Below are 1,137,747 nucleotides of genomic sequence, written 5' to 3'. Positions count from 1 at the left end.
CTTTTACTTTGGGTCTGACTTCACTTGTCAGGCATGGTAATGTCCTTCTTCCATTCAAAAATTTCTTCTTATTTGGAATATAGCTGCCTTGCACTTCCCTCATTTTTCGCAGAAACTCCAGCCATTGCTGCTCTGCTGTCCTTCCTGCTAGTGTCCCTTTCCAGTCAACCTTGGACAGTTCCCTTCTTATGCCATTGTAATTTCCTTTATTCCACCGAGATACCGACACATTGAAATTCTCAAATTTCAAAGTGAACTTGATCATATTGTGATCACTATTCCTTAAGGTTCCTTAACCTTAAACTCTCTTATCACCTCCGGATCATTGCACAACACCCAATCCAGCACAGCCGATCCCCTAGTAGGCTCAACAACAAGCTCTTCTAAAAAGCCATCCCTTAGAGGTTCTACAAATCCTCTTCCTTGAGGTCCAGTACTGGCCTGGTTTTCCCAATCCACTTTCATGTTAAAATCCCCAACAATTAGCATGACATTGCCCTTCTGACACGCCTTTTCTATCTCCAGCTGTAATTTGTAATTCACATCCCTTGGGACCTGTACACACTGCCATTAAGGTCCTTTTACCCTTGCCATTTCCTAACTCAACCCACAGAGACTCTACACCTTCTGATCCTATGTCATTCCTTTCTAATGATTTAATATTATTTCTTATATACAAAGCCACACCACCCCCTCTGCCTACTAACCTATCTTTCTGATACACCGTATATCCTTGGACATTCAGCTCCCAATGGCAGCCATCCTTTAGCCAAGTTTCAGAGATGGCCACAACGTCATACTTGCAAATTTTCACATTGTAAATCTCAAAACTCCAGAGAGCTGTGTCATTCTCATAATTATCAGATTCGTCATCAACAGCATGCAGAGAATGCTCTTTTTGATACTGCAACTTGACTTTTTATCTTTTTCTCTTCCCTGTGCAGACCATTTATTTTTGTCTGCCCAATATGCTCATTGTATGTGTTCTACTTTGTTGCATTTTCTGCAAGGTTTGTCTTTAAATCTGCATTGGTCTGGTGTATGTGAGGCCCTTCCACAACAGTGGAATAAACACAATTTATCCAGCCAGGCCAGTTCTTTTTAAATGTTCCAATTTTGTTCACGCTCACTTACAATCCTGACTGAAACTCAATTGTGTCTCTGTCTCCTGGTTCCAATGATGCAGCTATTTCAACCGCTCTTTTAAATGTAAGTTGTGCTTTAATTAGGAACCATTTTTGAATGCCTTCTCATAAAGTTCCACAAACTAAACGATCTGTCAGTGCATCACCAAGCCTGTCATTGAACTGTTAATGCTCAGACAACTTCTTCAGTTTAGGCACGTACACTGAAATGGATTCCCCTGCTCACGAGACCTAAATCCCTCTGCAATCAACAACATTTTTGGTTCTAAATGTTCCATCGTTACTTTCACGATATTAGCAAAGCTCATCTTGGCTGGTTTGGTTGTAACGTCAAACTTGTAAGCACACTATATATGGCTTTAAATCCAATCCACTCAACAAAACTGGCATTCATTTCTCATTAGCTATTTTCATTTGCTTCAAAATACAGCTCACTTTGCTCAGTGTACATATTCCAGTCATCTCTTATACAATGGAAAGGGTCTGTCTTTTATTTATCATTATTATCACCCGGTACTCACAGTTGATGAACCTGTGAATTTGTCCATTTTCTGCCTTTTTTAAAGCTCTGCCATGTCTGTTCCTTCCCAAAGAAGCATGCTGTGTTTTTTTTTACTCTTACCATTTCTCAAAACACTTGTTTTCTGAACATTCTGAACATTTTACCGCACATAAACAGGTAGGAAATCATCTTGGGTTCATTTAAAACTTGCTTATTGCCACTGTTATGTTTTGTAACTCCAAAACATAAAACAAATTGAAAGCAAAAAACATTGAGTCGGTAATGCATGTTGTAGTTTCATTTGGTAAGATGTGCATGAATATGATGTGATGTAATGTCGTATGCTATTCACGTACTTTTACATATGTAGGCATCCGTTAGTCTCATGAGACCATGAATTTGTGCCTTGGAAGGTTTCCAGGGCACAGGCCTGGGTAAGGTTGTATGGAAGACCAGCAGTTGCCCATGCTGCAAGTCTCCCCTCTCCACGCCACCGATGTTGTCCAAGGGAAGGGCATTAGGACCCATACAGCTTGGCACCGGTGTCATCGCAGAGCAATGTGTGGTTAAGTGCCTTGCTCAAGGACATACACGCTGCCCCAGCCAAGGCTCAAACTAGCGACCTTCAAATCACTAGACGAATGCCTTAACCACTTGGCCACACGCCAACACTTCTACATATAACCTGCAATCAATTATTTGCATGAACAAGAATATTAGTCAAACATTACTGAAATATTAAATACACAATAAAGCTTATTGATTAGTTTTGAGGGGATGATGGTATTGAATGCAGAGCAGTAGTCAGTGAAGGCCATCCTGATGTATGGATCTTTGCTGTCTATATTTTCCAGGATTGAATGAAGAACCAAAGAAATGTTAGTAGGTTAATTGGTCACATAGGGTGTAAATGGATGGCATAAGGTTGTTGGGCTGGAAGAGCCTGTTTCTGAACTCCAACTCTAAATAAATAATTAAAATATTGAAAAAAATTGAACTTGATTCTTTCACCTACAATAAACGGTAATTGACAGAAACCAGTTAATCTACTGCCACAAATTGTGGAATGTGGAAGGAGACGGGAGCACCACCTCTCACAGTGCAAACTCCACACCAATGGCACCCACAGCCAGATTCTGGGGCAGCAAATCACAAACATGAGATTCTGCAGATGCCAGAAATCCAGAGCAACACATACAAAATGCTGGAGGAATTCAACAGGCCAAGCAGCATCAATGGAGAGGAATAAAGAGCCGACAATTCGGGCTGAGATATTTCATCAGGATTTGAAAGGAAGGGGGAAGTAACCAGACTAAGGAAATGGGTGGGGGGGGGGGAAGAGAGGGGATGGAGTCCAAGCTAGGTGATAAGTGAAACCAGGTGAGGGAGAAGGGGCTGGTGGGTCGGGGGGTGGGGGTTGAATTGAGAAGCTGGGAGGTGGTAGGTGGAAAGGGCTGAAGAAGGGATTTGACAAGGAGAAAGGGAATGGGGGAGGGAACAAGGGGAAAGAAATGGGCAGGTGAGGAGAAGCAAAGGAGTGAGAGGGAAAATAGAAAATGAGAGGAGGCTAAGGTGGGAGAAATTACCAGAAATGAGAGAAATCGATGGAGGCTAGCCAGATGGAATATGAAGAGGAGTGTTGTTCCTCCAACCTGAAAGTAGCCGCCATGTAGAAGTAGAGGAGGCCATGGAATGGGAATAGGCAGTGGAATTAAAATGGTTGGCCATTGGGAAGTTGCTTGCTGTGGATAGAGCAAAAGCACTTGACAAAGCATTCCCCCAATCTATGTCATATCTCACCAATGTAGTGGATTCTTCACTGGATACAGTAGATGACCCCAACAGACTAGCAACTGAGGTGTCACTTCACCTGAGAGAGCTGTTTGGGGTCCTGAATGGTGGTGATGGAGGAGATGAATGGGCAGGTGTAGCACTTTTACTAGTAGGAATAAGTGCTGACAGAAGGATCAGTTTGAGGTATGAATGGACAAGGGAATCATGGAGAGAACAATCCCTGTGGGAAGCTGGAAGTTGGGGGGGGGGAGAGGTAAAGATATGAACAATATCTGAAAGATAGCTGTTGTTGTTAAATTCAGTTATTACAAAAACTTTGCTTTCAAAGTCTCTTTAATCTATGTTCTCAGTTTTTTTTATATTTGTACAGTTTGTCTTTTGCACATTGGTTGTCAGTCTTTGTTTATTCAACTGTATAAACGTACTGTATATCCCCAAATAAAACAACGTTCCTCCAGACCAAGGTGCACAACACAGTAACTTTAACTCACAACGCATAAAGTAATATTACTAGAAATAAATTAACAAATAATAAAACATTCCAGAAGATTTATATTTAGTACAAGGTGCATTTATGACACATGTTTAAAAAGTAAACAGCATAACGCTAAAAGCGCTTCGTAAGTAATGAGACCAAGGTGGTGGCAAGGAGTTCTGTAGTCTCATGGGTCATTAACAGCTCTTAATGCTACAGTAGCTCCTGCCTGATGGTGGGGGGGGGGGGGGGGAGTCAAAGAGATAGTGGGACACCTCTGACAATGCTAAGTGCCCTGCGTACCCAGCGCACCGAATAAATATCTAGTTCGAATGGAACAGACACCCCGATGATCCTCTCAACAGTCCACGCAATCCTTTATAGGGTCTTGCGGTCAGATGCCTTGCAATTCCCGTGCACAACGGTGATGCAGCTAGTCAGGGCAACACACAAAAAATGCTGGAGGAACTCAGCAGGACAGGCGGCATCCGACTGCCGAAGCGGTTCGGCCCGTAACGTCGCCTGCTTTCTTTTCCATAGTTGCTACCTGGCCTGCTGAGTTCCTCCAGCATTTTGTGTGTGCTGCTTGGGTTTCCAGCGTCCGCAGATTTTCCCCTGTTTGGATCTAGTCAAGTCTCTGTCAAAGGTTTATGTATAGGCTTTCATTAATTCTACTGTATTTCTTTATTTTCCTGTAAGTGCCTGCAAAGAAATGAACGTCAATGAACGTATAATTACATACACGTACTTTGATCATAATTTGACTTTGACTTTGAAAGTATTTCGTGTATTAAGAAACAATACCCTTCATACAAGCAAGGCAATTTCGTCTTAAATCGGCTTTGTTTACCTCATGAACAATTACCGTTTCCTATCTGTTCCTTACCGTCTCACTCTACATTTCAATGCTCATATTATCGCTCAAGGCTTTACATATGGGTATATTTACCTTCGCTAACGTTGTTGGTCTGCCAGGACATCGAGATGTCCGTAGGACTGCTGCGGACTGAAACAGAATGGGATTCCAGCAGGAAGTCCGAACGCAATCAAGTACTTCCGTGTACCACATTTGCAGTCTGGGGTATGTATTCAGGCGCGGTGTGACCTCTACAAACGGGCTTCCCGACAACGGCTATTATTGTGTGGCGCTTCTGTTATCAACACCCCTTTTCCAATTGATGTTTATGTGTCAGTTTCGGAATGCCGGAAAGCGAGGAGGAGGTCTAGCGGTTCCACGTGTGACTACCCGAGCAACACACACAAAATGCTGGAGAAACTCAGCAAAGAGTACAGTCAACGTTTGGGGTCGAACCCCATGATGTTTCGGGCATTTTGTGTGTGTGACAATCATTTCGTTTTCTTTTACACTCGTGACAATAAACAATCTTGAATTTATATGGAAAAATATTCTAAATGAGCGATAGTTGTACATGTTTTCTATAGGGAAAAAAAATAAATAAAAACTTGTAAAAGATATGCACAGTATGCGGCAATTCTGCACCATGAGCCGTGCAGAATCCTCTTGTACACCGTGAAGCGCTAGTAACGAGTATGCCAGGAGGTGTAAAAGGTTCAGCCTGCGCTGTAATGATGGTCACAAATATCACACCCTCCACCCCCGTCAGCCACTGGGCCCTAGAGCTTGTCTGCTATGACTTTACCAACTTCCTCTTCCGGCTGCTGGCCGCGACTCGGAGATAAAGAGATCTTAACTGCAGTCCAGTGCTGCGCTGGTGGAAAGTAGCCAGGAGGAGAGGAGGCGAGGAGGCTGGAACCGGAGACGATGAAGGGTGGAACAGCTCTGCTCTCCATGCTGTTCTTCGTGGGCAGGGCCGCGGGCGGCGGCGCTGGGTCCAAAGGCACGCCCGCCAGCGGGAGCTGGGCCCGAGAGCCGGAGACCGAGGACTGTTTCTGTCATGTAAGTTTCCAGCCACTCCACCGGGACTTAGCTGCTTTCCCTTTACCCTAAACCACAGCTACCTGCTGTGAAGTGTATTAGAATAGATTTTATACTGTTCTATAGAGAAAATTTGGAGATACATTCTGTATAGTAGGATCCCATGAAACAAGCAGATGACTTTTTTTCTGTGGATGTTGGCGGATTAATAAATATTGTACATGGCTATATGTACCAAATCCCTCGATCTTCCGGTAGCTCTGGTATGTTTTATACAAATCTGAAAGACTAGATTTGATTAACATCTCAGCTGAACCTGGGCACTTCCTCGGGCGAAGCACAGCATCGCAGCAAAGACAGGAAGTGCAGAGCTTCAGCGAAGATATCTTGTGGATTTTGGTTCCGCTATCTAGCATTGCATCCTTTCACATGATTCATCTGTACAGTTACACACACAAAATGCAGGACCAATGAAGGGTCTCGACCTGAAACATTGACTGTTCATTCCCCCCTCCGTAGACGCTTTACAACTCCAGGAACACAGGTTCAATTCTCCCCACTGTCAGTAAGGAGGTTATATGTATTTCCTGTGGCCGCATGGGTTTCCTCCGGATTCTCTGGTTTCCTCTCACTTTCCAAAAATGTACAGGTTAGGTTTAGTAAGTTGCGGGCATGCTGTGTTGATGGAGGAATCGTGGCGACTCCTCGGACTGTGTGGGTCATTGACGCAAATGACGCATTTCACTGTATGTTTCAATGTTCATGTGACAAATAAAGCTAATCCTTAATCATTGCTGCACACCTCCAGCATTTTGTGTTGCTCATGATTTCCAGTATGTGCAGAATCTGTACTGTTTATCATTTGTAGAGCTCACTGGCAGTGATTTTATACAATCAGCTGATCACGTGATCAGGAAACATTGCATAAAGAAAAATCGAGTCCCCCTACTTTTCATCAACATAGTAAAGGCATAACATTGAAGAATATACAGGGGAATATTATTGAAGGTAATAATAATAAAGTGCTCTACACAGATAATGTTGCTTTAAGTGCTTTACAATGAGAGTGCGAATACGAAAGTGCAATAAAAAGTGAAAATAGAAGACAGATGTTAGTTCAAGGCAAGGTTAAATAAATAGGTTTTGAGCTGGTTTTTAAAAGCGTTATCTGAGTCTCCATCCTTTGTTGTTTTAGGTATTGAATTCCACTGTTTAGGAGCATAATTCAAAAAAGCTGACCTGCCAATTATCGGTTGAGAGAGATTTTTAAAATTAAGAGACTGGCATTAGAACTTGAGCAGGATTATAAAATAGAAAAAGAAAATGATTCTGCAAATTAGTGAATCTTTAATTCCCCATATCCCAGAGAGTAGTGGGTGCCACATCATTGAATATCAAATATTTATATTTTTGGAATACATGGACCCTGAGGGTTCTTAATTCAGCAAAATTATTGCTGATCTGATGCTTTTCCTAACTGGTCATTTGAGCTAGTGAGCAGGTTCAAGGGGCTGCTTAGCCTGCTCTTGTTTATGTTTTTATATAAACTCTCATTAGTGAACATCATGTCCGGATTCAGTTTTAATTTTATTGGAACTTGGTCGGGACAACACGATGCAACTAGTAGAGTCGCAGCCTCACCCTTCCAGAGAGTTGGGCTCATTATTGATCTTAGGTGTGTGTGGAATTTAATCCAAGTCAAAATCAGACTCAGGTTTATTATCACTGACACATGTCATATAATTTGTTGTTTTGCAACAGCAGTACAGTGCAATGCATACAAAACTATAAGTTACAAAAATAAATATAAAAAAGAATAAATAAACAAGTGGTGCAAAAAGAGAGCAAGATAGTGGGTTCGTGAATCATCCAGAAATCTATTGGGAGAGGGGAAGGAGCTGTTCCTAAAACATTGGTTGTGTGTCTTGTACCTCCTGTACCTCCTTGCTGATGGGAGTAATTAGAAGAAGACCAGTCTTGTGTTGTATATATCCTTATTGATGGATGCTGCCTTTTTTGAGACATGTCCTTGACGGGGAGGCTTGTGCCTGTGATGGAGCCGGCTATGAGTGGATGCTGGAATCTAGGAAGTTTGTGAAAATGTGGGGAGAATAGGTTAACAGGGAAAATTAGTGAGAAATGGGATTGTTCTGAAAACTGGCATAGAAATGACAGGCTGAAGTTTCCTTTTGTGTCATATGGAAATAAATAGAAAATATATGCATTCTTAGGTCTTATACTGAATGGAAAAACCAACTATCTTTCTACAAGGATACAGAGATTACTGAAAAAGTTCAAAGTAAATTGATTATCAACATACATATATGCCACCATACACTAACATGAAATTCATTTTTTTGCGGTAAATACAAATGTTTGTACAAAGAAACACAAAAGAATCAAAACACAAGACGGACACACAACCAATGTGCGAAAGACAACAAACTGCTAATACAAAATGAAATAAAATAATAAGAATAATAAATAGATAAGCAGTAAACATGAAGAACATGAGATGAGTCCACGAAGGTGAGTCCATAGGTTGTGGGAACAGTTCAGTGCAGATTGTAAACAGGAAATTGAACTTGACCATTTCTATATTAACCTGTGTGTGCAGCCAGAAAGAACATTGTACTTTAAATATCTCTAACCTTCCACATGGGGGTTCACATTTGAGAGCCTTTTTGGTGCCGTGGATATTTGGTGCCTTGTCAATAATCTATTCCAGTATTCAAGCCAAACTCAAAACCTTATCATCATTACAATATGAAAACTAGACGAGCCACTCTGGTTTTCATACTTTTCAATTGGCTCCTAACATAAACTTACATTTGTATGGTCTGTTTCATAACTTCACCATGTACCAACGTATTTTCCAGCCAATTAACCATTTAAAAGTGTAGTTATTGTTGTAAAACTGGTCAGTGTTGGAATCAAAATGGAGAATTGGATATTATGGACTAACTCTCATAATTGGCAACTTAATGACTGTACAATCTAAGTGATGTTGATTGAGTGGCATACCAGAACTTCCCACTCTTCATATGTCAGTGTATCTTTTACAGAAACTAGGAGGTCAGGTTTAATGTCTCATCAGAAAGGTAGCATCTCTTTGGTACTGAACGATGGGAGGGAGAGGGGTGGGAGCAAGGGAGTGACTTGGATTATATGATATCTCTCCAGAGGAATTTGAACATTGTGGATCCAAGGTCCACTGGAGAGTATTGCCACAGGGTAACAACTGACATATGTCTGGACATGTTTTTAATGATTTTGTGGCTATGTATTACTGTATTCAAATTTTTTGTTTTTTTAAAATTGCTAGTGATCTCCCTTGGTTGATATGTTTAAGTATTATTCCCCAAGTGACAATTTATATAACCTTTTCTCTAGGGACTCGAATGCACTTTCATATTTTGCTTAAATATAGAATGATAAGTTGATATTTTGACCAGTTGTGTATACTTAATCTAACTTTTATCCAAGTATATGTTTGCAAAGGATAATATTGCCTGTTCAGTGCTGCGGGAGACCATAATCTTATTGCATGAGAATCTTTCATATTTCCTTTGTCACAAGTCTTGATGGAAGTGAACACCACACATCAGTTCTTAAATGTGGATGCCAAATGGCACAAGGTAGAGGCCAATTGTGCTGTTGGTCTGACTTGATTGTACACAATTACATGAATGCTGGCACTCAATAGTTCATAATGAGCCAACTGAACACAATAACTTTGATCAATTAAACTATTGACTGGCACTGAATTTTAGCCACAGTCATCTTTGTGGAAATAATGGCATTGAAAATTTTGGTTCATTTCTACACAATTCTAAAAGAAATATGAAAAACTTGGAGCAACACGCAAGTTGCTGGTGAACGCAGCAGGCCAGGCAGCATCTCTAGGAAGAGGTACACTCGACGTTTCAGGCCGAGACCCTTCATCAGGACTAACTGAAAGAAGAGCTAGTAAGAGATTTGAAAGTGGGAGGGGGAGGGGGAGATCTGAAATGATAGGAGAAGACAGGAGGGGGAGGGATGGAGCCAAGAGCTGGACAGGTGTTAAAACTTGAAGTTACTTAATTCTGCAGTGCTGGTACTTCAGATTCAGATTTATTTATCACATGTACATTGAAACATACAGTGAAATGTCAAACAAGAGAAAACCTGCAGATGCTGAAAATCCAAGCAACCCACACAAAACACTGGACTCAGCAGGCCAGGCAGCATCTATAGAAAACAAGTACAGTCGACATTTTGGGCCGAAAATCTTCGGCAGGACTCAATGTGAAATGTCACTTGTGTTAACAATTAACTCACACAAGGTTGTGTTGGGGCAGCCTGCAAGTGTCGCCATACATTCTGGCACCAATATAGCATGCCTACGATATTCATCAGAACAAAACAAGCAGCAACAACAGCAGAACAAAATAAGACAACAACAATGTCGTAATGCACAAAAATTCTATGTCATCTCACAGGACTGGTAGATATATGTCAAAATAAAAGTGGATCGCTAGTTAGGTTTGCCTTCAATGTCATGAAGATGCATCTTGCAAGTATATTCGTTTTTGCTAAGATACCAGGGTTGGGCTTCTCTAACATTCATAGACAGACTAAATTTTAAATTAAAACATAAAGGAGAATGTACAACTCCTTATAGACAGCGGCAGGAATTGAACCCTGACCATTATGCTATGGTATCAGTCCTTATGCTGGAAATGTGACATGCAAGTTGGAAATGGTTGATTATAATATATTGTTGAATTTGATACTGAGTTCTGAAAGCTGCCTTTTTACCAAGTCAGAGGGCCAAGTGTTATTCCTCTAGGTTAGATTGAAACCATGAGAGGCTGCTGGAGGAACTTGACAGGTCAGGGAGCATTTATAGAGGGGAATAAACAGTCAACATTTTGGGCTGAGACCTTTCATCATAGATGCTGCCTGACCTCCTGAGTTCCTCCAACATTTTCTGTTTGCTCCTTTGGAGATTGAGCTTTGTGAAATTAAAGATATTCATTGTGTTTGCTTTTTCTTTGGTTTGCCAGGTTATTTGTTCGTAACTATGAATTGCCATTTTATGATGTACACGAGCCGTGGGCACGTGGCCAAGTGGTTAAAGCATTGGACTAGCGACCTGAAGGTTGTGAGTTCGAGCCTCAGCCGAGGCAACATGTTGTGTCCTTGAGCAAGGCACTTAATCACACATTATGCTCTGCGACGACACTGGTGCCAAGCTGTATGGGTCCTAATGCCCTTCCCGTGGACAACATTAGTGTCATGGAGAGGGGAGACTTGCAGCATGGGCAACTGCTGGTCTTCCATACAACCTAGCCCAGGCCTGCGCTCTGGAGAGTGAAGACTTTCCAGGCACAGATCTCGCAAGACTAACTGATGCCTTTACTTTACTCAATAGCCATTTTATTAAGTACATCCTGTACCTAATAAAGTGGCATACATGCTTGTAACCTGCTGTCTAGCCCATCCACTTCAAGTTTTGACATGTTGTGGATTCAGAAATGCTCTTCTGCACATCAGTGTTACAACATATGGTTATTTGAATTACTATCGCCTTGAACTAGTCTAGTCATTCTTCTCTGACCTCTCTCATTAACTAGGTGTTTTTGCTCACATAACTGTCGCTCTCTGGATGTGATTTGTTTTTCGCTCCCTTCTATGTAAACTCTGGAGACTGTTGTGTGTGAAAATCCCAGAAGATCAACAGTTTCTGAGATACTCAAACCACCCCATCTGACATCATCAATCATTCCACAGTCAAAGTCACTTAGATCACATTTCTTCTCCATTCTGATGTCTGGTCTGAACAACAACTGAATCTGTTGACCTTGTATGCATGCCTTTGTGCATTGAGTTGCTGCCACTTGATTAGCCAATTTGATGTTTGTATAATTGAATTGACTTTATTTCTTACACCCTTCACATACATGGGGAGTAAAAATCTTTACGTTATGTCTCCGTCTCAAAGTACAATGTGCAATCATAGTAATTTATAATAAATATAACAGTCAATGTAACTTAGAAATAAATTTAAATCGGCATGAGTTAATCAGTCTGATGGCCTGGTGGAAGAAGCTGTCTCATAGCCTGTTGGTCCTGGCTGTTATGTTGTGGTACTGTTTCCTGGATGGTAGCAGCTAGAATAGATTGTGGTTGGGGTGACTCAGGTCCCCAATGATCTTTCAGTCCTTTTTTTCACACCTGTCTTTGTAAATGTCCTGAATCATGGGAAGTTCACAACTACAGATGTGCTGGGCTGTCCACCCCACTCTCCACAGAATCCTGCGACTAAGTGAGGTACAGTTCCCAGACTTGGCAGTGATGCAGCCAGTCAGGATGCTCTCAATTGTGCCACTGTAGAAAGTTGTTACGATTTGGGGGCCCATACCAAACTTCCTCAACTGTCTGAAGTGAAAGAGGCACTGTTGTGCCTTTTTCACCACACAGCTGGTGTGTACGGACCACATGAGATCCTCGGTGATGTGGATGCCAAGCAACTTAAAGCTGTTTAACCTCTCAACCCCAGATCCATTGATGTCAATAGGGGTTATCCCGTCTCAATTCCTCCTGTAATCCACAACCAGCTTCTTTGTTTTTGTGACATTGAGGGAGAGATTGTTTTCTTGACACCACTGTGTCAGAGAAATGACTTCTTCCCTGTAGACCACCTCATTATCGTTTGAGATTAGGCCAATCAATGTAGTGTCGTCAACAAATTTAATTAGCAGGTTAGAGCTGTGGGTGGTGACACAGTCATGGGTATACAGGGACTAAAGGAGGGGACTCAGTACACAGCCCTGAGAGGTTCCTGTATTGAGAGTCAGAGGGGTGGAGATGAGGGAGCCCACTCTTACCACCTGCTGGCAATCTGACAGGAAGTCCAGGATCTATCTGCGTAGTGTCAAGGCTGAGGTCTCTGAGCTTCCTGTAGAGCCTGGATGGAATTATGGTGTTGAATGCTGAACTGTAGTCCAAGAACAGCATTACCACATAAGCATTAATGAGTAGGTGTTCAAGTGTACCTAGTAAAGTGGTCACTGAGTGTAAATTTTATTTTCTTTAGGGCCAAGGTGACTAACATCATTTGTTTAACAAATAACAGGTTGTTTTGAGCTAAGCACAATCTTTGTGTTACTAGGTTACAGTGCAGATATTAACCCAAGACCCTTTTTTTGTGGTGAAGTTACGTTTACTTTATGAGTAACACACTTTTTGGGTTATCACAATTGGAATTGATCTCAAGAGATAAAGAGTAACTTTATTTGTCACAAGTACATTGAAACATCAATGAAATGGATCATTTGTGTTAACAACTAACACAGTCTGAGGATGTGCTGGGGGCAGCCCGCAAATTTCATCATGCTTCCGGTGCCAAAACAGTATGCCAACAACTTGTTAACCCTAACCCATACATCTTTAGAATGTGAGAGAAAACACCCAGAAGAAACACATGCAATCATGGGAAAAACTTACAGGATCCTTACAGACAGCTGTGGGAAAAGAACCCCAATCGCTGGCACTGCAAAACATTATGCTAACCTCTATGCTACCGGGCTGTCCCATGGGGTCAGTGAGGAGCATGGATGTATGCATCTTTATTATATAGCAGTCACATTTCATAAATGGTCTGCAGAAGGAATGCTGTGAAGGGTTGTGTCTTCCATGATTTTCTGTAGTCGAAACCGCTCATGGTATCATTGAAGCGACATGTGGATTGTGTACCCTGTGCAGAACAATGTCCTTACAGGCAGTTCCCAGCTTATGACAAGGTTCTGCTCCTGAGAGCGATTATAACCCGAACTGTTTGTAAGTTGGAATTGAACACAAAATGGTGCGTGGGAGAGGATCACAAAAACAGGCATGAGAAGAGAGCGAGCCAGCTCAGGAAACATGAGTCTGCTTGGCACTCCAGCTCTTCTCAGCTCAACCCATCTTGGTGAGACGGGGGCGTGGGGGGGATAGACACAGAGAAATATCCTGTTCCCACCTGTCAGTAGTCATAGTCATAGTCATACTTTATTGATCCCAGGGGGGAATTGGTTTTCGTTACAGTTGCACCATAAATAATAAATAGTAATAGAACCATAAATAGTTAAATAGTAATATGAAGACTGCAGCAGTAAGCATATCCATTCCCAGTCATCCCGCCAGTCTCCCAAATGTTGGTTTGTACGTACGGAGACCCCATAGGTTGGGCGTTTGTTACCCGTAGAGGATCTGTGGCAACATATTCTTTTTATTCTATTAAAGAGGCAGAGAAGCTGAATTAACATATAATCATTAGATATTGCACATTTTTTGTGTTAAGAAGGCATTGGATTAAAACAAAATTGGCAAATTAAGGAACTCGAAACGTTGGAGTTAAAAATATTGTGGTAATTTGGAGGCAGTAATTGGATGTGCCCCCGGAGGAAGGTGGGGTCCTTTTACTGATGGAGCAAGATGTATCAGAGACCCTGGGGTCAGTAAATGATCAGTGTTTCCTTATGTTAGGGTGATTTGGGCATAGATTACGAGATTAGGAGCACTTTTGAGAGGTTGTAGATGTCACAATGTAAATATAATCATGAACAAAAAGGATAGTAGCAGTTTTGGACCATAAGACATAGGAGCAGAATTAGACTATTCGGTCCGTCGAGTCTGTTCCACCAATTCATGGCTGATTTATCTACAAGGTACCGAGGCTTGGTAATTAACATTGTGCTTGTAAGAAAATACAACAATTCTTGATTTTGCAACCATTGGCAGCAAATAGCAAAACCAAGATATCATGCAAAATCTTTGCACATCTCTGATTAGGCCTCAGCTGGAGTTATTGTGTAATTCTCAAAATTTTTTAGTAAGGATATTAAGCATTTGGGAAAGTTGCACAAGTGGTTTACAATCAGGACAATAAACTAGCTTGTGTGAAAAGATTAAAACATTTCATTCTACTCCTTAGAGCAGTGGTTGGGTAAATTTAAAAATACTTGAGAAGTTTTGAAATAGCAAGTATCTCTGTTAATTGAGTAGGTAACAAGTGGTCAAAGATTTATTGTTTTGAAAACATAGGGTTCGGAGCACTAACCTTTCAAGGTTGAAGGTCTGGAATGAGTGGAATCTGAAGGATTGATGGAATCAAGTTCCATGGTAACTTACAAACAACAATTAAATGTGTGCTTTAAAAATGTTACTTTGCAAGGTTACAGAGAGAAAGCTGGGGTCAGATGAATTATATTGGATAGTTTTAAAAGATGCAGCTCAATGACTGAAAACTCTTGTATATGATGATCAACTCAATTGACCAACATGATAGGTATTTAATCTTAACATTCATCAAGGTATGTCTTCTTTTCTGATTCAGTTTGAAGCTGTAGTAGAACATTCAAAGACATACAGTTAAGGTAAATGACTTGAGCATAAGATATGTTGGTGCCAGAAGCATGGCAACACTTGCAGACTGCCCAGCACAATCTCCACTGTTTTGATAAGATTTGACTGAAACAATGCATTATCTTACAGTTGCTCTATAAGATTTATTACAAAATTCCACATTTAATGGCATGGAAAATGAATTTATATTCATGTCTATCATTTGAGCACTTGACCAAATTAATGGTTAGAATTGCAAAGAAAGAAATGGAGTGATACAGAACCATTTATAAATTTGGGATGTCCCAAAGCATGTTGTGGTCTTTTTGACGTTGTAACGTGAGGAAATACTTTTCACATTTTGCATAAAGTAAAGATCCATAGAGCTCTCCAATTTTAAAATAAAATTGATTATGTTTGTTGTGATATTAGCAGAGGGCAAATACTGGCCCAGACCCTTGTTATGGCGATCTGAAACAACCAACACCTATTGGTCAGCTGACAACCAATCCCAAGCTGAATTTCACTGACTGGTCATTGTTTCTGTCAATATCTTAAACATTCTTTGGATAAACCATTTAAGTAGTCGTGCTTTAGGATGTACTTTTGAGTTTTGAGTTTTTTGTAGTTGTGTGGTTTTACTGAATAAAGGTTTATTTTATGTTCTGGCTTTGTTCCATCTATTGGTTTCAGGTCTTAGCAGTAGTTATAGGCAAGCGAACACAACAAATTAGTAATAAGGTGATTATTATATTGACATGGCATTTTCGGCGGAAGACTTGCATGCAATTCTAAAACAGCAGCAAGCTTATTTGAGGCAGCCCAGTTGAAAATAATCGAAACCTTGATCAGCAAGTTATCAGTGAGTCCAAAAACTTGGTGTCAAATACTGAACAGAATTCATGTGAGTCAGTTGTTGCATCCATTGCTAACTTCCGGTTCAATGATACTTTGGAAGTTATGTTTGAATCATGGTTCAAACATTACAATGATATATTCCAAGTTGAGTTCGCAGTGAAGACAATCTGTGGAAGGTATGCACTTTGCTCCAAAAATTGGGTACTGCTGAATGTGAGCATTATTTCAACTTTACCCTGCCTAAGAACCCGTGTGACCTATCATTTGATGAAAGTATCCAGCATTTAACAAGTATTTTTGGAGAACAGTCATCCCTCGTTAGTGTTCGCTATCATTGCCTAAAACTCGTTAAGCATGATACTGCGGACTTCATCATATATGCTGGTATCGTCAATCACGAATGTAAAAAGTTCAAGCTGGGTAACGTGAGTGAATCGCTGTTCACATTGCAGACTTCAGGCACCTGATGATGTAGACATTCACAAACGGCTCATGGTCAGACTGGAGCAAGACCCTGATACGATTCTACAAGCTGTCTGTCACTTCAGAATGTCAACACTTGATCAACCTGAAACACGATTCCAACCTAGTCAAACAGAGTCATGTCAATGCAGTTTCCAATGGCCCAGACGTCATCACTCAGCAGGTCTCCAGATAGCTTATTGGAACTGTGGTGCGTGATATATGCAAAAAACTGCCAATATAAGAAGCACATTTGCAGCAAATGCCAACACTGTAGTTACAAAGGAAGCTTTTACCATCCTTCACTGCCTTCTAGGCCAATGAAACACAAGGACAAGAATTTTCAAAATCCATCTAAAGCTACAAGGAGTTTAATGGTCACGTTCAAAGTAGACTTCGGCTCCAGGAGGTGGTGCATCATCATATTTATCAACAATCAGTTGGTCAAGCTACAACAGGATACAGTATCAGACATTAACATTGTGTCCAAATGCCAATGGTGGGCACTTGGGTCGCCACCAGTCAAGTTAAATCATCACTTTGCCTGCAGTGCATCGGGAGGAACCCTCCAGCTGATTGGCAAACTGTACTGCCTGGTGAAGCCGAAGGTAACCAACTCAATGGTGTGTGATACCTAAGAGACCAACAAGATCTGACTGTCCTTGGCATTGACTGGAAGGACAAGCTTGATCTCTGTGGCATCAATCTGGATGACGTCTGTACGAAGATATTGGCCATTAAAATAGTGTCAGTCAACACCATACCAACATCAGAACATGAGACAATAGAACAACTGCAGTGGTGCTATGCAGTAGTGTTTCAAGAAGGTTCAGTTTGCTGCACCAAATTGCAAGCAGAATTTCATCTCTGTCCAGACACAAATCCAGTCTTCTGTCCCAAAAGACCATACCATACACAGCCTTACCAGTCGTGGAGAAGAGCAAGATCACCTGCAACAAACTGTTGTGATATACTGCGTCCGGTGCTCCCGATGTGGCCTTTTATATATTGGCGAGACCCGACGCAGACTGAGAGACCGCTTTGCTGAACATCTACGCTCCATCCGCCAGAGAAAGCAGGATTTCCCAGTGGCCACAGATTTTAATTCCACATCCCATTCCCATTCTGACATGTCTATCCACGGCCTCCTCTACTGTAAAGATGAAGCCACACTCAGGTTGGAGGAGCAACACCTTATATTCCGTCTGGGTAGCCTCCAACCTGATGGCATGAACATCGACTTCTCTAACTTCCGCTAGGCCCCACCTCCCCCTCATACCCCATCTGTTACTTATTTTTATGCACACATTCTTTCTCTCACTCTCCTTTTTCTCCCTCTGTCCCTCTGAATATACCTCTTGCCCATCCTCTGGGTCCCCCCCCCCTTGTCTTTCTTCCCGGACCTCCTGTCCCATGATCCTCTCGTATCCCCTTTTGCTAATCACCTGTCCAGCTCTTGTCTCCATCCCTCCCCCTCCTGTCTTCTCCTATCATTTTGGATCTCCCCCTCCCCCTCCAACTTTCAAATCCCTTACTCACTCTTCCTTCAGTTAGTCCTGATGAAGGGTCTCGGCCTGAAACGTCGACTGCACCTCTTCCTAGAGATGCTGCCTGGCCTGCTGCGTTCACCAGCAACTTTGATGTGTGTTGCTTGAATTTCCAGCATCTGCAGAATTCCTGTTGTTTGTTGTGATCAAAAGCTGTCAACTACTCATGCTGGGCAGTTCCAGTAGTTGTTGTCAAGAAAGCCAGCAGCACAGTGAGGTTTTCTGCAGATTTCTCAACTGGTCTTATTGTGGCTGTGGAGACACACAAGTACCCATTATGGGTACCTGCAGATCTCTTTACAAAATTGAATGATGGTAGCTACTTTGCAAATTGGACCAGGCTGAAGCCTACCTCCAGATGGAAGTGGTGGAAAATTCACAGGATCTCCTCTCGGGGTAAGTTTTCCATCAGTTTATGTACACCACGCTGAGTGGTATTGATGATATTGCTGCTTACCTTGACAACATCATTGTGTTGGGCACGGATCAGACAGAACTATGCCAACACCTGGACCACACTTTAAACAAACTACAATATTTTGGATTGTGACTTTGGGATAAAAATGCAGCTTCTGACATCTTCAATCAAGTACGTATGTGAGCTTCATCACAGTCATCACCCAGATCCTGAAAACATCACTGCTATCTTAAAAAGACCTCACCATCAGATATTAGCACTTTTCTATCACTTTTGAGCATGATCAGTAATTATTCAGCATTTCTTTACCGACGTCATACATCACTCTCAATTGTGGACTCCTGCTTAATGTTTGGAGACAGAATAGACCTGGATTCAAGTACATAGTGACTTTGCTGGCCTAATGAACAGGAGTACCTACCTGAAGCCCACTCCAAATGGCCATAAATATTACCTGTGAAGTCAACAACTGAGGCTACCATTTAACAGCTATTGTAGACCTTCAGCTGCTTTGGGATGCCAGAAATGCTTGTTTCTGACAATGCACTCAATTCAATTCACAGCAGTTTGCTGCATTCTGCCAAAACAGTAGAATTATCCACATCCGCTCCCTCCCCCATATCATCCACATCCAATAGCCCAGCGGAGAGGTTTGTTGATATCTTCAAATGGTCACTTCTGAAATCAAGAGAGGAAGGAGCATTGGCTGAGGCTCAACACAGTTCTGCTGAAACATCGAATTACACCCCTTCCAGGCCTTGAGGGGAAGTCTCCAGCTGAAACGCTTTTCAGAAGAAAACTGTGTGGTGTTGGTTGCAATGCTTCCACAGTGTTCAACATCCGAGACAGCAGATGGTCAGGTGCACAAAGCCAGCCACACTGACCTTGATAGATGGGTAACGTCAATCAAGCCCAGAACTGCAGTGTGGACCGTACAATACTGAAAAGTACAAGATCCCTGGCTACCAGGTCAGATTGTCAAAGAACGGGGTAAGTGCTCTACAAAGATATCATAGACTGGGATCAGTGGTGTCGCCACATCAACCATTTGCAGCCACGTGCTCCTGAAGGCACACCAGGTTTGTTGGGCAGATCATCAAACACAGAGCTGGACCACCTTCTCCTCCTGGAAGGGTTTGATCTACCCCGAATGAACCAGCCACTAGTGCCAGCTCAGCGGCAAACAACATTGTGACACTAAAGTGACTGCCTGCAACCACTAAGGAGGACAGGTTGCCAGTGTAAGCCAGTTGTTTCAATCCAAATCAATCCTTGGCTCAAATGCTAAGGTAATTATCTTCAAGAGGGAGGTGTACGGTGAGCTGAGAAAACCAACACCTATTGGTCAACTGACAACCAATCCCAAGCTGACTGTAATTGGGCGTTGTTACTATCAATGCCTCAAACGTTCTTTGGATAAACCAATTCAGTACAGTAGTTGTTGGTTTTACTGAATAAAGGTTTATTTCTTGTTCCAGCCTTGTTCTACCTCCTGGCTTCAGGTCTCATCAGTAGTTAAAGGTGAGCAAACACAACAACCCTCTTTTTAAATAAAATGTTCACAGAGACTGCAGATAAGCCCTTTGTTTAAAAGTTCACCTCTTTCAACAATGCAGCTCACTCTGCACTTTAAGGCAAGCTCAGTGACTCTGAAGTGACATTTGAACCATGGCTCTTTGGTTTCAAAACAAGTATGCTACTATTGAGCAAACTGTTAAATGCATATTAGGCTTACCTATTTTGAGTCTTGTAACATGGTTGGACTTGACCGTTCCTCTACCGCTGAAATCCTCATCACATTCATTACCGTGCAATGTATGTTGCAATAATTATGTTGTAACAATTCATCTACTGGTCTCCCATTATCTACCTCCTGATATTGAAGCAAGTGTAAGCTATACTACCCCTTGAGACTGTTCCACCGTTCAATAAAATCAAGGCTGATCCTCTGGCTTTTCCACTTCCTTTCCATCCTCTGTTAATTCCCTATCTCCACTCCCTCAGTTTTGAAAATATCCAGGAAGTGACCTTCCACACATGTTGTGGGCGAGAATTGCAAAATTTCAGTACACTTTGCATGTTATTTAATCCTCCTCTCTCTTAAACAGTTAGGCTGGGATCATAATGACAGTGTAATGACCCTATCTGGAGAAAAGAGCCTCTCAGTATCTCCCTAGTCAATCCAGCTTGATATTAAATTTCTTTTTGTTTTTAAATTACTCTGTCACTTTTGCCCATTTGCTGTAATCTTGTGGCCAAAGAATCCCTCAGTTTTTAAAATCTTATTCTTGAAACTCATCTGCATGTCAGAGGTAGGTTTGTTTTACACAGAGAGTGGTAGGTGTGTGGAATGTGCTACCAAATGTGGTGACAGAGGCAGATATACAGTACAGTGAAAAAGTCTAAGGCACCCGAGATTTTTACATAAATTTTGTTTTAGATCTTTATGTTTTGTCTTCTGCATTAGTTTGTTAGTAGAAAAGAGCAAATTTTTGATTTCCAGACATACATTTTCCAAAAACTTGTGACAGAGAAATGTTAGTACTTTGTTAAAGAAAGAAATATATTAAGTAATAGACAACTTTTGAAATAAAAACTTGATAATTTTAATTTGTTTTTTTCTTGTTTACTGCTCTTCATAGTAAATGTTTTGATATCTAGAAACTTTTATTTCATTATTTTTGAAAGCATCTTCACTTTACAGAATTTTTTTACATGTGCCTAAGACTTGCATAGTGCTCTATTAGAGATGTTCAAGAGACTCTTAAGGTAGGCACATGGATGAAAGAAAAATGGAAGGTCATGTGGGAAGGAAAAATTTGATTGATTTTATAGCAGGTTAAAAGGTCGGCACAACAACATCGGTCTTCACTGCACTGTACTGTTTATTTTCTATATTTTTATCTTTTACGATGCTGTTTAAAGCCAACTGCTTTGACTATAAACATTTTGGCATTTTTCCCGTGGCTCCTGAGAGGTGGGTCTTTTTTTTAAGCAGTCATAAAATGAAAGATGCTACAACAACACAAATTTAATTTTGTATTTATGGAGGAAGAAGAAACAAATAAAACATCTTGGAAATAGGACCTGTACCCCAAGCTCTTGAAGGAGATGGCAATGGAAATGGTGGATGCACAGGTTGTCATCCTCCTAAGTTCCATTGGTTCTGGAATGGCTCCCACAGGTTGGAAGATAACCCTTCCTTACTTCAATTCAGCCCTCTAATTTGTTCTCTTACATGCTCATCAACTTTTGTTCTTTAGTCAATTATCTGCATTACCCTTCACTTTTCTAAATTATAATCCATGCTAATATATTTCCCCCAACTCCCTAGAATGCACCAAATGCACCAGAATGATTCCAGAAATAGGTGCATTTCCTCTGAGGAAACACTTAGCAGGCATTGTCTATACTCTCAGGAGTTTAGAAGAATGAGAGGTGATCTTATTAAAACATGCAAACTTCACATGGGGCTTGACTGGGTTGGATACAGAGGACAAACACAAAAGATTCTGCAGATGCTGGAAATTTAAAGCAATACACACAAAGTTGGAGGCATTCAGCAGGTCAGGTAGCATCTATGGAGAGGAATAAACAGTTGATATTTTGTGCCAAGATCCTTCATCAGGACTGGAAAGAAAGGAGAAAGAAGGCAGAATAAGAAGTTAGGTGGTCGGGGAAGGACAATATTTCCTCCGTCTAGGACTAGGCAGTCAAAGTGGGCAGGACTGAGATGAGAAAAACTTTCTTTCACTTTGAAACTTTGGAATTCCCTATCCAATACAACTGTGGGGTCTTGGTCTGTATATGTTCTAGGTAGTAGATAGATTTTCAGATGTTAAGGGATATCAGAGAATGTGGGTTGAATACAGGAAATGGCACTGAGCAAGAATGATTTTATTGAATGGCAGAGATTGACCCATGTGGACAAATTACTTGCATTTGCTATTGTTCTTGCACATGCATTGAAGCTAATGAAAACATTTCTCACAGGAGGAAACCCAGATTTTACCTATCTTTTCTTTTTGTGCATTCGAGATGATCTGTTGGGCAACACACACAAAATGCTGGTGGAACTCATCAAGTCAGACAGTACCGATTGGGGGGGGGGGGAGGATATTTCCCTTAAGACCTGATGAAGGGTCTCAGCCCGAAACGTGGGCTATTTATTCTCCTCCTCTGATTTTGCCTGGTCTGCTGAGTTCCTCCAACATTTGCGTGCATGTTGCTCAAGATAACTAGTATCTGCAGTAGCTCGTAGTTTTTACTATTACTTGGTAAGTTTAAGATCTCTGTCGATGGCTGTACAGCCTCGGATACCTTTGGAGGTCTGTTTGAAATCCACTGTACTGATTAGAATCCACAACTTTAAGTTGCTGACGATTTCGTTGTTTGGTGCCTATTTTCATGTCATGTACCATGCATAGTGTTGAACAGAGAAGAATTTCCCATTACACCATCCAAGAGCTGTTCTAAAAAAGCCCACCTCCCCGCTGACTTGGAGGGATACTGTGGGGGTTTCTAGATGCATTGCTGCTGCATGGTAAATGTGGCTAACCTTCATTGGCTCGCTGGATAAATCATAGGCTACGGTGGGAGAGGGAAGGAGACGTAGGTCGTGTGAGTGTCGGCGTCTGCAGCGTGAGCTGGAGGGACTACATTGCCCGTCAGGCCGACTGCTGCGCGCTTGCGCATTGAAACCTCTTCAAGTGTGTTATTGACAGAGACGAGGCGCCGCCTCTTTTCCTCACCCTCTTCCCTCTCGAAGGGCGGGGAAGCAGCGGGAGAAACCATGATCATGTTGGTCGCAACGTGCGGCGGCGGCTCAACTATCAGTTACTCAGAGGTTCGATGTTAGTCCGTCCGTTCGTCGCCGGGGTAACGGCTGGTCTCCTGTCATTGACGTCAACAACAGTCGGAAAACCCTGGCGCACGACGCCGGTGAGCCACGGCTAACGGTAACGGCAACGGCAGCGATGAGCAGAGTGCGAGCTGCGCTGACCGCCGTCTGCAGCCTGTGCGCGCTCCACGCCGCCAGCAGCACCTTCACCGGCCAGGTACGGTGCCTGTCAGCGGCACGGCGCGGTGCATCCCCGGGGCTCGGTGCTGCGCGGCCAGCCATCTCGGGCACCCAGCCGCAGATTTTCCCTTTCCGTGGATGCATGTCTCTTCTTAATTTTATTTGATTTTAAAATCGGTAAATGGAACGGAGGACAATATTTCAGCCGCGTTTATCTCACCAAAATATTGCTGCTTGCTCTAAGCTTGTATGAATTTTTTCAAACGTCGCTGCGTACTGCTGCACTGATAGCCTTATCTTAGTCAAATAATTCATATTTAAGTGGTGGAGGCCGTATGCATTTTTGTTTAAACAAACTTGCAAAAATTTAAAGCGAATAAAATGCGGTGTAGGTTTATTGGTGGTTGTATTTATGTAATTTGTATTATATGGTAAGGGAAATTTGGACGATTGTATAGTGGGATGGAGAGTTAATTTAAAAATATACAATGCGTATGCATTTTATTTATGCATGTTCATAATTTATATTTTATAATACTTGACGGGAAAGCAAGACTTGCATTTTGTTTCTAAACCAGAGGATGTTCAGGGCTTCTGAAATGTGATCAAAGTTCTCCAATAGGGATAATGCAAAAAGCAATAGATGACAAGATAATCTGTGATAGTGGATCGGGGAGAACTATTGACCAAGGCATCAGATATAACCTCCTGGCTTCTCAAAATATCTTCGTGACGAAATGCCATCTTAATTTAACAAAATAGAAAATATGGAAGATGCAGCAGATATGCTTTGAATCAAAAAACGCATAAAATATATATTCCAATGTATATTTAAGGGCAAATGTTCCCTAACAAAATTGTGCTGTTTTGAACTCATGAAGGCAATGGGATTGTTTCTTTTGGTTAGGGAACTTTAGTGTTGAGCAGTGAATCTATATCTCAGTAGATATTCCAAAGAGAGCAAAAGACTAGTCTTTAATGGTTTGCAGATGTTCAAAATAATTGCATGTTTTTGTGTTTCCAACAAAGGTTGGTTGTATATTGATTATTTAGTATGCTACTATCTCCCACAGTATTGAGGATCTCTTCCACTTATGAAATAGCAGATACACGTTAAGGAGATGGTTCTAGTTTCACAGGATCTAACAACGGTTTTGCATCAGCTCACAACAAAAAAAAATTAAAATCTCACCATTGTGCTTTGTGGATGAATGTGTGCCATGCACATATTAGACCAGTTTGAATCGTATTTTAATGATTAAATGGCATGATTTTTTTTCTTTGCAGAGATGCAGTTATAAGCCACGTAGCAAAACTGATGCAATCCACTTTGCTGTTCAGTCAGCTATCAAACCTTAACACTCAATTTTAATGTGCACCTTTGTCATCACTTCTCTGCCTTTCATTTTGAGTTTATTCCTTTTAAACTGCCATGTTGTCCAAGCCTTTGGATATTGTCCTTTATGGGGGTTCAACAATGAGTATAACTCCAGTAAGGCATCTTATTCCTTAAATAGTCTTTAAGGAATAAATAGTCTTTGATTTTAAATTTGCATTCAAGAAGTATATCTTTTCTCTTTTTACCCATTTTAATTAAACCAGATGGTGCAAAATTGACAAATGTGAATTACGTGCAGAATTCTACATTCAAATGTAATGAAAGATCTTTTGCATTCAGAGAAATTTGAAATTATTTTCTGGTTTGTCACTGCCATTTGTCATGAAATTGTTGATTTGTAGTAGCTGTAGAGTGTAATACATAAAATTTTTTGACAATTTACCGTAAGGAATATAAAAAAAAATTAATGATGCAAAAGTGAAGTAATGTTCAAGGGTTTATGGACCATTCAGAAATCTAATGGCGAAGGGGGAAGAAACTGCTCCTGAAACATTGGCTGCATGTTTTCCTGCTCCTGTGTACCTTCTCTCTGATGGTGGTCATGAGAAAGACTATCACTGCAAACTTTTGCAGACTTAATCCTCTTATCTCAAAGTCTCTGACTTGCATAGGAAAGCTGTTTGGGTAGGATTTTGCAGAATTGCAGCTCTTGACTTGGCTTCAAACTTGGCTTTAATCGTGTACCAAAGTCCACACAAGTGACACGTTAACACACTGGTTAAGTGCCACTATGCAAGTATTAAGTGTGCTTTTAAAATTTTGCTTATGTGATTCACATTGTAAATACCACTTCATAATTGGGGAAAACAGATTCTTGATCACGTTAAGTATGAAAAGTTGTGGCTGACACAAGCACTCACAGTATTGAGGATATCGTCCACTCATCAAATAATAAATACAGTTTAGGCGATCTTTCTAGTTTTATGGGTTCTAACATCACTTGTGCATCAACACACTAAAAAAAATTAAATCTCACCATTGAGCTTTGTGGATGAGTGTGTGCCATGCACATATGAGACCAGCTTGAATCGTATTTTAATGAGATGTGGATAAATAGGCATGATATTTTTTCTTTGCAGAGATGCAGTTGTAAGCCACGTAGCAAAGCTGTGGAAGAACTGATGCAATCCACTTTACCGTTCAGTCAACAAACTATTCAACCTTAACACTTAACTTTAATGTGCACCTTTAGCCAGTGCTTGATCTAGCTGTACAAAAAAAATAATTTCAACATTGCCTTATTTCCACTGGTTAAGTTTGTACAAAAATTAATTTGGATACAACAATGGAATGGTTCATAACAATTCATTTGGATGATACTTTCTGGCTGTTGGAGCACACAGCATACTAGTAAACTTCAATTTGAGCACTTATTCAAATTTTTAAGTAATTTTGTACAAATTAGTGTGGGGATAATCAAGTCACATTCAGCAGTGTTGTGGCCTCAGTTATTTAATGTGTTCACAGCCCAGATAAGGAAATCAATGATAATGAATGCAAAGTTGCAGATAACCCAAAACTAGTGAGAAAGTAAATTGAATAGGAGTCATTTTTCCAGTGGATTTAATAAACAAGTTAATTGAATGGGCAGTAGCTGTCAGATGGTGGGAGTGTGGTTAATCAGTCTGGTTGATAATTAAAAATAGAATTGTTTTAAATGTTGTGAAGCTAATAAATGTAAATATTCTGAGAAACCTGGATGTTCTTGTACAAGTAGTAGGAGATCGGGGTGCAAGCATAATTTGCAACCAGGAAGGCAAATTATCTGTTGGCTTTAAATACAAGAAATTTTGCTTTTAAGGGTAAGGAAGCTTTTCTGCTATTGGAAAGAGTGTTGGGAAGATCATTCATGAAGTCTGTGCTATTTAGCTACAAACAGCAAAGAAACATGGGAAGAGTTCCTTAAAGTTGATTGAAGTGTTCTGAGTAGAGATTGATAAGAATGGGTTTTTTACTGTAGAACAAACAGTAATAATGAAAGAACGTAAGAAGATAGATACTTAGGAGGCTGTTTCACTTGAATGAGGAGTATAGTACTAAAGAGCATTGGGAATAAAAGTGGAAAGCCATTCAGGCCTGACATGAAGCTTTCCATATCCCCATGCTGACTTGGAAGCATATCCCCATGCTGACTGGTGAAGGTCTCAATCATTGACTCAGTGATGAAGACTGAGAAATATTTGAACCCTTTACAAATATGTGGGCCAAGGACTGGAAAATGTAACTAATTTGGATATCCATCAAGTGCCTATCCATTTGTCTTGAAAAACCTGATCAGCGACGTCCATCCCTCACAGTCAAAGTTCTAGACAGAATCTATCTCTACCTGTTTGTTTATATTTAAAGAAACTATTTTCATCCACCTGAGTAGCCAAATGGATTCTTAATATCTTGTTTGAAAGATGGCACCAGTAGCTACAAAGTACTTAAATTGCACTCCATTGGTCTTGGCCTAAAATGCTGGAAGTCCACTCATGCAGTGTGAACAAGAAACCATCTGATGTAAGCATGCTACCAATTGAGCAACATTCATTTGGTGAGGGGGGTGGGGGAGAATGGGGTATCCTAACTTTAGTGTCCTTTATTGTCACAGTGATTTCCACCCCCCCCCCCCCACCTTTCACCTGTATACACTGATTCCTGCTTGGAGTCTGTTGTCACTCAACATCTCCAATGTTTTGGGAAAGTGGTCTTTCTTGTGATATTATGTTGCTTGACAGTGGAATGGGGTTGGTGATCACAGTCCATATTGCTCTTGTGTCCCATGAAATACTGCATAGTCTTCTGAAGCAAGCACAAAACTAACAATTTACTTGAGAGATTTTATTCTTGCAAGTGACTTGCAAGATTAGGTAACTTGGGCCAGATGGGAAATTAAGTTTGAGACTTTTCGGGTGGTCTTCATTTAATGCTTGACTTCACTGAATCTTAGTTTGAAAGTTAATTTATTGATGATTTTGTTAAAATTTGATGTATGCTGGGATGACAATGGCACTAGTAAGCTTTTTTCATTAGGCTGGGCATGCAGAGGAGGAGGGTATGGTAGTGTTGGTATGTCCCCAGAGGAGTGGATGAGATTTTTTTCCATCACAAGTACATCGCTTCAGAGCATAGGTTGGATGCCTCACTGTATGCAAAAACAACAGAAGGAGCTGAGAACTGCACTGTGTTGGGAGGTTAGATATCTCCCAAAGCCTCATCTTGCAGTTTGTTGACAAGTTTGCAGTATGCCATGTTGTGTAATACACTGGGGCTTGGATTACATTCATCATCTGAGCATTAATGCCAACAGAAATGGGTATATTCTTACCATGCCTTTGGGGATTTTGGCCTTAAATTGTAAAGTTGTTCATTTTAAAGTTCATGCAAGGGAGATTGCTTTTGTTACGTTTTAATTACTGCTTGCTTGTAAAACTGCTGTGTCATCATCATCCATTTAACATTTAATGAAGGGTGGAAACCTCAATAGATCAATCAATCTAGGAATTTTGATAGCCAATTTACATTCAGTATTATGTTGGGAAAAGCATTTATCACAAAACTCCTTTTACTGTTTCCTTCTCCATCGATAGTTTTTCTTAATTTAGGCCATCAGAACTTATTTGTTAGTGCAACAAAATGTGAGTTTAGCATAAGAGAATAATCTATCCATGCTACTTTTATCCCAATGTGTCTGTCATTCGTGTTTTTTAAAAAAAGATATATATAATTTATGTTGTCATCTTTGAAAAGAAACCATTTTATTTGATCAAAAATTCAATAGTTCCAACAGTCAAAATTACATTTGCATTGTTTTGAGGATACGCCCCTACATTCATAGTGCTGTCTACAAACTAAAATCACTATTGTTAATCTCATTTTTCTCATTAGTTTTAATATTTGTACACATCGGTATTGCCTTATTCAAAATCTGCTCTTCACTTTATTCAGAATTTACCTCTGAATTTGCTCTTCACTACTCCATTTTCTAACCAATTCCCAAACATCTATATGGTAACATTTGATCTTACCTACAAACTTCACAATCTGTGAGGTATCTGGGACATTCCTCACTCATTTTATGACTCCTTCTTTCCATTCCCCTCATCATCTAAGAGAAGAAAGTTTTGTGGATTTTAAAATGATTACTGAAGCAACATAAGATAGAGCCTTTTCTGAATTCCGTCTTGAGATGGTGGTATCTGTATTTATTACCTATTTTTACCAAGTCAGGGAACTTGTTGGAATCTAGATATTTTGATGATTGATTGCTTTAGATGAATCCGTTTTAATACAAAGAGACTACGTGGGGTGACATGCAAAAGATGAGCAGAGATTTTGTTAAAATGCATGATAGTATCACATTTTGAAATGCATGATAACACGCTGAAGATAACAATTAAAATCCAAAAAGCACAGAGTTTTTAATGAGCTAAATTGTTAAAAGTGGATGTTTGAAAGGACAGCCTTCTTGAATAATTTTGAAGCTTTAAGAACGATTCACATAATTTCTTAATTGCTTTAGTACTTTTGGAATGAACGTGTATATGGATGTCTTCAATTTGTGTTTTGCAGAACACTCATTTAAAAGAACTGAGTCTGAGGCCTCTGTGGGTCAGAGTAGACCATAAATATTGCATGCTAGCTGTCTAGATACGCAAGCGTGGACACTGCGATATGGAGAGCCCATGCATCTGATGAACCCAAAGGAATGGCACAGACTTAATGTAAGACTGTCTTAGGGACTCCAGCTCCAGATTTTTCCCTCAGGGTTTACTCCTGAACCCTTCCCCATGAGTGGGTACAGCTGCAAGGCTGTGGAGGTTAGTAGATGAGCTGCTGTCCACAGCTGATGAGCCCCATCTGCCCGAGGCAACTGGTTTTAAGGTGCCAGTAACCTGCCTTTGCCCTTTCTCCTGTCAATAGAAACAGTTTCACCGGGCTTGATAACTAAGCCACAGGTGAAGGCCAGGAGCTGGATTTGGTTGTCAGAGGCCATTTGAGGAGCACTTAATAGGCTTTAACAATCTCATAGAGAACCAAACAAAAAATACAGCTTTCATAATTTTGACAAGTGTTTCTATTTTGATTTGGATGAATTTTTTCCCTCATTTTTGAATTAGTTTTGCCAGAATTCAAAGTAAAATATCTGGTGTTAAAGTAAGTTAAGCTGCTGCTTAACCCATTAGTTATCACTTTTTGGATTGTTGCACGATTATGAGTGTACAAATTTATATTTAATGTTGTTAAAGTGCATGTCACCTAAAAGTTTTTTGAATTTGCTTCTCTTTGTAAATATCTTTTTAAAAAGCTTTACAATAAAACTAATACTGTATCCGAAATGGACAAATAATCATTACTACAAAATATGTTGAAGTTGAGTCATAGGAAGTTATGCAAATAAACCACTGATGTGATATAAAGGACAGGAAATTTGATATGCTTTGCTTTTGTAGCTTGCTATATACTTTAGTGAATTTAAAAATGCAGTATACTGAATTATGTGTGTTAGGTAATTTCTGTTTTAAGATCCAGTAGCTATTTTACTGGTCACATTAGAATTCAAAAGGTTTATATTTGACAGAGTTTCAGTTCGGGTATTAAAATGTGCGTTCCTGTTTCTTGCTTCCCTAGTATTTCCAACCAACTTTCCATATGGCAGCTATGCAAAGTAACTCAAAATTTAATTTTCTTTACTGTATTCTTTTGTGTTTGATGCCATTTCCTTTGGATTTTTATTTGCTTTTTATATTCGTGATGACCCAGATTTTGCTGTATTAGAACTTGCTTTTTGTGGATTCCTCATATCAACTTATGGAGTGGTGGTGGGACTAATGTTCTGAGCTGTGTATGTTTCAGTGTAAGGGGTATTGTAGGAAAGGGCATGGATCAACATGTGGAATTATGATATTGCAGCCGTTAATGAAACTTGGAGGAGGGACAGGACTGGGTGCGCTGTGTTCTGGGATTCCATTGTTTAAGACATGATGGAGTGGGAGGGATTAAAGGGGGAAGGGTGGTATTACTAATCAGGGAAAATGTCACAGGAGTTCTCAGTCGTGCCAGTCTAGAGAACTCGTCTATTAAGGTTTTGTGGGTAGAACTGAGGAATAATATAGATATGACCACATGAATGGGATTGTATTTGCCTAACAGTCCACAGAATTTAGAGGAGCAAATTTATAGAGAGATCAGACTGTTGCAAGAAATAAGATTGTTATAGTAGGTGATTTTAACTTTCCACATATTAACTGGAACTCTCATACTGTTAAAAAGGGTTGGATGAGACAATTTGTCTAATGTGTACAGGAAAGTTTCCTTAATCAGTACATAGAGGTCCCAATTAGAGAGTGTAATCCTAGATTTGCTGTTAGGGAATGAAACAGGCAGGTGACAGAAGTTCACGTAGGGGAACATTTTGCCTCTAGTGATCATAATGTCATTAGTTTCAAGATACAGTGGCATGCAGAAGTTTGGGCACCCCGGTCAAAATTTCTGTTACTGTGAATAGTTAAGTGGGTAGAAGAAGAACTGATCTCCAAAAGTCATAAAGTTAAAGATGAAACATTCTTTTCAATGTTTTAAGCAAGGTTACTGTATTATTTTTGTTTCGTACAATTTTAAAGTAGGGAAAAAAGGAAAGGAGCACCATGCAAAAGTTTGGGTACCCGAAGAGACTTGAGCTCTCAGATAACTTTTACCAAGGCTGAGAGGGGATCTTATTGAAACGTATAAGATTATTAAGGGATTGGACACGCTGGAGGCAGGAAGCATGTTCCCACTGATGGGTGAGTCCAGAACCAGAGGCCATAGTTTAAGAATAAAGGGTAGGCCATTTAGAATGGAGTTGAGGAAAAACTTTTTCACCCAGAGAGTGGTGGATATATGGAATGCTCTGCCCCAGAAGGCTGTGGAGGCCAAGTCTCTGGATGCTTTCAAGAGAGAGATGGATAGAGCTCTTAAAGATAGCGGAATCAAAGGTTATGGGGATAAGGCAGGAACTGAATACTGATTGTGGATGATCAGCCATGATCACCGTGAATGGTGGTGCTGGCTCGAAGGGCCGAATGGCCTTCTCCTGCACCTATTGTCTATTGTCTCAGACCTTCATTAGCTTGTTAGGGCTATGGCTTATTCACAGTCATCATTAGGAAAGGCCAGGTGATGCAAATTTCAAAGCTTTATAAATATCCTGACTCCTCAAACCTTGTCCCAACAATCAGCAGCAATGGGCTCCTCTAAGCAGCTGCCTAGCACTCTGAAAATTAAAATAAATGATGCCCACAAAGCAAGAGAAGGCTATAAGAAGTTAGCAAAGTGTTTTCAGGTAGCCCTTCCCTGAGTTTGAAATGTAATTAAGAAATGGCAGTTAACAGGAATGGTGGAGGTCAAGTTGAGGTCTGGAAAACCAAGAAAACTTTCTGAGAAAACTGCTCGTAGGATTGCTAGAAAGGCAAATCAGAACCCCCGTTTGACTGCAAAAGACCTTCAGGAAGATTTAGCAGACTCTGGAGTGGTGGTACACTGTTCTACTGTGCAGCGACACCTGCACAAATATGACCTTCATGGAAGAGTCATCAGAAGAAAACCTTTCCTGCATCCTCACCACAAAATTTAGTGTCAGAAGTTTGCAAAGGAACACCTAAACAAGCCTGATACATTTTGGAAACAAGTCCTGTGGACTGATGAAGTTAAAGTAGAACTTTTTGGCCGCAATGAGCAAAGGTATGTTTGGAGAAAAAAAGGAGCAGAATTTCATGAAAAGAACACCTCTTCAACTGTTAAGCATGGGGGTGGATCGATCATGCTTTGGGCTTGTGTTGCAGCCAGTGGCGTGGGGAACATTTCTTTGGTAGAGGGAAGAATGAATTCAATTAAATACCAGCAAATTCTAGAAGCAAACATCACACCGTCTGTTTAAAAAAAAAACTGAAGATGAAAAGAGGATGGCTTCTACAACAGGATAATGATGCTAAACACACCTCAAAATCCACAATGGACTACCTCAGGAGGTGCAAGCTGAAGGTTTTGCTATGGCCCTCACAGTCCCCCGACCTAAACATCATCGAAAACCTGTGGATAGACCTCAAAAGAGCAGTGCATGCAAGACGGCCCAAGAATCTCACAGAACTGGAAGCCTTTTGCAAGGAAGAATGGGCTAACTTCCCCCAAACAAGAATCAAAAGACTGTTAGCTGACTACAGAAAGCGTTTACAAGCTTTGATACTTGTCAAAGGGGGTGTTACTAAGTACTGACCATGCAGAGTGACCAAACTTTTGCTTTTTTTTTTGTCATTTTGAAACTGTAAAAGATGGAAATAAAAAAAGTAATCTTGCTTAAAATATTAAAGAAATGTGTCATCATTAACTTTATGCTTTTTGGAAATCAGGTCATCTTTTACTTGCTTAGCTATTCACACTAACAGAAATTTTGACCAGGTGTGCCCATACCTTTGCATGCCACTGTAATTATGGAGGTGGATAGGTCTGATCCTTGGGTTGAGATTCTAAATTAGAGTAAGGCCAATTTTGATGGTATCAGAAAAGATCTGGCAAGTGTGGATTGAGGCAGACAGTTCTTTGCAAAGGTGTACTTGTCCATGGACTTCAAAAGTGAAATTTTGAGAGTACAGAACTTGTATGTTCCTATCTGAATAAAAGGCAAGGATAACAGGGTTAGGGAACCTTTATTTTTTGAGAGATATTGAGGCCCTGGTTAAGATAAAGGAGGGGCATGGCAGGTATAAGCAGACAGGAACAAGTTAGGGACTTGAGAAATATAAGAAATGCAAGAGAACACTTAAAGAAATCAAGCAGGCTGAAAGACGACATGAGGTTGTTCTAGCAGACGAAGTGAAGGAGAATCTTATGGGCTTTTACAGATAAATTAAGAGCAAAAGGATAGTAAGGAATAAAATGGGTCATCTGGAATACCAGATACATGAAGCCGAAAAAGATGGGGGAAATCGTAAATGGATTTTTTTGCATCTGTATTTACTTGGGAGACCGAAGCACACTCTCGCAGCAGCGAGGTTATGACCCCTATGCAGATTACAGAGGAGAAGGTGTTCGTTGTCTGGAGGCAAATTACGGTGGATAAATTCACCTTGTCAGGCCCTGGGTTCCCTCAGACCTTGTGGGAGGCTCATGCAGAAATTGCAGGGGCCCTAGCAGAGATATCTAAAACACAGATATCTTGGATGTGGATGAGGTGCCGGAGGATTGGAAGATAGCTAAGTTTCCATTGTTTAAACAAGTCCCTAAGATTAAGCCAGGAAATAATAGGCTGGTAAACCTGACATCAGTAGAGGGAAAGTTGTTGGAAGGTATTCTAAGGGACAGGTTATACAACTCTTTGGATAGGCAGGGACTGATTAGAGATAGTTAACATGGCTTTGCTCATGGCAAGTCGTGTCTAATCAATCTTAGAGTTTTTCAAGGAAGTTATCAGGAAAATTGGTGAAGACAGGGCACTAAATGTTGCTTACATGAACCTCAAGACCTTTGACACAGTCCCACATGGGAGGTTGGTCAAGAAGGTTCAGTTTGCTTGGCATTCAAGGTGAGGTAGTAAAATGGACTAAACATTGGCTTTGTGGAAGAAGCCAGATTAGTTGTATTTGGTTGCCTCTCTGACTGAAGGCCTATGACTCGTGCTGTGCCGCTGGGATCGGTGCTGGGTCCATTGTTGTTTGTCATCCATATCAGTGATCTCGATAATGTGGTAAACTGGATCAGCAAATTTGCGGATGACTCCAGGATTGGGGGTGTAGTGGACAGAAAGGAAGACTTGTCAAAGCTTGCAGCAGGATCTGGACCAACTGGGTAAATGGTCTGAAAAATGCATATAGAATTTAATGCAGACAAGTGTGGGGTGCTGCACTTTGGGAGGACTAACCAGGGTAGGTCTTACATTGTGAGTGGTAGGGCATTGACTGGTAGAACAAAGGGATCTGGGAATACAGATCCATAATTCGTTGAAAGTGGTGTCACGAGTAGATAGGGTTGTATGGAAAGTTGTTGGCAAATTGACCTTCATGAATCAATGTATTTAGCCCAGGAATTGGGATGTTAGGTTGAAATTGTATAAGATGTTGGTGAGGCCTAATTTGGAGTATTGTGTGCAATCCTGGTCGCCTACCTACAGCAAAGATGTAAATAAGATTGAAAGAGTGCAGAGAAAATTTGTGCAGCTGTTGCCAGGACTTGAGTATCTGAGTTATAAGGAAAGGTTGAATAAGTTAGGATTTAACTCCTTGGAGTGTAGAAGCTTGAGGGGAGATTCGATAGAGGTATACAAAATCATGAGTGGTGTTGATAGGAAGGAAGCAGGCTTTTTCCACTAAGGTTGGGTGAGATGAGAACTAGGGGTTATGAGTTAAGGGTGAAAGGTGAAATATTTAAGGGGAACATGAGGGGGAATGGCTTCATTCAGAGGGTAGTGAGTGCGGAACAAACTGTCAGCGCAAGTGGTGGAAGCGGGTGTGATTTCAACATGTAAGAGAAATTTGGATAGGTACATGGATGAGTTGCAATGGAGGGCTATGGTCCACGTGCAGTTCGATGGGATGAGGCAGATGAATGGTTTGGCATGGGCTAGATGGGCAGAAGGGCTTGTTTCTGTGTTGTAGTATTCTGTGATTATCAATGTCAGTCTGAGCCAGAGCCTTGATCCCATTAAAGGATCTTGAGCATGTATAGTAGCTTCCAGTTAATTGGACCATCGGTTAATTGCCACAGCTGCTTATTTGGAATCACTTAAAGAACAAAAACTCATTAACAAAATAGCTGGGATTCTGTGAGTTTATTTGGGACACTATGCTGTTTAATTGGGGCAGGAAACTGTTGCCAAATAGTTTCTAACTCTCATGTCTGTTAGACAATCCACCATACTTGCAACAAACAGTTCTTGAATAGCATCAATTGCACGTGCTTGTGTTCAAAAGGCTCTGCTTTTTATCACTGATAGTTTGTGAGAAATAAACAGTAAGACAATTCAGAACTGTTTTCCTCACTGTGCTTTCAAGATTTCAGGATTGGAGATGCCAGAAACGACTGGAAATCATAATGAAACTATTTCACTACTTCAAGTTAATGAATTGTGAACTGCAAAGATATCGACAATCACCTTGAATGTTACAATAAAAGTAGAAAATTTGGAGGATGCAATCATTGATAGCATTGTATAAAGCCAGTCCATTATCTGCACTAGGTGTCTGCACTGATTTTGTTCATTTACAATCAAAAGAACACATCAGTGTACACTGGATGAATTCCTCTATCAATAATTAAGAATTAATAGTTTTATTGTAGAGGTATTGGCAGTCTTCTAATTTCTTCTGTATTTCATTTAAATGCATAATTTGCTACTCAGTTAAACTAGTTTTTTAAATTCCTTTTTAACTATTTCTGTGTAACGTCAGCTAATTGGGATAGCTGTTTAGTTGGGCAAAACATACTGGTCCTGAAGTGTCCCAATTAACCGAAGTCCACTATTTTATTATATTCATGGGACTTGAATATCTCTTGTAATGCCAGCACCTTTGTCTATCCCCTATTGCTCCTGAACTATTGAAATAGGTGAGAGTCAACTACTTTATTTTGTCTGCAGTCACACGCGGGCCGACGAGTTAAGTAGATTTCCTTCCTTAAAGGGTATTAGTAGCACCAGTGTATTAAAATATGGGGTTTAGTGACAATTGCGGTTGACCTTTTTGAATTGTTTTAAATTCAGATTTATTTATTAACTTGAAATTAGGTTCTCCTGCAGCCATGGGTGAGATTCAAGCTTGTTTTCCTGGATTGCTGGTCCAGCAACTCAACTCAGTATGCTGTCTGTACAGTCACTGAGCAGGTGTCCTGCAGAGAAAATAACTGAAGCTGATATTAACAGCCAGATAACCCATGCTTCACCAATCAGAATCAAGTATGTTATCGTTGTCTTATATGATGTGCAATTTGTTGATTTGTGGTAGCAGTACAATGCAAAGGCATAAAATTGCTGTGAACTACATAAAATAGTGCAAAGGAAAGGAATAGTGGATTGTTCAGAAAGCTGATGGTAGAGCAAAAGAAGCTGTCTCTGTATTGTTGAATGTGGATCTTTAAGCTCAAGTATCTGCTCCCTTATGGTATTAATCAGAAGTGGGCATGTTCCAAATGGGGAGGGTCCTTAATGATGGATGCTGCCTTCTTGAAATCCTGTCTTTTGAAGATGTCTTTGATGGGGAGAGTTGTGCCTTTGATGGAGCTGGTTGAGTCTCCAGCCCTGCAGTCTCTTTTGATCCTGTCCATTAGAGTCTTTATACCAGGTGGTGATGCAACCAGTTAGAATAGTCTCCACTGTATAGCTATAAAAACGTATAAGATCACGAGAGATGGGAGCAGAAGTAGGACATTTGGCCCATCAAATCTGCTCCACCATTTCATTGTGGCTGATCCAGCAATCAACACGACTTTTGGTAATGCGCCAAATCCCTTCAAACACCTAATGAAGTAGAGCTGCTGCATGCTGTCTTCCTGATTGCATCAATGTGTTGAGCCAAGGGCAGATCCTTTGAGATACTGACACCTAGGAACTTAAAGCTACTCACCTTTTCCATCAGTGACCCTTCAATGAGGACTGTTCTTCCGTTGTCCTTTTCATGAAGTCCGCAATCAATTTCTCGATCTTGCTGATGTTGAATGCGAGTCTGTAGTTGCATATGTTTCACTACTCTGTGACTTCACACTACCATTTGAGGCTACGTCCACACTAGACCAGATAAATCCGTAACCAAAGCTTTTTCTCTTGGTTTTGACCCTCCGTCCACACTGAAATGGCATTTTCCTCCCCTGAAAACGGAGATTTTCTAAATCGCCCTCCAGAGTGTGTAAATTTGAAAACGCCGATTGTACAGAGCAGTGTAGACGGGGTAAACAGATACTTTTAAAAACGTTGTCATGACGTGCCGGAACAGATGGCGGCAGCGCAGCATTTCATTGTTTTCTTGAACACAACCCCTCACACAACCTAACAATTTCAGAACAGGTGGCAATGAGACTGAAGCCAGAAGAGTTAGAAACGTACTCACCGAATACTTTGACCCATAGCTTACTGAATAAATAAGTTTACTCACTTTGCCCTGTTTTCTATCCTTGCTTGTATGAAGGTGGTTTACCTATTTATGCAAGTTCTTCTCTGACAATAGATGTGTAACAGCCTAATGTAACATTGTATGGAAATACAGGATAACACTGATGCAGACATGTTTTATACATTTAACAAGGTGCTTTATTAATGCAACAGAGTTAGTCAGTTTTTCAATTTTCGTCGTCAGCCGGGTCATACTGTCCGTGAACTCCCCGTCGGTTGCCTCCATACGTTCCAGTATTTGTTTCTTTTTAGTTTTAAGTCCAACTACGCGAAAGCCAACAGCAATTCCTTTTAAGTTTTTTTTAGTCTGTAACTGAACAAACGCACACCAAGTAACACACATAAAAGTTGCTGGTGAACGCAGCAGGCCAGGCAGCATCTCCAGGAAGAGGTACAGTCGATGTTTCAGGCTGAAACCCTTATATCATTTCCTCTTCGCTTGTTTTCTGTGTGTCCTGCGCACGCCCAACTATCCGTTCTAATGTGGGCGGAGATATTTTTAAAAACGCCTTGTGTGGACGCCTATTGTTTTTATGCGAAACTGGCATTTTTCAAAATTATCCGGTCTAGTGTGGACATAGCCAGAGATTCTGCCAAAAAATGATGTCATCTGTAAATTTAGGGATAACATTTGAGTGGTGCTTAGCTATGCAATCATGAGTGTAGAGGGAATAGAGCAATGGGCTAAGCACAAATTCTTGAGGTGCTCTGTGTTGATTGACATTGTGAATGAGATGTTATCACCAATCTGTATTGAATTTGGCCTCCTGATGAAGAAGTTGAGGATCCATTGCAAATGGAGCTTTAGAAGCTTGGCGTGTAATACTGAAGAGATGGTATTGAACGCTGAGCTGGAATCAACAATTCAATTCCAATCAGAAGCAATGCAGGAATCGCGAACTTATTGATAACTGTTAAGAGGGATTGCTGGTCATACCTTTAGCCAGATTTATGAATGCTTGCCAGTTTTTTTAAAGAACAATTTGGAGTGTGTAAAGTGCTGGCAGACCTCCTTTATGATGTTAAGTTATGAAGTTACCCACTTATCTAATTTTACTTTCAAATTTTCTTTCACTTTGTTGCATTGTTTGCATCTGAAAATGTTTGTTTTTATTTGAATGCTATGGACTTCTGTGCTTATAATCACATTATTTAAAAGCTCAAGGTAAATGCATATTATAAGAAATTTTATTTATTATAGTTGACAGGTGTTTTGGATGATTGCTTCTGCGACATAGAAAGTATCGATGACTTCAACAGTTACAAGATTTTTCCTAAATTACAGAAATTGCAAGAAAGAGACTACTTCAGATATTACAAAGTAAGATCCTTAATATTATTGAAACATGTTTTCCGTAAGTGCGTGTAGGTTTGTATTAATTCTGTGGTTAAAGTGGAGCTTAGTTTTTGGGTAGCTGTGACAAGTATCTTGCTATTCAAGGTAAAACTAATTTGTCATGTCCAATTATGGATTAAAAAACAGATTTCTTTTGGTTGGTTTTAAGTATTCTCTGTGTAGTGTTCAATCTGTGGCTACAAAATGTGTATGTACCCTGACCAAATGATTAATTTTATGAATAACTAGTGCTGGAAATTGTTCTGGGGTGAACATGTTTTTAGATTGGGCACTGACATTGTTACTGTCTTGATTTAAATTAAGGTTGGTCTGATAAATAGGCTGGTAATTAAGAATCCAGTAACTTTTCAGGTTGTGATCAAATCTATTAAAAGTAATTATTCCATCCTCAGTGCACATTTTCATTTATTTTAGTCTCTTTTCATTCTGTCTTAAAATTAATTTGCTACTGCTCAGTTTAATGCAAATATTGTTATAGATTTCAGTAAAATATTGTGAGAGAACCTGAAATTTGCTGCCTTTACAATATACTGATTAATAGTGTCATGATGAATGTGTTTTATTTTAATCTTACAAAATCCTCTTAGGAGGTAAAGTGATGCAGCACGTAATGATGGGCACCATGGTAGTGTGACTCTATTACAGCTCAGTGCATTTCAGAGTTCAATTCTGGTGCTGTAAGAAGTCTATATGTCCTCTCTGTGGAATGTGTGGGTATTTCCTGCATGCTCTATTTTCTTCCCACAGTCCAAACGCCTACCAGGTAGGTTAATTGGACATTGTGAAAAGTGTTTTGTGATTAGGTTAGGGTTAACTGGGTTTGTTGGGTGTTGCTGGGGCAACATGGCTCCAAGGGCTTACTCTGCGCTGCATTATTAAGAAAAATAAAATACCCTTCAGATCCATCATGTCATGCCATCTCTTTGTACTGTATTATCACATTCCCCTCTTTTCTACCCTACCCCTCCCCCCCCCACCTCTGTCTGCTGTCTCTACAGTGCCTCTTATATTAATTTGAAAATTGTTTAGATGCAGCCTGGTTAGTTACCATAAGTACCTTCTCTTAACAGGTAAATTTAAAGCGACCCTGTCCTTTCTGGTTCAGTGATGGGCATTGTTCGATTAAGGACTGCCATGTAAAGCCTTGTTCTGAGGTAAAATTTATATTTGCAGATGTTATTTGTTTTTTTTTAATTCATGCTTCAGTTTGAGGGGTAGGTTGTTTGTTCCTGGTTTTAGTATTTGGCAAAATCCAGAATTCTTATTATCATAAGATTTCACGTGTGATGTATCAACTTTGTCTTTTTGAAACACAATTAAATTGAAAATCATAGGAATACATGGACATTCCATTATTATACTTATTAAAATACATGCAACTCAGAAGATGGTCATTATGCTCTTCTCACCAATATCACAAAGAAGTGGGATTGGTCAGTAATGTGTATGCTAATTTCCCACTACAAATCTTAAGTGATATGTTCTTCTATCTTAGCTTTGCTCAATACATAAAATGTTGCATGATCGTGTCTTACTCAACCCTTGGAATTCCAATTATAATCTGTTAATTGAAAGCAAAAACAAATTTAGAAAGCAGTTATGATATTGATGGATTAAAGTGCTGAAGTATAACTTGTAGCTTGACTCGAGGAACAGTAGTAGCTGAGAATGGTACAGGGGTCTGAAGAAACTCCCAGAAGCCTGTGATGAGCGGGAAACTAATAATCAAGAGTATATAAGAAATAAGTACGAATGTCATCACTTGACTGCAATCTAGAAAAAAAGTAAGGTAACATCGTGTTGAGTCCCTGAGGTGCACTGTCTGGGATGGTGGTGGAGGCAAATATGATGGAGGTGTTCAAGAGAGTCTCAAATAGCCACATAAATGATTACTTATTTCATTAGTAGTTAATAGATATTGTGCATGCAGAGGAAATTTTTTGGGCATTTGATTACTAATTTAATTAGTTTGCACAACATTGTGGGCTAAAGGGTTCATTCCTGTGCTGTACTGTTCTATGTCCTATCTTCTATCCATCAAGTTTGAAACCTTTTATAATGACCACCAAAAAGTTATATATCTTCTGTTGCCAGTTATTCTGGGTTTTTTTTAATAATGTTGGTCTACTTTGTGGTGTGATTATTTCAAAGCCCGGTTGAAATTATTTGCAATGACTAATTTGGAGGAAATTTCTGAAATATATTTGTGTAATCATTTTAACCGTTTTATTTTTAGAGTGAGATTCCAATTGGAATTAAAGCAGCTAATTACAATAAAGTAAGTTTATACTTGAATTAACTTTTGTCTGATCACTTTGGAACATTCAGTTAATGAATAAAGCATTTGAAGTAATATTGCCTGATAAGTTTCTGATGAGATTGGCGAATACCACTGAAAACCTGCATTATCTTCATCTACCAATATGAAATGTATTTCCTAATTCAGAAACTTGTATGTTCTCTGAAGCTGAAACATAATTCTGTTTATTCATATTTTACTAGTTAAAGCCAGTAAAAGTTTATCAATCCTCCTAGATGCATCATTGATTGGCTAATTTTTTGTTACTATTATAAGGAAGTGAATGCAGAAGAGTTACAAGACTGTGAAGAAGCAAATGAGCTGGGAGCTGTCAACAGCACATTAAGGTGAGTAAAGATTTGGTGATTTGGCCATTGTGGTTGTTTTAGTGAAATTAGTTGGTTGGAATTTAATATTGATTCTAATTTCAAGTTTTCAGCAACACCACTTTTTCGATCTTACCTTTCACCTGAGTAATTTCTACATGAGCTGGCAAATTCTCATTTGTAATACAGGGTTCCCTGGGATATGAATGACCTGATTTGCAAAAAATCCAACTTTATAAACATTTTTCAGAATCACAAGAGACTCTGCAAATGCTGGATATCTTGAGCAACTCACAGAAAATGCTAGAGAAATTCAGCAAGTCAGGCAGCATCTATGGAGGAGAATAAAACAGAATAAAAATTCTTGGGCTGAGACCTTTCATCAGGACTTGAAAGGAAGGTAGAAGCTAGAATAAGAAAGTGGGGGAGGGAGGTAGCCTAAGCTGGCAGATGATCCGTGAGACCAAATGAGGGACAAATTGAATAGATGAAGGACGGGGGGGGGGGGGGGCGCGTGGATTAAGTAAGAATCTGGGAGGAAGCTTGTTAGAAGAGGTTAAGGGGTGAAGAAGAAACTTAGTAGGAAAGGACAGTTGGACCATTGAAGAAAGGAAAGGACGTGGGAAACTAGACTGAGAAGATGGGCAGGTGAGAAGAGGTGAGATGAAAACCAGAATGGAAAAAGAGAAGGGAAAGAGGGAGAAATTACTTAAAGTTGAAGAAATTTATGCTTGTGCCATCAATGAGGGCTACTCAGACAAAGTAAGAAGTGTTGCTTTTCTGACCCGAAGATGGCCTCGTTCTGTCGGAACAGGAAGTCAAATTGAAATGGGTGACCACCAGAAAATCTCACCTTTTTTGGTGGCTAGAGTGAAAGTGCTCAACAAAGTGATTTCTCCTAGTCCACATCAGGTCTCACTGATGCCGAGGAGCCCGCATCGGATATAATAGGTGACCCCAGCGTATTCACAGCTGAAGTGTCGTTTCACTTGGAAGGACTTTTCACTTTGCTTGGGAATTGCTGTCTGTGACTTCCTTGTCCATTTGTTTCTTCCCACTGATCTCCCTCTTGGTACTTAACCCCGCAAGCGAGACAAATGCTAGACCTGTCTGTAAACCACCTCTCTCACCACTGTTCAGTGTTCCAAATAGTCCTTCTAATTTAAGACTGCTGGTTTGATTTCTAATTCTGTTTGTTCCTTCATTTTATGTTCCCTTTCCCTTCACATTGTAAATTATTTTTTGTGCTCTTTAAAGGTAGGACTTTATAGAGTCTGAAGCATTTTTATTTACTGTTGATGAGAAACGAGGTGCTTATTGCACAATTTGCTGATGAATAACTCCAATTTCCACTGTGATTTGGAAAAACAGTGAAGGTTTTCTGACAGTATTACAAGTTTAAAAGAAAGAATGCTCCAATTTTATCTACTTTATGGGTGACAAAGCTGGTTTTACTCTAGAACGTTATGTTACATCTAAATCACTTAAATTTGCATGGTTGTTTTAACAAACTCTTGATTTTTTAAATGTTTAGTCCTGGGTGATGAAATTAAAGGAAAGACTTTGTCAGGCAATGACAGCAGTAATTCATAAGGCAAACAGGCTGAGGGAACATAACAATGTCACTAATTTTTGATAATAGTAAACCATATTAGATCATGAGCACTGTGGAGAGTGAAATGCTTTTCAAGAAGCGCATCTGCAGAATGCACCAATACTGATTTCTCTTTTAGAAAGAGATCTGAAAACGCTATTCTTTTCTGTAACTTCTACAATGACGTCTTTACTACAGTGATTGAATTAGATTTATTAATGACTAAGTATCAGCTTTTACATTCAAGTCAAGTCAAGTTTATTGTCATTTCGACCATAAGCTGCTGGTACAGTACACAGTAAAAACGAAACAACGTTCCTCCAGGACCATGGTGCTACATGAAACAACACAAAACTACACTGGACTATGTGAGACAGCACAAGGCTACACTAGACTACAGACCTGCACAGGACTATGTAAGGTGCACAAAACAATGCAGGGCAGTACGATAATTAATAAACAAGACAATAGGCACAGTAGAGGACAAATTACAATATAATAATAAATGATGTAGATGTCATTCTAGACTCTGAGTATTGCGGGGTCTGATGGCTTGGGAGAAGAAATTGTTGCACAGTCTGGTTGTGAGAGCCCGAATGCTTCGGTTCCTTTTGCCAGATGGCAGGAGGGAGAAGAGTTTGTGTGAGGGGTGTGTGGGGTCCTTCACAATACTGTTAGCTTTGCAAGTACAGCGTGTGGTGTAAATGTCTGTAATAGCAGGAAGAGAGACCCCGATGATCATCTCAGCTGACCTCATCTCCTGCAGGGTCTTGCGATCCGAAACGGTGTTATTCCGGAACCAGGCAGTGATGCAGCTGCTCAGGATGCTCTCGATACATCCACTATAAAATGTGGTGAGGATGGGGGGTGGGAGATGGACTTTTCTCAGCTTTCGCAGAAAGAAGAGACACCGCTGGGCATTCTTGGCTATGGAGCTGATGTTGAGGGACCAGGTGAGATGCTTGGCCAGGTGAACACCAAGAAATTTGGTGCTCTTAATGATCTCTACGGAGGAGCCGTCAGTGTTCAGCGGAGAGTGGTTGCTCCATGCTCTCCTGAAGTCAACAACCATCTCTTTTGTTTTGTTCACATTCAGAGACAGGTTGTTGGCTCTGCACCAGTCTGTTAGCCGCTGCACCTCTTCCCTGTATGCTGACGTGTCATTCTTGCTGATGAGACCCACCACGGTCGTGCCACCGGCAAACTTGATGACGTGATTTGAGCTGTGTGTTGCTGCACAGTCGTGGATCAGCAGAGTGAACAGCAGTGGACTGAGCACACAGCCCTGGGGGGGGCCCCGTACTCAGTGTGATGGTTTTGGAGATGCTGCTCCTGATCCGGACTGACTGAGGTGTCCCAGTCAGGAAGTCTAGGATCCAGTTGCAGAGGGAGGTGTTCAGGCCCAGCAGTTTCAGCCTTCCAACTGGATGCTGAGGAATGATTGTGTTGAATGCTGAACTGAAGTCTTATGAACAGCATTCATCGTATGTGCTGTCTTGCATCCATGATCAATAAGATGAGCAATACCTGTCCATAAAGAGTACTTCAGCTAAGGTTTTCTTCAAGTTTGCTATTGACTTTCATGGCAGATTTGTCCCTTCTGTGGAATGAGGTTCTAAGGTTTATTTATCCATTGTTCTTTGTGTATTTCATAATGCAAATTTGTATTCATTAACTTGCAGGCCAATATAACTTGTACTTTTGTTTTACATAATGTATTTGGTTGGTGTGTTTGTAGTTCTGTCTTACATTGTTCTCTTTTTGTTTTTAGTAACCAAACAAAAGAGGCTTTTATTGATTGGGCAAGATATGATGATGCACAAGACCACTTCTGTGAGCTTGATGGTGAGGATATTTTGAACAATTGGTATCATATTCAAATGTAGATTATACATTTGCCCAGCAATTCCAGGATACTTTTTTTAAAAAAAAGTTAAGGAAGTTGGGAACCTTAAGCAAAAATATTATTTATGAGACCTCCTTTGGGGTGGCACAGTAGCATAGCGGTTAGTGTAACATTATTACAGTGCCAGTGACCCGGTTTTAATTCTGCTGTTGTTTGTACTGATTCTTTTTATGTTCTCCATGTGGGTTTCCTCTGGGTGCTCCAGTTTCCTCCCACATTCCAAAGACATATGGGTTAAGTAGGTTAATTGGTCACATGGGTGTAATTCGGCAGTGCGGGCTTATTGGGCTGGAAGGGCCTGTTACTGCACTATATCTCCAAACAAAATAAATAAAAATACTGACTGGTCAAAAAATGCATGGAAACGGCAATTGTAACTGTTGAGAATAACAGCTTTCTTTACAAATGTAAAATGCATAGTATTATGTAATTTAAGTAAACGTATGAATTTAAAATAGAGCCAACATGTTGTCAGTGAACTCTCTTACCCAAGTTCATTTTTGCTTAAAGATTTGTTTAAGGCCGAAAGTGGGGAATAAAGGAAGAGGGGAGTTGGAGGGATTTTTTTTTAACCAAGAGGAGAAATTGATATTCATGCCATCAGGTTGGTGGCTACCCAGATGGAATTTAAAGTGTTGCTCCTCCACTCTGAGGGTGGCTTCATCTTGTCACAATGGGAATTAAAATGTTTGGCCGCTGGGAATTTTCTCTTTTTAGCGGATGGAGTGGAGGTGCTCAATGAAGCGGTTTCCCAATTTACACTGGGTCTCACCAACGTAGAGGAAGCCACACTGGGGCCACCAGACACAATAAACAACCACAGCAGATTTGCTGGTGAAGTGTAAGGACTGTTTGGGGCCCTGAATGTAGCACTTAGGCTGCTTCTGGAGGTAACTGCCAAGAGATAGAGTAATGGGGAGGGATGAATGGACAAGGGAAATGCAGAGAGAATGATCCATGCGGTAAAGGGAGGGAGAAGTAAAGATATGTTTAGTTTGGAGATGGTGGAGATTGCAAAGGATAATGTGTTGAATGCGGAGTCTGATGGGGTAGTAGGTAAGGACAAAAGGAATTCTATCACTGTTACAGTGGCGGGAAGAGGGAGTGAGCACAGATGTTCAGGAAATGGAGGAGTTGGGGTGAGGGTAGATAGAATATACATATTAAGATGCCTCTCTCAACTAAATTGTATTCCTATGCATTTGAGAAGAAGCATTGCATTTCCTTTTAAAATGTTGTGATTTTGACTTCTGTTCTATTGTAAAAGAATTGGAAATGCCCACAAAAAGGTATATCTGGAGAGGGGAGAAAAAAGCAAATTAGGTTGTGGTTAATTTTGTACACAAGGGCTTATGATGTAAAAGCAAAAGAAGTGTTTTATTGCATTTATCTCATTGTACTGCCTTTGTGTGTGGAATCTGGTCACTATTATTTGACAGTGATGAAGCCTTTTAAGAATGACACCACAGTGGTTAAGTTACTGAAAAGCACTTACTAATTTAGAGATGCAAATTTAAAACACACTCTGGCGGATGGGAAATTTGCAAGTTTCACTACCAAAGTGGTTGTATTACTAATGCTTGCTATTACTAATTCATGAATATCACTTGTTTTAGCCTTGTGGCTTTGCTGAATTTTTCAGCAAAACGCCCTCTAAACTGCTGCTAACTTAAACACCATGCTTCTCCATAACACGTAGTACCCCAGGAGAGAACCAAGACCTTGCCCAAATCCATCCTGTTATCAGAAGGCCTTTTCACCTTTTTGGTTCATTAAATATAATCAACTTTGTACAATGTCGCTTGTTTCAATTTTCCTCATTCCACTCACTATGTTGTCTTTAGTTGTGATGAAGGAAAACCTCTGGTGAATCAGAGCCTGGATTTTTCAGTTGATTGTTGCTGTTTTGTGTCTTTAAAAAAGAATATTGAAACTAATCTCTCCTTCTATAGATGAGTTGTCACCTGATGCAGAATATGTGGATCTCCTCCTCAATCCTGAGCGCTACACTGGATACAGGGGTTGGTCAGCCTGGAGGGTGTGGAATAGCATCTATGAAGAGAACTGTTTCAAGTATTCCCTTTTAATTTCTGTTTCAATATACTTTTATAGTTATTTTGTTTCTTGTAAGTAAGATCATAAGAGACCAGAAGATATAGGAACAGAATTAGCCCATTTGACACATCGATTCTGCTCTGCCATTTCATCATGGCTGCTCCAGCTTTCCTCTGTCCCAATCTCCTTCCTTCTCCCCATACCCCATCATGCCCTGACCAATCAAGAATTTATCAACGTCTGTCTTAAATATACAGAAAGACTTTGGTTCCACAGCTGCCTGGGGCAAAGAATTCTACAGATCCACCACTCACTAGCTAAAGGAATTCCTCCTCACCTCTGTTCTAACAGAACGCATCCCTATTCTGAAGCTGTGTCCTCTGGTCTTGCACTGTCCCATCACTGAAAACATCCTCTCCACATCCAGTCTATCAAGGCTTTTCACCATTCGATAGGCTTCAATGAGGTCACCCCTCCTCCTCCTGAATTGGGATTTGAATGTAATTTATAATCTAAATGTTGGATTTGAATTTCAGTTGAGAAAACAAGTAATAATCTTGTGTATTTGTTGTCTTAGTTATTTTTGACCTCTTTACTATTGGTTTATTTGTCCTATTTCTTAAAGAAAAGCTATGGTCAGTGGACATGCAAGGGTCTGCACAACAGTCCAGTTTCTGTTGGTCTTGCTCAAAAATCTCAATCTTGGTATGGATCTTAATGATCCCATTTTTTGTCCTTAAGTTTAAATTCAGATTTATTCAAATTTAGATTTATTTATCACATGTACATAAAACTTAGTGAAATGCGTCATTTGTGTTAACAACCAGCACACCCATGAATGTGCTGGGGGCAGCACAGTCTGGCACCAACATGGCATGCCCACAGTGCTTGGCACAACAACACAGAACACAACGAGTGACTCAACAACATCAAAACAAGCCCCGGTGGGGAACTTCATTAAAACTAGTTTAAATGCATTTCCCCACCTCATCAAACATGAGCTCTACATGAGTATACACGCTTCTGGCAATTTTTTCACCGAGTACACATAAAATTAATATTAGGTACAATGAAAATCTTTGAACTTTCATCAACAGACATTTGATTGGATTTTTTTCCACCCAAGTGATATTTGTTCCACTGTGAGTAGTTTTCATATGCAGTTGTTTGAATCTTAATTATTTTTGGGCTTGAGTTTAAACGCTGGCTTACTGAGCATAGTTTCTGTATTAGTTCTGCTGCTTTCTACTCATTTGTATTCAGTTCCTTTTCAGAACTCATGCTTAATACAGTAGTTCTAAGTCTGTTTTGAAAGAGAATTGAATAGATTTGCAGTTAACACACACAAAATGCTGAAGGAACTCAGCAGGTCTGGCAGCATCTATGGAAATGAATAAACAGTCGACATTTCGGGCCAAGTTAAGGTTTCGTCATTGAAATGCCTTCCTAAAAGGGTCTGAATAATACTTTAGATAAATTTCTGATCATTTTCTGTTGGCCTCATGAATGACCTTCAAACTGTGATTTATTTTTCTGTTGTAGTTGACGTGTAATTAAGAAAGCTCAAAGAACCTACCAAAAATTCTGTATACAAAATATATTTTCTGTTTTCAAAAGTCTGCCTCTATTTGCCTGTTTGGCTTTTTTCCAAATTGTTTTATCCTTGCTGTGGACTTATGCAAGCGAATTATTTGTCTTCGTGCCTATCACTTGGTAGTGAAATGTTAAGTATAACCTAATGACCAAAATAGTAGTGCAGGGAAAATCTCCCCATCTCCCCCTCTACCCCCTCTACCCCATCAATCTACTGATATCTTTCATAACCCCACAATGATTCTCACAGCTACCTGGACTATACCTCTTCCCACTCTATCACTTGTATTTTAAAAAGAAATTGCCATCCCCTTCTCTCAGTTCCTCTGTTTCTGCTGCATCGGCTGTTAGGGTAAGGCTTTTCATTCCAGAACTAATAAAATGTCCTCCCCCTTCAAAGAAAGGGGCTTTGCTTCCTCCCCCATCAACACTGCCCTCACCCACATCTCTTCCATTTTGCACGTGTCTGCCCTCACCCATCCTCCGCCACTTCAGGGATAGGGTAAATTTTATCCTCACCTATCATACCACTAGCCTCTGTGTCCCGCACATAATTCATTGTAATTTCTGCCATCCCCAGTGGGATCCCACCACCAAGCACATCTTTCCCTCCCCCGCTTACTTTCTGCTTTCCGGAGGGATTGCTCCCTACATGACTCCCTTGTCCACTCATCCCATCCTACAGATCTCCCTCCTGGTACTTATCCTTGCAAGCAGAACAAGTGCTACACCTGCCCTACACCACTTCCCTCACTACCATTCAGGGCCACAAACAGTCCTCCCAGGCAAGGCGACTCTCCAGCTGTGAGTCTGTCTGTTGGGGTCATCTACTATATCCAGTGCTCCTGGTGTGGCCTCCTCTATATCGATGAGACCCGATGTAGATTGGGAGACTGCTTTACCAAGCACCTACACTCCATCTGCCAGAAAAAGCTGGATCTCCCGGTAGCCACCTATTTCAAGCAACACACATCTCAATTCTACTTCCCGTTCCCATTCTGACAAGTCAGTCCATGGCTTCCTCTACTGCCGCAGTGAGATCACACTCAGGCGGGAGGAGTAACACCTTGTATTCCACTTGGAAAGCCTCCAATCTGATAGCATGGACATTGATTTCTCAAATTTCTGATAGTTGACCCCCCCCCCACTCTTCACCATTCCCCATTCCTGTTTTCCCCCCTCACCATATCTCCTTGCCCCCCTCGCTCCCTTTTCCCTTTCTTCCATGGTTGTCTACCCTCTCCTTTCAGACTCCCCCTCCTCCAGCTCTATCTTTCACCAATTAACTTCCCAACTCTTTACTTCACCCCTCCTCCCTGACCGTTTCACCCAACACCTACCACTGTATGTCTTCCTCCCCTCTGGCCGCCTGCTTACTCTGACTTCCCATCTTTTTTTCCGGTTTTGGCCCGAACTGTCAACTGTTTACTCTTTTCTGGCCTGCTGAGTTCCTCCAGCATTTTGTGTGCATTTATTCAAAATATTAGCTTATATTGGGCATCAGTTTGGATAGTTATGGTCACTGAGATAATCAATTGAATTCCATAAAAGGTGACAGTCTCATTAAGAGGATATGCAGGTAACACATTCACACAGAGGAAAGATGTATGGTGGCAATCACATACCGGGGAGTGGGGGAGAAGGCTCAGTGTTTTCAGCTGTGAGGCTTCCGTCAGTCAGGGTGAACCATGGATGTTGTGTCCCAGCTCTCTAGATACCCAAGCTTGGGCAGTACGATATGGACAGCAAGCTGTTGTCCATGTAGTAAGCTCCCCCTCTGTATGCACCTGATGAACCCTAAGGAATGGCGAGACTGATACAGTTTGGTACCAGCAGCCTCACAGGAATTGCCAAATTAACATTGAACTTGATGTTGGACTGTCTTAGGGACTTTAGCTCTGGATTTTTCTTTCAGTTTACTCCTGAAGCCTTCTCCACGAGTGGGTATAGCTGCAAGGCAGCAGGGGTTTGAAATCAGAGTTTTCCTTCTTGAGTTAGATATGGCCCTTGTGGCTACGGGGGTCAGGGGGTATGGAGGGAAGGCTGGGGCAGGGTTCTGAGTTGGATGATCAGCCATGATCATAATAAATGGTGGTGCAGGCTCGAAGGGCCGAATGGCCTACTCCTGCACCTATTTTCTATGTTTCTATGAGTTGCCAACCACGTCTGATGAGCCCCATCAGCCCTAAGTGACTGATTTTAGGGTGCCAGTAACCCGCCTTTGCCCCTTCTCCTGTCAGTAGAAACGGTACTGCTGGACTTGGAGTCCAAGCCACAGGTGAAGGCCAGGAGCTGGACTTGGCTGTTGGAGGCTATTTGAGATGCATGCCATTGGGAGCACTTACTAGGCAGTGGGAGCTTGTCCCCATTACCACCCCCGGCTCTTACAATCTTAAGGTGTATCTGAAAGGAAAAGGGTAAATATTGCAAGTCTGAATATGCAGTAATTTTATGTCAATTAAATCTGAAGAGACTGTGTTTCTGATAGTGTAGATTAGAACAATGCTTTGTTGAACCATAGAGAGCAATTCATCAAAGAGACTCATTCCACCGAGATGACTTTAGGAAGTCATTCCTGCCTCTGGCCATCAAACTTTATAACTCCTCCCTTGGAGGGTCAGACACCCTGAGCCAATAGGCTGGTCCTGGACTTATTTCCTGGCATAATTTACATATTACTATTTAACTATTTATGGTGTTATTACTATTATTATTTATGGTGCAACTGTAACAAAAACCAATTTCCCCCGGGATCAATAAAATATGACTATGACTATGACTACGACTACAACTACAACTATGAAAACTCTTAATTTTACTGAAATTGTTGCCACAAAATCTCACTTGGTTTGAAGTGCACTGAAATACTTCAGGAACATTTACTCACAAATGAATAAACCTACACAAAGAAATTAAATTTGCCACTGACTTAATAAACAATAAGACAAGGTTTAGACAGGTGAGCTTTGGAAGGCAAGTCAGAGGGACACGGCATTTGGAGTTTGGTAAGACTGGAGGAGAGCCATGTCAAAATTTAAACATAAATGCAAGAATTTATAATTGGAGGGCTAGGATAGATCAGCATGACAATGATGAGTAAGAGTAATGTAGAATGGATGATATGAAGTTGATGAAAATTGGGAAATGGATAGAGGTAATATTTAAAGTGCAGTTGTCCATGTGCAAAATGTATTTTTGTTATAGTTAAATTTGTATGTTGCCAAATCTCAAGGCATCTAGGAGTTTCACAGAGTACTACTTTGGAATTTTACTGATACAGAGAAAAGCGATGTGACTACTTTCCTCTGTTATCAAATAGGCATCACTTGGATTATATACTGACAATGATTTGGTATTTTTAATGGAGCAGTACTGATCAACGAACTAACGTCGTTTCTTTGAATAGTGTCCAATGACTTTGACGTGCAGCTAACTCTTGAGGGATATTTACTTTGAACAGAAGTATAGCCTAACCCATAGTTAATGAAGGATGTATTGTCCCAAATGTTCCAATATACTTGAAACTTATTCCAATAAGAAAGTGAAACAAGGTTTTAAAAAAACTTTAAATATCTTTTGCAGGCCTCGCTCTGTGTATCGTCCTCTGAATCCATTAGCACCCAGCAGAGGTGAGTTTGTCACTTAAAAAATAATTATATTAATGTGTATCTTTTTTTTAAAAAGATCTTCAGGCCAAAGCAAAAGTTTATTATTTCTTGGCAAAGCTGCATTGCCCATATTACTGTATGTAGTTCTTAGCTCCCTAAGAAATTGAATACTATGTCCATGTGATAGTTTTATCTCCCATTATGAATCTCAAACCTCATGGCTTTACATTGATTTTTTTATCTTTGAAGTGCCTAGTTGAGTAGTTAAATGTGGCTGCCATTCCTGCCAACAAATGTCAATGAGATAAATGGATAGCAAATCTATTGTTAGTGATTCCCAGGTTGACCATAAAACTAGGTAAACATTGAAGGATTAGCCTTCTGATTGGAGCTGACATTTACCAGGTGAATCACAGAATACGTGTGTGTATCTATAGGTAGCTAGGGGAACAGCCATTCTTTCTTTTAAATATTGATTTAGATTTTAGTAAATAATGCAAATTGTCCTAATTTACTTGATTTTCATTCTCAACCTATTTTTCTTCTTTCAGGAGATGATGATGGTAAGAGCAGAAGAGATGACTACGTATGTGTATGAACTAAGTTACTGCTGCAACAAACTTCTGCACTTCCGTTGGTTTGCAATATAAACTATTTGCATAATTGTTCTTTAGTCTAAATGGAATTTTAATCACCAGAATGATTCAGAAATAATATTTGTATATTAATTGGAAAATAATATACTGTATGCTTCCTTTTAGGCAAGTACTTAATTTCTTTTTGGTATTGTTTATAAAAATGCAGTGTGAATTTCATCAGCAAAGTAATAGAAAAAGTTTAGTCTGAATGCAATGGGAAAAATTATTGATAGCTATTTTGCCTTTCTCTTGAAGTTTCTCTACAAAACAGGAGTCTATTAGCATTCTCCTTTATAATTTTTAAGTACTAACTCCAGTGAATAACAGTGAACCAAATATGGTTATTTTGTATCTTTAACAATTTTCAAATGAATGTTGTAAAATTCATTGAAGGACATTGAGAACTCCCATTAAAGCTGCATAAGGTGTTGGAAATACAAAAGTGGACCAGAAATCAGCCAGTTATAGAAAATTAGGGTTGTCGCATAATGGTTGTTGCTGGAAGATGCATGCATTCCTATTAAGTCAGGACTGTTTACATTTTTCTGTTAATGGCCCATAACGATGGGCCTGCTTTTCATTCAAGTTTGCGTGTGACCATGACCATAATTAATAAGATTTGAAGAGTTAAAATAGTGTGAGCAAAGTCATACTGTCAAGCATTTATTCATGTCTTTGGGAGTGAAGGAAAAATATCTGAGATATAGTGTAATGTATTGATGTAGTGCTAAGTTTAATTGTGATTTATTTGTGTTGCAGGTGAATCCTTCTACAATTGGTTGGAAGGTAATGACTTTTACAGAGTATATTATTTTTAATTTAGAGATGTAACAAGAGAACAGGCCTTTCTGGCCTGATAAACCCATGCCAGCATGTGACCAATTTCTAACCCGCAAGTCTTTGGAATTAGGGAGGAAACTGAAGCACCCAGAGAAAGCCTATGTGGTCACAGGGACACTATACTCCTCACAGACAGCAGCTTAGTTGGCGCTGTAATAGCATTATGTTCACCGCCATGCTACCCTCACACCTACAGTATATGAATTTAGAATCGTGTGAAAAATCCAACAAGTGATGGTTGTTTAGAACAGGTTAGGTCAAACTGTTTCACCATCATGATAGAAATGTAAATTAAAAGGTGGTTAACTTTTCTGATTACTAAATGTTTTGTGTAGCACTGAACCTTCATCGTTCAACTGTTGCTTGACTGTGACGACAAGCTTATCTTTTGATCATAATTTCTTCATGAAGAAATTATCAAAGGATATATTAATAATCTCTTCATATCTAAACTCATATTTGGGTGTTTTGAGGAGAAAGTAGATTGGATGATGGGCATGTCAATTGAAACTACCTTCTGTTATCCATTTATAACTTCAAAGGCTTGTTTTCTTGGTTCACAGAAATGCCTCTGGAACTTTGCAGTAAGATTAAGTTACAAATTTTCTTGTGGAAACTTTATAGATGGTTTGTAGAATTTCCTAAGTCTAATAGCTAGTGAAATTTCAAATATCAAGATGGGTCAGAGCTCTCTGGGTAAAACTTTATAATATGTCTGAAATACTCCGTATAAAACATGACATAATTTGCTTAGCAATGCACACAAAATGCTGGAGGAATTCAGCAGGCCAGGTAGCATCTATGGAAAAGAGTAAACAGCTGACGTTTTGGGCCAAGACCCATCTTCAGGACAGAATAATTTGATTAATAATCATATGATCATCAGTGTTTATCCTGCTATAAATAAAATTCAGTGTCCAGTTTTGTTTTCCAAATAATTACAATAACTCACAAACCTTCAGGTAGGTCATAGATATTAGTACTCACTTGGGTAACCTGCAATTAGTGAGATGTTATCTCCACTATGAAGGCCATTGCTTCCAGTGCAGAATGATGTCGTGGGTTTCCTTATGGGTGTTATGAGGGGGAAAAAAATAGATTGGCTGGCAGGAAATACTATTTTGGACATGAAGAAATTATTAATAAATCCTTAGGGTACATACCAGACTAGTTTTAATGACTGCTAAATAGTTTAGAGCATCAAGTATCATGTTGAAAATTATCAAAGCCATACAAGTGGCTCATCATTCTGTTTGGAGGGTCAGGTGCTTTCAGACTTCAGTATGAGTAGCACTCATCATAGTCAGAAAGACGGCTCAATAATAGCAGGCTACCAAAGTAAATGATAAAGTTTTGGATGTACTTTGATATTTATAATTTAACATTATTAATATATTACAAAAGATGTGGGTATTTTTATCTGCATTTGAAATTTCCCAATTTCCCTTTTAAGAACTCTTCGGAGTAGTTTGTGGAAGAATATCAGCTGAAGTTGTGTTATTTAATGTGATGTTCGATCGGTACATTGATAAAATACAACTTCATATTTTTCTGCATTATAAAGTCTCATATATAACTTCTCTGTTTAATTTTTTTTCTAGGTCTTTGTCTTGAAAAGAGAGTATTTTACAGGTTAATTTCTGGACTCCATGCCAGTATTAATATACACCTCTGTGCCAAGTATCTCCTGGATGGTATGTATGGATATTTTGCTTAACAAAAAGCTTTTGAAATATTACATGTTAGAGTTATTTAATTAAGGCATTGTATTATGCAACATGTTATTTTCACACTGTGCCTGTTTACCCTGGCTGGATTACGTTGCTAGATGTACTTTCATATTAATTGTAAAAATGCCTCCAATTTTCTTTCCCCATTCAGTTCATGAGCAGTGGCTTAAATTATATACATAATAAAATGACGAGCGGAAAAATCAACTTACAAAGAGTTCACATCAATATTTTTGAGCTTGCTTAATTTACATTGGCAGATCAATGGAATCATTGAAGTTCAGGTCATGTTTAATCTGACTTGGTCATAACTTGCTTTGATTGTGTGTGTTGCTTTGGATTTCCACCATCTGCAGAATTTCTCATGTTTATAAACCAAGAATGCCTTGGGTATTCAGTGTAGCACTGCTATTTGATCCTGGGTGGTAAGGTAGAGTGAGACTATTACAGTATATTCTTCTGTAATTTCTGGTGATTCTGGCTACAGACAGGTGAACGAATCACAATGGTCCATGTTGAATCTGGTGATTTTTGTGATCTAAAGTTTCTTCATTCAGAAGTCAAGAACGAGGCATAAACTTGGTGGTTATGGCTGTTTATTCAGTTTTAAAAGAACAAAAAATATAAAAGATTTATTGTCAAAATGTGTGTACAATACAACTCTATTTGTCATCATATCCTAAAAAAAAAATAGCTCAGACTAGAGAGTTAACAAGACAAATCAAGTGGTAAGAAATAACCTATAAAATAGTCGGGATCAGTGGCATGACACAGGCTATAGAGAAAAAAAATTACTAAATCAGCTGGAGATCGATACTTATTGATCACAAAGGGAATTACAATGTCACAGTAGCATTACAAGTGCACAGATGCACAAATGTTAGAAGATAAGTAAGAAAGAATAAAAAGTAAGTTACCTTAAGCAGTTTCACAGGAGGGGGGTCATCACTTCCCCAGCCTTAGGTTGTCTTATTATAGAGCCTAATAGCCGAGGGTAAGAATGACCTCATGTAGCGCTCTTTGGAGCAGTGCAGTTGTCTTAGTCTATAACTAAAAGTGCTCCTCTGTTTAGCCAAGGTGGCGTGCAGAGGGTGAGAAATATTGTCCAAAATTGCTAGAATTTTCCGTAGGGTCCTTTGTTCTACCACAGCCTCCAGTGTGTCCAGTTTGATGTCTATAACAGAGCATTCGATTCTAATCAGTTTATGAGCCTGTTAGCATCACCCATGTAGGTGCCATTGTCCCAGCACACCACCAGATAGAAGATTGTAATGGTGACAACAGACTGGTAGAACATGTGAAGGAGAGGCCTGCATACTTCTAAGGACCTCAGTCTCCTCAGGAAGTAGAGATGACTCTGGCCCTTCTTGTACACAGCCTCTGTGTTGCTGCTTCACTCAAGTCTGACATCCAGGTGCACACCCAGGTACTTGTAGGTCCTCACCACATTCATGTCCCCACCACCAATAGTAACAGGGAGCAGTACAGGCTTCATCTTCCTGAAGTCCATCACGGTCTCTTTTGTATTACTGATGTTGAGCTGCAGATGATTCAACTTGCACCATTTGACAAAGTCCTGGACCAGGGCCCTGTATTCATCCTCCCGACCTCCCTTTATACACCCAACTATTGTTGAGACATCAGAGAATTTCTGCAGATAACTGTACTCAGTCTCATAACTGAAGTTCAAGGTATAGAGGGTAAACAAGAGGGAGCCAATACAGTCGCCTGTGGGGCCCCAGTGCTGCTTATAGCCATGTCTGACATACAGGTCTGAAGCTGCACAAACAGTGGTTTACCAGTCAGGTAGTCCATTATCCAGGATTCAGTGGAAGTGCCAACCTTCATTGATTGGAGCTTCTGCCCCCCCCCCCCCCCCCCCAGCAATGAAGGCTGTATGGTATTGAAGGCACTTGAGAAATCAAAAAACATGATCCTCATAGTGCTGCTGTGCTTATCCAAATGGGAGTAGGCTCTGTTCAGCAGGTAGGTGACAGCGACGTCAACTCCAACATGCTCCTGATAGGCAAACCGCAGTGGATGGAGGGCTGATTTGACCATGGGTCGGAAGTGAGCTAGGACCAGTCTCTCTAGGGTCTTCATGATATGTGAAGTACGGGCCACTGAGTGGTTGACCTTTCTAGGCTACTGGGACCACACATGTTTTCCATACAGTCGCCAGTGACCCCTTTCCAGGCTGAGATTCCGATTGAAAATGCACTGTAGAACTTCATACAGCTACCCTGCACACTCTTTCAGGACATTGGGGTTCACGCTATTTCTGTCCCAGTGCTTTGCCGTGTCTGAGTTTCCCCAGAGCCCTTCTCGCCTGCTCAGTATTGAAAGTGAGTCTAAGATGACTAGGGAGTTTGGTGGAAGGTGAGGGCTGGGGAAGGTGAAGCTTGAGACGATAGCAGTTGGTATGTGGGAGGTAGGTGCAGAGCAAGGAGGGGATGTAGCCTGTGTTGTTCATCCACATGTTGAACTGGAGGAGGAAGGAGGGAAGGCATCGGTGCTGGGGTAGCATTGGGTGCCTTGGCACCTGGACTGGTGTGCTACAACTACTGAAAAAATTCACTGAACAATTACACACGTACAGGTGATTACATAAAATTATGTCAACATAGGAAAGTTAAACTACAGTAAAAATACATGAAAAATAAGAATTCTACATTCAAAACCAACTCAGTTCACTTACCGTACAATTGGAGGCAGTCCAAAAGACATTAACGCAGGCTAAACTGGTATGGGAGAATTATCTAATCAAGTGATGTTACACTAATTAGTAAAATATTCTTGGAGTTCCTGCTCAGAGTGTAGTGAATCTTTGGAATTCTCAATCTCAGCTACTTGTGGGTAGCTAAAAATATAACAGCTCTTGTTTTATTGTGACCTTGTTTTTGATCTATGCAAATTCAAGATACATGTGTGATTAGTAGGATTGGACTCAACAGACGAATAAACTACGAACAGCTACATCAGAATTGGGTTTAGTCTGACCACATATGTCGTGAAATTTGTTAACTTTGTGGCAGCATTACAATGAAATGCGTGGTAAATATAGGGGGAAAACTGAATTATAGTAGGTAAATATATTTATATTAAATAGTTAAATGAAATAAGTAGTCCAAAAACAGATATAACAATAGTGAAATAGTGTTCATGAGTTCAGTGTCCATTTAGAAATCGAATGGCAGAGGGGAAGAGGAGGCAAAGGTTTCTGAATCACTGAGTGTGTGCCTTCAGGCTTCTGTACCTCCTTCCTGGCAATAACAATGAGAAGGTGGAATGTCCTGGATGGTGGGGGTCCTTAATGGTGGATGCCACCTTCCTGAGGCACTGCTCCTTGATGCTTTGAATACCATGGAGGCATGTACCCATGATGCAGCTGCCTAATTTTACAACGACCTGCAACTTCGATCTTGTGCTGTTGCCCCTCCCCCCTCCCCCCAATACCAGACAGTGATGCAGCCAGTCAGAATGCCCTCCACAGTCTGGGAAACATCTGAAGATGTTTGAGTGTTTTGGGTGACAAGCCAAATCTCCTCAGACTATTAATGAAATATAGCCGCTGTCTTGTCTTGTCTTTATAGTTGAATCAATATGTTTCATTTTCATTTTTAAAATCTTTTTAATTAGGTATTATTAAAGATCAACAAAAGATACATTAATGTAATCAAGTCAATATGTACAATGAAGAAGTAAATTAGCAAATAACTGATTAACAAAGCTAAGCAATATATCAATAATAATGAGAAAAAATAAAGTGTTAAGAATTTTTTTTTGAAGGGAAAAAAAGAACCCCTACTAACTTTTAAAAAAAACCCAGGGGGAAGAAACCCCATTGGGATCACAACCCCGGAGCTCTACGTCATACAAGCTTCCATAAAAGAAAAACATCAATCCACTAACTCAAATCCATTTAAACAAAAATCGGAAGGAAACCATATTAATTAATCCAAATTAGATGGTAGTAGCGGGCAAATGAACCCCACCTTTTCTCGAAATCAAATCGAGGATCAAAAGTTTGACTTCTGATTTTCTCCAAACTAAGACAGCATCACCTGAGAGAACCGTTGTATCAAACTAGGAGCAGAAGCATCTTTCCATTTCAACAAAATAGCCCTTCTGGCCAATAATGTAACAAATGCAATTACATGTTGGTCTGATAGAGAAATACCATGAATATATTGAGGGATTATACCAAACAAAACTGTCAATTTATTAGGTTGTAAATTAATTTTTAAAACTTTAGAAATTGTAGACAAAATAAATTTCCAAAAATGTTTCAATACAGAATACGACCAAAACATGTGTGTCAATGTAGCTGTCTTGGTTTTACATCTATCACACTGACTAGCAACATTAGGAAACATTTTAGACAGTCTCTCCTTTGTCAACTAGTAACGATGTACAATTTTAAATTGAATTCAAGAGTGACTGGCACTAATCAATATGTTGCAACCAGATTAGACCCTCAGAGATATTGACATCCAGTAACTTGAAATTGCTCATTCTCTCCACTTCTGATTTCCCCTTATGAGGATTAGTTTGTGTTCCCTCATTTTGTGCTTTCTGAAGTCCACAATCAACTCTATATAGCATAGAACAGTACAGCACAGTACAGGCCCTTTGGCCCACAATGTTGTGCCGACCATTAAACCCTGACTCCCATATAACCCCCCCCAACTTAAATTCCTCCATATACCTGTCTAGTAGTCTCTTAAACTTCACTAGTGTATCAGCCTCCACCACTGGCTCAGGCAGTGCATTCTACGCACCAACCACTCTCCGAGTAAAAAAACTTTCCTCTAATATCCCCCTTGAACTTCCCACCTCTTACCTTAAAGCCATGTCCTCTTGTATTGAGCAGTGGTGCCCTGGGGAAGAGGCACTGGCTGCCCACTCTATCTATTCCTCTTAATATCTTGTATACCTCTGTCATATCTCCTCTCATCCTCCTCCTGTCCAGAGAGTAAAGCCCCAGCTCCCTTAATCTCTGATCATAATGCATACTCTTTAAACCAGGCAGCATCCTGGTAAATCTCCTCTGTATCCTTTCCAATGCTTCCACATCCTTGTGAGGCGACCAGAAATGGACACAGTACTCCAAGTGTAGCCTAACCAGAGTTTTATAGAGCTGCATCATTACCTCGCGACTCTTAAGCTCTATCCCTCAACTTATGACAGCTAACACCCCATAAGCTTTCTTAACTACCCTATCTACCTGTGAGGCAACCTTCAGGGATCTGTGGACATGTACCCCCAGATCCCTCTGCTTCTCCACACTTCCAAGTATCCTGCCACGAGGAAATCTGTAGATGCTGAAAATTCAAGCAACACACACAAAAAGTACTGGTGAACGCAGCAGGCCAGGCAGCATCTCTAGGAAGAGGTACAGTGGACGTTTCGGGCCGAGACCCTTCGTCAGGACTAACTGAAAGAAGAGATAGTAAGAGATTTGAAAGTGGGAGGGGGAGGTCCGAAATGATAGGAGAAGACAGGAGGGGGAGGGATGGAGCTAAGAGCTTGGAAAGTTGATTGTCAAAAGGGATACGAGGCTGGAGAAGGGGGAGGATCATGGGACAGGAGGCCTAGAGAGAAAGAAGGGGGGGGACCCAGAGGATGGGCAAGGAGTTATAGTGAGAGGGACAGAGGGAGAAAAAGGGGAAAGAAAAAAAATATAATAATAATAAATAAGGGATGGGGTACGAAGGGGAGGTGAGTCATTAACAGAAGTTAGAGAAGTCGATGTTCATGCTATCAGATTGGAGGCTACCCAGACGGAATATAAGGTGTTGTTCCTCCAACCTGAGTGTGGCTTCATCTTGACAGTAGAGGAGGCTGTGGATAGACATATCAGAATGGGAATGGGACGTGGAATTAAAATGTGTGGCCACTGGGAGATCCTGCTTTCTCTGGCGAAAAGAGCGTAGGTGTTCAGCGAAATGTCTCCCAGCCTGCGTCGGGTCTCAGCAATATATAGAAGGCCGCATTGGGAGCACCAGACGCAGTATATCACCCCAGCCGACTCTCAGGTGAAGTGTCGCCTTACCTGGAAGGACTGAATGGTGGTGAGGGAGGATGTGTAAGGGCATGTGTAGCACTTGTTCTGCCTACAAGGATAAGTGCCGGGAGGGAGATCGGTGGAAAGGGATGGGGGGGACGAATGGACAAGGGAGTTGCGTAGAGAGCAATCCCTGTGGAAAGCAGAAGTGGGGGGGAAGGGAAAGATGTGCTTAGTGGTGGGATCCCGTTGGAGGTGGCAGAAGTTACAGAGAATTATATGTTGGACCTGGAGGCTGGTGGGGTGGTAGGTAAGGACAAGGGGAACCCTATTCCTAGTGGGGTGGCAGGAGGATGGAGTGAGAGCAGATGTGTGTGAAATGGGAGAGATGTGTTTGAGTGTAGAGTTGATGGTGGAGGAAGGGAAGCCCGTTTCTTTAAAAAAGGAGGACATCTCCTTCATCCTGGAATGAAAAGCCTCATCCTGAAAGCAGATGTGGCGGAAACAGAGGAATTGCGAGAAGGGGATGGCATTTTTGCAAGAGACAGGGTGGGAAGAGGAATAGTCCAGGTAGCTGTGAGAGTCCATAGGCTTATAGTAGACATCAGTAGATAAGCTGTCTCCAGAGATAGAGACAGAAAGATCAAGAAAGGGGAGGGAGGTGTCAGAAATGGACCAGGTAAACTTGAGGGCAGGGTGAAAGTTGGAGGCAAAGCTAATGAAGTCAACAAGCTCAGCATGCGTGCAGGAAGCAGCACCAATGCAGTCATCAGTGTAGCAAAGGAAAAGTGGGGAACAGATACCAGTATAGGCTTGGAACATGGATTGTTCCACAAAGCCGACAAAAAGGCAGGCATAGCAGGGACCCATTCGGGTGCCCATGCTACACCTTTAGTTTGGAGGAAGTGGGAGGAGCCAAAGAAGAAATTATTAAGAGTAAGTACTAATTCCGCTAGGCGGAGGAGAGTGGTGGTAGAGGGGAACTGGTTAGGTCTGGAATCCAAAAGGAAGTGAGAGCTTTGAGACCTTCCTGGTGGGGGATGGAGGTATATAGGGACTGGACATCCCCTTCGTACCCCATCCCTTTTTTTTTTCTTTACCCCTTTTTTCCCTCTCTTTTTGTCCCTCTCACTATAACTCCTTGGCCATCCTCTGGTTTTTTTTTCCCCTCCCTCCCCCTTTCTTTCTCCCTCAGCCTCCTGTCCCATGATCCTCTCTCTTCTCCAGCCTTGTATCCCTTTTGCCAGTCAACTTTCCAGCTCTTGGCTCCATCCCTCCCACTCCTGTCCTCTCCTATCATTTTGGACCTCCCCCTCCCCCTCTCACTTTCAAATCTCTTACTATCTCTTCTTTCAGTTAGTCCTGACAAAGGGTCTCTGCCCGAAATGTCAACTGAATCTCTTCCTATAGATGCTGCCTGGCCTTCTGCGTTCACTAGCATTTTTTGTGTGTGTTGCAAGTATCCTGCCATTTACTTTGTACTCTGCTTTGGAGTTTGTCCTTCCAAAGTGTACCACCTCACACTTCTCTGAGTTGAACTCCATCTGCCACTTCTCAGCCCACTTCTGCATCCTATCAATGTCTGTCTGCAATCTTCAACAATCCTCTACACTATCCACAACACCAACCTTTGTGTCATCTGCAAACTTGCCAACCCACCCTTCTACCCCCTCATCCAGGCTGTTAATAAAAATAACAAGTAGAGGTCCCAGAATCGATCCCTGTGGGATACCACTAGTCACAACCCTCCAATCCGTAGGTACTCCCTCCACCAAGACCCTCTGCTTTTTGCAGGCAAGCCAATTCTGGATCCACCTGGTCAAACTTCCCTGGATCCCATGCCTTCTGACTTTCTGAATAAGCCTACCATGTGGAACCTTGTCAAATGCCTTACTAAAATCCATGTAGATCATTTCCACTGCACTACCCTCATCTATGTGCCTGGTCACCTCAAAGAACTCTATCAGGCTTGTTGGACACAATCTGCCCTTCACAAAGCCCTGCTGACTGTCCCTGATCAGGCCATGATTCTCTAAATGCCCATAGATCCTATCTCTAAGAATCTTTTCCAACAGCTTTCCCTCCACAGACGTAAGGCTCACTGGTTTATAATTACCTGGACTATCCCTACTACCTTTTTTGAACAAGGGGACAACATTCACCTCCCTCCAATCTTCCGGTACTACTCCCGTGGACAACGAGGACATAAAGATCCTAGCCAGAGGCTCAGCAATGTCTTCCCTCGCCTCGTGGAGCAGCCTGGGGAATATTCCGTCGGCCCTGGGGACTTCTCCGTCCTAATGTATTTTAACAACTCCAACACCTCTTCTCCCTTAATATCAACATGCTCCAGAACACCAACCTCACTCATATTGTCCTCACCATCATCAAGTTCCCTCTCATTGGTGAATACCGAAGAGAAGTATTCATTGAGGACCTCACTCACTTCCACAGCCTCCAGGCACATCTTCCCACCTTTATCTCTAATTGGTCCTATCTTCACTCCTGTCATCCTTTTGTGCTTCACATAATTGAAGAATGCCTTGAGGTTTTCCTTTACCTTACTCGCCAAGGCCTTCTCATGCCCCCTTCTTGCTGTCCTCAGCCCCTTCTTAAGCTCCTTTCTTGCTACCCTATATTCCTCAATAGACCCATCTGATCCTTGCTTCCTAAACCTCATGTATGCTGCCTTCTTCCACCTGACTAGATTCTCCACCTCACTTGTCACCCATGGTTCCTTCACCCTACCATTCTTTATCTTCCTCACCGGGACAAATTTATCCCTAACATCCTGCAAGAGATCCCTAAACATCGACCACATGTCCATAGTACATTTCCCTGCAAAAACATCTTTCCAATTCACACTTGCAAGTTCTCGTCTTACAGCCTCATAATTTGCCCTTCCCCAATTTAAAAATTTTCCAGTCCTCTCTGATTCTATCCTTTTCCATGATAATGTTAAAGGCCAGGGAGCGGTGGTCACTGTCCCCCAGATGCTCACCCACTGAAAGATCTGTGACCTGACCCGGTTCATTACCTAGTACTAGATCTAGTATGGCATTCCCCCTTGTCGGCCTGTCAACATACTGTGACAGGAATCCGTCCTGGACACACTTAAACTCTGTCCTGTCTAAACCCTTGGAACTAATCAGATGCCAATCAGTGTTAGGGAGGTTAAAGTCACCCATGATAGCAATCCTGTTATTTTTGCACCTTTCCAAAATCTGCCTCCCAATCTGCTCCTCGATATCTCTGCTGCTACCAGGGGGCCGATAGAACACTCCCAATTGAGTAATTGCTCCCTTCCTGTTCCTGACTTCTATCCATACTGACTTAAGAGTATCCTGCTACATTACACACCCTTTCTGTAGCTGCAATAGTATCCCTGACCAGTAATGCTACCCTCCTCCCCTCCCGCCCCCATCCCTTTTAAAGCACTGAAATTCAGGAATATTGAGAATCCATTCCTGCCCTGGTGCTAGCCAAGTCTCTGTAATGGCCACTACATCATAATTCCATGTATGTATCCAAGCTGTCAGTTCATCACATTTGTTCCTGATGCTTCTTGCATTGAGGTACACACATTTCAGCCCTTCTACCTTACTACCTTTACACCCTTTATTCTGTTTCTTTCCTCAAAGCCTCTTTATACGTTAGATCTGGCTTTACTTCATGCACTATACTTGCAGTTCTCGTATGATCTTTATCTTCCTCCACCTCAGTATCTGCTCTAACACTCTGGTTCCCCTCCCCAAAAAATCTAGTTTAAACCCCCAGGAGCAGCACTAGCAAATCTACCCGCAAGGATGTTAGTCCCCCTCGAGTTTAGGTGCAAACCATCCCGTTGGAACACTTTGGCCTTGCTAACGTTGAGTGCAAGGTTGTTGCTTTGACACCACTCAACTACCTGATATATTCCACTCCTTTATGCCCTCTCATCGTCACGAGATTCTGCCAACAATGGTTGTATCATCAGCAAATTTATAGGTGACATTTGAGCTATGCCTAACTCCACAGTCGTAGGTGTAAAGAGAGTAGAATAGTGGGCTAAGCACCCATACCTGTGGTGCGCCAGTATTGATTGTCAATGAGGTGGAGATGTTGTTTCCAATCCAGGCACTTTGTGGTCATGAAAATACACCCAAAAAAGGTTCTATTTAAGATGCATGGTTGGCCTTTTATCTTGGCTGTGGGTTTATGGGGCTGGGAATTTGCTAACTCTTTGGATGTTAATTTGTTCACATCAATTTCCCTTTTGTGGACTAGTTCCAAGTAATTTATAGAAGTCCAAGAAAAAAGGCAAAAGAAAAAGATAAATCTTTTGATGTTGCAAAGTGTAAGTTGAAATCATATACTGCAACAGGTTTCTGCATGAATTAGCAATACTTCATTCACTTTACAAAGCACAAAATGAAGTTTTTGTTTCTGTTATGTCACAAAATCATTAGCTTTGAGAGATCCCTTGCAGATCCAGTAGGAAGATCTGCTGGATTGTGTTTACATTGTTGTTGCAAATTGTGTTGTTGTGCTGAACATTGTTGTCATGCTGCATTGGTGCTGGAATGTGTGGCGGTACTTGTGGACTGACCCCCGGCATATTCATAGGTGTGTTGGTTGTTAACGCAAATAACACATTTCACTGTATGCTTTGATTATCGTGCGATGAATCTGAATTTGAATCATTACCCTTTACCAGATGGTTGTCCATATACAGCAAAATTGTATGTGTTTGTTAGTCCAGGGTACTACAGGTTATTTCAGTATTGCACATCACTTTTAAATATGTTACTTCAATTATAATTTGACCTGTTTTTTTTCAGATGGGTGGGGAAGAACGAGATGGGGACCAAATTTGGAAGAATTTCGATTTCGGTTTCACCCTGCTGAAACAAAAGGAGAAGGTCCAAGAAGGTTGAAAAACCTTTATTTTTTATACTTGATTCAACTGAGAGCTTTGTCGAAAGTAGCTTTGTACTTTGAGCGTTCAATTGTGGACTTGTACACTGGAAATTCAACGGAAGATGCAATTACCAAAAAGCAGCTGCTGGAGGTCCTCAATGAAACCAAGTAAGAAAAATGCTTAAACTTTGATATATTGTGCATGATTTTGCTTAAAGTTCTTGAATCTAGAACAGTCATTGATCAGTTTTCAGTAACCACTTTAATTTGGTTGAAATTTTAATGTTTGAGTCTGTGTGTATAGAAGATGGGTTATATACGATGCATACTTGGCTGTTTCCATTGGTCTTTTTTAGATTTCGTACAATCCCCCGAATGTAGACGTGCAGAAAGACCTCTGGTTTTTCTTTGGTTGTTTTTGATTTAATTAAAATTATAGAATCATAGAGCACAGAAACGGTCCCCTTTGGACCAGCTCATCCATGCCAAACATGTCAGACACTCACACACTCACTCCAGGTCTGGGAGCATCTGAAGAAAGGAACAAAGAGTCCGTTTTTTGGCCAAGACACACACAAAATGTTGGACGAACTCAGCAGGCCAGGCAGCATTTACGCAAAGGGCTGAAACCTGTCCAAATATTTTTTAAACATTGTGATTGTAAATGCCTGTACCTCCACATCAGACAACTTATTCCTAACATTTATGTTGTCCCACCATGTCATTCTTTTCTTTTTCAATCTTTTTATTAATATCAAAATATAGAAACAAAACATAGCAATAATACAAATAGTAGGAGATATATTGTTACACTTAAAAAAAGTAATTGTAAAATCAAATAGTATAAGTTAACAAAGCTCCCAATCATGTAGAACTGACAACGGATAATACAAATCAAAAAAAAAACTGAAAAAAAATCATGAAAAAGAAAAAAAAGAAAACCAAAAAAAAACCCCATTCCCAAAGAAAAACAAAATTAATCAACTAAACTAAAAGACTTGGGCAAAACTAACAGCTTAAAAATGGAAAAGAAGAAAACCTTAGTGTCGACGACTCCATTCCCCTCCAACAACAGTACAGAGAGATAAAACAAGTTTGGAAATGATCAAATTACATCAAATGAAAATGCTGAATGAATGGCCTCCAAGTTTTTTCAAACTTAATGGAAGGGTCATAAACTGCACTTCTAATTTTCTCCAAATTCAAATATGTCATTCATGTTATCCCACCATGTATGTTGAAAAATGATACCCCTGGGCTACCAATTTTTGTGTTGTCTGATGAAAACTTACAATGTTCTCATCCAAGGTATTTATATTGCAAACAACAAAGATCCCAGCATCATTCCCTGCAGTCCTCCATCTTTTTTATGGACTTCTAACCTGGACTCATCTACCACTGTCCTTTGCCTCATATCACCAAACCAATTTTGGATCCAGTTTCCCAACATACCTTTAACCTTCTGGACCAGCCTATCATTTAGAACCTTGTCAAAATCCATTCTGATCTTCAATGTAAACCACGTCCACCATGCTTTCCTCATCAATTTTCTTGCTTACCTCTGCCTGTGCTTTGTATTTCTATGAAATAACTTGTTTGATAAAATGACCGACAAGTTTTCTTCGACCTCTTTAATTTTGAATTCAATTGCTGCTTGTTTTTTAATTTATTGTGTCTTTTGATACTTGTGATGCCTTGTTGCAGTGAGTACAGTAATTTTAAAATCGTTTATATTTTGACATTTAGAAGTTTTACTTATCACTATTGCCTCTTTCTTTCAACTTAAGAAATGTAATTATTTCTTTTATTTCATTATAAAATCTGGAATCTAAGTGGTACTGTATTACATTGTGTAGGTATTTGCTGGCACAAAGCAATTTTTTTTTTTTGTTTTTTGCTCTGAATTCCTTAACTTGAGGGAGTATTTCAAATTCTTTGGTTTTGATTTTCTGTAACAACTGTAATTCCTTTTCTTATAGATCATTTCCAATGCATTTTGATGAGAAGTCAATGTTTGCAGGTGATAAGAAAGAAGCGAAGACATTAAAGGTATATGATTGGAGTATTCTTTTGTAAGAACTTCAATAAGATTCTAGAGATTTTTCATCATGATTCAAAATTTTTAAATGTATGAATCAGATTATTTAAATTGGTCAAATAATAATCCACTAAATCCATGGCACTGCATGGTGAAAACTAATGCCTAACTGTATTGTACATGACGTGATGCATAATGAAGTTTGAAGTTAAATATAGGAAGATAAGACAGGGCTCTGAAATGGTACACAACTGAAAAATGATATGGTACCCTAGAAGGTTCCTCCAATTTGTAATATCTTGAGTTTTAGATTACATGCTCATTTAGTTTAAATTTGCAAAATTAAATTCATTGGTAGATTATAATTGGTTTTTGTTTTCATTTTGTACAGGAGGAATTCAGGCTCCATTTTAAGAATATTTCACGGATAATGGACTGTGTTGGGTGTGACAAGTGCAGATTATGGGGTAAACTGCAGGTTTGTTTAACAGCACATTCCCAAATAATAGAAAAAATGCACATGCAAATTTAATTCTGTACATTGGCATAAATTGCTGAAGGCCTTGGGTCATTGAGATGGGAAATGGAGTGTATGAATGTTTTTTGCACGAGTTAGTAATGGCATTGTACATGTGAGTGCAGCCTGTACTCACAAGGGGATTGTGTTCCTAGAAAATAGTCTATATCACAATTTTAATAACAGAGCTGTGTCACTTGCGCATATGCCTTGATTGCCTACGAGCAATTTGTGATTGAGCCCTCTAGGGGATCAGCTATACTAGATTGGGGTTGTGTACTGAACCAGAATTGATTAGAGCGCTTAAGGTTTCCTGAACTCATAGGGGAAAGTGATCATAATATGATAGAATTCGCCCTACATTTGGGAAGGTGAAGCTGAGATCAGATGTATCAATATTACACTAGAGTAAAGGGAATTACAGAGGCACGAGAGAGGAACTGGCCAAAATTGATTGGAAAAGAACATTGGCAAGGATGATGGCAGAGCAGCAACGGCTGGAATTTCTGGAGGCAATTTGGATAGTGCAGGATGGAGGCAGAAGGAAGGAAATTATAGCCCGTTAGTCTGATCTCAGTGGTTGGGAAGATGCAGGAGTCGATTATTAAGGATGTGGTTTTGGGTACTTGGAGGCTCTTGGTAAAATAGGCCGTAGTCAGCATGGTTTCCTTAAGGGTAAATCTTGCCTGACAAATCTTTTGGAATTATTTGAAGAGATAACAAGCAGGATAGACAAAGGAGAACTGGTGGATTCTGTATCTCTGGACTTTCAGAAGGCCTTTGACAAGGTATCACACGTGAAGCTGCTGAACAGGTTACAAGCCCATGATAGTACAGGAAAGATACTAGCATGGATAAAACAGTGGCTGATTAGCAAGAGGCAAAGAGTTGGAATAAAGGAAGCCTTTTCTGGTTGGCTGCTGGTGAACAGTGTTCCATAGGGGTCTCTGTTCAAACTGCTTCATTTTATGTTGTATATCAATGAGTGTTTGGTCTTGCCCTTTGGTAGAAGTTAAAGGTTTTCCCCGCCATCCGAGGGTAGAGCGTTCCTATGAAACGGTTTGTAAGCCAGAATGGCGTAAAGTGAAGAAGCAAATACCATTTATTTATATGGGAAAAAATTGTGAGCGTTCGCAGACCCAAAAAATAACCTACCAAATCATGCCAAATAACATATAAAACCTAAAATAACAGTAACATATAGTAAAAGCAGGAATGATATGATAAGTACACAGCCTATATAAAGTAGACATTGCCGCACTGTCCACCGTAGCGAAAATCTCATGCAAGCGCTCTGGGCAGAAACACTCTCTCCAGTAATCTTTGAGCTATGAAGCTGCCAAATCATACCAAATAACACACAAAAATACACAGCCTGTATAAAGTAGAAATAATGTATGTACAGTGTAGTATCACTTACCGGAATCGGGAGGACAGCGCCGAGCACACTGATGATGGTGTGTTAGGCTGAGTTGTCGGAGGTTGGGGTGGTGCAGTGGTCCCCAACCTCCACGCCACGGACAGATACTGATCTGCGAAGCATGCAGTGGTGCAGCGGTAGCCAGGACGCACCCAGCATATCTTTAAGGAAAAAGCTGAAATAAACAACCTAATTAATTAGGTGCCGCCTGGCACGTAAATGTCGGCCCAGATCAGAGGCGACGCAATCGGCAATCGCCTCTGATCTGGGCTGACATTTACATGCAAGGCGGTATCTAATTAATTAGTATTGTTTATTTCGGGTTTTTTTCTTAAAGATGTGCTGGGTGCGTCCTGGCTACCGCTGCACCCCTGCATGCTTCGCGGCAATGTATCGGTCCACGGCCCGGAGGTTGGGACCACTGGGGTGGTGGGACACTGAGGTGTCATCTCATCATTGTCTGTTTCCATGTGGCAGGCAGGTCGTCATCTTCTATGTCTGCCTGCCTCGATGTCGAAGGTGGAGGTTCGATGTCTGCTGTGGAAGGCTTGAAAAACGACAGTATGCTTGACTGCTTAGCCTCATGCATTTTTCTATCATACTTTGCAGGATGGTTTGAGTGCTTACAAATATGCCCTAAACCTACATACCCTTTCAAAATTAAAGTTGTACTTTTCTGCAATCATTGCAACGAAAATCTCACACAGTTGCTTCACGTTCAGTTCCTGGACAACTTTACTTTCGGTCCGTTCACCACTGCATTTGGTTTTGATTGTTATCCTTTCCTCTTCCAGTTGCATCAGTTCTTCATCTGTCAGATCTTGGTCATGGGATGCCAAAACCTCTTCAACATCATCTTTGTCAACTTCCACAAGCCAAACTCACTTTGTCCTTACTTCGTTCACCACGATCGAAACGCTTAATTATGTCTAGTTTTACGCTAAGTGTAACACCCTTACGAGCTTTTTTAGGCTTTTCCGATACCTTAGAACTCATCTTGCTAATGGATGCTCAAAATAAATTGACATAAAGCACAGATGCTCACAGGCACATGTTTAAGCAATGCCAGCTAGAATGCAGTTCCGGGGGACGAGCTTGGCTGCTCGGGGCGCGCACTGCCTTTTTTCGTAACAGTGAAAACACCTTCTGTTAGCGAAAACAGGTAACTAATGTAGTTCTTTCGTAACAGCGAGATGTCGTAAGGTGAACATTCGAAAAGCGAGGGACACCTGTATAGGGTAGATTATTTTCAAGATGGAGAGTAAATTCAAAAACATGAGGTGCAAAAGGATGTGGGAGTCCTTGTGCAGAATTCCCAAAATGTTTACTTGCACGTTGAGTCTGTTGTGAGAAAGGCAAATGCAATGTTAGCATTCATTTCAAGACGACTCTAATATATAAGCAAGGATGTGATTTTGAGGCTTTATAAAGCACTATTGAGGCCTTGCATGGAGTATCATGAGCAGGTTTGGGCCCCTTATCTAAGAAAGGATGTGTTGACATTGGAGACCTTTAAAAAGAGGTTCATGAAAATTATTCTGGAACTGAAAGGCTTGTCATATGAAGAGTGTTTGATGGCTCTGAGCCTCTATTCACTGGAATTCAGAAGATTGAAGGGTGACCTCATTGAAATCCATTGAATTTTGAAAGGCCTTGATGGAGTGGGATGTGGAGGGAATGTTACCTATGGTGGGGAGTCTTAAGACCGGAGGACTTAGCCTCAAAATAAAGGGGCTTTTTAGATAGAGCTGACTAGGAACTTTAGCCAGAAAGTGGTGAATCTGTGGAATTCGTTGCCACAGACAGGTATGTATACGGGTGACCCCACTCTTCGAACGTTTGCTTTACGAAACCTCGCTGTTAGGAAAGACCTACATTAGTTACCCGTTTTCGCTAACAGAAGGTGTTTTCACTGTTACGAGAAAAGGCAGCACGTTCCCCGAGCAGCCAAGCTCCTCCCCCAGAACTGCATTCTAGCCGGTATTGCTTAAACACATGCCTCTGAGCATCCATTTGCAAGGTGAGTTCTAAGGTATCGGAAAAGCCTAAAAGAGCTCATAAGGGTGTTACACAGCGTAAAACTAGACATAATTAAGCATTTCAATCATGGTAAACGAAGTAAGGACACAGTGAGTTTGGCTTGTGGAAGTTGATGAAGATGATGTTGAAGAGGTTTTGGCATCCCATGACCAAGAACTGATAGATGAAGAGCTGATGCAGTTGGAAGAGGAAAGGATAACAATCGAAACAAAATGCAGTAGCGAATGGACCGAAAGTGAAGTTGTCCAGGAAATGAACATGAAGCAACTGCGTGAGATTTTTGCTGCAATGATTGCAGAAAAGTACAACTTTAATTTTGAAAGGGTACGTAGGTTTGGGGAATATTTGCAAGATGGTTTGAGTGCTTACAAAGAACTGTATGATAGAAAAACGCGCGAGGCTAAGCAGTCAAGCATACTGTCGTTTTTAAAGCCTTCCACAGCAGACGACAAATCTTGACCTTCGACATCGAAGCAGGCAGAAGATGACCTGCCTGCCCTGATGGAAACAGATGACGATGAGATGACACCCCAGTGGTCCCCAACCTCCAATACATTGCCGCGAAGAATGCAGCAGTGCAGCGGTAGCCGGGACGCACCCAGCACATCTTTAAGAAAAAAGCCGAAATAAACAAGCAAATTAATTAGGTGTCGGGCGGCACGTAAATGTCGGCCCAGATCAGAGGCGATTGCCAATTGCATCACCTCTGATCTGGGCCAATGTTTACGTGCCGAGTGGCACCTAATTAATTAGCTTGTTTATTTCAGCTTTTTTCGTAAAGATGTGCTGGGTGCGTCCTGGCCACCGCTGCACCACTGCATGCTTCGTGGATTGGTATTGGTCGGCGGCCCAGAGGTTGGGGACCACTGCACCACCCCAGCCTCCGACGACTCAGCCTAACACACCATCATCAGTGTGCTCGGTGCTGTCTTCTGGATTCCGGTAAGTGATACTACACTGTACATACATTATTTCTACTTTATACAGGCTGTGTATTTTTGTGTTATTTGGTATGATTTGGCAGCTTCATAGCTTAAAGATTACCGGAGAGTGTGTTTCTGCCCAGAGCGCTTGCGTGAGAGTTTCGCTACGGTGGACAGTGCGGCAAAGATTGTAGGAAAGTATTTCTACTTTATATCGGCTGTGTATTTATCATATCATTTCTGCTTTTACTATATGTTACTGTTATTTTAGGTTTTGTGTGTTACTTGGCATGATTTGGTAGGTTATTTTTGGGTCTGTGAACGCTCACAAGTTTTTCCCATATAAATAAATGGTAATTGCTTCTTCACTTTACGACATTCTGGCTTATGATCCGTTTCATAGGAACGCTCTACCTTCGGATGGTGGGGGAAACCTGTATGTCATTGTGCATATTTAAGGCAGAGGTTGATGGATTCTTGACTAGTCAAGACATGAAGGGATATAGGAAGAAAGCAGGAGATTGAGGTTGAGAGGGAAATGGATCGGCCATGATGAAATGGCAGAGCAGACTCAATGGGCCAAATGGCCTGATTCTTCTCCTATGTTTTATGGTATCAGAATTGTTTATTGTCATCACTGTACGAGTGTAAAGGAGAATAAAATGATAGTTACTCTGGGTGCGATAGAGCACTAAAAAACACAAGCATATAAGAAACATAAATATAATATAAAGGTAATCCTGTACAAAAGAATAACTTGTATAGAGACTGCATGTACAATACATAGTGACTCTATCAAGAAACAAAAAGTTAATTTTGATTTATTTGCATTTTATTTTCCCCACATGAATTCCATGAGAGTGAATTTTATTCTGTGTCTCAAGTTTTTGAGTAGTGATTTCTGAATGCTGTATCGGTGAATTTCCAGAACACCTGTATAGGCAAATCTAGATAGAGCACAAAGTTTGATAAATACATGGAAAATTTTGATTTGCTCCCTAATGTTGTTTGTATAACTTATCTGAGTTTGATAAACATATCACATGGTGAAAATTTCATTCAGTTTCTGTAAAATATTAACAAAGGGAACTTGATACTGCTTGCCAACTGCTTTATTTTTGCCTCAACTATGACTTCTGCCACATTCTTTAAATAAAAAGTGACTCTGAAACATAGCTGCAAATATTTTCAAATTTCTTTAGTGAAGGTTTATGGAGTCGCCATCAAAGTCACATTATGTTGTATATTATACATGGAGATTTATAGTATGTTTCTGTGATGATGTACTCAGTGGCTGTTTTATTAGTTGCAGAAATGGAATCTGGTGTGGTCTTCTGCTAAAGCCGACCCTGCGCAAGGTTCAGAGTGTTCTGAGTTAATTAACTTGAATATATTCCACACTACCCCCTCAACACCAGCACCATTCTGATACAGCCTCTTAACTTGTCCTCATTGTTACAAGCCAGTTTCTTAAACTATTCCTCGGACCTGTCCCCTGTCTCCTTAATTGGGTTCACTTTGATGTAGAACTTACTAAGATGTCTTTTGGAAATTCAAGCTAGTGGAATGTTTTTGTGTGATTGGAAGCCTGTTAAAAGTGGTGTACCACTTGCAGTTTGTTAGAAATGTTAACAACTTGATATGAATGAACCAAGTACGAGTAATTTCACAGATGACAGGATAATTGGTAGTTGAGTTAATAGTGAGAGTAAATGTAAGAGGCAATTGAATGAATTGGTGAGATGGACTGGGCAATGGCAGATGGATATTAATATTGATAAGAATGATGTGGTGCTGTTGGGAGAACTAATAATATTGGGAGTACACAATAAATGGGAAGGCCCTAGGGATTGTTGAAAAATAGGAAGACTGGCAAACAAGTCCAGAGATTCATAAAAGTGGCGGAAGTTAAATAGGTGGTTAATAGTGTCTACAGTTTGCCTTCGTCTGCCAGGCCACAGAATATAGGAACAAGCTTTTTTTATGCCAATATAAAATGTTGATTAGGCAATAGCAAGATGACTTTGTGTGGTTCTGGTGGCCACACTATAGGAAGTATGTGATTGAACAATTGAAGATGTAGAGGAAATTCACTAGAACATTGCTTGGGATGGAACATTTCCGTTATGAGAGGAGTCTTGATATCTAGGGTTGTTTCCCTTGCATCAGAGGGGTTAAGGGTAGATCTGATGTATATCAGACTGCGGGCTGGTGGTGGGTAGGAAGAAACTTTGCCACATAGTAGAGGTGGCTAAAAGTAGAGGGTGTAGGTTCAAGAAGAGCTGGGGGGTTTAGAGGAAGAAGGTGGTTGGAAATCAAAGGCACGTCTTCATGGATTTTCATAATGTAAAGTTCAAAGTAAATTATTATCAAAGTACATGTATCACAATATACAATGCTGAGATTCATTTTCCTTTGAGTATACTCAGTAATAGTAACTATAACAGGATCAATTAAAGATCAACCAGAATGCGGAAGACAACAAACTGCAAATGTAAATATAAATAAATCACAAAAAATAACGTGAACATGAGATGATAAGACAAAAGAGTCTTTATAGTGAGGCCATTGGTTGTGGGAACATCTCAGTGATGGGGCAAGTGAGTGCAGTTATCCCCTTTTATTCAAGAACCTGGTGGTGCGAATTGTAAGGCTCTTGAGCCTTCTGTTGGCAGCAGTGGGAAGAGAGAGAAGGTGATGGGCCAGGCACTGTAAACAGTATTAATGTAGATGAATGGTGACCAAGAACATGTCAGGCTGAAGGACCTGTTTCTCTGCTGCATTGACTATAAATCATCCTGCTTTTCTCTCCAGACTCAGGGCTTGGGTGCTGCACTGAAGATTTTATTTTCCGAGCGGGAAATTAAGAACCTCCCTGAGCGCAGTCCCTCAGCCGGTTTTCAGCTAACCCGACAGGAGGTTGTTGCTCTGCTGAATGCATTTAGCAGGTAAGGGCTCGTTCCAGAATGTGCTCAAATTTCGTTAACTAATTTACCAGAGGAAGAGAGGGTATACAGTTATATCAGATTCAAATGCAGTTGCTCCCTCTGCTGACCAAATGAATTATGACGGCATCTTCATGGAACCTAAGCCTCCTGTCATCTGTCATCCCTGCAGTCTGAAAGGGCCCTTGCACTGGGTGGGGGGAGTGCTGGATTTCATTGATACCCATCTATTTATTCACACGTATCAAATATCTGAATTGGTTGTGACACCTTACACTTGATTAGCCTGCTCACATTGTCAAGCACATTCATGAATAAATGCAACTTGGAAATAAGAAACTACTCCAATTTTTCAAGAGTAGAATGAGAAGAGAGAAATTGAAGTGGACAGGATTCGGAGGTATTGATTCATCCAGTCAACTCTGCTTGTTGAACTATTGAATAGCTGCTTTGTTGAGTCCTGCTGAAATCCATAGGCCTGAAATTTGTGCTGTTATTCAATTATCTCATGCATAACTTACAGGAATTATTTGTGAAACTGAAATTCCACATGAATAATATTGTTGTTCTGTTTAAGACATTTAAATCTGTTCTGCAAAACCTAATCTAATCTTCTGTCTTTAGTCTGGAGTTCAAAACTCAGTGTAGGCTGTAGACATCTACAATGAGTTCATATTGAAGGGAATCCTGAGACTGCATTTTCTCATGGATACCATTCAGTCATACTTCCTTTCCCTTAAGCACCAGCAGGAAGATGGAGTGAACGCATGTGTCTGGGAAATGGAGGAGATATGGGTAAGGGCAGCATCAATGCAGGGTGGGAAGTGGTATATTCAAAATAACCATGGGAATTGGTAGGTTTATAAAAGATATTGGTAGGCAGTTTGTCTCCAGGGATGGAGCCTCATCTGCAAGGACTGTTTGGGGCCATGAATGGAGGCGAGGGAGGAGGTAAATGGGCAGGTGTAGCATTTTGGTAGCTTGCAGGGGTATATGCCAGGAGGGAGATTAGTAGGGAACAGTGAATAGACAAGGGAATCATGGAGGAAGCAATCCTTGTGGAAAGTGGAGAGTGGGGGGGGGGGGAAGAGTAAAGAGTGTAGATGTGTTTGGTGGTAGGATCCTGTTGAAAATGGTGGAAATTGTGGAGAATGAAGTGTTAAATGCAGAGGCTCATGGGGTGATAAGGAAAAGCCAACCAGAAAAGGCCCTCTTTGCCTCCTGCCAGTCAGCTAATCTTCTATACATTCTGGTATTTTAACTGTAATACTGTGGGCTCTTGTTAAGCAGCCTTATATGCAGCATCTTGTCAAAGGCCTTCTGAAAATACAAGCGCACAACAGCCACTGACTCTCCTTTGTCTATCCTGCTAATTATTTCCTCAAAGAATTCCAATAGATTTGTCAGGCAATATTTCCCCTTAAGGAAACCCTCATGACTTTAGCATACTTTCTCATGCATCTCCAAATACCCTGAAACTTCATCCTTAATAATAGACTCAACCATCTTCCAAACCACCTGTCTAATTGGCCTACAATTTCCTTTCTTCTGACTCCCTTCCTCCTTAAAGAGTGGAGTGACATTTGCAATTTGGAAATAAGGGCTTTGATCGAAATGTAATGGACTAACTTCGGAAGACGAGCTTGATGAGGCCTTTATGCACAGCAGCTCACATCCTGTGCAATCTAGCAAAGAGTGAAGATAGCTATGAAAGGAAGGATAATGCTGGGAATGAGATGAGACAACTGAAAGTTCTTTTCGTATAAAAGGGCCAAAATATATATGAGAAATATGAGGTAGAGTAAGCGGCCTCCTGTGCCTTTTCTGCCCCCTAGTAAAATTATGACTGATCTGGTCTTGGCCTGTATTTGTATTTGTGTTGGTCTGATTTCTGTTATTCTTGATTTCTCTACAGCTCGTCTTGACCATGAATTAGTATTTGCTACATTGACCAACAGGTTGTCTTGATGCTGATCTGCATATTAGATAATTACTGAAGGTATTCTACTTAGTAGGGTCGCTGCAGGAAAACTATTGGGAAGTTATGTTGCAGCTGCATAAAACTTTGGTTAGGCTGCATTTGGAGTGTTGTGTGAAGTTCTACTCAATGCATTACAAAAAGTTGTAGAGACTTTGGAGAGTATGTTGAAGAGGCTTCCCAGAACAGAGCCTGGATTAGATGATATTAGATGTACAGAAATTAGACAAACTTGTTTCCTCTGGAACACCGAAGACTGACTGGCCCAATAGAAATAAATAAAAGAATGTGAGGCATTAAAAGGGTAAACAGAAACTTCTATCCCTGGAGTGAAAATGTCAAATACTAGAGGATAAAAGGGATAAGGTTTAAAGGAGATTTACGAAGCAAGCTTTGTATTTTTACACAGTTTGAGATGCCTGGAATGCACTGCCATTGAAGCAGGTATGACTGCAGTGTTTGAGGGGTATTCAGCCAGGCAAATGAACAGGTAGGGAATGGAAGGATTATAGGCCATGTGCAGGCAGATGGGATTGGATTGGCATCATGGTCAGCACAGGCAGTTTTGTGCTGAACTGTTCTATGTAATAATAGAACTCTAGCATGTGATTAAGGATGACAACCCAAAGTAATATCTGATAAAAATCCCGAAGAAGGGGCTCGGCCCAAAATGTTGACTGACTGTTCATTTCCAAGAATGCTGCCTAACCTGCTGAGATCCTCCAGCATTTTAAGACCATAAGATATAGGAGCAGAAGTAGGCCATTTGGGCCATCGAGTCTGCTCTGCCATTCAATCATGGGCTGATCCAATTTTTCCATTCATCCCCACTCCCCGCCTTCTCCCCATATCCTTTGATGCCCAAGCTAATCAAGAACCTATCTATCTCAGCCTTAAATGCACCCAATGACTTGGCCTCCACAGCCACTCATGGCAACAAATTTCACAGATTTACTACCCTCTGACAAATGTAATTTCTCCGCATCTCTGTTCTCAATGGACGTCCTTCAATCCTCAAGTCGTGCCCGCTTGTCCGAGAATCCCCTACCATGGGAAATAACTTTGCCATATCTAATCTGTTCAGGCCTTTTAACATCTGCAATGTTTTATGAGATTCCCCCTCATTCTCTTGAACTCCAGGGAATACAACCTAAGATCTGCCAGATGTTTCTCATATGGTAACCCTTTCATTCCTGGAATCATTCTCGTGAGTTTTCTCTGAACCCTCTCCAATGTCAGAATATCCTTTCTAGAATAAGGAGCCCAAAACTGCACACAATACTCTTAAGTGTGGTCTCATGAGTGCCTTATAGAGCCTCAACATCACATCCCTGCTCTTCTATTCCGTACCTCTAGAAATGAATGCCAACATTACATTTGCTTTCTTCACCACTGACTCAACCTGGAGGTTAACCTTTAAGGTATCCTGCACAAGGACTCCCAAGCCCCTTTGCATCTCTGCATTTTGAATTCTCTCCCCATCTAAATAATAGTCTGCCTGTTTATTTCTTCCACCAAAGTACATGACCATACACTTTCCAACATTACATTTCATTTGCCACTTGTTTGCCCATTCTTCTCAACTATCTAAGTCTCTCTGCAGGCTCTCTGTTTCCTCAACACTACCCACTCCTCCACCTATCTATGTATCATCAGCAAATTTAGCCACAAATCCATTAATCTCATCGTCCAAATCATTGACGTACATTGTAAAAAGCAGTGATCCCAACACCGACCCCTGTGGAACTCCACTGGTAACCAGCAGCCAGCCAGAATAGGATCCCTTTATTCCCACTCTCTGTTTTCTGCCGATCAGCCAATGCTCCACCCATGCTAGTAACTCCTCTGTAATTCCATGGGCTCTTATCTTGCTAAGCAGCCTCATGTGCAGCACCTTGTCAAAGGCCTTCTGAAAATCAAAGTACACCACGTTTACTGCATCTCCTTCGTCTACTCTGCTTGTAATTTCCTCAAAAAATTGCAGTAGATTACTCAGGCAGGATTTTCCTTTCAGCAAACCATGCTGGCTTTGGCCCATCTTGTCATGTGCCGCCAGGTACTCCGTAATTTCATTCTTAACAATCAATTCCAAAACTTTTCAACCACTACTGTTAGGCTAGCAAGTCTATAGTTCCCTTTCTGCTGCCTCCCACCCTTCTTAATTAGCTGAGTAACATTTGCAATTTTCCAGTCATCCGGTACAATGCCAGAATCTATCTTGAAAGATCATTGTTAATGCCTCTGCAGTCTCTCCAGCTACTTCCTTCAGAACCCAAGGGTGCATTCCATCAGGTCCAGGAGATTTATCCACCCTCAAACTTGGCCTTTTTCCTTGGAGCGACGAATGATGAGAGGTGACCTGATAGAGGTGCATAAGATGACGAGAGGCATTGATCGTGTGGATAGTCAGAGGCTTTTTCCCAGGGCTGAAATAGCTATCACGAGAGGGCACAGTTTTAAGGTGTTTGGAAGTAGGTACAGTGGATATGTCAGGGATAAGGTTTATATGCAGAGAGTGGGGAGTGTGTGGAATGGGCTGCCGGTGATGTTGTGGCAGATACGATAGGGTCTTTTAAGAGATTCCTGGATAGCTACATGGAGCTTAGAAAAATAGAGGGCTATGGGTAACCCTAGGTAATTTCTAAAGTACATGTTTGGCACAGCATTGTGAGCCACAGGGCTTGTATTGTGCTATAGTTTTTTCTAGATTCCTAGACCATTAAGCTTCCTGAGCATCTTCTCAGTCGTAATTTTCACTGCACTTACGTCACTCCCCTGACACTCTTGAATGTCCAGTCTTCTAATGTCTTCCACTGTGAAGACTGATGTAAAATATGCATTCAGTATATTTCTGCATCTCTCACTACAATATCACCAATGTCATTTTCTATTGGTCCTATATCTACCCTCAACTCTCTTTTACCCTTTATATACTTAAGAAAGCTTTCAGTATCTTCTTTGATATTAAGTCACCAGCTTCCTTTTATAATTCATCTTTTCCTTCTGAATGACCTTCTCAGTTTCGTACAGCAAATTTTTAAAAGCTTCCCATTCCTCTATCTTTCCACTAGCTTTTGCTTCCTTGTATGTGCTCTGTTTTGCTTTTACTTTGGCTCTGACTTCACTTGTCAACCACTGTCCTTCCTCCATTCAAAAATTTCTTCTTATATGGAACATATCTGTCTTGTGCTTCCCTCAAACTCCAGCCATTGTTGCTCTGCTATCCTTCCTGCAAATGTCCCTTTCCAGTCAACTTTGGCCATTTCCCCTCTCATGCCATTGTAATTTCCTTTATTCCACTGAAATACTGACACATTGGGATTTAGTTTCTTCTTCTCAAATTTCAAAGTGAACTCGATCATATTGTGATCACTGTATCCAAAGGGTTCCTTAACCTTAAGCTCTTTTATCACCTCCAGATCTTTGCACAACACCCAATCCAGATAGCTGATCCCCTAGTGGGCTCAACAACAAGCTGTTCTGAAAAGCCATCTCTTAGAGATTCTACAAATCCTCTCTCTTGAGGTCCAGTACTGGCCTGGTTTTCCCAATCCACTTTCATGTTAAAATCCCCAACTATTATGACATTGCCCTTCTGACACACCTTTTCTATCTCTTGCTGTAATTTGTAATTCATATCCCAGCTTCTGTTTAGAGGCCTGTATACAACTGCCATTAGGGTCCTTTTTCCCTTGCCATTTCTTAACTCAACCCATAGAGACTCTACACCTTCTAATCCTATGTCATTCCTTTCTAATGATTTAATATTATTTCTTATACACAGGACCACACCACCCCCTCTGTCTACTAACCTATCTTTCTGATATACCATATATTCTTGGACATTCAGCTCCCAATGGCAGCCATTCTTTAGCCATGTTTCAGAGATGGCCACAACGTCATACTTGCCAATCTGTAGCTGAATTTCAATATCGTCCATTTTATTTCTTATGCTGCGTGCATTCAAATACAACACTCTCAGTCCAGTATTTGTTGCTTTTTGTTTTAACTGCACCACACCTCTGTTGCCCTGTAACTCATCCCACTGGCTGTGATTATGCCTCAATTTCCTGCCTGTCCTTTCTATCATCTCTGTTGCATGCTATCATTGATTTATTTCTGTTTTCTCCTTCCTCAGCCCTATCACTGTGGTTCCCATCTTCCTGCCAAATTAGTTTAAACCCTTCCTGAACAGCTCTATTAAACCTGCCTGCTAGGATATTGGACCCCTTTGGGTTCGAGTGTAACCCATCCTTTTTGTACAGGTCGTACCTCCCCCAGAAGAGGCCACAATGATCCAGGAACCCGAAGTCCTGCCTCCTACACCAATCTCTCAGCCATGCTTTAATATGCCTGATTATGCTGTTCTTGTGCTGGTTAGCACGTGGCACAGGCAGCAATCCTGAGATTACTACCCTGGAGGTCCTGTTTTTCAGCTTCCTGCCCAACTCCCTGAATTCTCTCTTCAGGACCTCCTCCCTTTTTCTACCTATGTCATTGGCACCAACAAGTACCAAGACTTCTGGGTGTTCACCCTCTTCACTTCAGAATACTCTGCAACCAATCCAAGACATCCTGTAGCCTGACACCTGAGAGGCAACACACCATGCGGGTATCTCTATCACGCTGACAGAAGCTCCTATCTGTTCCCCTCACTGTGGAATCCCCTATGACTACCACATTCCTCATCTTCTCTCCCTTCTGCACCACGGAACCAGGCTCAGTGCCAGAGTCCCGATCGCCGTGGTCATCCTCTGTCAGATCACCCCTCTCAACAGCATCCAAAATGAGATAATGGTTACTGAGGGTGATGGCCACAAGGGTGCTCTCTACTGTCCTTCCAAAGGGAGCTCTTCCCTTTGCTTCCCTGACTGTCACCCATTTATCTAACTCTTGCAGCCTTGGGGTGACTAACTCCCTGTAGCTCCTATCTGTCTCCTGCTCACTTTCCCTAATAAGCTGTAGATCATCAAGCCGCAGCTCCAGATCCCAAACACAGTCTCTCAGAAGCTGCATCTCTGCACCTGGCATAGATGTGGCCAGAGCAAAGTACTAACCCTACAGGCATGCTTTCTATTCCTCCAAAAAAAAATGCAAGGGGAAAATAAAGCGAAGTCCACTTACCTTGCCAAAGCCCGACCACTGTGCCTCAGACCGCTCCTTTGATGACAGCTCCGCTAGGCAGTGTCTCCCTTTCATGCCTGAACCCTCCCTGCTCTCCAACTCACGATATATACTCCGGTTGTAGCTGAGTTCCCGCAAAGCTTTCCCCTTTTAAACTTCGCTCCCGGACCTCTGTGCCGCCTCCCCTCTCAGAATATTTTGTGTGTGTTAATCTGATAGACAAGTCAACGTTTCTTTTCCATGAAAAATGTTGCTTGTTTCTTTTTTATATCTTATCTGTGAGCTTTAATACCTGGGGCTTTAAATATATTTGCAAATATTTAAGAAAACCATGGCATTGTACTCTAATTTGTGTTTTTTTTTAAGTTTGAGGGAATGGGAAAATGTTAACCCAAAAATGGTAAAGCAACAAATTACATGTAAATATTATCAAGGTACTTGTTTCCATATTGCAGGTATTTGTATCTCCCATACAATTTGTGCAGTGCACTCAAGCCTAGCATGGAAACAGTGAGGATGTCAAGTCTTGTGAAAATTTTGCAGTTTATTTAAGTGTGTTCATTTGGACATTTCATTTTACAAATTAATTATGATACTTGTCAACTTTTAACTTTTCTCTTCCTTGCTAATAAAAAAACATAAAGCTGGAAAAATGCCTTGTATTTTTCCCATTTTTGAAAATAAAAATGACCTAATTGTTCAAACTCCTAAAGACCAGAAAGCTAGTATAACGCAAAAGCTCAAGAGGAACTAAGAAACTAGTTATCGGTTATTGTTATAGATTTCTTGCAAGAATTCTTAATGAAAGCCCTTGAAGTTAATTTTGTTGGTGACTATTTTTGCTGGCTTAGCTTTCTCATTTCATCCTTCCACAAACCCACATGTGCATGCACATGTGTCTCCATTCCTCCACCACTCACACCTTGATCGTAAGATGGTGTTCAAATGGTTACAGTAAATTGGTTAAATGTGAGGGGGTCCGATGGGTGTGGTGTATTTGGATTTTCAGAAAGCCATTAATAAGGACCCATATAACAAGTAAAAGCATGAAATTAACTCATGTGGATTTGGGAGCAGTGCTTTGCATGGACTTAAAAGTTGATTAGCAACATAAGAATAAACATTTTTTCAAAATTGACAGGTTGTGAGTGTCAGCTATTCATAACATCAGCAATTTGGATCTGGGAACAGAATGTTGTATTATGAAGATTGTTTGTACTAAACTGGGTGGTACAAAGAAACTTCAAGGCGAGATTGAGGAAGTGGGCAAAAATATGGCAGAGATATTACACAAATAATTGTGAAGTTGTACACTGGGAAAAAGTAGGCATTGTTTAGTGTTAAATGGGGAAATGTTGACATATAAAAAGATTTGGGTTACATTCTACATCAGTTATTGAAAGCAAATACTGTGTAGCACCAAGCAATTTAAAAGGCAATAACGTGTTGGCTTTCATGACAAGAGTCTTTGCATCTAGTAATGATATCTTGCTACAATTATACATGCCCTTACTGTGACTACATCTAGAATATTTTGTGCAGGTTTGATCTCCTTACTGAAGAAAAACATACAAAAGTCATAGAGAGCTACATAGGCTGGCTGATTTCTGAGATAGTGGAGCTACAACTGAGGAGAGGTTGGGTTAGTATTCACGAACATTTTAGAAGCAAGAGAGGAGATTTAGTTCAAGCTTAAAACATTCCGATAGGGCTACATCGGATACCAGAAGGATGCCTTCCCTGGCTGGGATGTCTCAAACAGCCTTGGGTTATAGGGCAACAGATTATGGACTCAGATGAGAACATTCTGAATAGTGAACCTCTGGAAGTATATTTATTATCAAAATATGTGTATGTCACCATATACTATTCTGAGATTCATATTCTTGCAGGCATTCACAGTTGAACATAGAAATACAATAGAATCAATGAAAAACTGCACAAATGTACTGACAACCAACCAGTGTGTAGAAGAAGACAATTCTGTGAAAATACAAAAAAAAAAGGAAATAATAATAATACTAAGGACATGAGTTGAAGAGTCTTTCTACTATCTTGGAGTTTGTATACTAAAAACTTTTTTTTAAAAAACCTAACTACATGGTTTTGAAGCTGGAGTGTAACTTTGGTATATTTAATTTCAGACTTTCAACAAGCATACAAGAGTTGCAGACTTTCAAAATGCTGTTAAAGGACAAAAGGTAACAAATGCTATGGAAATGACGATGATGGATGCAAAGCAGAGACTTTGTAAAGTTGCCTAATCTTTGGCACTTTACAGAACTTCAGGGATCCAGTGGCCGTTGCACAATTTACTGTATTGCATTGGCTAAAGAACTACATCCAGATAAAGGTAGAGATGAATTGGGTATGGTAATAGTGAGCAACTATTTATATTTCAATTAATAGCATTTCTTCCTTACCTAATACAATGAAGTGCTCTTAAGGTTTTAGATTATTCCCAAAACTTGCGGCATTCACCATGTGTAAGCTTTTTACTGGTTTATTAGTATAAATATTAATTTTGTTTCAAATACCACCAAAACTTACCCACTAAGGAAATTTAAAAATCCTGTTGCTATGGATTTGTCTACTATTAATGAAGTATAATTTTATTTTTGATTCCCGCTGTTTCAGAGCACCTCCCTTACCTCCAATTGTGTTGGCAATGCAAAAGGTTCTTGAGAATATTTAATTATCTTTGATCATTGATTTATTGAAGTTTTAACTGACCTTAAAGATCATCAGAGTGTGTAAAAGATAGTTTCTGAATCTGATATCTTTACTTTTCCAAAAGAAGAAAATATTTTACTTTGGAGTGGATAACTGTCATTGTGTCATTTGTATATTGTGATAAAATGTGACTTTTGTAATTTAAAAAAAATAAAAGCAACCATTGGGTGGGTTGTAACTTTAACTGCTGTGCAATGAACTATGGACTTTTAAGTAAAATTTTATCCTGTGGAGAAATCGAAGAAGTTTTAAAATGTTGGTAATGAATTCATGTGATGGATTTTAAGACCACTTCAAAAAGAATTTACTGACTGCTACGACATTTAGAGCTCCTGATATAATAAATCTAAAAATGTCTCCTTCAAACCTTGGTAATAGTCTGAAATACAAATCAAAAGCAATATGATTTAATCCACTTTCCACATAAAATAAGCTTCAATATCATGTAGTTATTTCTAATGACTTCTAATTTCACATTGTAGCATCTGTTATTCAGCATTTAATTCACTGGATTGACCAAAAATGGCTGTTTAATCTTATGTACAGGATGGGCTGCATCCTTTTGAATCTAGAAGCAAATACGTGTGACTCCTTAAATGTGGTTATAAGTTATTATTGGAACATATGCAGCAAAGCTATCTATATATTGGAGCAAGTAATAGCAAATATTTTTATGTAAACAAATCTTTCCTTTTTTTGTGCATGACTGTTGTTGAAGCCTTCCCACCATGGGGTGGGAGTTGAAGAAAATCTACGATGATCTCAGTGAATAATGAAGCAGTTTTAGAGCCCTGATAGTGTCGCGTTCATAGTCAGTTTCTTTCTCTCTTTGTTCTTGTTTACTCTTCTCTTAAACTATTCCAATTGCACAAAATGGCAGCAAGTTTTACATTCATGCCACTTGAATTCCTAGTTATATAATAGCGTAAGTTATATAATAGTACCATATAATAGTAAATTTTATGTGAACAACCCCTTTATTTTTGTGCAAGGCTATTGCTGAAATCTTTCCAACCTCATCTTGTTGGTGTTAATTTTAGCCTGGTTCATATCATTAGTTTAGAATATTGAGATCTGTAATGATCAAAGATTGTGCTGTTGGTAAAAATGTCCTGTGCACTTCATAGCTTCAGACCAACAATAGTTCCCCTGTGCAAATCTGAATTTGCAAAGCCAGGCATTCTAAATGACGGCTAGTTCTTTGCAGTTATTTAGTAGAATGTTGTTGGTATACTGTGGGGAAAATTGAAAGAATTAGTTTAAGCTCCTGTGTAACAGCTACATTGGAATGTGTAGCACAGAAGTAGTCCAATTAACCAAATGATTTGCGTCCACATTTAGCTTACACAAAAAAGCCATTCCTCTGTGCCTCTGCTCCTCTTCTAAACTTGCTATACATACAACAAGCACATCCATATACAAATCTGAATTCCAGTTTGTGCAATTTTATGGTCCTTGCTTTCTTAACCAAGTTATTTCTCCAGAGTAATAGTAAGCCGGAGAGTGGTGAAAAAAACAATGCAAGGATACTTTACAGAAAATATTAAAGAACTAAACAAAAATGCAGATACAGGAAATCTGAAATAAAAAGCATAACAGATGAAGGATTGGTGATTAAAATGCTACCCTGCTTCTCCATGTGTCACCTGCTTCGTATTTCCAGTATTTATTTTAGGAATATTCTGATACAATGAGGTAAAGTAGCTTGGAAATTATAGGTCTATAGTGGTCTCAGTGAATGACAAAACAGGTTTAGAGGGCTGTCTGCCCTGATCCTGCTGTGTTCATAACCAGCATTTTCCTCTTGGCACGTATTTATTTTTCTCTTAAACTATTCTCATTGTTCCATATGGCAACAAATTTCGTACTCTCGCCCCTCAAATTCCCTGTTGTATTATCAGTGATTGTCTTTTATTTTAGGCTAGCTTTTAGTTTCTCTTTCCAGTGAGAAGGGATCCCGTGTTAAAGAATGATGCATTAGATTGGATAGAGAGACCCATGATTTTGTTTTAAAAAAAAAAGAAATTAACACTGCAGGGTTTTTTTTGGTCTTCCCACAGTGACTTATTTAGAGGATTGCTTGCGTTATATTTATTTTAGCTATTCTGAAGCAGCTTTTTGTCACATATTAGGAGCATGGATTTTGAGAAAACACATTGAGATAATCAGTAGTTAAGTTTTCTCTACCAGCGGTCATTTTGTTTTGAAATGGCTTGCATGATATGACCAGCATTCACTGCCATCCTTAACTGCCCATAAGAAGGTGGTGCTGAACCAATTATATATAATGGTTTGCTGTTCACATACACCTACACTTTTGTCCCTCATTTTGGTAAAGTTTTACCAGATTGTCTATTACTGTCGACAGAAAAGGCTTTAAGATGCTTCAGTCTATCTTGTTTATGGTGTAACTGAGTCACAGCATGTTACTGATGGGAAGAGGTGAGTGTTAAGGTGGTGGATGGTTTGCCTGTGAGGTGTTGAGCATCTTAAGTCGGTAGAATTGTGGTCATCTTTGCAACTGCTGAATATCTATTTACCTTTGTAGCTTTTGAAGCTTTGGAAAGTTGATGCATGTGTCACATGCCACAAAATATCCACCCTCTGATCAGCATTTACAGACATTGTATTTTTATGTTTGATCCTGTGAGTTTTACCATGGAATCTTTTAATAAAGTTAGGTAGCCCATAAGTAATGATCCCCTGGTTTTTAATGTAGAAACTCTCTACCATGTTTTGAAAAATAATTTGATAAAGGCATGTGTAAACTTAATGAACAGCTAAGGAAAACAGAAGTAAACAATTCAATAGTATAATTGAATGCCAAAAGTATATTTCATCCTGGCATTTTAAATAATCTATCACCATTAAAGTTTTGTTGTCCCTAATGATGTGCAATTTCAGAATAATTACAATGTTAACCACAATTCTTTTCCTAAAGTACTTGTTGCATCACTCATTTTCAATTGAAACTGGCAATGACATTTCATTATAAGTTCTTCAGTTGTGGATAGATGGAAAAGCAAGCAGCAAAATAAAAAGCTGATTGCAATGGCAAAACTTGTTTCTAAATTGCAGTAGATATTTTTAAATTACTATTTTGAACACAACTTTGACTGGAATAACACACAAAATGCTTGAGGAACTCAGCATGTCAGGCAGCATCTATAGCAAGGAATAAAGAGTTGACGTTTTGGACTAAGACCCTTCATCAGATTTTGGTCCAAAACCAAAAGTTAATCCTGATGAAGGAGATAATGAAACAGATCCTGATGAAGGGTCTTGGCCCAAAACTCGACTCTTCATTTCTCTCCATAGATATTACCTGACCTGCTGAGTTCCTCCAGCACTTTGTGTGTGTGTGTGTGTTACTCTGGATTTCCAGCATCTGTCAAATATCTTGTATTTCTATCTGGAATAACCATACCTGTATGCAAAACATTGTTCCTTTGACTGTTTTTGTCTAACTATTGCTTTATAACTCTTAATCTAAGCAACTGTGTCCGGTTTAGCAGCAGCTTCAGCACCTGTTTGCTTTAACACTTTACTAATTTTCATCTGCATGACCAGCACTAATATTTCAATGCAACAGTGCTCTGCCTTAAGCAAAATAAGTGCTCCGTTAATGTGACAAAATTGATTGTATTTTTGTGTTATCTTTGATCACGACTCATCTAAATTCTTTGTCTTTCCTAGTTTGAAGTTTTAAAGAGTTTTAAGTTCCTCTCAATTTATGTGTACCAAGCTGGTGTTCAACTTAGAACAAAGTGTTTTGGAATGCATCCTCTGTTTACTACACTTGTCATGTATTTATTTAAAGAAAAATAAAATTTTACTGGTGATCCACTTTCAAAACCTGTTACTTTATGTAAAGATATGTTAAGTAAAGTGGGAACTAGACCAAATGGACTAATTTTCCTGTGATTTGGTTAAGTTAAAATTTCCAGACTAATAAAGCTTTTTCTAAATAATTTCCTCGTGCTTAAAAAGGAGGAAGAACTCTTAATGTTAAGCTCTCTTCAGTGTTCTCATTTGTACATTTTCATTAAATTCCATGCTCTCTGCCAAGGTTTGAACAGTTTGCAATCCATTGTACAATATCCGATGCTTTATAGCTTCTTGGAAAAGGTGTTTATACAACACAGTTGGCTTTTGGGTGTATTACCTGAAGCATCTTCAAGACTGAAGTGGTTCAATCTTGTCAGGAACAAAGCCTCTGGAATTATAAGTAACACTTGATCCATCTTCTGGTCATAAGTGGATCATCTGACAGGACCAGAGTTTGTGTTATTGGTCCTCATCTACAGTGTTTAATCATGTGGGAATAAAAGAATGGAGGTGTAGTCATTAAACCAAATGAATGATCCTGAAACCTGGAACCACAACCAAAGATGAGTTTGAATTTATAAAAGCTGTGAAATTTAAATTCACTGAAACAAAATGCTATTCTCTATAATAGCTTAATACCCATTGGTTCACTAACATTAAAATCAGATCACTGGAGAAGTCAGTGTGTCAAGCAGCACCAATAAATGCAAGAGAAGTCAATGTTTTGGGTTGAAACATGTTGACTTTACCTGAAGATCTTTATATTTTCCGTAAGTTCCCAGTGACCACAAACACAAAAAGGATAAAGCACTTGAAACCATAAAGATGTGGAAGAAATTGTCAAATTTATTCTGATTTGGTGGATTGTAGATTCTAATAGGGACTGTACAATATTCACAAATTATTCTAATTCAGAATAACTACATAATCACAGATAAATGAATCAACTAATTTTTTTTAAAAGTCACATTCACAAAAGTAATATCAGTAAAAAGAAACAGTCCTTTGTACAGATACGTCTATGGTCCAGTTCAATAGCCATTCCAGCTACACCATTTGTGGAACCTCTTCTGTACTATCTGATAACTAGAATACAGTTGATGAGTTTATTGAAAAGTGATTATTTCTTCATATCATGAGTGACGGGGTGGAGCTGTGCAGATGAACTTCCGCTACTATTGGTGCATAAGTATCTGAGACAAAGGAAGCAAATTCCTCATAACTTTGGTTCCTAGAGCCATATTGATCAGGAGTGCTATAAATAAAGAAAGATTACAATGAATGTAGAGATTTCAGCTTCATGCTGGGAAACTAGTGCAATCACTTTCCAAAACTCCGTCAGTAAAGTATCACAAAAGCAAAGGCTGCATCATATCCCAACTTGAATCCTCAGTCTGTTAGAGCAGTTGATTCAGCTGGCAATACAATCATGAGTAGAACAACCAAGATCAAATGGCAGAGTAGACAATGAGCTGAATGGCCTAATTCTGCTTCCATACCTTATGGTCTTGCTTTTATCCCAACCAGGAATTTAACCAGAACTTCCAGGATTCACATTCCAGATCCCATGGCAGGGACACTCTCCCAAACCCTTCTTTACTTTTGCATATGTTGACACTTGATGAAACCATTTTATTTTTAACTTCTCAAACATTGGTAACATTTGCTGTCTACAGTGAAGAACTGGCATCTTGATGCATGTGCAGGACTAAGAAATGGTTCTCCTCCAGAGTGTTCAAGAAAATGAAAGACTAAGGAATGGATGAGCTGGGTTCATTATTTCTTTCTCCTGGGGGAAACAGAGCATGGGACCTATAACATAACCTGGAAATTGTACACCCTTCTCCTATGCAAAAAATGCAAGTGAGGACTTGGCTGGATTGAACTTGAAAGTGAAATTGACAAGTTATTAAGATTGTTATTGTATCTGATGATTTATTAAGTGTGCCACTTTGGTGAAATGAAATACACTCCTGTTTACCAGTAAGGTTCCTGTTACTTAACCCCAATGTCATTCTTCTCGGACACTGCAATTTTAATAAATAATGGTGATCCCCATGGTACTTGTAAAATCAGTTAAACTCTTTTTGAACCTGCAACCTACTGAATGCTCAATGACTCTTCAAGTCACTAACTTGGAAAAATGAGCCTCAACAAGTTAAACCATTTCATAGGTCATCGGCGGAAACAGCAGCCACTCAAAGGAAGAAGCAGTGAGAACTTCGTATAAACTACATTGCAAGATACTGAACTAAATGATGAGCTGGGTTTGTACTCAGTGGAGTTTAGAAGAATAAGACGTGATCTTGTGAAAACCAATATTGTTAGATGGCTAGACATGCAAATGTTGGGATGATGTTTCTAATGTGGGGATCTGCAGGATATGGTCTCAGGAGGAGGAAACATTTAAAACCGAGATAAAATGCTTCTCTTAAAGGGCTGTGTTTCATGGAATTGCTTGCCCCAGAACACTCTGGGGGCTAAAATATAGCGTCATAGACCACTGCAGCACAGAAACAGGCCCTTTGGTCCCTCTAGTCCATACAGACTAGTCCCATCAACCCACACCTGGAACATAGCCCTCCATTCCCTTCCCATTTATGCACATCCAAAATTCTTTTAAAAGTAGAAATCGAAACCACATCTACCACTTCCGCTGGCAGGCCATTCCACACTTGCATCACCCTTTGAGTAAAGAAGTTCCCTCTGATGTTTGCCTGAACTATTTCATCTTTCACCCTTAAACTTATGACCTCTAGTTCTAGTCTCACTCAACCTCAGTGGAAAAAGCCTGCTTGCATTATCTATACCCCTCATAATTTTGTATACAATTATGTATATGTATTCAAGGTTGAGACAGATTCTTTAACCACTAGGAGAATGGAGGGAGAGGACATGAAAGGGAACTTGTAAGTTGTTTTGATGAGCATTATTGAATGGCAGAGCACCTCTAGGGCTCAACGACCCAGTCCTGCTCCTGTTTTTTTTATGATCTTGCTATGATTTCTATTCAACATAATAAATTCTCATGGTTAAAGTATTTATAGAGTACAAATGCAGAAGCACTTCCTGCTGGCATAAATTGGAAATTTAAAATAACCAGCAAAGGAACCAAAGGTTGTGAGATTGTTTTCTTGTTCAGAGGATTACACTGAGAGAAACAGCAGTGGAATAAAATTGAAAACAGCTTTCCACAGTAGATTTGGTAATAGGGAAAGATACACTTACAGGGCCAAAAGGAAATGGGCAGAACAGAGATACTAACTGGACACTCAAAGAACTGGTACAGCAGAATTGGCTGAGTACCCTCGTCTTTTACCAGTGGGCGTCTCAAACTGCAGACAAATCAAGAGGTCCGTTTTCAGTAATTACCTGCTGATTGCACTGTAAGATGTTGTGTTCCAGGCTAAGTCATCGTCACTGTCATAACGTCGAGGATTATCAAAGAAAAATGCTCTGGGAGTGAATCCATGGCTGTAAGGTATTCTATTCCCCATCTGCAATAGTATAGAAAAACCTGTCAATGAGTCCAGCTCAATCATAAGACCATAAAACTTAGCAGCAGAATTGGGCTATTTGGCCCATCAAGTCTGCTCTACCTTTCAATCATGGCTGATATGTTTTCCCTCAACCCCATTCTCCTGCCTTCTTCCCATAACCTTTGACACCCTTACTGATCAAAAACCAATCGACCTCTGCTTTAAATATACCCAATGACTTGGCCTGCACAGCCATCTGGGGCAATGAATTCCACAGATTCGCTACCCTCTGGCGGAAGAAATTCTTAAGCACTTTAATTCTGGATTCAGGCCAGGGCAGAAAACTAAGGGCCAAATCAAAACCCTTCCCCAGTCAGGTTTCTATAAGCAAGGCTGCAAAGCTCTTATCACTTTTATTTTTTACCCTTACATTGCATTAAAACAAAATCACTTTTCCCATTGAAGGAACTTTACCTGGAACTGTTGTTTGACTATACAGTGTTTCGTCACGTTGTCTATCCTTGCTATCTGCTCTGGTACTGCAATGGGTTTTCTTCTGAAAAGACATCATCATTTTCTCATCTGATAAAATTATTTCTGATCCTCTTTTCTTGAGTTGGATTTTATTCTGTGCCTTCTGTTTCATCTCTTTTTCCACATATGCACAGATATCACAACGACCTCTGATGTACACCACCCTTACTTCTGTCCACTTACACTTTGAAACTATTTTGACTGCATGCCAAAGGGTTGACAAAATTTAAAAAATTAAAGATTAATTTTATTTGTCACATGTACATCAAAACGTACAGGGAAATGCAATGTTTGCATCAAATTCAATCAGTGAGGATATGCTGTACAGCTTGCAAATGTTGCCATGCTTCTGTCACCATCACAGCATGTCCACAGCTCACTAACCCTAACTGGACATTTTTGGAATGTGAGAAGCAACCAGATAACTTGTTGAAAATGCACACAGTCAAGGGGGGAGCATACAAACCCCTCACAGACAGTGGCAGGAATTGAATCCTGATCTTACAGCCGGTATTATAAAGCAATGCACTAACTACTATGCTACCGTGCCACCCAATATAATTATTAATTGTTTCAAATCTAATTTTATAATTGTCCTCAAGCCAAGTGAGGATCAAACAAAGAGTTTTCTGCTGACCAAATCTGGTTAGTAGACCGTAGCATTAGGGTCCCTAGTTTAACAGAACAGCATACACAAATCTTTATGTATCAGAAAATCACCAAGCAGCTAAAACCTATACAACAACACACATCAAAGTTGCTGCCTGGCCTGCTGCGTTCACCAGCAACTTTGATGTGTGTTGCTTGAATTCCCAGCATCTGCAGATTTCCTCGTGTTTGCGAGCTAAAACCTACATGTTGGTTCCACACTTAAAATTATGTTGCAATTCTTAAAACAACACTAAATAACAAACTGCATGAAAATTAAAATTTTATTTTGAAATTAGTGGCAGGGTTATTTTTAGTCTGTTATTCTGTGATGTAGAATTCTTTTTATGACCCTCTGGTGTTAGTGTAAACATTATTTCCCTGTGTTAGAGGGAGCCAGGTTGGAGGTCCAAGTTCTGTGGGGCCTCAAGGACAAAGGCTGGTAATCTCCAAGACCAGCCAGTAGTCCTGAGGTCAGATGCCCAAGGTCAATGAGTCATGGAATTGAGTCCAGAGATCAAGTCCAGAGATCAAAGATGTCCCGTCCTGGTGTAGGAGGCCTGTCCCACTTACTGACCAGCTGTTATAACTACACCATGGATGGTCTAGTCATGTTTCTAATCAATGGTGGGTGTGGGGAAAAAAGGTTTGTTTTGCTGTTGGTGTGTGTTGGCTGCATGTTGTTCTGCTGAATATTGTTGGCATGCTATGTTGGAGCCAGAACGTGTGAGCTGCCCCCAGCACAGCCTCAGATTGTTGTTGGTTGTTGATGCGAATGATGCATTTTACTGTATGTTTCAATGTACATGTGAGTAATAAATAAATTTAAATCGCATGTATCTGCTGCCCATGTCCTTCTTGGTGGTGGCATCTCTTGGTCTGAGAAGTGCTAATACCTCGAGCATCTCATTACAGATAGCACCCCAGCCACTGGTGAAGGATTGAATGTTTTGGGTGGTGGATGGATTGCCACTCAAGTGGATAACAATGAACTGTTGAGCATTATTGGACTCGTACACACCCAGGCAAGTGGAGAATATTTTATCACACCTCTACCTCGCAAACAGTGAGTGTTAGAAGCTCATTTATTCACAAGGCAGTACCCGGTTTCTGACCCACTCTTGTAACTACAGCTTAGCTGGTGTAGTTGTGTTTCTAGTCAATGGAGACCTTTATCCACCCCGGGTATCAATGCTGGTGAGATGTGATGGTGATACCCTCTCTCATGATGTCCCTTTCCGTGACCATCTTTTGTCAGCCTAAACTGCAAGACTGAGAGCCTGACTAGAGACTGGAGTCCTGTCCCAGGGTTGGAGAACCATCTGCGTGTATGTGGGAGGGAGGAAACGGGCTTATTTTGCTGTTGTTGTTTGGTTGCTTGTTGTGTTCTTTGCTGTTGAACGTTGTGGGCATGCCATGTTGGTGCTGGAATGTGTGGCAACAATTGCAGGCTACTCCCAGCACATCCTTGGGTGTTGTGGGCTGTTAACACAAATGACACAATTCACTATATGTTTCCTTGTACATGTGATAAATAAATTAATCTGAATCTAAATACTATTATCCCTCCATGTCCCTCCTGGCAGTGTGAATATGTTATTGTCTTTCTACAAATCTGGTGATAGTGTGCCCCATCATAGTATCATGAACCACCCAAGAACATGTGATAATTATTGTACAGAAGTTCATATATCCCCACACCAGCACTTATGTTAGTGAGCTTTGCATGAGCCACACCAATACCCAGCCAGCCGGATATTCCAAAGCTCAGTGAGACAGTAGAAAGCCCAAAAGGTTGAAGACCTAAGTTAGCAAGTCTGGGGGTAGAGGGTGTCCAGGCCAGAGACTGAAGGTTGAAAGCCCAATGTCTGTGAGTCCGTGAGTTTGGGCCAGGGCCTGGAAGTTGGAAGCCCAATGTCTGTGGGTCTTGTCCAGAGCCTGAGGTTGGAGGCCCAAAGTCTGACAGTCTGGTCCAGGGCCTGGAAGTTGGAAGCCCAATGTCTGCAAGTTTAGGAGTGCAAGTCAGAACTGGAGGTTGAAAGCCCAATGTCTGTGAGCTTGTGAGTCTGGTCCAGGGCCTGGAGGCTGGACGCCCAATATCTGTATCTGTGAGTCTGGTCCAGGGCCTGGAGGTTGGATGCCCCATCTCTGCGAGTGCTTGAGTCTAGCCCAGGGACAAGAGGTTTGAGACCCAATGTCTGCAAGTCTGTGAGTCCGGTCCAGAGACTGGAGGTTGGAGACCTGATGTCTGCAAGTCTGATAGTCCGTAGCCAAGGACTAGAGGCCCAGGGATGGTCTGTCCTGGGGTTGAAGACCTATGTGTGGGTCAGAGGACAGGACAGGGGTTTCTTTCACTGTTGTCTTGTTCTGTTGTTGTGTTGAACATTGTGGACATGCTATTCCAGTGCCAGAATGTGTGGTGAATTCAAAGACTATGTTTGACCTACTTACCAGACTTTGAATGGGCCTTCTTACACGAAAGAACAGGACAACCAGAGCAGTGGGAAGCAGTTCCCAGATGAATAGGACCACACCGAACACTAAGTACTCCTTATCCCTCAGTTGAATCTGCAGATCTGCCTGTGAGAACAGCACAAAACCTCATCAACAGCCTTCATTTACATTCTGTCTTTAACATAGGTAACACACAGACATAAAGTTGATACCATACATTATGTCAGCTGATCAACCACATAGCTAAGAGACCTCCACCATCAAAGGACCCCCCGACTCTCTGGACCATGCTCGCTTTTTGCTACTACCATCAGGCAGGAGTAAGACCATAAGATTTAGGAGCAGAAGTGGGCCATTCAGCCCATCGAGTCTGCTTCGCCATTCAATCATGGGTTAATCCAGTCATCCCCACTCCCCTGCTTTTACCCCATACCCTTTGATGCCCTGGCTAATCAAGAACCTATCTATCGCTGCCTTAAGTACACCCAATGACTTGGCCTCCACAGCCACTCGTGGCAACAAATTCCACAGATTTACCACCCTCTGACTAAAGTAATTTCTCTGCATCTCAGTTCTAAAAGGACGTCCTTCAATCCTGAAGTCGTGCCCTCTTGTCCTAGAATCCCCGACCATGGGAAATAACTTTGCCATATCTAATCTGTTGAGGCCTTTTAACATTTGGAATGTTTCTATGAGATTCACCCCCCCCCCATTCTCCTGAACTCCAGGGAATACAGCCAAAGAACTGCCAAACATTCCTCATATGGTAACCCTCTCATTCCTGGAATCATTCTCGTGAATCTTCTCTGAACCTTCTCCAATGTCAGTGTATCCTTTCTAAAATAAGGAGCCCATAACTGCACACAATACTCCAAGTGTGGTCTCACGAGTGTCTTATAGAGCCTCATCTTCACATCCCGGTTTTTATATTCTATACTTCCAGAAATGAATGCCAATGTTGCATTCGCCTTCTTCACAACCGACTCAGCCTGCAGGTTAACCTTTAAGGTATCTTGCACAAGGACTCCCAAGTCTCTTTGCTCCTCTGCATTTTGAATTCCCTCCCCATCTAAATAATAGTCTGCCCGTTTATTTCTTCCACCAAAGTGCATGACGTACAATTTCCAACATTGTATTTCATTTGCCACTTCTTTGCCCATTCCTCTAAACTATCTAAGTGTCTCTGCAGGCTCTGTTTCATCAACACTACTCGCTCCTCCACCTATCTTTGTATCATTGGCAAATTTAGCCACAAATCCCTTAATACCATAGTCCAAATCATTGGCATGCATCGTAAAAAATAACAGTCCCAACACCGAACCCTGTGGAACTCCACTGGTAACTGGCAGCCAGCCAAAATAGGATCCCTTTATTCCCACTCTCTGTTTTCTGCCAACCAGCCAATGCTCCACCCATGCTAGATATTAGTTGCCAGCTTCCTCTCATAATTCATCTTTTCCTTCCGAATGACCTTCTTAGTTTCCTTCTGCAAGTTTTTAAAAGCTCCCCAATCCTCTATCTTCCCACTAGCTCTGGCTTCCTTGTATGCCCTCTCTTCTGCTTTTACTTTGGCTCTGACTTCACTTGTCAGCCACGGTAGTGTCCTTCACTTTGAAAATTTCTTCTTATTTGGAATATAGCTTTCTTGCACTTCACTCATTGTTCACCTAAAACTCCAGCCATTGCTGCTGTGCTGCCCTTCCTGCAAATGTCCCTTTCCAGTCAACTTCAGCCAGTTCCCCTCTCATGCCATTGTAATTTCCTTTATTCCACTGAAATACTGACACGTTAGATTTTATTTTTCCTCTCAAATTTCAAAGTGAACTCGATCATATTGTGATCACTGTTCCCTAAGGGTTCCTTAACCTTAAGCTCTCTTATCACCTCTGGATCATTGCACAACACCCAATCCAGCAGAGCTGCTCCCCTAGTGGGCTCAACAACAAGCTGATCTAAAAAGCCATCCCTTAGACAGTCTACAAATTCTCTCTCTTGAGGTCCAGTACTGGCCTGGTTTTCCCAATCCATTTTCATGTTAAAATCCCCAACAATTATCATGACATTGCCTTTCTGATATGCCTTTTCTGTCTCCTGCTGTAATTTGTAATCCACATCCCAGCTGCTGTTTGGAGGCCTGTATACAACTGCCATTAGGGTCCTTTTTCCCTTGCCATTTCTTAACTCAACCCATAGAGACTCTACACCTTCTGATCCTATGCCATCTCTTTCCAATGATTTAATATTATTTCTCATACACAGAGCCACACCACCCCCTCTGCCAACTAACCTATCTTCCTGATACACCATATATACTTGGACGTTCAGCTCCCAATGGCAGCCATTGTTTAGCCAAGTTTCAGAAATGGCCACAACGTCATATTTACCAATCTGTAGCTGAATTTCAAGATTGTCCATTTTATTTCTTAAGCTAAGTGCATTCAAATACAACACTCTCAGTCCAGTATTTGTTGCTTTCTGTTTTAATTGCACCATGTCTCTATTGCCCTGTAACTCATGCCACTGGCTTTGATTAAGCCTCATCTCCTGTCTGTTCTTTCTATAATCTCTGTTGCATGCTATCTTTGATTTATTTCTGTTTTACAGCTTGTTATTTCTGTACTGATGCCTTAGGTCCTGCACTACCTGGTTCAGGAACAGTTATTACCCTGCAACCATCAGACTCCTAAACTGGCATGGATAACTTCTTTTAGTACTACTCTGAACTGATTCTTTCATGGACTTTTTACAGCTCAGGTTCTCATTTATTTTTAATTTGCCCAGTTAGTCATACATAGCTGAAGGGGAAGTTATTGCAGGTCTGTGAAGAAAGAATATGGAAATGGAACTAATAGAAAGGTTTTTAACAGATCTAATTCAGGTACAATAACGTAAGGATTTCCTTCTGTGTAATTCTGGGTAAACATTTAGAAATAATGCAAGACTAACCTGCCCCGGAGGTATACTGACCTGATCAGACACACTATACCAGTCATAATCAAGCATCTTCACGTGGTTGTAGGAGGTGAGTGTAATCACGACCAGGTTGTAGCAAGCTCTTGATGTGTACAGTAATATAATTAGCAATCCCACCACTACAACCTGACACAATGATGTGCCCTGAAAGTACAAACATAAAAAGGATGTTAATTTCCAGCAGTTTTTCTTGTTCAAATATATGAAAAATTATAAAGCATTGGAGAGGGTCCAGAGGAGGTACATGAGGATGACCCCAGACATGAAAGGGTTAACATATAGAACCACAGAACATTACAGCACAGAAACAGGCCTTTTGGCCCTTCCTGGCTGTGCCGAACCATTTTTCTGCCTAGTCCCACTGACCTGCATCTGGACCATATCCTTCCATGCACCTCTCATCCATGTACCTGTCCAAGTTTTTCTTAAATGTTAAAAGTGAGCCTGAATTTACCACTTCATCTGGCAGCTCATTCCACACTCCCACCACCCTCTGTGTGAAGAAGCCCCCCCTAATGTTTCCTTTAAACTTTTCCCCCTTCGCCCTTAACCCATGTCCTTTGGTTTTTTTTTCCTCCCCTAGCCTCAGTGGAAAAAGCCTGCTTGCATTCACTCTATCTATACCCATCATAATTTTATATACCTCTATCAAATCTCCCCTCATTCTTCTACGCTCCAGGGAATAAAGTCCTAACCTATTCAACCTTTCTCTGTAACTCAGTTTCTCAAGTCCCAGCAACATCCTTATTTACATCTTCTCTGCACTCTTTCAACCTTATTAATGTCCTTCCTGTAACTTGGTGACCAAAACTGCACACAATACTCCAAATTCGGCCTCACCAATGCCTTATACAACCTCACCATAACATTCCAACTCTTATATTCAATACTTTGATTTATAAAGGCCAATGTACCAAAAGCTCTCTTTACGACCCTACCAACCTGTGACGCCACTTTTAGGGAATTTTGTATCTGTATTCCCAGATCCCTCTGTTCTACTGCACTCCTCAGTGCCCTACCATTTACCTTGTATGTTCTACCTATGTCCTTCCAAAGTCAACGAGAATTGGAAGAGCAAATCTGCAGAGAGATAGCAGGCAACTGCAGGAAACATAAAGTTGTGGTGGTAGGGGATTTTAATTTTCCATATATTGATTGGGTCTCCCATACTGTTAGGGGTCTAGATGGTTTAGAGTTTGTAAAATGTGTTCAGGAAAGTTTCCTAAATCAATATATAGAGGGACCAACTAGAGGGGATGCCATATTGGATCTCCTGTTAGGAAACGAGTTAGGACAAGTGACAGAAGTCTGTGTAGGGAAGCACTTTGGTTCCAGTGATCATAACACCATTAGTTTCAACTTGATCATGGACAAGGATAGATCTGGTCCTAGGGTTCAGGTTCTTAACTGGAAGAAGGCCAAATTTGAAGAAATAAGAAAGGATCTAAAAAGCATGGATTGGGACAGGTTGTTCTCTGGCAAGGCTGTGATCGGTAGGTGGGAAGCCTTCAAAGGAGAAATTTTGAGAGTGCAGAATTTGTATGTTCCTGTCAGGATTAAAGGCAAAGTGAATAGGAATAAGGAACCTTGGTTCTCAAGAGATATTGCAACTCTGATTAAGAAGAAGAGGGAGTTGTATGACATGTATAGGAAGCAGGGAGTAAATAAGGTGCTTGAGGAGTATAAGAAGTGCAAGAAAATACTTAAGAAAGAAATCAGGAGGGCTTAAAGAAGACATGAGGTTGCCTTGGCAGTCAAAGTGAAGGATAATCCAAAGAGCTTTTACAGGTATATTAAGAGCAAAAGGATTATAAGGGATAAAATTGGTCCTCTTGAAGATCAGAGTGGTTGGCTATGTGCGGAACCAAAGGAAATGGGGGAGATCTTAAATAGGTTTTTTGCGTCTGTATTTACTAAGGAAACTGGCATGAAGTCTATGGAATTAAGGGAAACAAGTAGTGAGATCATGGAAACTGTACAGATCGAAAAGGAGGAGGTCCTTGCTGTCTTGAGGAAAATTAAAGTGGATAAATCCCCGGGACCTGCAGAGTGTTCCCTCGGACCTTGAAGGAGACTAGTGTTGAAATTGCAGGGGCCCTGGCAGAAATATTTAAAATGTCGCTGTCTACAGGTGAGGTGCCGGAGGATTGGAGAGTGGCTCATGTTGTTCCGTTGTTCAAAAAGTAATCCAGGAAATTATAGGCCGGTGAGTTTAATGTCGGTAGTAGGTAAGTTATTGCAGGGAGTACTAAGAGACAGAATCTACAAGCATTTGGATAGACAGGGACTTATTAGGGAGAGTCAACATGGCTTTGTGCGTGGTAGGTCGTGTTTGACCAATCTATTGGAGTTTTTCGAGGAGGTTACCAGCAAAGTGGATGAAGGGAAGGCAGTGGATATTGTCTACATGGACTTCAGTAAGGCCCTTGACAAGGTCCGGCATGGGAGGTTAGTTAGGAAAATTCAGTCGCTAGGTATACATGGAGAGGTGGTAAATTGGATTAGACAGTGGCTCAATGGAAGAAGCCAAGGAGTGGTAGTAGGGAATTGCTTCTCCGAGTGGAGGCCTGTGACTAGTGGTGTGCCACAGGAATCAGTGCTGGGTCCATTGTTATTTGTCATCTATATCAATGATCTGGATGATAATGTGGTAAATTGGATCAGCTAATTTGCTGATGATACAAAGATTGGAGGTGCAGTAGACAGTGAGGAAGGTTTTCAGAGCCTGCAGAGGGACTTGGGCCAGCTGGAAAAATGGGCTGAAAAATGGCAGATGGAGTTGAATACTGACAAGTGTGAGGTATTGCACTTTGGAAGGACAAACCAAGATAGAACATAAAGGGTAAATGGTAGGGCACCGAGGAGTGCAGTGGAACAGAGGGATCTGGGAATACAGATACAAAATTCCTAAAAGTGGCGTCACAGGTAGATAGGGTCGTAAAGAGAGCTTTTGGTACATTGGCCTTTATTAATCAAAGTATTGAGTATAAGAGCTGGAATGTTATGATGAGGTTGTATAAGGCATTGGTGAAGCTGAATCTGGAGTATTGTGTTCAGTTTTGGTCAACAAATTACAGGAAGGATATAAGTAAGGTTGAAAGAGTGCAGAGAAGGTTTACAAGGATGTTGCCGGGACTTGAGAAACTCAGTTACAGAGAAAGGTTGAATAGGTTAGGACTTTATTCCCTGGAGCGCAGAAGAATGAGGGGAGATTTGATAGAGGTATATAAAATTATGATGGGTATTGATAGAGTGAATGCAAGCAGGCTTTTTCCACTGAGGCAAGGGGAGAAAAAAACCAGAGGACATGAGTTAAGGGTGAGGGGGGAAAAGTTTAAAGGGAACATTGGGGGGGGCTTCTTCACACAGAGAGTGGTGGGAGTATGGAATGAACTGCCAGATGAGGTGGTAAATGTGGGTTCTTTGTTAATATTTAAGAATAAATTGGACAGATACATGGATGGGAGGTGTATGGAGGGATATGGTCCGTGTGCAGGTCAGTGGGACTAGGCAGAAAATGGTTCGGCACAACCAAGAAGGGCCAAAAGGCCTGTTTCTGTGCTGTAGTTTCTATGGTTCTAAACTGCAATATCTCACACTTGTCTGTATTAAACTCCACTGGCCATTTTTCAGCCCATTTTTCCAGCTGGTCCAATTTCCTCTGCAAGCTTTGAAAACCTTCCTCACTGTCCACTACACCTCCAGTCTTTGTATCATCAGCAAATTTGCTGATCCAACTTACCACATTATCATCCAGATCATTGATATAGAATGATATAGAATTGATATAGAGCAGCATTTGCTGGCTCTGGTCCTGAACTTGCTGGAGTTCAGAAGAATGTGGGGGGGGTGATCTCATTGAAACCTATCAAATATGGAAAGGCCTAGATAGAGTGGATGTGGAGAGGATGTTCGTTATAGTGGGGGAGTCTAGAACCAGAGGGTCACTGCCTCAGAATACAAGGATGGAACTTTAGAGCAGAGATGAGGAGGAATTTCATTAAACAAAGCATGTTGAATCTGTGGAATTCATTGCCACAGATGCCTATGGAAGTCAAATCATTGGGTATGTTTAAAGCAGAGGTTGATAGGTTCTTGATTAGTAAGGGCATCAAAGGTTACGGAGAGAAGACAGGAGAATAGGGTTGAGAGAGATAATAAATCTGCCGTGATGGAATAGCAGAGATTAAATGGTCTGAACGGTCTAATTCTTTCTCTATGTCTTATGGTCACAGGAGAGAATTGATTGAAGTGTAATCTTATGAAATATTCTATACAAGGTAGCAAGTTTGAATAAGTCTGGGTTGTAAAGTCCAGCCTATGTTAAGAGAATGAAGGTCTTGCCCTGCTTAGATCCCTGACTGAAATGAGTTTGTTGAGTTCAGTGCAGACTGTAGGCCTCACCAGAGGGCAATGAAAGTGGTTTTGGTTGTGGGAATGGTTGAGTCAGGTAAGGGACTAAAGAACCACAGAGGTTTCACGCACAAAGGGAGAAAGGACAAGCAACTTTTCTGTCTACGTAAAGAACACCACCAACCAGGCCATGCTGTCTTCTTGCTCACGACTAGCATAGTGCAGGGGATATAGAAGCTTTAGGAATAGTCATTACCCTACAACCATCAGACTGCTGAACCAGTGTGGATAATTTCATTCACTACTACTCTGAACTGATTCTACAATCTACAGCCCCACTTTCAAAGACTCTTTACAACTCATGTTCTCAGTATTATTTTTATTTGCAGAGTTTATCTTCTTTTGCACGTTGCTCTATCATTCATTGTTTTTGTATAGTTTTTTTGTAAAATTCTACTGTATTTTTGCTCTGTAAATTTCTGCAAGAAAATGAATCTCAAGATAGTATATAGTGACATATCAGTACTTTGATAATAAATTTACTTAGAACTTTGAACCTGTAACATTAACATTGCTTCTCTCTCTATAGAAGCTGCCTGGGTCACTACTTTTTTCAGCATTTGTGTTCATATTTCAGATTTACATTATCAGAAATATAGTATTTTGCTTTTATATAGGTCAAAAAAAGCCAGTATTAAATGATAAAGTGGCCCCAATACCAACGAATGATGAAAGTCCACAAAACTAATTTAACATGACTGTATACTTGTGATCAAGTTAGCTGCTTATTTTCTTGGGGAAACGGTAGAAGTATACTCAGTTATTCTTTTAATTACATCTTAATTTATTTATTGCGATACCACACAGAATCGGGTTTTATGTCCCTTCAAGCTGCACAATCCTCTGATTTAGTCCTAGCCTAATCATGGGACGATTTACAATGACCAATTAACCTATCAGCTGGTACGTCTTTGGACTGGGAAGAAACTGGAGCATCTGGAGGAAGCCCACGTCGTCACAGGGAGAATGTACATGTTTCTTAGAGGCAGCAGCGGGAATTGAACCCTGGCTGCCCGTACTGTAAAGTGTTTTACTAACCACTACACTACCGTGCAAAGCAACAAATTTCATGATATCATCACATCAGTGATAATAAATCTGACTGATAACCACATTATTCTCCATTTGACAGATCTTCAGCTCCTTACTTAACCTGCCAAACTTTCACTCACTGACTTAAAAATGGAAGAAATTATATAGTTAACTTGGGTTTATATAAAAATGACTCTGAAGGAGGCCTTTTTAGCACCAAGCAATTACAGAGGTATTTGTAGTTAAAACTGAGCCCTCTTCAATGACTTCCTAGCTCTATCATTAATCAATATCTCTCCATAGTGACTCTAAAGTGTTATCACTATACCAGAATCACAGCCATTTCATATCTCCGATGCCTTCTTTGACCTTACCTCCCAACATATTAGCTGTTACCACCATCACCTCTCAATTACTTCTGCTAAATCACTGTCACCTGAGATAATTGTTTTCATTCATGAAGAAATCAATGTAAGAAAATTCCATGAAAACTCTAAGGGAAAGTGAGGTTACTTCTACCCTTGGGTTTATTGGGATAAACAAACCTTCGATTCTAAGTAGATGTTGGCCAGGGACATTTTAGCGATCTTGTACAGGCTCACAGAGAGGGTGATTGCACACAGCACAAAGAGGGTATCGTTGACGGCCACACGGACAAACACAATGGTCCTGGTTTCACTATGTGTGATCTTCACAAGCAGGGCACAGGTCAAATTGACCAGGAAGAACAGGAGACTAGCCAACAGGAAAGCCAGCTGAAGGGGGAGCCTGCAATGGAAAAAGAAACTAATTCAGACTTAGTCATGGAGTATTACTACAAGGAAACTGGCCCCTCAGCCCAACTCATCCATGAATAGTATCAGATCGACTGTGAAAATGGGCGAGCACGCATGCAGCCGATCGATCGCACGGTGAATCGGTTGGACCTCCTTCGCTCAGGAAGCACTCAGGGCTTTCGAGTGCGCATGTTTTTGTCTTGGCAGTGTTGGTTCGTCACTTCCACCCTGTAAGTTCCCCAGCAAGTACATTCAGTAAAAACGGTTAGACCGTTGTCTACTGTTGTTTTTGCTCAGTGCATACTGTAACAGTCATGGTGCCCACCAAACCATTTATTTATTGAGTAACAGCGCAGAATAGACCCTTCAGGCACTTCGAGCCATGCCGCTCAGCAATCCTCCAATCTAATCCTAACCTAACCGTGGGACAATTTACAATGACCAATTAACCTACCAACCAGTACATCTTTCAACTGTGGGAGGAAACTGGAGCACCCGGAGGAAACCCACGTGGTCACAGGGAGAACATACAAACTCCTTACAGACATCAGCAGAAATTGAATCTGGGGTGCCTATACTGTAAAATGTAGTGCTAACCACTACGCTATTGTGTTACTTGCATTTAGTCTCTATCCTCTAAGCCCCTTCTCTCCATCTACTTATCCAAATCGCCTTTCAATGTTGTTACCCTACTTGACTCAGCCACTGCTGGCAGCTCATTTAGCTTGAGATTTATTTATTTACCACATGTACATCAAAACACTCAGTGAAATCTGCCTTTGTGGACTGCCCCCAGCACAACCTAAGGCTGGGGCCAGCCCGGAAGTGTCGCCCACACATTCCACAGTTGACGTGCCCATAGTGTTCAGCAGAACAACATAAGCAACAACAACCAGTACACAATGTGTACCATCTACAAAATGCAGGCTGCTGCTCAGCTCTGGCAGCACAACCAGCAAGTGTGTGGCTGTACCACCACCTGCAGGCTCCCCTCTGAACTGGAAACGTATCTCTGTTACTTCATTAACACGAGAGATTCTGTAGATGTAGGAAATCCAGAGCAACAAACACACACACACAGTGCTGGAGGAACTCAGCAGGTCAGGCAGCATCTACGGAGGGAAATAAAGTGTTGTTGTTTTAGGCCGAGACCTTTCATCAGGACTGGAAAGGAAGGGTGTAGAACCCAGAATAGAAAGGTTGGCGGGGGGGGGGGGAGGAGTGCAAGCTTAAAAGGTGATAGGTGAGACCAGGTGAGGAGGAAACTGGGTGGGTGGGGGAACTGCGGATGAAGTAAGAAGCTGGGAGGGGTTGGTAAAGGGCTGAAGGAAGGAGAATCTGATAGGATAATGGACCATGGAAGAAAGGGAAGAAGGAGGGAAACACAATGCTGATTAATCTACTGGAAAATTGAATTTGCCTTGCAGTCCTGATAAAGGGTCTTGGCCTGAAATATTGATTGTTTATTCCTCTCCATAGATGCTGCCTGACCTGCTGAGTTCCTCCAGAATTGTGTGAGTGTGTATGTTGCTCTGGATTTCCAGCATCTGCAGAATCCTTTGTATTTATTATATACCTGGCAGTGGCTGTCAACTTATTGACTAATGTGAGCCAAGCTTGGTCAATACTTCACATGGAGTGCATCTCCATAGGTGACTGCCAGTGTATCCATTATAAAAACTTGTTGCATTTGTAATGAAGTGAGCTGCTGCAGGAACTGACTGGCTTGGATCCACACCTCAGCTGAGATCCACTGCTGTTCAGTGTAGATTGTGACGACAAGTCTACTATAATCCATTACAAAATGTGTCTGCCTAGAACAGCAATGCCACCTTAAGCATGATGGTAGTGTAATGTGACTGTCCACATATAAAGGCAACTCTCTCCAAGGAGTATCACCTTGTTATTGTGAAGAGGCTTGTGTGCTCATAAGATCTCAAGAGCAATGTCGCCTGGCACTTCGCTCCTGGTAGGGTCGCCCATGGCGATAAGGTCAAGGAAGAGGTTCCAGACAAAGCGGCCCAACCAAGACCTCAGTGGTGGAGCTGGCCGAAGATGTTGATTCATCACAAAGGCAGTGAAGGAGGAGGAAAGCCGCAGAAGTGAAGGATCCCCAGTCGTCTCGTATTCTGTGCCACTGCACCCTGACCCCAATCTGTCAAGGACCATGTGGTGGCTGCCCGTGCATGGGTATCACTGTGTTAAAGACATAGAAACATAGAAAATAGGTGCAGGAGTAGGCCATTCGGCCCTTCGAGCCTGCACTGCCATTCAGTATGATCATGGCTGATCATCCAACTCAGAACCAGTACCAGTCTTCCCCCCCATACCCCTGGTCCCTTTAGTCACAAGGACCATATCTAACTCCCTCTTAAATATAGCCAATGAACTGGCCTCAACTGTTTCCTGTGGCAGAGAATTCCACAGATTCACCACTCTCTGTGTGAAAGAAGTTTTTCCTAATCTCAGTCCTAAAAGGCTTCCCCTCTATCCTCAAACTATGACCCCTCGGTCTGGACTTCCCCAACATCGGGAACAATCTTCCTGCATCTAGCCTGTCCAATCCCTTTAGGATTTTATATGTTTCTATAAGATCCCCCCTCAATCTTCTAAATTCCAACGAGTATAAGCCTAGTCGATCCAGTCTTTCATCGTATGAAAGCCCTGCCATCCCAGAAATCAATCTGGTGAACCTTCTTTGTACTTCCTCTATGGCAAGGATGTCTTTCCTCAGATTAGGGGACCAAAACTGCACACAATACTCCAGGTGTGGTCACCAAGGCCTTGTACAACTGCAGTAGTACCTCTGCTCCTGTACTCGAATCCTCTTGCTATGAATGCCAGCATACCATTCACCTTTTTCACCGCCTGCTATACCTGCATGCCCACTTTCAATGACTGGTGTATAATGACACACAGGTCTCGTTGCACCTCCCCTTTTCCTAATCGGCCACCATTCAGATAATAATCTGTTTTCCTGTTTTTGCCACCAAAGTGGATAACCTCACATTGATCCACATTAAATTGCATCTGCCATGAATTTGCCCACTCACCTAACCTATCCAAGTCACCCTGCATCCTCTTAGCATCCTCCTCACAACTAACACTGCCGCCCAGCTTTGTGTCATCCGCAAACTTGGAGATGCTGCATTTAATTCCCTCATCTAAGTCATTAATATATATTGTAAACAACTGGGGTCCCAGCACTGAGCCTTGCGGTACCCCACTAGTCACTGCCTGCCATTCTGAAAAGGTCCCGTTTATTCCCACTCTTTGCTTCCTGTCTGCCAACCAATTCTCTATTCACATCAATACCTTACCCCCAATACCGTGTGCTTTAAGTTTGCACACTAATCTCCTGTGTGGGACCTTGTCAAAAGCCTTTTGAAAATCCAAATATACCACATCCACTGGTTCTCCCCTATCCACTCTACTAGTTACATCCTCAAAAAATTCTGAGATTCATCAGACATGATTTTGCTTTCACAAATCCATGCTGACTTTGTCCAATGTGCTGTTATCACATCTTTGATAACTGACTCTAGCATTTTCCCCACCACCGATGTCAGGTTAACCGGGCTATATTTCCCCGGTTTCTCTCTCCCTCCTTTTTTAAAAAGTGGGGTTACATTAGCCACCCTCCAATCCTCAGGAACTAGTCCAGAATCTAAAGGGTTTTGAAAAATTATCACTAATGCATCCACTATTTCTTGGGCTACTTCCTTAAGCACTCTGGGATGCAGACCATCTGGCCCTGGGGATTTATCTGCCTTTAATCCCTTCAATTTACCTAACACCACTTCCCTACTAACATGTATTTCCCTCAGTTCCTCCATCTCACTGGACCCTCTGTCCCCTACTATTTCCGGAAGATTATTTGTGTCCTTCTTAGTGAAGACAGAACCAAAGTAGTTATTCAGTTGGTCTGCCATGTCCTTGCTCCCCATAATCAATTCACCTGTTTCTGTCTGTAGGGGACCTACATTTGTCTTAACCAATCTTTTTCTTTCCACATATCTATGAAAGCTTTTACAGTCAGTTTTTATGTTCCCTGCCAGTTTTCTCTCATAATCTTTTTTCCCCTTCCTAATTAAGCCCTTTGTCCTCCTCTGCTGGACTCTGAATTTCTCCCAGTCCTCAGGTGAGCCACTTTCCCTGGCTAATTTGTGTGCTTCTTCTTTGGAATTGATACTATCCCTAATTTCCCTTGTCAGCCACGGGTGCACTACCTTCCTTGATTTATTCTTTTGCCAAACTGGGATGAACAATTGTTGTAGTTCATCCATGCGATCTTTAAATGCTTGCCATTGCATATCCACCGTCAACCCTTTGTGTCATTTGCCAGTCTATCTTAGCTAATTCACATCTCATACCTTCAAAGTTACCCTTCTTTAAGTTCAGAACCTTTGTTTCTGAATTAACTATGTCACTCTCCATCTCAACAAAGAATTCCACCATATTATGGTCACTCTTACCCAAGGGGCCTCTCATGACAAGATTGCTAATTAACCCTTCCTCATTGCTCAATACCAGTCTAGAATAGCCTGCTCTCTAGTTGGTTCCTCGACACGTTGGTTCAAAAAACCATCCCGCATACATTCCAAGAAATCCTCTTCCTCAGCACCCTTACCAATTTGGTTCACCCAATGTATGTGTAGATTGAAGTCACCCATTATAACTGCTGTTCCTTTATTGCACACATTTCTAACTTCCTGTTAAATACCATCCCCAACTTCACTACTACTGTTAGGTGGCCTGTACACAACTCCCACCAGCGTTTTCTGCCCCTTTGTGTTATGCAGCTCTACCCATATCGATTCCACATCCTCCCGGCTAATGTCCTTCCCTTCTAATGCGTTAATCTCCTCTTTAACCAGCAATGCTATCCCACCTCCTTTTCTTCCATGTCTATCCCTCCTGAATATTGAATACATTCACACACAGGCATTCTCCATTAGGGGAATATCCCATAGGGAGAAAATCATACTCCACTCGAGTGCTCACGCTGCTACTAATATTGGCAACTAATATTGGAAATGTATCACTGTTATTTCATTAGTAATGTTTTTTAAATGTTTTCTGCATAACTATAGTGGTTGATCATTACGCGGAAACTGAAAGCTGCTAATGAACCATCTCATGGTAATAAATTGTTGAGTCTACAATAAAATCAACAGGGACGAGAGTGGAAAATATGCAAGGGTGTTCAGTGTCACCTGTCTGCATTTGACCGATCTCCCTCTCACGGCTGCTGGTGGAAGGTGCAGATTCCTTGAGTCTCATGCTGCAAGGTTCGATTGCCTTGGCATCTCGTGGCTGTGGACTCACTTTTAGCTGCGGTTTGACATTTAGTGTTCTCAGTGCTGAAAGTGCTTTACTCTTTGCATGATTTGATTGAGGTCTGTAACCATCAACCCAGCACAGAACTGACTAACTCAATAGCCGTGGCTGTCGGCTCCCAGACAAGCTTTACGTGCCCCGGCAGCTCGTGACTGTGGACTCACTTTTGGGGACTCTACAATCTGACACTCAGTGCTTTGTGTGTTAGTCACTTTTCGCTGCCTGTGCGATTAGATTATTTTTCGCACAGTGGTCTTGTGTGGGTTTTTTTTTCATTAAACAGGTTTTATGTTGTTTCTTTGTTTTGTGGCTGCCTGCAATAAGATGAATCTCAAAGTTGTATGCAGTATATATACTTTGATAATAAATGTACTTTGAACTTTGAAAATATTAGTGTGGGCTGTAAGTTTATTGTATCTTAGCTGTTCACTGTAGACTATTAACTTCTATACAGCAGTAGAATATTGTGTTCACTTCACTGTATGAAAGCTGTACAGTGCAGAGTATTATGTTACAATGTGCTATTGTATTACAGACTGACCATCATTATACAATCCAGCAAGTGCCTCCACTATTTAATAATTCAAATTTATTGTCATCTGACTGTACATATATACAACCAAATGAAACAATGTTCCTCTGGACCACGGTGCACCCACAAAACATATATCACACACAGCACATAACACAAAATATTACCATGAACAAGTTAATAAAATATAATTCAAAATGCATGTGAAGTGCACAGCAAAGGTGAGCAGTACAGTGAACAGCTTGCTGTCCTAATGACGAGAATTCAGTGGTGGCAGAGTATTCATTAGTCTCACAGCCTGAGCAAAGAAGCTGCTACACAGTCTGGCAGTCCTAGTCTGATACTGCTGTACTTCCTTCCTGATGGTAGTGGGTCAATGGGATCGTGAAGTGGATCGTACGGATCCTCAACAATGCTTCGGGCCCTTTGTATACAACGCTCTTGTTAAGTGTCACAAATAGCAGGGAATGTCCTCTGACCACCAGATGACACAAGGGACTATAGGCTCAACAATGCCATGGAAATAGAAAATGATTAACATTGGGCCCCAGATCTAAGAAAGGATGAGCTGGCATTCAAGTAGATCCAGAGGAAGTTTACAAGAATCATCCTGGGAATTAAAGTGTTTACATATGAGGAATACCTGATGAGACTCTGAAGGAGGTATCTCTGAAACCTATCAAATATTGAAAAGCCTAGATAGAGTGGATATTGACAGCATGTTTCCAATGTTGGGAGATTCTAAGACGAGAGGGCACAGCCTCAGAATAGAAGGACATCCCATTAAAATACAGATGAAGAGGTATTTCTTAGCCAGAGAGTGGAGAATCCGTGGAATTCATTGCCAACGGAGGCTGTGGAGGCCAAGTCATTGGGTATATTTAAAGCGGAGTATGATAGTCAGGGCATCAAAAGTTATAGGCAGAAGGCAGAGGAATGGGGTTGAGAGGGAAAATAAATCAGCCAAGAGCAAATGGTGGGTCAAATGGCCCAATCCTGCTACTGTGTTTTATGGTCTTATTGTACACTGTGACTGTACTGTACAATAACCATAACAGCTTTTGTATGGCAGGAACTAGAACGGGTTTGTTATTGTCAAATGTACCAAGATACAGTCATACAGAACAGATCATTACACAGTCTATCGAGGTAGACAGAACCAGGCAAAACAACAATACAAACTAAAGTTTAGCAGCTACAGAGAAAGTGTAGTGCAGGTAAATGACAAGGCACAAAATCATAATGAGGTAGATTCTGAGGTCAAGAGTCCAACTTATCGTACTAAAGAACTATTTAATCATCTTATACAGTGGGATAGAATCTGCCATTCAGCCTGGACAGTTGGTACAGATGAGATAGATAGGAAAGTTGGCGCAGTTGAGATGGGACGGTTGGCGCAGACGAGATGGGACGGTTGGCACGGATGAGATGGGATGGTTGGTACAGTTGAGATGGGACGGTTGGTATGGATGAGATGGGACGGTTGGCGCAGACGAGATGGGACGGTTGGCACGGATGAGATGGGATGGTTGGTACGGATGAGATGGGACGGTTGGTACGGATGAGATGGGACGGTTGGTATGATTGAGATGGGACGGTTGGCACGGATGAGATGGGACGGTTGGTATGATTGAGATGGGACGGTTGGCACGGATGAGATGGGACAGTTGGTGCAGATGAGATGGGAAAGTTGGTATAGATGAGATGGTTGTGCTTTTAGGCTTTTATATTTTCTGCCTGATGGTTGGGGGCAGAAGAGAGAATGTCTGGGGTGGATGGGTTTTCTAATTTCGATGGCTGCTTTACTGGGGCAGTGAGAGATAAAGACAGAATGAAGTGTGTACTGTAAATGCTTTACCTGTATTTTTGAAGCTCTGGATGATACTTGGATTTTGCTTTAAAGATCACCTGGAATATGAAAAAAAACAAGTGATTCACTAAAGTCCACACATGACCAGGAAACACACAGAAAATGCTAGAGGAACTCAGCAGATCACGCAGCATCAGTGGAGAGGAATAAAGAGTCAACAATTCAGGCTGAGACCCTTCATCAGGACTCTTGAAGGGTCTCGGCCCTAAACATCTATTCTTTATTCCTCTCCATAAATGCTGCCTGACCTGCTGAGTTCTTCCAACATTGTGTGTGTGTTAGTCTAGATTTCCAGCATCAGCAAGATCTCCTGTGTTTATGCCCAAGAGAGTCAGTGCTGAAGTAAAGTAGTAATATATATTGTCACCTGCTTCATGGCTTCCAATAAGGATTTTTTTTTACATTAATCGGAAAACAGGTAAATTGGAAAAGATTAAGTTAATTTTGATCAACACACAAACGAAATGCTGGAGGAACTTAGCAAGTTAGATTCTATGGAGGGGAGTAAACAGCTGACTTTTCATGCCAGGACCTTTCAACAACTGTTTTCCCCCTCCACATAGAACCTGCCTGACTTGCTGAGTTCCTCCTTTGTCTCAAAGGTCTTCAACCTCTTTCACTCTTCACAGATGCTGCCTGACCTGCTGAGCATTTCCACCCTTTTCTGTTTTAATATCACATTTTCAGCATCTGCAGTTTTCTTCTGGTATTTTCAAAAATAAGTGCATCTTCAATGATACAGTAGAACAGTAGCTTAGTTATTTGACAGAATTCTGACAGCATTGATTCAGAGATGCAAGTTTGAGTCCCATCCTGGTATCTGCGAAATTTAATTCAATTAAATAAATCTGGAAGTTTACGACAGCTGTTTCCCTCACCCCCCACTATTTTCCCTTCACCTATTACCTGCCGGCTTGTACTTCCTGCCCTCCTTCCACCTTCTTATTTTGGCTTCTTCTCCTCTTCCTTTCCAGTCTCGGTCCAAAACATTGACTGTTTATTCCATAGATGCTGCCTGATTTGCTGAGTTCCTCCAGCACTTTGTGTATTGACCTCAATTAAGTTGTGCGGCTTACTTAGATGTCATTAACTAATTTGCGTGTTCTTCCCTGGTTATACCTCACGCAGGAAGTTATCAACTACTGAACACAATGGAGTACTGACTCAGAAAGTTTAAAATATTTGAAGAGAGAATTAGATTGGTATTTTGAAAGGAAGGATATAACCAGATGTGGGGAAAAAAACACAATGGGCAGTAGAAGACGACAGATGACGTAGAAACATTGATTGCAGGAACAAAGCCAATGTTCTCTGTCATTCTGTTTATATCAGCTTTTCAGATCTACACAACTTCCACTGCTTGTTTTTAGAGTGAACACCGTCCAGGTGCCAGGGTCCGCGATGTTTCCGAATGTGTCCACAATATCCTGAAAAGAGATGGTGAGCAGCCAGAAGCCGTGGTTTATATTGGTACCGATGACATAGGTATGTGATGAGAATATGCATAAATTAAGATGTTAGCTGGCCTGGGCTGCCACCAGTGGGATCAGCAGTTGGTCTGCCACCTGTCTTCAGGAGAGAGAGAGAGAAGGAAAACAATGAAGCAGCATTTGGAGATGTTAATGAAGGGACGGGAGAGAGGAACGGAAGGAGAGCTGTCAAGATCGGCTCCCCCTTTGAACCCTGAACTGTTTGAAGTGATGGACAGGCGATACCCCAGCAGGGGGATAAAAAGGGACAGGTTCGCTAAGGCAGGACACACACGACACCCCGAGGCAACGAGACCCTGGAAGCGGTGCGTCTCCCACATGTCGGTGGGAAGTTTTCGACGGCTGGTCGCGGGACAAGCCATAGACACGCGGTGGAAAGGTACGATCGGCGGGAACCTGGTGTGTGTCCACCCTTGCCTGGGTGCCAGGTTCACCGCAGAGAAACGATCGTATCTGGAAACGGAGGGGTCACGGTCGGTGACCTCAGATGACATCACAAAGGGCTCGCACGAAAGCTGACTGCGAAGGTCTGTGTGGAAGCCGTTTGAATATTCATTCGTTTTGCTCTCTCTCTCCTTCCCCCCACTGTCCATCTCCCACGGCAGCGATTACTGCGAACTGAACTGAACTAAATTGAACTGAACTTTGCGTTACTTTGAAACTGGTCATTTACCCCTGGACAACGATAGAGCTTGATTGATCCTGTTATCTTAATTCTGTGTACATGTGTGTTTATCATTGCTGAACTGTTGCATTTATTATCCTTTTCATTAGAGTACTGTGTTGCTTGTTTCTTTAATAAAACTTCCTTAGTTCTAGTAATCCAGACTCCAACTGAGTGATCCATTTCTGCTGGTTTGGCAACCCAGTTACGGGGTACGTAACATAAGTGGGGTTCTCGTCTACGATTTTGAACGCTAAATTTGGGACGGAGTAAATTGATTGGGTTAAAATTCCTGAATGAAAGAAAAGACAAACAGCAGAAATGGAGGCTGAGGAATTTATAAAGGCGCCGACCTTGGAGGCATTAGAGGATGCCAGGAAAACGGAATTGGTAGCTGTGGCCAAACGGTTGAATCTTGCTAAGGGGAAGTCGACAATGAGGAGAGAGGAGATACACAGAGCTATCGTAGAGCACTATGTATCTAAAGGTGTGTTTCCCCAAGGGGAGCTGGAGGTGGTGTCTATTGAAAAACCTGCTGGAGACGCGGTACAGGTGCAGCTTGAAAAACTGAGACTCGAGCACGAGTTCCAGGTACGGCAGTTGGACCAAGAAGAGAAAGAGAGGGACAGACAGTTGGAGCAAGAAGAGAAGGAAAGAGAGTTAGAAAGGCAAGAGAGAGAGTTAGAAAGGCGGGAGAAAGAGAAAGAGTTAGAAAGGCAGGAGAGAGAGAGAGAGAGAGAGAGAGAGAGACAGTTGGAGCGAGAGGAGAAACAGAGGGAAAGGGAATTCGAGCTGGAGAAGTTAAAGATAAGGGCAGAGCAGGGGCCCGTGCCAAACCAAGGTGGAGGGTTCCAGGTGACCCAGGAGGTTAGGCTGGTTCCCCCATTTGACGATACCGACGTGGATCGGTACTTTCTCCATTTCGAAAAAGTTGCTACAAGTCAGGACTGGCCGAGGGATAAGTGGGCTGTTTTGCTTCAGAGTGTACTGAAAGGGAAAGCCCAACAAGCTTATTCAGCTTTGTCCGCGGAAGATGCCCAGAGGTATGCGGTGGTGAAAGAGGCCATCCTCAGGATTTATGAGTTGGTCCCGGAGGCGTACTGGCAGAGGTTCCGGAATGTGAGGAAGCAGTGGGACCGCACGTATTTAGAGTTTGCCCGTGAGATGCAGACATATTGTGAGCGTTGGTGCGCCTCAAAGGGGGTAGATGGGGATTATGACAGACTGCTACAGCTGATCCTGATTGAGCAGTTTAAAGGTTGTGTCCCTGAGGGTATGAGACCCTACCTAGATGAGAAAGAGGCAGCCACGTTAGCCGCAACTGCTAAGTTAGCGGATGAGTATGCATTGACGCATAAAATGAACTTTGCCCCGAGTAAAGGCTACCAGAAGGGTAGTCAGGACGGCGAGGAGAGTCCGCCAGAAAAGTCAGAAAGTAAGCCGGGGACTAGTGAGAAGGATAAGGTAGACCGGGAGCAGTCTGGTAGGAAGTCTCCTGGGATCGTCTGCTATAATTGCGGGAAAGTCGGACACTTTGCGTCCAGGTGCTTTGCCCCAAAGAAGGAGACGGGAAAAGGGAAAACGGCGATTTTGACTGGCTGTATCAAGCTGGTAAATGAACCGCTAGGACAGGACAGGTCTGCCAAAGTTCAGGAAGGGCGTGAGAGGTTTATCTCGGCCGGATTTGTGTCGGTGAAGGAGGGGTGAAAACCAGTTCCAGTGCGGATCTGGAGAGACATGGGAGCGTGTCAATCACTGATACTGAAGAGTGTATTAGAGTTTAGCTCAGAGACCCAGACTGGGGAGGTCAAGGTCAAAGGTATTGGGGAAGGGGCACAGGCCCTTTGCACCAGATATACTTACAAAGCAACCTGGACTCTGGACTAGTCATGATCGGGGTGAGGCCTGAATTACCAATGAAAGGCGTGGAAGTCTTGCTGGATAATGACCTCGCCGGGGGAATCGTGTTCCCAGCCATGAGATTGACAGGTCAGGCTGCCAGCATTGAGGCCCCGCCCATGGACTTACAGGTTCATCACGGGACTGCGGTAGTAAATTTAGCTGAGACGTTTCTGCCAGCCTTGTACGAGAAGGGGGTAGAAAGTGAAAAGAAGGAGTGTAGTGAAACAAGAGGTGGTGAGGGAGCTGAGACAGACTCAGCATTAGCCAGGAAAGAATTTGTGCAGGCGCAGGAGTGGGACGAGGGGCTGATGGTTTTGGCGGAGGCAGCTCTCTCTGACGCAGACTTAACAAGGGAACTAGTAGGCTATTGTGTGGAGGAGGAAGTGCTAAGGAAGAAAGGGAGACCAAGTACTGTACCCGCAGATGAGGAATGGGGGGGTGGTGCAAAAGAGTCATGGGGATGAGATTTTTAACCTGGCCCACAAGGTACCCCTCGGTGGACATGTTGAGGTGCTGGAGGAAACAGTTGGTGGAATCATGAAAGAGGTTTACTGGCTGCCCAGGAGGAAGGATGTTATTGATCATGGCAGACACGAACTGAGACGGTCACAGGCTTTTGATATGCTAACAAACCTAGTCGGTGTTAGCGCGGAAATCAATGAAGCTAGGGTCTCCCTGATAAGAAAAAAAAACATTTTGAAAAGATGAGTATGGTATCGACCAGATGGGAGAAGGCTATTGTTTTGGCCAGCTCTGCTGATAAGGTCTCTCCCTTAATCCCCGAACAGAGCGACTCTTTAGGAGAAGTAATTAAACGACTCGCACACGTGTGTTTGATTGTCCCGAGGCGATGCAAAGAACTGGGACGTTGAGTGGTGTTTGTTACAGTAGGTCAGCCTAGCGAGCAACATTCCTATAGAATGAGTAATTCAGTGACGAAAGGGCTGACAAACACAGAGGTGTGTATTGGCGATGTAATACGGCTGTCTGAAGCCAGCTTGATAGTGAACCTTGAAAAAAATGAGTTCGGCCACACGAAGGTCACTTACCTGGAAATTGTGGTGACACAGGGGCAGCTGGCAGCGATGCAAGCTAAAGTGTGGGCTATCTCTGACATCCCAACCCCGACAGACAAGAGGGCCCTCAGAAGGCTCTTGGAGATGGTGGGGTACTGTAGGAAGTTTTGCAATAACTCTGCGGTTACTACCCCTCCCCCTCCTACTAAGCCCTTGCGAGAGAAAACTAAGTCGGAATGGGACGACCCTTGTTATTGTGGTCCGGGACGAAACCCAATGAGAGATTACATTGATCGCAATTCATCAGTGTTTTTGGCCACTATGAAGTTTGCTAAGTTGGAGCCTGGTCTAAGGGATTATTAATTACACATATAAAAGGAACAGAAAATGTGATGGCTGACTGTCTGTCAGGTGTTGACAACTTCAAATTCGCTGTATTAGCCAAATAGCTGATAAAGATGTATATTTGTGTGTATCAAATAATGTATTCATGTTTGTAATTTTTACCCCGGTAAAAATCCTGAAAGGTGGGAAGTGTGACGAGAATACACATAAATTAAGATGTTAGCTGGCCTGGGCTGGCACCAGTGGGATCAGCAGTTGGTCTGCCACCTGTCTTCAGGAGAGAGAGAGATAAGGAAAACAATGAAGCAGCATTTGGAGATGTTAATGAAGGGACGGGAGAGAGGAACGGAAGGAGAGCTGTCAAGATCAGCTCCCCCTTTGAATCCTGAACTGTTTGAAGTGATGGACAGGCGATACCCCAGCAGGGGGATAAAAAGGGACAGGTTCGCTAAGGCAGGACACACACGACACCCCGAGGGAACGAGACCCTGGAAGCGGTGCGTCTCCCACAAGTCGGTGGGAAGTTTTCGACGGCTGGTCACGGGACAAGCCATAGACGCACAGGGCGGAAAGGCACGATCGGCGGGAACCTGGTGTGTGTCCACCCTTGCCTGGGTGCCAGGTTCACCGCAGAGAAATGATTGTGTCTGGAAACGGAGGGGTCACGGTCGGTGACCTCAGATGACATCACAAAGGGCTCGCACGAAAGCTGACTGCGAAGGTCTGTGTGGAAGCCGTTTGAATATTCATTCGTTTTGCTCTCTCTCTCCTTCCCCCCACTGTCCATCTCCCATGGCAGCGATTACTGTGAACTGAACTGAACTAAATTGAACTGAACTTTGCGTTACTTTGGAACTGGTCATTTACCCCTAGACAACGATAGAGCTTGATTGATCCTGTTATCTTAATTCTGTGCACATGTGTGTTTATCATTGCTGAACTGTCGCATTTATTATCCTTTTGATTAGAGTGCTGTGTTGCTTGTTTCTTTAATAAAACTTTCTTAGTTCTAGTAATCCAGACTCCAACTGAGTGATCCATTTCTGCTGGTTTGGCAACCCAGTTACGGGGTACATAACAGGTAGAAAAAAGAGTAGGTCCTGAAACCAGAATACAGGGAGTAGGAAGGAAGCTGAGAAGCAGGACCTCAGGGGTAGTGTTCTCGGGCTTACTGCCTGTGCTACACAACAGTGAGGATAGGAATAGAATGAGGAGGCAGATAAATGCGTGGCTGTAGAATGGGAACGGGGGCAGGGATTCGGATTTCTAGATAATTGGGACCATCTGGGACAGGTGAGACCTGTACAAACGGGGCAGTTGCACATGTGGGCAGATTTGCCAGAACTGTTGGAAGAAGTTTAACCTAATATGGCAGGGGGATGGGAATCAGTCTGACAGTGCCGAGGATGAGCCAGCAGGTTTACAAGTAGATGATGGGTGTAACATGAATGTAAGGAAGGGCAGGCCAATGATTGGGTACAAATGCAGACAGGGCAAAGAGTTGAATTGTACCACAGAGGCAAAATTCAAAAGGTCTTGGTCCTGGAGGACTGGAAAATTGCAAATGTCACTTCACTTTTTTAGAGGGAGGAAGGCAAAAGAAAGGAAATTATAGGTCAGTTAGCCTACCTCAGTGGTTGGGAAAGTGTCGGAGTCTATTATTAAAGATAAGGTTTCAGGGTACTTGGAGATTAATTATAAAATAAGTCAAAGTCAGTATGGTTTCTGTGAAGGGAAATCTTGCCTGACAGACCTGTTTGGGCTGTTTGGGGAATTAACAAGCAGGGTGGACAAAGAAGAGACTGTGGATGTCAATTACTTGGATCTTCAGAAAGCATTTGATAAGGTGCCACATCTGCCTTCTCACCATATTCTTTGATGCCCTGACTGATCAGAAAACTATCAACTTCTGCCTTAAATTATACCCACGGACTTGGCCTCCACTGCAGTTTGTGGCAGAGCATTCCACAGATTCACTAATCTCTGGCTAAAACAAAAAATCCTCCTTACCTCTGTTCTAAAAGGTCACTCCTCAATTTAGAGACTGTGCCCTCTAGTTCTGGATACCCCCAGCACAGGAAACATCGTCTCCACATCCACCCTACCTAGTCCTTTCAATATTCGGTAGGTTTCAATAAAATACCCCCACACATTCTTCTCAATTTCAGTGAGTACCGGCCCAAAGCTGCCAAATGCTCTTCATATATTAACCCTTTCACTCCTGGAATCATCCTCATGAAACTCCTCTGGACTCTCTCCAAAACAACACATCCTTTCTGAGATATGGGGCCCAAGACTGTTGACAATACTCCCAAGTGTGGCTTGACTAGTGTCCTATGAAGCTTCAGCATCATCTCCTTGTTTTTATACTCTATCTCCTTGAAATAAATGTCAACATTGCATTTGCCTTCTTCACCACAGACTCAACCTGCAAATCAACCTTCTAGGAGTCTTGCACGAGGACTCCTAAGTCCCTCTGCACCTCTGATGTTGCAACCTTCTCCCCATTTAGATAATAGTCTGCACTATTATTCCTTTTACCAAAAAGCATTATCATACATTTCCCAACACTGCATGCTATTGCCACCTTTTTGCCCATTCTTTCAATTTGGTTCCAATTTCCTCTGCAAAGAAACAGTCAGTTTTGGTCAATCTCCCCACTGCTCCTCCCCAAGCCTCTGTGGGGAAAAATAAAGTTCCAAAGAATAACATACAAAATTCTGGAGAATCTGTTATGTTTATGAAAGTTCCAAATTTCAATGATGAGAGAATTCTCAACGTGAACCGAAATGACATGACTATAATGTTAAGTCAATGCCCTTCATTCTGGGCTTTCACACCCGACAAAGCAGTTTCTCTGTTCATCCCTAAATTTCACCCTTTCCAACACCCTCATCTCAACTCACCAACAGCACCTCTGTTGGATCTGTCCACAATTCACCCCAGGAAGAGAATACAAGCCCAGCTTGTGCCTCATTACCCACATATTTAAACAGTATTGGGAAATGTATGATAATGCTTTTTGGTAAAAGGAACCATAGTGGAGACTATTATCTAAATGGGGAGAAAATTAAAATGTACAAGGTGCAGAGGGACTTAGGAGTCCTCGTGCAAGATTCCCAGAAGGTTAATTTACAAATGCAATGTTGGCACTTATTTCAAGGGGAATATAATATAAAAGCAAGGAGATATTGCTGAGCTTTTTTAAGACTCTAGTCAGGCTGCACTTGGAGTATTGTCAACAATTTTGGGCCCCATATCTCAGAAAGGATGTGTTGTCTTTGGAGAGAGTCTAGAGGAGGTTCACAAAGATGAAGGGGTTAACATATGAGGAGCGTTTGGCAGCTTTGGGCCTGTACTCGCTGGAATTTAGAAGAATGCAGGAGATCTCATTGAAACCTACTGAATATTGAAAGGTCTAGACAAGGTAGATGTGGAGGGGATATTTCTTATGGTAGGGGTATCCAGAACTATAGGCCACAGCGTCAAAATTGAGGGGTGACCTTTTAGAACAGAGGTAAGGAGGAATTTTTTTAGCCAATGCTCTGCCACAGACTACGATGGAGGCCAAGGTATATTTAAGCCAGAAGTTTATAGTTTCCTGATTGGTCAGAGCATCAAAGGATATGGTGAGAAGGTGGGTGCATGGGGTTGACTGGATCCGGGATCAGAAATGATGGAATGGTGGAGCAGACTCGATGGGCCGAATGGCCTAATTCAGCCTCAATTTTTTTTATGGTCTTATGGAACCTAAGGCAAAAATGATTATCTGAAGGTACACTGCTGGTGATTAAATCTCACTGCAGGACTCACCCCTTGAGTGAGGGGATCCAAGTTCACTAAACCAACCTCAACATAGAATTTAGGTTGAAACTCCACCACAGGTTTGCTAAAGGCGTATGTCAATGATAATAAATCTGATGCTGATTCTAACTCCTTTACCTCTGTGTGTCCACCTGAAAGCAAGCAGGACTTTCATTACCTGAGTGGACTGTCATCGAAGAATCAGAAGCAGGTTTAATGTCACTGACACGTGTCGTAAATGTGTTGTTTTGTGGCAGCAGCACAGTGTAATGTATAAAAAAAACACTACAAGTTGTGATAGTGACCTAGAGATCGAGAGAATGATGGAGAATGCCAGAGGTAAGTTTTTACTTTACACAGAGACTGGTATATGTGTGGAAGAGTCTGCAAGGGGTGGTGGTCGAAGCAGATATAGTACCGTACAATAGTCTTTGCTTTACTATTTTGTACATTTTTATTGCACATTGGTAAATTATTGTGTTTATTATTATTCTGTACTTTATTATTAGTTAAGTCTGCACTCTGCTAAGAGTGTTTTTAAATGTTGCTGCTGTAACGAAAGAATTTCCCACTCCAGATGAATAAAGTATTATTATTATTATTATTATATCAGGAATATTTAAGAAACTCTTCGATGAAAGAAAAATGGATGGCTATGGAGGAAGAAAGGGTTAGATTGATGCTGGTAGTCTGAAAGGTCGGTACAAAGGGCCTGTACTGTGCTGTATAATTCTAGATAGATAGACAGATAGAGCAAAAGAGCAATAATGAGGTAGTGTTCATGGTCTGTTCAGAAATGTAATGGCAGAGAGGAAGAAACTGTTCCTTGAATATTGAATGTAGGGCTTTTGTCTAAAATTTATGTGATTAATATATATCCAAAGAAGAAACCCCTCATGCTGTTTTGTTTTAATATTCCTTTGATTCTTCTGTTTGGTTGCTGTTAACAGCGGTGTGGAGATTAACCTTTTCCTGTAGGAAAGAGTAAATCAGCCTTACAGAAAGTTGGCATTGTTAAGGCTGGACCTCAGTGACACAATACTGTGTGCTGTCACAGGATGTGCTGAACCATGCCATCTATGCTCTGAGAATGTTATTCAACAACATGCCGACCCTTTGCATGGCATTTAGTGCATAAAGTCAAGTGAAAGAAAACCCATAGTTAAAGCACATGATGAAATTCTCCTTTATAACTCCTAAAACACCTTTTGTTTTATAACATCCCAAAGTACCACGGACCACTTGATGGGGCAACATAGCACCCAGCCTTCGTGTGATGGCTGGCAGCTTGCTGTTGTAGACTGACGTGGGACAGCTTGTAGACTTATAAAGCAATAGGGGACAGAAAGAGTCAAAGGAATAACACTTTGTACACAGGTCTGGTTATTCCAGTTGGAAACACAAGAGATTCCACAGACACTGGAAATCCAGAATAACATACAAAAAGTACTGGAGGAACTCAGCAGGCCAGGCAGTGTCTACGGGAAAAGTACAGTCAACCTTTCAGGCCAAGACCCTTCATCAGGACTGGAGAGGAAAAGGGCAGAAGCCAGACTAAGAAGGTAGGAGAAAAAATAGAGAAATTAACTTTATTTGTCAGATGTACATTGAAACATACAGTGAAGTGTGTCGTTTGCATCAACTGTCAACACAGTCCAAGATGTGAAGCAGGCAGCCTGCAAACATTGCCATCCTTCCGGTGCCAATATGGCAAGCCCACAACTAACCCTAACTTGTACATCCTTGGGAGGAAGGAGGCCTAAGCACTTGGAAGAAACCCATGGGGATGCAGGGAGAACGTAGAAACTCCTTGTAGACAGTAGCAGAATTGAACCCAGGTCGCAGGCATTACACTAAGCACCACACTACTGTCCCACCCACACGCTACCATGCTGCTCAGGGGAAGAGTACAAGCTGGCATGTGACAGACAGGTGATACCAGAGGAGGGTAAAGGTGGGTGGGGGGGAGGAGGGGGATTGAAGTAAGAAACCAAAAAGGGATTAGATGGAAGAGATAAAGGACTGAAGAAAGAAGAATCCAATAAACTCCAAAGTAAATTAATTATTGGGGTACCTATATGTCACTATTTACTACCTTGAGGTTCATTTTCTTGCAGGCATTCACAGGAAAATAAAGAACTACAAGAGAACTAAATTGAATGGGTGTGAGTTACTGTGCCTGACATTCAGGACCAAGTACATTCCCACCCCCCCCCCCCCAAAAGACACTGATCAACCCGCTGAGTCCAAAATCAAAATCAAAATAAAATTTATTATCAAGGTACCCTGAGATACATTTTCTTGCGAGCATTTACAGGAAAACAAAGAAATACAATTATGAACAACTACACCCAAACAGAGACTAACAAACAACCACTGTGCAAAAAGAAGGCAAATTGTACAAATTTAAAAAGAATACCAAGATCATAAGTTCTAGACTTTATGAAAGTGAGTCTGCAGGTTCTGGAATCTGTTGAGAAGAGTGCAGTTATCCACACCGGTTCAGGGGCCTGATGGTTGTAGGGTAACAGCTACTTCTGAACCTGATGTTGTGGGTCTAAGGCTCCTGTACCTCCTTCTCGATGGCAGTAGCAAGAAGAGAGCAGGGGCTGGACGGTGGGGACCTCGATGAAGGATGCTGCTTTCTAGTGGCAACGCTCCTTGTAAATGTGCTCACTGGTGGTGAGTGATGGACCTTAATAGGAGAGGACAGTGGACCATAGAAAAAAGCGAAGGAGGACAGGAACCAAAGGGAGGTGATGGGCAGGTGAGGAGAAGAGAAGGGGGGTGAGATGATAACCAGAATGGGGAATAGAAAAAGGGGGAAGATGAGGGTCAGAAATTAGCAGATGTTGGAGAAATCGATGTTCATGCTGTCAGGTTGGAGGCTACCCAGACAAAATAGGAAGCGTTTACTCCTGCAGCCTGAGTGTGGCCTCATCATGGCAGTAGAGAAAGCCATAGGCAGCCATGTTAGAATGGGAATGGGAATGGGAGGTCAAATTGAAATGTTTATATGACAGAAGAGTATGTGTCCGCTAAGGCTCCTCACCCTGATGCCTGGTTGTAGGGTCCACAAAGGCACCACTGTAAAAAGGTCACACATCCAGTTTTGTCATCCCACACACACTTGGCAACATTCCCTCTTTGTTATTTAGTACTCTAAACAGACGAAAAACCATGGTGAGATCTCACTGAATGCTCTGCTGCTATTTATAGACTTCCATAATCAGCGCCCCTGCCATCTACTATCGAAACTGCAATTAGAAAGTGATACTTAGTGAAGCTGGAATTCCCCAAAAATTCTTTCACTGAAATACTTCACAGAAGGATGTTTGGCATTCTTCAAATAATCTTGTTGTGTAGGTAGCAAATAACTCGGAATTTCCTTACCTCAAAAAGGTGATGGAGGCTAGCATGTTGTAGGTATTCTGTTGTCAGGGAGAGACACAGCACAGAAACAGGACCTTTGACTCATCGTGTCCACACAAGCATCTGACACTATTTTATACACAGTCCTATACCCAAACCCATCAGAATCAGGTTTGTTATCACTGACATACGTCATGGGCAGCACAGCAACATAGCAGCTAGCGTAAAACCATCACAGCACCAGTGACCCGGGTTCAAATCGCACTGCTGTCTGTCAGGAGATTGTATTTTCTCCCCATGGCTTCATCTGGGTGCTCCGGTATGTTTCCTCCCATATTCCAAAGACGTACAGGTTAGTAGGGTAATTGGCCACATGGGTGTAGTAGGGCTACATGGGCTTGTGGACTGGCAGGGCCTGCATTGTGCTGTATCTCAAAATAAAATAAATAAAATGTGTTGTGTTGTTTTGTGGCAATGGTACAATGCAGTAAATAATAATTACTGTAAGGTACAGTAAGAAATATTTAAAACAAATAAGTAGTGCAAAAGTGACATAGTGTTCATGGTCCATTCAGAAATTCAATGGTGGAGAGGAAAAAGCTGTTCCAAAAACACTGAGTGTATGTCCCCGGGCTCCTGTACCTCCTCCTTGATGGCAGTAATGAGAAGAGGGCATGTCCTGGGTGGTGAGGTCCTTCATGATGGATGTCAACTTATTGAGGCCTCACCATTTTTACACCAATCCTATACCCAACCCATTTCTTTCTCCTCACTTTTCTGTCAACCTCCCCTAGATTCTGCCGCTAATCTACGTACCAGGGGCAATTTTCAGCGGCCAATGAACTTGCCAACCTGCCTGTTTTTGGGACATGGGAGGAAACTGGAGGACCCTGAAGCAACATGTGGACATTGGGAAAATGTCCAACCTGCATAAAGACAGCAGTCGAGGTCAGAATCAAACTCAGGTGGCTGGAGCTGTGGAGAAACTCCACCTGGCTGCGCCAATCTGCTGTTCATGAAGAAATGTAGGTAAGTTCATGAAACATTGGGGATTTAAGTGTCTGGGGACAGGCAAAGAAGAGGAGTTGAGATCTGGGGCAGATCAGTCATGAACATATAAAATGGCAGGCAGACTTGAGAGGTGGAGTAGGTGCCCCTGCTCTTATTTTCTTGAGTCCTTATACCAATATCTTTAATATTTTAGGTACTTGAAGGTAATATTGGAATGATAAAGCACTGCAGCATAGAATCAGACTCTTCAGCACATTTAGACAATGCCAGCCTGATCTTCTACCTAGTACCATTGCCCTGTACCAAACCATAGCCCTCCATACCTCTCCTATCCATGTACCTATCTAGAGTTCTCTTCAATATCATAATTGAACCCAAAATACTGCTACTACTACTACTACTACGTCGACTCAGGCCTAGGGGGCAGGTCAGGTCAGGGCCTTGCCTTGCCACCGGTACCACGTAGCCCAGTACTACCTGTCTCGGGTCGGGTTGTCAGTGACAACCAGCACGCCCCTTGGTGCACTTCGGTTAACCAGGGAGGAGGGTGTGTAGGCACCCAGCAGGACTAAAAACAAAACCTGTCAAAGGGCGGATGAACTCTTCGTGAGTCAACGGCCACCTACTGTCTGTGTGAGGAGTGGCGCGCCACACAGTCTTTCGTTTTGCGCCTTGTAAGGCAGGAACCCAAAATCCACACTATCAATTCTGTCGGCAGCCTGTTCCACACTCGCACCAAGTTTTAAGTGAAGAAGTTCCCCCTAAAATTTCCCTTAAATATCTTACCTTTCACCCTAAACGTCTGAGTTCTAGTTCTAGTCTCATTCAACTTCACTGCAGTGCGACAGACAGAAAAGCTCTACAACAGGTAGTCGAAACTATTAACGCATCATCGGCACCAGCTTACATTAAGGACATATACACAGAAAAGTGCCAGGAATATCGTGAAGGATCCCACCCACTCTGCTCATGGTCTGTTTGTTATGAGGCTGCATAGCATCCACGCTAGGACCACTGAGCTCAAAAACAGTTACTTCTCTCAAGCAGTGAGGCTGATCAACACCTCCACCCAGTAACCCACCCCTCCACAACCCCCACCACCACTACTTGATCATTTCCTGTCACAGTCATCTTACGTACAGACACTCCTGTGCCTGGTACAGGTGTCCCCCACTTTTCGAACGTTCACTTTACAAAACCTCACTGTTATGAAAGACCTACATTAATACCCTGTTTTCGCTTTCAGAGTGTTTTCACTGTTATATAAAAAAAATCAGCGCACGAAAAAATCAGCGTGCGATAAAAGGCAGCGCGCGCCCTGAGCAGCCACTCTCCCCCGGATTTTCGCCAGCATTGCTTAAACACGAGCCTGTGAGCAGCTGTTTGCAAGATGAGTTCTAAGGTATCGGAAAAGCCTGAAAGAGCTCGTAAGGGTATTATACTTAGCGTAAAACTAGACATAATTAAGAGTTTTGATCGTGGTGAATGAAGTAAGGACAAAGTGAGTTTGGCTTGTGGAAGCTGACGAACATGATATTGAAGAGGTTTTGGCATCCCATGACCAAGAACTGACAGATGAAGAGCTGATGCAATTGGAAGGAAAAAGGATAACAATCAAAACCAAATGAGTAATGATAAAGTACAACTTTAATTTTGAAAGGGTATGTTGGTTTAGGAGATATTTGCAGGATGGTTTGAGTCCTTACAAAGAACTGTGTGATAGAAAAATGCACGAGGCTCAGCAGTCAAGCAAGCCTTCCACATCAGCCACAGCAGATGACGAACCTCGACCTTCGACATCGAGGCGGGCAGAGATAGGAGAAGATGAGCTGCCTGCTCTAATGGAAACAGACGATGACGAGATGACACCCCAGTGTCCCACCACCCCAACCTCCAGGTCGCGGACAGATACCGATTCGTGGAAAATGCAGCAGTAGCCGGGGGGCACACAGCACATCTTCAAGAAAAAATCCGAAATAAACATGCTAATTAGTTAGGTGCCGCCCCACACGTAAATGTCGGCCCAGATCAGAGACGACGCAATCAGAAATCGACACTGATCTGAGCCGACAATTACGTGTCGGGCGGCACCTAATTAATTAGCTTGTTTATTTTGGCTTTTTTCTTAAAGATGTGCTGTGTGCCTCCCTGATACTGCTGCATTCCTGCATGCTTCGCGGCAATGTATCGCTCGGCAGCCCGGAGGGTGGGGGCCACTGCACCACCCCAATCTGCAACGACTCAGCCTAACACACCATCATCAGTGTGCTTGGCGCTGTCCCGATTCCCATAAGTGATACTACACTGTACATACATTATTTCTACTTTATATCAGCTGTGTATTTTTATGTGTTATTTGGTATGATTTGGCAGCTTCATAGCTTAAAGGTTACTGGAGAGAGTGTTCTTGCCAACAGCGCTTGCGTGAGATTTTCTGCCGACGGTGCTTGCATGAGATTTTCGCTACAGAGAACAGTTCAGTAATGATTGTGGAAAAGTATTTCTACTTTATATAGGCTGTGTATTTATCATATCGTTTCTGCTTTTACTATATGTTACTGTTATTTTAGGTTTGATGTGTTATTTGGCATGATTTGGTAGGTTATTTTTGGGTCTGCGAATGCTCACAAAATTTTCCCATATAAATAAATGGTAATTGCTTCTTCGCTTTACGACATTCCAGCTTACGAACCGTTTCATCGGAATGCTGTACCTTCAGATGGCGGGGGAAACCTGTATCACTTTTTGGACACAAATCAGTCGATGTACAAACTATCTTATATCATTATATATACTCTGTTCTTTATCTTATTGTGTGTGTGATTTTTGTGCTGCATCAGATCAAGAGTAACAATTATTTTGTTCTCCTTTACACTTGTGTACTGGGATGACATTAAACAATCTTGAACCTTGAAGAAAGTCTTAATGGAGGAAGTGGCCCACTGTTAGGGAGGCAAACACAGAGCTTAGAAGTGGAAGGAATAACGCCAGTAATGGGGCTCAGAAACTTGGGCATGATCAGTAGACCAGAGAGGTGGGGGAAGGTGAAGGAGTCTGCAGTGAAACTAAAATGCCTCAAGAATATCACACAGGTCTAGCAGATTGAGTCTATGTAGGGGAAGGATAGCCACAGACATTTTCAAATCTAGGAACTTAGCATATCTGCCACAGGATAATGAAAGCACAAAATACAGAACTGAAATCAGCCAAAAGTGACAGTTTTAGCTGAAGCTTCTGCTTTTCTCAACGTAGCACCCTCACTGATTTAGTTTGTCAACCTCTGCCTTGATATCTTCACTCAATTCAGGAATGTTTCCACAACCTACGGACTCACTTTCAAGGACTCTACAACTCGTTCTCAGTATTATCTATTTACTTATTTATTACCTATGTTTTGTTTTTTTGAAGTTTGTCTTTTTTTGCATATTAGTTGTCAGTTTTTGTGTGTAGTTTTTCATTGATTCTATAATTTTCCTTTGTTCTACTGTGAATGCCTACAAGAAAATGAATCTCAAGGTGGTATATGGTGGCATAAACTCAAGGTACACCTGCTCATTAATACAAATATCTAATCAGCCAATCATATGGCAGCAACTCAATGCATAAAAGCACGCAGCCATGGTCAAGAGGTTCAGATGTTCTTTACTCTTCCACCTATTGCCTCCAGCTTCTAACTTCATTCCCTCCGTCCCTCCCACCCACCTTCCCCCTCAGCTGGTCTCACCTATCACCTGCCAGCTTATACTCCTTCCCCACCTTCTTATTCTAGGTTTTACTCCCCCCTTCTTTCCAGTCCTGGTAAGGCCCTCGGCCTGAAACGTCCACAGTTTATTCCCCTCCATAGATGCTGCATGAGTTGCTGAGTTCCTCCAGCATTTTTGGAGTGTTTCTTAAGATCCCCAGCATCTGCAGAATCTCTTGTTTATGACTATTCCAAGACAACTGATGAGTCTGAGTCAGTTGTGTCTATGAACCATCAACACTTCACCCTGTTTATGTGATACTTCCTCTTCTTAAAGGTCACTTCCAGCTATTAATGACTGGTTTCAGAAACAGTTATTTAACACTGGGTCCACCAAACTTATTTTTTATTTTTCCTCATGGTCTAAAGAAATAAGAGTCTTTTTCCTTTCCTATCTCTTAATTTCACTTTTGCTAGCTCATACCACAACACACAGATTGACAACAGATTTATGGGTCTGTTACATCGAGTGGTTTTCTTGGCAAAACATTCTCGACACCAAACTTCCCTTTTAACACTCAGTCATTGGCTCAAAGGAGGCTTTGGCTCAAGAGAGGTGCTGGCTCGGGGTAAGCTTCTGTTAAGGTTCCTTTTTCTCTCTCTTACTGTACCTAGTGTAGTCAGTGGCTGTTGTGTGTTCTTCATGGGAGTCCTGGGAAACCCAGAGTCTCCCAGGGAACTACATCTGCTTCAGCTCCCTGAAGACCGTGTTAGGGACCTAGAGCAGCAGCTGGATGACCTCCAGCTTGTGCAGCAGGAGAGTGAGGAGACGATCGATCAGAGTTACGGGGAAGTAGTCACCCCAAAGTTGCAGGAGGTGGGTAGCTGGGTAACTGTCAGGAGAAATAGAAATGTGAATAGGCAGCTGGCACAGAACACTCCAGTGGCCATTCCCCTTTATAATAAGTATGCCGTTTTGGATACTGTTGTGGGGGCTGACCTCCCAGAGGAATGCCACAGAGACCGGGTTACTGGCACTGAGCATGGGTCCATGGTGCAGAAGGGAGAGAGGGAGAAGAGGGGAGCAGTAGTGACAGGGACTCAATAGCCGGGAACAGACAGGAGATTCTGTGGACATGAATGGGACGCTCTCCCAGGTGCCAGGATTATGGACATCTCAGGTATTTTGGAGGGGGAGGGAGAGCAGCCAGATGTCTTGGTATATATTGGTACCAATGGCATAGGAAGGAAAAGCAAAGAAGTCCTGAAGCGAGAATTTAGAGAGCTAGGCAGAAAACTGAGAAGCAGGACTTCCAGGGTAGTAATTTCTGGATTGCAGCCTGTGGCACGTGCCAGTGAGGTAGAAACAGGATGATTTGGCATATTAATGCATAGCTCAGAAGCTGGTGCAGAGGGCAGGGCTTTAGGTTCTTGGATAATTGGGATCTCTTTTTAGGGGAGGTATGACCTATTCCAAAGTGACAGGTTGCACCTAAGCCCAAGGGGAACCAATATTTCCGCGGGCAGGTTTGTTAGAGCTGTTGGGAAGGGTTTAAACTAATTTGGCGGGTGGTGGAAACGGGAGTGAAGGGACTCAGGATAGGATAGATGGTAAAAAAAAAAGTAAAGATAGCATGCAGTCAGACCGTCAGGAAGGGCAGGCAGATAGGACATAATTGCAGCCAGCTGCATGAGTATCAGTGTTTTAGGGATGCAGAATCAAAAAGGTTAAATCTCAATGCATGGGGTACAAGAAATAAGGTGGATGATTTTGCTGCATTATTACAGATTGTCAGGTATGATGTTGTGGCCATTACTGAATCATGGCTGAAGGATGGTTGTAGTTGGGAGCTGAACATCCAAGGTTACACATTGTACCGGAGGGATAGGAAGGTAGGCAGAGGGGGTGGCGTGACTCTGCTGGTAAAGAATTGCATCAAATCAGTAGAAAGATGTGACATAAGATCAGAAGATGTTAAATCCTTGTGAGTTGAGTTAAGAAACTGCAAGGGTAAAAGGACCCTGATGGCAGTTATATACAGGCTTCCTGGGATGTGGACCACAGATTGCAAAAGGAATGGAAAAGACAAGTTGAAAGGGCAATATTATGATAGTCATGGGAGATTTCAACATGCAGGTCAATTGGAAAAATCAGGTTGGAAATGGACCTCAAGAGAGTGAGTTTGTTGATTGCCTATGAGATAGCTTTTTAGAGCAGTTTGTCTTTGAGCCTACTAGGGGATCAGCTATACTGAATTGGGCATTATGTAATAAACAGGAGGTGATTAAGGAGCTTAAGGTAAAAGAACCCTTAAAGGCATGATCATAATATGATTGAATTCAACCTGAAATTTGATAGGGAGAAAGTAAAGTCTGATGCAGCAGCATCTCAGTGGGAAAAAGGAAATTACAGTGGCATGAGAGGAGTTGGCCAAAGTAAACTGGAAGGAGTTGCTGGCAGGGATGACATCAGAGCAGCAATGGTGCAAGTTTCCAGGAAAAATGAGGAAGGTGCAGGGTAGGTGTATTTCAAAAACAAAGAAACACTCAAATGGCAAAATAGTACAACTGTGGCTGACAAGGGAAGTCAAAGCTGATATGAAAGCAAAGAAGAAAACATACAACAAAGCAAAAATTAGTGGTAAAACAGAGGAACTTTTAAAAACCTACGGAGAGCAACTACAAGAATCATTACAAGGGGAAAAGATGAAATATGAAAGCAAGCTAACAAACAATATCAAAGTTGATAGGAAAAGCTTTTTCAAGTGTGTAAAAAATAAAAGAGAGATGAGAGTGGATATAGGACCACTAGAAAATGAGGCAAGAGAAATAATAACAGGGGACAAAGAGATGGCAGATAAACTAAATAAGTATTTTACATAAGTCTTCACTGTGGAAGATACTAGCAGTGTGCCAGGTGTTGAAGGGTGTGAAGGAAGAGAAATGAGTCCAGTTACTATTACAAGGGAGAAGGCGTTCAAAAAGCTGAAAGACCCAAGGGTACAAAGTCACCCGGACCAGATGAACTGTACCCTAGGGTTTTGAAAGGGGTAGCATTAGAGATTGGGAAGGCATTACTAATGATCTTTCAAAAATCATTGGACTCTGGCATGGTGCCAGTGGACTGAAAAATTGCAAATGTCAGTCCACTCTTTAAGAAAGGAGGAAGGCAGCAGAAAGGAAATTATAGACCAGATAGCCTGACCTCAGTGGTTGGGAAGATGTTAGAGTCACTTGTTGAGGATGAGGTGATGGAGTACTTGGTGACAGAGGACAAGATACTACAAAGTCAGCATGGTTTCCTTAAGGGAAAATCCTGCCTGATGAACCTGTTGGAATTCTTTGAGGAGATTACAAGTAGGATAGATTAAGGGGATTCAGTGGATGGTGTATATTTGGACTTTCGGAGGAGGTTCACAAGGATGATTCCAGGAATGAAAGGGTTATCATACAAGGAACGTTTGATGGTCTGGGTCTGTACTTGCTGGAATTTAGAACGATGATGGGGAACCTCACTGAAACCTTTCGAATGGTGAAAGGCCTAGACAGAGTAGATGCAGAAAGGATGTTTCCCAAGGTGGGCACTGCCTCAGGATAGAGGAGAGTCCATTTAAAACAGAAGTGTGGAGACATTTCTTTAGACAAAGGGTGGTAAATTTGTGGAATTTATTACCATGGGCAGCTGTGGAGGCCAGGTCGCTGGGTGTATTTAACGCAGAGATTGATAGGTTTTTGATTGGACACGGCATCAAAGGTTATGGGGAGAAGGCTAAGGAGTGGGGTTGAAGAGGGGAAAAAAGGATCAGCCATGATTGAATGGTGGAGTAAACTCAATGGGACAAATGGCCTAATTCTGCTCCTATGTCTTACGGTCTTATGGTCATTTTGAGAGAAAGGTCAACCATTTTTGCTCTACTGTCACGGCAGCTGCACTGTGCTGGTGTGTTTTGTGTCCATCCAGTGTATGTGCTCCAGTAAGCTCTGGAGAGGTGTTTGAACTCTCTACTCCCTGGTAGAGGGATGGGTGCAACTCATTTGAGGGAAGGGTGCAACTCATTTGAACAATCACTAACACAAGAGATTCTGCAGATGCTGGAAATCTTGACCAACACACACAAAATCCTTCTGGAACTCAGCAGGTCAGGAAGCAACAATGGAGGGGACCCTTCACCCAAAATGACAACTGTCCATTTCCCTCCACAGATGCCGCTTGATCGGATGAGTTCCTCTGGCAGCTCGTTTTGCTTTGATTCCAGCATTACAGCCTTGTATGTCCCCGGCATTGGCAGAAAATCGTCATTCAAATGAAAAGTTAGAGAGCAGCTCACCTGCCTCTCAAATAAGTGATCCCATAAACTAAATAAAGGGGTCCTGTCCCTAAGCCTCTCAACATGAATGTGTAGGTGATATCTTGGCTTCTGGGATTCCTGCTTTAATATGGCGATCACACGCCGGGAGGTGTATAGGGCTCTGGATGTCCTGGGGACATTGCCTGAACACAATCTTTCACCTTTGAAGTATGGGCTCATTTGGCTCTATGTTTGTGTGCCCCCATTTACCTCAGGTCTTACCTCTCTGTTCACCTTCACCTCTCCTATCTTAACTTTACAGTGCCTGTCAGTCAAACATATTTGCAGGGCCCAGAGAGGAGAGGCATGGGCCATACAGCATAGAAACAGCCTTCAGCCAAGCTCATCCATGCTGGCAAATCTGACCTACTCCATTTGCCCGCATTTGGCCCTCATAAGATTGTAAAACCTAGGGACAGAATTCTGTGATTTGGTCCAAGAAGCTTACTCCACCACTCAATCATGGCAGACTTATTTTCCCTCTCAACCCCATTCTGCTTCCTTCTCCCCGTAACTGACACCCTCACTAACCATGACCTCATCATCCTCTGCTTATACCCAGTGACGTGGCCCCCACAGCTGTCCACGGCAATGAATTCTACAGGCACACCACCCTTTGGCTAAAGAAATTCCTCATCAGTTCTGTTCTAAAGGAATGTCCTTGTATTCTGAGGCTGTGTCCTCTTGTCCCAGACTCTCCCACTGTTTGAAACATATCTCCTTAACCACTCTATTTAGGCCTTTCAATATTCAGTAGGTTTCAAGGAGATCCCTCTTCATTCTTCTAAACTCCAGCAAATACAGGCCCTGAGCCATCAAAGTCTTCTCATAGATTAACCCTTTCATTCCCAATATCATTCTTGTAAACCTCCGCTGGACCCTCTCCAATGCCAGCACATTCTTCTTTACATATGGGGACCAAAAGTTCTTATAATCCTCCACAGTTGTGGACTAACCAACATTTTATAAAGCCTCAGCATTACATCCTTGCCTTTATATTCTAATCCTCTTGAAATTAATGCTAATATTGCATTGCCTTCCTCACCACCGACTCAACCTGCTCTAGGACTCTCAAGTCCCCTTGCACTTCCAATTTCTGAATTTGCTCCACATTTAGAAAATATTCATGTCATTGTTGTACCAGACCTAACTATTTTCTCTGGTAGATACAAGTGATCTCAAACGCTGGAGTCTGGAGCAATCCACAGATGGTGGAGGAACTCAGTGGGTCAGGCAGCCTCTGTGGGTGAGAAATGGCCAGTTGAAGGGTCTCCATCCAGTTATTGACTATCTATTTCCTCCCATAGATGCAGCCAGACTGGATTAGTTCCTCCAGCAACTTAAAACATAGAACATAGAATAGTACAGCACAGTACAGGCCCTTTGGCCCACAATGTTGTGCCGACCCTCAAACCCTGCCTCCCATATAAGCCCCCACCTTAGATTCCTCCATATACCTGTCTAGTAGTCTCTTAAACTTCACTAGTGTATCTGCCTCCACCACTGACTCAGGCAGTGCATTCCACGCACCAACCACTCTTTGAGTAAAAAACCTTCCTCTAATATCCCCATTGAACTTCCCACCCCTTGCCTTAAAGCCATGTTCTCTTGTATTGAGCAGTGGTGCCCTGGGGAAGAGGTGCTGGCTATCCACTCTATCTATTCTTCTTATTATCTTGTACACCTCTATCATGTCTCCTCTCATCCTCCTTCTCTCCAAAGAGTAAAGCCCTAGCTCCCTTAATCTCTGATCATAATGCATACTTTCTAAACCAGGCAGCAGCCTGGTAAATCTCCTCTGTACCCTTTCCAATGCTTCCACATCCTTCCTATAGTGAGGTGACCAGAACTGGACACAGTACTCCAAGTGTGGCCTAACCAGAGTTTTGTGTATTACTTTCTCTGGCAACCTGTTCCAATATACACACCACCATCTCTATAAAGAAGCTGCCCCTCAGGGCTCCTGTAAGTCTTTCCCTTCTCCTTGCACCTTCACCCTCTAGATTTTGGTCCCCTATCCCTGACAAAAAAGGTGATGGTCACCCTGTCTATGCCCCTCATGATCTTATACACCTCAATAAAGTCACCCCTCAGACTCCTACACCCCAAGAAACAAAGTCCTAACAAGCCCAACTTCTTCCTATAGCTCAAGCCCTTGAGTCCTGGCAACATCCTGGTAAATCTTCTTTGCACTCCTTCTCTTCTCCTTGCCTGTCCATTACCTTCCTCTGGTCCCCCTCCTCCTTCTCTTCCTTCCATGGTCCACTGTCCTCCTATCAGTCTCCTCCATCTTCAGCCCTCGATCCCTTCTGCATATCTCCTCCCAGCTTCCTACTTCATCACCCCTCCCTCCTTCTCCCTCGCCTATCACCTAAATATCGCTCACAAAATGCTGAAGGAACTCAGCAAGTCAGGCAGCATCTACAGAGAGCAACAACAGTCAATGTTTCAGACCAAGATCCTTCCTCACCTGTCACCTGCCCGCTTGTACTCCTCCTCCCCCAACCTCTTATTTTGGCTTCTGTCCCCTTCCTTTCCAGTCCCCCAGTCCTGATGAAGGGTCTCCGAATGTTTATTCCCCGCCATAGATGCTGCCTGATCTGCTGAGTTTGTGTTTCTTTCCAGCTTAATGATGTCTTTTCTATAAAAGGGCAACTAAAAAGGAGAAGTAAATAAAAATACTTATTTTACCTACTCCACTGTAGGAACGCAGTGGGACAACTGGGTCTCTTTCGTCGACGATAACAAAAAGGTAATCAGGCTGTACTCACCTTGGTGAAGTATAGATTCATCAAGGTTAAACTGAAGAACTGAAGACAAACAGGGAAGCAGTAAAGGAGCCAGAAGGAGAAGGGGTCGAGCGAGCTGATTTGCGCAGAGTCCCGGAAATAAAACGAGAAGAGAACGGTCCTCAGAGCAGCCCAGATCAGGCAGAGAAACAGGAACACCGTCTGGTAGCTCAGTCTCTTGTGCCGATAGTGTAGAATCAGCAGGAGCTGGACATAGACGAACGCGAAGAGCAGCGAGTAAAAGACAGTGTAGGCGATGGTCAGCCCCAGCTTCACGGAGGAGGGGATGGCTGGAGACAGGGTGGGAAAGAGCCGCGCCTCGCCTCCTGCGTCCATCCCTTTACCCGGAGCCCGTGGCTTCGTGAAGCCATCGGAGTTCCTGCGTTTCAACTGCACGATACAACTTCCTGCTCCTGGCTGCAGACGGGCAGGAGGAAGCACATGACCACTCACCCCGTGTGAGAGGCTCTGGCCGCGCCCGCGTAACACTCGCGCCTTCAGCGGCGAGAACGGAACGCGGACCAACCCGGTGGGGCAGACGTACCCGTGGAGGGAAGAGGGCAAGTCGAAACCCTTCACCTGCAGCGTGGATTGAATGGGCTGCTGCCGTCAGAACGGTGGTACAGGAGCCTCAGGACTCGCACCACCAGGTTCAGGAACAGCTATCCGAGTCAGATTTATTATCACCGGCTTGTGACGTGAAATGTGTTAACTTAGCAGCAACAGTTCAATACAATACATACATAATCTAGCAAAGAGAAAAAAAAATAAACAAATAAATCGATTACGTATATTGAATAGGTTTTTAAAAACCTGCATAAACAGAAATACTGTATATTTTTAAAAAGTGAGGTAGTGTCCAAAGATTCAATGTCCATTTAGGAATCGGATGGCAGAGGGGAAGAAGCTGTTCCTGAATCACTGAGTGTGTGCCTTCAGACTTCCGTATCTCCTACCTGATGGTAATAGTGAAAAAAGGGCATGCCCTGGGTGCTGGAGATCCTTATTAATGGACGCTGCCTTTCTGAGACACCGCTCCCTGAAGATGTCCTGGGTACTTTGTAGGCGAGCGCCCGAGATGGAGCTGACTAGATTTACAAACTTCTGCAGCTTCTCTCGGTCCTGTGCAGTAACCCCGCCATACCAGATAGTGATGCAGCCTGTCAGAATGCTCTCCACGGTACAACTATAGAAGTATTTGAGTGTATTTGTTGACATGCCAAATCTCTTCAAACTCCTAATAGAATATAGCTGCTGCTGCTGTCTTGCCTTTTTTATAACAGCGATATGTTAGGATCAGGTTAGATCCTCAGAGATCTTGACACCCAGGAACTTGAAGTTGTTCACTCTCTCCACCTCTGATCCGTCTATGAGGATTGGTATGTGTTCCTTTGTCTTACCCTTCCTGAAGTCCACAATCAGCTCTTTCGGCTTACTGACATTGAGTGCCAGGTTGTTTCTGTGACACCACTCCACTAGTTGGCATGTCTCACTCCTGTACACCCTCTCTTCACCACCTGAGATTCTACCAACAATGATTGTATCGTCAGCAAATTTACAGATGGTATTTGAGCTATGCCTAGCAACACAGTCATGTGCATATAGAGAGTAGAGCAGTGAGCTAATCCCACACCCCTGAGGTGCGCTAGTCTTGATTGTCAGCGAGGAGGATGTGTTATCACCAATCTGCACGGTCTTCAGGTTAGGAAGTCAAGGATCCAATTGCAGAGGGAGGTACCAAGGCCCAGGTTCTGCAACTTCTCAATCAGGATTGTGGGAATGATGGTATTAAATGCTGAGCTATAGTCAATGAACAGCATCCTGACATAGGTTTTTGTGTTGTCCAGGTGGTCTAAAGCCATGTGGAGAGCCATTGAGATTGTGTCTCCCGTTGACCTATTGTGGCAATAGGCAAATTGCAATGGGTCCAGGTCCTTGCTGAGGCAGGAGTTCAGTCTAGTCATGACCAACCTCTCAAAGCATTTCATCACTGTCGGTGTGAGTGCTACCAGCCCATAGTCATTAAGGCAGCCCACATTATTCTTCTTAGACACTGGTATAATTGTTGCCTTTTTGAAGCAAGTGGGAACTTACGCCCGTTGCAGTCAGAAGTTGAAAATGTCCTTGAATACTCCCACTAGTTGGTTGGCACAAGTTTTCAGAGCCTTACCCAGTACTCCATCAGAACCTACCGCCTTGTGAGGGTTAACTCCCTTTAAAGATGGCCTAACATCAGCCTCTGAGACGGAGATCACAGGGTTATCAGGTGCAGCAGGGATCTTCACAGCTGTAGTTGTGTTCTCCCTTTCAAAGCGGGCATAGAAGGCATTGAGTTCATCTACTAGTGAAGCATCGCTGCCATTCATGCTATTGGGTTTGGCTTTGTAGGAAGCAATGTCTTGCAGACCCTGCCAGAGTTGCCGTGCACCTGATGTCACCTCCAACCTCGTTCGAGATTGTCTCTTCGCCCTTGAAATAGCCCTCTGTAAATCATACCTGGTTTTCTGGTACAGGCCTGGGTCACCAGACCTGAATGCCACAGATCTAGCCTTCAGCAGACGACGTACCTCCTGGTTCATCCATGGCTTTTGGTTTGGGAATGTACAGGAAGTCTCTGTGGGCACACACTCATCCACACAGGTTTTAATGAAGTTGGTAACAACTGCAGCATACTCATCCAGGTTCTAAGATGAATCCCTGAATACAGCCCAGTCCACCGATTCAAAGCAGTCCTGTAGGTGCTCCTGTGTTTCCCTTGTCCAAACCTTCTTGGTCCTCACTATAGGTGCTGCAGTCTCCAGTCTCTGCCTATACTCAGGGAGTCGAAGTACAGCTAGGTGATCAGACTTCCCAAAGTGAGGGCGTGGAATAGCACGGTAGGCATTCTTGATGGTGGTGTAACAATGGTCCAGTGTGTTGTTTCCTCTGGTATTGCAAGTGATCTGTTTATGGTAATTGCTCAGTGATTTTTTTCAGACTGGACTGATTAAAATCAACCAAAATGATGGTGAAGGCTTTAGGGTGCGTTTTCTCGTGCATGTTGATGCCATTGCTCAGATTATCTAAAGCCTGCTTGACATTGGCCTGAGGTGGAATGTATACTGTTACCAAAATGACCCCAGAGAACTCTTGTGGCAGGTAAAAGGGACAGCACTTTACTGCAAGATATTCCAGGTCTGGTGAGCAGAATTGGAACAGCACTGATATATTTGTGCACCAAGAAGAGGCATACTCCTCCACCTCTGCTTTTGTGAGACTCCATAGATCTATCTTGACTGTGTATAATAAACCCGTCGATCTGAATCTCTGCATCAGGTACGGAAGGGGTCCTTTGCCGTTGTTCTGGGACTGATTTGCACTTTTTGCGCCAAAGTATGTTCATCTCTGGGAGACAGAATGCATCTCCTTCCTGAGCGGTATGACGGCTGCGTGGCCCCATGGTGTTTATACTTGCGTACTATTGTTTGTACAGATGAACGTGGTACCTTCAGGCGTTTGGAAATTGCTCCCAAGGATGAACCAGACTCAACATCAAGGCACATCAGCAGTCAGCCAGGGGCACTGTGGCTGGCCCTGAGGCTCAGCAGGGAAGGGTGAAGTCAGGTAGTGATAGGAGATTTGATAGTTAGGGGGATGGCCAGCAGATTCTGTGGTGACAAAAGAGAGGCCAGGATGATATGTTGCCTCCCAGGTGCTATGGTCCAAGATGTCTCAGAGCAGCTGCAGAATATTCTCAAGAAGGAGGGTGAGCAGCCAGAGGTCATGGTGGAAAGGGGGAAGAGGCCCTGTGCAGTGAGTGTAGGAAGATAGGAAAGAGGCTGAAGAGCAGGATCTCTGGATTACTCCCAGTGCTACATGCTTGTCAGGGCAGGAATAGGATGATAGTGCAGATGAATGAGTGGCTGAGGGAGTGGTACAAGGGGCAGGGTTTCAGATTTCCAGATCATTGGGATCTCTTCTGGGGAAGGTTTGACCTGTACAAAAAGGATGGGCTACTCTTGAACCCCAGGGGAACCAAAATCCTTATGAGCAGATTTGCTAGAGATTTTTTTGACAGAAGGAGATATCGATATTCATGCCATCAGGTTGGAGGCTACCCAGATGGAATATAAGATGTTACTCTTCCACTCTGAGGGTGGCCTCATCTTGGCACAAGAGGAGGCCATGGACTGACAAGTTGGAACAGGAATGGGAATCGGAATTAAAATGTTTGACCACTGGGAAGTCTTGCTTGTGGCTGATAGAGCAGAGGTGCTCAACGATGCAGTCCCCCAATTTATGATGGGTCTCACCAATGTAGAGGAGGCTACATCAAAAGCACTGGATATAATGGACAACCCCAGCAGATTTGCAGGTGAAGTGTTTCCTCACCTGGAAGGACTGTTTTGGATCCTGAATGGAGGTTAGGGAGGAGGTGAATGGGCAGATATAGCACTTAAGTGCTTGCAGGGATAATTGCCGGGAGGGAGATTAGTTGGGAGCGATCCCTGTGGAAAGTGGGGCGGGGGGGAGGAGGTAAAATATGTTTAGTGGTAGGATCCCTTTGAAGATGGTGGAAGTGGAAGTTGCACAGGATGATGTGTTGGATATGGAGGCTGATGAGGTGGTAAGTAAGGACAAGAGAAATTCTTTCACTGTTAAGGTGGCAGGAAGGTGGGGTGAGCGCAGATGTATGGGAAACAGAGGAGATGCAGGTGAGGGCAGCATAAATAGTGGAAGGAAGGAAACTGTTCTTTAAAGAAGGAGAACTTCTCTGATGTCCTGGAATGGAAAACCACATCTTGGAAATAGATGTGGTGAAGGTGAAGAAACTGAGGAAAGGGCATACTATTTTTACAAGAGATAGGGTGGGAAGAGGTATAATTGAGTTAAGCATGGGAATAGTAGGTGTGTAAAAATGTCAGTAGATAGTTTGTCTCCAGAGATGGAAACAGAGAGATCTTGAAAGGGGAGGGTGATTTAGAGATGGACCAAGTGCATTTAAGGGCAGGGTAGAAGTTAGAGGCAAATTTGATGAAATTGTTGAGCTCAGCACAGGTGCATGAAGCAGTGCCAATGCAGTCATCAATGTACTGGAGGAAGAGTTGGGAAATATGTCTAGGGAAGGCTTCAAACATGGACTGTTCTACGTAGCCAACAAAGAGGCAGGCATAGCTTGGGCCCATGCGAGTACCCATGGCTACCCCTCAAGTTTGGAGAAAGTGGGAGGAGCTGAAGGAAAAGTTGTCTGGGGTGAGGACCAATTCTCCCAGATGGAGTGGGGGAGGTGTTGATTGGTTCTTTTATCAAGAAAGAAGCAGAAAGTTTTGAGGCCTTCTTTAAGAGGGATAGAAGTGTACAGGGACTGAACACCCACGATGAAGGTGAGGTGGTCAGGGCCAGGGAATAGAAAGTTACTGAGGCAATTGAGGGCATGAGAAGTGTTGTGGATGTAGGTGGGAAGGAATTGAAACATGGGGAATAGAATGGAATTGATATACTGTATGAGGACACAAGTTCATTGGGGCAGGAGCAGGCAGAGACAATAAGCCTACTAGTAGAATTCAAGCTTTAAGTTGTTGGCCTAGGGTCAACATAGTTAAGTTGATGTTTATGCAGAGACAATGAAGTGCATGCTTTGATTAATTAAGAGTTGTGTAGTGAATTGCATAACCTGGGTCAGTTGATAATAGTCAACACTAGAATCACTAGTTTTTGGAATGGTTCTGGAGGACTGGAAAATTGTAAATGTCACTCCACTCCTTAAGAAGGGAGGGAGGCAGAAGAAAAGAAATTATAGGCCAGTTAGCCTGACTTCAATAGTTGGGAAGATTTAGGAATCCATTATTGAGGATGAGGTTTTGGGGTATGGAGGCATATGATAAAGTAGATCAAAATTAGCATCGTTTCCTTAAGAGGCAATTTCACCTGGCAAATCTGATCTAATTCTTTGAGGAAATAACAAGCAGGATAGAAAAGGGGAGTCATGGATGTTGCTTACTTGGGTATTCAGAAGGCTTTTGACAAGGCGCTGCATATGAGGCTGCTTAACAAGTTAAGAGCCCATGAAATTACCAGCATATATCGAGCATTGGCTAATTGGCAGAAGGCAAAGAGTTGGAATAAAGGGGGCCTCTTCTGGTTGGCTGCCAGTGACAAGTGATGTTCCATAGGAGTTGGTATTGGTACCACTTATTTTCAGTTACTGTATATGTCAGTGATTTTGACGACAGAATTGCTGGTTTTGTTGCCAAGTTTGCAGATGATACTAAGATAGGTGGAGGGACAGGTAGTGTTGAGGAAGCAGGGAGTCTGCAGAAGCACTTGGACAGATTGGGAGAATGAGCTGTTATTATCAGCAACAATGGAGATGGATTTGAGTCGAGTTTTTCTTAAAATAAACAACATTTATTAACCTCTACTCAAAAATATGGAACAGTAAACGAACGATTAACTTAAAACAGATAGTAACAGCGTTATGCATCTATTGTGATCAAACAGTCAAACTTAAAGACAATTCTTAACGGATCTTATTAAAGCACTTAAATCTTAAGGTGTTAATTTAATAAGTCCAAACAATTCCTGAAAATAGTCGAGAGGAGACTTCCCAAACCAGCTTTGGACCAGTCCCCGAAGTAAAGATGTCACTGCTGACGCAGCTCCCAGCCGAAATGCCTTGTCCGAAGCTATGAGGCAGAATACAATTTCCCAATGTAACTGACCTTCCAACAAAGTGATCATCACACAACCCTTACCGTTTTAGGGTTAACAAAACCTGCGTGCCACGTACGAACGATTCCAAATGTCAGTCACACCCGTAATGCGCCGAATACCGCTGGTTAACCCCAAATCCTTTTAGGGTTCGTTCGGAGTTGGGGATTCTTCACTCTCACTCCTTCTTCTCCGATGAATTACGCAATAACTGCAGTCTCCCCTTATATACTATTTAGAATATGCCATCACATGACATCACATCACCCACTATCACAAGACAATTATATCATTCTAATGGCACAAGGCAATTACATCATTTCAATAGCATACTCACGGGATATGCAACAGGGCAAAGTTGTGGCAGATGAGATTTAGTGTAGGAAAGTGTACAATCATGCATTTTGCTAGAATGAATAAAGGCATACACTATTTTCTAAATGGGGAGAAAGTTCAAACATCAGAGGTGCAAAGGGACATGGGAGTCCTCATGCAGGATTCCCTGAAGGTTAACTTACAGGTTGACTCGGTGGTAAAGGAAGGCAAATGCATTGTTAGCATTCATTTCAAGAGGACTAGAATATAAGAGCAAGGATGTGATACTGAGGTTGATAAGGCATTAGTCAAACCACACTTGGAGTGTGGTGAGCAGTTTTGGGCCCCTTATCTAAGAAAAGATGTGCTGGCTTTGGAAAGGGTGTAGGGGAGGTTCACAAGAATGATTCCAGGAACAAAAGGGTTAATGTATGAGGAGCATTTGTTGGCTCTGGGCCTGTACTCACTGGAGTTTAGAAGAATGAGGGGGAATCTCATTGAAATGTATTGAATATTGAAAGGCTTAGACAGAGTGGATGTGGATGAGTCAAGGACCAGAGGGCACAGTTCAGAATACAGGAATATCTATTTAGAACAGAGATAAGAAGGAATTTCTTTAGCCAGAGCATGGTGAATCTGTGGAATTCATTGCCATGGGTGGCTGTGGAGGCAAAGTCATTGAGTATCTTTAATGCAGAGGTTGATAGGTTCTTGGTTAGTCAGAGTGTGAAGGTCACGGGAAGAAAGCAAGAGAATGGGATTGAGAGGGATGATAAATAAACTGTGATGAAATGATGGAGCAGACTCGATGGGCTGAATGATATAATTCTGTACCTATAGGTATATCTTATTCTGCACCGAGAGGTATGTCTTATTCTGCACCTACAGGTATGTCTTTTTCTGCACGTACAGGCATGTCTTATGGTCAGTCACAAGGGCAGATTAATCGAAGAAGTTGGAAGAGATTTGCAGCTGTGCTGGAAGTCTCATCGAAGAATTTCCCACTGACGTCATTCCATGGCCTCCTTTACTCCCACTCAGGTTAGAGAAGCAGTATTCCATCTGGGTAGCCTCCAATCTGATGGCATGAACACTGATTCCTCCAGGTTCTGGTGATTTCTCTCCCCTTTCTCCTTCTCTCTCTTTCCATTCCCCATTCTAGCTCCCATCTCAGCCCTTCTCTTATTGGCTGCCCATCACAGCCTTTCATTCCCTCCCCCTTCCCTTTCTCCCGTGGTCCACGATCCTCTCCCATCAGATTCCTCCTTCTTCAGCCCTTTACCTCTTCCACCTCTCACCTTCAAGCTTCATACTTCATCTCCCCTTCTTCCTCAGCTGGCTTGACCTATCACCTGCCAGCATATTCATTCCCCCACCCACCCCACCTTCCTTTCCAGTCCCGATGAAGGGTCTCGGCTCAAAACTCCGAACCTGAGTTCCTCCAGCATTGTGGGGCATCTGCAGAACCTCTTGTGTTAAAGATTAGCTTTATTGTCACATGATATATCAAAACGTACAGTGAATTGTGTCATTTGCACCAACAAGCAACTCAGCCCAAAGATGTGTTGGGAGCAGCCCGCAAGTCCCGCTGTGATTCTGGTGCCAACGTAGCTTTCCCACAACTTACTAACCGTAACCCTAACAGCTATGATTTTGGAATGTGGCAGGAAACTGGAGCAGCCGTAGGAAGCCTGTGGAGACATGGGGTGAAAGTGGCCGTCTTTCCCAGTTGCAGACACTGTACAGCGTTGTGCTAGCTGCTATGTAACATTCTGAAGTTGCTCCAAACCCCACTGTCTGCACGTGCTCAGGGACCATGTCTGTCGCCCTATTGTGACATACCATACCAAACCATATTTTATGTTTTCTTACCACTTGTTCATCGTTAGTCTCCTCAGCTGCGTAAGTCTAGGGAAGACAACATCCGGCCCTGCCAAACTCGTGAAGTTGGGGTGCACTATTTCGACGCTGTGTAATTTGCTACCCTGTTACAAATTAATGCCATGAAATAACAGATAGTATACGGCACACGATTAAAGGAATTATATTTATGAATCTTAACTAAAGGGCTAGTAAAGAATAACAAAAAGAAAAGGGCCCATTCTAATTAAACAGTCAAATGTGCACAAATTGGAGCTCATCTCGAACTTCTCTGTCACTCACATGCTGGGCCCTCGGTCAGCGTGAACACCCACACCACCTTCCGAACGTCGCTCACAATTCATCTTGAACAAATAGGTCTCCCACCAGATCATCTGCTATGACCCATTCTCCCCAGCATCTTCTCTCTTCGTCTCCTCTCGAACAAAAGCCCCAAGCCCAACCTTAGTGTTCCTCACTAGAGGAACCTCCCCTTAATCCGACCATCCTAATTGGATGGCACACATTTCTCTTCATCTCTTATCTTCAACAATAACCCAAACAAGCTGAAAACAGAACAGTCTGCTCTCACAGAACCGCCAAAATGAAATACATGCAGCATAACAGTAGAAATGTGAACCAGGGCATTACATTAAGATAGTGGTTAGTATCACTGCCTGTCATGTGGGAGACCGGGGTTCAATTTCTCGACAGAGAGGTGTTTGCTCTGGGGAAAGGGTGAGGGGAATCACAGTGTGACCCTGTTACAGTACCAGCAACCCGGGTAAAATTCCGCCAATGTGTGTCATGAGTTTGTATGTTTTCCACATGACTTACACGAGTTTCCTTCAGATGGTCTGGTTTCCATAAGATACAGGAGCAGAATTAGGCCATTTGGCCCATCGAATCTGCCCCGCCATTTCACTATGGCTGATCCAATTTTCCTCTCAGCCCCAATCTCCTGCCTTTGCCCTGTATCACTTTGTGCCCTGACCAATCAAGAATCTATCAACCTCTGCCTTTAATATACATACAGACTTGGCCTTCTTGACTGCCTGTGACAAAGAATTCCACAGATTCACCACTCTCTGGCTAAAGAAATTCCTCCTCATCTCCATTCTAAAAGGACACCCCATTATTCTGAGGCTGTGCTCTTTGGGTCAGAAAGGTTTGTTACTGAGCTGTATCTTTAAATAAGTAAATACGCACACACATAAATAGGCAGACAAACCATCAAACAAATAGAATTTGACCCATTGAATCTCATGGAGTAATCCTATTTCCCAACTAACTTTCCCTGTAACCCTGTCTCCCCACGTTCTCATAAGCTCCTGCCAGGTTCAAACGACAACTTACATTCACGAAAATTTATGTTGATTACTTTACCAAACAAACTATGCCTCCATGACTCCATAAAATGACATTGATGGCAGTAATATACAGGCCTTCCAACAGTGGCTGGGAGGTGGACCATAGATTACAGCAGTAAATAGAAAAGGCACTTCAAAAGGGCAATGTTATGGTAGTCATGGGAGATTTTAACATGCAGGTCGATTGAGAAAATCAGATTGGTAATGGATCTCGAGAGAGAGTTTGTTGAATGCTTAAGAGATAGCTCTTTAGAGATGTTTGTCGTTGAGCTTACTAGGGGATCAGCTGTAGTGGATTAGGTGTTATGTAATGAACCGGAGGCGATTAGGGAGTTTAACGTAAAAGAACCCTTAGGAACCAGTGATCACAATATGATTGTGTTCAACTTGAAATTTGATAGGGAGAAAGTAAAGTCTGACATAGCAATATTTCAGTGGAGTAAGGGAAATTACAGTGGTATGAGAGAGGAGTTGGCCAAAGTAAAATGGAAGGAGCTGCTGGCAGGGATGTCAGCAGAGCAGCAATGTTGTGTGTTTCTGGGAAAAACGAGGAAGGGGCAGGACATCTGTGTTCCAAAAATGAAGAAATACTCAAATGGTAAAATAGTACAACTGTGGCTGACAAGGGAAGTCAAAGCTATTGTAAAAGCAAAAGTAAAGGGCATACAACAAAGCAAAAATTAGTGGGAAGATAGAGGATTGGGAAGTTTTTAAACACCGACAGAGAACAACTAAAAAAAATCATTGGAAGAGAAAAGATGAAATATAACCAGATAACCATATAACAATTACAGCATGGAAACAGGCCATCTTGGCCCTTCTAGTCTGTGCCGAACCCTTACTCTCACCTAGTCCCACCGACCTGCACTCAGCCCATAACCCTCCATTCCTTTCCTGTCCATATAGCAATCCAATTTAACTTTAAACGACAACATCGAACCTGCCTCAACCACTTCTGCTGGAAGCTCGTTCCACACAGCTACCACTCTCTGAGTAAAGAAGTTCCCCCTCATGTTACCCCTAAACTTTTGTCCTTTAACTCTCAACTCATGTCCTCTTGTTTGAATCTTCCTCACTCTCAATGGAAAAAGCCTATCCGCATCAACTCTATCAATCCCCTTCATAATTTAAACACCTCTATCAAGTCGCCCCTCAACCTTCTACGCTCCAAAGAATAAAGACCTAACTTGTTCAACCTTTCTCTGTAACTTAGGAGATGAAACCCAGCCAACATTTTAGTAAACCTCCTTTGTACTCTCTCAATTTTATTGACATCTTTCCTATAATTCAGTGACCAGAACTGTACACAATACTCCAAATTTGGCCTTACCAATGCCTTATACAATTTCAACATTACATCCCAACTCCTATACTCAATGCTCTGATTAATAAAGGCCAGCATACCAAAAGCTTTCTTCACCACCCTATCCACATGAGATTCCACCTTCAGGGAACTATGCACCATTATTCCTAGATCCCTCTGTTCTACAGCATTCTTCAATGCCCTACCATTTACCATGTATGTCCTATTTTGATTAGTCCTACCAAAATGTAGCACCTCACATTTTTCAGCATTAAACTCCATCTGCCATCTTTCAGCCCACTCTTCTAACTGTCCTAAATCTCTCTGCAAGCTTTGAAAACCTATCTCATCATCCACAACGCCACCTATCTTAGTATCATCTGCATACTTACTAATTCAATTTACCACCCCATCATCCAGATCATTAATATATATGACAAACAACATTGGACCCAGTACAGATCCCTGAGGCACACCGCTACACACCGTCCTCCAATCTGACTCAGTTATCCACCACTATTCTCTGGCGTCTCCCATCTAGCCACTGCTGAATCCATTTTACTACTTCCATATTAATGCCTAACGATTGAACCTTCCGAACTAACCTTCCATGTGGAACCTTATCAAAGGCCTTACTGAAGTCTATATAGACAACATCCACCACTTTACCCTCGTCAACTTTCTTAGTAACCTCAAAAAAATTCAATAAGATTTGTCAAACATGACTTCCACGCACAAATCCATGTTGACTGTTCCTAATCAGACTCTGTCTATCCGGATAATTATATATACCATCTTTAAGAATACTTTCCATCAATTTACCCACCACTGACGTCAAACTCATAGTCCAATAATTGCCAGGTTTACTCTTAGAACCCTTTTTAAACAATAGAACCACATGAGCAATACGCCAATCCTCCAGCACCATCCCCGTTTCTAATGGCATTTGAAATACTTTGTCGAGCCCCTACTAATTCTACACTAACTTCCCTCAAGGTCCTAGGGAATATCTTGTCCGGACCCGGAGACTTATCCACTTTTATATTCCTTAAAAGCGCCAGTACTTCCTCTTCTTTAATTGTCATACTTTCCATAACTACCCTTCTCGTTTCCTTTACCTTACACAATTCAATATCCTTCTCCAGTGACTACCGAAGAAAAGAAATTGTTCAAAATCTCCCCCATCTCTTTTGGCTCTCCACATAGCCATCCACTCTGATTCTCCAAGGGACCAATTTTATCCCTCACTATCCTTTTGCCACTAACATAACTGTAGAAACCATTTGGACTTATTTTCACCTTACTTACTTTTCTAATTTCTTTCTTAAGATTCTTTTTACATTCTTTATATTCCTTGAGTACCTCATTAACTCCAAGCTGCCTATATTTATTGAAGATCTCTCTCTTTTTCCGAACCAAGTTTCCAATATCCCTTGAAAACTATGGCTCTCTCAAACTTTTAACCTTTCCTTTCAGCCTAACAGGAACATAAAGATTCTGAACCCTCAAAATTTCACCTTTAAATGATGTCCATTTCTCTATTACATCCTTCCCATAAAAGAAATTGTCCCAATCCACTCCTTCTAAATCCTTTCGCATCTCCTCAAAGTTAGCCTTTCTCCAATCAAAAGTCTCAATTGTAGGTCCAGTTCTATCCTTCTCCATAATTACACTGAAACTAATGGTATTTTGATCATTTGACCTGAATTGCTCCCCAACACATACCTCTGTCACCTGCCCTGTCTCATTCCCTAACAGGAGATCCAACACTACCCCTTCTCTAGTTGGTACCTCTATGTATTGCTCCAAAAAACTATCTTGCACACATTTGACGAACTCCGAACCATCCAGCCCTTTTACAGAATGGGCTTCCCAGTCTATGTGTGGAAAATTAAAATCTCCCACAATCACAACCTTGTGCTTACTACAAATATCTGCTATCTCCTTACAAATTTGCTCCTCCAGTTCTCTGTTCCCATTAGGTGGTCTATAATACAACCCTATAAGCGTCACAACACCTTTCCTATTCCTCAATTCCACCCAAATAGCCTCCCTAGACAAGTCCACTAATCTATCCTGCCAGAGCACCGCTGTTATATTTTCTCTGACAAGCAATGCAACACCTCCCCCTCTTGCCCCTCCTATTCTATCACACCTGAAGCAACTAAATCCTGGAATATTTAGTTGACAATCACACCCCTCCTGCAGCCACGTTTCACTAATAGCTACAACATCATATTTCCGGGTATCAATCCATGCTCTAAGCTCATCCACCTTTCTTACAATGCTACTAGCATTAAAATAGATGCATTTAAGAAACTCTCCACCTCCCACTCTCTGTTTATCCTTAATGATGCAAACTTTGTTATCTTTTTCTACCTTTTCCCCTACATCAACCTCCTCTCTCCTAGTCTCCTTAATTTGATTCCCTCCCCCCAACCATTCTAGTTTAAAGTCACCTCAGTAGCCCTGGCAAATCTCCCCGCCAGGATATTCATCCCCCTACGATTCAAGTGCAACAGGGTCACCCCTGCGCCAATAGTGGTCCCAATGATCCGAAAACACGAATCCCTGCCCCCTGCTCCAATCCCTCAGCCACGCATTTATCCTACATCTCATCGCATTCCTACTCTCACTGTCACGTAGCACAGGAAGTAATCCTGAGATTACTACCTTTGCAGTCCTTTTTCTCAATTCCCTTCCTAACTCCCTATATTCTTCTTTAGGACCTCTTCCCTTTTCCTACCTATGTCATTGGTACCTATATGTACCACGACCTCTGGCTCCTCTCCTTCCCCCTTCAGGATATCTTGGACGCGATCAGAAACATCCCGGACCCTGGCACCAGGGAGGCAAACTACCAACCGGGTCTCTGGACTGCGTCCACAGAATTGCCTATCTGACCCCCTTACTATCGAATCCCCTATTACTACTGCCCTCCTCTTCCTTTCCCTACCCTTCTGAGCTACAGAGCCGGACTCTGTGCCAGAGGCACGGCCAGTGTTGCTTCCCCCAACAGTACTGAAACAGGAGTACTTATTGTCAAGGGGCACAGTCACCGGGGTACTCTCTATTACCTGACTCTTCCCCTTCCCCCTCCTAACCGTGACCCACTGGTCTGCCTCCCGTGGCCCCGGTGTGACCACCTGCCTGTAACTCCTCTCTATCAACTCCTCACTCTCCCTGACCAGACGAAGGTCATCGAGCTGCAGCTCCAGTTTCCTAACGTGGTCCCTTAGGAGCTGCATCTCGGCGCACCTGGAGCAGATATGGACGTCTGGGAGGCTGGGAGACTCCAGGGCCTCCCACCTCCAGCACTGAGAACAACAAGCTGCCCTCACACTCATACTTCCCTCTCTCCTCAAATAACAGGAAAAAGAATGAAAAATACAAACCCTCTTCCCCTCGCCCATTTCCGCCTAAGCCCGTTTAGCCAAAGCCCTTAAGCCTTCACTCTGCTCCCGGCTCACTCCGCAGCCCGCAAACTATGCAAAGCATATGAAAGCAAGCTAACAAATAATATTAAACTGGTTAGTAAAAGTTTTTCAAGTATGTTAAAAATAAAAGAGAAATGAGAGTGGATATAGGACCGCTAGAAAATGAGGCAGGAGAAATAATAACGGGGGACAAGGAGATGGCTGATGAACTAAATATGTATTTTGCGTCAGTCTTCACTGTGGAAGACACTAGCAGTATGCCTGATGTTGTAGTGTGTGAAGGAAGAGAAGTAGGTGCAGTTACTGTTACAAGCGAGAAGGTGCTCAAAAAGCTGAAAGACCTAAAGGTACACAAGTCACCCAGACCAGATGAACTGCACCCTCAGATTCTGAAAGAGGTAGCATTAGAGATTGTGGTGGCATTAAAAATGATCTTTCAAAAATCATTGGACTCTGGCACTGTACATCAGACATTGGTACCTCAAGAACGGTTATCACACCAGAATCTCTGGCTGAACACTGAGGTACGCTCCTTACTGAAAGCCCGGGATGCTGCCTTCAAGTTTGGTGGCAGAACAGCTCTTAGAGCAGCCAGAAGAAACCTAATTTTAGCCATCAAGAGGGCTGAGACTTCCTATGCTCAAAAAAAATTCAGGAACATCTGTCCAATAACATTCCCCACTATACGTGACTGGGCAACAAGGGCATTACTGACCATGCAAGGAAAATCAACTCAACTGTACCAGTGACGCTTCCCCCCTGATGCTCCAAACAACTTTTGTGCACCCTTTGATGAATTCGACACAATGTCTGTCATGAAAGTTACCCCTCTCCCAGGTGAGCAGCCACTGTCTGTAACAGCAGCAGACATCAGGACTCTGCAGGCAGTCAACCCCTGTAAGCCGACCAGGCCAGACAACATCCCAGGCCAAGTGTGCACACCAGCTCACTGGCATCTTCATGGAAATCATTCATTTAGGCTACTGTCCCCACATGCTTCAAACCCGACACCACCATCCCTGTAGCAAAGAACTCTACACCTTCAGAACTAAACAACTACCGCCCGGAGGCAATGACAGAAATCATCATGGAGTGCTTTCAACAGCTGGTGATGGCAAATATCAAAAACCCAGTTCCACATCGGACACTGACCAATATGCTTACCGGTAGAGCCACTCTACAACAGATGACATAGCATCTGGCCCTGACACACCTAGAAAACAAGGACACTTGTGTCAGAATGCTGTTTCTTGATTCATGCTATTGTCCCAGAAATTTTGGTGAACAAACTGCTACTCATCGGTCTAAATACACCACTATGCAACTGGGTGTTGGACTTCCTAACCAACAGACCTCAGATAGTCGGGATGCAGGACCGCTCCTTCCTTATTGTGTTTTTTGTGCTGCGTCAGATCCAGAGTAACAATTATTTTGTTCTCCTTTCCACTTGTGTGCAGGAAATGACATTAAACAATCTAGAATCTTGCATCTTGAATTTTGAAGTGGAGCTAAGTTTAATGGTTAACCATGATCTCACTTAATTAGATTCAGACTGGAGAGTTTGTGGCTAATCCTGGTCATGGATTCATAGAGTACCTCAGCACAGAAATGACCCCTCGGCCCATCTGGCATGTGTCAACCCAATCTTATGCCTAGTCCCACCTACCTGCACCTGTACCATATCCTTCCAAACTCCTCTCATCCATGTACCTTTCCAAGCTTCTTTAAAATGTTACATTGAACATGATGAGAGGCCGTACAGGAGCAAGGTATACCAGCTAGTTGAGTGGTGATGAAGCAACAACCTTGCACTCAACGTGAGTTAGATCAAAGAGCTGATTGTAGACTTCGGGAACAGTAAAACAAGGGAACATGAACCAATCCTCATAGAGGGTTCAGAAGTGGAGAGAGTGATCATTTTCAAGTTCCTGGGTGTCAAGATCTCTGAAGATCTAATCCAGTCCCAACATATTGATGCAACTATTAAGAAGGCAAGACAGCAGCTATATTTCATTAGGAGTTTGAAGAGATTTGGTTTGTCTCCTAAATCAAAAGCTTCTGTAGATGTACTGTGGAGAGCATTCTGACAGGCTGCATCACCATCTGGTATGGGGGTGGGGGGGGGCGCTACAGCATGGGACTGAAAGAAGCTACAGAGAGTTGTAAAATTAGTCAGCTCCATGGTATCCAAGACATCTTCAAGGAGCGGTGCCTCAGAAAGGCAGCGTCCATTATTAAGGATCCCCAGCACCCAGGGCAAGCCCTTTTCTCACTGTTACCATCAGGTAAGAGGTACAGAAGCCTGAAGCCACACGCTCAGCGATTCAGGAACAGCTTCTTCCTCTCTGCCATCCAATTCCTAAACGGACGTTGAACCCATGAACACTACCTCATCTTTTATACATTATTTCTATTTTGCACTATTTAATATAACTATTTAATATACAGTTGCATGAAACTGCTGCTGCTAAGTTAACAAACTTTACAACACATACTGGTGATAATAAACCACATTCTGATTCTGTAATGAATCTGTGTCTACCAATTCCTCTGGCAGCTCGTTCCACACCTGCACACCCTCTGAGTGAAGAGGTTTCCTCTCAGATTCCCCTTAAATGTTTCACCTTTCACCCTAAACCTATGACCTCCAGTCCTGGTGTCACCCAACCTGAGGGGAAAAACCATCAGGCTCCTAAATTGGTGCACAGCTCCGAACTGATTCCACAACCTGCAGACTCACTTTCCGAGGACTCTACAACTCAGTTTTCAGTATTTTGTTATTTACATAATTTGTCTTCTTTTGCACATTGGTTGTTTGTCATTTGTTTATTCAAGATTCAAGATTGCTTAATGTCAGTTCCAGTACACAAGCGTAAAGGAGAATGAAGTAATTGTTATTCTGTATCTGATATAGCACAAAAAAACACAATAAGATCAGAAACATAATATTTTAAATAAACACATTAAATATAAATACATATGATAGCTTATAGACATAGATTGATTGTATGTCCATGAAGCGACGCCTGGCACAGGTGTGTCTGTACATAAGGTGACTTTGAAAAGAGATGATGAAGCATTAGTGGTGGGGGTGTGATGGGGGGGTTAGTGGGTGGAGGAGTTGATCAGCCTGATGGCTTGCGGAAGTAACTGTTTTTGAATCTGGTAGTCCTGGCGTAGCTGCTACGTGGCCTCCTTGCTGATGGGAGTGGGACCAACTATCCATGAGCAGTGGGTGAGATTCTTCATGGTGTTGCTGGCCTTGTTCTGGCACCTTTGTGTATATTTTCTGTACATCCTTGATGGCCGGTCCGCAGGTGCTGGTGATGCATTGGGCTGTTTCGACTCCCTGTAGTAGGGCCTCCCAGTGCAGTTTCTGTACCATGGAGTGATGCAGCATGTCAGGACACTCCGTACCGTGCATCTGTAGAAGGACATGAGAATTGATGTGTACAGTATAGTACAGCTCTGTTCAGCCTCCTCAGAAAGTAGAAGCATTGGTGAGCTTTCCTGATTGTGCAGGATGTGTCCTGGAACCATGAGAAGTTGGGCAAGCTGGGCACTCCCAGAAGTTTGAAGCTGCTTGCAGTTTCCACCGCAGTGCCGCTGATGTAAAGGGGAGTTGTGAGTGGTGCAAGTTCACCGAAGATGTTAAACAGTATACAGTGAACAGCTTGCTGTCCTAGTCACGAGATCTTAATGGTGGGAGAGTATTTATTAGTCTCACAGCCTAAGGGGAGAAGCTGTTACCCAGTCTGGCAGTCCTTTTGCTGATATTCCCGTACCTCCTTCCTAATGGTGGTGGGTCAAAGAGATTGTGGGATAGATGGGAGGGTTTCTCAACAATGTATGTATGTATATATGTACCCTATGCATACAACACTCCCGGTAAATGTCAGAAGTAGTAAAGAGGAAGACTCCAGTGTCCTGATGAAGGGTCTCGGTCCGAAACGTCAACTGTTAACTCTTTTCCATAGATGCTGCCTGGCCTATTGAGTTCCTCCAGCATTTTGTGTGCTTTGCTTGGATTTCCAGCATCTGCAGATATTTTCTTGTCAGTGTCCTTCCTTTTTTAATCTTGTCAATGCCAGACTTGGAAATGCAGAACATTATTATTGGTACTCTAATGAACGTGAAAGCCATCTCCTGTCACTTACTTCACCTATTTCCAACTCGCTGTGAGAGAACTCTGTCAAAGCAGGTATAAAATAACCAGCAGGGGTCAGCAAGTGTGTGGTGCGGTCATACCTGCAGTTCCACTGAGATCCAACAGAGGTCGACAGATTACAGTTTGCTGCAGACTGCATAATCTCTTCAGAATATCAACTCAAGAAAATAGGAGCAGGAGCAAGCCTTTCGGCCCATCAAGCCTGTCCTTCCATTCAGTATGTTCATGGCCACTCTGTTCCTGGCCTCATTTCTTCTTCTGTGCCCGTTAACCAAAGCCTTCAATTCCCCATATTTCTCTTTAAGTACAATCACCTAGTCCCCACAACCCTTTGGCGTAAAGAATTCCAGAAAATAAGTTCCTATGCACATCAAAGTTTAAAGTCACCTTCACCTCCAATACAACGACACAGTCTGTGGTTCATTTGTGAAAGGTGGTATTTCGGACATGGCATAAATCACGTGGCCTACCGAGCAGAGATGATCACTGTCAGATATACTTGTGAGACCCGGCACAGGAAAGATACCATCAACACCGTTTGTGCAAAATCCTCCAGATTCTCTGGTAAGTGAGCCGATGTTGAATTCTTCTCACAAACAAGAGAAAATCTGCAGATGCGAGAAATCCAAATGACACACTCAAATTGCTGGAGGAACTCAGCAGGCCAGGCAGCATCAAAGGATCTAGGGTAATGGATGAACTGAAGGAAATTTATATTAGGCAGGAAATGGTGTTGGATAGACTGTTGGGTCTGAAGGCTGATAAGTCCCCGGGACCTGATGGTCTACATCCCAGGGTACTTAAGGAGGTGGCTTTAGAAATCGTGGACACATTGGTAATCATTTTCCAATGTTCTATAGATTCAGGATCAGTTCCTGTGGATTGGAGGGTGGCTAATGTTGTCCCTCTCTTCAAGAGGGGAGGAAGAGAGAAAACAGGGAATTATAGACCGGTTAGCCTGACGTTGGTGGTGGGAAAGATGCTGGAGTCAATTATAAAAGATGAAATTACGACACATCTGGATAGCAGTAACAGGATCGGTCCGAGTCAGCATGGAGTTATGAAGGGGAAATTGTGCTTGACTAATCTTCTGGAATTTTTTGAGGATGTAACTATGAAAATGAACAAGGGAGAGCCAGTGGATGTAGTGTACCTGGACTTTCAGAAAGCCTTCGATAAAGTCCCACATAGGAGATTAGTGGGCAAAATTGGGGCACATGGTATTGGGGGCAGAGTACTGACATGGATTGAAAATTGGCTGGCTGACAGAAAACAAAGAGTAGCGATTAATGGGTCCCTTTCGGAATGGCAGGCGATGACCAGTGGGGTACCGCAGGGTTCAGTGCTGGGACTGCAGCTGTTTACAAAATATGTTAATGATTTAGATGAGGGAATTAAAAGTAACATTAGCAAATTTGCTGATAACACAAAGCTGGGTGGCAGTGTGAAATGTGAGGAGGATGTTATGAGAATGCAGGGTGACTTGGACAGGCTGGGTGAGTGGGCAGATGCATGGCAGATGCAGTTTAATGTGGATAAATGTGAGGTTATCCACTTTGGTGGTAAGAACAAGAAGGCAGATTATTATCTAAATGGAGTCAAATTAGGAAAAGGGGAAGTACAATGAGATCTAAGTGTTCTTGTACATCAGTCACTGAAAGCAAGCATGCGAGTACAGCAGGCAATGAAGAAAGCTAATGGCATGCTGGCCTTCATAACAAGGGGAATTGAGTATAAGAACAAAGAGGTCCTTCTGCAGCTATACAGGGCCCTGGTGAGACCACACTTGGAGTACTGTGCGCAGTTTTGGTCTCCAAATTTGAGGAAGGACATTCTTGCTATTGAGGGAGTGCAGCGTAGGTTCACAAGGTTAATTCCCGGGATGGCGGAACTCTCATATGTTGAAAGATTGGAGCGACTGGGCTTGTATACTCCGGAATTTAGAAGGCTGAGAGGGGATCTGATTGAAACATACAAGATTATTAAAGGATTGGACACGCTGCAGGCAGGAAGCATGTTCCCGCTGATGGGTGAGTCCAGAACCAGAGGCCACAGTTTAAGAATAAGGGGTAGGCCATTTAGAACGGAGTTGAGGAAAAACTTTTTCACCCAGCGAGTGGTGGATATATGGAATGCTCTGCCCCAGACGGCTATGGAGGCCAAGTCTCTGGATGCTTTCAAAAAAGAGATGGATGGAGCTCTTAAAGATAGTGGAATCAAAGGTTATGGGGATAAGACAGGAACTGGATACTGATTGTGGATGATCAGCCATGATCACTGTGAATGGTGGTGCTGGCTCAAAGGGCCGAATGGCCTACTCCTGCACCTGTTGTCTATTGAAAAGAGTATATTCGACATTTCGGTCGGAGGGCCGTGTGTGTTGTTTGGATTTCCAGCAAATGCAGATTTTCTCTTGTTTGTGAGGAGAAATGGTGTCGTGGTTAGCATAAGGCTATTACAGCGCCGGCGCCAGGGATCTGGGTGCAATTCCATTGCTGTCTAAAAGGAGTTTGTATGTTCTCCCGAAGTGGAAGAAATAAACGGAAGAAGCAATCAAGGAAGATGGAAGGCTGATATCAAAGGAAAGGAGAGAGGAGTTATGATTGGAGATTTTCAGAATTTGAGTTTTCTTGATTGTCATTGAAAGAAGTGGTTGATTGGCCGCTAAAATGAGATTGAACGCCGCGCCGCGCGGAGTCTGTGTGCTAGAGCGGGTTGGGGGGAGTGGGATCGTAACTGGAATTGGCCGCGGCCACTGGAGAGGGTGGGGAACGTCGGAGTGCGCGTGTCCGGCTGGGGTGGGTCCATTGCTGGGGCGGGGAATGAGCGGGTTCAGGCAACGGGGCGGAGCCGGAGCCGGAGCCGGGGCCGGGGCGGAGAGTGGGCTTTGGGACTGGGGTCAAGGCGGAGTGGGGTAGTTTGTGAGGCGCACACTATGCGGGTCTGCGTTGCGGATATGGTGCAGATGGGTTCGGGATCTCTGCGGCTGTTGGCGCTGCTCCTGCTACAAGCGGCTGGACTCAGTGGGCTCTCCCTCAGGCATCTGCTCCCTCATGGCGAGTGGGCTGGGGACCAACTGCTGGAGCCCGGGGACGATGTCTCCTCGGAGGCGATGAGGTTGGCGCAGGCTCTGCATTTATTCGATAGTACTGTGAAGAACTTGTACGTGAGTATCTACCATTTCGGTCAGCGGGATTAACTGTTGCAGATCTCGGAGTGCCGTTGGGTGTGGATGGGGACAACTTGGATAGGGATTTCATCTCCGCTCCGTTGATGCCCCTGGCTGAGGTCACTGGTAGCACCCACAAATCGGCCATCGATTTCGTTATTTTGCTTCGTTCTCAAACGTTACGTTTGTTTTAGTAAGTTTTTCGAAGGCTAGCCCAAGTACACGTTGTGATAATAAAATTATCACAGCAAGTTTGCTGCATAGTGTTCCGGTACGAGTAACAACTTCATCATACCATATTCGTACAAAACGTGATCATACTTTCACTCCTTGTGATTTTTCTCCAACGATATTAATCGCTGTTTCAGTCACCCGCAATCACGTCCATTTCCATCGAACAATACAGCAGGGGACAGGCTCTTCGGCCCATTATACTGCGCCAAACTAATTGAATTAGTAAGTAAACTAATTCCTTCTGCCTACACAGCGCCCGCATCCCTCCTCCGTTCTCTGCAAGTTCCTGCGCCTTAAGAAACTTCAAACATCTCTGTGGTCCTCTCCCCGTCCGCGGCGGCACGTTACAGGATATTTCAATCCGCATTGTAGGACACTTTTGTCGGTATTCCACCAATCTTGGTGATGTCTAATTGTATCTTTCTAATCCGAGTTTCCTTCTATACCAGGATCAAGTTTACACATTTTTTGGGACTGAATTGCAAACCTACCCGTTCCCCTATGCTGCTCCTTTATGCTTGACCAATGCTGTTGTTCTCGCTTTTTTTAAAAAAAAATCAAGTTTGTGCACATCTGTTAATTAGTTTGTTCCAATTCAGAAGATGGAGGATTGAATAATTAAGATGTTTCTAACTCTTAAACATAATCGGCGCGTTGTTTCTTCCGATGGAAAAAAAAGTCATCTTAAAATTCAAGTTAGCTGTAGTGAAACGGGGAAGCATTTCATGCACGGGATGGAGGAAGGGGCACTGGCCACAGACTGCAGCTCACCGGAGAAATTGTTGGGGGGGGCAGTCCCTTGGTGTAGCCCATCTTTCGAGATCCTTCCTCTCCCAGGGATGAGATCTTTGGTGCTCCTGTTGGCCTTTCTGTCGCTCTGGGTTTTTTATGGGATGAGGTTGCTATCTCCCTTTCTCAGCCGGTTTGGGACTGTCCATGGCAGAGTTGTGGACTCCAGGGGGTCAACTGAAGCTTTCAAGAGTTGTGATTGATGGATTTTTGCTCAGTAAGGGCGTGGAAGTAAATGCAAGGGTAATTGAAGTTGAGGTCAGTCCTGATCTCATAAAATAGTGGTGCAGTCTGGGTGGGTTCAATGGTCTTTATTAACACACAGTCAGAATCCTTACCAGTACCGGTGCTTAGAGGATTCGCTTTGAGGTGATTCATTGCAATTAAATTGTAATCATCTTTTCTTTTTGATATTTTATCAAGGTGAACACAAATGGAATCATAGCAATTAGCAAGCCCCCTAAAGAAGTGGACTTTGTCGACACATTCCCACCGAGGTTCGGGTCCATTGCGCCATTTCTAGCTGACTTGGACACTTCTGATGAAGTGGGGAAGGTCTATTACAGGCAAGACTCCTCTCCACTAATCTTGAACGGCATTGCACAGATGATAAATCAAGGCTTCAGCGACCTCAGCTTCCAACCTGTTAATGTTTTCATTGCCACTTGGGTAAATGTGAGTGCCCACAACGATTTTCGGCAGGGTGACCAGCAACTGGAAAAGGTAGTTATTAGTTCCTGGAGTATTTTGTTTGTATCGATGCTGCCTGAGTTGTTGAGTTCCTCCAGCATTTTGTGCACCCCATCACCTTCCCTTCCTTGCATGGTCCACTCTCCTCTCCTATCAGATTCCTCCTTCTCCCATGGTCCACTCTCCTCTCCTATCAGATTCCTCCTTCTATAGCTCTTTCACCAATCACTTGTCAGCTTGCGCTCCTTTTGTGTGTGTGTTGCTCAGATTTCCGGCATCCGCAGAATCTCTTGCGTTTCAGAGATTAATTGCTGGGATTTTTAGATTTGGGAGAATACTTCAGTTTGAAGTCAAATTTATAGAAAAACCTTGAGATTTATGTTATATATTTGCTTGGTTTGCTCATTTCAGAAGTATTTTTAATTTAAAATGTCAGTGATTGGGAAAGCGTCTTCCTTAATGGGATGGATGCTGAGGCTGTTGTTTTATCGAGCTCCATCTGTGATTCTGGTCCATCCTGCATGGACTCTTTCGCACCAGCAACGAGGGTTCAATTGCTGCCACTGGCTGTCCGGAGTTTGCATGTGACCATGTGGTGCTCCCGCTCCCTCCTACTCTCCAAAGGTGTACGGTTAAGGTTAGTAAGCTGTGGGCGTGCTGTGTCGGTGCCGGAAGTGTAGCCACACTTGCCTGCTGCCCCCAGCACACGTTTTTGTTGCATTTCACTGTATGGTTCAATGTACATGTGACTATAAAGCTAATCCGTCCGACACTGTACCTTGTATGGAAGTGAATCAGAATCAGGTTTAATATCACCGGCATGCTGCATTTCCTGAAATTAGTTTTTCTTTATTTAGCAATACAATGCAGAATGGGCCCTTCTCGCTCATCGATCCACATCACCCCAGTGACCCCGACAAATCTGATCAACCCTAACCTAATCACAGGACAATTCGCAATGACCAATTAACCTTCCTGTTGCGCCTTTGGACTGTGGGAGGTGCAGTGTATTTAATATTTCAGTGACGTTGTAAATATATTTGTTTAAACATTCCTTGTTGACATAATTCACGATGGGTTATGTGCAAGAAGCATGCGAATGGTATACGTCATTACGCCACCACGTCATATGGGAGTGCTGCACGAAAGACGGTATCTCCCGGCTCCCATGTTCTTCTTTCAATTAGTTTCTGGGGTTACAAAACATAACAGGAGGAAAACAGAGGACCTGGAGAAAACCCACACATTCCATGGGGAAGGCATACAGAGCAGTGCCGGAATTGTAAGCCAAACTCCAGAAAGCGCCAAACTGTAAGAGTGTTCTACTACCCGCGATGCTACCACAACAGCAGTACATTGAAATACATAAGACCAAAAAACTGTAAATAACATATATAATATGCGTGTGTGTGTGTGTGCATTTATATAAAAATATTGTGTCTGTGTCAATGGAAATGTAGGAGACTGTTGCCGAAGGTTTTCCAACCAGTGTCAGCTGGGTACATGTCATGGGACGATGCTTAGAACAGACAGTTTTTAAAACAATGCCACTTGCATGTTTGAGTTCAAACAGCAGGGAATTTTGTCACTGATTGTGAGTGATAAACAGTAAGGCAATTCAGAAGCAGGAGGAAATCTGCAGATGCTGGAATTTCAAGCAACACACATCAAAGTTGCTGATGAACGCAGCAGGCCAGGCAGCATCTCTAGGAAGCGGTACAGTCGACATTTCGGCCCGAGACCCTTCGTCAGGACTAACATCAACTGTACCTCTTCCTAGAGATGCTGAAGGCAATTCAGAATTGTTTTTGCTCACTGCGATTTCAAGCATTCAGGCTTGGAATTGCCAGAAATGGCCGGGAGTGAAAATGAAATTATTTCACTACTTCAACAAGTTAGGAACTACAGAGACTTTGAAGGTGTAGACAACCATCTTGAATGTTACAATTAATGTAGAGATTTGGATGCAGTCGTTGAAAGCTCTGTTTGAAGGCAGTCCACTATCTGCACATATTTTTTTCACATTTACAGGCAATCAAACAAACACGGCATACACTGACTGAATTCCCTCCATCAATAACTATTGTGAACTAACAGATTTATAGCAACACACACAATTGTTTGTGATTTACATTGTAGTTTTGGTAGTGTTGTAATTTATTCTGTAAATACAGAATTTGTTACAATGTTAAATGGTAGTTTTAAAAAAAATCTATGAAATTTCAGCAAATTGGGATAGCCACTAAATTGGTCCAAGATGTATTAGTGCTGATGTGCCCCAATTAACCAGAATCCACTCTCTGTTTTCCTAAAATGTTCAAATATTCAAGACAGTAGCTCACCATCTCCTCAAAGATGATCAGCGATGGACAACTAGTATTGGGTTTACCAGTGACTTGGAGTATTGACAGCAGTTTTGTCAAGAAAGGATGTGCTGGCATTGAAGAGGGTCTGAAGGGGGTTCACAAGAATGATCCCAGAAATGAAAAGGTTAATGTATGAGCAGCATTTGATGGCTGTGGGCCTGTACTCACTAGAGTTTAGAAGAATTGGCGGGGGAGTGGAGGTGGTGGAGAGGAGTCTTGTTATGTTTCTTAATGCAGAGAGATAACTTGTGTATGTTCATTTTTACTTTTTTAAGCAAGGTGCACACATATGAGGTGGTGGCATGATAACGTATGCCATTTACGTGCTTTTACATATAACCCATAATGAATTATATAAAGAAACAATGCTTAATATGCTGTATTTACAATATTACTAAATATTACTGAAAGGTTAAGTACACTACCCTCCCCTCTGCTCAGCTATAAACTCCAATATAGAATGCTCAAGTGTACAATGTATCTCTAGTCATCATACAGTACTGTACAAAAGTCTTAGGCACACTAGCTATATATATGTGCCTAAGACCTTTGCGTCTTAACGTAGTGATTTTATGTATTGCACTGTGCTGCTGTTGTAAAAAAAAAACAAATTTCATAACGTGGATGATATACCTGATTCTGATATGAGTCTTTTGTGGACTGAGAGTGGAAAGTTGGCAAGAAGGGATTGTGGAACAGACTTGATGGGCTGAATGGCCTCATTCTTTTCCTTTATCTTGTGGACCTTCAGAATCCAGAAAATGAATACATTTTAAAATAAGCAAAACACATAAAAGTTGCTGCCTGGCCTGCTGCGTTCACCAGCAACTTTTATGTGTTTTGCTTGAGATTCCAGCAGCTGCAGATTTCCACGTGTTTACATTTTTAAATAATTTGGCTCTTGCTGTCTCTCTAGCGATTTGTCCTCTTAAGGCTCGCCTTTTGTCATCTTGTCCCAGTGTTATTTGGCAGTGCTCCTGTGGGGGGCCTTGGAATGATTTACTGTGTTATTAGTTCTGTGTAAATTATATTGCCTGGTTTAAAAATGTCCTTTCAAGGAATACATTTTCCTCCTTTTGGCCTCTCCATGGCAACAGTCCAGCATGTTTTCATTAAAAGGGATTTAAGAATAATGCTTTCCAGGACATTATATGTACAAGTTGTTCGACATTTGCACAAAATGTTCTACTCGTTCTCTTCCACCTTTCACTTCCGTCACACAGTCCCAGATCTTCCCTTCCTTAAATTACACCCTGGGGAAAGAATCTGGAGCCTCAAAGTCCCTGGGCAGCTGTGAACTTTAAACTCACAACCCTTGTGTCACTTCAAACATTTGCTTTTTCAGATTTCTGCTCGGAGTTAAAACTAATTTCTGAAAGGAATGCTACACTAAAGTCCAGGGCTGCAGATTTATTGACGGGAGTCTAACTTGCTTGCAATTCATTTATACTTTAATATAAAATAACCTAATGAATTTGTATGTGTGTGAATATATTCATGTTCCAAATCATCGTACACAACAATAGGTTAAAAAGATCTTCTGCAATTTCAGGATTTTCCAGTAAGCAGTCAGTGAAACAGTTTAAATAGTTTCAGACAGCAACCTCATGCACGTAGTAATGTTCTAAATGATCAGGTAATCTTTTTAGATGTTGGTTAATGTGGGGCATAGTCTCAGAATAGAAGGACATCCCTTTAGAACAGAAAGGAATTTCTTTAGGCAGAAGGTGGTGAATTTGTGGGATTCATTGCCACAGATGGCTGTAGAGTTCAAGTACAGTATACTTAAAGCAGAAGAAGGTTGGTTCTTCATTAGTAAGGGGGACAGCAGTTACGGGGAGAAGGTAGGAGAGTGGGTTTGAGAGGGATAATAAATCAGCCATGATGGAATGGTGGAACAGTCTTGATGGGCTGAATGGCCTAAATTCTGCTCCTATGCCTTATGGTCTACGATAACATTAAATTTAGGTGAGAATGGTTCCACTGAGTCACCATTGCTTTTGTTGTGGGTTCCTATTTTTGCACTAATTTGTTGCTGGGTTTTTGTGTTATCAGAGAAACACCTTCCAAGTGGTTTTGGCTTCTGATGAATCCAGTTCTTACGCCGTCCTTCTGTACCCTGAAGGTGGTTTGCAGTTTTATTCAACACGACCCAAAGCAGCAAATAACATTGACCTGGACCTGCCAGCTCGTGTAGGCTTCAGCAGTGGGGAAAGAAGCTTCATTCTATTTACTCTTGAAGGACCATCGTATGCAGTTACATCTGGCAGTGAACAGTCCGTTAAAAACCTATACCAGTAAGCCTATCTTTTCCACTTTGGTTGTTTGTGTGTAGTTCCTCATTGATTCTGTTGTTCTTTGTTTGTTGTGGATGCCCACATGAAAATGAATCTCAGGGTATGACATGGCGACATACACACAGTGGCCACTTTATTAGATACACCTGTACGCCAGCTCGTTAATGCAAATATCTAATCAGCCAATCACCTGGCGGCAACTCAATGCATAAAAGCATGAAGGCGTGGTTGTTGTTCAGACCAAACATCAGAATGGGGAAGAAATTTGATCTCACTGACTTTGCCTGTGGGAAGTTTGTTGGTGCTAGATGGGGTGGTTTGAGTATCGCAGAAAGTGCTGATCCCCTGAGATTTTCATTCACAGCAGTCCCTCGGGAAAGGTGCGAAAAACAAAGAACATAAGTGGGCAGCAGTCTGTGCTCACTGCCTTGTTAATGAAAGAGGTCAGAGGAGAATGGCCAGACTGGTTCAAGCCTACAGGAAGGTGACAGTAACTCAAATAACCATGTGTTCAAGCAATGGAGCACCAAGGGGCATCTCTGAATGCTCAAAAAGCCAAACCTTGAGGGGGATGGGCTATAGCAGCAGAAGACCACTGTACCTAATAAAGTAGCCACTGAGTGTATACGTACTTTGATCATGTTTTCTTCAAGCTATCTACATTTTCCTGATCTGAAGCATATCTGTTGGTCTTTCTGAACAAATATCCGGAACGGGAAAGTAACAGTGCTGTGTAGAAATAGATCCCGATGAAAACTCTTGACCTGAAGTATTGACTGTCCACTTCCATTCATAGATGCTGCCTGACCTGCTGAGTTCCTCCAGTAACTATCAACACAAGAGATTCTGGAAATCCAGAGCAACGCACACAAAATGCTAGTGGAGCTCAGCAGGTCGGGCAGCATCTACAGAGGGGAATAAACAGTCAACCATATTGGGTCAAGACCTTTCACCGAGACCAGACTGTTGGAACTCAGCAGGTCGGGCAGCATCTACAGAAGGGAATGAGTAGCTGAGACCTTTGATCAGGGCTTTCATTTGGTTCTTATGCAGGGTCTCATCCCAAAATGTCAGTGCTTATTCTGCTGCCAAGATGCTGCCTGACCTGCTGAGTTCCTCCAGTATCCCGTGAGTTGCTGTGGACTCTAGCATCTGCAGTCTGTTGTGCCTCCTGCACAACTTTGTACAGGAGCAAGAGGAAGTGGAGACACAGTCAGCTGAATGGCTTGTGGTGAAATTTAATCTTCCTGGAATGTAGTGATCATTTTCTTTAATTATAAATGATAGTTATGTAATAAAGTAGTATTCCTTTAACTGAGAAAATCACTGAATGTTATTTAACTATCTCACGCACAAAATGCTGGAGGAACTCTGCAGGTCAGGCAGCATCTATGGAAATAAGACCATAAGATATAGGAGCAGAATTAGGCGATTCAGCCCATCGAGTCCGCTTTGCCATTCCATCATGGCCGATCCCGAATTCCACTTAACCCCATATACCTGCCTCCTTGCCATATACTTTGATGTCCTGACTGATCAGGAAACTATTAACTTCCGCCTTAAGTATACTCATGGACTAGGCGTCCATCACAGTCTGTGGCAGAGCATTCCACAGATTCACTGCTCTCTGGCTAAAGAAAATCCTCCTTACCTCTGTTCTACAAGGTCACCCCTCAATTTTGAGGCTGTGCCCTCTAGTTCTGGATACCCCCAACAGAGGAAACATCCTCTCCACATCCACCTTATCTCGCCTTTTCATTGAGGTCCTCCTGTATTCTTCTAAACTCCAGCGAGTACAGGCCCAAAGCTGCCAAACACTCCTCATATGTTAACCCCTTCACTCCCAGGATCACCCTTGTGAACCTCCTCTGAACTCCCTCCAATGAGAACACTTTTTTTTTTCTGAGATATGGGGCCCAAAACTATTGACAATACTCCAAGTGTGGCCTGACTGGTGTCTTATAAAGGCTCAGCATTATCTCCTTGCTTTTAAATTCTATTCTGCTTGAAGTAAATGCCAACATTGGATTAGCCGCCTTTACCACAGACTCAACCTGTAAATTAACCTTCTAGGAGTCTTGCACAAGGACTCCTAAGTTCCTATGAACGTGCTCCCCATTAAGATAATAGTCTGCACTATTGTTCCTTTTACCAAAATTCATTAAAGTACATTTTCCAACACTGTATTCCATCTGCCACTTTTTTGCCCATTCCTCCAATTTGTCTAAGTCCTGCAATTGCATTGCTTCCTCAGCACTCCCTACCCCTCCACCTATCTTTGTATCTTCCGCAAACTCTTCCACAAAGCCATCAATTCCACTATCTAAATCATTGGCAAACAATGTGAAAAATAGCTGTCCCAATACCGACCCCTGAGGAACACCACTAGTCACTGGCAGCCAACCAGAAAAGGTCCCTTTTATTCCCAATAGCTGCCTCCTGCCTGTCAGCCATTTCTCTATCCATGCCAGTACATTTCCTGTAACATATTTTGTTAAGCAGCCTCACATGTGGCACCTTATCAAATGCCTTCTGAAAATCCAAGTAAATGACATCCACTACCTCTCCTTTGTCCACCCTTCTTGTTACTTCCTCAAAGAACTCTAGCAGATTTGTCAGGCATGATTTTCCTTTACAGAAACCATGCTGACTTTGACTTATTGTTAGTCTCCAAGTACTCCGAAGCCTTATCCTTAATAATAGACTTCAATACTTTCCCAACCACTGAGGTTAGGTTAACTGGCTTATAATTTCCTTCCTCCCTTCTTAAAGAGCGAAGTGACATTTGCAACCTTATACTCCTCTAGGACCATCCCAGAATTGTGATTCTTGAAAGATCATGACCAATGTATCTATTATTTCTTCATCAACTTCTCTCAGGACTCTGGAGTGTAGACCATCTGGTCCAGGTGACTTATCCACCTTAAGACCTTTGCATTTGCCTGACACATTTTCCTTTGAAATAGATGGATAGACCACATTTCAGGCCTGACCTGATGAGTTCCTTCGGCATTTTGTGTGTGTTGCTTTGGACTTCCAGCATCTTCAGACTTTCTTGTTTATTTAAATATTATTTGCTCTCTAGTATGATCTGTAAAGACTTTGGAATTTTTCTTTCTGTTTAAGTATGTGGGTAATGAGGCACAAGCTGGGCTTGTATTCTCTTCCTGGGGTGAATTGTGGACAGATGCAGCAGAGGTGCTGTTGGTGAGTTGAGATGAGGGTGTTGGAAAGGGTGAAATTAGGGATGAACAGAGAAACTGCTTTGTCGGATGTGAAAGCCCAGAATGAAGGGCATTGACTTAACATTATAGTCATGCCATTTCGGTTCACGTTAAGAATTCTCTCATCATTGAAATTTGGAACTTTCATAAACATAACAGATTCTCCAGAATTTTGTATGTTATTCTTTGGAACTTTTTTTGTCCTCACAGAGGCTTGGGGAGGAGCAGTGGGGAGATTGACCAAAACTGACTGTTTCTTTGCAGAGGAAATTGGAACCAAATTGAAAGAATGGGCAAAAAGGTGGCAATAGCATGCAGTGTTGGGAAATGTATGATAATGCTTTTTGGTAAAAGGAATAATAGCGCAGACTATTATCTAAATGGGGAGAAGGTTGCAACATCAGAGGTGCAGATGAACTTAGGCGTCCTCGTGCAAGACTCCCAGAAGGTTAATTTACAGGTTGAGTCTGTGGTAGAGAAGAAGAATGCAATGTTGGCATTTACTTCAAGGGTATAGAATATAAAAGCAAAGAGATGATGCTTAGGCTTCATAAGGCACTAGTCAGGCCACACTTGAGTATTGTCAACAATTTTGGGCCCCAGTCTCCCAAATAATGTATTGTCATTAGAGAGAGTCCTGAGGAGGTTAATGAGGATGATGCTGGGATTCCAGGAATGAAAGGGTTAACATATGAAGAGCATTTGGCAACTTTGGACCTGAATTGAGAAGAAGGCGGGGCTGGGGGGTGCACAGGATGACCTCATTGAAATCTACTGAATGTTGAAAGAACTAGTTAAGGTGGATGTGGAGAGGATGTTTCTTCAGGTAGGGGTATCCAGAACTAGAGGGCACAGGCTCAAAATTGAGGGGCGACCTTTTAGAACAGGGGTAAGAAGGATTTCTTTTAACCAGAGACTAGTGAATATGTGGAATGCTGTGTCACAGACTGCGGTGGAGGCCAAGTCTGTGGGTATATTAAAGGCAGAAGTTGATAGTTTCTTGATTAGTCAGGGCATCAAAGGATATGGCGAGATGGCAAGTGTATGGGGTTGAGTGGAATCCAGGATCAGCAATGATGAAATGGTGGAGCTGGCTCGATGGGCTGAATGGCCTAATTCTGCTCCATGTCTTATGGTGTTATGGAAATTAAAGTCTGAGGGGATCAGTGTAGTGAGTTAGAGCTGAGATGGAGCTTAGCCTTAATCTAATTTAATGGTTGAACAAACTAGAGGGCCAGAATGGTCACTATCCCTTTTTATAATTTACCATTTCCTCAGGGCCACTTATGTGAAATGAACCTCTCCAACAGAACTTCTGCATAAGTTTGTTGTTATTGGCTACTTTCCATGACTTAGCTCAGCTTGTGAATGTGGATAGATATTGATGTATATACAGCTGTAGTACATAGAATGGACATAGCCCGGAAAGATAGTGTTGATCTTCCCAGCTGTTTGACTCATTATGTTGAAAGGAATGGTATGTAATTGAAGGGAAGTAATGTTTCCCAGTGCCTTGTTTGTTCTAGGATACATTTGTGATTTTGCAAACTCTATGATAGATTGAGTTCTGGGATAAATAAACAAGATTATGCTTTTTTAAATTGGTAGCTGACCTTTTTGTATTTGCACTGAAACCAACACTTGTAAATGTATTGGGGGTAAAGTCTAAGAGGTTATTGTAAGAACTTTATGTGTTATTTTATACAATGCTGAGATAATATTTTTGCTGCATTTCTTGCCGAGCAATGTGCTGGCAAGTGAAAACGTTGATTACTGCATTGATATTTCTAACTGGAAGCTATTTGTGTTGAAGGTTACACACAGTTCAAAGTTTTCTTTTCTCTCTGCCAGCAAAAGGCATGTTTTCTTCATATCTGGGTTTCCTGCTATTAAGGCTATTTATTCTGAGTGATCGTAAAAACAAAATCACTGTAATTATCCGTAAGCTTGTAGGTTTCCATAGATTTCTGATTAACCATAGTCAATAAGCTGGCTAAACTTCAAAGCTGGTTCTCATAATTGTTGAGTTGTCTACAGTCACACCTATAATACCTCTTTTAGGGTACGCCATCAAAATACCACATACCACAATGCAAGTAAAGATAAGTGTCAAATTGAAACAAAGGATAAATGCTCACAGTTACTGTGTGGACAATGATGACAAGGGCATAGAAATGGAATATGAAGAGCTTGGATAGGAAAAAGTTTGCGTCAGGGAGAATAATGGTGAGCAGGATGTTAGAAGAAGAAATCATGAAATATATTTGATTTTGAGCTCTGAGATAATGTTACAGCTCAATAAAACCCTGGTTGGATCACACTTGGAATATTATGCTGAGTTCCGGTTGCCTCCTCTTAGGAAGGGTGTGGAATCTTTAGAGAGGGCGCTCAGGAGATTTACCAGGATGCTGCCTGGATTGAAAAGCATGTCTTAGGAGGATGGTTTGAGTGAGCTAGGACTTTTCTCTTTAGAGTGCAGGAGGATGAGAAGTGACTTGATAGAGGTATACAAGATGATAAGAGATATAGGTCGAAAGCCAGAGACTTCCTCCCAGAGCAGAAATGTCGAACAGGAGGAATAATTTCAAGGTGATTGGAGGAAAGTATAGGGGTGATGTCAAAGTTAGGTTTTGTTTTGTTTTAGAGTGGTGGGCATGTGGAATGCCCTGCCAGGGGTAGTGGTAGAAGCCAATACATTAGGGACATTTAAGAGACCCTTAGTTAAGCACAGGAATGAATGAAAAATGGAGGGCTGTGCTGGAGGGATAAAACAGGTTAAAAATTTGGCACATCATGGAAAGTTGTGTACTGTACTGTAATATTCTGTATAGGCATTCAGAGAAGAGCCTTGAGGGGGAGATAACTGACATGCGAAATGGAGCAAAATCCCTAGTCTGAATGGCAAATTCGGGAAGAGACAGCAGCAGTGATACTGCGTGTATTCAAAGAAATTACAAAGGGGGTCGTGTCCGGGAACTGGCATTTGCTGGAAGTGATGTAACAATGTGAGCAAAACAAGTACAAGAAGACATTGAAAATGAGAACTAGAGGGGATAACTTCACTTACCCACAACCTGTGGACTCACTGTTAAGGATTCTTCATCTTATGTTCTCGATTTATCGCTTATTTGTTATTGTTGTTTTTCTCTTTTTGTATTTGCAGTTTGTTGTCTTTTGCACGCTGGTTGTTTCTGTCCTATGTGTGGGTTTTCCTGATTCCATTGTGTTTTTTTTGTGTTTACTGTGAATGCCCTCAAGAAAATGTTCTCTGGTTAATGTATGGTGACATTCATGGACTTGGATAGTAACTTTATTTTAAGCTTTGAGATCTTTACACAGGAATGTTATAGATCGAACATAATGAAGACCAGTCCCAGTTTCAAAAAGGGAGTGAACTATTCAACCAACCTTTTCAATTCTTTAAAGATTAGGTGTATTTTGTATGTTCATTAGTTTGTTAGAACATGTAGAGTTACAAAGAAAAATAGATTTTGAACTGACACTGATATGTAGGGGTTAAGCATGATTAATTGTGACAGTGATAAGGAGGAGGTGTGTACCAGAGGGAATGCAGTTGTGTAATGTAGACCACCTATGTTTGCTGTTTATATTAGTGACTTGGATTTGGGAATTGGAAGTAGCCCAAGTTGTGTTTACATATGTGAGGGGGTGGGGAGAGAGAACTGCTCAAATGCAAAAACAACGCTAGCAATCACATCTGTAAAACTGGGTATTTATCTTGCAGCCTCCCGAGTACTGACAGACACTCTCTTCCTTTGCTGCACTGGGAAGTTGTCAGCTGGGGAAGTGCTGATGCGGGGGGGGGGGGTGGTGATGCGGGGGCGGGGGGGGAAGTGGTGATGCGGGGGCGGGGGGGAAGTGGTGATGCCGGGGGGAAGTGATGATGCGGGGGCGGGGGGGGGAGTGGTGATGCGGGGGGGGGGGTTGCAGATGGTTGACGATAGAAGCGGGATGGTGGGAGTTAGTGTATCCCCCTTCACGGTCGTGTACCCTCTTGACTTAATATGATCATTTCTCAAAATCAGATTTAAAAACAGTTACTTTCTCCAAGCAGAAAGTCTGATCAACATCTCCACCGACTAGCTCACCTTACCACACTCCCTCTCCCACCCTCACCACCGTATCAGTTTCTGTCAGAGTCACTTAGGTACAGACACTCCTGTGTCTAGTGTCACTTTATGGTCACTTTATGTACATAGCTATCTTGGGTATTTATATTTTGTATTTGTTATTGTGGTCTATAATCATATTGTGTTTTTTTTTGTGCCATGTCGGATCTGGAGTAACAATTATTTAATTCTCCTTTACACTTGTGCACTGGAAATGACATTAAACAAACTTGAATCTTGAATGTTAGCACAGAGCCTCTGTATTTATTAGGTGTAATTTTCAAGCCATTTAGTTTAATTGTGAGGAAATTACTCTTTCATGTTAACCACGTTAATCTAAGATAATTAAACTACATCAGAAAAGTAGATTGTTTTAAATCCTTGCCAAAAGTACAAATTTGAAACAGCGGGCCTTTCAGTTTGCTGTGGGATTTGAAGTAGGACGTACAGTTTCTAAGTGTGCCTTTGATACAGTATTGCAATAAAAGATAACACATGGGTAAGAATATTTAATGAAATTATAAAAATTTACCGGGACAGACAATTAATAGGCAAATTTATTTCAATATAAATTTTGGAGGAAGGGAATCCCAACCACAAGGATTACCTTGGCATGAAAAGCCATCTGAAGAATTTTGTTGGAAGCAAGCTCCAAGGCAGCACGGCAGTTAGTGTAACACCGTTACAGTGCTAGCAGCCCGGCCTCACTTCCACTGCTGTCTCTGAGGAGTTTGACTGTTGGACTTGCTGAGTTCCTCCAGCATTTTGCAGACACCCCACCTCTCCTGGGAGTCTCCTGCGTATCGATAGCGGCTCCCTGATGCCCGCAAATTATATACAATATCCCGGAAGTCGATTTTTTTGGGGGGGGGGAAGAAAGAAAGAAAATGAATGAATCCTGCTTGATCTCCCTTTGTGCTAAATAGACCTATCAGTTTTCTCTGTGGGCGGGCTTTACAGTCGACCTCTCTCTCTCTTCCATATTCCATCAGTTCAGTTACTGCCATCTATAATGATGCTGAAATCATCCGGACAACTGTCAATGATGAAGTACAAAAGCCTGGCGAAGAAATTCCCAAGGCTGGTGGTGACAACCTGACTATGCGAGGATGTCCTATATGGGCGGGGCGTGTTGGCGTCTTAAAGGGGATTAGAGCAGGGTTTAAATTGGAACGAAATTCCAAAATCGTCCGCTAAGACACCTTTAAAAACGCACTTGCAGCAAGCACATTCTACGGAGTTTTTTTCCTGAAACACTTCCACTTACAGGTACGTCGAAGCCCGCAATGGGCTGGGTTTAAGTGCAGCCATTTTCAGAAGAAAAACCAATTTTAATAAATACCCGGCCCCCACTGAGTTCTAGTCATTAGGATAGCGAACTGTTCACCTGTGCTGCGCACTCTATATGCATTTTGAATTACACTTTATTAAATAATATGGTAATATATTGTTTTATGTGGTGTGTGTGATACATGTATTGTGGCTACACCGTGGTCCGGACAGAGGTTGTTTTGTTTGTGGACAATCAGCCAGGTGACAATAAACTTGAGCTTGAAGATACAGAACTTCTAAACCACTCATTTAAAATCCCCCATTTCGATGTAAAAAAGTAAGTTCTGATCCTGACTATTGCAGGCAATGTGTGTGCGTGTGACTACAGATGACTATGCGATCTGACGTTGTCCAATGGACGTTAAGTGGCGCACACCTGTAATAAGCATACACCTTATACTTTTATTTCTTTTAGGGACCACAACATATTAGGGAGGCTAAGCACAGAGAAGGCTGCTCAAGTATTTCACAGTTCTTTTCAGCAGAAAACCAAAGTCTGACAGGGAAGGTCACTAGAGCTGAGGTGTACTTTACATCTTTCATTGTTGAGCATAACCTGCCATTCCAGGTGTGTAAGCACACAGGCAAGCTATTCAGGAAAATGTTTCCTGATTCAGAAATAGCAAAAAACTGTGCCTGCTCATCAACCAAGACAGCAGCTATTGTGAACACGGCCATTAAGACAGAATTCAGAAGTCAGCGGTCTCACAAAACACTTGTGAATCTGATGTCTTGCAAAGTTAACAAATTCATTGACACAGACTGCTATGAGGTTGAGACTTCCGGTTGAGACCTCCCTGAAATGAGTTTTTGCAGGGTGGGATGTCTGATTTTGTGTGTATTGCTGAACATTTCCAGCATCTGCTAAATCTCGTGTTTATGAGATTATTTGCTGGGATTTTCAGATTTGAGAGAGTATTTCACTTTGAAATCATTTTTTTGTAAAACCCTGAAATTTATATTAAATATTTGCTTGGTTTACTCATTTCAGAAGTGATTTTTATTTAAATTATCAGTGATTAGGAAGGCAGCTTCCTTGTTGGGATGGATGATGAGGCCATCTGTAATCCTGGTCCACATTTCACGGATGGCAATGTTGTGTCATGTGTTCGATTCTTGCCAATGTCTGTAAAGTGTTTGTACGTTCTCTCTGTGACCTTCACTCGCTCAACATTCCCACATTCCAAGGATGTTTAGTACGTTGTGGTTGTGACAATGGAAACGTGGTAACACTTGTGGGCTGCGCAGAACGATTTGCACTGATTCGACGAAAACGACGCATTTCGCTGTATGTTTCAATATCCTGATGTATGTATGACAAATAAAGCTAGTCTTTATGGAATTTTGAAAAAATGTCAATAAAGACATGGAAAGAATGATAATTGTAGAGATTAGAGAGATGGTCAGAACAAGGACCTTGCATTTGGTGGAAAGGGCTATCTGTGCTTTGTATTTCTAACACTAAAAGTGTAACAGGAAAGAGGAAATCGTGATTAGATCTGACACAGAGTGGTACTATTAAGTTGACTTGTTTTTCTTTTTAAAAATAGACTATTGTGCTTGATAGGCCAGTTTATTCTATTGTTTTTCTTTGTAAACCGTGAATGTTCACAAGAAAATTAATCTCAGGGTAGTATATGGCGACATTTATGTATTTGGAAAATAACTTTATTTTGAACTTTTGAGTTTAGTGGGAAATAACTTAATTATGTGCTCTGCCTGACACTGAACAGTTGATTTCTTGCCATCCGGATTGGCAAGAAATGTTGCTTTTTTTCAGAGTTTAAGACCTATTTTGGTTGTGAACCATACTGGATCGATTGTGAGAATGTGATGTGCACTTGCGGCCTGTTGATTGTATGGTGAATCGATTGGGCCTCTTACATGCGAGAAGGCTCTCATTTTGAGTGCGCATGTTTTTGCCTCAGTGGGCTCAGCTCGTAACTAGGTTGCCTAGCGTGCACCGTGGCTGACGTGACTCAGTAAAAATGATTAAACTAACTGTTCCATTGTCGCTCTTGCTCTGCTCAGAAGTAACAGGTTGTTTCTCATAAATTTGCACCAACATTTTTTTCAACAGAGATGGTAATTCTGGAGAACGAGGAGTTTGGATCTTTCAGCTTGGAAGTTCTTCTAACCACACCATCCTGCCTGCCAGTGGAAGGGCACTCCACCTTGATGACTCTGTTCTGAACACCTTTAGCACTGCTACAACTGTGGACCACGGAAAGAGTTATTTCCTGGATATAACCGAAAATGGTGCAGACCAGGATGATGATTTCCTGGAAGAGGAGCAGAAAGTTGAAAACGTGGTCAGTCAAAGGTCAATTCCACAGCAGAATCGGGAAGAGTCTCGCTTTGTCGAGCCGGGTCTGGTTATCGTTGCACGCCCAGTCCAGTATTTAATGCCCAGATTCATGCATCCGAGGATTGAGGTGCAGGACCCAGAGATGGATGTGACTGGAGATGGTAAGAGAATATTGACAACAGTTCTTCATTAATTTTCAAGAGTTTTCAAGTTCTTCTATTAGATCACTTTTTTTTGTTGGAATTGGGCGGTACAGTAGTCAAGCAGTTAGCCTGTTTACGGTAATTCCTACCATTGTCTGTAGGGAGTTGAACATTCTTCCCATGACTGTGTGGGTTTCCTCCTTTGTGCTCTGGTTTCCCCCCACGTTCCAAAGATGTAAAGAGTCGGGTTAGTAAGTTGTGGGCATGCTATGTTGGGGCCTGAAGTATGGCAACACTTGCGAGCTGCCCCCAGCACATCCTCGGACCGTGTTGGTCATTGACACTAATGACGTGTTTCACTGTTGTTTTGAATTGTGAATCGTCACGAGTGGCGAGGGTCTGCATTACCCTTGCAAGAAAAATGTGTGATCGTTCCTATAGAATGAACTTAAGCATTCATGCAAACAGCGCATTCCAGGAACTTTTTAAACTAAATTAAAATTGAATTTATTCAGTCCAGAGGAGTGAAAGTGAAACAGTAGTATCCCTCCACCTTTGCTGAAGGGTTTTTAAATTAAGGCTACAGAGATAACATGAGGGAAATTTTGGCCTTTCAATGCTTTACGCTGACTGGAAGTTAAGTCTGCTGGTTCAGCTGCTGAAATGAGCTGAAGTCCTCAGGAGACTGCTGCTAACCCATCTTCTTTCCCTTCCCGCCAGTGTTCTCGTACAACACAGAGAGGCAGCTGACGTGCAACAACAGCCGTCACACCTGCTCGCCTCACGGCCAATGCAAAGACTATGTGACAGGATTCTGCTGTCATTGTAATCCCGGATATTACGGCAACGGCATACAGTGTGTCGCAGACGGTGAGTCCAGAAACCCAAACAAGTGGGTGTTTCAGTAATTGCCTCCTGTACAAGGAGGAGGACTGTTTGATTTATTAATTAATTATACTCACCAATGCCTCTACTCTCTGAGGAAGCTGAGAGAGCTGGGCTACGTCCATTCGTACTTGCGACCTTTTACTGATGCGCGGTTGAGAGCATGTTGGCGTTGCTGTGTCGCATGGAAACTGCACTGCAGACAGGAGAGCTCTACTCCGGGTAGTTAAGACTGTCCAATGCATTGCCAGCGCCTGGCTACCCGGCATCAAGGACATGCTTACAAAGAGGTGCTGGAGGAAAGGCCAGCAATATGAAGGATCCCACCCACCCTGCTCACAGACTGTTTGTCCCACTCCCACCAGGGAAGAGGCTACGCAGCGTCTGTGCCAGGACCAGTAGACTCAAAAACAGTTACTTCCCCCAACCCACTGGCTGATCCATGCCTCCACCCATTAACCCACCCCACCACAACATTCACATCAGCTTCTCCTCTCCCTGGCACTTTTCATCACCCCTCCCCCCACCCTCCGGTGCACTGCCCCTTTACAGTCGCTTGTACGTCGTGTTTTATAGTGTTTCTTGTATATTTATTGTGTTTTTATGCTGCATCAGATCCAGAGTAAACATCACTTCATTCTCCTTCATCCTTGTGCGCTATAGAATGACAACAAAGAATCTTGGATTAGTGACAGGTGGAGAGGAGAGAGTTGGGGGAGGGTGTTATTTTGAAAGCAGAAGCGCTGTTCCAAGGTGACCTCTGGATCTTCGCTCAGGTGTGATCCTAAGGCAGCCACAGGATACTGGATTAATGGAGTATGGGAACCAAGAGTCAGTCACTCAGCACCTTTATGCCTGCTCCAGCTGACCTGTACTGAAATTCCACCTCTCTTGTTAGCTTTGTCTTACTAATATCCGTCATTCCTATATTTGAAAATTCCATCTGTCTCCGAACACAGCCTCTTGTGGGAGGGAATTTGAGTCTCTGGTGTTATGATGTCCAGTGTACTCACTCCAGCAGGGATCGCTGGAGGGCAACACTGAAAGGGAACAAATCCAGATTAAATTGCTGCTATTCCTGCCCCCAATCACTGTATCCCCCTCACTGTGCTGTCTTGTATAATTTTTCACCAGTGTATAAACCGCTTCCCTTCACTTTAAAATAAGTTTTCTCTGTTTTCCAGTCAAACAAACACAGCACCACATTACCCTACAGATTAGAATTAGAGGTCATAGGTTAAGGGTGAAAGGAACCTGAGGGGGATCTGCCCCACTCAGAGGGTGGTGGGTGTGAGTGTGGAATGAGCTGCCTGCGGAACTGGTAGATCCGGGTTCGATTACAACATCTCAGAAAAGTTCAGATGTGTTCATTGAGGGGAGGGGTATGCAAGGCTCTGGTCTGGGTGCAGGTAGATGGGCCAAGGCAGAAAACTAGGCCAGCATGAACTAGATGGGCTGAAGGACCTGTCTCTGTGCTGTCATGCTCAATGACTTTTTTGTTTTGTTTTGCCAGGGACTCCGCAGCGTGTGAACGGGAAGGTGAATGGAAAGATCTTTGTAGGAGTCAACCCTGTGCCTGTCCAGTTTGAGAACATCGACCTTCATTCATATGTGGTGGTTAATGATGGGCGGTCATACACGGCTATCAGTAGGATCCCAGCCACGGTGGGGTGGGCAATGTTACCGTTGTCTGCTGTGGGAAGTATTATTGGTTGGATGTTCGCTTTGGAGCAACCCAACTTTGAAAATGGATTCAGTATTGTTGGTAAGTCATTTCTGCAGCTCCCAATTGTTAGTGAGAAATGGTTGGATGAAGTAGTTCTTACTACTTCGTCATTTGGAGTTGTGCCTTCTGCTTTTTGTCCTCAGGAATCCCCCTCTCTAAATATCTGTGCCGCTAACCAGCAGAACACTCGAGCAACAGCAACAAAACAACAGCAGCAAAACAAGCTCCTTGTCTCCTTCTCCCACGCAGACACAGGCTTGGACTCACTCGACCGCCTATCTCTGGTCCTACAGCTTCTAGTGGACAAAGAGACACCTTTAATTGTTAACTCGCCTACACCTTTCGTTGTTTCAATTGACCGTGGTCAATTCAGAATTCAGAGTCTTCCCTAACCAGAAGCCCCAGGTGAACCATGAGATCTGCAACCTGCTGAAGGCCAGATCAGTGGTAACCAAGTTAAGTACAAGAGGTCCCAGTATGATCACATATGAAGTGGCAATTCTGGATCACTGAAGGATCTCCGGCAGCAGTGACAGAGCTTGAATGCTATTACCACCTGCAAAGGGAAACCAAGCGTCACAGGTAACAAAAGAGATTTTTTCCTAGATGAGCTCAGTGCTTTCTCTGCTCACTTCGACTGTCAAAACATGGAAACGCCCTCACAAACTGCCATAGCCTCCGATGATCCTGTGATTTTGGTCTCTGAGGCCAATGTGAGAATATCCTTTAGGAGAGTGAACCCATAGAAGTCATAGGGCCCAGACAGGGTACGTGGTCAAGTACTAAAGACTTGTGCTGATGAACTGGCTGGAGAGTTCACCGATATCTTTAACCTTTTGCTTCGGTAGTCTGAGGTACCCACCTGCTTCAAACAGGCTTTGATTATACCAGTGTTTAAGAAGAATTTGGTACCTGCCTCAATGACTGTTATCCACAAGCACTTACACCCACTGTGACGAAGTGCTTTGAGAGGCTGTGATGAAACATACCAGCTTCTGACTTGGATCTGCCCTAATTTGCCTACTGTCATAACAGGTTCATAGCAGATGCCATTTCATTGGCTCTTCACTCAACCCTGGAGCATCTGGACAGTGAAGATGCATACATCACGATGCTCTTCATTGACTATAGCTCAGCATTAAATATCGTCATCCCCTCAAGATTGAAGACATTGGCCTCAAAACCTCCTTGTGCAATTGGATCCACAATTCCCTCACTTGCAGACTCCAGTTAGTTCAGAGTGGCAACAACATCTCCTCCACGCTCTCCATCGGCACGATGGGCCACGTGGCTGTGTGTTTAATTAGTCGCCTGCTCTACTCACTTTATCTTTATGACTGGATGGCTACGGACAGCTCCAATCCATGTTGAAGTTTCCTGGTGACGCCACTATGGTTGGCTGATTCAAAGGTGGTGATGAATCAGCATATGGGAGGAAGATTGAAAGTCTGGCTGAGTGGTGTAATAACAACAACAATCTCTCATTCGTTGTCAACAAGGCCAAGGAGATGATTGTTGACTTAAGGAGTAGGAAACAAGAGGACCATGAGCCAGCCCTCAATGGGTGATCAGAAGTGGAGAGGATCAGTAACAACTTCCCCATTGTTATCATTTCAGAGGGTCCTGGGTCCAGCATGTAGTGCCATTATGAGGAACGCACGGCAGTGCCTGTACTTAGAGTTTGTGAAGATTTGGCAAGTTGTCCAAAACTTCTATGGATGTGTGATGCAGTGTTTATTGACTGGTCACATCACAGCCTGGTATGGAAACACCAATGTCCTTGAAAGGAAAAGCCAACAAAGGGTAATGGACATGGACCAATCCATCATGGGTAAAACTCTTCCCACCATTGAGCACATCTACACGGAGTGCTGTTGCAGAAAATAGCATCCATCATCAAGGATTCCCATCATTCAGGCTATGATCTCTTCTCAGGAACCACAGCACCAGATTCAGGCATAGTTATCACCCTTCAATCATCAGACTCTTCAACCAGAGGGGATTACTTCCCTCAACTTCACTGAACTGTTCCCACAACCTATGGACTCACTTTCAAAGACCCTACATCTCATGTTCCCTATTTATTGCTTATTATGTCTTTTTTCTATTCTCTCAGTTTGTTGTTTCGCACATTGGGTGTTTGTCTTGTTGGGTGTGGTCTTTCATTGATTCTGTTTTTTTTAACTGTGTCATTGCCAATGGGTTATATATGTGGTGACGTCTATGTACTTGGGTAATAAATCTGCTTTGAACTTTGAGCAATCATGTTTTTAGGATTGGGGAGGAACCCCACACTGTCATGGGGAGGATGTACCAACAGCACACAGTGAGCACCAGAGGTCAGGATCATGCAGCAGCTGCTGTGTCTGGACCTCTACCGCCCTTCTGCTGGGACAGTGACAATTGACCTGGACTGATTGCTAATCAATCAATCAGCTTTGAGTCTGCGTTGTTTGAAATTCTATACATTTTCCAGGAGTTTCTCATTGATTCAGGAGGCATCTATAAATGCCACTGATTCTGTGAAAATAGACATCTGCTGTTCAGTTTGAGCATCAGCTGATCAAAAATCTGAGATCCCATGAGAAGCAGCAGAAGATGGCAAGGCATCATGGCCTGGTATTGAAGAACCAATGTCCAGGAACAGAAAAACCCACAAAACTGGTGGATAGTGCACAGTTCCTCAATCACAGGAGAAGCCTTCCCCACCATGGAGCAAATCTGCAAGGAACACTGCCATAAGAAAGCAGATCCATCAAGGACCCCACCATATAGGTCATGCTTTCCTCTCACTGCTGCCATCGCGAAGGAGGCATATGGACCTTTGAACCACACTGATAGGTTCAGGAGCAATTATTACCCTTCAACCATCAGGCTCCTCAACACTCACTCACCTTACCTCAACACTGAACTGATTCCACAAACTTCCCCATTGTATTGTATTATATTTCTTTGTTCTGCTTAGAATGTCTGCAAGAAGTTGAATCTCAAGATAGTATATGGTGACACATTTGTACTTCGATCATTTATTTTGAACTTTGAGATGTAGATGGACAGAAACTGTTGATGGAAGAAGAATCGGAGGAGCAAATTTGGGACTTCAGTCAAGTGAAAGAAAGGAAGCAAAGATTTGTTTGTTTTCTAAAAGAACAGTTTGATTGTTGCTAGACAATATTATATATGACGTGGAGACTCTCCAAATTATTGGGTGCTCCAAATGTCGGAGATGTTGAGGTTTAAATTGGTGAAAATTTAGGGAATGGGTTAAAAATGCTCATTAAAAATTTGATACTTTTCCATTTTGTTGGATCTGTTTTCTAATGTTGTATATTAGTCAATGTTGTGTATGTTCCCAGAAAAACTCCTGAATACTGGTGCAGATGTCAAATAATTTGATGAATTCCTGTTGAAACTGTGAACTCAGGAGGTCTGGAATTAATCCAGAACTGTTGTGCCACTTGAGAGACATGACCCCAGGAGTACATTCGCCAGATGGAAAAGAGGTCTCTAAACTGCAGCTGTGTAATTATTTTTCTCCCCTTTTTGTACCTTGAGTTGGAAGTTATGTAAAATTACTCTCAAGTTCCGTTCTATAGAAAAGATTTTTCCCGACTTCAATTCTTCAGTCAGATTTTGGATTAGGCTTTTTGAAATATTTAGTTTTGTTTAGCGTAATTATCAGACCGCAGCTGTGAGAATCCCTTTGTTCTGTGATCTCAGTTCTTTCTGTGTAATGGCTATTGGGAGCTCTTCTCTGTATGGTACTGCCTAACCTGAGAGCAATTGTGTGGGAGAGGTGAAGCAAACAGGTCCATCCCTATATTGTTCATAGCCCTAGCAGTGCTGACTGGCAATGGACGTGGCCAGAATGCCCCATTCTAATTCCTCTCTCATTTGGCTAATTTCACTTCACTGACTGTACCATATCTGTATCCTGGTTCCATGTACTGTATCTTCTGTGGATCCATAAATCTATAACTTGGCTGGCAAAAGTCAATTGTCATCAGACTTGTATTTAATTCTCAGATTGTGGCCAATCAGTTCTTGCTTTGGTTCCGTAACCTATTCCTAACTTGTAACAGAACATTTAGTCAATCGGCCTCTTAAAGTAACACAGGATAGACATAATGATGTCTCCACTAACAGGGCAGTTCAAAACTCAGGGCCATAAACAGACAATTAAGGGGAAGATCTTTATGGTAAATTACATTGGTTATTATTGTCACACCTATGAAAGAAGAGTCACAGATCACTACAGCATGGAAACAGGCCCTTTGATTTATATAGTCAGTGATGAACTGGTATTCTGCCTAGTCACATTAACCCACACCTGGACCGGTATAAAACTTCGTTTTACTTATCACATGTAGAAATCATTTCATCAGATCAGCACATAAACTATAAGGTGCAAAGTATAACAAGGTAGATTGTGAGGTCAGGAAACCATCTTATCATTCTTGGGGAATGTTCAAAAGTCTTAAAGCAGTTGGACAGAAGCTTTCCTTGAGCTTGGTGGTACATGCTTTCAGGCTTTTGTACCTTCTCCCTGATGGGAGAGGGGAGGCGAGTGTATGCCTAGGGTGGGTGATATCTTTTATTATGTTGGTTGCTTTACTGAGGCAACAAGAAGTGTAGACAGTGCATGGAGGGGAAATGGTTCCAGTGATGTGCTGAGCTGTCTTCACAGCCCTCTGCAGTTTCCTGCAGTCCTGGGCAGAGCATTTGCTATGCCAGTCAGATAGGACGGTTAGAATGCAGTGACTCAGGAGAGGCTGAGGTGAGTGAAATTGAGTGAGTAAGTGAAGGGAAAGCTTGATGCATATTTAAGATTTAAGATGTGCGGGTGAAGAAAAGGGTAACAGAAAGAACTGTCGAGCAATTAGATGAAGAGTAGTTGAGGAAGACCCCACTTGGCAATATGAGACCTTGGTCAGACCCCAGTTGGAGTACTGTGTCACCTCACTACAGAAAGGATGTGGATACGATCGAGTGAGTGCAGAGATTTACAGTGATGTTGTCTGGATTGGAGGGTGTACCTTATGAAAATAGTTTGAGTGAATGGCCTTTTCTCCTTAGAGTGATGGAGGATGAGAGGTTACCTGATAGAGGTGTATAAGATGATGAGGGGCATTGATCGTGGGGATTTTCCCAGGGCTGAAATGGCTAACACAAGGGGGCATAGTTTTAAGGTGCTTGGAAATAGGTACTGAGGTGATGTCAGGGGTAAGTTTTCACATACAGAGTGGTGGGTGCAGGGAATGCACTGCTGGTGGTAGTGGTGGAAACGGATACAATAGGTTATTTTTGGAGCCTCTTAGATAGGTACATGGAGCTTAGAAAACTAGAGGGCAATGCGCTCGGGAAATTCTAGGCAGTTTCTAGAGTAGGTTACGTGGTCAGCACAACTTTGTGGGCTGAAGGGCCTGTCATTTCTATGTTGTATGCAAGTTAATGTAGAGTATAACTACCAGCACAGGTCAGGTAGATTAGATTAGATTATGAGGACACTCCGTCCTCTCGTTTATTGTCATTTAGAAATCCATGCATTAAAAAATGATACAATGTTCTTCCAGTATGATATCACAGAAACAGAGGACAAACCAAGACTAAAACTGACAAAACCACATAATTATACCATATAGTTACAACAGTGCAAAGCAATACCGTAATTTGATAAAGAGCAGACCATGGGCATGGTAAAAAAAAGTCTCAAAGTCCCGATAGCCTCAACATCTCATGCAGACGGTAGAAGGGAGAAACTCTCCCTGCCATGAACCTCCAAGTGCCACAGATTTGCCGATGCAGCACCATTAGAAGCACCGGACTGCAGCAGACCCTGAGTCCATCTGAAAACTTCAAGCCTCCAACCAGCCCTTCGACACCGAACACCATCCTCTGCCGAGCGCTTCGACCCCATCCCAGCCGCCAAGCAATAAGCAAAGCCAAGGACTCGGGGCCTTCCCCCCCCCCCCAGGAGATTTCAGACCACACAGTGGCAGCAGCAGCAAAGCAGGCATTTCAGAAGTTTCACCAGATGTTCCTCCATGCTCTCACGTCCGTCTCCATCAAATCAGGATTGTGCACGGCCTCCTACTTGACAAATAACGGACATCACCACCAGATGATGGTGTCACCATCTTCTCCTCTCCTCATCAGACATCAGACCCATAAGGGACACTACCTAGGAAGCATTCATGACCTACAGCTCACATTTCAAAGCAATTTGGAAATGGAAAGTATATGATGAGAAAATTATTTCCGCCAGCACAAGTCCTGTAGAAGCTGGAAAATCTGAGCTAGTCTCTGTGAGAGGTAATGTCTTTGTGGAGTGTGATGGAAATCTGGAACTCTCTCTTACAAGTAAAAGGCCTGGGGGTTGGTTAATAACAGTGCCGAACCAGAAATGAATTGGTCTCGCCTGAGGAAGGACAGAAGTGCAGTTCAAAGTAGGTTCACTGGGCACTTACCAGGAATGGGCAGATTGTTTCATGAGGAATCGGAACACCAGTGCCTTTGGCAAATCCTGCAGAAGGTAGTGGATTTAACTAATTACATCACAGGTAAAGCCCTCCCAACCATTAAGTATATCTACATGAAAAAGCAGCATCCATCACCAAAGATCCTCGCTACCCAGGCCATGCTCTTTTCTTGCTGCTGCCGTCAAGTAGAAGGTACAGGTACCTCCGGACTCACACCACCATGTTCAAGAACAGATACTACCTCTCAACCATAATAGTTATGCTCATTTAAGGCTCTTTCATCTTTTTATTTCATGCCCATTATTTATTGTTATTTATTTATATCTGCATTTGCACAATTTGTTTACAGTTTATAGTTCCTGATGTTTACAGTTTACTGTTACTGTTCTATAGATTTGCTAAGTATACCTGCAGAAAAAGAATCTCAGGGTTCTATGTGGTGACATGTATGTACTCTGATAATAAAGTAAACTTTGAAGTTGGACAGCAGTCTCATATCCATTGGAGTTTAGAAAACTGAGAGTGGACTTGATTGAATGTATAAGTTCCTGAATTGTTTTGACAGTGGATGAGGAGACGTGAGATTCTGTGGATGTTGAAAATCTTGAGCAACACACACAAAATGCTGAAGGAAATCATCAGGTCAGGCAACATCTATGGAGCAGAATGAACAGTCATCATTTTGGGCCAAGGCTCTTCATCAGGACCAAAGGGAAATGTCGACTGTTCATTTCCGTCCGTAGATGAATCTCAGATGAATTCATAAAATGAATCCCAAGGTAGTGTATGGTAACCTATATGTACTTTGATAATAAATTTCCTTTGACTTTAACTCGATGCTGCTGGACCTGCTGACTTCCTCTGGCATTGTGTGTGTGCGTGTGTGTGTGTTGGATGAGGAGGGGAGGTTTCCTCTAAGTAGAATCTAGAACTGGGCATTGGGCGGGGGGGGAGGGTTACTAGAGTGGCAGCCTTTTTGAATGCCCTCCTCCCTTCCTCAAAAGGACAATGTGTATTTTTAAAGCGGGGTACTTGATAAGGAAGAAGGAAGGTGAAAGGTTACTGTGGTAGGCAGCTAAGTGGTGTTGTGATTACCATAAGAACATCGAAAATCTTATTGAATGGCAGAACGGTTTGAGAAGCTGAGTGGCCCATTCCTGCCTGTGGTTCGAATGTGTGTCCCTGAGAAGATCCTGAGTCCAAAACAGTGCCCACCTCTGGTAGTAAACCACTGCGATCCATGAAAGTGTCAGCAAACATGCATTGCATTGCAACACTTGACATGCTATGGTGGGCTTTGTTTGAATAATCTAGTTTATTTTACATTGAATGTTTCTTGGAGAGCCCTTCTCTGAATTATTATGAGAATTGTTTCTTTCTATTGAGAGCTGGGGGAAAAATAGTTCTGTTATATTACTCAAGTTCCAGAACAACACAGAAGGGGCTGAGCTCTGCATTCATTTTGGTCTTATGATTAAGTTCGTAAAAGGAGTTCCATAAGGATTCTTGGCACCCGGTGCTTTTGCAAAAATTGTAGGCCCATGTTAGTTACTAAAACGTGGATGAAGGCGGATGCTAACTGCATTATTGGAGTCCAGACGTCTCTGGGGAACTTCAGAGCTGTGGTGTGCTGTCATGATTAGTCTGGAGTGTGCACGCATCACTTGCAAATTTGCAAGCCTAATTTGGTTCCAGGTACATCCTCAGACTTAACGAGTCCAAATGCCATCCTGCTTTCCTAGTCTGGACCTTTCTTGTAATGATAAACTCCTCCAATTTTGCAATCCCCCAATTTTTCAATCCCCCATGAAAGCTGCAGTTGTCCCACTGGGGGCTTGTTCTTTCCAGTTCCTCTTTCCCTTTCTTCCTCTGGTGACAGAAATCTCATCCTTTCCTCAAAGCCTACCTCATAGATCAAGCTCTCGGGCATCTTTTCTAATATCAGTTTAAGAGGCTCAATGTCAGTTTTTTTTTGTTTGACTAATCACAATCGAGTGATGGTAAAAGTTAAAGGTGCTACTTAACTGTTGGGTCTTTGAGTGCGGTGCTGTTCAGTTATGACTGGTATCTTTTTTTATTGACCAGGTGGTGAATTCACACGTCAAGCAGAAGTGACTTTCAGCCCTGGTAATGAGAAGCTGTCTATCACCCAGCATTTTAGTGGAATCGATGAGCATAACCACCTCACCATTGCTACGAAACTGGAAGGGCAAGTGCCTGAAATTCCGCAGGAGTCAACCGTGCATGTAGAGCCATACAGCGAGCTGTACCACTACTCGAGCTCTGGTAAGCAAATGACGTGGAATTATTAAACACCGCTGCTTTGGACAAGTTTACTGAGTGATGGGCTGGCATCATAGTGTAGCAATTAGCATAACGCCATTACAGCCTCAGCAACCGGGTTCAATTCCACCGCTGTCTGTCAGCAGTTTGTACGTTCTCTCCATGACCGCGTGGGTTTCCTCTGGGTATTCTGGTTTCCTCCCGCATTCCCAAGATGTACAGGTTGGGAAGTTAATTGGTCACGTGGCTGTAATTGGGCAATGCAGGCTCGTTATGCCAGAGGGACCTGAAACCAGGCTATACTTTTAAATAAAAAAATAAATATATAAAACCAACTCAAAAGGAACCAAACCTCAGCTAAGAGACAAGAAAGAAAGTTATAGCAACACACATCAAAGTTGCTGGTGAACGCAGCAGGCCAGGCAGCATCTATAGGAAGAGGTACAGTCGACGTTTCGGGCGGAGACCCTTCGTCAGGACTAACTGAAAGAAGAACTAGTAAGTAGACTTTCAGTTAGTCCTGACGAAGGATGTCGGCCTGAAACGTCGACTGTACCTCTTCCTATAGATGTGTGTTGCTTGAATTTCCAGCATCTGCAGAATTCCTCATGTTTGCAAAGAAAATTATACATTGGTGTAAAAAGAAGTATTATTAAACTCCATGTTTACCAAGGAGTTGCTCATAATTGTCAACATATCCTTTCCACATGCCATCTGTACTTCCAGTGCTTTTTGCTTTGTTTTGTTTTATTGGTGGGGAATCTCAGTAAGTTGATAAGTTTTATTTGAGGAAGTGACAAAGATGCTTGGTAGAGGAGGGCAGTGAAAGTTGTTGGCATGGCCTTCAGTAAAGCATTTGTCACGGTTCCTCATGGTAGGGTAGACCAGACGGTTGTTAGAAAAAGATACAACAGTGGCAGGAAAGTTGTTTCCACTGGGAAGGGAGACTAGAATTTAGGAGACATAACCTCAAGATTCTGGGGAGTAGAAGTAGGACAGGGATGAGGAGAAACTGCTTTTTCCAGAGACTAGTGAATCTGCAATCTCTGCCCGGGGGGGGGCAGTAGAGGCTACCTCATTAAATATGTGTGTAAAATACACAGTTAGAAAGATCTTGGCATAGCAGGGGAATTAAGGATTATGGAGACAAGGCAGGTAGGAGGAGCTGATCTTATTGAATGGCGGAGCAGGCTGGATAGGTGGAATGGCTTACTTCTGTTCCAGTGTCACGTGGTCTCTTAGAAACCGGTACAAGTTTCATCCAGGCATTTTGATGTGCCTGTATTGTGGCTGAGCTAACAAAGCAGTGGTAGGATCTATCTACGGGACCCGATTTGAGGAGCTGTAGGAGATGACAGGAGTTGTTACTGAGAAAGATCACTGGTACAATTCCAGCTAACCTCCTTGATTCTGTGCCCTTGGAGCGGGCAATCCGTCTGGATTGTGCAGGATTCTCCAGGGTTTCGAGATGAATTTTCAGGGCATTGAGGTAAGCAAAATGCAGGAGATGAAATATGAGGGTTGACAGAGGGAAAAGTTGGTTGTGATCATATTTAAACATTCACTGCCAACTATTGAGTTACACGCACAAAATGTTGGAAGAACTCGCAGGTCAGCATCTGTGGAGAGGAATAAAGAGCCAACATTTTGTGCAGAAACCCTTAATAAAGGGTCTCAGTCCAATATATTGGCAATTTATTCTGCACAGGATGGAAGAAGTTCAGGAAGTTGTAAACTTGGCTGGCTCTGTCATGATACTGGCCTCCCCAGAACCATGGACTCCTACAAACTCCTCAAGAAGGTGGAATCAGTCACTAAGAACCCTATTGCCCAGGACATGCCCTCTTCTCATTGCTACTATCAAGGAGAAGGTACAGGAGCCTGAAGGCACACACTCAACGTTTCAAATTTCTGAATGAACAATAAACCCATGAACACCTCTTCCTTTGCTCTCTTTCTGCTCTATCTATTCAGTGTGTGTGTGTGTCTGTGTATATGTACAATATCCTATTGTAACTTATGGTTTTTATCATTTATTGCAATCTACTGCTGCAACAAAACAAAAGAAAATCATGACATATGCCAGTGATATTAAACTTTATTCTGATTCTGCCTTGGTTTGTTGCGGTCTTTTTGTCCATTTTGTTTATCTATTGCCGTTCCCTAAAGCACTTCCTGACATCTGAGTGGCCTAGCCTTTAATTTTAAAATTATGCCTCATTTTGTCCTGGATTTCAACCCTCTTTCCCCTTCCCCCTCCCCGGCACCTACATCTGAGGAAATGGTTAAGCCTTATCACATTCTTCAATCATTTTAAACACAGTCTCTTTGTGAGTGTGGGAACTGTGTTCTACATTGTTGTAATCCACCCTTGCTGCAGGGCACATCAGTGATTCCTCTTTCTGGGGGGTGGGGGGGGTGGAATTGAAATCCTCAGAGGTTCCTGGTCCAAGCACAGCAACTTTGGAATTTCATTACCCATTGGTTTTCCAGAGGGCTTTCCTCATGCAACTTCTTTTCCTTATGAAATCTGAAGGAAGTAAGTGAAGTAAGATACAGTTGAGGTGAGAGGAGGTAACTTGGAAAGGAGGCATGAGGGACAAGTTTATTTTAAGAGTGGTGGGTGCCTGAAATGCACTGCCTGGGTGGGGGGGTAGAAGCAGAAATGGACTTTTAAGAGATGTTTGGTTAGGCAGACAAATATGAGGAAAATTGAAGCATATGAACATTGTGTAGGCAGAAGAACCATTTGATTAGTAACTTAATTAGTTTGGCACCACATGTGGGCGGAAGGACCTGTTTCTGTGCTGTACTGTTCCATGGTCAATAATTTCCCAGACAATACTGAACAAGCTGTTGAGTTAATATCAGAATCAATTTTGTTATCACTGGCGTTTGCCGTGAAATTGGTGTTTTGCGGCAGCATACAGTGTATCTGTAAAAACACTGTAAATTATCATAGGAAATTGTGTATTTCTTGCTGGAGAAGCAGTGGCACCACCAAGACAGATGGTGATGCAGCCAGTTCAGATGCTCTTCATGGTACGTCTGGAGAAATGTACAGAATCTGTAGAAACATGGCTGTGGTGATAGCTGGAGGAATGTTTGTTTGCAGGCTCGGAAGATTAAGTCACTAATTTTGGTAACTCCAATTCCCAGGCTTGCTCTTGCTCTTGCACCGGTCTCAGCTGATAGTGACAATGAGTTTTATATATTCAGAAAGGATTCCTGGTATGTGAATGTGAACGGCAGAGCAGACTCGACAGCTAGTTGGTCATCTCCTGCTCCTATTTCTTATGTGATGAAAGCAACACTCACAACACGCTGGAGGAACTCAGCAGGTTGGGCAGCATCCGTGGAAATGATCAGTCAGTGTTTCGGGCCGGAACCCTTCGTCAAGACTGAAGGGATGTCTTCAGCCCCTTGGTATGAACATAGAATTCTCCGACTTCCGGTAATTCCCTCCCCCTCCCTTCCCCCATCCCGGTTTCACTCTGCCCCCTCTCCCTGCTGCCTATCACCTCCCTCATGGTTCCGCCTCCTTCTACTATCCATTGTGTTTTCCCCTATTCCTCCTTCACCTTTCCTGCCTATCACCTCCCTGCCTCCCCTCCCCCACCCCTTTATCTTTCCCCTTACTGGTTTTTCACCTGGAACCTACCAGCCTTCTGCTTCCCACCTTCTTTATAGGGCCTCTGCCCCTTCCCTCTTCAGTCTTGATGAAGGGTTCCAGCCCGAAACATTGATTGATCATTTCCATGGATACTGCCCGACCTGCTGAGTTTCTCCAGCGTGTTCTGAGTGTTTCTTATGTGATGAAGTCACGTGAGATTAGAGTGAATTAATAAACTGGATCCAAAATTGAATCGGGCGGAGGGAAAACCGTTCAGATGCCATCCTCTGACTGCCCTTGTCAGTTAGCGGTGATCGGTGATCTTCATTCAGTGCGATGAGATGCTCCCATGGTGATGTTAGATACTCTGTTGCACAGTTTACATCTGGTGCTGATGAAGGAGCAGCCCATTACATTTCAAAGTTGGAAATGGCTCATTCCATGAAGGAGAACTTGGAGGTGATGGTGTTTCCAAGTAGATCATGCTCTCTTTTCCCCTAGGTTTAGAGCTTTGTGTGTTTAGGGGTTGCTGTGGGAGATATTAATGTTGGGTTGCTGCAGTATATCCTCTGGATGATGTAGCTGGCAGTGAAGGGAGAGGGTTGTTAAGATGGTGAGTTAGCTGCTAAGTGGATAGTGTTAACATCTTTGAACTCTGGTTATGTTCCATTCTGAACAGAGCACTATTTATCTTCAGTCTAGCAGAAGACTTGTATCTTCAGTCCAAACCCTCACACTGGTATAGCACGCTTGCTGTGGTCTATCAGCTTTGTGTAGGTGGGAGGCATTCTGTGCCAGGTATTTATGAGTTCGAGACCCACCTTGGGGATTTTGGTATTGAAATCTAGGCTGATACTCCCAGTGCAAACCCATGAAGTAGTGTTCATGGACCATTCAGAAATTTCTGCCATTATTAAGGCCATAAGACATAAGAGCAGAATTAGTCCATTTGGTCCATTGAGTCTGCTCTGCCAATGCATGATGGCTGATTTATTACCCCTCTCAAACCATCTTTCTGCCTTTTTTCCCTGTAACCTTAGACACCGGAACTAATCAAGTATCTAACAGCCTCCTTTTTAAATCTATTCCATGACTTGGCCTCCACAACCACCTGTGGCGATGAATTCCACAGACTCACCACCCTCTGGCTGCAGAAATTCCTCCTCATCTCTGTTCTAAAGGGAGTCCTTCTATTCTGATTCTGTACTCTCTGGTCCTAGACTCCCCTACTAAAGCAAATAAATTTCTGAATTGTCCATGAATGCTACTCTTTATTTTGTTCTCTTTAGGCTTTACTTATTTTTTTATATATGTTTCTTGTAACTAGTGGTTAGCACAATCCCTTACAGTACCAGCGATCTAGGTTCAATTCCCACCACTGCCCTTAAGGTGCTTGTATGTTTTCTCCATGACTGGATGGGTTTCCTCCAGGTGCTCCAGTTTCTTCCCACAGTCAAAGATGTACCGGTTGGTAGGTTAATTTGTCATTGTAAATTGTCCAGTGGTTAGACTAGGATTGAAATTGAGAGATTGCTGGATGGTGTGGCTTGAAGACCCAGAAGGGCCTGTCCATGCTGTATGTCAGTCAATGAACTTGTAGTATTTTATGTACTGCACTGCACTGCTGCCACAATGCATCAAGGTTCAGGACGTACATCAGTGCTAATAAACCAGATTCTGATTTTGCAGTTCTAGGGGAATGCTGCTGATCTCCAGATAAGATTAAATTGAGGTCTTATTTGCTCCCTCAGATGACTGTAAATCTCCCATTTGCACTGTTAGTTTTGTCTGGGGCCTCAGCCATAACCAAACTGAATGACTTGCTGTTTAATCTCAGTGCTGTCTTTGGTATCTTGCTGTGCAGAGAAGCATTTCCTGCAATGTGAACTAAGACAACAGTTTTGCTTTAAGGATCGATCAACTTTTATTTGTCATATACATTTACACGTGTTCAGAGTTTGTTGTGTGTTGGTCAGGGCGTGGCGTGCAACAAAAAGCAACAACATTCAACAATTACAAAGAAAAGTGAAAGTTAGAGGTTAACCTAGGGATATAGAATAAAATGTGCAAAAATGCAGAAATACCAGCATGCATTTACAGTGTAAACGGCATTCTTAAAAGGGTAATAGATATGGGGTGGGGGTTAACTAGAATGGCTGATCAGACTAACTGCCTGAGTGAAGAAATGTTTTTTTTGTTTTACTGTAGCCTTTTTGCTCTTTCCAGAAGGGAGCTTTTGGAAAAGTATTTTGCAGGGTGGGTAGTGTCTGCAATAATTCTCCTGCCTGCTTTGTCCTGCATGCATACAAGTCCTACAGTGATGGTAGACTGCAGGCGATGATTTTTTTTCTGTGCTGACCAGACAGTTTGCTGTGGTTTTTGTTTACTGTGAGAGGATGTTGCACCAGACCAGACAGTAATGGATGATGTGTCAATGTTCTCTATGATGTTCCTGAAAGTGTTCTGTATTTTCTCTTTCCCCTTCAGTAATCATGAGCTCTTCCAATGTCAAGTACATCGTAGAGCTTTCTGATCAGTCCTCTCGGACCTATTCCTTCCAGCTGAAGCAGACCATCAGTTTCCAGGGCTGTATCAATGACAATGGCCAGCAGCCGGTGCCTGCCACTCAGCAGCTGTCCGTCGACCGCACTTTTGTCCTTTATGATAAAAACGAGCAGATACTGCGATACGCCATGAGCAACAAGATTGGACCAGTCCAAGGTACCTACCTATTGTCTTTCACAACTCAAACCCAATTTAGACAGAATTTACACAAGAGGTACCTGGTAACCAGTGGCTCCTTAACTGTTTTCAGATTCATTTGTCACAGGTACGTCGAAACATACAGTGAAATGTGTCATTTGCATTTACAACCAGCACACCCAAGGATGTGGTCGGCGCCAAGTATCAGTGCATATTCTGGCGCCAACATAGCCTGCCCACAATGCTGGGCAGAACGCTAAGCATAACAAAACAGAACATACCAAGCAACAATAGAGAAACATGCCTATCCCTCCCTACTATACCTCCATCCCTCCCTCTCCTGTCCACCAATCCGCGCACACACACACAGACACAGTTCTCTCGCCCCAGGACAGGCTGTCTTTGGCTTTCAGCCTCCAGTGGATTCACAGACAATGGGCCCTGATTTTCCCAGTGGACTTGCAGAGATTTACTACACATACATCAACACATTTTAAAATACATTATTTGTATTGACTTCAAGTTCTTTCAACCATACAGATGTATGTAGCTAAACGAAACATTGTTCCTGTGGGGCCAAGGGGCAAAACGCAGTACATATAGGCACACACAGCACATAGAGTTACGCTCTAGTGCACACAGTCACAAAATAATATTTGCAAAGTCTATGAGTGACATGGTCTGAAGGCTGAAAGGTTTACATACAGTGCGAAGTGCGTGTTTATGTGAGACCGTATAATGTATTGTTTATGGAGGTTGTGCTGTAGCATTTGCATTTGAAAGGTAAATGAGGTCAGATCTGTTTTGCTTTGACCTTGCTTTACGACAATGGCAATGGAGCTGATAGATTCACTTAAAAAGCAGTCCACAATGTTCTGTGATCTTGATCACCATCGTGAGCAGAAATATACAGGACTGAATCTTTGTGCATGTTAGGAGCCATTGCTCATCCATGTAATCTAATGGAATTCCCAGTGCAAAGACAGGACATTAGTCCCTCACTTCCAAAGACAATGATTTGTTTACCTGTGGTTTCTCAGGTACCAGTGTGGGCTTTAGTGCTGTCCTCGAGGAGCAGAGAATTTAACAATTGAATTATTCCCCATGAAGCCCCCGCCACACCACTACACATCACTTAGGACTCTTTATGTACACGTGATCAGTGTACATAACAGTTACTTGTAGATTGGGTTTTATAGATTGATTTTATTGTGTTTTTTGTGTTTTTTTTTAATATTGCATCAGATCTGGAGTAACAAACATTTCATTCTCCTTTCCTTTCTACTCGTGTGCTGAAGAATAACAATAAACTATCGAGGTTAATGGTTCTGCTCCTGGCCCTGTTGCTTACATTTTCCAACAGGGTGGCATTTGGGAACTGGAGCACTGCAAGCCTTGACTGCCCCCCTCCCCCTTACCTTGTGTGCCCCACAACTGTACTTCCAAATAATGGTGACCTGTGGATCAGAATGAGGACATCTGGCCAATTGAGTCTGCTCCACCGTTCAGTCATGGTTAATTTATTGTCCCTCTCAATCCCATTATCTTGCCTTCTCCCCATAACCTTCACCCTTACTAATCAAGGGCCTATCAAACTCCGCTTTAAGTACACCCAATGACTTGTCCTCCACAGCCATCTGTGGCAATGAACTCCACAGATTCTCCACCCTCTGGCTAAAGAAATTCATCCTCATCCGCTTTCTAAAGGGATGTCCCTCTATTCTGGGGCTGCCTCCGATCCTAGACATCCTCTCCATGTCCACTGTTATCTACACTTTTCAATATTCGATAGGTTTCAATGAAATGCCTTCTTATTCTTCTAAGCTCCAGCGAGTACAGGCCTTTCACTGAACACCAGCCAGGAGCTGCGTAGAATGTTGATTGAATCCAGTACATCCTGGATTCTGGTGCCTACCAGTTTGTGGTCTGCTGGATGACGTAAGGATCAAGAGGATTTTTTTTCCATTTTCTTTGATTGCGCCAAAAAGAGGATTAATTTTGTTACAAGCAGGAGAGATTCTGCAAATGCTGGAAATCTTGAGCAACACACAAAATGCTGGAAGAACTCAAGTCAGGCATGATGAAGGGTCCTGACCCAAAACACTATCATTTTTCACAAGAGATTCTGCAGATGCTGAGAGTCTTGAGCAACACACGCACACATGCATGCACAAACACACCTGGAGGAACTCAACAGGTCAGATACTGCCTGACTTGCTGATTAATTTAGTTTTGTGTTGTTAGATCCTTGAAGGAATGTTGATGGTAACAGCATTCTGGCAGGGCTTCAGCTCTGAGTAATTCCACAGGCACTGTAAGTGTTGGAAACTTCCCTGTACATCTATATTAAATGAAATGAGCTCAGCACTCATGTACTTGGGCAGCTTTTCCTTGCATTCACTTCATGTCAACGTTGCTTGCTACATTTTTCAGTTTATCCTCATGGTCAAGCCAGGAGAGTGGGTGGTTTATTTCAGAACTCTGCCCCGCAGCTGTGAAAGTCACGTCTAAGATCATCTTGGGTCTTCTTCCCACCCAGAAGGCTGGTTTTGTGGCCTTTGGCAGTCCCTGCCACATCGGTATCAACCCGTTAATAATATAGAGCCATTGAGAATCAGCAGGATCCCTTGCGTTTATGACCGACACCACATGACTCGGAAGGAGAACGTGAAGATGGTGGGGTTTCCGGCTGACCCATCTTCATGCCTGACTTACTGAGTTCTTGTGTTTTGTCTTTGTGCTTTTTTTTTGTTTCAAGTTGCACATTGTACTGCACTCTGACATGGGAAGTCTCAAGTCCTCTTCTATTTCTGTTCTCTGGTCTGGGTTTCTCATTTATCTCCCTCTGTGGAGATTAGAGTCCAGATTACTCCAGATTAGAGTCTGGAGATATTAATTGCTGATAAATCTTACCAGGACTCCAACAGGATCATAACCCAAATAATGATGAGGAATGCTTCTGCTACTGCAAGGGAAGAACACTGGTGCATTTGGGGTCTTGAGGACCTGGGTACAAAAACGCCATTGGGCAAGAATGGAAAAGCCTACACAAAGTAGTGGATACAGCACAGAAAAGGCTGTCCCCATCAGTGAGCACATCTGTAAGGAGCCCCTGCCATAGGAAGCAGCATCCATCATCAAGGATCCTCACCGTCCAGGTCATGCCATGTTCGCTGCTCGCTGCTGCCGTCGGGAAGGAGGTGTGGGAGCTTTGAGCCCCACGCCACCAGTTTCAGGAACAGTTATTACCTTTCAACCATCAGGCTCCTGAACTCACCTCAACACTGAATTGATTCTACAACCTATGGACTCACTTTCAAGGAATCTACAAATCCTGTTCCCAATATTTATTATGATTTGTATTTTTTATATTTGCACAGTTTGTCATCTTTAGCACATTGTCAGTCTTTGTGTGTAGTTTTTCATTGATTCTGTTGTATTTCTTTGCTGTTCTGTGAATGCCTGCAGGAAATTGAATCCCAGTAGAATAAGGTGACGCACGTACTTTGATAGTAAATTTACTTCGAAGCTTGGGAGCAAGTAAATTGGTTTATCATGTACAGTGACAAACCTTGTTGTTTACTTGCTATCCATACAGATCATTTCATTGTAACAGTGTACTAAGGTTGGAAAAAAATAAGAATGCAGTAAAAAGAGAAACAGTTAGAGGATGTACAGTGAGGCAGATAAGGTGCAAGGCCATAGCGAGGTAGATTGTGAAGTCAAGAAACCATCGTATCATACTGGGGTCATCCAGTTATCTTACAGCAGTGGAAAAGGAACTGCCCTTCAACCTGCTGGTATGTGTTTTTAGGCTTCAAAGTTCAAAAGTTAAAAGCAAATGTATTATCAAAGTACACATGTCACCATTTACTGCCCTGAGGTTTATTATCTTGTAGGAATTCACAGCAGAACAAAGAAATGCAGTTTAATCAATGGCAAACTACACACACAAATTGACAGTCAAAGTGCAAAAGACAAACTGTGCAAGTACAATAAATAAATAAATAAATAAATAACTAATACTGAGGACATGAGTTTAGAGTCCTTGAAAGTATCGGGTTTATAGATTGTGGAATCAGTTCAGTGAGCGTAGTGAAGTTGTCCACTCACCTCAAGCTTTTGTATCATCTACCTGATGGGGAGGGGTTGGGGGTGGGAGGAGAGAGAATGTCTGAGTTGGTGCGATCCTTAATTATGTTGCATTACCGAGGCAGTGAGAAGTGTAGACGGGGTCCACAGGGGGAAGGCTAGTTGCTGTGATTTATAGACACGCCTCGCTGTAGCTTCTTGCAGTCTTGGGCAGAGAAGGTACCATATCAAGCCATGATGCATCCAGATAGGATGCTTTCTATGGTGTATCAACAAAAATTGGTGAGGGTCAAAGGAAGTGTACCAAATTTCTTCAGCTCCCTGAAGTCGAGGTGTTGGTAAACACTTTTTAGTCATGGCTTCTGTGATTGGACCAGAATAAGCTGTTAATGATCACACCTAGTAACTTAAGACTTTCAACCTCAGCATCATTGATGTAAACAGGGGTTCACTGATGTAAACACTCCTCTGTTAAAGTCAATGACATCTCTGCTGTCATGACACCATGTCATGTCAAATAAGGTGAGAGAAGGTCGTTCAAGGCCATAAAACTTCAAGTCAAGTTCAGATTTATTGTCATTCAACTGTGTACATACATGCATACCACCAAGTCAAATAATGTTCCTTTGAACCAAGGTGCACAACACAGTACATGTAACACACACACACACACACACACACACACACACACACACACACACACACACACACACACACACATTAATAAATAATAAAATATATTCCAGAAGATTGACATTTAGCATAAGGTGCATTTACAATGCAAGTTAGAAGGTAAACTGTTCTAACTCATGCACACTTCTATGCTGTATGAGATTCTAGACTGTAGCTCAGAAACTGGTCGTTCAGCGACTTTGACTGAGGGGAGATTCAGTTATTGTCCATTCAAAATGGAGACTTTGATTTATGAGCAGTAAGGAATATGAAGATAGTGCTGGAAAATGGCACTAAGGGAAAAGATTTGCCATAATCTTAATGAATGCTGGAGCAGGCTCAAAGGATGAGAGGGATGATTCCTGCTCTCTTTTTTTTTAGTTCTTGCAATAGCCAATTTCTGAGTTCTAAATTCCAAAATTCACGAGGGATGCCTGCAGCATGTAAACCTGGGATTGATATTATGGCTTCTTCCACCCACCCCCCCCCCCCAAACTTTTCAAGTCCTGAAGAAGGGTCTCAGCCCAAAACTTCAACTTCATAGATGTTCCCTGACCTACTGAGTTCCTCCAGCATTTTATGTGTGTGTGCTTAGAATTGGTATTAATTTTGTTCTGTTAGTTGATACAAATGTGTGTTTGGTAAAATTATGGTCTCTGTAGGATAGTGTAGCTATCTAGGTTTCTTAAGAAAATATGTTAATTGTTCAGTCAGGATGTTTGTTATAGATAACTTAGATAGAATTATCTCATCATTAAGGATTAGTTGTTTATCTTCAGCCAACCTTACTTTGACCCTAAAATAATTCAGCAATTAATTCTGAAACTCAAGTCTTTTGCATTCCTGGTTATATGCTGATAAATGTCCTTAATACTCTGCAGACTTGTACTGGTTCACGTTCTGGGTGCAGTAGTGTTGGGTGCTGAGGTCTAATTCAGTCGCCATTTGTCTCCCTTGTGGAAGTGGTTATGACCATCTGTGTTAGTTCCCATTTTAAATGAAATTTATGCCCAAAGTTGGAGCTGGATTGTGTGTCTGCAGGGGTGCAAGCATTTCCAGAGCTACTGATTTGTAGGACTTCAGGAAGGCCTTTGCAAATCCTGCGTGGGAGGTTGGTCAACAAGATGAAGTCGGTGGCCTTCAGGGCATGGTAGTAAATTAGATTTGACGTTTGTTTTGTGGGAGAGGGTAGATGGTTGCCTATCTGGCTAGAGGCCTGTGACTAATGTCCAGCAGGGATTGGTGCTGGGTCCATTGTTGTTTGTCATCTGTGTTAATGATCTGGATCATAATGTGATAAACCGGATCAGCAAAATTGTGAATAACGCCAAGATTAAAGGTGTAGTTGACAGCGAGGAAGGTCTTCAAAGCTTGCAGCAGGATCTGGGCCAGCAGAAAAACGAGATGAAAAATGTCAGATGGAATTTAATGCAGACAAGTGTGAAGTGTTGCACTGGGAGTACAAACTAGGGTCAAACTTACCATGGGATCCCAACCTGGGGTCTGTGCACCCCTTGCTTAATGGTATTGGTCCATGGCATAGAAATGGTTGGGAATTCCTGGCTTGTACGGTGAATGGTAGAGCATTGAGGTGTGTGGTAAAGCAGAAGGATCTTGGGAATACAGTTCAATTTATTGAGTAGAGGAGTTGGGATGTTCTGTTGAAGTTGTACAAGACATTGGTGAGGCCTAATTTAGAGTATTATGTGCAGTGTTGGTTACCTACCTATAGGAAAGAAATCAATAAGATTGAAAGAGTACAGAAAAAACTTACAAGTATGTTGCCAGGACTTGAGGACCTGAGTTATAGCGAAAGATTGAATAAGTTAGGACTTTTATTTCCTGGAGCATTGGAGAATGAGGGGAGGTTTGACAAAGGTATACAAAATTGAGGGATATAATAGGGTAAATGCAAGCAGGCCTTTTCTATTGATGATGGGTGAGATGACAGCTAGAAGTTATGGGTAAAAGGTGAAATGTTTAAGGGAAACGTGAGAGGGAACTTTAACCAGAGGGTGCTGCAAGTGTGGGATAAGCTGCCAGCAAAGTGGTGGATGTGGTTAAACTGCAGTATTTAAGAGAACTTTGGATAGGTATATGGATGGGAAGGAGTATGGAAACCTGTGGTCCTGGTGTGGGTTAATGGGACTAGGCAGAATAATAGTTCAGCATGGACTAGATGGGCCGAAGGGCTTGTCTCTGTGCTGTAGTGCTGTATGACTCTAATCAGTGTAAGGTATTGCCTTTACTCACTACACTGGTCTGGACTGGTTTCAGTCATCTCATATGGTACAGTAAGCAGTCATGGGAATTAGATTTCTTCCAGCTATTTGTGATACCCTGGTGGAAAAGCATTCATTTTAACTAAGACATAATTGCATTTTTATAGCACCCTGGAACATCCTGAACAGCTATGAATGCAATGAAACCTTTTTTTTTGAACGAAAGTCTGTTCTCTTGAAGATAAATGCAATAATCAAACTGCACACAACGAGGGGCATAGGTAAAATCTTAAATTTGACTGCTTTTAGAGGGACATACTATACAAGAATATTCAGAGAACAATGGTCTCACCTATCATCTGCCGGTTTGTATACTTGAGAAAAGTATTGGTAAATGTGAAGCAGCATCTTTATTCGACAAAACAAGATACAGCAGGCATCGTGAAGATGCTCTCAGTAGACAGGTCTCACTTCTCCAATGTGGGCTCTATTTTATGTGCTAGACATCAAAATACAGTTCCACATTTACAATGCATCGACAATGCTTTCTTTGAAACTACACACAAACTTCACATCTCCTGATTCGCACCCACACTGCAGACATCTAAATTAATTTTAATCAGCGTTATCTGGTCAGTGATTCAAGGCTTTTAGGAACCTATTATTCAGAGCTGCATTTTAAATTAAATGTACAATCTGTATTCAGATTTGAAGATTGGTGGCTAAAGTTATTTGCTAGATGTGCTAAACCAAAAAATCGCTCTAACTCGGGTCCCCCACCTTATTCTGGATTCTGCCCCTTTCGTTCCCCTCCTGATGAAGGGTCTTGGCCTGAAATATCGACTGTTTATTCCTCTCCATAGTTACTGCCTGAGCTTGTTGAGCTCTTCGATTTTGTCTGTGTTGCTCTGTTTCCAGCATTTGCCTAGTCTCTTGCAATTCTGTTTCCATGTGGGTCCTTAACATAAAATTTAAAGTTCGAAGTACAATTTATTATCAGAGTAAATACATGTCACTACATACAACTCTGAGAATCTTTTTCTGTGGGCATACATAGAACAGTATTTGTAAACAGGATCTGTAAACTGTAAATAAACTGTGCAACTGCAGATAATAAATAGCAGCAAGTAACGAGCATGAAATAACAAGATAAGAGTCCTTAAATGAGGGTAGTTATCCCCTTTTGTTGGGAGCCTTTTGGGGGTGGGGTGTAGGGTCAGGGCTTGTGTCCCTTCTGGTGCCACTCTGCACACAATCCCACATGTAGCAAGGTCTAAAAGTACACTTGAACATGGAACATTACATCACAGTGCAAATCCTCTGGCCCACCATGTTATGCTAACTTTTTAAACCTACTCTACAATCAATCTGACCCTTCTCTCCTACGTAGCTCTCCATTTTTTTCTATCATCCTTGTGCCTATCTAGGAGTCTCTTAAATGTCCCTAATGTATCTGTGTCTACCAAAGTTCAAAGTACATTTATCAAAGTACGTAGATATCACCATATACTCCCCTGAGATTCATTATCTTACAGGCATTCATAGATAAAAAATGTAATAGGATCAATGAAAAACTACAAGGATGACAAACTGTGCAGTACAAAATAATAAATAAATAAATAATATTGAGACAACACACATAAAAGTTGCTGGTGAACGCAGCAGGCCAGGCAGCATCTCTAGGAAGAGGTGCAGTCGACGTTTCAGGCCGAGACCCTTCGTCAGGACTAACTGAAGGAAGAGTGAGTAAGGGATTTGAAAGTTGGAGGAGGAGGGGGAGATCCAAAATGATAGGAGAAGACAGGAGGGGGAGGGATGGAGCCAAGAGCTGGACAGGTGATAGGCAAAAGCAATACAAGAGGATCATGGGACAGGAGGTCCGGGAAGAAAGACAGGGCGGGGGGGGAACCCAGAGGATGGGCAAGGGGTATATTCAGAGGGACAGAGGGAGAAAAAGGAGAGTGAGAGAAAGAATGTGTGTATAAAAATAAGTAACAGATGGGGTACGAGGGGGAGGTGGGGCATTAGCGGAAGTTAGAGAAGTCGATGTTCATGCCATCAGGTTGGAGGCTACCCAGATGGAATATAAGGTGTTGTTCCTCCAACCTGAGTGTGGCTTCATCTTTACAGTAGAGGAGGCCATGGATAGACATGTCAGAATGGGAATGGGATGTGGAATTAAAATGTGTGGCCACTGGGAGATCCTGGAACAACACCTTATATTCCGTCTGGGTAGGAACAACACCTTATATTCTGTCTGGGTACCACACTCAGGTTGGAGGAACAACACCTTATATTCCATCTGGGTAGCCTCCAACCTGATGGCATGAACATTGACTTCTCTAACTTCCGCTAACGTCCCACCTCCCCCTCGTACCCCATCTGTTACTTATTTTTATACACACATTCTTTCTCTCACTCTCCTTTTTCTCCCTCTGTCCCTCTGAATATACCCCTTGCCCATCCTCTGGGTCCTCCCCCGCCCTTGTCTTTCTTCCCGGACCTCCTGTCCCATGATCCTCTCGTATCCCTTTTGCCTATCACCTGTCCAGCTCTTGGCTCCATCCCTCCCTCTCCTCCTCCAACTTTCAAATCCCTTACTCACTCTTCCTTTAGTTAGTCCTGACGAAGGGTCTCGGCTCGAAACGTCGACTGCATCTCTTCCTAGAGATGCTGCCTGGCCTGCTGCGTTCACCAGCAACTTTGATGTGTGTTGCTTGAATTTCCAGCATCTGCAGAATTCCTGTTGTCTGCGTTTTTTAAATAATATTGAGAACATGAGTTGTAGAGTTCTGAACGTGCCAGCACCAACTCCCAGCACCTTCCCTGGCTGGACGTTCCATGCACCCACCACACTTGGTGTTTTAAAAAAAAAAAGTTAACTCTGACATCATCCCTTATACTTTCCTCCAGTCGCCTTAAAATTATGCCCCCTCACTTTAGCTGTTTTCACCCTGGGAAAGGGTCTCAGGCTGTTCACTCACTCCATGCCTCTCATCGTCTTGTACAGCCCTGTCAAATCACCTCTCTTCCTCCTTTGCTCCAGAAAGAAAAGCCCAAACTCACTCAACCTATCTTGATACCTGCTCTCTAACCCAGGCAGCATCCTCATAAATCTCCTCTGCGCCATCTCAAAAGCTTCCACTGAACACAATGTTCCAAATGTGGCTTAACCAGCGTTTTGTAGATTTGCAACGTTATCTCATAGTTTTTGAAGTCAATCTGGTGAGTGATGAGGGCCAACACACCATATCAGCGTGTGAAGTGAGTTTGAGGGATCTATAGTGGTGGACCCCCACGTCCCTCTTCCTCCACACTGCTAAGAATCCTGCCATTGATCTGCCTTCGTTTTATGAATTATTTTCATTTAACTCGAGAAGCCTTGGTTTCTCTTTTGTGAGATAAATGCTAAGGGCACTCAGTAGGTTATATGAAATGAGAAGCAGTTATTGTTTCAAATAGCTGATCTTGCTTCAGGTATAGAATCCTGAGAGAAGGCCATTGACATGAAGTCTTGTCTCTATAGATGCTGCCTGATACCTCCAACATAATTTTTTAATATTTCTGACAATCTGGAAGTCTTTTTTTTTGTGTGAGAATATTTCTGGAGCTGCTTGTGTTCAAATTGGTCGTTTCCTTATCCATTTTACCATGGTGAAAATATAATTTATGGTTTGAAATGCTTTGGGAGGTCCTGAGGCCAGGTTTGAAAGCATAAGAGTAGAGGCTATCGGAGAGATGCCAGCTGCACAGTAAACACAAGAGATTTTGCAGATGCTGGAAATCCAGAGCAATACACACAAAATGGCGAGGGAGTTCAGCAGATCACCAGAATCTGTGGAAATGAATAAACCATGGTAGTGTAAGTGTGAGCACGACACTGTTTCCCATCAGGGTGTTGGAGTTCAATCCTAGCGCCTTCTGTAAGAAAGCTTGTACGTTCTTCCTGTGAGTGTGTGGGTTTCCTATGGTGTACAGGTTTCTTGCCACAGTCCAAAGAAATTCCAGTTAGTAGGTTAATTTGTTATTGTAAATTCTCCTGTGAATAGGCTAGTGTTAAATAGATGGATTGGGCCAGAAGGACCTGTTCCACTTTGTATCTGCAAAGAAGTAATGTAATGTATGGATCTCTCTCTCTCTCTCTCTCTCTCTCTCTCTCTCTCTCTCTCTCTCTCTTACTCTCTCACTCTCTCACTCTCACTCTCTCACTCTCTCACTCTCTCTCTCTCTCTCTCTCTCTCACTCTCTCACTCTCTCACTCTCTCACTCTCTCTCTCACACAATTGGCACTCAATCAAATCTCTCAGTGTAGCATCAACTGCAGCCCACATGGCAACACTAACCAGGGACTGGCACAGCTGATTAATGCTAATAAGAAGGTGTTTGTCAAGGGAATTGGTAAGCTCAAAGGCACGAATGCTTGAATTGGATGAAACAGCAACAAACACCAAGGTTCCATAAAGTGTGTCCAGTGGATGCTGAGCTGCAGAGCTTGGAGGCATCTGGAATTCTCTCCAGATTGAGTGGAGTGATTGGGCCACGCCCATTGTCCCAGTGATCAAGAAAGGGAAGGCTGGAGCCGTTCACGTGTGGGTATTTCAAGGTGAGCATCAACCCGGTCCTGCGTACTGTGCAGTATCCCCACCACAAATAGAAGACGTCTTTGGCAGGTGGGAGAGGTTTTCAAAGATTGACTGGTCGCAAGCCTGTCTGCAAATGGAGATTGAGGAGTTAAGCAGGAAGTTCCTCACAATCAACACTCACGAGGGACTGTTCCAATATAATCATCTCATCTTTGGCATTGCCAAATTGGTGGAGCTGCTGCAAAGAGCAACGGACCAGGTGCTCCAAGATACCCCAGGAACACAATGTTATCTTGATGACATCATCGTGACTGGCAAGAGTGATGAAGAGCACTTCCAGAGCCTTGGTACAGTTCTTGCCAGGCTGAGTGAGTATTTCACATCTTCCACTGTTGGCATCTGAATAAGAAAAGTCTTCATACTGTGACCAGCAGAGGCCTTCCACCACATTGGTGGACCAATTGCCGGTAACGAATTCAGAAATACAAAGAGATACATGAAATGACCTGACATTTTCAAAAGTCTATGCCATCATCATGCAATAATGGCCAGCTCACAGTAACCCTATAACCATATGTGTTTCCAGAGTTCTCAGTGAGACAAGACCAACTGTCAAAGAACATTGATGTGTAGATCTTGTGATGTGATTCCGTTTAAACTGCACACCAGTGTGTTAGAAAATCTGCATGAAGGACATCTGGGTAGAGTCAAGATGAAGAGTCTCACCTAGAGTTATGTGTGGTGGCCAGGAATAGATGAGCAGATTGAAGACTTGGCCAAAAGCTCTTTGGGATGCCAAAAAGTTACACCCGTAGGAGTAGCCATCGTCACCATGACAAAGAGTGCATGTTGACTTCACTGTGCCATTCATGGACTCCATGTTTCTGATTGCTGTGGATGCTCATTCAAAGTGGACGGAGGTTATACCAATGAAGTCAACCACCTCAACAGAGACTGTATCCACTCTGAGGTCTATCTTCACCAGAAACTGCTTACCAAAGAAATTGTGAGTAACAATGGACTACAATCCATGTCAGAAGAATTTGGACTGTTCATGAAGAAAAATGGCATTAGACATTTCAAGTCAGCTCCTCACCACCCAGCAACAAATGGGTTGCTGAAAGGTTTATCCAAATCTTCAAGAAGGCCATTAACTTGCTGTACAAGGAGGTCCTTCCTCTACAACACGAGGTGTATAGGAGCCCTGTTCATGTGATGACAAATCAAACACCTGCAATGCTGTTCATGAGCAGGAATCTGAGATCTCGCATAGACCTCCTGAAACCAGACCTCCGGAGGGAAGTACAGAGTAAACAGTTCAGCCATTTGCCAAGTGAAGCAGCAAGGAGCTCTGAGATTGGACAGGAAGTCGTAGTGCATGATTACCAAGAAGACAAGTGGACACCCAGTAGGATAGCTACAAGAACAAGACCACTGATGTACACAGTAGATGTTGGACATCAGACGTGGAGATGTCATGTGGACCAGATACTGGATGCTGAACCAAAGAACACAGCCAAGTTGACTGAATCCAACAAGATGGACACATTACAGTCACCGGACTTGCCTCTCAGTGATGATGTCACTGACAGCAACGTGACATGGGAAACTTCAAATGTTGTCTTAGGCAAGACACCTAACAAACCTGATGCCACTCCACAGGTCCAGAGGCACTATCCTGAAAGAAACAGCGTGCCACCCAGAAGGCTGAATCTTCAGAACCGTGAACTAGTCATGGACCGTTATTTTGAAAGCATGTTTATTTTGGAATATGGGTTTATGAAGGGGAGATTGAATGTCTTGTACATACACAGTTTTATGTTGCACTCATCTAAAAGGGAAGGAAGTGTAATGTATGGATTTATTTCTTTTAGAGTAGTGACCCTCCCCCTCCCCCGCACTATGTATCAATCTGTTGTCTATACATGTGCGTTGTGTTCTGTCTCTCTGTGTCTCTGTCCCATGTGAATACACCAGTTAAAGTTATCTCCCACGTGTGTACTTTTATTTAATTGTCATGTAGTTGTGCAGAGAGTCCTGGGTATGACTCTAAACTGCAACCAGTGATGAATAAATACCAATGAATTGATCCACTTGACTCGAAACAGGAGTCTGTGGGCCACGGCAGTCAAAGTTCAAACTGGGCACGACACCTGATGATGATGATGATGAATTGTGCGGAGACACAACAAGTAACAGTTGATGTGTCGACCTGCTGTGATCTGTACAGTAAACTTTTCCGCTGCTTGTTCATCTTTTAAAACCCAATTTTTGAGCTGCTCTGCATGGTGAACACCTCATTCATCTGAGTTTCCTGGGTTTTTTTTTATGTAAAAGACCTTTCATATGTGGGAGTTGCTGAGATTCTTCAGTTAATGAGAATGTTTATTGTATTGCCTTTTTGTCTGCTAACAATAGATAACTATTTCAACAGTGCTCCATTTTACTAGAACATTCCTCCTGTGTGGCATCCAGTTCATGCTAAAATTGCCCAAGAGCAGAAGATAACCATGTAATGAATATTCAAGTTGAAAATTCCTTCCTGTTGAGTGTTGAACTCTGAGAGTAAATGCCAGAGATTCTGCAGATGCTGGAAACTCAGAGTAACACACACACAAAATGCGGGAGAAACTCCACTGGTTGGGCAGCATTTATGGAGGGGAATAGACAGTGGCCATTTTGGGCTGTGACCCTTCATCATGACTGAAAAGGAAGTGGGAAGAAGCCAGAATAAAGGGACAGAGTTTGAGGGAGAGGCGCATGAGCTGACATGATGGATATGGAGGAAGGGAGGGGGCAGGGTAAAAAGGAATGATGTGAGCAGCTCAGAGGTGATAGTTAGAAGAAGCTAAGGACCGAAGAAGTTCTTTGGCTGGGTGGGCACTGGGACACATCAGTAATGTAACCTGGGTTCTTGGCTGTTTCAAGTCTTTAATCACTATACTCCCTCGCCCAGGTGACCCAGCCAGGATTGATCAGGCCCAGTCTTATGCCCTTTTCTCACTGTTACCATCAGGTAGGAGGTACAGAAGCCTGAAGGCACACGCTCAGCGATTCAGGAACAGCTTCTTCCCCTCTGCCATCCGATTCATAAATGGACATTGAATCTTTGGACACTATCTCACTTTTTTTTGATATACAGCATTTCTGTTTTTGCACATTTTTAAAATCTATTCAATAAACGTAATTGATTTACTTGTTTATTTATTATTATTATTATTATTATTTTTATTTTATTATTATTTTTTTTCTCTCTGCTAGATTATATATCGCATTGAACTGCTGCTGCTAAGTTAACAAATTTCACGTCACATGCCGGTGATAATAAATCTAATTCTGATTGCGTTCTTCCCATGGACCAAGATAATGAGAGGGGTGTCATTTCTTGGGTTAGGGTGTTTTAGTCCTCGTTATTTGGTTTTATTTTGACCATTTGGGGAGTAGAATATTTCAAGGCCTAGTTATTAGGCTTCATCTAAAAATTGCAACTCCTTCCGTTGAACAATTCCTTGGGCGACATCTTTCAGATAGTCAGTCATTTCAGCTTTTCTATGTCTTTTACTCGTTCTTTTTATCTTAATTTTGTTTTTGAAACTGTTGGAGCCTGTGGTTTGATTGAGTGACCTAATGTTCTGCTGTACCCAGAAAACTCCAGGAGAGAAATGGGAGCACGGGCTACCAAGAGAAGAAGCTCTGAGATGAGGATTGGGGGATTACAACTCAACGGTGGAATGGTAGATTGATGTCTTTCTTTCAACTACTTCTATGGTTTTCTGTATTTTCTGGCTATCTAGAGAAGACAAATCTCAGTTTTCTGCATACATACTTCAATAATAAAATGAACATCAGAACCTTTGGAGAGTACAGTGAGCCATGGGATGAAGGGAAGTAAGTGGGGAACCAGATGGAGGAAGGATTAGGTGATGGACAGAAGTTACAAGGCAATGGGAAGTAAAATATAAAATGCTGGAGGAACTGGGCAAGTCAGACACCATCTGTGGAAAGTAATGAGGTGTTGACGTTTTGAGCTGAGACCCGGCATCAGGACCGGAAAGGAAGGGGGAAGTGGGAAAGGGGGCAAGAGGAATAAGGGAAAACAAAGTGTGCAGTGAAATAGAACAAAATCAGAGGGACGTGCATCAACTACGACAAAGCACGCAGATTCTGCTGCTGATGCAGTCGAGGAGGAATACAACCAGAGGGTGGCGAATCTGTGGAATTAATTGTCGCAGGCGGCTGTGGAGGACAAGTCATTGGGTCTATTTAAAGTGAAGGGTGATAGGTTCTTGATTAGTCAGGGCATCAAAGGTTACAAGGAAGAAGGTGGGAGAATGGGGTTGAGAAGGAATATAAATCAGCCATGATCGAATGGTGGAGCAGACTTTGAGTGGAATGGCCTAATTCTGTTCCTCGGGTGTCTAATGGTGTTATGTTCTTTGGAACTGGATGAGATCTGTTAGCGTTATTGCTTCCTATTCTTCGTTATAATCAGCTGGTTGCCTCCATGATATGGTACCAGCTGGTTACTTTAGTCCTGCTGCCCACTTCCTTTGGCTCCAGGACCCAGAAGAGGCTGGAGGATTTCTTCTGGGTCTCTGCTGTGGTCTTGAGTCTTCCGATCGCGGAGGGTGGTAAGTCATTGGTGTGCATGAGCACCCAGCTGCTGGCTCTCCACCTCTGGACCTTGCAGGGATAAGGTGACCATATAGTGACCATATAGTGACCACTCTCCAAGATGGCATGCTCTAGCGACGCACTTTCTCTGCCCAAGGCACTCCCTGAAGAAGGGCATGCAGCCTCCAGCGGACTTCATCAGCTGGTCTGCTGTCAGGGAACTGCCTTGCTTTTACCGAGAGCTGTTGAGGGTATGGGGTCTAGTCTCATCCAGACAGAGTACTCCTGCGCCAGTGGGGAACGGTGCTCTAGCTGCAAGGGGGACTGGCTCCCCCATCTTATCACGGTGGTTGCCGAGGGGACTCGCGGAAGTGGAGAGGTTCCAGCTGCACCACTACCTGATCGGCCAGAAGTGCTTGTCGGACCTAGATCACTGGATACCACGTGGGAGAGGGTCCGGCACAAAGTGTGCTGTTTCGCGGGGATACTAACCGTACCTTTCTGTGACACTCCAAAGCATTTCTTGTACGGGCTGCTCCCGCACACTTTTCACTTCCTTGCAGTCGTCTGCCAACCGGACTCGCCTTGGTGGTCTGTTTTACCACCTGGCAGCGGAGGAGGCCCCAGTGGATATCTCTTTATGCAGGGTCTTTCCCCAATACATTGGGGACCTGGGGTGGAAGGTGTTGCATGGGACTCTACTGTGCAACAGGTCTTTAAGCAAGTTGACTGACACCCTGTCCACTTGTCCATTCTGTGGCCGGGAGCAGTCAGTGTACCTTGCTTTAGATGGAGTGTGAGAGGTTGCAGTCCTGTCTGAATATCTGAAATGGCGGCTGCTCAAGTTCTGGTTACACTTCAGCCCTGTATATACGGGCACCCAGTTCGGAAGGGGGTGGATTGAGAGGGGGATCTACTGGTGGGCTTGCTCCTGGGCCTGGCCAAGATGGCCATTCATGGGTCAAGATGGCAGACAGTTGAGGGCTCTACCAGGATTGACTGCCTGCCCCTCTTCAAAGGATATTTTCGTGCCCGACTGTACTTGGAGAGGGAACATGCAGTCCCCATGGGTATAGTGGAGGGCATTTCCAGGAGCGGTGGAATTAGCTGTTTTATAGACAGTGGTAATCATATTTCAATTTGAATTTATTTACTGTCTTGTACTTTGTACTTATTGTGTAAATAAACTTGTATAGTTTTGTAAAAAAAAGCCTTCCTGCATGTGGAGCACATCATTGCCTTGTTCCATTGTCAGTCAAACTGCATCTCTGTTCCACCATTGATTTATCTGGGCATTATTGCATTGCCAGTTCTGGAAACTTGCTGTTTGTGTTGACTAATAAGTTTCCAAATTACAATAAATCAGTCCTGATGTGGGGTCTTGGCCTGAAACGTCGACTGTTCTTTCCTCTCCATAGATGCTGCCTGACCTGCTGAGTTCCTCCAGCTTCTTGTGTGTGCTATTGAAAACTACTTAATTGGTTGCAAAATGCAGCAGGATATCCTAAAAGTCAATGTGGGAAAATACTTATTTATTTTAGTAGCTCCATAATTTGTAGGGGCTGAATTGGGCATCAAGTCTGCTCTGCCATTCCACCATGGCTGGCTTATTTATCCCTCTCGACCCCATTCTTCTGCCTTCTCCCCATAACCTTTGGCACCCTTACTAACCAAGAACCCATCAACCACTGTTTTAAATATACTCAATGAGTTGGCCTCCACAGCTGTCCCTGGCAACCAATTCCATGCAATGAAAGTTGCACAGAGTTATGATTTAAGGCTTTCCTTGCTTTGTCGTGGATTCAATTAATGCAAATTGCTGCCTGTTGTGTTGGCTGCACTACAAGATTGGCGAGGTTGACATGCCCTTCCTAATTACACTGCATGTTCTGTATCAAGCCTGTAAACCTTGCAAGAAACAGTTGTTAGACTTGAGTCATTAAGGGGCCCAGACTGGATGCCCTGCAAAGCTGCCTTGAGAGCAGAAGGTATTGCGGTCATTTAGGAAAAAGAAGCTGTTTTTATTCCCTAAATATTCAGTGTGTGCCAAAGCCTTTTGATTACCTCACTTTTTAACTCACTTTTTACACCATTAATTTTTATATATTTCTTCTACTTTTATGTATTGCACTGTACTACTGCTGTAAAACAACAAATTTTATGAGTTGTTAAAGTCCAAAATAAATGCATTCTTAAAGTACGTAAGCAGTATGCTAGCTTGAGATTTTTGTGCAGGCATTTATAGGGAAATAAAAAACTACAACAGAATTTATGACACTATAAGTAACAAAAACTGACAGTATGCAAAACAAGTGATTCTGATTCTGTCCTGGGGAAATTGCATTAGAATTTTCATTACTGTAAACCATCACTTTTACCATTTACTACATTTTGTCGAATTCCTGGGTAGCCGATTCCATTTTATAGACATTCAAAACTCAATTTTGTCTGTGAGTCAGGAAATACACAAAAATAACTTGATATTGAAGTTCAGAGTAAATTTATCGTCAAGGTACGTATGTCACCATATATAACCCTGAGATTCCCTTTCTTGTGGGCATTCACAGTAAATAAAAGAAACACAATAGAATCAGTGAAAGACAGTGCCCAACAGGACAGACAGACAACCAATATGCAAAAGATGATCGACTGTGTACGTACAAGAAGAAAGGAAAAAGTAATAATAATAATAGATAAAAATATCAAGAACATGAGATGATTCCTTGAAAATGAGTCCAAACGTTGTGGGAACATTTCACTGATGGGGTGAGTGAAGTTCAAGAGCCTGATGGTTGAGGGTAATAACTGTTCCTGAACCTGTTGGTGGCAAAGATCCTGTACCTCACTGATGGCAGCAGTGAGAAAAGAACATGGCCTGGATGGTGGGGGTTCCTGACGATAGGTGCTGCTTTCCAGCAACAGTGCTCCATATAGATGTGCTCAATGTTAGGGAGAGCTTTACTGTGGTGGACTGGGCTATTTTGTAGGCTTTTCTGTTCTGTCCCTACCAAGCTGTGATCCAAAAAGTCAATGTACTCGCCATCGCACATCAGTAAAGTTGGTCAAAGTTTTAGATGATGTACCGAATATTCATAAATTTCTAAGAAAGTACAGGTGCTGTGTGATTACCTTGTCATGGCATTTACATGCTGGACCAAAGACAGATCCCTGAAATGATAACACTGAGGAATTTAAATTTGCTGCCCTCTCCACCTCTGAACCCCTGATGAAGACTGGATCCTGAAGTCAAGAATAATTTCCTTGGTCTTGCTTTCCTTGATTCACATGAGAGGTTTTTGTTGTGGAACCACTCAGCCTGATTTTCAGTCTGCTACCTGTCTGCTGATTCATCACCAAGTTTGAATCGACCAGTGACCATGGTGTTATCAGCAAGCTTAAATATGGCATTAGAGTTGTGCGTAGCCTGACAGTCACGAGTAGAGCAGGGGGCTAAGCACACAGTCTTGTGATGCATCTATACTGATGGTGATTGTGGAGGAGATGTTGCCAATCCAAACTGAATGAGGTCTGCAAGTGAGGAAATTGAGGATCCAATTGCACAAGGAGGTATTGAGGCCCAGGCTTTGAAGCAGCTTTTTGGTTATGTTAGAGGGGATGATAGTATTGTTGCAAGGATCATCCCTTGTAATAATGATCAGGGAGGTGCAGAGAGAATCTGTAATTACCGATAAGTACCTTTATTGTCTCAACAGAAGAACACATGAACTTGCGCAACTTGAAAACCTGTCAGCACACCCAAGTTTTTCTGACCTTCCATGAACAGTCAAAAAATAGAAAAGATAATACCAGTTAAAAAAAAGAGTCTCCGCGAGCCACATGTTCCTCATAGTCCTGTTTTGAATCTCTATATCGGTGGGACACCTCATGTCCACAATGGGAGGTCTCCAGACAGAGTCATTGCTGTCTTATATCTGAAAACCTCTGCTTTTATACTCATTCCTTACAAATTCAAATGTTGCATTTCCGTGTCATTGGCCTACCTTTTTGGCTCTGCTCCAAGCCAGCATCCATTTATTGCCCTCCTTCCAACAAGTGACAGATGGTAATTTTTGGCTGTTTGTTCTCTTTGGCAACCAGCTCAAATCTCTCCGGGCAGATATAGACCACAATAGTCACAAACCTTCAAGTTATATTACATTAAAGAACATCTCACAAATAACTTCTCATTTGGAAAAGATCTCTAGTCCAGCAGGTTACCTGGAGCATCGTTGTGTCGACTTTAAAACACTGATCAAGCTAAGTGACTTTAGCTCACAGAATGGAGGATATAAAACAGTTCCACAAACTGGCAACTATCATTCCCAAGCACATAGCAAGAACAAAGACAATTGGTCTGTCTGATTCATTCGAATTCACTGATTTATCGACTGTAGTTCTTTCTGGCCAACAGTATTGAATGTAGATCTGTAGTCAATGAAGAGCATCCTGGTGAATGCAAGTGGATGTTGTTCAGATGTTCCAGGGTTCAGTGAAGAGCCAATGAGATGGCGTCTGCTGTTGACCTGTTGTGACAGTAGGCAAATTGGAGTGGACGGTAGTCATTGAGGCAGGTTACTGTCTTTTCCTTAGGCAGCTACGTCACTTGGTTTCACTTCGTAGGAGGTGATGGCATTCAAGCCCTCCCACAGCTGTTCAGCATTCTTCAGTGATTCAAGTTTGGTCCGGAATTGTCACTGTACATGTGAGGTGGCTTTCTAGAGATCGTACCTGGATCGCTTGTATTCTTCTTGGTTGCCAGACTGAACACCACTGATCTGGCCCCTAGCAGATTGTGGATCTTATGCTTCATCCAAGGCATCTGGTTGGGGAAGATTCTTAATGATTTTTGTGGGGACACGCTCAACTACGACTGATTTTATAAAGTTCTGTGACCACTATGGTATATTAATTCAGTTCCTCTGAGTGCTGGAACACTGCCGACCGAGTCCACGAGCGCAATTGCCCCATCTACTGCTCTGCCAAATCCATGGTTGTGACACTTAGTGTAACAGTGGTCTGGTGTGTTGGGATCTCTGGTGCTACAGGTTATATACTGATGGTAATTGGACAGGGATTTCTTCAAGTGAGCCTCGTTGAAGTCACCAAATACTATTTCAAATGCTTACTGTCTCGGACCAGTCATAAACTCAAAGTTGAAGTTTCAGAGTTTGGACAGAACTGCAACAACTAATTATAATGTCTCCTGTTGCTGGTCAGCTCTCAAAATACGTCAAACTAACAGAACAGTCGGCAACGAGCCCACCATTGAGCACGTCTATAAAGAGCACAACCACAAGAAAGTAGCATCCATCATCAAGGACTAACATCCAGGGCATACTCTTCTCATTACCATCATCAGGAAGGAGGTCCAATGCCACCAGGTTAAGGAATAATTATTAACCTTCAGCTGTCAGGTTCCTAAAGCAGCGTGGAAAACTCCACTCTCCACAGCACTGAACTGATCACTAAACATAACCTCTAGGATTCTACAAATTATTAGCTTGTCAGTTTTTGTGTAGTTTTTCATTGATTCTATTGTATTTCTTCTGCATGTTGTGAGTGCCCACAAGGTAATGAATTTCAGGTTAGTATTAGGTGAGATACATGTACTTTGATAATAAATTTACTTTGAATTTTGAATGCTGGAGGATCTCAGCCTGTTAGTTAGCATCTGGACCCAAACGATGTATTTCACCGTACGTTTCGATGTTTCAAAGTGAAAGTTGTCTCTCACCCTAATGGGTGATTTGTCATAGTGTCAGGGAAACTAGATAATAAATTAATTGTATTTGCTAATTTGTAGGCTCCCAATCTGAATGACCCTGGATTTTTTAAGCGTTTCTTTTCATTCCTCCCAGATTTGAGTCTTTATTCTTTCATGATGGGAGGAGATATTAATTGTTGTCTAGACCCAGTATTAGATCGTTCTTCTCCTAAATCAGCCACACCTAATAAATCAGCTTCAATCCTTTCTAATGAAATGTGGTACTGTTGATGTCTGGCGTTTTTTTTCACCTGGCAGAAAGGGAGTATTCATTGTTCTCTCATGTCCATCATTTCTATACCAGGATTGATTATTTTTTTTATTGATTGTTAAATGATTCCATTAGTTTGATCCATTGAATATAAAGAAATAGCTGTACCCAACCATTCTCCTGTATTTCTATCTTTAAATCTTCCTGGTTTCACTCATATGAACAGATCCTGGCATTTTAATTTAACTCTGTTATCTGATAAGGACTTTCTAAAATTTCTGGAGAATCAAATTACTCTTATTTTTGAAGAAAATATGTTGGAAGAGACTTCTGGTCTTATCATTTGGGACGCTTTTAAGGCATATATTAGAGGACGAATTATCTCCTATACTGCATATATTAAGAAGAAAACTAATAAAGAGAGAACTGACTTAGTTAATCAATTAAAACAACTAGACCAGAATTATGCTTTGGCACCAGACCCTGAACTATACAAAAGACGTATTGAATTTAAAACTAAATATGATCTTATTTATCCAATTAATGTATCCAATTGAAAGCCAACTTTTAAAAGATAGAAGCCAATTCTATATACATGGAGAAAAAACTGGTAAGCTATTGGCTAATCAATTGAAGACCTTTATAGCTAAACGGCAAACTAAAGAAATTCACAAAACCAATGGTGATTTGACAACTGACCATTTTGAAATAAATGACACCTTTAGAAAATTTTATTCTAAACTGTATAGTTCTGATTTTGTTGAAGATAATACTGCAATGAACAATTTTTTAGACCAATTAAATATTCCTGGACTTTCGGTTGATAATCGAAAGCAGTTGGATCAACCTATTTCTCAGGAGGAAATCACTGAGGCTGTACATTCATTGCATTCTGGGAAATCTCCAGGACCTGACGGATTCTCTGGAGAATTTTATAAGGCTTTTCCTTCATTGCTTATACCTTATTTATGTTCTACCCTTACTGATTCCTTCAAGGTGGGTAGGTTGCCACAGTCTTTTTATGAAGCTTCCATTTTGCTTATTCTTAAAAAGAATAAGAATCCCACTGAATGCTCTTCATATAGACCAATCTCTTTACTCAATGTTGATGCTAAGATCCTATCTAAAGTTTTGCCCCGTAGACTCGAAAATATTATACCTTCTGTAATATCTGATGATCAGACAGGATTTATTAAAAATCAATATTCCCACTTTAATATATGGCGATTGTTAAATGTTATGCATTCTCCGTCCAAGGAAATAGCGGAATGTGTGATTTATCTGGATGCGGAGAAGGCTTTTGACCGAGCTGAATGGAATTTCCTATTTAAAACCTTAGAAAAATTTAATTTTGGGCCCAATTTTATTTTTTGGATTAAATTACTTTACTTATCTCCCTCCACTCGGGTCCTTACTAACTTTCAGAATTCTAAACCAATTAAACTCCAAAGTGGAACCAGACAAGGATATCCGTTGAGCCCTTTGCTTTTTGATTTGGTATTAGAACCTTTAGCAATTGCCTTTAGAGAGTCTAAAGATATCACCGGTATCTTAAGGAAAGGTACTATTCATTAAGTTTCACTTTATGCTGATGACCTATTGCTTTTCATATCTAATGTTACAACTTCTTTACCCTCTATGTTTCTTTTACTGACTAATTCTAGTCAGTTTTCAGGATATAAATTGAATTTACATAAGAGTGAATTGTTTCCTTTAAATAATTTTATACCATCTGATATTAACCTTCCCTCTAAAATTGTAAGAAAACAATTTACATATTTGGGTATAACAATCACTAAGAATGATAAAGATCTATTCAAAGAAAATTTTCTAACCTTAATGAATTATGTGAACAAGACACTTACTAATTGGTCGCCTCTCTCTTTATCATTGATTAGTTGAATTAATTCTATTAAAATATTTTACCTAAATTTATATACCTTTTTCAAGCCGTACCTGTTTTTATTCCTAAGTCTTTTTTTGGTTCTTTAGATTCGATTCTTTCTTCCTATATATGGAAGAACAGAAAACCCCGATTAAATAAAGCCCACCTTCAAAAAAATTAAAAAGAATGGAGGCCTTGCTCTACCCAGTTTTAGGTTATCTTATTGGGCAATTAACATATGAAATCTCACGTTCTGGTTATATTATATTAATCGTGAGGATTGTCCAATATGGGTCTTTTTGGAAGCCAACCTTCAATGAAATTTTCTATTAGTTCTCTTCTTGGATCCTCTCTTCCTTTATCTTTAAATAAATGAACTGACAGTTTGGTGGTTAAACACACTTTGAGGATCTGGCTACAGTTTAGAAAACATTTCGGTTTATTGAGATTTTCTCTTTCTAGTCCTATTTTTTCTATTTTTTTTTAAACCATCTATGACCAATCTGTTTTTTAGAGAATGGGATAGATTAGGTATTAAACAATTTCAGGATCTGTTTGTTTCAGCAGCTCTCAGTGAAATATAACTTATTAAATACCCACTTTTTTCGATATCTACAGATTAGAGATTTTTAAAAATCTAAACTACATATATTTCCTACCAGCCCGGAAAAGAGCATAATAGATGTAATTTTTAATTTGAAACCTTTTGATAATGCCTCAATATCTTATATATATGGTCTGTTGTTGGAACTGAGAATGGCTCCTTTAGACAAAATTAAAAAAGATTGGGAAAGGATTTACAGACTTCATTATCTGATGAGACCTGGAGGGCTATTTTCAAAATGGTTAGTTCTTCATCATTATGTGCTCGTCATTCCCTCCTACAATTTAAAGTGGTACATAGGGCTCATATGTCTAAAAACAAGCTCTCGTTTAATTGCAGATATATCTCCTTATTGTAACAGATGTAATAATGGAGAAGCTTCATTAATTCATATGTTTTGGTCATGTTCGAGCCTTGAAAAATATTGGAAAGATGTATTCCAAACTTTTTCTGTACTTTTTAAAGTTAATTTTAAGCCCAATCCTTTGACTGCCTTATTTGGTATTGTTGAGGAAAGATCTATAATTTTGGAGCCTTCTCATTTGCGGGTACTGGCTTTTATTTCTCTTATGGCTAGGAGGGCGGTCGTGCTTAAATGGAAGGAGGTTGCCCCCCCCCCACACACACACATGCTCAATGGTTATGCGATGTTATGTCATGTTTAAATTTAGAGAAGATTCGTAGTTCAATTTCTGATTCTAATCAAGATTTTCAAACATTATGGGGACCCTTTCTGAACTATTTTGAAAATCTTTGAATTGTCATTGTTATTAAAATATAGATCTGGGCTATTATTATAAAACACTATATGGTAAAGTACTCTTTTTTTTGTTTTTTTTTTACCAACCAGCTTTGTTTTGGTAGTGGGTGTAGATTTTTTTTATAATGTAATTATCCATCCATTGTATTTCATAATTCAATTTATTTTATTTGATTGATCATGAATATGGGATACCGTGATTGTATCAGTGTGATTTACATAGTGCATTATGTGCTACCTTATTTTGATTTATAGTAAGTATCTTTATGAATTCTGTATTTATATGAAATTTAATAAATTTAATAAAAATATTGGAAAAAGAAAGAAAGACATAAGAGTAGAATTCGGCCATTTGGCCCATCGAGTCTGCTCCGCCATCTCATCATGGCTGTTCCTTTATTTTCCCCCTCCTCAGCCCCACTCCCCGGCCTTCTCTCCATTTCCTTTGATGCTGTACCCTACCAAGCTCTGCCTTAAACCTGGCCTGCACAGCTAACTGGTAATAATTCCACAAATTCACCACCCACTGGCTAAAGAAATTTCTCCGCATCTCTGTTTTAAATGAACGCCCCTCTATCCTGAGGCTTTGCCCTCTGTCCTAGACTCCCCCACCATGGGAAACATCCTTTCCACATCTGCTCTGTCTAGGCCTTTCAACATTTGAAAGGTTTCAATGAGATTTCTTGCCCCCCCCCCCCCACTCGAGTACAGACCCAGAGCTGTCAAGCGTTCCTTATATGATAACCCTTCCATTCCTGGAATCATCCTTATGAATGTCCTCTGAACTCTCTCCAATGCCAGCACATCTTTTCTTTGATGAGGGGTCCAAAACCGTTCACAATACTCAAGGTGAGACCTCACCAGAGACTTATAAAGCCTCACCCAGAGAAGGCTCCTTTGATTCCTACGTGCTGCCTCCTACCAATCACCTAATCTTCTAACCATGCCAATAACTTTCCTGTAATACCATGAGCTCTTAACTTGGTAAGCAGCCTCATGTGTAGCACCTTGTCAAAGGCCTTTTGAAAGTCCAAACATGCAACATCCACTGCATCCCCTTTATCTATCCAACTTGTAACCTCTTCAAAGAATTCCATCAGGCAAGATTTCCCCTGAAGCAAACCATGCTGACTTTGTCCTGTCTTGTCCTGTGTCACCAAGTCCTCCATATCCTCATCCTTAACAATTGACTCCAACATCTTCCCAACCATTGAGGTCAGGCTAACTGGTCTATAATATCCTTTCTGCTGCCTTCCTCCTTTCTTTGGACCTATTCTCGGCCCGAAATGTCGACTGTACCCCTTCCTAGAGATGCTGCCTGGCCTGCTGCGTTCACCAGCAACTTTTATGTGTTTTGCTTGAAATTCCAGCATCTGCAGATTTCCTCGTGTTTTCGTTGATATTGGACTCTCTCTGTTACTTCATCAGGCTAAACTTTAAATCGATGCTTGTAATAACCTAGAAGTTTGGGACTAAAGAAATGGGAACATATTACCAAGTCAAGCTGAGACACAAGACAAAAATCAAGGCAAACAGGATTTCAGTAATTGCTGGTACTGAAATATATTGCTTAGTTTCTAATATCCCGCAAAGAAAGGAGATCAGATTTTGAGAGTTTATGTCAAATACAGGGATCTATATCCCGGCTGCGTTCACCAGCAACTTTTATGTGTTTTGCTAGAACCACAAATCATTGTAGGTATAGAGTTACAGAAAGCATTAAAAAGATGTCACCACATAGTATTTGAAAGGGATAAAACAATGTAGCTTGATGAATCAAAATCAGATTTAATATCACCAGTTTATGTCGTGAAATTTGTTAACTTGGTGGTAGCGATACAATGTGTGTATGTGGATGTGTATATATAGTAATGTTCATGGGTTGAACGTCGATTTGGAAATCAGATGGCAGAAGGGAAGAAGCTGGTGGGGGGGGCGGGGTCCTTAATAATGGACACCACCTTTCGGAGGCACCGCTCCTCGAAGACGACCTGGAAACTATGGAGGCAAGGACCCATTGAGGCTGTATTAATCAAACTTATTCTGAGGGGATAACGAAGCATCCTGATCAGGGTAAGGCTCATGATCCACAATTCCTTCAGAAAGACCAGTGTTGCAAGTCAAGGATCAATTTTATTTGCCTTGTACACTTAGTGGCCACTTCACTGGGTATACCTATATATCTGCTCATTAATGCCAAAATCTAATCAATCATGTGGCAGCCACTCAATGCCTAAAAGCATACAGACATGGTCAGGAGGTTCTGTTCCTGCTCAGACCAACTATTAGAATGGGGAAGAAATATGATCATATTTTCTTTGCCTGTGGAATGACAGTTGGTGCCAGAAGGGTGATTTGAGTATCTCAGAAACAGTTGATCTCCTAGGATTTTCACACACAACAATCCCCAGAGTTTACAGAGAATGGTGTGAAAAACAAAAAAAAAATCCAGCAAGTGACAGTTCTGTGGACAGAACCACCTTGTTAATATGAGACGTCAGAGGAGAATGGCCAAACTGGTTCAAGCTGACAGGAAGGTGACAGTAACTCAGATACCAGGAGTGACACCAGTGATGTGCACAAAAGCATCTCTGAGCGTGAACCTTGAAGTGGATGGGGCACAGCAGCAGAAGAACACAAATATATACTCAGTAACCACTTGATTATGCACAGGAGGTATTTGATAAAGTCATCGCTGAGTGTACGTGTACATGTTTCAGGAATTTGCTACAGTGTGTTGGCGCGACATATAACTAAAACCATTCAATAATTATCAAGAATGAAGTTATATAAAAAATAAACAGATTGAAGTATGGATATGGAATAAAATACGCATGAAGATATAAATACCAAATACTTACAATGAAAGCAACATTATAAGATGTAGTTTAAAGTGTTTTTACAGTGCAGTAACTGAGGTAATAGTTGGGGGGGACGGGAAGGATGGCTAACTAAAATGGTTGATCAGATGATCTGTCTAAAGGGAAGAAGCTTTAAAGATTATGTGGTTTTTGTCTTAATAGCCCTATGGTGCTTTCCAGAAAGGAGCATTTAGGGAAAAATCCAGGAATTGATGGAAGCATTTGGTTTGTGTGTGGAATCAGGTGTTAAACCCTGAGGTATTGTTGGAGAATAGCACATTATCTAGAGCGATTATAGCTCATGATGCCTTCTGGCTTCTCCCCCCATTTTGTCAGTTCTGATGAAGACCCTCAGCCTGAGACATTGACTATTCCTCTCCATAGATGCTCCTCACCTGCTGAGTTCCTCCAGCACTTAGTGTGCGTTGCTCTGGATTTCCAGCATCTGCCTTGTTTATTACATATACATCAAAACATACAGTGAAGTGCATCGTTTGCATCAAATCAGCAAGGCTTGTGCTGGTCAGCCCACAAGAGCTGCCATGCTTCCAGTGGGGTCATAGCATGCCCACAGCTTGCTCACCCTAATCGTACATCTTTGGAATGTGGGATGAAACTGAGCACCCGGAGGAAACCCACAAGGTCATGAGAAGAACATGCAAACTCTTTACAGACAATGGCGGGAATTGAACTCTCTTTGGTGACCATTGGCGCTGTAAAGCGATGGCACTAATCTGCTCTAATCTGCTTCTCAGAGATTTCCTGGTAACTGGTTGAACTCCACGTCTGGTTTGCAGGACATTGTGTTTGAAGAGTGTTGTTTGATTTTTAGACTCTTTCTCCGAGATCGAAGAGCATTCTTGCAAGTGAGCCGACTGTTCCTGGAGTGTATCAGAATCAGGGTTAACACCACTGAAACTTGTTATTTTGCAGCTGCAAATTTTTGAATAAAAATTATAAATTACAATGAATATGTATTTAAAAAATTAAGTAGTGCAAAAGGAGAGTGAAATAGTGAAGCAGAGTAAATGGGATGATTCACTATCAATTCATAAATCTGGTGGTGGATAGGTAGACGTTCCTAAAATGCTGAGTGTGTGTCTTCAGTCTTCGGACTCCTGTACCTCTTTCCTGATGGTATCAATGAGAAGAGGCCATATCCTGGGTGATGGGTAAAGGGGGGCGGGGGTGTCCTTAATGATGGGTATCGCCTTTTTGAGGCATTGACCTTTGAGGATGTCCTCAATGCTGGGGAGGCTAGTGCCCGCAATGGAGCTGATTACAACCCTCTGCAGCTTTTTCCGATCCTGTGCTGTGGCCCCTCCATACCAGACGGTGATGCAGCCAGTCAGAATGCTCGGGTATGGAGGGGCCAGTGCAGCTGCCTGATGTTTACGTACTTACAGTGTGCCTTGAGGGTCAGACCTGATAATTGGATAGTTCACATGCCATTATGTGGTGTCTTTGCTTCAGGAAATGAAAGAACAGACATTCTCAGGCTGCTAGCTGTTAACAAAGGATAAGTAAAACACAGTTCAGGGGAGCAGAGTCACATATTTGCAGCCTGCACTGAGGCTTGTTGACAGAAAGTCTGTCTGAGATAAGATTCTGAAATTCATAGAATTGTTATTTACCATGGCACATGAAGGAGTCTATTCAGCCCATCAGTTGCATTCAAGTTGCCAGCAGAATGCCCCTTCCTCTTTTCCCCTGTATCCCTGCATCTCTCTTACGCCTATCAGCTCCCCATTCATCCTTGAGTCACCATCTGCACTAAGGGTAAGGTAGTAGAAAATGCTAGAAACACTCAGTAGGTCGGGCCTTATCAATTCCCCATTCTGGTCACTCTCTCACCCTTTCTCCTCACCTGCCCATCACTTCCCCCTGGTTCCCCTCCTCCTTTCCCTTTCTCCCATGGTCCACTGTGCCCTCCTATCAGATTCCTCCTCTTTGAGCTCTCATCTCTTTCACCTATTACCTCCCAGATTCTTACTTCATTCCTCTGCCCACCCACCTATCTTCTCCCAAATCTAGTCTCTCCTGTCACTTGCCACCTTGCACTTCTACCCCTCCCCTCCCCACCCTATTTTGGCTTCGCCCTTCCTTTCCAGTTCTGATAAAGGGTTTTGGTTCAAAATGTTGACTGTTTATTCATTTCCATAGATGCTGCCTGACCTGCTGAGTTCCTCCAGCATTTTGTGTGTGATACTCTAGGTCTCCAGTATCTGCAGAATCTTGTGTTTTTATTTGGGTTGACATTGATGGGAAGACTGGAGGGTTGTGGCTAAATATGAATTATCCTGCATGAATTGTTGTAAAAGTAATAGATGTAAGAATTTATTACCAGGGATCTTTAATTCATTTTGCTAATGTGTTGTATTTTAAATGATTAAGGATTGCTTGTCGCGTGTAGGTTGAAACATACAGTAAAATGTGATGTTTCTGTCAATGGCCAACACAGTCCAAGGATGTGTTTGGGCAGTTTACAAGTACTGGCAGCAACATAACTCGCTCACAATTTACTAACCCTAACTTGTGTGTCCTTGGAATGTGGGAGGAAACCAGAGCACCCGTAGGAAACCTGCGCGGTTTTAGGCCAAACGTACAAGCTCCTTACAAACAGCAGCAGGAATTGAAACCCGATTGGTGTCCGCTGGTGCTGTCAAGCGATGCGCTAGTTCCTACGTTACCGTGCTGCTCCTTGTACATACAGTAGCAGCAGAAATTGAACTTGGTTCGTTCGTACTGTAAAGCGTTACGTTAGCCACTACACTATTGTTCCACCTGTACTGTATCGTGAATCTAGCAGCTTGATAAATTTTATTCTCTGGAGAAAAGACAGTCAGGTCAAAGTACCAGTGGTGTTCATCATTTGAAATAAATGTCCAATTCCTGTTGTTTAGATGATTCAAGTTCAACGAACCAGAACCCATGCTATACCGGAAACCACGGATGTGACACCAATGCCGTTTGCCGCCCAGGTCAGGGAAATCAGTTCACTTGTGAATGTTCCGCCGGTTTCTACGGTGATGGCCGGACCTGCTACGGTAAGATAGTGACCGCCAATGAACCAAGCGGCAACTTATTTTAATGTTCTGTTGATTCAGAATTGGCTTTCCCACAGACAGCAGATGGTGATTGTAGATGGAATGTATTATGCCTGGAGGTCAGCAACCTGTGGGGTTCTGCAGGGATCTGTTCTGGAACCCCTCCTCTTTGTGATTTTTGTGAATAATGTGGACGAGGAAGTGGAAGAGTGGGTTAGTAAGTTTACAGATGACAAAGAAGTCAGTGGAGTTGTGAATAATGTAGAAGGTTGTCGTAGATTACAATAGGACATTGATAGGATGCAGAGCTGGGCTGAGAAGTGGCAGATGAAGCTGAATCTGGGAAAGTGTGAAATAGTGCATTCAAGCTGCCAGAAGGTCGAATTTGAAGGCAGAATACAGGGTTAACGGAAGGATTCTTGGCAGCATAGAGGAACAGGGTGATCTTGGGTTTATCGTCCATAGATCCCTCAGTTACTGTGCAAGTTAATAGAGTGGTTAACAAGACATATGGTGTGTTGGCCTTCATTAGGCAGGAGATTGTGTTCAATAGCCGCAAGATAACATTGCAGCTCTATGAAACCCTGATTAGACCACACATGGAATTTATATTCAGTTCGTCACCTCATTATAGGAAGGATGGGGAAGCTTTAGAGAGGGTGCAGAGGAGATTTACCAGGATGCTGCCTGGATTAGAGACTAAGTCTTATGAGGAAGGGCTGAGTGAGCTAGGGTTTTCTCTTTGGAGTGAAGAAAGCTGAGAGGTTACTTGATAGAGGTGTACAAGATGATAAGAGATGTAGATAGCGTGGACAGCCAGAGACTTTTTCCAGTGTGGTAATGGCAAACATGAGGAGGCATGACTTTAAGGTATTAGGAAGAAAGTATAGTTGTGGGGGGGAACGTCAGAGGTAGATTTTGTACACAGAGAGTGGTAGGTGCGTGAAACGCCCTGCCAGGGGTGGTGATAGAGGCAGATGCATTAGGGACATTTAAAAGACTCTTAGATAGGCATGTGGATGAAAGAAAAATGGAGGGCTATGTGGAAGGAAAGGTTAGATTGATCTTGAAGTAGGTTAAGGGTCAACATAATATAGTGGGCCGAAGGGCCTGAACTGTGCCATACTGTTTACCTTGGCTAATCCATGTAGTGTGTTCCACACTCCTATTGTTCTCGAGACACAGAAGAGTAGGTTCCCCCAGTGCGGGAACTGGGCATTTAGAGATACAACACAGTAACAAACCCTTCCGAGCCGATGAGCCAATTGCACCCATGTAACCAAGTAACCTAGTAATCTGTACGTCTCTGTAATGTGGAGGAAACCCACAAGGGGGAAATGTACAAGCTGCTTTCTGACTGCAGCGGGAATTGAACCCAGGTCGCTGGCACTATGAAGTGTTACGCTAAAGATGACAGTACTGTGCTGCCTCCTGTAGTCAGTGGTATCAAGCGGAAGGAGTTGTTCTTTATTGTTGCACACGTGCAGATATTCCAATTTTTTTGAAAGAGAATCTTGGTTGATTATAGATGGGGTCAGCCTCATGGAACTGCAATCAGAAAGATTATAAAGTATAGACAACGGAAATGTAAATTTTAAAAAAATGCTAGAAATACTCAAAAGATCAGGTGGTATTCGGGGAGAGAGGAAATCAAAACTTGGAGGAAGCTGGTGTGGGGAGAGTGGAGAGAAAAACAGTAGCTGTTTCAAAATTAGACCGTATGACAAAGGAGCAGAATTAGGCATCTAGCCCATTGAGTCTGCTCCACCAGTCAATCATGGCTGATCCTTTTTTCCTATCTCCTCCTCAGCACCAGTTCCCGGCCTTCTCCCTGTAACCTTTGATGCCATGCCCAGTCAAGAACCTATCAATCTCTGCCTTAAATACACCCAACGACCTGACCTTCACAGCTGCATGTGGCAACAAATTCACCACCCTCTGGCTAAAGAAATTTCTCCACATCTCTGTTTTGAAAGAGCGCCCCTCTATACTGAGGCTGTGCCTTCTTGTCCTAGACTCTTCCACCATGGGAAACATCCTTTCCACATCTACTCTGTCTAGGTCTTTCAACATTCAAAAGGTTTCAATGAGATTCCCCTCATCCTTCTGAATTCCAGCAAGTACAGACCCAGAACCATCAAACGTTCCTTTCATTCCTGGAATCATCCTTGTGAACCTCCTCTGTACCCTCTCCAATACAAGCACATCTGATCTAAAATGAGGGGGCCAAAATTGTTCACAGTACTCAAAGTGAGACCTTACCAGTGCCTTATAAAGCCTCAGCATCACATCCCCGGTCTTGTATTCGAGGCCTCTTGAAATGACTGCTATCATGGCATTTGTCTTCCTCACCAATGACTCTACCTGCAAGTTAACCTTCAGGGTGTTCTGCAGAAGGACCCCCAAGTCCCTCTGCATCTCAGATTCCTGGATTTTCTCTCCTCTTAGAAAATAGTCCGCACATTTGCGTGACCATGCATTTTCCAACGTCATATTTCATCTCCCACTTTCTTACCCATTCTCCTAATCTGTCTTCAGTCCTTCTGCATCCTAACTGTTTACTGAACACTACCTGCCCCTCCACCAATCTTTCTATCATCTTCAAACTTGGCAACAAAGTCATTTATTCCATCATCTAAATCATTTATATGTAGCATAAAAAGAAGTGGTCCCAACACCAACCCCTGTGGAACACCACTAGTCACTGGCAGCCAACCATCAAGGATCCTTTTATTCCCACTCGCTGCCTCCTACCAATCAGCCAATGCTCTAACCATGCCAGTAACTTTCCTGTAATACTATGGGCTCTTAAATTGGTAAGCAGCCTCATGTGTGGCACCTTGTCAAAGGCCTTCTGAAAGTCCAAACATACAACACCCACTGCATCCCCTTTATCTATCCTACTTCTAACCTCATCAAAGAATTCCAACATGGTCATCAGGCAGGAATTTCCCTGAAAGAAACCATGCTGACTTTGTAGTATCTTGTCCTGTGTCACCAAGTACTCCATCACCTCATCCTTAACAATTGACTCTAACACCTTCCCAACCACTGAGGTCAGGCTAACTGGTCTATAATTTCCTTTCTGCTGCCTTCCTCCTTTCTTAAAGAGTGGAGTAACATTTGCAATTTTCCAGTCCTCTGGCACCATGCCAGAGTCCAATGATTTTTGAAAGATCATTTCTAATGCCACCACAATCTCTAATGCTACCTCTTTCAGAATCTGAGGGTGCAGTTCATCTGGTCTGGGTGACTTAAGTACCTTTAGGTCTTTCAGCTTTTTGAGCACCTTCTCTCTTGTAACAGTAACTGCACGCACTTCTCTTCCTTCACACACTACAACATCAGGCATACTGCTAGTGTCTTCCACAGTGAAGACTGACGCAAAATACATATTTAGTTCATCTGCCATCTCCTTGTCCCCCGTTATTATTTCTCCTGCCTCATTTTCTAACGGTCCTATATCCACTCTCATTTCTCTTTTACTTTTAACATGCTTGAAAAAACATTTACTATCCACTGATATTATTTGCTGGCTTGCTTTCATAGTTCATTTTTTTCCCTTCTAATGATGTTTTTAGTTGCTCTCTGTAGGTTTTTAAAAACTTTCCAATCCTCTTCCCACTAATTTTTGCTTTGTTGTATGCCCTTTCTTTTAATTTTACAATAGTTTTGACTTCCCTTGTCAGCCACAGCTGTACTATTTTACCATTTGAGTATTTCTTCATTTTTGGAACACACATGTCCTGCCCCTTCCTCATTTTTTCCCAGAAACACACACCATTGCTGCTCTGCTGACATCCCTGCCAGCAGCTCCTTCCAATTTACTTTGGCCAACTCTTCTCTCATACCACTGTAATTTCCCTTACTCCATTGAAATACTGCTACATCAGGCTTTACTTTCTCCCTATCAAATTTCAAGTTGAACACAATCATATTGTGATCACTGGTTCCTAAGGGTTCTTTTACCTTAAGCTCCCTAATCGCCTCCGGTTCATTACATAACACCTAATCCACTACAGCTGATCCCGTAGTAGGCTCAACAACAAACTACTCTAAAAAGCTATCTCTTAGGCATTCAACAAACTCACTCTCTTGAGGTCCATTACCAACCTGATTTTCCCAGTCAACCTGGATGTTAAAGTCTCCCGTCACTATCATCACATTGCCCTTTTGACACGCCTTTTCTATTTCCTGTTGTAATCTGTGGTCCACCTCCCAGCCACTGTTGGGTGGCCTGTAAATAACTGCCATCAATGTCCTTTTACCTTTGCAGTTTCTTAACTCAACCCACAAGGATTCATATGTTCTCTCCTGCATTGAGAGGGAAAATAAACCAACCATGATTCGAATAACAGTGCGGACTTGATGGACCTAATGGCCTAATGCAGGTCCTATGTTTAATGGACATACTGACTTGCCCAAATAGTGACCTTGTACACCCCAGACAGGAACAGCAGCCTTCTGGCACAGTTCCGGGCCACCTCTTTACAAGTCCACAAACTCATTGTCCGGTTGACTCCATTGACCGGCCGAGGTCAGAAGGGCAGCTTGCTGTTTTGTTGTGATGGCGCATTCCTCATTACTTTGCAGAATCCCGCACCCACCCGCCCACTCTCAGCCTCTCCTCACACTCTAATGGTCCATTGTTTAGTCCAGGATGTGCTCCCGTGCACAGTGAGCCAATCCACAGGGGAGGAACTGGTTTATGAGCAAGTTTCATCTGAAGCTGCAAAACAAAAGGTATAGTTATACCATAAGACATAACAGTAAAGCAATTTAGTAGTTTGAGACCATAAGACAAAGAGAAATAGGAGCAGAATTAGACCATTCGGTCTCCACCGTTCTGTTATTGTTGATTTACTTCCCGTCTCAGCCCCATTCTCTTGCACTCACCCCTAACCTGTGACGCCCTTGCTAATCAAGAACCCATCAATCTTCACTTTAAATATACACAGCGATCTGTGGTAATGAATTCCACAGATTGACCATCCTGTGCCAAAGGAAATTCCTCTTCATCTCTGTTCTAAAGGGACGTCTTCTATTTTGAGGCTCTGCCCTCTGGCCTTCGACTCTCCCAAAATCTCCATTTATTTGGGATAATTTGGAATTATTCCAGACCTCCCCTCCTAAATGTTGGAAGTTGCCTCCCAAGGAGGGTTACGAGAATGATCCCAGGAATGACCGGGCTAACATATGAGGAATGTTTGGCTCTGGGCCTGTATTTACTGGAGTTTAGACGAATGGAGGGGGGATATCTCATTGAAAATTATTGAATATCGAAAAGGCCTAGATAGGGTGGACGTGGAGAGCATATTTCCTATTGTGGGGGAGCCTAGGACCAGAGGACACAGCCTCAGAAAAGGACGTCTCTTTAGAAGAGATGCGAGTGGTGAATCTGTGGAATTCATTGCCATAGACGGCTGTGGAGGCCAAATTATTGGTTATACAATGCAAATGGTTGCTGTAACTGAGGAGCTTGAGGTGGATGAGCTGTGAAGAGCTGAAAAATAAATTCACTGCAGTTTACCATAAGACATGGGAGCAAAATTAAGTCATTAGGCCCATCGAGTCTAGTCCGCCATTCATTTTTTGGCTGATTTATTAATCCTCTCAACCCCATTCTCCTGCCTTCTGCCCATAACCTTTGGCAGCCTTACTAATTAAGAAACCTTCGCTTCAAATATATCCCAAAACTTGGCCTCCATTGCCACTTATGTCAACGAATTCCATAGTTTCACCACCTTCTGGCTAAAGAAATTCCTCCTAATCTCTGTTCTAAAGGGACATTCTAAGCCTATGCCTTCCGGTCTTAGACTCCCTCACTTCAGGAAACATACTCTCTACATCTACCCTACCCAGGCCTTTAAATACTCGATAGATTTCAGAGAGATGCCCCCTCATTCTTCTAAACTCCAGGTAGTTGAGGCCCAGATCCATCAAACCTTCCTCATTTCACTTTCTTTCCTGGGATCATTCTCGTAAAACCCCCTCTGGACCCTCTCCAATACACATCCTTTCTTAGATAAGGGCCCAAAGCTGCTTTTAATACACGCAAGTTAACCTTTAGGGAATCTTGCACAAGGACAGAGCCATGTTGAAATGTTGATGAGTGAGCATTTTCTTTGTGAATTATCTCTGGCCTAAAATTTGTACTGCTGTGGCTTTGTAGATGTTGATGAATGCAGAGACAGCCCCTCAATTTGTGGGAATTATGCCGTTTGTAACAATCAGCCGGGAACCTACCGATGTGAATGCTTCACAGGCTATCAGTTTGCAGACGATGGCCGAACCTGTGTGGGTGAGTTAGACCTGTTCATCGCAATACCTTCTTTGTAATTTCTTGAGATTTGTTTAGGAAAGTCTTTTGTATTTCTGCAGAATGTCATAGCCGTTCTTTCTATATAAGGTTTTTATTTGTAAATCTGGTGTTCAGAATTTCAAATAGTGAAAGACTATAGGGAGCTTGCTGAGGACTTTCCCAAAGCTGCTGTTATAAAACCAGTTTGGCCTATTTGAGTTTCCACACATGCCATTTGGTCTGAAAAATGCAGCAGAGACTTTCCATCGACTAATGGACTCTATGTTAAAAGACTTAAATTTTCTTATTTACCTGGATGGCAAGCATGTTGCCAGCACATCCAAAACTGAACACTAATCACATCTCCGCACACTTTTGAAGCGGTTAAGCCAACGTGGGCTGATTATTAACCCTGCTTAATGCCGGTTTGGGTTGTCTACCAATGCGTTTCCAGGCCACCGCTTCTCTGAAGAAGATATGATGCCCCTGCCATCAAAAGTCATTGCTATTATTATGGACTTCCCACTGCTCCGCAATGCCGAGGCACTGCAGGAGTTTTTTGGAATGGTGAATTTCTACATTTTATTCCACGAGCTGCTGAACCTGTGCTCCCCTGGTATAGTGCCCTTTAAAAGCAGAGCCCCTAACTGCAAGCTGGAGTGGTCAGTGGACGTGACCCGAGCCCTTGACGATACCCAAACATGCTCTATTGAACGTGATGCTCCTGGTGCACCAACTCCCCAAGGCACCTCAAGCCGTCACTACTGAGGCCTCAGATTATACTGTGGGCACTCTGCATGAACAGTTGGTTGGAGGCATGTGGCATCTGGGGACTCTGCCAACCTGCCCCCCACCAAGAGGAAATCCAGCACCTTTGACCACAAGCTTCTCAGTTTCCAGCTGTCTGTCTGCTATTTTGGTTTTCTACTGGAGGGTCAGCATTTGTTGACCATAATCCCCTCATGCATGCACCGACCACAGCGTCAGACCCTTGGTCTTCACAGCAGCAACCCCACCTGGCCTACATTTCGGAATTTAAGGCTAGCATGCAGCACATCAATGGGAAAAATAATCAAAGTCAAAGTCTGTCCCGAGCCTTTGTGGCCCATCAGGCTGGTGCTTATGCCGGTTTCTGGGAAAAATAATGCTGTGGCTGATTGCCTCTCACGGCCTGTCGTCGTTGTCATACACATGGTATTAACTATGCAGGCATGGCTGCCGATCAAGCTACTGACCCAGAGGTTCAGACTAACAGGACAGTGCTCACAGGGCTCCAGCTAGCTGACGTCAGGTTTCTCTCCTGGGCAGTGTCTGAACCAGTCACCCTCGCCCAGAGTGCCTGCATACCGAAGGCGTACTGCTTTTAACTCCACTCACAGCCTCTCACATCTGGGCGGGTAGACTTCACAGAAACTTTAAAGTTTGTGTGGCATGGCTTAGGAAGGATGTGCATGACTGGAGTGCAGCCTATGTTGTGTGTCAGTGGGCAAAAGTTAACTGTAACTTTTGAGCAAGGTCTCAGCACATTTGTACACGTCACTGTGGATTTGGTTGGTCCTCTTCACAAACGCCCCCCCCACCCCCCAGCAGTTTCGTGCATCGCCTTACCACCGTGGACTATATCACCAGGTAGCCAAAGGTTGTCTGTCGAGTGTCGACAGTGGCTGCAGACGTGGTCTGAGCATTCATCAACACCTGGTTTCTTCAGTTCTCATCCCATCTGATATTTCTTCCAATCATAGTTCCCAGTTCAACAGATGATCGTCTCCCGTGGATTCTGCTAGGGCTCAGAACAGCTGCAAAAGAGGTCCTACAGACCTCTGTAGCTGAGTTGGTGTACAGGCAGCCACTACAGGTGCCAGGTGATTTTATTCCTGATACCACAGCTGCCTGGTCGGTGTCTCAGGAGCATTTTGCCCTGCTCAGTAAACTCAATTCTTTTAAACCTGTTTCTACCTCCCATCATGGTGAACAGCACTCTTGGGTTCCAGTTGACCTATGTTCTACCTCATTCGTTTTTGTCCACCGTGATGCACATCAACACCCCCTCAAGTAAGAGAAATAATTTAGCTGCATTGACCATGGGGGAAAAAAAATTCTTTTTCCTATTTCCCATTCCAGCCACCTCCAACTCACATCTTCCCTAATGTGGACATTGCACCTACAGCTAATCCTGTTCTCTACACACACTTCCCAGCATTAACAATTGGATACCATAGTATCGGGTACAAATGCTCTTTTAGTGAAGGGAATCATGTATTCTACATGTGTCTCCGAGAGATGAGCTAACTGTGCACAAATGGGTGATCAAATCAAGGGAAGTCAAAACTAATGTAAAAACAAAAGAGAGGGTCTGCAACAAAGCAAAAATTAGTGGGAAGACAGAGGATTAGGAAGTTTTAAAGAACCTACAGAGAGCAACTAAAAGAATCATTAGAAGGGAAAAGATGAAATATGAAAGCAAGCTAGCAAATAATATTAAAGTGGATAGTAAAAGCTTTTTCAAGTATGTAAAAAATGAAAGGGAGATGAGAGTGGATATTTTACTGCTAGAAAATGAGGCTGGAGAAATAATAAAAGGAGACAAAGAAATGGCAGATGAACTAAATGAGTATTTTGCATCAGTCTTCACTGTGGAAGACACTAGCAGTATGCCAGATATTGTAGTGTGTGAAGGAAGAGAAGTGGCTGCAGTTACTATTACTAGGGAGAAGGTGGTCAAAAAGCTGAAAGACCAAAGATACATAAGTCAGCCGGACCAGATGAACTGCACCCTAGGGTTCTGAAAGCAGCAGTGTTAGAGATTGTGGTGGCATTAGCAATCATCTTTCAAAAGTCATTGGACTCTGGCATGGTGCCAGAGGACAGGAAAATTGCAAATGTCACTCCACTCTATAAGAAAGGAGGAAGGCAGCAGAAAGGAAATTATAGACCAGATAAAACTAATTGATCATAAACCACAATGTTCCTGTATAAGTGTGTCAACCTCTTCTGTACAGTGGCGTGCTGGAGCAATGGCATCTGTACGGGTGATGTCAACAAATTTAATAAACTGGTTAATAAGGCTGACTCTGTTATAGGAGTCAAACTAGACTCACTGGAGGCCATGGTAGAACAAAGGACCAAACAGAAAATCCTGACAATTCTGAACAATGTTTTGCATCCTCTGCATGCCTCCTTGGTAATAGACTAAGATAACTGCACTGCTCCAAAGAGCAGTACATGAGGTCATTCTTGCCTTTCAGCCATTAGACTCTATAATAAGTCAACCTATAGCCGGGAAAGTGATGACCCCTTCCTGATAGACTGTTCAAGGTAAGTGATTTTTTATTTTTTCTTATTTCTTTTCTAATATTTATATATATGTGCACTTATAATGCTTCTGTGACACTGTAATTTCCTTTGGGATCAATAATGTATCTACCTAATACTCAAATATTACTAAAACCTGTAGCTATTCAGCGTCCTGAAAATCCATGCCAAGCTGGAACTCACGACTGCGACTCTCCCGAACGGGCTCGTTGCATCTACAGAGGGGGTTCAGACTACACGTGTGCCTGTTTACCAGGGTTCTCTGGAGATGGAAGATCTTGTGTCGGTATGTCATATCCTACTTTCCTTAAAACACTCGTCGAGATTTTCCTCTATTTATGTATGGACTGAAGTCTAAGTCAGGTGGTCAGGTGATGTGCTTTATTCTGTTGATCTGGGAGTCTGGCCAGGACAGTATTTTTTGGACACCTGCAAACCTACTTTTGCAAGTTCCCTTAAAGGCAATCAAAACCACTGTGCAAAACTTATATGAGGAGTTCAGTGAAGACTGATAAAGCTTAACTTTGTTTGTCACATCCTTCAAAATATACAGTGTAGTGTGCTGTTTGTCAGTGAGGATGGTGCTGAGCAGCCAGCAAGTGTCGCCACGTGCATGGTGCCAACGTAGCATGCCCACAATTCACTAACCCTTGCAGTTTTAGAACGTGGGACGAAAGTGGAGCACCCAGGGGAAACCCGCGCAGTCACAGGGGAAATATATATCCTCTTTATAGCGAGCAGCATGAATTGAACTCCAATCATACAGCTGGCAGTGTTGTGATTGCACTAACTGCCCCTAATGCTGCTGAACTGCCCCTTTGATATATTAATTAGAAACCCTGTAAAGAGGGCAAAGGCTCACCAAGCGTTGAAACAAAACTGAAAAAAAAATCCATAAACTGCAGCTGCTGAAAACCTGAAATAAAATCAGAGAATGGTGGAAACTCTCAGCAGGTCAGGCAGCATCTGTGCAGACAGAGATAATATTTCTAGTTGATAATATTTCTCCAAAAGTGAATTTTGGAGAAGCCTGGTTATTGAACTAGTACAGATATGTTGCGGGGGGGGGGTGGGAGGACGGGAAAAATGAGAAGATAACACAAGGAAAAATTAATTAACGAAATAGAAGGTAGTTATAAGCAAGGAAATGATAACAGAATAAGTGGAGAAATAAGAGCTGTATACAGTGAGATTGAAGGTACTTCCCTTCAACACTTCAATTCTTGAAACAACCTGCTCAACCCTAATCGCTACAGTTTAGCAACACTATTACCACTAAAATGGACCTTGTTTTGTTCTAATTGTGTTCTTTCTTGTAACAATATTCTCAATATTATTTAGTTATAATTTATTTATTATTATTATTTGTTTTTTTTTATATTCACACAGTTTGTCTTTTGCACTTTGGTTGTTTTCTATTGCATTTCTTTGTATCTACTGAGAATGCCCACAAGAGAATGAATCTCAGGATTGTATATGGTGACATATGTGTACTTTGATAATAAATTTACTTTGAACTTTGATCTTTTGAAAATTTGCCACTTATATGATGCTCTGTGCCTGTAATGCTGCTGTAAGGTTTTTACTGCACCTGTGCAGAAATGTACTCGTGCATCTGACAATAAACTTGACTTTGACTTTGGGTTGTATGTATGGGAGATGCCAGGGAGATCTGAAAAGAGGAGCTACAATTGTTCCCTTCAGAAAGGGAAAATCGATTGCAGCAGTGTGGAGAGATGGAAGTAATTAATCCACTCCCAAAGACGATAAAGATTAGTGTTATTAGCTTTCTTTATTTGTCACAAGTACTTTGAAACATAGTGAAACGCGTCATGGATGTGTTGGGACAGGCCACAAGTGTTGCCATGCTTCCAGCTCCAACATAGCATACCCATAACTTACTAATCCTAACCATCTGTCTTTGGAATGTGGGAGGAAACCAGAGCATCTGGAGGAAACCCATGCGGTCACAGGGGAGGACACACAAAGTCCTTATAGACATTGGTGGGAATTGAACACCTTGTCACCAGCACTGTAAAGCATTATTCTCTCCGCTATGCTGCCCTGGCGAAAGCGCGATGATCTTGCAGAGGCACAGTGATGGGCTTGATTCTCTACCTTTGGGATTAAAAACTAAAAAGAGCTCAGAACATGCCTGGAATTTTGTTGCAAGTTTCTGAAAGTACATCATCTGGGATTTCTTCTGACTAACAGCAGACAAGAGGTGTATTGTTGTAACTAAATGAAACACCAGCCTGTGTTCATTTTTAAATTTTGTTTGATGCTTACTATGCACTTTGCTAACTGGAATTGTTTCAGTACATGGAAAATAAGAAATGCTATGTGGGGCTGTGTGACAGCATAACAGTTAGTGTAACACTTTACATTGGCAGCAATAAAGATTGAAGTTCAATTTCCGCTGCTGTCTATAAGGAGTTTATACATTCTCCCTGTGACAATGTGGTTTTAAAGTTCAAAGTAAATTTGTTACAAAGCACATACTATATATGTTACAATATACTACCCTGAGGTTCATTTTCTTGCAGGCTTTTACAGTAGAACAAAGAAATACAATAGAATCAATGACAAACGACGCACAAAGACTGACGACGACCAATGTCCACAACAAGACAACCTGTTCAAATGCAAAATAATAATGACAAATATATGTCTTCTCCAGTTTCCTCCCACCTTCCAAAGGGTTAAGTTTACTAAGTTGTGAGCATGCTATATTGGCACTAGAAGCGTAGCGACACAAGGACTTCCCCAGCTCATGCCCAGACTCTGTCAGTCATTGACACAAACAACACGTCTCACTGTATGTTTCCTTTTTTTTTGTAATTTATTTTTTATTGAAGTTCATCATCAAACAAACATTTCCATAAGATGTATTTCAGATATTGTACATATATATCATATAGTCATATTTGCCACAAATCTCCACATAATATTTATCTGAGCTATATACTTATAGGAAAGAGAGGAAAGAAAGAACAAGCAAAAGGAGAAAACTGTACAAGTAGGGAGTGATTTTTTTTTTACAACATATTCATTGATTTGTGAGAATAAAATCAGGCCTATAAGGTGTTATGCAGTTGAACCATTTTTCCCAGTATGAATAAAATTGTTCCAACTTATGATTAACAGATGTACCTTTGTAGGTTATCATCAGCCAAAATTGCCTGTATGGGGATGGGAAGAATCCCCTCCTCAATGTTTTTCCATTGAGCGTCATATGATGGGTTGCACCAACATATCACAGCTCTCAACTGTGCTGCAAAATAATAATCTCTAAGAGAAGGTAGGCCCCATCCCCCTTTTCCTTGGCTAATTGCAAAGTTTTGAGATGAACTCTAGGCCTTTTACCTTGCCATATATATCTTGATAACATTTTGTTCCATTCATTGAATTGATTTTGATCAATCTCTATTGGTAGGGTCTGAAAGAGGTATAATAGTCTGGGCAGTATATTCATTTTAATAGATTAAATCCATGAACTGAGACAAAAAAAAAAGGAATTAGGTTCCATCTTGTTAGATCTTCCTTAATTTTTTTATATATAGGCTGATAATTGCTTTCTGATAATGATGCCCAAATATTTGAAATACTCTGTTTGCCACGCCCAGGGATATCTACTTTCAATTTCTCTTGGTGGGCTATAGTTATATGAAAGTAATTGGGTTTTATGTATGTTGATCTTGTATCCTGATAATTGGCCATATTGTTCAAAGGATTGCATCAATTTAGGTAGATGCCCTAAATAGATCAAAATGTCATCCGCCTAACAGGCCAATTTATGCTCTGTCCCTTGTAATAGTAATTCCCCTGATACCTTCATTTTGTCTGATGTATTGAGCTAATGGTTCCAGATATAATGCGAAGAGTAGTGGTGACCATGCACAACCATGTCTCATGCCCCTTCCTAGGGTAAAACTATTAGATAAATATCCATTGATTTTAATCCTAGCAGTAGGGTTGTCATATAGTGCCTGTATAGTTTTAATAATTGTGTCATGGAAACCAAATCTATGTAAAACTCTGTAAAGAAAATTCCAATTAACCGAATCAAATGCCTTTTCAGCCTCCATGCTTATCACTATTGCTTCAATTTTATTTTTTTGTATATGATCTATAATGTGACGTGTCCTTTGTATAGTGTCTAAATGACCCACATTCCATTTTATCCTTACCTTCTTTCGGTATAACTGAGATTATCGCCTCCTTCCAGCTGGGTGGCATTTGTGTCTTTTTTTAGAGCCCAGTTCAGTGTGGGGAGTAAAACAGGAATTAACTCACTTCGAAACTCTTTATACCACTCTGCCGTATACCCATCTGATCCTGGTGACTTGCTTAACTTAAGCCCAATAATTGCAGTTTTTAGTTCAGCTTCAGTTATGTCAGCAGTCATCGTTCTATTTTGTCCTTTGCTTAAAGTGGGTAACTCTAGAGAAGTCAGGAAAGTGTCAATTTGGGTTATGCTTCCCCCTGGAACTTTGGAATATAGAGTTTTGTAAAACATTTCAAAAGCTTCTTGAATTTCACTTAGCTTATTTTTTTATCATTTTTGTTCTTGGATCCCTAATTCTATGAATTGTATTTTCTGCTATCTTTTTTTTTTCAGTTTCCACGCCAGTATTTTCATAGATTTAGATCCACTTTCATAATGTCTCTGTTTCAGAAACATTAAATTTTTCTTGATTTCTTGCGTAGCCAAACTATTATTTTATTCCTAATTTTTTAAATTTCCTCTAATGTATCCTGTGCCAAATTCAACTTGTGTTTTTTTTTCTAGTTTCTTCAGCCTATTTTGTAATTTCTCTAATGTTTTATTCCTTATTTTTTTCTTATATGAAGATATCGCTATAATTTTCCCTCTTAAGACAGCCTTCAGAGTATCCCATAGAATGGGTGGTGAAACCTCTCCATTATCATTGAATTCTCAGTAAAGACCAATTTCTTTTTAAATTTGTTCCTTAAAGTAGGGATCATTGAGAAGACTTGAATTTAGTTTCCAAATAGTATTCTTTGGTTGTAGGTCAAAATCGACCGATAAATATATTGGTGCATGGTCACTTGCATTTATTGTTCCAATTCCACAGGTGTTTATTTTGACCTTGTCTTTTCCAAATGTTATGAAATAGTCTATTCTTGTATATACAGAATGGGGGACAGAATAATGAGTGTAATCCCTTCTGTCGGGGAAAAGGTCCCTCCACATATCAATTAGACCAACATCCTCAAAAAGTGTATTAACTTTCTTATGTAAGGATTTTGTTTCATAGGTTTTTCTATTGGAAGAGTCTAACTTTAGTTATAATTGTATATTTAAGTCTCCCCCACATATCAGGAGACCTTCTGTTTCCGTTACCATAATATTAGTAATTTTCTGGAAGAAACCAATATCACTTCCTGGGGGTGTGTATATATTCAATAAAGTAACTGGATTTCCATCTATATTCCCCCTTATTCAAAATTTAGCTTGCTTGAGATAAGAATAGCAATTCCTCTTCTATGTCCTGATTTATATGAGGAGAAAAACAAATTAGTGAAGCCCATTCTCTTTAATTTTCCATGCTCATTATCGCTTAGTGAGTTTCCTGTAAATATACTACATGGGCTTGTTCTTTTTACATTTTGGATAGAATTTTACTGCGCTTGATTGGATTTAACAGCCCATTGACATTAAAAGAAATGAATTATTACTTTGTCCCTTGCCATGTGTATTTATCTGTCAATATATCATTGAAATTAGCAGAATAAAACTTAATCGATCTACTCCCTGAACAAATAAGAACCAAGAAACTCGAATAACAAAAAAAAAGGCAACGAAGGTGTGATTCCAAGGCTGAGGTCTCAAGTAGATGACCCTGGGTTGCGCTAGAGGAAACGCTTAGCCGTGGGGGATAGCCCCTCCTCCCTGTGAGTTGAGGGCCCCCACTGCAGTACCCATAAAAGTAAGTGAACAAATTTATGTCCATTACACAGAAAAGATTTCCCTGTGTATCTCTTCCATATATATATATATATGTTAGCCAAACCTTATGGCTCTTCTGGAGGGGGTGAGGGCTGAATTCAGAAAACTCAGTCTCTTCCTGATATTTGTCTCTCGCCCTCCTCCTGTCCCCTGCCTTCTCGGTTCTCTTACTACTTCCCAAGCAGATCGGGATAACTGCTCAGCCAGGCTTTCCCTTGGTTTGACCACGCTAATGGACAGTCCTCTGTTCTTCATGTCTGTAGTTGCCTCTACCACCGTCTGATATGGTTGCATTCCATCTTCATAAAACACTTGCAATTTAGCAGGGTACGGAGTTTGGAATCTAACCTTTCTTTGCTTTAATATTCGCTTTACTGCAGAGTATTCCTTACGTTTCGGCAGGGGGGTCATCTTGATCAAAATATATTAGTTTCCCGTTCAAAAACTCCCTCTTCTTACCCTAGGCCCTTCGTAGAATCTCTGCCTTGGTATTGTATCGAAGGAATCTAATTACTATTGAGCGTGGCTTATTTTCTCTGTCTCCAGTAGGCCTCAGGACGAGCGCACGATGCACCCTCTCAATTTCAAGCTCCATAGTCGAGGGAATCTCCAGCACGTCCTGCAGCAACTTTCCTACAAGCTCCATCATAGACAAACCTTCCGCTCTCTAGGGAGCATTGTATATCCTGATATTTTTACGTCGTGATCTTCCCTCCCAGTCAAGCAGCTTACTTTCTTGTTGATTTAATATTTTTATCGTCTTATTTGGTATCCGTTCCACGTTTTGCACGCGATCTTCCACCTTCTCAATTCGTGTCTCTGCCACCGCTATTTTTTGATTTGACTTTGGCGAACTCTGACTTGATATCATTTAGTTGATGTTTTGTATCTTTTTGGAATCCCCGTATCTCTTCCAGAATTGTTATCATATTTGCTGCTTCGCCTGTACGAGGCCCATCGTCAGCCTCGCTACCACGCGCTCGTTGCATCCCTCTTATCCACAGGCTCTGCAGAGATGCTTTTTTTTAATCTCCATTCTTTTTCCCCATTCTTGCCCCCCCCTTATCAATTCAGATATTTTCGAAAGATCTTATATTTGATGGATTAACGGGGCAAAATATGCGTTGTTTCGGAGGAGCTATTGATTTAAGCTGCCATTCTGGATGATGACATCACCGGAAAAAACCTCACTGTATGTTTCAATGTTTCAATGTACATGTGACAAATTAAGCTAATCCCTCTTAAAGAGAAAATGGATTGTTGCTCAGGGAAGTTTTGCTTCAGTATCAGTTATTGAAGACTAGTGTATTGGCTGGGCGTGTGGCTCAAGCACTGGTGGAAAAGAGGGTGATCCAATTTAGATGCTTGGAAAGATCAGAAATGATAGATTGAGAGAAACTATTTCCTCTTGTGGGAGAGTTTAAAATAAGGAGGCCTCAACTCCAAAACGTCAACTGTTTATTCTTCTCTATAGATGCTGCCTGATCTGCTGAGTATCCCCAGCATTTTGTGTCTGTTGCTCCAGATTTCCAGCACCTGCAGAATCTCTTATGTTCTCTATTTTAAGGAATAATATTAGGAAGCATTTCTTCACACAGGGTCATGGAACTCTGAAATATTAACCCCATCTCCAGAAAGCTGTGGAGGCTTCAGTGTTGACAGAGGAAATAAAAATGTCAACACTGATATTGATAGATTTTCATTGGGTAGGGTTTAGGAAGCAAACACAGGTAGATAGAGTTAAAATGCAAGTAACCAGGATATAGTCTAATGGCAAAACAACATATGTTAGAGTCACGTATTGCACTCCTATTAAACAAACTTGCTTTTCTTCTCAAGATATTGATGAATGCCAACCAGGTCGATGTCACCCATATGCTCAGTGCTTTAATGTCCCTGGAACTTTCAGATGTCAGTGTGCCCCTGGTTATCAAGGTGACGGGTTCCAGTGTTCAGCCTCAGGTAAGAGCCTGATGTTGGCTGCTTCTACCTTAAAATTATCACCAACTATTTCAGTGCTTCAACCTTTTGAAGTTAATGTAACTCATGTGCCCATCTTTGTTTTTAATTCTGCAGTTTGTCTTCTTTTGCACGTTGATCGTCTGTCTTTATGTATAGTTTTTCATAAAATTCTATCGTACTTCTTTACTTTCCTGTAAATGGCTGCAAGAAAATGGATCTCATGTTAGTATATGGTAATATATATGGATTTATGTCAATAAATTTACTTTGAACTTTGATCTTAATTACGTCAATCAGCAAGCTGTTAAATTCTGTTCCACTTGAGATCCTCTGAAAGTTATTGGAGATATTTTGCTTCTACACAAATTTTCATAATCTTTGAATTTTACTGACTTGGCCAACAGCCTCAAGGACTTTGCCTTTCCCAAAGAGTTCCTCATTTTACAAGAGTCACACTTTATTTAGAAATGCCTTGCTTATGCTATGTGTTCAAGAAAAAATGGTTTTCATTTCTAGAAACTTGAAAAGTTCCAGTATTGAAAATGGAAGTCCCCCATCTTTCAGCTGGCTGACCTTATAGAAACATAGAAAACCTACAGGCCCTTCGGCCCACAAAGCTGTGCCGAACATGTCCTTACCTTAGAATTACCTAGGCTTACCCATAGCCCTCTATTTTTCTAAGCTCCATGTATCCATCCAGGAGTCTCTTAAAAGATCCTATCGTTTCCACCTCCACCACCACTGCTGCTGACAGCCCATTCCACGCACTCACCACTCTCTGCGTGAAAGAACTTACCCCTGACATCTCCTTTGTACCTACTTCCAAGCACCTTAAACCTGTGCCCTCTTGTGCTAGCCATTTCAGCCCTGGGAAAAAGCCTCTGACTAGCCACACGATCAATGCCTGTCATTACCTTGTACACCTCTATCAGGTCACCTCTCATCCTCGGTCGCTCCAAGGAGAAAAGGCCGAGTTCACTCAACCTATTCTCATAAGGCATGTTCCCCAATCCAGGCAACATCCTTGTAAATCTCCTCTGCACCCTCTCTATGGTTCCCACATCCTTCCTGTAGTGAGACAACCAGAACTGAGCACAGTACTCCAAGTGGGGTCTGACCAGGGTCCTATATAGCTGCAACATTACCTCATGGCTCTTAAACTCAATACCACGGTTGATGAGGGCCAATACAGCGTATGCCTTCTTAATCACAGAGTCAGCCTGCATAGCAGCTTTAAGAGTCTATGGACAGGACCCCAAGATCCCTCTGATCCTCCACACTGCCAAGAGTCTTGCCATTAATGCTATATTCTGCCATCATATTTGACCTACCAAAATGAACCAACTCACACTTATCTGGATTGAACTCCATCTGCCACTTCTCAGCCCAGTTTTGCATCCTATCAATGTCCAGCTGTAACCTCTGACAGCCCTCCACACTATTCACAACACCCCCAACCTCTGTGTCATCAGCAAATTTACTAACCCATCCCTTCACTTCCTCATCCAGGTCATTTATAAAATTCATGAAGAGAAAGGGTCTCAGAACAGACCCCTGAGGCACACCACTGGTGACCGGCCTCCATGCAGAATATGACCCGTCTACAACCACACTTTGCCTTTTGTGGGCAAGCCAGTTCTGGATTCACAAAGCAATGTCCCTTTGGATCCCTTGCCTCCTTACCTTCTCAATAAGCCTTGCATGGGGTACCTTATCAGATGCCTTGCTGAAATCCATATACACTACATCTACGGCTCTACCTTCATCAATGTGCTTAGTCACATTCTCAAAAAATTCAATCAGGCTCATAAGGCACAACCTGCCTTTGACAAAACCATGCTGACTATTCCTAATCATATTATACCTCTCCAAATGTTCATAGATCCTGCCTCTCAGGATCTTCTCTATCAACGTACCAACCACTGAAGTAAGACTCACTAGACTATAATTTCCTGGGCTATCTCTACTCCCTTTCTTGAATAAAGGAACAACATCCTCAACCCTCCAATCCTCCAGAACCTCTCCCATCCTCATTGATGATGCAAAGATCATTGCCAGAGGCTCAGCAATCTCCTCCCTCGCTTCCCACAGTAGCCTGGGGTACATCCCGTCCAGTCCCAGTGACTTATCCAACTTGATGCTTTCTAAAAGCTCAAGCACATCCTCTTCCTTAATATCTATATGCTCAACCTTTTCAGTCCCCTGCAAGTGATCTCTACAATCACCAAGATCCTTTTCTGTAGTAAATACTGAAGCAAAGTATTCATTGAGTACCTCTGCCATCTCCTCCGGTTCCATACACACTTTCCCACTGTCACACTTGATTGGTCCTATCCTCTCATGTCTTATTCTCTTGCTCTTCACATACTTAGTCATAGTCATAGTCATAGACATACTTTATTGATCCCGGGGGAAATTGGTTTTTGTTACAGTTGCACCATAAATAATTAAATAGTAATAAAACCATAAATAGTTAAATAGTAATATGTAAATTATGCCAGGAAATAAGTCCAGGACCAGCCTATTGGCTCAGAGTGTCTGACCCTCCCAAGGGAGGAGTTGTAAAGTTTGATGGCCACAGGCAGGAATGACTTCCTATGACGCTCTGTGTTGCATCTCGGTGGAATGAGTCTCTGGCTGAACGTACTCCTGTGCCCAACCAGTACATTATGTAGTGGGTGGGAGACGTTGTCCAAGATGGTATGCAACTTGGACAGCATCCTCTTTTCAGACATCACCGTGAGAGAGTCCAGTTCCATCCCCACAACATCACTGGCCTTACGAATGAGTTTGTTGATTCTGTTGGTGTCTGCTACCCTCAGCCTGCTGCCCCAGCACACAACAGCAAACATGATAGCACTGGCCACCACAGACTCGTAGAACATCCTCAGCATCATCCGGCAGATGTTAAAGGACCTCAGTCTCCTCAGGAAATAGAGGCAGCTCTGACCCTTCTTGTAGACAGCCTCGGTGTTCTTTGACCAGTCCAGTTTATTGTCAATTCGTATCCCCAGGTATTTGTAGAATGCCTTGGGGTTTCCCTTAATCCTGTCCACCAAGGCCTTCTCATGGCCCCCTCTGGCTCTCCAATTTCATTCTTAAGCTCCTTCCTGCTAGCCTTATAATCTTCTAGATCTCTATCATTACCTGTTTTTTTTTTAACCTTTCATAAGTTCTTCTTTTCTTCTTAACTAGATTTACTACAGCCTTTGTACACCATGGTTCCTGTACCCTACCAGCCTTTCCCTGTCTCATTGGCACGTACCTACTCAGAACCCCACGCAAATAACCCCTGAACATTTGCCACATTTCTTCCATACGTTTCCCTGAGAACATCTGTTTCCAATTTATGCTTCCAAGTTCCTGCCTGATAGCTTCACATTTCCCCTTACTCCAATTAAACACTTTCCTAACTTGTCTGTTCCTACCCCTCTCCAATGCTATGGTAAAGGAGATAGAATTGTGATCATATCTCCAAAATGCTCTCCCACTGAGAGACCTGACACCTGACCAGGTTCATTTCTCCATACCAGATCAAGTACAGCCTCTCCTCTTGTATGCTTATCTACATATTGTGTCAAGAAACCTTCCTGACCACACCTAACAAACTCCACCCCATCTGGAAAATTAAAATCACCCACCACAACAACCCTGTTATTATTGCACCGTTCCAGAATCTGTCTCCTTATCTGCTCCTCGATGTCCCTGTTACTGTTGGGTGGTCTGTAAAAAAACACGCAGTAGAGTTATTGACCCCTTCCTATTTCTAACTTTCACCCAGACACTCCATAGACAAACCCCTCCATGGCTTCCTCCTTTTCTGCAGCCGTGACACTGTGTTCTGGAGTGGTTGTGTGATTGTTCGTTGTAAATTTGCTGTTACTAAAGAGATTTGTTCCAAATCACAGCTGAGTTCATTGCTTTGCAGAGCCTGGCAAGTTGCTGTGGTAGCTTGCCAAGTGAGTCAGTTGTATAGTTTATGCATCATTTCATGACCTGGAGTCCACAGCATGAAACCATGCTCACACTGGTCATCCCGTCATCCCATCAAGACTTTGAAATAGTCTCCCAATTAGAAACATTCTGCCTGATCTCTTGCCAGCACCTGGCATTTTCATTTTCTTTTCAATTATTCATCTGACTTCCTTCTGTAGGTTGATTTTCGAACAACATAGAACACAACCAAACACAACATACCAGGCAACTACAGCAAAACAAGCCCCATTCTTCACTCCCTCCTACTCAACCTGCTCATACAGTCCTCCAACGCCAGGACAGGCCTTGAGTGGAGTCAGACTTCGCGGAGATTCGCAGACTTGGGGCTCCAGCCAATGGGCCTCAACTTCTGATCGATCCTCAGGCCTCAGCATTGATCCCAGATTTTTCAGTCTAATTAAAAGATTAGTTTTGTTTGTCACACATACACTGAAACATACAGTGAAATGCATGTTTTGTGTCAGTAACCAACAGGACTGTTAATAACTCGCTATCTTCTTCTAATAACACTCGCTTTGCCTTCTGCACCTCTGGCAATGGCCTTAAATCTGTTTCTACTGGTTACGTCGTGAATCAGTGAAAGCAGTTTCTCTATTAAAATCTCCTTATAAGGGTGTAGGCTTTTACTGGGTATTGAAACGACTCCAGATTAATACATTCCTTAAAAGGGAGTAGGCTTTTACCGTTTTTACACCGTAAAAGATTCAAGATTTATTCATCACATGTACATTGAAGCATACAGTGAAATGTGCCACTTGTGTCAACAGCCAGCACAGCCGAGGATGTGCTGGCGGCAGCCGGCAAGTGTTGCCACTTAGCATGCCCACAGTGCTTGGCAGAACAACACAGAACACAACAAGCAAGAAGGCAGCTGCAGCTGAACAAGCCCTGTCCCTCCCTTCCACAGTCACACAGTCCTCCAACCCCACAACAGCTTGTCTTCGGCCTGCAGTGGATATTGACCTGGATTCACAGACGATGGGTTTTCAATTTCCTCAGCAGACTCTGGCATTTGCAGAGGTTCACAGACTTGGGACTCCAGTCAACAGGCCTCACCCTCAACTTCTGGACTTCCAATCAACCTGGGAATGGAAGGGTTAATGAATACAGAGGGTCTGATGGCCCTGGGCCCGTATTCGCTGGAGTTTAGAAGAATGACGAGTGATCTCATTGAAACCTATTGAATATTGAAAGGCCCAGATAGAGTGGATGTGGAGGGGATGTTTCCTGTAGTGTGGTGTCTCGGACCGGAGGGCACAGCCTCAGAATAGAAGGATATAGAACAGATGAGGTGGAATTTCTTTAGCCAGAGGCAGTGGATATGGTCTTGATTATTAAGGTTGTCAAAGGTTACCGGGAGAAGGAATTTTTTCAGGTAAAGGGTTTGAAAGAAAAATAAATCAGCCATGATCAAATTTCAGAGCAGATGCAATGGGCTAAATAGCTTAGTTCTACTTCTATGTCTTATGGTCTTGTCCCCACTGACTTCTGAGAATCTCTGTATGTGGATCTCTCAAGGTTGAGAAGGAGCATTCAGCGTGTTATTTAGAACTGTGATTCTGTGCATTGGGAGCACATGGAAGTCCTGCATTAATAGCAAAGGGCGCTCCATCTGAGAAACTGCCCCCTTTGCCTGACCATCAGGCATCCAGTGGTCTTATTGGTCATCTTGGATGTGACAAAACAGAGTGGAAGCAGTCCAGAGGGACTGTCTTGGTAATGCCCTGGGACCATAAGGGTGCATGAAGTGACTGGAGTTGTGATTGTGAATTAACTCGCAAATTTTTAAAAAAAGTTAAAACGGACCGATTTAATATCATAGAAAACAAATATTTTAGCCAAGTATTGTGCGCCCATTGTTAATAAAGTATCTGTTTGTTTTGGACTGTTTCAACAGATTCAAGATTGTTTAATGTCATTTCGAGTGCACAAGCGTAAAGGCGAATGCAATAATTGTTACTCCAGATCCAATGCAGTACAAAAAACACAATAAGATGAACACAATAATAAAAATACTCAATAAATGTAAATACTTAAGAGAGCATAGATTAATTAAAGTGGCGTCAGGCACAGGAGAGTTTACATAAGGTGACTCTGAAAGGAAATGATAAAGTGGTGGTGGGGGGAGGATGGAAGAGTGGGTTAGTAGGCGGAGATAATGAGTGGGGTTATATTTTGTTTTTCATGACAGAAAAATTAATCCAAGTGCCTCAGATTTCTTGGAATGTTTATTTTAGTTATTTAGAGACACAGCGTAGTAAGAGGCCCTCCCGGCCCAGTGAGCCCAATTACCCCCATGTGACCAATCACCCTACTAACCCGTACATGTTTGGAATGTGGGAGGAAACCAGAGCACCCAGAGGAGACTTGTGAGGTCACAGAGAGAACGTGCTCTTGATGCTGTAATGTTAAAAGCACAGAAACAGCACAGTTCACATCCTGACCCTCAATTATGCCCTCGTAGCTTTTGTTTGAAAGAAAGCATTGTTCTTCAGTGAAGTCTGTTACATATTTAAAATGTTCTGTTTATTGGGGCCTTGAGTCAGCTTTGCCCTCTGCTCCCAGCAGGAAGTTAATATGAATGCAAGTACCAGAGTGCAAGGAACTACTTGCAGATTCCAGGAATTAAATCTGATGTATCTGAATTGCGTACCCCGAGTCAAAATTCTGTCTTCATGGTCAGCACACCACAGGTGTACAGAATACACTTTGGACTTCTCTACCCAAGAAGGTAGTTGAGGCTCAGTTGCTAAGTTAATAGAAGATGGATAGATTTTTGGAGATGAAGGAGATCGGGAATCTGAAATTAGAGCAGGAAAGTTAAATCATTCAGTATGATCTTGCTGAATGGCAGAACGATACAAAGCCTGAAGGGCCTACAGCTTGGGTGTTATTCTTTACTGAAAAGATCCCTTTGTGTTCAGGAGCTGAAGAGAGCTGAACTATGCCCATTCACACTCGTGTTGTTCTACAGAGGTGCAGTAGAGAGCATCCTAACAAGCTGCGTCACTGCTTGGTAAAGAAAATGCATTACAGCAGACGGGAAACCTCTACAACAAGGAGTCAAAACTGCCCAACGCATCAGCCTACCCACCATCGAGGGTATACAGTATGTACAGAGAGGTGCCGGAAAAAAGCCAGCAATACCGTGAAGGATCCCACCCACCCTGCTCACGAACTGTGTGTCTCACTCCCACCAGGGAGGAGGCCACATAGCATCCACACCACGACCATCAGACTCAAAACAGTTACTTTCCCCAAGCAGTAGGGTTGATCAACACCTCTACCCGCTAACCCACATCAACCACCACTACCTCATCATTTCCTGTTAGAGTCACCTTATGTCCAGACACTCCTGTGCCGAGCATCACTTTATGGACATACAATCAATCTATGTATATAAGCCACAGTACCTTGGTATTTGTATTTATTGTGTTTTTTTTTCGTGCTGCATCCAGAGTCACAATTATTTTGTTGTCCTTTACATACATACTGGAAATGGCATTAAACAGTCTTAAATCTTGAAAGTATAGTGGCCCCTTAATACTTTAAAACTCTGGATGCTGCAACACAATTAAAACTATTAAACACACTTAAGTCAACATAGTCCAGTGGTCTAAAGAGGAAATTGTCTTGTAGAGCCAACTTGAGTTTGACTACCCTGTGTGAGCTCAGTGGGGTCTCTCCACACATCAGGTTCCGACCAGGTTGGTATACAGGCTGACAAAACGTCCATGTTGAGACAAGCCAGGCTCGGCAGCCTTCACGTTAGATTGGCGCATCCAGCATTACCGTGTGGAAGTACCACAGCTTGCCCACGACTGTCATGCTTTGGGTCGATAGCTGAGTTGAGAATGGAGAAAACTACAAGAACTGGGGCTTGGGTCCAAGCAAACTTGTGCAGCCATCTGCAGGCAGCACGTGGAATAGTTTTCCATTGAAGTCAGTGGATTTGTTGCACGATCGGTATTTAATGGAGAACTATATAGGCTTTATAAGACTGCACCAGACATCTTGCTGTATCTCTGGAAGCTCAGGAGGGTAGTGTGGCAGAGACGAATAATACCCAAAGTGTGTGGCGAAGGGCTGGATGTGTCCCGACTGCAAAAGAAAAGGATGCAGAAAACATCAGGCAACACACGTCAAAGTTGCTGGTGAACGCAGCAGGCCAGGCAGCATCTCTAGGAAGAGGTACGGTCGACGTTTCAGGCCGAGACCCTTTGTCAGGACTAACTGAAGGAAGAGTTAGTAAGAGATTTGAAAGTGGGAGGGGGAGATCCAAAATGATAGGAGAAGACGTTGGGGGGGGGGGATGGAGCCAAGAGCTGGACAGGTGATTGGCAAAGGGGATATGACAGGATCATGGGACAGGAGGCCCAGGGAGAAGGAAAAGGGGGAGGGGGGGGAAACCCAGAGGATGGGCAAGGGGTATAGTGAGAGGGACAGAGGGAGAAAAAGGAGAGAGAGAGAGAGAGAGAATGTGTGTATATATATATAAATAACGGATGGGGTATGAGGGGGAGGTGGGGCAAGCATCAGTCAGTGTCGACCAATCTGCCTCTGAATGTTGAGAAAATCTTCTTCGCTGTAATAGCACAGAGGCTAGCCAGCCACCTGGAGAGAAACAAGTGCATTGATACATCTGTACACAAAGCAGCAATTCCAGGCTTCTCTGGGTGTTTGGAACATACAAGCATGATATGGCACCAGATCCAAGCAGCGAGGAAGGACAAAAGCAATCTCTATGTGATCTTCCTGGGCCTCGCCAATGTATTCGGCTCAACTCCCCATGCACTCCTCTGGGAAGCATTTGACTCCTTCCAGATACCAGAGCCCATCACAACACTGGTGAAGTTGTACCTTCAACACCTACGATTGTGCTTCACAACAGCAGATGTTACCGCAACATGGCAGAGTCTGGAAGTGGGCATTATGGCAGGTTGCAGTGTATCAGCCTGGTCTTCACAGTGGCCATGGAGATCATTATCAAGGCTTCAAGATGGGTAGTAGACGGTGAAAGAACAAGTGCTGGACTTTGCGTTCCCCGTATCAGGATGTACATGGACGATATAACAATACTGACCACTACTGCAACATGCACCAGGCGACTACTTGGAAAGCCGCAGGAAATCATCAAGTGGGCCAGAATGGAAATCCAACCCAGCGAGTCTCAAAGCTCTCCATAGTCAAGGGAACGCTGAAAGACATCAAGTTCTTCATGGGCGATGACCCAACTCCAACAGTGTCTGAGCAGCCTGTCAAAAGCCTGGGTAGATGGTACCACGCCAGCCTCACGGACAAAGAGCAGGTGCAGCAACTGAAGCAACACATCCCCAACGGCGTAGATGACAGAAGTGGCATGTGACAAGGCAGATGCTTCCTGAAAACTCCAAGCTATTGAGTGCAGATCTGGTAACATTAATTTGTGTCCAGCAGTAATTTGGATTATTATTCCAGTGATGAGTTAAAGGAAAGAGAACTAATTTGGAACAACAAAGGACTTTATATTTGAAATTAGAGTCAAATCACACGCAGAAAGAGAAGGAAATTTTAGATTAGCAATTGGGTATGTTAAAGGGGCATAAAAGGCTGAAAAGGAACAGCTTTTATAGACAACGGTTTCAAAGTATTGTTGAGGGTCCCTACATCATATCCCACAATTTCTTTGACTTACCACCATCAGGAGCAGGAGCACCAGGACTAGGACTGCCAAAGTGGCTAACAGTTGTGAGACTCCTGTCACCATGGAGATCTCATCACCAGGACAGCAGGCTGTTTACTGTACAATTTACTGTTTATCTGTGCTGTGCACTCCACATGTATTTTGCATTATATTTTATTAACTTATTTGTAGTAATATTTTTGTGTGATTTATGTTTTGTGGGTGAACCGTGGTCCAGAGGAGCCTTGTTTTCCTTGGTTGTATATATGTAACCAATAAACTTTGGAACAGATGAGAAACAGATGACAATAAACTTTGAAACAGATGAGAAACAAGTATCATTAATCTAAAGATTATTTTTTACCAACACACATCAAAGTTGCTTGTGAACACAGCAGGCCAGGCAGCATCTGTAGGAAGCGGTGCAGTCGACGTTTCAGGCCGAGACCCTTTGCCAGGCCTGGCCTGCTGCGTTCACCAGCAACTTTGATGTGTGTTGCTTGAATTTCCAGCATCTGCAGAATTCCTGTTGTTTTTATTATTTTTTACCATCCTGTTCTGAGCCATGTGTGTTAAACATCTTTCAGAGTTATATCTCAGTTGCATTTTGTATCCCTTGTTTCACATGTGACTTCTTTCCCACAGTTACTAAAGGGTAAACTGAATGAAGATGTGATAAAGTGGATCTGATTCAGTAGAGTAAAACTAATTCCTTTTAACTGCCCTTCTCAGAAGAATTAATTGACTCCAGACTCTTGACGTTTTGACATTGAACTAATCGGTAGTTTAGACTGTGGTTGCAGACAAAAATAGCCAGATGTCTAGAAGCTGGAAGAGTTCTCATGCATAAATGAATGAGTTAACAATCTTCCTGCCCAGGGAGTCCAATAACTGTTCTCACTCCTCTGCTCCAGCTCAGGAAGTCGAGATGGGGAAAATAGAGCAAGCACGTTTCTGCTGTATGTGGACATATTAGCCAATTGTCTCTATTTCATCTTGAAACTATTTCTCAAGTATATCTTGTCCCTTTTATATCCTTGTAAAGTGTCTGCTCTCTGACCCGATTGTTGCACAATCTTCTCATTCTGAAACTGCTGAAAACCACATCTGGTAATTTGTCCTTGATACCTTGGTGAGTCTGGTGTGGGTGCAGGGATGATCCACTTCCGATGAAACACCATTCTAGGGAATCTGAATTGACTTTCCTTGGGCTGAAGAAGATTGAGTGGAAAATACAAACTAATAATGAGAATAAATAGTGCCTGAATGGGAGACAGTAACAGTCATCTGGAGCTTTCAATAGACGTCAGGAAATACAAACTTGTAGGTTCATTTACTTATCACATGTACATTGAAACAAACAGTGATAAGCGCCATTTGCATTAACAACCAACACAACCGAAGGATGAAGGGACAACTTGCAAGTGTTGCCACACATTCTGGGGCCAATAAAGCATGTCCACCATGTTCGCAGAACAGCAAAACAAGCCCTGTTCCTTCCTTCCACCCGCTCACACAGATACTGTAGACAAGTCCCCAACCCAACCAATCCTCCCCCCACCCCCAACGCCAGCAACTTTCTTCCCTCCCTCTGATCCCAATTCTAATCCCTGCCCTGTCTTCAGCAAAAACCTTACCTTTGTCCCCCTAAACCCACAGTTCTGTGCTTGCCATGACACTGAGCTTTCCTTACATCAGGTCCATCTCCAAGCCCACTGCTTTGGCAAAAATTCCTCACCCTGCAACAGTGACCCCTTCTCTCGTTTCCAACCCTTCTTCTCTTCTAGGACAGCCCACTCTGGATCTTTTCTTCTCATAATTGCCGAGAAGGTGTCGACCGGCTGACCCTATGCATTTTTCTCTCCTCCTCAAGCCTCACCCCCTTTGAACGCACCGCCCTCCACTCTCTCTGCACCAATCCCAACCTTACCTCCAAACCCGCAGACAAAGAAGGGTGCTGTTGTTGTGTGGCGGACTGACCTCTGCCTTACTGAGGCTGGGCAGCAGCTCTCTGACACCTCATCTTACTCATAGGCTCCTCACTCTGCACTGCTTGTTTCTTTCTCCTACCCAGGATCCACAAACCTGACTCTCCAGGTAGGCCCATTGTCTCTGTCTACTCCTGACCCACTAAGCTCATGTCCCCATACCTCGACTCCATTCTAACCACCTTGGTTCAGTCCCTACATCCATAACTCCTCACATGCTCTCGATCTCCTCAACAACTTTCAGTTCCCTGGCACTATAGATGTCCAGTCGCTATAGACTTCTATCCCCCATCAAGAAGGCCTTAACAGTGTCCACTTCTTTCTCAATAAAAGACCCAGCCAGTTCCCCTCCACCATTCCCTCCTTCATCTGGAAGAACTGGTCCTCACCCTCTGCAATTTCTCCGTTGGCACCTCCCATTTACTTGAAACTCAAGGAGTAGCCAGTCACCTGCATGGAACCCAGCTATGCCTGCCATTTCATTAGCTACTTAGAACAGTCCATGTTCAAAGCCTACACTAGTAATGCTCCTCAGCTCTTCCTGCTCTACTCTACATTGACAACTGGATTGATGCTGCTTCCTGCTGAGCTCATCAATTTCATCAACTTTGCCTCCAACCTCCATCCTGCCCTTAAATTCACTTGGTCCATTTCTGACACCTCCCTCTCCTTTCTCAATTTCTGGAGACAAACTGTCTACTGACATCTTTTATAAACGTCTCCTGTAGAAATGCTATTCTCAGTTCCTTAGTGTCCTTTGCATTTATTCCCAGGATAAGGCTTTCCTTCCTCTTTCTTCAAAGAATGGGGTTTCCCTTCCTTCCACCATTGATTCTGTGCTCACCTGCATCTCCTCCATATCTGGACATCTGTGTTCAACTCATCTTCCTGCCATCTTCAGTGGAATCCTATCACCAAATATATCTTTACCTCCTCCCTTCTCTCTGCTTTCTGCAAGGATTGCTCCCTCCATGATTCCCTTGTCCATTCAGCCCTTCCCACTAGTCTCCCTCCAGGCACACATCCCTGAAAGCAACGGAAATGCTATACCTGCCCATTCACCTCTCCCCTCAACTCCATTCAGGGTCCCAAACAGTCCTTCCAACTGATGCAGCACTTCACCTGCAAATTTGTTCGGGTTGTCTGTTGTATCTGGTGCTCCCAATGCAGCCTTCTCTGCATTAGTGAGACCCGAGGTAAATAGGGGGAATTGCTTTATCGAGCACCTCCACTACATCTGCCAAAAGCAGAATTTTCTGGTGGCCAGCTATCTTAATTCCTATCTCCTGATGACGTTAACATCAATTTCTCCTTCTGGTAAAAAAAAAAGTAATTTTTCCTTTCCATTTCTTTCTTCTGCTATTCCCCACTCTGGCCTCTTGCCTCTTCTACACACCCACCTGTCACCTCTCCGTGTTGTCCCTCCTTCCCTTTCTCTCATGGTCCACTCTTCTCTCCTATTAGATTCCTTCTTCTCCAGCCCTTTACCTTTCCCACCTACCTGGCTTCACCTATCACCTTCTAGTTATCCTCTTCCCCTCCCCGCACCTCCTTCCCTTATCCCAGATCAGCTGCCAACCACAGCTGAGAGCCCCATCCACCCAAAGCAATGGTCTTTAAGGTGCCAGTAGCTTGTCTTCGCCCCTTCTGTCAGTAGAAATAGTTCTGCCGGGCTTAGTTGCTAAGCCACATGTGAAGGCGAAGGAGTTGGATTTGGTTGTCAGGCTATTTGAGGCACAAGTCATTGGGAGCATTGTAGTGGGAGCTTGTCCCCATTACCACCCCTGGCTAAAACAACATTAAGGAACTGCTGTATACACATGTGATAATTAAATCCTCATCTGAATCTTCTGATTTGCTAAAACAGCATTTGTTCTCGATGAGTACTGAAGTCTCACACCACTAGTATCAAACATTTTGTTCTCCTTTACATTTGTGCACCAAAACAACCTGGAATCTTGAACCAGGTTCAAGAACAGCTTCTTCCCTTCAAGCTTTCAGTTCCTGAACCAACTTGCACAATCCTAATCAGTATAGCAACTGCAGATCACTCGATTCTGGTCACTCTATACTACAATGGATTTTCTTTTGTTTTTGTTCAAATTGCATTTGTTTTTGTTTAATTTATGATTTTCTTGTGAATGCTGCTTATATGATGCCTATGCCTGTGATGCTGCTGCGGGTCAGGTTTTCATTGTACCCGTACGTGTATTTATGTTATTAGATTATTAACTTATTTAATGTTGTCGTTTTGCAATCTTTTTGCTTGACAGGCTCTCAAAAGACTTTATGTGAGCGTCACAGAGATAATGTCCTGAGCAGCATATCGCCCAGAGGACCCAGACCCTTTGACCAGTACGTGCCACAGTGCGATTCACAAGGGAACTACCTGCCGGTCCAGTGTCACCAAACCCAGCTGAGCTGTTGGTGTGTGGATTCAAATGGTCGTGAAATTGCAGGAACCAGGACTGGCCATGGAATTCGACCCCCATGTAAGTCCAGCACTTTTGAATCAACCTATGAGTTTCAATAGAAAAATATCACAACAATAAGAATCAAGTTTATAATCACTGACCTACTGTACATCATGAAATTTATTGACTTTTGGTGGCAGTAAAGTGCAAGATGCGAAAATCATTATATTCAGTGCAATGGCTAGAATTTGTATTAGATGCTTCAAAAATTTGTGTGTTCAAATTTGTGGTTTATAATGTTTACAAGTACAGGTTCAATTTCTGTAGCACATTAACACAATAATAAGGTGGCTTGAGGAATGTAACACCAAATTTTGACAGAGACATTGGAGCAGTTGATCCATTGCAGGAAAAGTCCTCTCCATTGAGCACGTCTATAAAGAGCACTGCCACAGGAAAGTAGCATCCATCATCAAGAACCCCAACATCCAGGCCATGCTGTCTTCTCATTGCTGTCATCAGGAAGAAGATACAGGAGCCTTAGGTTCCAGATCACCAGATTCAGGAACAGTTACTGCCCTTCAGCCATCAGACTCCTCTCTCTCTACTGTCCTTTATGCCGCTGGCGTTTAGGACCACAGTGAAGGACCTCCATCTCTGGTGGTGTTCAGGGCTGTCTTCATTGTGTCAGTAGCTTGTTTTCACTGCTGTCAATCATGCAAGTCATGGGAAGAGACTCGGGAATACTGTCACACTCAGATGGAGAAGAATTCTTCATTGCTGTTTCCATAACAATTTTGTTTTACAAGTCAGGGTTGTTAGCCCTGAGCTTAACCCCTGAACCTGGAGGATCGGTGGACCATTCTTAATCTGGTCTCTTCCCTTTGACCTGTTTGGCATGGGTCATCCTACCAAGAGCCAAAGCGTAAAGCCCTAACCTCCAGCCAAAATAGCTTTCCAGGTCATTGAGGCACGCAAGCCTCTAAACCACAACAAGGTTGTCCTCTTGGAGGATCAGGCACCTGGACCAGCATGGACAACTTCCATCACCTCAACTCTGAACTGATTCCACAACCTACAGACCCGACAACTCATGTGTTCTGTACTATTTATTTATTTACGTATTATTATTATTATTATTGATTTTTTTGTGTTTGCACAGTTTGCCTTGTTTTGCTCATTGATTGCTCGCCAGTCTTTGTGTGTAGTTTTTCATTGATTCTATTGTATTTCTTTGTTCTACTCTGAATCCTGAAGAAAATGAATTTCAGGGTAGTGTGTGGTGATATATAGAAACTTTGATGATAAATTTACTGTGGAAAAACTCCTGAAAGAGCAATGTTTTAAGGAGAGATTAGGCATTATGGGTACATTCAGCAGAGTCTCCAGAGCAACACACACAAAATGCTGGAGGATCTCAGCAGGTCAGGACTAGCCATGGAACTTGCCCCCCCCCCCCCCCCCCCACCACCCGTGTAAATACTTTTTACTTCAGCCCATCACCCCTACTGGGGCACAGGCCACCAACAGCAGCTCACCAGAGTCCTCTGTCCCGGGCCAGCCCTTCAAGTTGTCCCAGGTGTAGCTCATCTTTCCCTTCTCCTCTGGGGGATAAGCTCCTTGGAGATTCTGTTGGTGTTCTGTAGCTCTGGGCTGTTACAGGATGAGATTGCTAGCCTATCCCCAACCATACAGCCGGGCTTGGGACCACCCATGGCGGAGTTCCATGTAAGTACAGTGCTCTTGAATCAAGCTATGAGTTTGAGCACTATCCCAACGAACCATCTTGGTCCAGAACTTCAGTTATTTATTTCGCTCTGTGGATAGTGCCTGACCTGCTGGATTCCTCCAGCATTTTGTGGTGGTGAGGAGGAGAGCGAAGGCAGTGCTGAATCAGAGCGAGTTCGAGGCATGTTTGAGATGGAGTGGGAGTGAACAAAGCGGAGAATAGTTGGAGCAAAGGAGTTTCAGAGTCTGCCCACTTAAACTGAGAGCCAGGTTGGATTGATCCCAGCACTGGGCCGATTTGAGAAGGTCAGGTACAGGCTGGAATGTGGCAGTGGGGTCCAGGCTCACAGTATAGCAATAGGGCAGGGCAGGGCCTGGGTCCCAGTGTGGGAGATGACCCGGTGTTTGGACAACTTCAGGCCAGATGAACTGAAAAGGCAGGGTATTGGGACGAAAGCGAAGGTTGGGCTGTTTCTGCTCACCGCTCCACAATGTTTACTCACTTCTCCATGGCACTGAGGCTGACAATTTTCCCCACTACGTAATGAAGGTATGCACCCACTCCGGCTGCTTCGGGCTTCGTGCCTGTGGACTCACTTTCATTCTGAATGCTGAAGGCTTCTCCTTCCCACCCTCCCCCCACCTTCTTTATTGGGCCTCTGCCCCTTCCCTCTTCAGTCCTGAGGAAGGGTTCCGGCCCGAAACGTTGACCGATGGTTTCTACGGATGCTGCCCGACCTGCTGAATTCCTCCAGTGTGTTGTGAGTGTTGCTTTGACCCCAGCATCTGCAGAGTATTTTGTGCTTAAGGATGGACAATGTGAGCCAACATTGTCTGCATCTTATAAAGAAAAAATAGTAAAAAGCTTCAGGGTTTGCACATTCGAAGGCTGAAGCACAGTGAGGAGAATTTTGGGGTACAGGAGAGGTCAGCATCACCCTATGTACAAAGTATGTTCAAAGACGTTTATTCTTTCCTGAGTTCTTCATTTGGTCAAAGATTGTTCAAAAATCCTACAAAGCATTCGGCTGGTCCTGCTGAGAATGTTTATCAGATGAACACTTGAAGCCCCAAATGTATTTCTTTATAAATCATTTCATTTGAACCCGTGGGAAATAAGAACTTCTGGAGAAAAGGGAACTTACAATTGCAGCCTCCTTCCTGTATCTACATTCCTTGCACCAGTGATTTTTGAGAGCTATTTTTCTCAAATGGCATAATTTTCCAAGTACCTATCAGGCCAGTGTCTCTCATGTACACTTATTTATGTTGGATGCCACTGGTCCAAATTTTCAATTCTCATTCATTCTCTCTCTCCCCCCTCTCACCCTCTCTCCCCTCTCCCCCCTCCCCCTCTCCCTCCTCTCCCCACCCCATCTACCCCCTTCCCCTCTCTCCCCTCTCCCTGTCTCTTTCTTTCTCTCCTTCTCTTTCTTTCTTTCCCTGTCCTTTTCTCTCTCACTCTATATCAGGTTTTATATGGAAACTAGCTGGACAGTGTGGAGTGTCTACAGAAAGCTTAGCAAATTCATGGACTGCAAAAAAGTTTTTTCTCCCCCTGCAGTGTTTACAAAGGAAATGGTATTTCAGGAATTTGCCATCCACTGCACTAACTGAATGTAAAGGGGGGTTATTCATAGCACAACTAAGTGAGAGATGAATTTTTAATACATATAAGGGGACATGACATAAAATCATCTGAACTTGTTCGGCAGCAAATTGATGACTATATTCGGTCATTTGAAAATGGCTGTTTTAAAAGAAAATGAAGATATTGTTTCTGGCAAATGATGCTGTGCAGTGTGACTGATGATAAACACAGGAGATTCTGCAGATGCTGGAAATCGAGAGCAACGCAAACAAAATGCTGGAGGAACTCAGCAGGTCAGGCAGCATTTATGGAGAGGAATGTCAATGTTTATGGCTGAGACTCTTCATCAAGACCCTCCTATTGAGCAGAAGATACGAATGCCTGATACATACGTACAAACCATACATACCACCAGGCTCAAGGACAGCTTCTATCCAGCTAGTATAAGACTATTGAATGCTCCCTTAGTGCAATAAGGTGGACTCAGCCTCATGACCTTGCACCTTACATGTGCCTGCACTGCACTTTCTCTGTACTGTAACACTTCATTCTGCACTCTTTGTTCCTTTACCTTGTGTTTCCTTCATGTGCTGATGTAATGAATTCACCTGTATGGACAGTACGCAAAACAAATTTTTCCACTGTACCTCGGTACATATAACAATAATATTCCAATTTACCAAAACTCTAAGCACAAGAGATTCTGCAAGTTCTGGGAATCTTGAGCAACACACACAAAACGCTGGAGGAATTCAGCAAGTCAGGCAGTATATACGGAGGAGAATAAGCAGTTGACATTTCAGGTCCTGATGAAGTGCCTTGCCCTGAAACGTTGACTGTTTATTCCCCCTGCATAGATGCTACCTGGCTTGCTGAGTTCCTCCAACATTTTGTGAGTGTTACCAAGACACTGCCTCTTGCATTGGAACTTACACTGAACCCTGTTCACTATCGCACCCTCTGCCCAGGTCTGGTAATGCCTTTTTTTCTCTTTTGCAGTTATTGTCCCTCTTGTTTATAAATTCCTCCATTGCCTTACTATCTTGTCAATCTCTGAGATACAATGATGATTCTATGAGTTTGTCCTCCAATTCTGACCTTTTGAAGATCACTGCACTTCCCTCAACAAATTAGATTTATTATCACTAACATGATGTGAAATTTGTTGTTTTACAGCAGCAGGGCAATGCAAAAACAGAAAAATCTACAAATTACAGAAATAACGGATGGTGAGGGCCCTTTATGATGGATGCCGCCTTTCTGGGGCAACACCTTTTGAAGACGCCCTCGATGGTGGAGAGTTGTGCACATGATGGGGCTGGCTCAGTCTACAGCCCTCTGCTGCCTCTCGTGCACTGGAGCTTCCACAGCGGTCAGAATGCTCATCTATAGAGATTTGTAAAAGTCTTTGGTGACGTACCAAATCTCAAATCCTAATGAAACAGAGTTGCTGGTGTGCCTATTTTGTGATGGCTTCAGTGTGCTTGGCCAATGATAGATCCTCTGAGAACTTGAATCTGCTCACCCTTTCCACTGCTGACCATTGGATAAAGATTGGTGTGTCTTCTCCTGATTTCCCTGAATTCCTCAGTCAGTTCCTTGGTCTTGCTGACAAAGTGCGAGGCTGTTGTCGTGACACCACTCACTCCATTCTGCATTCTGCTGTTGCTTTTCCCTCTCTACAACCTTGATATATGTGTAACACACATCAAAGTTGCTGGTGAACGCAGCAGGCCAGGCAGCATCTCTAGGAAGAGGTGCAGTCGACATTTCAGGCCGAGACCCTTCGTCAGGACTAACTGAAGGAAGAGTGAGTAAGGGATTTGAAAGTTGGAGGGGGAGGGGGAGATCCAAAATGATAGGAGAAGGGGAGGGATAGAGCCAAGAGCTGGACAGGTGATTGGCAAAAGGGATATGAGAGGATCATGGGACAGGAGGTCCGGGATGAAAGACAAGGGGGGGGGACCCAGAGAATGGGCAAGAGGTATATTCAGAGGGACAGAGGGAGAAAAAGGAGAGTGAGAGAAAGAATGTGTGTATAAAAATAAGTAACAGATGGGGTACGAGGGTGAGGTGGGGCCTTAGCGGAAGTTAGAGAAGTCGATGTTCATGCCATCAGGTTGGAGGCTACCCAGAGGGAATATAAGGTGTTGTTCCTCCAACCTGAGTGTGGCTTCATCTTGATATATGTGTGTTTAGTTTGATCTGCTTGGCCGGCATGCAAACCAAGAGCTTTTCACTGTATCCTGGTACATGTGACAGTCATAAACCATTAACATTTAATCATTGCTCAGTTCTCTGACTCTGCTCAAGAATCCCTTGTTCTTATTTCTCTATAACTGTGATCTACAGACTCACTTTTAAGAAGTATTTACAATGCATTTTCTAAGAATTTTTTTTGCATAATTTGTCTCCTTTTGCATGTTGGTGGGTTGGTAGTGTATGTATAGTTTTCATAAATTATTTTTGTATTGCTTTATTTTTCGGTAAATGCTTGCAAGAAAAGGAATCTCAAGGTACATGTTAATATTGCTAGTAGGTAGTAACATATCCCATAGGGTAGCACAATTGCATAGCATCGCATTATCGTGTGCCTGTTTGTAAGGTCGTGGTTTGACTCCCACCGCTGTCTGTAAGGTGTGTGTGACTGCGTGGGTTTCAGCCTGGGTGCTCCAGTTCCCTCCCACATTCGAAAGGTGTACAGTTAGGGTTAGTGAGTTGTGGGCGTGCTATGTTGGTGCTGGAAGTGTGGCGACACTCGTGGGCTGCCTTGCACAATCCTCAGTGATTTGATTTGACACAGATGATGCATTTCACAGTATGTTTCAATACACACTAAAGCTAGTCTTTTTCCTTTATATACGTGCTTTGATAATTTTATTTTGACCTTGACTTTTGACTTTGACACCTACAGCTTCTCTTCTTTAAGCCACTCTTCAAAACGGAGCCCTCTTTTTCCATGTTTTGGTGAGTTGCCCTTGCGTGTGCATCTGTGCCTGTTGCCTCTCCTGTGACAAACACCTGATTTTTGTGCAGCCCCTACATATGAACGAGCACGGTCGAATGGATCTGCAGCAGCTGCTGTACTGTAGGCACCTCGCGTCATGTGGGAACTGCGAGAGTCCACATTTCCAACTTGAGAACTGTTTGAGCCTGTACTTGCTGGAGTTCAGAAGAATGAGGGGGGGATCGCATTGAAACCTACTGAATATTGAAGGGCCAAGATAGAGTGGGTGTGGAGAGGATGTTTCTAATAGTGGGAGAGTCTAGGACCAGAGGGCACAGCCACAGAGTAGAAGGACATCCCTTGAAAACAGAGATGGGAGGGAATTTCTTCAGTGAGAGTGTGGTGAATCTGTGACATTCATTGCCAACGACAGCCGTGGAGCCAAGTCATTGAGTATATTTAAAGTGGAGGTTGATAGGTTCTTGATGATTAGGAGTGTCAGAGGTTAGAGGGAGAAGGCAGCCAAATGGTGGTGAGACCGATAGTGTGTCAGTCTTGATGGAATGGTACAGCATATTCGATGGGCCAAATGGTCTAATTCTGCTCCTATGTCTTATGGTCTTATGCCATAACCAGGGAAGAACCTGTACGTAATTGTCTGTTCCTATTTTATGTAAAAACAAGGTTCAATTTGATTCTGTCTCATGTAAGTTTGAAAACATAGTAAGTGTACTGTACATACACTTTTTATTTGTGAGGAGGTAACATTCAGAGTGTTTTCTGCTCTTGTAAGTTTGAAAACATAGTAAGTGTACTGTACATACACCGTTTTTATTTGTGAGGAGGCTTTCTGCTGGTGCTTCCTTGTTTTCTGCAGCTTTACTTTGTCCTTGTACTTCACACGTTCAGTGCTGAACATCTCTCCCACTGGGTACTACCTCCAATCAGCTGCTACCTAAATAAATCTGTTCCCTTCACCTTGACCACTCCTGGTCGTTACAAGTTCCATATCTTCAACATTCTCCTGACATTCTCTGATGAATTGGAGATTTCCTTGCAGAGAAGACTTCAAGATTCAAAATTGTTTTATGTCATTTCCAGTACACAGTGTAAAAGAGAACAAAATAATTGTTACTCCAGATCTGATGCAATGCAAGAAACATACGACACAATGGAAAAAATCACAATAAATACATTCCTTTGCAAAAATGTTAGGCACATATATATGGATAGGGTGCTGAAGACTTTTGCACTGCACTGCAGTAATTTTATGTATCGCACAGTACTGCCACCGCAACAGAAAAGAACACGTTTCATGTCATATGTGAGTGATAAGAACCTGATTCTGATACAGATCTATTGGAGACGGAGAGTGAGAAGGGGGCAGGAAGAGGGGAATTGATGTTGGGAAAAGGGGAACTGAGAGCGGAGGGCATGGGAATCACTGGAGAGACATTCTGTCATGATCAGTAAACCAATTGTTTGGAATCAAATGACTTTGCCTGGTGTCTCAGGGCTGAGTGTGTCTGCCCCCTCGAAACCCACCACTCTCTGGCACTCCTTCTCTGTCACCTGTCCCACATCCCTCCTGTGGCGTGCCACCCTTCCATTCCAAACGTCCTTTGCAAAGGATTTACAAACTCAGTCTCCATTCCACATTGACCGATAGAGTAATGTGCAGAACTCTTACGCACCCTAGCTATACATATATACTGTATGTGCACATGTAAGATAGCTTATATGCATAGATTGTATGTCCATAAAGTGACACAAGGCACAAGAGCATCTGACAGGAAATGATAAAGTAGTGGCGGTTGGAGATGTGGAGGGGTGGATTAGTGGGTGGAGGTGTTGATCAGTCTTACTGTTTGGGGAAAGTAACTGTTTTTGAGTCTGATAGTCCTGGTGTGGATGCTACGTGCCTCTTCCCTGATGAGAGTGGGACAGACGGTGCCTGAGCAGGGTGGGCGGGATCACTGCCTCTTTTCTGGCACTGTACCATAGATACATCCTTGATGGCAGGTAGGCTGAGGCTGGTGCTGGTGATGCATTAGGCAGTTTTGACCCCCCCCATTGCAGAGCCTTCCTGTCCACCACACTGCAGTTTCTGTACCATTCAATAATGCAGCTTGTTAGGATGCTCTCTAGTCTGCATCTGTAGAATGATGTGAGTATAGATATGCAAAGTCCAGCTCCCTTCAGCCTCCTTAGAAATTAGAGGTGTTGGTGAGCCTTCCTTATTGTGTAGAGTGTGTTCTGGGACCATGAGAGGTTGTGCAAGAAGTTTCCACCGCTGTGCCGCCGATGTAAAACTGAGTGTGAGTGGTGCAAGTTCTCCTGAAGTCGATAGCAATCTCCTTTGTCCACTTGTTCCATTTTTTTTCAACGTTCTCCTCCTTACAGAGGACGTTGGCCAGGATGCTGCTTGGATCAGAGAATGTCTTATGAGGATAGAACATAGAACATTACCCCACGGTACACGGTGTGTACACGCAGTAGCATAGCGATTGGCGTAATGTTAGTATAGCGCTAGCGACGTGGTGTCAATTCCCCTGCTGTCTGTAAGGAGTTTGTATGTTCTCCTCATTAACGTGTGGGTTTCTTCCGGGTGCTCTGCTTTCCTCCCACATTCCAAATTCATATTGGTCACATGGGTTAATTGGTCACATGGGTTAATTGGTCACATGGGTGTTATTGGTCACATGGGTGTAGTTGGTTGCATAGGTGAATTGGTCACATGGGTGTAATTGGTCGCATGGGTTAATTGGTCGCATGGGTTAATTGGTCGCATGGGTGCAGTTGGTCGCATGGGTGCAGTTGGTCGCATGGGTGTAATTGGTCACATGGGTGTAATTGGGCAGTGTGGGCTCAATGGGCTGGAAAGGCCTGTTACTGTGCTGTATCGCTAAATAAATAAGATTAGATAAAAATAAATCCTTTCATCCCATAAGGTGCCAACGTTTGAACCTACTCTAAAATTAATCTAAACCTTCTGTCCTACATAACCCTCCATTTTTCCATCATCCATGCACCTATCTAAGAGTTTCTTAAATGTCCCAATGTATTTGCTTCTACAACCACCCCTGGCAGTGAGTTCCTCACACTCACCACTCTCTGTCTTTAGAAAAAGCTATCTCTGATATCCCCCAATACTTCCCTCCACTCGCCTTAAAATTATGCCCTCTCGTGTTAGCCTCTTTTTAGATTGGTTCAGCAAGTCCGGCTTTTCTCTTTGGAGTGGAGGAGGATGAGAGGAGGCTTGATAGAGGTGTACAAGATGATACAAGAGGCATAGATCGAGTGGACAGCCAGAGACTTTTTCCCTGGGGGGAAATGACTAATACAGGGCAGCATATCTTTAAAGTGACTGGAGGGGATGTCAGAGATAGTTTTTTTTTCATAACACAGAGAGTGATAAGTGCATAGAATATGCTGTGAGGAGTGGTAGTAGAGGCAGATTAGGTTTAAGAAACTCTTAGGCACACGGATGATAGAAATATAGAAGGGTTAGATTGACCCTAGAGTAGGTTATCAGGTCAGCACAACACTGTGGGCTGAAAAGCCTGTACTGTTCCATGTTAATTATATTTACAGTTTTTATCTTAGTCCTTCCTACAGTGAAAAAAATTATTTCAACTATTTCTTATTGCACCACTTTTGCAGCTAATGTTTCAGATCACAACTAACCACTTTATTTAATAAACCCTTTTCCTCACACCTTTGGCAGCTCTTTAGCTGAAAACTTTCAAGTTGTGTCCCTGATCCTTGAGCCATCTGCTATCCCATATGCAGTCACAGCACAGAAACAGGCTTTTTGATCCATCTACACAAACACAAGAGATTCTGCAGATGCTGGAAATTCAGAGCAACGCACGAACAAAATGCTGGAGGAACTCAGCAGGTCAGGCAGCATCTATGGAAGGGAATATGCAGTCGAGGTTTTGGGCTGAGACTCTTTAGCATTCCTGATGCAGTCCGAAACACTGGCTGCTTATTCCTTTCCACAGACGCTGCCTGTCCAACCTACTGAGTTCCTCCAGCATTTTGTGTGTAGTGCCTCGGCCCATCACCTCCATGCTGAACCATTATTCTGCCTATTCCCATCGACCCGCACCCAACCACAGCTCTGCACACCCCTCCCATTCAAACCTTGCAGTCGAACCCACATCATTAGTGCCGAACCAATCGATTCGAAGAGAGAGAGAGCTTCGCACAAGTTGGGGAGAAGAGTTTTAAAAAGGAGTGTTTCGCAGGGCTTGGTGCATTAGAATAGTGGGTATGACTGCAAGGCCAGTTTTCTGTTCTGAGTGTCAGATGTGGGATGTCCGTGAGATTTCAAGCCTCTCTAATGGCCACTCCTGCACCAGGTGCATCGAGCTGCAGCTTCTTAGAGACTGAGTTAGGGAACTGGAGCTGCAGCTCCAAAGACCTTTGGCTTGTTAGAGAGAGTGAGGAGGTGATAGACAGGAGCTACAGGCAGGTAGTCACACCGGGGCCACAGGAGACAGGTGAGTGGGTGACCGTCAGGAGAGGGAAGGCAGGGTGTCAGGTAGTGGAGAGCACCCCTATGGCTGTCCCCCCCTTAACAATAAGTACATTCTGAGTGCTGTTGTGGGGGGGACGACCTATCTGGGGGAAGCAACAGTGGTCTTGTCTCTGGCACTGAGTCTGAGCCGGTGGCTCAGAAGGGCAGGGAATGGAAGAAGATGACCAATGATAGGGGACTCGAGAGTTAAGGGGACAGGTAGGCGATTCTGTGGACACGAGAAAGAAACGCGGGTGATAGTTTACCTCCCAAGTGCCAGGGTCCAGGATGTTTCTGATTGCGTCCACAATATCCTGAAATTGGAGAGTGAGCAGCCAGAGGTCGTGGTACATATTGGTACCAATAACATAGGTAGAAAAAGAGAGGAAGTCCTGAAAGCAGAATACAGGGAGTTAGGAAAGGAAGCTGAGAAGCAGAACCTCAAAAGTAGTAATCTCAGGATTACTGCCTGTGCCACGTGACAGTGAGTATAGGAATAGAATGAGGTGGAGGATAAATGTGTGGCTGAAGGATTGGAGCAGGGGCAGGATTCTGATTTTTGGATCATTGGGACTACTTCTGGGGCAGGTATGACTTGTACAAAAAGGATGGGTTGCACTTGAATCCGAGGAGGACCAATATCTTGGCAGGGAGGTTTGCTAATGCTCTTGGGGAGGGTTTAAACTAGATTTGCAGGTGGGTGGGAACTGAAGTGAAGAGGCAGAGGATGGGGAGGTTGGAGCACAAGTGGAGATAGCTTGTAGGAAGTTTGTGAGGAAGGGTAGTCAGATGTGAGAGCAAAGATGCATTCAGACTGATGGTTTGATATGTGTCTATCTTAATGCAAGGAGTATCATAAACAAGGCGAATGAACTTAGTGCAAGAGGTTTAGATGGGGTGGAGTTTGTTAGGTGTGTGTAGGAAGGTTTCCTAATGTAATATGTAGGTAGGCCAACTAGAGGAGAGGCTGTACTTGATCTGGTATTGGGAAATGAACCTGTTCAGGTGTCAGATCTCTCGGAGGGAGAGCATTTTACGAGTAATGATCACAACTTCATCTCCTTCACCATAGTGCTGGAGAGGGATTGGAGCAGACAATTCAGGAAAACACTTAATTGGGGTAGGGGGAAATATGATGCTATTAGGGAGGAACTTGGGAGCAGATGTTCTCGGAAATGCAAGGCAGAAATGTGGCAAATGTTCAGGGAACATTTGCATGGAGTTCTGCATGGGTATATTCCATTGAGGCAGGAAAAGGATGGTAGAGTTAAAGAACCATGGTGTACAAAGTATGTAGAAAATTTAGTTAAGAAAAGCTTACAAAAGGTTCAAGAAACTAGGTACTGTTAGAGCTCTAGAAAATTACAAGATTGCTCGGAAGGAGCTTAAGAATGGAATTAGGAGAGCCAGAAGAAGACATGAGAAGGCCTTGGTGAGCAGGATTAAGGAAAACCCCAAGACATTCTACAAGTATGTGAAGAGCAAGAGGATGAGCTATGTGAGAATAGGACCAAACAGGTGCGATAGTGGAAACGTGTGCATGGAGTCAGAGGAGGTACTTCATGAATACTTTGTTTCACTATTCACTAGGGAAAAAGACCTTGGCAATTGTGGGGATGACTTACAGCGGACTGAAACGCTTGAGCATATAGGCATTAAGAAAGAGGACGTGCTGGAGCTTTTGACAAGCATTTAGTTAGATAAGTCACTGGGACCGGATGAGATATACCCCAGACTACTGTGAGAAGCGAAGGAGGAGATTGCTGAGCCTCTGCGTTGCGTCATCAACAGGGATGGGAGAAGTACCGGAGGATTGGAGGGTTACAAGTGTTGTTCCCTTGTTCAAGAAAGGGAGTAGATATAACTTAGGAAATTATAGACCAATGAGTCTGACTTCAGTGATGGGCAAGTTGATGGCAAAGATCCTGAGAGGCAGGAGAGACATAATCTGATTAGGGAGAGTCAGCACGGCTTTAACAAGGGCAGGTTGTGCTTTACAAGCCTGATTGAATTCTTTGAGTCTTATTATTTGGGATGCTTTTAAGGCATATATTAGAGGACAAATTATCTCCTATACTGCATATATTAAGAAAAAAGCTAATAAAGAGAGAACTGACTTAGTTGATCAATTAAAACAATTAGACCAGAAACATCTTCACAGCGATTGCGCAACCACCAACTGCGACGCCAGCCTTGAACTCCAGGCCGGGTCTTTATGTGCTGCTGTTGTGATTCCCGTCTCCCCTTCCCCCACCAATACTCTGCAATCCCGTCTCCTTCAGATCCCATCGTCAGCTCCTGGGTACTCAGAGGCTCCATCTTCCTCTCACCCCAACCCTCCCCTCTCCATTGACACCCCCAGCCTCCCCCCTCCCGCCTCTGATCCCAGCTCTCATCCGTGCCAGGTCTTTACCATCCCCTCCGACCTTCAACTGTCTGAGGCAGAACGCTCTGTCCTCAGTAAGGGCCTCACCTTTGTCCCCCTTCGCCCACACCTCAGCGAGTTCAGTGTTCGTCATGATGCGGAACTCTTCTTCCGCCGTCTCCGTCTCCGAGCCTATTTCTTCCGCAGGACTCTTCCACCCCCACCGATGACCCCTTCTCCCGTCTTCAACCCTCCTCTTCTTCATGCACACCCCGCTCTGGTCTTCTGCCTGCTCTGGATCTCTTTATCGCTAATTGCCGACGGGACATCAACCGTCTCGACTTCACCGCACCTTGTGCCCGTTCCAACCTCACTCCTTCGGAATGCTCTGCTCTCCACTCCCTCCGCACTAATCCTAACCTTATTATTAAACCCGCCGATAAGGGGGGTGCTGTTGTAGTCTGGCGTACTGACCTCTACCTTGCCGAGGCACAGCGACAACTCGCGGATACCTCCTCTTATTTACCCCTCGATCGTGACCCCACTAAGGAGCACCAGACCATTGTCTCCCACACCATCACCGACTTTATCCGCTCAGGGGATCTCCCATCCACTGCTACCAACCTTATAGTTCCCACACCCCGCACTTCCCGTTTCTACCTCCTACCCAAGATCCACAAACCTGCCTGTCCTGGCCGACCTATTGTCTCAGCTTGCTCCTGCCCCACCGAACTCATTTCTGCATACCTCGACACTGTTTTATCACCCCTTGTTCAATCCCTTCCGACCTATGTTCGTGACACTTCTCACGCTCTTAAACTTTTCGATGATTTTAAGTTCCCTGGCCCCCACCGCTTTATTTTCACCATGGATGTCCAGTCCTTATATACTTCCATCCCCCATCAGGAAGGTCTCAAAGCTCTACGCTTCTTTTTGGATTCCAGACCTAATCAGTTCCCCTCTACCACCACTCTGCTCCGTCTAGCGGAATTAGTCCTTACTCTTAATAATTTCTCCTTTGGCTCCTCCCACTTCCTCCAACCTAAAGGTGTAGCTATGGGCACCCATATGGGTCCTAGCTATGCCTGCCTTTTTGTTGGCTTTGTGGAACAATCTATGTTCCGTGCCTATTCTGGTATCTGTCCCCCACTTTTCATTTGCTATATCGACGACTGCATTGGCGCTGCTTCCTGCACGCATGCAGGACTCGTTGACTTTATTAACTTTGCCTCCAACTTTCACCCTGCCCTCAAGTCTACCTGGTCCATTTCCGACACCTCCCTCCCCTTTCTAGATCTTTCTGTCTCTGTCTCCGGAGACAGCTTATCCACTGATGTCTACTATAAGCCTACTGACTCTCACAGCTATCTGGACTATTCCTCTTCTCACCCTGTCTCTTGCAAAAACGCCATCCCCTTCTCGCAATTCCTCCGTCTCCGCCGCATCTGCTCTCAGGATGAGGCTTTTCATTCTAGGATGAGGGAGGTGTCTTCCTTTTTTAAAGAAAGGGGCTTCCCTTCCTCCACTATCAACTCTGCTCTTAAACGCATCTCCCCCATTTCACGTACATCTGCTCTCACTCCATCCTCCCGCCACCCCACTGGGAATAGGGTTCCCCTGGTCCTCACCTACCACCCCACCAGCCTCTGGGTCCAACATATTATTCTCCGTAACTTCCGCCACCTCCAACGGGATCCCACCACTAAGCACATCTTTCCCTCCCCCTCCCTCTGCATTCCGCAGGGATCGCTCCCTACACAACTCCCTTGTCCATTCGTCCCCCCCATCCCTCCCCACTGATCTCCCTCCTGGCACTTATCCGTGTAAGCGGAACAAGTGCTACACATGCCCTTACACTTCCTCCCTTACCACCATTCAGGGCTCCAAACAGTCCTTCCAGGTGAGGCGACACTTCACCTGTGAGTCGACTGGGGTGATATACTGCGTCCGGTGCTCCCGATGTGGCCTTTTATATATTGGCGAGACCCGACACAGACTGGGAGACTGCTTTGCTGAACATCTACGCTCTGTCCGCCAGAGAAAGCAGGATCTCCCAGTGGCCACACATTTTAATTCCACATCCCATTCCCATTCTGACATGTCTATCCACGGCCTCCTCTACTGTAAAGATGAAGCCACACTCAGGTTGGAGGAACAACACCTTATATTCCGTCTGGTTAGCCTCCAACCTGATGGCATGAACATCGACTTCTCTAACTTCCGCTAAGGCCCCACCTCCCCCTCGTACCCCATCGGTTACTCATTTTTATGCACACATTCTTTCTCTTGCTCTCTTTTTTCTCCCTCTGTCCCTCTGAATATACCTCTTGCCCATCCTCTGGGTCCCCCCCCCTTGTCTTTCTTCCCGGACCTCCTGTCCCATGATCCTCTCATATCCCCTTTGCCAATCACCTGTCCAGCTCTTGTCTCCATCCCTCCCCCTCCTGTCTTATCCTATCATTTTGGATCTCCCCCTCCCCCTCTAACTTTCAAATCCCTTACTCACTCTTCCTTCAGTTAGTCCTGACGAAGGGTCTCGGCCTGAAACGTCGACTGCACTTCTTCCTACAGATGCTGCTTGGCCTGCTGCGTTCACCAGCAACTTTGATGTGTGTTGCTTGAATTTCCAGCATCTGCAGAATTCCTGTTGTTTGCGTTTAAAAAGACCAGAGATATGCCTTGGCACCAGACCCTAAACTATACAAAAGATGTATTGAAATTAAAACTAAATATGATCTTCTTATAACGTATCCAATTGAAAGTCGACTTTTGAAAGTTGGAAGCCAATTCTATATACATGGAGAAAAAACTGGTAAACTATTGGCTAATCGGTTATTGCTAAATGGCAAATTAAAGAAATTCGTAAAACCAATGGTGATTTGACAACTGACCATTTTGAAATAAATGACAGTTTTAGAGAATTTTATTCTAAACTGCATAGTTCTGATTTTGTTGAAGATAATACTGCAATGAACAATTTTTTAGACCAATTAAATATTCCTGGACTTTCGGTTGATAATCGAAAGCAGTTGGATCAACCTATTCCTCAGGAGGAAATCACTGAGGCTATATGTTCATTGCATTCTGGGAAACCTCCAGGACCTGACGGATTCCCTGGAGAATTTTATAAGGCTTTTCCTTCATTGCTTATACCTTATTTATGTTCTACCCTTACTGATTCCTTCAAGGTGGGTAGGTTGCCACAGTCTTTTTATGAAGCTTCCATTTTGCTTATTCTTAAAAAGAATAAGAATCCCACTGAATGCTCTTCATATAGACCAATCTCTTGACTCAATGTTGATGCTAAGATCCTATCTAAAGTTTTGGCCTGTAGACTTGAGAATATTATACCTTCTATAATATCTGATGATTAGACAGGGTTCATTAAAAATCAATATTCCCATTTTAATATACGGCGATTGTTACATGTTATGCATTCTCCATCCAAGGAAATATCAGAATGTGTGATTTCTCTGGATGCGGAGAAGGCTTTTGACCAAGTTGAATGGAATTACCTATTTAAAACCTTAGAAAAATTTAATTTTGGGCCCAATTTTATTTTTTGGATTAAATTACTTATCTCCCTCCACTCGGGTCCTTACTAACTTTCAGAATTCTAAACCAATTAAACTCTAAGGTGGAACCAGACTAGGATGTCCACTGAGCACTTTGCTTTTTGATTTGGTATTGGAACCTTTAGCAATTGCCTTTCGAGAGTCTAAAGATATCACCGGTATCTTAAGGAAAAGTACTATTCATAAAGTTTCGCTTTCTGCTAATGACCTATTGGTTTTTATATCTAATGTTACAACTTCTTTATGTTTCTTTTACTGACTAACTTTAGTCAGTTTTCAGGATATGAATTGAATTTACATAAGAGTGAATTGTTTCCTTTAAATAATTTGATACCATCCGATATTAACCTTCCCTTTAAAATTGTAAGAAAACAATTTACATACTTGGGTGTAACAATCACTAAGAATTACAAATACCTATTCAAAGAAAATTTTCTAACCTTAATGAATTATGTGAAAAAGGCACTTTCTAATTGGTCACCTCTCTCTTTATCATTGATTGGTCAAATTAATTCTATTAAAGTGAATATTTTACCTAAATTTGTATACCTTTCTCAAGCTGTAGCTGTTTTTATTCCTAAATCTTTTTTTGATCCTTTCGATTCGATTCTTTCTTCCTATATATGGAAGAACAGAAAACTCTGATTAAATAAAGCCCACCTTCAAAAAATTGAAAAGAATGGGGGCCTTGCTCTACCCAATTTTAGGTTATATTATTGGGCAATTAAGATACGAAATCTCATGTTCTGGTTATATTAATCGTGAGGATTGTCCAATATGGGTCTTTTTGGAGGCCAACTCTGTTATGAAATTTTCTAATATTTCTCTTCTCAGATCCTCGCTTCCTTTATTTTTAAATAAATTAACTGACAGTTCATATGTCTAAAGACAAGCTCTTGTTTTATTGCAGATGTATTTCCTTATTATGACAAATGTAATAATGGAGAGGCTTCATTAATTCATATGTTTTGGTCATGTTTGAGCCTTGAAAAATATTGGAAAGATGTATTCCAAACTTTTTCTGTACTTTTTAAAGTTAATTTTAAGCCCAATCCTTTAACTGCCTTATTTGGTATTGTTGAGGAAAGATCTATAATTTTGGAGCCTTCTCATTTGCGGGTACTGGCTTTTATTTCTCTTATGGCTAGGAGGGTGATCGTGCTTAAATGGAAGGAGGTTGCCCCACCCACACATGCTCAATGGTTATGCGATGTTACATCATGTTTAAATTTAGAGAAGATTTGTTGTTCGATTTCTGATTCTAATCAAGATTTTCAATCGTTATGGGGACACTTTCTGAACTATTTTGAAAATCTTTGAATTGTTATTGTTATTAAAATATAGATTTGGGCTATTATTATAAAACACTATATGGTAAAGTACTCGTTTTTTGTTTATTTTTACCAACCAGCCTTGTCTTGGTAGTGGGTGTAGATTTTTTAATATAATATTTACCATATTATTGTATTTTATAATTCAATTTATTTTATTTGATTGATCATGAATATGGGATACCGTGATTGTATCAGTGTGATTTACATATAGTGCATTATGTGCTACGTTATTTTGATTTATAATAAGTATCCTTATGAATTCTGTATTTATATATATGAAATTTAATAAATTTAATAAAAATATTGGAAAAAGAAAGAATTCTTTGAGAATGTAACAAAACACATTGATGAAGGTAGAGCAATGGATGTAGTGTATATTGATTTCAGTAAGGCATTTGATAAGGTTCCCTATGCCAGGCTCCTTCAGAAAGTAAGGACGCATGGGATCTAAGGAGACTTTGCTTTGTGGATCCAGAATCGGCTTGACCGCAGAAGGCAAAGGGTGGTTGTAGGTGGTTTGTATTCTGCATAGAAGGTGGTGACCAGTGGTGTTCCACAGGGATATGTTCTGGGACCCCTCCTCTTTGTGAGTTTTATAAATGACTTGGATGAAGAAGTGGAAGAGTGGGCTAGTAAGTTTGCTGATAACACAAGGTTGGGGTGTTGTGGATAGTCTGGAGGGTTCTCAGAGGTTACAGCGGGACATCGATAGGATGCAGAACTGGGCTGAGAAGCGGCAGGTGGAGTTCAACCCAGATAAGTGTGAGTGGTTCATTTTGAAGACAATATAATATTAATGGCAAGACTCTTGGCAGTGTGGAGGATCAGAGAGATCTTGGGGTCTGTGTTGATAGGACACTCAAAGCTGCTTCACAGATTGACAGTGTTGTTAAGAAGGTGTGTGGTGTGTTGGCATTCATCAACCGTGGGATTGAGTTCAAGAGCCGTGAGGTAATGTTGCGGCTATATGAGACATTGGTCAGACCCCGCTTGGGAGTACTGTGTTCAGTTCTGGTCACCTCACTACAGGAAGGATGTAGATACAGAGGAGATTTACAAGGATGTTGCCTGGATTAGAGGTCATACCTTGTGAGAGTAGGTTGAGTGTATTTGGCCTTTTCTCCTTGGAGTGACAGAGGATGAGGGGTGACCTGATAGAGGTGTATGAGAGGCATTGATCATGTGGATAATCAGAGACTTTTTGCCAGGGCTGAAATGGATAATACGAGGGGGCATAGTTTTAAGGTGCTTGGAAATAGGTACCGAGGGGATGGATGACAGGGGTAAGTTTTTCACACAGAGAGTGGTGGGTGCGTGCAATGCACTGCCGGCAGCGGCGGTGGAAGCAGATACAATAGGGTCTTTCAAGAGCCTATTAGAAAGGTACATGGAGGTTAGAAAAATATAGGGCTATGCGATAGGGAAATTCTATGCAGTCTCTAGAGTAGGTTACATGGTTGGCACAACATTGTGGGCCGAAGGACCTGTAATGTGCTGTAAATTTCTATGTTCTATGTACTATTTCTGCTGGCAGCCCATCTGCCTGCCTTTGGTCAGTATCCCATTATCACCTGCCTTTTAGTATGCCTGTCTAAATATTTCTTAAATATTGCTCTCATTCCAGCCACATACTGCCCTCTGTGTAAAACAAAAAGTTGATTCACAAATTTCCTTAAACTTTTTCCCTAAGCCTCCGCTCTTAAGCATTTGACGCTTACAGGATGAGGAAAAAAACTGCTCTTCTATCCTGTATGTGCTTTCCATACTTTTATACACTTCAATCAAGTCACTCTGATGCACAAGCAAAAGTTTTGTCTAACCTCTCCTTACAGTGAATATTCTCCGTTCCTGATAACATCCTGGTGAACCTCTTCTGCACCCTTGACAAAGCTTCCACATCCTTCCTGTAATGGGGCAACCAGAACTATACCTAATTTTCCAAATGTGGCCTAACCAATGTTTTATGCATCTCATCTTAGACAAACCCATCAAATTGCTTCTCAGCTTTCTTTGTTGCAAGGAGAACATCCCCATCTTTTTCTGCCCAGCACAACTTTCTTAACTCTGGAGACATTCCCACAATTTTTTTCTGCACACTCTCAAGGACCTTTTGCATCCTGGAGAGCGGTTACCAAATAATGTTCAGCCTATCAATCAGGCTCATATCTTTGAAGACCATTCTTGCATTGCCCTCTGCCTCTCTAATGAACTGTGATACAGCTCTTTTCTAGTAGCTATAATCTTTAATTTTACTACCATCCATAGCTACTTCTTTGGAATTTCACCAGCTTGTCAATGTTCATTTGGTTGTATATTGACTGTGCTTTCTTCTACTGCAATACCTGCAAGAAAATGGTGACATCTACATATTTGGATAACAGAATTACTTTAAATTTTGAACTTTGTCAAGTTAGCAGTTCTTTTTTGCAAGAAATGAATCTCATTGTCTTGTTTTAATTTTTAATGGCTTCCATTGTTACTTCTAATTATTTTTGAGCCTGTGTCCTAGATTCCTTTAATTCATTAGCTGCGTTTTCCCAAGAAAATGCGGCACTGAAGGAGTTAAGTTCTTGTGGTGAAGTACGGTGAATGTGCTTGTGTAAGCTTGGTGTGATATAGTGCTATCCAAACATGATCATCTGGTTTTCTTCCACTGTTCTGACAGGTCTGAACACGGTCCCTCCTCCTGTTACAGTTGGGCCCACAGCTCGACCAGATGTCATCCCGCTGCCCCCAGGCACACATCTGCTCTTCGCACAAAATGGGAAGATAGATCACATCCCAATCGACGGCTTCAGCCTGAAGCAAAGTGAAGCGAAGACTTTACTCCATGTCCCTGTAAGTTTTGCTGAACAAACATTGTTTATCAAGAGTTCAGTTTTTGGTTTGGTATTGTTACAGCCATTGTTGCTCAGGTCTCCTGCATGTAACCTCTGCTGGGATACCCTCTTAAGTGACAGCCATGTTGTCAGAAGTTCTGTCTTTCAGAGGAAACTTCTAACTGAGGCCCTTTGAAGATGAATCAAAATCATCTCAAGAATGAATGGAATTAACTCTTCCATTTATAAAAAACATTAATTGAAAAGATCAAAGATACAGTATTAGCAACTTGCTTTATTTGTCAGACATGCATAGTGAAATGCATTGTTTGTGTAAATGACCAACACAGTCTGAAAGTGGGCTGGGGCAGCCCACAAGTGTCACCATGCTTCTGGCACCAATATTGCATGCTCACAACCCATTAACCCATAAAACCATAAGGGAAAGGAGCAGAATTAAGCCATTCGGTCCATTGAATCATGGTTGATTTTTTTTTATCCCTCTTCACACCATTCTCCTGGCTTCTCCCCATAACCTTTAATACCCTCACTAATCCCTAACACGTAGGTCATTGAAACGTCATTATGTAGTCACTTAAGTGTACTAATGTTACCAGGCCAGTTCAATTACAAATTAGGGCAGACATAGGGATAGGTAAGGTTCAGAGGGAAATGGGCCAAATGTAGGCAAGTAGACTAACTCAGGTTGGCATGGGTATGTTGAGCTGAGAGCTCTGGTTCCATGCTAGATAGCTCTATAACTCTAGACTGCATAGACCTAGACGTGCAACAATATAGTAACTGCCAAGCCACCTCAGTTATTTCTGCTCTTGTTATCTGTCCGGCAGCTAAGAAAAATCACATGGTGCATCACTGATGTGGGATATTTTGTGTCAATTGGTGGCATGACAGTAGTGGGTAAACATCAAACAAGCACTCAAACAAAGTGTGTAGCTTCATCAAGAATGGTGACAAATTATTCTGGCTTCTTCCCCCTTCCTTTCCAGTCCTGATGAAGCGTCTCGGCCTGAAATGTCAACTGTTCATTTCCCTCCATAGTTGCTGCCTGACCTGCTGAGTTCCTCCAGCATTGTGTGTGTGTATGTTACCTCACCTACTTAACCTTTCCTTTTAACTCAAAAAGAAATTGACTGCTAGTTTTATTTTTTTGCCTGATGCTCCTGTGGCCCCGTGGGTGATTGATACCATTGTATTATCAGTACATGAAAAATGCTCCGGAAAATCAGAGTAATTTATCAACATCTGAAACCTAGAAGTTTCATATTTATACTAGTTCGTAGCTGACTATTTCCTCTATCGATTCCTGAGGCGGATAGGAAACAAATTAAATTGATCAGCTGAAAATTGGTTTTATTAGACCATAAGACCGTAAGTCTGCTGCCACATTTGATCTTGGCTGTTCTATTTTCCCTCTCAACCCTATTCTCCTACCTTCTCCCCTTAAACCATTGATGTTCTTACCAATCATGAATCTATTAATCTCTGAAATACTTTATACTTTATTGTCATCAAACAATTAGTACTAGAACGTACAATCATCACAGCGATATTTGAATCTGTGCTTCACACTCCCTGGATTACAAATACTAAATATTAAAAATAGTTTAAATTAGTAAATATTAAAAATTTAAATTATAAATCATAAATAGAAAGTAGAAAAATGGAAAGTAAGGTAGTGCAAAAAAACTGAGAGGCAGGTCCAGATATTTGGAGGGTACGGCCCAGATTCGGGTCAGGATATACCCAAAGACTTAGCCTCCACGACTTTAGATGGCAATGAATTCCACAGATTCACCATCCTGTGAAAGAGAAATTCGTCCTCATCTCTGTACTAAAAGGATGTCCTTCTATTCTGAGGCTCTGCCCTCTGGTCCTAGACTCCCCTACTCTATTACGTTAGACTTAACTAATACCCTTCCTGCTCACACTCTTCCCCTCCCCATTTTACTCTTTCAAGTAGAGGAGGCTTAATGTCTACAGATACTATGCAGAGTTTCTCCAGATGCTGAACCTCCAGAGCAACACACGTACAAAATGCTGGAAGAACTCAACAGATCAGACAGCATCTATGGAGTCGATGTTTTGGGCCGAGACCCTTCATTGGGACTGGAAGGGAAGGGGGGAGGAGCCAGAAGAAAATCCCTGCTTTATAACTGCACCTCCTCCCAGCACCTCCGAGGAAAACAGTGGAAGCTGCTGTCACAAGTAGCTTATACCAACACCAACATTTAACTCAGGTGAAATGTTACAGGGTGCGTGACAGGAGCACCATTAGTGTGTGTGTATATATATATGTGTGTGTGTGTGTGTGTGTGACTGCTTTCAAGGTTGTGGTTTGAATTTAGTTGTTCCTTAGTTGTTTTTTTAGGTCCATAGGGAACAGTGAGAGGGAAGTCAGGGGTCAGAATAGGGTTTAAAAATGGGGGAGGGGAACTAGAGGTCAGGGTGGATTCTAGGATTCTACTCTACATTCGGAGGCCAGTAACTTGGATGTGTGACCAAGGACATCTAGAACATAGAACAATACATCACAGGAACAGGCCCTTCGGCCCTCAGTGTCATGCCCAACCAGATAAAAAGTAAATCACAAAAACCCAAAAACTAATCCTTGCTACTTACACCATGTTCATATCCCTCCATCTTCCTTACAGCCAGGTGCCTATCCAAACGCCTCTTAAGAACCTCTAATGTATTTGCCTCTCCCACCATACCAGGCAGACCATTTCAGGGGGCCACCACTTGGAGTCAAAACTCTTTCCCCTTCCCCTCGCATCCCCCTTGAACCTACCACCTCTCACCTTCAATGCATGCCCTGTGGTTTTAGACATTTCTAGACACCTGTGGCCAGACCGGCGAGGGCAAGGGCTGTACCCCCCTCCCCAACAGACAATGAATCTTCGATGGATTCTGGGATCAGATTTCTGTGTGGGCAGAAGGCATGAAGGTGAGGCCCCCCCCAAAGCTATGTGAATTGGTGAGATCTGACTTTGAGGCCTAGTGTTCGGAGTGTCCCGTCATCAGCGAGTCCGGAGTCCAGAGTCCTCATGTGTCATTATTGATAAGTTCTAAGGTTGATATTGAAGATCAAGTTTCGAAGGTCAGTCGGAAGTTGCAGCCCGGTGACCGGAGCACTGAATCTGCGAGGCCACTGGGGAAGTCAAAGCCCAATGTCTGTAAGTCGGTGAGTCCACTGGAGATTAGAGGCCAGAGGCAGCCTGTCCTGGGTTTGGAGGACTGTGTGTGTGTGAGTGTGGGTTGGTGAGAGGAACGGGGCTTGTTCTGCTGTTATTTTGTTGCTTGTGGTGTTCTGTGTTGTTCAGCCGAGCATTGTGGGCATGCCATGTTGGTGCCAGAATATTTGGTGACCCTTGTGGGTTTCCCCAGCACATCCTTACCTTGTGTTAGTTGTTAACACAAACGAAGCATTTCGCTTTATGATGTACAAATAAAAATGAATCTGAATCCTATAGAAGGTGAGGGAATTTTTCAGGGAGTGTTTCAGATGAATCTAAGGGAAAGATACCCCCAGGGGTGCCCGAGAGGGGGGGGGAGGAAGGAAGAGCACCCCAGTCGGACGGACATAATGGCATCAGACCCAGGCAATGAACAAACGACGATGAGGAAGCAGTGTGCATGTGGCAAAATCTGCAAGAACAATCGCGGCTTGAAGATCCACCAAGCGAGGATGAAGTGTCTGGCGGGAGCAGGAGCAGCACAACGCGCAGGTGTCCAACCTGGTGAGACGAAGGAGGGGCCAGGCCCGGAGTCACCCCACAGTGCCCAGAACCTCCAAGTGTTGCAAACTAATCCCTCTAACATGAAGTCTAACAGGAGGCAGACCAAATGGCCTGCAGCTAACATAACTTCACTGTGGAAGCAGTTTGATGAAGATGTTAACCAAATTGTGGAGGCAATGGCGAAGGGAGGGGTTGATAGGAAGCTGCAAGCCATGACAACAATTATTGGACGGAGAGCGAGGTGTCTCCCAGTGGAGGTTGTTTGTAGGGGATTTGCAGCCCATTCCTTAGTTAGAGCCTTCAGCATTTTGGGCATCGAGGGAGAGAGGAAGAGGAGAGCCATCCGCAGTACCACCGATGCGGCAGAGAGGGCCTCAAGATGGCTGTGGCTCAAAAGAGGGGAGCCATGGAGTCATAAGTAGCTAGCCATCTGGACACAAGCTGAGGTCTGATCAGCCCCGGCTGGGTCACCTGGAGGAGGATGTATGATGTTGAAAGACCCAAAACACCCGATGATTCCAGGATCATCACTGAAGATGTGTCCGGAAACATTAGTAGATGTATGTATGTACACAACAGAGGCTGGGATCCGGTCTACCAATATTCAGTAATGTGTGGGCCTTTAAACAAGTATCCACGAAAGCTCCAATGACCGGAGATTTGCACTCCTGACCAGAGTACACTGTTGGAGACCAGAAGCTGGACTCAGTTCACCCATGAGTCAATCTCAAATATTGTCAGGTAATAATTCCACCTTAGCTCAGAGCAAGAGCTTGTAAAAGTCGGCTGCTTTTATTGGGATTGCTGCTGACGAGCACTAACTGTCTGAACTAAGGGACCCTGGAGGCCCCAAAGGTGTAATCTCATCATGTCCGTACAATCTTACAGGGGGTTATCTGTCTCCGTACATAGGTTAGAGTCTTCTGGTGGCTTTGCAGGAAGGGAAATGCAACTTGCAGTAGGAACTTTCCGGCTGCTCTGTTGCATCGAGTTACAACTGGTTTCGTCCCGCAACCCCATCCACTCCTCCCCCACCCCCCCCCACCCTGACCCAAAAAAATCCTCACTGACGGGGCAAGTTAAGGTCAGCAGCTGTTGAGAATGTCTCCTTTAATATCCTTTCCACCCCCTCAGCCCCCCACTCCCACCCCTGATTTCCAACCATCCAGCTATAAAGATCACAGGAAATCAGCTCTCAGTCTGCACATTGTTCAATGCAAAAGCAAATCAAGAGAAACGACCAGGAACAGTGGTTCCTTTTGCACTTGGTTTCTGTTAGCTGGAAGATCAAGGCAGTATGATGTCTGAGTGATGTAACAGGCAGACCTTGCATTTCGTTACACAAACATTAAAAGATAAGACGAATAGATAAGGCCAAATTTGAAGAAATGAGAAAGGATCTAAAAAGCATGGATTGGGACAGGTTGTTCTCTGGCAAGGATGTGATTGGTAGGTGGGAAGCCTTCAAAGGGGAAATTTTGAGAGTGCAGAGTTTGTATGTTCCTGTCAGGATTAAAGGTAAAGTGAATAGGAATAAGGAACCTTGGTTCTCAAGGGATATTGCAACTCTGATAAAGAAGAGGGAGTTGTATGACATGTATAGGAAACAGGGAGTAAATCAGGTGCTTGAGGAGTATAAGAAGTGCAAGAAAATACTTAAGAAAGAAATCAGGAGGGCTAAAAGAAGACATGAGGTTGCCTTGGCAGTCAAAGTGAAGGATAATCCAAAGAGCTTTTACAGGTATATTAAGAGCAAAAGGATTGTAAGGGATAAAATTGGTCCTCTTGAAGATCAAAGTGGTCGGCTATGTGTGGAACCAAAGGAAATGGGGGAAATCTTAAGTAGGTTTTTTGTGTCTGTATTTACGAAGGAAACCGCCATGAAGTCTATGGAATTAAGTGAATCAAGTAATGAGATCATGGAAACTGTACAGATCGAAAAGGAGGAGGTGCTTGCTGTCTTGAGGAAATTTAAAGTGGATAAATCCCTGGGACCTGACAGGGTGTTCCCTTGGACCTTGAAGGAGACTAGTGTTGAAATTGCAGGGGCCTTGGCAGAAATATTTAAAATGTCACTGTCTACAGGTGAGGTGCTGGAGGATTGGAGAGTGGCTCATGTTGTTCCGTTGTTTAAAAAAGGATCGAAAAGTAATCCAGGAAATTATACACTGGTAAACTTAACGTCGGTAGTGGGTAAGTTATTGGAGGGAGTACTAAGAGATAGAATCTACAAGCATTTGGATAGACAGGGACTTATTAGGGAGAGTCAACATGGCTTTGTGGGTCATGTTTGACCAATCTATTGGAGTTTTTCGAGGAGGTTATCAGGAAAGTGGATGAAGGGAAGGCAGTGGATATTGTCTACATGGACTTCAGTAAGGCCTTTGACAAGGTCCCGCATGGGAGGTTAGTTAGGAAAATTCAGTCGCTAGGTATACATGGAGAGGTGGTAAATTGGATTAGACACTGGCTCAATGGAAGAAACCAAACAGTGGTAGTAGAGAATTGCTTCTCCGAGTGGAGGCCTGTGACTAGTGGTGTGCCACAGGGATCAGTGCTGGGTCCATTGTTATTTGTCATCTATATCAATGATCTGGATGATAATGTGGTAAATTGGATCAGCTAATTTGCTGATGATACAAAGATTGGAGGTGTAGTGGACAGTGAGGAAGGTTTTCAAAGCTTGCAGAGGGACTTGGACCAGCTGGAAAAATGGGCTGAAAAATGGCAGATGGAGTTTAATACAGACAAGTGTGAGGTATTGCACATTGGAAGGACAAACCAAGGTAGAACATACAGGGTTAATGGTAAGGCACTGAGGAGTGCAGTAGAACAGAGGGATCTGGGAATACAGATACAAAATTCCCTAAAAGTGTTGTCACAGGTAGATAGGGTCATAAAGAGAGCTTTCGGTACATTGGCCTTTATTAATCGAAGTATTGAGTATAAGAGCTGGAATGTTATGATGAGGTTGTATAAGGCATTGGTGAGGCCGAATCTGGAGTATTGTGTTCAGTTTTGGTCACCAAATTACAGGAAGGATATAAATAAGGTTGAAAGAGTGCAGAGAAGGTTTACAAGGTTGTTGCCAGGACTTGAGAAACTCAGTTACAGAGAAAGGTTGAATAGGTTAGGACTTTATTCCCTGGAGCGTAGAAGAATGAGGGGAGATTTGATAGAGTATATAAAATTATGATGGGTATAGATAGAGTGAATGCAAGCAGGCTTTTTCCACTGAGGCAAGGGGAGAAAAAAACCAGAGGACATGGGTTAAGGGTGAGGGGGGGGAAAGTTTAAAGGGAACATTAGGGGGGGCTTCTTCACACAGAGAGTGGTGGGAGTGTGGAATGAGCTGCCAGATGAGGTGGTAAATATGGGTTCCTTTTTTAACATTTAAGAATAAATTGGACAGATACATGGGTGGGAGGTGTATGGAGGGATATGGTCCGTGTGCAGGTCAGTGGGACTAGGCAGAAAATGGTTCGGCACAGCCAAGGGGGGCCGAAAGGCCTGTTTCTGTGCTGTAGTTTCTATGATTCTATGATTCAGATAGAGTAGAAAGCCAGAGGCTTTTTCTTAGGATGAAAATGGCCATTAGAGTCATAGAACATTACAGCACAGAAAAAGGCCCTTTGGCCCATCTAGTCTGTGCCTAATTTTTAATCTGCCTAGTCCCATTGACCTACACCTGGACCATGGCCCTCCATATACTTCCCATCCATGTACTTATCCAAATTTCTCTTAACTGTTGAAGTAGAACCCACAACCACCATTTTGTTTTGCACTCTCACCACACTCTGAGTAAATAAGGGGGCACAATATTAAACTGATCGGAGGAAAGTATAGAGAGGGAATGGTGGGTGTGTGGAATGCCCTCTGTGGGGGTGGTAGAACTTGTTACATTCGGGACATTTGAGAAACTCGTAGGAAGGCACGTGGATGACAGACAAATGCAGGGCCATGTAGAAGGGAAGGATTAGGTTCATCTCAGAGTAGGTTAAAAAGCTGGCACACATCGTGGACCAAAGTGCCTGTAATATTCTATGTTCAATGTAAGGTTTGCAAGCTGATTCCTTTCTAAATTAAAGCATAAGTTATAGATGAGAGGATCAAGGTTCAGACCATAAAACCATAAGACATAGGAGCAGAAATGGGCCATTCAGTCCATCTGCTCCACCATTTCATCATGGCTGACTTATTTTCCCTCTCAACCCATTCTCCTGCTTTATCCTCATAACCTTTAACACCTTTACTAATTATGTGCCCATAAAATGCTACTAAATATACCCAATGTCTTGGCCTCCACAGCCAATGAATTCCACAGATTCACCACCCTCTAGCTAAAGAAATTCCTCCTCATCTCTTTTCTAAAGGGACAACCTTGTATTCCCAGGCTGCACCCTCCAGTCCTAGACTTCCCCTACCATAGGAAGCATTCTTTCCATGTCCACTCTATATAGGCCTTTCAATATTTGGTAGATTTCAATGAACCATGGTGACGTTCTTCAGGCTATATACAATACTTCTAAATATACCCCTTTTAAGTTGCTCTCAGTGCAATCTGGAGCATGTAATTTCCCTTTCCGTATTTTAAATGGTTTAATGAACTGCAGATTTCACGATCTTCTGAAGGACTCGATGGACATTGCATTCAAATAAGCAGGTACGGCATCTTTAAGCAGACGAAGGTTCATCACCATGGCCAGAAGTGAGGCGGTGGGGGGAGGCGAGTCTCAAGCCAAGCTAATACACTCTGGATCGAGACCCCTCTACACAGCATCTTGTTAACAAAATATGTAGTTGCTGGAAGACCTGAGGACAAGATTGCTGTATCAGAGGGAAATCAGATTTTGTTGTGATCTGTGTTTGACCAAGGCGTGGCTGACTTTCCAGCATACCAGCTATGGCGATCAGACCCAAACACTTCTCAGTTCACAGAATGAACCAAAGTGCTGATTCGGAAATGGCAAAAGGTGGAGGTGTGTGTTTCATGGTAAACTCTTGGAGGTGCTTCTTTGTGGCTAAAGAGCAAAGCTCCAGAGATTAGCACAAGAAAGAGGAGGCAGAGGAACTAAAACAGGATTACTTTTGTTGGTGGACTAAGCCATGTTCAAGGATTCATTTGTAGATCTGAATGAATTCACCATGGTTGATATGGACTTGATAAAAACAGTTGTAGATGAATGTGTGCCCACAAAACCATTCAGAGACTTCACCAACCAGAATCCTTGGATGAATCATGAGATCCAAAATCTACTGAGGACCAGGTCAGTGGCATTCAAGCCTGGTGACCAAGATGTCCAGGTATGATCTCCAGAAAGCCATTTCATGGACAAAATGGCAATTCCAGGCGAAACTTGAATCAATGAAGGATGCTGAACAGTGGTAGCAGAGCTTAAATGCCATCACCTCTTGTTAAGTAGTGTCAGGCGACAGCAGGGCTTCACTTCCAGATGATCTCAGTGCCTTCTCGTCGTCGTGGCTATCCCTCCACCGCGACAAGGTGACAATCCACGGAGAAGCAGTGCCTTCTGTGCTCACTTTGACCATCAAGCATAGAGGAACCATCACAAGCTCCTGCAGCCACTGATGAGCCTGTGATTTCCATGTCTGGCTGAAGTGCAAGCTACCTTCAGGAGGATGAGCTCATGAAAAGCATGTGACCAAGATAGAGTACCTGGCCAAGTATTCTGTGCTAAGCAACTGGCTCGAGTGTCCACCAAGATCTTTAACCTCTTGCTCTAGCAGTGTGTGGTACTTAGCTGCATCGAGCAGACTTCACTGATACTGGTGCCTAAAAAGAAGGTGGTAACCTGCCTTAATGACTGCCGTCCAGTCGCACTTACATCCACAGTGATGAAGTGTTTTGAGAGGTTGGTGATGAAACATAGAATCTTCTGTCTGAGAAGTGACTTGGATCCACTTTAGTTTGCCTGCTGGTGGAACTGATGCACAGCAGATGCCATTTCTTTGGCTCTTCACTCAACTCTGGAGCTTCTGGAGAGCAAAGACACATACATCAGGATGATTTTCAACAACTACAGCTTAGTATTCAATACCATCATCCTCTCAAAACTAATCAATAAGCTTCAAGAGCTTGACCTCAATACCTCCTTGTGCAATTGGATCCTCAGTTTCCTCGCTTGCAGTCAGTTTGGATTGGCAACACCATCTCCTCCACAATCTCTATAGCACAAGTGCACCACAGGCTGTGTGCTCTACTCACTTTACACTTATGACTGTGAGGCTAAGCATATTCATATTCAAGTTTGCTGATGACATCACTGACGTAGACCAAATCAAAGGTGGTAACAAATCAGCACCTAGGAGAGAGATTGAAAATCTGGCTGAGTGGTGCCACACCAACAGACTCTTACTCAATGTCAGCAAGGCCAAGGAGCTGATTATTGACCAGGAGGAGCAAACCAGAGGTCCATGAACAGTCCTCATTGGAGAGGGGCAGCAACTTTAAATTTCTTGGTATTATCATTTTGGAAGTTCTGTCCTGGGTCCAATATGCATGTGTCATTATGAAGAAATCCTGGCATTGCCTCCACTTCCTTAGGAGTTTGTGCAGATTTGGCATGACATCTAAAATTTTGACAGACTTCTATAGATAAGTGGTGGAGAGTATACTGACTGTCTGCATCACTGTTTGCTACAGAAACACCAAAGCCCTTGAACGGAAACTTGTACAGTAATTAGTGGCTTAGGCCCAGTACATCACAGGTAAAGCCCTCCCCACCAAGGAGTAAATCCACATGGGAGGCTGTTGCAGAAAAGCAGCATCCATCACCAAGGACCCCCACCACCCATGTTGTGCTCCCTTCTTACTGCTGCCATCAGGAAGGAGATACAGGAGCCTCAGGTCCCATGCCGCCAGGTTGAGGAATAATTATTACTCTTCAGCCATCAGGCTCTTCAACCGGAGAGGATAATTTCCCTCAACTTCACTCGCCCTTCACTGAACTGTTCCCACAACCTATGGACTCACTTTCAAAGACTCTTCAAATCATGTTTTTGATACTTATTACTTATTTATTTGTTATTATAATTTCCTTCCTTTTGTATTTGCACAGTTTGTTATCTTTTGGACTCTGGTTGAATGCCCAATTGGTTCTATTATGGATTTATTGAATATGTCTGCAAAAAACTGAATCTCAGGGTTGTATATGATGACATATATGTACTTTGAACTTCCATTCTTTTAAATTCCAGTGAGTACAGGCCCAGAGTATTCAGACACTCCCCATATGCTAAGCCTTAGTCCTCACTGGTTTGACCTCAAATGGAGCGCTGTTCAGTTCTCACCCACATGCTGGTCATTGAATGTAAAGAATATTTACAAGATTTCAACAGTTGTCGTAAACTAAAAGTCTCACGTTTACATCTGCCGCTGTTACCACATAGTAGACAGAGAAATATTTATTCATATTTACAAACCCTCACATTAATTGTCTAGACATAGTATCAATGTAGTTTAAGAGACATAGCAGAATGGAAGCAATTATGACATCTACCCACACTATTATGTAAAAGAAATAATTTAATTCCGTTAAAGCAGTGTTAGGTTAACCCTATTGTTATTTACCAAATGACTCATAAAAATGTGACCTGTACTTGGCACAGTGTAAGCAGGCAGTCCCCAGGTCATGCCAGTGTTCTGTTCCTGACAAATGTCTATAAACTGGTTTCTCTATTAGTCAAAGATGTCTGTTTTATACAGTAACCCGTATTGTATACATGTACTGTAATTCTTTCATCAAATAATTACTATACATTATGCAAACTCTTGGAATATATGCTAAATCCAACCATTAATTAATATTATGCAATATTTTATTTTTGTTGTTGTTAGTTTTAAGAATATATGGGACAACTTCCATTGTTCAATTTTCTGTAAGTTTGGTCATCTTAAGGAAGACACTGTATAAAGCCCATATTTCTTTAAAGCCAATTTTTGGGAAGTTGCATAATAGGTTCTCTCATTCTTTTTGCCCTGACTTATTGAGGGGGTGTTGTGCTAACATTTCAGAATATTTCACTGCTCTGAAAAGAAGATGGTATAAACTTAACTTGACACTTCTTCTTCTTCGTCAGGATAAGGTGGTGATTGGTGTTGCGTATGATTGCTTAGACAAGATGGTGTATTGGACAGACATCGCTGGACGCACCATCAGCCGGGCTAGTCTTCAAGGAGGAGAGCCCACGACCATCATCTCAATAGGTTGGAATAAAACTGGGGATTTACACGTAATGATTCCTTAACTATGGGTCCACTCTCAACAGAAATATTTCATGTGCAGTCAGAATCAGGTTTAATATCACTGGCGTATGTTGTGAAGTTTGTTAACTTTGTGGCAGTAGTACAGTGCAATACATAGAAATAACTAAATTACAATAAGAAATACATATATTAAAAAATTAAATGAATTGTGCAAGTAGAGAGCAAAGCTGGTGTTCATCCTTTGATTCAATGTCCATTCCAAAGTCTAATGGCGAAGGGGAAGGATTGGTGTGAGTTCCTTTGACTTCCCCTTCCTGAATCCACAATTAGTTCTTTGGTCTTACTGACATTGAGTGCAAGGTGGTTGTTGTGACATCACTCAACCAGCTGATCTATCTCACTCCTGTATGCCTCTGTCACCATCAAGGTCAGTGATATCGAATATTTAGTGTCAGCTGTTTGAGTTAGAAGGGGTCCCACGAAGCGAACTTGGGCCCTCAACCCAGTCTGATCATTAAGAGTGGGTGGCTGATCTCGTTAGAGGTGTCGTCTTTGGAGGACCAATTCTACCTATCACCTTGATTGACATAACTGATACATGGTTCCTTATAGAAGAAGATCAAGGGTGTTCTCTCCATTTCTGGTCCACACTTACCTCTCAATATGAGTTTTACTAATGCAGATGATCTGGCTGTTATCCCATAAATGCATGTGGGAGATTGTCCTGAGCATATCTAGGTTACACTGAGCACTTGGTTCTTCAGAATGCCTTGAAATGTCACAAGGACATGGGAATGATCCCAGGAATTAATGGGTTAACGTATGTGGAGCGTTTGATGGTTCTGGGCCTGTAATCACTGAAGTTTAGAAGAAAGAGGGGAGCGATCTCATTGAAACGTGTTGAATAATATAGAGCCCAGATAGAGTGGATGTGGGGGAAGTGTAGCACCAGAGGGCGCAGCTTCAGAATAGAAGGATGTCCCTTTAGAACAGAGATGAGGAGAAATTTCTTTAGCCAGGAGGTAGTGAATTTGTGGAAGTCATTGCCATAGACAGCTGGGTATATTTAAATTGGAGTTTGCTAGGTTCTTGATTAGTAAGAGTGTCAAAGGTTACGGGGAAGTAGGCGGGAGAATGGGGTTGAGAGGGATAATAAATAAGCCCGAGACAAATGGCCTAATTCTACATCTACTGTATGTCTAATGGATACTACATAAATTTACTTTCATTTTACCTCATCTTCAGCACTATTATCCACCTTTCCTACAATACTTCATGCATTGAAGTACAGGCATCTCAGGACACTAGTCACACCATGCTCAACTTTCGATTCCTAACTTTGTCTGAGGTCTTACCAACATCTGCCTCCACAACCTTTCCACTAATTGTTCTGGCACTCTGGTTCCCACCCCCTGCAACTCTAGTTTAAACTCCACTGTGCAGCATTAATAAACCTTGCTAGGATATTAGTCCCCCTCAGTTCAGGTGGAAATTGCCCCTTCTGTACAGGTCCCACCTTCCTTGAAAGAGAGCCCAGTGACCCAAAAATCTTATGCCCTCCCTCCTACACCAACTCCTTGCCAACATGTTAAACTGTCTAATCTTCCTATTTCTAGCCTCACTAGCACGTGGCACAGGCAGCAATCCTGAGATCACAACTCTGGAGGACTTGCCCTTTAACTTAGCACCTAACTCCCTGAACTCCCTTTGCAGAACCTCGTCACCTGTCCTACCCATGTCATTGGTACCAACATGGACCACAACTTCTAGCTGCTCAGCCTCCCACTTAAGAATGCTGAGGACTTCATCCGAGATATCCTGGACCCTAGCACCCGGCAGGCAGCATACCATCCGGGAATCTTGTTCTTGCCTGCAGAACCTCTTCTCCGTTCCCCTAACAAACAAATCTTCTATCACCACAGCGAGCCTCTTCTCCCCCACCCCGCCTCCCCTCTGAGCTACAGAGGCAGACTCAGTGCCAGAGCCCGACCACTGCAACTTTCCTGTGTTAGGCATCCCCCAAAACAGTATCCAGAGTGATATCTTTCCCTCCCCCCCCCGCATTCCACAGGGATCGCTCCCTACACAACTCCCTTGTCCATTTGTCCCCCCCCATCCCTCCCCACTGATCTCCCTCCTGGCACTTATCCGTGTAAGCGGAACAAGTGCTACACATGCCCTTACACTTCCTCCCTTACCACCATTCAGGGCCCCAAACAGTCCTTCCAGGTGAGGCAACACTTCACCTGTGAGTCGACTGGGGTGATATACTGCGTCCGGTGCTCCCGATGTGGCCTTTTATATATTGGCGAGACCCGACGCAGACTGGGAGACCGCTTTGCTGAACACCTACGCTCTGTCCGCCAGAGAAAGCAGGATCTCCCAGTGGCCACACATTTTAATTCCACATCCCATTCCCATTCTGACATGTCTATCCACGGCCTCCTCTACTGTAAAGATGAAGCCACACTCAGGTTGGAGGAACAACACCTTATATTCCGTCTGGGTAGCCTCCAACCTGATGACATGAACATCGACTTCTCTAACTTCCGCTAAGGCCTCACCTCCCCCTCGTACCCCATCTGTTACTTATTTTTATGCACACATTCTTTCTCTCACTCTCCTTTTTCTCCCTCTGTCCCTCTGAATATACCTCTTGCCCATCCTCTGGGTCCCCCCCCCCCCCCGTCTTTCTTCCCGGACCTCCTGTCCCATGATCCTCTCATATATCCCCTTTTGCCAATCACCTGTCCAGCTCTTGGCTCTACCCCTCCCCCTCCTGTCTTCTCCTATCATTTTGGATCTCCCCCTCCCCCTCCCACTTTCAAATCTCTTACTCACTCTTCCTTCAGTTAGTCCTGACGAAGGGTCTCGGCCTGAAACGTCGACTGTACCTCTTCCTAGAGATGCTGCCTGGCCTGCTGCGTTCACCAGCAACTTTGATGTGTGTTGCTTGAATATCCAGCATCTGCAGAATTCCTGTTGTTTCCAGAGTGATACACCTGTTGTTGAGGGGGAAGACCACATGGGTACTCTGCTGTGGCTCCTTAACCCCTTTCCCCTTCCTGACTCTCACCCAGTTTCCTGTGTCCAGCACCTTGGGTGTAACTACCTCTTTATATGTCCTGTCTATCACCCCCTCAGCCTCTGATGGAGCTAACTGAGTAGTCAGTCCATGGCCTCCTCTACTGCTGTGATGAGGCCACACTCAGGTTAGAGGATCAACACCTTATAATCTGTCTGGGTGGCCTCCAACCTGATGGCATGGTTGTCAATTTCTCGGTAATTCCCCCCCAGCCCCCCCACCGTTCCCCCATTCCCGTTTCCCTCTCTCACCTTATCTCCGAATTTGCCCGTCCCGTCACCTCCCTCTGGTGCTCCTGCCCTTCACCTATCACCTACTACCTTGTACTACTTCCTTCCCTCCTCCCACCTTCTTACTCTGACTTCTCATCTTTTTTCTCCAGTCTTGGCCCAAAATTTCAGCTGCTTACTCTTTTTCATAGATGCTGCCTGGCCTGCTGGGTTCCTCCAGCATTTTGTGTGTGTTACAGCCTTCTGGAGTTTTCCCCGATCCTGTGCATTGGAGCCTGCATACCAGCCAGTGATTCACGCCGTCAGAACGCTCTCCACAGCTTATCTGTAGAAATACAGATTTAGTCTGTAGTTTACTCTGTGGATCTGTAGCGTCCCTTGCTGCTCTTTAGAGAGAACTCTCCCAATCTCCTATAAGGGTTTGTGTATCCTGTGCCCATGCCCAGATGAGAGGAGGGGTATTGCCTGAGTTTAGCAATCTGGCTGAGGGCTTTCAGCACACAGCCGGGGTTTTAGACAGTACAGCATGCCAGCATCTATGGACCACACAGGATGAAATATATTCACCTATCTCTAATTTATTAATATTTAATTATTTCACTACACACTTACAGGACATTACTGTCCTGTTTCGAGAAGGGATGAGTCACTGTCTGGAGACGTTAACCTTGACCCCGCTGCACAACATATGCCGAACACTGGAGATTCTGCTGGTGCTGGAAGTCCAGAGAAAGACACACAAGATGCTGGAGGGACTGAGGAAGTCAGGCAGCAGCGATGGAGAGCAATAGATATTTTGGGCTGAGACCCTTCATCAAAGTCTCGGAACGTTTATTTCCCATCAGCATTTATTTCCCAAATGCTGGTTGACTCGTCCAGCATTTTGTGTGTGATAGAGCAGATGCAACTCACTTACTGTGGTTGTGGCCTGAATCTACACTACATCCACAAAGAAAATATTCATTGTTCTGTGCAGGCCCAAAACCACTCGGCTGTCAGATAGAGTTGCTGCCTCTCCCTTATTTCCTCATATGATCACCATCTGTTGATGGATTTGTCTTACACACAGTGGTAGAGCTCACCGAATAGAATGACATTGGTCTTGAGACCTGGGCATGTGATCCAGTCTGACATTTAAAATGATCTATCAGCTCAGAAATGACATAATCCTGGGAGATTTTGGTACCTGTGTTGGCTGGTCTTAAGGAAACATATTTGCATATCTGGCTCCATAATTCCTTACATTATGTTTATAACAGTCATAACATTGCTAGACATGATACTAACAGTCACTTTAAAAGCCAAAATGAAACATTTTAATTTTTTGTTGTGTGAGAGGACTAAAATGCCAACCAATTTCTAAAGAACGTTGAAATGTTTTAGTACTGGGGAAGATAAAATTTCAAGGACTAAGGATTTGTTTTAGAATAGTATGGGTTTGTTCCAATCTGCCCACAACTGATAATTTCTTTTTTTGTAAATATGTTTCATATTAAATGTTCTTGATGCAACAAGCTTGGTTTGACTTGGTGCTTTGACCAAGGCTTTGTGTTCTGGTTAAAGTTTATCTCATCATGCCTTACTAGTTAAATGTGAGCCTAGTTTGAATGACTTATGTTAGTGCAGTGATTTCAATCATTATCAGTGGAGATGCAAGAGAATTAAGGTGCTGAAATCTGAAGCAACAAATAATCTGCAGGAGGCATTCAGTAGGTGGAGCAGCATTAGTAGGGGAAAAGGGATTAGGACATCAAACAGTAAAGTACAGGACAGGCTCTTTGGCCCATGATGTTGTGCTGATCATTTAACCCTTTCCTCCCATTTCTCTCTCATCCATGTGCCTGTCTCATTTTGATTTGGATCCTGCAACCCGCCTATTGGTCATAGGAGCTCTTTCGCTTGTCTTTGGCATGTTAGGCCTGGCGGCGCCCATCCCTCTCCAGGCCAGACCACTGTTGGTGTCCTCCAACTCATTGGCTCGCCCTGGTCTCGAACACGTGGCCATTGTAGTTCTTCCGGGAACTCGCCCGCCCTGGCCCATGACTTCGTCGATGAGGTCCTTCGCCCAGTGTTAACTCCACCCCCTCAGGTGTTTAACCCGCCAGCTGAAACGGTGCACCAGGGTGTGCCCCTTGAGACAGATGTGAGAAATTTAGATGGATGAGAACCAGTGAGGCCCGTCCACCCTACGAGATAGAGTGCAGTTGCTAGACATCAAAGGTACTACCTCTATCCAGAGCCCTCATGTATGTAAATATCCCTAATGTATCTGCCTCCACCAGCACTCCTGGCAGTGTGCTCCACACACCTTTCGCTCGCTGTGTTAAAAAACAACTTATCTCAGATATCCCCCTTATACTATCAAAGTTCAAATTTATTAATCACTATTTTTCTCAGAAATGATCACGGCAATCAGTAGCCTGTAGCTTCCTTTTTGGAGCTGAGCTGTTGAACCATCTGTACGACCTGGCATTTTTGTGGTGTGAACTGAAGTCTCAAAGGTGCAGGTGTGGTGTTGCAGCGGGGCCCGAGCCCGAGAGCAGAGAACAAGCAATTGTTCAGCCAGTGCTGGGTCAGACTTGGAGGCGATTCAAAGCTGCAGGAAGCAGAGAGGCGGACGGTCCTGGGACCGAGAGCGAGGAACAAGCATTGCTTGACTGATTTAAGCATCGGAAGGTTGAGTATGGGCCGAATCAAGGCAGCAGGGCCCAGGCCCTCGAGTGAGGAACGACCCACAGTTTGGCCAATTTAATTGCCAGGCCAGATTGAATAGGCCAGGGTGTCGGGGTCAGAGGCAAGGGACGGGCTAGTGGTCAGCTCACTGCTCAGTAGGGTTGCCAACTGTCCCGTATTAGCCGGGACATCCTGTATATTGGGTTAAATTGGTTTGTCCCATATGAGACCGCCCATGTCCCGTATTTCCCCCGCTAAGGTAGAGCATTCCTATGAAACCTTTCATGACAAAATGGCGTAAAGCGAAGAAGCAATTACCATTAATTTATATGGGAAAAATCATGTGAGCGTTCCCAGACCCAAAAAATAACGTACCAAATTATACCAAATAATACATAAAACCTAAAATAACACTAACATATAGTAAAAGCAGGAATGATATGATAAATACACAGCCTATATAAAGTAGAAATAATGTATGTACAGTGTAGTTTCACTGAACAGAATCAGGAAGATTAAGCCAAGACCGATTTGTAGAAAAAAGTCAGCACGTACATGCATGTGCACATCATGTATGTGTACGCCACACATGCGCAAGGCTTCATGATCATGGTAGTCCTCCTCGGGGTAAACACAAGTGTCCCGTATTTGACTGCTACTTTCGTCGCTTATGTGGGAGTGAGAAAGCTGGCAACCCTACTGCTCGGTGAAATTTACTCACCTCTGTGCTGAACTGAGGCTGTGGCCTGCAACTAACGGGCTCCTGGACCAGCTGTGACTGGCTTCATGGCTGTGGGCTCACTTCCACAAACTTCAGTTCTGAAAGTAATTTGCTTACTTTTACTGTCTGAACGATATTTTTTCTGCATACTGAGTGTTTGACAGTCTTTTTTTAATGGGTTATATTGAGTTTCTTTGTTTTGTGGCTGCCTGTAAGAAGATGAATTTCAAGGTTTGATAATAACTATAATTTGAAATTTGAATGACCAATTAACCTACAAACTGGTAGGTCTTTGGACTATGGGAGGAAACTGGAGGTGAAACCCTGCATCAGGACAGAGAGTGGACAGGAAAGGTGGCCGATATAAAGAAGTGGGGGAAGGCAATAAGAATGTGGAACCTTACTGCTCATCTCAGGCCCAGAGGAACTTTTAAAAAAAGATTAACTTTATTTGTCACATGTACATTGAAACATACAATGAAATGCATCAAATCAAATCAGCGAGGATTGTGCTGGGGGCAGCCCGCAGCTTAACAACCCTCACCTGCATGTCTTTGGAGGAGACCCATGCAGTCATGCAGACTCCTTACAGACGGTCGCAGGAATTGAACCCCGATCGATAATCACTGACATTGTAAAGCGATTGCACTAACTGCTGCAATGCTGTGCTATCCATACAGGTTGCATAGCAAAGGATTAGTGTCACCTCCTTGGGCGGGATTGGCTTTATTTTAAGCACAGGACTTTACAAATACAGTGGAATCTGGTTAATCGGGCCATTGGTTAATCAGGGCAGCTGCTTATTTGCCACAACTCTGAAAGAACAAAAACAGATCGAGAAAATAGCCAGGATTCCCTTGGTCTATTTGGGACGATGTGTCACTGAATTGGGACAGGAGACCTGCCGAACAGTTTCTAACTATCGTCAGTTAGAAGCCATACTGTGCTTGAAGTGATCAGTTTTTAAATAGCGTCGGTTTCATGTGATTGTGTTATATTATCCATTTGGGCCAACAGATGCTGATTCAACAAACAGTGATTTTTGCCCATTTTGTTTTACTTTTTTAAAAAAAAAATATTTTTGTATTACAACAATACTTCATGCAGGAAGGCACTGAAAGCAGTCCGTTAACCCCCCCCCCCTTGTCTTTCTCCCTAGGCTTCCTGTCCCATGATCCTCTCATATCCCTTTTGCCTATCACCTGTCCAGCTCTTGGCTCCATCCCTCCCCCTCCTGTCTTCTCCTATCATTTTGGATCTCCCCCTCCTCCTCCAACTTTCAAATCCCTTACTCACTCTTCCTTCAGTTAGTCTTGACGAAGAGTCTCAGCCTGAAACGTCGACTGTACCTCTTCCTAGAGATGCTGCCTGACCTGCTGCATTCACCAGCAACTTTTATGTGTGTTGCTTGAATTTCCAGCATCTGCAGAATTCCTGTTGTTTGCGTTAACTGCACTAGGTGTCCGTGTGGATTTAGTTTCACTTATATTCAATCAAAAGAACACTGCAGTGTTCCCTGGATGCATTCCTCCGTCAGTAAGTGTTACAACGCTAATAACCAATTAGTATTGCTACTGTTCCAATTTGTTCTGTATTTCATTAAATACATATTCATTACACATTTAAATGGTAGCTTGTCTTTTGTTTTATACCTTTTTAACTATTTCCATGAAGCCATCTAATTTGGGCAGCCATTTAATTGGGGCGAAAGTACTGATGTGTCCCAATTTTATATACAATAGAGCAACACACACACACACACACACACACACAAACAAACACACACTCTCTCACTCCTGATGAGTCTCAGCCCAAAATGTGGATTATTTATTCCTCTCCGTAGATGCTGTCTGACTCTTTGAGGTCCTCCAGCATTTTGTGTGTGTGTAACTCTGGATTTCCAGCATCTGCAGACTCTCTTATGTTTATGAGATAAACATATATTTAGATGCAGGATGACATTGGGGTTCATTGGGTGTGATGCAGGGCCAGTTCGAGTGGGTCGTGGTTTGTGCCTGGGACTGTTGGTCAGAAGAAATGATCACTGCTTTGGTTCAGGTCAAGTTTGGATCGGTGGTGGCATGTTACAGTTTAATGTGATGTGTGAACAGATCTGTAATGTACAGTCATTAATTTACTCTTCTGTCTTCATGAGCTGACTGTTGGAGGTCTAATAGGTCCATCCACTCAATGCATATTTTTGCATTTAAGGTCTGGAGAGCCCTGAAGGAATAGCCATTGACCATTTAGGTCGCAACATCTTCTGGACGGACTCCGGGCTGGACAGAATTGAAGTGGCTAAAATGGATGGCGACCAGAGGCGGGTGCTCTTCTCTGATGACTTGGTAAACCCTCGGGCAATCGTTGCGGATCCTGTCCATGGGTATGTGATAGGAGAGCACTCACAAATCTCCATTTCTATTAAATATAGTATTTCTATTAAATAAGTAATGCATGCACAAATAAGTCATAAGGAGTGCTTTTTCACGTCTTAATTTTCTAGCTGATGACGTCCTTCCAAATGTGAATGCTTCAGAGTGGATGCAGAGGAGATTTAAGCAGGATACTGCTTGGACTGGAGGGCATATCTTATGAGGATAGGTTGAGTGAGCGAGGGAGTGAAGCAGGTGACTTGATAGAGGTGTATAAGATGGTAAGAGGCATAGGTAGAGTGAAAACTGGAAGAACCTTACACCCTGGACCAGGTTTGATTCTGGTCTGTACAAATCTGTGGTGCAAAGGGACTTGGGAGTCCTCATGCAGGACTCCCTAAAGGTTTACTAGTGGATTGAGTCAGTGGTATGGAAGGCAGGTGCGATGTTAGCATTCATTTTGAGAGGACAGAATATAAAAGCAAGAATGCAATGCTGAGGCTTTATAAGGCACTGGATAGAATTCATTTGGAGTATTGTGAGCAGTTTTGGGCCCCATATCTAAGAAAAGATGTGCTGGCATTGAAGAGGGTGCAGAGGAGGTTCATGAGAGTGATACCAGGAATGAAATGGTTAACGTATGTAGAGTGTTTAATGGCTGTTGGCCTTTTCTCTGCTGGAGTTTAGAAGAATGAGGGAGGATCTCATTGAAACTATCGAACATTGAAAGGGTCAGATAGAGTGAGCATGGAGAGGGTGTTTCCAATACTGGGAGAGTTTAGGACAAGAAGACACGGCCTCAGTATATAAGGACGTCACTAGAACAGAGATGAGAAACTTCTTTAGCCAGAAGGTGGTGAATCTGCAAGATTCATTGCCTTAGACAGCTCTGAAGGCCAAGTATATTTAAAGCAGAGCTTGATAAGTTTGTGATTAATTAGGGTATCAAAGGTCATGGGAAGAATGCAGGAGAATGGGGTTTAGAGGGAAAATAAACCAGCCGTGATGGAATGACAGATCCAATTTGATGGGCCAAATGGCCTAATTCTGCTCTTATGTCTTATGGTGGTATGTCCCACCTCCATTTACCAACGTGAGCCACGTATGTACCTGGCCCCCCCCCCCCCCCCCCCCCCCCCCCCCCCCCCCCCCCCCCCCCCCCCCCCCCCCCCCCCCCCCTGGCCCCCAGCCCCCCCTTTGTGTGCACATAGCCTACATTTGATTCTTGTTGCATGTATCAGAATGGGAATCCACCCTCCCTAGTCTGATCCTGCAGTGAGCCCCACTCCACACCAGCTAGGGAACCTACCACCCGAGCCCGGCCCAACCCAGGACTGATACCCGTCCTGTGCCAGCACGGAAACCCCTGCCTGGTCTGGTCCAGGTACAGCTCTGGCTCTGCACTGGTTAGGGGACCTGTCATCCTTACACTGTCTGGCCCAGGTACAGGTCCCACCCCACACCGTCGAGAAGTCCACCATCCTTACCCAGCCTGGCCCTGATCTGTTTCAATGTCGAGACCAGTGTTGCCTGGGACGAGTGGTGGATGGACTTAAGTTACTGTCATTCATCCTCTCAGAAAAGATTGTAAAAAGGTTAAAAGCTTAACCTTGAAACATGCAGTGAAATATGCCACTGGCATCTACGGCCAACACAGTCTGAGCACTGGGGGCAGCATTGCGTTCTGGCACCAACATTGCCTGCCCGTAACTTGCTAATCCGAACGTTTCAAATGTGAGAGGAAGCTGGAGCTGTGTGAGGAGTCCCACACCGTCATGGGGGGAGTGTACAAACTCTTTACAGACAGTGGCGGGAATCGAACCCTGAATGCTGGAATGCTGGCACTGTCAGGTGGTGCTACCCCGTTGTGCTGTCAGTCAACTCGGGTCAGACAGCAAGGCCTCCCTTGCCAGAACTCACCCACGTCCTGACGGTGATTAGAAAGCAGCCAGTATGAACTAATTTTTATGAGTTATTGTACATCCCACTCACAAATGTTCTGTGGATCAGACATCTGGGGACACCGGATAGCTGCTCTCTCATTCTGTTGACTAATTGCATCTTACTAAACCTAAACAAATAGCGTCCAGTTTATATGTGTGGGCAATTTTGGCAGGGTACTTGTACAATTCGGAGTGGATCCTCCCACGAACTGTCTTGGTATTTATTTTACTTTTACGTTGAGTTACACCACAGCAACAGGCCCTTCCAACCTAACCCAGTTACACCCATGTGACTGATTGACCTATGACCCCACACATCTTTGGAATGTGGGAGAAATCTGGAGGAAACCCGCACAGTCACGGGGAGAACGTACCAACTCCTTACAGACAGCAGCAGGAATTGAACCCGGGTCACTGCACTGTAATAGTGTAATGTTCGCCACTGCGCTACCATAGCTGCCCAGCGCAAAGGGGCAGGAGAGGGAATGTCTGGAGTGGGTCGGCCTTTGATTATGCTGGCGGCTTTGCTGAGGCAGCAAAAGTGTGGACAGAGCCTGTGGATGAAAGGCTTGTTTCGCTGATGTATTGAAGCTTTAACAGGGCTAACTTCTACACTACTGTGCTGCCCCTCCCCGCTACGCTGCGAGTTGTTAAAGTTTTGAAAATGCTTTCACAACATAAAGACAAAAGAGGCCGCTATTTGGCTCTATGTTAAGCATGACTCCATTTCAGGGACAACAAAGCTAAAAGAAATTCTTCTCAAGCTGTGAGCAGCAGTAGCTGGGTAATTGAATGTGGAAGGATTTGGGGGAGGCAATAACAGCGGGAAGAAGTGGTTCGATTACTGTCAGGATCATGTGGCAGCAGTGCAGAGCTTGAAGTTGGGTGGGCGGACAAGAGGCTTTGCCCATTGTTCTTCTTAACTATATGGTAGATATAAACCAGATGTTCTGAGAGAGAATGCAGAGGAGATTAACCAGTACGTTACCGGGGACAAGTGAGTTCAAAGATGTGCGGAGACCAGGGATAGTTTTCTGTAAAACAGAAAGTGAAGGGAAGATTTAATGGAGCTGCTCCAAATAATGAGTGTTTAAATTGTGTAAGTTTAAGGAAACTGTTTATGCTCGAGTGAAGGAGGATGTGAGGTGGCTTGATAGAGGTGTACAGGAAAATAAGGGGCATAGATCGAGTGGAGAACCAGGGCAGAAATGGCTAATACGAGTGGGCATGATTTTAAGGTGATCGGAGGAAAGTTTAGGGGGATGTCAGAGGCACGTTTTTTTTTACACAGAGACTGGTGGGTGCATGGTATGCCCAGCCAGGACTAGTGGTAGAGGTAGATACATTAGGGGCATTTAAGAAGCTCTTAGATAAGCACGTGCTTGATAGTAAAATGGAGGGCCATGCAAGAGGGAAGAGCAAGATTGATCCTGGAGTAGGTTAAAGTGTCAGCACAACATTGTGGGCTGAAGGGCCTGTACTGTGCTGTAATATGCTGTGCTCTATCAAAAGATGCAGATTTAAGAACCAGGAAAGAGTAAGAGAATACGTTTATCCAGCACGTTGTTTTGATCTGGATTGGCCCACATGGACAATACAGTAACAGGCCCTTCGGCCCATAATGTTGTGTCAATCTAAATAAAGCAATGATCAAATGACCAACTAAGCTAATCCCTTCTGCCTGCACAACGCCCATATTCTTCTCTTTTCCTCACATTAGTGCCCCTGTCTAAAGACCTCTTAAATGTCCTGCCTCTACCACCACCCCGGGAAGCAAATTCCAGGCACCCACCACTCTTCGTGGAAAAATAAAATATCTCTCGCATCTCCTTTGAAATTACCTCTTTCACCTTAATGCATGCCCTCTGGTATTAGGCATTCCAACCCTGGGAAACTGGTGGAGACAAGTTCAGTAATAATCTCTGTGTGTGTGTGTGTGTGTGTGTGTGTGTGTGTGTGCGCGTGTGCCCTGAACTCCTGGTGAAGTCGTTGGGGCGCCGTCATGACAAGCTTTTGGTTTGCTCATCGTACGGCATGTCTCAGGCATCTGAAACCTGGCGGAGCCCATCCCTCTCCAGGTGTTTTTTTTTTTAAACGAGGTCGAGTTGTTAGCGCGACACTCAACCCAGGCACGGATAGAGAGTGTGCAAGGGAGCCGGCTGGATTCGAACTCTGGACCTCTGGCCCCGAAGTCCAGCGCTGATGCCACTACATAATGATCTCCAAAGGGTAAATCTTAAAAAGAAATTATTTGAGGGCTGTGGAATAAAGCAAGGGGTCTGAGGCTAAATGGATGGCTTCTCAAAGAGAAGGAGCCAGCTCTATGGGTTAAATACTTTACTTTGAAATCCCCCCTGAATATTAGAACAGAAAGCCATTCAGCCCATTATGTCAGTGCAGACCTAACAAAACCAACTTGGGCTAATTCTCTTCCCCAGTTGCTGGTCCATACTCTTCATGATACTTTTTGGAAACCACCACAGTTTTTGCCTCCACCACTGATTCACAAATTGGCCGCTAGAAACTTTGTTTCACCCTTTTCTGATGCATTCAAGATGTACTATTTGGATCCCAGAAAAAAGTGAAATTGGACTAAAGTCATTTTAACAGGCGTGGTGACGTTCTGTGCACAGTGTAGTCCACATTGGTCCCACTGCAGTGTGATAAAGCCTAACTTGTCCTTGTGTCAAAGCATAGTTGGGCTAGTTAGTGTACACTACACTGACTATACCTGACCGATAAGATGTAGCCATTCTAATACTGGCTAATGAAGTGTCCCTCATGCCTCCTTAGCCACCTGACCTCCCTATTCTGACACTTGCAGTGATGCTCCAAGGTTGCTTCGAGTCAAGTTTATCATCACTGACATGTTAAGTTCAAGTTTATTATCATTCAGCCATACCCACATAAACAGCTAAACGAAACATTGTTCTTCTGAGGACAGGGTACACACAGCCCATATAATTACGTCTTGAAACTTGTTTGTTTTGCAGCAGCAGTACAACACAATACATAAAAAATTGCTACAAGTTAAAATAATATGTTGAAAAAAGTGCTAGAAGAGAACAAAGCAGTGAGGTAGTGTTCAGGACGGTCCAGACATCTGATGGTGGAGGGGAAGAAGCTGTTCCTGAAACATTGAGTGCATTTTTAGGCTCTTGTACCTCCCCGCGGATGGTGATAATGAGGAGAGGACACGTCGTGGGTGGTGAGAGTTCTTCATGATGGATGCTGCCATTTTGAGGCACCACCTTCTGATGATGTCCTGGATGCTGGGGAGGCTCGTACACATGACAGAACTTACTGAGTCTCCAACCCTCTGCAGCTTTGTCTGATCCTGCGCAGTGGCCCCTCCATACCAGACAGTGATGCAGCCAGTCAGAATGCTCGCTGTAGAAATTTGCTGCAGACTTTGGGGCAATACCAAATCTCCTCAAACTCCTAATGAAGTGCACCAATATGTTGGGCCCAGAATAGATCCCCTAAGATGTTGACAGCCATCTCTATACCCCTAAGTAACCTTCCATTTATTCTGTATTCCGGAGTTCATCTGCTCCCCCTGCAATTCTCTGCACGGAATTCTTTTTTCCCCACTTTCCTGGCCACTGCAGCTTTCTGCTTCGCTGTCAGTCACAGAGGTTTCACTGTATTGATGGGACTACCTCTCCATTGTATTCTGTCAGGAACCTCTACTGGACGGACTGGAACCGAGCAGCCCCCAAGATCGAGACCTCTTACATGGACGGAACACACAGGCGGGTTCTCGTGACAGATGATCTGGGCCTGCCCAACGGACTCACCTACGACCCATACGCTGCAGTGTTGTGTTGGGCTGACGCAGGTATATGGAACTGAGAGCTTTTTCTGTGTATAGGTTTTAAAGTCCCTGAATGCATAAATTCACTAGCTCACTATGCAGCAACATTTCTGCAGCTCATGTTACTGACCTTAACATTTCCTAATTTGTCCAACTTTTAGCTGCAGGTATTCACTCAGTAGCCACTTTATTAGGTAACTCCACTTCAGGGTTTGACATGTTTTGCGTTCAGAGATGCTCTTCTGCAGACCACTGCTGTAACACATGGTTATTTGAGTTACTACTGCCTTCCTGTCAGCAACTGGAATATCCCAGCAGAGAAATTTGCTTTTATCTCTGGAGGTTTTAAGCTAGATTGGCAGGGGTGGAAGACTTGAGAGAGCAATGTCAGTGAGAAAACAGAGGTAGAGTGCTTATAAAAAGTATTCACCCCCTGCCCCCTTGGAAGTTTTCATATTTTATTGTTTTACAACATTGAATCACGGTGGATTTAATTTGACTTTTTTGACACTAATCAACAGAAAAGACTTCTGTGTCAAAGTGAAAACAAATTTCTACAAAGAGGTCTAAATTTATTAGCATTACTAAACACAAAATAATTGATTGCTTAATTACTCACTCCCTTCAAGTCAGTATTTAATAGATGCACCTTTGGCAGCAATTACAGCCTTGAGGTCTGTGTAGATAGGTCTCTATCAGCTTTGCACATCTGGACACTGCAATTTTTCCCCATTCTTCTTTACAATACTGCTCAAGCTCTGTCAGATTGCATGGGGATCGTGAGGGAACAGCCCTTTTCAAGTCCAGCCACAAATTCTCAACTGGATTGAGCTCTGGATTCTGACTTGGCCACTCCAGGACCTTAACGTTGTTGTTCTTAAGCCATTCCTGTGTAGCTTTGGCCTTACGCTTGGGGTCATTGTCTTGCTGGAAAACAAATCTTCTCCCAAGTTGCAGTTCTCTCACAGACCGCATCAGGGTTTTCCTCTAGGATTTCCCTGTATTTTGCTGCATTCATTTTACTCTATACCTTTGCAAGCCTTCCAGGGCCCGCTGCAGTGAATCATCCCCACAGCATGATGCAGCCACCACCATGATTCACGGTAGGGATGGTATGTTTTTGATGACGTGCACTGTTTGGTTTATGCCAAACAGTGTTTAGTCTGATGGCCAAAAATCTCAAATTTGGTTTCATCAGACTATAAAACTTTCTACAACTGACTTCAGAGTCTCCCACATGCCTTCTGGCAAACTCTAGCTCAGATTTCATGTGAGTTCCCCCCCCAACTCCCAACAGTGGCTTTCGCTTTGCCACTCTCCCATAAAGCTGAGACTGATGAAGCACCTGGTCAACAGTTGTATGTGCAGTCTTTCCTATCTCAGCCGCGGAAGCTTGTAACTCCTCTAGAGTTAGCAGAGGTCTCTTGGTGGCCTCCCTCACTAATCCCCTTCTTGCATAGTCACTCAGTTTTTGAGGATGGCCTGCTCCAAGGGATATTCAGTGACCTGGAAATTTTCTTGTATCCATCTCCTGACGTGCCTTTCAATAACTTTGCAGAGTTGTTTGGAGTATTCATTTGTCATCATGGTGTAGATTTTGTCAGGATATTGACTCACCAGCAGTTGGAGCTTCCAGATCCAGGTGTATTTTTACTACAGTCAATTGAAACACCTTGACTGTACAGGTGATCTCCATTTAGCTAATTATGTGACTTCTAAAACCAATTGGCTGCACCAGTGATTATTTGCTGTGTCATGTTAAAGGGGGTGAATACTTGTGCAATCAATTATTTTGTGTTTTATATTTGTAATTAATTTAGGTCACTTTGTAGAGATTTGTTTTCACTTTGGCACGAAAGAGTTTTTCTGTCAATCAATGACAAAAAAAGCCAAATTAAATTCACTGTGATTCAATGTTGTAAAACAATAAAACATGAACATTTCTGGGGGGGGGAGGATACTTTTTATAGGCACTGTTTGTGCTGTAACCAAAGGGTGTAAGCCTAACAATCAGCATAGGCATGTTTACAGTAAAAGAGCAGATAGGACCATTGCTTAAAGTTACATCTATTTCAATGCATGTAGTTTAAAGGATTAACGAGGAGATTTATTTGTCACACGTACACTGAAACAGAGTGAAATGCATCATGGGGCAGAGTGAAACAGGCCAGTCCAGTGCCAACATAGTATGCCCAGAACTTACTAACCCTAACCTGTACGTCTTTGGAAACTGGAGCACCTGGAGGAAACCCATGCAATCACAGGAAGAACATACAAATTCCTTAGAGACAGCAGTGGGAATCGAACCCGATCACGGCGTTATAAAGCATCATTGCTAGCTGCTACACTACCATGCCACCCTGATGGAACACTACAGACTCCAGTGAAACACTACCTTGGACTTGTCTCTGATCTTGTCGTCCTGTTTGTGCACTAAGCTCTTGTTTTTCCCCTCTCTTCACTGATGTATAATTTCTGCCTAATTTATGTTCTGTGTGTTGACTGCACCTTCGTGCATGTGAGGCTGCCGCAAGCTAGAGTTTCATTGTGCTTGTACGTGGCAGTAAACTCAACTTGAGAACATGGGGCAAGAATGGCTCAGAAACTAGGGTCAAGGGTTAAATGTTGGATCAGTCTAGGCCTCTACTCGGTGTGATGGAGTTGGCCAGGTTTCTCTACAATTTCCACTTCTCCTGTGCCTGACCTTTAAAAAAGAGGTGCAAATCTAGAACTTCTTTCAGAAAAACTGCAGACATCGGGGCTAATCTTCAAACTGAAGAGTTTTATTAATTACTGAAGGCAGGGAGCAAATGCCAATGCATTATCAGACATTGGGGCATAAGTGGAAGTAATTTGCCATCTCAGGTGCATTCATTTTGAAAGGACTAGAATGTAAAAGCAGGGATGTAATGCTGAGGCTTTACAAGGCATCAGCCGCACTACGTTTGGAGTATTGTGAGCAGTTTTGGGACCCATATCTAAGAAAGAAAATACTGGCATTGGGGAGGGTCCAGAGGGGTTCACAAAAATGATCCTGGCAACGTAAAGGTTTAAATGTTGGATTACTCTCGGCCTGTACTCATAAGAGTTTAGCAGAATGAAGGCGGGAACTCACTGAAACCTATCAAATATTGAAAGGCAGAGATAGAGTGGTCATGCAAAAGATGTTTCCAATAGTGGGAGAGTTTAGGACCAGAGGGCACAGCCTCAGAATAGAAGGACATCCCTGTAGAACAGAGGTGAGGAGGGATTTCTTTGGCCAGAAGGTGTTGAATCTGATGAAATCATCGCCACAGACAGCCATGGAGGCCAAGTTATTGGGATTTCTGGGCATAAAGGCCTAATTCTGCTCCTTTGTCGTACGGAAATACTCACTAGATAAGCAAAGGCTTTAAGGAGGATCTTAAAGAATAAAATGATTCAAGACTTCTGTGGGTTATGGTCCTAGATATATACAAGAGATATGCCCAACGCCAGCCCCCTAGGCCTGAGTCGACGTAGTATATACAAAAGAGATTTGAATATCTGAGGATAAGAATTCTAAACTAGCGATGGTGCATTTAATGACTGAGCACTCCTGAATGGGATTAATGTTTGAAAGATTTTAATGAATACATTGTGTCCTTGGAGCCATGTCCTGCAGTTCTAGTTCAAGTTTAATTGACATTCAACCATACACATGAATACTACCAAATCAGATTCTGGGGCAAGAGAGTAAAGCACAGAACCAGCAGTTGCACACAGCACACTATGATAACAGAAAAGCTTAGTTACAAAACAAATAATATTATAATAGTAGTAATGTAGCCCAAGTCCCTGAGAACTGTGGCTTGTCAATTGATGGTACATGGATTTTGTCCTGGAGCCACGTTTCTGCAACATTTCCTCATTTCATGCAGTGAGGCCACAGGTGGACACAGTCCAGCTTGTCTTCCACCCATCAAATGCCGAAGAGTAGCACCAACCCAGCACAGAATCCAGCGACACACAGCCAGCTCTGACGTCTCCTTCCTCACCAGCCACAACAGGCAAACCTGAGGGCCTGGTACGTGCCACAACTGAGGCCTGTAGCTCCCTCACTGGCAGTCTCGCCAGTGAATCAGACTCACAGTATCCTACACAACCAATGTCCAACGGGCCCTTGCGATCACAGCAAAAACGTCCAAAACAATCACCCGTTGGATCACGCACCAAGATCCTGGCTGAAGCAGGCTGCAACAAGGAGCACAGCAATACTAGCTCCATCACTATCCAGCAAATTGCCCGTGGGATAAACCTGCAGTACTTGCTGTTCTTGATAACCAGCGGTGTTTTCCGATCGGGAGGACATAAAGGATGAATAACTACACCTTTGGTTGAACGCAGAGAGGCCGCTGTGTCCATGCCCGCCGCCATCTTACCGGAAAAAAAGGTAGTTCATTGTTGAAGCCCTAGTGTGAGCCCAAACACAATAGCCCATGTGGGTAAAATACCAAAATGATTCTTGGAATGAGGAAAGACATTCAGCCTTTAATCTGAGAAGTGCTTGTACTAAAAGCGTAAATCAGTTTGCAGTCGCTGGTGGTAAGCAACAAGTACAGTTGTCGCCAGTACCCGAACAGTGGGATGTTGTTGAGTGTTAAAGGTTCTGGATCAGGTTTCACTGATTAATGTTTAAACTGACGTTGGGGGTATTGAAAAGTTAACTGCAATGAATTGTGAAAGGGCAGGTTCCGTACCCAGTTTTATTGGTGAGATTCCTGCTCTCTCAGACTTTCCCCCCACTTCCCCCTCTGCCTTGCTCAATTCCCCTCTCCCATTCACACCCCATATGTCCTCCACTCACACCCCCCTCCCCATTCATGCCACACCAGCCCAGCTCTTGTCCACCCCTACTTCCCAGCTCTTGCACCCCCTCTCACCCACACCTACCCATCTCAACTCTGCCCACTCTCACACAACTCCACCCTCACCACCTGCTCCCCACTTCTGTGTCTGTCTCTGCCTCTCACCCACACACACCCAGTTAACATTTCAGGGTATTGTCTGTCTGATCTCAGTATTTCCAACAATGAGATATAGAACATAGCACATTACAGCACAGTACAGGCCCTTCTGCCCATGATGTTGTGCCAACCTTTTAACCTGCTCTGAGATCAATCTTACCCTTCCCTTCTAGATATTGTTAAACAGCACAGGAAAGATTACTTTTTGGTTTGGGTTGCTAGTATAGGCATGTTTCTGTTTTTCCATTAAAGAGCTGTTAAAAATCAAAGATAGTGAGGAAAGCTCCCCCCACAGAGCAGACCAGGATTGTTCTAGTGGTGTTATTGTTACCTTAATTAATTTCTTATTCTGTACTTTATCTAATTAATTGAAGTTAAGTCTACAGGTATTGAGGTGAGGTGTTGATCTCTGAATCAGTTGTCCAGTAGCATTAACTGTTTGGCCCGAGCCACTGTCCTTCTGGAGTGAGATTTGTAACCATTTCATTCCCTGCAGGGACCCAGAGGTTGGAATGTATAAATCCGGATCGCAGTGGACGTAGGAGGATCCTTCAGGGTACCCGGTACCCCTTTGGAATTACGAGTTACGGAAGATACTTGTATTACACTGATTGGAGGAGGTGAAGTAACCATCTCAATCACTTTCTGGGATGACATTATATATAACATGACTATAAGACGTTGGAGCAGAATTTGACCCTTTGGCCCCTCGAGTCTGCTCCACCATTCGATCATGGTTGATATATTATCCCTCTCAAACCCATTTGCTGCCTTCTTCCCATAATCCTTATGCTGTTACTAATAAAGTACCTATCAACCTCTGTTTTAAATATACCCAATGACTTGGCCTCCAATGCCATCTGTGGCAATGAATTCCAAAGATTCACCATCTTTTGGCTAAAAAAAGTTCCTCCTCATCCCTATTCTAAAGGGATGGCCTTGTACCTAGAGGTAGTGCCTTCCAGTCCTAGGCTCTCCCACTATAGGAAACACCTTGTCCATGTCCACTTATTTGAGGTCTTTCAGTATTCGGTAAGTTTTAGTGAGATCCTGTACACCCCATCCTTCTAAAATCAAGCGAGTACAGGCCCAGAGCAAACATCTCCTCTAATTTTCTTTTACAGCTGCACAGACCGACCATTTCTCTGAGCAGGAAAGTTTTGCACAGCCTGAAAGGATTTCAATAGGGGATGCTTCATAAGGCAGCATCCTTCACTCCTCAGGACATGCTGTCTTCTCATTGCTACAATAAGGATGACAAACAACAATGACCCCTTAGTCACATCACCTCCTGTTTTGTACCACCAAACCTGTTGTATATCCAGTTAGTCGGCTGTCCCTGGATTCCATGCGATCCAACCTTACATGTGAGTAATAGCCAGGAGAAGGTCATCAGTTATCCCACAAGGTGAGAGTCTATTCCAGAGGTCCACTCTTCCCTGGGAAAGGAATCGCCTCCTGACATTTGGCTTCACTTGAACTTTGCACAGCTTGCTGTGACTAAGTAAATTATTTGGCATGCTTTACTTTCTCTTGGACATCAAAGTGGTTCAATGTGTTAATTGAGACAATATGAGTGTTTAGTTAAAAATCTTGAATGCACACACTATAAAACAATTCAAACGAAGTGCGACATCAGCCAAAACCTCAACTGAAACTGCACATCTTGGGACATATCCAAGGTGTTACACAACATGTCATTCCTTCTTTTACTTAATAAATGTGCAAATGTCTCCTTATTTCATGAATAGACATTGCTTAGATTTTCATTTGTAAGATACACATTGTTCATCCCTTTTTGCAGCAACTGGTTTTGTGAGATAGTACATTGACAGTAAGAGTTTCAGACAGGTAATTCTGATTTTCCTTTTAGAGATCATATTGTTAATGGTGCCCGAATGCTAAATGTCCGAGAGTAGTTGCAAAGTTTAAAGTAAAAAGGGATTGTCAGTCTTTCTGTGTAGTTTTTCCAGTGATTCTTTTGTATTTCTTTGTTCTACTGTGAGTGCCTGCAAGCAAATGAATCTCAGGGTAGTGTATGATGACATATACGTACTGTGATAATAACTTTATTTTGAACTTTGGTCTTGGAAATGTTCGCAGAACCTTTGGGAGTTGAAGTATTTACTGGGGCAAAGTAAACTTTCTATGTCACAGTCTGTGGGTGTGTGAAAAAGTCTTTGAAAACTCCACACACTGAGGTGCTGTGTTCCTTAGTCTTCTGCTAGGTAGAAATTGGAAGTATAAATTTAAAGAAGATAAGATTTGTTTGGAGCAAAGCAAATTAAGAGGAGATTTAACGAAGATGTGGATTTTTGGCGTTGTCTACAGAAACAGGAGGGTCAGTAACCAAAGGACATGAATTCAAGGGGGCTGCTAGAAAAGAGCTGAAGAGCCGTAGATTCATGGGGTGCTATAGCACAGAAACACGCCATTCAGCCCAACTAGTCCATGCCACACTCTTATTCTGCCTCGTCCTCCCATCCATGCAGTTATCCAAACTATTTTTAAAAATGAAACCAAACCTCCATCCACCACTTCTTCTGGCAACTCGTCCCACACTTTCAACACCCTCTGAGTGAAGAAATTCCCCCCCTATGTTTCCTTTAAACATTTCACCTTTTACCTTTAACCTATGACCTCTAGTCTAGTCTCACTGAACCTCAGTAGAAAATTCTGCTTGCATTTACCCTGTCTATATCCTTCACAAATTTGTATACCTCTGTCAAATCTCCCATCATTCTCCTGTGCTCTGGGGAAATTCAACCTTTTCCCAATGACTCAGGTCATCAAGTGATATCCTTGAACAGCAATTTATGGTTTGAAAGGATGATGGAAATATATTCTGCACTATGAGCTGTGTATATACAAGAAAGAAAAACGTTTAGAGGACTATGACTGTAGGAAAAGTGAGACTAATTGGATTCCTCTTTCAAAGAGCCATGGAAATGGTGACTTTTATTCAATTTGCAGGGAATGTTGTCTTAATTATAGCCAAGTATGCCACAGAAATTTAGTGACTGCAAATGTTTAACCATTGTGTTGTCTAAACTTTGTGTTCATATAGGGACGCTGTTGTAGCCGTGGACCGTATTGTTGGACGAGAAACTGATGAAGGAAAGCCAACACGGCGGTCCCGATTGTATGGAATAACCACAGCGTACTCACGGTGTCCCCAAGGTAATGTGCACTCTGTAATCCTGTGATTGAACTTGTGCTCTTTGTTTGGATCACTGCTGCCTTCACTCTCAGCTGTTACACGGTCATATTGTCATGTAAACTTCAGAAAGACTATTCCTCCAGTTTCTCAAAATTGCATCTAGTATATTGAGTTAGACTTATTCCAATCCAACAATGTCTTATTCAAAATTCTCTGTGCTGCTTATAAATTGTCCCTCAACATCACCTTCTCCACATCTTTAATTTCCTACAGTGTAGCATCGTGCTGAGTGTAATGCTTTACAGTACCAGCCATAAGATCAGAGTTCGATTCCCGTCACTGCCTCTAAGTTTGTCTGTTCTCCCTGTGAGTGCACGGAGTTCCTTGGGTGATCCGGTTTCCAACCACGTACACTGTGGGTTAAGCTTAGTGAGTTGTGGGGATGCTACGTTGACATCTGAACTGTGGCAGCATTTGCAAGCTGCACAGCACAATCCTCACTGATTTAATGCGACACAAGTAACACATTTCACTGCATGTGTGGATGTAGATGTGACCAATAAAGCTGATTTTTCTTCAGTTCCAGTGTGATGACCACCTCACATTCTAATCCCTTCACTGCAGCTTCCAATACTTGAGCTTCCGAGGCCCCGTCTGAATCGCCTCCATCTATCCCCTTCTTCTCCTTGTTTCAGACCTTCCTTAAAACTGGCTTCTTTGACCAAGGAGCAACAGCAGATTAGCCTGAGCTTTAATTGTCACACAGACACCTTAACATACAGTGAAATTCATTTTGTTTTGTGTCAACACCAACACAGTCCTGAGAGAAGCACGCAAGCTGCCATGCTTCTGGTGCCAACGTAGCATACCCTCAACATAATAACTCTAAATGTACGTCTTTGGAACATGGGAGGAAACCCATGTGGTCATAGAGAGAACATACAAGCTACTTACAGACAGTGGCAGGAATCACGTATGCTGCAAAGCTAACTAGTACAGTTTACTGGAAGAACTCAGCAGGTCAAGCAGCATCTGTGTGAGGAAAGGAATTGTTGACATTTGAGGATCAGGTTCTCAACTCGAAACATTGACAGTTCCTTCCTCCCCATAGATGCTGCTCAACTCACTGGGTTCCTGCGGAAAATAGTTCAGCACCTGCAGACTCTGGTCTCTTTATTTTTAATGTCCAATCCTAGTAGCTCTTTATGTAGCTCATGTTAGAGATGGACTGGTGACATTCGCTGATGTGATTCATTTGAGCAAAAGTACTATATCATGTGTGTTGTTGTTCAGTGAGGACACAGACTTCTTATTTTGTCTTCTGCACCCTTCTTTCCAGTCCTGATGAAGATCTTGGCCCAAAACGTCGACTGTTTATTCCCCTTCAGGAATTCCTTCAGCATTTACTGTGTGTTTTTCCTGAGGGGAAAGAGCCTGCCTGCATTCTTCCCAACTATACTCCTCCCAATTTTGTATACCTCTATAAGATCTCCCCTCACTCTGCTGTGCTCCAGGGAATGAAGTCCCAACCTAACTGCTAAGCAATATGGTGGTTAAGTAAGCATCTTGTGTGTTGGCCTTCATTAATCAGGGGACTGAGTTCAAGAGCCATGAGGCAATGTTGCAGCTCTATAAAACCCTGGTTTGTCCACACTTGGAATGTTGTGTTCATTTCTGGTTGCCTCATTATAGGAAGGGTGTGGAAACTTTAGAGAGAGTGCAGAGGAGATTTACCAGGATGCTGCCTGCTTTAGAGAGCATGTTTTATGAAGTGAGCTTGGGCTTTGCTCTTCAGTGTGAAGGAGAATCAAAAGGTCTTGATGGAGATGTACAAGGTGATAAAAAGCATGGATCATGTGGACAGCTGGAGATTTTTTTACTAGGGCAGAAATGGCTAATACGGGGGGAGGCATCACTTTAAGGTGGTTGAAGGAAGGTATTGGTGGAATGTCGGAGGTAGCTTTTTTTTAACATGGTGAATGGTACATGGAACACACTGCCAGGGGTGGTGGTAGAGGCAGATACATTAGGGACATTTAAGAAACTCTTAGGTGGGCAGATGGATGAAAGCAAAATGGAGGATTATGTGGGAGGGAAGGATTTATCTCAGAGTAGGTTGAAAGGTTGGCACAGCATCATGGGCCGAAGGGCCTGTATTGTGCTGTAATGTTCGATCCTTCCCCCTTAACTTTTCGTGATGCTGCAGTAAGATTTTCACTGCACTTGCGAGTACATGTACTTGTGTGTATGACAGTGAACTGGACTTTGACTTTGATATTGTCTGTTTGCATTGATATTAATAGGACAGAACCACTGTGCTGTAAACAACGGAGGCTGCACCCACCTATGCCTGGCAACCCCTCAGAGCCGGTCCTGCCTCTGCCCCGATACCGCAACGTCTGTCAGCTGTCTGGAGACAAACTAAAGACCGGGTGTTTCAGGGAGATCTCATTACTGTTAAAAGTCAAACCTCTTCCTCAGAAGGCAAACTCCACCATGAAAAATTAAAATATCATTTTTAAATTTTGCTATTTTTAAATTACTTTTTTTATTTGGAATTTAATACACTTATAAATTTACAACTGTAAATATGTTTTATTACAGTTCACTAAATTGTATTGGATGTGATGTTGAGTTCTAACCTAACACACAAAGTGCTGGAGGAACGCAGCAGGTCAGGCAGCGTCTATGGAGAGAAATAAATAGCCAACATTTCAGACTGACACTCTTCATCAGGACTAATGAAGGGTCTTGGCTCAAAATGTCGACTATTTATTCCTTTCCATCAATGCTGCCTGATCTGCTGAGTTGTTGCAGCTTTTTGTGTGTGTTACTGTGGATTTCAGCATCTGCAGAACCTCTTGTGTCTAATTCAAACATTATGTTGCTTCACTGTACTGTCACTTTACCATGAATGAAGCCAACATGTTCGGGTATTATGTTATGCTCTGTACAGCTTTTCAAAATATAGCAAACAAAATAAAATCCAACCTTTTTGTACATTTTTCCCCTTGTAAATTTTTGATTCTTGTCCTGCACTGGAGTCACTACAGCCAGGATACAGCAGCGAAAGGAACACAAACTGTTTTGTGCAGCTGTCCAGTTAACTTGATCGTTCCCGCCAAGCAGGGCTGGTATTTATATTCAAATTCACATGTACAATACATACAGGAAGGTGCATTGTTTGCGTTAACAGCCAGCACACCTTGAGGTTGTGCTGAGGAAGCCTACAAGTGTTGCCACTCATTCCAGTGCCAGCACAGCATGCCCACAATGCTTGGCAGAACAACACAGAGCACAAGAAGCAACAAATCAACAGCAAAACAAAGTTCAAGGTAAATTTATTATCAAAGTACATATATGTCACCATATACAACCTTGAGGTTCAATTTCTGGCAGGCATTCTCAATAAATCCTTTAATAGAATAGTAACCATAATAGAATCAATGGAAGTCCACACCGACGGGCGTTCAACCAGTGTGCAAAAGACAACAAACTGTGCAAATAATAAAAGAAAAGAAATAATAATAAATAAAACAATAAATATTGAGAACATGAGATGAAGAGTCCTTGGAAGTGAGTTTGTAGGTTGTGGGAACATTTCAATGATGGGAGCAAGTGAAGTTATTCCCCTTGGTTCAGAAGTCTGATGGTTGAAGGATAGTAACTGTTTCTTAACTTGGTTATGCAAGTCCTGAGGCTCCTGACCCTTCTTCCTGATGGTAACAGCAAGAAGCGTGCATACTGAGGTGTTGAGGGATCCTAATGGTGGATGCTGCTTTCTTGTGACAGCACTCCATGTTGACATGCTCAGTGTTGGGGAGGGCTTTACCCGTGATGGACTGGGCTGTATCTACTACCTTTTGTAGGATTTTCCATTCAAGGGCATTGATGTTTCCATGCCAGGCTGTGATGCAACCAGTCAATAATACTCTCCACCACTCATCTAGAGAAGTTTATCAAAGTTTTAGATGTCATGCGGAATTTTTGCCAACTCCAAAGAGAGTAGGTGTGCTGCTGTGTTTTCTTCATAATTGACTTACCTGCTGGGCCCAGGACAGATCCCCTAAAATGATAACACTGAGGAATTTAAAGTTGCTGACCCACTCCACCTCTGATCCTCAGATGAAGACTGGTTCATGGACCTCTCTTCTCCTCTTCCTGAAATCAATAATCAGTTCCTTGGTCTTGCTGACATTGAGTTGTTGTTGTGACACCAGTCAGCCAGGTTTTCAGTCTCCGTCCTATATGCTGATTCGTCACCCCTTTGATTCGGCCTGAGACTATGATGTTGTCAGCAAATTTGAATATGGCATGGTAGCTGTGTTTGGCTACACAGTGTAAAGCGAGTAGAGCAGGGGATTAGGAACACAGGCTTGTGATGCACCTGTGCTGGTGGAGATTGTGGAGGTGATGTTGTTGTCAATCCAAATTGACTGGGGTCTGCAAGTGAGGAAATCGAAGTTCCTGCACAAGGAGGTGTTGAAGCCAAGGTCTTGAAGCTCATTGGTTAGTTTCAAGACTTTAACCTTGAGTGGAAAGGGGAAACAAGCCAATTCCAGTCTCCAGCTTCCACTCTCAGGCTTCGACTTCTGGGATTTTGATCGACTTTCAGAGTTTGATCTCCAGTATCAGCTGCTGGACAAGCTGATGTATTTTGCCCTATCACCCCTACTGGGGCACAGGTCACCCACAGCAGCTCCTACCAGAGTCCTCTGTCCTGGCCCGGTCTTTCAAGTTGTTCCCGGGTGCCGTCATCTCAGTGGAGGTCCTTCCTCTCCCAGGGATGAGGTCTTTGGAGCTTCTGTCGGTGTTTCTGTAGGGTTTTTAGGGATGGGGTTGCTAGCCCCATGCCCAACCCACTTCTTTCTGCAGCAGAGCTTGGGATCGTCCATGGTAGAGCTGGACTAGTGGATGATGGGATACCAAACTCTATGCTCCAATTCTGGGTGCACCAGCTCACTGCCTCTCATGCCACCTGCTCAGACATACACCTAGTCCCAGGACCCACTGACCTGGGACAGCCCAGCATCGATAGATGTCCTTCCTAACCCATCCATGTCAGAATTTTTGAACACCTGAGGCCTAGACTCTGGATGTCCTTCATCACCTGCCCACCTCATTGGACTTGGAACACAGATTGAAGACCTGACCTCTAACTCCTCCACATCCCAGTCCCCAAATCCCTCACCCCCCTCGTCCTCAAAACCAACTCAAAAACAGTCTGACCCACTATCTCGATAAAGACCACAGCTTGATGCCACCTTAACCAGAGCTGTATGTTATTAAACATCTGTACCTTAGGCAGGTGCTGAACTACCCTTTCAGCCTTGTGCCATTCATAATGTGAAGGTGCTGTTAAGGGAAGGTTTTTTGCTCGGTGACTAAGATATTTCGGAATTGTAGTCATAATCTTGTGAAACTTGCCTGGGGCAGTTTGCGGTTAACATATCACTTTACAGCAGCAGCTTCCATCAATCGAGGTTCAATTCTTGCCATTGTCCGTAAGGAGTTTGTATGTTTTCCACATGATCACCTGAGTTTCTTCCAGACTCTTGCAGACTGCCCAGCCCAACCCTCACTGATTTGATACGGCGCCAAAAGGGAATTTCATAATATGTATCGATGTACATGTGACAAATAAAGCTAATCTTTAAATTATAGCTTTATCCTCCCCCCACCCCTCACCCCCCACCTTATTATTGAATGTCAGGTGACACACCGTTGACAACAAACAATCTGCAGGAAGAACTCTGCAAGTCCGGCAGCATCTATGGAAGGAATGGAATTATCAATGTTTCTGGACATGGTGGGAGACAAGATGGTCGGTGTACAGAGGAAAAGGGCAGGTGGTGACCCAGGAGTCCAAAGTGATGGGTGGACCGAGGAGACGATGGGCTGGTTATGCCCAGTAGGGGAGGGAGTGGGGGTGCCACACTGTTGAGGTTTTTCATAGAGTGGAGTGTGTTGTTGCATGAATGAAGTCACTGGAGAGAAGTAGTGGTAGCTATGAAGCAGCCTCTTTATTTGACATAACAAGATACAGCAGGTACCATATTGAGAACCTTTTCGTTGAAAGGTCTGCTTGGCCCAGCCCTACACAACATTTTATGTGCTAACAATCAAAGAAAAATTCAGGACAATTCAAAGAAATCCATATTTACAATGCTTCCTTTGAAATACACATCCATACTGCAGACATCCAAATTACAAATTTAAATCAGCACTATTGCATTTTAGATTTAATCTTGAATGCTCATTCAGACGTGAAGGTTGGTCACTGAAATCAACATTCGCTTTATGTCCTAACCCAAAAAATGACCTAATAGCAATCGAATTAGTACAAGTCCATCAACAGAGAAACCAGGGCTGGGGTTGACTCACACAAAATTATGAAGATGGCAGGAAGAAAAGGAAGACACACAAAATGCTGGAGGAACTTAGCAGGGCCAGGTGGCATCTATGAATGAGAATAGCAGTTGACATTACAGCCAAGACCCTTTATCAGCACTGGGTCCTCCAGAGGTGCTGCCTGATGGCTGAGTTCTTCCAGCATTTTGTGTGTGTTGCTCGAGATTTCCAGCATTTGAAGTGTGTGTTTAGGGAAAATAGGAAGTTTTTTTTAACATAAGATAAAGCAATACTAGATCAAAGTTCAAAGTAAAATTTATTATCAGAGTAAATACATATCGCCACATACACCTTAAGATTCATTTTTCTGTGGGCTTACTTAGCAAATCTATAGAACAGTAACTGTAAACAGGATCAATGAACAACAAACAGTGCAAATGCAAATATAAATAAATAGCAATAAATAATGAGAGCATGAAATATCAAGGCAAAGAGTCTTTAAAGTGACACTATCAGTCATGGGAACACCAGAAGTAGAATGAGTGTAGGTACCTCCTTTTGTTCAAGAGCCTGATGGTTGAGGGTAGTAACTGTTCTTGAACCTGGCAGTGTGAGTCCTGAGGCTCCTGTACCTTCTACCTGATGGCAGCAGCGAGAAAAGAGCATGGCTTGGGTGGTGAGGATCTTTGATGATGGATGCTGCTTTCCTATGGCAACATTTCATGTAAATATGCCCAATGGTTGGAAAGGCTTTACCCATGACGTACTGGGCTGAATTTACTATCTTTAGTAGGATTTTCCGCTCAAAGGCATTGGTGTTCCTGTACCAGGCCGTAATGCAGCCAGTCAGCACACTTTCCAGCACACACCAGTAGAAGGTTGCCAAGGTTTTTGATGACATGCCCAATCTCCGCAGACTCCTGAGGAAGTAGAGGCATTGTCATGCTTTCTTCGCAATTATAATTATATGATGGGTCCAGGACAGGTCCTCTGAGATAGTGACACCCAGGAACTTAAAATTACTGACCTTCTCCACCTCTGATCTTCTGATGAGTACTGCACCTGGACATTTGATTTCCCTCTCCTGAAGTCTACATCAGTTCCTTGGCCTTATTGACATTGAGTGAGAGGTTATTGTTATTACACCACCCAGCCAAAATTTCAATCTTCCTCTTGTATGCTGATTCATCACCACCTTTGACATCAGCAAACTTGAATCTGGTGTTAGACCTGTGCTTAGCCACATAGTCACAGGTGTAAAGCAAGCAGGGCAGGGGGCTGAGCACATAGCCCTGTGGTTCTCCTGTGCTGATAGAGACTGTGGAGGAGATGTTTTTGCCAATCCAAACTGACTAGGGTCTGCAAGTGAGGAAATCCAGGATAAAATTGCACAAGGGGTCTTGTAGTTTACTAATTGGTTTTGAGAGGAAAATGATATTAAATGCTGAGCTGTAATCAATAAAGAGCATCCTGATGTATGCATCCTTGCTGTCCAGATGTTCCAGGGTTGTGTGAAGAGCCAATGAGATGGCATCTGCTGTGGACCTGTTGCTCCAGTAGGCAAACTGGAGCAGATCCAAGTCGTCACTCAGACAGGAGCTGACATGTTTCAACACCAGCCTCTCAGAGCACTTCATCACTGTGGGTTTAAATGCCACTGGGGGATAGTCATTGAGGCAGGCTACCATGCTCTTCTATGATTGAAACCTACTTGAAGCAGATGGGTCCCACACACTGCCGAAGCAAGGGGTTGAAGATATCTGTGAACACACCAGCCAGTTGGTCAGCACAGGTTTTCAGTACTCGGTCATGTACTCTGTCAGGACTGAATGATTTCCATGGATTCACCCTCCTGAAGGCAGCTCACACGTCAGCTTCAGATACTGAAACCAAAGGACCATTGGGAGATGTGGGTCTATGTGATGGTTCCTCCATATTCTAGTGATCAAAATGAGCATAGAAGGTGTTGAGCTCATCAGGAAGCGAAGCTCTGCTATCCCCATGTCGCTTGATTTAACTTCGTAGGAGATATGGCATTCAAATCCTGCCACAGCTGTCAAGTATCCCTCATTGATTCCACTCTAGTACAGAATCTTCATCGTCCATGAGATGGCTTTCCAGAAATCATACCTGCACCTCTTATAGCATACTTGATCCCCAGACTTGAATGCTTCTGATCTAGTCCTCAGCAAATTCCGGATTTCATGGTTCATCCTGGGCTTCTGATTGGGGTAAACCCAGAACAATTTTGCGGGGACACACTCAACTTAAGCTGTTTTAATAAAGTCTGTTACGACCCTGGTGTACTCATTCAGTCCTCAAATGAGTTCTTGAACATGGCCTAGTCCACTGACTCAAGGCAAGATACTGTGCTTTATGGAATACAGAAGGAAGGAAACTGTAAAAAAAAATTCCAAATCCCTGTTAACTTTCGGCTGGAGTTTTCCTTTTGCAGATGAGTTAGCTTACAGATTGTAAGCATCTGAATTGTGCAGGAACACGGAGAAAATGGACCAACGTCTGATACAACGTCAACATACCATCCCAACTCCTGTACTCTGAGTATGAAACTAATACGAACATAATAATTTTTCATTGAATTGAGCTTTTTCAAACTTTGTGCTATGCTTGAACAATTTGGAGATACTCAGACTTAAATGTGTAGATTTTTAAAGTACATTGCAGGTTACTTTTATATTAAAATATTGGAGTTTGTAAAACAAGACTGTGCCACGCAGCATTCTCAGCTGTTGAAATGTTAACAAGATTGAATGAGAGACAGATTTCTCTGAGTCACCCTCCATCTGACCCATGTTAAACATTTCCCATACTCAGTTCCAGAAAGAAAAGAGCACACTTTTGTTTTGACATACATCAATTTAGAAATCTAAATATTACCAAAGACTCGGTAAGATAGTCCCAGCTACTCAGTTCATCTCCATCTCCCCCACGTTCCCAACTTCCCCTTCACTTGGTTTCACCTTCTGGCCTGTACTCCTTCCCTTCCCCCACCTTCTTATCCTGGCTTCTTTCCTCTTCCTTTCTGGTCCTGATGAAGGATCTTGTCCTGAAACGTCAACCATTCATTCCTCTCCATACATGCTGCCTGACTTGCTGAGTTCCTCCAGCATTTTGTGTGTGGTTCTCTGGATTTCCAGCATCTGCAGTCTCTTTAGTTGTGGTTGGTTAGAGTTTTGAGGTTTATTTAATGTTTTGATACTCGCCAGTCTGTTGGATTTTTCCATTATGCCAAGAAAACTTGATGACACTTTGCTTTGGTTCAATTGTTTCTTTTGGGATAGCACCTCTGGATCTGTGGAGTGGTATCAAGTTGGTACAAGTCTTGTCTAAGACAATGATCTCGGTGTCCAGTGTCATGTTGCTGTCAGTAATATCATCACTGAGAGGTAAATTCCGTGACAATAATGCATCTGTCTTGTTGGATGCAATCGACTCAGGTGTGTTCTTCAGTTGAGTATCCATTATCTAGTCCACGTGACAGTTCCATGTCTGATCTCCAACATCCACTGTGTACATCAATGGTCCAGATCTTGTAGCTATCCTACCAGGTGTCCACTTGTCTTTTCAGTAATCATGCACTAGGACTTCCTGTCCAATCTCAAAGCTCCTTGCTGAGTCACTTGGCAACTGTTTATCCTGCACTTCCCTCCATAGACCTGGCTTCAGGAGGCCCATGTGAGATCTCTGATTCCTGCTCACGAACAGTATTGCAGGTGTTTGATTTGTTGTCGCATGAACAGAGTTCTGAGATACAAAAAGGAAACTGTCCACCTTGTGCTGTAGAGAAATGTCCTCCTTGTCCATAGCTTTAATTGACTTCTTGAAGGTTTGGATAAACCTTTCAGCTAACCCATTCATTGTTGGGTGGTGAGGAGCTGACTTGAAATATCCAATGCCATTTTTCTTCAGGAACAGCTGGAATTCTTCTGACGTGTATTGTGGTCCGTTGTCATTCCCAATTTGTTTGGGTAAGCAGTTTCTGGTGAAGATGATCCTCAGGGTGGAGACAGTCTTTATTGGGGTGGTTGACTTCATTGTTGTAACCTCCGGCCACTTTGAATGAGCGTCCACAGCAATCAGAAACATGGAGTCCATGAATGACCCAGCAAAGTCAATATGCACTGTTTGCCATGGCGAAGACGGCTACTCCCATGGATGTAACAGTGTCGGTAAGAGCGCATTTTGAAATTTTTGGCATCCTGGACAGCTTTTGGCCAAGTCTTCAATCTGCTTATTCATTCCCTTCTCAAATACCTTTTGATTCACGTTAAGAAACTGTGACAATCTCTGGTTAGTGCCACCATTTGGGTTGCAGTTATCTGTGGATGCCACACTGAAAGCTTTTATTGAGTGCCAGTCTCGTTTGATTTTACTCAACCGTTCACGTCTGAAAAGTGACCCTCCACTGGCCCTCCACTTTTTCAATACATAAAGCTTTTACTGCTGTGTTTGGCATCTATACTTCACACTTACTTTCTGTTTGCTTTTGGGAAACACTTCTTCGCCTGTGTAAGTCTTTAGCATCACTGAGGTCTTCTCTAATGATATCTTAGAAAACAGTCTGTTGCAGTCAGATTCTGGAATTATGGACAAAGCTGACCCTGTGTCCATTTCCATTTTCAGTTTTACACATCTACTGTGATCCAGATGATTTTGTGATCTGCATCAGTTATATGATGCTGTTATAGACATGGCTCTATGTTGTCTGATTCTGTTTTATATTTGGTAACTTCCTACATTTGCGTACTTTTATGTTTGAGACTTTTCACTCAGTTGTGCTTTTCGTCTGCCTTGCCATTCTCTCTCTATGTGACCTTGTCTGTGACACTTTCTGCAGACTTTTTCTTTGAACCAACATCCTTTGGATCAAGGGAACATCTGCCACATCAATAACATTTATGGCTTTCTGTACCATTCAGGGACATCTTGTCCATTTAGATTTAGATTTTTAGATTAGATTTAGATTTAGATTAGATTTAGATTATGAGGACTCTCAGTCCTCGTTTATTGTCATTTAGTAATGCATGCATTAAGAAATGATACAATGTTCCTCCAGTGTGATATCACAGAAACACAAGACAGACCAAGACTAAAACTGACAAAAACCACATAATTATAACATATAGTTTCAACAGTGCAAAGCAATACAGTGATTTGATAAAGAGCAGACAATGGGCACGGTAAAATTCTAACCTCCTTTTCTGTAATTCTGTTGCATCCCTTGCTGCAGTCTCTAACAATATTGTGATGGCTAATGTCCCTTCAAAGGTTAGGTATCTTTCAGATAGTCTCTTTTGAGCGCTTTGACTATGCATCCACATACAGTCCTGTCCTTAAAGCATCAGAAAGTCCATTTCTGAAGTTACAGTACTGGGAAAGTTTGCACAATTCTGCAATGTATTCAGAAATGCTTTTATCTTTTGATTGGTTCCATTTGTGAAATCTACATCTCTCAGCTACTCCCAACAGTTTGGGCTCAAGTGGTTTTGTAAAATTGTAACAATTTCATGGAATGTCTTGCTTGCTGGCTTTGCAGGGGTTACTAGGCTGCATAAGAGACCTTGCGTTCTTGGGCCCATTAAGCTAAGAAGTGTAGGGGCTTTCTTTTGCTCCTCCATGTTGTTCATGTTACAATACAGTTCAACCCTCTCGATATACGACTCCCAGCCTTCATTAATGCTATCAAATTCATCACCTTTCCCAACTGAAGCCATCGGCATGTTATTTTCACTTTAATTTCAGCGTGTCTTTCACTGTTACTCATGCGTTCCTTTGTTAGCACCTGTGACAGCTTTCTCGTGCTGTTTAACTCTCATTGTCTTGTCCCGTAACTGTTGACGCAGTTGGTGATATTTTCTGACACTCTGGTTCATACTTGCTGCCAGTTTGTTATGTCTGTGCACAACTGTACATATCAATTAAATAAAAGCACGCACGTGGGAGATGGGTTTGTCTGGTGTATTCACAGTGCAGAGGGAGGGAGCATTGCGCGTGCATAGATCAATATGTAGTGCTAAGTGGTGGGGGGAAGGGTCAGTGCTCTAAAAGAAATAGATCCATACATTACACTATTATTCATGCTCATCTGGTGGTTGTAACATTTTATTTTCCATGGAATTATTGCAGATGAGAGACTCTAGCTGTAGACACAAGAATCCTTTCTTCAGACTTGGTTATGTATCCTTCACGATGACTCTGCTGTAAAACCCAGGTCCAGTGCAGCATCTCTCTCTCCTCCTTGTTCTCCTTATACACAGCACCTTCCCGTCCTTTCCATGTGGGCAGGTGACCCCCTCCCTGGTCAGCAAGTCCCAGGGTCGAGACCCATATGAGTGTAGAGGTCAAAGCCCAGAGGTTAAAGTCCCATGATTGGTGAGTCCTGGGGTTGATGCCCAGAGGTTGACAAAGTCTGAAGGACAAAGTTCAGGGATCGGTGATTTTCGACGTCAAAGGCAGAAGGTAGTGAGTCTGGAGATTCAAGCCTAAAGGTCAAAGTTCCTGGGACAGCGTGTCCAGAGTTTGTCGGTCTGCAAGCCAGAGAGTCGGGGCCAGGAGAAGGAGGTTAGAGGCCTGATGTCTGTGAGTCTGAGTCTGGTGCCAGGAGTTAGAAATTAGAGTCCTGGAGGCGGCCTATCCCGGAGTTGGAGGCCTTCTGTATATACAGTTGAAGTCAGAAGTTTACATACACCTTAGCCAAATACATTGAAACTCAGATTTTCACAATTCCTGACATTTAATCTGAGAAAACATTTCCTGTTTTAGGTCAGTTAGGATCACTACTTTATTTTAAGAATGTGAAATGTCAGAATAATAGTAGAGAGAATGATTTATTTCAGCTTTTATTTCTTTCATCACTTTCCCAGCGGGTCAGAAGCTTACATACACTTTGTTAGTATTTGGTAGCATTGCCTTTAAATTGTTTAACTTGGGTCAAACATTTTGGGTAGCCTTCCACAAGCTTCTTATAGTAAGTTGCTAGAATTTTGTTCCATTCCTCCAGACAGAACTGGTGTAACTGAGCCAGGTTTGTAGGCCTCCTTGCTCGCACACGCTTTTTTGTTCTGCCCACCATTTTTCTATCAGATTGAGGTCAGGGCTTTGTGATGGCCACTCCAACACCTTGATTTTGTTGTCCTTAAGCAATTTTGTCACAACTTTGGAGGTATGCTTGGGGTCATTGTCCATTTGGAAGCCCTTTTGCAACTGAGCTTTAACTTCCTGGCTGATGTCTTGAGATGTTGCTTCACTATATCCACATATTTTTCCTTCCTCACGATGCCATCTATTTTGTGAAGTGCACCAGTCTCTCCTGCAGCAAAGCACCCCCACAACATGATGCTGCCACCCCCATGCTTCACGGATGGGATGGTGTTCTTCAGCTTTCAAGCCTCACCCTTTTTCCTCCAAACATAACGATGGTCATTATGGCCAAACAGGTCAATTTTTGTTTCATCAGACCAGAAGACATTTCTCCAAAAAGTAAGATCTTTGTCCCCATGTGCACTTGCAAACTGTGGTCTGGCTTTTTAATGGCAGTTTTGGAGCAGTGGCTTCTTCCTTGCTGAGCAGCCTTTCAGGTTATGTCGACATAGGACTCGTTTTACTGTGGATATAGATACTTGTCTACCTGTTTCCTCCAGCATCTTCACAAGGTCCTTTGTTTTTGTTCTGGGACTGATTTGCACTTTTCGCACCAAAGTACGTTCATCTCTAGGAGACAGAATGCGTTTCCTTCCTGAGCAGTATGACGGCTGCGTGGTCCCATGGTGTTTATACTTGCGTACTATTGTTTGTACAGATGAACGTGTTACCTTCAGGTGTTTGGAAATTGCTCCCAAGGATGAACCAGACTTGACATCATTTTCTGACCTCAATCCGATAGAAAATTTGTGAACAGAACTGAAAAAGCGTGTGCGAGCAAGGAGGCCTACAAACCTGACTCAGTTACACCAGTTCTGTCTGGAGGAATGGATCAAAATTACAGGAACTTACTGTGAGAAGCTTGTGGAAGGCTACCCAAAACGTTTGACCCAAGTTAAACAATTTAAAGGCAATGCTACCAAATACTAACAAAATGTATGTAAACTTCTGACCCACTGGGAAAGTGATGAAAGAAATAAAAGCTGAAATAAATCATTCTCTCTACTATTATTCTGACATTTCACATTCTTAAAATAAAGTAGTGACCCTGACTGACCTAAGACAGGGAATGCTTTCTCGGATTAAATGTCAGGAATTGTGAAAAACTGAGTTTAAATGTATTTGCTAAGGTGTATGTAAACTTCTGACTTCAACTGTATGAGTGGGTGGGAGGGTGGGAAAGGGCTTGTTTTGTTGTTGTTGCTGCTCGTGCTGCCCTATTGAACATTTTGGGCGTGCTATGTCGGCGCTGGAATGTGTGGTCCACAGTACATCCTTAGCTTGTGTTAGTTGTCAACACAAATGACACATTTCGCTGTCTGTTTCGATGTACACGTGATAAGTAAATCAGAATCTGAATCTGAAAGTGGAACTCTTCACTTGGAGCAGCCCCCTTGCAATCATATTACACAGTATTCACATCATTACTTTGCACCATCATTCTGTGTTAGGCTACTCTCCACACAAACCTTTCCTCCTTCTTACCGTAACCCTATCAACATGTTCTATTTGTTTCTCCTTGTATTTAGCTAGTTTTCCCTTTGCTTGACCTGCATTACAGTACAACGTGTTGGAATAGACTGTGTGATTGTTACTTTCCTTGTAGTTTACATTTCTTTTTTAAAGTGAAATTTTAAAATATTTCTTCCCAGTTTTATTTAAAACGGAATCAAACATCTGTTTCAGTGCTGTGACAGGACATCACAATGCATGCACTTGCTGAATACAGTAAAATGCTACAGCTGAGTGAATACAGCAACACTGTTAGTGTTGCTTCATTCTAGTATTCAATGGACACAGTTAATGCACACCTTTACACCTATTCACAAAAACATGGCTTGAGTATAAAGCAATAAAAAACTGCACTGCAACCATCTTATCAGAAATCTGCCAGCAGAAAGAATAGATTATTAAGAATAGTTTAAATTTCTTATGCTTGTTTCTGTTTTATATGATTATCTATGCACACATAATTGTTCAACGTGTTTTCTAGTGGTTGCAGTTGCTTTTATAACGATGTATAAACTGCACACTATACTTCAAATTAGGCCTCACCAACGTCCCGTGCAACTTCAACATAACATCCCATTGGTTGCAGTTGCAGGCATCGCGTTATTTGAATAGGAGCTATCTGATTGGTCAATTCTTATCAACAAAATTTGCATGGAATTTATTACTAATTAGCAAATGGGTAGAAACAGAACAGGTTGACTCTTCCTCTTTCCGTTTTTTCTTCCCCACCTTCGCCTTCAGTAAGGTCTGCTTTCACTGCTCTCTTTTCCCAATCCCTTTGTTCTCTTCGTGCTTAATAACCGAGAATAAGCAACATGTTTTATGCCTCAATCTAGCCCTTTGAAAAACTTCGGATCAAAAACATCAGCATCCAACAGTAGCAACGAGCTCCAATTCTGACTACTCTCTTGGTGAATGTGCTTTTATAATGCAGTTTATATTGTAAATACTTACTGGTATTCATGTATTTATGAACATTTTATTCCATGCCTGTACTTCTAACTTTTTTTTATATAATTCTTTCTTCTGTATAACTGTTGTATTTTTTTGTTGTTGTTGCATGATACGTCCTGACCAACACACCAGAGCAAATTCCTAATGTATGTAAATGTATGTGGCGAATAAATCAACTCTTGAATTCCATAAAACTGTAAATTACAGGAGTGGAATTAGGCTGATTAGCCCAGTAAGTCTGTTCTGCCATTCAGTTATGGTTGTCCTACATTCTCCCCATAACCTTTAACCCTCTTACTAATGAAGAACTTATCAATTTCTGCCTTAAATGCACCGAATGGCTTAGTCTACACAGCCCTCCACAACAATGATTTCCAAAGATCTGTGATTCAAGATGTTTCACCAATGTGCTGGCATTAATGAGGGTCCAGAGGAGGTTCACGAGAATGATCCCAGGAATGAAAGGGTTAACGTGTGAGGAGTGTTTGATAGCTCTGAGCCTGTACTCACTGGAGTTTAGAGGAATGAGAGGAGATTTCATTGTAAGCTATTGAAAATTGAAAGGCCTAGACAGAATGGGTTTCCTGTCATAGTGAGGAGGGGGAATGGAGATAAGCTCCCACTAAGTACTTAATGCTCCCAATGGTGTGCATCTCATATAGCCTCTGACAACCAAGTTGAACTTATTTCATTGTTACGAACGTCATTTCTCCAGATTCAGTTCAGTATCTTTGGAATGCTGTTCAAACTTGTTTTATGGAATGACTGAAACAGCTGAGCCGGTGTCCAATTCCATTTTAATTAATTTGCCATTCACTCTGGAGTGAGCCATATTACGTATTACATATATTACATATGTTGGCTTTCACATTGAAAATCTCAAGGCTAGGCAGTCCTAGGTCACTCTCGTCATTATCAGATTATTCGTCAACAGCATGCAGATTAGTGCTCTTTTTGAAACTGAAACTTGACTTTTTATCTTTTTCTCTTCCCTGTGTGGTCCATTTATTTTGATCTGCCCAACATGCACTTTGCACATGTCCTACTTTGTTGTATTTTGTGCAAGTTTCATCTTTAAACTTGCATTGGTCTGGTGGATGTGAGAACGGTAACACAATTTACTTGGCCAAACAGGTTTCTGTTTAGACATTGCAATTTTATTCACACTTACTTTCATTTATGAATACAGCTCAGTTGTATCTCTGGCTGCTGTTTGCATTCAGAGGGCAATTTCAACTGCTCTTTTACATGTGAGTTGTGCTTCAGTTTTTAGCCTTTTTTGAATGTTTTCTTGTCAGATTCCTCAAACTAAACAATTTCTCAGTGCATCAACAAGCCCATCACTGAACTGACAGTGCCTGGACAGTTGCTTCAATTCAGCCACAGAATCTGAAATAGACTCTCCCTTCCTTTCATTCCACTTTTGAAACCTGAAGCATTCTACAATCAATGATGGTTTTGGTCCAAAATGTTCCTGTATTATGTTCACAATATCAGCAAAACTTATTTCAGCTGCTTTGGTTGGAGGATTTAAACTTCTAAGAAAACTACATACTTTTCCACCTATTACCCCCTGCAATTAATGGGCTCCTGGACCGACTGCAATGATGACCTGCTTCATGGCTGTGAACTCACTTTACGAATTTCAGTTCTAATGCTGTTTGCTTACTTTTATTACTTACACAGAATTTTTTTTTACATTGGGTGCTTGCCAGTGCTTTTTTAATGTTTCTATTTTTTGTGTACGAAGTTGAATCTCAAGTTTACATAGTTTGATAATAGATGTACTTTGAACTTTACAGTCAGCAGCACTGAGATTTGTTTCTTCTTGGCTTTAAAATACTGCTTGATTCAGTCAGTACGCATCATCAGTGATGGGAATCCAGCTATCTGTTCTGCGGTCAAACGTGTTTATCTTTCCAATGTAGTCAGCCATTTCTGCTTTATTGTTTTGTTTATTATTATTGTCATCGCTTGGTACTCACTGTTTACGAACAATGAATCTTGTCTGCTTCTGCCTTTTTTTAAAACTCAGCTGTGTCTCTCCCCTTCTGAAGAAACACATGGTGAACTGTTTTCTTAAACTCAGATATCTTGCTGCACTTCAACAGGCAGGTAGTTATCTTGGGTTCGTTTCAAAATGCCCTCATTGCCACGCCAGAAATTAATCAAAAGAAAAATACAGGAGCCTGAGATGCCTGTGAAATTAGTTTATTTTCATTAGTGAGACACGCACATATAACATGGTGGTGTAATGACATATGCCATTTATGTATTTCTTACATGTAACCTGTAATGGATTGTGTAAACAAACGAAGAATGCTTAAACAAACAAAATATTTACAATATTACTCAAATACCACTGAAATGTTAAATACACTACAGAAAGCAGGTTTTAGCTTGAGCAACCTAGTGCTTTTCTCTGGAGTGAAGAAGGATGAGAGGTGTTCTGATAGAGGCATACAATGAGTCATTTGCATGAACGAACCTAAGGATGTGCTGGGGGCAGCCCACACGTGTTGCCACACATTCCAGTGCCACTATAGGGTGCCACCGTGCTCAGCAGAACAACGCAAAATGGAACCAGCCTTGTTCTTCCCTCCCTCTCACCCACCCCTGCACATTCACAGTCCTCTAACACCAGGACAGGCCGTTGTCTTCGGCCTCCAGTGGACCTGTGGGTTTGCAGACAATGCGCCCCAACATTACAGTCGCCCAGCAGAGTCACAGACATTCACAGATCAAAAGTTCAGCAGAACACAACAGGCAACAAAACAAGCCTCTTTCCACCCTCCCACCCATTCCTCCCCACACAGGCCATCCTCCAACCCCAGAACAGGCTCCTGGACAATGGGTCTCTGATTTCCCCAGTGGACCTCAGACAGTACAGTGTCTCTGCTGCAGGCAGGTTCAATGCAAAGTGACACATTATTACAGACGGCTTCTGTAATCAACATGGAACCTAGAAAGGTAACATGTCCAGGTTTGCTGTTCAACCTACACGTTGATCATATGGTAAACAATTCTAAGCACATTCTCAGCAAGCGGGCAGTAAATTATAAACGCAGGAAATTCTGCAGATGCTGCAAATCTTGAGTGATGCATTGTCCTCCACAAAAGGCAGATGTCCCACTCACCACCCATTTCAATTTGACTTCCCATTCCCATTCTGACATGTCTGTCTTTGACCTCTATTTCCATGATGAAGTCCCTCTCAGGTTGGAGGAGCAACACCTCATATTTTGTCCAGACAACCTCCGAGTGATAGTATGAACATTGATTTCTCTAACTTCCAGCAATTTCTCCCCCTCCCCCCCTCTCCTTTTCCATTCGCCATTTTGGTTCCTCTCTTCTTCTCACATACCCAATGACCTCCTCCCGGTGCCCCTCCTCCTTCCCTATCCCTATCTCTCCTATCAGATTCCTCCTTATTCAGCCCTTTACCTCTTCTGTCTATCGCCTCCCAACATCTCACTTCAAACCTTTCCCCCACACACCCACCTTCCCCTTCACCTGCTCTCATCTATAACATGACAGCTTGTACTTCTCTTTCTTCCACCTTCTTGTTCTGGCTTCAGCCCCCTTCTTTTCCAGCCCTGATGAAGGGTCTGAGCCTGAGATGTTGACTGTTTATTTCCCTGTATAGATGCTGCCTGACTTGCTGAGTTCCTCCAGCATTTTGTGTGTAATGTCTTCCCAAACATTTGCACCGGAAGCATTTCTAGAAGGTTTGTGCTTAAAGCTCTCCACAGAAATCAACAGGATTGGAAGAATTGATCTATTAAATATGACAAGAGAAGTGTCAGTTTCTATGGTCTCAAAGGCAATTCAACGCTCAGGAGGGCCTGTTTCCGTGCTGTAATTGTTATATGATGTTTTATATATATATAGTAGTTCACCCTGACTGCTTCCGGGCAGTGGCTGGGTGTAGTTCTGGACGCCACCACTGGGGGGCCCATTGAGCCACAGAAATGGGAAAAACGGGTTTTATCTCTTTCCATCTCAGAGGTTTTCCTGTGTGCCCGCGGTGCAGCTGGTCACATGCATTTGAGGATGTGACAAACCAAATAAATTTCTTCCTCTCAGTGATCTCCAGATGCAAACACAAGCAAATCGTTTTTTTTTAATTAAGACACTCGGAAGATACATCTTGCCTGAAACTGCTCCACACGAAACCCATCGTCTCAGTCTTTGGTTTCCTACAAAATTGGGTAAACCAGGTTCATTATCGCTGGCAAATGTCCTGAAATTTGTTGTTTAGGGGCAATACAATGCAATACATAAAATTTGCTACATATTCAAGTACATATACACACTCAAGGATTTTAAAGATTCAAGATTCAAAGAATCAAAGTATATTTATTATCAAATTATGTATTTAGAAGACAACTCTAAGAAGCCACGAAACAAACTAACACCACGGAACCCATTCCTAGAAAAAATTCAAACATCCAACATGCAAAAAAAAGAACAAATTACGCATTTGGCAAAAAGTGAGCGAACAGCACAGAATATCAAACGTTAACCAGCACTCTAGTGTTCAGTGCAGTTCAATGCCACGAGCTGACTGCAGGCCACAGAGGCAGCCTTTGCTGAAGGGCCCCAGTCCGCACTAATCGCCCCGATTAGACCACTCAAACACAGCAATAAAAGGAGTAACCAGAATCCAGGAACAATGCAACATGAACTTCAAGGTCCCCCAAAACGAGTTCACAGTCTCAGCTGATGAATCTTTGCAACATGGATCCCAAGATTCCTGCAGGTTCCTCTGACAACAGCTGGCAAGAGGGAGAGGAAGGCCAGTCAAATGCAGCAGATGGGACAGAACACCCACCCAACATCAGAGAGAAGCGATGGACCTGATCATGGGCTTTGCGCTGCACTGCACACACCAAACTCCTCCAGAGACATTCAATCAGAAAATTCAATCAGACCAAAAACACACCAACAAAATGTAAACCACAGGCTGCAATCACACACAGCTCAGGAGTAGAACCATATTTGAAGAAAGAAGAAGTAGTTTTGTGAACTGTCTGCAGAATGTCGCCACTGGTCATGTTGTTTGCTGGCACCATCTTGAATGATCCGCTTTGAGTCTTTGAATCCTTCTCTTGCCTCACTAATCCCAGCTCCAGGTTTCCTTTCTCAGCCTTTTGCAGGTTATGTCCAACCTGGCATCACCCTGGAGTATAAACAAAATAGATTCCGTCGATGCTGTAAATCTTGAACAGCTCAGACAGAATGCTGGAGGAACTCAGCAAGTCAGGCAACATCTATGGTGGGGAATAAATATTAATGGTTTCCGGCCAAGACCCTTCATCAGGACTCATGAATGATGAAGGGTCTTGGCCCGAAACATCAACTGTTTGTTTCTGTCCATAGATGCTGCCTGACCTGCTGAGTTCTCCCAGCACTTAGTGTGTGTCAACATTTAGTGTGTTCAGACCACCCTCCTCAGTGACTGGAGCTCAAAACACCCATAAAGGGAGCACTGCACAATTGCAGGTACTCTTTTTCACAGGAAGCATTGCCACTAATGAGAGATGCCTCGGCATTCCTTCCAAAGGACCTTGGGGTCCAGGTCCATAGTCCATTCAAAGTGGTCACGCAATTGGATAGAGTAGTAATTAAGGACCTGGACCCATTGTAATTTGCCTATTGCCACAATAGGTCAACGGCAGACGCAATCTCAATGGCTCTCCATATGGCTTTAGACCACTTGGACAACACAAACACCTATGTCAGGATGCTGTTCATCGACTATAGTTCAACAATTAATACCATCAGTCCCACAATCCTGATTGAGAACTTGCAGAACCTAGGTCTCTGTACCTCCCTCTGCAATTGGATCCTCGACTTCCTAACCGGAAGATCACAATCTGTGTGGATTGGTGATAACACATCTTCCTTGCTGGCGATCAACACTAGTGCACCTCAGGGGTGTGTGCTTAGCCCACTGCTCTACTCTCTCTATACCCATGACTGTGTTGCTAGGCATAGCTCAAAAACCATCTATAAATTTGCTGATGATACAACCATTGTTGGTAGAATCTCAGGTGGTGACGAGAGGGTGTACAGGAGTGAGATATGCCATCTCGTGGAATGGTGCCACAGCAACAACCTTGCACTCAATGTCAGTAAGACGAAAGAGCTGATTGTGGACTTCAGGAAGGGTAAGACGAAAGAACACATACCAATCCTCATAGAGGGATCAGAAGTGGAGAGAGCGAGTAGCTTCAAGTTCCTGGGTGTCAAAATCTCTGAGGATCTAACCCAGTCCCATCATATCGATGTAGTTATGAAGAAGGCAAGACAGTGGCTATACTTTATTAGGAGTTTGAAGAGATTTGGATGTCAACAAATACACTCAAGAACTTATAGAAACATAGAAACATAGAAAATAGGTGCAGGAGTAGGCCATTCGGCCCTTCGAGCCTGCACCGCCATTTATTATGATCATGGCTGATCATCCAACTCAGAACCCCGCCCCAGCCTTCCCTCCATACCCCCTGACCCCCGTAGCCATAAGGGCCATATCTAACTCCCTCTTAAATATAGCCAATGAACTGGCCTCAACTGCTTCCTGTGGCAGAGAATTCCACAGATTCACCACTCTCTGTGTGAAGAAGTTTTTCCTAATCTCGGTCCTAAAAGGCTTCCCCTCTATCCTCAAACCGTGGCCCCTCGTTCTGGACTTCCCCAACATCGGGAACAATCTTCCTGCATCTAGCCTGTCCAATCCCTTTAGGATCTTATACGTTTCAATCAGATCCCCCCTCAATCTTCTAAATTCCAACGAGTACAAGCCCAGTTCATCCAGTCTTTCTTCATATGAAAGTCCTGCCATCCCAGGAATCAATCTGGTGAACCTTCCTTGTACTCCCTCTATGGCAAGGATGTCTTTCCTCAGATTAGGGGACCAAAACTGCACACAATACTCCAGGTGTGGTCTCACCAAGGCCTTGTACAACTGCAGTAGTACCTCCCTGCTCCTGTACTCTAATCCTCTTGCTATAAATGCCAGCATACCATTCGCCTTTTTCACCGCCTGCCATACCTGCATGCCCACTTTCAATGACTGGTGTATAATGACACCCAGGTCTCGTTGCACCTCCCCTTTTCCTAATCGGCCACCATTCAGATAATAATCTGTTTTCCTATTTTTGCCACCAAAGTGGATAACTTCACATTTATCCACATTAAATTGCATCTGCCATGAATTTGCCCACTCACCCAATCTATCCAAGTCACCCTGCATCCTCTTAGCATCCTCCTCACAGCTAACACTGCCCCCCAGCTTCATGTCATCCGCAAACTTGGAGATGCTGCATTTAATTCCCTCATCCAAGTCATTAATATATATTGTAAACAACTGGGGTCCCAGCACTGAGCCTTGCGGTACCCCACTAGTCACCGCCTGCCATTCTGAAAAGGTCCCGTTTATTCCCACTCTTTGCTTCCTGTCTGCTAACCAACTCTCCACCCACACCAATACCTTACCCCCAATACCGTGTGCTTTAAGTTTGCACACTAATCTCCTGAGTGGGACCTTGTCAAAATCCTTCTGAAAATCCAAATATACCACATCCACAGGTTCTCCCCTATCCACTCTACTAGTTACATCCTCAAAAAATTCTATGAGATTCGTCAGACATGATTTTCCTTTCACAAATTCATGCTGACTTTGTCCGATCATTTCACTGCTTTCCAAATGTGCTGTTATCACATCCTTGATAACTGACTCCAGCAGTTTCCCCACCACCGAAGTTAGGCTAACCGGTCTATAATTCCCCGGTTTCTCTCTCCCTCCTTTTTTAAAAAGTGGAGTTACATTAGCTACCCTTCAATCCTTAGGAACTAGTCCAGAATCTAACGAGGTTTGAAAAATTATCACTAATGCATCCACTATTTCTTGGGCTACTTCCTTAAGCACTCTGGGATGCAGACCATCTGGCCCTGGGGATTTATCTGCCTTCAATCCCTTCAATTTACCTAACATCACTTCCCTACTAACATGTATTTCGCTCAGTTCCTCCATCTCACTGGACCCTCTGTCCCCTACTATTTCTGGAAGATTATTTATGTCCTCCTTAGTGAAGACAGAACCAAAGTAATTATTCAATTGGTCTGCCATGTCCTTGCTCCCCATAATCAATTCACCTGTTTCTGTCTGCAGGGGACCTACATTTGTCTTTACCAGTCTTTTCCTTTTTACATATCTATAAAAGCTTTTACAGTCCGTTTTTATGTTCCCTGCCAGTTTTCTCTCATAATCTTTTTTCCCCTTCCTAATTAAGCCCTTTGTCCTCCTCTGCTGAACTCTGAATTTCTCCCAGTCCTCAGGTGAGCCACTTTCTCTGGCTAATTTGTATGCTTCTTCTTTGGAGTTGATACTATCCCTAATTTCTCTTGTCAGCCACGGGTGCACTACCTTCCTTGATTTATTCTTTTGCCAAACTGGGATGAACAATTGTTGTAGTTCATCCATGCAACCTTTAAATGCTTGCCATTGCATATCCACCGTCAATCCTTTAAGTGTCATTTGCCAGTCTATCTTAGCTAATTCACGTCTCATACCTTCAAAGTTACCCCCCTTTAAGTTCAGAACCTTTGTTTCTGAATTAACTATGTCACTCTCCATCTTAATGAAGAATTCCACCATATTATGGTCACTCTTACCCAAGGGGCCTCTCACGACAAGATCGCTAATTAACCCTTCCTCATTGCTCAAAACCCAGTCCAGAATAGCCTGCTCTCTAGTTGGTTCCTCGACATGTTGGTTCAAAAAACCATCCCGCATACATTCCAAGAAATCCTCTTCCTCAGCACCTTTACCAATTTGGTTCACCCAATCTACATGTAGATTGAAGTCACCCATTATAACTGCTGTTCCTTTATTGCACACATTTCTAATTTCCTGTTTAATACCATCTCCGACCTCACTACTACTGTTAGGTGGCCCGTACACAACTCCCACCAGCGTCTTCTACCCCTTAGTGTTACGCAGCTCTACCCATATCGATTCCACATCCTCCCGGCTTATGTCCTTCCTTTCTATTGCATTAATCTCTTCTTTAACCAGCAACACCTCCCCTTCCTTCATGTCTATCCCTCCTGAATATTGAATATCCCTGAACGTTGAGCTCCCATCCCTGGTCACCCTGGAGCCATGTCTCTGTGATCCCAACTATATCATAATCATTAATAACAATCTGCACTTTCAATTCATCCACCTTATTACGAATGCTCCTTGCATTGACACACAAAGCCTTCAGGCGCTCTTTTACAACTCCCTTAGCCCTTATACAATTATGCTGAAAAGTGGCCCTTTTTAATGCTTGCCCTGGATTTGTCGGCCTGCCACTTTTACTTTTCTCCATAGTTCTTTTTGCTTCTACCCTCACTTTACACCCCTCTGTCTCTCTGCACTGGTTCCCATCCCCCTGTTGTGAACTAATCTCCTCATGCCTAGCCTCTTTAATTTGATTCCCACCCCCCAACCATTCTAGTTTAAAGTCACCTCAGTAGCCCCCGCTAATCTCCCTGCCAGGATATTGGTCCCCCTAGGATTCAAGTGCAACCCGTCCTTTTTGTACAGGTCACGCCTGCGCCAAAAGAGGTTCCAATGATCCAAAAACTTGAATCCCTGCCCCCTGCTCCAATCCCTCAGCCACGCATTTATCCTCCACCTCATCGCATTCCTACTCTCACTGTCGCGTGGCACAGGCAGTAATCCCGAGATTACTACCTTTGCAGTCCTTTTTCTCAATTCCCTTCCTAGCTCCCTATATTCTCCTTTCAGAACCTCATCCCTTTTCCTACCTATGTCATTGGTACCTATATGTACCACGACCTCTGGCTCCTCACCCTCCCACTTCAGGATATCTTGGACACGATCAGAAATATCCCAGACCCTGGCACCAGGGAGGCAAACTACCATCCGGGTCTCTGGACTGCGTCCACAGAATCGCCTATCTGACCCCCTTACTATCGAGTCCCCTATCACAACTGCCCTCCTCTTCCTTGCCCTACCCTTCTGAGCTACAGGGCCAGACTCTGTGCCGGAGGCATGGCCACTGTCGCTTCCCCCGGGTAAGCTGTCCTCCCCAACAGTACTCAAACAGGATTACCTGTTGTTAGGGGGCACAGCCACCGGGGTACTCCCTATTACCTGACTTTTCCCCTTCCCCCTCCTAACTGTGACCCACTTGTCTGCCTCCCGTGGCCCCGGCGTGACCACCTGCCTGCAACTCCCCTCTATCACCTCCTCACTCTCCCTGACCAGACGAAGGTCATCGAGCTGCAGCTCCAGTTCCATAATGCGGTCCCTTAGGAGCTGCATCTCGATGCACTTGGCGCAGATGTAGACGTCCGGGAGGCTTGGAGACTCCAGGGCCTCCCACATCCGACACCGAGAACAGCAAACTGCCCTCACACTCATACTACCCCTCTCCTCAAATAACAACAGAAAATGAATGCCAAACCTTCATCGCCTGCTTCCGCCTAAGCCCGTTGAGCCGAAGCCCTTAAGTCTTCACTCTGCTCCCGGCTCACTCCGCCGCCCGCAAACTACGCTGCCCGCTCTATGAGGCTCTGTTCCTTTTAAATCTGCCACGCTGCACTGCCCGACGTTATATAGTCATACCATGGAGAGCATTCTGACAGGCTGCATCACTGTCTGGTATGGAGGGGCTACTGCACAGGACCGAAAGAAGCTGCAGAGGATTGTAAATCTAGTCAGCTCCATCTTGGGCACTAGCCTACAAAATACCCAGGACATCTTCAGGGAGCGGTGTCTCAGAAAGGCAGCGTCCATTAATAAGGATCTCCAGCACCCAGGGCATGCCCTTTTCTCACTGTTACCATCAGGTAGGAGGTACAGAAGCCTGAAGGCACACACTCAGTGATTCAGGAACAGCTTCTTCCCCTCTGCCATCCGATTCCTAAATGGACATTGAATCTTTGGACACTGCCTCACTTTTTTTTAATATACAGTATTTTGGTTTTTTGAATGTTTTTAAAAACCTATTCAATATTCTGTATATCGAATAGTGTACTGTAATTGATTTACTTGTTTATTTATTATTATTATTTTATCTGCTATATTATGCATTGCATTGAATTGCCGCTGCAAGGGTAACAGATTTCACGTCACATACCGGTGATAACAAACCTGATTCTGAGATGGTTGTAACATGAACAAAGTCACCAGAGAGACGCTGAAGCTAGTGGATACAAAAGTGTTTTATTCAACAAAAGCAGATGTTCTCGCAGGAAGGGGCCTGTTCGACCCAATATAACATGAAATTTTACTTGCTAAAGATCAAAGGACAATTCCACAGTTACAATGTATCTACAATGCTTCCTTTGGATTGCATATAATTTTCACACCTCCTTCTTTGCACCCACACTCCAGACACCCAAAATGAATGTTAATCAGTAATGTCTGGTTTCAATTAACTGGTATCCACAGCTTCAGGAGATTTGTCCAGGACTGCATTTTAAAATTTAATCTACTATCCACATTTGGGTCTAAACATTGGTTGCTGAAGTTAATATGTTGCTATATAATCTAACTGCAGAGTACACCCGAACAGGTCTGCTTGTCTTCATTGATTAGGCCATGTTGCAGCTGTATAAAACTCTGGTAAGACAGCACCTGAAGTAGAAACACAGAAACATAGAAAACCTACAACACAATACAGGCCCATCAGCCCACAATGCTGTGCCAAACATGTCCTTACTTTAGAAATTACCTAGGGTTACCCATAGCCCTCTATTTTTCTAAGCTCCATGTACCTGTCCAGGAGCCCATTAAAAGCCCCTATTGTATCCGCCTCCACCACAGTCACCGGCGGCCTATTCCACACACTCACCACTCCCTGCATAAAAATCTTACCCCTGACATCTCCTCTGTACCTACTTCTAAACAACTTAAAACTGTGTCCTCTCATGTTCGCTATTTCAGCCCTGGGAAAAAGCCTCCGACTATCCACACGATCAATGCCTTTCATCATCTTATACACCTCTATCAGGTCACCTCTCATCCTCCGTCTCTCCAAGGAGAAAAGGCCAAGTTCACTCAACCTATTCTCATAAGGCATGCTCCCCAATCCAGGCAACATCCTTGTAAATCTCCTCTGTACCCTCTCTATAGTTTCCACATCCTTCCTGCAGTGAGGTGACCAGAACTGAGCACAGTACTCCAAGTGGGGTTTGACCAGTGTCCTATACAGCTATAACATTACCTCTTGGCTCTTGAACTCAGTACCACAGTTGACGAAGGCCAATCACCGTATACCTTCTTAACCACACTGTCAACCTGCGCAGCAGATTTGTGTGTCCTATGGACTCGGACCCCAAGTTCCTCCACACTGCCAGGAGCCTTACCATTAATACTACATTCTGCCATCATATTTGACCTACCAAAATGTCAAATATGAGTATTGCATTCATTTCTGGCCATCCCAATATAGGAAGGGCATGGAGACTTCGGAGAGGATGCAAAGGAATTTTACCAAAGGAAATGAGCTATCGGGAGAGGTTGGATAACCTTGAGTTGTTTTTCCGGAGCTTAGCAGGCCAAAGGGAGCCCAGATAGAAGTTTATAAACTTCTGAGAGGCAGAAAAACGGTAAACAGTCAGAGTTTTCTTCCTGGAGAAGAAATGTCAAATTCTAGAGGTCATGCATATGAGAAGGGTAAAGCTTAAAGGAGATGTTCTTTCCATTGAGTAGTGGGTGTCTGGAAAACACTGCAGTGGGGAGTGGTAGAAGCAGAGACAATAATGAAGTTTAAGAGGATTTTAGATGAGCACATGAATTTGAAGGAATGGAGAGACATGGATCACGTACAGGCACAAATGATTCAGGTTAATTTGGCACCACGCTGAGCAAACACATTAGGCGCTGAAGGGGGTTATTCCCATGATGTAGTGATCTATGTTAGATGCTCTTTTCTTTCAAAGAAGACCCTGGTGATCTGACCTAAATCAGCCATGGTGCAGACTCGATGGATCAAATGGTCTAATTCTGCTCCTTTGTCTCATGTCCTTTCACTAAAGGGCCAAAGGTGCATGCCAACTGATCATAAATATGCTACAAAGTCAAAGTCAAAATATATGCATATTACCATATCCTATCTTAAGATGAATTTTCTTGTAGGCATTTAAAGGAAAATGAAGAAATATAATGGAATTTATGAAAAACTATATGTAAACAAGGACTGACAAACAACCAATGTGTAAAGGAGACAATTTGAGCAGTAAAAAGTAATACTGAGAACATGAATAGCATAGACCCTGAAAGTGAGTCCATAGGTTTGGTATCAGTTCAGAGTTGTGGTGGGTGAAGCTGGTTCAGGAGCCGAACAGTTGTCTAGTAATAACGGTTCCTGAACCTGGTGGTGTGGGACCTAAGGCTCCTGTACTTCCTGCTCGATCTTGATAGTGGTAGCAAGAAAACAGAATGGGCTGAAGGGATTGTAGTCTTTTATGTCCAATGTTCTAGGTTCTTCCAAAGAAGACTTTGAGTCCTGACCTACACATGTCCTTTCACTAAAGGGCAAAAGATGCAAGTTAACTGATGGTAATTATATTGTAGTTTGTGAGGTTTCACACATATTATATGTGCCACATTTCATGCACTGCAGTACTTCTCTAGCTGTGAACCACACTGGGAACTTGGGTGATGGGCGATGCAGAACTTTGTTGCTCATTTGGAGAAGTGAGTAAGGACTCTGGGACTGCAGGCCAGTGGGTTTTAATCTGTGAGGCTCACTATATGCTTGCCACCACTAACACAGGATGGGCGGTACTGGATCAAGGTACTTGACTCTGTGCCAATGAAGCACGAGCGTGAACCAGTTTACACTTTCCTGCTTTGGGTTTTTTTGTGTTAAGGGTTTTATGCGACTGAATGGGTTTTGACTGAAGGAAGGTAGATTGTTCAGATTGTGTTGTGAATGCAGTGCTTCCTGTGTTGCAGAAACAGGATGGAGCAGCTTCTTTATTTGACAAAACAAGATAGAGCAGGCATGATATTGAGGCCCTTTTGATCGAAAGGTCAGGCTGGCCCAATGTGGGGCTTGATATCTTAGGTGCTAAACATCAAAACACAATTCCGTATTTACAACGCTTTTTTTTGAAACTACATACAATCTTCACACTTCCTGGCAGGCACACCACAGGCATCTAAATGAATTTTAATCAACATTGCCTGTCCTGTGACTCAAGGCTTTTAGGAACCTATTGTTCAGAGCAGCACGTTAATTGAGATCTACAATTTATATTCAGATTTGAAGATTGGAGGCTGAAGTCATTTGCTAAATGTAAATGTGCTAAACCCATAAGGCACTCTAACAGAGGGTCAGGACCCCTGACTGCTGGCGCTCTTATTAATAAGTAACTGGGGTCACTGAAGGCAGAACAATGAATATGTGGTCAGACGGTCTATTCGGGAGTGCAGTCAGGCAACAGTTCTCTGATGCCCACTCTGGGTTTCACCAAGGCCACACAGATCCAGTCCTCCAGGCAGCCCTGGTCCGGGGAGCTGAACATCAGAGGTAAAGCACTGTACCGCTGCCACAAAACAATAAATTTCACAGCATATGTCAGTGATGATAAACCAAATTCTGATTCAGTTGACAAAGTGAAGAGTGAAGGGGACATGAATTATCTATCTGGTTTATACGAGCCAGTACCCCTCTATCCTTCAGTCCGGATGGAATCCCTGGATCCACTTCCCTCCACCAATGCCGCCTGAGCTGCTGTTTGTTCCATCTGAAAAGCCAATGAGCATCAGGGGAATTGCTCGCTTGCCTCCGTCCTCTCACTGGCGTGGTCAGAGTGATGAGGGTAGGTTTATTCACCCTGGAATATCAGAGGCTGAGGCTGATGGAGGTTTATAAATTTTTAAGGGCTATGGGAAGGATAAATAGGGTATTTTGCCCAGGGCATGGTATTTAGAACGAGAGGGACCTGAAGAAGGGCCAGACCTGAAACGTCGACTGTTTATTCCTCTGCCTAGATGCTACCTGAGCTGCTGAGCTCCTCTTGGCGTGTTAACTTAGAACTCAGCATCATTCTGGATTTCCAGCAGAATCATTTGTGTTTAAGAATCTATCAATCTGCCTTAAAGACATCCAATGATTTGGCCTGCACTGCCCTCTGAGACAATGTCTTCCAAAGATTCATCACCTTCTGGCTGAAGAAACTCCTCCTCATCTCCATTCCTTTATCCTGAGCTGTTCCCTTCGATTCTGCACTCTCCAATCAATGGACACATCCTTCCCGTGTCCACTCTATCCACACCCTTTGGTAATATATGTACACTTCCAGAAGGCCACTTTGAAACAACACTAAAATGCCACGTCCCTTTAGGGCAGAGATGAGGAAGAATTTTTTTAGCCTGAGAGTGGTGAATTTGTGGAATTTGTTGCCACGGGTGGCTGTGGAGGCAGGGTCACTGGCTATATTTAAAGCAGAGGTTGACAGGTTCTTGATTAGTCAGGGTGTCAAAGGTTACAGGGAGAAGGCAGGAGAAAGGGATTGAGTCGGATAATAAATCAGCCACGATGGACTCAGTAGGCCAAATGACCTCATTCTGCTCCTCTAAATCTATCTACGTCAAACTACATTCCAAATAATTTCAGTTGACGTTTCAGGCCGAGACCCTTCTCCTGACGAAGGGTCTCGGCCTGAAACGTCAACTGAAACTCTTCCAATAGATGCCGCCTGGCCTGCTGCGTTTACCAGCAACTTTGATGTGTGTTCCAGCATCTGCAGAATTCCTGTTGTTCCAAATAATTGTAACTTTAAAATTCACTCAAAGGTTTACCTTCAATCAAAACTTAGTCAGAATAGGTACATGGAGCTCGGAAAAACTGAGGGCTATGGGTAACCCTAGGTAATTTCTAAGATAAGGACATGATCAGCACAGCTTTGTGGGCCAAAGGGCCTGTATTGTGCTGTAGGTTTTCTATGTTTCTATAACAGCATCACACTGACCTCCAAAAATATTGATTCCTCAAATTCATGATTGCAAAGTTTGTAACTAAAATTCTTTGATGTCCTGTCTAAGGCGTGAGGATTTCTCTCATTCACTACATTGGCCAAAATTGGGCATGACAAATGTGGAATTCATGTCTGTACTATTTTTCCCAGGGTGGCAAGGTGGGGTTATTATTAATACTCTAAGGATGTTTCCCATGGTGGGAGAGTCTAGGACAAGAGGGCACAGCCGCAGGATAGAGGGGCGCCCTCTCAAAACAGAGTTGCGGAGAAATTTCTTTAGCCAAAGGGTGGTGAATTTGTGGAGTTTGTTGCCACATGCATCTGTGGAAGCCAGGTCGGTGGTGTATTTAAGACAGAGATTGATAGGTTCTTGATTGGATATGGCATCAGAGGTTACGGGGAGAAGACTGGGAACTGGGGTGGAGGAGGAGAAAAAAAGGATCAGCCATGATCGAATGGCAGAGCAGAGTCGATGGGCCAGATGGCCTAATTCTGGTCCAACGTCTTGTGGTCTTATATGCCTCTACGAAAGGAGGTGTAAGTTGCTCCTTCCTTCTGTTAGCCCTTAGATCACCATTAGGCAAAGTGTAGCACCTGCTTAGCCCCCCGATCAGGGTCACATGGAGCCATGGGAGCAGGTGGTGGATGGTTGTGTGAGCAGCTGGTGCATATCACTAGTCCTGGTTACACGACCACTGACACCAGGCAGACAATCTCTGAAGAGTAAAGACACTGCCCAAAAGAAAGCAAAGTCAGACCACTTCTGTAGAAAAATTTGCCAAGAATAATCATGGTCATGGAAAGAGCATGATCACCTATGTCATACGACATGGCACTTAATGAACATACTATTTCTCTCAGTTATAATTAAGACTAATACTTTTTAAAACTGAAAGACAGGAGAAAAAGACATCAAAAGTAAAGATGAAAGGGTGGATGCTCACTGAATTATATCATGTTGTTGTCCTTTCTTTAGGCCCCGATATATTTCTTCAGGACACAAAATAATGAATACTGAAGAAAATGAATTTAAACAGCATGAAACCAGAGCAGTTTCCAGCTCCAACCCAATTATGCTTTGAAAAACTCGGCTGATTTAGAATGACACTGAAACTTAGAATTTGGGTTTCACATCTTATCTCTGGAAAACAAACTCTTATTCTTCACAATAGTCAAGAAGCCTTGTGAAAAGGATCAAGGATCAACTTTAATCACAATATATATACATTCACATTAACTAGGTATTTGCTGTGGTGTGTCAGTGCAACATGCAACAAAGGACAACACTCAACAATTATAAAAAATTATAAAAAATTAAAGGTAGAGGATAAAGTATGGATATGGAATAAAATGTGCATGATACATAAATACCAGCATTATTTACAATGGAAACAACACTATAAAAAGTGGTTTAAAGTGTTTACAGTGCAGTGCTGTGACAGGGGTAATAGATAGAGAAGGGGGGTTAATCAGATGAACTTTTAAGAAGGCGAGGTTTTTGATTTAATAGTCCTGTAGGCACTTCCCAGAAGGGAGTGTTTGGAAAAGGAAGTTTGCTGGGTGGGTAATGTCTGCAATGATTTTGCCTGCCCACTTCTTTGTCCTGGACACATACAAATCCCGCCGTATGTGTCCAAGACAAACAAACCTGCCAATCTTTTCAATTTGGAATATTCATCTTTGGTTCACATTTTCTTCCAGCACCTGATATAAAAATGTAAACAGTTAATAAATATACATTTTACCCTCTATCTTCACAAGCCTCACAGGGCCTGCTGCTGTGAAGCATCCCCACAGCATAATGCAGCCACCACCATGCTTCACGGTAGGGAGGGTGTGTTTTTGATGATGTGCGGTGTTTGTCTTATGCCAAACATAGTGTTTAGTCTGATGGCCAAAAAGCTCAAGTTTTGGTTTCATCAGACTATAGAACCTTCTTCCTGCTGACTTCAGAGTCACCCACATGACCTCTGCCAACTCTAGCCAAGATTTCATACTGAGTTTTTTCAATAGTGGCTTTCTCTTCTCAAAAAGCTGTGACTGGTAAAGCACCCGGGCGACAGTTGTTGTATGTGCAGTCTCTCCTATCTCAGCCACTAAAGCTTGTAACTCCTCCAGAGCTGCCATAGGTCTCTTGGTGGCCTCCCCCACGAGTCTCCTTCTTGCAGTCACTCAGTTTTTGAGGACAGCCTGTTCTAGGCAGATTTACAACTGTGCCGTATTCTTTCAATTTCTTGATGATTGATTTAACTGCACTCCAAGGGATATTCGGTGACTTGGAAATTTTCTTGTATCCATCTCCTGACTTGTGCTTTTCAATAACCTTTTAGCAGAGTTGCCTGGAGTGATATTTTGTCTTCATGGTGTAGTTTCTGCCAGGATACTGACTCACCAGCAGTTGGACCTTCCAGATACGGATGTATTTTTACTACAATCAATTGAAACACCCTGACTGCACACAGATCTCCAAAAACAGATCTCCAGTTAATTAATTATGTGACTTCTAAAACCAACTGGTTGCACCAGTGACGATTGGATGTGTCATACTAGAGTGGGGTGAATACTTGTGCAATCAATCATTTTTTGTTTTATATTTGTAATTCATTTAGATCACTTTGTAGAGATCTGTTTTCACTTTGACACAACAGACTCTTTTTCTGTTGATCAGTGTCAAAAAAAGTCAAATTAAACCCACTGTGATTCAATGCTGTAAAACAATAAAACATGAAAACTTCTAAGGGGGGTGTGAATACTTTTTATAGGCACTGAAAGTAAGTTCACCTCCAATAACAAAGGAGCAAGTTAATAAATTGCCTTAAACTGTGAATTAAGCAGTAGCTGATACTGAACATTACTTCTTCCAGGGGAAGTAAGTTAAGGAACATCAAAGATCATATCAACACAGAGTGCTGATAGATCATATGCATTTTGTTTAAGTACACCATACAAGTGTACATACATCTTGTATATGACTCATACTGTATTGGTCACTGATGCAAAAACAATACATTTGACTGAATGTTCCAATGTTTCAATGTATATGTGACAATAAAACTAATCATACATGTATGTTTACTTTACTGAATTCTCGTTCTTGAGACAAAAGGGTGGTTCACAATTTCACATTATAAATTAACCTCGTTGAGAACCAACAGTGGAAAGAGTGAGCAGTTTCAAGTTCCTGAATGTCAACGTCTCTGAAGATCTATCCCAGGCCCAACATATTGATGCAATTACAAAGAAAACACGTCAGCAGCTGTATTTCATTCAGAGTTTGAGGAGATTTGGTTTGTCACCAATGACACCAGCAAATTACTACAGATGTACAGTACTGTGGAGTGTATTCTGACCGGGGTTGCATCACCGATCACCATCTGGTATGGAGTTGGGGAGGGGGTGGGGTGGGCACTGGATCAGAAAAGGCTGAAGGAAGTTGCAAACTCAGCCAGCCCCATCTTGGACACTAGAGTCCCTACCATTGAGAACATCTCCAAAAGCAATGCCTCAAAACTGCTGCTTCTATCATTAAGGAATCTCTATTGGCCAGGACATGCCCTCTTCTCACTGCTACCATCAGGGATGAGGTAAAGGAGCCTGAAGACACACACTCAATGTCTTAGAAACAGCTTCTTCCCATCTGCCACCAGATTTCTGAGCAATGAACCAACCTATAAACTCTCATTCATTATTTTTAATCTCTTTTTATACTACTTAATTAATTTTTATGTATATTTCCTAGTGTAATTTATAGTATTTTATGTATTGCACTGTACTGCTGCCACAAAACAACAAGTTTCATGACATATGTCAGTGATATTCAACCTGATCCTGATTCTTCACAGAAATTTTTGGTCCTTTTAACCTCCTTAAAACAGTATGTTGTCGGAATTGTATCTACTTCTTGACTTGAGTAAGGTGTCATTCTCAAAGTCAAAGTAAATTTATCATCAAAGTTCATCTACGTCACCACATACAACCCTGAGATTCATTTTCTTGCGGGCATTCACAGTAAATACAAAGAAACACAATAGAATCAGTGAAAAACTGTATACAAGGTAGCCAAAGAACCAGTGTGCAAAAGACAACAAACTGTGCAAATACAAAATAAACAAATAATAATAATATGTAAGTAAATAAATAACCAATAAATATCGCGAACATGAGATGAGGAATCCTTGAAAGTGAGTCCATAGGTTGTGGGAATAGTTCAGTTTTGGGGTGAGAGAGTTATTTCCTCTAGTTTAAGAGCCTGAATGTTGAGGGGTAATAACTGTTCCTGAACCTAGTGGTATGGGTCCTGACACTCCTGTACCTCCTTCATGATGACACCAGTAAGTAGAGAGGATGGCCTGGATGGTGGGGTCCTTGATGATGGATGCTGCTGTTGTCTGTGACAGTGCTCCATGTAGATGTGCTCAATGGTGGGAAGGGCTTTACCTGTGATGGGCTGGGTTGTACCCACCTCCTTTGTGGGTTTTTTCATTCAAGGTGCTTACATACCAGTCTGAGATGTAGCCAGTCAGTATACTCTCCACCACACATCTATAGAGGTTTCTCAGTTTTAGATGACATGCCAAATCTTTGCAAACTTCTATATAGACTATTGGCATGCTTCTGTCATAATTGCACTTACATGCTGGGCCCAGCACAGATCCCCTGAAATCATAACACTGAGGAATTTAATATTACTGACCCTCTCAGCCTCTCATCTCCCAATGACAATGGACTCATAGGCCTCCATTTTCCACCTCTTAACCTCATTCTGGTAGAACCTTGATCTAATTGTTTGACAATCTCCATTGGGTCAACTTTCTGGGGTGCATTCTCCTGCATACCTTGGCAGAGTTCAAGTGATTTATGTGCAGACCCCTAGCTTACCTCCTGTTTTCACAAGATAAATCTTTGCATTGCATGTTTTCACTATTGCTTCAATGTCCTTTTCCTCAATGTCAGACATTAGTGCTTATTAACACTTCAACTTTATCGCCTTATTTTGATTGGCTTCTTTCCACAACTTGAGTAATGATTGTGTTTCTGTCTCAGATACTTCTTGCCTCCAGTTCTGGATGAATTAAGGTCAATTATGTTCAGTGTCTTTTGTGTATTTATGAAAATAATATTGCTTAAAAGCTGAATGGCATTTGGCATTGAGCATAATAGTTTAGAAGTTCTATCAGAATTAGCTTTATTATCACTGACATACATTGTGAAATTTGTTGTCTTGTGATAAAAGTACAGGACAACACATAAAAATACTATTAGTTACAATAAGAAATATATATTTTTTAAATAGTGCAAAAAGAGAGCAAAATACTGTGGAAGGTGTTTTTGGATTCATGGACCATTCTGAAATCAAATGGTGGAGGGGAAGAAGCATTGAGTGTCTGTCTTCAGGCTCCTGTACCTTCTCCCTTGCATCCATGGATCAATGGTGGGCAACAGATCTGTGTAAACAATGAAGGGAATAATACACCTCACAGACCACCCACCCCAGCTACCGATAATTCACCATCTGTGCCTTGACTTTGAGTGTTGATGAATGCGATCAGTTTCATTCATTTGACCATGGACTCACTTTCAAGGACTCTACAGTTCATGTTCTCAATATTATTTATTTACCTTTTTAATGTATTATTGGCATGGTTTGTCTTCATTTGCATGTTGGAAAAAAGTAAGAGTGGAGTGAAGAAAAGTCAAGTGCAAAAGAGTAAAAGATTACAAGGTTTTAAAAGCGCAATGAGTGTAAGGGCACTTTATCTGAATGCCCGTAGTATTCGAAACAAGGTCAGTGAACTTGTGGCACAAATCAGTACAAAGGGTTTTGATTTAGTGGTCATTACAGAGATGTGGTTGCAGGGTGAAGAGGATTGGGAATTAAATATCCAAGGGTATCAGGTAATGCAGAAGGATAGGCAGGAAGGTGAGGGAGGTGGTCACGCTCTTAATTAAAGATGAGATCAGGGCAACAGTGAGAGACAATATAAGATCTAAGGAGCAGAATGTTAAATCCATCTGGGTTGAGATTAGGAATAGTAAAGGGAAAAAATCACTGATGGGGTTGTCTATCACCACCAAATAATAACATTACAGTGGCACAGGCAATAAATGGAAAAATATCTGAGGTATGTAAGAATGGAACAGCAGTTATCATGGGGGACTTTAACTTGCACATAGATTGGGTGAATCAAGTTGGTCGAGGAAGTCTTGAGGAGGACTTCATCAAATGAAACATAGAAAACCTACAGCTCACTGCAGGCCCTTTGGCCCACAAAGCATCTGTGATGGCTTTCTTGAACAGCATGTTACTGAACCTACAAAGGAACGTGCTATCTTAGATCTGGGCTCTGCAATGAGACAGGTAAAATTAGTGATCTTGTAGTTAGCGATCCTCTTGGAAAGAGTGATCATAGTATGATCGAGTTTCTCATACAAATGGAGGGTGCAATAGTCTGACCTAAAACCAAAGTATTATGCCTAAACAATGGGATGAGGGAGGATTTGGCTGGTGTAGACTGGGAACACAGGCTATATGGTGGGACAGTTGAGAAACAGTGGAAGACTTTCAAAGAGATTTTTCACAGTGCTCAACAAAAGTATATTCCAGTTAAGAGCAAGGACAGTAAGGGTAGGGAGAGCCAGCCGTGGATAACTAAGGAAATAAAAGAAGACATCAAACTAAAAGCTTGTGCATACAAAGTTGCCAAGAGTAATGGGAAACTGGAAGATAGGGAAAACTTTAAAAAGCAACAAAGTAACATGGAGCGAGCAATAAAGAAAGGGAAACTCAATTATGAAAATAAACTAGCATAAAATATAAAAACAGATAGTAAAAGTTTTTATAATTATATAAAGCAGAAAAGGGTGACTCAAGTGAATATAGGTCCCTTGGGGAACGAGAAGAGGGAATTCATGTTGGGTAATGTCAAAGAGAGATGTTACGGATGCGATGGGAGGTGAGGACTCGATACAATAGCCATCACTAAAGGGGATGAACAAACTTGTGGGCCTGAAGATAGGTAGGTCCCCTGCTCCTGATGGAATGCAACTCAGGGTACTGAAAGAAATGGCAGAAGTTATAACTGAGGCTTTAATGATAATTTACCAAAATTCTCTGAACTCTGGGCAGGTCCTGGCAGATTGGAAGACAGTGCATGTCACGCCACTGTTCAAAAAAGGATGTAGGCAAAATGCAGGTAACTATAGGCCAGTTAGTTTAACATCTATAGTTTGGAGAGTGCTTGAAGCTATCATTAAAGAAGAAATGGAGAGGCATTGAGAAAGAAATGGATCCATCAGGCAGATGCAGCATGGATTCAGCAAAGGCAGGTCCTGTTAGAGAAACTTAATGTTCTTTGAAGATATAATGCGTGCAGTGGATAGAGGGGATCAGATGGACATTACATACCTAGATTTCCAGAAAGCATTCGATAAGATGCTGCATAAAAGACTTATCCATAAGGAAGCATAGAGTTAGGGGTGATGTATTAGCATGGGTACATGCGTATTACTCTGGTTGGCAATCAGTGCTGAGCGGTGTTCCGCAGGGGTTGGTGCTGGGCCCACACTGTTCACAATATAAATTAACGATCTGGAAGTGCAGGGCGTATCTAAGTTTGCTGATGATACAAAATCGAGTGGAAAAGAAAATTGTGCACAAGATACAGAGAGTCTGCAGACAGATATAGATAGGTTAAGTGGGTGGGCAGGGGTCTGGCAGATGGAATACGATGTTGGTAAATCCGAGGTCATCCGCTTTGGAGGGAAAATGGAAGAGGGTTGGAGGGTCGGCATAACATTGTGGGCTGAAGGGCCTGTAATGTGCTGTACTATTCTATATTCTATTGTTATTTAGACGGTAAAAAATTGCAACATGCTGCTGTGCAGAGGGTCTTGGGAGTGCTTGATCATGAATAATAAAAGTTTGGTTTGTAGGTGCAGCAGGCTATCAAGAAGGCAAATGGAATGTTGCCCTTCATTGCCAGAGGGACTGAATTTAAGAGCAGGGAGGTCATGCTGCAACTATACAGGGTACTGGTGAGGCCTCACCTGGAGTACTGTGTGCAGTTCTGGTCTCCTTGAGGAAAGATATACTGGGTTTGGAGGCTCACAAAATTGATTCCAGAGATGAGGGGTTTTGACTATGAGGAGAGATTGAGTTGCCTGGGACTGTACTCGCTGGAATTCAGAAGTTTGAGAGGAGATCTTATAGAAACATATAAAATTATGAAAGGGATAGATAAGATAGAAGCAGGAAAGTTGTTTCCACTGGTAGGTGAGACTAGAACTGGGGGACATAGCCTCAAGATTCGGGGGGAGTCAATATAGGATGGAGATGAGGAGGAACTGCTTTTCCCAGAGAGTGGTGAATCTGTGGAATTCTCTGCCCAATGAAGCAGTGGAGGCTACCTCAGTAAATATATTTAAGACAATGTTGGATAGATTTTTGCATAGTTGGGGAATTTAGGAATATGGGGAAAAGTCAGGGAGGTGAAGACAAGTCTATGGCCAGATCAGCCATGAACTTATCCAGTGGCGGAGCAGGTTCGACAGGCCAGATGGTGGACTCTTGCTCCTATTTTCTTATATTCTTATGTCAGACTTCGTTATGAATAGTTTTTCATGAACTCTATCGTATGTCTTTATTTTAAGACCATAAGACATAGGAGCAGAAGCGGGCCATTCAGCCCATTCAATCTGCTCCACCATTCCATCATGGCTGATTTACTATCCCTCTCCACCCCATTCTCCTGCCTTCTCCCTGTAACCTTTGATACCCTGACTAATTAAGAATCTATCAACCTCCACTTTAAATGACTTGGCCTCCGCAGCCACTCGTGGCAATGAATTCCAGAGATTCACTACACTCTGTCTAAAGAAATACTTCCTTTATCTCTTTTCTAAAGGGGTGTCCTTTTACTCTATGCTCTCTGGTCCTAGAATCACCCACTATAGGGAACATATCCACTCTATTTAGGCCTTTCTATATTCACTACGTTATTTTCCTGTGAATGCCTGTGCCTGCAAAAAAAAAATGAATTTCAAGGTATGGGGGTTGAATGGGATCCAGGATCAGCCATGATGGTATTGGGGAGCAGACTCGATGGGCTGAATGGCCTAATTCTGCTCCTCTGTTTTATGGTCTAAGGTAGGACATGGTGACTTTGCCTGCTTTGATAATAAATTTACTTTGAACTTTTAGTTGTCTTAGTTTTGGTGGAAAACTCTTTGTGCTTCACACAGTCCAAAGCTGCCGATGCAAATCGGGTCAGGAGTGTTTACCAGGACCTGAGCTTGCCTCTTGAATAGCAGAAGGAAAACAATCATTGTGTGGCAGTGTTTCTGAACTGCCCTGAAGCAGCCATGGTTTCACATCTGCAATGTTAATTCATTTTCCGCTCCCGTTCCAAGAATGATTTAGATCTCCGTGCTGAATCCCAGTTTACTCTCTTTTTAACACCATGTTTACCATGTTTTCTTTCCCGCTTTCAAGAGCAATCGGTAACATTTTGAATTTTAAGAACAGACGTTCAGTGTAAACACAAGAGGTTGTGCAGATGAGGGAGATCCAGAGCAAGGGACACAACATGCTGGAGGAACCCAGCGGGTCAGGCAGCCTCAGTGGAGGGGATTCGGGCTGGAAAGGAAGGGGGAGGAAGCCAGAACAAGAAGGTGGCGGGGGGGGGGGGAAGCGGAAGGTGTGCAAGCTGGCAGGAGATGAGGGGCAAAAGGTGGGGGAGATCAAACTCGTACAACCGCCAGTCCAGACTGAATTTTGAGGAATCTGATAAGATTTCAAACCCTTCTTGTTTCAACTCGTAGCATGGAGTGCCAAGCTTGGCAGAGAGAGAGAGCGAGAGCGAGAGAGGGAGCAATGCTCTTAATGACGAGCTCCGGGAAACGCAGAGTGAAAATGGCATGGCTTGCCTCACGGGCACGGAACAGTGTGGAAAATGGTAAAGTGCGGCACAGAGAAAGTGACCTGGGACATGGCGTGCGGGGACAGAATAGCCACCCTGAGATTGTCAAACTGCGTTCTTTTTCTGTACGCTGTACAGTAAAACATTATGATTTTCTCCTTCCTGACACTTCGTCCGATTTCTAAACAGAAAGGCTTGTCACTTCCTTGCTTTGACATGCTGTCGGAGTTATTATTGTCTGTTGTAAACTGATGACATCACAGATTGCTGCTAGTCCCTTGCAGGTTATGAATTGTCAATTTTGGTCTCCTTATTACTTCATGAATTATTTTCTTTCCACTTTACAACAAAGCAGTGGTTAGTTGAACATCATGGTTTCGATGCACATCATTTCGATAGCTGCTGAATTATGAAATACCTCTGGATATATTGATAACATCCGCTCATGCAGCGCAATGAGTGTACTTTGGGTCTTGTTTTCTTTCAGAACACGTTTCAAAATAACGTTAATGTTTTATCGACATTAGTGTTACGCAGTAACTGCAGGAAGCCGCTTAACGAATATCTTTGAAGCCCATTAGGGTTGAGGTCTGACCATTGCTGCCGAACGTTGCGTGCGAACAAAATCCTGCAAGGCAGAATCCACAAAAAAACCTGCAGGGAAGTTAAAAGAAAGTAGTATTGATTGGATCTGAGTGGTTACGCAATGCATTCTTTTGTAAAGCAACCAGTTATAGTGAAAACGGAACTGTAGCAACACCGTTTGGGTAATGGAACGGGTCTCTTACCCCAAGCCAGCACGCAGCTCAAAACACAGTGGGGGCTGGCGCGACCGCCGAGCCTGATTGACAGGCGCGGGGTCGCGTGCTGGAGGGAGGGCGTGAGGGCGTGCGCGCGCGCGCGTGCGTGATTGCGTCAGGCAGGCGGAACACAGAGAGTCGAGCGGAGACGGGAGCGGGTAACGGGCGGGGGTTGTCCACGCGTCGGCTGACTGACGTGGAGGTGAAGGCGGCGAAGTGACGTTGCCGGCCTACCGGTCTCTGGTTGCTGAGCTACCCCAGCAAAAGTTTGGCAGCGGCGGCAGGGTGGAGGAGCAGCAGCAGCAGTTGGGGTGGGCGGCGCAGCGCGATGCCCAGGACGCCGAGTGACACCCTGAACCATGCGTGGCGGAGCTATCGGGAGTCGGAGTCGCAACAGCGGCAACAGGTGAGCGTCGGGGCGGCCTGGCCTGCCCTGCCCTGCCACCCCTTGTGAGTGCGGATTCCGCAGCGGCGGCGGGAGGCTGTGACATGATGATCTGTTTTGGTGGCAGGGCGGACTGGGGTGTGGCTTGTTTTGGCATGAGTTAGTATGGCGTGCAAGTCTTGGACATACAGGTAGGGTGGGGTGGTTATGAAGAGCTTCTATGTGACAGAGTAAGTTTTGGTGCGGGAGAATGCTGTGCTTTGGCACAAGGGGTGACATATGTGTTGGCACATGGCACATGGGTTTGCCGAATGACTAAGATGCGGACAGGTATAGTTGCCCCTAGTAGAGATTTGGAATGGCAAGGTTGGTGATTATGGAATGGCTTGGAGAGTGCCATACTTTGGCATGGGAAGATGGCACAGTGGCATGCTTTGTGTTTGGCTCAAGGTTGGCACAGGAAGAATGGCATTTGTTGACTATATGCTTTGTGGTAAGCTTTAGATGGATCAAATGGCATAGGAGGGAAAAAGTGGCATGTGATGCTTACAGAGTGTGGTTTGCTTTAGTGCTGTGTGATGGTACCTTTGGCAGTGTGTAGGATGCTGCCATGAGAAGAATGACACAGTTTGGCATAAAAGATGGTGAGAAAGATCTGTTTGAGATGCAGAAATACCTAATCTAGGCTGATAGAATTGAATTAATGAGTGCTGCATTGCCTGGAGGTGTGATCAGTCAGGCTCTGCTTTCTCTCTTGGGCTAGGGTAGATATTATTTTACTATAGAGAAGCAAATGTTTCTTTGTGTATATATTGCTGTACTTTAATGACTTACAAAGATGATATTAACTTTCAGCAGACATAGAACAGTATAGCATGATATAGGCCTTTCAGCCCACGCTGTTATCCTGACCTATATAAGGCGACTCCATGATCAATCTCAAACAATTTGCAGATGCTGGAAATCCAAACAACTCTCACAAGGTGCTGGAGGAACTCAACAGGCCATCCTTTTTTCTCCGGTTCTGATGAAGGGTTTCAGCCCGAAACATCGACTGTTTACTCTTATTCATAGATGCTGCCTGGTGTGCTGAGTTCCTCCAATATTTTGTTTGTGTTCCATGATCAGTCTAACCCTTCCCTCTTACACAACCCATGCCCCTCCATTTTTATCTCATTCATGAGCTATCTAAGAACCTGTTATATGTCACTATTGCAACAACCTCGGCCACCATGCCCAGCTGTTTCTTCCAGGCACCCATGAACCCACCTCTTGATGTCATCCCTAAACTTTCCTCCACTCACCTTAAACAGATGTACTTTGGTATTGGTAATTGCTGACCTGGGAATTTGTTTTGCTTAGAAGGGCCTAAGATTCTTGTCTTGTCTTGTCCATACTGCACCAACCACCACCGCTGGGCTATAAACGTGCAGGAGCAATGTGTGGTTAAGTGCCTTGCTCAAGGACACAACACGCTGCCTCAGCTGAGGCTCGAACTCGCGACCTTCAGATCACTAGTCCAATGCCTTAACCACTTGGCTCTAAGCCTGCCTGTGTTTACATTACAGCTGGGTAACTTCAAGCCAGAAGGTAACTCGCACCTCTTCATTGCACCTGTTTGTTTTTAATATATACTTCCTCATTTCATTTTTCTTCATATTACTTCTGTTCTATTTTTTCACATCTGCCATTTCTTTAGTTATTTTTTGTACATCACACAAAGAGAGGAAGCTCAGTTGTTTTCTCACTTTCCCCAGACATTCTACTTAGTTCCATTGACTGTTTCAGGACTGTTTTGAGTTATTCGTGGGATATTCTCGCACTTTTAAAAAAAAAAAACCCGTCAAACTGCTTTCTGCAGAACGTCAGCTACAATTAGAATCAGGTTTATTATCACTGACCTATGTCAAGGAATTTGCTTTGTGGCAGAAGTATAGTGCAAGACTATAAATTGCTATAAGATAAAATAAAAAAAATAAATACAGTGGATTCTGATTAATTGGGCCATTGATTAATCAGGGCAGTGGCTTATTTGGGCCAACTTTTAAAGAACAAAAATGAATTGAGAAAATAGCTGGGTTTACAGTCACAAGAAACAAGAGACCCCTTTGCAGTTACCTAGTTTTCTGCATTAATTATTAATAAAAATGTAGCCTGATCTTCATCCAAGTCTCAATAATAGACACAAACATCTGCCTAAACTAATAACACACAAACAGTTTGTACTTCTCATTAATACTGAATACACCATTTAAGCAATCACAGTCTGGGTTCAAAGAAGTATGTAAACCTTCTGCATCATCTGTTTGGAGTCAGGTGTTTCAATCAATGAGATGACATTGGAGGTGTAGGTTGTACAAGTGCGCTCCCCTATAAAAACACACATACAAAGTGAGATTACTGACAGAGCTTGCTCTTCTCAAGAAAGATCTGTTTATATGCCCATGCCTCGATCAAAACAACTTTCAGATGACCTTAGAAGGAGAATTGTAGAGATACATGAAGCTGGAAAAGGCTACAAAAACATTTCTAAAGACCTGGGTATTCATCAGTCCACAGTAAAAGAAATTGTCTGCAAATGGAGACAATTCAGTACTGTCACTGCTCTCCCTAGGAGTGGGTGTCCTGCAAAGCTCAGACTAAAAGCACAGCATGCGATGCTGAAGGAGGTGAAAAAGATCGTAAGAGTAATCGCAAAAGACCTGCAGAAATCTCTAGAACTTGCTAAAGTCTTGATTCATGCGTCCACAGTAAGAAAAGCACTGAACAAGAATGGTGTTCATGGAGGGACACCACGGAGGAAACTACTGCTCTTCAAAGTAAAACATTGCTGCACATCTCAAGTTTGTAAGAGACCACCTGGCTGTTCCACAACGCTTCTGGGACAATGTGTGGACAGATGAGACAGAAATTGAACTCTTGGGCAGAAATATACACCGCTATGTTTGGTAGAAAAGGGACACTGCACACAAATACTAAAACCTCAAACATGGTGGAAGGAGCATCATGGTTTGGTGCTGTTTTGCTGTCTCAGGGCCTGGACAGTTCGCAATCATTGAGTGAACATGAATTCAAAATTGTATCAAGACATTTTACAGGAGAATGTCAGGGTAGCTGTCCATCACCTGAAGCGTAATAGAAGTTGGATGATGCAATAGGACAATGATCCAAAACACATGAATAAATCAACAAGAAGAAAATTTGTTTTGTAATGGCCAAGTCAGAGTCCAGACCTTAACCCAATTGAGATAGAACTATAGAACCATAGAAACTACAGCACAGAAACAGGCCTTTTGGCCCTTCTTGGCTGTGCCGAACCCATTTTCTGCCTAGTTCCACTGACCTGCACACGGACCATATCCCTCCATACACCTCCCATCCATGTATCTGTCCAATTTATTCTTAAATGTTAAAAAAGAACCCGCATTTACTACCTCGTCTGGCAGCTCATTCCATACTCCCACCACTCTCTGTGTGAAGAAGCCTCCCCCAATGTTCCCTTTAAACTTTTCCCCCCTCACCCTTAACCCATGTCCTCTGGTTTTTTTTCTCCCCTTGCCTCAGTGGAAAAAGCCTGCTTGCATTCACTCTATCTATACCCATCATAATTTTATATACCTCTATCAAATCTCCCCTCATTCTTCTATGCTCCAAGGAATAAAGTCCTAACCTATTCAACCTTTCTCTGTAACTGAGTTTCTCAAGTCCTGGCAACATCCTTGTAAACCTTCTCTGCACTCTTTCAACCTTATTTATATCCTTCCTGTAATTTGGTGACCAAAACTGAGCACAATACTCCAGATTCGGCCTCACCAATGCCTTATACAACCTCATCATAACATTCCAGCTCTTATACTCAGTACTTCGATTAATAAAGGCCAATGTACCAAAAGCTCTCTTTATGACCCTATCTACCTGTGACGACACTTTTAGGGAATTTTGTATCTGTATTCCCAGATCCCTCTGTTCCACTGCACTCCTCAGTGCCTTACCATTAACCCTGTATGTTCTACGTTGGTTTGTCCTTCCAACGTGCAATACCTCACACTTGTCAGTATTAAACTCCATCTGCCATTTTCCAGCCCATTTTTCCAGCTGGTCCAAGTTCCTCTGCAGGCTCTGAAAACCTTCCTCACTGTCTACTACACCTCCAATCTTTGTATCATCAGCAAACTTGCTGATCCAATTTACCACATTATCATCCAGATCATTGATATAGATGACAAATAACAATGGACCCAGCACTGATCCCTGTGGCACACCACTAGTCACAGGCCTCCACTCAGAGAAGCAATTCTCTACTACCACTGTTTGGTTTCTTCCATTGAGCCAGTGTCTAATCCAATTTACCACCTCTCCATGTATACCTAGCGACTGAATTTTCCTAACTAACCTCCCATGCGGGACCTTATCAAAGGCCTTACTGAAGTCCATGTAGACAAAATCCACTGCCTTCCCTTCATCCACTTTCCTGGTAACCTCCTCGAAAAACTCCAACAGATTGGTCAAACATGACCTACCACGCGCAAAGCCACGTTGACTCTCCCTAATAAGCCCCTGTCTATCCAAATGCTTGTAGATTCTATCTCTTAGTACTCCCTCCAATAACTTACCTACTACTGACGTTAAACTCAGGCATGATCTGAAGAGAGCTGTTCATGCAAGGTATCCTAGAAATATTGAACTGAAACCATTTTATATGGAGGAACGGTTTAAAATTCCTACTCGCTGTTGTGCAAGTCTGATCAGCAGCTACAGGAAGCGTTCGGTGGAGGTTATTGCTGGTTAAGCAACGTGTACAATAAAGACATGATAAGTACAGTTGTTTGTGTGTTATTAGTTTAGGCAGATTATGTTTGTCTAATATTGTGATGAGGATCAGACCATATTTTATGAGTAATTAATGTGGAAAACCAGGTAATTGCAGAGGGATTCACAATTTTTTTTTCTTGCAACTTTATTTGGGACCCTGCCACTTAATTGGGTCAGGAGACTGTTGCCAAACAATTTCTAACTAGAGCCAGTCGAGTGAACTTGTGCGGCCAGTAAATCGTACGCCGTGTTTAGAGCGAACAGTTTAAATAGTCATTTGCGGGTGTTTGTGTTCAAAAACTAATGATTTTTGTCACTGATAATTGGAAAGAATTAAGCACCAAGACAACATAGAATAGTTTTGCTCACTGCAGATTCAAGCATTCAGGCATGGAGACCAGAAATGGCCAGGAGTGAAACGATTTCAACTACTTCAGCAAGTTAAGAACTACAGTGAATTTGAATTCATCGTCAACCATCTTGAATATTACAATGAAAATGAAGATTTGAAGGATGTAATTGGCAAAGGCACTGTATAAAGGCAGTATGTCACTGGTACTAGGGGTCTGCACTAATTTTGTTCATTTAAAGTCAATAAAAAGAACATGACAACATATGTTTGTTGTATTTAACAATGACTGTGAAACCTGTGAGAGAGCTTTTAAAGTGGAAAAACCATTGCACTGGGACGGTACTATTTTATCAACCTTGGAAGTCCTGGTCCAGTGATAAGAGTAGTCGTCGCAAACTGGGGTCTTCCTTGTTTGCAGAGGATAACCATGACTTCTGTGCTTTATCATGCCCTTTGTTCTGCATGAAGAACTGCAGAACTGCCTTCTTGACTGTTGGATTTCACGGTTGGTCTCCTCTGCCCAGTCTGCTAGAGCTGTTTTCACATGCTGGGATAAGCATGTCTCTGTTTCACCATGGTATAAAGCCTACTGGCTACTCTCACCTAGTTCAGCCCACTTGTCGAAGCGGTGTACTTGGGTGTATGTCAAACAGCTACTTGGAGCCACAGGTGAGAGCTGAGTGTTTGGTCAGGACCCATGGTGTGTGAGCTGCCCCAGAATGGACATGCCAAGCCCCTTTCCTGGAGGTGCTATCCTTCCCTGGACACCCCCATACTTGGCAACGTACACCGGATGAATTCCTGTATCGATAACTATCAGGAACTAATACAGTTTTTCAGTACTGAAATAGCATTGGCAGTGTTTTAATTTGTTCTGTATTTCATTTAAATATATCATTTGTTACTTAGTTAAATGGTAGTTTGTCTTTTTTATACGTTTTTTAAAAACTATTTCCATGAAACTTTGGTTAATTGGATCAGATGCTTAATTGCTCCAAAATGTACTAGGCTCAATGAATCCCAATTAACTGGAATCCACTGTCGACCAAAAGAGGAATAGTAATATGGACCATTCAGAAATCAGATGGTTCAGGGAAAGAAGCTGTTTGCACAGTCTCGAAAGGGTTGTGACTCTTGCCATCATAGGTGCAAGCCTATCCACCATTGAGGACATCTTGAAAGGTGTGTGTCTTCAGGTTCCTGTACCTCCTCCCTGATGGTCATAATCAGAAGAGGGCATGCTCTGCATGGTGAGGGTCCTTAATGATGCATGCCATGTTCCTGAGGTACTGTCTTTTGAAGATGTCCTTGATGGTGGACAGGCTGAGTCCACACCCCTCTCCAATGCACAGGATCGAGAGTCTGGAGCAGTGATGTAACCAGTTAAAATGCTGTCAAGGTAGAAAAAGAAAATTTCAAAACAAAAACAAGATACTGTGGGTATTTGAAATCTGAAGTTAGGTAGGAAGATGCTTAAAATCAACCACTGTACAAAGTAGCATTCACAGCAAGAGAGAAGTCAAACCTCAACTTGGAGCAGGGAGAGAAGTTGGAGCAGATAAAATTTGTGGTCAAAATAAAGGTCAGAAAATTTATTTCAAGACCAGGAAAAGATTAAGAACAAAACAGGTGCTCAGCAAGATTAAATGTGTCACTGCACCAGGAGTGAAGTATAAACTTAGCAAGGATAAGTTCCTCCAGCATTTTGTGTGTCTTGCAAGGATAAATCAATCCTTTTGATGGATCCAATTGTTACCTCTGCTTTATAATACATTTTTATGATTTTATTATCAAACATAATGGGCTGTTGGCCCTTGTACATTCATTCTTTTGTCTTAATTTAGATTTTCAATGGAATATTTTAAAGGTGAAAGTGTTATTGTGAAATCCACAATATTTAATAGAAGGTAATTATAATTAGGTTTTTGTTCACGGGTAGATTTTCTTGTGGTATATGCTTTTTTTGAAAATATTTTCAAAATAGTTGTGGTCAAAGGGGATTCCTTGTGTTTCCACAGTCTATCAGCATGATGTGTACATTTTATCTGTGTTTCAACTTTTCACATTCCCAGAGGAAATACAACTCAAAGGAAAGGCAGTTCTATTAAAATATAGCAATGGGAAGTTTTTATCAAAAATCCCATTGGCTGATAATTTTCTAGTAGTTTTAGTTCATTTGTGAAGTTCAGGGTAAGTTTATCAAAGTGCATACAGTATATGTCACCCTATACTACCTTGAGATTCATTTTCTTGTAGGCATTTACAGTAAATACAAAGAAGCACCATAGAATCAATGAGAAACTGCACACAACAAAGAAAATGTGCAAAAGACAATAAACTGTGTAAATACAAAAATATTTTAAAAAACAACTAAATAATAATAATACATAAATAATCAATACATATTGAGAATACGTGTTGTAGAGTCCTTGAAAGTACGTCCATAGGTTGTGGAATTCAGTCAGTGATGGTGTGAGTGGAACTATTCCCTCTGGTTCAAGAGCCTAGTGGTTGAGGGGAAATAACTGTTCCTGAACCTGGTGGTGTAGGACCTGTACCTCCTTCCTGATGGCAACAGCGAGAAGAAAGCATGGCCTGGGGTCCTTGACAGATGCTGCGTTCCTGCAACAGCATTCCCTGTTGTTGTGCTCAGTGGTGGGGAGGACTTCACCAGTGATAGACTGGGTTGTATCCACTACTTTTTGTAGGCTTTTCTGTCCAATGGCATTAGTGTTCACAAAGAAATGCGATTAGAAGAATTTGTTAATCTATATTTTTGGAAGCTATTTACCCAGTATTTATTAGTGGGCCAGAACTATAGAGGGGAATAGAGAGGAGAAGGTTATACCAATTGATGTGAAACTCCTATTCATTAAAACAGATTTTCCTTGATATAGTATTCTTGGGGGAAGGCATCACTTCTTTAACGTGAACTGTCTTTAAAAAATAGTTAGTTTTAATGAATTCATCAGCAAATCCATAATTTATTATCTGTCTTTAAATGCATTTGAGCAAATGGCAGTTAGCTGCCACCTTGAAACTCTGCAGTCCTTTTAGTAGAGATAGTACTCCCACAGTGCTTTCAGGAAGGGACATGTGGGAGCTTAATCTGAATTGAAAAAGTTAGAAAGAGTGCACTGAGAGAATGATTAATTCCTCTCTGTCTTCTGATTTTAAAAACTTTCACATAAGCTAGTGGAAAATAAAACAATGTTTTATGGAGGATATTTATAGAATCAGCATTGAATATTTTGCAAACCACTGCTCATTGTTATATTTCAAATTTGCATTGAAAATTTAATTTCAAACTGTACAATTATACAAATTATCCTGGGCTTTGAATCCATCTCAAAGGAACCTTTTCCAGTCTTATAGGTGATTTAAAAAAATTATCTGTAGCGTTTCATTACAAGGAGGAAATGGATTTAATTTAAGCAACACACATCAAAGTTGCTGGTGAACGCAGCAGGCCAGGCAGCATCTCTAGGAAGAGGTACAGTCGACGTTTCAGGCCGAGACCCTTCGTCAGGACTAACTGAAGGAAGAGTGAGTAAGAGATTTGAAAGTTGCAGGGGGAGGGGGAGATCCAAAATGATAGGAGAAGACAGGAGGGGGAGGGATGAAGCCAAGAGCTGGACAGGTGATTGGCAAAAGGGATACAAGAGGATCATGGGACTGGAGGTCTAGGAAGAAAGACGAGGGTGGGGGGAAACCCAGAGGATGGGCAAGGGGTATATTCAGAGGGACAGAGGGAGAAAAAGAGGAGTGAGAGAAAGAATGTGTGTATAAAAATAAGTAACAGATGGGGTACGAGGCGGAGGTGGGGCATTAGCGGAAGTTAGAGAAGTCGATGTTCATGCCATCAGGTTGGAGGCTACCCAGACAGAATATAAGGTGTTGTTCCTCCAACCTGAGTGTGGCTTCATCTTTACAGTAGAGGAGGCCGTGGATAGACATGTCAGAATGGGAATGGGATGTGGAATTAAAATGTGTGGCCACTGGGAGATCCTGCTTTCTCTGGCGGACAGAGCGTAGGTGTTCAGCAAAGCGGTCTCCCAGTCTGCGTCGGGTCTCGCCAATATATAAAAGGCCACATCGGGAGCACCAGATGCAGTATATCACCCCAGCTGTCTCACAGGTGAAGTGTCGTCTCACCTGGAAGGACTGTTTAGGGCCCTGAATGGTGGTAAGGGAAGAAGTGTAAGGGCATGTGTAGCACTTGTTCCGCTTACACGGATAAGTGCCAGGAGGGAGATCAGTGGGGAGGGATGGGGGGGACGAATGGACAAGGGAGTCGCGTATGGAGCGATCCCTGCAGAAAGCAGAGGGGGGGGGAGGGAAAGATGTGCTTAGTGGTGTGATCCCGTTGGAGGTGGCGGAAGTTACGGAGAATAATATGTTGGACCCGGAGGCTGGTGGGGTGGTAGGTGAGGACCAGGGGAACCCTATTCCTAGTGGGGTGGTGGGAGGATGGAGTGAGAGCAGATGTACGTGAAATGGGGGAGATGCGTTTAAGAGCAGCGTTGATAGTGGAGGAAGGGAAGCGCCTTTCTTTAAAAAAGGAGGACATCTCCCTCATCCTAGAATGAAAAGCCTCATCCTGAGAGCAGATGCGGCAGAGACGGAGGAATTGTGAGAAGGGGATGGCGTTTTTGCAAGAGACAGGGTGAGAAGAGGAATAGTCCAGATAGCTGTGAGAGTCAGTAGGCTTATAATAGACATCAGTGGATAAGCTGTCTCCAGAGACAGAGACAGAAAGATCTAGAAAGGGGAGGGAAGTGTCGGCAATGGACCAGGTAAACTTGAGGGCAGGGTGAAAGTTGGAGGCAAAGTTAATAAAGTCAATGAGCTCTGCATGTGTGCAGGAAGCAGTGCCAATGCAGTTGTCGATGTAGCGAAGGAAAAGTGGGGGACAGATACCAGAATAGGCACGGAATATAGATTGTTCCACAAAGCCAACAAAAAGGCAGGCATAGCTAGGACCCATATGGGTGCCCATAGCTACACCTTTAGTTTGGAGGAAGTGGGAGGAGCCAAAGGAGAAATTATTAAGAGTAAGGACTAATTCCGCTGGACGGAGCAGAGTGGTGGTAGAGGGGAACTGATTAGGTCTGGAATCCAAAAAGAAGCGTAGAGCTTTGAGACCTTCCTGATGGGGGATGGAAGTATATAGGGACTGGACATCCATGGTGAAAATAAAGCGGTGGGGGCCAGGGAACTTAAAGTCATCGAAAAGTTTAAGAGCGTGAGAAGTGTCACAAACATAGGTAGGAACGGATTGAACAAGGGGGTTAAAACCGTGTCGAGGTATGCAGAAACGAGTTCGGTGGGGCAGGAGCAAGCTGAGACAATAGGTCAGCCAGAACAGGCAGGTTTGTGGATCTTGGGTAGGAGGTAGAAACGGGAAGTGCGAGGTGTGGGAACTATAAGATTGGTAGCAGTGGATGGGAGATCCCCTGAGCGGATAAAGTCGGTGATGGTGTGGGAGACAATGGCCTGGTGCTCTTTAGTGGGGTCACGATCGAGGGGTAAATAATGGATTTAATTTAGTGGCTTTCTTTGGGAAAAAAAAAATCATATTTCTGAGTAATAGGTTTCCCTGGTAGCTTTACATAGAATTGATGGCACATCTCCAACCCCATGCAGGCAAATTCGAGAAGTGGCTTCTCATGAAGGTAAAATTTAGTTTAGTCAATAAAGTGTCTGTGGAGTGTTGGAGCGTGCGTATATTGAAAGAGGAATGAGAAGTGTCTGTGTCTTTTAGAGGAAACAGGTAGTTGAGTAGACTAGGGTGATAGCTGAGGGTTAGAATTTAGTAATGGGGCAGAGCATGATGAGGTCGGTGAAGTCTTGGGTAAGGTATTTGGAACTAGGTTTGTTGAAAATGCCTGTAAACACACTGCAGATCTTCCACGATTCAGGGAGTGCTGTATAGGCAAGAGAATATAGAAGTTGGTATCAGAAAGGTCTGAGACGCTATAAGGTGTGGTTTGATTGCCAGTGTCAGGGAATTATCAGTTGACCTGACGAGAAGTTGAAGTTTGGGAACTCTACAGGATGATGGAGTAGGAATGATGTACAGAAGCAGCTAAATTGGATTTGGAGTATTTTGAAATTTGTTCGTAAAGATGCTGTAGAAAGTTCTTTTGCACATTAGAACTTACTGACCTGTCTATACCAGTGTGTCCTGGTTGTCATTTTATCTTGGTTCCTATAAAACACTGAAATATAGGACATGTGCATTGATAATGAGGTAGCAGAATCGTAGAAATCAGTCTATCATTACAGTATAGGAAGCATCCATTATCCACTCCAACATCCTATGGATATCTCAACTCGGTGTCAGCAAGACTAAGGAGCTGATTATTGACTTGAGGAGCAAACCAGAGTCCTTGTCTGAGGATCAGAAGTGGAGTTGGTCAGTAACTTTCATTGGTGTTATCATTTCAGAGGATCTGTCCAGCACGCAGCATATAAGTGCAATTACAAAGAAAACTCAGCAGCTCCTCTCCTTAGGAGCTTGCAAAGACTCACATGACATCTAAAACTTTGACAAACTCCTGTAGATGTGCAGTGGAGGGTATATTGATTCGCTGCATCACAGCCTGGTATGGAAGCACCAATACCCTTCAATGGAAAAGTAGTAGATACAGTCCAGTCCATCACGGGTGAAGCCCTCTCCCCCCCCCCCCACCTGAGCACATCTACACAGAATGTTGTCTCAGAAAAACAGTACCAGCATCAAGCAGCCCCCACCACCCAGGACATGCTCCCTTCTTGCTGCTGCCATCAGGAAGAAAGTAAAGGAGCCTCAAGGCTTGCATCGCAAACAAGAGAAAATCTGCAGATGCTGGAAATCCAAACAACACACACAAAATGCTGGAGGAACTCAGCAGACCAGGCAGCATCTATGGAAAAAAGGGTCTCGGCCCAAAATGTTGACTATACTTTTTTCCATAGACGCTACCTGGCCTGCTGAGTTCCACCAGCATTTTGTGTGTGTTGTCAGGACTCGTATCACCAGGTTCAGGAACTGTTATTACCCCTTTGCCGTCAGGTTTTTGAACCAAAGGGGATAACTTCACTCAACTGCACTTTCCCCATCACTGAAAGGTTCCCATAACCTGTAGACTCACTTTCAAGAACTCTTCATCTCATTTTCTTGACATGTTGTTTGTTAATTTATCATTACTGTTTCTTTTTTGTATTTGCATAGTTGTCTTCTGTACATTGATTGTCCGGTTGAAGTGATCTTTCATTGATTCTATTATGGTTATTATTCTAATATGGATTTATTGAGTTCGTATGCTAGAAAATGAATCTCAGGTTTGTACTTTGATAAATTTACTTCGGACTTTGAACAAATGTTTTGCCCAGTCTTACTTTCGTCATGACTTATGTCTTTGTCCTCTACTGTCCTGACAAACAGTACCTGATTTTCTGTCTAGGCATGTTACAGCTTTCAGGATTTGATACTTCAGTTTGAAATGTTTTGACAAATTCTTCTTTCCTCGCAAAGATGGTGGTATCCTTCTGTATCAGTTTGGTTTTTTAATCTAATTGTCTCTTATTTTTTTCAGTGTAATTGTTACCTTCACAACTTTTGTCCCTGCACCCATCACAGAAATTGACTCTGTTCTCTTCCTGTCTTTGTCTCTTTGAGGCTTAACTCTTTTCACTTTTTTGTTTGTGATGGAGGGCATTGATCTGAAATGTCAACAGTTTCTCTCTTCACTGGTCCTTGATTATTGTAGTTTCTGTTTTGGATTACAACCAGAACCCTCTGATCCTGTGCAACTTTCAGAAATGTCATTTTTCCCATGTCTCTCCTCGGTCTTTCTGTCAAAATGCACTACTTTATTATTATTGTCTGAATTGTGTCATGCGATTCTTGTCTAGCCCTACATAAAGACTCTCAGTAGTATTATCTGACTGTTTACTACACTTCCAGAGATGGTATCAAATGTTCAAAGGTACATTTAGTGTCAGAGAAATGTATACAATATACATCCTGAAATGCTTTTTCTTTGCAACCATCTATGAAAACAGAGTGCCCCAAAGAATGAATGACAGTTAAATCTTAGAACCCCAGAGTCCTCCCCCAACTCCCCTCCCTCCCGCGTGTAAGCGGCAGCGAGCAACAATCATGTGCAATTCTTAATGTTTACACCACACACCCTTAAACATCAGCACTAATTGTGGGAAATCCAACACCCTGCCATTCTCAGTCTGAATAACCATTCACCGAGAGAGACTCTTTGTTTTCTATCATTGAACCAGCTTTTTCAAACCCATGCAAGCAATAATTTTTTACTTAAACATGATTTACCTTTAATTGATCCTTGCTTGTTCCATTTATTTTTCCAGTGCCTTTTAAACAAACTTCACCGTCATTGTTGTTAAACTGTGGGGCTGTAATTGTATGTTTTTGCATTCTATAGAGAACTAGTGGATTGTATTTTTCTTTCTCTAGTCCTCAAGTTTCTCCTGTTTATCTAGGGAATATTGGAAGATTGTGGTAGCCCTTCTGCAGTCAGCCGCTCTACTATTTCCATTGACTTAGCATAGAAACTATCCAGATAGTGATTTGTTTATTTTAACAAAAGCTAGCTTTTTAAGTAATTCCTTCACCCAATCAAATTTCTGCACATTCCTACCTCCACTAACTCTTCTACTAATATTGGCTCCATTCTTTTGTTTAAAACTTGGTACCATGTACTTTAAGTATTCTAGTCTTGACTTCTGGCACCTGAGCTGCTTCCTGCTCCTAATATCCTCCTTCTATTTGCATGCGTATAGAAGGTTTTCAGTTCCTTTTATTATTAGCTGTTGTTCTATTCTCATATTTTCTTTTTGCTTGCCTTATTTTCCTATCAAACACCTATCCTTGCTACTTTAGGCTTGATTCTTACCTGATGCAGGTAAGGTAAATAATTCAGGTATTTTTTATTTCATCACATTTTATTTTCCTTCATCAATGAGACAGCTCTAACTTTGACACCCTCATTATTTCCCCCTTAAGGGGAATGTAGCTCTCTACTTAAGTCATTTGCTCTTAAAAGTATTTCATGTTTTAAAATACCAGTTGATGGCTTATCTTTGTACGCTGATAAGTTTTCTCTCATCCCATCGAAGTTAGACCTCTTCCATTTAATAAATTGTTTTAAGTTGCTGCTTTCTTTTCTCCAATCTTAATCTATTGATATAATTATCATTTCTCATCAGCTTTGCTTACATGATACTTGGTTCACTTGGCAAAAATAAAATGCTTAATGATAGGAAAGAGATAAATTACAGAACAAAGAAAATGGAGAGTTTAAGATCTGGAAAGCATGACCTAAGATGAAGGTGCAACAAGAATCAGCCTTAACTTTCAGAAGACTTTTATATATACAGTATTCATGAAAGATCAGAACACAATTTTTTAAGCTATGTGCCTTCAATCATTAAATATGAACTTATTTAAATATAATTGGATTTGCTGCTGCATTTAGGATTTCTTCAAGCTCTTCACATATAATTGAAGTACTTAAATGACTATTTCTATAAAGGAATATTTTTTTCTTTTCCTCAATGTGTCAGTCAGTCAGTGGGTGCCGTCCTGAATCCCGGGTTGGCGGCTATGCACCTCCATCATCTTTGATCTTGTGCTCTTTTTCTGGCCTCAGCATAACTCAACCCAGTCCATTGCCTCACATTATTGTACCAAGTGGTTCACTGCCTTCCTCTTTCCCTCTATCATCCCTTCCAATAACAATTTCTGCAGTCCACCATCTCTTAACAAGTGCCCGGCATATTCCAGCTTCCTTTTCTGCACATTCTTCAGCAACTCCTTTTCTCTCCTCGCTCTCTGCAACACTTCCATATTACTGACCTTCATCACCCATCTAATATTCTGCATTCTCCGTAAACACCACATTTCAAATGCCTCCAGTTGTTGTTGTGCTTCCTTGCATAAGGTCCACGATTCGACTCCATACAACAGACTGCTCCGGATGTAGCATTTCCAAATTCTACAACGCAGCCCAAAGTCCAACCTCTTGCCACATAGCACATCACTCAGGCTCCAGAACTTTGATCTTGCAATCTCAATTCTTCGCCTAATTTCTGTATCACATTTCCCATCCTCTGTGACCATCTGTCCCAAGTACATAAACCTCTTGACTTGCTCTATGCCTACACCGTTAATTTTGATACTGATTTTGGGGACTTCTTTCTTCCGTGATACTACCATCATCTTCGTCTTTGCAGCATTTATTTTCATTCCAAGTTGTTCTCCTTCAGCATTTATCTTATCTACTATTCTGAGTAACTCATCCTCAGTCTCGGCTAACAACACTGAATCATCTGCATACCTCAAGTTGTTCACCGTCACTCCATCAATTTGGACACCAGCTTCATCGTTCAACACCCTGAAGATTACCTCGGAGTAAATGTTAAATAATAAAGGGGAGATCATGCAGCTCTGGCGAATCCCTTTTTGGATTTCAACTTCTGGTGAATTCCCGCCACTAGTTCTTATTACTGCCTTCTGATGCCAGTAGAGATTCGCAATCAGTCGAGCATCTTTCCCATCTAACCCCAATGAGTTCAGGCAATTGAACAGCTGTTCATGATTGACTCGGTCAAAAGCTTTTTCATAATCCAGGAAGCAAATGTAAATGTCTTTTTTTTCCTAGGCTTCGTTCCACAATCATTCGCAAATTGAAAATCCCTTCATGGTACCCTTACCCAGTATAAATCCGCTGTGGCACTCATTAATTTCATTAAGAACTGTCCTTTTTTATTCTGCTTAGAAGTATTAATAACAAGATCTTGGAGGCATGACTTATAAGACTTATAGTTCTAAAGTCTGAGCATTTCACGCTGTTACTTTCCTTTGGGATCATGGCAAACTCTGACACCACAAAATCTGTTGGCCATTTTCCTGTTGAGTAGATTGTATTTCAAAGCCTTATGACCTCCTCAACCTCCAAGTCGCCAAGGCATTTCAACATTTCGGCAGTAAAGCACCTACACCACAAGTTTTACCTCAATGTGCACCAGTGGTTTTAATGGGAAATGTGAACTGGGATCTAAGTATGTTGGTTCCTGATTGGCTTGGTGAATGTAATGTTTGGTTTTAGCTTAGAAAAATGTGGGAGCAGTCAGTGGTGAGCAGTGGCAGGATGCTGTTTGCATTGTTTTTAGAAATAACATAGACATTAAAAATTAATAGTCAATATGTGAAAATATTGTACTGAAAGGGATATTTAGTCTCTTGCTCTGAAAAAGAAAAAAATAGTAGCACAGTTACTCATGGCTTAAATTGCTGATTTGAAATGTTTGTTTCCTGTCTTTATTTATTCATTTACGGGATGTGGACGTCACCAGCCAAGCCAGCATTTATTGCCCATCCGTTGTCCTTGAGAAGGTGATGAGCTGCTGCCTTGAACCGCTGCAGTCCCTGGGGTGTAGGTATACACACAGTGCTGTTAGGGAGGGAATTCCATGATTCTGACCCAGCGACAATGAAGGAACAGCAATATGTTTCCAAGTCAGGATGGTGAGTGACTTGGAGGGGGATTTGCAAGTGGTGGTGTTCCCAGGTATCTGCTGTTCTTGTTCTTTAGATGATAGTGGTCTTGGGTCTGCCTTAGTAATATGGAACAACACTTCTTTGGTGTGTTGTTGCAGAGCATCTTGTAGATAGTACCCACTGCTGCAACTGTTTGTCGATGGTGGAGGGATTGGATGCTTGTGGAAGGGGTATCGATCAAGTGGGCTTTCTTGTACTGGATGGTGTCAAGCTTCTTGAGTGTTGATGGAGCTGCACTCATCCAGATGAGTGGTGAGTATTCCACTACACCTTCTGACCTGAGCCTAGTAGATGAGCCTTTGGAGAGCCAGGAGGTAAGTTACATGCTGCAGGATTCCTAATGTTTGACCTGCTTTGGTAGCCACAGTGTTTATATTGCTAGACCAGTTCAGTTTCCTGTCAATGGGAACCCTCAGGATATTTATTGTAGGGGGTTCAGTGATGGTGATGCCACTGAATGTCAAGGGACGATGGTTAGAGCCTCTCTTGTTGGAGATGGTCATTGCCTTGCACTTGCGTGGCTCAAGTATTTCTTGCCACTTGTCAGCCCAAGCCTGGATATTGTCCAGGTCCTGCTGCATTTGGCTATGAGTTGCTTCACTGTCTGAGGAGTCACAAATGGTGCAGAACATTGTGCAGTCATGTGCAAACATCCCCACTTCTGACCTTACAATAGGAGGAAGGTCATTGATGAAGCAGCTGAAAATGGATAGTTCCTAGGACACTTCCCGGAGGAGCTCCTGAAGTGATGTTCTGAGGATGAGATGATTGACCTCCAGCCACCACAACCATCTTCCTTTGTGTCAGGTATGATTCTAACCAGCGGAAGGTTTTCCTCCTAATTCCCATTGACTCTATTTTAGCTAGGGCATCTTGATGCCATACTTGGTCAAATACTGCCTTGATATCAAGGGCTCTCTCACCTCACCTCTGGTATTTAGCTCCTTGTCCATGTTTGAACCAAGGGGGTGATGAAGTGAGGAGCTGAGTGGCTTTGACGGAACCCAAGTTGGCCATCTGTAAGCAGGTTATTGTGGACTAGCTGCTGCACGATAGCACTGTTGATAACCCTTTCCATTACTTTGCTGATGATTGAGATTAGGCTGATAGGGCGGTAATTGGGGTTGGACTTGTCCTGTTTCATGTCTATAGGACATACCTGGGCAATTTTCCACATTGTCGGGTAGATCCCAGCGTAGAAGCTGTACTGGAACAGCTTGGCTAGTGACACGGCAAGTTCTGGAGCACAAGTCTCCAGCACTATTGGTGGGATTTGGTCTGGGCCCATAGCCTTAGCAGTATCCAGTGCTTTTAGCCATTTCTTTATCACATGGAGTGAATCGGATTGGCTGTATACTGACACCTGGGATGCTGGCGACTTCTGGAGGAGGCGGAGTTGGATCATCTTCTTGGCACTTCTGACTGAAGCTTGTTGCAAATACCTCAGCCTTATCTTTTGGACAGGTGTACTGGGCTCCCCTGTGACTGAGGATGAAGATATTTGTGGAGCCACCTCCAGTTGTTTGATTGTCCATCACCGTTCACAGCTGGATGTGGCAGGCCTTCTGAGCTTAGATCTGATTGTTTGGTTGTGGAACCACTTAGCTCTGTCTGTTACTTGCTGCTTATAGTGTTTGGCATGCAAGTAGTCCTGTATTGTGGCTTCATCATATTGAGGTATGCCTAGTTATTCTTGGCATGCCATCCTGCACTCTTCATTGAACTAGGCTTGATCCTCTGGCCTGGTATAACGCTAGAGTGGGGATATGCCGGGCCATGAGGTTTCAGATTGTAGTTGAGTACAATTCTGCTGTTGCTGATTGCCCACTGCACCTCATAGATGTTCAGTCTTGGGATGCTAGATCTGTTCCAAGTCAATAGGTTTCAGTAGGTGCATTTAATGTCAGAGAAATGTATGCAATATACATCCCGAAATTCTTTTTCTTTGCAGACATTCATGAAAACAGAGGAGTGCCCCAAAGAATGAATGACGGTTAAAACATTAGAACCTCAAAGCCACCCCTTCCCACAATGACCCATTTAGCACAGTGGTAGTGCCATACAACACGTTGGAGTGTTTCTTCAGTGTGGAGATGGGAATTAGTCTCTACAAATACTGTGGAGGACTTTGTAGGGTCTACAGAGTGATAATGACATTTATTGTTTCCTAACTATAGTATTCCAATTTGTTTATTAGTTTGTTGTGGAGTAGAGGAGAGACGAGACAGATTGCTGTAAATTAACACGGTAACCAGCAATAAAATTGAGTTTAAAAATCACTGTGACCACTGTGTCACACTTTCCTCTGTCAGATGGAACAGGTCCTCACTCTCAATAATTTCTTCTTTGGTTGCTTCCACTTCCTTCAAACAAAATGTCTAGACACGGACACTCACATGGGTCCCAGCTATGCCTGCTTTTTTATCGGCTGCATGTACATGGAACAGTCTATGTTTCAAGCCTACAATAGTATCACTCCCCAACTTTTCTTATGCTACATCGATGACTGCATTAGTGCTGCTTCCTGCACCCATGCTGTGCTTGTTGACTTCATCATCTTTGCCTCCAAATTCCACCCTGTCCTGAAATTTGCATGGTCCATTTCTGACATATTCCTCCATTTTCTCGATCTCTGTCTGTCTCTATCACTGGAGACAGCTTATCTACTGACATCTTTTATAAGCTCACCAATTCTCACAGCTACCTGGATTATACCTCTTCCTACCCTGTTACTTGTTTTAAAAAAATGCTGTCCCCTTCTCCCAATTTCTCTGTCTCCACCACACCTTCTCTCAGGAGGCTTTTCATTCCAGAATTAAGGAGATGTGGTCCTCTTCCAAAGAAAGGGGCTTCTCTTCCTCCATCATCAACCCTGTCCTTACCTGTACCTCTTCCATTTCATGCATGTCTGCCCTCACCCCATCCTTCCGCTGCCCTACCATGGATAGAGTTCCTCTTGTCTTCATCTACCACCCTACCAACCTCTGTTTCCAGCACATAACCATAACTTCTGCCATCTCCAATGGAATCCCACCACCAAGCACATCTTTCCCTTACCCCCACTATCTGCCTTCCACAGGGATTGCTCCCTACGAGACTCCCTTGTCCATTCGTCCCTCCCCACTGATCTCCTTCTGGGCACTTATCCTTCAAAGTGGATCAAGTGCTACACCTGCCCCTACATCTCCTCCCTCACTACCATTCAGGGCCCCAGGTGAGGTGCCACTTCACCTGTGAATCTGTTGGGGTCATCTATTGTATCTGGTGCTCCCGGTGTTGCTTCCTGTATATCGGTGAGACCAGTTGTAGATTGAGAGACCACTTTGCTAAGCACCGAGCACCAGGAAAAAATGGGATCTCCTAGTGCCCATCCATTTTAATTCTATTTCCCATTCCCATTTGACATGTCAGTCCATGGCTGCCTCTATTGCTGCGATGAGGCCACACTCAGGTTGGAGGAACAACAGTTTGTATTCCGTTTGGCTAGCATCCAACCGGATGGCATGAACATCGATTTCTCGAACTTCTGGTAATGCCCCCCACCCCCCCCCCCTTCCACTATTCCTCATTCCCATTTGCCTCTCTCACCTTATCTCCTTACCTGTCCATCAACTACCCCTGGTGCTGCTCCTCCTTCCCTTTCTTTCATAGCCTTCTGTCCTTTCGTATCTGATTCCCCCTTCAGCCTTTTATCTCTTTCACCAATTGACTTCCCAACTCCTCTTCACCCCTCCCCTCTCCTGGTTTCACCTATCACCTATCTTGTATTTCTTCAGCTCCCCCCCCCCCACCCCATCCCTCTTACTCTGACTGCTCACCTTTTATTCTCTAGTCCTGTTGAAGGGTCTTGGCTCAAAACCTCGACTGTTTACTCTTTTCCATAGATGCTGCCTGGCCTGCTGAGTTCCTCTAGCATTTTGTGTATGTTGCTAGGATTTCCAGCATCTGCAGATTTTCTTGTTTGTGGTCATTTGGGTTATGCATATTTGTTCTTACAGAATTCACAATCCACTCCCCAGAATTCTGAGAATCTGAGAAATAATTGGCTATTAATAAATCCACTCTCAATGAAACCTTTTACAGTATTGATGATTTAAGAAAATGTAAATAAATACAACTTTTTTGAATTTACCTATCTTGACACACACACACACACAATGGCATCACTTTATGAAAAGCAGCGATACAGACTATTTTCTCGGAATGCAATCCGCTCTCCCATGCTGGTGTATCCTGTACTATATATCATTATTATATAGGAGTGTTAGATGTCAAAGCCAGCAACATGCATGTATAGCCATAATTATGAAAATATCCATTGGATAGCTTGACCCAATTTTTGTTTTTCATTGGTGATCCCTCCTTCTAGCAGTCTACAAAAGAATATTTGATGAGGACCAAATGAGACTTTGGGTATCTCTGTACTTTATAACACAGATTTTGAAAGAATAATGTTTCCATTCTATTCCTTAAACAAGAATTTTGCCTTTCATATATGAAGTAGAGGTGCCATATTCCCGTGATGCTGCAGATTTTGATCAGTGTGCAAATGGAATAAGACATGTTTCCTTTTGTTTTTGAACTGGCAGTATGTTATTAAGCCTCAATTGTACATTGTATTTTATGTACCCAAGTATTATAGCATCCTCACTTGCTTTCCTTAAATTAGATTTTTCCATTAATACTGTTATTTTGTTGCATGTAATTTTACTTGTCTATCTTTTGATTTTTAAAATAGTATTTTTTCAACCTGGATAGCATTTTCTTTTGCAGTTGCAATGAAATGTATGTTGCTTCCTTATGGTTTCTGGTTGTTGTATGTGAGCAATGCGACAACCAGAAACCATTTTTATTCATGATTCATCTGATCTTTATGCATGAGCAAAAACATTTGATACTTTTATGTTGATGTAAATTTCACTTATGAAAGATATAATTAAAAAGAGTTGTGGAAAAGGTTTGAGATTTTTGTAGGGACTAGTGGTAATATAAATACTTCAAAATTAATATATAATCAACCACAATGTAAGGGCTATCTTAGTACTTTGTGTAAAATTAAAGACATTTACAGTACAGATGGAAGCCATTAGGGTTATCAAGTCTGTGTCAGGAAAAATAAGCTGGACTTTGGATTGATTTAACTTCCCACTTCTCGGTCCATAAACTTGGAGATTCTTAAATGTAGTGAAGGTTTCTACTTCCAAAAAAAATCTGTTCTTCTGGGCAACAACCTTATATCTTATCTGTGCACTGCATAGTGTTCTTTATTTGTTACTGTCCAGTAATGACCAGAACAAGAATTTTGCATTTCAAGATCCCTCTGTTCCTCTAATTCTTTAGTAAGCTGCCATATGCTATATAGTCTCTAGCCTTACTTTCTGCAAGTGCCTTTTCTCACAGTTTTATGAAATGAATTTCATTTGCCACTTCTGTGCTTTCTTCCTCAGAATCAACCTCATTGCTATTTTTGGAATTATGAGCAAATGTCTTAACCATGCACCACCCTACATTAAGTCCCATTTATTTATTAGCACAGACAGTCCCCGTGTTATACAAGGGTTCTGTTTCCGAGCAGTGTTCGTAAGCACTGACTTGTGAAGAAATCTGTATTGCACTATATCCACTTCTCACAACTTCATTGAATATTCACCCTAACATTACCCATAGTGGAATATTCACTGTATTCAATCATTAATAAGTACCACAAACACTAAATGCTCCAAATATGTATGGGAGTATTTATGCAGCTGGAATTCTACAAGTCAGGTTTTTCTTAGCCCAAAGTGCACCCTATACTGAGCCTGCAGAACCCTTCTGTGTACTTCACTCGAATCACTAAATTTCCCATTGATCCTTTGGTTTCTACAGTTGAGACAAATATTGATCCTTCTTGCCATCTCCCCTTGAAATATCATGGGCTTTCACTTTCTTTATCCATCTCTACTATGTCAAATACTCAAACATCATTCCTTTTCACTGCTCAGTTAATCAGACACAGCCGTCCTCTAAATCCACGTTGACTGGTCTTAATTAACTTCTGCTTCTCAATGCTGATATATGCTTCTCAGAATTGTTTTCCATTAATTTGATCACTGCTGATGTCAGACTAATTAGTCAACAGTTACATGATCTAAACTGTTTTTTTTTTAAACCAATGATGCCAAATCTATATTCTTCCAATTCAAGCCTGTTACCAAAGAGAGCTGAATTATCTTAGAGCCTGTGCTCTGATAGAGGGAAATAGGGAAATTGTTTGAAGGAGAGACTCTGCTGAGTTTATTTATTTTCTGTGGAATAAAGGACTCTGGTAGATTTATTTGAGTTCTATAACATTAAGGGACCTGTGGATGGTGAACAGTAAGGGTCTATTTCCCTTTAATTATAGAGCCTATGGCCTTTTTCCTTTTGAGGACCTGGGGTACATTTTACAACTTGGAGAAGAACAATAGAGAGATGGTTTGCAATCACAGGGGGACCTGAAATGCCTTAATATGTTCATGCCCTTGAGTTCTCACATGGTCTCTCTCTTTCTTCCAAATATCATTGCCTCTGTAAGTGTCATTTCTCTTTGGTGTGATTGAAACCTGTACTGAGCACTAGTGAGGTATTTTTGATGAAAAAGGCTTTTTGATACCAGTGTTGATGTTGTTATTGTAACAACTTTGGAAGTGTTGTTCACATAATAATAAAGTATTATGTAAAACTGTTTAATTAAATGCTGGAACTACTTCCAGAGTGCAAATCTTCAGTAGTGCAGATGAGATGTCATCTGTTGTCTAGATTTTGCTGTGTTTCTTGTTCTCAACCTTTCCTTAATATCTCTTGGAGTGAATTAAATTGTCTGAAAACCTAGTGTCTATGATAATGAGACTCTCAACACAAAGCCACTGCATTTTTCACTGAAAATGGTGCAAATGTTTCAGCCTTGTCCTTGGCATTTGTATTGGGATGTTTTTGCCGCCTTCACTTGCTAGTCGTTATTTAATTTCCAATTATTTAACTCGGCAGTGCAGGTGTTCCCCGCTTTTCGAACGTTCGCTTTACGAAACCTCACTGTTACAAAAGACCTACATTAGTTCCCTGTTTTTGCTAACAGAAGGTGTTTTCACTGTTACGAAAAAGACAGTGTGCGGAAAAAACAGCACGCGATAAAAGGCAGTGCGTGAAAAAAAATCAGTGTGTGCCCGGAGCAGCCGCTCTCCCCGGGAATGGCATTCTCGCCAGCATTGCTTAAACACGTGCCTGTGAGCAGCCGTTAACAAGATGAGTTTTAAGGTGTCGGAAAAGCCTAAGAGAGCTCGTAAGGGTTTTTCACTTAGCGTAAAACTAGACATAATTAAGCATTTTGATTGTGGTGAACGAAGTAAGGACAAAGTGAGTTTGGCTTGTGGAAGTTGACGAAGATGACGTTGAAGAGGTCTTGGCATCCCATGACCAAGAACTGACATGAAGAGCTGATGCAATTGGAAGGGGAAAGGATAACAATCGAAACTGAATGAGTACGACTTTGATTTTGAAAGGGTACGTTGGTTTAGGGCATATTTGCAAGACGGTTTGAGTCCTTACAAAGAACTGTATGATAGAAAAATGCGCGATGCTCAACAGTCAAGCATACTGTTTTTCAAGACTTCCACATCAGCCACAGCAGACGACGAACCTCGACCTTCGACATCAAGGCAGGCAGACATAGAAGAAGATGACCTGCTTGCCCTGATGGAAACAGACGACACCCCAGTGTCCCACCATCCCAACCCCCAGGCCGCAGACAGATACTGATTCGCAGAGAATGCAGCGGTAGACGGGAGGCACACAGCACATCTTTAAGAAAAAAGCCGAAATAAACAGGGGCTAATTAATTACGTGCCGGGTGGCACCTAATTAATTAGCCTGTTATTTCAGATTTTTTCTTAAAGATATGCTGTGTGCCTCCTGGTTACTGCTGTACCCCTGCATGCTTCGCGGATTGGTATCGGTTCACTGCCCAGAGGGTCGGGGCCACTGCACCACGCCAACCTGCGACGACTCAGCCTAACGCACCATCATCAGTGTGCTTGGCGCTGTCTTCCCGATTCCCGTAAGTGATACTACACTGTACATAGATTATTTCTACTTTATATAGGCTGTGTATTTTTACGCGTTATTTGGTATGATTTGGCAGCTTTGTAGCTTAAAGGTTACTGGAGAGCGCTTGTGCCGTGTTTCTGCCGATGGCGCTTGCGTGAGATTTTCGCTACGGACAACAGTTCAGGCGATGATTGTGGAAAAGTATTTCTACTTTATGTAGGCTGTGTATTTATCATATCATTCCTGCTTTTTCTATATGTTACTGTTATTTTAGGTTTTATGTGTTATTTGGCATGATTTTGTAGGTTATTTTTTGGGTCTGCGAACGGTCACAAAATTTTCCCATATAAATAAATGGTAATTGCTTCTTCGCTTTACGACATTCCGGTTTACGAACCGTTTCATAGGAACGCTCTACCTTCGGATGGTGGGGGCAACCTGTATTTAAGGCTGAACTGTAGAGCTTTGATTTGGGGATTTTGCTTTATATCTCTGATTTGATTTGGGTAATAGAGACTTTCTTTCAAATGTTTTGTCCTACACTGTGATGCAGTCAACATGTACAGTGAAACTTTTTTTTGGTTTGGAGATGGCCTTACCTTTGTGTGTTGCTCACAAGTTTTAAAATGCAGTTTTCAGTATGGTGAAACCAAATACATTTATTCTAAATGCTACTACTCTATATTGTTAAGTTTGAACATTGATTATTATCACTTGGATAATTGCCTTTATGTGTACTGAACTGAATAGATCACCCTTATTGCATTCATTTGACAAAATCTGCAGTCATTTAATAGATAATTCACTGGCAGTGTCAAAACTGATAATTCCCTTGCACAAACATTTCTGTGAGTCTGAAAAATTAAACGCATCGACGTCTGTTTGAGGCAAGAACTCTGGCCCAGTTTAATAAAACCTTTACTACATTGAATTGTGTGTGTGTATACATTATAGATAGATTTTCCTAGGCTGTAATTCTAACTGCATGATTTGGTTACTGATCCCGTATTGTTTTTGTTTTGATACCTTCATAAAACTAAAATAAATGCATCTTAATCTAATACTATATTTCAGAATACTTTGGCACACATCCTTTTGTGGTTAAAAATATTAAATTTCTCAAATGAATATTCTGTTTGCAGTATGATCAACCTGTGTATTCCACTGATAGTTCACTTTGAAAGATTACTGTGTATTCTGTCTGTACTGTGTAAGAAACTTTCTTTAAGTTCTATAAATACAGCTGATAAAACATCCTTGCTCATTAGAAGTGGGTACTAGCCTACAAAGTGCCCAGGACATCTTCAGGGAGCGGTGGCTTTGAAAGGCAGCGTCCATTATTAAGGACATTCAGCACCCAGGGCATGTCCTTTTCTCACTATTACCATCAGGTAGAAGGTACAGAGGCCTGAAGGCACACACTTGGTGATTTAGGAACAGCTTCTTTCCCTCTGCCATCTGATTCCTAAAGAACATTGAACCCTTGGACACTACCTCACTTTTTAAAATATACAGTATTTCTGTTCTTCAGTCTATTCAATATATGTATACTGTAATTGATTTACATTTTTTAATTTTATTTTTTTCTTCTATATTATGTATTGCATTGAACTGCTGCTGTTAAGTTAACAAATTTCATGTCACATGCCGGTGATAATAAACCTGATTCTGATCCTTATTGATTTTACAATTTAATTTAGAATTTGAAGTGCAGTTTTTTCCATTGATTCACAGTAAATACAAAGAAACAATAGACTGCCTGCAAGAAAATTACTTTGAACTTTGACTTGTACTCTTGAAGCACATCAGGTAAAAGAATTATTGGAATTCCTTTTCATGTTAAGACTTTGGAAAAGAAAATTTTAAAAAGGCATGGCCTTCAGTTTAGTGTTGTCTCAGAATTAGATATAATATCACTGGCATATGTTGTGAAACTTGTTAACATTATCAAGTAGTTCCAGTTTTCAAGTTGGGATGGTTCTTGAGAAATGCGCTTTGAGTACATTAGCTTGATATAATATGAATCTGAATTAATGTAAATCATTGATGCAGTTTAATTGCTGTAGTGTGCTAAAATTTGGTGTTTAATAATAATACTGCATAAAAGCTCGATGGAAGGAGAAGGTGGAATCCAGAACTTAAAGATTAAAGGGAGGTGTTAGTTTTAGAATAGCAGGGTGCTATTATTGGATAGAAATTAAGACAAATTTCTTCTGAGGGTTGTTAATCTTTGAAATTCCTTATATCCAGAGAGTTTTTGGGGACTGAATCTTCAATATATTAAAGACTGAAATTGGTAAAATGAAAGACAGGAAAGTGAAGCAGAGGCAAATTTCAATCAGCCATGATCTTATTGAATGATATAACGTATTTAATGGATCAGATTGCTATTTCATTCCATGTTAATCATCTAAATCTGACTCCAGTTAAAGTGGATGTGTTCTGAATCATCTCTTATAGGTTGGTTACAGAATTTATCCTTGATTTGATTCTATCTTAGTGATTGTAGTGCTACCTGTCAGTTCTCTAATAAATCAGGTTTCATTGTGCTTTTTAACCCTTTTGTGTCCTTGATTGGAAGATGTACAGTTTTTTTTTCTTGGAGATCCAGTCAATTTGTTTGCCTTGTAGTGAGGATTTTTTCTTTTGCTGATAAAGCAGTAGGGAGCTATGATTTGGTAATTTAGAAAAGCTGAATTGAAAGATCACTTCTAGAACAATTAGTTATTAATCTTAATTTCAGTAAGATGCCTTCTGAAATTTGAGAGTTCCAAAGAAGTAGAATTAACAATGATTTTGTATTTGAACAAAGTATCTTAAACCAAGTTTTCTGTTAGGATCTTAAATACAGCCCTAACTGTTGCTAGTAAAACTGTCCAGACCACACTAGATCATGTAATTTTCTTGCTTACTTTAAAGTAGACTTTACCGAAATAGTCTAAAATAGACTGCTGTGATTCTGACTGCAGTTTACATACCACCTGTGGCTGACTATAATCAAGCATTTGCAATACTGCATGATGCTGTCTCCAAACAAGAAACAGTCCATCCCGACACGTTTTAAATCATAGTCGGAGACATCAACCAGGCTTATTTGAAGAAAACCCTGTTCAGTTACCATCAGCATATAACCTGTAGCACCAGAGGTCCCAACATGCTAGACCACTGTTATACTAAGGTAAGAAATGCCTACCATTCCATGCCTGAACCACATTTCGGTAAGTCTGATCACTTGATTGTCCTCCTGCCTGCATATAGCCAGAGGCTATAGTGCAAAACTCCAGAGATTAGGACAACAAAGAAGTGGTCGCGGGAGGCAGAGGAGTGACTACAGGATTGTTTCAAGTCAGTGGACTGGGCTGTGTTCTCTCTGGGGATCTGAATGAATACACCATGGTGGTAACGGACTTTATTAAAACAGCTGTAAATAAGTGTGGCCCCACAAAATCATTCAGATTCTTCCCCAATCAGAAGCCCTGGATGAACCATGAGATTTGAAATCTGAGAGGCACCTCAGCGGCATTCAAGTCTGGTGACCAACAAGAGTTACAAGAGGTCTGGGTATGATCTCCGGAAAGCCAATTCATGGGTGAAGTGGCAATTCTGGGATAAACTTGAATCAAGGAAGGTTGCTCAACAGTCAGGTCTCGAGTACTATCACCTCTTTTTAAGTAAAATCAAATGACATAGAAGACAGGTCTTCGCTTCCAGTTGAGCTCAATGCCTTCTATGCTTACTTTGACTGTCAAAAACTCTTGTATCCCCTGATGATCCTCTGATTTTAGTCTCTGAAGATAATGTGCGAGCAGCCTTCAGGAGGGTGAACCCACAAAAAGTATCTGTCCGAGATGGGGTACCTAGTCAATGACTAAAGACCTGTGCTGATCAACTGGCTGGTGTATTCACTGAGATCTTTAACCTCTCGCTTTGCCAGCCCCTGCTTCAAGTAGGCTTCAATTATACCATTTATGCCTCAATGACTATCACCCAGTAGCACCTACATCCACAGTGAAAAGTGTTTTGAGAGCTTGATGATGAAACATCAAGAAGCAACTTAGGTCCTTTCCATTTTGCCTACTGGAGCAATAGGTCTGCAGCAGATGCCATCTCATTAACACTTCACTCATTGCTGGAACATCTGGACAGGAACGATGCATATATCAGGGTGTTCTTTATCGATTACAGCTTGGCATTCAATACTATCATCCTCTCAAAACTAATCACTATTCTCCAAGATCTTGGCCTCAATACCTTTGTGTGCAATTGGATCATCAATTTCCTCACTTGCAGACCCTAGTCAGTTCTTAGTCCTCTGCTTTACTTGCTTTACACTTATGACTAAGTGGCTAGGCACAGGTGTAATGTCATACTCAAGTTTGCTGACGACACCACTGTTTTAGGCTGAATCAAAGGTGATGATGAATCAGAACGTAGGAGGGAGATTAGAAATTCAGCTGTGGTATCATAACAACAACCTCTCATTCAATGTAAGCAAGACCAAGGAGCTGATTATAGACTTCAGGAGAAGGAAACCCAGAGGTTCATGAGGCAATCCTCATCGGAGGATCAGAGGTGGAGAGGGTTAGTAACTTTAAATTCCCAGGTGTTATATTTTTGGAAGAGCTGTCCTGGGTACAGCGTGTAAGGACAAAGAAAGCACCACAGTGCCGCTACTTCCTTAGGAGTTTGCGAAGATTCAGGATGACTTCTATAGAAGTATGTCAAAGTTTTAGATGTGTAGTGGAGTGTATATTGACTGGCTGCATCGCAGCCTGGTATAGAAGCACCAATACCCTTGAATGGAATGTTTTTTAAAAAGTATTGGATTTGACACAGTACATCACAGGCAAAGCCCTTTCAACAATTGAGCACATGAAACAGTGTTGTGGGAAAGCAGCATCCATCATCAGGGATTCCACCACCACCACCACCCAGGACACTACTGATCGCTACTGCCATCAGGAAGAAGGTACAAGAACCTCAGGACTCAAAACAGCAGGTTCAGGAACAGTTACTACCCCTCCATCAGGCTCTTGAACTGAATGGGATAACTTCAATTGCCCCATCATTGAAATGTTTGCACAACCAATGGACTCACTCTCAAGGACTCTTCATCTAGTGTTCTTGATATTTCTTGCTTATTTATTATTTATTTTTGTATTTGCAGATTTTTGTCTACTGCATTCTGGTTGAACGCCTTAGTTGGGCTGTTGATATACAAACCAGTGTGTTTGTCAGGCTCAATATTATTCCTTGTCACTTGAAATTTAAATAGAGGGCTTTTTTTTAAAAGCCATTCATTCACAGCAGGTGAGGTTTTACTGATATGACCAGTATTTATTGATTCTTCCTGATTTTCCCTTGGATTGGATGACTTGCTAGGGGATTTGGGAGGTCAGTTAAGAACTGTGGTTTCTGGAATCACAATAAGGCCAAATAATGAAGGTTGGTATATTTCCTTCCTTATGGACAAATGTGGTTTTATATTAGTTTGTGACATTGACGTTGAAAAATTTGACAGTTTTATATTCCAGATTTATTGGATTAATTAAGTTATTTTAAATTCTCCTATTGAGATCATATTTGTTTCTCTAGATTAATGGTTAATTCTAGTCCTGTGATTGCAAACCATCTCTCTTTTGTTCTACTCCAAGTTGTAAAACGTGGTAACATTTGGCAACTTATTTGAGTTACAGAAATATGATGAAAGCCAGTTTTCTGCTTTTAGATGTATTTAGCAGAACTTTATGATGGTACAGTGCCCTGTAATTCATTTGCTTTATCTGCTTGTTTGATATTTGAAATAGCAGCCAGTTAAGTGAACTGTTTATATAAAAAAAACTGAGACAATTGTCCTCTAATTACTGCTGAAATCCGGTCAGTTCAAGAGAAATTAACAATGTACAAAAAATACTGGTCTTGCCAATCATTCTTCACATCCTATAAATGATTGATTAGACCAAAAAATGCTGCTCTTATCACTTTAGTTTCAGATTGTGAGGTTAAGAATATTACAACTGCATGGTCACTCAAAATATTGCACAAGCAAATAAAAATTGAGTTTGTCCATATATTGGATGCAGCTTTGAAGAACTTCAATTATAGTGGTCAGATACTTTTCCTCTGGTCAGTTCAGTGACTGTAGTAGTATATCCTGTTCTGCTGCCTTTAGATATTTTTGAAGAAGAGTGCATGGTTAAAGATGTGACTCCTGTGAGTAAAATATAATCCAGGTTCTATTTAGTGTTCTGTTTCATGATTTTAATTATTCAGCTTTTGAAGATATGTTGAAAAAGTAAATTCTTCAGGAGTATTGCATTCATATGAAGTGAAAACAATCTCATCTTATTTATATATTGCATTTGAAGCTAGTTTGGTATTTTTTTAATGGGGTCAAGTTATATTTGTACTGATGAGTGCGCTATGCATTTGAAATATTTAGATAGCATTTAACTCCACCTATGCTCTGCAATCTAAAATAACTTGTAACTGAGCTGATGAATGAATATAGGTCACAGGTCAAGTCTGTGCACTCTTGAGTTGGGACGATAGTGCTGTATCTTAGCAATAATAAAAGCACCCATAGTTCTCTGTTAAACTGGAATGTGAGAAATTGAGGAAGAATCTTGAGCTTGTGCTCAGTGTGTTTCTAATATCTGGTGATATATGATCACCTAGGTGAAGTAAGACAACTTCTGCCAATGAAACTTTGCCCAAGAAATGCAGGCTTTCCAAGGAAAACCAAAATAGCAGGAAGCATTCATAAAGATCCTATCACTTGTAATTAGTTCAGTCTTAAATTGCAAAATAATATAAAGGCTTGTAAATATTTTAATAACCTTGTGTAGTAAATAGAGTATTTACTTTGATTAAGCAGCCATGCCATTACTGTTATTTCTTGTGTGCTCAGACCAATCTGTAAGTTAATATCTGGATAAATCTTCATATTTCAAGAAGATGCGACTAAATAAAAAGTGTGTTAATAAATCAATAATACAGCAAGAATTAAAAAGGTTAATTACTTCATTGTCCTTTTCTACTTCTATATACTCTGACTCCCCATTCTTTCTGTACATTTTATGTTTTACTTTTGGTGATGCGTTTTATTTTATCAAAACTGTGTAGAAAAAGCATTTCACTTTACCTCTTCCAGTAACAATTCTTTTCACATGTATCCTCATTACTGATTTAGTGATTTACCAACAGGTTGGGGGGAAATGCATTTTACTAACATACCTTACTAAAACCTGATTTGATAATTTCCAAATGATAACTTCCCCTTAAGCTTTTTTTTGTCCATTGAGGAAGCTCTTTTTTTTATGAATTTAATATCCATGACCTATGTTGTTCATTTGAAGGCACTAAATGCTCCAGAGTATTTCTTATTCTATGATTTATCTTGCTTTTGCCAACAATTGTGTACGCCAACTTGTCATGAGATTAATTATATTTTAATCTGAGGGAGGGAAGAACTGAAGTATTGAGATATTTTCTAACTTGATATAATGAATCTAGTATTCAAGTTAATTTACTTTAGTCTTAGTTGAATGGCTCATTCAAAATAGAACACTTTCAACTATGCAAAACTCAGCAAAAGAAAAAAAATTGCATTTCTGTAATGACTTTCCCTACTTCAAGAGTTCCCAAATAACCTCAGAGACAATGATGTACTTCGGAAAGTGTGGCTACTATTATGAGAGAATACTCTGAATCTTAGGTACAATTTAATGCACTGGTAGGTCTTGCAAGCAGTTATGTGATAATGACTGAATATTGGAAGTCAAAATTAGCAGTTCTCCATATGTTTTATGGGCAGTTACTGTGTGTGATTAACATAATCAAAATGCTGGAGGAACTCAGCAAGCCAGGCAGTATCAATGGAATGGAGTAGACAGACAGTGTTTCAGTCAGAGATCCTTCATCAGGATGCTGCCTGACCTACTGACTTCTCCAGCATTTTGTGTGTGTTGCTCAAGCAGTGTTGTGTGTGATTAACTTGTTTACATTGAATAGTGTAAATAAGTTGCTGACAATTTGCTACAGTCATTATTTACCATCTTGTAATTTCTAACATTCAGGATTTCTTCCTAACAAACATATGCTGCACTGCTGCATTCTTCATAGCTTACAGTCACAGCCACCTATTCAGGTATGGTTGCCATCTCAACAAAACACTCAGTCATAGAACACTACAGCATAGAAGCAAGCCCTTTGGCTCATCTAGTCCATGCCGCACTGTTAATCTGCCATTCCATCAGCCTAAACCCAAACCGTAGCCCTCCAGACCCGTTCCATCCATATACCTATCCAAACTTCTCTTCAATTATGAAATTGAACCTGCATCCACTACTTGCACTGGCAGCTCCTGCTACACTATCACTATCCTCTGAGCGAAGGAGACCACCGCACATTCCCCTTAAACATTTCACCTTTCACCCTTAACCCATGACCTGTAGTTGTAGTCTCACCTTACTTCAGTGGTAAAGCCTGCTTGCATTTACTTTATCTATACCCTCATAATTTTGTATATTTACTAAATGTTCCCTCATTTTTCTAAGAGTAGGTAACACAAAGGAAAGGCTTTAAGAGCCAACAGCAAAAGAAGTAGGTAGACTTGCTTGTCCTATCTCTTATGGAGGGGTTATGTTTGCCTTTGTTGGGGTATACTTTGCTAAAGTGCATGCTCATATCCCTTCATTTAATCTTCACCGTATGCCATACCTCCCTTCACCACAAGTAATAAATGATGGTAGTCATGCAGTACTTATTCCAATCCTTACAGACCCTCTCGGCCAAAAATCCTGCACCACAGCTTTTCTGATATCCATAAACTGTAACCTAGTTACAGTGGAGGAACAACAAGTAAATCGTGGAAATACAGCATACATAATCTCTTAATTACATGCCACCAGCACAGATATCAGTTCATTACAGCACAGCATAGTATGGTAAAATGACAGATACGAGTGACACCAGGTGTGAGTAATCTCAGCCAAGGTAGGAACCAGGATAGCACAAGTGAAAGATAAACATGAAAGTTGATGAATTGGAATTGAGAGCAATGCACACAAAATGCTGGATGAACTCAGTAGCTCAGGTAGCATCTATGGAAGTGAATAAATTTGAAGTTTTAGATCGAGACCCTTCATAAAAACTGGTAGAGAAAGAGGTAGATACCAGAATAAATAGGTGGTAGGAGGGGGAAGGAGAACAAGCTAGAATGCCAGAGGTGAAGCCAGGTGGGTGGGAAAGGTAAAAGGCTGGAGAAGGATGAATCTGATACAAGAGGGGAGTGGACCTTTAGGAGAAAGGGAAGGAAGAGGGGCACCAGAGGGAGGTGATAGGTGAGGAGAAGAAGTAAGAGGCCAGAGTGGGGGTCAGAAGAAGAGGAGGGAGGATGGGAAAAGAAAAAAAAGGGGAAAAATTACCGGAAGGAGAAATTGATGTTCAAGCCACAAGATTGGAGGTTACCTGGACAGAATATGAAGTGTTCCTCCTCCACCCTGAGAGTGGCCTCTCAGGAGGCCTGAACCGGAATGGGGATAGGAATTTAAATAGTTGGCCACTGGGAATTTCCTTTTTTCGCAGATGGAATGGAGGAGCTTGACAAAGCAATCCCCAAATTTATCTAGGGTCTCACCATTGTAGTGGAAACCACATCGGGAGTGGCGGATACAGTAGACGGCCCCAACAGATTTGCAGATGAATTGTTGCCTCACCTGGGAGGACTGTTTGGGGCACTGAATGGAGGTGAGGCAGGTGTAGCATTTCTGACTCTTAAAGGGGTATGTGCCAAGGGGGAGATAATCTCCACATGAATCACCTTCTAGCTTGTCCTCCTTCACCTCCCCCCATCTTTTTATTCTGGCATCTTTCCCCTCCTTTTCCAATCCTGATGAAAGTTCTCTGCCCGGAACAGCGATGATTTATTTGTTTTCATAGATGTTGCCTGACCTACTGAGTTCCTCCAGCATTTTGTTTGTGTTGCTGTGAATTTCTAACATCTGCAGAATGTCATGCTGTCCATGCAGATCAAATCGCTACAGAATACATAGAGTATGTACAAGATTAAACAGTGACAAAATGCAAAACAAAGTGCCACTGCTGCAGACAAAGTGCAGTTTCAAGAGTGTAATGAGGTTGATTGTGAGGTCAAGAGGAAGTCTGAAATTATTTGGGAGATGTTCAGTAGTCTTACAATAAAACAGTAAAAATTGTCTGAATTTGGTAGCATGTGCCTTCAGGCTTTTGTATCTTCTGCCCAATGGGAAAGGGAGAAGAGACAATGTCTGGGCTGTGTGGAATCTTTGGTTATGCTGGTTCCTTTATCAAGGCAGTGAGAAGTGTAGATGGAGTCCATGGAGTGGAAGCTGGTTTCCATGATGTGCTGAACTTCATGCACATTTAAAAACTTTGTGCCTGGGAACCCTGTATTTAGAGTTAAAGAGTATGAACTAATTTGACACTAACTGTACAAATCTCCAGGTCTGTTCTTCCCTGTGTAGAAGTGATTGTCAATTCTTAACACACAATTATGGACTATGGTGCATTTATTGCTGATTGCCATGCTCTATTTTAGCAGTCTTGCAATGTGTTAAGGTGGAAGCTCTTGATTCTGTTTTTGTAAAATCAATTTTTTACACTGCATACATCTGCTGTAAGTCAGGACCCTTTCAGTTGCTGCTACTGCTATTGGTGAATTGCATTGGGTAACTAGGATAGATAAAAGCACAGATATCCAGGGAATAGACGAGTGATTGACTTTTATTTACAATATGACATGTTTTTAAAATTTTGGCTCGTAATATTTGCTTCCAGTTTTTATACTTTAACAAATTTTCGCTCGGAGGTAAAGCAGTAGAAGAGTGTGATTGGAAAATCTTTCCCTCGTTTGGTTTCAACTTATTTTCTTCCTTTGATTCTTGGGCCACTGAAGCTCATTTATGTAGTGAACTATGGGCCACATGAATCAGAATCAGGTTTAATATCACCGGCATGTGCCGTGAAATTTGTGCCTCCTTCCTGATGGTAGCAACGAGAGGAGGGCATGTCCTGGGTGATGGTCCTTCATGATGCAAACTTCTTTTTTTTTGAGGTATCGCTCCTTATAGGTGTCCCGGATGTCAGGGAGACTAGTGCCCATAATGGAGCTGACTGAATTTACAACTTTCTACAGTTTATACGGATTCTGTGCCTCTCCCCCTATACCAGATGGTGAACAAGGATAGATCCTCGAGATGTTGATACCCAGGAACTTGAAATTGCTCACTCTTTCCACTTTTCATCCCTCTGAGGACTGGTGTGTGTTCTCTTGTCTTACCCTTTCTGAAGTCCACTGACTTTGAGTGCAAGGTTGTTGCTGTGACACCACTCAACTAGCTGATGTATCTGGCTCCAGTGGGCCTTCTCAGCACGATCTGAAATTCTGCTAGAGCTGTGGGCTAAGCACACATCCCTGAGGTGTGGTAGTATTGATTATCAGCGAAGCAAAGATGTTATTTCTGATCCACGCAGTTGTACAGTGGAGAGCATTTTGACAGGCTGCATCACTGTCTGGTATGGAGGGGCTACTACACAGGACCGAAAAGCTGCAGAAGGTTGCAAATCTAGTCAGCTCCATCTTAGGTACTAGCCAACAAAGTACCCAAGACATCTTTAGGGAGAGGTGTCTCAGAAAGGCAGCGTCCATTATTCAGGGCATGCCCTTCTCTCACTGTTACCATCAGGAAGGAAGTACAGAAGCCTGAAGGCACACACTCAGCCATTCAGGAACAGCTTCTTCCCCTCTGCCATCCAATTCCTAAATGGACATTGAATCTTTGGACACTATCTCACTTCTGTTTAATATACAGTATTTCTGTTCTTACATGTTTTTTAATCTATCCAATATACGTAAGTGATTTACGTGTTTATTTATTATTTTTATTTTTATTTTCTCTGCTAGATTATGTATTACATTTAACTATAAGTTACCAAATTTCATGTCACATGCTGGTGATAAACCTAATTCTGATTCTGATTCTGTGGTCTTCCGGTTTGGAAGTCGAGGATCCAGTTGCAGAGGGAGGTACAGCGGCCCAAGAATTGGAGCTTTTTGATTAGACTTGTAGGATTAATTGTATTAAACGCTGAGCTGTTATACAAACAGTGCTGGCACAGAAACATACAAAATTCTTAAAGGCTTGAAGGTGCTGTGATCACCCACTGGTCGATGTGTCTAGAACTAGGGGTTATGGTTTCAAAGCAAGGGGTGGTCCCATCAGAACTGAGTAAAAGTAAATTTTTTTTTATTCTTTGGAATTCTCTTCCCAGGAGATTCCCTACTGAGTATATTCAAGGCAGAGACTTTTGGACATTAAGGCATATGGGACTAGTGCAGGAAAATGATGCGCTGGCCTGATATTGGAGAGGGTACAAGGGGCCTATTGACCTATTCTTGTCTCTTTATTTCCTTATATTCTCCGAGGCTTCATTTCATCATTAGCCTCCGGGGTCAATTTGTAAATACTCTTTCATACTATTGTGCAAATTTAATTTAACACTTTTGTTAATTCCAAGCTTAATTTAAAGATTTTAGATTAGATTTTGTTCCTGATTTACATTATCAGCCAGCTCGACAGCAGTAGAAGTGTTTTGATTATCAATTTATGATGATCTGGTATGATTTCTTCACCAGAAGCTTTCTTGTTTTTAGATAGTTTTGATGGTGGCCAGACTGAGGTAAGTGATGCAATGTGGAGAGATCTTCTTCTCTTTCCTTTGACCATCTGTTCCTTCCTTACTGCACTAATTATGTGCTAGTGTAGGGAACCTTGCTGATGAGAGATTAGATTTGTTAAGCAAAAGAAGGAAGGATGCATTGGGTTTCAGATGTTGCGATTAAGTGAATCCCTTGATTACTGTAAAAAGAGTACGAAATGAATCAGGCAGATAAAGTTGTGGAAAATCCAAGAGCTGTGTTAAGAGTACAAGGGTGGCTGGTGAAATTTACTTCTTGAGCCAAAGGAGATTGGTGGTATTTTTAACAAATATTTCTCCTTAGTGTTAGGGTTGTTCAAGAGATTAGGTCAAGAGGTTAGGGTGTTTTGGAGGGCATTTATATTACCAGGAAGGGGTATTTTCAGCCACTAAGGTGGGTCAATCTCAATGGCTTGACCAAGTACATCCTGGGGCTTTGAGGGAGGCTCCAGAGGAAATCGCGGAGACCCCTGCGGAGATATTTGGTTCATCATTAGTCAGTGGCGAAGTTCTCAAAGGCTGGAAGGTGGCTAATGTTCTATTATTTAAAAGGAGTAACAAGGACAAGCCAGGGAGCTATAGGCCAGTCAGCCTGACAACAAAAGTGGGGCAATTACTGGAGGGAATTCTGTGGGACAGGAGCTACAAGCATTTGGATAGAAGTCTGAATAGGTGGAGTCAGCATGACTTTGAGTGGGAAGTTGCACTTAATGTGTCTTTTAGAATTTATTGAAAAGGTAACTAATGGGGTGGATGAGGGTAGAACATTGGTTGTTGTCTGTTTGGACTTTAGCAAGGCCTGTAACAAGGTCTTGCATGGTAGGCTGGTCTGGAAGGTTAGGTCCCATGGAATCCAAAGAGCGAGTTAAGCAGATTCAAAATTGGCCTAGAGGTAGGAAGCAGAGGATTGTGGTTGAAAGTTTTTTCTTGGAATGGAGGCCAGTGAATAGTGGTCTACTGTGGGATTTGGTAATGGGACATTTGTTATTTATATACAGGCGTCCCCCGCTTTTCAAACGTTTGCTTTACGAAACCTCACTGTTACGAAAGACCTACATTAGTACCCTGTTTTCGCTAACAGAAGGTGTTTTCACTGTTATGAAAAAAATCAGCGCGTGATAAAAGGCAGCGTGTGCCCCGAGCAGCCACTCTCCCCCGGATTTGGAACGGCATTGCTTTAACATGTGCCTGTGAGCAGCTGTTAGCAAGATGAGTTCTGAGGTATTGGAAAAGCCTGAAAGAGCTCGTAAGGGTGTTACACTTAGTGTAAAACTAGACATAATTAAGCGTTTTGATCATGGTGAATGAAGTAAGGACAACGTGAGTTTGGCTTGTGGAAGTTGACGAAGATGATGTTGAAGAGGTTTTGGCATCCCATGACCAAGAACTGATAGACGAAGAGCTGATGCAATTGGAAGAGGAAAGGATAAAAATCAAAACCGAATGCAGTAGCGAAATGAACGTGAAGCAACTGTGTGAGATTTTCGCTGCAATGATAAAGTACGACTTTAATTTTGAAAGGGTACATAGGTTTAGGGGATATTTGCAGGATGGTTTGAGTGCTTACAAAGAACTGTACGATAGAAAAATGCGTGAGGCCCAGTAGTCAAGCAAGCCTTCCACATCAACCACAGCAGACGACAAACCTCGACTTTCGACATCGAGGCGGGCAGTCATAGGAGAAGATGAGCCGCCTCCTCTAATGGAAACAGACGACGATGAGATGACACCCCAGTGTCCCACCACCCCAACCCCCGGGCCACGGACAGATACCGATTCGCGGAGAATGCAGTGGTAGCCGGGAGACACACAGCACATCTTTAAGAAAAAAGCGGAAGTAAACATGCTAATTAATTAGGTGCTGCCCGACACGTAAATGTCGGCCCAGATCAGAGGCGATGCAATTGGCACTGATCTGGGCCGACAATTCCGTTTCGGGCAGCACGTAATTAATTAGCATGTTTATTTCGGCTTTTTTCCCTAAAGATGTGCTGTGTGCCTTCCGGCTGCCGCTGGACCCCTGCATGCTTCGCGGCAATGCATCGGTCGGCGGCCTGGAGGGTGGGGGCCACTGCACCACCCCAGCCTGCGACAACTCAGTCTAACACACCATCATCAGTGTGCTCGGCGCTGTCTTCCGGATTCCCGTAAGTGATGCTACACTGTACATACATTATTTCTCCTTTATATTTGCTGTGTATTTTTACGTGTTGTTTGGTATGATTTGGCAGCTTCATAGCTAAAGGTTACTGGAGAGAGTGTTTCTGCCGAGAGCGCTTGCGTGAGATTTTTGCTTCGGTGAACAGTGCCGACCATGATTGTGGAAAAGTATTTCTACTTTATATCGGCTGTGTATTTATCATATTCCTGCTTTTACTATATGTTACTGTTATTTTAGGTTTTATGTGTTATTTGGCATGATGTGGTAGGTTATTTTTGGGTCTGCGAACACTCACAAAATTTTTCCATATAAGTAAATGGTAATTGCTTCTTCGTTTTACGACATTTCGGCTTACGAACCATTTCATAGGAACGCTGTACCTTCGGATGGCGGGAGAAACCCGTAAATGATTTGGAAGTGAGTACACAAGGCCACCATCTATGACCTGAAGAAATAGGGCAAACTTTTCAAGTTCTATACTGAAAGTAATGAACAAAAGTTGATGAAAAATTAAAAAAAAACACTGCACAAAGTAAAAAATGAAGATACAGAGCTTGTATTGAAAGTGTATTTGTCAGCGTTGGAGTGAACATATGCTGATTAACAGTATGCTGATCATGAAACGAGCAAAGATCTATCATGACGAACTGAAAATTGAAAGTAATTGTGAATAATTAGCAGGCTCGTTGCAGTAATTTAAAATAAGGTACAGAATCGGAACCAGGTTTAGTATCACTGGCATATGTTATGAAAATAAACAGGAATAAAAAAAGTAGTGAGGTAGTGTTCATGGGTTCAATGTGCATTTAGAAATTGGATGGCAGAGGGGAGAAGCTGCTCCTGAATCACTGAATGTGTGCCTTCAAGCTTCTGTACTACTTTCCCAAAAGTAATGAGGAGAAGAGGCCATGTCCATGGTGGTGGACACTAACTTCCTAAGGCACTGCTCTTTGAAGATTTCTTGAATACTACAGAGGCTGGCACCCATGATGGAGCTGACTAATTTTACAAGTTCCTGCAACTTCAATCTTCTACAGTTATCCCCCCCCCACCCATAACCAGATGGTGATGCAGCCAGTCAATGCTCCCCAAGTACATTTGTAGAAGTTTTCGAGTGTTTTAGTTGATAAAGCAGATCTCCTTAAACTCTTAATTAAGTATAGCTACTGTCTTGCTATTTTTATAACTGCATCAAAATGTTGCGTCCAGGTTTGTCCGCATCATTAAATTTGTAAAAAAAAAGTTGTGTAGTAGTGTAACATGCACAAAATGCTGGTGGACCGCAACAGGCCAGGTAGCATCCATTGGAAGAAGCACAGTCAACATTTCGGGCCAAGACCCTTTGTCAGGACTAACTGGAAGAAGGGATAATAAGAGATTTGAAAGTGGGAGGGGGAGATCCGAAATGATAGGAGAAGGCAGGAGGGGGAGGGATAGAGCTAAAAGCTGGAAAGTTGATTGGCAAAAGGTATACGTGGCTGGAGAATGGAGAGGATCAAGGGTAGTAGTGTCGCCAGTTTGTGAAGCAGCAGCAAAATTTATTGAGCTTGCCAAGATTGTGGCTGATGAAAATCTAACACCAGAACAAGTCTATAATGCTGATGAGACATTGTTGTTGTGGCGTTATTGCCCCAGGAAAACAAGGACTACAGCTGATAAGAAAGCTCCAACAGGAATTAAGGATGCCAAGAACAGAATAACTGTGCTGGGATGTGCTAATACATCAGGCACGTATAAGTGTAATCTTGCTGTGGTAGGCAAAAATGCACGTCCTTTTTTAAAGGAGTGAATACTTATCAGTCCATTATTATGCCAACAAAAGGGCATGAATCACCAGGGACCTCTTTTGTGATTGGCTTCACAAGCATTTTGGACCAGCAGCTTGTGCCCACTGCAGGGAAGGTGAACTAGTCATAGTCATAGTTATTGATCCCGGGGGAAATTGGTTTTTGTTACAATTGCACCATAAATAATAAATAGTCATAGAACCATAAATAGTTAAATAGTAATATGTAAATTATGCCAGTAAATTATGAAATAAGTCCAGGACCAGCCTATCGGCACAGGGTGTCTGACTCTCCAAGGGAGGAGTTGTAAAGTTTGATGGCCACAGGCAGGAATGACTTCCTATGACGCTCTGTGTTGCATCTCGGTGGAATGAGTCTCTGGCTGAATGTACTCCTGTGCCCACCCAGTACATTATGTAGTGGATGGGAGACATTGACCAAGATGGCATGCAACTTAGACAGCATCCTTTTTTCAGACACCACCGTCAGAGAGTCCAGTTCCATCCCCACAACATCACTGGCCTTACAAATAAGTTTGTTGATTCTTTTGATGTCTGCCACCCTCAGCCTGCTGCCCCAGCACACAACAGCAAACATGATGGCACTGGCCACCACAGACTCGTAGAACAGCCTCAGCATCGTCTGGCAGATGTTAAAGGACCTCAGTCTCCTCAGGAAGTAGAGACGGCTCTGACCTTTCTTGTAGACAGCCTCAGTGTTCTTTGACCAGTCCAGTTTATTGTCAATTCGTATCCCCAGGTATTTGTAATCCTCCACCATGTCCACACTGACCCCCTGGATGGAAACAGGGGTCACCGGTACCTTAGCTCTCCTCAGGTCTACCACCAGCTCCGTAGTCTGTTTCACATTAAGCTGCAGATAATTCTGCTCACACCATGTGACAAAGTTTCCTACCGTAGCCCTGTACTCAGCCTCATCTCCCTTGCTGATGCATCCAACTATGGCAGAGTCATCAGAAAACTTCTGAAGATGACAAGACTCTGTGCAGTAGTTGAAGTCCGAGGTGTAAATGGTGAAGAGAAAGGGAGACAAGACAGTCCCCTGTGGAGCCCCAGTGCTGCTGATCACTCTGTCAGACACACAGTGTTGCAAGCACACGTACTGTGGTCTGCCAGTCAGGTAATCAAGAATCCATGACACCAGGGGAGCATCCACCTGCATCGCTGTCAGCTTCTCCCCCAGCAGAGCAGGGCGGATGGTGTTGAACGCACTGGAGAAGTCAAAAAACATGACCCTCACAGTGCTCGCTGGCTTGTCCAGGTAGGCGTAGACACGGTTCAGCAGGTAGATGATGGCATCCTCAACTCCTAGTCGGGGCTGGTAGGCGAACTGGAGGGGATCTAAGTGTGGCCTGACCAGAGGCCGGAGCAGCTCCAGAACAAGTCTCTCCAGGGTCTTCATGATGTGGGAGGTCAATGCCACCGGTCTGTAGTCATTGAGGCCGCTGGGGCGCGGCGTCTTCAGCACAGGGACGAGGCAGGACATCTTCCACAGTACAGGAACCCTCCGGAGCCTCAGGCTCATGTTGAATACATGGCGAAGTACTCCACATAGCTGAGGGGCACAGGCTTTGAGCACCCTGGTACTGACACCATCCGGTCCTGCAGCCTTGCTTGGGTTGAGACGTTTCAGCTGTCTTCTCACCTCTTCAACCGTGAAGCCCACCATGGTGGTTTCATGTGGGGGAGGGGTATAGTCATGAGAGCAGGGTGGGGGACTGTGAGGAGGAGTAGGAGGGGAGAGTGGAATATGTGTTGGTTGGGGTCCGACAGCAGATGACTCGTGGGGGATGGGCAGGGGTCACAATGTCAACTCTGTTAAAGAACAGGTTAAGTTCATTGGCCCTGCCCACACTGCCCTCAGCTCCTCTGTTGCTAGTTTGCCGGAACCCAGTGATGGTCCTCATCCCACTGCAGACCTCTCTCATGTTGTTCTGCTGGATGATATCTGCCAGTTCTTGTTTTTCTTTGATAACTGTTCCGCTCATCTTGCAGCTGAACTTCTCATCGAAGTAATGTTTATGCTATGTACTTTCCCCCCAGATGTGACTTCATTAATTCAGCCACGTGACCAAGGTATAGATCAATGATGATTAAATACAAAGGCAGATTCTTGAACAGCATGCTTGCAGCAGTGAACAGAGGCTGGGTGTGGAAGTTTTCCAAAAAGAGTTTAGCCTGAATGATGCCTTATATGCTGTTGCCTATGCAGGGAACACTGTAACTAAAGACACGCGCATGCCTGGCGCAACCTCTGGACTATGACTATGTTCAGTGACGACGATGAACAAAGTGATGAGTTTGAAGGATTATGTATGTCAAATGAGAGAACGATGATATTGGAACTCCGTATATGTGCATTAATGTTTTGTTGTTTCGTATGGCATTCACATTCCTAATTAAAGTGTCGCCTGGGAGGGGCAGACGTGAGTCTGTCTGTTCGGGAGCCGGGATGGGATCGATCTTCATCTGGCATTTCGTCCACAGCTGTTCCAACATCGGTGGCCTTGAGTTGACATTGCCCGATGGAGTCATTAAAGTATGCAAGTCTTCACATAACAGCCTGTTAATAAGCAGGAGGAAGTAGATTTTGAAAAAGTTCTTAACATTGATACTAAGACCATAAGAATTAGGCCATTTGGCCCATCGAGTCTACTCTACCATTTCATCATGGATTTCATCATTTTCCTTCTCAGCCCCAATCTCCTACCTTCTCCCCGTATTTCTTCATGTCCTGACTAATCATGAATCTATCAACATCTGCGTTAAATATACCCAATGACTTGGCCTCCACAGCCGCCTGCAGCAATGAATTCCACAAATTCACCATTCTCCATGGCTAAAGAAATTCCTCTTCATCTCCATTCGAAATGGACATCCATCTATTCTGAGGCAGTGTCCTTTGGTCTTAGACTCTCTCACCATAGAAATATCCTCTCCACATCCACTCTATCAAAGCCTTTCAACATTGGATAGGTTTCAATGAGATCTCCCTTCATTCTTCTGAATTCCAGTGAGGTTCCAGTTGTTCACTCAACAACTGATGGTGAAATAGCTGAAATGGTTTGAATCAAGATGATCATGATGATTAGATTAGATTAGATTATAAGGACACGCAGTCCTCTTTTATTGTCATTTAGTAATGGATGCATTAAGAAATGATACAACGTTCCTCCAGAATTATATCACAGAAACATAAGACAAACCAAGACTTAAAAAAAACTGACAAAAACCACATAATTATAACACATAGTTACAACAGTGCAAAGCAATACCGTAATTTGATAAAGAACAGACCATGGGCACGGTGCAAAAGAAGTCTCAAAGTCTCTCGAAAGTCCTATCATCTCATGCAGAAGGTAGAAGGAAGAGAAACTCTCTTCCTGCCATGAACCTCCAGCGCTGCAAACTTGCCGATGCAACACCCTGGAAGCACCCGACCATAGCCGACTCTTGAGTCCGTCCGAAAACTTCAAGCCTCTGACCAGCCCTCCGACACCAAGCACCAAGCACCATCTCTGCTGAGCGCTTCAACTCCTGCCCCGGCAACAGGCATTAGGCAAAGCTGAGGATTTGGAGCCTTCCCCTCTGGAGATTCTCGATCGCACAGTAGCAACTACAGTGAAGCAGACATTTCAGAAGTTTTTCCAGATGTTCCTCCGTGCTTCTCACGTCTGTCTCCATCAAATCAGGATTGTGCATGGTACCTACTTAACAAATACGATATCATTTCAGAGCGGCCGCACGTGCTGCGTCGCACCACCCCATCTTCTCCTCCCCACCACAGCATCTAATGTCCGGTTTCAAGCCCCTTCGTTGGAGGGGGAGTATAAGAGGAACATGTGCGATGATAGTGAAGATGAAGATGATATTGTTAACACAGTAGAAAGGTCATCACAGACAACATGGTGAAAATGTGTGGTGGATGTATTAAAGAGCTGGAACAGTAATTTTATAAACTGACATTTCTTGTTCTGTTATGAATGTACAAAGAAAGATTGTTACAACAAAAACCCTTGTTAATGAGGTAGACAGCACTTGAAAAAACATGTTTAAAAACATTGAGGTGCTTTGGAGTATACAGGCCTCTCCTTCACATGTTCTAACAGTCTGTTGCCAGTGCAATCTTCAATGCGATGGTGTGTTGGGGCAATGGCATCAACACAGGTGGTGCCAACAGGCTCAATAAACTGATTAGAAAGGCTGGCTCTGTTATAGGAGTCAGACTGGACACACTGGAGGCTGTGGTAGAACAAACAATCCTGTGGAAAATCCTAGCAATTCTGGACAATGTTTCTCACCCTCTGTATGCCAACTTGGCTGAACAGAGGAACACTTTTAGTAATAGACTAAGACAACTGAGACTCCAAAGAGCACTATAAGAGGTCATTCTTAACTCCAACCAATAGCTGGGAGAGTGATGACCTCCTCCTGTTGGACTGTTTAAGGTAACTTACTTTTATTCTTCTACTTCTCTTCCAATATTGTATATCTGTGCACATGTTATGCTACTGTGACGCCGTAATTTCCTTTGGGATCAGGCATGCCTCACAGAACCATTGGGAAAGTATACTCTGCGCATACTGTTTGCTCACTATTTGCTAAATATTTAGTTTTGTAATTTGTGTAACTTGGGAACTTAAAAGTTTGGTTGATTTTTTTTTGCCGTTTGTAAGTAAATGATTAATATGCTTATTCCTAGTCAGTGTTTTCTGTCTCACTCATCAAACCCGTGAACTGGCTTCCACATTATACAAGTATATGGAATGAGCTGCCAGAGGAAGTGATTGAGGCCAGTACAATAGTATTATTTAAGAAGCACTTGGATAACGACGTGGAGAGACAGGGCTTGGAGGGAAATGGGCCAAATACTGGAAACTGGGACAAGCTGGGTGAGCACTATGGTTGCCATAGCCTTATTTGACCTTTATCTATCTGTGCTGTAATGCTCTGACTCTAAACCCTCCCTCCTCTTCCACACACCCAGTGGCTGCCATTGCTGAGAACTGTTCCTACAACAGTGGACTGTTCCTGCAGCAGTGGACATTTCCAGGTTAGCAAGCATGTTGTAGCATTCCTGGCTGCATTTCTACCCAAACATAACTAGTGGTCAGATTTAGCGAACCAGGCATTGTCACCTGTTGTTCAGATAGTGATATGATCCAAAAAAGACGTGATATTCATGTCACCCACTTGTTGTTGAATCTGCTCTGTTATCTTCATTGTCCTGCCGCCAAAAAAACAGTGATAAAGTGAATATCTTGACAGCAAAAAGATTAAGATTACATTTTGATCTTAACAGCAGATCTCCAACAGATCACACTTTGTTGCAAAAGAAAACTGTTGGAGAAGTCATTGGGTTGGGCAGCATCTGTGGAGGCAAAGGCATAGTTGACATTCTGGGTAGAGACCCTGCGAAATAAATTACTTAGGTTGTTGCCACGAGTGGCTGTGGAGGCCAAGTCATTGGGTGCATTTAAGGCAGGGATAGATAAGTTCTTGATTAGCCAGGGCATCAAAGGATATGGGAGAAGGTAGGGGACTAGGAATGGCTTGAAGAATTGGATCAGCCCATGATTGAATGGTAGAGCAGACTCGATGGGCTGAATGGCCTACTTCTGCTCATATGCCTTATGGTCTTACCTACATTTTCTTCTGCCTACATCTGATGTCAAGCAAGTACGTCATTACCTAGCACACTTTTCCATTTTTCTTGTTGCAATACTGCATGTAGAGTGAACCCATAGCACAAGTAGGAAAGTTTTTCCTGTGTTTCCTATGATCCAGAACCAAGTTGCTGCAGTGTCAATCATCAAACTGAAAAAGACAAATGAAGTTTGCATATATTTATGTTCATTTGCAGAGTTTTAACTTGGCATTGACTCATTCACTGTAGTGTGGAAAGAAATGGACCTCGGACAGCAAGCAAAAAGGCTATATATCTATTACTGTGTAGCATTGCCCTCTAACAATACAGAAAGCAACTCTGGAAAAGATGGATAATTTTCACAAAGTGCTGGAGGAACTCAGCAGGTCGTGCAGCACCTATGAAAGGAATAAACAGTTGATGTTTTGGGCTGAGACCCTTCATTCAAAACGTTGACTGTGTATGTCAGACAGGATTTCCAGCATCTGAGGAATATTTTCTGGTTTCGGATAATTTTCTATGTCTTATCTATTTTGCAATGAAGGCAGACATGAATGAAATTAACTATTGTTTTAAGAGAACCAGCACATGCTTCGGCTATCTGAGGAAATTAAGACCTGGTCTATTAGGAAGCAGTGATCCCTGGGTTCCTGTATGCTTCTGAGGCAGGAATTGCATAAACCATGCGCCTCAAAACAAGGGAGTAATACCATCAATGTCATTTCCTCAAAATTCTTCAAATCTACTGGTAGGATAAGGAAACCAATGTCCTGCTGAAGGGTCTCAGCTTGAAATGTTGACTGTACTCTTTTTTTCATAGATGCTGCCAGGCCCACTGACTTGTAAACATTGGCCATTTGATCTCCAGCTCATGAGACAGCAATAATGCATAAATGTTGAAAGGAGCCCACCAACAATCCTCCCCACTCCTAAGTGTGGCAGATTTAAGGGTTCCAGATATGCTTGTTAGTTTGAGTGTGATCTCAGCTCTGCTTTAAAATTTCAGTAAAACGTTATTATTCGTTTGATCAAATCGTCTAGCAGTAAAGTACCCACCTGCAACACTGTGTACAGTTTTCTTCCCTTTTCCTAAAAATACATGGATATACTTGTCAAAGAAGTGTGCGAGTTGTCGTGCAGATTCATAGAAAATTAAGAGTGTTTGTGTATGTAAGGCCTCTTTTTTTAAAAAAAAGTTTAGAAGAGATAGAGGTGTTTGCATTGAAATTAAGAAAGATTTTTAGAGGGAACATAAGAAAATAAGAAATAGGAGTAGGCCATCTGGCCCATCGAACCTGCTCCACCATTCTATAAGATCATGGCTGATTTGGCCATGGACTCACCTCCATCTATCTGTGTTTTCCCCATGACCCTTAATTCCCCTACTATGCAAAAACCTATCTAACCTTGTTTTAAATATATTTGCTGAAGTAGCTTCCACTGCTTCATTGGGGGAGAACTTCACAGATTCACCAGTCTCTAGGAAAAGCAGTACCTTCTCATCTCTGGCCTAAATCTACTTCCCCAAATCTTGTGGCTATGTCCCCTAGTTCTAGTCTCACCTACCAATGGAAGCAACTTTCCTCTATCTTATCTATCACTTTCATAATTTTATATGTTCTATAAGATCTCCTCTCATTCTTCTAAATCCCAGCGAGTACAGTCCCAGGTGACTCAATCTCTCCACATAGTTTAACCCCCCCATCTCCTGGAATCAAGCTGGTGAACCTCCTGTGCAATGCCTCCAAAGCCAGTATATCCTTCCTCAAGTAGGGAGACTAGAACTACATGCAGCATTCCAGGTGCAGCATAACCCCCCTGCTCTTAAATTCTTTCTTTCTCTCTTCTTTTTTGGCGTGTGCCGGTGTGTGTGCCACTCCTCACACAGACATTTTTGCAGTATTATTCCTTTATTTTGCAAGGTTGAGTTGCAATCTCAACACCCAACCCGGCACGGACGGAAAGCGTACTCGGGAGCAGACCCGACTGGTTTCGAACCTGAGAACTTCCGTTCCCGGGTTTGGCGCCGGTGTCGTTACGCCACCAGCCGGCCTCCGCTCTTAAATTCAATCCTCTAGCAATGAAGGCTAACATTCCATTTACCTTCTTGATAGCCTGCTGCACCTGCAAACCATCACTCCCACGTCCCTCTGCACAGCAGTACGTTACAACTTTTTACCATCTAAATAATGATCTGCTCTTTCATTTTTCCTTCCAAAGTGGATGACCTCGCATTTACCAACATTGTATTCCATTTGCCAGACCCTTGCCCACTCACTTAACCTATCTATATCTCTCTGCAGACTCTCCGTATCTTCTGCACAATTCGCTTTTCCACTCAATTTAGTATCATCAGCAAACTTAGATTCACTATAGTCGGTCCCCTCTTCCAGATTGTTGATGTATATAGTGAACAGTTCCTGGCCCAGCACAGACCCCTGTGGCACACTGCTCACCACTGATGGCCAACCAGAGTAATACCCATGTATCCCAACTCTCTGCTTTCTATTTGTTAACCAATCTTCTATTCATGCTAATACATTACCCCCAACTCTATGCATCCTTATCTTATGGATGTCTTTTATGTGGCACCTTATTGAACAGTTTCTGGAAATCCAAGTATTAACATCCATCTGTTCCCCTCTATCCACTACGCTAGTTATATCCTCAAAGAGCTCCAGTAAGTTTGTCAAACAAGATCTGTCTTTGCTATCACTTTGCTGTGTCTGCCTGATGGATCCATTTCTTTCCAAATGCCTTGTAATTTCTTCTGTAATGATAGCTTCAAGCATTTTCCAAATTACAGATGTTAAAATAACCGACCTTACCTGCCTTTTTCCTACATTCTTTTTTGAACAGTGGTGTGACATTTGCCATCTTCCAATCTGCCGGGACCTACCCAGAGTCCACAGAATTTTGGTAAATCATCAGCAAAGCCTCTACTTATGACTTCTGCCATTTCTTTCAGTACCCTGAGATGCATTCCAGCAGGACCAGGGAACTTGTCTATCTTCAGGCCCACAAGTTTTCTCAGCACTCTCTCTTTAGTGATAGCTATTCTATTGAGGTCGTCACCTCCCATCGCGTCCATAATATCTCTCTTTGGCATGTTTGATGTGTCCTCCGCCATGAAGACTGACACAAAATAGTCATTCAAAGCCTTGGCCATTTCCTCCTTACCCAATATCAATTCCCCCTTTTCGTTCTCCAAGGGGCCTACACTCACTGAGCCACCCTTTTCCACTTTATATAATTATAAAAACTTATACTATCCTTATTATATTTTGTGCTAGTTTGTTTACATAATCTAGCTTCCCTTTCTTTATTGCTCACTTAGTGGTATTTTGTTACTTTTTAAAGTTTTCCCAATCTTCCAGTTTCCCACTACTTTTGGCGACTTTGTATACATGAGCTTTTAGTTGGATGCCTTCTTTTATTTCCTTAGTTACCCAAGGCTGGTTCTTCCCACCTTTACTGTCTTTGAAAAATCTCTTTGAAAGTCTTCCACTGTCCCACCATTTAGCCTGTGTTCCCAGTCTACACCAGCCAAATCCTCCATCATCCCATTGTGGTCTCCATTGTTTAGGCAATATACACTGGTTTGAGGTTGGACTGTTGCACCTTCCATTTGTATGAGAAATTCAATCATACTGTGATTACTCTGTACAGTACCTGTTTCATTGCACGGGACCAAATCTAAGCTAGCACGTTCCCTTGTAGGTTCAGTAACATGCTGTTCATGGAAGCCATCACGGATGCATTCTATGAAGTCCTCCTTAAGACTGCCTTAAAGATAAAGGAAGATAATGTTTGGATGTTTGCCCCGATTGAGGAGTCTAAAGCTAGTTATTCACAGTTTTAAAATAATGGGTAGACCAATTTAGACTGAAACGGTGGTGAATATGTGGATTTCTGTATTGGGAGACATGATTTTATTCAAAACTGAGATTGTTGGTTCTGATTTTGGATAAACTGAGGGATATGAGGATAGAGAAGGAAATAGATATTAAGACAGAAGATCACTATGATCTAGTTGAAAGACTTGGGGACTGTATGGCTTATTTCTATTCCTTTTCCCTGTGTTCCTGTACTTGTTCTAAGTGTGTGGAGAAAAAGCTGAAATAATCCAGGTTCTACCAATATACTGGTAGATTGAAGCTCTTAAGCTTTTCTATATCTGTAAATCATTAAAAATGAATTATTTAGAAATGAATCAGCCCTTTTGCTTATTCTTCAAATTTGGCATAATAAAGTCTCAAGACAGAATACTGTGAGAGCACAATGTAGGCTACTGCTGTTAGGAACTCTGGTAATTACCCCAGAAGTTATGAAATTGAGTATCATTCTCAATTGAACTGCAATCATGATGTTTCAAGGTCATGAAAATGATACACATTATATTGCAGGATAATAGTGGATATTTAGTCTAATTGCTTACTATTTACATCTAATTATGTATTTTTTGTCAGCTTAAAACTATGCTCAATGGCTACATTATTAGGTACACCTGTAAACCTCGTTCATGATAATTAATCAACCAATCATGTGGCAGCAACTCAATACATGAAAGCATGTAGACATGGTCAAGAGGTTCAGTTATTGTTCATACTAAATATCAGAATGGGGAAGAAATATGATCCAAGTGCCTTTGAAGTGGAATGATTATTGTGCCAGATGGGGATGGGGCAGTTTGAGTATCTCAAACTGCTGATCTGGGATTTTCACAGACAACAGTCTTTCGCGTTTACAGACAATGGTACGAAATACAGTTGGTTTCAGGCAAACCTTTCTATGCCTTCTGATCCCGCTGTGGTCACCGACTGTGACCCCTCCGTTCCGGATGCGATCGTTCTTCTGTGGTGAACCCAGCACCCAGGGAAGGGCGGACACACACCAGGTTCCCACCGATCGTACCTTTTCACCCTGTGAGCCTCTGACCGATTCCTACGAATCGGTTCTCCAAACTCCCACCAACTTGTGGGGTACAATGCTCTTTTCAGGGTCTCGTGGCATGTGCTTTGTGCCTTAGCAAACCTGCTATTTTTATCCCCCTGATGGGGTATCACCTGTCCATCAAACTTCAAACAGTTCAGGTTCAAAGCAAACTGTCTGTGGAAGACGCCAACTTCTGAATTATGTGTCTCTTTCTGGTTAATCTCTCTCTGCTCTCTTATTAGCATTTTGAATGGTTCTCCATTGTCTCTCATTATCTCTCTCATTAGCATCATCCATTCTGCAGCTCTGCTTGGCTTCACACATGACAGTACATACAATCAGTCTGTATGTAATAGTTGCTTGTACATTGTGTTTTATAGGATTGTTTTTATATTGTGGTTTTTTTGTTTTAATTGTGTTCTTTATGCTTATTTTTTTTAATGCTGCAACGAATCTGGAGTAATAATCATTTCCTTCTCCTTTACACTCATGTACTGAAAAATGACAATAAGTAATCTTGAACCTTAAATCTTGAATGCTGAATGTGTGACTTGGAGGTGTACGTGCACGTGGTGGTGTTCCATTGTCCTTCTTGATAGATAGATAGATAGATAGATACTTTATTTATCCCAAAGGAAATTACAGTGTCACGGTAGCACTATAAGTGCACCGATATACAATATTAGAAGAGAAGTAAGAAGAATAAATAAAAGGGCTCCTTTGTTCAGCCAAGGTGGCATGTAGAGGCTGAGAAACATTGTCCAGAATTGCCAAGGTTTTCTGTAGGGTTCTTTGTTCTACCACAGCCTCCAGTGTGTTTATTTCGACTCCTACAACAGAGTCAGCCTTTCTAGTCAGTTTATTGAGCCCAATCAGTTTATAGTACAGGTTTGAGAGATATTGTTGGAGTAGCCAGGCAAGCCAGTGTGTTGTTGCTGATTAACTGGACTCTGAAAACTCACACTCATTATTTTATTTTACTTGTGCACAAGGAGAACAGCATAGCCTGTTACCTCACTGTTCTGAATTCTGGACAGAACAGTACCACTTTTATACAGAATTGACTTGCAGTTATGTACAGTTGCAAGAAAAAGTGTGTGAATCTCTTTGCAGTTACCCTGTTTTTCTGCATTTATTACTCATAAGGTTGTCGTGTTGAAGATCCAAGCTTCAAGTGACGGGCCGCTATCTTGACATTCTCCTGTAAGATGACTTGATACAATTTTGAATTAATTGTTTCCTCAATGATTGCAAGCTGCCCAGGCCCTGAGGGAACAAAACAGCCCCAACCCATGATGCTCCTTCCACCATGCTTCATAGTTGGGATGAGATCTTGGTGTTGGTGCCCTTCATCCTCCAAACAAGCAGTATGCATTTCTGCTAAAATGTTCAACTTGTCTCAATCTGTCCACAAAACATTGTTACAGAAGCATTGTGGAACATCCAGATGGTGTTTGCAAACTTGAGGCGTACAGCAATTTTTGATTTTGGAGAGCTGTGGTTTCCTCTCTGCTCTCCTTCCATGAACACCCATTTTTGTTCAGTGTTTTTCTTATAGTGGACACATGAACAGAGACTTTAACAAGTTCTAGAAGTATCTGCTGGTCTTTTGCTTAACCCTTGGGTTCTATTTCACGTCCTTCAGCATTGCACAGCGTGTTATTGTTGTGATCTTTGCAGGATGCCCACTCTAGGGAGAGTAGCAATAGTACTGAATTTCCTCCATCTATAGACAATTTCTCTTACTGTGGACAGATGAACACTCAGGTCTTTAGAAATGCTTTTATAACCTTTCCAGCTTCGTGCATCTCTACAGTTCCAGGTGTCAGGTGTCATAAAGTATGTGAAGTTACCATTCCTCAGGAGAAGGTTTTTGGGAAGAGCTGACTGGAAAGGGACACTAGCAGGAAGGACAACAGAGCAGCAATGGCTGGAGATTATCTGCAAAAGTGCAAGACAGATATATTCCAAATAAGAAGAAATTTTCAAATGGAAGAAGGACAAGTGAAGTTAGAACCAAAGTAAAAGAGAGGGCATACAAGGAAGCCAAAACTAGTGGGAAGATGGAGGATTAGGAAGCTTTTTAAAAAGTTGCAGAAGGAAGTTACAAAGCTAATTAGGAAGGAAAAAATGAATTATGAAAGGAAGCTGGCGACTAATATCAAAGAATTTCTAAATGACAATAAACGAGGACTGAGCGTCCTCATAATCTAATCTAAAAAGATACTAAAAGCTTCTTTTAAGTATATAAAGGGTAAAAGAGAGTCGAGTCGATATAGGACCAATACAGAATGATGCTGGAGATATTGTAATGAGGGATGCAGAGATGGCAGAGGAATTGAATGCGTATTTTGCATCAGTCTTCACAGTGGAAGATATCTGCAGTTTACCTGACATTTAAGAGTGATAGGGAAGTGAAGTTTGTGCAGTGAAAATTATGACTGAGAAGTTTCTCAGGAAGCTTAATGGCCTGAGGGTGGATAAATCTGGACCTGATGGAATGCATCCATGGGTTCTGAAGGAAGTAACTGGAGAGATTGCGGAGACGTTAACAATGATCTTTCAAGAATCGATAGATTCTGGAATTGTACAGGATGACTGGAAAATTGCAAATGTTACTCTGCTATTTAAGAAGGGTAGGAGGCAGCAGAAAGGAAACTATAGACCTGTTAGCCTGACATCAGTGGTTGGGAAGTTGTTAGAATCGATTGTTAGGGATGAGATTATGGAATACCTGGAGGCACATGACAAGATAGACCAAAGCCAGCATGGTTTCCTGAAAGGAAAATCCTGCCTTACTGACCTACTGCAATTTTTTGAGGAAATTACAAGCAGGGTAGACAAAGGAGATGTAGTAGACGTGGTGTACTTGGATTTTCAGAAGGCTTTTGACATGGTGCTGCATATGTGGCTGCTTAGCAAGATAAGAGCCCATGGAATTACAGGGAAGTTACTAGCATGGGTGGAGCATTGGCTGAATGGCAGAAAACAGAATGGGAATAAAGGGATCCTATTCTGGCTGGCTGCCAGTTACCAGTGAAGTTCCACAGGGGCCGGTGTTCGGACGGCTGCTTTTTATGATGTATGTCAATGATGTGGACTATGGGATTAATGGATTTGTGGCTAAATTTGCCAAAGATACAAAGATAGGTGGAGGAGCGGGTAGTGTTGAGGAAACAGAAAGCCTGCAGAGAGACTTAGATAGTTGAGGGGAACAGGCAAAGAAGTGGCAAATGAAATACACCCTATCCTTGTTATATGCGGGGGATATGTTCCTCGCAGTCGACGCATAATGTGAATAATTATTTAAATGGAGAAAATAGGGATGGGTTCCAGAGGGCACCTTAAATATGTTTTATCTGTAATTTATTCACATTTTGATACCAATACAACACAAAAGCAGTACCACAAGGCAACATTTGTATTATATTTCATCAATTTCAGGTTATATTCTATGTAATAAATCATAGAAAGTTAACCTACTAGGGTGTGCAGTACTCACCAACAGTGGCAGGTGTGTTCGCTCCGGGAGATTAGTGGTTGTTGTGGTGTCGGGCAGCTTTACATGGGTAAGGTGGAGGAAGACTTACAGAACTCTCAGAATTGCCGGCAGCAGGTTTAAAGAAAGTGGTGAGAGTTGTTTGCTTGGCAGCATTTTGTTTTTTCAGCATAAATTTGCTTGTAGGGAAGAAGGGTTGACGGCAGGGAACGACTGAAATGCTGACTTTGTTCTAAACTTGGGTCCATGTCCATCGCCATTTGTGCCAAGTGTTCCGACTTCCACCATTCCCTCACCATTGGTAAACTCCCAGGATTTTCAAAATTGTCTGTTGCTTGCATCATCAGAGAGATAGTTTGCCGTTTTAAAAAAAAAACGCCTTTAATGTGGATCACACCTTGGTCGAGTGGTTGAATCAGCGATGTTGTGTTAGACAGCAGGAAATGCACTGTTATGTTAGGATGAGTGCTGTCCTAATGTTTAGGATGGGCTGGCGCATTGTCAAGCAACAAAAGAACTTTAAAGGCAGGGTTCTGTTCCTGGCAGTAGCGTCCCAGAACTGTGTTACCTTCACCTGATGCCGCGCTGTTTATAATTTCCAACTTTTTTTCAAGTGTTAAAGTGGTTCTCTGCTGCTTGGCTGATGGCCCAGGACATGACATCGGATGCTTAGGAGGCATAGTTAAATACTTCAAGCACAAAATCACTGCACCGTAGGTAAAACCAAAAATTTAAGAGCGCAAGATCCCACATCCACACCTTGCCAAAACCAATGCGAGACTGGTGGGAGTGAGACTGTGAGGTGCGTGCACCTGACTTGTATTGGCGGGAAAGCAGTGCTCCTCGCATAACTATGAGTTTTGGATGCATATAAGGAGACGTTGGGAGAAATAGGTTCCTCACATAATTGTGAATCCGCATTGTCTGAAGACGCATATAGCGAGGATAGGGTGTACAATGTTGGAAAGTGCATGGTCATGCACTTAGGTGGAAGAAATAAATGGGCAGAATATTATTTAGATGGGCAGAGAATTCAAAATGCAGAGATGCAAAGAGACTTGGGAGTCCTTATGCAGGACACCCCTAAAGGTTAACCTCCAGGTTGAGTTGGTAGTGAAGAAGACGAATGCAGTGTTGGCATTCATTTCTAGAGGTATAGAATATAAGAGCAGGGATGTGATGTTGAGGCACTCGTGAGACCATACTTGGAGTATTGTGTGCAGTTTTGGGCTCCTTATTTTAGAAAGGATACACTGACATTGGAGAGGGTTCAGAGAAGATTCACAAGAATGATTCCAGGAATGAAAGGGTTATCGTATGAGAAACGTCTGGCAGCTCTTGGGCTGTATTCCCTAGAGTTCAGGAGAATGAGGGAGGATCTCATAGAAACATTCCGAATACTAAAAGGCCTGAACAGATTAGATGTGGCAACACACATCAAAGTTGCTGGTGAACGCAGCAGGCCAGGCAGCATCTCTAGGAAGAGGTGCAGTCGACGTTTCAGGCCGAGACCCTTCGTCAGGACTAACTGAAGGAAGAGTGAGTAAGGGATTTGAAAGTTGGAGGGGGAGGGAGGGATGGAGCCAAGAGCTGGACAGGTGATAGGCAAAAGGGATACGAGAGGATCATGGGACAGGAGGTCCGGGAAGAAAGACAAGGGGTGGGGGGGGACCCAGAGGATGGGCAAGGAGTATATTCAGAGGGACAGAGGGAGAAAAAGGAGAGTGAAAGAAAGAATGTGTGTATAAAAATAAGTAACAGATGGGGTACGAGGGGGAGGTGGGGCCTTAGCGGAAGTTAGAGAAGTCGATGTTCATGCCATCAGGTTGGAGGCTACCCAGACGGAATATAAGGTGTCGTTCCTCCAACTGGGTCCCCCCCGCCCCGTCTTTCTTCCCGGACCTCCTGTCCCATGATCCCCTCGTACCCCTTTTGCCTATCACCTGTCCAGCTCTTGGCTCCATCCCTCCCTCTCCTGTCTTCTCCTATCATTTTGGATCTCCCCCTCCCCCTCCAACTTTCAAATCCCTTACTCACTCTTCCTTCAGTTAGTCCTGACGAAGGGTCTCGGCCTGAAACGTCGACTGCACCTCTTCCTAGAGATGCTGCCTGGCCTGCTGCGTTCACTGCAACTTTTATGTGTGTTGCTTGAATTTCCAGCATCTGCAGAATTCCTGTTGTTTAGATATGGCAATGTTATTTCCCATGGTAGGGGAGTCCAGGACATGAGGGCGCAACTTCAGGACTAAAGGATGTCCATTTAGAGCAGAGATGCGGAGAAATTGCTTTAGCCAGAAGATGGTAAATCTGTGGAATTTGTTGCCACGAGCAGCTGTGGAGGCCAATTTATTGAGTGCATATAAGGTAGAGATAGATAGGTTCTTGATTAGCCAGGGCATCAAAGGGTATGAGGAGAAGGCAGGGGAGTGGGGATGACTGGAAGAATTGGATCAGCTCACCATTGAATGGTGGAGCAGACTTTATGGGCTGAATGGCCTACTTCTGCTCCTATATCTTATGGTCTTATGGAAACTGAGAGGTCTGAAGGTAGGTAAGTCACCTGGTCCAAGTGGTGTACACATCAGAGTTCTGAAAGAGGTAGCTGAAGAGATTGTGGAGGCATAAGTAATGATCTTTCAAGAATCACTAGATTCTTGAATCTTACCAACCACTGAGGTCCAACTAACTGGCCAAAAGTTTCCTTTCTTCTTCTTCTTCTCTCCCTTCTTGAAGAGTGGAGTAACATTTGTAATTTTCCAGTCTTCCAGAACCATTCCAGTGGTTGGTAAGATGTTGGAGTCGATTGTTAAGGATGTGGTTTCGGGTTACTTGGAGGCACATGATAAAATTGGCCGCAACAAGGGAAATTCTTGCCTGACTAAACTACTGGCATTCTTTGAAGAAATAACAGGCAGGATAAGCAGAGGAGAATCAGTTGATGTGTACTCGGATTTCCGGAAGGACAAGGTACTGCACATGAGGCTGCTTAACAAGCTATGAGCTCATGGTATTACAGGAGGGATTCTAGCATGGATAAAGCAGTGGCTGATTGGCAGGAGGCAAAGAGTAGGAATAAAAGGAACCTTTTCTGGTTGACTGCCAGTGACTGGTGGTGTTCTACAGGGGTCTGTGTTGGGATCAATCCTCTTTATGTCATATGTGAATGATTTGGATGGTGGAATTGATGGCTTTTTTGCAAGTTTGCAGAAGGTACGAAGATAGGTGGAGAGACAGGTAGTTTTGAGAAAGTAGAGAGGATACAGAAGTACTTAGGTTAGGAGAATGGGCAAAGAAGTGGCAGATGGAATATGGTGTCAAGAACTGTATGGTCATGCACTTTGGTAGAATAAATGAAAGGGTTAACTATTTTCTAAATGAGAGAAAATACAAAAATCTGAAGCGCAAAGGGACTTGAGTATGCTTGTGCAGGATTCCCTGAAGGTTAATTTGCAGGTTAAATCTGTGGTGAGGAAGGTAAATGTGATGTTAGCATTCATTTCAAGAGGACTAGATTGAAAAAGCAAGGATGTAATGTTGAGATTTTATAAAGCACTGCTGAGGCCTCACTTGGAGTATTGTGAGCAGTTCTGGGTCCCTTATCTTAGAAAGGATGTGCTGAAACTGGAGAGGGTTCAAAGGAGGTTCGTGAAAATAATTCCAGGTTTGATCGCCGTGTCATATGAAGAGTATTTGATGGCCCTGGGCCTGTATTCATTGGAATTCAGAAGAATGAGTGGTGACCTCATTGAAACCTATCAAATGGTGAAAGGCCTTGATAGAATATGTGCTGAGAGGATACTTCCTATGGTAGGAGAGTCTGACCAGAGGATATAGCCTCAGAATAGAGGGGAGTCCTTTTAGAACGGAGATGAGGAGGAATTTCTTTAGCCAGAGTAGTGAATCTGTGGAATTTGTTTCCACAGGTAGCTGTGGAGGTCAAGTCTGTATGTATATTTAAGGCAGAAGTTGATTCTTGGTTGGTCAGGGCATGAGGGGATATAGGGAGAAGGCAGGAGATTGGAGCTGAGAGGAAAATTGGATCAGCCATGATGAAATGGTGGAGCAGACTTGATGGACTAAATGGCCTAATTCTGCTCCTATGTCTTATGCTAAGAAGAAGGTGTTTTACCAGGATGCTGCCTGGTTCAGAGGGCATATGCTCTAACAAGAGGTTGGACAAACTTGGGGTGTTTTCTCTGGAGCAGTGGAGGCTGAGGGAAGATCAGATGGAGGTTTATAAGATTATGAGAGGTACATTATAGATAGAGTAGCCAGCCAATATTTTTTTTTCCCAGGGGGGCATTTAAGGTGGAAGGGGATAATTTCAAGGAAATGGGAGGGAAAAGGTTTTTTACACGGTGGAGCTTGGATTGTGCTGACTGGGGTTTGGCGGTAGAGGCAGAAACATCAGGGACATTTAAGGGATCTTTAGATAGACACATGAATGTGAGGTAAATGGGACGGTATGTTCATTGTGTAGGTAGAAGGATTGGTTTATTTGGCCATTTGATTACTAATTTAATTGGTTTGGCACAATATTGTGGGCTGAAGGGCTTGTTCCTGTTCTGTATTGTTCTAAAGAACATTTTGTAATTTGCTTCTGTGGCAAAATTTACAATTTCAAAAATTTAACATCTCAAAACTTGAGCTGTGAAGCATAAAACATGTGAGGATGGTAATTTATCATTGTTGTCACTTACTGAGTCCACATTCCATGGTTCAAATTTCAATAGTATTGCCATCAGTAAATACCCCACTGGCATTATCCTGGAATTTACCATTGACTGGAAGTGTAATTTCAATAGCCAAGTATTTACAGTGCTTACAAGAGCTGGTCTGGGGTTCCATGTATTTGGTGACATGTGACTCACTTCTCCATGGGTAAGGCCATAAAATGTTGACCCTGCTGATGACCCATGCCATTATTTTTTTGTTATATCATGTATTATTGATGCAAATGAATAAAAATTTAGTTTATGGGAATTTAGTAGTGTATTTTACTGAGTGCAGAAACAATGTACGAACGCATTGTGAGATACTTTGTAAATTTCCAAAGCTTGCTGTTGCTGTTAGAATGTGAGTGACCGCGCTTTGAAATTTTCATTTCCATATTCTTGTCTTGCAGGGAAATTTTCTAGTGTAATACCTATAAGTATGGATAAACAAACAAATGGGAAGAACCCAGAAAAATTATATAATTCACCTGCTTAGAATTTTAGTGGTATTATTAGAATGGTGAATAGGATATCTGGAAAGCTTTGGTTCTTCAAGTAATGCAACAGTATCTTTAATACTTATTTCAACCAGTAGATCAGATGGCCTGATTTAACCCAATCTGCAGCACAGCACTTCTGACAGTGTAATACTTCAAAATAGGTTAAGGCTTTGGGAGTTGGTGGTGACTCACTTGCCACAGAATTCATATGCCTGATCTTGTAACCTTATTCCATATAAGGTAGATTCTGATAAAGATCATGGTGAAAGCAATTTCATTAGTTTTGTCATGGCTTATTGAACAGTATCTGTTATGCATGTATGCTTTTTAAGGGTGAGCAGGAAGTAGAAGATTTTCTAGCCATCAGGAAGTGTGGTATTAGAATAATAGTAGATGATTTTCTTGTGCTGGCAATATTGTGTTCTGTTTTGCATAACATGTTAGAGATGAGGCTTGGTCCACCAGTTACTAAAATTGTGACTTTTCCACCTCAACTTTCTTATGGTGGTTTCATATCCCATATCCCCTTAATATCTTAAAATTCTACTGAGACTGTCTTGAAAATAATTAAGTCCACCAGAAAAGTTCCGGTATTAACTTACCCTGCTACCTAGTTCATTCTGACTTCTCACTATTTATCTCAAGATGTTTTTCGTTTATCTAATATTTCTACCTGACTTGCTCTATTAGCATAATCTTTCCAACTCTTTTTCATTCACCTATTCTCCTTCACTTTTTAAGATGACTGCTGTTCTCAGTGACACCTTTGCAAGATTGACAATAATAAAGGCAAAAGGCGCAGCAGATATTTATCCAGTTTGTCTCATTCTGTGATGTTTCACTATTTCTTGGATCAGCTCAGTCCATGGTGAGTTTTTGTTTGTTTTGTGCTTCATGATGGTGTTTTAACAATGCCGCAGCATTTCCTAACCATGGATCCTGGATTGCAAAGAGCTATTTTAGTTTGATTTTTGTTTGCTTAGCAGAATAGTTGATTTACCGCCAGCATCGTTTAGGATATAATTTCTTCAGCTTAAATAGAAAAGGTTGAGAGTAACTGTAGTTTAGAGCCAGACTTCTTGCCTAAATTGCTGTGTGGCAAACTTTCAAACATCAATAATTTAGATACAAAAGTTCAAATAAAAATACTGATCTTTTGAGTCAGGAGTGGCATCTTGGTTTACCTATCAAGTTTCCTTTGCTATTTTTCTCTAATTTACTCAAGAATTTCCAGATTTTGGTATTATCATTCAGATTGATCTTTTATAACAGTCTTTCCATTTTTTTCTGAACTTAGGTAAAACTCAATTGCATAAAATGATTTCTAGTTAGGGTTTTACATTCTCTGCTTCCTTTGATTAAAATATCTTTTTCTGCTGTTTAAACACGAGAATCCAAGTGTAGCGAGGTCTAAAGAGGCCATAGTGGCTCTGATTATTTAGTAATTTTATTAAGGTTGAGGAGAATAGTTTTACTAGCCATTATTACATTGAAGTGCACATGATTTGAAGAATCATACTGGTTGAATAAGAATTACTTGAATATTACAATCATCTTCAAGTTGGCAATAAGCTCAATGTGGAATTATAATATAGAAAAATATAGATAGATGCTTTATTGATCCCACAGGAGATTACAGTGTCACAGGAGCATTGCAAGTGCACAAATATACAATATTATAAGACAAGTAAGAAGAATAAATAATAAGTAATTTATCTTAAATACTCCAACAGGAGGGGATCATTACTTCTTCGGCTATAGGTTGACTCATTATATAGCCTTTTGGCCGAGTGTAAGAATGACCTTAGTGCTCTTTGGAGCAGCACAGTTGTCGTGGTTTATTACTGAAAGTGCTCCTTTGTTCAGCCAAGGTGGCGTGCAGATGGTGAGAAACATTGTCCAGAACTGCGGACTTTCCGTTGGGTTCTTTGTTCCACCACAGCCTCCAGTATGTCCAGTTTGACTCGTGTAATCGAACTGCTTTTCTAATCAGTTTATTAACCCTGGTTGGCATCACCCGTGTTGATACCATTGCCCCAGCACACCACAGCATAGAAGGTTGTATTGGCGACAGCTGACTGGTAGGACATGTGAAGGAAAGGTCCTCAGGAAGTAGAGGCAACTTTGGCCCTTCTCATACTGTACATAACCTCTGTGGTTGTGCTCCAGTCAAATCTGTCATCCAGGGGCACCTCCAGGTACTTGTAGGCTTGTAGGTCCTCACCATCAATAATAACAGGGAGCAGTGAAGGCTTTGTATTCCTAAAGTCCATCACCACCTCCTTTGTCTCACTGATGTTGAGCTGCGGATGATTCAGCTTGCACCATTTGACAAAGTCCTCCACCAGGGCCCTGTGTTCATCCTCCCGACCTCCCTTTATGCACACAACTATTGCTGAGCCATCAGAGAATTTCTGCAGGTGACATGACTCAGTGATGTATCTGAAGTCCGAGGTATACAGGGTAGACAGGAAGGGAGCCAGTACAGTCCCTTCTGGGGCCCCAATGCTGCTTATAGCCATGTCTGAAACAGCACAAGCTGCAGTCTGCCAGTCAGGTAGTCCCTTAACCACTGAACGGAGCTCTTCCCCTAGCAATGAGAGGTGTATGGTATTGAAGGCACTTGAGAAATCAAAAAACATGATCCTCACAGAGCTGCTCTGCTTATCCAAATGGGAGTAGACTGTTCAGCAGGTAGATGACAGCGTCATTGACTCCAATGTGCTCCTGGTAGGCAAAGTGCAGCGGATCGAGGGCTGATCTGAGAACTTCAGTTGGTACATTTAATGTCAGAGAAATGTATACAATATACATCCTGAAATTCTTTTTCTTCGCAGACATTCACGAAAACAGAGAAGTGCTCCAAAGAGTGAATGACAGTTAAAACGTTAGAACCCCAAACCCCCTCCCCCAGCTCCCTCTCCCATGCACAAATAACAGGAAGGCAACGGCCCCACCCCACCCCCACTTTGTACCATTAGTGCTGACTTTTTATGCAATGTACGTAGAAATTAATTTTTCAGAATGGAATGCATTTGGGATTATTTGTAGTTCAGAAATTCATCCAGGCCCTCCTTATTGTAAGAAGTGCTTGAGGTAATGATGTGTGCAATTTCTGCATTTTCCTGTTAAATCTTACATAAATCTCAATGTTAGAGTTTTAAATATTCTAGTAAATAACTAAGCTTAAGTATACCATGAAAAAGATAATGTGAATGATCAAACAGTGAAGTTAGTGGTTTAGGGAAGGGCTTTAGGAACGACAAATTCTTGGGGAAAAAGTCTTTTCAAGTAATGTCTCCTATATATTTAAAGTTGATTTCAATTTGTTGAATCAACAGTTGATTTAACAACAGTTTAAACATAGCATCTCAAACAGTATTGGACTAAAATCTTCCTCTGAAACGTTGGATCAAGTTCGATTTCTAAATTACATGATATTACATAATTCCCTGTGCAATGGTCTGTTGCTTGCACAATTAAGTTAGGTCACATTATTCTGTGTGCCTGTTGTAAGGTGCTATTAGGAAAATAATGAATACTGGTGCTCTTTATATGGCTCAGTCTGGGAGTGGGAACCCTCTTGGGTGAGTTCCCTGTATGTACTCCTCTCAACAACAGCACCATTCCAAACCCAGCTGCCTTTCTGACCTCTAATTGTCCCAGTGTCCAATCTGACTCGATGTAACTCCTCTGCCACCCACCTCCCTCCCCCCAGTCCTCAGATTTCACTGGATCCAGTGCAGATGTTGAACTGAATCTTCAGTGGCACATCAGGTGAAGAGTAGTTATTCAAATAATTTTTAATTTAACCACTGGATTTTTAATTTTTTTAAGAAAACTTAAAGCAAAAGGTAGTTTAATCTTATTATCCATTTGGACTTTTGATCAGAATTTTTTTTGCATATTTTGTTTGATGCAGAGTTGTTGAGCATGTATTTTTGGTATTCAAGGGGAAGTGTGGAATGTGAAGTTAAAGTAGAAATTCTGAACTGATAATTTGAATGGCAGGACAGACTGGAGATGCCTTGTTTTTTCTCTCTTTTGTCCCGAAACTGTAGAGTTATACGTCACAGAAACAGACCCTTTGGCCCAACTGGTCCATGCCAACCAAATCTCACTTAGCCTATATCCCTCTAAATCTTCCCTATCCATGCACCTGTCCAAATGCTTTTTAAATGTTGTTAATGTACCTGCCACAGTAACGTCCTCTGGCAGCTCATTCCATATTCTGGGTTAAAAGTTTTCTTTTGTCCAACTAAGTGACTCCCCATTCACTTTAAATCTGTACCCTCTAGTTTTCGAGTCCCCAACCCTAGGAACTTCACCGCCTTAAATTTGTTCACGTGCTTATGATATGACACACATTTGCAATCAGGTGTTTCTTTTGATAGATTTGTCATCTGTTGAAATTGGTTTGAAAGGTAGAGCGTTCTCTTTGAGTGCTTTGTACAAATTGAGTTCCATGTTATTATAACTAATTTCCTTCAAATAAAAATGAGATGAATTATGTACTTTGCTAGTTGGGCAATTTTAGGTCCATTGAGTATAATTTCTTGTGTTGAAGTTTTTGAATTGTGTGCTTTTTTTTTTAACTAGGTCAAAATCAACTGCTTGGAGAGGTTCCTCACTCTTTTTCACTATTATAGCCACAAAGGAAATCTGAATGCAACAGAAGCCATCAAGTTCTGGTAAGTTTTTTGAACTGCTATACACCTCCCAGCTTGGGGAAGTTTGATCAGATTGTTTCTTGAATTCAAAGTTTCAAATTGCATTTATTATCAAAGAATGTGTAAATTATACAGTCTTGAGATTTGTTTGCTTACAGGCAGTCGCAAAATAAGAAACCTGAAAGAACCCAATTTAAAAAAAGACCAATCCGCCAGTTTCCACAGAGAAAGAGAGGAAAAAAACAAAACAAATCATAGAAACAATAGGAGCGAGCAACAACAACAACAGCATTCTGTACCAGATTGAGTCCTTGGATCCAAATCCCTGGAGCAGCCTGGAGTAGGCCCAAAGCTTCAGTATTCAGCTCATCATATTAGCAAGGCAAATTGCAGCAAAGTTCGCAGACACGAAGCACAGCAGCAGGGGGCAGTCTCACAGCCTTAGCGTTGTGAAGGGAGAAGCCCTCAGACCACCTGGGCCGGCATTTAAATTGTCCGAACCTCCCACTAGGACTCTGGCCCTGCCGCCGGTGAATCACTCCGGGCCTAGATTTTGCTGCTGAGGGAGCTGTTCTCAACCTCTTAAAAAAAAAAAATGGCTTGGCGCCCAGAGCAATCCATCCTCGTCCAACACTCAACACTCCCCCTTTCCAGTCTATATGGGCAAGCATTTAGATTGTCCAAACAGTGGATTGTACGTCGCATTAGGACCCAGGCCTCACCAGGGCAAATTGCTCCGGGCCTAGAACACTGCCCATCGATTTGCTTTGCACCTGGATTTTGCTGCCAAAGAATCCATTCTCGATCTCGCTGATTCAGCTTAGCATTTAGAACAATTCACCCTCATACCCAGGTTAATTGGAAGGGCATCTGAACTCTCAGTCCTGGCTTCTTTCTGAATTGTACACTCCAACCAGTATGGCTCCAACTCCAAGTGCGTCAACTTTGCAGCGCACTGGCAGGACAAATTTGCTTTGCCTTTGCTTGCTGCTTCATTGCTTGTGGTGATATTTACCACAATTTCTGCGAAGCGCAGAATCAAATATTGCTGTGATGATTATACGCTCTAGTATCAATTGTTTGGCGACAATAAAGTAATTTACTTTAAGAAATGTTATTAATGATTTTAGATGAAATCGTACATCTTCAGTAGTACTATCTTAAACCAGAAGTGCTGATAGAAAGATCTTTTTACTTTCTACTTGCCTCTAAACTTATTTACTCACTTAAGACCATCACCCCTACTGGAGCATAGGCTGCCATCACTAACTCGCTAGAGCCCTCTATCCTGGGCCAGTCTTTCAAGTTGAACTTGGGTGGCTTGCAGGCTAAGGTCCTTCCTTTCCCAGGGATGAGGTATTTAGACCTTCTGTTGGCATTTCTGTAGCTCCACTCCCTTTAGATCGCGAGCTGCTGCTTTAACTAAATATCCCACCGTGGTCAAGGTTTTCCTCTGATCTTCCAGTGGAATGTTGCTGTCCCACTTGCAAAGGGATCTGGTCCCTTTCTCCACAGTGCTGCAAATCACACTCAAAGAGTGAGGGATAGCTGATCTCTATTGCTGTGCCCCATACCAATTCCTCACCCCTGTGGGAAGTGGGTGCACTCTCAGGGCATTGTTGATTGCATGGTGCGATGTTAGCCCACTCTCCTCTTCTCTCTCCCCTTCCCCCCACTGGACATCCATCTGCCATCTCCCTGTTGGACAAACTCAGTACAGCTCCCCCCTTACTGCATCCCAGATCCTCAGCAACCATGTGGGTAGAAACTCCCTTGGCTTCTGCCTGTATCTGTCTCCCAGCTCCACCAGTTCATAAGCAGAGGGGACTCTGGTAGTTGTCTTGGTGAGACCTGATGTGTTAACCTTCCCAAGTCCCTCTTCCCCCAACCAACTGCTCTTCCTGACCCTGTTTCATGGAGGCTGGAGGGGCTCTGGAAGCTGGCAAATACTTGTGTAAAGTGTGTGCCCAAGCCTTTTACACTGCAGCACCCCCTACTGTCTACCATTTTCGTGACACCCTCATCTACCTGGTCCACAGTGACCCGAGAGGAAAAGGATTTTAACCCCACCAGAACTGTGATGTCATCGGCTAAACGGAGGCATGGTGGGAGGTTCTGCAATGCTTCTGACATGGGCCAGTCCCTGTCTTCCATGGGGGAGTGGCTTTCAATGAGCAGGTAAGTTGAGACATTTACTGCAACAGACCATCCACGGTGGAGTTGCCTCTAAACTTGTATTTATCCATATTTTAGTTGCTTTAGCTTACTCTGGAGCAGGTTTTGTTCCCTGATGCCATTGGTGACCATTAGACCCTGGAAACTAATAATTACAAATTTTAAATGAACTGTCTTTTATTTAGTTAATGGCCTTCCTCTCCTCCCGCCACAGTACATGATTTCCAACTATTTATGTATTTGTTTTTATTGAGAAACTGAGCAGAATAGGTCCTTCTGGTCCTTCAAGCTGCACCACCCAGCAGCCCCCGATTTAACCCTAGCCTAATCATAGGACAATTTACAATGACTAATTAACTTATTAATCAGTATATCTTTGGACTGCGGGAGAAAACCCATATATTTCATGGGAAGGACGTACAGACTCCTTGCAGATAATATCAGAACTGAACATCGCACCGAGCTGTAATAGCATTGTGCTAACCACTACTCTATTGTTGTGCCTGAGGCTTTAGTTTCTGTCCCTCCCACTGTCCAAACCTGGTTTTGCTCTTTGGGCAAATATGGAGATAAGAATTTAAGTTTGTGCAAGAGGAACTCTTTTCTATGTTTTCTTCCATTGTGTCATGGTGTTGGAGTAATAATACCGTTAAAATTCAGGCCTTGTGATTCAAAAAGTAGTTCTGATTTATTTGTTGCTGAAATCATGTGTTTTATTCTCTGCTCTGATAGGGTCCTGGTTTTCATACAGATTAAACTTGTATTGAATTAAATAGTACAGTCCAGAGCACTGTTCTAACCAATGTGCAAATATGGGATATGAAAACCCTTGGTGTTTAGTACCAAAAAAGATTGCAAGTTCTGTTGCGTTTCCCTAATTGAAAAGTGTCAGTTCATCTCTTTGGAGAGGGGTCAATTTGCGTTACAGGTTTCCCCCGCTATACAAATGTAGAGCGTTCCGATGAAACCGTTGGTAAGCCGAAATGGCGTAAAGCGAAGAAGCAATTACCATTAATTTATATGGGAAAATTTTTTGAGCGTTCCCAGACCCAAAAAATAACCCACCAAATAGCACATAAAACCTAAAATAACACTAACATATAATAAAAGCAGGAATGATATGATAAATACACAGCCTATATAAAGTAGAAATAATGTATATACAGTGCAGTTTGACTTAACAGAATCGGGAAGTTTGAGCCAAAATTGATTTGTTAAAAAAAATCGGCACGTACACGCATGTGCATGTCACGCATGCACATGTACACACATTCGCACGTCATGCATGCGCATACACCTGCCCGTGCAAGGCTTCATGGTCATGGTGGTCTTTCTCGGGGTAAACACAAGTTTAAAGCGAGTGTCTTTTTTCGTAAAAGTGAAAATCCTCTTTCGGTTAACGAAAACAGGTACTAATGTAGGTCTTTTGTAAAAGCGAAATGTCGCGAAGAGAACGTTTGGAAAGTGGGGGACACCTGTATCTGTGTTAACATAAACTCCCTCCTTCCTGAAATGATGTCCTCAACAGCAGGAAATTCCAAGGTGCTATAATGGGATCTATGACTACATTTCAAATGAGTGGCTAGAATAAAATATAAAGCAGCATCTACTGTTACAAATGTTTGCTTAATATTTAAGCAGTCTTCAGTTTTCTTGCTGAACCCCTGAGATGATTTAATTCTTCTATAATTCTAAAATGTACCAAGATTGTTCATTTGCAAGTAGATTATAGATATAGAGATTCATAGAAATGTATGGCACAGAACCAAGCCCTTCTAGTCTATGCCAAACCAGTTAAATTGCCCAGTCCCATCGAACTGCACCGGGACTATAACCCTCCATACCCTTTCCATCCGTGTAGCTATTCAAACTCCTCTTAAATGTTGAAATTGCATCCTCCACTTGAGCTGGCAGCTCATTCCACACTCTCATGGCCCTGAGAAGAAGTTTCCCTCATGTTCCCTTTAAACTTTTCAGCTTTCATCCTGAGCCCATAAACCCTAGTTGTAGTCCCAGCCAACCTCAGTGGAAAATGCCTGCTAGCATTTACCCTATCTATACCCCTCATAATTTTGTATACGTATCAAATTTTCCCCTCAGTCTTCTACGTTCCAGGAATAAAACCCCTAAGTTATTCAATCTTTCCTTGTAACTCAGGTCCTCTAGTCCCGGCAACATCTTTGTAAATTTTCTCTTGTATTCTTTCAACCTTACTTACATCTTTCCTGCAAGTTGGTGACCAAACCTGCACACAATATCCCAAGTTAGGCTTCACCAACACCTTGTACAAATTCAACGTAACATCCTACCTCCTGTACTCAATACCTTGATTTATGAAGGCCATTCTACCAAAAGCTTTCTCTATGACACTAGCTACCTGTAACACCACTTTCAATGAGTTATGGACCTGTATTCCCAGATCCCGTTGTTCTACCACACTCTTCAGAGCCCCACCACCTAGTGTGTATGACCTACCCCCTGGTTAGTCCTACCGAAGAACAACACCTCAAATTTGTTTGTGTTAATTTTTATCTGCCATTTTTCAGCTCATTTTTCCAGTTTGTCCAGATACCGCTGCCTCCTTCACTGTCCACTACACCCCCAGTTTTGATGTCATCCGTAAATTTGCTGATCTAGTTAACCACATTATCAACAGGAATTCTGCAGATGCTGGAAATTCAAGCAACACACATCAAAGTTGCTGATGAACACAGCAGGTCAGGCAGCATCTCTAGGAAGAGGTGCAGTCGACGTTTCAGGCCAAGACCCTTCGTCGGGACAGGGTCTCCTGTTTACTCCACACATGGACAACTGCACTGATGCTTATTCTCTTCCTAATTATGCTTTTCCTCTTAATACTAACAGATCTCTTAGAGTTCTTCTTTGCCTTATCTGCCAAGAGTATCTCATGTCCCCTTTTTGCCATTCTGATTTCCTTCAGTGTACTCTTGCAAGCCTAACTTTACTTAAAGGACTTGATTAATCTCAGATGCATATTCCTAATTTATGCTTCCTTTTTCCTGACTAGAAACTCAATAACCTTCATTAGCGAGGATTCCCTTATCCTCACAGACTCTATAAGAACATGTTAACACTGAACTCTTCCTGTCTCACTTATAAAAAGCCTTTTCCAATTGTACTTGTCTATATTACCTTCAAAATTAGACTTGCCTCAATTTAGGATTTTAATTTGTGAAACTGGCCTATCTTTCCATAGCTAGAAATATGGTCAGTGGTCCCAAAATGCTTCCAACTGACACTTCATTTTCTTGCCTTGCTTCATTTCTCAAGAGGAGGTGAAGTGTTGCCTCTTTAATAGGGACATCTATAGATTGTTTGAAAAAAACTTTTCTGGACCTGCATAACAAATTCTGACCTGGAAATAATTTAGAAGATGTCTGGCTTGGGTGGTTGATGGTTGGGTTGAGTTGTTGTCCGACCTTGGCAGCTTGCTTTCAAGTGTTTCATCACCATGTGAGGAGACATCATCAGTGCGCTGTTGATTGTGGTGCGTCCTCCAAATGTTTGGCCTTTTCAGTTAGCTGATCGGATGTCATTTTGGAAACTCATTTGTGATGTGGGGAGGAAATCTCATTGCCGATTGGCTGTGGAGCAAACTTCATGCGTTGTGGCCTGGAATTTTGTCTGACGTGGTATTTGTTCCAGTCCTTGTATTGGATTTTGTAGACCACATTGATCTTGTCTTATAGCAATATTGAGGAAAGTACTTCGCATACCTAAAAGATGAACTAAGTATTACTTTGGCCAAACTAGGAGAAAACTATCCACAAGGATCCATGAACGTCAACTGGCTGTAAAGCAGCACGATCAACCCTCCCTCGTCTCAACCCATGAAGATTGAGAAGAGCACAGATTTGACTGGGCATCAGTGAAAGTCAAGAGAATTCCTAGAAGCATAGTTTTCGTGAACAATTCTGTAAGCAATTACGTAGACCTTGATCCTATTTATGAGCTGATGCGGGCAGTATTCCAGACTACAATGCACAAAGTTTGCCACACAGCTGATCAGCGAAGATATTTCCTCTTCACATCACAACTGAGTTTCCGAAATGATGTCCAGCCAGCTAATTGAAAGATATATAAAGGCCAAGCATTCAGAGGGCACACCACAGTCAACAGCACACTGACAATGTCTCCTTGCATCATTACAAAATATTTGCAAGTAAATTGTCAAGATCGGAGAACAACTGAACCCCACCAAAGTCTGCCCAATATGAACCTTTGGCACTGTTACAGTCAATGTTAGATAAGTTAAAATCATCTACTATTACTATCCTATTATTCCTACAGTTGTATGCAACCTTCTTATAGATTCACTTGAATGTTGAATTTTATATGGTAATTTAGATATGAATTACTTATTTAAAATTCTGATGATTTAATCTTACTAAGTTTTGTAGTTTGGCTTGAGCCTAAATTCTGACAATATGGTTGCTGAACTGTTATGTAGTTTGCAGGAAAATAAAGATACAAAAGTTCTTTTTCTGTTTGTAATGAAGGACTGCATTAATATTAACAAATGAAATGTGAATTTAATAAAAATTTTGCAGCAAAATTAAATATAGTAAAAATTTGTGTTCCTACTGGAATTTATTAAGATAATTCTGGATCTCTACTTTTCCATAATTTCTTATAAAATTCCAAATCATTGCCTTAATTACAGATCGCTGCCACAAAGGTCAGTCATGTCATAGTGTTTTAAATATCTAATCTCATTTTGGCTCTTGTGATTCTTACCTTAGTTTTCTTGGGTACTGCTTTAAAATGTAAGCACCAGATGTTGCCAAGAATAAAGCTTCGCAGGGACTTGAGAAGTTAGACTTAACCTACCTATTAAAAAAAGAGGAAATTGATAGTTCTCCTGTAATTGTCATTGTGTTTTACGAAGACTGCAAGGGGATCTATTGTTTCTTCATAACCAGTGAACTGCTAGCTAGATGTTCAGTTGTAAGCGGAACTTAGTAGCATGTTAGATTGAGGAAACTGCTGCAGATCACTGTTAAAATAGATATTCTTTTAAAAAGGGGATTGTACACAGAAAGAAATGGAATTGGGAGAAACTGAGCTACGTAGTGCAAATATTATTTTTCCAATTAAGTAGGTGTTTTGAGATTAAGGGATCAGAGCGACATGGGCCTTGAGAATATTGCTGAGATGAAAAAGATGAGCAGTGATATCTAGGTTTGGCTGAGCAGACATGAGCTCAATGGGTTGCATCTATTTCTTATGGTGGGCATTTATTTTTGAATATAGATGACTTAGTCAAATCAGAGAAGATCTGGGCACAGGCTTTAGCAATTATGCAGCTATTCAAATCTAAGAATCAGTTAATTAGACAGTTGAACTAGCTCTTGTAACTGAAAGGGGTTAGGGCTGTAATGAATTTGACATAGAGAAAAGTACAGCACAGAAACTGGTCCTTTGTCCTGTCTAAACTGTACTGAACCATTTAAATTGCCTATTCCCATCGACCTGCACCTGGAGATAGCCATCCATACCCCTACCATCCATGTACCTATCCAAATGTCTCTTAACTGTTGAAATTGATCTTGCATGCACCACTTGCACTGGCAGCTCATTCCACACTCTCACAACCCTCTGAGTGAAGAAGTTTCCCTTCATGTTCCCCTTAAACTTTTCACCTTTCATCCTTAACCCGTGACTTCTAGTTGTAGTCCCAGCCAACCTCAACAGAAAATGCCTGCTTGCATTTACCCTATCTACGCCCCTCATAATTTTGTATACTTCTATGAAGTCTCCCTCAATCTTCCACGTTCCAAGCAATAAAGTCCTAACCTGTGCAAACTTTCATTATATCTCAGGTCCTCCAATCCTGGCAACGTCCTCGTAAATTTTCTTTATACTCTTTCAACCTTACTTATATCTTTCCTGTAGGTATATGACCAAAACTGCACACAGTCTTCCAAATTGGGCCTCACCAATGTCATACACAACTTCAACATAAGATCCATCTCCTCTACTCAGGGCATATTCAAAACCCGGACTCCAGCAACGACCATGGAGACATTCAAAATGATTGCTCAACCACCAACTGCGACTCCAGCCTTGAACTCCAGGCCGGGTCTTTCTGTGCTGCTGTTGTGACTCCCGTCTCCACTTGCCCCACCACCACTCTGCAACCCCGTCTCCCTCAGCTCCCACCGTCAGCTCCTGGGCCCTCAGAGGCTCCATCTTCCTCTCACCCCTCTCCATTGACACCCCCAGCCTCCCCCCTCCCGCCTCTGATCCCAGCTCTCAAGATTCCAGCCTTGAACTCCAGGCCGGGTCTTTATGTGCTGCTATTGTGACTCCCATCTCCCCTTCCCCCACCAATACTCTGCAATCTGGTCTCCCTCAGATCCCACCGTCAGCTCCTGGGCCCTCAGAGGCTCCATCTTCCTCTCACCCCAACCCTCCCCTCTCCACTGACACCCCTAGCCTCCCCCCTCCCCCCTCTGATCCCAGCTCGCATCCGTGCCGGGTCTTTACCATCCCCTCCGACCTTCAACTGTCGGAGGCAGAATGCTCTGTCCTCAGTAAGGGCGTCACCTTTGTCCCCCTTCGCCCACACCTCAGCGAGTTCCGCGTTTGCCATGATGAGGAACTTTTCTTCCGCCGTCTCCGTCTCCGAGCCTACTTCTTCGGCAAGGACTCTTCCACCCCCACTGATGACCCCTTCTCCCGTCTTCAACCCTCCTCTTCTTCATGGACACCCTGCTCTGGTCTTCTGCCTGCTCTGGATCTCTTTATCGCTAACTGCCGACAGGACATCAACTGTCTCGACTTCACCGCACCTTGTCCCCATTCCAACCTCCGGAACGCTCTGCTCTCCACTCCCTCCGCACTAATCCTAACCTTATTATTAAACCCGTCGATAAGGGGGGTGCTGTTGTAGTCTGGCGTACTGACCTCTACCTTGTCGAGGCACAGCGACAACTCGCGGATACCTCCTCTTATTTACCCCTCGATCGTGACCCCACTAAGGAGCACCAGGCCATTGTCTCCCACACCATCACCGACTTTATCTGCTCAGGGGATCTCCCATCCACTGCTACCAACCTTATAGTTCCCACACCTCGCACTTCCCGTTTCTACCTCCTACCCAAGATCCACAAACCTGCCTGTCCTGGCTGACCTATTGTCTCAGCTTGCTCCTGCCCCACCGAACTCGTTTCTGCATACCTCGACACTGTTTTATCCCCCCTTGTTCAATTCCTTCCGACCTATGTTCGTGACACTTCTCACGCTCTTAAACTTTTCGATGATTTTAAGTTCCCTGGCCCCCACCGCTTTATTTTCACCATGGATGTCCAGTCCCTATATACTTCCATCCCCCATCAGGAAGGTCTCAAAGCTCTACGCTTCTTTTTGGATTCCAGACCTAATCAGTTCCCCTCTACCACCACTCTGCTCCGTCTAGTGGAATTAGTCCTTACTCTTAATAATTTCTCCTTTGGCTCCTCCCACTTTCTTCAAACTAAAGGTGTAGCTATGGGCACCCGCATGGGTCCTAGCTATGCCTGCCTTTTTGTTGGCTTTGTGGAACAATCTATGTTCCGTGCCTATTCTGGTATCTGTCCCCCACTTTTCCTTCGCTACATCGACGACTGCATTGGTGCTCTTCCTGCACCCATGCAGAACTCGTTGACTTTATTAACTTTGCCTCCAACTTTCACCCTGCCCTCAAGTTTACCTGGTCCATTTCCGACACCTCCTTCCCCTTTCTAGATCTTTCTGTCTGTGTCTCTGGAGACAGCTTATCCACTGATGTCTACTATAAGCCTACTGACTCTCACAGCTATCTGGACTATTCCTCTTCTCACCCTGTCTCTTGCAAAAACGCCATCCCCTTCTCGCAATTCCTCCGTCTCCGCCGCATCTGCTCTCAGGATGAGGCTTTTCATTCTAGGACGAGGGAGATGTCTTCCTTTTTTAAAGAAAGGGGCTTCCCTTCCTCCACTATCAACTCTGCTCTTAAAAGCATCTCCCCCATTTCACGTACATCTGCTCTCACTCCATCCTCCCGCCACCCCACTAGGAATAGGGTTCCCCTGGTCCTCACCTACCACCCCACCAGCCTCTGGGTCCAACATATTATTCTCCGTAACTTCCGCCACCTCCAATGGGATCCCACCACTAAGCACATCTTTCCCTCCCCCCCCCCCCGCATTCTGCAGGGATCGCTCCCTACACAACTCCCTTGTCCATTTGTCCCCATCCCTCCCCACTGATCTCCCTCCTGGCACTTATCCGTGTAAGCGGAACAAGTGCTACACATGCCCTTACACTTCCTCCCTTACCACCATTCAGGGCCCCAAACAGTCCTTCCAGGTGAGGCAACACTTCACCTGTGAGTCGACTGGGGTGATATACTGTGTCCGGTGCTCCCGATGTGGCCTTTTATATATTGGTGAGACCCGACGCAGACTGGGAGACCGCTTTGCTGAACACCTACACTCTGTCCGCCAGAGAAAGCAGGATCTCCCAGTGGCCACACATTTTAATTCCACATCCCATTCCCATTCTGACATGTCTATCCACGGCCTCCTCTACTGTAAAGATGAAGCCACATTCAGGTTGGAAGAACAACACCTTATATTCCGTCTGGGTAGCCTCCAACCTGATGGCATGAACATCGACTTCTCTAACTTCTGCTGATGCCCCACCTCCCCCTCGTACCCCATCTGTTACTTATTTTTATGCACACATTCTTTCTCTCACTCTCCTTTTTCCCCCTCTATCCCTCTGAATATACTCTGAATATAGCCCATCCTCTGGGTCCCCCCACCCTTGTCTTTTTTCCCGGACCTTCTGTCCCATGATCCTCTCGTATCCCTTTTGCCTATCACCTGTCCAGCTCTTGGCTCCATCCTTCCCCCTCCTGTCTTCTCCTATCATTTTGGATCTCCCCCTCCCCCTCCAACTTTCAAATCCCTTACTCACTCTTCCTTCAGTTAGTCCTGACGAAGGGTCTTGGCCTGAAACGTCGACTGCACCTCTTCCTACAGATGCTGCCTGGCCTGCTGCGTTCACCAGCAACTTTGATGTGTGTTCCTCTACTGATTACTATGATTTATGAAGGCCATTGTGCCAAAAGCTTTCTTTACGACCCTATCTACCTGTGACACCACCTTCAACGAATTATGGACCTGTATTCCCAGATCCCTTTATTCTATCACACTCCTCAAAGCCCAACCACATACTCTGGTTGGTTCTATTGAAATGGATCACCTCGCAGTTGTCCGCATTAAATTCAATCTGCCATTTTTCCACCTGGTACAGATCCCACTGCAAACTTGGTGACAGTCTACCACGCTGTTCACTACAACCCCAATCTCTGTGTCATCTGCAAATTTGCTGATCCAGTTAACAACATTATCATCCAGATCATTGATCTAGATGGCAAACGACAATGGACCCAGCACCGATCCCTACGGCACACTTCTGTTGCAGACCTCCAGGCAGAGAGGCAACTATCTACTACCATTTGGCTTCTCCCACAAAGCCAATATCTAATCCAATTTACTATCTCTTCTTGAAGTATGTAAATAATAACATGTGTGCCCTTTGTGACATCACTTTTCTTTTATGTTCTGTCTACCTGGTACTTGTGAAGGGTCCAAATTGTCAACTACTTTAATTGCTGCTGCTGAGAGGGTTGAGGATGGAATGGTGGAGGAGGTAGAAGGAAGATGGATAGAGGAAATGAGTAAGCAGGAGGAAATATGGCTTTTATATTTGAATTGCAATGATAGCAATGCTCTTAAGAGTTCTGACAATGTCTTTGATCTCAAGTGTAAAATCTTTACTCTTTCGTAAGATGTTGGGCATGCTAATGGCTGTGATTCTGTTTGGATTACTGAAGATTCTCTTTGTTCTGTCATGGTATACTATCACCGTGCCGAATGGGATACATTTAGTAAGATGAAAATGTTTCAGAACAGACTCAGCAGCTTAAAAATAATTGCTCCTATTGGCAGCAGCAGAATTGTATTATTCACATTTGTTAACTTTATGGCCCAACTTATCCCACAATGACATTACAGTCAAACCAGGGAATTAAACATGCTTCACTGAGGAGTGCAGAATGACTCGCTGGCAATAACAGTTGACATGCATGAAAGTGGTGACTTGGTGAAGCTGCAGTACTGGATGACGTAACAGTGCCTCAGCAGTACCCCCAGACCAAACCATTTGAGCCGCTGCATCAATAACCTTTCTTCCATCCTAAAATCTGAAATTGAGATATTTGCAATCAGTTGTAAGTGTTAATTTCCTTTTACAGCTTTTTAGAAAATGAAACAATCCATGCAAGTCCCAGACAATATCGGGCATGTGCTGATGAATAGCATGTAACACACATGCCAGGTAACGGCCATCTGACAAGGGAATCTGCCCACTGACCCTCGAGTTTCAATGGGAATTCCTGTAGTTGAGTTTCTAACCATAAATGTTCTGGAGTCACCTTTGAACTAAAGTACAGCTGGGCAAGCCACATATTCTGTGGTTGGAGGAGTTCAAAGTAAATTCATTATCAAAGTACATATATGTCACCATTTAAAACCCTGAGATTTGTGTTCTTTTAGGCATACACAGTAAATCCAAGAAACATAATAGAAACAATGAAAAGACCACACCTAATAGGATGGACAAATAAACAATGTGCAAAAGATGACAAATTACGAATACAAAAGAAAAAGAATAAATATGTATATCAAGAACATGAGATGAAGTCCTTGAAAGTGAGCCCAAAGGTTGTGGGAACAGTTCAGTGATGGGACAAGTGAAGTTATCCCCTCTAGTTCAAGAGCCTGATGGATGAGGGGTAATAACTGATCCTGAATCTGGTGGTGTGGGTCCTGAGGCTCCCTTATCTCATTCCTGATGGCAGCAGTGAGAAGAGAGCATGGGCTGGGTGGAGGAGGTCTTTGATGATAGATACTGTCTTCCTGAGAACACTCCCAATAGGTGTGCTCAATGGTGGGGAGGGCTTTACCTGTGATGGATGGGGCCATATCCACTGCTTTTTGTAGGATTTTCTGTTCAAGGCATTGGTGTTTCCATATCATGCTGCAGATAGTTAATTTACTCTCCACCACACGTCTATAAAAGTTTCTCAAAGTTCTAGATGTTGTGCCCAATCTTGGCAGACCTCTAAGGAAGGAGTTGGTCGTATGCTGAATATCCTGCAGTGAGTGACTTCATTTGCTGGCACCCCATGCCTTTCCACCATCTACAAGGTATAACCACCAGTGTGAAGGAATAATTTCCACACATGGATGAGTGGAGCTCTAAAAATACTTAAAGATGCTTGTAAACTTCCAGGAGAAAGTACTTCACTTGACCTGCTCCTCATTTACAACACTAAGCGTTTGCTCCCTCCATCACCATCGGTGCATCATCATGCACTTATTTACTCGCGTAGTCTAAAACAACAATATCAATCACAACTTGTCTCCACTCAAGAGGGATCAATGGTGCATGGGGATACCACCACTTGGTATGATTTCTGTCAAGTCATGCACCTTCCAGTCATGGAATTGTTACTACACCTTTATTGTTGCTTGGTTTAAGTTCTACCAAACAGCAATATTAAATTGAATTGGATTTATTTCTTACATCCTTCACATACATGAGTAAGAAATCTTTACATTACATCTTCGTCTGAATGTGCAATGTGCAAATTATAGTAATTTGTAATAAGTAGTATGTACAGTAAGATATACAACAGAACAGAGCTTAGAAATACAATTGTGTCAGTGTGAACTAATCAGTTTGATGGCCTGGTGGAAGAAGCTGTCCTAGAGCCTGTTGGTCCTGGCTTTAATACTGCGTTACCGTTTCCCAGATGATGGTAGCTGGAACTGTTTGTGGTTGGGGTGACTTGGGTTCCCAATGATCCTTCAGGCCCTTTTTTGCGCACCTGCCACGGTAAATGTCCTGAATAGTGGGAAGTTCACATCCACAGATGTAGTAGGCTGTACTAAAAGGTCTGTTCAAAAAAAGTCCCTTCTCAAGAGCACAATTTTATGTCGTATAGTTGGAGAGTGTTACGTGTCCACAGTTTTGGTTTCCTGGGAGTCCATAGTTCCGTTTGGGTGTCACGTGTCCCCAGTTTTGTTTTACTTTGTGTCCACAGTTTCGTTTCTGTGAGCGTTACTTTATGACATATGCTAACGGTATAAAAGGAATGTGGACATTTTGCTGAGAAGGGAGTCGAATGAAAGAGAGAGAGAGAGTGAAGATCGCAGTCTTCAAGCTATCCAGGAGTAGCTTATGATCGAGAAGGGTAAAGTCTAATGCTTACCCATACCCAAAGGATTAGGTTAATCAGCGGCACTCTGTGCATTGTGGAGACGTGTCTGTCCTTTGTATGATCCATGGGTGTGGATTTCGTGACAGTCACTTTGTGAAATCGCTCTTCGTGGAATCTTTGGAATTTATCTTGATCGCCTCGTCGCTGCACTGTGAATGGACAAGTCTCTCCTCTCAACTATTTTGTGAATTTCTGGAACTCTCTGAACTGCCACTTCAAGACTGTGCTTGAGTAAGATTTGTTGAGAATGGGTTCTGAGTTTGACTGTTTGGGAGCTATAAACGCATAACACTGTTAACTTCTGTTTAAGAAAGTAGTTTATTTAATTTTCTATATTTTTGAGTAGATGTAAATATTAAATAATATTGAAACCCGACTCAATTTGTCATCTCTGGCTGCTGATATGTTATGAAATCGTGACAGGGAGAAACATTATCTAGCTATCAAATGTTACTTTTGTCAGTGATGTAAAACATAATTTTAAACAAATGAGTAGGGGACTTTTGCCTAGTATCTTGGCCAATATATATATTCAACCAGCATCACTAAAACCAATCATTTACTGTATTTTGATCATGCTGTATGCAAACTGGCTCCAGTGTTTCAAGAATAATTAGGTGTAGTGGAAAGTACTACAGAAGATCCTGCAGATGCTGGAAATCCATAGTAACATACAGAAAATGCTCGAGGGACTCAGTGGTCAGGTTAGGATCCATGAGAGAAATAATCAGTCGCTATTTTGGGCTGAGAATCTTCATCAGGGCTGGCAGCTCCTAACTTCATCTTGTCCTTCTTCCCCTCTCCCCACCTTATTTTGCAACTTTTGCCTCTTCTCACCTATCACCTCCAACTGGTGCCCGTCCTCCCTCCCTTTTCTCCGTTCCATTTTCTCCAGCCCTTTGCCGTTTCCAATGATCACCTCCCAATTTTTTTACTTAATTCCCGCTCCCCCACACACTTGACTTCACCTATCACCTTCTATCTTGTACTTCTTCCCCTCCCCCCACCTTTTTATTTTGGCATTCCCCCCCCCCACTTCCTTTCCAGCCATGATGAAGGGTGTCAGCTCGAAATGTCGACTGTTTATTCCTCTCCATAGATGTTGTTTGACCTGCAGAGCTGCCCCAGCATTTTGTGTGTGTTGCTATAAAATAATCTACTGGAGCTATTAAGATAGCATCGGTGGAGAGCGAAATAGTTAATGTTTCATGTCAATGACCAGCTCTACTGCAGGAATACTGTATACTGTGGCATGTGTTATAAAAGTTCAATACCTTGCAGTGGACATGTAGGCAAAATTGCAGTCATCTGAAATAAAGACTAGTGGTTTGTGTGTATATATATTTTTTAAAAAAGGCTAAGGAACAGGAAACAATGCTAATGTTAAATCTCTTTTGACTGAAGATAAATGTGCAGTGATCTCTCCAATTGTTAAGTATTGAGACCTGCAGTTGCTAGTAATGTGGACTGGGGTGTACAGGGATTAATTTCAAAAGTTGAGAGCAGGCATTTGGAAACAGTAATCAGTGACGTGAATAGTAAAAGGCTTCAGGAAAACATGGGCCGATGAAATTAAACACAGGAAAGTATGAAGTAATTTATATTGATAAAGTATGAAGAAAGTTCTCATTAATGCTTTAAAGTGGGTGCAAGGACAGAGAGATTTGAAAAATGTGTTAAATATGCAAACATCTTGGCCTTATAATTAGAAGCTTGGATATTAAACTAAGGGCATTTTGATCATGTTGATGGAACGTTTATTAGGTTCAGATGAAATACTGTGGAAAGTTTCGGCACTGAACTGAAGGAAGGATGCTGCAGTCCTAGTGAAGACAAAGTTGTTGCTTACTAACATAAGACTGGGAAGAAAGAATCCATTTAAAAGAGGAGACTTGGATTTCTTAATATGGAATTTAAAGGTTAAGGAGACATTTGATTGAAGTATCCAAAGTCTTATTAAAATTAGATCAGCATTTTGCAGTTTCCTTAGCCTGGCAAGAAGGATATTTTCAATGAAAGTCAAAGAAAGCAAAATTGGGAAAATGCATCACAAACAAGAGACAATCTGCAGATGGTGGAAATCCGAGCAACACACACAAAATGGAGGAACTCAGCAGGCCAGGCAGCATTGATGGAAAAAAGTACCGTTGATGTTTCCGGCTGAACCCTTTCGGCAGAACTGGAGTAAAAAAAGCTGAGGAGTAGATTTAAAAGGTGGGGAGAGAAAAACACCAGGTGATAGGTGAAATCTGGAGGGGGAGGGATGAAGTAAAGAGCTGGGAGGTTGACTGATGAAAGAGGCAGAAGGCCATGGAAGAAAGAAAAAGGGAGTAACCCTAGAGGGAGGTGATGGGCAGGCAAGGGGATAAGGTGAGTGAGGGAAAAAGGGATGGGGAAGGGGGTGTGGGGGCATTACTGAAAGTTTGAGAAATTGATGTTCATGCCATCAGGTTGGAGGCTACTGAAACGAAATACGAGGTGTTGTTCCTCCAACCTAAGTGTGGCCTCAACACGACAGTGGAGGAGGCTGTGGACGGACATAGCGGAATGGGAAGTGGAATTAAAATGGCTGACCATTGGGAGAACCCACTTGTTCTGGCAGACAGAGCGTAGATGCTCGGCGAAGCGGTCTCCCAGTCTACGTCAGGTCTCACTGATATACAGGAGGCCACACCGGAAGCACCGAGCACAGTCAATGACCCCAACAGACTTGTAAGTAAAGTGTAGTCTCACCTGGAAAGATTGTTTAGGGTCCTGAATAGTCGTGAGGGAGAAGATGTAGGGTCAGGTGTAGCACTTGTTCCACTTGCAAGGATGAGTGCCAGGAGGGAGATCTGTGGGGAGGGATGAATGGACAAGAGAGTCACGTAGAGAGTGATCCCTGCAGAAAGGAGAAAGTTTGGGGGGGGGGGAGGGAAAGCTGTGTTTGAGGGTGCGATCTCGTTGGAGGTGGTGAATGCTTCGGAGAATTATGTGCTGGACGTGGAGGCTGGTAGGGTGGTAGAGGAAGACAAGAGGAAACCTTATCCTTGGTAGGGTGGTTGTAGCATGGGGTGAGAGCAGACGTGCATGAAACGGAAGAGATGTGGATGAGGGCAGTGTTGATGGTGGAGGAAGGGAAACCCCTTTAGTTGAAAAAGGAGGGCATCTCCTTCAATTTAGAATGAAAAGCTTCATCCTGAGAGCAGATGCAGTGGAGATTGAGGAATTGAGAGAAGGTGATGGTGTTTTTACAAGTAGCAGGGTGGGACAATTTGGGTGGTAAATCTGTGGAATTTGTTGCCATGAGCAGCTATGGAGGCCAAATCATTAGGTGCATTTAAGGCAGAGATGGATAGGTTCTTAATTAGCCAGGGCATCGAAGGGTTTGGGGAGAAGGCAGGGGAGTGGGGATGACTGGAAGAATTGGATCAGCCCATGATTGAATGGCGGAGCAGACTCGATGGCCCAAATGGCCTACTTCTGCTCCTATATCTTATGGTCTTATGGACACCCTGGACTTTTTCAAAGAAAGCGGTGTCCCTTCCTCCACCTTCAACTGTCTTCTATTAATTGGGCAAGTTCATGGTGTCTGCAAGATGTTGTCTGAGAAGTGCTTTATTTACAGGGTTCCTGATGTCTACAAATATACAATAAAAATATGCTGATAAAGGGTCTTGGCCCGAAATGTCGACTATACTCTTTTTCCATAGATGCTGCCTAGCTTGTTGAGTTCCTCCAGCATTTTCTGTGCATTGCTTCGATTTCCAGCATCTGCAGATTTTCTTTTGCTTGAGATGTAAAGTTAACATTTCAGGGTAGAGAAAATGAGAAGAATCAAATCCTCAAACCTCTCACAGTGCTCAGTGTGACTGGATGTTGGTGATCCTTTTCCTTGTACGTTGGGATTTTTAAAAATTACTCAATCAGCTTTGATAAGTAGGCGATGTCATTCTCATGCTTTATTGAAGACTTCCAAAATAAAGTAGGTGCTCTGTCCTGATGAAAGATTATCAGGATGGCCAAGGGAATGTTTGAAACATTCTCAGAAAAAGTGTAACATGTACAAACTGCCGGAGGAAATTGGGTCATCTCTGCAGATTGAAAATAATATCTTCACCTCGCTGACAATTAACACTGGCACACCTCAGGGATGTGTTCTTAACCCATTGCTCTACTCTCTCTACACCCATGACTGCGTAGCTAGGCACAGCTCAAATGTCATCTATAAATTTGTTTGACGATACAACTACTGTTGGCAGAATTTCAGATGGTGACGAGAGGACGTACAGGAGGGAGATATATCAGCTAGTTGAGTGGTGTCACAGCAATAACCTTGCATGCAATGTCAGTAAGACCAAAGAACTGATTGTAAATTTCAGAAAGGGTGAGATGAGGGAACACACACCAGTCCTCATAGAAGGATCAGAAATGAAAAGTGTGCAATTTCAAGTTCCTGGGTGTCAGTATCTCTGAGGATTTAACCTGGACCCAACATATTAATGTAGTTGTAAAGAAGGCATGACAGCAGCTATATTTTATTAGGAGTTTGAGGAGATTTGATACGTCACCAAAGACGCTTGCGAATTTCTACAGATGCACTATGGAGAACATTCTCAGCAGCTGTATCACTGCCTGGTATAGGGGTGTGGCTACAGCTAGGATCAAAATAAGCTGCAGAGAGTTGTAAACTTAGTCAGCTCCATCATGGGCACTAGCTTCCATTGTATCCAGGACATCTTCAAAGAGCTATGTCTCAAAAAGGTGGCATCCATCATGAAGGACCCCCATCACCCAGGTCATGCCTTGTTCTCATTGCTACCAAGGTACAGAATGTGAAGGCACGCACATGATTCAGGAACAACAACTTCTTCCCTGCCATCCAATTTTGAATGGGCATTGAAACCATGAATGCTCCCTCACTTCTTTTTTATTTCTCCTTTTGTACTGCTTATTTAACTTAACTATTTTATATCTATGCGTACATTCCTTAATTCAAGTTTTTTTCTACTACTATTGTATGCTGCCGCAAAGAAAACAAATTCTATGACATTTGCCAGTAATATTAAACCTGATTCTGATTCTGATCTATGGAAAGGAATAAATAGTTGATATTTGGGTCGAGACCTGTTGAAGGGTTCCGGCCCAAAACATCAAGTGCTTATTTCTTTTCAAAGATGCTGACCGACCTGCTGAGTTCCTCCTGCATTTTCAATGTATGACTCTGGATTTCCAGCATCCGCAGAATCGCTTCTGTCTCAGAAAAAGTGCAAATCTTCACCAGAACTGATTATCTACTGCCCCTTGCAAACAGAAAGAGGAATATATTATTGAAAATTACCCACTCCATCAAATAACCCTTGTTCTTGTTCAGACCTAGAGGAACTAAAGCAATTTGTGAAAAACTCTGCTGTCAGTTTCAGTTAAGCATCATAAAAGTTATAATTGAGTGAAACTAATTGAATTCTTCATAAAATAGAAGGCACGCGAAGTAGATTTCACATATGTAAACAAATTACTGGCAGTATATTTTGTGCAGTTTCCTTGCTCAATTGTTATATAGTTAACTGTATTGCTTTTAGCTGTTAGTAATTTGAGGATATCATATCTAATTGGTCAACTACTTTGGAGATATTCTGACATTATTAACAATCTCTTTATATGTTGCAGGTATTCATGTTGCCTTCTGTGTTGAGCCTATTTTGAATACTCACACAAACCTAGAGTTAATACCCTTAGAAATCTTTACTATATTCAAATAGTTTCTCTAGGATCTTGGTATATGTTTCATAAAATCTTCACAATTTATAACCAAAACTGTTAAGCACCAAATAGCACAAGTTGACTTTGTACTAAATCAATTATCAAGCATGGTTGAAACAGTAAGCTAGTTATATGCTGTAATATAAAAAACTTCTATGTGATGGAGATTGTCCATGTGATATCACATGATGCCACGAGGGTTCAACATTTCTGAATTTAGCACTTCCATCTGTTCATATCTGTGTGGTCTAGGGTGGTTGGAGGATTTCAGTAATTGACTCAAATGACAACTTTCAAGATCCATGTAGGAGCTTTTAAACATTTGCAGTGAAACAAGATTCCTGGGATAATGTGCAGGATTAAATGTTTAACTCTTTAATATATGAGATGACTTTTGTGTATGACGTGTAAAATGTTTAAGTAAAGTGGGTATATATTTTGATATATAGTTATGTGTAATTTGTGAATAACCTAAACTCTAAAATTAATTTTATTTCAATTTTGCATGTGCTTGAGAGGCAGGCTTATCAATTGTATAGCTAGTTCTAAAATTTGGCTTTTGTAATCACTATTGAGGATCCATTATCCAAGTACTGCAGCAATGTGTAAGATTATCTTGAAAGTTGAATGAAGGGGATTGCAATGTTGTCTGCTTTTAAAATGTTCTAACAGGTTTACTTCTTTCCACAGCTCAGACATGAGCAGTGCCTGTAACACGTTAGCGCGAGAATTCCTGACAGATGTGCACCAGCTTTGTAATGCTGTGTCTCAGAGGTCTGAGAACAAGGAGGAGGAGGAGGAAGAAAGCCACATGGTTGCATTGGGTGAATATCTAGTTCGAGGTCGAGGATTCCTACTCCTAAGTACACTGGATTCCATTGTTGATCAGGTACTGTACTTATTTATTTCTTTGTAATGGTATGATTTATGCATTCTACTCCAAACTAAACATCAAAAAGTTCTTTTGAATCTGGCATGATTTTTTGGTATCTTAGCGAATTTGAGAAAATCTGCAATGGCTCAATCATCTCAAAAAAAAATTAATGTTAAATGATTCATTCTAAGAGTTTGCTGCAATCATATCAGTCTCTCAGGACACCTGCTTCCCTTTTTATCCTGTGTGTGCTTCTTAAGTGGAAAGTACTATATTTCCTGCCGCCGAGTCCTAAATATATACATGATTGATAATTATTTAAACTGACCTGACAAATGAAATTGTAGACATAAAGGCATTTAAGATTTTAAAATGGATGTGATTTTCTGAATGGATTCATTTTTATACACCAATTTGTACCTTTTATGCTTGAATTCTGATACCAGCTCATTTTAAGTGCTTTGTTTGTCAGAAAGACTTATTTTATTCAGTGGGTATTTGGAACATGGGATATTGAGGTGTAGAGAATCAGAATAATGGCAGATTTAAAGGTGGTTCTTTCCAAAATTAAATGCTAAGCTATCTGAGCTAGAGCTATTTACTTAAAGTTTAAATGCAATGAGTTACTTAAATGCTGAAGGGAATGGAGTTTGTTACCTCAGACTATTTGAGACGTGCAAGGGTGGTAGAAATAGAGGTTATCGATTTAAACCTGATGGATAAGAAATGAGGATACATGCTTTACATCGCTCAATGGTACAAATTACTGAAAATTGATGAATATTTTATTACTGTCTCTCTTAAGATAATTACACACATTCTGAATGCTAGAAAGACTTTTCATTATAGGTGGTAATTAATTTGAACAGTGTGAATTTTTGGAGACTGCAGTTTACTGCAATTTTGTTGAATTGATCTTGCAAGCCAGTAAGCCAAGATGACGTCTTTGTTCTACAGTGAAGAGCATGTAGAATGTGGAATGGCAGTATGTATTGCTTCAAAGGCATGTGATAGTGGCAGTAACCTAAATCAAATATTACCTTATGATGATAAATGTAAATGTTGCAGGTGCTCACTGATTCTTTTTTTGTGTTATGTTTGAGGAAGTGGTGGAGATTCAAGTGGAATTAAGTGGAGAAAAATGTTTATCTTTCAAAAACTCGAGATTTACTAAGAAGTATATCAAGAGAGAAAGAATGTGAGGCAGCACTTGTGAAGAGAGATGTGGTTTAAGTTTTGTCTTTCATTAGAATTGGGTCAAAAAACTAGAGATATGCAAGAAGTCTTAATGTAAGGGTTAGGATAAAAGTAATGAAAGAGTATTGTATGAGGAGCATTTGGCTCTGGGCTTGTACTTCGTCGTAGTCATACTTTATTGATCCCGGGGGAAATTGGTTTTCATTACAGTTGCACCATAAATAATTAAATAGTAATAAAACCATAAATAGTTAAATAGTAATATGTAAATTATGCCAGGAAATAAGTCCAGGACCAGCCTGTTGGCTCAGGGTGTCTGACCCTCCAAGGGAGGAGTTGTAAAGTTTGATGGCCATAGGCAGGAATGACTTCCTATGACGCTCTGTGCTGCATCTCCGTGGAATGAGTCTCTGGCTGAATGTACTCCTGTGCCCAACCAGTACATTATGTAGTGGATGGGAGACGTTGTCCAAGATGGCATGCAACTTGGACAGCATCCTCTTTTCAGACACCACCGTGAGAGAGTCCAGTTCCATCCCCACAACATCACTGGCCTTATGAATGAGTTTGTTGATTCTGTTGGTGACTGCTACCCTCAGCCTGCTGCCCCAGCACAAAACAGCAAACATGATCGCACTGGCCACCACAGACTCGTAGAACATCCTCAGCATCGTCCGGCAGATGTTAAAGGACCTCAGTCTCCGACCCTCTGACCCTTCTTGTAGACAGCCTCAGTGCTCTTTGACCAGTCCAGTTTATTGTCAATTCGTATCCCCAGGTATTTGTAATCCTCCACCATGTCCACACTGACCCCCTGGATGGAAACAGGGGTCACCGGTACCTTAGCTCTCCTCAGGTCTACCACCAGCTCCTTTTTCACATTAAGCAGATAATTCTGCTCACTCCATGTGACAAAGTTTCCTACCGTAGCCCTTGCTGGAGTTTAGAAGAATGGTGGAGGATCTTACTGAATCCTATTGAATATTGAAAGGCCTAGATAGAGTTGATTGAAGAGGATGTTTCCTATAGTGGGTGAGTCTAGCACCTGAGGGCACACCCTTTAGAGTGTCCCTTTAGAACAGAGATGAGGAGGAATTTCTTTAGCCAGTAAGTGGTGAATCTGTGTAATTCATTGCCAGAGACTGCTGTGGAGGCCAAGTCATTTGGTACATTTAATGCCAAGGTTGATAGATTCTTGATTAATAAGTGTGTCAAAGGTTATGGGGAGAAGGCTGAAGAGAAGGGTTAGGAGGATTACTAAATCAGCCATGATGGAATAGCAGAGCAGACAGTGGACTGAATGGCCTAATTCTGCTGCTATGTTTTATGGAAGATTCAGAGTAAAGGAAGATGGGAGGTAAAGTCTGTAATACAGAGGGAGATGGGAGAGATTAATGGCAAAATATGATGATGCAAGGCAAAGAGGATAATAATAGGATAAGGGATTAAAAGATTGAGCTAAATCAGTTGGAAATGGGAGAAATAGAAGCCTTCTCTGAAATAATCTGGAGGGAATAATAATATCGGAAATTCGATATGGAAAAATTGATCATCTGAAATTGTTGAATTCAGCTTTATGCCTGAAAGAATATAATTCATATGAGCTGAATAGAAAAGGAGAATGTAAAAGGAATCGTGTTGCAGCTGCTATAGGAAGGTGTTGTGAGAAGGTAAATAATTTTGCTGAAGATGGAAGAGTCAGACAATCCCAGAGAGATCTACCTTGCAGTAGTCTGATTGGAGCTGTGCCATTATGCAAGGGAAGGTAGGATCTGTACAGAGGAGACAGTTTGCACCTGAACTGGAAGGGGATTAATATCCTAGTGAGAAGGTTTGTTGGTGCTGCACGGGGGTGCAGGGAGTGGTTGTTTAAACTAGAGCTGCAGGGGGATGGGAGCCAAAGTGCCAGAACAGATGGTGGAGAGGTTGTGGAGACAGATGTTAAGACGTCAGACAAAGTGAGGAATCAAAAGGTTGAGCATGGTGCAACTCGTGTCCTGAGCTGCATATATTTCAATGCAAGAAATATTGTAGGAAAGGCAGATGAGCTTAGGGTATGGATCAACAGCTGGAATTAATTGTAGCCATTAGTGAGATTTGGTTGCAGGAGGGGCAGGACTGACAGCTCAATATTCCGGGGTTCCATTGATTTAGATGCGACAGAGTGGTAAGGATTAAAGGAGTGGTGGTGGTCCTACTGGACAGGGAAAATGTCATGGCAGTGGTCAGTCAGGACAGACTGGAGAACTTGTCTAGCGAGGTGTATGGTGGAACTGAGTAATAGGAAATCTATGATCACGTTAATGGGGCTGCATTACAGACCACCTAACAGTCAAAGGTAAAGATAACAGATGTAGGGATCCTTGGTTTTCAAGAGATATTGAGGCTTTGGTTAAGAAATAAAGGAGATTTGACATGTCAACAAATACACTCAAAAACTTCTATAGATGTATCGTGGAGAGCATTCTGACAGGCTGCATCACTGTCTGGTATGGGAGGGGCTACTGCACAGGACTGATAGAAGCTGCAGAAGGTTGTAAATCTAGTCTGCTCCATCTTGGGTACTAGCCTGCAAAATAACCAGGACATCTTCAGAGAGCGGTGTCTCAGAAAGGCAGCGTCCATATTAAGGACCTCCAGCACCCAGGGCATGCCCTTTTCTCACTGTTACCATCAGGTAGGAGGTACAGAAGCCTGAAGGCACACACTCAGTGATTCAGGAACAGCTTCTTCCCCTCTGCCATCCGGTTCCTAAATGGACATTGAACCCTTGGACATTACTTCACTTTTTTAATATACAGTACTTCTGTTATTGCACGCTTTTTAATCTATTCAATATACATATATTGTAATTGATTTACTTATTTATTATTATGTTTATTTTTTTCTCTTCTGTATTATGTATTGCATTGAACTGTTGCTGCTAAGTTAACAGATTTCACATCACATGTCAGTGATAATAAACCTGATTCTGAGATGCATTGCAGGTAGGAACAAATGTGGTGCTTATGGAGATTAAAAAATGCAAGAGAATGCTGAAAGAAATCAGGAGGGCTAAAAGAAAACATGAGGTTGCCCTCACAGGCAAGGTGAAAGAAAATCCCTAAGGGATTCTACAGATATGTGAAAAGCAAAAAGATTGTAAGGAACAAAATTGGTGCTTTGGAAGATCAGAATGGTAATCCACGTGTGGAGCCAAAAGAAATGAGGGAGATCTTAAATGGATTTTTTGCATCTGTATTTACTCAGAGACAAACAGAGTCTATAGAAGTGAGGTCATGAACTTTATACAGGTTTTATAGGAGGAGGGAAAGTAGGGTGGATAAATTCCTAGGGCCTGACAAGGTGTTCTCTTGCGCACTGCAGGAGGCAAGTGCAGAAATTGCAGGGGCCCTAGCAGAGGTATTTAAATCATCCTTAGTGACAAGTGAAGTGCCAGAGGATTGGAGGATAGACAGTGTTGTTTCACTGTTGAAGAAAATCTCTAAAAATAAACCAGGGAATTTTAGGCTGGTGAGCCTGACATTAGTAGTGCGGAAGTTATGGGAAGGTATTCTAAGGGACCAGATATGAGTATTTGGATAGACAGGCAAACATGAGGAAATCTGCAGATGCTGGAATTTCAAGCAATGCACACAAAAAATGCTGGTGAACACAGCAGGCCAGGCAGTATCTATAGGAAGAGGTACAGTCGACGTTTCGGGCCGAGACCCTTTGTCAGGACTAACTGAAAGAAGAGATAGTAAGAGATTAGAGAGGGGGAGGGGGAGATCCAGAATGATAGGAGAAGACAGGAGGGGGAGGGATGGAGCTAAGAGCTGGAGGGTTGATTGGCAAAAGGGATATGAGGCTGGAGAAGGGAGAGGATCATGGGACGGGAGGCTTAGGGAGAAAGAAAGGGGGAGGAGGAAACCCAGAGGATGGGCAAGGGGTATAGTGAGAGGGACAGAGGGAGAAAAAGGAGAGAAAAAAAAATTAATGACAAATAATTAACGGATTGGGTACGAAGGGGAGGTGGGGCATTAACAGAAGTTAGAGAAGTTAATGTTCATGCTGTCAGGTTGGAGGCTACCCAGACGGATTATAAGGTGGTGTTCCTCCAACCTGAGTGTGGCTTCATCTTGACAGTAGAAGAGGCAGTCGATAGACATATCAGAATGGGAATGGGACATGAAATTAAAATGTGTGGCCACCGGGAGGCCCTGCTTTCTCTGGCGGACAGAGCATAGGTGTTCAGTGAAATGGTCTCCCAACCTGCGCCCAGTCTCACCAATATATAGAAGGCCGCATTGGGAGCACCGGACACAGTATATCACCCCAGCTGACTCACAGGTGAAATGTTGCCTCACCTGGAAGGATTGTCTGGGGCCCTGAATGATGGTGAGGGAGGAAGTGTAAGGGCATGTGTAGCACTTGTTCCGCTTACAAGGATAAGTGCTGAGAGGGAGATTGGTGGGAAGGGATGAAGAGGACGAATGGACAAGGGAGTCGCGTAGGGAGCGATCCCTGCGGAAAGCAGAGAGAAGGGGAAAGGGAAAGATGTGCTTAGTGGTGGGATCCCGTTAGAGGTGGCGGAAGTTACGGAGAATTGTATGTTGGACCCGGAAGCTGGTGGGGTGGTAGGTGAGGACAAGGGGAACCCTATTCCTAGTGGGGTGGCAGGAGGATGGGTGAGAGCAGATGTGAGTTTGAGAGCAGAGTTGATGGTGGAGGAAGGGAAGCCCCTTTCTTTAAAAAAAAGGACATCTCCTTCGTCGTGGAATGAAAAGCCTCATCCTGAGAGCAGATGTGGTGGAGACGGAGGAATTGCGAGAAGGGGATGGCATTTTTGCAAGAGATGGGGGATGAGGAATAGCCCAGGTAGCTGTGAGAGTCCATAGGTTTATAGTAGACATCAGTAGATAAGCTGTCTCGGGAGATAGAGACAGAAAGATCTAGAAAGGGGAGGGAGGTGTCAGAAATGGATCAGGTAAACTTGAGGGCAGGGTGAAAGTTGGAGGCAAAGTTAATGAAGTCAACGAGCTCAGCATGCATACAGGAAGCGGCGCCAATGCATTCGGCGATGTAGCGAAGGAAAAGTGGAGGACAGATACCAGTATAGGCTTTGAACATAGATTGTTCCACAAAGCCAACAAAAAGACAGGCATAGCTGGGACCCATACGGGTGCCCATGGCTACACCTTTAGTTTCTTACTATCTCTTACTATCGTAATCTCTTACTATCTCTTCTTTCAGTTAGTCCTTACGAAGGGTCTTGGCCTGAAACATCGACTGTACTTCTTCCTATAGATGCTGCCTGGCCTGCTGCATTCACCAGCATTTTTTGTGTGTGTTGCTTGGATAGACAGGAACTGATTAGGGATAGTCACTATGGCTTTGTGCATGGTAGGTTGTGTCTAACCAATCCTAGAGAGTTTTTTGAGGAAGCTACCAGGATGAAGGCAAGGCAGTAGGTGTTGTTAAAATGGATTTTTGACAAAGTCCCGCACAGGAGCTTGGTCAGGAAGTTTCAGTCACTTGGCACTCAGGATGAGGTAATAATTTGGATTAGACATTGGCTTTGTGTGAGAAGCCACAGAGTGATAGTAGATAGTTGCCTCTCCGCCTGGAGGCCTGTGACTTGTGGACTACCACAGGAAAGGATAGGGAATAGGCTTTTTCCACTGAGGTTAGGTGGGACTACAGTTAGAGGTTATGGGTTAAGGGTGTAAAGTAAAAAGTTTAAGGGGAACATGAGGGGAAACCACTCGGGGTTAGAGTTTGGAACAAGCTGCTGGTGCAAGTGGTGTATGCAAGCTCGATTTCAATTTTTAAGAGAAATTTGGATAGGTACAATACCTGGATGGTAGGGGTATGGTGGGCTATGGTCACAGTGCAGGTTGATAGGAGTTGGCAGTTCAATTTTTTTTTGGCATGGACTATATGGGCCTAAAGGCCTATTTCTGTAGTATACTTTTCTATAATTCTCTTAAGTATGAAATGTTAAAGAATCATCTGCTGAATGTGGGGATAGATGCTGTAGAAGACCCTTGAGGAGAAACCTACAGTGGGAGCAGAAAAGATGAGAGAATTCTGAGAAGAGTGTCCAGGGCCTTATCAGAAGAAACTGAAGAAACTTTCAGAATAATCTGAGGAAATGGAATGGGGTCTTTACATGAAGCATAGTAGGTGTAAGTGTAGTCATGCTAGTTGTAGGAGTTGGTGGGCTCATAATGGAAGCTTGTCTCTTTTCTAAAATTTGGAAAAGAAAATATTAGCCATTTGACCTTCTCAAGTCCAGATAAAAATGGAAATTGTCAGTAAAGTTAATGATATCATCTGTGTCCTGATGAAGGGTCTCGGCCTGAAACGTCGACTGCACCTCTTCCTACAGATGCTGCCTGGCCTGCTGCGTTCACCAGCAACTTTGATGTGTGTTGCTTGAATTTCCAGCATCTGCAGAATTCCTGTTGATATTTTCTAATTTCAGTTGTAGTCTAGGAAGTGACAGTGATGCATTCAACATTGAACTGGAAAATGCCTAAGCTGAAATGAAGTAAAGATATGCCATACAGCCCGCAAAGAAGGTTACAGTTTGGACCTTTGCAGGCTTTGTTATTTGGAGGAAGTGAATGGCCTCTAAAGAAGTTATTCATTGTGAAATCAAGCTCAGCCAAATGGAGGAAGGTGGTGGTGGCAGAAGTCTGGTTAAGTTTGCATTCAGAGAATAATCCTGTCAAGGACCTTCAATGTATATTGGTGGCAGTGGAGATATAAATGGAATGGAAAATAGAAAATATTTTTGTATTAATATGAAAATAAAATTGTGGAGCAGAAAACTGGAAACCGTTGGAACTGGATTTATAGATAGGGAGACACAAAATTGGATTGAAAATGGAGTGGGGGTGGGGAAGATGGTTCTGATGAAGAACTGGATAGATCAAAATAATTTAATGCCGTAATGATAGTCTTGCTTGGGAAGAAGGTTGAACCAGCTCTGTGTGGTTGTGACGAAAAGACCTCCAAAGATTATGGGATTAATGGGAAATGATAACCTGGAGTTCTGTTGTGGAACTGCGATCCAAAGATAGTTATGAGAAATCTCTGCCCAATAATCATCAACATCTCACCTGTACCACAAGGGGTCCTAACACACTCGACCACTGTTATATGAGGATTTGCAATATCCACCGTTCCATCCCTAGACCACATTTTATGAAATCCTATCTGGCTGTTCTCTTACCTGCATATATGCAGAAGCTAAAGAGCAAGACTCCAGAGGTAAGGACAACAAAGAGATGGTTATGAGAGGCAGAGGAGTGGCTATGGGATTGCTTCGAGTCAGTGGACTGGGCCGTGTTCAAACATTCATCAGAGGATCTGAACTAATACACCACAGTTGTTGTAGGCAAGTGTGTCCCCAGAAAATCATTCAGAGTCTTTTCTCTGACCAAATGCCCTGGATAGATTAAGAGATCTCCAATCTGCTGAGTGCCAGATCAGTGGTATTGAGGTCTGGCAACCAAGTAAGATACAAGGGGTCAAGGTACAATCTCTGGAAAGCCATTTTACAAGCGAAGTGGCATCTCTGGACCAAACTTGAATTGCTGAAGGAAGCTTGACAGTTGTGGCAGGACTTGAATGTCATCACCTCCCACAAAGTAAAACTAAGTGGCACAGGTGACAAGAAGGTTTCACTCCCAGATGAGCGCAATGCCTTTTGGGCTTGCTTTGTCAACACATGGAGGTACCTTCACATATTTCCACAGTCCCTGATGACCCTGTGGTTTCAGTCTGAGGCTGATGTGAGAGCATCCTTCAGGAGGGTGTACCCAATGAAAGCATCCGGCCCAAACGGAATACCTCACCAACTACTGAGGACCTGGAGTGTTCACTGAAATCTTTAACTTCTCACTTCATCAATCTGAGGTACCCACTTGAATCAAGCAGGCTTCAATTATACTGGTGCCTAAGAAGAACTAGTAACCTCCCTCAATGACTATCGTTCAATAGCATTTACACTGTGATGAAGTGCTTTGACAGATTGGTGATGAAACATATCAACTCTTGTCTGATGAATGACTTGGATCTGTTCCAGTTTCCCAACAATCACAACAAGTCAATAGTTGATATCATTTTATTGGTTCTTCACTCAACCCTTTAAAACTAGATAGTGAAGATACATACCTCAGTATGCTCTCCATTGACTACAGCTTGGCATTCAGTAATTATACCCTCAAAATTAGTCAATAAGCTCCAAGGCCTAGGTGCAACTGGATCCTTAGTTTCTTTACTTGCATATCCCGGTCTGTTATGGTTGGCAACAGCATCTCCTCCACAATCACCGTCAGCACAGGTGTATCACAATGCTATGGGCTTAGCCCCTGCTCTACTCGCTATATATTTATGACTGTGGGGCTAAGCACAGCTTCAATGTCATACTTACACAACTTTGCTGATGATATTATTGTCATTGGCTGAAGGTGGTGACAAATTAGCATGTAGGAGGGAGATTCAGAATCTGGCTGAGTTGTGCCACAACAGCCTCTCACGCAATGTCAACACAACCTGATTATTGACTTCAGGAGGGGGAAACTGGAAGTCCATGAGCTACTCCTCATCAGCTGAACAAAGTTGGAGAGGATCAGCAACTTTAAATTCCTTGGTGTTATCTATCATTTCAGAGGACCTAACCTGCAATGACAAAGAAAGCATAGTAATGTTTTTGTTTCCTTAGAGGTTTGTGAAAATTCAACATGACATCTAAAACTTTGATAAACTTCTATAGATATGTGGTGGAGAGTATATTGACAGGTTGCATCACAAACTGGTATGGAAACACCAATGCCCTTGAACAAATAGTAGTGAATATAGCCCATTCCATCATGGGTCCCACCATTCAGCACATGTATATCGAATTCTGTCACAGGAAAGAAGCATCCATCATTAAGGATCCCAGCCATCCAAGCTATGCTCTCTTCTTGCTGCTGCCACCAGGAAGGAAATACAGGAGGCTTTCTCCCAACACGCTGGATATAGTGGTCAAACCAGAAGGTTGCTTGATCTGAAATTTACATACCACCAGTGGCTGATTAAAATCAAATGCTCGCGATACTGCACGATGCCATCTCTAAACAAGAAACAGTCCATCCTGATGCATTTCAAATTATAGTCGGAGACTTCAACCAGGCTTGTTTGAAGAAAGCCCTACCCAATTACTACAAGTGTATCTAGATGACCTGTAGTACCATAGGTTCCAACACATTAGACCACTACTATACTAAGATGAGGAATGCCTACTGTTCCATGCCCAGACTGCATTTTGGTAAATCGTATCACTTGCCTGTTCTTCTTCTATCTACAAACAGGCAGAGGGTAGAGAGCAAAGTTCCAGAGCTTGTCAACAAAGAGGCGGTCACGGGAGGCAGAGGAGTGGCTACATGATTACTTCGAGTCAGTGAACTTGGTGTGTTCAAGGTCTCGTGTGGATCTGAGTGAATACACCATGGATGTAATGGACTTCATCAAAAAGCTGTAGATGAGTGTGTCCCCACAAAATTATTCAGAATCTTCCCCACTCAGAAGCCCTTGATAAACCATGAGGTCCACAGGTTGTTGGGAACCAGATCAGAGACATTAAAGTCTGGTGATCAAGAAAGTTACAAGGGCTCCAGGTATGATCTCCAGAAAGCCATTTCATGAGCGAAGTAGCAATTCTGGACCAGGGTAAAAGCACAGCAGTGCCTCTACTACTTAGGATTTTGCGGAGACTCCATATGATGTCTAAAATTTTGGTTAAGTTTTATAGATGTGTAGTGGAGGGTATATTGACTGGCTGGCTGATATGGAAACACCAATTCCTTTGACTGGAAAATTTTACAAAATGTTGTAGATACTGCCCAGTCTATCATGGGTAAGGCTCTCGCAACTATTGAGCACATCTACATGAAATGCTGTCGTAGGAAAGCAGCACCCATTATCAGGGACCCCCACCACCCAAGACACAACTATAAACACGTTTTCTCTTCTCGCTGCTGCCATCAGTAAGAAGGTACATGAGCCTCAGGACTCGTATGACCAGGTTCAGGAAATGTTACTATCCCTCAACCATTGGGATAACTTTACATAACTTCTGAGTTGAAGAGCGCCCAGTCAGCATGAGGCAGTGCGTAAAATAAAAAAAGGTTTGCTTTCAGTCAGGTCTGTGTTCAAGATTTAAAAAGCAGAGCTTCACGGCAGTTTTCTCTGAGTTGGACAATCAATATCAAGGGTGCGTAAAAAGATACCTTTTAATCAGGATGGCGAATGAGATTTTAAAGGCGGAGTTTCACAGCACAGGAGCAACCAACCAACAAGAGGGTTTCAATAGAAAGGGCCAATAAAAATAACTCGAGTGCCAGCAGAACGGCACTCTTTTGAGTGTACCAATCTTTAGAGTATTTTTGGTTCTCAGGCATAGACTAGATCAGGCTTGGGCAAAGTAAAATTTCTGGTAAGTTTCTGTCTTCCTGTTCTTATTTGTTCATTCTTTATCTGTTAGGGCATAATAGTTTAGTGAGAATGACTCCAGGAGCAGTGTTTTGTACTCCTGAGTGGGATGTGGGAAGTCTGGGAGCCCTGCAGTCTCCCACATAAACACATTTGCATCAGATGAACTGAGTTGCAGTTCCTGAGAGAACGCATCAAGGAACTAGAGCTGCCGCTTGATGACCTTCGACTCGTACATGAGAATGAGGAGGTGATAGACAGGAGTTACAGGGAGATAGTCACAACTAGATTGCAGGAGACAAGTAACTAGGGACTATCAGGAGAAGGAGGGGAAATGTACAGCTCGTGCAGAATACACCTGTGGCCAAACCCCTCAATGCTAGTTATTCAACTTTGGATACTATTGAGGGGCTGACCTGCGGGGGGAGCCAAGGTGACCTGGTCTCTGGCACTGAGTCTGGTACTGTGGCTCAAAAGAGTAGTGAGGTGAAGAGGATTGCAGTGCTGATAGGAAATTCCATAGTTAGAGGAACAGAGATGAGGTTCTATGGGTGTGATAGAGACATCTGGATGGTATGTTGCCTCCTGGTGCTATGATCAGGGATGTCTTGGTTTGGGTCCATGGCATTTTCAAGGGTAAGGGTTAGCTGCCAGAAGTCTTGGTACATATTGGCACAAATGACATAGGTAGAGAAGGTGAGGAGGTCCTGAAGAGAGATTTTAGGTAGCTAGGTGGAAAGTTGAGAAACACTACCTCCAGGGTAGTAATCTCTGGGTTGCTGCCTGTGTCACATGCCGGTGAGGGTAAGAATAGGCTGATCTGGCAGATGAATGTGTGGCTGAGGAGCTGGTGCAGGGGCAGGTGTTCACATTTATGAATCATGATCTCTTCTGGGGAAGGTACAACCTTACAAAATGGATGGGTTACACTTGAACCCAAGGGGTTCCAATATCCTTGCAGGCAGGTTGGCTAGAGTTGTTCGGATGGGCTTAAACTAGTTTCACGGGGGCGGGGGGAATGGAAACTGGAGTGATAGTGCTGAAGATGAAGTAGTTGATTTACAAACAAAGGCAATGTGTAGTGAGACTCCGAGCAAGGAGGGGCTGAAGATAGGGCAAAATTGCAGTCAACAGGATGAGTTGCAACGTAAAAGGTGGACAAAATCGAAAAGAGTGATTGAAGGTGTTATATTTGAATGCACACAGTTAATAGAATAAGGGAGATGAACTTGTAGCACAGTTACAGATTGGCATGTATGATGTTGTAGGCATCACTTAATTACGGCTGAAAGAAGATTATAGCTGTGAGCTTAATGTCCAAGGATACATATTGTATCGAAAGGACAGTTAGGAAAGCAGAGGGCGTGACGTTGCTCTGTTGGTAAAAAAAAAAGAAATCAGATCATTAGAAAGAGGTGACATGGGGTCAGAAGGTGTTGAATCACCATAGATAAAGCTAAGGTACTGCAAGCGTAAAAAGATCTTGATGGGAGTTATATACAGACCTCCAAACAGTAGTAAGTATGTGGTCTCCAAATTACAGCGAGGGATAGAAAATGCATGCCAAAAGGGAAATGTTACTGTAGTCATGGGGAATTTCAATATGCAGATTGATTGGCAAAATCAGGTTGGTTCTTGATTCCAAGAAAGGGAATTTCTAGAATGTCTGTGAGACGGCTTTTTAGAGCAGCTCATGGTTGAATCCACTAGGAGATTAGCTATTCTGGATTGGGTGTTGTGCAATGAATTGGAATTAATTAAAGGGCTTAAAGTAAACAAACCCTTAGAAGAAAGTGATCATGATATGATAGAATTCACCCTGCGATTTGAGAAGGAGAAGCTGAAGTCAGATGTATCAGTATTACAGTGCAGTACAGGGAATTACAGAGGCATGAGAGAGGATTTGGTTAGAATTGATTGGAAAAGAACTCTGGCAGAGATGTGGCAGAGCAGTAATTCCTGGAATTTCTGGAAGCAATTCGGAAGGCGCAAGATATATACATCCCAAAGAGGAAGAAGTGTTCTAAAGGCAAGATGACACAACTGTGGCTAATAAGGAAAATCAAAGCTAACATAAAACCCAAAGAGAGGGCAAATAATAGAGTTAATATTAGTGGGAAGTTAGAGGAATGGGAAGCTTTTAAAATCCACCAAAAGGATCCACGAAAAAATGTCATTAAGAAGTGTGACGAAAGAGGGTTACAAAGAGTACACATAGATTAAGATGTTAACTGTCCTGTGCTGGCACCAGTGGGATCAACAGTTGATCTGCCACCTGTCTTCAGGAGAAAGAGAGATAAGGAAGACAATGGAGCAGCATTTGGAAATGTTAATAAAGAGACGGGAGAGTTTAACGGAAGGAAACACGGTCTGAGAGCGGTCAAGATCGGCTCCTTTTTGAACCCTGAACTGTTTGAAGTATGATGGACAGGCGATACCCCAGCAGGGGGATAAAAAGGGACAGGTTCGCTAAGGCAGGACACACGTGACACCCCAAGGTAACGAGACCCTGGAAGCAGTGCGTCTCCCACAAGTCGGTGGAAGTTTTGGAGGGCTGGTCGCGGGACCAAGCCATAGACGCACAGGGTGGAAAGGAACCTGGTGTGTGTCCGCCCTTGCCTGGGTGCCAGGTTCACTGCAGAAGAACGATCGTATCTGAAACGGAGGGGTCACAGTCAGTGACCTCAGAAGACATTACAAAGGGCTCGCCCGAAAGCTGACTGCGAGGAATATCGAAGGTCTGTGTGGAAGCCGTTTTGAATATTCATTCGCTTTCGCCCTCTCTCTCCTCCCCCCCTCCCCCCTATCCACCGGCACGGCAGTGATTACTGTGAACTGAACTGAACTCAATTGAACTGAACTTTGCGTCACTTTGAAACTCGTCATTAACCCCTAGACGACGATAGAGCTTGATTGATCCTATTATCCTAGTTCTGTGGACATGTGCGTTTATCATTGCTGAACTATTGCATTTATTATTCTTTCGAGTAGAGTACTGTGTTGCTTATTTCTTTAATAAAACTTCCTTAGTTCCAGTAATCCAGACTCCAACTGAGTGATCCATTTCTGCTGGTTTGGCAACCCAGTTACGGGGTACGTAACAGAAGGTAAAGATGGAATACAGAAGTAAGCTAGCCAATAATATTAAAGAGGATACCAAAAGTTTCTTCAGATACATTGTGTAAAAGAGAGTTCTGAAATAAGTTGCTGAAGTTTGTAGTGGTATCAGTCAAGAATTATTAGATCCTGGAAGGCTGGAAAATTGCAAATGTCACTCCACTCTTCAAGAAGGGAGAGAGGCAGAAGAAAAGAATTTAGTAAGCCTGTTAGTCTGATCTCAGTAGTTGGTAAGATGTTGGAGTCGATTGTTAAGGATGTGGTTTCAGGTTACTTGGAGATACATGGTAAAATTGGCCACAAGGGAAAATCTTGCCTGACAAAACTGTTGGCATTCTTTGAAGATATAACAAGCAGGATAGACAAAGGAGGATCGGTTGATGTTGTGTACTCTGATTGGCTGGAGGCAAAGAGGGATGAAAGGAGCCTTTTCACATGTCCTCTATAAGAAAAACACTGAACAAGAATGGTGTTCATGGTAAGGCACCACGGAGGAAACCAATGCTCTCCCCGAAAAAAAATTACTATACACTTTAAGTTTGCAAAATACCACCTAGATGTTCCAGAATGCTTCTGTGACAACGTTTTGTGAACAGATGAGACAGAAGTTAAACTTTTTGGCAGAAATACCCACTGCTACATTTGGAGGAAAATGGACACTGCACACCGACACCAAAACCTCACCCTAATTGTGAAGCATGGTGGAAGGAGCATCATCGTTTGGGGCTGGTTTCAGGGCCTGGACAGCTTACAATTGTTGAGGGAACAATGAATTCAAAATTGTATCAAGACATTTTGCAGGAGAATGTCAAGGTAGTGGTCCATCACCTGAAGCTTAATAGGTTGGATGATGCAACAAAACAATGATCCGAAACACGAGTAAATCGATCACAGAATGGTTTAAAAAGAAAAAAAAAATCGTGTTTTATAATGACCAAGTCAGAGTCCAGACCTTAACCCAATTGAGATGCTGTGGCATGACCTGAAGAGGGCTGTTCATGCAACATATCCCAGAAATATTGATGAACTGAAACAGTTTCGTATGGAGGAATGGTCTAAATTCCTCCTTGCCATTGTGCAAGTCTGATCAGCAGCTACAGGAAATGTTTGGTGAGGTTCCTGCTGCTATTGATGTTCTACCTGTTATTCAGTACAAAGGTTCACATTTTTTCCTGCCTGCACTGTGAATGATCAAGCAATGTGTTCAATAAAGACATGAAAAGTAGAATTGTTTGTGTGTAACACACATCAAAGTTGCTGGTGAACGCAGCAGGCCAGGCAGCATCTCTAGGAAGAGGTATAGTCGATGTTTCGGGCTGAGACCCTTCGTCAAGACTAACTGAAGGAAGGGTTAGTAAGAGATTTGAAAGTGGGAGGGGGAGGGGGGAGATCCAAAAAGATAGGAGGAGACAGGAGGGGGAGGGATGGAGCCAAGAGCTGGACAGGTGATTAGCAAAAGGGATATGAGAAGATCATGGGACAGGAGGCCCAAGGAGAAGGAAAAGGGGGAGGGGGGGAAACCCAGGGGATGGGCAAGGGGTATAGTCAGAAGGACAGAGGGAGAAAAAAGAGAGAGAGAGAGAAAGAATGTGTGTGTATAAATAATTAACGGATGGGGTACGAGGGGGAGGTGGGGCATTAGCGGAAGCTAGAGAAGTCAATGTTCATGCCATCAGGTTGGAGGCTACCCAGATGAATATAAGGTGTTGTTCTTCCAACCTGAGTGTGGCTTCATCTTTACAGTAGAGGAGGCCGTGGATAGACATATCAGAATGGGAATGGGATGTGGAATTAAAATGTGTGGCCACTGGGAGATCCTGCTTTTTCTGGCAGACAGAGCGTAGGTGTTCAGCAAAACGATCTCCCAGTCTGCGTCGGGTCTCACCAATATATAGAAGGCCACATTGGGAGCATCGGACGCAGTATATCACCCCAGCCGACTCACAGGTGAAGTGTCGCCTCACCTGGTGTAAATGTCTGTAATGGCGGGAAGAGAGACCCCGACGATCTTCTCAACTGACCTTACTATCCGCTGCAGGGTCTCACAATCCGAGATGGTGCAATTTCCAAACCAGGCAGTGATGCAGCTGCTCAGGATGCTCTCAATACAACCGCTGTAGAATGTGGTGAGGATAGGGGGTGGGAGATGGACTTTTCTCAACCTTCGCAGAAAGTAGAGACTGTGTTTGTTTATTATTGTGACTTAGATGAACATGAGACCATATCTTATAAGTAATTAATGCGGAAAACCAGGCAATTGCAAAGGGTTCAGAAACTATTTCTTACAACCGTATTATAATGAAGAACCATTATGATGAATGGACTTTGGAATACCTGGAGATGTTTAACAAAGTTAGTATGTAGGTACAGGAAATGATCAAGAGGGCAAGTGGCTGTCACCATTGTTTGCAAAGTGTAATTAAAAGTCTTGCTGCATTTGTGTTTGGGTCAATCTGGAAAGTGAATGAGGTAAGGATGTTCAGCCTATATCTTGCAGAATGACAAAGCTGGATTGAGAGTCCTCATGAGTTAGTCCTGTTTGTTGATTTTTAATTGGTTACTTTGTTACATATACACAATGTAGCCACTTTATTAGCTACCTTCTCTACCTAATAAAATGGCCACTGAGTCTACGTTTGTGGTCTTCTGCTGTAGCCCATCCGCTTCAAGGCTCGATGCATTCAGAGATGTTCTCTGCATGCCACAGTTATAATGTGTGCCATTCTCTTCTCATGCCTCTCATTAATAAGTTGTTTTTGCCCACAGATCTGCTGCACACTGGTTTTTTTTTGTTTTTCGTATCATTCTCAGTAAACTCCAGAGACTGTTGTGCAGGAAAATCCCAGGAGATCAGCAGTTTCTGAGATGCTCAAACCACCCTGTCTGACACCAGCAATCATTCCATGGTCAACGTTACTTAGATTATATTTCTTTCCCATTCTCATGTTTGATTTAAACAACAAGTGAACCTCTTGACCATGTCTGCATTATTTTATGTAAAAGTTGCTACCACATGATTGGATGATTAAATATTTACATTAATGAGCAGGCGCACATGTGTACCTAATAAAGTGGTCAATGAAGTAGTAAAATAGAAAGAAATTCTGATATCAATATTTTCGAGGATAGCCATAATCTGTGAACGCTGATTACTGATCTGTTAAAAGTGTGTTCAGTGTAATTATGACTTTGTATCAGGGTGCGTGTGTCTTAAATATTTAACATTGGGATGTAACTGGGCTGCAATTGCAGCTGAATGTAGAACTTCTCCAAAAATAGCCATTACCCTATGTTTCATAGTTGATCTTTTCACAGAAAGTATGCTTTTAATTTTCACCTAATGAATCCTACCACCATACAGTGAGGAATTCTTTTAACATGAAAGATTTGAACTGCTTTGTTATTTTTAGAAGAATTCACAAGCAGGTGTAATATTGGATGATATGCCTGATGTGTTGCCTGTTTTACAGACACTTTTGGAAATTTTTCAGGCAAATAGGTGGAGGGTTCTATATATGGCTTAAGCTTTGCTCACATCGTGTCATTTGTTTTTGATAGGAACTAACCTGCAGAGAGGAATTGCTTACTTTACTCCTGTCGCTTCTTCCTCTGGTTTGGAAGATACCTGTTCAAGAAGAGAAAGCTCCAGGTTTGTTTGAATAAATATCCTTTTCTTTCTGTGGTATTGCTTTTGCTGCTATTCACATGCCCTTCTGTAGTTTTTTGTTGAGTGATCTGTGTGTTATTTAAAGGATAGCTGAAGATTTTTAAAGGGAGCTTTCTCACTGAAAAGCTTTGGAAACTGCACCTAACATGGTAAAGAAACTGAAAGATACATGTCTCTATGTGTTCTTTTAAAGCAATGAGTGGATCATGTTGAGAAAAATGAATTGTTCGCGTATTTTCACTTTTAGATGTAGAAATCGTACTGCAACCAGTTTGCTCTTTTGACCTGATTTGTAGAGTTGGATAATTTTCTGACCATGTTGTGGCTAAGTAAATTAATAAAGAATGAAAATGCGTGAGGAACTACAACAACTCCAAATTTGTGCCACCATTTAGGATCTCTGCATCTGAGGTTGACAGAAGCACTTCAATTTTGCTGAATGAATGTGTGATGTGGTTTGACTGAACGTGACATTTCAGTGGTCCCACATCAAACAAAATAATTACTGGACACAATATTTTGTGAAGATGCAAAATAAGTTTGCCCTTAAATTGCATTGTTTGACCTTATGCATAATGTGAGAATATGCCTATACAATTTAATGATTTGTTCAAGAAAGCTGGACTGAGTTAATGTATATATACCTCAAATCATGGAGTCATACAGCACAGAAATAGGCCCTTCAGTCCAACTTGTCACTGCTGTCCAAAATTCCCATTAAAGCTGGTTTGGTTTGCCTGCATTTGGCCCAGATCCCTCTAAATCTTTCCTCTCTATGTGATTGCTTTTTAAATGTTGTTATTGTACTTATCTCTGTCTACCACTTCCTTTGGCAGCTTGTTCCACCTGCTCAACAAACTCTGGGTGGAAACAGTTGCCCCACAGGTCCCTTTTAAATCTTTCCTTATCACTTTCAACTATACCCTCCAGTTTTGGATAGCCTACCCTGAGGAAAATACATCAACTATTCATCTTATCTATGCCTCTCTTGAGTTTATAATTCGATAAGGTCACCCCTCAACCTCCAACACTCCCAAGGAAAACTCTCCCAGCCTATCCAGTCTCTCCTTGTAACTTAACCTCTTCTGTTCTGGTAACATCTGTGTGACTCTTTTTTGCTTACTCTCTAGCGAATTACATTTTGTAGTAGATCACTGGAGCTGCACCCAGTATTCTAAACATGGCCTCACCCACAACTTACGAAGCTGTAACATGATGTCCCAACTCCGTACTAAATATTAAATAACCATAGGTACTGTGACATTTGAGTATGCTAATCTATTGTCATGTACACTGTTATTTATAATAAAGGTGTTACGAACAAAAATCTCAAACAGATTCCACCTTCTAATAGATGTAACTGCATAAGTGGCTCTTCAAGGGTAACTGGAAGTGGATGTTTGCTGGCACTCAGAAAATAGCCATAAAGTTGTTGAGAACAATGTTTTGTTTGATGTTTATGAGGAGAAAAACTACCCCAAGTTGGATTATCTATGGAGTAATTAAGAAATGTATAAAAATAAAGCTGAAGTTGGTTTGGAAATTGTGTAATTCTGCGTAAAGTGAAAATTAACAGGACATGCAAAACTATGGTCAGAATGCTTTGGCAAAGAGCATCTGCATCATTTACCTCTTCTGCCTTCAAACTAAACAGTTAAATCCTGGAGCTAAGTTTGTAATTGATTTAATGAGAGATTAAGTAAGCTGGTCAGCAAGCCTTGTGTGTATCAAGGGGAAGCTTTGAGGATGACAGTGATCCATTGAGATGTCCTTCTGTAATAAGGAAACCAAAAGATCATATGCCAATTCTAGAATGGCCCTCTTCTGACTTCCATAATGGCAAGAAATTTTGGGACGGAAGGTGGGGTATTGGTGTGAATGTTCCCAACACGAAACAAGCTGGAATTTGAGAAAACAATCAGCAAAATGGCATTAAGAATTTAAAGCATTTAACTGTTCAGTTTGAATACTAATACATTGTTGGAAACTGTCATTGGGATTTCTCTTAACTCCTTGATTCTCCTACGATCCACCTACATGAGCAAGCAGTAAGGAAATAGGGATGCCATGGTAGCATAGAAGTTAGCATGATGCATTATAGCTCTGAATGTTGGAGTTCAATTTCAGCGTCCTCTGTTATCAAGTTTGTATGTTCCTTCCTGTGTGCATGTGGTTTTCCTCTGGGTGCTGTGATTTCCTCCCACAGTTCAAAGATACTCCAGTTCGTAAGTTAATTGGTCATTGTAAATTTTCCTGTCATTAGGCTTGGGGCGTGAGTTCCCAACCTGGGGCTATGGACTCCTTGGTTAATGGTAGGAGTCTATGGCATAAAAAAAGGTTGGGAACCCTGGGCTTGGATTAATTGGTGGACTGCTGGGTAGCGCGGCTCATTGGGCCGGAAGGGCCTGTTCTGTGCTGCACTGCTAAATAAAATAAAGATTAAAGGAAGATAAATTATGAAAATAAACTAGCATAAAATATAAATACAGATGTTAAACAACTTTATAATTGCATGAAGTGGAAAAGAATTGTTAAAGTGAATGTAGCATCCCTTAGAAAAAGAGTGGGGAATTATTATTGAGTAATACAGAAAAAAGCCAAGGTTTTTAAATGGTTGCTGGTGAACGCAGCAGGCAGGCAGCATCTTTAGGAAGAGGTACAGTCGATGTTTCAGGCTGAGACCCTTTGTCAGGACTTTGACGTGTGTTGCTTGAATTTCCAGCATCTGCAGAATTCCTCGTGTTTGCATTTTTAAAAGATTTTTAAATGACTGTTTTGTGCCAGTCTTCACAATGAAAATCATGTCTTAACATTTCAAAGGGAAATGTTATAGATGCACTAGGAGATGAGGTCCTTGATATAATTGATATCACTAAAGACATGGTGCTGAGCAAACTTGTGGGCCTAAAGGTAGGTAAGTCCCTTGGTATCCTAGGGTACGGAAAGAAATGGCAGAAGTTATAGTAGAGGTATTTGTGAAAATTTACCCAAAAAGTCTTTGGATTCTCAGCAGGTCCAACATATTGAAAGGCAGCAAATGTTATACAACTTTCTTTTTTAAAAAGATGACACAAAAGGCAGGCAACTATAAGCCAGTTAGCTTAATGTCTTTAATTGGAAAAATGCTTGAAGTTATCGTTAGGAAGAAGTAGCAAGACCTCTGGATAGAAGTGGTTCTATCAGACAGACACAGCATAGATTCCTGAAGGGCAGCTTATTTTTGACAGACTTATTGGATTGTTTGAAGATATAACAAGCACAGTAGATAGTGGGATGTTGTATACTTGGATTTCTGGAAGGTGTTCAATAAGATGCCACATAAGACTTAAGAATGCTTGGAGTTATGGATGTAGCCTCAAGTTTTGGGGAAGTAGAGTTAGGACTGAGATGAGGAACTGCTTTTCCCAAAGTGCAGTGGAACTCTTGAATTTTTGCCAGGAGAAGCAGTGGAGGCTACCTCATTAAATATATGTAGGATGCAGTTAGATGGATTTTTGATTAGTAGTGAAATTAAGGGTTGTGGGGGGCACAACTGATTGACAGATGAGTAGCCACTGCCCTACATACCGTCCTTGTACATCTGGAGAAGAAGGATGCTTATGTGAAAATGCTGTTCTTGAACTACAGTTCAGCATTCAACACCATAGTTCCATCCAGGCTCAACAAGAAGCTCAGAGACCTCAGCCTTGACCCTGCCTTGTACAGCTAGATCCTGGACTTCCTGTCAGATCGCCAGCAGGTTGTAAGAGTGGGCTCGCTGACCTCCAACCCTCTGACTCTCAATACAGGAGCCCCTCAGGGCTGCGTACTGAGTCCCCTCCTTTGCTCCCTGTATACCCATGACTGTATTGCCGCCCACAGCTGCAATCTGCTAATTAAATTTGCCAACGACACTACATTTATTGAGCTTACCTCAGACAATAACGAGGTGGCCTACAGGGAAGAAGTTATCTCTCTGATACAGTGGTATCAAGAAAACAACTTCTCCCTCAATGTTGCAAAAACAAAGGAGTTGGTTGTGGAATACAGGAGGAATGGAAACGGGCTAACCCCTATTGACATCAATGGATCTGGGTCCTCACGTGATCTGTACTCACCAGCGGCCTCTTTCACCTCAGACTGTTGAGGAAGTTTGGTATGGGCCCCCAAATCCTAGGAACTTTCTACAGGGGCACAATTCAGAGCATTCTGACTGGCTGCATCACTGCCTGGTTTGGGAACTGTACCTCCCTTAATCGCAGGACTCTGCAGAGAGTGGTGCGGACAGCCCAGCACTTTTGTAGTTGTGAACTTCTCATGATTCAGGACATTTACAAGGACTAGTGTGTAAAAAGGGCCCATAGGATTATTGGGGACCCGTGTCACCCCAACCATAATCGATTCTAGCTGCTACCATCCGGCAAGCGGTACTGCAGCATAAAAACCAGGACCAACAGGCTCCGGGACAGCTTCTTCTATCAGGCCATCAGACTGATGAACTCGCGCTGATTTGAGTGTACTCCATATTACATTGACTGTTCTATTTATTATAAATTACTATGATTGCACATTGCACATTTAGATGGAGACGTAACGTAAAGATTTTTACTCTTCATGTATGTGAAGGATGTAAGAAATAGTCAATTCAATTCAATTCAAAAAGGGCAGATAGGTCAGGCTTAGTCCACTGCCACATCAGCTTGAGGGGCCAGATCTCCTCCTATTTATGTTCTTATTGGTCTAAGTACTCATCCAGCCAGCAGGCTTTGGGGATTTTGGAGGAAATGTACATAGTCACAGGGACAATGAGCAAACTCCACAAGAAAAGCATCCAAAGATTAAAATTGAATTTGGGCTGACGAAGCCTTGAGACAGCACCACTATCTGTTGTACCACTCTGCCATTGGGGGTGGTGGTCGGGAAATACTATCCAGTAGTTAGAGTTATACCATTTGCAGAAAATTAAGGATCATTGTAAAATGCCAGCCTTGCCAGTAGCAGCCAGCTTCTGAAAAAGGAGTACAGGTGTACCCTGCTTTTCGAACGTTCGCTTTACGAAACCTCACTGTTATGAAAGACCTCCATTAGTACCCTGTTTTCGCTAATATAAGGTGTTTTCACTGTTACGAAAAAAATCAGCGCACAATAAAAAATCAGTGCGCAAAAAAAAGGCAGCGCGCGCCCTGAGCAGTTGCTGTTCCCCGGATTCGGAACGGCATTGCTTTAACATGTGCCTGTGAGCAGCCGTTTGCAAGATGAGTTCTGAGGTATTGGAAAAGCCTGAAAGAGCTCGTAAGGGTGTTACACTTAGCGTGAAACTAGACATAATTAAGCATTTCAATCGTGGTGAACAAAGTAAGGACTAAGAGAGTTTGGCTTGTGGAAGCTGAGGAAGATGATGTTGAAGAGGTTTTGGCATCCCATGACCAAGAACTGATAGATGAAGAGCTGATGCAATTGGAAGAGGAAAGGATGACAATCAAAACCGAATGCAGTAGTGAAATGAACGTGAAGTAACTGCGTGAGATTTTCGCTGCAATGATAAAGTATGACTTTAATTTTGAGAGGGTATGTAGGTTTAGGGGATATTTGCAAGATGGTTTGAGTCCTTACAAGGAACTGTATGATCTAAAAATGCGCGAGGCTCAGCAATCAAGCAAGCCTTCCACATCAGCCACAGCAGACGATGAACCTCGACCTTCGACATCAAGGTGGGCAGTCATAGGAGAAAATGAGCCGCCTGCTGTAATGGAAACAGACGATGATGAGATGACACCCCAGTGTCCCACCACCTCAGCCCCCAGGCCGTGGACAGATACCGATTCGCGGAGAATGCAGCGGTAGCTGGGAGGCACACAGCACATCTTTAAGAAAAAAGCCAAAATAAACATGCTAATTAATTAGGTGCCGCCCGACACGTAAATGATCTGGGCCGACAATTACGTGTTGGGCGGCACCTAATTAATTAGCTTGTTTATTTCGGCTTTTTTCTTAAAGATGTGCTGTGTGCCTTCCGGCTACCGCTGCATGCTTCGCGGCAATGTATCGGTTGGCGGCCTGGAGGGTGGGGGCCACTGCACCACCCCAACCTGCGACGACTCAGTCTAACACACCATCATCAGTGTGCTCTGTGCTGTCTTCCCAATTCCAGTAAGTGATACTACACTGTACATACATTATTTCTACTTTATATAGGCTGTGTATTTTTACGTGTTATTTGGTATGATTTGCAGCTTCATAGCTTAAAGATTACTGGAGAGAGTGTTTTTGCTGAGAGCGCTTGCGTGAGATTTTCGCTTCGGAAAATAGTGCCGGCAATGATTGTGGAAAGGTATTTCTACTTTATATAGGCTATGTATTTTTCATATCATTCCTGCTTTTACTGTATGTTACTGTTATTTTAGGTTTTATGTATTATTTGGCATGATTTGGTACGTTATTTTTGGGTCTGTGAACGCTCACAAAATTTTTTCATATAAATAAATGGTAATTGCTTCTTCGCTTTACGACATTTCGGCTTACGAACCGTTTCATAGGAACGCTGTACCTTCGGATGGTGGGGGAAACCTGTAAATAAAATCAGGAGAACGTATAATTTTTGTTCTCTTGGTACAACATTGTAAATGTCTTCATATGCCTTCATATCTTTTCCACTAGTCCTGTAGATTCTATGGAAGATGGGAACAAAAGACTTCCTGTTACTGAATAATGTTTATTCTATATGTTTCAGATTTAAGTCTACCTTGAAAAACATATGTACTCATGCTAAATGTTATTTTCCTTTTATTTATTATGTCTTGTGCACTACCTTTGCATGTTTATGCAGGATGAAGGACAAACTAGAGGTATAGTTCTGGTTATTTGTACTCTTAAGTCAACTGTATACTTTTTTGATACGAGATTCTGTAGATGCTGAAAATCCACAGCAAAACACACAAAATGCTAGAGGAATTCAGTGGGTCAGGAAACATCTATTGAAATGCATAAGCAGCCAACATTTTGAGCTGAGAACCTTCATCAGTACTAGAAAGGAAGGGGAAGAAGCCAGAGTAAGAAGATGGGAAGAGGGGAAGGAGTACAAAGCTTGAAGGTGATCGGTGAAACCGTGTGTGTGAGGGAGTGGGATGAATTGAGAAGCAGGGAAGTGATGACTGGAAAAGGTAAAGGACTGGAAAAGGAGGAATCTGATAGGAGAGTGGACCATGGAAGAAAGAGGAAGAGGAGGGACACCAGGGGAAAGTGATAAGCAGGTGAGGAGAAGAGAAAAGTTAAGAGGGGGCCAGAATTGATGAAAGGGGAAGGGGTAAAATTATAGGAAGTTGGAGAAGTCGATGGAGAATTCAGGTTGGAGGCTAGATGGAATATATGTTAACAACAGGAATTCTGCAGATGCTGGAAATTCAAGCAACACACATCAAAGTTGCTGGTGAACGCAGCAGGCCAGGCAGCATCTGTAGGAAGACTGCACCTCTTCCTACAGATGCTGCCTGGCCTGCTGCGTTCACCAGCAACTTTGATATGTGTTGCTGGAATATATGTTGTTGCTCGTCCAACCTGAGACTCATTGTGGCCGTAGAGAAGGCCATGGACCGATATGTTGAAATGGGGCTGGGATTGGAATTAAAATCGTTGGGCCCTGTGAAATCCTGTTTTTGTAGATGAAGCAAAGGTGCTTAACAAAGCGGTCTTCCCCTCTTGTCAGGTCTCACCAATGTAGAAGAGGCCGCATCGGGAACACTGGATACTATAGAGATCCACTTAACCCTGCAAGCGGAAGAAGTGCTACAGCTGCCTGTTCACCTCCTTCCTTACCTCAATTCAAGGCTCCAACAGTCCTTCCAGGAGAGGCAACCAACACTTTGCCTGTGAATCTGTTGGGGTGCTCCAGATGCAGCCTCCTCTACATTGGTGAGACCAGAAATAGATTGGGGGACTTTTTTGTCGAGCACTCCATCTGCATAAAGCAGGATTTCCCAGTGGCCAATTATTTTTATTCGAGTCCCCTTTCCCATCCAGCATGTGTGTCCATGGTCTCCTTTACTGTCATGGTGAGGCTGCTGTCAGGTTGGAGGAGCAACACCTCATGTTCCACCCCCTTACATTGTCTCCTCACCTACCCATAACCTCTCCCTGGTGCCCATCCTCTTTACCTTTCTCCACTCTCCTCTCCTATCAGATTCCTCCTTTTCCAGTTCCTTACTTTTTCCATCTCTCACCTCCTAGCTACTTAATTCACCCACTCCCCTCCCCCTTCTATCACCTGCCACCTTCTTGCTTGAACTCCTCCTTGTCTCTTCACCACCTTATTCTGGCTTCTTTCCCTTTTTTTTCCCAGTCCTGATGAAGAATCTCGGGGTGAAACATTGACTATTTATTCATTTCCCCAGCCTGTCCTGCTGAGTTCCTCCAGCGTTTTGTGTGTGCTGCTCATTATTGGCTTTGCGAAATATCTGAACATTTCTGAATATATCAGTGAATTGCATAATCCCATCGTATTTCTGTATGCCTGTCATTTGTGTAAGGCAAAAAACTTTAATTGTGGTAGCTTGTTCATACTTTATTCAACTGATCCATGGGGATGTTGTTTTGCCCAGTTAAACAAACTGATTAAACTAAAGTACTCCCATTGAAAGGACTACAATGAAAAGAAATTAACTCACATTAAACAAGGAGTCGTATACTATGGTCCCTAACGTGAACGTCCACTGGTTACACATGAAAAGTCAAGGCCTAAAAGCTTGAAGTTTCATGGGTAACCAGTGAAAACTTCACACTTTTCCAGGACTTTGTGGGTGCGAACAGCGCTTAAAAAGGGACATGTGTAATGTCCATCCCAAGTCAAACGATGGTTGCTTTGATCAAGGTGAGCAATACATTTGTTCTTGCATCCAGTCATGTGTATGACTTAAAATGTACTTACTGGTACTTGCCTGCAGTAAAGTTCAAAGTACATTTATTATAAAGTATGTTTTCTTTATACAATCTTGAGATTTGTCTCCTTATAGGTAGCCACAAAACAAAGAAACCCAATAGAACCCATTGCAAACAAAGAGGACAGTCAAACACCCGGTGTGCAGAGAGAGAGGAATAAAAATAAATCATGCAAACAATAAAAGCAAGCAAACAGCATTCAGAACTGAAGTTCACAAAGCTAAGAATCACTGCAGTCAATCCAGAAGTCCACGTGTTGCAGGCCACAACCTCAGTCCAGCAGAGACCAGCAAACCCTGCCACAGAGCCAGGCATCTCTGCAGCGAGCCAGGCATCTCTGCAGCGAGCCAGAAGTCCACTAGTTGCAGGCCGTAGTCTCAGATCAGCAGAGACGAACATGCCCCATGGAGCAGTGAGCCGAACTAAAGCATTGTCCTCCCTTGAATTTGCATTGTTGTATTCTAACCAGTTAGTCTTTATATATTTTTAAATTCTCAATGTAGTTCTGTCAATTGATTAATGTTTCTTTTGTAATAAAAAGATTTTCAAAGTTATCTCATTACAATTGCCAGAAAATAAACTAAATTATATAAATTTAATTAAACAAGTATTTTTAAATATTCATTTATTTTAAACAAGACTACCTATGCTCTTCAAATTAATACCACATAATTTCCTGCAACTGATTTTATGCTTAAAACAATTTTGCATCGGAGTTGGAATATTGTCAGTTGAATGCCCAGTTTGGAAGTGTGAGGGCATTGTCAGAGCTGGAATTCCAGTGAATTGCTAAAGAAGTGCTGTATTTTTGAACTATTTTGGAATTGAGAGATGCCAACCATATGCAGACAGTTGGGATTAGTTGGATTGGCATTGTAGTTGGCACAGACAAGTTGGGCCGAAAGGCTTATTCATGTGTGCTGTATGGTTCTGTGTTCTTCTGCTCGGGGAGTTTTCTAGTAGGGGCAAAAATATATTTAACTACCTTCACTAAAGCAAGTCACTTGCTCATTTTACTTGGGGCTGTTTGTGAGACTAGCTGTCCCTAAATTGGGTAAGGCGTCCATTACTGTAACAAGTGGACTTTAAATGTACTCTGACTGTAGGGGATTTTTACTATTACCTGAGTACGTAAAAGGTGCTGTGTAATTGTACGTTCTTTCTATCTTCATGACAGTTACTTCTGTTTTATTTTAAAAGTGCATATTATTACTTGCATACAGTTCTGTTTGAAATGCCTTGGCAGACATGTTGGTGCTGAACTTGGCCCATCATGTTCTATCAATAAGTCACTTTAACCCAATTAGTGAGTCCTATTTGGTTTATTGCATAGAGTAATAGTAGAATGGAACGTGTTGCCTGAAATGGTGGTAGAGACAAATACATTGGAGGCTTTTAAGAGGCATTTGGATAAGCATATGGATGTAAGGAAGATGGGGGGGATATGGACTTGGTGTAGGTAGGAGGGATTAGTGTTTTTTGATTTGCTTTTTAATTAGTTCAGCACAACATTGTGGGTTGAAGGCCTGTTCCTGTGCTGTACTGTTCTATCTTATATGTTTTGTTTGGTTTGAAGGCAAAGGCTCTTCATCTATCTGGACCAATGAAAATTACTTTATTATATTAATACTTGACTAGTTACATCATGGTCTGGTATGGAAACACTAAGGCCCATGAACGGAAGGACCTACAAAAAGTAGTGGATACAGCCCAGTCCCTTACAGGAACTACCCTCCCTCCCACCAATCATTAAGCACATCTGCAAGGAGCACTGCCATAAGAAAGCAGCATCCATCATCAAGAACCCCTACCATTAAGGCTATCCTCTCTTCTTGCTTCCATTGGGAAGGAGGTGCAGGAGCCTTGGGTCCCATGTCATCAGGTTCAGGAATAGTTACTATCCACCAACCATCAGGTTCCTAAATTAGAGTAGATTACTTCACTCACCTCAATACTGAACTGATTCCACAACTTATAGACTCACTTTCAAGAACTCTACAATTCATGTTCTCAGTATTGTTGATTTTCTTATTTATTATTTTTTCTGTATTTGCACAGTTGGTCTTTTGCACATTGGTAGCTTGCTGGTGTTTGTGTATAGTTTTTCATCGATTCTGTTGTTTTCCTTTATTCTACTGTGAATGCCTGCAACAAATCGAATCTTATGAAAGTATATGGTAATATATATAATTTACTTTGAGCTTTGAATTTTGAAATGCCTCTGAGTTGATCAATATGTTTTTAGTCCTGCATGAGAGGGTGAGCAAAGTTGATAATCAGGTGTTCCTACTTTTTTTTTGCAGCTGTTTCTCATCTCGGTTTCACTTTTAATTTTACTCACTGAAATGACAGCATTAATTAATACTAGTCACATTAATGTGAATAAATCTAAACCTTCCTTAAAACAAACAAATACTTAAATAACTTTTTAATTTTTATTAAAATGCATAATTATAAGCTTCAAGTAAAGCATTGCAATAAATACAGCATATGATATTTTCTGAAATTCTGGTCTCTGCCAAGTTAATTAATTTTAATTGAGATGGTGATGATACAATTACATTAATATCCACATCCCTAACTTGGACAGAGGCAACCTAGTCAAAATTAACCCCATGGTAGTTATGGCAATATAGCTCCTGATGACATGACCATGTCTGCCAATGACAGAGAACAAAATTGTCTCTGCTTTAATTTCATCGTAGCTTGTTAGCATATTACTCAACTATGGACCTTATTGATTGTTTTCTGCAATTGATGTTTATTATGGCTAGTCTACAGAAAAAAATGGCCTTGAAAAGTTGTTTTCTGGCCAATAATCATGCTTTTTATCCTCTTAAAGATGAGTCTTAAAAGTGGAACAGACTTGCTCTGTTAAAGTTGTATTTCCAAATCTGCTTTTCTTCTGTTTCTAAGCGATTTTCACAGCAGTATGTAAGAATTTTGGATGTGTTGTTCTATATTTGGACATTAAGTGAGTTTCTCAGTTACTTGGCATATCAGAAACGATGTGTTGAAGCCTGAGTCGTCATTTTCATGTTGTAATCTAGGCAGCTTCTTAAATTGTTTAGGAGTAAATTATTCATCTGGAAATACGTGATCTATATGAAAGAATGAATAATAATTTCTTTTATTATTGCTGTACATTCTGAAAATGGTATGGTCTGTCTTCTCCATTGACTCAGTGCATATACATTGCAATAAATGTTAGGGGCTCTATGACGTGGGTTAGTATGGCCTTTATCAGCAGAAACCAGACTGGACATGTAGTTCATCCTAAAAGCCAAATAAGCATATTGCAAGATATAAATTATTCAGAAAAATTATCAATTATGTATTATATCATCAATGTTAGCATTCATTTTGAGATGACTAGAATGTAAAGGCAAGGATGTAATGCTGAGGCTTTATTTGTCAGATCGCACTTGGAGTATTGTGCACAGTTTTGAGCTGCAATAGGGTGCAGAGGATGTTCATAGGAGTGCTACTGGGAATGAAAGGGTTAACATACGAGGAGTATTTGGCTCTGGGCATGTATTTGCTGGAGTTTAGAAGAAGAGGGAGGATCTGATTGAAACCTATTGATATTGAAAGGCCCAGATAGTGGATATGGAGAAGATGTTCTAGTACCTGAGGGTACAGCCTCTGAATAAAAGGAAGTCCCTGCAGAACAGAGATGAGAAGGAACTTCTTTAGCCAGAGCGTTGTGAATCTGTGGAATTAATTGCCACAGGCAGCTTTGAAGGCCAAGTAATTGGGTATACTTAAAGTGGAGCTCAATAGGTTCTTGATTAGTAGGGGTGTCAAAGGTTATAAGGAGAAGGCAGGAAAGTCAGCCATGGTGAATGGTAGAGCAGATTTCATGGACCAGATGGCCTAATTCTGTTCCTTTGTTTATGGTTTTACTGGATGAGCTTCTATATGCTAGAAATGTGTAATTGCAAAATGTAAACTTGCATTTAAATAGTCTCTACTACAGCCTTAAAACATCCAAAAGCATTTCATAAGCACTTCATTGTTGTCAGTATTTTAAGAAAATGTTGCCGTCAGCTTTTGCATAGTAACTACCTACACATAAATAATCTATAATTAACAGGTAACACACAAAATGCTGGAGAAATTCAGCATCGATGGTAAAAAGTAAACAGTTGATGTTTCAGGCCAAGACAGGGTTCAGCTCAAAACGTCAACCGTTTACTCTTTTCCATAGATGCTGCCTGGCCTACTGAGTTCCTCCAGCATTTTGTGTGCATTATTTGGATTTCCAGCATCTGCAGGTTTACTCTTGTTTATAATTAACATGCAATCTTTTGCTATGTTCTTTCAGAGATTTATTTTCAGGGATATGGATGAACTCAGATGTTTTTGCATGATTCCATGGGCTCTTTCGTGTCTACTTGAGAGCATGGACAATTGATGTCTCAACTGAACAACAGATCTTCTGGCATTATTCTGGGAGTGTTCATCTCAATGATGTACTGAACTCTCTTGAGTGGGTTTGAGTGAACAACCTTGTGATTCAAGTTGTGAGATTGCTCCCATCTCCTCCTCCCACTCCTCCTACCCAATCAAGTTTTTGATGAAACTGGATATTTCAGGTGGCTGATTTGTAGAATGAAATAATTGATGCCTGAAGTTTTGTTGCATAATTCACTTTGGTGGTTAATGTACCACAAAGAAAGGTGAATGTATCCTACCCAATAAATCAATCATCCCACTTTGAAACGCAGATCAAAGCTAAGGAATTTTTAAAAAATCAACTTTCTGCCTTGTTGCACTAAATGTGGCTTCACTGAATTCTGAGTCTTGTCTCTTAAAGTTTGTCTTGTTTCTTTGACACTGATGAAATGAGAGCACACAATGAGCAAAATGTTTTCATCATTCCGGTGTGACGAAGAGCAGAGGATACATCCTTGTGTTCTGCTTAATATTTTTTTCTCATGGATTATGACTGAAAGGTGTTAACTGATTATTAAATAGTGGTGAATTTGGCATCAATGTTTTCTACATTGCTGCAGTCCTTGTGTGGCTATACAGTGCTTGGGTCGCTGAGGCTTGAAAAGCATACAGAAGTGCAAGTCTGGCGAGGGCGTCTCCACTTTGAAGTATTAACTCTTCTCTTTCCATAAGTGATGTCTGACCTGTTTACAGCATTTTCTGCTTTTTGTTTCTACCTTTTGTGCTGCATTTGATCCCAGAAATTTATTTTCTTCAGATTTGCAAGGCCTCTTTTTCAACATTTTCATAAACTGCAATTGAAGTGCTTTTGCCCATTGGCATGGAATTGCAAATGCGATCATACAGCTAATATAGATCCTTATTTCCATATAGGTTTCATTCAGTAACAACACTGCAACTAACAAGAGCAAAGGTGATTGGGTTATTTCCTGGGTTACCATACAACACAATTAGCATAATTAACTGAGACTAGTTTTTCCTATTTTTTTCTTATTTTCTTATTTTTCTTATCTGCTATATTTGGACAGTGCATCAAGAATGAGGATAACTTTAACTCTGGTTCTGTGGTCGTTGTGCACCTTACAGGCTCTCTGTACATGGGGTAGACATGATTGATGGCAAACAGAGGGTTAGTGGATGTCTTCTGTTGTTTTCACTGGGTTTCTACATGCTTCTGAGCCAGGGATTCAAGGTTCTTGGTGCTATCCCATGTCCTTCTGTTTCAGTTTTGCAGTTTGCCATTAGAATTCCTGTGAGTCAATAAGCTTGGAAGGCAACCTGAATTTTCCTGAACAAATTTGACTCTTAAGATAATCTTCTAATCATCTAAACTAATTTGTGCTGCATAACTAGTCAGGAATTTAAAAATCTCTCCATCTTGAGAAATATCAGATGTAGCAGTGAATTATCCAATTATACAAATGTATGATCGCGTTGTAGACTAAAATACTCTTTGAACAATATACATTTGGCTACTTAACGTGATAGGTTTAAATTGTTCTTAGTGTTGTTTTTCTTTTTGTTGGTTGTACTAACAAAAAGAGAATATATTTATGTCAGTGCCATTCTGAGCTCCAACTGCAAATACTTTTTTTGCTAACAATATTTCTGACAGTACCAGATGTGTTCTTTTAAAAATGACGTGTTGGGAATGCCTTCCCTGTACCAGGATTTTACCACTAAAGACTTTGGCAAAATCCTGATACTGAGCGTGAAATGGAATTCAAAGCTAAAGAAAATAAAAGTCTGCATGCAATATCTCAAAAATAATTTCAGGATCTATAACAACAGCTTTCAATTTTAGTTTTGGTATTTCTTTCTTTGTCTACTTTTCACAGTTTTCTGATCATCAGTTTAGATGGCAAACTTTCAGAGAGAAATCAATTGCTGTTCAAAATTGCTGTAACCAAATTGTTCTTTTAACATTCAGTCCTGTTCCACTAAAGGAGATTTGATGCAATCTGTTCAAAATAATTTTGTTTCTAGAGATGCTGAATGTTGCTTGGACATACAAGCTGAATTTTGGTTTCTATTTATAAAGGCTCATCTGTTTTATTTGGTCTTGTATCACCTTCACAATCTTGGGCAAATCATGATCTTAATTAAGCGTTTAGAATTTTGCACGTTATCAGAATGCCTTTTTATAGTTTAGATTAAATCTTTTGCTGCGGATAAGACAGAACAAATTTTCCTTTTGAAAGAAGACTAGGATTGTCATTTTCCTAGCATTGCCAGGTAGAGATTTAAAGAATTAAAAATTGATGTGGCTGGGTTGTGTTTAATAATAATTTAGTCAAAAGATCAGTGGGCTTACACGTAGATTGATTGACTTGCAGGAGTAAATGGGTTGTAATCAAGGACAAGGACCAATAATGGAAATATTGGTAATATTGAAGCCATTGGGTTGTGATTGAGACTGGGCGAGAATCTGGTCTACCTGCTTTTGAAGTGAGAAGAGGGATGGAGAGGGTATTTGTGGTGGATGTTGATGTTGAAGTCCTAGAAACCTGGAGTCAACAGAAAATTTTCAAAATATAGGGAGAAATTTGCAGAAAATTTCCAAACCAAGCAGAAACTAATGTCCTGACGAAGGGTCTCGGCCCGAAATGTCAACTGTACCTCTTCCTAGAGGTGCTGCCTGGCCTGCTGCGTTCACCAGCAACTTTTATCTATGTTGCTTGAAATTCCGGCATCTGCAGATTTCCTCGTGTTTGCAGAAACTTAAGAATTAGGTGACTGATAGGATACAGGAGCAGGAAGCTTTGTGGTATTATGTAAAGGCAGAAAGCTGCTAAATAGTGGATAAAAATATTCTTCTCAATGGGTTGAAAGGATGGAAGTTAAGTTTTGGGAGAGGAAGTATAGCCTCTCTGGGTTTTTCTATTGACATATCCAACATAATTGAATTTATAACTTCATTGATAACATACCAGGGGTGATTGCTAAGTTCATGGCCTAAGGTAGAAGAAGTCAATTTTAGAAAACCTAGCACATTTATTTTTCCAACACTTACACACTTAGTCCAGCGGTCGTGGAGCATACAGATTCCTTCTTTGTAGAAGTCGGCATCTTGGACCTCCAGAAGTGGTCCACAGCAGGAGTGATTGATAAGTTTGTGGCCTAAAGTAGGAGATTAGGAGAAACTTCAAACTTTCTGCATTTTCCCTCAAAGAGTTGAACTGCACGTGCGTTTAACAAGAGCTGTGTAACTCATCTCCTTCTACCTTAGGCCACATACTTATCAGTCACCCCTGCTGTGGACCACCTGGAGGTCCAAAACACTCTCGTTACATGCACGTACAGTTCAGCTCTTTGAGTGATTATGCAGAAAGTTTGAAGTTAATAACTCATCTCCTTCTACCTTAGGCCACAAACTTATCTATCACCCCTGCTGTGGACCACTTCCACAAAGAAGGGATCAGTATGCTCCACGATCACTGGACTAAGTGTGTACATGTAGGAGGGGACTATATTGAAAAATAAATGTGCTAGGTTTTCTAAAATTGACTCCTTCTACCTTAGGCCACAAACTTCTCAATCACCCCTCGTAGAAGTAAAAGTAAGTTCGTATCATTGCTTCTGTTTGCTCTGCCCAAATAAATGACGAGATGCATGGAAAACTTAACATAGCAAACTACTTAATGCAGATGTTGGATAATCAATCAGTTTGTAATATCTATGTTTGAATGTTCCATTTTTTTAAGTTTTGATTTGGCAGTGTGAAATTCATCTCTTGAATGTGAAATCATCTTAATCACGCAGACTGAGTGATTCTTATTAGTTGTCAGCAAGACTATGATATAATTAAAACTATGAAGTTACTTTGTGTTCGAAGTTACTTTCAACTGGGTATGCAGTAAATATTCAGCAATTACCTTGAGAGTTATTGTAAATTCTTCCGTATTTTTTTTTATTAATTATTGATGGAGAATGGACGTGAAAGCACAGAGGAACATCTGGAGAAATTTCTGAAACGCTCGTTTGCTGCTGTTGTTACTGCGTGGTTGGGAATCTCTTGGATGGTAGGCCTCAAAATCCCCAGCCTTGCCTGCTTTTGGTGACCGAGAAGGAGGTCGAATCATTCGGACAGAGATAGCGCACAGTACTCGGTGTCAGAGACCTGATCAGAGCTCGAAGTTTTTGGATGACTCAGAGTCGGATTGTGGTCAGCATGGCAGGGAGAGTTTTTCTTCCTTCTCCCATCTGTGTGAGATGTGGGACATTTGAGAGACTTTGAACTTTACTGTGCTCATGGACTTCTTCATCAAGTTATGGTATTGATGCACTGTTGTAACTATATGTTATAATTATGTGGTTTTGTCAGTTTTTTCAGTCTTGGTCTGTCCTGTGTTTTGTGATATCACACCGGAGGAAATATTGTATTATTTCTTAATGCATGCATTACTAAATGACAATAAAAGAGGACTACGTGTCTTCATAATCTAAAAAAAATCTAGTTCATAGATTGGAGTACTTCAACCAGTCTAAAATGTATTGTCCTTGATCTGTGTGGAATTTCTTTAGCCAGAGGGTGATGAATGTGAAATTTATTGTCACAGATAGCTGTGGAGGCCTAGTGATTGGGTATATTTAAAGTGGAAGTTGATAGGTTCTTGATAAGTAAGAGAGGAAAGGGTATGGAGAGCTACGGTCCAGGTGCAAATTGATGGGACTAAGCAGATTAATAGTTTGACTTGGACTAGATGGGCTGAATGGCCTGTTTTAGTGCTGTAGTGTTCTGTGATTCTATGAAAGGAGAAGGGTTGGGAATGGGACTAGCAACCCATGTTGTAAAAACTAGAGCAAAGAAATCTCCAAAGACCTCAGCCCTGGAAGAGAATCTCTGCTTGAAGATGTGTAAAGTCCTGTACTAGAAGCCAAGGGGCTGATCAACCATCTATCATCCAAGGCTTGTCACTATTGGAACGTGGAATATAGAAGCACTAATGTGGAATCCCCAGGGAATGCGGAAGAGAGGGTGGCCAAAGAACACCTGGAAATGCAGCCTTGAAGCTGACACCAAGAAGAAAGACTACAACTGGGAACATCTTGAAAGACTGGCACAGGATCGAACTTCTTTTGACAGCCTATGCCCCAGTAGGGGTGATGGGCTTAACTAACAAACAAACAATTGTTTTGAGTGCTTTGGTAAGCACCTTGAATCACTGGAGTCCTTTTTGCGGAGATACAATGTTGAGTAGGGAGTTCCAGGCCTTAAATATAGCAATAGTGAATCAATGACTATTTATTTTCAAATGTGAAGACCCATCTATTTTATTTGGTCTTGTATAATTTTCCTAATCTTGGGCAAATCAATGATCATAATCAAGCATTTAGGTTCTCCAGGAAGTAGCTGGGGAGTCTGAATATGTCCTAATAGATATCTGTTGGACTTCCATTGATATCTTTTGGACATCTCTAATTTCCTGGTCAACTCTTGTTCTAATTCATTCTTTATATTATGTTTATTTGACCGTTTGATCTAATCCTTGTAGGGCCTTATGATCAGCAACATTGACCACTGACATTAATAAGTTGTTAACGTTGAGCAGGCGTAAAATGTTTGAAGACAAAAACTGAAGGTGTTTTTCTGCTCTGGATGTTCTTTTTTAAATGTTTGAATGCCATCTGACTTTCTATGTGGTGCTCTGTAAATTCCTTTTTTAATCTATGCAATTTAGTGAACATTGAGTTCAAAAGTCAGGAAGTTGTGTGGCAGCTTTATAAAAACTCCTGTTAGGCTGCATTTGGAGTATTGCATACAGTTCTGGTCACCCCAATCTAGGAAGGATTTCAGAAACTTTGGAGAGGGTGCAGAATAGGTTTACCAGGATACTTCCTGGATTAGAGGGCATGTGCTGTAAGAAGTGGTTGGCTAAGCATGTTTTTTCTCTCTGGAGTGGTGGAGGCTGAGGGGAGATCTGATAGAGGTTTATAGGATTATGGGTGGCATAGTTAGAGTAGACAGACAATATCAGTTTCCCACAGTTGAAATGTGCAAAACCAGACAGCATGCATTAAGGTGAGAGGGGGTAAATTCAACGGAAATGTGAGGGGCAAGTGTTTTTTTTTACAAAGAGTGGTGGGTGCCTGGAATGTACTGCCTGGGGTGATGGTAGGGGTAGAGAGATTTGGAATTTTAAAGATACCTTTAGATTGGCATATTAATGTGAAGGATATGGACATCATGTAAGCAGAACAAATTAGTTTATTTCACTGTTTGATTACTAATTTAATTGGTTTGGCACAGCATTGTGGGCTGAAGGGCTTGTTCCCGTGCTGTATTGTTCTACGTTCCTACATGGCAACTTCACGATGGAACAATACTCTGTACTGTCCTTAAAAAAGGGACAAATAGAAATATTTGCGTATTGAGAAAAAGAAGAGCACATAACATTGTCCAGCCTGCTCAAAGAAATGGCTTTTTCTAAGCCTTGTAAAGGAGGAGAGGCAGCTGAAGAAACATTGTAGATAATTCAATGATCTGGGGTCTGGGTAGGTGAAGGTAACCATTTAACCATGGGATTGACAGCGGATCAGAGAAGTTGTCACAAAATGAAACAACATCAATTGATAGTTGTTAAAAATACAGCTGCACCCTTTGAAGAAAATCACAAATTTTCCAAGTCATAGCAATGCTTTGGTTAACCTTCCTCTGACATTAAACATTACTGGGAAAGAGCTATCTATCGGGGGAACACCGCAGTTTGAGCAGAATGTGTGTGTGTGTGTTGGGCGGGGGGGGGGGGTTTGAAAGGAATTATTGACATTTCAGAACCAAATCCTGCATTAGGCCTTAGAGTGGGAGCTAGTGATAGCTAATATAAAGACGCGAGTAGTGGTGGTGAGTGGAGAAAGAAAATAGATCATTTGGTTATTCCCTCTATCTTGCTTTGCACTTCACAACTGTTCTGCTTGCTCATATAAGTCGCAGTATTATTTTTCAAGACTGACTTTCAGATGTTTCTGAAAAATGCATCATCTAACCATTTTGTAAATAAGGAAGTCCATAAATCAAAATACTGCGTCAAACATAATATTAAAATATTGTACAGAGTTATAAATAAAAGATCAGTGGCTTTCGCTAAAGGTAAGACTACTGCAATTGAGTTTTATCACGGACACAGTAAATACTGTTTCAGCGAAGAGGGGAACTGATGAACATCAGCACAACTATACCCACAAAATAAATGTTTGATGATGGACTTGCCATAGAAAAGGAACCTGCCTACAACTCAAAAATTTCTCATTACTACTGTTATGTAAAAGCATCTGGCAATGAATATAACTAATTGTTGTTATCTTGTAAGGTATAGTCATGGCTGCTTGCAGAGTGAATATCAATAATTTATGGAATTGTATAATTATATCCAAAGTTGCCTTGTTTCTGATCCATTGGTTATAGTCATAGACCACTACAGTTCAGAAACAGGCCCTTTAACCCATCTAGTCCATGCCAAACAGTTGTCTTGTGTAATCCCATCAACCCACATCTGGACCATAGCCCTCTATGCCCCTCCCATTCATGTACTTATCCAAACTTCTCTCAAGTGTTGCAGTCCAACTCGTATCTACTACTTCTGCTGGCAGCTTGTTCCACAACACCCTGAGTGAAGATGTTCCCCATAAATATAACCTATCACCTATATAGTTCTAATCTCATTCAACCTTAGTGGAAAAAAACCTGTTTGCATTAACTCTATCTATAGTCCTCATAATTTTGTATACCTCTATCAAATCTCCCCTTATTCTCCTACGTGCCAGGGAATAAAGTCTGAACCTATTCAACCTTTCCTGTAGGTAACTGATCAGCACTGCAAACAATATTCCAAATTTGATTTTAGCAACTTCAACATTGCATCCCAACTCCTATACTCAGTACTTCGATTTATGAAGGCCAGTGTGCCAAAAGATCTCTTTATGACCCACCTGTTTGTTTTATGCTAATATTTTCTCTTGATATCTACATGTTAAAGTATTTTGTGCTTTAACTTTTCTTTATTTTGCTTTGTAGATTATAATCTATCTGCACTCGAAGATCTTTTGTGTACCAAAGAGACCAAATATTCTGCATCTAAACCTCAGGAAAAAACAGGTCACACACCAGATGGAAACTTGGTTTTATATGCTCAGGTACCATCAAGATGCAGCACCAGCAACTGGAAGACAAGGCGACAGCGTAGAAGTGCGCAGTGCTACACTCTGAGGGATGCAAGGAAAGTCCCACTTTCTACATCTGATTCTGACTCTGGTTCAGGTGATGACAGTTCAGTCATGATCAGACAAAGACGGCAGCAGATTTTACAGCCTTTTATAACCCGTCAGTCAAGAGAGGACTATAGCTCCCCCATGGGCTCTCTGCTTCCATCCTTGAGAGTCAGTGAAGTAGTACACGATAACCTAAGTTCAGAAAGTGCTACTGTTTTGGAAGAAGTAGACATGGAGTCAACTGTTTTAAGTCGAGTAGCTAATACTCCATTTGATCTTTGTCACATTTTATTGTCTCTGTTAGAAAAAGTTTGCAAGTTTGACATGGCCTTAAATCACAATCCAGCTTTAGCAGCTAGTGTAGTTCCCACATTAACAGAATTTTTGGCAGGATTTGGGGACTGCTGCAATAGTAATAAATCTGAAGCTGAGGAAGTCGCTATGGGATGGACAACAGAACCAGCAGCCCTGGTTCAAAGAATGCTTCTACGGACTGTATTACACCTGATGTCAGTTGAAATAAATTATAGAAGTAACATTCCAGATACGCTTAGAAGAAATATTGTAGACTTGCTGAAAGCAACATTGAAGATTAAGAATTGTATTGAAAAGCGCCTGGATCCTTTTGTTCTACAGCCAAAGAAGACTCTGCAGGAGCTCAGCAAAGATATTTCTTTCTCATCTTCTCATCACAAAATACTTTTGCTACCCGAGTTACTTGAGGTAGTTTTGCAAATTCTAATCTGTACCTTGCAGTCAGCTTCCACTAATCCTTTCTTCTTCAGTCAAGCCATGGACCTCGTCCACGAGTTTACGCGGCATCATGGCTTTGAACTGTTTGAAAGTACAGTGCTGAAGATGGAAGTGTTAGTTACAAAAGGTGATCCCCAGTCTAAAGAGGCAGCAGAACATATCAAATCGCTGATTGATAATGTCATGAAAATAATCAGCATTGTCAAGAAAATAAAATCAGAACAACTCCACCAATCTGTTTGTACACGTAAGAGGCACAGGCGATGTGAATACTCTCAGTTTATGCACCACCACAGAGATCTGTCAGGTCTCCCTGTTGCAGTATTCAAATATCAGCAGTCCAACAATCCTTTCGACATAGCATTAGATGGTGAAATTTGCTATCCCAGTCGCTGCTGCTGTATTGCACTGTGTGCTCACCAGTGTCTACGTTTGCTGCAAGAAATTAACTTAAGCAGCACTTGTGTGCAGATTTTATCAGGTGTGCATTCTGTGGGAATCTGCTGTTGCATGGATCCAAGATCTGTCATTGTCCCCATGCTTTATGCCATGAAGTCACAAACTTTAAAAAGCTGTCAACTGCACATCTTGAATATTCTGACTAAATTTATCCTTGAACAGCTTGGGGGTGGAGAGGTATCAGAGAAAATGAAACATGCAAGCTGTAATATTTGCACTATCGATAGTAGTCAGACACCTGATATTGCTGAGGTTCTACAAGGAAACTTACTAGAAACTGGTTCTTCATCCAGTCTTTCCAATCCCAAATTCCAATCAGATGGTATCTTACCAAACGGAAGGTCCAGAGACATTATGTGGACTTGGGAGGCCTTGGAAGCTTACCAAGATCTTCTTTTCATTGAAGACACACAGCTGAGTTTGCAAGTTGCCAGCCATATATGTTACCTAATCCAAAAAGGCAATGCTGTAGTTAAGTGGCAACTTTACACTCATATCTTTAACACTGTGCTTCAAAAGGGGGTGGAGCTGTCTCATTATGGACAGCAGCTAAGAGTAACAAGACACTCTACCCAAGCATATAATCACATCAGATATTTGTCTCGAGAGGTTCTTCAACTTCACCTGCAAACATTGCCTTCACTCTTTAAATCCAAGTGAGTAAGCCTTTTGTTGCTATTTTTAGTGTCATGCAAGTTTCAGTTTAAGAAGGATGTAGGTTGTAATAAAAATAAGAGTAAATTTATAGCAAGCTGCTGATGTAACACATTGTTAAAACAAACATACCCTGATTCAGGCAGGAATTCAACTCTGAAGCCAAAGTTTTCAAATCAGTACTCCAAGTATAAAATCAAGGCTGCAGCCAGCGGAAGTGTTACTGAGGCAGTCTTTCAGATGAGACGTCAAAATGATGGGTGAATGCAAAGCACTCTTTGAAGGGCAGAGAAGATCTGGTGTCTGTCACTACATGTCTTTGACCTACCATCTGAAACAGGTTTTCTGGTCTTTGTTTTCCACTGTTAACAGAAGTGTGTCCTCTATTCATCTATTGCATTTGGTGCTCCCAGTGTGGCCTCCTCTACATTGGGGGACCTGATGCAGATTGGGGCACTGCTTTGTCGAGCACCTTTGGTCTATCCACTGCAAGAGGCAGGATCTCCTGTAGATTTGACTTCCTGTTCCCATTTTAATATGTCTGTCTATGGCCACCTCCATTGCCATCAGGTGGCCAAACTCGGGCTGGAGGAGCGGCATCTGATATTTTGTCTCAGTAGCCTCTAACCTGATGGAATGAATGTCAGTTTCTCCATCTTTGGCAATCTCAGCCCCCTCCTTTCTCCCTCTTTCTCTCTCTTTTTCCCCATTCTGGTTACCCTTTCACCCCTTCCCTTCTTCCCATCACATCATGGTTCCCCCCCTTCCCTTTCCTCCTTTATCCACTGCCCTATCAGATTGCTTCAGCTCTTAATCTCTTCTAGCTACTCCCTCCCAGCTTCGTACTTCAACCCCTTCCCTCCCCAACTTTCCTTTCTCTCACCTATTACCTGCCAGTTTGTACTCCTTCCCCTCTGTCCCCATATTCTCACTTCTGTCCCTTTCCTTTCCAGTTCCGATGAAGGGTCTTGGCCCAAAACATCGACTGTTTATTCCCCTCCATAGATACTGCCTGACTTGTTGAGTTTTCCAGAATTGTGTGTCATTCAAGATTTCCAGCACCTGCAAAATCTAGTGTTTTATATTTGGTAATTGTTTTTCTACCATTACAATAGCATTTCAAAAGCATAAATTTGTGCTAAAGTGATTTGTGTTGTCTTGAGAGTGCAAGAGGAAATGTGGTACAGGTCGACCTTCATTAATCCGGCACCATTGGGACCTGAGGAGTGTTGGATTAGTGAAAATGCAGAATTACAGAAGGATCACATTAAGCGTGATCAGTGATGGATTATCGAAGGAACCGGATTACAGGTAGTCGGATTAGTGAAGGTCGACTGTAATCATTCTGTATTTTATTGATGAAGGTAAGGACTCAAAATGAAATTAAAATTGAATACAATATGATGGCCATTTATATTTTTGATTTTGAAGTTTAGATTTTGAATCATTGTGCTTTTCGGTGTGAATTATTTGCAGTTTCTGTCTAATACTTCAATCCTGGAATTCTCATTTGATATGTTTGTAAATTGAAACTTATAAAGGGATAGCACTGCAGTCACTTAGCACTAAAGTTGCCTTGTGGCTGTGTATGTATCTACATTTTCAGACTGAGGTGAAAATATGCCAGTGTGGGTTATCTTACTGAAGGACACTGAACCACCAGATTGCTAAAATATGTTAATTCTTAACTAGCCCTGATGCTGAGAGCTTCTTCAGAAAGCAACACTTAGTGATAAGATCATTAGTTCTGTACAAATTGCATGCTTAAACCAGTATGCAAAAGTAGTAGTACCACTCAGCTGTAGCTGAAACTTGGCAGGTTTTTGAATCTTTGTTAATGGTGTATTACTGCACTATTGGGAACAGTACAGTAACACCAGAAGGTAGACCCTCATGCAGCCACCTCAGGCAATATCAATCAGTAGTCATCAAATAGAAATTTTCCATGCTTGTAAATTAATTCCTACATTTAGATTTTTAGGATTGCTTCATTTTTATCTTTTGAGTCCCATGCTGCTTTTTAAGTCCTTGCACGGTTATGATTCATTCTGATCTCTAAAATGGTAATTTTCCCATTGTGACACTTGTTCAATTATGATTTCAAAAGAAAAAAATAAAGCCTGCTATTTTCCTTTTAATTTAGATCCACTTGTGGAGTAGAGGTACCATGAAAACAATTCTCATCCAGAGATTTTTGTCTTGATGTGTTGTTTAAGAGTATGTAATACTAAAAGTGAATGCAGAGAATCATTCCTGAAAATTCCTAAAATTAATAACTGTGTATAATTGCTAATTCTCAATTGTGTAATTGAAGACAGAGTTAATGTACTTTCCATTTTAAGATTACCTTTATCTGCTATTTTGTTAGATTTCAAATGCCGGAAATCTAAATAAGTATTGTAATTTCCTCTGTAGACAAGGTTGATTCTTTGAATTTTTTCCCCCTTTGGCATTAATGACCAGACATATATGAATTGAATTTCACACACAATGGCATGTTCTCCCTGTGGTTGAACTAAACTGTGTCTTAATGTGCTAAATCTATGTACTGAGGTTGCAGATTGAAAGAAACATTTTTCCACTTTGGATGGTCAGGTAGACTTGCAAAAAATAGTAGAATATACTTTCAAACAATTGGTGGAAAGAAAACTAATTAATTGAGTTAAAATTGTAACATTATTGAGTGCTATGAGGAAACCACTTTGTCTTTAATTACAATATTCTGATTAAGTACCTTATTGATTTAAAATCATAATTGCTTTCAAATCCCTCTTGCCATCTTAACTCAGTACCATCCTACAATCCTTGGATCTTGTTTTCTTCCATAACTAAAGAGTAAATACTATATCTTGATTTTCATTGGTATGCCATTCTTGTACAGACGAATAATTTTGTTGTAATGAAAATAGCTTTTTTGAATGAGATGGTGCAAGGACAGAGATGCCTGGGGAAATCTGGATTTGATCTAGGTTTAACTGTATGTCACTCTTCATTTGGATTCTTGGACCATAAGACATGGGAGCAGAATTGGGCTATTTGCCCATTGAGTCTGCTCCACCATTCCATCATGTCTGATTTTTTTTTAATTGTTATCCCCCCCAACTCCATTCTCCTGTCTTCTCCCTGTAATATTTGACACCCTAACTAATCAAGAATCTATCGATCTCTGCTTTAAATATATCCAATGACCTCACCTCCACATGTGCCTATGGCAAAGAATTCCACAGATTCACGGCCCTTTGGCTAAATAAATTTCTCCTCACCTCTACTTTAAATGGACGTCCCTCTAGAATGAGCTCTGCTCTCTGGTCCTGGTCTCACCTACGGAAACATCCTCCGTACATCCAGACCTTTAAATATTCAATAGGTTTCAATGTGATTACCCCTCACTTTTCTGAACTCCAGCAATACAGGCCCAAAGCCATCAAATACTCTTAATATGTTAATCCTTTCGGTTCTCGGAATCATTCTCGTGAACCTCCTCTGGGCCCTCCCCAATGCTAGCACACCTTTTCTTAGATAAGGGGCCCAAAATTGCTCATAATAAGGTCTGACCAGTACCTTATAAAGTCTCAGCATTGCTGTTGCTCTTATATTCTGGTGCTCTTGAAATGAATGCAAACACTTACCACTGAGTCAATCTGCAGGTTAACCTTGAGGGAATACCGCTCAAGGACTCCCTTTGCACCTCTGATTTTTGAATTTGCTCCCTTTTTAGAAAATAGTCTATGCACTTGTTCCTTCTGCCAAAGTGTATGAGCATACACTTCCCTACACTGTATTCCACCTGCCACTTCTTTGCCCTTTCTCCCAATTTAAGTCCTTCTGCAGACTTCTGCTTTCTCAACACTACTTTCCTCTCCACCTATCTTTGTATTGTCTGCAAACTTGGCCACGAAGCCATTAATTCCATCATCCAAATCATTCACATATATCGTGCAATGAAGTGGTCCTAACATTGACACGTGCGGAGCACTAGTAGTCACCAGCAGCCAACTATAATAGTCTCCCTTTATTCCCACTCTTTGCCTCCTGCCAGTCAGCCAGTATTTTTCCTTTAATACCGTTAAACAGCCTAGTGTGGCACCTTGTCAAAGGCCTGAAAATCCAAGTAAACAACATCTACTGACAGTATTTTGTCTATCTTGCCTGTTATGTCCTTAAAGGATTCTAACAGATTTGTCAGGCAAAATTCCCTTAAGGAGATCACGTGCCTCCAAGTACCTCATCCTCCTGAAACCTCATCCTTAATAATGGGCTACAACATCTTCCCACCTAGTGAAATCAGGCTAACTGGCCTATAAATTCCTTTCTTCTGCCTCTCTCCATTCTTGAAAAGTGAAGTGACATTTGCAATTATCCAGTCCTTCAGAACCATTTCATTATCTTACGGTTCTTGAAAGATCATTGCTTATGTCACCACAATCTTCAGCTATCTGTTTCAGAGCCCTGGGGTGTAGTCCATTTAGTTCAGGTGATTTATCTACTTTCAGATATTTAATCTTCCCAGGCACCTTCTCCTTTGTAATAGCAGCTCATATCTGCCCTTGACACTCAAATTTGTGGCATATTGCTAGTGTCTTCCATAGTGAAGACTGATGCAAAATAAGGAAGTTCGTCAACCATTTCTTTGTCTCCCATTACCAACTCTCCAGTGTTCAAGGATACACATTGTAACGAAAGGATAGGCAGGAAGGCAGGGGAGCAGCATTGCTCTATTGGTTTAAAAAAAAATCAAATCATTAGAAAGAAGTGACATAGGGTTGGAAGGTGTTGAATCATTGTGATTAGAGCTAAGGAACTGCAAGGGTTAAAATGCCCTGATGGGAGTTGTATACAGACCCCCAAACAGTAGTAAGGATTTGCCTACTAATTACAACAGGAGATAGAAAATGCATGTCAAAAGGGTAATGTTACAATAGTCATGGGGGACTTCAATATGCAGATAGATTGGGAAAATCAGGTTGGTGCTGGATTACAGGAGGGGGAATTTCTAAGGGCCTACAAGTTGGCTTTTCAAAACAGCTTGTGGTTGAGCCCACTGGGGGATCAGGTATTCTGAATTAGGTGTTGTGCAATGAACCAGAATTGATTAGAGAGCTTAAGGTAAAAGAATCCTAATGGGCAAGGTTTCATAAATTGTTAGAATTCATCCTGAAATTTGAGAAGTAGAAGCTAAAGTCAGATGTATCAGTATTACCGTGGAGTAAAGAGATTTACAGAGGCATGAAAGAGCATTTGGCCAGAATTGATTGGTAAAGAACACTGGTAGGGAAGCAATGGCTGGATTTTCCAGAAGCAGTTTGGAAGGTACAGGTGTATACATCCCAAGGAGGAAGAAGTATTCTAAATGAAAGATAACATAACCATGGCTAGTAAGGGAAGTCAAGGCCACTGTAAAACCTAAAGAGAGGGCATATAATAGAGCAAAGATTAGTGGGAAGTTAGAGGATTAGGAAGCTTTTGAAAACCAACAGAGTGAAACTAAAGTCATTAAGAAGGTAAGGATGGAATATGAAAGTAAGCTAGCCAATAATATTAAAGAAAGTTAATATCAGAAGTTTCTTCAGATACATAAAGTGTAAAAGAGAGGCTCCCTCTTGATATTGGACCACTGGAAAATGATGCTGGAGAGGTAGTAATGGGGCAGAATGAACTAGTGGTCGAACTAAGTATTTTGCATCATCTTCACTGGAAGACACTAACAGTATGGTGGAAGTTTCAGGTGTCAGGGGGCATGAAGTGTGTGCAGTTACCATATGTAGAGAGCAGGTTCTTGGGAAACTGAAAGGTCTGAAGGTCGATAAGTCACCTGGACCAGATGGTCTTCTAAAAGAGGTGGTTAAAGAGATCATAATGATCTTTTAAGAATCACTAGATTCTGGAATGGTTCTGGAAGACTGGAAAATTGCAAATGTCACTCCACTCTTCAAGAAGAAAGAGAGGCAGAAGACAGGAAACTATAGGCCAGTTAGTCTGACCTCAGTGGTTGGGAGGATGTTGAAGTTGATTATTAAGTATGAGGTCTCAGGGTACTTGGAGGCACATGATAAAATAGGCCATAGTCGGCATAATTTCCTCAAGGGAAAATCTTGCCTGACAGATCTGTTGGAATTCTTTGAAGAAATAACAGGCAGGATAGACAAAGGAGAATCAGTTGATGTTGTGTACTTGGATTTTCAGAAGGCCTTTGACAAGGTGCCACACATGAGGCTGCTTAACAAGTTTAAGAGCCCATGGTATTACAGGAAAGATTCTAGCCTGGATAAAGCAGTGGCTGATTGGCAGGAGGCAAATAATGGGAATAAAGGGAGCCTCTTCTGACTGGCTGGCGGTAACTAGAGGTGTTAGATGGGTCTTTTGGGACTGATTCTTTTTATATTATTTGTAAATGATTCGGATGATAAAATAGATGGCTTTGTTGCAGAGTTTGCAGACAATATGAAGATAGTTGGAGGGGCAGGTATTTTTGAGGAAGTAGAGAGGCTACAGGAGGATTTTGCTCATTCTGCTAATCTGCCTAAGAAATGGCAGATGGAATACAGTGTCGAGAAGTATTCAGTCATGCACTTTGGCAGAAGAAATGAAAGAGATGACTATTTTCTAAATGGAGAGAAAATACAAAAAACTGAGGTGCCATGGGACTTGGGAGTCCTCATGCAGGATTTCCTAAAGGTTAATTTGCACGTTGAGTCTGTGGTAACTATGGCAAATGCAATGTTATAATTCATTAAAGAGAACTAGAATATAAAAGCAAGGATGTAATGCTGAGTCTTTATAAAGGACTGGTGAGGCCTCACTGGAGTATTGTGAGCAGGTTTTGGCCCCTTATCTTAGAAAGGATGTGCTGAAACTGGAGAGGGTTCAAAGGAGGTTCATGCAAATGATTCCAGGATTGAATGGCTTGTCATATGAAGAGTGTTTGATGGTTCTGGGCATGTATTCACTGGAATTCAGAAGAATAAGGGGTGACCTCATTGAAAATTATCAGATGGTTGAAGGCCTTGATAAAGTAGATGTGGAGAGGATGTTTCCAATGATGGGAGAGTCTAAGACCAGAGGACACAGCCTAAGAAAAGGGGGGTGTCATTTTAAAATGGAGATGAGGAAGAAATTCTATAGCTAGAGAGTGGTGAATCTGTGGAATTCTTTGCCACAGGTAGCTGTGGAGGCCAAATCTTTATGTATATTTAAGACAGAGATTGATAGATTGATTGGTCAGAGCATGAAGAGATATAGTCATAGTCATACTTTATTGATCCCCTGGGAAATTGATTTTCGTTACAGTTGCACCATAAATAATTAAATAGTAATAAAACCATAAATAGTTAAATAGTAATATGTAAATTATGCCAGGAAATAAGTCCAGGACCAGCCTGTTGGCTCAGGGTGTCTGACCCTCCAAGGGAGGAGTTGTAAAGTTTGATGGCCACAGGCAGGAATGACTTCCTATGACGCTCTGTGCTGCATCTCGGTGGAATGAGTCTCTGGCTGAATGTACTCCTGTGCCCAACCAGTCCATTTTGTAGTGGATGGGAGACATTGTCCAAAATGGCATGCAACTTGGACAGCATCCTCTTTTCAGTCACCTGTCAGAGAGTCCAGTTCCATCTCCACAACATCACTGGCCTTATGAATGAGTTTGTTGATTCTGTTGGTGTCTGCTACCCTCAGCCTGCTGCCCCAGCACACAACAGCAAACATGATCGCACTGGCCACCACAGATATGGGGAGAAGGCAGGAGATTGGGGCTGAGAGGAAAATTGAATCATCCATGATGAAATGGCAAAGCAGACTTGATGAGCCAAATGGCCTAATTCTGCTCCTATACCTTGTGGTCATTATCCAGTTTTCTGATATCCACTCTTACCTCTCTTTTACTCTTTATGTATTTGAAAGAACTTTTGGTATCTTTTACTGTATATTATTGGCTAGCTTCCCTTCATATTTCATCTTTTTTCTACATAGAACTTATTTAGCTTCCCAATCCTCTAACTTTTTTATTATATAGTATGCACTCTCCTTTGCTTTTATGCTGTCTTTCATTTTCCTTGTCAGCCACAGTTGCCTCATCCTCCCTTTAGAATACTTCTTCATCTTTTGGGATGTACAGTATCTATCCTGCGCCTACTGAATTGTCTCTATAAACTCCAGGCATTGTTGTTCTGCCATCATCCCTGCTGGTGTCCTCTACCAATTAGGCTTCCCAATCCTCTAAATTCCTACTAAGTTTTGCTTTTTTGTATGTCTCTCTTTGGCTTTGACTTCTCTTATTAACCATGGTTGTGTTATCTTGCCTTTAGGATACTACTTCCTCTTTGGGATGTATATATCCTGTACCTTCCAAATTGCTTCCAGAGGTTCCAGCCATTGCTGCTCTGCCGTTATCCTTGCCAGTGTTCTTTTCCAATCAATTCTGGCCAAATCCTTTCTCATGTCTCTGTAATTCCTTCTACTCCACTGTAATATATCTGACTTCAGCATCTTCTTCTCAAATTGCAGGGTGAATTCTGTCAGATTATGATCACTCCTTTCTAAGGATTCATTTATGTTAAGATCTAGAATCAAATTTGGTTCATTACATAACACCCAATCCAGAATTGCATTTCCCCTAGTAGGCTTAATCACAAGCTGCTCTAAAAAACCATCTCGTAGGCATTCTACAAATTGAGATGCAGCACCAACTGATTTTCCCAGTCTACCTGCATATTGAAGTCATCATGGCTACTGTAATATAGCCCTTTTTACATGCCTTTTCTATTTCCCATTGTAATTTGTATCCCACATCCTGGCCATTATTTGGAGGCCTGTATAATATGACTCACAACAGGGTCTTTTTACCCTTGCTTTTTCTTGGTGACAAAGCTGTTGTGAAGTGAACCAGAGCAAGTTTCAAAATGTCAGGAAGGACATGAATAAGCATATAGTCGGTTCTAAATCCAGTCAGATCTGGAGTGAACCAAGTTTACTCCTGCACAATTTAAACAGAGAAGGTGGCTATAAAGTGGACAATGAGAGGATAAACAAATTCAATTGAAGGAACTAAGTCTGGACTTCTGATCCAGGTTCTGTTTCCAGCAGAGAATGGCCAAGATAGCATGCAGTCAGACATCAGGAATGGCAGACAGATTCCTCAGATGGCTCAAAAATGCAGCCAGCATGGTGAGTATTAGTATATTAGGGATGCAGAATCAAAAAGGATTGCAAATACAGTACTCAAAGTGTTATATCTCAATGCATGGAGTATAAGAAATAGGTGAATGATCTTGTTGCACCTTTATAGATGGCCAGGTATGATGATATGGCCATCACTGAATCATGGCCGAAGGATGGTTGTAGTTGGGAGCTGAACGTCCAAGGCTATACATTCTATCAAAGCGATAGGAAGGCATGGCTCTACTGGTAAAGAATGGCATCAAATCCTTAGAAAAATGTGACATAGGATCAGAAGATGTTGAATCCTGGTAGGTTGAGTTAAGAAGCTGCAAGGGTAAAAGGACCCCGATGGCAGTTACATACAGGCCTCCACACAGTAGCTAGGATGTTGACTACAGATTACAATGGGAAATAGAAAAGGTGTGTCAAAAGGACAACGTTATGATAGTTATGGTAGATTCTAAAATGCAGGTAAATTGGGAAAATTAGGTTGCTAATGGTTCTCAAAAGAGCGAATTTGTTGAATGCCTATGAGATGGCTTTTTAGAGCAGTTTGTTGTTGAACCTACTAGGGGATCAGCTTTACTGGATTTAGTGTTATGTAATCAACTAGAGGTGACAAGGGAGTTTAAGGTAAAGGAACCCTTAGGAGACAGTGATCACAATATGATTGAGTTCAACTTGAAATTTGATAGGGAGAAAGCAAAGTCTGACATAGCAGTATTTCAGTGGAAGGAAATTACAGTGGTATGAAAAAGGAGTTGGCCAAAGTAAATTGGAAGGAGATGCTGGCAGGGATGGCAGCATAGAAGGAATGGCTTGAGTTTCTGGGAAAATGAGGAAGGTGCAGGATAAAAAACAAAAGAAATTACTCAAATGGCAGGATAGTACAACTGTGGCACGCAAGGGAAGTCAAACCTAATGTAAAAGCAAAAGAAAGGGCATACAGCAAAGCAAAATTTAGCGGAAATATAGAGGATTGGGAAGCTTTGAAAAACCTACAGAAAACAACGAAAAGAATCATTAGGAGGGAGAAGATGAAAGATGAAAGCAAGCTAGCAAACAATATCAAGGTGGATAGAAAAAGCCTTTTCAAGTATCTAAAAAAATAAGAGAATGGATATAGTACCACTAGAAAACTAGGCTGGAGAAATTGTAATAGGGGACAAGGCAGATGAACTAAATGAGCATTTTGCATTAGTTTTCACTAGCACAGACATCCCACCTCTCCTGGAAGTACCGGGAGTCTCCCGCATATTGATAACGGCTCCCTGATGCCCGGAAATTATATACAATATCCTGTAAATTGATTTTTTTGAGAGGGAGAGAAAGAGCGAGGGAGAGCGAGCATCCTGATTGGTCTCTCTTTGTGCTAAATAGACCTATCAGTTTTCTCTGTGGGCGGGCTTTACAGTCGACCTCAAAAACAATAACAGTGTTGCTCGCTGCACTGTTTGCAACAGCGACTTTTCCATTGCCCATGGTGGGTTAAAATGTAAAAGACATGTTGAGGTGAGCTTAACAGGTGTCATTCGTTTATTAGCGTAGCTAACATTATTTAAACTAGCTAGCTAGCTGTTAAGGAGCTACTCTATTGAGGTCCTATGTGATGACGCCAAACTCCCTGTAGACTTGCTTAAAGTTGTAATAGAATAGACATGATAATGTAATATATGTACATATTTTAATGTCACATTTTCTGCATATACCCAACTTGGTTTACAGATTAGACAAAATCACTAAACAAAGTATGACATACACCCTTGGAGGTCCACCCCAGGGGCGGGGGGGGGGCGGTGTTACCTCCCTGAAATGGTGGTGCTACCTCCCTGAAATGAGTTTTTGCTAGCAGCGTGCAAGGTATTGAAGGGCGTGAGGGAAGAGTAGCGAGTGCAGTTGCTAGTACAAGGGAGAAGGTGTTCAAAAAGCTGAAAGACCTGAAGGTGCATAAGTCATCTGGATCAGATGAACTGCACCCTAGGGTTCTAGGGTTCTGAAAGAAGTACCGGTAGAGATTGCAGAGGCATTAGTAATGATGTTTCAAGAATCATTGGACTCTGGCATGGTTCTAGAGGATTGCAAATATCACTCTCTTCTTTTAAGAAAAGAAGAAGGCAGCAGAAAGGAAAATTGTAGACTAGTTAGCCTGACCTCAGTGGTTGGGAAGATGTTGGAGTCAATTGTTAAGGGTGAGGTTATGGAGTACTTGGTGACACAGGCCAAGATAGGACACAGTCAGAATGTTTTCCTTGAGGGAAAATCTTGCCTGATGAACCTGTTGAAATTCTTTGAGGAGATTACAAGTAGGATAGATAAAGGCGATGTGGTGGATGTTGTATATTTGGACTTTCAGAAGGCCTTTGACAAGGTGCCACACATGAGGCTGCTTACCAAGTTAAGAGCACATGGTATTACAGGAAAGTTACTAGCATGGTTAGAGCATTGGCTGATTGGTAGGAGGCAGTGAGTGGAAATAAAATGATTCTTTTTCTTGTTGGCTGTCAGTTACTAGTGGTGTTCCGCAGGGGTCAGTGTTGGAAACACTTCTTTTTATGCTTTATATCAATGATTTAGGCGGCTTTGTTGCCAAGTTTGCAGATGATACAAAGATTGGTGGAGAGGGCTGGTAATGTTAAGGAAACAGGTAAGCTGCAGAAAGACTTGGATTAGGAGAATGGGCAAAAAGGTGGCAAATGAAATACAATATTGGAAAATGTACGGTCATGCATTTGGTAGAAGATGTAAATATGCAAACTATTTTCTAAATGGAGAGAAAATCCAAAAATCTTAGATGCAAAGGAACTTGGCAGTCCATGTGCAGAATATCCTAAATGTTAACTAGCAGGTTGAGTTGGTGTTGAGGAAGGCAAGTGCAATGTTAGCATTCATTTTAAGAGGTCTTTATAAGGCACTGGTGAGAATTCACCTTGGGTATCATGAACAGTTTTGAGCTCCTCATCCAAGAAAAGATGTGCTGGCATTGGAGAGGGTTCAGAGGAGATTCACAAGGATGATTCCGGGAATGAAACGGGTATCATATAAGGAACGTTTGATGGCTCTGGGCCGTACTCGCTGGAATTTAGAAGGATGAGGGGGATTTCATTGAAGCCTTTCAAATGTTGAAAGGCATAGGCACCAACTAATCACTAACCCAAACCTGTACATTTTTGGAACGTGGGAGGAAATCAGAGGACCCAGAGGAAACACACACGGGCACGGGAACTATGTACAAATTCCTTGCAGACAAGATCCCTTTGATACATAATGATGCTCACCTTATAATGATTGAGTCTCATATATAACAAGGATCAGCCATGATTGAATGGCAGAGCAGACTTGATGAGCCAAATGGCCTAAGTCTGCTCTTGTGTCTTGTGGTCTTCTGGTCTTTCTCCGTCTGTTTCTGTATTCATTTCTCTCCATTCCCAAATTCTGCTCCTTTGTAAGCAGTGAGAGTTTGAGGTCATATATTTTCAAATTAGATAGATTGACCCTATGTGCAAGTTAGATAATTTCCCATATGTGATGTAAGTTTATATAATGACAACAGCATTTTTAATACGATTCAAGGCACTCATTTCACCCTTTAATTGGGGTCGTTATTCAGTCAGATCAGATAATTCTATTCAATAAACAATATTATATATAATCACAGTAAAGACAGAAACATGAAGACAGAGTAATTTATTTCGTTGGATGTCATTCTATTCAGGAATTAATTTTTCCTAACTGCTGTTGAACCTCCCATGAATTTTGATTTCTACTTGATAGATTGTATATCAATGAAAATTTGGGTTATTAGGTATGTTTTGCATAACAAATGTGTGTTTGTTTTTGCAGGCTGATTAGAAGCCTCTTTTTGAGCTGCAGTGGATTAAATCAGATGACAGAATTAATTTATCTAGACTGCGTTAGATCCAGTGCTTTGATGGTTTTTGAAACTTTAATCCTGTGCCTTGGAGATCAACGTATAGATGGAGAAGAGGATGAAGAGACTAATACAGAGGACTCTGCTTTAAGTACCAGTGATATTGCAAGTAGCCAACACACTGCACCACATAAAAATGAGATGCAGCAGAGCTTAAGTAGGTTTTATGAGGTTCTGAAAGAATCTCACCCCAAAAAGAAGAAAGTCAGAAATGTAGACATCCATATAAATGTGATAAACCTGTTTCTCTGTGTTGCATTTATGTGCATCAGTCAAGAACCTGAATCTGATCGTGAATCTGCTAACGATTCTGAGGATACCTCTGGCTATGATAGCACAGCCAGCGACCCTGTGGGTAATGTGCTTCCTCATTTATCACCAGACAATGTTGTTTTACCTTCAAAAGAGCATATCAGACGTGCAGCAGATGTGTGGTCCATATGTCGTTCAATCTACTTGAAAAATGTTTTATTCCAGAAGCAATTCCATGAACTAGGTGGTCTGGAGGCCTGTCATAGATTGGTGATGATTATTATTCAGGGGCTATCCAAAACAATCATGGACAATGGAAATGAAAACAAAGTAGGAACATCAACTCAGTGTGAAAATCGTGAACAATTAGAAATTTCCTTACATTCATATTCAGATCTGATGGCCAATAAAGATGCATCCGATGTCAGCAATAGTGAGGAATCAACTAAATCAGAGTCTGAAATTGTCCAGGAATCAGCAAATCATTTGGATGAGCAGAGTACTGCTGCCGAAGGTGATGAGGATTGGGATTTTGTGGAGCCAGAACTACAGAGAACAGAGGAGGAATGGGCATTGCAGAGCATCAGGTTGCTGGAAGCTTTACTAGCCATCTGCTTACATGCTTCGCTTCCTTCTGGGAGAGCAGATTTGGAACTTTCTCCACAGGTATACTTTTCATTATTGTGCCGCTGTTCTTAGCAGCATGATAGCACCTGCAGTCCAGTGTTAGGAGCCTTTAATCCAGAAATCTTGTTTTGCCTAGTAGAGGTAATTGCAGTAGAATCACTACTGATTTGCGGTTGAAATTCTTTGAGCACTTGTGTTTTGTAGAGACCTGGAAAATAGTCACCTGTTATCCTCTTGGTTGAACATGATGTGAAATGAAGTTAATTTTGTTCTCTTTCATACTTCCTATAGGCCCAAAGAAAGGAACCAAAAGATTAACAGGATTGGCCTCTTCTTTTCCCACACTGGATTCTTGTCACTCTTTATAAATTGAACTTAAATGCAATCCAGTATTATTGATTTGATAATTCAGTGTAAAATTTTGTTTGCTATTACTATAGAACTGAGAATACATGCTCTTGAAAGGTGTAAAATTAAATGGATTAAACCTGCTTTTATGTTTTCAATTACTGAAGCCTGGTGTTTGTGATCTGCTCCACTAATAAACTTAATTATCTTGACCAGTTTTTTAAACAATTTTTCCTGTGGCCATCTACATTGCCTTGGCTGCTGGCTTTCAAAAGTCAACTTTTCAAAGCTTGTCTATTGACCATAGTTTGTGTTATCTACTTTAACTCTTCTACTACTCTTTTTCCTCTTGGCGAAGTACAATTGATGTTGAAGCTTCACAGCAGTGTAAATTTCAAAGCTTCGAAGGTCAAATTTAATGTCAGAGAAATGTATGCAATATATATCCTGAAATACTTTTTCTTCACAAACATCCAGTTATGATAAATTTTAGTTATGATATTCAAAAATTGAAATGTGTTACTATTTTTTTGGGGAAGACAATTTCAGGAGTAACATGGTAAAATTGAGGGATACTTGTCCTATCTTTTAAAATAATTTACTGTGTTTTTTCATTTAGATGTCCTTCATACTATTTTATCTATTCCATTTTTCAGTGCTGACAAGAATTTTCCTTCTACCATTATTTCAATAGTGGGTTTCTGCACTAAGGAAAAGCCTCGGACTTTTTTGCTCTTGGTAATCTGATATCCTCTGCTTGCTAACCCAGCATATGTTCGCAATTTATTCCTTAAAGAGACCAAACTGTCTCTCTGTCCTCCGTATTGCCCGCCATTTCCCCTCTCCACGCTCCCTCAGCTGTATTCTCTTGAATAGAGCATAACATCTGATTAATATGGTTTTGGAAGAGGTATCCACTGCTTGCTTATGTATTGTATCTGCAACATAATTAAACGTCCCAAAGCTATTTACTGCAATATGTTATCAGAAAAAAGTTGATTGTTAGTTATTCAAGGTATTAAGGACAGATGATCAAAAGCTTCATTGAAGAGGTTGATTTTAAGGAGTATATTTTTTTTAGAAAGGATGGATTTTGAATGAGAATTTTCCAAGGATGTTTTTAATCTGTTCTTATTTTTTTAATTCCAGAACCTTTCTGTGGATGAAATACTGACTGAAATTCGAGAACTCCTTGTGCATTCGGGGATTGTTAATTCTCATCTAGCCAAGCCCCTATTTGATTCTTTGCAATGTGTAGCTTTGGGAAGAAGTACTCCTGTTGGCTGTTCTGCTGAGCAAGGGAAAATAAAGGTGATAACCTGGCTTGCATTTATGTAATATAATTAAACTTTTCTTGTGGCGAATTAAGTAGTTTGTCATACAGATTATTAAGTTGTTGTTAAAATAGTGCTCAACTTAACCAAAGATCTCTGCAATAGCAAAGTAGATTCATGAGTTTTTTTTTTCCCAGTTTGATTGACTTCAGATTATTTCTTGTTACATACACTTGTTAGGGTGCATTCTCCAGTTACCTTATAAGGTAACCATAGCCTTCAGCCAGGAGCAGATGTCATCAGGTGGTTCCCAACCTTCACTGAGTGTTTCGACCCTTAACCACGGCACTCTCCAGTTGGTAGGCGGGCAGTGGTGGCCAAATCACTGCCCATCTGCTCCTGGCTTCCAGCTCCTCTCCTCTCGCCTACTCCAAATCCAGCAAGAGGCTTGTTCTGCCTCTTCCCCATCCTACAAGCTGCTTGTTTTGAGTAAGGAAAGGGCAAAATAATTCCTCAAAGGTTTTTAGCCTGGATGGGTAGAGCTGTTAGGGAGGGTTTCAACTAATTTGGTGGGGGGGATGGGAAACAGAGTGATAGGGCTCAGGAAGGGGAAAACAGAAATAAATCAAAGTGTGCAACAGAGATGATAGAAAGAACAGGCAGGAGATGAGGCTTAATCAAAGCCAGTGGCATGAGTTAAAGGGCAATAGAGGCGTGGTGCAGTTAGAACAGAAAGTAACAAATACTGGACTGAGAGTGTTGTATTTGAATGCATGCAGCATAAGGAATAAAATGGACGATCTTAAAATTCAGCTGCAGATTGGCAAATATGACTTTGTGGCCATCTCTGAAACTTGGCTAAAGAATGGCTGCCTTTGGGAGCTGAACATCCAAGGATATACGGTATACCAGAAAGATAGGTTAGTAGGCAGAGAGGGTGGTGTGGCTCTTGTGTATAAGAAATAATATTAAATCATTGGAAACTGATGACATAGGATCGGAAGGTGAAGAGTCTCTATGGGTTGAGTTAAGAAATGGAAAGGCTAAAAGGACCCTATGGCAGTTGTATACAGACCTCCAAACAGCAGCCAGGGTGTGGATTACAAATTACAGCAGGAGATAGAAGAGGCATGTAAGAAAGGCAAAGTCATGATAACCGTTGGGGATTTTAACATGAAAGTGGAGTGGGAAAGCCAGGTCAGTACTAGACCTCGAGAGAGAGTTTGTAGAATGTCTAAAGGATGGCTTTTTCGAACAGCTTGTTGTTGAGCCCACTAGGGATTGGCTGTGCTAGATTGGGTGTTGTGCAATGAGCCAGAGGTAATAAGAGAGCTTCAGATCAAGGAACCCTTAGGGAACAATGATCACAATATGATCGAGTTCACATTGAAATTTGAGAGGGAAAAAATAAAATCCAGTGTATCAGTATTTCATTGGAATAAAGGGAATTACAATGGCATGAGAGGGGAATTGGCCAAAGTTGACTGGAAAGAAACGTTTGCAGGAAAGACAGCAGAGCAGCAATGGCTGGTGTTTCTGTGAAAAATGAGGGAAGTGCAAGAAAGTTATATTCCAAATAAGAAGAAATTTTCAAAGGGAAGAAGGACACTACCGTGGCTGACAAGTGAAGTCAGAGCCAAAATAAAAGCAGAAGGGAGGGCATACAAGGAAGCCAGAGCTAGTTGGAAGTTAGAGGATTTGGGGAGCTTTTAAAAACTTGCAGAAGGAAACTAAGAAGGTCATTGGGAGGGAAAAGATGAATTATGAGAGGAAGCTGGCAAGTAATATCAAAGAAGATACTGAAAGCTTTTTTTAAGTATATAAAGGGTAAAAGAGAGTCGAGGGTAGATATAGGACCAATACAAAATGACGCTGGAGTTGTTGTATTGAGAGATGCAGAGCTGGCAGAGGAACTGAATGCGTATTTTGCATCAGTCTTCACGGTGGAAGATAGCTACAGTATACCGGACGTTCAAGAGTGACAGGGAAGTGAAATTTGTGCAGTGAAAATTACGACTGAGAAGATGCTCAGGAAGCTAATGGTCTGATGGTGGATAAATCTCCTGGACCTGATGGAATGCATCCTCTGGTTCTGAAGGAAGTAGTTGGAGAGATTGCGGAGGTGTTAATGATGATCTTTCAAGAATCAGTAGATTCTGGCATTGTACCGGATGACTGGACAATTGCAAATGTTACTCTGCTATTTAAGAAGGGTGGGAAGCAGCAGAAAGGAAACTATAGACCTGTTAGCCTGACATCAGTGGTTGGGAAGTTGTTGGAATCGATTGTTAGGGATGAGATTACGGAGTACCTGGAGGCACATGATAAGATAGGCCCAAGCCAGCATGGTTTCCTGAAAGGAAAATCCCACCTGACAAACCTACTGCAATTCTTTGAAGTTACAAGCAGGGTAGACAAAGGAGATGCAGTAGATGTGGTGTACTTGAATTTTTAGAAGTCCTTTGACAGGGTGTCGCACATGAGGCTGCTAAGCAAGATAAGAACCTAAGGAATTACAGGGAAGTTACTAGCATGGGTGGAGCATTGGCTGGTTGGCAGAAAACAGAGAGTGGGAATAAAGGGATCCTATTCTGGCTGGCTGCCGGTTACCAGTGGAGTTCCACAGGGGTTGGTGTTGGGACCGCTGCTTTTTACGATGTATGTCAATGATTTGGAGCATGGTATTAATGGATTTGTGGCTAAATTTGCCGATGATACAAAGATAGGTGGAGGAGCAGGTAGTGTTGAGGAAACGGAGCCTGCAGAGAGATTTAGTTTAGGGGAATGGACAAAGAAGTGGTGAATGAAATACAATGTTGGAAAGTGTTGGTGGAAGAAATAAACAGGCAAATTATTATTTAGATGGGGAGAGAATTCAAAATGCAGAGATGCAAAGGGACTTGGAAGCCCTTGTACAAGATGCCCTAAAGGTTAACCTCCAGGTTGAGTTGGTTGTGAAGAAGGTGAATGCAATGTTGGCATTCATTTCTAGAGGTATAGAATATAAGAGCAGGAATACGATGTTGAGGCTCTATAACACACTCTTGAGACCACACTTAGAGTATTGCGTGCAATTAAAAGTAATTGGAGGGAAGTATAGTGGGATGTCAGAGTGGTACGTGCATGGAATGTCCTGCTAGGGATGGTGGTAGTGGCAGATACAGTCAGGGCGTTTAAGAGACTCTCAAATAGGCATATGGATGTAAGAAAGATGGAGGACTATGTAGGAGAGAAGTCTTAGGTTAATCTTAGAGCTGGTTAAAAGGTCAACACAATACTGTGGACCGAAGAGTCTGTACTATGCTGTCGTGTTCTATGTTCTACATGTACACCAGAGGCTAAAATTTAGCAGAAATTTTTCAGTCCGTTTGATTTGCTCTCTTCAGTGATTTTATGTTGGTTTTATATTGCTAACATTGTGTCATCCAATTAGTTGTTTGGACAGCATTTATGGCTCACAGGAATCATTAAATTTCTCAGCATAGATGATCTGTTTAAACAGCAAAGGAAATGGAAACCTCAACTGCTCCCTGTTAAAACAGCAATTTCTCCAGAATATGTACAGTTAGTGGAAGATAGCTATGCATAAATCTTGTCATCACCACCTCTAACTGACCACTGAATTACCCAGTCACCTCCCTTTCATCAGCTATTGGCAGCATTCAAATGTAATTCTTTTCCCTATAAAAATGTTAATTTGTTCAAAGGCATTATAAAATGGCAAATTTGGTTGTAGTATTTTTTCTTTATACAGGAGTGATAAAGATAGAAACATTCCAATGTGCTTTCTTGAGATGTTAATAAAATTCTAATTCAGTAAGATATGGAGAGGGGAGGCTGTCTGAAACATTAGTCAGTAGTTTTAAAAGAAGTTTAAATGAAGGTATGTTCTTACAGTAGCAGTACATAACATTTTTTTAAACAAGAAGAACCAGATTTATAATCCAAACATTTCTAAAGGCCATTGGGTTGAACTATCATGAAGTCTTCAGTATTATCATTCTGACCATATTTGATTATTTAACTCCTTATGAAATTTGGCAGTGGGTTTGTCACATCCTGCAGTCTCCCAACAGTTATAGTGAGAAATATGGCCACTACTATTGTGCCAGGTGTGACTTGGCATAGTTTATGACTTCATTCATTTCTATAGAGAGAAGTGACCCCAGAGAAAAATTGGTCAATTTCAGAGAGTTAACACTGATTGTACACTATGTAATTATTTTGTGAATTCCACTTAAGATATTCAAATATTTGTGTCATTTTGTCCTTCAGATTTCACATTTTTAAAATTTGATTAATCTTAACAGAATATAATTATTTTTAAGTGTAGAATTGTTACTGGTTTCACAGATATTCAAAGTTTTTCCCATCCAGTCAGTGTGAGATTATGTCGTAACTAGCTGTCAGAGCATTTCTAGGGTTGGGTTTGCATTTTTGTTAGGTAGGCCATGCACTCTGGAGATCTTACTCACGAGAGCCAGTTTTGGTGATTCAGTTTCACAGTGGGTGGGTGAGGTAGAAGACAAATGACTCACTCAGGCAGGTTGGATTATTGCAGTATTCCTCTGGAACACAAGGAGTAGAAAGCTGAAAATATACCTTTTAATGTGTGGGGGAAATGAACTGGATGGACAGAGAGCGGAATCCAGAGTACACAAATTATAGGACACTATCTCTTAGTAACATTCCCTGCAAGAACAGTGTCCTGGCTTTGAATCTGTCTCCAGATGCTGTCTATGTGGAGTTTTCATGTCTTTCTCTGAATTGTATATGCCCCCTCACGTGCTAAAGATGTGGATTGGTAGGTTAATTGGCCGCTATAAATTGCTCCTGTATGTAGTTGAGTGATTGAATCTGATGGGGGAAGGAGCCAGTAATCTTGTGTATATTTGAACTCATAGCATATATTTATCCTCCAGGTAATACAGTAATAATTGGGGAATATATTTAGGAAATTAGTTATAGCAGCTTTTCAAGCTTTGAACTATTGAATATTTTGATATTTCCGTTAAAAGTTAATCAAATTTATTTAATGCAAAGGCATTTTCTAATTTTACAATGAGATGATTACTTTAAGATCATTAATACAAAATGCATTTGTTGTGTTTTGTTTAAAACTAATTATTTCTACAGCAACAGGCAGTGAATGACGAGACAGGACTAGAGATGGGTGATACTTCAGAGGAGACAGAAGAATCACAGTATTACAGCATCAGACTTTTTGCAGAAGAGGAAGGGTATGAGGCTGATAGTGAAAGTAACCCAGAAGATGCGACAACCAAGGAAGAAGGTAAGCATGTAACTAGTTTCTGTGGATTTCATTTCCCCTACTTTGCATCTTTTTAACTACTAAATGAGACATTGTTCTGTTTGACCATGTATTTGTGTACAGGTATGTACCACTAAAATTAGCCAACTCCAACACAAAGTAAATCATTTTTTAGGAAGTTGTAAAGGGCTCATCAAATGGTTAACACTTTGGCAATTTTTATATTTTCTAAAATATGGCTAAAATTGTAATAGTTACCAAAAATTAAATGCATATTTTTCACATCAAGTTTCTGGAGATTGTGGTGTTTATTTTTTGCAAAATATAGTTAAGCATTTGGTTAGATAATCATTTCAATAAACTGAAGTCCTGGAAAGACTCAGCAGGTCATGCAGCATCTGCAGAATATTATGCGATATCTTAAGCACAGATACTACTATGGCTGAGTTTTCCCTGCCCCTTGAACCAGTTCCTCAGCCATGCATTCACCTGCCAAATCATTCTATTCTTTCCCTCACGTGGCACAGCTGCAATCCAGAGATTACTACCCTGGAGGTCCTGTTTCTCAACTTTCTACCTAGCTACTTAAAATCTTTCTTCGGGACCTCTCATCTTGTCTACGAATGTCATTGGTGCCAATATGTACCAAGACTTCTGACTGCTGACGCTCACCCTTGAAAATGCCGTTGGACCTGATCTGAGACGTTCCTGATTCTGGCACCAGAGAGGCAACATACAATCCAGATGTCACAGAACCTCATTTCTATTCCTCTAACTCAGGAATCTCCTATCAACACTGTAGTCCTCTTCACCTCTCTCCTTTTCTGAGCCGCAGCACCAGACTCTGTGCCAGAGACTCGGTCTCTGTGGCTCCCCCCTTAGCAGGTCGACACCTTCAAAAGTATTGAAAGATGTATACTTATTATTGAGGGGAATGGACAAAAGTATTCTCTGCACTGACTTTGCACCTTCCCCCATTCTCCTGACAGTCACCCAGTTACCTGTAACGTGTGGATGACGTTTCCCCCCCCTTTAGCTCCTATCTGTCACTTCCTCATTCTCCCATATGATTTGAAGATCATTAAGATGCAGCTACAGTTCCTTAATATGTTTTCTCAGGAGCTGCATCTGGGTGCACCTGATGCAGATGTATATATCTGGGACTCCCATACTTGGTACATACCTCACAGAGCACAAAACACTGTGTGGGATCTGTTAGTTGCACAGTTCTTTATATTCGCACGATTTTTTCGTTTGTGATTTAGGAACAAACAACTATGGCATAGGAACAATTTAACCCATTTATTATCAGGATTTTTATTGTACACCTTGGCCAGGTTAGGGTGCAGCGTCAAACAAATACTGGGAGTTTGTCTGATTTTCAAATTTTATCCCAAAAGCAAGCATGTTCAATTCTGGTATTTTAAATCGGAAAAGACCTCGTCTTGAAACTTGCATCAGTTGCACCGTAATGTATTGCATTCAACAGATTATTGCACATATCAATGGGAGTTTTCCAATTCATGATCAGTTGTCTCGTTGCATATAGCAAACTGTGTGTCCAGCAATTAATCTTAAAATATCCTGTTTACGTTGAGTGGACAATAAGACGAGTAGCTTAGGAAAGAAAATTTCAGAAATAGATAGGTTGAGGACCTGAAGGTATTGGTCCTCTAAGGCACATTTTGGAACAGAGTTCAATTCTGATTCCTTTTTTTGTTGTCGCACATCCCTTATCATTGAGTAAAGGCATATGGAGAAAGGTGAAGAGAGAGTGCAAGGGAAGGTTATGAAGCTTACGGAGAAGAAACCAGAGACCAATAATCTTTAAAAGAGGGAAAGAGTGGGAATGAAGGATAGTAAAAGAAAAAACTTATTTGAAGATGGTGAAATGAACGAAACATATCAAAGTGCTTCACTTAATTAAGAAAAAACTTAAGTGTAGTTGCTATTTTGATTTTCACATAGTGTAATTCCAATTAGCAATGAGAATTTTTTTTGGAGTTTGAGGAATTCACGTTACTCAGTGATATCAATTATTCATTCTCTTTCTTTTCATATTGTGACCTGGGTTCTTTCAGCTCCACTTTAAATAGGAAACGGATTTGTTTTAATATATTTTCCGAAGATAATGCAGCGCGCCCTGCAGCAGTATGTTCACCCAATCTTTATGTTCAAATTTCTGGTGTGAGGCTTGAATTTTTAATCACTTGAATAGAAACGAGAGAGAGTACCAAGTTACTTTTATGATCGTAAGGGCAGTTGTCAGGATCAGAGAAGTTGGAAGCAGTATTAAGACCATAAGACATAGGAGCAGAATTAGGCCATTCAGCCCATTGAGTCTGCTCCGCCATTCCATCATGGCAGATCCCGGATCACACTCAACCCCATATCCTTTGATGCTCTGACCGATCAGGAAGTGATCAACTTCTGCCTTAAATATACGCACGGACTTGGTCTCCACCGCAGTGTGTGGCAGAGCATCGCACAGATTCACTACTCTCTGGCTAAAAAAAAAATTCTTTCTTACCTCTGTTCTTAACGATCGCCCTTTAACTTTGAGGATGTGCTCTCTAGTTCTGGGTACCCCCATCATAGGAAACATTCTCTCCATCTAGACCTTTTAACATTCGGTAGGTTTCAATGAGATCGAACCACCCCACCCCCCGCATTCTTCTAAATTCCAGTGAGTACAGGCCCAAAGCAGCCAAGCGCACCTTGTATGTTAATCCCTTCATTCCCAGAACATCCTCGTGAACCTCCTCTAGACTCTCTCCAATGAAAGCACATCCTTTCTGAGATATGGAGCTCAAAACTGTTCACAATACTCTTAAGTGCGGCCTGACTAGTGTCTTATAAAGACATAGCTTTTGTATTCTATTTCCCTTGAAATAAATGCCACATTGCATTTGCCACCTTTACCACAGACTCAACCTGTAAATTAACCCTCTGAGTCTTGCACGAGGACTCTTGTCCCTTTGCATCTCAGATATTTGAACCTTCTCCCCATTTAGATAATCGTCCATACTATTGTTCCTTTTACCCAAAAGCATTATCATACATTTCCCAACACTATATTCCATCTGCCACCTTTTTGCCCATTCTTCCAATTTGTCTAAGTCCTGCTTCTTCAGCACCACCTACCCCTCCACCTATCTGCATATCATCTGCAAACTTTGCCACAAAGCCATCAATTCCATTATCTAAATCAGTGACAATGTGAAAAGTTGCAGTTAGAATACCGACACCACTAGTCACTGGCAGCCAACCAGAAAAGGCCCCCTTTTATTCCCACTCACTGCCTCCTGCCTGTCACTCATTCCTCTATCCATGCTAGTATCTTTCCTGTAACACCATAGGATTTTATCTTAATAAGCAGCCTCATGTGTGGCACCCTTATCCAGCGCTTTCTGAAAATCCAAGTAAATGATATCTACTGCCTCTCCTTTGTCCACCCTGCTTGTTACTTTAACAAAGAACTCTTAACAGATTTGTGAGACAAGATTTCCTTTTACAGAAAACATGCTAACTTTGACTTTTTTTGTCATTAGTCGCCAAGTACCTCGAAACCTCATCCTTAGGAATAGACTCTAACACTTTTCCAACCATTGAGGTTAGGCTAACTGGCCTATAATTCCCTTTCTTTTGCTTTCCTCCCTTCTTAAAGAGTGAAGTGACATTTGCAATCTTCCAGTCCTCCGGGACCATGCCAAAATCAAGTGATTCTTGAAGGATCATTACTAATGCATCCATTATCTCTTTAACAGCCTGTCTCAGGACTCTGGGATGTAGTCAATAGACAATAGGTGCAGGAGTAGGCCATTCGTCCCTTTGAGCCAGCACCGCCATTCACTGTGATCATGGCTGATCATCCACAATCAGTATCCAGTTCCTGCCTTATTCCCCATAACCTTTAATTCTGCTATCTTTAAGAGCTCTATCCATCTCTTTCTTGAAAACATCCAGAGACTTGGCCTCCACAGCCTTCTGGGGCAGAGCATTCCATATATCCACCACTCTCTAGGTGAAAAAGTTTTCCCTCAACTCCATTCTAAATGGCCTACTCCTAATTCTTAAACTGTGGCCTCTGGTTCTGGACTCACCCATCAGCGGGAACATGCTTCCTGCCTCCAGCGTGTCCAATCCCTTAATAATATTATATGCTTCAATCAGATCCCCTTTCATCCTTCTAAATTCCAGTGTTTACAAGCCCAGTCGCTCCAATCGTTCAACATATGGCAGTCCCGCCATCCCGGGAATTAACCTTGTGAACCTACGCTGCACTCCCTCAATAGCAAGGATGTCCTTCCTCAAATTTGGAGACCAAAACTGCACATATATTCCAGGTGTGGTCTCACCAGGGCCCTGTACAGCTGCAGAAGGACCTCATTGCTCCTATACTCAATCCCCTTGTTATGAAGGCCAGCATGCCATTAGCTTTCTTCACTGCCTGCTATACCTGCATGCTTGCTTTCAGTGACTGATGTACAAGAGCACCTAGATCTCGTTGTACTTCCCCTTTTCCTAACTTGACTCCATTTAGATAATAATCTGCCTTCCTGTTTTTACCACCAAAGTGGATAACCTCACATTTGTCCACATTAAACTGCATCTGCCATGCATCTGCCATGCATCTGCCCACTCACCCAGCCTGTCCAAGTCACCCTGCATTCTCATAACATCCTCCTTACATTTCACACTGCCATCCAGCTTTGGCCAGTATTATATCTGGGAGATTGTTTGTGTCTTCCCTAGTGAAGACAGATCCAAAGTACCTTTTCAACTTGTCTGCCATTTCCTTGTTCCCCATAATAAATTCACCCGTTTCTGTCTTCAAGGGCCCAATTTTGGTCTTAACTATTTTTTTTCCTTTTCACATACCTAAAGAAGCTTTCACTATCCTCCCTTATATTCTTGGCTAGTTTACCTTTGTACCTCATTTTTTCTCTGTGTATTGCTTTTTTAGTTATCTTCTGTTGCTTTTTAAAAGTTTCCCAATCCTCCGGCTTCCCACTCATCTTTGCTATGCTATACTTCTTCTCTTTTATTTTTATGCTATCCTTTACTTCCCTTGTCAGCCACGGCCTCCCCTTACTCCCCTTAGGATCTTTCTTCCTCTTTGGAATGAACTGATCCTGCACCTTCTGCATTATTCCCAGAAATACCTGCCATTGTTGTTCCACTGTCATCCCTGCTAGGCTATTGTTCTATTGAACTTTAGCCAGCTCCTCCCTTATAGCTTCAGAGTTCCCTTTGTTCAACTGTAATAGTGGCACTTCCGAGTTTCCCTTCTCCCTCTCAATTTGTAGATTAAAACTTATCATATTATGGTCAGTACCTCCTAATGGCTCCTTTACCTTGAGGTCCTTGATCAAATCCGGTTCATGGCACAACACTAAATCTAGAATTGCATTCTCTCTGGTAGGCTCCAGTACAAGCTGTTCTAAGAATCCATCTCGGAGGCACTCTCTCTCTTGGGGTCCAGTACCAACCTGATTCTTCCATTCTACCTGCATGTTGAAATCCCCTATAGCAACTGTAGCATTACCTTTGCTACATGCCAATTTTAACTCTTGATTCAACTTACACCCTACATCCAGACTACTGTTTGGGGGCCTGTAGGTAACTCCCATTAGGGTCTTTCTACCCTTAGAATTTCTCAGTTCTATCCATACTGACTCTACATCTCCTGATTCTATGTCCCCCCCTCGCAAGGGACTGAATATCATTCCTCACCAACAGAGCCACCCCACCCCCTCTGCCCATCAGTCTGTCCTTTCGATAGGACATATACCCTTGAATATTCATTTCCCAGGCCCTGTCCACTTGAAGCCATGTCTCTGTTATTCCCACAACATCATACTTATCAATTTCCAACTGTGCCTCAAGCTCATCTACTTTATTTCTTATACTATCCATCTGGCCCAGGTGACATCTGCCTTAAGACTTTTGAGTTTGCCTAACACTTTTTCCTTTGTAATAGCAGCACACTCACTGACCTCTGGCACACTGCTAGTGTCTTCCACAGTTTAGACAGACGCAAAGTATCCATGACGTTCATTTGCCATTTCTTTGTCCCCCATTACTACCTCATCAACATCATTTTCCAGTGGACCAATATCAACTCTCACCTCCCTTTTACTTTTAAAATAACTGAGAAATCTTTTAGTATCATGCTTTATATTATTGGCCTGACTGCCCTTACATTTAATCTTTTCCCTTCTTATAGCTTTTTTAGTTGCCTTTGTTGGATTTCAAAGGCTTCCCAATCATCCAACTTCCACTCACTTTTGCTACCTTATACACCCTTTCCTTGTCTTTCATGTATTTCTTAACTTCCTTTGTCATCTGCGGTTGCCTACCCCTGCCACTTGAGAATTTCTTCCTCTGCGGAACATATCTATCCTGCGCCTTGTGAACTATTCCCAGAAACTTCAGCCACCTCTGCTCTGCCATCATCCCCACCAGTATCCTCCTCCATTCCACTTGGGCAAACTCCTCTCTCGCGCCTCTGTAATTCCCTTTATTCCATTGTGATACAAATACATGTGTTAATAAGACCATAAGGTATTGGAGTGGAAGTAGGCCATTCGGCCTATTGAGTCTACTCCGCCATTCAGTCATGGGCTGATCCAATTCTTCCAGTCATCCTCACTCCCCTGCTTTCACCCCATATCCTTTGATGCCCTGGCTAATTAAGAACCGATCTATCTCTGCTTTAAATACACCCAGTGACTTGGACTCCACAGCTGCTCATGGCAACAAATTCCACAGATTTACCACCCTCTGACGAAAGTAATTTCTCTGCATCTCAGTTCTAAAAGGACGTCCTTCAATCTTGAAGTCGTGCCCTCTTGCTTGACCATGGGAAATAACTTTGCCATATCTCATACAGGTAGTATTAGAATTAATATAATATTGATAATTTTGACCAAACATTATTTGATAAAGGTTTTTTATTCATCTTCACTTTGTGTTAAGACAAACCTATTCTTAACCATTTATGACATAAATTGAGTAGTACATTTCATTATGCCTTTATTTAGGAACCCTTCCTCAAAGGGATGTGAGAACAATCTTTGAATATGTTTTAAGACAGAAGGAAATAGATCATTAAAGTTTGCTGGGACTAGACTATCTTGTAGGGATAAAGTTACAATCAGATCTGTCACGTCCTTCCAAGTGGTGGAGTAGGGCAGAGGGGCTGAATTATTTACTCATGCCTCTAATTCAAATGTTCAGCTTTACTTCTAATTCCAAATTTACATTGAAGTTAATTACAAAATGTGCTTTTTTTTTACAGATGGAACACCAGAACTCGCTTCCCTAACTCAGTCATCTAGTTATCTTGGAAATCCTCCTGAGAGTACACTGGGTGACCTGATGTATCCTGAGATCTGTATGCTTGAGCTCACCCTTTTGAGTGTCAGCAGTTCTACCCTTGATGTCCTAACCTATGTGTTCAGGAGTCTGCTGGAAATTGTTAAACACAATGAAGAAAATGCTGCCTCCATATACCAGCAGGTAGAATTGAGTATGAGAGTAAAAATGGTGCAGAAATTAATTTTTCAGTCACTTTCTGTGCTAACTATTCAAAAATAGTACTTTTAATTAATAAATTTAATTAAAATAGCAGATTGTTTTATGTAAGTACAATATTCACTATATCAAATGAATGATTTAGAGTTCAGTCAACTTGCATTAATTGCTTCTGCTATTCCATGACCTGGAACTCCTTGTGCAATATATTCTACTTCAGTGGACAGTAGTTCAGAAACACAAAGAGGCTCCTGTCTGCACCAATGTTTGCTGCCTGGATTACTCTCTTTTTTTATTATTATGTTTTGAGGCACAGCGCGGAATAGGCCCTTCTGGTGCTTCAAGCCACGCCATCCAGCAACCCCTGATTTAACCCTAGCCTAATCATGGTTATTATAGCCAGGGGTGCTAAAGGAAACAAGTTACACACAAACTGACAAACAACCAATGTGCAAATGAAGACAAATGCACAAATACAATTAAATAAACAAATAAATAAATAATGCTGAGAACATGAGTTCTAGAGACGTTGAAATTAAGTCCATTGTCTCTCTCAGCATACCGTTAAGTGGCTTTTTTAGAAAAAGAAAACCTTGCCAAAGATGGGAGTTAAGTATTCTGTCTGTGAATGTTTCTCTTGAAGTATTTATCCCAAGGACACTTGAGTCTTTTGGGAGGGAAGGTGGAAAGCAAGCAACTGGAACTAGGCACGAAGTTGAGATTATTGTCATACGCACAGGTGCATGTGCAGTATCACAGGCATATAGCATCAGATAACAACATTTACAATTAAAATTAAGCTGAACATTAATTATACACAATAATACACAATCTTTACAAGAAAGAACACAATGTCCTTGCCTTGAAGGAATATGTTTAGAAAGCATCCCCTGATCACTGATGTAGTTAAGTACTATGCTGGAAATGTCTTGAACTGTTCTTGTCCAAACAGGTAATTGAGAATTTTCTTTTTTATAATGAAGTGTAAGTCTGCATTTATGACATTTCTAAACTGTGTTTTGCTTCATTTCAGGGAGCGGTAACAACTATCTTAAATGGTTTTCAGAGTATCTTGAGCCAATCTGGGATGAATTTGGAGGGTATGTATAAACGTTTGCTGAGACCTAATTATGTTGTCAAAGTGCATCACCAGAGTGCAGCGATCTGTGAATTCTGCTTTCTATTTAAATATGATAGCCCTTAGCAGATAGTAATCAATTCCAAGAACCAATAATAATCTTTCCTTGGTTTTACAGAGTGCCAGGCAGTTCTTGTGGAATTGTTGGTGACTTTAACCAAGTCCAGGTTGTCAGCAGAAGAATTGGCCTTTCTCCTGAGATTATTTTTGGAAAAGACCTCTCCAACTGTGAGTACGAATTGCTGTATTTAAAGTGTTTTTCAAAGCTGAATTCAGCAGCCAGATTAGGAGGGCAAAGCAGAAAGTCAGTTTTTCAGACAGTCGTATAATTTTTGTGAAGAAAACAGTGGAATCCAAGGGAAAGTATGCTTAAAAGTGCCGTTCTGAATGACATCATTTATTCTAACATAGAAAGTTCCAAATAACCAAACTGCAAAACATTCTAGTGGTCACAGTTTTATGGGAGAGTAAATGACATGATCTTTGAGCAGTTTATATCTAGGAAAGTTTCAACTATTCTATTTCATTTGTCTTGTATCTTCCTTGATCCTGCAAAAATAAATAAATATATGATGAGTGCCCAAACCATCACCTCTCCAGAAGAATTATCTGTATTTCAGATGATAACTGTACTCAAATATCCAGCATCCTGTTTGTTGAAGGAACAATGCTTGTGTTTTTAAGTTTGCTATTTTGTTTGTCAGTATGTCAACTTTAAAAGAAACATGAAAGCAAGCAAAGGCAGATGTTATGACAAAATGATGAAAAATAACTAAAATGAGCATGTGAAACAATTCTTTGGAGTTTATCAAATTTATGATTCATTGCACCAAAGTTAATTGCAGTTTGTCAGGTATGGTATGCCAGTGAATTTTGAAGTGTGCACCAGGGATCCCAACCTTTTCTGCACCGCGGACCGGTTTAATATTGACAATATTCTTGCCGATGGGGGGTGGGGGGGGGGCGGTGGTTGTTAATTACGACCGGAATATAGGCGTTAAGTCAATTATAAGTCACATAAGTCAATAGCATCATACTATTTTAAGTAACGTTTGGATATTAAATACACATGGTGCATGTTTTCCTTGTATGAACATATAAAATCATTGTAACACACCAATATCGCTGAATCAGTGGGAGCCCTGGGCTTGTTTCCCTGCAACAAGACGTTCCTATCAAGGGGTGATGGGAAACAGTGATACTCGAAGGGGGTTCCTTATGTCCAGTCTATTCCGCAATTTAGTTTTCATTGCATTCATTGCAGAAAACCCTGCTTTGGAAAGATATGATGTTGGAAATGGAAACAACGTCTTGTGGAGGTGGTGGCTCTCAGCACTTGTTTCTGTCCCGCTTCCTCATGTTTTTTCCACTCAAAAAATTCAACGGGTTTGTCTTTAAGTGCAGGGTGCTTGGACTCAAGGTGCCGAAGCAGTTTTGAGGGCTTCATTGCCTCATTAGACAGCTTGTCTCCACATATCACACACACGGCTTGGAGAATGCAAGTCACCGGTCGCAATAAAGCCATATTTTATGTATGACTCGTATTTTATGTTGAAGGAAGCTTTCTTTTTTTTTGCAGTCTTGGCCTCCACTGTCTGTGCGTTATCATCATTGTTAGGCCTTTTATGTCCCCTACCACCTCTTCTAAAGAAACTCTCAAGCGACGTTTGTTTTTTACTCATTGAGTAGTTGCAGGTTAATGACTGACTGATGACCTCGCGTGTGTTCAAGTTCAACAGTGCATGACAGGGAATGAGGAAAGGTGCAGCTGACTCATCGTTTCATATCGCCAAATCATATCGTTTCCTCGTGGCCCAGTAGCATATGCTTTGCGGCCGGATACCAGTCCACGGCTCGGTGGTTAGGGACCACTGGTGTACACCATGTTGACTATAGCCAATAATTCAAAAAAATATGATTGATACTTAGGTGTGGCAAGCCTGGACCCGGGATGTGAGAATGTATAAAGTAGGAGCCGTTGTGTCTCTTCTGTTCAAGATTGTAGCTAATAGTCTACCTCAACATCAATTTCCTGTCTTGTTCCATCAATCTTGATTTTTCCAAGACACAAATCTGTTAAACTCAGTTTTGAAATCAATGAATGACTGAGCTTCCAGCCTTTGACAGCATGATAGTGTAGTGGTTTGTGCACTCATTTTACAGCGCCAGCTCTTAGGTCAGGGTTCTTTTCCCACTGCTCTCTTAAAGAAGTTTGTACGTTCTCCCTGTGACTGTGTGGATACCGCGATTTCCTTCCACATTCTAAAGATTTACGGTTAGGGTTAGTAAGTTGTGGGCATGCTGCGTTGGCACCACAAGCATAGCCACACTTGTGGGCTGCCCAGCATAGTCCTCACTGATTTGATTTGATGCGAATTATGCATTTCATTGTATGTTTCAATGTACATATGGCAAATAAAGCTAATCTTTATTCTTTTAGTGGAGAGAATTCAATAGTTTTTTTTACTCAGTGATGAATCTACTCATTTGAATGTCTCCCTGTTGAGATAATGGCTCCTAATTCCACATTCTTCATTCAGAGGAATTCCTCCCCTGTCTTGTTTGTTTAGTCCTTTAAGAATTTTGATTATTTTGGTAATATTATATTTCACTTTAAAATACAGCCTCAATGTACTCATTCTCTCTGCATATGAAGAGCTAACCATCCCAGGGACTGTCTGAACAATCTTTACTGTAATCCTGTCTAGCAAGTACATCTTAAAATAAGATCATCTGAATTTTACTTGGATGTGGTCTGACCAAGGCCTTCTGGACCTGCATATTATCTTTCAGTGCCTTGTGTATAAGGTCCCTTTGTATGCTAACAATCTCCTGTCATTTTTCATAATAAAAAGTATTCAACACAGCTGATTAAGAGATGCTAGAACAGCTGTTAGTACACTCAAGTGCTCGACTGGAGGTGGAGTTCCAATAAGTTTATTTTTTAATGTTTTAATTTACTAATTGAAAAATTATTTTATAATTTTAAACCTGCTTTGCAATGTCTAGTTATTTCTGAATGTCAGTGTCATTTAAAAATTGATTCAAGGCCTTCCTAGCATTGAAGTTCCACATCAGCTTTGCTTTCTGTTAAAAGCTATCAGGGTTCAGGAGTAGCTTGGAGTTTGCTTGTTGCTGAATTCTCACTATGTAAGAGTAAAGAAAAGATGAAGATTAGCTTTATTTGTCACATGTACATCGAAACCTACAATGAAATGTATGGTTTGCATCATATGTATAGTGTGCTGGGAGCGACTCGCAAGAATTACCATGTCTCTGGTGCCAACATAGCATGCTGAACATCACACATACAAAGAAGTCAGCTTATTCAGCACTACCTGACCTAAATAAGTATGGATGGATGATGTCTGAATCAGCCCACTAATGCAGGGCTCTAAGCAAAACATTAATATCTTGCAATTGTTATCTTCATCTTGGAGTAGTTGCTACATGTTTTGTACAATGCCATTTTGAAGTATTAGTTTTTGTTTTTGTATTTCAGAAAATACTACTTAGAGGAATTCTGAGCATAGTGGAAGCAAATATAAACATGGACCCAATGCAGTACCTTACTTTCCCAATAGTGTTGAACACAAATACTTTCAGTAACATTTCATCCATTCAGAAAGCCAGCTCTACTACCAGCAGCAAGACCTCCAACCTTCTAAAGCGTGTCAAGTTCCCGCAAAACAGAAGAGAGACAGAACTTGAGAGATTATCGTCACCTTGGCACGTGGCTCCACTTCACCTGCCAGTTGTTGGTCAGAACTGTTGGCCTCATATGTCAGATGGCTTTAGTGTTTCTCTGTGGTTAAAGGTGGAGGTATCCAAAGCGACAGATGGGTTAAGTAAAAAAGTGAGAAAACAAAAACGAAATTGGCTGGCTACTTCCAGAGATAAGAGTGCTGACTGTGTTGGTAAGAATGGATTTAATATTTCATTTTTTATTTGAAAATAATGTATCATGAAATATTTTTTCAAAGAACTTTCTGCAAGTCATTTGGTAGTATTAGGTGCATTGTGGAAATTTGTGTGCAATTTAGCTTTTTTGTTTGATTTCACTGTACAGTTGTTCAGCTGTAATTTTTTTTCAGGAGATTATGAGCAGGGCTAAGTGAATGCAACTTGTTTACACTAGATAAAGTTCTTAAATAACTCTTTAGTGCCATGCGAGAGACATTATGACTTATGGTAAACCAAAACTGTAATTACTTTCTGTCTGAAAGATGTGAGATGCTTCATTTTGTTTTTCTTTAGCATCAAACAATTTGAAAAGTAATGATTATACAAATTTTGACCTTAATGTTGCACCATAGGTCATTATGATGTCATAACAAAATACTTGGGGGTTTTCCACAAATTTTGGCATCACATGAGAACAAAAGATGCTTTTTACTTTACTGTTTTTGCATGCCTACTACAGAGACACAAGATTTCAGTTCATTAACAATTAACTCAGTCTTCTCAATGTTACTATGAAAATGACAGCTGCACTGGTGACTGATACATTTAGAGCCTGATACAGTTAAAACTTCCAAGGGAAGCTAGGAATAGGTTGGACTAAGCGAATATTTAGGGTAACATGAAATGATTGAATATCTCGTGAATATTTGTCATGAGATAGACTAATCCCGCATGCCTTTTCTGGATATAAAATGAAATAAAACTTTAAAAATATACCTTGTAGCTTTCACAACAGTAAGTCCTTCAAACTTTGTAGTCAGTAAAATAAGTTTTCTCATTGTTGACATGCAAGTAAGAAGGTAGCAAGCTTAGATTCAGTGAGGTGTGAATACTAATTTTAATCCATTTTGTCAGCAATACCTTTGGTTCAAAGTTGTGGGATAAGTTTGGTCTAGGAGATGAGAAAGAACTCTGCTTCTGATAAGTCGTGCAGTCTTTTGCATCTTACAAGGCAGCTAGGACCTCAGCTAAACATCTCAATCGAAAGACATTGTCTTATTATTGAGTACTCCTTTTAATGCAGCATGGAGATTCCAGTCAATAAGCTCATATCTTTGGGGTTGGATTTGAAGAGTATAATAAAGTTCAAAGTAAATTTATTATCAAAATACATATCTCCTACCCTGAGATTCATTTTCTTGCAGGCATTGACAGTAGAACAAAGAAATGCAATGTAATAAACTAGAGCAGATGCTTCATAACCCACCATCCTTTCAAGGGTGAAAAATGCTTTAGAGTGGGAGACCTTGAGTTTTCTCTGCTGCGGTCCACAATTTGCACTGAGATCAAAATAAGATGAACCTGGCAAGGTTTACAGTAGATTTCGGTTTTTACTAAACTTTACTAGTTTTTGGTGAAGATTATATCTGTTTGTTCAATCATGCACCTGACAATTCTGATAATAGCTGCCTGTAAAACTTTCCATTGTACTGATAATGCCATTGAAAAATGTGTCTGCTCATCCATGCTAGTGATGCCAATGTAGATATCTTTTGTTTTGCAGAAGATGGAAAATCAACAGGGTTCTATTGCAGTGGAGTTTCAGATTCTTGTGCTAAATTGATGGAAGATGGTTGTCTTCATGTGATTTCATTAGGTTCTAAAACAACGATGCTGCAAGTTTGGGCCGATTTGAACACACGTGGCTTTATATTCAGGTAGTGTGAACTGCTAAATGATAATGCATCGCAGAGTGCAAATTCTTGAAATCAATAGGCTGCACTGAGGTTTAGAAGGAAAATGTATTATTATTATAAAAATGGATGATATTTATGCTAACTACATAATGCTTGTTCCCAAGAATATGTGAGAGTATTGGTTGTTTTGGAGAGCTTTCAGTAACAAATCATTTGAATTTTTTTGAAATTCATTCATTCCTGATCACCATGTATTTTCTTTTGTGAAGAATGGAAGTAACTTAATATACAGTAAGTCACTTTGTTAGAGTGGGATGTCAATTTAAATTGTCACCCAAAAAAGTGCATCGCAGTTTAGATAATTATCTAATGAGACATGAAATATGCTGCTAATTATTTTGATTTTTTTAATTGCCACTGTGGCTTTATTGGTGAATTAATACATCTTTCTAGCAATGCTTTTTATATCTTTTGTACTTGCTGCAGAGTTGGTTTAAAAAGTCATGCACTTCTCTGCTCATTTGCTGCTGAAACCTTTGTACATTCTTTAGTTGCTTATAGATTTGACAGCAATTTGTGCATTGTAATAATCATCTCTTGTTCTGCCTACCATCAACAAGTCACTCAGTACTCTGTCCCCTATGTCCTGTTATAGGACAACTGATACCTTGTCTTCCTCTGTTCAATGGCATACTTAAACTTTCAATTAAGCAGAGTCTCCATTTTAACATTCTCCTCTGCTTCAGTCCTACAACTGAGAAATTTGTACTTCACCAATTCTGCGTCTAGACAATGTCATAATTTAATCACTTCGCAATAGGTAGCTGTATCCTTAGCTGCTCGGGGCCCAAGCTATTGAACTCCATCCCTAAACCCCTGTCTACACTTTTTTGCTTTAAAATCTCTGTTAAAACATTACTCTGGGTAACGTCCCTTAATGTCTTCTAAGATGGATGGTGTCAAATTTCATTATTGGTACTCTTGCCAACCACGTGGTGATGCACACTCCTGAAACCTGTAAGCAAAATACAAGTTGATGTAGCTGTGTAGTTACTTAAGGAGTGCTATATTTTTATGATTCATGGGATATTAAACTGAAGTATCTGATCTGTCAGATAAAGGAAAGCAGGGATGGTGTCCAGACAATATTTAATTCTTGGTCAACATTACTAAAATGGACAATGTTATTAAAATACCTTCCATCCAGAAGCCCTGTGCAATGTTTTGTAATTTTGCAGTGACCGTTGCAATTTATCTTCTATTATAATAACTGTGTTTCAAAGCTGCTACACTTTTTAAGTGTTCGAGGTGTTCTTAGCTTGTGAAAGGCACTATATAAATATGAGATTTTTAAATCTTTATGCTCAATTTTATGGTTTCTAAAATATTAAGTGATTTGTTTTCTTGCTGTAGAATCTGCAATGATGCAAACGATGAATTAAAAACAGGTGTTCTGGCGCAGGCTGAGTCACTGCCAAATATCATAACTCCAGGCAAATGGCAGCACTTAGCACTGACTTATGCACAACAGACAGAAAACAAAAAAAATATTAATGCATTGCTTTCACTGTGGGTATCCGGGCAAAGGTATGTTCTTATAATTTATTTAGTCTCTTAAATCATTTTAATGATTCTAGTTGATACTTCAATCCAAGTACAGTGGATTCCGGTCAATTGGGACACATCAGCACCAGTACATTTTGGCCCAATTGTCAAAAAGTCACCAACAATCAGTGACAAGAATCATTGGTTTTTGAATACAAGCATACGTAGCTGATGTTGTTTAAAAACTATTCACTGTAAGCATGGTGTAATGTTTAAGTTGACTGGCGCTAGTTTGAAGCTGTTCGGCAACTAACTCCTGTCGCAAATAAGCAAATGGAATCCCAGCTATTTTCTTGATTAGTTTTTGTTTTTTTAAGAGTTATCTGAAATAAGTGGCTGCCCTGATTAACCGATGGCCCAATTAACCGGAATCCACCACGTAACTGATTTCAGGCCAGGTTATGCAGTCTACCCAGATCGATTAACTGTTTTAAGCCGTAGCCACACTGGTGATTTTACTGCACTGCTATTGGGTTATAAAAAATTGTTTCTGAATATTTGTAACCAAAAGAGAATCCAGTATTCACTGCATGTTGTTCTGTAGCGAGGGCCCATGACGAACATGATGGAAAATTAACAGGTTCATCATTTACAATGTATTAATCGTGTGCATTAATGAGGTATGATTGCTCTGGGACTTCAAATTTGCTGTTCCTCAGTATAATCAGTGAGTCACATTGCATTGATTCTCCACCGACTGGTTGCTTAGTCAACCTTTGTCTGTTTATGTATAGTTTTTTTTGTAGAATTCTGTTGCATTTTCCCTCTTAAATGTCTGCAGGAATGTGAATCTCTAGGCACCATTTGCTAACATATGTCAGAATCAGGTTTATTATCACTGACATGTCTTGAAATTAGTTGTTTTGTGGCAACAGTACAATGCAGTATATTTTAAAAAAATCGTAAGTTGCAGTAAGGAATATAAAAAGATAAATAAACAGTGTAAAAAAGAGCAAAATAGTGAGATGGTGTTCATGGGCCATTCAGAAATCTGATAATGGGGTGAAGAAGTTGTTCCTGAAACACTGAGTGTGTGTCTTCAGCATCCTGTACATCCTCCATGATGGTAGTAATGGGCAGAGGCTATGTCCTGGGTGGGTGGGGGTCTTTAATAATGGATGCCACCTTTTGAAGATGTCTTTGATGGCGGGGAGGCTAGTGCCCACGATGGAGCTGGCTGAATTTACAACTCCGTGCAGTTTTTTTCAATCCTGTGCTTTGGCGCTCCTCAACATCCTGTGGTGCAACCAGTCAGAATGCTCTCCATGGTAATTCTGTAGAAATTTGCTGTTGTCTTTGATGACATACCAAATCTCCAAATACTACTTTGACAATAATTGTATCCCTAGATAATGTAGTTCTAAATAAATGTATAATAAATTTGCTTTTAACTTTTGGACATTCTCTTCTCTATTCCATTTATCAGCAGTCTTGTTCCTTCAGTCTTGACCCTCTGTAAGAAACTTTGAGCAAACCTTAATTACTCCAGTTTGATTCAGTGAGAGTTTGGTTAACAATATCTCTGGAAGGCTTAGCCCTCATCTGTCAAGATTAGAACTATCGTGATACCTACGTCTATGGCTGAAATAAATGAGTTGTGTATTCTGGATATTACATTATAATCCATCACATCATATGCTGAGGTTAAGCAAGTTGAAACTTCCTGACATTGGTCTGAAGTTGAGCAGGTATTTGATAGGGGCCATTTAACCTCTTGACCCAGTTCTGCCATTCAGCGAGTACATACCTGATCTGTATGTTTGTTTATCCTGTCCTGGAGCCATATCCATCATCCTAGGCTAGCACAAATCAAGCAGTTTTCAATAAGCCTTATCCTCAACCTAACTCTTCTCTCTCTACTCCTCTTCATTCTGAACAGCCTCTTGAGGGGGACTATTTCAGATTTCCAGTGCACCCTGTGTGAAAAATAATGATCCAGCTCTAATGAGAAGGTTATCTCCCACTAGAGGAAATAGCTTTTGTTTATCTTACCAAATCATTTAATAATCTGAAATGCCTCCATCAGATCATCCTTTAATCTTCTCTAATAAAGACAATACAGGACTAGTCTACGAAACCTGTGTTGAACTGTTGGATTCAAACTACATTTATTATTAAGGTATGTATACTATATACAGCATTGAGTTTCGTCTCCTTATAGCCAACCATAAAACAAAGAAACCTAATAGAACCCATTAAAAAAACCGTCAAATATTTAGTGTGCAAAAAAAAGAACAAATAATGCATACAATAAAAAGTCAGCAAATAACATTCAGAACTAAAGTTCACAAAAGTGAGTTCATAGCCATGAAGCCATTCACAACCAGTCCAGGACCCCATTAGTTGCAGGCCAGAGCTTCAGTTCAGAGCAGAGATGAGCAAACCTTGTCGAGCAACAAGCTGAACATCAGCCCAGCCCATCCTTCACCTCTGGCCCCAACACCCTGACCTTTTCAATCTGGTCTGACGCTTAAATTGGCTAAACCTCAGCTCGTTCTTGCTCTCGGAACCGAGCCCTCCCTCTTCACTATGCTCTTGTGCCTGGGCCCTACTGCCTTGATATGGCCTGTACCCAACCTTTCAATTCTGTCCCGGTGCTTAAATTGGTCAAACATCAGCTTGTTCCTTGCTCTCGGGCCCTGCCACCTTAAATTTAGTCTGGCCCTTTCACGCCACAGCTGCCATGCACCTTTGACTTCAGTTCACACTGCAAAAATGCCAGATCATGCAGGCGGTTCAGAAACTCAGCTTGGAAACAGAAGTTCCAGGCTTTTGATTGCAGTGCTCTTTTTCCAGAAAAAGTAAGTTTAAAGTAGTTAGAAGTTTTGTTTGCTGCCAGCATGGCTTTGCTGAGTCTCACCAGCACTATCTTAAACTGGAATCCTTTATCATTCTAGTGAAGAATCCATTTATTCCAGACAGATGAGTAATCCAAACAACACACAGAAAACGCTGGAGAAACTCAACAGGCCAGGCAGCATCTATGGGAAAAGTGGACAGTCGACATTTCGGGCCGAGACCCTTTATCAGGACTGAAGATAAAAACATGAGTCAGAGTTAGAAGGTTGGGTGGGGAGAGGTGAAAGAAACACATGGTGTTGGGTGAAACTGGGGGAGGGGGGTTGAGTGAGTGAAGTAAAGAGCTAGGAGTTTGATTGTCAGAAGAGATACAGGCTGGAGATGGGGGAATCAGATGGAGGACAGAAGGCCATGGAAGAAAGAAAAGGGGGAGGAGGAAAGGTGAGGATGGGAAAAGGGAATGGGGAATGATAGGGGTGGGGAAACATTACCAGAAGTTTGAGAAATCGATGCTCAGGCCATCAGGTTGGAGGCTCCCGGATGGCTACCCGGATGTTCCTCCAACCTGAATGTGGCTTCATCACGACCGTAGAAGAGGCCATGGACTGACATGTTGGAATGGGAATGGGAAGTGGAATTAAAATGAGTGGCCAATAGGAGATCCCGCTTCTTCTGGCGGACAGAGCATAGTTGCTCGGCAAAGTGGTCTCCCAATCTACGTCTGGTCTCACCAATATTCAGGTACTCCCAATGTGAAGTTATTTTCTTTACCTTGGAGAAAACTAAAGGGATTTTTGAAACATTTTGTTAATATAACTAAAAATAAATATTTGATAGAAAAGTTCTAAGTAAATTTGCTATCAGAGTACATATGCGTCACCATATGCTACCCTGAGATTCACTTTCTTGTGGGCGTACACAGTAAATACAAAACACAGTAGAATCATTGAAAATGCACTCAGCAAATACAAACTTATGAGAGGTTCAAATAATAAGAAATTTTTCCAAATGGCAGTGATGCATAACACGAAGAGCATAAATTTAAGGTGAGAAGCAAGAGGTTCAGAGGGGATCTGAGAAAGGGAATTTTTTTTCCATCCAGAAGATGATTGAAATCTGGATTGCACTTCCCAAGAAGGTGGTGGAAGCTGATACTCTGAGTGAGAGCTTGAATCACTTAGGCATAGTAAGAAAGTGCTGGTACATAGGATTAGTATAGATAGCATAGATGATGGTTAACATAGATATTGTGACTTGGAAGACCTGTTTCTGTGCTGTATGTATCAGACCACTACAGGCAAAAGGGTTGGTATTCTGGAGGTGTATTTAAGAAAAAAATTACATAAGAGAGCTAGAAAAGTTTGAGCAGTGAAATGTTATAATCTGATTTGTCCTGCAGTAGAGATAAATTATGGAACATTGGAGAAGTGGTAGGAGCACTAGTACAGAAATGTTGGGTTACAATATTGTGTTCTCTAAACATAGAGAAAATTCAAAAATCCAAAGTGCAAAGGGACTTGGGAGTCCTTGTGCAGGATTCCCTTAAGGTTAACTTACAGGTTGAGTTGGTGTGAGGAAGACAAATGCAATATTAACTTTCATTTTGAGAGGACTAGAACATAAAAGCAAGAATGGAATACTGAAGCTTTGTAAGGCATTGGTGAAGCCCTCATTTGGAGTATTGTGAGCAGTTTTGTCCCCCTTATTAAAGAAGGATGTGTTGACATTGGAGAGGGTTCAGAGGAGATTCATGAAAATGATTCCAGGAAAGAAAGGCTTATCATTTGATGGCTCTGTGCCTGTACTCGCTGGAATTTAGAAGAATGAGGGAGGTCACATTGAAGCCTATCAAACGTTGAAAGGCTCGGATAGAGTGGTTGTGGAGAAGATGCTTCCTATAGTGGGGAGTCAGGGACCAGAGGGCATAACCTCAGAGTAAAGGGACATCTATTTAGATTGGAGCTGAGGAATTTCTTCAGCCAAATGGTGGTGAATTTGTGGAAATCGTTGCCACAGGTTGTTGTAGAGACCAGGTCACTGTGTGTATTTAAGGCAGAGGTTCATAGGATTCTGGATAAGTCGGAGTGTGAAAGGTTATGAGGCAAAGGCAGGAGAATGGGGTTGAGAGGGAAGTGGATCAGCCATGATCAAGTGGCGGAGCAGACCCAATGAGCCAAATAGCCTAATTCTGCTCTTGTAGCATATGGTCTTTTGGAATTTTGAAATATGATTATGAATCAAATTAGTATTTTTTTACTTTTGTGTTGTGGGAATTGTTTCTAATACATGTATATATTGCAGTTATCTAAATACTCTTTCGAATATGGTGGTGAACCACCGGCTTCAATTTTTGTCGTCCTGCTGTTCACTGTACTTCATGCCGATATTGAGGGGATCCCAGAATTTAGGCCCAGCAGCAATAATATAGCAATGAATCACAGTGATGTGTAAATTGGAAGGGAATTAACTGTTGATGATAATTCTATGCACAAACTGCCTCTGTCCTAGGTAATAGAGATCACAGGTAACTGTAGCGCATGTTATAAATGATAAATGTTGTGGTCAGACTATACAGGTGATGGACTGAATTAAGTTGGTGGGTAGTGGATATAATATCAATGAGGTGAGCTGCTCGGTTCTGGATGGTATTGAACTACAGTATTGGAGCTCCACTCATTCAGATAGATTGAGAGTACTCCATCACACTTGTGATTTCTGCCTTGTTTATAATGGAAAGAATTTGGAATGCTAAGAGGTGATTCACTGGGTGCAGGACACCCTATCGCTGACCTGCTCTTTTAGCCATAGTATTTATATGACTATTCCAGTTGCATATCTGGTCAGCGTTCACCCTCAGGATAATATTTGTGAGAATTCGACAGGTAACAATTATTTGTACTGTGGGTGAATATAGTGTGTGAGACTCTTACATAATTGGTAACACTTGAGCTTAAGTTGATTATCCTGGCTCAACATAGAAAGGTACTGAGCTTTCTCCTTCTTTTCCCAAGTGATTAGATTGAACAGTTTTAACTTAATTGACCAGAAGTCATTGAAAATCAAATGTTGCAGATACTGGCAATATGAATTCAAAACAGGAATTGCAGGCAGAATTCAGCAACTTGTGTTCTGATGAAGTGTTTTTAACCCTGAAAAATTAATTATGTTAATCCTTGATATTATTCAACCTGTAGATTATTTCCAACATTTTTTGTGTTTTTATTACAGTGATATTATCTAATTTAAACTTCAAATGGGTGCACTATGACACTGAAAAAGGGATGAGGTGCAAGACACAGCCAGGAAACATACACAGTATATGTTTTCTGAAATGATCAAAACGTAATAGTAGTAAAAAGCAAATAGTAATTGAGTTCATTGAAGTTACTTGTTAAATTACCTTTTAAAAGTCAGGGTTCAGCAGTATTGCAATTCAGACCAGTGCTTTTTACGCATTATTGGCTACATGCAGTCACTCATTATATTAAGTAGTGTGTAATGCCTTAAGTGAACAGAAATCAAGTTAAATGAATGAATGAAAACATGGCACATGGAATAGAAAAGGGAAAATTTTGTGATCACCCACATCAGTTTAAATGGTGAGAGATTAGATGGTATGATGTTCAAAGAGGCCTAGTGCACATGTATTTACATTATTGAAACTAATTTATAGGTGGCAAAAGTGATTAAGAGAGAGGATTATGAGACATTAAGGCAGTGGTCCCCAACCACCGGACCACGAGATTGCTAGCGGGCTGTGAGGAAACCATATGATTTGGCAATATGAACCGATATGAGTCAGCTGCACTTTTCCTCATTCCCTGTCACGCCCACTGTTGAACTTGAACGCACGCGAGGTCCACAAGAATATTGTCAATATTAAACCAGTCCACGGTGCGCAAAAGGTTGGGGACTCTTGCATTAAGGGAATCAAGGGATGTGGGATAACACCGGAAAATGGAGCTGAGATCAAAGATCAACTGTGATCTTGAATAGCAAAACAAGCTTGAAGGGCTGAATGGCTTACCCCTATTTCTTATGTTGGGTTCAGTAATTAAAGTACAATATGAATCCATTCTTTCATGCTTTTAAACAAAATTCTGATAGCAATATTTTTTATCTTGAAAATTGTTTACCTATTTTGAATTGCAGCCTTGCAAAGAGGTTATCACTTGACTCAGTCTGTACCATTGTTAAATCGCCAAAGGTCTGTTTAGATTTTGACAGAAGACATTTTTTTGTTTTTCCAGAAAGGATGAGTTGGCCTTGGATTATACTATACCTCGGAAAAGCAGCCTCTCCCCTGATGGTAATAAAACTTTTGCATTGATTGGCCACTCTGCAGCCCCACAAGATTCTACTGGATTAGCTGGAAGATGGAGTATTGGAAGCTTGCTCCTTTTTAATGGTAATGGTTTGTTGACATTTTTAACCTTTTCTGTGTATTACCTTTTTTCCGACTGAAGAAAGAAACCTCTCAAACAGTATAGAACTGTTTAAGACCTAACTTGGAGCATAAGAACAATACATTCTTGCATTAAGTGATTAATGGTTGTTTTCGGTTTTCTGGTCCTGTACTATTTGAGAGGGCTGCTGGAAGATTGAGGGCTACTTCAGCATAATCTGAAAAAATAAAAGATTAAAGATCAGCTTTATTTGTCACATGTACATTGAAACATACAGTGAAATGCATCATTTGTGTCAACAACCAATGCAATCTGGCACTTCCAGCACCAACATAGCTTGCCCACAACTCTAATACGTACATCTTTGGAACGTGGGAGAAAATGGTGCACTAGGAGGAAACCCATATGATCATGGAAAGAATATACAAACTCCTGACAGACAGTGGTAGGAATTGAACACTAATTATTGGCACTGTAAAGCATTGTGCTAACCTTTACATGACCATTCCATATCATGTCATTGTATCCAGTTTGGAATCCCAAGGCATACTTATCATCATTATGTGCTGTGTTCCAGGATATAATATTTTATTAATTAAAAATCTTTGAAAATTCTCACTGTGTCCTCAGTAATAACGGTACATAAATTATTGCAGGGTTCAATAATTCAGCATTCTTATAAATATACTTAATGTTAAGACAGGAGCAAGAATGATCACTTTTGAACATGCCAATTGAAAATATTTCTCTTTTAATGTAGGTGCTAGAATAGGGCTGGAAGAAGCATATTATTTGTATGTTTGTGGACCAGACTTCACCTCTATTATGCCTTGTAAATATGGTAAAATTCAAGCAAATTACTCCAAGTATGTTACTCTGGAGATTCTACAGTGTGATCAAATTAAAGAGCTTCTCATGAAAAACAAGGAAGTGAATACTGGCCCTCTGGTGGTGAGTAGAATTAACAAATACCTGACTTGGTGAAATTCTCTGTCAAGTGAAATGCTAAAAATACTGTATAGTCACAATATGACTAAGAGGAAATGAGCATTTTGGTTGCATACAGCACTGCCTGAATTGGTGCTGAAGGAAGAATTAATAGTATCTCTCAAAAGCAGTTGGATAAATATTTAAAAAGTATATCTTTGAATGCCTGTGTGTAAAGAGCAGAGGAATGGGAGTGGTGCTTCTTTAAAGCATCAGTATATCATCAATTTATGCAGCTCAGAGTTCTATTATATAGGGCAAAGGAAAACCTTTACAAGTATTGCAGCTTCTTTTTTGCAGGATAGCCTCGCGATTGTTTACAATCCACAGTATCCTGCTCAGTATACCATTTATGACCCAGTTATTCGACTCAAAGGACAAACAAGAACAGTATCACCACAAAGGCCATTCAGCTTGAAGGATGTCCAGAACAATGCTATGGAGCCCCAGAAACTAAAGTCTCTGCAACCTTTGGAGCATCAGGAGCTTCAGCGTATCCTCCACAAAATTGGAGGAACTGGTGCATTCATCTTTCTCTTTGCTAGGGTAAGAGATATTACTCATGATTGACTTAGTACTGCCATCAAATTAATTGCAAAAGTGGTTAACAGTGCAGTTATTTTGTACATTTTGTAATGGGGAAATTTGGCAATTTCTCATCTATGCAGACTTAATTCCAGATGGGATTTTAGCGGTTGGGAAATGAATACAGGTTTCCCCCGCCATCTGAAGGTAGAGTGTTCCTATGAAACGGTCCGTAAGCCGAAATGTTGTAAAGCGAAGAAGCAATTACCATTTATTTATATGGGAAAATTTTGTGAGCGTTCTCAGACCCAAAAATAACCTACCAAATCATGCCAAATAACACACAAAACCTAAAATAACAGTAACATATAGTAAAAGCAGGAATGATATGATAAATACACAGCCTATATAAAGTAGAAATACTTTTCCACAATCATTACTGAGCTGTTCTCCGTAGCGAAAATCTCACGCAAGCGCCATCGGCAGAAAATCTCACGCAAGCGCTGTTGGCAAGAACACTCTCTCCAGTAACCTTTAAGCTATGAAGCTGCCAAATCATACCAAATAACACAGAAAAATACACAGCCTATATAAAGTAGAAATAATGTATGTACAGTGTAGTATCACTTACGGGAATCGGGAAGACAGCGCCGAGCACACTGATGATGGTGTGTTAGGCTGAGTCAGAGTTTGGGTGGTGCAGTGGCCCCTACCTGCCGAGCGATACATTGCCGCAAAGCATGCAGGGGTCCAGCAGTAGCCAGGAGGCACACAGCACATCTTGAAAAAAGCCGAGATAAGCAAGCTAATTAATTAGGTGCCGCCCGACACGTAATTGTCGGCCCAGATCAGTGTCGATTTCCGATGGCGTTGTCTCTGATCTGGGCCGACAATTACGTGTCGGCGGCACCTAATTAATTAGCATGTTTATTTCGGCTTTTTTCTTAAAGATGTACTGCGTGCCTCCTGGCTACCGTTGTATTCTCTGCGAATCGGTATCTGTCCGTGGCCTGGAGGTTGGGGTGGTGGGACACTGGGGTGTCATCTCGTCATCGTCTGTATCCATGAGAGCAGGCAGCTCATCTTCTTCTATCTCTGCCCGCCTCGATGTCGAAGGTCGAAGTTCGACGTCTGCTGTGGCTGATGTGGAAGGTTTGCTTGACTGCTGAGCCTCGCGCATTTTTCTATCACACAGTTCTTTGTAAGCACTCAAACCATCCTGCAAATATCCCCTAAACCGACGTACCCTTTCAAAATTAAAGTTGTACTTTATCATTGCTCATTCGGTTTTGATTGTTATCCTTTCCTCTTCCAATTGCATCAGCTCTTCATCTGTCAGTTCTTGGTCATGAGATGCCAAAACCTCTTCAACATCATCTTCGTCAGCTTCCACAAACCAAACTCACTTTGTCCTTACTTTGTTCACCATGATCGAAATGCTTAATTATGTCTAGCTTTACACTAAGTGTAACACCCTTACGAGCTCTTTTAGGCTTTTCTGATACCTTAGAACTCATCTTGCAAATGGCTGCTCACAGGTACGTGTTAAAGCAATGCTGTTCCGAATCTGGGGAGAGCGGCTGCTCGGGGCGCGCGCTGCCTTTTATCGCGCTGCTTTTTTTTTCGTAACAGTGAAAACACCTTCTGAAAGCGAAAACAGGGTACTAATGTAGGTCTTTCGTAACAGTGAGGTTTCGTAAAGCGAACATTCGAAAAGCGGGGGACATCTGTATAGGTAGGTTACAGTATAGCATAACAGTCTTGACTGGAGGATGTAATCAGTCAAAATGTTACAGTAAATGAAAATGTAAAAAAAACAGCTGTAGATACTGAAATCCTAAAATACAGAACTCGTATAGCTTTTTAGTGTTTTAGTGTAGTCTTCCCTGATGTTGGGTTAGTACAGTGTTTGCTTGCCTGCTCAATTTGTGTAATAATGATGACCAAGTTTTGATTATTGAATCTTGTAGTGTAAAGGGGAATATTTGACTTTGTTCGGTTCACTTTCATCTCATAGCCCTGAGGAAGAAAGTTGAAATGTTGTGTATCTATTTCCAGTCAAGAAAAACCTTTCCCTCTTGCATTGAATTTCATGACCCGGGGGAAAACATCATTGGGACTGTTAAAGCTGGCTTCTGGAAGACATACAGGCTTAGTGGGTTATGTGCAGTTGTAGCTAATATGATTAGTTGAACCTTTAAAGCTGGTTTAAATACCACCAAAAGACTAAATAAGTCAGGCATGCAAGGGTATTGAATGTTGCGATCACCAAACAAGAAACAGCCCACCCCGGTGCAATTCAAATCATAGTTGGAGACATCCAACTAGGCTTGTTTGAAGAAATCTCTGCCCAGTTATCATGAGCATATAACCTGCGGCACCAGGGGTCCCAATACTCTAGACCATTGTTATTCTACGACAAGAAATGCCTACTATTCCATGCTTAGATTACATTTCAGGATTTCTGATCACTTGGCTGTCCCTCTACCTGCTTACAGGCAGAAGCTAAAGAGCAAAGCTCCAGAGATGAGGACAACAAAGAGGTGGTTGTGGGAGGCAGAGGAGTGACTACGAGATTACTTCAAGTTGATGGACTGGGCTGTATTTAACAACTCATCAGAGGATCTGAATCAATACATCAGGGTTGCCACAGAATTTATAAAAACAGTCGTAGATGAATGTGTCCCCACAAAGTCATTCAGAGCCTTCCCCAACCAGAAGCCTTGGATGAACCTTGAGTTCCGCAATCTGCTAAGGGCCAGATTGGTTGCATGCAGGTTTGTCGACCAAGTAAGATATAAGAGGTCCACGTGTGATCTCCAGAAAGCCATTTCATGGGTGTAATGACAATTCCAGTCCAAACCTGAATCACTGAAGAATTGTCAACAGCTGTGGCAGGACTTGAATGTTATTACCTCTTACAAAGTGAAACTAACCGACATAGGTGACAATGCTCACTCTGACAGTCAAAACATGAAGGCACCTTCGCAAACTTCCATAACCCCCGATGACCCTGAGATTTCAACCTGAAACTGACCTGAGAGTATCCTTTAGGAGGGTGAACCCCTGGAAAGCATCCAGCCCTGATGGGGTACCTGGCCAGGTACTAAAGACCTGTGCTAAAAAATTGGCTGGAATGTTCACCGATATCTTTAACCTCTCGTCGTTGAGCACATCTACATGGAGCACTGTCGCAGGAAAACAGCATCCATCATCAAGGATCCCTACCACCCAGGCCACACTCTCTTCTCACTGCTACCATCAGGAAGAAGGTACAGGACCCTCAGGACCCACACCACCAGGTCATGGAACAGTTATTACCCCTCAACCATCAGGCTCTTGAACAAGAGGAGATAACTTCACTCTCCCCATCAGTGAACTATTTCCACAACCTATGGACTCACATTCAAGGACTCTTCATCTTACGTTTTTGATATTTGTTGCTTATTTATTTATTATTAATTTTTTTTGTATTTGCGGTTTGTTGTCTTTTGTATATAGGTTGCCCTTCTGGGTGCAGTCTATCACTGATTCTATTACGTTTCTTGGATTTTCTGAGTATGGCCACAAGAAACAATTCTCAGAGTTGTATATAGTGACATATATGTACTTTGATAATAAATTTACTTTGAACTAAAATATTACTTTTATGATCGATTGTTGAACTGTGAAATGATGGGATTTGTTGACAATGCCTGAACATTGCCCTTTTTCCAGCTGTGCAGATAATTGGTAAATATTTATTACTTAAAATATAATTAGTTCCAGGTCCCATATGCTTTATTGGTTTTCAATAACATCACAGGATGTACTAAGCTTAGACTGGCTTTTCACTGTTTGGAATCTAGCTACGATCTAGCCAATGCAAATTTGCAGAGTGATGGTGGCAGCTGGGTTCATTTATGGGCTTTAAGTATTTTCAGTACATTTCTCAATGACAAGGTATGTTATGTAGGGATGTCAATTAGCACTCCTGACATTTGATTTTGTTTGACTTGCTGTAGCGACTTGCATGATGATATTTAGTTATTTGGGAGGAAAATCTCACATTTCTTTTACCAGTAAGCAATACAGAAATACCTGTTGCATTTTTATTTGATTGATGGAGAAACATTTGTACCTTCTTTCTAGTCTGTAGAGATAAGTGACGATGAAGAAACACAAGCTCTGGCACTGAATGTTATACTTACTTTGACAAAGTACAACCAGCAGAGAATCCAGGAAATGGAAAGTTGTCACGGCTATACTATGATTCACCAAGTTCTCATCAAAATGAAATGTATTGTGGGCTTTCACATCTTAAAGGTATGAAGTATTCCCAATATATATCCTTGCTGCAGTGACCCCCATGATTAGTTCAATCTTAATTTCAATAAATTTCAAGTTCAAGTTCATTTTTCATTGAACCATACACTATACACATGAATATAGCCAAATGAAACTGCATTCTTCTGGCGCCAAAAGGTGCAAAATGCAGAACCAACAGTCACACCCAGCACACGGTAGCACATATAATAGCAGGAAAGCATGCTTTTACAAAAAATAATATTTTAAAAAATAAATATGTTTCTGCAGAACAAGCCCATAGCTGCTCCACGTATCGTGTAATTCAGCCACAGACGAACTAAATCCAGTTTGTCTCCCATGAAGTGAACGTTGCAGGGCAGTATTGACAAAAGGGACCAGCACAGAATCAAGCGGCACACAGCCAGCACCAGCATTTGTTTCCTTGGTGGCTGCAATAGTCAACCCTGAGGCATGAATGAGGCCTGGTCTGTACCACAAGCGAGGCCATGCAGCTCCTCCACCATCTGTCTCACCAATGAACTAGTGATTGGACTGACAGTATTGTACATTACCAATGTGCAACAGGGTTTTGCAACCACAACAAAAATGTCCAAGACGATCACCCACACGGTCCATTGGATTGCACACAGTCTTGTGCCTTCTTCCCTGTGTGGCTGAAGCAGGCTGCAATACGGTGCGCAGCAAATTCAGCTCCATCGCCATCCAGCAACTCACTAGTGAGGGAGACCTGCAGAACTTGATGTACTGGATAACCAGCAGTGTCTTGCAATCATGAAAAAGACATAAAAAACGAACAGTCACACCTTTGGTTGGACCCCGAGTGGCCTCTGTGTTTGAGCGTGCCACCATTTTACTGGAATGTTACTAAGTATCTGAGTAACACATAAAATGCTGAAAGAACTCAGCAGGTCAGGGAGAACCAATGGAGAGGAATAAAGAGTCGACATTTGGGGCCAAGACTCCTTCCTCAGGAACCTTCATTTCCCCTATCTTTTGAATTCATTCCCCCTACTAATGAAGGCCAGCATACCATATGCTGCCTTATACATTTCATCCAGTATTTTGTGTGTGTTACTCTGGATTTCCAACATCTGCAGAATCTCTTGTGTTTCTAAACATCTGACCTAGTCAGAATCAGAATCAGAATCAATCAGAATCCAGTTTATTATCACCGGCATGTGACGTGAAATTTGTTAACTTAGCAGCAGCAGTTCAATACAATACATAATCTAGTTTAAAGAAAAAAAATAAAAATAATAATCATAAGCAAGTAAATCAATTAGGTATGTTGAATAGATTTTTTTAAAGTGCGAAAACAGAAATACTGTATTTTTTTAAAGTGAAGTAGTGTCCAAAAGATTCAATGTCCATTTAGGAATTGGATGGCAGAGGGAAAGAAGCTGTTCCTGAATTGCTAAGTGTGTGTCTTGAGCCTTCTGTACTTCCTACCTGGTAACAGTGAGAAAAGAGCATGTCCTGGGTGCTGGAGGTCCTTAATAATGGACGCTGCCTTTCTGAGACACTGCTCCGTAAAGATGTTCTGGGTACTTTGTAGGCTAGTACCCAAGATGGAGCTGACAAGATTTACAACCTTCTGCAGCTTCTTTCAGTCCTGTGCGGTATCCTCTCCATACCAGACAGTGATGCAGCCTGTCAGAATGCTCTCCACGGTACAACTATAGAATGTCTGCTAATGATGTCCTTGTAACAAGTTAGACTTAATCCATGTGCTTTACCTGTATTTGCTTCTTGTTAAAAATGAATGACAGTATTGCAGATAACATTAGGCAGGAGCATATTCTGATCAATCAGTTTCTTTTTCTTTCTCTCTTTTCAAAACTATCCCAAACATCTGCTATAACCATCTGTACATAAAATCTCACAGACTAGCCTCCAGGATAATGAGGATTAAACCTACCTTTCTCTGGAGGTGAGAGTGCATCCCATTTGATCTGTTGTCCCCCTTCCCCCATCCGACCTTCTGGTCCAATCCCTCTCCTGTTCATGTTTATGTAGTTCCCGTGTAGTTTTTTCCTAGCTGTTTCCAGGGGATATGACCCAAGGTCTGTTCGCAGTTGCATACATAGCTACAACATTGCAAAGAAGTAAGAGAAATACTTAATATGGAGAGAAGGGAAATGAGAGAAAAAAAAATTAGACCTATAGAAAATGGAAGAAGTGCTGATAATCTATAAAGATGACAAGGGAAATGTTTAAAAGGCACAAAAGGGAAATGTTTCATGACTTCATAAAATGCATCTCTCGTTTCTCAGCAAATAAAACATGGGTTCCCTGGATGGAACCTCAATCCTCATTCTTTTTTAGAATGTGCAGTGTATCATTTCAACACAGTATGGGCCCTTCAATCTCTGATGTTATGCCAATTTATAATCATACTCCACGTTCTATCTAAACCTTCCTGCTACACAGCCAATAATCCTTCATTTTCCTTATCTGTGTGCCTATCCAAGATTCTTTTAATTGTCCCTATCAGCCTCTACCACCATCATGGGCAGAACGTTCCAGGTACCCACAATTCTTAAGAAAAAACTACCTCTGTTATCTCCCTTAACTTTCCGCCACTCACCTTCAATAAATGTCCTTTAGTATTGCCCACCACTAACCGGGGAAAAAGGTGCTGGCTGTCCATTCTATCTATACCCCTCATAAACTTGTACAAATTGTTTCTCATCATCTGTCATTGCAAAGAGAAAAGCCCTTGCTTGCACAACCTTTCCTCATAAAACATGTTCTGTAATCCAGGCAGCATCCTGGTAAATCTCCTCTGTACCTTCTTTTCATCTTCTACATCCTTCTTATAATGATGAGACCAGCTCTGAGTCTAGCCATAGTAAAGGAGCTGCAACATTACCTTGTGGCTCTGGAACTCATTTCCCTTACTAATGAAGGTCAACACATCATATGCCTTCTTAACTACCCTGTCAACAGGCTGTAGGTCTGTAAAGCACAGTTATCTAGGCATATATATTTTTGATGACATCTTTTGAATATATTACAGAAAACATTTAATTTTCTATGTTTTTGGTTATGATCGTGTACAGACTGTTCAAGGTGGAATTAGAAAATATATATATCTTTCAGACTTTACTTGATGGATGCTGCAGTGCTCCAGTGCTTAACTTTAATGAGTCCACGTGTCAATTTGAGATTGATACTGAAACAAGTGCAGTGATCCAGGATGTGAAGATCTTGTCAGAATTGTTACTGGACTGGAAGATCTGGTCCAAAGCACAGGTTTGATCGACTTTCTAATTTTATTTTTACATTTCTTCCTGTTGCTACATATTCTGAATTGGAAGAAATATCTCAATTTGCAAAGACCAATAATTATAAAATGTTATATGCAGTCCTGATAAATTTCTCTCTTAGAGACTCTAATAAGAAAGAAATTAATTATGATCTGGGCACATCTACAACAGTTATCAAGCGATAAGACTTGTATGATTATTTAATTAAATGAAATGTTTATCGTGCTACTGTTCAATTAATCAGAAATTCCCTTTCAGTAGTCCAGGTGAGATTGATGGTCTGATGCTTCTGTTGGTCAGTGATACTAAGGTGCTAGTTATCTCCCCCCCCCCCCCCACCATTCCCCATTACCTTTTTCCTCTCTGATGTTGTATATCCTTACCTGCCCATCATCTCCCTCTGGTACTCCTCCCTTTTTTTCTCCTTCCATGAGCTTCTGTCCTCTCCTATCAGATCTCCCTTCTCCAGCCCTGTATCTCTTTCACCAATCAACTTCCAGCGTTTTACTCTCCTTCCCCTCCCCCACCTTCTAACTCTGACTCCTCTTTTTTTTCTCCTGATGAAGGGTCTCAGTCTAAAACTTTGACTATACTCCTTTCCGTAGATGCTGCCTGGCCTGCTGAGTTCCTCCAGCATTTTGTGTGTGTTGCTTGGATTTGCAGCATCTGCAGATTTTCTCTTGTTTGTGCTAGTTATGTTTTCTATTTCTTTCATTCAGTGTACATTGTTCTTTATTGGTATGTTTTCAACTCATTAATCAAGAACTTGGAATTTTGCCCTTATTTGGACATTTTATTGCAAGTTTATTCTCACTAGCAATATGTCTATGAATATAGCTTTGTATATTCTTGGATCTTTTGTACTTCAGTATTTTTGGCTTTTTAAATTACTGTCATGCTCAGTGTTTTGTCCTTTGGATTATTTCTGGACAAACATTTGATGACTTTTCCCATCATTTTAATCATGTTTGTTATCACCTTAATTGGAAAATGCTAAATTTCACCTGCCCAATCCCCAGAGATGTTATTGCTTAACTTTCATTTTCCGGTTTCTTATACTGTCATGAAGCTGTTAAATTTTTGTCCGTGTATAATTAAATCAAGTAGAATAGAGCCAGTGCTGTTCAGGTTGTATGGATGGCACAGCAATGTAATTACCAATAGCTGTGTGTATTTATTCTAAAAATAGAATGGTGTCTGGGAAACGCTGATGGCAGCTCTTGAAGTGCTCATTAGAGTCAATCATCCCAAACAGATGTTCAATATCAAACAACTTCTGAAGGCTCAAGTGGTTTATCGCTTCCTCTTGACTTGCCAGGTTCTTCAGGTATGAATTGCTTTGTAATCCAAGCTTCACACCACTCCTTTTCTCTAGCAGTTTCCTGCGTCTTGCTGGAGTGCAGTTTTCATAGGTTCTGTGTCCAACTAGGCATTTTTCACATGATCCTTCATAATTTTGAAAGTCTACATGGCTGAGCTCTGCACTGTGGTAACATCCATCCATCCATGTGGATTTTCATTAGGACAACAATGAATAATGCAATATCCAGCATTTTAGTCTCTTCCAACTGGTGATACTCTAGCTGAAATCACTGTGGAACTGTGGAAACAAACCACGCCATCTTAAAAGTTTCTTCCCCCAGGCAGTTAATCTGATAAACCATTCTAGTTAGCCCCCTCCCATCTTTTCCATCTACTACTTCAGTCTCTGCAATGCACTGCAAAACACATTAAACTAATTTTTATAATAATACATTCTAGTACTTGTGGATTTATGCACATTTTATTGGATATCTGTACTTTTTATTTAATTTTTATTCTTTATAATTGTTGAATGTTGCTTTTTGTTGCACATTGTATCAACACATGACAGCAAATTCTGAATACATTTAAATGCATATGACAAACAAAGTTTAGCGTTGATCAGCCTGAGATGGTTCCAGTATCTTGTATGAATTAATGCAAGAACACCATTTTGCCACTGAGTCATTGTAGATTATCCAGGGCTCTGTGTTTAATTATAAGTAATTTGGTGTGAAGGGTGATGATAACACTACATACACTATTAGAACTATTCTATAAATTACCAAGTGTTTTATAGGAATAAATTCTTCTACCTGCCTGGTACTGTGATGCCACTAACTGTCTTCAACCTTTCTTACTTGGAAGTCCAGTAGCTTTGAGTGAAGTCAAAGAATTGAACTACAGAATATTCAGACTTGGTCTCAATTTTTCTCATGTTCAGGTAGCTTCTGCATTCGGAATGAAATCAGATGAATACGTCGTACTTTATTACATAGAAACATATAGAAACATAGAAAACCTACAGCACAATACAGGCCCTTTAGCCCACAAAGCTGTGCCGAACATGTCCTTACCTGAGAAATTACCTAGGGTTACCCTTAGCCCTCTATTTTTCTGAGCTCCATATACCTGTCCAGGAGTCTCTTAAAAGACCCTATTGTATCTGCCTCCACCACCGTCACCAGCAGCCTACTCTATGCACTCACCACTCTCTGCATAAAAAAACTTACCCCTGATATCTCCTCTGTACCTACTTCCAAGCACCTTAAAACTGTGCCCTCTCATGCCAGCCATTTCAGCTCTGGGAAAAAGCCTCTGACTATCCACATGATCAATACCTCTCATCATCTTTTACACCTCTATCAGGTCACCTTTCATCCTCCGTTGTTCCAAGGAAAAAAGGCTGAGTTCACTCAACCTATTCTCATAAGGCATGCTCCCCAATCCAGGCAACGTCCTTGTAAATCTCTTCTGCAACCTTTCTGTGGTTTCCACATCCTTCCTATAGTGAGGCGACCAGAAATGAGCACAGTACTCCAGGTGGGGTCTGACTGGGGTCCTATATAGCTGCAACATTACCTCTCGGCTCCTAAACTCCATCCCACAATTGATGAAGGCCAATGCACCATATGCTTTCTTAAGCACAGAGTCAACCTGTGCAGCATATTTGAGCGTCCTATGGACTTGGACCCCAAGATCTCTCTGATCCTCCACACTGCCAAGAGTCTTACTATTAATACTATACTCTGTCATTACTCTTGTTCATTGCCTGAAGAATTTGTAAAATGGGACCTACCATGCAAACATGGTAACCTTTATTTTATCTGGAAATGCAGATGGCTTTAAGGAGGACAGGTTTTATGCCTCCTGTTGAACTTAACACCAGGATATGATTATTATTTTCTATCTCTATTTACATTGCTGCCAGTTGCTTATGAAACTAGTTTTGGGTAGGTAGCAGGCTGCAACCAGAAAACAGAAGGAATTTGTAAGGAGATCAGAGGTTGGGGAGCACACGCTGAATAGAAGTTTAGTTGGCAGGCTGGCAAATTCAAGCTGTTGGCAAACTGGGGATGTTGTTGATTTGCAAGGTTGTTTGGGTAAGGGGGCAGGAGTGGTGGTTCGTACATTGAGCTGCAAGTGTTATTGAAACAGTTCAATACATTAGATGAGAGGGAATAGCACTTGTCTCATCACTACAGTAGTCCATCTTTCCCTTCTGCATTCGGGTTTCTCAGGCCCACCCTGATTCCCACATAGTGGTTCATAAACGTAATATTTTAAATCACCATTGTGTCTTCTGGGGGTAGTTTCCCCTGCCACTGCCACCACCACACAACCCCACCTTGCTCCCATCTAGTCTCTGAAATAGGGAATTTGGAGAGTACAAATTTTAATTTTCCATTCCTTTGCATCTCATAGACTCACATCTATGCATTCAATGAGGGGATGGCCGTTAAAACTGCCCCACCTTCATCTTATCTGGTCAATTACTATATCAACTAGTATAGTCTACTTTCTCAAGTATGTACTCAGTAGTACTCAGAAGATTGTAAGTTAGTACATTTATACCTGCAATTAAAGTATAATGAGAGAAATATATAATTACACAAGTTTCTCTGTTAAATTATTCCTGACTTTGCCATATTTGTTTTATGATGTGCATGAAGATATTGCTGCCTGTTGTTAGAAGTATATCTAGTTGAACTATTTAATATATTAACATCAGCTACAAACAAGTAGAAAGTGTACCATTGCACTCTATGATTTCTCATTTTGTCTGTCTCTGAATTGAGTGGAAAAATATTGGTAAGCATTTGGTAAATATAGTTTCTGTTAGACAAAAGAAAAGGTAGTATTGAATTGAGTGTTGGCAACTTACCTGTGTACTCCTGCTAATTGTTTTCCCCACTCTGGTTCCTCAGGAACACCGAGATGAACAGCTGACATCTATTCCTCGGGATGTCTGCAGATCATTTGTGAAGATCATTGAAGAAGTACTTGGATCACCACCAGATCTTGAGTTGCTGAAGCTGGTTTACAATTTTTTGTTGGCAGTACATCCTCCCACTAATACTTATGTTTGCCACACCCCACCAGGCTTTTACTTTTCACTCCACATAGGTGAATAGAATGTATACTGCTTTTGATAGGTTTTGTGTAACAACTGAGGACTAAGGGCGCTGATATGGAAAATAATTTTTTCTTTCCTTTGTGTTTTTGCATATACCCTTCACACTGAAATGACCTTAATACAATCACTTCACTTTAGAATGTGGTATTTTGAGACAGTTCACGATGGTAAAACAAAAGTTAGTGATTTACTTTATTACAGATTTACAAATAAAATGAGTTGCAACTTGTTAAAACTCTTGAAGATTGAAAAACGTGTTTGATTTTAGGGGGCTATTTGATGCCAGTGGTTGTAAGTGGTGGATCAAGAAGATCCATTATGGCTTCTTGAGCCTGCTTTGCCATGCAGTAAGATCATAGTTAGTAGACCATAAGACATAGGAGCAGAATTAGGTCATTCAGCCTATCGAGACCGCTCTGCTGTTTCATCATGGCTGAACCTGAATCCCATTCAATCCCATACACCTGCCCTCTCACCATATCTCTTGATGCCCCAACCAATCAAGAAACTATGAACTTCTGCTATGAATATATGCATGGACTTGGCCTCCGCTGCAGTCTGTGGCAGAGTATTTCACAGATTCACCACTCTGACTAAAAAAAAATCCTCCTTACTTCTGTTCTAAAAGTTCACCCCTCAAATTTGAGGCTGTGCCCTCTAGTTCTGCATACCCCCACCAGAGGAAACATCCTTTCCACATCCACCTTATATAGTCCTTCCAACATTCGGTAGGTTTCAATGAGTTCCCCACATGTTTTTCTAAATTCCAGTAAGTACAAGCACTAAAGCTACCAAACTTTTATCATATGTTAACTCCTTTAGTTCTTCCTGTGTTTTCTATTGTAATATTGATTGTATATCCCCTGAATCCCTTAGTATCCCAAACTTTATTTTATTTTGTCTGTCTGTCTGTTGATACAGCACGGAACAGGCCCTTCTGGCCCAACAAGTGGCATTGCCCAGCAACCTACCTATTTAACCCCAACCCAATCACAGGGGGATTTACAATAACCATTTGACCTACTAACTAGTACGCAATTGGACTATGGGAAGAAACTGGAGCACCTGGACGGAACACACGGGCTCACAGGAAGCATATATAGACTTGCAGACGACGCTGGAATTGATTTCTGATCTCTGACGCCCTGAGCTGTAATAGCACTAACCGCTATGCTACTGTGGCATTCCCATCTACCCATTTCAGCCTTGTATGTCCTAAAATGACAAAACATCTTCATAACATTGTGATAAGGAATTCCAGTGAATTTCACATTTTTGAATCAGGCCTAAATGGGAACCCCTTTATCTTGAAATATTGCCTCATGCCTTTAAGTAGTCCATGCAAAGGTGAGAATTTCTTACCATCTACCCTGCCAGTCTTCCTCAGATCCTGGGATTTAGAGAGATCACCTCTAAATTCCAGTGTAAGTCCCAGTCCAGATGAAGGGTCTCATCTCAAAACATAGACTGTCCATTAGGGAGCATAGATTTAAGATGAGGGAGGGAAATTGGAGGCGAGTATTTTATACAGTAAATGTTAGATGCCTGGAACATGATAATTAATTACCACTGACAGATGATGTGAAATGTGTTGTTTTGTGGTATCAGTACAGTTCAAAGATGTAAAATTCTATAAATTACAAAAATAAATAGTGCAAAAAATAAGGTAGTTGTTATAGGTTTATAGACTGTTGAGAACTCAGATGGCAGAGGGGAAGAAACTATTTATGAATTGTTCAGTGCATGTTTTCAAGCTTTTTTACTTCCCCAATGTCAGTAATGAGGAGAGTGCATGTCACAGATGGTGAGGGTCTTTAATGGTGGATGCTATTTTCTCAATGGACTGCCTCTTGAATATGTCTTCGATAGTGGAGAAGGTTATGCCTGTGATGGAGATGGCCGAGTCCACTGCCCTCTGCTGCCTCTTGTGATCCTGTGCAATGAACGTTCCATAGCAGGCAGTGATGCAACTGGTAGGAAGCAGATGCGGTAGTAGCACTCGGGCCAATTAGACAGGCGCATAAATAGGAAGCAAATAGAGGTGTATGTTCCATGTGCTAGTAGATAAGATTAGTTGTACTTAACATTATGGCACAGACATTGTGAGCTGAAGTGCTTGTCCCTGTTTTGCCCTTTTTGTGCTAATTCAGCCAAATTTTGTTTTCTGAGCAGCATCCACTGGCTAAATGGACTGTTTATTCAGTTCCTTTTTGGCAGTACAGATTACTTTCAATTTTTTTTTTGTGACAAGTATACATTATTTTACATACCAAAGTCTAGATGTATGCTGTAATTATACATTTATGCCAGTTGTATCTTGACCCATCCTGGACTACATTTTCTCACTGCCGAGTTTATCTAGATTTAGTGCCCTTTCTCTACTGTTTCCCAATTTAAGGCCTTCACTGTTGTGTACATACATCTATTGATGCTTCTGGACACATCTTCAGTGATGTTCCTGGAATCATTGGGTGTTTTGGGTCTTTCAACATCATACAACCTCCTCTAGGTGACCCAGCTGGGGCTGATCAGACCCCAGCTTGTGTCCAGATGGTTAGCTACTTATGACTCCATGGCTTCCCTCTTTTGAGCCACAGCCATCTTGAGGCCCTCTCTGCCGCATCGGTGGTACTGCGGATGACTCTCCTCTTCCTCTCTCCCTTGATGCCCAAAATGCTGAAGGCTCTACCTAGGGAACGGGCTATGAATCCCCTACAACCAACCTCCACTGGGAGACACCTCGCTCTCCATCCAGCCTGCTGACAGTTGCTGACCAGTCCTGCGTACTTGGAGAGCTTCCTTTCAAAGGCCTCTTCCAAGCTATCTTCCCATAGGACTGTCAGCTCCAGCAGCACCACTTGCTTAGTAGACTCAGACACTAGAACAATGTCTGGTCGCAGGATGGTGGCTGCAATATGGTTGGGGAACTTCAGCTGCCCTTCGAGGTCCACCAACAGCTGCCAGTCCCTTGCAGAGGTCAGAATGCCTGCAGATGTTCTTTTAGCAGGTATTGGCTGCTCCCCAGCTCTGACAAAGGCAATGGTCTGCTTGGAGGGTCGGAACCGCTTCTGCCACTCAACTCCTGCGCTGACGGCTTCAGCGATGGTCTTCAGGACCTGATCGTGCCTCCACCTGTACCGTCCCTCACCAAGTGCCCTTGCGCAGCCGCTGAGGATGTGCTCCAGGGTTCCTCGCTTGGAGCACAGTGGGCACGCAGATGACTCTGCCTTGCCCCATGTGTGCAGGTTTGATGGGCTTGGAAGCACATCGTACACTGCCTGGATGAGAAAGTACCATGGGGAAAGTTTTTATAAGTTAGAGGTCACAATTCAGGAAAAGAAATTAAAACATTCCAAGAAAACACTATTGATACAACATGAGTGTCTTATCCCATTGAAAGACCAGTGTTAGAATTCAGAAATTATTTTAGATGATAATTGCAATAATTGCACGGAGGAGGCAGTTAATACAAAAAGTAATGGAACATTCAAAATGATGCCAAAACCCTGATAGAGTTTAATGAATGAAAAACTAAATATTAAGAATGGAAAATTCTTATCTCTAAGGATAGTAACTTCTAAATAAATGACATGCAGTTGAATATGATACAATCATTATTTAAAAACCACCTGCATTTATTTTGTTTTTCAGATGGCAAGATCTTTCAAGAGAAGGTCAAATTGATCAAATGTATGCGGTATTCTAATAGCAGTGGAAAATCCAGTGAAAGCCCTGGTTTTCTATCACCATCTGCCTTTACTGTTGTCCCACCAGAAGGTTAGAAGTTAAAATAATTAATGATTTAAAGTTAAGTTACATGTTTAATTACTTAAGTTAATTTACTCTCCATCAATTCACTCTTACTATCTGGTTGTGAACAAATATTTGAATGTTGTATTACTCATTTATTAAATTCTCTAAAGTGCATTGTTCAGGTAGTTTGCAAATGTGCAAGGAATTACATTTGCCTGTTTATCTTTGGAAAAGAACCTAGATGCTTTTTGTAGAATTATAAAGAAATAACATGTAGCTCAAGCAGATTTTTTTTTCCTCTTGGAAGAAGGGGTCCCGATTAAAAAAAATCTGAGAAATTCTCCAAATACAGAATAACTATCTGAGACAAAGATTTTCTGGATCTTTCTGTTATTATTATTCAGACCTCATCATGCATTAATCATTATGATTTCCCATGGAATCACTCCCTGACAAGATGAATCAGTAGAGATACTTTCTTTTAATCTATGGTTATTTGCTTTGCTTATTTTTTAAAAAAATACTATTGTGTGTTGCTCTTGGTTTATTTGCAAGAAATTAGAAAAACAACATTCCGAATCGCCGCTGCTTTACTCTATCACCCCCCCTCCCACAGCCAATACTTAAGTTTCTTTCTATCAGCTGTCTTTACATAATTTACCTTTAAAGGTCTAATACATCTTGATTCAATCTACTATTCTGAGAACAATTTTCATTTCAATAGCTTTTGAACAGAACACAAGTCATTCTTCCTGGAGTCACTCATAATTTTTTTCAATGCTCTCGTCAGACCTCTACACGTGAAGAAATATGAGCAGGAGTAGACCATCTGTCCTTTCGAGCTTGGTCCATCTTTAATTAAAACCATGGCTGACCTTCCACTTCAGCGCTATTGCCATTTCCACAAATTATTTTGATGTCCTGGAATCTATCAAAGCACTTTGAATGAGCACGAGAATTGAACCCCCACTGCCTACGGGGCACAATGTTTTAAAAGTTCTCCACCTTCTAAGCAAAAGGATTTCTTTTCATCTCCATCCTAAAGGCTAAAATTGCTTCCAGGTCCTAGATTTGCTATTCTGGGGAAACATATTCCTACATCTACTCTGTAAAGCCTTTTAAGAACTTTGTATGTTTCTTTGGGTTCTCCTTTCATTCCCAGTTTACTAATTCTGTGCTCATATGGCAAGCCACCATTCTTGGAGTCTGTCTAGAGAATCTTTACTGCATGCCTCTGCGGAAAGTGTGTCCTTCCTCTGGTGAGGGGACCAACTGTGTGTGCAGTACTCCAGGTGTAGTCTCATCAAACCCTTTCTGAATTGCAATATTCCTCATTCCTGTATTTAAATCTTCTCTCAAACTTTTTGCCCTCTTACTTTCTTCACCTGCATGGTGTCTTTATTGACATCCATACAAGCACAGCTAGATTTCTTTTTAACATCAATACTGCACAATCTTTTATCATTGAAGAAATGCTCAACTTTTCTGTTGTGTGCACCAAAGAGGATAACAATGTTTTTTCCACAATACCACCCAGTTTTGTTTTATCAGAAAGCTTGGAAAAGCTTGACATTTAATCTTGACATTCAGACAATAAGTTGGTGGTGCTGGTTTCACCTTTCTTCTTATCTAGTGTGGTTATGTTTGATTCTCTATAGTTTATTTGTTTTAGTTTTAGAAAAAAAGAGCAATGATGGATTTTGAAAATAAAAAATGTACAGAAAAGTATTTTAATAAAGAACAAAATTTATTAGATGTAGGAAAGCACAATGCCTAAAATGTAGATAAATATAAATAATTTATGCTATCACAATAGCTAGTAATAAAGCAGCATTCTGATTTTTTTTCTTTCCTATTTATAGGAGAAAAAGTACAAATTAGCACCTTAAGCGATAAAAAGCAGGAACCTCCTTTATTGCCATTGTATGAACCACACTTCCAAGGTTTATCATTGACCCCTTCCACATCGCCGCAAATTGGAATCCGAATTTTGACGCCAAGTGAAGAACAGGATGTTGACATAAAGGCTTTTGACATTGAGTCCGACTCTAAAAGCTTTTTTTCAGAGAACCTTCCCAAAATGGCCACTGCAGAAACTCTGAAATCAACACAGGATGAGGTGCTCCTCAGCAGCAGTGAGTCAGCAAAGACCTTATGCGAGTCAGAAAAAGGACCTTCCATGAGAACTGTTATTGCACATGGTGAAACTCAAGAATCTTTAGAACATGTTTTGGAGGCAGATAGCCCAGCAAATGTGAGCTTCAAGATTGATGTGGAACATGTCTCAAATGAGAGTTCATCAACTTTGGAACCAGAACTGAAACTGGAAGGGGCAGGTGATGGAGTAAATCGACCAGACAGTCTCCAAGGCCTTCAGATGTTCCAGAGAAGTCAGAGTAATTTTACTGGGCTGGGATTAGCATTTCCATCCCAGAATGGATCTTTAGTTATTGGACGTTTGCCAAGTATGACTGGCAAGAATTTAATTCCTGAAGAATGGGAAAACTTTGGTTTCTCACCTCTTTATGAAAGACCCTACACACAAAGTGATGGTGCAACAGATAGGTACAATTAATTATTGTGCGAGCTATTACTATACCTTATTTACCAAGTTTGTTATACCAATGTTACTCAGACCATGAGATGAATTTCCCATTTTTTTACTGGACCAGTATGAGTGCTCCAGCCTGGACCAGTGCACTCAGTACTGGTCCTGGGAAGAGGCTACGTTGCATTCATGCCAGGACCACCAGACCCAAAAACAATTACTTTCCCCAAGTAATAAGGCTGATCAACACCTCCACCCACTAACCCATTCCTCTAAATCCCCCACCACCATTTCTTTATCACTCCCTGTCAGAGTCACCTTATGTGCAGACACTCCTGTGTCTCACGTCACTTTATGGACATACAATTAATTTACATACAGTATATAAACTATTATGTATTTATATTAATTGTGCTTTTTATTATTCTCTTCTTGTCTATTTGTGTTTTTTGTGCTTCTTCAAATCTGGAGTAGCAATTATTTCACTCTTTCAGTACGCTGGATGAACTCAGCAGGTCGGGCAGCATCAGTCAGAAACGATGAGTCGACGTTTCGGGCTGGAACCCTTCGTCGACTCATCGTTTCTGACTGATGCTGCCCGACCTGCTGAGTTCATCCAGCGTACTGAAAGTGTTGCTTTGATCTTTTACAGCATCTGCAGATTATTTTGTGTTTACAATTATTTCAGTCTCCTTTACACTTGTATACTGGAATTAATCCATTCAGTTTTCTATGGGATTGTAGTTTTAGTGAAGCTCTGAAAGAATTTCTGTAAGGCAATTAATGCATTGGTAATTGAGTTTGGGGAATAAGAAGATAAAAATATCTTAACTGTCAATGTCTTGATTTCAACAAAGCATTTGACAGTATTGAAATTACAACCTTCTTTTCTCCATTGCCCAGGTTGATAGGGCTACCCTTGCATCATTCCACCAGAACTCCTTACTCTGTCACCATCAGATCTGGGTGATCCTTTGGATACACCACATCTTCATTTCCTATATGTTGCTTCTAAGTGATTTCAGCTCCATTAGACATACAATCATTGTAACTATCTATAAACTAATATTATATGAAATGACAGAATACTCATACACTACATTCACAACTTGTTAATGTGAGCTTCTTGAGCAACATACACAGCCTTGAAGTGGATGGACTACAGCAGCAGAAGACAATACCAGGTTCCACTCCTGTACCTAATAAAATGGCCACTGATTGTATTTACTGTTTTGCACCTTGGCCCCAGAGGAACGATATTTCATTTAGCTCCGTACAGCTAGAAGTTGAATTACGATGAACTTGAAAATGCTGTCACCATCATGCTGGTGAGAACTTAGCAAGTCATCTATTGAGGGGAATAAACAGTTCTCTTAGAGAGCCCTGAGGCATTGACTGTTTATTCCAGACCATAGATGCTGCCTCAAGCTCTTCCAGCATTACATGTGTGTGTTGCTCAAGATTTTCAGCATCTGCAGAATCTCCTGTTTATAACTTGAGCTATTTTCTGAATATTCCTGATCTTCATTTTGATGTAAAATTTGAACCTTAGAATCATAGAGTAGGAAATCTTTTATTAATTCTACAGCTAAATTTTAGTGGTCTTTTTATATTGAAATATTATATTACTAACCTGAATGGGGGGGCAATGGAAGACAATTGAGAGTAATTATTAACAATTGATAATTTGATTTGTTATGGACATTTTCAGCTTTCTGCTCTGTGACTTTGGAAACAATGTGAAGAATTTAATTGTTTTAGTTTATGCAAACTACTGATCTTGGAATTAAAATATTAATTCTAGGTATTGTAGCAGAATAGATACTCAGGCAAATTGTGCTCAATCATGCCCACGGATGCGCATTTTATGACTGCAATATCTATTGTCGTTGCTGTCCCAGCAAAGGCAGAATGCTCACTGGTGGACCATGCACCAACGCTGTCAGTAGTCGATGGCCATTGAACATTAAGAGACATTTTAAGATAATTTAAAGATGTGTCTATTTATGTTTAAAGAAATATTGAGTACTAGAAATTAATTACAAACATCATTTTAAATAAAACTCGTGCACTGTTCAGTACTGAACACAAAGTTCTCTAAAGACCCACAAAATCAAGCCACACATTGCCTCTCAATTTAGGACATATATATTTCATCCCTGGATTGAGACCAGAGTAAAAGACAGGAACAAGCCAATGTGCACGATGCAGTTGGCAATTCCCTGTAGAACCATCAACTGAAGTGCAATGCAAACTAGCCTGCTAATGACTTTAGCTGATCAAAGAAATTCCTGTCTTATGGTCATGTCATCCCGCAGGGACTTGAGGTCTCTGCACAACATTAGATTAGATTAGATTAGATTCAACTTTATTGTCAATGTGCCAAGTACAGATGCAAAGCCAATGAAATACAGTTAGCATCTGACCAGAAGTTCAAAAGAATAGTATTTACAAAATAACTGTGAATAAAAAGTAAGTGCTACAGCATACAAATATAAAAGTAATGAGACAGTACAATATGGGTGCAATACTGCTTAGCGCTCTGATGTGAGGTTCAGCAGGGTCACAACCTCAGGGAGGAAGCTCTTCCTGAGCCTGCTGGTGCGGGAGTGGAGGCTCCTGTAGCGCCTACCAGATGGGAGGAGAGTAAAAAGTCCATGGTTAGGGTGAGATGCATTCTTGATGATGCTTTTCACCCTGCCCAGACAGCGTTTATGGTAGATGTTCTCAATGGTGGGCAATTGGGTGACGATAATCTGCTGGGCAGTTTTTACCACACACTGGAGTGCTTTGCGGTCCGATACAGGACAATTGCCGTACCACACTGAAATGCAGTTGGTGAGTATACTCTTAATGGTACAGTGGTAAAAGTCCGTCAGTATCCTGGGACGGGGTGGGCTTTCTTGATGCTCCACAGGAAATAAAGGAGCTGTTGTGCCTTTTTGATCAGGATGGAGGAGTTCAGGGACCAGGTGAGATCGTTGGAAATGTAGACACCAAGGAATCTGAAGCTTGATACATGCTCCACTGCAGCTCCTTTGATGTAGATGGGGACATGAGTGTGGCTCCTAGCATGCCTGAAGTCCACAGTAATCTCCTTGGTCTTCTGGGTGTTAAGGGCAAGGTTGTTGTTGGCACACCACGTGGCCAGGTGCTGGACCTCGTCCCTGTAGGCCGTCTCGTCATCCCCCCTGATCAGGCCAACCACCGTGGTGTCATCTGCAAACTTGATTATGGAGTTAGAACTGTGTACAGGAACGCAGTCAAAGGTGAAAAGGGAGTACAGAAGAGGGCTCAACACACAAGGGTTTTGAAAAAGCACATGGGGCTGGGAACTAATGTTACTTCAGGTTTAAAGTAAGTCCAACCTACAGAATGCTTTGTCCCTGTTACAAATAAACCCTGTCAGTGTCTGACCAAATGATGGGAAAAGTCAGGAAATACAATTTTTCAGAATAGTGAATGTTATGAAATTTAAAATATCCACAGTGGGATGGCATAGTAGCGTGGTGATTAGCGTAACAGTATCATAGCACCAGTGGTCACCGATCTGGGTATAAGGAGTTTGTACATTTTCGCTATGACTATGTAAGTTTCCTCTGTCTGCTGCAGTTTTCCCCCACATTCCAAAGACTTGCAAGTTAGGGTTAGTGAGTTGTGGTCTTGCTATCTTGGTACCAGAAACATGGCAACACTTGCAGGCTGCCCCCAGCACATCCTCGCTGATTGGATTTGGTACAGAATGACACATTTCACTGCATGTTTCAATGTACATTTGACAAGTAAGGTGAATCTAATCTTATCAAATATAAAATTGATGTAATTTGCATTATTAAATGGACTCGTGGAAACTCTGATTTAAATTTTTCTTTTGGTTGACATCATTGTTTTCCGCACCTAGATCATCAACAGAGGACTGTCTGATTCTCATCTGCTGTGGGTTGTATAACCTTTTGAAAGGAATTTTACTCATCTTGCCAGATGTGATGCTTGCTGATGTGATGGACAAATTAATTCAACCGGAAGCATTGATAGTCCTTGTTAATCATCCAGCTCCAGTTATACAGCAAGGAGTTATTAAGGTAAGAGGAATAATCAGTTAATCTATTTCAGGGACTTGCTCATGATAGTATGAAATCTTATTTATCTTTACTGAGATACAGTGCGGAATAGGCCCTTCTGGCCCTTCGAGCCCACCAGCCCCCTATATAACCCTAGCCTTATCACACGACAATTTACAATGACCAGTTAATCGACCAACCATTATGTCTTTGGACTGTGAAAGGAAACCAGGGCACTCGGAGGAAACACACGTGGTCACAGGGGAGTTTAAGCAGCAAGTTGTTGTGTGATCCACATTAAGATTGTTGAGGTGAACAAATTCTAAATCACATTGGTTATTCTCATTTATTCGACTCTCCATTCCATTTCACAAATCTAAATATTGTGTTTTTTGTAGTAAACTTGTCAGTGATAGTACATTGTTGTGTCTGTCATAAAAACTAGAGCAGACAAATAATGTGGTTTACAGATTTATTTTCTTATTTTTAGCATGAATTTTGGCTTGAAGAATTCTCAGATTTTCTTTGAGTTGTTTTTCCTCCAGCATCATCCTGGAGCCTCCAGAGTCCAGAAAGTGCTGGCCTCTACCAAAAACAAAACCCAGAAATGAAATCTCAATGAAGTTAAATACTTTATTTTCTGTTTAGAACAAAACTGTTTAGTTTTTAGGAAAACTATAGAAATAGGAACAGTTTTCAATTCAAGTTGTGGGAAAAATTGGCAGTTAAATATCTTAATGAGCAAAGAGTTGTTGGGAGAGGTTGGGCAGAGTAGGACTTTATGATTTTATACACTTCTACAAGGTCACCCGTCAGTCTCTTTCATTTTAAAGAATGAAGGACATGGGGTGAATATACACAGCCACTTTCCCAGGGAAAGGGAATCAAAAATTAAAGGGTATAGACTTAAGGTGAGAGGGATGATAACTTAATGCATAGTGTGGTGTGTATATGGAACAAACTGCCAGGGCAAGTGGTTGAAGCAACTACATTGAGATATTAAAGAACTGTTGGACAGGTATACGGATAGGAAAGATTTTGAGCAATATAGGCCAATCTCGGGTAAATTGGGTAAATACTTCTCTAACTTCCGCTAAGGCCCCACCTCCCCCTCGTACCCCATCTGTTACTCATTTTTATGCACACATTCTTTCGCTCACTCTCCTTTTTCTCCCTCTGTCCCTCTGAATATACCTCTTGCCCATCCTCTGGGTCCCCCCCCCCTTGTCTTTCTTCCCGGACCTCCTGTCCCATGATCCTCTCGTATCCCTTTTGCCAATCACCTGTCCAGCTCTTGGCTCCGTCCCTCCCCCTCCTGTCTTCTCCTATCATTTTGGATCTCCCCCTCCCCCTCCAACTTTCAAATCCCTTACTCACTCTTCCTTCAGTTAGTCCTGACGAAGGATCTCGGCCTGAAACGTCGACTGCACCTCTTCCTACAGATGCTGCTTGGCCTGCTGCGTTCACCAGCAACTTTGATGTGTGTTGCTCGGCTAAATGGGACTAGATTAGATAGGTATCTTGATCGGCATGGACAAATTGAGCTGAAGAGCCTGTTTCCATACTGTATTACTCTATAACTAAGAAATTAATTAATTAGTGAGAAAGATAGCCTTACTGGCCTTCTCATTATTAATTCTTAGATCAGATGGTTTACTTTACTACATCAGTGCTTGGGGTTTACTTACAAGTTAAAAACAGTTTTACTTCAATATAAATTAAAGTAAATGTTGTAAAATTTTGTCGTTTTGATAATTTAGATTATATGAAATGATGCTCTCTTGTTTCACTAAAGTTAACAAGCTTTACTTTAGGTGGCTCCTTGCCCTTAACATTAATAAACAATGTTCCTCAATTGCATAGTATATGGTCAACCTGACCCATTTCATTCCCCAGAAACAGATCCGTTAATGACTTCTTAATTACTGTAGCAACATGCTGATAAAGCTCTTACAAATAAAATTTGAAAAATTACACCCCTTTAATCCTTCATTGAAATAATGTACTTATCATTTTACTCCTAATGTGACAGTACCATTTTTGCTTAACTCCAACCAAATGGATTTTGTACTCAAGCCCCCTTAAGCACATTCTCTCTCCCTCTATCTCCCTCTCTCTCTTTCTCTTACTGCATTTTCTTTCCTCAGTATTGCTTTCCATTTTTCACCAATCAAATCTTGAAAGATTTGAAGATTAACCATTAGCTTTACTTGTTACATGTACGTCGAAACATACATGAAATGTGTAATTTGCTTCAACAACCAACACAGTTCAATTCTGATTTTTTTGCCACATCTCAGTGATCACCACTATATCATATTCCACCTCGCCAGCATTTTGTCCATTTCAATACTTTATACAGTGGTGTTCGATATATTTATATTCTTTATTTGTAATCATATGTGAGTGTTAATTCCTCTGCCAGATTTTATTTTGAATGCTGCCCTTCCACTGTCAAAATACAACTCACTACCAATATCAATTCAAGGTCTAGAATACTGATCCCAGCTCTGTTGATGAAGCCCAATCATCTCCTGCTTTGAAATGATCTCAACATCTGCAGAATCTGAAAAACAACCTCCTGCACCATTTAAATATTCCTATATATGATGCCTTTATAAAATTTCTCTTTCTGAAGTCTCACAGTAGGACCTCAACCATTTTCCTTCTGACTTAATCAATTCCGTTTCTCTCTTCAGAAATGCTGCTTGAGGTGCTTAGAGTTATGAGCATTTTCTGTTTTATTTTCCCTTACACTTAGTAGCCACTTTATTAAGTACGGGAGTGGAACCCGATGATGCCTTCTGCTGCTGCAGATCTCACACTTTAGGATTTATTTGTTGTGCCTTTGTGTTCAGAAATATTCTTCTGCACATCACTGTTGTTACACATAGTTTAACCAATTTCCCCCGGGACCAATAAAGTATGACTATGACTATTCAAGTTACTGTCGTCTTCCTGTCAATTTGAACCAGTCTGGCCATTCTGCTCTGACCTCTCTCATTAACAAGGCGTTTTCACCCACAGAGCTGCTGCTCACTGGATGTTTTCTGTTTCATGCATCATTCTCTGTAAACTCGAAGGACTTAGGCTATGTCCACACTAGACCGGATTATTTTGAAAATGCCGGTTTCACGTAAAGACGATAGGCGTCCACACCAAACGTTTTTGAACATACCTCCGTCCACATTAAAACGGGTATTTGGGCAAATCTCCTCCTACTGGGCATGTGCAGGACGCATCTACAGAAAACAAGCGACCTGTTTGTGTCAAATCTCGCTCTGAAAGTGCACGTTTGTGCAGTTACAGGCTAGAAAAACTTAAAAGGAAATTGCCAGGGAATTCACGGCAGTATGACCCGGCTGACGACGAACATTGAAAAACTGACTAACTCTGTTGCATTAATAAAGCACCTTGTTAAATGTATAAAACATGTCTGCATCAGTGTTATCTTGTATTTCCATACAATGTTACATTAGGCTGTTACACATCTATTGTCAGAGAAGTACTTGCATAAATAGGTAAACCACCTTCATACAAGCAAGGACTGAAAACAGGGCAAAGTGAGTATACTTATTTATTCAAGCAACACACATAAAAGTTGCTGGTGAACGCAGCAGGCCAGGCAGCATCTCTAGGAAGAGGTGCAGTTGACGTTTCAGGCCGAGACCCTTCGTCAGGACTAACTGAAGGAAGAGTGAATAAGGGATTTGAAAGTTGGAGGGGGAGAGGGAGATCCAAAATGATAGGAGAAGACAGGAGGGGGAGGGATGGAGACAAGAGCTGGACAGGTGACAGGCAAAAGGGATACAAGAGGATCATGGGACAGGAGCTCCGGGAAGAAAGACGGGGGGCGGGGGGACCCAGAGGATGGGCAAGGGGTATATTCAGAGGGACAGAGGGAGAAAAAAGAGAGTGAGAGAAAGAATGTGTGTATAAAAATAAGTAACATGGGGTACGAGGGGGTGGTGGGGCATTAGCGGAAGTTAGAGAAGTCGATGTTCATGCCATCAGGTTGGAGGCTACCCAGACGGAATATAAGATGTTGTTCCTCCAACCTGAGTGTGGCTTCATCTTTACAGTAGAGGAGGCCGTGGATAGACATGTCAGAATGGGAATGGGATGTGGAATTAAAATGTGTGGCCACTGGGAGATCCTGCTTTCTCTGGCGGACAGAGCGTAGGTGTTCAGCAAAGCGGTCTCCCAGTCTGCGTCGGGTCTCGCCAATATATAAAGGACCACATCGGGAGCACCGGACGCAGTATATCACCCCAGCCGACTCACAGGTGAAGTGTTGCCTCACCTAGAAGGACTGTTTGGGGCCCTGAATGGTGGTAAGGGAGGAAGTGTAAGGGCATGTGTAGCACTTGTTACGCTTACACGGATAAGTGCCAGGAGGGAGATCACTGGGGAGGGATGGGGGGGACGAATGGACAAGGGAGTTGCATAGGGAGCGATCCCTGCGGAAAGCAGAGAGAGGTGGGGAGGGAAAGATGTGCTTAGTGGTGGGGTCCCGTTGGTGGTGGCGGAAGTTACGGAGAATAATATGTTGCACCTGGAGGTTGGTGGGGTGGTAGGTGAGGACCAGGGGAACCCTATTCCTAGTGGGGTGGCGGGAGGATGGAGTGAGAGCAGATGTACGTGAAATGGGGGAGATGCGTTTAAGAGCAGAGTTGATAGTGGAGGAAGGGAAGCCCCTTTCTTTAAAAAAGGAAGACATCTCCCTCGTCCTAGAATGAAAAGCCTCATCCTGAGAGCAGATGCGGCGGAGACAGAGGAATTGCGAGAAGGGGATGGCGTTTTTGCAAGAGACAGGGTGAGAAGAGGAATAGTCCAGATAGCTGTGAGAGTCAGTAGGCTTATAGTAGACATAGAAACCATAGAAACTACAGCACAGAAACAGGCCCTTTGGCCTTTCTTGGCTGTGCTTATCAGTGGATAAGCTGTCTCCAGAGACAGAGACAGAAAGATCTAGATAGGGGAGGGAGGTGTCGGAAATGGACCAGTAAACTTGAGGGCAGGGTGAAAGTTGGAGGCAAAGTTAATAAAGTCAACGAGCTCTGCATGCGTGCGGGAAGCAGCGCCAATGCAGTCATCGATGTTGCGAAGGAAAAGTGGGGGACAGATACCAGAATAGGCACGGAACATAGATTGTTCCACAAAGAACAATCACTTATTTATTCAGTAAGTTATGGGTCAAAGTATTTAGTGAGTACATTTCTAACTCTTCTGGCTTCAGTCTCGTTGCCATCTGTTCTGAAATTGTTAGGCTGTGTTGGGAGTTGCATTCAAGAAAACAGTGAAATGCCGCGCTCTGACCACCATCTGTTCCGGCACGTCTCTGATTTCCCCGTCCACACTGCTCTGCACAATCAGCGTTTTCAAATTTACACACTCTGGAGGGCGTTTTAGAAAAGCTCCGTTTGCGGTGGAGGAAAACGCCGTTTCAGTGGTCAAAACAAAGAGGAAAAGCTTCGGTTGTGGATTTATCTGGTCTATAGTCATAGTCATACTTTATTGATCCTGAGGGAAATGGGTTTTCGTTACAGTTGCACCATAAATAATTAAATAGTAATAAAACCATAAATAATTAAATAGTAATATGTAAATTATGCCAGGAAATAAGTCCAGGACCAGCCTATTGGCTCAGGGTATCTGACCCTCCAAGGGAGGAGTTGTAAAGTTTGATGGCCACAGGCAGGAATGACTTCCTATGACGCTCAGTGTTGCATCTCGGTAGAATGAGTCACTGGCTGAATGTACTCCTGTGCCCAACCAGTCCATTATGTGGTGGATGGGAGACATTGTCCAAGATGGCATGCAACTTGGACAGCATCCTCTTTTCAGATACCACCGTCGGAGAGTCCAGTTCCATCCCCACAACATCACTGGCCTTACGAATGAGTTTGTTGATTCTGTTGGTGTCTGCTACCCTCAGCCTGCTGCCCCGGCACACAACAGCAAACATGATAGCACAGGCCACCACAGACTCGTAGAACATCCTCAGCATCGTCTGACAGATGTTAAAGGACCTCAGTCTCCTCAGGAAATAGAGACGGCTCTGACCCTTCTTGTAGACAGCCTCAGTGTTCTTTGACCAGTCCAGTTTATTGTCAATTGGTATCCCCAGGTACTTGTAATCCTCCACCATGTCCACACTGACCCCCTGGATGGAAACAGGGGTCACCGGTGCCTTTGCCCTCCTCAGGTCTACCACCAGCTCCTTAGTCTTTTTCACATTAAGCTGCTAGTGTGGACGTGGCATTAGATATTTGCATTAATAGCTGAGTGTACAGGTGTACATAATGGCTACTGTGGGTACGTATTCAACTCATTTAGTCAGCATTAGCACTTCAACCAGGTTGTAGCATTTGAATGGATATTAGCTGTGAAGGAGCCATTCAAAAGTCTGAGTGATTACCTTCCTAAATTGTAGATTACATCATCTGAGTGCCGCTTGTGCAGAATAAACAGAACAGGAGTCGTCGATAGTTTGTCTTCATTCCAATGTGGCAGTTGATCCTGATTTATTATGTGCAGTACTGCAAAGTCATCTTTCGGTATGATACATACTTTAAGAAGGACATAATGGCCTTGGGGAGGGTACAGAAGAGATTTACTGGCATACATCCAGCCCTAAGAAACAATCTTGAGAAATTGAGATTAGTCTCCTTGGCAAAGAAGGTTAAGCAGCCATATATAAAAATAAATATTTTATTTATTCCAAAATTGTGAGCATCCCTGAATTCTGCTCATGCCTAATTTCCTCTTAGAAAGGAAACGTGAATCTTTAGTTTTGAATCTCTGCAGGGAAAAGAAGTGTTTTTTCTGTGTTCTGGGAAGTTCTGTGTGTGGTGTGAAAGATCTTGAATTTTAACCCATTGGTGATGAAGGAACAGTTGATATACTTCCATGGCAGTGTGGCATGTCTTGGATAGGAGCCTGCAGATAGTGATATTTCATTTCCCCCACTCCCCACTGCAAGTGGTGATGGTTGCTACAATGTTAATTTGCTTTCAGAAATGTTTTAGCAAATTTAGCATTATCTCAGTTAAGGGTATACACAGCAAATAGGATGTACTAATGAACATTTAAGCTGGTCACTTGCAAGTTTGTGAACTGTTTGCAATTACCCAGTTTTCTGCATAATTACTCATAAAATGTGGTCTGATCTTCATCACAATAACAGACAAACACAATCTGCCTAAACTAATAACACACAGTCAAACGTACTTAACATGCCTTTATTGTACACATTGTTTAATCATTCACAGTCCAGGCTGGAAAAAGTATTTAATAACTGTTAGAACCTCCTTTAGCAGCAATAACCTCCACCAAACGCTTCCTGTAGCTGCTGATCAGACTTGCACAATAGCAAGGAGGAATTTTTAAACTATTCCCCCATACAAAACTGTTTCAGTTCATAAATATTTCTGGAATACCTTGCATGAACAGCCCACTTCAGGTCATGCCACAGCACCTCAAATGGTTTAAGGTCTGGGCTCTGACTTGGCCATTGCAAAACATGAATTTTCTTCTTTTTAAACCATTGTGCTACTGATTTACCCTTGCATTTTGGATCATTGTCTTGTTGCATCATTCAACTTCTATTAAGTTTCAGGTGATGGGCTGCTACCCTGACATTCTCCTGTAAAATGTCTTGATACAATTTTGAATTCATTGTTCCCTCAACGATAGAACAAAGCAGTCCCAAACCATGATGCTTCTTCCACCATACTTCACAAACAAGAGAAAATAGGTTTCAATAGGTTTCAGTAGGTAAATTTAATGTCAAAGAAATGTATACAATATACATCCTGAAATTCTTTTTCTTTGCAAACATCCACGAAAACAGAGGAGTGCCCCAAAGAGTAAATGACAGTTAAAACATTAGAACCCTAAAGCTCCCCCCTCCCACACACAAGTAGCAGCAAGGCACCCACCACCAGCAAAAAATCTGCAGGTACTTGAAATCCGAGCAACACACATAAAATGCTGGAGGAACTCAGCAGGCCAGGCAGCACCTAAGGAAAGAGTACAATCGACATTTCAGGCCAAAACCCTTCGGCAGGACTCACAGTTGGGATGAGGTGTTGGTGTGCAGTGCCCTTTTTCTTTCAAACATAGTACTCTGCATTTTTGCCAAAAGTCCAACTTCTGTTTCACCTGTCCTCAGAGCATTGTCCTGGAAGTGTTGTGGGACAGCCAGGTGGTCTTTTGCAAACTTGAGACATGCAGCAATGGTTTTTTTTGGAGAGTAGTGGTTTCCTCTGTGGTGTCCTTCCATGAACACCATTCTTGTTCAGTGTTTTTCTTATAGTGGACATATGAACAGAGACTTTAGCACGTTCTAGCAATTTCTGTGGGTCTTTTGTTGTTACCCTTGAGTTCTATTTCACCTCCTTCAGCATTGCATGTTGTGCTCTTGGTGTGATCTTTGCAGAATGCCTACTCTGAGGGAGAGTAGCAACAGCATTGAATTTCCTCTATTTGTAGACAATTTCTCTTACTGTGGACTGATGAACACTCAGGCCTTTAGAAATGCTTTTGTAGCCTTTTCCAGCTTCATGCATCTCTACAATTCTGAGGTCCTCTGAAAGTTGTTTTGATCAAGGCAAGGTGCACACATAATCAGATCTTTCTTGAGAAGAGCAGGCTCTGTCAGTAACCTGACTCTGTGTGTGTGTGTGTGTGTGTTTATAGGGTGGAGGACCAGTACAACCCACAGCTACAATCTCATCTTATTGATTGGAACACCTGACTCCAAATAGCTTTTGTAGAAGGCATTACCCCAGAGGTTCACATACTTTTTTGAACCTAGATTGTGATTGTTTAAGTAGTGACAAGTAGCATTACAATTGTTTGTGTGGTATTAGTTGAGGCAGATTGTGTTTGTCTATTATTGTGACTTAGATGAAGATCAGACCACACTTTATGAGTCATTAACGCAGAAAACCAGGTAATTGCAAAGGGTTCACAAACTTTTTCTTGCAACTGTAAGTTGGTAGATGGATTGAAGGAAGAGGACTGCTTTGGTGGATGAAATTTTGGGTGTTGATGCTGCTTGCTTCTAGGCAAGTAAGAAGATTCCACACTCCTGACCTTGAGCCCTTAGAAATGTTGGAAAGATTTTGGGAATATGGAAGGTGAATCACTTGCAACTGAATTTCTGATCTGCTCTGACTTACCTGGCTAATACGGTTAAGTATCTGGTCAGCACGGACTCCTTCCAGGGTGTTACATTAGAGGAATTGAATAATGGTATTGTAATTGAATGACAAGGAAGACGATTTGACACTCTTGATGGATGTGGTAATTGTCTGGCATTTATGTGACACAAATGCTATGGTACATTAGATTAGCATGTTAATATTGTTATGCATGAATGTAGATTGTTTTATTATTTGAGCTGTTAGAAGTATAATTGAATATTTCATAATCATTAGTGCACATCTGTGTCTGATATTAAGTAGGAATTATTAGTGAAGCAGCTGGGAGTTAGGACATCCATAACAATGCAACAGCGTCCCAGGGCAGAGGTGACTGACCTCCAACTGTAACAGGCATCTTCCTCTGTGCTAAGTAAGATTTAAAACAATGAAATTTTTAATTATCCTTCAATTCGCAATTACCTCAATGTTATTTAACAACACTTGGTCTTACAGGAGCAAAACATGCACAAAATGCTGGAGGAACTCAGCAAGTCAGACTGTAACTTTACAGGGGAATAAACATGCAATGTTTTGAGCCAAGACCTTTCATTAGAACTGGAAAGGAAAGGAGCAGAATAGTAGTTGGCTGTATGTAATTTGATTTGTTTCTCTTTGGACTGGAAACTCCTGGGCATTTTTCGATTATGTCAGATAAATTCCTCTGCACTTAGCATTTCGAGGTGGAAGAATATTAGGGTTCATCAACTGATGAGGGGTTATCAATGGCAATTGTGACACTCCCTTGTCCCTGTTTGGTCTGCTGCTAAAGAATTCAAAGTCAGTGTTGTGTGACACAGTCTCTCATGCATTCTCTCTCACACTCTCTATGTAGGGCTGTCATGAGTAGTTGATATAACTGAGTTGCTTGCTATCTATTTCAAGTTTTCTAGTTGCATTTTTAGGATTTGAGCTCATGTCCATGAATCATTAGGTAATCAAAATTAAAGAAAAAATGGTTTCCATTGCCAAATATGTCTATAACCAGAAGCAATACATTTAATTGCAAAAATGCCAAAGGCACAGAAAATTTGATATCACTCAGATTTGGAATTCATCTCTTGACTGTTACAGTAAAAGGGTATTGAATCACAGTAAAATGTAAAAAAAATTGCAGCAGCAGGAAGAAAGAGCAGATGGGTGAGATTAGCTGGTTGGTCTTTCAAAAAGATGGCACAGACACTGTCTGAATAATTTCCTGTTCTGGATGAGCTTATGAATCCATCAATACAGTTTCATAACTGATATTTTTGCTTCAACACTTCACTAGTCTCGTTTTCCTAATGAAGTTTTAACATGCTTTGTTAATAGCTGCTGGATGCATATTTCACACGTGCTACAAAGGATCAAAAGGAAAAATTCCTGAAAAACCATGGGTTTTCATTATTGGCCAATCAACTTTACCTTCATCAAGGGACACAAGGCTTGTTGGATTGTTTTCTTGAAATGCTGCTGGGCCGGGCAGTCGATCTGGATGAAGAGTATGTTCATTTTATTTGTTGCGAGTTTTATTAATTTTTTACTGGTTGTGATATCTCACTTAAAATCAAAATCTCTTCTGTCACCTCATTTATGCATTGCTGTAGAGTAATGGAGTAACCTGATAGTAGGTCAAAATCTCTAATATTTTGATAGTTTCTAGGGAAATGAGATAGTTATTGACATAAAGCACTAACTTATTAAATTCAGGGTCTTATAAAATTCAGGGTAGTTCAGCAGAATAAGACTGATATTATTGATTGAATTGCCAGTCTATGTAAAGAGTGAAGCTCCTTTAAGTCTTGTAATATCTCTGTAATTTGTACCTCTACAGTTTCAAGCTATACTCAACAATATAGCTTTTAATTATCCCCACCAGTGCTTTCTATACCTTGTTGCTATTCACTTCAGCCTGAACCAGGGTTCCTCAACCGGAGTTCTGCGAGAGATCGTGATTAAAAAAAAATAAACTTTATTTTTTGAACTTTGCACAGCACAAAGTTTTTTTTCAAAGTCTTGTATAAAATTGTGTCTTTGGCTTTATTTTTATTCGTATTGCTTTGGCTTACGGATTTTAGTAACTTTACTATTCAACATTGTCAATAAATTTTCATGTTGTAAATAGCATTAATTAAAATCAGTTTACAACCTTTATTTAAATTAAATCTTCTGAGACTACCTTTAGAAAAATTAGATCCCATTTTGGGGTAAGCCAGTTACGTAACAAAAATTTATTATGTTTGCCTTATGTGTTTTTAGAATTTATGAAAGAGGAATAAAGAGATTTATTTCAAGAAAAGTAAGCTAAGCTTATCTACCTGTTTGTTTTCAAGAAAGATTGGCTAAAAATTCATTCTCTACTCAAAAGAGCATTGACAATTATTATATCTACAACTTGCTGATCATTTTAATGTACCATGAGCTGTAGATATAATAATTTTTAAACAGGGGTTCCCTGAGACCTGAAAATTATTTCAAGGTTTCCTCCAGGGAATAATTTTTGAGAAAGGCTGGCCTAAACTGATCCACTCTTTTCTATCTAATATATTTAGTCTCTGTATCTTAATGCCTATAATAGAAATACCCTTTCCTATTCTGCTTTTCTTTTCCATTTTTATCTTTCCTCTTTAAAGTCAAATATTTTGGAATATTTCATTTGTAGCCTTTGGCAGTTTTTCAGATTAACAATTAAATTTAACTTTATTTTCTTTAAATCAATGAATTTTCTTCAAATACTGATCTCAACTTAGTTTCACATGCTCTTTCATGTTTGTTTTATCTATTCCACACCTACTTGTGCTAACTTTAGTCCAAGTTATTATTTTTTTTAATTTTATTTTTATTTGGATAAGGAATTCACAAATATCATGTACTTTTTTCACACATATAACCTTTTCCATTTTTTTATATGTATAAAACTACAATTATTTATACATTCTTAAGTACACATTGAGATGATATAAAAGGAAAATAAACATTTAAGTAGATAATTATGTACTGTGGTAAATCTAACCTATTAGGCTAAGTAATGGAATTAGTTGTTAAGAAAAATGGTGGTAATAGTTTCCATATAACCCTTCTGGACCATTTCCACTGGTCCAAAATATTGTATATAAGCCTATGTATCAACCATTGTAGGTATTTATATCCTAATTTGTTCATGCTTGCTCCTGCCCGCAGACATAATTATCCAATCCCTATGTACTTATTTACTTAATTTTTTCATTTTTTTATCCCTTTCCCAAATCTTTCCCTTTACTTGTGTTAATTCTCTATTTTCCAAAAGAAAACAAAAAAAACAAACATTTAGACTGGGGTGCTTACGTTAGCAATATTACTGTGTTGATGAGAAGAGCAGTATAAATCATTAGGAGAGTCATCTAAAGTCTGCTCACATTGGGGTTATATATTCAATCCATTTATTCCAGATTTGATAAAATTTTTCTTTTTGAGTTCTCAGGGAGTAAGTCAACTTTTCCATTTTAAATATTTCCAAGGTAATTTCGTACCAATCTTCTAATGTAGGTGGTATTGGATTTAGCCATTTTCTAGTGATTGATTTCTTACTTGCCGCTAAGAGGGCCTGCAGCAACTTTATATCTTCCTTCTGTTCAAGAAACAATACATGCCCCAAATAGAGCGTCTCAAAGTTCAGAGGTATCTGGGACCTAAGTACCTTAACTAATGTTCTATGAATACCTTCCCAAAATAGACTTAATTAATATTTTTAGGGCAATCCCAAAAAATATGAAAATGATTTGCCTCCTTGGAGCCGCACCTTCTGGACAGATCAATTGTTGCAGTATTACAGTTTTTTTATCCTGAGTCTATCTGTATTAAAGATAAAGAAATAGTCTATCCTTGAATAGGCTGAATGAGGGAAAGAGTAATATGTATAATCTTTACTAGTAGGGTGTAATTCCCTCCCGACATCTATAATTCCCAACTCCTCTATCAATGAATTCACTTTCCGAGTCAGAGGTTTATTCTGAGTAACTATTCTTGAAGAATCTAATATAGGATTTAATCTAATATTAAAATCCCCTCCACAAATTACTACCCCTTGAGAACTGACCATTAGGTCAAAAATGTGTCTATAAAATGACCATTCACAACCTGGAGGAGCATAAACATTCAGCAATGTTATTTCTGTACCTTCTATTCTTCCTGTGATTTTTACGAACCGTCCTTCTTTGTCTCTAGTCTCTGAAATATGTTCATAATTAAGAGTACTTGATGTTAAAGTAGCTACCCCTCTTTTGTGACTCAATTTATATGATGAATAATAGACATGCTTAAAGCCCATTCTTTTTAATTTTCCATGTTCAGATTGGCTCATATGTGTTTCCTGGAGGAAAGCTATTTGTGCCCTCTCTTTTTTCAATTTAGACATAATCTTATTTCTTTTAATTGGCTTCAAAACCCCATTAACATTATAGGAAATTATTTTTACCAATTCAGTTTGCATTTTTCTCTAGTAGAAAAAAACTCTCCTTTTCTAACCAAACAGTAAGCAATCCCTTCTCAACAGTAAACCAAGACATATAACCACACCCTAGGCATTTTTGAACGTGCAACATTTGAAAATTTTTCCCGACTTCCCACAGTGAGGCCTGAGCACTGACCCGCCTCAGTTCAGAGGGATAACCTCTATCTTCACCCTGTGTTAGAGGGCCCTCAGCAGTTTGAATAATCATAGAGAATTTTCTCCTATTTATGCCTCGACCATATTGCTATCATTCAAGTTATTCCGTCTAGTTTATTTTCAGTTACCAGTTTTCATTTTACCTTTAAGTCTAATTTACTCTTTTCAGTCATTTCTCTTAAATAGTCTGTGTTCTCTGTACATTCGCGTCTGAATATTTGCAGCTTTTCCTTATAGTTTGACACTCTGGTTCGAGTGGAGCGTCCTCGCCCCACTAACTGCCACGACTTCTGCCGAATCCTCTCCAGTAGCAACTCCGGTTGGGTGATAACTCTAATAGGTAGTCCCCGGTCCGCCAGGTCCAATGTTGCCTCCTCCACCGTAGCGTAAGTTTTTGTCACTTCGTCGTAAAAGACTCTCAACCGAGCTGGATACAGAGTCTGGAATCTGATGTTGTTTTCCTTCAGGACTCTCCGTGTTTCCGTATATTCCTTCCGTCTGGCAAGAATCCCCGGTGCGTAGTCGTGGTCTAAACTGATTTTACAGTTGTTCCACATGAAACCTTTCTTTTGCCATGCCCTTTTAAGCACCTCTTCCTTCGTTCTGTAACTGAGAAATCTGACCAGAATCGATCTGGGCTGGGCGCCTGCTGGAGGCTGTGGTGCCAACGCGCGGTGAGCTCTTTCTATCTGTAGGTCTTTTGCGGCCGGTATATCAAGGTTCTCTCTAAGTAGCTTCTCCACGAAGGGAATCATCAATCCGGGTTTACCTTCAGTTCCTTCGGGAACTCCGTAAATCTTCACATTTTCCCTTCTCGAGCGGCCTTCTTGATCTATTAGTTTCCACTGGAGCTGGTCTTGCAGCTTCAGCATTTCTGCTATCACCTCCTCTGCGTTTTGTAGCTTCTCTTCAATTCCAACAACCCTCGCTTCGGCTTCATCTATCCGCGAGTTAGTTTTTACTATTTCTCCTTTAATATCTTCCAGCTGTTTGCTGTTATCTTGTCGGAACTTGCGAATCTCTCCGAGAATCAAGGACAGAGTCACCGATTCCCCCTCATTATCTCCGTCCTGGCTTGCCGTGGGGGAGCTAGGCCCGTCGCCTTGCTGCGTCTCTTTATGTTTATCAGCCTTCGGAGCGGACTTTTTAATCTTGTTCTTAGACATCATCCTTGCCCCTTTTATTAATATAGTTATGCAATATTAAGTATTTGTCTAAATTCGATTATGGGGCAGTTTACCTTCTTTTTTGTCGGGAGACCTTTTCCTTACGCCGCCATTCCCTTGATGACCAGTCCAAGTTATTATATGATTATTTTGTTCATATTTTTAATTGCTTACAGCCTTAGCATTTTGATTACCTAGTTTAAATTTGCCTTATTTCTGAATTCTTCCAACCACAATCACATTTTTTTGCTTCAGGTCAGAGGACTATCTATTGTTACAGTTACATTCACCATGATACTGGTGATGGGTCAATTGAAGATTGACCTGGGACCAGTATTATAAGGCCATAAAACATTGGAGCAAAATTAGGCCATTATGTCCATTGACCCTGCTCTGCCATTCCATCATGGCAGATTTTTTTTTTGTCCCTATCAACCCCATTCTCTTGCCTTCTCCCTGTAACCTTTAAAACCCAATTCTGGGTGCACTGGCCATGTCAAGAAGAATGCTGGTCTCCATCACATTCTTTTGAAGTCTTAAGAAACAACTGGACACAGAAGTAGTGTCTTTTATATGTGTACCTATATATAAAATGAGCTATTGAGAGTACAGGATCTGGGCTTACCTAATGTCATGTTTTTGGCCTTTTAAATATTGGTACTTTTGAAATGCACAATAATTTAAGTTGATTGGGGTATATAAAGTTCCAGGAACACCAAACAACAGCTGAATGCAGAAATGTCGTTGAATCTATTCTCTGGTGCCGGGGCTCCCAACCTTTTTTATGCCATGGACTAATACCTTGAAGCAAGGGTTCTGTGGACCCCAGGTTAGGAACCCCTGCTGTTCTGTAAAAACTTAGATCTGCAAGTACAATAGGTGTTTCTGCATGCAGAAGCTGCAGGACAAATTAACAGAAGCATATGTCAAAAATGGGGTGGTTTGTTGTGACGTTCGAATAAATCATCTGCTTATATGGAAGATTCTGTTTATTGGACTAGCTCTTTCTTCAGAAATGAATTTGGTGTACTGTTCAATTAAGGTGATACAGGAATACATTTTTTCTTTAACTGATCAATAACTTTTTGCATTGTTGGAAGATCTGTGGATGGTAAATGTACATGCTGTATTTGGCAAGTTTTATCTTGTGGTTCAACTCATCAGTAATTTGCCTTTTGTTTTCCAATTGAAACAGGTTGGATTCAGAGACTGTGGCTGGTATCGACCCATTCCGTAAAAGATGCATCATTCCTGTATTGGGCCTTATTGAAAACTCTCTCTATGAAAATACATTACTGCACCATATATTGTGTGTTGTACTCCAGTTTTTGAACACCTGTTCCAAGTTAGCTGATATACTACTTGATAATGGTTTGCTGTATGTCTTGTTCAACACCTTGGCAGCACTTAATGGACTAGAGAATGGGTAAGAAAGTTATCATGGTATTAGTAGATAGTAAATTCTTACAATTACCTTACAACTTTTGCAATTATCAAAAGTTAATTGCTTTTAATTTGAGTGGCTTATGTTCTACTTGTAATTAGAATGAAATTGTTGGATTCCCATCCTTCACCGGCGAACCAAGGTGTCGAACCAACATTTGTTATGTGCAACGTAGAGCTTTTACAGACTTACTGCTCAAGAGTTACCCCATAAGTAACATTGCTAAAACAAATTATTTGGTCGTTATCTCATAGCTTTTAGGATCCATGCTGTGGGTAAAGGGATTGCTGCATTTCCTACATTACAACAGCAGGTACAGATCCCATCATGCTAACTGGAGAACTTCAGTTACTTCAGTTTGAACCAGTAAAGATAGTCACAAAACTGCTGATTGTTGTTATAATATCATTCAGCATTTGTCTTTCAGGGAAGGAAAACTGCCGATGTTTATATGACTTAACTGCATTCTGAAACAAACTGGCATAGCTCTCAGATATTTCAAACTATTACTGGATAGCAAAAATTATAGTACCTGTCCTATAGTCCCTATGCAACGATTGGAAATGTGTTTAGTTTGGGAGAGCTGTCTCACAGTCACCATCCTGGATAACCAACCAATGTCTAAGATAGGAGTGGCAAACCTATGGCATGAATGCCCAAGATGCCAAGTGCAGAAATTCTGTTGGCATGCAATGTGTATTGCCACCCCTTGATTCTTTAAACCTCACCCATAATAAGAAATACATAATAATTATCTTTACTGCCAAATGAAGCAGCATATGATTTTGTTTTACAACGTGAAAGCAGAAACAATGCTATTTTCAACTGACTTTTTAAAAGATTAAAATTACCATGGCACATGAGGAAATTTTATTTTGGAATATTATCGTTAATTTGGGCATTTGCTCTCTAAAAAGTTCACCACCCCTGATCAAAGCTAAAAAGATCAGGGTCCTTTGGTATGCCCTATCTCACTTAGAATACTAATAGAAATGACAGCACAGTGGTTTGGAGTTGGAAACAAGGTGCCTGGGCTAGAGCCCGAGAAGTCTCAAAACACCAGATCAAGCATGGGCATAGATATCTCCTGCTATTTGCAATTTAATACCCTGCCTCAGCTGATAAACCATTTCCACTCCAATGTTTATTACTCGGATAAAGTGCAGAGAGTAGCAAAGGCAGTTATGGTACAATGGGTGGAACAGTTCAGTAACAGTTACCTGGAATGCCTCAGCAACACTGAGCCAGCTAAGTCCAGAAGGACATATTTACAAGACTAGGTCTGTGGGAGGTTATGAGGGAACCAGTGCAATGGGTAAATCTGCTTGACCTAGTCATCACACAGCTATCTACTGTTCTTTGATGATCATTTGGGGGGGACGAAATTTCCACCTTTACATTGTGAACAATGTCCTTTCTGTTTATGAACCCGATATCGTGCCAAGCAATAAATGAATATCAAATTATTTCAGATGCTGAAATCTGGAATGAATGCATAAAATGCTGAAATCACTCAACAGGTCTGGGATTATCTGTGGAAAGAAAAGCGGTTAACATTTCAGGGCCTTGATCCTTCATCAGAACTCCCACATTCCAAGGATGTATGGTTAGGATTAGTGAGCTGTGGGCCTGATACGTTGGCACTGGACACATGGTGACACTTGCGGGCTGTCCCTAGCACAATCCTCACTGATTTGACTGGACATAAATGGTGCTTTGCACTGTATGTTTCAACGTACGTGTGACAAATAAAGCTAATCTAACAGGGCACAAATGAACACCAACAGAGAATGTGGGGAGGGATGAGTAGAACAAAGGGAATATCTAAAGTGTGTGAGACCAAGTAAATAAATGTAGCAGTTAAGTGGCTGTTAGGATCAGATTATGCTTTGTTTAATATGTTGCTAATAGAATAGCTGTGTGACATGCCCAGCAAGCCAGATGGTACAAACAGGTTTTAAAAAAACAGCCAAAATGACGATGTGCAGAAATGGTCGTTTCTAACATAGATTAAATGAAAAAGCAAGTTATCTAGAGTTGGTTAATTCGATATTGACCACTGAAAACTGCATCTTGTACGGACAGAAAATGAAGTGTTCCTGAAACTTGCTTTGGGGATGTTATAATGGTGTAGGAAAATTAAAGTGGAGGGCAACCAGAAGTTCAGGGTTTTCGGTACAGTCTGAACGCAAGCACATGGAAAACAATCTCCCAACCTGTGTTTAGTCATTTAAAACATAGAGGAGCCCATATTGTAGACATATTGTAGCCATGTTGTACACTAGAATGGAAGTGCAAGTGAACCATACTTTAACTGGAGATCCAGTTTTCATACTCGTCTGGTGGGAATTTGAAAGAGATGAAAGTATAGGCGTTGTATCTCCTACAGTTACATGAGGGAGTGATATAATATGGAGAGTAGTAGGTGGAATCAGAAGAGCAGATCAGGGAATCATGAAGGGAATGATCCCTTCAAAATGCCGGCAGGAGAGTGGAATATGTGCCTTGTGGTAGCTAGTAGAAATTGTGAAGGTTGATTCGGTGGATATGGAGGGTAAGGACTGGGGAACTGTTTTTCTTCTGTTTGAGACGAGAGTGGGTGAAAGAATTTCTGAAGCATCAATGTAGAGGCAAATGGAACAGAGCCCTTACAGGAGGTTGGGTCTAGGCAGGAGGTATAGTGGACATGGTTGTAGGTATCTTGAGAAGCAGATATCCATTACAAGCCCACAAGACTATGACAGCTATCTTGCTTTACTTCCTCCCACCTTGCCTCCTCATTTTCTCTTTCCCAGTTGCATTCCATCCTCAATAATGGCAGAACTCAGCTTGTAAGTACAAAAAAAACAGATTGAAGTATTTGCCAGGCATTTCAAATGAAAGATTCATCTGAGCTTCCTCCTGAGATTTTCAAATCACGGTAACCAACTTTCAGCCAATTTGGATTCTCTTCCCTGCTATCCATAAATAGCTGTGTGCATTGAATATTTCTTGACAGTGATGCAAGTAGCATTGTCTGGTTCCAAAAGGACTTATGGAATGTTTTTCTAATTGGACTATTATATCAATTTGTTATTCTGGTAATATTACCTTGTGCTGTATATAAGTTAATATGTATTATGTTGTGCACCTTGGTCTGTCAGAACATTGTTTCATTTAGTGGTATATAGATATAGTTGAATGACAAAAAGCTTGAACTAGTTTGACCCTAGTATCTCAGCTAGTTTTCTAGCTTCAGCAATCCCAATCATTACTCATCTACTTTTTTAAAAACTTTATTATAGAGGTTTTTATTTAGTTTTATAAGTAGTAATCTTTGTCATAATCCTGCCTTAGAGTTGTCTTGTTTTGCTAAATGTATTTATTAACGCTGTTTCATTATAGCATTCCGTTGAGTGAATACAAATTGGTGTTGTGTGATATTCAGCAGCTGCTGGTCGCGGTTACCATCCATTCCTGCAGCTCTTCTGGTTTGCCATATTTTCGCATAATAGAAGATTTAATATCACTGCTTGGATACCTACAGAACAGCAAGGATACAAAAACTAAAGGTAGCCACTAAAAATTCAAACTGTATACAGACTTTCATAGGACAAAAATTGATCACTAAAAGGATCCAAACATTCAGAAGTCACTTATTTAGTATGTTTTTTTCTGCCAGGTGACATTGGGTGCACCACTGACCCCCAACTACCTATTTATTCAATTAAAAATAAACCTTGAACAATTTTTGAAAGGAAGAGAAGCATTCTTGTAATAAATTCATATTTGGCAATCTTTGGAATTGCTTTAAACCAGGAAATTAGGAACATTGCTGAAACACAAGAAAGACAAACAACATAAACACAAAAAGATTCTGCAGATGCTGGAAATCCAGAGTAACACTCACAAAATGCTGGAGGAACTCAGCAGGTCAGGCAGCATCTATGGAAAGAAATAAATTGCCCACGACTCTTCATCAGGACTCTTCAAAGTTTATTCTGATTACTCCTCTCCTTGGCTGCCTGACCTGCTGAGGTCCTCGAACATTTTGTGTACTTTACTCTAGAAAGAATAGCATGCAGGAGTTGTAGCTAGGAAGCTCTCTAGCTGGCTTCAGTAATATTACAAAGCAAATTTTAACATAAACTACTTTTTTAATTGTTGGCATCTTCTCCTTTCTTTAGTTTTATTTAATACTGTGGTGTACTACTCAGTCTGAACTAAAACTAAGGTTCTGTAGGTAAATGGCAGGATGGAAAGTAGTTGTGTGTTAACAAATAGTTGAGATATTTTGTTAAGGTGTTTAATGTTTATTTTTAGTATTCTAAAATTCCATTGTCCTTAAAATAGATCCCCACATTTAGGAATGTAGAAACATAACAGTTTGTTTTCTTTGATTCAGATAAGGTCATGGAGATTTTTAATCATGGTGTATAAAATTGAGAGGCCTAGACAAAGTGAACAAATAGGAGCAACACACACAAAATGCTGGAGGAACTATGCAGGCCAGGCGGCATCTATGGATTTACAACATCTGCAGATTTTCTCTTGTTTGTGAACAAATAGGACATGTTTCACCTTGCAGAGAGACTATTATCTAGTGGGCACAGTGTAATTTAATTGGATTAGATTGGAACTGAGAAAATATTTTTTCACTTAAATTGTGGGAAGAAGCCTGTCAAGTTTTTGGAGGCAAAAGACCACAGATGCTAGATCCTTATAATAAGAACAAAAAAATTAATTAAAAGTTCTACAGTTTGTGTAGTGATGAATTTAATCAATGTCCTTTGTAGAAATGGCTATTGTACTGCAGTTCCGGGTCCTTCAGAGTGGCATTGAATTTATCAAAACCACAGCTAATCAGGATGCACAGAATATGAGTAGCTCCTTCAATTTACCTGCAAATCAACACCACGCTATTCATCAGAAGAGGAAGAGTATTGCTGGTGAGTGTTGTAATTTTCAACTGTTAGCTTTATAAATAATTGTGGGTTAACTGCTTAATGAACAAAGCATTTTCACAATTAGAATTGTACATGAATTGTGGTTATTTCAAAAAGACTTGCAATTTTTGATTTTATTATTTGGTCTGATGAATTTTAATTAGTCTCATTGGTATAAATGTGTGGAGAGAAGCTTGCCTCACTCAGGTGGGACATTGAGCTAACTAGCTTCTTATTGATAAAGTGTTTGTTATTTTCCTCAGAAATCTAAGGTGATTCATGATTTGTTCAGTTTCTCACATAAAACTCTTGTCAGGGTAGTTACAAAAGCTCAAAGCAGTTATTGGGACTTTTTAGGTTTATTTAGCTGCAATGCATGTAATTGAACTTTAGTAAGAAAGTGTTATGTATGCCCATACCACAAAGCTTAAGATAGTTGTGACTTTGCTGTGGTTCTTTCATTCGTTGGTGTGAAGAAATATACGTAGTTTAAAAAAAATACTCTTGATCATTAACACAAGAGAATCTGCTGATGCTGGAAGGCCAGAGTAACACATGCACACACACACAAAGTGCGGGAGGAACTCAGTAGCTCAAGCTGCATCTGTGGAAAGAGGTAGAGTTGATGTTTCAGGCTGAGACCCTTCATCAGGACTGGAAAGGAAGTGGGAAAGAGCCAGAATATGAAGGTGGGTGGTGGGGAAGGAGTACAAGCTAGAAGGTGATAGGTGAGACCAGGTGAGAGGGAAGGTCGTTAGGTGGATCCTTTCTCTTTTTAAATGAAGGAATCTCTGAGAGAGGGAGCACTGAACCCAGTAAACAAATTACAAACAACTGCAATCATTAGGCTGATTACACAGTTGTGTTCTGAGACCTATGTTTTTAAATAACATACAGAGGACAATGATCCTGAATCTATGCTCTTATTATCCGAGGAATGGCCAGAAATAAATTCTCAGACAACACACATAAAAATTGCTGGCGAACGCAGCAGGCCAGGCAGCATCTATAGGAAGAGGTACAGTCGATGCTTCGGCCTGAGACCCTTCGTCAGGACTAACTGAAAGAAGAGACAGTAAATTCTCAGAAACAGCTTTGTGATCTCGATAAGGAATTATTTTGTTTCCATCGGGTATCAGACTAGTTCAGTATAGATTGAGATTGGTATAATTTAGGGTTGGAGAAATGATAAGTGGTGTAGTTCAGAATGGAAAGGATCAGAGTATGGGCAGGTCTACGTAATTCAGAGACAGCACCTTTGTTGCTCTTTGCCATGCCAATGTGCTAGGAGCAGGATTCTGAAACTATGAGGACCATGGGAGGTGAACAGGCATTTTGTGTATGATTATCTTTTTTTTTTCTTTCTCTCTCTACTCTGATTGTGTGGCCTGCTACCATTTTTCAGTACTTAGTTTAATTTCAGATTTCCAGTATCTGGTGTATTTTGGATTTAATAAGATTATTGCATTGGGCAAGTGTAATTTAAACTTTAGTGTATAATTTAGACAGGGAGTTTGGGCATAGATATAGGAGCAGAATTAGGCTATTTGACTCATTGAGTCAAAGGGAGCAGAAGTATCTAGTCTGGAAAAGATCAAAGTCAAAGTAAATTTATTATCAAAGAATATATATGTCACCACATACTACCTTGAGATTCACTTTCTTGCAGGCATTTACAGGGAGATAAATATAATATATTAAATTTATGAAATAATATATGTAAAGTCTGACAAATAACCAAAGTACAGAAGGAAACAAACTGTGCAAATAAAAACAGCAAACAATACTGAGAATGAGTTGTAGAGCTTTGAAAGTGAGTCTGTAAGTTGTGGACTGAATGATTACAGCAGATCAGAGTGTAGGTTGGTAATTAGGAGTTGGACAACCAGCATATACTCACCAGAACTCTGACATGAAAAATAATCTGTGTTGAAATCTGATCAGATATCGACCAAGTAAAATTTAATGTGCATCAGTTGATGCACATTTATATGTAATGAAAGGAGGACTGTATCTCTAAATCAAATCTGCTTTCTTCTGACAGATTCAAGCTTTTTTTAGTTTTGTAAGAACACCCAAAGTAATCCTGTACTGAAGTTTATTTTCATCAAAGCATTATTTTTTGCCCCAAGTTATCTTGCAATCTCCCCTAAGAGGAATTTACTTTAAGCTGATTTCAAACGGTTTGAAGGGAAAATGTGCTCAGAATTAAGCCTTATGCAAATATTTTTTTAAAGGGAGGGCCTGCAGTATTTACTTTAAAGGCTTGTGGTGACACATTGAGAATAAATCCTCCCTCTTAATTTTTACATTCACACATTGAGATAGGTTAAAGAGTATTCACTTTGTGAATGTACTGGTCCTGTTATGTACTACAGAATGTAACCTAAACATAGATTAAACAACTTAGTTTTTCTTATTGATCATTTTCTGAAGTTTTTTTAGCATTACAAGCAATTATTAATAAGAGAAGTGATACTAAAACTTAGTTGGGAAAGATTTGGATTTTGAAAAGTAATGTAATTCTCTGCTTTCAACATATTACAATATCATTTTAGCTGTCATTTAGCTTTCCCTGCATACATTTCTACATTTTGTTTATTTATAACAAAGGTTCAATTGCATTGAAAGATTCCATTATTCCGCGACTACAAAGACACCATTTGTCCTCATATGGTCACCTTACTTTGGCTTATACTTTGAACCTAGTGCACCAGGAGTCATCTTTGCCACTCCCAACTGGATCCATTTCCTATTCTTTCCCTTCAGAAGCAGGTGTAGTAATGGTCTTTTGAATTCACATCCTGGAAAAGCATTTCATTCTGAAATGTTTTGTGTCGGTGGCAGACTGCAAAGTATGCATTGCGGAAGAAAAATAAAATTTCTGATACTGTAGACCTACCAGACCTTTGACAATGTCAATATGTTTGAGCATGAAGTACAGATACTCTGAAATAAAAATTCAACTTTTTTGACGGTTGATGCTTTTAGGTTTACAGTATTGAGTTCAAATCGGTGCTTGGATACGGTTTTATTCCACTGATTTGTTTGCAGTTCTGCTACAACAGATACTAACCCAAAAAATATTTTCCATAGAGCAACAATAAACTATTACATTCTCAGACTCTGTTGGAAACCATTTATTCACCAGCTTACATAAAATAATGTTTTGTCAATATGTGGTTTTGTTTTCACTATTTTACATCTGTTCAAATCTTTTTTGTTCAAATCTATTGCTGCTTTCAAGTGCAAACATTTTATTTGTTAATATTTACCATAACACTTTTTTGAAAGCATTTCAAAACCTATCAAACTAAACGGCAGGAAAGATAATTCTGAAAGTGATACCATCAGAAGTATGTGTGATAGTGATAGTTGAAATCATTTTCTATCAAATCTTTCTTTGCTCTTTTATGTATCTGATGCTTCCCCAGCTGGTAGGAATTTGGTTTGTAGTGGCTTGAGCTTAATAGTGCCCCTTAAAGCATTGCACTTTATAATCTTTAGGCAATCTTCACTGTGTGATTCTATAAAAATGTAGTAAATGCACAAACCTTATTGAAGCAGAATTTGACTTGCAATCCTTATTATCAGGTTCCCGCAGGTTTTCATCTGCGCCATCTGATGCTTTGTTGATGAGAATGCGATCAGTAGCCAGTGATGAGCTCTCTGAACTAATGCAAAGAAGAATGAGCCATGAAAACGCAATGAGAGCATCTGAGACAGAGTTTGTACAGAGATTGCAGAGGCTTACAATTTTATCGGTTAACAGACTAATCTACCAAGGTAGGTGACCTGGCTACCACCCCCACCCCCACATACACTTTTCTGAGCTTATCCTTTTTTGAGCCCACAGATACCAACAATTCCTCAGTTTATTGTGCAAGTATTCATATTTCATTGTGAACCTTGATGTTCTGTCCCATCATAGTGAGCTTCACAATCAAGCCCACTGTTGACTTCAGCTCTACTCAAATTCACCTTGGTAGATTGAATAAGCCTAGTAATGACATATTAGCAGTGGCAATGTTCTAAGTGTCACAACTGGAAGCATTCCTGATGGTGGTTTTGACAGCTGGCTAAGCCATAGTGAACAAATTGACTAGCTATTTAAAAATCAGAATAGATAAGGTGCATTTGGTCTGAAGTAACATTGAAACATAGTGAAATGTCTTTTGCATCAATAACCAACGCCATCCAAAAAAAATGCTGGGGTAAGCTTGCAAGTGTTGCCATGCTTCTGGTGCCAATGTAGCATGTCCACAACTTACCTACCTGCACGTTGTCAGAACGTGGAAGAAAACTGGAGAACCTAGAGGAGACTCTCACAATCACAGGCAGAATGTGCAAACTCCTTACTGACCGTGGCGGGAATTGAACCCAATCATTGGAGCTGTAAAGCATTGTGCTAGTCATTATACTATTACATCGCCAAGTCCTGATCTGTTTCTGCCATGTGATGGGATTTATATGCAAAAGATTCAGCCCTGTGATGAAGATCTGCCAAGCTTCTGCAAGGAAGCTGTCTTTGGGCATCAAGTGAAGTAAGGACTTGGAGGTAGGACAATGTTGATTGTAGAGAGCTAAATACTGCCAACAGAAACTGGGCTGTCATTACCTCTACTGCTATGAAAAAAGTGTGTAGGCTATTTGGGGAACAACTAAGAATTTATTCCTAAATGTGAGTTAACAGACTATTACTTTACCCTTATCTGCACCACTCAATTGACTGGTGCAGCATATCATAATGTTGCCACAATAATGCATTGCCACTTAGTGTACCTGTAATGTTTTAGCAATTGCAGTTAAACAGTAGATTTATTCAGCTTTGTCTCTGATTGCCTGATAAACTGGTTTTATTTTCACTCTGCATTTAAGACCACAAGATTATGGGCAGAACTAAGCCATGTAGCCTATGAAGTCTGCTCTTCCATTCCATCATGACTGACTTATTATCCTTCTTAACCCCATTGTCCTGTCTTCTCACTGTAATTTGTGATGCCCCAACTAAGCCTCCACATTAAGTATACCCAATGACTTGGCCTCCACAGAACAATAAAAAAAAATTAGCCTTACTGCAATGTATGTTGTTGCACCAACATATTATCGAAAAGTGCCAGATTAAAGTTAGTGAAAAGTCATTTTGGAACTAACATCAAGAGCACCATACTCATTTGAAGAATGATACATTTTTGGAATACACAATCAGTTTTTGTGAGAATTGAACTTGAATTTTATGGGCTTCGTAACCCAGGCCTCTCTTGTGTACTTGAAATATCAGCAAAGTACTTTTATCTGAATAGGTTAATTTAGATTATTCTATTTTTTTAATGGTTGAAAAACATGTAGTAGGTTCACCAGTGGCATTTAATTTGTAACACAAGAGATTCTGCAGATGCTGGAAATGATCCTCCAACGATTCCTCCAACTGATTCCTCCAACGTCCTGTTCAGTTCAAAGTAAATTTATTGTCAAAGTACATATATGTCACCATATACAACCCTGTGGTTCATTTTCCTTTGATTCTATCATGGTTATTATTCTATTAGGGATTTATTGAGTATGCCCAATGAAAAGACTTGGGTGTTCGACCAGTGTGCAAAATGACAACAAACTCAAATACAACAGGAAATGGAAAAAAATAATAAATAAACAATAAATATTGAGAACATGAGGTGAAGAGTCCTAGAAAGTGAGTCCATAGGTTGTGGGAACATTTCAATGATGGGGTAAGTGAAGTTGAGTGAAGTAATGCCCATTGGTTCAAGAGCCTGCTGATTAAAGGGTAATAACTGTTCCTGAACCTGGTGGTGTGAGTCCTGAGGCTCCTGCACCACCTCTCCAATGGCAGCAGCAAGAAAAGGGCATGACCTGGTTGCTGGGAGCCCCTGATGATGGATGCTGCTTTCCTGCGACAACACTTTGTGTAGATGTGCTCAATGGTGCAGTGGACTTTACCCATGATGGACTGGGCCATGTCCACTACTTTTTGTAGGATTTTCTGTTGAAGGGCATTGGTTGTTCCCATACCAATCAATGGACTCTCGACTACACATTATAGAAGTTTGTCAAAGTTTTAGATGCCATACCAAATCTGTACAAATTCCTAAGGAAGCTGCGTGATTTCTCCATATTCGCCCTTGTGTGCTGGGCCCAGGACAGATCCTCTCAAATGATAAAACTGAGGAATTTAATGTTGCTGACCTTCTCCACCTGTGATCTTCCGATGAGAACTGTGGGTGGCATTTAGTCTTTTTTAGTGCTGAGGCAGTGTCAAATGCAATTCCACTGTGCTATTCATTGCCTACTTAAATTATTTTTTTAATCTGAGTATATGTGCTGAGATGTCATTTCTGTACTTATTTAGAACTTGATTCTGACTCTCTGGATTTATTGAGCACATCTGAAGGCTTTGAGGATGTTGTGTCAGAGCTATCCACCAACAACATAAAAATTTTTCAGAAAGAAATGCTAAAATTGATGATTGAAGGAATTAAAATATCCTTGGTGAGTGATTTAATTCTCAGTGTAAATATTAATTTAGGTGAGAGATGGTTGTTATTTCTAGCTGTAAGGACAAAAGGTTGCATTTCCACATCAGTGACAAACTGATCAGTTGCATGTCTGGTAAGTTGTTACTTGCTATATTGGACCGCCAAAGAATTCACATATCATTATTATGCATGAATCCCACGGGAAGGCTTACTCAATCTAACTTTGTTTATTATTTTCAATAATGTTAAGCCTGATTTGGCTGGACTACGCTGGGAACAGCACGTTTTTTTTTCAGGTGTGGAAGGCTAAGTGAGCTGACATGCAGTACTTGATATGTGTCCCATGAGACAGTGTGGGCTCTGTCATCTGAATTCACCAGTTATCAAGGACTGCAATGTCTCCAGTAGCGATATTCAGAAACAATTGGAACAGATGTAAATAGCAGGGTTTTTTTTGAGAAAGTTACTGTTTCTAGCGCAAATATTTCCTAACATCAAGGATCAACTTTATTTGCAATATACCATGCATTTAAATGCATTAGGAATTTGCTGTGGTGTGTAGGCGTGGCATGGAACAAAAAACAGCAACATTGAACAGTTATAATTAATGAAGGTTTATATAGAACATAAAGTTAGAGGAATAAAATGTGCATAAATACACAAGTATTTACAATATGAAAAGTGATTTGAGATGTTCACAGTGCAGTGATGGAGGCGATAAATGGGGAGGGAGGCTAACTAGAGTAGCTGATCATAAACTTCTAGGATGATGTGAAGTTTTGTTTTAATAGCCCTATAGCACTTTTCAGAAAGGAGTTTTTGGAAAAGGCAGTTTGCAGGGTGGGTTGTGTCCACAATTAATTTTCCTGCCTGCTTCTTTGGCCTGGGCATGTACAAGCTCTGCGGTGCTGGGGGACTGCAGCCAATGACCTTGACATTTCACTGTAATTTTCATGTATTGTGAGAGAATACCACACCAAAACAGACAATAATGGCTGAATTCACACAGCCTTCAACGTGCAGGTGAAGGTGAGATAGTGCATGCAGATCCTGTGTGTAGTGAAGCTGTATTCTGCCCCTGGACTCAATGATGAGACTGAAGATTTAAGCATTTGGCCTCGCATGTCCTTGAGGTGTGAATGCCTGATAGTTAGTGGATTCTTTCAGAACTTCCAGCTATCAGCCAGTGAGGTCCAGCCAATGCAGATGAGATACCTGGGTACAAATTCCAGCTTTTAGGATGTTCCTTAGAGTGTGCTTCCTTGACCTAAATATTGATAAGTAGTAAAAATGAATACTTTTCTGCCTGGTATTGAATTTTGTTTGTTGATGCTTCTCTGAAGTGCATTGGGATGTTTTACTGCCCTAAGCAAAATTTTTGTATGGAGAAACTGGAGCTAAAAAATCTGCTGGGTAGGCCTCCTGCATGCAAACTGCCTGTAAGATGTACTTGCATGTGGAGCTGCTTCCACTTTCTTAGGACTTGTTCAATTTAATTAAAGCTCCTTGAGAAATTATCTTCACATTGACATCTGACTAGTTTATTTACATGAATTGGTTCAGGAAGCAGGTAGAAACAACCTGCCACGGCAGCAGTGGAAGCACATGCTTTGGTCTTGCAGAGAAACATTCCGGTCCCAGCTGGGTCGATTGCTTGTCCACATTCTCTGTCCTGCCCGCCCATTGGAAGAGAGGAAAATGGCTTTGGAAATAGTTTATGAACCAAACCATCAAGAGATTCTGCGCGAGTGTCTCAGTCAAGCATTGGAGGTAAGGCAACTGCAGTGAGAATTTGTCAAATAATCACAGAAATTTGTTCTAAAGAATCATCCTTCATCTTTTGGAGTGTGTATGCCTAAGTTAGTGATGATTGAACATGAAACACTACAGTACAGGACATTGACCAATGATGTTGACCACCCTTTTAACCTATTCTGAGATGAATCTGAACCTCCCTTCTTTATAGCCCTCCATTTTCTATCATCCATAAGCCATGAAACTAAGAGTTTTTTTTAATGTCCCTAATGTATCTGCCTCTACTATCACCCCTGGTAGTGTGTTCTACATAGCCACCATTCTTTGTGTAAACACTTACCTCTTGCATCTCCCTTATATGTTCATTTATACTAATTTTCTTCCCCATCCACTTTCAAACCTGATGTAGTGTTCCAACCAGAAGCACTGACAATTCCTCCCTGGCCACCCCTCCACAGATGCTGCCTGGCCTGCTGAGTTCCTCCAGCATTTTGTGTGTTGCTTGGATTTCCAGCATCTGCAGATTTTCTCTTGTTTGCTATTGCTTAAAACATTTTTTCTAATATCAATATTGATGTTTTTACACAAATCCACTACAACAGTATTTAAAAATTGCCTAAGTATAATAAACAGAACATAAGATTCTGTAGATGCTGGAAATCTTGAGCAACACACAAGTTGCTGGAGGAACACAACAGGTTAGGCAGCATCTATAGAGTGGAATGAACAGTCAGTGTTTCAGGCCAAGACCCTTTGTCTCAAGGTCCTTCAGCATTTTGAGTGTATTACTCGATATTATACTGAAATTTTAAAAATAAACATTGTCGTCAAGTGAAGCAGTTTTTAATGGTGTACCTCTTCTGATTCTGATTACCCACAGCATGGACCCAAGCTGGCATTGTATTTGTATGAACTGATGCATGACCACACGGAGGCTTTATCCAAAAAACAGCAATCTGCAGCAGCCAATTTTTACTCATCTTTGAAGCTCTGCGGATACAAGTGTATTCCTCTTGATGCTCCATACAAACCAGATCTCATTAAAGCCATTGAAGAGGTATGGTGTATATAGTCAGATGGATATGAAGTAAAGTTATCTTAATATTGTGCAGCTAATTTTGAGCTGGATGGCAATAATGATTACCATTGCAAACTTTATTTCTAGCAACAAGCTGCATAGGTCCCTATGCCACCCTTTACAGGATCCTTCTTGTATCGTTCTATTGCATGCAACAAAATACTCTTTTGTTTGGTGTACTGATGAAATAAAGAAGTGTCTTAGAATGAGTAACCACTTGGAAGGCGCAGCATTTAAGATTTGGCATTGATGATATAATAACATTTAAATAACAGGCAATAACTGATAAAAACATTACAATCTGATGAGGCAAAGTGCCCCTCCTGTGTTCTGTTCTGTTCACGTATTTCCTTGAGCACTTACTGGTTTGATTCATGTTTTCATTAAATATTCTGTGAAATTCAAAAATTTATGTCTGACTTCCAGCAGCTGGTCTTATTTCTGTTAATGTTCTACTGCAGAGGTCTCCCCTGATTTACTTGAGTCTGAAAGGACAAAAGCAGCAAATGGTTAATACTCCAGTTATTTTAGCACAGAAGATCATCCCAAGATTTTTTTGCAGAGACAAAATTAAATATATTTTGGTATTGAGCCACATAATGAGATAAAATTTGGTCAATGTTTTCCATTTGAAAGAGTATTTTGACGATGGGAAGAGATGAAGGGTTGTTCAGGGAATAAATTAGCGCTGTAGTAACTGTAAGCATGACTGCCACTTGAGGCTAATTTAACAATTTGATTTTATCTGTCTGTATGTTTAAAACTCATAATTGATACAATTAATGCTCTCTATACTGCAATCCTGTTGTTGAAAGCTTATTCCACCATATGTCTCTCCATGTTGATTGTTTCCTGATCCACTAAGCTGAGACAATGCTTTACCTTTACTGTCAAAACTATATCTTTCCCTTTCGGGAGAGACAAATGAGATGAATAAAGAACCTGAAGCATCGACTCTTTATTCCTCTCAGTAGATGCTGCTTGACCTGCTGAATTCCTCCAGCATTTTGTGTGTATTACTCTGGATTTCCAGATCAGGAGAATCTCTTGTGTTAACAGAAGTTTTACAGAATGTAACGATTATTAAAGCTGAGTATTGTTTTATAGATAGCTCTAAAAGATTCTTGCTCTCAGATCTTTCTGACTGATTTCTGGTAAGCTTGTTGTGTCCCTTACTGGGACTTTCCTACCTGTATTTGTGGCACAGATAGGCAACCCTTAATTATGCACACACGGGGCTAAACAACCAGTAGACTGCTATTTTGTTTTTTTTTGATTGGGTGAACTGAATAAATTCAAACCAACTTTGTACCTGAATAATATATATCTTTACCTTTCAGGAGCAGACCAAATATGTGAATGAGGAAATTGCAAACAAAGTTGCCTGGGAAAAAAAAATTGCGACCTCTCAGCAGAGGTAAATAGCAAGCAGCTATTGTGTACATTAGGACACCAAGTTTTAGAACAAATATGAGAAATTTCTTTGGCCAGAGGGTGGTAAATCTGTGGAATTCATTGCCACAGACAACTGCGGAGGCCAAGACAATGGGCATGTTTAAATCAGAGGTTGACAGGTTCTTGATAAGTAGGGCATCCAAGGTTATGGGGAGGAGGCGGGAGAATGGGGGTGGAAGAGATAATATATCAGCCATGATCAAATAGTGGAGCAGACCCTATCGGCCAAATAGCCTAATACTGCTCCTATGTCTTAAAGTTATAGGGTGCAAGTTCTGCCCTAAATTGGTTTTGGGTAGAACTCATAAGGAAAGGGACTCTTCAAAAAGATGTCAGTTGTGAACTTAACCCCAGCTGTTAAAGCAAAGGAGCTTTGGTAATTGGAGTATAAGTCACCTCTCTTATTTGTTGGTCATCTACAGGGTCAGTAACAACAAAATTAGAGTGTATACAGTAAATAGTTTTAGAAGAAAATAATTGAACTTTTCTATCAGGATAGTTTCAGTTCATGAGTTGTTATGTCTATTTATGCGACTGTTTTATTTTTTAAATGGTTGACGTTCCATCTGAAGATTATCGATGGTAACTTATAAAAAGCCCTTCTCTGGTTGAGGAGTGCTTTGGGGCTCTGCAAAAGGAGAGAAATATGAGGGGATCTTCTGAAGAGACAAAAAGGGAGAGGTCTAAGGTGTGGAGCTGTGCAAATAACTATAAACTTAAGGATGGGAAAACAGTAGGAAACATAATTTCAGCCATCCTGTAGGGTGGGAATCAAAATTTAATATTTTGTATTCCTGGCATGAGTGGAATAAGTGAATGATCTTGAAACTGAGTGCAGAGTTGTGGCATCATTTGCATGCATGCCAAAACTGAATAAGTGTTTATGGATAGGATGGATAGGAGGGCTAAGGCTGAGGGATTCGTAGCTAAGAGCTAATCACAGTGGCCGAAGGAAAGATAGGACAATAATGTTAGGATAAGTTCTGGTGAAAGTCCATCAGCCCAGGGTGTCAGCTCTTTCTCTCAGATGTTTTCTGACTTGTGGGGTATTTACCACATTTTCCGCTTTTAATTTTATATTTAAAAATATAGAACAGTACAGGCCCTTTGGCCCATGATTTTGTGCTGACCTTAAAAGCTACTCCAAAATCAATCTAACCTTTCCCTCCCACATAACCCTTCATTTTTCTTTCATCCATGTGCTTATCTATTAGTCTTTTACAGGTCCCTGATGTATCTTCTTTTACCACCACCCCTGGCTACATGTTTTATGCACCTACTACTCTGTAAGAGAAACCTACCTCTGACATTCTCTCTCCCCCCCCCCCCCCCATATGCTTTCCTCCAAAGAACTTAATTATGAACACTAGAATCAGCCACTTCCACCCAGGGGAAAATGTTTCTGGCTGTCCACTCTATCTATGCCTCTTATCAAGTTATACACCCCTATCAAGTCACTTCTGATCCTCCTCCTCGCCAAAGAGAGAAGCCCTAACTTGTTCAACCTATGCTCATTAGACATGCTCTTTAATCAAGGGAGCCTCCTCTGAACACTCTTTAAAGCTTCCACATTCTTGCCATAGTAAGGCAACCAGAATTGAACATAATATTCCAAGTGGGGTTTAATCATAGTTTTATAAAGCTGGAATTGTTTAATATCTATAGTGAAATGATTCTCAGAGAAATAGGAGACCTAGATGGGATAAAAATTGGAGGTGTTAACATCAACAATATAAGATATGCAGATAATACCACCCTAATAGCAAGTGCTGCAGAAGACCTACAAATCCTCCTAGACAAAGTGGTACAAACAAGTGCAGATTTTGGTCTAACTGTCAACTGTGAAAAAAACAAATGTATGGTAATATCAAAATAGCAGGATACTCCCAACTGCCAATTGTATATTGGTAACCAAGAGATTGAACAAAAGACCAGCTTTAATTACCTTGGTAGCTTCATATCACAAAATGCTAGAAGTAAAGTAGAAATAAAAAGAAGAATTGCCATTGCCAAAACCAACTTCCAAAAAATGAAACCTATTTTTACCAACAGACACATTTCTATGACAACAAGGCTTAGGCTACTAAAATGTTACATCTGATCAATCTTGCTGTATGCTTCGGAAACATGGACTATAACACCAGAACTCCAAAGAAACTTAGAAGCAACAGAAAAGTGGTTTCTTAGAAGAATGCTGAAAATATCACATAAAGATAGTGATGAGATAGAACTCCAATGTGCCCATACAAAAAGATCTTTAATGAGAGCATTAAATGAGAGGAAACTTGAATTCCTGGGCCATGTCATCAGAAAGGGAGAAATAGAATGCCTTACATTACAAGGCCGTATGCCTGGGAAGCACAGAAGAGGAAGGCAAAGAAGAAAATATATGGACACTGTGAAAGAACTAACAGATCTAAGTGTGCGAGATATCATTGACGCTGCATGGGATCATTCGATGTGGAAAGCCATGATTGCCCAAGCATGTAACGCGTAAGGCACATGAAGAAGATAAAGCTGCAATAACACCTTATGGCTGTTGTATTCAATCACCTGACTAATTCACCTGACACCTTTTTAATTACCCTATCAAACTGTGTGGCAATTTTGAGGGATCTATAAACACAAGATCATTCTGTTCCTACACACTTCTAAAAACCCTACCATTAGCCTTGCACTCTGCCTTTAAATTCAACCTTACAAAGTAAATTGCTTCACAGCTCCATCTGCAACTTCATCTGCCACTTCTCAACCCAGCTCTGCATCCTCTCAATGTCTCATTGTAACCTACAACAACCTTCTACACTGCCCACAACCCTACCAACCTTTGTGTCATTGTAAATTTACTAACCCACCATCTACAGTTTTGTTTTGCTTTTCAAGATTATTGTCAACTACTGTCAACTCAAAAGTCTATGTGTGTGGTTACTGGGTGTGAATGGAATGTGTTCTCTTATCAAGTAGCTTAAAAATTACTCGTAATTTATCTACAGTGTTCAACATTTTTCTCTTTTTTAGTCTCCTTCAACGGTTGGATTTGAAGTCTAAAGATATTTCCAAAATAGCTGCTGAAATCACTCAGAATATCTCTCTGCAGCAAGGTATGGAGAGGAAGAAAGTGATTCAGCACATCAGGGGAATGTACAAGATAGATTTAACTGCTGGCAGACACTGGCAAGAACTTGTTCAACAGCTAACGCATGAGAGGTAAATTTTGGAAGTAAAGTTAACCATTACCTTGTTGGAGAAAGTATTTTTATATAAATATGTCAGTATCTGGGTATTTCATCAATTGGCTTGGACAACTATAAGCATGGGGAAATTTTTAACTTGCAAAGTAAGATATACCATCCAGTCTGATGTATGTTGTTCCCATTCACAAAGTGCTAAAAATTTTGTACTAAAGATCATAGGAAATGAAAGATATTTGGTCATTCTGTCTAATGTACTGATAATAGATATTAGGCTAATTGCTATTAAGATTTATAGATCACTAGTGATATGCACAATAATGATCCTTGAATTACGAGAACATTGGATAAGTAAAATGGGGATCTACAAAGCTTTGTTTAAAATACTGGTTTGAAGAACATTTTGTCATGGGGAAATGTTGCTCTTATGAAATGTGATATTATTTTCTTCATTGTTTTTGGTTTTGCTATTTTGCTGTGTTTTTAATTCAGTATTAATTTGTTATGCCCAACGTGCTAATGCCTTGCTCTATTGTAAATCGTGAACTAAAGCAATTAAGTATCAACTATTTATTTCTTCTTTGCAATGTTGTTATCATAGGGACTACATTAATGCTGAAATATTTTTGGTATAAAGGCAATGTTTATGTTAATTTAGATTTTTCTTCCCAGCTTCATTTCATCTTCGCTCTTTCTAACTCTACTGTTTTGTTATTTTTTGCATTCTCCTAATTGCCAGGATCTGTGTTTTTGTCTTTTTCTATGCTTTTTTCTTTTAGCTTTAGATTATCTTTCATCTGTTAGTCATCTTTAGCTTTATTTGGTAAGTGGAGTTCTTGTCCAATCAGGGTATAAGTTGAAGACTACAACATATTAAAAGCATGTTTGATTTGTTTGTTGTTTTAGCCATTAACAGACCTCCACATTTAACAGTGAAGAGTCACTGTTTTGTTGCTTTGAACTTGACCTTGCTTGAGTGTAGAATCATTGTTCCTGCCTCATGTTTTTTTTTCTAATTATTTGCTGCATAAAACTCGAACGTAATGGTTAATTAACCTTTAATGTGCCTCATCACCATGTTAAATATGCTCTATCACTATTAAGGATCTATCACACTCTTGCAGAAAATTAACCTGATTATATTCATAGAAGTTAGAAGCCCTCACTAATGTTTGCAAGGCTGTGGAATTATACATTCTGCTGCGTCTGTTTGGCAAAAGGCAGTCTATACACAACTTCTGCGACGATCTTAAATCTTTCTCTATTTCTTAATTGTACCGGAAGTCTAAATTGTGTGCTTCCTTTTCATATCCTTTCTAATTATTGAAATAACTTGCCCTTTATAATTAACCAATCCGTGCCCTTCCCCCTCTTCCCCACCATTTTCCCTCTCTGGAGATCTTCAAAGCTGTAAGGTCATTTCATTGTCATAATCATACACCATTAACAAAGTCTGACCCAACCCTCGAGTGCCCATTTACACTACTCCCTTTTTAATTTTCACCTATTCCCTTCACCATACGTACCCAAGGGTTTTACACACAGCTACAAGGGCTACCAACCTGCATGTGTTTGGGGTGTGGAGGAAAGCTGCAGTACCTCGACAAAACCCACACAGACAGAAAGAGCATTCAAACTCCACACAGGCGTGCACACCAGAGGACAGGGTTGAACCTAGGTCATTGGTGCACTAATCAGCAGCTCTACTAACTGTGCCACTGTGTTGCTCCAAAACCATGATTGCCAAGCTGTGATAATGGTCAATATGTCATGTCAGAAGTGTTGCATCTGGAATTCATAATCACTACTATTTTCTATTGAAATATCATGCACCTCTTCTCTCTCCTGTTTTAATAACTAGCATTTTGTAGACTTCCCTTGCACATTGTCCTAAAGTACTGTCTTTGACAAGCACATGTCATTGTGCGGTCAATTCTTTTCAATTATTAAATCTTTCTTTTACCTTCTGAGTCTTGTACCTTGCCCCTACTCCACCAGTTTATCAAATATATTTCATTTGACTACCGTATATCAGTCTGACTCGGGGATTCTTGTCCCAGATCCCTTCATGTGGTACAGTTCTTCCCTGAGCCAAAAATTTCCGATGTCTCATGAAATTAAATTCCCCTATCTTGCACATCTCCTTTAGCCAAGAGTGCACCTTTCTAGTTTACTTATCCTTGTACCAGTTCTTTCTGCATTTGGCATGTTCTACCTTATGAACTTTCCAATTGTCATAAGCATCCATTTTCGGTCTCATTTTAATTTCAATAATTCAGGCCATGTAGTGAACTCTATCTTTTGAAGTCCTTCCTTCTTGGAATGTGTGTAGCATATGTGTCTCAACAATCTGAAAGTATCTCATAGTTTAATTAAAGTTCTACCTGCCAATCTTTAATTCCATTTTCCTAGGTTTAATTGTGTCTCAATTTATTGAAAGTTAGCCAGTTTCCAGTTAAGCAGTTCTATGGTTGATTGTCCTTTTTCTTAACTGCAATGTTATCACTGTACTCAAAATGCTTATTGATTAAAATGTTCATGAATTGAGAGTAGAAAGTAAGGAATGCATGTTTATGTTAATTGCGGATTATAAATCAGAACAGCTTGTGGGTTATGGGTAAGTATGGGGTGTGAAGGTAATTAGGCATTACACCTCCAGTATTTATTTATGGCCAATATGCTATATCTTATTGTCTACCTGCACTGCACTTCCTCTGAGACTGAAATACTTTATTCTGTTATTGTTTTCCCTTGTACTACCTCACTGAACTGTTGTAATGAATTGATCTGTATGAATGGTATGTAAAGCAATTTTTTTTTACCATACCTCAGTACATGTGACAATAATAAACGAATTTACCAATTTAATTTACTTGAACTAACAATCCAGAGGCAACAATACAAATCATTCTTAGCAACCATGAATGGATACTACTGGATTATCATTAGAAACTGATCTTGTTTACTATCAGTTAGCATGATGATTTACAGCACCAGTGACTGGGGTTCAATTCCTACTGTTGTCTGTAAAGAGTTTATATGTTTTCCCTGTGACTGTGCGGGTTTCCTCCGGGTGCTCCAGTTTTATCCCACATTCCAAAAAGACTTGTGGATTAAGGTTAGTAAGTTGTGGGCATGCTTTGATGGCTTCGGAAGCAGACTGCCCCCAGCACATCCTTGGACTATGTTGGTTGTTGATACAAGTGACACCTTTCACAATATGTTTCAATTTACATGAGACAAATAAAGCTCATCTAATCTTTCTAAATGGGTGACAACTTAGGGTTGTAAATGCAGGGTTTTATTTCGCCACCATGTCTGCCCTCATACTATGTAGAATAAAGCAAAACCTTTCAGTCAGAGTCAACACACAAAGCAAATATTCTGTTCAAATATTATTCTTGTCATGAGAATGGTTAATGATTAACTTACACACATTTTTAAATTTTTTAAAGAAGTTTTAAAGAATTTCAGATGATAATTGCCAGGACTGTGTATTACAGGAACGACGGTCAGCACTGGTGATTTAAGAATTCACCTCCTCTTACTTGCCTGTTGAAAAGTACCCCACTCTGGGCCATCAGACCACTGTCTCCCACATCATCACTAACCATCAAATCTGTCATCAAACTCATAGTTCCCTTACCCTGTACCTCCTACCCAATATCCACACACCTGTCTGATAGGGTAGGCCCATTGTCTCTACCTGTTCCTGCCCACTGAACTTGTGCCTGCATGCCTCAACACCATTCTATCCTCCTTGGTTCATTCCCTTCCCACCTACATCTGTGACACCACATCTCAGCAACTTTCAGATACCTGGCCCTTTTCACCATGGTTGTCCAGTCCCTATACATTTCTATTCCCCATCAAAAAGGCCTAAAAGTGCTCCACTGCTTTCTCAACAAAGGACATAACCACTTCCACCAGCACCACTGTCCTCCATCTGGCAGAATTAGTCCTCACCCTCAGCAGTTTCTCCTTCGGCTTCTCCCACTTCCTCTAAACTTACGGGGTAGCTATGGGCCTTGCTATCGCTGCCTTTTCATTAGCTAAATGGAACAGTACATGATCCAAGCCAGCCTTGGTAATGCTCTCAAACTCTTACTGCCCTACATTGACAACTGCATTGGTGCTGTTTTTAGCACCTATGCTGAGCTTGTCAATTTCATCAACTTTGTCTCCAGTTTCCACCCTGCCCTTAAATTTAGTTGGTCCATTTCCGATACCTCTCTTCCCTTGATCTCTGTCTACCAACATATATTATAAACTTAGCCATTCCCATGGCTATCTTAACTATAACCTCTTCCCAATATGTCTCCTGTTAAAACATACTATTCCCTTTTCTCAGTTGCTTTGTTTCTTCCACATCTGTTCTCAGGGTGAGGCTTCTTTCCAGGACATCCTGAGATGTCCTCTTTCTTCAAAGGAGGAAGGGGTTTCCCTTTCTCCAGCATTAATGCTCTCTCACCCACATCTTCATTTCCTGGACGTCCATGCTCACCCCATCTTCTCACTGCCTCCTCTCATGAGCCTCCATATCCAACACATCATTCTCTACAAATTCCACTGCCTTCACCTTCTAGCTTGTCCTCCTTCCCCTCCCCCCCCCACCTATTTATTCTAGCATCTTCCCCCGTTTGTTTTAAGTTCAAGGCTAATTATCATTCAACATGAATATCGCCAAATGAGACTGCATTCCTCTGGGGCCAAGGTGAAAAATATATTACCAAAACATGCAACACCGTGCAATAGGACATAACACAAGAAGCATATATATGGTAATGAGTTCAGAAAAAAAACTTAGTCACAAAGAAGAACAAGTAATATAGTCCAAGTTCCTGAGTGGCATAACTATAGATTGTCTTATTCCAGCTTGCTCTTCCACTCAACGAACACCAGAGGGGAGCACTGACAGGAGGGCCTAGCCCTCAACCAAGCACAATTCCATTGCACCCAGCAGATGCCCCTGTGCTCTCCCCTGGGTGGCTGAAACAGCTAATCTCATGGTTGAGGCCGAGTCCTTGCCACAACCAAGGCAACGTAGCCATTGGTCTTGACAATGAACTAGTGAACTGGACTTGGAGTATTCTGTAATACCAATGTCTATCAGGGTCTTGTGATCCCAATAAAACATAAAAGATAATGAAAGTTCAAAATAAATTTATTATCAGAGTACGTTTATGTCACCGTATACAACTCTGAGATTAGTTTTTTTGTGGGTATTCTCTGTAGATCCAAGAACCATAATGGAATCAATGAAAGACCCCACACCCAACAGGATGGATAAGCAACCAATGTGCAAAAGAAAATCTGTGCAAGTACAAAAGAAATAATGAATATTGAAAACATGAGATGAAGGGTCCCTGAAAATGAGTCCCTAGGTTGTGGGAACATTTCAGGGATGGGGCAAGTGAGATTGAGTGAAGTTATCCCATTTGGCTCAAGAGCCTGATGTTTGAAGGGTAATAACTGCTCCTGAACCTGGTGATGTGAGTCCTGAGACTCTTGTACCTTCTTCCTGATGGCAGTAGCAAGAAAAGAACCTGACGGGTGGCGGGGGTCCCTGAAAATGGTTGCAGCTTTCCTAAGACAATGTACATGTAGATGTGTTCAATGGTTGGGAGGCTTTACCTGTGATGGACTGGGTCATATCCACTACATTTTGTACGATTTTCTGTTCAAGGACATTGGTGTTTCTGTACCAGGCTGAGATGTAAACAGTTAATATACTCTCCACCACACGTCTATAGAAGTTTGTTAGTTTTAGATGTCATGCCAAATCTTCACAAACTTCTAAGGAGGTAGAGGTGGCGCCATGCTTTCTTCGTAATTGCACTTATGAGCTGGGTCCAGAACAGGTCCTCTGAAATGATAACACAAAGGAATTTAAAGTTGCTGACCCTCTCCACCTATGATCCCTGTTAGAGTGATTTTTGGGTTTAGGTCATTTACATTTAACAAATGGCTTTGGCTACCAGTCTTCTGTTCCTTAGTAATGTATTGTGGATTCAGTTTGGAACAATGGATTCCTAAAAACCCAGTGCAGATGCTGCTGGCGCCTGTGAGAATGATGCGAATCAGAAGGTGTGAAGTTTGTTTGTAGTTTCAAAAAAAAGCAATGTCTATACTTTGTAAATATGGAATTATCCTTTGTGTTTGGCAAATAAATATCGAGCCCTACATTGGGCCAGCAGACCTTTCCACTGAAAGCGTCTCCGTATGATGCCTGCTGTACCTTGTTTTGTCGAATAAAGAAGCTGCTTTGTATTTACCAGTAGCTCTCTCCGGTGATTTCATTCATGCAACAACAATCCCCTGCTGAGGATTTGCTCGTGAACTTCTGGTTTCCTCATCCTGAAATCAATAATCAGCTCCTTGGTCTTGCTGATATTGAGTAAGAAGTTGTTTTTATGGCACCACTCAGCCAGATTTTCAGTCTCCTTCCTAAATGCTGATTTGTCATCACCTTTGATTTGGCTTAAGACCGTGATGTTATCAGCAAACTTGAATGTGGCATTAGGGCAGTGCTTATACACACAGTCATAAGTGTAAAGCAAGTAGAGCAGGAGGCTAAACACCCAGCTTTGTGGTGCGCCTGTGCTGATGGTAATTGTGGAGGAGATGTTGTTGCCAATCCAAACTGATTGGGGTCTGCAAGTGGAGGATCCGAAGACACAAGGAAGTATTGACTGGATATGCAATGTGTTTGTTGGATTGCGCAACAACAACATGCAATGTCCAGCTCCATCACTATCAAGCAACTATTAATGGGATAGTCCGACAGTACTTGATGTCCTTGGTATATAGCAGTGATTTGAGATCATAAGAAAGACTTGCAAGACAAACAAATACACTTTTGTTTGGACCCAGAGTGGCCACTGCGTCTGTGCGCATCTTGGTGGAAGTCTTTCCAGTCTTGATGAAGGGTTTCGACCCAAAATGTTGACTATTTATTTATTTTTATAGTCACTGCCTAGCCTGATGAGTTCCTTCAGCATTTTGTGTGTGTTGCTCTGGATTTCCAGTATCTGCAGAATCTCTTGTGCTTATGAATAAGAAACAACCTAAAGATGTGCTTGATAGGAATTGAAGTCAAAACAATAAATAATTGTGAATTACATTTTCAAAAATTTTATTTTTAGGGCTATATGGTATGATCCTGTGTCGTATCCAACTTCATGGCAACTGGACCCAACAGAAGGTCCCAACAGAGAAAGGCGACGCTTACAAAGATGTTATTTGACCATTCCCAATAAATACCTGCTCAGGAATCGACATAAACCTGAGGGTAAGAAGATGGAATAAGCTTTGATTGTTTTCTGTTATAAAAGGTTGGCACAAAATCATGGGCTGAAAGGCCTGTACTGTTATGTAATGTCCTGCGTTCACACTGATTGGATTATCCTCATTTTTTTTTTTGCAGAACCACTAAAGCCACCTTTGTCATTTTTGTTTGAGGATAAATCGCGTTCTTCTTTTTCATCAACTGTAAAGGATAAAGCAACTAGTGAACCCATCAGGTAGTTTCATCACCTAGCCGATCTTTCTTAAATGATTATTTAAATGTGTTCTTGTGGTCAGCACATGGTGCAAAGTAATTGCTTCCCTACAAGGAGTAGCAGTAGATAAATCATAAGATAACAAGATAATATTCAATCCATAACAGCCATGCCAGTTGTTTGAAACATTAATTCCAACCCTTGCTCTTTCCCATTGCACTTGCAATTTTTGTCGATTCAGCCTAGAATAATTTTCTGGTGAAGAGTGAGTGATTATATTACAGATATTATAATGTCCAAACTGCAATTAATATTGTTTTTGAATTAGATTCATACGGAAATGTATCAATGTTGCCCCATCTCGAGAAACAGTTGGTGAACTCCTTCTAGGTTAGTACCATATGTGAATTCTTCACAAATTTTTGCCTGAGCAATGACCTATGGAATATATTTGAGTTCAGATACTCTGAAAATCTGTTGTTTTCCAGGGGAATCAGGAATGTATTTTGTTGAGGACAATGCTGCTGATGCCTTTGAGCATCCTGTAAGTAACACATGGTTTTTCAAAAATGTTTCATTAGACTTGTTTTAATTTGGGACTTCGGAATTTGTGTGTGAAGTTCAGTAATTGTTAAAAGGGGCATGTATATATCAGCTTCAAGTCAGTTAATGTAAAGTATTTTCTATAGTAAATTGCTGTATTTCAAATGTGATAATTTTTTTAAAAGATTAAGAGTAGTGTTATTTGTCACGTACATCAAAGCGTATAGTGAAATCCATCATTTGCATCAAATCAAATCAGCGAGGTTGGTGCTAGGCAAGTGTCGTCATGTTTCCAGCACCATCATAGCATGCCCACAACTTACTCTAATCCGACCATCTTTGGAATGTGGAAGGAAACCAGAGCACCTGGAGAAACTTCATGCAGTCATGGGGAGAATGTACAAACTCCTTACAGGCAAGAGCAGGAATGGAACCCCAATCGGTAAACACTGGTGCTATAATAGTGTTACGCTACTATGCTGCCCTAAAAAAAAACAAGCTGAACGTGGACATGAATCCTGGATTCATTATCGCTGCAGTGAAAGTGTTGAAAGTGCAGCCAAGTGAATCTTTGAACAGGGTTTTAACAAAACCTGTGAGAAGTTGTCTTCACGTGTCAGCTTGGCTCAGTAATAATGTACTGGCATTGCAGATCCAGTGGTTTTATTTGTCTTAAGTGCACAATCTTTCTGATCTCACATATTCTTTACAAATTAGAAAATTCCCTGTGTAAGTAGTTAGGACCAGATATATTTTTTTCATCTCTATAAACTAAAACTAATGATACCACATTTTCCTATCGTATGAATTGTTAGTCATAGCAATGCTGGAAGAGTACTGTACTGTTGGCAGTGCTGTCTCTCCAATGAACAAAAGCCTCGTGACAAATCAGGAAGACATAAGATATCCCTTGAACTCATTCTAAGCAAGGCGGAGGAGTTTTGGCTAACTTTTATTTATGTTTATATCATTCGTTAAATGTGAAACATTTTATAGTATTCTGAGATACGTAATTGCAACTTGTTTTCTTGACTTCTACCTCTTTAACTGTTGCTGTGCAGAGTTCTGCTATGGAAATGGAGCCAGCCTCATTCTCCTGGAAATATGAAGAAATTAAAGAGATTCATAAGCGCTGGTGGCAGCTGTGTGATAATGCCCTGGAAATATTCCTAACCAATGGCAGAACTCTTCTTCTGGCATTTGACAATACAAAGGTACAGCTGGGATGTATTTTTACTCCCTTTTTTTTGGTTTTGGAAAGAACGTATTCAATGGGAGACAATGGTAGAACGTTCTCATAATTCCACTCCTGCTTGTTTTTCTGTGTGACCCCCAACTCCATGAATGCTTGTCATTCAATGAGGCAAGGAACCTCTCGGTATCCCCCTTCATTCAATATTTATGTGTGCCTGTTGAACTGTGATTACTGTAAGCTTCACCTTTAGGTTCTCCTGACAGCAGAACTCCAATGGGGAGCAGGCTGAGAGGGTAATAAATATGCCATGATTGAATGGTGGAGCAGACTGAATGGGCCGAATGGCCAAATTCTGCTCCTATGTGTTATGGTATATGGACAGGAGATGCTTAATGGAAATCAGGGATAAAAATCTTGGTTTTACCCTCTCTGATCGAAAGTGCTAAGGCCAATTTACTGTGACAAGACTAATACCAGCTAACTCAGGGATCAAGCCTAGCACCATCTTTACTCTTTTTATAAAAGGTAGAATCAGCTGATCAGAATCAGCCAACTATCCAGAAAAATATTATTCAACTCTTTTACCTCAAGGAAGGATAAATGTTTTCCATATACATTTACATGTTTTTGAAATCTGCTCTGGTGTGTTGGCGTGACATGCAACAAAAAAATCCTCATTCAACAATTAGGAAGATCAAAGACTCTAATCTTATAAAAAATTAAAAGTACGGATATGAAATGAAATGTGCATAAATGCCTAAATAACTTAAAAACTATGACACTGGTGTTTCCCTTGCATGACCCTGCAGGTCAGAAGACTGAATTGTCACCAATTTAGTGGCATTTAAGGAAAATTTATTTTATAGGGTTGCAAGTTCATAAAAAACAAAAATGAAAAAAACAGCTGTGTACAATTGTCTCCAATCTGGTGAAAGACAGTAAAACACTTCCACTGAAAAGTAATTTCATACCATCATCTTGTGCTGGAAGTGGCTTTCTACCTCATCCATGTGGTTGAGCTCAACAACTAAGGGATTGAAATTCACTTCCATCCTGAGATATTTTGAGTAATTTTAGAACCCTGCATAGATCCTTAACATCATGCTCATCAAAAACTTTAGTTTAAAAATTTCTAGCTAGCTGTCTATATTTTCTCATTGCTGTTCTTCCAGCTTGTAACACGGTGGCACCTACTCTCAATATGTGTCATAGACATTTATAGCGCAGGAGGTGGCCAGGTATTAACAGAACAGTCCCATTAGTTTCCATGCTTTTTCCACAGATCTATATCCACCAGTTTTCATACAAGGAAGTCAATATTCTTCTCTGCCAAATTTTCAGCTGCAGAATTTTTTGTGAGCTTTATCAAACCTCCTCTTCCAAATGATTGCTGAAAATGTTTGGTGTTCATTTGAATTTTGGAAGGATGTTTATGAACTGGAAGTATTGTATTGTTAATTCACCACCAAATATCAGTAACTGTCATTGTAAATTGTTATTAAAGACTCAACACCTCAAATTCTCCACTTTTATTATTTTTTAGTTGCACAGTTAAATTGTCAGTCTTGGTGTGTAATTTTCATTAATTCTATTGTATTCCTTCTACTGTGAATGCCTGCAAGAAAATGAATCTTCAGGTAGTATATGGTGACATATGTGCACTTTGATAATAAATTTACTTTGAACTTAAAGATATCTATGAAGTTAAATCTGCTTATATTTTCCATTTAGGTTCGAGATGATGTTCATCACAATATTCTGTCTTCCAATCTGCCAAATTTATTAGAATATGGAAATATTACAGCTCTGACTCAGTTATGGTGCTCAGGACAGATAACCAACTTTGAGTATTTGACCCATTTAAACAAACATGCAGGTCGCTCCTTCAATGATCTCATGCAATATCCCGTCTTTCCCTTTGTGCTGAGTGACTATACCAGTGAAACAGTTGACTTGAATGAACCTTCCATTTACAGGTAAATTTTATATCTAAGTAGTTTGAAAAAAAAGTTGTTTTCCATTTCTTTAATGAGAGTATCAGCTGAAATGTCTTCCTAGCCAATTGTGGATTTGTCATTAACACACTAATTCTTTGAAACATTATATCCAATTTAAACTTACCTACTATCATGGGATTGAAGAATTTATCAAAATGTAGAGAATTATCTAATGTAATACCTACCTGTTGGAGCTCTATTCTGATGAATGGAATATGTGTAATCATTTTCAGAAACCTCCTGAAACCTATTGCTGTACAGTCCAAAGAGAAAGAAGATCGCTATGTTGACAACTATAAGGTTGGAGAATAATGTAAAATTATATGTGCTCATTTTTGTTAAAATTAATATTTTGGGTATATATTTACTGTATATGAATTTGTAGGCTTATGGAAAGGGGCATAATTAGTGCTCAAAACTGGTTTCCTCATTTAATTTTCAATTTGTACCTGTCGATCAGATGAAGCTGTTAAGACCACAACCCAGTTCCTTTTTCTGGACTGTAGCATGAAAACTGTATCTTTCAACTATAGGATATTTTTCCCCATTTTAAGCTGAGATCACCTTCCATAATTGTCTCTGACACAAGATCTTGGGTTACAGTCAATTGGAACCCAGGCTTATTCCTGAAGGTGGGTGATAGCTGTGGGAATTATCATGTAGTTCTCCACCCAGGTGTTTCAGTTCAAAGCTTTGCTGGTAGATCAAATAGCTGCTGTAAATTACCCCTGATTTTAGGTTATTGGCAAAAAGAATCATAGGAAGTGGATGGGTCACGAAGTAGACTGGGAATGGGGCTGAAGGGATTGCTTCATGGAGAACCAGCATGGATCCAGTGGGTGAAATGGTGGTCTCCTGAATTAATGCAAATATGAGACAGTAGGTTGAACGTGAATCAAGACTGTAAGATTGAGAAGTTGCATAATTCACCATAGTTTTCAAGATCATCTTGATGCCAGATATACTGATGGCTACTGAAATAGAAGGTAATGTGAAATCTTAAATTAATTAAACAGAACGCATAGAACAGTGCAGCACAGTACAGGCCCTTTGGCCCATGCTATTGTGCTGACTTTTTAACCTACTCTAAAATCAATCTAACCCTTCCCTTCCACATAATCCCCCATTTTTCTTCCATTCATGAGCCTATCTAAGAGTATCTTAATTGTCCCTTATGTATCTCCCTCTCCCACTACCCTTGGCAGCACGTTTCATGTTAAAAAAGAGTTACCTCTGACATTCTCCCTATCCTTTCCTCTAATCACAGTAAAATTATGCCCTCTCATTATAGGCATTTGCTCCCGAAGAAAATGTTCCTGGCTATCCACTTCGTCTATGCCTTTTATCATCTTTTATGTCTCTCAACCTTCTTTGTTTCAAAGAGAAAAGTCCTAGCTCATTCAATCTATCCTCATAAGGCATGTTCCTTAATCCAGGCAGCATCCTAATAAGTCTCCTCTGCATCATCTCTAAAGCTTTCATATCCTTGCTGCAATGAAATGACCAGAACGGAACACACTATTCAAAGTGTGGTCTAACTAGAGTTTTATAGAGCTATTACCCCGTCTCTTGAAACAGTTCTCCAACTTACGAAAATTAACACACCATATATCTTCTTAACCACTCTGTCAACATTGTAAACCAATTTTACATAAAAGAGTCATGGTGCACTGAATTTTGGTACACTGTGTTATGTTTGTGGTACTGGGAAGCCGGGTGGCCAGGAATAACACACACGAGAGACAGAGAGGTGAGGAACAAATGGGCAGCTGTTTTTTGTGCTTTTAAGTCATCTACCCAGAATGCCTTCTCACATTCTGTTCAGTACGTAACACACAGGGAAAGTTGACAGCAACCCGTGTGGGTCAAAATATACATGAATACATAACATATCCCTCCACCCTTATTTTAAAGGCTTCTCCCCCTTTCTGTATACAGACCAGCTGCTGAGATACTAACATTCAATGGAGTAATCATCAAATTCAATCAGGAACAAAACTGGGGAAAGAGAACAGACTGCTTCTATTCCCAAATGTAACCCTGCTCCATGTGCTAAGGGTTAGCCACTAAACCAGAAATCCCATCTGTCTGGAAGCTGCCTATTTCTGTGAAGATATTGACAACCTGGAGATGAGGCCAAGCACGTTTTTTCTCTTGCTGGTGTATGTATAGATCTTGGTTTGAGTACTGCATTGTCAGAGGGGGCACCTCAGAAAGCATGGGTGATGGGGGAGCACTAACTGTGTCATTTGACCTAACCACTTCTGGAAGACATGCTGAAAGGTGTCGACCAGAAGTGTCGGCTGCTCTTTTCCGTGGATGCTCTCTGGCCTGCTGAATTCCTCCAGTTTTGTCTGTGTTGCTTCACGTAAAGTCTGTTGAAATTGCCGCATATTGGAAGCAAGCTGTCTTCTAAAGAGAGATGGATATGGCCCAGAGCATTTGCAGGCTTACTTGCCACGGTGTCTGACTAGCAACTGAAAGTCGATTTTGGCAAGCAGTTTAAGTTGCCTGACTTCATCGCAGCATCACCATGGTCATGCTGAGGGAAACCTTGAAACTGGTGGTTAGGGTAGAATTGACAATGCCTTTTGAAGACTGGATTGAGGAGGCGTTTGAGCGTAAGAGGGCCTAATACCAGGAGCAGTGCCAGAGACAGGGGTGGAGGGAACGATGTGAGCCTATAGGGGTGGAGTGTAGAGGTTTTGCTGGTTGCTCCCTGTGCAGTACCTATTCTCTCATTGGCATTATGGGGGCTGCAAAGAAAAGAGCCATTGGGACCATCACAGAGGCTGCTGAGTGAGCCTCCAGATGGCTATGGATCAAGAGGTGTGAGCCGTGGACCAGTGCTGCTGGGACACAAACCAGACACTGATCAACCCTGTCTGGGTCATCTGGGGGAGGATGTCTGATGTCAAAAGACCTGAAACATCTGATGACCCCAGGTTATATCACTGATGGTGTGTCCCTGCGCATCCTGGGATGTATCTCCGCATAGTGCTGAATGATGGGTTTAGTATAAATTGGTAAAAAAAAAGTCGCCATTCACAGTTTGCCTGGAGAATATGAAATCATATATTTCAGTAACCTGATTACATTCACATGGAATATGGCAGATAATGGCTGCCACAAGAGGGCACGGGTTTAAGGTGCTTGGGAGTAGGTACAGAGGAGATGGGTAAATTTTTTACACAGAGAGTAGTGGGTGCGTGGAATGGGCTGCCGGCAACGGTGGTGGAGGCGGATACAATAGGGTCTTTTAAGAGACTTTTGGATAGGTACATGGAGTTTAGAAAAATAGAGGGCTATGGATAACAGTAATTTCTAAGGTAGGGACATGTTCGGCACAACTTTGTGGGCCGAAGGGCCTGTATTGTGCTGTAGGTTTTCTATGTTTAATGGAGCTTCTGTCGTCATTATCACAGAATCCTGTCCCATTTCTACAAGCTGAAGCTGGATCTGGATTGGTAAGCTTGTTTTGGGTTTCATTAGCTTCAGATTGGGCAACAGCTGATCAACGTGCCTTCTCCAGATGTTGTGGTTACTAGTTTCCACTATGTACAACACAGACCCAGTTTGTGCCACTACTGTTGCACTATCCACTTTGTTCCAAAGATGTAGTTCCGGGCAAGTACTCTCTCTCTCTTGCTGTGAAACTTCTGTACTTTGCTTTGGAATATCTCTCCGCTTGGGTTTTCTGTTCACTTGGTACAATCTGTTTTGTGTTTGTGGGTTTAAGCAGGTCAAGCCTGCTGCAAAGCTGTCTGTTTATCAGTGCAGTGGCTGTAACCATTTTGGTGGAGGCGTGAAGTGTGTTGTGGTATATCGGCAAATAAGTGCTAAAACGCTGGTTAAGGGATCCACTTCCCACCAAGAGCTTGTTTCATGGTTTGCCTGAATTGTTCAGCAAAGCCATCAGTGGCTGGTTGATATGGTGCTGACTTGATGTGCTCAATACTGTTTGCTTCCATAAATGTCTTGAACTCTTTGGACAGGAGTTGTGGGCAATTGTCACTTAGAAACTGTTGAGGAAGCCCAAAATGCCTAAAGCTGGAAATAGTTCCACAGTGCATTCTTCATATGTAGTGCTTTTCATGATGACAATTGCAGACCATTTGCTGTGTGCTACAACCAAGAACACGTGGCCTTCTAAAAGTTCTGCAAAATCTGTGTGAATCTTCTGCCATGGTTCTTCAGGCCATTCTCTTGGATGCAAAGGAGCAAGTTGAGAAACATTTCTCACATACTGACAATATGGGCATGCTTTGGGCTTCTCTTCATTGGTTGCATCCAGTCCTAGCTACCTGAAGTGGCTGCATGTAATTTCTTTCATGTGCACTATGCCAGTGTCCTGCATTTAGCTCAACAAGCACTTGCTTTCGTAACGCTGGAGAAATGACAACATGGTAGCCCCATAGTAAACATCCTGCTTGGATTGTGAGCTCCTTCCATCAAGCCTTTCCCTTGTTTGGCTCTCCTTTCCATTCGTGAGTTACCATGTCTACCACTTTAGATAGAATAGGTGTGTGCTTACTGACTTGTGCCGCAGTTATCAGAGCAGTATATACTTCCTTGAAGTTAAAGCTATATTTCGGCAATGGCTCTGGAGCTGTATCAGCTAAGGGAAGCCTGGATAGTCCATCAGTATTCAAATGGGTGTGCAGCGTTGCATTTGACTAGCAGCCAGGGAAGGAATGCCTGCATGTGGACCAAAAGTTGACTTCAATGCTGATGATCTAGCAGTAGCGTAAATCATTGACCAAAGAAGAATAGGTGGGATTTCTTAACTCCAAAGGCAATTGTAAGTGCTTCCCACTCAATCTGGGCATAGTGGCTTTCTGCTTCAATGTCCTTGTTGTGGCGGTGATTGGATGCTCTTCATCTGACTGCATGATGTGTCAGATAACTGTCTTCACACCATAGGGTTATCTGTCACAGGCCAACTTTATGTGCAATGATGGGTTGAAATTTGTGAGTGCTTCAGATTGTGACAAAGCTGTTTTGGCCTTTTTAAAAGCCTTTTCATAGCCAATGCGCCATCCACTGCCAGTGTTAATTTATTTAAAGGCTCATGAAGTGGTTTCAGCATGCTAGCTAGGTTAGAAACAAACTGTGTGTAGTATGTTAGTAGTCCTAAGAAAGATCTTAAGTGACTTGCGTTCTGTGGTGATGGAGCCTGCACAATTACCTTCACCTTTGGTGCCTTGTGAAGCCATGAGTTATCGATCACATGGCCCAAATATTCAGTGGAAAGTTGAAAGAATGCACACTTATCCTTCTGGACCCTTCGCCCATATTTCTTGAGTCTTTGTAGTGTAACATCCAAGTTTGGTAGGTGCTCACACTCATTTTTCCCAGTAATGAGTAAGTCAACCAAATAACTTTGCACCCTTGTCAACTTGCTCGGATCTGGTTCGTTGCTTGCTGAGAAAGTGTGGGAGCCAAGGTAATGTCAACTGGAAGCTTTTGGTACCTGAACATTCCTTTCTGAGTCACTATGGTCAACAGTTCCTGTGACTCAGGCCCCACATGCATCAAATGTACTTGCAGATTCAAGTCAATCTTGCTAAATGTCTGTATTCTGGCCAATCCTTCCAAAAAGTTATCAATGAGAGGAAGAGAGCATTGTTGGGTTAATGATTACCTTGAAGTCTCCACAAAGCCTTAAAGACCCATCCTTTTTAGGATAGGAACCACAGGAATTGCCCATTTACTTACACACTGATTTGAATATCTTACTCTGGATCAGTCTTTCCAATTCAGCCTCTACCTTTGGTTTGAGGGCGTATGGAACAGGTCTTCCCTTCAGGCATTTAGGTGTTGTGTCAGACTTAACAGCCAGTTTAACAGTAATATCTTTCATACTGCCCAGTTCTCCATTGAATACTTCTGCATGTTTTTTCAATGCCTCTTGTAGACCAGTGCTTCCACCAATTAAGTGCACTTCATGCCAATTGAGTTTGAGCTGTTCCAACCACAAGTGGTCCAGAAATGTTGGATAATTACCTTTAGCAATGTATAGTTGAAGTTCCTTTCGCTGTTAATCCTTCAGGAGGGTGAACCCATGAAAAAGCATGATGGGGTACCTGGTTAAGTATTGACTGGCTGGAGTGTTCACTGAGATCTTTAATCTTTCGCTTTACCAGTCTGAGGTACCCACCTCAAGCAAGTCAAGCAAGCTTCACTTACACCGATGCCTGAGAAGAACGTGGTAACCTGCCTCAATGGCTGTCATCCAGTAGCACTTACATCCACAGTGATGAAGTTTTTTGAAAAGTTGGTGATGAAGCATATCTGAGAAGTGACTTAAATCCACTCCAAATTGCCTACCGGCACAACAGATCCACAGCATATGCCATTTCATTGGCACTTCACTCAGCCTTAAACATCTGGACAGCAAAGGTGCATACATCAGGATGCTCTTTATCGATACTATCATCCCTTAAAAGTAATCAATATGCTTCAAGACCTTGGCCTCACTACCTCCTTATGCAATTGGATCACTTGCTGACCACAGTCATTTTGGATTGGCAGCACCATCTCCTCCACAATCTCTATCAGCACCCGTGCACCACAAGGCTGTGTGCTTAGCTCCCCACCCCCCACCCCGCTCTACTTGCTTTATACTTGACTGTGTGGTTAAGCACAGCTGCAATGCCATTTTCAAGTTGCTGATGACACCACTGTCGTAGTCCAAATCAAAAGTGACGAATCCGCACAAAGGGGGGAATTGAAAATCTAGCTGATCGGTGCCATAGCAACAACCTCTTACTCAATGTCAGCAAGACCAAGGATCCAATGATTGACTTCAGGAGGAGGTTCATGAGCTGGTCCTCGTCAGAGAATCGGAGGTGGGGTGGGTCAGTGTAATCATTTCAGATGACCCGTCCTGGGGTCAGGGTCACCACATAAGTGCAATTACAAAGAAATCACGGCAGTGTCTCTGCTTCCTTGGGAGTCGGTGAGATTCAGTAATACATCTAAATCTTTGACAAACTTATATGGAGGTATGGTGGAGAGTACATTGACTGGCTGCATCACATCTGGTAAGGAAACACTAATGCCCTTGAATGGTAAATCCTACAAAAGTGAGTGGGCACTGCCCAATCCATCGTGAGTAAAGCCTTCCCCAGCATTGATCACATCATTTCAGAATGTTATCACAGGAACACAGCAACCATTATCAGAGACTCCCACCACCCAGATTCTGCTCCCTTCTCGCATCTGCTATCAGGAAGAAGGTACAGGAGCCTCAGGACTCACACCACCAGGTTCAGGAACAGTTATTACTCCTCAACCATCAAGCTCTTGAACCAAAGGGGATAACTTCATTTGCCCCATCATTGAAATGTTTCCACAACCTATGTACTCACTTTCAACGACTCTCCATCTCGTGTTTTCGATATTTCTTTCATTTTTTAAAATGATTATTTCTTTTGTTCCTTTTGTATTTGAACAGTTTATTGGCTTTTGCAGACTGGTTGAATGCCTAGTTGGTGCAGTCTTTCATTTCTATTATGAATATTATTGTTATGCATTTATTGAGTATGCTCACATGAAAAGGAATATTAGGGTTGTATATGGTGATGTATAAGTACTTTGATAATAAATTTACTTAGAACTTTGAACTAGAACAACCTCGCCTGTGTAAGTCTTTAAAGTCAACCTTGCCCTTTCTGGGGTGAGATGCTGCAATTTCTCCTTGTAAACTGTCTCTGACACCAGTGATACTGTAGCACCCATGTCCACCTGCATCCTCACTGTGGCCCCATCCAGCCGCAGGTTCACCCAGTAGACGTCTTTGTGTCCTGAAACTGATAAAACACACAAAGCTTCTTCAACCACAAAGTGAGAGTCACTCAGTCTGTCCTCAGTATACTTCATACATGTTTCTTTTTGTTTTTCCAAAAGTCATTTTTCTTTATTATAGTGTTTTTGGTTGAGTGTCTTTTTACTTTACAGGCATGTTCAAGATGTCCCTTTTTGCCACAACTTTGGCATTCTAAATTCTTAGGGCACCACAGTAGCATAGCAGTTAGCGCGATGGTATTACAGCTTAGGGGCATTCCAGAGTTCGGAATTCAATTCCGCCGCTGTCTGTAAGGAGTCTGTATATCCTCTCCTGAGTAAGCCCTCTAGATGCGTGGGTTTTCCTCGGGTGCTCTGGTTTCCTCCCACAGTCTAAAGACTTTTACCGGGTAGGTTAATTGGTCATTGCAGATTTTCCCAAGATTAAGTTAGGGTTAATCAGGTTTTTCCACTAGTTTTCCCACAGTGGTTGATTGCCAATAGGTGCCTTATTCTTAGAGTCAGTGAACTGGTCACTTCGTCGCCAGTTATGTTATGTTTGTGGTATAGGGAAGCTGAGTGACCCTGAATAACACACACGAGAGACAGAGAGGTGAGGAACAACTGTGCAACTGTTTATTTTGCTTGTAAGTCATCTACCCAGAATGCATTCTCACATTACATTCAATATGTAACACAAAGATGCACTTAATAGCTGTACTACTTTAGCTGCCATATCTATCAGTGTACTAATCTCAGTTGCCTTCTGTAATATTAGTCTGTCTTCTATAAGCAAACATTTCTGAATTGCCTCACTAAGCAGACTACATATGAGTATCACATAATGTGACATTCAGCGACTGCCCAAAATCAGTGTTCAGACAGTTGCTTTAGCACAGACATAAATTGTGAAATAGACTCCCCTTTCTCTTGATTCTGCTTATGAAATCTAAGCCTCTAAGCAATAATCAAAGGTTTAGGTGAATAGTGGTCTTTTAAGACTTTAACTATGAACTTATAGGGCTTATCACCAGGTTTGGCAGGCTGCACTGTACCATGTAATAAACTAAATGTTTTTGCACCCATCAAAGTCAGAAAAGTTGGAACACAAATATCTGAAATTTGATTTGCCTGTGCAAAATATTCAAATCTTTGAGCATATGAACTGCATTGCTCTGATGTTTCGTCATGTCAGAATCCAAATATTGTCACCATTTTCAAACAGTCATATTCCAGAAAAGTTAACTAGTTTCATCCATGTTTCTTGCTCCCTTTCTTATTCTTTTATTCAACCGTCCCATTTTTGTTCTCTCTCCTTGGATTCTTCACTCACCACACTTCCTGCGGCCGTTTCCTCATGGCATCTTCTTTTCGCTCATGCATATTACACAGTATAACTCTGCCAGCATTGCACATGGATTTTTTTTTGCCAAAGCGAGCAAAGCAATAAATATTGCATGAGGACTTGTCACTTTGTCGCCAGTTGTTATGATTGTGGTATAGGGAAGCTGGGTGACCCTGAATAACACACACGAGAGACAGAAAGGCAAGGAACAAATGTGCAGCTGTTTATTTTGCTTGTAAGTAATCTGCCCAGAATGCATTCTGACATTACATTCAATATGTAAGTTACTGATCTGGGACTAGAAGTTAAGCACCTCCAAATGGGGGGGATACCTGCTGAATCTTGCATTATCAAAGAAAGCTGGCAAAGGACTACAACAAAGGAATTTTTTTTCATTTTCAAATCTTTTTATTATCAATCCAAAATTAACAAGAGTACATCGAAGTGAACATCACTTACAATGCCTCAAAGAGAAGAGGGAAAAAAAGACATTCATATTAAAAGATTGAAAACTTTTTTGTGACAAAAAGAAAAAAACAAAGAAAAAAAAACCCTAATAAAGGAAAAAAAGTGAGGGAAAAAACCCCATTGGGTGTTCAACCCTGGAGCCATGCATTACACAAAAAGCTTCTTTCAAAAAAAGATAAAACATCAAACTGCCAGCAAAAAAAAATACAAAAATTTACCATTAGATCGTGAAGGAAATCTATCAAATAACTCAAATGATAATAGCAAGCAAATGAACCCCATCTTTTCTTGAAATCAAACATAGGTTCAAAGTTTCGACTTCTAATTTTCTCCAAACTAAGACAGAGCATCACTTGAGAGAACCACGGAGACAAAGTGGGAGCCGATGCATCAACAGAATGGTCCTCCTTGCGATCAATGTAACTAATGCAATAATGTGTTGGTCAGACAAAGAGATACCGCGCATATTTTGAGGAATTATTCCAAAAAGTACAGTTAATTTGTTAGGTTGTAAATTAATTTTTAGTGCTTTAGAAATTATAGAAACAACTGACTTCCGGAACTGTTCCAATATAGAACGAGACCAAAACATATGTGTCAATGTAGCTGTCTCATTTTTACATCTATTGCAATAACTATCAACATTAGGAAATATTTTAGACAATCTCTCCTTTGTCAAATAGTAACGATGTACAATTTTAAATTGAATCAGTGAATGACTCTGAAAAGATGAGGCTCTGAAAACTTGTGCCAACCAACTGGCGGGTGTATTCCAGGACATTTTCAACCTCTCACTGCTTCAGAAAGGCAACAATTATAACCAGTGCCTGAGAAGAATAATGTGAGCTGCCTTAATGACTGTCACCCAGTAGCACTCACATCTACAGTGATGAAGTGCTTTGAGAGGTTGGTCATGACTAGACTGAATTCCTGCCTCAGCAAGGACCTGGATCCCCCCTTTGCAATTTGCTTATTGCCACTAGGTCAGTGGCTCTTCACACAGCCTTGGACCACCTGGACAATACAAGCACCTCTGTCAGGATGCTGTTCATAGACTATAGCTCAGCATTTAACACCATCATTCCCACAATCCTGATTAATAAATTACAGAACCTGGGCCTCTGTACCTCCCTCTGTAATTAGGTCCTCGAGTTCCTAACCAGAAGATCGCTAATCTCTGCGGATTGGTGATAACATATCCTCCTCACTGAAGCTCAACACTGGTGTACTTCAAGGGTGTGTGCTTAGCCCACTGCTCTACTCTCCATACACACATGACTCTGTGGCTAGGCATAGCTCAAATACCATCTATAAATTTGCTGATGATACAACCATTGCTGGTAGAATCTCAGATGGAGACGAGCGGGTGTAAAAGATTGAGATATACCAACTAGTGGAGTGGTGTCGTAGCAACAACCTTGCACTCAATGTCAGTAAGGCGAAAGAGCTGATTGTGGACTTCAGGAAGGGTAAGACGAAAGAACAGGTACCAATCCTCATAGAGGGATCAGAAGTGGAGAGAGTGAGCAGTTTCAAGTTCCTGGATGTCAAGATCTCTGAGGATCTAACCTGGTCCCAACATATTGATGCAGCTATAAAGAAGGCAAGACAGCGATTACAGCGACTATACTTCATTTGGAGTTTGAAGAGATTTGGTATGTCAACAAAAATCTCAAAAACTTCTATAGATGTACCGTGGAGAGCATTCTGACAGGTATTTGTGAGTGGGGGGGGGGGGGTGGCTACTGCGTAGGACTGAAAGAAGCTCCAGAGAATCAGAAATTTAGTCGGCTCCATCTTGAATATTAGCCTACAAAGTACCCAGGACATCTTCAAGAAGTGTTCTCTCAGAAAGGCTGCGTCTATTATTAAGGACCCTCAGCAACCAGGGCATGTCCTTTTCTCACTGTTACCATCAGGTAAAAGGTACAGAAGCCTGAAGGCACACACTCAGTGAATTAAGAACAACTTCTTCTTCCCTTCTGCCATCTGATTCCTAAATGGACATTGAACCCGTGAACACTACCTCACTCTTTTAATATATATTATTTCTGTTTTTGTACATTTTAAAATTTATTCCATATACATATACTGTAATTTATTTTTTTTTCTGTTCTATATAATGTATTGCATTGAACTGCTGCTGCTAAGTTAACAAATTTCACATATTCTGATTCTGACATTTGATAAGAGTAATACAAAATTATGAGGGGTGTACATTGGCTAAATATAAGCAGGCTTTTTCCACTAAGGTTGGTGTGACTAGAACTAGAGGTCACAGATTAAGGTTGAAAGGTGAAACATTTAAGAGGAACCTGAGAGGAAATTTCTTCTAAGAGGGTAGTGCAAGTGTGGTCCAGGAGCCCATGAACACTGTCTCACTATTCCTCTTTTGCACTATTTATGTATTTACATAAGTGGGAATTTCGTCACTCAGAGAGAGGTGTGAGGCTGGAATGAACTTGTGGATACAGATGCGATTGCAACATTTAAAAGCAGTTTGGATAAGTACATGAATGAGAAGGGTATAGAGGGTTATGTTCCAGGAGCAGCAGAATAACATTTCGAAATGGACTAGATGGGCCAAAGGACCTGTTTTATGCTGCAGTGCTTTATAACGCTTTAGTTTCTGGGTTTCTGTACTAGGTTTGTCATTGTATATTTGCCATTTGTCTTAGTCGTGATATATTAAGATGCAGCAGTTAAGCAAATGTGATTGTTATTTCTTGTTAGTACCTGGAGGAGGAATATTGCAAAGGGGCTCAAGAAGATGATCCAATGCCACCTGTCCAGCCGTATCACTATGGGTCTCATTATTCAAACAGTGGAACAGTCCTGCACTTCTTAGTCAGGATGCCACCATTCACCAAGATGTTTCTGGCTTACCAGGGTAAGATCTGTTGAATTAATCTTTTGTGCCAACATACAAAATTAATCTGTGACATCAAGCTCCTGAATCAGCATTGATAACCTCACTCATCACAACTCTGAACTGATTCTACTACCTATTTTCTAGGACTCTACAATTCATGTTTTCTGTTTTTATTTGCACAATTTGTCTTTTGCATATTGATTGTTAGTCTTTGCATCTGTATAGTTTTTCATAAATTATTATTGTATATCTCTACTTTCCTATGAATGCTTGCAAGAAAATGAATTTCAACGTAGTATATGGTAACATATAATTACTCTGATAAATTTACTTTGACTTTAGAAAGAAATTCAGGCAAAATATTTTGTAGGATATTATCAATAGGTTTCATCAGAATATGTCTGCAGAATCATTGAGTCTATCACCACAGGTCCTCATCAACCCCTCCCCCCCCCCCCAACCACTGCGTTTGCTGGGTTTATCAAAACCACGTAAGTTTGGAAACATTATGTGAAAATTCTTATAAAAGTCAAAGTAAATTGTAAATTTGTTATCAAAGTGCATATATGTCACTATATACTAACCTGAGATTCATTTTCTTTTCAAATCTTTTTATTATTATCATCCAAAGTTAACAAGAGTGCATCGAAGTAGGCAACACTTACAATGTCTCAAGAAAAAGAAAACATTGTTTCACAGATTGAAAAAATTTTGGTGACCAAAAAAAAGGAAAAAATACCCTACAAAGCAAGGAAAAGTGAGAGGAAAAAAACCCCATTAGGTGTTCAACCCCGGAGCCATGCATCATGCAAAAAGCTTCTAAAGATAAACATCAAACCGCCAGCAAACAAACCCAAAAATTTACAATTAGATCGTGGAGGAAATCTGTCAATTAACTCAAATGATAGTAACGAGCAAATGAACCCCATCTTTTCTCAAAATCAAACATAGGTTCAAAAGTTCAGCTTCTAATTTTCTCCAAGCTAACACATAGCATCACTTGAGAGAACCATTGTGACAAAATGGGAGCTGATGTATCCTCCCACTTCAACAAAATGGCCCTCCTAGCGATCAATGTAACAAATGCAATAACATGTTAGTCAGACAAAGAGATACTACGGATACTTTGAGGAGTTATTCCAAAAAGCACAGTTAATTTGTTAGGTTGTAAATTAATTTTAAGTGCTTTAGAAATTGTAGAAAAAAACTGGCTTCCAGAATTGTTCCAGTATAGAACAGGACGAAAACATGTGTGTCAGTGTAGCTGGCTCAGTTTTACATCTATCACAATAACTATCAACATCAGGAAACATTTTAGACAATCTCTCCTTCGTCAAATAGTAACGATGTACAATTTTAAATGTATCAGTGAATGACTAGCACAGATCGAAGAAGAGTTAACCAACTTCAGAATCCGCGTCCAGTCCTCCATCATAAAAGTCAAATTAAGTTCCTTTTCTTAATCTTGTTTAATCTTAAATAAAGGATGCTTATCCCATTGTAATAGTAAATTATAAATTCTTCCAATGGAACCCTTCATCAAAGGGTTCATACTTGTAATAGTATCTAATAGGTCGGCATCCGATATGTAAGGAAAATCACTTAAATATTTTTGTAAGAAATGTCTAACTTGAAGGTATTGTAAAAAGTGTGAGTATGAAAGAGAATATTTATCAACTAATTGTTTGAAAGACATCAATCTATCTTCTTTAAATAAATCCAGAAAATAATTAATACCCTTATTTTTCCAAAGTAAAAAAATTGGATTACTCAAGGCTTAAAAAAGTAATTTCGATAGATTAAACTCCAAAGTTTAAATTTTTTAAGATTAAAATAATTGTGGAACTGGAGCCAAGTTTGTAGAGAATGCTTAATCACAAGGTATAAATTTAAATTAGTAACTTCAGCTAATTGTATAGGTAAAGCAGCTCCCAATAACGAGGTTAAATAAAACTGTTCCACAGCTTTCAATTCCAAATCTACCTAAATTGGCTGATCGTTCTTATCAACCCAGTGTAACCAAAAGGACATATATTGCACATTAATGGCCCAGTAATACATTCTTAAATTAGGCCAAGCGAGACCTCCATCCTTTTTCAACTTCTGTAAGTGACATTTACTAATTCTTGGTCTTTTATTATTCCAAGTAAAAGATAAAATAATAGAATCAAGCCGATCAAAAAAACTTCTTAGTCAAAAAAATAGGGATATTCTGAAATAAATATAAAAATTTTGGTAAAATCATCATTTTGACTATATGGATGCGACCAACAAGTGAAAATGTAAATGGGTTCCATCTACTAAATAAATACTTCATAGAATCTACCAAGGGAACAAAATTAGCTTTATAAAGATCCTTATATGTGTAACGCTCAGCTATATTGGCTCCTATTTATCTAGGGAAACCCTGTCCACCATCCACCTTGTCTCCGGTTATGTCAGTGGTGTACAAATGCCACCTGATTCAGCTTCAAACATTAATCATCAGCCAGCACACAATGTACGTTTTACCAATTACACTTTATAGATATTACTAAGTCTATGAGATTACTAGAAGTTCAATACCAAATAGGAATGGAAAAGGATTACCAAAGTTCAATTTCTTCGCGCACACGTTGGAGCTCAGGGACCTCTTCGGGACCACTCAGACCCCTTCAACTCGCAGCTCAACACCACCCAAAGTGATTAACCTGAGCTTTCCCCACACATCTGTCGTCCTCACGGTCTCTCCTCTGACTCCCCACCAAAACCCCCTGGTTCCCAGCCATATGAGACAGCATATCACCCCAAGAAAGAATAACATGGACACCCATTGGTTCATTTATTCTGTTATCTATATTATAACCCATGCAAAGTGCTAGCTAGAGACTTTATCAGCATTTAACATAACAAAGAAGCCATTTTAATTAACATATGCAGTAACATAAAAGAAGAAACCCCTTACATATTTTTTAGTGATTATAACACCTAAATATTTAAAAGAATCCGTGACTTTGAAAGGAGTATTATATACAGAAATAGATTCATTTAAAGGAAACAGTTCACTTTTACTAAAATTTATTTTATATCCTGAAAAATCTCCAAATTCTTTAAATAATTTTAGCAAGGCAGGAATAGATTCCTCAGGATTGGATATATAAACCAGTAAGTCATCAGCGTAAAGAGAAATCTTATGAATGGTCTCATTCACAAAAACCCCATAAATATCTTTAGCTTCACAAAGAGCAATAACAAGGGGTTCTAGTATTAAATTAAATAACAAAGGACTTAATGGACAACCTTGTCTTGTCCCCCATGAAAGCTGTAAAAAAGGGGATCTACAGTTATTAGTAATAATTGTAACAAACGGGGTTTTATATATCATTCTAATCCAATTATTAAAATTAACACCAAAGCCAAATTTCTCTGAAACATTAAATATTTCCATTCGACTCGATCGAACGCTTTTTCAGCATCCAAAGAGATGACGCATTGTGGAGGTTTAAAAGAGGACGAATATATAATGTTAAATAATCTCCGAACATTTGAAAAAGAATAACGACCCTTTATAAACCATATAACAATATAACCATATAACAATTACAGCACGGAAACAGGCCATCTCGGCCCTTCCAGTCCGTGCCGAACTCTTACTCTCACCTAGTCCCACCAACCTGCACTCAGCCCATAACCTTCCATTCCCTTCCTGTCCATATAGCTATCCAATTTAACTTTAAATGACAACAACGAACCTGCCTCAACCACTTCTGCTGGAAGCTCGATCCACACAGCTACCACTCTCTGAGTAAAGAAGTTCCCCCTCATGTTACCCCTAAACTTTTGCCCTTTAACTCTCAATTTATGTCCTCTTGTTTGAATCTCCCCCACTCTCAATGGAAAAAGCCTATCCACGTCAACTCTATCTATCCCCCTCATAATTTTAAATACTTCTGTCAAGTCCCCCCTCAACCTTCTATGCTCCAAAGAATAAAGACCCAACTTGTTCAACCTTTCTCTGTAACTTAGGAGATGAAACCCAGGTAACATTCTGGCAAATCTTCTCTGTAAAAGCCTGTTTGATCTTTAAAAATAATTTTACCCAAAATGTTCTCCAACTGATTGGCCATTATCTTTGACAGAATCTTAGCATCGACATTCAATAATGAAGTAGCTCTATATGAGGCACAATCAGTAGGATCTTTATCCTTTTTAAGAATTAAAGAAATAGAAGCCTCATAAAAAGTAGAAGGTAACCTGAAATTCATTTTATTGCAGGCATTCACAGTAAAAAAAAGAAATGCAATAGAATTTTTGAAAAACTACATAAACGCAGACTGACAAACAACCATTGTGCAAAAGAAGACAAAATGTGCAAATAAAAAATAAATAATACTGAGAACATGAGTTGTAAAGTCATTGAAAGTGAGTTTGTTGGTTGAGGTATCAATTCAGAGTTGTGAGTGAAATTATCCACGTGGTTCAGTGTGGGAGGATTAGACTTTTAATTTTTATGGGGGATAGCAGTTACCATGGTAATTTCAGAAGTTAGTCAGACTCCTAGTAAATCTACAAAGCAAACTGTTCTGACAAGCTGAAGTACAGAAAGGAAGAACTTGTAAATCATTCATCCAGTGATGTTGTTGCCAGATTGCCAGATGGAGGATCACAGGTGTGTTTGTTTATTCCCATTTTAAATAGCTTGTGTATATTACAGACATTAACACCAATCAAAAAGTGTGTTAAATGCTATTGTTTTTCACTGACCTATGCGTGAAAGCTGGTCTCCAAATATGTCCCATTCCATCCATTTATTAAAAAAAAATCAATTTTGATAAAGCCCTTCATCGTACAAGGTTAATATTGGCTCTTCAAAGGATACCTTTGCTAGAATTTGTTAATTTATATTTGGAAAACAACAAGAAGAGGTGACACTAACTAAATGGTGTAACTTTAACAGGATATGTGCATGTACAAAATGCTGGAGGAACTTAGTAGGTCAGGTAGCATCTATGCAAGGGAAAAACAGTCAACCAAGTCTGATGAAAGATCTCTTCCCAAAACATTGACTGTTTTTTCTCCTCCATAGATGCTGCCTGACCTGCTGAGTTCTTCCAGCATTTTGTGTATGTTGTGTATTTCTAGATTTCCAGCATCTGCAGAATCTCTTAAGTTCAAGATATTTGCACATTACTTTGACGGTAACTGGTTGACATTAAGCCTGTGGTATGAAGCAGCAAATTGTTAACCGTATGGAGTATACTGATTCTAAACGATGATGGAAGCAAGTTTAATACTAACTTGCAGAAAGTGAAGCATTTACACTAATTAGTAAAAACATGGGACTAATTAATAAAAACTAATTAGTTTTTTTTTAGAGATACCATCGACAAGTTGGGCAGTATTGTCTCCAGTGTTGTGTGGGCCCCCAGGAAACAGATTTTTAATGATACATTGATAGAATATGTCTCTGTTGTGAATTTAACTTGGAATTCTATTCCCTATGCCTAGATCAAAGTTTCGATATCCCAGATCGAACATTTCACTCTATGAATACTACCTGGCGCTTATCCTCTTATGAATCAATGACTGATGTGAAGGAGCTCATTCCAGAATTCTTTTATCTTCCAGAGTTTTTGGTCAATAGAGAAGGTGGGCACTATAAATAAATATTTCAGTCTGTTTACTGTTTATGAATTTATTGTTTACTTTTTGTCCATGCTTAGTTAACAATTAACAGTAGTTATTATTAACCAACATGGATAATAAAGGTCAGCTTTATTTGTCAAATACAGTGGAATGCATTATTTGCATCAATGACCAACACAGTTCAAGAATGTGCTGGGGCAGCCCACAAGTGTCTTGTGGCAACATAGCATGTCTACGACTTACCCATAAGCCTTTGGAATGTGGAAGGAGACTGGAGCACCCGGAGGAAACTTACGCGGTGAAGGGGAGAATGTACAAATTCTGTACAGACAGTGGTGGGAATTGAACCCCGATCGTTGATTGCTGGCGCTGTAAACATTTTACGCTAACTGCTACACTACTGTGCTGATCACAATTATTGCCTACTAGCTATTGTTAGCAAGTGTAAGGTCAATCCATGTACTTTAACAGTATTTAACAAAATGAGATGATAGTAATTTTACCCACTCCTATCGTAGGTGAAGCCTGATGCCTCATTTCCTCATTTATCAATTCCCATCAAACTGTGCCTTCTCCTTTGTATTCACACTGGCATGACTCCTAATTTTGATTTTATAAATGAAAATTTGAACTTGGCTTGTGTTTTAAATCCAAACTACAAGGAAGTTTATGTACTGTTTCCCGAGAGAGGGAGAGGGGGGGGGGAGGGAGAGAGAGAGAGAGAGATATATATATAGCACTACAGTACTGAAACAAGCCCTTCAGCCCATTTAGTTCATGCCAAACTTATCTTCTGTCCAGTTCCACTGGTCTGTACACAGACCGTAGCCCTCCGTACCCCTCCCATCCATGTACTCACCCAAATTTCTCTAATGTTGAAATCGAACCTGCATCCTCCACCTCCACTGGAGGCTCATTCCACATGCTCACTCCCCTCTGAGTGAAGGAGGTTCCTCCCAGTTTTAGCAATGTGTCCACATTACTTTTGGCCATCCTGCTCTGGTCTTTCTGTTTAACTATTGCTCACCTTCCACAGTATACTGCTAATTTCTGTGATTTCCTTCGCATTTCTTGTTCAAGAATGATAATCCCATCAGATATGATAGGCTGACTTATGAACATCGGGAAGAGGGCATTTACTCACTACGTGCCACATTTTCACACTGGGAACCCCTGCTTGCATGATCTGTGATCTGCTACACCGCCAGTACCTTGGAAGTGGCATCAGAGGCGAGGGTGAAGGGCCAGCTTCCTGTTGAGGTTGAGATGGCATGCTAATCGGCGGCCACTCCCTAGCATACGCTTGGCTAATATTCAGTCCCTGGACAACAAGCTGTGTGAACTGAGAATGGGAAACAAAGAAATATAATTTTTTGTGCTTCATGGAGGAGATACAGGATCATGGCATTGAGCCCTCTGGGTTCTCCCTGTTCTGGGCGGACAGGTCAAAGGAGGTGGGGTATACTTCATGGTCAGTAATGCTTGGTGTGACCCCTGGATTGTGCATGCCCTCAAATCCTTTTGTTTCCTGGATTTGGAGTACCTGGTGCGGCTGTGCAGACCTTTCTGGCTGCCTAGGGAGTTCACGGCTGTTATTATCACAGCTGTGTACATTCCACTGCAGGCTGATACTGACCTGGCTCTAAAGGAACTGTACGAAACCATCAACACTCTGGAGACTGCACAACCAGAGCCTGCCTTCATCATCGCTGCTGACTTTTAATAGAGTGTCATTGTCTAAGGTTTCTCCAGTGTTTTGTAACACATCCAGGTGAGCGCAAGGGAAGATAGCATACTCGACCACTGCTACTCTCCATTTCACAGTGCTTACAAAGTGCTGCTCTGTCTGCCGTTTGGAAAGTCAGATCACTCCTCCATCTTGCTGCTGCCCAGGTATAGGCAGAAGCTGAAACAAGAGGCGGCCGTAGTTAAAACTGTCCACTGCAGGTCCAACCAATCGGCCTCCGTGCTACAGGACTGCTTTGAAAACATCAACTGAAATGTCTTTCATGGTGAAGATGTCTCCGAGTTCACGGAACGGGTCACGAGTTTCATCCAGAAGCGCATCAAGGACGTTGTCCCTTAGAAATTGGTCAGGGTCTATCCAAACCAGAAACCCTGGATCAACAGTTCCATGCGAGAAGTACTTTTCACACGACACAAGAGCTTACGTTGTTGATGACCAACAGGAACTCAAGAAATGCAGCTATGATCTGCGCAAAGTCATCAAGGCAGTGAAACAACAATGCAGACACAGCTGTTCACCAACCTGCGTTGAGGGTCAGAAGTGAAGGAGCCCATTCTTACCACCTGTCAACAATCTGACAGGAAGTCCAAGACCCAGCTACACAAGGCAGGGTGAAGGCCAAGGTCTCTGAGCTTTTTGTCGAGCCTGGAGGGAATTATGATATTGAATGCTGAACTTTAGTCCAAGAACAGCATTCTCACATAAGCATCCTTCTTCTCCAGATGTGTAAGGACAGTGTGTAGAGCTGTGGCTATTGCGTCATCGGTCGGTTGGTTGCATCGGTAGGCGAGCTGTAGGGGGTCCAGACACAGCTGTCCACCAACAATCTCCCGCAGCACATGGGAAGATCTGCACGCCATTGCAGACTTCAAAGCTAAATGCAGTGGTGTTTCCAACATGGCTGCCTCTCTCCCAGACGAGCTGAATCTTTTTTATGCTCGGTTTGATGTTGCCAACACTGAGCCCCTGAGGAAAGCCGCCGAAGTGGCCTGCACCTTGGTCATCTCTGAGGCTGAAGTTCACAGGTATTTCCAACGAGTGGACAGTCGCAAGGCTACGGAACCAGACTACATCCCAGGGCAGGTACTCAGTGTGTGTGGCACAACTGGCAGGTGTGTTTATAGACATTTTTAATCTCTCCCTCGCTTAGTGTAGAGTGCCCTCCTGCTTCAAAACATCCACCATTGTTCCTGTACCTAAAAGGACCAAGGTAACATGTCTGAACGACTGGCATCCTGTCGCACTCACTTCAATAATGAGCAAATACTTTGCGAGGTTGGTTAAAGCTCATTGGGGACCCGAGTCACCCCAACCACAAGCTGTTCCAGCTGCTACCATCTGGGAAATGCTACCACAGCATAAAAGCCAGGGCCAACAGACTGATTAATTCATGCTGATGCAGTTGTATTTCTATGTTATATTGACTGTCCTGCTGTACTTACTATTTATTACAAATTATTGTAAGTTGCACATTGCACATTTAGAAGCGTAACATAAAGATTTTTAATCCTCATGTATATGAAGGATGTAAGTAGTAAAAGTCAATTCAATTTTTCTGCCTGGGATTTTAACTCAGCCATACAGATGTAATGTCATTTACAGTGAGTGAGTGTTGGCACTGGTGCCGTTGTCTTTTTTGTGAATAGCTTGGGTTGTTGTTGTCTTACCTGCTTGCTCCTGCTTCCCCATTATTCCAACTAAGCTCTCATTTTTGAGTCTCTTAATCATGCAATAATTCTAAGATATAATCAGCTTCTGTCCTGTATCGTAAATTTATCACTTTAGATGATCTGCAGTGCAGAATGCCTAATATATGTAATAAAGCAAAAGTTAATTCTGTCCATAAGTCTAATAAGTTTACAAGCAACCTAAGCCCTTCATTCCTAAATTCTATCTTAATGTATCCACTTCCTTCTTTGAAGGTGAACTTTAAACCAGGTTCTTCATCTCATTTATCCTAATGTCTTCCTGCTCCATGTCAAATGTTTCATTACACTCTGATGAATTGCTTTGAAAATTTTCTGATGGTAAAGTTGCAATATGAATACAAGATTATGTGTCAAAGTTAATTAATTACCCAGTTTGTGTTTTAACAGTGATCAAGAAATAGTATTAATTCCTTATGCCAGTATAAACTTGAAACATTTCTACTTGTAGGCTTTGACTTTGGAATGCGGCAGAATGGAGATAGAGTGAATCATGTAAATCTTCCACCTTGGGCTCGCAATGATCCCAGACTCTTCATCCTGATTCATCGCCAAGCCTTGGAGTCAGATCATGTTTCACAAACTATTTGCAATTGGATTGATCTGGTGTTTGGGAACAAGCAAAAGGGGAGAGCTGCTGTTTATGCTATCAATGTCTTTCACCCTGCGGTAAGTCTCCATCTTGCTCAGTTCTCATATTCAGCCATCAGGTGTAAAGTGGACAAATCTTTCTGTGAGTAATTCTCTCCATGACCTAGCAATTTTACTGTGCAGAAAATTATTCTGTGGTGTACGTTTTGTGGAGCATGGCACTAAGATCACTTATCATCTGAGTTTTTTAAAAATCCATATAAAATAGAAATGATTCATTGAAAATGTGTGTTTGGTTGGGGGAGATGGGGAGACGCCATCATCCCCTGCTCAGGGAAGTATAAACTCTGTGTTCTCTGTTATTCTAACCAAGCTCTCAAAAATACAATTACCGTAGAATTACTAAGAACATTAGGGATAATTGCTCACAAGGTTCAAGAGCTTATTTGTATTCATAGTTTCATAGCTTTCAGTTTTTAAAAATGAATAGTTTTATTTGTGCTGAAAAGCATGTGTGGTAATAAAGAGAAGGAGAGAAGAAATTGAATTAATTGGATATCTTTTTAAATTGTTCAAGCCAAATTGATGAAATGGTCTGTTGTACTGTTTGCTTCAGAACAAAATAGAGTTCATAATTTGATTTTGCTGTTATTTCAACAATTGTTTGGCACCTTAATTTATGGGTGACATCTTGGCTGATGTTAAAAACTGTTGTGTGATCACCTTATTGCAATCCACAACTGCTTAAAACAGTTCTATAAATCTGGTAATATTGAAGAAGATTAATTAAATCCAACTGTTGAAGGGGAACTCTCTGTGGGGGGAAAAAAAGAAACTTACTTTGATTTTTTTAAATTTCTCTTTACGGTAGGGGTCCCAATCTGGGGTCTATGGACCCCTCAGTTAATGGTAAAGGTCCATAGCATAATAAAGGTTTGGAACCTCTACTGTGGTCTATTTCCTTTCTTTGCTCTTCCGCTACTGCCTCCAAGCAATTCCTTAACATTGGTCCTCAATACAAGAACAAAAATTTGTTTCAAAGACCTCCTTTAGAAGAGGTGTTCTAAAAATACTTTGTGTTGATTTTCTATGTGGGATTTTGTTTGGATAGGGTCAGGTTTTGCAATATTTATCTGGTTATTTCTATCCAGCTTCTATTGGTAATTGAAGGTGACTAGTAGCCCTGAATGTTCAACACCTTAGGAAAAATGCTGAATCTTCCTAAGGCATGCCATGAGCAGAAGTACCCATGAAGGATTTTATGTTGTTATAGCCATGAATGTTTATTTTTGTTGTTTGCCTCTCAGTGGAATTTCCATTTATATTCTGACCCATTACATTTTAAAGCTATTTTTTCTCCTCTTCCCTTAATGGGACAAAAGATACAAAAGCACATAACACCATGCTCGAGGACAGCTGCCATTCTACTGTTTTAAGACTATTGAACTGTCTCCTGGTATAATAAAATGGACATGACCTTGTAATCTACCTCATTATGGTCTTGCACATTATTATCTACCTGCACAGCAATCTCTCTGTAGCACGTTATCCTGCATTCTGATATTGTTTTAACTCGTACCAGCTGAGTACGCTGTTGTAATGAAATAGACAGCATGCAAAACAAGTTTTTCCTTGCAACTCAGTACATGTGACAATAGTAAACTAATGTATCGATAGACTGAGAGGCAAATATGTTAATACAAAATGCCACCCGGTGGCACTATGGGCAGTGCAGTTGTCTAACAGTTCTAGTAATCCAGGTCCGATCCAATCCGATCCCAAGTTCTCTCAGTGTGGAGACCATGGTTTTCCACGATGCTGTTTCCTGAGACATTCCAAAGACACTCGGGCTGTTATGTTAATTGGCTTCCATAAATTGCCTCTCAGTGGAGGGAGTTGGTGGCAAAATCAGAGAGGTGTTAATGAGTATGTTGAGAGAATAAATTGCAGGGAAGTAGGTAGGGTATTGAGTTGTACTGAGGGGTCGCCTAGATACACTGGGCCAAATGGTTCCCTTGTTTGTCTAATTGAGAAAAAGGAAACATGTTAAATCAGTTTTATCATAAACTTGCTCCATATTTTGTTGATAGACTTATTTCGGCATGGACGTGTCTGCTGTTGAAGATCCTGTGCAAAGACGAGCCCTGGAGACTATGATCAAAACCTATGGTCAGACACCTCGGCAGATCTTCACAGCCACTCATCCGAGCAAACACGGGCCAAGACTGTCAATGGAGGGGGAGCTGCCTGCAGCTATGGGTCTCCTTGTGCAGTTTGCTTTCAGAGAGAGCAGAGAGCATATCAAAGAAGTCATCTATCCGGTATTTATACAGTCATTATCTGGTATAAGTGGTTCAGCAGTTTACAAATTTAGAGGAAGTTAATTTCCCAGCCAGTTTAGAATCTCTTTGAAGAGGGCCTGATGGCCACTGCTTATCTTGTTTATCAATATTGAATGTTCTTTGTGTGCTCATAAGTAATTTTGGGTGACTTATCAGAATTACAGTTGATTTGTAAAAATAAGACATCTGCAATTGGTGTTTAATTCTTAGAAGTGTCACTTAATTGACTTTCCAAATTAACTATTTAAATTTATTCACAATAGTGTAGAATCTTGGATTGTAAATCAGTACATTATCAAAGATCTTGAATGCTTTGAACCTGAGTTTGTCTTTCTTTCAAAGCTTGTGAAATTTTAATTGTCTATTTAATCATCAATGAAATCAGTTTGTGAGCCTGGTAATTACTTTGCACCTTCTAGTCGTGTGTAAAAATTCTGCTTGGTCAAAAATATTTTGGAGTTGCAATGATCATTTTTTTTCCTTTAATATCATATAATCAGAGTCCCTTGTCATGGATTAAAGGACTGAAGTGGGGTGAGTACGTGGGTTCTCCCAGTGCACCAGATCCTGTAATTTGCTTCAGTCAGTTCCATGGAGAGCAATTTGGATCACTACTAGCATTGCCCACCAGAGCTATCTGTGGTCTGTCGAAAAAGTTCTGCCTAATGATGACGTACAGCAAAGAACAAGGTATGTTTTTTTCATCCTTCAGAACGTTTCTCAGAGCTGATAGAACAATTAACCCTCGAACATCAGGCTATTGAACCAGAGGGTATAACTTCACTCAACTTCATTTGCCCCATCACTGAACTGTTCCCACAAAGTATGGACTCACTTTCAAGAACTCTTCATCTCGTGTTCTCAATATTTATTGCTTATTTATTTATTATTCCTTTTTTTTTGTATTTGGACAGCTTGTTGTCTTTTGCACACTGTTTGGATATGGTCTTTCATTGACTCTATCATGGTTATTGGATTTTTTGAGTATGCCTGCAAGAAAACAAATCTCATCGTTCTATATGGTGGCTCGTATGTAATTTGATAATAACTTTATTTTGAACTTTGATTATCAGCAGGAGGCCACTGGACTCAAGTGGTCTGAGCTGATATTTTATTTATTTAGAGAGACAGCACGGTAACAGGCGGCACCGGCTCAATGAGTTCACACCACCCAATTACATCCATGTGACCAATTAACCTCCCAACCCGAACATCTTTAGAATGTGGGCAGAAACCGGAGCATCCGGAGGAAACCTACATGGTCATGCGGAGGATGTACAAACTACTTACAGAGAATGGTGGGAATTGAGCCCAGGTTGTTGGCACTGTAATAGCTTTATGCTAATTGTTGCATTACCACACCCCCAAAGTTATGCTGCCGCCTTACCCCATCAACACACTCTCCTATTATTTTCATCCGCGTGTTGTCTTCTAGGTTTCTCTCCAAAATGACCACTATTGATTTAATTTCTTTACCTTTATGGCATGTGAGTATCACTATCATCTCTTCCCTGGGTGAGAAGATGGGGATGAACTACTACAATGCTACTGTAGGTACTTCTATAGGATTATTAGGTAAGGAAATCTAGGAATAATTATCAGCAGCTAGAAAGGATGCTGATTGATAATTAATAATTGATAATTGACAATTGATAATCAGGATGATGTAACTGCCTTGCATTCTGTGGATGGAATACAGTGCAACAGTAGTGGATGAGATGCCAGTCAAGCAGATTGCTCTGTTCTAGATGGGATTGAACTTCCTGAGAGCTTTTGGGACAACACTTATCCAAACAAGTGGAGAGTAAAGGTCAAAAGTGCTGCAAATACTCAGGAGGTCAAGCAGCATCCATGGAGACAAAAGCACAGTTATTGTTTCGGAACAATGATATTTCATCTAAGTCTTTGTGTCTCTCTGAAGATGTGGTCTGATGTGTTCAGTATTTTCTAGCATTTTCTCTTTTTAGTTCAGATTTCCAGCATCTGCAATTTTTAAAGAAAATTTGCTCTTGGTTTTGACTTACAGATCTTGCCGAAAGTAAAACCTAAAAGCAAGCCTTCAGCTTACTCTTATAGCCATTTTAGTCATGTGTATTGTCTGGTTACATGTCTGGATATTAACAACAGTCAAATTGTAGTGTGGGTTGTTGGATCCTCTCATTGCTCAGAATGTGGGACAGCCTGTGCCTAAAAATTATCTAGATCTTGTGTTTGTGGGAATAGGATTTATTGTACAATGCTCATTTCTATTAGAATTTTCTCAATCATCAGCATTCAGAACCAGGTTTATAATCACTGACATATGTCGTGAAATTTGTTTTGTGGCAGCATTCCAGTACAAAACATAAAAACACTATATATTGTAATAAGAAATATATATTAAAAATTTAATTAATTAAGTAGTGCAAAAAGGGAATAAAAGTAGTGAGATAGTCTTCATAGGTTCATTGTCTGTTCAGAAATATGATGATGGAGGAGAAGAAGCTGTTCCTAAAACATTGAGTGTATGTCTTCAGCCTTCTGTACCTCCTCCTTGATGGTAGTAATGAGAAAGGGGTTTGTCCTGGGTGATGGTGGTCCTTAATGATGGATGCCACCTTTTTGAGGCATCACCTTTTGAAGATGTCCTCAATGTTGAGGAGACTAGTGCTCATGATGGAGCTGGCTAAGTGTGCAACCTTCTGCAGCTTTTTCCGATCCTATGCAGTGGCCCCTCCGTTCCACACGGTCCTGTAACTAGTTAGAAAGCTCTACGTGGTGCATCTGTAGAAATTTGCTAGACGTACCAAATCTCCTCAAACTCTTAACGAAATATAGCTGCAGGTTTGCTGCTTTCATCATTGCATCATTATGCTGGGCTCAGGATCGATATTGACACCCAGGAACTTGAAACTCTTCACCCTTTCCACTGCTGACCCCCCAGTGAGGACTGGTGTATGTTCCACCGACTCTACTTCTGGCCTTATGACAAGAGGAAGGCAGTTATAAAATCACTAGAGGATGGTCAACATCCACAGAACACTTTAACAAATGGCTATTTTACTGTGATTGGTTTTCATGACTCCAGCCTGTGGGAGTTTTCCTCTTGATTTCAGTTTCACTGGGACTCCTTGATGCCGCAATTGGTCAATGGAATCACTTTTATCTTGACATTTTTCCACACTGCTGAATAGATGCTCAATATAATTGTACTGGAACAGTTATTCTTGAGGTTTATCTTCACTATTGGTATAGTGACACTTGAGGGATTCTTCTCTACAGAGAGTGTATTTTTACATCATCAAGTGATGAAACAAGTTCTCATTCGATCAAAGGGCTTCATTGGTTTAAAAAGTCTCATTGCACCATCACTCAGTGTACTAGATCTAAAGAAAAGAGTTTCAGTCTGCTAATTTTCCTGGCTGTTGTACCCTTCGATTGATGCTTATTTATTTCCATCTAAACTTTAGGTGTTCGAAGCATGCACAATACAGATATCCAGTGGTCAGCCATTTTGAGTTGGGGTTACGCTGATAACATACTAAGACTGAAAAGCAAACAAAGTGAGCCCCCAATCAACTTCATTCAGTGCTCTCCTTTGCACCAGGTATGCAATCTGGTTCTCAACAGAGACCTCAATTTCTTACTACAGATTTATTTTCAATTGCAAGATTTGCAGTATTTTTCTTTACTCATTTTTACCTTTGAATCAACTGTATAACAAAATTAATCAAAGATTAACAAGTCACAAAGTGATTTCCTTAACTGAAGGTTTTTCACCATTTGTTTAAGTAAAGTTCTTCGACGGGGAAGATGCATTTTCTAAAATAAATGTATGCCTAGTTGTAGTCAATCTATAGTTAAGACATCAACACCAATTACTTCTCTTTGTTCAATCTCTTTCTCCTCTACTTGCTGCTCCTTAAAAGCATGCACACATGTGATTAAGCAATCTATGCTAAATATTAAAAATCACTTTCTAGGCTTTGGCTATGATACTGTGGTCAGATTTATGCACCACAGTTTAGTAAGAACTTAAAGGCCTTGGAATAGATGTGCAGGAGATTCACTAAAATATTACTTTTTATAGAATTTGGAGAAGTATTAGGCCACATATTGTAGAACCTCAAGTCTGCTACAGCATTTAGTTCTGGCTAATCTGATCATGACTTTAGCTCCACTTTTGTGCCTGTTCTCCATAGATGCTGATTTCACAATAAAGCAAAAATCTGACTATATTGAACTTAAATATAGTGGATTCCAGTTAATTGGACCAGTACATTTTGGCCCAATTAAGTGGCTGCCCATTTAGCCAAAGTTTCATGGAAATAATTAAAAAGGTATAACGAAGACAAATTATCATTCAACTGTGTAACTAATAATGTATTTAAATGAAATACAGAACAAATTTGAATACTACCAATACTAGCACAGTACTATAAAACTGTATATTAGTTCCTAATAGTTATTGCTGGAGGAATTCATCCAGTGTACAGTGCCATGTTTTTTTTTACTATAAATGAACAAAATCAGTGCTGACATCCAGTGTAGATAATAGCAACACACGCAAAATGGTGGAGGAATTCAGCAGGCCAGGCGGTATCTATGGAAATGAGTAAGCAGTTGATGTTTCTTTAATCTTGTGTTAGTGCAGATGATTGCATCCTCCAAATCTTCATTTTTAATGTTGCATTCAAAATAATTGTCATTACCTAAAAATTCTTTGTTGTTTCTAATTTGTTGAAGTAGTGAAACAGCTTCTCTTTCTCACCAACTATCAGTGACAAAAGTCACTCCTTTTTGAACACACATACACACGCAACTGACGTTATTTAAAAACTCTTTCCTCTGAGCATGTTGCATTGTCCAAAGGCCACATAAGCACATGCAAGTGACGCTAGTTAGAAACTGTTTAGCAACAGTCTCCTGTCCCAACTAAGGGGCTTATTGTCCCAAATAAACAAAGGGAATCCCAGCCATTTTCTCGATTAGTTTTTGTTGTCCCAAATAAGTGCTGCCTCGACTAACTGATGGCCCAATTAACAGGAATCCATTGTATATTTATTGTCACACCCTCCACAGCTGCTTGTGATAGAGATTTCTAAAGATTCACAACTTTGCAAGAGAAGAACTGCTTCCTCATGTCTGTCATTAATGACCCCCCCCCCCTTTTCTGAAACAACATCTTTCCATTCTAAGTTTCCCCACAAGATGAAACATTCTTGCTGTGTTTGTTTGTCTCCTCAGAACATAAAGTTCAGTAAGATCACTTCTCATAGTTGAGTTCCAAATGTCATGGGTTTCATCTGCTCAAATTTTCCTTTGTTCAAGAAATCAGCCTAGTGAGCCTCTTCGAGCTGATTATAATTTAAGTATATCCTTTTGACTACTTCTGCTTACTGAGTCGTACAGAAGTGTTTAAGTGATAGGTTGTAATTGTGCTGAATGATTTGATGAAATATTAAATATAGCTGTTTTGTGGTTTCAACAAAATTATGATTTAAATATGTATTTCAAAAACGAAATATATTCTGAGAACTAAATACAAGAGGTTCTTCAGATGTTGGAAATCCAGAGTAACACACGGAAAGTGCTGGAGGAATTCGACAGGTCAGGCAGCATCTGTGGAGAAGAATAAAGCGTCGATGTTTCGGGCTGAGATCCTGGACTGATGAAGAGTTTCAGCTTGCAGTGTCAGCTTGTTATTCTTCTCCATAGATGCTGCCTGACCTGCTGAGCTCCTCCATCATTTTGTGTGTTATTCTATATCCTAAGAATGATGCCATGGCTGCTGATTTAAGCATTAGTCTTATTTTGAATCTGGTTGTAAATTGCCTTGGACTTCTTTACAGGTTACAAGTTGTGCGTGGGTACCTGAGAGCTGCCAACTATTTACTGGCAGTAAATGTGGAGTAGTTACTGCGTACTCAAGCAGATTTACCAGCAAGATGGTATGTGTAAAAGGTGTCATGTGTGCTGTAGCCTCCAGCCCTAGATCTAAGCATTGTCATACTGCATTTATAAATAAATGTTAGTTTAATTTGTAGACTGTATTATCACTATTCTATATCAGCTAACTGGTTAATACAGATGGATATTAGATAGTCAGAAGGACATGATGGACTTAGGGCTTCTTTCTGTGCTTTATGACTCTATGGCTTTAATACATTGAGCAACCAAGCAACTGCAGCTTTGAACACTCTGGAATGAAACTTAAACCCCAATAATCTGGCAGTCTGAAAATTGTGGGCTTGAATTCCATTGTGGAAGTGGTGACTTGTGGATAAAAATATGTTGACACCATAATGCTGAGAGACTTAACCCCTATCAAATTTGTTGCCATCTGATGCAGATATTACACTAAATCTCCCATCTCAGGTGGCCATAAACCTTTATTCCTTAGTTAACAAAACTAAACAAATAACTACTATATTGGCATGTATAAATAAACTGCCGTATTTCCTTTTCTTACAATAATTACACTTCAAATCAGTTGCTGTAAATCTAGTTTGGGGGGATTCTGAGATGACCTGTATCTTTCCGAAGCAAGTCCCTCATTGATAATGTGTGATTTTGCATTTGGGTGATGGTCAGAGTGCATGTTCAAATAATGGATAAGGTACTGACGCTTATTGTATTTCAATTTTTTTCAGTCTTCAGAAATTGAGGTGGAATCTAAAGTCTACTTGTATGGCCATACTGCAGAAGTAATCAGCTTGTGTGTTTGCAAACCATACAGCATTCTGATCAGTGTCAGCAAGGATGGAACCTGCATTATATGGGATCTGAACAGGTTAAAAGAATATTTATTTGTACAAGGCTGTCTAATAATAACAGGTTATGTGATCATAAATTACTTAATGCAATATGTTCATGAGTAAATGATAAAGAAAATGCTCCAGTGAATTCGTCCAATTATGCTTTACAAGGTATCTTCACTGGGCGTGTCTAGTTCAAGGTTGTCTCAGAAGGCAGATCCCATGCATCCACAAACTGCAGAGTAGGGACAGGTGTAGGGAAAGGAAGGAAGTGGCGAGAGTGCTCCGTGAGGGATGAGCAAAGAGGGCCTATTCCACCATTTAATGTGTGACTTGATTCTTAATTTTTCATCCTTCCTCTTGTTCTCCTACTGCAATCTTCACATGCATGTTCCTCATTTTCACTGTCCTAGCCTAAATGATGTGACCAGGTGCTGTAATGTTATGTAATGGACTCTGACATTTCACCCAATTTGTAAATATTTGTTTGACATCCAGGGACAGGTTACATTTTACATTGCATGATTGCTAATCTTCAAACTTCAAAGTTTTAAATTTGTGTCATAGTTAATTACAGATCCTGATTGCTCACATCTCTCTTTACTTTGCCTTACAGGCTGTGTTATGTTCAGAGTTTAACAGGACATAAAAGTCCAGTGACAGCGGTTTCTACTAGTGAGACAACTGGTGACACTGCAACTGTTTGTGATTCAGGTAAACACAATGGATCTTTATCACATTTTCTCCATCTATCACTAGAAGTGGGATTTCCTAGTGAATACCCATTTTAATTCTGCTTCACATTCCCATTCTAACATGTCTTTCTATGGCCTCCTCTACTGCCACGATGAGGTCACTCTCAGGTTGGAGAGTTAACACCTCATATTCCATCTGGGGAGCCTCTGACCTGACACATGTACATTGGTTCCTCTCTTACCCCTCTCCTCACCTGCCCGTCACCTCCCTCTGGTGCCCCTCCTCTTTCCCTTTCTTCCATAGTTCATTCTCCTCGCCTATCTGCTTCCTCCTTCTTCAGCTCTTTATCTTTTTCACATCACCTCCCAGCTTCTTCCTTCATTCCCCTTTCCCCATCCACCCACCTCATCTGGTCACACCCATCATCTGCCTCCTTGTACTCCTTCCCATTCCCCCACCATATTCTGGCTTCTGCTCCCGTCCTTTCCAGTCCTGATGAAAGGTTTTGGACCAAAACATCGACTGTTCATGCCCCCTGCATGCAGTTGAAGTCAGAAGTTTACATACACCTTAGCCAAATACATTTAAACTCAGTTTTTCACAATTCCTGACATTTAATCCTAGAAAACGTTCCCTGTCTTAGGTCAGTTAGGATCACTACTTTATTTTAAGAATGTGAAATGTCAGAATAATAGTAGAGAGAATGATTTATTTCAGCTTTTATTTCTTTCATCACTTTCCCAGTGGGTTAGAAGTTTACATACACTTTGTTAGTATTTGGTAGCATTGCCTTTAAATTGTTTAACTTAGGTCGAATGTTTTGGGTTGCCTTCCACAAGCTTCTCACAATAAGTTGCTGGAATTTTGTTCCATTCCTCCAGACTGAACTGGTATAACTGAGTCAGGTTTGTAGGCCTCCTTGCTCGCACACGCTTTTTCAGTTCTGCCCACCAATTTTCTATCGGATTGAGGTCAGGGCTTTGTGATGGCCACTCCAATATCTTGACTTTGTTGTTCTTAAGCAATTTTGTCACAACTTTGGAGGTATGCTTGGGGTCATTGTCCATTTGGAAGACCCATTTGTGACCAAGCTTTAACTTCCTGGCTGATGTCTTGAGATGTTGCTTCACTATATCCACATATTTTTCCTCACGATGCCATCTATTTTGTGAAGTGCACCAGTCTCTCCTGCAGCAAAGCACCCCCACAACATGATGCTGCCACCCCCATGCTTCACGGTTGGGATGGTGTTCTTCGGCTTGCAAGCCTCACCCTTTTTCCTCCAAACAGAATGATGGTCATTATGGCCAAACAGTTCATTTTTTGTTTCATCGGACCAGAGGACATTTCTCCAAAAAGTGAGGTCTTTGTCCCTATGTGCACTTGCAAACTGTAGTCTGGCTTTTTTTTTATGGCGGTTTTGGAGCAGTGGCTTCTTCCTTGCTGAGCAGCCTTTCAGGTTATGTTGATATAGGACTCGTTTTACTGTGGATATAGATACTTGTCTACCTGTTTCCTCCGGCATCTTCACAAGGTCCTTTGCTGTTTTTCTGGGATTGATTTGCATTTTTCGCTGCAAAGTACGTTCATCTCTAGGAGACAGAATGCATCTCCTTCCTGAGCCGTATGACGGCTGCGTGGTCTCATGGTGTTTATACTTGCGTACTATTGTTTGTACAGATGAACGTGGTACCTTCAGGCATTTGGAAATTGCTCCCAAGGATGAACCAGACTCGTGGAGGTCCACATTTTTTTTTCCTGAGATCTTGGCTGATTTCTTTTGATTTTGTTTGTAAACTTCTGACCCACTGGAATTGTGATATAGTCAATTAAAAGTGAAATAATCTGTCTGTAAACAATTGTTGGAAGAATTACTTGTGTCATACACAGAGTAGATGTCCTCAACGTCTTGTCAAAACTATAGTTTGCTAATATGAAATCTGTGGAGTGGTTAAACAATGAGTTTTAATGACTTCAACCTAAGTGTGTGTAAACTTCTGACTTAAACTGTACATGCTACCTGACCTGCTGAGTTCCTCCTGCACTTTGGCTATGGCTCTGGATCTTTAGCTGTTTGCTTTACTGTTTTTGATGGGATTGTTACATGGCCTTCCAGGTTACTATCAGTCCCAATGCTTAATTTCCCAGAGGTTGTAGACATCATTCAGATACAACCCTGCATTTGATCCCTTATCCCACAACCTTTTTTTTACCCCAGTGACTTGCAAGCTGATACAACAAGCATGTCTAGGCCAAAATTAGTGAAGTCATAACTTTGGGATGGCACATTAGGATAGATTACCTGAAACTTTCAGATTATGAGAACACTCAGTCCTCTTTTATTGTCATTTAGAAATGCATACATGCATTTAGAAATGATACAATGTTCCTCCAGAGTGATATCACTGAAAACAGGACAAACCAAAGACTAACACTGACAGAACCATATAATTATAACATATGGTTAGTTACAGCAGTGCAAAACAATACTATAATTTGATAAAGAACAGACCATGGGCACAGTAAAGAAAAAGTCTCAAGTCCTGATTGACTCCAGAGTCCCCGATAGCAGGCAGCAAAAGGGAGAAACTCCCTGCCATAAACCTCCAAGGCACCGACAACTGCCGATGCCTTGGAAGCAGCCGACCACAGCCGACACTGAGTCCATCCATCTGAAAACTTCGAGCCTCCGACCAGCCCCTCCGATACAGCCTCCCGAGTGCCATCCCCTGCCGAGCGCCTTCAACCTAGCCCCAGCCGCCGAAACAAGCAAAGCCAAGGATTCAGGGCCTTCTGCTCCGGAGATTCCGGTTACCATGCAGTTGCAGCGGCAGCGAAGCGGGCATTTCAGAAGTTTTCCAGATGTTCCTCCGTACTCTCACGTCTGTCTCCATCAAATCAGAATTGTGCACGGTACCCTACTTGACACATAACAGATATCATTCACCGGAGAGACCGCGCGCGCTGTGTTGCGCCACCATATTCTCCTCCTTGCTGTGAAAATTAAGATAGAAAGAAAATAAATAAATTATTCTTAAAAATTTGGAAGAACTAAAGTGTAGTTTAATAAAACTGGGGAAGAAACATTAACTTAACTCATGAGCAACAAGTACAAAATGCTGGAGAAACTTGATAGATCAGGCAGCATCTATAGAAGGGAGTAAACAGTCAACATTTCAGGCTGAGACCCTTCATCGAGAATGAAAAGGATGAGGCAGAAGCCAGAATAAGAAGATGGAGTGGGGGAAGGAGTGCAAGCTGATTGAAACACCAGTTTAGAAATTATTCCATGTCAGGAAAGGTACTTGAAACTAGTAATTGTTAGAGATGGACAGCGCATAAACCTGTAATATTGTAAGCATCCTGTGCAGTGGATTAGTTCTTGCACAACTAAACATTCTCAAAGGTTTTCCTCCTCCAGCTGGCAAGGTGCTAGTTAGGAACACAAAGACTGAAATCATGAATGGAAGGGATGTGATGATGAAGTTGGGGAAATGCTGGAGCTTCACTCTGTAGTTTAGAAATCTTGATCAGCTCAGGAAGGAAGGTGTAGTGATGTGTCAAGTTCAGCATTTAGTGGTGGAGCCTTTAAGGAGGTTCACAGCAAGTTGGAGTGCTGGGACTACTGGGTAGATCCATCTGCCAGTCTCCAGGACCCAAGACTTGGTCAGACTGATCCCCTTTGTGTTCCAATAAACAGCCATCATGAAGACCTTCTGTACGAGTAGACTGCTCCATTCACAGGGCACATCTGAGCAAGGGAAGTTTAAGCTAGTGGCATCTTTGAGTAATCTTTGAATGTTGCAGCATATCCTCCTGTCTCATAACACATTTAGAATCTGTAATTTGGTGACCTTTGGACGATAAGATCTAGTGCAGGGGTCCCCAACCTTTTTTGCACCGCGGACCGGTTTAATATTGACAATATTCTTGCGGACCAGCCGACCGGGGGGAGGGGGTGCAAGTAGGGTTAAACTCACCTCAACATGTCTTTTACAGTTAGGGTTGCCAACTTTCTCACTCCCAAATAAGGGACAAAAGTAGCAGTCAAATCCTGACAAAGGGTCCTGGGCCGAAATGTTGACTACCTCTTCCTATAGATGCTGCCTGGCCCGCTGCGTTCACCAGCATTTTTTGTGTGTGTTGACGAGACACTTGTGTTTATCCTGAGTAGACTACCATGACCATGAAGCCTTGCGTGGGCTTGTGTGCGCATGCGTGACGTTCGCATATGTGACGTGGGCATGTGCATACGTGCCGATTTTTTTTTCCCCCCATAAATCGGTTTTGGCTTAATCTTCCCAACTACACTGTACATACATTATTTCTACTTTATATAGGTTGTGTATTTATCATATTAATGCTTTTACTATATGTTAGAATTATTTTAGGTTTTATGTGTTATTTGGTATGATTTGGTAGGTTATTTTTTGGGTCTGGGAACGCTCAAAATTTTTTTCCATATAAATTAATGGTAATTGCTTCTTCACTTTACACCATTTCGGCACGAAAGGTTTCGTAGGAATGCTCTACCTTAGTGGGGGAAATACGGGGCAAAGGCGGTCCCATATGGGACAAACAAATTTAGCCCAATATACGGGATGTCCCGGCAAATACAGGACAGTTGGCAACCCTATGTTCAAGTTCAACAGTGCGTGACAGAGAATGAGGAAAGGTGCAGCTGACTCGTATCGTTTCCTCACGGCCCGGTAGCACATGCTTTGCGGCCCGGTACTGGTCCGCGGCTCGGTGGTGGGGGACCACTGATCTAGTGTTTAGGGAATTATGGCTCCACACAACAGAACTTCCTGGCTATTTTCTCCCAGTCCCCACTTAGCTCTTACAGTATGTGTTAAAGACAAGCAGTTTATCCACTATAATATGGATTATCTGGAAGAATGACTTTAATTGTGTATTTTTTTTGTTCCTTAGTTGGTGGTGGCAGTGATCTGAGACTGTGGACAGTAAATGGAGATCTCAGCGGCCATGTGCACTGTCGAGAGATAATTTGCTCTGTAGCTTTTTCCAATCAGCCTGAAGGTGTATCTGTCAATGTGATTGCCGGAGGGCTAGAAAATGGCATAGTAAGGTCAGTAATATATCACTATAATTGAGTTACAGTTGTTTATAATGCTCATCATCTCTACCAGGAAATTAGGCACAAATATGCAATGAAACCTCTGTTAAAGATTGAAAGTACTGTCACTTCATTTATTTGTAATTAATTGTATTAAAATAAAGAATATTTGTAATAGAGGGTTGAAGTAAAAATGTAGGTAAGTTTTGCTGAGGCTTTAGTATGAACACTTTTGAAGTTTCCATTGTAAAGGATATACTTTCAAAGTGGTGTAGCATAGACTAATTCTGAAATTAAGGGGTAATTTCTTGAGGAGATTTGATGTTTGCCCCATACTCACTGGAGTTTAAGAGAATGAAGGATGATTTTATTAACACAAATAATTCAGTGAACTACTAGCAGAGTCAATCCTGATAGGCTATTTCTAACTGGTGGCATAGCAGTTAGCATAATATTTTACAGCACCAGCGATTAGGGTTCAATTCCCACCTCTATCTGTAAGGAGTTTGTACATTCTCCCCATGACATTATGGACTTCCTCCAAGTGCTCTAATCTCCTCCCACGTTCCAAAGACCTACGGGTTAGCAAGTTGCGGACATGCTTTGTTGGTGCCACAAGCATGGCAACACTTGCGAGCTGCCCCGAGCACAATCCTTGGACTGTGTTGGTCATTGACACAAATGTCGCATTTCACTACGTTGCAATGAACATGTGACAAATAAAGCTAATCTTTAAAAAGCAAGAGAGAGATTCTCAGAATAGGGGAATCAACTATATAGGACTTAGATGAGGAGAACTATTTTAACACACAGTTATAATACCAACATTTGTCTTCTGATTTGTGGCTCATTTGCACTCCTGGGTACTAGTTTTTCCAAGGGGAGAAGAGCTGATCAAAGATTTAACTTTGCCAGGTTTAAGCTTCACTGAATGATCTGATTGTAATCGCTTCTCATAGCCTCATCCTGCTTGAGTAGATTTTTTACATAAGGATCTTGTCTGAAGCACTGTTATTTTGAATAACTCCACCGATGTCATAAGGAGACATGGAGCCCAATGTCTTTTAGAAATTGAGAAAATGTTACCCTGTCAAATCCGCCCTCCAGCACTAGATTTGTGGACCTGCAGGTCACACTGCTCTTCAGGTGCATAATCCAAGCATTGTTTACATATGATGAAGAATTCTGTGTCTATCACTGTATGGGTAATGAATTACAGATTCCTACCAGTTTTTGGGTAAAAATGTTTTCCTTATCTTCAAGTTCAAGTTTATTGTCATCTGACTGTATATATGTGTGTGTGTCCCCCGCTTTTCGAACGTTCGCTTTACGAAACCTGTTACGAAAGACCTACATTAGTACCCTGTTTTCGCTTTCAGAAGGTGTTTTCACTGTTACGGGGAAAAAAAAGCAGCGCGCGATAAAAAAATCAGCGTGCGAAAAAAGCGCCCGATAAAAGGCAGCGCGCACCCCGAGCAGCCGCTCTCCCCCGGATTTGGAACTGCATTCTCACCGGCATTGATTAAACACATGCCTGTGAGCAGTCGTTTGCAAGATGAGTTCTATGGTATCGGAAAAGCCTAAAAGAGCTCGTACGGCTGTTACACTTAGCATAAAACTAGACATAATTAAGCGTTTCGATCGTGGTGAACAAAGTAAGGACAAAGTGAGTTTGGCTTGTGGAAGCTGACGAACATGATGTTGAAGAGGTTTTGGCATCCCATGACCAAGATCTGACAGATGAAGAGCTGATGCAATTGGAAGAAAAAAGGATAATAATCAAACCGAATGAGTAATGATAAAGTACGACTTTAATTTCAGTTTAGGGGATATTTGCAATATGGTTTGAGTCCTTACAAAGAACTGTATGATAGAAAAATGCGCGAGGCTCAGCAGTCAAGCAAGCCTTCCACATCAGCCACAGCAGACGACGAACCTCGACCTTCGACATCAAGGCAGGCAGAGATAGAAGATGACACCCCAATGTCCCACCACCCCAACCCCCAGGCCACGGACAGATACCAATTCACCGAGAATGTAACGGTAGCCGGGAAGCACACAGCACAACTTTAAGAAAAAAGCCGAAATAAACATGCTAATTAATTAGGTGCCGCCGACACGTAATTGTCGGCCCAGATCAGAGACGATGCAATCGGCAATCGCCTCTAATCTGCGCCAACATTTACGTGCCGGGCAGCACCTAATTAATTAGCATGTTTATTTCGGCTTTTTTCTTAAAGATGTGTTGGGTGCCTCCCGGCTACCGCTGCACCCCTGCATGCTTTGCGGCAATGTATCGCTCGGCGGCCTGGAGGGTGGGGGCCACTGCACCACCCACACTCCGACTCAGCCTAACACACCATCATCAAAGTGCTCGGCGCTGTCTTTCCGATTCCGGTAAGTGACACTACACTGTACATACATTACTTCTACTTTATATAGACTGTGTATTTTTACATATTATTTGGTATGATTTGGCAGCTTCATAGTTTAAAGGTTACTGGAAAGCACTTGCGCCGTGTTTTTGCCAAGAGTGCTTGCGTGAGATTTTCTGCCGACGGTGCTTGCTTGAGATTTTCGCTATGGAGAACAGTGCGGTAATGATTGTGGAAAAGTATTTCTTCTTTGTATAGGCTGTGTATTTATCATATCATTCCTGCTTTTACTATATGTTACTGCTATTTTAGGCTTTATGTGTTTGGCATGATTTATTTTTGGGTCTGTGAACGTTCACAAAATTTTCCCATATAAATGGTAATTGCTTCTTCGCTTTATGACATTTCGGCTTACGAACCGTTGCATAGGAATGCTTTGGATGGCGGGGAAAACCTGTATGTATAAAACCAAATGGAACAATGTTCCTCTAGACCACAGTACCCCCACAAAACAAGTTTCACACACAACACATAAACCAAAATATTCCCATAAGTAAGTTAATAAAATACAATTCAAAATGCATTTATTGTGCAGCACAAGTAAACATTAAACAGTACGGTAAACAGCTCACTTGCCTAGTGACGAGACCTCGGTGGTGGCAGGGTATTCATTAGTCTGACACCCTGAGGGAAGAAGCTGTTACTCAGTCTGGCACTCCTGTTCCTGATGCTGCTGTATCTCTTTCCTGATGGTAGTGGGTCAAAGGGGTTGTGGGATGGGTGGTAGGGATCCTCAATAATGCCTCAACCCCTCATCTGCAAAGCTCCCAGTAAATGACACAAATAGGGGGAGGGAGAACTCAGTGATCCTCTTGGCGGCTTTAAGACCTATAAGATCTTGTAATCCAATGCCTTGCAGCTTCTTTACCACATGATGCAGCCAGACAGGACACACTCGATGGTGCTCCTGTAGAATTTTGTTATAATGGGGGCAGGAAGCCTTGAATGCCTCAATCTCCTCTGAAAGTGTAGAATCTGCTGTGCTGCCTTGACTGGTGAGGAGATGTTGTGGGTCCAGGTTAGATCGTCTGTTTTGTGCACACCAAGGAACTTCGTGTTCTTCATCCTCTCTACAGTAAAGCCATTGATGCGCACTGGAGAGTGGTCGACCTCTGCCTTCCTGAAGGCACATGTCATCTACTTTGCTTTGAGTCTTCACTCTCCAACTTCCTTCTAATCCTCCAACCACTTGCTTTAGGTCTAAGCCACCTAATTTTTGAAATCTTTGTCAGGAAAATGGATCATTTTTATTTGCTCTCTCTTGGTCAATAATTTTATTAACAATAATTTCTGTCCTCAATCCCCTCTATTCCAAAGAAGTCAACCCTAGTTTATCCAATCTTTCCTTTCAGCACAGTAGCATAACGGTTAGTGTAATGCTTAACAGTACCAGCTAAAAGATCAGGGTTCTATTCCTACCACTGTCTGTAAGGCATTTGTATGTTCCCCTCATGATCATGCGTTCTGGTTTCCTCCCACATTCTAGAGACGTATTGGTTAGGGTTAGTAAGTTGTGGGCATGCTATGATGGTGCTGGAAGCATGGTGATACTTGCAGCTGCCTAGCACAATCCTCGCTGATTTGTTTTGGTGCAAACAATGCATTTCAATGTATGTTTTGATGTACATGAGACAAATAAAACTAATCTTTAAACTTTAATCTTTCCAGTACTGGCAATGCCATACAAATTTCCTCTGCACCCTCTCTAAAACAATTGTGTCTTTCTTGTAATGAGGTGACCAGAAGTGTACATGGCATTGAATCTCTGGTCTAACTAGTATTCTGTAGCCTCGTAAAGTATTCCATTAACTTTTTTAGTCAACTTATTGATTTTAATAAGGATTGTGGATGTGAATTTCAAGGTTTCAACTCCATCTCCAAGATACCACTCACTGCTTACCAATTTATTGTACACTCAGTGGCTATTTTATTTGGCAACTGTGGAGTGGAACCTGGTGTGGTCTTCTGCAATAGCCCATCCACTTTAAGGTTCAAAGTGTTGTTCATTCAGAGATGCTTTTCTGCACACCACCGTTGTAATGTGTCATTATTTGAGTTACTGTCACCTTCCTGTTAGCTTAAATCAGCTTGGCCATTCTCCTCTGACCTCTCTCATTAACATGGTATTAACACCCACATAACTGCCACTCACTAGATGTTTTTTTTTTTGGTACCATTCTCTGTAAACGTTAGACACTGTTGTGTGTGAAATTCCCAGACCAAAAGTTTCTGAGATGCTCAAACCAGCCCGCCAACAATCATTGCACGGTCAAGGTCATTCCTTCCCTATTCTGATGTTTGGTCTGAACAACAACTGAACCTCTTGACCATATCTGCATGCTTTTATGTAATGAGATTCTGCCACGTGTTTGGCAGATTAATGCAAATATCTAACAAGCAATGTACCAACTAAAGCGGCCACTGAGTGTACGTCCCCATCCCTTGACACACATCCACAAATGCGCTACCTCATACTTCTCTGAATGAAATCACTATTCTTATTCTTCGTTTTTCTGCCCAACTGTCTAGATTGTGCAGTATAAAGTGGTGCTAGATTGTTTGTGAACCCTGTAGAATTTTCTCTTATCTCTGCATAAATATGACCTAGGGTGTGATCAGATCTTCACATAAGTCCTAAAACTAGATAGAGAGGATCCAATTAAATAAATAACAAGAAAATTATACTTGTGCATTTATTTATTGAGAAAAATGATCCAGTATTACATCTATTTGTTGGAAAAAGTATATGAACCTATGGGTTAATGTGTTCTTCAAATGCTATTTATAGTCAGGTGTTCCAATCAATGAGATGAGATTGGAGGTGTGGGTTGTACAGGTGCCCTGCCCTATAAAAAAGGCACACAATGTCAGATACTGACAGAGCCTGCTCTTCTCAAGAAAGATTGTTTATGTGCACAAAGTCTCATTCAAAACAACTTTCAGAGAACCTTAGAAAAAGAACTGTAGAGATGCACGAAGCTGGAAAAGGCTACAAAAGCATTTCTAAAGACCTGAGTTCATCAGTCTACAGCAAGAGAAATTGACTTCAAATGGAAGAAACTCAGTACTGTTGGTACTCTCCCTAGGAGTGGATGTCCTGTAAAGATCACAACAAGAGCACAACATGCAATACTGAAGGAGGTGAAATAGAACCCAAGGGTAACAGCAAAAGACCTGCAGAGATCTCTCAAACTTGCTGAAGTCTCTGTTCGTATGTCTACTGTAAGAAAAACATTGTACAAGAATGGTATCATGGAAGGACAACACAGAGGAAACCACTGCTCTCCAAAAAACAACATTGCTGCACGTCCAAGTTTGCAAAAGATCACCTGGCTGTTCCACAACACTTCTGGGACAACGTTCTGTGGACATATGAGACAGAAGTTTAATTTCTTGGCAGAAATGCACACTGCTATGTTTGGAGGACAAAGAGCACTGCACACTAACACCAAAACCTCATCCCAACTGTGAAGCATGGTGGAAGGAACATCTTGGTTTGGTGCTGCTTTGCTGCCTCAGAGCCTGGACAATGAGGGAATAATGAATTCAAAATTGTATCAAGGCATTTTACAGGAGAATGTCAGGGTAGCAGTCCAACACCTGAATGTTAATAGAAGTTGGATAATGTGGCAAGACAATGATACGAAAGACAAGAGTAAGTCAACAACAGAATGGTTTAAAAAGAAGAAAATTTGTGCTTTGGAATGGCCGAGTCAAAGTCCTGACCTTAATCCTATAGAAATGTTGTGGAGGACCTGAAGCAAGCAGTTCATGCAAGGAATCCCACCAACATCCCAGGGTTGAAGCAGTTTTGTAAGGAGGAATGGCCTAAAATTCTTCCAAGCTGATGTGCAGGACTGATCAACAATTACTAGAAATGTTTGGTTGAAGTTATTGCTGTACAAGGGGGTCACACCAATTACTGAAAGCAAAGGTTCACATAAATTTTCCAACAAATACTTGTAATATAGGAGCATTTTTCTCAATAACTAAATGAGCAAGTAATAATGTTTCTGTGTTATTTATTTAATTGGGTTCTCTTTATTTAGTTTTAGGACTGCATGAAGATCTGATCACATTTTAGGTCATTTATGTAGAAATAGAGAAAATTTTACAGGGCTTACAAACTTTCTATCACCACTGTATATGATCTTTTCTTGTGGTGGAATGTAACAAAGATCCGTGCACAGAATTGCTTTGGGTTTCTGAAGGATGCCCTAAAAGAAAAATCTTCTCTCTGTTGATACCATGTCATGTGTCTGCAAACCCCTTTTGACCTTCCAACCTTGACGGTAGCTCATGTTTTGGTTCTGTGACGTCAGGGGGTTGAAACTATTCCATTTTCGATTGATTGCCTGTTGTTAACATATGACAGTATAAACAGGACTTTACTTTGTAACTCCCAAAGGTAGGTTAAACAGTTCAATAACAAATTCTAGTGGATAATTGAGTAAAGGTATTCGGCAGGACTATTGTTCTGTGAAGTGCTCTGATCAAATTTCTTTCTCTTTTGATCTAGCTAGTAGTCTGATTAAAATAATTGACATCTCTCACGAGGTAGCAGATTCAGTGATCTGATACAAACAATTTCACAGTAATCTTGCTGCTAATCGTCATCTCCTGAGAACGTGTAAAACTACTTGTATTTTTTGGTATCTCTGGACCAACTAAACTCCAACTTGTTCGTGCAACTCATAGTTTCAAAACAGAAATGAAGTTGACATGATAAATAGGAAACCCTTTTTGTATTGTGCAGGCTGTGGAGTACTTGGGACTTGAAACCTGTTCGAGAAATTATCTTCCCTAAGTCAAACCGACCTATCATCAGGTAAGAATAAGCAAACTGTTATCGAAGTGAGAAAGAAAACCTTCTTTAGTGGGAACTTAAATTCCTTCTCACAACTACATTGATCCATGTTTGGCTGTTTGGTGCCACATTCAGTGCTGGAGTAGTCTTATGCAAGTGATGTCTATCTAGACTGGCAGCACGGTGATATAGATACAAGAACTCCTGCCTCGCAGCTACGTACAGTGACCCAGATTCAATCCTGAACTTCTGTGCTGGCTGCGGAGCTTGCACCTTCTCCCTGTGACCCCATAGATTTCTTCTAGGAGTTTGGTTTCCTCACACATCCCAAGGTCATGCGTATCATTAGGTTAGTTGTGGCAAGAAAATTGTCCTTTGTGTGTATATGAACAGCAGAATCTGAGGGAATTGATGGGAATGTGGGGAGAATATTATTGGTTTAGTTTGAATGACCGCTTGATGGTTAGTATGGACTCAATGGGCCTGTTTCTGTGCTTTGTGACACTTAAAATTCTAGCCTATCCCATGTTCTAGGAATGGACATTAGAACAGGAGTTCCTCAGGGAGAACCCAATTTCAATGGGTGTGGTCAAGAAATGACTGTTGCACCATTTATCCATATCTCCTGTGAATCATCTGTTTTACTTGGTAATGTCTTGGGCCTTGGTCCTAAGCTCTACAATTCCCTCTTTAATTTTATTGTCTCTTTTCTTAAGACACTCTTTAAATTCTAATTCTTTAATCAATATTTCACTTGGCTCTCTATCTCAAGGAAAAATAACTGCAGATGCTAATAATCTAAAATAAAAACAAAACACTTGAAATACTCAGCAGGTAAGGCAGCATCTATGGGGAGAGAAACAAAAATAATGATCCAGTTCAATAATGTTTCAAAAGATTAAGAAAAGTTATAGACCAGACATATTTTAAATGATTTTGTGTGATTAACAAGACTTTAACACCCACTCCCAGCTGTCACTGCCACTTGTACCACTTGGTATGTATGGTATCCATTTTAAAACAATCATTCCCTTTGTTCATGCCGTTCCTCTACAAATTTAAACAGGTTTCACTTCCAATTTATTTTTAATCAGAATCTAATTTATTTTCACTGATGTGTTGTGAAATGTGTGGTTTTGTGACAGTGGCAACAAATTACTATGTTACAATATGAAATATAAAAAAAAGTAGTGCAAAAGGTGAGGTAGTGTTCATGGCCCATTCAGAAATCAGATGGCAGCGAGGAGGAGGCTGTTCCTAAACTGCTCAGTGTGTGTCTTTAGGCTCCTGTATCTGCACCCTGATGGTAATAATGAGAAGAGGGCATGAACTGGGTGGTGAAGGTCAGTAATAATGGATGCCACCTTCTTGAGGCATTGCCTTTTGAAGGTGTCTTTGATGATGAGGAGGCTAGTGCCCATGATGGGGCTAGCTGAGTTTACAACCCTTTGAAAGGTTATTGAGCTGAAACGTTAACTGTATTCCTGTCTCCACATATGCAACCTGACCTGCTAAGTATCCTCGATGTTTTCTGTATTTTTTTTTCCACAATCCTCTTAAGTATCTTGGTGTCATATTCTGTTTGATTACACCTCCATAAAGAGTCTTGGAATGTTTTCTGTGTTAAAATTGCTATGCAAATAGAAGTTGTTATCTGAAAGCTGCCAAATTGGAAACTGTTGTTTAGAAGAAAGTAAACTCCAGTGATCACTCTTTGCCAGATTTCTGCTACATTTGTTTTTGGCTGATCACCCAGAAAAAATACAATTAAAGTAAATGAATAAAAAAAACACAACAGGAAATCCAATCTGACACCAAGGTCACCATGATTCCTGTTAAGTCATTCAAATTTGTTATAACATTTTGTGCTTGGGTGCAAGAAGGTTAAAAAGGATCTAAGACCATTAGACATGGAAGTAGAATTAGGTCATTTGGTCCATTGAGTCTGCTCCGCCATTCCAGCATGACTGATTTAATTGTGTCTCTGAATCCCACTCTCCTGCCTTCTCTCCGTAACCTTTGACATGCTTACTAATCAAGAACCAACTACCTCTTGTTCAAATATACCCAGTGACTTGGCCTCTACAGCTGTCTGTGGCGTTGAATTCCACAGATTCACCACCCTCTGGCTGAAGAAATTCCTTCTTATATCTGTTCTAAAACGATGCCCTTCCATTCCAAGGCTATGCCCTCTGGTCTTAGATTCTCCCGCAATAGGAAACATACCCATCATTCTTCTAAATTCCAGTGAGTACAAATCCAGAGCTGCCAAACATTCCTCATATATCTACCTTTTCATCACAAGGATCATTCTTGTAAATCTCCTCTGGACCCTCTCTCATGCCAGCACAGCCTTTCTTGGATGTAGAGCCCAAATAAAACATAAGAAAATAGATGGAAAAATTAAATTGACGTTTCTGATTGCAATTTTTACTGTGCTGCAGATAGCAAACAGATACCATGCATCTCAATGAATCTCAGTAGTACATAGTGACATATACATACTTTGATAACAAATTAACTTTGAACTTTAATAATCACCAGCAATGTTTTGATAAAGTTCCCTTTCACGGTTTTATTCTTTTTTTTCTTACAGTCTGACCTTCTCCTGTGACGGCCATCATCTCTATACAGCAAACATCGATGGGACTGTGATAGCATGGTGTCGTAAAGACCAACAGCGGATGAAGCTCCCCATATTCTATCCCTTCCTAAGCAGTTATGGGGCTGGATGAAAACTAGCCTGCAAATATGATTGTACCAGTCACTGTGCATGTAATGGAGCCTGTTGTGCCCTTGTGGGAGGCGGTGGGATGAGGGGAAGACTGGGAAAATGAAGAATTCCTTCCTACATGTAAATATTCCAAGTGCAGAGACTACTCAAACTGATCAGGTGTTCTCCTCATCAATCAGGACAAAATGGAATCATGAAAACTATTGAGCAAAGCAGATTTCATCTCTGCAGTCTGTTCCTTGACTTTGTGGGATATGCAGTCCTTCTAAGTACAGTCAGTTTGGAACTACTAAAACCCAGCAACTCAATTTAAATTTGGTGTAAGTTATGCAATGTGTAAGGTTGTTGGATTTAAAGTGCAATATTTTCTACTTGAAAATCTCCCAAGTTTTGCATACAATGTGCATGAGACCAAGCAGGTTAGATATAGAAGAATAATCACTTACATAAGAGCATGGAAATATCTATGTTAAAGCACCTTAAAACAATGTCTGTGCACACAGCATCTGCCTTGAACGTTTACAATTCATTTTGCAAGCTCTGTCATTTCTCATGCCTTTCCTCAGAAATAAAATCACACTTTGTAATAATTTGATAATATGGTCCAGATTGTAACTTTTTTTATACCTAGCATTAAGCAGACCCTAATTTGAGAAGAGTCGCCTAGCTGGTGCTTGCCAGATTGCATGAAAGGATAAATATTGTCTTAAACTGAGTGGATGTACATCTAACAATGCAGAAAATTGGGTTGGCTTTATTGGAGACACAATACTGGTGTCAAATAGATTGTTTATAGTTAGTTTGCTCCCCACTTGTGATAAATAAATGACCACTCTTGTTTAATTGAAGGGCACAGATTCTCAATTTTGATTGCAACTTCTCTCTGAAAGTTGTCTTTTGTGTACGATCCTTAATCATATTTAAAAAGTGTTAGAAAATGTGCATTTTACAAACTTTTTGAACTAGTTTGTCAATTGTTTTGCTGATATATAAAACTTTTGCAAGCGTGTAACTTATTTAAAAATTTAAAAAACCAGTGTTCTCAGACTTTGAAAGTGAGCATTTGCTGTATTTTGTACTTATTCCTTATATATCTGTACAAAGTATTTGTGCTGAATATTTGGACATTAAATTAATTGTAACCTGAGATATCTATCTTTTTTTCCTATCAGAATTTTATTCTAAACATTTAAAGTTTTTTTAAGTTGACAAAGGTCGAGAGCTTGAAGCACTCTAGGGGTTCCTGTGCTCCTCGACACACATCTTACATTTCATTTATTTCCTCAGATGCCCTTACACAGTGGCAGGACTTGAACCCTAATTACTGTACGCTGAAGTGTTGCACTAACTGCTACTTTTTAACTACTTCTCTGGAATGAATTGCATCCTACCCATTAGAATGAAGAAATAAATATCTTCCTACATCCTTCTTCACTGTCAACTTGTGTATTGTTGGCATAATCTTCCTTACATTTCAAAATGTTAATAAAGAAGCTCTGAAGGTGAAGTTACAAGACTGGCAGTCAGATTTTTGATCCACAAACATGAGCTCAAATTCTATCTTGACAGCTGGGGATTTTAATTCAAGGTATTAAGTAATTCTAGAATTTATAAAAAGCTACTGTGTAATCCTAGACAAAGACTGCATATCGTTTTTAAAAATCGAGCTTTAAATTAACATAACAGATTCTGTCCTGGGGCTAGCACGTAGGTGCCATCGCAAAGAAGGGACAACAGAGTCTCTACTTGTCTAAGAAGTTTGCGTAGATTCGGCACGTCACCGAAAACATTGACAAACTTGTAGAGATGCACATTCGAGAGTATCCTAACTGTTTGCAACATGGCCTGATACGAAAACGCCAATGCCTTAGAACAGAAAAGTCTACAGAAAGTGGTGGATATGGCTCAGTCCATCCCAGGCAAAGCTCTCCTCACCATTGATCACACCTGTGCGCATGCACCAGTCGTGCATGCAGCCTGGTACAGCCGTTCCGATCTATTCTTACTTTATGCTTCTTACTTTTTAATTTACATTATTTTTTGTATATTTTTTCTCACGATAACACGTCGAAGCTGCACCCTCTCTAACATGCTGGTATTACCGAGAGAGTTTTATTTGGGTTTTCTTCAGCGCTGGAAATGGTTACATCCCGACACGGGACAGAAGCAAGGTCGCATTGTGTATTCCACGGACCAGCAAATGCCGGCCGGTTTAGCGAGAAGAGCGGCGGACACCCCTGCTGAAATCCGGAGGAAAACACACAGAGGTTGCAGAGGGGGATCACAAAGCCGAGGAAAGAGGACCGGGTCGAGACAACAGAGACTTTTGGAGAAGAGGAGTTCGGTGGGTAATACCGTTCCGCCTGACCTGAAGTGCACTGAGTGCGGTAAGCGTAGAGGAATAGGGTGCTTACTGTTCTGGCTAACAACAGATGGTGCAATCCAGGGCATATTATGATCGAGGGACATGTTTGCAGACTGGATATTTAACTTTTTACTGTCGGACTTCGGCCACATTCCACTGTGATACAACACTTGGCGGCACGGGAGGTCGTTCCTGCCTGTGACCATCGAACTTGCAGCTCCTCCCGTGGAGGGTCAGGCACCCTGAGCCAATAGACTGGTCCTGGACTTATTTTCCATCTGGCAATAGTTTGCATTTTGTTGTTTGATTGTTGGGGGGGTTTTGTATTGCTATATTTACGCTCTAGGTTGGTGCGGCTGTAACGAAAACAAATTTCCCTCCGGATTAATAAAGTATATCTATCTATCTATCTATCTACATGGATTGCCGTTACAAGAGAACAACATTCATCATCAAGGACCCCCACCATCCAGGCCATATTCTCTGTCACAGCTACCAACAGATAGTGATACAGAAGCCTTTGGTCCCACATCACCAGGTTCAGGAACAGTTATTACCCGAGAACCATCAAACTTTTGAACTGATGTGGATAACTTCACTCACCACAACTCCGAACTGATTCCACAACCTACAGACTCATTTTCAAAGACTCTTCACAATTTATGTTCTTGACATTTTTGTTGCACAATTTGTCTCTTTTTTTTAACATTGGTTGTTTGTCAGTCTTTGTGTACAGTTATTTTTGTAAATTCTATTGTATTTCTTTATCCTTCCTGTAAAGAAAATGATTTTCAAGGTAGTTTATGGTAACATATGCATACTTTGATATTAATTTGACTTTGATTTTGGGGAAGGAATTCTGCTTTCCTCACTTGGTTTGGTCTCCATGTAACTCTAGATGCACTCCACGTAGCTGACTCGTAACTGCATGCAAGGTTCAAAGGCAGTTAGAAATGAACAATAAGTTGCCAGCAACCTCCACGTTTCACAAATTATTTCTCTTTACAATTCACACAACATTGTGTTTACAGTAAGTGGACTCCTACATTCTGTACACTTCTGGACAGGTGCCACTATGAGAAGGACTTGATTGCACAGAGGATAATGCAGAGATGTTGCCCAAGTGTTTTTGCTTGTGAGGAGAGATTGGATGGGATGGGTTTATTATTCTTGGAGAATAAGAGGGTGGGGGAGGGTGGTGCTGAGAGAACATTACAACATAATGAGAAGCACAGATGGGCTAGATTGCAAAAAGCCTTTTACCGTGGTGAGGTCCTCTAAGACCAGATAGCCGAGGAATCAGCACAGGAAATTCTACAGGTGCTGGAAATCATGAGCAACACAACCAAATGCAGAGGAATAAGAGTTTGAGGTGAGATATGAGGAAGCTGAAATTTGCAATGCATGATCTGATGGCTAAAGCAACATTTCTCTCACAACATTTTAAGACACATTTGGATGAATACTTTAATCACCAAGGCATTTTGGACTACATACGAAAAGTTGGTAAACTGGATTGGATGGGCAGTGTGGATATGGTAGGGTACTTTGTGCTGCACACTCTTTACAACCCGTTCATCGTGACCACAAGAGATTCTGCAAATGCTGAAAATCCAGAGCAACACACAGAATGCTAGAGGAACAGCTGACGAAGGGTCTCAGCAAGGATGTAATGTGGAGGCTTTATAAGGCACTGGTGAGGCCTCACGAGCAATTTTGGGCTCCTTATGGAAGAAAGAATATGGTGACATTGGAGAAGGTTCAGAGGAGGTTCATAAGGTAGAATTATGAGGAGTGTTTAATAGCTTTGGGCTTTTAGTTACTGGGATCTAGAAGAATGAGAGGGATCTCATTGAAACCTATCAAATATTGAAAAGCCTCAATAGAGTGGATGTGGAGAGGACGTTGGCAGACCAAGCAGCATCTATGGAAAAGAGTAAATGGTCGATGTTTTGGGCCAAGACCCTTCATCAGGTTGTTCTTCCTGAAATCATTTTCATGAACCTCCTTGAGCCCTCTCCAATATCAGCACAATTTTTCTTAGATATGGGGCCCAAAACTGGTCACGGTACTCCAAGTGAGGCCTTATAAAGCCTTCACTGTGTCTTGGCCCAAAACATTGACAATTTTCTCTGTTCCATAGATGCTGCTTGGCATGCTGGGTTTCTCCAGCATTCTGTGTGTATTACTTTGATTTCCAGCATATGCAGATTTTCTTGTTTGTGGAGAATATTTCCTATGGTGCGGGAGTCTAAGACCAGAGGACACAGCCTCAGAATTGATGGACGTCCATTTGGAATGGAGATAAGGCATTTCTTGAGCCAGAGAGTGGTGAATCTGTGGAGTTTGTTGCCACAGGTGGCTGTGGAGGCCAAGTCATTTGGGATATTTAAGGCAGAAGTTGATAAGATTCTTGATTAGAGCATGAAGGGATACAGGGAGAAGGAAGAGATTGGGGCTGAGAGGAAAGTGGATCTGTCATGACAAAATGGCAGACTCAAATGGCTTAAATCTGCTCTGAAGATTTATGGTTAACCTACAGGGATGTAAAAACTCCTTACAGGTGGTGCCAGAATTGAACTCCAAGCTCTGAAATATTCGGCTAACCACTATGCTGCCCTGCCCTACAGCCTCATGGTTTCAGGTAATGGCGGAATGCTTCCTCTTTGTCCTGGTGAAGGGTCTCAGCCTGAAACGTTGACTCTCCTTTCCATACTAGATACTGCCTGACCTGAGTGGCTGTGGCGTTTTGTGTATATTATCTCCACTGTGTTTTTTTTACATATTTCTGTGGACAGGAAACCCAGAAATAAAAACAAAATGCAGGAAACACTCAGCAAGCCGGGCAGTATTTGTGGAAAGAAACTAACATTGCAGGTCAGTGACCTTCAGTTCATTGTCATGAAACTCAGGTCTTTCCTCCTCTTCACTATCTCACAACGATTAGTCGTGCTGCTGCCTTCCTGGCAACGAGAACTGTTTCTGCTCCTGTGACCTGGGACCATCCCAGCTCTTTGGCTAGTGAAATGGCTTTGTGTTGTGTTTTGCGCTCACGTCTTCTGCAGGCATTTTCTTTACTTTGAATGACGTTCTGTGTGCGTCTGAAAGAATCGACGTTGCAGTGATGCTGCCGTAAGCAAGTTTTTCACTGCACCTGTACCTCACCGCACTTGTGCACATGACAAACTTGACTAGCTCACACTGCTCTGCTATGTGGTCGTAACAAAATGGTGGCTTGGAAAGGGTATGTGGCCGAGAGAGAACACGCCGCGTGGGCGGAGGCTGAAAAGGTGCAGGGCCGGGGGAGAAGATAATGGTGAGAATTAAAACCACGAAGGACTCGACAACTCGCGGAACATTTATGGGAGAGTCTCTAAGTTCTGAAATCCTAGACACCGGGTAGACTACAGATACAGGAATCTGAAGCAACAAACGAGAAGCTGGAGGAACTCGGCAGAGATTCGTTTTAGTTTCCAGTAAAAGACTCCAAGGGTTCTGAAAGTCAGTTTGGTGAAAGGGGAGTAGCAGGCGCCAGTTTCGGCGTGGAATGGGTTCTGCGGGCGTTCCCCGCGTTCACTTCGGCGAGAATTTCCCTGAAAGGCTGCGGAAGATCCCGAATTCTTGTGTAAATCTGCTCCAAGGGAAATGGGAGGATCGGGGAGGCTTGGCAGAAGCTGGACTTGCGACGAGGCTAAAAAGCGGCGGCTGGTGGATGAGAAGGGAACAGCAAACCCCACTCACGCCCAGGGCTTCGGTTGCGCGCGTTTTGCCAGCAAAAATAAACCTCAGGTTCCCCCCCCCCCCGTTACGTAAAAGTGGTGGAATTGGAACAGGAAAACAGGAATCATCTCCGAGATTGGTGGTGTCCGTTTCCCCTTTTGAGCACGGTTGGAACATTCTCTGATGTAAACCCTCCTCTTGGCTCGGCGTTCGGCGTTGGTGGCAGGCGGCGCCCGGGACGGTTCTGGGGTAGATCCTCCTTCCTCTCTCTCTCTCTCTCTCTCTCTCTCTCTCTCTCTCTCTCTCACACACACACTCTCTCTCTGTCTCTCTCTCAGACTCTCTCTCACAGGAAAGGAGTGGGACGGCAGAAACAGCAGCATGTGGATGTAAGAGACAGGAGTGTGTTGTCGGCGACAATGCCAGGCAACGTCTGAACTCCTCGGGGCGTGAAGATCGGCGCTGCTGTTTTTAAAACGCGGGTTTTGGGAGTCGTCGGCGGCATCAGGGAGCAGAACCGACCGGGGACTGCAGGTAAGTCCCTGTCCTGCTGCCCAGCCCCACTCTTCCCTGTGCAGATTTAGACAAAAAGCCGAACCTGCCACCCCACCCGTAAGACACATGTTTGCGAGCGGAGGCAGCGGCGAACTGGGGGAATCGCCCACACTTGAAGCAGACAGCAGAGCGTCTTATTCTGCGAGAGACATTTTTAAGTCTGGTGTATGAACTTACAGCTGGTGGATAGTTAACAGACACCCGCCCCCCGCAATCAGTGGGCTATTGTTCTGTCAGGCGACGGACGGTGTGGGTAGGCGATCAGTCTTTGCTGATTCTGATTTTATGTTAAAATGATGGTGGCGAACTCTGTGAGGAAGTGTCTGGCCGCTGCCCTGTCTCCCTCCCCGCTGCCCTGTCTCCCTCCCCTCCCCCCGCCTCTCTGCCGCCCACCCCCTGCATCTCACCATCCCTCTGCCTCCCTCTCTAGCTCTCTGACCCCACCCATTCACCCCTACTCCATTCGTCAATCTCACGCACCCTCTAGCCCCCACTACCCCATCTCCCTAGCCCCTGCCACACCGCCTCCCCATCTCCCTGACACCTTCTCTCTGTCTCCTATTTCTGTCCCCCCTGCCCCCTCTCTCTGTCCCCCCTCTAACCCCCCTCTCTCTCTACCTCTTCTCTCTCTACCCTCTCACTCTGTCCCCCTCCCTCTCATTCTGTCCCCACTCTCTCTGCCCCCCCTCCCTCTCACTCTGTCCCCCCTCTCTCCACCACGCCCTCCCTCTCCCTACCACGCCCTCCCTCTCCCTGTGCCCCCCTCTCTCTCCCCTCTCTCCTTTCCCCCACACCCCCTTCCCCCCTCCCTCCCTCCCTCCCCCTCTCCCCCTCCCCTCCCCCTCTCTCCCTCTCCCACTCCCCGTCGCCCTCCCCCACCTCGTCTTAGAACTACCTAGGCTTTACCCATAGCCCTCTATTTTTCTGAGCTCCATGTACCCATCCAGGAGTCTCTTAAAAGACCCTGTCGTTTCTACCTTCACCACCATCACCATCACCGGCAGCCCATTCCACGCACTCACCACTCTCTGTGTAAAAAAAAAAACTTACCCCTGTACTACTTTCAAGCACCTTAAAACTATGCCCTCTCACGCTAGCCATTTCAGCCCTGGGAAAAGCCTCTGACTATCCACATGATCAATGCCTCTCATCATCTTACACACCTCAATCAGGTCACTTCTCATCCTCCATGGCTCCGAGAAAAGGCAGAGTTCACTCAACCTATGCTCATAAGGCATGCTCCCCAATCCAGGGAACATCCTTGTAAATCTCCTCTGCACCCTTTCTATGGTTTCCACGTCCTTCCTGTAGTGAGGGAACCAGAATTGAGCACAGTACTCCAAGTGGGGTCTGACCAGAGTCCGATATAACTGCAACATTACCTCTTGGCTCTTAAACTCAATCCCTCAATTGATGAAGGCCAATGCACCATATGCCTTCTTAACCACAGAGTCAACCTGCACAGCAGCTTTGAGTGTCCTATGGACAGAATTCCCAAGATCCCTCTGATCCTCCACACTGCCAAGAGTCTTACCATTAATACTATATTCTGCCATCATATTTGTCCTCCCAAAATGAACCACCTCACACTTATTTGGGTTGAACTCCATCTGCCACTTCTCAGCCCAGATTTGCATCCTATCAATGTCCCTCTGTAACCTCTGACAGCCCTTCACACTATCCACAACACACCCAACCTTTGTGTCATCAGCAAATTTACTAACCCATCCCTCCACTTCCTCATCCAGGTCATTTATAAAAATCACAAAGAGAAGGGGTCCCAAAACAGATCCCTGAGGCACACCGCTGGTCACTGACCTCCATACAGAATATGACTTGTCTACAACCACTCTTTGCCTTCTGTGGGCAAGCCAGTTCTGGATCCACAAAGCAAGGTCCCTTTGGAGCCCATGCCTCCTTACTTTCTCAATAAGCCTTGTATGGGGCACCTTATCAAATGCTTTGCTAAAATCCATATACACTACATCTACGGCTCTGCCTTCATCAATGTGTTTAGTCACATCCTAAAAAAATTCAATCAGGCTCGTAAGGCACGTCCTGCTTTTGACAAAGCCATGCTGACTATTCCTAATCATATCATGCCTCTCCAAATGTTCATAAATCCTGCCTGTCAGGATCTTCTCCATCAACTTACCAACCACTGAAATAAGACTCACTGATTTATAATTTCCTGGGTGATTCCTACTCCCTTTCTTGAATAATGTAACAACATCCACAACCCTCCAATCCTCCGGAACCACTCCCATCTTCATTGATGATGCAAAGATCATTGCCAGAGGCTCAGCAATCTCCTCCCTCGCTTCCCACAGTAGCCTGGGGTATATCTCATCCGGTCCCGGTAACTTATCCAACTTGATGCTTTCCAAAAGCTCCAGCACATCCTCTTTCTTAATATCTACATGCTCAAGCTTTTCAGTCCACTGCAAGTCATCACTACAATTACCAAGATCCTTTTCCATAGTGAATACTGAAGCAAAGTATTCATTAAGTACCTCTGCTATTTCCTCCGGTTCCATACACACTTTACCGCTTTCACACTTAATTGGTCCTATTCTCTCATGTCTTATCCTTTTGTTCTTCACGTACTTGTAGAATACCTTGGGGTTTTCCTTAATCTTGCTCACCAAGGCCTTCTCGTGCCCCATTCTGGCCCTCCTAATTTCATTCTTAAGCTCTTTCCTGCTAGCCTTATGATCTTCTAGATTCCTATCATTACCTAGTTTTTTGAACCTTTCATAAGCTCTTCTTTTCTTCTTGACTAGATTTACAACAGCCTTTGTACACCACAGATTTTGTACTTTACCATCCTTTCCATATCTTAATGTACCTACTCGGAACCCCATGCAAATATCCCCTGAACATTTGCCACATTTCTTCTGTACGTTTCCCTGAGAACACCTGTTTCCAATTTATGCTTCCAAGTTCCTGCCTGATAGCCTCATATTTCCCCTTGCTCCAATTAAACATTTCCCTAATTTGTCTGTTCCTATCCCTTTCCAATGCTATGGTAAAGGAGATAGAATTGTGATCACCATCTCCAAAATGTTCTCCCACTGAGAGACCTGACACCTGACCAGGTTCATTTCCCAATATCAGATCAAGTACAGCTCTCTTGTTGGCTTATCTACGTACAGTATTGTGTTAAGAAACCTTCCTAAACACACCTAACAAACTCTACCCCATCTAAACCCCTCAGTCTAGGGAGATGCTAATCAATATTTGGGAAATTAAAATCTCCCACCACAACAACCCTGTTATTATTACACCTTTCCAGAATCTGTCTCCCTGTCTGTTCCTCGATGTCCCTGTTACTATTGAGTGGTCTATAAAAAACACCCGGTAGAGTTATTGACCCCTTCCTATTTCTAACTTTCACCCACATAGTACTGAGTACAGGAGTTGGGATGTTATGTTTAAATTGCATAAGAAGTTGGTGAGGCATAGTTTGGATTATTGCATTAAGTTTGGTCAACTACCTGCCGGAAAGATGTAAATAAGGTTGAAAAGGTACAGAGGAAATTTACAAGGGACTGAAGGAGCTGAGTTATAAGGAAAGATTGAATAGTTAGAACTTTATTCCCTAGAACATAGAAGATTGAGGGGAGATCTGATAAAAGTATACAAAATTATGAGGGGTATAGATAGGATTAATGCAATAGACAATAGATTCAGGAGTAGGCCATTCGGCTCTTCGAGCCAGCACCGCCATTCACTGTGATCATGGCTGATCATCCACAATCAGTATCCAGTTCCTGCCTTATCCCCATAACCTTTGATTCCACTATCTTTAAGAGCTCTATCCATCTCTTTCTTGAAAGCATCCAGAGACTTGGCCTCCACAGCCTTCTGGGGCAGAGCATTCCATATATCCACCACTCTCTGGGTAAAAAAGTTTTTCCTCAACTCTGTTCTAAATGGCCTACCCCTAATTCTTAAACTGTGGCCTCTGGTTCTGGACTCACCCATCAGCGCGAACATGCTTCCTGCCTGCAGCGTGTCCAATCCCTTAATAATCTTATATATTTCAATAAGATCCCCACTCAGCCTTCTAAATTCCGGAGTATACAAGCCCAGTCGCCCCAATCTTTCGACATATGACAGTCCCGCCATCCCGGGAATTAACCTTGTGAACCTATGCTGCACTCCCTCAATAGCAAGAATGTCCTTCCTCAAATTTGGAGACCAAAGCTGCACACAGTACTCCAGGTGTGGTCTCACCAGGGCCCTGTACAGCTGCAGAAGGATTTCTTTGCTCTTATACTCAATTCCCCTTGTTGTGAAGCCCAGCCTGCCATTAGCTTTTTTCACTGCCTGCTGTACTGCATGCTTGCTTTCAGTGACTGATGCACAAGAACACCTAAATCTCGTTGTGCTTGCCCGTTTCCTAACTTGACTCCATTTAGATAATAATCTGCCTTCCCGTTCTTACCACCAAAGTGGATAACCTCACATTTATCCACATTAAACTGCATCTGCCATGCATCCAGCCAGCCTGTCCAAGTCACACTGCATTCTCATAACATCCTCCTCACATTTCACACTGCCTCACAGCTTTGTGTCATCGGTAAATTTGCTAATGTTACTTTTAATTCTCTCATCTAAATCATTAATATATATTGTAAACAGCTGCAGTCCCAGCACTGAACCCTGCGGTACCCCACTGGTCATCGCCTGCCATTCCGAAAGGGACCCGTTAATCGCTACTCTTTGTTTTCTGTCAGCCAGCCAATTTTCAATCCATGTCAGTACTCTGCCCCCAATGCCATGTGCCCTAATTTTGCCCACTAATCTATGTGGGACTTTATCAAAGGCTTTCTCAAAGTCCAGGTACACTACATCCACTGGCTCTCCCTTGTCCATTTTCATAGTTACATCCTCAAAAAATTCCAGAAGATTAGTCAAGCACGATTTCCCCTTTGTAAATCCATGCTGACTTGGACCAATCCTGTTACTACTATCCAGATGTGTTGTAATTTCATCTTTTATAATTGACTCCAGCATCTTTCCCACCACCGACGTCAGGCTAACCGGTCTATAATTCCCTGTTTTCTCTCTTCCTCCCTTCTTGAATAGAGGGACAACGTTAGCCACCCTCCAATCCATAGGAACTGATCCTAAATCTATAGAACATTGGAAAATAACTACCAATGCGTCCACAATTTCTAAAGCAACCTCCTTAAGTACCCTGGAATGCAGACCGTCAGGTCCCGGGGACTAATCAGCCTTCAGACCCAACAGCCTATCCAACACCATTTCCTGCCTAATATAAACTGCCTTCAATTCATCCATCATCCTTGGTCTTTTGGCCACTATTACATCTGGGAGATTGTTTGTGTCTTCCCTAGTGAAGACAGATCCAAAGTACCTGTTCAACTCGTCTGCCATTCCTTTGTTCCCCATAATAAATTCACCCGCTTCTGTCTTCAAAGGCCCAATTTTGGTCTTAACTATTTTTTTCCTTTTCACATACCTAAAGAAGCTTTTACTATCCTCCTTTATATTCTTGGCTAGTTTACCTTCGTACCTCATTTTTTCTCCGCGTATTGCCTTTTTAGTTACCTTCTGTTGCTCTTTAAAAGATTCCCAATCCTCCAGCTTCCCACTCGCCTTTGCTATGTTATACTTCTCTTTTATTTTTATGCTGTCCATTACTTCCCTTGTCAGCCGCAGCCTCCCCTTACTCCCCTTAGGATCTTTCTTCCTCTTTGGAATGAACTGATCCTGCACCTCCCACATTATTCCCAGAAACACTTGCCATTGCTGTTCCACTGTCATCCCTGCTAGGGTATTGTTCCATTGAACTTTGGCCAGCTCCTCCCTCATAGCACCATAGTTCCCTTTGTTCAACTGTAATACTGACACTTCCCAGTTTCCCTTCTCCCTCTCAAATTGTAGATTAAAACTTATCATATTATTGTCACTACCTCCCAATGGCTCCTTTACCTCGAGCAGGCTTTTTCAACTGAGATTGGGTGAGACTACAACTGGAAGTCATGGATTAAGGGTGAAAGGTGAAATGTTAAGGGGAACATGATGGGAAACTTCTTTCCTCAGAGGGTGGTAAGAGTGCAGAATGAGCTGCCAGTGCAAGTGGTGGATGTGATTTTTGATTTCAAAGTTTAGGAGAAATGTGGATGGGAGAGGTATAGAGGACTTTGGTCCCAGTGCAGGTCGAAGGGACTGGCTAGTTAAAATAGTTTGGCGTGGACCAGGTGGCCAGACGACCTGTTTCTCTGTTGTAGTTTTTTATGACCTTGTTGACTTTGTCCAGGGAATGATTGTTGGTGCCGGATGGGGTAGCTTGAGTATCTCAGAATCTGCTGATGTCGTGGGATTTTCACACTGGAGCTTACAGAGAATGCTACAAAAAAAACATCCAGCGAGCAGCATTTCTGTGGGTGAAAATGCCGTGTTAATGAGAGAGGTCAGGTCAGAATGGTCAACTGGATAAAATAAAGCTGACAGGAAGGCAACAGTAGCTCAAGTAACCATGTATTACAAGAGTGGTGTGCAAAAGAGCAACTGGGAATGCACAATGTGTCAAACGTTGGAAGTGGATGAGCTGCAGCAAACATACACCCAGTGGCCACTTTATTAAATACAGGAGGTACTGAGTAAAGTTGCCACTGAGTGTAGGTGTTATATAAAAATACAAGCAAGCATAAACTACAAGGAAGATAATTATTCTACAGCGTAACCCAACAGCCACCATGTCAGCGGAGACCTCGAGGGTGCGGCTCCTGATGCGTGGATGAGTATTTCTTTTTTAAAAGATGTAAATGAATGACAAGCTCCAGCAGTGTGACACACCCAGTGAGTGATTCTTCCCCTCACTCGCCTCTCCTCCCCTGTGGTGCTAATTACCTCGCAGGGCTCCAACAGGATTGAATGCAGATGTTTCCTTTGTACATCTCTGCTGCAGGCTTGAGCTGACAGTAATTAACACGTCTCCTGCTTCTGCGTCCTGCAGGGTGCTGAGAGGAGGGGTGGAGTTGGAGAGCCTGGCCAGGACATCCTGTTTCCTGAAATCAGAGTTCAAGTTCAAAGTAAATTTATTACCAAAGTTTGTACATGTCACCATATGCTACCCTGAGGTTCATTTTCTTGCAGGCATTCACAGTAGAACAAAGAAATACATCAGCATCAGTGGAAAAACTACACAAAGGCCGAACTGCAGAAGACAGACTGCAAATAAAATAGATAGATTAGATACACAAACTGAGAACAGGTCTGTAGGCTGTGGAATCAGTTCAAGAGTTGAGGAGAGTGAAGTTATCCACACTGGTTCAGGAGCCAGATGTCGAAGTGTCATAACTGTGGGGAGGGCTTTGTCACAGCTGTGGCAGATTTACCACCAGGATGAAACTCCAGGCTATTTCATGATGATTGTGTCGTTCATTGTGGGAGAACACTATGGTTGACAGTCTGAGTAAATGTTACTTAAGTGACCCAAGGTGCTACATGGAAATTAAGACTGAACAAAGCTACACAGCTGGACCCAATGAATGGTGCCTGTTAGTTATTATACACTCCACATGAGGCTCCTGCATCCTTGGGTGCTGGCGTAGTAGTGTAGTGGTTAGTGCAGTGCCTTATGGCACCAGGAGTTTCGGTTTCCTCCCACATTCCAAAAAGGCACAAGTTGGGGTTAGAAAGTTGAGACACACTGTGTTGGTATCAGAACCATGGCGACACTTGCAGGCTGCCCCATGTTGGTTGTTGATGTAACTATGTCGATGTACATGTGACAAATAAAGCAGATCTTTATCTTGAATAGATCAGTATAGCATTGTTGTGCTGATCCTCCATTTTTGTTTTATTTAGAGATACAACAGGCCCTTTCAGCCTGATGAGCCCACGCCACCCGTGTGACCAATCAATTTACTAACCGCTAGTTCTTTGGATTGTGGCAGAAAATGGAAATCCACATGGTCACAGGGCAAACATAACAAATTCCTTACAGACACCAGCAGAGTTGAACGCAGGTCGCTGGCTTTATAATCACAATGTATTAATCACTATGCTACAGTCCACTCCAAAAAACATTTTTTCCGCGTCAGTGATCTAACAGTCTCTTAGTTATCCGTATTGTATCATCCTCTACCACTAGGTGCATTCCAGGCACCCTCCGCTTCGCTGTGTAAAAGAACACTTGCCTCTGACATCCCCCTTTCCTTTCCTCCACTCACCTTAAACTTTGTCTCCTGTAATTAGTCATTTATTGCCGTCCTGGAAAAGGGTGCTGGCTGTCCATTCTATCTATCTCTTATCATCTTGTATAACTCTAATCAAATCATTTCTCATTCTCCTTTGCTCCAAAGATAAAAGCCCTGGCTTGCTCAACCTTACCGCATATAACATGTTCTCTAATTCAGGCAGCCTCCTGTTAAATCTCTGCACCCTCTCTAAGGTTTCCACATCCTTCCTGTAATGAGGCGACCAAAATTGAACACACTACTCCAAGTGTGGTCTAACTAGAGTTTTATAGAGTCTTATTCATCCCTTTCCATCAGTGATGTTTATGGCATGAAACTTAACTATTTTGGAGGTTGCGAGGAAGAACAAGGTGAATCTGTTTGGTCCCCTTTCTCACCCTTCTAAAGAGATCAGGTCTTCACTTCAAACACATTTCTCCTGCCCTATCCCTGACCTTGCTAATATTCAAAAAAATCTATCAATGAATGCAATTATGGATCGAGTCTCCAGAGTTCCAAAATTCAGCCTCCTTTTGAGTGAAGACACTTCTTCTCATTCCAGTTCTATATGGCCGTAGTTCTTGGTTTCTGTGGCAGGAAGACGCCCTCCTTACAACTGCCTTGTTAAGCCCTCAAAAATCTGTGTACTTTTCAGTGTGTTGCCTCTCTGGTTCCCATCCTAATTGTTCCCTCTGGTAAAAGCATATGCCTGTTCAGTCTCTCCTCTTTAGACAGACCTTGGGAAACAATCAAATGAAGCTATTTTTCACCCCTTTAATAGCAGGTATATCTTAAGACCTGAACTGTGTAAAGTACTCCTGGTGTGGCCTCTCCAAGCCTCTGTATAATTGCTGTAAGACAGTTTTATTTCTGCATGCAAATAAAATCTTCTCACTCTATTTTGTGAAATAATAATGAAATGTGAAATAATGGTAATGAAACAATTACTCAGACCTTAAGAAGAATTTGTCTTCCTAATGGCTTGTTCCATCTGTAGTGTTGTTGACTCGTGATCATCAGGGCTTCTCAACGTTTTACAATTTGTTTTAAACAAAGCAGTATTTCTGTTTTTTCCCCACTCATTCGGCTAACCTTACATTTTTCTCATTGTATGCCATTCCTCCCAGTTGTCGTGCACTTGTGAAGCTCGTCTATTGTTGGATTCTTATGTTTTTAATCCAAGGTTCTTTCGGAGGTCGAGAGGCAGAAAAAAGGATGTAGGCAAAAGGCAGGTAACTATAGGCCAATTAGTTTAACATTTGTAGTTGGGAAAATGTTTGAAGCTATCATTAAAGAAGAAATAGCAAGGCATCTGGAAAGAAATGGAACCATCAGGCAGATGCAACATGGATTCAGCAAAGACAGGTCCTGTTTGACAAACTTACTGGAGTTCTTTTTGAGGATATAATGAGTATAGTGGATAGAGGGGAACAGATGAATGTTATTTACTTGAATTTCCAGCAGATGTTCAATAAGGTACCACATAAAAAACTTATCCATAAGATAAGGATGCATAGAGTTGGGAGTGATGTATTAGCATGGATAGAGGATTGGTTAACAAATAGAAAGCAGAGAGTTGGGATACATGGGTATTACTCTGGTTGGCCATCAGTGGTGAGCAGTGTGCCACAGGGGTCTGTGCTGGGCCCACAACTGTTCACAATATACATTAATGATCTGGAAGAGGGGACCGAGTGTAGTGTATCTAAGTTTGCTGATGATACTAAATTGAGTGGAAAAGCAAATTCTGCAGAAGATACGGAGGGTCTGCAGAGAGATATAGATAGGTTAAGTGAGCGGGCAGGGGTCTGGCAGATGGAGTACAACATTGGTAAATGCGAGGTCATCCACTTTGGAAGGGAAAATGAAAGAGCAGATATTATTTAAATGGTAGAAAGTTGCAGCATGCTGCTGTGCAGAGGGACGTGGGAGTGCTTTGCATGGTGGTTTGTAGGTGCAGCAGGCTGTCAAGAAGGCAAATGGAATGATTGGCCTTCATTGCTAGAGGGATTGAATTTAAGAACATGGAGGTTATGCTGCAACTGTATAGGGTACTGGTGAGGCCACATCTGGAGTACTGCGTGCATTTCTGGTGTCCTTACTTGAGAAGGATATATTGGCTTTGGACGCGGTGCAATGGAAGTTCACTAGGCTGATTTCAGAGATGAGGGGGTTAGACTGTGAGGAGAGATTGAGTCACCTGGGACTGTACTCACTGGAATTCAGAAGACTGAGAGGAGATCTTATAGAACATATAGAATTATGAAAGGGAAAGATAAGATGGAGGCAAGAACTTTGTTTCCACTGTAAGGTGAGATTAGAACTAGGGGACAGAACCTCAAGATTCAGGGGAGTAGATTTAAATTTCTCCTCTCAGCTGAAACCTCTATCCTGTAGATATTGATCCCTTAGTCCTGGGGGAGACAGACTGTGTACATTCACCCTATCTATGCCCTTAGTGATTTTATAGACCTCCGTAAGATTGTCATCTGGCTAGTGTTGTAGTGGTATCCACACTGAACTTCGAGACAGATGGTTCTGAGTTCAAATCTGGCCGGGTCCCATCTTAGGCGCCAGCAGTATCTGCACAGGAGAAAGACCTGGCAAACCGTAAGGACAACTACAGTATCCACAAGGTCATCAGCGACTCACCAGCACTCAACGACAGCAACATAAGATTGCCACTCGTTCTCCTATGCTCCAATGAGTAAAATTCTGTCCTCAACCTCTCTAACTTCTTTCTTCAGTCTCTGATAACATTTTATATATATAACCATATAACAACTACAGCCCCGGAAACAGGCCATCTCAGCCTTGCAAGTCTTTTCTGTATTCTTTAAAGTGGTTCAAAGAGAAGGTTCATCACCACTACATTCTGAATTAGGAATGGAAATGATCGGGTTTGGATGGAACTTGAGCAAGCTATGGCTTTTCTGTTTGGGGCGAAGGAGGATGAGAGCTGACTTGATAGACGTATATAAGATGATAAGGGCATAGATCAAGTGGACAGCAAAAGCCCTTTTCCCAGAGCGGAAATGGCTAATACAAGAGTCATAATTTAAAGTAATTGGAGGAAAGTATAGGGGCATGTCAGAGTTCTTTTCTCAGAGAGTGGTGCATAGATGGAGCACTGTGCCAGGGGTCGTGGTAAAGGCAGAAACATTTAAGAGACTCTTAAACAGTCACGTGGATGATGATAAAAACAGAGGGCGATGTGGAAGGGAAGGGTTAGATTGAGCGTAGAGTAGGTTAAAATGATAGCAAAACCTGTGGGCTGAAGAGCTTGTACTATGCTGTAATATTCTATGTTCATTTCTAAATACTTAAAGTATTGGCGATAACTTCACACAGTAATTTTTTTACAGAGTGGTATGTAGATTGACAGCTTTCTATTCCCCCTCAAACTTCAAGACCTTTGATTTTAAAGGCTTGCAGGGTGCCAGGAAAGATGTCGAGCAACAACACAGCCAGTATATCTCAGGCCAGGAAAGCGGTGGAGCAGCTGAAAATGGAAGCTTGTATGGACAGAATGAAGGTGAGTGTCAATGATGCTTCTGAGCTATTTCGTGGGAAAAATTGGGGCAAGTCCTTATTCTGTTGATTCATTTGGAATGGAGATAGGAGGCAGTAAACTCAAAACACCTCCTGTCCTCAAGCTTCCTGGTGGATATGTGATGGTGCTTCCCTGCGAGAATGCTGGAGCCAGGCTGGGATTTCTGGTCATTGGTTTTGCCTTTCCTAGTGGTAGAGAGGCTGTGTGCAGTCACTTGATGACAAATGTACAGAGCATGTTACATGCATCATCTGCACTTTACCTGCACGGTGTTCCTGAGTGTCAATACGACCTTAGGACATAGGAGCAAAATTAGACCATTGGACCCACTCCACCATGGCTGATTTATTTTCTGTCTCAACCCCATTCTCCTCCCTTCTTCACGTAACCTGTGATCAAGAACCTGTCAACCTACACTTTAAATATACTCAATGACTTGGCCTCCAGCACCATCTGTGGCAAAGAATTCTACAGCTTCTGCACCCTTTGGCTGAGGAAATTCTTCCTCATCTCTGTTCTAAAGGGACGTCCTATTCTGAGGCCATGTCCTTGGGTCCTGGACTCTCCCACTATTGGAAACATCCTCTCCACATGCACATTCACTCTATCTTGGCCTTTCAATATTCAGTAGGTTTCAATGAGATCCCCTCTCGTTCTTCTAAATTCCAGTGAGTGCAGGCCCTGTGGTAGCAAACACTCCTCATATTTTCATTCCCAAAATCATTCTCATAAACCTCCTCTGGACCCTCAACATTGCCTTTCTTAGATATGGTTTCCAAACTGCTAATGATACCTCGATGTGGTCTGATAACACTCCAGACATAAGCACACCCTATTCCTCCAGCTGATTTCCTACTCTAGCACATTCTTTGTCCACCTCCCTACCCACGTCACTACCACCCACTGAAACCTTCTCATCCCCTGTCTTGCAAAAACCTCAAAGGTTCTCCTCTTCGATCTGCATGGCCCATTCTACCTCCTCCCGTTCCCCGCTGCCTGCTACCTACCCCACATTGCAGTAGTTTGGGCTTATAGAGAGATACAGCACAGAAACAGGTCCTCTGGACCAACCACCCATCTAAGCTGATTCCCATTTTATTATCCCCACATTCCTGAAAACTCCCCCCTCAGCAATATGCACAAAATGCTGGGGGAGCTCAGCATCTATGGAGGGTAACAAAAGTCATCCAGGACTGATGAAGGGTCTCAGCCTGAAAGGTCAACTATTTATTCCCCTCCATAGATGCTGCCTGACTTGCCTCCAGCATTTTCTGTGTGCCATTCAAGATTTCCAGCATCTGCAGAATCTCTTGTGTTTGGACCCTAGGCTCTACCACTCACTTTACGAAGGTCAGGTAACCTACTGACCCACAAGTCTTTGGGATGTGGGAAGAAATCCCCACTGGAAGAACTTGCAAAGTCAGACAGCACTGAAAGTCAGGGTTGAACCTGGGCCTCTGGCACTGAGCTGCCTTTGCTGTTAGCTGCTGGACGACTGGGCTCAGCAAAAACATCGGTACCGGTGGGTCAGCAAGTCGCAAGAGATTCTGCAGATGCTGGAAATCCAGAGTACCACACGCAAAATGCTGGAGGAACTCAGTAGAGCAGACAGCATCCACAGGGAGAAAGAAAGAGAAGAGTCATGGCTTGGGCTGAGACCTCACACCGTGCTGAGTTCCTCCGGCATTTTGTGTGTGGCACGAAGACCATAAGACATAGAATTTAATTGAATTGAATTACATCCTTCACACACGTGAGTAAAAATCTTTACATTACGTCTCCGTCTAAATGTGCAATTTATAGTAATTTGTAATAAATAGTATGTACAACGGAACAGTCAATATAGCATAGAAATACAGTTGTATCAGCATGAATTCATCAGTCTGATGGCCTGGTGGAAGAAGCTGTCCCAGAGCCTGTTGGTCCTGACTTTTATGCTGTGGTACCGTTTCCCGGATGGTTGCAGCTGGAACAGTTTGTGGTTGGGGTGACTCAGGTCCCCAATGATCCTTCGGGCCCTTTTTACACACCTGTCTTTGTAAATGTCCTGACTAGTGGGAAGTGGAGTTGGGCCATTTGACCCATTGAGTCTTCTCCGCAGCCTCGTGGGTGTTGGACACGTTCTATCTCGGGCTACAAAAAATGCCACCCAGTAAAAAGCAAAATGCTTCTCTTTCCCCTTTTCTAGTAGTTTTATGATTGGGAAGCAAAATGTTGGAAGAAAACGGAGGAGAACATGTTTTTTATTATAACTATGATTCTGTTCCTGGTTTTCACCCTAAGCAGTATCTGAGAGATTCATCTTTGACTTCAGGACATTGCAAGACAATCCTGAGGGATTGTCAAGCCGATATGAAAAGTAAATCTGACAGCCATGTAGGGCGGAAAGAACAGGAGCACCAATGAATCACAGGGTTCTTTCCGTCTTGCTTGGATGGTAACGACACAGCATTTAATGATACATTATTCATTATTCTCCATTCTACATCAGACTGTAGCTCCATGCAGACATCGTAATATAATGGTACACCCACAAGGCAATTGAGCATGGTGCGAAAATAATCTCAGCCAAGTTTCAGAACTCCTCATTAACTGCCTGGCTATTTAAAAAAGCCTTTAACAGAGACAAGAGCAGCTATATAACAAGATTTTACAGGTGGCTTCCTGGCTTTAAGATGTTGAAATTCTCCTTAAAAGGCAGCACACAAATTAATTAGACCCTTTCACACCGCAAGAAATTGTCAGTGCTTGCAATGGTCTTTTTAGTCAGATTGTGTGACACCCCCAGGGTGATCTGCTCCCATTATGAGCTGACACATTGTTATTATCATTTGACAGTGGTACCGGGAACAGAATGGTTGAAAAAATAGGAGCTTCAAACATGCAGCATGGAGAGCTGCAGCCACTCGGGAAAACAAGTGATCAGGATGGCTTCAGCGAGGGTTTTCTGCTTCCAGAAAATGATAATGATACAGCACTCCTAGGGATTCACACAGGCTTTGTATCTGTAGTCCTGTTGTTCTTCCTGATTAGAGAGTTACTGGCCCAGCGTCAGGAAATGGCACTAGTTATGCTGTACATTTTGTTTGAAATCCTTGTTTTCTTGAGGCATGACTAATGTGAATGGACTGCCCATCCACCATTTCATAGGTCGCTTGAAGAATTAACCTTATCCCCCTTAGACTGCAGGACATTACACTGTATGCGTTCAGGACAAAAGCAGGCAGGAAAAATCATTCTAGATGTTACCCACCCTGCAAACTGCCTTGTCGAAAGCCCCCTTCTGGAAAGCGGAAGAGGGCTATTAAAACAAAAACTTCACGCCATCTTAGAAGTTTCTTTCCTCAGACTGTTAATCTGATCAACCATTCTGTTAGCCCCTGACTCCCCTCTATTACCTCAGTCCTTGCACTGCACTCTAAACACTTTACACCATTTTTATTATGCTGCTTATATTGTAAATACATGTATTTATGCTCATTTTATTCCATATCTGTCCTTTAATCTCTAACTTTGTTTTTTATATAGTCCTTTATTGTGTATAATTGCTGAATGTTCTTGATTTTTTGTTGTTGCATGTTGTGCCCTGACCAACACACCACAATAAATTTCTAATACACGTAAATGTATATGGGTCAAAACATTTGATTCTTTCTCCTTGATTACACTGAGAGTTAGGGCAATGATTTACCCAGCGGCATTACTTCTAAACTTGGCAAATTTCCTGTCCTCAAGGTAACTCTCTATATTTCTACGAAATTCTCTCTCCCTGTAATGTCTTGCACCCCTGCCTCCCTCTATAAACCCTACAGCTCAATAACACCAATCCCAGTTCTCTCCAAGATCTGTTTTTCTCCAGTCCTAGCCTTGCACACAGACCCAGCTTCCTTTGCTCCACCCTTGGTAGCCGTGCTGTGAGTTGCCAAGACCATAAGCTTTGTAATTTCCTGCTTTTCTTTCTTCCTTCAATGTGTTATAACCTCCTTGATAAAGGTATTAGCTCACTACTTCCAATACCTCCTTGTGAGCTCCAACATCAATTAGTTCCCAGTTTAGCGGTGGATAAAATACACAGATCCTTACATGACCTCGCCTGTTATAGAAGGATCATCAAGTTGCACTATAATGCAATTACTGTGGGGTCAGTTTCCCACCGGTGTTTATAAGGAACTTGTATGTTCTCCCGTTCACCACGTGGTTTTCTTCCGGATGTTCCAGATTCCTCTCAAAGACTAGTGGGTTAACTGGTTAACCAAGATTAGTAGGTTCCGGTAAGATGGTGGCATGCTTAATCACAGCAGCTTTTACGGGGCCAACCAAAGGTGCTAATTGTCAGTCTTAAATGTATTTTTTACAATCGCAAGACCCTGCTGGACATTAAGGATTGCACGTCTCCCCCATCTGTGGGTTGTTTGCCGGTGGAGAGCTGGCTTGGTGTGGATCATGCTGCTGCCTGTATCTGAGGGGCTTCTGAGGAGTCGTGCACGAAGGCGCTGTGCAGTCCGACAGCGAATGATTGTCGTAGTTTTTCTTGTGATCGCCAGACCCTGTTGATTTCGAATGCTATTCAGGAGTTTATTGGCAGATGGCAGGGGAGCTGCGTGGCCTTGTTCATAGCGAGGACAAGGCCTCAAGCCACGGTGTCGCCCATTTACGACTGTCCAGGGGAGAGGCACTGGAGTCAGTGTGCTCCACTGGAGTGCCAGGGGCAGTGTGGGTCAGTGTCCCAACTGGAGTCTGTGCACTGCACTGGAGTGCCAGGGGCAGTGTGGGTCAGCGTCCCAGCTGGAGTGCCAGGGGCAGTGTGGGTCAGCATCCCAGCTGGAGTGCCAGGGGCAGTGTGGGTCAGCATCCCAGCTGGAGTGCCGGGGCAGTGTGGGTCAGCGTCCCAGCTGGAGTGCCAGGGGCAGTGTGGATCAGCATTCCAGCTGGAGTCTCTGTGCTCCACTGGAGTGCCAGGGGCAGTGTGGGTCAGCGTTCCAGCTGGAGTGCCAGGGGCAGTGTGGGTCAGTGTCCCAGCTGGAGTCTCTGTGCTCCACTGGAGTGCCAGGGGCAGTGTGGGTCAGCGTCCCAGCTGGAGTGCCAGGGGCAGTGTGGGTCAGCATCCCAGCTGGAGTGCCGGGGCAGTGTGGGTCAGCGTCCCAGCTGGAGTGCCGGGGCAGTGTGGGTCAGCATCCCAGCTGGAGTGCCAGGGGCAGTGTGGGTCAGCATCCCAGCTGGAGTGCCAGGGGCAGTGTGGGTCAGCGTTCCAGCTGGAGTGCCAGGGGCAGTGTGGGTCAGCATTCCAGCTGGAGTCTCTGTGCTCCACTGGAGTGCCAGGGGCAGTGTGGGTCAGCATTCCAGCTGGAGTGCCAGGGGCAGTGTGGGTCAGTGTCCCAGCTGGAGTCTCTGTGCTCCACTGGAGTGCCAGGGGCAGTGTGGGTCAGCGTCCCAGCTGGAGTGCCAGGGGCAGTGTGGGTCAGCGTCCCAGCTGGAGTGCTAGGGGCAGTGTGGGTCAGCGTCCCAGCTGGAGTGCCAGGGCCAGTGTGGGTCAGCATCCCAGCTGGAGTGCCAGGGGCAGTGTGGGTCAGCGTCCCAGCTGGAGTCTGTGTGCTCCACTGGAGTGCCAGGGGCAGTGTGGGTCAGCATCCCAGCTGGAGTGCCGGGGCAGTGTGGGTCAGCGTCCCAGCTGGAGTGCCAGGGGTAGTGTGGGTCAGCATCCCAGCTGGAGTGCCAGGGGCAGTGTGGGTCAGCGTCCCAGCTGGAGTCTGTGCTGCCTCCCAGTGTTCGCTCAGCAGAATTCAAGCTATCTTGTATGTATTATATGTGCCTTGTCCTGTGTATGACTCTTGGTACTGTGTTTTGCACCTCGGCCCCAGAGTATCATTGTGTCATTTGGCTGTATTCATGGGTATTCGTGTATGGTTGAATGACAATTAAACTTGAACTTCACTGGTCAATAGGTGTAATTGGTTGGAGAGGGCTCGTTGGGCCATAAGAGCCTGCTACCCTGCTAAGTAAGTAAATAAAATAAGAAGTGAGCAGTCACACTGCTGGATGTGCACTATGGACCCGAAAGGCCAGGTAAATACAGATAAACGGATGAAAAGATGCGGATATGAAGGACTTAACCCTGTTAGCAAAGCGTTTAATAACTAGAGGTCAGTAGCTGCAGGACCAGATCTCAATACCTGAAATACAGAAATCATTGATGCTTAAATGATGCATTTGAGAGTGCCATAATCTGCAAGGTTGTGGAGCAACAGCCATAAAGTGAAATTAAGCTGGATTCGTCTTTTATAGTTGTTTGGTCTCCATTGTAACACAGAATCATAGAAAATAGCTGCAGGAGGTAGGCCATTTGGCCCTTCGAGCCTGCACCGCCATTCAGTATGATCATCCAACTCAGAACCCTGTACCTGCCTTCTCTCCATACCACCTGATCCCTTTAGCCGCAAGGACCATATCTAACTCCCTCTTAAATATAGCCAATGAACTGGCCTCAACTGTTGCCTGTGGCAGAGAATTCCACAGATTCACCACTCTCTGTGTGAAGAAGTTTTTCCTCATCTCGGTCCTAAAAGGCTTCCCCTTTATCCTTAAACTGTGACCCCTCGTTCTGGACTTCCCCAACATCAGGAACAATCTTCCTGCATCTAGCCTGTCCAATCCCTTTAGAATTTTATACGTTTCAATAAGATCCCCCCTCAATCTTCTAAATTCCAGTGAGTATAAGCCTAGTTCATCCAGTCTTTCATCATATGAAAGTCCTGCCATCCCAGGAATCAATCTGGTGAACCTTCTTTGTACTCCCTCTATGGCAAGAATGTCTTTCATCAGATTAGGGGACCAAAACTGCACACAATACTCCAGGTCTTCTGTGATATAAATTTATATGATTTTGTCATATTCTGTTCATGATAAAGCTCCCAAGGGCGTTTTTACTGGGTTAAAGGCACTCTAGAAGTGCAAGTTGTTTATTCAGCACAATGATTTTGAATTTGGAAAAAGGGAAATAAAATCAATGGAATGTGTTAACTGCTAAAATAGCTGGCCTTTGTGCTTGAATCAGTTTCCTAAATTTGAATTTAAAAGCAAAAATGAAACTGTGGGTTGATGGAATCTGAAAGAACAAAAGTATCCATTATGCCTACCCTGACTCTCATGTTTGGCAATTTTTCTAAGTGGCCCTTTTGGTTTTTATAGTTGTACACAAACCTCTGTTAAATCACGAGATGCGAAGTTATCTGGAATAGTGAGGGAAAGAATCATACATGAGAGGATTATACACTGAGAAGTGACCTGATAGATGTGTACAAGATGATGAGAGGCATTGATCGTGTGGATAGTCAGAGGCTTTTTCCCAGGGCTGAAATGGCTAGCACGAGAGGGCACAGTTTTAAGGTGCTTGGAAGTAGGTACAGAGGAGATGTCAGGGGTAAGTTTTTTATGCAGAGAGTGGTGAGTGCGTGGAATGGGCTGCCGGCGACGGTGGTGGAGGCAGATACGATAGGATCTTTTAAGAGACTCCTGGATAGGTACATGGAGCTTAGAAAAATGGAGGGCTATGGATAACCCTAGGTAAATTCTAAGGTAAGGACAAAGTCAGCACAGCTTTGTGGGCTGAAGGGCCTGTATTGTGCTGTAAGTTTTCTACGTTTCAATGTTCTATAATTCTTCAAAAGAGCTATCTGATTGAATTCCCCCTTCCCTGCTTGTTTTGTCACACTGTGCAAATTCCTTCCTGTAAATATTTATTTCCTTTTGAGTTTATTGTCATATGCACAAATGCACAACTGAGGAGTAATAAATTTACATTTTTACATTACAGGCACATAGCATCAGAAAAGCAACATTCGCAAGACAAATGTAAATTATACTTTTTACCGGAAAACACAACTAGAACAAAATAAAAGTCCATTTTAGAACATCGAAAATTTCAGCACAGGAATAGGCTTTTCCACCCACAATGTGGTGCCAAACTAATTAAATGCCCAACTAAACCAATCTCTTCTGCCTACACAATTCTTCAGTTTCCTGCATTTCCATGTGCCTTTCTAAGAGCCTCTTACACACCTCTATCATATTTGCCTCTACCACCATCTCTGGCACCCACCACTGTCTATATCTAAAACAAATCTTGGCTGCACATTTCCTTTGAACTTACCCTCTCTCATCTTAAATGTGTGCCCTATAGTTTTAGACATCTCGACCCTGGGGAGAAAGCTACCAGCTGTCTACTCTGTCTATACCCTTTATAATAATATTTCCCTCTGCTGCTCCAGAGAAAACAACCTCAGTTTGTTCAACCTCTCCTGATAGCACGTGCTCTCCCATCCAGACAGCATCCTGGTGAACCTGCTCCAAAGCCTCCACATCCTTCCTATAGTGGAATGACTGGAATTGAATGCAATACTCCAGATGTGGCCTAGCCAGAGTTTTATAAATCTGCAATGTGACCTCATAACCTTTGAACTTAATGCCTCAACTAATAAGGGCAAGCCTGTCAAACTGTGTAGCAATGTTTGGGCCCTGAGATTCCTCTGAACATCCACACAGTCAAGGATCTTGCCATTAACAGTGTACTGTCTCTTTACATTTGAACACCTGATATTTGGCTGGATTAAATTCCATCTACTATTTCGCCACCCACCCAAATCTGTAATTGATTTATATCTACTGTTTCCTTTGGCAATCTTCTATACAATCCACAATACTACCTATATTTGTATCATCTGTGAACTTACTAACTCGCCCATCCACATTTTCATAGAACATAGAAAACCTACAGCACAATACAGGCTCTTTGGCTCTCAAAGCTATGCTGAACATGTCCTTACCTTAGAAATTACCTAGGGTTACCCATAGCCCTCTATTTTTCTAAGCTGTATGTACCTATCCAGGAGTCTCTTAAAAGACCCTATTGTTTCCGCCTCCACCACCTTCACTGGCAGCCCATTCCACGCACTCACCACCCTCTGTGTAAAAAAAAAAAACAACTTACCCCTGACGTCTCCTCTGTACCTACTTCCAAGCACCTTAAAACTGTGCCCTCTTGTGCTAGCCATTTCAGCCCTGGGAAAAAGCCTCTGACTATCCACACAATCAATGCCTCTCAACATCTTATACACCTCTATCAGGTCACCTCTCATCCTTCGTTGCTCCAAGGAGATAAGGCTGAGTTCACTCAACCTATCTTCATAAGGCATGATCCCCAATCCAGGCAGCATCCTTGTAGGTGTCCCTTGCACCCTTTCTATGGTTTCCGCATCCTTCCTGTAGTGAGGTGACCAGAACTGAGCACAGTACTCCCAAGTGGGGTCTGACCAGGGTCCTATATAGCTGCAACATTACCTTTTGGCTCCTAAACTCAATCCCACGGTTGATGAAGGCCAATGCACTTCTTAAGCACAGAGTCAACCTGCACAGCAGCTTTGAGTGTCCAATGGACTTGGACCCCAAGATCCCTCTGATCCTCCACACTTCCAAGAGTCTTACCATTAATGCTATATTCTGCTATCGTATTTGACCTACCAAAATGAACCACCTCGCACTTATCTCTGTTGAACTCCATCAGCCCAGTTTTGCTTCCTATCAATGTCCCGCTGTAACCTCTGACAGCCCTCCACACTATCCACAACACCCCCAACCTTTGTGTCATCAACGAATTTACTAACTCATCCCTCCACTTCCTCATCCAGGTCATTTATAAAAATTACAAAGAGTAGGGTCCCAGAACAGATCCCTGAGGCACACCACGGGTCACTAACCTCCATGCAGAATATGACCTGTCAACAACCACTCTTTGCCTTCTGTGGGCAAGCCAGTTCTGGATCCACAAAGCAAGGTTCCCTTGGATCCCATGCCTCCTTACTTTCTCAATAAGCCTTGCATGGGGTACCTTATCAAATATTTTGCTGAAATCCATATACACTACATCTACTGCTCTACCTTCATCAACGTGTTTAGTCACATCCTCAACGAATTCAATCAGGCTCCTAAAGCACAACCTGCCTTTGACAAAGCCATGCTGACTATTCCTAATCATGTTATGCCTCTCCAAATGTTCATAAATCCTGCCTCTCAGGATCTTCTCCATCAATTTACCAACCACTGAGGTAAGACTCACTGGACTATAATTTCCTGGGCTATCCCTACTCCCTTTCTTGAATAAGGAAACAACATCCGCAACCCTCCAATCCTCTGGAACCTCTCCCACACCCATTGATGATGTAAAGATCATTGCCAGAGGCTCAGCAATCTCCTCCCTCACTTCCCACAGTAGCCTGGGGTAGATCCCGTCCAGTCCTGGTGATTTATCCAACTTGATGCTTTCCAAAAGCTCCAGCACATCCTCTTCCTTAATATCTACATGTTCAAGCCCCTAATTTCGAGATCAAATGGCAAATCACCATGGATCCCATTTGTCGTAAGTTACCATGAGAAATCTTGTCAGACACCTTACTAGGATCCATGTAGATAATGTCCATAGCTCTACCTTTATCTCCTATTCAGTCAAGTTAGTAATACACAACTTGCCCCACCCAGTCACGCTGATTGTTCCTAATTAGGCCTTGCTTCTCCAAGGACTTGTAAATCTTAGATCTCTAAGGATCCTCTCCAGAAGCTTCCTTACCACTGCTATGAAACTCAGCAATCAATAGTTTCCAGGGTTATATGGTTTCCCTTCTTGAATAACAAAACAACTTAACCACTTGTCAGTCCTCTGGGAACTCACCTGTAGTTAGAGATTTTGGTCAAGGCCTCAGCAATCGCATCTCTCATCTCTCTCATGTGATATAAACCTGGGATATATTCCATCAGGTCCTGAGGACTTAACCAGCTTAAAGTTCTTTAACCCAATACCATTACTTTCTTTATCTTAAAATGCCCTGGCATATTAGCACACTCCACACTGATCTCACTTTCCTTCACTTCTTTCCTTGGTAAATACCAATGCAAAAGTACTCATTTAGGACTTGGCTCACATCCTCTGCTTCCAAGCACACATTCCCTCCTTTATCCTAGAACAGTCCTACTCTCCCCCAGGTTATCCTCTCTCTCTTAGTGTTTACATAGCTTGCCAGGACCTTAAGGACCTTGCTTTATTTTAGCTTCCTAAACCTTATATACAGTATGTTTCCCTTTCCTTCATGATCAAATTCACCACCCCTCTCAGTATCCAAGGCCCTCTTACCTTGCCACCCTTGTCCTTGCTTCTGACTGGAACATACCTGTCCTTTACCCTGTGCAGTTGGTCTTTAAACACCCTCCACATGTGGAGAAGATACAGGAGCCGAGTTAGGCCATTCGCCTCATTGGGCCTGCTCCGCATGTCAGAGTGGACTTGCCCAAAATAGGCTGTTCCCAATTACTTGTCCCTAGTTCCTGCCTAATACTCTTGTAATTTGCTCTGCTCCAGTTTAATACTCTTCCACAAGGTCCATACTTATTGCTACCTGGTTGGCAAAGTAATAGGTGTCTTGTAGTAATTAGAATGTTGGGTTTCTTGCAAATCACATTAACATTTTGAAAACCTCAGTATTTAATCTCTAATCTTTTCCCACCAAAGTTGCAAGGGGCCATGTTTGTGGATATGATCATCTTAATTTAATTCTACCTTTATTTAATTATTCATTTGTAGTGATACTGCAGAGTAACCAGCCTCTCCAGCCCAACGAGCTCACAACACCCAATTACACCCATGTGATTAATTAACCTACTAACCCGCATGTCTTTGGATTTGGAAGGAAACTGAAGCACCCAGAGGAAACCCACGCAGTCACAGGAAAACAAATAAACCCCTTACGGACGGCAGCAGACTTGAACCCATGTCGCTGGTGCTGTGATAGCATTACTCTAACTGTGCCGCCCCAATTCTGGATGCATTAAAGTGAATTCACCTTTTTCCAGGAAGATGTCGGCTAGTATTGAACCTAATCACACTCTTTTCTCTGGTATATTGTAGGTTTCAAAGGCATCAGCTGACCTGATGGCTTACTGTGATGCTCACCTCAGGGACGACCCACTCATTGCCCCACTGCCTGCCTCGGAGAACCCCTTCAGGGAGAAGAAGTTCTTCTGTGTCATCCTCTGACAACGTCCAAGAAAGAGGGCTGAGAGGTGGGGTATACTTTGTCCAAACAGAAGACTGTGGTTGTTGGGAGTGTCACATGTGCATGCTGTAATCATTGCACCTATTTAGAGGAATAACCGTTACTAAGTGTTTTATGTTGATCATGATTTTGATGGCACAGTATTGTGTCAGTTACACAATCACAAGATAATTCTTTTTTATGAATTTAGATGACTTTTTCTAACTAGATCCTTGTGTTTTGTATATTTAATATAAAATGTTAAAGCACAATTCATTGGTGGCAACAGGAAAGAGTGGCTTTGCAGAGAAGTTAAGTATAAGCATTCTATTTTTTAATGACCATACATACCTAGTGAGATAAAGTGAATTTACACAATCTCAGCAGTACTGAAGTTCCATGGAAAGGGCAAAATATTAAGAAATGTTTATTGTGAAACTAACCCTGAATAAGAAACAAAAATAACTTGTTTTTATAGAAAATTATCTTTTGCTTTCTCAATACAGATTTAACATATCCTGATTGATCTGACAATAGTTTTGAATAGCTTCCTTATTTCAAAGTTCAAAGTAAATTTATTAACAAAGTACATATATATTACTGGGTACTACCTTGAGATTCATTTCCTATATCTAAAAGCATTGCCAAGTTTAGTAGATTAATTGGTGATATTTTCAAACAGCTTGGGGCTTGAATCTATGTTCAAGGTCCCAGCGGTACTGAACATGGAACTTGCAGCACATAAACAGTTGTATGTTGGTGCATATGCTGCACATGAGGTGTTTGCACTCATCTTCATCTCACCCTGTTAACAAACCCTTCTGTTGCTTTGTTGCTCCTTTTGAATGTGCTGATCGATTCCACATTTCACAACTCCCTGAGTGAACGGGAGAAGAAGAGCGAATTCCCTACTGGACTCACTAATCACTTTCTTGTATTAATAGCCTCAGCATGTTCTGAAAGACAGTCCTCTTTGCAGAAAACAGCACAAGTTTTTCTCTGTATTTAAAGAGACTGCATACTTGAAGAATGAGAGCCATTTTTTGAACGAAGCAACAATCTTGAGCAGGGTTCCTTACATAATGGAATGTGGGCTATTTATTAAGTGAAGATTAGTGAGTTTGGGATATCCTCAAGTACCAGAGTGCAGCAAAATTGCCCTCCTTTATTTCAGAGAAGTAATTTATGATGACTTCTGCCTATTCCTTTTTACCCTGTGAAGGACATAGAATGGGAGCCTTGTGAAATGGGAAGTGAGGGTGTCATTGCCAATTAACCGGAATCTGGCAACCTGCACTCGTTTCTCAATCACGGGATTCTTGGGCACCACTTACTATTGGACAGGTATTTTACTTACTCTCAAATGGTGGTTGTCCATCGTGTCCAACAATGGAAGGAAATCTGTGTGGGAGAGTTTTTAAGAGTGAAAAAGCTGCTGCATTGGGGCAGTTCCACTCTATCAACCTCAGAAGTCTGGGTTTAGAGGTATGAATAAGCATCACAAACTCGGGTTAGTGTCTGACCATGACCATGGCATCTTCTGTGCCTTGTCATGCCCTTTGCTGTCCTTGGAATGATGCAGTACCTTCTTTCTGTCCGTTGGATCTCACTGTAGGTCTCATCCGCCCGGTCCACCAGAGCTGACTTTGCGTGCTGGGACAGGCATGTCCCTAATTCTCAAGTATTATTGGCTTTTAACACATGGATTTAATTGGTTATTAAAATCTGAAATATATATTATGATTGATACTTAAATATGCAAATGTTGGGATTCTGAAGTGCACCAAGTCTCTAATGGGTCAATATTTGTAAAGAACTAGTCAAATTCTGTATAAAAATGGCAATTTTTTTGTTCAGATGTCCGAACAGGGTGGTGACAGAGACCATGCTGTTTCCCTTGTGCACAAGTAAATAAAGTGTAATTGAGGAATGAATGCAAATTGTCAGAATCCAGTTAATGGGCAATATGACAGGGGAAGCTTGAAAGCTCAGAAATGGTGAACTCAGTACTGTCATCACAGTTTTAATCAATTAAAATATCTTCAATGTATATTTAACATGAAATACAATAATAAGAATTTAATATGAATGTGAGTTATTGTGTTGATCAGAACATTATGGAGCAGTTCCTCGTAGGATGCTGGCAACTAAGATTGCTCATCGTACAGGAGGTTTTCTGGACTGCTGAGTGTAGTGCAAAGAATCAAAAATGCACCAAACACATTTCCAAATAAAATATCTACTCGATTGATTTTGTGTGATGGCTGCTGTTGGTATCTGTAATATCCCCTGAGCTGAGGAGACATTAGAACCACCTATCATATCGATACAATGGATGTTCAAGATTGCAGCTTTGCAAACTTTAGCTAAACTCATAGGAAAGTAGCGCTGAAGCAGGTTTTGTTACTTACCACAAAAAAAGCCATTTATGTTTCCAAAGCTGAACAGAAAGAGGTTGCATTCTTGATGCTATAAACACAATGGGGAAGGCAAAGATTCAAGATTGTTGATTGTCGTTCTTCAGTACACGAGTGTAATGGAGGACAAAATGATTGTTGTTCATTGACAAAAATATTTGCGTATCACATTCCCGAACTAGATCTTGGATGGGGTGAGAACGGATTAGGATAAGTAACAAAAGTTTGTCAAAAGGTTTTAAAGTGAGTCATGAATGAAGGAAGACAGTTGAAGGAATTCCAGAGTTCAGAATCTACAGGGCTCTGGAGATCTGCTTAAATCAAGAAGTTGAAGGCAAAGCTTTACACTGAAGGTGATAACCAGCTGGAAATGGGTCAGAGTCAGGTTCTGGTCAGTAAGGAGCAACTGGATGCTTCAAAAGGAATATAGACAGGCTGGTATTTAGCAGTCAGAAGTGTAAAAGCTCATGAGACTGCCTTCAACAGAACTGGTCTTGTGATGTTGGTTTCATCTAAAATGAATAGGAATACATCAAACGTATGATAATAGCCAAAAATGTACATCTTTCAATTCAGCACAATTGCACTGTAAATCTGAATGTCAAATATAAATTGATTAAAAATTAATTCCAGTGTTTAACTTTTGATGTGGTGATTGTGCATTCTGGGTAATCGTGTTTCCAAGTTCAGCACTTAGTAATCCTCACATAACAAAAAAATCAATCAACATTGGCTCCCCCTCCCTTTGATTTATTTCCATTTTATTTTACCTTATTTCTTTTAACTTTTTAAATGTTTTTGAAAATATGCTAAAGGGGAAATGTAGTTTGCCAAAGCTATCAGCTATTCCCATATTAAGGGAGAGATGGATACTCACAATTAGCCATTATTTATCAACCATGTCATGTTACTTTGCTTTTCATGTTCAAAACTAGAGGCAGACTTGGAACAAGCATCTTGGTACAAAGAGTTTTTTGAATAAAAAAAAACAAAATGTCAATAAATAGTTGCCACCTTTCCAGGATTGCCCTGGAGTCTCCAGGAGTGAAAGATTAATCCCTTCAACAGTGCCAGTGAGCAATATCCAGGGGAAAAAGAATTGCAGTCCATTGAAAAAAAATTCAAAAAGAAAATTATTCGTTTTAAAAGTATGAGAGGTGGCGGGGGCTAGATTGCTTGAATGGATGGGACAGAAGTAGGCAGATATATTGTGAATTTTTCAGGAGTAAGTCTGACTATAGTTGGTAAGCTCTGGTAGAAAAATCTTGCAATGTGTTAGCATTAATGTTTTCATGATTGAGGGGAGAAAAACGACTACCTTAATGTTATTCTTTAACTACTTCTAGAAAACAATTTTAACTAATGACTTTCTAGAAAGGGAGGATATCCTTAGTTTAAACAACAGGAATTCTGCAGATGCTGGAAATTCAAGCAACACACATCAAAGTTGCTGGTGAACGCAGCAGGCCGGGCAGCATCTGTAGGAAGAGGTGCAGTCGATGTTTCAGGCCAAGACCCTTCGTCCTGATGAAGGATGCTGCCTGGCCTGCTGCGTTCACCAGCAACTTTGATGTGTGTTGCATATCCTTAGTTTATGAAGGTTTCTTGATCACAAGGTTCTCACAGATGCAGAAGGTAAGTTGGCTGTGTACCCCACTGCTCTGATTCATTAATAAATGATTCCATGCCTTTCGCTCATCAGTCCATCCCAGTCCTCAGCATTGCATACAGAATAATTTCCAGACCATCTGTCCTAAAATTGTTCTATTAGAGCTACCACCCTATGGTCCCACTTCCATCAGTTTATACTTTCTAATAACAATTGTGTACCTCTATATAGGCTCACAACTCAGGTGCCACTCTTCCAGGCTGATTGACACAAAATTTCTCATGTTTATTCATATCTCGGATATATTTTTTAATAATTTTAGTTTTATTTTTAGAGAATTAGCATAGTAACAAGGCCACACTCCCCAAATACATCCATGTGACCTACTGACCTGTATGTCATTAGAATGTGGGAGGAAACCAGAGCACCCAGAGGAAACTCATGCAGTTATGGGGAGACATGTCTTTACAGACTGTGGCAAGAATTGAGTCTGGGCTTTTGGCGCTGTAAGAGAGCGTTACACTCACATTATGATACAGTGCTGCTCCTACACTACCACGCCAGGATTAGCTTCCTGGCCCCTCTCTACACACTTCAATTCATGAATGTACTTGGTTACCAAAAATGTGGTCTGTTTAGGAGTACTCTTTTCAGAAATGAAGATTGCATATGAAATACCAATCTCCTCCTGCTGGGTGATCTTAAAATCACATGAATGAGAAATGACTGAGATACAGTTAAAACTTTGCAAATTTCTCTTTTTAACATGTTTACCAGTAATTACGTATTAAAACAAGTGATAAAACATGTTAATACTTGCTTTAACATCCCAGACTATGTCATTACTCCTGTAGTATATTTAAAACCTAATTTTGAAATCTGTTCGATTTCAACAGAAAAAACCCAGGCTCAGTACATTTGTAATATGTCATTTCATCCCTCATTATAAGAAATATTACTCATGGAAAGCACATTTATTTTCCTTTGCCAGTTTTCCCTCCCAGAGATACAGTAGCTGTCTGATATGTTGCTCCTTGTTTGTACCTGTTTGTACAGGTTTGTACCTGTTGTAAAATCTCTCTTCAAATTTATTCCTAATCATACACACACAACTTGTATAGCAGTTCATACACCCAGTACGAATATGGTTGGAGTTGATGATCAGATCCTCAAATGACCACGTGAAGGAGGGCTTAACTGATTTTGTCATATGTGTACCTGGAGCATGATTGTGGCATTCCTACACCTACTCACCAAGGAGACATCAAACATTAGCCTGACAGTATTTCGGATTGGGACATTGGAGTTCAGAGTTCAATTCTAGTGTCCTGTAAGAAAGTTTGTACGTTCTTCCCATGTGGGCGAGAGTTTCCTTTGGGTGCTCCAGTTTCCTCCCACATACCAAAGACAGTTAGTAGGGTAACTGATCATTGTAAACTGTCATATGATTAGGCTAGGGTTAAATCGGTGGGTCAATGGGAGGTGCAAAGGCCTGTTCTGCGCTGTATCTCTAAATTAATTAATCAATTGGTGTTTCTGACAGATGAATATTTGCTTTTGGAGTGGAAAACTAATGAATTGGCATCCTGATTTTATACTAAACAAATTTTCCTTTTCGCTGGTTTCAGTGGCTACCAGTCTGTTACCTATTTTGTGCTACAGCCCAGTACCCATTGTTTACTTGGTGTGAAACTCAGCACAGTGATAACTTGGTAGTGATAATATATGTATAAGATTTGGCCTTTGGACATTCAATCGAATATATTTCAGTACTCTTCTCAGTCAACTGGTGGAATCTAATTGATAATCTCCAAACCTTAAGGTATTCAGAGGAAAGTATGGGGGCGGTGGGGGGGGGGGAGAACATCAGGTAAGTTTTTCTACACAGTGGTAAAATGTGCTGCTAGGAGTGGTGGTAGTGGCAGATACATTGGGTACATTTGATGCATGGATAAAAGAAAGGGGAAGAGTTAGATTGACCTTGGAAGAGGTTAAAGGGTCAACACATATTGTGGGTTGTACTGTTGTATGTTTTATATTCAAACCAATTTACCAGCAGCCATTCAGAGATGAATTCACTGGGACATCACATAGTTTTGATGTCTGCCATTGTTTTAAATTGTTTTTTGCATCAACATGTGGGCTGAGCATACAAGCCTTCAAAGAGCACCTCCTTTTGCATCCTGTAAACTTGCACTTAATCCTGCTCGCTCCATCACCAGCAGCACTGAGGAAAGGAGTGTGTGCATTCAGGGAGTTGGAAGGAGACATGGAGGGTGTGTGTTTCAGGTGTTCACTGCCCTGGGTCATCTTGATAGCAGAGATCAGAATTTTGGGAGATACAGGCAAAAGAGATAATATGCATCACATCCAACAGCTACAGCACAGTGCAGCAGAAATAGAGGGGACTGAACTGGGGAGTGGAATCACGCCCCTATGGATAAGGATCAGAAAGTGTAATCCCTAATCACAAGCAAAATGGAAATCCGGAGGAACTCAGCAGGTCAGACAGCATATATGGATGGGAATAAACAGTCAACATCTTGGGCTGAGACCCTTCATTAGAACTGGAAATGGGGAAGAGGCCTGCAGAAGGTGGGGGGCGTGGGAGAACAAGCTGGCAGGTCAAATAGAGATGGACATTCAAAGTTAAGTCACTAACTTTGACAAAATATTGTAAAGTAATTTGCTGCAATTGATCAAGTAAAACAACATCTGGCACTGGGGTACAACAAACTTGCCCTGTTTTGTGATAATGCGTAGAAAGCCGTGAGAAATGTACTGAGTCTGCTGCCCTTTGTTTACTTTGAAAATTATTAAGAACACTGATATATGAAAGAACATTTTGAAGGAAAAAAATTCAAACTTTGTGTCAATCCTTGTGTCCTACTTCCTGGGAGAAAAGCACAAAGATTCTTCTTATGGTCTTTTAATTCTTTTCCAACACACCACTCACATGGGAAGCAATTGAAACATGCTGCACCGTTGCATGATAAAAATATTGTAATTCACCTCAACCTGTTAAGTTTAACGTTGCATCTCTGACAAATCTGAATGAAAATCAAGTCCCAACCTTAGTTTCTTACATCATAACTCAGATATGCAAATTGATCGGTCATATCCTGTTTGGTGATTAGTACAGATTATGAAGCAATTAAAGAGATATTCAGTTATCATACATGTCTGGAGCTTCTTTTTTCTTCTTTGTGAATGAAACATGCATTATACTCCTTTCCTAACACCAGATCACCTCAAAGCTCTTTACAGCCAATAAAATACTTTTTTTGTTGTAACTTAGAAGCTAGAGTATGGCTATATGGGCCAGACCCTATGTGAGCAGACCATGTGTGAGCGGTTCAATTTGGGCTAGATGTGCATTCTGATAAAAACAAATGAATTTGGATCAGGTCATGCAGTGCTGGCCCAACTCTGTACTTTATCCAAGACAGCATCAATAGTCATGGAGCACTACAGCACAGAAACAGGCTCTTTGGCCCATCTAGTCCATGCTGAATTAGATGACTAGTCCCATTGACATGCACCTGGACCAAAGCCCTCAATACCCTTCCCATCCATGTATTATCCAAATTCCTCCTGTGTTTCAATTGAGCACGCATCCACCACTTGATTTAAAGGTGGATTCAGATAAACTGGGGACATTTAAGAGACTCATACGTACAAGAATGAAGGAAAAATGGAAGTCTATGCGGGAGGGAAGGGTTAGATTGATCTTGGAGTAGGTTAAAAGTTCAGCACGACATCATGGCTGAGGGGTCTGCACAGATGCACTGTTTTATGTTATTTCTTTAGTCAGAACATTCGCATTTTTGAAATGCTTGAGATAATCAGCACTAAAATAGAAGCAGAAAATGCTGGAAATACTCGACATGCAATATCCATGGAGAAAAACAGTTTATAAGATTTCAGCTGATGACTAAATGGAGTACAGGATGAAGAGGACAGCTCAGATTTGAAAGCGGGTAAGAGCTACTGAATCAATCAAATTTATCATCCCTGACATAATGCCATGAAATTTCTTGTTTGAACATAATATTTATACCATGTAAGAATTATAAATACTGGATCATGGGTCAGATTTTAATTTTATACCAGAGCAGAAACACAGAAACCAGTTCACACAAAACAAAGGCCTAAGGGTGTGGATTACACCTTCAAGTGTCTTAACTAGGACACGAGCATGGGATCTTCTAATTCAGGGATTCACAGATAATTTTAGAAAGGATCTTCTACACTCAATAGCAAGACAATCTGATCCCTACCTATAAGCACTGCCAACATTCCTACATTTGACTACATAATCAGTAAAATAGAAACAGAAGGTGCTGGACGTGCAGAATCTGTGGAGAAAAAGATTTGAGGCTGATGACTTTAGTGTTGATGCACCAGAATGAAATGGACAGGTCAGATTTTTTAAAATGTCAGTGCTATTGAATCAGAAACATTCATTATCGTGAAATGTGTTTTGTGGCAGCAGTACAGTGAAATACATAAATACTAGTTATACTAGTTAAAGGAAAGGTAGGTCGCATCCGGAGTTTCTCCAGTTAGCGGACGATTTCCCTCCACACCTCTCTGGCGTAGTGGGGAACCGCGTACGAGGCAAATTACAGCAGTGTTTGCCATTGCCTTCTGCGACTAGTTACAATAAGAAATATATAAAAGATAAAAGAAGTAGTAGCAAAAAAAAAGAGCAAAATACCTTGGTAGTGATCATGCACTGTTCAGAAATCTGATGCCAGAGGAGAAGCAGCTGTTCTGAAAACACTGAGTGTGGGTCTGCTTGATGGTCGTGGTGAGTTGAGGGCATGTCCTGGATGGGGACAGCTGTAATTCACGGATGCTGCCTTCTTCAGGCAGCATCGTTTGCAGTTGTCATCGATGGTGAGGAGGCTGGTGTCCATGATGGACCCGGCCGAGTTTACAACCGCAGCAGTTTCTTCCAGTCCTGTGCATCGCAATGCAAGGTCAAGAATATGCAGATATGAATGCATGCTATTAAACACAGACTTCAAAATGAAACAGGAACAGGGATCCAACAACATCTGAGCATGTTGAATGTACACAACCACAGGGGATTCAAAATGCCAATGGCAGTATTTCAGGTGGAATTCACACAAAATGTCAGAATTCAAGATACTTACTGAGGTAAGAAAATGGCTGTGGAAAAGAATTTTGGTCCACAACTTGTTGAAAACAAAGGATTGAGAAACTATGGAGTACCAATAAGGTAAAAGAATTTAAACCAAAACTCTAATCAGAGAGAGGAGTAGACCATTCTCAGAGAATCCATTCCTACAAGGCGGCAACTATGGATTTTATTCCATAACCACTATTTTATAAACTAATTAAGAATAATTATAAAGAATAAATATTCAAGTTTGCTAATGACTCCACTGTTGTACCGCAAAATGAAGGTGGTGACAAATCTGCATATGGGAGAGATTGAAAATCTGGCTGAGTGGTACCACAACAACAACCTCTCACTCAATGTCAGCAAGATCAAGGAGCTGATTATTGACTTCAGGAGGGGAAACTGGACGGCCACGAGCCAGTCCTCTTCGGAAGATCAAAGTGGGAGAGGGTCAGCAACTTTAAATTCCTTGGTGTTATCATTTCAGAGGATCTGTCAAGGGTGCTCGTAAATAAAATTATGAAGAAAGCACAGCAGCACCTCCTCTTAGGGGTTTGCAAAGACTCAGCATGAAATCTAAGACAAACTTCTATAGATGAGTTGTGTACAGTATATTGATTGGTATGGAAAATCCTACCAAAAATAGGGGATATGGGTCAAACTATCATGGGTAAAGCCCTCCCCACCATTGAACACATCTACATGAAGCATTGTCGACGAAAGGCTGCGTCCATCTCTCTACTCACTGCTGCCATCAGGAAGAAGGCACAGGAGCCTCAGGACTCACACCTCCAGGTTCAGGAGCAGTTATTACCCCTCAACCATCAGGCTCTTGAACCAAAGGTAATAACTTCACTCGCCCTATCATTGAAATGTTCCCACAACCTATGGACTCACTTTCAAGGACTCTTCATCTCACATTCTTGATAGTTAGTTAGTTAGTTATATATTATTTATTTTCTTTTCTGTTTACAGTGTAGTTTTTTACAGATTGACTGAACGCCCAAGTTGGTGCAATCTTTCAGTGATCTTATTATAGTAATTATTCTATTATGGATTTACTGAGTATACCCGTGAGAAAATGAATCTCAGGGTTACATATGAAAACATATGTACAGTACTTTGATAATAAATTTACTTTGAACTTTGATTACTGAACGCATGTTGCGCCAAAACTACTAATACATGTAAATGTATATGACGAATAAAGTTGACCCTTGAATTCAAGGGTAATCAAAATGTGTAAATAAATCAAGAGCTGTTGGAAAACCTTCAATAAAATCAAAGAACGCTGGGAATTCTCAGGAGATCAGTCAGGGGAACAAAGTTAACGTCACGGCTCCACAACACTCCAGCAAGACTTTTCTTAGTTTTGTTCAAACGTTATCCATCTAAAATATTAAGTTAGCTTCCAGCATCTGCTTCCTAGATTTACAGTACCAACAGAAACTACAACTCCCAGAACCCACCGCGCAGAACACGGCTGCGCACAACATGCGATAGGTAGGCCCCCTGCGCTATTAGTGGTAAGAGAAAGCATCGACTGCACTGTCGGTGGACAACGGGCAAGTGGAGCCGTTGGTAACGGTGCTTATATGACAATCAATGCGGAGCGTGGCTGTGCTGGCGGCGACCTGTTTTTGTGCCCTCGCCATTACCGTTCACTTCGGCCTGCGGATCGACTCCATGCGCGGCCACTTCTTCCAGTGGCGAGGTAATGGTGCATTTAACCGTCACTGAACCGCCCGGTGGGGCGCGGGGGGGGGGGAGGTGGGGGGCGGGGTGACGTCGCCTGCTGGCGGCTGGGGGAGGGCGTGGAGAGTGACGTCACTACTCGGCTGGAGGGGGTGGCGTGACGTCAGCCCAATCAGCCCCGCCTCTCATTCGTCACCCCCTTTCCTTGAGAACTTTCGCTCCATCTTGCCGCTATGGCAAGGATTTCCCTGTGCCCTCCCATATGAATTCCACTTTCCATAACCACGCTGCGACACAGGAACTTCTGCAGATGATGGAAATCTTGAGCAATACACAAAAAGCTGGAGGAACTCCGCAGGTCAGGCAGCATCCATGAAGGGAAATTAACATTTCAGGACAAGATCCTGAGATCATAGAACTATATAACACAGTATAAGCCCTTCGGTCCACGATGTTGTGCTAACCTTTTAACCTACTCCAAGACATCATCATCATCATCAGGTGCCGTGCCCAGTTTGAGCTTTGACTGCCATGGCCCACACACTCCTGTTTTGGGTCAAGTGGATCAATTCATTGGTATTCATTTCCAGTTCTCTGGCTGCTGTCTCCATTCATCATTTGTCTTTGTCTTCCTCTTGCTTTCTTCCCTTCAATCTTTCCCATAATTACAGTGTACTCCAACTCCTCTTTCCTCATTACATGTCCAATGAAGTTATGTTGCCTTTTCATGATTTCATACATTATTTCTCTTTTTGTGCTTGCGCTGTTCATGACATCCTCGTTATATATTCATTTTGTTCATGATATTCTTTGCATCTTCTTCAAAAACCACACCTCTGCTGCTTCAATTGGTTTCCTCATGTTACTAGATATTGTCCAACATTCTGAGCCATATAACATAAATGGATAAACGTAACATTTCAGTACTCTGAGGCAGGTTGTCATGCCTAGTTTAGTATTGGTCATTATACTCTTCATTCTCGTAAAGGTGCCTTTTGCCATCCCTATTCTTATTTTGATGTCCATGTCGCACCTGCCATCTGGTGTCATCCAGCTTCCTAAGTAGCAAAAGTTCTGTACTTGTTTTATGTCTTCCCCATTTATTCTCAGCCTGCAGATAGGATTCTCCTTCTTTTTGGATATCACCATACATTCTGTCTTTTTGCAGTTGATAGACAGACCCATTTTTGCACTTTCTTCAACGACAATATCAATTAAGTTTTGTAGTTCTTCCTCGGTACTTGCAATTAGCACAGTGTCATCTACATATCTGAAATTATTAATATTTTCACCGCCAACTTTGATTCCCAAGATGTCTCTTATTTTTTGTAATATTGTTTCACTGTACACATTAAATAAATCGGGAGAAAACGCACCCTTGTCTAACGCCTCTCTTGATTTTCGTAAACTGACTCACTTCTCCATCTATTCTTACAGCGGCAGTTTGTTCCCAGTACAGATTTCTGATTAGGCGGAGGTCTTTCAAGTCTAGATCTAGAATTTCCTGTAATATTTTGAATAACTTATTGTGCTTCACTTTATCAAATGCTTTTGTGTAGTCGATAAAACAAACGAACAAATCTTTTTGCACTTGAATAGCTCGTTCTGGTCATATCCTTTAACATCAATAATGCGTTTCTTGTACCTTTGTCTTTCACAAAACCACATTGTTCTTTACCTGTTTCAGCTTGTATCTTACTTTTAGCTCTTGTCATCAAAATTCTTGGAAGTATCTTGGTGATATGACTCATTAAACTTATGGTCCTATGTAATTCACATTCTATTGCTCCAGGTTTCTTAGGAAGAGTGATAAGTACTGAATTTTTTCATTTCTTCTGGTATTATTCCAGTCTCATAAATGTCATTGATTAAATCAGAAAGTTTTTCAATTCCATAATCTTCAAGGGCGATAATTTGTTCTATTACTAATTCATCAGGACCTGCTGCCTTTCCTTTCTTCATCTTATTTATTGCATTACAAACTTTCGATTTTAAAATACTTGGACCTTCAATGTTTTTCTTAATTTCTGGTTTTTCACCTCGATTGTCTTCAAACAATTCCTGAGTATACTCAGTCCATCTGTTCATAATCTCATCTTTTTCTATGATAATGGTACCGTCCTTTGCTTTCAAACATCCTCCTGAAGAACAGAGGAGCTTTTTACCAGTGATATTTTTGATTTGTTGATGTAACCTTTTTGGATCAGTAATAGCGATTCTTTCTATTTGCTCACATTCCTGGTTTAACCATTCTTCTTTGACTTTTTGACATAAGCTTTTAACTTTTTTATCTAAGGACTTATATTCTATTGGATTTGCTTTCTTCCGTCTCCCTTCTTCCATTAGATTTTTGATTTCATCTGTCATCCATTTATTCTTTGTGCTTTTTTTCTTTTTTAGGAATCACTGACTTTGCTGATTCTAGCAAGGTATCCTTTAGACTCCAAGACACCAGACTCAAAAATAGTTAACTTTCCCCAAGTAGTAAGGCTGATCAACACCTCCACCCACCCCACCACCACTATATAATTTCCTGCTAGAGTCACCTTATGTACAGATGCTCCTGTGCCTATTGTCATGTTATGGACATAAAATCAATCTACGTATATAAACTATCTTCTGCGTTCATATTTATTGTGTTTTTTGTGCCATGTCGGATCTGGAGTAACAATTATTTCATTCTCCTTTACACTTGTGTACTGGAAATGACATTAAACAATCTTGAATCTTGAATCACTCTTATGCTTAACTCCCACATTAACCTTTAATTATGCCCTCATTGCTGCCCTGGCAAAAAGACTGTCCACCCTATCTATGCCTCTGACCATCCTATATACTTCTGTCATATCACCTCTCAGCTTCCTTCGCTCCAAAGAGAAAAGCCCTAGCTCACTCAACCTTTCCTCATAAGACATCGTCTCTAATCCAGGCAGCGTCCTGATAAATCTTCTGTGCACCTTTTCTTAAGTTTTCATTTCCTTCCAGAAACTAGAACTGAACTCAACACTCCATGTGTGGAGTACTCCAGAGTTTTAAAGAGCTGCAGCATTACATTGCAGCTATAACAAATCAGCCATGATGGAACAGACTCGATGGGCCAAAGAGCCTAATTCTGCTCCTATCTCATGTTCTTGCAGCTCTTGAACTTAATCACCCTATTAACTTTGAGGGATCTATGGACATGGTCCCTAAGATCCTCCTGTTCCTCCACACTGCTATAAATGCTGCAATTAACCCGGTACTCTTCCTTCAATTTTGACCTTCCAAAGTGCATTACTTTACACTTTTGCAGATTGGACGTTATCTGTCACTTCTCAGCCCAGTTCTACAAGTTATCGATGTTCTTTTGTAATCTATGTCTATCCACAACACCTCTAGTAGTCCACTGATGCTTCCTGGCCTGCTGAGTTCCTCCAGAATTGTGTGCTTTGCCATTCCCACACTGACATGTCTGTCCAGGGGCACTCGTACTGCCACGTTGAGGCTAGATGCAGAACGGAGGACCAACACCTCATATTCTGCCTTGGTAGTCTCCAAATTGACGGCATCAGCATTGATTCCTTTATCTTCCATCAGTTCTACCCACCCTTTCTTTGTTCCTTTACCCCTTCCCTCCTCTCACAACCCGCCCATCACCCACAACTTCCTCTCTCTCTGAGGCCCGATGTCTGTGAGAGTGCTTGTCCAGGCCTGGGACTGGAGGTGGCCTGTCCTGGGTTTGTGCTGTTCGGCTGAATGTGGTGGCATGCTGTGTTGGCACCGAAATGTATGGCAATGCTTACAGGCTGCCCTAACACGTCCTTGGATGTGTTGGTTGTTAATGCAACCGATGCATTTCAGTGTACGTTTTGATGTGCACGTGATAAATAAATCTGAAACTGAAGGTGGCAGCACTGGTCGAGAAGGTGGTGGATGGGGCACATGGGGTGCTTAGCCTCGTTGCATGGGCACAGAGTGCCAGGACCGGCATGCTATGGGACAGCTTGTAAAGCTTTAGTTATGTCACACTATAAGAAGGATGTGAAAATAAATTTACTTTGAACTTTCGAATGTTGATAGATTGAGGAATAGATGGGTATGGAGAAATGGAGGGGAGCTGAGGCCACTGTATGGCAGGGTGGGGTTGACAAGCCTGATGGAGTCCTGCTCCTATTCCCTTGTGTTCTTGTAGCTTGGACTTCCAATGTGTACATACGTAAGCCTTATCTGAGGACTGAAGCTCAGTGACTAAATCTGCAACATCTTTGGTTCTGAGTGGTGACAGTGAGTGTGGGCACGTGGCCAAGTGGTTAAGACATTGGACCTGAAGGTCGTGAGTTCGAGCCCCAGCTGAGGCAACGTGTTGTGTCCTTGAGCAAGGCACTTAATCACACATTGCTCTGCGACGACACTGGTGCCAAGCTGTATGGGTCCTAATGCCCTTCCCTTGGACAGCATTGGTGTCATGGAGAAGGGAGACTTGCAGCATGGGCAACTGCTGGTCTTCCATACAACCTTGCCCAGGCCTGCACCCTGGAGAGTGAAGACTTTCCAGGCGCAGATCCATGGTCTTGCAAGACTAACGGATGGTGACAGTGAACAGTTTTCTGTTTGTCATATTGAATAGCTTCATGCAAGTAGGAAGTTTGTTGGAAGTGTGGTGCAACAGGGTAACAAGAAAGATTGAGGAAAAATGTTGAGAATTGTCCACCATCTCAGTCTGAGGACCACAGTTTTGCTTACTGTCAGTTAGCAGGCATCTGCTGGACAAGAATTTGAGCACAGCCAAATTCTAAAATTCTAAAATTTGAAGGTTGCTCCATTTTCCTTCTCAGTTGAGGAAGTCAAAGGTGTTAGTGAGATCAAAAAATGGCCGTGTTTCTTCCTGCATTTCTCTTGGAGACATTGTCTACTTTGCCTCCAGGTGGGTAGGATCCACACTGTGACTCACGAAGCAAAAAGGAGCTGGTTGAGAAGAACTTGACAATGACCTGCCCTCTAGCAGACAGCAGGGTTACCAAATTAGGAAGAGTTTGCACTGTTTAATATCTTGCAGGAATGGTGCCTTTGAGTTACCAAATCGAGACGTAAAGATCCCTTGACACTCTATCAAAGAGGATGGGTGTATTCAAAGTTGCATGAGATGGTTGAACGCACAATTCCTCAATTACCTCATTGACCGTGTGTCTTATTGTCTACTTGTGATGTACTTCAACAGTAATTGTTACTGCTACACTATATTCTGCATTCTGTTACTATTGCTCCCTTTGTACTACCTGGATTTTGAAGTGATAAGTATGGGTGGTATGCAGAACAAAGTTTTTCACTGTACCTTGCTACATGTGACAATAATAAAGCAATTGCCAATTGGTGGTAGTGTTTTGTAATAAACTGCAGTCATCAAAGGCAAAACACAATTGAAAATTGTTCTACTTTAACGAGATGCTGGCTTTCTTTATTGCAGAGTGGACAACAGACCAGTACGATCTTGTGATTGGGATACTGTCAGCTCGTCACCATCGTGAATTGCGGAATGCACTCCGGAAGACTTGGCTGGGCCACGTACCAGAACTGAACCACCGGTGAGTGTGTTTGACCAAACACAGCAGTTTTCAAAAATAAAGAGTGTAGATTAGCTTTATTTGGCACATGTACAGTGGAATGCATCATTTTGCATCAACGAACACTGAGGATGTGTTGGGAGCAGCCCACAAGTGTTCCCATGCCTCCAACACCAACACAGCACGTCCACCTCACTAATCCTAACCCGTCTGTCTTTGAAATGTGGGGACCTGGAAGAAAGCCATACGGTCATGGGGGGAATGTACAAACTCCTTACAGGCAGAGGTGGGAATTAAAGTTCAAGTTTAATTGTCATTCAACCATACCCATGTATGCAGCTAAACGAACCAAAGCACTGTATATACAGCCAGACACAGCACATATAGTACTTAAAGTCACAAAATAATATTAGCACAAGTCCTTTAGTGGCATGGCCTGAAGATTAATGTTGCATAGAATGTTGTCCTGGAGCCACATTTCTGCAAAAACAAGTATGCAGCAGTTTCTCATCTCACTCCAGTACAGATGAATGGATTAATCTAGGATTGGTGTGACTGGGTGGTAGGATGGTCACTGTGGATTCAATGGGCTGAAGGGGCTGTTTCTTTGTTGTAGCTCTCTTGTGACTCTGTGATAAAGATGCTTTGATGGTGAAATACTTCTTCTTAGTGTAACAGTCAAAAACTTATTCACAAAGTGTAGTAGTGTAACATCATTACAGTGCCAGTGACCTGGGTTCAATTCGCTGCTGTCCGCAAGGAGTTTGTACATCCTTTCCGTGACGGCATGGGTTTCCTCTGGGTGCTCCTGTTTCCTCCCACATTCCAAAGACATATGGGTTAGTAGGTTAATTGGTCACATGGACGTAATTAGGTGGCTTGGGCTTGTTAGGCTAGAAGGACCTGTTACTGTGCTGTATCTCTACTTACAATAAATAAAATGTTTCTACTACAGGCTGCAAGCCCATTGGAGACTGGGCTAATATCCACACAGTGATGACACCTTGATGTTTATATGATGGGTATTTACATTCTCACACACCATGAAACATCTGTCCATTAACTAAATATACTTTGCGATCGCATCCAGATTATGGTCTGTTTCAAAGGCGCAACTCTGACACTGGCAGCCTGGGTTAGGAATTTCAATCAACTTTTTAATCAATTGCTGTATCACCGTGAGTTATTCATTCTTGCTGTGCGAACTTGATTACAGGTGCTGATGAAATTCAAATTCTTGTCTTTTTTTGTTTATGGCAGTGTCCTTGCAAAATTCATAATCGGTACTTATGGCTGCGACATACCGGATGAGGACCGGGAGGACCCTTACTCCTGTCAGCTGCTCAACTTTACAGACCCAGGTCAGGCTCACTGGATGCTGTTTACATCTACGTTTTTACCTACCTGACCAACAAAAGGCTCCCTGTGCACAAGCAGCAAAAAAATCTAAATTAAAAGCTGAGAGAGTGTTTACATTTTATGTTGTCATCCTTAAAGAAACAACTGGAGATGTAATCATGTTTTAAGCCAATGCAGAGGCAGAGGAGGGTGAAACCTAGAAAGTTTAAAGAAAGGAATATTGTTGAGACATGTGAAAGGATGAAAAGCATGGACTTTCATCAGCTCAGGAGGTATTTCCTCCACTGTCCCAAACATCCACAGCCGGCTCCACCTCAGGTCCACGGCCATAGTTGTCTTTAATGCCTCATTGTTTCAGTGTGTCTGGACCCTTTTGTTCCCGTTTGCCAACTCTGTGAAGTTTGCTGCTTGAGTTTACAACGTACAGATTGTGGGAGCCGTGTATTGTCATCTGTATTGTATTTGTGTTGTACATCCTCACTCTGGGTTAAAGTAATTTGCCATGTGGGTTTGGGCACAGGTTAGCGAGCAATACGTGGCATTGGGTGGCGTTTAAAATAAACAAATATATCGCTTGTTCACCTGTTAAACAGCTTAGAGGGGGGTGAGTAGGGAGTGCATATTTTTCATTGACCACTTGTCCTTGATTAAGTTTGATCCAATTTTACGTGAATGATGGAAGAGCTGAATTTTTTTTTGTTGGTTTGTAACGAGGGATCAAATGTACAATTTTACTTGTATTTCAGTTAGTTGGAAGCACGGTATACAGTGTGATGCTCCCTCACCTAGCCTCTCGATGACTTGTAAATTGTCTTCAAGTAGTCACTACATTTTGTCACTGAAATATTTTTTATACCAAACAAACACCAGTTTATGGCAAAGACATCAGCACGACTACTTCACACATCATTTCACATTCTGGATGAAGAAGATTGTTTGGACCTTTTGATGGAAAAAGAATTCCAACACAAAGGAATGCAATGAAAGGTCTGAGACGACTACTATCACAAAACTGAGAGGGTACGCCAGCAACATGAACAGCTGAAGCAGCAGACCTACCTTTGGCTTTGTGTTGATTCATGCTGTGTATTTGTGGGTTGAACACTGTTTGAGTGCACAGTGCTGTCTGTCCCTTGGGAACCATTGCTCAACCACTTGCTGTTTGCCTGATGATTCGTTATTCTGTTTCATTGCAGAGCTCAAAGCCCTGGTTTGTTGTGTGGTTTGCAAAGATCATGAGTGCCAAAATATTGCCCCGCTTGCTGACACTTGAATTGAACGCTGTTTGTTTGGTTTGGTTGATGTGCTGTGGAGGCACAAGTTATTGTTGCCTGTGTTGATTGAACAGAGTATCGCTGGTGCATTTTGTGAATGAGTGGATCAAAGGATGGGACTGACATCAGTGGCTCTGAAATAGAGGCTGACAAGAGAGAAGTTAAATTTATCACCCAAGGTTTGGTGAATAAAATTGAAGGTCTTCAAAAGGAGCCTAAAACAAATGTGAAGAAAATGATAGGTTTAATAGCATTAATTAAGGATCTTATGAAAAATAAAGCAAATGCCTCACAGGTGCAATCTCAATTTGAGAACTTGACTAACCTTTGTGAAGCTGCCACTAAGCTACATCACACAGTGACTACTTTCCAAGGATTCACAGGAAAAGCAAGATGATGGACCACAAGCATTGATAAACACAACAGTACATTCAAAGAGGATGTGAAACAGCAGCTGGCTCAAACATTTCACAGTGATGGTCATGTTCAATATAGTGCTGATGAAGACGTGCCTCATTTTCCAACAGACGATGTTTCTCAAGTTCCAATGCATGTTATGACTCCAGGTATAACATACAAGTTGATGTAAAACCAGGTGACAGTGTGTTAAGTGTTCAAAGCAGAAGGACTAGCTGACAGAGCTCTGCTGCAGGAAGAAAATCTCAGCCAGCTCCTCTGCATGCATTGAAACAGGCTGACTTAGCCGTATCAACGGCGTGTCAATAATTATTGAAAGACAAACATGCAGGAGGAGCAGCTTAAGCTGGAGGAAGAAGTTGCTGTAAATTTGGCTGAAATTAGTGTGCTAAGGGTTTCAAGTGTGTTGAGTGCTGAAAGTGCTGCAACTGGACCGTCCAATGGCATGAATTCCTATACTGAAAAGGCACAAAGAGAAACAAAATCACCCAATGTCAATGCTGTTTCATTTGTTCCTCAAGTGTCTGGGAAACGTGAACAAGAGGTAGGTCAGGATGTTTACTCTCAGCCTGCACTAATGAGGCACTCGGAACCCTTGTCATATTCGACAGCTCAGAATGTTCATGGGGACATTCACTTGCAGCGTGAAAGCACTCATTTCAGACGATAGAGATCAAAACAGTATTTTCAGTATTATGAGGAAGCAAAATGAAATGGCACGGCAACAACTTTCATCTTTGCCTGAAAGGGAAATTCAAATCTTTGAGTGTGATCCATTGCAGTATCGTGTACTCACGAATCCACGGTGGTGACGAATCAGCATACAGGAGGGAGACCGAAAATCTGGCTGAGTGGTGTCATAATAACGATCTCTCACTCAGCGTGAGCAAGACCAAGGAACTGATTGTAGACTTCAGGAGAGGTCCACGAGCCAGTCCTCATCGGAGGATCAGAAGTGGAGAGGATTCTGGGTGTTACTATTTCAGAGGACCCGTCCTGGACCCAGCATGTGTGTAATTGCGAGAAAAATACGTAGTGCCTCTAATTCCTTAGGAGGTTGTGGAGATACAGCATGACATCTAAAACTTTGACAAGTTTCTCTAGGTGTGTAGTGAAGAGTATATTGACTGGCTGGCATCACAGCCTGGTACGAGAACACCAATGCCTTTGAATGAAAAATCCTACAAAAAGTAGTGGATTTGGCCCAGCACATCATTGGTAAAGCCCTCCCAACCACTGAGCACATCGACATGAAATGCTGTCATAGGAAACTGCATCCATCATTAGGGATCCCCACCATCCGGGTCATGCTGTCTTCTTGCTGCTGCCATCAGGTAGAAGGTACAAGAGTCTCAGGACTCACACAACCAGGTTCAAGAATAGTTACTACCCCACAACTAACAGGCTCTTGAACCTCAACTTCACTTGCCCCATCATTGATATGTTCCCACAACCAATGATCTCACTTTCAACGACACATTATCTCATTATCTCACGTTCTTGTTACTTATTGCTATTTAGTTATATTTGCACTTGGCACAGTTTGTTGTCTTCTGCGCTCTAGCTGATCTTTCATTGATCCTGTTATAGTTAATATTTTATAGATTTCCTGAGTATGGCCAGGAGAAAATGAATGTCAGGGTTGTATATAGTTACATATATGTACTTTGAAAACAGTGTTGAAAGCAAGACTGACAGCTATAGTGACTGCCTCTATTTCCTTTAACTGTACACCAGGGGTCACTAGAAAACGTGTTAGAAGTTGCCAGCATGTTGATCATAGGAGAGGATATGTCAAGGCTAAGGCTTTACTACAGGAATATTTTGGTAGTGAACAGAAAATTGGGTTTGACTGTGAATAGACCACTGAAAGGAGACCATGGTAATGGGAGGAACTGTGCACACACAGAGCTGCCATTTAACAGGATCTCAGTTTTGAACGGATGAGATTTGGCATTGGCATTTCAAGGTAGATTTCTTGAATGCAGTCATTCAAACCATCTGGTTTGTCAAGAGAATACCACATGTTCATGGAGATGGTTGTAAATTCTGTAAAACTGGTGGATGGCCACTACCAGATTGGTTTACCTTTGACAAAGAAGGAAGTTAGCATGCTGAATAATCGGAAGATTGCTGAACAACATGCTGTAAATCGAAGGAGGAGGTTTAAGAGGGATTTGTCATTTCACACTGACTACACAGCTTTCATGAAGGATGTCATTTCCAAAGGTTTGCTAGCACTCCTTCAGCATGAGGATCTGGAACACAGTGCTGGGCAAGTCTGGTATATTCATATCATGGTGTCTGTCACCCCAGAAAAGGGAAACCGTGTTGTGTTTGACTGTGGAGAGACTTTTCAGGGAACATCACTTAATGCTCAGCTTTTACAGGGACCAGGCCTTACTAGCTCACTGACTGGAATCATAACTAGATTCAAAAAAGAGCCAGTGGTGATCATGGTAGACATTGAATCAATGTTTCATCAGGTAAATGTACCAGTGGAAGATGCAGGTCTGCTGATTTTTTTTCTGGTGGCCTGATAGTGACCTCAGCCAAGATATGGTGGACTTTAGAATGGTGGTACATGTCTTTGGAGCAACCATCAGCGAACTGTGCCAACTTTGCCCTTAGGAAATGCGCAGAAGACAATGAAGAAGAGTTCAGCCATCTGGACAGGCCTCTGATCAAGATCTGTCTTCTACACGAAGCAGAGGTTTGAGAAGCTCCAGCTACAGCTCTGGCAGCTTCATTTATTTGGTTGTTTGACTTACTGACTTTGACCTGACTTACTGAACTGACAGAGAGTGGTGGAAGGATCACTCTGTACTGGGCTAAATGCTTGTAACCTCTGGCGGCAAAGAGAGGGAGTGAGTAGGGAGCACATATCTTTCATTGACTGCTCGTCCTTGTTTGAATTTGATACAATTTTACAAAAACTACAGAAGAATTGAATGATTTTATTGTTGGTTTGTAATAAAAGATTAAACGCAGTATACCGACTTGAATTCGGATAGTTGGAAGCACGGCAAACAGTGCGGCACTCCCTCACTTGGCCTCTCGCCAACTTGTAGTTTGTCTTCAGGTAGTCGCTACATAGGTAATAAGGTAAGATTTTAAGATTAGCTTTATTTGTCACACGTACATCGAAACATCAAAACTTGCAATGAAATGCTTGATTTCACATGTGTCTTTTGTGTCCACGACCGATACAGTCCGAGCACTTGCTGGGGGCAGCCTACAAGGGCCACCATGATTCCGATGCCCACAACTTACTAACCTGTACGTCTTCAGGACATGGGAGGAACCCGGAGCACCCGGAAGAAGGTCACACAGTTACAGGGAGAATGTACAAACTCTGTACTCACAGACAGTGGTGGAATTGAGCCTGGATCACTGGTGCTGTGAACGTTATGCAAACCGCAGTGTTACTGTTGCCACTTCCATTGGCTTTTGAGCATCCTGAGCTTGTGGAAGGCACGATAGGATAGTGATTTTTCTCTCTTTCTGCAGTTGTAGGGCAGGAGATTGAAGCTGTCAGCCAGTCTGGAAGTCCGGCCTTGACGATGCTTGGTAGCAAGGCTTCAAAGATTGACTTCCGAGTTCTCCATCCCATTGTTATAACGAGGCTGGGTGTGTTCCACGATCAGAGAGAAGCAGCCTTCCAGCAGAACGTCACCGTCAGGCTTTACCAGACCACCCTGGAGGTAAGTTTCACACTTGTTTGCTGCTTCCTATTGACAATTCCTCCCTGTAGGCCAGATGCTGCTTGACCTGCTGACTTCCTCCAGCAGATCGCTTGCTGGGGCTCAGGGGACAGGCAGCATCTGTGGAGGGACATGAAGCACGAGAACCAGTGGCCTCCTAGGTACACTTGACGGCATGACCAGTGTTTGAGGCCCTGTCATCAGCAAGTCCCGGTTCTCATTCAGGGTCCTCATTCACAGTCATTGGTGAGTCCGGGGGTGGGGTGGGGTGGGGGTGGGGTGTCAGTCCCAAAGGTCAAAGGTCGATCTGAAGTTCAGACGTCTGTGCACTCCTGGGTCTGAGGGTCTCTGTGAGTCCGCTGGGGACGATCCTGGGACTGGAGGACTGTGTATGTGCATGTCTGGGTGGGTGGGAGGGAGGAACGAGGCTTGTTTTGTTGCTTGTTGTGTTCTGCCGAGCATTGTGGCACCGGGGTGTGTGGCAACACTTGTGGGCTGCCCCCAGCACACCCTTGGGTTGTGTTGGTTGTTCACACAAATGACATATTTCACTGCGCAAGAATGTTGTCATGTACGTGTGAATCTGAATTTGAATCATATTTTATATAACCATATAACCATTACAGTGGAAAACTTTTCCTCTAGTGCGAAAGTTCTGCACCGTGATTGCTTGTGTCCATCTCCTTGTCATCTGCCATCCTCTCCCTGCTTCAGCTCGTCTGCAGTTAATACCCCTCATCATGGCCTTGTTACCGGGTCATTCCCCCATCTCGCAACTCTCTCCACGTAATTCTGCTGCCCCTGTCCTGTCCCAATCACCCATCACCCTTCTGTTTGCTTACATCATTGGCTGCCTCTGGCAAAACCACACATGAAAGTCCTGTCCTCGTAAAATTCTGCTATCGTGGCACTGTCCTTGATCCCGGTATGTTCAGCTGCCTCACCCCAAGCTCAGGAATTTCCTCTCTGAACCTGCACTCGCCTCAATACTTAGACTGAACTGGGTTGAACCTCTGCTAATATCTCCTATGTGATTCAGATCGGAAGACGCATCAATACTTTCAAAGCACATTCTCTTTGAATGAGGAATAAGCACAATGGCAAAACTTGATCACTATTGGCGTATTCATTCATGAGTCAGATTTATTATCACTGACTTAAATGAGGTAGGATTTTAAGCACGAGATTCTGCAAATGTTGGAAATCTTGAGGAACACACACAAAGTGCTGGAGGAGCTCAGCAGGTCAGGCAGCATCTATGGAGAGGAATAAACAGTTGTCCTTTTGGGCCAAGACCCCCATGAGGTGAAGTGCTTTGTTTTGTGGCAGCGATACAATTGTTGTTGTTCCTTTTCACACCTTGTGGCACATTGGGCGTCATTTTTGCTGTTTCCTTAGCATTTGACTTTTTTACGAGGCTGAGTTGCTAGCTTGACACTCGACACTCAAACACAGCACAGATGGAAAGCGTGCAAGGAGCCGGCCAGATCTGAACTCGGGACCATTCGCCTAGAAGCCCACTGCTGATGTCACTATACCACCAGCCAGCCAGGCAGCAGTACAGTGCAAAACCATAAAAATCTGTAAATCATATTAAAAAGTACAGAGAAAGGAACTTAATACAATCTTGATTGAGAAGTTGCAGAACCTGGGCCTCTGTACCTCCCTCTGCAATGGGATCCTTGACTTCCTAACCAGAAGACCACAATCTGTGCGGATTGGTGATAACATATCCTCCTCGCTGAAGATCAACACTGGCGCACCTCAGGGGTGTGTGCTTAGCCCACTGCTCTACTCTTTGTATACACATGACTGTGGCTAGGCATAGCTCAAATACCATCTATAGATTTGCTGATGATACAACCATTGTTGGTAGAATCTCAGGTGGTGACGTGAGGGTGTACAGGAGTGAGATATGCTATCTAGTGAAGGTGTGCCACGGCAACAATCTGGCACTCAATGTCAGTAAGACGAAAGAGCTGATTGTGGACTTCAGGAAGGGTAAGAGGAAGGAACACATACCAATCCTCATAGAGGGATCAGAAGTGGAGAGAATGAGCAGCTTCAAGTCCCTGGGTGTCAAGATCTCTCTGAGGATCTAACCTGGTCCAACATATCGATGTAGTTATAAAGAAGACAAGGCAGTGACTATACTTTATTAGGAGTTTGAAGAGATTTGGCATGTCAACATATACATTCAAAAACTTCTATAGTTGTGCCGTGGAGAGCATTCTGACAGGCTACATCACTGTCTGTTATGAAGGTGCTACTGCACAGGACTGAAAGAAGCTGCAGAAGGTTGTGAATCTAGTCACCACCATCTTGGGTACTATCCTAGTGTCTCAGAAAGGCAGTGACCATTATTAAGGACCTCCAGCACCCAGGGCATGCCCTTTTCTCATTGTTACCATCGGGTGGGAGGTACAGAAGCCTGAAGGCACACACTCAGTGATTCAGGAACAGCTTCTTCCACTTTGCCATCCGATTCCTAAATGGACATTGGCCGCTACCTCATTTATTTTTAATATACAGTATTTCTGTTTTTGCATATTTTTAAAAATCTATTCAATATATATAATTGATTTACTTGTTTATTTATTATTATTTTTTTTCTCTGCTAGATTATGTTTTGCATTGAACTGCTGCTGCTAAGGTAACACATTCCATGTCGCATGCGGGTGATAATAAGCCTGATTGTGATTGTGATAATGAGATAGTTTGATGGCCCATCGGAATCGGAAACCTGATGGTGGAGGGGAAGAAGCTGTTGCTGAGTCACTGACTGTGGGTCTTCAGGCTCCTGTACAACCAGCCAATGGGAAAGGGGCACTAATCACAGGTGGTGATGCGGCGTTCCTGAGGTACCGCCTCGTGAAGATGTTCTTGATGATGGGGGGCTGTACCCATGATGGAGAAGTCTGAGTCTACAATCTTGTGCAGCCTCTTGTGATCCCTGTTCACTGGAGCCTCCGTACTGTGGGAAGTGGACTGCATGGGGCGGCTTGGTGTAATGACTGGTCAGAATTCCCTGTCATAACTTCTAACCTCCAGGATGAAGTATTTGTTTTATCGGGTTCTGTACGATGGCATGATAGTGTAGTGGTTAGCACAATGCTTAACACCATCAGCGATCGGTGATTGAGGTTCAATTCTCACCGCTGTCTGTAAGGATTTTGTACGTTCTCCTCGTGACCGCATGGGTTTCCTCTGGGTGCTCCAACTTCCTTCCACGTTCCAAAGATGTACAGTTAGGGTTATTAAGTTGTGGGCACGCTATGTTGGCGCCGGAAGTGTGGTGACACTTGTGGGCTGCTCCCAGCGTTTCCTCCGACTGTGTTGGCTGTTGACGCAAACAACACATTTCACTGTACGTTTCGATGTTTTGATGCACATGTAACAAATAAAGCTGATTTTTAATCTTTGTTACCATGTGTCTGTTTACTCAGGAGGTGATTGTCAGTGCCCGCTTCAGTCCACTCAGCTCTGGAGTACAAGTCAACCAGATGTGGTATAAACCTGTGGAGAGGTTTCTCTTACCGAAGGTACGAGCAAAGGTTTCGGGCTGCTTTTGTTTCTTTTTGCACTTGTGTAGAACCAATTCCAAGCAAGTTTTGGAAAATTCCACAGTTCAAAGTTCAAGTTTAATTGTCTTTCAACCATACCCTTGAATACAGCCAAACGAAACAGTGTTCCTCTGGGGCCAATTACACAGTCAACAGTCACTCACAGCACATAAAGCACATGTAATTTCAGTAGCAGAAAAACATGCAGTTCCAACAAAAATAACATAAAGAATAATAATGTCCCTGAGTGTCAAGGCCTGTAGATTGATGGTGCATGGATGTTGTCCTGGAGCCATGTTTCTGCAAGGACAAGCGCACAGCAGTTCCTCAACTCACACAAGTGCAGTTGCAGATGAATGCAATCCAGCTTGTCTTGTGTTCGCTCGGTAGAAGACTAGCTGGATTGTGCTCATCTGCAGCTGCACTTGTGCAAGATGAGGAACTGCTGTGGAATTCCTCTTGCAGAAAGATCCGTGCTTGGTCCTTCACTGGGCTGTAGACTACATTCCTGCAACATTGGTCCTGATAGAGTTTACAAGGAATGGTGTGATAAACAAAAACAAAATATCCAGTGATCAGCAGTCCTGTGGGTGGAAGACGTTTTGTTAATGACAGAGTTCAGAAGAAGATGGCTGGATTGGTTCAAGCTGACAGGAGGGCAACGATAACTCAAATAACCACGCATTATGGTGGTGCTGTGGAGAAGAGCATCTCGAAGTGGATGAGTAGAAGACCACAAACATACACTTAGGAGGTGTTTAATAAAGTGGCCACTGAGTATACAGAAGAAGAAAAAAGTGCCAAAAAAGGACCTTTCCATTCATGGTCAATCCATTCTGTAGTGTAAACTTAAAATAATCACAAACATGGTGAATTGACCATTTAGATTCAGAACTGGCTTGCCAGTGGAAGACAAAGAGCAGTGGTTGAAGGGACTTATTGCAGCTGGAGGTCTATAATTAGTTGTGTTCCACAGGGATCTGTATTGGGACCTCTGCTGTTTGTGATGTATATAAATGACCTGGATGAAAGTGTAGATGGATGGGTTAGTAAGTTTGCATATGATACGAAGATTGCTGGTGTTGTGGAGAGCGTAGAAAACTGGCAAAGAATACAGCAGGATATAGATCAGTTGCAGATACGGGCAGAGAAATAGCAGATAGAATTTAGCCTGGCCAAATGTGAAATGTTGCACCTTGGAGGGTCAAATATAAAGAGAAAGATGAGCAGAGGAATCATAGGGTCCAAGTTCAGAGCCCCCTGAAAGTGGCTTCACAGGTTGATCGTGTGGTTAAAAGGGCACATGGCACACTCGCCTTTATTGGACTTTATTGAATTCAAAAGTCAGGAAGTTATGTTGCGCCTTTATAAAACTACAGTTAGGTCACATCTGGCGTATTGCATACAGTTCTGGAAGGATGTCGAGGCTTTGGGGAGGGTGCGGAAGAGATTTACCAGGATGTTGTCTGAAGTAGAGTGTATGTGCTTATAACAAAAGGTTGGACAAACCGAGGTTGTTTTCTCTGGAGCAGCAGTGGCGGCGAGGAGATCTGACTGGGATTTATAAGTTTATGAGAGGCATACATAGAGTAGACAGTATCTTTTTTTACCAAGGCTGGAATGTCTAATACCAGAGGGCATGCATTTATGGTGGGGGGGGATGTCATTTCAAAAGGGATGTGAAGGGTAAGTTGGGTGCCTGGAATGTGCTGCCTTCCCTAGGGTGGTGGTAAAGGCAGATTTAGGGCATTTAGAGAGGGAGATGGAAGGATAGGGGCATTGTGCAGGCAGAAGGGATTAGCTTAGATGGCCTTTTGATTGCTAATTTAATTGGTTCAGCACAACATTATGGGCTGTTCACGTGCTGTACTGTTCTGTGTTCTACAGCAAACATGACAACACAGACACTGCACGGTATGACAGTGTAGCACTTTGAGTAATACTATTACTCCACCAGCAACCCAGGTTCAGTTTGTTAGTTCTGTTCATAACTGTGTGAGTTTCCTCTGGGTGCTCTGGTTTCCCCCCATATTACAAAGGTATACAGGTTAGGAGGTTAATTGGTCACATGGGTGCAATTGGGCAGCGTTAAACCGGGCACCATTACCATTCACATGGACCCTGAGGTGATACACCCTCTGACTGTTCACCCAACCCAGCCCCTCCATATGCGGTGGTGAACGGAGTCTAGTCTGTGGTCCTTCCCCACTGGGTCCCTTGTGGCTGTGTCAATGCCTGCTCTTTTTGTGTTTGTCTGTTGTTGTGGTTGAATTGGGAGGCTACAGATGCAGTGATAACTCACTCACACACTTTGCATGCACCTCCCTCTGCCAGGGCTTCGAAGGCACTATTGCTTGGGAGACCCAGGACTCGGAGTACCTCGTCACCATGAACCTCACTGATGTCCTGCTCGACAGTGGAGGGGGCGTCCTCAGGTTTTCTGCGGTACGTTGAACGCCACGTCTTGGTAATTTGACCAATCAGAATTCAAACAGGAGTACCTCCTCAACCCGTCAGCTCAGAACAGACACTCAGCAAACTGACGTCAGCTCTGGGCCAAACGTGAAGGAAGCCTCAGTGTCCATCAGGCACAGTATCTGAGCTGTCGCCCCGGGGAGCGCCACACTGCGGGAGGGGCAGTACTGAGAGAACATCTCGCTGTGGAGGGACAGTACTGAGAGAACATCTCTGTGAGAGGGGCAGTACTGAGAGAACATCTCACTGTGGAGGGACAGTACTGAGAGAACATCTCTGTGAGAGGGGCAGTACTGAGAGAACATCTCACTGTGGAGGGACAGTACTGAGAGAACATCTCTGTGGGAGGGGCAGTACTGAGAGAACATCTCACTGTGAGAGGGGCAGTACTGAGAGAACATCTCACTGTGAGAGGGGCAGTACTGAGAGAACATCTCACTGTGGGAGGGGCAGTACTGAGAGAACATCTCTGTGAGAGGGGCAGTACTGAGAGAACATCTCATTGTGGGAGGGGCAGTACTGAGAGAACATCTCACGTTGGGAGGGGCAGTACTGAGAGAACATCTCACTGTGAGAGGGGCAGTATTGAGAGAACATCTCACGTTGGGAGGGGCAGTACTGAGAGAACATCTCACTGTGAGAGGGGCAGTATTGAGAGAACATCTCACGTTGGGAGGGGCAGTACTAAGAGAACATCTCACTGTGGAGGGACAGTACTGAGAGAACATCTCACTGTGAGAGGGGCAGTATTGAGAGAACATCTCACGTTGGGAGGGGCAGTACTGAGAGAACATCTCACTGTGGAGGGACAGTACTGAGAGAACATCTCACTGTGGGAGGGGCAGTACTGAGAGAACATCTCACTGTGAGAGGGGCAGTATTGAGAGAACATCTCACGTTGGGAGGGGCAGTACTGAGAGAACATCTCACTGTGGAGGGACAGTACTGAGAGAACATCTCACTGTGGGAGGGGCAGTACTGAGAGAACATCTGTGTGAGAGGGGCAGTACTGAGAGAGCATCTCACTGTCAGTGGGGGCAGTACTGAGAGAGTGTGAGCTGTGGAAGGTGTAGCACCAAGGCAGCATCTTGCTGTGGGAGGAGCAACACTAAGGGACCATCACTCTGTGTGAGGAGCAGCCCCGAGGCAGGTCACACTGTGGGAGGGGCCCTTTAGTTAAGTGTGTGTAACTGGATATGAACATAGCAGTGAGTGTGAGATCTGTGTGTGAGTGAGCATGTTGTAGTTTGTTTGAGTCTGGTTTCTCCTTGCCATCCTACTTGCCCCATTAAATGATTTTGTGTTTGCATCAGGCACAGCTGCAAGCTGAGAAGGAAGTGATCCAGGACGGATTCGGTCAGGATGTGGCAGCTGTGGCTGGAGGCTTTACCTACACCATCCACGGTATGTCATTCAGTGAGCAAACTGGATCACCTAACAACAGATAACCATGTCAGACCCTCAACCCCTCACTCCAGCACCAGATAATCATGTCAGACCCTCAATCCCTCACTCCAGCACCAGATAACTATGTCAGAGTCTCAACCCCTCACTCCAGCACCAGATAATCATGTCAGACCCTCAACCTTTCAATATCTGAGCATGCTGACAAGATGGAGATGCAGAGAGTTAGTGGGCAGGAAATTCTGGGTCCTCAGCATCCTCAGAAAACCGCTCTTACAGTGTAGCATTACTGCACTTAATATTTAACTGGACGTAAAACAGTCTGGGGATTCTGTGGTCATGATTGTTCGCACTACAAACACAGGATGCCACTGAATGACACCTGGTCTTTGATATCACCTTGTGCCCCGCTCCTTCCCCATCTCCCTACAGGATCCTGTTAAGTTCCCGTTTGAATCTCTTCTGTAAGGATGTGTACAGCAGACCCTGACCACTTGTTGCATATCCCTATTTGTGTCTGGTACTTTTGCTCATCCGTGTCCCTTGGTCCTTGACCCAACCACCACTGAAAATTTGCTCTTCATTTATCCTACCCACTCATTCATGATATCAACCAGAATAACGCACACACAATGCTGGAGGAACTCAGCAGGACAGGTAGCATCTATGGAGAAGAATAACGAGTTAACGTTTCGGCCAAGACCCCTCATCAGGATTTAGTTTAAACCAGACCTCTCTGACAGCCTCTTTGCCTTGTCTTGGGTTTGTGAGAATGAGGAAGGATTTAATTGAAATTGTCACTCCACAGGGTGGAGGAAGGGGGTGAGGTGGGGTGGATGTTTCCCCTGGTTGAAGGGTCTAGAACCAGGCAATACAATCTCAGTAGAAGGGTACAGGTTGTCAGTGCATCTCCTTCACCTCTGGAGTAGTTTTAGTAAAATGGAGACACAAGAGACTGCGGATATTGGGATCTGGAGCAATAAGTGAGCTGCTGGACGACCTCAACAGGTCAGTCAGCATCTGTGAACACACAGGGATTAAGGAGAAAAAGGAGCACAGTTGGAGGGTTGAGGTTAAAAGTGATAGTACGGATGAGCTCCTTGTGAGCCAATGGCCGTACTGATAGTACTGTCTCCAGTGTTTTGTTTGTGGACGAATGTAGGAAACAGAAGCTCAGATCCTATATCATGGGCTACTTGAGGATTTGAAGGGTTTGTGTAGTTAGAAATGATCCAGAGTTGTTGGATTGGTATTAGTTTTGGGTTGTTGTCACATATATGAAGATGTATTGAAAAGCTTGTCTCGCATACTGTTCATACAGAGCAGATCATTACACAGAGCATTGAGCCAAAACAAAGTAAATCAGTAACAATGCAGAATAGAGTGTTACAGCTACAAAGTGCAGTGAAGGTCAATGATAATGTTTATGAGATCATAACGAGGAAGACTGTGAGCTCAGGCGACCATTTTGTTGTACAAGAGATCTATCCAAGAGCAGGGTAGAAGCTGTCCTTCAGCCTGGTGGTACTGTACCTGCTTTTAGGCTATTGTATGTTCTGCCTGACGGGAGAGGGGAGAAAAGAGAATGTCAGGGTGGGTGGGGTCTTTGAATATGCTGGTCGCTTTACTGAGGCAACGATTAAGTATAGACAGAGTCCATGAAGGGGAGGATAGCTTCTGAGCTGTGTCCACAAATCTCTACAGTTTCTCTTAGGAATGGGCAGAGCAGTTATCAGACAGAATGCTGTTCTATGGCACATTGATAAAAGTTGCTAAGGGTTGATGGAGAGTTGCTTTCTGAAGAAGTAGAACATTGGTGAACTTTTTTGGCTATGACATCACATGGTTGGACCAGGACAGGATTGTTAAACTAACCGGATGGGTTCACTAGTGTTGATTAGGTTGCAGTTGTGTCCCAGCCTGGGCTCATATACAATTCCAATGCTTCGTTAATGGAGCCAGCCCAAACTACCCACTGAAATGGTCTTGTAAGCTAACAAACTGAGGCAAATTCTGACTACCTTGCTAATGATGTCACATTAACTTTTTAGAAACTGCCCTCAGTTTCATTATAACTTTTTAAGCTGTCAGAAACAATTGATGTAAGGACAGCATGAAGGCGGCCTGGTGATGCCCCTAGTAGACACCATGAGGGGCCCGGTGATGCCCCTAGTAGACACCATGAGGGGGCCCGGTGATGCCCCTAGTAGACACTGGGGTGGGGGGAGGGGTCCAGTGATACTCTAGTAGACACCATGAGGGGGCCCGGTGATGCCCCTAGTAGACACTGGGGTGGGGGGAGGGGTCCAGTGATACTCTAGTAGACACCATGAGGGGGCCCGGTGATGCCCCTAGTAGACACTGGGGTGGGGGGAGGGGTCCAGTGATACTCTAGTAGACACCATGAGGGGGCCCAGTGATACTCTAGTAGACACCATGAGGGGGCCCGGTGATGCCCCTAGTAGACACTGGGGTGGGGGGAGGGGTCTAGTGATACTCTAGTAGACACCATGAGGGGGCCCAGTGATACTCTAGTAGACACCATGAGGGGGCCCGGTGATGCCCCTAGTAGACACTGGGGCAGGGGGAGGGGTCCAGTGATGCCCCTAGTAGACACCATGAGGGGCCCAGTGATACTCTAGTAGACACCATGAGGGGGCCCAGTGATACTCTAGTAGACACCATGAGGGGGCCCAGTGATACTCTAGTAGACACCATGAGGGGGCCCAGTGATGCCCCTAGTAGACACTGGGGTGGGGGGAGGGGTCCAGTGATACTCTAGTAGACACCATGAGGGGGCCCAGTGATACTCTAGTAGACACCATGAGGGGGCCCAGTGATGCCCCTAGTAGACACTGGGGTGGGGGGAGGGGTCCAGTGATACTCTAGTAGACACCATGAGGGGGCCCGGTGATGCCCCTAGTAGACACTGGGGTGGGGGGAGGGGTCCAGTGATACTCTAGTAGACACCATGAGGGGGCCCGGTGATGCCCCTAGTAGACACTGGGGTGGGGGGAGGGGTCTAGTGATACTCTAGTAGACACCATGAGGGGGCCCAGTGATACTCTAGTAGACACCATGAGGGGGCCCGGTGATGCCCCTAGTAGACACTGGGGCAGGGGGAGGGGTCCAGTGATGCCCCTAGTAGACACCATGAGGGGGCCCGGTGATGCCCCTAGTAGACACCATGAGGGGCCCAGTGATACTCTAGTAGACACCATGAGGGGGCCCAGTGATACCCTAGTAGACACCATGAGGGGGCCCGGTGATACTCTAGTAGACACCATGAGGGGGCCCAGTGATACCCTAGTAGACACCAGGAGGGGGCCCGGTGATACTCTAGTAGACACCATTAGGGGGCCCGGTGATGCCCCTAGTAGACACCATGAGGGGCCCGGTGATGCCCCTAGTAGACACCATGAGGGGGCCCAGTGATACTCTAGTAGACACCATTAGGGGGCCCGGTGATGCCCCTAGTAGACACCAAGGGGTAGAGGCCCAGTGATACCCTAGTAGACACCATGAGAGTGGCCCAGTAATGAAACCGGTAGACCATAAGCCATAAAAGCAGAATTAGGCCAATCGGCTCATCGAGTCTGCTCTGCCATTCAATCATGGCTTATTTATTATCCCTCTCAACCCCATTCTTTGGCCTTCTCCCTGTAACCTTTGATGCTCTTCCTAATCTAGAACCTATCAACCTCTGCTTTAAACCCAATGTCTTGACTGCCACAGCTGTCTGTGGCAATGAATTCTACAGATTGGCTGAAGAAATTCCCCCTCACCTCTACTCTATTCTGAGGCTGCGCTCTGGTCCTAGAATCTCCCACTGCTGGAAACATCCTCTCCACTTCCACTCTATCTGGGCCTTTTAATATTCAGTAGGTTTCAAAGAGATCCGTCTCATTCTTCTAAACTCCATTGAGTGCAGGCCCAGAACCATCAAACACTCCTAAAAGTTTAACCCTTTTATTCCCAGGATTTAAACCCTCTCCCATGCCAGCACATCCTTTCTTAGATAAGAGGCCCAAAAGTGCTCACAATACTCCAATGCAGTCTGATCAATACGTTATAGAGCCTCAGCATTTCATCCTTGCTTTTATATTTGAGTCTTCTCAAAATGAATGCTAACATTACATTTGCCTTCCATCCAGGAGGAACACAGACCCTGCATCTATTCTATCAATCTCTGAACGTGTCAATGATACCATCTCACTTTCTTCTAAACTTAAGTTCGAGTCTGTTTAATTGCAGAACAAAGCCACTCAACTCAGGATCAGTGTGGACAGCATTATCCTCTCATCACTTCTTCCTTCCGTCTCACGAGGAACAGGGCCTCCTCCAAGCATTAACACTAGCTGACAGCCCTGTCTTTCTTTTTCAGAGGGTGATGCACTCTTAGAAAGCCTTGCCACAAAGGCCAAGCGGTTTGAAAGCCACAGGAATAAGCTCAGGGAAGAGGATGCTGCCTTACAAGAAGAAAGCCAAACCTATCAGGATATTGTTTTTGTAGACGTGGTGGACACCTACAGAAACGTGCCACACAAGTTACTGCAGTTTTATCAGTGGTAAGGAATGTTCATCACTCTATCCATTTGTGGTGTCAAATGTGCCTCTGTCAGTATCTCTGGTCAATCTGATCTAGATTGTTTTGAGTTCAAACCGCACTCCAGAATCAAACGTGAATTGCAGGTGGTCGCTATAACCAGTGGCCCCCGACCTCCGGGCCGCGGACCGATACATTGCCGCGCAGAATGCAGTGGTGCAGTGGTGGCCGGAACGCACCCAGCACATCTTTGAGAAAAAAGCCGAAATAAACAAGCTAATTAATTAGGTGCCACCCGGCACGTAAATGTCGGCCCAGATCGGAGGCGTCGCAATTGGCAATCGTTCCGGCCACCACTGCATTCTCTGCGGCAATGTATCGGCCCGCGGCCCACAAGCTGGGGACCACTGGCTATAGCACTGAAACTTCTTATAATTTAAAATGTATGTTTTAGTTCTAAAAAAATATACACAGGAAATACAATTTTAAAAATTTAGCTTTATTTGTCAGATCATTGAACATACAGTGAAATGCATTGTTTGCATCATCGACCAATGCGGTTCAAGGATGTCCTGGGGGCAGCCTGTAAGTGTTGCCACACCTGCAGCGCCAACCAAGCATGCCCACAACTCACCAACTCTAACCCATATGAATGTCTTTAGAATGTGGCAGGAAACTGGAGCACCTGGAGGAAGCCCACACTGTCATAGAACATTACAGCACAGAAACAGGCCTTTTGGCCCTTGGCTATGCCGAACCATTTTTCTGCCTAGTCTCACTGACCTGCACCTGGACCATCTCCATACACATCTCATCCATGTACCTGTCCAAGTTTTTCTTAAATGTTAAAAGTGAGCCTGAATTTACCACTTCATCTGGCAGCTCATTCCACACTCCCACCACTCTCTGTGTGAAGAAGCCCCCCCTAATGTTCCCTTTAAACTTTTCCCCCCTCACCCTTAACCCATGTCCTCTGGTTTTTTTCTCCCCTTGCCTCAGTGGAAAAAGCCTGCTTGCATTCACTCTATCTATACCCATCATAATTTTATATACCTCTATCAAATCTCCCCTCATTCTTCTACGCTCCAGGGAATGAAGTCCTAACCTATTCAACCTTCCTCTGTAACTGAGTTTCTCAAGTCCCGGCAACATCCTTGTAAACCTTCTCTGCACTCTTTCAACCTTATTTATATCCTTCCTGTAATTTGGTGACCAAAACTGCACACAATTTTGTCATGGGGAGAACATACAAATTCCTTACAGACAACAGTGGGAATTGAACCTGGATTGTTGGCACTGTAAAGAGTTGCACAGACCGCTGTGATACTTTGCAGTGCCTGTGGTACTGTACCACCCCTATACAATGCAAACCATACATATCCTTCTTTGTGTTTTAAACTCAATACGTTCACTCTATCATTTTAAGCGTGGGGTTTGAGCATATTCCAGACACTGCCTGCTGGAGATATTTTTAGTGATATGATATCTTTTGTTACACACAGGTCTGTGGACTCAACAAACTTTCGGTTATTATTGAAAACTGACGATGATTGTTATGTGGATGTGGAGGCTGTGCTGGAAAGAGCAGGGGACAGGCTGGAGGCAACGAACATATGGTGGGGAAAGTCAGTATCTGTGTATTCGTAAGTCCTTTACATTTAGTTCATCCTAAGACCATGAGGCATAGGAGCAAAATTAGGCCATTCGGCCAATCGCGTCTGCTCCATCTACATCATGGCTGATTTTTCCCTGTCAATCTCATTCTCTGTTTTTCTCCCCGTAACCTTTGATGTCCTGACTAATCAAGAACCTATCGACCTCTGCTTTAAATATACCCAATGAACTGGCTTCCACAGCAGTCTATGGTATGAACGGCTGGCTGAAGAAATTCCCCCTCATTTCAGTTCTGAAGTGATGTACTTCTATTCTGAGGCTGTGCCCTCTGACTCTGCACCCTCTTGCTATTGGAAACATCCTTTCCACGTCCACTCTATCCAAGCCTTTCCTTATTTGGTAGGTTTCAATGAGATATCCCCCCTCAGTTTTTCTAAATTCCAGCATATACAGGCACTGAGCCATCAAACATTCCTCATGTGTTAACTCTTTCAGTTCAGACGGTGAGATAAGCAGGGCTTCATAGCAAGAATGGGTAGGTGACACTCAGTAAACAGCTGTGATGATGTGCCTCTGATAATGAGGATATGTTTAACATGGGTTCATCATTCTTTCTGTTGGGACATGCTCTGTGGATCCAGTTACCAAATATCCATTCAGAAATCTGATGGCAGAGGGGAAGAAGCGGTTCTTGAAGACAGACACTCCTCAGCGTTTTGGGAATGGCTTCCTCCCCCCCTGCCATTAGCTTTCTGAACAGTCCATGAACACTACCTCACTATTTTGCACAAGAGATTCTGCAGATACCGGACATACAAAGCAACACACACAAAATGTTGGAGGAACTCAGCAGGTCAGGCAACATCTATGGAGGGGGAAAAGGTTGACATTTTGGGCCGTGACATTTTAACAGGACGAGTCCAGGTGCTGCCTGATCTACTGAGTTCCTCCACCATTTTGCGAGTGCTGCTCACTATTTGGCATGATTTGCTCTTGATTAGCACAATTTATTTATTTTAAAACATATTCTTACTGTAATTTATAGTAATTTTTATACATTCCTTTGTGTACCGAGGAAGGTGCACCGAGATGCAGCTCCTGAGAGACTGTGTTTGTGATCTGGAGCTGCGGCTTGATGACCTACAGCTTATTAGGGAAAGTGAGCAGGAGACAGAGAGGAGCTACAGGGAGTTAGTCACCCAGTGGCTGCAAGAGTTAGATAAATGGGTGACTAGATAGTAGAGAGCACCCTTGTGGCCATCACCCTCAGTAATCGTTATCTCATCTTGGATGCTGTTGAGAGGGGTGATCTGACAGAGGACGACCACGGCGATCGGGACTCTGGCACTGAGCCTGGTTCCGTGGTGCAGAAGGGAGAGAAGATGAGGAATGTGGTAGTCATAGGGGATTCCATAGTGAGGGGAACAGATAGGAGCTTCTGTCAGCGTGATAGAGATACCCGCATGGTGTGTTGCCTCCCAGGTGCCAGGGTACGGGAAGTCTCAGATCGGGTGCAGAGTATTCTGAAGGCAGAGGGTGAACACCCAGAAGTCTTGGTACACGATGGTACCAATGACATAGGTAGAAGAAGAGAGGAGGTCCTGAAGAGAGAATTCAGGGAGTTGGGTAGGAAGCTGAAAAGCAGGACCTCCAGGGTAGTAATCTCGGGATTGCTACCTGTGCCACGTGCTAACAGGCATATTAATGCGTGGCTGAGAGACTGGTGTAGGGGGCAGGACTTTGGGTTCCTGATTCACTGGGGAATCTTCTGGGGGTAGTATGACCTGTACAAAAAGGACAGGTTACACCTGAACCCAAAGGGGTCCAATATCCTAGCAGGCAGGTTTAATAGAGCTGTTAGGGAGGGTTTAAACTAATTTGGCAGGGGGATGGGAACAGGAGTGATAGGGCTGAGGAAGGGGAAAACAGAAATAAATAAAAGATAGCGTGCAACAGAGATGATAGAAAGGACAGGCAATAAATGAGTCATAATCACAGCCAGTGGGATGAGTTACAGGGCAATTGAGGCATGGTGCTGTTAAAACAGAAAGCAACAAATACTGGACTGAAAGTGTTATATTTGAATGCACGCAGCATAAGAACTAATGTGGATAACTTCACTCACCACTATTCTGAACTGGTTCCCCATCCTTACAGACTCTGTTTCAAAGATTCTACAACTTGTGTTCTCAGTATTTTTATTTGCATAATTTGTCTTTATATACATATATATAGTTTTTCTTGCATTCTATTATATTTCTTTATTTTATTGTAAATGCATGTAAGTAAATGAATCTCAAGCTAGTATTTGGTAACATATGCATACTTTGATAATTTATTTTGTTTTGACTTTTAACCGCCTCAGATTGTCAGCATCGAGAGCGTGATTTTATACATTGACTAAAAGCTGCAGCTCACTCATTCGCCTGCTGTGATTTCCCCAGTTTCAGGCAGAACTGGGCAGTGGACAGCAGTGGGAAGTGGATGGAACTGGAATACCCAAGCCTGGTGTATCCCGACTTCGCCTGTGGTTCTGGTTATGTTGCTTCTCACAACCTGATCCAGTGGCTGGCGGATAACGCAAGGACGCTCAAAGTCTATCAGGTACAGGTGCAGCCCTATGGGTTTTAACTGAAGTTGTAAGTACACTGGGTTTGTTTTCCCTTTAGTTTAAAATTTTAAGCATATACAGCAGGAATGACGGGATGAAGGCTGGCCAGGGTCTGCCAAGCTTCCCTGCTGGAGCTGCGCTACACAGTCGTGGAATTAGTCCCTCATCACAACTTGCAGTCTCGACCAATTGTTCTCTGCAGTGTACGAGGAGACAGGCCCTTCTGGCCCAACAAGCCCGTGCCACCCAGTTGCACCCATGTGACAAATCAACCTACTCACGTATACATCTTTGGATTATTGGTGGAAACCAGCGCATTATAAAGGGTTTAAAATTAGCAGATAATAATAAGCAGAAGTAACATTGTAAGAAAACCAGATCTTAATTTCATATTTATTGCCCTCAAAAAGTGAAACCAGGAAATCCAACTGTCAAAACAAAGTCTAGATTTTTCAGTAAGACAGGAGGCAGCTTTCTCTGGTAAGGGTGAATTTTATCCCCCACTCCAGTTATTGCCGAGACAGTGATGTGGGCCTGCGTTGAACCTCCTGTGGTTATCATTGTGAAGTATTTCCTCACTGCTGCTACCAAGGGACTGCTATGACATTGTGATTTGGGGAGTGTTCCACAGTTGTGTGTTACCTTCATCTTCTCTGTAGATAGTGCCTGAATTACTGAGAAACCACAGCATTTTGTGTATGCTGCTCGTAATAGAACACTTACTCCTTTTCAATGAGTGTCTTTAAATGAATGTGCTGGTATTTTCCTAAGTGTTTAAATGGAATAGTTCACATGGTGGGTGTGAAAATGAAATGCTGGTTGTTTTGTGTCTGCAGGGTGAAGACGTCAGTATGGGCATCTGGATGGCTGCTGTTGGACCTCAGCGACATCAGGTGAGTCACTTTCTACCGCATTGCCTTTGACAATGGGGAGGATTGAAACATGGAAAGTTTATTTGTAGAAGTGGCTGATCTTTGCAGCAACTTGCTTTAATCTGCCTTTTCTCCACCTTTTTTCTTGTTTCCCTCATTAATCTACTTTTTCCTTCAATACATCCTTCCTTTCTTCTCCAACCCTTGTGAGTTTATTAGAGAACATTTTAAGAGTCAGAGAAGGCTTAGAGTAAAACAGCATGGAAATAGGTCCTTTAGCCCAGCAAGTCTAAACGATCAAGTACTTACACCCATTCACACGCTGAGAACATAGAACCCTACAGCACAGTACAAGCTGTCGAGCCCACGATGTTGTCCCAACCTTTTAACCTGCTCCAAGATCATGCAAGTGCCTGCTCAAGTCTCCATTTTCCCTATATCCATGTGTCTGTCTGATCATCTCTTAAATGTCTACCACCACCCTTGGCAGTGTGTTCCACACATCCACTACTCTGTGTAAAAACCTACTTCTAACGTCCCACTATATTTTCCTCCATTTATTATTATCCCTCCTAACTCTAATCTCCTGCCTTCTTCCCATAATGTTTGATGCCCTGACTAATCAATAAACTATCAACCTCCGCTTTAAATATACTCAATGACTTTGCCTCCACAGTCACCTGTGGCAGTGAATTCCACAGATTCACTATGCTCTGTCTGAAGAAATTCCTCCCCATCTCTGTTCCAAATGAATCTCCCTCTAGTCTGAGGCTGTGCCCTCTGGTCCTAGACTCACCCACTATAGGGAACATCATCCTCCCAACATCCACTCTATCTGGACCTTTCAATATTCAATAGGTTTCAATGAGATTTCCCCCGTCCCCCAATTCTTCTAAACTCCAGCGAATATAGGCCCAGAGCCATCAAATGCTCCACATAGGTCATCCCTTTTGTTCTCATGAAACTTCACTGGATGCTCTCCAATATCGGTACATCTTTTCTTAGATAAGGAGCCCAAAACTGCTCACAGTACTCCAAGTGTGGTCTGACCAATGCCTTGTAAAGCCTCAGCATTACATCCTTGCTCTTCTATTCTAGCCTTCTTGAAATCAATGTTAAGATTGCATTTGCGTTTCTTACCACCAACTCAACCTACAAGTTAACTTAGGGAATCCTGCACAAGAACTCCCAAGTTCCTTTGCATCTTTGATTTTTGAATTTTCTCCCCATTTAGAAAATGGTCTATACTTTTATACCTTCTACAAAAGTGCACAACCATACAGTTCCCGACACTATATTTCATCTGCACCTTCTTGCCATTCTCCCAATCTAAGTCCTTCTGTAAACTCCCTGCTTCCACAATACTACATTCCCCTCCACCTGGCTTCATATTGTTCACACCTCCTCTAAAGTCTTCTGAAAATCTAAGTAAACAACATCCACTGACTCTCCTCTGTCTATCCTTCCTGTTATTTCCTCAAAGAATTCCAACAGATTTGTCAGGCAAGATTTCCCCTTACGGAAACCATGTTGACTTTGGCCTTTAATCATGTGCCTCCAAGTACCCCAAAACCTCTTCCTTAATAATGGACTCCAGCATCTTCCCAACAACTAAAGTCAGGCTAAGTGGCCTATAATTTCCTCTCTTCTGCCTCCCTCCCTTCTTAAAGAGTGAAATGACATTTGCAATTTTAAGTCCTCTGGAACCATTCCAGACTGTCGTGATTCTTAAAAGATTACTAATGCCTCCACAATCTCTTTAGCTACCTCTTTCAGAACCCTGAGGTGTAGTCCATCTGGTCCAGGTGACTTAACTACTTTCAGACCTTATAGCTTCCCAAGCACCTTCTCCCTAGTAAAAGCAACGACACTCGCTTCAGCCCGCTGACACTCTCAAACTTCTACCGTACTGCTAGTGTCTTGCATATTGCAGACTGACACAAAATACCTATTAGGCCCCCTGCCATTTCCTTGACCCCCATTACTACCTCTCCAACTTCATTATCCAGCTGTGTGATATCCACTCTCTCAACTCTCTTTTATTCTTCATATATTTGAAAAAACCTGTGGTATCTTCTCTTATATTATTGTCTAGCTTACCTTCATATTTCGAAAGAAGCTGCAGAAGGTTGTAAATCTAGTCAGCTCCATCTCGGGCACTAGCCTACAAAATATCCAGGACATCTTTAGGGAGCAGTGTCTCAGAAAGGCAGTGTCCATTATTAAAGACCTCCAGCACCCAGGGCATGCCCTTTTCTCACTGTTACCATCAGGTAGGAGATACAGAAGCCTGAAGGTACACACTCAGTGATTCAGGAACAGCTTCTTCCCCTCTGCCCTCTGATTCCTAAATGGACTACCTCACTCTTTTTAATATACAGTATTTCTGTTTTTGCACTTTTAAAAAAATAATCTATTTGATATACGTAATTGATTTACTTGTTTATTGTTTTGTTTTTTTTCTCTCCCTCTCTCTGCTAGATTATGTATTATTTCATGTCACATGCCAGTGATAATAAACCTGATTCTGATATTTCATCTTTTCCCTCATTAAGGCTATTTAGTTGCCTTCTGTTGGATTTTAAATGCTTCCCAATCATGTAACCTCCCACTGATTTTTGCTATATTGTATGCCTCCTCTTTTGCTTTTGTGCTGTCTTTGACTTCCCTTGCCGGCCACGGTTGCCTCACCCTCCCTTCAGAATACCTATTCATCTTTGAGATGTATCTATCCTGCACCTTCCGAATGATCCCCAGAAACTCTAGCCGTTGTTGTTTTGCCATCATCCGTGCTAATGTCCTCTTCCAATCAACTTTGGCCAGCTCCTCTCTTTATGTCTCTGTAATTCCCTTTATTCCACTGTAAATACAGATATATCTGACTTTAGCTTGCCCCTCTCAAACTGCAGGGTGCATTCCATCATATTAAGGCCAGGCAGCATCTATTGGAAGAGTTTCAGTCGATGTTCCAGGCCGAGACCCTTCGTCAGGAGTTAGTCCTGATGAAGGGTCTCGGCCTGAAACATCGACTGAAACTCTTCCAATAGATGCTGCCTGGCCTGCTGCTTTTACCAGCAACTTTGATATGTGTTGCTTGAATTTCCAGCATCTGCAGAATTCCTGTTGTTCCATCATATTAAGTCAATGTTTCCCAAGGCTTCTTTACCTTAAAGTCCCTAATCAAGTCTGGTTCATTATACAACAGCCAATCCAAAAGTGCCTTTTCCCTAGTGGGTAAAACCACAAACTGTTCTAAAAAGCCATCCACAAATCCCCTTTCTTGGACTCCAATACAAACCTGATTTTCCCATTCCACCTGAATATTGAAATCCCTCATGACTATCGTAAAATAGTTCTTTTTACTTGCCTTTTCTATCTGCCATTGTAATTTGTATCTCACATTCTGGCTGCTATTTGGAACCCTGTATACAACTGCCATTGGGATCTTTTTACCCTTGCAGTTTCTTAGCTCTACTCACAAGGATTGTATATCTTCTGATCCTATGTCATCTTTTTCTAAGGATTCAATATCATTTTTTGCCAACAAAGCCACCCCAGCCCCTCTGCCTACCTGCCTGTCCTTTTGATACTATCAGCCATGTCTCAGTGATGCCCCCCAACATCATACCTGCCAATCTCGAATTGCGCTACATTGTCTACCCTATTCTGTATATTGTCTGCATTTAAATATAACACCTTCAGTCCTGTATTCATCACCCGCTTCGATTTTACCCCATGTTACACTTCACCTCATCCCATTGACTGCAATTTTCCCCTATCATAGGCCTGTCCTTCCTCAGTCTCACTACACACTGCACCTACTTGTCTACCAACTGCCCTATCCCTCCGGTTCCCAGCCCCCTGCCAAATTGGTCTAAACAGCTCTAGCAAGCTTGCCTGCAAAGATATTGCTTCCCCCCTCAGGTTCAGGTGTAACCTGTCCTTGTACAGGTCATACAGTGCTTCCCCAGAACAGTTCTCAATGATCCAGAAATCTGAATCCCAGCCCCCCCAGTGGCACGCGCCACACCCAGGAGGCCCTGCTTTTCAGCTTTCTACTTAACTCCCTTTATTCTCTCTTCAGGACCTCCTCCCATTTCCTCCTATGTCATTGGTAGTAATATGTACCAAATTCTGGCTGTTCACCCTCCCCCTTTAGCATGCTGAAGACCTAATCCGAGACATCCCTGATCCTGGCATCTGGGAGACAATATACCATCCGGGTTTCTTTATCACATCCACTGAAACTCCTGTCTGCCCCCCGACTATGGAATCCCCTATCACTCTGTACTGCTCTTGTACCCCCTTCCCTTCTGAGCCACAGACCCAGACTCACCTCCAGAGACCAGCTCACTGTGGCTTCTCCCTGTCAGCTCCCCCTCCCCCACCCAACAAAATCCAAAGTGGTATACTTACTATTGAAGGGAATGGCCACGGGGGCTGCTTACTTCCATTCCCTTTCCTGACAGACATCCAGGTATCTGCCTCCTGCAACTTAGAGATGACACCTCCCTGTAGCCCCCATCTACCCCTCGCCTCATTCTCCTGTAAGAGCCAAAGGTCATCGAGCTGCAGCTCCAGTTCCTTAACACAGTCTCTAGGGAGACTGGAGGACTCCCAAAGGTCCTCCAAGGACCATGGTACCAACTCTGGACCCAATATCAGTGCAATACCTATGTACTAACAGGAAAACAAACTTAATAGAAACTTACTTAGAACATCCACCTGTTCTTGCTCAAGCCTGTTGAGCCAAAGCTAGACCACTCTCACACTGGCCCACTCACATAATGGCCTATCCATTTACACCTCCTTTCTTTCTATCGGCTCAAATAAGACTCACTCCAGACAAGACCTTCAGTTTTCAACAGGACAACCACCCTGCAAGATGTTGCTCTGTCACTTGCTACTTCAAAAGGTGACCGACGCCTGCATTTCAAAATACTCTCTGGTAATAGACATTTCCACCCTGGAAAAATAGTCATTGGCTGCCCACCCTACCTACCCCATCATGTCACCTCTCACACTCCTTTGCTCCAAAGAGAAAAGCCTCAGCTCGTACAACCATTCCACATAAGGCATGTTCTTTAATCCAGACAGCATCCTGGCAAATCTCCTCTGCACCCTCTCTAAAGCTTCTACATCCTTCCAGAAACCAGAACTAAACACAATACTCCATGTGTGGTCTAACCAGAGTATTATAAAACTACAACATTACCTTCAAGAGGAAATCTGCAGATGCTGGAAATCCGAGCAACACACACAAAATACTGGAGGAACTCAGCAGGCCAGGCAGCACCTATAGAAAAGAGTACAGTCGACGTTTCAGGCTGAAACCCTTCGGCTGTCCTGCCAAAAGGTTTTGGCTCAAAACATCGACTGTACTCTTTTCCTAGATACTGCCTGGCTTGCTGAGTTCCTTCAGCATTTTGTTTGTGTTGCAACATTACCATGCAGTTATAACAAACCAGCTACGATGGAATGGTGGAGCAGACTCGATGGGCTGAATGGCCTAATTCTGCTCCAGTGTGTTATGGTCTTACTAACCCTATTTCATTCTTATTTGCTCCACCAGTTCCAAATACAATTTTTTAAATAGGAACTAATTAAGCTACCAGTCCTGCAGACATAATATACTAATGTATCACTCATACACCGACATAATGTGAACTATTCCATTTCGGACCAGTATCAGCACAGTAATTTAAAGGCAGTCATTCAAAAGGAGTAAGTTTCTGTTGAGAGCAGTGCACAAAATGTTGGTAGGTCTGCTATCAATAAAATTACTTCTTTTGGTCTTCACCCACATTGAGAAGCTCAGGGCATAGCTTGTCAAGCTTCTGTGGGGTAAGCTTGTTCGAAATGCCTGTGTCTTTCCTGAAGATTCAACCCTGTTGTTCTCTCTCATTCATAGAACAGTACAGCACAGTTATAGGCCCTTTGGCCCACAATGTTGTGCTGACCTTTTAACCAACTCGAAGAAACTGCACTGTAGCAGCCAGGAAGGCGCTACAGTGGATAGTCAAAACTGCCCAACGCATGCCCAGCACCAGCCTACCTGCCATCAAGGACATATATTTGGAAAAGGGCCAGTAACACCATGAAGGATCCCACCCATCCTGCTCAGGGACTCTATCCCACTCCCATCAGGAAAGCAATAATGCAGCAACCATACCTGGACCACCAGACTCAAAAACAGTTAACGCAAAATACTCTGCAGATGCTGGGGTCAAAGGAACACGCACAACATGCTGGAGGAACTCAGCAGGTAGGGCAGCATCTGTGGAAACGAACAGTCAACATTTCAGGCCGAGTCCTGACGGAGGGTCTTGGCCCAAAATGTTGACTGTTGGTTTCCACAGATGCTGCCCGACCTGCTGAGTTCCTCCAGCGTATTGCTTCAAAAACCAAGCAGTAAAGACTGCTCAACTCCTCCACACCTCCAACCACCGTTACTTTATCATTGAAAAAGTGGGACCTCCCAGAGGCCACCATTTTAATTCTACTTCCAATTCTGTCCATGGCCTCCTCTACTGTCATAATGAAGCCACACTCAGGTTGGAGGAGCAAGAGCTTATATTCCTTCTGGTTAGCATCCAACCCGATGGCATGAACATTGATTTCTCAAACTTCCAGAAATGCCTACCCCCCCTTCACCATTCCCCATCCCCTTTTTCTTCCCTCACTTTATCTCCTTACCTGGCATCACCTCCCTTGGTGCTTCTCCCCCTTTTCTTTCTTCCATGATCAGATCCCCCCTTCTCCAGCCCTGAATCTCTTTCACCAATCAACTTCCCAGCTTTTAACTTCATCGCCCCCTCCCAGTGTCACCTATCAGCTTGTGCTTCTCCCTTCCCTCCCCCCACCTTCTAACACTCACTCCTTACTTGTTTTTCTCCAGTCCTGCTGAAGGGTCTTGGCCCAAAATGTTGACTGTACTCTTTTCCTTAGATGCTGCCTGGCCTGCTGAGTTTCTCCAGCATTTTGTGTGTGTTGCTTGGATTTCCAGCATCTGCAGATTTTCTTTTACTTTACCATTTCCCGTCAGTCACTTTACGTAGTTGCTTCTGTTCCTAGCATCACTTTACGAACAATCTATGTATAGAAGCTATCTTATGTATTTATATTTACTGCACTTTGTTATTATTGTGTTCTTTATGTAATTGTGTTTTTCTGTGCTGCATTGGATCCAGAACAACAATTATTTCATTCTTCTTTACACTTGTGTACTGGAAATTACATTAAACAATCTTAAAGCTTGAAATACAACCCTTCCCTCCTACGTAGCCCTCTATTTTCCTGTCATCCATGTGCCTATCTAAGAGTTTCTTGTGTCCCTAATGTACCTGGCTCTGCCACCACCCTCTGTAAAAAAAAACACTAACCTTTACCATCAGCTCATATTAACCATTTCTGGCTGGGGAAAAGCTTCTGGCCGTCCAATCAATCGGTGCCTCTTAGTCTGATGACCTGCCTTTGGGCAGCTCTCCACATTGAATGCATTATTTAGTAAGCATTGATTAAGAAAGAGGATGTCACCTTTCTCTCCCTTCTCTTGCCGTAAGGATGCCCGGTGGCTGTGTGAGAAGAAATGTCTACCTGGTGCGCTCTCATCCCCCCAGTATTCTCCAGAAGAGCTGCTGGAGTTGTGGAAGAATAAGGAACTGTGCAGAAACCCCTGTTACTGTCAAAAGTGAAGATAGCTAATGAGCTTTCAAGCAAGAAGGGACAACTATCAAAGACCTTCAATGTTGTTGGCCTAGCAGTGTGAACACACCTCTTTGCTCCAGTCCGTCTACTATCAAAGGACGGATCATCTATACTGTTGAACGATGTAGGGGTGGGAATGAAAGGATCAGGGATATACGTTCTCAGCTGTGCTTGGCCCTGTGGACTTTTATCAGCAGTCACTCGTCTGCTACCAGTCTTCATAGTGGCTGTGAGCTGGTGCTGCTGTACCTGTGCCCTAGGCTTGTACACACGTGTAACAATATGACTGTCTTGATTATTAAGCCAATATTAGAAACCTGCTTATTTTTGTATTTCTAAAAATTAAAGTACTCTGAATCCTTTTATTTTTGTCTCTTTCTTTGTTGTAGAGTCATAAGACCATGAGATATAGGAGCAGAATTAGGCCATTCGACCCATTGAGTCTTCCACCATTCCATTATGGCTGATTTACTCTCCCTCTCAACCCCATTCTCCTGCCCTCCCCCAAGTCCAAGAAAGGACTTGATGGGAGTGTACAAGATGATAAGAGTCATAGATTAAGTGAACAGTCAGTCTTTTTCTGAGGGCCGAAATGGCTAAAACCAGGGTACATAACTTTAGGGGTACTGGAGGAAAGCATAGGGAGGACGTCAGAGGTAAGTTCCTTACACAGAGAGTGATGGATGTGTGGAACACCTTGCCAGGGGTGGTGGTAGAGGCATAAGGAACTCTTAGATAAGTAAATGGATGATAGAAAAATTGAGCTATTTGGGAGGGAAGGATTATATTAATGTTAGAGTAGGTTAACACTATGAACGTTGAGTGGGAGCAGAAAATTAAGAGGTTTAAGTGGGAAACACCTTAAAAAAACTGAGTTGGGAATTGAAGAAAGATGGAAAATTGGCAGTAAGTAGCTGTTATCTTCATCACACTGTAGCATGTGCCTCCAGCAGCCTGAAAAAAATAAATCCAACTTTTCATCCTACCTCATCAGTTATACGGATATGCAACTATCCTTTTGCTAGGAATGTTTTAATAAATCCAACTTTTCATCCTTTTGCTGGGAATGTTTTAATAAATCCAACTTTTCATCTTATCTCATCAGTTATACAGCCATACAACTATCCTTTTGCTGGGAATGTTTTAATAAATCCAACTTTTCATCCCGTTTCATCAGTTATACGGATATACAACTATTCTTTTTCTGGGAGTTAGGAGGAGGCAGTAACCTTTGCCAGCATTTGAGGACCTGAGTGATAGGGAAAGGTTGAACAGGTTTGGACTTTATTCCCTGGAGCCGAGGAGAATGAGAGGAGATTTGATCGAGGCATATTAAACTATGATAGGGAAGCAGACTTTTTCCACTGAGATTGGTTGAGGTCGTAGGTGAAGGTTGAAAGGTGAAATATTTAAGAAGAACATGACAGGGGACCCCTCCACTCTGAAGGTGATGAGAGTTGTGAAACAAGCTGCCAGTGGAAGTGGTGGATTCAGGTTCAATTTCAACATCTGAGAAGTTTGGATAAGTACATGGCTGGGAGGTGTATGGAGGGCTAGGGTCAAGGTATGGGTTGATGGGACTAGACATAACAGTTCAGCATGGTCTAGATGGGCTGAAAGGCCTGTTTCTATGCTATATGACTAACATGACAGCTATGTTTATTATGGGAAAAGGATGTGTAACTTCCACAAAATCTGCAGCAGGCACAACAGTGAACAAATATGCACAATTTTTAGTTTGTGGGATGAGCTGAAGTATTAAATGGGGGCAAAATCAAAAAAGGGAATGAGGACTGAAGGTATACAGAATAAGGTGGATGATCTTGCAACATAGAGATTAGCAGGTAGGAGTCATGGCTGAAAGAAGATCATAATCTGGAATTTAAAATCCAAGGATACATGGAAATGGTTTTAATTATATAGGTTAACGGGTTTGTCCAGGTTTTTTTTCTTGTCTTTTTGATATGATTGCCTATGAGAACTGCTTTGCCTTTCTAACTTGTTGGAGCTAGAGGGGGGCGGTTAATGTTAATGTTCAGTGTCTGACATTGCTAAATGACACTCACAGATGTTACAAAGTGAAGGGTTGAATGGGGGGGTGGGAAGGGGTTAACTCAGGGCTCCACCTCCAACTTACAACAACAGATCCAGGGGAAGGTGACTCCCACCTTTCCCTTACGGAACAAACACACAAAGTCTGGCTGGCAGGCCTGACTGCAGCTAAGAAGATTGTAGTCCAGCATTGGAAACCTCCCCGTGATATTTCAAATACTCACTGGCTTTTTGGACATTTCTTACCTGGAACTTTCATCAGCAAGAGTAAATGATGCACGACCAAACACAATCTCAATGTGGACGAATTTGTTATCTAACTTAAGAGATCTTTTGTTAAAATAGGAATGCTTTGTCTGTGTATGCACTACTATTCAGTTGGTTGGTGGAGGGGCGAGGGATGGAGGGAGAGAGGGGTGGAGAGGGGATGGTGATGAGGGTTGGGGTGTGACTGGGTTAAACAGTCAAAATGTAATTGGCAATTGGTTGTATTGAATGTAATTTGTTGGTGTTGCAATAATAAATTAGTAATAAAAAAAATCAAAGGATACACATTGCATTGAAAGGACCGGCAGGCAAGCAGAGGTGGGAAGGATGGATGGCTTTGTTATGATATCAAAGGCATAGGTGGTGAGGACACAGGATCAGAAGATGTAGAATCCTCGTTTGTAGAGTTAAGAAACTGCAAAGGTAAAAAGACCCTGAAGGGAGTTGTACGCAGGCCCCCAAACAGTTGCAAAGATGTGGGATATACATTTCAATGGGAAGTAGAAAAGGTATGTAAGGAGTTTTTCAATATGCAGTAAGATTGGGAAAATCAGGTTAGAGCTGGAATTTGTGAATGGCTTTTTAGAGCAGCTTGTGTTTGAGCCCACTAGGGGGAAGGCAATTCTGAATTGGGTGTTGTGTAATGAACCATATTTGATTAGGGAGCTTAAGGTAAAGAAACCTTTTGAAGGCAGCTTGAATGGGAGAATCTAAAGTGACTCTAATACTCTACAGTATTATAGTAGAGTAAAGGGAATTACAAAGGCATGAGAAAGGAACTGGCCAAAGTTGATCGGAAGGGGACAGTCACAGGTATGACAACAGAACAACAATGGCTGGAATTTCACAAATTCACAAGGTGCAGGATAGATACATCCCAAAGATGAAGTATTCTAAAGAGAGGATAACACAATTATGGCTGACAAGGGAAGTTGAAGATAGCATAAAAGCAAAATCATATAGCAAAAATTAGTGGGAAGTTCGAGGATTGAGAGCTTTTAAAAACCAACAGAAGGTAACTAAAAAAGCCATAAGAAGAGAAAAGATAGAAACATAGGAAAAACTACAGCACAATACAGGCCCTTTGGCCCACAATGCTCTGCAGAACATGTACTTATTTTAGAAATTACCTTGGGTTACCCATATAGCCCTCTATTTTTCTAAGCTCTATGTACCTATCCAGGAGCCTCTTAAAAGACCCTATTGTATCCGCCTCCACCAGCATTACCGGCAGCCCAATCCACGCACTCACCACTCTCTGCATAAAAAACTTACCCCTGACATCTCCTCTGTACCTACTTCCAATCACCTTAAAACTATACCCTTTCGTGCTAGCCATTTCAGCCCTGGGGAAAAGCCTCTGACTAACCACATGATCAATGCCTCTCATCATCTTATACACCTCTATCAGGTCACCTCTCATCCTCCATCTCTCCAAGGAGAAAAGGCCAAGTTCACTCAACCTATTCTTGTAAGGCATGCTCCCCAATCCAGGCAACATCCTTGTAAATCTTCTCTGCACCCTTTCTATAGTTTCCACTTTCTTCCTGTAGTGAGGTGACCAGAACTGAGCACAGTACTCCAAGTGGGGTCTGACCAGGGTCCTATATAGTTGTAACATTATCTCTCAGCTCTTAAACTCAATCCCACGATTGATGAAGGTCAGTGCACTGTACGCTTTCTTAACTGCAGAGTCAACCTGCACAGCAGCTTTGAGTGTCCAATGGACTTGGACCCAAGATCCCTCTGATCCTCCATACTGCCAAGAGTCTTACCATTTATACTATATTCTGCCATCATATTTGACCTACCAAAATGAACCACCTCACATTTATCTGGGTTGAACTCCACCTGCCACTTCTCAGCCCAGTTTTGCATCCTATCGATGTCCCACTTCCACCTCTGACAGCCCTCCACACTATCCACAACACCAATCTTTGTGTCATCAGCAAATTTACTAACCCATCTCTCCACTTCCTCATCCAGGTCATTTATAAAAATCATGAAGAGTAAGGGTCCCAGAACAGATCCCTGAGGCACACCGCTGGTCACCAATTCCAGATCCACAAAGCAAGGTCCTCTTGGATCCCATGTCTCCTTACTTTCAATAAGCCTTGCATGAGGTACCTTATCAAATGCCTTGCTGAAATCCATATACACTACATCTACTGCTCTACCTTCATTAACGTGTTTAGTCACATCCTCAAAAAATTCAATCAGGCTCGTAAGGCACGACCTGCCTTTCACAAAGCCATGCTGACTATTCCTAATCATATTATGCCTCTCCAAATGTTCATAAATCCTGCCTGTCAGGATCTTCTCCATCAACTTACCAACCACTGAAATAGGACTCACTGGTCTATATTCCAGGGCTATCTCTACTCCCTTTCTTGAATAAGGGAACATCTGCAACCCTCCAATCCTCCGGAACCTCTCCTGTCCCCATTGATGATGCAAAGATCATTGCCAGAGGCTCAGCAATCTCCTCCCTCGCCTCCCATTGAATTATGATGAATTATGAAGGTAAGCTAGCCAATAATATAAAAGAGGATACCAAAAGTTTTTGAGATATATAAAGACTAAAGGAGAAGTGGGAGTGGATATCCGACCGCTGGAAAATGACACTGGAGAGATAGAAAAGGGAGACCAAGAAAATACTTTATAAGTATTTTGCATCGGTCTTAGCAGTATGTCAGAAATTGAAGTTTTGGGGGCTGAAGTGAGTGTAGTTGCTATTATGAAGGAGAAGGTGCTGGAAAGGTCTGACGGTGGATAAAGTACCTGAATTCTGAAAGAGGTAACTGAAGAGATTGTGGAAGGATTAGTGGTAATCTTTTAAGAATCACTAGATTCTGAAATGGTTCTGGTGGACTATAAAATTGCAAATGTCACTCTACTATTTAAGAGAGGAGAGAGGCAGAAGAAAGGAAATTGTAGGCCAGTTAGCCTGAGGGCCTGGGGGCATCTTATCTAAGCATTCTGACAGGCTGTATCACTGTCTGGTATGGAGATGCTACAGCACAGGACCAAAAGAAGCTGCGGAGGGTTGTAAATCTAGTCAGCTTCATCTTGGGCACTAGCCTACAAAGTACCCAGGACATCTTCAGGGAGAGGTGTCTCAGAAAGTCAGCATCCATTATTAAGGACCTCCAGCACCCAGGGCATGTCCCTTTCTCACTGTTACCATCAGGTAGGAGGTACAGAAGCCTGAAGGCACACACTCAGCAATTCAGGAACAGTTTCCTCCCCTCTGTCATCCGGTTCCTAAATGGACTTTGAACCGGTGGGCACTGCCTCACTTTTTAAAATATACAGTATTTCTGTTTTTGCAAGTTTTTTAAATCTATTCAATATAGGTATACTGTAATTGATTTACTTGTTTATTATTGTTATTTTTATTTTGTTCTCTTCTAGATTATGTATTGCATTGAGCTGCTGCTAAGTAAACACCTTTCTAGTCACATGCTGGTGATAATGAACCTGATTCTGATTCTGAAGATAGTGCTGGCATTGGAAAAAGTCCAAAGAAGGTTCACAATAATGAATCCACAAATGAAAGGGGTGAATGGATGAGGAATGTTTGATGGCTCTGGGCCTGTCCTCACTGGAGTTTAAAAGAATGAAAGGGGGGGGGGATATAAATGAAACCCATATTGAATATTGAAAGGCCCAGATAGAGTGGAAGTGGAGAAGATGTTTCCTATAGTGGGGGAGTCCAGGACCAGAGGGCATAGTCTCAGAATAGAGGGATGTCCATTTGGAACAGAGATAAGGAAGAATTTCTTTAACCAAAGGACAACGAATGACCTAATTCTGTCCCTTCGTCTCATGATTTTACTTTTATTGAAAAGCCTTTTAATTCTTGCAATTCACCCTTGAGGTAGTCTTAATGTTGTATGCTTTATAAGTGTAGGTTAAGAAAGAGTACATGATGTTACTTGAATGTGACTGGCACAACTAACCTGCAAGAGGTTAAGGGTAATGTGTGAGAATTTGAACTTTAGCATTAACTGTCACATGTACATCAAAACATACAGTTTGCAACGTATCAAATCAGCAAGGATTATGCTGGGCATAATCATCACCAAAACATCACTATGCTTCCAGCACCAACATAACATGCCCACAATTTACTAAACCTAACCCATACATCTTTGGAATTCGGAGGAAACCACAGCACCCAGAGGAAACCCACACGGTCACGGGGAGAATGGACAAACTCCTTAGAGACAGAGGCAGGAATTGAACTCTGATCCTACATCCAGCGCTGCAAAACGTTGCGCTGTCTGCGATTTGACTGTGCTGTCCTTTACATGCACAATGGACCTTCCTGGGAGGAAGATTTCAAGCTGTCAAGAATGTGACACTATTGAGATTTACCACCTTCATGCACCAGTTAATGAGACTTTTGCAATCACATGGCAGGATGTCATTTGGGCCACTGAATCCATGCCAACTTTCAGAGCAATCCCATCCCCACACTCACTCCCTTCATGCCCATCAACACACCCCTTCTGCTGTGAGACAATGTGCCTAGGGAAAGGCAGAGGTGCTCTGGCAAAAGAGAGTGCAATAAATTTCAAGAGTGTCAGCTATTTTTCAGTAGGAAGGACAAGGTGAGAATTCAGATGAAGAAAATTAATGCTGTACAGAACCCCAGCTCCATCTCAACTGGGGCAGTTCGAAACTGGGTCAATTCATTAGGGTTCAGGGATATGAGTGAGGGAATGGGATTGCAGGATTGCATGGACTTGATGACTGAAGTTTCTATCTGCATCCTAAGGTTATTTTATTTTGTTTATTTAGAGATAAGCATGATAACAGGCTGAACGAGCCTACGCCCTGTGACTTATTAATCTACTAACCTATACGTACGTCTTTGGAATGTGAGATGAAACCGGAGCACCCGGAGGAAAAATGTGGTCATGTGGAAAACGTATAAACTCTTTACAGAATTGAACCTTTAATAACATTACACTAACCGTGCTGCCCCTTAATTTATTGTTATTTTGAGATTCAGCACAGTAACCAGCCCAACGAGCTCACGCACCCAATTACACATATAACTAATTAACTCACTAACCTGTACATCTTTGGAAGATGTGAAGGAACCACAGCACCCAGAGGAAATCCATGCGGCCACGGGGAGAACGTACAAACTCCTTACAGACAACAGTGGCAAAATTTAAGCTCGGTTGCTGGCACTGCATAGCATTACACTAAGTGTCACAAACCCATTGTCCAACATGGGGCTTGAGGTCACAACCCTGAGATTAGAGACTCATGTTCTACTGACGGAGCTAGTTGGGTTATCATGGAGGTATTTCATTAACTGCATAGCTAGTGTTTTGGAATGAAACAAGTTTTTCTTCGGACAGCTGAAGAGGAGAAAACAAGTACAGTAAGAATGTTCAACAAACACAAAAGGTAGTTCTATAACAATCTTGTCCTGTTCTTGATTTCAGCACACAGAATACGATGTTATAAGTATGGAACAGATATTGTACACCTTGTGAAAGATTCATGTTATTGTAATTCAGCTGATGAGAAGGAATGTCTGCTGCAGCAAAAATCTTTTATTTTGAGCAAAGAGGAATGGGTTTTGCATTAGTTTCTCATACAACTACTTATCAATGTCAAACATAATCAGAACTCTTAGAAACCACAACACTTGCTATATAACACTCTAAGGACGTGCGAGACTCTTTGGGAAGTCTTGGAGAAAACCTTACAAGAGGAAAATAATTCTACACAATTTGGGATGAGCCCTGGAGAACAATAAAACAGAAAAGACAGCATCTGTGGAGAAAGGAGAAACAGAAGATGTTTCTGTTCTACCACTTCGTCACTACTCTGCTTTCCATCCAATCACACTTGCAAAAACTGAACACAAAAGACATCTGAGCTGAGAGTAAAAGAAAATAACAGGACAAAGGTATTGTTACTCACAGTGTGGATGACACTGAAGCGAGGGCCTGAGGTTTGACGTTTCATTTATTCCCCTATTGAAATGTCTGTCTGTGACACCATCTACCACCATGTGGAGAGTGTGAAATGGGCAGATCAGCCTTCCGTGAAACACTTAATGTGGCTGAGATGTTCTAGGGACAGAGATGTAAATCAGCCATGAATGACGGAATGGCGGAGCAGATTCAACAGGCCAAATGGTCTAATTCTGGTCCTATGAATTGTGGTCTTCAGATGCACTTTCACTTCAGTAGCTACCTAGTCGTAGTCACTCAAAGGGTAAAATTGGATAGTACAGAGATGTTAGCAAGTACACAGAAGGCAAAGAGAAAGTGTCATGAGCCTATTTCATGAATTGGAAGGAAAAGATAAAAGAATTAAACATGATTTACTGTCATTCATAATGGTAAGAAAGGTGCATTGCTAATGGATAATGCAAGGGAGCATAACTTTAAGGTGTTGGGAGTTGTCAAAAATAGGTTTTCTTTTAAACACAGAGAGCGATAGGTGTGTGGAACACACTGCCTGGAGTTGTGGTAAGGCAGATACATGAGGGACATTTAAGAGACTCTTAGACAGGCACATGGACAATAGAAAAATGGAGGGCTATGGGGAGGGAAGGGTTAGATTGACCTTGGAGTAGGTTAATCCATTGGCACAACATCATGGGCTCAACGGCCTGTTCTACACAGAAAAAAAGTCTTCAACCACAGTGCTATGTCAACAAGTGCTTCCTAACTAAAACATTTTGACAGTGCTCCAACTGATCGTTCTACACAGGAATTAGAATTTGTCTCCCCAGGAAAGTGTAGAATATCATTCATCTTCAAAAGCACCAGTGCATTTTTGACCACCAACTCCCCTTCTCCGTCACAGAGCACAGATCATGAAAGGGGCAGTAGGGAAGGACAAAGGCCGCTTCCAAATCTGCTGGGCAGTCAGCAATGACACAGATCTGTCATGCTTACCCTGAGGTTCATGTTGTGAAGGACAGAAGAGGACAATAGAGCTCAGACAAGAATCGTACAAACTCACTCACTGTCAGAAGTTAAAACATCTGTTACGCAAATGAATTCAGTCCAGTGCAGTAACACTAAGGCCCAATACCCAAACCACCAAAAGATACTTAACAATAAACCTTTCAACTCTGTTTAAGTTATTCTAGGTTCAGAACCACAGGATGCAAAGATCAAATATCAACCACCTGGAGTCTACATTAGGATACCCCCGTGGTTAAACAAATGACATTATTTTACAGTTGCTACCAACTGCACCTTCAGTTCTGTTCATCATGAGCTTATTTTTAACCAAAATACAATTAAATAAAAAGCTCAGATTAATGTTGTGGATGCAAGTTACATTCTGAACTGTAATAGCTGCACCATGGTCTGCAGGTGCAGAGTAAGCTCACAGACAGCTGTTTGCCAGTAACAGGAACCACTCCCAAAGTTCCATGTGTGTGTGTGCGTGTGTGTGTGTGTGTGTGTGTGTATATATATGAGAACACGGGCATCTGCGACAGAGAACTGGGCTGCTGCTGAGAAACGTCTTCCCTTGAATGCTGAATGGCTTTCCTTTTTCTGAAATATACACTCCTACCACCGCACTAATATACAGTCTCCACTCTCGATTGAATAATAGGAAAGAGGCTGCAGATCATTATTTATATCGATCTCCATATCCATCTGTGGAAAGGTACACAGTCTTTGTCACTAATCACATTTAGAATAAACATACACACAACAATATATGCTGTGAGGTAAAATTTCAGTATGCTACTGGAAGATTACACAATATTGCACAGTGTTAACAAAAGACTTAAATCACTTAATGGTGTATTAATATAATATTTCTTAATGAAATGATGTGATAAATTACTTCAAAGCAAATTTATTATCAAAGGACGTATCATGTCACCACATACAATCTTGAGATTCATTTTCTTGCAGGCATTTACAGGAAAATAAAGAAATACAATAGAATTTATGAAAAAAACTATACATATATAAAGACAAATAGCCAATGTACATGGATGGCATGAGAAAACAAAAATTTTCACTGCACTATGGTGCATGTGACAATAATATTCAGATCTATTTATCACATGTACTTCAAAACATACAGTGAAATGCACCATTTGCGCTAACAGCCAACACATCCAGTGATGTGCTGGGGGCAGCCCACAAGTGCAGAGCCTTCCAAATCTGCCCCTGTAAGGACCAATGCGGTGGAAATTTGTGTTTTTATTCGTCCGGCCAGTTGCTTAAGTGACGCAGATGTGACCACTGAGGGGCAGGTTGAGGGTCAGATATTAATTGGTATATTAATTTAGGATGTTGGGATGAAAGTATAGAGGAGATATCTAGAGACAGCTTTTCCTTTAAAGATAAGAGACTGGTCAGTACATGGAACACACTGCCAGGAGTGGTGGTAGTGATAGCCAATATTAATTAGTTTATTAATAAACCAATTTACCAATAATAAAGTGTATTAAGCTAATAAGCCCAAATAATATTTCAGTTCATGCTTTTATAATACCTGATGCATTGGGGTGAGACATACAGTTTTGATTTTCGTACTAAATAACTGCAGGATGTGTGTATCTGCACTAACATGCTAAACTAAGCAATATTTGGTATTATCTTAACAGAAGTGCCTTATCTTATGTATATAAGTTAATCTTGTGTACTTATATCTATTGTATTTTTTGATGTTGCATCCGGAGTAACAATCATTATGTTTTCCTTTACATTCATGTACTGAAGAATAACAATAAACAGTCTTGAATCTGGAATCTCACCTTTGAAGTGATGTACGTTAATTTTAGTTCAGCACTCGGAACTTTGAACAATCGATGAAGCAGCCCCTTTACTTTCTGAATGGTCATGGAATCTATATCAATGGCAAAAAATAAACATTCAGTTTCTTTTGTGAGTTTGAGGTTTCAGGGATTCCATTAAGGTGCAATAGCATCTTTTTTAATGTTCTAAAACATCCTCAGCTATTGCAAATTGAAGTAGAAAATGATCACAATTTGATAGTGTTGCAGACAAATTGTTCAGTGAACAAAATTAGGAATGAAAGGCAGTAGAGAGAAAAGATCTTAACTTGGAAAATCAAATAAACACAAGAGGTCCTGCAGACGCTGGAAATCAGAGCAACACACACACTCACAAGATGCTGTAGGTCAACAGCTCAGGCAGCATCAATGGGGAGGACACACAGCCGATGCTTCAGGCTGAGACACTTTATCAGGACAAGTAATTAATATGTTGAGCTGTAAAGCAGCCAGGGACAGAAAACATTTTGCCATTTGGCCAATAAGCAATAGGAATGATGTTAATCAGGAAATGAGGATTAATCAATAATCATGCCTTTTATTTAGTAAGGGTATCAAAAGTTACAGGGAGAAGGCAGGAGAATGGGTTGAGAGGAAAAGTAAGTAATAAAACATGGGGTAGCACAGTAGTGGGACAGTTAGTGTAACACTTTATAGCACCAGTGACCCGGGTACAACTCCCACCAGTGTCTCCATAACCACAGGTATTTCCTCCGGGTACTCTGGTTTCTTCCCACTTTCCAAAGATGTACAGGTTAGTAGGTTAGTAGATCACAGGGGTTTAATTGGGTGGTGCGAGCCTAGTGGTCCGGGAGACCTCTTACCTTGCTGTATCTCTAAATAAAATCAACCATGATTGAATGGTGGAACACACTCAATGTGCCAAATGGCCTAATTCTGATCATATCTTATAATGGTCTAAAATGCCGATAACCCACTTTCTAACATTTGATGTCTGGCTCACCAAGTAATGTTTTCTGCTTGGGCTTTGGCTCCCACCCTCCCTTTAAATCCTGGAAAATTTTTATAGTACTTCATAACATCTAACAGAAGTGAAGTGGAGTGTGTTGGGGTATTAACATCATCCAGTAGTCTCGGAACTCCACCAGTACAGCACCACTAGAGACCAGTAGTTTTACAGTACTATATGTCAGCGTTGGGATGTGAGGAAGTTGTTGAGGACAGGTACACAAACACACATTCCATCCACATCACTTCAGAGGTAGTTACTGAAGATTTGGAAAAGCTTTCAAAATTCCAGGAGTTGGAGGAGATAAGTGGGAAGAGCTGAGTTCACTAGAGAAAAGTTAAACAAAAGATTAACTTGTTTCATTATCAGGTGATTTGGTTGTAACTCATTTTCAGTTTCCACAGATAATAAATGCCAATTCCATCTAAAGCACTTGTCCACTGTGATTCTGGTCTTTATAGGAGCTGCCTTTGTACAAATTGGCACCCCTATTTCTCGCTAAAATCATGACTACACTTAAAGAAGTAATTCTCTTGTGGTAAAATGCTACAGCTCATTGCAAAAGGTATTAGAGAAATGAAAGATATTTTTTGTTTTATACAAAACATGCAAAGTGCTTTGTCTTTCTCTCCAGAAGAGCGAATGATGAACTCTTTTCTTACCTGGTAGTTTCTTCTCTAATAATTTCTGATCTGGTTTATCTGGACATCTGATAGTCAAAGCTGTGAGACACAATAGCAGATAATTTTCTTGGCATTATTTTACCACTCAGTTCATCTACTCCCTTTATATATCCAATCAAAGCCTCCTCTAACAGTCGGTTCTATCCCAGAACTAAGACTCTGAGATGTTGAGATCCAATCACAGTGCTCTGATACAGCCCAGTGTAGTGGAGATGAGTAACCAGGGCAACATTATCTCAAGGTGTGACAAGACAATCTAGATAGATAGACAGATACTTTGCTGATCCCAAAGGAAATTACAGTGTCACAGTAGCATTGCAAGTGCACAGATGTACAAATATAAGAGAAGAAAGAAAGAATTTTTTAAAAGTTACCTTTAAAAAAGATGTACAAGATTTCCACTCTGTGTGTGCAGAGTGCTGAGAGACTTGTACGCCACTTACAAAACTCAGACAGGCCATTCAGTTATGCTCCATGCTGGTGCCATTTACTCCCCATTCTAGCAACATACCCAGAGCTTCCCCTTAAACTGGTGCTGTAGAGGGTCAGACTTACAATCAGAAGGGTACCTCACACAAAACATATTTTATGTTAAACCCATATAACCACAATCTGAGATTTTGTAAATTAGCTAAAGATACAAATATCAGAGTTTATCAATAGTCCCCTTTCTGTCCACATTGCTTCCAAACAGCATGGAGATGGTGGATTAGTCAGGGTGTCAAAGGTTATGGAGAGAAGGCAGGAGAATGGTGTTGACAGAGGTAATAAATCAGCCATGTTGGAATGGCAGAGCAGCCTTGATGGGCCAATTAACCTAATTATGCTTCTATGTCTTATGGTCTTATGGTCTCCTTGTTTAAATTCAGAGGGTTGTTATAGCATTTGATAGAATATATACCAGCTCAGCACCTGAGAACATCCAGCTATCTCTCTGAGGAAATGGGAGCACCTGGAGGAAACTACTCAGTCACAGGGAGAACACGCAAACAAGAGAAAATCTGCAGATTCTGGAAATCCATCTAACACACACAAAACGCTGGAAGAATTTAACAGGTCAGGCAGCATCTACGGAGAGGAATACAGAGTCGACATTTCAGGCTGAGACCCTTCATCAGGACTGCAGAGGAGTGAGGTGGTGGGGAAAGGGGAAGGAGTACAAGCAAGAAAGTGATAGGTGAAACCACATGAGTGGGAAAGTGGGTGAAGTGAAATGAAGGAAGAAATTGGCAAGGGACAGGAGGAAGAGGTAAAGGACTGAAGAAGAAGAAGGAGGAATCTGTTAGGAGAGTAGACCATGGGAGAAAGGGAAGGACAAGGGGCAAAAGATGGAGGTGTCGGTCAGGTGAGAGGAAGGGGTAAGAGGGGACCCAGTATGGGGAATAGAAGGAGGGAGGGGGGAGAAGTTAGAGAAATCAATGTTCATGCCACCAGGTTGGAGCTACCCAGATGGAGTATGAGGTGCTGCTTCCCCAGCTCGAGAGCAGCTCATTGTGGCAGCAGAGGCCCCCATGTTGGAGAAGGAACGGGAAGTCGAACTGAAATGGCTGACCACTGGGAAATCCCGTCTGTTGTGCTGGACAGAGTGAAGCTGTTTGACCGTTCCTTTGCCTGCACTGATGCTGCTCGACCCTCTGAGTTTTTCCAGCAGTTTGGTTTTTGCTACTTCAGTTTAGATTTCTGTGTCTCCACATCCCCAGATCCCACTGCTACATGTAGACTTTTCCCCAGGAGTATTCCTCCTATTAAAATGCACCATCTCATTGTTCAATTAGCTTCTATTGCAGGTAACACAACTGTGATCCCTGCTTGAAAAAAATAGTTCTGTAGCATTGTTTAGATTTAATTTCCAAAAAGCATGTCCTCACCTAACAGCTGATCCTTCAGGGCAAACAACTTCTGTTGCTCCATCTCCTCGTTCTCCGGAGGTCCATACTCTGCACAGGGAAACCAAAGGAGACTTTGAAAAACTTCTTTGCCTCCCTTCAAAGCTAAACAGTTAAGATCAGCCCTGTTTCAAACAGAAATTACTCACTACCTTATTCACGATGAGAAAGGAGCTCGGGGCTAGTTGGGATTTTTCGGCAAGCTTCAATCATTGTGATTTATTAGGCACTTGCCAAAGGCCAATAAAAACAAGCTAGGTTTAAGCAGAGTGACCATAGTGTGAGTGGGACAGTGTTAGAGTGGATTATTTTCAGGCTTAGGCTCTTGAGAAGAGAAGAGGCAAGTTCCTTTCTTTCTTTCTCTGTTAGTGCAGTGAGAATGGGTCCAGGGTTAATGGTGAGTTCCTCATGTAAGATGTGGTAACTATGGGACACCTCCAATCTCCGTGATAACTACATCTGCATGAAGTGCATCCAGCTGCAGCTCCTTATAGACTGTGCTATGAAACTGGAGCTGCAGCTGGATGACCTTTGGCTCATACAGGAGAATGAGGAGGTGATAGATAGGAGCTACAGGGAGGTAGCTGGGTGATTGTCAGGAGAGGGAAAGAGAATAGGCAGAGAGTGTAGAGTATCACTGTGGTTGTTCCCCTCAATAATAAGTATACCACTTTGGATATTACTGGGGGGAGTGACCTACTGGGAGGAAGCTACAATGACCAGGTCTCTGGCACTGAGTCTGGCTCTGTGGTTCAGAAGGGATAGGGGGAAGAAGACCAGTGCAGCAGTGACACGGGATTCACACAGGAGATTCTGTGGATGTGAAAGAGACACCCAGATGGTATATTGCCTCCCAGGTGCCGGGATCAGGGATGTCTCAGACTGGGCTCACAGCATTCTAAGAGGGAGTGAAGGGGTGCAGTGCAGACAGAAGTTGTGGTACATACTGGTAACAATGATATAAAAAGGAAAAAGAATGAGGTCCTGAAGAGAGAACATAGGGAGGTAAGTAGAAAGATGAAAAGCAGGTCCTCAAGGGTGGTAATCTCTGGATTACTGCCTATGTCACATGCCAGTGAAGGTAAGAATAGCATGATTTGGCAGAGATTTACTCACTCTCTATGAGTACTTGATATCTAGGATGTTCGGCACAGAATTCCTTATTAGGCCTGTTTTTTTCCGGATCCTGGTTCCCTCCAGCTTTTAACCAGTCCATCCCATACTTCTTGCGATAGTCTAGTTCTGCTCCCTTCCTCTCATCAGCTGAAATCTGTACCAACACATAAATGTTAGTGAAGTGACACACAGAAATTCCAGCCATTGCTGCTCCTCCATCATTCCTGCCAGAGTTCTTTTCCAATCAATTCTGGCCAACTCCTCTCTCATGCCTCTGTAATTCCCTTTACTCCACTGCAATACTGATACATCTGCTTTTAGCTTCTCCTTCTCAAACTGCAGGGTGAATTGGATCATATTATGATCACTTGCCTCTAGGGGTTACTTTACCTTAAGCTCTCTAATCAATTCCAATTCATTGCACAGCACGCAATCCAGAATAACTGATCCCCTGATGAGTCTAAAAACTCATCTTGTAGGCACTCTAGAAATCCCTTCTGGAATCCAGCACCATCCTGATTTTCTCAATCTACCTGCATATCGAAGTCCCCCATGACTACTGTAACACTGGCCTTTGGGAACACATTTTCTATCTCCCAGTGTAATTTGTAGACCACATTCTTACTACTGTTTTGGGGTCTGTATACAACTCCCATCAGGGTCTTTTTAGTCTTGTAGTTCCTTAGCTCTATCCAGAATGATTCAACATCTTCCAACCCCATGTCACCTCTTTCTAATGATCGATTTCATTTTTCACCAGCACAGCAAAGCCGCCCCCTCTGCCTTCCTGCTTATCCTTTCGATACAATGTGTTGCCTATCAGTTCCTGCTACAATCTTTCAGCCATGATTCTGCGATGCTTACGACATCATAACTGCCAATCTGCAACTGTGCTGCAAGCTCATCTACCTTATTCCGAATACTGCGTGCTTGCAAATACAAGACTTTCAGACCTGTATCTACCCTTTTTGATTTTGTCCACCTTTTACGTTGCAACTCATCCTGTTGACTGCAATTTTGCTCTATCAACACCCTTTCATTATATATTGCCCCAGGTTGTAAACCAGCTACCTCATCTTCAACATCATTATCCACCCTTCCTATGATACTTCTTGCATTGTAATAAACGCAGCTCATGACACTAGTTGAACCACGCTCAACCTTTTGATTCTTAACTTTGTCTGAGGTCTTAACCAACATCTGCCTCCACAATTTCTCCACCAGCTGTTCTGGCACTCTGGTTCCCATTCCCCTGCAACTCCAGCTTAAACCCCACTGTGCAGCATTAACAAACCTTCCTGCTATGATATCAGTCCCCCTCCATTTCAGGTGCAAACTGTCCCTTCTGTACAGGTCCCACCTTCTCTGGAAGAGAGCCCAATGATCCAAAAACTTTATGCCCTCTTTCCTACACCGACTCCTTAGCCACGTATAAAACTCTATAATTTTCCTAGTTCTGGCCTCACTAGCATGTGGCCGGGCAGCAATCCTGAGATCACAATCCTGGAAGACCTACCCTTTAACTTAGCACTTAACTCCCTGAACTCCCTTTGCAGAACCTCATCACTCACCCTACCCATGTCATTGGTACCGACATGGACCATGACTTCTGGCTGCTCAGCCTCCCACTTAAGAATGCTGAGGACTCGATCCGAGATATCCTGGACCCTAGCACCCGGCAGGCAACATACCATCCAGGAAATTTGTTCTAGCCCACAGAACCTCTTGTCAGTTCCTTTAACTAACGTATCCCTTATCACCACAGTCCGCTTCTTCTTCCCCCTTTCCTTCTCAATTACAGAGGCAGGGCAGACTCAGTGTGACTTTCCTGTTAGGTCAATCCCACCCCCCACCCACCCAACAGTATCCAAAGTGATAAATGTTGTTGAAAGGGATGGCCACAGGGGTACTCCACTGGCTCCTTAACCCTTATCCCCTTCCCGACTGTCACCCAGTTTCTTGTGTCCAGCACCTTGAATGTAACTACCTCTCTGCATGTCCTATCTATCACCCCTCAGCCTCCTGAATGATCTGGAGTCCATCCAATTCCAGTTCCAACACCTTAACACGGTTTGTTAGAAGCTGCAGCTGGATGTACTTCTCATAGCTGTAGTTGTCAGGGACAGTGGAAGTCTCCCTGCCTTCCCACATCCCACAAAAGAAGCACTCCACTATCCTGCCTGGCATCTCTACTATCCTAGCAGAGCAGATATAAAGAACAGAAAGTAAAAAAAACTTAAGCTTTTCTTTCCTTTGCTTTCTCTGACTGAAGCCTTGAAGAGCTGAACCTCAAGTTCACCACTCTGACCATGTCCACTCGTTGCTGCGCTTGCCTCTGCCTTCATTTAATTTGTTTTTTCAATGCAAGGACCGGTAAGTTCTGGCCGGACGTCCTGCTCATTTGAAGAAGGAGAAGCGTCTCCCATAGCCTCTCCTTCTCAGGTGTAGTGACCACCGTAGGACCACCGTTTGGCTTCTCCTACACTGCTGTACCCATAGCAACACCGTCACGTGACATCCCTGTTCTTACTGAGTTTGCTATGTCATGGCGTGACCAAGTGTCCGGTGGTATAACTGGTTAGCCTTGGTTAGCAGCTAGCCTAGAAGGACAACTCTGATTCCAAACCCAGGTAGATGAGACTCGTTAGCCTTGCCAGGCAGTCTGTCTAGGAGAAGGAAAACTTCGATACTCAACCTACTTGTGGTGCCACAGTCAACGCAGCTCACTGTGCCATTGTGGAATGTACCCTGGCCAAAAGAGTGGAATCGGTCCACACACACTGATCCTCACTGTAAACGTGGCAGGAAAGGCAGGAAGAAAAGTCTTATAGTGATGGAGAAATTTTTCTCTCCTGACCTTTGCAAGCGAAGAACCAGCCATCATCATCACTAATCAATTCCAAACACCTATAGGTCACTAGTCAAAGCTCTTTTTCACTGCCGTGACCCGCTGCTGCCTTTTTTCCTCGGGCAGTGGACCTGATTGAAATTCCCTCCTCTCCAAACTTCTGATGCCTAGATTGGTCGCTGATCAAAGCTCTTTCTCGCTGCTGTGACCCACTGCTACGTTTTATTCTCATGCAATGGACCTGATTGAAGTACCCTCTTCTCCAAACTTCTGATGTCAAAGCTCTTTTTCATTAAAATTATGTATTTAAATATAATACAGAACAAATTAGAACACTATCAATATTACTACAGTACTATAAAACTGTGTATTACTTCCTAATTGTTACTGACAGGAATTCATCCAGTGTACACAATGAACAAAATCAACGCAGACACCTCATGCAGACAATGGACTCCCTTCATACATTGCTATCGACGATTGCATCCTCCAAATCTTCATTTTCATTGCAACATTCAAGATGACTGTTGATATCTTCAAATTCTTTGTGGTTCCTTACTTGTTGAAGCAGTGAAATTGTTTCATTTTCACTCCCAGCTATCTATTGCTTCTCCAAGCCTGAATGCTTGAAATCATAGTAAGCAAAAGCAGTTCGGAATTGTCTAACTGCATATTTCTTGCTAACTATCAGTGACAAAAATCACTGCTTTTTCAACACAAGCATATGCAACTGATGTTATATAAAAACTGTTTGCTCAAAGCACAGTGTAGCATCTAATGGACACACAGGTGCTGACCAGCAACAGCCTCTTGCCCCAATTAAATGGCGGGAGGAGAGAGAGCAGCGCACCGTGCGTGTGCAGCCCTCCGGTGAAAAATGATATCGTATCCGTTAAATAGGGGCCATGGACAATTCTGATTTGATGGAGATGGACGTGAAAGCACAGAGGGACATCTAGAGAAATTTCTGAAATGCCAGTTCGCTGTTGTTGTTACTGCGCAGTCGGGAATCTTCCGGAGGGAAGGCCTCAAAATTCCCAGCTTTGCCTGCTGTTGGTGACCAAGATTGAGGTCGAATCGTTCGGACAGAGATGGCGCTCAGTACTCGGTGTCAGAGAGTTGTTCGGAGGCTCGAAGTTTTCGGATGACTCAGATTCAGACCGTGGTCAGGCATGGCAGGGAGAGTTTTTCTTCCTTCTCCCGTCTGCGTGAGATGTGGGACATTTGAGAGACTTTGAACTTTTTACTGTGCTCATGGACTTCTTCATCAAGTTATGGTATTGTTTCACTGTTGTAACTATATGTTATAATTATGTGGTTTTGTTAGTTTTTTCAGTCTTGGTCTGTCCTGTGTTTTGTGATATCACACCGGAGGAAATATTGTATCATTTCTTAATGCATGCATTACTAAATGACAATAAAAGAGGACTGCATGTCTTCATAATCTAATCTAATCTAGTGTTCAAACATACGAAGGGAATCCCAATAATTTTCTCGATTAATTTTTGTTCTTTAAGAGTTGTCCCAAAAGAGCAGCTGACCTGATTAACCGATAGCCCAGTTAACCAAAATCCACTGTGTTTATGCGCATGTTATTCCATATCCGTACTTTAACCTCTAACTATTTTATATAATTCTTCATAATTGTTGAATGTTATTATTTTTCGTTGCATATTGCACTCTGATCAACATACCACAGCAAATTACCTATTACATATAAACATATATGGTGAATAAAGTTGATTCTTGGATGAGGTTTCATCTACCCTTCAACCACATTCCCATCTCTCCATCACCTTCACCTTGTCTGCTTCCATCTATCACCTGTTAGCCTCTGTCTTTGCTGTTCCCTTTCCCCTCCCCATGTGGTTCCATCTCCCCATCAAACACATTACCATCTACCGGGTTCTTCATCTTTCCTATCCCCTTCTCAATCTGCTTCCATCTGCCTATCATCTCCAGCTCATCTGATTCCACCTATCACCTGCCAGCAAATGTCTCTGCACTTCGCCCACCTGCCCATCATCCCCACCTTATCTGGTCCCACCTCTCACCTATCAGCCTCCTCCCTCACCTGGCTCTTGTGCCTATTTTTTCCTTACATTTCCATCTATCACCCACCAGCTTGTCTACCTCCTCCCTCTCACTTTGGTTTATCAGCCATCTTCCCTCTACACTCTCAGTCCCAACGCAGTCTCAAACCCCAAAATTTCAACCATCCCTTTGCTCCACAAATACTGCTTGACCTACTGAATTCTTCCAGCAGTTTGTTTTAAATGCTTTATAAACTCCTATATTTAAGCAAAGCAATTTTTAAAACAACTCAATTAGTATAATGCTAATAAAAATTATAAAATGATTTGATAATTGCATATAAAATTATTTCAGTTGGGTGAAGTTGAAGGGACTGTCTGAATGCCAAGGCTGCCCTTGGGTCTTGTACCAAGTTTAAGTTTTCGGAACAGAATGCCATTCTGTTCACTGTCTACCTCCTCCCTTTGAAGACCTTTGACGACAGAGCAGAGATTCCTCTCTCTGCAAGAGTTCATCCAATTCTCTTTTTAAACATTACCAAGGAATTTACTTCTACCATCTTTCAAGCGAGAGATTCCTGATGATAGCAAATAGTTGTGTTAATAGATGTCGCGGGTTTTTACTTGACTTCAGGCTGTCAGCTCAGTGGACTGCCACTACAGAAAACAGTTCCATCTCATTTACCCTACCAGAACCTTTTGAGTAACTTTACCAATGCTCCTAACTAACTCTGAGAACAGAAGCTTCTTTCAATTCCCTGCATTCATAAATTCCCTCAGTCTTTGGACCAATCTTTTCATAATCTCTCAAGGGTCCTGTCTCCTTTCTGAAAGGTGTGGTGTCCAAAGCAACTTAGCTGAGTCCTAACCAGTATTTTGGCATGACACTGCTTTTGAATTATAGTCCTAACAATCACATGTACTTGTTCTTTTCAGAAATAAAAATCTTAACAACTTGCTTACATTCCAACATTTATCTAAATATACTCATTTGACTTGTGTAAATAGAGCTTCCTTATAGGACAGGATGACAACATGCAAATTGCACACAAGCATCTAGAGATGTTATATACAAAAACAAATTCCAGATTGTATATAACATATAGGGAATCAATATTATCTTACCTTATATAAATAAGGAATATATGATAATCAGAACAGAAATTATCCCAGTTATCAGATAACAATAAATATGGACGGTCACTTCCTTAAAATGCAAATTACCCTTTAAAGCAACATTACAATTTGCTATCAGTTATTATTCAATCATAGAATAACACAGTAAAATTTGTATTTAAGGAAAGCCCACTTGGTTCAAGGATCAATAGTCAAAGCTCACTTGTTGGAGCATCCTTTCTCAGTAACCCCAGATAAGTAAACAACACTGGAGGTAGTTGGAAATTGGAGGGCTCAGGGGCCAGAGAGGGCTGGGAGTGAAAATACTTCATTAGTTTCATGTAGATTGGGAGTTGAGGAGAAAAGTCTATACTCAGAGAGGGGGAAGAACATGGAATCAACTTCACAGCCAATGTAAAACTAACACAAGTGCATTTATGGAGAAACTTCAAATGGGCAGTTATATTGAGTGCTCCGTTTGCAGTATGTGGGAAGTCAGGGCGTGCACAATTGTCCCTGATGACTACACCTGTGAAAGGTGCATCCAGCTGCAGCTCCTGACAAACCGAGTTAGGGAACTGGAGATGGAGCTGGATGAACTTCGGATCATTCGTGAGGCAGAGGCAGAAATAGACAGGAGTTTCAGGGAGATAGTCAACACTAAAAGTCAGGAGGCAGGTAGCTGGGTGACTGTCAGGAGAGGGAAGGGGAATAGACAGAATGAGCAGAGCACCCCTGTGGCCATTCCCACAGTACATAAGTACATTGTTTTGGATACTGTTGGTGGGGACGACCTACCAGGGACAAGTTGTAGTGGTTGCGGCTCTGGCACCGAGACTGGACCCACAGCTCAGAGGGGAAGGAGGGAAAAGAGGAGAGCAGTAGTGATAGGGGATTCGATAGTTAGGGGGACAGATAAGAGGTTCTGTGGAAGAAATCGAGAATCCCAGATGGTCTGTTGCCTCCCTGGTACCAAGGTCCACGATATCTCGGATCGAGTTCTCAGTATTCTCAAGAGGGAGGGTGAGCAGCCGGATGTCGTGGTCCATGTAGGGACCAATGACGTGGGTAGGAAGAGTGTGGAGGACCTGAGAGTTAAGGAGTTGGGCGCCAAGTTAAAGGACAGGACCTCCAGAACAGCAATCTCAGGATTGCTATCAGTGCCAGGTGCAGGCGGGTTTAGAAATAGTAAGACAGCGCAGATCAACACGTGGCTGAAGACATGGTGCAGGAGGGAGGGCTTCAGATTTATAGATAATTGGGCAGTTTTCCAGGGAAGGTGGGACCTGTTCCAGCGGGATGGTTTACATCTGAACTGGAGGGGGACAAATATTCTTGCAGGTAGGTTTGCTAGAGGGGCTCCAGTGGATTTAAACTAGATACAAGGGGGGAGGGGAACCAGAGTGTAGGAACAGATGTAGGGGAGAAGGAAGAAAAAGAAGATAGTAAAGTTGTTTGCACTGTTAGTGATAAACAAAGTAAGAGGTGGAAAATTTCTTAAATACATTTATTTTAATGTTAGGAGCACTGTAAGAAAGGTGGATGAGCTTAGAGCATGGATTGACACCTGGAAGTATGATGTAGCTATTAGTGAAACGTGGTTGCAGGAGGGGTGTAGTTGACAACTAAATATTCCTGGATTTCGTTGCTTCAGGTGTGATAGAATCGGAGGGACAAGAGGGGGAGGTGTTGCATTGCTTGTCAGAGAAAATATTACAGTGGTGCTCTGGCAGGATAGATTAGAGGGCTCGTCCAGGGAGGCTATTTGGGTGGAATTCAGGAATGGGAAAGGTGTAGTAACACTTACAGGGGTGTATTTATAGACCACCTAATGGGGAGCAAGAATTGGAGGAGCAAATTTGTAAGGAGATAGCAGATATTTGTAGTAAGCACAAGGTTGTGATTGTGGGAGATTTTAATTTTCCACACATAGACTGGGAAGCCCATACTGTAAAAGGGCTGGATGGTTTGGAGTTTGTAAAATGTGTGCAGGATAGTTTTTTGCAGCAATACATAGAGGTGCCAACTAGAGAAGGGGCAGCGTTGGATCTCCTGAATGAGATAGGTCAGGTGACGGAGGTATATGTTGGGGAGCACTTCGGGTCCAGTGATCATAATGCCATTAGTTTCAATATAATTATTGAAATTAATTATTGAAATTATAATTATGGAGAAGGATAGGTCTGGACCCAGGGTTGAGATTTTTGATTGGAGAAAGGCTAACTTTGAGGAGATGCGAAAGGATTTAGAAGGAGTGGATTGGGACAATTTGTTTCATGGGAAGGGTGTAATAGAGAAATAGAGGTCATTTAAAGGTGAAATTTTGAGGGTACGAAATCTTTACGATCCTGTTAGGTTGAAAGGAAGGGTTAAAAGTTTGAGAGAGCCATGATTTTCAAGGGATATTGGAAACTTGGTTCGGAAAAAGAGAGATATCTACAATAAATATAGGCAGCATGGAGTAAATGAGGTGCTCGAGGAATATAAAGAATGTAAAAAGAATCTTAAGAAAGAAATTAGAAAAGCTAAAAGAAGATATGAGGTTGCTTTGGCAAGTAAGGTGAAAATAAATCTAAAGGGTTTCTACAGGTATATTAGTAGCAAAAGCATAGTGAGGGATAAAATTGGTCCCTTAGAGAATCAGAGTGAACAGCTATGTGTGGAGCCAAAAGAGATGGGTGAGATTTTGAACAATTTCTTTTCTTCGGTATTCACTAAGGAGAAGGATATTGAATTGTGTAAGGTAAGGGAAACAAGTAGAGAAGTTATGGAAACTATGATGATTAAAGAAGAGGAAGTACTGGCGCTTCTAAGGAATATAAAAGTGGATAAGTCTCCAGGTCCTGACAGGATATTCCCTAGGACCTTGAGGGAAGTTAGTGTAAAAATAGCAGGGGCTCTGACAGAAATATTTCAAATGTCATTAGAAACGGGGATGGTGCCGGAGGATTGGCGTATTGCTCATGTGGTTCCATTGTTTAAAAAGGGTTCTAAGAGTAAACCTAGCAATTATCGGCCTGTGAGTTTGACGTCAGTGGTGGGTAAATTGATGGAAAGTGTTCTTAGAGATGGTATATATAATTATCTGGATAGACAGGGTCTGATTAGGAACAGTCAACATGGATTTGTGCGTGGAAGGTCATGTTTGTCAAATCTTATTGAATTTTTTGAAGAGGTTACTAGGAAAGTTGACGAGGGTAAAGCAGTAGATGTGGTCTATATGGACTTCAGTAAGCCCTTTGACAAGGTTCCATACGGAAGGTTAGTTAGGAAGGTTCAATCATTAGCTATTAATATTGAAGTAGTAAAATGGATTCAACAATGGCTGGATGGGAGATGCCAGAGAGTAGTGGTGGATAACTGTTTGTCAGGTTGGAGGTCGGTAACTAGTGGTGTGCCTCAGGGATCTGTACTGGGTCCAATGTTGTTTGTCATATACATTAGTGATCTGGATGATGGGGTGGTAAATTGGATTAGTAAGTATGCAGATGATACTAAGATAGGTGGCGTTGTGAATAATGAAGCAGGTTTTCAAAGCTTGCAGAGAGATTTAGGCCAGTTAGAAGAGTGGGCTGAAAGATGGCAGATGGAGTTTAGTGCTGATAAATGTGAGGTGCTACATTTTGGTAGGACTAATCAAAATAGGACATACATGGTAAACGGTAGGGCACTGAAGAATGCTGTAGAACAGAGGGATCTAGGAATAATGGTACATAGTTCCCTGAAGGTGGAATCTCATGTGGATAGGGCGGTGAAGAAAGCTTTTGGTATGCTGGCCTTTATAAATCAGAGCATTGAGTATAGGAGTTGGGATGTAATGTTAAAATTGTACAAGGCATTGGTGAGGCCAAATTTGGAGTATTGTGTACAGTTCTGGTCACCGAGTTATAGGAAAGATTCAACAAAATAGAGAGAGTACAGAGAAGATTTACTAGAATGTTACCTGGGTTTCAGCACCTGAGTTATAGAGAAAGGTTGAACAAGTTAGGTCTTTATTCTTTGGAACGTAGAAGGTTGAGGGGGGACTTGATAGAGGTATTTAAAATTATGAGGGGGATAGATAGAGTTGACGTGGATAGGCTTTTTCCATTGAGAGTAGGGGAGATTCTAACAAGAGGACATGAGTTGAAAGTTAGGGGGCAAAAGTTTAGGGGTAACACGAGGGGGAACTTTACTCAAAGAGTGGTGGCTGTGTGGAACGAGCTTCCAGTAGAAGTGGTAGAGGCAGGTTCGATATTGTCATTTAAAGAAAAATTGGATAGGTATATGGACAGGAAAGGAATGGAGGGTTATGGGCTGAGTGCAGGTCGGTGGGACTAGGTGAGAGTAAGCGTTCGGCACAGACTAGAAGCGCCAAGATGGCCTGTTTCCATGCTGTAATGGTTATATGGTTATATTAATATTAACTGAAGTGAAGTTGGAGCAGACTTGTACGAGTCACAAACACTAGAGAAGGCCTGTTGGGCTGAAGTTTATTATTCATTAAATTCTATGCAAAAGCACTTACTTCTGTTCTATTTAACACTTTCAGGCCTTCTAACTTTGCGATGATAAGCTGCCGCACTGTTTTTGAGTTCTTCTCAAGTTCCACCATCGCGTAGTCACTGAATTTCAGTTGTTCCAAGCTCTGTAACTTGTTCAACTCATTCACCGTTGAAAACTTCAAAACATAAAAGGAGACCATTTACTTTGAGCTTTTAAGTCCTTACATTTTTTGGTAGAGGTCGACCTTCACTAATCCGACTACCTGTAATCCGGTTCCTTCAATAATCTAGCACTGATTATGCTTAATGTAAACACAAAATAATCTGCAGATGCTGGGGTCAAAGCAACACTCACAAAACGCTGGAGGAACTCGCAGGTCGGGCAGCATCCGTGGAAACGATCAGTCAACGTTTCGGGTCGGAACCCTTCGTCAAGAATTCCGGCCCGAAACGTTGACTGATCATTTCCACGGATGTTGCCCAACCTGCTGAGTTCCTCCAGCGTTTTGTGAGTGCTGCTTATACTTAATGTGATCCTTCTGTAATTCAGCACTTTCACTAATCCAGCACTTCTCAGGTCCCAATGGTGCCAGATTAATGAAGGTCAACCTGTAATGAGAAACTTTATAGTAAGAGAATTACAGTGTTACTGACTGATACATCACAGCAGCTGAGGAATTGAAATGCAGTAAATTTAATCATCACGAATAAAAGCTAACATCAGAAATAGTGACCACAAAACTATGATTTGTTGTTAAGACAACTGATAAACACAAGAGATTCTGCAAATGTGGAAATCCAGGACAACACACAGAAAATACTGGAGCAACTCAGCAGGACAGGTAACACCTATGGAGAGGAATTAAGAGTTGTTTCAGACCCTTCAACAGGACTAGAAAGGAAAGGAGAAGAAACCATAATAAGGTGGTGGGTGAGATTAAGGTGTACAAGGTGGTAGGTGGGGGAGATTAAGGTGTACAAGGTGGTAGGTGGGGGAGATTAAGGTGTACAAGGTGATAGGTGGGAGAGATTAAGATGTACAAGGTGGTAGGTGGGGGAGATTAAGATGTACAAGGTGGTAGGTGGGGGAGATTAAGGTGTACAAAGTGGTAGATGGGGAGATTAAAATGTACAAGGTGGTAGATAGGGAGATTAAGGTGCACAAAGTGGTAAATGGGGGAGATTACGGTGTACAAGATGGTAGGTGGGGGGACATTAAGGTGTATAAAGTGGTAGGTGGGGGAGATTACCGGGTACAAGGTGGTAGGTGGGGGAGATTATGGTGTACAAAGTGGTAGATGGGGGAGATTAAGGTGTACAAGGTGATAGGTGGGGGAGATTAAGGTGCACAAGGTGGTAGGTGGGGGAGATTAGGGTGTAAAAGGTGATAGGTGGGGGAGATTAAGGTGTACAAGGTGATAGGTGGGGGAGATTAAGGTGCACAAGGTGGTAGGTGGGGGAGATTAAGGTGTAAAAGGTGATAGGTGGGGGAGATTAAGGTGTACAAGGTGATAGGTGGGGGGGGATGATGTAAGAAGCTGGGGGATGATCGGTGGAAGAGGTAAAGGGCTGAAGAGGGAATCTGATAGGAAAAGAGAGTGGGAGAAAATGAAGTATTGTGTATTTAATATTTCAGTAATATTTCTTGTGTGCACAATTACACTATAGATAACTGGATATGTGCACTGAGTGAATTGAGCAGTATTTTGAAGCAAATGAAATAGCCAATGAAAAGTGAGTGTCAATTTTGCTGAGTGCACTGTTTAAAGGCACATAGTTTCCTTAGAAGTTTGACTGCTTCAACCAAACCAGCCAAAATGAGCTTTGCTAACATCATGAAAGTAATGCAAGAACATTTAAAACCAAAACCATTGTTGATTGCAGAACCTTTTAAATTTTCATAAGCAAAACCAAAAAGAAGGGAAGTCCATTTCAGCTTATGTGGCTGAACTGAAAAGATTTTTTGAGCATTGTCAAGCAACACACATCAAAGTTGCTGGTGAATGCAGCAGGCCAGGCAGCATCTCTAGGAAGAGGTACAGTTGACATTTTGGGCCGAGACTCTTTGTCAGGACCCTTCGTTGAAATTCCAGCATCTGCAGATTTGTTCGTGTTTGAGCATTGTCAGTTCAGTGATGGGCTTAATGATGCACAGAGAGATCTTTTAGTTTATGGGATCTTATGAGAAAGCATTCAGAAATCGCTCCTGGTTGAAGCACAACTTACATTTAAAAGAGCAATTGAAATTGCTGAGTGGCAGTCAGGAATGAAAGTGAGTGTGAACAAAATTGCAATGTCTAAACAGAAACCGGCCTGACTGAACAAATTGTGTTACTGTTGGGGCAGGGGCTAACATACACCAGACCAATGCAGATGAAATGCAGAAAATGCAAAAAAGTAGGTCACGTACAAAGAGCATGTCAGGCAGACAAAACTAAATGGACTGCACAGGGTTAGAGAAAAAGATTAAAGAGTCAAGCTGCTGTTTCAAAAAGAGCACTAATCAGCATGCTATTGATGAAAAATCTGATAATAATGAGTGACAAGAGGACTGGGTAGCTTTGAGATTTATAACGTGAAAACTAATTGCAGACAAGCAATATGGCTTACACCAGAAGTGAACGGCAAATTAATTAAAATGGAATAGGACACTAGCTCACTGCTTCAGTATTCCACAAACGAGTTTGAACAGCATTTCAAAGATACTGAACTAAAGCCTGCAGATATCCAACAAAAAACTTACACTGGAGAAAAGATAACTCCTGTGGGAATGACATTTGTAAGTGAAATACAACAATCAACAAGCCACACTGGGGTTCCAGTGACGTCATCGTTCAGAATGGCAGCTTAAATCAATAGCTCCTCTGGAAAAATGCATATTTTGTCCCATTAATCCATCAAATATAAAATCTTTCTAAAATATCTGAATTGATAAGGGGGGCAAGAATGGGGAAAAAGAATGGAGATAAAAAAAGCATCACTGCAGAGCCTATGGAAGAGAGAGGTACAACGAGCGGCTCTCCTACACGTGCATGTGGTGACGAGGCTGGCACTGGGCCTCGTGCAGGCAAAGCGGTAAATATGATAAAGATTCTGGAAGAGATAATGGGTTCAAAAAGATATAAAACAACAACTCAATGATATTAAGTCAGAGCTCGCCAACGTCAATCAGAAAATAGTGGTGGCAAAGAAGATGGAAGATCGCGTGCAAAACGTGGAACAGATACTAAGTAGGATGATAAAAACATTAAATCAACAGGAAAGTAAATTGCTTGACCAGGAGGGAAGACCGCGACGGAAAAATATCAGGATTTATAATGTTTCCGAAGGAGCGGAGGGATTGTCGATGATGGACATTGTGGACAAACTGCTGCGGGAAGTGCTGGAGATTCCCCCGACTGTGGGGATTGAAACTGAGAGGACGCATTGTTCGCTCGTCCCACGGCCTCCCAGAGACAGAGAAAGTAAACAGTGCTCGATAGTTCTTAAATTCCTTCGATTCAAGAGCAAGGCGGAGATCCTACGAAGGACCTGGGGTAAGAAGAGGGTTTTTTGGAACAGGAAGTTAATATACTTCGATCATGATTATCCCCCTACAGTAGGTGGTCCTACAGAAACGGAAGGAATATTCCGAAGCAAAATGAATATTAAAGCAAGAGAAGTTTAAATTCCAAACCCCGTACCCTGCTAAACTGAGGGTATTTTACCAAGAAGAGATACGACTATATCAGACGGTGGAAGAGGCAACTACAGACATGAAGAACAGAGGACTGCCCATTAGTGTGGTCAAACCAAGGGAAAGTCTGGCTGAGCAGTTATCCCGAGCTGCTTGGGAAATAGTAAGAGAACCAAGAAAGCAGGGGACCGGAACAGGACAAGAGAAGAATATTAGGAAGAGACTGAGTTCTCCACGGACAGCCCTCACCTCCTTCAGAAGAGCCATAAGGTTTGGCTAACTTTAAAAGTGCTGATAAACTAAACGGAAGGAAAAATAGACCGTGCTATACTTATCTCAAGAAATACGTATTATAATGTGGATTTTATATTACTCAATTTTTAAACATTCATTTATTCATTCCTTTTTCCCCACCTAAGTGAGAATATATACATGGGAGGAATACACAGGGAAATCATTTCTGTGTAATGGACATAGATTTTTTTACTTACTTTTATAGGTACTGCAGCGGGGGCCCTCAACTCACAGGCAGGAGGGGCTATCCCCCACGGCTAGAAGTTTCCTCCAACTCAACCCAGGGTCATCTAGAGACCCCAGCCTTGGAATCACACCTTCGTTACCTTTTTTTAAAAATTATTTGTATTTCTTGGCTCTTATTTGTTCAGGGAATAGATCGACTAAGTTATATTCTGCGAATTTTAATGATATCCTAACAGATAAATACACATGGCTAAGGACAAAGTAAAATTCATTTCTTTCAATGTCAATGGGCTGTTGAATCTAGTCAAGCGCACTAAAATTCTATCAAAAATGAAAAAAGAACAAGCCCATGTAGTATATTTACAGGAAACTCACTTAAGTGATAATGAGCATGGAAAATTAAAGAGAATGGGCTTCACTAATTTGTTTTTCTGCTCATATAAATCAGGACATAGAAGAGGAGTTGCTATTCTCATCTGAAGCAAGCTAAATTTTGAAAAAGTATTCGAAATGGGAGATAAGGAGGGCAGATATATTCTGGTAAGGGGGAATATAGATGGAAATCCAGTTACTTTATTGAATATATACACACCCCCAGGAAGTGATATTAGTTTCTTCCAGAAAATTACTAATATTATGGTAACGGAAACAGAAGGTCTCTTGATATGTGGGGGAGACTTAAATTTACAATTACAACCAAAGTTAGACTCTTCCAATAGAAAAACTTATGAAACAAAGTCCTTACATAAGAAAGTTAACACTCTTTTTGTGGATGTTGGTCTAATTGATATATGGAGGGACCTTTTCCCCGACAGAAGGGATTACACTCATTATTCTGCCCCCCATTTTGTATATACAAGAATAGACTATTTCATAAGATTTGGAAAAGATAGAGACAAAGTAATCACCTGTGGAATTGGGATAATAGATAGGGTTTCCCTGGTCCTCACCTACCACCCCACCAGCCTCCGGGTCCAACATATTATTCTCCGTAACTTCCGCCACCTCCAACGGGATCCCACCACTAAGCACATCTTTCCCTCCCCCCCTCTCTCTGCATTCCACAGGGATCGCTCCCTACACAACTCCCTTGTCCATTCGTCCCCCCCATCCCTCCCCACTGATCTCCCTCCTGGCACTTATCCGTGTAAGCGGAACAAGTGCTACACATGCCCTTACACTTCCTCCCTTACCACCATTCAGGGCCCCAAACAGTCCTTCCAGGTGAGGCAACACTTCACCTGTGAGTCGACTGGGGTGATATACTGTGTCCGGTGCTCCCGATGTGGCCTTTTATATATTGGCGAGACCCGACACAGACTGGGAGACCGCTTTGCTGAACATCTACACTCTGTCCGCCAGAGAAAGCAGGATCTCCCAGTGGCCACACATTTTAATTCCACATCCCATTCCCATTCTGACATGTCTATCCACGGCCTCCTCTACTGTAAAGATGAAGCCACACTCAGGTTGGAGGAACAACACCTTATATTCCGTCTGGGTAGCCTCCAACCTGATGGCATGAACATCGACTTCTCTAACTTCCGCTAAGGTCCCACCTCCCCCTCGTACCCCATCTGTTACTCATTTTTATGCACACATTCTTTCTCTCACTCTCCTTTTTCTCCCTCTGTCCCTCTGAATATACCTCTTGCCCATCCTCTGGGTTCCCCCCCCCCCCCATCTTTCTTCCCGGACCTCCTGTCCCATGATCCTCTCGTATCCCTTTTGCCAATCACCTGTCCAGCTCTTGGCTCTATCCCTCCCCCTCCTGTCTTCTCCTATCATTTTGGATCTCCCCCTCCCCCTCCATCTTTCAAATCCCTTACTCACTCTTCCTTCAGTTAGTCCTGACGAAGGGTCTCGGCCTGAAACGTCGACTGTACCTCTTCCTCGAGATGCTGCCTGGCCTGCTGCGTTCACCAGCAACTTTGATGTGTGTTATTTATCTGTTGACTTTGACCTACATCCAAAGAATACTATTTGGAAACTAAACTCAAGTCTACTCAATGATCCCTATTTTAAGGAACAAATTAAAAAAGAAATTGGTCTTTACTTAGAATTCAATGATAATGGAGATCTTCATATAAGAAAAAAATAAGGAATAAAACATTAGAGGAATTACAAAATAAGATGAAGGAACTAGAAAAAAAAGCACAAATTGAGTTTGGCACAGGATACTTTAGAGGAAATTTAAAAAATTAGGAATGAAATTAATAGTTTGGCTGTACAAGAAATTAGAAAAAATTTAGTGTTTCTGAAACAGAGATACTATGAAAATGGATCTAAATCTATGAAAATACTGGCGTGGAAACTGAAAAAAAAAAGATAGCAGAAAATACAATTCATAGAATTAGGAATCCAAGAACAAAAGTGATAAAAAATAAGCTAAGTGAAATTCAAGAAGCTTTTGAAATGTTTTACAAAACTCTATATTCCAAAGTTCCAGGGGGAAGCATAACCCAAACTGACAACTTCCTGAATTCTCTAGAGTTACCCACTTTAAGCAAGGAACAAAATAGAATGATGACTGCTGACATAACTGAAGCTGAACTAAAAACGGCAATTATTGGGCTTTAATTAAGCAAGTCACCAGGATCAGATGGATATACAGCAGAGTGGTATAAAGAGTTTCGAAGTGAGTTAATTCCTGTTTTACTCCCCACACTGAACTGGGCCCTAAGAAAGACACAAATGCCACCCAGCTGGAAGGAGGCGATAATCTCAGCTATACTGAAAGAAGGCAAGGATAAAATGGAATGTGGGTCATTTAGACCAGTATCTGTTCTTAATGTGGATTATAGAATATTTACCTCCATCGTGGCCAAACAATTAGAAAAGTTTCTGTCCACACTGATACATAATGATCAGACAAGTTTTATACAACAACAGCAAACACAAGACAATATACGAAGGACACTTCACATTATGGATCATATTTAAAAAAATGAAATTGAAGCAATAGTGATAAGCGTGGAGGCTGAAAAGGCATTTGATTCGGTTAATTGGAATTTTCTTTACAGAGTTTTACATAGATTTGGTCTACATGACACAATTATTAGAACTATACAGGCATTATATGACAATCCTACTGCCAGGATTAAAATCAATGGATATTTATCTAATAGTTTTACCCTAGGAAGGGGCAGGAGACAGGGTTGTGCATGGTCACCACTACTCTTCGCATTATATCTGGAACCATTAGCTCAATACATCAGACAAAATGAAGGTATCAGGGGAATTACTATTACAAGGATAAGAGCATAAGTCGGCCTGTTACGCGGATGACATTTTGATCTATCTAAGGCAACCAACATACTCTTTACCTAAATTGATGTAATCCTTCGAACAATATGGCCAATTATCAGGATACAAGATTAACATAGATAAAATCTAACTACTTTCATATAACTATAGCCTACCAAGAGAAATTGAAAGTAGATATCCTTGGGCATGGCAAACAGAGTCCGTCAAATATTTGGGCATCATTGTGCCAAAAGATTTGGCAAAGTTATCAGAATGCAATTATCAGCCTGTACATAAAAAAAATTAAGGAAGATATAACAAGATGGAACCTAATTCCTTCTCTTGGTCTCAGTTCAAGGATTGAATCTATTAAAGTGAATATGCTGCCCAGACTACTAATTCTCTTTCAGACCCTACCAACAGAGATTAACCAAAGTCAATTCAATGAATGGAACAAGATGTAATCAAGATATATATGGCAAGGTAAAAGGCCTAGGGTTCGTCTCAAAACTTTGCAATTAGCCAAGAAAAAGGAGGGATGGGGCCTGCCTTCTCTTACAGATTATTATTTTGCAGCACAGTTGAGAGCCGTGATATGCTGGTGCAACCCATCATATGACGTTCAATGGAAAAACATTGAGGAGAGGATACTTTCCATCCCCATACAGGCAATTTTGGCTGATAACATCCTACAAAGTTACATAAATAATATTGACAACCCGTAGGTGAAATAGACTCTTAAAATATAGAAAACTATTATAAAAGAATATAAACTAGGGAGAGAGATTGCAATTCTTAAATAGTGTGCATATGACTTGGATTTTACACTGAATAAACTGGATGTTAGATTTAAGGACTGGACAGCTAAAGGAATAACAGCTATCTGCAATAGAATGAAAGAAGGAACACTGTTCAGTTTTGAAATGCTCAAAAACACTTATTAGAAAAACAAGACTTTTACCGGTATTTACAGATGTGACAGTATGTTAATAGGATGGTTAAAAATGTAACCAAGCCAAGTACATGTCTGATAGAGCTATTTAGAAAAGCATATAATTCAGACAACGGTAGTAGAATTATTTCAGGCGTGCATAAGGGTTTGTCAAATTTTAAAACACACTTGACTTCATATATTAAAACAAAATGGGAGAAGGAAGGAGGGATAATAATATCTGAGGAAGACTGGACAATAATATGGAGATATCAATGGAAGTGTACCAGTTCACAGAAATGGAGGGAGTTCGGGTGGAAAAACTTGTTAAGATATCGTATTACATGAAAAAAAATTACACCCTCTCAGAAATCCCATTATGATAGTAACCCCCCGTTTGCTGAAGAAATTGTGGAAATCAAAATGCAAACCATTATCATATTTTCTGGGAATAGTCATAGTCATACTTTATTGATCCCGAGGGAAATTGGTTTTTGTTACAGTTGCACCAACCAAGAATGGAGTATAAATAAAGCAATATAAAACCATAAATAATTAAATAGTGCTACGTAAATGCCAGGAAATAAGTCCAGGACCAGCCTATTGGCTCAGGATGTCTGACCCTCCAAGGGAGGAATTGTAAAGTTTGATGGCCACAGGCAGGAATGACTTCCTATGACGCTCTGTGCTGCATCTCGGTGGAATGAGTCTCTGGCTGAATGTACTCCTGTGCCCAACCAGTACATTATGTAGTGGATGGGAGACATTGACCAAGATGGCATGCAACTTAGACAGCATCCTCTTTTCAGACACCACCGTGAGAGAGTGTCCCCGTTATCAAAGACTATTGGAGTGGGATACACAATGCCCTACAAGACATCTTTAAATGTGAAATACCCTTAGAGAGTAAGACCATATATTTTAGGTACATACCTCAAGAATGGTTGAAAAGAGATAAATATTTAATGAATGTACTGCTGGTGGCTGGTAAAAAGACCAGGAAATGGTTATGACAGGAGAGCCCAACTCTAAATGTATGGATGGAAATTACAATGGACATTTACAAAATGGAGAAGATAACGGCATCTGTTAATCATAAGTTGGAACAATTTTATTCATACTGGAAAAAATGATTTAACTACATAACACCTCATAGGCCTCATTTTATTCTCACAAGTCAATGAATATGTTGTAAAAAAAAAGATCACTCCCTACTCTGTACATAGTTTTCTTTCGATTGTTCTTTCTTTCCTCTCCTTCCTATAAGTGTATAACTCAGATAGATATTATGTGGAAATTTGTGACAAATATGATTATATGATATATATGTACAGTATCTGAAATACATCTTATGGAAATGTTTGTTTGATGATGAGATTCAATAAAAAATAAATTACAAAAAAAAACAAGCCACACTGGGCTTGTATATGGTAAAAACAGGAGGGCTAGCACTGGCTGAGACAACTACAGTTTTTTGGAGATCCATCCACCTGCCACACCCCGTTAACTGAAAGTAAACAAAGAAAGGTACTGGATTATGCCACAAACACGAGGAAATCTGCAGATGCTGGAAATTCAAGCAACACTCATCAAAGTTGCTGGTGAACACAGCAGGCCAGGCAGCATCTCTAGGAAGAGGTACAGTCGACGTTTCAGGCCGAGACTCTTCGTCAGGACTAACTGAAAGAAGAGTTAGTAAGAGATTTGAAAGTGGGAGGGGGAGGAGGAGATCCAAAATGATAGGAGAAGACAGAAGGGGGAGGGATGGAGCCAAAAGCTGGACAGGTGATTGGCCAAAGGGGATATGACAGGATCATGGGACAGGAGGGTCAGGGAGAAAGAAAAGGGGGAGGGGGGAAAACAGAGGAGCGGCAAGGGGTATAGTGAGAGGGACAGAGGGAGAAAAAGGAGAGATAGAGAGAGAAAAAGAATGTGTGTATATAAATAAATAACGGATGGGGTACGAGGGGAGGTGGGGCATTAACGGAAGTTTGAGAAGTCAACGTTCATGCCATCAGGTTGGAGGCTACCCAGACGGAATATAAGGTGTTGTTCCTCCAACCAGAGTGTGGCTTCATCTTTACAATAGAGGAGGCCATGGACAGACATGTCAGAATGGGAATGGGATGTGGTATTAAAATGTGTGGCCACTGGGAGATTCTGCTTTCTCTGGCGGACAGAGCGTAGGTGTTCAGCAAAGCGGTCTCCCAGTCTGCGTCGGGTCTCGCCAATATACAGAAGGTCACATCAGGAGCACCGGATGCAGTATATCACCCCAGCTAACTCACAGGTGAAGTGTCGCCTCACCTGGAAGGACTGTCTGGGGCCCTGAATGGTGGTAAGGGAGGAAGTGTAAGGGCATGTGTAGCACTTGTTCCGTTTACAAGGATAAGTGCCAGGAGGGAGATCAGTGGGGAGGGATGAGGGGACGAATGGACAAGGGAGTCGCGTAGGGAGCGATCCCTGCGGAAAGCGGGGGGGGGGGGAGGAGGGAAAGATGTGCTAGTGGTGGGATCCTGTTGGAGGTGGCAGAAGTTACGGAGAATAACATGTTGGACCTGGAGGCTGGTGGGGTGGTAGGTGAGGACAAGGGGAACCCTATTCTTAGTGGGGTGGCGGGAGGATGGAGTGATAGCAGATGTGCGTGAAATGGGGGATTATGACACACCTGTGTTCAAATATGGCATTGGAGAACTCAAACATATCAAGGGTAAAATAGTGTTAAATGAAAATGCCACAACCAAGTTTCGCACAGCCCATCCGGTTCCTTATACCGTCCCTAATAAAACAGCCAGTGAGCTAGATCATGCGGCTACTGAGGAACTCTTTCCAAGTTTGAGTGGAGGTAACGCCAGTGATCCCAGTAGCCAAGAAGAACAGGACTTTCAGGATCTGTGGTGATTTGAAGGTCACCGTTGACCTGGTACTGAAAGTAGATCAATACCTTATGCCCAGGATAGAGGTAGGATATTGTTGCAAACCAAAGAAAGCACTTCAGCAAAGTGGACTTAGCTGAGGCCTACCTATCGATAGAGGGGAAGGGGGAGACTTAATCTGTTGTTGCTGCTGCTGCTGTTCTTCTGTTGAACACTGCGGGAATGCTATGTTGGCATGGGATTGTGTTTCAACATTCACGGGCTGCCCCAGCACATCTTTGGACTGTATTGGTTGTTGACCCAAATGACACATTTCACTGTATGTTTCCATGTGCATGTGATAAATAAACCTGAATCTGAAAATACCACTAAGGTGCTAGGAGTAACGAAAATATACTCTCCCACTAAAGCTACACACACTAAATTATTGTGAATAAACTGATGGAACCATTAAATATTTAGCCTTGCAAATGACGCAAGTGCATGCTCTCTGATCACTAATGCTCTCAGTGCTCTGTAAACAATGATCTGAGTTAAAAGCATTCGGCTCAGACTGCTAAAAGCATTGGCTGATTGGACTGGAAAATAGTCATCAATCAGGAATGTAGCCACGGTCTACTGCAGAAGATACCGAACTGACAGGCCAGCTGAGCAGCTGAAATGCAGCCTGGTGCAATCAGAGGAGGCAAGTCCCAAATGAACCAGGTAGTGTAGGGATGGGAAAGGCCAGGTTCTACATTAGCTCTGCAACTTTAGGACCTGTCTTGCCATCCCCACACCATCGTCATTCCACTAAAGTGAAGCTGGATAACTCCCAAATGCAGCTATGTGTGGGGCAGACACAGTGTGCAAGCAATAGTGACAGATACTTGGGAAAATCCAATATGTCCCAGGCTTTCAACTCATGGGTCAAGTGATTGGGTATGTTTAAAGTAGAAGTTGACAGATTCTGGATTAGAAGGAGCATCAAAGGTTATGGGGAGAGGGCAAGAAAATGGGGTTGAGAGAGATAATGAAACAGCCATGATTAAATGGTGAAGCTGACTCGATGGGCCGAATGGTGCAATTCTGCTCCTATGTTAAGGGAGATGGAAGATTATCACTTCTACAGAAAAGCACATCAATTTCAATTCTTGTTACTTCACCCACACAAGATTAAAGTTTTACACTTAATGTTATTTGTCATGTATACAAAAACATACATTGACATGCGTTGTTTACGTCAATGGCCAGTACAGCCTTAGGACGTGTTGGGGAGCAGCCTGCAGGTTATCGCTATGCCTCCAGTGCCAACATAGCATACCCACAACACACTAACCCTACTTTGGAAAGTGGGAGGGAACTGGGGCACCTGGAGCAAACCCACATGGTCACGGGGAGAACACAGAAACTCCTTACAGATAGTGGCAGGAAATGAACCCCAATTGATGTAAAGTGTTGCACTGACCTCGATTCTGCTGTCCCATCCATGGTCATAATATTCAACTATGTAACCTGAAAGTAAACCCATCCCTCTCATCACTTATGGTTATTGCACAAAAGGTGAGTTGATGACTGTTATCAGTTTGGGTTCTAAAAAGCACTAGAATAATTTATTATTACTTATAGATACAGCACAATAACAGGCCCTTCAAGCCCAATGAGCTCGTACTGCCCAATTACACCCATGTGACCAATTAACTTACTATCCATCACCAGAAGCAGATCCGTGCAGTCAGGGGGAGAATGTACAAACTCCTCACAGACAGCAGAGGGACCTGAAACCTGACTGGTGATTGTTGGAACTGTAAATTGTGGCACTAACCACCATGCTACTGTGCCATTCAACCCTAACAAACAGACTACTCACAACCCAACGATGCTGCTCAGCCAGTTCCTCTTCCCACCCTGCCACATGGGATTCCCTATTCCCAGTTCCTCCGTCTCTGCCGCATCTGCTCGGAGGATGAGGCTGTCCGTTCCAGGACATCTCAAATATCCTCTTTGAGGATCATGGTTTCCCTTCTGCTATCATCAATGATGCCCTCACCCGCATCTCCTCCATTTCCCACACTTCGGCCCTCACCCCATCCCCCCACCACCACAACAGGGACAGAGTTCCCCTTGTCCTCACCGACCACCCCACCAGCCTCCGGATCCAGCACATTATCCTCCGCAGCTTCCGCCACCTTCAACGGGACCCCACCGCAAAGCACATCTTTCCCTCTCCACCCCTCTCCACAGGAATCGGTCCCTCCGCGACTCCCTGGTCCACACGTCCCTCCCCACAGATCTCCCACCTGGCACTTATCCCTGTAAGTGCAAGTGCTACACCTGTTCCTGCACCTCCTCTCTTGCCACCATTCAGGGCCCCAAACAGTCCTTCCAGGCGAGGCAACACTTCACTTGTGAGTCTGTTGGGGTCATCTATTGCATCCGGTGCTCCCGGTGCAGCCTCCTCTACATCGGTGAAACCCGACACAGATTGGGGGACCGCTTCGTCGAGCACCTCCGCTCGGTCCGCCACAACAGACAGGATCTCCTAGTAGCCACCCACTTCACCTCTGCTTCCCACTCCCATTCAGACATGTCCATACATGGCCTCCTCTACTGCCATGATGAGGCCAAACTCAGGTTGGAGGAGCAACACCTCATATACCGCCTGGTTAGTCTCCAGCCCCTTGGTATGAACACTGAATTCTCCAACTTCCGGTAATTCCCTCCCCCTCCCTTCCCCTATCCCTATGTCACTCTGCCCCCTCCTCCAGCTGCCTATCACCTCCCTCATGGTTCCACCTCCTTCTACTACCCATTGTGCTTTCCCCTATTCCTCCTTCACCTTTCCTGCCTATCACCTCCCTGCTTCCCCTCCCCCACCCCTTTATCTTTCCACTTACTGGTTTTTCACCTGGAACTGACCAGCCTTCTCCTTCCCACCCTCCTCCCACCTTCTTTATAGGGCCCCTGCCCCCTCCCTCTTCAGTCCTGATGAAGGGTCTCGGCCCGAAACGTTGACAGCTCGTTTCCACAGATGCTGCCCAACCTGCTGAGTTCCTCCAGCGTTTGTGTGTGTTGCTTTGACCCCAGCATCTGCAGAATATTTTGTGTTTACTGCTCAGCTGGTTGCTCTACTCTCTCTACATCCATTACTGTGTGACTAGGCACAGCTCAAACAAATCTGCTGATGACACATCTATTGTTGGCAGAATTTCAGATGGTGAGGAGCGAGATAGATCAGCTAGTTGAGTGGTGTCGCAACAATAATCTTGCACTCAATGTCAGCAGGACCAAGAAATTGATTGAGGACTTCAGGAAGGGGGAGTTGAGGGAAGACACACTAGCCCTCATTGAGGGATCAGCAGTGGAAAGGGTGAGCAGTTTCAAGTTCCTGTGTGTCAATATCTCTGAAGATCTATCCTGGGCCCAACATACTGATGTAATTGCAAAGAAGGCATGAAAGCAGCTATATTTCATTAGGAGTTTGGGGAGGTTTGGAATGTCACCCAAAACACTCACAAATTTCTACAGATGTACTGTGAAGAGCATTCTAACTGCTTGCATCACCATCTAGTATGGAGGGCCACTACACAGGATTGGAAAAAGCTGTAGAAACTTGTAAACTCAGTCGGCTCCATCATGGGCACTAGCCTCCCCAACATCCAGGTCACCTTCAAAAGATGATGCCTCAAAAAGGCAGCATCCATCATTAAGGGCCCCCATCACCCAGTACAAGCTATATTCTCATTAATACCGTCAGAGGAGGTGGTATAGGAGCCTGACGACACACACTCAATCCTTCAGGAAAAGCTTCTTCCCTCCACCATCAGATTTCCCAATGGACAACGAACTCATGAACACTACCTCACCATTCTTTGCTGTCTTTTGCACTATTTATTGAATTTAATTATATATACTTATTTCTTATTGTAATTAATCACTTTTTTATTATTATGACATATTGCAATGCACTGCTGCAGCAAAACAACAAATTTCACACAGTGCACACCAGTGATATTAAATCTGATTCTGGTTAGTTCCTAAGGTATGACAGACTGTGGACACCAGTCAGTAGATGTGACCACCAGGAACAGAGCCAAAGGAATTGAGGCACAAGAACCAGGCATGCTGCCATCATGTCCTTGGCAGGCACCAAAGACTTATTCCCACAACCCACATCTCTTTTTACTGCTCTGTAGGTTAATGGTCTTCAGCAATAAGTGCACTTTCCCTTGGTTAGCATCCCTCTCTGCAGTAAAATCCAGAGTCTCGTCACTGCTGATGTAGCTAAAATAAATGTCTCTAATCCTCTCGCTGTTGACCTCTCTGCTAAGGTAAACAGGTTTTCTGCATATTCCGTCTGTCCAAGGGAAACAACCCCTTCCTAAAAACTCTACACTAAAAAGGACAGGTATAGTGTACATCCATTTTTTGCATTATATTACTGAATGAAGTTTATAGAAAAATATTTACCTCTGCTATTCGATTCTTGTCGATAGCCAGAGATTTCAACTTGGGAAACATTGCTGTTTTACTATCTGTCAGGGAACAAAAAGGTAAAAATTAGATTCGATTTATTTGTCACACGAACATCAAAACATACAACGAAGTACACTGTTTTGCGTCATTAGCCAACATAGTCGGAGGATATGCTGGGGGCAGGCCACAAGTGTCACCATACTTACCAGCATGTTGAGCAGATGTCAACATAGCATGCTCACAACTTACTAACTGTAGATCGTGGGAAGAAATCGAACCACCCAGAGGAAACACACACAGTCACAGGGAGAACATACAAACTCCTCACAGACAGAGGTGGGAGTTGAACCTCAATCCGTGATCACTGGTGCTGTAAAGCGATTGCACGACATTGAAGTCCCAGTCCAATCAGATGCATACTTAACCTCACAACCTACCTCACTGTGACCTTGCCTTGCACTTTCTCTGTCCTCTAACACTTCACTCTGCATTGTTATTTTTTTTTTATTTTACTTCAATGCACTATTGTAATGAATTGATCTGTATGGACAGTTTCCCTACTGTATTTCAGTAAATCTATTTACCAGCTCTGAAATGAAGAGAATTCATTGAGTACTGAAAGACTTCCAGCTGAACTGCAGATTAGGATGTCTCTGCAGGAAGAACCAATACAGAAATTAACTAGCAGCTCCCCAGTGGAATCCAAAGGGTATAGGCATCAGATATTTATAAACTTGTTGTTAGTGGATCTAAATTGGAGACCATTTGTACAGTTCCCAACCCCGCACAGAAGCAAGTGAAACAGGGAGCCAGTTCAGAAATCGGAGGACTAAAATAACTCGTGAGTCCTAGTGGAGGATTCCCTAAAGATTAGCTTGCAGGTTGAGTCAGTAGTAAGGAAGGCAATGAAATGTTCGCATTAATTTTGAAAGTACTAGAATATAGAAGCAAAAATGTAATGCAAAGGCTTTAAGAACCATTGGTCAGACTGCATTTGGACTATTGTGAGCAATTATTAGGTTCGTATCTCAAAAAGGACATGCTGGCATTGGAGAGGGTCCAGATGAGGTTCACCAGAATGATCCCAGGAATGAAAGGGTTAACATATAAGGACCATTTGATGGCTCCGGGCCTGCACTACCTGGAGTTTAGTAGAATGAGGATTTTTTTGAAATTTATCGAATACCGAAAGACTTGGATAGAGTGGACAAGGATGTTTCCTATAGAGGGCACAGCTCTCAGAATAAAAGGGCATCTCTTTAGAACAGAGTTGAGGAGGAATTCCTTTAGTCAGAGGCATGAATTTGTGGAATTAATTGTCACAGGTGGCTGTAGAGGTCAAGTTATTGAGTTTATTTAAAGCAGAGGTTGATAAGTTCTTGATTAGTCAGGGCGCTCAACATTATAGGAGAAGGCAGCAGAATGGGCTTGGGTGAGATAATAAATCAGCCATGATCAAATGGTGGAGCAGACTCAATGAGCCCAATGGCTTAATTCTGCTTATGTGCCTTATGGTCTTATGAAAAAGAAGAGATCTTGCTCTCAACTACCACCTGGTACCCACTTGGGCAGTGGTGAGACTGATATGGTTAGAAAAACCTCACTCACAGGGGAAGAGAAGCTACTGGAGATAAGATTTCAGAGTCTGATGGCACAACTTCTCTGATCGGTAGGGCAAGAGGATTAAATCAAAACAACACTCACAACACGCTGGAGGAACTCAGCAGGTCAGGCAGCATCCGTGGAAATGGCGTCGACTCATCGTTTCCACAGATGCTGCCCGACCTGCTGAGTTCCTCCAGTGTGTTGTGAGTGTCGCTTTGACGCCAGCATCTGCAGATTATTTTGTGTTTTAAATCAAAACAAATTCTGTAAGTGTACTGATTTTCACGTACCTGGTTGAACATCATCAAAATACAATGAGGTTAACCCAGTATTTGACAATATGAGTTGCTCCAATCTGAAACGACAGAGAAGTGAGATTGCTAAGCTGAATTAAATCATAACCTACTAAGATGGTTAAAATCAGGATCTGCGAGGCACATTCCCATATTGAAAGTATCACAGTATTTAACTAAAGGCTCTGAAATTGTCCCCTTGTATAGTTACTACAACAAGAAGGCTCTTAATACTGGGGGGAGAAAAAACAAAGGAAGAGAAGAGAAGAAAAAATAACTCTCATTTCTCTAGTGACATTCACAAAGTCTTTCACTGCACCTTGAAGTCTCTTGTAATAGTCACTGTGGTACCACAAAAACACTGCAGTAAATTTTGAATTCAGCAAAATCCATGTCTTTGAATGTATCAGCAATAAATGTCAATGAAAAAATGAAGGAGTGAAAGAAAGAATAATTTACCCCCTAATAATAACTTTGGAGTAACATTACCAAGGGAAGTTAGTTTATGGAGGAAGATGCATTTGTGTGCTGAGGGAAGAGAGAGGTTCAGTAAAGGCCCACACACAGATCCTTCACACAGCAAATAAAGGTGAGGTTGGGTTTCTCTTGGAGCTCCAATACAAAGAACAGCCTCTAACCTTGGCAAGTATGCAATGTGCACCAGCTGATCCGCACCAGCCAGCGGATTGGAGCTGAGGTCCAGTAATGTCAGGTTCTGCAGAACACCAACCGGCCTGGAAACAAGGCACAGGATTAATGAAATGATGCAGGAAAAAGCACAGTATGCATACACTCAATCAGAGATGGACACATGCACACACACACACACAAAACAATAAAATCAGTTCCATCTCAGGAAAAGTACTGGAGCAATATTGAAAATGTAACAAAGCAATTTTGGATATACCAACTAGTTATAAAACATTGTATTATATCAAGCAATGTACAACTGAGGGACTTCCTGTCTTTAGCTGATAGAGATAATAGAGCACTACAGCACAGAAACAGGCCCTTCAGCCTATCTAGTTCATGCTGAACTGTTACTCAGCCCATCAACCTGCACCTGGAAAATAGCCCTTCATACCCCTTATCCAAATGTCTAAATGTTACAATCGAACTTGCAACAACCACTACTGCTGGCAGCTCGTTTCACACTCGAACCACTTTCTGAATGAAGTAGTTCTGGCAAAAGTGCTCACGTATTCATCCCTCACAGAACAGAGAGTCTAGGGACTCCCCCAGCACAGAGTCAACTCTTGGATTATCTTTTCTAAGCCATAGAGAATCAGAGAGCAATTTCACAGATTATTTCTCTCATATCAGAAGGCTTTTGTTTTTAGCACTGAGGTCACATAGTTTCGGGGGTGGAACAAACATGTCACTCGTCATGCCGCTGGAGGTGTCACAGTAAGTGAGACAAGCTGCTTGCACCAGTTTGTCACTGGGAGCTGAAGGGCTACCACTTGACAGTGACTCTGGAAGGTGAGCAGCAGTTAATGACAAGGAAAAGGCTTCAGCCTCTCCTGCACATCCCAACAATTACTTTGATCTGCCTGTCCTTTAATTTCATGTCAGCACTGGCTTTTCAGAACCTTAACACTTTTCGAACATTTTTCAATCTTGAGTTCTGAAATTTTCCATCCTCCCATCAAATTTCTAGGCATGAGTTCCAGTCTTCATCCATCCTGTGTGCAAACCAGTGTTTTTTTTACAGCGTACCTACTGACCCTAGCTCTAACTTTACAGAACATAGAACAGCGCAGCACAGTACAGGCTCTTCAGTTCATGATGTTGTTCTGACCTTTAATCTGCTCTAAGTCCAATCCAACCCTTCCCTCCTACATAGCCCATTTTTGTCACCCATTTGCCATCATGTTATCGTGTTGTGTTGTGTCCCTTATTCCATCCCTTAATCATCGTAAATATTTCAACTAGGTCAAGAGCTGCGCAAATTACCTCATAATTAAATCTGCTTAAACTTTGGGCCCATGGTTTATCCAAGTCATCTCCGATGGAATAAGATTGGTGTGAGGGCGGAAGGAGGAAGAGGGAAGATGGCCCCAAAACCCAGAAATTAACTGCACATAAACTGGCAACCAAATGAACGATGCACAGCAAGCTTCAATATTACAACTCTAGAGATTAAATGATCAAAATGGTGAACAGTTGTAGACTTATGTTAACCCTACAGGGAAGAAGCATGAATAAAAATCTGGAGCAATGGTTCCCAAAGTGGGTGATATCATCCCCTCGAGGGCGGTGGGTGTTTCTCAGGAGGTGATAAAGATAAAGGGACCAGTGAGGGGGCACTCGGTAGCAAGGGGGCAGCTGAAGGATTACAGTCTTAATTTAAGAAATTAATTAATTATTATATGCATTTGATCCTCAGTGTCTCATAATTGACAACAGAGATCAGGTAATCACCTCTTGCTAACACATTGGTCTCTTACTTTGTTCCAAGCATGTTATAGTTGTTGAAAAGCAATGTGACACATCTGTATTTGGCATATCATGAAAAATCTGGACCGAAGAAATTGTGTTATTTCTGGTCCTGGTTTGTGCATTATTGCTGTTTACTACTGTAGTGCAGTGTTAGCTAGTATGGTTCCCAGATTCTATTCACACAGTGAAGCAATTCCTGTGAATTAGGGTACGGTGTTCAATGGAGTAAAGTCCCGAATGGTCCCACATTTCTGTAGCTCACAGCCCAACTGAGATATCGCTGCCTCATGTTATGTACCTTTAGGCAAAGAGTCAGGTTTTCCTGAGCTATGATGACATTATAACTTTACTGATTACAGTGCTTGAGTTTGGACTTAAACAATAAACAATTGACCATGGTCGTTGATCTATAATCAAAATAGCAGAAGCAGATCAAACAGAAAAGGTGTAGACACTATAGTGTGGAGTATCTGAAATAAGGATTTATACCACCATCATGCAACCAACACCAGCCAATGAGTCTGTTGTGTGAAAATGCTTTTTTCAAATGAGGTAATGAAACAGTCCAGGCTCCTTGAACATCTGAAGATATTACACTCTAATAGAACAAACAAGAACTTGGCTTATTTCAGTCACTTTGTGAAAACTTTCAGAAATGGAAAGCACTTCAAAAACATATTTCTCAGCACTTCACAACAGTGATGGTTTGTGTGCTTCATACAACATTTCATAGCTCATTGCTAAATCGGGAAAGCCCCATACAATTGGAGAAGAATTGAGTACATTTTTGCATAAGTCACCAGACCAAATAATTAAAGCAATTTCACTCAGCGACAACTTCGTTCAAAGGCGAATAGATGAAATGTCTCAGAATATGGACAACATACTTAGGATAACAGAATGTGTTCTGCATTTGGATCAGTCAGCTTTGCCAGGCAACAAATCTTTGCTTCTTGGTTAGGTTTGCTTCAAAGCATGGCTCAAGAGTTGTTATTTGCAAGGGGACTCGAAACAGATACAAAGGGGGGAGTCAATATTTTGGGTTGTTGGGCAATTTTTCCAAAAAGAAGGACGTTCTGCTCACCAACATTCTTGCTTGTGCAACAGACGGGGCACCACGTTGTGTTTATTACTTTCTTGAAAAATCTGTACCTAATGCATTTACCATTCAGTGTGTAACTCACAGACATCTCGTCGCAAAAAACCTAATGCACAAATCATTAAATACTGTTATCACAGCAGTAAATAAAATCAAGTCCCATGCTCCAATTCTCGACTATTTTGAGAGCTTTATATTGAGAATGGTGAACAGTTTAAATGCTTTCTATAGCACACAGAAGTCAGATGGCACACAAAAGTAAACTGCTTGCGATACTTATGTACTTTTTGAAACATTGATAAAATTCTTTGAAGACTCAAATGCTTCATTTAGTAATCAGTTCAAGAATATTACGCATGACATTGCTTATTTGTCAGAATTATTCACGAAGTTTAATGAAATCAATCTTCAATTGTAAGGAAATGATGTGAATCTTTTCAAAGTCAAATCAGTCATCTCCACACTTATGTCCAAGTTAACCCTATTTAAGTGTAACATTGGCCATCTCAACTTTTCCCAATTTCTGAGCCTCTCTGAGTTGGAAGAGAAAGAAAGAATATCAGATGATGATTGTCAAGTATACACAGCCCACATGGGTGAGCTGCATAAAGACATGTCAGAGAGATTTTAGGAATTTCCCTCAGTCCAAATTCCAGATTGGGTAATAAATCCATTCCTGTACGCTTGTAATAAAATAATTAACAGATGGATAGAGGAAGACATGATCTTGCTACAAAATGACCTTGAACTGAAGGTGAGGTTCAGTCAAGACCTATCAAATCAGTCAAATCATATCAAGACTTTTGGATGTAGAAAGAAATCTCTGAACGCTATCCTGCATTGTGGAAAAAGATCAAGATGTTCTTTATTGCTTTTCTAACATATTTAGTGGAGAGTGGTTTCAGTGTAGTCACTCAACTTACTACTAACCTACCAACCTACTGTGCCCATTGTCTTGTTTATTATTTATGGTAATGCCTGTACTGTTTTGTGCACTTTATGCAGTCCTGGGTAGGTCTGTAGTCTAGTGTAGTTTTGTGTTGTTTTACGTAGTTCAGTGTACTTTTTGTATTGTCTCATGTAGCACCAGGGTCCTGAAAAATGTTGCCTCGTTTTTCTGTGTACTGTACTGGCAGTTATGGTCGAAATGACAATAAAAAGTGACTTGACTTGACTTGAACTTCTTTCAAAGCAACGGAACAGACTACAATCTACTGAATTGTGGGGATTTGAAACTCCTTCCGAGTGACATTCAGCCTGATGTTGAGAAGCTGATTTTTGCAATTCTTTGTCACTGCTTTGAATTTGCCATTCCCATCTTCTTTTACTGTGCATTGTAAATCAAAATTATATCTAATGACTGGAAAAAGAGATGAGAGTGCTGGGGATGTGGTCTGGAAGCCAACTCAAAAAAAGTTTGGGAAACACTGATCTAGAGTTAATGGACAGGGTTATGACCTGAAGCTTTGTCTAAAGTTAGATATTTGATTGAATTTCACAGACCTATTTAATCCAGTTATCTTCACTTCTGCTAGCCTCCTGATAATGCAGTTTAAAGCAACTTTTGAGTTGATTTTGTCAGGTAGTGAATTCTCTTTTTGTGATCCACAGCTATCATTGGTGTGAACCACTGCATATAATAAAGATACAAAACAAATTTAGCTTTACCTGTCCAATACAGAGATGGCGTTAGATGACAAGTGGGCTCTTTCAAGCACTGGCCACATTGGGGCACATTCTAGAACCTGCAGGGAAGTCAGAGTTAGCCTTGTCAAAGTCAAAGTAAACTTATTATCAAAGTACATATACAGTATACTACCTTGAGATTTATTTGCATTTAGAGGAAAATAGTGAAATACAATAGAATTTATGAAAGCTATATATAAACAAAGACTGACAAACAACCAATGTGCAAAAGGGAACTTCATCATTCAGATGGTGGTGAGAGTGTGGAATAAGCTACCAATGGAGTAGTGGATGTGGTTTCAATTGCAACATTTAAGAAAAGTTTGGATAAATATATAAGAAGTGTGAAGGGCTATGGTCCAGGTGTGGGACGATGGGACCAGGTAGAATAACAGCCAGCATAGACTAGATGGGCAGAAGGGCCTGTTTCTGAGCTATATGTTCCAATATTTAGACATGGAAACAGTGACAGCCATGTTATATGAGGAAGTGCTGAAAGACATAGGACAGGGGTCAGCAACCCTTTTGCCTCTGCGGGCCGGATCGCGTATTATTGAGCAGACGGTGGGCCAGATAAATGCCATAAAAAATTTGAAATATGGGAATTATCCATTTAAATACATCTAGTTATGTTTTGCCTCAAATTAATGAATAACACATGCTACAAAATCATTTGTGCTTAACCAAGGATGCCAATTAGTAATCAAAGAACTCAGTTTAGTTGCAATTGATTTCAATCAAGTCATCTTTTGAATCCATTAAAAGGACACAAAGAATCTTTAAACATAAAACTTATGAACATTATGCATTGAATGGTGGTAAATTAAGTATAATAAAAAAGAAAATTTTAATGCAAACAGTTGATAAATCAATGTGAAATTTGATGCTGTTTATTGCTTAAAAGCTTCTCAATATTGGGTGTCAGACTTGTTGATGCCAAGAGCAAGACATTATCCAGATGGGCATCAGTCAATCTTGTTCTCAAATGGTTCTTGGTGTGCTTCATTTTTGAAAATAATTGCTCACACAGATAAGTGCTGCCAAACAATGATGCCATCTTTTTTACATGGTCCACTAAGTTAGGATACTTCCCACTTGGATGAATATATCTTCTATTGAAGTTAAGCACTGACACATCTTCAGAATGAAATTTCGATCTCAATATGTCATCACACTGCATCTCAATCAATTCCATTCAAAATGTGCACAATTTCCTTTTTGAAGCTGGTACTCCCACAATTGCAGCTTTCTTTCAAAGGCCACAATATGACTATACATCTCATGTATCAGCTGATTTTTTTTCCTTGAAGTTGTAAATTCAAGTTATTTAAATAAGATGTTATGTCCACAGGTGCAATATGGACATCAAAAAAAGAATAGGGATGGCAAAAGACATCTTTACAAGAATGAAGAGCATACTGACCAATACTAAACTAGGCATGACAACCCGTCTCAGAGTACTGAAATGTTACGTTTATCCAGTTATGTTATATGGCTCAGAATGTTGGACAATATCTAGTAACATGAGGAAATGAACTGAAGCAGCAGAGATGTGGTTTTTGAGGAGGATGCAAAGAATATCATGGATGAAACGAATATCTAACGAGGATGTCATGATCAGAGCAAACACAAAAAGAGAAATAATGTGTGAGATCATGAAAAGGCAACATAACTTCATTGGACATGTGATTAGGAAAGAGGAGTTAGAATGTACTGTAATTATGGGAAGGATTAAAGGAAAGAAAGCAAGAGGAAGACAAAGATAAATGATGAATGGAGACAGCAGCCAGAGAACTGGAAATGAATACCAATGAATTGATCCACTTGACCCGAAACAGGAGTGTGTGGGCCATGGCAGTCAAAGCTCAAACTGGGCACGGCACCTGATGATGATGATGAATGTTCACAAGAAATATCAAGGTTGCAAGCCAGTCAGGATCACGGAAATGTGAAGCATCCTGATTTTTGCTTTCAAGAAATATTGGCACGTCTTCATGCAATGCAAATACTCTTTCCAGCATTGACCCTCGGCTAAGCTAGCGTACATTGCAGAAATAAACCAGGCCCCCATATTCTGCCTCCGTATCCAACAAAAACTGCTGAAACTGGTGATGATTCAATCCATGAGATAGGATCAGATTCACTGCCTTCACAGCAATGTCCATAACATCCTTTAATTTCAAAGACTTGGCACATGATGCCTCTTGATAGATAATGCAATGAATTTTGACCAGTTTCTGTGCGATTCCAAGGCCATTTGTCCTTGCAGCAATGCGATGATGCCTTTTTATCTGTCCCACTGGCTGGTGCCCCATCAGTTGTGATGCCAATTAGCTTTGACACATTCCAGTTCATTTCTGACATCATTTTCAACAAAGCTTCAAAAATGTCTGCTCCAGTAACCGTGTCCTTCATAGGAATTAATTGAGTAAACTCTTCAAAAATTTGAAAAGTTGAGGTCACTCCTTGCACAAACACTATAAGTTGAGCAGTGTCTCTCAAGTCTGTGCTCTCATCAAGCGCAATTGAAAAAAATTGCAATTCGTTGCAGGCATCCCTTAAACAACTTTTAACATCTGCTGACATTTCTTCAACTCACTGTGTGATCATTCTTGCTGACAGGCTGATAGATGCAAATAAGATTTCTTTTCAGTACAAACAATATCCACCACTGCCAGTAAACATTCTTTCACAAACTCTCCATCTATAAAAAGCTTCATCTTTTCTGCAATACGTTTTGAGACTTCACAGCTGGCACAGGTATTTCCTTCATTTTCACTGCTTTTCTTGGCAAAAAAAATGACGTTAGTTTTCTTAAACTAGCCTTCATTCACTCAACTTCATCTTTCCTTGCTTGCCCAGTAAACTTTTTAAAGTTTCCACTATGGCGGGTCTCATAATGTCGCCTGATATTTAGATTAGATTAGATTATGAGGACACGCAGTCCTCTTTTATTGTCATTTAGTATTTGCTACCTTCTTCACAGCAACATTTTCTAGGCATATGAGACAAACTGGTTTCCCAGCTTGCTCGATGAAGAAGTAATCTAGTGTCAAAGTGACTTGGAAATTTCGGCACTCAGTGGCTACCTTCCTGCGTTTTGCATTCATTGCCAATGGTGGGAATTTTTTTCTTCGATTTTATTTCAAAAAGCAAGTTATTCAACAAGTATCGTAGCACGTGTAAATATCTGGATATTTAGCGTGGATTACTTGTTAAAACACAGTGATGCTGTTTCTGTTTACAAATTTGAACAATCCCATCTGAAAACCTGCGCGTGCACGGACAGTATCTAATACATATTAATAAGGTAGTCTGCCTTCCCGTCATTCGTGTATACCAGTGTTTGGTTTGGAACAAAACGGAACCTGGGGCCAGTGTAACAAGACGCCATGCATGTCCATCAGTGTGGTCGTGTGAAACACTCAGAATAAGGAAAAATTGCTCGCGGGCCCGATAAGCATAGTATCCCGATATTTGCTTGCGGGTCGTAGGTTGCCTATCCCTGACGTAAGATGTATAACCAACAAAACTTGCAGCGGGCACAGCAGTAAACAAAATTTGCACCATTTTTATTGAAAAGCCTTTTAATTCTTCTGATTCACCTTCAAGGTAGTCCTAATGCTGATTGGTTTACGTGTAGATTAAAGAAGAGTACATGATGGGGTAACTAAGACAGGTACAATTAATCTGCAAGAGGTTACAGGGCCTGTTTTGGTACTGTATGACTCCGATTAATTGTGCAAATAAATAATAATACTGGGAACATTGTAGAGATCATAAAAGTGAGTCTGTAGATTGTGCAATCAGTTCAGTATTGAGGGAGGCAAAGCTGCTGCTGACGATATACAGTGGCATGCAAAAGTTTGGGCACCCTGGTCAAAATTTCTGTTACTGTGAATAGCTAAGCGAGTAAAAGATGACCTGATTTCCAAAAGGCATAAAGTTAAAGCTAACACATTTCTTTAATATTTTAAGCAAGATTACATTTTTATTTCTATCTTTTACAGTTTCAAAATAACAAAAAAGGAAAAGGGCCTGAAGCAAAAGTTTGGGCACCCTGCATGGTCAGTACTTAGTAACACCCCCTTTGGCAAGTATCAGTTTTTTTTCTGTAGACAGCTAAGAGTCTTTCAATTCTTGTTCGGGGGATTTTCGCCCTTTCTTCCTTGCAAAAGGCTTTTAGTTCTGTGAGATTCTTGGGCCATCTTAAATGCACTGATCTTTTGAGGTCTATCCACAGATTTTCGATGATGTTTAGATTGGGGGACTGTGAGGGCCATGGCAAAACCTTCAGCTTGCGCCTCTTGAGGTAGTCCATTGTGGATTTTGAGGTGTGTTTAGGATCATTATCCTGTTGTAGGAGCCATCCTCTTTTCATCTTCAGCTTTTTTAAAGATGGTGTGATGTTTGCTTCCAGAATTTGCTGGTATTTAATTAAATTCATTCTTCCCTCTACCAGTGAAATGTTCCCCGTCCCACTGGCTGCAACACAAGCCCAAAGCATGATCAATCCACCCCCATGCTTAACAGTTGGAGAGGTGTTCTTTTCATGAAATCCTGCATCCTTTTTTCTCCAAACATACCTTTGCTTATTGCGGCCAAAAAGTTCTATTTTAACTTCATCGGTCCACAGGACTTGTTTCCAAAATGTATCAGGCTTGTTTAGATGTTCCTTTGTAAACTTCTGATGCTGAATTTTGTGGTGAGGATACAGGAAAAGTTTTCTTCTGATGACTCTTCCATGAAGGTCATATTTGTACAGGTGTCGCTGCACAGTCTGCTAAATCTTCCTGAAGGTCTTTTGCAGTCTAACGGGGGTTTTGATTTGCCTTTCTAGCAATCCTACGAGCAGTTCTCTCGGAAAGTTTTCTTGGTCTTCCAGACCTCAACTTGACCTCCACCATTCCTGCTAACTGACGTTTCTTAATTACATTACGAACTGAGGAAAACAGCTACCTCAAGATGCTTTGCTATCTTCTTATAGCCTTCTTCTGCTTTGTGGGCATCATTTATTTTAATTTTCAGAGTGCTAGGCAGCTGCTTAGAGGAGCCCATGGCTGCTGATTGTTGGGACAAGGTTTGAGGAGTCAGGGTATTTATAAAGCTTTGAAATTTGCATCACCTGGCCTTTCCTAATGATGACTGTGAACAAGCCATAGCCCTAACAAACTAATTAAGGTCTGTGACCTTGGTAAAAGTTATCTGAGAGCTCAAATCTCTTGGGTGCCCAAACTTTTGCTTTGTGCCCCTTTCCTTTTTTTCACTCTAAAATTGTACAAAACAAAAATAATACACTAATCTTGCTTAAAATGTTGAAAAGAATGTTTCATCTTTAACTTTATGACTTTTGGAGATCAGTTCATCTTCTACTCACTTAACTATTCACAGTAATGGAAATTTTGACCGGGGTGCCCAAACTTTTGCATACCACGTATGGTAACATTCTGCAAGCAGCTCATAGAAGTACTAGTCTTGTGTCACATCCCTTCAATCAGATCATGAAAGAAACAGCATCAGCATTACCTGGGCCCACGTTAGTCCGTTGTACTGGATGGCTAAGCTCTTCAGGTTGGCAAAGGCATCAGAGAGTGAGACTGGATTAGAAATGAGCATCAACTTGTTTTGACTAGTGGGAAATGGAAAACCATAAATAAGGTCACTGAAAGCAAAACCTGCATAAGCCTACCCTGGAGCCGGCTGAGAATTAGTTAAAACTAGCTAGATCAATTAACAAAGAAACCCAGGATGTGCTGATCCAGTTGCTTGTTGTCACATCTCCCACAGCACACGTACCCAAAGGCTGATGCTTGCATTGTAAGCATATTCAGGTTTCATCTTTTAATTGATAAACACCCCCCATCCAAGCAGTACAGAAGGGAAGTCACTCCTCCTCCTCTCCTTTTCCATTCCACATTCTGGTTTTCCTTTCACCCTATCTTCTCACCTACCTCTGGTTTCCCTCTTCCTTCCCTTTCTTCCATGGTCCATTGCTCTTTCTTATCTGATTCCTTCATCTTCAGCCCTTTACCCCTCCCATCTATCATCTCCCAGCTTCTCACTTCATCCACCCCCCCCCCCCCATCTCACTGGTCCTTGTGCCTCAGCTCGTACAGACCTCCAATCCTGGCACTTGCTGACTTGGGGGGGGGGGGGCACCAACCCTGCCCTCATCTGATCTAATAGGACAGAGGTGAGAAGATACTGTTTTTCCCAGAAGGTGGTGAATCTGTGGAATTCTCTGCCCAGGGAAGCAGTTGAGGCTTCTTCACTAAATATATTTAAGATACACTTAGGTGGACTTTTACATAGCAGGGGAATTAAGGGTTATGGGGAAAAGGCAGGTAGATGGAGCTGAGTTTATGGACAGATCAGCCATGATCTTATTAAATGGCAGGGCAGGCTCGATGGGCCAGATGGCCTACTCCTGCTTCTATTTCTTATATAAACAGCTCAATGCCCCACTGAGCTCTACCTGCCCCTGGAGAGTGTGGAAACTCACCTGTCACCTCAGAACTGTTCTGGAGCAGGGCATAATCAACTTCAAAGGATCATCTAATAAGTTCTTCAGCAATTTACATTGATTTTATACCTGAGGTCAAGATGTTCCAGTTTTCTTAAGTGCCGAGTAATTTGTGCTACTTGATCCCAGGACAGAAACAGGTTCTTGGCCAAATTCAGCTCTATCACATCTGAAAGAACATGGTGAAGGAATGGATTTGACAAACCTGCATTATTTGTGATCAAGATTCGGTGACCACATCTTACAATGCCCTGATTGGAGCCACAAATTCATCCCCTATTCAAAAGGTGAGCTGTAACCTACCTTACCTAGAACACCATAGCATAGTTAAGGGCCTGTGGCCTATAATGTTGTGTCAACCTTATAACAGACTCTAAGATCAATCTAACCCTTCTCTCCCACATAGCCTTCCATTTTTCCATCATCCATTTGCCCATCTAAGAGTTTCTTACATCTTCCTAATGTATATGCCTCTTGGCAGGGTGTTTCACACACCCACCACTCTGTAAAAAACTTACCTCTGGTATCCTTTGCTCCAATCATTTTAAAGTTATGCCTTCTGGTGCTAGCCATTTCCGTCCTGGGGTGAACACCTTTGACTGTCCACTCTATCTATGCTGCATATCATCTTGTACACATCCATCAAGTTGCCTCTCACCCTGCTTTACTCCAGAGAGAAAAGCACTAGCTCGCTCAACCTTTCCTCATCTTTTGTTAAGATCATGTATGGTAGCCCAGAATTTGATTCAAGAAAAATAGATTAAATTTACATCTTCTAAGACCCTAGGATGCTGCAAAAGTAGCCCAGCACAGACAACAGAGTATCATTTGAAGTGTGGCCCCTGTGGTAATGCAGGAAGGGAAGTAGATCAGCCACCCTGCACAAGATCTCATTAACAGCAATAGCATTGTGGATATGAAAGGAAAAGAGCTTCTCCTGCAGTGGAACACGATCACAATGATACCAATCACCACAGGAAACATCCGTGCACCTCCTGGTGTCAGTCAATCTCCCGTAGGTGTCAGAATCGGGAGGTTTATCATCACCTAAATACTGTATCTCATGAAATCTGTTGTTTTGTGGCAGCAGTACAGTGCAATGCATAAAAATACTATAAATTATAGTAAGAAACATATTAAAAAGTAGTTCAAACAAAGAGTAAAAAAAAGTGAGATAGTGTTCATGACTTCATGGACTATTCAGAAATCTGATGGCGGAGGGGAAGAAGTTGCTCCTAAAACATTGTGTACCTCCTCCCTGATAGTACATGATGAGAAGAGGGCATGTTCTGCTTCAATTCTTCCTGCAGCTCATTCCTGTTTGCACTCTCTAACTAACATGGAAAGCCCATTTTAATCTTAATTCCATAAACCTGAATATCTTCCTAAAACACAGGTCATCAATCTGCTCTGAAGCTCTCACTCGATACCCCTGAACGTCTCCCACACTCAGCAGCATTTTGAGGGAAGAGATCGAGGGGTCAGCAGTGGAAAAGGTGAGGAGCTAAGTTCCTGAGGGTCAACATCTCCAAAGTTCCTCAATCCAACACCATGTTACCATGAAGATGGCACACTAACAGCCATACTACATAAGAAGTTTGTGGAGATTTGGTACTTCTACAGATGTACCACAGAGGGAATTCTAACTGGTTGCATTACCATCTGATATAAAGGCTCCAATGCACAGTATTGGAAAGTGCTGCAAAGGGTTGTAAACTCAACCAGCTCCATCATGGGCGCTAACCTCCCCACTATTGAGGACTTCAGCAGGCGATGCCTCAAGGAGGTGGTATCCATCTTGAGGAATCCTCCCCACCCAGGACTTGTCCTCTTCTCATTACTACCATCAGAGAGGAAGGACGGGAGCCTCAATTGGAACGGCTTCATCCCCCTGCCACCAGATTTCTGAACAATCTATGAACCCATGAACACTACTCACGACTTGCTCTCTTTTGGCACAACTTATTTTTATTTCTTATTGTAACTTAAGAGTATTTTTAATGTATTGCACTGTACTGCTGCCAGAAAACAACCAACTTCACAACACGTCTGTAATAATAAGCCGACTCTCATTTGTAATGCATACGGTGAACAGTATGAACAGTGCACTGTATGCATTAGGTATTCCAGCTGCTCCATCTGCTGGTTAAAGTAGAAAATATGTGCTTACATTCGACACACAAGAGACTGCAAGAATCTGGGGCCACACGCAACCTGCTGGAGGAACCCATCGGGTCGAACAGCATCTATGGGAGGAAAGAAACTGTCGGTGTTTCAGGTCAAAACTCTGCAGCAGGACTATCAGTGTCCTGTTCAGATTTATTTATTTATTGCATGTACATCGAAACATACAGTGAAATGCACTGTTTGTGTTATTAACAAGGATGTACTTGGGACACCCTGCAAGTGTCACCACACAGTCCGGCACCAACACAGCATGCCTACAATGTTCAGCAGAACAACGACGACAGCAAAACTTCCCTTCCCACCCAGCAACTCACTCACACACAGACACGCCTCCCACCCGAGGACAGGCCACCTCCAGGCATCTGGTCACAGGCCCGGCTCTCAGACACGGCCCTCTGAGCTCTGGACAAGCTGACCCTGGGGCTTCGATCTTCAAGTCAATGCACACATGATAAACAAGTCTGAATCTGATTCAGAGTTTTGACCTGAAACATTGACAGCTCCTTTCCTCCCACACATGCTGCTCAATCTGCTGAGTTCTTCCAGTAGATTGTTTCTTGCACCTGCTTATGTTCATTTTCTCCTCATCTGCCTACCCACATTATCCCGGTGAGGAGCCTCTCTCTGCTGGATTTTGGTGGGTTAACAGTAAACCATCAAAGCCTGGCACCTTGAGGGAGTTGGAGGTTTGCCGCAGATGTTGAGGACTGCCTGGACTGCAGCTCTGCATCTGCTTACATTTAACTGCAGGGAATGGAAGCTTACAAGCTGTCATCTCAGCCAGAACAGCCTTACTACCCAGTTTTCCGAAACCTTGTGAAGATTTAATTAAAGGTGCAGAAAGCCAGATCAGAAACAATCTGGTGTCTCAGCTGATGAGAACATACACTAGTTTAATTAACTTGGAATGTAGTGTTTGTATCTCTTCATAGTGATACGTGTTTTGCAAGACCCTAGGCTCTCTCCATAATTACTTCAGGCAGTGGCCCCATACAGGGGAAAGCAAATACATTTCCTATCTTTCATACTTAGACACTGGGGTTGAAACACATTTGAAAAGAGCACACATTGTCTTCTAAACAAGTCTGAATAAGGAGAAGTTCTCCAAATTCAGGCACCACTTCTGATCTAATCAACCATGATGCAATGGTGGAGCAGACTCAATGAGCCAAATGGCCCAAAATCTGCTCCTATATCATATACTCAATCACATTCTTATTGCTGGAGTGAAACGAAGGACATGTCCGAACAAAGGACAGGTGACAAAACGAGGGACAAGTGGCCAAATGAAGGACAAGTGGCACGTGTCTGGATGAAGGACAGATGTCTGAATGAAAGATAGGTGACATGTGTTCAAACGAAGGGCAAGTGGCAGATGACCAGACAAAGGACAGGTGACTGGACGAAAGGGAGGTGACATGTGTCCAGACGAAGGACGGGTGTCCAAACCTTCAGATTAGTTATTTGCCAGGAATGCATATTCTACTTTTAAGACTTCACATACACATCATATACACTGTGAACCACTTGTACAGCAGAACATAAGACTCTAGAAGTAGAGTCTGATTTAATATATCTCTCAACCCCAAACATAAATATGAATGATTATAACTGCAGAATTTAAAAACAATGCCAAAAATTCAGAATGTAAATTCAGGTCATATGGCTCTCTACTCTGTAACAAACTTAATACTTCAGAACAATGCCCAGCTTCTCGTTTTAAAACATAGAACGGTACAGCACTCTACAGGTCCATGATGTTGTGCTGACCTTTTAACTTACCCACTTCCCTCCTACACAGCCATACCATTCAATGACTTGCATCCATGTGCCGATCTAAGGATCTTTTAGATGTACCTATGTATCTGCTTCTGTCACCACCCCTGACAGTGCATTCTAGGAACTTATCACTCTCCGGTTAAAAAAAAAACTACCTCTGAGCTCTTCCCTAAAATTTTAACTGGTACCCTGGGAAAAAGTCACTAGCTGTCCATTTTATGCATCTTATAATATTATACACCTTAATCACGTCGCCTCTCATGCTCCTTCAGCCAATGAGAAAAACCATAGCCTGCTCATCTTTTCTTCCTAAGATCTCTAATCCAGGCAGCTTCCTGGTAAATCTCCTCTGCACCCTCTCTAAAGCTTCCACATTCTTCCCATAATGAGGTGACCAGAGCTGAACACAATATTCCAAGTGTGGACTGACCACTATGTCAGTGAGTTATTCTATTCCCTTCCCTCCTTAGGTATTTTTCTAGCTTATCCTCAAAACTCATCTGTGCTACTTGCCTCAGACTATGGTAACAAATTCCACATTCCCTGGCAGAAGAATTCCCTTCTGGATTTATGGTGACTGTTATTTTGTCTCAGGTTTGGTCAGTGCATAAGCAGAAAATGTTTCTGTACACCTGCACTACTGAATCCCACATAACCTTGAATATCTCTGGTAAGAGACACAAATAAAAGCTACATCCATCTAACCTTGATGTCCAGACCACCAAGATATAGGCAAGCTCTGTGGACCAGCTAGTTTACTATATGCTTATTGCTATATTCTCAGCATTAATGAGGAACATTACCACCCATCCCACAATCTCTTGAACTCAATACCATCAGAAAAGATATACAACATCAGAACTAAGACTGACAGACTGGGTTACACCAGGCTGTGAGACTAATGCCACCACCAAAGTCGTCACTAGGTCAGTGAGCTGTTTACCAGTGCCACACACTTCACATGCATTTTGAATTATATTTTATTAACTCTTTGTGGTAATATTTTGTTTTATGTGCTCTGTTTGATATATGTTTTGTAGCTGCACCGTGGTCTGGAGGAACAATGTTTCATTTGGTTATACAGTCGACCTTCACTAATCCGACTACCTGTAATCCGGTTCCTTCGATAATCCGGCACTGATTATGCATAATGTGATCCTTCTGTAATTCTATATTTTCACGAATCCGGCACTCCTCAGGTCCCAATGGTGCCGGATTAGTGAAGGTCGACCTGTACTTATGTATAGTCAGATGTCAATAAACTTGAAATTTATTGACATCTGAACTTTATTGACATCTGTTATTTGCATGGCCTGAAGTTTCCACAAGCAGCACAAATATGTTAGGACTTTTTAATTCTAAAAAGCATCTTATTCTAATGGATCGTGAACTTTTTTTTGGTGTGTGTAAATCAGTACAGCTTAATTAACATTACAAGGATACTGGGACAGATGCTGGAGATTTCGTCTTCATCAATGACATGGCTTACTTTACAGTCTATGACTGAAACAATCAACAATGTTTCGAACCACCTGTAAATGAGACAGAGATGGGGTGAATTCATTAAAACATTCATTAACACTCAGCAGGGGAGCTTCTTCTCAAAGAAAACTCTGGCTTTTGAGTACATGACATTTAAGTGCATATCCATTAGTGAAACATAATTCTCAGCTACATTTCTCGTGGGAAGACACTGTGACAAGAATACACATAGATAAGATGTTAGCTGTCCTGTGTGATCAGCAGTTGGTCTGCCACCTGTCTTCGGGAGAGAGAGAGATAAGGAAGACAATGGAGCAGCATTTGGAGATGTGTAATGAAGGGACAGGAGAGAGAGCTGTCTAGAGCGGCTCCCCCTTTGAACCCTGAACTGTTTGAAGTGATGGACAGGCGATACCCCAGCAGGGGGATAAAAAGGGACAGGTTCGCTAAGGCGACACACACACGACACCCGAGGTAACGAGACCCTGGAAACGGTGCGCCTCTCACAAGTCGGTGGGAAGCTTTTGGACGGCTGATCGCGGGATCAAGCCATAAACGCACAGGGTGGAAAGGCACGATCGGCGGGAACCTGATGTGTGTCCACCCTTGCCTGGGTGCCAGGTTCAGCGCAGGGAAACGATCGTATCTGGAAACGGAGGGGTCACGGTCGGTGACCTCAGATGACATCACAAAGGACTCGCCCGACAGCTGACTGCGAAGGTCTGTGTGTGGAAGCTGTGTTGAATATTCATTCGTTTTGCTCTCTCTCCTCCTCTCCCCCACTGTCCATCGCCATGGCAACGGTTACTGCGAACTGAACTAAATTGAACTGGACTTTGTGTCACTTTGAAACTGGTCATTTACCCCTAGACAACGATAGAGCTTGATTGAACCTGTTATCTTAATTCTGTGCACATGTGTGTTTATCATTGCTGAACTGTTGCATTTATTATCCTTTCGATTAGAGTACTGTGTTGCTTGTTTCTTTAATAAAACTTTCTTAGTTCTAGTAATCCAGACTCCAACTGAGTGATCCACTTCTGCTGGTTTGGCAACCCAGTTACGGGGTACGTAACAACACACAAACTCCTTACAACCAGTGGTGGAATTGAACCCAGGTCACTGGCACTATAATGGTGTTACACTCTCCACTACACAACCATGCTACACCCGAGAAATCCATAAGCTATAAAAAAACACTCCACCTATTAGCTATAAAATTAAGATTTCTCAACCAGTGGAAGCTAAGGCACCGAATACATTTACATTGGAGGTTGATTGGCCAGGGTGTAAAAGGGAGAAGGCAGGAAACTTGGATTGAAAGGAATAATAAATCAGCCATGATGGAATGGTGGAGAAGACTTGATGGGCTGAATGACCTAATTCTGTTCTTATGTCTTAAAATACTTCCAACCACACCCAGCAAAACTGTCAGGAAAGGAGAGGTGCAGTGAAAGAACTTGGGGAAATCTAAAAATATTTTTTAAATGGGGAAGAAGTGCTAAATTTGCAAGTTATGTTTCCAAGAGTAAGCAATGATCTGAATTATACCTTCCATCTCCATTGTTAAGTGGGAAACCTCACTGTATTAAACTCAATCCGTAACCATGAAATACTTTTGATAGTAAGATGATCAAGTTTCAAAACAAAATAGTATAGGCTTAAACAGAGAAGAGTGAGGTTTAATGGGGATTTAGTTGGAAAGCTGGAAAAGTTTCTTTTTAAACAGACAGTAGTGGATATCTGGCACTTGCTGCTTAAGGAGGCGATGGAATCAAATGCAATCCGACACATTTAGAAGACACTGAAACAGGCGGGGACAGAAGGACATGGAAAATGGATTTAGTGTAAAGCGGTTGACATGGATATGATGGGCTGAATGGCTAGATTTCTTACAGATTAACTCACAGGTTGAGTCAGTGGTGAGGAAGGAAAATACAATGTTCGCATTCACTTTGAGAGGACTGGAATATAAAAGCACTGATGTAATGTTGAGATTATATAAGGTATTGGTCAGACAACACTTGAGCAGTTTTGGGCCACTTATCTAAGAAATGATGCGCTGGCATTGGACTTGGCCCAGAGAAGATTCCCGAGGATGATAGGGTTAATGTATAAAGGGAGTTTGATGGATCCGGGCCTGTACTCGCTGGTGTTTAGAAGAAAGAGGGGGGCATTTCATTGAAATCCACTTTTTTTTTTAAGATGCTTGAAAATAGGTTCAAGGGGGATGTCAGAGGTAAGTTTTTCACACAGAGTGGGGGGTGTATGGAATGCACTGCCAGCGATGGTGGAGGAGGCAGATAGAATAGGGTCTTTTAAGAGACCCTTAGTTCGATACATGGAGCTTAGAAAAATAGAGGGCTATGCCGTAGGGTAATTCTAGACAGTTTCTGGAGGTTACATGGCTGGCACAACGTTGTGGGCCGAAGGGCCTGTAATATACTGTAGATTTCTATATTCTATGAATATTGAAAGGCCTAGATAGAGCGGATGCGGAGAGGATGTTTCCAATAGTGGGGGAATCTAGGACCAGAGGCACAGCCTCAGAATAGAAGGACATCCTCTTTTGAGAGAGATAAGAAGTAACTTCTTTACTAAGATGGTGAACTTGTGGAACTCATTGCCACATACAGCTGTGGAGTCTAAGTCATGGAGGTTGATAGGTCCTTGATTAGTAAGGATGTCGAAGGTTACAGGAGAAGGCAGGAGAATGGGGTTGGCACGATGGGATGATGGAGCGACTCGTTAGACTAGATGGCCGAAGCCTGCATCTATGTCTTCTGGTGGCATCGATGCTGACTCTAAAAATACTGGAGATTAAAGATGATTCAACAGGCCTTACAGGGTGCGTCCAGATCAGCAGGTTGTGCGATGAACTTCCAGAACATGGGATCAGGTTACTCCAGCCCGCCATGTATATGAAGAATGATAAGAAGACACATATAGCTATGCTATATGTACGTATTAATGCAGTCAGCCTCCAGCTATATTTACAATATTTCACAGAGGGAACAGCAGGAGGTGTGGGACTAAAAAGACTTGTAAAGAGCTTCACTCGGCTTCATAACAGTCTCTCAGTACCTGTGTTTAGTCTCTGCACCTGGGTTTCCCAGAAGTTCGATGGGTTTCTTGCACCAGCGGACAGGATTTCCCTGGCAGTCCTGTATTCCCTGGTTGCCCTCCGGCCCATAGCGGTCTTTCACAGCTGAGAGGAAATCAACTCCGAAGTTTGCCTTTTGAGGACGAATGAATGAACCACCTGTGGGGTGACTGAAGGAGAGGCAGAGCTTTTTAATGCAGTAGCAGCCTGTCCCTCAGGATAGTTAGAAACATCTAAACGTCTGGTATGAAGGGGCAAACACACAGGATCACAAAAAGCTGTAGAGGGCTGTAAACTCAGCCAGCTCCATCCATGGGCACTAACATCCCCAGCAGTGAGGACATCTTCAGACATCCCCCACATGAGCCATCTGTTGTCGGCCCCCAACCAACACATATTCCACTCTCCCCTCCTACCCCTCCTCACAGTCCCCCACCCTGCTCTCATGACTATACTCCCTCCCCACACGAAACCACCACGGTGGGCTTCACAGCTGAACAGGTGAGAAGACAGCTGAAACGCCTCAACCCAAACAAGGCTGCAGGACCGGATGGTGTCAGTACCAGGGTGCTCAAAGCCTGTGCCCCTCAGCTATGTGGAGTACTTCGCCATGTCTTCAACCTGAGCCTGAGGCTCCGGAGGGTTCCTGTACTGTGGAAGATGTCCTGCCTCGTCCCTGTGCCAAAGATGCCACGCACCAGCGGCCTCAATGACTACAGACCGGTGGCATTGACCTCCCACATCATGAGGACCCTGGAGAGACTTGTTCTGGAGCTGCTCCGGCCTCTGGTCAGGCCACACTTAGATCCCCTCCAGTTCACCTACCAGCCCCGACTAGGAGTTGAGGATGCCATCGTCTACCTGCTGAACCGTGTCTACGCCCTCCTGGACAAGCCAGCGAGCACTGTGAGGGTCATGGTTTTTGACTTCTCCAGTGCGTTCAACACCATCCGCCCTGCTGTGCTGGGGGAGAAGCTGACAGCGATGCAGGTGGATGCTTCCCTGGTGTCATGGATTCTTGATTACCTGACTGGCAGACCACAGTACGTGTGCTTGCAACACTGTGTGTCCGACAGAGTGATCAGCAGCACCGGGGCTCCACAGGGGACTGTCTTGTCTCCCTTTCTCTTCACCATTTACACCTCGGACTTCAACGACTGCACAGAGTCTTGTCATCTTCAGAAGTTTTCGGATGACTCTGCCATAGTAGGATGCATCAGCAAGGGAGATGAGGCTGAGTACAGGGCTACGGTAGGAAACTTTGTTACATGGTGTGAGCAGAATTATCTGCAGCTTTATGTGAAAAAGACTAAGGAGCTGGTGGTAGACCTGAGGTGAGCTAAGGTACCGGTGACCCCTGTTTCCAACCAGGGGGTCAGTGTGGACATGGTGGAGGATTACAAATACCTGGGGATACGAATTGACAATAAACTGGACTGGTCAAAGAACACTGAGGCTGTCTACAAGGAGGGTCAGAGCCGTCTCTATTTCCTGAGGAGACTGAGGTCCTTTAACATCTGCCGGACGATGCTGAGGATGTTCTACGAGACTGTGGTGGCCAGTGCTATCATGTTTGCTGTTGTGTGCTGGGGCAGCAGGCTGAGGGTAGCAGACACCAACAGAATCAACAAACTCGTTCGTAAGGCCAGTGATGTTGTGGGGATGGAACTGGACTCTCTCATGGTGGTGTCTGAAAAGAGGATGCTGTCCAAGTTGCATGCCATCTTGGACAATGTCTCCCATCCACTACATAATGTACTGGTTGGGCACAGAAGTACATTCAGCCAAAGACTCATTCCACCGAGATGCAACACAGAGCGTCATAGGAAGTCATTCCTGCCTGTGGCCATCAAACTTTACAACTCCTCCCTTGGACGGTCAGACATCCTGAGCCAATAGGCTGGTCCTGGACTTATTTCCTGGCATAATTTGCATATTACTATTTAACTATTTATGGTTTTATTACTATTTATTATTTATGGTGCAACTGTAATGAAAACCAATTCCCTCCCCCCCCCCCCCCGGGATCTAAGTATGACTATGACTATGACTAAAAGGGGAACATCCATCATGAAGGACACCCACCACCCAGGACGTGCCTCTTCTCATCCGGGAGTTACAGGATCCTGAAAACACACACTCAATGTGTTAGGAACAGCTTCCACCCATCTGTCATCAGATTTCTGAACCGTCCATGAACACTACCTCATTATTTTGTTATCTTTTTGCCCTTTTTAGTATTTCTTATTGTAACTTATAGTATGCATTGCACTGTACAAAATGCCAGTGATATTAAACCCGATTCTGAAACTACCCACCCAGCAAACTGCCTTTTCCAAAAGTTCCCTTCTGGAAAGCACTATAGGGCTATTAATAGAAAAAATTCATACTACCTTAAAACTTTCTTCCCCCAGGCAGTTAATCTGATGAACCATTCAAATGGGTGCTACGGTAGCTTAGCAGTTAGCATGACGCTATTAGAGCTCACAGTGTTCCAAAGTTCGGAGTTCAATTCCGGCCTCCTCTGTAAGGAGTCTGTACGTCCTCCCCTGGAATGCGTTGAGTTTTCCCCAGGTGTTCCAGTTTCTTTCCACAGTCCCCTGAAATACTGGGTACATTAACTGGTCACTGTAAACTGTCCTGGAATTAGGTTAGGGTTAATTGGGTTTGTCTGGGATCTCTGGGGTGGCATGGCTCAAAGGACCAGAAGGGTCTACTCTGTGGTGTATAGATAGATAAATAAATAAATAGATAGATAGATAGATAGATAGAATTCAAGTTAGCCCCCCACACCCCTCTATTACCTCAGTCACTGCATTGCACTGTAAATACTTTTTATAATATTGTAGACATGCTGGTATTTATGTACTTACGTACATTTTACTCCAAATCCATACTTAAACCTTTTATATTTGTACCATTCCTTATTCTGTACAATTGTTGAATGCTGTTTTTTCTTGCATGTTGCGCCAACGCACCACAGCAAATTCCTAATACATGCAAGTAAGTGTAAAGGGTTAACATACGAGGAACGTTTGATAGCTCTGGGGCTGTACTCACTGGAGTTTGGAAGAATGAGGGGGGAAATCAATATTAAGATGTGTAGGTAGAGTGAAAATAGAAAAGGATGTTTCAGATGGTGGGGGAAACTAGAACCAGGGGGTGGGGGAGGGAGGATGCCTCAGAATACAAGAACATCCCTTTCAAACAGAGATGGCAGAGAATTTCTTTAGTCAGAGAGTGATGAATAGAAGAACGTCCCTTTCAAACAGGGATGGCAGATAATTTCTTTAGTCAGAGGGTGATGAATAGAAGAACGTCCCTTTCAAACAGAGATGGCAGATAATTTCTTTAGTCAGAGGGTGATGAATACAAGAACATCCCTTTCAAACAGAGATGGCAGAGAATTTCTTTAGTCAGAGGGTGATGAATAGAAGAACGTCCCTTTCAAACAGGGATGGCAGATAATTTCTTTAGTCAGAGGGTGATGAATCTGTGGAATTCATTGCCACAGGTGGTGTGGAGGGCAAGTCATTGGGTATGTTTAAAACTGAGGTTGACAGGTTGAGGTTGAGGTTGAGGTTGATTAGTAAGGGCATCAAAGGAATCTGATAGAAGAGGAGAATAGACCCTGGTAGAACAGGAAGGAGGAAAAGAACCAGTGGGGGGGTGATGGGCAGATAAAGAGAAGAGAAGAGGCAAGAGGTAAATTTTGTACTGTTCGATGGCTGTGGGTCTGTACTTGCTGGAGTTTAGAAGAATGGGGGGGGGGGGAAATCTCATTGAAACATTGAATATTGAAAGGCTTAGATAGAGTGCACGTGGAGAAGGTGTCCCCTATGGTGGGTGAGTCTAGGACCACAGGGCACAGCCTCAGAACAGAAGGATGTCCCTTTAGAACTAAGATGAGGCGGAATTTCTTTAGCCAGAGAGCGGTGAATCTGTGGAATCCACTGACACAAATGGCTGTGGAAGCCAAGTCATCAGGTATTGAAAGTAGAGGTTGATTGATTAGTAAGGACATCAGAAGTTACTGGGAGAAGCCAAGAGAATGGGGTTGAGAGGAATAATAAATGAGGCAATATTGAATAGTGGAGCAGAATGGCCTAATTCTACCCCTATGTCTAATGCCTTACATAGCAAATAAAGTTGATCCTTGATTCTTGATAAATGGGAAGGGAATTACATGTAGAAGAAATTCCATTACCTGCACTGGAAATACTGCACTCCTTCATGAGTCCCATTGTGCTTTCCACGCTCAGGATTGTCCCATTCCACACCCAGCCAAATTCCTGGAAAACAGATGATCCATTTTAAGAGGTCATTTTGTTTCACCACTTCTAAGAAGCAAGGATTGACAATTCAGTCATTCGGCTGCAATGTTACTCAGTGCCCATTTTATTATGCACCTCCAATACCTAATAAAGTGGTCATAGGGTGTACGTTTGTGGTCATTTGTTGCTGTGGCCCATCCACTTCAAAGTTCAAAGTTCTGAGATGCTTTTCTACACACCACTGTTCTGATGTGTGGTCATTTGAACTATTGTTACCTTCCTCTCATGTTGAACCAGTCTGGCTATTTTCATTAACAGGCGTTTTCACCCACAGAACTGCTGTTCACTGGATGTTTTTTGATTTTTGGTCCATTCTCCATAAACCCCGGTGACTGTTATGTGTGAAAAATCCGAAGAGATCAGCAGTTTCTGAAATACTCAAATCTCCCCGTCTGGTATCAACAATCATTCCACAGTCAGTCACTTAGATCACATTTCTTTCCCATTCTGATTATTGGTTTGAACAACAACTAAACCTCTTGACCATGTCTGCATGCTTTTTGGCATTGAGTTGCTGCCACATGATTGGCTGATTAGATATTTGCAGTAATGAGCAAGTATACAGGTGTACCTAATAAAGTGATCACTGAATGTATAGTTAAATGTTTACTGGCTGCATGTAATGAAACATGACATTTTCTATCATTGAAAAACATCTATGTTAAAATAGTGTAGCAGATATATTAATAAACCCCCAATTTCCTCTCTCATTCCCCTTTCTCCCATGCTCCACTGTCCTCTACTATCAAATTCCTTCTTCTTCTGTCCTTTACCACTTCCACCTATCACCTCCCACCTTCTTACTTCATCCCCCTCACCTGACTTCACCTATCACCTGCCAGCTTGTACATCTTCTTCTTTGTTGTAGCGTGGATGAAATCACCAGAGAGACAGAGTTACTGGTAGATACAAAGCAGCTTCTTTATTCGACACAACAAGGTACAGCAGGCACCATACGGACAGAGACGCTTTCGGTAGAAAGGTCTGCTAGCCCAATGTGGGCTCGATATTTATATGCTAAACACAAAGGCAATCGCTACTTAAAAAGTTATAGACAATGTTCCTTTTGAAGCTACATACAAACATCACACCTTCTAACTTCATCCTTTCCTTCTGACGCCAACATGTCTGGGTGGTATCCACAGCCTTCAGTTAAATCCACAATACATTTATTTGGCATTTTACGTGTTAACATAGAAGACAATTAATATTTATAAAGTGCAGATAATACTGTCTCTGAAACTACAGCATCTGGTCAAACTACGGTGCCAGAAGCATCTGGCATTCACACCTTTTTAGGAAGCGCATTGTTGTGGACTCAATCCACAGTACTTTGTCAAATAGAAGTCTGGTGGCCAAAGTCATTTAAGTGTAAACGAATCATCTACCCAAAAAAACTCACTCTAACACTCTTCACCCATCTTCCCTCTCCTATCCAGTCTTGATTAAGGTCTCACCGGAAATGTCAACTGTTCATTCTTTTCCATAGATGCTGCCTGACCTGTTGAGTTCCTCCAGTATTTTGTGCTCAGTCCTCTGGATTTTCAGCGAATGCAAAATCTCTTGTGTTTATTACTAAACTGCCTAGTTATTTAGTGGCAGTGAAAAAGGGACTGAATGTGAAGTTTCTGTCAGTTGATGTCCTTCCCTTATTTTCATTTTTTTTTAATATTTCTGGAGGATGAAAGGTAAGTTCTACAACATGTGGATTGTCAGTAAACACACAGAGGTGAAGCTAACTGTTAATGCAAAGCTCTGCTAGATTTTAACTACAGTGGATTCTGGCTAATTGGGCCATTGGCTAATCAGGGCAGCTGCTTATTTGCGACAACTCTTAAAAGGAGAAAAATGAATCAAAAAAATAGCCGGATTCCTTTAGTTTATTTGGAACACTATGCCGCTTAATTGGGGTGGGAGACTGTTGCTGAACATTTTCTAACTAGCATCGTGTGGCCATTAGATGCTACACCATGCTCAGAGCAAAGTTTTTAAAATTGTGTCAGTTACGCATGTCTGTGTTCAAAAAGCAGTGATATTTTCACTGATAGCTGATGAGAAATCATCAGTAAGATAATTCAGAACTGTTTTTCGCACTGTGGTTTCAAACATTCAGACCTGGAAATGACAGAAATGACCAGGAATAAAAATACACCAATTTCATTACTTCAACAAGTAAGGAAGGCACAAAAAATTTGAAGGTATTGACAATCATCTTGAATGTTATCTTTGGTCCCCATGGACACTCAGTTCTCACTTGTGGCTCCAAGTAGTTGTTTGCATGACACACTTGAACAGGCGGGCTAAACCAGGCAAGGTTAGTCAGCGGGACTCATAGCCCTGCCTGTCCTAGCATGAGAACTCAGCTCTGGCAGACAGGGCGGATGAGATCCAGTGGCCAGGAAGGCGGTTCTGCAATGCTCCGTGGTGAGCAAAGGGCATGACCAGGCATGGTCATCCACTGTAACCAGGGAAGTCCCCAGCAGCTGGTGTTTACTCATCCCACCGGACCTGGAGTTCCCAGGCTGAGAGAGTGGAACTGCCCCTGTGCAACAGCTTTTCCACTTTAAAAACTCTCCCTCACAGGTTTTCTGTCATTGTTGGATAAGACGGACAACTACCAGGAGCATTGGTAATGCTCCAATGTATTCTGTTTTTCATTTCTCAGAAACTGTAGCCTTTAAATTTTTTAAAACTATTTCCATGAAACTTTGGTTAATTCAGGCAGTCACTTAATTGGGCCAAAATGGTCCTGATGTGTCCCAATTAACTGGAATGCACATTACAATTAGCACAAAGATATCAGGGGGACATCAGATCCACATAAGATTATTTACATTTTTACTTATTTACAGTAAAGCTTGATTACAGGATCTGTTGGCCCAATGAGCCAGTGCTGCCCATTTACCATACACCTGAGAGACCAGAGGACCTGTGAAAGCATGGAGGGACTAACTCCACCATGGGTGATACCAAACCCGGCTGTGAAAGGAGAGTGTTGGGTGTGGGACTAACAACTCCATCCCATAAAAGTCCAGTACTACAGAAATGCCTACTGAACCTTCAAAACCTCATCCCTGGGGGAGGAAGGATCTCTGAAGATGGGTTACACCTGGGGAAAACCTTAAAGACTTGCCCAGGACAGAGGACTCTGGTGAGCTGCTATCGGTATAGCTTTTTCCCCAGTAGGGTTGATGGGCTTAATGAATAAAAGAATTGGAATGAATAAGCACAACGACCTTCTAATCTGAGAGTAAGTGCTGGCTGTGGCTATGATGAGCACAGTGCCTCTGACTAAATAGATTGTGGCTCAGGACCCCACAGTAGACTTGAGCACATAATACAAAAGATCCCACAGTACCAATTCAAATCCTCCACAGTATCCCATCCAAAATCTAACCTTAACTCAACTTCACTAAATCCTAATCTGTTCACTATCTAAATGGTATCTTACAGAGCTGGTTTTGTATAGATTGGCTGTCTTATCTCATTGTCCAGTCTCTACTCTACTTCAATGTTTCAGCTTTAAAGGACTTCGGGATATCTTGTGGTGGTATAAATGTTGCTTCATTCCAACCACTATGAAAAATGATTGGGGAGTATACCTGATGTTGATGTCACTTTTCCCACGAAGCGCACAGTACCGTATTCATCCCGGCAGGCGACTCTTCGACCCACTGCATCACAGGGCACGCTGTCACTCTGTGTCATCCTCAGTATCTTTCAGTCTGTCACAACTCATCCAACTCTGAAACTGAAATCAGTTTAGTCTTGCCACACGTATCAAGGTCCAGTGAAGAACCTGTCTTGTGTACTGCTCTAACAGATCAACTTGTTAAACAGTACAGTGAAGTAGTAAAACAGTAACAGAATGCAGAATAAAGTCAAACATCTGCTGAGACAATAAGGTGCAAGGCTGTAATGAGGGAGATTATGTGATCAAGAATCCATTTTAGTGTACTAGGGAACCATTAAATAAGTCTGGTGGCAGTCCAAAGGGAGAGGGGAGCAAAGAGACTGCCTGGGGTGGGTGGGGTCTTTGATTATGCTGCCTGTTTCACCAAGGTACTGAGAAGTGTAGACAGTGTCCATGGTGGGGAGGATAGCTCCTGTGATGTTCTGAGCTGTGTGCACACCTCCCAAAACACATCCCATAGGCTGTGCTGTGAGAATTCCCATGTCACAGTGCTACACAAACTACTTTCTTCCAAGTTGTACACCTCCCTTTTGTAACTCAAGCTATCTAGAATCACACAGCATGGAGACAAAGCCAGAGATGCTTCTGCATAGACTACCCAAACAGTTTAATCCAGTTTTCTAAAAAGTTACTCATTCAGCAATGCTGCATGCTACAGGCCTTTCAGTCCAACTGTTCCATACCAACCAGCTAGTCCAATTTCCTGCATTTGGCCAACATCCCTCTAAGCTCTGCTCCTCGATGTACCTGTCTAAATGCTTCTTAAATGATACCTTTGTACCTGCCTCGACCACTACTACTGGCAGCTCGTTTTGCATACTTACCACCCTCTGTGTGAAAGTTTTATCCCTCAGATCTCTATATACTCACCATACATGAATGTAAAAGTTGCTCCTCGGCACCCTTTTAAATCTTTCCTTTCTCACCCCAAGTCTATGGCCCCTAATTTTGGACTCCCCTACCCTGGGGAAAAAGACTGTTGCCATCCATCTCAATAACTTAAGTACTTCCATAAGATCATCCCTCAATCTCTTAAAAAATGTAAAGGCTATTACGAAGCTCAAATTAAACTTGTAAATCCTTTTATACTAGAAGTCTGAATCTAACTGAGACTGTAACACGATGAGGCACAGGAGCAGCTTTAGACCATTCGGCCCATCAGTTCTGCACTGCCATTCCATCATGGCTGATTTACTATCCCTCGCAACCCCATTCTCCAGCCTTCTCTCAGCCTTGACACCCTGACTAATCAGAAACCTATCAACTTCCGCTTTAAATATACCCAATGACTTGGCCTCTACAGCTGTCTGCGGCAATGAATTTCACAGATTCACCACTGTCCAGCTGAAGAAATTTCTCATCTCAGTTCTAAAGGGATATCTTTGTATCCTGAGGCTATGCTCTCTGTTCCCAGACTTCCCCACTATAAGAAACATTTTCTCCATGTCCACTCTATCTAGGTCTTTCATTATTCGGTAGATTTCAATGGGAGAATTCAACTGTTATTAATAGAATTCTTATATTGCTCACATTTGAAGAGAGGGTGCCACATCACTAATTAAATAATTCATGAGGACACCTGACCAATATTTTCTGAAAGGCAGGAGAGGCTTTTTAGGAATATCTTTTCGCTTTCATAGCCCAGCTTCCCAGAGAGTCCTGGCATGTACAGTACCTAGATCTCTGATGGGAGTACTGATACAGACATATTAAACGCAGGCAGTTTAATTAATTCCTTGTAAATATTTCATTGCAGGTAGTGAGAATCTGTTCCTCACAATTACTTCTAAACAAAAATATGCCCAGTAATTAGTTGGATTCAAAATTTTTTTTATGGTGTACATTGAACCAAAATTAAAATAAGGAATGCTCAGTAATTTCTCATCCATCAGCTGTTCACACTCACACAGACCATCAAGTAAAACAAAGATTGAATAAATCTTTTAAAAGACACTTTGCCTTCCCTCACTTGTAAATTAACCAACAAAAATCCCCATAAGTCAAAGGATATTATTCCCTCAAGGCAGCCAACCGATCACTACTGATTCTATAACATTAAATACAGGGTACATAACCCTACTTCAGCTCACAATTCGGACAGAGTTGTGAGGACAGGAACCGCATCACATGTACAAAGTGTCTGGATGTGGACTGGAAGAGATGTCAGCTAAAGGGCAACTATCACAGTCTGGAAGGTGGGAATTGGCTGTTAATCTATATTCAGTCACTGTGGACAAGATGGGCCACAACAGTCTCTTGTGTTCTCTACTTGTTTTGTGACAGGAGTACAGTGCAAAGGCATAAATGTTACTTTAAAGTTATAAAATAAATAGTGCAAAAAAAAGGAATAAGGAGGTGGTTTTCATGGACAATTCAGAAGTCTGACAGCGGAGGGAAATAAGCTGTTCCTAAAACATTGAGTGTGTGTCTTCAGGCTCCTGTACCTCCTCATTGACGGTAGTAACAAGAAGATGGCATGTCCTGGATGGTGAGAGTTCTTAGCAATGGATGCCATCTTCTTGAGGCACCAGCTCTTGAAAATGTCCTTGATGGTGGTGAGGGTTGTCTCGTGATGGAGCTGGCTGTGTCTACATCCCTCTGCAGCTTTTTCTGATCCTGTGCAGTCGCCCCTCCATACCAGACAATGATGCAACCTGTCAGAATGTTCTCCAATGAACATCTGTAGAAATTTGCAAGAGCCTTTGCTGACATACCCAATTTCCTCAAAAAGTAGAGTTGCTAACATGTCTTCTTTGTCATTGCATCAATGTGTTGGGCTCAGGGCAGATCCTCCAAGATACTACTTCCAGGACCTCGAAGCTGTTCACCCTCTCCACTACTCACCCCTCAATGAAGACTGATGTGTGTTCTCCCAAGTTTCCTTCCTGAAGTCTAAACTCAGTTTCTTGCTCTTGCTGATGTTGAGTGTGAGGTTGTTGTTGTTGTGACACCACTCAACTAGCCAAACTACCTCACTTATACGCATCATCTGCAAATTTATAGACAGCATTTGAGCTGTGCTTAGCCACACAGTTATGAGTGTAGAGAGAATAGAAGAGTGTGCTAAGCATATATCCTTGAAGTGCACCCGTGTTGAATATCAGCAAGGACGAGATGCTATTTCCAATCCGTATTGGCTGTGATCTCTTTATAAAGATCCAATTGTAGAGCGAGGTACAGAGCAGTTTCTGCAGAAAGATTTGATTGCTCTTACATACAAGTGCAATTTATTAGTAATTTTAGAAAGTTTATCTCATGGTTACTGAGTTGCAATTAGCCAAATATAAACTGAACCATACAGCATGATCATGTATTGAAGAGTTAATTTGCTCACTCAGCAGTCCCAATGGCTCATCAAAGTACAAACTGTAATTCCTTTTGTAAATGAACTAACCTCCATTTTAATAGGAGTGGATCTCTGGACTTCATTGGGAAATGAAATAGGATTTCTTAATTCGCAATGACTTTCAAGAGAGAGTTGTTAAGAAGGCTTATGGTGTATTGGCCTTTGTTAGCCCAGGGATTGAGATGAAAAAATGTGGGGTAATGTTGCAGCTCCATAAAACTTCAGTTAGACCATACTTGGAGCATTGTGCTCAGTTTTGGTCGCCTTATATAGGAAGGATGTGGACTCTCTAGAGAGGGTGCAGAGGAGATTTATCAGGATGCTCAGCAGGCCAGGCAGCATCTATGGAGAAAGGTACAGTCAACACTTCAGGCAAAGACCCTTCAGAGGACTTCCACTCGGCCTTGGATCACCTGGACAATAGTAATACCTATGACAGGCTGCAGTTTATTGACTCCAAAACCTGGGACTCTGTTCCTTCCTCTGCAACTGGATTCTTCACTTCCTCACTGGGAGTCCACAGTTTGTGTGGAGAGGAAATAACATCTTCTGCTGAAGGGTCTCAGCCTGAAACGTAAATTGTACTTTCTTCCAGAGATGCTGCCTAGCCTGCTGAGTTTCTCCAGCATTTTGTGTGTGTTGCTTGGATTTCCAGCATCTGCTGATTTTCTCTTGATTGTTACCATGTTGCTGCCCGGATTAGAGAGCAGTCTTTTGAGGATGAGTTGAACGAGCTAGGGCTTTTCACTTTGGAGCAGAGAAGCATGTGAGAAGACTTGATATGGGTGTATAAGACAATAAGAGCCTAAGATAGAGTGGACACCAGCAGCTTTTTCCAGGGTGGTAATGGTTATTACAGGAGCATGCACTTTTAAGGTGACTGGAGGAAAGTATACAGGGGATGTTGGCAGGGCATGCCCTTTTCTCACTGTTACCATCAGGTAGAAGGTACAGAGGCCTGAAGGCCCACACTCAGCGATTCAGGAACTGCTTCTTCCCCTCTGCCACCCGAGTCCTAAATCGACATTGAATCTTTGGACACTACCTCACTTTTTTAAAAAATATACAGTATTTCTGGTTTTGCACTTTTTAAAAATCTATTCAATATGTAATTGATTTACTTGTTTATTTATTATTTTTTAAATTTAATTTATTTATTTATTCTCCCTGTTAGAAAAGACCTGGACCCGACACAATTTGCATATCGCCACAATAGGTCTTCAGCTGATGCAATCTCACTGGCTCTCCACTTGGCCTTGGATCACCTGGACAATAGAAATAGCTATGTCAGGCTGCAGTTTACTGACTCCAAAACCTGGGACTCTGTTCCTTTCTCTGCAACTGGTTCCTTGACTTCCTCACTGAGAGACCACAGTCTGTGTGGATTGAAAATAACATCTCCTCCTCACTGTCAGTCAGAGTCAGAATCAGGTTTATTATCACCAGCATGTGACGTGGAATTCTCCCCGTAACCTTTGACTCACTGATTAATCAAGAACCTATCGACCTTAAATATACCCAATGACTTGGCCTGCACAGCTGTCTGTGGCAATAAATTCCAAAGATTCACCACCCTCTGGCTAAAGAAATTCCTCCTCATCTCTGTTCTAAATAGACGTCCCTCTATCCTGAGGCTGTGCCCTCTAGTCCTAGACTTCCCCCGCTATAAGAGACATCCTTTCCATATACACTCCATATACATACCTAGACCTTTCAATATTCAATACATTTGAGATTGCCCTTTGTTCTTTTTAACTCCAGTGAATATAGGCCCAAAACCATAAAACACTCCTCATATGTTAACCCTTTCATTCCTGGGATCATTCTTGTGAACCCCCTCTGGACCCTCTCCAATGCCAGCACAACCTTTCTTAGATAAGAGGACCAAAACTCCTCACAATACTCCACATGTGGTCTGACCAACGCCTTATAAAGCCCCAGCATTACATTCTTGCTTTTGTTTCGTCTTGAAATAAATGCTAACATCACATTTGCCTTCCTTACCACCATATCAACCTGCAAGTTAACCTTTATGGAATCCTGCACAAGGACTCCCAAGTTCCTTTGCATCTTTTATTTTTGAATTTTCTCGCCATTTAGAAAATAATCCACACCTTTATTCTTCTGCTGAAGTGCATGGCCATACACTTCCCTACACTATATTCCATCTGCCATTTCTGTGCACATTTCCCCAATCTGTCTAAGTCCTTCTGCAGACATTTTACTTCCTCAACACTACCTGCTCCTCCACCTATTTTGTATCGTCTACTAACTCATCAATTTCTTCATCCAAATCACTAACATTTACTGACCCCATATGCACACCACTAGTCACTGGCAGCCAACCAGCAAAGCACCCATTTATTCCCACTCTTTTCTTCCTGCCAATCAGCCAAAGCTCTATCCATGCTAGTATCTTTCCTGTAATACCATGGGCTCTTATCTTTCTAAGCAGCCCAATGTGTGGCACCTTGTCAAAGGCCTTTTGAAGATCCAAGTAAACAACACCCACTGACTCTCCTGTGTCCATCCTGCTTGTCATATTTTCCAAGAATCCCAACAGATTTGTCAGGCAAGATTTCACCTTTAAAAGAGCATGCTGACTTTGGCCTATTTTATCATGTGCCTCCAAGTCCCCCAAAACCTCATCCACAATAGTACTCTTTCCAACCAGGTTTCCTCTGGGTACTCCAGACTCCTCCCACATTGCAAAGATGTACAGGTTAGGGTGAGTATGCACACTATGTTGGCGCCAGAAGCATAGCGACAGTCGCTGGCCACTCCCTAGCTAATTGTACCAATGATGCAAATGACGTATTTCATATGTTTTGACGTAGCTAATCTTTTGATTTTGACCAGAATCAGACAGTAAATTGAGTGGAGCAATGGCAAGTGTTAAAATTGATTATTTTACTTACTAATTGCAAAATGCCTCACTAGAACTACTGGACTGTAGATTCCCGGATGAATTTTGGGAACTCAGTATAGAACATCCACTGAATGAAGACGACAGAAACTTTGACGTATAATTCCGTAAGTGAAACAGTTTAATGGGATACTGGCCCTCTCTGGCCGGGGCACGGTCACGATGGACCAAACTGCCTGCCTGTGTGTTGTACTTTACGTTGCCCTACAGGCTTTAGGACAGGGAGTTTGAGATCTGCACCCGCGAGTGACCCAGATCTTTTATAAAATTTTGCCTCCTTGTTCTAGACTCCTCGCCATAGGAAAGGGGCTGCCTTCCAAGCAACGCATTAAACACTGCCATCAGACTGCATTTGGAGCGCATATATTTGGGGAGTCAAAGCCGGCTCACGATCAGCTACTCTCATGATTCAAATCTTCCGGAAAAACAATTCCATTTACCCACTATACCTTCACCCCCTCAGCTCCAAGGGCCTTGCCCTGGCCTTCAACCCCCAAGGCCTCCACCTCCACCGGACCCAGCCTGAGCTCGGACCCGCCAAACCTGGGCCTCACCGCCCGACCCAGCCTGCCGCCAGCTCTGGCTCTCAAGCTCGTTAAGCACCCAGGCGCCCTAATTCCCACCTTTCATCATCCTCTCACTGCCATCGAAACAGACCTGCCATCGCCTTCTGCCCGAATCCGTTGTTTAAGCTCTGGCGTACACGGTCACCAAGTGACGCAGCGGAACTCCTGCCAAAACGCCGCGGTTTCCCGGAAGGAGACGTTTTGTGTAACAACTGACGTTACCCTGGTGACAGTGTCCACCAGCGGCTGGAGGAGAGGGGGAGGTTAACCCTCGGTGACGTCACCTTGTCTTCCCACAGGTCTGGTGTAACGTCACCCAATCACCCCACGGGTCTAGTGTGACATCACACAGTCCAACAGGTCTGATTTGGTGTCAGCAACAGTCCCCCAACTGGCCTGCAAATGGTCTCACTCAACTAATAGTTATAGTCATAGTCATACTTTATTGATCCCGGGGGAAATTGGTTTTCGTTACAGTTGCTCCATAAATAATAAATAGTAATAAAACCATAAATAGTTAAATAGTAATATGTAAATTATGCCAGTAAATTATGAAATAAGTCCAGGACCAGCCTATCGGCTCAGGGTGCCTGACCCTCCAAGGGAGGAGTTGTAAAGTTTGATGGCCACAGGCAGGAATGACCTCCTATGACGCTCTGTGTTGCATCTCGGTGGAACGAGTCTCTGGCTGAATGTACTCCTGTGCCCACCCAGTACATTATGTAGTGGATGGGAGACATTGTCCAAGATGGCATGCAACTTGGATAGCATCCTCTTTTCAGACACCACCATGAGAGAGTCCAGTTCAATCCCCACAACATCACTGGCCTTACTTAATATAACCATATAACAATTACAGTACCTTTTTAATTGTCATTCAACCATACACCAAACGAAACAGCATTCCCCTGGGGCCAAGTTGGAAAACACATAATCAACAGTCAATCAGAGCACATACAATTATAACAGCAGAAGAAAACATAGAAAAATAATATTCAGAGAATAATAATAATATAGCCCAGGTCCCTGAGTGTCATGGTCTGCAGACTGATGGTGTATGGAACACACATCAAACTTGCTGGTGAACGCAGCAGGCCAGGCAGCATCTCTAGGAAGAGGTACAGTCAACAATTCAGGCCAAGACCCTTCGTCAGGACTAACTGAAAGAAGAGCTAGTAAGAGATTTGAAAGGGGGAGGGGGAGATCCAAAATGATGGGAGAAGACAGGAGGGGGAAGGATGGAGCCAAGAGCTGGACAGGTGATTGGCAAAAGGGATATGAGAGGATCATGGGACAGGAGGCCCAGGGAGAAAGACAAGGGGGGGAGGGGGAACCCAGAGAATGGGCAAGGAGTATAGTGACAGGGACAGAGGGAGAAAAAGGAGAGAGAGAAAGAATGTGTGTATATAATTAAATAACGGATGGGGACAAGGGGGAGGTGGGGCATTAGCGGAAGTTAGAGAAGTCAACGTTCATGCCATCAGGTTGGAGGCTACCCAGACGGAATATAAGGTGTTGTTCCTCCAACCTGAGTGTGGCTTCATCTTTACAGTAAAGGAGGCCGTGGATAGACATGTCAGAATGGGAATGGGATGTGGAATTAAAATGTGTGGCCACTGGGAGATCCTGCTTTCTCCAACCTGATGGCATGAACATTGACCTCAAACTTCCGCTAATGCCCCACCTCCCCCTCATATCCCATCCATTACTTATTTATATACACACATTATTTTTCTTTTTCTCTCTCCTTTTTCTCCCTCTGTCCCTCTCACTATACCCCTTGCCCATCCTCTGGGTTTCCCCCCTCCCCCTTTTCTTTCTCCCTAGGCCTCCTGTCCCATGATCCTCTCATATCCCTTTTGCCAATCAACTGTCCAGCTCTTGGCTCCATCCCTCCCCCTCCTGTCTTCTCCCATCATTTCAGATCTCCCCCTCCCCCTCCCACTTTCAAATCTCTTACTAGCTCTTCCTTCAGTTAGTCCTGACGAAGGGTCTCGGCCCAAAATGTCGACTGCACCTCTTCCTAGAGATGCTGCCTGGCCTGCTGCGTTCACCAGCAACTTTGATGTGTGTTGCTTGAATTTCCAGCATCTGCAGATTTCCTCGTGTGATGGTGTATGGGCCATATTTCCGCACGATCAGCCTGTAGCAGTTTCTCATATCACGCAGAGCAGTCGCAGACGAAGGCAATCCAGCTTGTCTCCCACCAAGCGAACTCTATAGGGTCTTTTAAGAGACTTTTGGATGGGTACATGGAGCTTAGCAAAATAGAGGGCTATAGGTAAGCCTAGTAATTTCTAAAGTAGCGACATGTTCGGCACAACTTTGTGGGCCAAAGGGCCTGTATTGTGCTGTAGGTTTTCTATGTTCAATGTTCCAGCAGCACCAACGGAGGGGGCCAGCCCCAACCAGCAGGGACTCCAGCGGCACGCAGCCAGCTCCAGTGTGTCCTTCCTCGGCAGCCACAAAAGCAAGTAAAATCGTTCACGTTAGCAAGTTCCTAATGTGCGGACAAATGTTTTACATCAGCCTCCAGTAGCCTGGCTCTTTAATGTTATGCCTCAATACTGTGGACCGCTGCACTACAGGAAATTGTTTCTCAACATCTACCTCATTTAATCTATTCACTGTCAATATATATTATAAATGTAGTAATTTTTGCATTATTGCTGCAAAAGCCAACCAGGAATAATACTTTACTTTATTGTCGCCAAACAATTGATACTAGAGCGTACAATCATCACAGCAATATTTGATTCTGCGCTTCTCGCTCCCTGGAGTACAAATCGATAGTAAATAGTAAAAATTTAAATTATAAATCATAAATAGAAAATAGAAAAGGGAAAGTAAGGTAGTGCAAACAAAAATCGAGAGGCAAGTCCGGACATTTGGAGGGTACGGCCCAGATTCGGGTCGGGATCTGTTCGGCAGTCTTATCACAGTTGGAAAGAAGCTGTTCCCAAATCTGGCCGTACGAGTCTTCAAGCTCCTGAGCCTTCGCCCGGAGGAAAGAGGGACAAAAAGTGTGTTGGCTGGGTGGGTCGTGTCCTTGATTATCCTGGCAGCACTGCTCCGACAGCGTGCGGTGTAAAGTGAGTCCAAGGACGGAAGATTGGTTTGTGTGATGTGCTGGGCTGTGTTCACGATCTTCTGCAGCTTCTTCCGGGCTTGGACAGGACAACTTCCACACCAGCTTCTGATGCACCCTAGAAGAATGCTTTCTACAGTGCATCTATAAAAATTAGTGAGGGTTTTAGGGGACAGACCAAATTTCTTTAGCTTTCTTAGGAAGTAAAGGCGCTGGTGGGCCTTCTTGGCAGTGAACTCTGCTTGGTTGGACCAAGTCAGGTCATTTGTGATATTGACCCCGAGGAACTTAAAGCTTTTGACCTGTTCCACTTGCGCACCACCGATGTAAATGGGGTCGTGCGGTCCGCTACGAAGTCAACAACCAATTCCTTCATCTTGCTGACATTGAGGGATAGGTTATTGTCTTCGCACTATGCCACCAGGTTCTTAATTTTCTCTCTGTACTCAAACTCATCATTACCCGAGATATGGCCTACAATTATGGTGTCATCAGCAAACTTATATATTGAGTTCAATGGAAACTTGGCTACACAATCATGGGTGTACAGTGAGTACAGCAGAGGGCTGAGTACACAGCCTTGTGGGGCACCAGTGCTCAGAGTGATTGCAGAGGAGAGCTTGTCCCCTAACAAACACACCTAAAAGCAATTTCACATCCCATCCTGTACCATTCTTTCTATTGTGCTTCTTGCCGTTAAATTGAGTGTTTGTAATTAATAGGGGGTGTTTAAATAGAAGTAACTAATTAGGGTGTTTAAAATAATCAAAATATCTTCTAAAATAAGGCGAGAGAAATCTGTCAGGATTCGAGTGGCTTTGGTGTGAATTTCAGGTGATTGTACGTGAGTCTGTCTACCTGCTTTGCACATTTTGTAGCTGCAGCACTATTCTGCTTCCCACTTTCATTTTATAGAGTGATCTGTCTGGATGGCAGACAAACAAAAGCTTTTCATTCGTTTTCCATATATGTGTCAATAATAAACTACCAGTAGTATTTTCCAACTCTCCCCTCGCCTAGTCTCACCTGCCAGTTTGTACACTCTCCCTCCCACCACTTCTTATTCTGGCTTCTGTCCCCTTCCTGTCCAGTCCTGTCTTGGCCCGAAACACCGACTGTTCATTCCTTTCTATAGCTGCTGCATGACCTGCTGAGTTCTTTCGGCATTTTTATGTGTTTAGCAAACCCTAGTTCCATTTAGTGCCTGGAATCCGTTCCTCATCATGAAACTCAAGTGCGTGGTGTTCTGTTGCTTCAATGTTTATCGGCTAAGTGAGGTAAACAGAGTTGAATTCAACCATTAACTAATTTAGCCATGTTCAACTACAAACCAGAGGCCCGAAACATTGCCTGAACCTCTTCCTAGAGATGCCGCCTGGCCTACTGCGTTCACCAGCACTTTTTGTGGGTGTTGCCTGAATTTCCAGGATCTGCAGATTTCCTCGTGTAAAGGTTAGCTTTGTCACGTCACATGGCCACCACAATAACGTAGCGGTTAGCGCGATGCAATTACAGCTCGGGATGTCAGAGTGCATCCACCCTGTGGAATGTGTGGGGTTTTCCCAGGTGCTCCGGTTTCCTCTCCTAAACCCAAAGAAGTCCCGGGTAGACCAACAGTTCATTGTAAATTCTCCCGAGATTAGGTTAGTGTTAAAATGAGGTTGGCGGCAGTTGCTGTGCAGTGAAATTCGAAAGGTCCATTCCGCGCTGTATCTATAAATAAAATACATGAAAACGTACAGTGAAGTGCGTCATTTGTGTCCATGACCGGCATAGTTCAAGCATTGAAGTATTGAAACTAAAGTCTTGATGGCTCTATTTCTAAAAGGTATTTAGAATTGCCACATGAACACTTCAAAGAAAATGTTAAAGATCTTTTCTTAAAAATCAACTTTATTTGGATGTACATTGTTCAAAGTAAATTTATTATCAAAGTACATATATAAAACCCTGAGATTCATTTTCATGCAGGCATACTCAATAAATACTATAATCATAATAGAATCAAAGCAGCCAACTTGGCGTACAACCAGTGTGCAAAGGACAACAGACTGCAGATACGCACATTTAAAAAAAAATCAACAGTAAATATCGAGAACATGAGAGGACTGATCCTTGAAAGTGTGTTCATAGCTTGTAGGAACATTTCAGTGATAGAGCAAGTGAATTTGAGAAGTTATCCCCTTTGGCTCAAGAGCTGGATGGTTCCTGAACCCTGTGGTGCGAGTCTTGCTGTTTCTTTTTCCTTCTTCCTGATGGGCGTTCAGCAAGAAAAGCGCATGACCTGGGGTGGTGGGCGCTGCTTTCCTGTGGTAACTTTCCACGTTGGTGTTCAATGGTGGGGAGAGCTCTTCCCAGGAGGAACTTGGCCATGTAGGATTTTCCATTCAAGGCCGTTGGTATTTCCATACCAAGAGGTGATACAACCAATCAATATACTCTCCACTACATATCTATAGAAGTTTGTCAGAATTTTAGATGATACAGGGTATACTGAATCTTGGCAAACTTCGAAGTAGAGGCACTACTGTGTTTTCTTTGTAATGATACTTACATGTTGGACCCAGGACCGCTCCTCTGAAATGGATGACACCAAAGAATTTAAAATTGCTGACCCGCTCTACCTCTGATTCCCCCCCCCCAATGAGAACTAGCTATTGGACCTCTGGTTTCCTCCTCCTGAAGTCATTAGTCAGCTCCTTGATCTTGCTGACATTGAGTAAACGTTTGTTGTTATGGCACCACTAAACCAGATCCAATATGTTGACTCATCACCATCAGCAAATTTAGTATGGCATTGGAGCTGTACTTAGCCTCTGCTCTACTCACTTTATATTTATGACGGTGAGGCTAAGCCTTGTAGTACAACTGTGCTGAGGGAAATTGCGGAGATGTTGCCAGTCCAAACTGACTAGGGTCTGCAAGTGAGGCTATCATGGATTCAGATGCACAAGGTGGTATTGAGATCTAGATCTTGAAACTTATGAATTAGCTTTGAGGGGATGAATAGTACTGAATCCCATTCAGTGACACGAAAGAGATTGAGAGCAGAATTTTTGTTCACTGCTACAAGTTATTTCTTTTAAGGTCAACACTCACCTCAAACTTCCCAAGGTTAAGGTTAGCACCTTTTGGAAAGAGAATCAAGGTAGAAAAGTTGTGTTGTAGTCATTCAGAAACAAGAGATTCTGCAGATGCTGGAAATCTTGAGCAACACACACAAAATGCAGGAGAAACTTAACGGGTCAGGCAGCATCAATGGAGGGAATAAACAGTTGACATTTCAGGCAGAGACCCTTCATCAAGACTAGAAAGAAGCCAGAATAAAGCAGCGGAGGGGGAGGGCGGGAGGTAAGGAGTACAAGCTGTCAGGTGATAGGTGAGTGAGTGGGGGAGGTGGAATGAAGTGAGAAGCTGAGAAGTAATAGATGAAAGAGGTAAAGGGCTGGAAGAGGAATCTAATAGGAGGGGACAGTGGACAATGGAAGGAGGAGGGGAACCAAAGGGAGGAGATAGGTAGGTGAGAAGGGGCAAGGAGGAACCAGAATGGGAAATGGAAAGACAGGAACGGGGTAGAAATTACACGAAATTAGAAAAATCAAAGTTCATGCCATCAGGTGGAAGGCTACCCAGACAGACATGTCAGAATGGGAACCAAGGACAAACTGAAATGGGTAGCCACTGGCAGATGCTATTATTTGCGGCAGATGAAGCAAAGGTGATTGAAGAAGCGGTCCCTCAGTCTATGTTGAGTCCCCCTCTATATGCTGCCTGACTTGCTAAGTTCCTCTATTTTGTGCCTGTTGCTATTAACTAAAGATTTATCTTTTTGCTTCAGCAGTCTCTAATCACAAGTCCAGTGGGGGATAAAAGTCAAACGGGAAAAGTAGTAACTTGGATCAGGTTTGAATTGACAAGATTAGTCACTCGATCTCATCTTTCAATAGGTTAGAATTCTGCTTTACAATCTATGAGGGCAGTTCAAATCATAGATGAGGAAGAGTAGTTTCAAAGTGAGGTCAGTGAAGATTTGTGTAGTATTTTCAGGATTTTGTGTTTAATGGAATGGTAGCTGGGATCAAAGCCTAGCATCATGGAGAGTCTTACAGCCAAAGATGTTAAAGAGACAAAAGATACTGAAGGTCAACAAAAAACATGAAGTAAAGCTGTTTCCGCAGAAAGGTATAACACAAAGATTCAGTAACAGAAAAGGAGTTTATAAAAACATGAACAGATCTTGAAGTGAAATTTGACACATATTTAAACTAATGTGGCGGGGGATGGGAACAAGTGCAGAGAGACAGAGGGCTGTAAAGTGAGGGTAGAAGCAAGAAGTAGGAAGGTGAAAAGTAAAAGTGGCAGGCCAGCAAATCCAGGGCAAAAATCAAAAAGGACCACTTTTCAACATAATTGTATAAGGGCTAAGAGTGTTGTAAAAGCAAGCCTGAAGGCTTTGTGTGTCAATGCAAGGAGCATTTGTAACAAGGTGGATGAATTGAATGTGCAGATAGTTATTAATGAATATGATATAGTTGGGATCACAGAGACAAGGCTCCAGGGTGACCAAGGATGGGAGCTCAACATTCAGGGATATTCAATATTCAGGAGGGATAGACATGAAAGAAAAGGAGGTGGGGTGGCATTGTTGGTTAGAGAGGAGATTAACGCAATAGAAAGGAAGGACATTAGCCGGGAGGATGTGGAATTCATATGGGTAGAGCTGCACAACACTAAGGGGCAGAAAACGCTGGTGGAAGTCGTGTACAGGCCACCTAACAGTAGTAGTGAGGTTGGAGATGGCATTAAACAGGAAATTAGAAATGCATGCAATAAAGGAACAGCAGTTATAATGGGTGACTTCAATCTACATATAGATTGGGTGAACCAAATTGGTAAGGGTGCTGAGGAAGAGAATTTCTTGGAATGTATGCGGAATAGTTTTCTGAACCAGGATGTCGAGGAACCAACTAGAGGGCAGGCCATTCTGGACTGGGTATTGAGCAATGAGGAAAGGTTAGTTATTAATCTTGTCGTGCAAGGCCCCTTGAGTAAGAGTGACCATAATACAGTGGAATTCTTCATTAAGATGGAGAGTGATATAGTTAATTCAGAAACAAAGGTTCTGAACTTAGAGTAACTTTGAAGGTATGAGACATGAATTAGCTAAGATAGACTGGCAAATGATACTTAAAGGGTTGACATTGGATATGCAATGGCAAGCATTTAAAGATCGCATGGATGAACTACAACAATTGTTCATCCCAGTTTGGCAAACGAATAAACCAGGGAAGGTAGTGCACCCGTGGCTGACAAGGGAAATTAGGGATAGTATCAATTCCAAAGAAGAAACATACAAATTAGCCAGAAAAAGCTGCACACCTGAGGACTGGGAGAAATTCAGAGTCCAGCAGAGGAGGACAAAGGGCTTAATTAGGAAAGGGAAAAAAAGATTATGAGAGAAAGCTGGCAGGGAACATAAAAAGTGACTGTAAAAGCTTTTATAGATATGTGAAAAGAAAAAGATTGGCTAAGACAAATGTAGGTCCCTTACAGTCAGAAACAGGTGAATTGATCTTGGGGAACAAGGACATGGCAGACCAATTGAATAACTACTTTGGTTCTATCTTCACCAAGGAGGACATAAATAATCTTCCGGAAATAGTAGGGGATCGAGGGTCTAGTGAGATGGAGGAACTGAGGGAAATACATGTTAGTAGGGAAGTGGTGTTGGGTAAATTGAAGGGATTGAAGGCAGATAAATCCCCAGGACCAGATGGTCTGCATCCCAGAGTGCTTAAGGAAGTAGGCCAAGAAATAGTGGACGCATTAGTGATAATTTTTCAAAACTCTTTAGATTCTGGATTCGTTCCTGAGGATTGGGGGGTAGCTAATGTAACCCCGCTTTTTAAAAATAGGAGGGAGAGAGAAACCAGGGAATTATAGACCCGTAAGCCTGACATCGGTGGTGGGGAAAATGCTAGAGTTAGTTATCAAAGATGTGATAACAGCACATTTGGAAAACGGTGAAATCATCGGACAAAGTCAGCATGGATTTGTGAAAGGAAAATCATGTCTGACAAAACTCATAGAATTTTTTGAGGATGTAACTCGTAGAGTGGATCAGGGAGAACCAGTGGATGTAGTATATTTGGATTTTCAAAAGGCTTTTGACAAGGTCCCACACAGCACACGGTATTGGGGGTATGGTATTGATGTGGATAGAGAATTAGTTGGCAGACAGGAAGCAAAGAGTGGGAATAAACGTGACCTTTTCAGAATGGCAGGCAGTGACTAGTCGGGTACCGCAAGGCTGAATGCTGGGACCCCAGTTGTTTACAATATATATTAATGACTTAGACGAGGGAATTAAATGCATCTCCAAGTTTGTGGATGACACGAAGCTGGGCGACTGTTAGCTGTGAGGAGGATGCTAAGAGGATGCAGGGTGACTTGGATAGGTTAGGTGAGTGGGCAAATTCATGGCAGATGCAATTTATTGTAGATAAATGTGAGGTTATCCACTTTAGCAGCAAGAACAGGAAAACAGATTATTATCTGAATGGTGGCCGATTAGGAAAAGGGGAGGTGCAACAAGACCTGGGTATCATTGTATACCAGTCATTGAAAGTGGGCATACAGGTACAGCAGCCGGTGAAAAAGGCGAATGGTATGCTGGCATTCATAGCAAGAGGATTCAAGTACAGGAGCAGGGAGGTACTACTGCAGTTGTACAAGGCCTTGGTGAGACCACACCTGTAGTATTGTGTGCAGTTTTGGTCCCCTAATCTGAGGAAAGACATTCTTGCCATACAGGGGGTACAAAGAACGTTTACCAGATTGATTCCTGGGATGGCAAGACTTTCATATGATGAAAGACTGGTTCGACTAGGCTTATACTCTCTGGAATTTAGAAGATTGAGGGGGAGATCTTATTGAAACATATAAAATCCTAAAGGGATTGGACAGGCTAGATGCAGGAAGATCGTTCCCAATGTTGGGGAAGTCCAGAACGAGGGGTCACAGTTTGAGGATAAAGGGGAAGCCTTTTAGGACCGAGATGAGGAAAAACTTCTTTACACAGAGAGTGGTGAATCTGTGGAATTCTCTGGCACAGGAAACAGTTGAGGCCAGTTCATTGGCTATGTTTAAGAGGGAGTTAGATAAGGCCCTTGTGGCTAAAGGGATCAGGGGGTATGGAGAGAAGGCAAGTATAGGGTTCTGAGTTGGATGATCAGCCATAATCGTACCATGAATGGCGGTGCAGGCTCGAAGGGCCAAATGGCCTACTCCTGCACCTATTTTCTATGTTTCTATATTCAAGATTTCCTTTACCCCATTACAAATTGATCTACAGTATTGGTCATTTATCCCAACCACTGTCCCAGCTGAATACAAATTAAGTTTGCTTAAGTCTTAAGGCAATGTTGACAAGCAGCAAATGTTAACAACATTTGCCTGAATCACAGTCTTGAAATTTTCACAGAACATTAAACAAGATACTGTGGCAAAGAATCCAATTACACCCATGCGACCAGTTAACCCATAGGTGCTTGGTACGAGGGAGGGAACTGGAGCACTGGAGGACACGGTTGTGAGGGAAATGTACACACTCCTTGAAAACAGTGGCGAGAACTGAATCCATGTCTTTGCTGAATCATATGGATTTACTTCAGACAACTCAAATGGAATTGACCATATCAGTAACTACTACAGGTGATATGATGCCATAATTCAATAAATATTTAAGTTCACACATTTTGTTGGACACTGTAGTTCATTTTATTGTTGTATTTCATATTACAGTACAAAATGCATTATGCAAATCCTATCAATTCCAGAGAGTAAAGGTCTATTATTGGTAGGACGGGTACATTATTGATAGAGCTCATTAGGTTACTGACCTGATTGACTGTCAGGAGTCCTGAGAGTTGAGTGATGAATGGTGTAAATTCTTGATAACGATCAAGACTGAGGTATCAGCTGAATTCCATACAATGCCAATGAGCATAATATACTGTGCCATGAGGTGCACCAAATATAATGAGATTCAAAAGGTGACAGGTCAGTATTTTTCTAGTTCTGAACAAAAGGAAAAAAATCTACCAAACAGATGATAGAGATTGACAGGATGGTATGGCAGGGAGTTGGTGGTACAGAAGACAGCATTTCTCAATGACACCAATAGCTTAAAATATTGCAAAAGCAGAGAGAACATATTCAGAATTTTGGTAAAATAATGAATTAGGTCAAAGTTCAGTGTCATATGCACTAGTACTTCACTTTGATTTGGTCCCCAAGCCTAACCGACATTCAGCTGGGCCTTAAGAGTTGCACCCAAATTCTATTCGCCACAATACATTTACTGAGATGCAATCAACCCTGAAGGCCAATCCTATCAACACTAGATCTTTGTAAGACTTCACATTTAAACCGCTTCAAACTGCTCACCAACTACGCTCCTGAACAGCCTGTCCTGATAATTGACTGTATAAATTTCCTAGCTGCCTCATTCTTTATTAGGCCTGATCTGATACAAGTGTTGTTCAGGCTGAAAGGAAACAAACACCTTCTTTGTCTCGGGTGAAGGGAACCAACTGTAATTACAATTTATCAAAGCCCTCAGGGAACCAAGGGGTAGGAAGAACAAGAACTAACAGCAGAAGGACATTAATACACCCTGGACAAGGATGTGAGTGTCCTTTACCTTCATGACTTCAATGCATCTGACAACACTGCAGTCAAAAGTGATTATTTTAAGGGCATAAGCTGCAACCCAAAAAAAATTTCATTTAGAACTGGCTTACAAATTAATATCAAGACTACAGCTGTATTTTTAAAAATGTCGTCACAAGTAAAACATTTATGATAACATTGCCAGGTAGGAGATCGACAATATTGACCTGGATTTTATTGATCCAAGTTAATTTGAAAAATGCAAACAAGAGATTCTACCAGTGCTGCAAATCCAAAGCAATACACACACAATGCTGGAAGAACATAGATCAGGCAGAATGGAAAGGAAAAAAAAGTCTACTGTCTATTGCTCTCCATAGATCCTGTCTGACCCAAGTAGCTCCAGCATTTTGTGTGGGTTTCATTTGAAAAGTACCTAGTTACTTACTAGGATCCTACAGACAGCATTTACATACAGTGCAGTCATTACTCTTGATGTCTCAAAGCTGTGATGGCTTCACCACAGATTTTCCTCTTGGTTTCAGGACGACTTGTTTCCTGTCCAAGAGTTCTGTCTGAGGTAGCTGACCTTGTCGGTGGTGGATTTCATCACCAATATTTACGCTTGTGGAGAGATGAATCTTAGATATGAGAAGTGGTCCACATTTTCTCAGTTACAGGAACTTCTCATTGGTTTTCTCATTACAGGGCAACCTGGACCTGTGCTTCCTGTTGTTTTTTTTTGGGCCATCTGGTTGTTTATTAAGGCTATCTGATAAAAATCACCTTTGCAGGGACCTTGAAACCTCAGTACTGATCTTCCCGTGGCACCATTTTTTGCTTTGCCATTGTTTAGAAGTCTGGCAAGGATATGACTAATTGATAGTCAGTCTCAGTCGTAGGTACCTGTCACAGCACAGCAGTACAGATTTTTGTGCCATATCCAACTTCAGTGATGTCATAGCCAAGCAAGTTCCATACCTTTGGTTTAAGGATCTTCCCACAAAATCTAGATTTGCATTCCTGGCAAAAAAGGGTATTGGTTTTTCCATCAAGAACAGAACAGAAGTCAAAGCCAACATAAAGCTAAAGGTAAGGGCATATAAGCAAAAATTAATGGGGAGTTAGTGGACTGGGAAGCTTTTAAAAACCAACAGAAGGCAGCTAAGAAAGTCATAAAGGAAAAGATGTAACACTATGTAAGCTAGCCAATAATATTTAAGTGGATACCAAAAGTTTCTTCAGATATATAGAGTAAGAGAGAGATGGGAGTGGACAATGGGCCGCTGGAGAATGATGCTGGAGGTAGTAATGGTGACAAGGAAATGGCGGACAAAATGAATAAATATTTTGCATTAGTCTTCACTGTGGAAGACACTAGCAGTATGCCAGAAGTTTGAGTGTGTCAGGGGCAGAAATGTGTGAAGTTGCCATTAGTAGGGAGAAGGTTCTTAGGAAACCAAAAGGTCTGAAAGTAGACATGTCACCTGGACCAGATGGTATACACCCCAAGGTTCTGATAGAGGTGACTGAAGAGATCGTGGAGGCATTAGTAATGATCTTTCAAGAATCAATAGATTCTGGCATGGTTCCAGAGAACTGGAATATTGCAAATGTCACCCTACTCTTCAAGAAGGGAGAGAGACAGAAGAAAGAAAATTGTAGGCCAGTGAGTCTGACCTCTCTGGTGAGGAGGCAGTTGGAGTCGATCACTGAAGATGTGGTTTCAGGGTACTTGGAGGCACATAAAATATACCATGGTTTCCTCAAGAGGAAATGTTGTTTTGACAAACTTGTAGAAATTCTTTGTGAAGAACAGACAAAGGAGAATTGGTGGATGTTGTGTATTTGGAATTTAAGAAGGCCTTTGACAAAGTAGCACACACGAGGCTGCTTTACAACTTGGGAGCCCATGATATTACAGGAAAGATATTAACATAGACAGATAATTGGCTGACTGCTAGGAGACAAAGAGTAGGAATAAAAGGAGCCTATTCTGGTTGGCTGCCAGTGACCAGTGGTGTTACAAAGGGTTCTGTGTTGGGACCACTTCTTTTTATGTTATATGTGAATGACTTGGATGACGCAATTGATGGGTTTGTGGCCAAGTTTGCATACAATATGAAGATAGGTGGAGGGACAGGTAGTGTTGAAGAAGCAGAGCGTACAGGAGGACTTGCATTAGGAGAATGGGCAAAGAAGTGGCAGAAGGAATACAGCATCGGGAAGGGCACCGTCATGCACTTTGGTCGAAGAAATAAAAGCATAGCTTATTTTCTAAATGGAGAGAAAATTCAAATATCTGAGGGTCAAAGGAACTTGGGAGAGTTCTTGCAGGATTTCCAAAAGGTTGATTTGTAGGTTGAGTCAACAGTGAGGAAGGCAATTGCAATGTTAGCATTCATTTCAAGCAGACTAGAATATTAAAGCAAGTATATAAAGTTGAGGTCTAACAAAGCACCAGTAAAGCCTCCCTTGGAGTATTGGGAGCAGTTTTGGGCCCTCATCTAAAAAAGCATGTGCTGACATTGGAGAGGATTGAAAGAATTCCAGGATTGAGAGGCTTGTCATAAGAGGAGTGTTTGATGGCTCTGGCTGCTACTCACTGGAGGAATTCAAAATGAGGGATGACCTCAGTGAAACCTATCGAATGGTGAAAAGCCTTGATATTAGTGGATTTTGTCCACCTTGAAAGAATCATGATTTATAGATGACAGCCATGTCATATGGCACAGGAGTCTAACACCAGAGGGCACAATCTCAGGATAGAGGGATGTCCTTTTAGAATGGAGATGAAGAGGAATTTCTTAGCCAGAGAGTGGTTAATCCATAGAATTCATTGCCACATAGACTCTTGATCAGTCAGGGCATGAAGGGATACGGGAAGGAGGAGAAGAAGATTGGGGCTGAGAGAAAAATTGGATCAGCAATGATGAAATGGTGAAGCAGACTCAAAGAGCCAAAAGGCCAAATTCTGCTCTTATATCTTATGGTCTTCATCAGGAGCACATGATAGAGATTTGGGAATTGATCACCCATTGCAATTATCAGAATGCAAGACTGGGGATAACATTGTTCCTACATAAACTGGAATGAATCTCCAGCCCACGATCAGGCAATTCAGGGATCGTAAGTGTCTTAATGGCAATAAAGTGATAATTTGTAGGCAATAGAGGGGTCAGTGGGAACAGTAGATGGAGGGAAGAGGAGTTTCCCACTGGGCTAGCCTGCCCACAAAGGGGATAAGTGTAATTTTTAATTATTTATTCAGATACAGCCCATAATAGACCCTTTAAGCCATGCAGCTCAGCAATCCTCCAATTTAATCCTAGCCTAATCACAGAACTATTTACAATAACCAATTAACCGACCAAATGGTACATCTTTGGCCTGTGGGAGGAAACCGGAACACCTGAAGGAAACCCACAGTCATGAAACATACAAACTTACAAGCAGCAGCAGAATTCTGCTTTATGATTGCAGCTCAAATGAGTGGTTTTAATTCTTATTGAGGCCCATTTTTAAATCAACTCTTTACACTAAAGAAGCAATCTTTTCCTTGTTAAATGTAGTTTAGTCATTCCAAGTCTGTCCATGGATTGAATATGCAAGTGAAGCAGCTTAGGTGCAACCCATGTTGGGTCACTGCCCTGCTGTTAAAATGCCTTAAAAACATAACTGGACTGTTGAGTTTATGTAACAAAGTTATACATTTCATTCTGCCCACCTTTAAGGAAGCACTGTTTATAGGTGACAGAAAGTATTGGATTCTTGACTTAATTGTTTAAATGAATTTGCTGTCATGGTATGGAATAAGGTAGATGATCTCATAGTGTAATTGGCAGGTATGATGATGCGGGCATTGCCAAGTTGTGGCTGGAAGATCATAGTTGGGAGTTTAACATGCAAGGATACACGTTACATTGAAAGGACAGACAGGTAGTCAGAGGGGGTTTAAATAAAAAATAAAATAAAATCCTGACATAGGATCAGGAGATGTAGAATCCTTGTGGGTAGAGTTAAGAAACTGAAAGGGTAAAATGACCCTGATGGGAGTTGCATACAGGCTCCAAATAGTAGCCAGAATATGGGACACAAATTAAAAAGGAGCTATAAAAGGCATGTAAAAAGGGTAATGCTGTGATAGTCATTGGGAGATTTCAATATGCAGGTAGATTCGGAAAATCAGATTGCAGCTGGATCCCAAAAGAGGGTATTTGTAGAATGCCTATGAGATAGCTTTTTAGAACAGCTTGTGTTAAGAATGTCCCAGATTTGATTAGGGAGCTTGAGGTAAAGAATCCTTAGGAAGCAGTGATCATAATATGATAGAATTCACCCCAATTTTGAGAGGAAAGATCTAAAGTCAGAGGTACCATTACTACAGTGGAGCAAAGGAAATTACGGAGTCATGAGAGAGAAGCTGGCCAAAACTGACTGGAAGACGACACAGCAGGAATGAGAGCAGAAGAGCAATGGCTGCAATTCAGAAGGTGGAGGATAGACACATCCCAAAGGTGCAGCTTTCTCAAGGGAGAATGTGCAACCATGGCTGACAAGGGAAGTCAAAGACGGCATGAAATGAAAAGAGAGGGCATATATTATAGCAAAAATTACTAGGAAGTAAAAGGATTGGGAAACTTAAAAACAGAAGGCAACTAAAAAAGCCATAGGGGGAGAACAGATGAAATATGAAGGGAAGCAAGCCAATAAAATAAGATACTTAAAACTTTTTCAAATATATAGAGTAAAAGAGAGACAAGAGTGGATATCAGACTGCTGGAAAATGATACTGGAGAGGTAGTAATGTGGGGCAAAGAAATGGCAGATGAATTTATTAAATTTATTTGCATCAGTCTTCACTGTGGAAGATACTAGCAGTACACCAAAAATTCAAGAGCATCATGAGGCAGAAGTGAGTGTAGTTGCTATTACTAAGGAGAAGTTACTTGGGAAGCTGAAAGGTCTGAAGGTAGATAAGTCACCAGGACCAGATGGATTACACCATGGGGTTCAGAAAGAGGTAGCTGAAGAGATTCTGGAGGCATTAGTAATGATCTTTCAAGATTCACTAGATTCTGGAATGGTTCCAGAGGACTGACATGTTGCAAATACAACTCCACTCTTAAAGAAGGGAAGGAGGCAGAAGAACAGAAATTCTTAACAGTAGTTAGCCTGACTTCAGCAGTTGGGGATATTTTGGAGGCCATTATTAAGGATGAAGTTTCAGGGTACTTGGAGGCACATGATAAAATAAGCCAAAGTCAGCATGGTTTCCTAAAAAGGAAATCTTGCCTGTTAAATCTGTTCGAATTCTTTGAGGAAATAACACAGGATAGACAAAGCCGAGTCAGTGAATCTTTACTTGGATCTTCAGAAGGCCTAGAACAAGTGCCACTCATGAGGCTGATTAACAGGAGCCCATGGTATTACAGCCAAGATTAACATCGACATAAGATTGATTGACTGGCAGGAGGTAAAGAGAGGGAATAAAGGTGGTCTTTTCTGCTTCTCTGCTGATGACTAGTGGTGTTCCACTGGGACTGCTTTTTTTTTCCTCCCCCACAGTATATGTCAATGATTTGGACGACAGCCATGTTTGTGGATGATACAAGGATAGGTGGAGGGGCAGGTGGTGTTGAGGAAGCACGGAGTCTGCAGATTGAGAGAATGGGCAAAGTGGCAGATGGAATACAGTACAAGTGTATGGACATGCATTTTTGTAGGCCATTTTCTAAACAGGGAGAAAATTCAAAAGAATCAGAGGTGCAAAGGGACATGGGAGTCCTTGTGCAGGATTCCCTGAAGGTCAACTTGCAGGTTGAGATAGTGATAAGGAAGTCACATGCAATGTTCGCATTCATTGAGGTCTAGAATACAAGAGCAAGGATGTGATACTGAGGCTTTGTAAGGCATTGATCAGACCGCATGGAGCATTGTGAGCAGTTCTTGGTCTCTTACATAAGAAACATGTTGGCATTGGACAGGGTCCAGAGGAGGTTCATGAGAATAATTTCAGGAGTGAAAGCGTTAACAGTTGAACTTTTGATGGCTCTGGGGCTGAACTCACTGGAGTTCAGAAGAATGGGGGGGGGGCAGAATCTTATTGAAACCCATCAAATATTGAAAGGTCGAGATAGAGTGGAAATGGAGAGGATGTTTCCCATAGTGGGTCAGTCTAGGACCAGAGGACACAGCTTCAGAATAGAGGAACATCCATTTAGAACAGAGATCAGTAGAAATATCTTTAGACAGAGGGTAGTGAATCTGTGGAATTCAGTTGTCTGTGGCAAAGTCATTGAGTATATTTAAGAGGAAGTTGATAGGCTCTTGATTAATCAAGGACAAAGGTTACAGGAGAATGGGATAATAAATCAGCCATGATGGAATGGTGGAGCAGACTGAATGGGCGAAATGGCTTAATTCTGCTCCTATGTCTTACGGTGAGATTTGAGAATAATGAGGATCTCTAGACAAAGTTCATGTTGGAAGACTCAAAAACATGCCCACCTGAAGCAGCAGAGTGGGAATATTGTCGAGTAAAGAAGATCATGTTCCATTTTGTCACTGCATCTGGGGAAAATTGTCCACAGAAAATGACTGATGAGCTCTCTCAGGATTCAAAAATTTTAATCTTTCCCTGTCCTGACTGAGGTCTGCTTCATATGAGACAAATGTAATTGAGATTCTTTTTTAAATTATGGATTAAAAAAATTCAACCACAACACCACTACTATTATTACTATTGTCTACAAAATTACTTTTTACTATGACACTTAAGATCCCTAAATTTCCTGATCTTAGGCTAAAGATTCATTCCAGTATCAAATACATCGGAAGTATGGTATCCTATTTATTCAAAAATCAGATTTAAAAGACACCCTGATCAAAAACCAGATCCCCCTGCACTTTAGGAAAGAAAAACAATCCCTGTCCAATCCTGGAAGCAAGCAGTCAGGTCTCATTCTCTACACAAAGTTCACAAACAATTGACAAGGAAATGTTACAAACCACTGAAAAGGCCTAATTGTCCATCTTTTGGGGGATTGATCTATCTAGCTTCTGGCTTAAGATGGTGCTGGTGAGGTCCAGTGACTACTTATTGACAGCAGACAAAACAAAGAATACAACTAAATACTTCGTTGACAACACATTTTCTGGTAAAATTTATGGTAATTGATCACTGCAAACAATGAGTGAAAGCAAGACTGAGTCGAGGGTAGAAGCGACTGGGTGTGAGGTGAAGTTGAGGCAGATTCAAGGCAAAAAGAGACAAGGCAAAGTTGGGGTTAGGTGAAGCGAGGCCGAATCGAGGACAGATGCACTTAAACACAGGTTTGATCGATCCAAGTGCCAGGCTGACTTGGAAAGGTCAGGGACAGGACAAAATCTGGCAGCAGGGTCCAGGCCCAGAGCCTATTGAGGCGACAGGGCTCGGGTCCAAGAGCACGGAATGACCCCATGCTTGGACGAATTAAATGCTGGGCCAGAGATTGAAAAGGTAGGGTATTGGGACCAGAGGCGAGGGTCAGGCCAGTTCTGCTTGCTGCTCCATGACATTTACTTGGCTCTGCACAGAACTGAGACTGGAGGCCTGCTCTGGGCTTCATGTCTGTGGGCACAGCGATGTTTATTTGGCTCTGTGCTGAACTGAGGCAGAGGTGAGGCCAGCTCTGGGCTTCGTTATTGCAGACTCACTTTCATTCTGAATGCTATTTGCTTACGTTAATTGCTCGCACGATTCGTTTTTCTACCCCCCCCAACCTGCACGTTGGGTGTTTAACCACTTTTTTTTAAAAATGGTTTCTTTTGAGTTTCTTTGTTTTGTGGCTGCCTGTCAGGAGATGAATCTCAAGGTTGAATAATATATATTTACTTTAATAAATGTACTTTGAACTTTGATCTGCACAATTATTAAAAACAAATAAGCAGTTAGACTCAAAACATCCAACTTACTTTAAAAATAAAATGCTGTGCAGACATGGTCTGCCGATGTTGGCAGCTTGATGCATAATCTCTGGGAGGACATTTGCATGTTTGGGTTGAGCTGCACTTGAATACCTTTCCCAGAGTACATAAGGTGAGCAAAGTTACTACAACTATCAATCCGGAAACAAGGCAAGACCTCATTCTTATTTAAAGTTCCACCTGCAGTCTGAGTGTATCAAGAAACCAATCTACAAGCTCGCAATTGTGTGTGAAAAATCAGTGATTGTCATCTTGGCACCTTTCCTTCACAAAAAATTTCATGTGAGATCCCAGTGTTTTGTTCAATTGCCTTCCAACTTTTTTCCCCCTGCACAATGGCAAGCACAGGAATAAATCCTTCCAGATAAACCTGGGATCACTGGCTAAAGTGCCTCCTCCAGTTGCTGCTCCAGATTGGACAACAAGTGAATGGAAAGGGTGAAATAAGAATCAGGCACAAAGAATTTATTAAGTATTATGGCATCTAGTGTTCTTAAATCTGCAGAAAATGGACTATACTTCAGGTCCTGAATAAAATCCTGGCAATGCACTGGAACCCAATCATACTAAAACATTAATTTTGTTACAGAATAGCCTATCGTTTTTATAACCTAAACTCAACTTCATAGTTAAATCCTTTGAGGGGGAAAAAGATGGAGGAAAAAGTGCAGAGCATATTCAGACGAACATAAGAGGGAGCTTATGAATAAAAATAACTGCAGCAGTGTGTGAATGTCTAAAAAGGAAGGAGCTAAAAGTAATTCAGTGAAGTGGAAAAGGAAAGTTCTTTTTATTCCTCTTTAAACAGTTGGCAAAGTTGTTCTATTAACGCTGTTAATTGTGGGTTACCTCCAAGCTTACTAATGATTCTATAAGCTTCAGCTTCCAACTCTTTGAGAGTTTGCTTGGTGTAGTCAGAAGAGCCCACCTTTTCTAGATAGTTTACACAATATTTTTTTATATCTATATTTTCCGTTCTTTGGCGCAAAATATTCTGGACTTGAGTACTTTCTGGATGTGACCAGATGGCATGAATAAGAGGGAAGGAGAACTTGCCCTCTGTTAAATCTTCACCGAAGCCCTTGTTGTTGATGTAATCCTTGTTAAACAGGTTTGCATAATCATCACGAATTTGGAATAGAAGCCCTAACGTGTCGAGAAGAGGCTTTAAATCCAATGTCTTTTCAGAGAACAATTGCATGAGGCCAACAGCCAAGCCAAACAGCCCTCCAGTCTTCTGCAGCACCATAGCCTTATAATCTTCTATGGTGGGGCAGGTGTATGTGTCCCTCCAGTAGATATCCAGGCCCTGCCCACGATGCAGCTCCAGGAGCTGCTGGGTGAAGAGTTTAATCGCTTCTGGATGGCCGAGGGTCAGCAATTTCTCCAGACTCAGGAAGTAGACATAGTTGGCAGAGTTTATGACAGAGGGAATTCCGTAGATGCTGTGTGCTACAGGAAAGCCACGGCGCAACTTGGAATTGTCCTCAATATCGTCAATCAGTAAGCTGGCACTGTGTAACATTTCTGTAATTTCGATAATAACCTGGAGCAAAAAAAGAACAAAGTGAAAGAAAATGTCAAAATTCTAAATTTTGGTTCTGTAAAAAAAAACAAATTATCACATGAACATTACCATCCAAGGTCTGACTGGACTACAAACACTGCACTGGTTCTTTGATCACCTTGGAAGCAAAAGATCAGTTACAAGCTGCTTCTGAAACCAGGATCTTCCTCATCTAACCAGTGGAAGGAGCCATGGTAAAGCTTTGCAGTTCAGCTGCCTGTTACTTCTAACCCCTGACCTCAAAGCTATCTTCAATTTCCATATCTTTCCCAATCCCTTAATCAAAATCTATTCAGCTTTTTCTTTTCCATATTGCCCCACAATGCAGTTTCCTTCAAATCCTATCAAACTCCCAAGCCAACTGTCCCATCCAAACTTCCTCCCATTCTTTAGCTGTAGTTGCCCATTTTCAAAACAAATAGGCAAGCAGAGTAGTTTGTTTTGCTAATACTCTAAACCTCAAATTTCCTTTTGGACTTACCAGTTCAAAAAGAGGTTAGCTTTGGCACATGTACATCAAAATGGAGCATACAGTGAAATGATTCATTTCTATCAATGGCCAACAGTCTAAGTATGTGCTGGAGCCAGCCTGCATTTGTCAGCAGCAACATAGCATGCCTTCAATGACTTTGCGGGAGGGAAAAAAAAAAGCCGAGCACCCAGAGGAAATCCACACAGTCACGGGGAGAATGTACAAACTCCTTCCCGACAGCAGCAGGAATTAAACCTGATCTGTTGATCACTGACGCTGTACTGTAGCTGGCTGGTGCAATTGGTTGCGTACATTGATGGCACCCAACTTGAGCTACAGGTCGACTTCCACTAATCTGACTACCTGTAATCCGGTTCCTTCGATAATCTGCACTGATTTCAAATTTTCTGCGCAACCATAATTTCAAATTTTCCGGGCCACCGTACCAATCTGCTGCGCATTGTTTTGGTTGCACTAGATCTGTTCACGTGTCGGCACACTCTTACAAGCACAGACAGGCGATTCCTGCTTGTTTTTCTGCATTTATTAATATAATTTGCATGAGGCGTGGCCGCCCGGCACCCACCTGTCTCACCTGCCAGCGGCGGTGGAGCTGGCGTGCGCCAGGTCGGTCCACCTTCCCGCCCGCCTGCCAGCAGTCGTGCACTGCCCTCCAGCGTCCCCCGGTCGGCGCTCCATTCCCTTCTGCCTATGACCTCAGATCAGACGTGGTGACTTGCTGAATTTAAGCATATTACTAAGCGGAGGAAAAGAAACTAATGAGGATTCCCTCAGTAACTGCCAATGCAATGTAGTCTTTGGGGTGGGGAGGGGGATTGTTGCTCGCTGCCGCTTGCGCACGGGAGGGAGGAGTTGTGGGGGTGAATTTAGGGCTCTAACATTTAACTGTTGTTCATTCTTTGGGGCACTCCTGTCTTCGTAGATGGTTGTGAATAAAAAGCATTTCAGGATGTATATTGTATACATTTCTCTGACATTAAATGAACCTTTGAATCCTTTGATATTTTAAAGATATGATGAGGTGGTTAACAAATGTGATCCTTCTGTAATTCGGCATTTTCAGGTCCCAATGGTGCCGGATTATAGAAAGTCGACCTGTACTTCTACTTAAATTTCCATTATTTCCACTGTGTTAACAGACTGCTTGGATGTGCTGGAATTTCTTCCAGTTAAATAATGGGTAGAACAAAGTCACCTTTAACTTCACTACATAATTGCAAATCCACCCAAATCCATTGTCAGAAGCTGTTCAAAGGCTTGGAATCCTACACATCTCAGAGTTGCCAACCACATTACATCTGTAGTGCAATCCACTTCCATCCTTTAAAACTCATCTATGAAATGCTTATCTAAATTCAGAACACTATTCTGGCAGCTGAATCCGTTACCATCACATCGATCATAAATTTTAACTCAGCCAATATTTTCTGCCTGTATTCTATTTCACAGCAGCCCTCTCATTCACACTCAATGACCTTTGCTTCCAACAACTGCAGTTTACAATTCTGACAATCAGCTTTCTAAGTGTTCAGAAATCCTTATGGTTCAGTATCTGACTCACCTTCCACGCTCCCTTCACTGGATAATTACACTTTTCAGCAAGTGTTCGTGCATTAAAAATCCAATAATCTGTAAAATTTGAGAGTCTGGCACGAAGTCTTAGGGGTGCATGTTTAGAGTTTTAGTTCTTCTACCACACGGTACATGGAGCTTAGAAAAATAAAGTGTTATACGCTAGGGAAATTCTAGGCAGCTTCTAGTAGGTTACATGGTCAGCACAACATTGTGGGCCAAAGGGCCTGTAATGTGCCGTAGATTTCTGTGTACCACTCGCAACACCACTCTTTCATCCCTCTTCAGCCCTCAAGGAAAAGCTACACTTTCAGCAGTTTAAGCTACAGGATATTACTTCCCACCTGAGGTATTGCATAAACCAGGATGTTGTCAAGCTACGATGGACCAAAAATACTTTACAAAGTTCAGGAGGTTGCAATGAAGTGAAATTCAGATTTGAAACCATCAAATGTTGTATTCAGCCTTGGAAACTTTAATGATCTAGAATAGGGAAAAATAGTAAAGACTTCAACTCTCCTGACACAATGAGTAAACTCATCCTTATTGATTTCAAATATCTTAAGTCCTATCAACATCACAGTAATAGTAGTAGTAGCAGCACTGTGGTTGTCTGGTGAGATTTCAGTTCTTTTCTCAATGTTGTGGCAGAGTTCCAAGTACTGCTGCATCAGCTGTTTAAAAACCTTTATTCAACAAATTCAGGTTTATAATTATCCCTTAGTTCCAGCATTGAATTACTATGTTTCTCAGCAAGTATTTAAATAGAAAACAAAAGATGACATAGCACAGAAAATATCTACAAAATATTTAAGCATTTGAACTTTCCAAACGATCTAACATTCCTAAATTAGAGTGCAGTACGGAAACCTGATATATAGTAGATATTGGCCCTGGTGAGCTCACTGCAAGCGATGACTCATTTTAATAATCTAAGCTGAACAATCAGGAGCAAAGTAATTGGTAGGAAAACACTAAAACATTCAACATTTTTCACAACCCAAAATCCTTAGCCACTAATGACCTTCCTACTTATATATCAAATGACAGCTCGGCACAAGAAAACAGCTATTATTAGTACTGTATTACTTCAGGCAGTGGTATCCCTCATTACAATAATCCCATGCTCCAAAATATGTGCTGATCTGATTATGTTGAAACAGCAGCCATGACCTAGTAAGCTTGGAGTAATGTAGCATTCAGTAAAAGATGCATAACCCTTGGGACAAGAATTTTCATGGATACTATTGTGCACTATTACAACCTGTAGGAACTGGAAAAGGAAAAGAAAGCTCAACTTGACAGGTTTCCAATCCCACTAAGTGCCAAAATTACTGAATACACATTGTTCATTCAACTGCATTTAAAGACAGCAACCTGAAGACATCTCTCATTCTTTATGAATGTACACATACTTGACTCCACCACCTAACCCCCCTCAACCCTTCCCCACCACAGAATCAGCTTGCACTTATTCCTCTATATTGGTAACAAATCCTTAAGCTAGCAGTATTATTTGCTGTAATAGAACAGGGCACAAAAAACTCAGCATTCCATCCTGCACCCCTAATCTTTCAAGATTAGCTAGAGCATTTGTGATGTGAATATTAAGTTCAAGTTTAATAGTCATTCAACCATACTCATGAATACAGCTTTCCTCAGGGGCCAAGGTGTAGAACACATAGCACAAGACACATCTAATTATCATAACAGTTACGAAAATAATATAGCCCAAGTCCTGAGTGTCATGGCCTGTAGACTGATGGTGCATGGGATGTTGTCCTGGAGCAACGCTTCTGCAAAAACAAGCACACGGCAGTTCTCATCACACACTAGAGCAACAGCAGATGAATGGAACCCAGGTCGTCTTTCACTGAGCAAACTGTAGAGTGCAGCATTGAAGGAAGGGGTCAGCCCCCAACCCAGCAGAGACTCCAACATGCTTGCCATGTTTCTGCTCTCTCCCACACTGCCTCTGGCATCTTCTTCCCCCCGGCAGCTGCACCAGGCGACCCCACAGCAACAAGGGCCTGGACCACACAACCGAGACCATGCAGCTCCATTGCCGTTGGTCTCGACGATGAACCAGTGAACTGGACTTGCAAAATTCTACATTGCCAATATGAAACAGGGGAAACATCCATCACAATCATTTGCAACGTTTGTTGGATGGCCCACTGCCTCTGACACCTTACTCTGGGTGGCAGTTACAGGCAACAACATGGTACACAGTAAGTCCAGCTCCACTGCTATTAAGGAAGTCACTAGTGGGACTTGATGTTTTTAATATGCAGCAGTGTCTTGTGATCAAAAAAAAGAGAAAGTGGACAAATAGTGACATCATTATTTGGTCTGCCTGTGTTGCTTTCAGACTGACAATTTTGCAGGAGTTATTTTTGTGAATTGGGTTCCGCTTTTCTGTCCTTGTCTGTAAGCTAGTCCTATAAATACTCTTAAGTTAGACAAAGGTTCAATATGACCTTGCAATTCTTGTTTCACCTTGCACGATGTGGTAAAACTGTCTGAAAAAATGAGGAACTACCTCATTGTGCACAATCTCAGTTTGATGGCTTTTGCCTTTGAAAGTAACCAAAGTATCTTTGTCTTAAAATGCCACTGTTGCTGGGCAAATGACTACGGGGGTAGCTAAAACTTGTTTCCTGTTACATGACATAAATGATATAAAAACTCTGTGTCTCTGTACTTTGAGGGAGAGAGACCACTGGTACGGATCCCGTGTGTGTCCGAGAAGCGCTAGCGAGCTACTAATAAAGAAGAAGTTGCTTTATCTCCCGTAGCACTGTGTGTTCTTGCATTGGGTAACAGGTGATAATTAGAAGTAAGGTTTTAACACAATTATCCCGATGATGGCATTATAGAAAAGTTTTCTCCCTTAGGTCACTTTTATAATACTATCTGGTAAAGACCATAAAACATAGGAGCAGAATTAGGCCATTACGCCCAACGAGTCTGCTTTGCCATTCAATCATGGCTGATCCATTTCTCCCTTGCTCAGTTCCACTCCCCGTCTTTCTCCCCATAACCTTTGATGCCATGTTCAATCAAGAACCTATCAAGTTCTGCCTTAAATACACCCAACGATCTGGCCTCCACAGCTGACTGTGGCAATAAATTCCACAAATTCACTGCCGAATTCACTCCTGAGGATGTGCCTTCTTGTCCTAGACTCCCCCACTATGGGAAACATCCTTTCCAGATCTACTCTGTCTAGGCCTTTCAACATTCAAAAGGTTTCAGTGAGAAACACTCTCATCCTTCTAAATTCCAATGAATCCAGACCCAGAGCTATCAAACATTCCTCGTATGATAACGCTTTCATTCCCGGAATCATCTTTGTGAACCTCCTCTGAACTCTCTCCAATGCCAGCACATCTTTTCCTTAAATGAGGAGCTCAAAACTGTTCACAATACTCAAGGTGAGGCCTCACCGGTGCCTTATAAAGCCTCAGCATCACATCCCTGCTCTTGTATTCTAGACCTCTTGAAATGAATGCTAACTTTGCCTTCCTCACCACCGACTCAACCTGCAAGTTAACCTTCAGGGTGTTCTGCACAAGGACTCCCAAGACCCTCTCCATTTCAGATTTTTGGATTTTCTACTCGTTTAGAAATAAGAAAATAGTCCGCACACTTATATCTCCTACCAAAGTGCATGACCATGCATTTTCCAACATTGTAATTCATTTGCCACTTTCTTGCCCATTTTCCTAATCTAAGTCCTTCTGCATCCTAAATGTTTCCTCAACACTACCTGCCCCTATCAATCTTCGTATCATCTGCAAACTTGGCAACAAAGCCATCTATTCTATCATCTAAATCATTTATATACAGCATAACTTGGTAAGCAGCCATCTATTCTATCATCTAAATCATTTATATACAGCATAACTTGGTAAGCAGCCTCATGTGTGGCACCTTGTCAAAGACCTTTCAAAAGTTCAATATACAACATCCACTGCATCCCCTTTATTTATCCTACTTTTAATCTCCTCAAAGAATTCCAACAGGTTCATCAGGCAGGATTTTCCTTTAAGGAAACCATGCTGATTTTGTCCTATCTTGTCCTATGTTACCAAGTACTCCATAATCTCATCCTTAACAATTGACTCCAAGGAGGTGGGGGGGGGGCACTGTACAGGATTGGTCAAAGCTGCAGAAAGTTATAAACTCAGCCAGTTCTATCATGGGCACTACCCTTCTCAGCAATGAAAACATTTTCAAAAAGGCAATGCTTCAAAAAAGATGGCATCCATCATTAAGGACCCCTATCACCAAGGACATGCCCTCTTCTCATTGCTACTATCAGGGAGGAGGTACAGGAGCCTGAAGAAACTCAATGTTTTAGGAACAGCTTCTTCCCCACTGCCATCAGTTACTGAATGGGCAATAAACCCATGAACACTACCTCACTAATTTTGTTCATGATCTCTTTTTACATTATTTAAATATCTTATTGTTATTTTTATAACTGTGTACTGGACTGTTCTGCTCAAAGATTCAAAGTACATTCATTATCAAAGTATGTATGCAGTATACAACCTTGAGATTAGTCTTCACCAACAACAATGAAACAAAGAAAATCATGGAACCCATTCAAAGAATGCAAAAAAAAACCAAAACATGCAAATGGCAAAAAATGAGTGAAAAACACAGAATATAAAACACAAATTGAAAGAGTCCAGCACATTCAGTTCAATCTAGTGCCAAGTCATCAGTTATCTGCAGGCCACCCTTATTAAAATCACCCAACAACAAAAATAAAGAGCAACTAGAACACATCATCACGTGAACTATGGAGTCCAATCCACAAACCATGGCGACTAAACATTGCTCAAGACCCAGGACTCCCACACAATTGTCCAGTGGTATCAAGTGAGAGGCAGGCTTCTTAGCCTCGAGACTGCACACTTCACTCAAAAGCTCACAAAACACTCTTAGAGACAGCAAAGCACCAGATCACTCAATCGGCCCGAAAACTCACCACCGAAATATAGATCACAGGTTCCAACAGTAGCAGATCCACATTTCAAAGAAAAAAGATGCAAAATTAGTAAAAGTAGTTGTTTTGTGAACAGTCCAGGGGATGTCGCCCTTAGCTGCAATCACAGACACCATCTTCTTCCACAATACAACAAATTTCACGACATATGCCAATGATATTAAACCTGATTTTGATTAACTGCTCTAGACCAGAGGTTCCCAACCCCTCGGTTAATGGTAGGGGTCCACGGCGTAAGAAAAAAAAGGGTTGGGAAAACTTCTTCTAGACATTCACGCAACCACCTTGTTATATTCTAGATGTTGCATTGACCTTATTAATACAAACCCCAAATAAGACCGGAGAAGACAAATCCCCTGATTTTTGGAACTAGTTTCAGACCGGTTTACCCCTTTAAAAACCTTACCTTTTCTCCATTCTTTTGAAGGTGGTTTAAAGAATAGTGATGGCTATCCATACTATGACAGTGATAGTACAAAGAGCTGAAAGACTAAAGAATTGTGTAACAATCAAAATTTATATTTGTATTAGTGTGCAGCTCTACGGCAACAAGTAGCATTCACTAAAAGTGACTGGGCTATTCTCGAACTAAGCCCAGCTCAAGGAATTTGTTTACTCCAGTTGCTGTGTTCAGCAATATTTCCCTCACTGCTTTCTTGAGCATTACTTTCAAATGTAGGCAGTGTCTGCATGTTTTGATTTCTGACTCCTTTCTTTTGAAACACAATGGATTCCAGTTAATTGGGACATATAGGCACCAGTCCATTTTAGCCCAATTAAGCTGCTGCCCCAATTAGCTGAAGTTTCATACAAAAAGATGAAAAGAAAGATAAATAAGACAAACTACTGTTCAACTGAGTAGCAAATTTTATATTTAAATGAAATAAAGAATTCTACTAGTACTATAAAACTGTATTTAGTTCCTAATAGTTACAATTGAGGAATTCATCCAATGTACATATACTACCATAATTTTTTTGATTGACTGTAAATGAACAAAATCAATAAAAAAAAACACCTAGTGCAGATACTGGACAGCCTTCATACAATGCTATTGATGATTTTATCCTCCAAATCTTCATTTTCATTGTAACATTCAAGATGATTGTGACATCTTCAAATTCCTCATAGTTCCCAACTCCTTTAGTGAAATTGTTTTTCACTCCCAACCATTCCTGACATTTCCAAGCCTGAATGATAGAATGCACAGTGAGTGAAACAGTTCTGAATTGTCTTGCTGCTTATTTTTTACCAATTAGAAACAAAGATCACAAAAAAAAACACAAACACATGCAACTGACTATTTATAAACTTCACTTCAAGCAGTGTAGTGTCCAATTTGGCCACACAAGTTCACATGACTGATGCTAGTTAGAAACTGTTCGGCAACATGCTCCCGTCTCAATTGGATGGTTTAGTGTCCCAAATAAATGAAGGGAATCCCAGCTATTTTAAAAAGTAATAAATTTATCTAGTTGTTTTTGTGATGAGTTCCTTAATCATGGACAAAATCAAAATGAAGTCAGAAAAAGTGCACTCATGCTGAAAATACTAAAACATCTGTAGAAAAGCAATTTGATCTTTTAATAAGCTGCACAACAGAAATAGTTAATTTCTAACTCCTGTACTCTTGGGATGAGAGAAAATGAAAGCAGATATTCTCTGGGTCATGAACCAAGGAAATTAACTTATTGCATAATATGCACAATATCTAAACCAGCGGTCCCCAACCACCGGGCCGCGAGGAAGCGATATGATTTGGTCAGCTGCACCTTTCCTCATTCCCTGTCACGGCCACTGATCAGCCATTACGCACGTGAGGTCATGACCCGCGCGTCATCCGTGTCAGGGCGGGAAGGCGATCAACTCCTCAAGCTTGCAAATGACGACAGGCTGAAAAGTATGTTTGATATAACATCTCTGTCGGCATTTTGGATCAAAGTCAAGGCTAAATACCCTGAGATAGCCACAAAAGCACTGAAAACGTTGCTTCCATTTCCAACATTTTTCTGCGAAGCGGAGTTTTCTGCAATGAATGCAACGAAAACTAAACTGCGGAATAGACTGGACATCAGGAATCCCCTTCGAGTATCGCTGTCTCCCATCACCCCTCGATAGGACCTTGTTGTTGCAGGGAAACAAGCCCAGGGCTCCCACTGATTCAGCGATATTGGTGTGTTGCAATGATTTTGTATATTCATACGGGGAAAGTATTTGCTGTGCGTTTAATATATCCAAATATTACTTAAAATGTTATGATGCTATTGACTTATAAGTGACCTATATAACCATATAACAATTACAGCACGGAAACAGGCCATCTCTCCCCTTCTAGTCCGTGCCGAACGCTACTCACACCTAGTCCCACCAACCTGCACTCAGCCCCTAACCTTCCATTCCTTTCCTGTCCATATATCTATCCAATTTTTCCGTAACTGATCGTATCGAACCTGCTTCTGCCACTTCTACTGGAAGTTCGTTCAACACTTACTTACTTCAAGCTCCCCTGATAATTGACTTATCATTATATGCATGCGAGGAAAATGCGTTGTGTTTAATATTAAATTCGTTAGATAAACCTTTTTAGAAACAAAATTGAGTGTATTACCCACTTATCACCTATATTCCGGTAGTGATTAACACCCATCCCCACGAACAGAATCGCCAAAAAGGATTTCGGCAGGTCACGACGCGCATGCGCATTGGTGCCCGCGCAAGGCTTCATGGTCATTGTAGTCTTTTGGGTAAACAATTTGACCGCTACTCTTGTTCGTTGGCAGCCCTACCCCCCTCCCCCCGCCCCGGTCGGCCGGTCCGCAAGAATATTGTCAATATTAAACCGGTCTGCAGTGCAAAAAAGGTTGGGGACCCCTGATCTAAACCATGGGGTTGACAGCCTCCCAACACAGGTATACAAGTTTGTACAAAATCATTCATTTTAACTGTGTTTGCAGACTCTGGGCTTCCAGTCAAGGCTGTCATTATTGTCAATCAAGTTATTTTCTTGAAGGAAATGTGCCCCAAATGAATTGATTATTTCAGTGCACAGAACAAATTAACAGACCAGTTGTTCTGGTGCTGGCCCATACTGTGTTTTTGCTGATCATTTTTCCAGCACTGAAACAAAACAAACAAAACAGATGGAATTTCATCAGTTTTTAATAAGGTGTTCAAGGCAATGTTGAAGAAATGAGGGACAGACAGATGATTCCACATAGGGGGGCCCCCAACTTCGAAACAAATAGGAGTTGACTCTTTAGTCACGAGTCTGTCCGCAATTCAGTGATAACACAGCTGATGAATTACACATACCTTTCCTTCCCTCTCAAAGCACCAATTAAGTTAATTTATTAGCTATCTTGGCAGAAGACTGCTCCAAGTTTCTGCTAACTTCTGCTTGAGATGTTTCCCCAAGGCCAGGTTTGATTTCATATCTTAAGAATATTGCTTCTAACAGAACCCTTCACCCAAAAAAATTGATCCTTTAGCCTTTCAAAGTCTGGGGAACACAAGTTTGGGACATCTTTTTTCTTAATCTTATACTGCCAGTATGAGTATTATTCTAGAAAATTACTAGCATACTTCCTCCAACATAAATCATTCCAAACAGATAGTGATCGATGGCTTTTAGTAGCTCTATGCATATTAAAACATAGCAAAGTGTGTCATTTACGTCAATGACCAACACAGTCTGAGATGTACTTGAGGAAGCCTGCAAATGCCACCATGCTTCCAGCACCAACATAACATACCCCCCACTTACTAACCCCATGTATATTTGGGATGTGGAAGGAACCCAGAGTATCTGTAGGAAACGAACAGTCATGGAGGGAACATACAGACACCTGACATACAACAACGGAATGAACCCAAGTCACTAGCACTGTAATAGCATTACGCTAATTGTTATGCCACTGTGACTGAATCTTTAATTACCCAGGAAGGTATGTAGAGATAGAACAGTTCAACCCCATGAAAACAGTCCCACATTCCACATTCCTTTGATTATTTCCAGTACTTAACCAGTGTACTTCACCACCCAAATGTTTCTGAACATCAACCATTTAAAACTTCACATCCATTCTTCAACATCTACCAACACAAAAACCCTTAGTGTTATATTCCCCATCATGAAGGCTATTACATCTATTTTTGCCAGCTCATGTTACCCTTCGAGATTTGCTTCTTAGTGGATAGCTCACATAACCTAATACATTTTGTGTGCAATCCAGACTAACAGTAAAATTCAAAATCTAACAGTTAAATAGCAAAGTAGTACAGACCAACAGTAATAATTTGAGGATATTAAATCAACATCCTTGCCAATTCACATTGACCAGTTTCCTTTGCATTAGAACACAAATATAAAACTTCCAATAGCCTTCTCTGAACTATCTCACAGACTAGGATGATGCCGGAAGTGGGAAAGAGTACTCAATTATTTTCACTGGTGGGCTTTCGGGACTAGACGATTCAGGATAACTAACTTACTGACTGAGCTTAACTTTTTATACAAAGTACAATTTCAAAGTGATTCACTAGAGAACATAAAAATGCAACAATGTTCAAGATAACTAGTTTCTTCCTAGGTACCGTCAGAAACCACTTCCCACCCCAGCATGGTACAAAGAATCAACAGAAATACAATATTTAATAAGGTTGCATTCTAACTACAGACAGGCACTCACAAACACAATTGTGGCTTTAAGCATTTTAAGCACACAACAGACCACCCCCATCCCAGATTCAAATTCCTAGAAAGCCTTAACTGCCAGAAAGAATGGTTCATCTGTGCAAGTATCCTGGATTTTGAACCACCTACTACCACAAATTATCTTTGAAGTAATAAACAGCCACTCAGCTGACTGACAGATTCTGATAGATAACCATTACAACTGGATGTCATCCCTCCTTTCAAAGAAATACGTTTTCCACTTTGATGCATAGCTCAAACCTACTTGCTTGCTACCAATGTAGCATATACAATATATGCTATCCGGCCCATTGAGTCTGCTCCACTATTCAATCATGGCTGATCCTTTTTTTTTCTCCTCCTCAACCCCAGTTCCTGGCCTTCTCCCTGTAACCTTTGATGTCATATCCAACCAAGAACATATTAATCTCTGCCTTAAGTACACCCAACGACCTGACCTCTACAGCTGCATTTGGCTAAAGAAATTTCTCCGCATCTCTGTTTTGAAAGGGTGCCCCTGTATCCTGAGCCTGTGCCCTCTTGTTCTAGACTCTCCCACCATGGGAAACATCCTTTCCACATCTACTCTGTCTAGGCCTTTCAATCTTCTAAAGGTTTCAATGAGATCCCCCCTTACCCTTCTGAATACCAGCAAGTACAGACCCAGTGCCATCAAACATTCCTCTTATGATAACCCTTTCATTCATGGAATCATCCTTGAGATCACCCTCTGGACCCTCTCCAATGCCAGCACATCTTTTCTAAGATGAGGGGCCCAAAACTGTTCACTATACTCAAGGTGAGGCCTCATCACTGCTTTATAAAGCCCCAGCATCACATTCTCACTCTTGCATTCTAAACCACTTGATAAGAATGCTAACATGGCATTTGCCTTCCTCACCACTGACGCAACCTGCAAGTTAACCTTCAGGGTGTTCTGCACAAGGACTCCCAAGTCCCACTGCATCTCAAATTCCTGGATTTTCTCCCCATTTAGAAAACTGTCTGCACTATTAATCATGAGGACTGTCCAGGGTGGATTTCTTTAGAAGCTAACTCAGTTAATAAATTTTCTATTCTCTCTCTTTTGGGACCTTCACTTCCTTTATCTTTAAGTAAAATAACTGAAAATGTGGTAGTCAAATATACTTTGAGGATTTGGTTACAATTTAGAAAACACTTTGGTCTATTGAGATTTTCCCTTTCTAGTCCCATTTTTAAAATTTTTTTAAAGCCTTCTATGACTGATGTAGTTTTTAAACAATGGGATGGATTGGGCATTACATGCTTCCAGGATCTGTTTGTGGAGGAAGTTTTTCTTCGTTCAAACAACTGTCAACTAAATATAGTCTACCAAAAACCCATTTTTTTTTCCAGTACTTACAAATTAGAGACTTTTTGCGATCTCAATTATATACATTTCCTAATAGTCCTGATAAGAACTTACTAGATGAAATTCTTAATATGAAACCTTTTTATAATGGTTCAATATCCAATATTTATGATATGTTGATGGGACTGAGAAATGATTCTTCAGACAAAATCAAAAATCTTTGGGAACAAGATTTACAGACTTCAATTTCTGAAGAAACTTGGAATGAAATTTTTCAATTGGTTAATACTTCATCGTTATGTGCTCGTCATTCCCTCCTACAATTTAAAGTGGTCCATAGGGCTTATATGACCAAGGATAAGTTATCTTGTTTTTATATGGATATATCTCCCTACTGTGATAGGTGTAACAATGGAGAAGCTTCATTTATTCATATGTTTTGGACGTGCCCAAGTCTTGAAAAATATTGGAAGTATTCCAAACTTTTTCTGTACCCTTTAAAGTAAATTTTAAGCCTAATCCTTTGACTGCCCTATTTGGTATTGTTGGAGGGAAAGATATCATTTTGAAGACATCTGATCTGCACATTCTGGCTTTTATCTCTCTTATGGCTAGGAGAGCGCTTTTGTTTACATGGAAGGATGCTGTTCCGCCTAATCATGCTCAGTGGTTACGGGATGTTATGGCATGCCTAAATTTAGAAAAGATTCGTTGTTCAATTTCTGAACCTAACCAAGATTTTCAAAATTTGTGGGGGCCGTTTTAAAATTATTTTCATAATCTTTGATTTCTCGTTAAAGTATAGAAGCTGGTTAATAGCATATATTATCTGATAAGGTTTTTTTTTCTTTTTTTTTCCCTTTACCAAACAGATTCAACTTTGGTAGTGGGTAGAGATTTTTTTTTAAATATAAAATTGTTTATATTCTAACATACGAATTATCTAATCTATATGAATATAGGGTAAGGAGTTCCTTAATGTGATTCAATATAATGTATCTGGTATTATTATTTTTTTCTTTTATTTTATAATATGCATTTCCTTGGACTCTGTATTCTTCTATGTAGAAATTAATAAAAATATTGAAAAAAAGAAAATAGTCCGCACATTTATTTCTACTACCAAAGTGCATGACTATGCATTTTCCAAAGTTGTATTTCATTTGCCACTTTCTTGCTCATTCTTCTAATCTCTCTTAGTCCTCTGCATCTAACCTATTTCCTCAACACTACCTACCCCTCCACCAATCTTTGTATCATCTGCAAACTTGGCAGCAAAGCCATCTATTCCATCATCTAAATCATTTATATACAGCATAAAAAGAAGTGGTCCCAACACCAAGCCCTGCAGAACACCACTGGTCACTGGCAGGCAACCAGAAAAGGACCCTTTTATTCCCACTGGCTGCCTCTTACCAATCAGCCCATGCTGTAACCAGTGGCAGCCAACCTTTTACATTCCATGCGTCAATTTTTTTCACACGAGTTCAGATGCGATTTTTTTCACACTGGAGTTCTATATTAACATATTTCTACAAGAATTGAATGGGGGTACAAGAGTTGTATGGCGCATCTGAACTCGTGCCTGAAAAAACAGAGGCAAGGAATGTGACGCATGAAAAGGTTGGCCACCCCTGCTCTAACCATTTTAGTAACTTTCCTGTAATACCATGGGCTCTTAACTAGGTAAGCAGCCTCATGTGTGGCACCTTGTCAACATATGCAGTATACAAAATAAGTTATCAAAATACACATACACTCAGTGGTCACTCTTAAGGTACAGGAATGGAACCCAGAGTGATCTTCTGCTGCTATAACCCATCCACTTCAAGGTTCGATGTGTTGTGCATTCAGAGATGGCTCTTCTGCATATCACTGTTGTAAATGCGTAGTAATTTGACTTACTGTAACCTTCCTGTCAGCTTGAACCAGTCTGGCCCTTCTCCTCTGACCTCTCTCATTAACGAGGGGTGATTGATAAGTTCATGGCCTAGAGCAGTGGTCCCCAACCACCGGGCTGTGGACTGGTACTGGGCCGCAAAGCATGTGCTACTGGGCCGCGAGGAAACAATATGATTTGACGATATGAGTCAGCTGCACCTTTCCTCATTCCCTGTCACACCCACTGTTGAACTTGAATGCACGTGAAGTCATTACGCACGTGTCACCCATGTCAGCGTGGGAAGATGACCAACTCCTCGAGTTTGCAAGTGATGGCGGGCTGAAAAGTATGTTTGACATAACATCTCTGCTGGCATTCCAAATCAAAGTCAAGGCTAAATATCCTGAGATAGCCACGAAATCACTGAAAACGCCGCTTCCATTTCCAACATATTTCTGCAAAGCAGGGTTTTCTGCAATGAAAACTAAATTGCGGAATAGACTGGACATAAGGAACCCCCTTCGAGTATCGCTGTCTCCCATCACCCTTCAATGGCACCGTCTCGCTGCAGGGAAACAAGCCCGGGGCTCCAACTGATTCAGCGATATTGGTGTGTTGCAATGATTTTATATGTTCATACGGGGAAAATATGTGCTGTGTATTTAATATCCAAACGTTACCTAAAATGTTATGATGCTAATGACTTAAGTGACTTATAATTGACTTACCACTATATTCATGCGCTGTTACATAAAACCTAAAATAACACTAACATATAGTAAAAGCAGGAATGATATAATAAATACACAGCCTATATAAAGTAGAAATAATGTATGTACAGTGGTTTCACTTAACAGAATTGCCAAAAAAGATATGTAGAAAAAAAAATGGGCACATACACGCATGTCATGCATGCGCACATAGGTGCCCGCGCAAGGCTTCATGGTCATTGTAGTCTTTCTCGGGGTAAATGCAACATATTTGACTGCTACTCTTGTCCGTTGGCAACCCTACCCCACCCCTGGTCGGCTGGTCCGCAAGAATATTGTCAATATTAAACCAGTCCGCAGTGCAAAAAAGGTTGGGAACCCCGGCCAAGAGTATAAGATGAGTTATTAACTTCAAACTTTCTGCATTTTCACTCAGAGTTGAACTGCATGTGCATGTAACGACAGCTGCATAACTCATCTCCTTCTACCTTAGGCCACGCACTTATCAATCACCTCTGCTGTGGACCACCTGGAGGTCCAAGATGCTCTCGTTACACACACGTACAGTTCAACTCTGAGTGATAATGCAGAAAGTAGTTAATAACTCATCTCTTCTACCTTAGGCCACGAACTTATAAATCACTCCTGTTGTGGACCACTTCTACAAAGAAGGGATCTGTATGCTCCACGACCGCTGGACTAAGTGTGTACGTGTAGGAGGGGACTATGTTGAAAAATAAATGTGCTAGGTTTTCTAAAATTGACTCCTTCTACCTTAGGCCACAAACTTATCAATCACCCCTCGTACAAGATGTTTTCACCCACAGAACTGCTGCTTTGATTTTTGGCTTCAACGCAGGGACCATAACACCGAACACCAAATACAGTAGATGAAGGTGAAAGTACAAATGAATTACTGTCACATCTGGAAGCAGAGTCTGGGTCCTTGGATGGTGGGAACGGAAGAATATCTCCTGCAAAGGCACAGAAAAGTGGGAAAAGCAGCTTGAGGGTAACAGCTGGTGGAGACAAAAATCAAGGCGGAGTTTCACAGAAACTGTCCCTCAGAAGTGCTGGACTGGAGGTGGCCAAAACTGTGAAGGCTGATATTGATAAACTCAAAGGTCATTGAGGCAGAGATGTAGCTGCTTTGAAGAAAGGGTGAGAACAAAAATGCAGTGAATACTTGAGATGTAGGCAAAGCTCTGTCAACAGCTTCCTTTCAGGAGGGAAAGGATCTGAGGCACACCCGTGTGGAAAGCCTAGTTAATAAGACAGGTACAATAGACAAAGGAACTGGGACAATTAAGCCACCTTCTTACTCTGACTTCTCACGTTTTTTCCCCAGTCCTGAAGAGGAGGCTTGGCCCAAAATGTTGACTGTTTATTCCTTTCCATAGATGCTGCCTGGCCTGCTGAGTTCCTCCAGCATTTTGTGTGTTGCTTACAAGAAGCAGGATAGGATTATAATAGAGGGCTTAATACTTTAACAGCTACAATTGTAATTGTACACTCTGGCCTGTAGATGGCACTAAAAGATAATCTTCAATCATGGTACCGCTAAATAGTACAGCCAGGTAAATCCAACAGCAGCACTTTAGTAAACGATATTTGCCATTACGTATTCAAGATTAATGCTATTTCCAGAACGCAAATAAAGGAGATGAAATATTTGTTACTTGGGATTAAGAATAATAAAAACTATATAACATAGCTTATATACATTGATTGTATGCCCATAAAGTAAAACTCGGCACGTGTGTCTGACTGACAGGAAATGATAAAGTTTTAGTGCTTTGGGGTGGGGGGGTGATGTTAATCAGCCTTATGCTTGGGAAAGTCACTGTTTTTGAGTCTGGTGGTCCTGGTGTGGGTGCTATGTAGCCTCCTCCCTAATGGGAGTGGAATAATCAGTCCATGATCAGGATGCATGGGGCTCCAAGATGTTATCGTCCCTTTTCTAGAACCACTGCATATATGTTAGCAGGTGGGCTGGTGTCGTTGGACAAGTTGGGCAGTTTTGACGACCTGTTAAAGAGCTTTCCTGACCACTGCAGTTTCTGTACCATGTGCATAGCCCAGCTCTCTTCAGAAAGTATATGCATTGTTCAATTTTCCTGATAGTGTAAACTTACCATACTCTCCCAACCCACTCTCCCATGGTTACCCAATTCACTCCCATCCTGGATATTTCATACACACACACACATATCTATCTATCTATATCTATCTATATCTATATCTATATCTATATATATATATATATATACATACACACATACATATATATATACACAGACACACACACATTTATATACATATACATACACACACACACACACAGATCTGCAGAAGCTGGAATTTCAAGCAACACACATACAAGTTGCTGGTGAACGCAGCAGGCCAGGCAGCATCTCTAGGAAGAAGTACAGTCGACATTTTGGGCCCAGACCCTTCCTCAGGACTAACTGAAAGAAGAGCTAGTAAGAGATTTGAAAGTGGGAGGGGGAGGGGGAGATCCAAACTGATAGGAGAAGACAGGAGGGGGAGGGATGGAGCCAAGAGCTGGACAGTTGATTGACAAAGGGGATATGAGAGGATCATGGGACAGGAGGCCCGGGGAAAAAGACAAGGGGGAGGGGGAGAAAAATAGAGGATGGGCAAGGGGTATAGTGAGAGGGGACAGAGGGAGAAAAAGGAGAGAGAGAAAAAGAATGTGTGTATATAAATAAATAACAGATGGGGTATGATGGGCAGGTGGGGCATTAGCAGAAGTTTGAGAAGTCAATGTTCATGCCATCAGGTTGGAGGCTACCCAGACAGAATATAAGGTGTTGTTCCTCCAACCTGAGTGTGACTTCATCTTTACAGTAGAGGAGGACGTGGATAGGTATACCAGAATGGGAATGGGATGTGGAATTAAAAAGTGTGGCCACTGGAAGATCCTGCTTTCTCTGGCGGACAGAGCGTAGGTGTTCAGTGAAACGATCTCCCAGTCTGCGTCGGGACTCACCAATATACAGAAGGCCACATCGGGAGCATCCTGATGCAGCACATCACCCCAGCTGACTCACAGGTGAAGTGTCGCCTCACCTGGAAGGACTGTCTAGGGTCCTGAATGGTGGTGAGGGAGCAAGTGTAAGGGTATGTAAGGGTATCCGATTACAAGGATAAGTGGTCTCATACTCTTGTAGGTTCACATCTGTCCAGTGGCTGATTGTTGTTGATATAAAATCTTTCCAGTATACAAATTCCAGGTACCTCACACCAATTAAGGGTTTCTGTTGAGATGAGCTTCCCATGAACCATAATGTTCTGGTGAATCTTACAACAGACAGGGGTTGGGAAGGGTTCAAGCAACCAGTGGCATAGAATAGTAAAAGGGCAAATGTATATCAAAGTGTAAACGAAAGGGACAAAAACTAATTTGTGTAGCAGCAATTAGAACTGAACTGCAGCCACTGTTCAAGGCTCTTCGCCTTCATGTTTGTACCTGGTTCACCCATCAATCTGCAATAGTTGGCTGCTAGCTCCTAACACACCATTAACTAGGTATTTTAAAACCCATTCCTCATTTTGTTTCAAAGAGAAGAGAAGATGGTGGTGCGACACAATGCGCAGCAGCCACTCCAGAATGAATATCTGTTATTTGTTCAGTAGGATGCCATGCACAATCCTGATTTGATGGAGACGGATGTAAGAAGCACGGGGGAACATCTGGTGAAACTTCTGAAATGCCTGTTTCACTGCCGCTGCTACTGTGCGATCCAGAATCTCTGGAGGGGAAGGCCCCGAATCCTCGACTTTGCCTGTTGCTTGGCGGCCGGGGCCGGGGTCGAAGTGCTCAGCAGTGATGGTGCTCGGTGTTGGAGGCCTGGTCGGAGGCTCGAAGATTTCAGACAGACTCAGTCGGCTGTGGTCAGGTGCTTCCAGGGTGCTGCATCGGCAAGTTTGTGGCAGGGAGAGTTTTTCTTCCTTCTACCGTCTGCATGAGATGATAGGGCTATCGGGACTTTGAGACTTCTTTTTTACCGTGCCCATGGTCTGCTCTTTATCAAATTACGGTATTGCTTTGCACATTTGTAACTATATGTTATAATTATGTTGTTTTTGTCAGTTTTAGTCTTGGTCTGTCTTGTGTTTCTGTGATATCATTCTGGAGGAACATTGTATCATTTCTTAATGCATGCATTACTAAATGACAATAAACGAGGACTAAGTGTCCTCATAATCTAATCTAATCTAATCTAAAATCACCCTTTTATAGAATCTCCTCTAGGCATACAAACATCCAACATTTTTTCTTCTGTCCCAAGTAATCCCAGTTTTTATTGCTCTGCATCCAGTAACAAGATTTTCAAACTATTTTCCCTTCTTTTTCCCCATTTTGCTCTGTTTAAGGTACTTCACTTTCAAGGACTTGACAAATCATGTTCTCAGTACTATTTACTTTTTTAAAATTATTTGCACAGTGTAGCATCTTTTGCACACTGGTTGTCAGCCTTTATGTATAGTCTTTCATAAATTCTCTTGTATTTATTTTCATGTGAATGCCCACATATGGTGACACAAACATAATTTGATAAAATATTTACATTGACCAGTGACCAAACACATCACAGTACTAAATGTTACTGCATAAACTCCTATGAAGTACCTTACATCATGTGTAGTTTAAATGCAAGTATCACCAAGAGGTTTCAGATAACCATGCTTCCCCCCACTCCTTCCCGTGACTCAGCCTCCATTCTCCATGATTCTGAGGATCCCATGACCAGAACCCTACACTCCCCACACAAAATCAAAGGCTCATTCTGCAGTAATACACCCCCCAATTTTCATCATCTTCCATTGCTTCACTAAGAGACAATGTCAGCCCCAAGATAGACTCTGAACCTTTGCCTGAGAAAATCAGGAAATTGGGATCAGCTTGGTGGGCACTGTGGTCAGCATGGACAGATTGGGTTGAAGGGCCTGTATTCATGGTGGATTGCTCAATTGCTGCTTCATTATATTTTAATCATTCACTTCTGTAGTTTATCTTTACCTTCCACATGCAGCACTGAAAATCAATACTTCTGCTTAAATGAAGTGTAAAATCATGCATGCTTTTATAACTCTGCTGTTTCTCCAAGATACAAACAGGTTGCTAAAGGGGTACTGGACATATTGCCAAAACCAAAGGGAAATCGATGAGAAAATATATTAGCCTACCCAAGCTACCATCTTGCCTCTTGCCTGCAGATCAAATCAAGGAGTGTGAAATCTGGAGACCACGACTATCTACAAAGAAATGATCAGTAGCCTCTCAAATCTGCTCTGGCTTTCAAATATAGTTAGACAAGATAGTTGTTTCAGTATTTGTTTTCAACAACCCACATTTCATCAGGTATAAGGAAAAAAATACAGCTTCAAATATATCTACTGACTGAGCAACCAGATTTCTGGGATACACCAAAAAGATTCACAGCCACATGAAATTCCCACTCAACTCAGCATGAAATGGATGATGCTTCATCCTGAAGTAATGACTAATATTTTCAGATTTCTCCATCTGGGAAAATGTGCTCAGCATGTACCCTGTCAACTATCAAAATCCCTAGAATCACCTTCCACATCAAGACAAATCTCCTCTTCAGAATCAATCCCATGTACTTCACACTCCCCTTTCATCTCTTGCATTACATGCTGCACCTACCTGCAAGTTCAAGGACAAGGATTATCTGTTCCTTCAGCATCTCAAGACAATTTCTATTAACACATACAATATGCCAGGGAACATAATTTTAAGGCGATTTGAGGAAAGAATAGGGGGATGACAGAGGCAAGTTATTTTCATAGAGTGATGAGCGCATGCAACACCTTGCCAGGGGCGCTGATAGAGGCAGATACACAAGACATTTAAACTCTTGGGTAGGCATATGGATGATAGAAAAATGGAGGGTTATGTAGGGTTAGACTGTACTTTGAGTAGGTTAATAGGTCAACACAACATTGAGAATTAACGGGCCTGTATTGTGCTACAGTGTTCTATGTTTTTTGTTCTGAAATGCTGGACGAACTCAGCATGACAGGCAGGGGAATGAATGGTTGATACTTCGGGCAGAGACTTTTTAGGACCAGAAAAAAAAAGGAAGAAGCCAAAAAAGGTGGGGGAGGGGAATTCAGCGATAGGCAAGAGGAGGTGAGGGGAAGAGTGGACCAGAGAAAAATTGAAGGAAGAGAGGAACCAGAAGGAGATGATCAGAAAAAGAGAAAAGGAGCAAGAAGGTACCAGAATGGGAAATGGAAAAAGAGAAGAAATTACCAGGTTAGAGAAATCAATATTCATGCCCTTAGGTTGGCATCTACCCATACCTTATGAGGTGCTGCTCCTCCAACCTCAGTCCAGCCTCATCGTGATGGTAGAGGCAGCCACAGACAGACATGTCGGAATGGCAGTCAAATTGAAATGGGATCTCCTGTTTATAATTTTTATTATATTGTTTTGATTGCTCCTAACAAAATCCAATCTATAATCCCTGTTGTAACACCAACAGCCTGCTTACTGTTTACGTCTTGCCAATTTCCTAATTTTCTCACACATTAATTTTCCACATTTTAACCTGCAACTGGCACATTACTGACCTCAACCAAATGACACTGAAAAGTGAGAACCTTCAGCTAACCCAGAGGTAGTTAGTTTTCCAGTTTTGAAAGCTCTTGTCTGTTAACCAAAGTTTAATCCATGTGATTTCCACTTCTTCACCTCATCTTATTTAGTAACCTGGTGCAACACTTTCTGCCTAATCATGTTATAAACTTTTATGCTACCACTTCCTTAATAATGAATTCCAGCAAATTCCCAACAACTGAACTAACAGGACTTTAACTTCCAGCTTTCTCCCTTACTTGAAGCGTTAAGATAGCTCATGGAACTTGAATTGATGCACTGGTTACGATCGTCCATCTCAATCACCTCTTATTATTCTTGGATGCAAGTCCCATGGATTTCAATCTTGACCACTTTCCCTGATGATAATAGTTGCATCCCTCACTCTTTTAGCCCTCAATTACCCAGTTTTGATATGCCCTGAGTGTCATTTATTTTGAAGACTCATACAAAATTTGTTTAATGTTGATGCTATTGCTACATAGGGAATAATTTACTTTCACTTAATGACAAATGAGACCTGAAACTTCGTAAGGTCTCTTCAGAAATTTTAAAATTTCATTTAGAGATACAAGCCTTTCACACCACCTAGCAAACGTGACAAACCCAATTTAATCTCAATCATGGGAAAATTTACAAAGACCAATTAACCTACCCGGTACATCTTTGGACTGTGTGAGCAAACAAAGAGGATCTGGGAAAAAAACCATGCATTCCACATACAAACTCCTTACAGACAATGGCAGAATTGAACCCACACCACTGGGACTGTAATTAAAGGCATCCGTTAAGTCTTGCGAGACCATGGATCTGCGCCTGGAAAGTCACTCTCCAGGGCGCAGGCCTGGGCAAGGTTGTGTGGAAGACCAGCAGTTGCCCATGCTGCAAGTCTCCCCTCTCCATGACACTGATGTTGTCCAAGGGAAGGGCATTAGGACCCATAAGCTTGGGACCAGTGTCGTCGCAGAGCCTTGCTCAAAAATACAACACGCTACCTCGGCTGGGGCTCGAACTCACGACCTTCAGATCGTTAGTCGAATGCCTTAACCATTTGGCCACGTGCCCAATGACTGTAATATCATTACACTAACCATGCTACTGAGCCATCCCAATTTCCACCAGCTGCAGTACTGTTCTGGGAATGAGGGAAAGAAAAAGCACAATAGCCGAAGCACGAAAGCGACAAGGCTCGCTCAATAAAGGCTTCTAATTGTCTTTATCTGTACTCTCAAACCAAAGCCATTGTCTCCTCTGATATGTTTACTGAACTTGATTCTCAAGACAGAACTAACAATCTAGAGCACAAGAATTCACTTATGCCACTATGGTTAAGCATTTAAATCTGGTTAAATAATCAGCAATACAAAGCCATCGTAACACTGCTAATGGAACTGTTGGGATTGTTGTCACACCAAAAAACCAATTCCTACTTAGTCTTCATGTGACTCAGGATCAACAGAAATGTGTTTCTCTGAATTTTCAAGGTCCGTCAGGGAAGGATAATAAATAGCACCCTTGCCAGCATGCCATCAAAATAAATTCTTGTGACCACTCACACACAGTAACAATGCATATGAGAGTCACTGAGTACCGAAGTAGCAAAACTGAACAGAGTATTCAAAAGACGATACATAATTACAATTGCGAAAGCCTCATGCATTGCCAATAATAATTTTGATGGAATGACATCAGGACTTTATGAAGAATTCCAACTGTTCTTCTACACGTCTGAGACCAAACCTGAACCGTATCAGATTGATTGTAAGAATGTGGCAAGCTTGCATGTAGTGGTTTGACTGCATAGTGAATTGATTGGATCTCCTTTTGGGCATGGGCTTTGAAGTATGCACACCTTTTCGTCTCAGCCGGCTCTATTCACTGCTCCCATACTGCAAATTGCTCAGCATGCACTGTTAACTAACATGACTTAATTAAAACATTTAATCATACTACTCCATTGTAGTTCTTGCTCTGCACATATGGAACAAAACCTGTGATTTTACACAAGTTAACACACTGAAGTTCAAGTTTACATGTTCCAGCCTGCACAAAATCCAAAATCCTTAAAACTTAAGGCAACGTGCTATATTCCAACTCTGCCAAGATCTTCTGACCCAGGGCAAACTAAGCAAAAGCGGGATACATCAATCACAGCAATGACCAAGCAATTAAAACTTGGGACTACTACCTAGCACACACCCTGGAAGAAATCACCCAATTTAAATATCTTGCAACTTGATGGATGGACTATTACTAACTGGTTTCAGCTGTACAGAATAGAATTCCCCGAGGTTTCCCCATTTTAACATTAACTCATCAATTTAGGATGCATACTACACTTCACAAAATTATTGTAAACAAAGCTCTTACCTGCAATTTTTCTTCAGGGACATTCAACCAATGGTTAAAGGCTTGTGAAAGTTTGGTTCTCACGTGCTTTCCTTGTTGAAAGAAAATGATTTATTACAATTAGTGGCCAATGGACATCTTTCACATTTCCTCCTTGTAGCTACAAATCTAATACACCCAAACACATGATTTCTTGGACAGTTGTCTCTCCAATATCCATATTCGAGCAGCATGTGTTTCACTGACAATAATTACTTGACCGCACATTAAAGACATTCTCTGGAATGGAAACCTTTTGCAAGGCCTGACATTTATTGGTCACCCTTGGTTGTCTTCTAGATTATGGTAATAGCTCACTTTCTTGAACCTACAAACAAAAGTAACACTCTGATGACACTACCTCCCCAAATAAATAATTGGATTGAATCCAGGTATTCAGTGTTTTCCATAATAATCAATGACAATGAATGGAAATGGTAAGTGATATGGGAACCTTGCCCTCCCAGGTGATTGGGACACTACAGAGTTGCAGTGTCCATCTTGTAGGATGGGCATACTAATCAGCTTAAATGTAGGCCCACTAAAGGACTTCAATGGCTGGTCAGAATCAACAACCTTCAAAGGGAATCAGAGCAGCAAATCAAGCAAGAGCAGATGTTTCCTTCTCCAAAGATGAACTAGTTAAGACATTAATAACAACCCAAAAAATCTACTTTAACAGTAACACACACAAAATGCTGTTGGAACTCAAGTCAGATGGTCTAGGCCCGAAAAGTTGATTGTTTATTCCTCTCAGATGCTGCCAAAACTGTTGAGTTCCAGCAGCATTTTGTGTTGCTCTCAAATGTACAGCATCTGCAGTTATCTCTTAAAATCTTTATTTTAATCATCTTGTTTTCATTCAAATAGTTATACTGATGGAGATTTGAATTCTTCCTCTTCATTACTATGTTTTCTACCTACCTAACACTCCAAACCCATGACGGCTTCCGTACAGTAAGATCTGACCCAGTATTCTTTGGCTATTGCCAAACCCTGCAATGCAAAATGCTTCAGGATGTCTCAGCTTCCGACACGACCACAGGTAACTTTACACCATTGTTCTGAATTAGACAAGAAATACCAGAGGCACTGTAAACTAATTATAGAAACATAGAAAACTTACAGCACAATACAGACCCTTTGGCCCACAAATTTGTCCCAAACATGTCCTTACCTTAGAAATTACCCAGGCTTACCCATAGCCTTCTATTTTTCTAAGCTCCATGCTCCTATCCTGGACTCTCTTAAAAGACCCTATCGTATCTGCCTCCACCACCGTCGCCGGCAGCCCATTCCATGCACTCACCATTCTCTGCGTAAAAAAATTACCCCAACATCTCCTCTGTACCTTCCTCCAAGCACCTTAAAACTGTGCCCTCTCATGATAGCCATTTCAGCTTGGGGGAAAAAGCCTCTGACTATCCACACAGTCAATGCCCCTCATTATCTTGTAGACCTCTACCAGGTAATCCCTCATCCTCCGTCGCTCCAAGGAGAAAAGGCCGAGTTCACTCAACCTATTCTCATAAGGCATGCTCCCCAATCCAGGCAACATCCTTGTAAATCTGCTCTGCACCCTTTCTATGGTTTCCACATCCTTCCTGTAGTGAGGTGACCAGAACTGAGCACAGTACTCCAAGTGGGATCTGACCAGGGTCCTATAGAGCTGCAACATTACCTCTCGTTTCTTAAACTCAATCCCATGATTGATGAAGGCCAATGCACCATATGCCTTCTTAACCACAGAGTCAACCAGCATAGCAGCTTTGAGTGTCCTATGGACTCGGACCCCAAGATCCCTCTGATCCTCCACACTGCCAAGAGTCTTACCATTAAACCATATTTTGCCATCATATTGACCTACCAAAATGAACCACCTCACACTTATCTGGGTTAAACTCCATCTGCCACTTCTCAGCCCAGTTTTGCATCCTATCAATGTCCCAATGTAACCTCTGACAGCTCTCCACACTATCCACAACACCCCCAACCTTTGTATCAACAGAAAATTCATTAACCCATCCCTCCACTTCCTCATCCAGGTCATTTATAAAAAATCACAAAGAGTAGGGGTCCCAGAACAGATCCCTGAGGCACACCACTGGTCACCAACCTCCATGCAGAATATGACCTGTCTACAACCACTTTTTGCCTTCCGTGGGCAAGCCAGTTCTGGATCCACGAAGTGTAGTCACATCCTCAAAAATTCAATCAGGCTCGTAAGGCACGACCTACCTTTCACAAAGTCATGCTGACTATTCCTAATCCTATTATGCCTCTCAGGATCTTCTCCATCAACTTAACAACCTCTGAAGTAAGACTCACTGGTCTATAATTCCTATAATCTCTACTCCTTTTCTTGAATAAGGGAACAACATACACAACTCTCCAATCCTCTGGAATCTCTCCCGACCCCATTGATGACGCAAAGATAATTGCCAGAGGCTCAGCAATCTCCTCCCTTGCTTCCCACAGGAGCCTGGGGCACATCTCATCCAGTCCTGGTGACTTATCCAACTCGATGCTTTCCAAAAGCTCCAGCACATCCTCTTCCTTAATATCTACACGCTCAAGCTTTGCAGTCCACTGCAAGTCATCCCTACAATCGCCAAGATCCTTTTCCATAGTGAATACTGAAGCAAAGTATTCATTAAGTACCTCTGCTATCTCCTCTGGTCCATACACACTTTTCCACTGTCATACTTGATTGGCCCTATTCTCTCACGTCCTATCCTCTTGCTCTTCACATACTTGTAGAATGCCTTGGGGTTTTTCAATCCTTTCTGCCAAGGTCTTCTCATGGCCCCTTCTGGCTCTCCTAATTTCGTTCTTAAGCTCCTTCCTGCTAGCCTTATAATCTTCTAGATCGCTATCATTGCCTAGTTCTTTTTTAAACCTTTCATAAGCTCTTTTCTTCTTGACTAGATTTACAACAGCCTTCGTACACCATGGTTCCTGTACCCTACCATCTTTTCCCTGTCTCATTGGAACGTACCTATGCAAAACCCCACGCAAATATCCCCTGAACATTTACCACATTTCTTCTGTACATTTCCCTGGAACATCTGTTCCCAATTTATGCTTCCAAGTTCCTGCCTGATATTTCCCCTTATTCCAATTAAACGCTTTATTATATCCTACTCAAGTATCAAAATGTACAAGGACAGCACCAGATGACCAACACTGGCTACTCAAACCCTCAAAATTCACAACTTCAGAAAAAATTACAACATTAAAAGTTTCAAATCATTCTTTTGGTCACAATGTAGAAAAAGATCTATGAAAGGGATGATGAAACTATATCCCAAAATCCATGCTACAGTGCATTCATTTAAACAAATTGCATAGTAGAAATAATCTAAGTGACAAGAATAGGTTTCTCATCTGGAAGAGCTTAAGCTGCAATTACCCAGATTCCAGTTTTAATAAATTGGATGTCAGAATAGTTAAATACAAGCTACAATGCATTTTTACTGCACCCAAAAGAAAATAACTTTATTGAGGTCGAAATTGTTATGTGGAGTCTTAAGTCTAAAGTTTGTTTCTAACTTACCAGCTCCAAACTCCTCTATATTTATTTTAAAGATAGCACGTGGAACAGGCCCTTCCAGTCCTATAAGCCACATGGCCCAGCAACCCACTTATTTAACACTAGCTTAATCACAGAACAATTTACAATGACTAATTAACCTACTAATCAGTATGCCTTTGGATTTTGGGAGCACCCGGAGGAAACCCACATGCTTGTACAGGAAAGCGAGGATAAAATTGAACAAAGTTACATGGAAGTAGTCACCCCGATGTTGCAGGAGGCGACACAGGGCAAGATAGTACAAAGGTAGCATTGTTTCCTTCAGTAAAAATCCTGCCTGACAAACCTATTGGAATTCTTTGAGGAGTTTACAAGGGGATGCAGTGGATATTGTATATTTGGACTTTCAGAAGGCCTTTGACAAGGTGCCACACACGAGGCTGCTTACCAAGTTAAGTGCTCATGGTATTACAGGAAAATTACTAACATGGTCAGAGCACTGGCTGATTGGTAGGAAACAGCCAGTGGGAATAAAAGGATCCTTTTCTGGTTGGCGGCCAGTGACTAGTGGTGTTTCACATGGGTCAGTACTGGGACCACTTCTTTTTAAGCTGTATACAAATTATTTTGATGATGGAATAGATGGCTTTGCTGCCAAATTTGCAGATGATACAAAGATTGGTGCAGGGGAAGCTAGCGTTGAGGAAACAGGTAGGATACAGAAGGACATAGATTAGGAGAATGGGCAAGAAAGTGGCAAATGAAACACAATGTTAGAAAATGCGTGTTCATGCACGTTGGTAGTAGAAATAAATGTGTGGACTATTTCCTAAACAGGGAGAAAATCCAGGAATCTAAGACGCAGAGGGACTTGGGAGTTCTTGTGCAGAACATCCCGAAGGTTAACTTGCAGGATGAGTCAGTGGTGAGGAAGGCAAATGCCATGTTAGCATTCATTTCAAGAGGTCTAGAAATACAAGAGCGAGGATGTGATGCTGAGGCTTTATAAGGCACTGGTGAGGCCTCACCTTGAGTATTCTGAACAGTTTTGGGCCCCTCATCTTAGAAAAGATGTGCTGGCATTGGAGAGGGTTCAGAGAATGTTTACAAGGATGATTTGAGGAATGAAGACCATAAGACAAAGGAGAAGTCGGCCATTCGGCCCATCGAGTCTGCTCCGCCATTTTAAAATGAGCTGATCCATTCTCCCATTTAGTCCCACTCCCCCACCTTCTCACCATAACCTTTGATGCCCTGGCTACTCAGATACCCATCAATCTCTGCCTTAAATACACCCAATGACTTGGCCTCCACTGCCGCCCATGGCAACAAATTCCATAGATTCACCACCCTCTGGCTAAAAAAATTTCTTCGCATTTCTGTTCTGAATGGGTGCCCTTCAATCTTTAAGTCATGCCCTCTCGTACTAGACTCCCCCATCATGGGAAACAACTTTGCCACATCCACTCTGTCCATGCCTTTCAACATTTGAAATGTTTCTATGAGGTCCCCCCTCATTCTTCTAAACTCCAAGGAATACAGTCCAAGAACAAATGTTCCTCATATGTTAACCCTCTCATTCCCGGAATCATTCTAGTGAATCTTCTCTGTACCCTCTCCAACGTCAGCACATCCTTTCTTAAATAAGGAGACCAAAACTGCCCACAGTACTCCAAGTGAGGTCTCACCAGTGCCTTATAGAGCCTCAACATCACATCCCTACTCCTATACTCTATTCCTCTAGAAATGAATGCCGACATTGCATTCGCCTTCTTCACCACTGACTCAACCTGGAGGTTAACCTTAAGGGTATCCTGTACGAGGACTCCCAAGTCCCGTTGCATCTCAGAACTTTGAATTCTCTCCCCATTTAAATAATAGTCTGCCCGTTTATTTCTTCTGCCAAAGTGCATAACCATATACTTTCCATACAAGGGTTATCATACAAGGAACATTTGATGGCTCTGGGTCTGTACTCCCTGGAATTCAGAAGGATGAGGGGGGATCTCATTGAAACTTTGAATGTTGAAAGGCCAAGACAGAGTAAATGTGAAAAGGAGTTTCCTATAGTGGGAGAGTCTCGGACAAGAGGGCACAACCTCAGGATAGAAGGGTACCCTTTCAAAACAGAGATGCGAAGAAATTTCTTTAGCCAAAGGGTGGTGAATTTGTGGAATTCAGCTGTGCATGCAGCTGTGAAGGTCAGGTCGTTGGGTGTATTTAAGGCAGAGATTGATATGTTCTTGATTGGACATGACATCAAAGATTAAAGGGAGATGACCCGGAACTGGGGTTGAAGATCAGCAATGATTGAATGGTGAAGCAGACTTGATGGGCCAGATGGCCTAATTCTGCTCCTATGTCTTATGCTCATGGGAAGAACATTAAAAACTTTAGATGACGTTGGAACTGGACGCCAACACCGAGCTGTAATAGCGCACATTAGCCGCTATACTACCATTTGAGCTGAATTGAGTAACCAAAAATCTTTTTAAAAATTTTTTAATATAAATATTTGTTGTCTTGAGAGACTATTCTCCAGGCTACATGCCATGACATTTTGTGGCACATTAACAGCTGTGATCCATGATAATAAAAAAACTCCATTTCATTAACCAACTACATTTTAAGTCTGCCATTACAGGTCTTAGTTCTTATTTTTGCACAATAAAGCTATGCCCTCTCATTTGACTACTGTATCGAAAACATCAATGCAATATAAATCATTGTTTTGCACCCAAAAAAATCAAAAGCAATTTGTAAACATGATTGATGAATGTCACGTGTTTGAATACTTGTCCACACAGCCAGCCATTGCTTACACCATCTGGAAGGTGCATAACAGTTCATCTCCAACATGGTTATACAGGAATGGTGCGGAAACATGAAGCAAATGGAAATCAGAATCAGAATCAGGTTTAATATCACTGATTTGTGTCATGAAATTTATTTTGCAACGGCAGTACAGTGTAATTCATAAAAACTAAAATATATTAAGAAAAATAATTGAATTAAATTAGTGCAAAAAGAGAGCAAAAATAGTGAGGCATATTCATAGGTTTGTTGTTTGTTCAGAAACCTGAAGTTATTCCTGAAAAGTTCTCTCTCTCCCCTGACTCCTGTTCCTCCTCCCCAATGGTAGCCATGAGAAGAGGATATGAACTCACTCATCCTACCCTTAAAGTTGAGGTTAAACAGTTGAATTCAATATTTCACAATACCTCAGAAAGACTGCTAGGCAAGAGTATTAATAAATGACAACAGTGGATTGATGGAGTTAATATACTGAGTAGAATTGAACAAAATTGACTGTATTGTAATTGATCTGACGAATGACCTATTGCCTTGCAGGATGAAAACAAGAATGAAGAGTTAAGGGATGACAGGAAGTTCCAGGTTAAATAGCTCATGTCAGTATAAACCTTGGTTTCACACGGACCATAAAGTCCTTCAATTTGCGGGCAGCAGTGCAGTTCTCTACAGATGTAAAAGTTCTTGCTGCCTTCATTCTTGCACACTACCGTTCTTCAACATGTATTGCCTCTCCAATCTGTGCCTTTCATAGATCTTTCCTCCCTACATTCCTCCAATTAGGTTTCACTCCTTACCAGTGGCTAAATGAGCAAATAAGATCTTACTGTGACTGTGACACAAGCAATTTCCCAACTCAATCTTTCCACAGGCTGTGATATTGTTAACCACATCACCTTCTTTTAATGCCAGATGAATTAGACCAATCTCAAGCAATTTTGCTCTGTTTTGTCTCTTCATTGCACAGGAATTACCTGCAATGTTTTTTTTTCTGCTCCTGTACAATTATCCATCTCAATGATTTACCCTGTGCCTCGTATCTCATATACACACTGCCCCACGAGATAATCTAAAAATTCTGTGCTAGATCAGACCAGAAGAATCCCTGCAGATGCTTTATACTGACCCTTTACAGTCTTCACTACCAAATGCACGAGCCTGCAGGTGAAAACCGCACTCAGGAAAAGCCCATTTGCTAGCCTACAGCTCTGTTTCTACATGCCTGTGATCATAGGCATGTAGAATTAATTGACATACATTTAAACTGATGTACTTTAAAAATGAAAGTTACCTCACTGCAGGTCAGCAGCCTTATTCCTACACATGCCAGTTATAGCAACAAGACTGAAAGGACAGGAAAACTGTACGTTACAGGACATCATTCAGAGGTGGAACACAATTAGATGCATCTGCATCTAACACCCACACATGCCCAGCATGTAACTGTGCTGCAGTCTGTAGCGTCAGTTGAGAAAATGCTGACATAGGTAATGCAGCTGGCAGTTTTCTACAGGAGTATGGCCTATCTCACTGTTGCTGCATCCAGGCCAATGACAGACAGTTCTCAATGATCCTGGTCCCTATAGTTTCAAAATTCTCAGATGACCCAATGACAAAAGCAATCTGCCACTGTGAAAACAGGATCACCCCAGATCCCTGGCTATCAACTTCATCTCCCGCCTGTGAATCATACTGGACAAACTCCACTGTTTGCAACTTTGGTATCATAGCACAGTAAAATAAACTTCCACCCACACTTCCATCATCAGTACCACTAACACTCACGTCCATCTTCATCCTGGCAACTCCCACATGTAACACTACCCATCATCATAACTTGTGGTACAAAGAAAACGCTTTCCTAGCCGCCTGGCCTCACTTACCACCTTCCACCCATTCTCTTCATCCCCACACAATTTTATTCCCCATTCCATTCCAGTCCTGAAGGGTCTTTGCCTGAGTGTCATCTGTTTATTGATTTCCATAGCTGCTGCCTGACCTGCTGAGTTCCTCCAGCATTTTGTGTGTGTTGCTTAGGAAAACGGAAGTGCTATTTGCATGTGACAAGATACTTAAAACAGTGGGGATAACTTCTGGAAACACCAGCAGAAATAGTTCTGTGCAGAATGGTACATGAAGATAATGTTGATGATTTGCAGGTTCAGATTAGATAATAATGGAACAGGGAGCTTATGATCTCACCATCTGAATGTAAGCGCAGCAGTAATGGTGACAGCAAGAGGATGGTGTGGCTAAGTGTCCTGAACCAATTAAAATACAATTTCTCTCAACATTAAGTATCATGTGTGATTTTGATCGGGGACATGGCCTTAAACTGACAGACAGAAACCCAAATGGAAGAATCCAATACGTGCAAGGTTGGCAAGAATTTGGGAGGTTATCAAATAATCCAGGCTCCATCCCCATATTGAATCAACTGCAGCCAACAGCCTCATTCATACATCTCAATCCAACACAATCCTGGGCCTTACGGAGATCTGTTTTTCCAAAATTGTTCCAAATCACACAGGGCCTGCTTATACATTACTATTATTACATAAGATCATCTTTATTTATCACATGCACATCAAAATATACAGTGAAATACATTGTTTGCATCAATGACCATGCTTCTGGTGCGAACAGAGCTTGCCCACAACTTACTACCTCTAACCTCTATGTCTTTTGAATGAGAGGAAATCAAAGCACCCAGAGAAAACCCAAGTGGTTACAGGAAGAAAATACAAACTCCTTACAGACGGTGACTGGAATTGAACCCTGATTGGCTGCGCTGTAAAATGTTATACTATCTGCTATGCTGCAGACCTCCCCAGTCCCAGCTTCCATCCTGCACAGCTTCAGTGAAACAACCTTCATATCTATACTTTCCAATTTGCTTTTTTGCTCAGCAAAGTTTAATTACTCCACCAGCAGGACCTACCATGAGAATTGCCAAGAGCCAAATTCTAGAATTACCTACAAAACCAAGTCTCATCGTTAAAACAAAAAACCTATAGCCAAGGTTTTGATGATCTATTTGAACAAAGTGTAATTTTGTTTTATCACTCATGAAGAATGCTGGTTTTATGATATTAAATAGGGTCACATGAAAGTAAAATAAAAGGCCAAATGCGCTGTTGTTGCTTGTGTTGTTCAGCTGAACATGGAAGGCATGCTATGTTGGTGCTGGAGATATGGCAGCACACGAGGTCTGAGAGCCAGTATAATGGGGAAGAGAGAGGAGTGAGGCAAAGGCTGGTAGATGGATTCCTGGAAGTGTAGCCTGATACCTGAATGTGTAATTGCACAGTCCACAGAGTGATCAGTACACTGCCAATTAGTAGCCCTCTTCCTTAAAGGATAGATTTACCAGACCAGATAAAAAAAAAAGAGCAACAAAACTACTGGTGACCTGGTAGAAGTTTTCTCACATGGATTTGATGATTTTAAGAGGGTCGCTATTTTGCTGCATTGTTATAATTTTAAAACTGTGCTCATTTACACATAGTGTGCCTTGTACCCACACCAAAAAACAAAATAAATGAAGAATCAAAGAGCCAGCTATAGCACACATCTGCTGTATAAAGACAAACTCTGAACTTGGATTTTCTACTGAAGAAATGGAATTCAAGTTCTCTGAAAATTCAGGTCACCATTATATATATTGTGCTGTTCCTCTCCATGCCTTGTGGTGCATCAGACAGCAATCTTTGCCACTTCCTCAGCACTTTGTTTTTTTTTTTTTTATGAGGTCGTGTTACTAGCTTGACACTCAACCCAGCACGGATGGAACGCGTGCAAGGAGCTGGCTGGATTGGAACCCAGGACCATTTGCCTCCAAGTCTAGTGCGGATGCCCCTACACCATCATCTGCCCCTACACCACCATCATAATTTGTGTACTCACCACTAAAATTTACTGCCAACCCAATTAAAAGCACTGCAGAGTGCAGTAGAACACAGATCCATAGTTCTTTGAAAGTGGCATCACAGGTAGTTAGGGTTATAGAGGTTTTGACACATTGACATTCATGATTCAGAGTATTGAATACAGAAGTGAAGATATATTGAAGAGGTACAAGATATTGGTGAGGCCGAATCTGGAGAATTGTGTGCAGCTCTGCTCACCTACCTACCTATCTATAGGAAAGATTAAAGTACAGAGAAAATTTACTAAGATATTGCCAGGACTTGAGGACCTGAGTACAGGAAAGGTTGTAACAGGTCAGGACTTAATTTCCTGGAGCACAGGAAAAATGAAGAGAGACTTGAAGTATACAGAAGTAAGAGAGATAAAGATAGAGTAAATGCACACAGGCTGAGGCTGGGTGAGACTAAAACTGGAGATCACTGGTTTTGGGTGAAAGGTGAAATACCGAAGGGGAACCTGAGGGAAAATTTCTTCACTCAGAGCGTGATGAGAGCATGTAATGAGCTGCCAGAAGTGGTGGATGAGGGTTTGATTTAGGAGGTTTGGACGAGAGGGATATGGGGAGGCTATGTTCCAGGTACAGATCAATGGGACTTGGAAGAATAACAGTTCAGTGTACTTTAGATGGGTCCAAGGGCCATCATGCTCTGTGACTCTTAAAAACCCCCAAGAGAAAATCTGGATCTATCCAAAGTATTTACATACAAACTTCACTTGTCAGCATCAATCCTCTTCACTCTAGTCGCATCTCATGGCATCCATGAACAGATTTGAAATTGGAATGGAACTAGTGAAAGGGAGCTCGGTAATGACACTGGGGAGAAATTGAGTGCTTGTCAGTACAAAGAACTTTTAACTGCTGTTATTGCAGTTATTCTGCTATTTGCCATGATCATACATTCATTGATCTTAAGGATAAAGGTACTTAAACACTATAGGCAGCAAGTTTGCAAATCAATGTGCAATTGATCCCATCATTGAGTTTAAATAAGCAATTTGGGCTTGGTTTGTTGTCACATAGCAAAGTACAGTGAAAAGCTTGTCTTACATACGGTTTGTCCAAGGTCAGCTCACTACACAGTGCATTGAGGTAGTAAAAGGCAAAACAATAACTGAACATAGAAAATAGTGTAACAGCTACAGGGAAAGTAAGGTGAAAGATCAAAGGTCGATGACACGGTCAAGAGTCCATTTTATTGCCAAAGGGAACCATTCATCATCACAACAGAAGGGTAGAACCTATCCTTCAGCCTGGTGGTGTGTGCGTGCCTTCCGCCTTTATTATCTTCTCCCCAAAGGGAGAGAAGAGAGAATGTACAGGATGGGTGGAGTCTTTGATTGTGTTGACTGGCTTCCAGAGTCCATGGAGGGGAGGTTGGTTTCTGTGATGTGTTGAACTATGGCCACAACTGAAGTTTCTTACAGTCACACACAGACCGTTTCCCATACCAGGCCACAATTCACCCAGTAATAATGGTGTATTACTTTTTTTTTTAAAAATTAGATTTGGCAATTGGATACTCCAAATGTGGCATTATGGTTTTGCTGAAGTCAGATTTGTCAAAGGATATTTAACTAGGTGAGTAATCATTTTGCTTATAGCACAGAGTTGAAAGACTAGTTAACCATTATGGATGAGTACTTGCCAAATCAAAATAACTCAAATTCTAAGGACAATCCATCGAATTCTTTGTTCAATAGGAGACACAGATTCTTATTTTCTCATCTAAAAGAGCAGGACTCCATTAGATTAGATTATGAGGCCATGCAGTCCTCTTTTATTGTCATTTAGTAATGCATGCATTAAGAAATGATACAATGTTCCTCCAGAATGATATCACAGAAACACAAGACAAACCGACTGAAAAAACTGACAAAAACCACATAATTATAACATATAGTTACAACAGTGCAAAGCAATACTGCAATTTGATAAAGAACAGATCATGGGCACGGTTAAAAAATGTCTCAAAGTCTCTCGAAAGTCCCATCATCTCACGCAGACGGTAGAAGGAAGAGGAACTCTCTTCCTGCCATGAACTTCCAGCGCCGCACCCTCGAAGCACCCAACCACAGCCGACTCTTGAGTCCGTCCGAAAACTTCGAGCCTCTGACCAGCCCTCCGACACCGAACACCATCTCTGCCGAGTGCTTCGACCCCGGCCCCGGCAACAAGCAATAGGCAAAGCCGAGGATTTGGGACCTTCCCCTCCGCAGATTCTCGATCGCACAGTAGCAACGGCAGCGAAGCAGACATTCCAGAAGTTTTTCCAGATGTTCCTCCATGCTGCTCACGTTTGTCTCCATCAAATCAGGATTATGCACGGCCCCTACTTACAAATATATCATTTCAGAGCAGCCGCGCACGCTGCATCACGACGCCATCTTCTCCTCCCCTCCCCATTAGTACTACAGTCTTAGCATTAAGACTTGGATTTGCATAATAACCTAGGACCTGATGAAGGGTGTAACCGAGTTTAGAATCTCTTGTGTTTCTATATTTGTATATTGTTGCTCACAACTTCAAATTATCCCAAAGCTCTTAACAACCAATAAGAATTGGGTAGATTTTACAAGGAATAGTTGCTGTTGTAAGAAATGCAATAAAGCAACCTCCCACAACCAGGAATCAGATGATGACCAACCCCTTAATGATCTTGACAGGGTTGAATTCTGACTATACTCCATGCTCCTCCTTTGAAGTGGAACGGAATATTTGTATTACTTAAACAGATATAGTCTCAATCCAGAACATCTAAAAAGACAAATGTCAAGTGCCAACCTAACCTTTTATGCTCAAATCCTAGAATGAACTTCAACCTATGAACTTCTGCCCCAGGAGTACGAGTGCTCCCTATTCAGCTTGGTTATAATAATCCGCATCTATGGCACGTTCAATTACTAGGACGGAGAATAAAATTACAGCTTTGTGATTAAGCAGGGAGGGTACTATAGGACCAGACTTGGAGATTTGTTAATGTAGGATGCAGGAGCCATGTATCTATTTTCTGTCATGTGGTAGAAACAAATGAGAATAGTTACATATTCTCAGTAGTTTAGTCAAGTGGAGAATGAGCAAGCCACAGGGAATGATAGTTTTTTGTTGATCGTTAATTGCATCACTATCAATATATTTAAATACATATAGAATGGTAATTTAGCTTGACCACTTAGTTATGCTAATTGGGATTTTATTGAAACTCTAGATCGCTAATTGTGCTTAAATATGTTGGTTCAACCATTGACTTCGTTGCTTTGCTAATTTGAACGTTATATCACTAATTTAGTTTCATTAGCTTTTCATCGCTACAAGATCATTCATCATTGCTGGTTTTGTAAAAAAGGATCAAAAGTACCCTTTTCACTTTGGAATTTCATTATTTCAAAACCTGTCATACACTGTCAATCTCCTGGTTTAGTCTTTCAGTGGTTTTGGTTTGTCTTAAGGTAATCACTACATTTTGTCAACAACAAAAATAGTTACATCAAATGCACACTTCTCTACTGCAATGGAATGTTTGGACCTGTTGGCGAAATTGGAATCACAACACTGAGAAGCCAGAGCAGCTTGTGGCACATAAACAACCTTTTTATTGATTCACACTGTGTATGTGTGTTTTGAATGGTCAGCGCTTCTTGTCCATTGGGTATCGTTGCTCAATCGTGTGGTGTTTGCCTGAGGTTTTGTTGCTTTGTTTTATTGAAGTACTAAAATATACTGGTTGGCAACGTTTTAATTTGAAGGCTGTTGTGTCTGGTCTGGTTTAAGGGCTATGGATACGCGGAGTTTGATTGTTGACTACATTTATTGAATCGAATATCACTGGGGCTAAGGATGAACAAAGTTAATTGTGAGTGGCGCGTCCAGAGAAAGTAATGAGTGTATCAAAGCATGGACTTAGCACCAGCAACCCTGCTCTTGGGGCTTGCAAAAAAAGAAACTAAAGCTAAGCCAAGGCTAATCTAATCAAAGTCTTCAAAAAGAGTACAAGACAAATGTGAAAAAAATTAAAGGTTTAACACCAACAATTAATGATTTTATAAAAATTAAAAGAAAATGCCCAACTAATCTGTGAAGCTATTACTAAGCAACATCACATGCTCATCTTATAATTCCCAAGTTTGAGCAGGAAAGACAAAATTAATGTTTTTCAAGCATTGGTCACTATTGTAGCATATTTATAGGTGATGTGAAACAATGGTTGAACTAAACATGTTATATTCAAGGTCATGTTGCTGCAACAAGTGACTATGTCTCATTTTCCATCAGATATTTCTCCAATTCCAAGGCATGTTTTGACTACACCTACAGCAGAGGACCCAAAAGATGACCTGGATGTGAGCGAGTATGTATGTAATGCCAGTGCTCGCAGTTCTGCTGCAGGCAGAACATCTTCTGTATCTGATACCTTCTCTGTATGCATTAGAGGCTAATGAAGCAGAGGCTACAGAAAAGGAAAGAACAGCTTATGTTGCAGGGAGAAATTACTGCGTACATGGTTAAAGTTTATGTGCTAAGGGCTTCGGGTGCTGCAAGTGCTAAAGGTGATCCAACAGGACAGTCTGATGGTGTGAATTCTTAAACTGAAGAGGGAGAAAAACAAAAACAATGCCAATGTTGATTCATTTGTTCAAGTGTCTGTGAATCATAAGAGGATCTTCAGGGTGTTTACTCGCAGCCTGCACTAATGAGGCACTCCGAACCCATGTCATATTTACTTACAGCAGGGAAGCCATCTTGTTTCAAATGATAGATGTCAGAATAGTGTTATTGATACTATGAAGAAATAAAATTAAACAACAACCTTATTGGTACAACAGCAATATTTAATCTTAGCCGAAAAGAAATGCAAATCTTCAAAGGTGATGCACTGCAGTATCATGCATTCATGAGGGCTTTTGAAAATAGTGAAGGCAAGACTGGCAGCCACAGCGACTACTTCCATTTCCTTCAGCAGTACACTAGGAGTCACCTTAGAGAACTTGTCAGCAGTTGCCAACATGTTGACCCCAAGAAAGGATATGTAAAAGCTAAGGCTTTATTACTACAGGCACATTTTGGTATTGAACAGACATTTTTGTTTTTATTGAAAGGGAGGCAAAGATTACTATGCTCTGGTGTTTGGGAATATATAAGATATACAATTTTGTTTTAAGGCTAAAGAACGCAGCTTTGCCACTCCTGTGGCCAGTGTGAGAAGTAAAGCTAAAACTGAACCTGGAACGAATGGAAGGGAAATGATCTCATCAGCCAAAAGGGTTTGTCTGTTCTGTGAGGGTGAACATAGTGGATTTGTGCCCTCTGCTGGGGGAAGAGGTTCAGTGAGAAGATTGCCTTCCTAAACAAAAATGATGTCTGCTTTGGTTCTTCCAGCAAGATGGCAGCACAACTAGTCTTCTATGGGATTCATGAAAGATGCTACTGTTCTAGTTGAATGTACTTCTAATGATTACAATTTCTTGCAAGACAATAACTTAGGTCACAAGACCACAAACACAGGAGCAGAACTAGGCCCTTTGGCCCATCGAGTCTGCTCTACCATCATGGCTGATCCAATTTTCTTCTCAGCCCCAACCTCTTGCCTTCTCTGCATATCCCTTCATGCCCTGACTAATCAAGAAACTATAAACCTCTGACTTAAATATACATAAAGACTTAGCCTCTTCAGCTGCCTGTGGCAAAGAATTCCACAGATTCACCACTCTCTGGCTAAAGAAATTCCTCATCTCCGTTCTAAAAGGACACCCCTCAATTCTGAGGCTGCGCAATACTTAAAAGTACCGCAGGCCTACACTATCAGCGAGTTACTTGCTGGCAGATTTAATGAAGCAGCTGAGCAATGTGCTACTGCCTGAGTCGATGGACACTTACAGTTAAATAGTGAGTGGCTGTCGTGGTCGCTTTTCTTGTGATTGTAAGACCCCTTCAGACATGGTTAATCTGGTACAGCGCAAATCTGATTCACTGATTTATTGGATAACAACAGGGGCAGAAGGTGGGGGAACTTCCTGGCCTTGGTCGTAGCGAGTACTAAGCCTGAAGCCACGGTGTCATCTTTTTGCAGCCGCCGGAGTGAGGAGACAAAGCTGTTGTGCTTCACCAATGCAGTGTGGTGCAGTATCCAGAACAGAGACGACACTGCCCTCCAAGGGTTTCACTTGGCAGAAAAGCTCTTGTGGTCGACTGCAGATTTTTTGGCGGTACTTAATGGACTCAGGCCTCAAGCTGCAGAGTCACTTGCTTTTCAGCTACCAGGGAAGCAGCATCCAAGCTGTCACGCTCTACAGCGCAGCTATGGTTGACTGAAGATTTCAATTGGACTGAGGGGTCTGGACTATATACTCATATAGATTTGCCTGGTTGTGTTTCTACTAATATTCTATGTGTCGATATATGCAACAACTGGGCCTCTAAGCCATAGCATCGCCTAGCAGGCATCAGGGCTGGTCAAGAGAGGATCTTGGTGACCTGGACTCTATACATGCACATTCCACATTGCTGTATTTTTACTAATATTCTATGTGCATGTATATGTGAGGACTCTACTTCTAAGCTGTGGTGTCACCTAGCGGGCACAGGGCAGGTCAACATTTGATATTGCTGGATGGGGTGGGGGGGGGGGTCTGGAATACATGCATATTCTGTGTTGCTGTATTTTACTGATAATCTATATGGACTTGTTGACTTGTATGTGCGAGGACTGGGCATCAAGCCAGTATCACAGGGCATCGGGACTCTCATTCTGTGAATGTGCTTTAGTATCTTGACCCTGTACTAACAGTGTCTTGTTCGGCTGTATTCTTGTATGGTTGAATGACAATTAAACTCAAATTGAATTGTGTACAGGACACATGAGCAAGGATTGCAGGAAGCATCGTTCATACAAGGTATGCAGTGGTAAGTATCCCAACATACTTCATATTTAGTAACAAAAAGGGGGCAGAATCAAAACAAGCAGTGAAAGAATCAGACTCAGCAGTGAGTAGTGCCCTGGTAATTTAAGTACTGCACATGATCAAGGTTGTAAATCTCCCATAGTTCCAGTACAAATGAAGTCTAAGGAGGCCAACAAGACAGTGGTTACTTATGCTTTCCTAGGTCAATCTCAGCAGTGTTCTGGGCAATGGGCCTCATGAACAAGCTCAACCTCACAGGAAAAGGGACATGCACTGTCTTATGCACCATGGATCAAGAGAAGATCGTGATTAGCTACATTGTTTCAGAATTGGAAGTGGCTGGCGCAAATGGTGAAAACTATTTGAACTACACAACACATATATGCAGGAAAGTATGCCTGTACACAAAGGGAACATTCCACAACAGAGGAATCTCCAGGGACAGTCTCACCTGAAACATCTTCATTTGCCATCGACTGATTCAGAAGTTGAGCTGCTGACAGAGACAAATGTGCTTAAAGCACTGGAGCGGTTGCAGGGCTCATGATGAACCTTATGCAATTAGAACACAGCACTGTGAATGGACAATGGTGATGGAAGAGTCTGCACAGCCAGAGCTGACAGTTAAAAGGATCTCAATTTTCAACTTGGAAGAGCTTTGGCAGTGGCGGTTCAAGGCAGACCTGCCTTAATGCCGTCAGGATGAACAAGTTCATGGAACTGGTTACAAATTCTGCAAACCTGGTGGATGGCCACTACCAGATTAGTCTGCCTTTGAGAAAGAAAGATTCTACATTGATGCCCAATAATAGGAAGATTGCAGAACACCATGCTGTATATCCAAGGAAGAGGATCAAGAATTTGTTATTTCACATTGACTACACAGCTTTCATGAAGGATGTCATTTCCACAAGTTTGCTGGCATTTTTTCAGCAGGAAGATCTGGAGCACAGTGATGGGCAAGTCTGGTATATTCTACATCATATATCCATCACCCCAGAAAAGCTAAACTATTGTGTTTGACTGTGGAGACACTTTTCAGGGAACATCACTTAATGCTCAGCTTTTACAGGGACCAGGCCTTACTAGCTCACTGTCTGAAATCAAAAGCAGAATCCGAAAAGAGCCAGTGGTGATCGTAGTAGATATTGAATAAATGTTTCATCAGGTTGAAGTACCAGTGGAAGATGCAGATCTGCTGAAGTTTCTCTGGTGGACTGATGGTGACCTCAGCCAAGATATGATGGACTTTAGAATGGTGGTACATGTCTTTGGAGTAACTTCGTCACTAAGCTGTGCCAACTTTGCCCTTAGGAAATGCACAAAAGACAATGAAGAACTATACAGCTGCAAGATAAGGTTTTGCAATGCTTCTATATTGATGACTGTCTTGCATCCATGTTCTGAGGAAGAAGCGGTGTCTCTCTATCATGACCTTGTATCCATTTGTGCGAAAGGTGACTTTCAACTCAAAATGGATAAGCAACAGTATGCTAGCTGTGACACTAGAAGGCATCCTCTTTAGATAGAGATTCTTTGTTAATGCACTTCGATGCTTTATAGCAAAACGAGGACAGATTTGTGAACTGCACTCTGATTAATGTGACAAACTTTGTTGGAACTGAGCAAGAGTTGTGAAAAGCCATTGAGAAGTGATGTCCTTCTTCAAGAAGGAATTAAGTGGATTTTTGAACAACCCCTACCACCCCCCCCCGCCAGCTGGTTCATATCATCAAGGAACATGGGAGAAGTTGATTAGGTTTGTGTGAAAGGTCCTCAATTCCACCATGAAGGCACAGAATTCTTTGTGAAATAGCAGCTATTATCAATGGTTATCCAATAACTAAAGCAAACTCCAATCCCAATGACTTGAAAGCAATAACACCCAACCATCTTGCGTCTGAAGACCTCACCATCCTTACCACCAGGAGAGCTCTAAAAGGAAGACATTTACACTCATTATAGATGGCAATAGGTCCAATACATGTGAAATTTGGTCTGGAAATACAGGAGTATTAACTACAGTTACAGGAATGTCAGAAATGGTCAGGTATAAACACAATTTCCTCCCAAGAGACATTGTGCCTACAGTTGATGACACAGCACCTCAAAACTTGTAGATCATGGGAAAGAGTCATTCAAGGCAGAAGAGGATTTGCATGACAGGTGTGCATCAAGACCAACAGTCTGGACAGGCCGATAACCAAGACCCGTCTTCTACAAGAGGCAGAGATATGAGGAACTACAGCTCTTTAACCTTTGTGACTGACTTGACAGAGTGGCGGTAAAGATCACTCTGTACTGGGCTAACAGCAATTCATCTCCGGGCTGGATGACTGTTACTTGACTGAAAGAAGAAAGACGGAGAACATTTGTATATATTTAAAATGTCTGACTTGGAATTTTTCATGTTTCCTATTTTAGTAGTATGCAGTTGTAATTATTATAGTGTAATAATTAAGGAACTGGTATGTAGGAAGCATGTGTCTATTTTCTGTCACGTGGGTTGGGGCGTGGTAAAAGTGAGTCTAGTTATATATTCCCATTTCAATAGCTGTTTAGTCTAGTGGAGAGTGAGCCATGGGGAATGATATTTTGACGTTGATCATTAATTAGAATGCTATTAGTATGCTTAAATACATATAGAACTCTAGTATTGCTGGTTATGCTAATTTAGTCCAACTGTTTAGTTACGTTAGTTGGAATGCTATTAGTATGCCTAATATGGATGGAACACCAATTTAGTTTGACCGCTCAGTTACACTAATTGAGACATTATTGGAACGTTAATTAGATAGCTAACTTTGCTTAGGTACATTGGTTCAACCACTAACCTTGTTACTTTGCTAATTTGAAAATTACATTGCTAATTTAGTTTCATTAGTTTTTCTATCTGTACAAGATCATTTGGCTTTGCTGGTTTCATAACAAGTTACCTTTTTCAACTTTGGAACTTCGTTACTTCGAAGCCCATCAGAGTACAGATCTCCTGGCTTAGTCTCTCAACAGTTTCGATTTGTTTTGAAGTAACTGCTTCAGAAACAATGACTGAAATCCCATCTTTGCTATCTAATTTTGTAAATGGAGTTAAAAAAATTAAATGCATTACAAATAATTGGTGGGCCAGATGTCTGCCCTTGACACCTTCACTCCAATATAAAAGTTAGCAGCAACCACTTGCTGTCAATACTAAGTATATGGCACTCGATTACTCACAGGTCACAGCTGGGGGCTTCCATCTCAATAATGTGCAATCAGAAAAATTGAGCACTGCAATGTTGTTCTGCAGATCAGACATAGTGGTTGTATTTCTCACTATGGGGATGGAACCTGGTACATTTTCCGGTTCACATTAGCGTGGGTGACGCAAGCGGTTGAGCAAGCCACTCTGGTGCAGAGTATTGCCACCAATGCCACACCCACAAATTAAATAAAAGTCAAGAGAAAACATTAGAAATGCAGTATTGTTACAGCAAACACCCAACAAGCACAACAGCAAAGTGAGATACATTTAAGAGGGAATCAAAAAAAACTTACCTGGTAACTGAAGCAGATAATGATAAGGCTCTAGTAAAATCTGTTCTGAAGATACTTTACTCTCCATTGCTCTCAATTATAGGCAAGGATGTTTATCTGCAACACATCATGTAGACAAAACATTATGATGGTATAGGACACGACCACAAACTTATTCAGAAAATTTGTCAGTTTCAGTTACATGACACAACTTGGCTGCAAAGTACCATTAAGATTTAGAATGGCATGACATCCCTTCAGAAAAATGCAGTTTATTAAATACAGGTGTCCCCTGCTTTTCGAACGTTCGCTTTACGAAACCTCACTGTTCCAAAAAAAAAGGCAGCACATGAAAAAAGCAGCATGCGCCCCAAGCAGCCGCTCCTCCCCCGAAGCTGCATTCTAGTACCTGTGGTTGGGGACTGCTGGCTTAAATGGTACTGGAAAGAGTGTTTCTGCCGAGAGTACTTGTGTGAGATTTTCGCTACAGAGAACAGTGCGGCAATGATTGTAGAGAAGTATTTCTACTTTATATAGGCTGTGTACTTATCATATCATTCCTGCTTTTACTATATGTTACTGTTATTTTAGGTTTTGTGTTATTTGGCATGATTTGGTAGGTTATTTTTGGGTCTGCAAACACTCACAAATTTTTCCCATATAAATAAATGGTAATTGCTTCTTCGCTTTACGATATTCCAGCTTACAAACTGTTTCACAGGAATGCTCTACCTTCGGATGGCGGGGGATACCTGTATATTTTACTGGTATTAAATAAAACATTCCTCCCACCCCTACACATTGATGAATAATAAAACTAGAATAATAAAGGGCAATTTTTTTGTATACAACTAAAACAGAGGAAATTGTGCAATTTGTGATTGAAGTATTTGAACATGTACCAATTTTATTTATTTAGAGATAGAACGTGGAACAGGTTCTTCCAGCTCAACGAGCCACACTGCCCAGCAATCCATTTAAACCTAAGCCAATTGCAGGGCAATTTACAATGACCAATTAACCAACTAACCCATACATTTTTGGAATGTAGGAAGAAGTCAGAGCACCCGGAGAAAACCCATGCAGTCACAGGGAGAATGTACAAACTCCTTACAACAGAATTGAATTCTGAACTCAGTTGTAAGAGCATCTCGCTAACTGCTACGCTACCATGGTGCTAATAACAATATTGATTTTGATGACTTACATAGAATGTTGTGTAGACCTTTTAACCTACTAAGATCAGTCTAACCCTCCATGCTCTATTTTTCCATCAACCATGCGACTGAGTCTCTTAAATGTCCCCAAACTATCTGCTTCTACCACCACCCTTGCAGTGTTTCACACACTGACCACTGAGGGGAAAAAAGATTACCACTGACATCCACCCCTACACTTTCCTCCAATGACCTTAAAATTATCTTGCAGGGGAAAAAAAAGTGTCCAGCTAGCCGATTGATCTATGCCTCCTATCTTGTACACATCTATCAAGTCATCTTTTATCCACCTTGGCTCCAAAGGAAAACGCCCTAGCTCGCTCAACCTGCCTTCATAAGACATGCGTTCTAATCCAAACAGCATTCTGGTAAAACTCCTCTGCACTCTCTAAAGCTTCAACATTATTCCTATAAGGAGGTTTTCAGAACTGAACACAATATTCTGCTGTGGTCTAACCAGGATTTATAGAGCTGTAACATTACCTCACAGCTTGAGCTTGATCCTCCTAATGAAGGCCTGCCTACCCACCCTATCAAATTGCCCAGCAACTTTGAGGGACCTATGGCTGAGTACCCCAAGATGTCTGCTCCTCCACACTGCTAAGAATCATGCAATGAACCCTTCACACCCTGCGGGAACCCTGTATTCTGCTTTCAAATTTGACTTCCAAAGTGAATCCCTTCACAGTTCTCTGGGTTGAAGTCCATCTGGCACTGCTCAACACAGCTCTACATCCTGTCATTACAACTGACAAAAATTTTCTACACTATCCACCACTTCAACCTTTGTGTCAGCTGCAAAGCTTAGTAACCCACTCTTCAACTTATCACAAAGAGCGGATCCCTGTGGAACACCAACAGTCACTGACCTCCAGACAGAATATGCTCCATCTACAATCATCCTCTGCCTTCTATGGGCAAGCCAATTCTGAATCTGCACAGCCACGTTTTTGTGAACAAAACCAGTCCTGCCAATGAATCACTATTTAATTACATCATTTCAACTTCTAGCTCTTCAGTCTACGCTAGTCTAACCAAACTGAATGCAAGCTTCAGGATTAGTGTTCATTTTCTACTACGATTCAATGTAACCCATTGTTTACACCAGTTTCATCCATTTCTTTCTATTCATATTGCTTACCTTGGAAAATATTCTTAAGTACACAAGAATGCTATTGCATTTCATTCAGCACTGGCAATCTATTTCAAACAGCGCTTGTTCTTGCAGAAACATGGCTCCAGGACAACATCCCATGCACCATCAATCTACAGGCCATGACACTCAGATTTGCCTATTTTTTTTTTGTTTTTCTATTATAATTACACGTGCTACACGTACCTTGTGCTGTGTGTGACTGTTGGTACTGTTTTGCACCTTGGCCCCTTTTGGCTGTATTCATGTGAGTGGTTGAATGACAATTAAACTTGCCATTATTTGTTATCCACCTGTGAGCAGTAGCTCCTGGCTTGTCATATGATGTTGATCTTAGATGTGATCACAATCCTCCCTTTGTTATTGTTTTGAAGTCATTGCCAAGCTGTGAGGCAGTCCAGGTTTGTTCCACCAATTATGTTAATCCTGGTTCCAAACAGGAAATGGATTGCAACAACACTTTAAAATAGGACATTTCTGGACACCAAGTGATGAAACCATGCTTGAAAACAAATCACGTCTTTTAGCTTGCTGACTGCAGTTCTAACAGGAGTTTCCACACACCACCCATCCTTCCTCTACCTGCAGAGAAATTGCAACCTCTAAATAAACAAATAAATATATATATATTATTATTTTTTTTAAAAACAGCATTTCAATGAACTTATTCAATACATAAAATGCTGGAGGAGCGGAGCTCAGCAGGTCAGGTGGCATTTACAGAAGAGTACAGTCGATGTTGCGGGCTGAAACCTTCATCAGGACTGCAGAAAGAAAGCTAACGAGTCAGACTAAGAAGATGGGGGGGGGAGAAGAAGAGGAGGAAGAAACACAAGGTGATAGGTGAAACGGGGAAGAGGAGTGGGGGCAGGGATGAAGTAAAGAGCCAGAAGTTCATTGGTGAAAAAGAGATACAGGGCTGGAGAAGGGGGAATCTGATAGGAGAGGACAGAAGACCATGGAAAAAAGGGGGAGGAGCACCAGATGATGGACAGGTAGGGAGAGGGTGAGGGGGAAAAGGGAATGGGGAATGGTGGGGGAGGGGGATTACCAATAATTCAAGAAATCAATGTTCATGCCATCAGATTGGAAGCTACCCAATTGGAATACAAGGTGTTGCTCCTCCAACCTGAGCGTGTCGCCATTGCTACAGTAGAGGCTGCCATGGACTGCATGGAAAGTGTAATTAAGATGGATGGCCACGGGGAGATCCTGCTATTTTTGGCAGATGGAGCGTAGGTGTTTGGTGAAGCGGTCTCCCAATCTACGCCAGGTCTCACCAATATACAGGAGGCCACACGAGGAGCACCGAATACAGTAGATGACTCCAGCTTCATAGATAAAGTGTCACCTCACCTGGAAGAACTGTTTTGGGCCCTGAATGGTAGTGAAGGAGGTGGTGTAGGGGCAGGAGTAACACTTGTTCTGCAGGAGGGACAACAGTGATACCAGTGCAGTCTTGGAACACACTGTTCCTCATAACCGACAAAAAGGCAGGCATAAGCTGTGACCCACGCAAAGGAAGTGGGAGGAGCTGAAGAAATTAAGAGCAAGGGCAAGTTCTGCCAGATGGAGGAGAGTGGTGGAGGGGAACTGGTTGGATCTGGTGTCCAGAAAGAAATCGAGAGCTTTGAGGCCTTCCTGGTGGGTGATGGAGATGAATGGGGACTGGACATCCATATTGGGGCCAGGAAACTTGAAATCAGGGAATTTTCCTTCACCCCTCCCAGTTTCACCTACAACTTTGTTTCTCTCTCCCCATCCCCACACCTTCTTATTCTCACTCCATCTTTTTTTCCTTTCAGTCCTGATGAATGGTCTTGGCCCAAATCGCAGATTTTACTCTTTTCCATAGATGCTGCCTGGCCTGCTGAGTTGCTTGGATTCCAACATCTGCAGCTCTTTTCTTGTTTGTCAATGAATTTATTCTTGTTTGTTTTCCCCTTTGCATCCAATTTATTCTGTTCAGCCATTAGAGGCTTTAATGCAACTTCTATGCACTCTGTAAAAGTCTATATAAACAATCTGCACAGTTATGTGCATCAGCAAGCATTAATAAACTTGTTCACACATCTGATAAACAGTAGTGCTGATTTCCCCAACACCTAACCACTACTACTGAAAATAAATTCTACAGACTAGCTGGTTGAGTGATGTAACAATCTTCCATACAATGATAACAAAACCAAAACTGATTTTGGACTTTAGGAAGGTGAAGCCAGGCAAACACAACAGCAGAAGACAGAGGAGCAGAATAGGCTATTCAGCTCTGCCATGCACCTATGGTCATTGAAAGGTCTGCAGGGAAAAAGTGAGCACTTCAAATTCCCAGCTGCCAACATTTCAGAGGATCATTTTGGATCCAGCACAAAGTAACAATCATGAAAGCACACCAGAATGACAAACTTCTGCAGAAGTACAGTGCAACACATTCTGACTGGTATGGAGGCCTGGTATGGAAACTCCAAAGCACAGGAATACAAAAAACTATACAAGGGTAGTGAACTTGGGCCAGTTCCATCATGGGCATAGCTCTCCTCGCTGAAGACAACTACAGGAAGATCACCAAAATCAAGGACCCCTCCCTCCAAAAATTCTGGGCCTTGCCATTGATGCTGCCATTAGGCAGGAGGTACAGGGAGCTGAGGACCCACACTTTAAGGTTCAACGACACCTTTGTTTATTATTCTGCGATCAGGTTCTTCAACAGTCCTAAAAAACCATTGACACCTCAGATTTTTCTCTTAACTTGCACTGTCATATTTATTTTTTTCATGCATGTATGATTTATGTTAATTACGTTTTTAAATTTTTGTTATCTTTAGCATACTGCACAAGGAAAGCTTGCTTCCTCATGGCACTGAAACATAAATTTGGAACCAATATTAAACTGGTAAAAACGCACCTTTCACCAAGACATTATAAATTGCTTTATGATTAAACTATTTGAAGTGAGGTAGTTTTCAAATTTCATAATTCTATAGAAAGCAATTTATGATGTTATATGATGTACCAAGTTGTAATAACTTGTACAAAGCTTTTCTCTGATCCCTCAAATTATTCATTAGCAAAATCAAAAACTACCTTCTCTACCTTTTGTCCATTTCATTCCAGCATTAAAAACTTCAAGGTAAATTTATTGAAAAAGTATTGCTATATACAACCTTGAGATTAATTTTCTTGCAGGCACCCACAGGAAAATAAAATACAACAGATCCATGAAAAAGCAGTCGCTGAGTTCAGGCTTTCATATTCCTTCCCATACCCCATCCTTAATTCAAAGTCCCACACCTCCATCTCCCAACTCAGAAAAATCAAAAAGCAGACTTGCTTCTAGTGAAACTCCCTCATGAAGAAAGTCCTCTCACTGGTATACAATTCCCTGCAGCACCAGAAGCAGATATTCAGATATTCATGTCCAGTGTGTAAGCAGGTGCACATTACTTTCAAAACTGTTGACTGGTATGCACTGCGTGGAGTGTGGGTCTGCAATATTTGTAAAGTGAACCAATATGCAGGCAGAACATCAGAATAATATCTCCCTTTAAATTTGTTACAGATGCTGTACAAATGCTCAGGTGCTTAAAATGGCTTTTGAGGATACTGAAGTGATGGCGAAGCAGAAAAATTGAGGGCCATTTTAGAGCTGAAAAAGTGCATCTCAATATATAGCAATCAACGGTGGGTAAAACACAAGAGTGGATGGGAGGAAATAGACACCCAGTCCCTTAAGCCAGCGGTCCCCAACCACGATACGAGTCAGCTGCACCTTTCCTCATTCCCTGTCACGCACTGTTGAACTTGAACATAGGGTTGCCAACTGTCTCATATTTGCCAGGACATCCGGTATATTGGGCTAAATCGGTTTGTCCCATACGGGTTCGCCCATGTCCCGTATTTCCCCCGCTAAGGTAGAGCGTTCCTATGAAACCTTTCATGCCGAAATGGCATAAAGCGAAGAAGCAATTACCATTAATTTATATGGGAAAAATTTTTTGAGCATTCCCAGATCCAAAAAATAACCTAACAAATCATGCCAAATAACAAATAAAAACGAAAATAAATAACACTAACAAATAGTAAAAGCAGGAATGATATGATAAATACACAACCTATATAAAGTAGAAATAATGAATGTACAGTATAGTCCGGAAGATGAAGGCAAAACCCATTTGTAGGATCAGCACGTATGCGCATGCGCACGGCTTCATGGTCATGGTAGTCTTTCCTGGGGTAAAGTGTCCCAGGATTTGACTGCTACTTTTGTCCCTTATTTGGAAGTGAGAAAGTTGGCAACCCTAACTGTAAAAGACATGTTGAGGTGAGTTTAACCCTACTCCAGCAAACCCCCCCCCCCAGTCAGCTGATCTGCAAGAATACTGTCAATATTAAATCGATCCGCGGTGCAAAAGAGGTTGGGGACCCCACCTTGCGCTAAGATTCAAAAGCATTGCCGAATTGCCTCAGACCTCAACTCCGTGCCATTCCATTCCAGTTTCTCTTATCAACTTTAAATATTTCCAATAAATAAGCCTTCACAACCCTCCAAGGTAGAAAATTCCAGAGATTCAACACTCGTTGCAAGCTCTCAGTTTTAAATGATAATTCCCTTATTATGTTCCCTCATTTGATTCTTCCACAAATGTAAATCTCAGTATCTACCTAGTTAGGACCACGTTTCAAAAAGATCACACCTCATTCTCCTAAACTCAAAAGATAGGAAACCACACGACAACAGTGTAAAGGACATAGCTGAGTGATAAGGAAGAGAAGCTTGAAAGGCTTATGTACCAAGGAATGACAAAGCAACAGAAAACAGTCCAGCTCCATCCCTCCCCCTCCTGTCTTCTCCTATCATTTCAAATCTCCCCCTCCCCCTCCCCCTCTCAAATCTCTTACTAGCTCTTCTTTCAGTTAGTCCTGACGAAGGATCTCAGCCCGAAACGTCAACTGTACATCTTCCCAGAGATGCTGCCTGGCCTGCTGCGTTCATCAGCAACCTTTATGTGTGAAGGTTAATCTAATGACTCAAGTGTATCTTGATAAACATTAAATTGCATGTTGCAGCAACAGTGCTGAATTAAACAATGGATAGGTGAGCTCTATGACATGGAAGCTGGAGAGCAAACTGAATGCTCTTGTGAACCCATTAGCCTAAGGGACAACATGCAAATGAGAAAATAGGTGCAAGCCAAGGATTGATCCATTAGGACTTGTATGCAAAGTGTGGGATTCAAAGTACCTTTTTAAAAAAAAATTAGACCATTAAAAACACAACTGAAACAAGCATGACAGCCAAATAAAAATCAAACTGGGAAAATTTGTAATGCAAGGGGAAGTGATTTACCAACAATTTGCTTTTAGAATCAAAATACAGCAGATCCGGCAGCATCAATGGAAAAGAATAACCAGTCAACATTTCGGGTTAAAATTCTTCTTCAGGACTGAGAAGGAAGGGAGAAGATGCCAGAAGAAAAAGGTAGAGGAAGGGGAAAGAGGCTAGCTGGAAGGTGATTATGTGAAGCCAGGAGGGTGAGAAAGGTCAAGGGCTGGAGAAGAAAGACAGGACTGGGGGGGGGGGGGGGAGGGAGGAGTAACAAGCAGGTGAGAAGAGAGAGGTCAGAGTGAGGAATGGGGGGGGGGAGGAGGAGGAACTTGTTCACCAGGTGAAATTAATATTCATGCCTGCTGCATCAGGAGCATCAGACACAAATGACAACTACAGCAACTTTAAAATCACCTTTAACATCCCCCCCCCAATCCTTTCAAGCTAAGTAGCAGTGTTTCAGATTTAGCCTATCATCCCCAAGTAGATAGAATATTTGATGTAACATGCAGTAACTCTGTTTGAATCTTTGTTCCAAATTGTAAGATGAAGGGCAAGAATTGAGCCAGAACACAACCTTTTAACATGGTTAAAAAATAAATCTTAGTTGCAGGCAATGCATTAACAAACCTCAGCTTGAAATTAAACCCTCAAGGTGAGTGATAAAGACAAATTCAAACACATCATACAAATTTGCCAAAAGTTAAAAATACATCTTAACAGAAACGGCCCAGAAGAACTGAAGTTCTTGCTTAAGCATAGCAATCACCTTATGCCTATTCTTCCTGTCCTACCCCCCCAGTAAAGCATCCATGGTCTCAAAGTATACTTACACAAAATGAAACATGTGACCTTCCATTCAAAAACTACCTTTGCTGTATTGAAGGAGAAACGCTACAGAAGCTTGCTCATTTCTAGTCAAGTGCACAATCTCCACACACAAACGCACACAATGTTTCTGTCCAAAACATCAGCTCTTTATTTCTCTCCATAGCTGAGGTTCTCAGGTATTCCATGTGCTACTCTGGATTTCCAGCAACTGAACCTTGTGTTACACAAAGTCTTGTTCTTCCCTGCATATAATGTGAAATGCAGCAGAGCAGCTTCATTTTTTGTGGGGAAAACAGCACTACTCTTAAGAGCTTCAAATAGTTTAATTCCAAAATGCCAATTCAAATCAACGTTATAACTTCACAGAATCTTAGAACTTTGTTTAACCCCATTTACATTGGGGGAAAAAAATTAACCATGTACTATGCACCAAGAGGAGGAAATTATGAATTTTATTCTTTAATGAAACTGTCTCCAATATAGGATCCCTCTATATCACCTGAGAGGGTAAAGACACTACTACTTTTACTCTCCTCCTAATGTTGAGCAACCATTCACTAAACAAGGCAAGGGACAGTGAAGAGCTGCCTCAGCCAATTTAACCATTACAATAAAACTTGTCTTACACAGGATCAGATCCAATCTGAGTAAATGCAATCATTAATTGAGCACTGGTTAAACAGACCAATTATTTGAAATGTACAGATTAAAACTTAATCTTAAAATTGCTTCAGATTCCAAAATTATGCAAGAGTCAGCACCCTACAGAAGGCAACAGTTAAATTCTTAAATAATCACAGGGGAAATTTATTGTGGACTAGAGTGTGGTTCACTGGATGAATCATTGGCAAAGAGACTACTAATGGTGTATAATACAGGCTGAAAATGATAGATTGAAAGGAATTAAGTACACAACTATTCTGTAATGTCAGTAGACAAATGACAGACAGTATGAAGTAAATGGACCATGAACTAAAAATCACAATCAATAGTGCAAATCAGAAAAGTCAGTATCCAAAACGGCTGTTTTGATAATTTAAAGCAAACTTCAATGCACATTTGTATCTTTACAACAATATAATTGATTGGGTTTAATGTTGGACACAGAGCAATACCAGAGATCAAACACATCAGAAATTAATTTCTCCAGACATAGGGTCAGTCAGCACAATTTTTTGCAAGCTCTTAATCATATTAACCTCTACTTCTTTATGACTCATCTTTTCTTGCAAGTCAATTAATTCAACTAAACACTGTATTGCCCACCCACTTATACCAGAGCCAATTTACCAATGAGGTGATCGGGTTATGGAGGAAGCTGGAACAGCTGATGAAAGCAGACAGTTGCAGGGAAAGCACATAGATGGCACTGGATAGAAGCAGCAAATTGGATTGCTAAAGCTTGAAGCAACCTGCAGTGATAATATGAAGCAATAAACCAATCATGACATTTGAAAGTTTTCCTTTGTTGATTGTCACTTGTCCACACCTTTCAGCAGCAACACCATGCCATTTAATCAGAATCAAAGGGCAGGTTGCACCTGTAGATCTGTTCCCAGCATAATGACTTAAGTGGCTAATTCCCAATTCCCCTAGAATGCATAGCAGCTCCCCGCCCAATTTACTCATGAAATGTCCAATCAAATCTTTCTGCTGCTTAACAATTCAGTTCAGTGTTTCCTTGTCATGGGCTTGATTTCCTGGTTTGCCATTAAAGGCACTGTTTTGATTATAAAATAAAATCTCTTTCCAAGATGAAGGAATAAGCTTTAGAAAGTATTACTTGTTAGTGATTTTCTTAACTGAACCATTGGCAAAGTGCCAACACACTGCGCACTCCCACAAAGGATATATTTATTTCATCAGTACAGACTACTTCAATCCTCAGTTTTATTCTCTACTAATCTATTGGGAAGATCTTATGGGTATCAAGTAGTTCTACTTCGATTGGAAAGAATCAGCTAAGAAATAACTTGGGACTTCAACTGGAACAGCCTTAATTGGAAAGGTACAGCACAAACAAGCCTACAGTGAATACACTGCAGCCTTGACCTGGGTTCTCTAACCTCTGGTGATGTGGACCTTACACTTTCGTGCTGTGACTAAGGGCATGCCAAGCTACCTTACCCATTTCTTTCAACTTAGCTAGCTGGAATACCGCAAGCTGGTCAACTATTGCAATTCCAAATCTTGTATCTCCCCCCCCCCAATCAAAAGCTCTTATTGCTTTCTTCCAGTCCTGTTCAAAGCATAGAAATATCCTTTAGTTCTGACAATTGTTCAGGAGAAAAAGAAATTGCTGCTGGACCAGTCCCAGCCTGAAGGAATTCCATGCCAATTTTTCACATATTGCTATTTCAATCTGAGGTTTAGAAGGGGAAACAGATAACAGTAACATCTCTGAAAATCTAGCCTGGGCCCAATGTATTGATGGGATCACGAAGAAGTTACACCAGCAGCTATAGTTCACTAAGAGTTTGAGAAGACTTGATATGTCACCAACAACTCTAGCGAATTTCTACGGATATATCACAGAGAACACTGACTAGTTCCATCACCATCTGGTATGGAGGGATAAATGCAAAGGACTGAAGCTGCAGAGGGTTTTAAACTCAACCAGCTCCATCACAGACACTAGCATCCACAGTATTGACATGTTCGAAAGGCAATGCCTCAGGAAGGACCTCTACCATCCAGCACATGCCCTCATCTCATTACTCCCATCAGAGAGGAGGCACAAGAGCCTGAAAATCAACATTTTAGAAACATCTTCGCCTCTATCATCAGATTTCTGAATGGTCAATGAACCTACTAACATTACCTCACTATTTTTGTTCTTTTTATATTACAATTTACAGTAAAATTGTATATATACTATACAGCTGCCACAAAACAAACAAATTTCACGACATATCAGCGATGATAAGCCTGATCCTGATTCATTGCAGTCTCAGAGGGGGGAAAGGAACAGTGACTACAGCCAGTGTAAGAGGTAACTTGTAATAGAATAACATTACAGATTTAATACATTCTACTACTTCAAAGTGTTTCTGATGCTCCAATGCTGCAGCAATGTCACATTTAATAACCACTGCGTTAAAATTATTTTCTTTACAAACTTAATGACAAAGCTAATATATGTTGCAAGGTCTACAAACAAAGCCCAATGGCCAGTTAAATACAAATTTATACTAACTGCAAAGAATGGGCTGAAAATGGACATTTTCAAGCTTGTGTAGGATGAGAGATCCAAAGTGCTAATTTAGTGTGATGTCTGCAGCAGGGAGATGGCCTGGCAAAGAACGAGTACTTCAAACCTACCAGGAACACACTAACAAAGTGCAGTACTTGATCAGTACTAGTTTAAGAGATGGACAATGATGGTGAGGTTTTAATATACAAAAAAAACCCACAGAAGTGACATTTATGGCAGGTTTCCAGATAATTAACATTACTACTCCATTCCAGTTCAGTCTGAAGGACTAAATTAGCATGTAAAGTGAATGAAGTAAGCTGCAAGACAGGGCTACTATAACTATGTCTTGAGAGAAATGGACAAGATAGCTCTGGAAATGGATCATTGTTAGGAAACTTAAAAGAGAAACTGCATTTAACAGTATGGGATTAATAGGGAATAAACCTTCAACAGGTCAAAGGGACCTGTGCATAGTGGACAAGTCCAAGGTTTCAGAACTGATAACTATTTTCTATTGAATATTGCCATTGTATGGGATAAAACTGACAAAGCTGTGGTTACAACTGTATCTATACCTGGGGAAGTTTCTTGCAATAACACAAGAATACAGAGCTACAGAATGTGGGGGAGGGTGCAGAACAGAAAGGAAAAATAAGCTGCTTTCTAATATGAAAGTTATTAAATGCATTATTATTGTTTACAGGAAAACTGCTTAGGAACCATTAAAAGTTTTGAATTCATTCTAGTACAAAAGTTAAAATGGTGTAAAGCTTTAGTCTTCAAAGAAACTACTCAGCCAGTTATATAACATTTACATTAAAATTACCCTTCAAGCAGGGAGTAAAATTCTTTTAAACATCAAATCACATTTCAAAATTGCTCATACTTCACAATACCAAGGATGACATATTTCTGTGAACGGCTGCAAGTCAAAAAAAGGTTTCAGGCACACAAAGCCATTTTGTGTACACAAACCACATTTACCAAAGGATTAAGAAAATTGTACATCAAGAAGTATCACTTCACAGTATCGTACTTTGCCAAAGGAGGGTATTAGGCAATAACCAAAACCCAGTTAGAAAGCATATTAGAGGAAGGGAACAAATGTTTTGTGAAGCTCTATCTGCACTGAATGCAAATGCAACGTATTAAGGAGAGCATGTGTAGAGAACATGGAATATAGAAGTGGCGATATTTTCAGAGTTATGGCAAAAATAAAATAACTTGCATGTTAATTTATAGCCAAAGTGAATGAGCCAGGACCAGTTTGTAACATGCAAATAGTAGTTGTCATTAAATGAAGTTTGAATGAAGGATGGTAAACCAGAAAGTAAATGGAGCAAAATTAAGTCTGTGAGATGATGAGAGTTTCATGAAAAACGAATGGGAGCAAGTAAGAAGGTAGATGACGCTGAGGCAAAGCAGACAGTGTTTAACAGATTTACATAATAGAAACTAAACATTAAGCCCGTTTCAGTCAAAAGGTGACGGGGGGCAGCTCGTGGTGCTGCCAAGTTAAAACAAATGAATACTCTGCCACAACCAAGGTCTCAGCACCAGAACAGCCAGCTGTTTACTGTACTATTTACCTATGCTGTGCACTACATGCACTTTGAACTACATTTTATTAATTTATTTGTGGTAATATTGTTTTATTGTTGTGTGACCCAGAGAAATGTTGCTTAGCTTGATTGTATACATGCACAATTAGGTGACAATGAACTTGAAGTTACTGAGAAATCTTACTGAATTGCTACCAAATATAAAGTTTGTGGAAATGGGCTTATGGCAACTCCTTCAAGTTTCCCAGTATCCAGCTGAATAAAATTGTTCAATTGGCTAAATACAGTGGAAAAACTTGCTTTGCATACCAGCCTTACATGTCATATCAGTAGAGGTAGTACAAGGGAAAAGCAGTAAACGAATGCAGAATATAGTGCTACAGCTATAAACGAAGTGAGTACAGGTAGACAGTAAGGTGCAAGGCCATGGCTGTAGACTGAGGTTGTATATCTTATCACTAAGTAGTCTTACAAGAGCAGGACACGAGATGTCCCTGAGCCTTATGGTACACGTTTTCAGGCATGGGAGAGGACAGAAGACAGAATATCATGGTGGGTGGGGTCTTTGATAATGATGGCTGCTTTACCGAGGTAGTGTGAAATGTAGATAAGAGCCCATGTAAGGGGGGCTGGTTTCTGTGACATGTTGAGCTGTGTCCACAACTCGGCAGGTTCTTCCAGTCACCAGTACAATAGTTAACATACCAAAGTATTATGCATTCAAAAAGGAAACTTTCTGTGGCTCATATGTAAAATAAAACGATGATCAACAGAGCCATGCCAATTTTATTTAGCCTAAATAGAGGTGCTGGGTGAGCTTTCTTGACCATGGGGTCTACATGGTTGGGCAAGGACAGGCCAATGGTAAAATTTACTCCCAGAAGCTTGAAGCTCTCAAGCCTCAATCACAGTATCAGGAGAGTATTCATCAACCTCCCTGCTGAGGTCAATGACCAGCTCTTGTGGATCGTACAATAATATAGGTGTACACTTGGAAGCTGATATGCAGTTTTTCTCAAAGTCAAAAACAGACTAATAGGTAGATAAATTTCAACATATCCTTTCAACATAAACTGGCTGTGCCTGGATTAGACGATTAAATGACCAAGAGAAGTCCCTTCTACAGAACAGCTGTGAAATAAAGAAAATATCCTAACACAAAATTATCCACACAACTTTCATTTTATAATTACAAGTCATTAAAATCAAAAAATTCTGATAATTGCAGAAATGCAAAATCTCCACTGTGAAAGACCGATGAACCAGAAGCCTCTTTCCTAAAGAAATAAGTAACACAAGTAAGTTGTATTTGGTACAGCACAAAAACATTTCCCACTCATAACATGTATGGTGCCTATAAAAAGCATTCACCTCCCCCATGAAAGTTTTCATGTTTTGTTTTAAAACACTGAAAGTGGATTTAATTTGGCTTTTTTGACACTGATAACAGAAACAGACTCGTGTCAAAGTGAAAACAGATCTCTACAAAGTGATCTAAATTACAAAGATAAAACAAAAAATGATTGCTTAAGTATTCACCCTTTTAACATGACACAGCAAATAATCACTGGTGCAGCCAACTGGTTTTAGAAGTCACATAATTAGCTAAATGGAGATCACCTGTACAGTCAAGGTGTTTCAATTGACTGTAGTTAAAAATACACCTGGATCTGGAAGCTCCAACTGCTGGTGAGGCAGTATCCTGACAAAATCTACACCATGAAGACAAAAGAACACTCCAAACAACTCTGTAAAGTTACTGAAAAGCACAAGTCAGGAGATGGATACAAGAAAATTCCCAAGTCAGTGACTATTCCTTGGAGTACAGTTAAGTCAATCAAGAAGTGGAAAGAATATGGCACAGCTGTAAATATGCCTATAGCAGGCAGTCCTCAAAAACTGAGTGACCATGCAAGGGGACTAGTGAGGGAGGCCACCAAGAGACCTACAACAATCCTGGAGCAGCTACAACCTTGAGATGAGAGAAACTGCGCATACAACAACTCAAATAAGGAAATCCTCAGATGCTGGAAATCAAGAGTATAACACTTGCTTGCCTAGCGGTTTACTCTCAGGGGTGATAACCCCGCCCACCAGGCCAAACTTAATAAGTCTCATTTGGGTGGATGCTGCGCGGTGTCCCCCGTTTCAAATCAGTACCCAGAAATAACAAACAGTACACAATATGCGGTTAAGCAATTAAGATTTATAACTCTTACTTTGACTATGTGGTTAGTAGAGAACAAAATACAAAAGAAAAAGGCGCCAATAAACTTATTAAACAGTCTGTGCACAAATCATTAGAGCTCATTCAGCAAGATTCTCTACCCACCATTCGATCTCCTCCGTGCGTCGGCGACCCCCGGACTCCTGCTCGGAATCCGCCCAGTCAGGCAGCCCAATGACTCGCTCAAGTCGTGTCTCCTCTCTTCATTCACCTTGCGCCTTCTGGCAAAAGTCCATGAAACCAACAGCTTCCAGACACACAAGAAAGAATAACATTTCCCCCCACTGGATAACCAGCTGTTATCTCCAGTTATAACCCAAACATTGCTGCTACAGAGAAACCATTACCTCATCAGTTAACATTCCAGAGAAGCCATTACATTAGCCTTAGCAGTTAACTTTACAGAGAAGCCCTTACAGGAGCAACACACACAAAATCCTGGAGGAACTTAGAAGGCCAAGCAGCATCCATGGAAAAAAGTACATTCGATGTTTCAGGTCCTGCCGAAGAGTTTCGGCCTGAAAGATTGACTGTACTTTTTTCCATAAATGCTGCCTGCCTGGCTGAGTTTCTCCAGCATTTTGTGTGTGTTGTATACAACAACTGTTACTTGGGTGCTTCACCAGTCACAGCTTTACGGGAGAGCAGCAAGGAGAAAGCCACTGTTGAAAAAAAAACCTCAATATCTCACTAGAGTTTGCTAGAAGGCATGTGGGAGACTCTGAAGTCAGCTGGAAGTTCTATGGTCTGATGAAACCAAAATTGAGCTTTTTGGCGATCAGACTAAACGCTGTGTTTGCCATGTGCCAAACAAATGTTAAAGACACACCATCCCTACTGTGAAGCATGGTAGTGGGTGCATCATATTGTGGGGATGCTTCACTGCAGCAGGCCCTGAAGAGGTAGAGAGTTAAATGAATACAGCAAAATACAAGGAAATCTTGAAGGAAAACCTAATGCAGTCTGCAAGAGAACTACAACTTGGGAGCAGATTTGTTTTCCAGCAAGACAATGACCCAAGTATAAAGGCAAAGCCTCACAGGATGGCTTAAAAACAAGGTTATGTCCTGGAGTGGCCAAGTGAGAGTCCACACTTCAATCTAATTGAGAATTTGTGGCTGGACTTAAAGAGTGGTTCATTAATGATCCCCAGGCAATCTGACAGATCTTAAGCAGATTTGTAAAGAATGGGGAAAAATTGCAGTGTCCAGATGTGCAAAGCTGATAAGAAACGTATGCACACACTGAAGTCTGTAATTACTGCCAAAGGTGCATCCACTAAATACTGACTTGAAGGGGGTGAGTAATTATGCAATTATTTAATTCTAATAAATTTAGACCAATTTGAAGAAAATTGTTTTCGCTTTGACACCAAGAGCCTTTTCTATTGATCAGTGTCAAGTAAGACAAATTAAATCCACAGATGAATGTTGTAAAACAATAAACATGAAAACTTGCAGGAGGGGGATGTGAATACTTCTTATAGGCACTGTTTACACATGCGCTAAAGGGAAAATTTGGAAAAAACATTCTCAACTAGAGTACTAAGATAAACAGCATGCTAAGCACCACTGTTGTATTCAAGGACACGCTGAATGCACAAGAGAAATAACCAAATCTTATTACAGTGAAGGGAAGTGGGCAGGAAGGCAGACTACGTGGGGCATAAACTTCAATTTACTTTGAGAAAACAACATTTGAACTTCATAGATTCACAGATGTTCCAAATGCAGAATGACAATGAGTAGTGTAAAACAGTATCCTTGTTTGAGGAACCCAAAATTCATCAAGGTTATTCTGGTTGCAGGTCAGATTTCTAAGGCATGCAATTTTGGTTGTTTTCCATTATTACCAGCTGGTGCAGTTGCTCAATGAACTGGAACTTAAAGACACAGAAGGTCACCATTTGTGTAAAGGGCAAAAAAATGCAATAGATGTATCTTGCAAATAAGTGCCAACTAAACGACGATTGTTTTTTGAATTGGATATTATAAACATGGCTTACATAAAGACCAAGTGCAGGAAACTGAAGGCAACAAAGAATGGATGAGGGTTTCAGTACAGAAGACAATATGAAGCAATTACTACAAGGTGGAAATGGACAGTCGTGTGGCCAATCATAAACAAGAGAAAATCTGCAAGTGCTGGAAATCCAAGCAACACACAAAATGCTTGAGGAACTCAGACCAGGCAGCATCTATGGAAAAGTGTACAATTGACATGTGGCCAGGATTGTAATTTGTAATACGAAACCAGGTGCCCTGACTAATTCTCTTTTGGCCCAAGTCTCATTACCAAAACTTTGCAGCTCCAAAGAACTTCAGCTTTGGCAGGTGAAACACAAATCAGATATTACAGATGAATTAGAAAGGGTACCTAATTTTCATACACATTCACCAGCATTCATTTTCCAAATCTTTAAAGCAAAAAAGTGGAATTGAACACACCGAAAACTGACTAAAGCTGTTGGAATTCTTGAGGAACATATTGATCCTGCAGTTTGAGCAATTACAGGTGTAAAAAAACTGTATTTTAAAGGCAGCTGTTCGGATTGCACGCTGCTGCATTCACCCCGATACCATGCACTTCTGTTGTAAATCTGGTGTAAACCCAAGTGGGCACTGGCATAGCAGTTAGAATAACGCTTTACAGCAAGAGCAATCCAGGTCTGATTTCCAGTACTGTTTCCAAGCAGCTTGTATGTTCTCCATGACCATGTGTTTCCCCTGGGTGTTCCAGTTTCCTCCCACATTCCAAAGACGTAATGGGTTAGCGTCAGTAAATTGTGGGCATGCTAGGTTAGCGCCAAAAGAGCGGCGACTGTTGTGCGCTGGCATTCCTCAGACTCTGTTGGTCACTAATGTAAACACATTTCACGGTGTGTTTCAATGTAGAGGTGACAAATAAAGATTATCTTTACAATGTCTTTTATCCTTGGCCATCTCTTGTACCTGGAACAAACTTGAGTCCTTAGCTAGATTACACAAGGATGCAGCTGCTAAATGCTGAGGTATGGACTCAGAAGTTGTACTCTGGCCCTAACACTTAATGTGGGCCATTGATACATCCTTAGTCCAGTGTTTCTCTATAAGAACAAGCTTAATGTTGGTCACCCAGCTCTTTTAATAGACAAGTCATCAGGATGGGATGGCGACAAGTCATCAGGATGGGATGGCGACAAGTCATCAGGATGGGATGGCGACAAGTCATCAGGATGGGATGGCGACAAGTCATCAGGATGGGATGGCGACAAGTCATCAGGATGGGATGGCGACAAGTCATCAGGATGGGATGGCGACAAGTCATCAGGATGGGATGGCGACAAGTCATCAGGATGGGATGGCGACAAGTCATCAGGATGGGATGGCGACAAGTCATCAGGATGGGATGGCGACAAGTCATCAGGATGGGATGGCGACAAGTCATCAGGATGGGATGGCGACAAGTCATCAGGATGGGATGGCGACAAGTCATCAGGATGGGATGGCGACAAGTCATCAGGATGGGATGGCGACAAGTCATCAGGATGGGATGGCGACAAGTCATCAGGATGGGATGGCGACAAGTCATCAGGATGGGATGGCGACAAGTCATCAGGATGGGATGGCGACAAGTCATCAGGATGGGATGGCGACAAGTCATCAGGATGGGATGGCGACAAGTCATCAGGATGGGATGGCGACAAGTCATCAGGATGGGATGGCGACAAGTCATCAGGATGGGATGGCGACAAGTCATCAGGATGGGATGGCGACAAGTCATCAGGATGGGATGGCGACAAGTCATCAGGATGGGATGGCGACAAGTCATCAGGATGGGATGGCGACAAGTCATCAGGATGGGATGGCGACAAGTCATCAGGATGGGATGGCGACAAGTCATCAGGATGGGATGGCGACAAGTCATCAGGATGGGATGGCGACAAGTCATCAGGATGGGATGGCGACAAGTCATCAGGATGGGATGGCGACAAGTCATCAGGATGGGATGGCGACAAGTCATCAGGATGGGATGGCGACAAGTCATCAGGATGGGATGGCGACAAGTCATCAGGATGGGATGGCGACAAGACATCAGGATGGGATGGCGACAAGACATCAGGATGGGATGGCGACAAGACATCAGGATGGGATGGCGACAAGTCATCAGGATGGGATGGCGACAAGTCATCAGGATGGGATGGCGACAAGTCATCAGGATGGGATGGCGACAAGTCATCAGGATGGGATGGCGACAAGTCATCAGGATGGGATGACGACAAGTCATCAGGATGGGATGACGACAAGTCATCAGGATGGGATGACGACAAGTCATCAGGATGGGATGACGACAAGTCATCAGGATGGGATGACGACAAGTCATCAGGATGGGATGACGACAAGTCATCAGGATGGGATGACGACAAGTCATCAGGATGGGATGACGACAAGTCATCAGGATGGGATGACGACAAGTCATCAGGATGGGATGACGACAAGTCATCAGCTGAACTCAGGAGCCGCTCTATCCAGCAACCCACCTACTTAACGCAAGCCCCATCACAGGACAATTTAACATGACCTTTGGACTGTGGGAGGAAACCCATGCGCTCACAGGAAGCATGTACAAACTCCTCACAGGCAGTGCTAGAATTGAATTTCAGCGATGTAATAGTATCACACTAACTGCTACGCTACCGTGATGTCCTGACAGGGTAGAGCAATCCACATACATGTGAAACAACCCAAGGACTCACTTAAATCTGTCAGGTCTCACCGGCACAGAATGCACTTTGCTTTGGAGGGTAGCTCATCAAATTATGAAGATGGGATAACTAATAATTTCACTGCTGTAGGAAGGGCAGCAAAAAGCTGGGTCCTCAGCCAGGATATCACAAGGGATATTCAGGTATGCACCATGGCAGGACTTCATAACAGATTTTGATACAATACCATGATGATCTATTAGTGCCAATTCCACTTACACCCACATTCTTAGGAGCACATCCTCACTGCCAGGCACCCGCCTATCTACTTGCATCACATTAACGAAATAGAGGCCACATGGTAACATGGTGTTAAGCATAACTATTGCAGTGTGAGCAACCCAGGTTCAATTCTACCTCTGTCTACACGGCATTTGCACATTCTCCCTGTAATAGTAGCTTAATTGGCCATGACTAACTTGGCTGTGTGTGCTTGCTGCCCAGAAAAGCCTTCTACTGCACTACATGTAATGTAAAATAAAAACAATAAAGCTCAAGGATGTAATTACTAGTAACCTGTACTTATGGCCAATTAATTTTATTTCAGTGTGAAGTAACTTTTGTCTTTAAGATAGTTGGCACTGAATCAAAATCAGGCAGGAATGTTTGGGAAGAATGTTGGAATATTATTTCTTTGAATAGAAAAATGGATTTCACTTTAATCTGATCAATTGGGAAGGACTTCAGGTGAAAAGATCCCGACAAAGGGTCTCGGCCCGAAACATCGACTGTATCTCTTCCTAGAGATGATGCCTGGCCTGCTGCGTTCACCAGCAACTTTTATGTGTGTTGCTTGAGATTCCAGATTTCCTCGTGTTTGCGTCAGTAGAAAAGATGACTTTTTTGGTATTAAGTATAGAAATGTTTACATTATGGAAAGGAATTCATTGCAAACAACAATTAACTTACATTCATTATGATATTTATGTTGCTGCTTCTGGATCCACCTGGGGTTTTATCCAAGAGTGGATCAGCAAAGTTCACATCCTCGGAGATGGCCTTCAGATGATGGTATGCATCACTTGTGCAGAAGCAGGTCCTAATGATAAATGAAGAGCGTTCTTTGTAGAACTGAGCCTACTTGCACAGGCTCAAGCTGATGAGGCCCAGCCCTGGGAACCAGCTGCAAGCAGCAGTCGCTCAAGTCACCCTTCCCTCCATCCTTAAATACATATCGTGAACAGACTCCTGGCCTCATTCAGAATTACACTTTATAGTGACAGACCCACCCACAAAAGATGTATGCTACAAATTCAACATATTTTTCTCTGAAAAGAATTCTAAGCCAGTTTCACTACTGAAACCTTATGCATTATATTTCAGGATGTGGAAATTGCTGGCAAGACCAGCATTTATTCTGAAAAGCTGATCGGCTTGCCAGCCAACTTAGAGGAGGCTTTAAGAATCAAGCACATTCTAGTGCATTTGTAATCACTTGTCAGGTGATTAGGGTACTGGAAGCAAAAATATATATCTACTCCAGCGTGATGGCTGAGTAGTCATTATTCTTAATACCAGAAGTTAAATGTTATATCTTCATATTACATCTAGTCACTGGATCAGTGATTTAACCACTGCATCACCACCATATTCTACAATGCAGAGCTCCCTCAGTGCAAATCAACAATAAGAATTTTGCCTGCTTTCAGGAGGATATAAACATAATTTGATTTGGCTGGCAGCATTCATGCACCAAGTTAGAAAGAGAATCACTGCAAATTCAGAGACAGATTGGAGCAAGACTGTACTTGGGTGCGTCAACAGTAGCTTAAAGTCAACCCAGGAAGCACAAAATACTAAACTCAGCAATGCAAGTAACAGGAATTTACTGAACATTAGGAGCTTAAGACCTATTAAAATAGCAGAATCAGATTTACTATCCCTGGCATATGTCACGAAATTTGTTAACTTTATGGCAGCAGTACAATGAAATACATATAGAGAAAAAACTGAGTCACATTAGATCTATATGTCTAGTAAATAGTTAAGTTAAAATTGTAGTGCAAAACAACAGAAATTAAAAAAAGGTAGTGTTCATGGATTCAATGCCCATTTAGAAATCTGATGGCAGAGGGAAAGCTTTTCTCGAATTGCTGAGATTATGCCTTCAGGCTTCTGTACATCCTTCCCTGTAAGCAGGAGGTGAAAAGGGTCTCTTGGGGTACAAGACCACCCTGATGCAGCAAGCAGAGAAAAGGAGCGCCTGCCAAAAGCTCTGTGCCCAAGACGCCAGCACTGCCTAGGCGTTCTGCTGTACATGGCGTGGCAAACTCTGTCACTCCCACATTGGATGTTGCTCAACTCAGTCCACCAGAGGCACAAACCCATAATCCCCTGGGATCGACAGCTGCCTATCATCACCTCCTCCTTCCCAGCGGTAACAGTATGAAGAGGACACGTCCTGGGTGTTGGTCCTTAATGATGGACACTGCCTTCCTAAGGCACCAATTCTTAAAGATGTCTTGGCTACACTGGAGGCTGGTACCCACGATAGACAAGTTTCTGTAACTTATTTCAATCTTGCTCAGTAGTCCCCCCCCTGCCCCCAATACCAAATGTGATGCAGCCAGTCAGAATGCTCTCCACACAGTGTGCAGAAATTAAAAAGATTTGACACTAGTTTTTACCCAGGCTATACCAATGGTAAGGTGAAAGAATTAGAACTACTGCAGAGTATTTCAATACTGTGAAATATCAAAACGTTTATTTTTTGTTCATTGCTGCAACATAGCAATAGGAATCAGACCACAAAGTTCAGATAATGAGTAGCAAAAGACTTGATAAGCTAGAATTCTTCAGTTTCAAATTTAGATCTTGTGGACAATTTGGCATATAATCCACTTCATACAAGGAACAACAGTATCTGGCTCCAGCTGTCAAAATGATGGCTGCTGTCATGTAGCAGCAATATGGATGTTTCACATAGATAGGAGAATAATAGGTGGGAGCCATTTAACTCAACTTTTCACAACGGAGGCCAAATAAGGCGTCCCTTTCACCTCACAGACGGTTGAGGAAGTTAGGTATGGGCCCCCAAATCCTAAGAACTTTCTACAGGGATACAATTGAGAGCGTCCTGACTGGCTGCATCACTGCCTGGCGTGGGAACTGTACCTCCCTTAATTGCAAGATTCTGTAGAGAGTGGTGCAGACAGCCCAGCGCACCTGTAGTTCTGAACTTCCCATGACTCAGGACATTTACAAAGCCAAGTGTGGAAAAAGGGCCCAAAGGATCATCTGGGAAACGGTACTGCAGCATAAAAGCCAGGACCAACAGGCTCCAGGACAGCTTCTTTCACCAGGCCATCAGACTGATTAACTCACGCTGATCGGAGTCTATTTCTATGTTACATTGACTGTTCTATGTATTATAAATTAACATGATTGCACATTTAGATGGAGACATAACGCAAAGATTTTTACTCATGTATGTGAAGGATTTAAGAAATAAAGTCAATTCAATGAGAGAAGCCGCATTTATCTTGGCCTTTGGTGATTGGACCAGGTCTAATCCAAGAATTTGCCATGGAGACAAGGTGGTTTTTCTTCAACAAGTTACTGCAAAGTTCATTCTACAGGGACATGCAAATGAAGATAAATTTTACTTATGGAGTTCAACACAATACCAACAAAGAGACACATAAGAGCTTAAAGTGCCAACTTGGTTATGGCAATCCATTTTTCTATGGAAGTCAATTAAACTGCACCAATCTTGCTAATATCTGAAAGACAGGGCAATGGAAAACGTTGGTAAATTGTTGAATTGTTTATCAACAATTAGACAAGAATAGATTGAAACATCTCTTAAAAACAACCAGTGAACTATAAGCAGATAAGATTAACTGAATTACTTTTAGTTCAATTTAGCAATTAGCAAACAAAGACATGGGAATGAATGCCAACATCACTGATAATTCATTTCCTGAAGTTATTCAGAAACCCATGGAACAAATATTGGAAACCTTTGAATGGGGTGATGGGATTAAGCAAGATTTTAAAAGCATACACACTGTAACAAAATATTATATGCGAGACAGCTCAGAAAGTAGCACACAAAAGCTTCAAAATAAAAGGCATACAAAAGGAAAAAAATTAAAAGCAATAAACTACAAATATTGAGTAATAGTTGATAACCTTTTGCATTGGGCCATATAATAATATCTTGCTCAGTACTGAGGGTGCATTCTCAAGAATTAAGACTAATGAATCATTGACAACTTGGCTGTGCTGGGAACCTGGTTAAAGGCTCAGTCCTTTACTGACACTCCTGCATGTTTGAAGTAATTTGTTGCTGCATGGTTGGCTATGGATGAAACACAGAGGCTGCCTAAGGGAGCTGGTATTAGTTGTATTACTGAAAGATGCAAAAAAAAAACACAATTTAAAATCAATTCTCATAAATTAAACGACAGCTCAACTTACACAATAGACAAAGGAATAAGGCCCCAAACCGATTCCAGTATTCGAGGTCCATCTGTGATCCCACTACTTTATTTGCTACACCATATCTATTTTTTGTAAAAAAAAATATAGACTAGCCATTCCTACTTGCAGGTTGGCATTTACCAAGCATTTAAACATTTTTACAGTAGACTGTTAACCTATTTTGCACCACCATTCAAACACTAATTTGTTATAGGACTTTTGATTCTGAATTTTAAATACTTGCTCCAGCATTCTCTATATCCCCTCACTCAGGCTATTCACTGCTATCTTACCTTCTGCAAACAATCCCACAGAAACAAAGCAGTAAATGCATTAACACAGCTCAGTGTCGAGTAAACCCCCAATGTTGAAGCAGGTTGGATCTGGGTAATCTGTCAACAACTGGAACTGCTGTTGGCACCCAGCAAAGCACACTCAGCAGCTTGGCCATGATGCATCCCAGCATCCAGCAGCTGCACTACTTGCCCAAGACCACCCCCAAAAACTCCCTTAAGCAGTCTGTGCATTGTTTTGATGATTCACTCCACACCCAGAGAAAATCCTGCGAAGATTAGTTCAACAGAGGGACAAATTCTCAATGGATTAAAAATGAACCCTTAAAATGATAATATTGGCATCCCCCTTTACTTGAAATACACCCTTAGCAGTGCATACCTGCCTGATACTTATTATCTGCATTTTTAAAACATTTAACAACTTTGGATTTCTTTTTGAACACTCGGGTTTTATGCAGCCAGTCCCTTCTGGTTCTCTGAAAAATTAAAGCACCCATCAGTCACGAGCACAAACTGGCTCTGTATCTTAACAAGATCTTTACTGAACACCTCCCCTGATCTGTTTTGCACATTACCAGATTAGTGACAAGTGTAGAGTTAAATGACAATGAACTTCACATGTATATAATGAATACAGAGATGGGATATTTCTTTAAACCAGGTTGCAAAACATAACACATGATAACTTATGAAGGCAAGGATAAAATCTACAGACGAATCACACATAAATTGTGCATTAATATTAAATATCATAAGGTTTGGGACAAATCAACCAGTAACGCTTCAAATACACTGCAGCTGGGAGTTCAGAAATGTAACGGTGAGGGGGAAACTGTTTCTTATCCTGACCATTCTTGCTTCTATGCAAGATGGTCTCCTGTCTGATGGTAGAAAGTCAGAGGATGGGTGGGATCCCTGATAATGTCAAGGGCCCTGTGTACACAGCGCTCCTGATAAAAGTCCCCGATGGATGATAGGGAGACCACTATGATCCTCTCAGTTGTTCTAAGTCCTCTGTAGGGACTTCAGATCCAATGATCAACTGCTCCCTTTCCAGATGGAGATTCAACTTGTCAGGATGCTCTCAATGGTGCTCCTGTAAAACACAGTTAAGATGGGGGTGGGGAGCCTTGCTTAGGAAGTGGAAGCACTACTGTGCTTCTTGTTCATCTGTCTGCACGTCACAAAAATAAACTCATTCATCAGTGAACAATGAAACACCACTGTTAAAGCATCTATACATCAGTACACACACACACACACACACACACACAGGTTTCCCCCGCTATCTGAAGGTAGAACGTTCCTATGAAACGGTTCGTAAGCCAGAATGTCATGAAGTGAATAAGCAATTACCGTTTATTAATACGGGAAAAATTTTTGAGCATTCCCAGACCCAAAGGATAACCTACAAAATCATGCCAAATAACACACAAAACCTAAAATAACAGTAACATGTAGTAAAAGCAAGAATGATATGATAGATACACAGCCTATATAAAGTAGAAACACTTTTCTGCAGCGCTGTCCAGCACAGTGAAAATCTCGCGGAAGTCCTCTCGGCAGAAAAACTCTCTCCAGTAACCTTTAAACGACGAAGCTGCCAAATCATACATAAAAATACACCGCCTATATAAAATAGAAATAATGTATGTACAGTGTAGTTTCACTTATCGAAATTGGGACGACTCCAATAAATTGCAGTTTCGTCACAGTTAAACACTTGCTTATATGAATAACCAACTGATGAAATCCGCAATCGCCTCTGTTCTGGGCCGACATTTACATGCCGGGCGGCAACTAATTAATTAGCTTATTTATTTCAGCTTTTTTCTTAAAGATGTGTCTGGTGCGTTCCGACTACCGCTGCACCACTGCATTCTGCGCGGCAATGTATCGGTCCACTGCCCAGAGGATGGGGACCACTGCTTAAACTATGAAGCGGCCCTCGCCTCCAAAACCGATCAAACCACTCATGACTACCTTTAAATTTCACTTTCGCAACACTTTCATCACCATCGTCCAGTACTTTGTTTCAGCTTATTAAAAAGACTGACTGATTTCTCCTTAAGTATAAGAAAACTTAACGGAACACCATGCTTTGTACACCCATCAATCCACTCAAGCAATAGACTTTCCATTATTGGAAGCCGACCAAGACAGACCACTTTGCTACGAGCAGAACCATCATAACATTGGCAGCTTTCAAAATTCTCTCTCTGCGTATAAATAGTGCAAATGGTGGACGCAGGCAAGTTCAACGCGTGGACAATGTCCTTACTTCGTTCACCACGATCGAAACGCATAATTATGTCTAGTTTTGCGCTAATTGTAACACCCTTACAAGCTCTTTTAGGCTTTTTGATACCTTAGAACTCACCTTGCTAACGGATGCACAAAATAAATCGAGATAAAGCATGTGTTTAAGCAATGGCGGCTAGAATGCAGTTTCGTGGGAGGAGCTTGGCTGTTCGGGCGTGCGCTGCCTTTTTTCACATGCTGCCTTTTCTCGTAACAGTGAAAACAGCTTCTGTTAGCGAAAACAAGTAACTAATGTAGGTCTTATGTAACAGCGAGGTGTCATAAAGCGAATGTTGGGAAAACGGAGGCCACCTGTACTGCCACTACAGGTCTTGCCTGAAATCACTGGAACCCTGTCAGCCTGAAATGCACTGAACTGAAACCCTCTAGCTGGATGGCCATGTCTGGGACCGATTCATGAATCCATGATTCTGTAGGAATGAGTGCGCAGATGTGTTTCTCTTGCTGGTTCAGTCTCAGGCAGTCCAGCTTATTTTCAAGTGAGCAGATTATTTGCCAGTAAGAGCGAGGGGACAGTCGACCCAAGTCGTTCCTGGATTCCAGCACGTTTTCTCCTTTCTTGTTTCCTTGTGAGCCTCCTCCTACGGTGTTGCTCATGGAGGTCTGAAACAAACAGCGACGTATCCAGTAAGCCCAAGCTGCGAAGCTCCTCTGTAGTCCAACAGTTCACTAGCGAGGTAGAATTGCTGTGCACAGTACGTTTAAGAGCCAGCAGCATTTTCTGATCATAACATACAGAACACAGACGAACAATTACACCAGGAAATAAAGTGGTGGCAGCGTCTGTACGCACCATCCTCTTGAAGGTTGTTCAGTTATTGTCAACAATTGTTCCAAACAAGATTCACTATGTACAGAATCAGTTTATAGCCTTAAGATGAGTCAACAGAAAAAAATCACGGTAAGGGAAAAAGCATATGCAAAGCTAAACAAAAAAGGACCTTCTTCAATCCATCTCATTGCATGGAAGACTAACTATTCTTAGGATCTAAACTACATTCAAGGGCCACTTCATGTGGTACAGGAGTGACACCCAGCGTGGTCTTTTGCTGCTGTAGCCCATCCACTTTAAACTTCAACATGTTGTGCATTCAGAGATGCTCTTCTGCACACCACTGCAGTATTGTGTGGTTATAAGAGTTAAGGCCAACTTATACTTGTGCGTCAAATGTATGCCGTAGGTATGGCATAGCCGCGTACCCTATGCTGTACTCTACGCCGAACCCTATGCCCTATGCACACCTCTCCCAAAATATAATTATGCTTCGTGGTGACGCAGACTGCAACAACTATGATTGGTCCGCTTGGTAACATCGCATTTCCTCCTACGCTGCAACAGCTTTCCACTGGGCAACTGGAGGGCAGGGAAGGAACTCTGGCTGCAATGCTTTCCATAAAGCTTTACAGATCTCTGAAATTATGCAGGACCCTGTGCTTGACACCAGTTTCTAGCTAGCTGCTACAACCTGTTGACTTCCACCTGAAGCTAAAACTTGAATGGTGATTGCCAGTCTCTGAGTATACTGTGCGTACACTGATGCAAAATAAATGGTTAGAGACGATTAACCAAATCGTCAAATCTACCTGCTGACATCCGAAAATATTTGAAATGCATTTCCTTGTCCATGGCTCTCAGTGGCCTGACAAGCACAGAAAATTCACCCTCCTTCAGTTTCAGTCACCATTGTTTGAAGTTTGAGTTTCTTCGTGTTGAGTTTCAACACGAAGAAACTCTCAGTGGCACAGAAACCCCACCGCCAGCTAGCGTTTTGGTGATGAATTGCACAGAGACACAGGGACACCAACACACAAGTATAAATGCTCACAACGGTATAACCCACTTGTGAAGGCTACGGCGTAAGCTAGAACGCACAAGTATAAATCAGCCTTTAGTGTTGCCTTCCTGTCAGCTGGAACCAGTATGGCCATTCTCCTCAGACCCCTCGTATACAAGGCATTTTCGCCCACAGAACTGCTACTCACTGGATGATTTTTGTTTTTCATACTTTTCTCTGTAAGTGTGTGAAAATCCCAGATCAGCAGTTTCTAATATACTCAAACCACTCCACCTGGCACCAACAATCAAAGGTTCAAAGTACATTTATTGTCAAAGTATGTATACAATATAGAACCTTGAGATTTGTCATCGTGCGGACAGCCATAAAACACTAAGGAACTTATTAAAAGAAAACACTGGATACCCAACTGAGGAATTATATGCCGAATTAAAAGGGCTAAAACCTAACTGATTTATTGGCAGCTTGAAAAGTCCTGCTTTGAGAATAATGTATGAACAAAGTAGTATTTATTGCATGAGAAAGCTGCTGTGCACCCTTATCAAAGTATGTATGTGATAACGGATGTATAACAGCAGCCCCAAACAGCACTTAGGGGCTCACTTGATTTGCAGATTTTCCCAAGCTCTGAGCGGGACTCTAGTTCAACTGAACAACGCAAGTTAGCTAATGAACAGTATGTAATTTTAAGTAAACTGTGTTTGACAATTATTCTTGACAACTGTGTTTGTCAGACAGTAGTGTCATTGTTCAGTCTTTCAAAGCAAACCACAAAGGCCATCTAAAGGGAAAAGGTTAATTTAAATTTTAGTACATAACTGTGGGTTGCTAGAGCAATGTTCTATATTTTAATATTTGTTTTCTTTCTTTGAGGAAAGGTTGATTTTTGATTTTGTCCAATTCTGAATAAATATAAGGACACATTATATTTTTAAAAATCGTGTTAATTTGTCAGAAAAAAGATTTATTTGATTTTAAAAGATTTTGTTATCAAGTGTGGCACTTTATGTACTATAGATCTTAATAGACCAGAAGGTACCAGATTCCCTTGACCCGTGCTAATTAACCCCCTTTGTTAATACACATCGACTCAGATGCACAAATTCCTGGGCTTTGTCAATTTCTGCCGCACTTGGATTCCCGACATTGCCCTGCTCACCAGATACCTCACCCCTTATTCCTTGCCCAAATGCGAGACTCCCTTTCAACTCTCAAAGCAGGCCCAACAGGATTTTGCTTCCCTCAAGCAAGCCCTGAGAAGGCACCCCTCTATGATTGCCACTTTGCACTCTATGTGACAATCGAGGCCCGGTGTCCCACTGCTGTCCTTTCCCAGAGCCATGGGGATTGACAACAACCTATCCCCAAGGAACTCCATCTGGTAACTTCCTGCTTACCTCCCTGTATTCAAATTCTCCCTGCAGTATACCATATGGTTCTGGTCGCAAGTAACATTACCTTGCACCAGCCAGTGGACATATTCACCTCTCATGATGTAGTCACTCTGATGAACATCCACCAAACTCAAGGCCTTACACATGCCTGCCACACTAGATGAGGTCCTTCTACTACAGAAACCCCTTCTCCATTTTTTCCCATTCTACTGTAAACCCAGCCATCTTTTTAGAATGCGCACCCAAGTGTCTAGATTCACCGACCCATGATTGTGCAACAATAAATCACCAATTGACAGGTCTGACCTGACATTACTGACGTCCCCCTTGCCAACCCACATTTAGTCTATATAGATAGGAGCTCCTTTATCGACAACCAAGGCCAGTACCGTGCAGGCTATGCTGTTGATTCTGACATAGAAACTGTGGAGTCCACTTCCTTTCTTTCTCCTTACTTGACGCAGCAAGCTGAACTCTTTGCACTCACTACAGCATGCATCCTAGCCACTGGGAAATCAGCCAATTTATTTTTTTTTTAAAAACAAACTTTAGGTATGCCTTTGGAGTCGCTCATGATTTCGGGCAACTTTGGAAAGCAAGGGGTGACATCACCTCCTTTTATCCAGCATCTGTCTTCCTTCACAACTGGCCATTATTAAATGCTCTGCAACACTAACGGTACGACTGAGGCTGACCATGGAAACAACAGAGCTGACTCAGCTGCAAAACAAGCCGCCCTTACTGGAGCACTGACTGTTTCCCAAATGACGAATCGCTGGGGAAAAACTGAATCCCCCATTTCCGAATCAGAGGGTATGCCTGGAATTGAGGGTGTGCGTGTTTTACAGCTCGACACTGCTGAAAAAGAGAAAGCCACCTGGGAATCGGCTGCATGTTTTTAACTCACCGACCAAGGACTTCTGGCTTACTCCCGCCCATCAGCTTTGTGTACCTGAAACTATACTGAGCTCTATTGTAGATTTTGTATATACCAATACTCACCTTGGCAGGGAGGAAATGGTAAGGCAATGTTTGGAATCATGGTGGAGCCCGGACCTGGAGAAAGTAGCACAGAATGTTCCCAGACGACATCTGATATGCCAAGAATGTGATCCAGGAAAAGACACCCCATGCCCAAAGGGATATACCCATTGCCAAGATACCCTTTCTGCCAACTACAACTTGATTTTAATCAAATTACCGTGCATCACTGTTACAAGTATTATCTTGTAATTCTTGATGTTTTCAGTAGATGGACTGAAGTACATCCTACCACAGATAAAGCCAATACAGGCAGTCCCCGGGTTACAAACGAGATCCGTTCCTAAGTCTGTCTTTAAATCAAATTTGTAGGTAAGTCAGAACAGGTACATACGGTTCTTATAATTAAACCTCTGCATTGCTTAGTAATAATTGTAGCTTTCATCGGGGCAGGGCCTTTCACATGCTCCATTATTCTCACTTTATCCTTTAAAATTGTTCCGATCGTTCACCGACTGTAGCCTAATGCTTTTCTAATGACTGATGGGGTTTCACCTCTTTCTGATCGTCTTATTATTTCCACTTTATTTTCAATCGTGATCGTTTTCCTTTCCTTTGATGCATCACCAGCACTTGCATCCGATTTACGCTCTGGAGGCATGGTTACAAGGGTAAATAAGAGATAAATTTAAGCCAAGTACAAAGTTACACACTCAGTGTTAACGGCAACGTGATCCGACCCAAAAATGGCAGACGGCATTCCTTCCTTGAGCCGACGAACCGCTGAGGCCACGCAATGTTTTCTTGAGTGTCACAAAGTAGTGTGTGCGTTCGTTATTACGAACCATTGTATTTAACTCAAATTTTTATTAATAGGCTTTATGGCAGTCCGTTCGTAAGTACGAGTTGTCCATAAGTCGGACGTTCTTAACCCAGGGACTTACTGTACCGTGCATATTTTGTTGAAAGAAATCATTCCCGGATTTGGGATACCAGAGCAAGTTGTATCTGACAACGGCCCTCATTTTGTGGGTGAGATTAATACCCAACAATGCCAGGCTCTATGTATTAAACAGGCATTGCTTCTTTCCTCTCTTTTCTATAGGTGTATACCTCATAAATATTATGTGGAGATTTGTGGCAAATATGATATGATATATGTGTACAATATCTGAAATACATCTTATGGAAATATTTGTTTGATGATGAACTTCAACAAAAAATAAATAGGCATTGCATTGCCCCCAAAGACCTGACTGACAGGGCTAATGGGATGCTGAAAAACAAATCGGCTAAACTAGGACAAGAAACTGGTTAAGTGCTACCGATAGTTTTGTTCCAGATGAAAACTCATTATTAATGGTTGCCACAAGAGGACACAGGTTTTAAGATGATGGGGAGCAGGTACAGAGGAGATGTCAGGGGGCAAGTTTTTTTTTGTTTTTAAACACAGAGAGTGGTAAGTGCTTGGAACGGGCTGCTGGCAACGGTGGTGGGAGTGGATACTATAGGGTCTTTTAAGAGACTTCTGGATACGTACATGGAGCTTAGAAAAATAGAGGGCTATGGGTAAGCATAGTAATTCCTAAGGCAGGGACATTTTTGGCACAACTTTGTGGGCCAAAGGGCCTGTATTGTGCTGTAGGTTTTCTATGTTTCTATCATACCAAATATGATTTGTTGGCAGCCGAAATAGTATATGGTCTATCAGTGGCTGAAATAGTATATGGCAGACCATTAAGAACCCCCTGGAAGGTTGCCTTGCCGACCCCAAAATTACCTGAGATGGACCTGAATCAAATGTCGAATGAAATTATAGGATATATCCTGGCACTAACCAAATCTCTCCAGGTCTTGCATTGGCAGGTGAAGGAGGCCCACCGGGAAGGAGAGGGACTGGAAAATGAACATTGAGCATGCCCAGGAGACTTTGTTCTCATAAAGAACCATCTTAGAAGCTTGAGCCTCGCTGCAAAGGACCCTACCAGTGTTACTGACCACTCCAAAAGCAGTCAAACTACATGGACATATCTAGGACACGTCAAATGTGTGCATTCACGACTAAGCTATTACTGTCTATACTTGTAATCTTAAGCACTTGTCTTATAGTAACCAAGCCAAACACCTTCCTGTTGCTTTGCTACAGTTATACTGGGAAAACTAACTCATCTGCCTGCTGGGTGTGTGCAGTGACTCCTCCCCATGGGAAGATAGGGGTTCCCCTAATAGCCATTCCACTGAACAGCAGTGAACAACGCTCAGTCTGGGCTTTTTCTAAAGACACTTAAACTAGTGAGGCCCAAAATTGCACCAGTGATGTGAGTGGACACTGTGTGTGCCATTACTTCGATGGTTGGTACATTTGCACCCCCACCCCAACAAAAAGCCATCCAATGGGGAGGTCAGACATCATGGCCCTCCATCACTGTCAGATCTGACCAACCAGCAAATACTATCTGCTACTGTAATTTCAAAGATAAAGGGACTTACTTTCTGGGTAATAGCACCTGTGCCATTTCTACAACGGCCAAACCACTGCGCCCTGTGAATGGAATTCAATGGGTTTGCAGGGAAAGGGCCTACATGTGGCTCCCAGGAGAGACAGCTAGCCGATGGGACACCCAGCAAGAGCGCAGAAATTGAATAGGATGCTGTTTCCTGGCTTACTTTGTACTCCACATGCAAATGCTGAAATCCCTGGACCAGCACCCTTCCCTCCTACGGCAAAACCGAGAAACCTCACAACCAGAGCGCTTCTGGATGTCAACCTTCCCCTTCTACGAGGCGGCCCACATTTCAAGGGAAATCATCAACCTGGCTGAAGTTTTGGAGGAGATGGCCAGTAGTACCGCTGAGGCCATGGATGGCATCCAGCGTCACAGCTGAAATGATGGCACTACGACAGACTGTTTTACAGAACTGAATGGCCCTCAATTTTGTTCTGGCTGAAAAAGGAGGTGCATGTGCTCTTGTGGGGCGAGTGCTGCACCAACACCCTACATCCCAGATGAATTACCTCTTTCCATTCATATTCAAAAGGAGGTAAATAAAATCCAGAAAATCAGGGCTGACCTACATGACTTTAGCTCAAAAGGAGGATTGTGGCCCTTCAGTGACATCTTCGCAGGAGGGAGCGGTATACTGCTACATTGTGCTATCATCGCAGGAGTACTCATTGCACTCTTCTGATGTTTCTGACCCTTTGTCAGCCGGTGCTTTTGCGCTACACCTACAGGGATATTTATACATAATCCCCCTAGAAGGAAGGCAACCTCAGAGAGACTGAGATGCAAATGATGAGGATGGAGACTACAATGACGAAGAAAGACCTTTGGTCTATCCCGAGGGTTACTATCCACCCTTCTTACACGAATATGAGAATTTAGATATACTCCAACATTGATAATCCTAGTTGTCATGGAATGACAAAAGGAGAGAATGAGGAATTACATGCAGAATTAGAAGGGCTGAAACCTAACTGACTTATTGGCAGCTTGACAAGTCGTGCTGTGAGAATAATGTATAAACAAAGTAGTATTTGTAGCATGAGAAAGCTGCTGTGTACCCTTATCAAAGTATGCATGTGATAACAGATGTATAACAGCAGCCCCAGACAGATTTGCAGACTTTCCCAAGCTCTGCGAGCAGGGCTCTGTAGTTGAACTGAGCAACGCAAGCTTACTAATAAACAGTATGAAATTTTTAAGTAAGTTGTGTTTGACCATTATTCCCTCAGTCGGAACCTGAAGTTCTCTGGTAGAGGCAACTCAACACAACGTGCAGGATCACAAGTCATGCAAAGAGCAAAAAGTGAGCAATTAACAGAGTCCCAAACAACATCCTAGGAGTGACAGCTGAGTCAGTCCAGTTTGGCACTCTGTTGATAACTGCAGGCCACAGTCATTAAAACCAAAGTCACAAATCACATTTCTTCCCCATTCTGAAGTTTGCTCTGAACAACTGACTCTCCTGACCATGTCTGCATGCTTTTATGCATTGAGTTGCTGCCATATAGTTGGCTGATTAGATATTTGCACTAACGAAAGTGACCACAGTATATATTTTTAGTTCAAATGTTACATTAAAACCTATTACGATTATTTCAAAAATGTTAAGTCTGAATTACATAATGCCAAACTTAATATAGCCAATTCTTTTGTTGGATCAGTACATGGTTGCAGGGAAGAATTAAAATATCACTTTTCAATGACAAGGAGCGTGCACAAGTAAAATGATCTGCAAGCACAGCTAAATTTAAATATAGCTTCAAATAGCTGCAGATTTGCTGCTTAGACTATGCAAGATAACCATGGCAAAGGTAGAGTACTGCAGTCAGCTTCGCATCATTGAATGCCAAGGAGGATGGATATGGAATGTCAGTTTTCTGCTTAGTGCTCAAGTAGAGAGGGAAGGACTGGGCTGAGCTACAAACAATCCACCCAATTTACAGGCCTTCAAATCTACTCACAAGGACGAGGAGCAAGATAAAAGATGATCACTGATAAATTCAATATTTTAGGGAAAATTAGAAAATATATAACATTTTACATGCAATCACATGGAAAGGTTGTGGCAAATGAGCAAAATTGATTTTAGTTAGATAAGCATGAGGTACAGGAATATGGATTACACAGAATGAGTAAGGAAGTGCAAGAATTTTCTAATTATTCTTAATTTGTAGCAATGTACACAGTGACAATATTTTCAAAGGTGGAGGAAATGAGAAAGAACTTTAGAAGGAAGATTCAGCCCTAAGTCCAACAGAAAAAACTAAGGATCCAGTTGGCACAGGACAATCTGGATTTCAAACTGTTGATGCCACTCACTCAAGAGTCAACTTAAGACCTAACCCTTCACTGCTCCAACTCTGCAGCAGAGACTCATTAAGAGTCAATTACTCTCACTGACATATAACCCCCAGTCTGTAGTTCAAGCTAGTGACTTGTCACATGTAACAGTACTTTGCATTAAATGTGGAGACAAAACATCTTTTGGCATCACATTACAATACTATATACAGCATCATTTAGAGACACTTGTGCAACATTCTCTCCCTGAACAAAATACATGCATTTGTCAAAGGTGGAAAGTCAGAACAAGCAGAAGGCACAAGGTACAATTCAAAATTTGCAAGCAGAACTTGCAAGTAATTTCATTTTAATAAGTTTCCTTGAGTGGACCCAAACTCCCAGAAACTAACTTTGTACCTTTTCTAAAGTTGAAAGAAATGGAATTACCATGCACAGATTTGTGTCATATTGTAACGCAACCTTCTGAATTACTATCAGAAGATGAGTCAGCAGTCCATTCAATTTTGCCACAAAGCCAGAATTTCAAACTCCAACCAAACTGGTGCCTGCTATTTACCACAACAATCTTGTTTGGCAAAAAAAGAAACAGACCAAAACTGAAAGCATTTGAACAGAAAGCAATTCTTGTAGCTATCAATCATCCATTCACATAATAAGCTAATCCAAAATTAGAAACATTTCCTTAAATCTTTCCTACTTCATATGTTTTTTTTCCTAGAACAGGAATTTAATGCTATCAGCTCATTCTCAAAAATAAAAATGGGCTGGGGAACTAAAGACTGCTAAACATAATCTAACAAAATTAAGCATTAATGCAACTAATATTTATCTAAGAAATATAAAGGCAAAAGCAGCCAATGTTTTCTGGACTTAAATAAAAAAATTATGACACTATTTTGGAAGCTTCAAATGAAACAACATGCAAGATGGTAAACACAGTATACCATAAACAGCCACATCCATTGGACATGCTATCAATCCAGCAAAATGCAGCTTGGTAGGTTAAATTAAACTAAATTTAAAGGTTGTGCATGCAAATAAAGGAAGAAATCATGCTTAATGCTACTCTGCACATTCAGACATTAATTAAATGCCCAGACATTTGTTCACTATATTAAAAATACCCAGATTATATAAAAGACTGGAAAGCAAACTAATTTCAATAAGTAAACAGAAGCAAATGAGAACAGGACATTATTTGCATTTAAAATATGCTTTAAGCATAGTATGGCATCCTAACCTCTTTACACAAAATTTGACACGAGTCACAGATATATTGGGGAATATATCTTAGTCAATAAATTTAAGAACTTTTTTTAAATGGTTGCAGCTCAAAATTCTGGAATTTAAGTTGTGAAGTGAGCAAAATTGAGTGTACTCAAATTGGATTAACTGCACTAGACATGAGCAGCAAGTTGGAATAGTGAAACCTAAAGGCATGACAAGTAGAAGGTACCGACAGATTATGTGAACAAGTAGTTCAAAGATCAAAACGGCACCTAGTCACTGGCTACAAATAAACTGAATTAGACAAGTACAATCCCATCAAGTGAACTATAATGTCAAAGTAGAGGAGAATGGTTTAGTTAACCACATTTAAAGGATGCATGTGTGCTGAGAATTGGTGGGGGGGGTGGTGGTGGTCAGGGAAGCAACGAAATGAACAGTGAAGGGGAGGCTGGTGCAACAAGAGCGAAATACTAAGGTTCATCAGGATAAGATTAGATTAGATTATGAGGATACGCAGTCCTCTTTTATTGTCATTTAGTAATGCATGCATTAAGAAATAATACAATATTCCGCCGGTGTGATATCACAAAACACAGGACAGACCAAGACTGAAAAAACTAACAAAACCACATAATTATAACATACAATTACAACAGTGCAACAATACCATAACTTGATGAAGAACAGTCCATGGCACAGTAAATCTGCAGTCTCGGATAAGTAAATATTAGAGTAAATTTATTATTGAAGTACACATCATATAGTACCATGAGATTCATTTTCTTTACAAAGTAAAGAAATACAATGGAATTCAACCCATGTGCAAAAAGCAAGTTCTGCAAATAAAAGAATAGCACTGAGAATATGCATTGTAGGCGCTTTGAAAGTCAGCCTGTAGGCTACGTAATCAGGTCAACCAAAATCAGTCAATGCTAAAACTTGAAAGTTTTTGGGAGACAAGCAGAACAATGCTTTGACATTCAGCCACATAAAATTCAAGTTCATGTTATTCAACCATATGCATGTATACAGCTAAGTGAAACAACATTCGTCTGGGACCAAGGCACAAAACACAGTATATATAATCACATACAGCATATAAAATATTAAATAACAATTCTGTAAGTGCATACATTACATATAGTTAAAAACACAACAGTATAATGCTACCAGCGCCGTCACAAGTAGTGTATACAGGGTTATAGCCTGGGGGAAGAAGCTGTACCCAGCCTAACAGTCCTCATTAAGCACCCACGATCCTAAGTAAAATTACCTATGTTCTCATCCGCACATCCTTTAAGGATAAGAAACAATGACCATTGCAGCAACCGCTCCCAGATGCAGCAGCCTTAGCCGTACAGTTATCAAAGGTACAGGCAAGGTAATAAGATCATGCTTGAGCAAGCTGGTAGTCACAGTAGTGTCATGGTTAATGAAAGGACAACAGCTATACAATTGAGATTTTGGTAATGTAATCTAAAACATTAAATAGTAACTTTTTTCAAGTGAGTGGCAATGAAAAGGGTTGGGGGATAGCAATCCACTAAGCGGTCTCAAACACAAGTGGCAAAAACCCTGATAGCTGTGAATACAAGCAGATTTCTGGAGATTAAGACAAAATCGGACGTGAAGAAATACAGGGAAAAACCTGTGATGACCACTTGAGAAGCAGGAGAAACATTGAAAATCTCAAGCAGCCTTTATAACTTGTTCTTTACAGAACAGACGTTATTGGCAAGCTAGTGCACTGAAAAATTGTTTACGTTTCAAGGATGAGAAAGAATCCGAGTGGCAAGAACGTCAGTCGAAAATACATTGCCCAACTGAAAGAATGAACTGAGGAACAAGTGGGAAGAGCATATATCAGAATGCACAGGGGCTCAGACCCTGAAGTTCTTCAAGAATCCTCCAATTAAAACTGTCACTCCACTGCAGAGACCTTAGGCCGATTTGCCTGACTCTTCAGGTGGTCACACAAAGATAACACATTTCGCCCCAAACCATAACCGCCACGCCAGGGTGAAAGATTTAATCCGGCCATATTTTAACATCTTTTATGATAATTTGCTTCCACATTTCTTACGGGGGGCGGGGGAGAGAAAGAAGAGGGTCGGTCTTTCAATGAAAGGACAGTATACAAATACAAAGCCGACCTGCTTGGTGGCCTGGGTAATATGCTAGTAGAGCAGCAAAGACTTACTGTTGAAACGTGACGCAGCAATAAAACCCGCCGTGCATCGACCGGCTTGAGCCGTCTGCCTCCGGGTTACGGCCTGCCCACTTCCGCTTTCGCGCCTCCCCTTTCTCCTTAATGTTATTTCTTTCTTTTGACGTGGAAAAATAAAACATGTCACAGTTATTTCAGAGCGACCCCAAACAAGGCCTAATAAGACAAAAAAGCAATGGCGACTTGATCCTAGGACGAGGACAACAACGACGCCATTTACCCCAGACAACTTCCCCCCACTTTACCTCATCCAAATCTACGCCATCCTAATATCACTGCGCCTGCGCAGTAACCCTTTTTAAGGATCGCCTAGCTGATTAGTGCGCATGCGGTATTTTTAAGCCACCGTCGTTCGCCATGAACAACGGGATATGTAGTTTTGCTTCTTATCTTTTCAGTGGTGTCGGAGGAACAGTGAACTTCAACTCCCGGCAGCGCCGATGCGGCGCAGGCTGTCCGGTCCAGGGGAAGGAGGGGAAAGGCCAATGAGCGCTCTAGTGCCGTGGTTGCCGTGTGACGGTGAGCCAATGGGAAGGGTTGTTTGTTGCTGAGAGGGGTCGAGTGTGTGTTTTTTTTAATTCTCTACCCCCCCCCCCGTTTGCTTTTGGCTGGCGACTGGCGCTTTAACAGCGGCCTGTGTCTCTCTGTCAGTCCCGGCAGATAGTGGACCACCTCTGCGTGTGGGGCTCGGGGAAGCAAGAGTTGGTCGTCGCGTTCCCCTACTTCGATCGCGGCTTGAATGCCGAACAGAAGCCGGGTCGGACAGCGGGCGGGCGGCCCCGGCCTGTGAGGCGACGCTGCCGCTCTTGCTGCAGTCTCCACATTCGGTGAGGGAGCGACGGGCGAGGATAGGGTGGCTCCGTTCGCTCTTCGGCGAGGGTTGTGCTTGTTGGTTGGGTGGGTGTGAGGGTAAGTTTAAACAATGAGGAGCCGCGGCGGCTCTGAGGACTCCCCGTGTCAATCACCGCAACCCACCTCCTCTTCAAAGGCGCTAGTTGGGGAAGGGAGGGGTGGTCGAGAGCAGTCCTGGCGAGTGAGCAACTCCGGCCCTCTCTCAAGTCGTTGTCGGTGCTTTGGGAGATTGAGCTCGGGCGAGAGGGGTTTGCGGGATGTCTAGCAGCGCTTCGCTGTTAAATGGTGATCGTGGCGTGCCAGCTCCGCTCTGTGTACGTGTGGCCAGTGATTGTGAAGACTCGCGTCTACCCCCTCTTTACCTTTTCTCTCCTCGTTTCCCTGACCTTTTGCACCTTCTCACCCTCCATCTCCCGGCCCTCTTAACTCGTCTCACTTCCCCGAGCTCTGGCACTGATGCAGTCCGTGTGTAACTTTGGGATCCGGCTGAAATGGCGTCATTGACATAACTAGAGAGTGGTGGAGGGGGTGGGGGGATTGAAATGCATCAGCCGCACGATTACAACCCCTCCTGATCCTGTGCATTTCAACCCATCCGCCATTCATCATCTTTTCTTTCCGCTGCTGTGTATAAGTGCCAGGCAAAGGTAACATTCGCGTCTAAAGGAGAAGACGAAGATAATGTGGGAATTATATCGTCACTTGCGACCGACAATCCTGTAGTGGCATTGCCTCGCTTGCCATTCTCGGAGTGGGGGTTGGGGCTGGTGGTGGGAGTCTGTCCTGAAAGGAGATGTCGATCAGTTCTTTTTCCAAATGGATTTTTTGTCTGTGTTCCTTTTCTTTAGGAATAACGACAGTTGACTTTCTTCGGGCGCCGATTTGGTATATTTCGAATTAACATGAAGGTAAAAGGAAACGTTACATTTTTTTCTGGTTGCTCAAAAAATAACCGACCGGTGTTGTAGTTTAATTAGGGTTTTTCGAGTGTCGTGTTGTAACACTGGGGTTTTCCCACTGCAGATATGTGTTTGATGTAGTTGGAGTATGCTGCATGACAAAGCAACGGCAAATATAAACTGCTTATTTAGTGCGGCAACGTTATGGCTGGACCAGTCGTTGTAACATAGGCACCGTTTTATTCTTTGAACTGCCCGTCGAAGTAAAGCAATGGCATTTATGATGGGATGATCCGAGGGTTGGTTTGTTTGTTTCTGCAGCCAGCGTGTACCACTGTAGTTTTAAAATACTTGGATTAAAAAAAATCGTTTACGTGTTGTCATATCGAGAATCGGTATTAACGTCTCGATAGTATTTTAAAGATACCGTGAAAATATGTTTTCTAAAGCTTTTCAAACGATGCAGAGAATCTGGGTCGTGTCGTGCGAACAATGTAGTCAAATCGAGTCGAATTTTACTTGGATTTCAGATACCGCATTTTAACGGCAGACTACTGGGACTAAACTGAAGTGTAGCACTTGAATTCTGCAAATGGTTACTCATGGTTAGTTTCGGTTTAGCTGCGCTGGGCAAAAAAATGCAGTTCCTGGCTATTGTGTTAAATTAAAATCAGCTCCTGAAGCCGGCTTCTGCTTTGTCTGTTTACTTATATCAGGTGCAGTGCAGGCCAATACAGAATTCCTCAAACCTCCTCCACAAATTTATAGTTGAAGGCTTGTGGAAATTGAGGGCAATTGATCTATACAATGGTTTGAATGAAACACACTGCGCTTACCTACGGCAGAGAAGCAAGCCTTGTATAATTACAATCGGATCTGTGATTCTGATCAAGCAGCTCCTGTTCACATTCCCTATAAGAGGTTTGTCGTCCTTGGCTGAAACACCTGCAGTGACCTGCAGACCGGGGGGAGCGGTGTTTCTAATAACAAAATAGGTAACAATGACTTGAAGGTCAGAGTGCACTGTGTTGACATGTCTTCAAAGTCCATTAATAGTTCCAGTGCTCTTTTTTTCTAAAGATTTGGTGGTTAGATTCAGATTTATTTATCACATCGAAACATACAGTGAACAACTAGCACACATCGGGATGTGCCTGGGGACAGCCTGCTGGCACAGAACAACTCCAATAATAAAACAACAGCAAACCAAGTCCCTTCTACCACCCACACATTGTGATGGTCCTTCGACTTCAGGACTTTCGATTGACCTTCAGACTCCAATCTTTGGTATCGACCACCGGACTAGCCGATGACGAGACCCGAACTGCAGGGTCAGATTCTGGGCTACTGTACCAAAATAAAAGATTAGTTGCCATCACATTGATGTTTGTAGATCTTTATTATGTGCAATTGAGCTGCTGCAATTTCTACATTAGATTAGATTAGATTATGAGGACACGCAGTCCTCTTTTATTGTCATTTAGTAATGCATGCATTAAGAAATGATACAATGTTTTTCCAGAATGATATCACAGAAACACATGACAAACCAAGACTGAAAAACTGACAAAAATCACATAATTATAACATATAGTTACAACAGTGCAAAGCAATACTGTAATTTGATAAGAACAGACCCATGGGCATGGTACAGTCTCAAAGTCTCTCAAAAGTCCCATCATCTCATGCAGATGGTAAACCTCCAGTGCCGCAAACTTGCCGATGCAGCATCCGGGAAGCATCTGACCACAGTCCAACTCCCAGTCCGTCCGAAAACTCCGAGCCTCCGACCAGCTCCCGGACACCGATGCGCCGAGCGCTTCAACCCCGGCCCCGGCAACAGGCAAGGCCGAGGATTTGGGGCCTTCCCTCCGGAGATTCTCGATTGCACAGTAGCAGCGGCAGTGAAGCAGGCATTTCTGAAGTTTCTCCAGATGTTCCTCTGTGCTTCTTCACGTCTGTCTCTATCAAATCAGAATTGTGAACGGCATCCTACTTCACAGATACGATATCAATTCGGAATAGCCACGTGCGCTGTGTCATGCCGCCATCTTCTCCTCCCTCCATTATAGCAGTGACTATACATTAGTAACACACAGAATGCTGAAGGAACTCGGCAGGCATGGCAGCATTTATGGAAGAGAGTACAGTTAACATTTTAGGCCAAGACATTTGAGCGGGACTGGAGGAAAAAAAGAGTAGATTTAAAAATCCCGAAACGTTGACTGTATTCTTTTGCATAGATGCTGCCTGACCTACTGAGTTCCTCCAGCACTTTGAATTGTTGTGTTAGCCATTCTCTATCTAAGTGGTTTAACTGATCTTAAACACGGCACCCTGCAGATGCTGGAAATCCAGCACAAAACGCTCAAAATGCTGCAAGAACCTGGCGTCTATGCAGGGGAACAAATAGTTGATGTTTCAGGCTGAGAGCCTACCCCTTTAAGCATGAGAGAAAACAAAACTCAGTCACATAGTCATCACACTTGCCTCTGTTTCCATTCACCCCTCATCCTGGTTCTGGCAATGTCATACTGCAAAAATACTTCAAGCATCTCTTTTGGCTTAAAGCATTTCTTTGTGACCTGTTCCAGCCTTAAACCCTGGCTATGAATTGTCTAATTCTGCCAGTTCTGCTGCATTGTATTTTGCCCCAAGGCTCAATTATTCATTTCCTAAATGGTTCTATTCTCTTTTAAGGTGCTCTTAAAAGCATACTGCTCTATTTGAGCTTTTGTATTATTTAAATAATTTGTTGTTTACAATGTATAGTCACAAGGAGACTTCAGCAAGTGGAATGAGAAATATACCCAAAAGAGAAGAACAATAATTTAGATGTATACTCATGGCCAATTTATTAGGCACACTTGCTCACTAATGCAAATGTCTAATCAGCCAACCACGTGGCAGCAACTGAATGCACAAAAGCATGCAGACATGATCAAAAGTTGTTGTTCAGATCACAATGGGGAAGAAATATGGTCTAAGTGACTTTGACTGTGGAATGATTGTTGGTGCCAGATGGGGTGGTTTGAGTATCTCAGAAACTGCTGATCCCTTGGGGTTTTCACACACAAGTCTCTCGAGTTTACGGAGAATGGTGTGAAAAAGAAAAAAAAAATCCAGTGAGCAGCTCAGTGGCCGAAAGTGCATTGTTAATGGGAGAGGTCAGAGAAGAATGACCAGACTGGTTCAAGCTGACAGGAAGGTGACAGTAACTCAAATAACCACACATTACAATAGTGGTGTATAGAAGAGCATGGCACATCAAACCTTGAAGTGGATTAACTACAGCAACAGAACAGCACGGGCATACAGAAATACACTAATATGCTGGCAGTCTTTGCTGCTTTCAGGTGTCTTTAAACAGGTTTTAAACAATGGACTTGCATGCTCAGGACAGGTTTTCATGTTTGAGGAAGACTCATGGAGAATACTGGCTTCTGGACTGCTTAGTTTTGTAATAGAAAGCATTATTAGGGAATTGATAGTTCAGATGATTCAGTTCCACTACTTGTCAAGTTTCTATTCTCTGTTTAAGAGGGCCAATTATACAGTCATGTTTTTGGCTGCACTGATATTGTACTAAAGCCAATCTGTTAGCAGTGACTTGTTCAATTGAACTTTCAATTCTGAGTTTTAGCAAAAAATCTAGTTTGATCGTTCTTAGAACATTCTGGTGTGCTTTTGTATTTTTGCATAGAATGTTGGAGTCATTGGCACTTGTCACCAATCAGTTCTTTTCTGAGCACTGACTTGCAACCACTTTATTCAAGCCATGTTCAATTAATGATATTGCTTTTGGTATCTCATTCTGCTTGTTGTTACACATGAGCCAGTCTGGGTAGGAGTGGCAGAGGAGTTACTGAGTCATCATTATTCTACTATATCAAACTTGAGATCTCTGCTCATAAAATGCTCCAGGTCAGGCATAATATATGCAGAGGAATACAGAGTTTTGGAGGTCTCACCCGGAAATGTCAACTCTCTATTCCTTTCCGTAGATGTTGTCTACACTGCTGAGTTCCTCTAGCACTTGGTGTATTACTCAGAATTTCTAGCAACTGCAGGTTCTTGCTGCAGTTTTTGGTGGCTGTCAAATACCCCATGATGCTTCGGAGCTGTGGGAACTATTCCTGGTGTCGTAGGAACTGTAATTCAACAAAATCTGTTGTTATTACATTAGTTGTAGGTAGGGATTGAAAGTCATGCTGCTTATATCACAACAGTAAGTACACTTCAAAGGCACTGCAGTGGATGAGGTTGTCTGAGGTCAGAAAATACACTGTAGAAATGAAATTTGTTTTTTACAGGTTCTAAGCTTTGTCTTATTGATTGCCAAGCTCGTAATAGTAAAGGTGTACAGTCAGACATACAACCCCACTACAGGACGCAAAGAAATGTTTTAAGCTGTCATCTCAAATATTTTAACATCTCATATATGTTAAAGTGGATAATAAATTCCGGTGAATGGGCAATGTGAATCTTTTATTTTAAGGAAATGATTTTTATGATGTCGCAAAATATTCTCTCTTTGATATAAAGTTCCTTTTGTATTCAGCTTTTCATTTGAGAGCTACATGAGTCACCTATCTGCAACACCAGAATGCTTTCAGTTCCTGCACTGTCCAGTAAGGCTTCTGATACAAGTTTCCAGAGAATTTGATGGGCGAGAGCAGAACCCAAATTAAGATATTGGATCCACACTACTCATTGTCTTCCATTGCTGACACACCTCAGGAAGTGAAGTGTAGGTTCTGTAACAACTAGTTTGTGTGCGACTTAATCCAAGAAGATGTATGGTATACAATACAGGTCCTGATGAAGGGTCTGATCCTGAAATGTCATCTGTTTATTCCCCTCCATAGATGTTGCCTGACTTGCTGAGTTCCACCAGCATTTAGTATGTGCTGTTCAAGATTTCTGGCATCTACAGAATCTTTTGTGTTTATCCATGATCTATGTTAACTAGCCTTTATATCTACATGAGGTGACAAGTTATAACTAACATCCCACCTAAGACTATTTCTTGATTTGAAATAGAATTTGTGTAGAGAACTTGAATAAAATTTGTGTTCAGATGTCTGGGATGGTATTTGCAGTCTTTGCTCTGAGGTAAGTGTTCTAAGACAGTAAAGCTCTGATAATCTTGTGCTCTTGGGACCTTGATAGGGCTGGACTAGCAGTTTTCAGTGTTGCTGTCCATCATCCCAAACCTCAAGATTTCGGTCCCAGAGTACGGCTTTTTGGCCCATTGAGTCTGCCTCACCATTCCATCATGGCTGAATTATTATCCCGCTCGACCCGATTCTCCTGGGTTATGGATAACTATACATACAACTGGCCTGCCATCTATTATAGATTTAATAAATCAGATGGGTGACATTTGTATATTGGTTTCCCCTTTCTTCATACTTAGTAATTAATTACCCTTAAACACAAGAAATTCTGTAGATGCTGGGAATCCAGAACAACACACACAAAATGCTGGAAGAACTCAGCAGATCAGGCAGCATTTAAGGAGAGGAATATCTTGGGCAAAGACCCTTCGGAAGCCTGGCATCTGCTCCCTTTCCAGTCTTGGTGAAGAGTCTTGCCCTAAAGCATCGACTGTTTATTCTTCTTCATAGATGCCTCCTGATGTGCTGAGTTCCTGCAGCATTTTGTGTGTGTTGCGTTAAGTAATTTTTTTTCAATCAGTCTTAAGTGCCTTTAAAACCATTTTCCAACTTACAGACAAAGTCAACTTATGGGCATTTGTAAAAACCAGAACCTGTTATCTGGGAATAGCCTGTAGTATAATAACATTTCCAATGAATGTAGAGAGCAGGAAAAATACAAGCAGCTCCCACTGCAGACCTGGTTCATGTTTCTTGGTCTGTGGTGTTCCAGACCACAGCTCTGGCTTCAAAGAAATTTAAAGTACATATATGTCATCCTATACAACCCTGAGATTCATTTTCTTGCAAGCCTACACAGTAAATACAAAGAAAGGGAAAAAAAAACGCAAAATGATAATAAATAAGCAACACTTATCGAGAAGATGAGATGAAGAGTCCTTGAAAGTGAATCTTTAGGTTGTGGGAATAAGTCAGTGTTGGGGTAAGTGAAGTTACCCCTTTGGTTCAAGGGGCTGGTGGTTGAGGGGTAATAACTGTTCCTGAACCTGGTGGTGTGAGTTCTGAGGCTCCTGTACCTCCTTCCTGATGGCAGCAGCAAGAACAGAGCAGGGCCTACATAGTGCAGGTCCTCTGGTGATAGGTGCTGCTTTCTCACAACAGTGTTTGATGTCGATGTGCTCAATGGTGGGGAAGGCTTTACTTGTGATGGACTAGGCTGTATCTGCTACTTTCTGTAGGATTTTCCATTCAAAGGCATTAGTGTTTCTGTACCAGGCTGTGATAGAACCACTCAATTTCATCTCTAGTGCACATCTATAGAAGTTAGTTAAAGTTTTAGATGTCATACCCAGACATTCCACCTCTCCCGGAAGTTCCGGGAGTCCCCCACATATTAATAGTGGCTCCCTGATGCCTGCAAATTATATACAATATCACGGAAATCAATTTTTTGAGAACGAGCGAGAGAGAGAGAGCAAGCGAGAGCACGAGTGAGAGAGAAAGCGAGAGCGCGCCATGGGAGAGTGTTCCAAAAAAAGAAAATATAAAACGTATGTCACCCCAGACTACCCTAAAGTGTACACCTGCCTGATAGGGGTCAAAATAATGACAGTGTTCCTCGCTGTGCTGTTTGCAACAGTGACTTTTCTGTTGCCTATGGTGGATTAAGACTAAAAGACATGTTGAGGTGAGTTTAACAGTTGTCATTCGTTCATTAGCATAGCTAACGTTATTTAAAGTAGCTGGCTAGCTGCTAAGGAGCTACCCTGTTGCAGACATCCCACCGCTCCCGGAAGTTCCGGGAGTCTCCCGCAAATTGATGGTGCTACCTCCCTAAAATGAGTTTTTGCAGGGTGGGATGTCTGCATACCAAATCTTCACAAACTTCGAAGAAAGTAAAGACTGTGCCGAGCTTTCTTTGTTGAGACACCTACAAAGTGGACCCAGGACAGGTCCTCTGAAATGGACCGTATGAATGCCGTATGCATTGCCCACAGTGTGCACCCCAGCCCTACTTCAGACCCCCTGCTCTGGCTTCAAACCTTGCATGCACTCTGCACTAATGAGTGAGGCAAATTCTGGACTGATTAATGCAGCAATGAGGTGTGTTGAACATAATATTTGTTAATTGATCATGCACACTGAGGATTAATCCTAGAAACTTGGAATTAATCTTAGTTACTTTACTAGTTAGTTCTTCATGTTAAGTTTGTGTGGTTACGGATAAGAAACTAGAGTTTCTATGAAATTGATTTTACTTGTAAACATACAAATTAGGGACAGGATTCAGTTATTTGGCCCTCTCATGCCTACTCTTCTATTAAATGAAATTATGGCTAATCGGATTGTAATTTAGTTCTGTTTACAATCTGCTAGAAATAACCTTTCACTGCCCTCCTTTGCATATCAAGCATCTGTCAACTTGTACCTTGAAAATGGTCCAAGGCTGCTTCCACTACGCTTCGAAGAAGAGAGTTTCAAAGCCTTATGATCCTCTGAGAAAGAAAACTAAATTATCTCAACTTTTTAAAATAGATGAAGATTCACTTTTAATTAGTGACTACTTAATTCTAGATCCTCAGACAAGAGGAAATAACTTCTTTACGTCCACCCAGTTGAAAGCCTTCTGTGTCTGTCCTGTTTCAATAATGTCCTCTCTCACTTTATTAGACTTCAGTTGTTACAAGCTTGTTTGACCAATTTTTAAGTTGTGTTTATGATATGTTGGGCTGGAAGCAAGTTGATACTTGTGACTGCTTCCAGCACATCCTATTTGATTTGATGCAAACTATGCATTTCACTGTGTGTTTCAATCTTCATGTCACAAATAAAGATACTCTTTAATCAATGATTTTTGCATTAGCAGACTTTGACCAGTAGCATAGTGTACAACTATCCCCCAGTTTTCTACAGTCTACTGCAAGGATTTGACTGAAGGGGCTAAGTGTCATATTTCCAAGCTTGCTGACACTACTAATCTTGGTGGGATTTTGAGTCTTGAAGAAAGAGCAAACTCTGAATGTAGGACATAAAAGTATAGAGGTCGGATTTAAATTGTCTACTTGCATTGCACTTGATAATTATTGCACTATATTTTACATTCTGCTTTTCCTCCCACTGTTTGCGTATAGAATGATTTGTCTGCAAGGCTTTTCACCATATCTCAGATTCAGGTTTATTACCACTGATATGTGTCTTAAAATATATTGTTTTGCAGCAACACTACAGTGCATGCATAAATTTACTATAAGTTACAATAATATATAGTACAAAAAGAGAGTACAAAGCTGGGTTTCAGAAATCTAACAGTGAAGGGGAAGACGCTGTTCCTAAAATATTGAGTGTGTGTTTTCAGGCTCCTGTTCCTCCTCTGTGATGGTAGAAATGAGAAGAGGGCATGTGCCACATGATAGATGCCACCTTCTTGAGGTATCATCTTTTGAAGATGTCCTCAATGGTGTGGAGGCTCGTTCCTGTGATGGAGTCTACAACCCTTGCAGCTTTTTCCGATCCTGTGCACAGGTGCCTCCGTACCAGATAGTGATGCAACTGTACATATGACAAGAATAAACCAATTCCATTAAATAGACTTCTTGAGTGAGTTGGAGAAAACATGGTTGATGGAATATATGGTGGGGTGGAAGGATGTGAGGTCATTCACTTGATAATGATGTTCTTGTATACCAGGATATGCTTTTACGCAAGTCACTGACAGCCAACATGTAGCAACGGCATCTAGGCAAATGGCACGTTAGCCCTCATTACAAGAGAATTTGAATGCAGACATAAGGAAATCTTATTGCATTTGTATTATGTCTTGGTGAGTCTGCATCTGGAATATTGCTCTGTTTTGATCTGCTTACCTACTTGCCATAAAGGAGTACAGTACTAGACTAGTTCCAGGAAAGGGATTGGTTTGTTGTATGAGAAGAAATTGAGTAGACTGTATTTTCTTCACTTCGGAAGGATGAGAGGAGATCTCATTGCAACATATTGCATTTACAGGGATGAATGCACAGAGGATATTTCTTGTGGATGAGTTAGGGACAGGGACACAGTTTCCAAATAAGGGTCTGAGATTTAGACAGCTATGAAAGGAGAAATTTCACGACTTGGAAGGTAGTCCTCTTCATTGGGGTATTCTGAAGGCTCACTGAAATAAAATAAAAGCTCAACATTTTAATGAAAGGTCTCTCCCGGAACATCAACTGTTAATTCCCCTCCATAGATGCTGTCTGATTTGCTGAGTTCCTCCAGCACTTTTTTTGTATTGCTTAATATTTCTAGCATCTGCAGAATCTCTTGTGTTTACAGAGATAGAAGATCAGCCTTAATCACAGACTGACTCAAAAGGCCAGCAGACTACACCTGTTTTTATTTTTTTTGTCTTGTATAAACTTTCACTGAACTGCATCTGATGCATAAATATTCTTAAGCGAAGAGAACATTATGTATTCACCCAGATGTAGTTTCATCAACACTTTTTATTTATTTAAATGATGCATAGCTTTTGTATTTTGTTTCCGTGGCAATAATTACTTCCAGTACCTGGATGCCAGTCTTTTGCACCTCCAGCTCTGCAATCTTTCACCATTTGGATTTTAATTTGTGTAGATTTTTCCTGCCAAAAATGGACAGTTTCACATTTTCCAATATTATACTCCACATTTGTGCCTATTTGATTAATCTACATGGCCTCCTTTTGTGTCCTTTTCATAACTTTGTGTTATTTAGCAACCATGGCTTCAGTCTCTTCATCAAGGTCATTTGTACAAGTTAAAAAAAAAGTTTGACCTTTGAGAATATGGGAGAATTGTTAAAGACAATCCATTTGATTGCAACTGAGCATTCAGATTTCCCTCCGCCATCAAGTTTCATGACACATGTCAATGACAATAAACCTGATTCTGAGTCTGAACTAATGATGTGAAACTGATAAACCTCAGAATGTTCTTGTTCTTTAACCGTGCCGATTGTCTGTTCTCTATCAGGAGATGGTGCTCATTGTAGTGCAGTTCTTTTAACATGTATCACAATATGTCCTATTGTTGGCTGAAGTCGAAATGAGATTTTGGGAGTGACACCTGATTACCTTGTCAACCAAATAAGTAACTTAGTAGATTTACTTCTAAATTTCATTGTAATCAAATTAGTCACCAAATGTCAAGTAATTTGTCCAGGATGCCTGTCATTACTTTGTAGTTTTTCATCAATGTGTGTTTGAAAAGGTATAAATTGGAAAACATTGAAAGCTCTGTAAAGATTCCAACTTGTGCATGTTGTTCCTGATATGTGAATAGATGAAAACTGCTAATCTATAACAAACTGTAGCTTTAAAACAAGATTTTTTAAAAAACCTTATTTTATCTATTTATTTATTTATTTATTGAGGTACAGTATAGCGCACTTCCAGCCTTTTGAAGTGCTCTGCCCAGCAATTCCCCGATTTAACCCTAGTCTAATTAGTTTACAATGATCAATTAACCTACCAACCTGTACGTCTTTGGACTGTGGAAGAAAACCAGAGCACCCAGAGGAAACCTGCCAGACACAAGGCGAATATGCAAACTCCTTACTGGCGGCAGCAGGAAATAAACCACGTTCCTTGTACTGTAAAACTGCCCAAATTTTCTTGGGATGTGGGCATATCCTACAATACCAGAATTAACTGCCCATTCAGCAACACGCACAAAATGTGTGTGTTGCTCAATGTCAGCAAGACGAAGGAATTGGTTGTTGACTTAAAAAGGAGTAGCAGACCACACGACCCAATTTACATTGGTGGTGCGCAAGTGGAACAGATCAAAAGCTTTAAGTTCCTCGGGGTCAATATCACAACCAAGCAGAGTCCACTGCCAAGAAGGCCCAGCAGTGCCTTTACTTCCTGAGAAAACTAAAGAAATTTGGCCTGTCCCCTAAAACCCTCACTAATTTTTATAGATGCACCATAAAAAGCATTCTTCTAGGGTGCATCACAACCTGGTATGGAAGTTGTCCTGTCCAAGCCCAGAAGAAGCTGCAGAAGATCGTGAACACAGCCCAGCACATCACACAAACCAATCTTCCGTCCTTGGACTCACTTTACACCGCATGCTGTCGGAGCAGTGCTGCCAGAATAATCAAGGACATGACCCACCCAGCCAACACACCTTTCATCCCTCTTCCCTCCGGGAGAAGGCTCAGGAGCTTGAGGACTCGTACGGCCAGATTTGGGAACAGCTTCTTTCCAACTGTGATAAGACTGCTGAACGGATCCTGACTCGGATCTAGGCCGTACCGTCCAAATATCTGGACCTGCCTCTCGGTTTTTTTGCATCACCTTACTTTCCATTTTTCTATTTTCTATTAATGATTTACAATTTAAATTTTTAATATTTACTGTCGATTTGTAATCCAGGGAGCAGGAAGCGCAAAATCAAATATCGCTGTGATGATTGTACATTCTAGTATCAATTGTTTGGCGACAATAAAGTATAAAGTATGTTAGCCGTTGCTGGAAATCCAAAGGGAGGTGATGGCCAGGTGAGAAGTGAAGGAGTAAAGGAGGAGCCAGAATGGGGAATGGGAAAAGAAAGGAGGGGAGGAAGAAAGATTTCCAGAAGTTGGAGAAGTCAATTTTCTTAACTTTTATAGTAATTTTTCATGTATGTGTGTTTGAAAAGGTTTTGTTGGAAAATATTATAGCTCCCTAAAGACCCCAGCTTCTAGGTGGTGTGTGTGTATGTGTGTGTGAGAGATACACGAAAAGGTGAAACTGGCTAAAACAGAACAAATTATAGTTTAAGGGGAGATTTTTTTAAACCTAGTCAATGTTTAGGATCTGTGTGTTGCATGGGAAGGTAGCACTTATTGCCCATGAGCAGGTTGTGGTGAGCACCTTGCCCTGCTGCAGCCTTTCTGTGGACAATACTCCAATACTGTTGTCAGGCAAGTCCCTGAAAGTTTTAAACTGGTTTAGTGGTGCTGCATCAGCCACCTCTTGCTCAGCACCAATAAAACTAATGAGCTGATTGTTGACTTCAGAAAGGGGAAGCAAGATAAACTGCTGCAGTCTACATTGGGGGACTGGCTGTGGAGAGAGCAGCTTTACATCCCTGTTCGTTAACATGTGCCAGTGTAGTGGCTGGCGTAATGCTTTACAGGGCCAGCCATCAGGGTTCAATTGCCGGTGCTATTTGTAAGGAGTTTGTACATTCCGGGTTTGCACATACTGGGTTTCCTCCAGGTGCTTCGTTTTCCTCCCACATTCTGAAGACGTACAGGTTGGTAAGTTGTGGGCAAACAGGAAAACTGATTATTATCTGAATGGTGGCCGATTAGGAGAAGGGGAGGTGCAACGAGACCTGGGTGTCATTGTATACCAGTCATTGAAAGTGGGCATGCAGGTACAGCAGACAGTGAAAAAGGTGAGTGGTATGCTGGCATTCATAGCAAGAGGATTCGAGTACAGGAGCAGGGAGGTACTATTGCAGTTGTACAAGGCCTTGGTGAGACCACACCTGGAGTATTGTGTGCAGTTTTGGTCCCTTAATCTGAGGAAAGATATTCTTGCCATAGAGAGGGTACAAAGAAGGTTCACCAGATTGATTCCTGGGATGGCAGGACTTTCATATGATGAATGACTGGATTGACTGGGCTTATACTTGTTGGAATTTAGAAGATTGAGGGGGTGGATCTTACTGAAACGTATAAAATCCTAAAGGGATTGGACAGGCTAGATGCAGGAAGATTGTTCCCGATGTTGGGGAAGTCCAGAACGAGGGGTCACAGTTTGAGGATAAAGGGGAAGCCTTTTAGGACCGAGATGAGGAAAAACTTCTTCACACAGAGAGTGGCGAATCTGTGGAATTCTCTGCCACAGGAAACAGTTGAGGCCAGTTCATTGGCTATATTTAAGAGGGAGTTAGATATGGTCCTTGTGACTAAAGGGATCGGGGGTATGGAGAGAAGGCAAGTATAGGGTTCTGAGCTGGATGATCAGCCATGACCGTACCATGAATGGCAGTGCAGGCTCGAAGGGCCGAATGACCTACTTCTGCACCTATTTTCTATGTTTCCATGTTTCGTTTCTACATTTCTATTCTATGTTGACAGCAGAAGCATGGTAACACTTGTGGGCCACCTAGTCCGATGCTTGTTGATTTGATGCAAACGACGTGTTTCACTTTGTTTCGATATACAGTACATGTGACAAATAAAGCTAATCTTTAAATATATGGATGACCTGTCCTGGGTCCAGCTCACAGATGCAATTGCTAGGAGGGCTCGCCAGCGGCCTCAATGACTACAGACCGGTGGCATTGACCTCCCACATCATGAAGACCCTGGAGAGACTTGTTCTGGAGCTACTCCGGCCTATGGTCAGGCCACACTTAGATCCCCTCCAGTTCGCCTACCAGCCCCAACTAGGAGTTGAGGTTGCCATCGTCTACCTGCTGAACTGTGTCTACGCCCACCTGGACAAGCCAGCGAGCGCTGTGAGGGTCATGTTTTTTGACTTCTCCAGTGCGTTCAACATCATCCACCCTGCTGTGCTGGGGGAGAAGCTGACAGCGATGCAGGTGGATGCTCCCCTGGTGTCATGGATTCTTGATTACCTGACTGGCAGACCATAGTACGTGTGCTTGCAACACTGTGTGTCCGACAGAGTGATCAGCAGCACTGGGGCTCCACAGGGGACTGTCTTGTCTCCCTTTCTCTTCACCATTTACACCTCGGACTTCAACTACTGCACAGAGTCTTGTCATCTTCAGAAGTTTTCGGATAACTGCCACAGTTGGATGCATCAGCAAGGGAGATGAGGTTGAGTACAGGGCTACGGTAGGAAACTTTGTCACATGGTGTGAGCAGAATTATCTGCAGCTTAATGTGAAAAAGGCTAAGGAGCTGGTGGTAGACCTGAGGACAGCTAAGGTACCGGTGACCCCTGTTTCCATCCAAGGGGTCAGTGTGGACATGGTGGAGGATTACAAATACCTGGGGATACGAATTGACAATAAACTGGACTGGTCAAAGAACACTGAGGCTGTCTACAAGAAGGGTCAGAGCCGTCTCTATTTCCTGAGGAGACTGAGGTCCTTTAACATCTGCCGGACGATGCTGAGGATGTTCTACGAGTCTGTGGTGGCCAGTGCTATCATGTTTGCTGTTGTGTGCTGGGGCAGCGGGCTGAGGGTAGCAGACACCAACAGAATCAACAAACTTATTCGTAAGGCCAGTGATGTTGTGGGGATGGATCTGGACTCTCTCACAGTGGTGTCTGAAAAGAGGATGCTGTCCAAGTTGCATGCCATCTTGGACAATGTCTCCCATCCACTACATAATGTACTGGGTGGGCACAGGAGTACATTCAGCCAGAGACTCATTCCACCGAGATGCAACACAGAGCGTCATAGGAAGTCATTCCTGCCTGTGGCCATCAAACTTTACAACTCCTCCCTTGGAGGGTCAGACACCCTGAACCGATAGGCTGGTCCTGGACTTATTTCATAATTTACTGGCATAATTTACATATTACTATTTAACTATTTATGGTTCTATTACTATATTATTTATGGTGCAACTGTAACGAAAACTAATTTCCCCCGGGATCAATAAAGTATGGCTATGACTATGGCTATAAGGTTAAGGCGGTTCGACTTATCACCTAACACACAAACTAACTTCTGTAGTTAGTTCTATCCTTGGTAGCTTTTTGAGTTTTGTTGGATCTCCACTCATTTGTAGAAATGGAAAGCTTTCCATGATGACTTGTGCGTTGAAGGGTTGATAGGAAAAATTAGGGAGAACCTGCTCACCATTCAATACAGAGTGTCTGATGTGCTCTTGTAGCCACAGTATTTATATGGGTGTTCCTGATACAATTCCATTTTTGGCATTCCCTTAGATGTGAATATGGGGAATTCTGATGTCAATACCATTAGAGTTGAGGGAGATTACACATGCTTGTTGGAGATGGCCTTTATGTTGCACTTCGGTTGGTGCCACAGAGGTTGCTGGTCACCATTAACCCCTGCTGCATGTCAAAGTGTTGGTACATGCAAGCATGGGCAGCTTCATTTACTGAGGAGTTGCCAATGGAATTTAACACTGCAATTTTTCTTTCTTACCTGTTGCTTAAAGGAAGGTTGCTAATGAAGTAAGCAAGCCTTAGTCACTACCCTGGGGAAATCCAGTAAGATCCAGAGTTAGAATCCATTTCTAGAAACCACACAACTCTTTGTGTGACCTGTGGAACGTTTTCACTTTGATGCCCAGTTAGACAATTTGGATACTTTTTTTTTTGTTTGTACTTTGCAACATTCATTATTGTATCTATCATAGAAGAGTTTGACTTGAGGCATGGCTAGTTCTGGAGCACAGATCTTTGGGAATTAAGCTGGTGTATTCAAAGTTCAAAGTAAATTTATCATCCAAGTACATATATGTCACCACATACTATCTTGAGATTCATGCTCTTGCAGGCATTCACATTAGAACAAAGAAATACAATGGAATCAGTGAAAAACTACACATAAAGACTGACAAACAACCAATGTGCAAAAGAACACACTGAGCAAATGCAAAAAAAACAATAATAAATGCATCATGTAGAGAGCATCAGTTGTAGAAGCCATGGGCATGAGTCTCTCGGTTGTGGAGTCAGTTCAGAGTTAGGGTGAGTGAAGTTTCAGAAGCCAGACAGTTGAAGGTTATAATTTTCCTGAACCTGTTGTTGGACGCAAGGCTTGTGTACCTCCTTCCTAATTATAGCAGTGAAAAGACAGCGTGGTCTGGATGGAGGGGGTCCTTAATGATGGATGCTGCTTTCTTGTGGCAGCACTCCTTGTAGATGTGCTCGGTGGTGGGGACGGCTCTGCCTATGATGGACTGGGCTGTATCCACTATTTTATTGTTGGGTTCCATAACCTTTGCAGTAAACCGTGATCTCAGCCTTTTTTTAAATTCTATTAGGAGTGACTCAAATTGGCTGAAGGCTGGCTTACATAATGGTGGAGATCTCAGGGGGAAAATATGATGGGTTATTCACATGGAACTTTTGGCTGAATGCACAGTACTTCAGCCTAGCTATAGGTCCCTTCATCATTGAGAATGAGGATGTCCTTAGAATCTCCTCATCCTGTTAGCTGTTTAATTACCACTTAGGCCAGGTATGGCAGGATTGCGGAGCTCTGTGTATTTGAATGCTGGTTTTGCTGTGTAGCATACACATGTAGTTTTTTTTGTTGTAAAAGACTCAGTTTTTATTATATGTTACTTCAAACTGTTGTTACATTGCTCTTGAAATCCCTTTTACATTGCTTTAGAAAATTCATCTACACTGGTTGTTTTTATTCAATCTCCAAATGATAGAAATTTGCTGCACATTTATATTGTATTAACGCAAGACTCAGTTGTATAAAGCGTACACCACTGAAGGCGCAAACAACTGAAAATCTGCAGATGCTGCAAATCTGTGCAACACACAAAATGCTGGAGGAACTCAGCAGGACTGGAAAGCAAAAGCGAGAGAGTAGATTTAAAAGGTGGTGGGAGGGAAGAGAGGAACACAAGGTGATAGTTGAAACCTGGAGGGGGAAGGATGAAGTAAAGAACTGGGAAGTTGATTGCTGAAAGAGACAGAAGGCCATGGAAGAAAGAAAAGGGGGAAGGAGCACCAGAGGAAGGTGATGGGTAGGCAAGGAGATAAGGTGAGAGAGGGAAAAGGGGATAGGAAATGGTAAAGGGGGTGGGGCGCTACCAGAAGTTTGAGAAATCGATGTTCATGCCATCAGGTTGGAGGTTACCCAAACAGAATATAAGGTGTTGTTCCTCCAACCTATGTGGCCTCATCGCAACAGTGGAGGAGGCCTTGGATGGACATATGAGAATGGGAAGTGGAAATAAAATGCGTGGCCACTGGGAGATCCTGCTTTCTCTGGTGGATGGAGCATAGGTGCTTGGCAAAGTGGTCTCCCAATCTACGTTGGGTCCTATCAATATACAGAAGGCCACACCGGGAGCACTGAACACAGTATATTGAAGGCGCAGTGTTTTGGGAGTTGCCTTCACTACAAGGACAACAGTGAAGATGCAAGAACTTGCACCCACCCATATGGGCAGATATTTTTACATCTGCTCTGTTAGGGAATGTGAAAAAAATTGATAGTATTATTTTGAGACAGTTTTTGCTATATCCTGACTAAAATCATCTTCTCAGTTGGCATCACAAAAATGAATAATCTGGACATTATTAAATTGCTGTGAGGGATCATTTTGTGCACAAATTGGCTGCCAAGTTTCCTATATTGGAATGATAACTACTGTTTGGAACACTGTATGAAGGTTAGATGAGACTATGGAAGATGCAGTGGGATTGTAAATTGTGTATTTGAGCTGAATCTGTAGACTTGCCCTGATCAGCTTGTAAGGTCATATAATTGGAATCATACACAAATCTCAATTCTAGAAATTATATATTAAAAATAAACATGGGCAGCAAACCAATCCTATTGAAAATTTGAATCTTAAGAGAGCAAATCATATGCTGGAAATCTTGAGTAGCTGACACAAAATGCTGCTGGAATGGTCATATAGCAGTTACGCCAGTGACCCGGGTTCGATTCCTGTCTCTGACTTTAAGGAGATTGTACATTCTTCTCGTGACTGCTTGGATTTTTTCTGGGTACTCCGATTTCCTCCCAAGTTTGAAAGATGTACAAGTTAGCAGGTTAATTGGTCATATGGGTGTAATTAGGCAGTGTCTAATCACCTGTGACTGTGCTGCATCTCCAAATAAAAATAAGTAAACTCAGCCTGTCAGGCAGTATCTATGAAGAAGAAGGAACGATAGACATTTTGGGAAGGATTTGGTTTATTTGCTGACAAAGGGGCTTTTATTTGTGTGTGCTTGAGCTGTTTGCTTTACTTGTAGTAAATGGAGGCAGTAATTTGGTACCTTGAGAATCTGGAGTTGTCTGTATTATGTTATCAACTGACACAAGGCTTGGGATGTATTGGCAGAAAGAAGAGTATGTGCTTCCCATTATATTAGTGCAGAACCTGTACAAAGTGTGGACTTAAATTTGACTTCTGGTGTATGCATCTTGCTTAGACTGCTGGCTTTGTGCTTAATACTACATGTAAAGAAGGTGGTATTGCAATGTTCCGTGGAGAGCAAAGGGCATGACAAGGCATAGAAGGCAGCATGGTCATCCACTGCAACCAAGGTAGACCCCAGAACCAGATCTCTCAGATCGAGCGAGTGGAACTGCCCCTGTGCAACGGCTTTCCCACTTTAAAAACTCTCCCGCACAGATATCCTGTCATGGACAATCCCCATGATATTGGGAGTAAGTGAACTGTAGTTTATTTTCACTTGCTTGATAGATTCACTCTACCTCATACTAAATGAAGAGAATTGATATGGTTGGGGGGTGGGGGGAGGTGTTTCATTCTATAAGCCATAATACTATACAAGAATTGTAATGTCCACCCTGGACACAGTTCACATTGAGAGGTAGTAAGGAAAAAAAGTGAGCAAAAAAGGATTCTGTTTTTCCTCAGCTGGTAGTGCAAGTATGGAGACTAAAGAGCTCCTTGGCTTTTCTATTTGCAGGTATTTCTGGCTGATGTTAAATGCTATTTTCATACATGGTGCAGTATTGAGCTAAAAAATAAATTCCATTTAAAGTGTGTTCAAATTAGATTTAAATTAAAATAAAGGTTTTTAAATGTTTTGATGGTACTAATAAATATCTAGTTAGCATTATTGAATGACTAATAGTGATGATTTTGTACTTAGCAAATAATGAATGTTAACAAAAGAGGAATATTGAAGAATTTTTCACATTAATAAGTTGAAATGGAAGAGTGCTTCCCCCTTTTTCCTCCCTCTATCCTCAAGTCCAAACAGAGAATTCTGGTCATAAAGTAGGGAAGAAGAATCAAAAAATTAGATGGCATGACCCAGTATCACTGGTGCATGGGACATAGTTCCCCCATGCTGAAGGTTCATCATGATCAAATGCCGTGATCATTCCACATCCATGACATAGTTTATTATCGACAATGCAAATTACAGCAATAAAAAAAAACAAGTTTTAAAGTTGCTTTACAGGAAGCAAGCTGTGACCCACATTCCAGTTTGATTTGGTGTATGAAATATTTCCAACTATAGTTCTTCAAAATCCTACCTAATTGCCTGACTTGCCTGTCAGATACAGAGTCAGCACATTTCTGGCACAAGTGTTGTTTCCCTTTCTTCAGCATAATGATTAAAATATTCTGCATGAGTTTTAACCAATATCCTCTTTAAATGGAGCTGAGTGGGATAGTGAAGGTGGACTTCTGCACTCAGTGGCTACTTTATTCATTACACCTATACATCTGCATGTTCAAGATGGTGCTGGTGATATATGGTGTTGTTTTGTGGCAGCTAACAAAACTACTGACTATTCTACTGATTAGATTTATTCTGGACTTCAATTGCTGCAATCTGAAGCCAGTAATTCCCCTTTGGGAGATGTGCCTTTGAACTGGTTGAGCAATTTGGTGTTTTTTGTGGTATCATGAAGTCATAGAACACTACAGTACAGAAACAGGGCCTTTGGCCCATCTATTCTGTGCCAAACCATTGGTCTCCTTCGTCCCATCGACCTGCACCTGGGCCATAGTCCTCCATACTCCTTCCATCGATGTACCTATTAGAATACCTGTATTGATGAGTGTCCATTTCGGCGTATTCGGAAGGATTTGCTGAACTGGACTCTCAAGATTCAGGTATGACCAAAGCTGCGGCAGCCACAGCTGTCCTGGCATGAGAGCAAAAAAAATGAAACTATGTTTCGCAAACAACAGGAATTCTGCAGGTGCTGGAAATTCAACCAACACACATCAATTCGTCAATTCAAGCGCCGAGCCAGATTAAAGGTTAAGCCGTAGAAGCTGAGGGTGGAGGATGAACCGGTGTTCAGCTCACTTCTCCATGTCAACCAAGATCCCCACCTGAGCCTGTCCCATCTGCCTGGGTTTGCCCCATTTCACTCTTTTCTAGCTGCTACCATTGGGTGGGTGGTGCAGGTGTGTTGGGTCCCATGCCACCAGGCTGAAGAGTACCAGCCTCAGTGCTGAGCTGATTCAAGCTGACAGGAAGGGGACAGTAAATCAAATAACTACATGTAACAGCAGTGGTGTGCAGAAGAGCGTCTACCAATAAAGGGCCACTGAATGCATTTTAATGTTCTGTGACGATATTTTCTACCCTGAGACAGGAAGTAGTGAATTCAGTTTGGGATGCTGGCTAACATATCTATGAAAATGTTCATCTCAAAGGCAAATGGCTTCTTCACTATGTGTACTTAAATTTGGCACTCCATTTCCCATTCTGTAACAATGCCCACCTCCCAAATGGCTCTGAGCACATGTAATACAGTGCACTATATTAACATTTTATTATTCCAATTTTTCGATATATTAATTGGATAATTGTCTACTTTTGTTCAAGTTTACATAATTCAAAATACATGTGAAGTATATAGCACAGTAAACAACTCGCTGTATGAAAATGCAGTAACCCAGTACTTGCAAGCATTGAATGTTTAAGGTGATTTTAAAAACTGAATTTCAATTGGCAATGATTTACAAATTAACAATACACAAGTTTTTCCTCAGATGTATTTTTAGGGGCATTTAAAATTCATTTAAAAGTTGAATCTTATTAAGATTTGGTGTTAAAACTATACATAGTGTGACGAGGAGTTGTTATAATTGTGAATCTGGTGAAATTGCTGTATTCCTATGTTACACAAGTAAATTGTACAGATGAAGTTGTTTCCACAGAAAAGCAAATGGGATCACTCAATGGCATGATTATCTTTCTGAAATTCATACAATTAAATGACATTAGGTTGTTTATGACAGCCAGTGATTGTTTAAACCACATCCAAACAGGAGAAATGCATTCCTCAGACAAAGTGACGATCGTGTATTTCAGCAGCTTCACTTACAGTCTCTGGAAGTCTTAAAGTACTTTTCTGTCACCAAATGCTTTTTTTACTCTGCAGTCACTATTGTAGGATGTTCTGCAGCCACCAATGAGATAAATAACTAGAAGGTCGATCTTGGCACTTCTGATTTCAGCCTGAGAATTGCCTTGGACACCAGGACAATTTGCCCTACTCTTCAAATGAGTACCATGGGATCACTCACATTTTAGGGGTTAGCTGTTTAACTAGCTTAAGTTGAGGGTACTAATATATGGAGATCAGAAGTAGAATTGTCTTAAATTTATAATTTCCAAAGAATATCCTTGTGCCTCTTTTATAAAGAAATTAAAATGTGCTGTACTTTTGCATTGTCAGGAGCTGTCTCAAGGTGATCTTGTGGATAGTTCACTGATGGGTTGAGTAAACTGGCGTGCTTGACTGAAAATGTTTGGGTTTAAATTAGTGTGAATTTAAATGTTTCAAATCAGTGGGGTAGAAAAGCAGGACAAAATGTGATACCTCATCATTAATTTTATTATATTACTGCCCTTGCAAGAATCCAAGGTGCTTTTGGAGTTGCAGGTATAGAAAAGCTTGGAAGACTGGCTGCTGAATTTGGCACCTTTGAAAGTCAAGAGATCTGGGACTTAGCAGTGGGTGGTACAAAACGTTGTTGCTGCATAGCCAGTTACTTTGCCTGGGTTTGCCTGCCCCAGATGCCCAATTCGAGACAAAACTAGAAATAGAGATAAAGCAGTGATTAAAACAGCCAACGTGAAATTTTCAGATAGTCGTCTAGATGTTTACCTTGCCCATGTCCCATTCTTTGAATCTGAATGACTTGTGGCATCAGCAATACCTATACTGAATACTTACCTCAACACAAGAACTGAACCAAAAGTAAAACAGGCCTATACATTGTAAGAAAGGCTGTTATGTTTAGAAGATTGAAAATGTACCCATCTGGAAAAGTTCAGATGGTATCTGGAGTTCCTGCAGTTCATGACAAAAGTGCAATACCTTCAATGGTTTACCTCTTCATGAATACTACCTAACTGGCAAATCACAGGTAGAAGAACTTGGGAGCAAAAATTTTCACTGAAGACCAGCAGGAAAACTGAGACATTGCCATCTTTTCAAAAAAACTTATTGCTAAGAATTATTGTAAAGTAAAAAATTGAGTAAATTTATTATCAACATAATAAAATAGCCCAGTGGCCACTTTATTAAGTTCATCTGTAAACCTACTTGTTAATGCAAATCTCTAATCAGCCAACCACGTGGCAGCAACTCGATGCATAAAAGCATGCAGACAAGGTCAAGAGGGTCAGTTGTTGTTCAAATCAAACATCAGAATAGGAAAGAAATGTGATTGAAGTGACTTTGTCTGAAGAATGATTGTTGGTGCCAGACAGGGTGGTTTGAGTACCTATCTCAGAAACTGCTGATCTCCTGGGATCTTCACACATGAGTTTACAGAGAATGGTGCAAAAAGCAAAAAAAAAATCCAGGTTGTGGCAGCTCTTTTGTCAAAAACGGCTTGTTAATGAGAGTGGTCAGAGGAGAATGGCCAAACTGGTTCAAGCTGACAGGAAGGCTACAGTAACTCAAATAATCATGCCTTAGAACAGTGGTGTGCAGAAGAGCACCTCTGAACGCACATGTTGAACCTTGAAGTGGATGGGCTACGGCAGCAGAAGAACTGACAAGGTTCCACTCCTATACCTAATAAAGTGGCCACTGAGTGTATGTCACCATTACTACCTTGAAATTCATTTTCTAGCAGGCATTTGCAGAAAGTAGAGAAATGCAATAGAATCGATGAATAAGTATACATAAATAAAGACTAACAAACAATCAATGTGCAAAGCCTGATTTAAAAGCTGACTGCGACAGCTGCGCAAGGTAATGAGTTGTTTTGATTGTTACTGCTACGACTTCTGCTGCTGAAGTTTGTACTTGTTTTGTGTTCCAATGTGTAATCGTGTTGCAGCGTAAAGTGTTTTGCACTTTCACCTACAGGAACTAGGACTTGAATACTTTCAGTTCTTTCAGTGCTCTGTCAAGATGAATGGGAAGCAGGCACTCCCAAGTTACGGTGGAACTGCTGGCAGTCTGCCATCCCCAGCAGCCTCAGATTATGTTCTCAACACATTGCAAGCAGGAAGTGCTCTTGTGCAGTATGTGGATGTAATAGTTCTGTTTACTGAAAGCTAACCAGACCAAAGGTAGTGAAAATATGCTTTTGTTTCCTTTTACAGGCAATCGATGAACCTCCCTATCTAACAGTTGGTACTGATGTGAGTGCTAAATACAGAGGGGCATTCTGTGAAGCCAAGATCAAGACAGCAAAAAGGCTTGTCAAAGTAAAGGTATGTAACTCATGGGTAACAATGAAAATTTTGGTTCCAACTTTTGTTTCCTGATTTAAAATTCTCTTCTTCACTCCACTAACCCCAATACTGGTGTCCAGTTAAAATATAGTGCGAGAGATTGTAAGCATTAGTATTGGATTAAGATACTCAAGTACTGTAAATGTTCTTTATCCTCCACTGTATCTTTAATTGTGAAATGCGGAAGTTTGCCAGGGTTCACTAAAAATGCTCTGTGTTGTCTCGCCTTACCTGTATGTAACCTGCAGAAGACATATTAAAGTCCATATTGCCTCCTTTGGTTGACAAATTTAACCAATTTATAGAATAATCCTAAGTGGTGCGGATTGTTCAACTATTCAAGCTGTGGCTTCAAAACCTAGCTATATTTTTGAGGTCACTATTTTAATCACTTGTAGTTAAGCAATTATGATTGTCCTAGTAAACTAAAATGGTATTAGGTCATGGAAGTCTTTTTATATTGAGAGGCTGGTACAATATCAGTCTTTAACTGCTTGGGAGAATGTCATCAGAAGACAGTGATTTATCACTGGAAGTACTTTATATGAAAATTAGTGGTTCAGTTGCATTTGTAGTCTGGAAAGTCTGGTCTGTAGTCTGATTTGAGCATATTTGGTTATCTGGAACATTGATCTCTCAGTCACACCTGTCAGTGCTGTCACTATCCTGTCCTCTTGCTTTCCCACTTGAGTTACTGAGTAAAATGTGAATCAGCAAAGCTGTAGTTTCTTAGGTAACAGAAAGAGTTAGAAGTTGAAATCAAGGTTTGAGAAATCAATCAAACTTGCACAATTGCTGACGAGTGGTACTTTACAGCAACAGTAGCGTAGTAGTTTGCTTGATGTTATTAAAGCTCAGGGCATCAGAGTTCAATTCCAGTGCCACCTGTAAAGAGCTTGTATGTTCTCGGCAGGACCACGAGGGTTTCCTCTGGGTGCTCTGGCTTCTTTCCACAGTCCAAAGATGTATCAGGTAGATAATCGGTCATTGTAAATTGACCCATGATTAGGTTAGAGTGAAACTGGGGTTGTTGGGAGTAGCTGAGTGGTGCGGGCCAAAGGCAGATTCCATGCTGTATCACTAAATAAATAATTAAAATTAAAATTTCCAGTATCTGCAGAATCTCTTGCATTTATTGTCATCATAGAGTTGTATGATACAGATACAAGCCCTACAGCCACCATGTCAATGCCAACCATCATACCCATCTATACTAATACCACTTGCCTGCATTAATTCCATGTGCCTCTGTACCCTGCATGCTCAAGTATCTGTCCAGATGCCTCCTAAATGGTTTTCCTCTAGCACCTCATTCCAGATACACACCAAACCTCCTCCCTCTGACCTTGAACATAACTTTAGCCTTCTCTGCCACGTGAAACAGACCCTGGCTACCTATCCTATTTGTGCCTCTCATAATTTCATAGAACTCTCACGTGGCCATAGCCACCTTTACTGGCACAAAAAGTGACTGTAATCTGCTAAATGTCGAATAACTGAAAATATTTTTTAAAATATAAGACAGAGTAAGACAATGTTTCTTGCATTGTTTCTCTATCTTACCTGCTGTGCACTTCCAGCATTTTCCAGAGAAACAGATGTAGTATTTAAGATCAAAAATTCTCTATCCAAACTGACTAGTGCATAACTTAGCACAGGAAAGGTACCACCGATTCTTGTTGCTGCAAAATTCTCCCAAATCCACTGGCAGCAGAAGCAAATGAATGTCTTTATCTTGACCCAGACTAGCGTTCCAACACTGAGACTCATTATGCTGGGCAGACCATGTTGTTTGTACACCCAAAACTAGACTACCAAAGAGACATTTTATTCCTAGTTTTTGTCTGCCTGATATAAAAAGAAATAATTTGAGAATGTTTTCAACATTTCTTTGGGGGAGAAAATGGAATGTTCCAACTGACTCCAAGAAATTTTTGCCCATGACTTCTTGAAGAGAAAGAGCATTCAGCTTCCGATTCACATGTACATCGAATGAAATGCATCATTTGTGTTAACAACCAATACAAAACCAAGGATGTGCTGCGGATAGCCCGCAAGTGTTGTCACACATTCCAGCAACAACACAGCATGCCCACAATACTTGGCAGAACAACACAGAACATGACAAAATAGAATACAACAAGTAAATAAAGAGCAAGAGCAAAACAAGCTTCTTTCTTTCCTCCCACCCACTCACATACACAGTCAAACTTCTGGGCCCCCAGCCTCCAGTGGCTCTCGGGCTCTCGGGCTCGCAGGCAATGGGCCTTCAGTTGGTAACCTAACATGCTATCTCTGATAAGATCTGTACTCCCTGATCTGTTTTTCTTTTTTTTTCCTTATTCAACACATTTTTCAAGAAGTGTGTGACTGCTTTTATTCTTGATAAAATGTACCACTTTGTACTTGTAGATGTTAAAATTTAGTAAACAAATTAGACATCTATACTTCAAATTTATTGATGTCATCCTGAAGTTATTTTGTTCTGCTCCACTATCCAATTAGAGTGATTTGGAAACTTATTGAACTTGTGCTTCCATGTTACAGATTTGATCCTTGTGAAATATCACTTTGCCAATCTGATGTGATTTATTCAGTTCCTTCTTCCTATTTTGTAGTCAGTATCCGTTCAATAAATCCTGATACAGCTTTTGTGATTCATTGAATGAATTAAAAAATGACTACAAAATGGAAAATAGGGAGAAGCAACTATAAAGTTCCTTCTAATTTAACTTACTTTAGTCTTTATAGTCGGTTTTTCAAATTCATTCAATGAATCACAAAAGTTATATCGTGACCTTGAAATACAAGTCTGAACTGTAAATAAAGATAAAGCATGTGGATTTTTTTGTTCGTTTTAACTGTTATATTCCATTTTTTAGTGTCTATCAAAGTCAAGGTTTTGATCTTGTTTATACAACGTTATGTCCCATCTCCCTTCCAAGCTGATTATTTTGCAAGCCAATATTAAAATAACCAGGAGATTAAAAATCCTGTAAATGTTGCCACATGTCGGGTTTATTGTATATGAACAACGAATTTGTTAATATGCAGTTAATGCGTTATGACTGTAATGAATTTTGATGATTGTTGTGTCAGGGGATTAACCATTGATTGTCCAAGTTTGATGAGAATTTAAAGGTAAATTGAGTTGTAGATTTTGTGTTGTAGCTGTTGAAGGTTCACTGAAGGGGGAGGGGTGTAGAAGTTGACAATTTAATTAAATAGTTACTGGAAAGAGAAGCATTTAGACAGTCAGAGAATTGAGGGATTTGTTTACTTTTTTTATTTTGAGCTATAGCGCAGTAATAAACCTTTCTGCCCCATTGAGTCTGCACCATACAATTATACCCCTGAGTCCAATTAACCTACTAAATTGTACAGCTTTGAAATGTGGGAGGAAACTAGAGCACCTGCAGAAAACCCATGCAGGTCACGGGGAGAACGTACGACAGTACAGACAGTGGCGGGAATTGAAAGCAGGTTGCTGGCAGGGCAGTGTAATAGTGTTACACTAACCACTATATTACCATGCCAACCCCGAGGTATAGCCTACGTGCAGGTGGGTGGGATTATATTTAATTGGGATCATGGTCAACACAGACATTGTGGACTGAAGGCCTGTTCCTGTGCTGTGCTGTTCTGTAATGTCCCATTTTCATCTAATCTACCCTGATTTCCCTTTTGCAGTTTCAGCTTGTATTATAATAGTTTTATTATATGTGCTTCCTGTTAGCTCTTATTCAGGCATAAGATTGGGTTATTTTCTTTTTCGGCATTGTGAGCACAACTTGAATGGAGAGCAACAGGCTGTATTGTGGTGGTTGTGGTGTTGGGGATTCTTTCCATTAATGACTGGATTCCAAAGCAATATGTACCCATGGAAAGTTTCATTTCTTTTGTATGCTGCTTGATCTGTTCACTGATAAAATTTGCTCTCATTCAATTAGTATGTCTCCCACTCTTTATGTCCGTGTTGAGTTTGTTGTCATATTCTTATTCTGATTACAATCCTGATTGAGAAGTTGCAGAACCTGGGCTTCTGTACCTCCCTCTGCAATTGGATCCTTGACTTCCTAACCGGAAGACCACAATCTGTGCAGATTGGTGATAACATATCCTCCTCACTGAAGATCAACACTGGCGCACCTTAGGGCTGTGTGCTTAGCCCACTGCTCTACTCTACATACATATGACTGTGTGGCTAGGGATAGCCCAAACACCATTCATAAATTTGCTGATGATACAACCATTGCTGGTAGAATCTCAGGTGGTGACTAGAGGGCGTACAGGAGTGAGCTATGCCAACTAGTGGAGTGGTGCCGTAGCAACAACCTTGCACTCAACGTCAGTAAGACAAAAGAGGTGATTGTGGACTTCAGGAAGGGTAAGACAAAGGAACACATACCAATCCTCATAGAGGGATCAGAAGTGGAGAGAGTGAGCAGCTTCAAGTTCCTGGGTGTCAAGATCTCTGAGGATCTAACCTAGTCCCAACATATTGATGTAGTTATAAAGAAGGCACGACAGCAGCTATACTTTATTAGGAGATTGAAGAGATTTGGCATGTCTATTCAATATATGTATTTTGTAATTGATTTACTTATCATTATTTTTATTTTTTTCTCTTCTATATTAGGTATTGAACTGCTGCTGCTAAGTTAACAAATTTCACGTCACATGCCAGTGATAATAAACCTGATTCTGATTCTTATTTTGTGTTCTTTCATTCCTTTCACTCACTTCTTTCCTCCTTTTATGCAGCTTCCTTCTTGTTGAACTCTTGTGGTGTTTGTAAGAGTACAGAATCATTGAAGAGAGAGAGTGAGGTTTTCTAGGGTTTGATTGATTGCCATCTGGTTGATATGTTTGTGTGTGATTGCTGTGTGCAGAATTTGCTTCTGTTGTGGTTTACACCAAAAAAAAACATTGAGATTTTAACAAGATACTGGAGGGCTATTTATGTTCATGAAAGGACAATGATAGAACTTTCACCAGGAGAATGTATGACCTATAATACTTGCTCAGCAATTATTTAAAAGATAATGCATTTAGTCATATTCCCTTGTTAATTTTAACTATTTTATCCAGTCCAGTTCAAAAGTCAGGAGGTTATGTTGCAGCTTTATTACTCCAGATGCAGCCTAAATAGAGTATTGCATACAGTTCTGGTCACCCCAATATAAGAAGGATGTCGAGTGTTTGGAGAGGGTGCAAAGAGGTTCACCAGGATGTAGCCTAGATCAGCGGTCCCCAACCCCCGGGCCGCAGAGCATTTGCTACCGGGCCGCGAGGAAACGATATGATTTGGCGATATGAGTCAGCTGCACCTTTCCTCATTCCCTGTCACGCCCACTGTTGAGCCTGAACACACGCGAGGTCATTAACCACACGTCATCCATGTCAGCGCGGGAAGAAGATCAACTCCTCGAGCTTGTAAATGACGGCGGGCTGAAAAGTATGTTTGACATAACATCTCTGCCGGCATTCTGGATCAAAGTCAAGGCTAAATATCCTGAGATAGCCACAAAAGAACTGAAAACGTTGCTTCCATTTCCAACATATCTCTGCAATGAATGCGACGAAAACTAAATAGACTGGACATAAGGAACCTCCTTCGAGTATCGCTGTCTCCCATCACCCCTCGATAGGACCGTCTTGTTGCAGGGAAACAAGCCCAGGGCTGCCACTGATTCAGTGATACTGGTGTGTTGCAATGATTTTATATGTTCATACGGGGAAAATATGCGCTGTATGTTTAATATCCAAACGTTACTTAAAATGTTATGATGCTATTGACTGATAAGTGACTTACATAACCATATAACAATTACAGCACAGAAATAGGTGATCTCGGCCCTTCTACTCCGTGCCGAAAGTTACTCTCACCTAGTCCCACTGACCTGCACTCAGCCCATACCCCTCCATTCCTTTCCTGTCCATATACCTACCCAATTTTTCTTTAAATAATATCGAACCTGCCTCTACCACTTCTACTGGAAGTTCTTTCAACACTTCAAGCTCCCCGTCCTCCCCTGATGATTGACTCATCACTATATTCATGCGAGGAAAATATGCGCTGTGTGTTTAATATTAAATTCGTTAGATAAACCCTTTTCGAAACGAAATTGAGTGTATTAGCCCCTTATTACCAATATTCCGGTCGTGATGAACACCCGCGCCCCCCCCCCCCCCCCGGAACAGAATCGCCAAAAACGCTTTGCAGAGAATAATATCGGCAGGTACATGCATGCACACTGGTGCCCGCACAGGGCTTCATGGTCATTGTAGTCTTTCTTTGACTGCTACTCTTGTCCGTTGGCAACCCTACACCGCCCCCCCCCCCCCCCCCCCCCCGGGTCGGCTGGTCCGCAAGAATACTGTCAATGTTAAACCGGTCCACAGCGCATAAAAGGTTGGGGACCCCTGGCCTAGATTAAAGGACATATGCTGTAATGAGAGGTTGAACAAATTTGGGTTGTTTTCTTTGGAGCAGTGGAGGCTGAGCGGAGATCAGATAGAGGTTTATAACAGGAGTCCCCAACCTTTTTTGCACCACGGACCGGTTTAATATTGACAATATTCTTGCGGACCGCCTGACCGGGGGTGGGGGTTCAAGTAGGGTTAAACTCACCTCAACATGTCTTTTACAGTTAGAGTTGCCAACTTTCTCACTCCCAAATAAGGGACAAAAGTAGCAGTCAAATCCCGGGACACTTGTGTTTACCCTGAGAAAGATATACCATGACCATGAAGCCTTGCGCGGGCACCTGTGTTCTCATGCGTGATGTACGCATGCGCGTACGTGCCAATATTTTTTCCACAAATCGGTTTTGGGCGATTCTGTTCAGTGAAACTACACTGTACATACATTATTTCTACTTTATATAGGCTGTGTATTTATCATTCATTTCTGCTTTTACTATATGTTAGTGTTATTTTAGGTTTTATGTGGTATTTGGTATGATTTAGTAAGTTATTTTTTGGGTCTGGGAATGCTCAAAAATTTTTCCCATATAAATTAATGGTAATTGCTTCTGCGCTTTACGCCATTTCGGCATGAAAGGTTTAATAGGAACGCTGTAAATTAGCGGGGGAAATACAGGACAAGGGCGGTCCCGTATGGGACAAACCAATTTAGCCCAATATACGGGATGTCCTGGCAAATATAAGACAGTTGGCAACCCTATGTTCAAGTTCAACGGTGCGTGACAGGGAATGAGGAAAGGTGCAGCTGACTCCTATCATTTCCTTGCGGCCTGGTAGCACATGCTTTGCGGCCCAGTGGTTGGGGACCGCTGGTTTATAAGAATATGAGAAGCGTAGATAGCCTGACAGCATCTTTTTCCAAAAGTTAAAATGTCTAACATCAGAGGGCATGCTTTTAAAATGAGAAGGGGTCATTTCAAAGGAAATGTGAGAGCAAGGTTTTACACAATGTGGTGGGTGGCTAGACTGTGTTGTCTGGGGTGGTAGCAGAGGCACATACGTTAGGGACTTTTAAGAAACATATAGATAGGCACATACATTTGGAAAAAAATGGAGGGTAGGGACACTGTGGGCAGAAGAGGTTAGTCTGTTAGACATTTGGTTATTATTTGGTTCAGCACAACATTGTGGGTCAAAGGGCCTGTTCCTGTGCTTACTGTTCTGTGCCTTATCCACTCGCTTTTAAAATCTATTGTGCATTCATCTTCCATTGCTGATTCCAATGTTGTGATGTCTCTCTGTTCAAAAATATCTCCTGAATCTTTATGGTGGGAATGATCTTAAATTCATACTTTTTAATCCTTCACACTGCAAAAGATTTACAAACTCAGCACTGAAATAAAGAGTGGGAAACATACTAATTTTAGAAGAGCAAATTTCGTCAGTGGACAGAGATAAGCAGCATACAAAAGAAACGAAACTTCCCATGGACATGTATTTTTTTTTACAAAAGATTTCATCAACATTTTCTGTTTTTCTTTTTTTAAAAAAAGTCCAATTGTTCTTTTTTTTGAAATAGATTAGATTCAACTTTATTGTCATTGTGCCGAGTACAGATACAAAGCCAATGAAATTCAGTTAGCATCTAACCAGAAATACAAAGAATAGTGTTATTTACAAAATAACTGCGAATAAAAAGTAAGTGCTACAGCACACAAATATATAAGTACTGAGACAGTACAATATGGGTGCAATACTGCTTAGCGCTGTGATGTGAGGTTCAGCAGGGTCACATCCTCAGGGAAGAAGCTCTTCCTGTGCCTGCTGGTGCAGGAGCAGAGGTTCCTGTAGCGCCTACTGACTGGGAGGAGAGTGAAAATTCCATGGTTAGGGTGAGATGCATCCTTGATAATGCTCTTCGCCCTGCCCAGGCAGCATTTATGGTAAATGTTCTCAATGGTGGGCAATTGGGTGCCAATAATCCGCTGGTGCTGATAAGTACAGTGTGGAATAGGCCCTTCCGGCCCAACGAGCTGCACTACCCAGCAACCTACCAATTCAACCCTAGCTTAATCACAGGACAACTTACAATGATCAATTAACTTGCAAGCCGGAATATCTTTGGACTGAGAGAGAAAACCAGAACACCCAGAGGAAACCCACACAGTTCAAAGGGAGAACGTACAAACTGCTTGCGGATGGCACCAGATTTATACTCTGAATTTTGGATCGCCCCATGCTGTAGTAGTGTTGTGCTAACTGCTACACCATTGTAGCACTCAATTTATTCCTTTGATGTACATTTCTTATATCTTTCCCCAGAACAAGTCATAGCAGATTAAATTTAACATCTGTTGCTCAATATATACCTGTCCAAAACACTCTAAATCATGCAGTTAACACTCCTTCAGTAATCTCATCAGCACATTGTGATAGTGAGACATGCACATCTGTGACTAATTTCGAGAATTGGTCCTCATGCTGGAGGCTATCATTGTTCATTCCAGCAAAAAATTCTTTAACAAAGATGGCTGTGTGTCTTAAACACGACATTCTGCAGATTCTGGAAATCCAGAGCAACAAACACAAAAAGAAGGAGGAACTCAGCAGGTCAGACAGTATCTATGGAGGGGACTAAACAGTTGATGTTTCAGGCTGTAACCCTTCTTCAGGACTGGAAAGGAAGAGGGAAGAAGCCAGAATAAGAAGGCAGGGGAAGGGGAGAAGTAAAAGCTGCGAGATGATAAATGAAATCAGGTAAGGAGAAAGGGAGTTGGGATGGATGGTGAGAAACTGAAGAGGTAACAGGCTGAAGAAGAAAGTATCTGATAGTGGAGAAAGAGTGGGTCATGAGAAAAAGGGAAGCATGAGGGGCACTAGAGGGAGGTGATGGAAAGGTGAGGAGAATAGAAAGGAGTAAGAGGCCAGCCTGAATGCAGAGTGGAAAAAGAGACAAGGGGTGGGAGGAAGAAATCAGTGAAGGTCAGGGAAATCAATGTTCATGCCTTTTGAAGGTCCTCTGACATTTGTATTTCAGCAGCCAGATTTCTTTTGAATAGAATGTAATTTATGGACAAGTTTCTAAATTGGACCTTTTCAATTTCTTTCTTATGATCTGTAATTGAAAAGTGCTCTGTATTTTCCAATGTAAACACAATACTTTCTCTCACCACTGTCTGCCTCTTGTTGTAACATGAATAAAGTCACTAGAGAGATGCAGCTGATAGATAAAGAAGTAGTTTTTTATTCAACAACATGAGGTATACTCTGGAGGAAGAGGCCTGTTTGACCTGATATTACATGAAATTTTATATGCTAAAGACCAAAGGGCAATTCTATATTTACAATGTAACTACAATGCTTCCTTTGAGTTACATATGATTTTCACACCCACTTTCCAGACACCCAAAATGAATGTTAATCCACATTATTTGATTTTTCATTTACCTACTGTCCACAGCTCGAGGAACCTTTTGTTCATGGTTGCTTTTTAAAGTTAATCTGCAATCCACATTCAAGTCTAAAGATTGGTTACTGAAGTTAATATTTTGCTATACAGGTTTCCCCTACCATCCAAAGGTAGAGCATTCCTATGAAATGGTTCGTAAGCCGGAATGTCGTAAAGCGAAGAAGCAATTACCATTTATTTATATGGGAAAATTTTGTGAGCGTTCGCAGACCCAAAAATAACCTACCAAATCATGTCAAATAACACATAAAACCTAAAATAACAGTAACATATAGTAAAAGCAGGAATGATATGATGAATACACAGCCTATATAAAGTAGAAATTCTTTTCCACAATAATTGCCTGCATTGTTCTCCATAGGGAAAATCTCACGCAAACACTCTCGGCAAAAACACGGCGCAAGTGCTCTCCAGTAACCTTTAAGCTATGAAGCCGCTAAATCATACCAAATGACATGTAAAAATACACAGCCGATATAAAGTAGAAATAATGTATGTAGAGTGTAGTATCACTTACCGGAATTGGGAAAGCACCGAGTACACTGATGATGGTGTGTTAGGGTGAGTCGTCGCAGGTTGGGCTGGTGCAGTGGCCCCCACCCTCCAGACTGCCGACCGATACCGATCTGCCAAGAATGCAATGGTACAATGGTGGCCATGATGCACCCAGCACATCTTTAAGAAAAAAGCCGAAATAAACAAGCTGATTAATTAGGTGCCGCCCGGCATGTAAATGTTGGCTCAGATCAGAGGCGACGCAATCGGCAATCGTCTCTGATCTGGGCCGACGTTTACATGCCGGGCGGCACCTAATTAATTAGCTTGTTTATTTCGGCTTTTTTTCTTAAAGATGTGCTGGGTGCCTCCCGGCTACCGCTGCATTCTCCGTGGATTGGTATCTCTGTGGCCCGGGGTTTGGGGTGGTGGGACACTGGGGTGTCATCTCGTCGTCTGTTTCCATGAGGGTAGGCAGGTCATCTTCTTCTATATGCCTCGATGTCAAAGGTCGTGGTTCATCGTCTGCTGTGGCTGATGTGGAAGGCTTGCTTGACTGCTTAGCCTCGCGCATTTTTCTATCATACAGTTCTTTGTAAGCACTCAAACCATCCTGCAAATATGCCCTAAACCGACGTACCCTTTCAAAATTAAAGTCGTACTTCATCATTGCAGCGAAAATCTCACGTAGTTGCCTCGCGTTCAGTTCCTGGACGACTTCACTTTCACTTCTGCATTCGGTTTTGATTGTTATCCTTTCCTCTTCCAATTGCATCAGCTCTTCATCTATCAGTTCTTGGTCATGGGATGCCAAAACCTCTTCAACATCATCTTCGTCAACTTCCACAAGCCAAACTCACTTTGTCCTTACTTCGTTCACCACGATCAAAACGCTTAATTATGTCTAGTTTTACGCTAAGTGTAACACCTTTATGAGTTCTTTTAGGCTTTTCCGATACCTTAGAACTCATCTTGCTAACGGCTGCTCACAGGCACAGTTTAAGCAATGCCGGCAAGAATGCCGTTCTGAATCCGGGGGAGAGTGGCTGCTCGGGGCGCGTCCTGCCTTTTTTTCGCGCGCCGATTTTTTTCGTAACAGTGAAAACACCTGTTAGCGAAAACAAGTAACTAATGTAGGTCTTTCGTAACTGAGGTTTCGTAAAGCGAACGTTCGAAAAGCGGAGGACACCCGTACAACCTAATTCCAGAATACGCCCTAGCACCCCTAACAACCTGTCTCTTTATAATGATGTCCTTATAATGATCTGAGAAGCTTACTTCAAAGTAAATTTATTATCAAAGTAAATACATGCAGTACAGTATGTTACCATGTACTTCCTTCAGATTCATTTTTTTGCAGGCATTTACAGGGAAATAAAGAAATACAACAGAATCTACAAAGTAACGTAAATAAATAGACTGACAAACAATCAAGGTGCAAAAGAAGACAAACTGTCCAAATAAAAAAAATAATACTGAGAACATGGGTTGTAAAGAGTACCTTGAAAGTGAGTCTGTAGATCACAGAATCAGTTCAGAGTTGTGGTGAGTGATGAAGTTAAGCACACCAGTTCAGGACCCTGATGGTTGAATCAATGAAGGAGACTTGACAGTTGTGGAGGGCTTGAATGCTATCCCCCCCCTCTAAAGTAAAATCAGTGACAACAGGGCTTCGCTTCCAGATGAGCTGAATGCTTTCTATGCTTGCTTTGACTGTCAAATCATGGAGGAGCGATCATGAACTCCCACAGTCCCTGATGATCCTGTGATTGAGTCTCTGAGGCCAACATAAGAACATCCTTAAGGTGGGTGAAATCTTGGAAAACATCTGGCCCAGCTGGGGGACCTGGCCAAGTACTAAAGACCTCTGCTGATAACCGTCTGGAGTGTTTACTGAGATCTTTAACCTCTCACCAGCAGTCTGAGGCACCCACCTGCTTCAAGCACATTTCACTTATTTCAGTGCTTTTGGTTACCTAGCTCAATGACTATTGTCCAGTAGCACTTACATCTACAGTGATGAAATATTTTGAGAAGTTGGTGATTGAGCACATCAACCCCTGCCTGAGAAGCACCCCTGAGATTCATTTTCTCACAGGCATTCACAGTCAGTACAAGAAACACTATAGAATCAATGAAAGACTGTACCCAACAGGATGGACGAGCAAACAATGTACAAAAAACAGTGAACTATGCAGCTACAATAAGAAAATAATATTAATGATAAACAAAAAAGCAATAGATAGCAAGAGCATGAGATGAAGAGTCCTTGAAAATGAGCCCATTGGCTGTGGGAACAGTTCATCTGCTGGCAAACCTTATTGAGCTAATTTTCCTTTGTAATTCTGCAAACCATCCATTAATGCTCATAATTGGCTCTATTTAAGTTCAAAATTATAATTTCTGACTCAACTGTATCTGACAAAATACATGCAAAATTCTGCGGTAATTATTTTTTCCCTAGAGGATCTTTTGCTATGAGATTATTAATTAATCCTGTCTCATCACACAGAAGAGCAGCTAAGATTATCTATTTTGGTTATGGATAAGATTATGGATGCTGCCTGTCCTGCAGCGTTCCACCAGCATTTTGTGTGCGTTGCTGGAATTTCCAGCAACTGCAGATTTCCTCGTGTTTGCAAGATTATCTATTTGCTGGCTGATCCTATGACATGCTGTTCCAGAAAACTGTCCTGATTGCATTCTATGAACTCATCCTGTAAACTGCTTTTGCCAGTTTGATTTCCTCAATCTGCATGCAATTTAAAGCCCCTCCCCAGCTCGGAAATATTGTATTACCTTTGTTACAAGGTATTTTCATTTCTTGAGGAGATTCACAAGACTGATCCCAGGAATGAAGGGTTAACGTATGAGGAGCATTTGATCTCTGCTGGTCTGTACTTGCTGGAGTTTAGGAGTATGAAGAGGGTTCTTATTGAAACCTATTTGAAGTCTAGGTGAGGATGCTTCCTGTAGTGGGTGAGTCTAGGACCAGATGGAACAACCTCAGAATAGAAGTATGTCTTTTTAGAACGAGATGAGGAGGAATTTCTTTGACCAGAGGGTGGTGAATCTGTGGAATTCAGTGCCACAGATGACCATGGAGGCTAAGTTATTGGGTATACTTAAAATGGAAGTTGATAGCTGCTTAATTAGTAAGGGCTCAAAGTTTATGAGAAGAAGGCAAGAGAATGGGGCTGAGGGGGACAATAAATCAGCCATGATGAAATGATGGAGCAGCGTTGATGGACTGAATGACCTAATTCTACTCGTGCATGTCTTATGGTGTTATGATTAATTCCAGCAATGATGCTGTTTCTTGTGACTTACTTCATTGTGTGCCCTCCCATACCGATTCAACTTCCTGGTCTTCATCTAGTACCCTAGTTAAGAACATGTTTTATTGTGTTACTACAGTTTTGCTGTTGGATATTTGATTCTCTGAAGATTTGTCTGTTATGTTAATTTTAGTGTTTTGTTTCTGTTAAGATAATGAGAATTTGATTAGCTTAGGAATGTTGTATCAGTCAATTGGGTTTGTCTTGATAATATTCTGTCCAATGGGATACTGTAGAACAATTGAGAGAGATTTGCAGTATCCAACTTCTAGGAAGATTTGGGTTTTGGGGTCTTGGCTGGAGTTGGGGAGAAGTGATGTGCAGAAAGAATATGCTTGCAGAACCTTGCCTGAAGGACAGACACAGATGTAAGAAATTCTTTGTGCAGACAGATGCTTCCACGGAGGAAGCGCCAAATTTTCTGAGTTAGCCAGTTAGTTTGTAACAGACTTTGAGGAAAGTTTGAATCATGGCTAGTGCCTTTCACGCAGAACATGGGTTCAGCACCATGAGTAATTAAAGTGAAGCATATGACTTACCCAGCAATGAGCTCCAACGTTTATCTGCACACTGTAGACTCTTAACCGTAATGGGCCCTTTTTCTGTTAACTGTTTGTTAAAGTTGAAATATTTGTAAATATACTTACACTTTAAGTTTATGCCAATGTAGGTTCCATTATGTCCTGGTGAATGATAACTTTTGTATGGGGTAGTATTTATACAGCATTCACCATCACTTTCATTACCTCAATGCAACATTCCGACTTTCCTGTTTGCGTTGAACCTGAATCATATCAACCCTAGACGTATGTTGTTTATTGGACATGGCTGTCTTACCTTTACCCACGCTTTGCTGAGGCACGTGGCTGTTGGTCAGAGATAACTAACAAGCCTAATTTACTATTCACATTCTCTGCAGTCAGACTCGTTACTGGTTGTGCCATCAGTTCACCGGTTTTTAAAAAATATTTTTATACTTTCAGTTTTGTCTTTAAATTAAAGAGATTTGCTTAATTTGTCACATATACATTGAAACGTACAGCGAAATGTGTTGTTTGTGCAGTGACCAACGTAGTCTGAGTATGTGCTGGAGGCAGCTCACAAGTGTCGCCGTGCTTATGGTGCGAACGTAGCATGCTCACAATTTACTCACCCTAACCTGTACGTCTTTGGAATGTGGTAAGAAAGCGGATCATCTGGAGGAAACCCACGCAGTCATGGGGAGAGGATACAAACTCCTTACAGACAGTGGTGAGAATCGAACCTGATCTTCTAATGGTTGGAACCAGAAAGAGATTGCGCTAACAACTGCACTACTGTGCCACCTTGTTGAGCCTTATTTAAAGTGGATTGGAAGGTAAATAGGATGTGTTACTTCAGTGATTTAAGGCACAAGTAAGACACATCTGGAATACTGTGAATAGCTTTCAATAACTTGCTGAAAGATAGTATTTCATTGGAGGGAAGTTGTTGCGGGTTCAGTAGGGTGATCCTGGGTATGGAAAGGTTCTGTAGGTTGAGACTTCATTCACTGGACAGTAAAAGAATGAGGGACAGCCTGTTGAAACATGCAAGATGTTCAGGAGGCTGGACAGTGCAAGTAGTCTCGGAACAAGGGTGCCCATTTAATAATGAGGTGGGGTGTGGATTTTCTCTGTATTAGCATTTTCCATAGTGAGTTATCGGGAAGGATTGTTGGATATATTGAAAGTCCGATAGATTTCTATTCAGAAAGGGAATCAAGGATTATTGGGAAAGAGGAGGAAAATGGACTTGAGGAATGCTACGTCAACTATGATCTTATTGAATGGCAAAGCAGGCTCAAGGACTGAATAATAGGGGATTACATATGTTCAGAAAAGGTTGTCAGAAGCATGGTGTCAGAAGTATCAAAATTATTGAAGTCTTTCCTTCTTTGTAGGTTGGTTCATAATTTCATTATCAGGAGTAGTTGTTTGACATCTTTACTGCACATCGATAGATGTACAGTAAATATTTTATATGCCTTTCTAGTATTCTACTTTTAATGCAATATATGAATGTCCCTTTAAACAAAACACACTCCTGTAAGTCAGCGTTCTAATTTTAGATTGATTGGTGATAAATGAATATTTACTGGCAAAAATTTTCTTTTGCTCAGACTCTGAGTGTCTTTGTACCTTTATTTTAAAGGCTTGTCTGTGTATATCCTGTGTGCATCTATTGCTTAATTTTGACTACAAATAATTAAACAGTCTTTCTTGCAGTCTGCTTTTGATGGTAATGTGGTAGAAAGTACAATGGAGTAGATTGCATTACAGGGTTAAGTGCCATCATAGGCAAGGCGATGTGTTACCACCCTGAAGCAGTGTTTTCAAGAAGAGTCTGTGTTTCCTTTGCTAGTGCCTTTGTGCTTCCCTGCTGTACATCTTGTGGTTGGCAGTAATGAGTGGTAAAACTCCAGCTACTAAGTCACACAAATGGAACCATGGTGTGTCACTGCAGTTTGTAAGGATACATAATATTGCAGGATTATCACATGGTAGCATAGAACGGTTGGAAGCTGTCCTCTCTCTCTCTAGTCTTTCCACCTGATGCAGTTTGTCTTCAAAGTCAAAGTTCAAAGTAAAATTAATCATCAGAGCACATGTCACCATTACAACCCTGAGATTTTTTCTACAGGCATACTTAACAAATCTTTTGTACATTGGTGTTCTTCTTTTGCACAATGGTGCTTGTCAGTCTGTTTATGTATAATTTTTTGTATACTTGCTATTGCTTATTGGTTTATTGTCAAATGTACTCAGATGCAGTGAAAAGCTTGTCTTGCATACTGTTCATACAGATCAAACCATTACACAATAAGGTAAAAGAAAGCAATGCAGAATAGAAGTTACACAGAGTGCAGTGCAGGTAAACAAGAGAGGTAGGTTATGAGGTCAGGAGTCTATTTTTATTATATAAGGGGTCCATTCAATAGCCTGATAACAGTGGGATAGAATCTGCCCTTGAGCCTGGTGGTTATGTACCTCCAGGCTTCTGTATTTTCTGCCTGATAGAGAGGAGAAGAGAGAATGTCCAGGGGGATGGGGTTTTCGATTATGCTGGCTGCTTTACCAAGGCTGCAAGAAGTATTGGCAGATTCCATGGAGGGGAAGTTGGTTCCTGTGATGAGTCCACATCTCTCTGCAGTTTCTTGTGGTCATGTGCCGAGCAGCTGCCATACCAAGCTGTTAGCTATTTCATTTTTTTTCTTGCAAAGCCAACAAGGAAATGAATCACAAGGAAGTATGTGAGTAAGTAATATCTATGTACTTTACAATAAATCTACTTTGAACTGGAACTTCGACTTTACAGCAGTGCAGTGGTAGTGTAAGGCAATGTAGAATCAGAATCACTGACAGACTGTATGTTGTCAAATTTATTGTACGTAAAATCTTAAAAAAAATAAAAATAAATTAGTTGTGCAAAAAGAAAGCAGAAGTAGTGAGGTAGTGTTGATGGGTTCATTGACCATTCAGAAATCTGATAACAGAGGGGAAGAAGCCTGTTCCTGAAACATTGAGTATGTGTCTTTGAGCTTCCGTACCTCCTCCCTGATGATAGTAATGTCCTGGGTGATAGGGGTCCTTCATGATGGGAGCTAGGGAGGAAAGCTGGGGAGCTGACCGAAGATAGTTTGGTGAGTGGCCCTTGAAGTGGAATAACGTAATGTATTCCTTTAAAACGCCTCTGCGGAATCTCTAATCCCACCACTATGCAAGCCATTCTGTGCTCCTTAAAGGAGCAGAAAGTGAAGGGAGGATTTAGCATGAAGATAAAGAAGCCAAGTGCCTCATTTTTGGAATATGATGAGTCAGCACAATTCACCTGTGCCGCTTAACTATAAAGCTCAGATTAGTTGGAGGATAAATAAACCAGGATTCATCCTGTTGATTGCTGCTTTGTGAAGTTATCAGCTGGAATAAGACATTTAACCCTTATCTAGGCCGGCTGGTGGCACAGTGACATCAGTGCTGGAATACGGAGCAATGATTCCCGAGTTCGAATGCAGTTGGGCCGCTCTCGGGCACGCTTTCCATCCATGCTGGGTTGAGTGTCGAGCTCACAACACGACCTTGTAAAAAAAAAAAATCTGCGCTGTGAGAAGGACGTGGGAGACCACTCACAGAATCTTTCCTCCAAGACAACCGCTTGAAAAAGTGGTCGCCAAGGCTCTGGTTAGAGTATGGCACACAAAAAAAACCCTATCTATTCCACCATTCATAATGGTCATGCCATATCTTTGTCTTAACTGTTTCATTGCCCTGTTTCCCTTAATACTTTTGAGTAACAAAATCCATAATTTGTGATTTAAACTAGTTACTGACTGAGGATCAGCTGCCATTTGTGGAACAGCACCAGATCTCTGCCTGCTTCTGCTTAAGTTGCAAGAGTTTCCTAACTTCAAAGACCTGGGTATTTTTTAAAACCACAGTTACTGTGTGAGACCTAGCAATTGCTGGAAGTTGTTTCTAACTGCTTAATGCCTTCCTTCTCCGTAATATAATTTTTTGTTACTTTAGCTCACTTTTTTTACATGTGCACAGTCTGAAAGGGAGACTGGACTGAATGCAGCTGTGGTGTGCAGAACAGTCAGTATTCAGATGCTGGTTGTTATTGTGAATCCAGGTAGTCTTTGCCTCAAAGAACAAAACAAAACATTTAAAGGCTAGGCTACTTTCTCTTGAAAAACTGCTGTTTGAAAGAGCTTCAGAGCTTTATCTGACCGCTGTTGATATGCAACTTAGAGTCAAATCTGATGTTCGGTCTTCTAGTGGCTGACAAGTCATTTCTAGTGATATAAACCTGGTCAACTAGTGATAACTAACAATAATTGAGTATAAGGTTTTAATTGTTTAATTTGTTTTGCTCAAGGATTTGAATGCTGCTGGAAATGTTAGCATTTGTTGTAATCTCCAAACTGTCCAAGAACTAGGAAGGAACTTCAGGCCTGGACTCGCATATTGTCCAGACCAGATATGGATTTCCTGTACAACTCGTGTTCAACTTCACTCACCTGAACACTAAACTGATTCCCCAACCTTTCAAGGACTCTACAACTCATGTTCTCAGTATTATTTATTCACTTTTTTTTTGTATTTTCACAGTTTGTCTTTTCCATAGCGGCAGATTTAAAAGGGCAGACATCCTGCTTCGGGTTTGATTCGAAGAAGGAGTCTGAGAGTCTGAGTGGGAGTGCCGAGAAAGACATTTTTGAAATTTTCGTTATTTTTTTTCTCCAACGGCGTTCTGAGAGGCGGGACTGCGCAGGCGTGTGACGTCGGGCTGTGCAGCGCGGCAGATTTAAAAGGAACAGAGCCTCATAGAGCGGGCAGCGTAGTTTGCGGGCTGCAGAGTGAGCCGGGAGCAGAGTGAAGGCTTAAGGGCTTCGGCGAAACGGGCTTAGGCGGAAACGGGCGAGGAAGGTTTGGCATTCATTTTTAGTTGTTATTTGAGGAGAGGGGCAGTATGAGTGTGAGGGCAGTTTGCTGTTCTCGGTGTCGGATGTGGGAGGCCCTGGAGTCTCCAAGCCTCCCGGACGTCTACATCTGCGCCAAGTGCATCGAGATGCAGCTCCTAAGGGACCGCGTTACGGAACTGGAGCTGCAGCTCGATGACATTCGTCTGGTCAGGGAGAGTGAGGAGGTGATAGAGAGGAGTTGCAGGCAGGTGGTCACGCCGGGGCCATGGGAGGCAGACAAGTGGGTCACGGTTAGGAGGGGGAAGGGGAAAGGTCAGGTAATAGGGAGTACCCCGGTGGCTGTGCCCCTTAACAACAGGTACTCCTGTTTGAGTACTGTTGGAGGGGACAGCTTACCCGGGGGAAGCAACAGTGGCCGTGCCTCCGGCACAGAGTCTGGCCCTGTAGCTCAGAAGGGTAGGGCAAGGAAGAGGAGGGCAGTTGTGATAGGGGACTCGATAGTGAGGGGGTCAGATAGGCGATTCTGTGGACGCAGTCCAGAGACCCGGATGGTAGTTTGCCTCCCTGGTGCCAGGGTCCGGGATATTTCTGATCGTGTTCAAGATATCCTGAAGTGGGAGGGTGAGGAGCCAGAGGTCATGGTACATATAGGTACCAATGACATAGGTAGGAAAAGGGAAGAGGTCCTGAAAGGAGAATATAGGGAGTTAGGAAGGGAGTTGAGAAAAAGGACCGCAAAGGTAGTAATCTCGGGATTACTGCCTGTGCCACGCGACAGTGAGAGTAGGAATGCGATGAGGTGGAGGATAAATGCGTGGCTGAGGGATTGGAGCAGGGGGCAGGGATTCAAGTTTTTGGATCATTGGAACCTCTTTTGGCGCAGGCGTGACCTGTACAAAAAGGACGGGTTGCACTTGAATCCTAGGGGGACCAATATCCTGGCAGGGAGATTAGCGGGGGCTACTGAGGTGACTTTAAACTAGAATGGTTGGGGGGGTGGGAATCAAATTAAAGAGGCTAGGCATGAGGAGGTTAGTTCACAACAGGGGGATGGGAACCAGTGCAGAGAGACAGAGGGGTGTAAAGTGAGGGTAGAAGCAAAAAGTACTATGGAGAAAAGTAAAAGTGGCAGGCCGACAAATCCAGGGCAAGCATTAAAAAGGGCCACTTTTCAGCATAATTGTATAAGGGCTAAGAGAGTTGTAAAAGAGCACCTGAAGGCTTTGTGTGTCAATGCAAGGAGCATTCGTAATAAGGTGGATGAATTGAAAGTGCAGATTGTTATTAATGATTATGATATAGTTGGGATCACAGAGACATGGCTCCAGGGTGACCAGGGATGGGAGCTCAATGTTCAGGGATATTCAATATTCAGGAGGGATAGACATGAAGGAAGGGGAGGTGGGGTGGCGTTGCTGGTTAAAGAAGAGATTAACGCAATAGAAAGGAAGGACATAAGCCAGGAAGATGTGGAATCGATATGGGTAGAGCTGCGTAACACTAAGGGGCAGAAGGCGCTGGTGGGAGTTGTGTACAGGCCACCTAACAGTAGTAGTGAGGTCGGAGATGGTATTAAACAGGAAATTAGAAATGTGTGCAATAAAGGAACAGCAGTTATAATGGGTGACTTCAATCTACATGTAGATTGGGTGAACCAAATTGGTAAAGGTGCTGAGGAAGAGGATTTCTTGGAATGTATGTGGGATGGTTTTTTGAACCAACATGTCGAGGAACCAACGAGAGAGCAGGCTATTCTGGACTGGGTTTTGAGCAATGAAGAAGGGTTAATTAGCGATCTTGTTGTGAGAGGCCCCTTGGGTAAGAGTGACCATAATATGGTGGAATTCTTCATTAAGATGGAGAGTGACATAGTTAATTCAGAAACAAAGGTTCTGAACTTAAAGAGGGGTAACTTTGAAGGTATGAGACGTGAATTAGCTAAGATAGACTGGCAAATGACACTTAAAGGATTGACGGTGGATATGCAATGGCAAGCATTTAAAGGTTGCATGGATGAACTACAACAATTGTTCATCCCAGTTTGGCAAAAGAATAAATCAAGGAAGGTAGTGCACCCGTGGCTGACAAGAGAAATTAGGGATAGTATCAATTCCAAAGAAGAAGCATACAAATTAGCCAGAGAAAGTGGCTCACCTGAGGACTGGGAGAAATTCAGAGTTCAGCAGAGGAGGACAAAGGGCTTAATTAGGAAGGGGAAAAAAGATTATGAGAGAAAACTGGCAGGGAACATAAAAACGGACTGTAAAAGCTTTTATAGATATGTAAAAAGGAAAAGACTGGTAAAGACAAATGTAGGTCCCCTGCAGACAGAAACAGGTGAATTGATTATGGGGAGCAAGGACATGGCAGACCAATTGAATAATTACTTTGGTTCTGTCTTCACTAGGGAGGACATAAATAATCTTCCAGAAATAGTAGGGGACAGAGGGTCCAGTGAGATGGAGGAACTGAGCGAAATACGTGTTAGTAGGGAAGTGGTGTTAGGTAAATTGAAGGGATTGAAGGCAGATAAATCCCCAGGGCCAGATGGTCTGCATCCCAGGGTGCTTAAGGAAGTAGCCCAAGAAATAGTGGATGCATTAGTGATAATTTTTCAAAACTCGTTAGATTCTGGACTAGTTCCTGAGGATTGGAGGGTGGCTAATGTAACTCCACTTTTTAAAAAAGGAGGGAGAGAGAAACCGGGGAATTATAGACCGGTTAGCCTAACGTCGGTGGTGGGGAAACTGCTGGAGTCAGTTATCAAGGATGTGATAACAGCACATTTGGAAAGCGGTGAAATGATCGGACAAAGTCAGCATGGATTTGTGAAAGGAAAATCATGTCTGACGAATCTCATAGAATTTTTTGAGGATGTAACTAGTAGAGTGGATAGGGGAGAACCAGTGGATGTGGTATATTTGGATTTTCAGAAGGCTTTTGACAAGGTCCCACACAGGGGATTAGTGTGCAAACTTAAAGCACACGGTATTGGGGGTAAGGTATTGGTGTGGGTGGAGAGTTGGTTAGCAGACAGGAAGCAAAGAGTGGGAATAAATGGGACCTTTTCAGAATGGCAGGCGGTGACTAGTGGGGTACCGCAAGGCTCAGTGCTGGGACCCCAGTTGTTTACAATATATATTAATGACTTGGATGAGGGAATTAAATGCAGCATCTCCAAGTTTGCGGATGACACGAAGCTGGGTGGCAGTGTTAGCTGTGAGGAGGATGCTAAGAGGATGCAGGGTGACTTGGATAGGTTGGGTGAGTGGGCAAATTCATGGCAGATGCAATTTAATGTGGATAAATGTGAAGTTATCCACTTTGGTGGCAAAAATAGGAAAACAGGTTATTATCTGAATGGTGGCCAATTAGGAAAAGGGGAGGTGCAACGAGACCTGGGTGTCATTATACACCAGTCATTGAAAGTGGGCATGCAGGTACAGCAGGCGGTGAAAAAGGCGAATGGTATGCTGGCATTTATAGCGAGAGGATTCGAGTACAGGAGCAGGGAGGTACTACTGCAGTTGTACAAGGCCTTGGTGAGACCACACTTGGAGTATTGTGTGCAGTTTTGGTCCCCTAATCTGAGGAAAGGCATCCTTGCCATAGAGGGAGTACAAAGAAGGTTCACCAGATTGATTCCTGGGATGGCAGGACTTTCATATGATGAAAGACTGGATGAACTGGTCTTGTACTCATTGGAATTTAGAAGATTGAGGGGGGATCTGATTGAAACGTATAAGATCCTAAAGGGATTGGACAGGCTAGATGCAGGAAGATTGTTCCCGTTGTTGGGGAAGTCCAGAACGAGGGGCCACAGTTTGAGGATAGAGGGGAAGCCTTTTAGGACCGAGATTAGGAAAAACTACTTCACACAGAGAGTGGTGAATCTGTGGAATTCTCTGCCACAGGAAACAGTTGAGGCCAGTTCATTGGCTATATTTAAGAGGGAGTTAGATATGGCCCTTGTGGCTATAGGGGTCGGGGGTATGGAGGGAAGGCTGGGGCAGGGTTCTGAGTTGGATGATCAGCCATGATCATAATAAATGGCGGTGCAGGCTCGAAGGGCCGAATGGCCTACTCCTGCACCTATTTTCTATGTTTCTATGTTTGTCAGTCTCCATTTGTGTGTAGTTTCTCATTGATTCTATCGTATTTCTTCTGCTGTGAATCTCTGCAGGAAAATGAATCTCAACATTGTATATGGTGACATATAAGTACTTTGATAATAATTTTACTTTGAACTTTGAACTTGCTATTTTTATTTGCACTCTTTGTCTTCTTTTGTGCAATGGATTCTGATGTTGCGGTGCTCGCTGAACTCGGCAAACACCGCAACATCAAATGCCTTAACTTGAGCTACCAATATGTACCACCATCCTAAACATTACTATTTGTCGGCCTTTGTTTTATGTATAGTTTTTTTAAAAATACTATTGTATATTTTTTCCCCTGTAAATGCCAGCAAGAAAATGAATCTAAAGGTAGAATATGGTAACATAGTGTACTTTGATTATGAATTTACTTCGAACTTTGATGTTAGTGGTGGGTAGTGGTAGAGGCAGACACATTGGAGGCATTTATGAAACTCATAAATGGATGCAAGAATAATCAGAATCAGGTTTATTATCACCGGCATGTGACGTGAAATTTGGTAACTTAGCAGCAGCAGTTCAATGCAATGCATAATCTAACAGAGAGAGAGAAAAAAAAGTAGTAATAATAATAAATAAAATAAAACATAATAACTAAAAAAGTAAATCAATTATGTATATTGAATGGATTATTCAAAATTGTGCAGAAACAAAAATACTACGTATTAAAAAAGTGAGGTAGTGTCCAAAGCTTCAAAGTCCATTCAGTAATTGGATGGCAGAGGGGAAGAAGCTGTTCCTGAATCGCTGAGTGTGTGCCTTCATGCTTCTGTATCTCCTACCTGATGGTAATAGTGAGAAAAGGGCTTGCCCTGGGTTCTGGAGGTCTTTACTAATGGATGCTGCCTTTCTGAGACACTGCTCCCTGAAGATGTCCTGGGTACTTTGTAGGCTAGTGCCCAAGATGGAGCTGACTAGATTTACAACCTCCTGCAGCTTCTTTCATAATAGAGGGTTATGTAGGAAGAAAAGGTTAGATTTATCTTTGAGTAGGTTAGAAATTCAGCATAACATAGTGGGCCGAAGGGTTGTACTGTTCTGTGTTCTATGATTACTTAAATTCTTCAATTCTCATGACTGATTGTCAATGTGTGCTTCAGGCTCTGTGATCCTGAATTCTGACTGCTCATCTATAACCTAAACACAGTGTTACTGCACTCTGTAAGAGGTACAGGAAAGAGAGAAATGGGAAAGCAAAGCGGGTATAGCAGCAAGAGGCCAGAGGTATAGAAGAATCAGGTTCTGTCTCATTACATGGTGTACAAAGTTCCTTTAATGCTGTTAGTAGTTTAGGAGCTCCACTTTCAAAAGATGTATGATTTGAGCCATACCAGATTAGTTTGGACTATTTTTACTGAGCACTAATCAGATGCATTTTCATCGTCCACACTGTGTTCATCACCCAGGATGGTTTTGAAGAGTGAGCTGTACTTGCAAGCAACAGATGCATTTGTGGGTAGCAAAGAGATAAAAGTCCTTGGTGCCACAGTAACATGGTGGTTAACCCAACGTTCTTACAGCTTGAAGCGTTTTGGAGTTCAATTCTGATGTTGTGTGTAAGGAGTTTGTACATTCTTCCCATGACCGTGTGGGTTTCCTCCGGGTGCTCCAGTTTCCTCCCACAGTCTAAAGATGTACCGGTTAGTTGGATAATTGGTCATTGTAAATTGTCCTGTGATTAGGCTAGGGTGAAATCGGTGGGTTGATGGGTGGTGCAGCTCACTGGGCCGGAAGGGCCTGTTCTGCGCTGTATCTCTTAATAAATAAGTAAAATAAACCTTCATGTCCAACTTGCTCCCTATCTTTCCCTTTCCAAGCTTTGAATGTCTAATATGATTTTAAAATTGAGCAAAACAATGTAGAAGTTTCAAGCTTCCTTTGTTTTTTTTTGTAATGTGAAGTGCGCAAATATATTAACACAGGAATTTAAAATGAGTTAGTTGTGACATGTTGGTCTTGTGTTTACAGATGTTCACAGTACAAATATAAATGAATTGCCATTTCAGTGCAAAGCCGTACCCACTGGGAGTGTGGATAAAAAGTGCACATGAAAAGACTTCCACCCATTAAGGATGTGAAGTATTGCAGATAGTGTATTTTAAACACTCAAGCTCCTAATCTTGATACTGGAGTTCTCTAGCAAGACTCTCTTTTACTCACTTTATTGATGTTCAATACGTGGATATGGGTATCCTTGCAAATTTGTTGTTTTGGTCTTGAGAAGATGGTGTTGAGCAACTTTGAATCCATTTGCTGGAGTTGTTAGGATGGGTGTTAAGTGATTTTACATTTCAAAATGTTGAAGAAATAATTTTTGCAGACATGGTGTGGTAAAGCAAACAAACTTGAACTGCTGGCATTCCAATGCAACTATTGCCCGTTACCCTAAAACAGCCATGCAACATGATTAGATCAAAATGACTGATCTATGTAACTAAACTTACTTAAAAATTGATTTAAATGGTTTCTTAAAAAATATTGGAAAATGTATTTTGAAATTCTTTAAGAAGCCTGCAGCATGCAATCAAGTTTGTGCAATTCCAAACTACAATATATATAATAATAGCTTTAATTTATTTGTAAGTGATTTAGAACATGATTAAGCAGCTGTTTGAATTTGCTTCATTACCAAATCAGGCGTATGACAACGGTCGATATATTTGTCAGATTTCACATTTGTGCTTACTGTTGTTATTTTATTCCTAAAGGTAACTTTCAAGCATGATTCATCAACTGTGGAAATACAGGATGATCATATCAAAGGGCCACTCAAGGTATGAATTCAAACTCTAATACATCCTTTTAATTTAATTTTATTTTATTTAAAGAAACAGCACTGTAACAGGTCCTTCCAGCCCAATGAGCCTGCACCACTCAATTATACCATGTGACAAATTAGCCTACTAACCCTAACATCTTTGGAATGTGGGAGGAAACCAGAACACCTATGCAATCATGGCAAAAGTGTAAAAACTCCTTACAGACAGAGGCGGCATTGAACCCAGGTTGCTGGCGCAGTAATAGTGTTATGCTAACTGCTACACTGCTGTGATTGAGGGAAATAGGTCCAAGGACCTATGATAGAAATTTGGAATATCAGTACATTGAATGGATTTTATTGGTGCTGAAATGGTGCTTTTTGTTGTCCCACATATCCAGTGTTTCCATCTTATAGCCATGTCCTGAAGTGAAGGTTGCTGCATTCCATTCAAAACTACTTTTCAAATTATTTGAACTATTTATCTCAGTGACTGTTCTGACACTGTTTAAATTAGGATACTGTAAAGATCTTATTTTTGGTGCTTAAAAGTGCACACAGCAGGAAATGTGCCACAGAGTGGAGGAATTTTATTATGGTGATGGATGATGGGGAGCCCATCATTGAGCGCATTTACAAGGAGTTCCTCAGGAAAACAGCATCCATCACCAAGGACCCCCATTATCTCTCTTCTCGCAATTACCATCAGTCAGGAGGTACGTGGAGCTTTAGGCCCCACACGACCAGGTTCAGTTGTCCATGCTGGTTCAGTCCTATAACCATAAGGCTGCTGAATCAGCATGGACAACTTCATTCAGCTCAAGGCTGAACTGACTGCACAACTTATGGACTCACTATAAACGACCCTACAACTCAGTGTTATTTATTTACTTTCTCATTATTTGCACAATTTGCTTTTTGTACATTGGTTTTCAGTCTTTGTTGTGTATCGTTTTTCACAGACTGTATTTATTTATTTTCCTGTAAATGCCTGCAAGGAAATGAATCTCAAGGTACTATATGGTGACCTACACATACTCTGATAATAAATTTACTTTGAACTTTGGTCTTTTAATGAGGACAGGGATTATTATTAATGATCAAATTGACACTTAAGGTGTTAGGTGAGCTGGAAGTCAACATAGGTTTCCAATGAGTCATAGAACAATACAACACAGATAATAGGACCTACAACCCAATGATTCCATGCCGACCACATTGCCTACCTAGATAGTCCCAATGAGAGGTGAATAGGTTTCTTCTATAATGGCTTAGAGCAGCAGAGGGTGAGACACATTGAATAATCTAGGAGCTGGTCTTGAAAACATTTGCATATTCAAGTCAAGATATGGCATGGGTACATTTTGAGGACAAATAAGCTCTGGTCCAGTTTGTCATGGTGACTGAAGTAGAGGATGGAATGAGGTGATGGTAGTGGAGATGTTGGAATGGAGTTACTGATAGACCACCCAATTACTAGCCTGTTGAATCTATCACTAGACTTTTACCAAGTTCTCCAGCTCATTAGAGCCTTTAGAAATATTCAGGGGCAATGTGTTAGTAAAAAATCAAATGGGAAGACAGCAGTGGATCTTGAGAAGTCTTCGAAGGTAATGGAATATATATTGGTGGATAAGAGGATTTTTGACATTTGGTGGGTAGGTGTACACCACTGGGCTAGGTATTCAGAGAGGACTCGAGAATGGTTGAGCTGTTGTGTCAAGGACCTCAATGAGAGTCACCAGAGTTGATCTTTGAGGATTCCACTCGTGATTTTAATTAAATGTTGTTTTATGTATAGCAAAACTAATTAGAGCTATTGAGCAGTTTAGTAATAGAGAGAGATTTGACAGGAATATTCCTTCAAAGAATTTTCAGAGGAAGGGGTGGTGTGGGATCCTCTAATTCCCCCTGATTCCTAAAAAGAACATCTTCACTGGTATGTGCAAATTCTCCCAGGCCTTCATCCAATTTCTCCAATCAGAAATCCAATTTATCCCAACTCTGCCACCACGTTCGAGTCTGGAAGAAATCCCATCATCCATCATTAAGTAATTGGGTGTTGCTCTATATTACAATGTAATGTAAATGCTGTGTAAAATAGTTGTTATATTGCATTGTTTAGGGAATAATGACAAGGAAAAAATGAGTCAGTACATGCTCAAACAGCAAGTGCTGGAAGAGCACTTTAGGGTTTTTACAATTCGCGGTTGGTTGAATTGGTGCATACGGAACTGGCGGATAAGGAGGGCCGACTGTAATGAGCAGGTATGCAGATGTACCTCATAAAGTGGCCACTGAGTGTGGATTGCTAGTCCAGATGACTGTGGCTTTCCTATGATATGTCAATACAAATGGTTCAACAGTTCAAATGATTTGTTTCAAAATGATTTAAGCATTGAATATCTAAGTAATTCGCGATGGAATACAGTTCCTTTAATCATGATCTTGCCTGTGAAACCCACATAGCATGAGAGAATATTAAAAAACTCAGCATTAAAGAAAGAAAGACAAATGTGGCATTATTCATGATATAAATCAAACAGGATGTGCGGTAGTATAGTGATTGGCACAACGCTTTACAAAGTCGGTGACCCAGGTTCAATTTCCACCACTGTCTGTAAGGAGTTAGTATGTTCTCCCTGTGACCACGTAGTTTTCCTTTGGGTGCTGCAGTTTCCTCCCACAGTCCAAAGACATACTGATTGGGAGGTTAATTCGTCATTGTAGATTGTCCCATGATTAGGCTAGAGTTGAGTCGTGGGTTGCTAGGCAGTGCAGCTTGAAGGGCCAGAAGGGCCAGAAGGGCCTGTTCTGTGCTGTATCTCAATAAGTAAATAAATAAGATTAAAGTCTGTTTTGTCTGATGTTGCAGGTTGAACTGGACATGAGAGGGAAGGGTATTTGTGGAGGTTCTGATTTCAGTTTGTGTACCATGACTACTGTCACTCACACACTAATTATCATTCCTCAAGCTTTTGTTCATCCTCCAACAAACCGAGTAACCCATTTCTGTCACCCAGATTTACTGCGCTGAAATGTGTAACATTAATCTAGTATTCGGCATTGTGCTGATTTGAACTTGTAAATCAGTTCCTAATGCTTTGTGTTAGAGGATCGCTGGCAATGTGTGTGGTTCCTTTCTGGTTTTTTTTACCACATTCCTAACATCCTTATAATGGTCTTCTGATGCTCATGGATATGACAATATCCCAACAGGGGCCATTACATAGAAATAAAGGTTTTTTTGTCATTTTTACCATCCCCGGGATGGTACTCCTTTACAATAATTGAGGGGCTTCCTTATCCAACTTGGCCCTTCCCTGTCCAGTAGTGGAAAAACCCTTTACTGCAGTTCTTCCCCACTGAGCCCTTATGGTGGCTGCACCAATCTTCAATACATCACTTAACACATAGTCAGGCAGTCTAGAATGTGCCAGTCGGCAGGCTTCTTCTACAGACATCTTGATGTGCTAGCATAGAAACATAGAAAATAGGTGCAGGAGTAGGCCATTTGGCCCTTCGAGCCTGCACCTGCATTCAGTATGATCATGGCTAATCATCCAACTCAGACCCACGGGTTTCGGGCAGACCAAAAGGCATCTGCTAGAAACTTGTTGGTCTGCCAGCACATCAAGGAATGCTGCTGACTGGCCAAACTTTAGGAAGAGTGGCTCCTGGGGTTACTTTCATGCAAGTTAAACCCTAGTCGATGTTTACTGATTACTCAGCTGCTAGTTAGTATCCTGTAACTCTGCTAGATTAATTAACAAAGATTGGATAGCAATGCATTGATTAGACATTATGCACATCTATATTCGCGTCATTCTACAGATAACATACATCACTGCGTGGTATGGCAACTGCACAGTGGCAGACAGCAAGGCTGTATGTTGGGAAGTTGAAACCGCACCTCCAGCAACAGCCTCTCCGCCATTAAGGAGATACATACAGAAAGGTGCCAGGAAAGGGCCAATAACATCATAAATACCAGAAATTCTGCAGATTGGTGTTCAAGATGGCACCAGTGATTATTGGCGATGTTCTGTGAGCTGCAGCAAATTGTTCCAAAAAGCCTTTTAAATATACTTCTCTTTAAGTGCTCTCACTCCAATCTGCAGCATGTAACTTCTCTTAAAGCAATAGATTTTTAAATCAATTGAATGATCTTCAGATCTCATGATCAACTGAAGGACTCAGTGGACCATGGAAGCACAGAACCTTTAAAACAGGGGTGTCAAACTCATCTTAGGTCACAGACCGGATTGGGCAAAATGCGACTTCATGTGGGCCGGATCAGTTGTGCATGCGCATGTGCTCCCACAGCTTTTGTTGCCTTTATTTTTTCAACCTGCTCTCATGTGTCTCAGTCTCTGCTATAACTACAAAGTGTTTCACTTTATGAATTTCATTTCTTATGAAGAAGATTGCCTAGCAAGCATTATTTTTATGATTGGTATTAACTTATATTCGTAGGCTACAAGAAAGTTGTGATGAGAGAGAGAGAGAGAGAGAGAGAGAGAAAACGATGCTACTTTGGCTAAGATTGTTTTGGGAGCCGCACCCTTTCCATTAATAAACCATTTGAAATCGAACATTAGCAGACACAAATGTAGACCTAACGAAACAAATTGTAAGTATAGGCTACATGACTGCACCTAATTTTTATTAGCCTGCTTCCAGCAATCAAACTCAGACAATGAACACAGTTAGCCTCTAATTTTTATTGAAGTGATCACATTTACAGTAATAGAATAGTTAGAAAATGAATGAATCACAATATTATGACACTCAATATTTCATAATGCATTTTGTTTACATGTCGCAGTGCATCGAACAGTGTCACTCATTTTTCACTTGCTGCTTCCAGACACCTGACATCTGTTCGCTTTAACCAGCCTGTCAACAGCAGGGACCAGTTTCTGGGCAGTTGTGATTTTCATAATGTTATTTAGATGTCTGTGTGTCAGCTGCCAGTGCAGTTTGGATTTGTTAATGTTCATTATGGAGAACACCTGCTCACAGAGATATGTTGTCCCGAACATGCAAAGGATCTTTGAGGCAAAGTCTGTCATCTTGGGGTACATCGGTCCCAGGTATTGATAGAAGTCTTAAATTTATATTTCAAAGCTGTGTTACACTGAATTTCAATTAGTTCCATTTGGAGTTCCTCCGGCACCTCTGATGCTGCGTTGACGGCAAACGGCGAGCAAAATAGTGAGAATTCCTTCTCGAGCTGAGTGAAGACTTGGAAACGATTCTGAAACTCACTTTTCAGCTGTGATATTTTGTCCTTGTACCTGTCCATGTTGTCATTATTCCCATGAGCGACACGCACAGACTGCAAAGAGGGGAAATGAGCTGGGCTGCTCCAGGATAGTTGCATCTCCCACAGGCCTAATTTAATTTGAAAGGCACGAATGCTGTTGTAGTCTTCCATAACAAGTTTGTTGCGGCCTTGCATGTTAACATTAAGCACTCTGTTATATCCACCAAAAATGCAAGATCATGAAGCCAGTCTGGGTGATCCAACTCTGCCACTGGCTTCCCTTCCTTGTTCATGAATCGTCCAATTTCCGCACATAATTGAAAAAAACGTTTGAGCACAACCCCTCTGCTCAACCAGCGGACCTCAGTGCGGTAGGGTAGGCCGTGTCCAATATGACTTTCGGTCAAAAGAGTGTCAAATTGCGGATGGTTGAGTCCCTTGGCTCTAATAAGATTAACCATTTTGATTACTACATCCATGACATTGTCCATTTTCAGGCTGCTGCTACATAACGTCTCTTGGTGTATAATACAATGAAAATTCCAGAATTCCTGCTGTGGATTCTCTGTCTGAACTTTCTCTGTGTTTCACAACACCACCTGCCTTTTTCCCAACCATGGACGGCACGCCATCTGTTTCCACGCTGACAGCATGACTCCAGTCAACCCCCAGTCTGTCCAAGGCCTCAATGAGGCTGGAGAAAATGTTGTTCGCCGTTGTGATATTTGTCATGGGCACTCATCTCCACAAACTCCTTGGTGACAGTCAAAGATACATCAATACCACGAATAAATATTCCCAATTGAGCTACATCAGTCACGTTGGTGCTCTCATCAATTGCAATAGAGAAGGCAATAAACGACTTCACTTTGTCTTTTAGTTGACTGTTCAAATCTCCTGCAAGGTCCCCGATTCTCTCTGCCACAGTATTTCTTGTCAAGCTGATATTACCAAAAGCCTGTCTCTTCTCAGGGTACACCAGCTCAGCTGCCGTCAGCATGCATGCTTTGATGAATTTCCCCCTCTGAGTATGGCTTCAATGCAGCAGCTATTTTGTTGGCAATAATATAGCTGGCCTTGACAGCTCCATCATGAGTCTCTTGACTCTTGGTGAACACTGATTGCTGTTTTTTCAGAGCTGCTTCAAGCTTGTTTACCTTTAGCGTCTGAGTCATCCTGTGTACTTGAAATATTTTTCTCCGTGTGGCGTCTCGTAGTGTCGTTTGATATTGTACTCTTTTGCCACAGCCGCTTGTCGCGAGCATATCAGACACACAGGTTTGCCGTTAATCTCACAGAAGTAAAAACGATCTTTCCAATCATCGTTGAATATCCGACCTTCGATGTCAACTCCTCTTTTCTTGGAAAGCATTTTGAACCACAGCAGCAAACAGTCTCAGCCTTGCTACAGGTGTTACTTACCTGAGTACTCTGTGTATGTCTGACGACATAAGTGGGGCCCTAGTGGTCTTCGGTGCAGGGTGGTAGGTGCTTATGCACAGCGGGTGGTTAACTGCCGCCTATTGTTTTCTAAGTACTCACAACAAGCTGCTGGTGCAGCAGGCGGCACAGACAGTGGTGGGAGAGAGAGTGGCTGCCGTACAGATACATAGTAAATGGTCGTGAATATACCTTTTTTCCCCCCAAATCATCCCGCGGGCCAGATTGGACCCTTTCGCGGGCCGGTAGTTTGACACCCCTGTTTTAAAAGGTCGAAGGTTCATTGCCATGGTCAAAAGTGAGTTGGGGGGTGGGGGGGGGTTACTCCAAGCCAGGCTGAAATGCAGAAGGATGAGGCTTCCTTTACCCAACATCTTATTGGCAAATGTGCATTCACTGGAGAACAAGATTGAGGATCTGAGGGCAAGACAGCTCAATCGAAGAGAAATGAGGATCTGTTCCATTGTTTCCTTGATTGAAATGTGGCTTTCTCCGGGCATGCCAGATACAGGAATAAAACCTGAAGGCTTCTTGATTTACAGAATGGACCAAACTGCTGTTACGGGAGAGGCAAAAGGAGGGGGCATGTATTTTACGGTAAACTCTCATTGATACTCTGATGTGGCAGTTTTGTCAAACTTGTGTTCCACTGACCTTGAACACCTAATGGTCAAATGCTGCCTGGTCTATTTTAGGGAGTTCTCTTCCGTAATCCTGACCACAGTTTACATACCACCAGCCGCCGACTATAATCAAGCGCTTGCGATACCTCATGATAAGCAAGAAACAGTCCATCCCAATGCATTTCAAATCATAGTTGGAGGCTTCAGCTAGGCTTGTTTGAAGAAAATCCTGTCCAGTTACCATCAACATATAACCTGTAGCACCAGAGGTCCCAACACACTAGACCACTGTTATACAGTCGGCCCTCCTTATCCGCGGGGGATTGGTTCTGGGGCCCCTCGCGGATACCGAAAAACGCAGATGCTCAAGTCCCTTATTTAACCTGTCCAGTGCAGTTGTCTTTAGGACCCAGCGGAACCCCGGACCTTATTTAACCTGTCTTAGTGCAGTGGACTTTAGGACCCGGCGCAGTTCTGAATCCACAGTATTTCTGTTCATGAAAATAATCACAATCACGATTGAAAATAAAGTGGAAGTAATAAAGCGATCGGAAAGAGGTGAAACGCCATTGTTCGTTGGAAGAGCGTTAGGCTACAGTCGGTCAACAATCGGAACAATTTTAATGGAACACGTGAAGGGCCCTACCCCGATGAAAGCTACAATTATTACTAAGCAATGCAGTGGTTTAATTATTGAAATACATACGTTTCTCAAGTGTTTTATATGCATAGAAAGGTAAAATATATACTATATACTACGACAAACGTTTGACTAACTGACGCTAAATAATACTGGATGTACCTGTTCCGACTTCAAATCTGACTTAAAGACGGACTCAGAAACGGAACTCGTTCATAACTCGGGGACTGCCTGTATTTTTAAATCATCTCTAGATTACTTATAATACCTAATACAATGTAAATGCTATGTAAGTAGTTGTTATACTGTATTGTTTAGGGAATAATGACAAGAAAAAATAGTCTGTACGTGCTCAAACAACGAGTGCTGGAGAGAGAACTTCCGGGTTGTCCCAATCCGCGGTCGGTTGAATCTGCACATGCGGAATCCGCGGATAAGGAGGGCCGACTGGGGCTAGCTGGTTGTGCAATGACATCAGCGCCTAACCCAGGAGCAGAAGTTCCCGGGTTCGAAACCAGTCGGATCTGCTCCTGAGTACGCTTTCCATCGGTGCCGGGTTGAGTGTCGAGATTGCAACTCGACCTCGTAAAATAAAGGGAAAAATACTGCGAAAATGTCTGTGTGTGGAGTGACGCACCACACAAGTCTCTCCCTCGCTCCACACCTTGTAAAAAAGCCATGAAAAAGACATCATCACAGACGCATGCACACACATGCAGACGCACACGCACAGACATGTAGACGCACATGCACAGACTCGCACACACACAGGCACACGCCAAAAAAATGGAGGGCCGACTGTACTAAGATAAGGAATGCCTACCGTTCCTTGCCCAGACTGCATTTTGGTAAATCAGACAACTTGGCTGTCCTTCTCCTACCTGCCTACAGGCAGACACTAAAGTGCAAAACTTCAGAGACTAGGACAACAAAGAAGTGGTCGCGGGAGTCAGATGAGTGACTACAGGATTGCTTCAAGTCAGTGGACTGGGCTATGTACATGCACTCATCTGGGGATCTGAATGAATGCACCATGGTGGTAATGGACTTCATTAAAACAGCTGTAATTGAGCGTGTCCCCATAAAATCATTCAAATTCTTCCTCAATCAGAAGCCCTGGATGAACCATGAGATCTGAAATCTGCTGAGAGGCACCTCAGAGGCATTCATGTCTGTGACCAACAAAGTTACAAGAGGTCCAGGCATGATCTCCAGAAAATGATCTCTCAGACAAAGTGGAAATGCCAGACGAAACTTGAATCAACGAAGGATGTTCAATAATTTTGACAGGCCTTGAATATTATCACCTCTTATAAAGTTAAATCAAGTGACATGGGAGACAGCAGGGTCATGCTTCCAGATGTGTTCAATGCTTTCTATGCTCTCTTTGACCATCAAAACGTAGAGGAACCACCATGAAGTCTTACATCCTCTATGACCCTAAGTTTTCTGGCTCTGAATCCAACGTGCAAGATGCCTTCAGGAGGGTGAACCCACAAAAAGCATCTGACCTGGATGGGATACCTGGCTATGTACTAAAGACCTGTGTTGATCGACTGTTTGCTGCGTTCACCGAGATCTTTAACCTCTTGTGTCTGCTTCAGTTATACCGCTGCCCAAGAAGAACCTGGTGACCTGCCTCAATGACTATAGCCCAAAGGTGCTTGCATCTGATCTGGCTGAGTGGTGTTATAACAACAACCTTTTACTCAGTGTCAGCAAGACCAAGAAACTGACTTCAGGAGAAGGAAACCAGAGCTCCATGAGCCAGTCTTCATTGGAGGACCAGCAACTTGAAATTCCAAGGTGTTATTATTTCAGAGAACCTGTCCTAGGCCAGGCACGTAAGTGCAATTACAAACAAAGTATGGCAGTGTCTCTACTACTTTAGAAGTTTGCAAAAATTCAGCTGACATCTAAAACTTACTTACATTCTTCATATACATGAGGAGTAAAAATCTTTACATTATGTCTCTGTCTAAATGTGCAATTTATAGCAATTTATAATAAATAGTATGTACAACAGGACAGTCAATATAACGTAGAAATGCAATTGTATCAGCATGAATTAATCAGTTTGATGGCTTGGTGGAAGAAGCTGTCCCGGAACCTGTTGGTCCTGGCTTTTATGCTGCAGTACCGTTTCCTTGATGGTAACAGCTGGAACAGTTTATGGTTGGGGTGACTCGGGTCCCCAATGATCCTTTGGGCCCTTTTTAACACCTGTCTTTGTAAATGCCCTGAATAGTGGGAAGTTCACATCCACAGGTGCGCAGGGCTGTCTGCACCACTTTCTGCAGAGCCCTGCGATTGAGGGAAGTACAGTTACCATAGCAGGCAGTGATGCAGCCAGTCAGGATGCTCTCAATTGTGCCCCTGTAGAAAGTTCTTAGAATTTGGGGGCCCATACCAAACTTCTTCAACCATCTGAGGTAAAAGAGGTGCTGTTCTACTTTTTTCACCACACTGCCGGTATATACAGACCACGTGAGACCATGGGTGACGTGTATGCCGAGGAATTTAGCGCTGCTCACTCTCTCAACCCCAGATCCACTGATGTCAATAGAAGTTAGCCTGTCTACATTCCTCCTGTAATCTACAACCTGCTCCTTTATTTTTGCAAAGTTGAGGGAGCAGTTGTTTTCTTAACACCACTGTGACAGGGTGATAACTTCTTCTCAGTAGGCTGCCTCAGTAGGCCAATCAATGTAGATTCATCAGCAAATTTAATTCGCAGGTTGGAGCTGTGGGTGGCAACACAGTCATGGGTATGCAGAGAGTAAAAGAGGTGCCTGAGGGGCAGAGGTGAGGGAGCCCACTCTTACCACCTGCTGGTGATCTGACAGGGAGTGTAGGATCCAGCTACACAAGGCAGCATGAAGGCCGAGGTCTCTGAGCTTCTTGTTGAGCTTCTTTGACAAACTTCTATGTATATGTGCAGTGGAGAGTATATTGACTGGCTATGTAACAGCCTGCTATGGAAACACCAGTATCCTTCCATAAAAAAGTAGTTGATACGGCCCAGTGCATCAAAGTTCAAAGTAAAATTTATTATCAGTGTACATACGTGTCACCACGTACAACCCTGAGATTCTTTTTCTAGGGTCATGCTTAGCAAATCTATAGAACAGTAACTGCAAACATAAGGAACTATAAACAAACTCTGCAAATGCAGATATAAATAAATAGTAATAAATGACAGACATGAAATAACAATATAACGGAGTCCTTAAACGAGCATAGTTATCTCTTTTTGTTGAAGAGCCTGATAGTTGAGGGTAGCACTGTTCTTGAACCTGGCAGTGCGAGTCCTGAGGCACTTGTACCTTCTACCTGATGGCAGCAGCGAGAAAAGAGCATGGCTTGGGCGGTAAGGATCTTTGATGATGGACGCTGCTTTCTACGGCAACATTTCATGTAAATATGCCCAATGGTTGGGAGGGTTTTAACATGATGTACTGGGCCAAATTCCTTTTGTAGGATTTTCTGCTCTAAAGCATTGGTGTTCCTCTTCAGGCCGAAGTGCAGCCAATCAGCGCACTTTCCACCGCACACCTAAAGAAGTTTGCCAAGGTTTATGGTGTCATGCTGAATCTCCACAGACTCCTGAGGAAGTAGAGACGCTGTTGTGCTTTTTTCCAGTTATATTTATATGGACAGGTCCTCTGAGGTAGTGACACCCAGGAATTACTGACCCTCTCCACCTCTGATCCTCCGATGACTACTGGCTCGTGGACTATCGGTTTCCCTCTCCTACACTCTACAATCCGTTCTTTGGCCTTATTGATTTTGAGTGAGAGGTTGTTGTTATTATACCATTTAGCCAAATTTGCAATCTCCCTCCTGTATGCTGATTCACCTTTGATAGGGCCCATGACAGTGGTGTCATCAGTAAACTTGTATATGGTGTTGGAGCTGTACTAAACCACACAGTCATCGGTGTAAAGCAGGGGGCTAAGTACACATCCCTGCGGTGCTCTTCTGCTGATGGAGATTGTGGAGGATATGTTTTTGCTAATTCAAACAGACTGGGGTCTACAAGAACGGAAATCCAGGATCCAATTGTATAAAGGGGGTTTTGAGGCCCAGGTCTTGGAGTTTACTGATTAATTTTGAGGGGTGATGGTGTTAGCTGTTGAGCTGTAATCATGGATAAAGCCCTCCCAACTATTGAGCACATCTGCATGAAACGCTGTTGCAGAAAAGCAGCATCATCATCAGGGACCCTCACCAGCCAGGACATGCTCTCTTCTTGCTTCTGCCGTTGTGAAGAAGGTACAGGAGTCTCAGGACTTTCAACACCTGGTTCAGGTACAGTGACTACCGCTTAACCATCAAGCTCTTTAACCAAAGGGAATAACTTCACTCAACACTACTTGCCCCATCATTGAAATGTTCCCATAACCTATGGCCTCACTTTCAAAGACTCTTTATCTCATGTTCTGATATTTATTGCTTATTTATTTGTATTATCGTTTCTTCTTTTTGTATTTGCACAGCTCGTTGTCTTCTGCACTCTGATTGAATGCCCCAGTTGGGTGGTCTTTCATTGATTCTGTTATAGTTACTATTCTTTAGATTTGTTGAGTATGCCCACAAGAAAATGAATCTCAGGGTTGTATATGGTAATATGTACAATATGTAGTTTGATATTAAAATTTACTTTGAACTTTAAGATGGTGGAAATCCAAAGCAACACAGAATGCTGGAGGAACTCAGCAGGTCAGGCAGCATCTATGGAAATGAATAAACATTTGACTCTTTGGACTGAGACCTTACTCCAGGGCATCATGAAGGATCCCTCCCACCTTGCTTATGGACTGTTTGTCCCAATCCCATCTTAGACAAGGCTAAGTAGCATCCACACCAAGACTTAAAAAGATACTTTCCACAAACAGTAAGGCTATTCAACACCTCCACCCATCAACCCACCCCACCACAACCCCACCATCACTACTTTATCATTTCTTGTCAGTTGCCTTATGTACAGACAGTCTTGTGTCTGGCATCACTTTTGGACATACAATTAATCTGTATACAAGCTATCTTATGTATTTATATTTATTGTGTTCTTTATCTTATTGTGTTTTGTTTTGTGCTGCATCAGATCTGAAGTAACAATTATTTTGTTATCTTGAGATTCTCAGTATTCTGTGTAACGTCTGCAAACAAAATTCTCCTGCATTGGTGGAAACATTCTCTTTGCAGGCATTCCTTGTGTCTCATTTGTAATGAAAAGAAAAGTTCTTGGCATTGGTGCTTTTAAATTGTTTATTAGGCAGCTCCATCTCCTCAAAGTCCACATCTCTTATCCATCTCTGCTCCGCCACCACCTCTGACCAACCCAGTGAATAGCAATTCTGAACTTGATGCTGGTGAGCTAAAAGCAGAGACTGGTGGGGAGATACTTATTGATGAATTCCTCCCTCAATGCCTTTGAGTGATCACATTTTTCTATTCCCTCTAAACTGAAGCCTTTCCATAAACCTGTGGACCATGTTCTAACTTGCATCACAGTTCTTGTACCCATTTACTGTCCAATTTAAAATGTAAAATTCTGAGTCTTTTCAGATATATTCATGGCCTTGCCCTTTCTATCTCTGTAACTTCTTGAATTCTACATCTTTGTAAGTTCTTAATACATTCCTGATTTCTTCTGCACCTTTATTTGAGAGCCATACTTTATCTGTCTGAATCCTCAGCTCATGAATTCCTAATGTCTTACGCTTTTCAGTTCCCCCTTATATTAATGTCTCTTTAACCAAGCTTTTGGTTATCTGTGCAAATACCGTATCTCCTGATGTTGACCAACGTTTTCTGATAACCTGAATTTCTTTGGGGAATCTGGCTACAATTAGTGACAGTGATATTCCCAGCAAAAGAAGTTAAGTTTTAATAGTTAACAAATAAACTGAGCTTCATGATTACACTGATGTCAGTGATTCAGACTGATTTGAGAACATAGAATATACTGTAGAACAGTACTGGCAGGAGACAGAGGGAAATGTCAGCCTTTAAGAGCAGAAATAAAGTGGAAAACCTCTGAATAGAAGGATGTCCCTTTAGAACAGATATGAGGAGGAATTTCCATAGCCAGAAGATGGTGAATCTGTGGAATTCAGTGCTACACATGCTTGTGGAGACCACGTCATTCAGTATATTTAAAGTGGAAGTTGATAGGTTCTTGATTCGTAAGAACATCAAAGTTCACAGGGAGGAGGCAGGAAAATAGAGTTGAGAGGGATAACGAATCAGCCGTGATTGAATGGCAGAGCAAAATCAATGGCCCAGATGATCAAATTCTGCTTCTATGTTTTATGGTCCTGTGATACAGGACTTTAGCCCACAATGTTTTAACCTACTCCAAGATCAATCTAATGTTTCCCTCCCACATAGGCTTCCATTTCTCTATCATCCATGTGTCTGTGTCTCTTTAATGATAAAATAATTAAATATATTGAGCCAATCGTTTTATTCTAATTGTGCTCAGTTTTCTGCCTTTTATTGGGAGAAATTAGTGATATTTGTTCCTGAAGTAGACTGTTTTCCTAAGTGAATCGAATTTGTTAAGTGTATTAGTGAACTCAGTGAACTTCAACAAACTCGGACAAAAACTTCTCTCTTCTCTTAACTCATTGGCTAATACAGTTATCTGTAAAACTGGTTTTTACTTTATAAGGTTGATAAATAGGAAAAAAACTAGCTGGTCCACCAAACTTATCACTCATCCTGAAGACATTTTCATTCCATCCTAGTGAAAAGCAAACTGTAGAAAATTCTGTTTGCTCTCTGGTGAGCAAAACCAGTCCAACTAATCATATAGACCCAGTATTATTTGTAAAGTCACCTAACTTCTTTGTGATGTCATTACTGCCCATTCAGGAACCCTGTCTCCCATTCCACACTCCATTTTGAAGTAGAGTCAGTACTTAAAACACCAACCATCTTTGTTACTCTGAAGGAATATGTCGAAGGTGCTATATTAATGTAAATTGCTCAATGTAATGCTGTCTGGTGTTTTGTTTAGTGAGGTACAGCTGAAAGAGGAAGGTGTTCCAGGCTACCCTGCATATTATTGAGCTGGCTACATTTTATCTATTTATCAGAATCAGATCTGATATCGCTGATATATGTTGTGATATTTTGTGGTGTGTGTGTGTGTATATACATGTATGTATGTATAATGTTCATGGCTTCGTGGTCTGTTGGGAAATCGTATGGCAGAGAGGAAGAAGCTCTTCCTAAAACCTTGAATGTGTGTCTTCAGGCTCCTTAACATTAGTTATCAGAAGTATTTACCCGGTTCTCAATTCTCTGTGTAGCTCTTGAATAGTGCTTTTGAATAATCACAGCTGATGGATGATACTTCTGCTCGATGCATTACTGATTGATTGTGACTTGCATTGCAGGTAGGAGCAGTCGTCGAAGTCAAGAACCCTGATGGAACTTGCCAAGAAGCAGTCATCAATAAGCTGACTGATGCAAGCTGGTACACTGTGGGTAAGAAAACAGTAATTCTAACTTGTGCTGCAGCTAAATCTTCATGGTAGCATATGACAAAAAGGGAAAAATGAATTATTACAGATCCAATATCAATGGTGGGAAAACTATCAGGGACCATTAGCAGGTTCACAATGAATTTCTCCAGGAAGAATGTTGGGTGAAAGGTCAGCTTTATTTGCCACACATACATTGAAACATACAGTGAAATGCGTCATTTGTGTTAACGACTAACACAGTCTGAGGATGTGCTGGGGATGGTCCGTAAATATCTTCACATCTCCAGAGCCAATATAGCATGCCTACAACTCACTAATCCTAACTGTAGGATGTGTGTGGGAGGAAACCTCAGCATCCGGAGGAAAATCACGCACTCATGGGGAGAATGTTTAAATTCCTTGCAGATAATGATGGGAATTGAACCCTGGTCGCTGGCACTGTAATAACATAACACTAACCACTATGCTACTATGCTATCCTAAATCTTACTGGTGGCATACAGCAAAAGGAGAACAAATCTTACAGATGGCATACAGCAAAAAGGGATCCAACAACAATGGTGGGAAAACTATCCCAAAGAATGTACCCCAGCACAGCTTTTGTTACTGATGTGGTCTTTCGGTGTGTTTTATAGCGGTACAGCAGACCTGGATGAAGTGTATTGCTTCTGCTGAGAAAAATTAGGAATTTCCTCTTTTCACTGTGTGATGCATTTCACTATATGTTTCAATGTAATAAATGAATCTGAATCTCAACAGAACATAGTAGTTAGAGAGGGTCTGAAAACAGGACCACTAGAAGGCTATTTAAAATAGAGAAAGGGATAGTCCAATCAACCTAACTCAGAAGAAAATATTATGATGGATCGTCTTAAAGAAGGCAATGGTTAAACAAAAATATTCATCATGGGTTTGAGTTAGGATGGTCTTATCTAACTGATAATTGAATGTTCTCAGAACAAGCAAGGGGCAACGATGGTAGTGTGTTAGATACACATGACATAAAGTTTAGCAAATTACAACTCTGGTAGGTTATAGCCGAAATTGGCTCAGTGGCAGGATACAAAGGCAGAGGTTGACAAGTTGATTTTTATGACTGGAAGGCTTTTTGCAGTGAGGTTTTTAGGACCAAGTGCAAGGCTTCATAATAGCTGAAATTAACACAGAAAAATATGCTGTATTGATTTTTGGAGAAAGAACAAAGAACATAAAAAAATTACATTATACTACTTTAAAGTGAGTTCAAGAAAGATTTTAAAGAATAGCTTTATTTTCAACAAGATATACAATGACCAACACAGTCTGAGCATGTGTTGAGACATCAGCAGTGTCACCAACATAGCATGATTTACTAATCCTAACCTTAACCCATATGTCTTTGGAATATGGAAAGAAACTAGAGCACCTGGAGGAAAGCCAAGCAGTCACAAGGAATGTCGACTGCACTTTTTTACTTTGATGCTACCTGGTCTACTGAGCTCCTCCAGCATTTTGTGTGAGTTGCTCGGATTTCCAGCACCTGCAGATTTTCTCTTATTTGTAAACTAACTACCTGCCTGTATCCTGGACTCCTGCCCTGCCCACGAGGGCTGGTTCCTGAAACTCCACTTCTCCTTAATTCACCAACATTCCATTTGGCTCAAGGACTGTCATCTCCATTGAGGACACCTTTCCTCTGCCATTATTCCAGCCTATTTTACTGATATTCTTTGTGTCCTTTCTTGTGCATATGTAGATGAAAGACTCAGGTTTGTTTACTACTCTGTTGTAGCTTTTTTTCAGTCTTAATCTCTCTTACACTCCACTCTTGTCAGAATAATTAGTATAATGCTTATTAGTACAGTAATCTAAGAGACTCTTAGACACATGGACGATGGAAAAATAGGGGGCCATGTTGGCGGGGTGGGATAGGTTGATAAAAGGACAGCACTGCTTCGTGAGCATCACCATAGTACTGTGTTTTACAATGCTTATCACATTTTAGATAGATTAGCATTATGTTACTTGTATGTTGTTCTATTGGAATCATAAAACCCATGCTCCTGTTCAGTAGGAAGTATTGAAAGTTTGAATCTGGTATATTTAGCGCATTTACTAATGAATTCAGATTGTCGTGGAGACCAAGTTATCAGGTATATTGGTTGTGAGGTTGATAAGTAATGGCATAAAAGGTTATGTGGAGAAGGCAGAGAATGGCATTGAGAGGGAGAATAAATCACCTATAATGAAATGGCAGGGTAGACTTGATGGGCTGAATGGCCTAATTTGGCTCCCATGTCTTGTGGTCTTATGGACATTTTGGTCAGTGTTCACCAACCACTTGTTATCAAGTTAACTTTTCTGTACTTGCGACCAGGAGGAGAAGGATGTGGAACTCAAAGATCAAGTAAAGAATATCTTGATTTAAGATGGAGCATGAAAAGTTCAAGCCATGCACTAAGTTATTTCTAGAACTCAAAGTGAAAAGCAGAGAAACTATGTTAATTTTTTTAACAGAAGATTAGTTAGACGATACTTGAGTGTTATGCATAGGCACTGGAAAATACGTGATAGAATGATCTGTAGAGGTGATAACAAAGTTGAGAATTTATAATCATATTTATAAAGTGAAGTTATTTTTTAAGCACTGGCAGGCTTTGATAGAGTAGGTGTAAAGAAAATATGTCAGCCAAAACTAGGGGGCATAAATGTAAGAAGAATAAATCCAATGGAAATTTTTCCATGGAGTAGTGAGAATGTGGCATTTAATGTCAGAGGTCATGCTTGAGGGAAATGGCGTTGATCCATTTCTGGGTAAGCTTGATCTAGGATGAGATGTAGTAGCTTAGGATAATGCTTGTGTAGAGCATAAACACAGGCATAGTGCAGTCGGGCCAAATGGCGTGTTGCTGTGCAGTGATCTGTATGCATTTTCTGTCAGTAGTCTCTGAAACTTTATAAAGTAACTTTATCTGACCAGTGTTGTGTGTCTGGTTACAGTTTTTGACGATGGTGATGAAAGGACATTGAGACGAACGTCCCTCTGCCTGAAAGGAGAGAGACACTTTGCTGAAAGTGAGGTTAGTGGAGAAAAGAAGCATTACACGTTGCTGATTTGATCCTGGGTTCTCTATGGATCTGTTGATTATGTTTTTCTTGCTGATGTTTTAGACTCTTGACCAGTTGCCTCTTACCAATCCTGAACATTTTGGCACTCCTGTCATTGGAAAGAAGTCCAACCGCGGAAGAAGGTCTAATCCAGTGTGAGTAATAATTTGCAGTATATAGATTTAGAATATTAAGGTATTCCTTTGGGGCCTTCTGTTCACTTATACTGGCAATGACTTGGCAGGCCTAGTAGTTTTCTTCAGTGCCTTTAAAAATCTATATGAATGACTTGCATGTAACTTGGATGTAAAGTTTACTGCACCTTTACTGCGCCTTCCATGGTGGGGGAGGGTCCTCCTAAATCTCTTTAAAAACTGTTTGCCAGAGTTCCCTTGGCCATCACAATCTCACTATGAAAAATGACCAACCTAGTTGTTCCATTGTCTTTCCGTGCCAGAGCACTGTCCATAGTGACTGCATCATTAAATATCCTTAGGACATGTATTAACATAACTTGCAAATATGGTACCATGTACTTTCTTAAACCATTATTATTGTTATTAATATAGACAATATTAAGAAATACACATCTATCCAACTTTTATCCCCCATTGTAAATTCTATTGCTTGTCATGTAAACTACCTACTTCGATCTCTTAAGTTGTAATCGCACAGCTTAGCAACGTTGTTACGGGTGGGAATGTCTAAGTGCAGTGTAACAAGTTGGCAAAGATATTTTCCTTCACATGATTTCTCATTTGTATTTACTGTGAAGATTTAAATTTGTGGTTAGGATATGAAGCTTAAAACGTTAACAGGTCCTGATACAATTATCTTCCACCCTCTGACATTCCTCTGAATCATCTTTACTGCAAGATCATAAGACAGGAACAGAATTAGGCCATGCAACTAATTGAGTGCTCGCCCATTCGATCATGGCCTATTTATTATCCCTGTCAACCCCATTCTCCTACCTTCTGTCCGTAACTTCTGAAGCCCTTACTAATCAAGAACCTGTTAACACTGGCTTTAAATATATGCAATGACTTGGCCTCCACAGGCATCTGTGGCAATGAATTCCACAGATTCGCCAACCTCTGGCTACAGATGACAAGGGTTGGATGTGGATCCACTCACATGCTACATATTGCAACATCTATGGCCGCCCCTGACCAACGGAGGGCCTCCTCAGTAATGAGAGTTGTTGTTCACCCATCTTCGATGAGTTCCAACCACTCCGAGGTGGGTTAAATACCTCATTCACTTTAAATGAGTATCTCACTGTAGAAAGAAAGATAAGTTTTAATTTCATTTGCCTGAGTTGGACTTTGATCGTAAAAGTGAGGATTGTGTGATATTTTAAAAGATTAAGTTAGTTTTACTTGTCATATCACATACATTGAAACATATAGTGAAATGCATTGTTAGCATCAAACCAGATCAACAAGGATTGAGCTAGGCAGCCTGCAAGTGTCACCACACTTCTGGCACCAACATAGTATGCCCACAACTCACTAACCATCACTATTTGTCTTTGGAATATGGGAGGAAACCAGAGCACCTGGAAGAAATGCATGTATTCACGGGTAGAATGCAAACTCCTTTTCGGCAGTAGCAGGAATTGAACCCTGAACCATGATCACTGGCACTATAATAGCATTATTCTCACCATTATGGTACAATACAGCACCCCAAGCCCAACTTGTGTTTTCCCCATTTGTCAAGAGTTCAGTGAAAGTTCATGAGTACTAGAATTCTCCTGTGCCTCAACGCATAGGAACTACAGTGGCTACCTGGTCAATTAACACATTTTGAAATTATTTTGATTGTTTTGTCTTTAAAGCCAGGTGAGCAACAGAACTAAAGTTTTGCTCCAATGAGACCCATCATTAGTATTGTGTGTCAAACATAACATATGCTCATAAATTTTCATCTTCAGAGCCTTTAGTCCATAAAACCATAAGACGTAGTAGCAGAATTAGGCTATTCGGTCTATCAAGACTGCTCCGCCGTTCCATCATGGCTGATTTATTGTCCCTCTTAACTACATTCTCCTACCTTCTCCCTGTGATCCTTGACTCTCTTTCTAACCTAGAACCTGTCAACTCTGCTTTAAATAAAGCCAATGGATATATCCTTTTATTCCATATTTAAGTGCAGTGAATTTGAATAATATATTATTAACTATTCATGACAATTCATTCCTCTCACAAGACGTTGCAATCAGTAGTCTATAATGTCCACACACTCTTTGTACCTTACTTAATTTTATCAAGTAATCGAAATGTACTCCAGGTCTTCTGTTTTGTAATTTGAATCCATCCTGTCCTATGCCTTGGTCAGATGGAACAAACATTGCTATCACTTTTGCAAGATGATGGTACTATATTGGCAGCTTGGGGCTTGTAACAGTGGCTGGCTTTTCATCTTAGGCTACATTCCCATCCAATGGTTCATTGTCTCTCAAAGTTCAAAGTAAATTTATTGTCAAAATACATATATGTCACCATGTACTGCCTTGAGGTTCATTTTCTTGCAGGTATTTACAGGAGAATAAAGAAATACAATAGAACTTATGAAAATTATACATAAAACCTGACAAACAATCATTGTACAAAAGACAAAATGTGCAAATTTTAAAAAAGTACTGAGAACATGAGTTGTAAAGAGTCCTTGAAAGTGAACCTGTAGGTCATAGAATCAGTTCAGAGTTGTGATTGAAGTTATCCATGCTGGTTAACTGGCTGTAGGGTAATAACTATTCCGGAACCTGCTGATGTGAGCAACTCCTGCCCGATGGTGGTAGCAAGAATGGGGATGGCCTGGATGGCCAGTGAACAGGGCATGCAGGCATCTATCTTTTCTCTCTTTTTGGCATTAAGTATAATCTAACATATAAATATCCAAATCAAATTGTATTGAACCACCTCCAATCTGTCTTTTAATCTGAGATGGTATATTCTGATCCAATTTAACCAGCAGATTACAGTGGCCCAGTGGTTAAATTGATGTCGGCAAACACTTTATTAATAGTGGTAAACTTCTTTAGGAAGTATGTCTTCACACAGAAGGTTGTCAAACACTGGGCCACTCGCATTCAGCTGTTGTTTGAAATTTTCAAAGCTGAAATTAGACTTTTGTTAAGCAGAGTTATGGAATCAAGGGGGAGTAGATTGAATTAACATTGATCGAGCAGGTTGTAAAGTTTGACTAGTATCCTCACAATACAATCTTCTGTGGTCGCCATTTAGACCTCAGAATCTCCTCCTTCACGTGTAGAAATCTCAGAATATTTCTGTTCAGCTTTCACTGCTTTGCACTGCCATTTGTATTTTATACTTGACGACGCTGTGTCCAGGCAGATTGCATTAACACAAACTTGCCAACTCTCTGTAGTGCAGACCATATTTATTACAAATGTAAAGAGCTCAAGCTTCCTGTGATGAATCATTGCATTGCCTCAACTAACTGCTATCATGGAGCTTCATGAGCATTGGGTCGCAGTAAGTCTAAGAGTTACTTAGTTCTCAGTTCCTTTTATGTTTTTCAGTAGTGAGGCTGATGTAAATGGCCCTCATGGAACTGGTTATTGTTTAGTTGCAATGTAGTGTCCTGTCTACTGTTAGGGGTGTGAGGCCTCCGTTGGTCAAGGTCGACCATTGATGTTGTGTCCTAGCCAACTGCATGATACACGAGCCAGGTCAGTATGACAAGGAGAGAAAGCTGTTGTCCATGCAAACTAGTGGAAATAGGGATACTTGGTATAAATAAGACCATTCTTATTTTTGAGAAGAACTATTTAAAACTGTATTGTGTAGTGTTTTTCTTTGACGCGCTGGGCTAACCCTAAAAACAAGAAGTGGGGGGAGAAGTAACAAGATCAGTTTCACAGATACATAAGACAGATTTTTGGAAGTGAAATAAATGAAAGTGAAAGTGATTAGCAGGACAGTCAGTATATGTAGAGAAAGCAGTTAAGTGATCATTTCAGATGTGCCTCTTGGCATGTGAAGATTCAAGTATTTTTTGTTCTCCCAATTTTGTTTGCTTTAGCTTCCACCTCCAAGTGATTTAATTCCCTTTTATGTTTTATGGATTTTTATTTTGAGACACAGCAGGGAACAGGCCCTTGCGGCCCTGGCTGCAGCGCCCAGCAACCCACCTACTTCAAAGTTGAAAGTAAATTTATTATCAAAGTAGATATATGTCGCCCTGAGATTCACTTTCTTGCGGCATAATCAATAAATCCATAATAGATTAATAACTATAGTAGAATTAATGAAAGACTGCACCGACTGGGCGTTCAACCAGAGTGCAAAAGACGATGGACTGTGCAAATACAATAAAGAAAAACACTAATCATAAGTAATAAATAACGAGAATCAGAGATGGAAAGTCCTTGAAAGTAATCTCATAGATTGTGGAAGCATTTCAGTGATGGGGCGAGTGAAATTGAGTGGAGTTATCCCCTGTGGTTCAAGAGCCTGAGGTTGAGGGTTAATAACTGTTCCTGAATGTGGTGCTGTGGGTCCTGAGCCCTCTGTATCACCCTCCTGATGGCAGCAGCAGGAAGAGAGCATGACCTGATTGGTGGGAGTCCCTGATGATGGATGCTGCTTTCCTGTGACAGCATTCCATGTAGATGTGCTCAATGATGTGGACAGTTTACCCATGATGGACTGGGCTGTATCCACTACGGTTGTATGATTTACCATGCATGGGCAGTGGTGTTTCCATACCAGGCTGTGATGCAGCCATTCAATATACTCTCCACCACACATCGAGAGAAGCTTATCAAAGTTTTAGATGTCATGTCAAATCTTTGCAAACTCCTAAGGAAGTAGAGACACTTCCATGCTTTCTTTGTAATTGCTCTTGTGTGCTGGGCCCAGGGCAGGTCTTCTGAAATAATAACACCAAGGAATTTAAAGTTCCTGACTGTCTCCACCTCTGATCCTCTGATGAGGACTGGCTCATGGACCTCTACTTTCCTCCTCCTGAAGTTAATAATCAGCTCCTTGGACTTGCTGAAATTGGATAAGAGGTTGTTGTTTTGGTACCACTTAGCCAGATTTCAGTCTCCCTCTTATATGATGATCCATCACCATCTTTGATTCGGTGGTACTAGCCTAATTACATGACAATTTACAACAACCAAGTAGCCTACTAACCAGTCTGTGGCGTGTGGGAGGAAACCAGACCACCTGGAGGAAATTCACATGGTTAACAGAGATAATGTACAAATTCCTTATAGACAGCACCAGAATTGAATTCCAAACTCTGGAGCACTCTGAGCTATAAAACCGACAGGCTTGCTGTAACACCACCGTGGCACCCAATATCTGTGGGATTTCTTCTGCATGGTTTTTTCAAGCTTCATTCAGGCTTTTTAAACCATCTCTGCTGTACATACACATATTTTCCCCTCTGCTCTGACCTTTGTTGGGCCTTGCTGTTCATTCAGATCATCTTTCAGTTCTGAAGAAGGGTCTGCACTTGAAATGCTGACTGAGTTGTTCTATATATAACTTCTGAGTGCTGGCAGCATTTTCTGTTTTTGTTTTAGTGCTCCATATTCTGAGCTTGGCTGGGAAACAATGTAAATTCAGTATTTGTAGGATTGTAGGATTTTCATGATATTTCCACCTGATTAGATTTTTTATTCTGTTGACTCTTTTTACACTAAAATAAGAATTTGATCTGTGATTATATCATAATCTGTTGTTAAAAATGGTTATATTCAGCACAATTGTCTTCCAATCAGTTAAGCTTAGATGAAATTCAAGTTCAAGTGTAATAGAAGCAAATGAAACAATATTACTCCAGACCACGATGCATCTATATTTCATACATCACACATAGCATATAAAGACAAATCATTGACACAAATAAGTTAAGAAAATATAATTCAAAATGCATGTGAAGAGCACAGCCCAGGTAAATAGTAAAAAGTAGACAGCTCACTGTCCTAGTGATGAGACTGCTGTGCTGGCAGAGTATTCATTAGTTGAAGACTGAGTTGTTGAGCCCTTAATTGTTGTGTATCTGTCAAATTAAACTGGGAGACATGGCAAGCACTTTTCGCAGAGTGGTTCTGTTCAAAATGGAAGGTTTTGGGATTATGTGGAATAGGATTCCTGAGCAAAGTTCTAAGTCACTGTCTTGCTCATGAGAATGACCTCTGTCTTTGGGAATGATTTGTGTAATCCAATTCTGAAAGAACAATCTTTGCCATTGAATGCAGATATAAAGCTGAAAGTAGCAGTTCAAAGTGTGACCATCCCCTCCAATTAAAAAGGTAAACAAAATTTTAATATTGAACATAATGCACCATTCTCTACTGCATTGGAATATTGTCAGCAAAGACATAATCTGTGTTGTAGTTTTAGAGTAACCCATTCAAAATGCTAGAGGAATTCAGCAGGTCACTCAACATCTATGGAGAGGAATAAAAAGTCAATGCTTTATCAGGGTCTTGGTCTTTATTCCTGTCCACAGGTGCTGCCTGAGCTGCAGAGTTCCTCCAGCAATATGTTTGTGTTCCTCTGGATTTCCAGAATCTGCAGAATCTCTTGTGTTTATTTGTTGTAGTTTTGTTACTGGATGTGGCTTGTAGGCTTTAAAATATCATTGGATAAAAGCTCGCTGTTTTAAAAAGTCAATCAAATTCCTCAGGTGAATTGTAGCATGTCAAAGCATTGTGTTTGTGCTGTGCATAAAGAAGTCATTAGCATGTTTTGTGGAGTTTATTTTAGCAAGATTGGTGCTCAATTCCATTCTTAAGCAATTACTTTGTAATATAAATTGCATATATCAAATGTCACTTTTGAAATGAGAGATGGATTTTTGTTATGACAGCGGTGAATCGGCAGGATGCTTTGTTTCTGACTATCTGTGTTGTGCTAATCCTATTGCCACTGGTGCCTTGCTTAGCTCTACCCCAATAGAGTGCTGATGTGTTAAAGTGCTCTTAGTCCTGGAATCCAAACGCTAACAGGTGTGTACCCTGCTTGTGTGATTTAAAAAAAATTGACATCTCTGATCAGAATGAATGATGCCCTCCAGTGGGTTTCAAACAGTAATGAAACAATGCCCAGTTTGGTGTAGAGTGACTACGTCTGAGGGCAGGTTGTGGTATCCTAGCCATCTCTGGCGATGCCCAGATTCTACTGTTCTTCTCATTGCCTCCTTTTGAATGTGACAGAAACTGTTGTCTGATCTATGTAGCTTGACATACTTGAATACCTACTACCATAGAGAAATAAAACCATAAGACATGGGAGCAGAATTGGGCCATTTAGCCCATCGAGTCTGCTGCGCCATTTCATCATGGCTGATTTATTATCTCTCTCAACCTCATTCTCCTGCCTTCTCCCCATAATCGTTGACACCCTTTCTAATTGAGAAACTATCAATCTTTGCTTTAAATATACCCAATGACTTGGCCTCCACAGCCATCAGTAGCAATGAATTCCACAGATTCACCACTCTCTGACGAAAGAAATTGTTCCTCATCTTTGTTCTACAAGGTGATCCTTTTATTTTGAGGCTGTTCCCTCTGGTCTTCCACTTCTTACTGTTGGAAACAGCCTCACAAAGTCCACTCTATCTAGATTTTTCAATATTTAGCTGGTTTTCTGGTGCCAACATAGCATGCCCACAACTTACTAATGGTAACTGTACATCTTTGGAATGTGGGAGGAAACCAGAGCACCCAGAGGAAACCCATGCAATCATGGGGAGAACATCCTTGTGGACAGCAGTGGAAATTGAACCTGGGTTGCTGGCACTGTAAAGTGCCATCCTAACCACTAAGCTACCATGCCACTGAAGGATCCAGGCACTTTGTCCTGCCAGTGCCCAGCAATGCCTGCACTGGGCACATATTTCATTGCTGAGTGGCTATACCACTCGGCCTAGCCCTCACAGGTAACTCACACTCAGCCAAATGATGATGAAAATTCTCTTTTAATCATTTCATTGGTGTGGGATCCCCAACAAAAAGCTGAAGATTTAGTTAAAGTTGTGGCACAACATTGAATTGTACTAGTGTTCAGATCAGGTTTCGAGTGCTTTCAATGATGTACCTTTCTATATGTGATAATACCATACTCCTTTTGGCGATCTCTTCCCTGTGCGCTGAGACACCAGTGTACTTCAACTCTTTGTATTCCTGAAGGCAGTCATTGTTTTTCATTCATTTCTACCAACCTTAAGAAGGCTGAACTATGTAGGGTGCCTGCTGCTTCCCACCATTACATGAAATTTCCATCTGATTAACTGTTTTCCCCATTCAAAAGTAACTTCTCAAAAACCTCATCTCACTCCCACTAACCCCCAACTGTCCTACTAGGAGCATGCCCTTGCTTTGGATGCAAATCATGAGAGTTCATCCCAATACTTGACCAATAAATTATTCAATATTTCTTTGTTTGTTTTTATTTTTTCATTATGAGAAAAGGAAACCTGTATAAGGGCACATTTCAGGCTAACCCCAGGAAATGAATGGGTTCTATTTTTACAGAGCTCCACAAGTCAAAAAAAAAAATAAAAATCACTCGATGTGGTAACCACAGCTTCACAGGAACATACTGAGAAGCACATAGGACTGTGCTAAGAAGAAGCAATTACCTGAAACTGGAAAGAGAAAGGGGAAGCTAGTTCTGCCATTCATAAGAACAAAATTTAATGTTATTATAGGAGATCATTCATATGTAAAGGGTGTCCATAAGTCAGATGTTTGTAACTTGTGAAACGGCCTGTATTAAACTAGTGTAGTAATGTACTTGTGATGTGATTTGTCCGAAGTACAAACATCCACACACATTATGTTAATATTCCACCCTATCTAATCATTGGTAGTGCTTGAAAATGCTACGTGATTTTTATCGTTTCGCATGTCTTGAGACACTCTGATATTCTGCATGCATGATCTCATCTCTGGTGCAATTTCATTGTAGCCCTGATGAAGAAGATTCATCTTCATCCAGTGATGAAGATGATGAAGACAGACGATTAAGTGATGAATTAATTGGCAAAATTGTCTGTGTAGAGTGTACGAATGGAGACAAAAGGAAGACATCCCGGTACCCAGCTCTGGTGAGCATTTTTTTTTAAACACTTAAACTTTTGACTTTTGACTGAAGGTGAGAATTTACCCATTTTTGGTATTTAAATAGGCACCAGCTTGGTATTTTCCTCTAATGTCCAATCAGTGTTACTAGAAAACAACTGAATTAGAACATGGTTGTTTCTAGATATCACATTTTTTCCCTGATTTCAAAGTATTGGAAGTTGTCTTGCTTGTGCACTGGCAGCAGCTGCTACCTTGGCTAACAGCTGCTCTCTCATTTGTGCACTGCCCACTGGGAAGTGTGTTAGCACTGTTAAAGTGGTTTCTTCATGGCCAGCTACCATGGAAACGAGAAAACAGGATTGATGGAGAGTGAAAAATGGAAAAAGATGGTGTTAAGGGGAGGGTCTAAACAGCGGGGCCATTCCAAACAATGGATCAGTCCAGTCAGACCCTTTTATGATTGGACTGCTCCATAGCAATCTTTATCTATGTCAAAAATATACATTATAGTGAATACAATCAGTCCATGCCTTTCTTTATATTCATTATCCAATCGTATCAATACATTCTTTTGCAACGCATCAGTGCCCCACATAGAACGTAGAATACTACAGCACAGTACAGGCCCTTCAGCCTATGATGTGCTGACCCTGTAACCTACTCTGAGATCGATCTGTTTCTCTCCTACATAGTCTTCCATTTTTCTTCCATCTATGTGCCTGTCTAAGACTCTTTCTCCATCTCATGTTCTTGATATTTATTGTTTACCGTATGTATTTATTATTATTATTGTTGTATTTGCACAATTTGTTGTCGTTTGCACATTGATTGTTTGACCGTCTCGTTGGGGATGGAGGTGGCGGTCTTTCATTGGTTCTATTATGTTTTTTTGTATTTACTGTGAATACCTGCAAGAAACTGAATCTCAGGGTTGTATATGGTGACATATATGTACTTTGATAATAAACTTACTTTGAAGTTTGAGGAGTCTCTTAAATCTCCCTAATGCAGGGGCTCCCAGCCTGGGGTCCACGGACCCCTTGCTTAGTGGTATTGGTGCATGGCATAAGAAAGGCCGGGAACTCCTGCCTCTACCACCACCCTGGGAAATGCATTCCATGCACTTACCACTCTGTATCTTTTTTTTTAAAATACACAATCTCTGACATCCCTTGTATACTTTCCTCTTATCACCTTAAAATTATGCTGTCTCGCATCTACCTCCTGGGGAAAAAGCTCAGGCTCTCTCATCTTGTACATCTCTATCAAATCACCTCACAATCTCCCCTCCAAAGAGTGAAACCTTAACCTGCTCAATCTTTCCTCATAAAACCTGCTCTCTAATTCCAGACAGTATCCTGGTAAGCCTCCTCTGCACCCTCTTTAAAACATTCACATCCTTCCTATAATAAGTACCAGAACTGAAGACAGTACTTCAAGTGTGGTCTAACCAGAGTTTAATAGAGCTGCATTAAAACCAAGTGTCCTGTCAATTAACCCTGTACTCTACCTTCCAATTTGACCTTTCATTGTGTATCGCTTCATACTTTTCCAGATTGACTTCTGTTTGCCACTTCTTAGCCTAGGCCTGCATTATCAATGTTCTGTTGTAACCAACAATGACCTTCTGCGCTACCGGCCTCCTGCCCCATCCACTACACCACCGACTTTTGTTTCCTGTTTACAACAAACACCCATGTTCAAAGCTCAAAGTAAGTTTGTATATTGTTTGAGAGGCTGTTATACACAGCCCAGCTATTCAGTATCTGGTGGCAGCAAGGCCCTTGGCTGTGGCTCTTCCTGACAGCCTCTGCGATCACTGCACCTTATACATTTGTCTATCACCACGTACTCCCCTGCCCTGGAATATGCCAATCCACAGCATTCACATAGGGACATTGCCTTACACAGAGAGATGACAAAACTACTAAAGAGTGTCTTTCACCTAGTTGATGATCTTCCAGCAGCGTAGTCTCAGTGTGCATCCCTGAGAGCAGCCTGCAGATCAGATCTTGACATAAACCAGCTATTTCAAAAATAAACTTTATTCACAGTATAACAGTCTTTCTTCATATTTGCAGTATTATCAAGTCTATACAAGACTACAAGACATAGGAGCAGAATTAGGCCATTCTGCTCCTTAGAGGCAGCTCTGCCATTTGATCATGGCTGATTTATTTTCGCTCTCAACTCCATTCTCCCCATTTGTAGTGTTATCAAGTCTATAAATTTATAGGAGCTACACTTTCTTATTGTAATTTATAATATTTTTTATGTATTGCACTGTACTGCTGCCACAAACAAAAATTTCACGACTTACGTCAGTAGTAGTAAACCTGACTCTGAGCTGGTTCCTTTGATTCTTTATGTTGTTCACAAAGTGATAGTGTACAACGGCGAGTTAACCATCTTTGGGATGTGAGAGGAAATGTCTAAGGTCACAGAAAGAGCTTGCAAACTCCACACAGGCAGCACTCAATCCCTTCAGCTGTAAGGCAGCAGCACTAACTGCTGCACCACTTGCCACCCATTTTAAATACGTAATTAAAATATTGAGGAAGCTTAAGATCTCAGATTAAAGCACACTACATATTTGTCTAACAGAAAAATCAGAATTGTAGTTAACCTTTTGAAATTAACCAAAGACACACACCAGGGAAGAGTTCATTTAAGGACGTCAGTATGGAAACAATCTCCTGCAATAAGTTTATGTATGAGTTACTATCTTTAGTTCACATTCTATCATGTTGTTTTATTTTATTCTATGTACATCTTGATAAACAAAAATCGTTTTTGTTTCTACAGGTTATTTCGCCGGACTGCAGTGATGAAGTCACAGTGAAAAAGGACAGCGTTTTAGTTCGCTCATTCAAAGATGGGAAGTTGTAAGTCCTTTCATAGCTCATGTTGTAAAAAACCATGTTTGACTCAGCACTGTTGTAGCATGGGTTTAATCCTGAAATCTAGTCCAACAGAAAACCCAGCATTGCATCTATTACGCACGACACCTGCATTCTGCTGAGGAAACCCCACTGCCAACATGTGTTTAATCTCAACAGAGCTGTACTTTCCTTTCCTTGTCATTACATGCTTAAGTACATTAAAAAGGTATGAAATAGAAGCAGGAGTAAGCAGTGGCTGAGCTTGAGTAAGATTGGTTAATATTTGCTGGTGTTTGGAAGAACAAGAATGGTGAAAGGGAGTGGAATTGTAGATGCTGATTGATCCTTGTTTTGGCTGGAAGATCTAGAATGGGGGGGGTGGGGAATGATAATCTAAATATAAGGGCCCATTACTGAATTACTTTGGAGCGATGACCGACCGACAGAGACTTTTTCCCAGGGCGGAAATTGCTAATACAAGGGAGCATAGTTTTAAAGAGTTTGGAGGAAAGTATAGGAAAGTTAGAGCTAAGTTCTTTATATATACAGGGTGGTGGGTTTGTGGAACACCTAGACAGGCACGGTAGTAGAGGCAGATATATTAGGGGCATGTAAGAGCATCTTAGATAGAAACATGGATGATAGAACAATGGAGTGTTAAAGAGGGAAGGATTAGGTTATAGATTAAAAGGTCAGCACAACATCATGTGTCGAAAGGGCCCCGACACCTTATCCTTTCCAATCTGGTTTAGTGCCTTTATTGTCGTCCAGACATCGGGTTCAGTCGCTTTGATATGGTCTGGGGGCTGATGATTTGCTACTTTGCTATAAAATGTATTTAATTTTCCCACCCTTCTAAGTAATGCAGCTGAGGGCTTTGCACTCATCTCTCTGGCACACAATAAATGATAGCAGTCAATCTGAAAAGACCCCTTTGTTTCTATTCCTTTGGCATTTCCTCTGTCCATACACATAATTCCAAACCTATAATCCCATATCTTAGAACATTTAGATGGGTACCTAATCAATTGCTTTTTGAAAACTCTTAAGTACTGCGCATGATGGTGCCTAACACAGATTTGCCATTCATAATGCTGAATATCTTGAAATCCTTTCACAGGAGGCAAAGCTGAGACAGGGCTTTGCCTTTTCTCAAAGCTGGAGAGTTTTTCTGTAAAAAAATAAATTTTAAAAAATTGAAAATTAAGTTAATCAAAGCATTTTCAAATCAGTAGAAATTTAGGGAGAAGTAATTAAAGCACATTTGTCCTGCCCATTTTCCAGGTTAAGAATCCCCATTAAGACGAGTGAGATATCCCATCCTGCTGGTGAAAGACTGGAGAGGCCTATTCACTCATGAAATGCTGGGGAATCCCAGTGTGACTGGACTCCACTATTAATTCCATGTTGGGTTCAGCAATGAACTAGTGTGCAAATGTCATTCAGAAAGCCCCTAACTTACCAGCTGGTCTGTCTAAGCCCTGACATGGGAATGGATGAGTGCTGGAAGTTCCCTTCAGAACTACTGGTCACAGCCTGCGTGACAAATGGGTTGGTAGATCAGGAAACCAGTAACGATGTTACTGGTTTCTCTTTATGGCATTAAAGGTCTGATGGGTAGTAGCTTCTAATTGTTTTGTGGTCGGTGGAGTAACACTGCCATTGAACTCAGTGGAAACATCGATCTGACAATCTAACTTCTGAATCTGTTTGGCATTATTTCTGTCTCTGCTCCTCTGTTCCCTGTCCATCATTCTCCGGGGTTCCCTGATACTGCCCTCTCATTGCCCTTGGACCCTCTTTAGCCTGCTATGTCAGCAAAATCCTTTAGCCTGATGTATCAGCATGTTGACCTCTGGTGAAGATGGTGCCTGCGTGCAATGCTCCTTCAGTTGACATCTTCTGGATAGATCTTGAAACCGTATATTTCACTACTTTTATGTCTTCTACATTTGTTTTTCGTCTTGAATGTGATTCTGGAAATGTTGGAGCCTGTGATTTGCAATTTGGAAATCATTTTGGGCGTTCCAGCGCTCTGCAGTCTCCGAGAGGATACTGGGAAGCAGAGATGGCAAGCGCGGGCGGACTGCAGGACAGGGCGCGAGCTGATGTCCTACGTCATTTTGCCAGTTAAAGCTTCCATTGTTCTCCGATTAAAGCAACGAGGGAGATTGAAACATTGAGGTGAATGCAGAAGTTTGGAGATCGTTTTTGTGTTTTAGTGCTCTGCAGTCTCTGAGAGGATTCCAGGCGGCAGAGGCAGCGTGCACAAACTTCACGGCAAGAAGGCTGCAGGACGGGGTGAAAGCCGTTGTTCAATTCCATTTCACCGATTAAAGCTTCCATTGCTCACCAATCAAAGTGATGAGGGAGATTGAAATATCAAGGCGAATGTGGAAGGTGAGCACCGGCTGCCTGCCTTTTGATTGATGGGGATTATTCTGCTACCTGAGAGGGGAGAGCCTGACGCTGGACCCAGAGAATGGTACCCAGGTTTTCTGCATTTTGGATATGGACTTCAACCTTATAGTTTTTATATTGTGTGTTTTGCACCTAACCTTTCTCATTTTTTTGTGTGCGGGGGTGGGGGATTGTGCTGCTGTACTTTTTCCTTCTCGGTTTTGTGGCTACCTGGAGAAGAAGAATTTCAGAGTTGTTCACTTTGAAAATAATAAATGAATCTTTAACTCAAACAGTTTTTGAAGCCTGTTGTCTCACATGCAGACTTTTCCATTCTTGATTTGCAGAGGTTGTGTCGTCATGTTCCCTCGCATAAACAAAGCAGTGAGCAGATGGGTTAAAACAGATTAAATAGACTAGCCTTGTTTGCTGCATATACATCAAAACATACAGTGAAATTTAATTTTGAACATCCTCAATACAAATGACAAGTTTAATTGTCATTCTACCATACACATGTATACAGCCAAGTGAAACCTCTGGGGCTAAGGTGCAAAACTTGAACCAACAGTACACAGCACATATAGAACATATAATTATGATAGCAGAAAAACGTAATTACTAAAAGGATGATGTAGCCCAGTTCCCTGAGCATCATGGCCTATAGATTGACAGTGTATCGAAGTTATCTTGAAGCGGCATTTCTGCAAGAATAGCCCGCAGCAGTTCCTCTTATTGCGTTGTGCAGCCACAGGCAAGTACATGTGCTGCCAACAAAGCATGCCCACAACTTGCTAACCCTAACCTGTACGTCTTTGGATTGTGGAAGAAAACTGGAGCACCTGGGAAAAAACTCATGTGGTCATGTGAATAATGTAGGTTACAGACAGTGGCAGGATTTGAACCCTGAGCTTACAGCTAGCACTATAAGATGTTACCTAACTGTTGCACTATTGTGCTGATTCCATTTAGAATGCACTTCCAAAGAATTATGTAAATTCACTGCATGGAGACAAATTCTTGGCCCATGGAAGTATTTATGTTGCACTCAAGCCATTTCTTATCGCTGTTTCTGCTCCTTTGACCTTAATTCTGTGTCTGATTTGTTACCTAGAGTGGCTGTGCCCAGGAAGGACATTGCAGAATTTGACAGTGAGATGGCCTCAAAATATGATGCAGCTATGAAGGAAGGTAATAAAAATGTTGTGTTATCATGCCAAACCAATAGACAGAAAACGGGCAAGTTCATGTTCTGCTGCAGGAACGAGATTTGGTTAGTCCATTGGAATTGATTGGTTAAGCTTCCTTCACCTTCCAGCCTCTGCAGCATATTGTCACTTGAATTATTCATCCTACCCCCTTGGTCTGGATCTCATCACTATTCCCTCTTTGTTTACTCCATCCCCCTCCTGAAAAACAGAACACAGTACAGGCCCTTCAGCCCACGATGTTGTGTCAAGCTTTTAACCTACTCCGGGGTCAATCTAAACCTTCCCTCCTTCAAAGCTCTTCATTTTTCTTTCATCCATGTGCCTGTTTAAGATTAAATGCCTCTATGTATCTTCACGACCACCACCCCGGCAGAGCGTTCCACGTAATCACAACCTCTGCCCCCCCCCCCCCCCCACCAATCACCTTAAAATTATTCCCCCGGTATTAACTGTTTTGTCCCTGGGAAAATGTCTCTGGCTGTCCACTCAATCTATTCCTCTTATCATCTTGTTCACCTTTATCAAGTCACCTCTCATCCTCCTCCTCGCCAAAGATAAAAACCCTAATTCGCTCAACCTTTCATCATAAGGTATGCTCTCTAATCCAGGCAGCATCCTGGTAAATCTCCTCTGCACAAACATGTAATATTAAATGTATTTTCTGCACCCTTGTGCCAATGCACCCCAAAATCCAACCAACACCAAAGGATGTTACTTCACTGTAACTAATTTTTGCAAAAAAAAGAATCAACTTTAAAAACATAGTCATGAGTATTTGAGTGTGGTTTTCAGCTTTGGACCAGGCTCTAGAATTCTTGAAGAGCGGAACCATTCCGCACAACTGGAAGACTGAGTTGAAGGAAGAGAGTTCAAGCAGTGATGAAGAGGAATGTGATGATGAAGAGGAGAGCAGTGAGGAGGAGGTGAGTAAATTGTTTTAGAAAGGGGACTAATCAAATAATGTGTCCTCTTCTCATTGCTGCCATTGGGAAGGAGGTACAGGAGTCTCAATTCCCACATTACCAGGTTCAGGGACAGTTGTTACCCCTCAACCATCAGGCTCCTCAACCAGCATGAATAATATTGCTCACCTCAACTTCGAACGGATTCCACAACCTATGGACTCAATTTCAAGGACTCTACATGTCATGTTCTTAGTATTATTTACTTACTTAATTATTGTGATTTTTTTTCTTATATTCATTTGCACAGTTCATCTTTTGCATATTGATGTTTTTCAGTCTTTGTGAATAGCTTTTCATTGACTCTGTTACATTTCTTTGTTCTGCTGTGAATGCCTGCAAGAAAATAAATTTTAAGGTTGTATATGTGACATATATCTACTTTGATAACAAGTGTACTTAGAACTTTGAATAATTTTTGTTTTTGTTTTTATTTGCAAGTTTTTTCTCAGATAACATCTATTCAGCTTAATTTCCATTGCACTTCCCAGACTGTCAAAGCATTAAGTGATTAAACCTAAACTCTCGGTGCCTTTTACCTAACACTTAACATTTTGGGAATATCTCCTTCCTCTCTGTCATCAGAGTTTTGAATGGTCCACGAACACTACCTCACCTTTTGCTCTCTGTTTGCATTACTTCTTTTCATATTTCTTGCTGCAATTGATGTAATGTCTTTGTGATTAGATGAAGAGCATAGCTACATCAGCAGAGTGACGGGAGTCATACAAGTCAATGAGGAAGAAAAAATAAAAAGACACAGGTCCTCACCAGCTTACGAACAGTTTTTGGTCAAGGAGCCATGCCGTAACTGGGGAGGATCTGTATTGCTAACACGGTTTAATGAAATGAGTAAAAGAAAGCTCATGATGTCTGAATCAATGGATCTTTTGAGCACAGTGGGCAGTTAGTTAATTTGCTGCAAATTTGACCTTTGATGCTGGATTATGCACAAAAGCAGACCGTGTTACTTTCAGAAGGCATTGCTTTCACTCTTGGTTTAATGTAAGGATGAGATTTCAGGATACTTGGGCGCACATGATAAAATAGGCCAAAGTCAGCATGGTTTCCTTAAGTGGAAGAGTTAGTGGATGTTGTTTACTTGGATTTTCAGAAGACCTTTAACAAGGTGCCACAAATGAGGCTGCTAAACAAGAGAAGAGCCCATGATATTACAGGAAAGATATTAGCGTGGATAGAAGATTGGCTGACTGGCAGAAGGCAAAGAGCAGGAATAAAGGGGGCTTTTTCTGGTTGGCTGCCAGTGACTGGTGATGTTTCTCAGGGATGGGTGATGGGACTACTTTTCATGTTATACGTCAATGATTTGGATGACAGAATTGATGGCTTTGTGGCCAGGTTTGCAGACAATATTGAGATAGATGGAGGGGCAAGTAATGTTGAGGAAGCAGGGAGTCTGCAGAAGGACTTGGACACATTAGGAGAATGTGTAAAGAAGTGGCAGATGGAATACACTGGAGGGAAGTGTATGGTCATGCACTTTGATAGAAGGAATAAAAGCATAGACTATTTTCTAAAAGGGGAGTGAATCAGAAAACAGGGGTGCAAAGGGACTTGCAAGTTCTAGGGCAGGATTCCTTAAAGATTAACTTTCCAGGGTGAGTCAATGGTAGGGATGACAAATGTAATGTTGGCATTCATTTTGAGAGGACTAGAGTATTAAAGCAAAGATACCCAATACTATCATGCAGGTTGATTTTTTTTTTTCACAGCCACTGAACTTACGAACAATGGACAATGTTTCTCATCCTCTGCATGCCACCTTGGCTGAACAGAGGAGCACTTTTAGTAATAGACTAAGACAACTTGCTGCGCCAAAGAGCGCTGTATGAGGTCATTCTTACCCTTGGCCATTAGGATCTATAATGAGCCAGGGAAGTGATGACCCCCACTGTTAGACGTGGTAACTTATTTTTTCATTCTTTCTACTTCTAATATTCCTATATCTGTGCACTTGTAATGTTACTGTGACGCTGCAATTTCCTTTGGGATCTAATAAAGTATCTATCTATCTATCTATCCTAAGTACTCAAGAGCCCAAAATAATCTATATCCTTTCATTGATGAAGAATTCAAATGATCAAAAAAAAGCAAATTGTGTTTATTATGCAGCATTATAAAGGGGGTGAATAATCATAGTTGTTCCTTCCGATTGTTTTACTGTTCTTGAGCTAGTTGTTAGCAGAATAAGCAAGTCTACTTAGGCCATCAGCTGGCTCAAGCTTAGTGACCAGAGGCCTGGTGGGGAAAAAAAAAGTTCTGTTACCTTTATAACTTCCCTACAATTCCATTTTTATTCTCCACATCCCCTTTATTGTCTGTATGTGTCAAGTACCCTGATGCAACTCCTGCCTTGAAATTTTTTGTTTAGTTTTTGCTCTCAGCAGTTTATATTTTTATAATTTAAAAAACAAATTTTTATGTATTTTTCTCACTCTATCCCCTGTGCCTTGCCCATCATTTCCTGCCGCAACACCAAATATTTAGGAAGAGGTGGAGCCTTTTCCAGAGGAACGGGAGAATTTCTTGCAACAACTGTACAAGTTCATGGAGGATCGAGGTGAGTGGACTTGTCCTGGCACTTTTTAAAAACTTTTTAAGACATAACCTGTGATCATCTAGTAAATTGTTAATGATGCTGTCAGAACATTGTTGAGATTGAAAGAGTGTAGGATGTTGCTGAGACGTGAAGACCGAAGCTATAAGGAAAGGTTTAATAGATTAAGACTGTATTCCCTGGAGCACAGGAGAATGAGGGGAGATTTGATAGCGGTATATAAAATTATGAGGAATAAGGATAGGGTAGATGCAAGCAGGCTATTTCCATTGAGGTTGGATGAGACTAGAACTAGAAGTCATAGGTTAAGAGTGAAAGATGAAATCTTGAAGGGGATCATGAGGGGGAAGTTCTTCCCTCTGAGGGTGATGAGAGCATGTGGAACAAGCTGCCAGTGGAAGTGGTGGATGCAGGTTCGATTTCAACATTTTGGAGAAATTTGGATAGGTACATGGATGGGAGGGCTATAGCCCAGATGCAAATTGATGGGACTAGGCAGAATTTCATTACATTACAGACTAGATGGGTCAAAGAGTCTTAACTGTGCTTAACTATGACTAATATCACCTACATGGGGTTTACTTTTAGTGAGACAATTTTAATGGTTATGTTAGTTTTGGTTATGATAAATCTGGGTGACGTTGAATACTTGTGATGTATCAATTCTTTTTACTGATCAGCCCTTTATTTTTTAAAGCAAGCTTCAGCCTACATCCAGTCTCACATTGAGGGCAAGCTGAAGCTTTACTATGGTGTGATATTTTGGAATGAGAACTCTTGTCTATTTGCCTCTCAGAATCAAAATCAGGTTTAATTTCACTGACTTACATTACGTCATGAAATTTGTTGTACATCAGTGTTATTAAACCTGATTCTGATTCCAAGAGGCAAATTGACAAGAGTCCTGATTCCGAAGTTTTAGACCATAATTAAATTGCAGTATTTGTATTAAAACTTTAGTTTGGCTTTACTGTGAGGCTCAATTCTGACAGGTTTTTGTTCCATATAATTGTGAGATTCATGAGATGAGCTTGCTGTCAATATTCATTGACAGTTGTCGATGCTTATTGAAAACAGTTTTTTGTAGTGTTCTACCTTATTTACTCACAGGTACTCCAATCAACAAACGCCCTGTTCTCGGATACAGGGATTTGAATTTATTCAAGCTATATCGACTTGTTCATGAACTGGGAGGATTTGATAATGTGAGTATTTAGTATAGAAATAGAAAAATGTCTTTAAGAACTCATTAAAAGGAAAGCAAGCTACGAATATTTTAAAAATTAGCTTTATTTGTCACGTTTATCGAAACGTACAGTGAAATGCCTGGTTTGTATCAACAACCAACACAGCCTGCATGTATGCTGAGGACAGGCCACAAGTGTCACTGTTGCTTCTGGTGTCAACGTAGCTTGCCCACAACTTACTAACCCTAAAGCATACCTGTTTGGAATGTGGGAAGAAACCAGAGCACCTGGAGGAAGTCCACACGGTCACAGGAAGAATATTCAAACTCCTTACAGACAGTGGTGGGAATTGAGCCCAAGTGGTGATCACTGGCACTGTAAAGTATTACAATAACTGCTATGCTTTATGTTTAATAGAAAATAATGTGCAGAATCCCTTAAGAGCAGAGATGAGGAGGAATTTCTTTAACCAGAGGGTGGAGAATCTATGGAATTAATTGCCGCAGATGGCCATGGAGGCCAATCACTGGGTATATTTAAAGTGGAGATTGATAGGTTACTTGATTTGTAAGGATGTCAAAGGTTATGGGGAGAAGGCGGGAGAATGGAGTTGAGAGGGATAATAAATCAGCCATGTTGGAATGACAGAACAGACTCAGTGGGTCAACTGGCCTGGTTCTGCTCCAATGCCTTTTGGTCTTATGGTTTTATTTTCATTGGAAATCTAATTGAACTTGTCTGGTACAGGAGATTGACAGCAAAAACGTTCCTACTTAACTTATGCAGGTGCAAACAAGTCATTCAGCACTTACCTGCATTGCTTAGCTTGGAGATATTATGTTTCTGACTAACTGATGAGCTTTCTGGAAAAGCTTCATGTGTTTTAGTGTGATGTTTTGCAGCTGTTCCAATTAGTAAACAGTGCTAGGTGCTTTATTAAGGCTGGAATTTTATTGGATCAGAGAACTTCCACTTCCTTTCAATCTACCGTTTTGTTAACTGAGATTGCAAGTTAGCAAAGTGCCTTACTTTCAGGGCCTGTCTCAGTAGGTGTGTATAATACTTGCAAAAGGCTCAGTTGTTTGATCTTTCCTTATGGAATTTCACAGTTGGCAAGTGTTTTAAATGCTACTCATGAGTGATACAAGGAAAAATGTGACTTGGAATTTTTACCACCAATACCTCATTGCTATTATAATGATATAAACTTACGAGAAATTGAATAGGTACATACACAGGAGCGGTATGGAGGGCTATGGTCCAGGTGCAGGTCTATGGGACTAGGCAGAATAATAGTTTGACACAGACTAAATGGGTCAAAGGGCTTGTTTCTGTGCTGTAGTACTTTGTGACTATAAAGTCCATTTTCGGATGTATTTATAAAATCGGGTTTGTATCCATCGTAGAATGAGAGAAGGCTCGTAATCCATATAGATGTTTTAAAGAATGCTTTGTATGGATTATTGGGCATTGTTTGCTACTGTTTGTTAAATTGCCCGATTACTCTTGTCATTTCCAAATAGTGTGCTCCCGTCAGCCACCCACTTTTTATCTGATACAGGCTTCAGTTGTTCTGCTATTATCCATGGATCTATTCCACAAGCAATTCTCAGACATCACACTTCCCTTGACGAGCTAGATTATTTTGGTCCCAAAATTTTTTTATTCTGTATTTTAGAATCAGAATCAGGTTTAATATCACTGGCATAAGTTGTGAAATCTGATGTTTTGCAGCAACAGTACATTGTAATGCATAGTATAATTTTAAAACACTCTAAATTGCAATAAGAAATAAATACTTAAAGTAGTGCAAAAAGAGCTAAAAAGAAAAGAAAAAACAGAATGGTATTGCACATGGGTTCATTGTCCATTCAAAAATTTGATGGTGCTGTTCCTAAAATGTTGAGTATGTGTCTTTGGGCTCCGGTACCTCCTCCCTGATGGTAGTAATGAGATGAGACTTACCCCTGGTGATGGGAGATTTAAATTCTTAAATGACTTTGCTTTCCCTATTTCTGTAGCCACCTCTCTTTGTCCCCCTGATTTATTGATTCCTCTGGTCCCTTTTGCCTTCCAGCCTTGGCCAGTGGTTTTTCCTTGGCCTCACAATCTGGAAATCTTTCTGTAAAACCATTTATTTCTTTCAAACTCCCTCTTTAAAACTTACCTCTAGGATTTGGTCATCCCTTATTAAGTACCCATAATGCTTTATTTTTGGTTATCCCTCTATGGACTGTGTTATTCTAACTTATAGGTATCGTAGTTTTAACAACATCTGGAAGGGGATATTGGAGTCTGTGCCTCTCAAGGGTTGTGCTAGTTTTATGGAATCTTGTGTCCATTGCCTGGGTGCAGTGGTTCATCACTCACTCTACCTTCAAAAGATAATTGTTTTGGAAAGTTTAATGGTTATCAGAATCTGGCAACTGTAATTGTTCCAATGAAATAATGGCAACAATTGAATGAGGCTTAGTGGGGAAAGATGAAGTATTGTACAAATTCTTGAGAATAACATCAGCTGAGAAGAGTGGAGTCTTTCCTCCCTTTTGTTTGCATGGGTTAAAGGAAAGCCTTTATCACGGCCAATCAGCTGCTAAGAGATGTCCAGTGGGTACACCCAGATTAATATGCTTTATTGGCTTTTTAATCGAGACATGTGGTTGCTTGCTTCTGCTAAATCACTTGATCATTTTGTCTCTAAGACTGAACCCCCCCCCGCCCACACATCTCATTTCAAAACAGCCATCCAGTTTTTCCCCACTTCATCTTGTTCAAAGTAAAAGCTAAATGAATGTAGCTGATGACTTCTTGCCTACTTCATCCTTTGAACTGATTGCACTAGGGCGATACGGTAGTGTAACGGTTAGCATAATGCTTTGCAGCACCAGTTATCATGATCGGGGTTCAATTCCCACACTGCTTGTAAGGAGCTTCTAGGTTGTCCCCTTGAATGTGTGGATGTCCTCTAAGTACTTTGGTTTCCTCAGACAAGCACTGTGATATGTGACCCAAGAATTCATAGAAAAGGGAGAATTGATATGATGGGAATTCTCTGTCTGTCTAATCACTAAAAAAAGAGCAAGGGTCCAGTCTTTCTTAGAGTTAGCAAAGATTCGGTATGTCATCTAAAACTTTGTCTAACTTCGATAGATTTGTGATGTAGAGTATATTGACCAGTTGCATCACCACCTTGTATGGAAACACCAACGCCCTTGTATGGAAAATCGTACAAAAGGTAATGTGGCCCAGTCCATCACAGATAAAGCCCTCTCCGTCACTGAGCACATCTACACAGAGTGCTGTTGCAGAAAAGCAGCATCCATCATCAAAGGCCCCTTCCATCCACCCCATGCTCTCTTCTCGCTGCTGCCATCAGGAAGGAAGTACAGGATCTTCAGGAACCACACCACCAGGTTCAGGAACACTCATTACCTCTCAACTGTCAGACTCTTGAACCAAAGAGGATAACTTCACTCGCCCCATCACTGACAGGTTCCCACGACATATGGACTCGCTTTCAAGGACTCTTTATGTCATATCCTCATTTTATTTCGTTTCTTTTCTTTTTTTTTGTATTTGCACAGTCTGTTGTCTTTTGCACATTGTTTGTTTGTCTGTCCTGTTGGGTTTAGTCTTAGATTGATTTAATTGTGTTTCTTGTATTTACCGCAAGAAAATAAATATCAGGGTTGTGTACATGGTGACATATATGTACTTTGAATTTTGAACTTAATATCTGCAGTTGCTTGTTCACTGCCTTTGGCCACGAACATGTACCTTAAAGGCCACTGTAGCTATGCATTCTCTTTAACTTGCATCAAACTACTAATCCCTCCCCACCGTTAGAATGCTCTTTTCATTAAGCTATTTGCTGTTCAGGATGTGGTCTCCTCTGTGCTACTGAAGCTAAATACAAATTGGGTTGTCATTTTGCTTAACATCTATATTCAATTTCAAACTTGGCCTTAAACTACTTATTACTTATGATCTTAATTCTTAGCATAGCTCCCACTTTGACTTTGTCCTAGGCTGCCCATGTTGTTCCATTGATATTTCATACAAACTTGAGGACAAGCATTTCACCTCTTAGATACTTCACAGTCTCATGAGCTTCAGGTTCAGTTCAACAAATATTGATCTTCAACAGCACTTACACTTTCTCTCAGCCGGATTGTGCTGAGTGATAGAGAATATGTGAACTATCACCAGTGGGGGTGGAGGAACAGGTGAGGCTGGTATCTGGAGTGGAGGAGAGACTGTATGACTGAAGGAGATCGTGACTGGTGCATAGTTTGTAGACTTGTGCAGCTCTAGGTGTCTCTGTACAAGCTCTTTCTCCTTATTCCCAGGCTGAAAGTGCCTTTAGTAGCCGCATCATTGCTATAATTGCTTACACTTCCTCAGAATCTCTTTATTTAAAAAAAAATCCTATTATTACTTGTTCTCTCCTTACTGTCTTATTCTGGCTTCTGCCCCCTTCTTTTCTCATCTCGATGTAGGGTCTCAGGCTGAATCATCGACTGTTTATTCCCCTCATAGATGCTGCCTGACTTGCTCAGTTCCTCCAGCATTTTGTCTTTGTCCCCTTATTACTCCCTTATGTTTTGGCCATCATCTATTTGGCATTTGATCTCTCTTGCCTTCTGTCCTATTACAAATCTCCAGCCTTCCCTGATTCTGTAACTGACAGGAATAAGTGAAGTAAATGTATAATGAAATGTCCAACTTCAGTCGTGGACTTTCTGTCTGTGTATACTGCATTCAACCTACTGAGTGTTTCTTTTGGTTAGGTGAGTAGCAGTACGTTTAACTTAGTTGGCTTTTGAACTACATTACACACTGGCCAGATTTTTCTTTCTGTTTCAATGTGACGTTACTCATTTACTGATGTTATTTTTCCCCCATAGATTGAAAGTGGTGCTGTGTGGAAGCAGGTCTATCAGGACCTTGGAATCCCTGTGATGAACTCTGCTGCAGGTTACAATGTCAAATGTGCATACAGGAAGTAAGTCCATTATTTAAATATAATTTGTTGGACATAGAAACATAGACTAAGACTTTATTTTGCTATAAAGTACAGTGTTTTCAATGTTTGACAGGTACATTTAAATGACAGTTAAATGTTAGAACCCCAAAGTCGCCCCCCCCGCTCCCCTCACTCCCGCTCATAAGCAGCAGCAAGCAACAATCCCCCCTCCCCCCCACCAGCAAAAAAAAGCATTGGCGCCCACAACCAAACACTGAAGTATGCAGCAAAGCAACAGCAAAGACACAGACTTGCAGTACCCCAAGACTACTCATTCACCTGGTATTCAGCATACCACAGGCTCTCTCCCCCCCCAAATAAGGGAGAAAGAGGTGTCTCCATTTCACAGCGAGAGGGGAGACATATAATAAACAACTCGCTGGTTTACGATATTAAAAGTCCATTGCGTCATTTTTTCCGAGCTCTGTATCCAAAGATCCCAGGTCTCTGGGCACACAGCCAGAGATCTTCCGACTTCCACGACATACTGATCTCCTGCTGGGACATCGAACTCTGATTCCACCCCCCCCCCCCATCTCCAGAGCCACAAAATATCGAACCTCCACAGGCAAGCTAAGCTCTTACGCCGTGTCCTTGGCATGTTGAATAACGGCCAGTTGTGAAACCCCGAGAGTGGGTCCCGTTCCTGCAGAGAACCGAAGTCAGTGTGTAACTCCAGGTCAGTACCTTCAAAAGAACGCTGAAGAGGAAAAAGAGATATTAAAGATGGAAATAGAGCTGTTTCCGAAGATGCAAGCGAAGGAGTTGCCACTTAGCGCCATTGTGACTAAGCTCCGCCCTGTGCAGTTAGGTATTTGTAAAGTGATGAACTTCCATGCATTGACGATGTCATCCGTGGATAACCTGATCTTTGAGCTTTAGGCATCTGAGTTGAAGCCTCATTGCAAAATTTTGAATGGGAAATTTCAAAGTCAAAGTAAATGCATCATCAAAGTACATACTGTATATGTCTCTATACTACAGCGTATCATTTTCAAGAAAGCAGACAAACAGACTACAACAGTTGCAATGGGTTCCTTGCTGTTTGCCAGAACCAAGGTCACCCAAGTCTCAGCCAATATGCAGCTGACACTCACATATGTTTACATTGAGCAGCTGAGACCTGATTGAAGAGCCTTACAACTAAATATATGTAAAACCAAGGTCTTTTGCTCGTCTGTTCCTGCTTTAAAACACTGTGCCTCCCCTTAAATAGCAGGTCCATAATGAGGCCCTGGAAAGATGTAGAGTTGTACAGCATGGAAATCAGCCTTTCAGCCCATCTAATGTATGCCAATCATCATGCCTATCTGTACTAATCTTGTGTCTGCATTCAAGATTCAAGATTGGTTAATGTCATTTCTAGTACACAAGTGTAAAGGAGAACAAAATAATTGTTACTCCACATCCAATGCTGAACAAAGAAATTACAATAGATAAAGAACACAATAATACAAAAACACAACAAGTATAAATACATAAAATAGTTTGTATACATATATCTTCATAAAGTGACACTAGGCACAGGAATGTTTGTACATAAGGTGACGCTGACAGGAAATGATAAAGTAGTGGTGTGGAGGGGAGTGTTTGTTGGTTTCTATAGATGTGTGGTGAAAATTATATCGACTGGTTACATCACAGCCTGGTATGGAAACACCAATACCATTGAATGGAAAATCCTACAAAAAGTAGTAGATATTACCCAGTCTGTCACGGGTAAAGCCCTCCCTACCTTTGAGTACATTTACACAGTGCTGTCTCAGGAAAGCAGCATCCATCATAAAGGACCCCCAACATTCAGGCCATGCTCTCTTCTTCTTGCTGCTGCCATCAGGAAGAAGGTACAACAGCCTCAGGACCCACCCAACAAGTTCAGCATCAGTTACTACCCCTCAACCATCAGGTTCATGAACCAGAGGGGATAACTTCACTTAACTTCACTCTCCTCATTACTGAACTGCGCCTTCAACCTGTAGACTCACTTTCAAGGACTCTTCATCTCATGTTCTTGATATTTATTGCTTATTTATTTATCATTATTGCTTTTTTTCCCTTTTGTATTTGCAGTTTGTTTTCTGCCCTGTTGGATGAGATCTTTCACTGATTCCATAATGTTTCTTGGATTTACTGTGTATGCCTGCAAGAAAGCCAGTCTCAGGGTTGTATATGGTGACAAATATGTGCTTTGAAAATTTACTTTGGATGTGGAGGTGCTGATCAGCCTTGCTCCTTGGGGAAAGTAACTGGTGGTCCTGGCGTGGATGCTGCATTGCCTCCTCTGTGGTGGGAGTGAAACAAACAGTCGATGAGCAGGGTGGGTGGGGTGGGTAGTGCATACAGCGGTGGAAGTGGTGATCCTGTTTGGCTCAGTGATTTTGTTCACTTTTGCCTTTGCATTCACCAGCCAACCTAAAGCAGAAGTTGGGTATGCTACAAGATTTTTGGCACTTTGGCCAATTTTCAGCATGCTCTTTCAGTGTTTGTCTATGAAGTATACCTTCAAATTATTCATGCTAAATTTACCCTCCCACTTGCTGGTTGAGCCAAGTGAGGTAGAAATACATAATGTAACAGTCAGCATAATGATATTACAGTGCTTCCGACCCAGGATCAATTCCTGGCGTTGTCTGTAATGAGTTTGTACATTCCCCCCGTGATCTTATGGATTTTCTCCGGATGCTCTGGTTTCCTCCCACATTCTAAAGACGTACAGGTTAGTAGGTTAATTGGTCACATGTGTGCAGGCATTTTGGGCTTGGAGGCCTGTTATTGTGCTGTAGCTCCAAATAAAAATACAGCAAAGAAGGAGGCTGTTGAACTGATACTGGATTGGTGATTAAGAGTCTGAAATGGTTCTTTCCCCCAGATACCTGTGTGGCTTTGAGGACTATTGCAAGTCAGCCAACATTCAATTCCCAACGTCGCTCCATGGAGACCTTAAAGCAGCAAAGCAGAAGAAAGAATGTGAAAAGGGTCTTGATGATCTTGATCACAAAGATGAAAAGGAAAAGGTTACTAACATTACATCACATGTAGCTGAAACTGAGGGTGAAAATGAGAATGACAGCAACACTGTTGTGCAGGGTGAAGTACTGAAGGCTCAGGAAACCAAATCTCTCAGGGTAAGTCCTGAAAATACTTAATTACTTTAATTGTTGACTGGCATTTGTGGATTGTTGCAGGGAGTGGATAAAGTAACTGGGACCCTTCAAATATCTCATGTCAGAGGTCCCGCAATGTCTTTGACCTCCTACAGTCAGGCAGAAAGTACACAGGATAACAAGTTCTTCCCCTAGAATGGGAGACTTCTAAACACCCTGCTACCACCCAGGACACATTTTTTATGACACCGCCAGTAGTAGAAGTACTGTTGTTTATTTCATTATATGTTGTATATGCACTTATGTGTCAACTTTTTTATTTTTTTAAATTATTGCTTTAATATGATGTGCCATACATGATATATGTACTGTGTTGTGCACCTTGGTCTCAGCAATGTTGTTTTGGTTTGTTGTATACATGTCCACTGTTGAATGACAATTGAACTTGCACTTGAAGTTCAAGCTGCTGCTTTAAGCTCATTAGACAGTTGTTGTTTAGTTACTTTGGCCTTGGCTTGTTGAGCTGCCCCCAGTTGTAGGAAGAACAATTTTCAGCACAATCCCTTTACTGGATGTCCAGGTGCAGTCTCGGCACCTTGATTAGAGAAAGTGGATTATTGCTTCAACATTGGATGTTGAGAGGCAATTTGACGAATATTCAGAATCCCAAATGATCTTGATTGAGTAAATATGGGGAAGCTACATCCAACACAGAAGAGAACAGGGCCTAGCAGTTTCTTCACTTAGTTCCGCAGTTGGATCACTTTGAACCAAGGCATGTTCGGACATCCGGTGTGTGGGAGTGTAGGACCAGGGGGCACAGCCTCCGAATATAAGAACTACCTCCTTAAAACAGAGATGAGGAGGAAATTCTTGAGATAGAGGATGGTGAATCTGTGCAATTCACTATTGTGTATGGCTGTGAAGGCCAAGTCATTGAGTACATAGAGGGGTGTTTGCACATAACATGACTTTGACAAGTAATGATAAAGTAGTTGTGGTGGGGATGAGTGGGGTGGGTTTGTGGGTGGAGGTTTTTGAGTCTGGTCGTCCTGGCATGGATGCTACATAGCCTCCTCCTGATGAGAGTTGACAAACAGTCCATGAGCAGGGTGGAATGTGATTATTTGCTGGATGTAATATACTGTATATCATAGTGGATATATGCCATCTGCAAGCACTGTTTTCCGAGTTGTAACAGGCTTTAGTTAACTATGTAGATCATCAAACCAAGCCACATCCGTCTTGCCTAAAATATCCATTACACACATGTAGCTGTCCTACCGCATAGTGCCAGCCTTACCGGAGTCCTCATTCCAGATACTTGAGAAGAATTGTCTGAATGAGTCATCCACTAATGGGGGTGTCATTCCTTAGGAAAAAAGCTGAATTAAGGCCACCTCTTCATCCATGCGCTATAAAAGAACTCGGGATACTATTTTGAAGAGTTTGGGCATTCTTCTAACTGCCCTGCTGAACATTTGTCCCTTAAGCAGTACTATCAACTGAACACAAAATCAGATTTGCAGATTGCATTATTTCAGTTTTTAATTTTTTTAAATTTAGAGATATAGTAGGATAACGGGCCCTTCTGGCCCAGTGAGCCCGCCCCACCCATGTGACCAATAAGCTGCTAACCCAGGTGTCTTTGGAATGTGGGAGGAAACGCACACAGTCACAAGGAGAGCGTGCAAACTCTCTGCAGACAGCAGCAGAATCTTACCCAGGTCACTGGCTCTGTAATAGTTTTACACTAATCACTATGTTACACTATGATTAGTGTAAAACTATTACAGAGCCAGTGACCTGGGTAAAATTCTGCTGGTTAAAATGGGTAAAATGCCAGCCCTATCTTGTATGGCTGTTTCTTTTACCTTCAGAAAGGTCATGCGTACAATTTATACGCACTTTAAAATATGTTGTGAAGATATGAAATGTGTGGTAGAGATGCATGACTTTCTTATTGTAATAGACAGCAACTGATACCAAGTACAGGTACAATGGGCTGAATAGCCTCCTGCAGGGTCCTATAACTCATTGTCTGGAATCTTACCTCCAGTATGGCCTTCACCTGAGGGTCTTAAAATTTCCAGGTTAAGGTGGCCCTACCAAAGATGTGCAACAACTTACTGGTAAATCATAAGGCGAGAGATTCGACTAAAAATGTTCCTTATAAGATCTTTCATGAAGCAATTTGTGGTGAGTTATCATGCACACAGTGAGGAGGCAGGCGGAGGCGAGGCTGGTTCAGGGATGAGCTGTGTTGGGGTATTCTGAGGCATGTTCATGTTCGAGCCAGGAAAGCAGACAGAGTTCATATTGCTGTCGGAGATGGAGTGAACAATTTGGAGAGGAGTTGATGTGGAAGAGTTTTGATGTCCATCCACCTAACCCAGGTGTGAGGTTGGATTACTCCAAGCACCGAGCCAATTTGGTGAGATCAAGAACGGCTTCAGGCGGAGCGGCCCAGGCATATCAAAATTCAGGTCCTGGAGTGTGGCACTACTTGGTGCTTGGACAATTTAAACGTCTCTGCAGACAGACTGGAAGTCCAAGTGTCGAGTACAGAGGTGAGGGATGGGCTGATTTCGCTCGCTTTCCCGTGAATATTCATTCCTTTCACCACAGCACCAAGGGTATGAACTGATATGGCTGCTGTGCATGTCTCCGTCACTGGTGTGATGAACTGGAGACCCATGCTCTGAGCCTGCTCTGTGAATGGATCCAGGACTCAGGCTGGTTCAGGATGCTGTTGGCACGATGCTTTTCTCTCTCTCTCTCTCTGCAATGATTTTTGGTCTTTTTTTAATTGGGTTACTTTGTGACTGCCTAAAATCAGACAGATTTCAAGGTGTATAATTCTGTGATAATAAATATGTCTTTGAATCTTTGTATGTCTTGAATTTGCCCACTGTTGCTGACAGTTCCATTGAATGTGTTTAGACTATGTCCATAATACATGTGAGAAGGCAACAAAATTTGATTAGCAACTCGAGAATGTGACCTCTTTCTGAAAGATGAAACAGAGTTACTATTTATAACACAGACAAAATACTGGAGGAACTCAGCAGGTTAGGCAGCATTGATGGAGGGGAATAAACAGTCAGCGTTTTGGGCTGGGACCCTTCATTAGGACTGGAAAGGAAGCTGGAGGAGCCAAAATAAGGTTGGTGGGAGGGGAGAATTATAATCTAGAGGATAACAAGGTGAGACCAGGTGAGGGGGAGAGGGATGAAGTAAGAAGCAGGGAGGTGAACGGTGGAAAAGGTAAAGGGCAGAAATAGGAGAAATTTGATAAGTGAGGAGAGTAGACCATGGAGAAAGAGAAGGAGTAGGGTCACAGGGGCAAGTGTTAGACAGGTGAGGAGAAGAGAAGAGGTAAGAGGGGAGCCAGAGTGGGGAATGGAAGAAGAGGGAAAGTAATGTTCATGCTGTCAGATTGGAGGCTACTCAGGCAGAAGATGAGGTGTTGCTCCTCCAGCCTGAGAGTGGCCTCATCTGCAGGATCTCTAGTGTTCACTGTTTATAAATCCATCAGGTACTAGAAATACTAGTGAGGTGGCTTTAATTATTCTAACAAAGTACTGTATCCGGTATCACCAACTTATCAGTCAATCAGTGACTTGGTACCAGTAATTCTGGGTCTATTCTAATGCTTTTGATGAGTAATGTTGGGTTGACATACTTTTAGAGCAGAGATGAGAGGGAGTTTTTTTAACCAGAGGGTGATGAATCTGTGGGATTCATTGGCATGACAGCTGTGGAGGCTGAGTCATTAGGTACGTTTAAAGCAGCGGTTAATAGGTTCTTGATTAGTAAGGGTGTCAAAGGTTACAGGGAGAAGGCTGGAGAATGGGCTTGAGGGGAAAATAAATCTTCCATGAAGGAATAGCGGTGAAGACATGATGGGCTGAATGGCCTAATTCTGTTCCTATGTCTTATAATCTTATGGACCCGGCTCCATCCCACAACTGAGAGCAGGTCGGTCCCCTTATCTCTTACTCCATCCTTCCACCCACTGTCGCCTCGCTTCCACTTCCCTCGAAAACCACATGAACATAGAACAGGCATCACCTTTGCTTCTTAGTAACTGAGCTGTTTTGTTCTCTCAGACAAGAAAACGACACCTACCAGACTGTACTGCACAGGCACCAGAAAGCAGCAAAGTGAAAACTGAAGAAAGTGAGGAAGGGAAAAGCAATCAAATCTACAACGCGAAAGACGATCAAAGATGTAAAACGGAAGAATTAAAACCACAAAAAACGGTGGATAAAGAAAAGCATGTGTGAGTATTCCATAGTTTAAAACAAAATGAATTGCAGTGTATAATTGCTTATCTTAGTGAATCAGTGCTGAAGATTAGGTCTGACGCCAGCTAACTTCTAAACTGTGAGTTGACGCATCATCTAAATTTGTTGAAGGTGTCCTGTGTCATTTTCTTGGGGAAGGGATGCAAGTTGTGTGGTGTGTTGATGCATAGAGGAAAACATTATTCTACAAGGTGCAAGAATAGAATAGCCTGACAAAGTATAGACTCCCTAATTGTAATTCTTTCATTACAGCCTTAAAGATGTGTTTTTTTTTGTTATTAGTATAATGGGACCTTTTCAAATGAGGTAACAATTAACCAGGCGGATAACACATAAAAGTGAAAATGTCAAATTAGAACACAAAATATTGGAAATACCTGCCATATCAGCCAGCATCCCTGGAGAGAAAAAGAAAGCCACTGTCCCTGCCTGCCCTCTCCATATACAGATGTTGCCTGACTCAATGAACACCCTTAGCATCTCCGCCCTTACACAGAACTATCTACTGCTGGCAAAAACTGGAAAGGCTGGTTATCTGATATCGTTGAATTCTTTGTTGGGCTCCAGGCACTTTAACAAAGTTAGATCAAAGGGTTTAGCTTTATTTGTCACATAGGTATTGAAACTTCAAAGCATACAGTGAAATGCATCGTTTGCATTAACGTCAAACATAGTTTGAGGATGTGCTGGAGGCAGCCCACAAGCCATGCTTCCGATGCCAATATAGCATGCCTACAACTTACTAACCCTAACTAATCTGTACATCTTTGGAATGTGGGAGGAATTCAGAGAACCCGGAGGAAACCCACAAGGTCATGGGGAGAATATACAAACTCCTTACAAGCAGTGGCAGAATTGAACCCAATCACTGGTGCTGTAATAGCATTACGTTAACCACTACACTACCGTGCAGCTTGAAGATGAGATGTCAATCCTCAAGCTTACATTGGGCTTTGTTGGAATAGTTGAAGGAAGGCAATTGTTACCATAGTCATGGGAATTTCAATATGCAAATAAATTGGGAAAATCAGGTTTGTGTTGGATACCAAGAGAAGAAATTTGTGGAATTCCTATGAAATGGCATTTTAGAGCAGCTTGGGTGGAGCCCACAAGGAGAAAGGCAGTTCTGGATTGCCTGTTGTGTAATGAACCAGATGTAATTAGGGAGCTTAAAGTGAAAGAATGCTTAGGAGGCTGTGATCATAATAGGATAGAATTCACTCTGCAGTTTGAGAGGGAGAAGCTAAAATCAGATGTATCAATGTTACAGTGGAGTAAAGGGAATTGTAGAGGCATGAGAGAGGAGCTGGCTAAAGTTGATTGGAATGGAACACCAATGGCTGGAGTTTCTGGGAGCAATTCGGAAGGCACAGGATAGATACATCCCAAAGAAGTAGTATTCTAAAACAAGGATAACACCATGGCTGCCGAGGGAAGTCAACGACAGCATAAAAGCAAAAGAGGGGGCATGTAATATAGCAAGAATTTGTGGGAACTGGAGGATTGGGAAGCTTGTAAAAACAAATAGATGGCAACTATGCAAGTAATAAGGAAAGAACAGATGAAATAGAAAGGAAAGCTAGCCTATAATATAAAAGAGGGTGCCAAACGTTATTTTTAAATATATGAAGTGTATGTAAGAGAGGTGACAGTGGATATCAGACTGCTGGAAAATGACCCTGGAAAGATAGTAATGGCAGACAAACTTGTAAACATTCTGCATTGCTCATCACTGTGGAAGATACCAACAATATGCCAGAAATTCGAGGGTGGCAGAGAGCAGGTGAGTGTAATCACGGTTATTAAGGAGAAGGTGCTTGGTAAGCTGAAAGGTCTGAAAGTTGACAAATCACCTGGACTAGATGGACTGCACTCAGATGGGCTGCAGAGCAATCAGAATGGGTGTGTGGCGGAGAATTAAAGTTACAGTTAACTGGAAGATCGATTACCACCCAACATGAGTTTAGATTCTCTGTTCTAGATTAAACTGCATAAAGGAGGCCAAATGGAATTGAAAGAGAAGGAAGTAAATGGTTGTTTCACTTGGAAAGAGTATTTGGATCCTCAGATATTAATGAGACAAAAGTACAAGCTTCGTAATTTCTGTAGTTACATAGGAAACCGTGTGAGGGGTGGATGTTGGTGGAGATCTGAGAATAAGTAAAGGTAACGAGAGGTCGCTTCAGAATGCCAAGAGGTGACAGGAGGAGGGGGCAAGGTGTGTTTAGTTGTGGCATCCTTGATGAAGGCAGCAGAAAATATGGAGGATGATCCACTGGTTGGCTGCAAGGTGATTACTAGGGAAACCTTATCCTTCAGCTATACGGAGAGAGAGTTGGAGTGCAGGAAATAAAGTGGACTTGGCTGATAGCCATCTCAACTATGGTAGTAAAGGAGCCACGGCTTTGGAAAATGAATAAATCTGAGAAGTAAGAATGTAGAGAGTGGGTTTTCATAGCATTTTCCTTTACACTTGGTTCCGAGCCATTGCAGTGTTCTGTATTTCATATTAACAAAATATTTTCATTATTCTTCTCTGATGTCTATTTACATCTCCTCCAGACACAACAGTTGCTGCTTTCAGAAGTCTTTCTCACACCCTTTCAATTGACACCAGTGGATCATCCTCCATATTTTCTGCATGTAGATTTTCCTTTTATTTATTTATTTAGAGATATTGCACGGAATAGACCCTCCTAACCACCCAGAGACGTCACCCAACAACCCATCCGTTTAATCCTGTAAGTCGGCTGGGGTGATATACTGTGTCTGGTGCTCCTGATGCAGTCTTCTATATATTGGCGAGACCCGACGCAGACTGGGAGACCGTTTTGCTGAACACCTATGCTCTGTCCGCCAGAGAAAGCAGGATCTCCCAGTGGCCACACATTTTAATTCCATGTCCCATTCCCATTCTGATATGTCTATCCACGGCCTCCTCTACTGTTAAGATGAAGCCACACTCAGGTTGGAGGAACAACACCTTGTATTTCGTCTGGGTAGCCCCCAACCTGATGGCAGGAACATTGACTTCTCAAACTTCTGCTAATGCCCCACTTCCCCCTTGTACCCCATCTGTTTATTTATTTATTTATTTATTTTCTCTCTCTCTCTCTCTCTCTCTCTCTCTCTCTCTCTCTCTCTCTCTTCTCTCCCTCCCTCCCTCCCTCCCTCTCTCCCTCTCTCCCTCCCTCCCTCCCTCCCTCCCTCTCTCCCTCCCTCCCTCCCTCTCTCCCTCTCTCTCCCTCTCTCTCCCTCTCTCTCCCTCTCTCTCCCTCTCTCTCCCTCTCTCTCCCTCTCTCCCTCTCTCTCCCTCTCTCTCCCTCTCTCTCCCTCTCTCTCCCTCTCCCTCCCTCTCCCTCCCTCTCCCTCCCCCTCCCTCCCCCTCCCTCCCCCTCCCTCCCCCTCCCTCCCCCTCCCTCCCCCTCCCTCCCCCTCCCTCCCCCTCCCTCCCCCTCCCTCCCCCTCCCTCCCCCTCCCTCCCCCTCCCTCCCCCTCCCTCCCCCTCCCTCCCCCTCCCTCCCCCTCCCTCTCTCTCCCTCTCTCTCCCTCTCTCTCTCCCTCTCTCTCACTATACTCCTTGCCCATCCTCTGGGCTTTCTTCCCCCTTTCTTTCTCCCTAGGCCTCCCGTCCCATGATCCTTTCCCTTCTCCAGCCTTGTATCCCTTTTGCCAATTAACTTTCCAGCTCTTAGCTCCATCCCTCCCCCTCCTGTCTTCTCCTATCATTTCGGATCTCCCCCTCCCTCTCCCACTTTCAAATCTCTTACTAGCTCTTCTTTCAGTTGGTCTCAGCCCGAAACATCGACTGTACTTCTTCCTAGAGATGCTGCCTGGCCTGCTGCGTTCATCAGCATTTTTTGTGTGTGTTGCTTGAATTTCCAGCATCTGCAGATTTCCTCGTGTTTGCGTTTAATCCTGGACTAATCACAGGGCAATTTACAATAACCAATTAGGCTACTAACCAGCATATGTTTGGACTTTGGGAGGAAACCCATGCACATACAGGAAGGATATTAAAAACTTTCTTACAGAGGACACCAGAATTGAACTCCGAACTCAGGTGCCCTGAACTATAATAGAGTCACACTAACTGCTATGCCTGAGTGGTTTTATTCAATGAATGTTCAGTGAAGTGCTGTGTTGCCGGGATAGGTACTGAAAGGAAGCACAACTGATGTTTCAATACATTTAACTATTTAACCTTCCCATTTTGGAAGGCTCCTTCCAAAAGACATTTCTTAGTCCCCAGTATGTTAAATTTCTGTAGTCTGTACCTCCCCTTTTTTCCCCCACCTTTGAAAATGTCCCTTTCCTATGAATAATAAACTCAATCCAAATCAGGCTTAATTAAAAATTACTTTTGTCAAAATTGCTTAGACATAAAATATAATGGTTATTGGGCAGTGTGGAAGCAGTGGGAAGAACAGGGAAAGAAGCATCCCTGGTATGCAGGGTGCGAAGCAAGGAGGATAGGCTAAAAGTACCTTAAAATGCAGTACAGAGAGAGAGGTGTAATGAAGAAAAGTAATGACCGAGTGAGTGTCAAGGCATGAGAGGAGGGTGGAGAGAGGGGGAAAGGAGTGGGTTTACCTGCCTATGTCCCGAGACTAACTTTCAGTTAAACGCAATCATTTCCTGCAGATGCTAGGTATCCAACATCTACAAGTAGGCTGGTGATAGTTGAAACCAGGTGAGGGGGAAAGTGGAGGAGGGTTGGATGAAATGAGAAGCTGGAAGGTCATGTGTGGGAAAAGATAAAAAATGCTGAAGAAGGAATCTGACAGGAAAAGAGAGTGGACTGTGGGAGAAAGGGAAGGAGAAGAACCAGAGGGAGGTAGGAGGTGATGGAGGGGTTAGGAGAAGAGAAGGGGTGAGGGGGAGCCAGAATGGGAACAGAAGAAAAGGTGGAGGGTGGAGAAATTGCTGGACATTAGAACTTGCCATAATGCCATCCAGTTGGAGGCTACTCAGATGAATAAGAGGTGTTGCTCCTCCCACCTGAGAGGAGGCCATGGAGGCCAGTTTGCACTCAGTTTATAAGGGAGATCATTCAAGTGTCTGCAGTCTGTGTGAATGTGGGGTGGCATTGCAATAATAGAGAACTACATTTTGTTAATGGAACCATGAATTTGGAGTTTGATAGGTGAAATACACACTCAGAAATGGTGATGGGAATACTGGCGAAGAAATCATTAATAACAAAGGCAGGAAAATCAGCAGTGGGAATCTGAGTCAAATTAACAGGGATACATGATGTACCAAAGACTGTAAAAGCAGCAACGGAGTTAGTGAAATTAAAATAGGTTTGGTTCTCATTCAGATTTAACTTGCAAATTGTTTAAAGTGATTTCCAGTATTGTCTGTACGTCCATAAAGTGACGCGAGGCACAAGAGTGTTTGTACATAAGGTGACTGACAGGAAATGATAAAATAGTGGTGGTGGGGGTTGTGGAAATTTGAGTTAGTGGCTGAAGGTGTTGTTCAGCCTTAATGCTTGGGGGAATGTAAATGTTTTTGACTCTGGAGGTCCTGGCATGGATGTTACGTAGCCTCCTCCCTGATGGGAGTGGGACAAACAGTCCATGAGCAGTGAGGGATCCTTCATGATGTTACTGGCCCTCTTCTGGGACCTTTCTGTATATATGTCAGTGATACGTTGAGCAGATCAGGGCCCTTGGTGATAGTTAGATAACTAGCAATTCAGAGTGATGTGGGCAGCAGGGTAAGATGGAGTGCAAAGATACCATAGTCATCTGCAGTGGATTTTTTTTTAACTTTAGCATAAAACTCACTGCCATGTTCATTCCAACTCTTATTGAGCTGGCTTTGAGTGAGCCAAATCTGTAGACTGGCTTGATAAAATTTATTTTAGCTTAAGGCAACATACTTACTTCATAACTGTCAGTCAATTAAAGTGCAAACAAGGCTTTGTTCTAATTATCTGGAAGATTACTTTAATCAGAAGCTCGTTTTAAACTCCCTGTGGAATGCTTATTGCAGTGTACAACTTGCATTTCTGCAGTGTTCCTTGTATACTCGCGAGAGCCTTTACAGGACTGTAAAGTAGGGAGTGCATACAGCCAAGAATGAGGGCTTCCACAAAGCTGACTGCTGAGGTCCTGAGGAGAAAACTAATCCAGAAATAAATCTTTGGAACAGTTACTTGAGAGGATGATGTCTGTATTTCAGTAACTAATCCACAAAACTATAAAGGATGGCAAAATTATTTGTCTTTATGGTGTTTCCATGGAAACACAAAAATCCACGTTTCCCAGTAATTTATTATCAGGTGGTTGTTCTGAATAGATTTAAGTTACATCTGCCTGTGGACGAGTGACACCAACTGAAATTTTTTCCAAAATCACTGTACCGACAAGATGTCTAAAATAGGGCAAATCAGAAAATGAAGCATAAATGTAGGACTTTGTTGCTGGACTTTATAGGCGAGGGTTAGTAGGACTTGTAATGCTTATGGTTCAGGGGCAAAGATTTGAATGTGCTTTATCAGGCCCATTTTGTCAGTGTACACTCATACTCAGTGGCCACTTCAGTAGTACAGGAGTGGAACCCAGTGAGGTCTTCTGCTGCCGTTGCCCATCTACTTCAAGGTTCGATGTGTTGTATGTTCAGAGATGCTCTTCAGCACACCACGGTTGAAATGCGTGATTATTTGGAGTTACTATTGCTTTCCTGTCAGCTTGAACCAGTCTGACCTTTCTCCTCTGACCTCTCTCATTAACGAGGCATTTTCGCCCACAGAGCTGCCGCTCACTGAATTTTTTTTTTGTTTTTCGCACCATTTTCTGTAAACGCTAGAGACTGTTGTGCAGGAAAATTCCAGGAGATCAGCAGCTTCTAAGATATTCAAAATGCCCCATCTGGCAACTACACTCAGTGGCCACATCAAATTATGAAAGTCACTTAGATCACATTTTTCCCGATTCTGATGTTTAATGTGAACAAAAACTGACCCTCTTGACCATGTCTGCCTGCCTTTGTGATTCAAGTTGCAGTCACATGATTGGCTGATTAGATATTTGCATTAATGAGCAGGTGTACCTAATAATCTGGCCACCGAATGTATTTAAGCTTAGGAAATGTGGACTCTTCTTATGTATTTTAAAAAAAAAACATTGCATTAAATTACTTCCAGCAAATTGCACTCTGAAATGAATTTTTAAGTGGCACAACAATGGTCATTAGTTGCTTATCGTCTGGACACAAGTTCCCACTGACTATTCTGTGCCATAATTACTATGAAAGGAAGCCCAGTGTTGCTTCTCAGTGTTAGCAGCCTTTTGGAATGAGAAGTGATGATAATATTGCAGTGTATCACATCACAGTGACCATTCTGAATGCAAAAAGGGAGTTAGTGGTTATTATTGTTTCAAAAACATGCATGTTTTTCATTTGTCTGGGGTTAGAGATGAAAGCAGTAAAGAGGATGAGGATGAAGAGGATGAGGAAGATGAAGAGGAGGACGTTGGTGATGATGGTGAAGAGAGGGAAGATGAAGAGGAAGAATTTGAGTGCTACCCACCAGGAATGAAAGTCCAAGTGAGGTATGGCCGAGGGAGGAACCAGAAGCTCTATGACGCCAGCATTAAAGATTGTGACGTGGAAGGTGGAATGGTCCTCTACCTAGTGCACTACTGTGGCTGGAACGTGAGGTGAGTTAGATGTATAAATCACATACAGAGTTGTTAAAGGGAAAGGTCAATGCAAATTTAAATTTTTCCATTAAATTGATCACTTATCTTCCCTCTCTTCTCTAATAGTCATGTTATAAGAACATAGAACAGTTCAGCACAGTACAGGCCATTCAGCCCACATTGTGCTGTCCTTTTAACTTACTCCAAAATTAGTCTTATCTCTTCCCTCACATGTCGCCCTCTATTTTTCCATCATCCATGTGCCATCTAAGAATCTAGTTTCTGCCTCTACCATGGCCTCAGGCAACACATTTCATGCACGTATCACTTGCTGTGTAAAAAAAAAAGAAAAGAAAAGAACAACAAACTGACCTATCACTGACATCCTCCCTATACTTTACTCTAATCACCTTAAAATTGTGTCCTCTCATATTAGCCATTGCTATCCTGGGGAAAAGCAGCTGGCTGTCTACTCTATCTATGTCTCTTATCATCTTATACACCTTTGTCTCTTCTCATCCTCCTTTGCTCTAAAGAGAAAAGCCCTTGCTCACTTGATGTTTTCTCGTAAGATGTCTATAATCCATTAAATCTTCTCTCACCCTCTCCACAGCCTTTATATCCTTACTATAATGAGTCGACCAGAGTTGAATGCTTTCAGAAGCTATCCTTCTATTTTGTTGATTTCCTATAGTGCTTTGGAATTTGTGTAGGACTTGCATTTTCTGCAGACATAGTGATTTGACCTCTGTTGGAATATTTTACCACCCCTTCAGGTAGTTGGTGCGGTTGCACTTTAGGTTTTGATTCCGGTACTCGAAGCATCAGTGCAATAACTTAGAGAAATTTACCTAATTTTTCAATTGTATTTACCCCACACTTTCCACTGCTATTGGCTTAATGTTCAAGTGGTCTTGCTTTAACTGGGGTGCTTATACTCAACAAAGGAGGCAAGGAAACTGCGTACCACAGAAGCATTACTTATTTGACTTAAAGGGTTCAGCAGATGCTGGAAATCTTCAGCAACACATGCAAAATGCTGCAGGAACTCAGCAGGGAATAAACAGTCAGTGTTTTGGGCTGAGACCATTCAGGACTGGAAAGGAACGGGGTAGAAGTCAGAATAAGAAGGTGGGGGGAGGGAAAGAGACCAGATGGACAGGTGAGACCAGGTGAGGAAGGTGGATGGGTGGGATGGGAGGTGCAAGGTGGAAAAAGTAAAATATTAGAAAAGAAGGAATCTATTAGGAGAGGACAGTGGGTCATGGGAGAAAGGGAAGAAGGAGGGGCACCAGAGGTAGGTAATGGGCAGGTGAGGAGAAGAGAATGGGTGCGAGGGAAACCAGAATGAAGAGTGGGAAAACAAGTTAAGATAAATGGGGGAGGAATTAGCAGAAGTTAGCAAAATCAATGTTAGTGCCGTCAAGTTGTAGGCTACCCCGACGTGATATGAGATGCTGCTCCTCCAACCTGAGGATGGCCTCACCATGGCAACAGAAGAGGCCATGGATCAACATGTTGGTATGGGAAGGGGGAGAAGAATTAAAATGGGTGGCCATCGGGAATAGGATGACTTGCATCTGATTAACCAATGACAACTTGCATTGAAAGCAGCATCTTTCATGTGGGAAGAACATCCTAAGACATTTCACAGGAATGTTATCAAATAAAACCAAGAAAACTAAGTGGATGGTACAGAGATGTCCAAAAAAAATGCCAAAGTGTTTTACAATGTCCTGGAGAAGTAGACAAAATTGAAGAATTGTTGCTATTATAGAACTTGGGCAGCTACAGCCACTGCTCCCTGGAACAAAACACAGAACATTACAGCACAGCACAGTACAGGCTCTTTGGCCCATGATACAAACCAGGGATGTATGTGGAGTCATGTTCAGAAGGTCTTGGAAATTTGTCTCTGTGGCTTTAGATTCTGTTAAATAGATGGGAAAAGATCATAAGGATGAGCCCTGGACATGAGATAAATGTCATACTGAGCATTTGTATCATCCAATTAGAATCATTGATATAAAAGCTAAAGCAGACCTCTGGCATATCCACCTTGGGTTAGGTAAACAGTGGTTAGGAGAGGTAGTACCTTATTACCATAACACTGTGGTACCCTTTCAACCTCAGAAATCAGCACACCAATTTAAGTGTTGCTCTATGGCTGCAGTAAGCGAGGGAGCAATCCATCCAATCTTTCATAGACTTTAATCTTAACATTTACAGGAATGAGTAGTTGAATTTCAAAGGGAGGTAATAGTCACTAAGTTATTGCAGCAGTGACTAAAAATTAAGCATATAAAATGCCTCGCAAATTTTAAATTCAGACAGAATAGTGCAATCACTTGAGTTGAGTATGATGGTTTCCTAAGGGTTTGTCTATTGGTGGGCCCTCAGGTGCTGCACAGGTAGAACAAATAAAAATTCAACCAGGCTGCAAGAGGTAAAACTAACATTGGTGTTTAAAAGCTTGGTCAAAGAGAAATGTGTTAAAGGAATCCTTCAGAGAGGTTTGAAGGGTTTGGTCTGGGGGAGTAAAGATAGACCCACCAATTTTTGAGGTGAAGTTTGGAAGTAGCAATGTAAGTTGGTGTGGGGCTGGAGGCCAGAGCAGTGGACCATTGAGATCATGTTGAGTCATGGCCATGGTGATGTTTCAACATTAGAATCTAAATATTAAAATCTGGGAGCACGAATAGTAATGCATGAATAGAACTTGTTACGAGTTAAGATGCCAGCACAGAGCATTCAGTAAGTACATGTTTACACAGCAGATGGTTATGTTATGCTAGTACTTCTCATTACAGTGGTAATGCCCAGGGAGGGGACTGCTAAGGGTTTATGTCTAGCAATTCAGAGCTCCTTGTGCTCAAATTTGGTCTCTGTCTGAAATGTGTTGTAGAATCTGTATTGAGGATGGGTGAAAGTGCAGATTGTATTTAGCTGGCCAGACCTAACTGAGAGAAGTACTTCACCTCCATGTTACACTCACTTTCAGCAAAAGCAGGAGTGGAAATTTACAGGGCAGAATTAAAATAGAGATGAGACTGGGGAGCAAAATTTCCGATTCCTGTGGTCACATTTGAAGATCTATTTTACAGAACACAACTGATGTCTTTGTTTCACTTATTCCTTCCCACCACGACCTGAATCCCAACTCACACAGTTTTCCTTGGTTTTGTGACCATCTGTCAATAACAAATTTGAAAACCACCAAGAAAAACTCATTTTGCTATATTTTGTTAAAGCCATTTGGCAGCGTGGTTGTTTCTGAATCCTGGCCTGTTCCCTTTGACAGTGCCATTTTCCTGCGTGGGCTGTTCACTCATTTCAAATGTTCTTTTTTTTGTAAAAAGAAAAATACCTATGCTTATTTCAACCAATGAATCTGGGAGAGTCTTTTCAAGGTATTATTCTTTTTTTTTACTGTGCATGGGCACTTAAAGAAAAGGCCATTTGAAATGAATTATGCTCTTTTCTTCCACATTGAAATATTGTCATTGTATAGGACCATATTGTCCGAACTGCATTTTGTCTTGTCAACAACTTTTAATATCCAGAGCAACAGACACAAAATGCTTGAGGAACTCCACAGGTCAGGCAGTATCTATGGAGGGGAATGAACATACAATGTTTCGGGCCGAGACCCTTCATCAGGACTAGGGTCTCGGCCCAAAACGTCGACTGTTTATTCCTCTCCATATCTGTTGCCTGACTTGCTGAGTTCCTCAGCATTTTGTGTGTGGTACTCTAGATTTTCAACATATGCAGAATCTCTTGTGTTTTAATATCCGTTTGTAATTGTGCCATGTAACAGATTAAGCCTCTTTTTATTGTTAGATTATATACAGGACTGGTATTCTTTTGCCTTGATCATAATGTTCTGTTTGCTCTATGAGGTGGATTTGGCAGTCTCCACTTCTATTTGGCAACCTGCAATGAAGCGTGAATTCTTTAGTAGTACTGAATGTTCCACCTACTTGTGTTTATAATCTTCAGTGTGTCCTTCCAACACATGGTGTGACATTTTTTTTGTTTTTCAGGTACGATGAATGGATCAAGGCAGATAAAATAGTGCGTCCTGCAGATAAAAATGTCCCAAAAATTAAACACAGAAAGAAAATAAAGGTATGTGTATTGCTATCAGACACATGACATTTCAAGAAGATCTGTTTTAAAAAAAAAACAACTACTAATATATTTAAATTGTATTCTTACATTGTGGTCTTGGCCCTGCTGAAACATAGTTAGATCCATGGATCAGCCAGCTTCATCATGGGCACCAGCCTCTGCAGCATTGAGGACATCTTCAAAAGGCGATGCCTCAAAAAGATGGCATCCATTATTAAAGACCCCCATCATGCAGGTTGTGCCTGCTTCTCATTGTTACCATCAAGGGGGAGATGAAGGAGCCTGAAGACATACATTCAAAGTTTCAGAAACGGCTTCCACCCCTCAGTTTTCTGAATGGACACACCTCACTATTTTTTTCTGTTTTTTTGCTCTCTCTTTGCACTACATATTTAATTTAATTATATATATATATATGTTTTATTGTTGTAGTTTTTTATTATGTATTACAATGTACAGCTGCCACAAAACAACAAATTCCATGATAATATGCCAGTGATATGAAACCTAATTCTGATTCTGAAAGTGATACAAGTACAGGCCCTACAGGAACATAGATAGTGTAAGGAGTTTTTTTTTAGTTATCAGGATGGTACGTGAAATTATACTTGCAGACAAGGTACATGTATATTAAGGGTAGAAAATAACTAAGGAAAGAGTTGGGCACATTAAAGACTGGAGTGATAATCTGCGCACAGAGTTGGAGCACTGCGTGAGGTGTTAAATGAACTCTTCTTGGCTGTATTCACTATGGAGAAGGGCATAAATGGGAGGGGACTGTGAAATTCCAGGTCAGGTTACTGTTGAAAAGTCAACTATCTTAGCAGGTGTAAAGGGTGGCACAGCTAGTCAAACTGCTGTCTCATAGCTTTAATGACCCAGCTTCAACCCTGACCGCTGAGTACTGCCTTTGGAAAGGAATAAACAGTCGATGTTTCAGGCCGAGACCCTTCATCAGGACTGACTGTCTCAGCCTAAAATGTCGATTGTTTATTCCTTTCCGCAGATGCTGCCTGCTCTGCTGAGCTCCTCTAGCATGTTGTGTGTGTTGCTCTGGATTTCCAGCATGAGCAGATTCTTTTGTGTTTTGTGAGTACTGTCTTTGTGGTATTTACACGTTTCACTTTGACTACATAGGTTTCCTACTGATGTTTCGGGTCCTCCTAAATCCCAAACACACGTGTTGTTAGGTTAGTTGGCTGCTGTAAATTGCTAGGTGTGTTGCTGAGTAGTAGAATCTAGGGGGCATTGATAAGAATGTGGGAAGAATAGGTTACAGGATTAGTTGGAAATGGAAATGTTCTAACATAGAAACCCTACAGCACAATACAGGCCCTTACTGTAGAAATTACCGAGTGTTACCCATAGCTCTCTATTGCATTCACCTCCACCACTGTCGCTGGCAGCCTATTCCACGCACTCACCACTATCTGCTTAAAGAAAAAATGACCCGTGACTTCTCCTCTGTACCTACTTCCGAGCACCTTAAAACTGTGCCCTCTCGTGTTCCGTGAGCTGCCGGAAATTACTATCCATATTGTAAGGTAATATGAAATCTGTAGGCTCTGATCAGATATATTGCAGCCTACTCTGGGAGGTGATGGGAGAGAGATTACTGGGGTTCTCTCTTTGAAGGACTTTTTTTTACCCAGAGCATGGGTGAAATCTAGAACTCTTTACCTCAGAGGGTGCTGGAAAAAGTATTTAGATGAACACATCAAGGCTTAGAAAGGGCTGAGTGCTAGAAAATGCGATTAGTATAGATAAGTATTTGACAACTGCCACATTTTAGAGTGCCCAGTGGTCTCTGGAGTTTTGTTTGCATCTTATACCCTGTGCATCTATACATGTTGTGCTATTAGTTTTATCTCAATTCTAAGCTGCAAGGTAATAAAGGTAAATTACAATGCTTATTTATAAAGGGTCTGATTCCTTGTGCTTTGATTTTAATACGTATTTTTAATGTCATTTTTGTCTAAAATTTCTATTACAAAGACATTTTGTGATGTATGTTGAGTTGTCCCACTTTAGGGAAATAAATACAGAGTAGAGTAATTTGTGAAGCAGCCGTAGGTTTTATGGTCTCCTGAAATTCTGATCAATTATTCCTGTTAGCCCCATCCTCTACCCCTCTTATCGATAACCCATCACTGCACTGCACTGTAAACACTTTAATCCACTTCTTATAATGCTGTTTGCATTGTAAATTCATGCTGGTGTTTTTGCACATTTTATTCCATATCCATACAATAACTTCTAACTTCATTTTTATATAATTCTTTATACTTTCTAATGGTTGAATGTTGTCTTATGTTGCACCCTGGCTAACACACCACAGCAAATTCCTAATACAATGGATTCTGGTTAATTGGGACTCATTGGGACCACTACATTTTAACCCAGTTAAGCACTTGCCCCAATTAGCCACAGTTTCATGGAAATAGTTAAAAAGATGTAAAAAAAGACAAACTACTGTTTAACTGGGTAACTGATTTGTACTTAGATGAAAAACAGAACAACTTAGAACACTATCAATGCTACTTCAGTACTATAAAACTGTGTATTAGTTCCTAATGGTTATCGGCACAGGAATTAATGCAGTGTACACTGCCATGTTCTTTTGATTGACTGTAAATGAACAAAATCAGTACAGACATCTGGTTTAGATAATGGATCATCTTCAAGCAGCGCTTTTAACAATTGCCTTCTCCAAATCTTCACTTTCATTGTAACATTCTAGATGATTGTGTAACGCGTGGCCAACTGGTTAGGGTGTTGGACTAGCAATCTGAAGGTCGTGGGTTTGAGCCTCGGCCGAGGCAGCCTGTGTGTCCTTGAGCAAGGCACTTAGCCACACAATGCTCCAGTCTACCCAGCTGAGAATGGGTACTGGCAAATATGTTGGGGGTTAACCTCGTGATAGACTGGCATCCTATCCAGGGGGGAGTCTCGTACTCTCAGTCGCTTCACGCCACAGAAACTGGCATAAGCATCGGCCTGATGGGCCACAAGGCTCGTAACAGACTTTAATCTTTAATTTTAGATGATTGTTGATGTCTTTAAATTCTTTGTTGAATTGTTTCATTTTCCCTCCAAGCCTTTTCTGGTATCTCCAAGCCTGAATACTTGAAACTACAGTGAGCAAAGCAGTTCTGAGTTGTCTTTTTCTTATTTTTCACCAATTATCAGTGACAAAATCACTGCTTTTGAACACAAACATACACAAGTGACACTATTTATAAACTGTTCACTCCAGCACAGTGTAGTGTCTAATGGCCTCAGAAGTGCACGCATCTGACGCTAATTAGAAACTGTTTGGCAACTGTCTCCTGCCCTAATTAAGTAGCAGAGTGTCCCAAATAAACAAAGAGAATCACAGCTATTTTCCTGATTATTTTTTGTTCTTTAAGAGTTGCCCCAATTAACTGGTGACCCAATTAACCAGAATCCACTGTGCATGTAAATGTATATTTCAAATGAAGTAGGCCCTTGAAGTCTTTTGCTACTTAGTTTGCATTTAGGACAGCTAAGCATCTATTCATCTGTGTTGTTATCAATTATATTTAAAACATGAATTGCAATTTATTGGATATGAATTTGGTGTGTATGCTAATGTAATTCTATTTCAAATATCCATGGTAAAGGTAGGAATTGAAATAGGCTAATCAATCCTTCCCCTTTTTCCCCTGTTCATTCAAAGCTGATCTATATCCTAACTCAATTTAATATCTTCACCCAATAGAAATATAGAGTGAGTTTGAGTTTGCCTATTAAGGAATAAGTGTTTACTGATAGCACCCATGCCCTGTATGGATTTTAAGTTTGTGGCCTAGATATAGCTGCTATCTGTTTATTAGCAGAATCTATCTATCTCTACATCCCTTTCTACTTAATTGTTGAGTCATTTTATCTCTTTCACAGTGGAGAGTTAAAAACTGAGTATATGCAAATTTATCAATACAAGCATTTCTACAGTTGCTGAAAATCCAAAGCAACAAAGCAAAATGCCGGAGGAACTCAGCAGGTCAGGCAGCATCTATAGGCGGAATGAAGAGCTGATGTTTTGGGCCCAGACTTGATGAAGGGTCTCGGCCCGAAACTTCGTCTGTTTATTGCTTTCCCTAGAGATGTTGCCTAACTTGTTGGGTTTCATGAGCAAATTTATTTTCATTGTAGTTCTGAGAAGACGCTGTGGAACCTTCATTGTATCCTCTCATAGGCTGGGTAATCTTGCCTGAAGTACAGGGCCCAAATTGAATATTACAGTACAAATGCAGTTCTGTTAATCTTGCACAAAACTAACTTTGGATATAGGTTAATCGATAAGATATAGTGGTGTCTGTTTGAAAAATATGTTTGGCAAAGGAGGGAATCTTGATGTCCATCTGTATTTCAGAGCAAGATAGATAAAGAAAAGGAAAGGAGTGATAAAAAAGATAAGGAAGATAAATCTCCCAGCAAGTCTGTGCGCGTCCGTCGGTTCTCTAAGACCTCAGCTCACGCTGTGTCGTCGGACATTACTCCAAAACTAATTGGCACTGGAGCGAGGAGCTGTGAACAGGACATTTCTATAGCAGCCTCTTGCATTACCAATGGAGTGCAAGGTAATAACTTGTTTTTGAAAAGAGGTGGATGAAAGTTGAGCAGTTTCATACTTATTGAATGGATTATATTGCTTGATTAAAACTGCATGATGTTTACTAAAAACTTCACCTCAGGCACTAGCAAACAATGTTGATATACAATAAGCTTCTGTTTGGTTAAAGAACAATGCACCCATATGAATTTCACTGCTAATGTTATTTACAAATGACCACAAACAGGTTCACAAGAATTATCCCAGGAATACATATGAGGAGTGGTTGATGGCTCTGGGCCTCGACTCGCTGGAGTTTAGAATGAGTGGGGATCTCATTGAAACCTATTGATTTCAAAGGCCTAGAGAGGGGTTGTGAAGAGGATGCTTCCTATAGTGGGGGAGTCTAGGTCCAGAGGGCACAACCTCAGAATGGAGAGACGTCCATTTAGAAAAGAGATGAGAAGAAATTTCTTTAGCCAGAAGGTGATGAATCTGTGGAATATATTGCCACAGGCAGCTGTGGAGGCCAAGTCATTGGGTATATTTAAAGCGGAGATTGAAAGGTTCTTGATTAGTCATGGTGTCAAAGGTTACAGGGAGAAGGCAGGAGAATGAGGTTGAGAGGGATAACAAGTCGACCGTAATGGAATGGTAGCAGACTTGGACTGAATGGCCTAATTCTGCTCCTATGATCTTGTGGACTTGAGACTGATTTCAAAGCAAAAGTTCGACTCTGGTGAGTGGTGGCCTTGCCATGATATGTGTAGGTTATAGTTTGCATACCTTACCATTGTTTTCTGGGCAAGAAAGTCATAAATTTGTGTCACACTCCAGAGACTAGTGGATAATCTAGTAAACCTCTGTGTTGTACTCTCCTTTGGCAGAAATATTAAACTAAACCCCATTAAACCCCTCAGGCAGTTGTGAAGGATCCCAGTCAGAAAGAAAATGAATGGTGACATGTATGTACTTTGATAATAAATATACTTTGAAGCACTATTTGGAAGAGCATGTGAGCTGTTTCCCTAGACATCTACCTGTTTACCAACATCACAAAGTCAATACATTTGGTCACTTACCTCATTTATGGTTGCAAGACTTTTCTGGACACCAGCTGTCTGCTGTACAGCGTTGTCTGACCACGGTAGCATGGCAGTTAGTGAATGAGTTTAGTACAACAGCTTTGAGATCAGTGTTCAATTCCAGCCACTGGCTATGTTCTCCCCCTGACCATATGGGTTTCCTCTGGTTGCTCTGGGTTCCTCCTGTAATCCAAAGACCAATGGTTAGGGTTAGTGAGTTGTGGACGTGCTATGTTGGTGCCACAAGTGTGGTGACACTTGTGGGCTGCCCCCAGCACAGCCTTGGTCATTGACGTAAGCGATGTATCTCCCTGTATGTTTCGATTTGTTGATGTACATGTGACAAAAATATCTTTATACATGAATAAGGTACTGGGATTGGTACCATGTATGTGATAAAACATACAGTTAGGGTTAGTGAGCTGTGGGCATACTATGCTGGAAGCATGGCAGTACTTGGGGCTGCCCAGCACAATCCTCACTGATTTGATTTGATGCAAATGACACGTTTCACTGTATGCTTCGATGTACATGTGACAAATAAAGCTAATCTTTAAATCTTGAACCTCAAAAGTTCTTCACAGCTGTAAAGCCTCTGGGAAATTCTGAAGTTGTGGATGTTGTCTGTTAATACAAATTTTCTTGTCATCAACCATACGTGACTTGCTGAAACGTGAATGTGTAAAACAGGAATAATTAATCATCCGCTGGATACATCTGATACCAAGGATTTGAAGCATTGATTGGTGCCCAGTGTGAGTCTGCAACCACTGTGATAATCTGTACATGGAATTAGAGGATAGAATGTTCCAAATAGTTGTACCAAAATGAAGCCACACAAGGAAGTGGAGGTGGTGGGGGGGAGAAGATTGGACAAAAACGGAGAGAAGCGAAGGGCTGTGAGAAATGCTTGGTGTTGATGTAGGGAAAGAAAGGGATACACAAAGTTCAAGCTTATTGTCATTCAACTGTACAAGCATTTACTTCTAAATGAAATAATGTTCCTCTGGGACCAAGGTGCAATACACAGTTCATATATCACATACAGCACGTAGAATAATATCAACACAATAATATTAGCAAATAATTTTTAAAATCTGTAGATGTACAAGTTGACGTAAAGTGCATATACAACATAGAGTTAAATATACAACAGTATTTCTGCGACTGGTGCTGATGTGTGCTGAGTGGTAGCAGGGTGTTCAGAAGTCTTACTGCCTGGGGGAAGAAGCTGTTACCCAGCCTAACAGTTCTCATTTTCGTACCATGTACCTCCTGCCTTATGGTAGGAACTCAAAGAGATTGTGGGACAGATGGGAGGGGTCCTTGACAAGACTGGGAGTTCTGTGAATGCAGTGCTTCTGGTATATGTTCTGGATGAGGGGGGGGAAAGAGACTGATATACTGCTGGTAGAAAAAGCATGGGAGACAAATTTGAACAGAAGGGGTGAAGAGATTTCTTCAGTCATTTATAATTTAAATCTCTTGACAAGAGATTCTCTAGGCATTGCGTAATACTTTGTTCCAGATCACTTCCTTTGTAACTTATATGGAAAATAGGTATTTGGCAAAAGTTATGTGTAGCTGTCCCTCATTATATCCTTGGTCCCTTTGCTAATTGGTTAATTATGATCTGTGTGCTAGTAGTTACATACACCTTGTAGTGTGTAAACTAGAGAAAGGGTCAAGTGAAATGTACTGAACATGCACACCTTTGCGTCTTCCTTGGAAAGCTGCAAGGTTCGTTATTTTTGAATTGGTTATTAGCAAGTAGCCAGGTGACTGCACCCAGCAAAACATGACCAATATCATTGGTATTTTAATATGTTATTAGTCGATGTGAGTGGGTGTGAAATGTCGTCAGCACCAGCTTCAGATTCAGATTTACTGATCATATGTACATCTAAACATAAAGTGAAATGTGTCATTTGTGTTGACAACTACTATCACCTAAGAGTGTGCTGTGGCTTTTAGGGAAAATGGCATGCCTCTTGGCCTTAATATCTGTATATTTGACTTTTTTTTAATTGTTAACAGGCTCGGAGAATTCTGAGGAGAGCGATGATGATGACCATAGTGAGGCCACTTGGAGGAAAGGCACTGAAGAGGATGCGTCAATTCAAGAAAGCAAAGAGCCAGCCCCCAAGTGTCAGCGAAACCATCCTGTGGCTGGGCTGCAGAGTACCCCCCCAGCTGGCACCAAACTGGCAAACCTATCAGACTCTCTAGACTGGACGAGAAGGGGCAAATGTTCTGAGGAGGAGGAAGTGGAGGAGGATGAGGATGAGGAGGAAGGAGAGGAGTCCACGAAACTGCTGATGCAGAAAGAAGGGGGTGAGAGGCGTGCAAAGTCCCATCTGAAACGTGCCAGGCGGAGAAAGGTAGGTGCCGAAGACTGGGTGAAAACAGAATCACCCAGTCACAAGGGAGAGAGGGTGAAGGGCAAGGAATCTCCCCTCCACAGCACAAGCAGCAACAGCAGCTCAGATGAGGATGAAGAAAGAACTGACATGAAACCTGGCTCCAACAGAAAGCATAATGGACTGCAGGAAAAGAGGAAACCACTGCACATGACTCAGCTGTACTCTGGCTTCTCAGAAGTGCCTGAGAAACGAGTCAAGCTTATAAACAATTCTGAACTAAGGGCTCAGAACACAAAAGTAAAGGACCGAAAAGATGTGTGGTCAAGCATCCAGATCCAGTGGCCTAAAAAAGTTCTCAAGGAGCTCTTTTCCGACTCTGACACCGAGACCACATCATCCCCACCTGTGGCCCTGGAGGAAGCAAAGCCTGAGGTGCTGCCTGAGATGCCGAAAGAGGAGGAGAGGCTGCCTCATGGGGAGGCAGAAACTGCTGCACTGGTCATCTCCCCTGTCAAGCCAAGCGAAGAGAAGCCAGCTGAGAAAGTGGACAAGAAGGGTGAGCTGCCCAGCAGTGGCAGCAACTCTGTACTCAATACTCCGCCCACCACCCCCGAGTCTCCTGCTTCTGTCACTGTAACCGAGGCGTCCCGGCCACAACCCAATGCAGTGATCCCTCAGAGGCTGGTCCCAAGCCAGGAGGAAGTCCAGAGCATTAAAAGTGAGACGGACAGCACCAATGAGGTTGATAGTATGACTGGGGAGCTGCAAGAGGGACAGTCTGAGGGTAATGTCTCTCCAACGGGGTTTGACGCCAGTATTAGCTCAAGCAGTAGCAATCAGACGGAACCAGAGCATAAGGAGAAAGGTAAGGAGTGCTCAGAAACAAATTTGCTATTGCAAAGAATTCAGCTGGAGACATGCGGTTTAGTTTTAATTTACTGACTCTGCATGTTTGATGGGAGGAATGGCCTAATTCTGCTCCTTTGTCTTATGTGAATGTTTATGTGTGCACATGAGTGCACAGGGGTGTGAGCATGTGCACATACATGTGTGTGGTAGAGTGTTCATTACCATTTATTTACTGTTTAAAAAATCTTCTATAAATTGCTTGTGTTTGTTGTTCCAAAGCTATCTGGATTACCACAGGAGGCAAATGAATTTGTGCCCTGGGTGTGTGGTAATACAGTGGATTATGGTTAACTGAGACACTTCAGGATCAGTACATTTTGGCCCAAGTAAGCGTCTGCCCCAATTATCTGAAGTTTCATGGAAATAGTTAAAAAGGTATAAAAGAAACAAGCTACTATTTAACTGAGTAACAAATTATGTATTTAAATGAAATACAGAATAAATAAGAACAATATCAATACTACTACAGTACTATAAATCTGTGCCTTGGTTCCTGATAGTTACCGACAGAGGAATTAATGCGGTGTACGCTGCTCTGTTCTTTTGATTGACAAAATAAGCAAAATCAGTGCACATATTGGACTGCCTTCAAAGTGCTTTCAATGATTGCATCCACCAAATCTTCATTTTAATTGTAACGTTCAAGATGGTGGTTGATACCTTCAAATTTTTCATAGTTCCTAACTTGAAGTAGTGAAATTATTTCCTTTTCACTTCCAGCCATTTCTGGCATCTCCAAGCTTGAATGCTTGAAATTGCAGTGAACGAAACAGTTTGGAATTGTCCTACTTTATATTACTTGCTAACTATCAATGACAAAAATCACTGTGTTTTGAACACAGACACATAAGTGACACTATCTATAAACTGTTCACTCTAACCACAGTGTAGTGCCTAACAGTCATATAACATGCATGTGACTGATGTTTGTTAGAAAATGTTTGGCAGCAGTTTCTGACCACAATTGGCGTAGTGTCCCAAATAAACAGAAAATCCTGGTTATTTTCTCGATTAGTTTTTGTTCTTGGAGTTGTCCCAAATAAGTCAGATTTGATCATTGACTGGCCAGAGGTTGTGGTAATGATATTTGAATTTGATCATTGATGGGCCAGAGTTTGTGGTAAAATTATTTACATCTGATCTTTAATTGGTAAGAAAATGAAAATGGATTGTGAGCAAATGGGACAACAGTGCAGGTGTAAATAAAATGCAAAATATTGATGATGGTCTGTAACCAATAATTTTAGAGTATGTTTACACTAATTTTTGCAGTTGTGGTAATTACGTATATTACACTGAATTTTATTGCTTGCATAAAAATTATTTCCCATCGTACAGGCAAAGCAGCATTTATTGCCTTTCCTATTTTCATGATAAGGTGGTAGTGAGCTGCCCTTAACCAGGGCAATCCACTCAGTGACAGGGTCAGCTTACAGCGTCCAGAAGTTTAGTGGCAATGAAGGGACGGCAGTATTTATTTCCATATCAGAATAACGTGCTGTCGGAGGGGAAGCTGCAGGTGGAACTTGCACGTCTTTGATGGCTCTAGGTCTGTCCTCGCTGCACTTCTATTGAAAGGCCGAGAGTGGATGTGGAGAGAACATTTCCTGTAGTAGGGAAGTCACGGACCAGAGGGCACAGCCTCAGAATAGAGGGATGTCCATTTAAAACAGAGATGAGGAGGAATTTCTTTAGCCAGGGGGTCGTAAATCTGTGGAATTCATTGCCAAAGATAGCTGTGGAGGGCAAGTCATTGAGTATATTTAAATAGAGGTTGATAGGTTCTGGATGGGTGTCAAAGATTATGGGGAGATGGCAGGAGAATAGGGTTGAGAAGGATAATAAATCAGCCATGATGGAATGGTGGAACAGACTCAATGGGCTGAATGGCCTAATTCTGCTCCTATTGTTGTGTTTTGTAACTCCAAAACAAAAAAACTATTTGAAAGCAAAAAGATGGGAGCGCAGGAGAACGTGATTTAGTTTCAGTTTTGCTGCACATGTGACATGTTGGCGTGATAACATGCCATTCCCGTACTTTTGCATATAACCTGTAATGCATATTTAAATAAACAGGAATGCTTAATCAAACAATATATGTACAATATTATTAAAATATGAAATACAAGATACCTATGTCTCATGTTCTTATGGTCTTATGCTCCCTGCTCTTGTCATCCTCTTTCCATAGAAGTCTCAGGTGTGGGTTGTGCATTTGAGGAAGCTTTGAATGCTTGTTGCACTGCTTTTATATCCTCTAAGCTTTTCATACATTATGTTTGAATATCTTTATCTTGAGTCAGGGCACCTTCACTCAATGATAATGTGACCATAAGACATAGGAGCAGAATTGGGCTATTCAGCCCATTGAGTCTGCTCTGCCATTCCATCATGGTTGATCCCTGATCCCACTCAACCCCACACACCTGTCTTCTCGCCATATCCTTTGATGCCCTGACCGATCAGGAAACGATCAACTTCTACCTTAAATATATGCACGGCCTTGGCTTCCACCACAGTCTATGGCAGAGCATTCAATAGGTTTCAGTAGGTACATTTAATGTCAGAGAAATGTTTTACAATATACATCCTGACATTCTTTTTCTTTGCAAGCATCTATGAAAACAGGAGGGCCCCAAAGAATGAATGACAATTAAACGTTAGAACCACAAAGCCCCCCCCCCCCAGTTCTCTTCTCCACGCACAAGCAGCAACAAGGCACTAACCCATCCCCACCAGCAAAAAATCATTAGTGCCCTCCACCGAGCACTCAAGCGTGCAGCAGAGCATCAATAAAGACACAGACTTGCTGGACCCCAAAGACTGTTTGTTCACCCAGTAATTCGACATACCACAGGCTCTCTCTCTCCCCCTAATAAGGGAGAAAGAGGTGACACTGTTTCATAGCAAGTAGGGAGATATGACAAACAACTGGCTGGTTTACGATGTTAAAAGTCTGCTCCAGCATTCCACGGGTTTACTACTCTCTGGCTAAAAAAAATCCTCCTTGCCTCTGTTCTAAAGGGTCGCTCCTCAGTTTTGAAGCTGTGCCCTCAAGTTCTGGGTACCCCCACCATAGGAAACATCCTCTCCACATACACCCTAGCCATACCTTTCAACATTCAGTAGGTTTTAATGAGATTCCCCCTGCATTCTTCTAAATTCCAGTGAGTACAGACCCAAAGCTGCCAAACGCTTCTCATTCCTGGAATCATCCTCGTGAACTGCCTCTGACTCTCCAATGACAACATATCCTTTCTGAGATTTGGGGCTCAAGACTGTTGACAATACTCCAAGTGCGGTCTGACTAGTGTCTTATAAAGGCTCAGCATTATCTTCTTGCTTTTGTATTCTATTTCCCTTGAAATAAAAGCCAACATTGCATTTGCCTTCTTTAGCACAGACTCGACCTGTAAATTAACATTCTGGGAGTTTTGCACAAGGACTCCTAAGCCCCTCTACACCTCTGATGTTTGAACCTTCTCCCCAGTTAGATAATAGTCCGCACTATTGTTCCCTTTACCAAAATGCATTATCATACATTTCCCAACACTGTATTCTATCTACCACTTTTTTGCCCATTCTTCCAATTTGTCTAAATCCTGCTGCAATCGCATTGCTTCCTTAGTACTACCTACCCTTCCACCTATCTTCGTATCATCCGCCAACCTTGCCACAAAGTCATCAAGTCCATTATCTAATCATTGACAAACAATGTGAAAAGCAGTGGTCCCAGTACTGACCCCAGAGGAAAGATGCTGGCATGGATAGCGGAATGGCTGACAGACAGGAGGCAGCAAGTGGGAATAAAAGGGGTCTTTTCTGGTTGGTTGCCGGTCACTAGTCATTGGCAACCAACCAGAAAAGGCCCCTTTTATTCCCACTCGCTGCCTCCTGCCTTTCAGCCATATCTCTATCCATGCAGTATTTTTCCTGTAATGCCATAGGATTTTATCTTATTAAACAGCATCATGTATGGCACCTTATCAAACGCCTTCTGAAAATCGAAGTAAATGACTACTGCCTTTCCTCTGTCCACCCTGCTTGGTACTTCCTCGAAGAACTCTTAACAGATTTGTCAGGCAAGATTTCCCTTTTTAGAAACCATGCTGACTTTGACTATTTTGTCATTAGTCTCCAAGGACCTCAAAACCTCATTCTTAATAATAAGTCTCCAACTCTTTCCCAACCACTGAGGTTCCAGTCCTCTGGGACCATGCCATAATCAAGTGATACTGGAAGGATGATGCCCAATGCATCAGTTATCTCTTCACAACCTCGATGAGGACTCTGGGGCGTAGTCCATGTGGCCCAGGTGACTTATCCACCTTAAGATCTTTCAGTTTGCCGAGCACGTTTTTCCTTTGTAATAGCAATAGCACGTACTCCTTCCTCTCTGGAAGACAGATGCAAAGTACCCATTAGATTCATCTGCCATTTCTTTGTCCCCCATTACTACCTCACCAGCAACACTTTCCAATAGTCCAATGTCAACTCTCACCTCCCTCTTACTCTTTATATAACTGAAAAAATGTTGGTATCCTGCTTTATGTTATTGGCTAGTCTGCCCTCATATTTCATCTTTTCCCTTCTTATAACTTTTTTAGTAGCCTTTTGTTGGATTTTAAAAGCTTCCCAATCATCCAACTTCCTACTCACCTTTGTTACCTTATGTGCCCTTTCCTTGGTTTTTATGTAGTCCTTAACTTCCTTTGTCAGCCACGGTTGCCTACCCCTGCCATTTGAGAACTTCTTTCTCTGTGGGACATGTCTATCCTGCACCTTGTGAACTATTCCCAGAAATTTCAGCCATCTCTGCTCTGTCGTCATTCCCTCTAGTATCCCCCTCCAGTCTACCTGGGTAAGCTCCTCTCTCATGTCTCTGTAATTCCCTTTATTCCATTGTGATACTGATACATGTGAGTTATATTCTCCCTCTCAAATTGCAGTATGAATTCAGTTGCATTATGATCATTGTTTCCTAAGGGTTCCTTTACTATAAGCTCCCTAATAAGATCTGGATTATTACACGATACCCAATCAATGATAGCCTTTCCCCGAGTAGGCTCAAGCACAAGCTGCTCTAAAAAGCCATCCTGTAGGCATTCAACAAATTCCCCCTCTTGCAATCTGATACCAACCTGATGGATTTCCAACCCATCTTTCTATAATGATGGTTGGATAGGATATGATACTTGGCTAGTTGCCACTATATTGTCAAAGTGAGCTAAACGCAGCATCACAGCTAAACACAGCCTGGGCCAAACATAGACAGAGCCTTATATTTCACCAGCTTGTAACAAAGAGTCATTGAATCATACAGAAAAGAAACTGGCCCTTAGACCCTTCACATCCATGCTATCCTAATTTTGACTTGGATTTTGATGTTCTTAAAGAAGTTAGGAAAAAGGCACTAAACTTATTGCTTCACTAATAGAACAAAGCAGAGGCTAGTGAGTGATGGGAAAGTGAAGCAAGGTGATGGTGGCATCATGTGATCAGCTCTTTTGTACTCCATAGATAAGAAACATTCCATTCAATTTTACAGATAAGAGGCAACCAATCAGATAGCCCCAATTTAAATAATGCAGCACCAGAGAAGCTTCCAGAACTTTCCAGAATGATACAAAGAACTGTAACCACTTGGGGACACACTGAGCAACTGCATATACATACTGTGGCCACGAGGAAACATGCTAATCAGTTTCATGTATTAAGTAGTTATAAAAATACTAAACAACACGAATTCTGCAGATGCTGGAAATTCAAGCAACACACATCAAAGTTGCTGGTGAACGCAGCAGGCCAGGCAGCATCACTAGGAAGAGGTACAGTCGACGTTTCAGGCCGAGATCCTTTGTCAGGACTAACTGAAAGAAAAGTTAGTAAGAGATTTGAAAGTGGGAGGGGGAGATCCAAAATGATAGGAGAAGACAGGAGGGAGGGGGACGGAGCCAAGAGCTGGACTGGTGATTGGCAAAAGGGATATGACAGGATCATGGAACAGGAGGCCCAGGGAGAAAGACAAGGTGGGGGGGAAACCCAGAGGTTGGGCAAGGGATATAGTCAGAGGGACAGAGGGAGAAAAAGGAAAGAGAGATAAAGAATGTGTGTATAAAAATAAATAATGGATGGGATACGAAGGGGAGGAGGGGCATTAACGGAATTTAGAGAAGTCGATGTTCATGCCATCAGGTTGGAGGCTACCCAGACAGAGTATAAGGTGTTGTTCCTCCAACCTGAGTGTGGCTTCATCTTAACAGTAGAGGAGGCCATGGATAGACATGTCAGAATGGGAATGGGATGTGGAATTAAAATGTGTGGCCACTGGGAGATCCTGCTTTCTCTGGCGGACAGAGCGTAGGTGTTCAGCAAAGCGGTCTCCCAGTCTGTGTCAGGTCTCGCCAATATATAGAAGGCCACATCGGGAGCACCGGATGCAATATATCACCCCAGCCGACTCACAGGTGAAGTGTCGCCTCACCTGGAAGGACTGTCTGGGGCCCTGAATGGTGGTAAGGGAGGAAGTGTAAGGGCATGTGTAGCACTTGTTCCGCTTACACGGATAAGTGCCAGGAGGGAGATCAGTGGGGAGGGATGGGGGGGACAAATGGACAAGGGAATCGCGTAGGGAGTGATCCCTGCGGAATGCGGGGTGGGGGGGGAAGGGAAAGATGTGCTTAGTGGTTGGATCCCGTTGGAGGTGGCGGAAGTTACGGAGAATAATATGTTGGACCCGGAGGCTGGTGGGGTGGTAGGTGAGGACCAGGGGAACCCTATTCCTAGTGGGGTGGCGGGAGGATGGAGTGAGAGCAGATGTGCGTGAAATGGGGGAGATGCGTTTGAGAGCAGAGTTGATGGTGGAGGAAGGGAAGCCCCTTTCTTTAAAAAAGGAGGACATCTCCCTTGTCCTGGAATGAAGAGCCTCATCCTGAGAGCAGATGCGGTGGAGACAGAGAAATTGCGAGAAGGGGATGGCATTTTTGCAAGAGACAGGGTGAGAAGGGGAATAGTCCAGATAGCTGTGAGAGTCAGTAGGCTTATAGTAGACATCAGTGGATAAGTTGTCTCCAGAGATAGAGACAGAAAGATCTAGAAAGGGGAGGGAGGTGTTGGAAATGGACCAGGTAAACTTGAGGGCAGAGTGAAAGTTGGAGGCAAAGTTAATAAAGTCAACGAGCTCAGCATGCGTGCAGGAAGCAGTGCCAATGCAGTCGTCGATGTAGCGAGGGAAAAGTGGGGGACAGATACCAGAATAGGCACGGAATATAGATTGTTCCACAAACCCAACAAAAATGCAGGCATAGCTGGGACCCATACGGGTGCCCATAGCTACACCTTTAGGTTGGAGGAAGTGGGAGGAGCCAAAGGAGAAATTATTAAGAGTAAGGATTAATTCCGCTAGACGGAGCAGAGTGGTGGTAGAGGGGAACTTATTTAGGTCTGGAATCCAAAAAGAAGCGGAGAGCTTTGAGTCCTTCCTGATGGGGGATGGAAGTATATAGGGACTGGACATCCATGGTGAAAATAAAGCGGTGGGGGCCAGGGAACTTAAAATCATCAAAAATTTAAGAGCGTGAGAATGTCACAAACATAGGTAGGAAGGGATTGAACAAGAGGGGATAAAACCGTGTCGAGGTACGCAGAAAGGAATTCAGTGGGGCAGGAGCAAGCTGAGACAATAGGTTTGCCAGGACAGGCAGGTTTGTGGATCTTGGGTAGGAGGTAGAAACGGGAAGTGTGAGGTGTGGGAACTATAAGGTTGGCAGCAGTGGATGGGAGATCCCCTGAGTGGATAAAGTCGGTGATGGTGTGGGAGACAATGGCCTGGTGCTCCTTAGTGGGGTCACGATCGAGGGGTAAATAAGAGGAGGTATCCGCGACTTGTCGCTGTGCCTCGGCAAGGTAGAGGTCAGTACACCAGACTACAACAGCACCCCCCTTATCGGCGGGTTTAATAATAAGGTTAGGATTAGTGCGGAGGGAGTGGAGAACAGAGCGTTCGGAAGGAGTGAGGTTGGAATGGGAACAAGGTGCGGTGAAGTCGAGACAGTTGATGTCCCGTCGGCGGTTAGCAATAAAGAGATCCAGAGCAGGCAGAAGACCAGAGCGGGGTGTGCATGAAGAAGAGGAGGGTTGAAGACGGGAGAAGGGGTCATCGGTGGGGGTGGAAGAGTCCTGCGGAAGAAATAGGCTCGGAGATGGAGATGGCGGAAGAAGAGTTCCGCATCATGACGAACACTGAACTCGCTGAGGTGTGGGCGAAGGGGGACAAAGGTGAGGCCCTTACTGAGGACAGAGCGTTCTGCTTCCGACAGTTGAAGGTCGGAGGGGATGGTAAAGACCCGGCACGGATGAGAGCTGAGATCAGAGAGGGGAGGGGGGAGGCTAGGGGTGTCAGTGGAGAGGGGAGGGTTGGGGTGAGAGGAAGATGGAGCCTCTGAGGGCCCAGGAGCTGACGATGGGATCTGAGGGAGACGAGATTGCAGAGTTTTGGTGGGGGAAGGGGAGACGGGAGTCACAATAGCAGCACATAAAGACCCGGCCTGGAGTTCAAGGCTGGAGTTGCAGTTGGTGGTTGCGCAATCGCTGTGAATGTCTCCATGGTCGTTGCTGGAGTCCGGGTAGAGCAGAGGCAATCTGAAGTTCATGCCTGCTAGTTTCAGGGCCGGCAGGCTCTGGGGTCCGCAGATGTGGGATCTTGCCATCTTTGCCTAACATGACAAAGTCAAAAAAACGGCGATTGCAGGCATGAATCCGACGGAGAAAGAGGATGAAATAACGGGCGGCCTTCTATATATTGGCGAGACCCGACACAGACTGGGAGACCGCTTTGCTGAACACCTACGCTCTGTCCGTTAGAGAAAGCAGGATCTCCCAGTGGCCACACATTTTAATTCCACATCCCATTCCTATTCTGACATGTCCATCCATGGCCTCCTCTACTGTAAAGATGAAGCCACACTCAGGTTGGAGGAACAACACCTTATATTCTGTCTGAGTAGCCTCCAACCTGATGGCATGAACATTGACTTCTCTAACTTCCGCTAATGCCTCACCTCCCCCCGTACCCCATCCATTATTTATTTTTATACACACATTCTTTCTCTCACTCTCCTTTTTCTCCCTCTGACCCTCTGACCCTCTGACTATACCCCTTGCCCATCCTCTAGGTTCTCCCCCCCACCCCCGTCTCTCCCCGGGCCTCCTGTCCCATGATCCTCTCATATCCCTTTTGCCTATCACCTGTCCAGCTCTTGGGTCCATCCCTCCCCCTCCTGTCTTCTCCTTTCATTTTGGATCTCCCCCTCCCCCTCCAACTTTCAAATCTCTTACTAATTTTTCCTTCAGTTAGTCCTGACGAAGGGTCTCGGCCTGAAACGTCGACTGTGTCTCTTCCTAGAGATGCTGCCTGGCCTGCTGCGTTCACCAGCAACTTTGATGTGTGTTGCTATAAAAATACTGTTAAAAATAAATTGTGAACTGCAAAGAAAATTACAATTAAACAGTTTAATCCAACAGCCCCTCCAACTAGTCCTGACTGTTATTTGTAGACATATAGTTTACTCGAGTGCTTCTAGTAGTAGGAGTCCGTGTGCATAACAGGTTGGTTTAGACAAGTTATCTTTTGTCCATAACTTTATTAGTAAAAGTCCTTGGTGATGGATGTCACTGTCCTGAGTCACTTCCTCTTGAAGATGTGCTCAGTGGTGGGGAGGGTTATGCCTGAGATGGAGCTGGCTGTGTTTACAATTCTTGCAATCCTGTGCGTTAGACCCTCTCTACCTGGCAGGGATGCAACTTCAGTTTTAAATAACTACCTCCCCCAGCCCTTCCCCCACCTAACCGTGTAACTATGTCCCCTTGTTTGTCACTCACCCAGAGCTGAAAACATTTTGCCACTTTTCCTGTCTGTCCCTGAGTGTGGATGAAAGAAGAGTGGAGGGCTCTGTGAGTGAAGGGTTAGATTGATCTTGGAGTAGATAAAAAAATTAAAAGATTAGCACAATATTGTGGGATTGCAGGAACTGTTCTATGTTCTATGGATGAAAAGTCAGTTGTAGACTGGAAGGTCAGATATTGAACATATCACTTTGCATAATTTAGTAGCAAATTTGCTGCAGTTTTGACCTGCCATTTGAATGCAAGAGGTTGCATTTACAAAACACTATGTTGCTTCCTTAAGGACACCCAACAGCATCTTGTAATGAATTCTTCATCAAATGTACTCTATTATGCAGATCAACGGATCTGACATGCAATCTTGATTGTGAATTTTGTTGGCCCACGTCTGATGGAACGGGGAGGAATGTTGGCTCAGTACAATGGAAGGGACTGCAGATCTTCATGCAGTCCAGCTGATCTTTTTTTTCCCGCTGTGCTTGTGAAAAGAAAGCATGAAATAGAGGTTGGAAGAAATAGTAAATGTTCAGCCTATTAGGAGCAATTCTGCACCACAGTTATGATGTCATCTTGTATGGTACAGATGGAATTTTAGGCTCTAATTTGTTGTGGAATCTGGTATATTTGGGTGGTGGTGACGTTTTTTTCAAAGTTGTACAGTTTTCATAACATTTACAAATTTATAATATTTGTGTGGATAATTTCACTCTTTTCAACACTGACTGATTCCACAACCCTTGAACTCACTTTCAAGGACTCGACAACTCATACTCTCAGCATTAATTACTTACTTACATTATTATTATCACTATGATTTTTTTTTGTGGTATTTGCACAAGTTGCCTTTTACACATTGATTATTTATTAGTCTTTGTGTGTAATTTTTCATTGATTCTCTTGTATTTCTTTGTTCTACTGCATGAAAATGACTTTCAGGTTAGTGTATGATGACATACATATTTTGATAATAAATTTACTTTGAACTCTGAATGACCATTATATCTCTGCATTCACAGTACGAGATGTGTCATTCCACTTGTTCTCTGAATCTAGCTAAGATTCTGAAGAGTTTAATTTGTCTCACGAATAGTGAAATGTATCAGTTTGTGTCTGGAGATTGTGCTGGGAGCAGCCTGCAAGCGTCACCATGCTTCTGGTGCCAATGTGGCATTCACACAACTCACTAACCATAATCCATACGTCTTTGGAATGTGGGATGAAACCTGAGCACCCAGAGGAAACCCACAGAGTGAGAGGGAGAATGTACAAGCTCCTTATAGACAGCAGGAATTGAACCCCGATGGGTGAGTGTAGGCACTGGAACGTGATTGCACTAACCGCTATGCTACTCTGCCACATAGAGTATGGCTTGCTTAGCTACCCCAGGTGGACCTCAACAAAGACCACTGCATCCCTTTTCTGTCCATGGTGACAAATGTGTATTCTGGAAAACCTGCTTCAATGTCAGTGTGCTGTGCATGAATGATCTTGGAGAGAACCCATCTGACTACCAACCAAGCAAGGTTCTAGGGCTTGTTTGAATGTTTTGCTCAAGATACCATCCAACAGAATCACCAGTTCCCTTTCCTGCAGTGCCTTAAAGACATTCCTCACAGAGCACAACTTGACCTGCTTCTGTTACAGCCGAGTCCATCACTGATAATTGAACTCATCTGCATGGAGTACTGACACAAAGAAGTAGCATCCATCATCAAGGACCCCCACCATACAGGCCATTCTCTCCTCTCGCTGCTACAACTGGGAAGGAAGTACAGGAGCTTTAAGTCCCACACCACCAAAGTCAGGAACAGTTAATACCCTGCAACCATCAGGCTCCTGAACCAGTGTGGACAACTTCAATTACCACTACTGGGAACTGATTCTGCAATCTACACACTCACTTTCAAGGACTTTATAACTCACGTGCTCAGTAATTTTTTTATTTTATTTGCACAATTTGTCTTTTTCACCTTGGTTATTTGTCAGTCTATGTTTATGTATAGCTTTTCATGAATTCTATTGTAATTTTTTATTTTCCTGGAAATGCCTGCAAGGAAATGAATCTCAAGGTAGTATGTGGTAACATATACTTACTTTGATTATAAAGTTACTTTGACTTTAGAGCCTGGTCATGTAGAAATTTATATGTTGATGTCAGTTTTAGACTAGAAATGGCAAATCAATAATAAAATTATTATTAATTATTTTAATAATGGGATAAATTGCTGAAATTATAATATTTACTTTGAGATCAGGCAGCATCTGTGGAGAAAGAAGCAGAATTAGGATCATTAACCAGAAATGTTAATTCTGTTTCTCTTTCCCTGGGTGCTCCCAGATTGACTGAATGTTTCTGAGTTTTGGTCCTATTTCAGATTTCCGGTGACTGCAGTATTTTTGCCAAATTATTTAGTGCAAACTTAAATCATTGACTGTGAAGACATAGTATACATTGAAGTACTTACTTTGAATTCATTTCCATTCCACTAGCAGTCTGTACAACTCATAATAATAGCACAACGACTCTGTATAGAACCGGCAGTGAAAGTAATGCCACCTTAAAATCCCCAATAAGTTATCAATCAACTTGTACTCAAAGCAGATGTTCAATTGCTGTTCGGCAAGCTTGCTTTCAGCAGTCTATGGTCGCAGTTAATCTGATGAACCATTCTAGTTAGCTCCCCTCACTGCCCTCTATCTATGACCCCTGTCACTCTACTGCCCTGTAGACACTTTAAGCCACTTATTATAATGCAGTTTACACTGTAAATACATGCTAGTATATATATATTTAATCCCATTTTATTCTCTATCTGTACTTTAACCTCCAACTTTATATTTTATATAATTGTTTATTCTTTATAATTGTTGAATTTTATTGTTGCATGTCGCACCCTGACCCACACACCACGTCAAATTCCCAATGCATATAAATGTAAATGGCAAATAAAGTTGATCTTTGGTATCTCTCACCTCGTAGTTTTGCTGTTCTGAGTAGTTGTTACTGTTATTGCAACAGGATCTGTGTTTTAATTTTGATAAATGTGGAGTCGACATTTCATAATTAGAATAGAAATACCAGAAAAACTTTCACTTTTGTGGCACCTCTCATGGCCTCAGGATGTCCCAGTGAGATACTGCCAGATGCCATTGCTGAGGGAGTGCTGCACTGTCAGAAGGACTGTCTTTTGTCTGAGATGTTACACCATCTCTCTGGTGATTACAAAGAACCCTGGCCCTGTGAAAAGAGCAGGGGAGAATCTCCCCCAGTATTCAAGCCTCAAGCACAATCACTGAAGCAGTTTATCTGACCATTCATTTTGTTTGTAGTGTGTGAAACCGTGCTGTGTTCCCCACATTACAACAGTGACAACCTTTCAAAAGTAATCCCATTGGTTGTGAGGCACTTTGGGACATCGTGAGGATATGATAAGCTGCTATATAAAAGCAAGTTCTGTCTCACTGTCGAATTGTGGATCAAAGCAGCAAGCTTGGGTTGCCTGAGTTTGGGAAAAAGCAGACAGCAGTGAAAGTTTGAGATTTTAAAATGAGAACTTCATTACCTCCCTTTTCCAATAAAGACCTTGATAGGGGAGAGTGACTAAACTCACAGAATGGGGGGGGTGGGGGGGGCTGTTTTTAGCACTTACCTCTCTGATCTACTATCCCTGGCCACTGCAGATTTCTCCACCCTTTTATGCTTGTTTCCTTCTTTTCTATCCCGTTGCAGCTATTTACAATTTTTGTGCCAAATTCTTTTTCAAAGTTCAAAGTAAATTTTGTTATCAAAGTACATATATGTCACCATATCCTACCCTGAGATTCAGTTTCTTCTGGCCATTCATAATAAATACAAAGAACCACAATAAAATCAATGAAAAATTGCATGTAAACAAAGACAGACCACCAATCAATGTGCAAAAGACAACAAATTGTTCAAATACAAAAAGAAAAAAAGCAAAAAAACCGACATCCATTGTCCATCTGTTTTGTCTTGCTTGCATCTATCTGTTGTTCAATTATTCCTGTGCTCCTGCCAATTCATTGCAGTCTACACTTTCCCAGTTGCCCTTTTCTTGAGTTCCGTAAAGGCTCTTAAAACTCTCAACTTCAGCTATTTATAATGAGAGATTATTGGATCCACACAGCAACTTTGTCTCTCTATTCACTCAGAATGTCTACTGCAATTCCAAGGTGTTTTTTTTTCCTTTCATGAGCTATTATCCTTGCTTCCAGCTTTCTGGATAATCTCATAGTTGTTTTGTGGTTCCTTGCTGGATCTCGCCAAGTGTACCCCTTGTGCAAAGAGTACCTTTGCGAAGATCAGGGGTATAAATGGAGAGGGAATCTGTCTAAGGTGGGAGGAAGCTTACCATCAGCAAAAAACACTGACGCAGAGCAGATGAGCTCAATGGCTTGACTGTGTTGTTTATGCAGTTAACAAAGGTGCCCCCTTGTGTACAGCCTCTGATACAGCTAGCCTCATTCTAATCCAATCTGTGTCACGTTTCCGAAAAATGTCAAGCCTTCTGATGTCTGAATGTAGCATGCTTGTGTAAGACATACGAAAACAGATGGGCCATTAGTATAACATGATTAGATCAGAGCACAGCAGGCTGTCCTTTCATTGTAAACTATTTCATTTGCCAAAGTAACACACACACACACACACACAATGCTGGAGGAACTTGGCAGGTAAGGCAGCATCTATGGAGAGGAATAAACAGTTGACACTTCATCAGTACAGGAAAGGAAGGGGGGAGAAGCCAGACTAAGAAGGTGGAGGAAGGGAAGGAGTACAAGCTAGAAAGTGATTATTTATTCCTTTCCTTAGATGCTGTCTGACCTGCTGAGTTCCTCCAGCATTTTGTGTGTGTTGCTCTGGGTTTCCAGCATCTACAGAATCGCTTGCGCTTATGATTACTGTATTTGCCAATCCTTTTTTGACCACATTGATAGGTCGAGAAGATTAAAAAGTCTGGGATTTATTTTGGACACTAAGAATCAGAGTCAGTTTGCTCACCCTTGTTTGGTTTTTGACTGCTGATATGGAATAAAATTTTCCCTTGTCTTCATTTCAATCCAGTTGCTTCTGGTCACAAAAGGCCAAAAGATGCTCAGGGAGGAAGTTCAGCCAAGAAGCAAAAACGCAGCCACAAACGATCAGGGATCAACAACAAAAAGAAAAATCGAGCTGGTGAGGAAATGTGATGCTGCTTGCTTATGTTTGTTAAATATTGTGTCGATTGTGTAGGTTTTTGTGATAATGTTATGCCTTTTTCTTTGACCAAGAATGCTCATAGCAAAAAGAGGAAATCTATTGAAAAACACAGCAAGTAAGACCATAAGACACAGGAGCAGAACTGGGTCTTTTGACCCATCAAGACTGCTCCGCCATTCCATCATGTCTGATTTATTCTCTCTTCCAACCCCATTGTCCTGCTTTCTCCCTGTAACCTTGGACACCCTTACTAATCAAGAACCTATCAACCTCCACTTTAAATATATCCAATGACTTGGCCTCCACAGCTGCCTGTGTTGATGCATTCCACAAATGCATCACCCTCTGGCTAATGAAATATTTCCTCATCTCTGTTCTAAAGAGACCTCCTTCTATTCTGAGGCTGTGTGCCCTCCTCCACTATAGGAAACATCTTCTCCTCATCCACTCTATCAATACTAGAAGTATTCAGCAATTCAGAGAGCATCTGTCAGAACAGAAATTGAGTTAATGTTTTCAGTTGATGAATTTCAAGACACTTCATCAGCCTGGCATGTTAATTCTGTTCCTTTCTCCACCATTCTCCATCTTATTTCAGATTTTCAGTGTTAGCAGAATTCTTCTTAAGGAAATATACTGTTCTATATGCACACTTGAAATATTGTGTTCAATTCTAGTCATCTCATTATTAAAAGGATGTGAACGCTTTAGGAAAGGTGCAGAGGAGATTTACCAGAATGCTGCCTGTTTTGGAGAGCATGTCTTATGAAGAAAGGTTGAGTGAACTGGGGCTTTTCTCTTTAGAGCAAAGGAGGATGTGATGTGACTTAACAGGGCTGTATAAGGTGATAAGAGGCACAGATAGAATGGGACAGCCGGAGACATTTTCCTAGGGAGGAAATGGCAAATACTAGAGGACTCAGTTTTAAGGTTATTGAATGAAAGTATGAGGGATGTCAGAGATAAAGAGTGATGTGTGCGTGGAATGCACCGCGGGGGTGGTGGTAGAGGCAGATACATTTAAGATACCCTTAGATAGGCAGATGGATGAAGAAAAATGTTGGGCTACACAAGAGGGAAGCAGAGATTGATCTTGGAGTAGGTAAAAAGGCCATCACAACTTTGTGTGCTGAAGGGCAGTGCTGTGCTGGATGTTCTGTTTAAAAACCTTTCTATTCCAATTCTGCTCTGTCTGTCGACCAAATTTCAATCCATGCCAATATGTAACACCCAACTTTTAAAAAAATTTTACTGAATCTTTTATGCGGGGCTTTTAACAGATTTCTGAAAATGCAACTATACCATGACTACTGATTTTTCTCTTTTATTTCTCTTGTTACTTCCTCAAAAAATATCTCCTGTAGGTTTGCCAAACACACTTCTCTTTTAGGATGCAAAGAAATGCAAGCCATACCACAAATTTGCATTTTTTATGAATGAATATTAAAAATAATTTCTTTGGTAGCTGGCTGCCACCTTCTGTCTGTGCTTCTGTGAAGTTTACCAGAACATAATCCTCCTTGAAAGCTGCTGTATAAACACATTGTTCCTGTTTTCACCTTATCTGCAGTGTAGGCTGGAAAACAAAAGAAAGGAAGATCTGCTGGAATAATGCATTCTTTCCTTAATTTCTTTCAGTAAGCTTGTTTCTGACTCTGCTCATATTATTGCTACTTAAGTGTACAAAATGAGGGCTTGTCCAGGGAGGCTATTTGAGTGGAATTGAGAAATGGGAAAGGTGTAGTAACTCTTTTGGGAGTGTATTATAGACCACCAAATGGGGAGCGAGAATTGGAGGAGTAAATTTGTAAGGAGATAGCAGATATTTGTAGTAAGCACAAGGTTGTGATTGTGGGAGATTTTAATTTTCCGCACATAGACTGGGAAGCCCATACTGTAAAAGGGCTGGATGGTGTGGAGTTTGTAAAATGTGTGCAGGATAGTTTTTTGCAGCAGTACATAGAGGTACCAACTAGAGAAGGGGCAGTGTTGGATCTCCTGTTAGGGAATGACATAGGTCAGGTGATGAGGTTTGTGTTGGGGAGCACTTCGGGTCCAGTGATCACAATGCTATTAGTTTCAATATAATTATGGAGGATAGGTCTAGACCCAGGGTTGAGATTTTTGATTGGAGAAGGGCTAACTTTGAGAAGATGCAAAAAGATTTAGGAGGAGTGGATTGAGGCAATTTGTTTTATGGGAAGAATGTAATAGAGAAATGGAGGTCATTTAAAGGTGAAATTTTGAGAGTACAGAATCTTTATGTTCCTGTTGGGTTGAAAGGAAAGGTTAAAAGTTTGAGAGAGCCATGGTTTTCAAGGAATATTGGAAACTTGGTTTGGAAAAAGAGAGATATCTACAATAAATATAGGCAGCATGGAGTAAATGAGGTGCTCGAGGAATATAAAGAATGTAAAAAGAATCTTAAGAAAGAAATTAAAAAAGCTAAAAGAAGATATGAGGTTGCTTTGGCAAGTAAGGTGAAAATAAATCCCAAGGGTTTCTACCATTATATTAATAGCAAAAGGATAGTGAGGGATAAAATTGGTCCCTCAGAGAATCAGAGCGGATAGCTATGTGTGGAGCCAAAAGAGATGGGGGAAATTCTGAACAATTTCTTTTCTTCAGTATTCACTAAGGAGAAGGATACTGAATTGTGTAAGGTAAGGGAAACAGGTAGGGAAGTTATGGAAACTATGATGATTAAAGAAGAGGAAGTACTGGAGCATTTAAGGAATATAAAAGTGGATAAGTCTCCAGGTCCTGACAGGATATTCCCTAGGACATTGAGGGAAGTTAGTATGGAAGTAGCAGGGGCTCTTACAGAGATATTTCAAATGTCATTAGAAATGGGGATGGTGCCGGAGGATTGACATACTGCTCATGTTGTTCCATTGTTTAAAAAGGGTTCTAAGAGTAAACCTAGCAATTATCGGCCTGTGAGTTTGACGTCAGTGGTGGGTAAATTGATGGAAAGTATTCTTAGAGATGGAATATATAATTATCTGGATAGACAGGGTCTGATTAGGAACAGTCAACATGGATTTGTGCATGGAAGGTCATGTTTGACAAATCTTATTGAATTTTTTGAAGAGGCTACTAGGAAAGTTGACGAGGGTAAAGTGGTGGATGTTGTCTATATGGACTTCAGTAAGGCCTTTGACAAGGTCCCACATGGAAGGTTCCGTTAGGTGTTAATATTGAAGTAGTAAAATGGATTCAGCAGTGGCTGGATGGGAGACACCAGAGAGTGATGGTGGATAACTGTTTTGTCAGATTGGAGGCCGGTGACTAGTGGTGTGCTTCAGGGATCTGTACTGGGTCCAATGTTATTTGTCATATACATTAATGATCTGGATGATGGGGTGGCAAATTGGATGAGTAAGTATGCAGATGATACTAAGGTAGGTGGAGTTGTGGATAATGAAGTAGGTTTTCAAAGCTTGCAGAGAGATTTAGGTCGGTTAGAAGAGTGGGCTGAAAGATGGCAGATGGAGTTTAATGCTGATAAACGTGAGGTGCTACATTTTGGTAGAACAAATCAAAATAGGACATACATGGTAAATGGTAGGGCATTGAAGAATGCAGTAGAACAGAGGGATCTAGGAATAACGGTGCATAGTTCCCTGAAGGTGGAATCTCATGTGGATAGGGTGGTGAAGAAAGCTTTTGGTATGCTGGCCTTTATAAATCAGAACATTGAATATAGGAGTTGGGATGTAATGTTGAAATTGTACAAGGCATTGGTGAGGCCAAATTTGGAGTATTGTGTACAGTTTTGGTTACCGAATTATAGGAAAGATGTCAACAAAATAGAGAGAGTACAGAGAAGATTTACTAGAATGTTACCTGGGTTTCATCTCCTAAGTTACAGAGAAAGGTTGAACAAGTTGGGTCTTTATTCTTTGGAACGTAGAAGGTTGAAGGGGGACTTGATAGAAGTATTTAAAATTATGAGAGGGGTAGATAGAGTTGACGTGGATAGGCTTTTTCCATTGAGAGTGGGGGAGATTCAAACAAGAGGACATGAGTTGAGAGTTAAAGGGCAAAAGTTTAGGGGTAACATGAGGGGGAACTTCTTTACTCAGAGAGTGGTAGCTGTGTGGAACGAGCTTCCAGCAGAAGTGGTTGAGGCAGGTTTGATGTTGTCGTTTAAAGTTAAATTGGACAGTTATAAGGACAGGAAAGGAATGGAGGGTTATGGGCTATGTGCAGGTTGGTGGGACTAGGTGAGAGTAAGAGTTGGGCACGGACTAGAAGGGCCGAGATGGCCTGTTTCCGTGCTGTAATTGTTATATGGTTAAAATGCTGTAGGAACTCAGCATGTTAGGTAGTTTCTATGGAAAGGGAATCTTATCTTTTTGCTACTTGTGCTTATAAGCTTAATGGCAAGAGATTAGGATGCAGTGGGAATCTTTTCATCTATTTCCAAATCTAGCTTTGTGCTCCATTTAATAGGACCATACATGGTGGCAATTTTCCCCACAGCAGCCATGCTAGTTCTTTGAAAAATCTGATCAATTAACTTCATTCTTATGCTTTTTTCCTTAAGAGCTTGCAGTTTCACTGCATTATTTTCAATTCTTTCCCTTCTCTTTATTTCTGCGTCAGGATCTTGGATTATTGTAAAGTTCAATCCAATTTGGTTAACCTCAATCATAGAATGTCATTGAAGGAACCCGTTTGGCATATTGACTGGATGTCTGCACACTGTATAGCAATTCAATTCCTTTGTCCCTTTGCCATGCCCACCAAATTATTTACCTTCAAGGAACATACAATTTTATTTCGAAAGTTTTAGTTGTCCCTTTCAGGCAGCAAGTTGCAACTCATAGTCATAGACCAGTGCAGCACAGCAACCGGCCCTTTGAGCCATCCAGTCCATGCTGACCTGTTATTCTGCCTAATTCCCAACCCGCTTCATACCCCTCCCATCCATGTATTTATCCAATGTTGCAATTGGACTCACATCCACCACCCTTGCTGACAGCTCATTCCACACTCTCACCACCCTCTGAGTGAAGAAGTTTCCCACTGGTTCCTCTTAAATATCCCACCTTTCTCCTTTAACCTTCTAGTTGTAGTCCCACTCAGCCTCCGTGGGAAAAGCATGCTTGCCTTTGCCCTATCAATAACCCTCATGTTTTGTTTACTTCTATCAAATCTCCCCTCATTCCTCTGCACTCCAGGGAATAAAGTCCATACCTATTCCACTCCTCCCTATAACTGGGGTCCTCAAGTCCCAGCAACATCCTTGCAAATTTTCTCTGTACTCTTTCAATCGTATTTACAACTTTCCTGTAGATAGGTGACCAGAACTGCATGTAATACTCCAAGTTTGGCCTCACCAATGTCTTATACAACTGTAGTGTAACATTCTAACTCCTGTACTCAGTACTGTGATTTATGAAAGCCAATGTGCCAAAAGCTCTCTATATGCCCTCTCTACCCATGACACCACTTTCAAGGAATTAAGGATCTGTATTCCCAGATATCAACATAACATACCATTACCAGAGTCTTATACAACTTCAACGTAACTAGTCTCTGCATTAAAAATACTGTTCTTCAGATTCACTGCATTATCTCATGCCCATCACTTCAAATTTGTCACCCCTTGAAGGGAGGTAGTTTTTTTCTAAACTCCTCATGATCTTGAATAATTTTATTAAGTCTTTCCACATTCCTCATTCCAAGAACCAGCCCCATTTTCAGTCTAACCTTGTGACTGCAATTTCTCGTTCTGAAACCATACTGATATATCACTACCGCACTCTTTCGAGCACATTGACATCTTTCCTGCAGCGTTCAGAAGTGGACACACTTCACTTGTGGATTATTATTTAAATGGGTTGAACATCTCATCTGTGTTAATCATATTTTTTAATCCTGCAGTTCTACTGGAAAGGTGAAATAGAATCGGAAACAGGTTTATTGTCACTGACATGTGGAACTTATTGTTTTGTGCAGCAGGACAGTGCAATACATAAAAATCACTAAGTTGCAATAAATAAATAGTTCAAGGGGGGGTAATTATAGGCAGTATTGCTAGACCATTCAGAAGTGTGATAGCGGGGAAGAAGCTGCTCCTAAAACGTTGAGTGCGATTTCAGGCTCCTGTACCTCCTCTGCTAAAGGTCCATAATGATTCTGCCTTCTTGAAGACAGAAATCAATAGGTTAGGCAACATCAGTGGGAACAGAAACAAAGCTGACGTCTCAGGTCAGAGTTCCTTCCTTAGAACTAGGACAGCAGAAATGTGTTAAGCTGCAGGGTGGGTGGGAAGGGGATGTTTCTGGTAGAATATTAATGGAGGTATGTTGTCTGAGGAAAGAAATGTGGCTCAAAATATATGGAGGGAAATAAACAGACAACATTTAAAGCTGAGACCCTTCATTAGCTGTCATTAGCTTCACTGTGCAAGACAATAGCATTATGCCAGAATTGCAAGAGTGTCAGGGGTCAGAAGTGAGTGGAGTTGCTATTACTAAGGAGATGATGTTTGGGAAGCTGAAGGGTCTGAAAGTAGACATCACCTGGACCAGATGGACTAGCCCCCAAGGTTCTGAAAGAGATGGCTGAAGAGATTGTGGAGGCATTAGTAATGATCTTCCAAGAATTGCTAGATTCTGCAATAGTTCTGGAGGACTGGAAAATTGCAAATGTCACTCCACTGTTTAAGAAGAGAGGGAGGCAGAAGAAAGGAGATTATAGTCTAGTTAGCCTGATTTCGGTGGTTAGGAAGATATTGGAGTCCATCACTAAGGATGGGGTTCAAAGTAAATTTTATTATCAAGGTACATAACATGTCATCTCATACAACCCTGGGATTCTTTTTCTGCGGGCATATAGAATAGTAACTATAAACTGTAAACATCAGGATCTATAAACTGTAAACAAACTGTGCAAGTGCAGATATAAGTAAATAGCAATAAATAATGAACATGAAATAACAATGTAACCGGATCCTAAAATGAGTGTAGCTATCCCCTTTTGTTCAAGAGCCTGATGGTTGAGGTTCTTGAACATGGTGGTGCGAGTCCTGAGGTGCCTGCACCTTCTACCTGATGGCAGCAGCAATAAAAGAGCATGGCCTGGGTAGTGAGAATCTTTGATGATGGGTGCTGCTTTTCTACAGCAATATTTCATGTAGATGTGCTCAATGGTTGGGAGGGTTTTATCTGTGCAGTACTGGGCCAAATCCACTACTTTTTGTAGGATTTTCTGCTCAAGGATATTGGTGTTTCCATTCCAGGCGGTAATGCAACCAGTCAGCACACTTTCCACCACACATCTATAGAAGTTTGCCAAGATTTTTGCTGACATGCTGTACTTCTGCATGTTTCGGGGTAATTGGGGGCATATGATAAAGTAGGCTAAAGTTAGCATGGTTTCCTGAAGGGGAAATCTTCCCTGACAAGTCTGTTGGAATTCTTTGAGGAAATAACAAGCAGGATAGATAAAGGAGAGAGTCAGTGGACGTTGTTTACTTGGATTTTCAGGAAACCTTTGAAAAGATGCCACACATGAGGCTGCTTAACACACTAAGAACCGATGGCACTACAGGAAAGTTACTAGCATAGATGGAAGATTGACCTTCTGGCAGGAGGCAAAAACTGGGAATAAAGGAAGCCTTTTCTGGTTGGCTACCAGTGACTGGTGTTCCATAGGGGTCAGTGTTGGGATTGCTTCTTTTCTCGTTATGTCAATGATTTGGATAATGGAGTTGATGGCTTTGTGGCAAACTTTGCAGACAATGTGCAGATAGGTGGAGGTTGCAGGTAGTGTTAAGGAAGCAGGAAGTTGGCAGAAGGACATAGACAGATTGGGAGAATGGGCAAAGAAGTGGCAGATGGAATATAGTGTAGGGTAGTGTATGGTCATATACTTCGGTAGAAGGAATAAAGACATAGACTGTTTTCTAACAGGGAGAAAATTCAAGACACAGTACTAGAATATAAAAAAAACAATGTAGTGCTAAGGCTTTATAAGGCATTGGTCAGACTGCACTTGGAGTGTTGTGAGCAACTTTGGGCCCCTTACAAAAGATGTGCTGGCATTGGAAAGGATCCAGCGGAGATTAACAAGAGTGATTCTGGGAATGAAAGGATTAATGTATGAGGAGCGTTTGATGGTTCTGGGACTGTACTCACTGGAATTTAGAAGAATGGGGGTATCTCATTGAAACCTATTGAATATTGAAAGGCCTAGACAGAGTACATGTGGAGAGGATGTTTTCTATAGTGGGAGAGTTGAGGACCAGAGGGCACAGCTTCAGGATGGAGGGATGTCCATTTAGAACAAAGATGAGGAGGAGTTTCATTAGCTAGAGTGTGGTGAATCTGTGGTATTCATTGTCACAGATGGCTGTAGAGGCCAAGTCATTGGGTGTATTTGAAGCAGAGGTTGGTAGGATCTTGATTAGTCAAGGGATCAAGGGTTATTGGGAGAAGACAGGAGAATGGGATTGAGAGGGATAATAAATCAGCTGTGATGGAATGGCGGAGTAGACTTGATGAGCCAGATGGTCCAGTTGTGCTTCTGTATCTTATGGTCTTTTGGCCCAAACCCAAAATGTTTATTTCCCTCCATAAACATTGCCTGACTTGCTGTGTCTTTCCAGAATTTTGTGTGCATATTGCTCAAGATTGCCAACATCTGCAGAATATCTTGTGTTTGTTGCTCAGTGTTTGCTCATTCAAAAACTTTTTGCTTGTGGTAAGAGTACCAAAAAACAGAGGGCATAGGTTTAAAGGGCTCTGAGAGGTCAGTTACTATTTGACAATGGTTGATATCTGGAACCTACTGACAGAAGAGATGCAATCTCTACATTTTTGAGGCACTTGGACACCTAAATAAGTGAGCTATTGTGGTGTACTATCTGAATGGGAATACTGTAGGCATGAGTTGGGTGGACTAAGGAGCAGTTTCTGTCCAGTACCATCTATTAACTATGTGACTGTATGACCAACTGATCCTGTCCAGATTTGAGGCCGTCCCCTTTCACCTCTAGTCAATCTGTATACAAGAAAACATTCTGAACTGTCTGCTATCAGTGAACTAACCATGATGGGGGGGGGGGGCAGTTTTTTTCTTGCATCTTGCACTCTATTGGATTCTGATGTTTTTAAAACAAGCTTCATTTGGAAGTCAGGAGGCACAAAACTTGTTACTTCAAAATTGTTTTATTAAGTGTGAATAGAACAAAGAAAATTAAAAACGGACAGTAATAGGAGCATAGGCTAGTAGCAGAAGTGAGAGAGAAGCAAAAAGAAAGAAGATGGCAGTGACTTGTGGTCAGCTCTTTATACTCCATAGATAAGAAATATTCTATTCAAATTCAACTGTCAGCCAATCAGATAGCCCTAATTCAAGTAATCTAGCATCAAAGAAGCTTCTAGAACTCTCCAAAATTGTACAGATCTAACAATGAGTGGATATACTGAAAAACTGTATATACACACTGTGGCCACTAGGAAACATACTAACAGTTATGCATATATAAGTAGTTATAAAAATACAAGCAAGCAATTAATTGCTAAGCTGCGATGAAAATAACAGACAAATCCAATGACCCTGATCTAGTTATGTTTACCTCTAATGTTTTGTGACATTTTGCATAGGCTTGTTGGGCTGGAGGAGCCTTTTACCCTGCTTTATCTCTAAATAGATAGATGATTGATTGGTAAGTGAAAAATGATTCATAAATAGATAGAATGATCCAGGAAGATATTCGCAGAGGAATACAGAGGAAACTTTCCACTCTTAAAAGAACTTTTTTTACAACCATTTGTAAGTAAGACCCAAATTGCATCCTCAGATGTTTATGAAGAATGCCAATTCAGGTAAGTGCAAGTAGACTGACTTTGATACCTGCCAAGTGTTTATGTTAAGTTAGGTTTAGAAAAGGATCATCTGGTGATCTATCTAGTCACTTTAAAGGACTTTACTGTGACCACTTTACATACATTTTTTTAATGTTAAAGATTTATTTTGCTCCAGAAATAGTATTTTGTTGATTGGGGAGATCCCAGGGCCACAAAAGCAAGTAAATGCATTCTCTTCTTAATATTCACAGCAAACAGTAGCGATAGTGAGGAGATGTCTGCGGGTGAAAATACTGCCAAATCTGTACAGGTGAAGAAGAGTTCTTCAGTGGTAGCACCAGGAATCAATTCTCTGCCGGCTAGCACATCTACCACCAAAGTACTGAGCCCTGGAAAACCGTCTCTGAATGGAGAAAAGAATAGTGCACAGGAACAGAGCAGCAGGAGCTCAAGATCTTACAAATGGAGTATCCAGATGGGTGAGTTTGTCTCTTTTTAGCTGTGAAGTAACTTCAGTTGATTTTTCTTCCATGCTAAGGTAGAAAGACTAGGTGCGGGTCTTAGATGAGGAAAATGGAGCTTTTAACCACTTGTTGGATCCCAATACCTTTTCAATCTTTGGAAGTCAAGAAGGAGGCACAAAACCTTTTTCTTACAGCTGTATTATTAAAGAATGAAGAACGAACAAAGAGAGAGAGCTGAGAGTGCAAAGAAAAAGACAAAATCATTTGTGATCCTCTCAGATACAGTAGAGATAACATTTTCAGTGATAACAATTAATCTATAAAATAGCCAGATTTAAGTAGTGTGATACCTCCTACTGGAAACTAATAAGTTTCTAGAGAAATTCAGAAGCAACTGTACAGTGATTTCTGCAACATTCGCTGAACAATTACATGTCTGTAGGTGATTATATTAAAATATAAGCTAGTATTGGAAAGTTAAATTACAAGAAAAATAATTTTATACCTCATTTCAACACCTTCCCTCCCTCCTGAGAATAGTTAGATAGATCTCCAATGACCATAAGACATAGGAGAAGATAGGCCATTTGGTCTATCTAGTCTGCTGTGCCATTCCATCATGGCTGATTTATTGTTCCTCTCAAACCCATTCTCCTGACCTTCTCCCGGTAAACTTTGACACCTTTACTGATCAAAAAGCTATCAACCTCTGCTTTAAATGAACCCAATGATTTGTCTCTACAGCCATCTGTCGCAATGAATTCCACAGATTCACCACTTGCTGGCTAAAGAAATTCTTTCTCATCTCTAAAAAGATGTCATTGTAATTTGAGGCTGTCCCCTCTGGTCCTGGACTCTGCCACTATAGAAAACATCCTCTCCATGTTCACTCTATCTAGACTTTTCAATATTGGATGGGTTTCAATGAGATGCCCCTCTCCTCAGTCTTCCTAACTCCAGTTAGTACAGGCCCAGAGCCATCAAAGACTGGAGGCCTGTTGCTCACAGCAGTGTACCCAGGGACAACACCTATCCCCTGTAGAAACTGCACAATGGCTGCAATGGTAAGAACATTAATAGAGAACAGAATCCTCCTTATGACATTGACCTATACAACTTTGTAATTATTCCTTTACAAATCTGCAGTGCTACATATGAAATATTCCTGTTGTTTCTCACAGAAATATGTTCTAAGTTATCAGAATCTGATTTATTTGTCACATGTACGTTGAAACGTGCAGTGAAATATGTCATTTGCATTAACGACCAACACAACTGGGTGCCACAGTAGTGGTTAGTGCGATGCTGTAACAGCATGGTGCATTCCGGAGTTCGGTATTCAATTCCAGCATCGTCTGTAAGGAGTTTGTACGTTCTCCCCACGACCATGTAGGTTTCCTCTGGGTTCTCCAATTTCCTCCCTCTGTCCAAAGATGTATTGGTTGGTAGGTTAATTGGTGACTGTAATTTGTCCTGTGTTAAATAGGAGTGTTTCTGGGCGGTGCAACTCGTTGGGTCGGAAGAGCCTGTACCGCACTGTATCTCTAAATAAGATAAAACTAATGATGTACTTGGGGCAGCCCATGAGTGATACACACACATTCTGGCACCACCATAGCCTACCCACAATGCTTGGCAGAGCAAAATAGATCACAACAAAATGAGCCCCTTTCTTCCTGCCCACAATCCCTCCCATTTATTCATTCTTTTATGCTTTCTGTATATATCCTTGTACCTCTACCTGCAGTGGGTTTGTTTTTACAGTGTTAACCAGTTTATGAAATCCATAATTTTACAACTAAATGCTTTTATGTAGATTTACAATTTAAACTCCTTTCCCTTTTGTTAACCTCTCCACATTTGATGTCATGAAATGATCTGTTTCAGAGATCCAGGCAGATATACCACTGTAATGCACCGCACATATACACTCAGTGGCCACATTAGGTACAGGAGATCAAGCTATGGTCTTCAGCTGTTGCCCCACCACTTCAAGGTTTGACATTTTGTTAGTTTAGAGGTGCTCTTCTGCAAACTACTGTTCTAATTTGTTGTTATCTAATTTGAGTTACTGTCACCTTCCTGTCAGCCTGAACTATTCTAGCCATTCTCCAGTGACCTCTCTCATTAACGAGGCGTTTGGCTCACAGAACTGTCGCCCAAGGAATGTTTCCTGTTTTTTCCACCATTCTCTGTAAACTTTAAAGAATGTTGTGCATGAAAATCCCAGAAGATCAGCAGTTTCTGATATACTCAAACCACCTCGTCTGGCACCAATAGTCATTGCACAGTCACTTAGATCATGTTTCTTCCCCATTCTGATGTTTGGTCTGAACAAAACTGATATGCTTTTATACATTGAGTTGCTTCCACATGATTGGCTGATTAGATATTTGCATAAACAAGCAGGTGTACCTAATAAAGTGGCCACTGAGTGTAATTCTTACAGACTTGTATCTGCTTGAGGCAACCTCACCACACAACGTGATGCTGATCTCTGCAGCTGCTAAGCTTACCTGCGCAGGGAGTTTATATTTAGTTGGTGTCTTATCTATCCATCTTAACCAACCACCTTAATTCCCAATTTTAATCATCTTCCTGTCTAGCGAAAATTTAGAGTGAAATTTTTTTCATTCTTGTTTTATGATCCTGCACTTTATCATTTACCTGCACTGCACTTTTATGGTAGCTTTTACACTTTATTCTGCATTGTTAATGTTTTACCTTACGAAGACAAACTGTGCAAATACAAAAATAAATAAATAGATAAATGCTGAAGATGTGAGTTGTAGAGTCCTTGAAAGGGAGCCATAGGTTGTGTTCAGGGATCGGTTCAGAATTGTGAAGTTACCTGCACTTGTTGAGGAGCCTGCTGTTTGAAGTGTAATAGTCCTGAACCTGGCGATGTGGGGCCCAAGGCTCCTGTCCCTCTTTCCTGCTGGCAGCAGTGATCGCCTGGATGATGGATGGTGGGTCCCTTGATGATGGATACTGTTCTCTTGTAGCAATCCTCCTTGTAGACGTGCTCAGTGCTCATCTGTTTCTAGTTAACCGGAACAGCCTTTCTCTTTCTGTCTGTAATACAATCAGGATTCCCTTGCCTGTGGAGGTGTTCCCATGAGGTGTATTTCTCAGCAGGAAGGGATACATAACTTTTGAGGAAAAACGTAGGAACACATCTCACTTATAACATGGGGGAAAATAAGGTTCACATTACAGAAAACTGTGATGCAGGTGATTTTCTAGGAGCTCAACCCCTGTCCCCCATAACATGGTGGGGTACATTATACTTCCCAGAATGAACTTCCGTGTCCCCACCTTCTTATTCTGGTATCTTCCCCCTCCCTTTCCAGTCTTGATAAAGGGTCTTGGCCCAAAGTATTGACTGTTTGTTAATTTCCATAGATGCTGCCTGATCTACTGAGTTCCTCCAGCATTTTGTGTGTCTTGTATTCATGAATTTTACTTGCTAATTTGTTCTTACCATCCTAATATGTGTTGTTTGTTATTTTAAAATTCTGCCCTCAGCTGATGTTGAAAATATGAGTGGTGTGGAGCGCATTGCATTTCTTCAAGAGAAGCTACAGGAGATCAGGCGACATTACCTCTCCCTAAAATCTGAGGTCGCCTCCATCGACAGAAGGAGAAAGCGCATGAAAAAGAAGGAGCGTGATAGTAAGTCCAGCCTTGCTGTACTGTTCCACACGCCCTGGAAAGAAATTTTCAAGTCCTAAAAGCACATTGGGACATTTTTACCTTATTTAAGATACTGTACAAACGGTGATGTTTTTCTAATGGAGTCATAGAAATGAAAGGGGAAGGCTGTACAGCAGCTAGTCTATTTAGAACATAGGACATTACAGCACAATACAGGCCCTTCTTCCCATAATGTTTTGCTGACCTTTTAACTTTAAGATCAATTTAACCCTTTCCTCTCACATAACCCTCCATTTTTCTATCATCCATGTGCAAATCTAAGAGTTTCTTAAATGCCTATAATGTATCTGCCTCTACCACCACCCTGGCATGGTCAAACACACACACACAATTTCTGTGTAAAGAACTTATCTCTGACGTTCCCACTCTCCTCCCCCCCCCACCCCAAAACTTTTCTCCAATCACCTTGAAATAAGGCCCTCTTATATTAGCCATTTCCACTTTGGGAAAAAGTTTCTGCCTGCCTACTTAATCTATACCTCTTATCTTGTACACATCACCTCTCATCCTCCTCCCCTCCGAAGAGAAAAGCCCTAGTTCGCTCTACCTGTCCTCATAGACATTTCTCTAAAGCAGGTAGCATCCTAGTAAGTACCCTCTGCACCTTCTCCAAAGCTTCCACGTGTTTCCTATGATGAGGTGACCAGAAATGAACACAATATTCTGAGTGTGGTCTAACTAGGGTTTTATACAGCTACATTACTTCAAGGCTTTTGAACTCAGTCCCCAAATAATTGTTTATAATTGTGATCCTGTTGTTCATGTGTACCTTGAGCGAGGAAGCAGGGAATGGGAATGTAAACATTGGGATTCCCACCAGCAAGTGAACTGAATCTCTGTGTCCACAGCTGAAGCCCACTGCAATAAGCTGTGACCGAGAGTTGGGAGAGTGCAGAGAACAGTAGAGTAGTATTTAGTAGTGTTGTTACAGTGCCAGTGACACGGGTTCACTGTCTGCAAGGAGTTAGAAACGTTCTCTGTTGTCATGTGGGTTTTATTCCACATTCCAAAGATGTTCGGGTTAGTAGGTTAATTGGTCACACGGGTATAATTGGGCTGCATGGGTTTGTTAGAAGGGCCTGTTACATGCTGTATCTCTAACTGAAAATTAGCTCCAAAAAATGTTTAAGAATTTCTTTTGTTGTCCCTAATCCACAGCAAATGCAACAGTGACAACGGCATCCTCTTCTTCCTCACCTTCGTCCAGCTCTCTCACAGCTGCCGTCATGTTAACGTTGGCCGACCCCTCTGTATCCAACTCGTCTCAGAATGGGCTGTCGGTAGAATGTAGGTGATGAAAGGACCTCCCGACGCACAGTGCACTTAAACAGCTCCCGGGCTACTTTTATTTTATTTTTTATTATTAATATTTTTTTTAAAAGAGATGCTGGATAGAGGCACAAAGAGAAAAAATTACGAAACATTAAAACAACTCAACTAGCACTGTATGCCACAAGAAAAACTGCTTCTCAGCAAAACTAACAGCACTTAAGTGCACTTTTGTGAAGACGTAGAAGTACAATGGAATGTTCTGTTGGAGCAATAACCATTTACAATCTGCCTGGGAATCTTGTAACTGTTGATGGATGGGCCGTACCATGATTTCTTTTGTGTGGGTGGGTGCGGGGTTGCAAGAAGGACTTTTGCCTCTGTATGTTCCTTGTTCGAAGATTCTGTGCACGCCATGCCATTTTAAAGGGCCAACTTTTAACCATTTCTGGCAGTGTTCATGAGACCTCGCCCCCCCCCCCCACCCTCACCACACCCTCCACTCCCGTTGAAGCTGGACCACATGACGATCTCTGGTATTGATTTGATTCACTTCTACTGCACAGGCTTGCTGTTCTTTAAATGAATTTTACCGTCAAAGGTTTTTAAAAAATGGAAAATTGCTCGCATTATTTTGTGTAACACAAGCACAGGTAAATCAAAGATTACAGTGGGCAGACAGTGGTGGAACATAGTGCTTTTGGCATCAGCCTTCAATGTACAACCAAAATGCATATGAGATTCCTTCCTGATTACTGCCTTGTGTTTACAGGTTCGGATCTAGGGGAAAGGTTACTGTGAGTTTTCCCTGACCTGTTCAGTTGGAGAGGAAACCTATTTTGTCATTTTTATATAAAGTCATTGATATTTTTTCTTTAATTTTGATACAGAGCATTTCGTCAAAAAATGAAAGAAAATAGCTAACAAAAACTGTAAAAAAAAAAAAAAATCTTTAAAAGAACTGTGTATAATGAACAATGTACTTGCCAGCCTAAAAGATATATTTATTCTAGGGAAATGATGACAAGTTATATTTTTGTGTTTTTTTTTTCCTTGTAAATGTAAAGGGGATTTTTTTTCTCTGGACACATGAAATACTTGGTTTCTACTGTTTATTTTACCATTGGCGAAGCAGACCACAACCTGTCTTCGTCTCTGCCTGGGCTGTGTAGCAAGCTGCCTATCCGTTCGCTGTGTGATCTGCTGAGATTATTGAGGTAGCGTCAAAGGATTTGAAATTGAGATACACAGTTCACAGCCGTGCCCTGGAATAAACAAAAAAACTACCCTCTGCCTGGATTTTGTTGTATGTAACAATAAGTCTTGTCTTTGTCCGACACATGTACTTATCAGTGATTCTTTACTTTTTATAATGCCTTTTGTATATTTAGAACACCCGTACCTACCATCCACCCTGCCCCCACCTACCCCCTTGGAGTTGTATTTAAAGAGCAGTGCTGTTAAAACACTGCACGTCTCTGTACAGACTGTTCACTGTTTTTATGATAACTTTGGTGTACCTTGATTCAAAATTAGCATGTTGCTTTTTATCTTTTTTTAAAAAGGTATCAAAAAAGTGTGAGGGGGTGTGTGTCTTTTTGGCAAGACCTGCAAGATGGTTTTACGTTTGTAGATGTTGGGTTTTTCTTTCCCTCTGAATTAACACAGGATCTTTGTAGGAAAAGCCTATTTGTTTGGTCTGTGTAGCTTGTGCTCTTAAAAGAATTTTCTTGACAATGGTTTCAGAATATTTTGACCATGTACATGACTGTAGGACCTTTGTTTGACAGCTCAATGTACTTTAAAAAGAACTTATTAAAAGTTATATAATATTTATTAGATTCCAAAAAGGTTGGAAATTATGTAATTTATTGTAAAAAAAAATGTAAGCAAATTGAAAGGCTTCCATTTGAAATAAAATGCCATAGTTTGTGAAAGTTTTCTTTCTAGCACACCAAAATGGAGTTTTTAGTTTACTATGTGTTGAATTTATTGGCTGTGCGTGACAGTTCGCTTTATGCAGTTCTTTATGTGAGCTGCATGAACAAGCCTGTGCAGGACACTTTTCAAAGTTAGTTAGAGCTTTGTTGTCATTGCTGAGAACGAGATTACAGTGTTACTCCATTCAGTCCAAAACAGCATACTGACAATTCAGTTACTAAAAACACATTGACTAAATTTAAAATAACATCCGAGTTATTTAGAGTGACATCTAAGTTACAACTAACTTAAAAACAACTGTAAATGGGGCATTGTTCAGTTGCACCACAGCCCTGGGTGGAAAAAAAAGCTGTTTTTCAAATCCTTAATCAAATAAAGACTTAACCGAGGAGCAGAATTAGGCCATTTGGCCCATAGAGTCGTCTTCACTATTCAATCATGCAGAGTCATTATTTCGCTCAACTCCATTTTCCTGCCTTCTCATAACCTTTGATGCTCTTGCTAATCAAGAACCAATTGATCTCTGCTTTAAGTGTACCCAGGCTTGGCCTCCAAAGCCATCAGTGGCAATGAATTCTATAGATTCCTCTCTCTCTCGGGATAAAGAAATTTTTCCTCATTACTGTTCTAAAGGGACATCCTTCTATTCTGAGGCTATGTCCTTTGGCCCTAGTCTCACTCCATCCCTCCCTCCCCCCCCCCCCAGAAAAGATCCCCTCTATGTTCACTCTTATCTTGGGCCTTCCAATATTTGATAGATTTCATTGAGAACCCCCTCATTCTTCTCAACTCCAGTGAGTACAGGCCCAGAGCCAAAAAATGCTCCTCGTATGTTAACCCTTTCATTCCTGGGATAATTCTCATGAACCTTCTCTGCACCGTCTCCAATGCTAGCACATCTTCCTTAGATAAGGGGCCCAAAACTGCTCACCATATTCCAAGTGTGGTCTTGCCAATGCCTTGTTTTTATATTTTATATTGTGAAATTAATGTTTATCTGATGTGAATTTTGATGAGCCATGTGTTGTCCCAGCTAAACATTGGGAAGTCTGAGACCATCATCTCTAGTTCTGACAAAACTTCATTCCTGATTTAGCTTCACTGTTTGCAACAATATCACAAACGGGTGCTGTCAGGATTTCCAAACCGATACCCTGTTCCACCAGCACTGCCCACTTTTTTTCCTTGAATATCTTCTTTCCCTACCTCCTATTCAACAATTGAGTTTCTGCTTTGGCTGGCCTTGCTTCTTCAAGTTCATAGTTCACAACATTCTCTTCAGCATGTATATTGAAACATATGGAATTTTTAAAAGGCTTGACAAAAACTGAGGTAGTGTTACCGGAGTGTCATTAATAAGGGCTCAGTCTCTGAAGAATGGATGGGTCACTGAGGGTAGAGATGAAAAGAATTTTCTTCAGTGAGAGGTTCCATCTGCAAAAAGTGGGATTTCCTGGTGGCCAACAATTTTAATTCCTGTCCTCATTCCCATTCTGTCATGTCAGTCCATTGCCTCCTCTTCTGCCACAATGAGGCTACTGTCTCTGGTTGGAGGAACACCACCTCATATCCTGTTTGGGTAGCCTCCAACTTGATGGCATATATATTGATCTCTCCAGCTTTTGGACATGTCCCCCTTTCCCCCTTCTCCCCTTCTATTCCTCATTCTAATTTCCTCTCATTCCTTCTCTTCTCACATGCCCGAACACCTCCGCCTGGTGCCCCTTCTTTCCTTTCTCCCATGGTCCACTATCCTCTCCTGTCAGATTCCTTCTCCAGCCCTCTGGCACCTATCACCTCCCAGCTTCTTTCTCCTAACCCCCCACCCCCGGCGTCTCCTCGTCTTCTTTTCCGGTCGTGGTGAAGAGTATCTGCCCGAAATGTCTTGTCGGCCGTTTATTCATTTCTGCAGATGCTGTTTGACCTGCTATACAGAACTCGGTATACAAGCCCAAGAGACTGGGTGGCTGCGAATATTAATGAAAGGGCTTGCAGTCTTTTAAGATATTAGCAATGACGGACGATGGGGATTAGTGCAGGGAAATTTCGCTGAGGTAAGACATTAGCTGCAAACTTATTCATGTCAGGCCAGGGGGCTCTGCTGTTTATTGCGGTGTTGAATTGGCGATTCCGCAGCGCTGGATGACTGCGGACATACTTTGGGGAGGAGGAGGTGGTGGTACGGACCCAGTTTAGCCAGCGGAAATGGGAGCAGTGCGTAAAGGTTCCCTAACTGCTGGTCCAACCAATCTCCCCCCGTCCCGCAGGTCAGAGACGTGTCCTGGGATGAGCAGTACTGTACAGGAGAACAGGCAGCTGCGGTGCCCAGACCGAAAGCAGAGCCGGAACCCCTCCGGGCCGTACCGGAAGTCGGGGGAAGGACCGGACGGGTCCGGGCGCGTGCTTCCGGTGCGCTCTGTTGTTGCCGGGGTAATGGCAAAGAAACGGAGTGATGGAGGGTGAGTTGAGGTGGGGAAATGAAGAGCGGTGGGAGTGAGAGAGGGGTGTGGATGGTGGGTAGGAAAGGGGGAGAAAAGGTGTTAGCGGAAGGGGGTAGGGGAGCGGGGGTTAAGTCAGAAAGCAGGAATGGTGCGTGTGGGGGTGGAGGTGACTTGGAGGAACGTTTATTGAGTGGGCCGTAGAGAGGAGAGGTAACTGACTGGTGGTAGGGATGAGGACATAGGGCAGCGGCTTAATAGATGCGGTGGGAGGAAGTAGATGGAAGGAGATGCAGCGGCCTGGCAGGGTTGTGGTAGGTGAACTGATCGGGGACTGGGAACTGAACAGGAAGGTGGGAAAAAAATCGATGTTCCGTGTTTCCTGGTACTGTTTGTTAAACTGCATTTCCAACACTGTACATTTTGCTCCTTTTACAGTCTTGCTTTTCTGTCTTCCACTCGGTGGCCTTTTTAACTTTCTGTGATGCCATCCACAATCTGCCCGCCGATCAACTTTATCAGTGCTGCAGTGAGAGAGTGGGATCCCAGAAGTAGGGAGTCACAGCAGGAAAGTGACCAGGGTTAGGATAGAGGGAGGGTGTAGCATAGGGAACTGGCGTCGATGAGGAGGAATTTCTTGAGCTAGAGGGTAGTGAATCTGTAGAATTTACTACCACAGATTGCTGTGGCCAAGTCATTGGGTGTACAGTATTTAAAGAAGGGTTTGATAGGCTCTTGATTAGTAAGGGTGTTCAAAGGTTATGTGGGAGAGTGGGGTTGAGAGGGAAAATAAATCAGCCACGATTGAATGGCTGATTGGTTTAATTCTCCTCCCGTGTCTTATGGTTCTGTGGGTCAAGTACTTGTGATTGAGAGCTGGAGAAGAGGGAGAGAGCTCTCTGGATGGTTGGGAATGGAATGAAAGGTCTAATTGAACATTAGAGTGAGGGTAGCTGGCAAGGGTGAGGGTGAGGCAGGAGACATCAAATGGGAGACAAGAGACTGCAGATGTTGGATTCTGAAGCAACAAACATCTGCTAGAGGAGCTCAGAGGGTGAAGCAGCATCTGGGTGGAAAGGAGTTGTCAGTGTTTCAGGTTCAAGTCCTGTTTTAGGTTTTCCAGATTTTCCTGTAATAGTCCCCTTATGTTCAGTAGACTTCCAATCAGTCTACTTATACAAGTTAATCTTAAGTGCAGTTGCAAGAAAAAGTTTGTGAACACTTTGCAACTTCCTGGTTTTCTGTGTTTACTCAAAATGCAGTCTGATCTTCATCTAATCATAATAATAGACAAACACAATCTGCCTCATGTCTTTTAGAAGATATTGTTTGATTATTCACACTCCAGGCTGGAAAAAGTATGCGAACCCTTGTATTTAATAACTAGTAGAACCTCCTTCAGCAGCAATAACCTCCATGAAATGTTTTCTGTAGCTGCTGATCAGACTTTCACAATGATGAGGAGGAATTTTAGACCATTCCTCCTTACAAAACTTTCAGTTCATCAATATTCCTGGGATATCTTGCATGAACAGCTCTCTTCAGGTAATGCCACAGCATCTCAATTAGAAGATCTGGACTCTGACTTGGCCATTACAAAACACAAACTTCCTTTTTAAACCATTCTGTTGTTTATTTACTCTTGTCTTTCAGATCATTATCTTGTTGCATCATCCAACTTCTGTTAAGCTTCAGGTGACAGACCTCTACCCTGACATTCTCCTTAAAATGTCTTGATACAATTTTGAACTCATTATTCCCTCAACAATTGTAAGGCCCCAAACCATGCTGCTCCTTCTGCCATGCTCCACAGTTGGGATGGGGTTTTGGTGTTAGTGTGCAGCACTCTTTTTCCTCCAAACATAGCAATGAGCATTTCTGCCAAAAGATTCAACTTTTGTCTCATCTGTCCACAGAACGTTGTCCCACAGGTGTTGTAGAACATCCAGGTGGTCTTTTGCAAACTTGAGATGTGCAGCAATGTTTTTTTGGAGAACGGTGGTTTCCTCTGTGGCACCCTTCCATGAACACCATTCTCATTCAGTGTTTTTCTTATAGTGGGCACAAAAACAAAGAGCACATTCTAGAGATTTCCGCAGGTCTTTTGCTGTTACTCTTGGGTTCTTTTTCACCTCCTTCAGCATTGCACAGCGTGTTATTGTTGTGATCTTTGGCAGGATATCCACTCCTAGGGAGAGTAGCAACAGTACTGAATTTCTTCCATCTATAGACAATCTCTCTTATTATGGACTGATGAACACTCAGGTCTTTAGAAATGTTTTTTATAGCCTTTTCCAGTTTTATGTATTTCTACAATTCTTCTTTTAAGGTCCTCTGAAAATTGTTCTGATCAAGGCATGGTGCACATGAAAGATCTTTCTTGAGAAGAGCAGGCTCTATCAGTAACCTGACTTTGTGTGTGTGTTTTTATAGGGCAGGGCACCTCTAAACTCGTACCTCCAATCTTATCTCATTGATTCCAAATAGCTTTTGTAGAAGGCATTACCCCAGAGGTCCACATACCTTTTTAAATCTAGACTGATTGTTTAAATGATGAAATCAGCATTGACAAAAAGAAATACAATTGTTTATGTCTTATTAGTTGAGGCAGATTGTGCTTGTTTATTATTGCTGAAGAACAGATCACATTTTATGAGTAATTAATGCAGAAAACCAGGTAATTGCAAAGTGTTCACGAACTTTTTCTTGCAACTACATACTCCACACTCAAGTTATTTGTACAGGCTTTGATAGTGAAATCTATTAATTTTTATGTTGCATCGTGTACTGCATGGTAGCATAGCAGTCAGTATAATTCTTTATAGCATCAGTGACCCAAGTTTAATTCCCACTGCTGTCTGTAAGGAGGTTGTACATTCTCCCTGTGACCAAGTGGGTTTACTCAGGTGCTCTGGTTACCTCCCACAGTCCAAAGACATACGGGTTAGTAGGTGAATCGGTTATATGGGTATAGTTGGGCCAGAAGGACCTGTATCTCAAAATAAATAAATAAATTTTGCCAATTAATTTGTTCCTTCACCTTCTATTTTTTCTTCATTTCCAGGTATATAAAGATCCTGAACTGCACATACACACATCCCTGAAAGTAATAAGGAGATAATAGTATTTGTAGATTTCCCTGCTTGTGTCTGTTACAGCTTTGAGACAGAGGGGTTTAACATAGTGGTACAGCACACTCTAAATTAAAAATAAAAAGAAACAATCACAAATGAGAGGCACTGGGTGCAGTGGAAGGAAGCTGAAAGCGAAGGTGTTTGTCTCGATGGTAATTAATTAATTATCAATGATCAAAATTGAATTGGCAAGTTTTATTTATTTATTTAGAGATACAGCTGGAACTGACCCTTGCAGCTCAATGAGCCACACCACCCTATTTAACACTAGCTTTATCACAGGACAATTGACATGATCAATTAACCTACTAATTGGTACGTCTTTGGACTGAGAGGAAACAGGAGTGCCCAGAGGTAATGCACATGTTTGCGCGGAGGAGTGTACAAACTCCTTATGGTGCTGGAATTGGCCTCCCACCTCTGACATCCCAAACTATATCGGTGATTGGCCAGTGTGGACAGGCATTGACAAGTTTACAGGAGCAAAATACGATGCAAATAGTTAGAGGCTGTGCTGAGACCAAAGAAAGAAGTGGGAGAGGGGTAAAGAGTCTGTGGAGGGAGAGCTGAACAAACTGCACAGTGTGCAGAACAGCCTTTTGCGATGGGGTGGGATGTATTTAATTGTATCAGTTTTATTTCATCCAATTCTGTTTCCTTTCCCTGTGCAGTATCAAAACAAACAGCAGCACGGAGAGCTATGCAGTGGGTCAGGTGGCTGACAGTCTGTTCCGTAAAGAGACGGCTAAGGCCAAAACAACGCCGCTGATGACGCTCTTCTCCACACCCTTGATTTCCACCAGCCAGCTGTTATTCACTCCTGTCCTGGAGCGCAAGGTAAGCTCTGAATCCCTGCGGTACGTGGTTAGAATTTCAAAGTAAATTAATCCATAATAGGATAAGAACCATAATAAAATCAGTAAGAAAAACCATACCAACTGGGCATTAAACCAGTAAGCAAAAGACAACAAACTGCAAATACTAACAGAAAGAAATAATAATAAATAATTAAGCAATAAGTAATAACAACATGAGATGGAAAGTCCCTGAAAGTGAGTCCATAGGTTGTGAGTCCTGAGGCTCTTGTACCTCTTCCTGATGGCAGCAGTGAGATGAGAGCGTGACCTGGGTGGTGGGGGACCTGATGATGGATGCTGTTTTCTTGTGACAAAACTTGGTGTAAATGTGCTCAATGGCTTTACTTGTGATGGACTGTAGCTGTATCCGCTACATTTTGTAGGATATTCCATTCAAGGGCATTGCTGCTTTTGTACCGGGCTGTGATGAAACCAGTCCATATATACTCAACCGCACACCTATAGAAGTTTGTCAAAAGTTTTCGATGTCATGCCCAATCTCCACAAACTCCTAAGGAAGTAGAAGCGATATCGTGTGCTCTTTGTAATTCCACTTGCACGCTGGGCCTAGGACAGGTCCTCCGAAACAATAACAGCGAGGAATTTAAAGTTACTGACGCTCTCCGCCTGATCCTCCGATGAGGACTGGCTCGCTGTCTGGGGTCTGCAAGTGAGGAAATCCAATTGCACAAGGATATATTGAAGTCAAGGTCTTGAAGCTTGTTGATTAGTCTTGAGGGGATGATAGTATTGAATGCCAAATTGTATCTGTAAAAAGCATCCTGATGTTTGCATCTTTGCTGTCCAGGGTTGAGTGAAGAGCCAATGAAATGGCATCTGTTGTATACCTGATGCGCTGGAAGGCAAATTGGAGCAGATCCAAGTCATTTCTCAGGCAGGAGTTGATTTGTTTCATTGACAACCTCTCAAAGCTCTTCATCTCTGTGGATGAAGTCATTGAGGCAGATTATCATATCCTTCTTAGGCACCGGTGTAAATGAAGTCTGTTTGAAGCAGGCGAGTACCTCAGACTGCTGAAGCAAGAGGTTAAAGATCTCAGTGAACACTCAGCACGGGTCTTCAGTATTTGGCCAGGTACCCCAAGTGGGCCGGATGCATTCCATGGGTTCACCCTCCCAGAGGCTGCCCGCATGTCAGCCTCAAAGACTGAAATCTCAGGTTCATCGGGGCTGTGGGAGTTTGTTATGGTTCCTCTGTGTTTTGATGGTCATAGAAGGCATTGAACTCATCTGGAAGTGAAGCAGACTTGGATCTGTTCCAATTTGCCACTGGCGCAAGAGGTCCACAGCAGAAGCCCTCTCCAAAAATGGAGATGCAGACCGAGCTGGAGGTGGTCTTTGAGGTTTGAAGGGCAACCTGGGCATTGAGGTTTGTTTAAGGTCAAGTGGGGAATGAGTGGCTGACCTCACTGACACAGTGAGTGAGTCTCCCAGCTGTGCTCAGCATGGATGAATTCGACCAGCGCATCTGTGGTTTTGTATTTTAGGACTTTAACAAGTTGAGCTCTCTATAGGGGTAAAAGGGCAATTAAATCAGATGTAACTGCAACTTCCAACAGGAAATTGGATAAACCTGTGAAAAATTCTAAGTTAGGAATGATTCAGATTCATTTATTTTTCACACGTATATTGATGCATACAGTGAAATGTGTCATTTGCATTAACAACCAACACAACCTAAGAATGTGCTGGGGCAGCCTGCAAGTCTCACCACACAGTCTGGCACCGATATAGCATGCCCACAAAATTCGGCGGAACAACAGCAACAGCAACATTTTCCCCTTTTCTCCCTTCGACCTACTCGCCCATCCACTCACACACACAACCAGTCCACCAACCTCAGGAGCAGGCCTCCGGTTTCCAGTGGACTCGCAGAATCGCAGACTTGGCGCCTCCAACTTCCCCAGTGGACTTGCAGACCAGGGCTTTGGCCATTGGGCCTCAACTTCCAGACTTCCAATCGAGCTTCCAGCTTTGATGTTCAGTGCCAATCCTGGGAGACACTGATGACAGGACCTTGAACTCCATACTCACAGTCACCGATGATGGGACATCATGATGAAGAGACCCTAGGCCTCAAACTTTAAATGAGAAGGAGAATTGGATAGTTGATTGGAACCTTCCCTTCCTCACCCCACCATGTCCCCTTACACCCAGCCCTTCTTTCAAATGAAATGTTGAACTGAAGTCCATGTAATCTCGTAAAACAGGCCAAGTTTCTAACTGAAGATGGGTGCAGGTTAATATTTATTTTGGAATATCCTGAGGTCATGAAGTCACAAAAGAAATCCTGGTATTTTCATGCTTATCCTTTCTACGCTAAGGAAAACAATTCCATTAATTTCTTTGATTGTGTCCTTCAGGTCAGTGGTAAGAAACGGAAGATTCCAGAAGAGCCAGCCGGCAGAAATGAGGGCAAGCAGCAAAAGCTGGAGGAAGTGAAGCCAGTCCAACAGAAGAAGCTCACAGCAGCTGAACAGAAACTGGCTCAACGGTGAGCACTGGCTAATGGGAGACTACTTACAGGGAGGCAAGGCCCTGTGGCCCAGCCTGTCCATGTAGACCAAGATGCCCATTCAAGCTAGCCCTTTTTGCCAGAGTTTGGCTTGTAACCTTCCTAGCCTTTCCTATCCCAGTGCCTGTTGTTATTGTATCTGCCTCATTTACTTCATCTGGCACCTCATTTCACATGCATAACATGGTACCACGGCAGTGTAGTGGTTAGTGCAGTGCTATTACAGCGTGGGGCATGGGAGTTAGAAGTTCGGTTCCGGTGTCCTCTGGAAGGAGTTTGTACATCCTCCTCATGAACTCATGGCTTTCCTCCTGGTGCTCCAGTTTCCTCCCACAGTCCAAAGATGTACTGGTTAGTAGGTTATACATTGTCCTGTGATTAGGTTAGAGTTAAATACGTGGGTTGCTGGATGGAGTGGTTCGTTGGGCTGAGAGGGCCTGTTCAAAGGTGCATCTCTGAATAAAAATAAACACTGTGTTTTAAAAAAAAAACTTAAGTTCCCATTAAAACTTTCCCCTCCCATCTTAAAGCTGTGCCATCGGATTCTTGATACCCCAACCCTAATAAAAGCAATGAATGCATCCACCCTATTATACCCTCATGATTGTATGCCTCTGTCAGATCACCTTGGTCTTCTGTACTCTTAAGGGGAAAAAAAGTTGCAGCTTGACCAATCTCTCCCTTTAACTCAGTTCTTCAAGGCCTGGTAACATCCTCGGAAACCTTTTCTGTACTCTTTCCAGATTAATAACATCTTTCCTACTCTTTCCAGATTAATAACATTGTTGCTGTAGCTGGATGACCAAAACTCCAAGTGTGGTTTCACCAGCTTCCCATGCAACTGCACCATGACCACCCCCACCCCCCACCTCCCACGCAACTCCTATCCTCGGTACCCTGACTGATGGAGGCCAGCATGCCAAAAACCTTCTTCACCATCCTCTCCACCGGTGACTTCACTTTCAGGGAGTCATGTATTTGTACTCCTGGTAAGACCCGGGGGGGGGGGGGGGGGGAGTAATGCTCTACACACTTCCATCTGTCAAAGTCTTTCCAAACACAACATTTCACACTCATCTGGATTAAACATCATTTGCCATTCCTTGGTCCACTTAACTCATCAGTTCAAGATCCACCCCCCACCCCTGTAATTTTTGGTAACCTTCTTCACTGTCCATTATTATCACTTATTTTAGTGCCATCTGCCAACTTACTAGCCATTCCTTGTACATTCACACCCAACTTGTTAATATAGATAACAAATGTAACATGCTGTATGGTTTCACTGCTAATGTAATGGCCTCTCTGTAATGTTTCATTCGAATGTAATGGTTTCTCTGTAGCAACAGTGTTTGGGTTATGACTAGAGATAACAGGGACTTTGGAATGTGCGCTGGCCAATGAGGGGAGATGTTTTCCTTTCTTGTGTGCCCGAGCAAAGGTTTTGGCGGGCTTTTGTTCAGTGGAAGATGGAGGGAGAAGATGCCAGAACAGGGAATTTGTAGTCTGCAGGACAGAGTGGACTTAGAATGGGGTCAGGAGTCAACAATCAGGGGCAAATCGATGGAGAACGAACAGACGGGGAAAACCATGAGCTCCAATGTTGCGCATGAGACTGTTTCATGAGAATAGGCCCTTTTTCTTTTTTTGTTTCTTTACTAACACTGTAGTCAAATTAAGAATTATCAAGCTCAATTGTCTAATTGCATTTGGTGTACTGTTTGTTATTTTGTGGTACTGATTTGTAACGGGACACATCACGCAGCATCCACCCAAACGAGATTTTGCAAGTTTGGCCGGGCCGGAGGCTGTCTTCCCCTAGATTAAGTCACTAGCCAAACCTGAGGGTTACACAAGCTTAGTTCAGTTAACTTTACCAAGTATGCTTATTTCTATTTACTATTAAATTATTACTTTTACTTGCACAGTTTGTTGACGTTTGCACATTGGTGGTTTGTCAGTCATTATCTGTGTGTAGGTTTTCATCGATTCTATAGTATCTTTGTTCTACTATGAAGACCCACAAGAAAATGAATCTCATGGTGACATGTATGTACTTTGATAATACTTTGAACTTGAACTTTGGGAGAGTTGGCTGTTGTGGTTACTGTGTGATAGACTGAATAGAGAGGCCCTGGAAAATCAGTAACGAGAAGATTCACAAGGACAATACTAAAACTGTCGGCTTACAACTGTACATGGTCTCTGGATTATGACAGGATTCTGATCCCGAGATCCATTGATGACCTGCACGGTTCATAAATCAGATATGAACGAGAACGATGAGTATCACAGAAACAGCTGGGATGGGAGGGCAAGCAGGCATAGGAGGAGCAGCTGTCAGCTGGCCTCACAAACTTACTGAGTGAGTCTGCTCAGCACTTCCAGCTCTGCTTGGATCGTCACGGCTCATAGTTTTTGGGAAAATGCCCTGTTCCCACAGGAGAGATGATGCTTGCAGCCCGCAGGTCCGAACAAATCCTGATCTCCCAAACTCTTGTTTGTATGTACTATTGATTAGGCATTTATAACCTGTGGAGGACCTGTATCAGTAATGTTAAATTTAAGATTGAAAGATTCGCTTTATTTGAAATATGTAGATAGAAACATTGAAGCATACAGTGAAGTGCGTTGTTTGCATCAATGATCAATCCTGTCCGAGGTTGTGCCGGGGGCAACCAGCAAGTATTGCCATGCCAAGTTAGCATGCTGACAACGCACTAACCTTAACCCTAGTGGTAATGCTGTTAAAGTCCAAGAGGAGGAAAGGTTTCATTCAGAGATACCTTTATTCCCAACGAGCCCGCATGCCCAATTATCTTAATAACCTGTACATCTTTTGACTGTGGGAGGAAAGCCACAGGATCACAGGGAGAATATACAAACTCCTTACAAACAGCAGTGGGAAGTGAACCCTGATCATTGGTGCTGTGAAATGTTACACCTAACCATTAGGCTACCATGCTGTCCTGGCAATGGTTGTTTTTGGGGTTGTTTAGAAAGGAGACCACTGGCAGATTTATTCAAATCAGAATCTGATTTATTATCACTGATATACGATATGAAAAGTGTGTTTTGTGGCAGCAGTATACTCCAAAAGACATAAAAATTATTATAAATTGCAAAAAATAAATAGTGCTTTAAAAAAAAAGAATAATGCAGTAGTGTTCTTAAACCATTGAGAAATCGGAAAGTGGAGAGGAGGAAGCTGTTCCTAAATGACTGATTTTGGGTCTTCAGTATGTTGTGCATTCCTCCCAGATGGTGAGGGTCCTTAATGATGCTGCTGCCTTCTTGAGGCACTGCCCCTTGAAGATATCCTCAGTGGTGGGGAGGGTTGTGCCTGTAGTGGTGCTGGCTGAGTCTACAAACCTCTGCAGCCTCTTGCAATCCTATGAATTGGAGGTTCCGTACCGGATGCGGATACAACCAATTAGAATGCTTTCCATCCTACATCAGTGGAAATCTGCAAGAGTCTGCAGACTCCTAACAAAGCAGAGCCGTTGGCGTGCCTTCTTCGTAACTGCATCAATGTGTTGAACCCCGAATAGATCCAGGAACTTGGAGCTTCTCACCGCTGACCCTTCGAGAAGCTTGGACAGAATGAACAGCAACAGCAGGGGTATAGATTTAAGGTTATTTATTGGAAGATTTGAAAGTAGTTGAGGAATCCCATCAGATAATATGGGCGCCAGAAGTCTGCCTAAAAGGGTGGTTGATGCGAGCAGAGAGAGGTAGCTAAGGGGAAATAGAGAGGAATGTACATGTCCACAAGGCTTTATGCTTGGAGCCGGGTTGTGGAAGTCATCAAAATAACTCCATCATTAGATAGTATGTATGTGGCAAAATTGTGTTGATTGTGAATACAAACAACTCATTTTACTGTATGCTTCGACGTACATGTGATAAATAAATCTGAATTTGATGTTCTGGGCAAGGGCATTTACAGGGTTTCCGAGGCATGGGGGAGATTGTTGGGTGTGTTTGAGCACTGGTCTGGAGTGTGAGAGTTGGAAGTTCAAAGTTAATTTATTATCGAAGTCTTGATATTACAGTTTACTACCTTGACCTTCATTTTCTTGTGGGCATTCACAGTAGAACAAAGAAATACAATAGGATCAATGAAAAACTGCACAAAAACAAAGACTGACAAAGAACTAATGTGCAAAAAAAGACAAACTGCAAATAAAAAATAATAAAAAGTAAATAAATATACTGAGAACAGGAGTTGTAAAGTTCTTGAAAGTGAGTCTGTGGGTCTTATTTTGTTTATTTGAAGATACAGAAGAGAACAGACCCTTCTGGCCCAATGGCCACACCATCCAGCAACCCACCTATTTAACTTGATCCTAGTCATAGGACAATTTACAATGACCAATTAACCTACTAACTGGTACATCTTTGGACTGTGGGGCAAACTGGAGCACCAGGAGGAACCCCACATATAAACTTTCTTACAGAGAATGCCGGAATTGAAATCCGATGCTCCAAGCTGTAATAGCATCACACTAGCCACTACACTACTGTGGTGTGGAATTAGTTCAGAGTCGAGCTGAGTGGAGTTATCCAAGCTGGTTCAGGTGCTGGATGGTTGTAGAGTAATAACTGTTCCTGAACCTGATGGTATGAGATCCAAGGCTTCTGTACCTCCTTCCTGATAGCAGCAGTGAGAAAAAAGTTTGGGGAGGGGTTGGTGTTTAAGGATGTCCTGAACTTCTTCCAAACTGATTTCCATCCTGTATGTGGTCCCCTCTCCACTTTGGTGCCTGGGCCTGTGAGCAGTGAATACCGGCCAATAGACTTGGGGGGTGGGGGGTGGGGTAGTTCTGTGTTACGATGGATGAAAGAAAGCCTTGTCCAAGCTCCCTTGGTATCCACCTAAATGGGTTCTGGCCCTGTAGTTAACTGACTTCTTGTGTTGTCTGCAGAGAGAGTGCCTTGAGTGCCGCCGATACGGAAGGTGAAGGGGTGCGCCGTGTGAAGCAGAGAAAGAAGTTGACCGAAGATGGGCCATTGGCAGCAGTGGAACAAACAACAGGGAAAGCTGCCAAACGTTTGAGGAAGCGCAGGACCAACCGTGGGATGGAGAAGATAAAGAACAAGAGGACTGTGTTCGTGGGGAACCTGCCCGCTGAGTACAGTAAACAGGTGAGAGGTGGCTGATTTACTCACCCTTCAGGCCGAAGGTTACCTGACATACAGGTCTTGAGGCAAATGGGCTGAGATTATTGGTATTGTCACATGTACTGAGATACAGCGATGCACACTGTTTATACAAACCAAATCATTGGGGACATTAAAGAAACTCTTAGATAGGCACTTGGATGATAGAAATATGGGGGGCTGTGTAGGAGGGCAGGATTAGATTGATCTTCGAGTAGATTAAATGGTTGGGCCAACTTCATGCTGAAGTGTTTTATGGTTCCATTACACTGTGCGTTGAGCTGGAACAAGGTAAGAGAATAAAGTGCAGTAGCTGCAGAGAAAATGCAGTGCAGGTAAACAATAAAATGCCAGATCATAACAAGGTTGATTGTGAGGCCAAGAGCCCATCTTATTGTACTGGAGGTCTGTTCAAGAGTTTAATAGTAGTAGTGCGATCACTCGAGTCAAGTGTGATGTTCTCCTAAGGAGTAATTCCCTGAATGGTGAACGTCTTTGTGTGACTCTTTAACGTGGAGAGGCTGATGAACAGATCGGGGTCACGGTGCACTGGCGTGGCATCCAATACGACTGGGGAGCCTGCTGTAACCTTTCTCCACCTTCACTCCATTGTGATGTGGCAACATCTTCTGCTAGCTCCACCACTGGGGTCTTAGTTGGATCGCTTTTCGTCTGGAGCCTTCCCCTTGACCTTGCAGCCATGGGTGACCCTACTAGAAGCCAAACCCCAGACAACATCACTCTCAGGAACTCACAAACTCACAACCTCTCCACCGTAACAAGCTGAGAAGCCAAGAGTCTGATAACAGCACAGCAGAAGCTGTCCTTGAGTCTGGTGGTACGTGCTCCACGATCACTAATGTTACTGACGGTTATCACTGATGTACTGCCACAGATTTCAGTGATAATTCTGACAGATACATCTTCCATTTAAATAAAGTTAGGGGGTGGTGTCTTTGTTATACAGAGAGTGCTGGGTGTGTGCAGTGCACTGCCATGTGTGGTGGGAGAGGCAAATACAGTAGTGGCATTTAAGAGACTCTTGGGCATATTGACAATAGACTAATGTGGGAGGAAGGGGAAGGGTTAGATTGATCTTGGAGCAGCTTAAATAGTCGGCACTACATTGAGGGCCAAAAGGCCTGCGCTGTGCTGTACTGTTCTATGTTCTAGTAAAATATTCTAAGCTGCTGTGCATAAACTGTCAAAAACACCAAGCCTCTCAAGATATTAGGACAAGATTGAAAGCATGGTCAAAAAAAGTAGATTTTCAAGAGCATTTTGTAGGTGGAAAGAGAGGCAAAATATTGGGATAAGTTCGAAGCTTGGGGCCATTGATAAAAGGCATGGTGGCAGTGGGGGAACAGACCAGAGAATGGATTAATAATTGTAGGGGCTTTGCAGATTGGCTGGGACCGGTTTTTGTTCCCAGCTGTAAATGATAAAGGGCACAGTTTTAAGGTGCTTGGAAGTAGGTACAGAGAAGATGTCAGGGATAAGTTTTTTACGCAGAGAGTGGTGAATGTGTGGAATGGGCTGCCGGCAACGGTGGTGGAGGCGGATACAATGGGGTCTTTTAAGAGACTCCTGGACAGGTACATGGAGCTTAGAAAAGTACAGGGCTATGGGTAACCCAAGGTAATTTCTAAAATAAGTACATATTCGGCATTGTGGGCTGAAGAGCCTGTATAGTACTGTAGGTTTTCTATGTTACTAAATCCACATACCTGAGTTTATGATTATAACTAGGCAAGCACTGAATTCCAAATGCAGAACAGTCAGACAATATATTTGGTTCGTACAAGAGCACTTGTAGAATATACATTGAAACATACTGTGAAATGTGTCATTTGTGTCAAATCCGATCAGCAGGAATTGTGCTGGCGGCAACCCGCAAGTGTCACCATGCTCAGGTCCCAACGTAGTTTGCCCACAACTCACTAACTCTAACCCATATGCCTTTGAAATGTTGGAGAGGAAATCTACATGATCATGGTGAGAACGTACGAGCTACTTAAAGATAGCAGCAGGAATCGAACAGTTAGCGCGATGCTTTATAGCTGGTTCTGTAAAGCATCGCGCTAACTACTATACTGCTATGCTGCGATTCCAGAGCTCTCGGAATCGACTGAATCTGTTATGGAATGTCTGTCAGGTCGTCTATGATTACTCAACCACTGTGTGATGTTTTATTAGGAGGTCTACCTTTTATGCGCCCATTCTGATGAAGGGTCATGAACCTAAAACATTAACTGTTTCTCTTTCCACAGAAGCTGCCTGACCTGCTGAGTGTTTCCAGCTTTTTCTACAGTTTTTTTTTTACTGTTCATTTATCTTTCAACAAACTCATAAAACAAATCATCTGGTCATTATACAGATGTTGCCAGGATTTGAAAATCTGTGTTATAGGGATAGGTTGAATAGCTTAGGGCTTTATTCTCTGCAGCACAGGAGAATGAGGTGAGTTCTTATAGAGGTAAGCAAAATCATGAATGTATGCAGGCATTTTACTCTCAGCTTGGGTGAGACAATAATTAAAGATCATAGGTTTAGAGTGATAGGTGAAATATGAGGGGGAAACCTGAAGGAGAACTTCTTAACAAAGAGGGTGGTGCGAGGCTGGAATGAGCTGCCAGTCTAAGTGGTAGATATGGATCAATTGTAACATTTCAGAGAAGTTTAGACAGGTACATGTATGAGAAGCGTATGGAGGGCTATGGTCCAGATGCAGATAAATGGGGCTTTGCAGACCAGGTTGATCGATGCTTTGAGAGGTTGGTCATGACTAGACTGTACTCCTGCCTCAGTTAGGATCTGGACCCATTGCAATTTGCCTATTGCCACAATAGATCAACGGCAGACACAATTTCAGTGGCTTTCCACATGGCTTTAGACCACCTGGACAACACAAACCCCTACGTCAGGATGCTGTTCATTGACCAAAGCTCACCATTTAACACCATCATTCCCACAATCCTGATTGAGAAGTTGCAGAACCTGGGCATCTGTATCTCCCTGTGCAATTGGATCCTCGCCTTCCTAATCGGAAGACCACAATCTGTGCAGATTGGTGATAACGTATCCTCCTCACTGATGATCAACACTGGCGCACCTCAGGTATGTGCTTAGCCCACTGCTCTACTCTGTATACACATGACTGTGTGGCTAGGCATAGCTCAAATACCATCTACAAATTTGCTGACGATACAGCCGTTGTTGGTAGAATCTCAGATGGTGACGAGTGGGTGTACAGGAGTGAGATATGCCAACTAGTGGAATGGTGTCGCAGCAACAACCTGGCAGTCAACGTCAGTAAGACAAAAGAGCTGATTGTGGACTTCAGGAAGGGTAAGATGACGGAACATCTACCAATCCTCATAGGGGGATCAGAAGTGGAGAGAGTGAGCAGCTTCAAGTCCCTGGGTGTCAAGATCTCTGAGGATCTAACCTGGTCCCAACATATCAATGCAGTTATAAAGAAGGCAAGACAGTGGCTATACTTCATTAGGAGTTTGAAGAGATTTGCCATGTCAACAAGTACACTCAAAAACTTCTATAGATGTACTGTGGAGAACATTCTGACAGGCTGCATCACTGTCTGGTATGGAGGGGCTACTGCACAGGACCGAAAGAAGCTGTAGAAGGTTGTAAATCTTGTCGGCTCCATCTTGGATACTAGCCTACAAAGTACCCAGGACATCTTCAGGGAGCGGTGTCTCAGAAAGGCAGTGTCCGTTATTAAGGACCTCTAGCACCCAGGGCATGCCCTTTCCTCACTGTTACCCACAAGTAGGAGGTACAGAAGCCTGAAGGCACACAATCAGTGGTTCAGGAACAGTTTCTTCCCCTCTGCCATCTGATTCCTAAATGGACATTGAAGCTTGGGACACTACCTCACTTTTTTTTTAATATACAGTATTTCTTTTTTTTTGCACTTTTTAAAATCTATTCAATGTATGTATACTGTAATTTATTTACTTACTATTTTTATTTATTATTTTTTCTCTTGTATCTTGTGTATTGCATTACACTGCGGCTGCTAAGTTAAAAAAATTTCACATCACATGCCAGTGATAATAAACCGGATTCTGATTCTGAGGTTGGCACAGACTTGATGGGCCAAAGGGGCTGTCTATGCTGTAGTGCCCTCTGATTAAGTATTGCTTGCTGTGGGATTTCACTGGATGTAAGTAGTCCACAGCATTAAGGGCATGATAGAAAGACAAGTCCTTTCTTGTACATTTCAGGAAAGTAAAAAATAACTAAATTAATGTTCATCATTTCCACTTAACATTGATCACCTATTTCTTTTGTGCCTTTCTATACAGATGGTCATAGCGCTATTTAAAGAGTTTGGGCCGATAGAATCTGTACGGATCCGTTCTGTGGTAAGTGCACTGAGTTTTAAGAATGAAATGGAAACTGGTTTAAACTTCATGTCAGTTTACCACCCTTAGTAACCTGTGGTGAAGAGTTTAAAGATAAAGGTTAACTTTATTTGTCACATGTCCATCGAAACATACAGTGAAATGTATCATTTATGTCGACAATGTGCTTCCAACGTGCTCAATTTGCTAACCTTAACCCATATGTCTTTGGACTGTGGGAGGAGACCACAGCACCCAGAAGAAACCCATGTGGTCACAGGGAGAACATACAAATTCCTTACAGGAATTGGACCCCAATCTTCCAATCCCTGATGCTGTGCAGCGTTATGCTAGCTGCTGTGCTACCTTGCCACCCCAGAAAGTACAGTGAAGAGTTCATGTTTTGTGAGTGGTTAGTTCAATGTTCCCTTGTTTAATCAGGCTCCCGTGGTGTTCTGTCATTACTTCATTTTCCTCTCTAGATGTGCAGTCAAAGGGTAGGATATTAGTAATGTAATGGAGAGAGGGGGTGGGAGAACTCTGTCCACCTCCACTTACAAATCTGGGATTAATATCTCCCACAGGAGTAAGGTGCAGTGGCATGCAAAGGTGTGGGCACCCCTGGTCAAAATTTCTGTTACTGTGAATGAAGTGAGTAGAAGATAAATTGATCTCCAAAAGTCATAAAGTTAAAGATGAAACATTCTTTTCAACATTTTAAGCAAGATTAGTGTATTATTTTTGTTTTGTACAATTTTAGAGTGAAAAAAAGGAAAGGAGCACCATGCAAAAGTTTGGGCACCCCAAGAGATTTGAGCTCTCAGATAACTTTTACCAAGGTCTCAGACCTTAATTAGTTTGTTAGAGCTATGGCTTGTTCACAGTCATCGTTAGAAAAGGCCAGGTGATGCAAATTTCAAAGCTTTGTAAATACCCTGACTCCTCAAATCTTATCCCAACAATCAGCAGCCATGAGCTCCTCTAAGCAGCTGCCTAGCACTCTGAAAATTAAAATAAGTGATGCCCACAAAGCAGGAGAAGGCTATAAGAAGATAGCAAAGCGTTTTCAGGTAGCCGTTTCCTCAGTTCGTAATGTATTTAAGAAATGGCAGTTAACAGGAATGGTGGAGGTCTGGAAGACCAAGAAAACTTTCTGAGAAAACTGCTCATAGGATTGCTAGAAAGGCAAATCAAAATCCCCATTTGACTGCAAAAGACCTTCAGGAAGATTTAGCAGACTCTGGAGTGGTGGTGCACTGTTCTACTGTGCAGCGACACCTGCACAGATATGACCTTCATGGAAGAGTCATCAGAAGAAAACCTTTCCTGCGTCCTCACCACAAAATTCAGCATCAGAAGTTTGCAAAGGAACATCTAAACAAGCCTGATGCATTTTGGAAACAAGTCCTGTGGACTGATGAAGTTAAAATAGAACTTTTTGGCCGCAATAAGCGAAGGTATGTTTGGAGAAAAAAAGGTGCAGAATTTCATGAAGAGAGCCCCTCTCCGACTGTTAAGCACGGGGGTGGATCGATCATGCTTTGGGCTTGTGTTGCAGCCAGTGGCACGGGGAACATTTCACTGGTAGAGAGAAGAATGAGTTCAATTAAATACCAGCAAATTCTGGAAGCAAACATCATACAGTCTATAAAGAAGCTGAAGATGAAAAGAGGATGGCTTCTACAACAGGACAATGATCCTAAACACACCTCAAAATCCACAATGGACCTCAAGAGGCGCAAGCTGAAGGTTTTGCCATGGCCCTCAGAGTCCCCCGACCTAAACATCATCGAAAATCTGTGGATAGACCTCAAAAGAGCAGTGCATGCAAGACGGCCCAAAAATCTCACAGAACTAGAAGTCTTTTGCAAGGAAGAAAGGGTGAAAATCCTCCAAACAAGAATTGAAAGACTCTTAGCTGGCTACAGAAAGCGTTTACAAGCTGTGATACTTGCTAAAGGGGGTGTTACTAAGTACTGCCATGCAGGGTGCCCAAACTTTTGCTTCGGGCCCTTTTCCTTTTTTGTTACTTTGAAACTGTAAAAGATGGAAATAAAAAAGTAATCTTGCTGAAAATATTAAAGAAATGTGTCATCTTTAACTTTATGCCTTTTGGAAATCAGGTCATCTTTTACTCACTTAGCTATTCACAGTAACAGAAATTTTTACCAGGAGTGCCCAAACTTTTGCATGCCACTGTATATACAAGGTGCATATAAAAGTACCGTGCAACACAAACAAGAGGGATGAGAGTGGCAGTAAACCCAAAGCTAATGTGCATTTAACAGCATAAGACTGGGAGTAGAATTAGTTCTTTCTGCCCAATGAGTCTGCTCTGCAATTCCATCATGTCTGATTTATTATCCCTCTCAATTCCATTCGCCTGCCTTCTCCCCGTAATCTTTGACTCCTTACTAATCAAGAGCCTATCTCTTCCAATATTTTTATTAATTTATATATATAAGAACACAGAGTACAGGGAAAAAAATATATATGTCAATACATTAAGCTGAATGGCATATAAAGACTCCTTACCCTATATTCGTACAAGTCAACTAGTTCGTAACATTGAAAAATAATAATTTTATTATATAAAAAAAATCTAATCCACTACCAAGACCGAAGCTGATTATATAACCATATAACAATTACAGCACGGAAACAGGCCATCTCGGCCCTTCTAGTCCATGCCGAACTCTTACTCTCACCTGGTCCCACCGACCTGCACTCAGCCCATAACCCTCCATTCCTTTCTTGTCCATATAGCTATCCAATTTAACTTTAAATGACAACATCGAACCTGCCTCAACCACTTCTGCTGGAAGCTTGTTCCACACAGCTACCACTCTCTGAGTAAAGAAGTTCCCCCTCATGTTACCCCTAAACTTTTGCCCTTTAACTCTCAACTCATGTGCTCTTGTTTGAACCTCACCCACTCCCAATGGAAAAAGCCTATCCACGCAGGAATTGATTAGTAGAAAAAAAAGAAAAAAAGATTGTTAGTCATCATCTGTGCTTTAACAGCAAATCAAAGGTTTTTAAAATAATTCAGAAAAGGTTCCCACAATGTTTTGAAAGTCTTGGTTAGATTCAAAGATAGAACATCGAATCTTCTCTAAATTTAAACATGACATCACATCACGTAACCATTAGGCGTGAATAGGAGGGGCCACATCTTTCCATTTAAGCAAAAGTGTTCTTCTGGCTATTAGAGGCATGAAAGCCAAAATGTGCAAATCAAATGGCTCCAAAATAATATCCTTTCCTCCAACAATACCAAATAAAGCAGTCAAAGGGTTAGGCTTGAAATTTACTTTAAAAAGTATCGAAAAGGTTTGAAACACTTCTTTCCAATGTTTTCCAAGACTCGGACATTTCCAAAACATATGAATGAGTGAAGCTTCTCCATTATTACATTTGTCACAATACTGAGATATATCTAAATAAAAACGAGACAACTTATCCTTAGTCATATGGGCCCTATGGACCACTTTAAATATCAGGAGCCTATCAATCTCTGCTTTAAATATACTCAATGACTTAGCCTCCACAGCTGTCTATGGTAATGAATTCCACAGATTCACTATCCTCTGGCTAAAGAAATTTCTCACCTCTGTTCTAAATGGACGACCCTCTATTCTGAGGTTGTGCCATCTGGTCCTAGACTATTAGAAACATTCTCCCCACATCCACTTTATCTGCATCTTTCAATATTCAATAGATTTCAATAAGTTCCACCCTCATTCTCTAAACTCGATTGAGTACAGGCCCAGAGCCATCAATGCTGCTCAAATGTTAATCCTTTCATTCCTGGAATCATTCTCATGAACTTCCTCTGGACCACCTCCAATGCCAGCACAACTTTTCTGAGATAAGGGACCCAAAACTGCTCACAGTACTCCCAAGTGCGGCCTGACCAATGCCTCTTAAACCTCAGTTTTACTTCCTTGCTCTTGGATTCTAGTCCTCTGGGAATTAAAGCTAATATTCATTTAGAGGTAAGAAGATGAACTGTATTTGGATTTTTGGTTTATGGATCTTTCTGGCAAGACAATTATTTAGTGTTCAGCCCTAAATTTAGTACAGGTTTCCCGCGCCATCAGAAGGTAGAGTGTTCCTATGAAACGGTTCGTAAGCCAAAATGTCGTAAAGCGAAGAAGCAATTACCATTTATTTATATGGGAAAATTTTGTGAGCGTTCGCAGACCCAAAAATAACCTACCAAATCATGCCAAATAACACACAAAACCTAAAATAACAGTAACATATAGTAAAAGCAGCAATGATATGATAAATACATAGCTTATATAAAGTAGAAATACTTTTCCACAATCATTACTGTACTGTTCTCCGCAGCGAAAATCTCACGCAAGCGCTGTTGGCAAAAAAACGGCGCAAGCGCTCTCCAGTAACCTTTAAGCTATGAAGCTGTCAAATCATACCAAATAACACGTAAAAATACACAGCCAATATAAAGTAGAAATAATGTATGTACTGTGTAGTATCACTTACCGGAATCGGGATAGCGCCGAGCACACTGATGATGGTGTGGCAGGTTGGGGTGGTGCAGTGGACTGCCACCTCTGGGCAGCGAACCGATACCAATCCACGAAGCGTGCAGGGGTCCAGCGGTACCCAGGACGCACACAGCACATCTTCAAGAAAAAAGCTGAAATAAACCTGCTAATTAATTAGGTGCCGCCCGGCATGTAATTGTCGGCCCAGATCAGAGACGATGCAATCGGAAATCAGCACTGACCTGGGCCGACAATTACGTGTCAGGCGGCACCTAATTAATTAGCATATTTATTTCGGCTTTTTTCTTAAAGATGTGCTGTGTGCCTCCCGGCTACCGCTGCATTCTCTGCGAATCGGTATCTGTCCGTGGCCTAGGGGTTGGGGTGGTGGGATACTGGGGTGCCATCTCGTCATCGTCTGTTTCCATTAGGGCAGGCAGGTCATCTTCCATCTCTGCCTGCCTCGATGTCGAAGGTCGAGGTTCGTCGTCTGCTGTGGCTGATGTGGAAGGCTTGCTTGACTGCTGAGCCTCGCGCATTTTTCTATCATACAGTTCTTTGTAAGGACTCAAACCATATTGCAAATATCCCCTAAACCGAAATTAAAGTCGTACTTTATCATTACTCATTCGGTTTCGATTGTTATCCTTTTTTCTTCCAATTGCATCAGCTCTTCATCTATCAGATCTTGGTAATGGGATGCCAAAACCTCTTCAACATCATGTTCGTCAGCTTCCACAAGCCAAACTCACTTTGTCCTTACTTCATTCACCACGATCGAAACGCTTAATTATGTCTAGTTTTACACTTTAAGTGTAACACCCTTACGAGCTCTTTTAAGCTTTTCTGATACCATAGAACTCATCTTGCAAACGACTGCTCACAGGCTCGTGTTAAAGCAATGCTGGTGAGAATGCCGTTCCAAATCCGGGGAGAGCGGATGCTTGGGGCGCGTGCTGCCTTTTATCGCGCGCTGCTTTTTTTTTGTAACAGTGAAAACACCTTCTGAAAGTGAAAACAGGGTACTAATGTAGGTCTTTCGTAACAGTGAGGTTTCGTAAAGCGAACGTTCGAAAAGCGGGGGACACCTGTACTAACTAGACAACGGGGTGACCTGTTGGGGCACCCTTTGAGAGAAAGGTAGTGCAGTTTTGAAGTGACCAGAATGAACATTACATTTCCCTGAATGCTATTGCTATCACTTTGATTTGGAAATTAAAGAAGAAAAACTCAGTTTATTAAAGAAAAAAGACATGTAGCAAGACAAATATAGCTCCTCCTCGTTTAACAAAGGACACTTTTGATGACAACATTTCTGGTTGATCTGCCACCCTTCAGGAATACTCTAACGTCTTCATTTCTTTTTCCCCGGCTTAAAGCCACATACAGCTGACCATGCTGGAATACTGGTTTCAGCAGAAAAATCAGCACATTCTCCATGGTTTGGCCTTGCACCTTATGTATAGTCATAGCAAAGCATGACTCTGTCGGGAACTGGCTCCGCTGAAGAGGAATATCTTCCCCTTCTGGTAAACTGAGAGTAATTCTTGGGATCATGACAATGTCATTTTTGAACGCACCAATGTTTACCTTTGCTACGATGAGATTGTCGTGCAGTTCTTCCACCTTCATTCGCGTTCCATTGCAAAGCCTTGGTGGATCTAAGTTCCTTATTGAAATGATGGGAGATCCCCTCTTCAATTCCAGTTCATGTGGTGGCAATCCAGAGAGTGCAACCGAATCAAGGAATTCTGTAGGAAAATGAGTGGCGTTAGCTCCTTCACTTACGGCATTGAAGGAACAGTATTCTTTCATGATTCCAGAGAAGAGTCTAATATATGTGAAGTTTATTTTTCGCATCATTTCATTGAGAGGAACCAAGATAGAATTCCTCGAGAAGAGTTCTGCAGGATTGTCGAATGTCGGGTAGATGAAATCAATGCATTCTTCCATAGTTTTCACTGGCAGAATCATATCTTCAGGTAATTCGATTTCATTGTTTTTATTTTTCTCAATCTTGTCTTCTCCAACATCCAGTAAGAACTGAGAATATAGTCCTTCTCCCTCACTCAATCACGTTTCTCTTCTCCATAAGTAGGATTTGTTTATGCATGAGTTCTCCACATCAGCATCATTTCCTCATTTCACAACTGCTAGAAGCTGACGGAAATCGCCACAGCAAATGGTTAAAATACCCCCCGAAGGCCTCATTCTTGCTGCGTACGCCACGAAGGGTCCAGTCTGCAGCTTCGAAGCTCTCCCCGCTAATCATGGGGCACTGATCCCAGACAATAAGCCTGGCATTTTGGAGTAAATTTGCAGTATTGCTGTTTTTATCGATGTTACAAAGGGCATCTTCATTGACTTTGAGGGGTATTTTGAATCTTGAATGCGCTGTCCTACCACCAAGCATCAATGTTGCTGCAATACCTGATGATCCTACAGCAACAGCAACACCTCCATCTCCCCTAACTTTAGTGGAGATCAAGTTGGTGATAAATGACTTGCCCGCTCCTCTTGGTGCATCAATGAAAATCATTGAAGAGAGATTCCTTTCCAAGCAGTCGCACACATATTCATATACTCCTCTTTGCTGATTATTCACTAGGGTACTCTTTGCCACATATTCTCGAGTTGATCTTTCCTTTTCTCCCCTGTCTCTTCCTTGCTCCTCCTTCTCTGCCTGTTTTTGTCATTCTGGAGACGCGCAGCCCTTACATCCTTCGTCTCCATCTCTTCTACCATTTGTTCTTTCTCTCTGATCCTGGAGTCGTGCGGCCCTGGGTTGATCCGATTCTTGTTCTCTCCTCCTTCTGTGCCTATTGTTGTCATTTAGGAGATGTGCATGCCTCTCCTCCTCTGTTTCTTCTTCTCTCATCTTTTTTGTCCTGACTCTTTGATCCTGGAGTTGTGCGGCCCTCTTGACCATAATGTCCCCCTTCTCTTTCCACGCAGCATAATTAGGCTGTCCATATTTTTTTACCCTAATGCTTGATAGAAGATACGAAGCAGTAACACCAAAGCCTCCAAGATGCTGTTGTTTCTTGATGATGTGGTTGGTGCTCTCCTAAATGGACATGATAGCCCTGCCCTTTTGCTGCAGTTGGTGTGGCTGCTGTGAGCATCGTGAGGTGCTGCTGAGACTGGCCGTGAGCATGCATCATGGTGTTGTGTCGCGGTCTCCATGGAAGGTGGAAGCGGCTCTGTGAGCATCGTGAGGTGCTGCTGAGACTGGCCGTGAGCATGCGTGGTGGTGTCGCGTCGCGGTCTCCATGGAAGGTGGAATCGTCTCGGGTTGTGGAAAGTGGGGCCTGCTGATTGATGAGTGAGCAATTTTATACGAATATATAACCCTGAACTTTGCATGCATTCTGTAAGTTAGCGCATTTTAAGTCGATTCAGTCAAAAAAAGTGCCGCTGTAATGCACCGTTTGGGCTAATTGGAGGTCACAAACAGACAAACAGAGCATGAGAATTTTAGTGGTAGATAGATGAGCCACTGCGAAACCCTGATGAAGATAATACATAGAACATAGAAATCTACAGCACATTACAGGTTCATTGGCCCACATTGCTGTGCTGACCATGTAACCTACTCTAGAAGCTGCCTAGAATTTCCGTACTGCATAGACCTCTATTTTTCTAAGCTCCATGTACTTATCTAAATGTCTGTTAAAAGACCCTATCCTATCTGCAAGTCATGTAATGTGGCTGGGGAGTGTGTTCCGGAAAGTGGATTGGTGACCATGGAGGATAGACCATGTACCTCCAGGTCAGGATGGTGTGTGACCTGGGACAGAGGGGAAGACGAAGGTAATGGTGTATTAAAGTCAGGCGTCTGATACTGGGTTTGACTCTGTTCTGAATTTTCAGTTTGTTCCCCCAGCCTAATGAGATTAAGATGCTTCATCTAATTCCTCTTCCCTCTTTGTTTTCCCTCGGCTAAAGGCACGTGAGGAACCCAGCATCTCCAAGAAATTGGCTACTATCCAGTAAGTAACTTTGCTTGTTCATTGGTGCTTTTACATGCGGACTTCCCTGATCTGCAGACACAAACCCTGCTTTAGCCCTTTCTTAATCTCCTGTGGCTTTTGACTAAGCACACTGATATGCAGTGGTGTGTCAATAACACTTTGTACTTCTTATAAAGATTATTTTTATTGGTCAAATGTACATTAAAACATACAGTGAGATGTGTCATTTGCATCAACAACCACTCAGCCTGAGAATGTGTTAGGGCAGCCCGCAAATGTTGCCAAGCTTCCAGCACCAACAACTTATTAACCCTAACCCATATGTGGCAGGGAGAATGTACAAACTCATTACAAACAGCAACAGGAATTGAACCCAGGTCACTGTGCCTCCATTTGTGGAGCATAAATTACAAATTGACACTAAACTCGTCGTGATGTCGGACAGGGAGTCAGATATTAATTAGGTGCAAAAGGAAAGGCTGGCACAATGGACAGGAAAGTGGTTGAGAAAATGTAGAGCATTAGTGTGAAGTGATAGAACAAGGAGAGAAGTATAAGACCGTAAAACATGGCAACAGAAATAAGCCATTCTGAGTGAGCTGAGTGGTGATTCGATAGATGATACCAGGCATAGATCGAGTGGATAGTCAAAGACTTTTCCCCAGGGCAGAAATATCTAATAGGAGAAGGCATAATTTTAAGGTGATTGCAGTAGAGTATAGTGGGGGAAGGGAGGGTAATGTCAGAGGTACATTCATTACACAGAGTGATTGATGTGTGCTTGGAACACACTGCCAGGGGTGGTGATAGAGGCAGATACATTAGGAGCATTTAAGAAACTCAGATAGGCATATGGATGATAGAAAAATGGAGGGATATGTAGAAGGGAATGTTAGATTGATCTTGGAGTAGGTTAAAATTGTGGGCCAAAGGGCATGTACTATGCTATGTTCTGTTCTGCTAATTATAGAGGAAAGCAGATCTTAGCTACAGCTGGAATATTGCACCCAGTTCTGGTGATCCTGCTTTCAAGGGAACGTGAAGACTACAGGCAAGACTTACGAGAATAGTCTCAGAGAAGTGGGATTCTAGCCACAGGGTTACACTGGAAGCAGGGGTGTGAATGGTGATTCTTGCTGGGATAAATGAAAGATACTTCCTTTAGTTCAAGGACTAGGGAAAGTATAAACACTTGGTGATAGGTGGAAGTATGAGGAAAAGGGTTTTTGCACAAAGTCTGGGAAATATTTGGGGATCTCTGCAATGTAAATACTTTAAACCACTTTTTGTAATGCATCCTAGGAAAAAGTCTCTGGCTATCCACTCTGTCAATTCCTCTCATTATCTCGTACACGTCTATCAAGTCACTTCTCATTCTCCCTCGCACCAAAGAGAAAAGCCAAAGTTTGCTCAACCTATCCTCATAAGATGTGTTTTCTAAAGTAGGCAGCATTCTGATAAGTCACCTTTGCACCCTCTCTAAATTTTCCACATCCTTCCTATAATGGGTGACCAGAACTGAGCACAATATTCCAAGTGCAGTCTAACCAGGCTTTTACAGAGCTGCAACATTAGCTCTCATCTCTTGACCTCAATCCCCTGACTAATGATGGCCAACACACCTTACAGCCCTCTCAACTTGTGCGGCAACTTTCACGTATCTATCAGTGCTTGGTTGAGCCTTAACTTGCTCAACCGATCTTGGTTTATCTCAGGGGTAGGGAACCTTAAGCACAAATGATTTCCTAGCATGCGTTATTCATTAATTTGAGGCAAAACATAACTAGATGTTTTGAAATGGATAATTCCCATATTTCAAGTTTCTTATGGCATTTATCTGGCCCACTGTCTGCTCATTAATACATGATCCGGCCCACAGAGGCAAAAAGGTTGACGACCTCTGGAATTAGTTTGCCTCATTATTTTTCTACAATCAATGCAAGTCTGAAGTGAAAACGACAGCGGAATTCTCACCGTGAGAATTCCTCTCATGTTGTCTTCTCCACCTCCTTTTCAGGAGGAAGGTTCACCCTAAGAGGAATAACATGAATGCATATGTTGTGTTTCGGCACTATAATGATGCGGTCAGAGCCCTAACAAGGTAGGTGCGCAGTTGTAACGTTTTTCAATGCTATCAATGAGTGTACTTTGTTCATTAAATGGTTCATACTGCTGTGGTCACTACAAACTTTCAGCATTTAACATGGTATCATGAATTTTATTGAGAGTTACAGGCTTTCTTTATCACCTTTGTTCTACATTTGTTAGATAATTTATAACCAGAACTCTGTTACTAACTTCTTTAGAATCAACACTGTTTTAGTTTAGTTATATCTAGTATTTGGTACTTTCATTCAGTTGTGAAAATTTAGAACACAGAAAGTAACAACACATGATGTTGTGCTGATCTTTTAAGCTACTCTAAAATCAGTCTAACCCTTCCCTCCCACATAGCCCTCCATTTTTCTTTTCATCCATGTGCCTGTCTTGTCTCTTAAATATCCCCAATGTATCTACCTCTACCACCACCTCTGGGAACACGTTCCACGCACTCATCACTATGTGTTTTGAAACAAATCTATCTGTTGATATCTGCCGTATCCTTTCCTCCAATGTCCTTAAAATTATGCCCCTGAATATCCATTCTATGCCTCTTTTAATCTTGTACATCTCTTTCAAGTAACTTTTAAACCTCCTTTGTTCCAAAGTGAAAAGCCTCAGCTCGCTCACTCTATCCACATACGACGTGGTCTCTAATCCAGGCAGCATCCTGGTAAATCTCTCCACCCTTTCTAAAGCTTCCACATCCTTCCTATAATGAGGTAACCAGAACTGAATACAATGCTCTATGATCTCTGCTTATAAATTCCAGTAGGAGTAGAACTCAATTTATAGATTTATAACAATGATTTGTTTCTCAGTATTTTGTACATACAAAGACTAAACAAATTCTGTTGATTTTAAAGAAACGGATACGAGTTAAAAAGTGGATTTAATATTCGAGTGGACCTAGCAATCAAGTCAGATGTGGTGAGTTATTAATAAATCATAGAGCTTGTCACTGCTCTCATCCACTGCTACCAACCTTATAGTTTCCACACCTCACACTTCCCGTTTCTACCTCCTACCCAAGATCCACAAACCTGCCTGTCCTGGCAGACCTATTGTCTCAGCTTGCTCCTGCCCCACTGAACTCGTTTCTGCATACCTCGACACGGTTTTATCCCCTCTTGTTCAATCCCTTCCTACCTATGTTCATGACACTTCTCACGCTCTTAAACTTTTCGATAATTTTAAGTTCCCTGGCCCCATCGCTTTATTTTCACCATGGATGTCCAGTCCCTATATACTTCCATCCCCCATCAGGAAGGACTCAAAGTTCTCCGCTTCTTTTTGGATTCCAGACCTAATCAGTTCCCCTCTACCACCACTCTGCTCTGTCTAGTGGAATTAGTCCTTACTCTTAATAATTTCTCCTTTGGCTCCTCCCACTTCCTCCAAACTAAAGGTGTAGCTATGGGCACCCGTATGGGTCTTAGCTATGCCTGCCTTTTTGTTGGGTTTGTGGAACAATCTATGTTCCGTGCCTGTTCTGGTATCTGTCCCCCACTTTTCCTTTGCTACATCGACGACTGCATTGGCGCTGCTTCCTGCACGCATGCTGAGCTCGTTGACTTTATTAACTTTGCCTCTAACTTTCACCCTGCCCTCAAGTTTACCTGGTCCATTTCCGACACCTCCCTTCCCTGTCTAGATCTTTCTGTTTCTGTCTGTGTCTCTGGAGACAGCTTATCCACTGATGTCTACTATAAGCCTACTGACTCTCACAGCTATCTGGACTATTCCTCTTCTCATCCTGTCTCTTACAAAGATGCCATCCCCTTCTTGCAATTCCTCCGTCTCCGCCGCATCTGCTCTCAGGATGAGGCTTTTCATTCCAGGATGAGGGAGATGTCCTCCTTTTTTAAAGAAAGGGGCTTCCCTTCCTCCACTATCAACTCTGCTCTCAAACGCATCTCCCCCATTTCACGTACATCTGCTCTCACTCCATCCTCCCGCCACCCCACTAGGAATAGGGTTCCCCTGGTCCTCACCTACCACCCCACCAGCCTCCGGGTCCAACATATTATTCTCCGTAACTTCTGCTACCTCCAACGGGATCCTACCACTAAGCACATCTTTCCCTCCGCCCCCCCCCCCCGCTTTCCGCAGGGATCGCTCCCTACGCGACTCCCTTGTCCATTCGTCCTCCCCATCCCTCCCCACTGATCTCCCTCCTGGCGCTTATCCTTGTAAGCGGAACAAGTGCTACACATGCCCTTACACTTCCTCCCTTACCACCATTCAGGGCCCCAAACAGTCCTTCCAGGTGAGGCGACACTTCACCTGTGCGTCGGCTGGGGCGATATACTGCGTCCGGTGCTCCCGATGTGGCCTTTTATATATTGGCGAGACCCAGCACAGACTGGGAGACCGCTTTGCTGAACACCTATGCTCTGTCCGCCAGAGAAAGCAGGATCTCCCAGTGGCCACACATTTTAATTCCAGATCCCATTCCCATTCTGACATGTCTATCCACGGCCTCCTCTACTGTAAAGATGAAGCCACACTCAGGTTGGAGGAACAACACCTTATATTCCGTCTGGGTAGCCTCCAACCTGATGGCATGAACACTGACTTCTCTAACTTCCGCTAATGCCCCACCTCCCCCTCGTACCCCATCTGTTTTTTACTTTCGTACACACATTCTTTCTCTCGCTCTCCTTTCTCTCCCTCTGACTATACCCCTTGCCCATCCTCTGGGTTCCCCCCCACCTTGTCTCTCTCCCCGGACCTCCTGTCCCATGATCCTCTCATATCCCCTTTTGCCAATCACCTGTCCAGCTCTTGGCTCCATCCCTCCCCCTCCTGTCTTCTCCTATCATTTTGGATCTCCCCCTCCCCCTCCAACTTTCAAATCCCTTACTCACTCTTCCTTCAGTTAGTCCTGACGAAGGGTCTCAGCCTGAAACGTCGACTGCACCTCTTCCTACAGATGCTGCCTGGCCTGCTGCGTTCACCAGCAACTTTGATGTGTGTTGCTTGAATTTCCAGCATCTGCAGAATTCCTGTTATTATAGAGCTTGTTAACTTATGTTCTTCTAACACACTAAGAACTTCATGTTTTGTGTCTTGCAGTATGACCATCGGCGATCCATCTTTTTGGGCAACTTGTCATATGGTAAGGCACTTTTTATGACTGGTGAGGTACTTTGTTCCTGAATTTTCTCAACTCATTCTGTTGTTCTGATCTGCAGAACAAAAAAGGAATTGTCATTTTTGCAGAATAGACTTTTCAGACTTATATCCTCATGGCTGCGTTTGATCTGGGTTTTACTGGGGCATGGGCCGCCAACAGCACCTCACCAGAGTCCTTGGTTCCCAGGTGTAGCCCATTGTTGAAGATCCTCCTTCTCCCAGGGTTCAGGTCTTTGGAGCTTCTGTTGGTATTTTTGTAGCTCTGAGTTTTACGAGATGGGGTTTGTAGCCCCCGTGCCCAACTCTCCTGCCTCCTTTCCTGCTATAGCCAGTGGATCACTGAGACAGTTATCAAGGCAACTGTAGGAGCCATGTATCAATTTCTGTGTCTGTATTGTATTTTGTGTGACGCGTTTATTATGGGTAATCTGTCACATGGGTTGGGGCGTGGTAGAAGCAAATGAGTATAGTTACGTCTTCATACTTTGTCTTAGGTTAGTTTAGTGAAGAGTGAATGAGCTGGGGTGATATTTTGTTGACCGCTTAATTGTGCTAATTTGAATGCTAATTACTCTTATTTCTCTGCATCCCTAATTTAGTTTTGCTAGTTTTTTATTGCTATAAGATCATTCATCTTTGCTGTTTTGTAATGAAGGATCAATCATATTTTTTCGACTTGGAACTCAGTTGTTTGGAAGCGCATTGTACGGTGTCACCTCCTGTACTCAGTCTCTACCACACTCAGTTTCTCAGCTGTTTTGGTGTATTTTCAAGCAACCGCCACGGCAACCACTCACTCACCTCTGTGCTTGATCAGTCGTTTGAACGGCTAACAATTTGTGAAACTACTCATCCCAGAAACTCGAACCAATTATCTGATTGTTTATAGATATCCAAGAAAATGATGTCCGTGATCACTTCTGTGGATGTGGAGATATCAAGTGGGTGCGGATAGTGAGAGACCAGGAATCAGGAATGGGAAAAGGATTTGGATATGTGCTTTTTCAGGTAAGGTGATAAAGGCTTGTTAGGAAACTTCCTGTGTAACAGTTCTCTGTTTGAAGCTTAGAATCGAAGAACCTATCTCACAGCATTGTTTGTTTAGTCTATTGCACCTATGCTGTTTTACATGGTAGTGTAGTAGATAGCATTACTTTACAGTATCAGCTGTAAGATCAGGGTTCAGCTCCTCTCGCTGTTTGTATGTTTTCCCTTTGACCGCATGGGTTTCCTCTGGGTGCTCAAGTTTCTTTCTGTTTTCCAAAGACATACGGGTTAAGGTTAGTAAGTTGTGGGCATGCTATGTTTGCTTTGGAAGCAAACATGCAGTCTGCCTTGCACAACCTTTGCTGAATTGAATTCTCACAAAAATTGACAAATTTCATTGTATGTTTTGATGTACATTTGACAAATATAGCTGTTCTTTCTCTTTAAATATACTTAAGGAACTAATTAGATTCCCCTGCCTTTTCCCATTCTAGTTATAACTTTTCTCCTAATTTTTAAAAAAAAATCATTCTCCTGAGTAGGAGAATAAAAATTTTTGTTTAGGTGGCTGTAAAAGAGGGAATGTTAAATCAGTTGTCTGTTAGAAACCTGATTTTTGTTTTCATTGGCTTTTTTGCAAACTGTTGTAGATCGTGTATTTTTAATGTCTGGATTTTAAAATCCTCGCCCCCCCCCCCCCCCCCCATTCCACCCCATATCTCCATGGTCATGTCAACAACCATTCCAAGTGTTTCAATCACTCAAAACCCTCTTCTGTTTAATTCCCACTCTGCACTGTCCCTCCCTCAGCCTCCTTTGCTCCTGCACCTCCTGTGGTGGTGTTCTGGCTCTGCAAAGGTGCAAAGGAATTTCAGAAGAGGGTGCAAATGTGATTCATCCATTCTCAGTGTGGAGGGTCTTAACTCCTTTGTCACTGGCACTCGTACTTCCGGCTTTCTTCACCATGAGCTGGATAAAAGAGCTTAGCTGTATTTGTCACATGTGTATCAAAACAGTGAAATGTCTTACTTGTATTAATGAATGACACAGTCTGATGATGTGCTGGGGCAGCCCACAAGTGCCGCCATGCTTCTGGCACCAACACCACGTGCCCACAACTCACTAACACTACCCCTAACCCGTATGTCTTTGGAATGTGGGAGGAAACTGGAGCGCCCGGAGGAAACTACATTGTCCTGGGAATAATGTACAATCTCCTCACAGGCAGTGGCGAGAATTGAACCCCGATTGCAATTGCACTAACCACTAGCCTACCATGTCACCATAGGGACAGGATTTCTCCTGTCCTCCCCAGATACACCAGTGACCCAGGATTTGATTGATTTCAACATGGCAAACGCATAGGAGTAGACCATTCGGCAGCTCAGTCCTGTGCCGCCGTTCGATGAGATCATGGCTGATCATTTCTCTGACCCATCCCCATATTCCATGATTCCTTTACTGTCCCACTGTCCATTTGGAACGTAGGGAGTGACAGAACCTCCACGGTCCTTTGGGTTCAAAGTAAAATTTATTATCAGAGTATGTGCATGTCACCACATACAACCCTGACATTCTTTTTCCTGTGAGCGTACTTAGCAAATCTATAGAACAGCAACTGTAAACAGGCTCTGTAAACTGTAAACAAACTGTTAATAGATAATAGATAAATAGTAATGAATAACGAGCATGAAATAACAAGATAAAAGAGTCCTTAATTGAGTCTAGTTATCCCTTTTGTTTAAAGAGTTTGATGGTTGAGGGTAGGAACTGTTCTTGAGCCTGATGGTGTGAGTCCTGAGGTACCTGTACCTTCTACCTGATGTCAGCAGCAATAAAAGAGCATGGCCTGGTTGGTGAGGATCTTTGATCATTGAGACTGCTTTTCTGCAGCAGTGTTTAATGTAGATGTGCTGTATAGTTGAGAGGGTTTTACTCGAGATGTACTGGACTGAATGGACTACCTAGCACTATCCACTATCGGGGTAAAGAATCCCTGAGATCCACTACCCTCAGAGTCAGAATCAGCTTCCATTATCACTGACATATGTCATGAAATTTGTTGTTTTACAACAGCAGTACAGTGTAATGCATAAAAATTAAAATAAGAATATATAAAACATTGTGCAAACTGAGAGCGAAATACTGAGGTCGTGTTCGTGTGTTCAGTTACCTGATGGCCGAGAGGAAGAAGCTGTTCCTAAGACTTTGACTTTGGGTATTCAGGCTCCTGTACTTTCTCCCTGATGGTAGTAATGAGAAGAGGGTAGGTTCTGGATGGTGATGGTCGTTCTTGATGGAAGCCACCTCTTGATGGTTGTGCCCATGATGCAGCCTTTTCTGATCCTGTGCATTGGAGCTTCCTTACCAGGTAACGACGCAACCAGTCAGAATGCACTCCATGGTACAACTGTAGAAATTTGCTAGAGATTTTGGTGATGTACGAAATCTCTTTTTCCAATACTTTTATTAGTTTCTACATAGAAGAATACAGAGTACAAGAAAGTATGCATAAAAGGTCAAAAAATATTTTTAAAAACTACCAATTAAATTATATCTATTCATAACAATCTCATTACCCCGTATTCATGTAAGTTAATCAATAGTTATATTGAAATATACTAATTTATTACAAAAAAAGTCTAACCCCTACCAAGACCGAAGCTGTTTATTAAGGAGAAAAAAAGGTAAACTACCTTCTCATATAATAAAAATTAATAATAGCCAACACCTGAATTTAAACAGGAATTGAAGGTTTTGAAAGTTTTGAAAATAACTCAGAAAAGGTCCCCATGATGTACGAAATCTCAAACATATATGAAGTGTAAAAGCTACAGAGAAAGTGCAATGTAGGTCAATGATAAAGTGCAAGGTCATAATGAGGTAGTTTGTGAGGCCAAGAGTCCATCTTATCATACAATACTCTTAAAAGCTGGATAGAAGCTGTCCCTGAGCTTGGGGTGATTATACTGGTTGCTTTACTGAGGTAGCAGAAGGGTGGACAGAATCCATGGATTGGAGGCTGGCTGCTGTGATGTGCTGAGCTGTGTCCATAACTCTCTGCAATTTCTTATGGTCACGTGTAGAGCAGTTGCTATACCAAGCTGTTATGCATCCAAGCAGAATGCTTTCTATTGTGCGGTGATAAAAATTTTTAAGGGTGGATGAGGACATTCCTAATTTCTTTAGCCTGCTGGGGAAGTAGGGGCAGGGAAAAAATTAAAAACGGTAATGTGGATAATCTTGGTTTCTGTTGTCAGAGCATGGATGCCGTAACACTGGCCCTTGAGCTCAATAACTCGGAGCTACAAGGACGCAAAGTGCGAGTCAGCCGCTCAGTAAAAAAGGAACGAGTGTCTCAGGACCCAGCCGTGAGTCGTCACGTAGAGAAGGAAGCGGCAGCCAGGGACTTCGCCGGGTTGATGGTGAAGAAGGCGGAGAGCAAGAAAACCAAGAGGAAAATTCAAGGGAAGAAAATCAAGCAGAACCGGAGGAAGGTCAGCAAGTCGAAAAAGCAGTGAGAGGTTGCAGCCTGTCCGAGCTCAGAGGCCTTTGAGTTTCAAACTGTGGTGACACCGGCTGGGGTTCTCTTCCAGAACTGGCACTGAATCAAAGAACAAGGCAGCCACTCTTTACACAGGCTTCTTCTCTTCTGCCAAGAGCAAGTGGGGAGATGTGGACTTCTTGGTGCAGATGGGTCCTCTGGAACTGATCAGTGCAACTTTGTATTACAAGGGTGGCCATGTTTGATTTTATTGCCGTGAGTCCATGGTGCAGTCTGCTCATTTTGAGCACTTGAGACACTTTTAATACACTGTGTGTTAACCATTCCACCATGCACTCTCCTAGCCCCAGATCTTGTTGAATAAAACTGGGCAATTTAATCAGCCTCAATCCACTTGTGTAGGTAAGATTGTCCATTAACTTTTCCAAGCAAATCATTGGCACAGTGACAGTCATTTCATTCTCCTTTACGCCTGTGAATGACAATAGGCAATCTTGAATTAATAGCAAGAGTTCAGTGCACCAACAATGTGAAATAAAATGAAACTACAAATGAGATCATAGGAAGCTCTTGTGTGAACCATCTTCTCGCACTGCCTCGGGATTGTGTGCTGTTTGGTGGTGGTGGTGCTTTAGCTACATAGCAAATTATTGTTCGCAGGAGCAACACGCGCGCACACACACACACACACACACACACACACACACACACTACTGGAGGGATGCAGTACGTTAAGCAACATCTATGGAAATGAATGAACTGAGACCCTTCATTAGGACCGGAAAGACAAGCTACAGGTGATGGGTGAAGCCAAGTGGGTGGGTAAGGTAAAAGGCTGGAGAAGAAGGGATCTGTTAGGAGAGGAGAGTCAATCATGGGAGAAAGGGAAGAAGGAGAGGCACTGGGAGGCGGGGTGGTGCTGATTATAGGCAGATGAGGAGAAAAGATAAGAAGCCTGAGGTGGGAGTTGTTTCAGCAATGCAGATCTCATCAGCAGAATGCTGAACGAACAGTAGGTCGCACAGGAGAGACACGATAATGTAGTGGTTGGTCTAACACTAGTACAGTGCAGCAACCTGGGTTCGATTCCTGCTGCTGTCTGTAAGACACTTGTACGCTCTCCCTGTCAGCGCGTGGATTTCCTCCCACATTCCAAAGGCGTACCGGTTAGTAGGTTAATTGGTCACAGCGCAGACTCACTGGGCCAGAAGGGCCTCCTGCCGTGCTGCATCTCTAAATTAAATTAAATTTTAAGAACAATTAAAAAGTTTACATGAACAGCTTTTCATCGAAGCAAGAATGCTAGTTTAGAGTACAGGCACAGTGTTTCTGAAACACTGTTGTCAGCATGTATGCTATTAAAATAAGTTACAGGCAACACAAAGTTTCAGTGTTGACACTTGATTAAGCTTTTTTGCTTCACTTAAACAAATTTACTTTTTTTTAACACAAATTGCTGTAAATACTCAGCAAAATCTATTGAGCTGAGAATTTAATTCCCTTTGGGTGACCTTTCATAACTTGGCAGGTGGATTTGTAGGCGTGCCTGAGCAACGCCACCTGGAGGTAGTTTTGAAATTACTTCAGTTCAGAGTAAATTTATGACCAAAGTATATATGAATGCATTTTTCTATTGGGCATACTCAGTAAACCCACCATAGAATAATAACCCTAATGAAACACCATAGCAACTGGGTGTTCAACCACTGTGCAAAAGACAACAAACTGCAATACAAAAAAAAAGCAATATATCAAGAACATGAAATGAAGAGTCCTTGAAAGTGAGTCCATCGGTTATGGGAACATTTCAGTGATGAGGCGAGTGAAGTTATCCCCTTTGCTTCAAGAGCCTACTACTATAGACAGTAGAGCATGGGAACAGGCCCTTGGCCCCACAATGATGTGCCAAAGTTAGTAATCAAATGCCCAACTAAGCTCTTCTGCCTACACAATAAACCATATCCTTACATTACTTGCACATTTATGTACCGATCTAAGAGCCTCTTGAAGACTATTGTATTTGCTAACACCACCGCTGCGGACAGTGCATTCAGGGCACCCATCATTCTCTGTTAAAAATAACTTGTTCCATCTGTCTCCTTTGATCATTCCCCCTCTCTCCTTAATTGCATGCCCTCTAGTATTAGATTTTCAACCCTGGGAAAAAGCTATCAGGATATCAGCTCATAATTTTATGAACTTCTATACAGTCTTGATGAAGGGTCTTGGCCCTAGTTTATTCCCCTCTGTAAATGCTGCTTCACTTGTTCAGTTCCTCCAGCATTGTGTGTTGCTCAATATTCTTTTTTGTGTTGTTTTTAAAATTAACAGTAATTTTATCTTTGCATTATGTGCCGCTGTAAAACAACACATATGACAGTGATAATTAGCTCTCCAGCTATGCTGAAATAACAATTCTGGAGGCTATCCTTTTGGAAAGGTGCGCATAGCTCGGGGGCAGGGGGCGGTATGGATTGGAAGGTCTTCCCAGCTGTAAGCACCCCGTGCATTTGTCAGCATGGATTATGTGAATGCAGGGCTCTGGGCCCAGATGAACCATTCCTGAGATGCTCTCAAAGTGCTGGAGGAACTCAGCAGGTCAGGCAACATCAATGGACTGTTGACGTTTCTGGCCAAGACTTTTCATCAGGACTGGTCCGTGGATTATTCCCTTCCATAGATGCCTGACTTGTTGAATTCCTCCAGTATTTAATGCATCTGCAAAATCTCTTGAGTTTACTCTAGAGATCCTGGCTCCTCCTCCAATCTTTAAAGGTGGATTGGCCGTCAGGCAGCGCCGCAGACACCCGCACGGACTGCGTCACGGGCTGCGCGCGCTAGGGTCCTTTCGGAGCCGGGCGAAGGGGAGAGTCTGAGGGTCACGGCAGCTCGGCCTGGGCCTGAGGTGTCCGGTCCCGGGCAGGAGGGAGCGTCCTACGGGGTCTGAGGAGGGGAATCTCGGGCTCGGCCTGAAGTGTCCGGTCCGGGGCAGGAGGGAGCGTCCTACAGGGTCTGAGGAGGGGAATCTCGGGCTCGGCGTCCCCAAGGGAAGGGGAGCTCGGTCCGTCCGGCAGGCCGGCGGGGTCTGAGGGAGGGAGATCTCAGGCTCGGCGTCGCCAAGGGAAGGGAAGCTCGGCCATGGCCGGGAAGACGAGCGCCATCGCGGCCGGCGTGTGCGGGGCCCTCTTTATCGCCTACTGCATCTACTTCGACCGCAAGCGGCGCAGCGACCCGGACTTCAAGAACCGGCTGCGGGAGCGTGAGTACTGGCGTTGACCCCGCGACTCGGCTCGGGTTCCCGTGGGTGACCGAATGCGCGCGTTCGCGCCGGGATTATCCCCACGTGGGGCTGATGCGGAATGGACGGGCCGCATGGCCTCTCCCTCGTGGTCACGGCCTTCTGCGCGGGGAGGAGGTGGAGGCAGCCATGTGCCACCGTGAAGGGCACATTCCCCAACCCCCCCGGCTTTTGTATCTCAGCGTCCCGGAACGCGGTTTGGGAAATGAAAGCTGCGGAGAATTCTAATGTGCCGAGCTTCACCATTTCATGTCTCTGATATGGTTGTAAAGCACTATAAACCTGTGGAAGGATGGAAGTGGGTCTGTGGCGTGCTTAGAAAGGAAGCAAATTCCATAATGTTTTTAAAAACAAGTCAGATAATTACTTTAAAAGTAAAGGGAAAAGTTGGTCTTGAACATGCATGCGCTGTGGATCTAATAACTAATAATTGGGCGAGGTTCATTGGGCTTATTAGATGTGTGATTCTGTTAGTAATGGAAGCACTGTGGTCAAAGAAGCAGGGTTAGATTTCATGTCACTATGTTCATGAAGCTTCTTACACTTTCCACCTCTGCACATTACAGGAAGGCGGAAGCAGAAACTTGCCCGGCAAAAGGCTGGACTCTCACGGGTAAGTATCAGTGAACTGTGGAATGATCCAGTGTACAAAATCTTCAGGGGGTGTAGTCAAGGTGCATGGTAGAAGGCTTTCCCCGTAATAGATGGCCAAAGTTAGAAGGTAATGAAGAGGTTTAGACCGTAAATTATAGAGGCAGAATTGTGCCATTTGGCCTCTCAAGTATGCTCTCATTTGATTACAGCCGTGTATACAGCATTGGATTCCACAGACTCACTGCCCCCTGGCTGAAGAAATTCCTCTTCATCTCTTTCTCCTTTTTATTCTGAGTCTGTTCCCTCTGGTCCTAGACTCTCCCATTATTGGAAATATCCTCTCCATATCCTGTTATCTAGGCATGCCACCCCCTCCTGCCCTTCATTTTTCTAAACTTCAGCAAGTAGTTTCAGAGCTATCAAACATACTTCATTTTATGTTAATCCTTTCATTCCTGAGATCATTATGGTAAATCACCTCTGGACCTCTGCCAACACAGCCATTTCTTAGATGTGGGTCCCAAAAGTAATCAAAACTCCAAAATTGGTTTGACCAATGTCTCGAGATTAATTCCTTGTTTTTATATTCTAGTCCTTTGAAAATGAATATTGACATTACATTTGCCTGCCTTAGTCCCAAACTGCAAATTAACCTTCACAGAATCTGATTTAGAGGGAATCTGGGGAAGAATATTTTCGCCCAGAGGTAGTTTAAATCTGAAAGGCGTTGTTTAAGGCAGAGTATCTAGATAAGCACTTGGCCACGGTGCAAGTGTTGGGAAATAGTCATAGTCATAATTTATTGATCCCGGGGGAAATTGGTTTTTGTTACAGTTGCACCATAAATAATTAAATAGTAATAGAACCATAAATAGTTAAATAGTAATGTGTAAATTATGCCAAGAAATAAGTCCAGGACCAGCCTATTGGCTCAGGGTGTCTGACCCTCCAAGGGAGGAGTTGTAAAGTTTGATGGCCACAGGCAGGAATGACTTCCTATGACGCTCTGTGTTGCATCTCGGTGGAATGAATCTCTGGCTGAATGTACTCCTGTGCCCAACCAGTACATTATGTAGTGAACAACCGGAATTCTGCAGATGCTGGAAATTCAAGCAACACGCACAAAAGTTGCTGGTGAACGCAGCAGGCCAGGCAGTATCTCTAGGAAGAGGTACAGTCAACGTTTCAGGCTGAGACCCTTCGTCAGGACTAACTGAAGGAATTCCACATCCCATTCCCATTCTGACATGTATATCCACGGCCTCCTCTACTGTTAAGATGAAGCCACACTCAGGTTGGAGGAACGACACCTTATGTTCCGTCTGGGTAGCCTCCAACCTGATGGCATGAACATTGACTTCTCTAACTTCCGCTAATGCCCCACCTCCCCCTTGTACCCCATCCGTTATTTATTTTTATACACACATTCTTTCTCTCACTCTCCTTTTTCTCCCTCTGTCCCTCTGAATATACCCCTTGCCCATCCTCTGGGTCTCCCCCCTCCCCTTGTCTTTCTTCCCGGACCTCCTGTCCCATGATCCCCTCGTATCCCTTTTGCCAATCACCTGTCCAGCTCTTGGCTCCATCCCTCCCCCTCCTGTCTTCTCCTATCATTTTGGATCTCCCCCTCCCCCTCCCCTTCCAACTTTCAAATCCCTTACTCACTCTTCCTTCAGTTAGTCCTGACGAAGGGTCTTGGCCTGAAACGTCGACTGCACTTCTTCCTACAGATGCTGCTTGGCCTGCTGCGTTCACCAGCAACTTTTACATTATGTAGTGGATGGGAGACATTGTCGAAGGTGGATATAGATGGTGTTTCTAATTGGCATAGGCATGGTAAACCACAGTGTCTGTTTCTTTATGACAAGTAGGGGTTTTGTATTGCATTTGTTGCTGTGCTAGTTGGTGTTTAATATAGACGGGGCTACAGAGTTCGCTGAAGGCTGGGCAGAGATGGTCTGTGTGTTGATTGATGCTGCATTCTTAAACCCCCTGGTTGTTCTTTTTCTAACTCCACATCCAGGACAAGAAGGAATGCTAAATGAAAGCTACAGAGAATTCCAATGTGCTGAGCTTCACTTGTGCTTTTCACTATTTCACGTCTCTGACATGCCTGTTTACGATTGTCGGGCTGTGATTGGGCAAATCCTACGGCAGAAAGTATTTGGAGTTGGCCACCCTGTTCACCAAAGGGGTGCCAGGTCCAAACTCGTTATGAAGTACCAGTAGCACCCTCTACCACCTTCCACCTGTGCAGTGTTAGTAGGGAGCCGGTAGTATCTGCGTACCTCCTGTAATCTGCCTACTTCCTCCTTGGTTTGCAGCTCCCTGACCTGAAAGATGCAGAAGCTGTGCAAAAGTTTTTCTTAGAAGAAATTCAGCTGGGTGAAGAATTGTTAGCGCAAGGTTAGTACGTCAAGAATATCCCTCATTATTTTTTTAAAAGAACATTTTCCACTCATAAACACTCCCCAGCAGCCAACACTGGATTAGTGCCCACTTAAATCCCAGATTGCAATTTATCTTGGTTCATAGATGAGAAGTTTGGGACTTGGTTCAAACCTTGCAGTTGCTTCCTGGCCTGAGATCAGAAACACAAAGTAAGGCTAGCTTCCTGGGGTACATTCGGGAGTTCCCACTCTGGGTCTGCACACCGCTCAGTTAACGATAAGATGCCATGGCACAAAAACCCCTGCTAGATGGTGGGCCTGGAGTCGGGCAGCTGAGATCCTGGGTGTTAACCGGAGCTTGCTCAAAGGTTTGAGTTCAGCCTCATGCAAGTCTCAATGCTAAGGTGGTGCTAGCTAGTATATCAGGGTCAGGTTGTTATCACTGACATGTCATGAATTTGTTTTGTGGCAGTAGTACAGTGCCATTTATAAAATCTCAATTATAATAAGTGCAAAAACGAGATTAAAATAGAGAAGTAGTGCTCAAGGATTATTCAGAAATCTGGTGGCGGAAGGAAGACACTGCTCCTAAAATGTGTAGTTTAGTGGGCTAGTACAAGGCTTGCCTGTCAATTTGAATTACAGTAATGCTGGAGACGGAACTTACTGTATGCCAAGGTAACGTGCAGGTTTCTTGCTAATACTAAAGCAGTTTTGAAGACCTGATGTAGGTGTGATGGCTGTAAGATTCTTGCGATGATCATTCCTCGTGGGTCTCCCTGTATTTTACTTATGTAAGCCACTGCAAAGGGATTAAGTTTCTTCAAGGCCCCTAATGTATCTGCCAAATATATAATGCCCAACCACGAGGAAATCTGCAGATGCTGGAAATTCAAGCAACACGCATATAAAATGCTGGTGAACGCAGCAGGCCAGGCAGCATCTCTAGGAAGAGGTACAGTCGACGTTTCAGGCCGAGACCTTTCGTCAGGACTAACTGAAAGAAGAGATAGTAAGAGATTTGAAAGGGGGAGGGATGGAGCTAAGAGCTGGAAAGTTGATTGACAAAAGGGATACGAGGCTGGAGAAGAGAGAGGATCATGAGAAGGGAGGCTTAGGGAGAAAGAAAGGGGGAGGGGAGCCCAGAGGATGGGCAAGGAGTTATAGTGAGAGGGACAGAGGGGGAAAAATAATAATAATATGTGACTCCCTTGTCCATTTGTTTTCCCCCCGCCCCCCCCCCCCATCCCTTCCCACCAATCTCCCTCTTGGCACTTACCCTTGTAAGTGGAACAAGTGCTGCACATGCCCTTACACTTCCTCCCTTACCACCATTCAGGGCCCCAGACAGTCCTTCCAGGTGAGGCGACATTTCGCCTGTGAGTCGGCTGGGGTGATGCCTGCACACCTATGGAATGTAGGAGGAAACCCACATAGTCACGGGAAGGATGTACAAACCGAAAGTGATGGGAATAGAACTTCGATCACTGGCACTATAAAGCATTATGCTAGTCGCTGTGGTTGTTTGGTCACGTGGGTGTAATTGGGTGGTATGGGCTTGGGCCAGAAGAACCTGTTACTATGCTGTATCTCTAAAATAAAAAAAAATTAAAAGGCTTGGTGTAATATTGGGCCCAGACTTCAAGTGGTGAATGAAAGTTAAGTGTCTGGTTTTTCCAGGTGACTACGAGAAGGGCGTGGACCACCTGACAAATGCTATTGCTGTGTGTGGGCAGCCTCAGCAACTCTTGCAGGTGCTCCAGCAGACTCTGCCTCCACCTGTCTTCCAGATGCTGCTCACCAAGCTACCAACCATCAGTCAGGTAAGGGGTGATTGGGGAGATTATGCTGCAAGGCTTCCACATTCCCATCCCCAGCCGTCTGTAACCCGAACAGTCCACGTTGAAAAAGCAGTTGTGAGCCCATTTCCCAAACTGAGGAAGATGTTTTTATGATTTGTTTTTTTAGAAATATAGTGCAGATCAGGCTTGTCCAGCCCAGCAGCTCACTACTTCACACTAGACTAATCACAGGATATTTACGACAACCAATTAACCTACTAACTAGTACATCTATGGAATGTGGGTTGAAATCCACATGTTCATGGGGAGAGCTTACAAACTTGCAGACTCCGATCTCTAGAATACCCTGAGCTGTAATGGCGATGCATTAACCACTATGCTACCTTGGTGCTCCCACGGTCCTGCGACTGCTGACAAATCCATCCCACCTGTCTCTTAAACACTCGTTCTTATCTAAACCCAGTGTTCGTCTGTAAGCTGGGCAGACCTGTTCAACTAAAGCATTACCTCTGCTTTTGTATTTGATTGTTTTGACAAATAATAATAGTCCATTAACATCTCTACTTACTGCTGTCCTACACGCCAACCTTGCATAAATTGAGCACAAGGACACCAAGGTCCTTAGTTCTTGGATCTTCTTAATTTCTCCTGCAGAAATGAACAATTTCATATTTCCCACTTTGTATTCCAGATCTTTGACTGCATGCTCTATCATGTGAGCTTCTCATGTCTTCATAGCTTACTTTCCTATCTTTGTCTTCAGGTTGAGCAGTCATACCCTGTGTGTCTTTTAAGTCATGTAAATTAACAAAAGCTGCAAGCTATATAAATTGTAAATATGTGAAGGCACAGATCTGTGGAAAAGGACTCATTTTGCCTTCTCCATCAGATTTCTGAATGGACAATGAACCCCTGAACACTACCTCACTCTATGCTCACTTTTTGCACTATTTACTTAATTTATATATCTAATTGTAATTTATAGTTATATATTGCAATGTACTTCTGCCGTAAAGCAATGAATGTTACCACATAGGTCAGTGATATTTCTGATTCTGGTACCTCTCAGCAAGGGGAGAAACCTTATTTATGCCTATTGTTTCCTGTTAGCCAGTTAATCTTCTATCTATACCAGTGCTTTCCTTCCGCCTGTGGCAGTGAATTTCAGATCATATTAGGTATTTTTCAGAAACAAAACTTTGTGTTTTCTTAAATGTCCATCTTCTGTGATGATTAGTCACAGAATGAGTTTCTGTCCATCTGCTCTGTCAAATCATTCATTTTTGCTGCAAACGGTTAATTAATAAGTAGTCTGGATGGGGGTGCTGAGGAGGATGTGTGAAATGTGCCAGAAACAGGTTGGTTGCAGGGGTAATGTAGCATAATGCCAGTGATCAGGGGTTCAATTCCTGCTGCTGCCTGTAAAAATCATCACTTGCAAACCCTTCTATTAAATACAGATGTGAATGCTTATTAGGATCATTTATCTTTAATGGCCAGAGTTCAGTTAGGGGAGGGAGTGATATCAAGTTCTCAGGCCATTATTCCCATATCCTTTTTGAAAATTTGTGTGACCAGGACCCTTGGTTTTTTGATCACTTAGTTACAGAGTTGTGTAAAGTAGAAACCAGCCCATCAGTCCAACTCATTGTTCTGTTTGTTGGGCACCCTTCTATACTAACACCTGTGCTCAGTACTTGGTCCGTGACCCTCTACTGCCTTAGTCACTTGTTAGTGAGCCTTCAACCACTCAGGCAGTGCATTTCAGCATTCTCTGGGTGAAAAGGGTTCCCCTAATATTCCCTCTAAATCTTGGCCCCTTTACTTGCCTTAAACCTATTATTCTGTGTGTTTTGGTTCTATACTTTGTGCCTAGTTGAAGTGTCTTGGTGGTGTGGGATATGAGCTGCATCCTCAAACCTCCTGGTTGTTTTTCTCTCACAACCCAGGACAAAAAGGAATGCTAGATAAAACATTCAGAGAATTCCAAAATGCTGAGCTCCACTTGTGCTCGTCATTATTTCACATCTCTGACACCTGTAAAGGCTCATTGGTCAAGGTGGTGGATATGGAGAGGATGTTTACTATAGAGGAGGAGTCTAGGACCAGAGGACACAGCCTCAAAATAGAAGGATGTCCATTTAGAACAGAGATAAGGTGGATTTTCTTTAGCCGGAGGGTGATGGATCTGTGGAATTAATTGCTACAAGTGGCCGTGAAGGCCAAGTTATTGAATATATTTAAAGGGGAGTTTGATAGGTTCTTAATGAGTAAGGGGAGAAGCCAGGAGAACAGGGTTGAGAAGGATAATAAATCAGCCATAATGGAATGGCAGAGCAGACTCAGTGGGCCAAACTCTTACCTCTGTATTCCCCTGTGCTTTGTGGTCTAAGATGAACATTTCCCTAAGTGGAAGATTGTCCTTCCCATTGCATCGCAAGGGACTGTGCATTGGGGTTTCCATTGTGCAGGATTTGTCCAAAGCAGAGACTGGCACCAAGTTTTGATGTCAGCCTCAAATCTTCCAGCTGGAAATTTGTGTTGAGCCCACCTGGCATAGGGACTGTGGACTAGATGTGGGGGAGAGGTTATACACCATGTCCTGCTGGATCTGTAAAGGAAGGGTGGTGGGTGTCCATCATATCCGATGACAGGAAACGTGCGGGAGTTTTAAAGTGGAGAAGTCATTGCACCAGGACAGTTCCACTCTCAACCTCGGAAGTCCAAGTCCAGTGATACAAGTAGTCACGACTAGGGTCTTCCTTGTTTGCAGTGGGTGACCATTACTATTTATCTGCCTCATCATGCCCTTCTCTTGCTGTGGGCTGAGGGGAGATGATTGGGAATAATGGGCTGAGATTGGGTGAAATCACTAGCACGCTGTTGCTTCCAGTTGCTATGCCATCTTGGAGCAAGGTGCCTCTAAACCAACTTAGCTGTGGCTCAGTAAATAGTAACTGATTGTGGGTTCAGATCTCACCACAGATCTTGAAACACATTGTCGATGCAGACACTTGAATCAAGACTGCATCATCTTATGCTCCAACCTGATGGCATGAACATCAATTTCTCTCCTTTCCCTATTCTCTTTCCATTCTCCAATTTTAATTCCCTTCTTGCCTTTTCTCTTGTCACCTGCCTATAGCCTCCCTCTGAGCCCTCCTTCCCTCTCTCCCATTGTCTGTCCTCTCAGATTCCTTCTTCAGCCTTTTTCCTCTTCCATCTATCCCCTCCCCCACCCTAGCCCCTTCTTTTCCAGTCCCGATAAAAGGTTTTCGGCTGAAATGTTGACTGTTTATCCCTCTCCCTTAGATGCTTCCTGACCTACCAAGTTCCCCCAGCAGTTTGTGTTCTGTGTTATCTATGGGGCTGTGTTGCAAATGGGGCTTCATACTGAGGCCTGTTGTGTGGGTGGAAATAATCCCCTTCAAAAGCAGAATTATTCCTGGTGTCCATCACTTTTTATATTGCAATGAAGATTCTTAAGGAAAAGTGACCTGTCCAGTCATTATCCCAATGTTGTGTAGAAGCTTACCATGTGCTGAGTTTCCAAAATTAGGTTTGGTTACTTAGTTTGGAATATAAATACTTTCATTAAAGCTTTGGCCCTTTTCTCTAACTTTTGTCAAGCCTTGTATTTGCATTCTTGTGTTCTTTTTGGGAATTTTTGGAGAGCTGGGAGGGTGCAGAGGATGATCCCAGAAATGAAGGGGTTAGCATGTGAGGAGCATTTTGATGGCTCTGGGCCTGTTCTTGCTGGAGTACAGAAGAATTAGGGTGGGGTGGGGAAATCTTAATGAAACCTATCGAATATTGAAAGGCCTGGATAGAGTGGATGTGAAGAGGATGTTTCTTATGGTGGGGGAGTCTAGGACCAGAAGGAACGGCCTCAGAATAGGAGGATGTCCCTTAGAACAGAGATGAGGATGTCATTGGGTATATTTACAGCAGAGGTTTTTAATTAGGTCATCAAAGGAGAGAACGTGGGAAAATGGGGTTGAAAAAACGAATCAGCCATGATTGGATTGTGGAGCAGAATCGATGGATCAAATGACCGATGAGGGTCTAAAATAGAGGAAGGATGAGATACAAAAAATAACCATTTGTGTAGCTCTTGACAAAATGTGGGGATTGTTAATCATTGTCTTTTTCTCTGCAGAGGATTGTGACTGCACAGAACCTGGTTGAAGATGATGTGGAGTGAGAACCTGTCCCTGCTCCCAGCCCTCTCCTTCATTGTATATACATAGCCTAAGATGGACTCTGGATTAAAACTGGGAGATTTAAGCTCAAATGGGCCTTCTTCACACTATTTATTGTGCCGGTGTGCTGGCTGTACTTTGATATAAATTGATGGCTTATGTTGCAGATTGCATTTATAATGATAGTGACATTGTTTCTCAGTTTAACTGTCAGAAAGGTACTGATGCAGAATGTGTTGGGGTTGACAGCAGGAAAGTCCATTCCTCGCACATCTGGAACTCTGAAACCCGGACCTCTGCAGCTGCCTGGTTTAAAATGAATGCTGATCATAATAGATTTTTAAATAAAGTTATAAATTTGATGCATCTTTTATTGGGGATGGTTTAATGTGGGTTTTTGTGAAACTGGAATTAAGCCATGGTGGTAGAGAGCACCATTGCAAGTCATCAAGGTTCTTGACCTGATTATTCTCTTAATATTAACTTAGATTGTTAATAATTAAGGCCTCAGTGCTGATTATTATGGCAGCCCACTTTACTGATTGTCTGAGGAAAGCTCATTTATTTCCTTTTAGCCTCTTCGTTATCCACGCTGATATATTACTCCCCACATTGTGTACTCTTGTTCAGGAATCTTTCATGAATGCCTCTGAAAATCCAAATATAGTACATCTGTCAGTTCCATTTTGTCCAAGTTATTTGTTGCATTTTTAAAAATTCAAGTAAATAGATCAGACATTATTTCCCATTTATAAAATGGTATTGAAAAAACGACCTGCTGTTGCTACCTTAGTCATGGATTCCAGGACGTTCCTACTGATATGTCAGCCTAACTGGCCTATATGTTCAAGTTTCTGTCTCTTTTCCTTGAGTAGTGATGTTACAACTCCACAGTGATGGCAGATTACAACATACATGCATGTCCCTAGGTTGAACATTTCCAGAAGTGTCTCTCATTGCAGTACAGCCCTTTCTCTTCCAGAGACATTGTGGTGTCAGATCAGGTAAGCAAAGGCAGAGGCTTGCACGGTTATCTTTGCAGTTTATTGTCTAATTGCAGGGGAAGCTAGGTTCTAAATCGCTCTACCAGAAGGGACAGATCTGTGATTCGATTAAGCATGAGATTCTGCAGATGCTGGAGGAACTGCAGGTCATAAAGGACCCTGGTCAGACCCCACTTGGAGTACCGTGCTCAGTTCTGGTTGCCTCACTACAGGCAGGATGTGGAAGCCATAAGTGCGCAGAGGAGATTTACAAGTTCGTTGCCTGGATTGGGGAGCATGCCTTATGAGAATAAGTGGAGTGAACTCGGCCTTTTCTCCTTGGAGCGACGGAGGATGAGAGGTGACCTGATAGAGGTGTATAAGATGATGAGAGGCATTGATCGTGTGGAGAGTCAGGCTTTTTCCCAGGACTGAAATGGTTGCCACAAGAGGACACAGGTTTAAGGTGCTGGGGAGTAGGTACAGAGATGTCAGGGGTAAGTTTTTTTTCTTCGGAGTGGTGAGTGTGGGGAATGGGCTGCTGGTAACGGTGGTGGAGGTGGATACGATACAGTCTTGTAAGAAACTTGGATGGGTACATGGAGCTTAGAAAAATAGAGGGCTATAGGTAAGCCTAGTAATTTCTAAGGTAGGGACATGTTTGGTACAACTTTGTGGGCCGAAGGTCCTGTATTGTGCTGTAGGTTTTCTGTGTTTCTACATCAAGCAGCATCAATGGAGGGGAGTACTCCAGCACACTAGCAAGAGCAACCCTGCTGTCCTGCGAGAGTTAGAAACAAATTGAACGTAGTGTTTGAAAGAAAATTTAACTAATATTTGATGGGAAATGAACCCAATAGAGTAGAGAGAATTATTCTGTAGATTAAAGGTAAGCTTTATATAGCAAAATGTGTGCTTGTGTCAATGACCTTGCTTCAGGCACCAATGTAGCATGCCCACAACTTAACCCTCACTTTCACGTCTTTGGAATGTGGGAGAAAACTAGAGCACCTGGAGGAAATAGTCATGTGCAAACATGAAGTCATAGCAGCAGGAATCAAGCACCAAATAGAAATAAATTGATTGTAAAGTGTTACGCTAACCACTATGCTACTGTACTGTTTGTGGTCATGATATCTTCAAATCTGTTAAGTAACACACAAAAAAAAAACCTCAGGAGGAACACAGCAGATCAGGCAGCATTTATGGAAAAGAATAAACAGCCAATATATTGGGCTGAACCCCTTCAGAACTGAGAAGGAAGGGGGAAGATACAGAATAAAATGGGGGGGGGGGGGGAGGCTGGCTGGAAGGTGATTGATGAAGCCAGGTGGGTGGGAAAGGTAAAGGGCTGGAGACAAAAGAATGATAAGAGGGGAGTGGACATAATGATGAAGGGTTCTAGGCTTAAGAAACCCATTATAACACCAAAGTAGACCTCATCCCTTTTAACACTTAGTGACTGATATCAGTTTGGGTTCTTGCTGATGGCATGATTTGCTACCACTGAGACCTTGGCATTAATATGGCTCAAGGTGAGACGGCACAGTGCGGTTTGGTAGATATGGCCACTGGAGTTTAGTGAGGGTCTGGCAGGGCATGTTATTTTAACCATCTGATGAGATTGGATATTTCAAAAAGCCTTCATTTACAAGTGTCTGGCATTGTTCATACAATTGTGGGTAAAGATATCTCAGTATTACAAGTATAATGAGAGAAGTTACAGTGCACCCCTACTTTTTGAAAGGTTTGTTGGACATGAGATGTAATTTCTGAAACTGGCTGCTCTTCCCACCTTCAATAAGGTTATGTTGAGCTCTTTTCTTGAACTGAACCAATGCCTGTTCAACTATTTGCTCTAGATTTCAGTCCTTAATTTAAAAGCTCTTAGTTACTGTTTTAAACATCTCATAGCTATCCTTGTCCTTATCCCAATAAGGCTGTGCTCAGCATTCTGACTGGTCGCATCACAGTCTGGTATTGTGGCAATGTATAGGATCAGAAAAAAACTGATGGGAGTTGCAAACTCAGTGGGCTCCATCATGGGCACTAGTCTTCCCACCACTGAGAGCATCTTCAAAAGGTGGTACTCAAGATGGCAGTATCCCTCACCATCCATTCCCTCTTCTCCTCGCTACTATCAGGGCAGAGGTACAGGAACGATCCATGGACAGTAGTTCACTTGTATATACCTATTGTAACTTGTATTGCACAGTACTGCTGTTGCAAAATATCAAATTTCATGAAACGTCAGTGATAAAACTAATTCCAATTCCTTAACTCTGGAATCTGCACATTTCATCAGCTCTTGCCGCTGGCATCTAGTTGTTCCACAGTTGGAAACGGAGATCCTACCTTACAGAATTCCTTCCCTAAGCCTCTCCATCTTGTCATGCCGCCTCCTTCCTGTAGGATGCTTGTCTTTGGACAGCTGTCGTAGCGCCCCTCTGGTTTGCTGTCCTTTTGGGTACAGTTAAAGCCTTCCAGCTACATTGGGCCTTTCCTTCCGTTCACAGCAGTGCACTGATGATGCCATAAGCCTTCCACTCCATCCTGCCCCACCTAGAAAATTATGCCTCATACACTAGGGTGTTATTCATCGATTTTAGCTCAGTATTTAACATGATCATCACTGCGGCGCTGATGGGTAAGTGTTCTCAATGAGACTCAACACCCCCTTCTGTAAATGGACATTGGACTTCTTGACAGAAGGACCCTTGTCAGTCTGAGTTGGCAGCAACATCTCGAGCTCCACCACTCTGAGCACTGGTGCCCTCCAGAGTTGTGTGCCCAGTCCACAGCTGAGTCACTACTGCACTGCCAGATCCAGCTCAAGCCACGTCATCAAGTTTGCTGATGATACAAGTGGCTGGTCTCATCTGCAACAATGATGAATCAGCAGATAAAAAGGCTTGTCAAATGGTGCGAGAACAATGACTTGAGTCTTGTCATGGACGAGACAAAAGATGACTGTGGACATCCAGAGGGCGCAGGTTGGCCACTCTCCATTGCACATCAACGGCTCTGCTGTGAAGAGCACAAAGTTCTTAGGTGTGCACATAACAGATGATCTAACCGGGACCCACAATCTGCCAAGAAGGCACAGCAACATCTACACTTTCTGAGGAGATTGAAGCATGCAAGGCTTCAACACCCTCCACCCATTCTAACAACCTTCCACAGGAACACCACTGAGAGTCCCATCTGGCTCCATCATTTTTGATATGGAAGTTGCAAGGCATCCGATTGCAACACCCTACAGAGGATAGTTAAAAATCAGAGAGGGGATCACTGTGGGCTCCCTTTCCCTGTTTTTAACATTTACTGGAAGCATTGTAGATGAAGGGCCCAAAGCATCCCTACCACCCATCCCACAATCTCTGACCCACTAGCATCAGGAAGAAGGTACAGAAGCATCAGGACTAGGACTATCAGACTGGGTAACAGCTTCTTCCCTCAGGCTGTGAGAATAATGAATGTCTCGCCATCACTGATGTCTCGCCACTTGGACAGTAAGCTGTTTACTAGATTACCTACACTGCGTGCTACATACCATGTGCTATGTATGATATGTTTTGTGGGTGCACTGTGGTTCAGAAGAATGTTATTTCATTTGGTTGTATCAGATGACAATAAACTTGAACTCAATTACTCACCCATGAAGCACCTGGGGACATTTTGCTACTTTATAGGTAATAAATCAATGCAACTTACAAAAATAGAGTGTTATAGCACAGTACACGCCCTTCAGCCCATGATGTGCTGACATTTTATCATACTCTAAAATCAATCTAACCGCTACTTCCATTTTTCTATCATCCATGAGCCTACATAACAGTTTCTTAAATGATCTCAATGTATCTGCCCGATTTGTTCTCCCTCACAACCCCATTCTCCTGCCTTCTCTCTGTAACCTTTGACACCCTTACTAATCAAGAACCTGTCAACCTGCATTTTAAGTATACCCAGAGACGTGAATCCACAGATTCACCACCCACAGGCTAAAGAAATTCCTCCTCATTGCTGTGGACATCTTTCTAGTAGTCTCAAGTAATTATTATCAACGTAGTCACCTTAAAGTACTAGAAATTAATCAAAAATATTAATAGCAGGCAAAATATTTTTAAAAATAACCAAACCACTGATCACATTGCTTTGGAGAGTGAGCAAATTCAAATGAATGAAGTCATACCAGCCAGTTGTGATAAAGTTGAGGAACCAGACTGGAAGTGCATTCAGTTCCTGAGCTCAGGACATCATTGTGAGTCCACTTTTGGCGGGGGAGGATACCGAGGTGAACTTGTCAGCTCTTCTCTGTGGACTGTGGGGCTGGAGGTGAGAGCAGTCTGGTCTAGTGTTGGATAAGAGACTCCATTTTAGGCAGCTGAAATAGCATTGATTCTCCACAGGGTGTAGCTGCACCTCCACATCTAGAGCAGCCACACCATTGCTGGGTGTTTTCTACTGAGGTAAAGCCAGGGAAAATTGAGTGGCAGAGCTCAGTCTTCACCTGCTCTATTGTTCAAACTTCAAAGTAAAATTTATTATCAAAGTACCCATATGCTACCATAAACCACTTTGAGATTCATTTTCCTGCAGGCATACAGAGGAAAATAAATGCAATAGAATTTATGAAAAACTCCATAAACAAGAACTGACTGCTAATGTGCAAAAGAAGACACATTGTGTAAATAAGAAATAACACTGAGGACCTGAATTGTAAAGAGTTGTTGAAAGTGAGTCCAAAGGTTGTGGAATCAGATCAGATTTGAGGTGAGTGAAGTTATCCACACTGATACTGGAACTTGCTAGTTGTAGGATAATTGAAAGTTCAAAGTAAATTTAGTATCTAAGTATGTACATGTTCACCATACACTACCTTAAGATTTATTTTCTTGCAGGCATTTACAGCAGAACAAAAGTACAATAGAATCAGTGAAAAACCACACACAAAGATTGACGGCCAATGCACAAAACAAGACAAACTACAAATACAGCACAATAAACAAACTGAGAACGTGAGTTGTAGAGTTCTTGAAAGTGAGTCTGTAGGTTGTGGAATCAGTTCAGAGTTGAGGTGAGTGAAGTCAGCCATGCTGGTTCAGGTCTGATTTTTTGAAGATTAATAACTGTTTCTGAACCTGGTGCTGTGAGGCCTAAGGCTGCTATATCTCCTCCCCAATGGCAGCAGTAAGAAGACAGCGTGGGCTCGATGGTGGGGCAGGCTGTATCCGCGACTCTTTGTTGGCTTTTCTATTCCTGAACATTAGTATTTCCATACCAGGCCATGATGCAACCAGTCAGGATGCTTTCCGCTGTGCATCTATTGAAGTTAGTCAGTTTTTGATGACTTGCTGAATCTGCGCAAACTTCTAAGAAAGTAGAGGTGAGTCATGCCTTTTTTATAATGACACTTACATGCTGGTCCCAGGGCAGATCCTCTGATACGATAACACCAAGGAATTTAAAGTTACTGACCTTCTCCAAATCCAATCTCCTAAAGGGAACCCCTCCCCCCCCACCCATAACACCACCGTTTCTTCCACCTGTAGTCAGTAATCACCTCTTTGGTTTTGCTGATGTTTGAAAGGGTTCAAAAGTCTTTACAAGTCCAAAGTGAATGAAGCACAAGCCTTGTTGCCCAATATGTACTCATGGTCTTGATGGGCAGCATTTAATATTTTTAATTCTGACTTGAATTGTTCTGTGGGATCGTTTTGCCTTCACCCGGAGAACAGACTTGCTTTTAGAGCAGTAATCTGCCAATGTTCCAGTGCCGCTCCTGGATTACATGCTCAAATCCTGGGAGTGGGCTTGGAGATCCTGCTCTCTGGCTCGGAGTCAAGACTGCTGCTTGCTCAGGCACAGATGGTATTTAGCAGCAGCAGTTTAGTGCTTCCAGAGTTAACGAGTGATTCCAATTTTTACACATTCCACCGCCCCCACCTCCTCCCAACCTGACCGGGCCTCTGGAAATATCCAACTTCTTCCATTCAGCAGCTTGTGGTGAAAAACATTCAGGTTTGTGTCACTCATAAGCCAGGCTGTGGAAAACCCTGCACTGCAGCAGGCAATAACAACAAAACTGAACACACCTTCTTCCAACCACTTTATTTTCCCTCAGCCGCCTCAATTACTTCCATTCAGAGACTGGCTCCGACACTGGAGACAGCAAGAAGCAGAAGGAGGGTGCGAGACTGCAGCGCTGCTGGGAGCGGGCCCGGTAACCAAACAGCATAGGTGGCATGGTAGTGTAGCAGTTAGTGTGGCACTAATACAGCTCAAGGCGTCAGAATTTGGAGCTCAATTCCAGCGCCGTCTGTACGTTCTCCCCATGGCCGCGTGGGTTTCCTCCGGCTTCCGAAGTCGTACCAGCTAGTAGATGAAATGGCCATTGTAGATTGTCCTGTGATTAGGCTAGGGTTAATTAGGGGGGTTGCTGGGTAGTGCGGCTCATTGTGCCTGAAGGGCCCGTTCCACGCTGTACCTCTAAATAAAATAAATAGACAGATTTTTAAAAGATCAGCTTTACTTATCACGTGGAGATACCAAAGGAGGTATAAGGCACTCCTTCCCTCTGCTAGCCTGCAAGTCACCCTTGGGCAAGGTGTAGCAACTGCTAAAGCTCCCCAGTCAGGGTCACGTAAGCAGGTGGTGGATGGTGGTACGAGCGGTTGGTGCAATTCACAAGTCCTGGTTATGCGACCACTGACACCACACTGACAATCTCTGACGAGTAATGACAATGGCTGGGGTCACCCATTTTAATGGCTGAGGCCTCCAACTCCAGGACAGGCTGCCACCACTTGGCCCTGGACTCCCGGACTCTCAGACGTGTGAGACGTACATTTTGCAGATGAAGAGAAGGAGGTGATTTAGAATGTTGAGTTCACATTAAGATCATGATTGACTGTATTCTAAGGTCTATCCACCTGCTGTGGCCCCTTTTTAAGTGACCATTAGGCTTGCTGGTACCCCAAGTGAGTGAGTCCCAGCTCTTCACGACACTATGGTGAAGAAACACTCCACCTGCAGGTGCTCCGGTCTCCACCCACAACTCAAAGATGTCTGGGTTAGGATCAGTGAGCTGTGGGCACGCAGTGTTGGTGCTGGTAGCATGGCGACATTTGCGGGCTGTCCCCGGCACGTCTTCGGACTGTTTTGGCCGTTGATGGAAATGGTGCATTTCACTGTATGTTTCGAAGTTTTGATGTATGTTTGGTAAATATACCCGATCTTTATCTTTGATGAGAAATGGAAGGAAGGAAACGTGGTTACTGTACACTACGCTGTCATGTAAATGGATGACTGAGAGGCGGGAGGAAGGCTCTGTTTCCACATTCTGTCTCTCTATGACTGTATCACTGCACCACAGTTGCTGTTTATTCATACCGCTACCCCCCTTGGGCACATACCCTCTGGGAATGTGAGATGTGGGGGGTGGGGTCATTCCTTCACAACAAGTGGAAGACTTCACTCCCTCCTCTCTTTGTTCCTTCACTGAGTTGTTCAGTGGGGAGAAGGAGGGGGTAGAGCCTATCAGGGCAACCACCGGGGCCTATCAAATGGGTGGTGGAGGTGCATTAGACAGCAATTGGGCTGCCAACCGGAGGTCAAGCAGACCTGGAGATTTTAAGGGTGTCCTGAGGCAGGGTTTCAACCTGAAACTTTTCTCCCACAGATGCTGTTCCACTTTCTAGATTCCTCCAGTGGTTTTAAGCCCCATATCTTCGAAAGAATGTGCTGGTATTGGAGAGGGTCCAGAGGAAAGAAAGGAGTGTTTGATGGCTCTGGGTCTGTACTCACTGGAGTTTAGAAGAATGAAGGAAATGTAATTGAAACCTACCTGATATTGAAAGACCTAGATAGAATGTGGAGAGGATGTTTCCAATAGTGGAAGAGCCCAGGACCAGAAGCACATCCTCAGAATACAAGGATGTCTTTTTAGAACAGAAATGAAGAGACAGGTGAATCTGAGGAACTCATTGCCACAGACAGCTGTAGAGTACAAGTCTTTGGGTGTATTTAAAGCAGAGGTTGACAGGTTCTTGATCTGTAGGGGTGTCAAAGGTTACAGGGAGAAGGCAGGAATCTGTGGAATTCATTCTCACAGAGGCCAAGTCATTGCATATATTTGGAACTGAGGTTGATAGGTTCTTGTTTAGTAAGGGCATCAATGATTATGGGGAGAAAGCAGGAGAATGGGTTGAGAGGGAAAATAAATCAGACATGATCAAATGGCAGAACAGACTCGATGGGCTGACTGACCTAATTTGCTCTGATGTCTTATGGTCTTATGTTCTCAAGCAGCTTTGAATTATGTTCTTATTATTTGTTGCTGGGAATGTAAAGGCACTCTGCCAAAACATACCCCAGGAGCCAGATGGCAGGGGAGAAATCTGGTGTTTATTGGAAACCTCCAGTCACTGCATCTACTGGGTAAATAGCACCGTTTTGTGAAGAGTCATTGCTGCCGCCCCCTGTGAGAGATTTTTCAAATTGACACTCTGTGGGGTTTATAACAGTGAGACGGAGGAGTTCCAGGGGCTGAGATATTTTAAATAGACTCTGTAGACAGTTTGCTCTGGTGAGGAAACATTTAACTCGTCTCCCCGGACAAAACATATGAGCTATTCAAGCAGGCTCTGCTGAATGTCCAGACTTCATTTGTTACAAAATAGACCACTTGCTCTGGCTCTGACCACTGGGTGGGCAAGTCGGCGAGTCTGGGATTCAAGGCCGGGGGTGGGGTGGCAGTTAGCGGAACTCTGTTGCAGTGCCAGTGACCCAGGTTATTTCCCACTGCTGACTGTACGGAGTTTGTACTGTACATTCTCCCTGTGACCGCGTGGGTCTCTCCCTACGTTCCAGAGACATGCGAGTTGGTAGGCTTAATCAGCCATATTGGTGTGATTGGGTAGTGCAGGCTCATTAGGCCAATAGGGCCTGTTACCGTGCTGTATCTCCAAATTAATGAATAGTTCAGGGTCCCATTGTTGGGTCAATACCAAACATCAAAGGCAGAAGGTTGATTGGGAGGCTGGGGGCACGGAGACCGCCCGTCCCGGAGTTTGGAGGGCTGTGTGTGAGGGGCTGGATCGGGTTTGTTTGGCTGTTGTTGTTTCATTCCTGTTGTTCCGCTGAGCATTGCGGGCACGCTAGGTTAGAGCCAGCGTGTGTGGTGTCACTGGCAGGCTGCCCCCGGCACATCATCAAATATGGGAGCAGATTGAGTCCATTAGGCCCATTGATTCTGTTCTGCCATTCCATCATGGCTGGTTTATTATCCCTCCCAATCCCATTCTCCTCCTGACCTTTGACGCTCTGATTCATTACCCTCCGCTTCAAGTATATCCAATGACTTGGCCTCTGTGGCAATGAATTCCACAGATTCACCATCCTTTGGCTGAAGAAATTCCTCCTCTCCTTTGTTCTAAATGGATGTTCTGGACTGTCCCAGAGGAAACACCCTCTTCATATCCACTCTATTTAGACCTTTCAACATTCAAAAGCTTTCAGTGAGATCCCCCCCACCATCCTTAGGTTGCTTTGGTTATTAAAGCAAATGAAACATACTGTGGTTTGTTTTAATGTTACATGTGATAAATAATTCAACCCGAACCTGAATCTCACTGGGCTCCTCCTCATTGGCCGACAGAGCGTTGGCTGTGGACTTTGATGAAGTTTGCCACATTGTGCCACCGATCATCACTGTGGGGTGAGACACAGGCCAGTCTGCACCTGCACCCTTTCCAATTTACAGCGACCACGCTGTGTTTAAGATGTAAAAAAAACACCTGCTGGCCTGTTTAAAGTCACTTCTTCACATGTTCAAACGGGCTTTTGTCTGCCAAGAATCATTCTTTTGCCTTTTCTCTGCCGGCAGACATTTGATAAGTTCTCCAGTCTCAGTCTGCAGTTATATATACATGGACTGTATATAGTGTATACAGGGTCTAGCAGAACAGGTGTGTTTTTACGCCCAAACCTTTGCTGCAAGCCGAGCATTTCAGTCCACCCGGTGAGGGAGAAATCATGGACCAGATTCCTCGGCCTGCCTGGAGAGGAAAGCTCTGCACCACACCTCCCAATTCCATTTTCCCAGCTAACCATAAAGACCAGGGTGTGGAAAGGTCATGGAAAGAGAATAAGGGGAAAGTGCAAAAAAAAGAATGAAAAAGGTAAATATTAATGCAATATCTGAATGTGTAGCCAGCAAATATAGAACAGTACAGGCCCTTCTACCCACAATATTGTGTTGACCTTTTAACTCACTTAACCTTTCCGCCTACATAACCCTCCATGTTTCTATTGTTCATGTGCCCATCTTCGGGTTTCTTACATGTCCCTAATGTATCTGCCTCTACCACCACCCCTGGCTGTGGGCTCCATGCAAAAAAACCCACCTCTGATATCCCCGCTATACTTTCCAACTATCACCTGAAAATCATGCTTCTCAAAATAGTCATGTCTGCCCTGGGGAAAAAAAAGTCTCTGACCGTCCACTCTATCTCTGCCTCTTATCATCTTGTACAGCTCTATAAAGTCACCTCTCAAAAGAACAGCCCTAGCTCACCCAGCCTACCCTCATAAGACATGCTCTCTAATCCTGGTAAATCTCCTCTGCACCCTCTCTGAAGCTGCCTCATCCTTCCTATAATGAGGCAACCAGAACCGAACACAATACTCCAGGTGTGGCCTAACCAGAGTTTTATAACTCTGCAACAATACCTCTTGAACTCAATCCCCCGACTAAAGAAGGCCAACACATCATCGGCTTTCTTAACTACCCTACCAGCTTGTGAGATATTTACATAGAGTTTTCTTTGAAGAAAATTCACAGCAAGTTTCTTCAAACAGTTTTGTGATAGTAGCTGGATGCTTCAACAATGTTAATGGAGGGATGAGGATTCCAGAGAGAACAGTAGAAATAGCCTTCTGAAAATATTACATTGCCTTCAGACAGGGGCTATCGATGGAAAGGATGGGCATCAATGGAGCATCTCAAAGGGTCCACCCTGGGCCTGTCACAGTGATGCAATCACCAGGAAGGCACACCAGCAGCTCTACTGCATTAGGAATTTGAGAAGGTTTGGTAAGTCACCAATGACTAGCAAGTATCAATAGATGTACTGTGGAGAGCATTCTGACCAGTTGCATCATTGCTTGGTATGGGCAGGGGGGTCTCCAATGCCCAGGATTGAGAGGCTCCACAGAGCTGTAGGCTCTGCCAGCTCCATCGTGGGCACTAGCCAGCCCACGATCAAAGACATCTTCAAAAGACGTTGCCTCAAGAAGGCGGCATCCTTTGTGAAGGACCCTCGCCATCTGGGACATGCCCTCTTCTCGCTGGAGCCTGAAGATGCACACTCAGTGTTTTGGGAAGAGCTTCTTCCTTGCTGCCATCTGATTTCTGAATGGTCCATGAACCCAAGAACACTACCCCACTGTTCTGCTCTCTTTTTCGCACTGCTTATCTATCAATCTATTTGTCATTGTAACTTACAATATTTTTATGTCATGAACTGTATTGCAGCCTCAAAACAACAAATTTCATAACATATGGTACAGAGGAAATGTCAAGGGTAAGTTTTTTACACAGAGAGTGGTGAGGGCGTGGAATGGGCTAACAGTGGTGGAGGCAGATACACTAGGGTCTTTTAAGAGACTCCTGGATAGGTACATGGAGCTTAAAAGAATAGAGGTCTATGGGCAACCCCAGTAATTTTTAAGGTAGGGACATGTTCAGCACAACTTTGTGGGCCAAAGGGCCTGTATTGTGCTGTAGGTTTTCTATGTTTCTATATGTCAGTGATAATAAACTTGATTCTGGTGTCTTGCCCAAAACACAAAACCTCGGCCGATACAGCCTTCTGTCAGTATTGCACTGGTAGTCGGTCTCTTTCAGGGGACCTGAAAATCACATCCTTTCCAAAAGCAGCTCTGCCATTCCTGTTAAATAGGGATTCTTCTGGAGGTATGGCCTTAAGTTGAAGCACTTCGTAATAAAAACTATGTTGAATGCCAAGATCTGTCAACATAGGATGACTCTCAGAGTGAGGCAATCGTGGAAGGATAGTGCAGAGGAAGGTTTCATTTTGACATGTGCCGGCTTCTCCACTGATACAGTGTATGGTTTCAGTTCCTACATCCCTGATCAGGAAGAAGCAGTGTTCCCTCCCTTGGTGCTACTGAATCAGACGCAAGTTTATTACTCATATAGATTATTTGTTTAGAGATACAGAGCAGAACTGGCACTTTTGGCCCATCGGGCCGTGCTGCCCAGCAACCCACCTACTGAACCCTAGTCTAATCACAGGACAATTTACAATGACCAATTATCCATGTTTGGAATGTGGGGGAGACTGGAGAACCCGGGGGAACTGATACGGTTCACACAGGGAACATACGACTCTTTACCAGAATTGAACTTTGAACTCTGGAATGCCCAAAGCTGTAAAAACATTGCGTAATCTGCTACGTTACTGTGGTGCCTGTTTAATCCTGAGAGTCAGAGAGCATGGAAACAGGTCCGTCAGTTCAACTCATCCATGTTCATTGAGCTGGTCCTGTCCGCTCACTTTAGGCTGATCAGCCCTCTTCTATTCATGTACAGTATTTATCTAGATGGCTTTTCAACATTGCCAACATGCTCCCCGACCACTATTTCTGGGAGTTCATCACCCTCTGAGTGAAAAGGAGTTAATGGTGAAGGGTCTCGGCCCAAAATGTTGTCTTTTTATTCTTCTCCATAGATGCTGTCTGACCTGCTGAGTTCTCTAGCATTTTGTGTGTGTTGCTCTGGATTCCCAGCATCTGCTTGTGTTTGTGATGCCTCTTTTAAATCCCTCACCTTTGATCTTATGCCCTCTATTTTAGCTCCCCCCCCCGCAAGAAGTACCTTCATCTTGACTATACCCCTCGTGATTTCAAACACCTCCATCAAATCAGCCTCAGTCTCCTAAACTCACCTTATCTATGCCCCTCGTGATTTCAAACAGCTCCATCAGATCACCCTCAGTCCCTCAAATTCCAGGAAATAAAATCCTAGACAATACAACCTCTCCTTGTAATTAATACCCTCAAGTCTAGGAAATCTTTACTGCACTCATTCTAATTTAAAAAGATTTTTCCTATAACAGAAAATGCAAAGTGTGTACCTGGGACAAGCCGGGCAGGAAATGACTGTGACTGGGCTTGAACCTTGGAGTGGGCGTGAGGGGATTTTGGAACTCACCAGACTGAGTCATGGGCTCTAAAGTAAACTTTGTTTGGAGTTACCAAGCCCGAAGCGAGCAAGAAGCAACAGTGAGGCTTTGGTTCCGCCACCTGCTTTTCTTCTGCTGGGTGCGATCCAGGCTCTGGCAAAGGGCAGGCACTCCTTTCAGTCAGCAAGGGCACGTGACTGCACAGCCTGGGTTTTGTTTTGAGTGTGGTGTCTCGTCCCCCTGACTGAGAAGTCCACACAGCTTTTTTTAGAAACTTCCCCTGATTAAAAGCATGTGCGTTTAGTAAGAAAAGTCAGCCCCAAACAAGTCTCCTGGTAACTGTAAGTGGAAAAAGTGAATTCACAGCAAACCCCCTGATGTAAGCAATTATTAATACACTGTTCCTTGTCCTTAAAGGCAAATTGACCACAGATTAATATGGAAACTGCTATCACAAACAAGTGGTTAATCCAGTAATCGGTTCTGACTTGCTTCCATATCACCACTTTGGCAAACACGTTCATAGCCAATCACAGATGACCTACTGCAACAGGATTGCCTCTTTAAAAAGTCCCAGCCTGGCTGGTAGGGTGTTTAGTTCATTGCGGAAGGACTGAGCTTGGTTCCTTTAACCCTGAAGGGAGGGGACTTGGAACTGAAGGTTGGTGGTTGAGGGAGAGGGCTGCCGGGTGTGGTGGGGTTGAGGTTGTGCGGTGACTAGTTTATGGTAGGATGCAAAATGCGAGATGGAATCTGAAAACCAGCAAGGACTGGAGGCCGAACTGACTTCAGGCAGAACTTGAAATTGAACCCAGCTCACTGAGCGTTGGGGATATTGCCACAGGGGTGATCACGTGACAGCAGTTTGTCAAACAGGTCTTTCTCTTTTCAAATAACACACATAAAATGCTGGAGGAACACAACAAGTCAGGCAGCATCCACAGCGGGGATAAACAGCCAACATTTCAGGCCTTCATCAGGACTGGAAAGGAAGGGGAAGAATCCAGAATAAAAATGTGGGAGGAAGGGAAGGGATACAAGCTGGCAGGTGACAGGTGGGACCAGGTGAGGGGGAGGGTGGATGGATGGAGGAGGTGAGGGGTGGAAGAAGTAATGGGCTGAAGAAGAAGGAATCTGATAGGGGAGGAGAGCAGACCATGGGAGAAAGGGAAGGTAATGGAGAGGTCAGCCTGAAATATTGACTGCTTATTCCTCTGCATGCTGCCGGCTGGTGGTGTCACGGCATCAGTGCCGGACTTCGGAGCGAAGGCTCCTGAGTTCGAAATCAGCTGGCTCCCCAGGCACGCTTTCCATCCGTGCTGGGTCGAGCGTCGAGCTAGCAACTCAACCTTGTAAAAAAGAAATTGCCTGCTACAGAAACATCAACAGCAAAAAGCTGATGGCCTATGCTCTCTCGTGAGTTTAAAAAGCAATTTCCTTTCCTTTATTCCTCTCCATAGATGTTGCCTGACCTACTGAGTTCCTGCACCATTTTGTGTGTGTTGCATGAGATTTCTAGCATCTGCAGTACCTCTTGTGTCTATGATTTGTTCTCTCTCTCTCTGATATTTTTAAATCAAGTAAATCTATTTCTACTGCCTGCAGTAATTTGCCTCCTGATTTACATGTAGGAAGGCTCTGTGAAATGTTCTTTAACCTCAGGAGTGGGTAGGGCAGTTTTGGCAGATCAGGAAAGCCCTGCTGGGACCGGTAGAAGAGGTGATGTCATCAAGTGCACAGCGCCTGATGGGGTATCACCACTTTCACAGCCTACAGCTACCCCAAAACATTTCACAGATACTTGAAATCTGGTGATGGTATGACTTGGGAAGCATGGCATTGAACCGGTGCACACAAAGATCCCAACAAGCTTTAAAGGGCACACAGTCGTGAAGGAGTTAGCGTAACATTTTACAGCATCAGCATTCACTGATCGGTGTTCAATTCCTGCCAAGGTCTGTAAAGAATTTGTATGCTTTCCCTGTGACCACGTGCTCGGGTTTCCTCCCAAATTCCAAAGACATATGTTTGGATTGGAATGATTAGTAAGGCAAAAGATTCCAGATTGCTTGTTTGTCTATCTTTGTGTGTAGTTTTTCCTTTTGTGTTTCTTTGTATCTATTGTGAATGCTCTCAAGAAAATGAATCTCAGAGTAGTATATAGTGACATACACTGTATGAACTTTGATAATGAATTTACTTTGGTGTTGAGAGAGAAAATAAATCAACCATGATAGAATGGCAAAACAGAGTTGATAGGCTGAATGGCCTCATTCTGCTCCTATACCTTATTTTTCTGTTGTTGTTTTGTAGCTTGTTATGTGTTGTGTTGTGGGTATGGAATGTGTGAGGACGCTTTCAGTCTGCTCCCAGCAGACCCTCGGGTGTCTTATTTGCCTAACACAAACAATGCATTTCACTCTCTGTTTTGATAAATAATCTTGAGTCTTCACATCTTATAGTTGTATGACGCCTGTTGATTCAGTTCAAATTGTGATTTTTTTCAGAAGGCAGGCGCCTCACCAACTCTCTGAGGCAAGGTTTGGTGATTTCACCTAACAAACAGAGTGACGGTTTCATCAAGAGGAAATTGGCTCATCCAAGTGACTAAATCCGTGTGAAATCATTGAAACCAGCAGGCAAAATAGAAAAAAAAATTGCTTTTATTTGAGGAGAGTTGGAAAATAAGGAAGCAGTTGTTACCATGCTGTTACACAGGGGCTTGAACATAAGGCCACAAGACATAGGTTCAGAATTAGAGATCTTCTGGAGTCCTTAATGACATACAAAATCTTCTCAAGCTCCTAAGACTGGTGTGCCTTTTGTGACTGCATCAATATGTTGGGCCCAGGATAGATCCTTCGAGACTGACACCCAGAAACTTGAAACAGCTCACCCATTCCACCACCCACTTCTCACTAAAGGCTGGTGTGTGTTCTCCAAATGCTGGCCCAATCTGGCCACAGGTTCTGTCTTCTGAAAAATCACTAGAGAGGAGCCCACCATGGTGTCCTGTGGAGAACCAGGATCTGTGAAGGCCAGGCCCCTTGGGATGGAGGAGAAGGCAGGACCTGGTGAGACACTGGGACCCCAAGGCCGTGTGGCCAGCCCTTCAAGAACCACACAGGACCTAAAGAACAGAGCAGGTAATTTCAGCCCACAAGACCATAAGACATAGAAGCTGAATCTGGCCATTCGGCCCATTGAATCTTCCCCGCCATTCGATCGTGGCTCATTTATTTTCCCTCCCAACCCCTTTCTCCTGTCTTCCAAATGGACTATGTCTTATGGTCTTAGGGTCTATATGGCAGCATGGAGAGGCTCTTCTCAGAGAGAACCCTACATTTGTTCATCTGGCTGATAGTGAGACTGAAGGAGTTAAAGTCTGAGCACGGGTTGAATTCCTTTGTACTTAGAAGATTAGAGTGATCAGGATGTTTAAAATGTTAGAGGATTTAATTGAGCCCCTACAGGGAAGCAATTCCCTCTGGTGGGGAGAGTCCAGAACAGGGAAACACTGCCTTCAAATTACATCCAGGTTACTGGAGGTGAGTACAGGAAGTACTTCATCACCCAGGGTGGAGGGACAGCACAGGGATGTGTGCTTCACCCCCTGCTCTACACCAATGACTGTGTGGCTAAGCACAGCTCCAACACCATATCCAAGTTCACTGATGACTCCACTGTTGTGGGCCGTATCAAAGGGGGTGATGAATCAGCACACAGGAGGGAGACTGAAATTTTGTCTGAGTGGTGTCGTAACAACAACCTCTCTCTCAATGTCAGCAAGACCAAGGAGCTGACTGTAGACTTCAGGGGAGGGAAACCAGCCCATGAGCCAGTCTCATCAGAAGATCAGAGTTGGAGAGGGTCAGCAACTTTCAATTCCTGGGTGTTACAGGGGCCCTGCCCTGGAACCAGCAGGCAGGTGCAGTTGCAAAGAAACCAGCAGCAACTCTACTACCTTAGGAGTCTGCATGACATCTAAAACTTAGACAAACTTCTAAAGATGTGTAGTGATGGAAACTCCAATGCCTTTGTATGGAATATCCTACCAAAGGTAGTGAATTTGACCCAGTACGTCACTAGGAGGACAAAACCCTGCCAACCATGAAACGTTGTCGCAGGGAAGCAGCATCCATCATCAGGGATCCCCTCACCCAGGACCTGCTCTCTGCTTGTGGCTGCCATCAGGAAGAAGGTACAAGAGCCTCAGGACTCACAACAGCAGCTTCAGGAACAGTTACTACCCCTCCATCAGGCTCTTGAACTGAATGGGGTAACTTCACTTGCCCCATCATTGAAATGTTCGCACAACCAGTGGACTCAGCCTCAAGGACTCTTTTCATTACCTCATGCTATTTCTTTATATCTGCATTTGGCCAGTTGGTTGTCTTCTGCACTCTGGTTGATCTTTCATTGATCCTGTTATAGTTACTATTCTATACACTTGCTGAGTCTGCCCAGAGGAAGATGAATCTCAGTGTTGTATATGGTGACATATATCTGATAGAATCTCAGGGTTGTATATGGTGACGTATATGTACTCTGATAATAACAATTACTTTGAACTTTGACTTTGAAGCTGTAACTTGCCCTCCAACCCGGACGCAGAGCCACAGTGCAGATGGGACAGGGCTTTCCAAATGGACAGGAGCTGAGCTGCCTGCTCCTTTTGTTGTGTTTTGCCCTTGGTTTGGCCACTGTAATGAACTGCAGAATGATAGATTCAAGCCAGCTGCTGAGACTGGAAGAGAATGTGGTGTGACTGTAGACTGTGTCGAATTCAATGAGGGCATTGTGCTTTCACAGGCAGTCTCTCTGGGCTGACTCCATGAGCCAGTGCTTTCTGCAACCATTTGAAATTTCAGTTCTCATTCTTTTACTGACAGGCTGGGTGAATCTAGTCACCGAGTATGCCTGCAGGAACATCACAGAAACAGGACCTTCAGCCCATCTAATGTGTGTCTCCAAGTCAGTGTTATGGTCTGTCACCAACTAAAGATGGCCAGTTTCAGCTGACTGTGGTGAGCTGCCAAACTCTTACCCTACCTAGTCCCATGGACTCACACCTGGACTATAGCCTCGTACCCTCCCAACTATGTACTTATCCAAACTTCTCTAAGGGTTGCAATTCACCTCTTCCACTGGCAGCTCGATCCACACTCTCACCACTCTCTGAGTGAAGAAGCTCCCCCTCAGGTTCCCCTTAAATATTTTAACTTTCACCCTTAACCTATGACCTCTAGTTCTAGTCCCACCTTACCACAATGGAAAAAGTCTGCTTGCTTTAACTGTATCTATACCCCTCACTCATAACTTTGTAAACCTCTATCAAATCTCCCCTCCTTCTCTTAGGCGCCAAGGAATAAAGTCCTAACCTGTTCAATCTTTCCCTGTAACTCAGATTTTTAAATCCCAGCGACATCCTTGTAAAAATTCTCTGTACTCTCTTAATCTTAATGATATCTCTCCTGTAGGTAGGTGACCAGAACTGCTCACATCAGTGTAAATTAGGCCTCACCAACATCTTATACAACTTCAACATAACATCCCAACTCCTGAATTATCTGGTGGCAAGGCCATAAAATGAAAGGAAGACACACCCTTCACACCCCGCAGCATGGTTCAAAGCACAACGCAGTCGAAAGCAGCAAACAGTCTGACAGCAGTAGGATGAGCACTTCCAAATTCCCAGCTGTCAACATCTCTGAAGATCTATGGGAGAGAGGCAAAGAGAAAGCCACTGCTGAAAAGAACTCAGATGAAATCTCAGCTGGAGTTTACCAGAAGGCATGTGGGAAACTCTGAAGTCAGCTGGAAGAAGGTTCTATGATCTGAAGACACCAAAATTGAGCTTTTGGGCCAGTGGAATAAACACTGTTTGGTGTAAGCCAAACACCTCACATCATCAAAAACACACCATCCCTACCATGAAGCATGGTGGTGGCTGCATCATGCTGTGGGGATGCTTGACTGCAGCAGGCCCTGGAAGGCTTGTGAAGACAGAGAATAAAATAAATGCAGCAAAGTACAGGGAAAGTCTGGAGGAAAACCTGATGCTATCTGCATGAGAACAGTGACTTGAGAGATTTGTTTTCCAGCAAGACAATGACCTCAAGCATAAAACCAAAGCTACACAGGAATGGCTTTAAAAACCACAAAAAGTCATATGTTGGAGTGGCCAAGTCAGAGTCCAGACTTCAATCTAATTGAAAATTTGTGGCTGAACTTGAAAAAGGCAGTTCACTCACGATCCCCATGCAACCTGACAGAGCTTGAGCAGTTTTGTAAAGAATAGGAACATAGAAAAGCTACAACACAATACAGGCCCTTCAGCCCACAATGCTGTGCTGAACATGTACGTACTTTAGAAATTACCTAGGGTTACCCACAGCCCTCTATTTTTCTTAGCTCCATAATGTGGAAAATTTTCTGTGTCCGGATCGCAAAACTGATAGAGACCATAGACTCAAGGCCTAATTGCTGCCAAAGGTGCATCTACTAAATACTGACTTGAAGGGGGTGAGTGATTACGCAATCAATTACTTTGTGTTTAATAATTGTAATAAATTTAGACCAATTTGTAGAAATTTGTTTCTATTTTGACATGAAAGAGTTCTTTTCTGTTGATCCATGTCAAAAGGCCAAATTAAATCCACCGTGATTCAATGTTGTAAAACAATAAAACATGAAAACTTCCGGGGGGGGGTGAATACTTTTTATAGGCATGGGCATACATATTCTTACCATAATTTATAGTGATTCTTACTTGTTGCACTGTGCTGCTGCTGCAACACAAATTTCATGACGTATTTCACAAACTTTGAACTTTGAAATGTCAGTG

At 42.0% G+C, this 1,137,747-nt stretch overlaps 11 protein-coding genes, 3 long non-coding RNA genes and 2 other non-coding genes across 40 annotated transcripts; 11 read left to right on the top strand and 5 right to left on the bottom strand.

Annotated features, from left to right (window-relative positions):
- The first annotated feature begins 5,582 nt into the window (after window positions 1-5,582).
- On the top strand, window positions 5,583-86,754 carry ero1b (endoplasmic reticulum oxidoreductase 1 beta). 2 transcript variants are annotated; one of them, XM_072251059.1, is made up of 16 exons: window positions 5,583-5,834; window positions 39,202-39,321; window positions 40,428-40,511; window positions 41,594-41,635; window positions 41,933-42,003; window positions 45,348-45,421; window positions 47,435-47,555; window positions 52,713-52,759; window positions 53,290-53,301; window positions 54,136-54,162; window positions 55,818-55,910; window positions 66,774-67,020; window positions 68,832-68,901; window positions 69,282-69,368; window positions 76,605-76,738; window positions 85,982-86,754. In XM_072251059.1, exons 1-16 carry the CDS (start codon window positions 5,700-5,702, stop codon window positions 86,040-86,042), a joined length of 1,425 nt encoding a protein of 474 aa, XP_072107160.1. In that variant the 5' UTR covers window positions 5,583-5,699; the 3' UTR covers window positions 86,043-86,754. The 2 variants fall into 2 exon arrangements, with proteins under 2 accessions (XP_072107160.1, XP_072107161.1); XM_072251060.1 differs by lacking the exon at window positions 5,583-5,834 and adding an exon at window positions 23,231-23,524.
- A 4,472-nt stretch (window positions 86,755-91,226) lies between these two features.
- On the bottom strand, window positions 91,227-139,259 carry LOC140193905 (G protein-coupled receptor 137Ba-like). Its single transcript, XM_072251058.1, is given in 8 exon segments — window positions 91,227-91,653; window positions 93,771-93,895; window positions 97,511-97,639; window positions 100,481-100,630; window positions 106,477-106,699; window positions 114,438-114,487; window positions 138,856-139,215; window positions 139,218-139,259. Coding segments are annotated over 8 exon segments (1,191 nt in total). The 5' UTR covers window positions 139,245-139,259; the 3' UTR covers window positions 91,227-91,526.
- Window positions 139,260-160,685: 21,426 nt separating this feature from the next.
- Window positions 160,686-318,171, top strand: nid1a (nidogen 1a). Its single transcript, XM_072251057.1, is given in 22 exon segments — window positions 160,686-160,751; window positions 160,753-160,839; window positions 160,841-161,182; window positions 162,632-162,931; window positions 167,320-167,561; window positions 178,328-178,716; window positions 179,419-179,568; window positions 181,097-181,348; window positions 189,874-190,074; window positions 196,172-196,405; window positions 227,559-227,702; window positions 233,875-234,003; window positions 237,458-237,601; window positions 245,129-245,251; window positions 259,171-259,389; window positions 280,042-280,214; window positions 292,054-292,180; window positions 301,101-301,272; window positions 306,888-307,045; window positions 312,503-312,626; window positions 315,074-315,186; window positions 317,470-318,171. Coding segments are annotated over 22 exon segments (4,011 nt in total). The 3' UTR covers window positions 317,592-318,171.
- Window positions 318,172-357,933: 39,762 nt separating this feature from the next.
- Window positions 357,934-649,565, top strand: lyst (lysosomal trafficking regulator). 4 transcript variants are annotated; one of them, XM_072251047.1, is made up of 54 exons: window positions 358,191-358,278; window positions 423,665-423,756; window positions 425,775-425,913; window positions 444,680-444,878; window positions 463,203-463,293; window positions 484,694-486,755; window positions 499,750-500,755; window positions 502,214-502,375; window positions 507,475-507,631; window positions 514,914-515,134; window positions 516,183-516,249; window positions 516,406-516,515; window positions 519,790-520,204; window positions 521,755-521,908; window positions 523,301-523,474; window positions 530,542-530,699; window positions 531,458-531,648; window positions 531,985-532,230; window positions 536,341-536,514; window positions 539,620-539,772; window positions 540,976-541,113; window positions 544,016-544,214; window positions 547,876-548,001; window positions 549,840-550,542; window positions 554,427-554,607; window positions 565,107-565,276; window positions 570,781-571,011; window positions 574,414-574,580; window positions 575,805-575,957; window positions 579,549-579,740; window positions 582,322-582,461; window positions 584,012-584,218; window positions 585,084-585,260; window positions 586,622-586,698; window positions 589,755-589,943; window positions 597,073-597,218; window positions 597,354-597,450; window positions 597,758-597,819; window positions 597,918-597,973; window positions 599,034-599,186; window positions 600,899-601,143; window positions 601,398-601,464; window positions 613,499-613,655; window positions 619,125-619,265; window positions 623,167-623,384; window positions 625,397-625,627; window positions 626,149-626,338; window positions 629,098-629,234; window positions 631,480-631,578; window positions 632,281-632,420; window positions 633,002-633,099; window positions 638,014-638,170; window positions 645,350-645,421; window positions 647,997-649,565. In XM_072251047.1, exons 2-54 carry the CDS (start codon window positions 423,732-423,734, stop codon window positions 648,133-648,135), a joined length of 11,559 nt encoding a protein of 3,852 aa, XP_072107148.1. In that variant the 5' UTR covers window positions 358,191-358,278; window positions 423,665-423,731; the 3' UTR covers window positions 648,136-649,565. The 4 variants fall into 4 exon arrangements, with proteins under 4 accessions (XP_072107146.1, XP_072107148.1, XP_072107150.1 ...); XM_072251049.1 differs by lacking the exon at window positions 425,775-425,913 and adding an exon at window positions 419,807-419,933 and having other exon boundaries at window positions 358,230-358,278; XM_072251048.1 differs by lacking the exon at window positions 358,191-358,278 and adding an exon at window positions 375,206-375,251.
- LOC140193903 (uncharacterized) lies at window positions 635,422-689,538 on the bottom strand. The gene is made up of 3 exons (XR_011884986.1): window positions 689,454-689,538; window positions 661,660-661,817; window positions 635,422-636,075 (listed from the first exon to the last, which is right to left on the bottom strand). It is a non-coding gene; the product is annotated as an uncharacterized lncRNA (long non-coding RNA).
- On the top strand, window positions 653,754-681,674 carry LOC140193901 (guanine nucleotide-binding protein G(I)/G(S)/G(O) subunit gamma-4). Of its 4 annotated transcripts, none has more exons than XM_072251054.1 (4): window positions 653,754-653,815; window positions 654,558-654,753; window positions 666,418-666,525; window positions 678,491-681,674. In XM_072251054.1, exons 3-4 carry the CDS (start codon window positions 666,439-666,441, stop codon window positions 678,617-678,619), a joined length of 216 nt encoding a protein of 71 aa, XP_072107155.1. In that variant the 5' UTR covers window positions 653,754-653,815; window positions 654,558-654,753; window positions 666,418-666,438; the 3' UTR covers window positions 678,620-681,674. The 4 variants fall into 4 exon arrangements, with proteins under 4 accessions (XP_072107155.1, XP_072107156.1, XP_072107154.1 ...); XM_072251055.1 differs by lacking the exon at window positions 653,754-653,815 and adding an exon at window positions 654,368-654,468; XM_072251053.1 differs by lacking the exon at window positions 653,754-653,815 and having other exon boundaries at window positions 654,376-654,753.
- b3galnt2 (beta-1,3-N-acetylgalactosaminyltransferase 2) lies at window positions 689,295-726,935 on the top strand. 3 transcript variants are annotated; one of them, XM_072251052.1, is made up of 12 exons: window positions 689,295-689,509; window positions 694,934-695,051; window positions 696,291-696,391; window positions 701,591-701,784; window positions 705,231-705,326; window positions 707,682-707,792; window positions 709,136-709,226; window positions 713,611-713,794; window positions 715,275-715,388; window positions 717,831-717,990; window positions 718,834-718,890; window positions 726,432-726,935. In XM_072251052.1, exons 1-12 carry the CDS (start codon window positions 689,401-689,403, stop codon window positions 726,561-726,563), a joined length of 1,467 nt encoding a protein of 488 aa, XP_072107153.1. In that variant the 5' UTR covers window positions 689,295-689,400; the 3' UTR covers window positions 726,564-726,935. The 3 variants fall into 3 exon arrangements, with proteins under 3 accessions (XP_072107153.1, XP_072107152.1, XP_072107151.1); XM_072251051.1 differs by having other exon boundaries at window positions 715,275-715,397; XM_072251050.1 differs by having other exon boundaries at window positions 715,275-715,415.
- A 7,486-nt stretch (window positions 726,936-734,421) lies between these two features.
- tbce (tubulin folding cofactor E) lies at window positions 734,422-805,826 on the bottom strand. 5 transcript variants are annotated; one of them, XM_072251032.1, is made up of 17 exons: window positions 805,624-805,826; window positions 798,637-798,785; window positions 794,908-794,992; window positions 790,682-790,870; window positions 787,559-787,647; window positions 782,219-782,318; window positions 781,153-781,255; window positions 775,609-775,685; window positions 771,038-771,133; window positions 770,397-770,461; window positions 768,496-768,560; window positions 752,861-753,013; window positions 742,357-742,510; window positions 741,223-741,291; window positions 739,334-739,393; window positions 737,663-737,754; window positions 734,423-736,547 (listed from the first exon to the last, which is right to left on the bottom strand). In XM_072251032.1, the coding sequence occupies exons 2-17, from the start codon at window positions 798,740-798,742 to the stop codon at window positions 736,458-736,460; spliced, it is 1,593 nt and encodes a 530-aa protein (XP_072107133.1). In that variant the 5' UTR covers window positions 798,743-798,785; window positions 805,624-805,826; the 3' UTR covers window positions 734,423-736,457. The 5 variants fall into 5 exon arrangements, with proteins under 5 accessions (XP_072107137.1, XP_072107133.1, XP_072107135.1 ...); XM_072251034.1 differs by having other exon boundaries at window positions 798,637-798,779; XM_072251033.1 differs by having other exon boundaries at window positions 805,658-805,826.
- Window positions 805,827-816,409: 10,583 nt separating this feature from the next.
- ggps1 (geranylgeranyl diphosphate synthase 1) lies at window positions 816,410-912,315 on the bottom strand. Of its 8 annotated transcripts, XM_072251039.1 has the most exons (7): window positions 912,278-912,315; window positions 912,006-912,129; window positions 893,460-893,589; window positions 887,912-888,027; window positions 872,316-872,411; window positions 851,588-851,658; window positions 816,410-826,841 (listed from the first exon to the last, which is right to left on the bottom strand). In XM_072251039.1, the coding sequence occupies exons 5-7, from the start codon at window positions 872,380-872,382 to the stop codon at window positions 826,086-826,088; spliced, it is 894 nt and encodes a 297-aa protein (XP_072107140.1). In that variant the 5' UTR covers window positions 872,383-872,411; window positions 887,912-888,027; window positions 893,460-893,589; window positions 912,006-912,129; window positions 912,278-912,315; the 3' UTR covers window positions 816,410-826,085. The 8 variants fall into 8 exon arrangements, with proteins under 8 accessions (XP_072107140.1, XP_072107139.1, XP_072107138.1 ...); XM_072251038.1 differs by lacking the exons at window positions 887,912-888,027; window positions 893,460-893,589 and adding an exon at window positions 874,851-875,090; XM_072251037.1 differs by lacking the exons at window positions 887,912-888,027; window positions 893,460-893,589.
- A 454-nt stretch (window positions 912,316-912,769) lies between these two features.
- On the top strand, window positions 912,770-1,067,740 carry arid4b (AT-rich interaction domain 4B). Of its 3 annotated transcripts, XM_072251028.1 has the most exons (25): window positions 912,770-912,859; window positions 913,733-913,792; window positions 937,130-937,240; window positions 963,301-963,366; window positions 978,732-978,822; window positions 981,801-981,880; window positions 981,972-982,063; window positions 988,153-988,206; window positions 990,869-991,007; window positions 993,790-993,869; window positions 997,381-997,457; window positions 998,270-998,400; window positions 1,000,948-1,001,020; window positions 1,002,128-1,002,222; window positions 1,007,112-1,007,209; window positions 1,010,100-1,010,355; window positions 1,014,447-1,014,619; window positions 1,022,072-1,022,317; window positions 1,026,346-1,026,430; window positions 1,030,830-1,031,037; window positions 1,034,132-1,035,322; window positions 1,050,356-1,050,466; window positions 1,060,569-1,060,796; window positions 1,064,310-1,064,456; window positions 1,065,657-1,067,740. In XM_072251028.1, exons 2-25 carry the CDS (start codon window positions 913,787-913,789, stop codon window positions 1,065,791-1,065,793), a joined length of 3,975 nt encoding a protein of 1,324 aa, XP_072107129.1. In that variant the 5' UTR covers window positions 912,770-912,859; window positions 913,733-913,786; the 3' UTR covers window positions 1,065,794-1,067,740. The 3 variants fall into 3 exon arrangements, with proteins under 3 accessions (XP_072107129.1, XP_072107130.1, XP_072107131.1); XM_072251029.1 differs by lacking the exon at window positions 988,153-988,206; XM_072251030.1 differs by lacking the exons at window positions 912,770-912,859; window positions 913,733-913,792; window positions 937,130-937,240; ... (5 more) ...; window positions 990,869-991,007; window positions 993,790-993,869 and adding an exon at window positions 996,185-996,266 and having other exon boundaries at window positions 1,065,657-1,067,738.
- Window positions 1,067,741-1,069,898: 2,158 nt separating this feature from the next.
- rbm34 (RNA binding motif protein 34) lies at window positions 1,069,899-1,104,992 on the top strand. 3 transcript variants are annotated; one of them, XM_072251024.1, is made up of 11 exons: window positions 1,069,899-1,070,167; window positions 1,073,952-1,074,117; window positions 1,076,521-1,076,651; window positions 1,081,601-1,081,820; window positions 1,086,164-1,086,223; window positions 1,094,668-1,094,711; window positions 1,096,711-1,096,794; window positions 1,097,660-1,097,723; window positions 1,099,872-1,099,914; window positions 1,100,821-1,100,939; window positions 1,104,179-1,104,991. In XM_072251024.1, exons 1-11 carry the CDS (start codon window positions 1,069,914-1,069,916, stop codon window positions 1,104,437-1,104,439), a joined length of 1,446 nt encoding a protein of 481 aa, XP_072107125.1. In that variant the 5' UTR covers window positions 1,069,899-1,069,913; the 3' UTR covers window positions 1,104,440-1,104,991. The 3 variants fall into 3 exon arrangements, with proteins under 3 accessions (XP_072107125.1, XP_072107126.1, XP_072107127.1); XM_072251026.1 differs by lacking the exon at window positions 1,069,899-1,070,167 and adding an exon at window positions 1,070,377-1,070,460 and having other exon boundaries at window positions 1,104,179-1,104,990; XM_072251025.1 differs by lacking the exon at window positions 1,096,711-1,096,794 and having other exon boundaries at window positions 1,104,179-1,104,992.
- On the bottom strand, window positions 1,099,758-1,112,041 carry LOC140193893 (uncharacterized). Its single transcript, XR_011884985.1, has 3 exons — window positions 1,111,985-1,112,041; window positions 1,103,092-1,103,394; window positions 1,099,758-1,099,984 (listed from the first exon to the last, which is right to left on the bottom strand). It is a non-coding gene; the product is annotated as an uncharacterized lncRNA (long non-coding RNA).
- tomm20a (translocase of outer mitochondrial membrane 20) lies at window positions 1,107,253-1,117,071 on the top strand. The gene is made up of 5 exons (XM_072251027.1): window positions 1,107,253-1,107,682; window positions 1,108,288-1,108,334; window positions 1,110,640-1,110,721; window positions 1,112,386-1,112,528; window positions 1,116,667-1,117,071. Exons 1-5 carry the CDS (start codon window positions 1,107,562-1,107,564, stop codon window positions 1,116,709-1,116,711), a joined length of 438 nt encoding a protein of 145 aa, XP_072107128.1. The 5' UTR covers window positions 1,107,253-1,107,561; the 3' UTR covers window positions 1,116,712-1,117,071.
- LOC140194338 (small nucleolar RNA SNORA14) lies at window positions 1,110,291-1,110,428 on the top strand. Its single transcript, XR_011885186.1, has one exon. It is a non-coding gene; the product is annotated as a small nucleolar RNA SNORA14 (small nucleolar RNA).
- Window positions 1,114,414-1,114,546, top strand: LOC140194337 (small nucleolar RNA SNORA14). Its single transcript, XR_011885185.1, has one exon. It is a non-coding gene; the product is annotated as a small nucleolar RNA SNORA14 (small nucleolar RNA).
- Window positions 1,117,072-1,131,473: 14,402 nt separating the features above from the next.
- LOC140209748 (uncharacterized) lies at window positions 1,131,474-1,137,497 on the top strand. The gene is made up of 2 exons (XR_011889057.1): window positions 1,131,474-1,131,561; window positions 1,133,408-1,137,497. It is a non-coding gene; the product is annotated as an uncharacterized lncRNA (long non-coding RNA).
- The last annotated feature ends 250 nt before the right edge of the window (window positions 1,137,498-1,137,747 follow it).

Source organism: Mobula birostris, chromosome 2 (assembly GCF_030028105.1).
Source record: "Mobula birostris isolate sMobBir1 chromosome 2, sMobBir1.hap1, whole genome shotgun sequence".
NCBI classification, from domain to species: domain Eukaryota; kingdom Metazoa; phylum Chordata; class Chondrichthyes; order Myliobatiformes; family Myliobatidae; genus Mobula; species Mobula birostris.
This window is presented reverse-complemented; position numbering and strand designations above follow the sequence as displayed.

What these genes read in the sequence shown, in the direction of transcription:
- ero1b (XM_072251059.1), top strand. Translation starts at nt 5,700, where the DNA reads ATGAAGGGTGGAACAGCTCTGCTCTCCATGCTGTTCTTCGTGGGCAGG. An exon ending in CCGAGGACTGTTTCTGTCAT is followed by an intron (nt 5,835 to 39,201) that starts GTAAGTTTCCAG and finishes TATTTATTATAG; the next exon opens with TTGACAGGTGTTTTGGATGA. An exon ending in AAGAAGCGAAGACATTAAAG is followed by an intron (nt 68,902 to 69,281) that starts GTATATGATTGG and finishes CATTTTGTACAG; the next exon opens with GAGGAATTCAGGCTCCATTT.
- lyst (XM_072251045.1), top strand. Translation starts at nt 358,201, where the DNA reads ATGCCCAGGACGCCGAGTGACACCCTGAACCATGCGTGGCGGAGCTAT. An exon ending in TAAGAGTGCTGACTGTGTTG is followed by an intron (nt 520,205 to 521,754) that starts GTAAGAATGGAT and finishes TTTGTTTTGCAG; the next exon opens with AAGATGGAAAATCAACAGGG. An exon ending in CTAGAAAATGGCATAGTAAG is followed by an intron (nt 638,171 to 645,349) that starts GTCAGTAATATA and finishes TGTATTGTGCAG; the next exon opens with GCTGTGGAGTACTTGGGACT.
- LOC140193901 (XM_072251054.1), top strand. Translation starts at nt 666,439, where the DNA reads ATGTCGAGCAACAACACAGCCAGTATATCTCAGGCCAGGAAAGCGGTG. An exon ending in CTTGTATGGACAGAATGAAG is followed by an intron (nt 666,526 to 678,490) that starts GTGAGTGTCAAT and finishes GGTATATTGTAG; the next exon opens with GTTTCAAAGGCATCAGCTGA.
- b3galnt2 (XM_072251050.1), top strand. Translation starts at nt 689,401, where the DNA reads ATGCGGAGCGTGGCTGTGCTGGCGGCGACCTGTTTTTGTGCCCTCGCC. An exon ending in GTACCAGAACTGAACCACCG is followed by an intron (nt 695,052 to 696,290) that starts GTGAGTGTGTTT and finishes TGTTTATGGCAG; the next exon opens with TGTCCTTGCAAAATTCATAA. An exon ending in AAGTCAGTATCTGTGTATTC is followed by an intron (nt 715,416 to 717,830) that starts GTAAGTCCTTTA and finishes TGATTTCCCCAG; the next exon opens with TTTCAGGCAGAACTGGGCAG.
- tbce (XM_072251032.1), bottom strand. Translation starts at nt 798,742, where the DNA reads ATGACACAGAGTGACAGCGTGCCCTGTGATGCAGTGGGTCGAAGAGTC. An exon ending in ATTAGAGAAGAAACTACCAG is followed by an intron (nt 737,755 to 739,333) that starts GTAAGAAAAGAG and finishes CCATTGATATAG; the next exon opens with ATTCCATGACCATTCAGAAA. An exon ending in TAACGTACATCACTTCAAAG is followed by an intron (nt 736,548 to 737,662) that starts GTGAGATTCCAG and finishes ACCTTTCCACAG; the next exon opens with ATGGATATGGAGATCGATAT.
- ggps1 (XM_072251039.1), bottom strand. Translation starts at nt 872,382, where the DNA reads ATGGAGAGTAAAGTATCTTCAGAACAGATTTTACTAGAGCCTTATCAT. An exon ending in TTATCTGCTTCAGTTACCAG is followed by an intron (nt 851,659 to 872,315) that starts GTAAGTTTTTTT and finishes TCTTTCAACAAG; the next exon opens with GAAAGCACGTGAGAACCAAA. An exon ending in TCCCTGAAGAAAAATTGCAG is followed by an intron (nt 826,842 to 851,587) that starts GTAAGAGCTTTG and finishes TTTTTGCTCCAG; the next exon opens with GTTATTATCGAAATTACAGA.
- arid4b (XM_072251028.1), top strand. An exon ending in AGGAGAGCAGTGAGGAGGAG is followed by an intron (nt 998,401 to 1,000,947) that starts GTGAGTAAATTG and finishes CCAAATATTTAG; the next exon opens with GAAGAGGTGGAGCCTTTTCC. An exon ending in GTGGATAAAGAAAAGCATGT is followed by an intron (nt 1,014,620 to 1,022,071) that starts GTGAGTATTCCA and finishes GTCTGGGGTTAG; the next exon opens with AGATGAAAGCAGTAAAGAGG.
- rbm34 (XM_072251024.1), top strand. Translation starts at nt 1,069,914, where the DNA reads ATGGGAGCAGTGCGTAAAGGTTCCCTAACTGCTGGTCCAACCAATCTC. An exon ending in CCGCTGAGTACAGTAAACAG is followed by an intron (nt 1,081,821 to 1,086,163) that starts GTGAGAGGTGGC and finishes CTTTCTATACAG; the next exon opens with ATGGTCATAGCGCTATTTAA. An exon ending in TTTGGGCAACTTGTCATATG is followed by an intron (nt 1,099,915 to 1,100,820) that starts GTAAGGCACTTT and finishes GATTGTTTATAG; the next exon opens with ATATCCAAGAAAATGATGTC.
- tomm20a (XM_072251027.1), top strand. Translation starts at nt 1,107,562, where the DNA reads ATGGCCGGGAAGACGAGCGCCATCGCGGCCGGCGTGTGCGGGGCCCTC. An exon ending in CAAGAACCGGCTGCGGGAGC is followed by an intron (nt 1,107,683 to 1,108,287) that starts GTGAGTACTGGC and finishes TGCACATTACAG; the next exon opens with GAAGGCGGAAGCAGAAACTT. An exon ending in AAAAGGCTGGACTCTCACGG is followed by an intron (nt 1,108,335 to 1,110,639) that starts GTAAGTATCAGT and finishes CTTGGTTTGCAG; the next exon opens with CTCCCTGACCTGAAAGATGC.